The 1,153,433-nt window shown below is 45.2% G+C and overlaps 3 protein-coding genes across 9 annotated transcripts in view; all 3 read left to right on the top strand.

The window, feature by feature from the left end:
* The window catches only part of LOC309562146 (E1A-binding protein p400-like), a 305,609-nt gene extending 158,294 nt beyond the window's left edge, over positions 1–147,315 (top strand). Inside the window, exons 27-52 of the mRNA XM_082266271.1 lie at positions 10,451–10,620; positions 11,069–11,265; positions 27,151–27,262; positions 30,538–30,681; positions 31,517–31,678; positions 31,784–31,867; positions 43,359–43,487; positions 44,019–44,063; positions 44,163–44,316; positions 46,154–46,395; positions 62,317–62,490; positions 64,378–64,425; positions 68,360–68,487; positions 88,101–88,157; positions 88,248–88,326; positions 88,429–88,644; positions 103,234–103,279; positions 110,665–110,783; positions 112,467–112,647; positions 112,741–112,898; positions 117,681–117,875; positions 121,240–121,402; positions 136,684–136,808; positions 137,204–137,368; positions 141,865–141,942; positions 145,900–147,315. Coding sequence (XP_082122397.1) covers positions 10,451–10,620; positions 11,069–11,265; positions 27,151–27,262; positions 30,538–30,681; positions 31,517–31,678; positions 31,784–31,867; positions 43,359–43,487; positions 44,019–44,063; positions 44,163–44,316; positions 46,154–46,395; positions 62,317–62,490; positions 64,378–64,425; positions 68,360–68,487; positions 88,101–88,157; positions 88,248–88,326; positions 88,429–88,644; positions 103,234–103,279; positions 110,665–110,783; positions 112,467–112,647; positions 112,741–112,898; positions 117,681–117,875; positions 121,240–121,402; positions 136,684–136,808; positions 137,204–137,368; positions 141,865–141,942; positions 145,900–146,172 — 3,644 coding nt within the window. The 3' untranslated portion in view covers positions 146,173–147,315. The remainder of the gene's footprint in view (positions 1–10,450; positions 10,621–11,068; positions 11,266–27,150; positions 27,263–30,537; positions 30,682–31,516; positions 31,679–31,783; positions 31,868–43,358; positions 43,488–44,018; positions 44,064–44,162; positions 44,317–46,153; positions 46,396–62,316; positions 62,491–64,377; positions 64,426–68,359; positions 68,488–88,100; positions 88,158–88,247; positions 88,327–88,428; positions 88,645–103,233; positions 103,280–110,664; positions 110,784–112,466; positions 112,648–112,740; positions 112,899–117,680; positions 117,876–121,239; positions 121,403–136,683; positions 136,809–137,203; positions 137,369–141,864; positions 141,943–145,899) is intronic.
* Positions 147,316–223,841: 76,526 nt separating this feature from the next.
* LOC309562087 (E1A-binding protein p400-like) lies at positions 223,842–735,985 on the top strand. Of its 7 annotated transcripts, none has more exons than XM_082266206.1 (54): positions 223,842–223,990; positions 250,393–251,756; positions 254,229–254,339; positions 316,852–316,939; positions 323,492–323,599; positions 323,769–324,160; positions 335,977–336,261; positions 353,182–353,367; positions 353,467–353,607; positions 353,764–353,842; positions 374,389–374,444; positions 375,158–375,212; positions 382,662–382,751; positions 394,762–394,872; positions 396,752–396,963; positions 400,795–400,972; positions 438,951–439,087; positions 456,593–456,762; positions 458,878–459,052; positions 471,658–471,794; positions 496,526–496,712; positions 497,006–497,172; positions 516,489–516,649; positions 528,311–528,475; positions 528,613–528,780; positions 547,733–547,824; positions 550,626–550,906; positions 552,517–552,716; positions 559,079–559,248; positions 560,578–560,774; positions 560,864–560,975; positions 582,190–582,333; positions 582,421–582,567; positions 607,540–607,623; positions 607,788–607,919; positions 608,189–608,233; positions 608,341–608,494; positions 612,611–612,852; positions 614,127–614,300; positions 622,199–622,246; positions 650,273–650,409; positions 665,580–665,636; positions 674,136–674,214; positions 674,659–674,871; positions 683,438–683,483; positions 685,593–685,702; positions 686,038–686,236; positions 686,352–686,506; positions 687,895–688,146; positions 692,623–692,788; positions 706,384–706,514; positions 720,911–721,105; positions 734,599–734,676; positions 734,931–735,985. In XM_082266206.1, the coding sequence occupies exons 2-54, from the start codon at positions 250,428–250,430 to the stop codon at positions 735,204–735,206; spliced, it is 9,204 nt and encodes a 3,067-aa protein (XP_082122332.1). In that variant the 5' UTR covers positions 223,842–223,990; positions 250,393–250,427; the 3' UTR covers positions 735,207–735,985. The 7 variants fall into 7 exon arrangements, with proteins under 7 accessions (XP_082122332.1, XP_082122334.1, XP_082122333.1 ...); XM_082266208.1 differs by having other exon boundaries at positions 720,911–721,099; XM_082266207.1 differs by having other exon boundaries at positions 720,914–721,105.
* A 93,598-nt stretch (positions 735,986–829,583) lies between these two features.
* On the top strand, positions 829,584–892,985 carry NOC4L (nucleolar complex associated 4 homolog). Its single transcript, XM_082257686.1, has 15 exons — positions 829,584–829,750; positions 838,508–838,628; positions 839,987–840,093; positions 841,048–841,155; positions 855,233–855,382; positions 865,385–865,484; positions 866,685–866,719; positions 866,824–866,874; positions 867,710–867,821; positions 867,914–867,974; positions 868,149–868,259; positions 868,339–868,499; positions 879,386–879,468; positions 886,111–886,224; positions 892,828–892,985. The coding sequence occupies exons 1-15, from the start codon at positions 829,604–829,606 to the stop codon at positions 892,939–892,941; spliced, it is 1,575 nt and encodes a 524-aa protein (XP_082113812.1). The 5' UTR covers positions 829,584–829,603; the 3' UTR covers positions 892,942–892,985.
* The last annotated feature ends 260,448 nt before the right edge of the window (positions 892,986–1,153,433 follow it).

The raw sequence follows: 1,153,433 nt of genomic DNA on the forward strand, positions 1-1,153,433 counted from the left end.
CGTCAGTGAAATCCTAAAAGCAGTACACAAATGCACAGCATCAGTCGATGATAATCTTAAAGAGCACTTAGGGGGTTTGAAAGAGGAGGTGTCACTGCTAAGGCAAGACCCGCAAAAGATTAGGGAGTGCACCACAGCCACTAAAAGTCGCATTAGCGACTTTGAAGATCAACTCCCTCCTGTTGTCAGGGACACTAAACTTGCACTACAACAAGCAGCTGCTTCTCATAATAAGACAAACCTTGACGACCGGCTGAGACGCGCAAAGTTGGAATGCCAGAGAAAACCGAGGGTAGGGATCCCACGCAGTTTGTGGAGCGCTGGTTACGGGACACTTTCGGGCAGGAAGCTTTCGCCCCACTATTTGCTGTGGAAAGGGCCCACCGTACACCTCTCCGCCCGTTGCCACAGGGTTCCCCACCAAGACCCATATTAGCACGCCTCCTTAATTACAAGGATAGAGAAATTATCCTGCAACTAGCCAGGGAGAAGGCTGATATCCAATACAATGAGGTATCATTATACCCAGACTTCTCAGCCCAAGTTTAACGCAAACAATCCAAGTTCTATGATGTCAAGGCAAGGCTACACCGATTACACCTACCCTATGCTATGCTGTACCCGGCCATACTCAGTCACCGCAGATGGACAATCTCACTTTTTTGAATTGGCAAGTGAGGCGACCTCATGGTTAGACCGTAATGAGCATAGCTTACACCGCCGACAAGGAGGCGGTGAAGAGGACTGATGTTTGAGAAAACTTAAGAGTTCATGCTACACCACCTATGGATTTAGGCCTTCTCTCTCAAATTCTTATACCAAGTAGGCTGGGGAGCCATTACTTATAGTGCAGAATAGCGAGAGGCTTACAGTGACAAACTTTCCTTTTTTTCAATACCCAAATTGGACGCTCCTATCACTTTGGCGGAGCTTCGGAGGGCGGCCGGTACTTTTCCTACCTGTAAAAATCCTGGTAACGATGGCATCCCGATGGAGGTCTGTCAGATACGGGGAGACAATATCACCACACCCGTTAAAAGTATTTAATGCTTCGCTGAAGGAGGGCCAACTACTGGCAACCATGAACCGAGCTATGGTGGTTCTTCTTTTGAAACCAGACAAAGATCCCCTGGACTCGGGGTCTTATAGACCAATTTCCTTGCTCCAGAGCGACATAAAAATATTACCGAAAGTTGGCTCCTAGATTGAATGAGGTGGTATCGTCGGTAGTACATGAGAATCAAGCAGGATTTATACCCTGAAAGTCAACAGCAGTTAACCTGCGAAGACTTTTTATTAATATTCAGACCCCAACAAATAACACTGGTAATAGAGCCCTACTGTCCCTAGATGCACACAAAGCATTTGCCAGTGTAGAATGGGATTATCTCTGGCTGGTACGGGTTAAATTTGGGTTTGGAACATAGTTCATATCCTGGGTTAGACGTCTATATAGTGGACCATCTGCATCCTTAAAGCGGAGTTCCGGCCACAAAATCGACATAATCGATTTTGTGGCCATCGGCTTGCTTTTCTTCACCTGAAAAGGAAATGGATAGTTAGGATTTTTTTTTTTTTTACTTAGCTTGTTATTGTAGAAAGAAATACTCACCTTTCTTCCACTTCCTCCCTCGGCGGCCGCAGCCCGCGCTGTCACTTCAGGTTTGCAATGATTCCTGGGAGCTGAACGTCATCGCTCCCAGAAATCAATGCACTGGCCCCGCTCTTCACTTCCGGTGCGACGCCACATTCCCTGCCAAACGACTTCTGGGCACCACACCGGTGCAGGCGCATTCTGGGGGAAGAAGACACGGAAGAGGGCGCAGAAGAGGATCGCGCTGGCTTCAACTGCCCACAACAGAGATGGGAAATTTTAACAGTGAGTATTTTTTCTTGCAGGTAAGTGCCAACCAGGGACAGATCAGAGGCTAGCCATTGTGGAATGTACTAGCCCTGACTGTCCCGGGGGTATGTTCATTGAAATTTTTTTTTTTTGTGACCGGAACTTTAAGAATTCTGGATAGGATTTCCTCTGCGCACGGGAACTAGGCAGGGCTACCCCCTGTCCCCATTACTATTCGCCCTCGCCGTCGAGCCACTAGCTTTCCTCCATAAGAGCTAAACCCCTAGTGGCGGGGGTTCCGATATGGGGAAATCCAGGAAAAAATTATGCTATATGTCGATGACCTGTTGCTGCTACTGGAAGACACTAATTTATCTCTGCAGACTGTTATGAGCCTTATTCTTGATTTTGGCCAATATTCTGGTCTGAATATCAATTGGACCAAATCGGCGTTGCTCCTTCTGGATGGAGACCCTACTGAAATAGTAGCCCCCACATGTCCCATTCCTATTACGGACAAATCCAAGTACCTGGGGATATATACGTGACATCCTTCCCCTTAGACTATGGCGCATTAAACATTACTCCGCTTTTACATAAATTTCTTGATAAAATTTACATTTGGAATAAATTGCCACTGTCAGTCGCAGGTAGGGCGAATCTTATCAAGATGATACTAATGCTCCAGCTTCTCTATCCCTTGCATAATTCCCCGACTGTTATATCCTTTAAAACATTCAGAATAGTAAACTCTATATTTAGAACCTGTTTTTTTTTTTTTAATCAGATCATTTCTATTGAGAAAAAGTTTTACAGAACAAACAAAACAAGCTTACACCGAGCTACAGTGCGTACCCGTACAGAAAGTATAAGTAACTAAGCAACAGCAGGATGCATACAATCATACAGCAGTGCAGTAAAATGTGGCAATGTGGATGGTTGCAAAACAATAAAAAAGACCCCAATAAGGGTACACTTAGTGTCTGTGTGTCCCGAACACGAGGGGACCTCCAATATAGCACCCAAGTAGCGGTATAAAAGAAAAGCAGGAAGAGAGAGAAAACAGCACAGACAGCCCAATGGTGAAGCGCCCACTCATCACATCCCCCGAGAACAGAGATCTAGCAGGAGACCGTCAGTGCGACCTCCCTCCAGAGCATACTATATAAAGCATGTTCCAATTTGTAGACGAATACCGTAAAACTAGGACGTGTTCACTCCCCCCATTATCCTATTTGTCACCAACTGAATAGGAGCCAGGCCTGGAAAATCTAGCCACGGCCCCCAAATAAGTTCAAATTTCAAGGTGCTTCCTCTGTGCTTATAGGCAAGATCCTCCCTAACCAAAAGCGATTTAACCTCTTCTGTCCATTCAGCATGGGTAGGGGCGTTTGGGGATATCCATTTCCTCGCTATCAGCTTCCTAGCAAGGAATAGGGTCCGAAGGACTGCAATGTGCACCTCAGGGGCATATAGTTCCTCATCCAACCAGCCCAAAACACAAAGTTTGGGGTCCAGAGGAAGAGCCAACTGCCATATAGAATTCACGGACTGCAACACCGCAGCCCAGTAGCGGTGTAACTTTGGACATTTCCAAAGCATATGCAGGAGAGTGCCGGTATGTATCTTGCACCGAGGGCAGAGCGGGGTGTCCCTCCTCCGCCATCTGTGCAGTCGTTGAGGAGTCCTGTATGTGCGGTGTATGATAAATAACTGAGTAAGTTTTAGAGAGGAGGACAACGAAACTTTAAGTACATTTGTCCAGGATACCCATCCATTCCTCCGAGGAAATAGGCCCCAAATCTGTGGCCCAATCCTCCTGACATTTTAAGGACATAGACTTCGATACTTGATCCATAAATGAGACATACATGGAGGAAATTTGACCCCGTTTAACCGTCAAATTCAACAAATTGATCAAAATTACCGGGTTGCAGAAACGCCAGTCGGCGCCCTTGGCCTGCGAGGCAAGGGAATGGCGAAGTTGCAAATATTGAAAAAATAGGGAGTTAGGTATACCAAATTCTGTGCGCAACGCCTGGAAATCCTTAAGGGCGCCCCCCCCCATACAGTTGTGCGATAAACCTAAGTCCGAACTGATCCCAGTTCAAGGAATCCTTAAGTTTATCTAGTTCCTGGTAATTAGCGTTAGGAGTGATGCGAGAGAATCTAGTATACCCTTCGTATCCAAAATGTTGCTTGGCCCTGCGCCAAATCTTATCCAACAATAGGAGAGTGGGAAATCTGGGAGATGTCACCCAGCATCCCAGCCTCCAGCGACTCGACCAAAGAGTCAGTTGCCAAATGCGTCTCCAGGACTCGCCTGATCGGATCACCAACATCTTCCCGCAGCCAACTCGTGAGATGTTGCAGTTGGGCAGCCAGATAATAATAAAGGGGGTTTGGGGACCGCCAATCCTCCACCGTCTTTAGCCTCTTGAAGTGTCTCCAGGCGAATCCTAGGAGACTGCTTCTTCCAAATAAGCGCACAGTAAACCTTGTTAAACTTTTTAAAGACGTGGATCGGAATCCATAGGGGCACATTGTGCAAAACATAAAGTAACTGTGGGTTCCAGATCATTTTGAGCAAATTACATCGGCCCACTACCGACAGAGGCAATTTGACCCAACTGGCCAGCTGTGCTTTAAACTTATGGAGCAGGGGGAGAACATTAAGTTTAACATAGCGATGTATATCAGAATGAACCCTGATTCCCAGATACTTAAACTCCTCCACCACCATCACCTGAGACGCCAAGGGGGGGCAGAGCCTCCCGCAGGGGGTCCAAAGGCAGCAGGACCGACTTGTCCCAGTTGATCTGGAAGCCGGAAAAGGAACCAAATCTGCGAATCAGGGCCATGAGTTCAACCAGTGAGCCTGAAGTGTCACCCAAGAAGAGCAGGGCATCATCCGCATAAAGCGCAATTTTTTCCTCCACCTTCCCCCTCCTGAACCCGTGAATCGCAGGATGAGCTCTTATAGCCTCCGTGAGGGGCTCCACAGCAAGGGCAAACAGCAGGGGTAACAATGGGCACCCCTGCTGTGTGCCCCTATGCAAAGTAAAAGATTGGGAGAGCGTATTATTAAACCGGAGACTCGCAGTGGGCGGCGTGTACAGTAACTGTATCCACTTAATGAAGGCTGACCCAAACCCCAGACGTTCCAACACCACCCACAGATAACTCCACTCTACGCTATCGAAGGCCTTGGCGGCGTCAAGCGATAAGATCGCCTATGACCACAGTTATCTGGTGGGAGTTGCATGTTCAAAAAAAGCCTACGGATATTAGTGGCCGTAGATCGTCCTGGTATGAACCCGGACTGATCCCCGTGCACTAGTGTAGCAATGACTTTAGACATGCGCATGGCCAGTACTTTAGCAAGGAGTTTTAGATCTGTCGCTAAGAGGGAGATGGGCCGATATGATTCAGGGTGGGTTGGTTCCTTTCCGGGCTTCAGGAGAACCACCACCACTGCCTCATACATGGATGGGGGAAGCACCCCCGAGTCATATGACGCCAGGATGGTGCGGTGTAGTTCCGGCAGGAGCACCCCGCCAAAAGCCTTATATAGTTCTATAGGGATCCCATCCGTACCTGGGGCTTTAGAATTGGGAAACGTCGCTAGGGCCTCTTGGAGTTCCTCCAATTTAATGGGGGAGTCCAAGTAGGTCCGATCCCCGACGGATAGTTGTGGCAACTGCAATGCCTGCAGAAAGTCCCGTAGATCTCCTGGATCATAGGACACCTTAGAGGAATACAGGTCTTGAAAAAACATGCGGAACCCCTGCAAAATGGCCGGAGAGTCAGCCTATGCACAATCGGGAGAGGTTTCTGCGCCCTAGAAATAACAGCAAGCATGCGACCAGTTTTCTCCCCTTCCTCAAAATAAGCCTGGGAGGTGAAGATACGCTTATGTTCCGCCTGTTTCTGTTGTACAGAACGGTAAAAACGCTGCACCTCAAGCCAGCTGTTCTGGTTATCCGAGGTAGGCGACAGCAGGTATGCGCGCTCAGCCCGTAGCACAGCGTCACTGGCATCCTGAGCCCAGCGTCTACTCTTGGATTTAATGGTAGCAATCTCTTTAATACAAAGACCTCGTAGAAATGCTTTCATGGCGTCCCACACCATTCCTGGAGCTGCAGAGTGTCTGTTATCGGTAAAATAATCAGCAAGGTGTTTAATGAATTTAGCATGGTCTGGGAATAACTGGATCCAAAAGGGGTTTAACTTCCAATGCCCGGATAATCTAGAACCAGGAAGCCGAAGGTCCACCCGCACAGGCGAATGGTCCGACAACCCCCTAGCCAGATACGTGACCTCGGGTGCAAATGAAAAAAGGTCAGAGCCCAGGGCCAAATCAATGCGTTATAGTGAGTAGTGAGTAAGGGAGTGGCAAGAAAACCTAGCCTCAAGCGGGTGTTTACATCTCCAGAGGTTTACAAGGCCCAGCTCCCCCACGAAGGTAGCGAATGGAGTGGGCGTTCTAGGTCCCCCAGGGTTATGCTTTTTAAGAATAGGGAGGAATCCAGTACATTATTAAAGTCCCCCAGGGCCAGGACTGGGACCTGGGGGTGCATACTCAGAAAGCGGGACAGACACTCTAGCACCTTGAAAGTGAACGGCGGGGGTACATAAACATTGACCAATATACATTCAAAAACATCCCATTTCCCCAGTAAAAAAATAAACCGGCCCTGGGAATCAAACAGGGTATCCATCTGCTCAAATCTAGCATGTGCAGATACCAGGATAGAAACTCCCCGTGAGTACTGAGAGTGAAAGGAATGAAACTGGGTAGGGTACTTTCGTGACCGATGGTTCTTAATAGTGTCCACAGTCAAATGCGTTTCCTGCAGACAAACAAAAGTGGGGTTCTGGTGTGAGAGAAAGGTCAATACCGCTGTGCGTTTGCGAGGGTCACTTAGGCCACGTACATTCCAGGAGAGTAGCGTTCCATCATGGTTAGCCATTAGGGACAATCAGAAGCATCGAGGGCCTGCTTAGAGCACAAAGAGCCCACAGGGCCAGTAGCCATTGAAAAACTTGGTAAGCACATCCGAAAGGGTGGCGGTATGGAGGGGGGGGGGGCATACACCTGTAGTCCGGGAGGTACAAGAGAACAGTTCACCTTGGGCAAATGAAAAAGATATAAAACAAACAAGAAACAAAAAAAAGTTGCGCGGGACGGCAGGACATCGTGGATGCAGCCATCCTGTCCCCGCAGGGAGGTGGTAACAAACCCTCGATGGGCTGGGGGGTAAGGGAAGAGGGCCCGAACTCAAACAAATACTAGAGCCATGTAGAACTTAAAACTGGGCTCCAGAAGGCAATGTGGAACTGTAAGCAGTACTTAATCCGAATAGGGAAAGACATCCAAGCTCCTGTGAAGGGGTATAGCAAACCCACACGTAGTGTAAAGCGAAACCAGGATACGGAGGTCATCACTCCGCAGCAGCTCTCATTTGTCGCTCTTGGCGATCCAGCCAGTTGGCCGCCATATTGGGGTTGTCAAAGAAGTGCACGGTGCCATTAGCCACAACTCGTAATTTGGCCGGGTACATCATGGAATACACCAGGGGAATAGCACGTAGATGTTTTTTGACATGCCTGAATCTAGCCCGTTGCCGTTGTAAAGCAGGGGAGAAATCAGGGTAAATAGAGACCCTAGCTCCCTGAATCTCCATCCTGGGTTGTTGTCTGGCCAGTCTCAATATGGTGTCCCTGTCCTTATAGTGCAACAACTTCAGCAGGAAAGGACGATCTGGACCCCCAGGTGGCGGGGCCCGGAACGGTACTCTGTGCGCCCTCTCCACATAGAAGAAGGGAGAAAGATTGTCCTTGCCAAATGTGTCTAGCAGCCATTGCTCAATAAAATCCACCGAGGCTTTCCCCTCCGCTTTTTCTGGTATGCCTACCAACCTCAAATTACTGCGGCGTAGGCGATTCTCCATATCCTCGAGCCCATTCATGGCCACGGATACCCCCGCCGTATTCATCCGGACATCCTGGGCAAGAGGGCCAAGGTCATCTTCCACAGCACTAACTCTACCCTCTAGTTCGGTAGCCCGCTCTCTGATTTTCTGCATATCCTGCCGGATGTGCAGCAGACCTTCCTTCATGCTTTTGACTTCTGCTGACAGGACCGTTATAGATGCACCATAGTTGTGTACCGCGGCTAAGACATCATGAAGGGTAGGTTCCGAGGCGTCCCCAGTGTCCATGGCATCCAGCCCTCCCCCATGCTCCGGAGCGGTACTCACTGCGGTCCCCGGCGGTGATGCGGCCTTGTGCGCCTGAGATGGAGAAGGAGCCTGTTCGGAGGGTGAGTATCTGGCCTGGGGGCTCCGAGCGGCGGCTGAGGTAGTGGCAGACGCAGGATCATGAGCAAATTGCCCCAGTTTGGAGAGCGCCGTGGGCTGCTTGTCCTTTCCCGTCCTCTGTGGTAGCAGAGCGCCGCCATTTTGGGCCTGTTTGGCTGAGTGTGCCCCGTCCTTCTTCTTAGTCATAGTGACTGGGGTTGTCCGGAGTCCTGGAACCGACACCGGAAGAAGGCAGACCCTGGAGCGAAGTAAGCGGGCAATTTCTGAAGGAATGCTGGGTTTCAAATCAGGATAATAGCCGTCAGGATAGCGGAGCCGATGCGAGACACGTCTGCCTACATGAACGGTTCATCCACGCCCCCCTTAGAACCTTGTTATGGGGGAAATGTACACCAAGAATTAAACTGGAACAACTTTGCAGTGGCGAAACAAGCTATAGATCCTATGACACACATTATACACCCTCTATGACACACATTATACTTGCCTATATCAAGAGAGACTCTATCTCTGAAGGCCTTGAAGCCCTTATTCTAGGCAAACCAAACATAATCCTGCAGACATACAGCCTCATTAAAAAAATATGGAATAAGGCCAAATACTTACAGCATGCTACCGGGCATACGAAGTACAGCCCGATCTGGAACAATAACCATTATCCAGAGATAGTGAAATTGGTGCATGGCATTCGATGGAAGAGGTATGGGATAGTGTGGATGTCCCAGATCTTTAGAGATGTGGTCCTGATACCTTTTGCATCCCTGCAAGCTGAGTACTCGCTACCCGATAATATGCAGTTTTACTACTTGCAATTAAAACATGCAGTCAGGGCGCAGGGGGAAAAGCAGGAATGGCAGCTGTCTCCTATTCCTATATTTCATCATATACAACAGACAGACAGCTCTAAAGGTTTTATATCTCAATGTTACAATATGTTAATATCGGAATTTCATAAAGGCCACCCTAGTAAAGCGACTTCAGGGTGGGAGAATGATTTGGGGCCAATATCAACTGAGCAATGGGAAGAAGCATATCAGGCGGTGGGTACTTGCTCTTTAAATGCAGCACAGAAGTTGTCACAGCTGTATATTATTTTACATGCTCACTATACTCCCCTGAAGCTGAGCAAGATGGGATATGGTATGCATTTACACTGTCCTAGGTGCAAAAGAGACCATGGGGACTTGATCCATCTGCTATGGAGATGTCCCAAATTTCACCTGTACTAGAGCCAAATCATAAATACACTAAACATGGCATTTAAAGTAAAAATCCCAATAGACCCTAAATGCTGTCTATTGAACATCCTAGAAGGTGTTATAGAGGAGGAGCACCCCAGGACAGCTATGGGAAGGGCCCTTTTCCATGCCCAGAGATTAATTCTAGTAATGTGGAAATCCGCTGATCCCCCCCCCCCCCCCCCCCACACACATAAATCATGGGTGTCAGCCAAGGAAAATGCACTACTTTTAGAACGTCATATCTACACAAGACGTGGCACAAGTCAGGGTAAATTTGAAAAGCTCTGGGGCCTATGGTTAGATACCCCTGGACTTAGTCTACGGGAACTGGTACATCAGATAGTTGGTATGCCTGAATAAACCATAGAAAATGAAAATGTCTTTAACAGTTGCATAACAATAGCAACATTTCTTGAGGATTATTGGTTGGGTTGAACTACAATTGTATAACTTCTGATATATATGTAATGGTTTGACCATATATAGATACCAATATTTGTATGACTTCTATGCCCACAAATGCAACCCAAAAAAAAAAAAAGGGGGAGGATTGCTAATTTACTGTGACTGTATTATATTGTATTGTCACTTTAAGGGTTTTAAACCATAAAACATTTTCTTGATTTAAAAAAAAAAAATAAACCTTGTGTCACAGAATCCTCCATCACTCCCCTTATACTTTGCTGATCTTGATCCAGTGCTGTGAATGAGAGCGTTGTTTCTCTCTGCTCTCTCCCTCCTCACAGGGCAGATCAATGGCAGGAGGGGCCATTGACTCCTGATGTAAAATTCTGTGATGCGGGAGGCAGGGTCGAGACGCACTGTCTGTGTCAATAGATGCAGACAGCATGGCTCGGGAGTGAGCTTGCACGAGTGCCCCATTAAAAGCAACTTTCTTTGGGGGCACTCGCCAAAGAGGAGGAGCCAGGAGCGCTGGTAGGGGACCTCAGAGGGGGATTGAGGTTACTCTGTGCAAAACCATTACCTTTTTTTTTTTTTTAAATGAAAGCTTAACAATTACCCGTGTTTTTATACATCCACAGGAAAGCTGGAGGCTTTATCCATCCTCCTCCAGAGGCTGAGGTCTGAGGGTCGGCGTGTACTGATTTTCTCCCAGATGGTACTTATGCTGGACATATTGGAGATATTTCTGGACTACCATTCATTCACCTTTTTGAGGATTGATGAAAATGCCAACTTCAATCAGTGCCAGGTGTGACCAAGATGCTGCAGTGATTGCTACTTCTTTATTCTTGTTTTACACATATTTATCAGTTTATCAGAAATATTTTTGACCAGTTTTGTTATTCCTCATCCTTACTCCAGGGTTATTGTTTATACATTCTCTGGCATTACTTGAGGATAAAGTAAATGTTCTCTTGCTACCTCTGGAATTCCTTTTCCAAAGGACTGGCAAAGTTGAGCATACATATATTTACAGTTATGTGCTATGTTCCTATTCAATATAGTCCTAATTATCATCTATAACACCTGCCTAAAACAAGGCATAGATTCATTCTCCAGATGTCATTTTCCAGTACTGCTTTGATTCTTTTGTAGAACAGCATAGCCAGTTCATATTTCAGGTTTTGAAAAGTGAGACGCTATATACTATATATATGTTTTTGTTAACTAATTTTGTTTAAAAAAACATTTCTTAGGATCTCATGAAAAGTTTCAACAGAGACCCACGCGTTTTCAGTATGGTGCTTTCTACTCACATCCGTTCTTTAGGAGTCCATCATGTAGAAGCAGACACTGTGATATTCTATGACACTGATTTAAACCCTGTTATGGATGGAAAGACGCAGTCATGGTGCGATCTTATTGGAAGAGCAAAAGACATTCATGTATACAGGTACTGAATGACTTTGGTGTTTTTTTTTTTTTTTTTTTTATTGTGCTCCACATTGATGGGTTGATTTACTAAAACCTTAGAGTGCTGCAAAATCTGGTGCAGCTGTGCATGGTAGCCAATCCACTTCTTACCTCATCTTTTTTTAATTAAGCTTTAACAAAAAAAAAAAAAAAACTGGAAGTGGTTTGGTTTCTATGCGGAGCTGCACCAGATCTTGCACTCTCCAAATCTACCACAATGCCTCGACTGCCCGGTATTACTGGTGCCACATCCAGGGACAAAGCGAGAAGAGCAAAACTATGTAAGGCATTTTTGATTGGCACCAATGATATACCCATAAAATACAAAAAAGTTTATTATATGATAGGTTAAAAACCAGTTTGTGGATAAAAATTCATTCAAATAATAGATACATATTCTGTAAGGAAAGCAAGAACAGATCTCCATCCATCATGAAAGCATTGAGACACAAGAGGGTCCCCTACGTATTTCAACTTGCTAAGTCTTCTTCAGGGGGTTCTTTAGAACAATGCAATGGATAGATTCTGTAAAGTGAATAACTAGCAACAAGTAAAATCGAAAAAATGCAAGAAGTGTATAAATATACAACATATTATCTATACAGATATAACTCACAATGTATCCGTTGGAAATCAAATGTATGCAGACACCACCGGAACATTTCCAGATGGCTTTACAGCCAGCAGTTCAAGGGACAATGGTTTAGTGTCATAAAAAAATTAGTAAATATGGAGCACCACATACAGAAAAGGAGGAACATATTGATTCTCAAAGTATATCAATTTATTATAGGGTCTGTGTAGCAGGCAAAAAACGATCACCCCCACCACACAGATATAAACATGTAAAAGTGTTAATGAGTAACCATCGTCTGGATAAAGCCAGAATAAACTTTCTATAAACCAATAAATAGACTACATGTGTCCAGACAAGCAGGGTATTACATTGTATACATCCTTGCTGGAGAAAAGTTGTAAAGGAAAAGGCAGTAGGGGAAGCCAGAATAGGTGTGGCAAATTTATCTATAAAGAAATCCCTAAATAGGGAGGCAAGCATTATTATTATTGTTATTATTATTAATAATAATAATGGCCTACTGTGGCATATGGGGCCACTGTATTTTCCAAATAAGGAAACAAAAACACAGGCAAGAGGGGGAAAAAAAAAAACTCTACTAAAAACCTGTTCTTTGTACGTGAAGAAAGGTATGATTTTATAAAGATAGGCAGCCCTGTACATCCAAATACTGAAGGGAAATCTATTGCCTAGGTTGGAAAAAACACATAGTAGCATAAGCATCCTGATATAAGTATAGCAAGGGAAAACAGAAATAGCTTACCCCATTACAAAACTACAAACAAAAATGCTGAACATCCTGAACACACTGAAAGGTCCCAGGGTGCTCTTGGGAAGTCTGCAGCCCACACTTATAAAGCATTGCAAAAAGGGGTGGGGTTTAAAATGTGCCAGGGGCAGTCCCGTGCCGTAATCTGTCCCTTTAGGCTAATTAATATGGCCAAACAAAGAAATTTGTGGTGGAGAGGGGGAGGGCTCAAGCCATGCCAGACAGATCCTAATTGGTAAATTAACAGAAGCTCAATATTGATAGGCCATTAGAGAATTTAGGCACATACTTCGAAAAGCCCGCTGTGAGCCACGTGTGGGGTGCTTGGAAGCCGCCATAGTGTCCCCCACCTCATGCCAAAAGGGTGACGTTACTTCTGGTGCACGCATCCGGGGAATGCAATGGTGCCAGCACTCATGTGCGGCTCGAAACACGTGGAGGTGCGCGGTCATGAGCTGCGCGACCTCCAGTTCCCGTGGTCAGAACTGGGAGGGCAGAGTCTCCATCCAGACACGGAGCAGACCAATAGGGATGGAAAATGTTTAACTCTACTCATAGCAGTCTCAGCCACTGCTGTCAGACACACAAGTACAAAATACTCAGCATCTAATCCACATGTGAAACCGACAATGCACTCAGTACAAAGGGGACCCACCCACAAAAGTTGCACATATATATGCTAAAACGAAATAAAATATATATCAACTTACAAGAAATATCCAAAACGATCGAAAGTGTAGTAGTAAACAGTCTTGCAATGCTAGCTTAAAACTAACAAAAACAAATGATCCAAAGCAGTGCAGAACAATTTTTTTCCCCTTTCGTTCATTGACGGACACAGCTCCCGATATTCATAACCATTGGGTTATACTGCCCCCTACAGGAGTAGGACACCAGGCAGAAAACTATTCTGGCTACACCAATGGGCAGTCCCAGGGGGTATACTCCCTCTCTGCTATAGCCACTCAGTTTTTTTTTCTGCCTTGTCAGGCATAAGGACCTAGTTCCTTGCTGGGATCTTTGGTCCTGTCAAAACATTTTTAGATAGAAATTTTTTTTCTCCTGGATTTTTCCCTGTGAGATCTACAATCAACTGCCGGACTGAGCAATGGGCTGGGTAATCTAGATCAAGTGGTCCCCCCAGTCTGGCCAGCGAGCGCTCGCAGACCTTAGCTCCGAGCTAGGTCGGCCGTGACATAGCCCCACTGAATCGGGGCTGGCCTGCGAGCTAAACACCTCGCAAGGTCACATACGACCGGGAATTGGCCTGAGTCACAGCGTTGCTCCTGGCCTACAGCTGCCCCCCCCCCCATTTTGATGAAGAGAAGTTCTTGACCAGACGATCAATTGTGCGGAACGGGGTTGTACCTGGTGTGGGCTCCTGCCAGGACCCCCCTGTCCTGCCTGGATTTGTCCTTGAGGCCTGGGGTCCCTGAAAGCCTTGTGGTGCCGCCATTTTGTTGTAGCCTGTGTGTTTCCATACACGGTGGCCATGTTTGTGTAGTCCGGCGGCCATTTTGTTGTGGTCTGCCATTGGAAATAGCGGCGGCCATGACAGTGAAGCCCTGTGGGTGGCAAATTCAGCGGCGGGAGCCCTGTGGCCTGCAATTTCGGCGGTGGTAGCCCCTCCTCATCCCCTGGTGCTGACTCCTGGATCATTTTACTTGCTTATCGCTGCACGTGTTGTGCAGATTCTCCTGGTGGCTGTGGGTGGTGAGTCTGGTGGGGTCCTCTCCCTCTCTAGTGAGGATCGCTTGGTGCTTTGTACCTGGTGACTGGGTGGTGCTGCCAGCACGGTGAGGGTTGTCCCTCAGCATGTTTTGTGGGGTCTCCCTGGTGACTCATGGAGTAGTTCCTCACCTGATCCCCTCTCTTCAGCTGCGGGGCACTCTGGGTCTCAACCATCCATCCATGCACTGACGGCGGTCTTGGAGTCCCTTGTGTTCTGGGTGGAGAAGGCTGCTGGATGAAGGGCTAACAAAAAGCCACCCCCCCCGCCTTCCTCTGCCTCATGTGTCTGATCAGATCCTTAATCTGGTTCGGCCGCCGCGGACGTGGTTCACCTTGCTGGATCTGCAACCACGCGCCTGGAATCCTCTGATAGTGAGGATGGTTCCTCCACGTCTGCGACTGCGCACAAAAAGGCACTGGTGGATGCACTGATTGTATCTGTGCGTGAGACCCTGAAGATGAAGGACACAGCTGAAGCTGCAATGGAGGCGCAGGTGCCCTTTGGCACTCACAAGCCGTCCAGCACGGCAAAGGTGTTTCCTTTCCCTGCCTATTTTGACAAAATTGTCGCTAAAAAGTGGGGATGACCAAATTGTCCCAGTCGGGTTCTTTAGCGCTTTACTAGGCATTACCCCTATGAGGAGTCCCTTCTTTAGAAGTGGACTGTGCCACCAGTGGTGGACCCTCCGGTTTCCATATTAAACAAGGCAACCATGATTCCGGTTGAAGTGTCCCCAGCCTGTAAGGCCAGGGTTGAAGAGTCCCCGGCCATGATTCCGACTGACCGGAAGGCGGAGGCTGTGGCCCGCACTATTTACACTCTGGCTGGTTCGGCAATAAGGCTGGTATTAACCATTGCCCTACTGCTGCAAACTCTGACCGAGTGGGCTAAGCTCTCTCACTGTGACCTGGACTGGGAACAGCTTCCCCCTGCTTTTGCCGAGCTGCGGACCAGCTGGTCCAGGGGCTGCAGTTTATCTGTGATGCCTCTTTGGATGCGTCTCTGCTGATGGCGAGTTTTTTGTTTCAGACTTCAAAAAAGGCCTTGACTGATCTTCCTTTTCAAGGAGAGGAGCATTATCAGTTTGTGGCGTTACCCTTTGGTCTCCCATCTGCTCCTCGGGTCTTCACAAAAGTGTTAGCCCTGGTGTTAGCTTTGCTACTCCAACAGGGGATCGCGGTACTGGGCTACTTGGACGATTTCTCCCTGTGCTCTGGTGGAGAACCTGGAGATCACAATATGAACTTTGGGAGTTCAGCTGGATTCAGAATTTTCAGAAGTCTTCTCCGGTTCTGTCCACAAAGCTGGACTGTCTTGGCCTGACTCTGGACCTGGCCCTAGCCAGAGTGCTCCTTCCTTTGGACAAACTCCAGAAATTGCAGGCTGCAATTTTCCTCCTGCTGTCCAACAAATGGTCATCCCTCTGGACTTGCACGTGGGTGCTGGGCCTGATGGTGTCTACCTTCGAAGGGGTTCTGTTTGCACAGTTCCATACGAGGTCCCTGCAAAGGGAAATTCTGACCAAATAGGACAAGACTCCGCAGTCTCTGGATAATCAGACCTGGCTGAGTCGGGGCACTAAGGAGTCCCTGATATGGTGGCTTTGTTCTCCGGCCCTTCAGATGGGAAATTCCTTCCTCCCCTTGTATTGAACAGTGGTCACCACGGATGCCAGCCTGTCCGGCTGGGGAGGCGTCCTCAGCAAGCATTCAGCTCAGGGGATCTAGACGCTGGAATAGTCCAGACTCCCGATCAATGTCTTGAAACTCCGAGCGATCAGACTGTGTCTGGATCATTGGACAGATAGTTTTCAGGGTTGTCTAGTGCGCATTCAATCTGGCAATGCCATGGCCAAGGCTTATGTCAATCACCAAGGGGGCACAAGAAGTGTCCGGCTCTAGAGGTAGCTGGCATTCTCAGGTGGGCACAACGGTTCGTTCCAGCCCGCTATGCATTATACATTTCCGGGGTGGAAAATTGGCAGGCGGATTACCTTAGTTGGCAGGCATTGAACCATGGGGAGTGGTCTCTTCATCCGAAGATGTTTAATGAGCTGTGTCTCCGCTGGGGCACCCCCAAGGTGGATCTGTTGGTGTTTTGGCTCAACAGAAAGGTGCAGAGGTTTGTGGCTCGGTCAAAGAATCCTCTCATGGATTCCACAGAAGCGCTGGTTGCCCGTGAGTTCAGTATCATCTCATTTACGCCTTCCCTCCTCTCAAGTTTCTGCTAAGATTTCTACGCAGGATTGAGGCAGAAGGGATTCCGGTCATCTCAGTGGCTCTGGACTGGCCTCGCCGGGCTTGTTACGCCAATCTGGTGCAGCTGGTCACCGACATTCCTTAGCAGCTTCTTCTCATGGAGGATCTGCTATCCCAAGGACCGATCTTCCATCCTGGTTTACAGTCCCTGCCTTTGATGGCTTGGCTGTTGAACGCCAGGTGCTGAAGGAATAGGGGTTTATCTGAGTCAGTGATTCATACACTGTTGAAAGTTAGGAAATCTAGCTCTAGGAAGATCTACCATCATACATGGAAAATGTACATTGCGTGGTGTGTCTCTTGGGGTTCTTCCTTGCTCCTTCTCGGTGGCTCGGATCTTGACCTTCCTTCAACGAGGGGTTGAACAGAAATTGGCCTTGAGTACCATCAAGGGTCAGGTGTTGGCTTTGGCGGTCTTCTTCCAACTACCTTTGGTCACACACTCCCTGGTGCGTACCATTTTTTTCACAGTTTCCAACATTTGGTTCCTTCAGTGTGGGCTCCGTTGCCGCCTTGGGATATTAATTTGGTGCTTCCAGCTCTACAGAAGCCTCCCTTTGAAAATATTCGGGAGATTCTCCTGTTTACGCTGTCCCAGAAGGTGGCCTTTTTGGTGCCTATCACGTCTCCGCACAGGGTGACGGAACTGGCGGCGTTATCCTGACGTTCACTATTATCTGGTGATTCGCAAGGATAAAGTGGTGCTTCGCTCCTGTCCGTCATTCCTTCCTAAGGTGAAATCCGACTTTCATTTGAATGAAGACATTGTGTTGCCTTCCCTGTGTCCCAGGCCTAAACATCCAATGGAAATTTGCATGCCTTGGATGTGGTCCAGGGAATTGGGGTGTACCTGGCAGCTACAGAGTCTTTCAGGAAGTCGGACTCTGTGCTCATGGATGGAACTCAAGGGTTGTCTGCTTCCTCTGCGACCTTTTCCAGAGGGATCAGACAGACGGTGGTTCAGGCCTATTCCATCACGTTTCAGGTTCCTACTTTCCCTATGAAGGCACACTCTACTAGGGCGCTTAGTGCCTTGCCGTCATTTGGCTTCAGTAACGCAGATTTGCAAGGCGGCCACCTGGTCGTCTGTGCACACTTTTACAAAGTTTTATAAAGTGGATGTTGGCATCTTTGGATGCTTCTTTTGGCCACAAGGTTTTGCAGGCTTCTGTTTAGGTGGACCTGATCCTCTTTGAGGGGGTGTTTTTTCTTTTTTTGTTTTTACAGATTTTTTTATTAAGGTTATAAGAAAAAGGAAAATCATATGTGCACTTGAGGCTGAAAGAATATAGGTACGAAAAAGACTATTCATTCATAGTCTATCACCTTGAGGTTAAAGCGGAGTTCCGGGCACAAAAAATATTTTTTTTTTTTTGTGCCCCTCCGCTAGGTATGCCTCACCTGAAAAGGAATTGGATAGTTATTTTTTTTTTTTTTTGTTTACTCACCTTTTTATTGAAGATCGTAAATACTCACCTATGACAGCTTCCTCCTCCAGCGCCGAGGCTCACCCCGTCACTTCCTGCCTCGCGATGATTCCTGGGAGCTAAACGTCATAGCTCCCAGGAATCAATGCGCCGCACCGGCCCCGCTCGTCATTTCCGGGCGACGCCGCATTCCCCTGCTAAACAGCTTCTGGGCATGCCCAGAAGCTGTTTAGGAATGCGGCGCCGCATCGGAAGTGACGAGAGGGGCCGGTGCAGTGCATTCTGGGACACAAAGACGCGGAAGAAGACAGAGAAGAGGACCGCGCCGGCTTCAGCTGCCCACAACCGAGATGGAAACGCTGTGGAAGAAAATTTCTAAGTAAGTATTTCTTCTTACAGGTAAGTGCGAACCGGGACAGATCAGAGGCTAGCCATTGTGGAATGTGCTAGCCCTGACTGTCCCGGGGGTATGTTCAGAAAAAAATCATTTCTGTGCCCGGAACTCCGCTTTAACAAAGTACAAAAGCCTCATATAGTACAGTAACAAAAGAAATACAAGCGTAAAATAATAATAGAATAACATCTATAGATCAACTGAGCAAACTAGCAAAAAGTACGTAAAGAAATTCTCGAATAACACACATATATATAGGTGTGGTGTTTTTTTCAGGTTTGCTCCAGTTGTTTGGTTGAGCTCCTGTTGCCTGGTTGGCTAATGTTTAGCCTTGGGTATTTTTTGGGACATCCCAATGGTTATGAATATCAGGAACTGTGTCCGTCAATGAACAAAAGAGAATATGGGGTTTTTGACTAACCATAAAATCCATTTCTCTGATGTTCATTGACAGGCACAGCACCCACACTTCTGTGGAGTTATAATTCTCTTGACACTGCTTGTAACAAAAATGAGTGGATATAGCAGAGAGAGGAAGTTTACCCCCTGGGACTGCCCATGGGTGTAGCCAGAATTCTTTTCTGCCTAGTGTCCTACTCCTGTAGGGGGCAGTATAACGCAATGTTTATGAATAACATTTTTCTGATGTTTATGAATATCAGAAAAATAGATTTTACGGTAAGTCAAAAATCCCATTTTTTTTTTTTAAATGCAACACTGGTTTACATTTGGAAAATACAGAATACCTTTCTTTTACAGAGGAGTCTGACTAAACCACCACCTCTTTGGGCATGTTACTCTCAACCTGAATACGGATAGCAGTGGAATTCCCTCCATGACGTTCGTTAAAATGCTAAGCAATATTAGCCAAAATATTTTTTTTCAGTATCTTACAAATGGTCATAGCGGCGATTCCACAGCCTTCTTGGGGTCCTGCCTACATTATTGCACAGAGCTAAAACTACAAGTGATGACAAAAATAACAAATTTTGTTTTGCAGTTTAACCAAAAGCATGAGCATTTAAGTTTCTCCCACTGTTCAGTACACTGAAGTCGCATTAGGCGTTCTGTAACAAATATGAATGGCAGTGTTTTTTTTTTTTTCTTTATTTTTAAATAACATCTCTAAATATCTTTTTGATCCGGCGCTTCTGTTCGATCACGTGATTATTTTTTCTTTCCCTCCTGACTACAGGAGGGAGTCTGGGAGGGCCTGATAGTTCTCAGTGACGTATGATATGTACATCAGCAGAGGATGCCTTTAACTCTGGCCCTGTGTCTAGCCAGTGCTGATTGTCTCTGTGCTTGTTACATGTAAAAAAAATAAAAAAATGTACAACACTAACTATTATTTCTGTGTAATTAAATGTTGTGGGCAGAGTTCCACGTGATTGATAAGTAGTTTCACTTTCTTCATATCTGTCAATCAAGGCAATCGAGCCATATGACTTAACCACTTAAGCCCCAGCCCTATTTCGGACACTTTTTGTTTACAAGTTAAAACCAGTATTTTTTCCTAGAAAACTACTTAGAACCCCCAAACATTATATATATTTTTTTAGCAAAGACTCTGGAGAATAAAATGTCGGTCATTGCAATATTTTTTGTCACACGCTATTTGCGCAGCGGTCTTTAAAACGCCATTTTTTTGGAAACATTTTGAAAAATCACATTTCACTGCATTTAAAAAATACTAAGCAGTAAAGTTAGCCCATTTTTTTTGTCTATTGTGAAAGATGATGTCACGCCGAGTAAATAAATACCCAACATGTTACGGTTTATAATTGCACCCCCCCCCCCCCCCCCCCGTGGGATGGCGACAAACTATGGTCAATAGAGATCTCAATAGGCGACGCTTTAAATTTATTTAACGGTTACCAGTTTAGAGTTAGTTGTAGCTCTTTTTTTTTTATTATTATTGCACACGCTCTGGCGATCTCGGCGATACCTCACATGTGTGGTTTGAACAGCGATTTCATTCGCGGCTCGACTTCCGTATACATTTTTTTTGTGCGCGAGCTAACGGTGACGGGGGCAGCTAAAATTTTTATTTTTTTTTCCTATTTATTTTATTTATTTTTTTAACTTTATTACAGGTCTTTAAAAAAAAAAAAATAAATCTGATCACTTTTATTGCTGTCACAAGCAATGTAAACATCCCTTGTGACAGCAATATGTAGTGACAGGTACACTTTATGGAGGGATCGAGGGTCTAAAAGACCCTAGACCCCTCCACTACACTTCCATGAATGCAAAATGCCGAAAACGGCGTTTTTGCATACAGCCGTTTTTTAAATTTGCCGCTTTTTGCAGCACAGTAACCCAGAAGTGAAGTCATGGACGCCGCCTCCGTGTTACGTCATCTGAGACCCGATCAAAGCCGTTTCCGGCATTGATGGGACTCCATCCAGCTGGCGAACGTGCCGGCTGGGTGCTCCCGGTGGGACGGGAGCCCCGAGCAATGTCACGGAAGGCGGCGGGAGGGGGGGCGTCCCCTCCCGCTCACCCGGGTAACGATCGAGCGGCTCCCGAGCCGCATCAGTCGTTACGGACGGAAAGCCGACCGTTGGCTGTAAACCACGGTACCGGGATGACGGACCACTCTGTCATGGATTCACAGCCGTGATTGCCATGGTCAATTTACTGGCAGAATCAACCTGGTATTATACTACCTTGAATGGAGTGTATAATATTGCAATATCACAATGCAATATTTCTTGCTTTAAAGAGACAGTAACAATTTTTTATTTAAGGTTTAGAAATACTTTAATGGACTGAACGGTGTCACCCACAGCAATATGTGGGCAACAGATTACAAAACACTAGGAAATTTAACAAATTAAATTTAAAGTATAACTAAAGGCAAAACTTTTCTTTTAGTGTTGGATAGAGTGCAGAGGCATTTTAATGCTTGTCAGTTTTTTTTTTTTTACTGTCAGTGCCCCTAATTAGGAGATTCACTCTCCATTTGTCCTGTTTACCATTATCCTTAAACGAAATCCAAATTTTGGGTTGTCCCCGGGAAAGTAATAGAGAAATCTTCCAATGGAAACACTGGTTTTGGTAACCTGTGCGTCCCCAAGGAATTCCCTTAATTTGCAGGGATTTCCTCTCACTTCCTGTTTGGGTATGGGACAGAAAGTAAAGAAAAGTCTCCACAATGGGACACAGATGGGGAAAAAAAAAATCTGACGGGTTATAACCCTCCCTTAAATGAAAAAAAAAAAAAAGTTTTGCCGATAGATCAACTTTAAGGGCATATCAATTAGTGTGTGTATATTTATATGTGTGGGATATAGATATATGTAGCAGGTTTTCCAGGCCTGTGGCCTAATGTGGGTCTGTCATTGGTACCAGTTACCCCTCCAGCCCTTGTGAGCTGCAGCCCTGGGTGTGAGCACTGAGACATTGACAACTCCAGCATCTTTGTTTTGTGGTTTTATTGTTTTTAAGGGGATGGGAGAAAGGAATGAGTGGGATACTCCTTTAGGCTCAACTAGATACAATTGTGGGACTTTTCTAGCAAAAATGCCTATTAGTGCTGTCTTGACACCAGCCGACGCTAGCCAACGCTCCTGACGCTTCAACACTGGTTAATTACTGAAACTGTGCTGGATCCTCGACTTTAGTCCAGAAGATCCTATACTGTAGATCTGCTTGACTTGTAACACTACAATAGCTCTGAGTCACTGAATGGCTCCCTCTAGCACTGCACTGGCAGAGAAACTCCTTGTAAGTTCCTGTACCGCTGCAACTCTCAACTGACACACTCTACACTGTGCACGATCACTTCAGGGCCCAAACCACAGGTGCCCCCTTTTCACTTTAAGCTCTTCAGGGTACACTCACTATGTACCCCCTCTGTCACTTCAGGGTCCTCAACCTAGGTACCCCCTTTCACTACTAGCTGGCACTGAATCCCTGAACCTCTTCTTCCGGAGTGGTCCCCTCTAACTTCAGAAGATAAAAAAGGTGCATGAATTAAAGAGTCCCCATAGGATGTAGACCAAATGGGGCCTTTTATCCACAGAGGGGTGTCTGTGCCCAGTCTGCCTGGACTTTTAAGCCCACATTCTACTATTGAGGCTTAGCCACATTTGCTCTTCTCCTGTTAGATGACCGTGGGTGGCATCTACACCGCATGTGCCCATTCCCTCCTCATACCGGTCCCCCCCCTCCCCCAACGCACCCAAGGGACTATCAAAGTTTAAAACTGCTTTCTTTGAAGATAACCCCCTGAGAGTTCTATGCCTTCAAATCTGGTCCTCAGACCCGCAGGGAACCATTCATCTCCATTATTAGCTCTGCCATCAGTCATTGAATTCAGCAATACACAGTCCCAAACATCCCATCTCTCCTTCAATTTCAATACAGCCTTCATGAGGATGAAAATAAGGATTTATTTTTTGTCAATTTCTTTTTCAAATTGGTTATTTTTGAGGAGATATTTGGTGTGCCTTTCCACTTTAATGAGGACTTATTGTTTTCAATAATGATTTTTGATATTGGTGCTCTGTTTTGCTACTTTTTTAGTACACCTCAGGTGTTTTTGGACATCTTTTCAGATATTGGCATGTCTGCATATGCCTAGTGTCTAGATAGTAGTGATTCACAGTCTAATTTTTGAACAATTCACTAGACATTATGCTACCTTTGTTCATGGGTTTGGGTAGGGTAGGGTAAGAGAGAGAGAGAGAGAGAGATATATGTGTGTGTAAAATGAGTATTAAACACATTTTTGAACACCATTTTTCTAGATATATTTCTAAAGGTGCTATTGACCTGACATTTTCACCGCATGTCGGTAACAACCCAGGCAATCCATACATACAAGGAAACCAAAACAAATAAGTTCAGAAACTTGGTTATGTGTTATAAAATGGAATGACACAGAGAAAAAAAAAATTGATCACGCTAGCTGAAATGTTTTTAATACATCGTACAAGCTCCTTTGTTGGTAATGACTGCTTCAAGACGCCTCTTGTATGGAGAAACTAGTCGCATGCATTGCTCAGGTGTGGGTTTGGCCCATTCTTCCACACAAACAGTCTTCAAATCTTGAAGGTTCGGTGGGCCTCTTCTATAAACTGATCGTTAGTTCTTTCCATAGATTTTCTGTTAGATTCAAGTCAGGTGATTGGCTGGGCCATTCTAGCAGCTTTATTTTCTTTCTTTGAAACCATTGAGAGTTTCCTTATCATCCTGGTAGATGGCAGTAGATTTTTATCAAGAATGTCTTTGTACATTTTTCCATTCGTCCTTCCTTCAATGACATGAAGTTTTCCAGTACTGTATGCTCAAAAACAGCCCACACCATGATATTCCCACCACCAAACTTCACTGTTGGTATGGTGTTTTTGGGGTGATGTGCAATGCCATTTGACCTCCAAACATGGTGTGTATTATGGGATCCAAAGAGTTAAATTTTGGTCTCATTTGACCAAACTATATTCCCCCAGTATTTCACATGCTTGTCTAAATTTTGAGCAGCAAACTTTTAAATGATCTTCAACATGCTTTTTTATTCTGCAGTGAAGTCTTGCATGGTGAGTGTGCAAATAGGCAATGGCAAATTAATTCATTACTTATTGTTTTATTTGAAACAATTGTACCTGCCAATTTCAGGTTTTTCTGAAGCTCTCTACAAGTGGTTCTTGGACAATTATTCCGATAATTCTTTTCACTCCTCTGACAGAAAACTTGAGGAGCACCTGGTCATGGGCAGTTTATGGTGAAATTATGTTCTTTCCACTTCTGGATTATGGCCCCAACAGTACTCACTGGAAAATTTAGAAGTTTAGAAATCATCCTGTAACCAATGCCATCAGTATCAAAAAGAAAACACACACGATTTTGATAGATCCATCCATTAAAAGGAATCAATACATAATAATAATAAAAATTACAGGTACTGATTCCTTTTAATTAATTAAATCGTATGTTTTTTTTGTTTAAGACATAGTGGTGCCGCATTTTTTTCTCTTGGACTGGATGTTTAAACACTTGAGTACTAGCGCTGTCTGAGCACACAAGTCTCTATCTCATCTTGTTTATTATTAAGGGCTATTTTGTTTGCTTTTACCCATCATAAGATTTTTCCTGTGTGACACCTTGGTAATGAGAGACCTTTTTATAGACCATTAGTTGAGACTGAACCAGCCGATATTAATTTGCACTGAAAAGGGGCAGGATTGTTTTCGAATTACTGATAGATTTCAGCTGGTGTCTTGGCTTTCCATTACTTTTTTGCACCTCCCTTTCTTCATGTGTTAAATACTTTTTCCTGGTGTCATTTCATTTTATTATGCATAACTAATTTTCTGAACTTTGTGTTGGTTTCTCTGTATGTATGGATTGCATGGGTTGTTGCAGACATGGTGAAAATTTCAAGCCAATAGTACCTTTAGAAATATATTTTACCTAGAAAAATGGTGACTTGTTCAATACGTCTTTTACTCACTGTATGTACATTATGTTTGTTTGTGTGTGTGTGTGTGTGTGTGTGTATATATATATATATATATAGGGCTGCCGCTAGGGCCCCATACAGCCTACCTGACAGCCCCCCCCCCCCCCCCCACTTCCAGCGAAAATGTCAAAATGATGTTCTCACCCCCCCCCATCTCTCTTCCTAGCACAAATCCCCCCAATCACCCCTCCCAGCACAACCCCCCAAATCCCTCCACAAATTCACAACCCCATCCCCCAGCCCTGCTCCTAGCACAAACTTTCCCCCCAATCCCCCCTTCTGGCTCAAATCCCCTAAACCCTCCTACAAGCACATACCCCCCCCCCCCCCATTCCTCCTTCTACCAAATCCCCATTACACTTTCTAGCAAAAAGAGCTGCCAATCCCTCAACCATCCCAGGCATAAATTATTTTCCCATTATTATTTCTGTAAGCCCCCCAAACCGACGGGAAGAAACCACTAGTAAGCCAGGAGGGGGTGCACTGTGTTGTGCTTTCCCCTCCTGTCTGAACAACACACAGCATAAGAGACAGGATCGCTCTTACATTGCATCGGACTGTACACTCACACACAGTTTGATTATCGCCCCCTACCCACATTTCCTGCAATCAGGAGATGAGCAGCCCGTGGAGGAGGTAGGGGGTGGTAATCAAACACAGCGCACACAGCGATCGGCATGCCTGCTGTCTCACCTCTCCACGACTCCACCTCTTCTCCAGACTGCCGTCCCCATGTCCCAGCTCTGAGTGTGGGCGGGGACAAACAGCTGAAAGCCGGCGAGAGGAAGAGAAACCGGCTTTCAGCCGGTGGAGGAAGAGGCAGACAGTGCATCGCTCTGTCATTGGTCCCTCTCCCCACCAATCCTCCTGCTGCCCGGGCCCCCCTATGTGCCTGGGCCCCATACAGGAGTACTGGCTGTACCCCCCTGATGGCGGCCCTGTATATATATAATAGGCGAGATGGATACAGATAGATCTGTACTTATTTTATTTAGGTCCTCACCACTTCCTGTAAAACAGTTGAGATTTTTTTTCTCTTTAGTGCCCTAGCAGAGCTGGACTGATTGGCTCCCATTTTGCCCTACTGTCTTTCCTATGTGAACCTGAACCAGTATATTCAATATATTTTTGAAGCACAACACATGATTTTGGTAGTGTTTTATCACTTTAAGTTCGTATTAGGTCAACATGTTTCATTTAGCAGATATGACTCTTGATTTAAAAGTACAACGCTAGGCACAGGCACACTGGGTACTGCCTATGCATACAACTCTGCCTTTTATTAAAATAAGCTGTGTTTATGAATTAAAAAGTAACTTTGATGCAGGTAATGCTGTTTGCAGGATTGCTACCCTTTCTTAAAAATGTATTTTTCTATGCCAGATAATATAGCTTGTGCAATACGTACAGCCTGCTGCAGCTTTCATGCAGGGAAAGAATAGTATAGTTTATCTGTCCCCCTCTCCCTTGCCCATTCTCCTTGCCCATTCACAGAAAGTCTTGCATTTTGTGAATTGCTTGCAGGATGCAAGGTTTTATGTGAAAGGACAAGGGAAAATAAATGTAAAAGTAAACTCGTTGTGTGGAGGGAACCACTGTAACCAAACATAAAAAATGTAAATGTTTTATTGGTATGCAGTTTCCATTATGCTTACTAGGCTAGGTTTAAATCTACAGAAATTGTTTACAATCCATTTCATTCTTATGGATCCCATTCACATCCATGCAGTTTCCTGCAATGCATTTAATAGAAAAGCTCAGGGGCTTTTTTTTTTTTTTTTTTTTGTTTTTGTGTTTTTTTTTTTGTTGTGTTTTTTTTTTTTTTTTTGTTTGTTTTTTTTTTTAAACCAGGCACAGTGTGTTTTTTGACTCCATACACTTTAATAGAATTGCATAAAAATACGTTGTATGCAATTTCGATGCGTTTTCCAGCATGTCAAAAGACATCTCTTCGTAACAACATCAACACTTCTAAGAAATGCAAAACACATCCAAAATGTGAATGAAAAAAATGTCAAATGTGGCAGAAAAACACATAAACTGCACATGCATAGCTGTGAACCTAGCTCTAAAGAAATCTCTTCAACAGGTGTTTTCCCCTGTTTTTTTTTTTTTTTGTAAGGTTAATCTCTTTTGTACATGCAAAGAAAAGAATTTCTTTCCTAATTTTGTCTAACTGCCTTCTGTATGAGAAATACAAGCAAATTAAACCTATATCCTTATTAATCTACATGTGTAGGCTTGTGAGTTCCAATTCGATAGAAGAGAAGCTGTTGAGGAATGGCACAAAGGATCTTATTCGAGAAGTGGCAGCTCAGGGCAGCGATTATTCTCTGGCATTCCTAACTCAAGTAAGTTGATTCAGCTTAACATATGTTATGTTAAATCTGAACTCCAGACAAAAACGATAAATACACAAATAAAATTCACACAGGGAAGCGGTTTTACCAAAGGAGTTTTATTTCTGTGCATGCTATCCTAAGATTTGCACAGCTCTGCAACTTAGCACAGCCTTATCTGGCAACCAGGAGACCTGATCTTGCTCTGCTGCAGTTGGAGTTCCAGGATAAGCAAATATTGTGTAAATACAAAAGACCATGCATACTATTGCATGAATCTTGGTATGCTTTGTGTATTTATTCTCAATCTGGGTGGTAATCCAGTGTGAAACTTTACCTCTGTGCAGAAGTTTTCCATAAGAAAGACCAGTCACTACTGCTCTTTCCTTGTGACTGGTCTGGTCTCCGCCCCCTCCTGTATGTTTTCTGCATGCAGCCTTTAGTAGGTGTGGTCTGCTGGGTCCTCTGCACAGGCTTTGTACAGCACAGTAATAATGTCACTGCTACTTCTGCAAGGTAATACTGTGTTGGTAAAGGCACTTGATGCACCCAAAGTTGATTTCTATCCTTTGTGGTTAAGGAATATATTTACATTAAAGTTTTGCGCCCAGAGTTCAGCTTCAACAATTATGAAGTCCTCAATCTCCTGCTCTGTACAGGGCTCTGGTTGGGGAGAGCGGGCTGTGCAGGGGACACAGAATTTCTTTTCTGGTGCTCATTGGGAAGGATCCGATGATAAGCAGCTTATCAGCTGCTTGTGTAGCAATTGCATACTCAGGACAGTCAGCAGTACACTTCTGATAAAAATTCATAGGTGCTCAGGCGACTGTGAACTTATAGCAGGATGGAAAATGCAGTCAGCGTAAGGCATTCTGACCTGGTCAGCTTGAATCGGTTCTGTTTGGCCATATGCCTTATATCAGTGGCAGCGAAAGGGTGAAAATGAACCTGCCACCTGCACAATCGTATCCAATTGTGAGCATTTAAGCCATATTGTAATAATAGATTTAAATGAAAAAAAAAAATGCACACCTAGGTACGTATATATGTAAGTGCTGATGGTGCAAAATGTAAGAGTTTTATCTCTGTGTACCCCATGAGAGGATTAATTCTAGGGCCATCTAAATTGATGAGCTTGAGAGGTTTTTAACCACTTCTGGGCCGGAAGGATTTTCCCCCTTAACGACCAGGCCATTTTTTGCGATACGGCACTGCGTAACTTTAACTGACAAATGCGCGGGCGTGCAACATTGTACCGAAATAAAATTGATGTCCTTTTTTTCCCCCCACAAGTAGAGTTTTCTTTTGGTGGCATTTGAACACCTCTGCGATTTTTTTTATTTTTTGCACTATAAACAAAAAAAGAGCGAAAAATTCTGAAAAAAATATATGGGCAGGCGCCTCCTCTAGCGGTCCAGCGAAGACAGAGCCAACCTGCCGCAAAAAAAACTACAGTGGCTGGTCGGCAAGCGGTTAAAGCATCACATATAGAAAACTTTGATTATTTTATTGTTTTGCAAAAGATTTTGAGGCCTGACACATTTCAAATCTAGTCTCATCTTTACATTTTAGAAAAACTGGAGATTATGTTGTATTTGTGTGCAGTTAATTAAATTCACGGAGCCTCTGATTTCAGGTTATTTAATGTTTTAGGGGGGTTGTACTCTAGGTGGTGTTCAGGCCAAAAATGTGCAAAACAGTGGAGAAAAAAAGAATTGTTCCAGCAGCGAAGTGTTAAAGGGTAACCACTTTCATGGGGAAAAAAATTTGCAAATAAAGGAAAGGTGTTATCTGGATCTCCCATCAGAGTGGTAGCCTCCATCCCAAATTTCGTATAAACAGGAAATGCATTTGCCCGGGGGACTTTAAATGAGGCTACACACTCAAAAATAACATGGTGCAGTGTTATACCAATAGTTCAAATGTTTTATTAAACAACCATATGGATAATAATCACATTCAGTAAAACCATGTTGGTCTGATCAGTAGTAAAATACATGTACAATGTAAAATAACCTAAATCTAGGTACATGGACACACACTTCGTCACCAGCAGTCCTGCTCTCCCTGTGACCCCTGTGCCCACCTGAGCCCCCCCCACGGCTCCCGGGTCAGACCTTCCAGCAGACCACCGTTTCCAGTACTTCCATGTTAAGACTGATCTAGTAAGTAGAAGCCTTCATGTTTGGTCTGTCCTTTATTTGACACACCATATGTGCAGACACATATCATTTACAATACTATTTTACCTTATAGATTTATGATGTACACCTACTCCTGAGGAAGCGAATTATATTTTGCGAAATGCGCAGAGTTTAAAGGGTGCTATATTTTATCATCTCTTTTGTACATGCTTGTATGTGCTCAGAATGTATGTTGATGCTGTTACTTGTATACCCTATTTTATATTGTACACATTGTACATGTATTTTACTACTGATCAGTCCAACATGGTTTTACTGAATGGTGGGATTATTATCCATATGGTTGTTTAATAAAACATTTGAACTATTGGTAAAACACTGCACCATGTTATTTTTGATTGTGTAGCCTCATTTAAAATCCCCCGGGCAAATGCATTTCCTGTTTATTTGCAAATAAAGAAAAAACAACATAGCGTATACAATTGCAACACAAATCATATTGTAACTGAATGTCATTAAAAATTACCTTTCCTTTTCAATCTGCAGCCGCTGTAATTTTCTGAAAATGCAATGTAATATGTACACAGAATGTATACTGACCACACCCCAGAAACAGTATTTCCTGTTTGTGTGATTGGCTCACCAATTTTCCCCAGAAATGTGCACTAAGATAAAAGTCAGACTTCTGACATCCCCTGCAAAAAAATGTCATTTTTTGGTGAGATACTCCCTATAGGAACACCTCTAAAGGAATGCAGGCCCAGCAGCTTTCCTCATTAGAATCCTGCAGCTGCCACAGCTGATAATTGTGAAATCACTCCCATTTGACCCACTCAGCACACAGGCACAGAGAAACAAACAATGATTTCTTCAGAATAACAAAAGGTAGGAATCTGCAACAAAGTTTGTTAAAATTCTGTAATGTACAGAGATCACTCAGAGGGGAATGTTTTTTTCTTAACAAAAGTGGAGTTACGCTTTAAATGAATACAGAGCTGTGTTTGTGTCTTCTTTTTTTTTTTTTTTTCTTATATCTGCCTGGCGACCAGCTTTAAATTTGTTAATTTATAATATTCCAAAACAAGCAGTTCACTTTCTTACAATCTATTTATATGACTCTCCCCCTCTGTTCTTCTCTCTTAGCAAACTATCCAGGAACTTTTTGAAGTGTGTTCTCCACTGGATGATTCTGGGTTCAGGGTGAGAGCTGAAGAGTTTGTTCTGCTCTCTCAGGAACCATCCCCTTCTGACATCATCACAGCCAAAGTTGCAAAACCGTTTGTAGAGGTATGATTACTAGGAACTAGGCTGAAATCAGAAACATTTATGAGTGTTATTTTTTTTTCCTTTTTAGCTTTTACCAGTTTGATGATGCTGGTTACTACATCTGTAAATCTCTCATTTTTTATAATTTGTAATTTATTAAAATGTCTTAAATACAGTGTCCATTTTAAAGTGACTGTCACTAATATCAAACGGTGAATAAATATTTGGTCTTCCTGCAAAGAAGAACAAAAAATCCTTGCCTCTTCCACTGCCTGTGCTGCAAACACTTCTGTAAAATTCTGAAGTAGCTACCTGAAGACAAAAAATTACGCTTTTTATATCTCCAGGTCCCTTGCTAGGCTCATTGGCTACTTCTGACAACTCCTACAATCACTACTTTGTTCATTAGTGATGTAGCAGTCACAGGAGGACCAGGAGATTGGCATTCCTGAAAGTGTCAGTTTCGGAGGAGACTACAAATTTCTTTTCACTAAGTAGTGTTTGCAGTGGGAGAATTAAAGCGGAACTACACTGCATTTGAGCACAACAAACCTAAAATGCTATTTAATTTATTTTTTATATTCAGAGCAAACTCATCCATCCATCTGTGTCTCAATGCTTTATTTTGCAGAGAAATCATTTTGAAAAACACCCCCTAGCATTTCTGGCTTTGGCCATCTTGACTAAGGGAAGATGATTCATGTAACATTTACTAGTGCCATAAGAATTGTCATTGGCTTGGTATTTTTTTGGTTTCTTGAGTTTACTATTTAAGGTTTCATCATATTTCCCTTATCTTAAAGTAACACTAAAATTGTTTACTATCCATTTAAATCCTCCTAATACTGTCTTACAGGCGTTAGGCAAAATTGAATTTGGGCAAGAGCAGTACATCACTGAATATGCTGAACATGATGAACCAAAGCCTGGTGCTGGAGTTTTCCCTTCTAGGGACTCGGAGCTTATGGAGACAGAAGAACCTTCCCAAATACAGGAATTGTCTGACCTTATGCAGCAAGTAAGATGCTGTGTGTTCTGTGGCCAATATAGCTATTCTATTACATGTTCTGGTTTTTACTTTTTTGTCCTATTTACTTTCCTTTTCTTTGTAATTTATTTCTAGTTAACACCAATAGAGAAATATGCTCTACAATATTTGGAACTGTTTCACATCCGTGGCAGCAGTGACCACCCAGGATACATTGAGGTATTCTTTCTTATTTAAATTTGAACTGGGCATTTAAGATCATTACAATTGCATATAGTAATGTAATCTAGTAGAAGGTATGATGCTTTAAAAGTAGTAACAACTTGATCTCAACAACAAGATCAATCAGGATTTTACTCAGATGTTAAAAAAAAAAAAGTATTTCTCTTTTGTTCATTGACAGACACAGCTTCAGAGCTTCTTGACCATTTGGGCTATGCTGCCCCCTACAGGAGTAAGACACTAGGCAGGAAAAAACCTTACTACGCCTATGGGGCAGTCCCTGGGGGTATACTCCCACTTCCTGCTATAGGCACTCAGTTTTTTTCTGCCTAGTCAGGCGTAAGGACCGAGTTCCTTGCTGGAATCTCTGGTCCTAGCATTTTTTCCTTTTTAAACATATTTTGTTCCCCTTTTTTGTTTTCTGTTCCTGCGAGAACTACAATCAACTGCTGAACTGGGCGATGCACTGGATATTCTAGATCCTTACGGTTTGCCCTCCACGCTAGGTCAGCCACGACACAGCCCCACTGGATGGGGGCTGGCCGGCGAGTTAAACGTCTTGCGAGGAGGACCTGGTTACGGCTCGAGTTGCAGTGTACCTCTGGCCCGCAGCACCCTCAGTCCAAGATGGTGCAGTGGTCTGCCTGGAGTGGTGTCCACCCAGCTTCCATGGTGTGATAAGTTGTGTCCCCCTTTCACTGATAGCCTGGGGGCGTGGGCCCCTCCCTGAGATTATTGGGCCCCCCCCCCCCCGAGTTCCCCTCCTTTCCGCAGAGTGCCCCCCTCTTTTTTTTTTTTTTTTTTTTTTTTTGGAGTCCTGCTGTGGACCACCCCCCATTTGTTCACACCTAGCTACCCCCCCAGGGGTGTCCATACAGTCCTGGCTGTTTTGGGGTAAAACGGCTCTCCCTCTTCTGCTATAGCAGCAACTTGGTGGGCTGGGACCTGTGGTGTCACTTGTGCAGCAGTGGGGATTTTTTTCCTATCTGCTAAGGTAGTCCCTGGGTTACCCATGGAGCCCCTGGGGCATGTTTCACCACCTGACCCTCTCTCAGAGGCTGCGGGGCCCTCCGGGGCTAAGTCCGCTTTGTCTGCTATGACAGCGGTCCTGGAGTCAATAGTGTCCAAGGTGGATATTCGCCTGCATCCCTTGTCTCCTCAGATTCTGAGGTTGATTTGGCCACCACCGTTGCGAGTCTCCTTACTGGGTCTGCGTCCACACACCCTGAGTGCTCTGATAGTAAGGATGATTCCTCTTCCACTACAGCCGCGCACGAAAAAGTGCTAGTGGATGCACTGATTGTAGCAGTGTGGGAAAGTTTAACACTGGAGGACGCTGCTGCTTCAGCGTTAGAGGGGCTGGTACGTTTTGATACCCGCAAATACTCTACGACGACAAGGGTGTTTCGTTTTCCTGTCTATTTTGACAAAATTGGTCAGTGGTGTTCAACTAAATGCAATGTCTGGGTGCCAAAGCTTTTCGTTAGAAGGGTACCCTTTTGAAGAGTCCCTGTTAAAGCGGACAGTCCCACCTATGTGTTGCCTTCCTTGTGTCCTAAGCCTAAACACCCTAAAGAGGTTACCTTACATTCCCTGGATGTGATTTGGGCAGTCAGGGTGTATCTGGCGGTGACGGAGTTGTTTAGGAAATCTAACTCCCTATTTGTCCTTATGGATGGACCTTGTAAAGGGCTGGCTGCATCTGCTGCGTCCATTTCCATATAGATCAGGCAGATGGTTGTAAGGGCCTATTTTATTAAGGCTTGGGGATCCTCATTTCCCTGTTAATGCGTATTCTACAAGGGCACTTAGTCCCTCTTGGGCCTTTCGTCATCAGGCGTCCTTAGTGCAGGTCTGCAAGGCGGCCACCTTGGTCGTCTGTGCACATTTTTACAAAATTTTATAAAGTGGATGTATTGGCATCTGTGGATGCTGCATTTGGCCACAAGGTTTTGCATGCTGCTGTTTGAGGACTAGTCCTCTTTGAGCATGTCATTTTCAGGTGAGCTCCAGTTGTTCTTGGTTGAGCTCTTGTTACCTGGTTTTCTAGGTTTAGCCGTTTGGGGAGTTTTTTCTGCTGTGTCTTTCCCACCCCTTATGGTTGACACTGCTTTGGGACGTCCCAATGGTCGAGAAGATCTTGAGCTGTGTCTGTCAATGAATGGAAGAGAAAATTAGATTTTTGTCTTACTGTAAAATCCTTTTCTCTGATGTTCATTGAAGGACACAGTACCCACTCCTCTATTGAGTTGGGTTATATATTCTTCTGACACTGCTTGCAACAGTTTTGTTGGGTTATATATATATGTTGGGTTATATATTCTTCTGACACTGCTTGCAACAAAACTGAGTGGCCTATAGCAGGAAGTGGGAGTATACACCCAGGGACTGCCCCATAGGCGTGGTAAAGTTTTCTTCCTACCTAGTGTCCTACCCCTGAGGGGGCAGCATAGCCCAATGGTCTAGAAGATCTAGAGCTGTGTCAGTCAATGAACATCAGAAAAAAGGATTTTACGGTAAGACAAAAATCAGATTTTTAAAGTGGTTGTAAATAAACCCTGAGGTTTTTTTTTTTTTTTTTTTTAGTGCAGGCAGCTAGTGCAGTGTTTCTGAACATTTTTTCACTCAAGCCACCCTTTAAAATTCTGCACAATCTTGAGGCACAAACCAGTAAACCGTGTATGCAGAGTTTTGAAAAACTACTTGGGCACTACAATCGGTATACGAGAGGTTACATATAAACACTTAGGTAGAAGGATCATGATTAAATTGATTTTGCCTGCCACAGATAAAGGGAGCTTGGTCCAAATAGTAACTTTATTTTTGATCATTAGGAGTAGAGGATCTAGATTAAGGCTTAGAGCTGTCGCAGTTGATAATGTAATGTTTATCCCAAGGTATTAAAAGGAGGACACAATTTTAGGGGACTGACTGGTTCCTCCCCAGCAAAGGCCTCAGGGTGTAAGGGCATCAAGGCTGACTTCTGCCAATTAATTTCCTATCACCCATGGAAATGCCCTTGATGAGGGTAGACTATCGAAATCTTAGTGCCAATGTTTCAATAGGTTCTGCGAATAACAAAGGGGACATGGGGACACCATTGACAGGTACCTTTATGTAATGAAATAGGCGTGGATAATAGACTATTTACCAATAATTGGGATACAGGATAGAAACCCATTGTTGGAATTTCTCCCCGAATCCGAAGGACCGCAGTGCTGCCTGCAGAAAGGCCACTCTATTGAATCAAATGCTTTGGCCATATCTAACGACGTCAGCACACTAGTTTCAGGTAAATATTCTCTTAGCTATACAATAAGCTGCGTCCTTATAATATTAATAGACGTGGACTTTCCAGGCATAAAGTCGGTTTGATCTGGCTTTATAATGCGAAGTATTACAGGGTTGAGGCAGTTTGCCAATATTTCAGCAAGATTTTTTATTTATTTTTTAACTTTTTATTGAAGAAGTATTCATGGTTACAGCAAACATGACACTAAGACCCCGTTCAGACAGGGGCGACACGACTTGATAGGGCGACCTGTGAAGTCACGGTGCACAGCGTGCACCACGACCTCGGCGCGACTTACACGGACTTCATATCATGAAGTCAATGCAAGTCGCCTCCAGGTCGCCCCAAAGTAGTACAGGACCCTTTTTCTAAGTCGGAGCGACTTGTGTCGCTCCTGTTAGAACGGGTCCTGTGCTAATCAATGGCGAGCGACCCATCGCTTTTATGTCAGTGTCAAATATATAGCATTCACATTTTCACAGTATTAATGTACATACAAGTTATTAGATGGAACCAGCATCCTGAGGTCCGCAAAGTATTATAGCCACTAGACTCAATGTTGAATAGGGAGCAAATTGACTAGCAAGAATTTTATAGTCTATATTGAGCAAGGAAATGGGATGGTAAGAGACACAATCCGTAGGGTCCTTCTCGGGTTTCGGCATCAATATCACTGTGGCTGAATACATAGACGGCGACAGTCTACCCTCCTGAAATGCCTTGGAAAAGATTTGTGTTCGAATAGGTGCTATAATGTCCAGGTATCTGCAGTAAACCTCCAGGGTAAGGCCAGCCGATCCGGATGCTTTCCCAGCTGTCAAGGAGTCCACAACTTCTCTCACATCATCCTCTGTTATGTCTGCATCCAATACTGATACCTGTTCTCGTGTTAATGTAGGAAATTGTAAATCTCCCAAGTACTCTGCGATATCTTGACTAGTATTTGTCTGAGTAGTATTGTACATGTCTGTATAAAAACTAATGGAAGCACATAAGTATATCCCCAGCCTCACATGACTCAGTCCCATCAGCCTGTACAATTTTAGTTACCACAGAACTGAACATCTGTTGTCTAAGTTGTCAATTTTTTGTCACATTTTGTTGGAAAATTAGGAATTGGAAATTTTTTTTTTTTTTTTTTACATGTTTACTGTTACCAGAGTAGTATAGCCTCACCATATGACTGCTGTGGCAATGATCAGGGACACTGACTGGTGACATCATGTTTAAAAAAAAAAAAAAAAATTCTGATCACCTCTCCGGAGGTTATTAGGATTTTTGTTTTCCACCATGATTGCTTATAACGGTGATGATCTGATTACTGTTTTAAGCAACAATTTTTAAGAATGACCTCTATTCATGTGCCAATGTGTACTATTGTGATAGCTGTGATTGGCCACAGCTGTCACATGGTACAGGTCTTTTTTTTATTGGCTCCTGTACCATGTGATCACATGGTACCAGAGCTGGCCCGGACACAGCGCGGGACACTGCACAGGCATGCCTGTGCTAATTGGAAGTCAAAGGCTTGATGTTACCCAGCCCATTGCCCGGATTATAAAGGTTCATGGTCAGATTAAGGAGCGAGCCCAAGCGCTAACCAGTCAACCATTACAGATATTTGGACCTAAAGGTTGTTTATACATCCATCAAAGGGAACTGGCTGCTACTACTCCAAATGACAGCTCAATATCTGTTCTTGGGTCAGAAGATGCCACTACATGTCACATTATAGTGCTCAGGCACACAGCTGGTCACATTCCCTATGTTCTCAGCTGCATAACAGCTGGGGGAAGAGCAGCAACAGTACACTGAGCTTACCCAGTTAAAGGCTCTGCAGGGAGGGTGTGTCAGGACAAGTCTGATCATTGGATCAGAGCAGGCCAAGTTCCCAGCACAGCTATCTTCCATATCTTTATATGTGTGGACTGCATTGTCCACGTACGAGTAACGTAGGAGCAGGATATTCTGGATAAGAAGCCGAGGAGAGGTCTGATCCACCCATTTAAAGGGATCACAGGCGTTGGGGGTCCTTTGTGACCTGCCATAATCTGGTAAGAGGCAACGTGTGGCACACACCAGCACCTGGAGCACTATAGATCTAAGCAATCAAGTTTACACAAGCACTCCTTTGTTGCATGAATTGCTCAGGATTACCAAATATATTAGAGACACTTTAATCACATTTTTTAGAGCACTGTAAATCTAATGTTGATATAATTTAAAGGTATATTTCTCTATCGCTCATTGACAGACGTAGTCCTCGGTGATACAGCACCTTCGGGTTATGTTGCCTCCACAGGAGCAGGACTAGACAGGAAATTAAAATGCTCTGGCCACACCCTAGGGGCAGTCCCAGAGGGTATATCCTCTCTCTCTCTCTGCCTCAGCAAATCAGTTATTTTCTGTCTAGTTAGGAGTAAGGACCTAGATACCTTGCTGGGATCTTCGGTCCTGGCAAGATTTTTTTCTTAAAAGATTTTTTAGACAGCTTTTTTTTTCTCCAGTGTTCCTGTGAGATCTTCAAGCAAGAAAGCTGAACTGGGCGACGGGCTGGATGTTGAGATCCGGTGGTCACCCCAGTTCAGCCTATGAGCGCGTGCAGGCCATAGCTCCGCGCTGGGTCGGCCGCGACAAAGTCCCATTAAGGGACTGACCCTGCGAGTTAAACGTCTCGCTGAAACGCCAAAGACCATGAGTCACGGCGTCCATATCGGTCGACAGCCCTCCCGCCCCGGTGGAGAGGGGTACTGTCAGGAGTTGGTGCCCGCCTGGTTCCGGTATGGTGAGTAGTATGTTCCCTTTTTTCCCCTGACGGGTCTTGTGGTGAACGCGGGCCCCTCTCTGTATGGTAAGATAGAGTCCCCCTCTATCCTATAACATGACACAGATCCCCCTACTTTGAGTGTGATTTTATGTGCAAAGAGCCAGGAGGCTTGGTTTGGGAGCTAACAATCTAATTGTATACATGTTTAAAAGATTGTAATCAGTGGCATTCTGGGAATCTTACGGTGATAAGAATAAGGTACCTACCAGTCAGAAGCCACGGACATGTAGACTGCCTTCCTAAATCAGATCTCCAGCTATAAGCAGGCCTTCCGAACTGCCATGCGGTCCGCCAGGGCCGGTACCGCCAACCACGCCAAATCCCCATGCAGAGAGAGTGTTGTGTGCCCTGCAGCACACCGCTATTCAGTACAGGCCGCCGACATTTTTTTTTTTTTTGCTGGATTGCACGAGCCGCCATTTTGGCGTAGCCTCGTGTCTCCAGCATGGGGGCGGCCATGTTTGAGGTGATCCAAACACCTCGTGGAGCTAGGGGAGGCGCCGGAAGGCGTGCAGAGGGGCGGAGCCGCCTCCTTTCTTCCTGGGCAGCCAGCCAAAAGACTTCCTGTTTGTCAAGACAGCGCTGTAACCTGTTGCAGTTTAACTCTGAGCATCAAGTGGTGAGCCTGGGGGTCTATCTCTCTCTCTCTCGATCGATAGGGATCCCTAGCAGGTAACACTAAGGGGCTTTTGTGGCGCTGGGGGTCTGAAAAAAAAAAAAAAAAAAGTTTTTTATTTTTGAATTATATTATCCAGGAAGTGACTGGAATTATCATGGACCCTGCCACACATATTCCCCCACCTGTTTCCCTCGAGGGGGCCATGGGACCCGCCGGTGCACAGAGTGTAGAGGCATTTACAGCAATTTTGGAGTCTATGGTGGCTCGGGTGGAGGCGGCCTGTCAGGGACGGGGGTCAAGGAAGCGACCCCCGCCTACCCCTATACTATCTGACACCTCTGACTCAGATTCAGAGATGGTCCCTGCAGTTGCAGGTCCCTCTGCAAGGGCTGTTACCTCAGGTAAAGCTCCCTCAGACAGTGAGGAGGACGTTTCTTCTCCCGCTATAATTCAGGAAGAAGCATTGGTGGACGCACTAGTTGTGGCAGTGCAGGAAACCTTAAAACTTGAGGTTTTACCGGCAGAGGCAACTGAAACAGAGATTCCTTTTGGTACTAACAAGCCCATCAAAACGGTGAAGGTTTTTCCTGTACCCAAGTGTTTTGGTAATAAGATTAAAGGAGAATGGGAGCATTCTAAACGTACCTTTACTATTTCCAAGCGTATTGCTAGACGCTATCCGTTTGAGGAATCCATCATTAAGAAATGGACGGTACCACCAGTGGTGGATCCACCTATTTCCAGGCTGAATAAAGCCACGGTTATCCCAGTGGAGGACACTTCGTCCTTTAAGGATCCGGTGGATCGAAAGATGGAAGCAGAGTCCCGCACCATCTTCTCTCTGATAGGGTCAGCATTTAGACCAGTAATTGTTATTGGTCTAGTTTCCCAGACACTTACGGAATGGGCGAGAATGGTACGCCAAGACCTTAGGGGAAAAGATATTCCCCAGGAGACATCTGATTTGATGGAACAGATTATACAAGTGCTACAGTTTATCTGTGACGCAGCCTTGGACACTACTCCCCTATTAGGGCATGCATCTATGTCAGCGGTTATCCTCAGACGTGTGCTGTGGTTAAAATGCTGGTCAGCTGACCTAGGTTCCAAAAAGACCTTGACAAATCTCCCTTTTCAGGGGAATCGTCTATTTGGGGCCACCCTAGATGAAATCATTAAGGATGCCACTGGGGGCAAGAGCACTTTTTTGCCACAGGCTGCTAAAGCTAAGGGACCTCGCAACAAGCGAGGACCTTTCTTTACCGCCCATAAAGGGCGCCCGGCTGGAACAAGCGGGAAAGGCAAGACTCCTCCAGGAGGGTTCAAGAAGGGCTGGTCGGACAAACAGAGGACCAACTCAGCCAAACCCGAAGCAAAGGAGTACACAGCCTGAAGGTGCGCCCCCACCCGGTTTCAGGGTGGGGGGACGTTTTCACCGGTATTCAGGACATTAGATCGAGCATCAACTACTACTACCGGTGCGATTCTTCCCTTCCAACATTTAAGTACTACAGGAAGCGGTAGTTACCGTTCCCTGAATAGATCTTTTCCTTTACCTTTTCCTAAGATTAGTCCCAATGCCTCACAGGAATCGGATCTGGTTGACCAGACAGGCCAAGAAGCCTCTAGTCGGGTGACTTCGGTCCCTGAGGTTCAACCAGAAAAGATCACCCTTCCTGATAACAATCAGGTATCTGATAAATGTGTGGGAACAGAAAACGACCAGACTTTCTCGGATGGTCGGGACCAGATACCTCTAGGGACGCCTGGTTCAGATCCAATCAGCGCCAGTGGTCCTAGAAATTCTAGGCTGGCCTCGTCAAGCCGGCCTGGCCGACTTGGACATGCTAATCGCAGACGTTCCGTGGGAACTTCGTCTCAGGGAGTGTCTGTGGTCTCAAGGACCAATTTACCATCGTGCTTTACAGTCGCTGGTTTTAATGGCCTGGCCATTGAGACCCAAGTACTGAAGGACAGAGGTTTGTCTGCTTCAGTCATTCCTACCCTTATTAAAGCAAGGAAAGCGACTTCCAGCAAGGTCTATTATCACACATGGAAGACTTATATTGCGTGGTGCGAATCTTTAGGATTTCCTCCACGTACCTATTCGGTGACTCGAATATTGGCTTTTTTGCAACAAGGGGTTGAGCAGAAGCTAGCCTTGAGCACCATCAAGGGTCAAGTTTTAGCATTAGCAATCTTCTTTCAGAAACCTTTAGCTACCAAGTCCTTGGTGCGTAATTTCATCCAGGGGGTGCGGCACCTGGCTCCACCAGTCCGCGCGCCCTTACCGCCCTGGGATCTTAATTTAGTTTTGTCGGTTCTACAGAAACCTCCCTTTGAAAACATCAGGGAGATTCCCTTGCTTACTTTATCCCAGAAGGTGGCCTTCTTGGTGGCTATCACTTCTGCTCGCAGGGTGTCAGAACTGGCTGCATTATCATGCCAGTCCCCATACCTAGTGATTCATAGGGATAAGGTAGTACTTCATCCTAAGCCATCCTTTCTTCCTAAGGTGGTTTCAGATTTTCATCTGAATGAAGATATTGTACTACCTTCCTTGTGTCCTCAGCCCAAGCATCATCGGGAACATGCGTTGCATTCCTTAGATGTGGTTCGGGCAATCAGGGTATACCTGAAAGCTACGGAATCATTCCGTAAGACGGATTCACTTTTTGTGATCACGGATGGCCCCAGAAAGGGTTTGCCTGCATCTGCCGCGACCATTGCCAAATGGATTAGACAGACGGTGGTACAGGCTTATTCTATTAAGGGTCAGAGTCCTCCGTTTCCTGTTAGGGCGCACTCCACTCGAGCGCTCAGTACTTCCTGGGCCTTTCGCCATCAGGCGTCAGTGGTCCAGGTATGTAAGGCGGCCACCTGGTCGTCGGTACATACCTTTACAAAATTCTATAAAATTGATGTGACGGCATCGGCGGATGCTTCATTTGGCCGCAAGGTTTTGCAGGCCGCAATTTGAGGAGACCGGTGGTCTACCTCGAGGGTTTTTTTCTGTTTGAAAAAAAAAAAAAATTTTCTTTTTTGTTGAGTCTCATCATTAAGGATGAGCATTGTAAACTTCTAGTTGGCACCGGTTGGGCCTTCTAGATTGGGATTTGATTTTCATTTTCCCACCCCTCATTTGTGATACTGCTCTGGGACGTCCCGAAGGTGCTGTATCACCGAGGACTACGTCTGTCAATGAGCGATAGAGAAAAATGGATTTTTGTAAAATCTTACCGTAAAATCCTTTTCTCTTAGCTCATTGACAGACGTAGTCCCCGCCCCTCTGTTTTTGAGTTGGGTTGGGTTAAAATCTCTAAAGACTGCTTTTTGACATAACTGATTTGCTGAGGCAGAGAGAGAGAGGATATACCCTCTGGGACTGCCCCTAGGGTGTGGCCAGAGCATTTTAATTTCCTGTCTAGTCCTGCTCCTGTGGAGGCAACATAACCCGAAGGTGCTGTATCACCGAGGACTACGTCTGTCAATGAGCTAAGAGAAAAGGATTTTACGGTAAGATTTTACAAAAATCCATTTATATATTACTTGTGATTTAATTTATTTGTGGATGCACTATGAAGCACTTTTCCTGATTTGCAGTAATCTTTGCACAAGTAAAGGTTAGCACTTGCACCTTAATTTACTAAGTTGATGCACTAGTAAGCACTTTGATTTGCAATCATTTTTTTTTTTTCTTGCACCAAGTACAATACAGCACGTGCACTTTTACTATAATATTGATTATATAATTTTATTGGATTTTTATGAAAATAATTTAGTATTTGTATTTAGCACTATAAAAGATTACCAGCGCCTTTTTACCAATTATATACACCTATTTTTTGTTTTAAAACAATTAAAAGGGCAGCAGGTTTTAACATCTTTTTTAAAGGGCTAGGCGCCTTCGCAAAACTTTTATTAAGAGTTTACATAACGCTTAGATACACATATCCAGTATTCAAGTGATACTAAAAGCATATCTTTAAAAAAACAAAATTAAACGTTATACTTATTTGCTCTGTGCAGTGGTTTTGCACAGAGCAGCCCCGCTCTTTCCCTTCTCGCCATTCTGTCTCCACAGACCGCCATTCTGTCTCCACGGGGAGAGATTATGGGTGCCCGGCGGCACTCGCAGCCGCCAGACCCGTGGATCAGCTTTCCCTGCAGTGAATGGACGTGCGCGCTCCCACTCACGGTCCCGTCAAGCATCGTACAGTTACGTACGTTGTTTCGTGGGACAGACCTGGCCTGACACAGTATATGTACTGCTGGCGGTCGGCAAATGGTTAAAGGCAGACCATTTTTACTATATAAAAACAGGCGAAAGGTGTCTTCCTAAAATTTGGAGAAACAAATATAAGGCAGTATAAATAGGCAACAACAGTAGTGTTTATGGTTGGTCAATAAGTTTCACAGATTTGTCTACTTTCGTCAGGAACTTAAGCACCTTAGATATACACGTGATCAAAGGAGGTATATTACTTCTGGCGGCATAAATAAAGTCCCTTACTTTTGGCGATTTATTTTTTGGAAGACTCATACCTACTTTGTTTATGTCACTCCCTTTCTGGTGAAGGCTGTTTCTCTCCTATCAGGCCACCAGAAGTTATACATGCAAACAGGAGTGTTTTCACTCCCTGGCATGTCCTCTAATGCAGTCCTGCCAGGATTGCCACTGTTGCACTTTGATGGCAAAAAAAGGGTGTTCAGAAAGCCAACGTGGCAATTGACGTGTTTTCTTTTCTAGGCACAGCTAAATGCAGCTAGGAAAGAGTGGGATTCGCAGCATTTGAAGGAATTAAAGGAAAGAATGGAATGGGAGGAGGAAGAACATGAATTGCTGCTGACATACACAAGGGAAGATGCTTATAATATGGTAAAATCTAAAGCAAAATTTGTATAGAAGTGAAAAATTGAGTACAGTGCCACAGATATTTTAAAGATGAAATGTTATACATTTTAGTTTGGAACATGGCATCTGCTGAAAACATATTGCACTCTGTTATGGTAATGTCTAAAGCAAAATTTTTTAAATTTTTAAATTCTAATTTTGCACTTGGCATCTGCTAGGAATATATCACACTTGCAAACTGTGGCATTTAATGTAAATTTTTAAAACCTATCATACTTGTTTTCATGCAAGCCACACAGCTTTCACCCAAGAGTCCCACATTTTTCTATCTGGATTCAATTGGGAAAATGTGATTCATGGGTGAAAGCTTTTTGAATTTTGTGTGAAAACCTTTTTGAATAGACCATTCTCTACATTACAGTAAAAAAGAAGTACTTGTATTTGATAGTTATGAGCAATAGTAGATGCAAGTATTGGTAATTTTCAGGAATGCAATGTAGCATATACCCTTTATACAGCCATATCTGATCCTTTTTTTTTTTTTTTTTTGCCTAGGATTTTATTTATGATGACCAAGAAGGACGAACAGAAATAATGCCAGTGAGTTATGTCACATTATTTGTTTGACTATTTATTCCCTAATGTTTGGTCAGATTTGAGTGCACTGGCAGCCTCATTGGTATTTACTAATTTTCATAGATATGGACACCACCAACTCCTCCTCAAGATGAAAATGACATTTATATAGATTCTGTGATGTGTTTGATGTATGACACCAACCCCATACCAGAATTGAAACTTCCCCCTGTCTATGTGAGAAAGGAACGCAAGAGGCACAAAACTGATCCATCAGGTAAGTTCTAGTGGCTGCATGTGTAGTCTTTATATTGCATAGAACAGGTTTAGTATTTCAACAAATGCATCGTAATACTGTATATTGAAGTTTTTAGTGTCAAGTTTTATATATACAGTGGGTACGGAAAGTATTCAGACCCCCTTAAATTTTCACTCTTTGTTATATTGCAGCCATTTTCTAAAATCATTTAAGTTCATTCTTCTTCCTCATGAATGTACACATAGCACCCCATACTGACAGAAAAACACAGAATTGTTGACATTGTTGCAGATTTATTAAAAAAGAAAAACTGAAATATCACATGGTCCTAAGTATTCAGACCCTTTGCTGTGACACTCATATATTTAACTCAGGTGCTTTCCATTTCTTCTGATCATCCTTGAGATGGTTCTACACCTTCATTTCTACACCTTCGAGTCCAGCTGTGTTTGATTATACTGATTGGACTTAATTAGGAAAGCCACACACCTGTCTATATAAGACCTTCCAGATCACAATGCATGTCAGAGCAAATGAGAATCATGAGGTCAAAGGAACTGCCTGAAGAGCTCAGAGACAGAATTGTGGCAAGGCACAGATCTGGCCAAGGTTACAAAAAGATTTCTGCTGCACTTAAGGTTCCTAAGAGCACAGTGGCCTCCATAATCCTCAAATGGAAGACGTTTGGGACGACCAGAACCCTTCCTAGAGCTGGCCGTCCGGCCAAACTGAGCTATCGGGGGAGAAGAGCCTTGGTGAGAGAGGTAAAGAAGAACCCAAAGATCACTGTGGCTGAGCTCCAGAGATGCAGTCAGGAGATGGGAGTGGCCCCGACGGAAGCCTCTCCTCAGTGTAAGACACATGAAAGCCCGCATGGTGTTTGCTAAAAAACATCTGAAGGACTCCAAGATGGTGAGAAATAAGATTCTCTGGTCTGATGAGACCAAAATATAACTTTTTGGCCTTAATTCTAAGCGGTATGTGTGGAGAAAACCAGGCACTGCTCATCACCTGTCCAATACAGTCCCAACAGTGAAGCATGGTGGTGGCAGCATCATGCTGTGGGGGTGTTTTTCAGCTGCAGGGACAGGACGACTGGTTGCAATCGAGGGAAAGATGAATGCGGCCAAGTACAGGGATATCCTGGACAAAAACCTTCTCCAGAGTGCTCTGGACCTCAGAGTTTACCTTCCAACAAGACAATGACCCTAAGCACACAGCTAAAATAACGAAGGAGTGGCTTCACAACAACTCCGTGACTGTTCTTGAATGGCCCAGCCAGAGCCCTGACTTAAACCCAATTGAGCATCTCTGGAGAGACCTAAAAATGGCTGTCCACCAACGTTTACCATCCAACCTGACAGAACTGGAGAGGATCTGCAAGGAGGAATGGCAGAGGATCCCCAAATCCAGGTGTGAAAGACTTGTTGCATCTTTCCCAAAAAGACTCCTGGCTGTATTAGATCAAAAGGGGGCTTCTACTAAATACTGAGCAAAGGGTCTGAATACTTAGGACCATGGGATATTTCGGTTTTTCTTTTTTAATAAATCTGCAACAATGTCACCAATTCTGTGTTTTTCTGTCAGTATGGGGTGCTATGTGTACATTTATGAGGAAGAAGAATGAACTTAAATGATTTTAGCAAATGGCTGCAATATAACAAAGAGTGAAAAATTTAAGGGGGTCTGAATACTTTCCGTACCCACTGTATATCTATATCTATATATCTATATATATATATATATATATATATATATATATATATATATATATATATATATATATATATATATATATATATATATATATATATATATATATATATATATATATTTTTTTTTTGTTTTGTTACAGCAGCTGGCAGAAAGAAGAAGATGAGACATGGAGAAGCTGTGGTGCCTCCTCGCTCCCTCTTTGACAGAGCTGCGCCAAATCCACTTAAGATACGCAAAGAAGGAAAGGAGCAAAAGAAGAACATTCTGCTGAAACAGCAGACCCAATTTGCAAAACCTTTGCCAACTCTCATAAAACCAATTATGGAGACGGGACCAGACAATCCTGAGTGGTTGATTAGTGAGGACTGGGCACTGCTGCAGGTAAGGTGGCTTTACTTTACGCAGCAGTATCTCTTGGATGAATAGCACTTTGGCAGCATTTCATAACTTTGATTGTTGATCATATCCGTATATTTTAAAAGAAAAATAGCTAACGTATTTTTTATTCAGCCTTTAAGTCACTACTGACCATGTATATTTTGAAATGCAATCCCATTATTCTTTGTAGATTATTAGGCTTTTTTACAAACAGTATTTTGTTCTTGAGCTTTATGCAAATTAAATCAGGCCTGAATAACTCATCCCAAAATCTAGCTTGGGGGGGGGGGGGGTTTGAGTTCCATGTAGCTCTGATTCTCTACACCCATATTGGTTTTCTACCCCATCAGGGGGCCCTTCCTCTGGTTTATTTAAAAAATGTAGAAATCATAGGCTGCTGTCAGCTCACAACACCAGCTTTCTGCATCCCTTCTGTTTCAAACTGCATAGATCTTACATAGAAACATTCCCCCCTTCCTTTCTCAAGTGATAGGAACCCATTGAGAATCCGTTGGAAAAGGGAGAAGACTTAGTGGGGTCTCAGGAAGTTGAGGAAAGTGAATAATCTGAAGAGTCTATTCCCGAGAAGTAGGTTTTCCAGCCGAGGTGGTTCAGACCAATATAAAGAAATAATTTGAGCTTATATGGAATGTTCCCTTAAATATGCACTGTTACTGTACTGACACTGGCAGGGAAGAGGTTAACACCAGGGGGCGATCAAAGGGTTAAATGTGTCCCTAGGGGTGCTTTCTAACTGTGGGGGGATGGGCTTGCTGCGTCAACACAGAGACCTGTGTTCCTAAATAGGAGGAACACATGATCCCTGTGTTCATAACTGACAGAAGAGCAGTCTGCCCTATTTACAATGGCAGACCGCCATTCTGTATCCACGGGGAGCGATCGCGGGTACCTAGCGGCAATCGCAGCCACCAGACCCGCTGATTGGCTTCCCCTCTTGCCAATGTGCTCGCGTGCACCCCCACTAGCGGTCCCGCGAAGGGTCATACAAGTACGTTGCTTCGCGGGACAGAGCCGGACAGAGTTAGTGCAATAAAGGCTTATCTGAAGTCGACAGCTGTGATTCAACCATTTGACTTGTTATCTGTTCTTCCTGAAGAACCACAAAAAAGGTCAAGCAGCTTACAAATCTATCATTTCTAAATGGATCGGTCAGCTCATTTCTCAGGCTTTTGACCTTAAAGGAAAGGATCCACCATTTTATATAACTGCTCATTCTACCAGGGGTGTTGACACTTCCAGGGCTATTCAGCATCAACTTCTGTATAATAAAATACCGGCGGCGTTCTACGAACGTGATAAATTATACATTGCTCTTGTGACAAAAAACAATGTACATATAAATCCGTGAAAATATACGTAATCTTCTCCAATATATAAGTGAAAAAGGCCAAATTATATCATTCCCATCCATCTATCGTCTGGCCATCTTGCTATGCACCTCCACAATACGTACAAATTTCTGATGAAGTCCCACCCGGTGATACAACGTGTCAGTTGTTTTGGCCCTACCCACACTTCTACGCAAGGTAAGAGAAGTCCAGCTGGAGGAATGCTAAACACAGAAACAGGGCAGTATTCTTATATGCCAGTGTTGAAAGTTTACATTTGTGAGTAGTATTTTATTTAAAGGAATAACGCTTTTATACTGATTGGTACCACTTAGATCTGGTCTTCTTTATCTTCCACTGTTATATGAGAAAATAAGGTGTCTGTTGTACTGATTGTGGAGGAGCAATGGACGGGAGCTTTGCAAACAAGCAGGGTAAGGGATTCTTCTGGTTTGAGGGTATTTAACCTCTTTCTGTGTATGAGATATCATCTTCTGTTGAGCAGTTCTGCACGTATTGTGTCGGTGCATTACAAGATAACTGGATGGGAATTATATAATTTCTACTTTTTTTTTAACTTCTTCACGTGCGTAGATTTTGTATAATATTTTCACAGGTTTACATGTATATTGATTTTTTGATACAGAAGCAGAGTATAATTTTTCACGTTATTAGTAGCTCTGCACAGTATTTTATTATGTCTTTGATTTTAAATGTGAGTTACACACACATTTGTGACAGCAGCTTAGTTTAATTTTTTGGTAAGACTGATTGCTTATATACACATTTTGTTTTTATTTATCAAACTTCTGTAGCTCAAGTTTGTAAGGCTGCTACCCGGTCGTCTTTTTATACTTTTGATACCTTTTACCAGGTAGATGTTTGGGCCCTTGTGGATGCCATCTTTTGGAGGTGGGGCCTGCAGGCACCATTGTAAGGTTTTAACCTGTATGTGTTAAGGTTTTTGGGGCCGGCTCTCTTGTTGGTGTGTTGTCCACCTCTCATATTCAATGCTGTGGAACATCCCTATCTTAAAGGATGTGAAGATGCCCTTTGATCTGTGATTTACAATGCAGAAAATTGGAATATCTTAAAGCTGAACTCCAGAATTAATTTAACTTTAAATAGTTTGTTTAGACCAAACTAGTCTGGTCAGCATTTGGCTCTCTGGAAAAAGGGCATTCGTGAACATCCAAGATGCCTATCTGCATGTTCCCAGTTACCCACATCATCAGCGTTTTCTGCACTGCGCAGAGGCAGACCATCACTTTGGTTTGGCGCACTGCCCTTTGGCATATCCTCTGCTCCCAGAGTGTTCACAAAGGTTTTAGTACCTCTGCTTGCCTTCTCAAAACTCCCTCCAAGTCACAGGCTATCTAGATGACCTTCCTCTGAAGGACTCCTCTCCCTTCCAGCTATCAGAAAATGGCAACAGGGCAATTCAGATGTTCCAGGCCTTTGGTTAGTGATATAACGCTCAGGGATGCTGGCACCATACAGTATAAGTCACACACCTCTTTATGGAATGGCACAAGGTATTCAGTTTCTACATATCTTTTATCCAGCCTTCCCTTCACCTAGAATACTTGAATCTGGTCCTAGACACATCCCAAGGAAAAAGTATTTCACCCAGAAATAGAGTTCTTTCTTTAAACGCACATACAGGAGAACTGAGATCTAAGAGACATCTCTATCTGGAAAAAGCAGGCTCCTTTTCCCTAATTACCCATGCTCCTGTCCAGCCAAGCAATTCCCTATCCTGATAGATCACAACCCCAGCCCTAACGGTGAGGAATATCGTTGAAAAGTTATCACAAGATATGCAAGTATCTCAGGCTGGGGAGGAGTGCTCCCATCCCTGACAATCCAAGTAACCTGGTCACTGGAGGAAACCAAGCTGTGTTTGCTTTGTTTCCCACCCCTCGGTTGGACTGCTTTTGGACATTCTGAATGTTAAGGACTTCCAGTGTCCCTCAATGTATGAGAATTAAAGTAGAAATATAATAGAATTTAAAAGTGAATGTCTATTGAGAGACACAGATCTCTCCTGTGTGTGTAGACATTTTCTCGGTATTACTTTTCTACAAAAGTAAGCCATGATGGTGGAAAGGAGGGGTTAAAGTGATACGGTTTTTTTTTTTTTGTTTTTTTTTCTTTTCAATAAATTACCAAACATGTTATACTTGCCTCCTCTGTCAGTGGTTTTACACAGGGCAGCCCAGATTCTCCTCTTCTCAGGTCCCTAGCTGGAGCTCCTGGCCCCTCCCTCCTGTTGAGTGCCCCCACAGCAAGCAGCTACGTCTATCAATTCAGACATGGATCTGCTGTTCGGCCCCACCCTCTCTCACTCCTGATTGGCTAACTGAGTTTGACAGCAGAGGGAGTCAATGGCGCTGCTTCTGTGTCTCAGCCAATCAGGAGAGAGTCCTGGATGGCTGAGGCACTCATGGACATCCTTGGATAGAGAAGGGGACTCGGGTAAGTATTAGGGGGGCTACTGCACACAAAATGCTTTTGATCTTAAAGTGTTTGTTAACCCACTATACTATGATCATGCCATCTCCTCTGTTATATAATGTTATGTGTCCCTGTGTCTGCTGTATAAAAAAAATGCGGATTATTCCTTATATCAGAGCGTCTCCTGGCGCCCATGTGATGACTCTCTCTTCTGGCCAGCTGACAGCTATAGCAGGCGGGGTACTCCTGCTAGGAGTAGAGAGAGCCGAGGAGGCACGTGAGCACCGAGAGACGGTCTGAGATCTGGTATAATCAGCATTTTTTTCACCATCGTTCATTGACGGACGCAGTTCTCTCTGATTCATATCAGTACGGTAATTCTGCCCCCTACAGGAGTAGGACACTAGGCTGAAAAAAGTTCTGGCTGCGCCTATGGGCAGTCCCGGAGGGTACACCCTCTCTCTTCCTGCATAGGATGTCAGTTTTTTTCTGCCTAGTAAGGAGTTGGGACCTAGTTCCTTGCTGGGATCTTTGGTCCTGGCATATAAAGTATTTTTTTAGGTCGCTTTTTTTTAGCTAGCCTTTTTTTCTCCGGAACATTTTTTCCTGTGAGATCTTCAAACAATTATGCCGGGCTGGGCGACAGACTGGACCCCCATATCCAGTGGTCAGCCCAGTCTGGCCATCGAGCGCATGCAGACCTTAGCTCTGTCCTGGGTCGGCCGCGACATAGTCCCACTGGACGGGGACTGGCCCAGCGAGTTAAACGTCTCGCCAGGACGCACATGACAGGGTCAAGGCTTATGTCGCTGCATTCCTATTTGGCCAACAGCCCCCCTACTCCAGTGGCGTGGGGTCCTGTCAAGAGATGGCGCCCGCCTGTGTTCCCAATATGGTGAGTAAATGTCCCCACCCTTCCCTGGCGGATTTTGGGGTGCACGTGGGCCCTCTCCCTGGGACGGTCGGACCCTCACACTCCTGGGTCTCCCTCTGTCCTGTTGTGACCCCCCCCCCCTCCTCTCCCCCCCCCCCCCTACCCCTTTCCACGTGGGAGACTGTTGGGCCTACCTGAGCCTGGGGCCTAGTGTGCAGGCCGCATGGGGGGCCGGGGGAGTGCGCCGTCCACGGCGCTCAATGATCGTGCGGGGGGCCTTGGTGGGGTTTTTTCTGAAGTGGATGGGCATTTGGGGGGTCCCCCTGTGGGTCTCAATTCCCGCACGCCATTTTGTTGTAGCCTCTGTCTGCTTCTATGGGGGCAGCCATCTTGGTACAACCGTTTTTGGATGTTTTGCTGTAGATTTTTTGCTGTGAAGGACAGTGAGTCTTGAGGGTGGTCTCTCCCTCTCTGTGGGGGTACCTTAGCATGGGCCTGACCTCCGGGGGGTGCTGTAGCACTGTGGGGCCATTTAAAAAAAAGTCATTTTTTTTCATTTTTTTTTTTTGAAAGGTTAAGTATGGACCCTGCAGGCCATTTTTTCCCACCTGAACCCCTCACGGAGGTCGCAGGGCCTTCCGGATCTCCACTGTCCTTCAATGCCTTTTCGGCAGTTCGGGACGCATTTGGGCCCGGGGGGTGGTGGTAGGTGCGCTAAAACTTTTCTCCACCTACCCCTGCCTCATCTGATGTCTCGGAGTCTGAGTCTGGCTCAGCGGCTGCAGACGTGGCCCTGATTTGGGCCTCCCTGCCGGGTCTGTTACCTCGCGCCCAGTTTCCTCGGATGATGAGGATGACATTTCCACCTCCCCTGCTTCGACAGGCGCTGGTGGTTGCACTGGCTGTTTTCGGTGCGTGGCACCTTGCAATTTAGGGGGCGTAGCGGCGGCATAGAATGCATTAAAATAAAACCTTTTGACTTTTCTACCCCTTTAACCTCAGCTGGCCTACAGCTTTTGTTTGGCATTGTCCAATCTTACTGTAGAAGGCAATGACCAGAAGGTTAAAGACTTTGTGTCCCTTAATAGGCTCCAAGAAAAAGATTCTCTCTTTTTTCGTCAACGGACACAGAGCTCCATAAATCTTAACTATTGGGTTATATTGCCTCCTCCAGGAGTAGGACTAGGCAGAACAAAAAAAAACCTGCCTATGCTCATGGGCCATCCTCAGCTGGTATATAACCTCCCTCTTTGCTCTAGGTAATCAGTTTTAATCTGTCTAGTCAGGATTAAGGACCTAGGCTCCCGGCTTGGATCTCTGATCCTAGCAATTTTCTCCTTCCTTACATCTTTTTTGTTTTTTCTCTCAGGAGGTCTACAATCAATTGCCGGGCTGAGCAACGGGCTGAATAATCTAGATCCAGTGGTCCCCCCCAGCCCAGCCAGCGAGCGTGTGCAGACTGCAGCTACGTGCTAGATCTGTGTTTCTCAACTCCAGTCCTCAGGGCACACTAACAGGCCAGGTTTGCAAGAAAACTGAAATACATCACAGGTGATATAATTTGCTGCTCAGTGATTGCAGTATTCTAGTCTGCATCTCCCCAAGGTAATATTTAAAATCTGGCCTGTTAGTGTGCCCTGAGGACCGGAGTTGAGAAACACTGTGCTAGATCACCGCAAAATAGCCTCACGGACAGAAGGTGGCCCGCGAGTAAAAGGTCTCGCAGGGTCGCATACGACCAGGCTTAAGTCTGAGTCGCAGCAGTCCCTTGGCCGACAGCTCCCCTACTTTGGTGGCGAGGAGTTCTGTCTGGAGCGTTACCGGCACCATGGAAGGATAAGTACCAGTCCCCCCTCTCCCCTTTTGGTGGTTTTCTTTAGGGGTGGACACGGGTAACCTCAAGGGACGGTCGGACCTCTTCCCATCCTTACATCCCTCACTGAGCTGGGCTTCCCCCACTCCCATCCTGTCTGGACCTAGGAGTCTGGTGGGGGTTCCAGGGCAGAGAATGCAGCAGAGACCCCTGAGGTCTCCCCCGCTGTCCCCACTCTGTAAGGGTCCTGGGATAGTGTGTGTCCCGCCCTGGTGGTTTGGAGGGGTCTCAGTGTAGGGGACCCCTAGGTGCATGCCCTGCTGTTTGTAGTGTGGGTATAGTACAGGGGGGTCCCGGTGCAGTGTGCACTGCAGAGTCTCCCCTAAACGTGTGTTCTACCTTCGGGGGGGGGTCCGGGTGCAGCATTGCAGAGGGTGAAGGAAAGATCCTGGCAGCGTGCTTCAGTATTTGTAGTTGATGGTGGCCATTTTCCCTTAGTCTAGCTGGTCTCCGGTTGGCATCCATGTTTGTGTAGTCAGATGTCACAGGGGGCCGTTTTCCCTTCGTCTGAGAGATGCTGGAGACAACTGAAGCCTTGTGGGGATGCTGAAGCTCTTCCTCTTCCTCCTTAGTTTCCTCTTCCTGTGCCCGGGACATATGAACCGGGATAGCGCCCATGATGATGCTTGGTTCCAATTCTCGGTGCTCCTCCGGGCGGTATGGTGAGTCTTTGGGGGTCCCTGTTATCTCTCTCTCCCTGCTGATAGGTACCCTGAGCCTTGAGGGGATCCTTTTAGTGATGCCAAAAGATTGTTTTTGTACTGCAAGGTCTTCCTTTCCTTTATAGAGCCTCAGGGTCACATCTCCCCCACTGACACCCTCATGGAGGTGGCAGGTCCCTCTGAACTCCAGCTTCCCTTGGTTGCACTGACGGCGGTCCTGCAGTTCTTAGTGTCCCGGGTAGAAGTGGCGTGTGGGCAAATTCCCAGGAAGAAGCGTCCCCTGCCTTCCCCTGTTTAGTCTGTCTCATCTGATTCTGGGCAGGATGCCGCCCTGTACACAGCCCGTCCAGGAGGACTTAATATCACACCCCCTGATTCATCCGATGGTGAGGATGATTCCTCCATGGTCGCAGCAGCGAAAAAAAAGCCACTAGCTGCTAGTTCAGTGGTTCTCAACTTCGGTTCTTTAGGACCCACTAACAGACCAGGTTTGCAAGATAACTAAATTACATCACAGGTGATCTCTTTTGCTGCTCAGTGATTGCAGTATTCTAATCTGCATCTCCCCAAGGTAATACTTAAAATCTGGCCTGTTAGTGGGTCCAGAGGACCGGAGTTGAGAACCAGATGCACTTATTACTGCAGTGCGTAAGACTTTATAGATGGAGGATGCAGTTGATGTAGCCACGAACATGGCTGTGTCGTTTGGTAAGCATAAGTCGCATCATACTCCAAAGGTGTTTTCCTTATGTGCCTTATTTTGACAGGTTTTCCTGTAAGGGATGGGAACAACCAAAATTACCCTTTGTGGTCCCTAAACATTTTGCTGTACATTACCCTTTTGAGGAGTCACTCTTAAAAAAGTGGAGTAGTCCACCAGTAGTGGACCCTCTTGTTTCCAGGTTGAGTAAAGCAACCATGATCCTTGTAGAGGAATCCACGTCCTTTAAGGACCCGGCTGACAAGAAATCGGAGGCTGTGGCACGCAGCATGTTTACTATGGCTGGTTAGCCATTGCGGCCAGTCTTTGCCTTGCCCTGGTGTCTCAGACCCTAACTGAATGGGCCAAGCTTTTGCACCAAGGCCTGGGGGGGGGGGGGGGGGGGTGAGCAGGTCCCCGCAGCTTATGTTGATTTAGTGGACCAGTTGGTCCATGTAATGCAGTTTTTGTGATGCAGCTTTGGATACAGCTCCTATGCTGTCCAAACTTGGTTTCAGCTGTAATGATTAGGCGCATGCTGTGGCTTAAGAATTGGTCCGCAGACCAAGCCTGTAAGAAAGCTCTCATTGATCTGCCCTTTCAAACCTCAGGGAAAAAAAAAAAAAATTAAAACCTGAAAGATAAAGGCATAATGAGCTAGTTCACATCGCATACTAGCTCATTCTGAACAAAGCCCCTGCAGTGTCGCCACTGGTAACACGCCGTCATGTTCAGCCGTCATCTTGGTTTGCAGAAGCTGCGTTGACATCATTCCCGCTTCACGGCATAGGGCTCTGAAGGAACATCATTTGCAGCCGTTCCTTCAGAGTGCATGCGCCGATGACGTCATCTGCTGCATGCAATGTATATATCTCTTAAACAGTGCAAGTTTAGGAGATATTTACAGTACCTATAGGTAAGCCTTATCATAGGCTTACCTATAGTTACAAACACTACTTGGGGGTTTACAGCCACTTTAAGGGGATCATGGGAGGGAAGAGTACATTCCTGCCACAGTCAAGGGAAGGGAAGGAGCCTTGCCGCAGACGGGGGCCCTCCTTCTCTGCCCATAGAAAATTATTTTCTCTATCGCTCATTGACAGACGTAGTCCTCGGTGATTCAACACCCTCGGGTTATGCTGCCCTCTACAGGAGTAGGACTAGACAGGAAAGAAAACGTTCTGGCCACACCCTAGGGGCAGTCCCAGAGGGTATATCCTCTCACTTCCTGCTCTAGCAAATCAGTTTTTTTATGTCTAGTTAGGAGTAAGGACCTAGATACCTTGCTGGGATCTTCGGTCCTGGCAGGATTTTTTTCTTAGAAAAGATTTTTTAGACAGCTTTTTTTCTCCAGTGTTCCTGTGAGATCTTCAAGCAAGAAAGCTGAACTGGGCGACGGGCTGGATGTTGAGATCCAGTGGGTCACCCCAGTTCAGCCTACGAGCGCGTGCAGGCCATAGCTCCGCGCTGGGTCGGCCGCGACATAGTCCCACTGGACGGGGACTGACCCTGCGAGTTAAACGTCTCGCTGAAACACCAAAGACCATGAGTCACGGCGTCCGTATTGGTCGACAGCCCTCCTACCTCGGTGGAGAGGGGTACTGTCAGGAGTTGGCGCCCGCCTGGTTCCGGTATGGTGAGTAGTATGTTCTCCCTTTCCCCCTGACGGGTCTTGTGGTGAACGCGGGCCCCTCTCTGTAATGGTAAGGATGGGTTCCCCTCTATCCTATAACATGTCACAGATCCCCCTAATTGAGTGTGATTTTTGTGTACAAGAAGCCAGGAGGCTTGGTTTGGGAGCTGACAATCTAATTGTAAAAATGTGAAAATGATTGTAGTCAGTGGCAGTACTGGAACTTTACTGTGATAGTATAAGGTATCCTACCTGTCAGAAGCCACAGGGCGATGTCTATACATGTATACTGCATTCCAGATCATTCCTCCAGCTAAGCAGATGCCTCCCGACGGCCACGGACCGCATACGGCCCGCCAGGGTCCGGTACCGCCGATCATGCTGACCACCATGAGGGTGAAGGGTTGTGAGGCCGAGATCCTTCTGCAGACATGCCGCTATTCTGTGCAGGCCGCCGCCATTGTCTGGTAGATCGCACGAGGCCGCCATTTTGGTGTAGCCTCGTGTCTCCAGCATGGGGGCGGCCATGTTTGAGGTGACTCAAACACCTCATGGAGCCAGGGGGAGGCGCCGGCAGGCGTGTTAAGGGGCGGAGCCGCCTCCTTTACCCAGGAAATAGGGCCAAAGACTTCCTGTCTGTAACAAGACAAGCACTGACCAAGCTGATGAAAACTTCTGTGCATCAGGGATGAGCCTTGGGGTCTCTCTCGCTCTCTCTCTCTCGGGTCCAAAAGGGCAGGTAACACTGAGGGGCGCTGTTGCGACTGGGGGACACAAAATAAAACAAAGAAAAAAAAACGTTTTTTATTTTGTCATTTTTTGTCGCTGGCAAGTGTCTTGTATAATCATTGACCCTGCCGCATAGGTATCCCCACCTGATCCCCTCAAGGTGGCCGCAGGACCCTCCAGTACCCCACTTGTTTTTAATGCATTATCGGCAGTTTTGGAGTCTTTGGTATCCCGGGTGGAGGTGGCCTGTCAGGGACGGGGGTCAAGAAGCGACCCCCGCCTACCCCTATTGTTTATCAGATACTTCAGGGGCTGTTGTCTCAGGTAATATCTCCTCAGCAGTGAGGAGCACGTTTCTGCCTCCGCCATAGCACAAGAGTGGTGGATGCACTAGTTGTGTCCGTCCGGGAAACCTTTAGTCTTGAGGTTACACCGGCAGAGGTGGCTGAGACTGAGATTCCTTTTTGGTACTTGTTAGCCTACCAAAAGGGCGAAGGATTTTGCTTTACCCAAATGGGGTCGTTTTGAAACGAACCCCTGTTATTTCCAAACGCATGGCTAGGTGCTATCCGTTTGAGGAATTCCTCTTTATAGGATAGACGGTACCACCTGCTGTCTTGCCACAGACTGTTAGGATAAAAGGACCTCGTAACAACGAGGACCTTCCTTTTCTGCTCATAAAGAGTTGTTCGTTCCGCGAGGGCGGGCGATAAGGCGAAACCCTCCAAAGCCCCTTTAGAGGGGTTTCAAAGGGCGCTGGTCGGCTAAACAAAAAGTCTGGCTCAGCCAAGCCTGAAGATACAGCCTGATGCGCCCCTACCCATCTCTGGGGTGGGGGGGATGTCTTCACCGGTTTCTGGAGGACACAGGATCGAGTTTCGATTCTTCCCTTCTAACATTGAACGGTTTCAGGGGTTCTATTCAAACCTATTCACAATGCCCAGGAAAGAGGGCAAGGTGCGTCCAAATCTGGATTTGGTAAGAAATAGAGTCCATCCATACAGTGGTGGCCTCCCTGCATCAGGGGGATTTCCTGGCGTCCATAGACATTTAGGAGGCCTATCTTTATATCCCCATCATCGCAGGACATCAGCGTTTTTTCGCTTTCCCAAAGATCATCCCTGGTTCCCACCAGGAGACTGAACTATCTGGGCCTAAGGTTGGATACATCCTGGGCAAGAGAGTTTCTCCTTGCGGAGAAACTCCAGAAGGTTCAGTCAACGATTCGGATGTTGCTGTCCGTCAATTGGCTGGGACTGATGGTGGCCTTCTTAGAGGCAGTACCGTATACCCAGTCTCATACCCGAATTCTCCTGAAGGAGATTCTTTTTTAATGGAATCAGAATTCCGATTCCCTGGACAATCGGATCCGGTTGAGCGAGCGGACCAGGAAGTCTCCGATGCTCAACCAGGGGAAGTCATTTCTTCCGATAGTATCCAGATTACCAATAAGGGTATCGGAACTGAGAGCGATCAGATTTTGTCTGATTTACTGGATCGAGCAGCTCTAGAGCAGCCCGATTCGGATCCAATCGCATATGGCCTCTTCATCCAGAGGTGTTTCACTAGCTGTCCCTTCATTGGGACATCCCGAATGTGGATCTGTTGGCACCTTGGCTTAACAGGAAGTTGCGGAGGTTTGTAGCTCGTGCCGCGATCCTCTAGCGGACGCAGCAGAAATGCTGATCGCCCCGTGGGGGCAGTATCGGCTACGGCATGCCTTCCATCCTCTCAAGTTGCTGCGGGAACTTCTTCGCAGGATAGAGGTGGAGGGAATTCCAGTTATTCTGGAAATTCCGGACTGACCTCGTCGAGCCTGGTACGCCGACTTGGTGAGGCTAGTCGCGGACGCTCCTTGGAGACTTCCTCTCAGGGAGGATTTGCGGTCTCAGGGACCGATCTTCCATCTTGCTTTACAGTCGCTGGCTTAATGGCCTGGCCATTGAGACCCAGGTACTGAAGGACAAGGGAGTGTCAGCTTCAGTTATTCCTACCTCCAGTTAAAGCAAGGAAAGCGACTTCCAGCACATGGAAGTCTTATATTGCATGGTGTGAATCTATTGGATTTCCCCCACATACCTATTCGGTGACCCGAATTTTGGTCTGTCTGCAACAAGGGGTTGAGCAGAAACTATCCTTGAGCACGATCAAGGGTCAGGTTTTCTGCGTTAGCAATCTTCTTTCAAGAAACCTTTGGCTAATCATTCCTTGGTGCGGAATTTCATCCAGGGGGTGCGACATCTGGCTCCGCCAGTGCGCGCACCCTTACCGCCTGGGATCTTAATTTAGTGTGGTCGGTTCTTCAGAAACTTCTCTTTGAAGATATTAGGGAGATTCCCTTGCTTACATTATCCCAGAAGGTGGCCTTCTTGGTGGCCATTACCTCTGCACGCAGGGTGTCAGAACTGGCCGCATTATCTTGTCGTTCCCCATATCTGGTGGTTCATAGGGATAAGGTGGTTCTTCTTCCGAATCCATCCTTCCTTCCTAAAGTGGTTTTCAGAGTTTTTCATCTGAATAAAAGTATTGAGTTACCTTCCCGTGTCCTAAGACTAGCCATCCTTGGGAGTTTGCATTACACTCCTTGGATGGGGTTCAGAAGGATACACTTGACTACTACGAACTTGTTTTCGTAAGACGGACTCACTTTTTGTGATCACGGATAGCCCTTAAAGGGGGTTGCCTGTGTCTGCCGCGACCATATCTACAGCGATCAGTCAGACGGTGGTACAGGCTTATTCTATTAAGGGTCGGAATCCTCCGTTCCCTGTTAGGGCGCACTTCACTCGAGCGCTCAGTACTTCCTGGGCCTATCGCCATCAGGCGTCAGTGGTCCAGGTATGTAAGGCGGCCACCTGGTCGTCGGTACATACCTTTACAAAATTTTATAAGATTGATGTGATGGCATCGGCGGATGCCTCATTTGGCCGCAAGGTTTTGCAGGCCGCAATTTGAGGAGACCGGTGGTCTACCTCGGGGGGTTTTTTTCTGTTGAAAAATTTCTGTTGAGTCTCATCATTGAGGATGAGCATTGTAAACTTCTAGTTGGCACCGGTTGGGCCTTCTAGATTGGATTTGATTTCCATTTTCCCACCCTTCATTTGTGGTACTGCTTTGGGACGTCCCGAGGGTGTTGAATCACCGAGGACTACGTCTGTCAATGAGCGATAGAGAAAAATGGATTTTTGTAAAATCTTACCGTAAAATCCTTTTCTCTTAGCTCATTGACAGACGTAGTACCCGCCCCTCTGTTTTTGAGTTGGGTTGGGTTAAATTCTCTAAACACTGCTTTGTGACATAACTGATTTGCTAGAGCAGGAAGTGAGAGGATATACCCTCTGGGACTGCCCCTAGGGTGTGGCCAGAACGTTTTCTTTCCTGTCTAGTCCTAATCCTGTAGAGGGCAGCATAACCCGAGGGTGTTGAATCACCGAGGACTACGTCTGTCAATGAGCTAAGAGAAAAGGATTTTACGGTAAGATTTTACAAAAATCCATTTTTGCGCTTCTGGGACAGAGAGTAAGGGAAATAGATCTTTTAAATTTTCCCCGGGCGGTTCCAAGCAACCTTGGTCTGGTAAGCCTAGAGCTAGCTTTCCCAGACCAGAAGACTAGACTCCTTCAGCATGAAGGTCTGCCCTCACCAATTATTGGCCCCGTGGACTTCTTTGGTGAGCGTCAAGGAGATCCGCATATTTTTTTGTTAGGGGTATCCAGAAAGGGGTACAAAGCTTGTCCTTTTTTAGGTCCTGAGTCTTTGTGTGGATTTAATTCCGGCAAAAGTTCAGGTGATGTCTGCACTACCTATGGCCCCCCTATCCCTGTCCAGGGAATTGATTTACCTAGGTCTGATTCTATTTCTGACCAGGGTGGTCCTTCCTCTGCACAAACTTCAGGGACCACAGGCCGTGATTCACTGGCTGCTGTCACACAGTTCTCTCTCTTATTTTGCATACAAGTTCTGAGTCTGGTGGTATGCACCTTCAAGACAGTTCTGTTTGCACATGCAGCTTCTTTAGCAGGTTCGGCTGCACAGGAGGATACCGAAGTTCTTGACCAGGCCACGGAAAGCCCAGTATTATCCTCGGCTAAGGCTTTTTCTGCAGTTCCTGCAAGGAATCAAGAGCGAGGATCTTCCAATCATCCTGGTGGCTGTAAACATCGCTTGGGAGCTTCCTCTCGGAGAAGACCAATTGTCCCAAGGGCTGATCTACCATTCTGTTTTACAGTCGCTGGTTTTAATGGCTTAGCTATTGAAAGCCAGGTACTGAGGGATTGAGGTTTGTTTGGATCAGTGATTCTTACTATGGTGAAGTCAATGAAGTAGTCTTCCAGCAAGATACAGTGCATTGCGAAAGTATTCGGCCCCCTTGAATTTTGCGACCTTTTGCCACATTTCAGGCTTCAAACATAAAGATATAAAACTGTAAATTTTTTGTGAAGAATTAACAACAAGTGGGACACAGTCATGAAGTGGAACGAAATTTATTGGATATTTCAAACTTTTTTAACAAATAAAAAACTGAAAAATTGGGCGTGCAAAATTATTCAGCCCCTTTACTTTCAGTGCAGCAAACTTTCTCCAGAAGTTCAGTGAGGATCTCTGAATGAAAGCCAATGTTGACCTAAATGACTAATGATGATAAATAGAATCCACCTGTGTGTAATCAAGTCTCCGTATAAATGCACCTGCACCGTGATAGTCTCAGAGGTCCGTTTAAAGCGCAGAGAGCATCACGAAGAAAAAGGAACACACCAGGCAGGTCCGAGATACTGTTGTGGAGAAGTTTAAAGCCGGATTTGGATACAAAAAGATTTCCCAAGCTTTAAACATCCCAAGGAGCACTGTGCAAGCGATAATATTGAAATGGGAGTATCAGACCACTGCAAATCTATGAAGACCTGGCCGTCCCTCTAAACTTTCAGCTCATACAGGGAGAAGATTGATCAGAGATGCAGCCAAGAGGCCCATGATCACTCTGGATGTTCTGATACTTTTAATACTGATTGCTACCAAACTGATTACCTAGAGCAGAGAGGGGGGTGTTATATACCAGCTGAGGACAGCCCATGGGCATAGCCAGGTGATTTTTGTTCTGTCTAGTCCTACTCCTGGAGGAGGCAATATAACCCACTAGTTATGGTTTATGGAGCGCTGTCCGTCGAACTCAGAGAAATGGATTTTATGGTAAGTACAAAAATCCCATTTTTACAGTGAGTGCTAAAATCATTACACACATATACAGTTTCCTGGAACCCCCTCCCATAGCCTTATGTACAATTACATTAACACCTCCCAAAGCCTGCTTCATATCACTGTAAGATTGAGAACTTGTTATATGAGAGCACACCTCAATCTTTCCAGTAATGTTCCTCCAATCACTGAGGCAGTTCCTGAGTATCCTAACAAAATATCAAAATACTTCCTTTCTGAAAGTAGTTGTTTTAATCCCCCCCCCCCCCCCCCTGCATAGATGACAGTGCTGTGGCTTAGTTATTGGCTGCTCAGGCTGTGTTGTGCAAACCTTGTGAGTTGGGGGAGGTGGGCATTGGAGAAATGTTTGGTTTATTGTTTGGTACTTGTTTTTGCTTTAAGGAAGCTGTTGATCGTTTACATTCTGTAAACTTTGCCATGTACAATTTTTCAGGCGGTGAAGCAGCTGTTGGAGCTTCCTCTTAACCTCTCTGTTGTGTCCCCTGCTCATACACCAAATTGGGATCTGGTAAGCGATGTTGTGAATTCCTGCAGTCGCATCTACCGTTCATCCAAGCAGTGCCGCACTCGCTATGAAAATGTTGTCATTCCAAGGGAGGAAGGAAAAGTAAGTTCTTTATATAGTACACCGCAGTCTTGTCATTACTTTTACATAATGGTAATTCCTAATAGATAGTGGTTGTATTTTTTTTACCCTAATTGTTACTTAAACATTGCAATTTAGATTATTTTGTACCTACTTATTTGTCCCTTTTTTTCTACATGTTTAAACATTTGTCATATTTTTATGATGGGTTTATATATAGCTGTCTGATCTCTCACCTAAGTATTGACCTAAAATAGCATTTTGTAGCATGATCACACCCTGTTTAATGAACTGTCTGGATTAGCTATAGTATGCATAGTTGTATGGTTCTGTCCCAGCCCAGCCACAGTCAAATAATTGATTTTGATGATTCTTTGTTCTCAACATTGTTAATTATATCAAAAAATCATTGTCGGTATTGGTTAGATTGTGATTTGCAGTCTACAGGTAAAATAATAGTGTTAAGTACAGCAGTTGGTGTGTATATATAGGCAATGGAGTTTGAAGCTTTGTTTAAAGCTTGTAGTATTTTTGTAACATGGATAAATGTGAATCATCTTAAGGCAGCAAATTCTAAGAGAAAATGGATGTATTATATTATTTTGCCCCAAAAATGTGGTATAAATGGCTCCAACCAAATATAACGTGTAGCACTACTCCATTGGAAGCTGCTGATTACGGGTTACCATTAGCAACAACATGACAGTTTGACATTTTTCCAAGTGTTCTAGTTCAGTAAGGAAACAGACCAGTAGCTTTGGTTTTTGTGTTTTTATATGGAACTTGGATAGGAGAAGGGAATGAGTGGGATACTCGAACTTTATACAACTATGCACAATTGGCTGGGACGAATTGAAAATGCTGAGTAACGCTAGTCACAGCCTGGCTGCTGCTTCACTTTGCCCTTAGCCGTGAAGTATAAGCGAATGAGCTTTCTGAGGTAATCTGTACTGTACTGCTGAACAACTTCAGGGCCCTTCCTGGCACCCCCCTTTGTTCCTATTCTTCAGGGTCAACTACACGGCACCCCCTTTACTGATAAACTTCCTGTGTGAGCTAGCTCCTTGATCCCCTGACTTCTCTGGAGTGGTCCCCTCCCTTGGGCAGACCCTTAGGCAAAATTCCTGGTACTCACGATACTGTTTTTCCCAAAAGTCTCTGCCAGCAGCTCCACTTGTCAGCGCTGTGTCCTCTGCAGCTCAGGTCCACACACCTGGTTCACTAGGCCGACCGCCTGAACCACCTTCCTCACACCTACAGGAGGAGAGACAGCCGTCCACCTCCTCCTGGGACTTTGCTCCTGCCTCATGCGCTCCCCGCTTTTATCACCAATCCCATGATGCACCTCTCCAGGTGCCAACCCACTGGGACAGTTACAAAAGCTTTTGTATCATTGGTCATGTTTCCTCCACTGTCCAACAGGCCTCCCTATTGGACACAGTGGGGACACTCCCTCAGACCAGATGAATACACACTGAGCACAGAGAGCAGGCCTAACTAAAGATCAGGCTCCCCTGATAAGCAGCAGGAGCATTAGATGCCTTTACCTAGCACCTATCTAGGAGGGTGCTACACATGTATGGAGGACTTAGGGGGAATTCGAAATCTGACAGAATCCTCATTGGGGCTGTTTTTTTTGTTCTCGGTTTCACAAGGAGGCAGTACATTGCTTAAACTTCATTGAGTTCTAGCGGTTGATGGTTCAGGCCCTGAGTGAACTGTATTCTGAATGAATTTCTAATCCCCATCTGAAAGTTTTAAACAGGTAGTTGCTTGGACGCAGTTTTTTATTTTTCTCCCTTGCTGCCATTTATAAATAATCATCACATGCCATCCCAGCTTTCCTAAAGCATTAGTCATGGCATGACTAATTAAACTTTACTCTCAATTGTTTTTTTTGTATTTCAGTTGCTATTTGATGCAAGCCCAAAGAAGAAGTCAGAAAATGTGTTTAAGGTATGCAGATTTTATTAACTCCAAATGAATCACAACATTCACCCTTTGACTATTTTAGGTTAGACAAAAGTTCTGATGGGTGAAATTAAGTTGAAAAATGCTTGGAGTCTTTTTATCATAAAGTGGAATTTCTCCCCAGGTGCTGGTCTTCAGGCATCTCGATTGGCCAGTTCCGGATGAGGTGTGTCAGTCATCTCGGCACACTGATCGTGCTGGCAATGTAAGCTGAGCTGCAGCATAGTTTACATGTCACAGATAATTGCAAGCAGGCTGGTGGGTGTATTTTATTTCAGCAGAAACATTGGATATCTCTACTATGGTAATAGCCTGCGCCTGCTTGCAGTCTGTTGTAAAATGCTTTCCGTTCCACTTTAATTGTACAGGACACACGACTTGCATTTATAGACTATGGGTTAAATGCAGTCTACCCCCAGCTTGATCGCATATCGCAGTGCGATCTTTACAGTTCGCACAGGATTGGATCGCACAAGTGTGAACCACTGTGCGATCTGATCCTGATGCGGCTGAAAAAAAGGGTCTTTTGTGCGGGTGCAGTGCGAATTTAGCCATACAAAGTGTATGGCTGAATTCGCACTGCACAGCCCATTGCATGTAATGAAGGAGCAGTGCGCTCCGATATTACATGCGATCGCCGCAGCCGCAAGAGTGTGAACCGGCACTCAGTGAACTCAGGGAAAGCACACAGCTAAAATAACGAAGGAGTGGCTTCACAACAACTCCGTGACTGTTCTTGAATGGCCCAGCCAGAGCCCTGACTTAAACCCAATTGAGCATCTCTGGAGAGACCTAAAAATGGCTGTCCACCAACGTTTACCATTCAACCTGACAGAACTGGAGAGGATCTGCAAGGAGGAATGGCAGAGGATCCCCAAATCCAGGTGTGAAAGACTTGTTGCATCTTTCCCAAAAAGACTCCTGGCTGTATTAGATCAAAAGGGGGCTTCTACTAAATACTGAGCAAAGGGTCTGAATACTTAGGACCATGTGATATTTCAGTTTTTCTTTTTTAATAAATCTGCAACAATGTCAACAATTCTGTGTTTTTCTGTCAGTATGGGGTGCTATGTGTACATTCATGAGGAAGAAGAATGAACCTAAATGATTTTAGCAAATGGCTGCAATATAACAAAGAGTGAAAAATTTAAGGGGGTCTGAATACTTTCCGTACCCACTGTATATCACCAGGTCAACTAAAGTCAGTGATATCATCTTCCCCAAACACAAAAAAAAAATAGACCTAAGGGAATCACCTGATTAAAAGTGTTAACATTACACCTACCATTATCAATAGGGTCATTACAATAGAAGTCTATCTTGTACCATTTCCTCAGGTGCTACGTTAGGTGCATCTAACTAGGCTTCCCACATTTTTTTCAAAATTTTGTTGGCAACCCCATATTTCTAAGAGAAGTAAAGTATTAACCACCTTGCTACATGATTAAGCCGTAGAAGAGGGTGACAACCACCTCATGGCTATTAATCTTCTGGCTATAAAAAATGTACTTATGGACACAGTCAGCAGGGTGTTCTCCCTGAAAGCTCCAGCCAGCCCAAAAACACAAGTGAGCAAAGTTAAAGAGATTGGAGAATCAAACACCAGACCGACTAGGTCCACTCTATCACACCAGTACTGAACTAGCTTAGGACAGCACCAAAATATCTGCAGTAGGTCCCCCTCATCTCTGGAAAGTCTCTGCAACCATATTTTTACAGCCACTGAGGCGTCTGGTATGCCCTATGTAGGAAATAGAGTTGTGATAGTTTTTAGATAAAGAGACAGTAGGAATTATTTCTATAATACAGTCCCATCGTTCTGTGGAGATCGCCCCCACATTTTATTGCCATTTGGCTTTACAAGCGAGGTTTAGTTGGGGGTCAGAATAATCATAGAAGACATTTCCCTCATTTAAATGTTGCTTTAGTTACTATGTTGAGGACAAGTGGTTGAAAGAATAAAAGTTGGAATTGCTTCTGCTGCAGGGCGCAATTGAAGGTACTAATAAAAGCAACTCTTGGGGTTCCCATATTCCTCTTGCAATTGTTGGAATGATTTCAACATGTTTTGGTATACACCTGATGTATATGCATAACACCCCTGGATTTCTGTTGGTTCGATATTTACAATTTTGCTTTTTCAGATAAAGTATTAATATCCCACAGAGGAGTATAATTTGAATAACCTTCATATTGTAGAATAGATTTGACAGAGCTCTAAATTCATTGCAACACTGTTGAAGTAATCGGACTCTAGCAGAGATAATTTAGGTATAGGGCCGAAAATTGAGTGTGGGAAGAGAGGTAATAAAGTCGCTAATTGGAAAATGCTAAACCTTTCTCACCAAGAGGCCTTTGGAGTATTTCCATCATACTCTAGCAGTACTCTGCTTCCTTACCAGCTAATGAAACAGGTTGCCCACGATGTAGAACCAGTGCTTTGGTATCCATATTGGTGTATTTTGCAATGGGTAGAGTATCTAGGCTAGTCAAATCATTTTATTTAGGTTGACTTGACCCACCACAGATATTGGGAAATGGCACCAGGTTTTGCATTTAAAACGTAGCTTGCCTGACATTGGTACTAAGTTTAGTGTGGGATAATGGCACACGGACCGAAATATTAACGGCCAGCTATCAGGACTATTTTCAGTGATACAGAAGTGGCTGGTAGTTTAGAGGCACTAAAGTCGATTTATCCCAGTTTTTCTTGAGGCCTGAAAAGGAGCTGAAGTTTCCAATTAACACTATTAGATTGGAGAGCGAAGTGGAGGTATCGCTAAGAAACAATATAGTGTCATCCGTGTAAAAGGCAATCTTCTCTGTAGGGTCATGACGGAATCCAACATTCTGTGGACAAAAAAAGATGGGTGAGAGAGAGCACCCCTTCCTGGTGCCCCTAGAGGTACATAGAAAGGAAGAAGCTTGCCCAGTAATCCTTACTTGTGCGGATGGTTTATAATAAAGGGGTTGCAACCAAGCTGTAAATTTTAGGCCCAATACCAAAGTAACATAGCACTGCCTATAGGAAAGGCCACTCAACACTATCAAAGGCCTTTGCCGCATCTTGGGACAATGTAGCTCTTTTGGGAACATCCTCCAATGGGTGTTGGGTGTTAAGAAAGAATATGATGATCTCCCTCCTTCATCCTCTAAAAATTGATCAAGGTCAGAGTCAGATTCTATGCAGCCTAATTGGGGCTATAGTAAACCTTGAAACGTGGTGGAAGTTATATCTGGATTACTCTATCCTTAGATAAGATTAGCAAAGATGTGCTTTCAGATTCTGCCCTCTAAGTCAGCCCTGTGATTTCCAACAGCAAGAAAGTCTGAATAGTTTTTGGAGACAAGCTTAGGCCCCTTTTCACACAGGTGCCCCCGCTTAACTGAATCTGTTTGCTCAGCAAGGTATTACTCTGCTGCTCCCCTCTGGTCACTGTGCTGCTCCCCTCTATTGGGAAATCGCATGTAAACGCATCGCCTGTCCGTTTCCATCCGATACAACCCGCCAGATGGATGGAAAATAGGACCACCATCCATCTGTTTTGAGCGGACAGGATCGGATGGTGGTGGGTGTCAGCGGACATGGGTCCGCTGACATCCACCACACCATAGAGGACAGTACAGTGTCCGATCAGGTGTGCCTGAAAAACTGACAGGTGGACCTGATCAGACAGCCAGTGTAAAAGATCTGTTCTAGCTGTCAAAGCACTAGTTTCAGCCGTAGTTGGGCTAAAGTTACAGAAAAATGCTTGAAATCTTTAACTACACAGTAAAAAAATAAACTGCGGTAGCATCCTGCTGCTAATGAATACAAATTATTGCAAATGCTTGCAACAGTATTGCTTCTTTTGTCTCTTCTCTACTTTATTGCATTGATGACAGCCTGAACTGTTTTGTTTTAATTTCCTTTCTGGAGAATAAACCCCTAAGGACAAGCCAAATCTATGCACAAGACGAGGGACAATCACACTTGCAATTGTATACCACTCGCTTCGATCTGATGAAAATGACAGCTGGAAAGAGAAGTCCACCTATCAAACCTCTGTAAGTGAGACAGTGCCTTGAAATTTGCATAAGTTGATTTAATTATGGCTATAATACAAATAATTTATATAAATAGCATTATGAACTATATGTTTGTTACTAAGCTAGTTTATCAAGTTTTTCATTTTATTTTGTATCTTTTTTCTGTTAATTCAGATTCACCATTATGGTTTTTTACACAGAGTTGTACAGTATTTAACACTTTTCTAGCAAGAATTTAATCCCTTCATGCCATCCTAACACAAACATGTTGCTCCAATGGACGGTGCTTTTTTTCATAGGGCCGCATATTTGTGTATCTCCCTTTGTGCTGGGAGCACGCTCATTGCTCTCATTGCGCAGAGACTGGGTTTTAGCATAGCAGAGAACCCCCGGGCCCCTCACTAACGATTAGGACCCGGAACTCCTGATTCAGGGGTCATCTGATCACTGTGAAGCCTGCTCCTGTGTTTTTTCTCTGTGAATGGAGGGCGATGCATTGTTCGTTCTCTTCCCCTCTCCCCCCCCCCCCCCCTTGTAGAGTAAAAAAAAAAAGTACCTGGATCAAGGGTTTGATCTAGGTCAGTGCAAGAAATAGTGTTTGGGTCAAAGGTCAGGGTCAGTATTTTATTTTTTTGCACAGGATTTAACACTTTTTGGCCAGTTTTCCTTTGTTGATTAAAAAAAAAAAAAATTCAGGAGATATCCATTACCATTGAACAACAAATGAAAGCCAAATTTGCCCTTAAAAAAAAAAAAAACACGGTAATATCCACCTGGATAGACAAAGTAGTTGTGATGATATGTACAGTTTTAATAACACATGTCAAAGTTGCAAAATTGTGCTTAGGAATTAAGATTTGTTTTACCCTTAGGCATGAAGGGGGTTAAAGACCAAACATTTATTATTTTTTATTTTTTGCTGAACTTCAAATCTTGGTTTTTCTTTAATTCATTGAGGGATACAGCTCCTGATCATCCTAACCATTGGATTATACTGCCCCTACAGGAGTAGGACACTAGGCAGAAAAAAAGTCTGGCTACACCTATGGGCAGTCCCAGGGGGTATACTCCCTCTCTCTGCTATAGGTACTGTGCCCGAGTAAGGACCTAGTTCCTTGCTGGGATCAAGGATTCTGGCATTTTTTCTTTTTGGATAGATTTTTTTCTCCTGTTTTTATTCCTGCGAGAGCTACAATCAACTGCCAGACTGGGCGACGGGCTAGAAAAACTAGATCCAGTGGTCACCCGAGTCTGGCCAGGGAGCATGTGCAAACCCCAGCTCTGAGCTAGGTTGGCTGCAACATAGCCCCCCCCCGGATGGGGGCTGGCCTGCGAGTTAGTGCCTCGCGAGGTCGCATACCACAGGGTCTCAGCCCGAGTCGCAGCGTTCCTCCTAGCCGACAGCCCCCCATTTAGATGACCACCGGCTGTTTGGGGGGGGGGGGCTGTACCTGGTAGGGGTTCCTGGCATGGCCCCCCCCCCCCCCATCCTTCCTTGGCCTGTCCTTGACACCTAGGGATCCCACGCAGGGCCGCCATGTTCTTGCAGCCTGTGTGCTCGATGGCGACCATTTTTGTGTAGTGTAGCAGCCATTTTGCGGTGGTTTGCCATTGAAAATAGTGGTGGCCATGACAGTGGAGCCCTCTGAGTGGCGATTTCGGCAGTGGGAGCCCCTCCTCATCCCCTGGTGCTGACTCCTGGATCGTTTTGTTTCCTGATCGCCACTTGTGCAGTGCAGATTCTCCTGGTGGCTGCAGTGCCTGGTTTTTGCGGGGAGATGAGTCTGGTGGGGTCCTCTCCCTCTCTGCTGATGATTGATTGGTGCTCTGTGACTGGCAATCTTGTGTTGCTGCCAGAGCCAGGGAGTTGTCCCTTCGGAGTTTTTTTCACTTTTTTGTGGGGTTCTCCTTTTGACATCTCCCCACCTGATTCCTTCTCTGGGGCTGGGGGGCATTCCGGGTCCCATCAATCCATCGATGCACTGACAGTGGTCCTGGAGTCCCTTGTGTCCTGGGTGGAGGTGGCTTTTGGGCAAAGGACTGGCATAAAGTACCAGACTTCTAAAAAGGTCTAACTGATCTTGCCTTTCAAGGAGATCGCCTATTTCCTGCTACACTGAATGACATTATTAAAGGTCTCACAGGGGGGGAAGAGTACCTTTTCTGGCTACTAAGGGCAAGGACCCTCATTGTAGATGTGGGCTCTCCTTCTCGGCTCTTAAGATGTTTTTTCGTCCCTCGGGGTTGACTGACAAGGGATTAAAGCCCTTCGGGGCCGCCTTTGGAGGATCCAAGTGAACTTGGTCTGGCAAGTCAAGAGCGTGCTTTTTTAGACCCGAGGGCAAGGTCCCTTCAGCAGCAAGGTGCGCCCTCACCCATATCTTGGGTGGGGGGATGTCTTCACTGGTTTCTGAACCCATGGAATTCCCTAGTACAAGACAAGTAGATCCACAAGGTCATATGGGCCAAGGTCAAGATCATAAGCTGTGTCCAACAGTGAATGAAAGGGAAAAGGTGATTTCTCTATCGTCCATTGACAGACGCAGCCTCATCTTCATGAGCTCTGTGGGTTATACTGCCACCTGCTGGAGCAGTCTAGGCACTTCGTTAGTACAAGGTTTTAGCATGTACACACCCACGGGGCTGTCCCTCCAGACATAACCCTCACAGACACAGCCCAGCACATCAGTTTGTTTCTGCCTAGAGAAGGAGTAGGATCTAGGTTTCCTGCTGGGACTCCGGTCTCAGTTTATTTATTCTTTTCAGAATATTTTTTTTTATTTCTCTTTACTCACTTGCTAGCTAGTGTTCAGGGAAGAATTTTCCTGGTGATCTACAAGCAACGATGCCGGCTGGGGCTTCGCACTGGATAATCTAGATCCTTATGGTCCCCCCAGCCTGGCCTACGAGCGTGAGCAGGTTCTAGTCCTGATCTAGGCCTAGCCATGACAGTGCCTCTTTTCCAGAGGGGAACGAGCCTGCGAGCGAAAGCCTCGCTGGGACGCGACGACCTGGAAAGCCCTGAGTCGCAGCGTACCCCTCGACTAGCAGCACCCCCACTTTGGGTGGGAGGCAGTCTGCCCGGAGAAGAGCCCACCTGGTCCATGGTATGGTGAGTAAATGTGACCCCCTTTGCCCCTGCTGGCCTTGGGGGGATGTGGGCCCCCTCCTGGGGATAATGGGATTTGTGCCTCCCAAAAGATCACCCTGGCCTGCCTGGTGCCCGGTCTATTTGTCCTATCCTCCCCCCCCCCCCTTCCTTGTCCCTGTGGTGGCTGTGTGTCTGGAGCCCCTGGTGTCCTGGGGGGGGGGGGTTACATGGTACCTTGGGCTTGCTGGTTCCTGTTGTGGTTCCTGAGGCTGCCATGTGTTGGTCCATGGCCGCAGGGCTCGCAGTGGGTGCCGCCATCTTAAGTGTGGGCAGTGTGATTTTTTTTCCCCATAGACTTGTATGGGGCAGCCATTTTCCCAAGCTTCCTATTGATCTGTATGGGCAACCATTTTTGTGTAGCTCTTGTGCTATGCTGAGCATTGTGACCTTTCCTCAGGCGACATCACTTCCTGTGCATTTTGTTTCCTGCTGCTGGCCGAGGTCACTTCCTGTCTTTCTCTCCATGCTGCTGGAACGATCAGAACGATGGTTTGTCTGAGGTGGTACAGTACTTGGGGTCCCTGCGGATGTATCCTTGCACATTCTACTGTCAGTTTAGTTTATGAGATTCCCTGCAGACCGCTGTGTTCGCCACGATCGGCGCTCCGAAAGCGACAGTACTCCTGTTTTTGCAGATTGCAATATGGAGTCCCAAACTGTGATATCACCCTCAGACCCACTCTGTGCGACTCCCGGACAGTCTGGATCGCAGTCGCTGGCCGTGTTTTCAGGAATGCCTGGTGACTAAAGTTGATTTAGTCATGAAAAAGGTTGATAGCCGAAAACAGCCGCTGTCTTCTCCATCTGTGGAGGTGTCATCTAAATCAGAGGCTGAAGTGTTTGCCCCGGACACTCCCCTACCTGAGGGGTCGCTGTCCTCAGTCAGATGGTGAAGAGGACCTGTCCTCTTCAGCTGCAGCGCAGGAATGCACTTTAGTGGAAGCCCTGATTATTTCAGTACGGGACACTTTAAAAATTGGCTGATGGACTGAGTTTATGTTTTGTCTTTTCTTGTTTTGAAACCATAAACAGAAATTTATAAAAAAAAAAAAAAATTGGCTGATGAGCCCACGCTGGCAGGGACGCGGTAGGCTTTTGGCTCCCAGAAGTTTTAGAAAGCTAGCAATGTTTTCCCTTATCCCGACACTTTTCACGATATTGTGAATGACCAATGGCGGCTCGTTAAGCACATGTTAGTTGTGCCAAAAAGCTGGTATCCTTTTGCTGAAAAGGTCTCCAACCGTTGAACAGTGCCACCTAAAGTGGCATCATTGAATCGGGGGGTTTTCTGACTTCCATCGATGTCAAAGATGCGTATCTCCACGTCCCCATTTTTGAGGGACACCGGCGATTCCTCCGCTTTGCGGTGGCAGAGGAGCACTTTCAATTTGTGGCGTTACCCTTTGGTCTTGCCTCGGCTCCCAGAATATTTACCAAGGTCCTGGCCCCAGTGCTGGCCTTGTTACGTCAGCTAGGTATCTCAATTGTGGGATATCTGGACGATCTTCTGTTGCAAGCAGTCTCCCACTCGGATCTGCTGGGCAATGTTTCTATCAGACCCTTCAGAAATTCAGGTAGACAATTTCAAAAAATCTGCTTTGACGCCTTCAGTACGTGTCACTTATCTGGGGCTGACTCTCGACTCTACTTTGGTGAGGGTCTTTCTCCCCCTGGACAGAAGCTGCAAAAAGCAGTCAGGTTGCTGATGGAGACCGATCAGTCCATGGGGGCCGTGGATCTGATGGTTTCAATCTTCGAAGCAGTCCCGTTTGCTCAGTCTCACTCGAGATTTTTGCAAATGGAGATTCTGGTGAAATGGAACAGAGATTGCACCAGAAGATTAGCTTGAGCCATCTTACAAGGGCGGCTCTTTCTTGGTAGCTCCAGTCTCCTGTCCTGTGCCAGGGCAAGTCCTTCCTGCCGGTGTTTTGGACGGTGGTCACCACGGACGCCAGCCTGTCAGGCTGGGGTGGAGTGCTGGGGAAGCTCTGTGCCCAGGGGATTTGGGCATCAGAGGAGTCTTCCTTGCCAATCAATATTCTGGAGCTGAGAGCGATCAAGCTCTGCCTGCTTCATTAAATAAGTCGGCTATGCGGCTCTCCGGTTCGGATTCAGTCGGACAATGCCACGGCCGTGGCTTACATCAATCATCAAGGGGGCACCAAGAGTGCTCTGGTGGCCAAGATTCTGATTTGGGCAGAAGGCAATGTTCAGGCTCTTTCCGCAGTCCACATTCTGGGTGTGGAGAATTGTCAGGTGGTTTACCTGAGTAGTCAGGTGTTAGATCAAGGGGAATGGTCCCTTTATCCGGAGGCGTTTCATCTCCTGTGTGTCCGGGGGGGGGGGGGGAACCCCTGGGGGGGGAACCCCCGGACGTGGATCCGTTTGTGTCCTGCCTCAACAGAAAAGTTCAGCGGTTTGTGGCCAGGTCTCGGGATCCTCTGGCTGATGCCACAGTCGCTTTGGTAGCTCATTGGAGCCAGTATCGGCTGATTTATGCCTTTCCTTCGCTCGTACTCCTGCTGCGATTTTTTCACCGGGTAGCGATTGACGAAATTCTGGTTGTTCTGGTTGCACCAGACTGCCCTCGGCGGTCTTTGTACGCAGAGCTGGTAAAAATGGTCGTGGATCTCCATGGCGTCTTCCTCTGTGGGAAGATCTACTTTCTCAAGGACCGATCTTCTATCCGATCTTCCATCGCTGGCTTTAACGGCTTGGCTGTTGAAAACAAGGTGTTAAAGGATAGAGGTCTCCCTGACTCTGTGATTCCGACTCTTTTGAAGGACAGGAAGTCGAGTTCTGGGAAGATCCATCATCGTACGTAGAAATTGTACATTTCATTGTGTGAATCGCTGCAACTGCACACTCGCTTGTTTTCTGTAGCTAGAGTTTTGGCCTTTTTACAAAAAGGGATTGAGCAACGCTTGGTGTTGGGTACTATCAAGGGCAAGGTGTCGGCCTTGGCTATTTACTTCCTACTAATAGCTTGAATTGCACTTTTATCCAGGTTGTGCGTCATCTGGCTCCTCCGAGGAGAACCCAGTTGCTGCCGTGGGATCTCAGATGGTTTTATCTGTTCTTCAAAAGCCCCCCTTTGAGAATATTTGGGAGATTTCTCTGCTTTCCTTGTCACAGAAGGTTGTTTTCCTAGTGGCTATCGCTTCTGCTCGCAGAGTTTGAGTTGGTGGCGCTATCCTGTCGTTAGCCTTATTTGGTGGTCCACAGGGATAAAGTGGTCCTTCGGCCAAAACTGTCTTTTCTCCCTAAGGTGGTGTCGGATTTCCATCCTTATGAAGACATCGTATTGCCTTCCTGATATCCTAAGCCTCAACATCCCAAGGAGATTGCCTTGCACTCTCTGGATGCGGTTTGGGCGCTAAGGGTTTATCAGACGGTTACTGAGTCCTTTCGAAACTCTAACTCTCTTTGTCCTTAGTGATGGTCCTCACAAAGGTTTGGCTGCGTCCGCTGCGACCATTTCGACATGGATCAGGCAGACGGTTGTTGAGGCTTATTCACTCATAGGGCAGGTTCCTCCTTTCCCTGTGAAGGCTCATTCTACTAGAGCGCTGAATGCTTCGCCATCAGGCCTCGCTTGTACAAGTTTGTAAGGCAGCAACTTGGTCATCTGTGCACACCTTTACCAAATTTTACTAGGTGGATTTGTTGGCTTCTTTGGATGTCTTTTGGCCGCAAGGTTTTGCAGGCTGCTGTTTCATAAGATGTTTCTTTCTTATTCTCATAGGGGTCTTTTAGCTGGGTGAGCTCATGTTGTTTTGGTTGAGCTTCCTGTTGCCCAGTTTGCTAGGTTAAGCCTTTGGAGTTTGTTACTTTCTGGTTGTGTTTTCCCATCCCTCATGCCTATACTGCTTTGGGACGTCCCAAACAGTTCGTGAAGCTGAGGCTACGTCTGTCAATGGACAATAGAGAAAATAAGATTTTTGTAAGATCTTACCGTAAAACCTTTTTCTCTGATGTCCATTGACAGACGCAGCACCCGCCCCTAAACTGATGTGCTGGGCTGTGTCTGTGAGTGTTATGTTTGGAGGGACAGCCCCGTGGGCGTGTATATGCTAAAACTTTTTACTAACGTACTGCCTAGACTACTCCTGCAGGTGACAGCATAACCTACACAGCTCATGAAGATGAGGCTTCGTCTGTCAATGTACATCAGAGAAAATTTTTTTTACGGTAAGATCTTACAAAAATCTTTTCTCTAGCGCTCATCGACAGACGTAGTCCTCGGTGATACACCACCTTCGGGTTATGTTACCTCCGCAGGAGCAGGACTAGACAGGAAATTAAAAAGCTCTGGCCACACCCTAGGGGCAGTCCCAGAGGGTATATCCTCTCTCTCTCTGCCTCAGCAAATCAGTTATTTTCTGTCTAGTTAGGAGTAAGGACCTAGACACCTTGCTGGGATCTTAGGTCCTGGCAAGAATTTTTTCTTAAAGGATTTTTTTAGACAGCTTTTTCTCCAGTGTTCCTGTGAGATCTTCAAGCAAGAAAGCTGAACTGGGCGACGGGCTGGATGTTGAGATCCGGTGGTCACCCCAGTTCAGCCTACGAGCGCGTGCAGGCCATAGCTCCGCGCTGGGTCGGCCGCGACAAAGTCCCATTAAAAGGACTGAACCCGCGAGTTAAACGTCTCGCTGAAACGCCAAAGACCATGAGTCACGGCGTTCGTATCGGTCGACAGCCCTCCCGCCCCGGTGGAGAGGGGTACTGTCAGGAGTTGGTGCCCGCCTGGTTCCGGTATGGTGAGTAGTATGTTCCCCCTTTCCCCCTGACGGGTTTTGTGGTGAACGCGGGCCCCTCTCTGTATGGTAAGAAAGAGTCCTTTCTATCCTATAACATGTCACAGATCCTCCTACTTTGAGTGTGATTTTTTGTGTACAAAAAGCCAGGAGGCTTGGTTTGGGAGCTAACAATCTATTGTATACATGTTTAAAAGATGTAATCTGTGGCATTCTGGGAATCTTATGGGTTAAGTATAAGTTACCTACCAGTCAAAAGCCACGGACATGTAGACTGCCTTCCAAATCAGATCTCCAGCTATTAGCAGGGCCATGCGGTCCGCCAGGGCCGATACCGCCAACCACGCCATATCCCCAGGCAGAGACAGTGTTGTGTGCCCTGCAGCACACCGCCATTCAGCAGGCCGCCGCCATTTTTTCTTGCAGGATCGCACGAGCCGCCATTTTGGCGTAGCCTCGTGTCTCCAGCATGGGGGCGGCCATGTTTGAGGTGATCCTACACCTCGTGGAGCTTGGGGGAGGCGCCGGAAGGCGTGCAGAGGGGCGGAGCCGCCTCCTTTCTTCCTGGGCAGCCAGCCAAAAGACTTCCTGTTTGTCAAGACAGCGCTGTAAGCTGTTGCAGTTTAACTCTGAGCATCAAGTGGTGAGCCTGGGGGTCTATCTCTCTCTCTCTCTCGATCGATAGCTAGCAGGTAACACTAAGGGGCTTTTTTGTGGCGCTGGGGGTCAAAAAAAAAAAAAAAAAAGTTTTTTTCTTTACTTTTGAATTATATTATCCAGGAAGTAACTGGAGTTATCATGGACCCTGCCACACATATTCCCCCACCTGTTTCCCTCGAGGGGGCCTCGGGACCCGCCGGTGCACAGAGTATAGAGTCATTTACAGCAATTTTGGAGTCTATGGTGGCTCGGGTGGAGGCGGCCTGTCAGGGACGGGGGTCAAGGAAGCGACCCCCGCCTACCCCTATACTATCTGACACCTCTGACTCAGATTCAGAGATGGTTACGGCAGTTGCAGGTTCCTCTGCAAGGGTTGCTATCCCAGGTAAAGCCCCCTCAGAAAGTGAGGAGGACGCTTCTTCTCTTGCTATTATTCAGAAAGAAGCATTGGTGGACGCACTAGTTGTGGCAGTGCAAGAAACCTTAAAACTTGAGGCTTTACCGGCAGAGGCAACTGAAACAGAGATGCCTTTTGGTACTAATAAGCCCATCAAGACGGCGAAGGCTTTTCCTGTACCTAAATGTTTTGGTAATCAGATTAAAGGAGAATGGGAGCATTCTAAGCGTACCTTTACTATTTCCAAGCGTATTGCTAGACGCTATCCGTTTGAGGAATCCATCATTAAGAAATGGACGGTACCACCAATCGTGGATCCGCCTATTTCCAGGCTGAATAAAGCCACGGTTATTCCAGTGGAGGACACTTCGTCCTTTAAGGATCCGGTGGATCGAAAGATAGAAGCAGAGTCCCGCACTATCTTTTCTCTGATAGGGTCAGCATTTAGACCAGTAATCGTTATTGGTCTAGTTTCCCAGACACTTACGGAATGGGCGAAAATGGTACGCCAAGATCTTAGGGGAAAAGATATTCCCCAGGAGACATCTGATTTGATGGAACAGATCATACAAGGGCTACGGTTTATCTGTGACGCAGCCTTGGACACTACTCCCCTATTAGGGCATGCATCTAAGTTAGCAGTGATCCTCAGACGTGTGCTGTGGTTAAAATGCTGGTCAGCTGACCTAGGTTCCAAAAAGACCTTGACCAATCTCCCCTTTCAGGGGAATCGTCTATTTGGAGCCAACCTAGATGAAATCATTAAGGATGCCACTGGGGGCAAGAGCACTTTTTTGCCACAGGCTGCAAAAGCTAAGGGACCTCGCAACAAGCGAGGACCTTTCTTTACCGCCCATAAAGGGCGCCCGGCTGGTACTAGCGGGAAAGGCAAGACTCCTCCAGGAGGGTTCAAGAAGGGGACCAACCCAGCCAAACCCGAAGCAAAGGAGTACACAGCCTGAAGGTGCGCCCCCACCCGGTTTCAGGGTGGGGGGACGTTTTCACCGGTATTCAGGACATTAGATCGAGCATCAACCACTACTACCGGTGCGATTCTTCCCTTCCAACATTTTAGTACCACAGGAAGCGGTAGTTACCGTTCCCTGAAAAGATCTTTTCCTTTACCTTTTCCTAAGATTAGTCCCGATACCTCACAGGAATCGGATCTGGTTGACCAGATAGGCCAAGTAGCCTCTAGTCGGGTGACTTCGGTCCCTGAGGTTCCACCAGAAAAGATCACCTTTCCTGATAACTATCAGGTATCTGTTAAATGTGTGGGAACAGAAAACGACCAGACTTTCTCGGATGGTCGGGGCCAGATAGCTCTAGGGACGCCTGGTTCAGATCCAATCAGCGCCAGTGGTCCTAGAAATTCTAGGCTGGCCTCCTCAAGCCGGCCTGGCCGACTTGGACATGTTAGTCGCAGACGTTCCGTGGGAACTTTGTCTCAGGGAGTGTCTGTGGTCTCAAGGACCAATTTACCTTCGTGCTTTACAGTCGCTGGTTTTAATGGCCTGGCCATTGAGACCCAAGTACTGAAGGACAGAGGTTTGTCTACTTCAGTCATTCCTACCCTTATTAAAGCAAGGAAAGCGACTTCCAGCAAAGTCTATTATCACACATGGAAGACTTATATTGCGTGGTGCGAATCTTTAGGATTTCCTCCACGTACCTATTCGGTGACTCGAATATTGGCCTTTTTGCAACAAGGGGTTGAGCAGAAGCTAGCCTTGAGCACCATCAAGGGTCAAGTTTCAGCATTAGCAATCTTCTTTCAGAAGCCTTTAGCTACCAAATCCTTGGTGCGGAATTTCATCCAGGGAGTGCGGCACCTGGCTCCTCCAGTCCGCGCGCCCTTACCGCCCTGGGATCTTAATTTGGTTTTGTCGGTTCTACAGAAACCTCCCTTTGAAAACATCAGGGAGATTCCCTTGCTTACTCTATCCCAGAAGGTGGCCTTCTTGGTGGCTATTACTTCTGCTCGCAGGGTGTCAGAACTGGCTGCATTATCATGCCAGTCACCATACCTAGTGATTCATAGGGATAAGGTAGTACTTCATCCTAAGCCATCTTTTCTTCCCAAGGTGGTTTCAGATTTTCATCTGAATGAACAGATTGTACTACCTTCCTTGTGTCCTCAGCCCAAGCATCATCGGGAACATGCGTTGCATTCCTTAGATGTGGTTCGGGCAATCAGGGTATACCTGAAATCTACGGAATCATTCCGTAAGACGGATTCACTTTTTGTGATCACGGATGGCCCCAGAAAGGGTTTGCCTGCATCTGCCGCGACCATTGCCAAATGGATTAGACAAACGGTGGTACAGGCTTATTCTATTAAGGGTCAGAGTCCTCCGTTCCCTGTTAGGGCGCACTCCACTCGAGCGCTCAGTACTTCCTGGGCCTTTCGCCATCAGGCGTCAGTGGTCCAGGTATGTAAGGCGGCCACCTGGTCGTCGGTACATACCTTTACAAAATTCTATAAAATTGATGTGACGGCATCGGCGGATGCCTCATTTGGCCGCAAGGTTTTGCAGGCCGCAATTTGAGGAGACCGGTGGTCTACCTCGAGGGTTTTTTTCTGTTTGAAAAAAAAAAAAAAAAATTGTTTTCTCTTTTTTTGGTTGAGTCTCATCATTAAGGATGAGCATTGTAAACTTCTAGTTGGCACCGGTTGGGCCTTCTAGATTGGGATTTGATTTCCATTTTCCCACCCCTCAGTTGTGATACTGCTCTGGGACATCCCGAAGGTGGTGTATCACCGAGGACTACGTCTGTCGATGAGCGCTAGAGAAAAATGGATTTTTGTAAAATCTTACCGTAAAATCCTTTTCTCTTAGCTCATCGACAGACGTAGTCCCCGCCCCTCTGTTTTGGAGTTGGGTTGGGTTAAATTCTCTAAGCACTGCTTTTTCACATAACTGATTTGCTGAGGCAGAGAGAGAGAGGATATACCCTCTGGGACTGCCCCTAGGGTGTGGCCAGAGCTTTTTAATTTCCTGTCTAGTCCTGCTCCTGCGGAGGTAACATAACCCGAAGGTGGTGTATCACCGAGGACTACGTCTGTCGATGAGCTAAGAGAAAAGGATTTTACGGTAAGATTTTACAAAAATCCATTTATTTCTCTTACGTCCTCTGACAGTCGCCGCCCATTCACACAGTCTTCACTTATGGGGTATTGACTTCATCTCCACAGGAGTTTCTAGGCATAAGACTTGTAAAAGAACAATAAATCTACATAGTCACACCCATGGGGGCTATCCTTCTAGTCCAATACCCCCCTGCAATAGCCATCCCAATTCAGTTTGTCTTCTGCCTAGCTTCAGGGTCGGATAGGCTTCCCTGTGCTGAGGCTACAGTCTCAGCCTTTTCTTCTTTTTCTTTTATGATTTTTTTTCAAAAGCTGTCATTTATTCTTTACATTGCTAGCTGTTTGTTTTATCAGCACTAGTTAGTGGATCTTTGGATGAAGACGTCGTCTGCAGAGCCGGGAATCGGACTGACCGTCCTGGTTCTCCAGGACAGAAGGTCAGATGGAATCCCTGCCCGCCATCGAGCGTTTCGCAGGCTATGTGTTCACCCTGGCCTCACAAACGACCCATCCCTGTCCATCAGGGATGCAGCCAGGTGAGGTGGCTACCTCACTGGACACAGCATAGGTTCGTCCGTGCACTACTAGCGTCCTGCGTTTTTGGCTGGCGGCACTCCCCTGCCATCTGAGGGTGGGCGGTTTCCCGCTTTATATGAGGCACCCCACGCCATCGGGTACAGGTAAGTACATTCTGTGTGGGGCCTCTGTCTGGGGTCGGCAGTCCATGTGTGTCTGTGGTGTCCCCTGTGTCTGTGCGTTTTGGGCTCCCTGGTCCCGGTCCCTGCGGGGGTTTTTATTCTCTCACAGCAGCGCTGTGTAGGGTTTTGGGGGTCCCTCTCCTAAGGTCACTTTAGGGTGCTTGGGGATGCAGACACGTGTGGCGACCGTTGCAGGGTTAAAAACCACCGGTCCGCCATTTTAAGTGTGGGCAGCATGTCTGGCTTCACTGTGGGCGCTCATACAGCATGCTATGTAGTGTATTTTTGCGCCTTGCGGCGCCATCTTGTGTGTGGCAAACGATCGTTTTGAGCACGTCGGTGGCCATCTTGCCGAAGCCTCCCATTAGTTTCCATAGGCATCCATTTTCATTTGGCCTGCAGCCTAGTTCAGCCTCCAGCGGGGACATCACTTCCTCCTTTCTCTCAGGAGCGACCGAAGGAGCTGGTAACACCTTGTGGGGTTCTGTCCTCCTGTTCTTTTTCCTGTCCTGCCTTGTGCAATCTTCCTGGTCAGTTTTGTCCCTGCGGGGGGTTCTGTGTGTCAGTCTTATAGCGGTGTGCTGGGGGGTCCGCAGCGCACTTAAAGGGCCAGTTTAGGGGAAAAAAAAAAAAAAAAAAAAAACCTTTTATTTTCTGTTATGGAATCCCAGGACAGCAAATTCCCGCCAGCTTTGGTGGGGGATTCAGGGTCCTCTGAATCCCCCGCCGTCTTTAATTTGGCTGCTGTTGTGGCAACTTGGTGTCAAAAATGGATGTGCTGATGTCTGAACGTGCTGCTAGGAAAAGGCCTAGGATTTCCTTTTCTTCTGATTCTGAATGTGACATGGTTGCTGTAGGTAGCGTGGCCCTTTCGGGGTCTCGCTCTTCTCAGGACCCGCAAGAGTCTATGGGGGAGGCGGAGGTCGCAGGGGTGGATGACTCCTCTCCCCCCCCCCCCCCCCGGGTCGCCCGAGGAACGCGCAGCTATGGATGAGTTGATCCTAGCAGTGAAGGAATCACTACATTTGGAGGATGAGCCCACCCCTCCGGGCGTTGTGTCCTCTTTTGGTACACACAGGACCCGCAAGACGGGGCAGGTTTTCCCTTGCCCCGCAGAGTTTCACCATAAGGTGAATGAGCTATGGCGTAATTTAAATCACACCTTCGTGGTGCCAAAGAAGTTTCAACTTCTCTACCCTTTTGCGGCTACTACGGCTGCACGCTGGTGTTTGCCTCCTCAAGTGGATCACACGGTGGCCAGGTTGAACAAAGCTGCCCTGCTACCCACTGAGGACTCCCCGGTGTTTAGGGATCCTACTGATAGGAGACTGGAGTCTCTTGCCCGTCATTCCTACATGGTGGCGGGTTCCATGCTCAAGCCTATTTTTGCCTCTGTGATGGTGGCTCAGGCTTTGCCGGATTGGACCAAGGTGCTCAAGCGCACCCTCGTGGCCGACTCTGCCCCTCCTACTACAATGGATATGATATGGTGGAACAGATTCATCGTGGGGTCATGTATTTGTGCGATGCGGCTCTGAATGAGGCCCCCTTGGCGATACGCCTGTCCAGTGTCGCTGTGGTTAACCGTCGCTTAATCTGGTTAATATGCTGGTCGGCTGACCAAAAATCCAGGAAGACGGTGGCTGACATCCCCTATGCGGGGTCTCGCCTTTTTGGGGAATCCTTGGACGAATTGGTTAAACGAGTCACGGGGGGTAAGAGCACTCTGCTGCCCCAGAATCCTAAGGGCAAGTTTTTCCACGGTAAGCGGGGCCCATCTTTTAAAACTACTCAAGGGTCCTTTCGTGCCTTCAAGGCGCAGAACAAGGGCAAACCCTTCAAGGGCCAAGGTGGCCAGAAAAAGCCCTGGTTTGGCAAACAAAAATCCGGCCAGGCCGGTGCGGCGGCTCAGTCCGCCTCTGCTTGATGGGGCGCCCTCACCCGTTACAGGGGTGGGGGGACGTTTGCGCGGTTTCCTCCAACCTTGGCTGCTCCGAATCACGGACAGGTTGGGTTCAGGAAATCATTCGGTCAGGGTACAAGATCGAATTTCTTTTACAGCCGGCGAACAGATTCTTTCCCTCAAATCTTCATTTGACCCCTGGGCGGTTGCAGGACCTACATCAGGCGGTGCAGGATCTTCTCGCTCAGGGAGTGATTGCCTCATCGGGACAGGTTTCGGGGGTTTCTATTCAAATCTGTTCACTGTGCCCAGAAAGTAGGGCAAAGTGCGTCCGATTCTGGACTTAAAAGCGCTGAACCGCTTCGTGCGCGTTCGAAAGTTTCGCATGGAATCATTCCGCTCAGTGTTGGCCTCCCTGAATCCGGGAGAGTTCCTGGCCTCCATAGACCTGAAGGATGCATATCTGCACATCCCCATTTTCGAGGGTCATCAGAGGTACCTTTCGATTCGCTATCGCGGAGGCTCATTACCAGTTTGTGGCGTTACCTTTCGGTCTCGCTTCGGCTCCAAGGGTCTTTACCAAAGTGTTGGCGCCTGTTCTGGGCCTGTTGCAGGCACAGGGCATTGCGGTCTTGGATATCTGGATGATCTCCTGTTAAGATCGAGTGCCAGTCAGAGCCTGCTGCGCAATCTGTCCACTACGGTCCAGACGCTTCAGGAGTTCGGTTGGACGATCAACATTCAGAAGTCGAACTTGTCGCCTTCGGCTCGTCTCCAGTATCTGGGAATGGTTCTGGACTCTGCTCAAGCAAAGGTGTTCTTGCCAGAGGACAAGCTCCGGACCCTACAGAACGAGGTCAGGTCCCTCAGGGACAACGAATCCTCATCACTCCGGACCTGTATGCGGTCCCTGGGTTTGATGGCGTCGGCCTTCGAGGCGATACCATTTGCACAGTTTCACACGCGGGCTCTCCAAGCGGAGATCCTCGCCAGGTGGGACAGACTACCTCAGTCCTTGAGAAAAAAATTGAACAAAAGTTCAGAGGGTGGGACTTTAAATGAGGCTCCGCCCAATGGGGCTAGATGCCTCCATCCCTATTCATGAGAATATGAGGGGAATATGGTAATGAAAAAATGATAGAAACGAGTACGTCAGGCAGTGGGCTTGTACAAGGATAATAAAATAGAGACATAATATGACAGTAACTATTATACATTAGTAAAATGTAGCCCATTGCCTAAAGGGGGTAATAAACGGGGGGAACAGTAAAAAAGGGGGAACATGGGACTTTAAATGAAGTGTGTGAACAAGCGGTTGGTAATGAAAAAAGTAGAATCACTGGTAGAGAAAAAAAAACACAGGTTTAATGATGCATGTAAACTTGTATAACATTGCATTGATTGCATAGTACATACATATAATGCTCAAAACCATAATACAGTACAGGGCATGATAATGAAGACACATAATAAGATAGTAAAAAATGTACCTAAAATCAAAAGTAACTCTATGTAAGCAGTTGTAAAGTCCATATAAATCCTATAGTAGATGCATAAATAATATGCTCAACGCGTTTCGTGGGCAACTCCAATTTATCAAGAGCAAGTGCATCATGGGTATATAAAATGGTAGGTCAGTACAAGATATAAAAACATCCTGGGGCAGAGGTCCAGGAGGCAGAAACATCCCCGCCGGGAGCTGAGGGAGCCCCCCCAGCATCCAACATAGGGCACATCAAGTGGACATTCCAGAGAGGAGAAAAGTATAGCCAAGATGGTAAATGGGGGGCGATATAAAGTAGCCATCACCAGAGATATCTGTGTGAGTGAATAAAAAATGTACATGAATATTCAATAATAATGGCATAAAAATAGATTGTCTAAGAAGAAATAAAAAGTGATGAACGGTCAAGGGTTTAAGAAAATATGTACCGACAAAGTGATGGTAGTGAATGATGTCAAGGAAGTAGGTGGTAAAAAGAAAACATACCAGGGAATAAGAAAAGTCTAAGGTGAACAGGGGAGCCAGCAAATAAGGCTACCGAAAAAGTGCCACAAGCCACAAACTAAAAGGTGGAGGTGAGATAAGAAGGAATGGTGAAGGAAAGAAGCATGTCAACATATGTACCCGAGTTGGTCATGGTGAAACTCCCTTGGACCTGAGGGTGTCTCTGAGTCACCAGACCAGAATGGATCTATTGTGGTGGCTTCAGTCGCCGGCGGTGTTGGACGGAAAATCCTTTCGGCCAATTCTGTGGACGGTGATCACCACGAATGCCAGCCTGTCGGGCTGGGGTGGCGTTCTGGGCAACCTGTCTGCCCAGGGCACTTGGTTGGTGGAGGAATCCTCCCTTCCGATAAACATTTTGGAATTGAGAGCGATCAGGCTGTGCCTGCTCCATTGGTCGGATCGTCTTCAGGGCCGTCCTGTACGGGTGCAGACGGACAATGCCACTGCGGTGGCTTACATCAACCACCAAGGGGGGCACCAGGAGTGCCCGGGCGGCCCAGGAAGTGACCGGTATTCCTTCTTGGGCCGAGACTCATGTCCCGGCGATATCGGCAGTTCACATTCCGGGTGTGGAGAATTGGCAGGCCGACTATCTGAGCCGCCAGACCCTGGATCAGGGGGAATGGTCCCTGCACCCAGAGGGGTTTCAGATGCTGTGTGCGAAGTGGGGATCCCCTGATGTGGATCTGTTCGCGTCTCGGCTAAACCACAAGGTGCGCTGGTGATGCCTTGGCGTCAGTATCGACTGATCTATGCCTTTCCTCCGATTCAGTTGTTGTCCAGGTTCCTTCGCAGGTTGGCCTCGGAACAAACACTGGTGATTATGGTGGTGCCGGACTGGCCTCGCCGGTCCTGGTACGTTACGTGGACATCGTTCACCTGGCCGTAGAGCCTCCGCGGCGGCTGCCAATGCGAGGAGATCTGCTGTTCCAGGGACCGATCTTCCATCCTGCTTTACAGTCGCTGGCTTTAACGGCCTGGCTGTTGAAAGCCAGGTCCTGAGAGACAGGGGTCTCTCCTCAGAGGTCGTTCCTACTTTGATCAAGGCTAGAAAAGCCTCTTCTGGTAAGATTTATTACCGTACATGGAAAGCTTATTTTGCCTGGTGTCAGTCCAGGGGTTTCTCTGCTTGTTCCTACTCTGTGTCGAGGGTGTTGGCTTTCCTCCAGACTGGTGTGGACCAGCGCCTTGCGTTGGCCACGATTAAAGGCCAGGTATCTGCCCTGGCTGTTCTTTTCCAGCGCCCTGTGGCGTCTCACTCCTTAATTCGCACCTTTATCCAAGGTGTGCGTCACTTGGCCCCTCCTAGAAGGGAGCCCTTACCTCCATGGGACTTGAACTTGGTTCTGTCCATGTTGCAGCGTTCCCCGTTTGAAAACATCAGGGACATCTCGTTGCCTATGCTATCTAAAAAGGTGGCTTTCTTGGTAGCGATCACATCTGCTGGCAGAGTGTCGGAGTTGGCGGCGTTGTCTTGCCTCTCCCCTTACCTGGTGGTTCATAAGGATAAGGTGGTCTTGCGACCTAATCCGTCCTTTTTGCCAAAGGTGGTTTCGGACTTCCACCTGAATGAGGACATTTTGCCTTCGCTTTGTGCAAATCCTAAGCATCCAAAAGAGGTTGCCTTACATTCCTTGTCTGTTGTCTGGGCGATCAGGGTTTACCTGTCGTCGACTGAATCCTTTCGAAAATCGGATTCTCTATTTGTCCTTCCTGAGGGACCTCGGAAGGGTATGGCTGCGTCTGCAGCAACCATTGCCAAATGGATCAGACAGACCATTGTACAGGCTTATTCGTTGCGGGAACGGGTTCCTCCCTTCCCTGTCAAGGCGCACTCTACCAGGTCGGTGAGTGCGTCCTGGGCCTATCGGCATCAGGCTTTGGTGGCCCAGGTGTGCAAGGCTGCGACTTGGTTGCACACTTTCTCAAAGTTCTCCAAAATTGATGTTCTGGCATCAGCTGATGCATCCTTTGGCCGCAAAGTTCTCTGTGCGGCAGTTCCATAGGGAACCCTGGGTTTGTACGGGTCCCTAGCTGTTGGGGGTGTTTTTCCCCTTGGTTGTTTTCCTGGGTTGTTGCTCATGTTGAGCCCTTTTTTGTTACCCAGAAGCTTACCTTCTTGTACATGTGAAGTTCCTTTCTCTGCTGTGGGTACTGCGTTGCTTTTCTGGCGGTTGCATTGTCCACCCCTCATGTCTACACTGCTTTGGGACATCCCCATAAGTGAAGACTGTGTGAATGGGCGGCGACTGTCGGAGGACGTAAGAGAAAACTGAATCTTTGTAAAAATCTTACCGTAAAATTCCTTTCTCTGAGCCCTTCGACAGTCGCCGCCCCCGCCCCTCTTTTTTGGGGTCTTTTTTATATACTTTCACTGCTTGCGACCAAACTGAATTGGGATGGCTATTGCAGGGGGGTATTGGACTAGAAGGACAGCCCCCATGGGTGTGACTATGTAGATTTATTGTTCTTTTACAAGTCTTATGCCTAGAAACTCCTGTGGAGATGAAGTCAATACCCCATAAGTGAAGACTGTGTGAATGGGCGGCGACTGTCGGAGGACTCAGAGAAAGGAATTTTCCGGTAAGATTTTACAAAAATTCAGTTTTTTTTGACTTGCCATAAAATCTATTTCTCTGATGTTCATTGATGGACACAGCAACCACCCCTCTTTGGAGTTGTAGTAGTTCTGACACTGCTTGTAACAAAACTGAATGCCTATAGCAGAGAGAGAGAGAGTATACCCCCTGGGACTGCCCATAGGCGTAGCCAGACTTTTTTTCTGCCTAGTGTCCTACTCCTGTAGGGGGCAGTATAACCCAATGGTTAAGACAATCAGGAGCTGTGTCCATCAATGAACATCAGAGAAATGGATTTTATGGTAAGTCAAAAATCCCATTGTTTCGTTGTCTTTAAATTGAATATGTTATTTATCCCTTACATTTATGTATTGTACATTTCAGACTTGGCATGAATCCATTCCAGAAAAATCCCAAGCATGCATCGGTGCTTGCAGAGAGGTAACATTTGAAAATTACCCTTTGAGCATTAGAAGACATACCAGATAAACTTAATCTTTTATTTATTTTTTTTTTATATTTTTTTTCTAGTGGTATTAACTATGACAAACCATTACCACCAATTCAAGTGGCCTCATTGCGTGCAGACCGTATAGCCAAAGAAAAGAAGGTGGGTTATCTCCGCTCTGTATTCTTGTATTCATTAATGGGGATGTGCACGTCTTCACATCTTATACATTTAACTGAAAAACGTTCTTATGCTATTTCCAAGGCTTTGGAACAGGTTCGAGCACAGCAGCAATCTGGACCATTGCCACAGCAGCCACAACAAAATGGACAACAACCAACTCAACCAACAGCTGTGCAGACAGCACAGGCTCAGACACCCACTCCTGCAGTTACTCAGGCACAAGTTGTCGTTCAACAGCAACCTGCAGCCAAGAATCCTAATACTGGCACAACACCCATAACTACTCCAGCACTCATTGTAAGTCTGTTTTATTTTCTGAAAATTCACTTTCAATATTCATATGGTAGATCAGGCATTAATAAATGGCAGACAGCGGTCTGGACTGCACCAGTGTCTCATCTGGACCTGCGGTCACACCATTTAGGAGTTGCTTCTATTCTCAGCCTCCATTGCTGTTGTTATCACAGCAGACCAGAGAGCGGCAAGCCAATCTTTATTTTACAGCCTTTGGTGTCATGCACACTGGTGGTTTACCCAGCTCCTCTGAACACCTTTTCTCCTGGCAGGAGAGACGCAGCTTAAAAACACACCCTAAAGCCATGTTTTGTAAATGCATTTGATGAGCATCAAGCCTTTGGACGTTAATTAATTCCATTGGTCAGACTAATACTTTATTCTGGCCATTGAAATAAACGCTAAATGCACCTAGTGTGTAGGCATGTTGAGCGTTTTTTTCTGCTGTTGCAGCTTTCCTGAGCTTGCAATTGATGGGGGATTTTTTTAGCCTCTAAACGTTCCCCTTCTAATACTGCTGTAAACGCCTATGTGTGCATGGCAACATGGAGGGACATTTAGAGGTAAAAAAAAAGTCAAATGCCCTTAAAAGCGGCGATGTTTAGGGCCAGTATGCACGAAACCTTAAAGTACTTTAACGTAGAATACAAACAGTGCAACATGCCTCTTTTCTTACCATTGTAGACATTTTATTGTGTACACATAATTTTAATAAAATGTTTAACCACTTGCTGACCAGCCGCCGTGTATTTACTGCGGCAAAGTGGCGCTATTGCTTGAAATTACATACCTGTATGTTGTTTTTCGTTCCAATAGTCATTTGATGGCGCCATCGCACCGTGATTGGCTAGCGGGGATGTCAATCAACTGGTCCGGTGGACCTAGTGTCCACCGGCTTCCCGGGAACATCCCTGGAAGAGGCAGAATGGTGATCTACCTATGTAAACTAAGCAGATCGCTGTTTTGCAAGGGGACAAGATTGTGATCTTGTGTTCCTGTTAAGCAGGATCCAGGATCTCTTTCTTCCCCCATACATTGTAACCCCCCCCCCCCCCCCACAGTTAGTAAGCAATCCCTAGGGCACACTTAACTCTTTGATCACCTTTGATGTTAACCCCTTTCCTGCCAGTGTCATTAGTGCAGTGACGGTGCATTTTTTTATTTAGCAATGATCACTGTAATAATGTCACTGGTCTCCAAAAAGTGTCAGATGTCCGATTTGTCCACTGCAATGTCGCAGTCCTGCTAAAAAACGATTGTTGCCTTTTCTAGTAAAATAAATAAATAAAAAATTCCATAAAAATATAGTTTGTAGACGCTATAACTTTTGTGCAAAACCATCAATATACACTCATTTGGATTTTTATACCAAAAATATGTAGTAGAATACATATTGGCCTAAACTGAAATGAAAAAATTTCATTTTGCTTTCGTTCATTGACTTACACTGCTATGGGTCCTGACCGTATAGCAGCGATTATGGCCTCTATCTTAAGTGTGGGCATCAGCTCTCTGTGTGTAAGGTACAGCAGACATTTTCCCTGAGCTTCCTATGCTTTTGTATTGGCACCATTTTGTTGTAGCCTGCAGCAACACAGGCAGTTCGGCCTCTTGTGTTTTCAGGTCATTTCCTGTGAGACGTTTCATCTGCTGAATCTCCATGCTGCAGAGCTGCTGAATACACTGTGAGGTGGTACAGTATAGAGGTCTTTTTGGGGCTTCCTCAGGCACACTCTGCTACCTGCTGCTATTTAAGGGTGACTCCGATTACATCGCAATATAGCGGTGCGGATCGCGATTTAAAGGGGCCGCACACCTTATTTTGTGCAAATTGCAAAATGGAGTCCCAAGCAGTAAATTCTCCGCCATACCCCCTCAGTGCGACTGCTGGTGCATCCGGATCGCAGTGTCTCATGTCTCTTTCTGCAGCATTGGAAAATCTGGCATCAAAGGTGGATTTTGTAATGAAACCTGTCACTAGCCAAAAACAGCCACTGCCTTCTCTGTCCTCTGATTCAGAGCCTGATATGGTCACCACGGGCAAACCCCTCCTCGAGGGATCCCTGTCCTTGCAGTCAGATGGTGAGGAGGATATGGCCATCTTTTGATCAACTACCCAGTGAAGGAGGCCAAGATCCGGCCACTGAGTAAGAGCGAGGGGGAGCCCAAGGAGACTCACACCACGCAATACATGACTTTCTCATATGATGAAAAATATCATCCTAGACGACTCTTCCCATGCTTTACGCAGGGTGGGTAACACTGAAGCAGACAATCCTCTTTCCTTCAACACCTGGCTTCCAACAGCCAAACTGGCAAAGCCAGGGACCGTAAAGTCGGATGGGAGATTGGCCCTGGAAACAATAACTCTTCCCTGAGAGGAATTCTCCATGGCGCGTCCACTGCTAGCCTGGCCAGGTCAGCGTACCAAGCTCGGCGAGGCCAGTCCGGAGCTACGAGAAAGACCAGAATCCCTTCCTCCTTGATCCTGCAAAGAATTCTTGGCAGCAACTTGAGAGGAGGAAAGGCAGACTGCAGCCAATACAGACCTTGGCCCATCCGTGAGCACCCTCACACGACCATGCCGGCATCAGCCGTGCACAGGTGACCATGCTAAACTCCTCAGTATCGTTCAAGTTGAACTTAGCGAATGTCCTTGCCCAAGACAGAACCCATGGTGCCACCATCACACCCGCCAGAGGTCCCTGGAGTGGGCCACAAACCTCAGCACTATCTTGTAGATGCAACGCCAACAGGTCCACATCTGGAGTGCCCCCAATGAAGGCACAACTGCTGAAACACCTCCAGATGAAGGGACAATGCCCCTGCATCCAAGGTCTGCCAACTGAGGCAATCCGCCTGCCGAAGTTTCCACACCTGGCAAGGGAACAGTGGAAAGAGCTGAAACAAGGCGCTCATCCCATTCAAACGGCACTTCCAAGGCCGCAAGAACACCCTTTGTACCCCCTTGGTGAATGACAGAAACCACAGTCGTGGCGTAGTCGATCGAACACGCACCGGACAGCTGCTGTGGCCCGATCTAGTGAACTAGACAAGCCGGTTTGCTCTCATCCCCAGGACATTGATAGGTAACCTGGATCCTCCAGGGACTCCCAAAGCAGAGAACCTGCCTAGGACTCCTCCCCACCCGGACAGCCTTGCATCCGTGTGACAAAAGGTCCAGCTTGGTAAACCACAGTCTGAACTGCCCCCCCAGAGTGCTGCAAGCGATCTGGGGTGGGGACAGCCGTACAATGGAAGACAACTTACGGTAAAAAAAAAAATGTATCGAAACCCAATCTTGCAACTGGACTGCATGACCTCCTGAACCCAGCTGCCTGGGATCCGGGCCAGCAGTAGGACCGAGATGCGGCAAGGACGACCCCCCCCATCCCATAGACGGATAAGGATGCACCTTCAGGCCGAGTAGGCCTTGTCCACAGGCCTGGAAAAAAAACGATCTCTTCGCCAGACCAGGGTCGCATGGTGACTGTCCCGAGGGACGAAAAAACTGTTGTGAGCCGAAAGGGAGGGCCCCCGTCTGCGACGAAGGCTCTTACCCTTGTTAGCCTGTGGAAGAAAGCACTCTTCCCCCGTGAGACCCTTGTATAATGTCATCCAGGGCAGCGCCAAACAGGCAATCCCCCTGAAAGGGGAGATCTGTTGAGGCCTTCGCAGAAGTGTGTTCTGCAGACCAACACTTCAGCCAAGCATACGCCGCATAACCACCGGCGAAACCGACAGCTGACCCAAGAAAAAGGAGCCAAGTCCAGCGCGGCATCACAAACAAATTGCAGCCCTTGCGCCAGCTGGTCCAACAGCTCCCCCAGGGCAGGAGGGACTTGCCCTTCACCAGGTCACGGCGCTGGAACTCCGCCCATCAGGCAGAGTCAGCGTAGCAAGGGCAATCATGAACACTGTTCCCTGTGCAGACCCCGCCAGGGAGTACAGAACGCGAGCCACAGCCCGCGCCGTCCTATCCCCCAAGTCCTTAAAGGATGGGGATTCCTCCACTGGAGCAACGGTAGTCCTATTCAGCCTAGAGACCGCAAGTCCACCATAGGCGGAGTAGTCCACAGTACCAGAGACTCCACAAAAAAGGGTAACGTCTAGTAGCCGCTTAGACACCCCAGGGGAACGTCTCAGACGGTCCTATCCTACATGAGCCTGCTGGCAAAGTAAGCTGCTCCGGATGGCATGTGAATGCCAAAAGCTACCTGCACCCCAGGTGCAGCCGTCGCTGCGTCATCCAAATTGCAGGGTGTCACGCACCGAAAAAAACAGTGCATCCACCAACGCCTGAATTATGCACGGCAGGGGAGGCGAAATGTCGTCCTCATCATCCGAGGAGACAGGACGCGAGGTACCAGACCCGGTAGGGAGGCCCACGTCTGCGGCGGCTGATTCAGAATCTGAGATGAGGCAGGGGTAGTTGGAGAAACGGTTCAGCGCACCCCCCCCCCCCCCACCTCCACCCGCATCAATAGACAGTGGAGATTCGGAAGGCCCTGCAGCCTCCGTGAGAGTGTGAGATGGGGATACATGACCTGCAGGGTCCATACAGAACCCGCCAGCAAAATTTGCAAAAAAATGGCAATTACTTTTTTTTTTTTTTTTTTTTTGTGTAGCGATAAAGCCCCACCCCCAAAGAGAAAGAGAGACTACCCTCAGTAACTTACTGTCCCCAGATAGCAATCGGATTAGAAGGGCCCCAGCAGTGGCTCAGAGAAAAGAGTAAGCCAGGAAGCAGCTCGGGATGAAGGGAGGGGCTCCTCCACAAAAGGCACTCCTTCTGGCCTTTAGAGCAAAAAATCCACCGCAAAATGGCCGAAAACTACCCTACTTCTATGAATCAGAGAGAACTGCGTCCGTCAATGGACTTAAGAGAAAAGAGTTTTACCGTAAGTCAAAAATCCATTTTTTTGACTTACCTTAAAATACATTTCTCTGATGTTCATTGACAGCCACCCACCACTCTGTGGAGTTGGCTTTCTTCTGACACTGCTTGTAACAAAACTGAATGCCTATAGCGGAGAGTGGGAGTATACCCCCTGGGACTGCCCCATAGGCGTAGTCAAGCTTTTTCCTGCCTTGTGTCCTACTCCTGTAGGGGGCAGTATAACCCAATGGTCGAGAAGATAAGGAGCTGTGTCCGTTAATGAACATCAGAGAAATAGATTTTAAAGTCAAAATCCCATTTTTTGACTTGCCTACAAAATCTCTTTCGTGGAGTACATCACAGGACACAGGCTCTTCTCATTTGGTCTCGCTTCAATGTTGCTTGCTGACAAAACTTGAGGCAATTTGGAATGGGGAAGCGGGGTTATGCTGGGTGGTGTCAAGCTTTGCTATTTGCCTGTGTTCAGTTAACTGAAGGTGGAGCATACCCAATAATTTACATAGTTACATAATAAGTGAGGTTGAATAAAGACAATAGTCCATCCAGTTCAACCTGTGTAGGTGTGTGTGGCCGTAATCATCTCACATACCCCTGAATGTTCTGATCCTTGAGACACATCGCTCCAAAAAATCCTAACAACTGGGTTATATTGTCTCCTCCAGGAGTAGGACTAGGTAGAACAAAAAACATCTGGCTACGCCCATGGGCCCTCCTCAGTTTGGTATATAACCCCCCTCTCTGCTCTAGGTAATCAGTTTTAATCTGTCTAGTCAGTTGTAAGGACCTAGGATCCCGGCTGGGAACTCTTGTTCTAGTATTTTTTTCTCCTTCCTTACATCTTCTATTTGGGGTGGACGTGGGTAACCTCCAGCGACGGTCAGACCTGTCTACTTGTTCCCTCCTCCCATTCTTAAATCCCTCAGTGAGCTGGGCTTACCCCACTCCCTTTTCCCCCCTGTCTGGACCTGGAGTCTGGTGGGGGGTACCAGGGCAGAGATTGCAGCAGAGACTCCTGGGGTCTCCTCCGCTATCTCCACTCTGTAAGGGTCCTGGGATAGTGTGTGTCCTGCCCTGGTAGTCTGGAGGGGTCCCAGTGTAGGAAACCCCTAGGTGCATGCCCTACTGTTTGCAGTGTGGGTATAGTGCAGGGGGTCCCAGTGCAGAGAACGGTGCAGAGTGCGCAGCAGAGTCTCCCCTAATGTGTGTCCTACCTTCGGGGGAGGGGTTCCCCCTGCAGAGGGTGCAGCATTGCAGAAGTTTTGTATGTTTGTAGTTGATGGTGGCCATTTTCCCTTAGTCTGGCTAGTCTCCGTTTGGCGGCCATGTTTGTGTAGCCCGATGTCACAGGGGCCATTTTCCCTTGGTCCGGGAGACGCTGGAGACGACCGAAGCCTCATGGGGATGTCGAAACTCCTCCTCAGTTTCCTCTTCCTGTGCCTGGGACATATGAACAGGGATGGTGTCCAAGATGATGCTGGGTTTGAAATGTCGGCGCTCCGCAGGTGAGTCATTGGGGGTCCCCTGTTAACTCTCTCTCTGTTGATGGGTACCCTAAGCCTTGAGGGGATCCTTCAGTGGTGCAAAAAGATAGTTTCTCTTACGTCCTCCGACAGTCGCCGCCCCTCATATAGTCTTCACCAATGGGTATTGACTTCCGCTCCGCAGGAGTAGCTAGGCATAAGACCTGTTAGAAACAAAAGCTTTTAGCATAGACACACCCATGGGGGTGTCCCACTGGTCAATACCCCCCCCCCCCCTCCCCTGCAGTAAGCCATCCCAACTCAGTTTGTCTCTGCCTAGTGTTAGGAGTAGATAGACTTCCTTGTGCTGGGGCTACAGTCTCAGCCTTCTAATATTTTCCTATGATTTTTATTTGCAAGAATGTCAGTTTTTTCTTTGCTTTATTAGCTGTTTATTTTGTCAGCTTTAGTTTTTAGTCGGATCTTCGGATGAAGATGGATTTTGCGGAGCTGGGAATCGGACTGTCCGCCCTGGCTCTCCAGGGCAGAGGGTCAGAGGGATCCCCAGCCCGCCATCGAGCGTTCGGCTATGGTTCGCCCTGGCGCTATGAACGACCCATCCCTGTTCGCAGCAGGGATGCAGCCTGTGAGGTGGCTACCTCACTGAACGCTTATGCGGTTTAGTGCTGCAGTGTCCTGCGTTTTGGCTGACGGCATTCCCTGTCATCTGAGGACAGAGGCTTTCTGTGAATTGAGGCACCCCACACCATCCGGTACAGGTAAGTACTTGTGTGGGGCCTCTGTCTGGGGTGGCAGTCATGTGTTGCTGTGTGTCCCCTCATGTCTGTGCGTTTGTGGGGCTCCCTGATGCGATCCCTGCGGGGGGTCTTTTTTATTGCACTGCTGGCGCTGTGTGGTTTTGGGGGCCCCTCTCCTGTGTCACTTTCAGTGTTTGGGAGATGCAGACTGTGTGTGAGGCGGCCGCTGCGGCTAAAAACCGCACGGTCCGCCATTTTGGATGTGGGCAGCATATCTGGCTTCACTATGGGCTTTGCTAACAGCTTGCTGTGTGGTGTTTTGGCGCCATCTTGTGTGTGGCAGAACGATCGTTCCAAGCACATGTCGGCGGCCATCTTGCCGAAGCCTCCCATTACTTTCTATGGGCAGCCATTTTCCCTTAGCCTTGCAGCATATAGTTCAGCCTCTGGTGACCTCCCTTCCTTTTCCTCTCGAGCAGCGATCGGTGTGGTAACACTCTGTGGGGCTCTGCAGACTGTCTCTTCCATATCTCTCTGTTTTATCCTTCCTTGCTCAGTTTTGTCCCTTTTGGGGGTCTGTGTACACAGTGTATTTAGCGGTGGGCTGCGCAATCCGCAGCGCTTTTAAAGGGCCAGTATTTTTTGTCATTGTTTTTTGCAATGGAATCTCAGGACAGCAAATTCCCCCCAGCCTTGGTGGGGGACCCCAGTTCTGATGAACCCCCCGTTATACCTAATTTGGCCGCTGTGGTGGCGACTTTAGTGTAAAAAATGGAGGTGTTGATGGCTGATCGAGCTGCTAGGAAAAGACCTAGATTATCTTTCTCCTCTGATTCAGATGGTAATGTGGCTGCTGTGGCTGGCGTGCCCTTTTCAGGGTCTCGCTTGTCCCTGGACCCACTGGGGTCTGAGGGGGAGGCGGAGGTGGAGGGGGTTGATGATTCTCCCCCGGGGTCGCCTGAAGAACGCGCAGCTATGGATGCGTTGATTTCTTCTGTAAAAGAAACACTACATTTGGAGGATGAGCCCACTCCTCCGGGCATTGTGTCCTCCTTTAGTACACATAGGACCCGCAAGTTGGTGCAGGTTTTTCCCTGCCCCACGGAGTTTTCACACTGTGAATGAACAATGGTGCAGTTTAAAACGCCCTTTCACGGTGCCTAATCGGTTTAAACTGCTTTACCCCTTTGCGCCTTCTACGGATTTGCGCTGGTGTGTGGCTCCCCAGGTGGATCACATGGTGGCCGTGTTAAACAAGGCTACTCTGGTTCCCACTGAGGATACCCCGGTGTTCCGGGATCCTACGGACAGGAGGTTGAAGTCTCTTCCCGCCATGCCTACATGGTGGCGGGTTCCATGCTCAAACCTATTTTCGCTTCTGTCATGGTGACTCAGGCGGTGGCAGATTGGACTAAGGTGCTTAGACGCATTCTTGCGTCTGATTCTGCCCCCCCTGGTACGCTGGCAATGGTGGACCAAATTCATCAAGGGGTCATGTATTTGTGCGATGAGGCCCCTTTGGCTGCACGCCTGTCTAGTGTCGCGGTGCTTAACCGTCGACTGATCTGGCTGAAGAGCTGGTCGGCTGACCAGACGTCACGGAAAACGGTGGCTGATTTTCCCTATGCAGGGTCTCGCCTTTTTGGCGAGGCTTTGGATACCTTGGTGAAAGGAGTCACTGGGGGCTAAAGCACTCTGCTGCCCCAGAATCCAAAGAACAAGCCTTTTCGCGGCAAGCAGGGTCCCGCCTTTAGACCCAATTAGGGGTCCTTTCGTGCCTTTAAGCCACAAAACAAGGGCAAACCTTTCAAGGGCCAAGGTGGCCAGAAAAAGCCCTGGGCGGGCAAGCAAAAGTCTGGCCATGCCGGTGCGGCTGCTCAATCCGCAATCCGCCCTCACCCATTTCCTCCAACCTTGGCTGCTTCGAATTCCGGACATGTGGGTTCAGGAAATCATTAGATCAGGATACAAGATCAAATTCCTTTCACGACCGGCGGACAGATGCTTTCCCTCAAATCTTCATTTGACCCCAGAGCGCCTACAGGACCTGCATCAAGCGGTGTAGGACTTCCTTGCCCAGGGGGTGATTGTCCCGGTGCCTCATCAGGACAGGTTTTGGGGGTTTTATTCAAATCTGTTTACTGTGCCCAGAAAGGAGGGCAAGGTGCGTCCTATCCTGGACCTGAAAGCTCTGAACCGCTTCGTGCGCGTTCGAAAGTTCCGTATGGAATCCCTCCGCTCGGTGGTGGCCTCCCTGAGTCCAGGGGAACTCCTGGCCTCTATAGACCTGAAGGATGCGTACTTGCACATCCCCATTTTCGAGGGTCATCAAAGGTACCTCCTTGTTTTCTTATGTGCCTTATTTTCACAGGTTTTTCTGTAATGCATGGGAACAACCAAAATTACCCTTTGTGATTCCCAAATGTTTTGCTATACGTTACCCTTTTGAGGAGTCACTTTTAAAAAAAGTGGACTAATTCACCAGTGGTGGACCCTCCTTTTTTCAGGTTGAGTAAAGCACACCATGATCCCAGTAGAGGAATCCCCGTCCTTTAAGGACCCAGCTGACAGGAAAGTGGAGGCTGTGGCATGCAGCATGTTTATGCCCCGTACACACGTGCAGATTATCTGAAGACTTTTGTCTGCAGACTTACCAAAACCATATAATATGAGGTCAAACCTAAACACTTTCAATTTGTATGCAATCCGGCAGGCCCTTGCACTACATAGAAAAGGTAAATCTGAAGACAAAAGTCTTCAGATAATCTGCACGTGTGTACGGGGCATTACTATGGCTGGTTGGGCATTGCGGTCAGTCTTTGCCTTAGTCCTGGTGTCTAAGACCCTAACTGAGTGGGCCAAGCTTTTGCACCAGGGCCTGGGGAGTGAGCAAGTCCCTGCTGCTTATGTTGATTTAGTGGACCAATTGGTCCATGGGCTGCAGTTTTTGTGATGCAGCTTTGGATACAGCTTCTGTGCTGTCCAAACTTTCTGTTTCAGCAGTGGTGATTAGGCGTGTGCTGTGGCTTAAGAATTGGTCCACAGACCAAGCCTCTCATTGATCTGCCCTTTCAAGACGATCGCCTGTTTGGGGCTACCCTGTATGACATAATTTAGGGTATCATGAGGGGGAAAGAGTTCCTCCCTGCCACAGTCAAGGAAAGGGAAGGAGCCTTGTCACAGACAGGGGCCCTCATTCTCAGCCCATAGAAAATTATTTTAGTGCTTCTGGGACAGAGAATAAAGGGAAATAGATCTTTTAAATCTTCCCCAAGAGGTTCCAGCAGACAAGACCCCTTCAGCATTGAAGTCTGCCCTCAGCCGTTCTTGGGGTGGGGGGGACATCTTTGCTGGTTTCCAACCTCGTGGATTTCTTTTGGGAGTGTCAAGGAGATCTACAAAATGTTTCTTTTGGGGGTACCCAGAAAGGGGGGCAAAGTTTGTTCTTTTCATGTTTTTTTAGGTCCTGAGTCTCCTTGTGCAGATTTAATTCCTGCAAAGTTGATGTCCAAACTACCTAAAGTCCCCCCTATCCCTGTCCAGAGAATTGATTTACCTTGGTCTGATTTTAATTCTTACCAGGGTGGTTCTTCCTCTGTACAAATTTTAGGAACCACAGGCCGTGATTCACTGTCTGCTGTCACACAGACAGTTCACTCTCCTCATTTGCACACAGGTTCTGAGTCTGGTGGTATCCACCTTCAAGACAGTTCTGTTTGCACAGATCTACATGCAGCTCCTTTAGCTGGTTCGGCTCCACAGGAGGATACCGGAGTTCATGACGCAGTCACGGGGTCCTCTGACAGATGCTGCAGGCGTCCACGATGAGGCCATTATCATCCTCGGCTCAGGCTTCTTCCGCAGTTCCTGTGAGAAATAAAGAGCGAGGATCTTCCAATAATCCTGGTGGCTGTAAATGTCCCTTGAGGGCTTCCTCTCAGAGAAGACCAGTTGTCCCAAGGGCTAATCGCTGGTTTTAATGGCTTAGCTATTGAAAGCCAGGTACTGAGGGATAGAGGTTTGTCTGGATCAGTGATTCCCACTATGGTAAACTCGTTGAAGTCGTCTTCCAGCAAGATATACCATCATACGTGGAAAGCGTACATTTCATGCTCGATCCTTTTCTGTGGCTCAGATCTTAACCTTTCTTCAACGCTGCGTTGATCAGAAGTTGACCTTGAGTACCATCAAGGGACAGGTGTCTGCCTTGGCGGTCTTCTTTCAGCAAACCCCTTAGCAATGCACTCTTTAGTTTGTACCTTTATTTAGGGGGCTGGACATGTAGTTCCTCCTGTACAGTCCCTTTTGCCGCCATTGGGATTTAAATTTAGTGTTTTCGGTTCTCCAGAAACCTCCATTTGAGAATATTCGGGAGATTCCCTAGTCTACGTTATCCTAGAAGGTGATATTCTTGGTGGTACTACCTCGGGCCACAGGGTATCGGAATTGGCTGCATTATCCCTTAGCAGTCCCTATTTGGTGGTCCATAGGGATTGAGTGGTTCTTCATTCCAGTCCATCATTCCTGCCCAAAGTTGTTTCAGATTTCCATTTGAATGAGGACATTGTGTTGCCTTCCTTGTGTCCAAAGCAGGCTCATCCCAAGGAATTTCTTTGCATACCTTGGATGTGGTTTATGCGATTCGGGTATATCTGGCAGCTACTGAGTCCTTTTGGAGGTCAGACTCGCTTTTTTTGGTTATGGACAGACTAAGAAAATTGCTGGCCGCTTCTTTGGCTACCATCTCCAGATGAATCAGGCAGACGGTGACTCAGGCCTGTTCCATTAAAGGTCAGGTTCCACCTTTCCCTGTCACAGCGCATTCTACTCGGGCACTGAGACCTTCTTGGGCCTTCCGTCATCAAGCATCAATATCGCAAGTTTGCCACTTGGTCGTCCGTGCATACCTTCACAAAATTCTATAAGGTAGATACTTTGGTATCTGCAAATGCTTCTTATGGCCGCAAAGTTTTGCAGGCTATTCCCTCTTGAGGGGTGTTTTTCTTTAACCACTTAAGCCCCGGAGGGTTTGGCTGCTAAACGATCAGAGGGTATTTTGCGATTCGGCACTGCGTGACTTTAACGGACAATTGCGTGGTCGTGCGACGCTGTACCTAAACGAATTTGGCATCCTTTTTTTCCCACAAACAGAGCTTTCTTTTGGCGGTATTTGATCACCTGTGCGATTTTTTGATCACGCGCTATAAACAAAAAAAGAGCGTAAATTTTGCAAAAGTAGCAATATTTTTCCCTTTTTTTTATATGAAATTCCCCCCAAAAAAAAATGTAAAAATCAAAATTTTTAAGATTTTTTTTTGCGGTACTGCGACATTGCGGCGGACAGATCGGACCCTTGACTGACATTTTTGACACTTTTGGGGTTACCAGTGACATTTCTACAGTAATCAGTGCTATATATATGCACTGTTACTGTAAAAATACACTGGTAGTGAAGGGGTTAACTTTATTTGAGAGGGAGGGGCTGTGTGTGTCCCTAGGGGCGTGATTCTAACTGTGATTGGCTGTGGCTTCAACTGTATGCAGAGTGATCAATGGATCTACATAGTAGATCCATGTGATCATCTCTCATACAGAGAGGAGAATGACAGGCAGCTTGTTTACACAAGCTGCCTGACTTTCTCCCTCTCCCCCGCCGATCGCAGAGTGGCCGGCGGCGATCGGGTCCGCCGGTCACACGCGCGGGGGGGGTCCGTGACCACGCGGGAGCGGGAGCGTGCCTCCGGCGGCGCGCGCTCGCTCCCTAAACCCTCACAGGCGATCGACGTAGACCTACGTCACTTTGCCTGTGAGGGGCTGACCGCCGTCGTAGATAGTCGTGCGGCGGTCGGCAAGTGGTTAAACTTGGGGCTCCTGTGTCCTGGATAAGGGCGCTTATGTATAGCCTTGGGTTATTTTCCCCACCCCTCATTTTCCTTTCGGCGCTGCTTTTGGACGTCCCAGTAGTTATGCTTTATGGAGCGCTGTGTCCGTCGATGTATGAAAGAGAAAATGGAATTTTTGTACTTACTGTAAAATCTATTTCTCTAAATTCATAGATGGACACAGCACCCATCCCCTTTAAGGAATTTTGATACTTCTAATACTGCTTGCTACTGAATTAAAATCCAAAAAGATCCTGCGCTAAAAATAAATTAATAGTGAACATGTAAATTGAAAATGGTGAAAGCGGCTGAAAACATTTGATCAATAATAAATCAAACAATATAAGGCAAAAAATAGTGCAGCGCTATCAAATATGGTGCAACCCATACAAATGTGAAAAAAATGAAAGTACAGTATTAAATGAATAACACTACATAATTTGGGTGAACAAAAAAGTCCATTAAGTGGTGAATGTGAATCCAAAACAAAAAGTCCCAGAAAGGTGATGTCAGAGCGGAAGGCTTGAATCCCAAGGTAAAAGGAAAGAATACACCCGTGATATATATATATATATATATATATATATATATATATATATATATATATATATATATATATATATATATATATATATATATATATCAAAGTGGCAGCTTACCAGAAGCTGAGGCCTCCAACCTAATGGAACGGCCACACACACTTAGATATAAATCCAAGTGGATCGCATCCTTGATGGACCAGGAAAACCAAGTATATTCCACTATACAGTATGAGATATAGAACTCCAGACGTAGTATCATAAATGTGTAAGGGAAAATAAGTAGCACATAGCGTAATTCCGTTTTAAATACAAAAATTTATTAAAATTGCACTTACAATAGGTTGACTTGCATGTAGGCACATCAGAGACAAAGACAAAACCGCGGCGACCCGCGTGTGTGGAAGAGCCGGCTGAATTAATTACCTAGAGCAGAGTTATTTACCAAGCTGAGGGTGGCTCATGGGCATAGCCAGGTGTTTTTTTGTTCTGCCAAGTCCTTCTCCGGGAGGAGGCAATATAACCCAGTAGTTATGATGCGCTTTGTCCGTCAAAGAACCCAGAGAAAGGGGTTTTACGTTAAGTACAAAATTCCTATTTTCTCAAATGAAAAATAACTTCTACTGTTGGAAATTCTGTACTGGGGAGCAGGCCATTTACTTTAAATTATTACCCTTTCTTTTAACTGAGTTTTATTTTACTGCAACTGCATAATATTACAGCTGTGTACAATAAAATTTCTTATTCAGATTTCTGTTATTTTGCATTATTACAAAGGCTTCAACTGTGTGTATGCTGGTGTGGAGGTGAAGATACTCTTGTGATATTTCTTTCCAATAATTGGAAGAAGTTTAGACAAGATAATAAAGTACAAACCTGTACAGTTAAATGTAAAGCAATGATTTCATATCACATAGAAACAAAACCAACTCATCCTAGTCCTACAACATCTAAGCAATATTAAAGTGGTAGTCTTCCTCTTGTGATATTTCTATGCTATGAATTATGGCATTATATATTGCACTGGTGTAACTGTAATGCTTCATGTTGTAGACTGGCACCATCAAGGCTGCAGTACCAGGAACAACCATAACCACAGGTAAGTGTAGTATTTGCTTGGTGTGTGAAAGCCAGAATAATGTCCCATCTGTATTGTTTTGGTGTATATTTTCATTTTTTGAATGTAGAGAGAGTACGCTGACATAGCTGTGATTTATGTGTTTATCAAAGAAGTGTTCCTCAAATATACGTTAGCTTCACAGCAGACCATTCTAATTAGACTAATCAAAAGCAGGTTTTGACAATGAACCCAAAGAAATACCAATTTTCTTACACATGAATAAATAGTTTCAAACAACTGAGAACTCCCCAAGAACATGCAGGTAGATATTTAGATTGCATGCCTCTGGGATCACAGACTGACCCCCCCCCCCCCCCCGGCTCCCTCCCCCCGCCCCCCCCCCTTTTTTTTTTTCTTTTTTCTTTTTTTTAGTTTATTCATGTCACTTGGGACACTATTATATATACCTATACCTATAGGTGAATGGACACTGGCAACCAATTAAGACAGTAAGTCCCCCTCTATATATCCCCTCCCATACAGGAAGTACCTCAGTTTTTTCACCAGTGGTGGTGGTCACGGTTGGAAAAGCTCTCCATGTTTATTTTTTGTTTTTTTTTCAAAGAAGAAGAAAGAAGATTATGCTACAAACCCCGATCAAGATCTCTGATCTAAGGGGATTAGCAATAAAATCCATCTGAGAAATAAAATCCATCTGAGAGTAGAAGACTAAAAGGATGGTACCTGAGCCTCAGTAAAGGAGAAAACGAGATTTTGCCTGTATTAAATATATTGATCCTGTGGGCTACTATCTATGAAATTAAGTGAATTTAAGCTGCTAGCATTGTTCACAATCCCACTCATGTGCTAACTAAATCAATACACAATAAATGCTGCGCTATGTGAATGCTAAATGACTATACAATCAGAATAGAACAATATCAAAATAATATTAAAAAGTGCATATATATAGTGAAATATTGTCCAACATAAATGTGCAATCACCATATAACAGTGAAAGAGTCCATGCAAATGATTGCTTGCAATGAAAATATAAAAAATATAAATAAAAAAAAACAAAAAACCAATAGTGTAGCACCTCGATGTGCCCCAACCCCCCCCCCCCCCCCAGAATATTCTCACCTGGGGTAATGTGATCACCGCGATAAAGCATGATCCAAACCAGCTTTGTAGCCCACTGGTGGCTGTATCCAACTTCTCCAACCTCCTTCTAGGCTTCTCTCATTACGGATTGTAGTATCCCAATATATTGATTGAAAGAAAAGCCAATAGTATATCCTTTTTAAAATTGCATTTATTAAAAAAATCACTTTCAAATTGGGCAATTAAAATTCCCCCTGAGGAGGACACATGACCCTGTGTCAATACGCTTAGGGGAGGGGCCAGGATGGTGACGACACCTAGGAACCAAGCTGGAGGCTAGGTCTGTTTGTGAGGCTGCTGTTTACACTGGATTGTCCCAAAAACAATGTAAAACCAACTGAATGCTCGTGTTGGTTTGGTGTGCTGCAAGCACCTGTAAAGAGTGAGTACCCCTTGATTTTTTTTTTTTTTTATAAATGCAATTTTAAAAAGGGTTTAATAATTATTGGCTTTTCTTATCTTTCAATCAATATAATTGGGGTACTACAATCCGTAATGAGAGGAGCCTAGCAGGAGGTTGGAGAAGTTGGATTTAGCCACCAGTGGGCTAAAAAGCTGGTTTGGATCACGCTTAACCACTTCCCGCCCGCCCTATTGGGAATTGACGACGGGGAGGTGGTTGTACTATCCTGACACGCCGTCATATGATGGCAGCAGGATAATGCGCTCTGCGCGCCCCCTGGGGGCACGCAGAGCTGCGATCGGTGCTGCGGTGTGTCACTCTGACACACCGCATCTCCGATCTCGGTAAAGACCCTACTGAAGTAGGCTCTTTACCATGTGACCAGCTGTGTCCAATCACAGCTGGTCACATAGTAAATAGGAAGTGCCGTTGATTGGCTTTCCTCAGTAGAGGAGAGCTGATCTGCGGCTCTCCTGACGGGGGGGGTCTGCACTGGTAATCAGAGCACTGACTACCAGTGCAGACCCTTGGGGGGGGGGGGGGTGCCACTAGAGGCACCAGGGATGCCCACCATGGCCACCAGGGATGGCAATCAGGGCTCGCCAGTGCCCTCCCCATCAGTGCTGCCCGCCAGTGTCCTCCCCATCAATGCTGCCCACCCGTGCCCATCAGTGCCCACCAGTGCCGCCTATCAGTGCCCACCAATGCTGCATATCAGTGCTACCTATCAGTGCCGCATATTAGTGCCACCCCATCAGTTCCACCCCATCAGTGCCTCCTCATCAGTGCCTGTTAGTGCGGCCTCATCAGTGCAGGAAAAAACGTATCTATGTATCTATTTACAAATTTTTATGACCTAAATAAAAACCTTTTTTTTTTTTTTTTTTTTTCAAACTTTTCAGTCTTTTTTTTGTTTAGCAAAAAAGAAAAAACCTTGTGGTGATCAAATACCACCAAAAGAAAGATCCATTTGTGGGGAAAAAATGACATAAATTTGGTTTAGGTACAGTGCTGCATGACTGCGCAATTGTCATTAAAAATGCAACAGCGCTAAAAGCTATAAATTGGCCTGGGGGGGAAAAGTGCCCGGTATTGAAGTGGTTAATCGCAGTGATCACATTACCCCAGGTAAGAATATTCCTGGGGGGGAGCACATCGAGGTGGCACACTATATTGTTTTTTTGCACCGAGAAGGAATTGCACGGCGGATCAAGCACTGTGTGTTTTTCTTGATTTTTTTTTTTCTTTATATTTTCAATGCAAGCAATCATTTGCAGGGACTTTTTCATTGTTATATGGTGATTGCACATTTATTTTGGACAATATTTCACTATATGTTGGACAATTTTTGCCTGTAAGCTGAAAGGGGCACTGTGGTGCCATCCTTAGGAAGAGAATATCCTAGTCATGCTTCCTCTGTTTACCTCCCCTGAAGGGCCAGAGGCCACTAGCCAATCTGAGACATTACGGTTGTTAGGTAGGTAGCCACATCCAGTGCTTCTGTCTCAGCCTACGTCACTAAGGACGACTTGGTATCATCACTAAGGACGATTTGGTATCCGTGTTAGCCGGCCTTGAGGGTAAAATTTCTGGCATGATTGCGGGATCGCAAGGAGGGAGGAAAAAAAAATTGAACAATATAATAGCGCACACATACACAGAAAAATTTGGTTTTCAAATCTTGCAAGGCTATTTAAAAACACCTGCTCTTATAAAGTAAATATGGGGATTTGGTCACACCATATGGCCATACTGTGCTTAAGCCCACCACTACGTCAAAGTACCCCATTTTCAGTTGGTCCTACACTATTCATAGAAAAGATAATCCCACTTCTCAAAACCATAGGGCATACTCACTCCTCTGCTAAAACTGCAATGAAGGGACACCTCCTGTAACTACTCACAGGTGGACAATGCTAATAAGGTCTTGGTGTGGGAGAGTGGTGTGCTCCCCATAAGTCTGGTCAGGACTATACATGAAACAAAAAAGATATTGGGGGGCTCACCCTAAACGCACAATTCTCATGTTGGTGCTGCTAAAAGACCAATATACAAATTGAACAATGTAATAGAAAGGAGGGAGAAAACATGGTAGATCTACCTCACCTAAGCCCCTCCCTGTTTTAGTTCAGGATTGGGCAGAGGATGTGGAAGAAGTAGCTGTAAATGACCCAATAGGAGGTCAAGCTGAGGTTTCCACTTCTGGGGAGTCAGGATCTGAGGAGTCATTCTCGGCCTCTCATCCCAGAGATTGTTTATTCAGTCTCTCAATTAAATGGTATGGTGTGGATTTAAATTACCTCCCTTAGAGATGTCTGAAGTCTTTTTCCTCTTTAGGCTCCTTGCGCCCTCCTCTAAGGCCTCAGGCTTTTCCCTTACATCTGCTCTTAGAGCAGATAGTTTGTTGATTGGGATCATCCTGATGGGATTTTTTTTTCTTCCAAAAGGTTTTCTATGTTGTATCCTATGGAGGAAAAGTTCACAAGAAAATGGAGTATACCTACTGTGAATGCTGCCATTTCTTCTGTTAACAAAAGCTTAACTTGTCCTGTGGATAATACCCAGGTTTTTAAGGATCCATCTGATAAGAATTTGGAATCTTTACTAAAAGCTTACTTTGCTATTTTGGGATCTGCAATACAACCGGCAGTTGCATCTATAGGAGTTTGTCAGTCTTTAAAAGACCATATTAAACGAGTTTCCAGGACGGTTCCTTCTCAAGGAGAGTGTGGGGAAGATTTGGCAGATCTACCTCCAACTCTGTTTTGCAGTAGATGCTCTTAAAGACTCCATTCGGCAAATATCACGGTGTGCTCTTTTGGCAGTACATATGCGCAGAATCCTGTGGCTAAAAAGCTGGTCTGCGGAATTACCGTGTAAAAAAATTGCTGTCTGGCTTTCCCTTTCATGGGGAGAGCCTATTTGGTGAAGATCTGGATTAATATATCCAAAAGAATTTGGGGGGAAGAGTGCGTTGCTACCAGTTAAAAGGAATAGAAAGCATCTTTCTTTTAAGGTTTCCAGCACTCAGACTCCCAGTACTTCTAATCCCAGGCAGTTTTGATGGCCCCAGCCGTCTGGATCTAGAACCAAGCCTTCAGTTTAAGGGCAGAAGAAACCTTGCGCCCAAAGACCTACCAAGTCTAGCTCTAAATCTACCTTGTGAAGGGGCGCCCCCACACAGTTGGTTGGGGGAAAGGCTACTATGGTTCTTGGAGGTCTGGGTGGAAATAATTCAGGACAACTGGGTTATTTCCACTATCTTGCAAGGGTACAAACTAGAATTTTGGGTGTATCCTCATCCTCGGTTTGTAAAGTCAAACATGCCTACAGATCCTCTAAAGCGAAGATCTCTACTCTTTGAGATCATTTAAGGTCTCAAAGAGTATACAATGGAAAACAGAGGGTGCCAGGTCAATAAAAGAAGTTTTAAAAGCACATTTATTAATCGCACACTTACATGGCAATAGGCACAAGTTGATGTGGTAACAAGCGGGTCATCCTCATAGATAAGGTGTCCAGATGATGGTGTGGGCTGGAGGGTGACACAAAGGCCGTGAGTGTCGGCGCAGTCACTGCTGTGTGCAAGGAACCAATTGCAACAGCAGGGAGATGTAGTAGGCGTATGTATGTAGCAGGGAGATGTATGGCTCTGTCTGGCTGCTGCCCTGCCTCACACAGAAGCATCGACAGCTAGATGCTGGTTACCGGAAGTGGCGTCACCCCCCAACGCCAGATACCAGCGAGGGACAAAAAGCAGCAGTATTGGAGAGGGTGGGCTGCCAAGTGTCTACTTTGCAGTCTTTTTTCAGAGACCTTTGGTTTCCCATTAACTGGTGCATATATGCCTTCAGGGGGGTCGTCTTTTTACTCCGCCTAGAAGGTTTCCTCTGCCACCATGGGATTTTAACCTGGTTCTGTTGGTTCTTCAAAAACCTCTTTGAAAACGTACGGGAGATCCCTATCCTTACGGTGTGACATGAGGTGGTTTTTTGGTGGCTATCACCTCTGCTCACAGGGGGTCGGAGTTGGCGGCTTTGTCTGTCGTTCTCCCTATCTGGTGGTTCACTGGGATAAGGTGGTTCTGCCTTGTTCCTCCTAAAGGTTGTCTATGATTTCCATTTAAATGAGGGTATTGTTCTGCCATCCTTGTGTCCCAGGCCGGCTCATTCCAGGGTATTTGCCTTGTATACTCTGGATGTTGTTCGAGCTATTTGGGTCTGTTTGGTAGCCAATGAGTTCCTTCGGAGGTCAGACTTGTTCCATTTCCAGATGAATCAGACTGACTCTGACCCGTGCTTCTTCACCTACGGGTCGGGTTCCTCTACCATGTGACGGCACTTTCTACTAGGGCACTTAGTGCTTCTTGGGCCTTCTGTGATCAGGCGACAGTGGTGCAGGTGTGTATGGCAGCCACTTGGTCGTCAGTGCATGCTTTTTCAAAGTTTTACATAGTGGATGTTTTGACATCTGCGGTTGCCTCCTTTGGCCGCAAACGTTTTGCAGGCTGTGATTTAAAGGGTCGGTTTTTTATCCCTCTTGAGGGTATATCTCAGGTTGGGCTCCTGTTCTAGTTGAGCTACTATTACCTGGATTGGCTTGTGTTTAGCTTTGGGTTATGCCCACCCCCCATGTTTGGCCCTGCATTGGGACGTCCCTATGGTGAAAAATATGGAGCTGTGTCTGTCAATAAATGAAAGAGAAAATAGGATTTTTGTACTCACTGTAAAATCCTTTTCTCTGAGTTCATTGACAGACACAGCACCCACCCCTCTAAGGAGTTTTTGCTTCTGTTACTGCTTGTTACAAAACCTGAGTATCTCTAGCTGAGAGGGGGATTATGCTAGCTGAGGACAGGGCATAGCCAAGCTTTTGTGTAGTCTGCCTAGTCCTACTCCTGTAGAGAGAGCAGCATAACCCTATGGTGAAGAATATGGAGCTGTGTCTGTCAATTAACTCAGAGAAAAGGATTTTACGGTAAGTACAAAAATCCTGTTTTTCACGTTAAGATATCCATGGTCACAATGTAAAAAATCATATATTCATTTCCACACTAGAATGCAATGAGGTAATGCTGTCTGGCTTTCTGCACCACATTCCATTCGCACGCCCTTGTGATCTGCTGTGGGGGTCAGTGCCAAGGTTACACCCCAAATGCAGGTTGCAAACGAATTGCGTTTCCCCCACCGGATTGCGTGATACAAAGGTACTATACGATGCGGTTGCTGTTAGTTCCAAAAAGTAGTGCATGTACTACTTTTGGTGCAGTGCGATTTCAGCCCATTCAAAATGAATAGGGCTAAAATCGCAATGCACAGAACTGCATGTGAATCACACAGGAGCCACACAGCACCTTCCCCGCAGGTAAAAAAGATGTCCTAGTAGTAGTATCGCTCCCTTAAATACAGTCCTCACTCAATCCAGCTCGGTGCTTGTTTGTAGCAGCTTTCTCCCCGGGGTCTAAGGCAGTGGGAGTCATTGGCGCCTGCAGCTGCTAATAAAATCCTTTAAGGAAGGGGAAGGGGCCAAGCTGCGCTGTGTGTTTATAGATACGCACAGCCTGGCTCTGTATCGAGCCAGCCGGTGCTCCACCATAAGAAGCAGCTTCCTATTGGGGCATAGCAAAAAGAGGAGCCTATATGTGCATGCCATTGCATCTGTTGAAATGTTTATTTGTTTGAATATGACCTAGTCACTCTTAGTAGAACCATTGAGACTCATTGTTTCACTATTGCACCAAAAGTATAATTCACACTGAATGTGTAGGTTGTCCTAATATGCTCTAGTAGATGTTGCTCTTGTGATTGTCTGAATTGACATTTAAATATTGTCAACACTTTTCTCTTCCCTAATCTAGGAACAGTCACTGCAAATGTTCTTGTAAACACAGTGTCTGGAGTGACAAGTGTTCCCTCTGCAACCTTCCAACCTATCAACAAGCGACTGGTGTCTCCTGTAGTAACTGGTGCGGTTTCAGTAAGTGGTCTTTGATAACTTGTGATATGTCTACAAAGTTACAATATCATAGTGCAGTAATTTATAGCCGGTGGTGAGGAATCATCTTTTTTAATATCTCACAATACTAAACAGCATTTGTTTTTGTTTTTTTTCTGTGGGTTAATTATGGTACACACTAGCAGTTTTTTTTTTTTCTTTTTTTCCATTCAACCCAGCGGGCTGAACCAAAAAAAATGGAAGGCTCAGGCAGAGCCACTGTACTAACTATCTGATATTAGTACAGCGATCTCCCTGCTGAGCTATTTTATTCTGACAGGGGGACTGCCCCCTGCCAGAACTAACTTCTTTTGAACTGGCCGATACCGCCCACTATTCGGCCTGTGTGTACGGGACTTTAGACCATGGGTGCTCAACCTGTGGCCCTCCAGCTGTTGCGAAACTACAAGTCCCATAAGGCATTGCAAGCCACTGTCAATTACAAGCTTGGCTCCCAAAGGCAGAGGCATGATGGGACTTGTAGTTCCACAACAGCTGGAGAGCCACAGATTGAGCACCCATGCTTTAGACCAGTGTTTCTCAACTCCGGTCCTCAGGGCACACTAACAGGCCAGGTTTGCAAGAAAACTGAAATGCATCACAGGTGATATCATTTGCTGCTCAGTGATTGCAGTATTCTAGTCTGTATCTTCCCAAGGTAATACCTAAAATCTGGCCTGTTAGTGTGCCCTGAGGACCGGAGTTGTCTGATTTTACCAGATTATGTTGTTATGTTCATGCTTTATTGCCTTGTGGGTATAGGGCTGTGTCTATGGAGGTTTTCGATTTATTTGTTCTATGTAAACCTTAGTTTTTTTTCCTAGTGCCCCAAGGTGATGGACCACTTTTCCCTTACAAAGAAATAGCTATTAGCCTAAATGGTAACTCCGCTTTTGTGGGAAAAAATATTACAAAAAACAAAAAAAAAAATAACATATACAATTCCAACACAAGCCATATTGTAATATAACGTTATTAAAAATGACCTTTCCTTTTCAATCTGCCTCACTGTAATTTTCTGTAAAATAAAATGCAGTATGGCAACCTGGATGCAGTCTGTACACACATATGTGTAAAGAACCCCCCGAAATGTACATTCCTGCTTGTGTGATTGATTCACTGATTTTCCCAGAAGTCTGCACTTAGATACAAATCAGATTTTGTGAATCCTTGCATAATATTCCATTTGTGGCGAGATGCTCCCAAAAGGAGTCAGATCTTGCCACTTTCCTTATTAGAGGCCTGCAAGTTCAGCAGCTGATCAATATTAAAACGGGCCTTTACCCCAAAATGAAACCGAAAAAAAAGAACCTATTTTGAAAGGTATTAGCTGGAGCTCGGCTTTAATTTGCTGGCAAAGTCCATCCAAGGCTGCACTCACACTCGGGGCAGTGTAACTGGACCATGCCGAAGTTTAATTGTTCCCTCACCACTCCCCCACTGGTCTGCACTCACACTGGACCAATGCAAAATAGCCTTACCTGGAATTCTTTAAATCATCATTTACAGCTGGACATGATGGACATCATTGTTCATTATCTGTGAGTTTAGTTATATGTTGTATATTTTACTTATCCTTTAACTTTTGTATAAAACTTTTGTAGGACCAGGTCCTTTTAAACACTTAAACAATTTGTTACCGTATAAATTATTTTTTGTTATCAGTCTGCTGGAGCAAGTCAGTTAGTTCAACAGAGGACAGCAACAACACCCGCAGGACCCACAGAGATGGTGACCATAGCAACCAGTCCAGGAGTTAGAGCTGTGACTGCAGGGACTGTGGTATCTACCAACCTTACACCTGTTCAAACTCAGGCAAGAGCCATTGTGACCCAAGTAACAACAGGTAGCATACTGAATGCTTTTTTTTATATCAGTTTACGATTGCTGTTTACCTTCTTTTTCTTTTAACTCTTAACTCTTTTGTCATATTTTCCAGCCACCTCTGCCACTGGCGTTCAAATAGCTGGAAAAGCCATAACCCAAGCTCAGTTTCAGCTGCTTCGGCAACAGGCTACTGCCCAGGTGCAAGTACCTCAAATACAGGCCCAAGCACAATCACCAGGGCAAATAAAGGCCGTTGCTAAGATATCCTCGGTAAGTTAAAACATGCTGGAAGAATATTCAAATAGGAATAGGAAAAAAAAGTTACAAAAAGGCTTATGTATCGAAGTGTGCTTGAAAGAAATATCTTGTTTTTTTTTTTTTTTTTTTTAATATACGCCAGAAATCCTTTGCAGTTAGCCTTTCACTTACAGGCGCATCTCATAAAATTAGAATATCATCAAAAAGTTAATTTACTTCAATAATTCAATTTAAAAGTGAAACTCCTATATTTTGTATGATATATTTCATGCGTTTCTTTCTTTTAATTTTGATTAATATAGTTTACAGCTAGTTAAAACCCAAAATTCAGAATCTCAGAAAACTAGAATATTACATAAGGATTTTTAATACAGAAATGTTGGCTTACTGACAATACCCCCACAGATTCTCCTTGGGGTTTTCTGGCCAATTAAGCACAGTGATACCATTCTTAATAAACCAGGTATTGGTACTTTTGGCAGTGTGGGAAGGTGCTAAGTTCTGCTGGAAAACGAAATCCGAAACTCCATAAAGCTAGTCAGTAGAGGGAAGCATGAAGTGCTCTAGAATTTCCTATAAGAGGGCTGTGCTGACTTTGGACTTTATAAAAAACAGCGGACCAACACCAGCAGATGACATGGCTCCCTAAATCATCACGGACTGTGGAAAATTTTGCATTTAATTTGTAAATCAAGGTCCCAGAGTTTGGAGGAAGAGTGGAGAGGCACAGAATCCAAGTTGCAAGAGGTCCAGTGTAAAGTTTCCACACTCCAGTGAAAATGTATATAAAATGATATAACCCATTGTGTATGAATATGTTTCCCGTGTCCTGTACTTTACTCCAAGTTAAGGAATACAGGTAAGGCAGGCCATACATTATTCATTTTTTTTTTTCATTCAACCAGCGGGTTGAACAAAAAAAAAGATGAGCTGATTAAGTGCTGGGAATCTATCCAGCTGAGCCTTTGTGTTCTGACAAGGAGCATCTGCCATCAGAATACAGTGATCAGTGTTGCTGGCTTCAGCCAGCGGCACTGATCGATGGGGAAAAACCCTACAGGCTGGTTGTACATCAATAGACCGACTTGTTTACAACCAGACTGTTCATATGTGGAATTAAATTTGGCTGGTCCCTGCTGACCCGGGCCAAATTTAGATCCATGCATGGCCATCTTTAGTCAAAATTTGCCTTTTTTGCTTTATCCATAGTTTATATTATCAATGTGCCACATTGCGGATTTTTTTCCATTGCCTCTCCTCCGTCACATCTAAGGAAAGGGATGTAATTATTCTCTTACAGAAGTTCTCTGTAGGAAAGAATTTCTTTCTATGCCAACAATTAGGCATGTAATTGGGTGGTTATATCCTTACCCTAATCCCTCCATTTTGCCAGACGATTGTTACTTGTTTTAATAGTAACATGAACCTATCAATCAAATAAGACAAAAAAATAAAAAAAGCAGCAGATTCAATGGACCACTTGGTCTTTTTCTGATGTCACTTTTGTATGCTGCTATAGAAAACGCAGCACAAACAAACATTTTATTAGCACAATACCTAGCTAGTCTGAAAAAAAAAAAACAATACAAAACAAAATGGTACTGTCTCACAATTTGCATTAAAACAAAGGATTTGTTGCACACATTTGCAAATATCTATAAAAGGGCTGCGCCAGAAATACTTAATCAATATATAAACAGGTGATATTGATGGTGTAATAAATATCAAAAGAGTCTAGAATAAAGTCCATAAGTGTCCAAATAAAGGTGAAAAGAAGAAACTTCCAACAAGGTAGTGAAAAAACCAAGGTGGTAAGAAAATCATAAAAATTTCTTCACAAAAACCGCTGTGCATATATCCCACCACCGGCTAGATTGGTCTCTCACCTCAGCCACAGACCCATAAAGGGTCAGAGATTGCATATATCAGCTGTAGCAGCCTGGGGATTATCCTCTCCTAGCTCTCTCGGACAGCCCAACATAGATCACTCCAATCAAACTCAGAAATCGGTGTATATATAAAACAAAGGGGACATATATAGTGCTCTCCGTCTGAATACCAATGTCTTTATTAGATATAGTAAAAGGTACTCGCATTTAGCGGCACTCAGCGGTGCACACAATGCAGACAGATACACATGCAGCTGGGACAAAGGGAAAGTACAACGTCAGGTACGCAGGCTCCGCCCCCTATACGCGTTACTTCAGAGCTTACCAATAGCCTTCGATTTCTTCAGTAGGGCCTAAGTCGAAGGCTATTGGTTAGCTCTGACGTAACGCGTATAGGGGGAGGAGCCTGCGTACCTGACGTTGTACTTTCCCTTTGTCCCAGCTTCATGTGTATCTGTCTGCATTGCGTGCACCGCTGAGTGCCGCTAAATGTGAATACCTTTTACTATATCTAATAAAGACATTGGTATTCAGACGGACAGCACTATATATGTCTCCTTTGTTTTATATATACACCGATTTCTGAGTTTGATTGGAGTTCATCCATCCCCACCTGAATGATCTATGTTGGGCTGTCCGAGAGAGCTAGGAGAGGATAATCCCCAGGCTGCTACAGCTGATATATGCGATCTCTGACCCTTTATGGGTCTGTGGCTGAGGTGAGAGACCAATCTAGCCGGTGGTGGGATATATGCACAGCAGTGTTTGTGAAGAAATTTTTATGATTTTCTTACCACCTTGGTTTTTTCACTACCTTGTTGGAAGTTTCTTCTTTTCACCTTTATTTGGACACTTATGGACTTTACTCTAGACTCTTTTTGATATTTATTACACCATCAATATCACCTGTTTATATATTGATTAAGTATTTCTGGCGCAGCACTTTTATAGGTATTTGCATATTATTTGTGAGGTGTTACACAATTTGTGTTTGCAGCCGGATTATTGCGCTGATATTTGTATACTTATTTGCACCAGTATTAATTTGCTGTTTCAATTGTTTATACCATTTTTGTTTTTTTCACTAGTTGGTTGCGCGTAGATAATTTGATTATTACATTTGCAAATATATGTGGAAGCTGCACTACAGGCGGTCCCCGGGTTACAAACAAGATAGGGTCTGTAGGTTTGTTCTTTTTTTTTTTTTGTAGGTTTGTTCTTAAGTCGAATTTGTAAGTCGGAACAGGTACATTTTTTAAGTGTAGCTCGAGCAAAAATAATTTACGTTTTTTGGATAGCATAGACAAGAGTTAACACCCCTGTACCATTTTATCTGCTGTCTATACCCCTGTTCAGAAGATGTCACCTCACTTCCTGTCCCTATGACAACTGGATTTGTGAACATTTTGGGTTGTTGTGGAAACAAGGATTGTTGATAAAGCTTCAGTGGAGACACCTTTCCCATGAGAACTCTTACAGGAGTGAATTTCCCTTCCTATGGGTAGACTTCCTCTCACTTCCTGTTGTCTCCCTCTGTTTGTAAGTAGGAGTCGTTTGTAAGTCGGATGTTTGTAACCCGGGGACCGCCTGTATTTCAATGCCCCTCTGTAAAGTGTGGTTTTAATTCCTACATTTGAGAGTCTTCATATTGGAACATATATAGCAATGGATAGTAAGTGCAGATTTGCCTGGAAGCAGCCCTTTACTCCTTTATTATGGAAAATGCTCAGTGAGAGGAGCCATGGTGTTTTTTGCATTGGTGAACTCTTACCTCTTAAGGCCCGTACACACGTACCGATCGTCGGCATACAAACGTCGGTGGACGAAGGATCTGCCGATTGTACGCGTGTTAGTATGGTGCCTCCGACAGATGTCTGCGCACAATCCGCGGACAAAAGTCTTTCGTGCAAACATGAAAATATTTGTATGCCGACACCAGAACGGACGATTGTTCGCCTGTCAGTACACAATTCGGCCGACAGACCGCAGATTTGTAAGACTGGGCATGCTCAGAAAATAGAAAACACAGGGAAAGTTAACCATTACATGACATCACTTCTGCAGTCGGCGGACAAAATTCTTGTGCTGTCCTTGTGCTGTCTTTGCACTTTTCAGCAGACACCGACATCCCGGGGAGAAAAGAGGAACATTTGTAAGCCGACCATCGGTACGTGTGTACGGGGCTTTACGCACATGTTGAAGCAAAGTGATGTTCTTAGAGGATGCTGTGGAAGTGCTTTGACCACTGCGCTGTTTGTCCAACAAAAATTAAACCAAGAGGTTGTGAAGAATCCAGATCCTGCTGTGATGCGTGAACAGTAACTGGAAAACCCATTAAGAAAGGCACATAGTTTTGCATGCGAGTACTTTTTTCATTTGCAGTTTCAGAGTATTTGCACTATAGCCTAACTTGAGATACAAAAACATACATTTAAATATATTCCAGACAAAACACAGCAGGTATAAATTTGCTTGAGGGACCAAATGTACTTAAGAACTCACATATTTAAAAAATGCCAGTGGCATTGTTACTGTGCTAATCATAGCCTGTGCAGATAGCAGAATTGTGGATGAAAACCTGCAGCTGCACCCACTACAGGCTGCCTGCAGAAAACTACAAAGACTGGGGAAGTGGGGGTGGGGCGCCATAATTACAGCAACAGTCACCCTGCACAAGGAAAGAGAGCAGCAGTGACTGTTTGATTAAAGGAAGCTCTAACACAGAAGAAATGTTTCACACTGCATTACTACCCAGGTCTAGCATGAATGCACAAAAGACACCAAAGTATGCCTTGTGCATGTAAACAGTGTTTGCTTCGCCTGGAATTCAGTTAAAAGCTATTCCGCTTTAAATGTTTGTAGCAAAATATGATTACATTGTTGCTATTCTATTTTCCTTTGACAGGAACAGTTAATGAAGTTGCAGAAGCAGAAGCTGCAGCTTTCTCAGCAAGTGGCACAGACAGGAACGCTGGCAGGTACCGCTACACAAGTGCAAGTTCAGCCGCAGCAACCACAGCAGCTGGCAACTGTAACTGCTTCTCGAGGAGGCGCTATGCTTACTGGAGCCACAGTGGCAAATCTACAAGTGACTCGTCTGGTGAGAGTTAAACTGGAAAGGCAAATCTTTAGAGCCGGTTCACACTGCCGCGACCATAAGTCGCCCCACGTCTGAGCGACTTTTTACCGCGATTTTACTGCGACTTTGCCGCGACTTGTGGCTTATATGACAGATGACTTTGTGTTTGGCCGATCAGAATATGATGTGTTGTGACCTAATTCCCCTTTTTTGTTTTTTTTTTTACTCATTTTCTCATTGCCCACCAGTGCCACGTATCAGTGTCCACCAGTGCCACTGCCCACCAGTGCCACGTATCAGTGTCCACCAGTGCCACTGCCCACCAGTGCCACGTATGTGTCCACCAGTGCCACTGCCCACCAGTGCCACGAATCAGTGTCCACCAGTGCCACATATCAGTGCCACGAATCAGTGTCCACCAGTGCCACGTATCAGTGCCCACCAGTGCCACGCATCAGTGCCACAAATCAGTGTCCACCAGTGCCACGTATCATTGCCACGAATCAGTGTCCACCAGTGCCACATATCAGTATCACGTATCAGTGCCACGAATCAGTGTCCACCAGTGCCACGTATCAGTGCCACCAATCAGTGTCCACCAGTGCCACGTATCAGTGTCCACCAGTGCCACGTATCAGTGTCCACCAGTGCCACGTATCAGTGCCACGAATCAGTGTCCACCAGTGCCACATATCAGTGCCACGTATCAGTGTCCACCAGTGCCACGTATCAGTGTCCACCAGTGCCACGTATCAGTGCCACGAATCAGTGTCCACCAGTGCCACGTATCAGTGTCCACCAGTGCCACGTATCAGTGCCACATATCAGTGCCACAAATCAGTGCCACGTATCAGTGCCACGAATCAGTGTCCACCAGTGCCACGTATCAGTGCCACGAATCAGTGTCCACCAGTGCCACGTATCAGTGCCACGAATCAGTGTCCACCAGTGCCACGTATCAGTGCCACTAATCAGTGTCCACCAGTGCCACGTATCAGTGCCACTAATCAGTGTCCACCAGTGCCACGTATCAGTGTCCATCAGTGCCACGTATCAGTGTCCACCAGTGCCACATATCAATGCCACGAACTAGTGTCCACCAGTGCCACGAATCGGTGTCCACCAGTGTCACGTATCAGTGCCACGAATCAATGTCCACCAGTGCCACGTATCAGTGCCACAAATCAGTGTCCACCAGTGCCACGAATCAGTGTCCACCAGTGCCACGTATCAGTGCCACGAATTAGTGTCCACCAGTGCCACTTATCTGTGTCCACCAGTGCCACTCACACAGACCAAGCAGAGATAATGGAATATATATACCATTACAAATATATATATATATATATATACCAAATAGGCATGGCTGCAATGTGGGGAATGCCTGGCTAATCTTTCTTCTTCCTGGAAAGTCTGATAACAAGTCGCTTCAATTAAGATAAGGAGGCGTCTCCCATTGAAGTATATGGGACAAGTCGGATCACAGGTCGCCTAAAAGTAGTACATACAGGACCCTTTTCTGAAGTCGGAGCGACTTCAGTAGTGCCAATTAAGACGGCACTGATTGATTAACAAAATAAAGTTGGGGGGAGTACCGCGCTTTAAAAGTGCTTAAATAACATAGAAAAAAATATATAAATATGTGAAAAAGTGCCAAAGTGCTTCTTAAATAATATTAAAATTAATGTGTCTTAATGTATACAATAAATACAATCCAATGCAAATCATACAATAAATATAATAGGTGATGAAATATTCACTAAACAAAAATAGATCTTGTTGAAACCAACTATATCAATCCATTATACAGTGAAAAATTTATATAAAATTAAAATCGGTGACTTATTTAAATATAACAAGTGCTCTAAATAGGTGATATCCAATAAAGTGCTGAAGTGTCCTTTTAAAATTATTTTTATAAATATATAGTGTGATGAACACAATCTTCTTAATCCAATTTTGACATGCAGGTGCTTCGTGCGGTGCCCACTAGGTGTCCTAAGCGCTCACCTCACTGCTCCTTTAAAAGAGCCTTAGGTTGTGTGCCCCAGTATGCTGTTCCTTCCTCCTTATTGGCATATATGTACCATTATGAATCCTTGGTTATATCTCCCTTGTAAATGCAGCTATCTTCCAGGGGATATATGCGGTTCTTTGTATCTCCAAAAAAATCAAATTGGGCCCAACATAGTGAAGTACGTCCCATAAATTTTATTAAGAAAAGTAAGAGTAACACTCACATTGTTTTGCGTCTTGTTTCTAGCATAACATACGATCCTTTGCCGATACGTCACTTCCGGTTTAGCTATCCTACGCGTTACGCTGCGTCATCACGCAGCTTCTTCCAGGGATCCCTGGAAGAAGCTGCGTGATGACGCAGCGTAACGCGTAGGATAGCTAAACCGGAAGTGACGTATCGGCAAAGGATCGTATGTTATGCTAGAAACAAGACGCAAAACAATGTGAGTGTTACTCTTACTTTTCTTAATAAAATTTATGGGACGTACTTCACTATGTTGGGCCCAATTTGATTTTTTTGGAGATACAAAGAACCGCATATATCCCCTGGAAGATAGCTGCATTTACAAGGGAGATATAACCAAGGATTCATAATGGTACATATATGCCAATAAGGAGGAAGGAACAGCATACTGGGGCACACAACCTAAGGCTCTTTTAAAGGAGCAGTGAGGTGAGCGCTTAGGACACCTAGTGGGCACCGCACGAAGCACCTGCATGTCAAAATTGGATTAAGAAGATTGTGTTCATCACACTATATATTTATAAAAATAATTTTAAAAGGACACTTCAGCACTTTATTGGATATCACCTATTTAGAGCACTTGTTATATTTAAATAAGTCACCGATTTTAATTTTATATAAATTTTTCACTGTATAATGGATTGATATAGTTGGTTTCAACAAGATCTATTTTTGTTTAGTGAATATTTCATCACCTATTATATTTATTGTATGATTTGCATTGGATTGTATTTATTGTATACATTAAGACACATTAATTTTAATATTATTTAAGAAGCACTTTGGCACTTTTTCACATATTTACATATTTATATATTTTTTTCTATGTTATTTAAGCACTTTTAAAGCGCGGTACTCCCCCCAACTTTATTTATCTGTATTGTGTAGGTTACCAATTTTAGTACCTGCAGCATTAAAGGTGCCTATTTTGTAGACAATAATTAGAGAGACAGCGCGAGAATTTCACCAACCCTCTATACTGATTGATTAACATTGCTTTTGTTATGTCAAGCGACCTGGGGCAACACAAGTTGCCTCACAAGTCGCGCTAGTGCGAATGGGCTCTAACGTGATACTGTTTGTTTGAGATGAATGCATTTTAACAATTGTCTTTCTATCTAGTTGCAGGCTCAGGGGCCAATCCAAGCTCAACCGGGGCAGACAGCCCAAGTTGCTCTGGCAAAACCACCGGTGGTATCAGCTGTTGTTTCTGGAGGCGTCACCACCCTTCCAGTTACCATGGCAGGAATCAGTGTTTCTATCAACCAGCCCCAGAAAGCTGCAGGTAGAATACTTTAACATTTGTGGAATTTGATAACATTTTATATTATATTCTGGTAATTTTTCTGAATATTTTGTAAAAGTAGTATTAAACCTTTAGCTATTTTTTTTTTATTTAACACATCAAACCCAATAAAATAAACATTCCCCAGTAATCGGTTTAGAATTCCCACACCAACACTTCACAGCTTTATGCTGCTGTTCCTGCTACCTTAATCCTGCTTCCCTGAGCTTGTGAACTTCTCAGGAAAGAGTTAACAGTTGACAATGCAGTCTGTAGTTAGTCCATTAGCTTGAAGAAGGGAAAAGGAAGGAGGAGCAGAGGAGTGTCTTGCCATCCTAGGCCACGGGGCTGTGTGTTTCAATTGAGTGTAGGGAGACCTAGCTGTAGTCCCTGTACTTAAGGGTGGTGCCTTGGGACACTGCAAGAGAATTGAACCATTCTGAAACCAGAAATCCAGACAGCTGTCATGGCACCAGCTTTAACCGGTACAAGAAGCAGCATATTCGGTAAATGCAGAAAGGAAAAAGAACAGTGCCATCTAAGTGCAGCAATAGTGATACATTTTATTCCAAGGAAAAATAAAATTCACAAGATAACAATAATTTTGATTGCCTTACGAAGGAGCACGCATGCTCCAAACATGCACACCGCTCACTCCTCCCTTAAAACCTGATGTGATATCGGTGGCCCTGTCGGAGTGTACCAGAGTCCCAGGAAGCGTTGGGAGCCACCAGCGCAGCTAGAACCAGTGGCAACCTCATCCTTCACCCACAACCCATCCTCCCTTGGAGTGAATGAACCCTGTAATACCACTACATGCGCTGACCACTTTGTTATCTTGTGAGTTGTATTATTTATCCTTGGAATAAAATGCATCACTTTTGCTGCACTTAGATGTCGCTGTTCAAACATGTTATATTTACCTCCGCAGTGGTTTTGCACAGACCAGCTTGGATCCTCCTCTTCTAAGGTTCCTCTTTGCTGCTCCTCGCCCCTCCTTGCTGTCGAGTGCCCTCACAGCAAGCAACTTGCTATGGGGGCACCCGAGCCAAGCTGCAGCTCCCCGTGTCCATTTAGACATGGAGCTGCGGTTCAGCCCCGCCCCCTCTTTCTCCTAAATGGCTAACTGACTTTGACAGCCGCGGCAGCCAATGACACTACGGCTGTATCTTAGCCAATCAGGAGGGAGAATCCCGGAGGGCTGAGAGACTAATGGACATCGCTGGATAGAGAATGGGATCTAAAAGGTACGTTTTGGGGGCTGCTACACACAGAAGGCTTTTTTTTCATAAAGAGGAAGTAAATCCGTTTTTTTTTTTTCTTCCCTGCAAAGTAAATGCATAATGTGCTAGTAAGCATTGCATACTAGCACATTAAGTGACAACTGCAAACAAAGCCTGCGTTGTCCCCAATGGTGGCCACATCCATCTTCTCCTGTCTTGCTTCTGGGTCTGTGGACTCCGGTTGTATTACTGGCGTGCGCGGGAGCCGCCGGTCACGGCACAGGGCTCTGAAGAAATGGCACGGGCAGCCGTTTCTTCAGAGAACAGTGCAAGTTTAGGAGATATTTACAGTACCTATAGGTAAGCCTTATTTAAGGCTTACCTAGAGGTAAAAGTTATGAAGGTGGGTTTACAACCACTTTAATGCATAGAATATATTTAGATAAAAATAAAAAACTCCAGAGTTTACAACTACTTTAATATCGCTTTATGTGTATACAAAAACATTATATTAATTGTACAGTTCACAGTAACTGATGCTACCCTCAGGTGACTGGACACTGGCAAAAGCTTTGCGAAGACCCCCCCAGTGTATTTATATAACCATAGTTTTTTGCTGGTGTCCTTAGGTAATGGGCCACTTCCCATGTTGGGGAAGATTTTCTTCTATATTTTAGCAGATTTTTCGACTGATTTATATCTTGGTCTGACTGCTTTTTGGCTTATGGCTTGCTAGCAGTTTCTGGATCGCATACCCTCAGAGTATACCTTGGGAACCATATACAAAAGCTGCAGCAGCAAGGTCAGCCTGTAATGTTTCCTTTAGGTGCTGGATTCATGTTAGGTGCTCATCCTAACATTTTGTGCAAGGATGCTATACAGGGCCCTGGTCCATATCTCGAACATCCAGACCCTGAAGAACGGGACCATCGATATGAACAAGGTGTGAGTTATACTTTCTATCTATTCAGACATCAATGTAGTCCTTGCATTGCTGAAAAAATCATCGCACTCGGTGGTGCTGTTTTTAAACCAATATTTATATCCTGAACATTAAAATCCTATGGTGTTTTGGATACAAGAATCCTGAGCCTATTTTTTTTCAACCATTCCCCAAATGCTAATGCTAACATGTCTCCCTTTAGGTTGACTGCATTCTTCTTGGGCTCCTTCTCAGAGATTTTATCTGTGTTACCTGGGTCTAATCCTGACATTCACATTCTCCCTTCTTTACAACATTTGTGTCTATATCTGGTCCCAGGTTTAAGAGATAGTGGTAGCGGGGTGCTGGATACAGATTTTCACAGGTCATAAAAATGCAGGCCAAGTCATCATTTGAGCCCAATTCGCATGTATTTGGCAGCTCACCATAAAAAAGGTGAGTTCTCAACCGGAGTTGAAAAATGCAAGTGCAGTCACTCAAAGGGTGCGCCAAATGAAAAACCCATAGGAGTCCAGAGTCTTTATTGTTCAACTGGTTACAACAAGAAGGGCAAAAGACAGCCGCATTTCAGGGCCAAACAATCCCCCACTCTTTGCAACTTCTGCTGTGAGCACCAGCACTGACTGTTGACTGCTTAAGAGTACTTTTCAGTCCATTTAACATTCTGCCATTTCACCCAGCCCTCATAAAGGGGATTTTGTGGCCCCGTAAAGCACACTGCCTGTCTTTTTCCCTGCTTGGTGTACCTAGGTGAACAATAAATACTTTGGACTCTTAAGGATTTTTCACTTGGTGCTCTTTGACCTATTAAGCTTAGTCCCAGGTTCTGGGACTGACTCTCTTTCGCACCCCTTGGTTGACCCTCCATGAGAACTTATCCCAAGTTCTTCTTGTCGACTCTTTCAAGGTAGACCGTGCCCTGTTTTCTCCATTTAGGGTCAGTAGGCGTCTTCTCATTACATATGCCCCTCATTCCTAGGGGTATGTTGATCACTACCTCCATACTCTGCAACTGTGTGCAGTAGTTCTCACCTAATGTGACGATATGAACCCTTATCCCCTCATCCTGCAACTCATTCTGTTTGGCAAATGGATTTGCCAAGCACCTAGTGTTTTCCCTTGGCAGCCATACTTCTTGGCTTCCATATTTTCTTCTTGGGAGCCCCATTTTTTTCTTCTCCTGCATGGGGACAAAGTGTCCTGGAAAGCAACCCTTCTTGCTTTCTTGGTCCTTCTTGCGTCTTCCTACTGCCCTTTGTGGGAATTTCATTCTCCCTCCACGTCACGCATTTTTCCATTAATTTTTTAGTTGGGGGCTAGGATTGTCCTCTATGGCTACCTGCCACACCTGACCCCACTTCTGTTTTCTCCTAGGGGTGGTCCCTCTGTGGAATTCCTCTTTTTCCCCCAGCTGGGTGGGTATTTTGCCTTTTTCTAGGGGTTTAGTTAATTTAACGGAAAATTGCGTGGTCGTGCGAGACTCTACAGCAATAAAATTGATGTCCTTTTTTTTCCACAAATAGAGCTTTCTTTTGGTGGTATTTGATCACCTCTGCGATTTTTATTTTTTGCGCTTTAAAGAAAAGAGCGACAATTCTGAAAAAAAATATATATATTTTTCACATTCTGCTGTTTAAAATTCCACAAAAAAATATTTAATCAAAAGTTGTCATCCTTTTTAGACCAATTTTTATTCTGCTACATATTTTTGGTAAAAAAATAATCGCAATAAGCATATTTTGATTGATTTGCGCAAAAGTTATCACATCTACAAACTAGGGGAAAGACTTGTTATTTTTATGGTGGCGATCTGTGAGACGTTTTACAGGGGTTGCCCCTACAAAATTTAATAAAATATTGGACAGATGGCTCAGGGAGCCCTCTGCGTGGTCTTAATATGTAATGATTTAGCTGGGGCCTCCCTGGTTGTTTTTTTTCTTTTTTTTTCTTTTTTTTTACTACCTTTTTGCTCGCTCCCATGAGGCCCGCCCCTGACTGCATGTGCCCACCTCCCCTCATCTGTTCCCCCCTTTTGCAAGTAATTCTTCCGTGCTGCCCTTATCTCCTCTCTGCATATGTATACCTGTTTGCATTCCCATTGAGTGTACCTTTGCTGTATGTTGCAATCTTTTATTTTTATTCTTCAATAGTTATTTTTTTGCTATTAAAAAAAAACTTCTATCATTTTTTTTTTCATTGAGGTATTTACTTTAACTTCCTGCCCTGGAAACACAAAAGATTAAGATAATCGGAATATTGACGTACATGTAAATTCCTTATCTTGGGAGTACAATGCAGGCCACGGGTTCCTCTCCTCTTTTCTCTGTGATCTTACTGGTTCCTAACAAACTGAGGCCTCACTGGGCTATATGGATACACTGGGAAAATTAGCAAAAATCCTTCTATAGTGAGGGAAATTCCCCACTTGCAGTCATGGGAGCAAGTGTCCCCTTTGGAAGATTTACCCGTTTGGTGCCAGCAGTAATATTTTTGATTTTCTGTCCCTTTTCTGTGCCCGGCAGTGCGCACAGGGCTCACTAGAGGATGTCGGGCCCTCAGGCCACCCTCATGAAGTCTGTTTCTGATTGTTTGGTCAAAGACATTCACTCCAGAGGCCTGCTGGAAGTCATTTTGTAGGGCTCTGGCAGTGCTCATCCGGTTCCTCTTTTCACAAAGGAGCAGATACCAGTCCTGCTGATGGGTTAAGGACCTTCTACGGCCCTGTCCAGCTGTCCTATAACAACTGCCTGACTCCTGGAAACTCCTCAATACTCTTGAGACTGTGCTGGGAGACGCAGCAATGGCACATATTGATGTGCCACCCTGGAGGAGTTGGACTGCCTGTGAAACCTCTATAGGCTCCAGGTATCGCCTCATGCTACCAATATTGACACTGACCCTAGCCAAATGCAAAACTAGTGAAAAACAGTCAGAAAAAGATGAGTAGGGAAAAAACTGTCAGTGGCTTACACCTTTAAAACCATTCCTGTTTTGGAGGCTGTCTCATTGTTGCCCATTTACTGCACCTGTTATTAATTTTATTAACACCAAAGCAGCTGAAACTGATTAACAACCCCCTCTGCTACTTAACTGACCTGATCAATATCCCAGTTTTATTGACTTGATGCTCTACTCTGATTAAAAACTTATTTTTTTAATCTATGTATATTATAAAAGCTCAATGGAATTTTGTATAGTAATACATTTTGCAACATTCAGAGTGAAAAAAATGTGTATGAAATCTGGCACACCTTAAAGACTAAATGTGCTTTAAGTACTTCTCTATATTCTCTGTGTTCCGGTGCGTTTAAGTGAATGGGGTGCAAAATCACACCGCACGGTAATGTGTGAACTGGCCCTAAAACATGGTTAAAAAATTTTTGCTGGAGCTTGACACAGGGCATTCCGGTCTGAATGCAGATTGTTTGCATAACGCTAACATTAAAAAAACATGATATACTCGAAACCATGTGGGTCTGCCTTCCAACCAGAGGGGAATCTTTCCTTAGAATTAGTGTAGTATACAGACCCCCAAGACAGACTGAAGATTATGATAACTTGACAAGATAACTCAAATGGCAATTATGGGAGAGGTTTTGATTATGGGGTAAATTCAACATGCTTGACATTCATTTTCAAACTGCCATTACAAGCAGGAGCAGGGATGTAATGGAAGCACTGAATGGGGTTTCTCTGTAACCATTAGTAAAATGCCCAACTCAAGATGACCATATTCTAGATCTAGTACTGACAAATGACGATCGACTGTCTGATGTTGAGACGGGAGAGAATTTGGGTTCTAGTGATCACCAATGTCTTTGCTTTGATATTAAAGCAATAACTGAAAAATCTTATACAAAAACAAAAGTTTCTCTTTCGTTCATTGACGGGCACAGCTCCTGATCTTGTTAACCATTGGGTTATACTGCCCCCTACAGGAGTAGGACACTAGGCAGAAAAAAAGTCTGGCTGCGACTATCTATCGGCTGTCCCAGTGGGTATACTCCATCTCTCTGCTATAGGTACTATAGCATATAGGTTTTTTTCTGCCTAGTCAGGAGCATTATCCTCAATAATAGGCTTTATTAGTACAACATGTAAAATGGCTACTCACAAACAAAGGTAGAAAATAGTCATATCAAGCTCAATCCCTCCAATGTTAGGAATAGTCCATGCATTAGTCCATAATCCTGTTAAGATGACGGCTGACGTGTTTCGAGGCTCAGCCTCTTCCTCAAAGCCACTGTGTTATGACCTACTCGTAAGTATTCAATAATTCGAACCTCCTCCCTCAGGTCTTAGGAGCCCCTCCCTCTAGGGGTGTGGCAGTGATGCTATATCCCTCTCTCTTGCAGCACTGCCAATTAACCCCCAACAGGGCTGGTTAATGGAACCCATGTAATGAATGTACCACATTTTCATCATCAAAACAAGTTAAAACAGTTATACATACAATTAAATAGAATTAATCCACAAAGTGCAGCTACTGTAGTTAGCATCCATAATAACATAATACGCATAATCACTTATGAGGATAGAACTGGTATTAGATATGATCTATAAAAGCGTTTAAAAGACTTACATTAATAATGGGGGACCATGTGTACTAATGGTCCCCCATTATTAGTGTAAATCTTTTAAACGCTTTTATAGATCATATATAATACCAGTTCTATCCTTATAAGTGATTATGCATATTATGTTATTATGGATGCTAACTACAGTAGCTGCACTTTGTGGATTAATTCTATTTGATTGTATGTATAACTGTTTTAACTTGTTTTGATGATGAAATTGTGGTACATTCATTACATGGGTTCTATTAACCGGCCCTGTTGGGGGTTAATTGGCAGTGCTGCAAGAGAGAGGGATATAGCATCACTGCCACACCCCTAGAGGGAGGGGCTCCTAAGACCTAAAGGGGGGAGGTTCGAGTTATTGAATGCTATTTAAACTTATGAGTAGGTCATGACACAGTGGCTCTGAGGAAGAGGCTGAGCCTCGAAACACGTCAGCCGTCATCTTAACAGGATTATGGACTAATGCATGGACTATTCCTAACATTGGAGGGATTGAGCTTGATATGACTATTTTCTACCTTTGTTTGTGAGTAGCCATTTTACATGTTGTACTAATAAAGCCTATTATTGAGGATAATGCGCTAGGTCGGTGCGCCCTTTTTTGTTTCTTTTTACCTGTAGTACTGTTGGGCTACCCCAGTCCTTTTTGGGCAGCAAGACTCTGGCCATCCGAGACGCCATATGTGAGTCCCGTGGGAAGTGTGGTCGGGGAGCTTGGATTCTAAGCGCAGGAGAGAGGTGGTATCACCATATTGTTTTGGACCTGTTCAGGATCGCCTGTGGGGTGTCGTGCGGGCCGGGGAGGGGGGGGGTGCCCTCCCAGCACCCGAACATGTGGTTTTCAGGGGGGAGTTGTCCTGGTGGGCTCTCCTGCCAGGGCCCTCTTTTACTGTTACAATGTCCTTGGTGTCCCCTGTGGGTCCCGAGCGCTGCATGGATCCGCCATTTTGTCGTGGATGGGATGGCTGGCTGTATATACGGCCTCTTCCACTACCGCCATACATGAAGATTGTATTAGTGCGGGAAACTTTAAAAATAGAGAATGCAGCTGCGTCAGAGGCGCCGGTCACCTTCGGTACCTGAAAATCCTCAAAAGCGGCAAAGGTTTTTCCTTTTCCTGCCTATTTTGACAAATTTGTCGCGAATCAGTGGGGTTGCACTAAACGCAATGTGGTGGTTCCTAAGCATTTCGCTAGAAGGTACCCCTTTGAAGAGTCCCTGTTAAAAAAGTGGACGATCCACCTGTGGTGAATTCTCAGGTTTCCAGGCTGAACAAATCCACTCTAATTCTGGTGGAGGAGTCTCGGGCTTTTAAGGACCCTTTTGATAGGAAAGCGGAGACCTTGGTCAGGCACATGTTTACTATGGCTGGTTCGGTCTTTAGGCCGGTGTTCACCATTGCCTTGGTGTCCCAGACCTTGACGGAGTGGGCTAGGCTTTTGAACCAGGATCTGGAGGGGGAACAGCTTCCCCCTGCCTTTGCGGAGCTGGCGGACCAGTTGGTCCAGGGTTTACAGTTTATCTGTGATGCCTCTCTGGATGCGGCTCCTTTAGTTTCTAGGCTGTTCATGACAGCAGTGGTCTTTCGGCGCATGATATGGCTGAAATGCTGGTCTGCGAACCAAGCTTCTAAGAAGGCCTTATCAGATCTCCCCTTTGTGGGTGATCGCCTGTTTGGGTCTTTCCTGGATGAAATCATTAAGGGAGTCACAGGAGGGAAGAGTACTCTCCTCCCGCAGGCTTCCAGTGGCAAGGAGTCTCATTGCAGTCGTGGTCCTTTTTTTCTTGCCTCATAAACGGCTTTTTCATCCCTCAGGGTCTCAATACAAAGGATCCAAATCCGTTAGGACCGTCTCCAGAGGTGCCAAAAGGCCCTGGCCTGGTAGGCAGAGAGCAGGTCCTTCCAGACCTGCAGACAAGCCCTCTTCTGCCTGAAGGGTGGTGCCCTCACCTGCATATGGGGTGGGGGAACGTCTTTGTTTTTTTCTGGACCCTTGGACCTCTCTGATTCAGGACAGGTCGGTTCACGAATTGATTCGGTCCGGCTACAAGATCAAATTTTGGTCTTATCCTCCAGAGAGGTTTTTTCCTTCCAACCTGCATTTGTCCCCAGACCGCCCGTGTGGTCCCTTCGGGGCAGTACAAGGGGTGATTGTACCGTTTCCAAACTCGGAACGTTTTCGGGGTTTTTATTCAAACCTGTTTACAGTTCCCAGGAAGTAAGGCAAAGTTCGTCTAATCCTTGACCTCAAAGCCCTGAACCGCTTTGTGTGGGTACAGAAGTTCCGAATGCAGTCCATTCGTATGGTAGTGGTATCTCTTCATCAAGAGGATCTTTTGGCCTTTATCGATATCAAGGACGCTTGCCTCCTTATCCTAATATATGTCGGGCATCAGCGCTTCCTCCGCTTTTCCATGGGCGAGGGGCTCTATCAATTTGTGGCGTTACCCTTTAGTCTCGCCTCAGCTCCTCCAGTATTTACAAAAGAGTTGGCTCTGGTGTTAGCATTGTTACCTCCGCCGGGGATTGCTGTACTGTGGTACGTGGACGATCATCTTCTGCAAGCAGAGTCTCCGACTGCTCTAAAGGAAAACCTGGACATCACTGTGTGGACTGTGCAGGAGTTTTGTTGGACATTAAATTTCCAGAAGTCTGTTCTGATTCCATCCACAAAGTTGGACTATCTACGTCTGACGTCTTGGCCTCAGCCAGGGTGTTTTTTCCGCTGGACAAGCTCCAGAAGCTGCAGGATGCCATTCGACTTCTGTTGTTCAGCAGACTATCGTCTCTCAGGATTTGCATGCGGGTGCTGGGCCTGATGGTGTCTACCTTCCAATTGCACAGTTCCACACAAGACCTCTACAGAGAGAGATTCTTGCCAAGTGGGACAAGAATCCACACTCTCTAGACAATCTGATTCTTCTGAGCTGGGGTACAAGGGGGGGTCCTTAACCTGGTGGCTTCATTCTCCGGCTCTTCGACAGGGAAAATTCTTCCTTCCCCTGTACTGGACGGTGGTCACCACGGATACCAGCCTGTCCGGGTGGAGAGGTGTCTTGGGCACAAAATATGCTCAGGGGGTTTGGACTCTGGGGGAGTCCAGACTTCAAATTAATGTCCTGGAACTTCGGGCGATGGAAAATTGACAGGCGGATTACCTCAGTCGACAGGCTTTGGACCAGGGAGAATGGTCACTTCATCTGGAGGTGTTTCATCTGCTGTGTCTCCGGGAAACTCCCAGAGTGGACCTTTTGGCCTCTCGCCGCTACAGGATGGTGCAGAGTTTCGTAGCAAGGTCTCGGGATCCTCTAGCAGGCGCTACAGACGCACTGGTGGCTCCCTGGGATATATGCCTTTCCTCCTCTGAAATTTCTGCCGAGGCTTCTGCGAAGGATCAAGGCAGAAGGAATTCCGGTCATCCTGGTGGCCCCAGACTGGCCTTGCCGGTCTTGGTATGCAAGTCTAATTCAGCTGGTTGCCGATGTCCCTTGGCAACTACCTCTCAGAAAAGACCTATTGGCCCAAGGGCCGATCTTTCATCCTGCTTTACAGTCGCTGGCTTTAACTGCTTGGCTGTTGAAAGCCAGGTGCTGAAGGATAGGGGGCTGTCTGACTCTGTGATTCCCACGCTGTCCTCCATCAGACGACAGTGGTGCAGGTTTGTAAGGCGGCCACCTGGTCATCTGCGCACACTTTTACAAAAATGTATAAATAGATGTGCTGGCATCTGTGGATGCTGTTTTTGGTCGCAAAGTTTTGCAGGCCGCTGTTTGAGAGGACTAGTCCTCTTTGAGGGTGTAGTTTTTATCAGGTGAGCTCCAGTGGTTCCTGTTTGAGCTCCATGTTACCTGGTTGGCTAGGTTTAGCCTTTTTGGGAATTGTTTCTGCTGTGTTTTTTTCCCACCCCTAATGTTTTACACTGCTTTGGGACGCCCCAATGGTCAGGAAGACTCTGGAGCTGTGTCGAACAAAAGAGAAAAATGGATTTTTGTCTTACCGTAACACGGTAACGGTTGACGGACACAGCACCCACCCCTCTATTGAGTTGGGTTATTTTTCTCCTGACACTGCTTGCGACTGAACTGAATGCCTATAGCGGAAATTGGGAGTATACCCCCTTGGACTGCCCCATAGGTGTGGTAAAGCTTTTTCCTGCCTAGTGTCCTACTCCTGTAGGGGGCAGCATAACCCAATGGTCTAGAAGATTCTGGAGGTGTCTCTGTCAATGAACATCAGAGAAAAGGATTTTACGGTAAGACAAAAATCCAGTTTTTCTCTGGGGTTCATTGACGGACAACAGCAACCACTCCTCTGTGGAGTTGTAATTCTTCTGACACTGCTTGTAACAAAACTCCTCCAGTGCAGTCCCCGTTGCCGCCTTGGGACCTCAATTTGGTGCTTTCGGTCCTACAGAAGCCTTCGGAAGATTCCCTTGCTTATGCTGTCTCAGAAGGTGGCTTTTTTGGTGGCTATCACCTCTGTGCGCAGGATGTCGGAATTGGTGGCGTTATCCTGTCCACCTTACTTATTGATTCACAGAGATAAGGTGGTTCTTCGCCCCTATCCGTCGTTCCTCCCAAAGGTTGTCTCTGATTTTCATTTGAATGAAGACATTGTGTTGCCTTTCCCTGTGTCTCAGGCCGAAACATCTGAAGGAAATTGCCTTACGTGCCTTTGATGGGGTCCGGGCAATTAGGGTATACCTGGCAGCTACGAAGTCTTTTAGGAAGTCAAACTTAATATTTATGCTCACGGATGGGCCTCGGAAAGGGTTGTCTGCTTCCTCTGCGACCATTTCCGTTTGGATCAGACAGACGGTGATTCAAGCCTATTCCATCAAGGGTCAGGTTCCTCCTTTCCCTGTCAAGGTGCACTCTACTCGGCACTCAGTGCCTCCTGGGCCTTCCGTCATCGGGCATCAGTGACACAGTTTTGCAAGGCAGCCACCTGGTCGTCGGTGCACACTTTCACAAGTTTCTATAAAGTGGACTTGTTGGCTTCTGCAGATGCTTCTATTGGCCACAAGGTTTGCAGGCTGCGGTTTAGAGGACTTGATCCTCTTTGAGGGTGTATTGTTTTTTTCAGGTGGGCTCCAGTTTTGGTTGAGCTCCTGTTGCCTGGTTGGCTACTGTTTAGCCTGGGGATTTTTTTTTTTTGCTGTTCCCATCCCTCATGTTTAAAACTGCTTTGGGACATCCCAATGGTTTTGAAGATCAGGAGCTGTGTCCGTCAATGAACGAAAGAGAAATGAGATTTTTGTAAAATCCATTTCTCTGACATTAATTGACTGACACAGCACCCACCCTTCTGTGGAGTTGTAATTCTTCTGAAACAGAGTACCTATAGCAGAGAGAGGTAGTATACCCCCTGGGACTGCCCATAGGCATAGCCAGACTTTTTTTCTGCCTAGTGTCCTACTCCTGTAGGGGACAGTATAACCCAATGATTAGGAAGATTAGGAGCTATGTCCTTCAATGAACCTCAGAGAAATTGTTTTTACGGTAAGTCAAAAATCCCATTTTTAGATTTCAAAAGGACATATTTTGCTGAAATGGGGAAATTTCTGAAAAATTAGTTGAAAGGGTGGGGTAAATTGACAGGAGTAAGTAATCAGTGGGCACTATTAATATCTACCATCCTGGAGTCAACTAGATTATATGTCACGCAAGTTAGTAAAAATAAACTGAAGAAAAAAAACAATATGATTCACTAAAGAGTTAAGTAGGATAGTAAAGGGACAAAAATAGCATATAGAAGATTCAAGGAATCAGGAGTTTTAGCTGACCGAGAACAGTAGAAAAATATATTATCAGAGCTTGTAAAATATGTGTATCTAAACTGCGCAAACTGTTAGGTAAAATATTGATAAGCTGCTGACACCACAACCGACGTGTTGTATAAGTTAAAAGAGAAACAGTGCAGCGCTAAACTTGACACAACAAAAATGCCACAATCATAAATTAAGGGATATAATGCAAACACAATTGTATCAATAGAAAGAAAAACTTGAGTCCAGTGAATAACTCATTAGTGCATATAAAACAAAGTCCCAGGTGTAAATGAAACATCCATAGACATCATGAGGTGATAGTGACTTCAGAAGATCCCCACACCAACAGAAAATGAATGCGCTCACCAGAACGTATGAACCCAAGTTACAGTATAGTAAATGGGTCATACAAGCTGAATGACATAAATGTCCCCCAACGTGACTGGATCACCGGATGAACCAAGGCAGGAATCCACAAAGTTCTCCAATGATGTTGCCAGGAAATCCTGTTCACAGATGAATATAGAGGGATAAACCAAACAACACGGACATAGTGTAAAACTGTTATGGACAATTTATTAAGAATACAGGAGTACACTTACAAACTTCCCCAGGAATAAAGCAGTCAATGTACAGGATGGCCCTTGTGACGTACTGACGCATTTCGTTATTACTAACATATTCATAGGAGGTTGCCCTACTGAGTTATTCACTGGACTCACGTTCTTCTTTCTATATTGTTTGTGCTGCCAAGGACAGAAAGAGGATATTGCAAAATCTATTAAGAAAGGAAATCAAAATTTTTTTAGGTACATAATTGATAAAAGGAAAAAATAAAATAGATCACTAAAATGAAAACTGAGCTCAACACTTATGTTGAGGGAGACCTGGATGTAGCAAACCATTTAAACATTTACTTCTGTTCAGTCTTCGCAAAAATAAATTGCACTAACAATAACAACATTGGTTCTAGTAATTTCGGTTCATTTTTAAGATTTCTGGAGACAGAGGTTGCAGAGGAACTGGCTCGGTTAAAGCCTAATAAAGCAATGGGCCCTAATGGTATTCATCCCAGTGTTCTAAGAGAACTTAAAAGAGATTGATTAAAAATATATGTTAATGGTCCAACAACTATATCCCTAACAGGAGACGTTCCCCATGACTGGTGGACAGCTAATATTGAACCTATTATCAAGAAGGCCAGCAAGGTGGAAGCTGGCAATTACAGGCCAGTGAGTTTACCATCAGTTGCAGTTAAGTTAATGGAATCACTCCTAAAAAAAAAAGAATCATTAATCACTTAAAAATACACAACTTGCTGGATCCAAAGCAGCATGGCTTTACTGAGGGCAGATCATGTCAGACTAACCTGATTTAATTTTTGGAGTATATACCAATGTTTTGGACCAGGGTGGTGCTGTGGACATAGCATATCTTGAATTTAGCAAGTCATTTTATACAGTTTCACATAATAATCTAGTACAAAAGTTGTACGAACTAGGACTTAACCCTTGGGTGGTTCAGTGGATATGCAGTTGGCTAACAGATATCAGAGTGTGGTTGTAAGTGGGGTTCACTCAGAACAGAGACCAGTCACTAGTGGTGTACCACAAGGCTCTTTACTGGGTCCTGTTCTATTTAATCTATATGTAGGTAATATAACTAAAGCCCTGTTGGGCAAGGTATGTATTTTTGCTGATGATACAAAGGTGTGTGATAGGGTTCATATCCCTTGAGGGGTCTGTAACATATTTGGCATTGCTGGAAGATTGGTCAAAACAGGGGAGACTGCAGTTGAAGAAGAAAAAGATTTAGGGGTACTTATTTCAGATGATTGTAAAATGAGCTAACAGCGTGACGAGGCAGTGGGAAAAGCAAATAGAATTGTAGGATGCATCACAGGAGGGATCACCAGCAGTAGGAAGGAGGTCCTGATTCCCTATATATATCTTTAGTGAGCCCTCATTTAGAATACTGTGTCCAGTTCTGGAGACCTCATTTACAGAAAGATATTGATAAGATAGAATGAGTCCAGAGACGGGTAACAGAAATGGTGAAAGGTTTGGGGGGGGGGGGGGTTGGGGAGTAGGAGAGGTACTTCAAGAACTTAATATGAACAGTCTGGAGGAAAGGGGAGACATGATTGAAACCTTTAAATACATTAAGGGGGTGAATAAGGTACAGAAGGGCAGTTTTTTCAATATGAAACCAAAATCAAGAACACGAGGACCTGACCCCAAACTAACTGGAGGAAAGGTCAAAACGAATCTTAGAAAAGTATTTTACAGAGAGGGTAGTTGATACTTAGAATAAACTACCAGCAGAGGTAGTGAGACAGTCAACAATAAATGGCTTTAAACATGCTTGGGACAAACCTAGATCAATAGTCAGACAATACATTTAATTTTTTAAAATGGGTATGCTCGATGGATTGCTCTCTTTTTCTGCCATCACTTTTCTATGTTTCTATATTTCGGCAGTAGCTGTTCCTACCTATCTCGAGAGGGAGTTAAATAGAAAAAAGCTCATTTTTCCTCCCACAGAAAATGTGATCTTTTGTCTACCCTTCTCTACTGCTGCAGGATAAACAAGTGATGTACCCTCTCCCTCTTGCTAAAAAGTAAATGGTAGTAAGTCTACTCATAGTTCTGATTTTCAAAATATAGTAAATTAACAAACACCTTGCAGGGACTGCTTGGAATTTCATCCTACCACTGTGTCTTTAAACATTTTTGTAGTAAAGCAAATATTTCTGCATGTTTAGGTGGGCAAACTGTTATGGCTCAGCCTTTGCATATGCAGCCCTTGTTGAAGCTGAAGCAACACCATACTGCCCAGCAGCCACAGCAAAAAGCTCTCCAGACTCAGGCTTCCATAGGGCAACAGAAGGTAAGTGGCTTTACTGTTAACTGTGTCTCTTTACCCAAGAGTCTAATGCATCTTCCCTAAAACCGATGGAGTTTAACTGCTCAGGTTTGCTGCCGTATCTGTGTGTGTGTGGCATATCAGTGTTTGTAACATGTAACATTTTATTTTAGCATTGTATTTATGCTGCTAACTTATACTTCATAGACTGCTAAACATTTTTTTTTTTTTTTTTAACATGGATACAAAAAACATTTGTTTTATGTTGTATATTAAATTGTTCCTTTTTATAGACTTCCCAAAAAATAACAAGTGGGATTTTAAGTTTATTATTGCTTTACAGTTTGTGTTTTTAAGTGGTTAATTGGTGATACGTTTATCTCTTCCTATCTGCTTTCCCCTGGGCTTTTAATGCTCAGCCTTACCTCTCCCTCCAGATAACCACACCTCAAGTTTCCACTGCGTCCCAGCATCAAAAAGTCACCTATACCAATCAACAAGCCATTAAAACTCAGTTCCTAACAACCTCCTTAACTCAGGCACAGAAGGCACCTGGAACCCAGCAGGTTCAAGCTCAGATACAGGTATGTTCTAGCGACCAGTAGCAACAATCTGATAATTCTGATGCTGCTGTAAAAACATTTAGTTAACTATGTATCAAATATCCAAAAACGGGGAATAATCCGCGCAATCCACAAAACAAAAAATCTTAAATAGTGATATTCTGATGGCTGCTTACATTCAGTGTTTTCACTACACCCAAATAATATCAAATAAAAAAAAAAATGCAGCGCCAATCAATCAATGATTATAAATAACATAAATAAATAGATGGTGAATAAATAAAGTGCATAAAGTGAAATAGTGCTCCAATAAAGTCCAATCAATTATCAAATAGTCTATATTAAATGACCAAAAATAAATGAATAAAGAAGTCTTCAGTGCTGAATAAATATAAAGTGCTGATGCTCACTCCACACTGTCACTGCACAACATGGGACATACTTGATTAAGGGTAAGTTAGCTCACAAAAGCTATAGAGAGTGTTTGTGTTTTTTTTTTTTTTTCTAAATTTCAGCTTTAAATTTTGGAGTTTTCATAAAAGAGCAAGTAAAATGTAATCCATAATTTGTATAGCCCAACTCCAGGCAAAAAAACGTTTCCTTGTAGTTGGACTGTGCCTGCACTGCAAGGGTTAAGTTCTCATTTTTTCCAAGGGAGGGGAGAAAGCCTTTTACTCGCCTCATCCTCCGCTCCACCAGGAAATTGTGCCCCCGCATGATCCACTGATGGACTGTTGCTGGCATCCTCACGTCCAGAGCAGGTTTGTGGCGGTCTGTGCTCTGAGCTTGATGACATCAGGAACAGTCCACCACTCAAGACTGCTAGAGCGTGTGGTGCAGGAACTGCAGGGACCAGTCTTGTACTTGTGCAGGGAGGATCACAGCATCTGGTAAGTATATGTACCTTCATCTCTTCCCTAGGCAAAAATGAGCAATGTACCCTTGCAGTGCGGGCACAGTGCAACTGCAAGGTAAAACATTTTCTGCTTGGTGTTCAGCTTTAAATATAAATATAGTTATGCTATGAGAACTTGTAACAAACATAAAGTAAATGTTCCAATTTGGCTGCAATATTGGAAATACGCTTTAAGGTTGCTCCCGGTTAATATTTCACTGCTGTGGTTGCCCTGCAACCCCATCTACCCTAGTGCAGATTTTCCGCTTCCCATCCTGTCACTCTAAGCAACCAGTGAATTTCCTTCCAGCTTTCTCTATGGCCACTATGTATTATTTAGTGGGTGCTGTACTGGCTGGAGCCCTGTTGCAAGCCTCCTTATTGCCTTTGGTATTGTAGTGAAATCTAGGCAATGGTGGATTTTATTTGGCCCCTAACCTTTAGATTGTTTTGTTGGGCCTTCACGTCTATCCCTGATGAATATTATTATACAGGATTTATAAAATGGCAACAGTTTGCTCAATGCTTTGCAACATGAGGGCAGACAGTACAGTTACAATATAATTCAATAAATTCAATACAGGAGGAATGAGAGGGCTCTGCTTGTTATAGCTTACAATCTAAAAAGGAGGGTCAAGTGAAACAAAATTTAATTAAGGATGATCTGAGGGAGAAAATAAAAGTACAGTTGATAGGTGGAGGCTTGGGTAGAGAAGAGAATAATTTAATTTGGTTGGTATTTTGAGACCAGGTTAGTGATGAAACTGGTGGCCGAGTCGTGGATGGCTTTGTAAGTTGTATTTTTTATTTATTTTTTTGTAGGTAGCTGTGTAACCCAACACTCTCTAAGCGCCGGTTCACACTACCGCGACGCTACTTCCCGGGGCGACCTCCGAGATCGCGGTGCGAGCAGCGCGCCGCGACCTCGGAGCGGCTGCCACAGACTTCATAACATTGAAGTCTATGGCGGTCGCCTCCTGGTCGCCCCAAAGAAGCTCCAGACCCTTTTTCTAGGTCGGAGCGACTTGTGTCGCTCCTATTAGAACGGGTCCGCAGCTTCCCTATGGGAGGCGACGTGAGGCGACCAGGTCGCCTCACAGGTCGCCCAGGTCGCCCTAGTGTGAACCGAGGCTTAGAATTGCTCTTAGAGTATGTAAAGTAAAGAATTACTAATCCCTCACTGGACTCCAAGAAAACTGTGTTACAGTGAATACAAACATTCTATTTTTATTATGATAAAAACATATGCTTGGAATTAAGTAAAGTTGAAATGTCCCTGATCTTCTGGAACATAACACCCTAAATATGCTAAAAGATTGTTAAATTGAAGCTGTGAAAACAAAATTTATTTTATATTTCCATCAAAGTGTTACTAAACCTGGACCCTGCATTCATTATATCTGGTCTCCCACAGTACACAGAGCATGGAAATGCAATTATTTTAGTAAATATAAACTAATCTTGTGACTTGTATCAGTGAGTGCTGATAGATTGTTGGAGGAGTTTTCATTTCTCCAACGATTGTCCTATCAGGCTTTTCAAGACCCTTGATTATATGTCTGAACATGTCTGGACTGTGCTGATTGAGCCTGTGCTGATCGCATGTACCCTCCCAAGAAAAAAAAAGAAAACTCTAGCAATACACACCAAACTGAGCAGCCTGACTCTATGGACTCTGTAAATATTAGGTTATTTTTTGTGGTCTGTGGGAGGAGGAGATGATCAGAGAAGACAGGATGAAACAGCCTTTTTACACAATGCAGAGGATTAACCCCTCAGGATCCACACTAAGTGGTATAACAAGCATGCTTTACTGCATATACAGACTGATTTTACGGTTATGGGTTTAGTAACAATTACCTGGGGTGGCATCTTTATTGGTAACATAGTGTTCCAAATTTCAATATGCCCCCGTCCACAGAGCACCTTACTCATTACCACACATTTGTAGGGAAGAGTCCCTTGTCCTCTCAACATTGGAATAAGCTGCTTTCTCAGTGAAGGTGTTTGGAAGCTGGCAGTGGGTTATAGGGGGGATGAGGATGACAGGGGTAGTGTAATTGGAAGTTATCAGTGGGTTGCCAGGTGTGATGAGGATGACGGGGTGGGGTGATGGGGTGGTAGTAAGGTTGCAGTGGGTGCCAGGTGTGATGAGGATATGAATGACGGGGATGGGGTGTTAGCAAGGTTGCACTGGGGTGCCAGGTGTAATGATGACGGAGGTGGGGTGTTAGCAAAGTATCAGTGGATTGCTAGGTGTGAAAAGGATATGGAGGATGGGATGGGGTGTTAGCAGGGTTGTAGTGAGGTGCCAGGTGTGATGAGGATGATGGGGTGGGATGTTAGCAAGGTTTCAGTGGGGTGCCAGGTGTGATGAGGATGACGGGGTGGGGTGTTAGCAAGGTATCAGTGGGTTGCTAGGTGTGATGAGGTTGATGGGGGATGTAGTGTTAGTAAGATATCAGTGGGGTGCCAGGTATGATGAAGATGAGGATGGCAGGGGGTGGGGTGTTGGCAATGTATCAGTGGGGTGCCAGGTGTGATGAGGATGGCAGGGGGTGGGGTGCTAGCAAGCTATCAGTGGGTTGCCTGGTGTGATGAGGATAACAGGGGGGGGGTGCTAGCAAGGTATCAGTGGGTTGCCAGGTGTGATGAGAATGGCAGGGGGTGGGGTGCTAGCAAGGTATCATTGGGGTGTCAGGTGTGATGAGGATGAGGATGGCAGGGGGTGGGGGTGCTAGCAAGGTATCAGTGTGTTGCCAGGTGTGATGAAGATGAGGATGACAGGTGGTGGGGTGTTAGTTGCCAGGTGGGATGAGGATGACAGGGGAGAGAGAGAGAAAAAAGGGGAAGGCACAGAAAGAGAGAGAAGGATCACAAATATAAAAAAAAGAAAACCTAACACATTTTTTGCACTATCTGTATTATTTATGAATTTAGAAATTGGGAAATTAATGTATTTTTAAAAGTTTAGAAATATCTATGACCTCAATAACCATGTCTGCAGGCTGTAACTGATGCTGTTGAGAAATCAAAAAAGAACACTGCAAAAAAGTAGAGTGTTGGTTTTTCCTTTATGGAATCACTCCTCTTAACATCCACTGTAGCCTTTGTCCTCATGCTCTAATGGGAGATGCAGCATCCATCAATCAAGATGTGACATCCCACCCACTGTGTCCTTTTTTAGTTACTGTGCATGGAGGAGGAGGGAGGGACTGGGCTGTCGTTTAGGATCTGTATGTACGCCCAAATGTGTGATGTTAATACCATGTGACCTGAATAGCTCAGCTAAAACCAGAAAATGTCCTCTCCAGCAATAGAGACCAAACTGAGCATGTGCAGCTGGACTTGTCCAGAGTGACCGTGCAGGAGGGGGAGGACCTGTGCATACAGGATCACAAGCCTTTTTTTACACATTGCAGTGGATTAATCACTTAAGTTACACAGTGAGTATAACCAGCATGCTGTTCTGCAAATACAGATGGATTTTACTGCTGTGGGTTTAGTAACACTTTAAACTAGTTTGTTTAATATGTCTGTGAGAACAATGCAAACCTGATGTTTGTCTTTCTGTGAGAAGGTTTATTTTTTGATTGTTGATTTCTTTATCTTTCTTCTAAAGGTTGCCAAACTCCCTCAGGTGGTTCAGCAACAAGCTGCAATTGCTACCCTTCAGCAGGTGGTGACAGCCTCTCAGCAGGTGATAAAATTATCTCCCTTTTTTTGCTTTTTGTAACATTACAATCTGGAATTCTAATACGTTTACTTAGGATGATTACCATTTTATTTACACAGTATACTTGGCACTCAGCTAGTTTAGGACACAAGGTATGCTGCCAATGCCCACAAAAACTTTCCTTCAAAGTAAACTAGGCATCTGCAGTACATGCAGCTCTTCTGCCCTGCTGCCGCATCCCCACTCCCACTTACCAGCAGTTCCCAGCTCTTAAAATTAAGACAGGAATTGCTACATACTTGCTGTGTATTCTAGCAGCCGCTGCTGTAAAAAAAAAAGGTTGCTGACTCTGTTTATTGACACCAATTAGACTCGAAATAGAGAGATACAAAAATAACGTTACTTTGTATTTACTTTGTTTCATTTATCTGCAAATCAAAGCTTCAATTTGCAGATGCAGTTAAAGGGTTGGTTCACCTTTAAAAAACGTATTTTAAGGTGGTCCATAACTTTACAAAGCACTGTGCAGTAAAAATAAAAATCATTTCACTCATCCGCAGTAATACCGTAATTGCTGTCTTTCAGAAATTCAAGCCATGCTGACATTCCCAGCTTCTATCCCACTTTAATTTTGGGACAGAGAGCTTACTTGTAAGTCCTGATGTGGGCATTCCAACCAAACATTACACCTGTTCTCTTCCTCTTCCTAGGCCACACTCTGCAGTTTCATCCCACCCCCCTGTACACCAGCACGAGTGTGGAGCCTGCACCACTGACGTCTTTAACCATTGAAGTCACCAGTCCCCTTGAGTTACATGGCCAGGGATCTTTGGCCATGTGTGTCATTTGGGCAGGTAACTTCAATGGTTGTTTCCTTTACCAACCATTTAAATCACTGGTGTCCCAGTGATGTCATTAAGCATATATTGTTATGTCCATATATGATCAGTGATGTTACCAGAAGATGCCCACCCCCTTGTTGGCTGTCTCCTGCCGGACTTTCCATTCGGTGGGCGACAAGAGAAGGAACTGGGTGTATCTCAGCAGCGGAATTTTTTCTTTTGACAGGCCATCGAGCCTTATGATTGACATGGATCTGCCTTGTTGGGTAACTCGTATGACAAAAGGGTTTCTAATAAGGGACATTTTTGGGGATTTATTTTTTTTGTATTAAAGGACTTGTCAGACTTTTGGTTGTCTTTATTTCTAGGGTTACTACTTTTTTTTTTTTTTTTTTCTTTGAATGAGTAGGGAGTGGTGGAACCTGGGTGTCCCCTTGTTCAAGAGGGCTTCCAGTTTCCGAAGTGAGAGACTGGAAGAGGTCTAGATTCCGAAAAGGTGCTGGGGGCATGTCGCCTGGTATAGTTCTGGAGAGCTGGGGGTGGGGCGCACATTCGGATAAGTGATCTGAATACTGCTGCCAAAAAGTTTCAACTCTTAATTTATACATCATTTGTTAATTAGCGACTGGCTAGACAATGGAATGTAAAAATGTGTTTTCTCTTACGTCCTCCGACAGTCCTTTATACACCAACAATCAACTTTCTTTGCACCCCAAATGCAGAACCACAGACAAATTTTTCCATGTGAAAAGAAAAAAATGAAAGACAAACACAGCAAAACATGCAGTAAAAAACATGCAAACCGCAACACTCCAAAATGTCCCATAAGCTACTTTGCCATTTGTTTGGCAGCCCATTGAAATCAGTTGCTACCCTAAGAGTATCGCAAGAAAAACTAGCCAAAATTTGTGTGCTCCCACTACGCTAGGTGTGACTGGGGCCTGAATGTGAAATTGGTCACACAAAAACGGCTCCATTCACATCTGCATGTTTTCAAACACATAGCAAACCGCACAGAAAACTCACATCGCACTTGTGTTGCCAGTACATGTTAATGGCACCTCAAACGTGTAGCAGGCATGTGCGTGCTGTGCAACAAACACACTGAAAGCACACCAAAAATGGCGTGGTAAAAGAATTTGCCACACATCACAGAAAAAAAAAACAAGTTCTGCAGTTTCTTTGGGGTGTTTGTCGTGCTTAGGGCAGCCCATTGCGTGACGAGTGGAAACTCTTCAAAAAGCCACAAAAAAGCCAAAAACAAACCGTGTGTTTCCATCCACTCCCTCCTATGTACTTGTATAAAGATGGCCATACACTATGCAATCTGATTGTACATTCTGCTTTAGATTTACAAAAAAAATCTATAGAATAGGGGGACCCATCTATATTATCTATTCAGTTTATTAAAATCAGACAAGCCCCTGCGCTACATAGCTGATGGTAGATCTAAAGGGGACTGTACAATCCGATTGTAATGAGTAAAAGTAGGTGGAAATAGAACAAGAGGTGGTATAGTAAAGAGGGAGGTGTGGTCCAGAGTGGTAATATACGCCTACTCTGTAATGCACTGAAGCCTACTACACACTGCTAGTTTTTTTTGCTTTCAACCCAGCTGGCTAAAGGGGGGAAAAAAAAAGACAGCTTAGGTCAGAGCCGCTGTACTTACTTTCTGATGCTAGTACAGCGATCTCCCTTGCTGTTCTATTGTATCCTGACAGGGGGACGCCCAGCCAGAACACTCCACCACTCTGCCATTGGCTGAGAGCGCTGATCGGGAGCTGGTTGGCAGATCTTTTTCAGTCATGCCTCTTTGACAGAAGCTGGCCAAGCAGCCGACTTGTGTCAAACCGCCTGCAGTACACACAGCCTGAATGCCTCACATTTTTTAAATTTCACAGTGAGAGGTGAAAATTCAAAGCTTCTGTGGATGAGGTAAGTGAAAGATAAGCACTTTGGAATGGCTTGGGCAGAAAGAAATGGGAAAAGGCTTCTATTTATTGTGAAAAGTGAAATTGTGCCTAAAAAGGTGAACTAAGCCTTTAAAGGTAAAAAAAAAGCAGGGACTTTAAGCATCTGGGTTGGGCTCCTTGAGAAGTCAATGATGTACTACAAAGGGTGAATCACTAAAACCTTTGAGTGTTAAGACAGTCTTGACTTAGATGATTTGATTTTGAGATGTCAGCTGGACAGAGCCAGAGGGGTGAACTGTGGGGAATCTCCCTCCTCAGGTGTGCTTTTCCTGAAAAACTTTTTTTTGAATACAGAGAGCACTATGTATTTCCTTTTCTTTTTCTGAGTTGTATTACTGGGTGTTTCCTTGTGCTGGCCACTTTGAGCTTTTTAATCCTCCAATAGAGATGTTTAAAGGGACCCTGCCCTTTTTACCTTTTAAAACTTTAATAACACTCTGCGTCCAGGATCACGTGCGTGTGATCACTGCATGAGCAGTTATATGCAAGTGGATGCGATTAGCTGTGAGAGTCGGCAGTTTCCCCATTGTTTTAACTGGGCCTGCCTCTCACTGTTAATCACAGGAATCACGCTGGGGTTCTTGCAGGTACATTCGCAAGTGTGAATGCACCCTTAAAAACTGCCAAAAGATATTTCACTAATCTGCTTAATGTTGGTGTGTGTCTATTGCAGGGATATGCAAACTGTGGCCACACTCTGATAGCCAAAAGCATGACACCCGGAGGCAGATTCATGATGAGATTTGTAATTTTGCAACAGCTGGAGGGCCACAGTTTGCATATCCCTGATCTATTGGATGTATTACCCCTGACCAATGTACTATTACACAGCCATCACGTTTGTCCCAGTATAGATTACCACTGATATCCTTTAGAAAAAAAATTCCTCTGCCAAAATTACTTAGTAAGTCAATGATCTGAAACAAACATGCACTAGTTAGAAATCTGTATTCCGATTGCTTACTTGTACTGAGTCTGTCACTTAAAAAGTATTGAAGCCATTGGATGGGCATGACAGCTGGGTAGGAAGCCTTTTTATTTAGACAGGTTAGCTTCAATATTTCTCTAAATGCTAGTTTCTGTCTTGCTTATTTACCAAAATAGTGTATTTGTCTTATAATGTGTTCTTTAAGGGATCTCACATTGGTAATGTTTTTAACCCACAGGTTCAGCCACAGACTGTGACATTGACCCAAGCCACAGCTGCAGGCCCACAGCAGGTACAGGTCATACCAGCAGGCACAGCTGCAGCCCACGTGGTGCAACAGAAGCTTTTACAGCAGCAAGTAATGGCTGCTACTGCTTCACAACAGCTCCAGGCTCCTGTAAATCCAACTACAGCACCTATATCCAGCACAGCAGATGCCCAGAGTCAGCAGGCAAAGCTGCAAGTACGAACCCAGACAGTCAGGATTAAAGCTCCCACAAAACCCAGTTGAGGTGCATATAGGATAGAAGACGTCTTATGCACAATGCCTTGTTATAGATTGATCCTGGACATTTTACAAATGATGCATTGGACTGCTTAGAAGATCAATCCTATGATTTTAAAAACTGTTAATTTTTTCAAAAGAATCATGCTTTTTTCCAGAAGACAAAATTGATTTACTTTGCTCAAGACCCGGAATTCCAGGAGTTCAAGTTATCATGTATTGGAGTACCAGAAATGAGCCTAAGCCTGCCAGAATCTTGCTGAGCGTCACCATGAAACAGTTCACTTTTGGTCCAAATACTGTCTGTTAATGTGTATAAATATTCAGTTATGTGCAGGAGTAGTGGACACTGGTGGCAGAACTTTAATGGCATAACTATTTACTGTATGGACTAATTAGATCTCTATTCACAATAGCACAAATCAATGTAATTACCAGGCTTACATTTACCTTGATTGTACATCTATTGGAAAGGAACAGTGTGTGTGCATGATAAATACATGTTCATATAATCACACAATGGGTGAATAACCCTATCTACTGATGACCAACCGCAATGGGGAAAAAAAGCCATAACTGGAATAACAGGTTTCACATGTGTTGCCTTTGTGGGTGCAGTTAAAAAAAAAAAATCCCTTAATGTCACCCACAGCCTCTTGATTTCATAGAGGACTCGCTGAATCAGGTTAAAAAAATTAGAGCATTTGGGCATCTTAACTATTTTTATATGAACATGAATTATTCTACAGTGGTACATTTTTTTATATACCTAAAATCCTTTAGGATCCTTCAGATAATAAGCCTTTTACTGCTGGAATAGGAAACAACTCATTGCTTAAAACATTGGATAGATTACAGCATTGTTTCTTTATTTTTATTAACTCTAATACATTATCAGTTTACAGTTACACAAATGGTAATATTTTAAAATGTAATTTATATCATGTTCTAATACATGTAGCATTCGATGGCTGTGTATATTTTTTTGTACAGAATAAGTTCAGTTATAGCAAAAGAAGGGTAATGTTGAGCAGGTGAACTACTTATCCTGTCATCATTCAGAGGACCTCTGTGATGATATGAGCTGTTGTTCATTTGATCTTAAACAGTAGATTGGTTTAAATGTACACACACCTCTCTCTCCTTTTTTTTTTTTTTTTTATATAATCATGAGAACTTTAGCAATGAGTGGTGTCCAGTGTTATCGGCAGTAATAATTGCAGGTGCCCCGCTGCAAACGAGGGCTTGCTTCTTGCACAGTAACTTCTTTTCGAAGTAACTATCAGGTATAATACAGGACTTAATGAAAAGGGTCCAAGGTTTTCTGTCACTTTTCTTGCACCCTTCCAAAGAACCAAGATGCAAATCTTAAATGTGAACAATAGTGTATGAGATTGTATAACTTTCATTCTCCCATTTTTTTTTCTTTTATTTTCCAAGAAAGTTTTGTAAAGAAATGTACTGTGTGTGTGTGTGAATTATTTTGAGTAAGGACGAAATCGAGTCACTTGTTCAATCTATAACCTTCAGGTTATTGTGGAGTTCTCCTTGCTATTCTTAGCTTGATGCTGCATTTTATGGTACGAAATCGGTTTTAATCAGAGTTTTATCTTTATAGTTTTCAAAAGAAAGACAAAACAGGTTACTTTTGCATCAAGTCTGCCAGTTTTCTCTTGTGGAGAATAAATGTGGAGCCATTGACCTGCACAACATGGTTTTAATGCTTTTACGCAAATCTGTAAATCAAAGAGAAGCTCCATACTGAATGTAGTAAAGCTTGGCATTTACATATTTATTCAAATTTCTGGTCTACTAAAAGGCCTATCCCTCGTTATTTAATCCTGACCCTCATAACTTTCAACAAAAAGAAATAAGGTACCACAATCCAGATTGAACTGCCATATTGAACACTTATCAGTGAATAAATGGAATTTCAGCAGTACCAAAGATCAATATCACAAACGTTTATATAGAAAACAAAGCTTTGTGTGTGTTTGGGGGTTTTTTTGTGTTTAAGTTTAGGATTTTTTTTTTTTTATGGGGCACAGATTCTTTTACAAAACTTAGCTGTTAAGTGTATCCTCTGTACTGTTGACTGCACTGTGCGGTAGAAAACTGCCCTTTAGTGAAGTTGTGTCCTCTTTAGAGCTGAAGTTTCAATGCTGCATAGGTTATGACCTTAGGTTTGACATTGAAGAAGTCCTGACAGCCGCCCACCACTTTTCTCTATTGTTCATTGACAGACGCAGTCTCTGTTCTTAATAACAATAGGGTTATACTGCCCCCTACAGGAGTAGGGCACTAGGAAGAAAAAAAGTTCTGGCTATGTCTATGGGCAGTCCTAGATGGTATAATCCCCCTCTCTACTATAGGATGTCAGTTTTAATCTGCATAGTCAGGAGTAAGGACCTAGTTCCTTGCTGGGATCTGTGGTCCTGGCAAAAAGTTTTTTTCTAGTTAGTTTTTTTTCTCCAGATTTTTTTCCTGTGAGATCTACAAGCAACTAAGCCAGATCTGGGCGACAGGCTGGATATATAGATCCAGTGGTCACCCTAGCCGACCCCAGCTCCTCACTTGGTCGGCCGCGACAGTCCCACCCAACAGGGACTGGCCCTGCGAGTTGTCTCGCCAGGTCACACACGATCGGATCTAGGCCCGTGTTGCAGCGTTCCTATTGGCCGACAGCCCCCCCACCCACTTCGGTGGAGAGGGGTTCTGTCAGGAGATGGCACCCGCCTGTTCCAGGAATGGTGAGTAATTGTTCCCCCCCTCTCCCCCTGGCGAGTTTTGGGTTGGACGCGGGCCCCTTCCTAGGACGGTCGAACCCCCGGGATTCCCCTCTGTCCCTGCACGCAGCCCCCCCCCCCCTTACCTGTCCTCCTGCTCCCCTCACCTACTGGGGATATAGGACGCTTGCAGCTAACACTGGGGGCTGGGACCAGGTGCCATGCCAATGATGGGGGTGGGGGGGTGCACCGCCGGTGACCGGGTCGATCGATCGTGCAAGGGGGACTAACCTGTCACTACCAGGGCCCCCCATCCTGTGGATCCCTAAAAGCTCCGCAGGCCGCATTTTCTTGTAGCCCATGTGCTGCATAGGATCGGCAGCCATGTTTCTGTAGCCCGGCGGCCATTTTGCGGTGGATCCCCATTGGAAATCAATGGCGGCCATGTTTTTGGAGTTCGTAGAGGCGTTTTTTTTAGCGGTGGAGCCCCTTCCTATTCCCTAGTGCTGACACACTTTTTTTCTAATGATCAAGATCGCTGCAGACACGTGCTGTACAGACATCCTGGGCCTTCCTGGTGCATCTTTGGTGCGGGTGGTGAGTCTCTCTCTGCTGAGGGTCTTCAGTGCTTTGTGCCTGACCTCTTGATGGGGCGCTTTAGCACGGTGGGACGTTCCTAACAAAAAAAGTTTTTTTTTTTTTTTCAAACTCTTTTCTGCGGTTCCCCTGGTGCGACATGGACCCTGTGGAACAAGTGTCCCCACCTGACCCCCTCTCCGGATCCCAGCCATCCATAGATGCACTGTCGGCGGTCCTGGAATCTTTTGTGTCCCGGGTGGAGGCGGCCTTTAAGGGGCGAAGTACCAAAAAACGCCCCCCATCTACCCCTGCCTCAACTGATGGGTCAGATTCTGAATCTGATTCAGCCACCGCAGACGTGGGTGTCTAAGCGGATTGCTAGATGCTACCCCTTTGAGTCGTCCCTTATAAAGAAGTGGACTTTGCCACCTACGGTGGACCCTCAGGTCTCCAGACTGAATAAAGCTACCATGATTCCAGTGTAGGATTCCCCATCCTTTAAGGATCCGGCGGATAGAAATGCGGAGTCTGCGGCCCGCAATATGTACCCCCTGGCGGGGTCTGCACTCAGACCGGTGTTTACTATTGCCCTTATGTCACAAACCTTGACTGAATGGGCTAAGTTACTATGCCGTGACCTGGAGGGGGAACATCTCCCCCTGCCTTTGCGGAGCTGGTGGACCAGTTGATTCAGGGGCTGCAATTTCTTTGCGATGCCTCGCTGGATGTGGCTCCACTATTGGGGCGACTGTCAGTGTCGGCAGTGGTCGTTCGGCGTATACTTTGGCTAAAATGCTGGTCTGCGGATCAGACCTCCAAGAAGGCCTTGTCTGATCTACTTTTTCAAGGTGATTGCCTGTTTGGGGCTACCCTTGATGACATTATCAAAGGTCTTACAGGGGGTAAGAATACCTCTCTCCCACAGGCTAACAAGGGTAAAGACCCTTGTCGACTTTCAGCACAAAAAAAGTTTTTTCGTCCCTCAGGGTCAATTGATAAGGGATTAAAGGCCTTCAAGGCCCCCTAGGATGGCTCCAAGCGTCCCTGGTCTGGCAAACAGAAATCGTTTTCTCCAGACCTGCGGATAAGACCCCTTCGGCCTAAAGGTGCGCCCTCACCTGTATCTGGGGTGGGGGGGACATCTTTGCCGATTCCCGGACCTGTGGATATCCCGGATACAAGACAAGTAGTACACTAGGTCATTTGGTCGGGTTACAAGATCGAGTTTCAATCCGTCCCTCCGGTAAGGTTCTTCCCTTCCAATGTGCGACTGTTCCCAGATCGCTTACAGGCTCTCTTTGGGGTGGAGCAGGACCTGTTACAACAAGGAGTAATAGTTCCGGTTCTGAATTCGGAACGTTTTCAAGGCTTTTATTTAAACCTGTTTATGGTCCCCAAGAAAGAAGGCAAGGTGCATCCAATTCTGAACCAAAAAGCACTGCATTGCTAAGTGCGTGTTCAAAAATTCAAGCTAGAATCCATTCGCACAGTGGTGGCTTCCCTACATCAGGGGGATTTCCTGGCCTCCATAGACATCAAAGATGCATACCTTCCCATTGCAATATGTGCAGGACATCAACAGTTTTGTTTTTTTCCGTGGGAAAGGATCGCTATCAGTTTGTGGTGTTACCCTTTTGGTCTCGCCTCTGCTCCTCAGGTCTTCACAAAGGTCATTGCTCTGGTCCTGGCATTGTTACGCCAGCGGGGGATATAGGTCCTGGGTTACCTGGACGATCTGCTTCTCCGTGCAGAGTCTCCCACGACACTAGTGAAAAACTTGGAGATCACCATGAGAACTCTGAAAGGAGTTCAGGTGGATTCTGAACCTTCAGAAGTCGTCCCTGGTCCCTTCCATGAGACTAGATTATCTGGGCCTGACTTTGGACTCGTCCTAAGCCAGGGTGTTTCTTCCTCCGGACAAACACAAAAAAACTCCAGACTGCGATTCAGCTATTGCTGTCCAGCAAATGGTCATCCCTTCGGACTTGTATGAGCGTTCTGGGACTGATGGTGTCGTCCTTCGAGGCGGTCTCTTTGCTCAGTTCCACACGAGAATCCTCCAGAAGGAAATCCTTCTCAAATGGATCAAAGATCCATATTCCCTGGACAACCTGAGCCAGGTGCCCAGGGGGTCCCTGATATGGTGGCTTCGGTTCCCAGCGCTCAGACAAGGAAAATCCTTCCTCCCCTTTATTGGACAGTTGTCACCACGGATGCCGTGTTCTTGGCAAGCTCTCTGCTCAAGGAGTCTGGTCCCTGGAAGAATCCAGATTACCGATCAATGTTCTGGAGCTCAGAGCGACCAGGCTTTGCCTAATCCACTGGACAAAGTACCTTCAGGGCTGTCCAGTGTGCATTCAATCAGACAATGCCATGGCTTATATCAATCACCAAGGGGGCACCAGAAGTGTCCTTGCTGCCTTGGAGGTGGCAGGCATCCTTAGATGGGCGGAACGCTTTGTTTTCCGGCTCTCTCCGCTGTTCACATTCCAGGAGTGGAAAATTGGCAGGCGGATTACCTTAGTCGACAGACTTTGGATCAAGGGGAATGGTCTCTCCATCCGGAGGTGTTACAGCAGTTGTGCCTTCGTTGGGACACTCCAGAAGTAGATCTGTTGGAGTCTTGGATCAACAGGAAAGTGCATAGGTTTGTGGCCCGCTCTCGGGACCCTCTGACAGACGCCACAGAATTGCTGGTTGCTCCGTGGGGTCAGTATGAGCTCATGTATGCCTTTCCCCCTCTCAAGTTGCTGACAGAACTTCTTCGCAGGATCAAGGCGGAAGGGATTCCCGTCATCCTTTTGGCTCCAGACTGGACTCGTCGAGCTTGGTACGCCGACCTGGTCAGGCTAGTCGCAGATGTTCCTTGGAGACTTCCTCTCAGGAAGGATCTACTGTCTCAAGGGCCAATCTTCCATCCTGCTTTACAGTCGCTGACTTTGACGGCTTGGCTGTTGAAAGCCAGGTGCTGAAGGACGGGATTGTCTGCTTCAGTGATCCCCACTGCTTAAATCAAGAAAAGCGACTTCTAGAAAGATCGATCATCGTAAGTGGAAGTCTTATATTGCGTGGTGTGAGTCTCCTGGGGTTCCCTCTTGCTCTTACTCGATGGCTCAGATCTTGGCCTTCCTTCAGCAAGGAGCTGATCAAAAATTGGCCTTGGGTACTATCAATGGTCAGGTTTCGGCCTTGGCAATTTTCTTCCCAAGGCCGTTGGCCACCCATTCCCTGGTACGTAACTTCATCCAGGGGGTGCGACCGCTGTTGCCACCTTGGGACCTTAATTTGGTGCTGTCGGTTCTCCAGAAACTTCCTTTTGAAAATTTTTGGGAGTTTCCCTGCTTACCTTATCCCAGAAGGTGGCCTTTTTGGTGGCTATTACTTCTGCACGCAGGGCGTCCAAACTGGCGGCGTTGTCCTGTCGTTCTCCCTATCTGGTGGTTCACAGGGAAAAAGTGGTGCTTCATTCGGATCCGTCCTTCCTTACGAAGGTGGTTTCCAGTTTCCACTTAAAGAGGATATTGTGCTAGCTTCCTTGTGTCCTAAACCTAAACATCCTAAGGAATTTGCACTGCATACTTTTGGGATGTGGTTTGGGCAATTGGGTTTACTTGGCGACTACTGAGTCTTTTCGAAAGTCCGATTCGCTCTTTGTACTCACGAATGGACCAAAGAAATGGCTGCCTGTGTCTGCTGCGCTTATTTCCAGATGGATTAGACAGACAGTTGTGCAGGCTTTTTCAATGAAGGGTCAGGTTCCACCTTTTTCCTGTTAGAGCACGTTTTACTCAGGCGCTTAGTGCTTCCTGGGCCTTTCGCCATCTGGCATCTGTGGTTCAGGTTTGCAAGACGGCTACCTGGTCGTCTGTTCATACCTTCACAAAGTTTTACAAAGTGGATGTGCTGGCATTTGCAGATGCCTCCTTTGGCCGCAACGTTTTGCAGGCTGCTGTGTTTTTAGTCTCCATGGAGGGTGTTTAATATTTTTTTTCAGGTGGGTCTCATATTGTTCTAATGAGTCCTATGTTGCCTGGTTGGCTATGGTTCAGCCTTGGGGAATTATGGTCTGCTGTTTCCACCCCTAATTTTTATGGCACTGCTTGGGGACGTCCCTACTGTTATGAAGAACAGAGACTGTGTGCGTCAATGAACGATAGAGAAAATTGAATTTTTGTCTTACCGTAAAATCCTTTTCTCTGAAGTTCTGACAGGGGCAGTACCCGCCCTTCTACAAACCCGATTCCAAAAAGTTGAGACACTGTACAAATTGTAAATAAAAACAGAATGCAATGATGTGGAAGTTTCAAATTTCAATATTTTATTCAGAATACGACATAGATGATATATCAAATGTTTAAACTGAGAAAATGTATCATTTTAAAGAAAAAATAAGTTGATTTTAAATTTCATGGCATCAACACATCTCAAAAAAGTTGGGACAAGGCCATGTTTACCACTATATTAAAAAAGAATAGCGCGCAAATGCAAAAGAAATTACTACCAAATCTGAAGAGAGTCCATAAATAAAAATGGGGGTTTGGTCCCACCATATGGCCATATCGTGCTCAAGCCCACTACTGCGTCAAAGTACCCCATTATCAGTGGGTCCTACACTATCCATGAAAAAGAGATGAATCCAGCCTTTCTAACCCTTGGAGATAACACTCCTTGCTTGGGAAGATGTGCAAATGCACTACAGGGGACTCCTCCTATATCCACTTGATGGTGGACACTGATTGAGTACAGGTGTGTGTGGGGGGTGGGTAGGGCTGCTCAACCTCGATAGTCTGGTCAGACCGAATACATAATAAACAGGCATCTCTTTTTCATGGATAGTGTAGGACCCACTGATAATGGGGTACTTTGACGCAGTAGTGGGCTTGAGCATGATATGGCCATATGGTGGGACCAAACCCCCATTTTTATTTATGGACTCTCTTCAGATTTGGTAGTAATTTCTTTTGCATTTGCGCGCTATTCTTTTTTAATATACATGTCTTTTGGTTCATAGCTGCAGCAGCTTTGGAAATACATGGGTATGCTCCCCCAAATTTTTTGCCTGTTTATTATGTATTCGGTCTGACCAGACTATCGAGGTTGAGCAGCCCTCCCCACCCCCCACACACACCTGTACTCAATCAGTGTCCACCATCAAGTGGATATAGGAGGAGTCCCCTGTAGTGCATTTGCACATCTCTCCCAGCAAGGAGTATTGTCTCCAAGGGTTAGAAGGGCTGGATTCATCTCTTTTTCATGGATAGTGTAGGACCCACTGATAATGGGGTACTTTGACGCAGTAGTGGGCTTGAGCATGATATGGCCATATGGTGGGACCAAACCCCCATTTTTATTTATGGACTCTCTTCAGATTTGGTAGTAATTTCTTTTGCATTTGCGCGCTATTCTTTTTTAATATACATGTTTACCACTGTGTGGCATCCCCTCTTCCTTTTATAATAGTGTGCAAACATCTGGGGACTGAGGAGACAAGTTGCTCAAGTTTAGGAATAGGAATGTTGTCCCATTCTTGTCTAATACAGGCTTCTAGTTGCTCAACTGTCTTAGGTCTTCTTTGTCGCATCTTCCTCTTTATGATGCGCCTAATGTTTTCTATGGGTGAAAGATCTGGACTGCAGGCTGGCCATTTATGTACCCGGATCCTTCTTCTACGCTGCCATGATGTTGTAATTGATGCAGTATGTGGCCTGGCATTGTCATGTTGGAAAATGCAAGGTCTTCCCTGAAAGAGACGACGTCTGGATGGGAGCATGTGGTGTTCTAGAACTTGGATATACCTTTCAGCATTGATGGTGCCTTTCCAGATGTGTAAGCTGCCCATGCCACAGGCACTCATGCAACCCCATACCATCAGAGACTCAGGCTTCATAACTGAGCGCTAATAACAACATGGGTTGTCCTTGTCCTCTTTAGTCCGGATGACATGGCGTCCCAGTTTTCCACAAAGAACTTCAAATTTTGATTCGTCTGACCACAGAACAGTTTTCCACTTTGCCACATTCCATTTTAAATGAGCCTTGGCCCAGAGAAAACGCCTGCGCTTCTGGATCATGTTTAGATATGGCTTCTTTTTTGGCCTATCGAGTTTTAGACGGCAACGGGGAATGGCACGGTGGATTGTGTTCACCGACCATGTTTTCTGGAAGTATTCCTGAGCCCATGTTGTGATTTCCATTACAGTAGCATTTCTGTATGTGATGCAGTGCCGTCTAAGGGCCCAAAGATCACGGACATCCAGTATGGTTTTCCTGCCTTGACCCTTACGCACAGAGATTGTTCCAGATTCTCTGAATCTTTGGATGATATTATGTACTGTAGATGATGATAACTCCAAACTCTTTCATATTTTTCTCTGAGAAACTCCTTTCTGATATTGCTCCACTATTTTTCACCGCAGCATTGGGGGAATAGGTGATCCTCTGCCCATCTTGACTTCTGAGAGACACTGCCACTCTGAGAGGCTCTTTTCATACCCAATCATGTTGCCAATTGACCTACTAAGTTGCAAATTGGTCCTCCAGCTGTTCCTTTTATGTACATTTAACTTTTCTGACCTTATTGCTACCTGTCCCAACTTTTTTGGAATGTGTAGCTCTCATGAAATCCAAAATTAGCCAATATTTGGCATGACATTTCAAAATGTCTCACTTTCAACATTTGATATGTTATCTATATTATATTGTGAATAAAATATAAGATTATGAGATTTGTAAATTAGTCCATTCCTTCTTTTACTCACAATTTGTACAGTGTCCCAACTTTTTTGGATTTGGGTTTGTATTTTGAGATGGGTTGGTATTGTTTTCTCTGACACTGCTTTGTTACAAAACTGACATCCTATAGCAGAGAGGGTGAGTATACCTCCTGGGACTGCCCATAGGTGTAGCCAGAACTTTTTTTTCTGCCTAGTGTCCTACTCCTGTAGGGGGCAGTATAACCTTTCTGTTATGAAGAAAAGAGACTGCATCCGTCAATGAACAAAAAAATGTTTCTACTCTCCTGCATTCACAAGACTTTTTGCATTGTTTTGAGGGGATGTAACATGTTCTGTGAGTAGGGGTTGGGGGTCACTGTCCTTCATCTGTCTCTGCCCTATTAAAATAATATATTACACTCTGTGAAAATCATGCAAGGAGTGCTATGAATGGAGGAGAGCACAGAAAGAGGCAGATGCCAGTTTTTACATGAATGTTAATGTTAGACCTGAGGCACTTAACTCATGTAGCACTAGAAACTCAGCACTGTAATGATAGCCCAACTTCAATGAAGAGAGGACTCCCGAGTAGTCAGCAGGATGTGAGAGAGAGCTCATTACTAGTTAGTAAGTTATGTTACTGAAACTGTACACAAAACATGTATTTGTTTTGTGTACAGTTTCAAGCAAGTTATAAGAACTTCTAAAGCGCAGGCAGAAGAAAAACTAGCTCAGTCTATGAAAAAGGGGGATAAGACATTCTTCAGATATATAAATGAAAAAAGGAAATTAAAACAAGGAATAACTAAATTAAAAACAAAGGACGGAAGGTATGTAGAAGAGAATAAAGGGCTAGCCGACTGCTTTAATGAATACTTCTGTTCAGTTTTTACAGAAGAAAAAGAAGGAGAAGGACCTCCACTTGAAAGGATGACTAATGAATCGTTTGATGCATGTGTCTTTACAGAGGAAGACGTTCTAAGATTGCTGTCTAAAGTGAAGACAAATAAGTCACAGGGTCCTGATGAGATACACCCAAAATTATTAAAAGAGCTTAGTGGTGAGCTGGCAAAACCATTAACAGATTTATTTAACCAATCATTAGCAACAGGAGTTGTCCCGGAAGATTGGAAATTGGCAAATGTCGTGCCCATTCACAAGAAAGGTAGTAGGGAGGAATCGAGCAACTATAGACCAGTGAGTCTGACATCAATAGTAGGCAAATTAATGGAAACCCTATTAAAGGATAGGATTGTGGAACATCTTAAATCCCATGGATTGCAAGATGAAAAACAACATGGGTTTACTTCAGGGAGATCATGTCAAACAAATCTTATAGACTTTTTTGACTGGGTGACTAAAATAATAGACGGTGGAGGTGCAGTAGACATTGCATATCTAGATTTTAGTAAGTCTTTTGACACTGTCCCACATAGAAGACTTATCAATAAACTGCAGTCATTGAGCATGGACTCCCATATTGTTGAGTGGATTAGGCAGTGGCTGAGTGACAGACAACAGAGGGTTGTAGTCAATGGAGAACATTCAGAACAAGGTCATGTTACCAGTGGGGTACCTCAGGGATCTGTACTGGGACCAATTTTGTTTAATATCTTCATAAGTGATATTGCAAAAGGCCTCGATGGTAAGGTTTGTCTTTTTGCTGATGACACAAAGATATGTAACAGGGTTGATGTTCCTGGAGGGAAACGCCAAATGGAAAAGGATTTAGGAAAACTAGAAGAATGGTCAGAACTCTGGCAACTGAAATTTAATGTGGATAAGTGCAAGATAATGCACCTGGGACGTAAAAACCCAAGGGCAGAATATAGAATATTTGACACAGTCCTGACCTCAGTATCTGAGGAAAGGGATTTAGAAGTAATTATTTCAGAAGACTTAAAGGTGGGAAGACAATGTAATAGAGCAGCACGAAATGCCAGCAGAATGCTTGGATGTATAGGGAGAGGTATAAGCAGTAGAAAGAGAGAAGTGCTTATGCCGCTGTACAGAACACTGGTGAGACCTCACTTGGAGTATTGTGCGCAGTACTGGAGGCCATATCTCCAGAAGGATATAGATACTCTAGAGAGAGTTCAGAGAAGAGCTACTAAACTAGTACATGGATTGCAGGAAAAAACTTACCAGGAAAGGTTAAAGGACCTTAACATGTATAGCTTGGAAGAAAGAAGAGACAGAGGGGATATGATAGAAACTTTTAAATACATAAAAGGAATCAACTCGGTAAAGGAGGAGAGCATATTTAAAAGAAGAAAAACTACCACAAGAGGACACAGTTTTAAATTAGAGGGGCAAAGGTTTAAAAGTAATATGAGGAAGTATTACTTTACTGAGAGAGTAGTGGATGCATGGAATAACCTTCCTGCAGAAGTGGTAGCTGCAAATACAGTGAAGGAGTTTAAGCATGCATGGGATAGGCATAAGGCTATCCTTCATATAAGATAGGGCCAGGGACTATTCATAGGATTCAGATATATTGGGCAGACTAGATGGGCCAAATGGTTCTTATCTGCCGACACATTCTATGTTTCTATAATTGATGCAGTACAGGTCATAGGGCTTGTATTTATAGAACATGGCTTATATCTAGACTACCTTCAGGTGACTGGCCACTGGCCAAAAAGAACTTGCTATGTTGTCCCTAATGTATGCTCATATAACCATACACATTCCATTAGACTTCCGTTTTTTTGCTAGTGTCCTTTTAGGTGATAAACCTGTTCTCATACAGTGAGTTGTTTTTTTCTTGTTCAACCACTTGCCGACTGCCCTGTAGCACATTTATTGCTACAGGGCGGCCACTGTGCACAAAATCATATATACAGTATCTCACAAAAGTGAGTACACCCCTCACATTTTTGTAAATATTTTATTATATCTTTTCTTTTGACAAAACCGAAGAAATGACACTTTGCTACAATGTAAAATAGTGAGTGTACAGCTTCTGTATCAGTGTAAATTTGCTGTCCCCTCAAAATAACTCAACACACAGCCATTAATGTCTAAACCTCTGGCAACAAAACTGAGTACACCCCCCAAGTGACAATGTCCAAATTGGACCCAATAAGCCATTTTCCCTCAACGGTGTCATGTGACTTGGTAGTGTTACAAGGTCTCAGGTGTGAATGGGGAGCAGGTGTGTTAAATTTGGTGTTATCGCTCTCACTCTCTCATACTGGTCACTGAAAGTTCAACATGGCAAATAACACTGAGGTTCTGAAAACAAGAATTGTTGCTCTACGTAAAGATGGCTTAAGCTATAGGAAGATTGCCAAGACCCTGAAACTGAGCTGCAGCACGGTTGCCAAGTGGTTTAACAGGACAGGTTCCACTCAGAACAGGCCTTGCCATGGGCAACCAAAGAAGTTGAGTGCACATGCTCGGCATCCTATCCAGAGGTTGTTTTTGGGAAATAGACATATGAGTGCTGCCAGCATTGTTGAAGGGGTGGGGGGGTCAGCCTGTCAGTGCTCAGGCCATAGGCTGCACACTGCATCAAATTGGTCTGCATGGCTGTTGTCCCAGAAGGAAGCCTCTTCTAAAGATGATGCACAAGAAAGCCCACAGACAGTTTGCTGTACACAAGCAGACTAAGGACATGAATTACTGGAACCATGTCCTGTGGTCTGATGAGACCAAGATAAACGTATTTGGTTCAGATGGTGTCAAGCGTGTGAGGCAGCAACCAGGTGAGGAGTATAAAGACAAGTGTGTCCTGCCTACAGTCAAGCATGGTGGTGGAAGTGTCACGGTCTGGGGCTGCATGAGTGCTGCTGGCACTGGAGAGCTACAGTTTTAGGGAACCGTGAATGCCAACATGTACTGTGCCATACTGAAGCATAGCATGATCCCCTCCCTTCAGAGACTGGGTGGCAGGGCAGTATTCCAACATAACGTCCCCAAACACACCTCGAAGACGACCACTGCCTTGCTAAAGAAGCTGAGAGTAAAGCTGATGAACTGGTCAAGCATGTCTCCAGGCCTAAACCCTATTTAGCATCTGTGGGGCATCCTCAAAGGAGAAAGTGAAGGAGCGCAAGGTCTCTAAAATCCACCAGCTCTGTGATCTCGTCATAGTAGAGTGGAAGAGGACTCCAGTGGCAACCTGTGAAGCACTGGTGAACTCCATGCCCAAAAGGCTTAAGGCAGTGCTGGAAAATATTGGTGGCCACACAAAATGTTGAAACTTTGGGCCCAATTTTGACATTTTCACTTAGGGGTGTACTCACTTTTCTTGTCAGCAGTTTAGACGTTAATAGATGTGTGTTGAGTTATTTTGGTGGGGGGGGGGGGGCAGCAAATTTACACGGTTATTCAAGCTGTACACTCCCTAGTTTACATTGTGGCAAAGTGTCATTTCTTCAGTGTTGTCACATAAGATATAATAAAATATGTACAAAAAATGTGAGGGCTTGTACTCACTTTTGTGAGATACTGTGTGTGTGTGTGATCCTACACTTCCGGGTAGGGGGCACAAATGTGCGCCACCGGCAGCTAGCTCCCACTGTGATTACACACAGCAGGAGCCGATCAACAGGTACCGCAGACTCGATGTCCATCGGCACCTGCCAATCATCAGCCATAGAGACAAAATGACCGATGTAAACAAGACAGATTGCCGTTCTGACAAGAGAGAAGGCTTGGATCATGTGTCTCTGCAAAGCTTGGACTAGGATCTACAATACCTTGCAAAAGTATTCACCCCCTTGACATGTTTTGTGTTTTGTTGCCTTACAACCTGGAATTAACATGAATTGTTTAAGGATTTACATAATTTAATTTACAGAACCTGCCCACAACTTTGAGGATGCTTTTTTTTTTTTTAATTATAAAGCAAACAACAAATAGGACAAAATAACAGAAAAAGTCAATGTGCATAACCATTCACCCCCTAAAGTCAATACTTTGTAGAGCCACCTTTTGCGGCAATCGCAGCTCCCAGTCACTTTGGATTAGTCTCTAAGCTTGCCACATCTTACCACTGGGATTTTTTCCCATTCCTCCCAGCAAAACTGCTCCAGCTCCTTCAAGTTGGATGGTTTGCATTTATGAACAGCAATCTTTAAAGTGGTAGTATACCGATTTTTGTGACTTTTACCTACAGGTAAGCCTATAATAAGGGTTACCTGTAGGTACAATTAATATCTCCTAAACCTGCACGGTTTAGGAGATATTTGCACTGAATGCTGACGCTAGCGGCGCATGCGCTCTGAAGGTTCGGCGGACCTTCAGAGTTCCTTTCTGGGAAGTTGCAGGAAAGTTAAAACCCCGCACGCATGCGCAGGGTGACGTCATCGCGGCTCCGGACACTCACAGCGCCGGAGCCGCCGAACCCGGAAGAGATGCCGAGGGATCATGTCCACTCCCACAGCGGTGTCCGGGGGTCCATGTCGGGGCTTCATTTTAAGGTAAGCATTTCATAATGAGCTAGTATGCTAGGGTTTTTTTTTTTTTTTTAAGAATATACTACCGCTTTAAGTCTGACCACAGATTTTCTATTGGATTGAGGTCTGGGCTACGACTAAGCCATTCCAACACATTTTCATGTTTCCCCTTAAACCACTCAAGTGTTGCTTTAGCAGTGTGTTTGGGGTCATTGTCCTGCTGGAAGGTGAACCTCCGTCCTAGCCTCAAATCACGCACAGAGTGGTACAGATTTTGCTCAAGAATATCCCTGTATTTAGCACCATCCATCTTTCCCTCAACTCTGACCAGTTTCCCAGTCCCGGCTGCTGAAAAACATTCCCACAGCATGATGCTGCCACCACCATGTTTCACTGTGGGGATGGTGTTCTTTGGGTGATGTGATGTGTTGGGTTTGCGCCAGACATAGCGTTTTCTTTGAAGGCCGAAAAGTTAAATTTTATGCCCCATACACACGTGCAGATTATCTGCAGACTTTTGTCTGCAGACTTACCAAAACCATATAATATGAGGTCAAATCTAAACACTTTCAATTTGTATGCAATCCGGCAGGCCCTTGCACTACATAGAAAAGGTAAGTCTGCAGATAATCTGCACGTGTGTATGGGGCATAAGTCTCATCAGACCAGAGCACCTTCCTCCATACATTTTGGGAGTCTCCCACATGCCTTTTCGCAAACTCAAAACGTGCCATTTTCTTTTTTGCTGAAAGTAATGGCTTTCTTCAGACCATTCTGCCATAAAGCCCAACTCTATGGAGCGTATGGCTTATTGTCGTCCTATGTACAGATACTCCAGTCTCTGTTGTGGAACTCTGCAGCTCCTCCAGGGTTACCTTAGGTCTTTGTGCTGCCTCTCTGATTAATGCCCTCCTTCCCCGGCCCGTGAGTTTTGGTGGGCGGCCGTCTCTTGGCAGGTTTGCTGTATGGGCTGACGATTCATTTGTCGACTAATCTATCGATTATTTTTACGATTAGTCGTCTAATCTAACGATTATTTTTATTTTATTTTTTTTTCTTAATTGAGTGTTTTTTTGATTAGCTAATTAATCCTGTAATTAATACAGACCCCTCAGTAAGCCCCCCTCCCAGTACAGACCCCTCAGTAAGTCCCTTCCCAGTACAGACCCCTCAGTAAGCCCCCCCTCCCAGTACAGACCCCTCAGTAAGCCCCCCCTCCCAGTACAGACCCCTCAGTAAGCCCCCCTCCCAGTACAGACCCCTCAGTAAGCCCCCCTCCCAGTACAGACCCCTCAGTAAGTCCCTTCCCAGTACAGACCCCTCAGTAAGTCCCTTCCCAGTACAGACCCCTCAGTAAGCCCCCCCTCCCAGTACGGACCCCTCAGTAAGCCCCCCCTCCCAGTACAGACCCCTCAGTAAGCCCCCCCTCCCAGTACAGACCCCTCAGTAAGCCCCCCCTCCCAGTACAGACCCCTCAGTAAGCCCCCCCTCCCAGTACAGACCCCTCAGTAAGTCCCTTCCCAGTACAGACCCCTTAATAAGCCCCCCCTCCCAGTAAAGACCCCTAAGTAACCCCCCCCCCCTCCCAGTACAGACCCCTCAGTAAGCCCTTAAATGGAACCTGCTGGCTAACCAAGGCTGTCTGTAATAGAACAAATTACTGGATCTTCCTGACCCAGATTTTTACTGCACAGGGTTGCTGTAGATGAAGTGGAGAGGCACTGTTGAGCACCTCAAATGTCTTTAACACAGGGATGCTGTAGTTATGACAGTTCATACTGAAGACATTTTTAGGTTTTGTGGCAATCTTTCTGCATTTTGTAAAAATATGGCTAAGCTTTAATTATGTCACAATTTATGACAATGTTTTATTTCAGTAAGTAAAAAAAAAAAAAAAAGGGCATAAGGGCATTTTACTAACTTTTGCACCAGCAGAGCATTGCACCACATCACTGCCTCAGTGTGCAGAGCGTCGCTCGCCTCTGGGATGTCATGCCGCTCGCCTCTGGGATGTCATGCCGCTCGCCTCCGGGATGTCATGCCGCTCGCCTCCGGGATGTCATGCCGCTCGCCTACTGGATGTCATGCCGCTCACAGCGGCTGGAGCACAGCGGGGGCGGGGCAGTGCAGCAGCCCCAATCAATGCAGCGGCCGGCCGGCAATGCGAGCAGGGGGCGTGTGACGTGACGCGTCAACGCCTTTTACGCTCACGTCGACGTATTTTTGTAGTCGACGAGTCGTGACAGCCCTAGTTTGCTATTGTGCCATGTTCTTTCCATTTGGTTAAGATAGATTTGATGGTGCTCCTGAGGATCATCAAAGATTTGGATATTTTTTTTTATAACCTAACCCTGACTTGTACTTCTCAACAACATTGTCCCTTACTTGTTTGGAGAGTTTCTTGTTCTTCATGGCAGTGTTTGGTTAGTGGTGCCTCTTGCTTAGGAGTTTCAGCCTCTGGGGCCTTTCAAAAAAAGGTGTATATATGTAATGACAGATCATGTGACACTTAGATTGCACACAGGTGGACATCATTTCACTAATTATGTGACTTCTGAAGGTAATTGGTTGCACCAGAGCTTTTTATGTGGTGGGCTTCATAGCAAAGGAGGTGAAAACATATGCACATGCCAATTTTCTGTTTTCTATTTCTAAAAAATAGTTTTCTCTGTCGCTCATTGACAGACGTAGTCTTCTTGATTCACAAGAACTGGGTTATGTTGTCTCCGCAGGAGCAGGACTAGGCAGAAAGAAAAAACGTTCTGGCTCCACCTTAGGGGCAGTCCCTGAGGGTATATCCTCCCTCTCTCTGCTACAAGGCATCAGTTTTTTTCTGTCTAGTCAGGAGTAAGGACCTAAGTTCCTTGCTGGGATCTTTTTGGTCCTGGCAAGATTTTTTCTTTAGAAAAAATATTTTTTAGGTAGTTTTCTCCAGTGTTTTTTTCCTGTGAGATCTTCAAGCAAAAACGCCGGACTGGGCGACACTAGTGGTCACCCCAGCCGGCCTACGAGCGCGCGCAGACCATTGCATTGCGCTTGGTCGGCCGCGACACACTCAAGTAAGTATGCGGGGCCGGGCGACGGGCTGGATGTTGAGATCCAGTGGTCACCCCGGTTTCTGCCTATGAGCGCGTGCAGACCAGAGCTCCGCGCTGGGTCGGCCGCGACGGAGTCCCATTGGAGGGACTGACCTTGCGAGTTAAAAGTCTCGCTTGGACGCCAGGAACCAGTGAGTCGAGGCGTCCGGAGTAGTCCACAACCCCCCACCCCGGTGGAGAGGGTATTGTGAAGAGAGGGAGCCTGTCGGTTCGGTATGGTGAGTAAACGTTCCCTTTTTTTTTTCCTCGTTATGAGGCAGTATGAATTATGGGCCCCTCCATACATGGTCAGTATATATCTGACACTAAAAAGTCCCCCTTGTAAATACAGTATGTGTTTGGTGGGAAGTGGACTTGGTTTGAGAGCTAACACTCTACCCAGCAGACTGTAGTATTACAGCAGACATAGGAGGTATAATCCTACCTTAATTGTAGTGTACCTCCTGCAGATCGATAAACCGCCACTTAGCAGAGATGCAGGTGGATGTGCTGGGAAAAACGATTTTGGCGGTCCGCCGCCATTTTGCCGTAGACCAGGTGCATGTATGTCCTCAGGTCACGCCGGCCGCCATGTTTTTGGAGTCTATTGTCTCCTGTATGGGGGCGGCCATGTTTGATGAGCCCAGCTACCTCGTGGAGAGCTGGGAACGCCAGAAGGCGTACACAGGGGGCGGAGCCACGTCCTTCTACCCGGGAAAACGAACACAGCTCTTTCCAGTCTGTAAAAGACAGATGCTGGCTGCAGTTGGTTGGAAACTTCTCTGCATCGGGTGGTGAGCCTTGGGGGTCCCTCTCTCTCTCTCTGTGGGGATCGAGAAGCAGGTACTCTGAGGGGCGCTATTGCGCTAGGGGGAGACACATAAAAAAAAAAAAAAGTTTTTTGTTTTTTCTGGCAGAGGTGTCCTGAATTAACATGGACCCTGCCACTCATGTATCTCCACCGGATCCCCTCGAGGTGTCTGCAGGATCCTCCAGCACCCCACTGACGGTTGAATCATTGTCAGCTATTATGGAAACTTTTGTGTCCCGGGTGGAAGTGGCTTGTCAGGGACAGGGCGCAAGAAAGCGACCCCCGCCTAACCCCTTATTATCTGAAACTTCAGATTCAGAATCTCAGCCTATTTCTGCAGTTGCAGGTACTTCATCTGGGATTGGTGTCTCGGGTACTGTCTCTTCAGACAGTGAGGAGGATGTTTCGGCATCAGCCATAGCCCGAGAGGAAGCGTTGGTAAACGCACTCATTGTATCTGTTCAAGAAACCTTAAGATTACAGGGTATTCCGTCGGAAATAGCTGAAACTGAAATCCCTTTTGGGACTAAAAAACGCATCAAAGTGGCGAAGGTTTTTCCATTGCCCAAATGTTTTGGCAATCCAATCAAAGAAGAATGGAGTCTGCCAAAACGCACCTCTGCTATTTCTAAACGCATTAACAGGCGTTATCCGTTTGAGGAAACCCTCATTAAGAAATGGACAGAACCACCTGTGGTGGATTCACCAATTGCTAGATTGAATAAAGCCACGGTTATTCCTTTAGAAGACGCTCCGTCTTTTAAAGATCCAGTGGATCGCAAGATAGAAGCTATGTCTCGCACCATGTTTTCCTTGATTGGATCAGCTTTCAGACCAATAATTGCTATTGGTCTGGTTTCGCAGACTGTAACTGAATGGACCAAGTGGTTACGCCGGGACTTAGAAGAGGTCCCTCAGGCGGTATCAGATTTGTTGGAACAAATGATACAGGGGTTACAGTTTGTGTGTGATGCGGCGTTAGACGCCACTCCATTATTGGCACGAGCATCAGTTTCAGCAGTGGTTCTCAGGCGTACACTGTGGCTAAAAGGTTGGTTAGCCGACCAAGGTTCCAAAAAAGCATTAGCTAATATCCCCTTTTTAGGAGAGCGTCTATTTGGAGCCAACTTAGATGAGATCATTAAGGATCTCACGGGTGGAAAGAGCACCTTTTTACCGCAAAATGTTAAGGGTAAAGGAACTCGTCAAAGACGAGGGCCTTCTTTCTCTGCTCACAAAAAGTTTTTTCAACCTGGGGGTGAAAAAATTAAGTCCTCCAAAGCTCCTTCAGGAGGCTTCAGGGGACGTTGGTCGGGCAAGCAAAAGCCCGCCCCCTCCAGACCTGAAGATAAATCGTCCAAAGCCTGAAGGTGCGCCCCCACCCATAATTGGGGTGGGGGGACATCTTCGCCGGTTCCCGGATCCATGGCTTTCCAGAATCCCGGACAAGTGGGTTTGCGAAGTCATAAGGTCAGGGTACAAGATCGAGTTTCGATCTCTCCCACCGGCGCGATTCTTCCCTTCCAATATCCGACTATCCCCGGATGGTTTAGAAGATCTGCGGAGAGCAGTCACGGATTTACTACAACAAGGAGTGGTAGTCCACGTTCCTTGGACAGAACGTTTTCAAGGGTTTTATTCAAACCTATTTACAATACCCAGGAAAGAGGGCAAAGTGCGTCCAATTCTGGACTTAAGGGCACTCATTTCCTTTCTCAACATAAGGAAATTCAAGATGGAATCCATTCGCACAGTAGCAGCCTTCCTGCATCCAGGGGATGTCCTAGCGTCCATAGACATCAAGGACGCCTATCTTCACATTCCCATTTTCGCAGGACATCAGCGGTTTCTACGCTTTTCCGTAGAAGAGAACCACTATCAGTTTGTGGCGTTACCTTTCGGTCTCGCCACGGCTCCTCGGGTCTTCAATGTTGGCACTACTGCGCCAAAGAGGCATATCGATTCTAGGTTACCTGGACGATCTCCTGCTTCATGCAGAGTCTCCTCAGACCCTGCTACAAAACATAGAAATTACTATAATTTCTTTACAGGAATTCGGGTGGCTGGTGAACCAGCAAAAGTCATTTCTGGTTCCCACCCAGAGGCTCGAATATCTGGGTCTAATTCTAGACACAGTCAGGTCAAGAGTTTTCCTTCCGGTAGGGAAACTCCGGAAGATTCAATCAGCAGTCCAGTTGTTACTATCCAACAGCTGGTCTTCTCTTCGAACTTGCATGAGGGTTCTGGGATTGATGGTGGCTTCCTTCGAAGCAGTCCCATTTGCCCAGTCCCATACCCGAATTCTTCAGCAAGAGATTCTTCTCAGATGGAATCGGAATCCGGAATCCCTGGACAATCGGATCCGATTGAGCAAACAGACCAGAGAGTCTCTGGTCTGGTGGCTTCGGTCTCCGATGCTCAGCCAGGGAAAGTCATTTCTGCCAATATATTGGACGATAGTGACCACGGATGCCAGTCTATCCGGATGGGGAGGAATTCTCGGTCAGTTATCTGTCCAGGGACTTTGGTCCCTGGAAGAATCCAGGTTGCCGATAAATGTATTGGAACTGAGAGCGATCAAACTTTGTCTGATTCACTGGACCGAGCAGCTCCAGGGCAGCCCGGTTCGGATCCAGTCGGACAACGCCACGGCCGTGGCTTATGTCAATCACCAGGGGGGCACCAAGAGTGTCCGAGCGGCCAAAGAAGTGGCTTGCATTCTTCGCTGGGCGGAACGATTTGTTCCAGCTATCTCTGCGGTGTTCATTCCGGGGGTGGAGAATTGGCAGGCAGATTATCTCAGCCGTCAGACTCTGGATCAAGGGGAATGGTCCCTCCATCCAGAAGTTTTCCACCAGTTGTGCCTACGGTGGGGCACCCCGGATGTGGATCTGTTGGCATCACGATTCAACAGGAAAGTACAGAGATTCGTGGCTCGCTCCCGCGATCCTCTAGCAGAGACCGCAGACGCACTGATCGCCCCGTGGGGGCAATACCAGCTAATGTATGCCTTCCCTCCTCTCGGGTTACTGCCAAGACTTCTTCGCAGGATAGAGGAGGAAGGAATTCCAGTAATCCTGGTAGCTCCGGACTGGCCTCGCCGAGCTTGGTACGCCGACGTGGTCAGACTGGTGGCGGATGTCCCGTGGAGACTTCCTCTCAGGGAGGACCTACTGTCTCAGGGACCGATCTTCCATCCTGCTTTACGATCGCTGGCTTTAACGGCCTGGCTATTGAGACCCAGGTGCTGAAGGACAAGGGATTGTCAGCTTCAGTTATTCCTACTCTAGTTAAAGCAAGGAAAGCGACTTCCAGAAAGATTTATCATCGCACATGGAAGTCCTACATTGCATGGTGTGAACCTCTGGGGTTCCGTCCACGGTCTTATTCGGTTAGCCGAATATTAGCTTTTCTGCAACAAGGGGTTGAGCAGAAACTGGCCTTGAGTACTATCAAGGGTCAGGTCTCAGCATTAGCTATCTTCTTTCAGAAGCCTTTGGCTACTCATTCCTTGGTGCGGAATTTCATCCAGGGGGTGCGACATCTGGCTCTGCCAGTGCGCGCGCCGTTACCACCCTGGGATCTTAATTTAGTATTGTCGGTTCTTCAGAAACCTCCCTTTGAAGATATTAGGGAGATTCCTCTACCTACGTTGTCCCAGAAGGTGGCCTTCTTGGTGGCTATCACTTCTGCACGCAGGGTGTCAGAACTGGCCGCTTTATCTTGTCGTTCCCCATATCTGGTGGTTCATAGAGATAAGGTGGTTCTTCGTCCGAATCCATCCTTCCTACCAAAAGTGGTTTCAGAATTTCATCTGAATGAAGAAATTGTATTACCTTCCCTGTGTCCTAAGCCCAGTCATCCTTGGGAGTTTGCTTTACACTCCTTGGATGTGGTCCGGGCGATCAGGGTATACTTGAAAACGACAGACTCGTTTCGCAAGACGGATTTACTTTTTGTGATCCCGGATGGACCCAAAAAGGGGTTGCCTGCATCTGCCGTGACCATTTCCAAATGGATCAGACAGACGGTGGTACAGGCTTATTCTATTAAGGGTCGGGAGCCCCCGTTCCCTGTTAAGGCGCACTCCACTCGGGCACTTAGTGCGTCATGGGCCTTTCGCCATCAGGCGTCAGTGGTCCAGGTGTGCAAGTCGGCTACCTGGTCGTCGGTGCATACCTTTACAAAACATTATAAAGTTGATGTAATGGCATTGTCTGATGCCTCGTTTGGCCGCAAGGTTTTGCAGGCCGCCATTTGAGGAGACCAGTGGTCTGCCTCGAGGGTTTTTTTCCGTTGGAAATTTTCATTTGAGTCTCATTCTTTGTTTATAATGAGCCTTTAAAACTTCTAGTTTGGCACCGGTTGGGCCTTCTAGATTGGATTTTGATTTCGGTCAATCCCACCCCTTATTTGTGGCACTGCTTCTGGATGTCCCAGTTCTTGTGAATCAAGAAGACTACGTCTGTCAATGAGCGACAGAGAAAATCGGATTTTTGTAAGATCTTACCGTAAAATCCTTTTCTCTTAGCTCATTGACAGACGTAGTACCCGCCCCTCTATCATTGAGTTGGGTTGGGTTAAATTCTCTGTTGCTGCTTTGTGACAGAACTGATGCCTTGTAGCAGAGAGAGGGAGGATATACCCTCAGGGACTGCCCCTAAGGTGGAGCCAGAACGTTTTTTCTTTCTGCCTAGTCCTGCTCCTGCGGAGACAACATAACCCAGTTCTTGTGAATCAAGAAGACTACGTCTGTCAATGAGCTAAGAGAAAAGGATTTTACGGTAAGATCTTACAAAAATCCGATTTTATGTATACATTTTTCTCATTTCACTTCATGAACTTAGACTATTGTGTTCTGATTCATCACATAAAATTCAGATTAACAAAACATTGAACGGATGTAATGTAATAAAATAGGGGAAGACATACAGTGTCTTGCAAAAGTATTCGCCCCCTTGACTTTTTACCTAATAAAAACACCTCCCACAGTTTAGAAAAACACTGTTCAGGCACACAGTTAACCCTTTCTTCGCCTCTGGTGTTAACCCCTTCCCAGCCAGTGTCAATAGTACAGCAGCAGTGCATATTTTTAGCACTGATCACTGTATTAATGTCACTGGTTCCCAATAATTTTCAGTTTCCTAATGACCGCGTAATATTGCAGCCCCTGATCTCTCCCTTTACTAGTAAAAAAAATAAAAATATCCCATAGTTTGTAGACACTATAACTTGCACAAACAAATCAATTTGGATTTCTCTTTCGTTCATTGATGGACACAGCTCCTGATCTTGACCATTGGGTTATACTGCCCCCTACAGGAGTAGGACACGAGGCAGAAAAATAACTTGACTATGCCTATGGGCAGTCCCAGGAGGTATACTCCCCTCCCCCTTTCTGCTATTGTTTTTTTTTTCTGCCTAGTCAGGAGTAAGGGCCTAGTTCCTTGCTGGGATCTCTGGGCCTGGCAATGTTTTTTCTTTTAGTTAGATTTTTTTTCTCCTTTTTTTTTTTTCCTGTGAGATCTACAATCAACTGACAGGCTGGATAATATAGATTCAGTGGTCATCTTATTCTGGCCAGTGAGCGTGCTCAGACCTCAGCTCCACGCTAGGTCGGCAGCGACGTAGCCCCACCGGACGGGGCCTGGCCTGCCAGTTAAAGGTCTTGCGAAAGCCACCCCCACCTGGGACACAAAGGACTCCAGGACCGCTGTCAGTGCATCAATGGATGGAAGTCTACTAGAAAGATCTACCATCGTACGTGGAAAGTGTACATTTTGTGGTGTTAGTCGCTTGGTGTTCACCCTCGCTCTTTTTTGGTAGCTCGGGTCTTGACCTTCCTTCAATGGGGGTTGAGCAGAAATTGGCCTTGAGTACCACTACGGGCCAGGTGTTGGCCTTGGCAGTCTTCTTTCAACGGCCCTTGGCCATGCACTCCCTGGTGCGTACTTTTATTCAGGGGGATCGACATTTGACCACCAGTGCGGTCTCCATAATCCCATGGAATTTTAACATGGTGCTTTCAGCCTCCCTTTGAGAACATTCAGGAGAATCCCCTGCTTATGCTGTCTCAGAAGGTGGCCGTTTTGGTGGCTTGCACCTCTGCGCGTAGGGTGTCAGAATTGGCGGCGTTGTCTTGTCATTCCCCTTATTTGGTGATCCACGAGGATAAGGTGGTTCTTCGCCCCTGTCCATTGTTCCTTCCAAAAGTTTTTTGATTGCCATCTGAATGAGGACATTGTGTTGCCTTCCCTGGATGTGGTTTGCGCTATTCGGGTGTACCTGGCAGCTACAAAGTATTTTAGGAAGTCAGACTCCATACAGTTGTGTTCAAAATTATTCAACCCCCACTGAAATTGATTGTTTTGGCCAGTTTGACATTGATTTGGATCATCCAGTCATCCTGCTTACAATTAAATCAAAGAGGCACGTGTAGGTCAGACAAATATAACATAACATTTATAATGAAATAACCACAAATGTCTTTTCTGTGCTCACATCATTATCAGTTTTATTCAACCCCCAAGTGACATTCAATCTTAGTACTTAGTAGAACATCCTTTTACAGTTATAACAGCTTTTAAACGTGAAGCATAGCTTGACACAAGTGTCTTGCAGTGATCTAGGGGTATCTTCGCCCATTCGTCATGGGCAAAAGCCTCCAGTTCAGTCACATTCTTAGGCTTGTGCACTGCAACTGCTTTCTTTAAGTCCCACCAGAGGTTCTCAATCGGATTTAAGTCTGGTGACTGTGATGGCCACTCCAAAATGTTCCAGCCTTTAATCTGCAACCATGCTCTAGTGGACTTGGAGGTATGCTTGGGATCATTGTCCAGTTGAAAGGTCCAACGTCTCCCAAGCCTCAGGTTTGTGACGGACTGCATCACATTGTCATCCAATATCTCCTGGTACCTTGCACACGCTGAAGCTTCCCTGTACCTGCAGAAGCAAAACAGCCCCAAAGCATGATTGACCCCCCGCCATGCTTCACAGTAGGCAAGGTGTTCTTTTCTTCATAGGCCTTGTTCTTCCTCCTCCAAACATAGCGTTGATCCATGGGCCCAAACAGTTCTAATTTTGTTTCATCAGTCCACAGAACACTATCCCAAAACTTCTGTGGTTTGTCCACATGACTTTTGGCATACTGCAGTCGACTCTTCTTATGCTTTGGAGACAGCAAGGGGGTGCGCCTGGGAGTTCTGGCATGGAGGCCTTCATTACGCAGTGTGCGCCGTATTGTCTGAGCAGAAACTTCAGTACCCACATCTGACAAATCTTTTCTCAGTTCCTCAGCAGTCACACGGGGACTTTTCTCCACTCTACGCTTCAGGTAGCGCACAGCAGTCGAAGTCACGAAAGTTTCAACAGTGCCCTTTGCCTTGAATTTGCGAATGATGCTTCCTATGGTGTCTCTTGGTATGTTTAACATCTTTGCAATCTTCTTATAGCCATTGCCCTTCCTGGGAAAAGTAATCACCTCTTCTTTTGTCTTCCTTGACCATTCTCTTGACTTCACCATGTTTGTAACCACACCAGTAAATGTCTAGAAGGAGCTGAGTATCACAGTCATTTTAAAGCTACCTAATTGGTGCTTATTAGGCTTTATTGCTGCTCCCTGACATCCACAGGTGTTTTCAATACCTGATTGAAAACACTTCAATGAACCTCTGTTCTTCAGAGTGGTAGTCTTTAAGGGGTTGAATAATTGTGTCAATGAAGAATTCACAAAAGAAGCATTTACTACTGTATTACAAAACCAATTGATGTCATTTTAGTTGCATATGGTTCTTTAAGAAGTCCTTGTAGGATTTCATTCTGAATACAATTACAAATGTACACTAAACTCCCTAAAACCCTTTACAGCATTGGGGGTTGAATAATTTTGAACACAACTGTATTTATGCTTACGGATTGGCATCGAAAATGACTATCCTCATTATCTGTGATCATTTATAGATGGCTCAGACAGACGGCGACTCAGGCTTATTCAATAAAGGGTCAGGTTCCCCCTTTCCCTGCGAAGGCGCACTCTACGCGGGCGCTAAGCGCTCCTTGGACCTTCCGTCATCAGGCGTCAGTAACGCAGGTGTGCTGCAAGGTGGCTACTTGATCATCACTGCTCACTTTCACAAAATTTTATAAAGTGGATGTCTTGGCATCTACGGATGCCTCTTTTGGCCACAAGGTTTTGCAGGCTGCTGTTTAGAGGGCTTGTTCCCTCTTTGGGGGGGGGGGGTAATGTTTTTCACATGGGCTCCGGTTGTTATGGTTGAGCTACTGTTACAGCTGGCTACGGTTTAGCCTTGGGAATTTTTTCTTGCTGTTCCCACCCCTTAAGTTTGATACTGTTTTGGGACATCCCAATGGTCAAGAAGATCAGCAGCTGGGATTTCTCTTTCGTTCTTTCTTTTGTTCTTTCACCTACACCGCTCGTGATATTCTTAACCATTGGGTTATACTGCCCCCTACAGGAGTATGACGCTAGGCACAAAAAAACATGGGCATTCCCAGGGGGTATACTATAGGCACTCAGTTTTTTTCTGCTTAGTCAGGAGTAAGGACCTAGTCCCTGCTAGGATCTTTGGTCCTAGCAATTTATTTATTTATTTTTTAAATAGAAAATTTTTCTCCTGGATTTTTCCTGTGAGATCTACAATCCAACTGCTGGACTGGGCGAAGGGCTGGATAATCTAGATCGAGATCCAGTGGTCACCCCAGTCTGGCCAGCGAGCACGTGCAGACCTCAGCTCCGCACTAGGTTGGTCGCGACATAGCCCCAGTAGAAGTGGCCTGGCCTGCGAGCTAAGCGTCTCGTGAGGTCGTATAGCAATGGGTCGCAGCGTTCCCCCTGGCCGACAGCCCCCCCCATTTCGATGGAGAGGTGTTCTGTCTGGAGCGGTGCCCACCTGGTTCCTGGTATGGTGAGTAGCTGTCCCCACTCTCCCCCTGGAGGGTTTTGGGGTGGACGTGGGCCCCTCCTTGCTGTCAGGCACCCTCCCCTTCCAGTGTCCCTCATCCCACCCCCCTTCCACATATGCTGGGGCTGTTTGGGTGGTCTGGTCTACCTTTTGGGTTGGGGGCATTGCGCTAGTTGGCGATGGGGGCCCAAGGGGGTGCGCGACTGGGCGATCAACTGTGCGGGAGGTGGGTGTACCTGGTGGGGGCTCCTACCAGGGCCCCCGTCCTGCCTGTATCTGTCCTTTAGGCCTGGGTCCCGGAAGCCTGGTGGTGCTGCGCAGCTGCCATTTTGTTGTAGCCTATGCATTCTATACACGGCGGCCATGTTTGTGTAGTCCGGTGGCCATTTTGCTGTGGTTAGCTATTGAAAATAGCAGAGGCCATGACAGTGGAGCCCTGTGGGCGACGATTTCGGTGGTTGGAGCCCCTCCTCATTCCCTGGTGCTGACTCCTTGACACTTCACTTCCTGATCACCGCAAATGTAGTGCAGATTTTTTTGGTGGTTGAAGGTGCCCGTTTCTGCTGGGTGGTAAGTCTGGTGGGGTCCTCTCCCTCTCTGCTGTGAATCGCTTGGTGCTTGTGCCTGGCGTCTGGGTGGTGCTTCCAGCACGGTGGGGTTGTGCCTTTGCAGTGTTTTTACACTTTTTTTGGGGTCCCCCTGGTGACTCATGGAGTCTTTGGAGCACATCGCCCCACCTGATCCCCTCTCTGAGGTGATGGGGCCTTTTGGGTCCCAACCATCCATCAATGCACTGACGGCGGTCCTGGAGTCCTTTGTGTCCTGGGTGAGGGTGGCTTTTGGGCAACAGGCTGGCGAAAAGCGCGCCCCCCCCCCCCGCCTTCCCCTGCCTCATCAGATCCTGAATCTAATCCGGCCGCCGCAGACGTAGGTCACCCTGCTGAGTCTGCAACCTCACCCCCGAAATCCTCTGATAGTGAGGATGATTCCTCCACGTATGCAACCACGCCCGAAAAGGCACTGGTGGACACACTGATTGTATCTGTGTGTGAGACCCTGAAGATGGAGGACGCAGCTGCAACAAAGGCGCAGGGTCCCTTTGGCACTCACAAGTCATCCAGAGCGGCAAAGGTGTTTCCTTTCCCTGCCTATTTGGACAGAATTGTCACTAAAGTGTGGGGACAATCAAAGCGTCCCCGTGCGGTCCCTAAGCGCTTTACTAGGCATTACCTCTATGAGGACTCCCTTCTTAAGAAGTGGACTGTTCTACCGATGGTGAACCCTCCGGTTTCCAGATTAACCACTTGCCGACCGCCGCACGACTATTTACTGCGGCGGTCAGCCCCGTGCAGGCAAAGTGACGTAGGACTATGTCGCTGCTTCCCGCCGGTCTGGTGCGCGCTCCGATTTAACCCCCTGATCCCCCCTTATCATCCCTACACCCCCTTTCACAACACACGCTGTATACAGTATATAGCATTTTCTATATACCCGTATAAGTGTGACCAGGTTTAGCGTTTGCGGTCGTTCCTTTTATCCTTAGGATACCTGCAACCCCCTCCCAATAAAGATTTAACCCCCTGATCCCCCCTTGATCACATTCAGTTAACCCCTTCCCCGCTGTCACATTGCACACTAATACACACGTAATATAGTTTTACTGTATTTTGTATTAGTGTGATTGTGACTTGAGTTTGCGCTAGCGAGTTAGTTTCTATCCCAAAGGAGATTTAGGGTCCCCGCCACCCCCCCAATAAAGATTTAACCCCCTGATCCCCCCTGATCACCCCCAGTTAACCCCTTCATTGCCCTGTCACAGTGTCACTTTTATAGTGTACAGTTTTTTTTCTGATCACTATTATTAGTGACACAGGTGACATTAGCTAGTGTTAGTGTCAGTCTAAAATAGCGCAGATCCCCGGCGCATAGTTAGAAATAACCCCTTGATTACCGCACACATACACACACACGCACATACACTTCCATTACTAGTATAGTGTTTGAACAGATCAATATCTGATCAGAACTATACTAGCGTCCCCATAGTTTAGGGTTACCAAAACGCGGTGTTTGCACGATCAACACTGATTCCTGCCAGCACCTGCGTTTAACCCCTCCGCCCAGCCCACTCCACTCCACTCAGGCAAGTGTAGTAATCAATAGATTACTGTCACTTACAACAAAACCCAAAACTGCTGTGTTAGCAGAGTCAGGCCTGATCCTTGCTAGCATTAGCGGTTTTTGTTTTGGTAGTGCTTGAAATAGTCCTTGACAACCAGGTGCTTTTATTACCTGTGAGTCACACTACTGTACCGGTAAATTTAGTTACCAAACTGTCCAAACGTTGGTACAGTAGTGCAGAGGCTTATAGTATACTTATAGTATACTGACCATGTCAGATGAGAGCGATGGGGAAGCCTTACTGGCAGAATCAGGGTCAGTATACGAACCTGATGACAGCAGCGGCTCCCTGACAGATAGCTCCGATGACGGATGGGTCCCTGTTAGACCCAGGTGTACCCGACCCCATTCTGGAGTTGTTGAGATGCAGGAATCGCAGGGTGCTCGTATGGAGCAGAGTGTCGGTACTATGGCCGCTCATCCTTCTGGTGGCCTGGAACACCCTGGACCTAGTACAACCAGCACTGCAGTAACACTTGGTGACGTGGCGAGTCCCATAAGTGCAGTTGAAGCTGGTGCGGTGGCTAGCACGAGTAGTGGCCCGCAGCCACCGCGTATTTGAAGACAGGCCCGCAGAGCCTGATGTGCTGGCATATCCCAATTGGCAACCCACTGATTCTACAGCGCCAGTACTTCCCCCATTCACTGCCCAACCTGGAATCCACATGGAGACAGCTGGTTTTACGCCCCTGAACTTTTTTGAGCTGTTCTTCACGGAAGATCTTTTCAGATCTATTGTGGATCAATCAAATTTATGTGCACAACAATTTATCGCCGCCAACCCAAATTCGCCCCTTGCCAGACCATTCGGCTGGAAACCTATAACGGTTTCCGATTTTAAAATCTTTCTGGGCCTTTCCCTCAACATGGGCATAACCAAACAGAGTGAATTGCGGCTATATTGGTCCACTAGCCCACTTCACCATATGCGCATGTACTCTGCCACCATGTCCAGGGCGAGATACGAGCAAATTCTGCGATTTTTGCATTTCAGCGACAATGAAATCTGTAGTCCTCGGGGAGACCCTGCATATGTTTGGCTCCACAAAATTCGGCCCCTCATAGACCACTTCAATCAGCGGTTTGCAGCCTTGTTTACCCCCAAACAAGTTGTCTGCGTTGACGAGTCCCTGATTAAGTTTACTGGCCGCCTTGCTATGAAACAGTACCTACCCAGCAAGCGTGCCAAGTACGGGGTCAAGCTGCACAAGCTCCGTGACAGGGCCACAGGCTATACAGTTAGTTTCCGGGTCTATGAGGGAAAAGCCCCCCAAATGCCCAGACTTCATAGGGAGCAGCGGCAAGATAGTTTGGGACTTGGTGTCACCCTTATCCGGAAAGGGGTACCATTTGTACGTGGACAACTTCTACATAAGCGTGCCACTATTTAGTCATCTTTCTGAATTACAAATTGGCGCATGTGGCACCGTGCGACCTAATCGCCGGGGCTTCCCCCAACTGCTTGTAAATTCCCGTCTTAGTCGGGGGGAGAGAGCCTGCTTGAAAACGGACAAATTGCTTGCAGTGAAGTGGAGGGATACACGGGATGTTTATGTTCTGTCCTCCCTTCACGCAGACACGACGATCCAAATTCCTATGGCAACTGGCGTTATGGAGAAACCCCTCTGTGTCCACAAATATAACCTTAATATGGGAGGGGTGGACCTTAACGACCAGCTTATGGCGCCGTATTTAGTTGCCCATAAATCCAGACGCTGGTACAAAAAAACGTCTGTTTATTTATTCCATTTGGCTATGCTGAACGCCTTTGTCCTATACAGGGCGTCAGGACGAACTGGATCCTTCCGAGAATTCCAGGAAATCCACAAGATCATAGTGTTCCCCATCCCTTTATTGTGAAAATTTCCCCTGGCCCGCCCGCCCGAGTCAGTGTATGGGGGGGGGGGGGGGGGTTGGTGTAGTTGTCAGTGAAGGTGTCAGTGTAGGGGGGGGGTCAGTGTAGGGGAGGTCGGTGAAAGTGTCAGGTAGGTCAGTGTAGAATTCAGGAATGTCAGTGTAGGGTTTTTTTGGTGGGGTCAGTGTAGTGATCAGGTCAGTTAGTGCAGGAATAAGGTAGGTCTGTGTAGGTGTCAGTATAGTAATCAGGTAGGTCAGTGTAGGAATAAGGTAGGTCTCTGTAGTGGTCAGCTAGGTCAGTGTAGGTGTCTGTGTAATGATATTGTAGGTTTGTGTTTGGGGGCGCAAATTACTTACCTTGCCCCGGGAGCTGACAACCTACGCTACGTCACTGCTCCCGCGTACCCCTACCCAAAGACACCCCCAAAGAAGATGTCGTGTCTGTAGCAGGCGTGAATTTTAGGCGTGACACCCGCTATTATTGTCCCAGATGTCCTGACCAACCTGGTCTCTGCATCGGGGAATGTTTCGAGCGCTACCATACACTAGTGGAGTTTTAGTGTAGGGTACAGCACGACACAGTGTAGGGCACACAAACACAGGGTCTCGAAAGATGTTGGATGGCTATCGACATTTTGAGAGACCCAAGCTGGAAAATCGCAGTTCACAAAAAAAAAGTGTCAGTCATTTATGTTCTTCTACTCTTCCTACTGTACTTTTACTGTACTTTGTTTGTTTTTCATTCTTTTGTTAACCTGTTTCTCTTGCAGGTACTCGTCGGCTGCCACATTGATTTTATATATTCTGACACAAACAGTGTTTGCGAACAGCATATATGGATACCTTTGCTGGCAGCAGCTGTGGTCATAGGCTGATTTCAGCACTGCAGTTAAAATACCTTTTAGGTATACGTGGAATATTGTCATGTATACCCACCATTAAATTCAGTGGGTGGCTGTTTGGGCGGTTAATGGTGTGTGATACTACACAATATTCCTGTGCTGATTTCTGTTAGGTTCTCTTTTTTTGCCGTTGAGCCCACAGGCTGCATGAAAAAAAAAAAATACACTATATGCCAAACAAGGACCAGCAATGTACTGGTACGTTGCTGGACTTTGAGTGGTTATACCAGGATGATGTGTTAAAGAAATTATGAATGTTTCATAATTAATATATGTTTTATAATAATTTATGCTTATAAGATACAGTATATATGCATACATATACATAAATAGTTTTCCTAGAACTGCATTTCTCTTACATCCTCTGACAGTCGCCGCCCACTCATACAGCCTTCACCAATGGGGTATTGACCTCTTATCCATAGGAGCAAGTTAGGCATAAGACTTGTTAAAAACAAAGTAATTTACATAGACACACCTATGGGGGCTGTCCCACTGGTCCAATACCCCCCTGCTATCAGCCATCCCAACTCAGTTTGTCTTCTGCCTAGTTAGGAGTGAGATAGGCTCTCCCTGTGCTGGGGCTACAGTCTCAGCCTTTCTTCTGTTTTTATGATTTTATTTCTGAAAAATTAGTTTTTTCTTTGCATTACTAGCTGTTTATTATATCAGTGTTTAGTTAGTCACTTCTTCAAGATGATGACAGCGGAGCTGGGAGTCGCACTGGTCGTCCTGGTGTTCCAGGACAGTGGGCCTTATGGAATCCCAGCCCACCATCGAGTGTTTAGCAGGCTATGTGTTCGCCCTGGTTTCGCAAACGACCCATCCCTGTCCTCAGGGATGCAGCCTGCGAGGTGGCTACCTCGCCTGGACGCCTCATCCACGGTTCTCCGTGCACTGCTAGCGTCCTGCGTTTTTGGCTGACGGCACCCCCGCCACCTGAGGGTGGGAGGTTTCCCGTCGATGACATCGGTACGGTAAGTACACTCTGTGTGGGGCCTCTGTCTGGGGCTGGCAGTCCTGTGTGTCTATGTTATCCCCTCATGTCTGTGCGTTTTAGGGGCTCCCTGATTCCGGTCCCTGCGGGGGGCTCTCTCACAGCGAGTACGCTATGTGGGTTTGTGGGGGTCCCTCTCCTATGTCACTTTATGGTGCTTTGGAGGTGCAGACACGTGCGGCGACCGCCGCGGGGTTAAAAACCGCCGGTCCGCCATAGGTGTGGGCAGCATGCTGGCTTCACTGTGAGCGCTTATACAGCAGTGTATGTAGTGTATTTTGGCGCCTTGCGGAGCCATCTTGTGTGTGGCAATGTGTTTTTTTCTTAGCACATGTCGGCGGCCATTTTCCCGAAGCCTCCCATTACTTTCTATGGGCAACCATTTTTCCTTGGTCTAAAATCCTAGTTCAGCCCATTGCGGTGACATCACTTCCTCTTTCTGCACAGAGGAGATCGGCAGGCGTGTAGGTAACACTTGTGGGGTCTGTCTTGCTGTCTTTTTTGTGGGAATACCTCTGGCTGTCAGCTTATTCCTGCTTGGGGGTCGTTTTGCATAGTACCTCATAGCGGAGTTCTGCGGAGGATCGCGGTGCGCTTAAAGGGCCAGTACCTTAAAAAAAAAAAAAAGTTTTTTATTATGGAGTCCCAGGATAGCAAATTTCCCCCAGCCTTGGTGGATGGTTCAGGGTCCTCTGAATCCTCTGCTCTGACTACTCTGTCTGCTGCACTTGCGAATTTGACGTCAAAAGTGGATTTTCTGATGTCCGCACAGGGTACTAGAAAAAGGCCTAGGCTCTCCTTTTCTTCTGATTCTGAGTCTGACATGGTTGCCGTAGGTAGCGTGCCCCTTGAAGGGTCTCGCTCTTCCCAGTCTAAAGGGGAGGCGGAGGTTGTGGGGGTGCATGATTCCCCCCTGGGACACCCGAAGACCGTGCAGCTATGGATGCGCTGATCCTTTCCATTAAGGAAACACTACATTTAGAGGATGAGCCCAATCCTCCGGGGATAGTGTCCTCTTTTGGTACACACAGATCCCGTAAGGCGGCGCAGGTTTTTCCTTGCCCCGCTGAGTTTCACGCAACTGTGAATGAACAATGGCGTAACTTAAAGTGCACTTTTGTGGTGCCCAAAACGTTTCAACTGCTTTACCCCTTTGCGTCTCCTACGGATTCGCTCTGGTGTGTGGCTCCTACTGTGGATCACACTTTGGCCAGGTTGAACAAGGCCACTCTGGTACCCACCGAGGATTCTCTGGTGTTTAGGGATCCTACGGATAGGAGGCTGGAATCTCTTGCCCGCCATGCTTACATGGTGGCAGGTTCCATGCTGAAACCTATTTTCGCCTCTGTCATGGTGGCTCAAGCGGTGGCGGATTGGACCAAGGTGCTCAGACGCACCCTCGTGGCTGATTCTGCTCCCCTTACTACGCTGGAGATGGTGGACCAGATTTATCAAGGGGTCATGTACTTGTGCGATGCGGCCTTGAATGAGGCCCCGTTAGCTGCGCACCTATCCAGTGTCGCAGTGCTTAACCATCGCCTGATTTGGCTGAAAAGTTGGTCGGCTGACCAGACTTCCAGGAAAACGGTGTCCTCGCCTTTTTGGAGAATCCCTGGATGAGTTGGTTAAGGGTGTCACTGGCAGCAAAAGCACTTTGTTGCCCCAGAATCCTAGGGGTAAGTCCTTCCGCGGTAAGCGGGGCCCCTCCTTTAAACAAAACCAGGGGCCCTTTCGTGCCTTCAAGGGCCAGGGTGGCCAGAGAAAGCCCTGGGCGGGAAAAACCAGAAGCCGCCCAGGCTGGTGCGGCGGCCCAGTCCGCCACTGCCTGAAGGGGCGCCCTCACCCGTTTCAGGGGTGGGGGGACGTCTGCATGGTTTCCTTCGACCTTAGCTGCTCTGGATTCCAGACAGGTGTGTTCAGGAAATCATTCGATCAGGTTACAAGATCGAATTCCTTTCGCGACCGGCGGACAGATTTTCTCCCTCAAATCTTCATTTGACCCCCAGATCGGTTGCAAGATCTTCATCGGGTGGTGCAGGATCTGCTCGCCCAGGGGGTGATCGTTCCGGTGCCACATCGGGACAGATTTCGGGGGTTTTACTCAAATCTGTTCACTGTGGCCAGAAAGGAGGGCAAGGTGCGTCCGATTCTGGACTTGAAAGCTCTGAACCGCTTCGTGCACGTTCAAAAGTTCCGCATGGAATCGCTCCGTCGGTGGTGGCCTCTTTGAGTCCGGGAGATTTCCTAGCCTCCATCGACCTAAAGGATGCGTATTTATACATCCCTATATTCGAAGGTCATCAGAGGTATCTCCGATTTGCTATCGCGGAGGAACCCTATCAGTTCGTGGTGTTACCTTTCGGTCTTGCTTCGGCTCCAAGGGTCTTTACCAAAGTGCTGGCTCCTGTTCTGGGCCTGTTGAGGGCACAGGGCATTGCAGTCTTGGGATATCTGGATGATCTCCTGTTAAGATCGAGTGCCAGTCAGAGCCTGCTGTGCGATCTGTCCACTGTTCAGACGCTCCAGGAGTTCGGATGGACCATCAACGTTCAAAAGTCGACTTTGTCTCCTTCGGTTCGTCTCCCATATTTGTAAATGCTCCTGGACTCCGCCCAAGCAAAGGTGTTTCTGCTGGAGGACAAGCTCCGGAACCTGCAGGACAAGGTCAGGTCCCTCAGGGACAACGAGTCCTCGTGGCTCAGGACCTGTATGCGGTCCCTGGGATTGATGGTGTCTGCCTTCGAGGCAATACTGTTTGCTCAGTTTCACACGCGGTCTCTCCAAGCGGAGATACTGGCCAGATGGGACAGGCATCCTCAGTCCTTGGACCTGAGGGTGCCTCCGAGTTGCCAAACCAGAATGGATCTTCTGTGGCGGCTCCAGTCTCCGGCCGTGGCGGAAGGAAAATCCTTCCGGCCGTTGTTGTGGACAGTGATTACCACGGATGCCAGCCTGTCGGGCTGGGGTGGCGTCCTGGGCAACCTGTCTGCCCAGGGCACTTGGTCGGTGGAGGAGTCCTCTCTTCCGATCAACATCTTGGAATTGAGAGCGATCAGGCTGTGCCTGCTCCGTTGGTCAGATCGTCTTCAGGGCCGCCCTGTACGGGTGCAGATGGACAATGCCACTGCGGTGGCTTACATCAACCTCCAAGGGGGCACCAGGAGTGCCCGGGCGGCCCAGGAAGTGACCAGCATTCTGTCTTGGGCCGAGACTCACGTCCCGGCGATCTCGGCAGTTCACATTTCGGGTGTGGAGAATTGGCAGGCCCATTATCTGAGCCGCCAGACCCTGGACCAGGGGGAATGGTCCCTGCACCCGGAGGTTTTTCAAATGCTGTGTGTGAAATGGGGATCCCCGGACGTGGATCTGTTCGCGTCCCGGTTGAACAACAAGGTGGGAAGGTTCGTGGCAAGAACGCGCGATCCTCTGGCAGACGTCTCGGATGCCCTGGTGGTGCCTTGGCACCGATATCATCTGATGTATGCCTTTCCTCCGATTCAGTTGTTGTCCAGGTTCCTCTGCAGCTTGGTCTCGGAACCTACGTTGGTGACTCTGGTGGCACCGAACTGGCCACGCTGGTCTTGGTACGCGGACATCATTCAACTAGCCGTCGAGCCTCCGTGTCGGCTCCCATTAAGAGACGATCTCCTGTCTCAGGGACTGATCTTCCATCCTGCTTTACAGTCGCTGGCTTTAACGGCGTGGCTGTTGAAAGCCAGGTCCTGAGAGACAGGGGTCTCTCCTCAGAGGTCATTCCTACCTTGCTCAAGGCACGGAAGGCCTCGTCTGGTAAGATTTATTACCGTACCTGGAAGGCTTATTTTGCCTGGTGTGAAGCCAGGGGCTTCCCTCCTCGTTCCTATTCAGTGGCGAGGGTGTTGGCCTTCCTACAATCTGGTGTGGACCAGCGCCTTGCGTTAACCATGATTAAGGGCCAGTTGTTGGCACTGGCTGTTCTTTTTCAGCGTCCCTTGGCGTCTGACTCTTTGATTCGCACCTTTGTTCAAGGTGTGCGTCATTTGGCCCCTCCTCAGAGGGCGCCTCTACCTCCATGGGACTTGAACTTGGTTCTGTCCGTTCTACAATCTTCTCCTTTTGAAAACATCAGGGAAATTTCTTTGCCTCTGCTGTCTAAGAAGGTTACCTTTCTAGTGGCGATCACTTCTGCCCGCAGAGTGTCGGAGTTGGCGGCTTTGTCCTGCCGCTCCCCTTACCTGGTGGTTCATAAGGATAAGGTGGTCTTGTGACCCAACCAATCTTTCCTTCCAAAGGTGGTTTCTGACTTTCACCTTAATGAGGACATTGTTTTGCCTTCGCTCTGTGCGAATCCCAAACATCCAGGGGAGTTCGCCTTGCATTCCTTGGATGTTGTCAGGGCGATCAGGGTTTACCTGTCATCCACTGAATCCTTTCGGAAGTCAGATTCTCTTTTTGTCCTTCCTGAGGAACCTCGGAAGGGTATGGCTGCGTCTGCGGTGACCATTTCAGGGTGGATCGGACAGACGATTGTGCAGGCCTATTCGATTGGGGAACGGGTTCCGCCATTCCCTGTCAGGGCGCACTCTGCCAGAGCGGTGGGTGCGTCCTGGGCCTTCCGGCATCGGGCTTCTGTGGCCCGGGTGTGCAGGGCTGCGGCTTGGTCGTCTGTGCACACCTTTTCAAAGTTCTATAAACTTGATGTTCTGGCATCAGCAGATGCCTCTTTTGGCCGCAAAGTGTGCGGCAGTACCTTAAGGGGACCCTGGTTTTGCAGGGTCCTGGCTGTTGGGGTTGTTTTTTCCCCTTGCTTATTGCTTTCCTGGGTTGTTGCTCCAGTTGAGCTTTTATGTTTCCGGAGGATACCTTTCTGTTCACGTAAGGTTCCTTTCTCTGATGTGGGTGCTGCGTTGCCTTTTCTGACGGTTGCGTTTTTCTCACCCCTCATGTCTGCACTGCTTTGGGACATCCCATTGGTGAAGACTGTATGAGTGGGCGGCGACTTACCGTAAAATTCCTTTCTCTGAGTCCTCTGACAGTTGCCGCCCCCGCCCCTGTATTGGGGTTCTTTGGACTTTAACTGCTTGCTACCAAACTGATTTGGGATGGCTGATAGCAGGGGGGTATTGGACCAGTGGGAAAGCCCCCATAGGTGTCTCTATGTAAATTGCTTTGTTTCTAACAAGTCTTATGCCTAGCTTGCTCCTATGGATAAGAGGTCAATACCCCATTGGTGAAGACTGTATGAGTGGGCGGTGACTGTCAGAGGACTCAGAGAAAGGAATTTTACGGTAAGATTTTACAAAAATTCAGTTTTTTCCAGTATATCCTGCTAATAGTTTAAACAATGGCTACTATACTACATATCCTGCCCATATGTTTTTTGCAAGACCTCATATGAATTTTCACATTAACAAAGGCTTACTATACTGCATGATGTCCATATATCCTGTCCAGATTTTTGTAGACGAGGAAATGGATACAATAGATTCTTGTTTAACCCCCCTCAGGATATAATAAAGGCTGTACTTAGGCCATCAATCATTGTCCAAAGGAAGGGGGGTTTCTATCATACACAGGATGTTCAGAATGTATATAAAGGTAGGAGACATGTATGCAAACCAGACGGGTCCTTGTAGCTAATAGTGCTATGCCGGTGTAGCCTGTCTCCTCGTATACGAGTAATAAATGCATCTTTCCCTGTATCAGCTTGTGGTCTACAGGTGATTTCCCTTCAATCCTGTGAAGGACCAGAACTACTAGTGACCGATACTGTACTGGGGAATTTCCGATTCAGGCGGAATTCCTATCTTAAAGTCCTCTGTCTGAATTGACGTTACCAGAGGCCGGTTATCTGGCTGTTCCATAGTAACAGTTGACGGGTTTCCTACGAATCAGTAAGAAAGAGACCCAATCTGGTTCAAGGTAAGAACATTTTATTTATATATGCATATATCGATAACAATAAGAATATTAGTGGTGTAAGGTTTATTTGTTTGTCTATGTATCAGAGTGTGTTTTTGTCAGTCTTATTTTGTTTCTGTGTCAGGTTGATGCACGGATATAAGTCTACAATATGCGTCGGGGTACAGATAAAGGAAATTTGCAGGACCCTTGAGTCCAAGCAGCCTTGTGAATCTGTAAAGAAATCCCGTGCAGACAACATAAATATCCGTGAGATCAATAACTGCATATCGGTCTGTCTTATGTGTCTCTGTCTTAGCTTGATACAGAGATATGGTCTCTAAAAGGTGCCAGGCAACAGACAGAGGAAATTTGCGGGACCCTTTGAGTCCAATGCAGCCTTGTAACTCTGTAAAAAGTCCTGTGCAGACAACATAAATATCTCTGAATCAAATATAAAAACTGCATGACTGTGTATAGATGTCTAGAATACCAATATTTTTTAGCAGAACACAGAACTCTTATGGAGTCTGTGTCTGACTGCGAGATAACAAAAATATTGTGTATAAATATAGGGCTGACCATACATGATACAATTTTCTTGCAATTTTCTGTCCAGTTTTCTTGAAATTTACCTTCAACTATGTAGTACAAGGGCCTGCCTAACTGTATACAAGTGAAAGTGTTGTTTGGCTTTGACCTCATATTGTGTGGTTTGTTGTGAATCTAACAGAAAATTGGACAACAAAGGTTGAACATGTATGGCCAGCCTAAGAATGTCAATACTTTTTAGTAGAACACAGAACTAGGAGGGTTGAAGAAGTGTAGTAAACCGCTCAGAGAGTCTGTGTATGTCTGTGTGCTAACAAAAGTATTGTGCATAAGTGTCTGTGTGAGAAGACCTAAACTAACTCCGTGCGCACGCCAAAAAAGCCAAAGTTGTGTGAGAATGGGCCAGAGATGTGTGAAACAAGAAGAAATAAGTAAGAATATATGTTATTTGAATTTAGACAGAATAGATTTATCATGGTGTCTGCGTCTTTAAGTGTTAATTTTCTGAATTAAAAAAAAAAGAAAGAAAAGGTGTCCGCTGGTGCTATGAGAATCTCTCTCTGGTATGATTAAATGTAGATCTGTGAAATAATAAATTAGCACTCCCATGGGTTTTCAGGGAATCCAGACTGGGACATAAAGTATTTAAGGGCGGGATAACTAAATTGGTTGCAGTATACTCCTCTCTCCCACTAAAAGAAAAGGGATGATTTAAGACTTATGCCCCGTACACACGTGCAGATTATCTGAAGACTTTTGTCTTCAGATTTACCTTTTCTATGTAGTGCAAGGGCCTGCCGGATTGCATACAAATTGAAAGTGTTTAGGTTTGCAGACAAAAATCTTCAGATAATCTGCACGTGTGTACGGGGCATAAATCCTACTGTGTCTTTGTTCACACGTAGAACAACAACTCCCAGATAGCCAGAATGGTGGGGGAAGGGGAACAGAGAGTAAGAGGAGAAGAAATTTTAAGGGAAGATAAGGCTGTAACAAGCACTTCATTGCCTGATTCCACAGTACATCAGAGCAGAAAGTAAGATCAGTGATGCATTTTCCATATATTATAATGGGAAATTGTGTAGTAATTAAGCCCATAGATACACCTCAACTAAATGATATAATAATTGACAGAATTATAAGATCTGGCTTAGACTCAGAGTTAACTGGACAAAGGTGCCCATGACTGGACACCAGCTTGCAACTATTGGTATCTGGATGGTAGAAGTTTCAGAGCAATGAGACTTGGTTGGATATCAAAAACGATGAGCTGACCGCTCAGATTATAAAACTGCAGTAACGTAAGATATGTGTGTATGTCCAAATTGCTCCAAGCTAGCTAATGTTGAGAACATGGTACTTGTATGAAGAAGATGTGTCTGAAAAACTTCTTGTGGAGGACCCACAAACAAAAAGAAAAACAGAGTGTAAAATTGTGATATCTGAAAAGTGTCCGATTAACCTGTTGGGCAGGGATTTGCTGCATGCACTAGACATTTCAGTTATACCAGCAGAGGGGGGGTTTCAGAGCCCACCGAGCCTGTGGAACATACAGTCAGGTCCATAAATATTAGGACATTGACACAATTCTAATCTTTTTGGCTCTATACACCACCAAAATGGATTTGAAATGAAACAAATAAGATTTGCTTTAACTGCAGACTTTCAGCTTTAATTTGAGGGTATTTACATCCAAATCAGGTCAAAGGTGTAGGAATTACAACAGTTTGTATATGTGCCTCCCACTTTTTACGGACCAAAAGTAATGGGACAATTGGCTGTTTAGCTGTTCAATGTCCAGGTGTGTGTTATTCTCTCATTATCCCATTTACAAGGAGCAGATAAAAGATTCAGAGTTAATTTCAAGTGTGCTATTTGCATTTGGAATCTGTTGCTGTCAACTCTCAATATGAGATCCAAAGAGCTGTCACTATCAGTGAAGCAAGCTATCATTAGGCTGAAAAAACAAAACAAACCCATCAGAGAGGTAGCAAAAACATTAGGTGTGGCCAAATCAACTTTGGAACATCCTTAAAAAGAAAGAATGCACCAGTGAGCTCAGCAACACCAAAAGACCCGGAAGACTACGGAAAACAACTGTGGTGGATGACTGAAGAATTATTTTCCTGGTGAAGAAAACACCTTCACAACAGTTGGCCAGATCAAGAACACTCTCCAGGAGGTAGGTGTATATGTGTCAAAGTCAACAATCAAGAGAAGACTTAACCAGAGTGAATACAGAGGGTTCACCACAAGATGTAAACCATTGGTGAGCCTCAAAAACAGGAAGGCCAGATTAGAGTTTGCCAAACAACATCTAAAAAAGCCTTCACAGTTCTGGAACAACATCCTATGGACAGATGAGACCAAGATCAACTTGTACCAGAGTGATGGGAAGAGAAGAGTATAGAGAAGGAAAGGAACTGCTCATGATCCGAAGCATACCACCTTATCAGTGAAGCATGGTGGTGGTAATGTCATGGCGTGGCCATGTATGGATGCCAATGGAACTGGTTCTCTTGTCTTTATTGATGATGTGACTGCTGACAAAAGCAGCAGGATGAATTCTGAAGTGTTTCGGGCAATATTATCTGCTCATATTAAGCCGAATGCTTCAGAACTCATTGGACGGCGCTTCACAGTGCAGATGGACAATGACCCGAAGCATACTGCAAAAGCAACCAAAGAGTTTTTTAAGGGAAAGAAGTGGAATGTTATGCAATGGCCAAGTCAATGACTTGACCTGAATCCAATTGAGCATGCATTTCACTTGCTGAAGACAAAACTGAAGGGAAAATGCCCCAAGAACAAGCAGGAACTAAAGACAGTTGCAGTAGAAGCCTGGCAGAGCATCACCAGGGATGAAACCCAGTGTCTGGTGATGTCTATGCATTCCAGACTTCAGGCTGTAATTGTCTGTAAATGATTTGCAACCAAGTATTAAAAAGTGAAAGTTTGATTTATGATTGTTAATCTGTCCCATTACTTTTGGTCCCTTAAAAAGTGGGAGGCACTTATACAAACTGTTGTAATTCCTACACCGTTCACCTGATTTGGATGTAAATACCCTCAAATTAAAGCTGAAAGTCTGCAGTTAAAGCACATCATGTTTGTTTTATTTTAAATCCATTGTGGTGGTGTATAGAGCCAAAAAGATTATAATTGTGTCGATGTCCCAATATTTATGGACCTGACTGTATGTGATGAAGGCTGACAGTGAACCTTATTACTGGTACAGCTTGGACTTAAGTTCCACAGGTCCAGGAAGCATGCAGCAGCAACCCCTTCTCAAAATAGCAGAAGAAAAGGTTAAAGAGAAAAGCTATGAGGTTCAACATAATTTACACTTCACTATGTATTTTAAACATTCCATAAGAACTGATGTTGATTGTGAAAGAAAATTGGGTAAATTTTCAGGGGTCAGAATTACGTTGAAAACTTTATTCTGGGATCAGGAGGGAAACAGCGTGGCCATCTGTCTCCTTCCTGATGAGATATTCAAGTTACATAGGGGAAGAACTGTACCCCATATATCAATTACTTGGAATGTCTCTATGAGTTAGGGGAACTTTTGACTGACTGGGTACATATGACACCTGAGCAACAGAAAATAAAGGGAATCCAGTCTTTCAACCTTAATTGGGTCACACAATGTACTCCAGGAGTGCACCTTTCAGGAGGGTACTCAAAACGGTAAGTGAAGTACAAATCACCCCTAAAAAGTACTATGTGACCCTATTAAAAACAATACCCCTTAAGAAAAGATGTTTAATGCATGTTGTGTTGTCTGTGTAAAATTACAATGGTACATAAATAAAGAACGAAAGGTAGGGCTGAAGTATGGCTGATTTGAAACATGAGTTCTGCTACTCATCCTGTATGAGAAAGTAGATGAGAAAAGCCTGCTTGTATCTGCAGATTCCTCCCCCCCCCCCCCTTCCTCTCATGTTTGTGTGTTTTGGATGTGCGGAGAGATGTGACAAGGATAGGTTTCCAGCTTCCCCCTTTTTACCCCCCCCCCCCCCTCCTTCATGAACACATCCTGTGTGAGATACGGGACTGTGTGTGAAATGTAAAATAGTGTGAAAAACTTTGTAAGGTAAAGGAAATGTTTAATGATTTTGCAGAAATAAAAAAATCCTACTTGAAATGGTTAGTTTTTGCCATGTGACTGTAGGATTAATTAGAAACAAAGAAAATAGCTGAATAGCTGATTGTGTTTGATATCCTTTAAATTCCTAAATGGTAGACATGATTATTATACTTATTTAAATGTTTAGTTCTCCATTCCAGCCTACTGGGCATGGAAGGAGAGAAGGCTCCACCCACTGATAAAAACCTGGCTGTATCCTTTTTGTACCAGCTAGTTGAACAAGGTAGCTGACCAGACAACTTCTCTATAAAGAGTAACAGTATAAGATACGACAACAAGAGATGATCACAGGAAATGTCTGTTTTGTGTTGTTCTTAATAGTGGTTATATTGAAGTATGATACGTTAAAATGTAATATTAATGATTGTTTTATTCGTTTTTGATAATACAGAAAGAACCAGATATGTTCCTAGAAGTATTCCAAGATCTGTATAATTGGGTTTGATTAAGAAGTTGTGATCGTTACTCAATATGAATGGTGATGTATAATCTTTGTGTATAAAGTGCATAGGTCCTGGAGTTTTCTAATTATGAAAAAGTTTTTCTTATAAAACAATAGTTTTATTTCACCCTCTTGTTCTGAGGGTTTCATATGCCATTTCAGTAATATTACTCCAGGATAAAATTTTTATCTACCCTCAGCAAGATATCTGTCATGTATGACCACTCTCTTAGGGCAACCTCACATCGCTATTGAAAGATGTACTGCCCTGAACGCTTTCACACTTATGCCTACACCCATTGAAGGGGATCCACATGACCGAAATTAAATTGATGAAAGAATATTTTTTATAAAAGACCTCACGGATGGGTTATTTAAAATGTTGTTATTATTTGTTTTGTTGATGGGTTGTGTAAAGAAAAATGATGCAGGTAAAAATCAAACAGGGTATGCTGTTGTAATACATGACCAACAAGCAGAGATCATAGCTCTAACAAGGGCATGCAACTTGGGTAAAGGGAAAAAGGTGACTATGTACACAGACAGCCAATATGCTTTTTCCACTATTTGTGCTTTCAACATATGTATGTATTTATGTATATATATATATATATATATATATATATATATATATATATATATATATATATATATATATATATATATATATATATATGTATGCTTTTCCACCATACATGTGTTTGCACAACAATGGAAGAATAGAGATATGGTCACATAAATAGGTAAATCCATTTTACACAGAGATCTTATTCTAGCCCTGTCAGACCATGTACAAAAGCCAGTCCAAGTAGCGATATGCATGTGCACAGCACATAAGAAAGGTACAGACCTATTTACATTAGGAAATGCACTAGCGGACAGAGCAGCAAAAGAGGTAACAGAAGGCAAACAAAAATAAATTTTCTACCTTGTGAAATCAACAGAAATACAGAAAGTAATAGATGAAATATGGTTGATTTGACATGCAAAAAGTAGCGCCTGAGAATGGAAAAACAAAAATGGTTATCAAAAGGAGCGACACAGGCAAAAGGTATCTACACAAGTACTGAAGGCAAACCTATCTTGCCTTCCTCCTTGTTTAGATATGCAGCTTTATTGAGCCATGGGCAAAGCCATGTCTCAAAAGGGGGGATGGTACAGATGGATAACAAAGTGTTCACAACGTATGGTTTCACTAATTACTCAAAAGATTTTTGTTTGACATGTTCAACCTGCAATAGGTATCATGTGCAGGGGGCACTTAAACCTCTACGAGGTTGGTTCCCTAAGCCTCCTTACCCCTTTCACACGATATGTATGGAGACCCTGATGGGCAGTTGGTGGCCAGGATAATCATAAAGGAAATAGTTCCCAGCTTTTGGGATCCCTTCCATGATTTATAGTAATAATGGTTCTCATTTTGTGAATCAGACAATACAGCAGATCGGCAAATGGTACAGTCTTGACTTAAAAAAACGTGTCTATCACCCACAGTCTGCAGGTACCGTGGAGAGACATAATGGTATTTTAAAAGGGTAAATTGAGAAAATTAATGAAAGAGACTAAAAGAAAAAACTGGATACAGTGTCTGCCAATGGCTTTGCTAAGCATGAGAGTAACTCCCACAGCAATGGAGTTGACACCTTATGAGATATTGTATGGGAGACCGCACTATATCCCACAACTTAGGCCATTTGTTAGAGAAGATGAGGAATCGGATAGTGGTCTAGCAAACTACATGGGAAGACTGTTAACATCTAAGGAAGTGTTGTCTCCTAACTCTCTTACAGGTTAAGAAACTCCGGCAGAGCAGGGTGCCCTTGTTCAACCAGGGGATTGGGTGTGGATCAAAATAATCAACAGAAAACAGTGGTCAGATCCAAGGTGGGAAGGGCCTTATCAGGTACTATTGTCTACACCCACAGCTGTAAAAATAGCAGAAAGAGTACCTTGGATACATCTATCACATTGCAAGAAAGCAAAGTATCTAGGGCCAGAAGAGGGAGCGCCCACAGAGCCTTGATTGTAAGTCCGGCTACAAAGGGGGGTGACTCCAATAGGGACCAATCGTCTCAAACCCGGTGAAGAAAATGGAACAAGATAGGCTCATAGGGCTGATAAAACAGCTTAGTGAAAGACAGCTATTAGAACCTGGGTATGTTACTGAGACATTGACAGGTAGGATCTTATTAGGGGAATGGTAGTCGGAGGGATTATAGCACTGATATTGATACTCTTGGACATCAACTCTCCTCAGTTGCTCAACAGGGTAAAGTCAGGAATGACAAAAAGAGAGATAAGAAGAGGGGACAAAGATGGAGTATATACTATGACGGTCAATGAGGGGGTTACCACAATGATGCAATTTGATATGTGTAGCATTAATTACTGCCCCAGTAATTGGAATTGAAGGTATAATAGTAAAAAATATGAGAGATATCTGTGCGTAGACCCCACCTGTTCATCCTGGAGTAATGTATGGTGGACAACAGATAAGTTAGGATATTACAACAGAGGTGCTGTAGTCTCTGAGAGTAAAAAGGATTTGGTATCCAGACTGTCAATAAGTCAATTTACTTACGCGGGCTATGACTATATCCTTTTGACTATAACCTTAAAAAATCCTAAAAGCACTGACTCTGGAGATTATGGTTTAGGAATAGCTGTCCCATGGAACTACGGATCAGACCTTTTGATGAGAATAAGAATCCAAGTCACACCTAATACTCCTCCAACACCACTCCCAGTAAACCCCGACTTAAATCTTCCTGATACTAAATCTGAATACCTATTTAAAACCTACAAAGAACAATTAAGTATTGAAACAGGATATGGAGATAAGAATGAATGGATAGAATGGGTTAGATGGACTACTAAAAGTAGGGGAGCTACCCTTGTCTTACTGCCCCCAGAACGTACTTATCACAAGTTCACCTTACCAACAGACATAGTTTGAAGATCAGGAGAAGCAATTAGCTGATGTATGGTGGTTATGCGGGAATATGAAGCTTAGGCCTAAACTCCCTCCCAGGTGGAAAGGGAGCTGTGCTTTAACACACTTGCTTCTTCCCTTTTATATGATACCTGTAGGTGATGAAGTAAAAATACCTCGGTTGGCGAAGCACCACTTTAGCATGAAAAGAGAAACACCCCGAGGATTGTTTGACATTCGAGTCTATGTTGATTCCATCGGAGTGCCACGAGGAGTCCCTGATGAGTTCAAAGCACAGAACCAAGTATTAGCCGGACTCACCTCCATCTTCCTATGGGTACAGCCCAACAAGAATGTTGATTGGATAAATTACATCTACTATAACCAGCAAAGGTTTGTGAACTATACCCGAGACGCTCTTAAAGGACTAGCCAGCCAACTGGATGCAACTTCGTTGGTAGCCTGGCAGAATCGTATTGCTCTCGATATGCTGTTGGCGGAAAAAGGAGGTGTGTGTAAGATGTTTGGAACTTTTTGTTGCACCTTCATTCCTAACAATACAGCTCCTGATGGTAGCATAATAAAGGCTCTGCAAGGATTGCTGATGCTATCTGAGGAACTAACAGAGAATTCTGGAGTGGAAAACCCCTTAACTGAACTCTTTGAGACTTGGTTCAGCAGGTGGGGTGAACTGGTAAATAAAATACGTTGATTTCAATAATAATGGCTGCCACAGTGCTAACTGTGTGTGGTTGCTGTTGCATTCCCTGTGTTCGAGGACTCCTCCAACGTTCCATTGACACCTCTTTGACAAAGACTATGTACTTTCAAGGGGACTCAAACAAACTTTACTCTGGATTTAGTACAGAATCAGATGACGGCGAATTCAAGGACTCTGCCCCTCACTCTCACGTATGAACTATATGATGAATCTTGGCTAAATCTGGAAGCCAGGATGCTGATGAGCTGGTCATAAATTAGTATAAACAGGGGGAGAATGTTAAAAAAATTATGAATTTTTCATAATTAATATATGTTTTATAATAATTTATGCTTATAAGATATATATGCATGCATATACAGTGGGTACGGAAAGTATTCAGACCCCCTTAAATTTTTCACTCTTTGTTATATTGCAGCCATTTGCTAAAATCATTTAAGTTCATTCTTCTTCCTCATGAATGTACACATAGCACCCCATACTGACAGAAAAACACAGAATTTGCTTCCTATCAGCATCCACGTTCTGTAACTAGCCTACACAGGAATTGGGAGGGGACTCCTGCTGCCATGGAGTCCATCAGGAAAGGAAAATTACGGTAAGTATTTGATATCAATTTTCCATTTTCCTGACAGACTCCATGGCAGCATCCGTTCGGGGAAAAAACTCGCTATACACTCCCAGGTGGGAAGATGCGAACAAAGAAATTTTTAATTGGCACCGTCAACTGACAGGACTTGAACGCCAAAATTAACAGAGGATAATGCGGCAGGTTCAACACAATAATGGGAAAGAAAGGTGTTGATAGATGACCAAGAGGCTGCCCGGCAGATCACATCAGGAGCGACGTGTTTAGAGACTGCCCAAGACGTAGCAATGCTTCTGGTAGAATGAGCCGTAACCGCCTCCGGAGGAGCCAAGCCCTTTGCTCTATACGCCCATTAGATAGCCTGGACAATCCACGCAGCCACTGCTCTAGAAGAGGCACGCATTCCTCTTTTTTTTCCATGAAGAAGGACAAAAAGAAAATCCGACTGGCGGAAGGAGGATGTAGACTCCAAATATTGATTCAAAGTGTTGCCCACGTCTAGTGGATGAACTGGAGATCCCTCATTGGTTCTGAAGGTGGGAAGAACTATCTCAGAATTTTCATGGAAGACAGAGGTCACCTTAGGGTTTGACCCTAGCATCTATATTAGGACCACTCTGTCCTGGAAGAAGGTCAGAAGAGGCTCTTTGCAACCAAGATTGTGAACTTCAGATACTCTCTTAGCGGAAGTAATAGCTACCAAAAATACTGTCTTCAGCGTAAGCTCCTTGATTGACATGGAAGCAACCTCCACCGAAGAAAAGAAGTCCAAGACTAATGGGAGATCCCACTTTCGGAATCTCGGTTTTCTCTGAGGCCTGAGCCTGACTGCGCCCTTGAAAAACTGTTGGACCAGTTCAGTTGATGTCTTGCCCACGAAATTCCGGTGAAGGCTGAGATGGCAGAGACTTGCACCCGGAGAGAACTGATCGACAGGGAGAGATCCAGACCAGACTGCAAGAAACTCAGGACTTGCTGGATAGTAGGTGTGTCTACTGGACCAGACCTCTGGACTTGATGACTCATGAACCTAGCCCAGATCCTCTCAAAGACTCTGTTGGTGCTACCTCTTCTTGAACTCATGAGAGTAGGAATCACCTCTTCTGGGCATCCGAGAGCCTGCAGACGTGCCGGACAAGGATGCATAGTAGGACCCTGTGACAGAAGGTCCGGTCTGGGAGGTAGAGGGATTGCATCCCTGAAGCTGAGAAGAGACAGCAGGGGAAACCAGGTCCTGTTGGGCCAGAAGGGAATTATCGCTATGACTTCTACCTCCTCCACCTTCAGTCTCCGAAGGAATTGGAGAATTATTGGCACTGGTGGAAAAGCATATGCAGTTTGGAAATTCCATCTGTCCGTGAGGGCATCCACTCCGAAGGCTTGAGGATCCCTGAACCTTGCGTAGTATTTCCGAAGCTTCTTGTTGCGTGGACTCGCAAAAAGATCCACTTCTGGAGATATTCCCAGAGACAGAACCCAATCAAACACTTCCTGATGGAGAGACCACTTGTTGTTGTCGAGTTGGTATCTGGACAGGAAATCTGCTTCCACATTCAACATTCCTGAAACAAAGACTGCCGAAAGATTGGACAGTTGTTGCTGGGCCCACGACATGATCGGTTCCGTTTCCTGGAGAAGAGACATGCTGCGAGTTCCTCCCTGCCTCTTGACGTATGCCACTGCTGTGGTGTTGTCCATCCTGAGTAACACTGAAGCTCCCTGAGTCAGATGGGGGAAAGCCTGAAGGGCTTTGAGGGCAGCTCGCAGTTCTAGAATGTTGGACACCACTCCGTGAGCGGGGAAGTTCCACCTGCCTTGTGCTACTTCTGAAAGACAGTGGACTCCCCAACCGGTACTGCTGGCATCGGAGGTTATCGTGATCCAGGTGATTGGGGCAATCGAGTGGCAATTGGTGAGATTTACACGGCGTAACCACCAAGGAAGGCACCCCTTCATGAATGGGGTCAGGTGAATAACCTGTGACATGTTCTCTGACGTCCATTGCTGGAGAAAACCCCTCTGGAAGGGTCTCAGTTTCCACAGAGCCCACTTCACCATGGGCGATGTAGCCACAAGAGTCCCCACTACCTTCAGACACTGGCGAGCAGTGAGACGGGAGGCAGCCAGAGCGAGAGCCACCATGCCTTGAACCACTGGAATTTTTTCTTCGGGCAAAGAGATGGTGCATTTTACCGTGTTGAATAATGCCCCTAGGAACACTAGTGACTGCGTTGGAACCAGTTGGCTCTTCTCGAGGTTCAGGATCCACCCGAACTCTTGGAGAGTAGAGATCACCTGCTCCAGATGTAAAAGTAGCTGAGATCTGTCCTGGGACAGAAGAAGGAGGTCGTCCAGATAATGGTGCAACCTGATACCTCTGGTCCTGATGAGAGCTACAACCGCCAATAAGGTCTTGGAAAACGTGCGAGGCGATGTTATAAGCCCGAAGGGGAGACATGTAAACTGCATGTGAGCATGACCGATTGCGAATTGGAGAAACCGATGATATTCTCTTGCCACAGGCACATGAAAATACGCATCTTTCAGGTCTATCGATGCTAGCCAGTCTCCTGGAAGAACCGAATGCTGGATTGTGACCAGGGACTCCATCTTGAATCTTTCTCGACGGATAGATCTGTTGAGGTACGTGAGGTCTATCACAGGCCACCAAGTGCCGTTCTCCTTCTGAACAAGGAAGAGGGGTGAATAGACTCCCCGACCTCTTTCCGCTTCGGGAACTGGAACAACAGCTCGCTGAGCCAATAAGGTGTCTAGATAGCAAAGAAGAACCTTCTTTTTCTCTGATGAAGGAGGAAGAGATGTGGCGATGAACCTGGGTTTGGGAACGCTGTTGAACACCCAAGAGTGCCCTTGGGACACTATATATTTAGAACCCAGGGATCCTGGATTGAGGCCACCCAGACATCCCGAAATTGGAGCAACCTGGCTCCTACCGGGGAAGCCTGGACGGGCCCAACCTCAAAAAGATTTGGTGGCCTCCCAGTCACCAGATGAAGTGCCTTTTGGACCTTTCTGGAAGGAAGATTGCGTTGACTTCCAACCTCTCCCGTAGGACTTGCCTGGTCTGTAGCTGCGTGCTTCCCTTGAACGATTAATATTCTGTCTCCTTGGGAAGGAGCACTTCTGAGCGCCTGGGCGTTTGTCCTGAGGAAGGAATCCAGACTTTACGCCCGTGGCCCGAGTTATGGCCGCATCCAACTTGTTCCCGAAGAGGGAAGAGCCCTCAAAGGGAATCCGGCACCACGCCTGTTTAGAAGCGGCATCAGCCACCCACGGACGAAGCCAAAGGGCACGCTTAGCCGTGACTGAAGACAGCATAACTCGGGCCAAAAGGCGAATGGTGTCTATAGATGCCTCCCCCAAGAAGCCCGCTGCCATCTTTAGCTCCTGAATCAGGGAGCTCTGAAGAACTTCTTCCGAAACTCCTTTAAGAGTATCATCCAGGGCGTTGATCCAAACTTCCATGGCTTTTGAAACTGTAGCCAAGGCCAAAGCTGGCTTGCAGGCCATGCCGGCTGAAAGGTATGCTCGCTTAAGGTCAGCATCAATCCTCCTATCCAGAGGATCCTTAAACGACATTGTATCCTCCATCGGAAGAGTGACGTGCTTCACAAGACGCATCACAGCCTCATCCACACTAGGGGGAGACTCTAGATGCTTCACCTCATCCTGTTTAAACGGATACAGCTTCACCATTTTCGTGGTTATGGAATTTTTCCTCTCCACTTTGCTCCACTCTTCGGAGATTATGTCTCCCAGCTCCCCTAGGAAGGGAAAATTCAAGCGTTCCTTACATAACTGCTTGAAAAAAAATTTCTGTTTCGGAGAGGAGACAGCAGGATCTTCCCAATCAAGGGCTTCTCTCACTGCTTTAACTAAAGGGGAGACGAGGTAAATCCTGTACCGGAGTCATCTGAATCAGATTCCGACTCTGACGGAAGGATAGAAGGATGGCTGGGCTGGGAAGACTCAAAAGGATCTTGAACCAGAAGATCTCTTTCAGGAGAGCGCGATGGCCCTGCAGAAGTACTTGGTCTGTGTAGATCCGCAAGGGAGTCTTTATGGATTCTACGCACAACCTCCTCAATATGCTGGTCCGACTTTTCCCGTTCACCCGTAGCTTGGGCATAGCAGGGCTTGCACAGAGAGGAGCCATCCGATACTAGGGTACCGCACCCCCAGCACTTCTTCCCGTGCGGACGCTCCGGGTGGCCCTGATGCTCGGCAGACGAAGACTGGCCATCCCGTCCCCTACTATGGGGGGAGCTGCGTATGGACCTAGATGTGGAATGACACCCCAAAATACATTCCACATATACACATGGCATGTGTGAGCAATATATCATTTAGTGACAACTTTGTGTTAAAAAAAAAAAAATGAAATTTTCCCGAAACTTGTGGCAAAATATAAAATATTCCATAGACTCACCATGCCTCTCAGCAAATATCTTGGGGTGTCTACTTTCCAAAATGGGGTTATTTGGGGTGGTTTGTGCTATCTTGAAATTTCAGGGCCTCCTAAACATAGGTAGTAAGAAAATGCAATGAAAAATGTACGCCTTTTGAAATTCTGATGGTGGGGATTGGTTTTCGGGCTCCCGTACACAGCTAGGCTCCCAAAAAGTCTCACATATGTGGTATCCCTGTACTCAGGAGAAGGAGCAGAATATATTTTGGGGTGTAATTACACATATACCCATGGCATGTGTGAGCAATATATAATTTCAATAAATGATCGTTTTGGCATACTACACCATGAGACCCTGTCTATGATTGCCCCCCCCCCCAATTGGTGTGAGGAACATCTCGTGTGGGTCAACTATTCCGGTGACATACCATATACTGCCTACTGTGTGTGAACATCCCTATTTGATGTGAGAGGAAAGAGGCGCCTCAGTCAGTGGATCCATCCATCCATCCCAGCAAGAGAAGCTGCCATCATTTCGGAGTGATTTATATCACAAACACGCTCTTTTGAGTAAGCATGGAGGTGAGCGGCCATTGCACATATTGGTTTGTTTAGCTCACTTAAGTGACACGTCATTTCTTCAGGCAACACGTTTTATTAGCCACAGAAGTCACTTGATATTATTTTTTTTTTTTTTAAAAAGACACAGATATAAGCAGCAGATTGCATCTTACCTTACGCAACGGACCAGAGACTGGGGGAGGGTACTAACTTACGCCGACCTTCCCACCAGCTCTGGCACTGCAGAAAGTTTGCGCGGGTGACGCATGCGCGGGTGACATCACGCGTCTTTTCCGCGCATGCGCAATGAATCTAACCCCCCAGCGGCTACCGCGCATGCGCAGAAGCACGGCGCAACCCGGAAGTAGCATCCGCGATCGGTAACCGGACCAGAGAGCACAAATACAAAAGGTACCGTAAAAAGAACCCATAGCAGCTATAAATACCATATAACCGGGGCAATCCAAGCAAAGCATGACATGGCCGCAACAATAAAGAAAATAAAACATAAACAAGCAAGTAGAGTAAAAAAGGGATCCCATGACAGGGCTTACCACCCTGCCTGGAGCAGGGACGGGTCCAGAGACGCATCACCAGCCATATCTTCGGGCAATGATGGGCCACCCGCAGCAGCTGGGCTCTCTCGGCCGGACCACCAAGCTCCTGCAAGGGGTCTCTTCTATTGCCCCCTCCATACCCTGCTAAGAGCCAGGGCATAGCGGAGGCTCCGTGACCCAGTCCTGCTTCCAACATATAGGACCGAAATTGTAGGAACATACACCGAATGAATGAGGAGGACAAAAAAGGAACGTAGATGCTGATAGTAAGGCAAAGATTTATGGGAGTGGGGTCCTATGAAGTAGGATAGGAGGCGGGGCCTACCCGAACGTATGCTGCCATGGAGTCTGTCAGGAAAGGCTTGGTTTTCAAGTGGTTAGAAGAGTGGGTGATATGTGGCTAAGATTGAGCATAAAATTCCGGGACAGTTCAAACACCCCCCAAATGACCCCTTTTTGAAAAGTAGACACCCAAAGCTATTTGCTGAGAGGCATATTGAGTCCATGGAGTATTTTATATTTTGCCCTAAGTTTCGGGAAGATGTTTTTTTTTTTACAGAAAGTCGTCACTAAATGATATATTGCTCACGCATGCAATGGGTATATGTGAAATGACACCCCAAAATACATTCTGTTGCTTCTCCTGAGTACAGGATACCACACGTGTGAGACTTTTTGGGAGCCTAGCTGTGTACGGGACCCCGAAAACCAATCCCCATCTTCAAGTTTTCTAATGGCGTAAATTGCTTATTTTACCTCTGCACTACCTGTCACAGTTTCAGAGGCCCTGAAATTTCAAGATAGCACAAAACCCTCCCAAATGACCCCATTTTGCAAAGTAGACACTCTAAACTATTTGCTGAGAGGCATGGTGAGTCTATGGAATATTTTATATTTTGCCACAAGTTTCGGGAAAATTATTATTTCTTTTTTTTTTTGTTGTTTTTTTACACAAAGTTGTCACTAAATGATATATTGCTCACACATGCCATTGGTATATGTGAAATGGCACCCCAAAATACATTCTGCTGCTTCTCCTGAGTACAGGGATACCACATGTGTGAGACTTTCTGGGAGCCTAGCTGTGTACGGAACGCCGAAAACCAATCCCCATCTTCAGGTTTTCTAATGGCGTAAATTGCTTATTTTACCTCTGCATTACCTGTCACAGTTTCAGAGGCCCTGAAATTTCAAGATAGCACAACCCCCCCCTCCCCCCAAATTAACCCATTTTGCAAAGTAGACACTCCAAGCTATTAGCTGAGAGGCATGATGAGTCCATGGAATAGTTTATATTTTGCCACAAGTTTCGGGAAAATTATTTTTTTTTTTGTTTTTTTACACAAAGTTGTCAGTAAATGATATATTGCTCACACATGCCATGCGTATATGTGAAATGACACCCCAAAATACATTCTGCTGCTTCTCCTGAGTACAGGAATACCCCATGTGTGAGACTTTTTGGCAGTCTAGCCGCGTACAGGACCCGGAAAACCAATCCGCACCTTCTGGCTTTCTAAGGGCGTAAATTGTTGATCTCACTCCTTACTACCTATCACACTTTTGAAGGCCATGAAATGCCAAGATGGCACAACCCCCCCCCCCCCCAAATGACCCCATTTTGCAAAGTAGACACTCCAATCTATTTGCTGAGAGGCATGGTGAGTATTTTTCAGCTCTCATTTTTTTTTGGAAAATGAAGAAAAAACAGGAAAATGCATTTTTTCCCCTCTTTTTGTGACAAAAAGTGAGATCTGCAAAACACTCAAGATGCCTCTCTGCAAATAGCTTAGGGTGTCTACTTTCTGAAAAGGGGTCATTTGGGGGGGGGGTTTGTGCTGTCTTGGCTTTTTATGGCCTCTGAAACTGTGATAGGTAGTCAGGAGTGAAATCAACAATTTACGCCCTTGGAAAGCCTGAAAGTGGGGATTGGTTTTCGGGGTCCTGTACTCGGCTAGACTGCAAAAAAGTCTCACACATGGGGTATCCCTGTACTCAGGAGAAGCAGCAGAATGTATTTTGGGGTGTCATTTCACATATACCCATGGCATGTGTGAGCAATATATCATTTAGTGACAACTATATGTAAAAAAAAAATATATATATATATACAGTATATATATATATATTTCCCAGAACTTGTGGCAAAATATAAAATATTCCATAGACTATCCATGCCTCTCAGCAAATAGCTTCTTGGGGTGTCTAATTTCCAAAATGGGGTAATTTGGGGGGGTTTTGTGCTATCTTGGAATTTTAGGGCCTCCAAAACTGTGACAGGTAGTGCAGAGGTGAAATGCACAATTTACGCCATTAGAAAACCTGAGAGTGTTGATTGGTTTTCGCGGTCCTGTACACAGCTAGGCTCCCAAAAAGTCTTACACATGCGGTATCCCTGTACTCAGGGGAAGCAGTAGAATGTATTTTGGGGTGTCATTCCACATATACACATGGCATGTGTGAGCAATATATCATTTAGTGACAACTTTGTGTTAAAAAAAAAAAAATGAAATTTTCCCGAAACTTGTGGCAAAATATAAAATATTCCATAGACTCACCATGCCTCTCAGCAAATAGCTTGGGGTGTCTACTTTCCAAAATGGGGTTATTTGGGGTGGTTTGTGCTATCTTGAAATTTCAGGGCCTCCTAAACATAGGTAGTAAGAAAATGCAATGAAAAATGTACGCCCTTTGAAATTCTGATGGTGGGGATTGGTTTTCGGGCTCCCGTACACAGCTAGGCTCCCAAAAAGTCTCACATATGTGGTATCCCTGTACTCAGGAGAAGGAGCAGAATATATTTTGGGGTGTAATTACACATATACCCATGGCATGTGTGAGCAATATATAATTTCAATAAATGATCGTTTTGGCATACTACACCATGAGACCCTGTCTATGATTGCCCCCCCCCCAATTGGTGTGAGGAACATCTCGTGTGGGTCAACTATTCCGGTGACATACCATATACTGCCTACTGTGTGTGAACATCCCTATTTGATGTGAGAGGAAAGAGGCGCCTCAGTCAGTGGATCCATCCATCCATCCCAGCAAGAGAAGCTGCCATCATTTCGGAGTGATTTATATCACAAACACGCTCTTTTGAGTATGCATGGAGGTGAGCGGCCATTGCACATATTGGTTTGTTTAGCTCACTTAAGTGACACGTCATTTCTTCAGGCAACACGTTTTATTAGCCACAGAAGTCACTTGATATTATTTTGAATTTTGTGAATTCCCATCACAAGTCACTATCCGCTGGAATCATCACCCTTCACATTGCTCACTAAATGAACTTTATTTTTGGACTCTAGTTTTGTAGATTTGTTTCACTGCATTATTCATTTGTTTGTGTATCTTTTTGATTGATTTTATGTCAGCAGTTTTGCTGATTCCACTATATTATTTCTTCACTTGCACTTTTTGCACTTAGCCACTTTTGGTTTTTTTATGTGCATGTTTACCGAGTCATCTTCTATTGATGTTATTCACCTTTATATTTCACCAGTGATAACATTTTCTGATTTTTATTCATTTTTATATATGTGTATTTATCCATCTGTACCTTCAACCAACATTGCATTACCTCTTTTCCACATCACTATATGGTGAGGACACCAACCATTGGCTCATTCCTCATTTATATGAGATTGAATATCTTTTTATTTACTCACTCTTACATGTCTATTATCCACCTGTACCCTGAACTAGCGCAGATTTTGTTCTTTCGTACAGTTTATCTGTGATGCCTCTTTGGATGCGGCTCCCCTAGTGGCTCAGCTCTCTGTTTTGGCAGTGGTCCTTTGGCGTGTCTTTTGGCTCAAGTGCTGGTCTGCGGACCAGATTTCTAAAAAGGCCTTGACTGATCTTCCTTTTCAAGGAGATGGCCTCTTTGGAGCTACCCTTGATGACATCATTAAAGGTCTCACTGGGGGGAAGAGTATTTTTCTTCCGCAGGCTACTAAGGGCAAGGAACCTCGTCATAGACATGGGCCTTCCTTCTCAGGTCATATGTTTTTTTGTCCCTCAGGGTTGACTGACAAGGGCTCAAAGCCTTTCAGGGTCTCCTCGGAGGATCCAAACGAGCCTGGTCTAGCAAGCCAAGAGCCCTGGTGCAAGACAAGTGGGTCAACAAAGTCATTTGGTCCGGCTACAAGATTGAGTTTCCCTCTTGTCCCTGTCCACGGACCGCTTGCAGGGCCTGTTTTGGGCAGTACAAGACCTGTTACTTCAAGGGGTGATTGTCCCGGTTCCTACTCCAGAACATTTTTAGGGGTTTTACTCGAACCTGTTCACAGTTCCCAGGAAGGAAGGCAAAGTGCGTCCAATCCTGGACCTTGTTTTGGATTGGGACCAAAACAGTCCGAGATTACAGTGCCTTGCGAAAGTATTCGGCCCCCTTGAACTTTGCGACCTTTTGCCACATTTCAGGCTTCAAACATAAAGATATAAAACTGTAATTTTTTGTGAAGAATCAACAACAAGTGGGACACAATCATGAAGTGGAACGAAATTTATTGGATATTTCAAACTTTTTTAGCAAATAAAAAACTGAAAAATTGGGTGTGCAAAATTATTCAGCCCCCTTAAGTTAATACTTTGTAGCGCCACCTTTTGCTGGGATTACAGCTGTAATTCGCTTGGTGTATGTCTCTATCAGTTTTGCACATCGAGAGACTGAAATTTTGCCCATTCCTCCTTGCAAAACAGCTCGAGCTCAGTGAGGTTGGATGTAGAGCGTTTGTGAACAGCAGTTTTCAGTTCTTTCCACAGATTCTCGATTAGATTCAGGTCTGGACTTTGACTTGGCCATTCTAACACCTGGATATGTTTATTTGTGAACCATTCCATTGTAGATTTTGCTTTATGTTTTGGATCATTGTCTTGTTGGAAGACAAATCTCCGTCCCAGTCTCAGGTCTTTTGCAGACTCCATCAGGTTTTCTTCCAGAATGGTCCTGTATTTTGCTCCATCCATCTTCCCATCAATTTTAACCATCTTCCCTGTCCCTGCTGAAGAAAAGAAGGCCCAAACCATGATGCTGCCACCACCATGTTTCAGAGTGGGGATAGTGTGTTCAGGGTGATGAGCTGTGTTGCTTTTACGCCAAACATAACATTTTGCATTGTTGCCAAAAAGTTCGATTTTGATTTCATCTGACCAGAGCACCTTCTTCCACATGTTTGGTGTGTCTCCCAGGTGGCTTGTGGCAAACTTTAAACAACACTTTTTATGGATATCTTTAAGAAATGGCTTTCTTCTTGCCACTCTTCCATAAAGGCCAGATTTGTGCAGTATACGACTGATTGTTGTCCTATGGACAGAGTCTCCTTCCTCAGCTGTAGATCTCTGCAGTTCATCCAGAGTGATCATCATGGGCCTCTTGGCTGCATCTCTGATCAGTCTTCTCCTTGTATGAGCTGAAAGTTTCGAGGGACGGCCAGGTCTTCGTAGATTTGCAGTGATCTGATACTCCTTCCATTTCAATATTATCGCTTGCACGGTGCTTCTTGGGATGTTTAAAACTTGGGAAATCTTTTTGTATCCAAATCCGGCTTTAAACTTCTCCACAACAGTATCTCAGACCTGCCTGGTGTGTTCCTTGTTCTTGTTAATGCTCTCTGCGCTTTAGACGGACCTCTGAGACTATCACAGTGCAGGTACATTTATACGGAGACTTGATTACACACAGGTGGATTCTATTTATCATCATTAGTCATTTAGGTCAACATTGGATCATTCAGAGATCCTCACTGAACTTCTGGAGAGAGTTTGCTGCACTGAAAGTAAAGGGGCTGAATAATTTTGCACGCCCAATTTTTCAGTTTTTTATTTGTTAACAAAGTTTGAAATATCCAATAAATGTCGTTCCACTTCTTGATTGTGTCCCACTTGTTGTTGATTCTTCACAAAAAATTACAGTTTTATATCTTTATGTTTGAAGCCTGAAATGTGGCAAAAGGTTGCAAAGTTCAAGGGGGCTGAATACTTTCGCAAGGCACTGTATATATGCCCTTGGCCTAATATCAGAATAGTGTGTGCACACAAGAATCATACACTGACACACTTGTCAGAATAGTTTGTTCTGTCTTTATTTGTTCCTCTTTTAAGCTTTATAAAGCATCAAGAAATTCATTCCAGGAAATAGTCATATATAATACGTATAAGGTGATGATTGGAGTACCTATGTGTCTATGGTTTTCTTCCAGGACATGACGAGGTCTTATTTTGGGTGTAGTCTCTCTGTCTGGGGCGCCATCTTGGATTCCATGAAGGGAGGGTGATCTAGCAGCAATTTTGAGTAAGGTAGTATAGTAAATCAGAGCAGTAACATATATATATATATATATATAAGGCATGCAGCATAAGGTGAAATAGGCATTTCACTATAACCATTATTAACCATTGATTACATCCATTACAACCTCAAGGTGCTAAACTTTGTGCAGGTGCAGAAGTTCAGAATGGAGTCTATTCGAACGGTGGTGGCATCCCTGTGTCAGGGGGATTTCCTCACCTCTATCAACATCAAAGATGCCTACCTTCCCATTCCAATATGTGCCAGTCACCAGCAATTTCTCCACTTTGCTGTGGGAGAGAAGCATTATCAGTTTGTGACGTTACCCTTTGGTCTCGCCTCTGTTCCTCGGGTCTTCACAAAAGTATTAGCCCGGGTGCTAGCCTTGTTACACTGACGGGGGATTGTGGTGCTGGGCTGCTTGGACGATCTCTTTCCGCGAGCGGAGTCTCATGCTCTGGTGGAATACCTGGAGATCACAATGCGAACTTAGTGGGAGTTCAGCTGGAATCTAAATTTCAAAAGTCTGCTCTGGTTCCGTCCACAAAGCTGGACTATCTGAGCCTAACTCTGGACTCGGCCTTAGCAAGAGTGCTCCTTCCTCTGGACAAATTCCAGAAATTGCAGGCTGCAATTCGTCTCCTGCTGTCCAGCAGATGGTCATCCCTCTGGACTTGCTTGCGGGTGCTGGGCCTGATGGTGTCTACCTTTTGAGGTGGTTCCATTTGAACAGTTCCATACGATGTCCTTGCAAAGGGAGATTCTGACCAAATGGGACAAGACTCCGCAGTCTCTTGACCATCAGATCCGGCTGAGTCCATGATATGGTGGCTTCATTCTCTGGCACTTCAGCTGGGCAAATCCTTCCTCCCCTTGTTTTGGACAAAGGTCCCCACGGATGCCAGCCTGTCTGGCTGGGACTACTGACCAATGTCTTGGAACTCCGAGCGATCAGACTGTGTGTGGACCATTGGATTGATCGTCTTCAGGGTTGTCCAGTGCAAATTAATTTGGACAATGCCACGGCTGTGGCTTTTATCAGTCACCAAGGGGGCACAAGAAGTGTCCTGGCAGCTCTGGAGGTAGCTGGCATTCTAAGGTGGGCAGAACGGTTCGTTAAAGCCCTCTCCGCCATACACATTCCCGGGGTGGATAAATTGGCAAGCGGATTACCTCAGTTGGCAGGCATTGGACCAAGAGGAGTGGTCCCTTCATCCTGAGGTGTTTCATCAATTATGTCTCCGTTGGGGCACCTACCGAGGTGGATCTGTTGGCGTCTCGGCTCAACAGAAGGTGTAGAGGTTTGTGGTTCAGTCAAGGGATCCTCTGGCAGATGCCCACAGACAAGCTGGTTGCTTCTCTCAAGCTTCTGCCAAGACTTCTCCGCAGGATCGAGGTAGAAGGGATGCCGGTCATCTTAGTGGCTCCAGACTGGCCTCTCTGGGCTTGGTACGCCGATCTGGTGCGGCTGGTCGCCGATGTTCCTTGGAAGCTTCCTCTTGGAGGATCTGCTGTCCCAAGGACCGATCTTCCATCCTGCTTTACAGTCGCTAGCTTTGACAGATTGGCTGTGAACACCAGGTGCTGGAGGATAGGGGGTTTATCTGAGTCGATGATTCCTACCCTGTTGAAAGCTAGGAAATCTACATCTAGGAAGATCTACCATTGTACGTGGAAGACGTACTGTAAGATTCTGGTACCTTTGGTACCCTTATTTACCATTTTCCTTTCAAAACATTGCGTCCCACCTTTCTAGTTAGGTGGAACGCATACACCTTTAAGACGGATGACGTCATCGCTGAGCGCCGATGAGTGGCTATTTCAATCGCCAGCGTTCTCTCTCACGTTGTTCGTTCAATGTGTGTCTACATGCTCACAAGCCTTGTCTTGCTGTCGGAACCTCCAGCTATTTGCCTTTACCTGGAACAGACCGGAACCTCGCAACTGATCCCGTATCTCGCTACCGGATCACTCCCTCACTACTGGACCCCTCTACTTACTAAACCTTACTAGTGATAAGTACCCCACAGGGGAATCCTCCATAACTAACTTACACTATCATCTTCTGCACATTAAGGACTGTTACTATCTATGCATACTAATTCTACCATCTGCACTGTTACATAGATTGCTAGCAATTGAGTCTACTACCATCTATCCTTGCACTGGGTTAGTCTATCCTGTCTATGTCATCTGCTGTCCTTACCACCTGTTACCATACATGATTACTAACCTATCTGCATTCTACCTATTACCATCTACTACTCTCCTGAACATTACTATCAAGTGCTTACCATTACTGTCACTGCTCACACCTGTCCCATCAGCACATCACTTCCATACTATCATATACATCCTATCACTCCAGGAACATCTTATTGAGTGTGTGTATATCTGTATGCTGAAGCAGACAGGCCCACAGTGATGAGTCTGGAGAGTTGGATCTGGTATTCCAACACATCTCTACATGACTACTGAGTGGAGATTCTGCAGCTGCAAATCCAGCTTACAATAAAAACGCAAGTGACACAATTAACACAACAAGTAAATGCATTAATACTTGCTCTTACTGAAGTAAAAGAAGACAATCAGACTCTGAGACAGCAGGTAACCCGTCTTTCCCAGCTTACTGCTGCTCAGCCCCCTGAACCCAAAATAAACCCTCCTCTAGTATTTACAGGTGATCGGAAAAAATTTTGTGAATTCAAAAACGCATGTCAGTTGCTTTTTTTGCTAAAACCTCATACTTACCCTACTGATCAAATTAAAGTCTGTACCGTCATTTCATACTTAACGGGTAATCCATGGGCCTGGGCAGACTCTCTCTTTGAGAAAAATGATCAGCTTCTCAACTCCTATCCTTTATTCCTAGCGGAACTCGCTAGTTTATATGATGACCCCAATAGGCAGAGTACTGCTGATATCCAATTGAGGGCTTTAAAACAAGGAAGGAGACCTGTAGAAGACTTTGTAGCAGAGTTCAAAAGATGGACCCTTGATTCAGGGTGGAATGATACATCTCTGCGAACTCAGTTCAGACTCGGGTTGTCAGAAGCCGTTAAAGACGAGCTCGCCCGAGCTGATTTACCTGGCACTTTGGATGCCTTAATACAACTCAGTATCAACATTGACAGGCGACTGCGAGAAAGAAGGGCTGAGAAAATGGGAATGCCATTGTCTAGTCCTTCTCGGATTTCGGCCGTTGACCCTACTCCTATGGAGGTAGGAACCATACGCCCACCTTTATCAACTACTGAACGAGCCAGGAGAAGATCCAGTAATCTCTGCATGTACTGCGCATCCCCGGATCATTCGATAAGCGTCTGTCCCCTTGTCCGCAAAAAAGAGGGTGAGTGTTCACGTCTTGCTAGGGGGATTAACGACTTCCTTTTCTAAACCTTATCTCTTTGTTCATTTAACATTACAGTGGGACCAGACTAGGATTACTACCAAGGCTATGATCGACACAGGATCTTGTGGGAACTATATCGATACACATTTTGTTACTTTAAATAAAATACCTATTATTTCAAAACCTAAACCTGTTTCTGTTAGTTTCATTAACGGTATCCCGCTATCTTCTGGTCCAATCACCAATCAGACACAAGCACTCCTTGTCACTGCTAACAAGTCTCATATGGAGACCACCTCCTTTGATATACTATCTTCACCCCATTTTCCCATTATTTTGGGACTCCCCTGGTTACACACACATCAACCAATCATAGATTGGAAAAGACGGACTTTAACTTTCCCTTCTCACTATTGTGAGATTACGTGTAACCTCCCATCTTATGGAAAGATCCTGTCTGTGGTGTCAGATGAGATTGCACCACTATTCTATCAGGATCTGTCCGAAGTATTCCTTGAGAAAAATGCTCAAGTGTTGCCTCCCCATAGGGATTATGATTGCACTATCGATCTACTCCCTAACAGCAAATTGCCTTTCGGTCATGTTTATCCTCTTTCACAGGATGAACTCTCTCATCTCAAGGAATACTTGGATGAGAATTTGACAAAAGGGTTCATCAGACCCTCTACTTCTTCCACAGCTGCAGGACTTTTCTTTGTCCGCAATAAGGATTTAAGTCTTAGGCCTATTATCGATTATAGGCAATTAAATACCATTACAATAAAGGATCCCTATCCTTTACCGCTCATCCCTGAACTCATTGAACAAGTGCGTGGGGCTACTTACTTCTCTAAATTGGACCTAAAAGGGGCATACAACCTAATCCGAATCCGTGACGGAGATGAGTGGAAAACAGCATTCAGAACCAGATACGGATTATTCGAATATCTTGTGATGCCATTCGGGTTGTGTAATGCTCCCGCAGCTTTTCAAAGGTTCATAAACGACATCTTTAGAGACTTACTTGATGTCTGTGTTGTGGTATATCTGGACGATATACTTATCTATTCTCGATCTCTGTCTGAACATATAAAACATGTAAGACTTGTGTTATCCAGATTACTCGCACATAATCTATACGTGAAATTAAAAAAATGCCTATTCCTTAAGGAAGAAATATTATTCTTAGGATACATCATATCCAAAACCGGAATCAAGATGGATATGAGCAAGATATCCTGTATTCTGGATTGGCCTATACCAACAACTCGTAAGGCATTACAGCGATTCCTTGGATTTTCAAACTTCTATAGGAAGTTCATCAAGAACTTCTCTGCTATTGTGAGACCTCTCACACAACTTACAAGTATAAAGAAACCATTCAAATGGTCAGAAGAAGCAAATGGAGCTTTCCGCTTGTTAAAATCAAGCTTTACTTCTGCTCCCATACTACGCCATCCAGACCCATCCCTCCAATATATTCTGGAGGTAGATGCGTCAAATATGGCAGTAGGAGCAGTTCTCTCCCAACGACCAACAAATACTTCACCACTCCACCCAGTTGCTTTCTTCTCAAAATCACTAAGCAGCCCAGAGGTGAATTACCCAGTGGGTGAAAAGGAGTTGCTTGCCATAAAACTGGCACTGGAGAATTGGCGACATCTACTTGAAGGTACCCAATTACCAATACTCATATATACAGATCATAACAACCTTCAATACCTCCAGACTAACAAAACTCTTTCCCACCGGCAGGTACGATGGTCATTATTCTTCCTAAGATTTAACTTCCTAGTGACCTACACGCCAGCAGACAAAAATAAAAAAGCGCATGCGCTATCACGATTAACCAAAGATAACTGCGCCAAAATCCCTTCTATTCCTATAATACCCTATGAACGTATTGTTGGTGTTGTTCGTTCCCTGAAGGAAGAGATTTTGCACAGTATAAGATTGGATTCACCTCCACCACAACTAAGTACTGATGCAGAAGGCTTCCTCTATTACCACGACAAACTCTACATACCCCCTACTATGCGCACCAAGATCTTGGAATTATCACATGATGTGCCCATGGCAGGACATATGGGTATGACGAAAACCCTTAATTTGCTTACCAGGCAGTTTTGGTGGCCTGATATGAAGACGTCTGTACAAAAATTTCTTTCTTCGTGTGACATCTGTGCAAGGTCCAAAATTGACACTACAAAACCATCTGGTCTACTCTGCAGTCTACCAATACCCCAGGTCCCATGGGAAGTTGTGTCCTTAGACTTTATAGTAGAACTACCACCTTCCAAAGGATTTAATACCATTCTAGTGTCAGTGGACCATCTGACAAAGATGGCACATTTCATTGCTATTCGCAGACTACCTTCATCTAAACAAACAGCGGAACTACTAATGAAACATGTGTTCAAGTTACATGGAATTCCAAAGACTCTTTTATCCGACCGTGGTTCACAGTTCATCTCCAAATTTTGGCAAACTCTATGTCAAATACTACGGATTGAGCGAAAGCTCACTTCTCCCTACCACCCTCAGACCAACGGACAGACTGAAAGAGTCAACCAGTGTATAGAACAATATCTGCGTTGCTACACATCATACCTACAGGATGATTGGGTGGACCTCCTACCTCTGGCGGAATTTGCTTATGCGGGCTCTGTTGTCACCTTGGGATTTCAATTTGATGCTTTCGTTTCTCCAGAAGCCTCCTTTTGAGAACATTCAGGAAATTCCCTTGCCTACGCTGTCCCAGAAGGTGGCCTTTTTGGTGGCTAGCACCTCTGCGCGCAGGGTGCCGGAACTAGCGGTGTTATCCTGATAACTTTAGCTGGTGATTCACAGGGATAAGGTGGTTCTTTGCCCTTGTCCGTCGTTCCTCCCAAAGGTTGTCTCTGATTTTAATTTGAATGAAGGCATTGTGTTGCCTTCTTTGTGTCCCAGGCCTAAATATCCGAAGGAAATTGTCTTGCATACCTTGGATGTGGTCCGTGCAATTAGGGTGTACCTGGCAGCTACAGAGTCTTTCAAGAAGTCAGACTCGCTATTTGTGCTCACGGATGGACCTTGTAAAGGGTTGTCCGCTTCCTCTGTGACCATTTCTAGATGGATCAGACAGATGGTGATTCAGGCCTATTCTATCAGGGGTCAGGTTCCTCCTTTCCTTGTCAAGGCGCACTCTACTAGGGCACTTAGTGCCACCTGGCCTTTCTGTCATCAGGCGTCAGTAATGCAGGTTTGCAAGGCAGCCACCTGGTCGTCAGTGCACATTTTCACAAAGTTCAGTAAGGTGGATGTGTTGACATCTGCGGATGCTTCTTTTGGCTGCAAGGTTTTGCAGGCTGCTGTTTAAGAGGACCTGATTTTCTTTGAGGGTGTATTGTTTTTTTCAGGTGGGCTCCAGTTGGTTTGGATGAGCTCCTGTTTACCTGGTTGGCTATAGTTTAGCCTTGGGAATTTATTTTTCCCTGTTCCCACCCCTCATGTTTTACACTGCTTTGGGACGTCCCAATGGTTAAGAATATCAGGAGCTGTGTCAGTCAATGAACGAAAGAGAAAATGGGATTTTTGACTTACTGTAAAATCCATTTCTCTGATGTTCATTGATAGGCACAGCACCCACCCTCTGTTGAGTTGTAATTCTCCTGATACTGTTTGTAACTAAACTGAGTGCCTATAGCAGAGAGAGGGAGTATACCAACTGGGACTGCCCATGAGCGTAGCCAGGCTTTTTTTCTGCCTAGTGTCCTATCTTGACCTAGTGTCCTATTTTGATAGTGTCCTGTAGGGGGCAGTAAAACCCAATGTTTAAGAATATCAGGAGCTGTTCTCGTCAATAAACATCAGAGAAATTAATTCTACTGTAAGTCAAAAATCAGCGCTCTATAAATCAGAACTAGTGGGCTATATTGCCTCCTCCAGGAATAGGACTAAGCAGAACAAAAAACACCTGGCTACGCCCATGGGCTGTCCTCAGCTGGTTTATAACCCCCCTCTCTTCTCCAGGTAATCAGTTTTAATTTGTCTAGTCAGGAGTAAGGACCTAGGCTGCCGGCTGGGATCTCTGGTCCTAGCAATTTTCTCCTTCCTTACATTTGTTTTTTCTCTTGGTAGATCTACAATTAACTGCCGGGCTGGATAATCTAGATCCAGTAGTTCCGCCCCAGCCCAGCTAGTGAGAGCATCAAGACTGCAGCTATGCACTAGGTTGGCCACGACATAGCTTTACGGTCAGAGGCTGTCCCCAAGTTAAACGTGTCACAGGGTCGCATATGACCAGGCTTGGGTCTGAGTCGCAGTGGTCCCTTGGCCGACAGCTGCCCTATTTCAGTGGCGAGGAATTCTGTCTGGAGCGTTACCCTGCACCATGTAGGTGATTTTCTTTGGGGTGGACGCGGGAAATCTCCAGGGACCACAGGTTGCTTGCCTGCAGGTTCCTTCCTCCCATTCCTAATTCCGTCACTGAGCTGGGCTTCCCCCACTTCCATTCATCCCTGTCTGGAACTAGAGTCTGGTGGGGGTCCCGCGGCAGAGAATGCAGCAGAGACCCCTGGGATCTCCCCGCTATCCCCACTCTGTAAGGGTCCTGGAATAGTGTGTGTCCTGCCCTGGTAGTCTGGAGGGGCCCCAGTGTAGGAGACCCCTAGGTGCATGCCCTGCTGTTTGCAGTGTGGGTATAGTGCAGGGGGGTCCCAGTGCAGAGACTGGTGCAGAGAGCACAGCAGAGTCTCCCCTTAACATGTGTCCTAGCTTCAGGGGGGGTCCCCTTGCAGAAGGTGCAGGAAAGATCCTGGCAACATGGTTCAGTTTTTGTAGCTGATTGTGGCTATTTTCCCTTGGTTTGGCTGGTCTCCAGTTTGCGGCCATGTTTGTGTAACCAGATGATGTCACGGGGGCCATTTTCCCTTAGTATGGGAGATGCTGAAGTTCCTCCTCCTCCTCTTCTTCCTTAGTTTCCTCTTCCTGTGCCCAGAACATATGAACAGGGATAGCATCCATGATGATGGTGGGTTAGAATTCTCGGTCTTCTAGAGTCTTTGGGGGCCCCTGTTATCTCTCTTTCTCTCTGCTGATAGGTACCCTGAACCTTGAGGGGATCCTTTTAGTGGTCCTAAAGGATTATTTTTGTCCTGTAAGGTCTTCCTTTCCTTATGAAGCCTCAGGGTCACATCTCCCCCACCAACTTCCTCATGGAGGTGGCAGGTCCCTCGGAACCCCAGCTTCCCATGGTTGCACTGATGGCAAGCCTGCAGTCCTTAGTGTCCCGGGTGGAAGTGGCATGTGGGCAAAGGCCCAGGAGAAAGCGTCCCCCGCCTTCCCCTGATCAGTCTGTCTCATCTGCTTCTGAGTCAGATGCCGCCATTGACGTGGCCTGTCCAGGGGGACTTAATATCACACCCCCTGATCTATCTGATAGGATGAATCTCAATGGTTGCAGGAGCGAATGAAAATCCGCTGGTAGAGGCACTTATTACTGCATTGCGTGAGACTTTAAAGATGGAGGATGCGGCTGATGTTGCCACGGACGTGGCTGTGTCATTTGGTACTCATAAGTCGCATGGTACTCCAAAGTTATATTCTTATGTGCCTTATTTTGACAGGTTTTCCTGTAAGGTATGGGAACAACTAAAATTACCCTTTGTGGTCCCCAAAAGTTTTGCTGTACAATACCCTTTTGAGGAGTCACTTTTAAAAAAGTAGACTAGTCCACCAGTAGTGGACCCTCCTGTTTCCAGGTTGAATAAAGCAACCATGATCCCAGTAGAGGATTCTCCGTCCTTTAAGGACCTGGCTGACAAGAAAGCGGAGGCTGTGGCACGCAGCATGTTTTCTATGGCTGGTTGGGCATTGTAGCCAGTCTTTGCCTCAGCCCTGGTGTCTCAGACCCTAACTGAATGGGCCAACCTTTTGTGCCAGGGCCTGGAGGATGAGCAGGTCCCCGCCGCTTATGTTGATTTGGCGGACCAATTGGTCCATGGGCTGCAGTTTATTTGTGATGCAGCTTTGGATACAGCTCCTGTGCGGTCCAAACTTTGTTTCAGCTGTGGTGTTTAGGCTTGTGCTGTGGCTTAAGAATAGGTCTGCAGACCAAGCCTCTAAGAAAGCTCTCATTGATCTGCCCTTTCTATGTCTCCTGTTTGGGGCTACCCTGGATGACATCTCTAAGGGTATCGGGGGGGGGGGGGAGGAGTACCTTTCTGCCACATTCAAGGAAAGGGAAGGAGCCTCGCCGCAGATGAGGGCACTCTTTCTCCATCCATAGAAAATGTTTTTGTTTCTGGGATGGAGAATAAGGGAAATAGATATTTTTGATCTTCCCCGAAAAGTTCCAAGCAACCTTGGTCGAGTAAGCCTAAAGCTAGCTTCCCCTGACCAGCAGACAAGACTCCTTCAGCATGAAGAACAAAAGGTGGATCTGGACAGCCGAACTCCAATGCAAATGTTTATTGAAAAGAGGATAAAAATAAAATACCACAGCATACAGAGGTACGGATCAAAGACAAGCTGACAGGTTTCACATTACTAACAGTGCTTAATCATAGGTATAGGAGCATGAAGGTCTGCACTCACCCATTATTGGGGTGGGGGGGAACATCTTAACTGGTTTCCGGCCCCGTGGATGACTTTGGTGAGCATCAAGGAGATCCTCGAAATGTTTCTTATGGGGGTACCCAGAAAGAGGGACAAAGCTTGTCCTCTACAGGTTTTTTAGATCCTAATTCTCCTTGTGCGGATTTAATTCCTGCAAAGGTTCAGGTGATGTCTGAACTACCTAAGGTCCCCCCTAGCCCTGTCCATGGAATTTATTTATTTAGGTGTGATTGTATTTCTGACCAGATTGGTCCTTCCTCTGCACAAACTTCAGGGACCACAAGCCGTGATTCACCAGCTGCTGTTACACAGATAGTTCTCTCTCCCATTTTGCATTTAGGTTCTGAGTCTGGTGGTATCCACCTTCAAGACAGTTCTGTTTGCACAGTCTTACATGCTACTCTTTTAGCAGGTCTGGCCCCACAGGAGCTTCGGATCCAGAAGTTTGTGACAGTCACGGGGTCCTCTAACAGACACTGCAGGTGTCTAAGGGCCACAGTAAGGCCAGTATCATCCTCGGCTCAGGCTTTTTCCTCAGTTCCTGCGAGGAATCAAGAGCAAAGATCTTGCAATAATCCCAGTGGCTGTAAACGTCCCTTGGGGGTATCCTCTCAGAGCGGACCAGTTGTCCCAAGGGCTGAGCTGCCATCCTGCTTTAGTCGCTGGTTTTAATGGCTTAGCTATTGAAAGCCAGGTACTGAGGGATAGAGGTCTGTCTGGATCAGTGATCCTTACTATAGTGAAGTCGTCTTCCAGCAAGATATACAATCGTACGTGGAACGCATACAGTTCTTGGTGGGAGTCGATTGGCACTCATCTTCGATCCTTTTCTGTGGCTCGGATCTTAACCTTTCTTCAACGGTGCGTTGATGAGAAGTTGGTGTTGAGTACCATCATGGGCCACGTGTCTGCCTTGGCAATCTTCTTTCAGCGACTCCTAGCCACGCACTCTTTAGTTCGCACCTTCATTCAGGGGGTTCGACATGTGGCTCCACCTGTACAGTCTCTTCTGCCGCCAGATAGGGGTTCCTGTGTCCTGGTTAAGGCTCCTGTGTCCTGGTAAGGGCTCTTATGTTTAGCCTTGGGTTATTTTCCCCACCCCTCATTTTCCTTTTGGCATTGCTTTTGGACGTCCCACTAGTTATGATTTTTGGAGCGATGTGTCCGTCGATGAATGAAAGAGAAAATGGGATTTTTCTACTTACCGTAAAATACATTTCTCGGAGTTCATCGAAAGACACAACACCCATACCTCTATGGAGTTCTGATACTTCTAATACTGCTTGCTACTAAACTGATTACCTAGAGCAGAGAGGGGGGGTTATAAACCAGCTGAGGACAGCCCATGGGCGTAGCCAGGTGTTCCTTTTGGTCTGCCTAGTCCTACTCCTGGAGGAGGCAATATATCCCACTAGTTATGATTTATGGAGCGCTGTGTCCGTCGTCAAACTCAGAGAAATGTTTTTTTTTTCCGGTAAGTAAAAGAATCCCATTTTTATGACTTATCATAAGATCCATTTCTCTGATGTTCGTTGACAGACACAGCTCCCACCCCTCTATGGAGTTGTATTACTTCTGACACTGCTTGTAACAAAACTGATCACCTATAGCAGAGAGGGGGGAGTATACCTCCTGGGACCGCCCATAGGCATAGTTAAGTTATTTTTCTGCTCAGTGTACTACTCTTGTAGTGGGCAGTATAACCCAATGGTCAAGAAGATCAGGGGCTGTGTCAGTCAATAAACATCAGAAAAATGGATTTTACGGTAAGTCAAAAATCCTATTTCTCATTCGTTCATTGGCAGACACAGCTCCATATCTTCTTTGACCCTTCGAGTAATGGTCCTCTTCCTAGGAGTCGGATACTAGGCAGAAAAAGGGTTAACAAAAGTTAACAAAGCTTACCTATGCCTATGGGGCAGTCCCAGGAGGTATACTCCCACTTCCTGCTCTAGGATCTCCATTTTTTCTGCCCAGTCAGGAGTAAGGACCTAGCTCCTTGCTGGGATCTCTGGTCCTGGCATTTTTTTCCCTTTAAACTGAATTTTTTTCTTTTATTATTTTCTGTTCCTGTGAGAACTACAATCAATTTGGTTCCTGTGAGAACTACAATCAACTGCCCGACTGGGCGACGGGCCAAAAATTTAGTCTGCGGCCTACTCGCTGCTGTCTGGGTGCTCTGGGTGCCTGACCAGGCTGTTTGATCTGCTGATATGGAGGACGGTGCTGCCAACGGATGCGCGCCTCTGGCGGCCGGGTCACGCCTAAAGTTGGTTCCGCAGCTTTGCGGCCTCCTCTCCACTGACGGAGCTGGCTGTCCAGGTGACTGAACAAGATGTCCAAGCTCCTAACCGAGCTGCCGATCAAGCTAACAGAGCTGCCGGTGGACTCACGCGGCCGGATCGGGCCCCAAATTTAGGCTGCAGCTTTGTGACCTACTCACGACTGGCTGTCTGAGCTGCTGGCCAGGCTGTCCGAGCTGCTGGCCAGGCTGTCCGGCTGCTTACTGGGTTGATGGAGAAGCGAACAGGTGTCTGCCTTCCCCCCCTGTGGCTCAGGTCTCCAGGCTGAATAATTCTGCCCTGTTTGCGGTGGAGGAATCTCTGGTTTTTAAAAGATCCTTTTGACGGGAGAGCAGAGACCTTGGTCCGTCATATGTTTTCTTTGGCCAGTTTGGTCCTTAGGCCGGTGTTCACCATAGCATGGTGTCCCTGACTTTCCCGAGTGGACAAAGCTTCTGCACCAGGATCTGGAGGGGGAACTGATTCCTTCTGCTTTTGCAGAGCTGGCAGACTAGTTGATCCAGGAGTTGCAGTTAGTCTGTAATGCCTCTCTGGATGCGGCTCCCTTAGTCTCTGGGCTGTCCGTGACAGCAATGATCCTTTGACGCATGATATGACTAAAATGCTGGTCTGCAGGCCAGACTTTCCAGATGGCCTTATGTGATCTTCCCTTTGTGGGGAATCGTCTGTTTCCTGGAAAGACCTCCTTCGGAGGTTCCATGAGGACCTGGTCTGGTATGCCGAGAGCAGGTCCTTCCAGACCTGCAGACAAACACCCCTTCTGCCTGAAGGGGTGCTCTCACCTGTATCTGGGGTTGGGGAGGATGTCTTAGTTTCTTTTCAGGCCCCTGGATCTCCCTGATTCAAGTCAAGTGGGTCCACGAGCGAGATCAAGTTTTCGGTCTTCTCCTCCAGAGGTTCTTTCCTTCCAACCTGTCTTTATCCCCAGACCACTTGCGTGGTCTCTTTGGGGCGGTGCAAGACTTGCTTGTACAAGGGGTGATTGTTTCGGTCTCAAATCTTGAAACGTTTATTTCTTATTTGCAGGCCCCAGGAAGGAAAGCAAAGTTGGTCCAATCTTGTTTCGAAGATTCGAGTCCATTCGTACGGTAGTGGCATCCCTACATCTTCTGACCTCTATCGATAGTAAGGACGCTTACCTTCATATTCTAATATATGTCGGTCATCTGCGCTTCCTCCGCTTGCTGTGGGCAAGGAGCATTATCAAGAGGTCTCACCTCAACCCCTCTGGTTTTTGTAAGTGTTTGCCACGGTGTTGGCAATGTTGTTCCAGCGGGTAATTGCGATACTGCAGTACCTGGATGATCTTGTTCTGCGAGCAAAGTCTCCAACTGCTCTGAAGGACAACCTGGAGATTACTGTGGGGACTCTGCAGAAGTTTGGTTGGAAATTAAATTTCCAGGTATTGGCTTTAGTTCAATCCACCTAGTTGGCCTATCTGGGTCTGTTCATGCCTTAGCCAGAGTGTTCCTCCCATGGGACGAGTGCCAAAAATCTGTCCACACGAGACCACTGCAAAGAGAAATTCTTCCCATGTGAAGCAAAAATCTACTGTCTCTATACAATCTGATCCTGTTGAGACGAGGTACGAGAGGGTCCCTGATTTGGTGGCTTCCCTCTCCGGCGCTTCTACAGGGTAAATCTTTGTCCCCCCTGTACTGGACGGATGCCAGCCTATCCGAGTCTGGTGGTGTTTTTCTGGCACAGAATGTGCTCAGGGCTCTGGACTCAAGAATCCAGACTACCTATCGATATACTGGACATTTCCTCCAGGGGTGTTTCATCAGTTGTATCTCCGGTGGTGAAACTCCTGAGGTGGTCCTGTTGGCCTCTCGTCTCAAAAGGAAGGTGCTTGGGTTTGTGGCATGGTCTCGGGATCCTCTGGCCGACGCCACAGACGCAATGGTGGCTCCTTTGGGTCCAGTATCGTCTGATATACATCTTTCCTCTTCTAGAACTTCTGCCAAGACTCCTGCGTAGGCTCGAGGCAGAAGGGATTACGGCCATCCTAATGGCTGCAGACTGGCCTCGCCGGTCTTGGTACCCAGATCTGATACGGTTGGTCGCCGATACTCCTTGGAGACTTCCTCTTAGAGGAGATCTGTTGGCTCAAGGGCCAATCTTCAATCTTGCTCTACAGTCGCTGGCTTTAACCGCTTGGCTGTTGGAAGCCAGGTACTGAAGGCTAGGGGGTTGTATGAATCAGTGATTTGCACGCTGCTGTAATCTAGTTAATCTACTTCTAGATAGATTACCATCACGTTTGAAGAGCGTACTTTGCACATGTGAATCTTTTGGAGTTCACCCCTGCTTCTTTTTGGTGACTCAAGAGTTTGGCTTTCCTCCTACAAGGTGGGGAGCAGTGTCTGGCCTCAGGTACCACCGAGGGCCTATTTCCCAATACTCGCTGCACACTCCAAGCATTCCCCATACTCCCCCCTATACTTGCATCACTTGCAGTGTGTCAGAGGGGGGAGCAGTGTTTTTGGGGGGGGGGGGGGCAATGTCAGAGAGGGGGAGCAATGTGTCAGAGAGGGGGGGTGACCAGTGCCCCCATTAATGCAGAGTGACCAGTGCCCCCATTAATGCAGAGTGACCAGTGCCCCCATTAATGCAGAGTGACCAGTGCCCCCATCCAATGCAGAGTGACCAGTGCCCCCATTAATGCAGAGTGATCAGTGTGCCCCCATTAATTAATGCAGAGTGATCAGTATGCCCCCATTAATGCAGAGTGACCAGTGTGCATGCCCCCATTAATGCAGAGTGACCAGTGTGCGTGCCCCCATTAATGCAGAGTGACCAGTGTGTGTGTGCCCCCATTAATGCAGAGTGATCCGTGTGCCCACCATTAATGCAGAGTGATCAGTGTGCCCTCATTAATGCAGAGTGATCAGTGTGCCCCCATTAATGCAGATTGACCAGTGCGGATTAGAGCGCCGCATGATTACAAAAAGCCAATTTCTTCTGCTTACCCGGTGAGGAGGCGGTCATATGAAGTCCCGCCTCCTGGACCGGCTCCTATGATAGACGTCACCAGTGTTCTGTCTATCATAGTTAGGAGGCGGGACTTCGTATGACAGTCTCCCCATCGGGTAAGCAGAAAAACTTGGCTTTTTGTAATCATGCGGCGCTCTAATCCCTATCTCCCCCCCTTCCCCTCCAGAGGCAGCCCAAGCAGGAAGTATACTGTATGGCGCCCCCCTGCTCCAGTTCACAGTGCACCCGCCAGCATCGGCCCTGCAAACCAGGGACGTCCCAGGCTATTAGGGAAACCAGCGGCAGTGGCTGCGCCCCCTAAGCGCAGGGCGCCTTAGGCGGCTGCCTAGTTCGCCTAGTGGGAGCGCCGGCCCTGCACATCTGGGTGCCCATAGTAAAGATCCCGGCGCCACCGAGGGAGGACAGAGGATGAAGACAGCTGGGGTGAGCTCACCACTGGATCATAGGACAGGTGAGTAGCTGTTTTTTTAAAAGTCAGCAGCTACACTTTTTTTTTTGATAGGTGCCTGCCCTGGAGCTCCTCTTCAATGTAATTGTCAATAAAAGCCTTTGACACTTATGAAATGCTTGAAATGATACCTCAGTATACTATAGTAACATCTGACAAAAAGATCTAAAAAAACCTACACTCGTGCGAGGTTTCACGGCTTCTGACGAAAATGACCTGCTGACCTACTTGAGGTCTCATTGCTTTAACTAAATGTAATCCTTTGTATTTGATGTATTTCTCATTTCTACACTTGGTTAATTTGTAAATTTTCTTCAACCATTTCGTGGAGGTGCCTACAATTTGCATACTGATTGTTATGCTTTTTGTTGAAATTCCAAAAAACCTGAATAAAATTTATTGGGGAAATAAAAAAAGTTCTAAAAACACAGAAGCAGCAGATTTTGTGAAAATTAATATTTGTGTCATTCTCAAAACTTCTGGCCACAACTATAGCCAGTAAACCTCAGCTTCAAATGCTCAATAAGAAACCCCTAGTAGGGCTGCCACATATTGCTACTTAGCAGACTCCAAATCCCAGCTCTGATAAATGTTATGATTCTATGACGTCAGAGGTGTTTTTGTTATTTTGTTCCCCCTCCCACATCCATGTGTAGATGTCAACCGCTGTCATCCCCCTCCTCCCGTCCTGAAGGCTCGGTCCATCTCAGCTGATGCCTTTGTCTAGGAGACTGGCTGTGCGCATGCGTAGCGGCAGCGGGTCATCTGTCCTGCGCAGGCTTCCGTACAGCGCTCTGTTGTCAGTGGAGAGCGGCGCCCGGTGCGGGTATCGATGGGGGAGACAGGTGAGTGTACACAGCGGGGTCCCAGGGGGGGAGGGTTATTCGGAACGTATCAGCGGAAGACGTTTTTCCGGATTTGGCTGCTGTCCCTGGTGCTGGGGCCTGTCACTGAAGAGAAGCCTGCCTCCCTCAGTGAGCTCGGGGCCTACACCGCCCCCTCCCGGCTCGGCTCTCCTGTGCTGTCATCTCCGCAGCTCTCTCCTGTCACTTCTCCTCAGCATCCTTTGCTGCCTGGAGCGGACCGTTATGTGCTATTGCTTACAGCTGGGCTCCCTGTAATGGGCGGTGATATAGATAATGGTACAGTCAGCCCCATCACTTTCTATGTGTGTGCTGTGCCCCCAGTATATCCTCCTCTTCTCTCTCCTGTCAGGTGCTTCCCTATACTAGGACCACTATGGTAAAATGAAACATTTTTTTAGTAGCATTCATATTTAACTCTTTTGCTGGCATTTCGTTTTTTTTTTTTTTTTGCATACGTTTGAACAATTATTTTTAGGCCTCGATTAATTAACCGCTTCCATACCGATTCTGGCATTCCCTCTCCAAAATGTAAAAACCATTTTTTTTTTTTTTGCTAAAAAATTATTCAGAACCCCTAAACATTATAAAAAATGTGTGTGTGTGTGTATATATATATATATGTGTGTGTGTATATATATATATATATGTGTGTATATATATATATATATATATATATATATATATATATATATATATATGTATGTGTGTGTGTGTATATGTATATATATATATATATATATATTTTTTTTTTTGCAGAGACTAGGGAATAAAATGGCGGTCATTGCAATTTTCTATGTCTCATGGTTTTTGTGCAGCAACCTTTAAACGCATTTTTTCTGGGAAGAAAAATATTTTCATGAATTAAAAAAACAAAACAGTGAGTCCCCGTTCACACTAAGGCGACCTGTGAGGCGACCTGGTCGCCTCACAGGTCGCCGTAGGTCGCCTTCCATAGGGAAGCTGTGGACCCGTTCTAATAGGAGCGACACAAGTCGCTCCGACTTAGAAAAAGGGTCCGGAGCTTCTTTGGGGCGACCCGGAGCGACCGTCATAGACTTCAATGTTATGAAGTCCGTGCCGGCCGCTCCGAGGTCGCGGCGCGCTGCTCGCACCGCGACCTCGGAGGTCGCCCCCCCCCAAGTCGGATCGCCCCTGTGTGAACGGGGCCTGAAGTTAGTCCAATTTTTTTTGTATAATGTTTTGAAAGATGATGTAACGCCTAGTAAATAGACTATCGTCACGCTTTGAAATTGCACACACTCGTGGATTGGCTCTAAACTTTGGTCCATAGGCTACACTTTACATTTTTTTACAGGTTACCATTTTAGAGTTAGAGGAGGGCTTGCACTAGAATTATTGCTCTGGCTCTAACGTTTGGGGCGATACCTCACATGTGTGGTTTGAACATTGTTTACATATGTGGACGCAGACACGAGGGGATGGGGGTGCTTGAATTTTTTTATTTTATTTTCATTTTTCTATTTTTACACTTTCTCTTTATTTTTTGATCACTTTTAGCGCCCATTCAGACTGGCGCGACACGACTTGCTGGGGCGACCTGTGAAGTCTGCACCGTGACCTTGGCGCGACTTGCAGGGACTTCATATAATTGAAGTCAATGCAAGTCGCCTCCAGGTCGCCCCAAAGTAGTACAGGACCCTTTTTCTAATTTGGAGCGACTTGTGTCGCTCCTATTAGAACGGGTCCTGTACTATTCAATGGCGAGTGACCGACCGCGACTTGTCAGGCGACCAAGTCGCCTGACAAGTCGCGCTAGTGTGAATGGACCCTTATTTCTAATACAAGGAAAATAAACATCCCTTGTAATAGGAATAGGGCATGACAGGTCCTCTTTATAGAGAGATGTGGGGTCACCCAGGCATCATTCAGATCTCTCCACTAAAAGCCCAAGACATCCTATGACATTCAGCGGTATGGAAGTGGTTAAAGTGGAACTATACTCTCCTTCAGTCCAGTGGTGGTGGAGCACCCTGCCGGCATCTTTACTGGAAATTGTCAGATGCTGTCATTGGTCAGGCCAAGATGATGTCACTCTTGTGCAGTCCACTCGGCATTGCCGAACTTGTACAGTGAGCTTCGCGTGTGCACCTCAATCTACATGGGCAGACAGACAGTTACACGACTTTAAAGCAGAACTTTACCCATAACAACTTGATAAAAAAATAATATTCTTTAGCAAGGATGATACATTCCACAATAATAATTATGCTACCAACATTAATGTGTGCTGTAAACTGCCTCCAGCATTGCTCCTGTTTTTTCTTGCTGGAGGTTGCCATTTTTCTGTAGCTCAGAGCCCCTGTACAGCAGTAAATCATAAAGCGGAACTAAACCCATTGATTAAGGCTAGATTCACACCTGTGCGGGCCACAGTGTGCGCAGGCATGATAGCCTATTCATTTGAATGGGCTGCCGTGCCCCACGAAATGCAGGAAAGAAGTCTCTGCTCTATTTTTGAAATTGCAGCCCGCATGGCAACCATGGTTCCCAGTGCAAGTGCGATTTCCAGTGCAGGCGGCGATTCATTAGAAGTAATGGCACCTGCCCGCAGGTCCCACATCTCGCTGTGCAGGTTGTTGAAACTGCGGGAGTTTGTGCGGGACCAGCAGCTGCACCACCTGCACAGGTGTGAACCTAGCCTTAAAGCGGAGTTCCAGCCATTTACTCACCTGTCCAACGGTCCAGCGATGCGGCCGCCGGAAGCCTCGATCCTCTCCCTCGGCGCCGGCATCACTGCTGTGGGCACCCGGCTGTTACAGTTTGCGGCTTCACAGCCGGGTACCCACTGCGCATGCGCGAGTCGCGCTGCGCGCCGTGATTGGCCGGCAATCTTCTGGGACCTCTGACGTGTCCCAGAAGATTGCAGGGAGGGAGGGGGAGAGGAGAACTTCCGCTCAGGGCGCCGCGGCGCTCCGAGCGGAAGTGGGAGCGGGTACCTGTCAAAACTAGGTACCCGCTCCCCCCCCCCCCCCAAAAAAAATGACATGCCAAATGTGGCATGTCGGGGGGTCAGGACTCCCTAAAGCGGAAGTTCCACTTTTGGGTGGAACTCTGCTTTAAATCAGAAGTAAACCCATAGATTTAACAGTTATAAAAAACAGTTATATTTTCGGCACGTGCCGGGAATGTAATTGTCACATTGGATGTGCTCTCAGCCAAACTGTCAAACCATCCAATAACTGTCATAACATGACTGATCACATGTGCAGCTTCATGACAGTTGAAGATTAAACAGAGGCCAAGATAGCAGCTTCCTTGGTTGAACATGATAGAAGGGTTTACTTCCACTTTAAAGGGTTTTCAAGAAACAGTTACAATCCTGGAATGTGGGGATTGCTAACCATCACATTTGCTTATGTCCCCAACCAAGCTGTCAAATGTCTGGTGTCATAACTGATCACATGTGCAGCACCATGGCAGTTGCAGATCAAACAGAAGCAGACTCCTTGGCCCGTAAAGGATAGGGGGGTTTAATAAGGCTGTCAGCAGATATCAGTCTCTACAAACTCAGCAGTGCATCAAAGTGCCTAAAATGGAGAGCAACTGAGCATGTGCAGAGCAGGATGAGACAGTGTATTACTGGATTTAAACAGCATAGACACTTCTCTTTATTTATTTCCATAGTTATACCCGCCAATAATAAATAATATATTTATATATAAATTAGGGCTGTCAATCGATTAAAATATTTAATCGCGATTAATCGCATGATTGTCATGAGTTAACTCGCGATTAATCGCACATTTGTATCAGTTCTAAATGTACCTTAAATTAATACTTTTCAAGTTTTGAATATTTTAAATTAAATATATTGGGGTTTAGTAACACCCGTGCAAGATAAGGTTGTTAGTGAATACAATCAGTGCATTAATAGGAAACAAGACAGACATAACATAAAGTGACAGATAACCGGCCGGCATATACTTCAAGTGATATACATATATTAATCACAACATGCTTTAATAGCCGTAAATGTTCTTGAAGGGGCTCCTTTTGGGCAATCGGTCGTCGATTTTAATTGGTGACTGTGTATGGGCAGTTGTTCTTATTGAGTTGCTCCGAGGAAATCGTTTAGGGGTGGTTTTATCTAAGTATTGAAAGCAGGGCTGTAAGAACTACCGCTCAAGATTTCCTTGGTTGGGACAGCAGAATATGGCTGTATTGCCGTTATTATATAAACGTCGGTTCAGTACCGCATATAAGTGGAAACAGTGCTCCGATGGCTAAAAGCCATTTCTTCACCCCTGTGTGGTGAATGCTTTATTATGTACCTTTCTGCCGATCTGTAGGTCAGTGCGTCTGCTTCCGCTGTCCGCTCTCGTGCTGTCATCAGTCTCCGCTCTTCCTCGTGGTTCCTGGCGTCCGATGCTTGCTTGGAGCGATGAGGGGGTGTGCCGCCAGGCTAACTTGCGTAGCTTCGTCTGGACGTCGTAGGCCACGGGTCAAACAGCAAACAGGTGATGCGCGCTGCATTAATCGCGCGTTAAAAAAATTATCGCCATTAAAATGAATCTGAGTTAATGCGTTATTAACGCGCTAATTTTGACAGCACTAATATAAATATATATATCATTTTTAAAAACTGTAATTTTTTGTTTCGGTAAAGTGCAGCTACTGCTAAAATGCTGCAGAACTAATTTCTACAGCTACAGCTAGCGCTACTGCCTTTGTGATTGTAATCAGGGCCGGTGCTTCCACTAGGCAAACTAGGCAGCCACCTAGGGCGCATTGCAACCTAGGGGCGCAGCCATGATTCGGCACTCTCTGTCCATCATGAATGATCCTCGTGAGTTGAGGGGAGGGGGCGGCAGTGGGGGAGGAAGAATGGACAGAGGAAGATGCCAGGTGTCTGGGGCAGTGGCTGAACTACCAGGCCCTGGCTTTCCACCACTGTTGGAGGGGGGGGGGCAAGAGGCAGGAAGGGATCCCACAGGAGTGCTGCCTGCATGATGAGCCTCTTTGGCTGGAGCTGAGTGGTGTAAACCCTGGGCAGGAAGTGACTCTCTGCACTGAGCTGGTGGGCAGCTGTTCATTTCCCTGGGTCGGTATTAAGCAGGGAGCGGAGGAGAGCTGAACCTGACCCCAAGCTTGGCACTGGAGGGCGGCACCTTTACTGGAGCAGAAACGACGAGGCACCGGAATGGTCTGAGGAGGTTGGGGATTAGGGACGTGCGGAGTTCTCTGACTGCTGCTTCTCCCTTCACCAGGAGCCGGTTGGAGCTGTGGTGAGCACTGTGGTCCAGAAGAGGAGCATCGTAGGAGAAGGAATCAGCAGGATCACGGTGAAGGAGGGCAGAGTGCGGGCCACTCTCTTCATACCACCCAGTGAGTGTCCCCAGAACAGGGGATCAGGGTCCCTCGGTGTGACATGGAGGTTCCCTGGTGTGAAAGGGAATCAGGGTCACCAGGTGTGCCATGGGGGATAGGGGTCACCGGGTGTAACAGGGTTTCAGGGTCACCAGGTGTGCCATGAGGAATTGGGGTCCCTGGGTGTGCCATGGGGGATTGAGGTCCCCAGGTGTGACATGGAGGAACATCAGGGTCCCCAGGTGTGACATGGAAAAACATCAGGGTCTCTGGTATGACATGGAGGATCATCGGGGTCCCTTGGTGTGGCATAGAGGGACATTAGGATCCCCAGGTGTGACATGGAGGAATATGGGGGTCACTGGGTATGACAGCATAACATAGAGGAGCCATCAGATCAGGGTCACTGGGTATGACATAGAGGAGTTTTTAACCCCTTCCCTTTTTATTTTATTTTTTTTGGGGGCGGGGGCGCAAGTAGCTGGTCTTGCCTAGGGCGTAAAATAGTCTAGCGCTGGCCCTGATTGTAATTGTATCATTGTGATTGTAAATGATCACCTTGTGAAGCAACCCGTGCAGTTTAAAATAGAAATAAAAAAAGGCAAAACATTTTTGTATAGATATAAAAATACATGATAAATACCTTTTCCCCCCCTTTTTTTTATAAGTGCTCACATACCCTCTGTTCACAGCTGCATAAGAGCTGGGGGAGAAGGAGAAGCAGCAGCACACTGAGCTTCTCAGTAAATGGCTGTGCAGCGGGGGCAGGTCTGATCATTGGAGGAGAGCACACTAAGTTCCCAGCATAGTTAGAGAACTGACCATGGTGTGCTCTCCTGCTTAGTGTGGTCATTTTTTAATAGGAAAGCAGAGGGGCTGACAGGAGCACCAGGGATTTCACACAAAGGAAGCAATACAAAGAATAGGATAATTTATTATACAAGTACATGGTGCAGCAGGCAGATATCTGGAATATGAAGTGTTGGGGTATCAAACGCTTTAAATCGGAGTTTCACCCAAAAGTGGAACTCCTGCTTATCTGATTGCTTCCCCCTCCAGTGCCAAGTTTTGGGGGTAACAAATGCTTTAACCTCTTGTCCTCTGGAAGGTTTTTTTTTTTTAAATCAAGAAAAGCTTTATTGAGAAAAACTCACACCATTACAATCATAAACCTGTTGGAAAACATCAACAGCCTGTAAACATCATGTAACCCACAACATGCCCCACTCCACCCAACAGCAGCAAATATGGTCACAGTGCAAGGCATAGAGAACACAAAATAGTATAAGAAATGGGTGAAACACCCTCAACCCGCCCTCCCAGGCAAAAAGCAAACAAAAATGCAACCCTGAGAACTACATTAGCAAACGATCCAGAATGAGATCATTAGGGGCCATGCCCGGACAGTTCAACCACGCACCTCCGGAAGGTTTTACCCCCTTCATGACCAGTGCATTTTTTGCTGTTCAGCACTGTGCTTCTTTAACTGGCAATTGCTCAGTCATGCAACACTGTACCTAAATTACATTTTTAGAATTTTTTTTACACAAATACAGCTTTCCTTTGGTGGTATTTAACCACTTGCCTACAGTGCACTTTCACACCCTTCCTGCCCAGACTGATTTTCAGCTTTCAGCGCTCTCACACTTTGAATGACAATTATTCAGTCATGCAACACTGTACCCATAAAAAATGTGTGTCCTTTTTTTCACACAAATAGAGCTTTCTTTTGATGGTATTTAATCACTACTGGGTTTTTTATTTTTTGTGCTATAAATAAAAAAAGACTGAAAATATTGTGAAAAAACACATTTTTCTTTGTTTCTGTCATAAAATTTAGAAAATTAGTAATTTTTCTTCACAAATTTTGGCCAAAATTTATACTGCTACTTATCTTTGGTAAAAATAACCCAAATAAGTGTATATTATTTGGTCTTTGTGAAAGTTATAGAGTCCACAAGTTCTGGTGCTAATCATTGAAAATTGATCACACTTAACCACACCTGATGTACTGAAGGCCTATCTCATTTCTTGAGACACTAAAAAGTCAGGAAAGTACAAATACCCCCCAAATTACCCCTTTTTGGAAAGTAGACATTCCAAGGTATTTAATAAGGGGCATGGTGAGTTTTTTGAAGTTGTAATTTTTTCCCACAACTCTTTGCAAAATGAAGATTTTTTTTTTTTTTTACAAATTGACGTATTAACAGGTTATTTCTCTCACACAGCATATGTATACTTGCAACTACACCCCAAAACACATATTACTACTCCTCCTGAGTATGGCGATACCACATGTGTGAGACTTTTTCACAGCCTGGCCACATACAGAGGCCTAACATCCAAGTAGCACCGTCCGGCATTCTAGGAGCACAAATTACACATATAATTTCCTGACAACCTATCGCAATTTTGAAGGCCCTGGAGCACCAAGACAATGGAAACCCCCATAAAATGACCCCATTTTGGAAAGCAAACAGCCCAACGTATAATTTTTCAGGCATAATGAGTCTTTTGAATATGTCATTTTTTTCCACAAGTTTTTGGAAAATGTGGAAAGAAAATGAAAACACATTTTTTTTACACAAAGCTGTCCATTTATGCAATATTTCTAACACATAGCATGTACATAGCAAAAATTGCACCCCAAAATACATTCTGCTATTCCTCCTGAGTATGGCGATACCACATGTGTAACACTTTTTCACAGCCTGGCCACATACAGAGGCCTAACATCCAAGTAGCACTTTTCACAAAGATGTCCATTTATCCACTTTAAGACTGGGCCTATTTTTGACACTTGGTGTTTACAAGCTAAAATCATTTTTTTTGCTAGAAAACTACTTAGAACCCCCAAACATTATATATATATTTTTTTTAGCAGAGACCCTAGAGAATAAAATTGAGATTGTTGCAATATTTTTTATCACACCATATTTGCGCAGCAGTCTTCCAAATGCAATTTTTTTGAAAAAAATTCACTTTTTTGAACTAAAAAATAAGAAAACAGTAAATTTAGCCCAATTTTTTTCCATAATGTGAAAGATAATGTTACGCCGAGTAATTAGATACCCAACATGTCATGCTTCAAAATTGCGCATGCTCACAGAATGGCGCCAAACATTGGTACTTAAAAATCCCCATAGGCAACATTTTAAAAATTTCTGCAGGTTACCAGCTTAGAGTTACAGAGGAGGTCTAGGGCTCAAATTATTGCTCTCGCTCTAACGATCGCGGAGATACCTCACATGTATGGTTTGAACACCGTTTACATATGTGGGCTCGACTTGCGTATGCGTTTGCTTCTGCGCGCGAGCTAACGGGGACAGGGCGCTTTAATTTTTTTTTTTTCCTATTTATTTTATTATTTTTTTATTTTTACACAGTTTAAAAAAAAATGTTTTGATCATTTTTATTCCTATTACAAGGAATGTAAACATCCCTTGTAATAGAAATAGGCAAGACAGGTCCTCTTTATTGTGAGATCGGGGGTCAAAAAGACCTCACACCTCACAGCTACACTAAAAAAGAAAAAAAAAAAATTGTTGAAAAAGGAAAAAAAAAAAAAAAAAGCGGCCCTTTAAACCGGTTGCTAGGCAACGTCTTTTGACGTAGCTCCGGTCCTCCAAGACCATAGAGTCGAGTGAGGGCAAGATGGCATCCTGTCTCTGAGGATCCGGGACCGGATAGTTTTCCCCGCTGCCGGGGGGTCCGGTAAGCTGGGAAAACGTCTGGGACGCGGCAGGAGGGGGGCACCTCTTCCCCTGCACTGTAAGGGTAAATCCGCGGCGAATCCGCCACTGGGACCACCCTTATCTGAAAGCTGTCCGCCCGCCGTTTCAAAAAAATACCAGGGTTATGGCAGCTATCTGCTGCCATAACCCCAGTATTTAGCTTTTAATGGCCGACGCATATAGTCGTTAGGCGGTCGGTAAGGCATGTATATGGCAAACAGGTGACGATGACTGATGGGGTGACAGGTGACGATGACTGATGGGGTGACAGGTGACAATGACTGATGGGGTGACAGGTGACGATGACTGATGGGGTGACAGGTGACAATGACTGATGGGGTGACAGGTGACGATGACTGATTGAGGTGACAGGTGACGATGATTGATGAGGTGACAAGTGACGATGATTGATGGGGTGACAAGTGACGATGATTAATAGGGTGACAGATGACGACTGATGGGGTGACAGGTGACGGTGATTGATGGGGTGACAGGTGACGGGCGATGGTCACTGATGGGTGACAGGTGACGGGCGATGGTGCACGGCGGTACTGATGGCAGTCTCTGGTGACCGGTGAACTTTAGGCTATGTCCACATGTGAGCGTAGCGATCGCGGGCAGAATCACTGCGATTCTGCCCGCGATCCAGAAATCATTGCAAATGGCGGGACGCCTGTGCGTTGCCTGTGATTTGCAATAGCACCCCAAACGCTGTGCGATGTTGCCACGATTTCCACCTGCCGAATCGCGGTAACATCACGCAAACAACGCATGACGCCCCAAAGAAGCTCTTGTACCTTTTTTGGGCGTCATGCGTTGTTTGCGCGATGTTACCGCGATTCTGCAGGTGGAAATCGCGGCATCGCACAGCGTTTGGGGTGCTATTGCAAATCACGGGCAACGCACAGGCGTGATTCTGCCCGCGATCGCTACGCTCACAAGTGAACGTAGCCTTATGGGTGTCAATTTCTGGGCACTGATGAGGTGACTGTTGGGTGACGGGTGACAGGTGCAAATAGGGGGGGGGGGCTAAGGACTGTGTGGGGACATTTATTTTTGTGATTTTACATTTGACAGGTGTACAGAGTAGTAACTCACTATATCTAGCTCTGCTCTCCTCACACTGGAAGCTGTGTGAGGGGAGAAGTGCTAGTAACTGCTTACTGCTCTTTGTTTACAATTACTGCTCTTTGTTACTGCTCTTTGTTTACAATTTGTGATCAGCTGTGAATGGATTCACAGCCGATCACTTAGTAAACAGTCACTGTCAGTGACTGTTTACTAGTGCCGGTGACAGCTGTGTTCCTACGGAACACAGTGCCACCGACATGACCGCGCTGCGCGCTCCCGATCGCGCATGCGCGGTCATCTTCCGGGCTCCGCTATTGTGATCGGCTGTGTCATTGGAACACAGCCGATCACGTGGGAAACAGCCATGCCCATTGCAGGGCGGCGGCGCACACACGATCGCGCGCCTGCCCTGCTTTTCTGGGATCACGTCATATGACGTCTTCCCAGAACAATGGTCGCACCGTCCCGCCGTCAATTGAGAACGAGGGACATGACAGGGAAGTAGTGACCTGCCCGCCACTGCAAAAAGTGGGTGTGGCCAAACATGATAGTGGGAACGGTCTTTAGGGCAGTGGTTAAACAAAACCTGGGCTTTCTTGTACCTATAAAAAATGCTGAGTCTTCCATAATTGCTGTCGTGTTAGTTTTTTAGGCCCTGACTCTTCAAATGTAGCGATTTGGGATCGTGGGCAGAATATTGCTGTGATTCTGCCCGCAATTCCATATCACACTGCAATGCTGACAAAACGCAACACATGCATTTGTGTTCATTCATTTTAAGTGGCTCCAAAACATGGTGTGGTTTTGAATGGCTGTTGTGTGATAAATCACTCAACAATCACAGCAAAAAGGCACCACATTGTGGTGCCGCTAAAAATGAATGGAACACAAACACATGTGCTACGTTTTGCCAGCATTGCAGTGAGATTTTGAATCGGGGCATGGTGGCGGGCAGAATCACGTTGATATTCTGCTCACGTTCCCAAATTGCTACATGTGAACAGTCAGGCCCCTCCGGCTCTGAGACATATAACAAATAGCAGGAAGACTCAAAATCAGTTTACTGCAACAGATCAGGCAGCGATTGTGATTGGTTGCCAGAGGTTACAGCACACATTACGGCTCACTGATTACATGCTAGAGGTTACAGCACATAATTTCTGCTTGCTGATTGGTTGCTAGAGGTTACTGCACATCATTACTGCTCACTGACTGGTTGCTAAAGATGACTGCTTATCATTACAGCTCAATGATTGGCTGCTAGGGATTACAGCAGTGTGACAAAATACCAGCCCCCTTGGGATACAGTTGAAAAACAAATTCTGTTAAGCATGCTGCATAGAGTAGTAGACATGACAAGATTGCGTATAAGAATGGCCTAAGCCCCCCCTTGACATTGGAGCAACTTGTCATGTGATTTGACAGGTCAGACCACATGACAAGTTGCACCCTATTGCCATCAATGGCAATGTGCAAATGCCGCACCGATTTTAAAAAGTAGTTCCTGTACTATTTTTAGCTATTTTGGGTGCAACTTGCATAGATATAAGCCGCACAGATGTCTTCCAAGTCACACCTGAAGTTGCACTGACAGCGTGCGATTTCCGATGAAGAGGCACGTTTCAAAGCCGCAGTCAATGTGAACGGGGTTTCAAAGAGGATGATTAAACAGAACTACCCCTTGACCACCTACCTCTAAATGAACATAGCCGCTGCATCGTTGTTTACAATTTACTGCAACATCAGTGCTTAGCTTCACGGTGCCGAAATCCGACATGGCAAGCTACACAGGTGCTGGCGTCGCCGTTTAACTTGCCCATTGAAGTCACAGTTGCTGTAGCCAAAAGCCAAATGCACAGATAACCCTAGACTCCCGATGGATTGCAGGAGATAACCAGAGACTGCGGATAGACAACAGGAGATAACCAGAGACTGCGGATAGACAACAGGAGATAACCAGAGACTGCGGATGGATTACAGGAGATAATAACCAGGGACTGCGGATGGATTACAGGAGATAACCAGGGACTGCGGATGGATTACAGGAGATAACCAGAGACTGCGGATGGATTACAGGAGATAACCAGGGACTGCGGATGGATTACAGGAGATAACCAGGGACTGCGGATGGATTAAAGGGGAGATAACCAGGGACTGTGGATGGATTAAAGGGGAGATAACCAGGGTCTGCGGATGGATTAAAGGGGAGATAACCAGGGACTGCGGATAGATTAAAGGGGAGATAACCAGGGACTGCGGATAGATTAAAGGGGAGATAACCAGGGTCTGCGGATGAATTAAAGGGGAGATAACCAGGGACTGCGGATGGATTAAAGGGCAGATAACTAGGGACTACGGATGGATTAAAGGGCAGATAATCAGGGACTGCGGATGGATTAAAGGGCAGATAACCAGGGACTGCGGAGGGATTACAGGAGATAACCAGGGACTGCAGATTGGTTACAGGAGATAACCAGAGACTGCGGACGGACTACAGGGGATAACTAGAGACTGCGGACGGACTACAGGGGATAACTAGAGACTGCGGACGGACTACAGGGGATAACTAGAGACTGCGGACGGACTACAGGGGATAACTAGAGACTGCGGACGGACTACAGGGGATAACTAGAGACTGCAGCTGGACTACAGGGGAGAACCAGAGACTGCAACTGGACTACAGGGGAGAACCAGAGACTGCGGATGGAATACAGGGGAAAACCAGAGACTGCGGACGGACTACAGGGGATGATCAAGTAGCCGTTTTTTTAATTCTATCTTTCAGCAATGCACAGCTATACAGGGGGGATGGTAAACACAGGCAGGGAGTGTTTAGCATGACAGTGGATCTACAGGCAGTCTATAGGGGGAGAAAGACCTACCTGGCCAGCTGGGCTCACCTCCTGCTCTTAGAGGTCCGGGGGCGGAGCTCTCAAAGGTCAGGGGCGGGGCTCTCAAAGGTCCAGGGCTCCCAGCTCTTCCACTATTTTTTTCTGCAGAATACAGGCTGCAGGGTCCCAGTGTGAGTGGAGCTCCTGGCCCCGCCCCTCCCTGCTGATAGAGCCTCGCTCAGCCCAAGGTGAGTCTGACAGCCCGAGCCGACGCACCCTGGCGTTCGGGCGGGGTAACAGTAGGCCAGGACCAGGCAGCACACAACAGCATGGGAGAGTCAGTAACGAGTGCTGTGGCGGCACCAGCGGGGCCAGCCTCACTAAAGAGCACTTAACTACTGCAATCTGCACTGACGCTCTGACGTCTGTGCCACCATCATAGGAGTGAGTTCTCAAATGCTGAGCTCAGAGCTACTACATGAGAGGAGAGAAAGCACATGTGAGTGGGTTTTAATCAGAGAAATAGCTCACTCTTGTGATGAGAAGTAACACTGGGCTTCTAGCAACATCCTAGTTTTTCAGTTAGGCTTCAGGAGATACATAGATGGCTTACTCCTAAAGCAAGGGCATTATTCAGCTTTCGTCAAATTATTGCTCTCACTTCTGCGTGCGCAGTGATAAGTAATGTGTAGTGTAATCAACATTTTTTTACATGAACACTAGGGATCGACCGATTATCGGCAAAGCCGATATATTGGGGGGCCGATATGCACTTTTCCCGATATATCGGAATCGCCCCCTGAGGTTACCGATATTGCTGATATTTCGGGAAAGTGCTTGTACCGGAGTAATGCCTGCAGCTAGAGGCATCACCCTAGTAAAGGCGTCCATTGCCGACGGTAGGCTTTCTTGTAATGACATTCGATGCGGCTGAGAAGCCACTCGTCTGTCATTACAAGGAGCGAGAAGGGACGTCCGCCCCTCCCGCCGCCTTCCGCAGGAGACCCGGGCAACCAGCCTGCACGGCCGCCGAAGAGAAGACACGATCAAAGCCGCATTCGGCTCTGATCGGGTCTCCATGTAAAACCCGAAAGTGATGTCATGGCATCACTTCTGGGTACTCGGCGCCAAATTCAAACAAATTACAGCATTCAAAACAGCCAGACTTGGAGTTTTGAATGCTTTTAAGTGCAAAGGAGGGGGTCTTGGGGTATTTTAGACCCCCAGATCCCTCCACTAGAGTACCTGTAAAAAAAAAAAAAATAATAATAATTTTTTAATGTACGAAAATATCAGCCAATATCGGCTGATACCGATATGCGATGACCAAAATATTAGATCAGTTTCGGCAATAAAAAAACGATATCAGTCGATCACTAATGGACACCCCCAACATATATTATGTGTTTTGTTTAAATGTATATGGGGCTCATAATTTTTCTGGCGGTTTTAAGTGCTTGGTCTTTTAGACCCCTGATGTCTTGCCAGGCTTCTACTGAAGCTAATGGAGCACAGATCAAACTCCAATACCTTCTTCTCTGGGGAAAATTATGGCTTACCTCAAAGTGATGTAATACACAATGCTTCCAGGTTCTTACTTGGTAGGTTTTAGGGTGCTAGGAAACCAGACCATACGGGAATGCAGGTAAAATAAAGCAGTTTATTGAAGCAAACAACAATAAACGCACAGCAAGTGTGAGGAAGCGAGATCAGGAACAATTCGGGGTCAAGTCCAGAAGTGGGTAGTCATCAAAGCCAGGGTCGAGTTCAGAAGCAGGTAGTCTAACGATGGGGGCTCGTCTGATGATGCGGGGTCGAGAGCTAGGAGAGTCGTCAGCCAAGCCAAAAGACTGCCATCAGACATGCATCTTGGAGCACAAACGCAAGGGCAAGGACTGCAGCTCATCAGGTGATAGATATAGTCAGGTGTGCATAGAGCTGCTTAATTGAATGTTAAAAAATCGCAATCTCGATTCACCCCCCCCCCCCCTCACGATCTTAAAGCTGCAAGTCCTCCATTCTTACAGAGCCGTTCTGCTCACTCGCATCTGTCAAAAAAAAAAAGAGCCTCCGGCAAATGTTTATTAACATTGTTAAGGCTGCTAGATAACTATAAACACAATGCTTTACAATGTATCATTTCCTTATTTTAGCTCATAGGGATGAACTTCAGTCTGAGGCCAGTTTAACCTCTTACAGCGGTGGTATCCCTGTACAGAAAAAAAAGCCCCTGGATGACAATGGCATAATGTGCTAGTATGCATCGCATACTAGCACATTACGAAATACTTACCTTAGAACGAAAACCCCGTCACGGTCGCCCGGACACCGCTACGGGAGCTGTCATGTTCCCTTGGCGCCTCTTCCGGGTTTCGGCGGCTCCGGCGCTGTGAGTGGCCGGAACCGCGATTTCACTTCCCGCACATGCGCGCGGAAGTTCGCTTGCCGGCAAGGAGCTCTGAAGGTCCACCAGACCTTCAGAGCGAATGCTCCTCTGGTGTCAGCGGCTGCGTGCATGGTGAATATCTCCTAAACCGTGCAGGTTTAGGAGATATTAATTTTACCTACAGGTAAGCCTTATTATAGGCTTACCTGTAGGTAAAAGTTAAAAAGCGGAGTATACTACCGCTTTAAGGACTAAGCATTTTTCTGACACTTGTTGCTTACAAATTAAAATCAGTATTTTTGCTAGAAAATTTGAAAAGTTTGGAACCCCCAAACATTATATATATATATATATATATATATATATATATATATATATATATATAATTTTTTTAGCAGAGACCCTAGAGAATTAAATGGCAATCATTGAAATCTTTCATGTCCCACTGTATTTGCACAAAAGTCTTTCAAATACATTTTTTTTGGGGGAAAAAATACACTTTAATGAATAAAAAAAAAAAAAAAAACGAACCAATAGAGTTAGCCCAATACTTTGTATAATGTGAAAGACGATTTTACGCCGAGAATTGGGATCTTTATTATTTATTCTAAAAAATTGTTTTTATCCAGAATTGTGCAGCTCTAGGTGTGCAGCATTATTGCTGTGCGACACCCAGGCAGCAGGCAGGTGATGATGCAGTCAGTTAAGAGGCAGCAGTCTGCACATGTCCAAGATGGCTGCCAACAAGAGGGCAAGGTAAGACCTTGACAGTAGGGGATATCAGCAAATGGACTTTCACTGCCCCCCCCCCCCCACCTTCTACGTGGTGACATCCACCATGCCAGTCCTAAGTCCGCAGGTGGAACAGCAGAGCCTGTGTGATGTGGCAGGGGGCCTGTGTGGGGAAGGTGAATGTACCAAGCATGCATGGAAGCAATTGGGTAGCTAGCTTCTCTGACTCATACAAATGCTACAGCAGATGGGAGTGTGTATAATATTCCCTGCTGCCGCCGAGCTATGCTATACGTCAGTGGCAGCGAAAGCAAAGGTCCTCAGCTGCTTGACCGGTCTGTGTGACAGGTGCAGCTGCTGGGCAGGGAGCTCAGTGCTATTGAGGCACTCAACCCCAGTGCTGACTTCCATACAACAAAGAGTTTAGAACACCTGTTGGGTTTTTATTGCTGTCTGTATCCCTGTTAGTGGGACTCTCCTTCTCTAAATGTCTTGTCCTAAAAGTAAATTCCAAATTTTGGGTTGTCACCATAATAGGAATACAAAGAAAATCTTCCAAAGGGTTCTGATGACTTTGCTGACAAACAGTGAATCCCTCACTTCCTGTTTGGCTATGGGACAGGAAGTGAAGAAAAATTTCTCCAATCGGACATATGGCAAAGAAAAAAAAAATACCTGATAGAGGTTATATCCCTCCATTACTCCAAAATAAAAAGTTTTGTCTTTAGTTCTACGTTATGCTGGGTTCACACTATTGCAAATAGGATGCGGGGTTCAACACATCCAATTCGCATGTCAGGAGATTGTGACCGGCTCTCTATGGAGCCGGTGCGAATTGCACAGGAGTACTGTGTGTCTTCTGGACCATTGCAGGTCTGAATTCAGCCAAAAATGCAGACTGAAATTGGACCTGAAATCGTTTAACAGGGAGGCACCGGACCCCTGCTGTGAGCAGCTCCGTACGGCAGTGTGGACCCAGCCCTAATGTACATAGATCCATAACAAACACTTGATATGGAAGGTGAATCAGCGCTAATAATAAAAAACAGCAGCTAGCAAAGAAAGTGTAAAATATACATACACAAGAATATGAACAAAAAGAATATTGCAGCGCTGAAAATAAATAAACAGATGAAAAAAATGTTCTCAAATGAATGGTATAGAGATAATATGACATTTCTCGTGACAAAAGTTAATATAAGTGATGTAACAATATTCAGTGGGTGTGATCCAGTGAACCCGTAGAATCAAACGATGAAAAGGAAAAAGATAATCTCCAACATCAAAAACGAATGAAGCGGATGTGTTTCATAGATATGTTTTATTCTGCATTGTAAAAAATGATTTGCTTTTGTTTTAGATAGATTAGGGAAGAGTTAAAACCCCATCAGTTATATTGTTGCTGCCTGTGTCCCATTGGGGAGCTTTTCCTTCACTTCATTTCCCCTACATCCACCAAGGAGTGAGAGGAAATCTTTTCAAAGTGACTGAAAATCCCCCTTTCAACTGTTGCCACTGCAACAAGTATTCCCATTGAAAGATTTCCATCTATTACTGGTAGGATGTTGTCGATACTGCGTATTTGCATGTGTACATGTGCAAATGCTCGATACCGTAACCTTTGCAGTGCGATTTGAGCCCATACAAAATAAATGGGCTCAAATCGCACTGCAAAGAATCACATGCGATTTGAACAGCAAGAACAATTATGCCTGATGTGCCCTGACTTTCCACATCCATAGCAGACCTGTTAAAAAACTCATAGTTTGCCACAGAGTTAGAACGAGAGGGTTCAGGTGTTATGACAGGCTGTTGAAAGATAGAGACAGTGTGAGGTGGGAGGGTGTTAACGGTATCAAGGTCTGTACTGTGAGCTCAAGTGCAGAGACAGTAGAGTCAATAACAAGCTGTGAATCAGGAGAGACAGTGACAGATTCAGTGTCAGCGGATCTAGCTCGTCTAAGTAAAGTTAACCCAGAAAGAGCTTCCTCCACTTCTCTCACCGGATCGCTGGACTCGCCTATCTCTTCAGGCCAAGTGTATATAATGCAGTTCTTCCAGACAGAAACCACCCTATGTGTGCCTTGCTGATTGACCAGAATAGATTTCTGAAGCCACAATTGCGCTATGCCTAGCATCTTTGTTGTCTGGAGCCTAGTCCTAAATTCAATAATGAACTCCTCCACTCTCCAGACATCAAAGGTACCTTCCAAAGGAATGCACAAAGTGGTTGCCTTGGTTGTGCCACTTCTCATGGCCCGAGCCCCAAACGCAGACTTCATGTATCACAAAAGTTGTTTGGCCTCCTGGGGGGTCTATGTTTCCCCCCATTGCATGGACGGTTTAGGAGCAACACTGCCAGGTGCCTGCTTTGACAGTGTCGGCTTGCTTCCCGGACTCCAATTATTTTATATGGCCCTCCGCTGGTCAGCTAGAAAACCTAAACCCGGTGGCTTCATACGGCTATACAGCTCAGCAACACCCACTCGCTCCCCAAGTCCGATTATTTTACACGCTCAAATGTGGGGTGGATTTCAGTAACTACTCCTCACACGTTGAAGGCTGAAACAAGCGTGTCGCTTTCACCCGTTTCACGTAGACGGCTCAAAGTACACACGTTCATTTCGACCTAACCCGTGCAGCCAAATACCCCCAAAAGCACAATGAAAGTCCTCCCTATACAAACCTTAGCTTCAGTTTATTCCTTGATGTTGCATCAAAAAAATTTATTTGAGCTGCCGGTTACATAGTTACATAGTAGTTGAGGTTTAATAAAGACAATATTCCATCCAGTTCAACCTGTGTAGGTGTGTGTGGACGTATATTTTTAATATTTTTTTTTAATAATAATTAAAAAAAAAAGAGAAATAATTTTTTTTTTTAAATAATTTAAAAAAATAAATTAATAATAATTAATAATAATAACCACACTCCCTGTCCACTTACCTTTTAAGCAAAGGTAAGTGGACAGGGAGATGAAGCTTGCAAAAACTTCCCTCTCATCTCCTCTTGGGGAAGGAGATGGACAGGCATTGAGGACAGGCAGGGGAAACAGCCATTAGTTACTGCTAGTCAAACTCCCGGCCACCACAAGAGGGCGCCAGTTCCCCGTTCTGTCACTGAAGAAGGCCGAAAAGCCACGGCCTCAATTTTCGGACGGCGCGGTAGTCCGTGCACTCGGTGAGTGGATGGGGGGGCGCAAAAGGGACAGGATACCTCTTGCAGTGCACCTCAGGCGCCAGGTCGCTAATTCTAGTCGCCAATGCGACCTGGTGCCCGGGGTTTGTCGAGCCCTGGTGTAGACAATAGCTATCCTCACGGAATACTGATTTTCAGCTGCGCAACACAATCTGCCACTTAAAATAGAAACTCAGTACAAAACCAGGATGTATATGCTCAACTCAAACTTCAGCGTCTGAAACAACCACCAGTTTCACTAAAAAACGAGTTGCTGCCAAAAACCAATTCCAGCACATATACAAACCGATTGTTATACTAAAACGTGGAATCCGCCGCCAAAACTAACACCGACTGATAATCTATTGCTATCATATTGAACTAAACTGATATTACAACAGAAATGCTAAAAGGAAAAGTTAACACATATATCACAACCCCATATTAGCTTGTATTAACTGGGAACCTTGACTGATATACAGGTTTCTTCCCCAATTAATAGACCTATCCCCAGCCACAAATATTAAGACAAAATATCCCATCGTTTATACAAAAGAGCGAAAGTTAAATTAAAAGGTCTTTTGCTAAGCTGTGTTTCTAACTTCCACAGCAGACAAAGAAAGTAAGCAACAAATGTTCAAAAACTGAAATTGTCTTACCATACATTCTTGGCTCGCCATTACTGTTGTGGAAATTAATGGAGTTTGGAGCATAGAAATTCGCTCAGTGCGCTGAAAACGTTGCTGCGCTGAAAAGCGCACGTATGGATATTAATACAGTACGTGCCAAGCGCCATTAATCCCTTGTACTGAAAAGTACAATGTACAGCTCTTTTGTATAAAGTTATCCAAGCGCTCAAGAAAGAATAGAAACAGGCGCACGCTGTGTCAAATCAATGCCAACTGAAGATTCTCTGCCTTTAGAGCAGAGCCCTGGTTTATTTATAGTCAGTGAACAAAAGGGTGTTACAGGGCAGGTGGCATCAACACAACCAATCACAAACATGTATACTTTCAAAAGTATAATAGGAAAGGGGAGTGTATGTTTTTGGAGAAACATGGCCGTGTGCACGAGATACCAACTGCCAAGTGAAAGTGAAACAAAGCAACATGGCTGCCATATGGATTCTCATGGACTCGGCAACACGCTAATTCACAAGCATGCACTGTCATCATAATCTGTTAGAGTGAATCCTATATAATATAGTTCATAAAAAACATATTTGATAGTGATCATGCTACTGTTCCAGTGAATGAGACTTTACTATATTTGCAAAAGACTATAGCAGCAGCATTTCAATCACATGGATCAAATATAACAGAAAGTTGCCAGCCATTAATCCTGGTAAAAGGGCAGATATTATTAAAACTATACGAATTCCACATCGCAACCATATCGCCGTCAGTGATTACCGGGGCCCCGGCTGGCTGATATACATTTGTGAAGTGGAGTTCGCCTTGCACTGCCACAGATCCGGACCGGCATCGGAGATAGGGATGATCAAGTAGCGTGCAGTCTCCATTTAATGGAAGGTTTCCACAATTACAGCTCTGTAAATCTGTGCAGCCCTTGTAGTGTGGCAGCGGTCGGCGTGCATTCCAAATAATAGGCGGAAGTGACTTCGCTGCCTCTCAGTGTTTCCGGGTATAATCTGGACCACAATGCATTTTGCTGATGACTTCCTGATGACGCTTCACAGCGAAATGCATTGTTGTCTAGATCATACCCGGAAACACTGAGAGACAGCGACGTCACATCCGCCTATCATTTGGAATTTGGAACGCACGCCGACCGCTGCCACGCTAGTATTTATTCCTGTGGCAATATCCATTCCCACTGAGATTATTAGCCAGAGGAGATTTGATGTGGAGGAGATTGGTGGAGGATTGATCCATCCTAATTGAATATGGATCAAAAGGCTTTGTAGGTCTGTGTGACCTGATACTATCTGGTAAGCTGGATTGATTACCACTATATCACAAGAGCACACGAGGGGGAGCACCTGAATTGAAGATTTATATATATATTTTTTGTGCTATATTACTGCACAGACTGCAGTCATCATTTGCACAATTTATTGTTATATATTGCCCATTGTTTATTTTATTGCACGGACTATAGTCACCTTTGCATAATTACTGCCATATATTGCCTATTTTTATTTGTGCTGATTATAGCCAATAATTACATAATTGTTATATATTGGCCATTCTTGAGTCATTTACAGTATGTGACAATTACAGTCACCAATTGCACAATTTCTGTTACATATTGTTCATTTATTATCAGCACTTATCTAATTTCTCACAATGATTGGGCCACTCTAAATATGTTATATACATCAATTTTGAGCACACTTTAGATGTAAATTTATCAAATTTATTTGGCACATATCCACACTTTAGGATTTTAGTTTTGCATATATTAGCCTACACCAGTATTACATATAGAGTGTGTGCACATCCAGACATATCCTAGAATTTATAGCTACATACTTACCACGGCACGGGACTCTGAAGGAACTGCACCAGCGGCCGTTCCTTCAGAGCGCATGCGCCAGTGACGTCACTGGCTGCATGTAAGGTAAATATCTCCTAAACGGTACATGTTTAGGAGATATTTACAGTACCTATAGGAAAGCCTTATCATAGGCTTACCTATAGGTACAACTTGCAGAGGAGGGTTTACTTCCTCTTTAAGAACTGGTGCCCAAAACTGAACTTTCATTCCAGATGAGGTCTTACTAATGATTTGCACAGGGGCAAAGTGATGTCTCTCTCTCTGGAGTCCATGTCTCTGTTAATACAAGAAAGGACTTTGCTTGCTTTTGAAACTGCAGCTTGGCATTGCATGTCATTATTAAGCTTAGGATCTACCAGAACACCCAAATCCTTCTCCGCTATGGATTCCCCCAGTTCTACCCCCCCCCCTAGTATGTATGATTCATGCATTATCTTAGCCCCCAAGTGCATAACTTTACATTTATCAATATTAAACCTAATTTGCCACATAGTTGACCAATGAAACAGTGCATTGAGGCCAGCTTGTAAGTTAGAGACATCCTGTAAGGAAGTTATTCCACTACAAAGCTTGGTGTCATCTGCAAAGACTGAAATGGTACTTTTAATCCCAGACCCTATATCATTTATAAAAAATGTTAAAAACTAAGGGTCCCAACACTGAACCTTAGGGTATACCAATGATAACCTTAGACCATTCAGAGTAAGAATCATTAACCACTACTCTCTGAATTATATCTTTTAGTCAATTTTCTATCCATTTACAAACTGATCTTTCCAAGCCTGTAGACTTTGCCTTACACATTAGCCATGTGTGGGGAACTGTGTCAAACGCTTTTGCAAAATCCAAGTATACTACATCCATAGCCACCACTCTGTCCAAGGTTTTACTTACCTCCTCATGAAAAGAAATCAGGTTTGTTTGACAACTTCTGTCTTTCATGAATCCATGCTGTCTGTTGCTTAAAATATTTTTTTCCAGCAAGAACTCATCTATGTGGTCTTTTATTAAACTCACCAGTATCTTCCAGACTATAGAAGTTAAACCAACAGGTCTATAGTTACTTGGCAAAGACTTTGATCCCTTTTTAAATATAGGCACAACATTGGCCCTACGCCAATCCAGTGGTACTATTCCAGTTCTTAACAAGTCCCTAAAATTTAGAAACAAAGGCTTTGAAAAACAGCGCTCAATTCTTTTAGGATGCATGGGTGGATGCCATCTGGTCCAGGGGCTTTATCCACCCTTATTCTGTCTAAATATTTCTGGACCATATTACTTTTGAGCCATTGCGGATCATTTGGGGCTGTGTCAATACCGTCCTCATTATGGTCATGCGCTCCATGCTCCTTTGTATACTCAGAGCTGAAGAAATGTATTAATACATTTGCTTTCTCTTGCCTTCTCTTTGTCCCCAGTCACCCACTCCTGATTATTTTGTAAAGGGCCTACATGCTCAGACCTAACCTTTTTACTAATAATATATTTGAAGAATTTTTGGGGGTTTGTCCTACTCTCTTTTGCAATCTGTTGTCCTCATTAATACTGGGATGTCTGTAACAAACTCCAATGATAATCTTTGTATAACGCACACCCATGTACATTTCCACCCATACTGCTTCAGACTCATCACACACTCTGTCAACTAGGTCCTCTTTCACACTCACTTTGAGATCACTTCTCACATAGAGACAGACACCACCACCCCTCCGTTTTACCCTATCTTTCAAAATAAGAGCATAGCCAGGAATGTTAATAGCACAGTCATGTGAAGAATGAAGCCAAGATTCAGCAATACCAATTAATTCATAGTTCTCCTCATGCACCAGAGCTTCAAACTCACCTATCTTGCTTGGCAGACTTCTGGCATTGGTGAACAAACACTTTAATTCATTGTCACATTTTGCACACTTATTTTGCAGATTTTTTATTTTGGTACAAATAGTACCATTTCCAATGGTTGTTTGTAACATGGGAACCTTCTTATCCTCTGCCAAACCCCCCCCCCCATCTTTCCCAATTCCACCCACCAATCGGTGTTGACCCCTGTCTGACCTTGCTGCCCCATGATAATCTAATTCACCCTCCCCCCTAGTTTAAAAATGTGTTATTATATAAACCAATATAACCAAACGTGGACTCACTTTGGATGATAACAATGAAGCACTCGTTGTCTTCTCAATTTTGGTATAAAGGGTGATTGATATTAACCGGATTATTCCTGTATTGGAAAAATCCACTATACAATGGTTTCCTTAAAGGTATAAAAGATTAGAAAATAAACATGACTCCCCAAAATATAAGTAATGGAATATTAAGTCCTCATGAGCCTAGTATATAAACTGATCTTCCTGTTCAGGAGCAGCAGCTCCTTCAAGTGCTGATCCAGCCTGTGAGAATAGCCCTTCCAGCAGGGAGACAGTGAAGATGTCAACTCGGACCATCTCCATATATATATATGGGGAGAAAATAGCCCCCGCGCCGTGCCCCCACGTCCGCCGTGCTGTGTCTATCGGTGCCAGGGATGTCTCCGAGCATGCATGGCATAACTGGAGGCCGTGAATGTCTTGAAATGGCGGGGCGGAAAGCCACCCCTGTCGTCACCTCCGGTAGGATCAGCTGATCCCAGAAGTTGTGTGTGCATTATTGCGCATACATCCCACCAGCCTAATCACAAGCAGGGGGCCCAGGGGTGCAATATCATCCCCTCCCCACCAAGAACCACACTCCACCCCCCCCCCCCCGTATGTGCACAAGGACATACACCAATCCATTCAGCCCTAAAATGACACCACCTAACAAAAAAGAAAGGGAAAGAAGGAAAAGCTTATGAAAAAAAAATATATATATATATATGAATGTATGAAAATATGAAATTTCATTTGTTTTTTGTTTTGTAATCAAGTTTGGTTGCATGGACTTGCCTAAATTATTTATACATATATTGTTTATGGTCATTTGCATATGCACACATTTGTATTTGAGCTAGCGCCTCAACATACACAGTGGATATAAAAAGTCGACACACCCCTGTTAAAATGTCAGGTTTCTGTGATATAGAAAAAAAAAAATGAGACCAGGGTACCTCATTTCAGAACTTTTGACACCTTTTAATGTGACCTATAAACTGTACAACTCTGTTGAATAACAAACTGAAATCTTTTAGGTGGAGGGAAGTAAAAATAAAAAAATAAAATAATATGGTTGCATAAGTGTAAAATCTTCTAATCCACGTCTTCCTTTCACCACATGTGCATTAGTGATGCATGCTCTTTTCAATTTACAGTACTCCACTTAAATGATGTGTTCCAGCACCTTATGTAAGGGGAGGCCACTCACCAGATAGCTTTGGGTCACCAGGACCCTCACTGCTTAAATGGTTAATCCTAAGTTTGGTTTATGCTTGGCGTCCACTTTCCTTTCCTCTTATGTCCAATGCCATCAGCAGGGAAATCCCAGAATGAGAGAAAAATAATGCAATAATCGTGCAATACCTTTAATAAAGAACATGTGGCAGTACACTCATATCACTCATGCACATGTGGTGAAAGTAAGAGGTGGATTGGAAGATTTTGCCTTGTATAAATATTCACTACTTTTATATGGTTTCATTTGTTTTTCATTTTGTAATCCAGATTGGTTGCACGGACTTGCTCAAAAAATGTATACACATATTGTTTATGGTCATTTGCATACTCACAAATTTTGTATTTGAGCTAGTGCCTCAACACATATCCAATAATAAAATAAAAAAATCTAATTTCTTCAAATTTAGGCCAAAATGTATTCTGCTACATGTCTTTGGTAAATAAGTGTATATTGATTGGTTTGTGTAAAAGTTACAGCGTCTACAAACGATGGTGTATATATTGTATACACCATTTCCAGCAGTTTCATTACTTTCTTCATCACTGGCCTGGACAAATATGCAAATAGAAAGTTCTGACTTCAAAAAAAAGTGACCAGTATGACAGAGTGAAAGCAAAAACACCAAATTTTAATACACCTGCTCCCCATTCACGCCTGGGACCTTGTAACACTAACAAGCCACATGACACCGGTGAGGGAAAATGGCTAATTCGGCCCAAATTGGACATGTTCACCTACGGGTAGACATTAATGGCTGTGTTTTGAGTTGTTTTGAGGGGACAGCAAATTTACACTGTTTTCCAAGCTGTACACTCACTACTTTAAATTGTAGCAGTGTAATTTCTTCAGTGTTGTTACATAAAAAGATATAATAAAATATTTACAAAAATGTGAGGGTGGACTCACTTTTGTGAGATACTGTATATGCACATCAGGTATTCACACAATTCATTGTCATGCTTTTTCAGAGCAGTAAATCAGATGTCTCCCCCAGAGCTAGCATTTTTAAAAACAAATCTGTAGTGGTAGCTTACATATTTCCACCTGACATATTCCCTAAAGTGAAATATATAGAATAAAACACTACATATGGTTTTGCACAATTCTTTCAAGCATACATAATTTTAACATTTAACATTTTCTTCCCATGACAGATTTTATCCATAGACAAAAAAGGGATATACAATGTGACTGCTATGTTTTAAGATCTTTTTATTTTTTTTATTTAAACAGGTTTATTCCATTTAAAGTAAAAGCAAAGGACAACAATGCATCATGGGAATGGTCCCTCAAACACTCCACGCCAGCTTCAAAGGTCCAGATCATTCACTGGCAATGAGGGAGAGGAAACCTCAATGCAAACAAATTTGCCACAGTCTCCTGCACCTGCTTCATCATTTGCACCAGCGGTCAGTTCACCTGGACCCCAATCGCCCAGTTACCAGATACAACAACTCATAATGAGCCGTAATCCAGTTGCTGGTCAGAATGTGAATATTACACTTCAAAATGTAGGACCAGTGGTTGCAGGAAATCAACAGATCACACTGACCCCACTGCCTATCCCTAATCCGGCCTCTCCTGGATTCCAGTTCAGTTCCACGACAAGGAGGTTTGAACATGGATCTCCTTCCTATATTCAGGTCACTTCTCCAATGTCTCAGCAAGTCCAAACACAAAGCCCCACACAGCCCAGTGCTGTGCCAATCCAAGCATTACAAGGCGTTAGAGCTGCTACAGCTGGAGCTAGCTTGGGAATGTGTAGCCAGAGTCCAACACGTGGTTTTGTGGATGCCAGTGTCCTGGTGAGACAGATAAGCTTAAGTCCTTCAAATGGTGGACATTTTGTCTTTCAAGAGGGATCTGGACTTGCACAAATTGCACAGGGAGCAGCAGCACAGGTACAGCTTCCATCTGGGGCTGCACAAGCCACAATAAGAGAGCGCAGGCTTTCACAGCCTCATTCTCAGACCGGAGGCACTATTCATCACCTTGGACCCCAAAGTCCTGTGGCAAGTGGGGCAAACCTGCAGACATTAACCACCCCAAGCCACATAACAACCACCAACCTCCCCCCACAAATCAGCAGTATTATACAAGGTCAGCTCATTCAGCAACAACAAGTTCTTCATGGGCAGCAGTTGGGCAGGACCATCAGCTTTGATAGGACTTCAGGGGGAATGATAGCTGGAGTTGCTGCAGCTTCATCTTTTGGTATAACATCACCTCCAACCCCGACAAGTCCATCACGAGTCACGGGGTCCCAGGCACTTTCTAGTCTTTCTTTAACCCCAACAGTAAGTACGGTCAAGAAGCAAAGTAAGAAGCTTGAGGAAATACCTCCTGCAACTGCTGAAGATGCACAGATGAGAAAGCAGTGCTTAGAGCATCACAATAAGTATATGAAAAACCTGAAGGAAAATTTCAAGGATTACCTAATTGAGCTGTTCTTCCTGCAACATTTTCAAGGAAACATGATGGATTTCTTGGCATTTAAAAAGAAACCTTCATTGGGTCTTCAGGGTTACCTCAGGCAAAATGATTTGGATCTAGAAGAGGAAGAAGAAGAGGAGCAGTCTGAGGTTATAAATGATGAGGTAAGGTTGGTTCTTCCATTTGTTAAAGCATTGCTTATTAAATTCCCATCTAATGTAATGTCTTCTGTCATGAAGTATGCCTTGTACCTCATCTCCACTACAATTTTATAGAAGTAAAGGGTACAGATGATTTTAGATCATTTTAGATTGACAGATTGCATACTCATATGAAGCTGTGTAATAATAAACTTTGTAAATGGCAAGCGTTATCTATACTGTTCCTTGCTTTGCATGCTATCCACTGTATCTATTGGAAACTGTTTTTAATTTTAGAGCTCAGATCTATCTATAGTAGTCCTCAATTTAGCATAAATAACAGGTAATAAACCTTTTCAGTCGAACACAATGACCATGTTAACAGAATGTACAGATTAGGTTGTGAATACTACTTGGTTAAAAGTTTGTATAAGAAAAAATTCTTATAAGAAAAAATTGTATAAGCAGCGATATGTGGTATGCCCCTGACAAATGTTTGATGGCAATGGCGTGGTTACTTCCTGCCAAGACATACATGTAGGACAGAAAGCTTCACATTGCACATAAAAATATATTTCCAGTATAGCCAATTATCTAAACAGCCTATTTGACACTATTCAGACACTACCCATAAGAAGCACAACTTACAATTTTTGATGTTTTACAGTTTATCGATGTACTGTGTAAATATATTAAAGTCATTGGATCAGCATGATCACCAGGAATTTAGCATTTTTAGGAAATGCCGCCTATTTTTATTTTTTTTGGTCATGGGGCTTCCCTGTTCTGCATTGAGTATAGTTTTTCAAAATGGCTGCCGTTAAAAAACAGTATAGATACATAGAGTGTAAACTCTGATTTGTAAGGCTTTTAGTTAATAACCTACAATGAGCAGTGATGTATGGTAACCAGTACTAACCAAACATATTTCTGAAATCAGAACAATAAAAGCTGAGACTTGGTTGCTAAGGGTTACTCCACTTTTTGATTGTATGTTCAGTATATTGGAATTTATGTACTATTTGCATAGAGTAAAGAAGGATTAGAACACAAGTCATTTTTTTATTACTGCCTGTGTCATAAGTGGCAAGCTTTTACTTCACTTCCTGGGTGGTCTTCTGAAAGGGAAGTGAATAAAAGTTCTCTTGTGGCAATACAGATGGCAATACCGCAGCATATTTTGTAAAGCGGGTAATGGTAAGAACCTCTGTCAGGGTATTGCTGTCTGTGTTCCATTTGGTTAGATATTCCCACACATCAGTTCTGCTGATCATCCAGGAAGTGAGAGGATTCTCCCCACAAGGTCATAGACAGAAATAAAAAATTGACAAAGGGGGACATTTACTAAAACTGGAGCACACAGAATCTGGTGCAGCTGTGGATCGGCTTCTAGGTTTTATTGTCAAAGCTTAATTGAACAAGCTGACATTAGAAGCTGATTGGTTACAATGCACAGCTTCACCAGATTCTGTGTGCTCCAGTTTTAGAAAATCTCCCCTAAGGATTCTATCCTTTTGTTACTCTACCCAGGATGAAAATATACAATTTTTGTCAGATTTACTTTAGGGACATTTCCTCTACTTGAGAAAATCCTTATTTGTATAAGAGTTTGGATAAATAGTATGTTCTCTTGCATATGTTTTTATTATTAATTGTTTTTATTGAATGTCATGGTTTAGAGCAAGCAGTTCATCTTCTCAGTTTTAAGAGTTGAAGTTAAATGGAGTTGCTGTCACCTATCTATTAACAAGAATGGATTTATCTTCAGGATACCCTCATTCCTATCCACTTAAACAGTGTTACTTCCCTGTCACATACTCGTGCTGTGGGCACCCAAACATTTTTTGCTGACAATTCATACAAGAATAAAAGTACCGTAATACTTATAAGAACTAGTGGTTCTATTTATGTATATATCCCCTAATGCTTACCTATAGCTTAGTGTAGTGCAGTCACAGTCTAAACAAAAGAATCAACCTATATATTTCTGCTTTATTTCTTTGTTGTCTTCCTTTTGTTCTTTCTTTTTTTTTTGTTTACCCACTTCTTGCTATTGCAGTGCTTCTCAACCATCCCCAGAAGTCCTCCCTTTCTCCAAGGGGTTGTGTAACCAACTATATGCTCCAGCTTCCATTGCTTCCTTCGTGTTTGGGCTCTCTTCAGTGACACCTGTCTGTCATGCCACTTTGCCTTCTTTTAGAGGTGGAGCAATGACTAACCAGCGACTCTTGATTCCAGCTTTAATGGGAACAGATAACCTGGTATCAATTATTGCTCTGTGTACAACTTAAGGCAAACCACCTTGGTATCAATTTACCGTATTACAATGCTTCCCGACCTTCAAAAATTAATTCAGTCTTAAAAACGAAAATTTACTTTGCACATTGCAACAAAATGCAATATTGTATGCTTACATATCTGAATCCATATAAATATGGGTGAAAAAAAATTCCAAACACAAATGATTTTCCCTGTTCTTGACATATTTCCTCTCAGGTAAAGATTGTGACAGGAAAAGATGGGCAGACTGGTACTCCTGTTGCTATAGCAACCCAGCTTCCTCCTAATGTTTCTGCTGCTTTTTCATCACAGCAGCAGCCATTTCAGGTACCTTTTTGATGGTTCTACAGTGTGGCCTCATCTCAGATTTACTTTTTTTTCCCATCCATTCCAATTTTATTTTTCTAAACAGATTTTTTTTTATCTGTATTTTCATATTTTAAAGGCCATCCTAATCTCATAAAACTCCTTCACCCCGAGAGAATCATCAGTTTTGGAGTTTAGCCTCTGACCAGCAAAGTGGGGCTACGGTGTGCAGATACTTAGCAGATCTGTTTTGAAAGGGTTGATGATCTGCTAAGAGTTGAAAACCTGTCTCTCATTGCTGCTACCAAACTCAGGGGTGAAAGGGACCAAGTACAAATCTTCAGATCATTCAAGTGCATGAGCCACATTTTTTGTGATTTCACACGTAAAAAGCTTGTGTGATTCTTGCATATGTTTTTTTTAAGTTTTAATTATCCATTTTTATTGTGAAATATCCTTTTTATTTTTACCCATTGCTAAAAAATTATGGAGATTTCAGAGGATAATAATTTGGTTCTTAGATGTGCTTCTATTCCATCTTCAGAAAGTAACATTATTATCTATTGCCTACATAATAAAGACTACCTTTGATGATTGGTTAAATATAAGGATACAGCCTAATTATTCAACAGGAAAGAGTGATGTTGTTGGGAAAGCATTTGGTATAGTAGGTCCATGTCAGATTAGGAGCATTTGCAAATGAATTGGTGGAAAAGAAAATTGCTTCAAACTATGTATGTTGTTGTCCTCATCTTATCTCCGTATTGTGGGGACATTTCTAATTCAATATATTTGAGGCTGTAGGTCTTCACTGTGGTTGAAATGTTTTTGGAAAAGAATAGGACACAGGCTAGAATAATATAATGCAGTATTAAAGTACATTTGTTGTGAAAGAAATATGGAGTTGCCATTCCTAACTACCTTTTAAAAATACTACTTTCTTGGCTATTGCACTATGTTATTGACCAGGAAATCAGAGTTTTCTTTCTTTTGCAATAGTTTTTATTGAAATTTCAAAAGGAGTAAAAGTTTCCATTGCTCATAAACATAGGAAAAACAAAAAGAGATATACCAGTATGTTATAAAGATACATTGAAGTTCAAGAAGTTTCAGAGGTGATACCCATAAATGTATTTCGATGAGTACTTTTTGTGCGTAACTTGGCTCTATAAACTATCACTGGATAATCAACATGAAGAGATGAAGAAAAAAAAAGTATGCCTTTGCCCATTTTCCCTGTCACTCTTTTAAATGCAGTATGAAGAGAGAGAGGGAAACTGGGATACCCTAACCATTAAATCATCTTCTTAATCGCTATGGGTTAAGCACAGATTGGAGGTGAGATGGCGTAGCAGGAAACAACACAACAATCGGGATTCTGCCACATCCCCTCCCATACTTCGCTTATGGTTTAATGTCTCCTAATGTACAGCTTACTGGCTGTTCTAAAGAAACCCACACAAAAGGAGAAGAAGTCTCTGTGGGACACACAAAAAATGGGGGGGGGGGGGAAGAGTCCGAATAAGGAGTGGGAAGGGAGAGTAAAGTGAAAGAAGAAGTGCACCCTATCTAATCAGTACACAACTGATTAATAGTTCTTAATATGGCATTCAACAACTAAACTATCCAGGGCCTTCACACTTTGTCGAAATAGGCCTGTTTGTCAAGTAATACCGACGAAAGGCGTTCGCTGAACATGATCCAAGATAATTTATTTTTCATGACGAGTTTACTTTAATGCACAGTAGCACATGCTTTAAAATAAATGATTTATACACAATAAGATTTTGGAGGAAAGGAACAACAAAGTTGAGTACTGACTTTTGATATATTTTTTTTTTATTTTTCACCATCATTTAGTTTTTTAGGACAAGTTTTTAAGAGTCAAACCCTCCTTTCACCTTGAGCTGTCCCCTGCAGTACTACTTCATCTCAGGATCCACCAGTCTTCCAGGTTAAATGATGGCCAGCGTCATTCAACCTGCTTCAAGTGAGTCCAGGCTATCATGAACCTGCCGCCGGAGGTGAGTATTTGCGCTGGCCTGGGTTCACTGGAGCATACTGAAGAGAGTGGAACCAGGTGACATCTCTGCAAGATGCCCCCACCACTAGATGAAGATCAGGAGCAAGAATATGTTGTACAATCAGACCAAAGACTCATTGACAAAGATATGTATATAATTAATAAAAAAAATAAAGGGGGTACTCCCAGGGGAGGGGCTGGAAATGGGGAGGGGGGGGGGTCATTGGTTACATTTCTGCTTTATTAATTCTTTATTTATTGTAAGCAACAGGGATCATCCAATATCAGTGACATGGTGATGGTATAACAAGCAATGAAAAAGACAAATTCGAACAGTATTCATTCTCATAGTACATACCTTCAGGAAAACCATTGTCTCTATGACCACGTCCCTTTATCTACTATATTCAAATGCCCCCTTTTCTGCCCCGAAATTATATTTTGCTATTTTTATAGAAGAAAAGCAAATAGGGCAAGCACATGTCATGGGCAGAGGTTAGTGACAGAAACTTAATGTTAAGTGGTTAACAATGTCAGTTTTACTACAATGTTAGTTTGTGTTCAATCAGCTTGAGTTTTTACAGGATACCTAAAATCTACCCAAAAGTTTGTTGAAAACCTGCTCCGCAATGTCTGATTCTCTACATTTCTGCTTTAGGCAGGCCAATGGACTTGCACCTAGAAAGTGGAAGAATAAAGCCATATTTTGCAGTATTACTTAGCATTAGGCAGGTCTGCATTTTTAAGTAGTCAATCTGGCCTTACATAGGTATACATTTGCAAATTGCATGTAGAAATATATTTAATGCAAACATTAAAACACATTGATAATATTATTTTACATGCAGACTACATTTACAGGTTGATCTTAAAAAAAAAATAAAAATAAAAAAAGTTATAGGTTCCCCTTATAGGTGCCCATAGACCTGTGAGGCAGCATTTGTTTTTGAAGGCTGATCTCAAACATGTTCGCTTGGCTTGGTTGAGCATGCATGTTTGAGTTACTGTAGGAAGCCATTTAGGAGATTGGCTGAACACCACCTGCATCAGACTGCACACAGAACATCTGAAGTTTACTCATCTACTACTTATAGAGTTCACTGACTGAAGCAGTCCTTTGGTATGACTTACCAAGTCTCTGTTTCGCTCAGTTCAGTGAGAAGCATCTTGGCACAACGTTTTCCTTTGTGAAGTGCTCTTGCTCTGCTTAGAAGAACAGCCAAGCACTTGCACTCCTTCTAGCTAAGAGTGAGGCTGATGGAGGTGCAATTCAGGTTGCCTTTTGAATGATCATTTACCCAGAGGGAACCCAGGCAGACACCTTCAGGTACTAGATGTTTATTTTCTAGTTATCATAAAAAGTTTTCAAACATGTCTAGTCATTCTTTCCTTCTAAAAGTGATTTAGCCATTGGGTATTTGCTGCTTCCACAAATGTAAGAATGTTGTCTAATCTGGCTGAACATGGCTGAATTGGGTGATGATCATCTTGTGTCTGTGAAGAAATAATGCTGTAAAGCTTTGCAGGCCATCTGTTCCTCTCCACTATAAACATCTGGAGAGTATTCATTAGAAATAGGAGTGGTTAACACTTTCCCACCTGGCCTATAGCAGAATGACTGCTGGGCAGTGGCATTCCCATCCTGAAGGGATGTCATATGATGTCCTTCAGAATGCGCTGCTCATGTGCACCCCCAGAGGATGCAGTGCAGTAATCGGTGGTGTGCCATGTTCCTCAGACACAGCACATCACCAATCACGGTAAAGAGCCTATGACATAGACTCTTTACTATGTAATAAGCTGTGTCCAATCACAGCTGATCACAGTGCAAATAGGGAATGCCGGTTACCGGCATTCCTCTCCTCACACTGACAGCGTGTATTAAGTGGAGAGCCGATAAGCGGTGTTCCCCAGTGGGGACATCTGCACTGATAATCAGTGCCCAGATAATTAGTGCAGCCCCATCAGTGCTGCCTGTCAGTGTCAATTAGTGTTGCCTGTCAGTGCCCATCAGTGCCGCCTATCAGTGCTGCACATTATTGCCCATCAGTGAAGGAGAAAATTACTTATTTACAAAAAATTTTAACAGAAATTTCGTTTTTTCAAAATTCTGTCTTTTTTTGTGTGTTTAGCTAAAAGAAACAAAAAAAAAAAATAACCCAGTGATGATTTAAATACCACCAAAGGAAAGCTCTGTCTCAAAAAAATGATAAAAATGTAGTTTGGGTACAGTGTTCAAGGACCACAAAATTGTCATTCAAAGTGCCACAGCACTGAAAGCTGAAAAAGGGGGGGGGGGAAGTACTCGGTATTGAAGTGGTTAAAGTATAACTAAAGGCAAAACTTTTTCTTTCGTTTTAGATAGAGTGGAGAGGGATTAGAATCCCTGTCAGTTTTTATTGCTGTCTGTGCCCCTGTTAGAGAGATTCACCATATCTACTTGTATTGTTTACCAATGCCATTGAAAGTAAAACAAAATTCCAAATTTTGGATTGTCCCCAGAAAAATAATAGAGGGGAAATCTTCCATGGGGACACTAGTTCTGGTGACTTGGGAGCCCCAAGAGATTCCCTTAATTTGCATGGAATTCCTCTCACTTCCTGTTTGGCTATGGGGCAGGAAATGAAGTGAAAATCTGCAATGGGACACAGATGGCGAAAACAAATCTGACAGGGGTTACTTATAACCCTCCCTTGCTCTATCCAAAATGAAAATAAAAGTTTTGTCTATAGTTCTACTTTTAGGCTAACATGCTGAGCTCACAGGTGGGAAGGATATGTTGCTTGTAAGGATATGCATATTTTAAGGAATATACATTCAGGAAAATAATTTGTGTGTTCGGAGTAGAACTATGATAAAAAATATATTAGAAATCCTATACAAAAATTACCATAGTATAATGGGCAGATTTTGGTATGTTTTTATTTAATCGTCCTGAGTTTTTACATGATATTTTAATTAATCAAACTAAAACTATCTTGGGCCCAGGTACGCTAGCTTCTGATATCTCAGGGGTATTTCATTTGGGAGGTATACTGCTATAGTTCTTGTTCTGTTCCTGCTCAACTAGGAGTTACTTTTGTGTCCCCCCACTCATCAATGAGTGTTCTTAAATTCTGTTGAACTCCATGAAATCAATAAAAAAAGCCAACCCTGAGAACTCAAGCACAGAAATTTCCACTGTGAATGCCCTGATATATAAGCAGCTTTTAGATGGTTAACGATTAGCAACTGAGAGAAGGTGAAGTATGCGTTTTGGGTGGACTCGGGTCTCAGGTCTGTAGCGTAGTCCAGAGAAGAAACTCTTCATAAGACTGAATATATGGAGATTGCGGCGCACATGTTCAAGCCTGATGGACAAGATATTGATAGGCTGCTCTACAACACCAAGAAGGCCTTACAGCAGAGATCTTGCAGAATTGTGGATAGGTGAGTATAGGACTAACAAGGGGTGATAGGGGCAGGAGGAGTATTACATAAGAAGTGTAACTGAATTGAAAGTACAGTTACATTTTATTTACACCCTGTCACAGATCCCTTAACTACAGGAGCACATATGAAACGTCACCCAATGTTTGTGAAGCTTCATTCATGTTAAGCTCGACTCTCTTGTTATTGGAGTGTTTTTGCCTGTGCAAACAGCTGCGCAGCCACTTCACAAGTCATGGAAAGGGTTATGCACTTTAATTCCGCTCTACAGGTTCTAGGATCAACATTTGAAGAATAGCATTTTAATTGCAGATTACGTTACTGTGGATTGTGTAAATGTATCATAACTGGTGTGTGGCCCTGCATGACCGTATTGTGCATATTGGATTCACAACAATAAAGCCTCCTTAAAAATCCTACATATGCCAGGTATCTGATGTGCCTAAAGTGTATTGTGATCCTTCTATTGTCTGTGAAAGTGCATGTGCACTGGTTCCTTAGAAGCACCTATAGAAATTAAATTGAAATATGACTTTTACTAGCATCAGTCAATTCAAAATCGCCATTTCCAATATCAGTAGCTGCCAACAACTTTTAGTCATCTGCTTTTAAAAACATTTTCTCTGGGATTTCGCTGGTTAGCGGGTGTAAGTGGACCTTATAATTGTTCTGCCCGCCCTTCCCAAACATAGGTATCAATGGTTTTTACCCTACTACATTAGGTGATGCTGCACACAAGTGTCACAAACGTGTGTTTAGACATTGTGCTGTAGCATTTTGTTCTGAACTGGTTCATGCTAAAGTTGGTTATCTCAAGAGGAGGTCCATCCACTTCAGCTGGGTAGGGTGTCCGTTGTTTTTAATGCAATTTTCGTTACAGGATTCTGGTTATTGTGTGAGAAATGGGAGTTCTTTAATGTATGGTGGCTGTGTTGACTGAAGTCTAGTTGCAGTGTTCCTACACTGCTGATGATAAAGTGCCTCTAAGTGCAAAAAAAGTTCATATACTGTATACACACACACACACACATATGTCAATATATACATGCAAATTTATGATATCTAGATGAGGTGCCAACTAATAGTGCAAACTGATTTATATCCAAATAATAAGTGCAAAACCTATTTAAAAAAAGTTCATTCGAAATGTCAAATGACATGAGGAGATCATTAGCCAAGTGTGTATGGAAAGAGGAACACAATTGTTCATTGCACAATTTCCAACATTATAGGTACTTTATTAAAAACAATATACTCACTGGAATGAAAAAAGTTCAGGCATTCAATATACAACCATTCTGCGCCCTAGCGGATGTGCTGACGTTACTGCTATGTCCTCCAACTGATGTACGTTTTTGTCTGAAATAGGGATGCACCGAATATTCGGCGGCCGAACATTATTCGGCCGAAAATAGAGAAAATAGCACTTTCGGCGTTCGGCCGAATAAGTCAAAAGGCCGAATAATTTTGAGCCGAACAATGTCAGCTTCCGCCCTGACCGCTCACCTTCCTCATTGCGGCTCGCGGCTCCCTTCTCACACGCCGCCGGTGTCCTGTCCGGCCGCGAGTAGGGGGTGTGACGTCACGCGCGCGTCCCGCCCCCTGCTCCTGACTGCGGCTCCTTCACACTAGGTCCACGCCCCGCCCCCCTGTTCGCGGCTTTTGGCTCTGGCTGCAGTTCAGCTATGTGATGTGGAGCTGAGCACATTTGGGGGAGAATACGGTAGCTGGCAGCTGCACAAGCATTAGTGTGCAGACTGCCATATGTTGTTGCCACTTGCCATGCTCATTACATTAGAGTGCCCTATAAAGTGCCCCTTAAAAAAAAAAAAAGAAAAAAAATGTGCCCAACAGAGTGCTCCCTTGACATAAAATGTGGCCATCAGCGTGCCCCTTATTTTATGCTAAGGGACATGCTGATGAGCATATTTTATGTTAAGGGGCACTCTGATGAGCATATTTTATGTTAAGGGGCACTCTGATGGGCATATTTTATTTTAAGGGGCACGCTAATGGGCATATTTTATGTTAAGAGCAACGCTGATTTAAATGTTTTGTTTTGCCCATCAGAGTGCCCCCTAACATAAAATGTGCCCATCAGCGTGCCCCCTAACATAAAATGTGCCCATCAGCGTGCCCCCTAAAAATTGGCAAAATAAATGGAAAAAATGCGAAACACCGCGTTTGGTATTCGGCCTTCGGCCAAGCATTTCATTATTATTCGGCTTCGGCCAAGAAATTCATTTCGGTGCATCCCTAGTCTCAAAAGACGTAGTCACTGGGGCAAATATGCACAATGAGAGATTGTGTTCCTCTTTCCATACACGCAGGGCTGTATTTTGGCCTAGGCCAACAAGGCCCAGGCCTAGGGTGGCACTTTGCAGGGGGCAGCAAAAAAGATGCCCCCCTCCACCTGAGACTCTATTGGCCACTGGTTGCTAGAGCTGCCTCTTACCCCCCCTCTCTCTCTCACCCCTCCTCTCTCTCGCTCTTATCCCCCCTCTCTCTCACCCCTCCTCGCTCTCTCACCCCTCTGTCTCTCACCCCTCCTCTCCCTCTCTCACCCCCTCTCTCTCTCTCACCCCTCCTCTCTCTCACCCCCTCTCTCTCTCTCTCTCACCCCTCCTCTGTCTCTCACACTATCATCCCCCATCTTGCTCTCTCTCTCATCCCCCCTCTCACTCTCTCTCTCTCTCATCCCCCCTCTTGCTCTCTCTCTCTTCCCCCCCTCACCCTCCCCCTCTCTCTCTCTCCCTCACCCACCCCCCCTCTCGTGAGATCTCAGGGGTTCATTCTAGGACTTGTAGTCCTTCAATTTTGGAGGGAGCCACATCCGTTAAGAAAGGAGTGGGGCAAATTTACAAAGGAGGGGGAGGGGGGTGCCCAATTTTAGTCTTGCCTAGGGCAGCACAAAAACAAAATACACCACTGCATATAAATGAGCTCTTGGAGCATTATTTGGAATGCACGTGTGCAGCACCTTTTGTTGTTATTGGCACTGGAATTGGGGCTGTGTTTATTTCTGCTATCAATGATCTCCTCATGCCACATCTGTGAATTTGACATTTTGCATGAAGTTTTTTGAAATATGTTTTGCACTAAATATTTGGCACTTCATTTGGATATAATCAGTTTGCACAATTAATTGGCACCTCGTCTGGATATTATACTTTTTTTGCACTTAGAAGCACTTTATTATATTATCAGCGTGGGAACACTGCAGCGTTTTTTTGAATATTTTTTGTAGCACCAATCCAAAGCAACACTATTTCTGGATGTATATGTTTTAGTATTGGGATGTGCAATACAGTGAGTGCAGCTGTTATTTAATTTACTTATTAGGGAAACACACTTTGCGCGGAATGTTTTCTTTTTGTAAAAATCTATCCTAGTCAATGGACTTTCTTCCTCCCAAGAAGGCTTGGGCAGGGGATGTGTGTTCCCATAGACATATGAACTTTTTGAACTGACTGAGGGATTTCTGATGTCTGTAGACACCTTAAGACTGCTATGGGGAAGGAGGTGAAGCAGAGTTGAGACTTCAGGTACAGAAATCTTGCCCCAAGAATCACCAAGACACAGTTTGACCTGGTAGACCATTCAATGCAACATCATCTACTCAAAACTGAAATGTTGAATTTTATTTTACCTTTATTTATAGTTTATCATGAAATATGTGTTTTGTTGTGCATCATTGCTCATGGAAAAGCCTATTTGCTAACATGCTTTAATTCAGAGCAGATTTCATTGGCTAATGTTATGCTTTGGCTTTGTCACATCATCTGTCTTTGTTGGCTTTTTCCCTTGAACTACCTAGCAATACTGTCTCTCTTCTTTCCCCAGCTTCTCTATCTTCTAACTTTTAGACCCTTTTATGTACTGAATTTATCAAGCCTGTTTTAGCTTTATTCAGTATTTTATTTGCAGTAATGCACATAGGGTTAAATACCTAAAAAATACTGATTTACTTAAAAAATCTAGCACAAACAAACCATATAAAAACAAATCTACAGTCCTCTTGTAATATTGCCTGAAGTGATCAAAGACAAAACATGGGACCATTTAGAGCTTGCATCTCTTCAATAGAGATAAAATAAAAATAAGTCAACCAATCCCTTATGCCACTGATGCAAATCATAAATGCCAAAAAATTGACAAGCTACAGTGCTTACATTTCTTCTCACACTAAAATATGATTATGGGATAAAAAAAAAACTGTGAGGAAAATAAATGGAAGCTCCATTCCAAAATTATTTTGTGGTTGTAGGAAGAGTGCAGTTCCTATCAGCTACTGACTTATATGTATTGAATACTCCAACAGTAAAATCTTTCTGCCATAGTTCAAAGCTTTGCTTCTGCCCACCTAGGAATTTGTGAGTTCCCACCCACCTTAGAATATGTATGTTCGTTTTTAGTTTTGGATTGAATAAGGAAGGGTTCAGATCCCTTTCAGGTTTATTTTTTACTGGCTGTGTACCATTTGGAACATTTCTCTTCATTTCCTATCCCAGAGTTTTACCTGTATTATGAAATGCAACAGATAGAGCAGGAACAATTGGGGTCCTTAGAAATATAAAAAAATTGAAAGGTAATTTAACTCTCTACCAAAATGTCAGGCTGGTATAGTCACTTTAAAGCAACCCTGTCCATCTGTAAGAAAACCCTAAATGTCAACACCGTACAACAAAAGAGGTAACATAATTTACCTCTCCATTGACTCGTGTCTCTTACCTTCCCTTGATTCTGGCTCTTTAATCACCCAGACTCCATGACCCCACATTACCGCAATCCTCTATGGTGATGTAGGGGTCAAAGGACAGAACTACAAGTAACACTGAATGCTGAAAATTCTGATGGAGGCTACAGCACAGGAACACCTGGAAGGTAGGAGACACAGTCCATTAGTGTGCTAGGTATACTACATATTCATATGCAGGGAGCTGTGTTATAGGATTTTGTTACAGACTGACAAGGTTGTTTTAGACCCGGTTCACGCTACTCCGACTTGGGACGCGACTTGTGCGACCTCAAGCAGCCCCAAGTGGCTTGTCATTACAAGTTCAATGTAAATGAATGAGAGCCGTTTTAATATGCACTACTGAAGTCGCTCCAACTTCAGAAAAGGTTCCTGTACTACTTCAAGGCGACCTCTATCCGACTTGTACACTCTAAGTTGGATCCTTATCTATTTTCGAGCGACTGTGATCAGACTTTCCATGAAGAAGAAAATGATTACCCAGGCATTCCCCACAGACAAAGTCGCCTATCATTTAAGTCTCTTTCAGAGTCTCTTCAAAAGTCTCTTAAAAGTCACGCTAAAGTCGCGCTAAAAAGTCGCTCCTTCATGGGACGACTTTCTGGTCACGGTAGTGTGAACCGGCTCTTAAAGTGACCCAGTGCTTTGCTGCTGCAGGGTAACTAAACCGTTTCATTTAACTTCTGCCATGCCCAAGTGCATATACTCCTTTTCCTTCACTCAACTGACTTTCTATTTGGCCTTTGTGCGTAAGTAGAGGAATTAGTGTGTATTACTGGCATCCCACTTTACAATCTGATTGTAAATCTCTAATCCGTCCACTTTAGATTTGCCAAAACAATGTAATAGTAATTCTGACAGTTTGCATCCATTCTAGTTTTGGTAAATCTAAAGACAATGGTACAATCAGATTGCAAGGAGTATAGCCAGCTTAAAGCTGAACTCCAGAAATTCAACCACTTTTATGTGTGCTGGACCCGCATTTACTGTGAAAAAGAAAAATAACTGCGCTAAAGGTGAAAAAGAATATAAGTAAAGCAGCAACTTCAAGTGTGACCACACCCTTAAATCAATATGTAAACAATAAGTCGCGCTAAGTGATCTAGAACAAATAAATGTCCCAAATTGTGAACGTCAAATAAATTGAAGAAGTGATGATAAGTCTTGATCTGCACACAAGCACTCCAGAATCTCTTAGGTAATTAGGTGCTTACCAGACAAGCAATTTAAAATTGCCGGATTCCTATGCCAAGATGACTTGATTGTGTGAGGATTCCGTGTTGAACACTCAATTGAAGATGTCCTAAATCATACAAAATAAAGAAGGAAAAAACTCCATAGCGTGATACCGGTAAAGGTAAATTCTAAATAATATCGTGAACAATCCCACCACATGAAGGTGTGTATCCGTCACCAGTTGTGAAACTGCTTACCAGACAAAAGTATACCACAGACATAAAAAGCGATCCCAGTGATTTACTGCTTGGGCTCTGAAGGTCCGGCACTGAAAGCCAGACCTTCAGAGCGCATGCACCGCTGATGTCATTAGCTGCATGCACTCTGAAAATCTCCTAAACTGTGAAAGTTTAGGAGATATCCACATTACCTACAGGTAAGCCTTACCTGTAGGTACAAGTGGTGTAACAATTTATCACCACTTTAAAATCATTGTAAGCCAGTTCATTTGACAAAATATCTGAATTCCTAGAATTCCTAGAAGAAGCTCCAAGTCAAGACAAGGAGTGACTACAAGGCTGAGAATTTACCCATCTCATTGTGACAACACAGGGCGCCTGGGCAAACAGTCACCAGGCACCAGCACTGTCATGTTGGAGCAACGGGAGTGAGCCACATGGGTCTCCTACCTAGATGTTCTCTTTGCTTCAGGTGGCTGGATAAAGTGAAGGATGGAGCAGCTAGGGATAGCCGCAGTTAAGTGAACCTGTTACTTTGTCTTGCATATAGAGATAGCTCAGAGTCACAATAGATGCTGTAGACCACAGGGAACAACTTAAAATTGTTCCTATTAAAACATTTTAAAATTAAGAAAATTTAAGGTAATGGTGAAAATGTGTTTGTCTCTTGATAATACTGTAGTTTTCTAATCACATTAAACATAAAAATGTGTCAGTAAAAAATGATTGTTAATTTAATACATTTATTGATATATTTGTTGGTATTGAGTTTAACATTTATTGAGTATAAACTTTGTGGTATCTCTGTGCAAAAAAAAAAGAAGACATGCCCAGTAAATCTCTACAATGCATACACATTTACCCTTGTTTTACATCTTAATAAAATATTGCAAGTACAGAAGAATACCTGTTGATCTTGCCAGAAAACCAATGAGTTCCCTTTATTGCCTGTAGTAAATTGACAACACAGTGAAATACCAAGCAGTGTTGTCAGCTCTGCTTGCATTCTCTCTTTGATTGAGACAGAGGTGTTCTGTAGTTTAGTAATAAGGAACTGGGCAAAGCTGACAATCAAGCAAAGGCTGCACTGTCTGCCTAAACAGGATGGTAGGAGTTCACTGGATTTCTGGCAAATAAACAAGTATTTTTACTTACAAGTAGAGTAAACAAATGAGGGGGGGGGGGGTGCCTGTAAAGCAGAAATGTACTATGTAAAAAAATCTTTTTTTTTTTGTTCTGCACAGACATTTTTTCTACTTACTCCCAGTCCATTGTATTGTTTTCCTCTTGATTAAGTGTTAAAAATTGCCATTAAGCAGGGGGGTGTGGCCTGGACGGTAATGGCGTAGGACGCATGTGAGCTCCGCTCCGCTGTCACTGTCTCCTTCTACTAACATCCTGGGTGTTCCGCCACTCTCCTACTGCCCTGCACTCACCGCATCTGTGCCGTGGATCCCCCGCAACATGTCGCCACCGCTCACAAAGTCCTCCGCTGTCCCTGCCCTGGACAAATTCCGGCGGCTGGAGAAAGAATCTCCTGGGCAAGATGGCACCGCCGCCTCCCGAGGCCCCAATGGCTGTGGACACTGCTAGAGTCCTGGAAGCGATCGCCACCTGTCACACCACGCTGACCAGCAAAATTGATGAGGTAAAGATAGATATCTCCCTCATTAGACAGGACATGGCCAAGCTTAAAGACCGGGTGACAGAGGCAGAGACTAGGCTGGGCCGTGCTGAGGATACACCCACTGCAGCACACTTCTGAAGCATTACAGAGGCAGCTGCAGTAGCTCTCCCAGAAGCAAGATGACATGGAGAACAGGGCCAGGCGCTGCAATGTTCGCTTTATTGGGCTACTTGAGGGTGGAAAGGGCCCAGACCCGGCCACCTTCCTTGAAACCCTGTTGATCTCTGCATATGGGAGGGAGGCCTTCTCTAACACCTTAACAGTGGAAAGAGCCCACCGCATGCCAGCCCGCCGCTCCCCTGAGGGGGCTGCCCCTAGAACTTTTACTGCCAAGTTCCTCAGTTATCGGGACCGGGACAAAATCCTGCGCCTCACCAGGGAGCGGGGTAATATTCCCTTTCATAACATTCACATTATGACCTTCCCGGATTTTTTGGCGGAGGTTAAAAAACAGAGATCCCACTTCACTTCACTAATGTTAAGCCCTGCCTACGTCTCTACCACTTGAAATACGCCATGCTCTTCCCTGCACGCCTCGGGGTAGTTTGTGCTGACCGGGCGCATTTCTTTGAAGATGCTGACCAAGCATCCACCTGGCTGGATCAACAGGCTGCGGGCGGGAATCACCCTGTCTAACACATATACTGTATATATGTGCCCTCATGCCTAACTTTTCTCCTCCTAGTACTATCCCCCCCTGGGGGCTGATGCCGAGCCGAACACGGACTTACAGTGGATATCTAGGAGCCAGCTTGTACATTTCCCCTCTATGCCTTGACTAGTGCACCCCTTCATGTCTCCTGGAACCCCCTCATCCGACCCCCATCTTTACTCCTAAGGATACTGTGTCTGGCCTCTGGCCCCCCGGGGGAGCTTGTGCCCATTTTTTCTCCACTTGTGTTTTTTACAGGAGAACACCCAATTTTCTCCTCACCACACTGAGAGCGGATCATGGTCGCAGACTGACGTCGGTCACTGTGCCCCCACTGCTCATACACTGCAACGAGTTCTACTACTGTTGAACCCACCAGATGGTTTGCCCCAGTTCAGGTTTTCCTGTGCTGATGTGTCTGGTACTTTTTTATTTTCTGTGCCCATGTTGTTTTTCATGTGCCCCTCATTCCTCCCATTTTTTGTGTTTGTCATGGCACGTTTGCACAGAGTTTGGGATTTATGCTCCCGCCGAGTTTCAGCGGCAGAGAGCCGGGTGGGGGGGGGGGTTGTTTTGATGGGCTTATTGTTTTTTTTCCTTTTACTACATATGTGCTCTTATTATGTTCTTTGTTTTGGTGCATTCTATTTCATCGTTTTGTTTACCACTTGTCCAATGTTTCTTTGCAGTACTGCTTTGCCTATGAACCTGCCTTGGGGTCACCTGCTGCACTGCCTCTCCTTCATTATACCACCTCTCCCCTATGGCCTCCGTGAAATTTGTCATATGGAACGTCCACGGACTGGGATATAAGCTGAAGCGTTCGGCTGTCTTTACCTGCCTCAAGTCCTATAGGGCAGATGTGGTGGTGCTAATTAAGACCACTGACTCCCTCCGACGGGCCCTGAGGAGACTGTGGATCAGATGGGCTTTTCACGCTATCCACACCTCTCACTCACGTGGCGTTTTGGTCCTCATTGCTAAATCTGCCCAGGTTTCCATTATTGATGTGTGCACGGACCCCCAGGGCAGGTTTGTTTTCCTCCATTTGCTCATATTTACCAAACCTTACTTGATCCTTGCCTGCTATGTGCCCCCGCCCTATAATGTAACCATTGTCTCTGAAGGTCTTTCATTTATGGCCCAGCACCCCACTGTCCCGGCTATATGGCTTGGGGACTTCAATATGGTCCTCAACCCTTCCCTGGACCGTATGCATGCACCCACCTCTCTCTCTCTGCCTGATGCTACCAGACTTGGCCGCCTGTTCGCAGAATTTGCATGTGAATGCATGGCGATATCAACATCCCCACACTAGGGCCTACTCCTGTTTCTCTGCCACGCACTCGACCATGTTGCGCATAGACTTATTATTACTCTCTGCCTCCCTCCTGCCCAAGTTAGTGGGTTCAGGCTTTGAGCCCAGATCCCTCTCAGATCATGCCCCATGCTGGGTGACACTGTCCCTTTCCCCCCCCCAGGTGGCGCCCCGCCCATGGCGACTCCATCCATTTTGGTTGAAAGCTCTGGTGGAGCAGGGGGACCTCCCACGCGAGTGGGGGTTCTTCTTCCCCACTAACCGGGGCTCCGCAAGTGCGGCCTCTGCTTGGGAGATGTTTAAGCTACATGTCCGCTCTGTCCTCTCCCACCGAATCAATTGTATAAAATCATCCTCTAAGGCTATCCTCCAACAGTCGGTCTCCCAACTGGCGTCGGCTACTGACTCATACGTTCGGGATCACTCTCACTCGAACCTTTCGACGCTTAAATCCCTCGCTCGTGCGGTTGATCAACTTCTTTATGAAAAGGCTAGACAGAAACTTTTCTTCTATAACCAACGTGTGTTTGAACAGGGCGAACGATCTGGCAAGCTCCTACCGTATATGGCCCACCAGGACTCTAGACCCCGGTTGTAGTGACCCTGACTGATTCTACGGGCGCCGATGTTTCAGACCCCTCAATGGTGGCTGCGCAATTCCGATCTTTCTACGCCACGCTATACGCCTCCCAGAAAACTACCTCTACCTCTGAGACCCAGACTTTCCTACAACCCATCTTGTTCCCACAGTTGTCGGATTCCCAGCGAGTCGCTCTTGACGCTCCCCTGTCTGAGGACGAGATAGCTTCCGCGATGGTCTCCCTCGCCCCTGCCAAGGCAACCGGGTCTGACGGGTTACCGCTAGACTTTTATGCCGTTTACACGGAGGAACTGACACCTGAACTACTCACAGTATACAAACATGCTTATGACACCAACACCCTCCCTGACTCTATGCGTGAGGCCACGATCATTGTCATCCTCAAGCCAGACAAGGACCCCCCACTCCCCGAATCGTATCGCCCCATATCGCTCCTGCAGGCTGATATCAAAATTTTGGCCAAAGTCCTTGATATGCGCCTTAATGAGGTCATTCTGTCTCTCATTCATGCGGATCAGACTGGCTTCATGCCGGGCAAGAATACGGCCATGAACATCCGTAAACTGTACATGAACATCCAAGCCTGTCATGAGCGAGTGGGTACTAGAGCGGTTGTTTCCCTGGACGGCGCCAAGGCTTTTGACTCGGTGGAGTGGGAATATCTTTGGGAGTGTATGGTGGGTTTTGGCTTAGGCCCTCTTTCCTAACCTGGGTTAGACTACTATATTTCCATCCAGTGGCCAGGGTCGCGGTGAATGGGTGGGTGTCTGATCCCTTCCCCCTGGGATGCAGCACTCGGCAGGGGTGCCCCCTCTCCCCCCCTGCTCTATGCCCTTGCTGTTGAACCCCTGGCCATCCTCCTTAGGACGCACCCTGGTGTCCAGGGATTGAGCTTGGGGACTGTCAATGACACTGTCAGTTTGTATGCGGACGATAGGGCTGCACAATATTGGGGAAAAAAGTACATTGCAATATTTTTAACGATATATATCGTGATATTTCTCCCGGACAGTCTCCGGAGGAGGGATCAGTGAGCAGAGCTCAGCTCTCCGCCAGGGGATCCGCCAAACTTGTAGAACTTCTCCCGCCTGGACAGCCCGAGCCTTGTGTCGGAGCCGGAGTGTAAAGGAAGCGGGCTGAGTGAAGTGTCCCAGCAGTAGTACGGTAGCAGCCTTTGTCCCTCGGTGCTCCTCCGCCATGCTCCGGACGTCTCTCCCCCCTCTCCTGCTGCTTTGTACTGTAGCGCTCTGCAGCCTCTCTGCCGCCATGCAGTCCGCCATGCAATCCAGCCCTCCCAGCTCTGCCTCTTAGTCTCCAGCCGACCATTACTCCGCCCATTGTCTCTTGATTGAATCTTTTTACAAAACATTACAGCCTGATCCCACCCCTGATGCAGCCAGGAGAGACAATGGGCGGAGAAGGGCGGAGTAATGGTCGGCTGGATACTAGAGGCAGAGCTGGGAGGGCTGGATTGCATCGGGCTGGAGAGGCGGAGTTCCAATCACAACCAAAAGCAAAACGGATGTGTCGGCTGCCAGCACTGTGAGTCCTCCTCCTCCCCCCGAGCCCCGACTTCTCCCTGCCTATGCTAAATATCGCATCTTCGGCGATATGAATATCGCCCATGCCCGCAGAACGATAGTCGATATCACATCAACTATCATTCATCCCTAGCGGACGATATGCTGCTATACCTTGTGGACACGGGCCCTTCCCTGCACAATGCTCTCCACACCATTGACAGCTTTGGCAGACACTCTGGGTTGCGGATCAATTGGTCTAAGCCGCAAATTCTCCCCCTTGATTCCTTCCCTCCCACAGCTGACTCGGCCTCCCTGCCCCTGACTAGAGTGTCCAAGATTAAGTACCTGGGTGTGCTTGTTACTAATACACCTAAAGATTACATATCTGACAATGTTGAATCCCTCATCCCCCTAGTGAAACAGCGCGTGCAGGCGTGGGCCCGGTTACCCCTTGGTGTCATGGGTAGGGTTAATCTAGTGAAAATTGTATTGCTTCCTAAACTCCTGTATGTGCTATGGCACACTCCTACGCTGGTACCCCTTAAATTCTTCAAAGTCCTCGATACCATCCTTAATACGTTTGTCTGGGGCTCAAGTCGACATAAGCTGTCGTGGGCGATCCTTAAAAACCCTACCACACAGGGCGGAGTGGCTCTGCCTGATGTCCACTCCTATTACCTGGCCGCCCAGCTCTCGCACTTCTACTACCTGTGTGCTTCAGAGGCCACCGATATCAGTCCCTGGTCTGCCGTGTGGCGGACATTCCCACTCATGGTCCGCCACAGGTGCTCTTTCGGGTGCGGGATCCCATGGCCCCCTCTCCCCGTCGCGACTCTATGCTTTTCCACCACCGCCGCGTCTGGGCATTGGCCCTTCGCAAGCTAGCACTCTAACCTACTCACACCCATACCCCCCTTTGGCGCAACTCACACCTCGGCGAATTATCCACCCTGTCAGGCTCTGGGCGAGCCACGGCGTTCTGTACCTGTCTCAGGTTCTGTGTTCCGCCGGGATTCGCTCGTTTCAAGCATTAAAGACTGACTTTGACCTTCCACACCTCCCTGTTCTTTAGATATATTCAATTACGACATGCACTACAGGCCCAGTTCCCTGCTGGTATCCCGACCTTGACTAAACCCCCAATCCTCTGCATCATACTCGGGGATAACCCAACTAAGCTGATCTCTGCACTTTACTTGGAGCTCCGCTGTAAAGCTACTGATGCTGTGTCTGTCAGGGCCAAAGATCGCGGGGTGGAGGACCTGGGCCCCCTAGATGAAATGGACTGGGACTCTATCCTTGAATGCCCATGCCTCTCCTTCCCTAGGCCCTAGTGACCCAACTCTATATACTCCACAAAGCATATTTAACACCGGCACGCATCGCACGCTATCTCTCTGACTTTAGACCGCATTGCCCTAGATGCCATGCACACACAGGCGCCTTCTACCACCTTATCTGGTCCTGCCCACTGATTCAACCCTTCTGGCTCCAGATTATCAAAATCCTACATGATCACATGGGCTCCCCACTACAGCTGGACCCAAGAGTATGTCTCTTTGGTTTGTTCCCTGATTCTGACATAGATAAATTCCTCTCTACCTTCCTACACGAAACATTGTTCTGTGCCCGCAAGTTGATCGCCCGGACATGGATGAGGCCTCAACCTCCCTCTTTTCAGGCATGGAGAGCAGATGTGAATTCTACCCTACTGTATAAAAAACTGATTTATTGCCACAGGGGCTGCCCTGCTAAGTACGAGAAAGTGTGGGGTAGATGGCTGGAAACAGCATCTACGTGTTCTGATTAGACCTCCCTCCTACTTGCATCATTATGAGTGTTTCTTTAGGTGCTGACTCTTAACTCCTATTTCTGTTGTCTCCCCTGCGGCGGACTCGCCATAATGCATAATGCTTTTTTCCCCTGCTATGTTACCTGTTAAACCTCCTCATTTACCCAGTGGTTTGTAATCATCCCCCTTTGGAACGTGGACACCTTTAATTCTGTTTTGTACCATGGCCTTTTGGCATTCTCCTTCTTTGTGATTTGTAATGCACTGTTGCAAGTTTCAATAAAGTTTGTTTTAAAAGGAAAAAAATAAATTGCCATTAAGCAGTTTGCGTTCCAGTAAACCTGTAAAAATAGCAATATAGGTACTTTTGGCTTTGTGTTAGTCCTGTGTCAATGGACCTTTATTCACTCCTAGCAGGTTTTACATATCTATATAAATCTATGAGAATGCAAAACACTCTTGAAGTAGGTCAAATCACTAACCTTTTTGGGAAAGAATGCTCTCTTGCAGTGATGCTGCCTTTGCACTGCAACGGTTACAAGAAGTGCAGGTTTTAAAAAGAAACAAACATTTATACTCCAAAACAGAAAAATATATGTACTGGCTAAGATATCACCCAGTAGTGAGAGGTGAATGTACTTGCTGACTCACCAAGTGGGTGTGGTACTAGCCTAAAATACACTGAAAAAAAAAAGAGATATTCAGCTGCGTAGTACAGTCTGTATAAAGTAGGCTTCAAGAGAACCAAGCAGCTTAAAGTACAAAAATCAGTTTAATAGTGTACAGAATATACAGAAATATATATCTCATACCTTCCAGAAACATATGACAATACACATAACATAATATATAATTAAAAACAATCTCGGATGAGTGAACGATTGGGGAGCTTGCAAACAAAACACATTCAGCAGTGGTATTGGTTTAGCCAGTAATAAAGTGGCAATCAAGTCGCTTGATGACCTATAGATAGGAGGATGATATCCCAATTAGATTGACAATATACTCACCTGTTTAGATGCAGCATCAATTCGATACACCGAGAACTGAGCGATCAAAGATCGCTGATCACTTAATTCTCAGGTCTACTCTGAGCAGAGCGTGGTGACTGTTAGTAACCGTTCTGTGTACTGCCCCTCCAGCGCTTACTGGAGTACTGGGCTGTGGAGGAGCAGGAGCGGCTGACTCAGGATGTCAGTGGCAGGCTGAACCAGCTGCCGGTCAGGAATCTGTGTGGATCCTGACATTATCCCTGCAAAGTCTGGACCAGCTCTGTGACGTCAGCTGACCTTGGGCTTTAGCCCACTGTTGGGTGAATATGGGTCACTGGATTGCAGAACTAAGTGCACTCCTGTGATCTACCGCAGAAGTATGGCCAAAAGAGCTTTGGCCATACCTCTCCTTTTAAATGTTTGTTGACTGAGCCTGGAAAATGGTTGAGAAACACTGCTGTGGAGCAAAGTCCTTCAAGTTGGGCTTGGCACTCTATTCTCTCCACTTTTCCTGTATATATGCTCTGTGTTTTACATATAAGGTAGCCAAGTCGCTGCTAGGGGAAGGGGGCAAAACATGACGACAACAAGAAGTGCCCCCACACTGCAAGGGTTGAACACTCATTTAAGTCTAGGGGGAGTAAAATGCAGTTTTACTTATTAGATCCTCAGTGCCGGCAGGCTCAATGCAGGCTGCGAGACCAATGCCTGCAGCCTCCTGTCTTCTACATATGCCCTGGCAGTCACAGATCTTCTGACATCATCATGGCATCAGAGGATAGCCTTGCATTGGAGGTGAGGATGCCAATGGACCTTAGAGTAAAGCACTGGCTGCCAGGGAAGCAGAGGGTCAGATAAGATAAACTGTTTTTCCATTTAAAAACAATTTTTTTCAGTCAAGGCACCCTTTACAATTCTGCAATTTTAAGGTACTCCATTATAAAATCTAAAAACGAAACAAATAGTTTTACAGCAACATCCACATACGCAGGATACCCACTGTTGGAAGTGATTTATTCTTTCAAAGCAAATATACCTTTGCACACTGGTACTGTCTAGTATTCTTATGTTTCTCTTCTCCCTCAGTTTCTCTCCCTCACTCAGCTAATGTGCCCCCAGTGCTGACAGAGAGGGGCAGGGGAGGGGCAAACAAAGATGTTGTGCTAGGGCCCGACATCCTCACTAACCGAAGACATTATTGGTTGTTAAGATGCAGGTGGCTAAAGGGTTGTAATGGTGCACAATGAAAACTTGTGGCTTTGTGTAACTAAAAGGCAGGCTTGATCCACCCGCTGGCTTGTATACTATTTTTGTGCAAATTCTAGGCATTTTTTCCAAGGCAACCTGGTTGAAAAAGGCTTGAAAGATAGTCAGGAGGTAGGCTGGAAGGTGGAAAAAAAAAGGAAAAGGTAAGATTTGTTTGACTTAAATTTACAAATTTTCTTCTTTTTTTTTCTCCCCTCTTTAAAATGGCAGACTTGGTTCAGTGCAGGAATTGTTTTGCATTTATTTCATGTTCCACTCTTTGGAGATTCGGATGCTGTCAGATCTGTAGACAATTCTCCTTACTGCAGCAGGAAATTGCATTTTTGAAATCAGAGATATTTAAATTATCTGTTAAACAAACTCCAGCTGGGACTGCTGCAATGCCACTGCCACAGAGGACCCCCAGAAATGGCAGATGGGTTACTGTAGGTTCAGGAAGACTTAAAATGGTGGATAGAAGACATGTCCCACAGTCGGTGGTTCTCCATAATTCATTTGCAGCACTCTCAGAATGTAAGGACAACATGGATATGGACTCAAGCACAGAGGGTGAGAAACCATCGACTCCTATGTCTAATGTATGCAAGACTGCAGCCAAGGACAAAAAAGATAAAGTGAAGTCTCAAAGGAAGCAGCTGTTGCTGGGTGATTCAATCATAAGAAGTGTGGAGCTTAAAGAAAATGGTTTTGTGAGATGTCTCCCTGGTGCTACTGCTAGACGAGATAGGAGACGTATTATTAATATCGTTAAGCAAGCAAAGCAGGAAGGGGACGTGGATGTTCTTGTCCATCTAGGGACAAATGACCTGGCTTGCAATGAAGTGTCAGAGGTGAAAAAATCTTTTATCACACTTGGAAATGACGTACAGGATTTTGCATCCACCATTTCATTTTCTGAAGTTCTGCCTGTGCATAATGTTCAGAATGATAGGCAGAGGCGCATAAAGGAGTTCAACATATGGCTTAGTAAATGGTGTCAAGAGCAAGGATTTGGCTTTGTTTCTCATGATAGCTTTACTTGGAATAGAAAGGAACTGTACAAAAAAGATGGTTTGCATCTTTCTCTCAAAGGAACAAATGTACTTAGTGAACAACTCCAAGAATTTGCTAAAGAGTATTTAAACTAGGAAGCGGGGGCAAAAGAGTGGAATTACAAGAGTCCAATTGCCCCCCGAAACAATGCCGGAACAGGTCAGAAGCACAGAGGTTAAGAAATGATAAGCCCAGAGTCCTGTCTACAAATGCTCGCAGTTTAGGTAAAAAAATCAATGAACTTGGGTCAATTATGGCATCTGAGAATGTAGATTTAGTGGCTGTTACGGAGACATGGTTTAATGAAAGAAATGACTGGGACATAACCATACCAGGGTACTCTTTATACAGAAGAGACAGAGAAGGCAAGAAAGGAGGAGGAGTGGCCCTGTATGTGAAAGATAGCATTAAATCTAACCTAATACAAGTTGGTGAGGCCAACAGTTGGTGAGTCAGTTTGGGTTACGTTGCAGTTTGCTAATCATGCAGTAACTCGTGTAGGTGTGATATATAGACCACCTGGTCAAGTCAAAGAACTAGATGATCTACTAGTTGAAGAAATAGCTAAAATGACAATGAAAGGAGAAGCTATCATTATGGGAGATTTCAATCTTCCAGATATAAACTGGAAAACCAAAATAGCAAGTTCTACCAGGAGTACAGATATTCTAAATTCCCTACTGGGGTTGTCTCTGCAACAAGTGGTTGAGGAGCCAACCCGGAGGGAGGCCATTTTGGATCTGGTATTCACAAATGGGGATTCGGTATATGTCATTGTAGGCGAAACCTTGGGATCCAGTGATCACCAGTCAGTGTGGTTTAATATAAGAACTGTGAAAGAGTCACACCACACAAAAACAAAAGTTTTAGATTTTAGAAAAACAGACTTTTCAAAAATGAAATTAGTCATAAATGAGTCCTTATCAGACTGGAACGGATTACATGGAGTCCAGGAGAAATGGGACTACTTAAAAGGTGCATTATTGAAGGCAACAGAAAATTGCATTAGACTTGTCAGTAAAAGCAAAAAAAGGAAGAGACCACTATGGTACTCAGCAGAAGTGGCCCAAATCATTAAAAATAAAAAGCTAGCATTTTGTAATTATAAAAAAACCCAGAGCAATGAAGATAAGGAAATCTACAAGATTAGGCAGAAAGAGGCCAAGCAAGTTATAAGAACTTCTAAAGCGCAGGCAGAAGAAAAACTAGCTCAGTCTATGAAAAAGGGGGATAAGACATTCTTCAGATATATAAATGAAAAAAGGAAATTAAAACAAGGAATAACTAAATTAAAAACAAAGGACGGAAGGTATGTAGAAGAGAATAAAGGGCTAGCCGACTGCCTTAATGAATACTTCTGTTCAGTTTTTACAGAAGAAAAAGAAGGAGAAGGACCTCCACTTGAAAGGATGACTAATGAATCGTTTGATGCATGTGTCTTTACAGAGGAAGACGTTCTAAGATTGCTGTCTAAAGTGAAGACAAATAAGTCACAGGGTCCTGATGAGATACACCCAAAATTATTAAAAGAGCTTAGTGGTGAGCTGGCAAAACCATTAACAGATTTATTTAACCAATCATTAGCAACAGGAGTTGTCCCGGAAGATTGGAAATTGGCAAATGTCGTGCCCATTCACAAGAAAGGTAGTAGGGAGGAATCGAGCAACTATAGACCAGTGAGTCTGACATCAATAGTAGGCAAATTAATGGAAACCCTATTAAAGGATAGGATTGTGGAACATCTTAAATCCCATGGATTGCAAGATGAAAAACAACATGGGTTTACTTCAGGGAGATCATGTCAAACAAATCTTATAGACTTTTTTATAGACTCAAATCTTATAGACTCCCATATTGTTGAGTGGATTAGGCAGTGGCTGAGTGACAGACAACAGAGGGTTGTAGTCAATGGAGAACATTCAGAACAAGGTCATGTTACCAGTGGGGTACCTCAGGGATCTGTACTGGGACCAATTTTGTTTAATATCTTCATAAGTGATATTGCAAAAGGCCTCGATGGTAAGGTTTGTCTTTTTGCTGATGACACAAAGATATGTAACCGGGTTGATGTTCCTGGAGGGAAACGCCAAATGGAAAAGGATTTAGGAAAACTAGAAGAATGGTCAGAACTCTGGCAACTGAAATTTAATGTGGATAAGTGCAAGATAATGCACCTGGGACGTAAAAACCCAAGGGCAGAATATAGAATTTCTCTTACGTCCTCCGACAGTCGCCGCCCACTTCATATTCATCACCAATGGGGTTATGTCCTTTATTCCGTAGGAGTAGCTAGGCAATAGAATATGTTAGTACAAAGACTTTTAACATATCCCACCCCCAGGGGGTGGTCCCCTCAGTACATAACCCTCCACTTCCTGTATCCAACTCAGTTTCATTTGTCTAGCTGTCAGGAGTAGCTGGAAGTTTCTGTGCTGGGGCACCTTGTCTCAGCTCTCTTTCCTTTCTTTGGATTTTATTTCAGTTTTTTCTCTCTTTCTTGTTAGCTGTTATTTTACCAGCGTTAGTTAGTTCTTCGGAAGAAGAGGATCATGCGGGCTGCGTCTCGGGCTGACCCCCCTGGTAGCAGGCTGTGGGTCAGTGGCTTCTCAGCCCGCCATCAGGCGTTCAGTCAGGTACCGCTCCTGAGTTTTCTGAACGACCCATCCCTGTTCCGTGCAGGGATGCTAGGGTGAGGTGGCTACCTCACTGGACGCTGTGCGGTTTCTCAACCCACCTTCTGCTGCGTCCTGGATGCGACTCTCCCTGTCTCATGTACAGCGGCTTGTTCGCCTGTGCGGGTCCCCCACGCCATGTAAGAGGTAAGTGTATCTATGTGGGGACCTGTCTGTCTGGGGGGTGTCAGTCTGGGACTGTGTTACCTTGCCCTGTGTTCACACTATTGATGTTTCCCTGTCTCTCACACTGCATGCTGTGGGCTGCATGGAGGGGGGGCTGTGCTGCACTCTGTGTCAGTCTGACTGTGTGAACGGCTGTGTGCTGTGGGGCTTGCTGCTATCATGCTTGGGGCACATTACAGCGCCGCTGCGGCGGTCCACCATGTTATTCATGACTTATGGTGTATTTTCATTTCACCTTCATGAGGTGAGGGAGCGGCGGTTTCGGCGCCAAACGGCGCCATTTTGGCTGTGCTCGCTCCGGCCGCATGGTACACATGCATGGCGGCCATTTTCTTGTAGCCTCCATAGGCTTTCATAGAGCGCCCTGCATATCAGCTTTTCCTTTCCTTCAGGAGCACCGCAGGCAGCAGCAGCAGCACCGATCTCTCCAGGTTCATTTCTTTTTATTCCCTGTATCCTGCCTTGGTATACTTGTCCCTGTGGGGGTCCCTTGTGTGGGATGCCTAGTGTGAGTGGGCTACGATCGCAGCGCTCTCTTAAAGGGGCGGTCACCCTTTTATTTTTGCTGCTACAAGGGCATGGATTCTCAGGAATACTAGTTTCCTGCCAATTTAGTGGGAAGCCAGGGGACTGCGGTTTCCCCCCCCCCGGGGGGGGATTTGGCTGCGATTGTGGCTAGCCTTGCGACTCAGGTGCAAATGCTGGTGGTTGCTCAATCCTCTAAAAGGCCCAGAGTTTTCAATTTCCTCTGTTTCAGAGGGTGATGGTACTGGGGCTGCTGTGGCAGAGATCTCCTTATCGGGGTCTCGTTCCTCCCTGGACCTTATAGGGTCAGAAATGGAGGCTGAGGTAGAGGGGGTTGATAATTCTCCCCCTGGCTCGTCTGCAGAGCTTGCACTCATGGATGAATTTGTTGCTTCTATCAAGCAAACTCTGCGTTTGGAGGAGGACACATGTCCTCCAGCTGCCTTGGCGGCTTATGGGACGCAGAAAAGGCGCAAATCATCGCAGATGTTTCCATGCACTGATGATTTTCAGCGCGCTGTGAAAGAACGATGGCGTAATATACGCATACCTTTTGCTGTACCAAGTAGGTTTAAGCTGCGCTATCCTTTTACGCCCGCTACTGATGGGCGTTGGTGTGTCCCACCTCCGGTGGACCATGCGTTAGCAGTTTTGAACATGTCCACTGCGATTCCTGCTGAAGACACCCCGGTGTTCCGGGATGCCGCGGACAAGAGGATGGAGTCCCTTGCCCGTCGTACCTATTCTATTATGGGTTCTATGTTAAAAGCTTTAATTGCTTCACTTATGGCGGCCCAGGCGGTCGCGAGCTGGACGCAGGTGCTTAGGCGTGTCCTGGTGGCTGATTCTGCCCCCCAGGCGACTTTGGATATGGTGGATCAAATCCACCAGGGTGTCATGTATTTGTGTGATGCGGACCTGGATATGGTTCCGTTGGCTGCACGTGTACACAGTGTGGCGGTGTTATCTCGCCGCCTGGTTTGGTTGAAGTGTTGGTCTGTGGATCAATCTTCACGTAAGACCTTGGCCAATCTGCCTTTTGATGGATCTCGCCTTTTTGGCGAATCCCTGGATGCCCTAATTAAAGGGGTCACGGGGGGTAAGAGCACGCTCTTACCTCAATCCCACAAGACTGAGACGGCTCCTGGAAAAAAGAATGCTTTCTTTCGGCCCCCTCAGGGGTCCTTTCGTGCCTTTTCGGTCACACTTTGGGGCAAGCCGTCCAAGGGTCAAGGCTCCCGCAAGAAGCCGTGGGCAGGTAAGCAGAAGTCCGGCCAATCCGGTTCTGCGGCCCACAACAGTGCGGCCTGAAGGGGCGCCCTCACCCAATTCACAGGAAATCGTTCGATCTGGCTGCTAGATCGAGTTTCTCTCTCGGCCGGAGAGCAGATTTTTTCCCTCAAGTCTTCTCTTATCCCCGGAGCGTTTGCGGGACCTGCATCTAGCGGTGCAGGACCTGAGGGCTCAGGGAGTGGTGGTCCCGGTGCCTCATCGGGACAGATTTCGAGGGTTCTATTCCAATCTGCTCACCGTGCCCAGGAAGGAGGGCTAGGTGCGTCCGATTCTGGACTTGAAGGCGATGAACCGCTTTGTGCGGGTGCGCAAGTTCTGCATGGCATCCCTGCGGTCGGTGGTGGCTGCCCTGGTTCCGGGGGAGTTCATGGCTTCCATCGACTTGAAGGATGCGTATCTTCACATCCCGATTTTCGAGGGTCACCAGAGGTACCTTCGATTCGCCATAGCGGAAGATCATTACCAATTTGTGGCGTTGCCTTTTGGTCTCGCCTCGGCTCCGAGGGTGTTCACCAAAGTGCTGGCACCGGTTCTGGCTTTGTTGAGGGCCCAGGGCATTTCGGTTCTGGGGTATCTGGACGATATTCTGGTTCGGTCTGCGACCAGCCAGAGTCTGGAGAAGGATCTGTCCGTCACGTTGCAGACTCTGCAGGAGTTTGGTTGGACGATCAATTTTCCAAAGTCGACATTGTGCCCATCGGTTCGGTTTTCTTACCTGGGTATGATTCTGGACTCTGTCCAGGCGAAGGTCTTCCTGCCGGAAGAAAAACTCGCAGCTCTTCAGGAGGCAGTCAGGTCCCTCAGGGACGTTCCATCTTCGTCCATTAGGACGTGCATGCGGTGTCTGGGATTGATGGTCTCGGCTTTCGAGGCGATTCCCTTCGCCCAGTTTCACACACGGGATCTCCAAGCGGAGATATTGTCCAAGTGGGATGGGCGTCCGCAGTCTCTGGATCTCCAGATGTCATTGAGTTCTCGGACCAGAAGGGCTCTTCTGTGGTGGCTTCAATCCCCCTCTGTATCGGGGGGCGAGTCTTTTCGTCCCCTTTCGTGGACGGTGATCACCACGGACGCCAGCCTGTCGGGCTGGGGTGGTGTTCTGGGCGTTCTGTCCGCCCAGGGTGTTTGGTCGACGGAGGAATCCTCCCTTCCGATCAACGTTCTGGAACTGCGAGCGATACTCCTCTGTCTTCGTCGTTGGACGGACAATCTTCACGGCTACCCGGTTCGGGTGCAGACGGACAATGCCACGGCGGTGGCTTACATCATTCACCAAGGGGGCACCAGGAGTGCCCGGGCGGCGCGAGACGTGGCCGCGATTCTGTCTTGGGCCGAGACGCATGTCCCGGCAATATCGGCAGTTCACATTCCGGGGGAGGGAGTTTGGCAGGCGGATTATCTGAGCCGCCAGACCCTGGACCAGGGGGAATGGTCCCTTCACCCGGCTGTCTTCCAGATGTTGTGCGCGAGGTGGGGTCTTCCGGAGGTAGACCTGTTCGCGTCTCGTCTGAACGACAAAGTACCACGGTTCATGGCAAGGACGCGCGATCCTCGGGCAGACGCGTCGGACGCGTTGGTTGCCCCGTGGCATCAGCACCAACTGATGTATGCGTTCCCACCGATTCAATTGCTGTCCAGGTTCCTTCGCGGAACCGACCACGGTGATTCTTGTGGCACCGGACTGGCCTCGCCGGTCCTGGTACGCAGACCTCGTATATCTGGCAATCGACGCCCCGTGGCGTCTGCCTCTTCGAGAAGATCTTCTGTCGCAAGGACCGATCTTCCATCCTGCTTTACAGTCGCTGGTCTTGACGGCCTGGCTGTTAAATCCGAGGTCCTGCAGAACAGGGGTCTTTCCCCTGAGTTCATTCACACCTTAATAAATGCGAGGAAGTCTTCCTCGGGGAAGGTTTATTACCGTACTTGGAAGGCGTATTTTGCCTGGTGCGAATCCAGGGGTTTCTCTCCTGACACTTATTCGGTGTCTAGGGTGTTGCCCTTCCTTCAGACGGGTGTTGACCAGCGTCTGGCGCTGGCCACGATCAAGGGTCAGGTGTCTGCTTTGGCCGTTCTTTTTCAACGGCCTGTGGTATCTGATTCTTTGGTTGGCACTTTTGTGCGGGGGGTACGTCATCTGATCCCTCCTAGGAGGGACCCTCTTCCCCCTTGGGACTTGAATCTAGTTCTATCAGTATTGCAGCGTGCTCCTTTTGAAAGGTTCAGGGAGATCTCGCTGTCTTTGTTATCCAAGAAGGTCGCCTTTTTGGTGGCTATCACCTCGACTCGTCGAGTGTCGGGGCTGGCAGCCTTGTCCTGCAAGTCTCCGTGTCTGGTTGTGCATTTGGACAAGGTGGTCTTGCGACCTAACCCTTCCTTTCTTCCAAAAAGGGTTTCGGACTTTCATCTCAATGTGGACATTGTCAAACCTTCGCTTTGCGCGAAGCCAAAGCTTCCGACGGAGGTGTTGCTTCACTCCTTGGATGTTGTCCGGGCGATTAGAGTCTATCTCAAATCGACTGAGTCTTCTCGCAAGTCGGATGCCTTGTTTGTCCTTCCGGGAGGTCCTCGGAAGGGCATGGCGGCGTCGGCTTCTACAATCGCCATATGGATCTGACGGACCATTGATCAGGCCTATGCTTTGAGGGGGAAAGTTCCCCCTGTACCTGTGAAGGCGCACTCTACCAGATCTCTGAGTACGTCTTGGGCCTGTCGTCATGGGGCCTCTGTGGCCCAGGTGTGTGAGGCGGCGACTTGTCGCCTGTACACACTTTCACGATATTCTACAGAGTAGATGTTCAGGCATCGGCTGATGCTTCCTTTGGCCGCAAGGTTCTTAGTGCGGCAGTTTCCTAGAGCCCTTGTTACGGGTTCTTTGGCTTTTTGGGATTTTTGTTTTTTCCCTGGGTTTTCTTGCTCCTGTTGAGCGAGTGTTTTGTTCTTATGCCCAACTGGTTTCCTTCCTTTGGTAAGGTTCCTTTCTCTGATGGGGAGACGGCGTTGCCTTGGGCGCGGCTGAGTTCTTCCCACCCCTCATATTTACACTGCTTTGGGACATCCCCATTGGTGATGAATATGAAGTGGGCGGCGACTGTCGGAGGACGTAAGAGAAAACGGAATTTTTGTAAAATCTTACCTGTAAAATTCCTTTCTCTGAGTCCTCCGACAGTCGCCGCCCCCGCCCCTCTTTTGGGGTTTTGATGTACTCTCTACTGCTATTCCACTGAAACTGAGTTGGATACAGGAAGTGGAGGGTTATGTACTGAGGGGACCACCCCCTGGGGGTGGGATATGTTAAAAGTCTTTGTACTAACATATTCTATTGCCTAGCTACTCCTACGGAATAAAGGACATAACCCCATTGGTGATGAATATGAAGTGGGCGGCGACTGTCGGAGGACTCAGAGAAAGGAATTTTACAGGTAAGATTTTACAAAAATTCCGTTATTTGACACAGTCCTGACCTCAGTATCTGAGGAAAGGGATTTAGGAGTAATTATTTCAGAAGCCTTAAAGGTGGGAAGACAATGTAATAGAGCAGCACGAAATGCCAGCAGAATGCTTGGATGTATAGGGAGAGGTATAAGCAGTAGAAAGAGAGAAGTGCTTATGCCGCTGTACAGAACACTGGTGAGACCTCACTTGGAGTATTGTGCGCATTACTGGAGGCCATATCTCCAGAAGGATATAGATACTCTAGAGAGAGTTCAGAGAAGAGCTACTAAACTAGTACATGGATTGCAGGAAAAAACTTACCAGGAAAGGTTAAAGGACCTTAACATGTATAGCTTGGAAGAAAGAAGAGACAGAGGGGATATGATAGAAACTTTTAAATACATAAAGGGAATCAACTCGGTAAAGGAGGAGAGCATATTTAAAAGAAGAAAAACTACCACAAGAGGACACAGTTTTAAATTAGAGGGGCAAAGGTTTAAAAGTAATATGAGGAAGTATTACTTTACTGAGAGAGTAGTGGATGCATGGAATAACCTTCCTGCAGAAGTGGTAGCTGCAAATACAGTGAAGGAGTTTAAGCATGCATGGGATAGGCATAAGGCTATCCTTCATATAAGATAGGGCCAGGGACTATTCATAGGATTCAGATATATTGGGCAGACTAGATGGGCCAAATGGTTCTTATCTGCCGAAACATTCTATGTTTCTATGCTCCATAGTGTTTGCGGATAGAGAGGTCTGTGAATTTGTAAAGCTCATTAATAATTTAAAATATATTGTATATTTGAATGCCTAGGACCTGGTTTACAGTTCTTATATAAGCCTTACTACTTTATTGAGTCACTAACCGTTATACAGTTTTTGAAATTGCAACTTTAAAATTGCGTACTTACCACAATTGGTATTCGGGGCATGTCAGTGTTGTCATGTGAGCGCTGTGGCGGCAGTCTCCCTCCCTCCTCATCCAGCCAGTCCCGGAATGTATGCTTTGACCAGGAAGCTCCCGTGGCTTAGGTCCTAGACACCCCAAAGCCCTGCAAGCAGCCTCACGCTCAGCCCTGCAAGTAGCCTTACGCTCAACCCAGAAGATCGACGAGCCTCTGGAACGAGCCCCGGTGATTTACACATCCTCCAGCGGAGACATATTGCGAGCAGTGCGGAGGTCGGAGAGGTGTTACTGGCGATACCTACTTGTGGAAACCGGGGCTCCTTCATCTCCGGACATCACCCGAGCTTAACGACAGTCCGGGCAGGATCAAGAAAACACGTGACATAAACAGCTGTCAAGAAAACCCCCAGGAAGCTGAGGTATGATGTATGTTGTACAATTCAGTACAACTCAGTGAGGTGAGCAAATATTCGCAGGGAGCCACATTAATCATACATTTGAGTTAATATCAGAGTGTGAGCCTGGAGCTGCTGCAATTTATGCATAAGTAAGCAGATGAAGAAAGGGTGAATTTGAGACACATATAAGCCTACTGGCCTATTTAAGCAGGAGACATAAAAATCCAAACAGAAGCTTTAAATGGTTTAATAGATCCTACTTTTGAACTGGGATTTAAGCTGAGTCATGTGGCCGGGATGCAAAGTATAAATAAAAAACATAAGACTCGCTCAACTGTACAGGGGCTTGTAGACGTCAAGCAAGCGGGAGATATACAATCATACTTTTCCCCTACGCAATTGACCGTATCTGAGAAAAATATAGAAAGTCCAATTGACAGAAGCAAGGAGGGTAATCAACCGGTTCCCACAATGGCATCTTCATCCAAAGCTACAATACCTATTCATCCAGATGAGGAGGTGGGTCTGCGGAGTAATGTGGTCGAGTCTAATCCAACCACAATCTCCAATATGGATATTAGAGACCTAATACAGGTCCTCCCAACTAAAACGGAAATAGAGTCTTTGATTTTAAGACTGGAAGAGAAATACCAGAAAGATATACAAGAGGTGAGAGGGGAGTTAAAGGAAGCCTCCAGTAGAATACAAAGTGGGGAAAAAGCTATATCAGATGTAACAGTGAGGGTGTTGAAATTGGAAGAATCTAAAGAAATAAGTATGGAGAGGATTATCCTATTACAGTTACAAATGGTAGAGATGGAAGATAGGAGCCGCAGCAATAATATAAGGTTAAGAGGGCTACCGGAATACAAAGAAGAAGGGGAAAATTTAAGAGAAAAAGTAAAGAACATAATAATAAAGGTTCTGGCGGATGAGACCATTGTAAACGTAGAGATAGACCGAATACATAGTCAATGGCCCTAGACAACTAGATGGGAGTAGATCCAGGGATGTTTTATGCCGCTTGTTAAGATATCAGCAAAAAGAGGAGATCTTACGGAGAGCATGGGACCTGGGTACAATTGACTATGAAACAACAAACATTAAGATTTTACCAGACGTTTCAAGACCTACACTACAACGCAGAGCCCTACTGCGCCCATTATTGTACAAAGTAAAAATAAAAGGCTATACGTATAGATGGGGGTATCCACTCTCAGTGATTATACGGAAAGGGTCCAGGCCATTTATACTGAGGTCCCCAAATGATTTGGAAGATCTCTTTACATTTTTGGAGATGGATCCTATACAAGTGCCAAACTGGCTTATGGATATACCCCATGGATCCTATACCTCAAAGACTGGCAGCTATAGAGAGGGGGAAAGGACAGTCATGGGTCAGTAGGGACATGGTAGTAAACCCCAAGATAAACAGCCCTAACGTACCTAAAATCCTTAGAAGATGAGATGGCAATGAAGATAAGGATGAAGATGACTAGGAAAGGAAAGCCTTGCCACTGATGGACTTCTGTTTTTTTTTTTTTTTTTCCTCCCCTCCCTACCCCCCTTTCTTTTTTTTTTTTTTTTGGAAGGGAGATTTATAGGTCCCATTTCAGAGTTATCGAGAAAGATAAGATAAGTGAAGTCCTATATATTACAGAAAGAAAGTTATATTATATTATAGAGATAAGAGCAAGGATATGAGGAAAGAGCGTTGGAATTTTTCTTTTTTTTTTTTTCTTATGTCCCTCTTATTGGGATAGATATATGCTCTTACCCTAATTCGATACCTAATTAACTTAGTGATCTTTTACTTCTACTTTTTTTCCTCTTTTTTTGGGGGGTTTTTTGCTCTCTTCCCTCGTGTGATATATTTATTTATTTATTTTTTATTGGTTCTATTTCTAAAAACACAATATATTCAATCACAAATCAGGCACGCTTAGGAAGCACACGGAGTGGAGGGTGCATATTAAATCCCCATCCAGGGGACTGGTTGGGGTTCTTTTTTTTTTTTTTCTCAATGTTTTTTTTTTTTTTGAATACACGGTTGTTATTATGTTTTTTTTTGTTTTGAGGTGTTGATACACTAATAATAGGCACAGAAAGCACACAGAAAGTCTGCACAATAACAGGGTTAACAATAATAATATATGAGCACTTTAGTATTTTACTTTGTATTTCATTTTTCATTTCATAAACCTAATTTGAATTTAGTCTATCCCCCATGGGGGTCTGAAATATTACTAATTCTTTTTTTTCCTTCTTCTTTTTCTCACTCTCCCTTTGGGGGAAGGGAATAGATGATGATGTAGAGATGTGCAGTGCACTATATGGGTCCTTAATTCCCCTTTTTATTCTTCCCCTTTTTTTGTTTTTTCCCCCTGAGGAGGATCTCAATAACGATAAATGGTGGAATGCCTTAAAGAGACAAATTATGATATTTTTTGTTCCACTTCCCTTTTTTAAAAGGGAATTGTGGGGACAGTTCCCCCCCCTTTTTTTGGGGGGGGGGGGCAGGGGGGTGAGTTATGTTCTATACAAAGGGATGATGATAGATGGTCATGAGGTTGAAATGGGGAGAAGTAAAGAAACAATTTGGAATTACATATGGAAAATGGGTGTGGGCGGATGGGGAGGGGGCGAGATATGGGCAGGGTGCCCTGATCATAGCTGGTGTCACGTACCTGATCCGAAGCCGAAGTGTGTAGAGAGGGCTCCCCTTGCGGCTAGGTGCAGAACACCCCTGGAGGTGAGACAGGGAGTGCTGTGCCCGAAGTAGCACGGGTTGCCGGCTGGGATGGCCAGATGGTGGCTGAGGCCAATGGATGGAATGTCCAGGGTGGATCTGGAAGACTTGATAAGCCAGGCAGATGTGCTGCAGGAACACGGGAAGCGGAGTCAAATAGCCAAGCCGGGTCAGACACTGGAGAAAACTGGGAAAGTCCAGGGACAAGCCAAAGGGTCAAAAAGCCAGAGGTATCAAGAAGAGACGATGGTCAAGCAATCCGAGTCGGCAACAGGAAATCCAAGGTAAAGGCAAACAAGGCTCAAGGGACACAGGGAGCTGAAGATCATCCAGCAACTAGTACCTGTCACTGCTGGGTTTAAATAGGCCGCTTGGCGCCGAGCGCCGTCACGTCCTGCGTGTGCGTGTGCGAATTGGCGCATGCACGATTTCGCTGATTAGCCAAACTGTTTACCTGACAGTGCCCCCCCCTGAGGGGCAGCCTCCGGATGCCCAAGAGGGCTTGTTTTCCAGGAAATTTTTTAAAAAAGTCCCGTAACAGCCTGGGAGCATGTATGCTTTGGGCAGGTTCCCAAGAACTTTCCTCCGGAGGGTAGCCTTTCCATTTTACCAGATATTGGGTATGTCTCCCCCTTCTACGGCAATCCAGAATGGATTCAACCTCATACTCCGTTTCGCCATGAACTAGAACTGGAGGTGGAGGCAAATCGTCTCTATTTGGAAAGGGACCAGATTTAGCTGGTTTGAGCAGGGATACATGGAACACTGGATGGATTTTGTACGTATTAGGGAGGCACAGTTCAAAGGCCACAGGGTTAATTATCTTCTTGATAGGGAAGGGACCAATGAACCTTGGCCCCGACTTCTTAGAAGGGCAGGGCAACTTGAGGTTAAGGGTGGACAGCCACACCTTATCTCCTACCTTCAAAGCAGGACTGTCCTTCCTTTTATCATAAAACTGTTTGTAGTCTTCTTGTGCCTTTTGCATAGTCCTTTGTAGGAGCAGGAAATTTTCTTGGAGGAATGTTATCCTATCTTGCACAGCAGGTACCGAAGATTCAGGCATCGGACTGGACAGAAAAGATGGATGAAACCCATAGTTCGCAAAAAACGGAGACTGATGTGTAGAAGCGTGAATGGAGTTATTGTATGCGAACTCGGCACACGGGAGCAAAGCTACCCAATTGTCCTGTGAGAAGTTAGAGAAACAGCGGAGGTATTGTTCAAGGGTTTGATTTGTCCTCTCTGTCTGGCCGTTACTTTGAGGATGATACGCTGATGATAGACAGACCTCGATATTGAAGATCTTGCAAAGAGCCCTCCAGAATCTGGAGGTAAATTGTACTCCTCGGTCGGACACGATGCTGCTGGGCAAACCATGTAACCTCACAATCTCCTTGATAAAGGTATGCGCCGTGTCTACGGCCGAAGGAGTGCCAACCATGGGCACAAAGTGAGCCATTTTAGATAGGCGATCTACTACCACCATAATTGTAGAAAATCCCTCTGGAGAAGGTAGATCCACTATAAAGTCCATGGAATGCATTTCCCAAGGTTGCTTAGGAACAGGAAGTGGTCTCAATAGACCCCAGGCTTGGACATGGCTGCTCTTACTCCGAAGGCAGGTTGTGCAGGAACTCACATACTCCTTACAGTCTTGTCTGACATTCGGCCACCAATAGGACCGTTGGATGAGATCCAGGGTCTTACGGACCCCAAAGTGACCGGCTAATAGATGGTCATGGCATGCTTTAAGAACCGTGAGTCTGGCTTCCTGGGGAACAAAAATTTTATTTTTATGTAAAAAAAAATGACCATGTTTCTGGAGTGAAGAAGTCTCAGAGGCAGTGCATTGGGCAGAGGCCCGTTCAAGGGTAGTCCTGAGATCCGGCTGGATTAACAAAAAATTTTGGGCAGACAAGATTGTGCTAGGGGTGACATCAATAGGAGTTTCCGGGAACATCCGTGAGAGAGCGTCTGCTTTCCCGTTCTTGGATCCTGGCCGGTACGTAAGATGAAAATTGAATCTAGAAAAGAACAGGGCCCATCTGGCTTGTCGTGGTCTCAAGCGTCTGGCAGATCTGAGATACTCGAGATTTTTATGATCGGTAAAGATCATAATTGGATGGGCTGCGCCTTCCAACAAGTACCGCCACTCCTCAAGTGCTGCTTTGATGGCCAGCAGTTCTCGGTCCCCTACATCATAATTTCTTTCAGGCTGAGTGAGTTTTCGGGAGAAAAAAGCTACTGGGTGGAGCAGAGCTTTAGGTCCCTGGCGTTGCGAGAGAATTGCTCCCGTGGCTACTTCTGAGGCATTAACTTCAAGGACATAAGGCAAGGCCGGGTCCGGATGTTGTAGCACGGGGGCACTGGTGAATACAGCCTTAAGTCTGTCAAACGCTTCTTGAGCCTCTGAGGACCAGAGGAAGCGAGTGTGTTGCCGGGTCATTTGAGTAATGGGGGCAATGATGCGGGAAAAGTCTTTAATAAATCTGCGATAAAAATTTGCAAAACCCACAAACCTCTGGATACCCTTCTTGTCCGTGGGAGCAGGCCACTCCAGGATGGCAGACACTTTTTGAGGGTCCATAGCTATTCCATTTGTGGAAATGATCAGACCCAGAAACTGTATTGATGACTTCTCAAATTCACACTTCTCCGCCTTTGCATAAAGCCCGTGTTTTCTGAGAGTGGCCAATACTTTTTGCACATGTATTCTGTGGGACTCCAAGTTGGCAGAAAAAAATCAAAATATCATCTAAGTAAACAATAAGGAAATTGTCCAGGAATTCTCTGAAAATGTCGTTTACTAGATGTTGGAAGGTGGCAGGGGCATTGCAGAGCCCGAAGGGCATAACCAGATATTCGAAGTGCCCGAAACGGGTTCGAAAAGCAGTCTTCCATTCGTCGCCTTCACGGATCCGTACCAAGTTATAAGCACCTCGTAGGTCTAATTTGGTGAAGACTTGAGCGGAGCGGAACCTCTGGAAAAGCTCAGGCACAAGAGGGAGTGGGTACCGGTTCTTTATAGTGATTTTATTTAAGTCTCTGTAATCCACACAAGGCCTTAGGGTATGGTCCTTCTTCTCTACAAAAAAGATGCCGGCTCCAGCCGGAGAGGAAGAGGGACGAATGAACCCTTTCTTGAGGTTCTCGTCAATGTATTGCCGTAGGGCTTCAAGCTCAGTCTCTGAGAGCGGGAAGATACGGCCGAAAGGAATTTCGGCCCCAGGTAGCAGCTCTATCGGGCAATCGTAGGGACGATGAGGTGGTAATGAGTCCGCTTTCTTTTTATCAAAGACATCAAGGAAGTGGTGGTATACAGAAGGAACATCTTGGCTGGTATTGGAAACCGGCTGAATAGAGAAACAACCAGCAGGAGACGGGGTCTCAGGAGCCACACAATGTTGTAGGCAGTATGCGGACTTAAAGGATACTTCCCCTGTTGACCAGTCTATCAATGGGTTGTGTGCCCGGAGCCAGGGGATACCCAAAATAACAGGGAACATGGGTGAAGGAAGAACGTCAAAGTGAAGAAGTTCGTGATGGCCAGGGCCGGTGGTGGCAAGAATAGGTAAGGTCTCCTGGATGATGGGCCCGGATCTGGGAGTTGTGCCATCTGCAAGGTGGATTTCAAGCTTACGGTTCTTGGTCTGGAGAGGTAAGTGATGTTCTCTTGCCAGTGAGATATCCAGGAAACAACTGCAGGCTCCAGAGTCAATAATGGCTGGCAGCCTGATCTCCCCTCCTGCCACCTGCAACGAAACAAGGAGGACCAGGTGAGTGGGGGAAGACCCAGGGGTTTGAAGATGCATATGATGGGAAATGAACGACTTACTTGGTCTGACTGGGCAGTCACGAAGGAAATGTCCATTGTCCCCACAGTACAGACATAAGTTCTGTTGCCTGCGACGAAGTCTTTCTGCAGGGGTTAAGGCTGAACGAACCACCCCGATCTGCATAGGCTCCTCGGGTGGCATTGGGCTGGCAGCAGTCGGTAAAGGTGTAGGAGGTGGTGGCACCCTGGGTAGCATCCAAGCAGGCCGAAAAGACTGAGCACGTTCAGATCGGCGTTCCCGAAAACGTCTGTCTAACTGGATGGCCAGTTGAATGAGCTCCTCCAAAGTAGTGGGGGTCTCAACCCGTGCTAACTCATCCTTGAGAGTTTCCGACAGGCCTAGCCGATATTGATGTTTGAGGGCGGCCTCGTTCCAGCCTGTGTCTGCGGACCACCTACGGAAGTCTACGGTGTAATCTTCCACGGGGCGTCGGCCTTGCTGTAACTTATGAAGTGTTGCCTCGGCAGTGGCTGTGCGTTGTGGGTCATCGTATAGCTGGGCCATTGCTTTAAAGAAGACCTCAAAAGATTCCAGAGCAGGGTCCTTCTGTTCCAGCAAATGGTGGGCCCAGGACTGGGGTTCATCAGACAGCAGGGAGATGATAAACCCTACTTTGACTGCTTCCAAGGAAAAAGTTCTGGGTTGCAGAGCCAGATATAATGAGCAGGCGTTTTTAAAGGATTTAAACTTCCTGCGATCACCAGAAAAACGTTCAGGCAGAGGTACTCTGGGTTCAGGAGAAAGAGCCATCATGGTGGGGATAGCAGCTGGTGGTCCCGAAGCTGAAGGAGCAGGGTTAGAGGCTGCAGTAGATGGATCCGCAGGGCCCGCCGGAGGCGGTGTAGACAGATACTGCAGGCGACCTTCCAGTTGGAAGTAACCCTCCTGAAGATTCTTCACAGCCTGGGTTAAAGCTGCAACTTGCTGGCATAAGGCTTCCAGTGGGGAGGCACCTCTCTCGGCTTCTGACATGGCTGGATGATACTGTCACGTACCTGATCCGAAGCCGAAGTGTGTAGAGAGGGCTCCCCTTGCGGCTAGGTGCAGAACACCCCTGGAGGTGAGACAGGGAGTGCTGTGCCCGAAGTAGCACGGGTTGCCGGCTGGGATGGCCAGATGGTGGCTGAGGCCAATGGATGGAATGTCCAGGGTGGATCTGGAAGACTTGATAAGCCAGGCAGATGTGCTGCAGGAACACGGGAAGCGGAGTCAAATAGCCAAGCCGGGTCAGACACTGGAGAAAACTGGGAAAGTCCAGGGACAAGCCAAAGGGTCAAAAAGCCAGAGGTATCAAGAAGAGACGATGGTCAAGCAATCCGGGTCGGCAACAGGAAATCCAAGGTAAAGGCAAACAAGGCTCAAGGGACACAGGGAGCTGAAGATCATCCAGCAACTAGTACCTGTCACTGCTGGGTTTAAATAGGCCGCTTGGCGCCGAGCGCCGTCACGTCCTGCGTGTGCGAATTGGCGCATGCACGTTCTTAGCTGAACTTACCCGGAGTTGGCCGCGCATGCGTATTCGCGCCAATGCGCGATTTCGCTGATTAGCCAAACTGTTTACCTGACAGCTGGTTTCAACCCCAATTAGGAAAACGCTCTAGGATTAAAGTAGATAGTAGAGAAAGAGAGCAACATAACGAAGGTTAAACAAAGAGGATTTACCCCTCTTTCTAGAAGGGATTAGTTGGGTCAGTTCCCCGGGTTTTTTTTTTTTTTTCTCTTTTTCTCTTCCCTCCTACCTTTCTTCCCCTTCCCCACCTCTTCCCTGTTAGACTCCTTGGGTTTAGGGGAGGAAAATGGAAACATTATGCATACTAGTGATAAATGCGAAAGGACTTAATATACCGGAAAAAAGAAGAGTCCTGCTAAATGACTTAAAAAGTTCAAAGGTAGATATAGCCTTTATACAGGAGACACATTTTCGAGAAGACAAATTACCAATTTTAAAAAATAGATTCTTTCCAATATTATATCATGCTACAAATATACAGACTAAATCCAAGGGTGTATTATTAATATTATTATTATTATTTCAGGTACTTATATAGCGCTGTCAATTTACGCAGCGCTTTACATATACATTACACATTCACATCAGTCCCTGCCCTCAAGGAGCGTACAATCTAAGGTCCCTAACTCACATACTGTACATACATAGTAGGGCCAATTTTTTATACAGGATCCAATTAACCTACCAGCATGTCTTTGGAGTGTGAGAGGAAACCGGAGTACCCGGAGGAAACCCACGCAGGCACAGGGAGAACATGCAAACTCCAGGCAGGTAGTGTTGTGGCTGGGATTCGAACCAGTGACCCTCTTGCTGCGAGGTGAAAGTGCTAACCACTACACCACTGTGCCAGCCACACTCTATTATTATAGCCAAAAATGTGCCATGGAAATATGAACAGATGTCCAGAGACCCTAACGGGCTTTCGTTATTTATTAAGGGATCTATAGGAAATGTCAAGGTCACACTAGCTACCCTATATGCACCTAACAGCCAGCAAGACGAATTTATAGGGAATAAGATTAGGGTACTATCAGAATACAAAGAAGGTCACCTAATAGCTGGAGGCGACTTTAATATCCCTTAATACCCTCAGAAGACACATCACAAGGGTACTCTACAATACCAGTAAGGATAAGAAAACATATTTCAAATGCCTTGAATGGTGCCCAGCTGATAGATTCATGGCGCTTAATGCACCCGGGTGAACGTGACTACACGTTTTTCTCCTCTAACACCAACAGTATTCGAGGATAGACCATTTTTTTATCCCGCATAACCAATTACATGCAATTAAGAAGATACGGATAGGCCCGATAACTTGGTCAGACTATGCCCCAATCACGATGGAGTATGGATTATGTAATGAACAAGGGGGTGGATATCGAACATGGAGGCTTAATGAAAGCCTACTGCAAGACCATATAGCCACGATGGACATTAAGAAAGAATTAGAAGAATTCTTTCAAAATAATAAGACAATAGATACAGACCCGAGTATCATCTAAGAGGCCTTATTACAAAAATTGCAAAAACTAGAAGCGATCCATAAACACAATAATTCCCCAACCACGAAAGATAATTTGATGGGGGTTAGGAGGGAAATCAATGATCTACTCTTTTATAAAGCAAGATCAGCGCTACAGATTAGCCGTAAAAACGCATATGAGATTGGAGATAAGTGTGGCAAAACACTGGCAAGGGCCTTACGAGAACAGACGTTAAATACATATGTCCCATAAATAATAACGAAAAATGGCCAGAAGGTAGTATTTCCAAGACAAATAGCCCAGGAGTTTAAAACATATTATTCATCACTATATAATCTGAGGCCTCAGAGCCTGAAGCCATCCCAAAAAGAAGAATACCTAGAAACATCACAGATGCCACGACTGTCAGAAAGTGAGAGAGAGGATTTGGGCTCTGAGATTTCAGAAGACGAAAGCACCAGGCCCAGATGGATATACTATTCAATACTACAAAATGTTAGCACCACAGCTAAAGAAATTTATGGTTGAAATGTTTAATGCATGGGGCAAAGGTAAGAAAATATTAAGAGAATCATTACAAGCCCACATAACAGTAACTTAAGGAAGATAAAGATCCAGCATCCTGCTCAAGCTACAGACCAATTTCCTTATTAAACACAGACTTGAAATTATTTACAAAAATTATAGCTACCAGAATTCAAAAATATCTAGTAAATTTGGTTAATTTAGACCAAGTAGGATTCATACCGACGAGGGAAGCTCGTGATAATACGATAAAAGTATTAAATCTGTTGTATGTAGCCCAGCAAAAACAGATAAAAAGTATATTTATAAGTATAGATGCTGAAAAAGCTTTCAACAGAGTAAGGTGGGAGTTTATGATGGCCATATTAAGATATGTGGGCATGGATGAAACTGTATTGAATTGGATTTTACAGATCTATTCCAGCCCCTCTGCGAAAGTGAGAGTGAACAGCAAATTGTCGGAAGACTTTTTGATTCAAAACGGTACAAGACAAGGATGTCCTCTCTCGCCTCTATTGTTCGTTTTGACTCTGGAACCCTTTCTATGTAAAATACGATTAAATCCAGATTTTACAGGAATTAAGATCGGCCAAACCGAACATAAGATATCAGCCTTCGCGGACGATATGCTGTTCACTCTCACAAATCCGATTATCTCACTCCCGAATCTCCTACGGGAGTTTGGAGAGTATGGAGAATTGTCTAACCTTAAAATAAATGTAAACAAATCGGAGGCAATGGGGGTGGGGCTAGAACAAAAATGACTACAACAATTAAAGTTGAACTTCGGCTTGAACTGGACAAGGAGGGCACTGAAATACTTGGGATTACATATACCACCAGACTTCTCCCAGCTGTATGGCGAAAATTTCCCCGTACTGTTGAAATCTATACGTACCCTACTGCAAAAATGGGGTAAGGGACTGTTTTCATGGCTGGCCAGATGTAATATCGTAAAAATGTCTATTTTACCAAAATTTTTGTATCTCTTTCAAACTCTACCTATATTTATACCTCAAAAATATTTCAAACAAATAGACAGAATATTGAAGGAATTTATATGGGCAGCCAAACACCCCAGATTAAGCAAGAGGGTCATGACATTACGAAAAGAGGAAGGAGGACTATCGGTCCCAGATATGGGGAGGTATTTTTAGACCATACAGCTGGGTAGATTTGTGGACTGGTGCCGCCATAGGGAAATAAAACTATGGCCAAACATTGAACAGGCTCAATCTGAAATACCTTTGAGAAGAGCCCTGTTCTGTAGTCAACTCTTGCCAACTCCCATGAGATCGCACCCGCTTATAGGTCACACAATCAGAGTTTGTGCAAAAATATTTCAACAATATAAATTGACAGGAAGAAAGTCGGCTCTATTTCCGGTGCTGGGTAATCCCAAATTTACCCCTGGTTACCAAGATAAAAAATTTATAGATTTGATGGAAAAGGGTATTTTTCAGGTGGACCATTTCTTAACACCGGAGGGATGGACAACAGAGAAGGAGTTGGAGGACCCTCTAGGAGATTTTCAATTAGACTACTGGAGAGCTGATCACTTTAACATTTCCTGAGGACTCTACCAAAACCTAATCAAGAAGAACTTGTACATACAAAATTTGAGACAATATGCTCACAAAAAGGGACGCTATCACATACCATATCTAAATTGCACACAATGTTGATTAGTCACTGAGATAATTGCCAACTGACATATATGAACGAATGGGAGAAAGAATTGAATAGCTCTTTTACAGAAGATGAGAGAAGCCGAATATTTCAGTCGGTCTTTTCAACATCTATTTGTACAAAAATACAAGAGGTGAACTATAAAATATTGTCGAGATGGTACCAAACCCCGGTAAAAATGAATAAAATATCACAAACAAATACAGATAGATGTTGGAGCTGTGGAGAGGGAAGGGGGACTTTACTACACATCTTTTGGTCTTGTCCTAAAATGGAAAAATTCTGGAAACAGATTTATGAAATAATACAGACCTTTTATCAATATAAAAATTCGATAAAAATATTTATTAAATGCTGCGAAAATGTGCATCCCCCTAAAGTGGAAAAATTAAGTTCCACCAGATATTAATATAGTTACATAGTTGCATAGTAGGTGAGGTTGAATAAAGACAATAGTCCATCCAGTTCAACCTGTGTAGGTGTGTGTGGCTGTAATCATCTCACATAGCCTTAATGTCCTGATCCTTGAGATGTAAGTCTAAGAGTCTTTTGAAAGCCACCATACTTCCCGCAGAAACCACCTCTTGTGGTAGAGAATTCCTTAATCTTGTAGCCCTAACAGTAAAGAACCCCCCACGTTGCCTGACGTTAAAACACTTCTCCTCTAATCGCATTGTATGCCCTCTTGTCCTCATGCAATCCCTTCGAATGAACAGCTTTTTTTCTAAGCTGAGATCCCCATTGAGATATTTATAAATTGCTATCATGTCCCCCCGCAGGCGTCTCTTCTCCAGGGAGAATAAATCGAGCGAGGTGGAAGAAATTAGAAAATCTAATTAGAAAATTAGAAAATCTTGTTTTAAATGCTAACCATAAAATAGAAAAATATAAATTGATATGGAATAGATGGAACAAATTTGTCATCTCGAGGAGACAGTCTAGTATGATGGCCTAGGAGATAGAGAAAACCCTAAACACGAGGAGAACTCCCTTTCCCCCTCCATTTTCCCCTCTCCCTTCTTTTCCTTTTTCTTACCCCTTTCCCCCTTTTTTTTTTTTTTGGTTGGGTTTTAGGAGAATTAAATTAGAGATTAGAATACAGAAGGTATATAAATAGATTAGTTTTTTGGGGAATAACTTAAGCAATGATTATTTATTTGCTGTGGTAATTGTTTTCCATCGTGGACGATATACTGAAGTTATAGCTCTTCCCTCTACTGCAATGTAAATAATGTACGATACAAGGAGTGTATATAATTGTAATGAAAAATGATAAATAAATAAAAAATTTTGAAATAAAATTGCGTACTTACAGTTCAGTGAAGCTGTAGGGACAGGATGAGAGCTCAGAAGTTAGACCACCTAAATAAGAACCAAACTGGCTGAACCAATATAATCTAGGTGATGGTTGATCAGTTATACTAATGGTTTGGGCAGTATCTGCATAGCATATGTGATATCAAAGACTGTAAAATATTGGTTTACCTGCTCCGGAAATTTAGGACAATTTCCCTTTACAGGAGATAAAGCCTAAAGTGACATGACCATTGCACTGTGTCTTTTTACTGTTTTTCTTATACAGGATTTATATAGCACCATAACGTTGTGCAGTACTTTACAGATTGAAAGGATACAAGGGGATTAGGAGGGCCCTGCTCATGAGGACCTACAATCAAGAGTGAGGGTAATAACTGTAGTGTATGACCTGATGGAGAAAGTAAACTTTCAGTTTTTAAGTGGAGATGGGATAGGTTTCCTTAGAGAAGAGTTTTCAAGGATCACCTTGACACCAGACAGATTCGATAGGGTGATCCAGAGGATGGAAGAGGCTATGGAAAGTTCTGGAGAGTCATGGCGATGAGCATAAGAGGAGGTGACAAATGGGCTGGAGAACAGGAACAGTGAAGAGGATGGTTTGGATGATATTTTAAGACAAGGCTTTGGGGCGGTTTCTTATTTAATTAATGAGCTACTTATCTGAATCGAACAATTTACTAAGGCCCCTTTCACACAAGCGGACCGTTCAGATCCGCCTGTTAGTTTTTTTGGTGGATCTGAATGGTCCCCCCCATGCATCCCTATGGGGCATCGGATGTCAGCGGAGACATGTCCACTGACATCCGATCCGATCCGTCAAATCTGGACAGATGGAAACCCTATTTTCCATCTGTCCAGCATAGAGATGTAATGGGCTGTGACAGCTGTGTCTCCGCACACAGTGCGGAGAACAGCTGTCATTCTCCTGCTCAGCGCGGGATCAGCGGATTGATCCCCCGCTGAGAAAAGCAGAGTCCGTTTGACGGACTATATGTGTGAAAGAGCCCTAAATGTTATCCTTATGTAATGTTGAATAATTTGGTGCAACAGGGGTTATCCTGGAAGAATTTAGATGCGGTCTTCTGAGGCTTATTGTGTATAGAATGTAAATGTGCTTTTCCAATACAACAGTGCTAAAAAATCATTAATGGCATCAATTATTAATAGGTTGTTTTTCACAAACAAAGTGAAATAATGAAACCAGAAGTGAGTTCATGGTAAAATAGATACAGTGGATATAAAAAGTCTGCACACCCCTGTTAAAATGTGAGATTTCTGTGATGTAAAAAAATGAGACAAAGATAAATTATTTCAGAACTTTTCCCACCTTTTAATGTGACATCCACAAGCATCCAAGCCCAGCTACATTTTCCAAAAACACATCAAAAGTCTCCCAATAGCATGTGGGAAAATGTGTTATGGTCTGATAAAACCAAGATTGAACTTTTTGGCCATAATTCCAAAAGAATGTTTGGCGCAAAAACAACACTGCCCATCGCCAAAAGAACACCAAACCCACAGTGAAGTATGGTGGTGGCAGCATCATACTTTGGGGCTGTTTTTCTTCAGCTGGAACAGGAGCTCAAAGTAGAGGGAATTATGAACAGATTCCAAATACCAGTCAATATTGGCAAAAAACATTCAGGCTTCTGCTAGAAAGTTGAACCTCTTTCAGCATGACAGTGACCCAAAGCATACATCTAAATCAACAAAAGAATTGTTTTACCAGAAGAAGATTAAAGGTTTGGAATGGCCCATCCAGAGCCCAGATCTGAACCTGATTGAAAATCTTTGGGGTGGGGGGTTGGCCGGATGTTGACCTTGCACTACCCAGAAAGTTCAAATGTTCTACCAGTAGTTCATAATTAGTTAAAAACACAAGGCCCACGGGCCGAATCCTTCCCGCTGGAACTTGTCTTGTGGCCCGCAGTGGCCACTGGATGCCACCACCGGCTCTCATACGCTTTTCCTGCCGTCACTTGTAAACACAGGAACTTTTGTGTTTACAGTGACAGCTATAGTCACTGCGAGTCCCAGTGGCAGTAAGATCAGTATACCCGTGAAAGACACTATCCCCTCTTGTTACTGCGCATGCGCAGGCTCCAGGCTATGCAAGCTGAGCTCGGAGATGCTGCAGCCGAACAGTCAGCTTAGTAAAATTTACTCTACATGCCGAGTGGTCAGCTGGGCACACAGGGACAGGCTAGAACGGAAGACACACAGGCTGGATGAACCACTTGAATGCCGAAAGTTGAGTGCTTATCCCCAGGGATTTCACAGGGGGTGGTGGTCTGGTAGTGGAGGGGCAGTAGCTGGGTAGGTGGTGGTTTTGTAGTGGGGGATGGTCTGGTAGGGGGGCAGTAGTTGGGTGGGTGGTGGTTTTGTAGTGGGGGGTAGTCTGCTAGGGCGGGCAGTAGGGTGGGTGGTGGTCTTGTAGTGGGGGGGCGCATTAGTTGTGGGGAGGTGATCTGGTAGTGGGGGGGGACAGATCTGTGCAGCGGTGGAGGGGTGGGGGAAAGTGGCAGGTGTAGAGGTAAGAGCCCAGGAGGAGCGGTGGAAATGAGATGTTGCACACTATGCATAGTGCATCCCTGCACTTTGCACGTAGCACACCCCTGAACCCTGCACTCTACATAGTACACCCCTGAACTCTGTGCATAGCACACCCCTGAACCCTGCATTCTGTGCATAGCGCACCCCTGAACCCTGCACTGTGTGTAGCTTACGCCTAAACCCTGCACTCTCCGTGTAGCGCACCCCTGAACACTGCACTCTGCATAACGCACCCCTGAATCCTGCATGTAGCTCATCCATGAATTTTACACTCTGTACACAGGGCACTCTTGAATCCTGCACTCTGTAGCGCACCCCTGAGCCCTGCACTCTGTAGCGCACCCCTGAACACTGCACTCTGCATAACGCAGCCCTGAATCCTGCATGTAGCTCACCCATGAATCTTGCACTCTGTACACAGGGCACTCTTGAATCCTGCAATCTGTATGTAGCGCAACCCTGAACCCTGTTTTCTGTACACAGCACAACCCGGAACCCTGCACTCTGCACACAGCGCAACCCTAAACGCTGCACTCTGCACACAGCGCAACCCTGCACTCTGCGCACAGCGCAACCCTTAACCCTGCACTCTGTACACAGCACAACCCTGAACTCTGCACACAGCGCAACCCTGAACCCTGCATTCTGCACTCTGCACACAGCGCACCCCTGAACCCTGCACTCTCTACATAGCGCACTCTTGAACTCTGCTTTCTGTATGTGGTGCAACTCCCGAACCCTGCCCTTTAAACGCAGCACACCCCTGAACACTGAGCTAATTATTCCTTAAATTAAAAACCAGAAATATTTAAATGCAGAGGCAATTATTTATTATACACCTCTAAATGAGGTGTATCTCCTCCACACCGTACCCCCCATAGAACTACATCTCCCACACGGCTTCGGGGCCAGGGGGTGATGTTTTTGGGGTGAGCGTGGACAAGACAAAGCGCTAGTGCCGGGTTGGATAAAGTCACACAGACAATGCACGCGGAAGTCAGGTGAGATTCTAATGTGCAGGTGTCACCTGCAGTCTGCTGCTGTCTGTTTATGGTCTCAGCAGCCGCCCTCCACACTTATCAGATACTCTGCTCAGGGCCACAGTCCGGGGGGTACACAGGGGAAAGGATGTGGTGGGACTGGAGGAAAATTACACGACACTGCACTGTGTCTCTCCTTCCAGCAGCTGAAGTCTGGCTTCTTCCCCTCTCTCTCAGTATACAGCTGCTGGAAGGAAAGACAGTGCAGCGTCCTGTAATTTTCATTCTGTCCCTTAGCCCATCACTCTTTCTGCCCAGTGCTGCTACAGTGTGATTCATAAAAAATTGCAAAACATCATGTGTAAACAGCGTGACATTCCCATATAAACAGCACTGTTTATATATAATTAGCGCGGCATTCATATGTAAATTACTCGACCGGCCATATGCAAATCCTTCCCCTCCCCAAGTTTCTACTCACCATCATCTCCTGAATGGTGCCTGAGAAGTGAATGCAAACAAATGGAAGCAGGCTTGGAAGTCCTGCTTTCCACTGCCATGCTGGATTTTTCATCAGGTATAGCATTCAGGTTTCTGTAATACTAGGGCCCGGCCAGTGCACAAATTTTATATAGTTTTACTGTAATCCTGAACTTATCCTTCTAATTACCTACCTAATTGGCCTATATTGATAGATAATATATTTCAGGTATTTATCTAGTATAAAAGATGTGTAATGGGGTACAGTGATACACATTAAAGCAGTATTAAACCCAAAAGCAAACATTATATTGCAGTTTACCAATTCATCATGTTCATCGTGAAAGCAAAACATCTAGTACTGCGGGCTGATTTGCTCAACTAGTTTCAGGCTTGGCTGTCTGCCCTTATCTCTGACCAGTGTAAGTAGTATGTAGGGCAGAGAGCAGAGGTCAGTAGTGTGTAGGGCAGTGTACAGAGGTTAGTAGTATTTAGGGAAGTGTGCAGAGGTCAGTAGTATGTAGGGCAGCGTACAGAGGTCAGCAGTTATGAAGGGTAGTCTACAGAGGTCAGTAGTATAGGGCAGTGTCCAGAGGTCAGTAGTAGGTATTGCAGTGTACAGAGGTCAGTAGTATGTAGGGAAGTGTAGAGCGGTCAGTAGTAGGTAGGGAAGTGTACAGAGGTCAGTAGTATGTTGGGCAGCATACAGAGGTCAGTAGTATGTAGGGAAGTGTACAGAGTAGGGCTGGGCGATATGGCTGAAAACTGTATCACGATATCAGTGTTTCATATCGGTCGATATCGATAATTATTGATATTTTTTATTACCCATTTAAAATAAGGACCAGGAGAAAAATGTTACATTTAAACATTTTTATTTTAAACTTAACCTTCCTCTGATCATAATCCCCTCAGTTCTTAAGACGGAGGACTGAGGAGGAGAAGCGCTGTATATGTGTGTCTGACTCTGACGGACCACCGCCGCGCCTGGATGTGACGTCAGCTGCGGGCTGTACAGGGGCTGCGCTGTGATAGATACAGAGAACAAAACTCCCCAGTAACCGGCCACCTTTTTTAGTTTAAATTGAAAGTACTATTTTTTTTTTTTTCAAACTCGTTTTTTGTACAATTGTTTTTTTCGCCTTTTTCCGCTTGTGCAGACAGCCCTATCATATCACAGCCCCTGGCCTGTACAGACGCACCCCCGCTTCCTCTCCCGGCAGCTGACTGACGTCACATCCAGGCCGGGGAGTTCTCTGTACCTATCACAGCGCGCCGCAGCCCCTGTACAGATTTCAGGCGCGGCGGTGGTCCGTTACTGGGGAGTTTGGTTCCTGTGCGGCGGACTACGAGCTGGCTGGAGCCCCAGGGTGTGTGTAGTTACGCGGGGGCTGGCTGCACAAGCGGAAAAAGGCGAAAAAAACATAGTACTTTCAAGTTCTAATATCGAAGTTTTATCGTTCAATTTTTTTATTGCTATCGATCACGTGACTATCGCAATACATATCGGTATCGTTTTATCGCCCAGCCCTAGTACAGAGGTCAACAGTAGGTAGGGCAGCATACAGAGGACAGTAGTATGTAGGGAAGAGTACAAAGGTCAGTAGTAAGTAGGACAGAGTACAGAGGTCACTAGGATGTAGGGCAGTGTACAGAGGTCAGTAGTATGTAGGGCAGCATACAGAGGTCAGTAGTATGTAGGAAAGTGCAGAGAGGTCAGTAGTACTGTATTGTATGTAGGGCAGTGTAGAGATGTCAGTAGTATGTAGGGAAGTGCAGAGAGGTCAGTAGTACTGTATGTAGGGCAGTGTACAGAGGTCAGTAGTATGTAGGGAAGTGTACAGAGGTCAGTAGTATGTAGGGAAGCGTAGAGAGAACAGTAGTATTTGAGGCAGTGTACAGAGGTCAGTAGTATGAAGGGCAGCGTACAGAGGTCAGTAGAGTAGGTAGTAGGAATAGATCGATATGTTTTTTTCAGGGCTGATACCGATACCAATATTTTGGTCACTAAGTATCAGTATTGGCCGATATTTTGTACATTTTAAAGTTTTGAAAAATAAAGACAATTTTTTTTACACAAATCTGGTACTGAACATGTTAATGTTTGTTTTTTTAAATTTTTAACATTAAAGGCTCGTTCTTCACACCTTACCTGCATGAAAACTGATATGAAAACCGCACAGCTTTCACTTGCAGGTACATCATCAGTTTCACATCATGTGATTGTGATGAATGATGCATAAACTGCTTCAGTAGTACACTCACTGGAATGATTTTAAATCACTACTGCAGTCAGTGCAAAATTGATAGAACAAAAGCTAGACAGTGGATTGGAGTGGACACTAGTACTACTACACTTTTCAATACTCCCAGTTAAGTAAAACAATATTATAGTGCAGAAAGCATAACATTTCAGCACGTTCACCAGTTAAATGGTTTCTGTTTTTTTTTTCATATATTGCTGCCACTTCATTAACACGCTCACTTGGTAAAGGAGAGAAAAGAGGAGCAGAGAGGTATCTTCTAGCATGAGAGGCAAGTCTTTTGTAGCGTGCCTCATTTTCTTTCCACCACTGAAGAGGATCACCACTTCTGTCAATTACTGGTTCCTTCAAATAGAGATGAAGTTCATCATCCAGGCTCATTATTGCAGATTCAAAAGAATCCTCCGCATGAGGCCCTAATAAAACACTGAGCATGCCATTAATTCGACCACGATGAAGAAGATTCTCTTCTGTTCGCGTCAACTTTTTGGACATTTTTCTGTTTTTGCAGCATCCTGCTGCTCTTTCAGATTATAAAAATGCTGTTCTGGACTTGACTTTTCGGCAGGAACCTTCTCCACCTCCTGTTGAATATCTTCTGTCAGCCATTGTTTTGCCTTAGCCAATACATCATCAGAAGATAAAGCATGGTTCTTGTATCGAGGATCCAAAAGCCTTGCCAGCACAACATTTTTAATTTCTTCATGCTTCTCAAAACATATATCAATCAAAGTTATTTGGCTTGACAGACCATCATTTAGAAGTTGGAGGATGTTGTGTGCCATGCAACTGAGACACATCAGCAAGCCTCATTCCTTTCTGCATATTTGCTCCGCTGTATCAAAGGAGCACAAGCATCACTCTGTCTTTGTTGATTCCAAAGTCTTCAAGCATGCCTAGAAACATTTCTCTACTGTATTAAATGTGGGATCCTTGCATCACTTTTGTATTCAACACCAATTGCATTTTTGTCCATCCGCTGTCAATGAAGTGGCATGTAAGACTCATTAGTGACTCTGTTTGTCCTGACCAGCAGTCAGTCGTGAATGAGAGTGAATTGCTAGCATTCTCTGGTTGCAACATAGTCTTTACTTTCTCAACGACCTTTTGGTGAATCTTTCCCAGCATTTCGGTTCGATAATACTTCTCACTCTTCACTGTGCACCTTGGCTCAACTATGGACATAAACCGCTTAAATCCAGAGTCAGACACCATTGTAAATAGCTGGTTATCAGTGACCATCATCTCTGTGATTACTCTGCCCAGCAGTTGGGATCTTCCATTTGAATTTATCCACCTGTTTTTTTTCCTTAAATATATCTCTTATTGTTAGCTTGGATAGTGGAGGAGGTATTTCACATTGTGATTGTGATTTATTTTGTTTCTGTGCTGCATGATATAATTCAACATGATGAACTCTTAGATGGGCCCAAAGATCTGACGTATTTTTGTTTTTTGCAGTTAATGATCCTATGCTTACATTGTTTGTGCATGTGTTGCACAATGCTGATTTTCCTGGAGATCGTTGAGACGAGAAATAGTCTCAGATTATACTTTTACTTCTTCTGTCTGCATCCATCTCCATTGCAATTTGAAAGACAATATAAGGTTAAAAAATCTTCTGGCTGGCTGGCTGATAGCACCCTGCTGTGGGTGGCTGGCTTGCTGGCTGGCTGTCACCCTGTTGTGGGTGGCTGGCTGCTGGCACCCTGTTGTGGGGTGGGTGGCTTGGTGTCACCCTGTTGTGGGTGGCTGGCTTGCTGGAACCCTGTTGTGGGGTGGGTGGGTGACTGGCTGGCTGCTGGCACCCTGTTGTGGGGTGGGTGGGTGGCTGGTTGGCACCCTGCTGTGGCTGCTGGCTGGCACCCTGTTGTGGGTGGCTGGCTTGGTGTCACCCTGTTGTGGATGGCTGGTTTGCTGGCACCCTGTTGTGGGTGGCTGGCTTGGTGTCACCCTGTTGTGGGTGGCTGGCTTGCTGGAACCCTGTTGTGGGGTGGGTGGCTATCTGGAACCCTGTTGTGGGGTGGGTGGGTGACTGGCTGGCTGCTGGCACCCTGTTGTGGGGTGGGTGGCTGGTTGGCACCCTGCTGTGGCTGCTGGCTGGCACCCTGTTGTGGGTGGCTGGCTTTCTGGCACCCTGTTGTGGGTGACTGGCTTGCTGGCACCCTGTTGTGAGGTGGGTGTCTGGCTGGCACCCTGCTGTGGCTGCTGGCTGGCTGGCAACCAGTTGTGGGTGGCTAGCTTGGTGTCACCCTGTTTTGGGTGGCTGGCTTGCTGGCACCCTGTTGTGGGTAGCTGGCTTGGTGTCACCCTGTTGTGGATGGCTGGCTTGCTGGAACCCTTTTGTGGGTGGCTGGCTTACCGGCACCCTGTTGTGGGTGGTTGGCTGGCTGGCTGGAACCCTTTTGTGGGTGGCTGCCTTGCTGGAACCCTGTTGTGGGGTGGGTGTCTGGCTTTCTGGCACCCTGTTGTGGGTGGGTGGCTGGCTTGGTGTCACCCTGTTGTGGGTGTCTGGCTTGGTGTCACCCTGTTTTGGGTGGCTGGTTTGCTGGAATCCTGTTGTGGGTGGCTGGCTTGCTGGAACCCTGTTGTGGGGTGGGTGGGTGTCTGGCACCCTTTGGGGGTTGTTGGCTTGCTGGCACCCTGTTGTGGGTGGCTGGCTTGCTGGCACCCTGTTGTGGGTGGCTGCTGGTTTGCTGGAACCCTGTTGTGGGATGGGTGGGTGTCTGGCTTGCTGGCACCCTGTTGTGCGTGGCTGGCTGGCTGGCACCTTGTTGTGGGTGGCTGGCTTGGTGTCACCCGGTTGTGGGTGGTTGGCTTGCTGGCACCCTGTTGTGGGGTGGGTGGCTTGCTGGCACCCTGTTGTGGGGTGGGTGGCTATCTGGCACCCTGCTGTGGCTGCTGGCTGGCTGGCACCCTGTTGTGGGTAGCTGGTTTGCTGGCACCCTGTTGTGGGTGGCTGGCTTGCTGGAACCCTGTTGTGGGGTGGGTGGCTGGCTGGCTGCTGACACCCTGTTGTGGGGTGGGTGGCTGGCGGGCACCCTGCTGTGGCTCCTGGCTGGCGGGCACCCTGCTGTGGCTGCTGCCTGGCGGGCACCCTGTTGTGGGTGGCTGGCTTGCTGGCACCCTGTTGTGGGGTGGGTGGCTTGCTGGCACCCTGTTGTGGGGTGGGTGGCTATCTGGCACCCTGCTGTGGCTGCTGGCTGGCATCCTGTTGTGGGTAGCTGGTTTGCTGGCACCCTGCTGTGGGTGGCTGGCTTGCTGGAACCCTGTTGTGGGGTGGGTGGCTGGTTGGATGCTGACACCCTGTTGTGGGTTGGGTGGCTGGCGGGAACCCTGTTGTGGCTGCTGGCTGGCGGGCACCCTGCTGTGGCTGCTGCCTGGCGGGCACCCTGTTGTGGGTGGCTGGCTTGCTGGCACCCTGTTGTGGGTGACTGGCTTGCTGGCACCCTGTTGTGGGGTGGGTGGCTGTCTGGCACCCTGCTGTGGCTGCTGGCTGGCTGGCACCCTGCTGTGACTGCTGGCTGGCTGGCACCCTGTTGTGAGTGGCTGGCTTGGTGTCACCCTGTTGTGGGTGGCTGGCTTGCTTGCACCCGGTTGTGGGATGGGTGGCTTGCTGGCATCCTGTTGTGTGGTGGGTAGCTGGCTGGCACCCTGCTGTGGCTGCTGGCTGGCTGGCACCCTGCTGTGGCTGCTGGCTGGCACCCTGTTGTGGGTTGGGTGGCTGGCTGGCACCCTGTTGTGGGTGGCTGGCTTGCTGGCACCCTGTTGTGGGGTGGGTGGCTGGCTGGCTGCTGGCACCCTGTTGTGGGTCGGTGGCTGGCGTCTGGCACCGGGTCTGTGGATGGCTGAGGCCAGGGTCTGTGGGTGACTGGCTGGCGGCTGCTGTGGGTGCCTGGGTGGGTGGCTGGATGGCTGAGGTCAGGGTCTGTGGGTGACTGGCTGGTGGCTGCTGTGGGTGCCTGGGTGGGTGGCTGGATGGCTGCTTGGCTTGCTGCCAGTCCGTGGACGTTGTCCGAGGTGAGGGAGGCGGCCTAAAAAGGCAGAACGTGTGTAATAGGCCCAGCTGCGTACAATATCGGTAATATCGGCTATACCGATATGTTGGGGAAAAAAGCATATCGGCCCTCCGATTATGGGCTTTGGTAGGGAAGTGTACAGATGTCAGTAGTAGGTAGGGCAGCGTACAGAGGTCAGCAGTAGGTAGGGCAGCGTACAGAGGTCAGCAATAGGTAGGACAGCGTACAGAGGTCAGTAGTATGTAGGGTAGCGTACAGAGGTTAGTAGTATGTAGGGTAGCGTACAGAGGTCAGTTGTATGTAGGGTAGCGTACAGAGGTCAGTTGTATGTAGGGTAGCGTACAGAGGTCAGTAGTATGTAGGGAAGTGTACAGAGGTCAGTAGTAGGTAGGGCAGCATACAGAGGTCAGTAGTATGTAGGGAAGTGTATAGAGGTCAGTATGTAGGGAAGAGTACAGAGGTTAGTAGTAAGTAGCACAGCGTAAAGAGTTCAGTAGGATGTAGGGCAGTGTAAAGAGGTCAGTAGGATGTAGGGCAGTATATAGAGGTCAGTATGATATAGGGCAGAGTACAGAGGTCAGTAAGGATGTAGGTAAGTTTACAGACTCAGAGGTCCATAATATGTAGGGCAGTGTACAGAGGTCAGTAGGATATAGGGCAGAGTACAAAGGTCAGTAAGATGTACGGCGGTGTACAGAGGTCAGTGGTATTTAGGGAAGTGTACAGAGGTCAGTAGTATGTAGGGAAGTGCACAGAGGTCAATAGGATGAAAAGAAGTGTACAGAGGTCATCAGTATAAAAAGCAGTGTATATGGATCAGTAAAGCAGAGAATGGGTAAGCAAGTGAGGGGTTAGCAAGGCAGAGGACAGGGGGATCAGGAGGGTACAGTGCAGGGGGGAGGTCAGGAGGGCCTGGTGTAGGAAGGGTCAGAAAGATATGGTTCAGGTCGCTCCTTTGCATACGTTCGGCTGCAGTGTGGGGGCTGCCTCTGCAGCCTAGGATTGGCTTACCGCATGCCTGCCTTGTTCGGCACCTCTAGGGGAAATCACTTGCTTGGCAAGGCAGGGATCTATTCGCAATCTACTGGCCACTTTGCCAGGTCGCCGACCCCAGTTTTAGGCAGATTGGTCCCATAGACTTCAAATGGGAATGTTTGAAATACGCACACAATAACCATGTGTGTGGCAGATTTTCCAAAGTATCAAAACAACAAAGGAGAGGGCACACAGACCTAGTGCATTACTATAACTCAGTTTTATTAGAGAAATAAATAATAAGTGATGTCATGCACAGGCATATCTAGACAAACTGATGAGACCGCCTCCAAATCTACCATACTGTGCTAATGGCATGGGAAGACCTCATAGGGTCCGGGAATGGCTGGCGCTCTTCTTTAGAGCCCTCAGGCTCTGTCATTGTTCTTTATTTCTCTAATAAAATTGAGTTATGGTAATGCCCTCTTGTGTTGTTTTGTAGTTTGCCTAAGGATATCCACAGTCCTTAGAGGGCAGCAAGATAGCTTTGCGCTATATCTACAGAAATAGCTATGAGGAGAGTTCTTTCCATTTTTAAGCACCACACCTGAGCGCAAAAGGTTACATGTTAGATTTTCCCCAGTGCCTTGTTAAGAGACCTATACTTTTTTGTATTATGTTGTACATTCCATAGTCTAAAAAAAATATCTGTTATTTCAGCTATTCTCATTTGCCTTTTTATACTCGGGCTTTACTTTACATTGATGATATTATTTTGGCATTTGATCATATAATTAAGGGTAATAGTTGTATATTATTATTTATGTGGTTCTTTGAGTGATCTAATGAATTTCTTGAATGGAATGTACACATGGGCTTTCTTAACTGGTCTGCCATTCAGTTTTTTTAGGCGGATCTGATCAGAAGCTCTGTGCAGGTCCATAAATACCAGAAAGGACTTATGCATTTTTCCAGACCTAAACTTGATGTATCAGGGGTAGCTTGATGTAAATAAGCACACATATGTTTACATCCAGTAGCCATAGAATCAACAGGGGTCTGCCATTGTTTTGCATCAAAATGCGACTAAACTGAATGGCACAGATGTCACAAAACTGAAATCCATCCTTTTCAACTCTGAACCAGCAGAAGATCTGCTTACAAATCCCCTGCTGAACATAGCCGAGTGGTGTGCAATCGTATACCTAGATAACTAGGAAGTTATTGAATGGGCGGGGGTCTGCATTTGGAGTAATTTTATTTGTTTACCAGACATGGAGACTTTTTATTCCTTTTAACTTTTTGCAAAAATGAAAATTCACGTACAACCCCAATTCCAAAAAAGTTGGGACATTGTGTAAAATCTCAACAAGAAACAGAATGCAATGATTTGCAAATCTCATAAACCCATATTGTATTCAAAATAGAAAATAGAAAACATATAATGTTCAAACTGAGAAAATGGACCAATTTAAGAAAAAAAAAAAAGGTAATTTGAAAGTGTTGGCACCAACACGTTTCAAAAAGTTGGGACATGGCCATGTTTACCACAGAGTAGTATTCCCTCTTGTTTTAAAAACACTCTTTAACCAATTCTGGACTGGAAGGATTTACCCCCTTAATGACCAGACCATTTTTTGCGATACGGCATTGCGTTACTTTAACTGAAAATTGCACGGTCGTGCAACACTGTACCTAAATAAAGTTGATATCCTTTTCCCCCACAAATAGAGATTTATTTTGGTGGTATTTGATCACCTGTACGATTTTTATTTTTTTGCGTTATAATCAAAAAAGTGTGATAATTCTAAAAAAAAAAAAAAATACAATATTTTTGACTTTCTGTTTTCTAACATTCCCAATAAAAAAATTTTTGAAATCAAAACATTTTCATCATTTTAGCCCAATTTGTATTCTGCTACATATTTCTGGTAAACAAATATCCCAATCAGTGTATATTGATTGGTTTGCACAAAAGTTATCGCATCTACAAACTACGGGAAAGATTTATGTCATTTTTATTTAATTTTTATTATTTTTTTTACAAGTAATGGCGGCGATCAGTGATTTTTAGCGGGACTTCGAAATTGCGTCGGACAAATCGGAACCCTTAACTGACATTTTTGACACTTTTGGGGGGATCAGTGACATTACTACAATAATCAGTGCCAAATATATGCACTGTTACTTTACTAATGACACTGGCAGGGAAGGGGTTAACACCAGGGGCGATCAAAGGGTTAAATGTGTCCCTAGGAGGTGGTTTCTAACTGTTGGGGGATTGGCTTGCATGAACACAGAGACCTGTGTTCCTAAATAAGAGGAACACAGGATCCCTGTGTTCATAACTAGCAGAACAGCTTTCTGCCGTGTTTATAACGGCAGACCGTCGTTCTGTCTCCAAGGGGAGTGATCGTGGGTGCCCAGCAGCAATAGCGGCTGCTGGACCCGCTGATTGGCTCCCCCTGTGGCCAATGGGTGCACGCCCCTGAGTTCCGCAAAGCGACGTACAAGTACGTTGTTTCGCGGGACAGAGCCGTCCTGCCGCTGTAAAACTACGGCATGGGAACTGAGGAGACAGGTTGCTGGAATTTTGGGACAGGAATGTTGTCCAATTCTTGCCTGATATGATTCTAACTGCTTAACAATCCTGGGTCCTCTTTGTCATATTTTTTATTTCAAGATGTGCCGAATATTTCTAATTGGTGAAAGGTCTGGACTGCAGGCAGATCATTTAAGCATCCAGACTCTTCTACTACGAAGCCATGCTGTTCTCATAGATGCAGTGTGCAGTTTAACATTGTCTTGCTGAGATATGCAAGGCCTTCCCTAAAAAGACGTCATCTAGATGGGAGCATATGCTACTCTGAAACCTAGATATATCTTTCAACATTGATGGTGCCTTACAGATGTGCAAGCTTCCCATTCTACGTGCTCCAATGCACCCCCATACCCTCAGAGATGCAGGTTTTTTAAACTGAGGTCAAAATACATACAGAAAGGGCTTTGGCAATAAATATACACTTAGTCAATCCATAAACATGTGAAAAAAAACATAACAAATGGAAATAATACATTCAATATGCAAAAAAAGCACAATGTTCCAAAACTTAAAAACATATATAAAAAAAGGCCTATGCAAATAAATCCATTATGTGCAAAGTCCATGACATAAATCTATAAAGTGTTCCATGCAAAAATTGTGCATTACATCCAGTGTCCAATATACATTAAGACCCCGTTCACACTGGGGCAACGATACTTGCCGGGGCGACCTGCGCACCGCGACCTCGGAGCGGCCGGCACAGACTTCATATCATTGAAGTCAATGCAGGTCGCTCCAGGTTGCCCCAAAGAAGCTCCGGACCCTTTTTCTGAGTCGGAGCGACTTGTGTCGCTCCTATTAGAACGGGTCCACAGCTACTCTATGGCAGGCGACCTACGGCGACCTGTCAGGCAACCAGGTCGCCTGACAGGTCGCCCCAGTGTGAACGGAGTCTAAATGTGCAATAGTGCATCTAAGAAATATTGTTTTCATAACTCCTCCTCCGCACCCAGTGTCCTTCACCTCTCACCCTTCCTACTCACCAGATTTACAATCAACAAGGCTTTATTCTCATTAAAAACAACCCAAATCCTCTCCAGTCAATACAGAGTTAACCATACACAATCTTTCTTGCCAATTTGGGGTATATCTTCTATAGTCTCTCCTTGCCCAAGACCATAAACAAAAACAGAAGGCGCCATATAGTGTAAAATCCTCCTTATTAATAAAATACAAGAATGTAGTATTCTTACAGCAAAATGTGTCTGTCCCATATGTAGCTCTAAAACCTGGATAAATATTTTAGCATTGATGGTGCTTTTCCAGGTGTGCAATCTGCCTATTTCATACACACTAATACACTCCTATACCATCAGAGATGCAGAGTTTTGAACTGAGCACTGATGATAAGCCAGAACCTCACTCTCCCCTTTAGTTTGGAGGATACGGTGCCCCTGGTTGCTAAAAATAATGTCATATTCGGGTTCAGGTGACTACAGAACGGCTTTCCACTTTTCAATGGACCATTTTACATCAGCTTGGCCCAGGGAGGACAGTGGCATTTCTGGATCATGTTCAGACATGACTTTGAATGATAGAGATATAACTTGTGTTTTTGGAAAGCACAGTGAACTGTGTTCACAGACAGTGATTTTTGAAAGTACCGTATTCCTGAGCCCATGCAGTGATGTCCATCACAGAACCCTGGCAATGTCAGGGATTTCTTTAGATTCTTGGAATCTTTTGATGATATATGTACTATAAATGATAATATATTTAAAGTCTTTGCTTTTTAATGTTGATTTTTGAAATTGTTTGAAAGTTTTTAGACACAGCCTTTCACATATTGGTGAACTTCTGCCCATCTTTACTTCAGGGACACTCGGATTCTCTAAGATTCCTTTTTATACCCAGTCATGTTACTGACCTAAAAAAAGTAGATATACTCCAAATTGGTATGTATATCCCTCGCGCCTATGGATGTTCTAATATGAGGATATTAAAGTGTGAAAAAAAATATAAAATAAAATAAATGGACGTGGGGGAGGATATCTATTATTTTTCTTTCCTGGATTCACCCCAGCAAGCGCTATAGTAAACCTCAAATCACTTTTGGGGTTCTACCTTATATTGTTCCTGACCTGTTGCCAGTTAACTTAATTAGTTGCAAAATGGTCTTCCTTGTTAGTACCACTTACCCTGCCAGCTTTTTGTTGCCCTGCCCCAATGTTTTTGTGTTGTGTTGATGCCATTAATTTCTTGTTCAATACATTTTATTATAGGTATATCAAATATATACAGTAATACAAACGCACCTAGTCTGCCTGCACAGGGGCTACAACTGGCGACATAGAGAACATAAGTGTACCTACACAGCATAGGGGAAGGAGGGAGGGTCTCCTTCTCAAACCGGCATATCTAACTTAAACAAAACATATGTATTTCAGGGAGAACCCCATAATTGCCAAGGTGGTAGGGACCTTAATGTCAACAACTGCTTAGTGGATAGTCCTGGACACCAATAGGCATCTAAAGAGAGCTGAAAAACCCCAAAAGGGAAAAGTGAAGAGGACAGAAGAGGGTTAGGAACACTGGGTTGTCCGAGACAGCAGTTAGTCGACCCACGCTCGTCAGGGGAAGATCAGGGAAGGCATACTTCAATGCCATCAATTTCAAAATGACCTTATTTTTTCCTAAAATTGGTACATTTTCTCAGTATAAATGTTTCATGTTTTCTGTTGTAAATAAAATATGGGTTTATGAGATTTGCAGATTATTGTATCCATGTAGATTCTACACAGCGCCCTAACTTTTCTGGAATTGTGGTTTTATTATTATTTTTTTTTTAATAGGAAACAAAGGTTTATTGTAAGATTCATAAATAATGGAACTGTTAATATACATTTGGTTAACCGTAAGCCTACTTACCTTATTAAGTCTTTGTTTAATTGATTAGTAGATGGTTGGCATGGATTTGTAATTTTATTATGTTTATGATTTTTTTAAATGGTAGAATTGGCTATATTCCATAATTTATTTTGTACTGGTCAGGCAGTTCTCTTGTAATGTGGTCAGTATCAGCACTCAAGAATTCTCTGCTTTATTCAAATGATTTTTACTACTGGGTTTAGTATTTTAAGTTTCAATGGTAAGTAGAAAGTCTCAATGGGATATTGAAGTAGAGTCAATTTGAAGCCTGGAAATACCAGTTCTTCTTTATGCCGAAAGGCGGTAAACATATTCCCTTAGGTTTTTAATGTCGTAATATCACAGCGTTGTACTGGGAGGTAGAGCTTCTTATGGGGACTGCCCAAAATTATGATTGGCTGAGTTTTTTTTTTCTTCTTTGTGTACACAAGTCTATGACTCCCTTTAACTGGCTTTTTTGATGAATACAAAATTAGTTAGGTTTGTTCTTTTAAATGGAATTTTCCAATTCAGGTCAGTACTGTGGCAACCTTCTAAGCACATCTAAAATGCATCTAAATACGCATCTGAAATGCAGATGCATTATCGTGTGTTGAAAAAAGTCTGGCGTGACGTGTGTACATGCACAGGCCTGTATTGTTCACGCAGTGATGAATGTCTCACATAGAGCACGTTAACAGACTTTGGACATTTTTTATTTTGAATTATGTATTTCTAAAGCTAGTATGATATTTTAATTTATTTTCTGTTTTTTTGTTTTATTGCAAATAGCAAACTCTAACAGGGAGTGGAGCTGTAGGAGCAGCAAATGCAATCGATATTGAAGCTTTTAAAAGACAACAAGCCCTCACACAAGCAGGTATGTCTAATGCAATCTGCAGAGAGTTTACATGACAATAACTCTATTTAAACAACTGAAAAACTTTTGATAATTCAAATTATCATAACTAGTTGACCCAGCGTATAAACCATCAAAAACTGGTAGTGATGTAGGATCTTTTCAGTGTTTTTTATGCACTGATGTATCCTGTCCGCAAAACTCTTGTAGATCACCTTTACCAAAGTCACTCTCATATTATAAAATAATCTTTGATGTATTGTAATTGGATTAGTGCCATATCATACCTCATAAGAACCGGACTGGGCTATCTTGTAAGTAATCAGAGTGACTGGCTGCATTTGTAGAGTTCACTTGTATCTCCTGGTAAATCCTGGTAAATCTGCCATAGCCTAAAATATATGCTATGTGGGCATTGTTATATTTCAGTGGACAGGCTTCAGTCTGCCCAGAAATGGACACAATGGCAGAAGAGGATCTATTATTTCTTGTAAGGGGGGTTTTTAGAGGTAGAAATCATCCTTTTAATATATGTAGATGTATAAACCCGCCGGCAATTTTTTTTTAAATTCTTTAAGGTATGCAGTAGAACATGACAGTATGACAAGACATGCCATAATCAGTGGAATCCATCAATAGACATCAATACAACTATATCTGAGAATCAATGGATATCAACTAAATAACAATCAGGCTTCCAGTACAGCAATAAAAAGTGTCCATAAACTGTGGGCAGTAACCTCGACAACAAGTAAATCCTGTGGCATAACCTGTAGTGTGGTGGAAGACCAATATAGAAATTTAGTTGTCATAAACATACCGGGAAAAAAAAAAAAGGAAAAACACTAACTAGCAGTTACTAAATCACTAAAAAGAGGGGAGCAAGAAGTGGGTATTACATGATATATGGCTCTTAGCCCCATGCTCATAGTAACATCACCTAATGATCAACGCATACCAATAAACTTTTTCTGTGTAATAAAGAAAAAAGGATGACACCCTAGGTGTCTAGGAAGTAAGTAGGAAGAAGGGGTAAAGGTGGAAAGGAGTAAAGGAGGAGGGTGGAAGGAGAGCCTAGGCGGAGTCGAGGGCGCAAGGTGTCAAGATCCCAGGAAGAGCTCTTATTAAGCATATGTCAAATATTCTTCCGAGAATCAGAACATGTCCCAGTATAGCCAGTGTGTTATGTTCCTCTGTCCTGTCTCTAATGGCAGCTGTCAGCTATTCTATCTGTTGAATATCATTCATACTGACAAACCACTGAGATACCATAGGTGGAGATTGCTGTTTCCTCATGCTGGGAATGAATACCCTCCTCGCATTCAAAAGATGTTTCAGCAGGGATTAATGATATCTCTTACTGGACCCCAATGGTCAAATTTAGAAGCACTGCCACCAAATTATCAGAAAGGGAAATGTCTGTAAGATTGTAGACGATCTGCAGGACTTCTTGCCAGAATGAGGCCAGTTTCGCACAATTCCAGAATCGGTGAAGAAGTGTGCCACTCTGGGTACCACATCTCCAGCATATTGGGCTATGCCCTGGGAATATTGACGCTAGTACCGATGGTGTCTTGTACCATCGGGTCAAGATTTTTCAATGTGATCTGATATTTGCTGCACAGGGGAAGACTTGTGAGCAAAAAAAAGTATGCAATTCTTTTGATCCTCCGAAAACGTAATGTTAGATCTCTTTTCCATTTATTCAAATATGGGGGGTCGTGTTGAGATGCAACTGCAAGTAGAATACTGTAAGAACAGGATAGAGTTTTCCGTAAAGTCTCATCACCCAGGCAGAGGTCTTCAAACAAAGTAGGTTGTTTTTAGAAACAAACATGGTCTGGGAGTTACTGGATAAAGTGAGAACATTGAAAAATCTTCCATTTGCCTAAAGCACAGGAATTGAGGGTGGTATATAAGACAGATGACATGATCTACTCAGAGGGACCAAGAAAGGTAGAAGCTCTAATCAGACTCAAAAAAGCTTCACCAGAGAAACCTGGCACAAAGTCCAGGTTGCTGATAATAGGCATAATAGGAAGCTGGACATTTCAGCTATTCTGTAGTACCTGCGAAGTTCCAGCAATGTAGGTTTAACCAAAAGGTGTGGAGATAAAAATCAGGAGTAAGAAACCCCAGTCCATGGAAGGCCGGCTAAAGAGACCGACACAGATTCTTGTTCCAGGGATACCCATAATTTATGGGTGGAATGTCTACACCAGTCGACAACCCTGTTCATATGGACTGCCATGCAATATAGAGCCGAGTCGGGGAGGCCATCCCCTCCTCTAAAATTTTTTGTCAAACTGAAAATCCTCTTTGAAGTGGACAGGGAAGAATGGACACTACCACACATGTTCATACATTTTGTTATTGTTTGAGTGCAACCTTCCTTATAGGTGTTAATAGTCTAAAAGATTAGATGGAGGGGTAGTTGGATGCTTTTCAGTGCACTTTTGTCCAGACTATGGGCATTAAACATGACCCTGCTTCTATACTAAACATTCACAGTCAAGACATACACTACCGTTCAAAAGTTTGGGGTCACTTAGAAATGTCCTTATTTTTTAAAGAACTGTATTTTCAATTAAGATAACATTAAATGAATCAGAAATACAGTCTAGACATTGTAAATGTGGTAAATGACTATTCTATCTGTAAACGGCTGATTTCTATTGGCATATCTACATAGGTGAACTGAGGCCCATTTCCAGCAACCATCACCCCTGTGTTCTAATGGTACATTGTGTTAGCTAATCATGTTAAAAGGCTAATTGATGATTACAAAACCCTTCTGCAATTATGTTAGCATACCTGAAAACTATTGTGCTGATTAGAGAAGCTATAAAACTGGCCTTCTTTTGAGCTAGTTGAGTATGTGGAGCATCAGCATTTGTGGGTTCGATTATACTCTCAAAATAGCCAGAAAAAGAGAACTTTCTTCTGAAACTTGACAGTCTATTTTTGTTCTGAGAAATTATAGCTATTCCATGCGAGAAATTGCCAAGACACTGAAGATTTCCTACAACGGCGTGTACTACTCTGTTCAGAGAACAGCGCGGCTCTAACCAGCATAGAAAGAGAAGTGGGAGGCCCCAGTGCACAACTAAGCAAGAGGACAAGTACATTAGAGTCTCTAGTTTGAGAAATATACGCCTCACTGGTCCTCATCTGGCAGCTTCATTAAATGGTACCCACAAAACGCCAGTCTCAACATCCACAGTGAAGAGGCGACTCAGGGATGCTGGCCTTCTGGGCAGAATGGCAAAGAAAAAGCCATATCTGAGATTGACCAATAAAGGGAAAAGCTTAAGATGGGCAAAAGAACATAGACATTGGACAGAGGAAAATTAGAAAAAAGTGTTATGGATGGACAAATCTAAGTTTGAGGTATTTGGATCACACAGAAGAACATTTGTGAGATGCAGAACAAGTGAACAGATTCTGGAGGAATGCCTGACATCATCTGTCAAGCATGGTGGAGGTAATGTGATGGTCTGGGGCTGCTTTGGTGCTGGTAAGGTGGGAGATTTGTACAAGGTAAAAGGGATTTTGAATAAGGAAGGCTATCATTCCTATTTGCAACGCCATGTCATACCCTGTGGACTGTGCTTGATTGGAGCCAATTTCCTCCTACAACAGAACAATGACCCAAAGCACACCTCCAAACTATGCAAGAACTATTTTGGGAAGGATCAGTCAGCTGGTATTCTGTCTGTAATGGAGTGGCCAGTGCAGTCACCAAATCTCAACCCTATTGAACCCTATTCAGCTTGACCGTATGGTACGAAAGAAATGCCCATCAAGCCAAACAAACTTGTGGGAGGTGCTTCAGGAAGCATGGGGTGAAATTTCTTCAGATTACCTTAACAAATTGACAGGTAGAATGCCAAAGATCTGCAATGCTGTAATTGCTGCAAATGGAGAATTATTTGATGAAAGCAAAGTTTGAAGGACAAAACTATTATTTGAAATAAAAATCATTTTTTCTAACCTCATCAATGTCTTGACTATATTTTCTATTCATTTTGAAAATCATTTGATGAATGAAAGTGTGAGTATTCATGGAAAACATGAAATTGTCTGGGTGACCCCAAACTTTTAAACGGTAGTGTACCTGTAAAGACTGACTTCTCCTATTGCCTATGCCATCCGATGTCCATGGGGAAACTAACACTGTTGGGATTGTTGATTTCCTAGATTTCCTACAGCCACCAGTAAGAGCAAGGGGAATCAAGAAGATCCACAGTCCTGAGTGTTGAAATGTCAGTTTCTCAGCAGACTTTGGGAGGGATGAGTTCTAAAATAAATGTATGATATAATATATATATATATATATATATATATATATATATATATATATATATATATATATATATATATATATATATATTATATATACGCACACATATATATATATATAAATACACTAAATTACCAAAAATATTGGAACGCCTGCATTTACACACACATGAACTTTAATGGCATCCCAGTCTTAGTTCGTAGGGTTTAATATTGAGTTGGCCCACCCTTTGCACTTTTAACACCTTCAACTCTTCTGGGAAGGCTGCCCACAAGGTTTAGGAGTGTGTCTATGTGAATGTTTGACCATTCTTCCAGAAGCGCATTTGTGAGGTCAGGCTCTGACGTGAACGATAAGGTCTGTCTCCGCTCTAATTCATCCCAAAGGTGTTTTATCGGGTTGAGGTCAGGACTCTGTGCAGGCCAGTCAAGTTTCTCCACCCAAACCAACGCATTCATGTCTTTATGGACCTTGTTCATACACTGGTACGCAGTCATATTGGAACAGCAAGGGGTCATCCCCAAACTGTTCCCACAAAGTTGGGATCATGAAACTGTCCAAAATGTCTTTGTATGCTGATGCCTTAAGATTTCCCTTCAGTGGAACTAAGGAGCTAAGAAGCCAAGCCCAACCCCTGAAAAACAGCCCCACACCTTAATCCCCCCTCCACCAAATAATTTGGACCAGTGCACAAAGCAAGGTCCATAAAGGTATGGATGAGCGAGTTTTGGGGGGAGGAACTTGACTGTCCTGCACAGAGCCCTGACTTTAACCCGATAGAACACCTTTGGGATGAATTAGAGTGGACACTGAGAGCCAGGCCCTCTCTTTTAACATAAGTGCCTGATCTAACAAATGCGCTTCTGGAAGAATGGTGAAACATTCCCATAGACACACTCCTAAACCTCTTGGACAGCCTTCCCAGAAGATTTAAAGCTGTTATAGGGTGGGCCAACTCAACAATATCGAACCTTACAGACTAACGCTGGGATGTCATTAAAGTTCATGTGTGTGCAAATGCAGGGATCCCAATAGTTTTGGTAATATAGTGTGTATATGTATATGTGTGTACGTATGTATGTATGTATGTATGTGTGTATATATATATATATATATATATATATATATATATATATATATATATATATATATATATATATATGTGTGTGTCCTACTTGAGTTCAGACCTGTTTTTTTTCCTCCACAGCAGCAGTGCCCAGCAATCCAGACTATTAATTTCCAGTAGTAAAGCCCAGTGCACCCCTGTATCCTTCAGTGCCTATGGTGACTGGTCTTGTAAGGAAGGGCAACCCTGGTGTAATTACATGAGTAATTCCTGGAGTGGGTGGACATAGTCTATACACACCCAGTCTTTGCCACCTAGACACACTATTAGTTTGCTGGGTGTGCTTTTACTAATAAGCTGTGCTGCACTGCTCCTCACAGACAGTGGTGGACAATCTGAGATGTGAAGGGACAGACACTTTGTATTGCACAGTAAAGTAGGAAGAAGATGGAATGTTTGCAAGCATGAAATGGGAAAAGGAAGGCTGTATTTGTCACTGCTCGAAAACATGAAGCGGGAAAGGAGAAGTGGTGGTAATGCAATTAGCCGGGGAAGAAACACACCCCTTCGTTAATACTTTTCCTGAGAGCATTAACAGTTAATAGTATGCCTGTGAGGTAGTTTAACTTGGCTTCCACACAAAAATGCCCATGAACTTTGCATGTTTAATGCATACAAAGTTCTTTTTTTTAAACACCCAGCGAAAGTAAGCTGCAGTTTTTGTGCCTCTGCTTTGCACTTTGAAGATTCATTTCTCCACAGTGCATGTAGCTACAGAGGTCAGAGATGGATTGTTTTAATGGTTCCTCTACTGCTTTTTATCTAAGTAATTTAATATCTGTAGTCTAAACACAGGTGCACTTAAGAGAGGGAGTCCTATGGAGAAAACTAGGGATAGAAAATGTAAGGACAAAATAACATACTCTTATTGCATATTAACTACAAAGAGACATTTCTAATGTCACTCTCTGTTTTCTGCAGTTCTCACTCCTCTCATCATCCTCCCAGGAGAATGCAAGCACTTTTTACATCAGTCAGACAATTCTAACCTCTAGGGAGCTCATATTCATATAAATATAGTGGTGAAGCTAAAAAAAGAAAAGGCATCCTTAAAACTCATAGACAAAGCTCTGGCATCCCATGTAAACTGACAATATAAAACAATTTCTGCTTATTTTAAGAGAAGTCTTTTTAATCTCAACAGACCCAAGCAAGAGACCACGCCTTGATGTGCCACGACATGGCATGGTTTTCCAGCATCCAGGGGTGGCATCTGGGGTACCTCTACAACAACTTATGCCCACTGCACAAGGTATTGTCTCTAGCTTTTGAATAAGTATACAGGTAAAGAGCATTATATATTTGAATTAGGTTTGCATTGAGCCATTTGTGACTGGGTGGAATGTTGGGGTACACATGCATTAGTGGGAACTCATACTGATGAAATAAATATGTTGTTGCGATACCTGTTTGTTTTCCAGGAGGAATGCCTCCTACTCCTCAGACTGTACAACTGACAGGACAGAAACAAAGCCAACAGCAATATGATCCCTCCAAGGGACCCCCAGTGCAAAATGCTGCCAGCCTTCATACTCCTCCTCCCCAGTTGCCTGGCAGAGTGCAGGCCTCCAATATTCCCATTTCTTCTCTACCCACTGCCCTGCATTTGGCACAGCAACAGCAGCAACTCACAGAAGGTCAAATTCAGCCACAGATCCAGGTGCAGGTCAAAGCCCAAGCAGCAGGTGTTCCTATTCAGTCTTCGCCACAGAATCAGCTGCCAGCCCAGATCTCACAGACTCTCCAGACAGCATTTCATGCACAGATACCCACTATGGCTACAACTCAACCACAAGGCACAGCTCAACAACAGGTACAGAAAAATCTGTTGTGGCTTTAATAAATGTTTAATTGAAACACATTTTCCATCCTCTGAAAGTAACCCCAACCAAAACTGTTTTGACTAGTTTTGAAAAGAGTGGGGAAGGGTTAGAATCTCTGTCAGACTTTTGTTGCTGTTGTTGTTTATGTCCCTTTGAGGGAGATTCTCATCAGATTGTATGTGTCCACCATAACAGTGAGGAACAGTGAGCAGAGTCTTTCTAAAACTGATGGTAATTAAACCACTTCTTGTAAATAATTTTGGAAAAGGCTAGAACGTCTTACAGGATTGTATTGCTCAAATGTAAAAAAAAAAAAAGGGCGCTAGGTATCAATTATCCTCCAGTGCCAAAAAATTAAATCAACACAACCTTAAAATTGTTACATATAATAATGCACCAAACTGTAAATATTAAATGTCCATGTGACAGTCCAGATGCCAATATCCACCAAGGTAAATCGTGATGAGTCTAAGAACTCCAAATCGTACTCTAATCATGCAATAAACTGTGCTGCAAAACATGTTGTCTTGTGATTCCATGCCACCCCCTTAGCACACTGACACTCACAGATACTTTGACCTAAATACTATGTGGGTCTGCCTGCACTTTAGTATAACAATTCCAAGCTCTGTGTCTCCACTTTCCTCCTTGTGGTCTAAGCTCCAATCAATCACTCAGGGACAAAAGATCAGAGATACTCTCATAGCACAACCAATGTTTAATATTAAAATATATGGTGTGCAAGGTCATAAAGGGTTGGTTTGCTGCTTGTGTTCATGTTATTTAGTATATTACAGAAATCAATAGAGAAAACAAACTCGTCTTAAACAACTGTTGTAACGTACTTGCAGCCAGAACATCCAGATGGCTGGAAAGGACCACAGTCCAGTCCCAGTTACATGTTTTATAATCAGGAGGGTGTAAAACATATGTTTACCCACATTAGGAGTAAGAAACAAGGAGGAATTTGGGAAGAGATGGGGAGAGTGGAAAAAGGTTAGAGGGTCCAAAAAAATTCTAGCAATTATCCCCTAAATACTTAAAAAGGTAACTTAACATATCAGATGTATAGGGGAAGAGGGTTGGAATTGGGGAGGCAGAGCATGACCGAGAGATAGAGAAGGGAAAGTAGGGAAAGGTTAGGTGGGGTGGAAGAAAGGAAAAAAGGGAAAGGTTTTATGCAAGAAGATGGTAAGAGGAGGAGGATAAGCTGAGTGTGTAGTCTGCATTCCAAAGAGGCTGTGAGGCTCTCCAAATCTTTGATATTATTATTTTTTTTTTTTTTAAGAATCACAATGGAACAGTTGGGGGAAGTTCCTGCTTCCATTGTGCCGTGGCGCAGGGTCAGGCTGTGTTTAGGAGATGGATCACTAGCGATTTTATTTATTTTTTATAGCTATCTCTAGGGAGAGAAGAATGGTGAAGTAGGTAAGCTGTCGAATTGTCCCCTAGGTTAGTCCAGTCAATTGTGTAAAAATTGCTCTCGCCTTTGTCCAGAAGCATCTGATTTTGCTTCATGACCAGAAGATATGGAAGAGTGTACCTTGTTCACATCTGCATTGCCAACACATACAAGATGTCTGAGGAAATATTTTCTGCAAGGCACTTTGTACTGCCTGGTCAAAATCTTACAGCTAGATTCTTGATCCTGACTAGTTGTAGAAAAACAATGAGAAAAAAAGAATATGTCAACTCTCTGTGTCAGGGAGAAAGAGGCTGCCAGATCTTTTTCCCATTTAGGCAAAAAGATTTCAGGAGTCAGATGGTTATATAAGAAGTTAATGAGCCTCTGAAACATTATGGGCTCAACTTCAAAAAGAGGCATTTGAATGGCGTCTGTCACTGATGTGATATACCTCACCTAAGAGTAGTAGAGAGAGTGGATAATCTGCTGGGGTCTGCAAGTATGGATTCAACAGGAACTGGATTTCTGGCACACTTTTAAGACATGTGTCATATAAGAAATCTTTGATGCCTCGTACACACGATCAAATAATCGGACAATTTAACGTTCGCATTTTGTTGTATGATACTAGTAATGAATTCAGCAATGCCTACTAAAACCTATGATTTTTTTTTTGTACGATTCTGGAAAAGCTTCCTGGTTGCACAGCTACTTATCAAATAGTGCAAAACAAAAGCAATGGCAGCCAGGCTTTTTCCTGGTTATTTTCATGTTTCTGATCATGCGTCATCTTTGTCTATCGATTTTTAGCGAACGCATACTGTACTGATTAAACGATTGTTGTTCACTGGGCTATCGTACGACAAAAGTTTTCGTGTTTGTCCCTTCGGATTTTGTTGGACGAAATGTCGTGATCGGCTGTCGAAAGCTGTGTACCAACGATCAGATTATTGTGCGATCAATTACAAAGCGATTTTTATCGTACGATTATCTGATTGTGTGTACGAGGCATAAGTCTGAAGGTATTATTATTAGAAATTGTAGAAATTGTCTGTAAAGGCCAGGGTTAAAATCTGGGTTGCATACAACAGGGGTCATTAAGGTGGCGGTTTGATCAGGTTTTGAAACCTGTGTCCCTGATGTGAAGACATTAAAGTAATACTAAGGCTACATTCACACCTGAGCGTAGCGTTTTTTTTACCGCGATTTACCGCGATTTTTTAACCGCGATTTACAGGCGTTTTTACAGGCGTTTTTTTGTGCAGGCGTTTTTAGATTGAATAGAAACCAATGGAAAACGCCTGTAAAAGAAGCTCATGTACTTTTTTGAGCGTTGGGTGTTTTGCTTACAGCGTCAAAACGCTCAGATGTGAGCAGGGGCCATTGAAATGAATAGGATTTGTCTTGTTGGGCGTTTTGAGAGCTGATCCTAGAGCAGAAAAACTCCCCAAAAACGCCTAGATGTGAACGGAGCCTAAAGTTTCAGCTTTAAGAAAAACAAAAAACAAACTGGCTGTGAGTAAATGGCTCCCGCTGCTGTGTCTTAGCTATTGAGGAGGGACAGACCAGGGGGAGCCTCTGCTCTCGTGCACATCACTGGAACGAGATTGGGCTCATGGAAAGTATTGGGTGGGGGGGATGGGGGGGGGGGGGTGCACACTGAAGGTTTTTTTACCTTCTTGCATAGAATGCTTGAAGGGAAAAATCCTTCAGTCTTTAGAACCACTTTAAGGGTTGGGCCTATTTTTGGATGGTTCCTAAGGTTTTAGTGTCTATCATCTTCACCCAAGGGAGATAACAAATAATGGAGATGGTAGAACTGAGTTGTTCCAAAGTAATCCATTTATGATCAAAATCTCCACACCAAGCCATCTCTCTGGCCCCTTGTGTAGCCTGATAGTATCTCAGAGAATCTGGAAAAGCCATTCTTCCTTATAGTTTAGGAGTTGTAGGATAAAATTCCAAATGTATTGCTTTCAGGTAGGGTGTTGATATAAGGATTGGAAGAGTTTGTGAAAGATATAGCATCTGGGGCATGATTTGCATTTTTCCCTAGTCAAGTAAACATATTTTTATGCCACTGCTTGAGTTTCTCTTTGATGGTCCGCAATAGTGTAAGGAAGTTAGCCTCAAAAATGTTGTCAATGGTGGGGTTGATTTTAGTCCCTAATAAAGGGTAAGGAGAAATTAGGAAGAAGCTAGGCCAGTCAAGTAGGAGACAGGGTTATGTTAAGGACTTCTGATGTCCCTTCACTTATCTATGGTCTGTGGTACAGGAAAAGAGTGTAAATTTCCTCAACACTGGCATCAGTAGAAACTTGACCTGTGGTTGTAAACCTACCCTAATCTATACAAAGCTTGTAGCTCAATTTACATCTTTGCAGGTACGACAGTGCACATGTGTTTTTGCGTATTTTTGCGCATCTCTTTTAGGGTAGCCCCATTTATTTTACTTTCAATAGGTTTTGTTTAAAGATTTTCCATCGAGAGCCCAGGAATGCTGGCAGGAGGGGGAGCCGAAGCCCCACAGTGCTGTAAAAGCTATTAAAGCTGCCTGTATCACTTTTTACATGAAAGCCTATCGCCGGCTGTAAAAAAAAAAAATTATACCAGGATCATGGCTGCAGTATATTGGGGTGCACATTTTTGCATGCATTCCCACAATGCACAAATGTGAATCTTGCCTATAGGTGGTTTGGCTTGCTTAGATGTGGTTTGCTTAGTTTGTTGTTTTATCTTCCAATCATTATGGCATATATTTGTTTATGTATGATACATATTTGTCCAGTTCTTTCAAATATTGCAGTATCTCCGAAAATAGATCAAAATGCTAATTACCGTATATACTCGAGTATAAGCAGACGTTATTAGCGTCGAGTATTAGCACGTTTTTTTTATGCTTAAAAAGTCCCCCTCGGCTTATACTCGAATCGGTCCCCACTTACCTTTCTCTGGTGCAGTGCGCATGTGTCGCCGCCGCTCAGGAAAGCCCATACATGTTCGGCTATTCCCAGGCAGACAGTGCATTCACAATGACGTGGTTTTAAATGTAAGGGGCCTCACCGAAAGGTAAGCGAGACTCCTCCGCAGCCCCTGCATCTCCTCAGGAGATGCAGTGCTGCGGGCATGGTACAGGAGATTCTCCTGTACTGTGCCTACAACACTGCATCTCCTGTACTATGCCACAGCCCTGCATCGCCTGTAACATCTCCTGTACCATGCCTGTACCATCTCCTGTACCATGCCTGTACCATCTCCTGTACCATCTCCTGTACCATGCCCACAGCCCTGCATCTCCTGTACCATCTCCTGTACCATGCCTGTACCATCTCCTGTACCATGCCCACAGCCCTGCATCTCCTGTACCATCTCCTGTACCATGCCTGTACCATCTCCTTTATCATGCCCACAGCCTTGCATCTCCTGTACCATGTCCGCAACCCCTTCACCATGCCCGCAGCCCCTGTTTTGGGTCTCGTGGTGGTCCAGTAGTCAATACGTTTTCCCAGTTTTTTTGTGGTAAAATTAGGTGCCTTCGCTTATATTCGGGTTGGCTTATACTCTAGTATATATGGTACTCTATCGTTCATTGACAGACGCAGCTCCATATTCTTCTTAACCACTGGGTTATGCTGCCCCCTACAGGAGTAGGACACTAGGCAGAAAAAAACGATTCCACGCCTGTGGGGCAGTACCTGATGGCATAAAACCACTCACTCCGCTATAGGATTCAGTTTGTTTCTGCCTAGTTTAGGAGTAGGACCTAGTTCCCGGCTGGGACTTCGGTCTTAGCTTGTTTTTTTATTTTAAAGGGAACCTTTGTTCAAATTTTAATTAAATTTTTTAGCTAGTTATGTTCCTTATGGCGCTTTTCCACTGCATGGAACCGTACCCTTTCGGCATGCTTTTGTGCTTTTCCACTGCTGGTACCGCATGGTATAGGGTCGGAACGGTTCGGTACGGTACGGTATAGGTTTGCTTTTCCACTGCATGGAACCGAACGGTACGGTACGGCTCTGAAAAAACAGTACCTACTCGATTGTGGTTCCAACAGGTACCAAACTGGTGCCATATCCCACAATCCTTTGCATGCAGTCACTACTAGCCACTGATTGGTCAGAGAATCCCACCCACCCCGTTGTTATCCCACTCACTTAACTTAGTAGTACTTTAGTGGAAAAGCAAACCTTTACCGTACCGAACCGTTCTGACACTATACCATGCGGTACCAGCAGTGGAAAAGCAAACCGGGCCAAGCAGGGCTGAGTAGAGCCGAGCCGGTACGAGCCGGTACTTGCAGTGGAAAAGTGCCATTAGAGAACTGCAATCAACAGCCGGACTTGGTTTCGGACTGGATATCCTAGATTCTTAAGGTCTCCCAGTCCGGCCAGCGAGTGTGTGCAGGTTATAGCCCCGCACTAGGCCTCGCCACGACAGAGCCCCAATGGTCGGGGGCTGGTCAGCGAGTGAAACACCTCACCGGGACGCACACGACCTGGTTCGGCCTAAGTCGCAGAGTGCCCCTTGGTGGTCAGCACCCCCACCACGAGAGGAGAGGTAGTCTGTGCGGAGTGGCGCCCACCCGATTGTCGTTGGTATGGTGAGTAGTGTTCCCCCATAGCTCTTGCGGTCTCAGGGTGGACGTGGGCCCCTCCTTGGTATGGTCAGACCCCCAGGTTCCCTTCCATTTACCCCAGCCTCTCTAACAGTCACGGTGGTCTTTTGGCCCCAACCTATCCCCACGCCCCCCCCCCTCCCGGGGTTAGGTAGGAGCTGGCCTTGCCACCTGCTCCAGTAAGGGGAGGGGGTGGATGCGGTTGTTGCTGACCGGCTGTCCGGATCGCACACGGGGGTCTTTGAGCAAGTTCCCAGCCCCCTGGGAGTTAGTGACTGGGGCAGGGATTTCCTTTGGGTTTCCCTGCGGTGGTTATAGGCTTGGGGGGAGTAGATGTTTCTTCATCCACGGGTCTACGCCTCACCTGGCTAGATCGGGCTGAAAATTGAGGCCGCGGCTTCGCAGCCTACTCGCAGCTGTCCGGGTACCTGTCCAAGCTGTCCGAGGAGCTGACTAATTTGTCCGAGTGCCTGACCAAGCTGACCGGCAGATGCCGTCGGATCGCCTCACGCAGCCGGATCAGGCCAAAAATTGAGGCCATGGCTTGCGGCTTACTTGCGGCTGATGGAGCTAGCTGTCTGAGTGACTGACCAAGCTATTCGGGCGACTGACCAGGCTGTCCGAGCTGCTGATCAAGCTGACAGAGCTGAAGGCAAACTCGCGACCGGATCGGGCCTCAAATTTAGGCCGCTGCTTTGTGGCCTACTCGCGGCTGGCTGTCCAAGCTGCTGACCGAGCTGTTGACCAGGCTGTTTGAGCTGCTGCTTAGGGTGATAGAGCAGCAGATGGGCTTCTGCTCCCCCCCCCTCCCGGGGGGGTTGGACATATGGACTGCCTGGCGCCCCCTTGGATCGGGGCGGGGTGTGTGGGGGCATTGTTGTGTGGGGGTACTCTGCCTGCGCATCTCCGTCACAGCAGCCCCCCTCTTCCCCTTTATAGGGGGCTATGTCCTTTATGTTGGGCAACCCTTAGGTCTAATGGGGGTCCTTTTGTGGAACTTTAGCCGACTCCTTACAGGACTGTGGTCGGCGACCTCCCCTGGTTGTTATGCTCTCAGGGTGAGCTTAGCATATAGCGACTCTACTGGGTCTGTGTCCATCCTCTTCGGTGAGGATGATTCCTTTTTTTTACTGCACATGCGCATGCAAGGGCGCTGGTGGATGCACTGATTGTATCGGTGCAAAAAATTTTAACATGGGGGCGCCGGTCCCCTCGGGGCCCGCAGATCCCTTTAAAAGCGGCAAAGGTATTCCTTTTTCCCGCATACTGTGACAAAATTGTTGCGAGTCAGTGCAGTTGTTCTAAACGCAATAATGGTAACCACGCATTGTGTGGCTAAAAAGCTGGTCTGCGGACCAGGCTTCTAAAGAGGCTCTATCAGATCTCCCCTTTATGGGCGACTGCCTATTCTGGTCTTTTTTCTCAAAGAACTCACAGGTGGGAAGAGTACTCTTCTTCCTGTATCCACTAAGGGCAAGTCACCGCGTAATAGACAGGGCCCTTATTTTTCAGACCCAGTAGAGCCGCTATATACTAAGCTCACCCTGAGAACATAACAACCAGGGGAGGTCGCCGACCACAGTCGGCCCCTTCCTGCCTTAGGCACGCAGGAGAAAGGACCTAAGCCATTTAGGTCATCTTGGGGTTCCAAGAAGACGTGGTCGAGTAAGCCGAGAACAGCCTCTCCAGATCTGCGGACAAATCTCAGTCTGCATGAAGGGACTCCCTCACCCGTATCTTGGGTGAGGGGACATCTTTGTTTTCTGTCTGGAACCAGGGACCTCCTTGATTCAGGAAAAATGGGCCCACGAGCTGCTCCGATCGGGTTACAACGTGTAATTTAGGTCCCGACCATTGAACAGATTCTTCCCGTCCAATCTACCCCTTTTTTCAGATCGGTTAAGGGATCTACAAGAGGCGGTACAAGATCTGCTGTTGCAAAGGGCGATTGTGCTGGTTCCCTCTCGGGAACTCTTTAAGGGCTTTATTCAAACCTGTTTACTGTTCCCAGGAAAGAAGGGTAGTGCGTCCACTTCTTGACCTCAAAGCTCTGATTTGCTTTGTGTGAGTACAGAGGTTTAGAATGGAGACCATTCACACGGTAGTGGCGTTCCTATACCAGGGGGACTTTTTGGCCTCTATCAATATCGAGGATGCATATCTGCACATCCCTATTTACGCTGGACACCAGCATTTTATTTGCTTCGCTGTAAGAGAGGAACATTATCAATTTGTGGCGTTACCCTTTGGTCTCGCCTCTGCCCCCAGGGTATTCACCAGCGTGTTGGCTCCAGTATTGGCATTACTGTGACAGAGAAGGAATGCAGTACTAGGGTACCTGGACGATCTCCTCTTAAGAGCAGACTCCCACTCACTTCTGGTGGGCGATCTGTCAATCACTGTACGGACGCTGCAAGACTTCGGTTGGACCATCAATTTCAGAAAATCTGCTCTGGTCCCAGCCTCAAAAATTGGTTTATCTGGGACTGACTCTGCCTCAGCAAGAGTGTTTCTTCCCCAGGAAAAGCTGCAAAAGTTGGAGAGGGCGATTCGGTTGCTGTTATCCAGCAATCTGTCCTCATTGCGGACTTGCATGAAAGTTCTAGGCCTGATGGTGTCTACCTACGGGGCGGTTCCATTTGCTCAGTTCCACACGAGACCTCTGCAAAGGGGTAGTCTTGTCAAGTGGAACAGGAATCCAAAATCTTTGGACAATCTAAATTCGGTTGAGTCAAAACGCAAGAAGTACTCTTCTGTGGTAGCTCTGTTCCTGGGCCCTGCATCAAGGCAAGGCCTTCTTCCATTGTATTGGACTGTGGTAACCATGGATGCCAGCTGTGTGTCCATGAGACCTGGACTCTGAAAGAGTCCAGACTTCTGATCAATTTTCTGGAACTCAGAGCGATAAAGCTTTGCTTGAGTCACTGGACAAATCGTCTGCAGGGTTGTCCAGTTGTCATGTCAATCATCAAGGGGGCACCAAGAGTGTCCTGGCAGCCCGGGGGTTGGCCGAGATCTTAATATGGACAGAAAATTTTGTTCCAGCCCTCTCTGCCATGCATATACCTGGAATAGGGAACTGGCAGGCGGATTATTTGAGTTGTTAGGTGTTGGATCAGGGGGAATGGCCCCTGCACCCAGAGGTGTTTAACCTGTTGTGTGTCCGGTGGGGGACACCCGATGTAGACCTGTTAGTTTCTGGGCTCAACGAGAAGGTACAGAGGTTTGTATCCAGGTCTCGGGATCCTCTGGCCGACGCCACAGACGCATTGGTGGCTCCTTGGGGTCAGTGGCGGCGGATCTATGCATTCCGGTCATTCTGGTGGCCCCAGACTGGCCTCGCTGGTCTAGGTACCTAGATCTGGTAAGGTTGGTCGCCGATGCTCCTTGGAGACTTCCTCTCAGGGAAGATTAGTTGTCTCAAGGGCTGATCTTCCATCCTGCTTTACAGTCGCTGGCTTTAATGGCGTGGCTGTTGAAAGCCAGGTATTAAAGGATAGAGTCTTTCTGACTCAGTGATTCCTACACTGTTGAAGGCTAGAAAATCTATCTCCAGGAAGATTTATCATTGTACATGGAAATCGTACATCTCATTGTGTGAATCGATTAAGGTGCATCCACTCTCCTTTTTAGTAGCTAGGATATTGGCTTTCCTCCAAAGAGGGGTTCAGCAGCGGTTGGCCTTGGGTACTATTAAATGCCAGGTGTCGGCTTTCGCAGTGTTTTTTCAACACCCTTTAGCTACGCAGTCTATGATTCGCACTTTTATCCAGGGAGTTCGTCATGTGGCTCCTCCGATACGGTCCCCGTTACCTCCGTGGGATCTTAACTTAGTACTGTCTGTTCTTCAAAAACCTCCTTTTTGAAGAACGTAGGGAGCCTCTGCTTACACTGTCACAGAAGGTAGCCTTTTTGGTGGCTATTACCTCTGCCTGCAGATTTTTTGAATTTGAGACGCTGTCCTGTCGTTCTCCTTCTCTGGTGGACCACAGAGATTAAGTGGTACTTCAACCTAATCAGTCGTTCTTCCTAAGGTGGTTTCTGATTTCCATTGAATGAAGACATTGTGCTGCCTTCACTCTGTCCTAAGCCCAAGCATCCCAAGAAAAAAGCCTTGCTTTCTTTGGCTGTGGTTTTGGGCAGTTAGGGTTTGCCTGACGTTTACTGAGTCTTTCAGGAAAACAGACTCTTTTTGTCCTCACAGAAGGACCTTGGAAGGGATTGGCTGCATCTGCTGCGACCATATCCAGATGGATCAGGCATATTCACTTAAGGGTCAGGTTCCTCCTTTCCCTGTAAGGGCGCATTCTGCTAGGGCGCTGAGTGCCTCTTAGGCCTTTCGCCATCAGGCGTCAGTAATATAAGTTTGCAAGGTGGCAGCTTGGTTGTCTGTGCACATGTTCACTAAATTCTACAAAGTAGAAGTGTTGGCGTCCTCGAATGCTTCTTTTAGCTGCAAGGTTTTGCAGGCTGCTGTTTAAAAGAGCATTTTTTCTCTTTGAGGGTGTATGTTGTTTCTAGGTGAGTTCCTGGTTGAGCTCCATGTTACCTGGTTGGCTAAGTTTAGCCTTTGTGGAATTACGTTCTTCCTCTGCGTTGTTTTCATACCCCTCATGCAAATACTGTGCTTTGGGACTTCCCAATGGTTAAGAAGAATATGGAGCTGCGTCTGTCAATGAAAGATAGAGAAAACTGGATTTTTGACTTACCGTAAAATCCTTTTCTCTGAAGTTAATTGAAAGACGCAGCACCCGCCCCTCTATTTCTGAGTGGGTTGGGGTTTTTACTTCTTACACTGCTTGCAACAAAACTGAATCCTATAGCAGAGTGATTTGTTGTATGCCTTCAGGGACTGCCCCATCGGCGTGGTAACATTTTTTCCTGCCTAGTATCTTACTCCTGTAGGGGCAGCATAACCCAATGGTTAAGAAGAATATGGAGCTGCGTCTGTCAATGAACTTCAGAGAAAAGGATTTTACGGTAAGTCACAAAACATTTTTTTTCACCCTATGCTCTGATAATTCAGTTTCGAAAATAGCGTTATAAGTACTACCTTGATATTACATGTAAACAGCAGCTGGAAAACTGGCTCACGTGCAGCAGCTGTTAGATGCTGAAAAAGAAAGTAGATGGGTTGCAAAAGGACTTGCACATAATTTTGCTAGAAGAGTCAAGCCCATGTTGGAATTGTTACCCATGAGCAGTGGACTGGACTAAACATTTCCAGGTACTGAATGACAAGCCTGAGGCTGGTCAGTCAGCAGTGACAGCATGCTTAGCCAACCCATCTGTTGTCATCATGTCTTACTGTAGTTCTAGCTGACACAATAGTGTAAGGGTGACAACGCTGCAGTGCTTGGCATAACACAGGGAAAGTGTTTTCATCCTTTTAAAGGAAATGCATCAGGAACAGATCTGCTGACAGGATCACCAGGTATCTTTTTTAGTTTCAGAAGGACTAATAGACTGGGTAATGTTATTTTTATTGGAGCCCTTATAACATATTAAGTTTTGTACATTGCCAATAGTTCTATTTCAGTTAACTGCGTTTGTTATCAGATGTGTGGGGGTGCCATTAAGAATTAATGGCATCGCCAAGCCTGTGCAACATGTTTCTGTGCATATCAGGAAAGCACATGATTTTGCGCTGGTTCCTGACAAGGCAGAGTGTGAAAGTAGGCTTCGAGACCATGTAAATCCGCCTACAGACACTTCCAATCTTATTTATTGACATTGTTTGTGAAGTTATTTATAATTCATTGGTGAACCTTTTCATTCTTTACTAGACTGTCACCCTGATGAGGCCAACCACAGAATCTCCACAGCAAAAACTTACCAGCAGCTCTCAGCCCTCATCTTTTGTAGCCCCAGCCGCCATCTCTACTAGTAGTCCTGTTGCATCTTTCTCTCTGCCAACAAACAGAACCAATCAAACTGCAAACAAAGCTGTATCCTCCACATCTCCCAAAGCCTCAGGATCTGCGTTAGCAGCAACTGTCAAAGTGCAAACCTCATTGCAGAGCATTACTGGAGTATCTCCAGAAAACACTCAAGACAAGTCAGTAGAACAGGTAAAATTGGTATATCTGGACTTTAAAATATTGTCCCTGAAGCCTGGAGTGAAAGTTGCACTATTTTTGAAACTACAGTATCTCACAAAAGTGAGTACACCTCTCACATTTTTGTAAATATTTTTTTATATCTTTTCATATGACAACACTGAAGAGATGACCCTTTGTTACAATGTAAAGTAGTGAGTGTACAGCTTGTATAAATTTACTGTCCCTTCAAATTAACTCAACACACAACCATTATTGGCTAAACCGCTGGCAACAAAAATGAGTATCAATATTTTGTGTGGCTACCTTTATTTTCCAGCACTGCCTTAACCCTCTTGCGCATAGAGTTTACCAGAGCTTCACAGGTTGCCACTGGAGCCCTCTTCCACTCCTGCGTGATGACATCACGGAGCTGGTGGATGTTAGAGACCTTGCGCTCCTCCACCTTCCATTTGAGGATGCCCCACAGATGCTCAATAGGGTTTAGGTCTGGAGACATGCTTGGCCAGTCCATCACCTTTACCGTCAGCTTCTTTAGCTAGGCAGTGGTCGTCTTGGAGGTGTATTTGGGGTCATTATCATGTTGGAATACTTCCCTGCTTGCTATGTGTAACATCTTAACAAGCTCAAACCTATTCTCTCCTCCTTACACTGTTGTTTGATTGGTTGATGTGTAAGAGTTAATTGGGACCTCTGGTGGTTTGGGCTACTGCCCACCCCTTGATGAACTAGAAATATAATATGTTTTTCTGCAACCCTGATTGATGGTTTTCTGGGTACAAACCTCTATACTCGAGCTACATATACTAACCTATATTCAATGTTTGCTTGTTAACCACTTGCGGCCCGCCCTCCGTCAAATGACGGCGGAGCGACGCTGCTGTAGTTCTGGGACGACGTCATATGACGTGTGAAATAATATTTGTGTGAAAAAAATGATAAAAATTTAATTTGGGTACAGCATTGCATGACTGTGCAATTGTCATTCAAAGTGTGACAGCGCTGAAAGCTGAAAATTGGCCTGGGCAGGATGGGGGTGAAAGTGCCCTGTATTGAAGTTGTTAAGCCCTTCAGGTGTCTGATTGCCTCCAAGCTAAGATTGTCTACCTCTTCCTGAGGCTGGCTTAATTGATCTCCAGGTCTATGCTTGTTAAGACCTTAGATAATGGGAGACCTGGACTCACTCCCAACTGTGTGTGGGCTAACTACGCCTACTCATACTTATGCAATGGTAGGGAAACAGATACTACTACTGTGGTGTATGCACCGCGACTTTTTGTTGGTCTTATGACTGTACCCTATTGCTAACCAGATATGCGCAACATTGACGTTAGCAGTGCCTCTGCGTTATATGACTATACCTTGTTGCTAATTACAAACGCACAACATTGATGTTGTTAGTGTCTTTCTGTTTTGACTGTACCTTGTTGACAATCAGAAATGCACAACATGGACGTTTTGGTGTCTTTCTGATATATAACTATACCTTGTGGCTTATCAGAAATGCACAAATTTGAAGTTTGTATCTTTTCTGTGTAATTTTGGTTATATGACTGTACCTTGTCAGGGATCAACAATACACAGCATAAGTTTGTGTCCCTTCTGTCTTTATATTGGTTATATTGCTGATCTTGCTACACTTCAAAAATACACAACATGGATGTTTTTGTGTTTTTTCTGTTTTTACATTTGGCTGCGCATCTGAATACTCAACAGTGAAGACGGTTTGTGTCTTCCTATTTATATTTATTATATAGCCCTAGCTTATTGCAGTTTTAAAATACACAACATTGAAGTTTATGTTGTGTCTTTTCTGGGTTGGTCTATCTAGCTGAATCTCAGAAATACACAACATTGTTGTCTATGCTTAAGTCTTTTGTCTACATCTATTTTCGGGTGCTGTGCGTCAGTATTGCACAATGCATGATCTTCTATGTTTGTGATATTAGTTATACATGTATCACTTTTATTTCAGACCTTATTTTCCCAGGGACATTGATGGGCCAGGAGTTCTGGCTGCAGAAACCTCAGATGTCAGAAAATTCAATCCCTTACATTTGGGCATACCAGAGGCATTCCCTCTGCTTGAAACCTGGTAAGGTTGTAGGACACTAGAAGAAGGTTAAAAAAACCTCCTCCTCTTTCCTTTAAGAACTTTGTTCATAGAAGTATTATGGCCTAAGGATGCAGTATCAGAACTTATTTGACCTGTATACCCAACTTAAAACGTTAAAGTTCTATATGTATCCTTCAGATCACTCTCTTGGTGTAACTGGTTGTAGTAAGCCAATGTGAGTGTTCTGCTGCTGTCATGGACTTACTATGAAGTAGGGATCTGCTTAATGTATCCCTTGTCAGTACCAAAGGGAACCCAATGGTGTTGAAGTAGATTATGGTTTCAGACATCAGGTTGGACACCTGATCTCTACGGCATGATTAAAAACATTCTTTTACCAAGCTCCTTTCCTCCTAATTTATTGCATTTGCATGCAGGTCTATATGGAGGGGATTATGGTTCCAGGCATCAGGTGGGACACCCGATCTCTACGGTATGGTTAAAAAATTATTTTACTAAGCGCCTTCCTGCTTAATTTTATTGCATTTGTGGGCAAGTGTATAGGGAGTTTTCTGGTATATAGAGCATTTTCACAGCTGACATGCCAACATTCAGATGTGAGGGAAGTCATCGGTTGGTGTACTTTGGGTACATACCTGTCCAGCTTTCTGAGCCTTCCCTTGATCTATTTCCCTTAAGTGGGCTTCCCTTTACACATAACTATGGGAAAGAAATAAGTAATAATTTAAAGGGGGCCTGCAAGGGTTGTCTGTCAGGGAGCCTCTTTTTTAATCATTCTCCTGAACAGAGTAGTGTTTAAGCCAGATCTGCTTTTTTGATCAAAGTAGTGTCTTTGTTTCACAGAACAAGTCTTGCATTAGTCTTTTTAGTGGTCCTAAGAAGTGGTACAGACAGGATAGACCACGATTGCTAGATGATTTAGACAGTCAGTCTTGCTAAGCTACTGATTTCACAGGTTTTCTGATTCCATCTTTAAGTTACCACTCCACATAGGTCATGCATCCGAAGCAGAGAAGGCAGAGACTTCAGAGGGGCAAACATGCTGATTAGGCTCTTGATCCAAGATATCTTCATCACTCATAATGGAGTGGAGGTAAAACGCGATGCAAGCCTGGCATTTGGCCGGAAGATCTTGCAGGCAGTGGTTCCACCCTAGGGTAGGCCTGTGGTTACTTTATTATCCTCTCATGTGTTGCCGTCCTGGAAGGGGAAGGGGGAAAACCAACTGTTAGACTTACTGGCAACGGTGTTTCTATGAACCTTCCAGGACAGCAGGCCTACTTCCCGCCCAGTTAAAAAGGTGAGGAAAGAATGTAAACAATAGGTGGTGAGTACCTAAGAGAATGTATACCCCTTGTGAATCGGTTGGGAGAACTACTTTTTTAAAACTGAGGGCCAAGGGGAAGGGTGGGGCCTTTAAACAGCTATGACCTGATTGTGTTTCCTGTGGGATGGACCCTTTCATCTCTCATGTATTGCCGTCCTGGAAGGTTTGTAGAAACACAGTTACCGGTAATTCTAACGGTCGTTTTTTTCAGATCCTCAGAGAGTTCTTTGCCAGGAGGTGCCATATTGAACTTCCAGTGAACAGTATGAGAGAGTGAGAGCGATGACACCAAATTTAACATACCTGCTCCCCATTCATGCCTAAGACTTTGTAACACTAACGAGCCACATGACATCGGGGAGGGAAAATGAGTAGTTTGGCCCAAGGTCTCTAACATCTGCCAGCTCTGTGATGTCGTCATGCAGGAGTGGAAGAGGTCTCCAGTGGCAACCTGTGAAGCTCTGGCTTCACAGGTGCCCAAGAGGGTTAAGGCAGTGCAGGAAAAAAAAAGGTGGCCACACAAAATATTGATACTTTGGGCCCAATTTGGACATTTTAACTTAGGGGTGTATTCACTTTTGTTGCCAGCGGTTTAGCCAATAATGCCTGTGTGTTGAGTTATTTTAAGGGGACAGCAAATTTACACTGTTATACAAGCTGTACACACACTACTTTACATTGTAGCAAAGTGTAATTTCTTCAGTGTTGTCACATAAAAAGATAAAATAAAATAATTACAAAAATGTGAGGGATGTACTCACTTTTGTTAGATACTGTATGTAAATGATTTGTGCCTTTAAATTGATTTAATAAAAGGTTAAAGCGGAGTTCCGGGCAGAAAATTTTTGTTACCTAAAAATACCCCTGGGACAGTCAGGGCTAGTGCATCTAAGCAACTATAGCCTCTTAACTGTCCCCAGTTTCACTTACCTGTAAGAATAAATATTTACCTTGAAAATGTCTTGTCAAGCGCTGCCATCTCAGGTGTGGTCAGCTGAAGCCGGAGCGTCCCTCTTCGTGTCCTCTTCGGTGACATTGAAGTCCCAGAATTCCCTGCTCGTCACTTCTGGTGCAGGTGCATGCCCAAAAGCTGTTCAGCAGGGAATGACACGCCTGCATCGGAAGTGACAAGTGACTCTGGTGCAGGCGCATTGACTCCTGGAATCAATGACGCTCATCTCCCAAGAGTCAATGCAAGGAGGAAGTGACATTGTGGGCCGTGTCCCCAGAGGGAAGAAGAGGAAGGAAGGTAAGTATATTTTCATTAAAAACAAGGTAAGTGAAACAAAAAGAAAATGTAATTATCTAATTCTTTTTTAGGTTTTTTAAAGCAAGCGGATGGTGCAAAGAAAATTTTTAGGGTGGAACTCCGCTTTAAGAAAAATACACTAATTTGAAAAGTCATAGCTTTGGAATATCACTTGATAAAGCATTTTCTTCTAGGATTCATGCAGAGTGCAGAAATATGTGTCAGTCTGTCAGAATTATTAGTTACTTGATATTACTTAACCACTTAAGGCCTGGAAGGCTTTACCCCCTTAAAGGACATGTAAACTCAGTACAAGCACAGTTCATTTAAAATGACATGTGAAAACCATAATCAAATGGAGCTGTGTGAAGTGTGAAAGATAAACATTTTATACCTTTTTATGAGGTTTTATCCTGTGATCACGTGACTGCATCGTCCTCCTTCAGTTCTCTCTCCCTCTAAAGGGGTCGTGTCGCAATAGTAAGTGGGCAGGCAGGCAACATCTGATGTCACACACAGCAGGGACGTGCATTCTCTGTGTCTGCATAGCAGTCTCCTATCTGTATTACACATAGCCTGCAGCTCTCCTCCCTCTCTGTAATCACTTGCTGGCCAGCTCCTATCCCCCGTCCTGCTGCCATTTTCCACCATCACACAGTGCCCCAACATATACTGGATTCCTGATAATAATCTGCAGTCCTCTCCCATCTTCAGTCACCCGTAATCCAGCTCTTTCTTCAACTCCTGCAGATGATCTCCACCTCACACTGTGCCCTTAATACACTGACTCTAGCTGAGAGTCTGATCAGTCTGCAGTCCTCTGTTACAAAGGCTTCAATCTTTTCCTGCAGCTGTTCTCACACACAGTATAAACACAGTTTCTACACTTTAAAACTGCTTCTTTACTGATCCTTATCCATCTGGGGTGATGTGTGATTAGGGGCTGACAGATCAGACACAGAGGGGAAGAAAATTCCTGCATTTGCACTGTAGTGTAGGCAGTGAGTCTCTGCTGTCTATGTGAGCAGAGCAAACCCGGGAGGGGGCATGACACTACACAGACTACAGCAAATAGAGGATGCCTAGCGTAGGTTCGGCCCCGCTATATCTCCTAGCAGGCACGCAAGGGATGCAAACTAACCACGCTATAAGGGATCTGCCATCATGGCTAACGTGGTCAGTTTGAAACAGGAACTCAGGGAACTGTCAGAATGAGCAGATATTTTTCAGCATCCTGCTAAATAAAAAAAAAGTTACAGACAACACTTGCTAATCAGTAGGCATAATAGAAAGCATATACATGTATAGGTTTCTCTTTCGTTCATTGACGGACACAGCTCCTGATTCTTCTTAACCATTGGGTTTCAGGAGTAGGACACTAGGCAGGAAAAAGCTTGACTACGCCTATGGGCAGTCCTAGGGTGTATACACCCACAATCAGCTATAGGCATTCAGTTTTTTCTGCCTAGTCAGGGGTAAGCACCTACAGTATCTCACGAAAGTGAGTACACCCCTCAAAGTTTTGTAAATATTTAATTATATCTTTTCATGTAACAACACTGAAGAAAGGACACTTTGCTACAATGTAAAGTAGTAAGTGTACAGCTTGTATAACAGTGTAAATTTGCTGTCCCCTCAAAATAACTCGACACACAGCCATTATTGGCTAAACTGCTGGCAACAAAAATTAGTACACCCCTAAGTTAAAATGTCCAAATTGGGCCCAAAGTATCAATATTTTGTGTGGCCACATTTATTTTCCAGCACTGCCTTAACCCTCTTGGGCATGGAGTTCACCAGAGCTTCACAGGTTGCCACTGGAGTGCTCTTCCACTCCTCCATGACGACATCACGTAGCTGGTGGATGTTAGAGACCTTACGCTCCTCTACCTTCCATTTGAGGATGCCCCACAGATGCTCAATAGGGTTTAGGTCTGAAGACATGCTTGGCCAGTCCATCACCTTTACCCTCAGCTTCTTTAGCAAGGCAGTGGTTGTCTTGGAGGTTAGTTTGGGGTCGTTGTTGTGTTGGAATACTGCCCTGCAGCCCAGTCCCTGAAGAAAGGGGATCATGCTCTACTTCAGTACGTATGTCACATTACATGTTGGCATTCTTGGTTCCCTCAATGAACTGTAGCTCCCCAGTGCCGGCAGCACTCATGCAGCCCCAGACCATGACACTCCCACCACCATGCTGACTGTAGGCAAGACACCAGTGTTAATTTCATCGACTAAAACCGACTAAAACGTTTTCGTCGACTAACACAATTCAGATGACTAAAATACGACTAAGACTAAAATGGCATTTTAGTCTTAAGACTAAAATACGACTAAAACTAAAATGGCATTTTAGTCAAAAGACTATAACTAAAACTAAATCGAAATTTGCTGCCAAAAATTAACACTGGTGCATGCTCAAAGCATAAATAATAACATATTCGATTTTTCACTCCAGGACCAGCAGAAATTGTAGAGAAATGCTTAAATAATGCATTACAAATTACAATTGAACTACACCCATTTGATTATAGATGACTAAAATGAGTTTTAGTCGACTAAAATGTAGGGCGTTTTAGTCGACTAAAATATACTGTAGTTTTAGTCGACTAAATACGACTAAAACTAAAACACTTGCAGAAGACTAAAATAGGACTAAAACTAAAATGCCATTTTAGTCCTAAGACTAAGACTAAAACTAAATTGAAATTTGCTGCCAAAATTAACACTGCAAGACACACTTATCTTAGTACTCCTCACCTGGTTGCCGCCACACACGCTTTACACCATCTGAACCAAACAAGTTTATCTTAGTCTCATCAGACCACAGGACATGGTTCCAGTAATCCATGTCCTTAGTCTGCTTGTCTTCAGCAAACTGTTTGCGGGCTTTCTTGTGCATCATCTTTAGAAGAGGCTTCCTTCTGGGATGAAAGCCATGCATACCAATTTGATGCAGTGTGTGGCATATGGCCTGAGCACTGACAGGCTGACCCCACCCATTTAACCTCTGCAGCAATGCTGGCAGCACTCATACATCTATTTCCCAAGGAGAACCTCTGGATATGACGTTGAGCATGTGCACTCAACTTCTTTGGTCGACCATGGCGAGGCCTGTTCTGAATGGAACCTTTCCTGTTAAACCGCTGTATGGTCTTGGCCACCATGTTGCAGCTCAGTTTCAGGGTCTTGCCAATCTTCTTATAGCCTAGGCCATCTTTATGTAGAGCAACAATTCTTTTTTTCAGATCCTCAGAAAGTTCTTTGCCATGAGGTGCCATGTTGAACTTCCAGTGACCAGTATGAGAGAGTGAGAGCAATAACACCAAATCTAACAGACCTGCTCCCCATTCACACCTGAGACCTTGGTCAATTTTATGGTCTGATCCCAGACTGGGTCCCCATCTCCCCATGGCCCCCCAGGTTGTCTACAGGAGGGCGCGCACCCTCAAGAACAACATTGCCCCTAGCAAAGTAAATAGACCCACAGACGAGAGAACTATGGACATCAGGTCTTAATGACAGAGTAGGCACCTTTCAATGCAAGAAAAGGAGCTGCCTCACTTGCCAGTTTATAACCCATGGGCGCAACTCTTTTTGTGATACACTTGGCAATAGTTTTTCCATCTGTCAGTTCATCACATGTTCCATACAGTTTGTGGTATATGTGTTGCACTGCCCTTGCAACCTACTTTATGTGGGCCGCACTATCCGCCATCTACGTACGCGGATAGGCGAACACCGTAGGGCCATTATCCAAGGTTTGACCACTAAAAATGGAAAAGTTCCTCACAGTGCCCCCCGCCATTTTGCCACTTATCATAATGGGAATGTGCAAGACCTGAAAGTTTGGGCCATCGAATCTGTCCCTAAGGGCACCCTGACCAGCAATGAACGTTTCTCCTTGCTTTGCAAGAGAGAGACATTCTGGATTTACAAACTTAACACGCTCTCCCCTCATGGGTTGAATGAGGAATTGGACATATATTCCGTGATATAAAGGCCATTTGCCCTCTTCTCATATTTATCCTCTCCCCCCCCCCCCCCTTTTTTTTTTTTTTTTTTTTACATACCCCATATGTTCTTAACAATGCTTATTCCCTTTTTCCTCTCTATACATTGCATTCGTTCATTATTTTCCATTCCCCCAGTTTAATCTCTGATTTTTATATTTTTTTAAGTTTTTTTAATTTTTTAATTTTATTTTTTGGTTGTTTTATTATGCATTATATTCACTGTTAACATGTATTGATGTATTATTTTGTGTATTTGACTTTGTTTATATTAGCAACAGCTGTTTGAAGGGGGAGGCAGGGGGTGGGTGGCAACGTCTCTCCATTCTCCTCCCTTCCCCTTTATTTAAATCACTTTCACAATGCCACTGGAGATCTGACGAAGGGCCCAGCCCGAAACATGTTATCTCCAATCCTGTGGCTTTTTTCTTCCCCCATCGCTAGGTAGTGATCGCTGCTGTGGGATGTGCCATGTCCTGCACGATGAGGCTGCCGCTACCATTGGAATTTGTGCCCTGAACGGACTTCTGGGAGCCGATCGTCATCCGCCGATGACGTCATCCATCAGCGCCGCTCAGGAAATCTGAAGCAAGGAGACGCCGGTGTGCTGTGGGCTTGCTTGCGGCCTGGTTTGTTCGGTTCACGGGGGGTTGTGCTTCTCTCCCCCCCCCTCTTCCTCACCCTCAGGCTCCGTCATCCCTCTGGTGTAGTTGCTCCTGAGGCTTCTTTACTAACAGAGAAACTGGAGAGTCGTTTCCACCTATTCCCTTGGTTCCCACAACAGGTATTGCCTCATTGCTTGGATGCACCCTGCTCAACAGTGTTTTTACCAATTTTAATAAATGTGACATTCATCCACTGTGATCATCAATTTTTTATCTGTGACCTCAGTGTCATTACTTTGGGGAGCGCTAACAAACCCATCTATTTGTTGTGTCGTACTTTTCTCAGCTGGATCTGAGTATGGGACAGCTGCACCCCTGATACTGACTTATTGGCACTCTTTCTAAGGCCGTCCATCCCATATAGCTTGACACCACAGGTTTTGGGATCTCTGACTATCCGGTTTCCAGCGCCAGGAATTGTTTGTATATGTTGGCCACCATGTTGCAGCTCAGTTTCAGGGTCTTGGCAATCTTCTTATAGCCTAGGCCATCTTTATGTAGAGCAACAATTCTTTTTTTCAGATCCTCAGAAAGTTCTTTGCCATGAGGTGCCATGTTGAACTTCCAGTGACCAGTATGAGAGAGTGAGAGCAATAACACCAAATCTAACAGACCTGCTCCCCATTCACACCTGAGACCTTGTAACACTAACGAGTCACATGACACCGGGGAGGGAAAATGGCTAATTGGGCCCAATTTGGACATTGTCACTTGGGGGTGTACTCACTTTTGTTGCCAGCAATTTAGACATTAATGGCTGTGTGTTGAGTTATTTTGAGGGGATAGCACATTTACACTGTTATACAAGCTGTACGCTCACTACTTTACATTGTAGCAAAGTGTCATTTCTTCAGTGTTGTCACATGAAAAGATATAATAAATAATAAAAGAATTTACAAAAATGTGATGGGTGTACTCACTTTTGTGAGATACTGTAGTTCTTCGCTCGGATCTCTGGTCCTGGCAATTTTTTTTACTTTTAAATGGATTTTTTCCTATCTTTGTTATTTTGTTTCTGTGAGAATCTACTATCAGACTGGGTGACGGACTGGGTAATCTAGATCCAGATGGTCCCCCCAGTCAGGCCAGCAGGCGCACGCAGGCCTCAGCTCCACGCTAGGTTGGCCGCGACGTAGCCCCACTGGACGGGGGCTGGCCTGCGAGTTAAACATCTTGCGAGGGCGCATACGACCTGGCCTCGGCCTGAGTCGCAGCATTGCTCCTTGCCGACAGCCACCCACATCCCGATGGAGCGGTGGTCTGTCAGGAGCGGTGCCCACCCTGTACCTGGTATGATAAGTAGCCAAGCCCAGAGGACATCCCTGCTGCAGTTGTTGGGCTGGGGAAGCAGATGGTTTGGCATCCGCGGGTCTGCGCCTTACCCAGCCGAATCCGGTCCAAAATTTAGGCCATGGCTTTGCGGCCTACTGGTCGTAAGCTACGTGGGGCAGCCCCAGTGGGGGTGGCTGATGTCACTAACCTCCGTTTGTGCATCCTAGCCGTGCATGAAAAGGTGCTGGTGGATGCACTGATTTTGTCAGAACGTGAAATTTTAAACATGGCGGAGATGGTGCATCGGAGGCACTTGTCCCTTTTGGCACCACAGGTCCTCCACTGTGGCGGGGATGTTCCCCTTTCCCGTTTACTTTGACAACATTGCCACATAACAGTGGGGTTGTCCAAAACGCACTCATTTTGTCCCTTATAAGGATTCCCTGCTTAAAAAGTGGATAGTCCCACCTGTAGTGGACTCACTGGTTTTGAGGTTAAATAAAGATACCTTAATTCCGGTTGAGGAGTTCTTGGCCTTTAAAGATCCGGTGATAGGAGAGCGGAGGCTCTGGCCCGCCATATGTTTCACTATGGCTTGTTCAGCTTAGGCCGGTATTTACTGTTGCCTTGGTGTCGCAAACTCTGACGAGTGGGCTAATCTTTTACCCTGGGGCCTGGAGGAGAAAAAGGCTTCCCCCGGCCTTTGCGGAGCTGGCGGATCAGTTGATCCAGGGGCTACAGTTTATCTGTGATGCCTCTTTGGGTGCGACTCCTTTGATTTAGGCTGTCTGTTTTAGCAGTGGTCCTTCGGCGTCTTATCTGGCTGATAATGCTGGCCTGCAGACCAGACTTTTAAAAAATGCCTTATCTGATCTTCCCTTTATGGGAGATCGCCTGTTTGGAGCTTCCTTGGATGACATCATCAAGGGTCTCTCAGGGGGGGAAGAGTACTCTTCCTCCGCAGGATCCTGAGGGCAAGGAGCCCTGTCGTAGATGTAGGTCATTCTTCTCAGCTCATAAGAGGCCTTTTTCGTCCCTCAACAGGTAAAAGTCCTTCAGGGCCTCCCTCCGGAGGTTCCAAGAGGAGGGGCTCTTCCAGACCTGCGGACAAGGCTTTCTCCGCATGAAGGGGCGCCCTCACCCGTATCTGGGGTGGGGGGACGTATTCGCTGATTTTCAGGATCTGTAGACCTCTCTGGTACAGGTCAAGTGGGTCCACAAAGTCATTCGATCCGGCTACAAGATCGAATTTTGGTCTTTTCCTCTGGAAAGGTTCTTCCCTTCCAACCTGCACTTGTCCCCAGATCGCTTACGGGGTCAATTTGGGCCAGTGCAAGACTTGTTACTTCATGGGGTGATTGTCCCAGGTCCAGCTTCAGAATGTTGTCAGGGGTTTTACTCATACCTGTTTACAGTTCCCTGGAAGGAAGGCAAGGTACGTTCAATTCTGTACCTCAAGGCGCTAAACTGCTTTGTGCAGCTACAAAAGTTCTAAATAGTGTTCATTCGCACGGTAGTGGCGTTTCGTACATCTGGGGTATTTTCTCGCTTCTATCAACATCAAGGACGCTTTCCTTCACATTCCAATATGTGCCGGTTACCAGCGCTTGCTCCGCTTTGACGTGGGCGAGGAGCATTATCAGTTGGTGGTGTTTACCTTTGGTCTCGCCTCCGCTCCTCAGGTCTTCACAAAGTGTAAGCCCTGGTTCTAGCATTGTTGCGTCAGCGGGGGATTGCGGTACTGCGGTACCTGGATGATCTTCTTCTGCGTGCAGAGTCTCCGACTGCTCTGATGGACACCTTGTAGATTACTCTGCTATCTCTGAGGGAGTTTGGTTGGATTATGAACCTTCAGAAGTCTGCTCTGGTTCCGTCCACAAAACTGGACTATCTGGGTGGATCTGTTGCTCCGGTGTTCCGCTGGTCCCGCAGACAAGTCCATTTGTTGACACTGCCTGACGGGGGGGCTCTCACCCGTATCTGGGGGGGGGGGGACGTCTTCACTTCTTTCCATACCCGTGGACCTCCTAGATAAGTGGGTCCACGAGTTGATTCGGTCAGGTTACAAGATCAAGTTTCGGTCCTGGCCTCCAGCAAGGTTCTTTCCTTCCAACTTGTGTCTGTCCCCGGATCGTCTGCGAGGCCTTCTTGGGGCGGTACAGTATCTGCTCGCACAAGGAGTCATTGAACCATTTCCAGAGTTAGAACCTTTTCTTTTTTTCTTTTTTTAAACTTTGTTTATATTATAGTTTTTTTCAGTTATTTACAGTACAGTATACAGGAGTCATTGTGTATGTGTGTATATATATATATATATATATATATATATATATATATATATATATATATGTTATACAGTGTAATGAGAATAAAGAAGGTCCTGCGAGAATCAAGTCTTGAACAAACAACTATCAAAGAACATGTGCTGACATATATTTGAGAAAGGGTATATTAACCGATTATACATAATGCAATAAAAATAATGGTTAATTAAACTTTATAACACTCAAAGTAGTAGAGTAGTGGTCTAGACGGTAAAGCGCTCCCAGTCGCGGTATGCAAGTCCAGTTACAGGTCACGAATACTCACACATTCCCTCACATTCCTCCACACATGAAAAAATTATTTTTCTTGATATTTTATTTACTCCATACCTGCCATGTTACTCATTCATTTTAGAGCAGGAAGGTGGTCAGTTTCCCACTACCTCACAGGTTCCAACCGTATCTGTTCACCTTTCCTACACCTTATCAAATTTTCCTTGGCATCCTCTTGCTTCATAAGTTAGTTTGTAAAGTGGTAGTGCCTGATTAATCAAATTCTAGTCAGACTGTTTTCAGGGGTTTTATTCAAACCTACTTACTGTTCTCAGGAAGGAAGGCAAGGTCCGTCCAATCCTGGATCTCAAGACCTTGAACTGCTTTGTGGCGTATTCAGAAATTTCGGATGCAGTCCATTCGAACGGTAGTGGCATCCCTTCATGAAGGGGATTTTCTGGCTTCTATCGATATCAAGGACGCTTACCTTCATATCCCAATATATGGCGGGCATCAGTGTTTTCTTTGCTTTGCCATGGGCAAGGAGCACTATCAATTAATGGCGTTACCCTTTGGTCTCGTCTCATCTCCTCGGGTGTTCACATAAGTGTTGGCCCTGGTGTTAGCTTTGCTAAGGCAGCGGGGGATTGCGGTACTGAGGTACCTTGATGACCTTCTCCTGCAAGCAGAATCTCCAGCTGCCTTAAAAGACAATCTGGATATCACTGTGTGAGCTTTGCAAGAGTTCGGCTAGAAGCTGAATTTTCAAAAATCAGCTCTGATTCCATCTAACAACCTGGACTACCTGTGTCTGACTTTGGATTCAGCCTCGGCTCGGGTGTTTCTCTCTGAGAAAAAACTCCAGAAGTTGCAGGATGCGATTCGGCTCCTGTTATCCAATTGCCGGTCATCTCTCAAGACTTGCATGCAAGTATTGGGCTTGATGGTCTCCACCTTAGAGGCGGTTCCATTAGCTCCGTTTCATACCAGACCCCTGCAAAAGGAGATTCTTGCCAAATGGAACAAGATTCCACCATTTCTAGACAATCTGATCCTGTTGAGCCAGGGTACGAGGGGGTCCTTTATATGGTGGCTCAGCTGCCCGGTGCTTCGACAGGGAAAATCCTTTCTCCCCCTGTACTAGACGGTGGTCACCGCGGATGCCAGCCTGTCCGGGTGGGGAGGTGTCTTGGGCACGGTTCCAGCTCAGGGGGTTTGGACTCTGAAGGAGTTTAGTCTGCCAATCAATATCCTGGAGATTCGGGCAGTCAGGTAAGGATTCAATCGTACAACGCCACAGCTGTGGTGTATGTCAATCATCAAGGGGGCACCAAAAGTGTCCTAGCGGCCAGAGAAGTGGCCAGCATTCTAAGGTGGGCAGAATGTTTTGTTCCAGCCCTCTCTGCTGTGCATATTCCAGAGGTGGAAAATTGGCAGGTAGACTACTTCAGTTGGCAGGCCCCTCATCAAGAAGAATGGTCTCTTCACCCGGAGGTGTTTCAACAACTGTGTCTCCGGTGGGGGACTCCCGATGTGGACCTGTTGGCCTCTCGTCTCAACCGTAAGGTTCAGAGGTTTGTGGCAAGGTCTCGGGATTCTCTGGCTGATGCCACAGATGTTCTGGTGGCCCCTTGGGGCCAGTATTGTCTAATGTATGCCTTTCCTCCACTAACACTTATGCCGAGGCTTCTGCGCAGAATCGAGGCAGAAGGGATTCCAGTCATTCTGGTGGCTCCAGACTGGCCTCGGCGGTCTTGGTATGCAGATCTAGGAGGACTGGTCGCCGATGTCCCTTGGAGACTCCCTCTCAGAGGAGATCTTTTGGCTCAAGGACCGATCTTCGATCCTGCTTTACAGTCTCTGCCTTCACGGCTTGGCTATTAAAAGTCAAGTGCTGAGGGACAAAGGATTGTCGGAATCGGTACTTCCTACGCTGTTGAAAGATAGAAAATCTATTTCTAGGAAGACTTATCATCAAGTCTGGAGGGCGTACATTACTTGGTGTGAGTCTCAAGTGGTTTCCCCCTGTTCCTTTTCAGTGTCTTGTCATTTGGAATTTTTGGAGTAGATTAGCGTTTTGCCCTGGGCACCATGAGGTGCCAGATTTCCACCTTGGCTATATTCTTCCAATGCCCGTTGGCTATAAATTCTTTGGTTCACACTTACGTTCAGGGGGTACGCACCTTGGCTCTGTTTCCTCCGTGGGACCTTAATCTGGTACAGTCAGTTCTTCAAAAACCGCCTTTTGAAAATATTCGTGAACACCCTCTGCTTACTTTTACACAGAAGGTGGCCTTCTTGATGGCTATTACTTTTGCAGGCAGGGTGTCAGAGTTGGCTGTATTGTCCTGTCGGTCACCTTACCTGGTGGTTGATAGGGACAAAATGGTGCTACGTCCCTGCCAGTCGTTCCTTCCTAAGGTCGTTTCTGGTTTCCACTTGAATGAAGACATTGTGTTGCCTTCCTTGTGTCCTAAGCATCCTAAAGAGATTGCCTTACATTCCTTGGATGTGGTTCGGGCAATCAGGGTGTACCTGGTGGCGACTGAGTCGTTTCGGAAATCGGATTCCCTATTTGTCCTTACAGATGGTTCTCGTAAGGGGCAGACCACATCTGCTTCGACCATTTCCAGGTGGATCAGGCAGACTGTTGTGCAGGATTATTTCATTAAGAGTCAGGTTCCTCCTTTCCCGGTTAAGGCGCATTCTACGAGGGCGCTTAGTGACTCCTGGGCCTTCCGTCATCAGGCGTCAGTGGTCCTGGTTGGCAAGGCGGCCACTTGGTTGTCTGTGCACACTTTCACTAAATTTTGCAGATTTGCGGATGCTGCTTTTGGCTTTTTGCGGGCCGCTGTTGGAGAGGCTTAAGCCTCTTGAGGGTGTAATTTTTTTGTCAGGTGAGCTCCAGTTGTTCCTGGTTGAACGTGTGTATTACCTGGTTGGCTACGATTAACCTTTTTGGGAAGTATGTTTATTGCTGTGTTTTTTTTCCACCCCTCATGTTGACACTGCTTTTGGATGTCTCAATGGTCAAAGATGATATGGAGCTGTGTCCGTCAATGAACGAAAGAGAAAACTGGATTTTTGTCTTACCGTAAAATCCTTTTCTCTGATGTTCATTGATGGACACAGCACCCACTCCTCTGTTGAGTTATGTTATGTATTCTTCTGACACTGCTTGTTACAAAAATGGAGTCCTATAGCAGGAAGTGGAAGTAAACCCCCTAGGACTGCCCTAGTCAATTATTTTCAGCCTATTGTCCTACTTTTGTAGGGGGCAGCATAACCCAGTTGTCAAAGAAGATATGGAGTTGTGTCCGTCAATGAACATCAGAGAAACTGATTTTACAGTAAGACAAAAATCCAGTTTTTTCTCTCTAGGGTGAAGATCTTCTTTAAGAATACAGAAAGCTTCTGAGAGTTAGGGAGTTTGGGCTTCCAGAGGATTCAAAATTCTAACTTGGAAAAGCTTCAGCTCTTACTGAAGTTTGCCACTCCCCCTCACTCTTGTCACATTTTTATTTTGGCTAGTGAGGCAGCCCATTATAGTGACAGGCCAATAGGAATGTATAGGGGTGGAACTTTACAGCAAGCTTCAATATTTCACGGTGTCAGAGCTTTTCCCGATTAACATGCATTTGGCCGAAGCACCTTTGTGGGCCTGCGCTTTCATACCTGTCAGCAGTTTTCAGTAATTTTAATGTGGTTCCTAATATTTTCATCAGTGCATTGTAGAACTTTGCAAAAAAAAAGTTTATTCCTTTTTTTTCATAGTATGTAATCTAAAATTTATAGGAAATCCTTGTTCATCAGCGCATTGCAGAACTTCGCAAAGAAGGTTTATGGTCATTACGGAGGTTACCTAAGCTGCAGGAGCCATCAAGGCCAAAGTCTCATTGGGATTACCTACTAGAAGAGATGCAATGGATGGCTGCTGACTTTGCTCAAGAGAGAAGGTGGAAAATGGCTTGTGCAAAAAAGGTAAAAGCAAATGCCACAATCTTTTATCTGGCAGTCTATATTTTGTACTGCAGATGTTACTTTTCGGGGTATTTAGATTTATACTTTGCTCATCTGTAGCTGGTCAGAACTGCTGCTCGTTATCATGAAGAAAAAAGGATGAATATTGAGAGAGCCAAAAAAGAAGAAGAAAACAAGCTGAAACAAATTGCTGCCTCAATTGCCAGGGAAATTGAGTATTTCTGGTCTAATATTGAACAAGTAAGCAGTTAACCATTATATATATTTACCTGAATGATAGCTTACAGTAAAGTTTTCATACATTGCAGAAGTAAAACATCTTGTAACATAATACAACTGAATAGAAACAACAGTTACAGCTCACAGTGGAAATGACTGTCACATTGTTTTCTACAGGTTGTAGAAATTAAATTGCAAATGGAGTTTCGGGAAAAAAGAAGGAAAGCACTTAACCTAAATGTGGACTCATTGAAAGGTGAGCTTGATGTTTACACTGGATTTTAACAATTGTCAGCTAATGTTGGTGCAAACAAAACTCTAAAGAAAAATGTCTTTTAACACCCGGTCCTTGGAATGCATGCAGATAACAAATTTGAGGTTTCTGATTTCTGGTTTGCTAGCTGGTATACCATTGTCTGCCTTGTTATCACAGTAGAAATGTACAGATAGTTGTTATTGCCTGTGATTGGAATTGATTGACCAAGATGCATTTTTTCTAATGATAGTTGAGTGGGGACTGGAAACAGTGGTGTCTCTTCATTGCATTAGGATGCACTCTCAGACAATACCAACATGCATATTTATGCACTAATTATAAAACAATCTTTCTCTAGCGCTCATTGACAGACGTAGTCCTCGGTGATACAGCACCTTCGGGTTATGTTGCCTCCACAGGAGCAGGACTAGACAGGAAATTAAAAAGCTCTGGCCACACCCTAGGGGCAGTCCCAGAGGGTATATCCTCTCTCTCTCTGCCTCAGCAAATCAGTTATTTTCTGTCTAGTTAGGAGTAAGGACCTAGATACCTTGCTGGGATCTTAGGTCCTAGCAAGATTTTTTTTCTTAAAAGATTTTTTAGACAGCTTTTTTTCTCCAGTGTTCCTGTGAGATCTTCAAGCAAGAAAGCTGAACTGGGCGACGGGCTGGATGTTGAGATCCGGTGGTCACCCCAGTTCAGCCTACGAGCGCGTGCAGGCCATAGCTCCGCGCTGGGTCGGCCGCGACAAAGTCCCATTAAAGGACTGACCCCGCAAGTTAAACGTCTCGCTGAAACGCCAAAGACCATGAGTCACGGCGTCCATATCGGTCGACAGCCCTCCCGCCCCGGTGGAGAGGGGTACTGTCAGGAGTTGGTGCCCGCCTGGTTCCGGTATGGTGAGTAGTATGTTCCCCCTTTTCCCCTGACGGGTCTTGTGGTGAACGCGGGCCCCTCTCTGTATGGTAAGATAGAGTCCCTCTCTATCCTATAAATGACACAGATCCTCCTACTTTGAGTGTGATTTTATGTGCAAAAAGCCAGGAGGCTTGGTTTGGGAGCTAACAATCTAATTGTATACATGTTAAAAAGATTGTAATCAGTGGCATTCTGGGAATCTTACGGTGATAAGAATAAGCTACCTACCAGTCAGAAGCCACGGACATGTAGACTGCCTTCCTAATCAGATCTCCAGCTATTAGCAGGCCTCCCGAATGGCCATGCGGTCCGCCAGGGCCGGTACCGCCAACCACGCCAAATCCCCATGCAGAGAGAGTGTTGTGTGCCCTGCAGCACACCGCTATTCAGTACAGGCCGCCGCAATTTTTTTTGCTGGATCGCACGAGCCGCCATTTTGGCGTAGCCTCGTGTCTCCAGCATGGGGGCGGCCATGTTTGAGGTGATCCAAACACCTCGTGGAGCTAGGGGAGGCGCCGGAAGGCGTGCAGAGGGGCGGAGCCGCCTCCTTTCTTCCTGGGCAGCCAGCCAAAAGACTTCCTGTTTGTCAAGACAGCGCTGTAACCTGTTGCAGTTAGACTCTGAGCATCAAGTGGTGAGCCTGGGGGTCTATCTCTCTCTCTCTCGATCGATAGGGATCCCTAGCAGGTAACACTAAGGGGCTTTTTGTGGCGCTGGGGGTCTGGGAAAAAAAAAAAAAGTTTTTTATTTTTGAATTATATTATCCAGGAAGTGACTGGAATTATCATGGACCCTGCCACACATATTCCCCCACCTGTTTCCCTCGAGGGGGCCACGGGACCCGCCGGTGCACAGAGTGTAGAGTCATTTACAGCAATCTTGGAGTCTATGGTGGCTCGGGTGGAGGCGGCCTGTCAGGGACGGGGGTCAAGGAAGCGACCCCCGCCTACCCCTATACTATCTGACACCTCTGACTCAGATTCAGAGATGGTCACTGCAGTTGCAGGTTCCTCTGCAAGGGCTGTTGTCTCAGGTAAAGCCCCCTCAGACAGTGAGGAGGACGTTTCTTCTCCCGCTATAATTCAGGAAGAAGCATTGGTGGACGCACTAGTTGTGGCAGTGCAGGAAACCTTAAAACTTGAGGCTTTACCGGCAGAGGCAACTGAAACAGAGATTCCTTTTGGTACTAATAAGCCCATCAAAACGGTGAAGGTTTTTCCTGTACCCAAGTGTTTCGGTAATCAGATTAAAGGAGAATGGGAGCATTCTAAACGTACCTTTACTATTTCCAAGCGTATTGCTAGACGCTATCCGTTTGAGGAATCCATCATTAAGAAATGGACGGTACCACCAGTGGTGGATCCACCTATTTCCAGGCTGAATAAGGCCACGGTTATCCCAGTAGAGGACACTTCGTCCTTTAAGGATCCGGTGGATCGAAAGATGGAAGCAGAGTCCCGCACCATCTTCTCTCTGATAGGGTCAGCATTTAGACCAGTAATTGTTATTGGTCTAGTTTCCCAGACACTTACGGAATGGGCGAGAATGGTACGCCAAGACCTTAGGGGAAAAGATATTCCCCAGGAGACATCTGATTTGATGGAACAGATTATACAAGGGCTACAGTTTATCTGTGACGCAGCCTTGGACACTACTCCCTTATTAGGGCATGCATCTATGTCATCGGTCATCCTCAGACGTGTGCTGTGGTTAAAATGCTGGTCAGCTGACCTAGGTTCCAAAAAGACCTTGACAAATCTCCCTTTTCAGGGGAATCGTCTATTTGGGGCCAACCTAGATGAAATCATTAAGGATGCCACTGGGGGCAAGAGCACTTTTTTGCCACAGGCTGCTAAAGCTAAGGGACCTCGCAACAAGCGAGGACCTTTCTTTACCGCCCATAAAGGGCACCCGGCTGGTACAAGCGGGAAAGGCAAGACTCCTCCAGGAGGGTTCAAGAAGGGCTGGTCGGACAAGCAGAGGACCAACCCAGCCAAACCCGAAGCAAAGGAGTACACAGCCTGAAGGTGCGCCCCCACCCGGTTTCAGGGTGGGGGGACGTTTTCACCGGTATTCAGGACATTAGATCGAGCATCAACCACTACTACCGGTGCGATTCTTCCCTTCCAACATTTAAGTACTACAGGAAACGGTAGTTACCGTTCCCTGAATAGATCTTTTCCTTTACCTTTTCCTAAGATTAGTCCCTATACCTCACAGGAATCGGATCTGGTTGACCAGATAGGCCAAGTAGCCTCTAGTCGGGTGACTTCGGTCCCTGAGGTTCAACCAGAAAAGATCACCCTTCCTGATAACAATCAGGTATCTGATAAATGTGTGGGAACAGAAAACGACCAGACTTTCTCGGATGGTCGGGGCCAGATACCTCTAGGGACGCCTGGTTCAGATTCTATCAGCGCCAGTGGTCCTAGAAATTCTAGGCTGGCCTCCTCAAGCCGGCCTGGCCGACTTGGACATGCTAGTCGCAGACGTTCCGTGGGAACTTCGTCTCAGGGAGTGTCTGTGGTCTCAAGGACCAATTTACCATCATGCTTTACAGTTGCTGGTTTTAATGGCCTGGCCATTGAGACCCAAGTACTGAAGGACAGAGGTTTGTCAGCTTCAGTCATTCCTACCCTTATTAAAGCAAGGAAAGTGACTTCCAGCAAGGTCTATTATCACACATGGAAGACTTATATTGCGTGGTGCGAATCTTTAGGATTTCCTCCACGTACCTATTCAGTGACTCGAATATTGGCCTTTTTGCAACAAGGGGTTGAGCAGAAGCTAGCCTTGAGCACCATCAAGGGTCAAGTTTCAGCATTAGCAATCTTCTTTCAGAAGCCTTTAGCTACCAAGTCCTTGGTGCGGAATTTCATCCAGGGGGTGCGGCACCTGGCTCCACCAGTCCGCGCGCCCTTACCGCCCTGGGATCTTAATTTGGTTTTGTCGGTTCTACAGAAACCTCCCTTTGAAAACATCAGGGAGATTCCCTTGCTTACTTTATCCCAGAAGGTGGCCTTCTTGGTGGCTATTACTTCTGCTCGCAGGGTGTCAGAACTGGCTGCATTATCATGCCAGTCCCCATACCTAGTGATTCATAGGGATAAGGTAGTACTTCATCCTAAGCCATCTTTTCTTCCTAAGGTGGTTTCAGATTTTCATCTGAATGAAGATATTGTACTACCTTCCTTGTGTCCTCAGCCCAAGCATCATCGGGAACATGCGTTGCATTCCTTAGATGTGGTTCGGGCAATCAGGGTATACCTGAAAGCTACGGAATCATTCCGTAAGACGGATTCATTTTTTGTGATCACGGATGGCCCCAGAAAGGGTTTGCCTGCATCTGCCGCGACCATTGCCAAATGGATTAGACAGACGGTGGCACAGGCTTATTCTATTAAGGGTCAGAGTCCTCCGTTCCCTGTTAGGGCGCACTCCACTCGAGCGCTCAGTACTTCCTGGGCCTTTCGCCATCAGGCGTCAGTGGTCCAGGTATGTAAGGTGGCCACTTGGTCGTCGGTACATACCTTTACAAAGTTCTATAAAATTGATGTGACGGCATCGGCGGATGCCTCATTTGGCCGCAAGGTTTTGCAGGCCGCAATTTGAGGAGAGCGGTGGTCTACCTCGAGGGTTTTTTCTGTTTGAAAAAAAAAAATGTTTTCTCTTTTTTGTTGAGTCTCATCATTAAGGATGAGCATTGTAAACTTCTAGTTGGCACCGGTTGGGCCTTCTAGATTGGGATTTGATTTTCATTTTCCCACCCCTCATTTGTGATACTGCTCTGGGACGTCCCGAAGGTGCTGTATCACCGAGGACTACGTCTGTCAATGAGCGCTAGAGAAAAATGGATTTTTGTAAAATCTTACCGTAAAATCCTTTTCTCTTAGCTCATTGACAGACGTAGTCCCCGCCCCTCTGTTTTTTGAGTTGGGTTGGGTTAAAATCTCTAAAGACTGCTTTTTCACATAACTGATTTGCTGAGGCAGAGAGAGAGAGGATATACCCTCTGGGACTGCCCCTAGGGTGTGGCCAGAGCTTTTTAATTTCCTGTCTAGTCCTGCTCCTGTGGAGGCAACATAACCCGAAGGTGCTGTATCACCGAGGACTACGTCTGTCAATGAGCTAAGAGAAAAGGATTTTACGGTAAGATTTTACAAAATCCATTTTTCTCTTTCTTTCATTGATGGACAGCTCCTGATCTTCTTAACCATCGGGTTATACTGCCCCCTACAGGAGTAGGACACTAGGCAGAGAAAAAGTCTGGCTATGTCTATGGGCAGTCCCAGGGGGTATACTCCCTCTCTCTGCTATAGGTACTCAGTTTTTATCAGCCTAGTAAGGAGTAAGGACCTAGTTCCTTGCTGGGATCTCTGGTCCTGGCAATTTTTTCTTCTTAGATAGATTTTCTTCTCCTGTTTTTTTTCCTGTAAGATCTACAATCAACTGCCAGACTGGATGATGGGCTGGATAATCTATATCCAGTGATCACTCCTGTCTGGCCAACGTGTGCGCGCAGACCCAAGCTCCGCGCTAGGTCGGTCGTGACATAGCCCCACTGGACAGGGGCTGGCCTGCAAGTTAAACGCCTCGTAAGGTTGCATACGACCGGGTCGCGGCCTTAGTCTCAGCGATCCTCCTGGCCAACAGCTCCCCTATTTCGAGGGAGAGGAGGTTCTGTCTGGAGTCTTTTTAAATCTTTTTTCTCTTACGTCCTCCGACAGTCGCCGCCCCTTCATAATCTTCACCAATGGGTAATTGACCTTTGCTCCGCAGGAGTAGCTAGGCAACAAGATTTGTTAATATCAAAGCTTTTAGCATATCACACCCTCAGTCAATACCTCCCTGCTTCCAGCATTCTCAACTCAGTTTTCAATTGCCTAGCTTAGGAGTAGCTGGCTGTTCCTTTCCTGTTCCTTCCTGTTTCAGTCTCAGCCTTCTATCCTCTTTTTGATTTTATTTCAAGTATTTTTCTTTTTCTTTTACTTGGCTGTTTTTTCTCAGCATTAGTTTAGTTTTCTTCGGATGAAGATGATCATGCGGTGCTGGGTCTCGGACTGGCCACCCTGGATCCCAGGGCTGAGAGCCAGGGGTTTCCCCAGCCTGCCATCGAGCGTTCAGCTCAGGTTTCCCTGGCATATTGAACGACCCATCCCTGTTTGCTGCAGGGATGCTGCCTGTGAGGTGGCTACCTCACCGGACGCCATTTGCGGTTTCGCACCGCAGTCCACTGCGTCCTGGCTGCGACACTCCCTTTCCTCAGTACAGCGGTTTGGTTGCTAGAGAAGGCTCCCCACGCCATCCGGAATGGTAAGTAAATTTCTATGTGGGGACCTGTCTGTTTGGGTGTCAGTCTGTGACTGTGTGACCCGCATGTCTGTGTAAGTGCTGAGCTCCCTGTCAGATTCCTGTGCTAGTATGCCTTTCTGTGGGCTGCAGGGGGGGGGGGCTCTCCCGCTCTGCTGTGTGAGATGTATGGGGCAGACTGGGCTCAGACATGCTGTACGGCGACCGCTGATGCGGCCCGCCATTTTTTTCGGCAAACTGTGGTGACCGGCCCTGTGTGGTGCAGCGCGGTGTTTTGGCGCCAAACGCCGCCATTTTGGCGGCGATCGCTCCTGCAAGCACATGTCGGCGCCATTTTCTTATTGCCTAGATTCCCTCAGCCGAGTGGCCATGTTTGTGAAGCCTTCATAGGCTATATAGGGCGGTCAGTCATTGCATCACTTCCTTTTTCACTGGAACAGCGATCGGTGGCAGCAGCTGTGTGCTCTCTCCAGGTTTTTACCTTCCTTATCCTGTATTTCCTTGCTCAGTGCTCCTTATCCCTGCGGGGGTCGGTACATACAGTAGTGTGCGGTGGGCTGCGCTCGCCGCGGTCTTAAAGGGGCAGTCCTTTATTTCAGTTGATACTGGGGCATGGATTCTCAGGATTGCAAGTTTCCTCCCACCCTGGTGGGGGGCCAAGGGGCTGCTGCGTCCCCCGAGGGGGCTGATCTGGCTGCTGTTGTAGCGAACTTGGCTTCTCAGGTGCAGATGCTAATGGCTGATCGATCCGCAAAACGGCCCAGGTTATCTATTTCCTCTGATTCAGAGGGCGATAGGGCTACTATGGCTGGAGTGCCCTTCTCAGGGTCTCGTTCATCTCTGGACCTTGTGGGGTCTGAGGGGGAGGCTGAGGTAGAAGGAGTTGATACTTCTCCCCCTGGCTCGCCTGAAGAGCTTGCACTCATGGATGAGTTGATTACTTCTATCAAGGAAACACTGCATCTGCAGGATGAACCGTGTCCTCCTGCTTTGATGTCCTCTTATGGAACGAAAAGGAAACGCAAATCAGCACAGGTTTTTCCCTGCCCTGCGGAATTTCAGCGCGCTGTTGATGAGCAATGGCGCAATTTGAAGAAGCCCTTTACTGTGCCAAGTAAGTTCAAGCTGCGTTATCCATTTACACCCGCCACTGATGAGCGTTGGTGTGTGCCGCCTCAGGTGGATCACGCGGTGGCAGTTTTGAATAAATCTACTGCGATTCCTGCTGAGGATTCCCCCGGTGTTCCCAGGACCCTACGGACAGGAGATTGGAGTCTCTGGCCCATCATGCTTATACGGTTGCTGGTTCTATGCTGAAGCCTATTTTTGCTTCCATTATGGCAGCCCAAGCTATTGCGGATTGGACGCAGGTGCTCAGGCGCACCCTGGTGGCTGACTCTGCTCCGCCGACAACATTGGCTATGGTGGATCAAATTCATCAGGGTGTCATGTATTTGTGCGATGCGGACTTGGATATAGTCCATTTGGCTGCACGCCTCTCCAGTGTAGCGGTGTTGAACCGTCGCCTGATATGGCTGAAATGTTGGTCGGTTGACCAATCCTCTCGCAAGACTCTAGCTAATCTTCCCTACGCGGGATCTCGCCTTTTTGGCGAGTCTTTGGATACTCTGATAAAGGGAATTTCCGGGGGTAAGAGCACTCTCTTACCCCACACTCACAAGAATAAGTTTGTTCACGGTAAGGCGTTTAGGCCCTCTCGGGGGTCCTTTCGTGCCTTTCGGTCGCAATACAAGGGCAAGCCCTTCAAGGGCCAAGGCTCCCAGAAGAAGCCGTGGGCAGGTAAGCAGAAGTCCGGCCAGTCCGGGTCCGCTGCCCATGCCAATTCGGCCTGAAGGGGCGCCCTCACCCGGTTCTGGGGTGGGGGGACGTTTGCTCGGTTTTCTTCAACCCTGGCTGGCCCGCATTCGGGACAGGTGGGTTCAGGAAATCGTTCGATCTGGATACAAGATCGAGTTTCTCTCTTGGCCGGCGAGCAGATTTTTTCCCTCAAATCTTCAGCTGTCTCCGGAGCGTTTGCAGGATCTGCACCTGGCGGTGCGGGACCTGCGGGCCCAGGGAGTGGTGGTTCCGGTGCCTCATTTGGACAAATTTCGGGGGTTCTACTCCAATCTGTTCACTGTGCCCAGAAAGGAGGGCAAGGTACGTCCGATTCTGGACTTGAAAGCTGTGAACCGATTTGTGCGGGTTCGCAAGTTCCGCATGGAATCCCTGCGCTCAGTGGTGGCTGCCCTGAGTCAGGGGGAATTCATGGCCTCCATCGATCTGAAGGATGCGTACCTTCACATCCCCATTTTCGAGGGTCACCAGAGGTACCTTCGATTTGCCATTGCGGAGGATCATTACCAATTCGTGGCGTTACCCTTTGGTCTCGCTTCGGCTCCGCGGGTTTTCACCAAGGTGCTTGCGCCGGTCCTGGCTTTATTGAGAGCCCAGGGCGTCTCTGTCTTGGGATATGTGGACGATATCTTGCTTCGGTCTGCGACCAGTCAGGGCCTGGTGAACGACCTGTCCACCACGATGCAGACTCTGCAGGAGTTTGGTTGGACGATAAATTTTCCAAAATCAACGTTGTGTCCGTCGGTTCGTCTTCCCTACCTGGGGATGATCCTGGACTCTGCTCAAGCGAAGGTCTTCCTGCCGGAAGACAAGCTCCGGACACTTCAGGACGAGGTCAGGTCCCTCAGGGACACTCAGTGCTCGTCCCTCCGGACATGTATGAGATGTCTAGGTCTAATGGTCTCGGCTTTCGAGGCGATTCCCTTCGCCCAGTTTCACACGCGGGGTCTTCAGGTGGAGATCCTGGCCAAGTGGGACGGGCGTCCGCAATCTCTGGATCGGCAGCTTTCGTTGAGCTGCCACACCCGAAGGGGTCTTTTGTGGTGGCTCCAGTCCCCGGCGGTGTCGGGGGGCAAGTCCTTTCGTCCTTTGTCGTGGACGGTGATCACCACGGATGCCAGCCTGTCGGGCTGGGGTGGTGTTCTGGGCGTTCTGTCCGCCCAGGGAACTTGGTCGGAGGAGGAATCCTCCTTTCCGATCAACATTCTGGAATTGAGGGCGGTAAAACTTTGCCTTCTGCATTGGTCGAAACGGCTTCAGGGCCGTCCGGTTCGGGTTCAGACGGACAATGCCACAGCGGTGGCCTACATCAACCATCAATTGGGCACCAGGAGTGGAAGTAAACGGCATTCTGTCGTGGGCCGAGACGCACGTCCCAGCGATAACGGCTGTGCACATTCCGGGGGTGGAGAACTGGCAGGCGGACTATCTGAGTCGCCAGACCCTGGACTAGGGGGAGTGGTCCCTTCACCCGGATGTCTTCCAGAAGTTGTGCGCGAAGTGGCGTTTTCCGGATGTGGACCTGTTCGCGTCTCGTCTGAACAACAAGGTGGAGAGGTTCGTGGCAAGGACGCGCGATCCTCAGGCAGACGCCTCGGACGCGTTAGTGGCGCCCTGGCATCAGTAACGTCTGATGTATGCCTTTCCACCGATTCAGCTGCTGTCCAGGCTGCTTCGCAGATTGGCCTCGGAACCGCACGCGGTGATTCTGGTGGCACCGGACTGGCCTCGCCGGTCTTGGTACGCAGACCTCGTAAATCTGGCAGTCGACGCTCCGTGGCGCCTGCCGCTTCGGGAAGACCTTCTGTCTCAAGGGCTGATATTCCATCCTGCTTTACAGTTGCTGGCTTTAACGGCCTGGCTGTTGAAAGCCAGGTCCTGAAGGATAGGGGTCTCTCCCCTGAGGTCATTCCCACTTTGATCAAGGCTAGAAAAGCCTCTTCGGGAAACATTTACTACCGTACTTGGAAAGCGTACTTTGCCTGGTGTTAGTCCAGGGGGTATTCCCCTCGCTCATACTCGGTGTCGAGAGTGTTGGCTTTCCTCCAAACTGGAGTGGACCAGCGTTTGGCGCTGGCCACAATTAAGGGTCAGATTTCTGCGCTGGCCGTTCTTTTTCAACGCCCTGTGGCGTCTATTTCATTGGTTAGCACCTTTGTTCAGGGGGTGTGACATTTGGCCCCTCCTAGGAGGGAACCTTTGCCTCCATGGGACTTGAACTTGGTTCTGTCCGTGTTACAACAGGCTCCCTTTGAAAAGATCAGGGAGATCTCGTTGTCTCTGTTGTCCAAAAAGGTTGCCTTTTTGGTGGCGATCACTGCGGCTCGCAGGGTATCGGAGCTGGCGGCTTTGTCCTGCAGCTCTCCCTACCTGGTGATTCACAAGGATAAGGTGGTCTTGCGACCTAACCCATCTTTTCTTCCGAAAAGGATCTCGGAGTTTCACCTGAATGAGGACATTGTCTTGCCTTCGCTTTGCGCGAAGCCTAAGCATCCGAAGGAGGTGGCTTTGCATGCCTTGGATGTTGTTCGGGCGATCAGGGTTTACCTGTCATCGACTAAGTCCTTTCGCAAGTCTGATTCCCTATTCATTCTTCCAGAGGGACCTCGGAAGGGCATGGCGGCGTCGGCTGCTACCGTCGCCAAATGGATCAGACAGACGATTGTGCAAGCCTATGCTTTGAGGGGGAAGATTCCTCCTTTCCCTGTGAAGGCGCACTCTACCAGATCTCTGAGTACGTCTTGGGCCTTTCGTCATCAGGCTTCGGTGGCCCAGGTGTGTAAGGCGGCGACTTGGTCGTCCGTTCACACCTTCTCCAAATTTTACAAAGTGGATGTTCAGGCATCAGCAGATGCTTCCTTTGGCCGTAAAGTTCTTAGTGCGGCAGTGCCTTAGGGTCCCTTGTTTGGGCCCTTGGCTGTTGAGGTGTTTTTACCCCTGGGTTACTTGTTCTTCCTGGGTTGTTGCTCCTGTTGAGCATGTTGCCAGGTTGGTTCTCTTTCCCTTTCTCTGCTGTGGGTACTGCGTTGCTTTATGCGCGGCTGCGTTTTTTTTCCCACCCCTCATGTCTACACTGCTCTGGGACGTCCCATTGGTGAAGATTATGAAGGGGCGGCGACTGTCGGAGGACGTAAGAGAAAACAGAATTTTTGTAAAATCTTACCGTAAAATTCCTTTCTCTGAGTCCTCCGACAGTCGCCGCCCCCGCCCCTCTTTTGGGGTTAGTTTATGTACTCTACTGCTATGCTACCAAAACTGAGTTGAGAATGCTGGAAGCAGGGAGGTATTGACTGAGGGGACCGCCCCCTAGGGGTGTGATATGCTAAAAGCTTTGATATTTACAAATCTTGTTGCCTAGCTACTCCTGCGGAGCAAAGGTCAATTACCCATTTGTGACGATTATGAAGGGGCGGCGACTGTCGGAGGACTCAGAGAAAGGAATTTTACGGTAAGATTTTACAAAAATTCATTTTTTTTTGCTTTCTCCCTTTTTCTTCTACCCACTCTCTCCGCTAAAACACCGCCCTTCTCTCTTTTCCTTTTTATGTCCTCGAGCAAGAGTAGTACCTCTCTTTGGTCTTGAGGAAGACTACACTGCTCTCTGTAGCTTAAGGGCCCCTAGTTGAAAGTCTTTTTCACAAAACAAAGCGCATCGCCTCTCCAGACAAGGTTCTGTTAACCAGTTCTAGACCGGAAAGATTTACCCTCTTAATAACCAGGCCATTTTTTTGCAAATCGGCACTGCGTTACTTTAACGGAAAAGTGTGTCACTGTACCAAAATAAAATTGATGTCTTTTTTTTCCCCACAAATAGAGCTTTCTTTTGGTGGTATTTGATCACCTGTGCGATTTTTATTTTTTGCGCTATAAACAAAAAAAGAGCGAAAATTCTGAAAAAAATAAAAAATAAAATTTTTCACATTTTGCTATATAACATACCCTCCCCCAAAAAAATTTAAAAATCACAATTTTTCTTCCTTCTAGGCCAATTTGTATTCTACTGCATATTTTTGGTATCTAGGGGAAAGATTTATGTCCTTTTTATTTATTAATTAATTTATTTTATTTATTTATTTTTTTTTATTATTAATGGCGGCGAGCTGCGATTTTTAGTGGGACTGCGACATTGCGGCAGACAGATCGGACCCCTTACTGACATTTTTGACACTTTTGGGGGGACCAGTGACATTACTACAGTAAGCAGTGCAAAAAATATGCACTGTTACTGTAATAATGATAATGGCAGGGAAGGGGTTGACACAGTGGTGATCAAAGGGTTAAGTGTGAGCCTAGGGGAGTGTTTTCTAACTGTATGGGGGAGGGACTTGTGAAATGACCACAGAGACCTGTGATCCTATATAGAAGGACCACAGGCGCTCTGTGATCATTTCAGAGAAAAGAAGGTCAGCTGTGTTTACAATTGTTGACTGTCCTCTCTCAGTGGGGAGCGATCGCGGGTGCCTGCCGACCCCGTGCATTGGCATCTCCGCTGCCTAGTGGGGGTGCGAGTGCGCCGGCACGCGCGTGATCTACGTAGAGCTACGCCGCTTCGCGCAGGAGAGCCAGTCTGCCACAGTAAAACTGCGACGGGCGGTCGGGAAACGGTTAATTAATTATATACTGATAAGACAATGCTTAGGACCAATGTTACTGTTGAATGTTACAAATTTATAGAGAGAAACTCCTTCTGTTCACTTTTGGATATGAAACAGTCTATATTTTACTTGTTATTTCTATATAATAGGATTCAAGTGAAAGAAAATAGCAGTGGCCATGATAGTGGAGCCCTCTGGGCAGCGATTTTGGCGGTGGGAGCCGCTCCCCATCCCCTGGTACTGACTCCTGGAACTTTTTATTTCCTGATCGCGCATGTGGGGTGCAGATTATCCTGGTGGCTGCAGGTGCCTGTTTTCTGCCGGGTGGTGAGTCTGGTGGAGTCCTCTCCCTCTCTGCTGAAGATAGATTGGTGCTCTGTTACTGGCGCCCGGTTGGTGGTGCCGGAACAGTGGGGGTGTCCCATAGCAGTGTTTTTACACCTTTTTTTTGGGTGGTCCCCTATTGACTCATGGAGTCTTTGGAGCAAATGTCCCCACCTGTTCTCCTCTAAGAGGCTTCAGGGCCCTCCGGGTCCCAACCATCTATTGATGCACTGATGTCGGTCCTGGAGTCCTTTGTGTCCCGAGTGGAGGTGGCTTTTGGCCCCTGCCTCATCTGTCTCATCAGATCCTGAATCTGATTCGGCCGCCGTGGATGTGGGTCACTTTGCTCTTTTATGCTGTGACCTGGAGGGGGAGCAGCCTTCCCCCCCCCCTGCCTTTGCTTAGCTGGCAGACCAGTTGGTCCAGGGGCTGCAGTTTATCTGGGATGGCTCTTTGGATGCGTCTCCCCTAGTTGCTAGGCTCTCTGTTTCGGCAGTGGTCCTTCTGCGTATTTTTTGGCTCAAATGCTGGTCTGCAGACCAGACTTCTAAAAAGGCCTTCACTGATCTTCCTTTTTAAAGTGATCGCCTGTTTGGAGCTACACTGGATGACATCATTAAGGGTCTCACAGGGGGGAAGAGTACCTTTCTTCCACAGGCTAGTAAGGGCAAGGACCCTCGTCGTAAACGTGGGCCAACTTTCTTCGCTCATAAGAAGTTTTTTTGTCCCTCAGGTGCGACTGACAATGTATCAAAGGCTTTCAGGGCCAAAGTCATACGATCCAGCTACAAGATCGAGTTTCGTTCTTACCCTCCGGAAAGGTTCTTTCCTTCCAATTTTCTCCTGTCCCCAGACCGCTTACAGGGTCTTTTAGGGACGGTGCCGGACCTGTTACTTCAAGGGGTGACTTTCCTGGTTCCGACATCAGAACGTTTTAAGGGGTTTTACTCAAACCTGTTTACAGTTCCCAGGAAGGAAGGCAAGGTGCATCCACTTCTGGATCTCAAGGCGCTGAACTGCTTTCTTCGGGTGCAGAAATTCAGGATAGAGTCTATTCGCACGGTGGCGGCATCCCTGCTTCAGGGGGATTTTCTTGCCTCTGTCGACATCAAGAACGCTTACCTTCACATTGCAATATGTGCCGGTCACCAGCACTTCCTCCGCTTTACCCTGGGAGAGGAGCATTATCATTTTATGGTGTTACCCTTTGGTCTCGCCTCCGCTCCTTGGGTCTTCACAAAAGTGTTGGCCCCGGGGCTAGCATTGTTACGTCAGCTGGGGATTACGTTACTGGGCTAATTGGATGACCTTCTGCGAGCGGAATCTCCTACTGCTCTGATGGAAAACCTTTAGATCACCATACGAACTCTGAGGGAGTTTGGCTGGATTCTGAATTTTCAGAAGTCTGCTCTGGTTCTGTGCAGAAAGATGTACTATCTGGTTCTGACTCTGGACTCGGCCTTAGCTTCCTCTGGACAAACTCCAAAACTGCAGGCTGCAATTCATCTCCTGCTGTCCAGCAGATGGTCATCCCTCCGGACATGCATGCGGGTGCTGGGCCTGATGGTGTCTACCTTCGAGGCGGTTCCGTTTGCACAGTTCCATACGAGGTACCTGCAAAGGGAGATTCTTGGCAAATGGGACAAGAATCCGCAGTCTCTGGACAATCAGATCCAGCTGAGCCGGGGAACGAAAGGGTAACCAATGTGGTGGCTTCATTCTACGGCGTGTCGGCTGAGCAAATCCTTCCTCCCCTTGTATTGGACAGTCGTCACCACAGATGCCAGCCTGTGCGGCTGGGGAGGCCTCCTTGGCAAAAATTCTGCTCAGAGGGCCTGGACACTGGAAGAGTCCAGACTACCGATTAATGTCCTGGAACTCTGAGCGATTAGACTGTGCCTGGAACATAGGATGGATCATCTTCAGGGATCTCCAGTGCACATTTAATCAGACAACGCCACACCGTGGCTTGTGTCAATCACACGAAGGTGGGCACAAGAAGTGTTCTGGAGGCTCTGGAGGTAGCCGGCATTCTAAGGTGGGCAGGACAGTATGTTCCATCCCTCTCTGGCATGCACATTCCGGGGGTGGAAAACTGGCAAGCGGATTACCTCAGTCGGCAGGCATTGGACCAAGGGGAGTGGTCCCTTCATCCGGAGGTGTTTCATCAGTTGTGTCTCCGATTGGGAATCCCCAAGGTGGGTCTGTTAGTGTCTTGGCTCAGAAAGGTGCAGAGGTTTCTGGCTTGATTACTGGATCCTCTGGCGGACGGCACAGACATGTTGGTGGCCCCATTGGGTCTGTATCCTCTGATTTACGCTTTCCCTCTTCTGAAGCTTCTGCCAAGACTTCTTGGCAGGATCAAGGCAGAAGAGATTCCGGTCATCTTGGTGGCCCCGGACTGGCCTGGCCGGGCTTGCTATGCCAATCTGGTGCGTCTGGTCGCCGACGTGCCTTGGAAGCTTCATCTCAGGAAGGATCTGCTGTTCCAAGGGCCAATCTTTCATCCTGCTTTACAATCATTGGCTTTGATGGCTTGGCTGTTGAATACCAGGTGCTGAGTCGGTGATTCCAACGCTGTTAAAAGCTAGGAAATCTACTTCTAGGAAGATCTACCATCGTACGTGGAAGACTTACATCGTGTGGTGTGGATCTCTTGGAGTTCATCCTTGCTCCTTTTCGGTGGCTCAGATCTTGACCTTCCTTCAACCAAGGGATGAGCAGAAACTGGCCTTGAGTACTATCAAGGGCCAAGTGTCAGCCTTGGTGGTCTTCTTTTAACGGCCCTTGGCCACACCCACCTGGTGCATACTTTTCTTCAGGGAGTTCAGCACTTAGCTCTTCATTGCGGTCTCCGTTGCCACCCTGGGACCTCAATTTGGTGCTCTCAATGCTCCAGAAGCCTCCTTTTGAGAATCTTGATGGTGGCCTTTTTGGGTCTGCGCGCAGGGTGTTGGAAATGGCAGCGTTATCCTGTTGTTCACCTTACTTGGTGGTTTACAGAGATAAGGTGGTTCTTCGCCCCTGTCTGTCGTTCCTTTCAAAGGTTGTCTCTGATTTTCATTTGAATGAAGACATTGTGTTGCCTTCCCTGGCCAAAGGCCAAAACATCTGAAGGAAATTGCTTTGCATGCCTTGGATGTGGTCCAGGCAATTAGGATGTACCTGGCAGGTACGGAGTCTTTTTGGAAGTCAGACTCGCTATTTGTGCTCGCGGATGGGCCTCGGAAAGGTGTGTCACAAAGTTCTATAAAGTGGATGTGTTGGCACCTGCGGATGCTTCTTTTGGCCGCAAGGTTTTGCAGGCTGTTGTTTAGTGGACGTGGTCCTCTTTGAGGGCGTACTGTTTTTTTTCAGGTCGGCTCCAGTTGTTTTGGTTGAGCTCCTGTTTAGCTGGTTGGCTATAGTTTAGCCATGGGAATTTACTTGAGCTGCTCCCACCCCTCATGTTTAACACTGCTTTGGGACGTCAGTCAATGAACGAAAGAGAAAATTGGATTTTTGACTCACCCTAAAATCCATTTCTCTGATTTTCATTGACAGACACAGCACCCACCCCTCTGTGGAGTTGTAATTCTGACACTGCTTGTAACAAAACTGAGTACCTATAGCAGAGAGAGGTAGTATACCCCCCCCCCCCCCCGGGACTGCCCATAAGCGTAGTCAAACTTTTTTTCTGCCTAGTGTCTTACTACTGTAGGGGCAGTATAACCCAATGGTTAAGAAAATCAGGAGTTGTGTCTGTCAATGAACATCAGAGAAATGGATTTTTACGGTAAGTCAAAAATCCAATTTTATTCAGATTAATCATAAACACAAATCTGGCTGTTGGAAGTACTTTACTGAGAGAAATAAACTTCGCTTTGGGTAGTTGAACAATTTCCAAAAGTGCTCCAAATGTTTTCTGCAGAAAGGCAGTCTGAAGAGTAATGAACTGTCTCATATTGCTCCAGATTCATTTTGAGTTGTAAGAGCCTACCCTCTATCTAGTAAAATGTTTGTTGCCTTTCTATCCTGGCTTTTGTACTTTCTAAGTTACTGCCCCGAAACAAGCATGCAACAAGTGAAATCAAAATGTATAATATGCAAGCTTGTTCTGGATTCTGATGCAGAAAGCATTGATGCCATGTGATCTAACTTACAGCAAGGTAGCTAGCATTTATTGAAGGAAATCAGAAATTGCAGTCTCCATACATATGCCTTGCATGACAGAGTTTCTTTAAATTAAAATGTTTGCCATTTTTGGGACACTTTCTTTAGCGTAGGACAAAAAGGATAATTTGATTTGTTTTCTTAACTGAAATTAGCACCATTAAAAGGTTTTCCCAAAACTGTGGTGAAACTGTACACCAGCTAGACCTATAAGTCTGCAGGTTTATTTATACAGCATACTTGAGCCATCTCTGCTTTAATAAGAAGAGGCGAACTGTCATAATGGTATGTAGTTTTGTCTTAGCCTACTTCATATGGCCCACAAGCTTCAATTTGCAGCCACCGTAGAAATTGCATTTTCCCGCATGGCTCATTGCCTGCCTGCCCTCTTGTGTCTGTCCCTGTTTAATTATAGACACCCCTTTAGCAATATATCCAGACATACGTAAAGTTACCCTTAACGAATTGATAAAATGTCTTTTCCAAATCATTCTTCAGAACCATAACTAGAGAGATGGCTGCACCCCCTTCAGGAAACACAAGATCAGAGAGCTTGAAAGGCTCTTATTTTATTTTTTTTCCTCTCAGTCGATAATCTGGGGTCAGAGGCCCCCCTATTGACATCAAGATTCCCGGTCACTGGGATCTAGCAAGCCCTAGGCAGAGAGGCACAAGAAAGGGTATTTGGCAAGGGTCTTCTCCCATACCCTTCTTTTCGTATAACCCTTTTTTCAGGCTCAGATGCCTACCCTACAAGTGCTCCTACCTTTACTGTGTGTGAGCATGTTGGGCCTTCTGGGCCACTGTCCAGTGTCTCCCTGGTTCCTATATTGTACAGGCTAGGCTTTGGTGTAAGGTCCATATGGTGAGGATAGTACTACTATTTGACAGGTACTGTCTGGTTAAAGGGTACTTGAGGTATGGGATAGGTAGCATGTTTGCATCAGTGGCTTTTCTCCTTAGCTGAAAGATTCTCTTCTCCCCCCAATCCTGTTTTTTCTTTGCTCTCTGGGGTGGGGTATAGAGAGCTATTGGCTGTGTCCCCTTACTGTCTGGTAGGCCAGATCTCAGGGTAGAGATGCCAGGGGAGACCAAAAAAAGATCTGTGTCAACCATGTCTGAACAAAATTGTGGTGGCAGATACTTCCTCATTGTTTAAAGATTGGATGGGCACCTTAATTCATGAAATCTGTACATCCAAGATCTTCTACTCAGTTTTAGATTACTCTAAACAACCTCTTCAGGTTCCACGGTTGATCACATTGGTACAAGCATCAACCAAGTCTCCACTCCAAAAACCTCCAAGCAAAGCAAAGATTGAGATGGTCTCAGACAATCTGTCAGAACTGGAGGAAGGGGAAGGACTTTCACCTGAATTGTCAGTATCAGATGACAGGAAAAACTTAAGCAAAAGATAAATAGCTGTACTTATGTTGTTTGGGGATGTTTCCGATTACTATTTCTGATTCACAGGGTTCCTCACATGGCTAATAGCCGGGACTCAGGGTACCCTTCATTCCCCTAGGATTGCTACTTGCACTGGTTGGACTTCTTCATATTTAAACATTTTTTTGCTGGCCTTATGGAAATGTTGCTTATTTTGCACTTTTGCATAATTTATTACTTGTACACGTCCTTTATGTCCTCTTCTTGTACGATTTTCACCTTTTGTGAGATGTTACTGCTGTTCTATCCTGAAGTGCTTTGTTGAATACTTTATATAAATAAAGAATTTGCAAAAAAAAAGGAAAAGAGAAAAGCTGTACTTGCAAATATGTGTTTCCAGTTGAGAAAGCTGAAGAATTACTTAAAGTGATTCATTCCACAGAACAAATCCAAGAACAGTCTATGACAAGTTGTGGAAGATTATCCATACAGGGATTTATAGGAAACCAAATATTGCTCTTTACCGGTGCACTAGTTGGTGAAGAACATTATCCAAAGAGAATAAAAAGACCTGAAGAATAGATTCGTTTTTCTGGAACTCTCAGGAGGAGGATTCCAGGTCAAGTTCCCTAAACTTGAAATCTCTGTTGCTAAGGTGTCTAAAAAAATAAATGTGACCTCTCTCTTTAGGGTTAACTGAAAAATCTATTGGACAGGAAGTTGGCTTCAATTGAAAAAAAGCATGGGAGAGTCCTCATCAGCACTCAAGTCATTTGTGGCTAATGCCTGCTTAGCTAGGTACCTGGATTTTTGGATTGAACAGTTACAAACTCACCTTTCTTTAAACTTAGCAGGAGAAGATGTGATTTAGTCTGTCCAGCTAATCTCCAAAGCAGTAGCAATTATAGTAAATGCCTGTCACAACACCATCTCCTGCACACACATCCGCAGGAGTTGCAACTAGCAGCGTGAATTGGGGATTAATAAAACTAAAGTTCTGTCTGACAAAATCACTATTACTTTGTTCCAAAGCAGTTACTAGGGCCACATACTACAAGATGTGGAAGAAATAAGGGTCCAGGGCCAACAGTTACACCTCGAACCACAGAGAAGTTGGCACAGTACTTTATTTCCTGCAAGGAAGGGTGGACAAGGGTCTAACCTCCAGTATTCTTGAGGTACACATAGCGGTACTCTCAGTATCCCTGGACAGGAACCTTACCAATAAACTTCTAATAAGCCAATTCTTTTCTCAGACTTGGACCTCCTAAAGGGCTTATGTTAGCTCATTGGGACCTTCAGACACTACTGGATGAGAAGACCAGATTTCCCCTCACATTCATTTCCGATGCACATATCAACATTCCTGGTCACTAATACTTCAACCCACAGAGTTGGAAACATCCAAGCCATTTCAGTATAGGAGCCCTTCTTGAATTTACTTCAGCATCGGACAGATCGAGCCTTTCTGCCCAAAGTGGTAACAAGCTTCCTTAAAACATGCTCTGTGTTTTAGAGAATCTAATGCTTTCTTTATTCTCTTTCATGGACCTAAGAAAGTAAGAATAGCAGCCAAAGAATCAATCAGGAGGAAGGTTTTTCAAGCTGTGGTCCCACCCTAAGCAGCATCTTGCTAGTCTCTAGTGAACCATCCTGAGGATGATTTGGGAAAATCTGAGTTATTGCTTAATAACTGCTTTTCCATGAATCCCCCCAGGAAGATGAGTTCCCTCCCTATCTTTTTCCTGCTTATGTTATTTAGGATTGTCAGTCATCTTGCCACTTGCTAAAGATAATGACCGCTGGGAGCCTTTTAAACTGTCTAATATTGTGTTTCCTATAGGAGCAGATCTATTTCTAATGAACCATCCTGGAGGAGGGAATAGCTAAAGTTCTGTGAATGCAATACAAACTTTCTTTGGTTTGATCTAAATCTCTAAAAAGTTTATGCAACCATTGCATATTTAGTATATGTATAATATGTTCATAAATGTCAATTTGCAGGACCACTTAAGGCAATTGAGGAGGCATGTGTGAAACATAAGCATGGAGATATTAAAGTAAGTATGTAAAACATGCAGTCTTTATCCTTAGTTATGTACTTATGTGTGCTATGTCCCTTAGAAACAACCTGTAGTAGCAGTTGAAAGCTGAAATTTACATGGATACTGTGAATAACTTGGAACACTGTTAGCAACCATGTTAATTTCTTAAAAGGCAAAAAAAAAAAACATAACTGTATAGTATGGTATATTTTCAGTGAATGCAAATTTGTGGATTTATTATTGCACTTTCTAATTTAAACTAAATTTTTGTATGGTACTTCCACGTTTTCACAGGCTTTTTCTTTTTTGGACTTGTTATTGCTTTAAATATAGAAATCTGAAGAGTAGCCAAAATAGCTCCAATATATGTATAACATCTGTTATACATAACATTGTATATTGAGCTGTTTTGTGGGAATTTGACTTTAAGGGATTTTTCATAGACTCACAGAAATGATTGTGTCTCTCCTAACATCTCTTAAAATATAATATATCAGCCATAGAAGGAGTACATTGTTTTCGAAGGCTGGTAATGTACAACCACTGTGTACTAATGCAAAGCAGGAAGCAGGCGTTGGTTTATGTAATGAGAAAAACCACACATTACATTTAATATTCATCATACTAATAAGCAGGTGTATATATTGCAAGAATAAAGAATTGTTTTAGGTGTAAAAAAACAGGTTTTTCATGAACTCAAATAACTAAGTGTTTCTGTCTCCTGTCAGGCATCACCAAGTTGGAGAAAGAGAAAAGCAAGTTCCTCTTGGAGTGATGGTGAAGGTTTGCTAGTTTTAATAATGTTCTTCCCCAAAACAATGTTCTGGCATAATATCTAAAGTACAAAATTGATTCTAATGTAAAAAGTATAAGCATAATTTAAAATTATAATGCAAGCAATGCAGTAAAAGTAGCACTTTTTTTCTGTGTTAAACTGCGATTTTGCTAGCTTGCTTTTATATCTGTATCCTGTTTCTTAGAGTCAGCATCTGAAATTTTTTGTGTCCTATTGCATTCTAGACTGGCCATACAGTAGTTGTTGATATGTCAGTCAATGAGTGAAGATGAGAATTCTGTTTGTCAAGTTGTGGCTTGTAATAAACAGAGCTGCAACATACCTACATAAACATGTACTTCCCGTTCCCCAATTGTAAAAAGAAGAATGTGAGCCTATTGAAGAGGCAGCAAGTTGACTAATCTGTTTGAAATAATAAGCATTTCTCTTTTGTTCATTGACGGACACAGCTCCTGATCTTCATAACCATTGGATTATACTGCACCCTTCCGGAGTAGGACACTAGGCAGAAAAAGAAAATGGCTATGCCTATGGGCAGTCCCAGGGAGTATACTCCCTCTCTCTGCTATAGGTACTTCGTTCAGTTGCAAGCAGTGTCAGAAGAATTACAAATCCACAGAGGGGTGGGTGCTGTGTCCATCAATGAACATCAGAAAAATTTAAGATGATTTAAGTCAAAAATACCATTTCTCTTTCGTTCATCGACAGACACAGCGCTCCATAAATCATAACTAGTGCGTTATATTGCCTCCTCCAGGAGTAGGACTAGGCAGAACAAAAAACACTTGGCTACGCCCATAGCCGTCCTCAGCTGGTAAATAACCCCCCTCTCTGCTCTAGGTAATCAGTTTTAATCTGTCTATTCAGGAGTTTTCTTCTTCCTTACATTTTTTTTGTTTTCTCTTGGGAAATATACAATCAACTGCCGGGCTGGGCAACAGGCTGGATAATCTAGATCCAGTGGTCCCCCCAGCCAGCGAGCACGTGCAGACCGCAGCTACGCGCTATGTCAGCCGCGACATAGCCTCACGGACAGAGTTAAACGTCTCGAAGGGTTGCATAGGACTAGGCTTGGGTCTGAGCCGCAGCGGTCCCTTGGCCGACAGCTCCCCTACTTCGGTGGTGAGGAGTTCTGTCTGGAGCGTTACCCGCACTATGGAAGGGTAAGTACAGTCGTCCCCCCTCTCCCCTTTTAATGGTTTTCTTTGGGGTGGACGCGGGTAACCTCCAGGGACAGTCGGACCTACCTACAGGTTCCCTCCTCCCATCCTTAAATCCCTCACTGAGCTGGGCTTCCCCCACTCCCATTCCCACCTGTCTTGACCTAGAATCTGGTGGATGTCCCAGGGCAGAGAATGCAGCAGAGACCCCAGGGGTCCCCCCCCGCTATCCCCACTCTGTAAGGGTCCTGGGATAGTGTGTGTCCCGCCCTGATAGTCTGGAGGGGTCCCAGTGTAGGAGACCCCTAGGTGCATGCCCTGCTGTTTGCAGTGTGGGTATAGTGCAGGGGGTCCCAGTGCAGAGACCGGTGCAGAGTGCACAGCAGAGTCTCCCATAAACGTGTGTCCTACCTTCAGGGAAAGTCCCCTTGCAGAAGGTGCAGCATTGCAGAGGGTACAGGAAAGATCCTTGCAGCATGCTTCGGTTTTTGTAGCTGATGGCCATGTTTGTCTAGTCGAATAATTTGACAGGGGCCATTTTCCCTTAGTCTGGCTGGTCTCCGGTTGGCAGCCATGTTTGTGTAGCCAGATAATGTCATGGGGGCCATTTTGCCTTCATCTGGGAGATGCTGGAGGCAACTGAAGCCTCGTGGGAATGCCAAAGCCCCTCCCCTTTCTCCTTAGTTTCCTCTTCCTGTGCCCGGGACATATGAACAGGGATAGTGTCCATGATGATGCTGGGTTAGAATTCTCGGCACTCCTCCGGTCGGTAGGGTGAGTCTTTGGGGGTCCCTTATCTCGCTCTCTGCTGATAGGTACCCTGGTACTTGAGGGGATCATTTTTTTACTGCAAGGTGTTCCTTTCCTTTATAGATCCTCAGGGTCACATCTCCCCCACTGACCCCCTCATGGAGGTGGCAGGTCCCTCGGAACCCCAGCTTCCCATGGTTGCACTGACGGCGGTCTTGCAGTCCTTAGTGTCCCGAGTGAAAGTGGCATGTGGGCAAAGGCCCGGGAGAAAGCGTCCCCCGCCTTCCCCTGCTCTGGCTGTCTCTTCTGACCGATAGTGAGGATGATTCCTCCATGTTGGCAGCAGAGAATGAAAAAGCACTAGTAGACGCACTTATCACTGCAGTGCAAGAGACTTTAAAAATAGAAGATGTAGCCACGGACGTTGCTGTGTTTTTTGGTACGCTACGCACAAGTCGCATCGTACTCCAATGGTGTTTCCTTATGTGCCTTATTTTGACAGGTTTTCCTGTAAGGAATGAGAAGAACCAAAATGACCATTTGTGGTCCCCAAACGTTTTGCTGTATGTTACCCTTTTGAGGAGTCACTTTTAAAAAAGTGGGCTAGTCCACCAGTAGTTGACCCTTCTGTTTCCAGGTTGAATAAATCAACCATGATCCCAGTAGAGGAATCCCTGTTTTTTAAGTACTCGGCTGACAGGAAAGCGAAAGCTGTGGCAAGCAGCATGTTTACTTTGGCTAGTTCGACATTGCGGCCAGTCTTTGCCTCAGCCCTGGTGTCTCAGACCCTAACTGAATGGGACAAGCTTTTGCACCAGGGCCTGGGGGGTGAGCAGGTTTCCGCTGCTTATGTTGATTTAACGGAGTTGGTCCATGGGCTACAGTTTATTTGTGATGCAGCTTTGGATACACAGTATTTCACATAAGTGATTACACCCATCACATTTATGTAAATATTTTATTATATCTTTTCATGTGACAACATTGAAGAAATGACACTTTGCTACAATGTAAAGTTGTGCGTGTACAGCTTGTATAACAGTGTAAATTTGTTGTCCCCTCAGCAAATTTACATGGTTATACAAGCTGTACACTCACTATTTTACTTTGTAGCAAAGTGTAATTTCTTCAGTGTTGTCACATTAAAAGATATATGAAAATATTTACAAACTTTTGTGAGATACTGTAGCTACGGTGCTTTCCAAACTTTTTGTTTCAGCTGTAGTTTTTAAGCGTGTGGTGTGGCTTAAGAATTGGTCCGCAGACCAAGCCTCTAAGAAAGCTCTCATTGATCTGCCTTTTCAAGGCGATCGCCTGTTTGGGGCCGCCCTGGATGACACTATTAAGGGTATCACGGGGGGGGGGGGGGGGGGCGGGGGAAAGAGTACCTTCCTGCCATAGTCTAGTGAAGGAAAGGAGCCTCGTCGTAGATGGGGGCCCTCCTTCTCAGCACATAGAAAATTATTTTGTGCTTCTGGGACAGAGAATAAGGGAAATAGATCTTTCAAATCTTCCCTGGGAGGTTCAAAGCATCCTTGGCTTGGTAAGCCTAGAGCTATTTCCTCTGGACTCACAGACAAGACCCCTTCAGCATGAAGATCTACACTCACCCATTATTGGGGTGGGGGGACATCCTCCCTGGTTTCCAGCCCCCTGGACTTCTTTGGTAAACGTCAAGGGGATCTGCGAAATGTTTCTTTTGGGGGTACCCAGAAAGGGGGACAAATCTTGTCCTCTTCAGGTTTTTTTAGGTCTCAAATCTCCTTGTGCGGATTTAATTCCTGCAAAGGTTCAGGTGATGTCTGAACTAGCTAAGGTCCCCCCTATCCCTGTCCAGAGAATTAATTTACTTAGGTCTGATTCTATTTCTGACCAGGGTGTTCCTTCCTCTGCACAAACTTTAGGGACCACAGGCCATGATTCACGGGCTGCTGTCACACAGATAGTTCTCTCTAATATTTTGCATACAGGTCCTGAGTCTGGTGGTATCCAACTTCAAGACAGTTCTGGTTGCACAGTCTTACATGCAGCTCCTTAAGCAGGTTCAGCTCCACAGAAGGATACCGAAGTTCGTGACGCGGTCATGGGGTCCTTTGATAGATGCAGCAGACGTCCAAGGCCTGGAGTTACCCTGGATGACATCATTAAAGGTCTCACAGGGGGAAGAGTACTTTTCTTCCGCAGGCTTTCAAGAGCAAGGAACCTCGGCTCATAAGAAGTTTTTTCGACTGACAAGGGCTTGAAGCCTTTTAGGGCCTCCTCTGGTGGTTCCAAAAGAACCTAGTCTGGCAAGCTGAGAGCAGGCTTCTCCAGATTGGGGGGAACGTCTTTGCTGGTTTCTTTACCTGTAGGCTTCCCTGGTACAAGATAAGTGGGTCCACAAAGTCATTTGGTCCGGCTGCAAAATCGAGTTTCGCTCCTGTCCCCTGGCAAGGTTCTTTCCTTCCAACGCGCCTGTCCCCGGACTGCTTACAGGGTCTGTTTGTACAAGACCTGTTGCTTCAGGGGGTGATTGTTCTGGTTCCAACTTAGGAACGTTTTAAGGGTTTTTACTCAAGCCTGTTTACAGTTCCCAGGAAGGAAGGCAGGGTGCTTCCAATCCTGGATCTTAAGGTGCTTAACTGCTTTGTGCGGGTGCAGAAGTTCAGGATGTAGTCCATTTGCACGGTGATGGCATCCCTGCATCAGGGGGATTCTCTTGCCTCTATCGACATCAAGGATGTGTGCCAGTCACCAGCACTTCTTCTGCTTTGCCATAGGAGAGGAGCATCATCAGTTTCTTGCATTACCTTTTGGTCTAGCCTCTGATCCTCAGGTCACAAAAGTGCTAGCCCCGGTGCTTGCATTGTTACATCAATGGGGGATCATGGTACTGGGCTACTTGGAAGACCTCCTACTGCGAGCGGATTCTCCTACTGCTCTGGTGGAAAACCTGGAAATCACCATACAAACTCTGTGGGAGTTCAGCTGGATTCAAAATTTTCTGAAGTCTGCTCTGGTTCCATCCACAAAACCAAACTATTTGGGTCTGACTCTGGACTCGGCCTTAGCCAAAGTGCTTCTTCCTCTGGACAAACTCCAGAAATTGCATGCTGCAATTTGTATTCTGCTGTCCAGCAGATGGCCATCGCTCCGGACTTGCATGCGGGTGATGGGCCTGATGGTGTTTACCTTCGAGGCGGTTCTGTTTACACAGTTCCATAGGTCTCTGCGAAGGGAGATTCTGACCAAATGGGACAAAATTGCGCAATCTCTAGACAATCAGATTCAGCTGAGCCAGGGAACTAAGGGAGTCCCTTATATGGTGGCTTTGTTCTCGATAATCCTTCCTCCCCTTGTATTGGACAGTGATCACCACAGATGCCAGCCTGTGCAGCTGGGAGGTGTCCTCTGCAAATATTCTGCTCTGGGGATCTGGACACTGGAAGAGTCCAGGCTACCGATCAATGTCTTGGAACTCCGAGCGATCAGACTGTGTGTAGGCCATTGGACGGATTGTCTTCAGGGATGCCACAGACACGCTGGTGGCCCCCATGGGGTCAGTATCATCAAGCTTCTGCCAAGACTTCTATGCAGGATCAAGGCAGAAGGGATTCTGGTCAGGTGGCCTCGCTGGGCTTGGTACGCTGATCTGGTGTGGCTGGTCGCTGACGTTCTTTGGAAGCTTCCTCTCAAAGAGGACTTGCTGTCCCAAGGACCCTCCATCCTGCTTTACAGTCGCTGGCTTTGAGGGCTTGGCTGTTGAACACCAGGTGCAGAAGAATAGAGGTTTATCGAAGTCAGTGATTCCAACGCTGTTAAAACTAGGAAATCTAGTTCTAGGAAGATCTACCATCGTACATGGAAGACATACATTGCGTGGTGTATGTCTCTTGGGGTTCATCCTCGTTCCTTCTCAGTGGCTCAGGACTTGACCTTCCTTCGACAGGGGGTTGAACAGAAACTGGCCCTGAGTATCATCAAGGGCCAGGTGTCGGTTTTGGCGGTCTTCTTTCAACAACCCTTGGCCACACACTACCTGGTGCGTACCTTTCTTCAGGGTGTCCAACCTTTGATTCCTCCAGTGCGGTGTCCGTTGCCGCCTTGAGGCCTCAATTTGGTGCTTTCGGTCCTCCAGAAGCCTCCCTTTGAGAACCTTCATGAGATTCCCTTGCTTACGCTGTCTCAGAAGGTGACTTTTTTGGTGGCTATCACCTCTGCGTGCAGGGTGTCGGAAATGGTGGCGTTATCCTGTTGTTCACCTTACCTGGTGATTCACAGAGATAAGGTGGTTCTTCGCCCCTGTCCGTCGTTATTCCCCAAGGCTGTCTCTGATTTTCATTTGAATAAAGGCATTGTGTTGCCTTCCCTGTGTACCAGGCCTAAACATCCGAAGGAAATTGCCTTGCATACCTTGGATGTGGTCCAGGCAATTAGGGTGTACCTGGCAGCTACGGAGTCTTTCAGGAAGTCGGGCTCTTTATTTGTGCTCATGGATGGACTTCGGAAAGGGTTGTCCGCTTCCTCTTTTCCAGATGTATCAGACAGACAGTTATTCAGGCCTATTCCATCAAGGGTCAGGTTCCTCCTTTCCCTGTTAAGGCCCACTCTGCTTGGGCGCTTAGTGCCTCCTGGGCCTTCCGTCATCAGGTGTCAGTGACGCAGGTTTGCAAGGTGGCCACCTGGTTGTTGGTGCAAGCTTTCACAAAGTTTTATAAAGTGTATGTGTTGGCATCTGCGGATGCTTCTTTGGCAGGCTGCTCTTTAGAGGACCTGATCCTCTTTGAGGGTGTATTGTTTTTTTCAGATGGACTCCAGTTATTTTGGTTGAGCTCCTATTGCCTGGTTGGCTACTGTTTAGCCTTGGGAATTTGTTTTTGCTGTTCCCATCCCTCATGTTTAACATTGCTTTGGGATATCCCAATGGTTATGAAGAACAGGAGGTGTGTCCGTCAATGAACGAAAGAGAAAATGGGATTTTTGACTTACTGTAAAATCCATTTCTCTGATATTCTTTGACGGACACCGCATCCACCCCTCTACGAAGTTGTAATGCTTCTGACAGTGCTTGTAACTAAACTGAGTACCTATAGCAGAGAGAGGGAGTATACCCCCCGGGATTTCCCATAGGCGTAGCCAGATTCTTTTTCTGCCCAGTGTCCTACTCCCATTTTTCTATAATCAGGAGTGCTTTTTCTTCTCCGAATAAATCTTACATGGCCCTTTATCCCCTATCTGTCACATAAAGCCGTCAAATGATTATGGTATTTGGTATGTCTGTAGGTAACCCTAGGGCCTGTGTGCATTTTCTCTTGTTTGCATCAGAGCTGCTTTTCTTCCCATCCAAGGCAATAGGAGTGCAAAAGCAGCTTAATGAAGCTAGGACGACAGAATCACGCGTGATGGAGACTGATCCAAAAAGCATATAAAGTTTACAAATGCAACCTGCAAGCACCAGAAAACTGTTAATCTGTAGCTTTGTTCCTTTTATTGTCACTATTTATTCACCAAAGTGTATTCTCGGATTACTGAATAATCCCCTTTTAGGTGATGATGAAGAGGAAACCATTGCAGAACAGGAGACCAAAGAAAGCAGTGTAGACCACCAGGCCGAACTGACTGAGTTAATTAGAGAAGGTATTACAATTTAATTATGAAAGCTAGGCTTTCCTGTTCTACAACATCTCTCATACAAATGTCTGATTTACTGAGCCTTTCTGACTTGAAGTTCAGAACATTGAGTAATTAATAAGCATGCTATCTGTACTGTTTACATTCACAGTCACTGTTGCTCTGTTTTTCATTCATGGGAGTGATGGGGACAGGGGGGTATTTAGCTGCAGGACTGTATAGGGAGGGGAGGGTCCAGATGTAGAATTAGCCAGCGGGGAGCAATGTTCAGCGGGCATTATTGGGGGCATTAGCGGTAGGGTGACAAGAAACCCAAAACCCAAGGTAGGTAGGCTGAAAATAAATGAAAGTGCAGCCTCATAACATCTAACGAGGATACAGTATGCAATCGGATAAAATTACGAGGTTTGTATACCAATGCTAGAAGTCTGGCTAACAAGATGGGAGAACTGAAGCGGGGTATGCCTATATATCAAGAACAATCTGCAAGTAAATATGAGGGACGATATAACTAATGGGGCTAGGGAGGAGGTTGAATCCCTATGGGTAGAGCTTCAAAGGGAAGGTACTGTGGGGTTAGTAATGTTGGGTGTATGCTTTAGGCTCCCCAATTTAGAGAGAGGAGGGGGAGGCGGACCTCCTATCACAGCTTGGAATGGCAGCAAGGATAGAAGATGTCATTATAATGGGGGACTTCAAATATTCGGATATAGAATGGACAGAAGGAACCACGCATTCATCTAAGGCTCGCCATTTCCTAAATGTTTTGCAGGACAATTTCATGGGTCAGATGGTGAACGCACCAATGAGAAACAATGCGTTACTAGACCTACTGATTACTAACAATACAGACCTGATTGAGGATGTAGAAATACGGGGAAACTTAGGAAACAGTGACCATAGGTCAATAAGTTTCAGTATCAATCAGAGAAATAAGAAACACCAGGATGATATAAGGACACTGAATTTCAAAGGAGCCAACTTCACTAAACTGCGCTCTTTGCTAGACAATGTAAAATGGCATAGAATCATAGGAACAAAGAACACAGAGGAAAAATGGGAGTGCTTCAAGAACATACTAAACAAATGGATTGGCCAGTGCATTCCAAAGGGTAAATAGTTTAAAAGAGCTTACATAAACCCTGAGTGGCTAAACTCCAACATAAAAAGGCATATTAAAACTAAAGAAAAGGCCTTCAGAAAATACAAGGCTGAGGGGTCTTTGGCTGCATTCCAACATTTGAAAGAGTGCAATAGAGAAGGTAAAAAAGGGGGAGGGGTATGTCTGTATATTAAGAACCGTGTACAGCTAAATATGAGGGATGATATTAATAATGGAGCTATCGACGAGGCAGAATCCCTATGGGTAGAACTTCAAAGGGAAGGCACTGTGTGGAAGGTAATATTGGGCGTATGCTATAGGCCTCCCAACCTGAGGGAGGAGGGGGAGGCGGACCTCCTTTTACAGACAGGATTGGCAGCAAGGAGGGGAAATGTCATTATAATGGGGGACTTTAATTATCCAGATATAGACTGGGCAGAAGGAACCGCGCATTCAGCCAAGGCTCGGCAGTTCCTAAATGTTTTGCTGGACAATTTCATGGGTCAGATGGTGAACGCACCAATGGGAAACAATGCGTTACTAGACCTACTGATTACTAACAATACAGACCTGATTGAGGATGTAGAAATACGGGGAAACTTAGGAAACAGTGACCATAGGTCAATAAGTTTCAGTATCAATCAGAGAAATAAGAAACACCAGGATGATATAAGGACACTGAATTTCAAAGGAGCCAACTTCACTAAACTGCGCTCTTTGCTAGACAATGTAAAATGGCATAGAATCATAGGAACAAAGAACACAGAGGAAAAATGGGAGTGCTTCAAGAACATACTAAACAAATGGATTAGCCAGTGCATTCCAAAGGGTAAATAGTTTAAAAGAGCTTACATAAACCCTGAGTGGCTAAACTCCAACATAAAAAGGCATATTAAAACTAAAGAAAAGGCCTTCAGAAAATACAAGGCTGAGGGGTCATTGGCTGCATTCCAACATTAGAAAGAGTGCAATAGAGAAGGTAAAAAAGGGGGAGGGGTATGTCTGTAAATTAAGAACCGTGTACAGCTAAATATGAGGGATGATATTAATAATGGAGCTATCGACGAGGCAGAATCCCTATGGGTAGAACTTCAAAGGGAAGGCACTGTGTGGAAGGTAATATTGGGCGTATGCTATAGGCCCCCCAGCCTGAGGGAGGAGGGGGAGGCGGACCTCCTTTTACAGACAGGATTGGCAGCAAGGAGGGGAAATGTCATTATAATGGGGGACTTTAATTATCCAGATATAGACTGGGCAGAAGGAACCGCGCATTCAGCCAAGGCTCGGCAGTTCCTAAATGTTTTGCTGGACAATGTCATGGGTCACATGGTGAATGCACCGACAAGAAACAATGCGGTACTTAACCTACTGATTACCAAATACAGACCTGCTCACGTCAATTAGGTCAATTAGTTTCATTATTAATCATAGTAATTGGAAACACAAGGGTAATATAAGGACACTGAATTTCAAAAGAGCCAATTTCCCAAAACTGCGCTCTCTGCTAGAAAATATCAGATGGGATAGAACCCTGGGAACAAAGAACACGGAGGAAAAATGGGAGTGCTTCAAGAGCATACTAAACAAAGGGATTGGCCTGTGCATTCCAAAGGGAAATAAATTTAAAAGAACAAAACTAAACCCTGGGTGGCTAAACTCCAACTTAAAAATGCATATTAATGCTAAATAAAAGGCCTTAAAAAAATACAAGACTGAGGGGTCATTGGCAGCATTCAAGCATTACAAAGAGTGTAATTAGAAATGTAAAGACGACATCAGGGCGGCTAAAATAGAACACGAGAGACATATAGCGGAAGAGATTAAAAAGAACCCCAAGAAATTCTTTAAGTATATAAACAGTAAGAAAGCGAGGCCAGAACACATTGGCCCCATAAAAGACGACAAGGGAGATTTGGCCACAGAGGACAGGGAAAAGGCGGTAGTGTTAAATAATTTCTTCTCTTCAGTCTTCACAAAAGAATTGGGGGGCTACACTAACCCAGCTTGTAAGGCTGAACTAAACAACACACCTCAGGAAGTACCGCCTTGGCTAACAGAAGATAGACTTAGAACTAAACTAGAGAAACTTAACATAAATAAATCACCGGGACCAGATGGCTTGCACCCGAGGGTTCTTAAAGAGCTCAGCCAGGTGATTGCCAGACCATTATTCATGATCTTTAAGGATAGTTTACAGACGGGTATGGTGCCAGCTGATTGGAAAAAAGCCAACGTGGTACCAATATTTAAAAAAGGGCAGAGATATATCCCGGGTAACTATAGGCCGGTCAGCCTAACATCAGTAGTCTGCAAGATTTTGGAGGGGATGTTAAGGGACCACATACAAGACTTTAGTAATGAAAATGGTATTATTAGTAGTAATCAGCATGGATTCATGAAAAATCGTTCTTGCCAAACCAATCTATTACCTTCTATGATGAAGTGAGCTGCCACCTAGATAAAGGTAAGCCTGTGGATGTGGTGTATCTGGACTTTGCAAAGGCCTTTGACACCGTTTCCCACAAACGCTTACTGTTCAAACTAAGGAAGGTAGGTATGGACCATAAGGTGAGTACCTGGATAGAGAACTGGCTCCAGGGGAGAGTGCAAAGGGTGTTGATTAATGGGGAGTACTCGGATTGGGCGGGTGTGAAAAGTGGGGTCCCCCAGGGTTCTGTCCTGGGGCCAATCCTGTTTAATTTATTCATAAATGATCTAGAGGAGGGGATATCTAGTACAATCTCAGTATTTGCGGATGATGCTAAACTAAGCATGCCAATATCTTCTATGCAGGATGTGGAAACCTTACAAGCGGACCTGAACAAAATAATGGGGTGGGCAACTACATGGCAGATGAGATTTAATGTTGAAAAATGTAAAGTAATGCACTTGGGTGCCAGAAACCAGAAAGCAAGCTACTCACTAGGGGGGGAACCTCTGGGTGAATCTAAGATGGAAAAGGACCTGGGGGTACTGGTAGACAACAGGCTTGGCAGTGGCATGCAATGCCAAGCCGCTGCAAGCAAAGCCAACAGAATGCTGGGATGTATAAAAAAGGGGATTCACTCCAGAAATAAAGAGATTATTCTCCCACTCTACAAGACTCTGGTCCGGCCACATCTGGAGTATGCTGTCCAGTTCTGGGCACCGATCCTCAGGAAGGTTGTGTTGGAACTGGAGAGAGTCCAGAGAAGGGCGAAAAAAATAATTGGGGGAATGGAGGACATCTGCTATGAGGAAAGTCTACAAGCACTGAACTTATTCTCTCTGGAGAAGAGAAGATTAAGGGGGGATATGATATCAATGTACAAATACTGTACTGGCGACCCTAGCATAAGGAACAAACTATTCAGAGAAAGGGAATACAATAAGACACGTGGCCACTCACTAAAACTAGAGGAAAGGTGGTTTAACCTTAACCACTTGCCGACTGCCTAACGCCGATCTACGTCGGCAGTCAGCCCCTCACAGGCAAAGTGACGTAGGGCTACGTCACTAGCTTGTGAGGGTCTAGGGAGCGAGCACGCGCCCCCGGAGGCGCGCTCCCGCGTGGTCACGGACCCCCCCGCGCGTGTGACCAGCGGACCCGATGTCCGCCGGTCACTCGGCGATCGGCGGGGGAGAGGGAGAATGTCAGGCAGCTTGTGTAAACAAGCCACCTGTCATTCTCCTCGCTGTAAAGACACTGATCAAACGGATCTAGTATGTAGATCCGTTGATCAGTGTCCTTACAGCTCAAGCCACAGCCAATCACAGTAGAAAGCACGCCCCTAGGGATACACACAGCCCCTCCCTCCCAAATAAAGTTAACCCCTTCACAACCAGTGTATTTTTACAGTAACAGTGCATATGTATAGCACTGATTACTGTAGAAATGTCACTGGTAACCCCAAAAGTGTCACAAATGTCAGTCAAGGGTCCGATCTGTCCGCCCAAATGTCGCAGTACCGCAAAAAAAATCGCAGATCGCCGCCATTACGCGTTAAAAAAAAAACAACAAAAATCTTTCCCTTTGTTAGTAAACGCGATAACTTTTGCGCAAACCAATCAAAATACGCTTTTTGCGATTTTTTTTACCAAACATATGTAGCATAAAACAAATTGGCCGAAAATTTTAAAAAATTTTGATTTTTACTTTTTTTTTGGGGGGAATTTCATATAAAAAAATGTGAAAAATATTGTTATTTTTGCAAAATTGACGCTCTTTTTTTGTTTATAGCGCGTGATCAAAAAATCGCACAGGTGATCAAATACCACCAAAAGAAAGCTCTGTTTGTGGGAAAAAAAGGACGTCAAATTCGTTTAGGTACAGCTTCGCACGACCGCGCAATTGTCCGTTAAAGTCACGCAGTGCCGAATTGCAAAATACCCCCTGGTCAGGAAGGGGGTAAAATCTTCCGGGGCTTAAGTGGTTAAAGTACGTAGGGGGTTCTTCACTGTCAGAGGAGTAAGGATGTGGAATTCTCTTTCGCAAACAGTTGTAGCAGGGAGCATCGATAGTTTCAAAAAAATATTAGATAGGCACCTTAAAGACCACAACATACAGGGGTATGCAATGTACGGTTAACAGCAAATACACACACACATCATAGGTTGAACTGGATGGACTGATATCTTTTTTCAACCTCACTAACTATGTAACTATGTAAATAAGAAATATAAAGGCAAAATCAAGGCGGCTAAAATAGAACACGAAAGGCACACAGTGGAAGAGAGTAAAAAAAAAACCCAAGAAATTCTTTAGGTATATAAATAGTAAAAAAGCGAGACCAGAACATTGGCCTCAAAAAAGACGACGAAGGGAATCTGACCAAAGAGGACAGAGAGATGGCGAAAGTGCTAAATAAATTGTACAAAAAAGGGCTAAGAAAAAAGTTGGGGCTTTGTATGGGCAAATGGAGAGAGGATGATCAAAATTATCACACTATTATATTAAAATTACTCTTTATTGTACAAAACATGTATAAAATATACTATGAATACATAACAACAATAGATAAAAGGAAATTGCATGTGTAGAAATATATTCCCATAGGGAATGCTGATATAGTGTATCTCAATAGATGTTACGGTCTCTAGGTAGCACGGTCTAGGGTCCCCTGCCAAGCCGACGCCATTCGCAACAGGTCTTCCTCAGGGCCAGAGAGACTAAGGCAGACCGATATTTCCAACTGCGATAGAGACATGAGCTGACACATGCGTTGGGGAGTAAATCAGTGCGGGTGGGTGTATAGGGGGGGGGGGGGTGTGCATTAAAGCAACTGCAACCATGCAGATTCAGAAGGAAATTCCCATTCAGTATCCTCTCAAAGTTATCATAGGACCCCAAACTACAGGTAACGGACACGTTCCTTGTATCAAACTACATCAACATAATGGGGTCTCTATTAAGACAAACGATCTGCCTACAGGCAGATCGTTGCTACAAGGGTGGACGGAAGGAGCCCCGTATTCTGATGGCAAGATCCATGATGCGGCCAGTATATGTGGATATATAGACTATACTCTATGAAGCATCTGCCTCATGTACACAGTGGTCTTAATAGAGACCCCATTATGTTGATGTAGTATGATACGAGGAACGTGTCCGTTACCTGTAGTTTGGGGTCCTATGATAACTTTGAGAGGATACTGAATGGGAATTTCCTTCTGAATCGGCATGGTTGCAGTTGCTTTAATGCACATCCCCTATACACCCAACCGCACTGATTTGCTCCTCAACGCATGTGTCCGCTCAGGTCTCTATCGCAGTCTCTCTGTCGCTTGCCCTGGCCCTGGTCTCTCTGGCCCTGAGGAAGCCCTGTTGCTTGGGGACCCTAGATTGTGCTACCTAGAGACCGTAACATCTATTGAGATACACTGTATCAGCAATCCCTATGGGAATATATTCCTACACATGCGATTTTCCTTTTATCTATTGTTGTTATGTATTCATAGTATATTTTATGCATGTTTTGTACAATAAAGAGAGTAATTTTAATATAATAGTGTGATAATTGTGATCATCCTCTCTCTCCATTTGCCCATACAAAGCCCCATCTTTTTTCTTAGCCCTTTTTTGTACACTAATCTTCTAGGGGTTTGGGCATAAAATCACAGCAATTTATATGTGCTAAATAAATTCTTCTCTTCAGTCTTTACAAAAGAATTGGGGGGACTACGCTACCCCAGCTTGTTAAAATAAATAATACACCTCAGGAAATACACTCATGGTTAACAGAAGAACTAAACTTGAAAAACTTAACATAAATAAATCACCGGGACCGGATGGCTTGCACCCAGGAATATAAGGACACTGACTTTCAAAAGAGCCAATTTCCCTTAACTGCGCTCTATTCTAGACGCTATTAAAGGGGATAAATCCTAGGAACAAAGAACACGGAGGAAAAATGGGAGTGCTTTAAGAACATACTAAATAAGGTATTGGCCAGTACATTCCAATGGGAAATACGTTTAAAAGAGCTAAAATAAACCCTGGTTCGCTAAACTCCAATGTAAAAATGCATATAAAAACTAAAGAAAATAGCTTCAAAAAGTACAAGACTGAGGGGTGATTGGCAGCATTCCAAAATTACAAAGAATGCAATAAGAAATGTAAGAGTGAAATTATGGTGACTAAAATAGAACACGAAAGGCACATAGCGGAAGAGAGTAAAGAAAAAACCCAAGAAATTCTTTAAATATATAAATAGTAAGAAAGTGAGGCCCCACAATGGCCTCATAAAGGACAACGCAGCAAATCTGGCTACAAAGGACAGAGAGAAGGCGAAGGCGCTAAATAAATTCTTCTCCTCAGTCTTCACAAAGGAATTTATTTATTTATTTATTATTTATTTCAGGTACTTATATAGCGCTGTCAATTTACGCAGCGCTTTACATATATATTACATATTCACATCAGTCCCTGCCCTCAAGGAGCGTACAATCTAAGGTCCCTAACTCACATTCATACATACATAGTAGGGCCAATTTTTTTTTTATACAGGATCCAATTAACCTACTAGCATGTCTTTGGAGTGTGGGAGGAAACCGGAGTACCCGGAGGAAACCCACGCAGGCACAGGGAGAACATGCAAACTCCAGGCAGGTAGTGTCGTGGTTGGAATTCGAACCAGCGACCCTCTTGCTGCTAGGTGAAAGTGCTAACCTCTACACCACTTGTGCCGCCTGGCTACAATAACCCAGTTTGTGAAGTTAAAGTTAATAACATGTCACAGGAAGCACCCTCATGGTTAACAGAAGACAGACTCAGAACTAGACTTGAAAAACTTAACATAAATATGTCACCGGAACCAGATGGCTTATACCCGAGGGTCCTTAAGGAACTCAGCCAGGTGTTAGCCAGACCATTGTTCCTAATTTTTATGGATAGTCTACTGACAGGAATGGTACCAGCTGACTGGAATAAAGCAAATGTGGTACCAATATTTAAAAAAGGGCAGAGATATATCCCTGGGAACTACAGGCCAGTTAGCCTAGCATCAATAGTCTGTAAGAAATTGGAGGAAATGATAAGGGACTATATACAAGACTTTAGTAATGAAAATGGTATTATTAGTAGTAATCAGCATGGATTCATGAAAAATCGCTCTTGCCAGACCAATCTATTAACCTTCTATGATGAAGTGAGCTGCCACCTAGATAAAGGTAAGCCTGTGGATGTGGTGTATCTGGATTTTGCAAAGGCATTTTATACAGTTTCCCACAAATGTTTACTGTACAAACTAAGCTATGTAGGTATGGACCATAGGGTGAGTACCTGGATTAAAAACTGGCTGCAGAGGCGAGTCCAAAGGGTGGTGATAAATTAGGAATACTCATAATGGTCTGGTGTGGAAAGTGGGGTCCCCCAAGGATCGGTCATGGGACCAATCCTATTTAACTTATTCATAAACAACCTAGAGGATGGGATAAACAGCTCAATCTCCGTATTTTCAGACAATACTAAATTAAGAAGGGCAATAACTTCTACGCAGGATGTGGTGATCTTACAGGATGACCTGAACAAAGTAATGGGATGGGCATCTACATGGCAAATGAGGTTTAATGTTGAAAAATGTAAGGTAATGCATTTGGATGCCAGAAATACGAATGCAAGTTACTCACTAGGGTGAGAGCCTTTGGGGAAATCAAAGATGGAAAAGGATCTGGGGGTCCTAGTAGAAGACAAGCTTAGCAATGGCATGCAATGCCAAGCTGCTGCAAGCAAAGCCAACAGAATATTGGCATGTATTAAAAAGGGGATTCACTCCAGAGATAAAACAATAATTTTCCCACTCTACAAGACTCTGGTTCAGCCACATCTGGAGTATGCCACCCAGTTCTGGGCACTGGTCCTCAGAAAAGATGTGCTGGAACTGGAGAGAGTCCAGAGAAGGGTAACAAAGCTAATAAAGAGACTGGAGGATCTCAGCTATGAAGAAAGACTACAAGCATTGAACTTATTCTCTCTGGAGAAGAGACACTTGAGAGGGGATATGGTATCAATGTACAAATACCGTACTGGTGACCCTAGCATAGGGAACAAACTATTCAGTTAAAGAGAATACAAAAGGACTTGTGGCCATTCGCTAAAATTAGAAGAGAAGTGGTTTAATCTTAAACTGCATAAAGAATTCTATACTATCAGAGCGGTAAGGATGTGGAACTCTCTTCCACAAGCAGTGGTATCAGCGAGGAGCATGAATAGTTTCCAAAAAACGATTAGATGGGCACCTTAATGACCACAACATAAAGGGGTATTCAAGGTACTATTGACATAAACACCTATACACACACACACTCATCATAGGTTAAACTGGATGAACTGGTTTCTTTTTTCAGCCTCACTAACTATGTAACTATGTATATATTGGCTACAAGAATATTGGAATATATTACCTACAAGAATATTGGCACTGAGAAGATTGACACTATTTCTCTGGGCTTGCAACAAGGCTTCAGTACGGTACATTTTTTATTGTACCTTCATGTTTGGTAGTATTGAAAGCTATTTTTGATGGAGTCTAAAGAGTGCTCCCTTTATTTGCTGGATTACCAGAGAAGCCTCTGTTCTTTTAAGCCTGTAAAACCTTCTTCCTACAAACACCAAACCAAAACTGGGTAGTGAGTACATGCTAGAAAAAAAAAGTCACAGCCCAGAAAGGAGGAAACAGGTTTTCTTTATTTTCGTCTGAGAGACAAAGTGTGTATTATTTATAAATGGTAAGTTATACTACTGCGTACTCGAGGATTGGAAACTATGCCAAAATACTGAAGACCAGTCCCTTTGGGCCTTATCCCCGCATGCTATGTCTTTTCTGCAGTAATACACACTTACTTGCCTGCTTGCAGTTTTCTATTGAAGATACACTGACCTGGGCATGAGCAGCTCAGCATGCATTCCCGCCACACTGCAGCTATGCTGGAATGACACATGCACAGGATGACCTACAAAACCTTGTATCCGTGGAGAAAATGACAACGGCCCACGAGTAATTGTACCTGCCGCATCACTGAAAGGTCAAACGCCTCTAAGTGCAGTACGTTTATTGAAATGAAGGTACACAAGATATAACAACTCACATGATAGTAAGTCAAATTAGGCTCAACCTGGAATCAATCGGTGAACGTTAAGTCCAAATCCTGAGTCCGGGAGAAGAGGTGACCTATACCGGTAGGTGGAAGTGGAGGACAGGACAAGCCGGCTGCTGTCTTCCGGGACCGGCTGATCCTTGCGTATCAGGCTGGAACGCAGCGTTGGCCGCGTGACGTCACCAAGGTCAGAGGGGTACACGACGCGTTTCAGAGCATGCGCCAAGCTCGTGGGGAGTATGCGCGCTCTTTTTTCAAGTGTTAATGCAGAGACTACTCGGAGCCAAGGATTTATATTAGCGTGATTTATAGGTGGGAGTGTACGGGAGTGTACGGGAGAACAAATCACCAATGGGAATGAATGGCGGCCATGCTAAAAAAGGGGAAACTTATATAAACTGCAATACTATCTGTGCTATAATAAAACAAACATATGAATGAACTAAGACTGCTTTTTTAGCATGGCCGCCATTCATTCCCATTGGTGGTTTGTTCTCCCGTACACTCCCACCTATGGATCACGCTCATATAAATCCTTGGCTCCGAGTAGTCTCTGCATTAACACTTAAAAAAAGAGCGCGCATGCTCCCCACGAGCTTGGCGCATGCTCTGAAACGCGTCATGTACCCCTCTGACCTTGGTGACGCCACGCGGCCGACGCTGCATTCCAGCCTGATACGCTGAGATCAGCGGTCCCGGAAGACAGCAGCCGGCTTGTCCTGTCCTCCACTTCCACCTACCGGCATAGGTCACCTCTTCTCCCGGACTCAGGATTTGGACTTAACATTCACCGATTGATTCCATATTGAGCCTACTTTGACTTACTATCATGTGAGTTGTTCTATCTTGTGTACCTTCATTTCAATAAACGTACTGCACTTAGAGGCTCTTTGCCTGTTTGTTCTTTGCATTGTTCACAGAATTGTTCTTCCTGTGCGGTGGAGCTGGCCCTTTGTTTGCAGACCGAGGCACATCCTTTAGCCTTATTCATCTTCAGTGTTCCCTCACCTGACGGACTTTTATATGCCCACTTGTCATGTATCTTAGGTAATTCGCTTTAACCTTGCTTGTTCTAGTTTTTTATTTCTGTTATACCCTCACACCGACTCCACCACATCAGACCAGAGCGCTAGCTTATTACTTATTTTTCGCATCACTGAAAGGTGGAGGCGACTATATTGTGGAGTTTAGTTCTGCTTTAGGAAGCTCAAAAAGACAGGGTTTTGTTCTGCTTCCAAAATCCTCATTTTCTTTGTCTTTTATTACTGTTTGTGTTCATTTGGTGTTCTTGCCATTCTAGGTTGATATTACTAATCGATGCTCATTTTTATATACTTACAGCTGATCTGCCACTAGATGATTTAGTAAAGGAATATGAAGGTGCTTATGATGAGAATTTTCACTGGCCCCATGTTTTCAACCAAAATGAAGAAGGGAGGAAGTCTAGTCAAGGTATGTATATAAATGTCTTTAATCACGCATCTTTTATTAACCACTTCAGCTCCGGAAGGTTTTACCCCGCTAATGACCAGGCCATTTTTTGTGATTCTGCACTGCGTTGCTTTAACTTACAATTGCACAGTTGTGCGACGCCGTACCCAAATACAATTGATGTCCTTTTTTCCCCCACAAATAGAGCTTTCTTTTGATGGTATTTTTAGATTTTGCGCTATAATCAAAAGAAGAGCGACAATTTTGAAAAAAAAACCACAATATTTTGGACAGAGGCAGATAGAGATTGGTGATTCAGCTTAGCTGAATCACATGATCTTTCCCTGCCTCTCTGACAGAAAAGCCACCTGCTTTATTTACATAGGCGGGTCATTCTAGGCGAAGATTGCGGGAAGCCGGCGGCGATCGAGCCGCTCCTCCCACGGTCTGACTCCCGCTGTGTCCAATCTTTGGGGACCAGTTACCTTAATACAGTAATCAGTGCTAAATAATATGCACTGTTACTGTATAAATGACACTGGCAGGAAAGGGGTTAACACTGGGGGTGATCAAGGGGTTAAATGTGTTCCCTTTTGTGCTTACTAACTGTGTGGGGGGATTGGTTGGACAGAGGCAGAGAGAGATCGGTGATTCAGCTTAGCTGAATCACACGATCTTTCCCTGCCTCTCTGACACAAAAGCCGCCTGTTTTGATTACATAGGCAGGCAGCTCTTCTGTCATTCTTGCCGAAGATTGTGGGAGGCCGGCGGTGATCAAGCCCGCTCCTCCCGCACACAGAGGGGTCTGACTTCCTTCAATCACAGCGGGAGCGCGGCTCCGCGCCGCAGAGACCGCGTGCACAAACTCACGTATATGTACGTGATTATGCGTAGCCGAGCCACCCTGTCACAGTATATCTGCATGGGGACAGTCAGCAAGTGGTTAAAGGATTTTTCTAGCTTTGATTAGAAAGTATGAATATTCTTGGTATAGTTATAGTGTTTGGTGTATGAGGGGAGATTCCTAGAACACTTAGTGCTGTTTGACCTTGTTTGGCAGTTCCAACTTGCAAATCCACTGATTGTACATAAGGAAAGGCATTGTGGCCATGGTTACATGTTTCTAGTATATATAAGCATTTTTGTAGCTGTAAATCTTTTTAAACAGGCAGGTTTTTTTATTCAAATATTTTTTTATTGATGAGCTGTAAACTTTTACAAAACATGTATAAAAAGAATACACAAGTCAGAGAGGGCATCCGCCAGCTGTATGTCATGTGAACACTGCGCAAATATGCATTACAGAACAGTCATAACAAATATAAAAAAAGAAAAATGACTGCTTCAAAATAATAGGGGAATGAATGTGGAAGACATCCCAAGTTTGGCAATAGAAAAAAATAAAAAATAAATAAAGAGCAAGAAGAAGAAAAAAAAAGAGAAAATGCCCAAACAAAGTGGCAGAAAAAAACGAAACAATAACCCATCAGCGTCAACATGTGATTAGTAAAACTATTATACCAGGCAATTATCACATAACATTATCTTCACTCTGTGCCAGACATATGATAACTGTGAGAAAGTAAATGATCCCTGGGTATAATGTATTTAGCTCAGTCTGGGCTAAGACTGCAGTAACCTTATTGATCCAAGGGATAAGGGGGCTAGACCCGGCAGTGCTAGCCATGAATCCCAGAATCTAAATGGGTGACCCCTACACGTTGGTAAATTTGTATGTTATTTCAATAGGGTAATATTTATTTGTTGTCTCCAATCATCAAATGTCTGGCTAGAAGACAGCCATTTCATGGCTATGGTTTTGCAAACATGGCAGGCTTTAGTGAAATTATTTTAGACCACATTTGTCTGTAAAATAATGTGTTCCTGTTTATTTTTGTAGATATCAAAGAACGCCTAGGGGAAGCGGACATGCCCCAGAAACATTGTACAACTGTTCTCATTGACTCCCTGCTGGGTACTGACCAATATAGATCAGTTGACAGGTCCAATCCGGCTCTTCTAAGTTCTAGAAAACACACCAGAGAGATTGAAGATGTGGCCAGAGCAGCAGAGTTGCTTCTTCCCACTGGAAGTTCTCGTGTTACATGTGCAGTAAGAACTATGTTTATCCTTCGCTTTTATGAATTATCTTACAGTGGAACTTTAGTCAGAAAAGTAGGTCCTGCTAGATCACTTCATGCTGGGTCCTTCTGTAGGTATCACTCCAATTTATAGTGTAGCGTAATTTTAATTATATTGGTTAATAAATTAACAATATAGTGCCACCCAACCAAGTCATAAATATGTGCACAAAACCATAAAAATCAACACAATAATAAACGATTAGTAAAGTATAGAAGCGTCAATATGTGATCAGCCTTCTTGACGATTAATACCATAAAAATATCCAGGAAATAGTACGTATTCCACCACCATGTGAAAGTTCCAACAAGTAATAGTGCTGCCCAACACCAGTGCAGTCTAGCCGCTCACCTTGATGTTATGACCCCTGCATTACTAGTAAGGTCAAAACTTAATGTCTTGACCTTTAAGGGATGAGGGTATATCCAACTTCGGTATATCCTATAGCGCACTATTAGCCTCCGACCTCACAGTCTTGTGTATAGAATGGGAACAGAACACACCACATCTAGTGCTCTCCGTTTCAAACATTTAATGTGTTGACTAAAGGTAATGCATTTACATTAAAAAGCACTTAAGTAGCTAGCTGGGAATGCATGCATCGGCTCCCAAACAGTATTAGATATGATTTTGAACAGAGCAGCCCGGATCCTCCTCTTCTCTGGTCCCTCTTTTCTGCTCCTTGCCCCTCCCTCCTATCGAGTGCCCCCGCAGCAAGCAGCTTACTACGGGGGCACCTGAGCCTAGCTGCAGCTCAGTGTGTCCATTCAGACATGTAGGTGCCATTCGGGTCCGCCCCTCTCTCTCCTGATTGGCTAACTGGCTTTTATTGACAGCCGTGGAAGCCAATGGCGCCGCGGCTGTGTCCCAGTCAATCAGGAGGGAGAGTCCCGGACGGAGGGACTTGTGGACATCGCTGGAGAGAGATGGGCTCAGGTAAGTATTAGGGGGTGCTGGGGAGGCTTCTACACCCAGAAGGCTTTTTATCTTAATGCAAAGAGTGCATTAAGATAAACAACCTTCTGACTTTACAACTCCTTTAAGTGTGGTGAAATCACTTCCTTGGTGGGAGCAGCAATTTGTTTTATTAATAGATTGTTAGTTTGGCTGTGCTGATTAAATTTTCTGACTTGGGTTTATCCCTTTTGCAGGTATAACGATGTAAAAAAAATAAGTGCCTATACTGTTTAAAATCCAGTAATAAACGGTCTCACCCTTCTATGAACCTGCACAGTTGCTCTTTTTTTTTTTCGGGACTGTTCTGAAAATGTAGAGGCTGATCTGCTGACAGCCTAAAAATTGAGGATGGGTTCACACTATCTGTGGCACGGTTCGCAGCAGGGGGACCAGTGCGTTCCCGTTCACCGTTTCAGGTCCGAATTGGGTACAAATTTTTGCCTATATTCTGACCTGAAACTGAGTCAACGACGCACAGGACCCTTCTGCTGTGCGCTCCATGGTCCTCCATACACTCTCCTGTCATGCAAATGAGATAGGTGGAAATTCGCATAAGTGTGAACCCAGCCTTACTGCTGCTCAGGGGCTCTAGGCTTCAGCAAAATGGCAGCCTCCAGCCAGAAGAAACTGACATTGCTGGCAATAGGCAATTTACAGCACACACTAATTTTGGTAGCATAATTAATAGTGTGGATTGTATGTTCCTTGCTAAAGAACATTATCTTTATTAGGTTGTTAAGTGTAAAATTACACTTTAATATTTTTCTGTAAATGCATCTCTATCTCAATGGGTCATAACAAAGTACATTTTTTTTGTTGATAAACTTATGGGAAATCCAGCACAGTTAAGTTTTCTTAGATATTCTATTACTCTATGAATATGTTATTTTTATGCCCTGAAATAAAACGTATTTGACTAACCAACAACCGTAATACCAGTAAAGTTACCTGTAGACTTATACTGACTGTATACGTTTATTACGCAATACTCAGGTTTTGGAACGCTTACAATATATTATTACTAATAGAAAAAAGGATGCTTTGGAGGCACGCGTAACTAAATGTGCTAAGTGCAAATATATGTGATGAATAAATAAATAAATAAGCAATAGTGAATAATTAAGTGCTGAAATGCATAGTATATAAATACAATATTAAAAAAAGTTCATTAATTTATCCAATGCAAAAATTCCACCACAATTGTGACACAGTGCTCAAACAGGTCCTCTTGTTTATAAGGTGCTAGTGCTTGTGTTATCCTTCACCTGTTGGTATGAGGGTAACTCACCAGTTGACAAAGGGCCTCCAGGACCCAGCTTGCTCTATTACTGATTAGATAACCTCCTTGGAGATAGGATTTTTGGTAATGGATCATGGATGGCCCTCTGGGCTCACAATAGATAATGACAAGCTTGTTTACCGTTCATATGGTTAGGCCGTTTTCCAAAAAAAATATAAAAACAAATAATTGCACAATATCGTTTGGTGTTTATTAGTTAAAACAAACAGAGGTAAAGAACTCACATTTGAAAGTGCCCAACCCGGCACACATAATCAGCGGTGGAGAGGGTATCTAAACGCCGCTCTATTTAGGTGTGCGTTCCAACAAAGAGCGAATGTGACAAACCCGAAAGTAGTAGCCGCTAGATCAACCTAGAATTTTTGCATTGGATGAATTAATGGACTTTTCTTAATATTGTATTTATATACTATGCATTTCAGTACTTAAGAGTCAGTTCACACTAGCGCGACTTGTCAGGCGACTTGTCAGCCTGACAAGTCTCGCTCCCTCGCGGTCCATTGACCGCTACAGGACCCGTTCTAATAGGAGCGACACAATTCACTCCGACTTAGAAAAAGGGTCCTGTACTACTTTGGGGCGACCTCGGAGCGACTTGCATAGACTTCCATTATGTGAAGTCCCTGCAAGTCGCTCCGAAGTCGTGGTGCATGGTAATGCACAAGTCGCCCCCGAAGTAGTAAGGAGTCGTGTCACCTCAGTGTGAACCAGCTCTAAATTATTCACTATTGCTTTATTTATTTATTCATCACATATATTTGCACTTAGCACTTTTAGTTTCGGCACTTTAAATTATCCTTTTTTCTATTACGTTTTTTGGGCACGCCAAAAAATTGATGGCAGCCGTATTTATTTAATTTAATTCATTTTATTTATTTAACTTATTTAATTTTTGTATATCAAACATTTTTAGAATTATCCCACTAGGAGGCGCCATTTTTAAATTTTTATGAATATTAATACTAATTATGATTGTAAAATGATTGTAACCTAAGTAGATCACAACAGATCACCAGCTGATAAAGGAAATGTTAAGCCTGTTTACCAAAATTGTCTTTAGTGTGTTCAGGGGACAACTGCATTCACAGCTTCTGTCTTATTTATGTTTTAGGCACATATATGATGATTTCAAGGTTAGATTATTTCCCGACAACAACATTTTGTGTACTATTTTTATTTTTATTTTTGCATTTAATGTTTTAAATACATGTATACTCTGTCCAACAAACAGCAGTGTAGGAATTGATGATGATTGCTGATTTTAGTGAAAATGGTGAAATGTGAAGTCATTTGAAAAATACATTTATGTATGGTTTGACTTATACAAGTTGCACCAACCTGAAGCAAGCCACCTAACTCACGCTAAGCTGTATTTGTGCTAGTACTTTTATTAAAGTAAGTATAGTACTATATCAGTCAAAACGATTTTTTAATATTTGAAGACCATTTAGAAAGCTCAATCCTGATGTATTTCAGTTAGCAATCCAAACTCTAAAATGTAAGTTGTAAAATGTTAATGAGAATGTTGCTTGTTTGCTTCTCAGGTGAAGCCAAGGCCCTCTCCTCTTCTACATGGCAGTCTTCGGGAATACCAGCTGGTGGGGCTAGACTGGCTGGAGAAACAGTACAAGAAGAATCTTAATGGAATTTTGGCTGATGAGTCTGGGCTCGGCAAGAATATCCAGGTTATTGCTCTTATGGCGCACCTAGCTAGCAGCGAAGGTGAGGAAACTTTATTACTAGCAAAAGTATGCCTACTCCAGAATGGACTAACTTTGGGGTGAAAACAATAATGACGTGCAGAGAGGGATGCAGGGGGTATGACAGCATAGTCAGTATGTGCAGGAATGAAGAGCAAAGTAGGGGTCAACCGATTATTAGGGCCGATATTCACAATTTTTCAAATAATTTGTATCGGTCAGAAACTTACCGATATTACCGACATTGGTCAGACCTCCCCCTGTCTGTGCGGCGCTCGCTGCAGTCTCTGCCAATCTGCTTCGGCTCTGCAGCTGGGCCGCGAAGGCTGCTCTGTCAGTGGTGCAACGGGAAGCAGAGAGATGACACCATCTCTCACTGCCTGCTGCGAATCACCGCTGTTCCGCCCCTACAGCAGGGCCGTAAAGGCTGCTCTTGACAGAGTTGCAGCCGCGGGCATGCAGAGAGAAAGTTAAGTCATCTCTCACCGCTTGCCCACACGTGGAAGTTTACCTGCTTAGACACCGCTGAGGCTGAGAGGCTGCCAGAAGTACTGTAAGTAGTGACAAGCTGCATGTAGGTGGCAGGTGACAGTGGCTAGTGACATACTGCATATGGGTGGCAGATGACAGTGGCAAGTAGACATATGCCGGTTTTCGGTAATTCGATATATCGCGGTATTGCATAGCCACGGTATTGTTATTGTGGCATTTTTAAAATACCGAGTTTCTCTGCTCCTGGGTCTGACTTGTGAATTGATACATTTCAGTGAGCTGGATGACTCATTCACTCACACAGCTAACGCCTTTCAGCATTAAGTCTCCCAGTAACTATAAACAAATATGATTACATTGTATCTTTTCCTTCCCTCTGCCAGGGAGAAAGGAAGTTTAACCTCTTAAAGACTAGAACTTTTTCTGACACTTGTTGCTTGCAAGTTAAAATCAGTTTTTTTTTTTTTGCTAGAAAAGTACTTAGAACCCCCAAACATTTTATATATTTTTTTAGCAGAGACCCTACAGAAAAAAATGGCGATTGTTGTAATATTTTATGTCACACTGTATTTGCGCAGCAGTCTTTCAAACGCAATTAATAGACTTTAATGAATAAAAAAAAAAAAAAACGTAACAGTAAAGTTATCCCAATTTTTTTTTTAGATAAAAAAAAAAATAGATAAAAACACCGGTCCTCCTGCAGGTTTAACCAATTAATGACTTTACTATTGCTTTAGGCCTGGTTCACATGTATGCGGGTTGGGGGCCCACATTTGCACAGGCATAGCAGCCCATTGATGTGAATGAGCTGCTATGCCTGCGTTTTCAGCTGAAAAAAGGTGCATGCAGAATTTAAAAAAATGCAGTGGTCATGAAATCCATCCTTCTTTTGCACCATGCGACTTACCTGCCGTTGCTGCACACGCAAACGTTTTTTAAATGCCGTGCCCACGTATACAAAAAAATGCAGAAAGCTTGCCAGAGCAGGAACTGCAGGTTAGTCGCATGGTGCAAAAGCAGGATGGATTTCAAGGCCACTGAATTTAAAAAAAATGCTGCATGCACCTTTTTTCTGCGGAAAATGAGGGCATAGCAGCCCGTTCAAATCAATGGGCTGCTATGCCTGTGCAAATGTGGGCCGCCAACCCGCATACATGTGAACCACCAACCCGCATACATGTGAACCAGGCCTAAAGCAATAGTAAAGTAATTTATAAATAACACCTCCTTCAGGTTTAACCACTTCTTGACCACAAGGATTTGCCCTCTTAATGACCAGGCCATCGGATCGGAGCCGAGCGCCAGGACCAGTTATCACCAGTTAGGCCAGACACTGCTTGATGACCTATTTTAGGCCTGGTTCACAGAGTCTGTACTGACTGACTATATAATAATGTGCATAAGTGAACCAAAGCCCCTAAATTCAGCAATGAAATTTAAGTGAGGTGGAAATTTAATAATTTAAATGTAATAATAGAATACCGTGATAATACCGTATACCGTGGCAAAACCTTAATCAATTAATCGCAGCATGAAAATCTGATACCGTCACAAGCCTAGTGGCAAGTGACATGTTGCATATGAGTGGCAGGTAACGGTGAAAACTGCGTATGGGTGACAGATGACAGTGGCAAGCAACCTGCTGCATCTGGGTGGCAGGTGACGGCAAGTGACACGCTGCATCTGGTGACAAGTGACATACTGCATCTGGGTGGCAGGTGACATTGGCAAGTGACACACTGCATCTGGTGGTTGGTGGCTTTTTGCAAAATAATGTTGTTTTACTTAACTGGGACTATTTAAGAGATTGTAAAGTGTTTAGCTTTGTAGTCCTGACTTGAATAAATGTATTTATTGTACATCATGGGACACAGAGCCATATTCATTACCGTATGGGTTATATGTCACCTAAAGGGGGAATGGACACTAGCAACCAATCAGACAAGAAATCCCCCTATATAACCCCTCCCACACAGGATGTACATCAGTTTTTTGCCAGTGTCTTAAAGGTGATTGTCACGGTGGAGATGCTCTCCACATTTTTTTTTTCTCTCCAAGAAGAAGAGAGAAGTTTATGCTACAAACCCCGATCAAAGCTCTCTGAATCGAAGGGGATTAGCAATCAGGTCCATCCAAAAAAGTCTAAGACTAAAAGGATGGTACCTGAGCCTCGGGAAAGGAGATATAAGGTTTTGCCTGTATTTTGTCCTTTTTAGGCACTGGACCCTGGGATCCGGACCCTTGGTAAAACCAAACCCTAAAGGCGCTCCGGCAGGGTGCTCTACAGATCCAAGGGAGCTTCCCCTCAAAAACAAGGGAACCCAGACCTTGAAAGTCGACAAGTTACAGAAACTCACCGTGATGGGTGAGGATTGGATTCTTGTTACAAGACAGAATCCTGCGGTGGGACTGGTTAGTGCACTTTAAAAATATTTGTAAAAATATTTTTCTGCACTGTTCCCTTTAAATATAACAGATACCGAGTGCGATGTTGGTCTCTACAGCAAACCTTATTTGTTTAAACATATTGCTTTCACCCTGTGTTGATCACCTAGAAAGGTGTATCAGCTGTGACAAAGCTCCCTTTGTTTGCTTAAACTGCTCTCACCCCATATTGTTTAGCGCGCAGATTTTCGCCTTGGCGCGTAAGCGCCCGTGCATTCGTCTCCTCGGAAATCTCCAGATCAGGCAGCGCCTTCAGTGTCGTGTCTGTGGTGAAGGATCGTCCACACGCGCGCAAATATTTGCCATTTAAGCACAAGTGTGCACATGGAGCCAGGAGGGGCGTGTCATGACGTGATTAACGTGCACGTGGACGCAGTCGTGCACGTAGCACACTGCGCATTCGCAGTACAAGCGCAAATGGCGCAATGTCCTAAGGAAGGATTTCCAACGTGCAAGCCTCTGTCAGAGGCTGGAGAAGACACAGCAGCTGGGTTTAGTGAGTCACAGTGAGTGCATGTTTACAAACACTGTCAGGTTCTGTTACTTTGGCATAATCAGTGCTGTGTTTGATAAGTTGTATAGCTTGGCACAAGCCTTGAGCTCACTAAAATTAGTACCTCAAGTTTGTCTTGCTAAAGAGCAATGTCATCCCGAAAAAGGAGTGGGGGGGGGGGGGGAAACAGCTGGAAGGGGCACAATGGTGCCGCCATCAGGTCTTGAAGATCCTAGCCATGCTTCCTCTGTGTTTACCTGCCCTGAAAGACAAGAGGCGACTAGCCAATCTGAGCCATTACGGTTGTCAGGCATAGTAGCATCCAGTTCTTCTGTCTCAGCCTACGTCACCAAGTACGATTTAGCATCGGCGTTGGCCGGCCTTGAGGGTAAGATTGCTGGCATGATTGCAGCCTCGCAAAGAGGAAAGAAACATTATAGATCCCCCATCACCTGAGCCACCCCCTGATCTAGTTCAGGATTGGGCAGAGGATGTGGAAGAAGTAGCTGTATATGACCCTATAGAACAGGGATCAACAAACTACGGCCCTCCAGCTGTTGCGATATTACATATCCCATGAGGCATTGTAAAACTCTGACATTCACAGACATGACTAGGCATGATGTGAATTGTAGTTCCTGAACAGCAGGGGTCTTCTATGGCAGTTTGAAGACCCCTGCCATAGAAGGTCAAGCTGAGGTTTCAACTTCTGGGGAGCCAGGACCTGAGGAGTCATACTCGGCCTCTCAATCCCAGAAATTGTTAGTTCAATCTCTCACTGAAATGGTCCGGTCTGAATACAAAATACAAAATACCTCCCTTAGAGATGAAGTCTCCTTTTCCTCTAGGCTAATTGCGGCCTCCTCATAGTCCTCAGGTTTTTTCCCTTACATCCGCTCTTGGACCAGGTAATGTATGCTGATTGGCATCATCCTGATAGGAGTTTTGTTCCTCCCAAAAGGTTTTCTCTGTTGTATTCTATGGAGGAAAAGTTCACAAGAAAATGGAGTATGCCTACTGTGAATGCTGCAATTTCTTCTGCTAACAAAAGTTTAACCTGTCCTGTGGATAATGCCCAGGTTTTTAAAGATCCAGCTGATAAAAAGTTGAAATCTTTGCTACAAGCCTCCTTTGCTGTTGCAGAGTCTGTGATAAGACCAGCTGTGGCAGCTATAGGAGTTTGTCTTTAAAAGACCGTATTAAATGAGTTTCCCGGATAGCTCTTTCTCAAGGAGAGTCTGTGGAAGATTTGACAGATCTATCTCGCACTTTATATTTAGCAGTAGATGCGCTTAAAGACTCCATACAGCAAATGTCACAGTTTTCTCTTATGACGGTGCATATGCGCAGAATCCTATGGCTAAAAAGCTGGTCTGCGAAATTACCATGTAAAAAGTTGCCGGTTGGCTTTTCCTTTCAAAGAGAATGCCTACTTCAGGGTTCGTACGGTTATGAAAATCCTGGAAAAGTCATGGGATTTTGACATGACACTTTCCAGGCCTGGAAAAGTCCTGGAAAATGGGCAAACTTACTAAGTTTTGGAAAAGTCATGAAGAAGTGTTGTGCAACTATTTATTTTTGTCTCTGGGCCCCCTGTATTCTGTGGGAGCGGGGGACAGTAAGTGGACTATTTCCTGTGTTTCGGGTTTAGGCGGATTAATCAGCCGCAGCGCACAGCACAGCTGAAGCCTGATCACTGGTCTCTTCAATATGAATAGACCGTGACAGGCTGGGAACTCTGCGGCGGATTGATCCGCTGAAACTGAAACAGAGAAATCGTGCATTTACTGTCCCGCTCTCAGGGACGTACCAGCGGGGTGGGAGGGGGGGGGCGCGTGCACTGGGGGGTGTCAGGCCGGTGTCCGCCGGGCCGCCCGCATCTCTGCACTATGGGGGGGGGGGAGGGGGTGTCAGGCCGGTGTCCGTCGGGCCGCCCGCATCTCTGCACTATGGGGGGGGGAGGGGGTGTCAGGCCGGTGTCCGTCGGGCCGCCCGCATCTCTGCACTATGGGGGGGGGGGGGAGGGGGTGTCAGGCCGGTGTCCGTCGGGCCGCCCGCATCTCTGCACTATGGGGGGGGGAGGGGGTGTCAGGCCGGTGTCCGTCGGGCCGCCTGCATCTCTGCACTATGGGGGGGGGGGAGGGGGTGTCAGGCCGGTGTCCGTCGGGCCGCCCGCATCTCCGTGTGAAGAAGGCAGCAGCAGGAAGAAGGTCAGTGAGAGTGCCTCAGGAGTCTCGTGTGCTGGATAGGAGGGGGATGGGATGGGACAGCTGCATAGAGAGGAATTGAACTTTCATATTCCTCATGTCACTGAATGTTGTTACTCCTCCTCTCAGAAGCTGCACTAGGAATATGGAAAGTTCAGTTCATCTATATGCAGCTGCCCCATCCCCCTCCTATACAACTTCCTTTGCTGGCCCCCCTCAGTGCTCTTTTAGCCCCCCCAGTGCTCTTTTAGCCCCCCCCCCAGTGCTCTTTTAGCCCCCCCAGTGCTCTTTTAGCCCCCCCAGTGCTCTTTTAGCCCCCCCAGTGCTCTTTTAGCCCCCCCCAGTGCTCTTTACCTCTCCCCATGCTCTTAGCCCCCTCCGTGCTCTTAGTCTGGCTCCCCCTCAGTGATTTCCTGTCCCCCCCAGACAGTGCTCTCCAGTTCCCCCCTCCCCCTGTGCTCTCAATCATCCCCGTTTTCCCTGCCTGCCCCCCCCCCAGTGCTCTCCACTACCCTGCGCCTTCCAACCCCCCTGCAATGCTTTCCAAACCCCCCTTAATTCTGTCTATCCCCCCCCCCCCCATGCCCTTCAGCTCCTCCAGTGCTCTCTGCTTCCCCTGTGCTCTCTGGCCCCCCCCTAGTGCTCTTCTATCTTCTATCATGTCCGCAGTCTCTGACTATCCCCTGTACCATGTCCGCAGTCTCTGACCATCCCCTGTACCATGTCCGCTGTCTCTGACCATCCCCTCTACCATGTCCGCAGTCTCTGACCATCTCTTCTACCATGTCTGCAGTCTCTGACCATCTCTTCTACCATGTCTGCAGTCTCTGACCATCTCTTCTACCATGTCCGCAGTCTCTGACCATCTCTTCTACCATGTCCGCAGTCTCTGACCATCTCTTCTACCATGTCCGCAGTCTCTGACCATCTCTTCTACCATGTCCGCAGTCTCTGACCATCTCTTCTACCATGTCCGCAGCCTTTGACCATCTCTTCTACCATGTCCGCAGCCTTTGACCATCTCCTGTACCATGTCCACAGGCTTTGAAAATCTCCGGTACCATGTCCACAGCCTTTGAAAATCTCCGGTACCATGTCCACAGCCTCTAACCACCTCCTGTACCATGTCCACAGCCTCTGACCATCTCCTGTACCATGTCCACAGCCTCTGACCATCTTCTGTACCATGTCCACAGCCTCTGACCATCTCCTGTACCATGTCCACAGCCTCTGACCATCTCCTGTACCATGTCCACAGCCTCTAACCATCTCTTCTATCATGTCCGTAATCTCTGACCATCTCTTGTCTTTTATCATGTCTGCAGTCTCTGAGGGGGTCTGGAGAGGAGTCAAAAGTGGGAGTGCTGTCGGGATGGGGATCACAGGAGAAGTCAGACATGTGTGGACTGGGGAGAGGAGACTACAGGATAAAACCAGAGCATGGTGCACCTAAGAGGAGGTCAGTGACAGTGCTGCCCGGCCAGTCTGAGGGGGGGGTCACTGATGTAATGGGGCACTGTTATAAAGGTTCCTCCTTATATCAGGACACCCCCCCCTCCCTTCCTTAGTGCATTCACCCTGTGGAAAGTGGTCTCCAGAGTCCCACCTACATCAGAGTTCTCAGCTTTTTCACCCGTGCGCCTGAAGTGACACCCGCTCCGAGCTGCGGCAGTGGTGCTTCCATCTCATCCACTGTAAAACTAGGGACCATTTTGAGTCGTGCTGTATCCAGAAACGAAACCCTAACTGCAGAGGTACTGTACACTACAAAGATTGTCATTTATTTTAGTAAAAATATGCTGGGTGTGACATAGATTTTCTTCTTATTTAACATGTATACATAGACATTTCATGAAACTTTAGGTCATGAATATTTACGTGAAGTCATGGAAAAGTCATGGAATTTTATTGGTAAAAATGTGTATGAACCCTGCTATTTGGTGATGGTCTGGATAAATATATCCAAAATATTTCAGGGGGGGGGGGGTGTGTGTTTCTTCCAGTTGAGAGGTGAAGCAAACACACTTCTTTTAGGATTCCCAGCACTCCCAGTGCTTCTAATCCCAGGCAGTTGCGACGTCCCCAGCCATCTGGATCTAGAACCAAGCCTTCAGGGCAAGAGAAGAAGAAACCCTGGGCCCAGAGACCTACCAAGTCTAGCTCTAAGCCTACCTTGTGAAGGAGCACCCCCCACTCATTCAGGTGGGGGGAAGGCTGCTACGGTTCTCGGAGGTATGGGTAGATATAACTCAAGACAACTGGGTTTTCTCTATTGTTCATTGACAGACGCAGCTCAATATTCTATTGTCCATTGGGTTTTATGCTGCCCCCTACAGGAGTAGGACACTAGGCAGGAAAAACTTTACCACACCTATGGGGCAGTCCATGCAGGCATACACCCACACACTCTGCTGTAGCCCTCAGTTTGTTTCTGCCTAGTTTAGGAGTAGGACAGTCTTAGCTGTTTGTTTTTGGGAACCTTTTTTTGTAAGACTTTATTTTTTTAGTTAGTGTTCCCGAGAGAACTACAATCAACGGTTGGTTGGGTTTCAAACTGGATATCCTAGATCCTTAAGGTCTCCCAGCCTGGCCAACGAGCGTGTGCAGGTTATAGTCCAGTACTAGGCCTCACCACGACAGAGCCCCGATGGATGGGGGTTGGCCCCGAGAGTGAAACACCTCGCCGGGACGCACACGACCTGGGATGCCATGAGTCGCAGCGTACCCCATGGCCGTCAGCACCCCCACCCCGGGTGGAGAGGTAGCCTGTTTGGAGCCTCTGTTTGGAGACCACCTGATTCCGTGGTATGGTGAGTAAGTGTCCCCCCAATTCTCTGGAGGTCTCCGGGAAGACGTGGGCCCCCTCTCTGGGAAAGTCGTACCCTCGGGTATCCCTCAGTTCCCCTGGCCTCTCTGTGATACCAGGCCCTCCTCGGCTGTTCCCTCCCCCCACAAGCAGGTTCCTACCTCTGGGGGGCGGATGTATTGCGGCCGCGGTGGCAGTTCCGCGGGGGGAGTTTGTCATAGTGGTATGTGTCCTCCTGGGGACCCCCCGATGCCTTCTGTCAGTTGACCCCCCTGGGGGTCTTGGAGACCTCATGGCACGCCGTGGGGGGCTGCCATTTTGCTGTAGGCTTTCTGCTCTGCATCAATATAAAACATTTTATCATTGACATGCATGGGCGGCCAAATTTTGGTAGTTCCTCATAGGAATGCATGGGACGGCCATTTTCTTGAAGTCCTCGATCGCTGGGAAGCTAGGGGCTCTAGGCATGACCCAGGTGCTTTTCTGTTTCCTGTGTCAGATAGTTTCTATTCTCTGCACAGAACGTTCCTGAAGCCTCCAGACCGTTTTGGTGGTATGTTCCTGGGGTCCCTGCTGCAGGCTGTGTTAGGGCTGGGACTTGTGGTACCGCTGGTGCAGCAGTGCAGATCGCGTTTTTTGCTACTTTTCTTAAAGTGACAGTGCTTTTTTTTATACTCAATGCTAATGGAGTCCCCGGCCCAAATCTCGCCTACAGGCCCCCTCAGTGCGGTTGCTACACCCTCCGGGTCGCAGTTCCTGTCTGCTTTTACAGCAGTTTTCGAAAGCCTAGTGTCAAAAGTGGATTTAGTTTTAAAAAATGCCACTAGCCAAAAGCGCACTTTGCCTTCACCTCCCTCTGTAGTATCCTCAGATTCTGAGGTAGATGTGGCCGCCGCGGATGCATACCATCTTGGTGGATCTGTGTCTTCACATTCTGACAGCGAGGAGGACATTTCCTTGTCAGCTGCCCCGCGGGAAATCGCGCTGGTGGAAGCACTTATAGTGTCGGTGCAAGAAACCCTAAAAATGGCGGATGAGTCTACAGTGTCAGGGACGCAGGTGTCTTGTGGCACCCGCAAATCCAAGTTGGGCAAGGTGTTTCCCTGTCCGGAACTTTTTGACAACTTTGTTAATGGACAGTGGGGACGCATCAAACAAATGTTAGTGGTACCTTAGTGCTTTCCCCCTTTGAGGATCTGGTTTTCACTAAGTGGACCGTGCCACCTAAGGTGGATTATCCGGTTTCCAGACTAAACAAGTCTACTGTGGTCCCGGGGGAGGGGGTCCCCGGTATTTACAGACCCAGTGGATAGACGGATTGAGTCTCTGTCCCGCCATTTGCATGTGTTAGCGGGCTCAATACTAAAACCGGTCTTTGTGATCACTCTGGTATCACAGACCATCACAGAATGGGCGAAGTTGCTAAAAGGTGACTTGGAAATGGAGCAGCTCTCACCAGGCCTGATAGAGCTAACGGAACAAATGGTTCAACCCCTTCTGTATATATGTGATGCATCTCTGGATGCGGCTCATGGTTTGGCTGAAAAGCTGGTCTGCAGACCAGGCTTCCAAAAAGGCTCTTTCTGACCTTCCCTTTACAGGGGACAGGTTGTTTGGATATGGGTGGGAAGAGTATACTTCTACCCCAATCCCCCTGGGCAAGGCACCGCGTAATAGACGGGGGGCCTTCATTTACTGCTCATAGGCGGCCCTTTCGTGCCTCGGGGTCGCAGGAGAAAGGAGCTAAGCCATTCAAGTCTTCTGGGGGTTCTAAGAAGATATGGTTGGGTAAGTTGAGAACAGGCCAATCTGGATCTGCGAACAAATCCTCGTCTGTGTGAAGGGAAGCCTTCACCTGTTTCTGGGGTGGGGGGGACGTCTTTGCTTCTTTCGGGAATCATGGACTTCCTTGATACAAGATAAATGGATCCACTAACTGATCCGATCGGGTTACAAGATCGAATTCTGGTCTCCACTGTCAGACAGGTTCTTCCCGTCCAATCTACGCCTATCTCCAGACTGGTTAAGAGATCTAAGAGTTCTGCTGACACAATGGGTGATTGGGTGGGTTCCTTCTCGGGAACGCTTTCAGTGGTTCTATTCAAACCTGTTTACTATGCCCAGGAAAGAAAGAAAAGTACGTCCTATCTTGCACCACAAGGCTCTGAACCGCTTTGTGCGGGTACAGGAGTTTCAAATTGAGTTCATTTGCACTGTAGTGGCGTCTCTACATCAAGGAGACTTTTTGGCCTCCATAAATATCAAGGACGCACATCTACACATTCCTATTTAGGCTGGACACCAGCGTTTTTCTTCGCTTCACTGTAGGAGAAGAGCATAATCTATTTGTGGCATTACCCTTTGGTCTCGCTTCCGCCCCCCAGGGTCTTCACCAAAGTGTTGGCTCTGGTGTTGGCATTACTGCAACAATGGGGGGTTACGATACTGGGGTACCTGGACGATCTCCTATTAAGAGCAGACTCACATTCAGCCCTGTTGGGCGACTTGACAATTACTTTACAGACTCTGCAAGACGATTCGTTTGCTTGTTTGCAAAAGTTTGTTCCAGCCCTTTCTACAGTGCACATACCAGGTGTGGAAAACTGGCAGGCGGATTTCCTGAGTCGTCAGGTGTTGGATCAGGGGGAGTGGTCCCTGCACCCGGAGGTGGTTCACCTCCTGTGTGTTAGATGGGGGACACCCGATGTCAAGCTGTTTGCTTCTCGAGTCAACAAGAAGGTTCAGAGGTTTGTAGCCAGGTCGAGGGATCCTCTGGCCGACGCCACAGATGTACTGGTGGCTCCTTGGGGTCAGTATCGGCTGATCTATGAGTTCCCTCCGCTAAAACTCCTGCCGAGGCTTCTGCACAGAATAGAGGTGGAAGGTATTCCGATCATTCTGGTGGCCCCAGACTGGCTTCGCTGGTCTTGGTATGCAGACCTGGTATGGTCCTTGGAGACTTCCTCTCAGGGAAGATCTGCTTTCTCAAGGGCCGATCTTCCATCCTGCTTTACAGTCACTGGCTTTAATGGCGTGGCTGTTGAAAGCCAGGTATTAAAGGATAGAGGTCTTTCTGATTCTGTGATTCACTGTTGAAGGTCAGGAAGTCTACTTCCAGGAAGATCTATCATCGTACGTGGAAATCGTACATTTCATGGTGTGAAACTCTAAAGGTACATCCTCGCCTGTTTTTGGTGGCTAGGATTTTGACCTTTCTTCAAAAAGGGGTTGAACAGCGGTTGGCTTCAGGTACAAGTAGTGGTTCTCTCAGTTCCTGCAGAGTAAAGATTCAAAGGGTTTTAATTTAACCCAATCACAGCTTGAATGGAGGCATTTGCCCCACTTTGGACCTAAGGTCTCTAAACAAACATCTGCGTGTCCCCATATTCTGCATGCAATCCATGAGATCTGTCATTGCTTTCCTCAGATAGGGGACATTTCTATCATCAGTGGATATCCACATGTTCATCTTTCCCACACACCACTTTCTATGCTTTGCTGTGGGAGACCAACACTTTCAATTCGTTGCACTGCCATTTGGGCTCACCTCTGCAACAGTGTCTTCAAAAAAGTATTGGCTCTTCAAATATTTCAGTGTCCCTGGGTACCTGGATGACCTTCTGCTAAAAGATTCTTCAACTATGCTCTTGATTTCCAACACTCAAAGGACAATCCAGTTCTTTCAGAGTTTTGGATGGGTAATCAACTTCAAGAAGTCTGCTCTCCAGCCTTATCATGACCTAGAGAAGTAGCCTCCAAACTGCGGCCCATGGCCAGGATTCGGTCATTTGCATGCCTTTATCCGACCCTTGGGTCACTGTTTCTCTCACAAATAGCAGGCACTATTCCTCCTACTGACACCAAGAGTGGGGCATAATTCCTCCCATTAACACCAACCATAGGGCATAATTACTCCCACTGACACCCACAATGGGGCACTATTCCTCCCAGTAATACCAGTGATGGGGCACAATTCCACCTCCAACTGACCGTGGGTACTATTAATTTTATTTTTCTTCCCACCACCACCAAGCCTGAAGCATTATTTACTCTCATTGACGCTTGAATTTTTTTGAATTTTTAACTCCTACTGGCAAACAATCCAGCTCCCTTACAGTCTGAAGGACATTAAAATGGCCCTTTGTTTAAAAGGTTTAGAAAGTTTGAAGACTTCTACACTAGAGTATTTGGGACTAATCTTGGACACGGTTTCGGCAAATATTTTACTTCTCCAGGAAAAGCTGGATGTCCCTCAACTCACATCAGTATTGAGGGTTCTGGTTCTCATGATAACTTCCTTCCAGGAGAACCCCACAGATTTCACTGGAGACCTGTGCAGAATAGCATTCTTATTATGTAGGACAAGCAGATACTTTCTCTGGTTTGCCCACTACTGTTCTCCAGCCAGCCAAAAATCTCCATGGCAGAATGGATTTCCAGCTAAGCCCAATAATGCAGAAAATCATTCCTTCCACCTACTTGGAAGGTGATAATGATGGATGCAAGCCTAATAGACTGGGAGCAGGGTCTTCAATTATCTGACTGTCCATGGAACGTTGCTGCCACAGGAGTTGAATCTCCCCATTATGTCACATTAGACTGACTCTCCTACACTGTTCCCCTTTCCTAAACAGTCACCCAGTCAGGGTGTAGTCAGACAATGCCATGACTGTGGCCTACATAAATCCATAAGATTGTACCAGAAGTTGGGCTACCCTAAAGGAAGCAAGCCTAATGCTCTCTGGGGTGGAGAACACATTCCAAATCTCTCCTATTTACATATGGGGAACAAAAAACTGGCAAGCGGACTTCCTAAGTCACCAATGCCTGGACTCAAAGGAATGGTCCCTCCACTATGAGATCTTCCCGATACTCTGACAAAAATGAGAAAGTTGTGGATATTGTGGCTCATAGATTTAACAAGAAACTGGACAGGCTTGCATGGTGGATGTCTTGGTGATTCCTTGGTCCTCGTTCAGATTGATATATACTGTACAATCCCTTTAGTGAGAATTCTTCCTCGACCACTCTGCAGGGTAGAGGAAGACCGGGTTCTGGTGATTTCTCTTTGGACCTGGCCCAGGACAACTTGGCACACAGCCATGTACAGACTTTTGGCAGATGAACCTTGGCCTCTTCCAAACAGGCCAGACCTAAGGCATGTCATAGGCCCTTCTGTTCGACCATGCTTCTCTGTCACTGGCTTTAATGACATGGCTGTGGAAACCCAGGTCCTAAAGGATAGGGGCATTACTAATGCTGTCATTCCCACCTTGCTCAATGTGAGAAAATCTGCCACTCTGGCTTAACTATTCTATTCCAGAAACCTTTGGATTTAGTCTCTTGTTAGAACCTTTGTACAATCTTCCGTGTCTCCCTGGGATCTGAATCTGGTACTTTCTGTTCTTCAATGACCTGCCTTCGAAACTATTTAAGATATTTCTTTGGGGGATCTTGTCAGTAAGGAAGCCATTACCTCTGATAAGTGTGTCTTTGGATAAGTAGCACTTTTCTCTATCGTTCATCGACAGATGCAGCTCCATCTAGGCAGAGACTATAGGGTTATGCTCCTCCTATCAGGAATAGGCACTAGGCAGGAAAAAAGCTTAATCACACCTATGCGGGCTGTCCCTGCAGGCATAAACCCACACACTCTGCTATCATCAAACAGTTTGTTTCTGCCTAGTTTAAGGAATAGGACCTAGCTTCCTGCTGGTACTTCGGTCTTAGCTATTATAGGAAAGTTTGTTAGTTTGTGATTTTTTATTTTCACTAGTTAGTTCCTGAGGACCAAGATCCAGAGGAACTACAAGCAACAGCCAGCTGAGGTTTCGCACTGGATAATCTAGATCCTTAAGGTCTCCCAGCCTGGCCAGCGAGTGTGAGCAGGTTATAGTCCAGAACTAGCCCTCGCCACGACAGTGCCCCAACGGATGGGGACAAGCCTGCGAGTGGACCGTTTCACTGGGATGCACATGACCTGGAATGCCCTGAGTCGCAGCTTCCCCTTGGCTGACAGCACCCCCGTCCCGGGTGGGGGGTGATCTGTTTCGGAATGGCGCCCATCTGGTAAAGTAGTATGGTGAGTGTGAAGGGAGTCACTTTGATTGGGGGGCCTGTGGAACCCAGTTTACCTTAGAAAAGTTGAGAAATCCCTGTCTCAGCCCCCTAGGCCCCTCTTATGTGTAAGTCACCCTCTGTATATTAGTTACACGGTGGCCAAGAAAATTATGGACTTAATGGACACAGAATTTGGTTTGGATTACTCAAATGGGACAGCAATATTTGTCAACAATATATCTCAAAGAATATATGAAGACTCTGGGACTCTAGGCCTAGCTGCCTATTGCCAATAAGGCTTCACGCAGTCAGACTCCTAGCAGATGCTAATATCAGTTCAACCACCTGTCTTCCACACATCGTAATTATGCTGATTGACTCTGTGTTTACACTTATAATAATGTGGATTGTACTTTGTTTTAGCCTTGTTGACGGTAGTCTGGTCTTCCAGTCTGGTTTAAGTGCGCTGAGTTTATTAGCATGTTAATGATAACCTTGTCTAGATGGAATTAGTCATGAGTCAGCTGTACCTCGTTCTCTAACCACTGTGTGATGTTTTGGGTAAATATTCGGGTCATTGTTCATGTAGTGACTGACATACTTCTTAAGTGTATAAAAATTCTGTTTTTTGTTCAATAAAGAGTTAGTTGTTTTCAGATACATACAAGCTAAGTTGTCGGCTAGTTTTGTATGTGGGGCGGCTGGAATATCTATCTATGTTCAAGACTAGGAAGCTGTACACTGACGGAAGCCCACAAACACAGTGTGGGTCGCGGTTCTGTTACATTGGTTGGCAGCAGCGGGATGCTTCCTGCAGTCTGGAACATCCAAACATCCACTAGGATGCAAGGTCCAGATAACAGGAGAGGAGAGGTACAGATATCAGCCGCCATGGAATAGGAATTCGGAAGGAGGTTGCGAGAGATGCGGATACAGAACAGGGGACCAGTGTCAGAGCAGGTCCTGCTAGGATGGCATGATTTAATCCGCTTGGAAATCTGGAAGGAAGCGCTAGCCCGTGAGCAGCAACACCAGGGAAAAATCCTCCCCTCCCTCCAGGAAAGGTACTGGTCGCAGTATGGATTGTGGGTGCTAGTTCCGCACAATGAATGGAAAGCTGAATTAGGCAGGCTTGTCCAGGAGGAGATGCGATTGGACGAGAGCTGCACAGCTCTCCGCTGGTATGTAACCCAAGTGCGCTCATAGACAGCAAACGACTGTTTCCAACGGAAGGCTTTTGCTACGGCGGCCTGGGACTGTCATTAGAGAAGTGGTCAGAGGACCTTATCTTTGGGAGCGATTTGGAGTGGAGGTTAGAGGAAATAAGGGAATCCAGAGAAGAGATCCTGAACAACTCGGAGGTGCTCTGGGCACTGAAAGATATGGAGTTTCTGGCCTTTCAGGAATGGGAGCTGGAGATCGCCTACAGACGGCTGCTAGACTTTGCTCAGCACCAGGCAGTGTTACCTGAAGAATAGATTGTAGGTCCCTCATCCCAGCAGCAGCCAGCAGCAGCTTCAGCATCCCTGAGAGAAGAGGCAGCCAGCCATTCTGCAACACCACTGACCGGGACATGGGATTTCCTGCCAGCAGCATCTGTGGAGTTACAAGACACTTCTACAGCAGAAGCGATTACAACTGGATAGAAGATCCAAGACCTCTGCCCCACACCTGCGGTAGTTCCGAAAGGCCCAGGGCGAGATGGTGGCGGTCACTCCCCAGCAGCAGACGGTGCCCCAGAATGATGACACCAACCCAGCAGAAGAGCTGGCTACAGGGCAAAGTGCTGCTGGCCTCTGCCCTCAACTAACAAAGGATGGGTTTCCTGAAAAAGTGGATGGGACTTCATTCTTTATTTGTATACCCCAGGGATGTTGGGCAGTCGGCCCAGATCCCCAACAGCCTGACAAAGTGAGCCCCGTCACCCTGTCTGCTCTTCAGCAGCTGAAAGGACTTCAGGGTAAATGGCCAGTCCACACTTCTCCCCAGCGGCGGTCGTGTTCTACGAGAGAGGCAGAGGTTGACTGGGTGAGTAACGATGTGTTCCGGACAATTTTGTTTGGGGTACTGTGTGGTTACAGACATTGGGGGACGTGAACTATAGACTAACTTCAAAGTCAACCCGTTTAGGGCCTCCTCCTGCGGTTGTCTTCTTCAGAAAGGGGAGAGATGTGAGTCACTTTGGTTGGGGGGCCTGTGGAACCCAGTTTACCTTTTACTAGTTAAGGCGACGATCTGCGATTTTTAGTGGGATTTCGGTGGACAGATTGAACCCCTAACTGGCATTTTTGACACATTTGGGGGGAACAGTGACATTACTACAGTAATCAGTGCTAAAAATATGCACTATTACTGTAATAATGACATTGGCAGGGAAGGGGTTAACCTAGGGGTGATCATAGAAACATAGAAACATAGAATGTGTCGGCAGTTAAGAACCATTTGGCCCATCTAGTCTGCCCAATATATCTGAATCCTATGAATAGTCCCTGGCCCTATCTTATATGAAGGATAGCCTTATGCCTATCCCATGCATGCTTAAACTCCTTCACTGTATTTGCAGCTACCCCTTCTGCAGGAAGATTATTCCATGCATCCACTACTCTCTCAGTAAAGTAATACTTCCTCATATTACTTTTAAACCTTTGCCCCTCTAATTTAAAACTGTGTCCTCTTGTGGTAGTTTTTCTTCTTTTAACCACTTGCCGACTGCGCACAGTATATTTACTGCGGCAGTCGGCCCCGGCCAGGCAGAGTGACGTAGGTCTACGTCGCTACTTCCTGCCGGTCCTGTGCGCGCTCCCGCGCGTGCCCGCCGACACCGATGGCTCGATTGGGTTCAGAACCGATCAGTCATCAGGTCCAGGCCAATGATTTTTGGCCTGGACCTGTTGATCGGTCCTGCCCAATCAGATCATCCTCTAAGCCTGTGAAATGTAAACACAGGCTTAGAGGAGATGTGCCCTCCCCCCACAACGGTCTTTTTGGATCCAGCGTGAGAGGAGAGCACATCTTACTGTGAGTACTGCACCAAGCACACCCACACACAGTTAGATAGGCACATTTCACCCCCGATCGCCCCCCCGATTAACCCCTACAGCACCTGACACAACACACACTATATACAGCATATAGCATATACCTATATACCTGTATAAGTGTGATTTGTGAACAGGTGTAGCACTTGCGACCCCCCCTTTTCCACTTGAATTACCCCCCACCCCCCCTAATAAAGATTTGAGCCCCTGATCTCCCCTGACCCCCCCCTGATCACCGCTAGTTAACCCCTACACCCTCTGTCACATCAGCACTAATACAAACGCAATATACGGTGTTATTGTATATTTGTATTAGTGTCATTGTGATCAGAATTAGCGCAGGCGACTAAGTTTCTGTCCCAAGAAGGTTTAGGGTCCCCGCCACCCGCCCAATAAAGATTTAAGCCCCTGACCCCCCCCTGATCACCCCTACACCCCCTGCCATAACACACACCGTATACAGTATATAGCATTTTGCTATATACCCGTATAAGTGTGATTTGTGGTCAGGTCTAGCGCTTGCGACCCCCCTTTTTCCACTTGAATTACCCGCCACCCCCCCCTAATAAAGATTTAAGCCCCTGATCCCCCCTGATCCCCTCCTGATCACCGCTAGTTAACCCCTACACCCTCTGTCACATCAGCACTAATACAAACGTAATATACAGTGTTTTTGTATTTTTGTATTAGTGTCATTGTGATCAGAATTAGCGCAGGCGACTAAGTTTCTGTCCCAAGGAGGTTTAGGGTCCCCGCCACCCGCCCAATAAAGATTTAATCCCCTGATCCCCTCCTGATCACCCCTACACCCCCTGCCATAACGCACACTGTATACAGTATATAGCATTTTCTATATACCCGTATAAGTGTGACTTGTGACCAGGTTTAGCGCTTGCCACCGTTCCTTTTATCCTTAGGATACCCGCCAGCCCCTTCCAATAAAGATTTAAACCCCTGATCCCCCCCTGATCACATCCCGTTAACCCCTACACCCTCTGTCACATTAGCACTAATACACACATAATATACTGTTTTTACTGTATTTTGTATTAGTGTCATTGTGACTTGAGGTTGCGCTAGCTAGCTAGTTTCTTTCCCAAAGGAGGTTTAGGGTCCCCGCCACCCCCCCCCCAGATCCCCAGCGCATAGTTTAGAAGTAACCCCTTGATTACCACACACGCACGCACGCACGCACGCACGCACCTACACTTCCATTTCTAGTATAGTGTTTGAACAGATCAATATCTGATCTGATCAGAACTATACTAGCGCCCCCATAGTTTAGGGTTCCCAAAACGCGGTGTTTGCACGATCAGCACTGATTCCGGCCAGCACCTGCGTTTAACCCTTTCACCCAGGCAAGTGTAGTAATCAATAGATTACTGTCACTTGCAAAAAAACACAAGACACAAAACCGCTGTGTTAGCAGAGTCAGGCCTGATCCCTGCTAGCATTAGCAGTTTTTTTGGTAGCGCTTGAAATAATCTTCGACAACCAGGTGCTTTTATTACCTGTGAGTCGCATCACTGTACGAGTAAATTTAGTTACCAAAATGACCAAACGTTCGTACAGAGATGAAGAGCTTATCAGTTATATGCTGACCGAGTCATCTGATAGCGAAGGGGAAGCTACAATGACCGAATTAGTGTCAGTATATGAACCTGATGATGGCAGCGGCTCCCTGACAGATAGCTCCGACGACAGATGGGTCCCTGTTAGACCCAGGCGTACCCGACCCCATTCTGAAGTTGTTGAGATGCAGGAATCGCAGGGTGCTCGTATGGAGCAGAGTGTGGGTACTAGTGCCGCTCATTTTTCTGGCGACCTGGCAAGCGCCAGCGGCCTAGTACAACCTGGACCTAGTACAACCAGCACTGCAGTAAGACCTGGTGACGTGGCGAGTCCCCTAAGTGCAGTTGAAGCTGGTGCGGTGGCTAGCACAAGTAGTGGCCCGCAGCCACCGCGTATTCGTAGACAGGCCCGTAGAGCCCATAGTGCCCTCCCTGATGCGCTGGCATATCCTAATTGGCAACCCACCGATACTACAGCGCCAGTACTTCCCCCATTCACCGCCCAACCTGGAATCCACGTGGAGACAGCTGGTTTTACGCCCCTGAACTTTTATGAGCTGTTCTTCACGGAAGATCTTTACAGATCGATTGTGGATCAATCAAATTTATATGCACAACAGTTCATCGCCGCCAACCCAAATTCACACCTTGCCAGACAATTCGGCTGGAAACCTATAACGGTTTCCGAATTTAAGATCTTTCTGGGCCTTTCCCTCCACATGGGCATAACTAAACAGAGTGAATTGCGGCTATATTGGTCCACTAGCCCACTTCACCATATGCGCATGTACTCTGCCTCCATGTCCAGGGGGAGATACGAGCAAATTCTGCGATTCATGCATTTCAGCGACAATGAAATCTGTCGTCCTCGGGGAGACCCTGAATACGATCGGCTCCACAAAATTCGGCCCCTCATAGACCACTTCAATCAGCGGTTTGCAGCCTTGTTTACCCCCGAACAAGTTGTCTGCGTTGACGAGTCCCTGATTAAATTTACTGGCCGCCTTGCTATGAAACAGTACCTCCCCAGCAAGCGTGCCAAGTACGGGGTCAAACTGTATAAATTGTGTGACAGGGCCACAGGCTATACAGTTAGTTTCCGGGTCTATGAGGGAAAAGATAGCTGTGTGGAGCCCCCCAACTGCCCAGACTACATAGGGAGCAGCGGTAAGATCGTTTGGGACTTGGTGTCACCCTTATCCGGAAAGGGGTACCATTTGTACGTGGACAACTTTTATACAAGCGTGCCACTATTTAGTCACCTTCTCGATTTACAAATTGGCGCATGTGGCACCGTGCGACCTAATCGCCGGGGCTTCCCCCAACGGCTTGTAAATTCTCGTCTTAGTCGGGGGGCGAGAGCCTGCTTGAAAACGGACAAATTGCTTGCGGTGAAGTGGAAGGATACACGGGATGTTTATGTTCTGTCCTCCCTTCACGCAGACACGACGATCCAAATCACTACGGCAACTGGCGTTGTGGAGAAACCCCTCTGTGTCCACGAATATAACCTTAACATGGGAGGGGTGGACCTTAACGACCAGCTTTTGGCGCCGTATTTAGTTGCCCGTAAAGCCAGACGCTGGTACAAAAAAGTGTCTGTTTACCTTTACCAATTGGCTATGCTGAACGCCTTTGTCCTATACAGGGCGTCAGGACGAACTGGATCTTTCCGGGAATTCCAGGAAGAGATCATCCTTGCCTACCTGTACCCAGGAGGCATGCCTGCCCAACTTCCCCTTCCAGATGCAGTGAGCTGGCTGCATGAGAGGCATTTTCCTTATGTCCTCCCGAGTACCCCTACCCAAAGATACCCCCAAAAAAGATGTCGTGTCTGTAGCAGGCGCGGATTTAGGCGTGACACCCGTTATTATTGTCCCAAATGTCCTGACCAACCTGGTCTCTGCATCGGGGAATGTTTCGAGCGCTACCATACACTAGTGGAGTATTAGCGTAGGGTACAGCACGACACAGTGTAGGGCACACAAACACAGGGTCTCGAAAGATGTTGGATGTCCATCGACATTTTGAGAGACCCAAGCTGGAAGAGAAGATCGCAGAAGATCGCAGTCCCAAATCAAGAAACAGTTAGAAAAATAAAAGGATCCAAAAACTGTTGTTGTGTCAGTAATTTTATATGTCCTTCTCCTTCCTACTGTACTTTTTTCAATGTCCTTAGTTTGTTTTTTCATTCTTTTGTGACCTGTTTCTCTTGCAGGTATTCGTCCGCTACCACGCATTGATTTTATATATTCTGACACAAACAGTGTTTGCGCTCAGCATATATGGATACCTTTGCTGATAGCAGCTGTGGTGATTTTCTGATTTCAGCACTGCAGTTAAAATCCTATTTTGGTATACGTGGATAGCGCCGTGTATACCCATCATTAAATTTAGTGGGTGGTTGTTTGGGCGGTTAATGATGAGAATCCAAAAACTTTTGTTGTGTCAGTCATTTTATATGTCCTACTCTTCCTACTGTACTTTTTTTTAATGTCCTTTGTTTTTTCATTCTTTTGTGACCTGTTTCTCTAGCAGGTACTCGTCGGCTACCACGCATTGATTTTATATATTCTGACACAAACAGTGTTTGCGCTCAGCATATATGGATACCTTTGCTGATAGCAGCTGTGGTGATTTTCTGATTTCAGCACTGCAGTTAAAATCCTATTTTGGTATACGTGGATAGCGCCGTGTATACCCATCATTAAATTCAGTGGGTGGTTGTTTGGGCGGTTAATGATGAGAATCCAAAAACTTTTGTTGTGTCAGTCATTTTATATGTCCTACTCTTCCTACTGTACTTTTTTTTAATGTCCTTTGTTTTTTCATTCTTTTGTGACCTGTTTCTCTAGCAGGTACTCGTCGGCTACCACGCATTGATTTTATATATTCTGACACAAACAGTGTTTGCGCTCAGCATATATGGATACCTTTGCTGATAGCAGCTGTGGTGATTTTCTGATTTCAGCACTGCAGTTAAAATCCTATTTTGGTATACGTGGATAGTGTCGTGTATACCCATCATTAAATTCAGTGGGTGGTTGTTTGGGCGGTTAATGATGAGTAATACTACGCATTATTCCTGTGCTGATTTCTGATAGGTTCTCTTTTTTTCCGTTCAGCCCACAGGCTGCATGAAAAAAAAAAAAACCTATATGCCAAACAAAGACCAGCAATGTACTGGTACGTTGCTGGACTTTGAGTGGTTATACCAGGATGATGCCTGCAGATTTAGGCATCATCTTGGTATCGTTTTTTACAGCCAGCGGTCGGCTTACATGTAAAAGCAATCCTAGCAGGTAATTGGCCGCTAGACTGCTTTTACATGCAGTGGGAGGGGCCTCCCCCCCCCCACCGCCGCCTTCCGCAGCCTTCCGTGGTTTTTCTCGGGCTCTCCTGTCCCACCGGTTAACCCGAGAGTGCAGCCGGTGGTTCAATTGTCTAACCATAGAGCTAATTGGAGATGAGAATGGCTCCAATCATCTCTATGGCCTAAGATGCCGGAGGCTACGAGCATTTCATGACTTCTGTTTCGCCAGAAATAAGCAGGGCCATTGGGAAATTGGGAAAGTATTTTATCACACCAATTTTGGTGTGGTCAGATGCGTTAAGGTCAGAGGAGAGATCTAGAGTCTAAAAGACCCCAATTTTTTAAAAAAAGAGTACCTGTCACCACAGATTGCTATCATGGGGGATATTTAAATTCACTGTGATAACAATAAAAATGATTTAAAAAAAAAAAAAATGAAAGGAAAGGTGTCAAAATAACATAAAAAAGCAAAAGAAAAAAGAAAAAAAAAAAAAAAATTGAGCCCCCCCCCTTTCCCCCGGTGCTTGCGCGCAATGGCGCACGCAAGCGGTGGTCTAGTGTCATATGTAAACCGCAATTGCAGCATGCATGTGAGGTATCGCCGCGATCGCCAGATCGAGTGCAGTAATTCTTGCAGTAGACCTCCTCTGTAAGTCTAACGTGGTAACCTGTAGAGACTTTTAAAGGTTTTTAAAAATGTACGTATGTTTTTGCCGCTGCGCAGGCATGCGCAATTTTTAAAGCATGTCATGTTAGGTGTCTATGAACTCGGCATAAGATCATCTTTTAAATTTTACCAAAAAAATTGGAATTATATAGTGTATTTGTGCAATAAATTAAAAAAAAATGTATTTTTTTCGCAAAAATTGCGTTTGGAAAATCTGTGCGCAAATACCGTGTGACAAAAAAATTTGCAACATCCACCATTTTATTCTATAGGGCCTCTGCTTTAAAAAAATATATAATGTTTGGGGGTTCAAAGTAATTTTCTAGTAAAAAAAAAATATTTTTTCATGTAAACAAAAAGGCACAGAAAAGGCTTGATTTTCAAGTGGTTAGAAGAGTGGGTGATGTGTGGCTAAGATTGAGCATAAAATGCCGGGACAGTTCAAACACCCCCCAAATGACCCCTTTTTGAAAAGTAGACACCCAAAGCTTTTTTCTGAGAGGCATGGTGAGTCCATGGAGTATTTTATATTTTGCCACAAGTTTCGGGAAAATTATTATTATTTTTTTTGTTGTTGTTTTTTTACAGAAAGTTGTCACTAAATGATATATTGCTCATGCATGCCATGGGAATATGTGAAATGACACCCCAAAATACATTCTTTTGCTTCTCCTGAGTACAGGGATACCCCATGTGTGAGACTTTTTGGGAGCCTAGCTGTGTACGCGACCCCGACAACCAGTCCACATCTTCAGGTTTTCTAATGGCGTAAATTGCTGATTTTACCCCTGACTACCTGTCAGAGTTTCAGAGGCCCTGAAATTTCAAGATAGCACAAAACCCCCCCAAATGACCCCATTTTGCAAAGTAGACACTCCAAGCTACTGGCTGAGAAGCATGGTGAGTCCATGGAATAGTTTATATTTTGCCACAAGTTTCGGGAAAAAAATTTTTTTTTATTTTTTTATTTTTTTTTACACAAAGTTGTCAGTAAATGATATATTGCTCACACATGCCATGGGTTTATGTGAAATGACACCCCAAAATACATTCTGCTGCTTCTCCTGAGTACAATGATACCCCATGTGTGAGACTTTTTGCCAGTCTAGCCGCGTACAGGACCCGGAAAACCAATGCGCACCTTTTGGCTTTCCAAGGGCGTAAATTGTTGATCTCACTCCTTACTACCTATCACACTTTTGAAGTCCATAAAAAGCCAAGATGGCACAAAACCCCCCCAAATTACCCCATTTGCAAAGTAGACACTCCAATCTATTTGCTGAGAGGCATGGTGAGTATTTTGCAGCTCTAATTTTTTTTGGAAAATGAAGAAAAAACAGGAAAATGCATTTTCTTTCCTCTTTTTTCAATTTCCAAAGCTTTGTGACAAAAAGTGAGATCTGCAAAATACTCAACATGCCTCTCTGCAAATAGCTCAGGTTGTCTACTTTCCGAAAAGGGGTCATTTGGGGGGGGGGGTTGTGCTGTCTTGGCATTTCATGGCCTCCAAAACTGTGATAGGTAGTCAGGAGTGAAATCAACAATTTACGCCCTTGGAAAGCCTGAAAGTGGAGGTTGGTTTTCGGGGTCCTGTACTCGGCTAGACGGCAAAAAAGTCTCACACATGGGGTATCCCTGTACTCAGGAGAAGCAGCAGAATGTATTTTGGGGTGTCATTTCACATATACCCATGGCATGTGTGAGCAATATATCATTTACTGACAACTTTGTGTAAAAAAAACAAAAAAAAAATAATAATAATATATTTCCCGGAACTTGTGGCAAAATATAAAATATTCCATGGACTCACCATGCCTCTCAGCAAATAGCTTGGGGTGTCTACTTTCCAAAATGGGGTCATTTGGGGGGGTTTTGTGCTATCTTGGAATTTTAGGGCCTCCGAAACTGTGATAGGTAGTCAGGAGTGAAATCAACAATTTACGCCCTTGGAAAGCCTGAAAGTGGAGGTTGGTTTTCGGGGTCCTGTACTCGGCTAGACTGCAAAAAAGTCTCACACATGGGGTATCCCTGTACTCAGGAGAAGCAGCAGAATGTATTTTGGGGTGTCAGTTCACATATACCCATGGCATGTGTGAGCAATATATCATTTACTGACAACTTTGTGTAAAAAAAAAAAAAATATATATATATATATATATATTTCCCGGAACTTGTGGCAAAATATAAAATATTCCATGGACTCACCATGCCTCTCAGCAAATAGCTTGGGGTGTCTACTTTCCAAAATGGGGTCATTTGGGGGGGTTTTGTGCTATCTTGGAATTTTAGGGCCTCCGAAACTGTGATAGGTAGTCAGGAGTGAAATCAACAATTTACGCCCTTGGAAAGCCTGAAAGTGGAGGTTGGTTTTCGGGGTCCTGTACTCGGCTAGACTGCAAAAAAGTCTCACACATGGGGTATCCCTGTACTCAGGAGAAGCAGCAGAATGTATTTTGGGGTGTCAGTTCACATATACCCATGGCATGTGTGAGCAATATATCATTTACTGACAACTTTGTGTAAAAAAAAAAAAAATATATATATATATATATATTTCCCGGAACTTGTGGCAAAATATAAAATATTCCATGGACTCACCATGCCTCTCAGCAAATAGCTTGGGGTGTCTACTTTCCAAAATGGGGTCATTTGGGGGGGTTTTGTGCTATCTTGGAATTTTAGGGCCTGCGAAACTGTGACAGGTAGTGCAGAGATGACATGAACAATTTACGCCATTAGAAAACCTGAGAGTGTTGATTGGCTTTTGCGGTCCTGTACACAGCTAGGCTCCCAAAAAGTCTCACACATGGGGTATCCCCATACTCAGGAGAAGCAGCAGAATGTATTTTGGGGTGTCATTCCACATATACCCATGTCATGTGTGAGAAATTTATCTTTTAGTGACAACGTTGTGTAAAAAAAAAAATTAAAAAAAAAAAATTGTAATTTTCACAAAACTTGTGGCAAAATATAAAATATTCCATGGACTCACCATGCCTCTCAGCAAACAGCTTGGGGTGTCTACTTTCCAAAATGGGGTCATTTGGGGGGGTTTTGTGGTATCTTGACATTTCAGGGCCTCCTAAACCGTTAGAGGTAGTGAGAAAATGCAATGAAAAATGTACGCCCTTTGAAATTCTGATGGTGGTGATTTGTTTTTGGGGACCCCTACACAGCTAGGCTCCCAAAAAGTCCCACATATGTGGTATCCCTGTACTCAGGAGAAGCAGCAGAATATATTTTGGGGTGTAATTACACATATACCCATGGCATGTGTGAGCAATATATCATTTCAATGACAACTTTGTGTAAAAAAAAAAAAAAAAAAATTTTTTTTAGTCATTTTTCAAACACCTGTGACAAAAAAATGAAATATTCAATGAGCTCAACATGCCTGTCAGGACATTCCTTAGGATGTCTACTTTCCAAAAAGTGGTAGTTTGGGGGGGTTTTGTACTGCCCCGCCATTTTAGCACTTCATGAAATGAGATTGGCAGTCAGAAATTAAAGCTGCGTAAATTTCACTATTTACACCATAGTTTGTAGACGCTATAACTTTTGCGCAAACCAATAAAAATACGCTCATTGATTTTTTTTTTGTCAAAGACATGTAGCTAAATATATTTTGGCAAAAAAAAATGACATAAATTGAGTATATTGGATATTTTTTAAAAGACAAAGTTGAAAATGTCATTTTTTTGCAAAATTTTCGCTCTTTTTTTATTAATATCGCAAAAAATAAAAAGCGCAGAGGCGATCAAATACCACCAAAAGAAAGCTCTGTTTGTGAGAAAAAAAGGACGTAAATTTCGTTTAGGTACAGCATTGCATGACCGAGCAATTATCAGTTAAAGTCACGAAGTGCCAAGTTGAAAAAAGGGGTCTGGTCTTTAAGCTGCAAAATCCTCCAGTGGGAAAGTGGTTAAATATGCTCCCCTCCTTTACCGAGTTGATTCCCTTTATGTATTTAAAAGTTTCTATCATATCCCCTCTGTCTCTTCTTTCTTCCAAGCTATACATGTTAAGGTCCTTTAACCTTTCCTGGTAAGTTTTTTCCTGCAATCCATGTACTAGTTTAGTAGCTCTTCTCTGAACTCTCTCTAAAGTATCTATATCCTTCTGGAGATATGGCCTCCAGTACTGCGCACAATACTCCAAGTGAGGTCTCACCAGTGTTCTGTACAGCGGCATAAGCACTTCTCTCTTTCTACTGCTTATACCTCTCCCTATACATCCAAGCATTCTGCTGGCATTTCGTGCTGCTCTATTACATTGTCTTCCCACCTTTAAGTCTTCTGAAATAATTACTCCTAAATCCCTTTCCTCAGATACTGAGGTCAGGACTGTGTCAAATATTCTATATTCTGCCCTTGGTTTTTTTTTACGCCCCAGGTGCATTATCTTGCACTTATCCACATTAAATTTCAGTTGCCAGAGTTCTGACCATTCTTCTAGTTTTCCTAAATCCTTTTCCATTTGGCGTTTCCCTCCAGGAACATCAACCCTTTTACATATCTTTGTGTCATCAGCAAAAAGACAAACCTTACCATCGAGGCCTTTTGCAATATCACTTATGAAGATATTAAACAAAATTGGTCCCAGTACAGATCCCTGAGGTACCCCACTGGTAACATGACCTTGTTCTGAATGTTCTCCATTGACTACAACCCTCTGTTGTCTGTCACTCAGCCACTGCCTAATCCACTCAACAATATGGGAGTCCATGCTCAATGACTGCAGTTTATTGATAAGTCTTCTATGTGGGACAGTGTCAAAAGCCTTACTAAAATCTAGATATGCAATGTCTACTGCACCTCCACCGTCTATTATTTTAGTCACCCAGTCAAAAAAATCTATAAGATTTGTTTGACATGATCTCCCTGAAGTAAACCCATGTTGTTTTTCATCTTGCAATCCATGGGATTTAAGATGTTCCACAATCCTATCCTTTAATAGGGTTTCCATTAATTTGCCTACTATTGATGTCAGACTCACTGGTCTATAGTTGCTCGATTCCTCCCTACTACTTTTCTTGTGAATGGGCACGACATTTGCCAATTTCCAATCTTCCGGGACGACTTGTGTTACTAATGATTGGTTAAATAAATCTGTTAACCGGTTGCCGACCGCCGCACGACTATATACTGCGGCGGTCAGCCCCGGCCAGGCAGAGTGACGTATCGGTACGTCACTCGCCTGTCACTGACTTGCGAGCCTATCGCGGGCGGGCGCGCGCCCGCCGAGGCGCACGCCCGCCGCGGCTCGTTCACAGGCAAGTCAGTGCGTGTGACCGGCGGACTCGATGTCCGCCAGTCACACTGCGATCGCTCCTGTGAAGGGAGAAAGACAGAGCAGCTTGTGTAAACAAGCTGCCTGTCAGTTCTCCCTGTGTAAAAGTGAAGATCTGACCGTTCTACTATGTAGAACGGTTGATCTTTGCTTTTACACCAATAGGAATGTCCCTGCACAGTAGAAAGCACGCCCCTAGGACACACTTAACCCCTCCCTGTCCAATAAAGTTAACCCCTTCCCTGCCAGTGTCATTTTTGCAGTAACAGTGCATATGTATAGCACTGATTACTGCAGTAATGTCACTGGTACCCCCAAAAGTGTCAAAAATGTCAGTCAAGGGTCCGATCTGTCCGCCGCAATGTCGCAGTACCGAAAAAAAAAATCGCAGATCGCCGCCATTACGCGTTAAAAAAAAAAACACCAAAAATGACAAAAATCTTTCCCTTTGTTAGTAAACGCGATAACTTTTGCGCAAACCAATCAAAATACGCTTTTTGCGATTTTTTTTACCAAACATAGGTAGCATAAAACAAATTGGCCGAAAAATGTTAAAAAATTTTGATTTTTACTTTTTTTTGGGGGGAATTTCATATAAAAAAATGTGAAAAATATTGTTATTTTTGCAAAATTTACACTCTTTTTTTGTTTATAGCGCGTGATCAAAAAATCGCACAGGTGATCAAATACCACCAAAAGAAAGCTCTGTTTGTGGGAAAAAAAGGACGTCAAATTCGTTTAGGTACAGCGTCGCACGACCGCGCAATTGTCCGTTAAAGTCGCGCAGTAAAAAATCGCAAAAAAACCCCTGGTCCTTTAGCAGCCAAATCCTCCGGGGCTTAAGTGGTTAATGGTTTTGCCAGCTCACCACTAAGCTCTTTTAATAATTTTGGGTGTATCTCATCAGGACCCTGTGACTTATTTGTCTTCACTTTAGACAGCAATCTTAGAATGTCTTCCTCTGTAAAGACACATGCATCAAACGATTCATTAGTCATCCTTTCAAGTGGAGGTCCTTCTCCTTCTTTTTCTTCTGTAAAAACTGAACAGAAGTATTCATTAAGGCAGTCGGCTAGCCCTTTATTCGTTTCTACATACCTTCCGTCCTTTGTTTTTAATTTAGTTATTCCTTGTTTTAATTTCCTTTTTTCATTTATATATCTGAAGAATGTCTTATCCCCCTTTTTCATAGACTGAGCTAGTTTTTCTTCTGCCTGCACTTTAGAAGTTCTTATAACTTGCTTGGCCTCTTTCTGCCTAATTTTGTAGATTTCCTTATCTTCATTGCTCTGGGTTTTTTTATAATTACAAAATGCTAGCTTTTTATTTTTAATGATTTGGGCCACTTCTGCTGAGTACCACAGTGGTCTCTTCCTTTTTTTGCTTTTACTGACAAGTCTAATGCAATTTTCTGTTGCCTTCAATAATGCACCTTTTAAGTAGTCCCATTTCTCCTGGACTCCATGTAATCTGTTCCAGTCTGATAAGGACTCATTTATGACTAATTTCATTTTTGAAAAGTCTGTTTTTCTAAAATCTAAAACTTTTGTTTTTGTGTGGTGTGACTCTTTCACAGTTCTTATATTAAACCACACTGACTGGTGATAACTAGATCCCAAGTTTCGCCTACAATGACATCATATACCGAATCCCCATTTGGGAATACCAAATCCAAAATGGCCTGCCTCCGGGTTGGCTCCTCAACCACTTGTTGCAGAGACAACCCAGTAGGGAATTTAGAATATCTGTACTCCTGGTAGAACTTGCTATTTTGGTTTTCCAGTTTATATCTGGAAGATTGAAATCTCCCATAATGATAACTTCTCCTTTCATTGTCATTTTAGCTATTTCTTCAACTAGTAGATCATCTAGTTCTTTAACCTGACCAGGTGGTCTATATATCACACCTACACGAGTTACTGCATGATTAGCAAACTGCAACGTAACCCAAACTGACTCTATGTTGGCCTCACCAACTTGTATTAGGTTAGATTTAACCACTTTACCGCTGAGTACTTGAATAGTACTGCGGCAAAGTGGCTCGTTCCCGTCTGACGACGTAGACCTACGTCGCCGGACTCCTCCCCTGTAGGCGGCGCTCGCGCGCCGCCGGAGGCGCGCTCCCGCTGTTTTCATTCACAGCGGGAGTCGGGCCAGGGGAGGAGCAGCGGCGATCGCCGCTGCTCTGCCCCGATCGTCGGGGATCTAGTGTGGAGATCCGCCCGCCTGTGTAAACACAAGCGGGCGGATCTCCTCAGTGACAGGGAGTGACAGATCGGACTGTTCAGCATAGCTGGACATCCGATCTGTCCTTGTCTCACACAGTCACCCCCCCCCCCCCCACACGTCAGTAAGCACCAGGCATACATTAACCCCTCCCTCTCCAATAAAATTAACCCCTTCCCTGCCAGTGTCATTTTTACAGTAACAGTGCATATATATAGCACTGATTACTGCAGTAATGTCACTGGTACCCCCAAAAGTGTCAAAAATGTCAGTCAAGGGTCCGATCTGTCCGCCGCAATGTCGCAGTCCCGCAAAAAAAATCGCAGATAGCCGCCATTACTCGTTAAAAAAAAAAAAACACCAAAAATGACATAAATCTTTCCCTTTGTTAGTAAACGCAATAACTTTTGCGCAAACCAATCAAAATACGCTTATTGCGATTTTTTTTACCAAACATGGGTAGCAGAAAACAAATTGGCCAAAAATTTAAAAAAAAATTGGTTTTTACATCTTTTTTTGGGGGGAATTTCATATAAAAAAATGTTAAAAATATTGTTATTTTTTCAAAATAAACGCTCTTTTTTTGTTTATAGCGCAAAAAGTAAAAATCGCACAGGTGATCAAATACCACCAAAAGAAAGCTCTGTTTGTGGGAAAAAAGGACGTTAATTTCGTTTGGGTACGGCGTTGCATGACCGCGCAATTGTCAGTTAAAGTCGCACAGCGCCGAATCGCAAAAAGTGGCCCAGACGTAAGACAGCAAAATGCTCTAGTGGTAAAGTGGTTAATGCTATCTTTCACATACAGGGCCACTCCTCCTCCTTTCTTGCTTTCTCTGTCTCTTCTGTATAAAGAGTACCCTGGTATGGTTATGTCCCAGTCATTTCTTTCATTAAACCATGTCTCCGTAACAGCCACTAAATCTACATTCTCAGATGCCATTATTGACCCAAGTTCATTGATTTTTTTACCTAAACTGCGAGCATTTGTAGACAGGACTCTGAGCTTATCATTTCTTAACCTCTGTGGGTTAAAGGGTTAAGTGTGAGCCTAGGGGAGTGCTTACTAACTGTATGAGGGATGGGCCCTTGAAATAATCATAGAGACCTGTGATCCTATATAGAAGGATCACAGGCGCTCTGGGATCATTTCAGAGAGAAGAGCGGCCAGTGGGGAGCGATCGCGGGTGCCCGGCAGCAATCGCGGCCGCCGGCCCCTTGGATTGGCACCTGTGCTCGCTCTCCAGCACCACGCGCGCGATCCGACGTAGAGCTACGTCGGTTCTCGCAGGAGAGCCAGCCTGCCACAGTAAAACTGTGGAGGGCGGTCGGGTACGGGTTAAGATATGTACATTTCCAGCGTTGATTGTATGTCCTGGCTTAGCTAAAGAGGAATGCTGACAGAAGCTTTAGGGCTTCTGTATGGACAGGTATGGAGAGGTTGGGAAATCCCTGTCTCAGGTCCCTAGGCCCCTCTTATGTGTAAGTCACCCTGTGTCTATTATGGATGGACTTAATGGAAACTATTATGATGGACTTAATGGACACAGACAGTAATATTTGTCAACAATATATCTCCAAGAATATATGAAGACTCTGGGCCTAGCTGCCTATTGCCAATAAGGCTTCACACTCCTAGCACTTGCTAATAGCATCAGCTCAACCACCTGTCTTCCACGCATTGTAAATTATGCTGATTTGCTCATCTATAGTTTACGGTGGGTTCTCTGTGTTTACATTTATGATAATGTGTATTGTATTTCAGGAGCTTGAGGACTGAAAGTCTTCTAGTTAATTGGCTCAGGTTGATTGAATCACTGTTATCTATTAGTCCTGAGTGGAAATAGTATATTGTTTGTGTTGGTTCAAGACTGGAGGAAGCCATATACTGACGGAAGCCCACAAATACAGTGTTGGTCGCGGTTCCATTACAGTGAGTAAATTGTCCCCCAAAAACCCCTGGCATTCTCGGGGCAGACGTGGGACCTTCCCTGAAATAATCAGACCTTAGGGGCTCCCTCGGTGCCCCTGGCACCTCGGAGGACTAGTCCTGTGTTGGCGGTGTATTGGTGTTCGGTAGGGGGAATCCCAAGGTAGATCTGTTTGCTTCTCGCCTCAACAAGAAGATTCAGAGATTCATAGCTAGGTCTCGAGATCCTCTGGCCGAGGCCACAGACGCTCTGGCGACTCCTTGGGGTTAGTATCGACTAATTTATGCCTTTCCTCCCTTGAAACTCCTGCTGAGACTTCTGCGCAGGATAGAGGTGGAAGGGATTCTGGCCATTTTGGTGGCTCCGGACTGGCCTTGTCGGTCTTGGTACGCAGAGCTAGTAAGGTTGGTCGCCGATGCTCCTTGGAGACTTCCTCTCAGGGAAGATCTGTTCTCTTAAGGTCCAATCTTCCATCCTGCTTTACAGTCGCTGGCTTTAACAGCATGGCTGTTGAAAGCCAGGTTTTGAGAGATAGAGGTCTTTCTGACTTTGTGATCCCTATGCTGTTGAAGGCTAGGTAGTCGACTTTTAGGAAGATATATCATCGTACGTGGAAATCATATATTTCATGGTGTGAATCACTGAAGGTGCGCCCTCGCTTGTTTTCGATAGCTAGGGCCCTGGCCTTTCTGCAGAAAGGAGTTGAACAGCGGTTGGCTTTGGGCACTATCAAAGGCCAAGTGTTGGCTTTGGCTATATATTTCCAACGCCCGTTAGCTACGCATGCTTTGCTTCGTACCTTTATACAGGGAGTGCGCCATATGGCTCCTCTGAGAAGGTCCCCGCTACCTCCGTGTGATCTCAATCTGGTATTATCTGTTCTTCAAAAGCCTCCTTTTGAGAACATTTGGGAGATTTCTCTGCTTTCGTTGTCCCAGAAGGTTGCCTTCTTGGTGGCTATCACTTCAGGGAGCTGCAGCTCGGCTTTGGTGCCCCTATAGCAAGCTGCTTGCTGTGGGGGCACTAAGCAGTAGGGAGGGGCCAGGGGGAGCAGGGAAAAGGGACCAGAGAATAGGAGGATTTGGGCCTCTCTTTGAAAAATCAACTGCACAGGGGAGGTAAGTATAACATGTTTATTATGTTTTTTTTTTTTTTTTTTTTTTTTTTTAAATCAAGACTTTACAATCACTTTAAGCATTTCAGCATCAAGCAGTTGTTTCACAGGTCTGTAAGGCTGCCACCAGTTCTTCTGTTCATACCTTTCCAAAGTTTTACCAGGTTGATCTCCATGCCCCTGCTGTTGCAAGCTTCAGCTGCAAGGTGCTTTAAGTCAATACTGTGAGCGTTACGGATCCGTAAACCTTTATTTTCTGTAGGCTTGTTTCCTGCTATTTACTATGTTGTTGCTCGCCCCTCAGTTTTTTGCCTGGGAATGTCTCATGGTCTGTGACTACACATCTTGTGTATACTATACAATTGAAATAAGGGAAATTTTGACTTACCTGTGAATTCTATATCTTGGGGAAACGCTTCAGGATGCAGATACACCCCCCCCCCCCCCCCGTTTTTAGTCTCTCATTTTTTGCTTGGATTAAAACTGGTGGAGTGCCACAGTGGGACTGAGGTTATGTGGGTGCACTGGGGGCATTCCCAGCAAAGCTTTTGCCAGTGTCCAATCACCTAAAGATTGCAGCATATAACCGATGTTCTATGACTACAAGTCATGTGTTCTGTACTGCACTCCAAGATTTTGAATTTACAGGTAAGTCAAAATTCCCATTTTAATTTTTTATTTTTATCTCAAAAAGTGAGTACACCCTCACATTTTTGTAAATATATAATTATATCTTTTCATGTGACAACACTAAAGAGATGACACTTTGCTACAATATAAAGTAGTGAGTGTACAGCTTGTATGACAGTGTAAATTTGCTGTCCCCTCAAAATAACTCAACACATAGCCATTAATGTCTACACCACTGGCAACAAAAGTGAGTACACCCCTAAGTGAAAATGTCCAAATTGTGCCCAAAGTGTCAATATTTTGTGCGACCACCATTATTTTCCAGCACTTCCTTAATCTTCTTGGGCATGGAGTTCACCAGAGCTTCACAGGTTGCCACTGGAGTCCACGTTCCGTTTAAGGATGCCCCACAGATGCTCAATAGTGTTTAGGTTTGGAGACATGCTTGGACAGTCCATCACCTTTACCCTCAGCTTTACCCCAGGGTCGTCCTGGAGGTGTGTTTGGGATCGTTATCATGTTGGAATACTGCCATGCGGCCCAATCTCGAAAGGGAGGGTAGCATGCTCTGCTTCAGTATGTCACAGTACATGTTGGAATTCATGGTTCCCTCAATGAACTGTAGCTCCCCAGTGCCAGCAGCACTCATGCAGCCCCAGACCATGACACTCCCACCACCATGCTTGACTTTAGGCAAGACACACTTGTCTTTGTACTCCCCACCTGGTTGCCACCACAAACGTTTGAATTCATCTTAACCAAGTAAGTTTGTCTTGGTCTCATCAGACCACAGGACATGGTTCCAGTAATCCATTTCCTTAGTCTGATTGTCTTCAGCAAACTTTTTGCAAGCTTTCTTGTGCATCATCTTTAGAAGAGGCTTCCTTCTGGGATGACAGCCATGCAGACCAATTTGATGCAGTGTGCGCGTATGGACTGAGCACTGACAGGCTGATCCCCCCACCACTTCAACCTCTGCAGCAATGCTGGCAGCACTCATACGTCTATTTCCCAAAGAGCTCTGGATATGACATGTGCACTCAACTTCTTTGGTTGACCTTGGCAAGGCCTGTTCTGAGTGGCACCTGTCCTGTTAAACCACTGTATGGTCTTGGCCACCAAGCTGCTGCTCAGTTTGAGGGTCTTGGCAATCTTCTTATAGCCTATGCAAACTTTATGTAGAGCAACAATTTTTTTTTTCAGATCCTCAGGGAGTTCTTTGCCATGAGGTGCCATGTTGTATTTCCAGTGACCAGTATGAGAGAGTGGGAGCGATAGCACCAAATTTAACACACCTGCTCCCCATTCACACCTGAGACCTTGCAACACTAATGAGTCACATGACATCGGCGAGGGAAAATGGCTAGTTGGGCCCAATTTGGACATTTTCACTTAATGGTGTACTTACTTTTGTTGCCAACAGTTTAGACATTAATGGCTGTGTGTTGAGTTATTTTGAGAGGACAGCAAATTTACACTGTTATAGAAGCTGTACACTCACTACTTTACATTTACATTGTAGCAAAGTGTCATTTCTTCAGTGTTGTCACATGAAAAGATAAAATAAAATATTTCCAAAAATGCGAGGGATGTACTGACTTGTGTGAGATACTGTGTGCATGTGCGTGTGTGTATGTATATATATATATATATATATATATATATACTGCATACCAGGGCTCGACAAACCCGGGCGCCAGGTCGCATTTGCAACTAGAATTAGCGACCTGGTGCCTGGGGTGCCCTGCAGGAGGTGTCCTGTCCCTTTTGCGCCCCCCCACCTTCTCCTCGAGTGCACGGACTTCCGCGCCGTCCAAAAATTGAGGCCCCGGCTTTTCGGCCTTCTTCTGTGAGATGAGAAAGGCTAGGGGAACTGGCGCCCTCTTGTGGTGGCCGGGAGTAATGCACGCTCTCAATGCCTTCCCATCTCCTTCCAAAGAGGAAATGAGAGGGAAGTTTTTTAAGGCTTCATCTCTCTGTCCAGTTACCTTTGCTTAAAGGTAACTGGACAGAGAGTGTGGTTATTATTATTAATTTATTTTTTAAATGTAAAAAAATAAATAATAATTTTTTCTTTTTTTTTTTAATTAAAAAAAAAAATAAAAAATGTTTTCTTTTTTTTTTTTCCAATTCTTATTATTAAAAAAAAAAATGATATAAATGATATATATATATATATATATATATAATCTTTTTTTTTTTCCTCATCACCGTGCCACAGCCGAAGGCCCCTTTCACACGGGCTGTCTGATCAGGTCCGCCTGTCAGTTTTTCAGGTAGACCTGATCGGACCCTTCATTCTCCTCTATGGAGCAGTAATCTGCCGCCATCTGATCCTGTCCGCCAAAAACAGACGGATGGTGGTTCTATTTTCTATCCATCCCGTGGATCGGATCAGATGGCATCGGATGGAAAGAGACAGACAGTCTGTTTCCATCCAATTGCGCTATAGAAGAGAGTGGAGTTCTAGTCGTACCTATTTGTAAATTTAGTATCCGTTTTATTAAATAAAGCTTGGTTGTAAGCCCCGGTTCACACTTATGCGATGCGGGAAGGCTGTGAATTCGCAGCGTGTTCCCGCATCGCAAACGCACCCCTGGCAGTTCACACTGCCATATGCGATACGCTGGGGGTGTCAATGTAATCTTAACGACACCCCCAGTTTGATCGCATTGCGATCTTGCAGTTCGCACAGGATCGGATCGCACAAGTGTGAACCGCTGTGCGATCCGATCCTGATGCGGCTGCAAAAAAGGGTCCTGTGCGTCTTTGCTGCGGGTGCGGTGCGAATTTAGCCATACAAAGTGTATGGCTAAACTCGCACCGCACAGCCGATCGCATGTAATGAAGGAGCAGTGCGCTCCGATATTACATGCGATCGCCGCAGCCGCATGAGTGTGAACCGGTGTAACGTTAGAAAACCATACCCCGTGGAGAAACCATACCCTCGTCAGTTCCTGTGAGAAACAGCTGAGCAGCGAAGGAGTGCGCATGCTCAGAGAGCCGGAAACATCGTGGAAGGGAAGAGAAGATGGCAAGTGCGCATGCTCAGAAGGTATGAAATAATTACGGTAGTGAAAGTAATGTTAAACTTGCGTCGGTTACATAAAACAGCGCGGCTGCACTATGAGACATGTCCGCTCCTATCCTTGTAACTTTCCTGATGTGGGCTAATAAATATGAAAGCGGCGGCGGGTGTATGAGATGTAAATGTCGGCTCCGTGATCCGCTTTTATATTTATTACCCCAGATCAGGGAAGTGACAGGGAGAGGAGCGGAGATCAATCATAGTGCAGAGGAGCTGTTTTAATGTAACGGCGGCAAGTATAACGTTAAACACACTGCCGTGAGAAATCCATACCCTCCGGAAGTGACGAGGGTATGGTTTTCTCACGGGTATGGTTTTTTCAAGGAACACCGGCACTAAAAAAAAACTGGCTCCTAACTTTTTTAGCTGGCTCCTAGATTTCAGGCAAATTTGTCAAGCCCTGCTGTATACATATATATATAATCATTGATTATATGTTTGTGCAGAATTGTAGCTTCCCAGTTCAAGATTCATTCATGCAAAACAGTTCCTGTTAAACACTGTGTATCCTTATATTTGGTTTCATGTGATCAAAAAATGAAAGTAGAACACAGTCTTCAATGGTGGTGAAAAAAGAGGGTACTGTGATAATGTTGAGCTTGTGTTTATCATCTTTCTAATCTTTTTTCAGGTAATTGGGGTCCTCATCTGATTGTGGTGAGAAGCTGCAAACTTCTTAAATGGGAGCTGGAATTTAAAAGATGGTGCCCTGGCTTAAAACTGCTTTTGTTTTTTGGAAAGCAAAGGGACCTAAGGAAAAAGAGACAGGTAATGCAGTATCCATATTAATTAAAATGTTTTTTGTGTGGCAATGTGTGCCTTGTTACACTTATAGCTAATCATCCATGTATAATTACATTTTATTTATTTTAAAACTTAAGAGCGTTCATTGAAAAATTGAAGGTTTAGGAATTAATCATTTTGGGAACTATTCCACACAACGTTATATTTGTTTTCGTAGATTGTTTTTTTTTTTATATTCTACAATGCTCACTTTACACACTAGATGTCAGTGCTGTACAGCTTCTTTTCACAGTTTACATTCCTTGACGGAGTCTGCATTGCCTCATTTTAATAAAAACCATGTTTAGAGCAATATGGACATTCCCTTTTTCTGATCTCCTCTTGAAATAGTTGCTTGATGGTCTCTGATAGAATTACTGACAAGAAACAAGTAAAAAACAAAGAAAATGAAATTTACATACTTATTGTTATGTAAGTGACTCAAAAAAGCATTAAAGACTATGGATCACCAAGACAGCTAGTCAACGAGCATTTTCAAAACAGGAAAGCAATACCAGTCTGCATATTTTCTTAAATTAGATTTCCATTATGCACTAGATGTCTAGGTTTTACAGATCTTTGTTTATTTTGTTATTTCTAATTACCGTACACAATTTATATGTGATTTGTAGTATTTCTTAAGCTTATCTGTCAATTTATATAAAAAAGAGAGAGGTTGGGACTTTAAATGAGAGACATGAGTCCATTTATCTGGCGGTCTCGGGGTGGACGTGGGCCCCCTCCTTGGAATAGTCCGACCCTAGGGTATCCCTCGGTTCCCCTGGCCTCTCGGACATACCAAGCCCCCTCCTTCAGCTGCCCCCCCCCCTTCCACCACAGGTTCCTACCTTTGGGGGGCAGTTATATTGCGGCCGCTGCATTAGTTCTGTGGGGGGGGGGGGAGATTTTCTGGTGGGGTTCCCTCCTGGGGACCATCCGAGGCTTTTGTCAGTGACCCCCCCTTGGGGGTCCTGGACCACATGGCGCCGTGGGGACTGCCATTTTGCTGTAGACTTGCCCTACAATAATGTCAGAATTCCTCATTGTAATGGGTGGGCAGCCATTTTCTAAATCTTGCCCATAGGAATGCATGGGGCAGCCATTTTCTTGTGGTCCATGGTGCTGGACAGGATAGGCAAGGCTTCAGACACACTAGGCATGACCCAGGTGCTTTCACTTCCTGTGTCGCATCGTTTCTCTCTGCTGTACAGATCGTTCTGGCAAGCCTTCTGATCGGTTTGGTAACGTTTTTTGGGGTCTCCTGTGGGTTTCCTCACACACACTGCTAACAGACTGTGTTAGGCTGGGACTTGCAGTACCGCTGTAGCAGCAGTGCGATTGCGTTTTTGTGATTTGACATTACATCCTTTTAAATTTAGTGCACATGGAGACCCAGGACAAAATTTCACCTACAAACCCACTCATTGCAACCCGAACCTTCTGGGTCGCAGCCCCCGTCAGCTCTTACAGCAGTTTTGGAAAGCCTAGTGTCAAAAGTGGATTTAGTGTTAAAAAGAAACACGAGCCGTAAGCGCCCTTTGCCTTCGCCTCCCTCTGTTGTATCTTCAGATTCAGAGGCTGATGTGGCCGCCGCAGACGTATCCTACCCTGGTGGCTCTGTGTCATCGCATTCTGATGGCGAAGAGGACCTGTCTTCGTCAGCCGCTGTGCTGGAAAGCACTTTGGTGGAAGCACTTATAGTTTCAGTGCAAGAAACTTTAAAAATGGCGGATGACTCTACAGTGTCTGAACCGCAGATGTCTTTTTGCACCTGCAAATCCCAGAAGTTGGGCAAAGTGTTCCCGTCTGGATCTTTTTGACAATATTGTCATTGAACAATGGGGGGCATTTAGCACATGTTAGTGGTGCTCAAGCATTTTAAACACTGTTATCCCTTCGCGGATAAGGTTTCCACGTGGTGGACCGTGCCACCAAAGGTGGAACATCTAGTTTCCAGACTGAATAAGTCTACTGTGGTCCTGGAGGAAGAATGCCCGGCCTTTACGGAACCCGTTGATAGACGGATTGAGTCTCTGTCCCACCATTTACATGTGATAGGTGGGCTCCATATTGAAACCAATTTTTGTGACCACTCTGGTGTCGCAGACTGTCACTGAATGGGTGAAGTTGCTAAAAGAGGTCTTGAAAACGGATCAGCTTTCCTCTGGGCCAATCGAGGAATTTGATCGAGGCCAATCGACAGGCCAATCCGGATTTACAGACAAATCTTTGTCTGCATGAAGGGGTGCCCTCATCCGATTCTGGGGTGGGGGGATGTCTTCGCTTCTTTCTGGACCATGGACTTTCTTGTTTCTGGACAAATGGGTTCACAAATTAATCCGATCAGGGTACAAGATCGAATTCCGGTCTCAACCGCTGGACAGGTTCTTCCCGTCCAATCTGCGCCTTTTTCCATACTGTTTAGGGATCTCCCAGCGGCGGTACAAGATCTGCGGTCGCAAAGGGTGATTATGCAGGTTCCCTCTCAGGAAAGTTTTCAAGGGTTTTATTCAAACCTGTCTACTGTGCCCAGGAAGGAAGGCAAAGTGTGTCCGATCCTGGACCTCAAGGCTTTGAACCGCTTTGTGCGGGTACAGAAGTTTCGAATGGAGTCCATTCGCACGGTAGTGGTGTCCCTACACCAGGGAGACTTTTTAGCCTCCATAGATATCAAGGATGCATATCTACACATCCCTATCTACGCTGGACACCAGCGTTTTCTCCACTTCGCTATAGGAGAGGAGCATTATCAATTTGCAGCATTACCCTTTGGTCTCGCCTCTACCAAGGTTTTTACCAAGCTACTGGCTCTGGTGTTGGCATTACTGCGCCAGCAGGGGATTTTGGTACTGGGCTAGCTGGACAATCTCCTATTGAGGGCGGACTCTCACTCAGCCCTGTTGGATGACTTGACTGTCACTGTCCAAACTCTGCAAGAGTTCGGTTGAAACATCAATTTAAAAAAATCTGCTCTGATACCTTCGATTAGACTGGACTTTCTGGGCCTGACTCTGGACTCCGCTTTGGCGAGGGCCTTTTCTGCGCATAGGGATTCTGGACAGAGTCCAAGCTGTCGATAAATGTCTTGGAGCTCAGAGCGATAAAGCTTTGCCTGAGTTATTGGATGGCTCACCTGCAAGGTTGCCCAGTCCGGGATTCAATCGGACAATGCCATGGTCGTGGCATACATCAATCATCAAGGGGGCACCAAGAGTGTCTTAGCAGCCCAGGAGGTGGCAGAGATCATGGTGTGGGCACCATGGGGTCAGCATCTATGCGTTCTCTCTGCTGAAATTCCTACTGAAGCTGCAGTGCAGAATAGAGGTGGAAGGGATTCCGGTCATTCTAGTGGCCCCAGACTGTCCTCGCTGGTCTTGGTACGCAGACCTCGCAAGGTTAGTGACCGATGCTCCATGGAGGTTTCCTCCCAGGGAAAATCTGCTGTCTCAAGGGCTGATCTTCCATCCTGCTTTACAGTTGCTGGCTTTAACAGCGTGGCTGTTGAAAGCCAGGTATTGAAGGATAGAGATCTTTCTGACTCTGTGATTCCTACACTCTTGAAGGCCAGGAAGTCTACTTCCAGGAAGATTTATCATCGTACATTGAAATTGTACATTTCATGGTGTGAATCCTCGTTTTCGGTAGCTTAGGGTTTTGACTTTTCTTCAAAAAGGGATTGAACAGCTTTTGGCTTTGGGCACTATCAAAGGCTAAGTGTCGCTTTGGCTGTGTTTTTCCAACGTCCTTTAGCTACGCATGCCCTGATTCACACTTTTATTCAGGGGGTGCGTCATATGGCGCCCCCGAGACAATCCCCGTTACCTCAGTGGAATCTGAATTTGATGATATGGGTTCTTCAACAACCTCCATTTGAGAACACTAGGGAGATTCTGTCACAAGGCTTACCTTTGTTGGAGTCTGTAACGCAGAGATGTACGCTCACCCTTGCAGATATCCACAGTCCAAGGTGACCAGGTAAGAAAGCCACCTGGGCTGTGAATTTGTGCACGGGGGCTTGGCAGGGAAGGTGCTCCAATAAGCAGGACCGGCAGGAATACAATGGGAAGGGAAGTCCAGGAATAACAGGAGTCACTGGATGACACAAGTCCGGATAAGGTCGCAGGAACAACAGGGAGCGAAGGTAAGGATGGAAGCCGGGGACGGTCTGGAACACACGCTTGGAAACAGGAACAAAGTCTGTCAAACAGGAACAAGAATCAGCAACACAGGAACAAGGAAGGATCAGCAATGAACTGACAATGCTCTCAGTGAGAGACAGTGTTTTATAGCTTGCTTAATTGAGCAATTAGCTTCAGGTGGACAATGATAGGCAAGAGCACACTCAGGTGAAGTCCAGCCCCCTAGTGCTGCAGGCAATACCAGATTAACAAGACTGGATACATATGAGCTGAACTGTGGCTCAGAGGCAGGTTAACAGGACAGAATGTCAAAGTACACAGGTTCAAATCCCATGTCAGGTACTTAACGGTGACCACGCCTGGCTGTCTGTAAACCATGGCGAGAACCGTGACAGATTCCCCTGCTTACATTATCTCAGAAGGTTACATTTTTGGTGGCTATCACTTCTGCCCGCAGGTTGTCTGAACTGGGGGCGTTGTCTTGCAGTTCACCTTATCTGGTGGTCCACAGAGATAAAGTGGTACTTCCACCTAATCAGTCATTTCTTCCTAAGGTGGTTTCTGATTTCCATTTGAATGAAGACATTGTGCTGCCTTCACTCTGTCCTCAGCCCAAACATCCTGTCACAATATTTATACTGCTCTAAATATAACAGTGTCTCTTTATGTAAATAAGCAAAGATCTGTGAGGTAGGAGAATCTCCACTTATTTCCACAAATAAATATGTAGCGAATTCTTTTTATCGATTCATTTCTTTTTAAAAGCATATACCAATCTTAGTGAAAACAGTCTACAGTATGGAATATATAAGAATATTTATTCACAAGACATGTATTCACAATAAATGATCAAACTGGAAATGACACAAAAAGATAACTGTACATAAAATACTAACTTAAACGATAAATGCAATGTGATTTGTAGCTCAATAATGAAAGTAAAAATAAAGCAAGATTATGTTTTCTCCAGGTATAGTATAAACCAGGGTTTCTCAACTCCAGTCCTCAGGGCACACCAACAGGCCAGATTTTAAGTATTACCTTGGGGAGATGCAGACTAGAATACTGCAATCACTGAGCAGCAAATTTAATCACCTGTGATGTATTTCAGTTTTCTTGCAAACCTGGCCTGTTAGTGTGCCCTGAGGACCGGAGTTGAGAAACCCTGGTATAAACCATAAATTAATGTTCTATATAATCAGAGCACAATTGTCTGCGCAATGCGCAGCCGATAGTCACTCCACTGCAGATGAAGCAAGAATAGGCTATGCAAAACGTGAGACTAATACGCCAATATGCGCTAAATCTGATATTAATAAAAATGTATAAAAAGCAAAAATCAGCTCTTATTGAAAAATCTACATATGGTTAATACGGCTGGGACTGTAATCTCGTTACCCTTTAGCATGAAATGTAACACATGTAAGGAAGGTAATAAACGTTTGTAAACAATATCAAATAACACAGCAAGCTATATTTACCATATTTAAAATGGCTGCTAGCTTAGAATGGTCGTTACCAGAGTCCTTAAAATGGCTGCCTTCCCAAAATGGTGGCCAGTTAGGGAGGAGTTTCGTTTGGCGTCCTTCCAAGTTTCAGACACATGATGGAGCAAGATGGAGTCTGTATAGATGAGTCTATGCATGGCTGTAGTAGCGTGTGTGTTGTATGTGTAATGTATGTTGTGTAACGTTATGTGTTACATCTGGGTTCCCCTTTTTTATATGGTATTGAACAAAGGACTATTAAAATTACCATAAGTTAAACCCAGAGGGAGTAACTTCATCCCCATTGGTTGGGACATCTTATTCATTAACTGGTGATGTCATTGGTCAACACCTCTAACCAGTATATTAAAATTAAATGATGATTTCTTTATATTTAAGAGTAATCATCATATAAACTTGTCCATACTCTCATAATACACATATCCATCTTATAATATCCATCATGTATCTAATAAAGGATTAAATCTGGTAACACCATAATATATTATTAATATATATTTCTCTGTCGCTCATTGACAGACGCAGTCCTCTTTGATTAATATCAAATTGGGTTATACTGCCCTCTACAGGAGTAGGACACTAGGCAGAGGAAAACGTTCTTGGCCACACCTTAGGGGCAGTCCCAGAGGGTATATCCTCTCTCTCTCTGCTACAGGATGTCAGTTTTTTTCTGTCTAGTCAGGAGTAAGGACCTAAGTTCCTTGCTGGGATCTTCGGCCCTGGCAAGATTTTTTTTAGATAAATACTTTTTAGTTAGCTTTTTTCTCCAGTTGTTCCTGTGAGATCTTCAAGCAATTATGCCGGATCTGGGCGACGGGCTGGATGTTGAGGTCCAGTGGTCACCCCAGCCGGCCTACTAGCGCGTGCAGATTCCAGCTCCGCGCTGGGTCGGCCGCGATACATTCAAGCAATTATGCCGGATCTGGGCGACGGGCTGGATGTTGAGGTCCAGTGGTCACCCCAGCCGGCCTACTAGCGTGTGCAGATTCCAGCTCCGCGCTGGGTCGGCCACGACACATGCAAGCAATTATGCTGGAGCTGGGAGACGGGCTGGATATTGAAATCCAGTGGTCACCCCAGCCGGCTTGCGAACGCGTGCAGGCCCTAGCTTCGCGCTGGGTCGGCCCGCGACATAGTCCCACTGGTCGGGGACTGGCCCTGCGAGTTAAACATCTCGCCAGGACGCCTACAACCAATCTGTATTGGAGTCGCGGCGTCTGTGTTGGCCAACAGCCCCCCAGCTACAGTGAAGAGGGGTTCTGTCAGGAGTTTGTGCCCGCCGGTTTCGGTATGGTAAGTAGAATGTTCCTCCTCTTCCTCTGTCTGGTGGACGCGGGCCCCTCCGTGGGATAATCGGACCCTCATAATCCCGGGTTCCCCTTTATCCGGTAAACATACTCCTCCTATCTTCCCCACCGATATAAGGTTGGTAAGTAAGACCTGTCCTGTAAAGATTCCAGGAGGCTTGGTTCAAGAGCTTACTATCCTGTAAGTCAAGTCAAAGGTGTAAAGGTGGAGTATGGGGCCGCATTACTAGTAACTCGGTCACACAGTTTGTCAAGACACTTACCGTTCAATCGCTAAAGGTTGTCAGGGGCACGGAACAACATCCCTTCGAGGTTGTCAGGGATGGGAATGGCACCGCAGTCATTCTCACTGTCAGATACCTACCGGTGGTTCGATCGGTTGCAGCATGGAACACTGGCTTTTGGAGCGATCGGTCGGCTGCAGCATGGACCCAGGACGCCATCAGGCGTCAGTCTAAAGGGGTCAGGTATGAGGCCGTGGGAGTTACCGATGTAACTCGGCCGGCTGCAGAGCGGTCACGGCGCGCGGAGCGCCATGCTATCGTGGGCCACGCGGGGCCGCCATTTTGGCGTAGCCCAGATGTCCCCCGCTATGGCGGTGGCCATTTTGGATCCACCCAGACTCGTGGAGCAGCGGTGGAAGTGTCGGAAGGGGCGGGGCCGCTTCCTTTACCCGGGTAAATTAATCCACAAGACTTCCTGTCCTGTAAAGACAGCGCTGAGAGCAGTTCGATAGGAACTTTTGTGCATCAGGTGGTAAGCCTTGAGGGTATCTCTTCTCTCGCTGAGGAGGCTCCAAGGCAAGTGGTCACTGAGCGGCGCTATTGCGCTGAGGGATTACCTTAAAGAGAAAAAGTTTTTTCTTTAATTGCAAATTTTGTCATTTGTTTGCTGACAGGTGCCTGGCTTTGCCATGGACCCTGCGACACATGTATCCCCACCTGATCCCCTCGAGGTGGCCACGGGACCCTCCAACTCTCCACTCACTATAGATGCATTATCAGCGGTCCTGGAGTCTTTTGTATCCCGGGTGGAGGTGGCCTGTCAGGGACGGGGGGCGAAGAAACGACCCCCGCCTACCCCTATTTCATCTGATATATCAGATACAGATTCTGAGCCTGTCGCTGCGGCTGCAGGTCCCTTTTCGGGGGCTTGTGTCTCGTGTACCGTCTCCTCAGATAGTGAGGAGGACGTTTCTGCTTCCGCCATAGCACAAGAAGAAGCGTTGGTGGATGCACTAATTGTGTCTGTCCGGGAAACCTTAAGACTTGAGGTTACACCGGCAGAGGTAGCTGATATTGAAACTCCCATTGGTACTCTCAAACCTACCAAGATGGCGAAGGTGTTTCCCTTGCCCAAATGTTTTGGTAACATAATTAAAGAGGAATGGGGTCGTCCAAAGCGGACCCCTGGTATTTCCAAACGGATTGCTAGGCGCTATCCGTTTGAGGAATCTCTACTTAAGAAATGGACGGTACCACCATTGGTGGATTCACCGATTTCCAGACTAAATAAAGCTACTGTTATCCCATTGGAGGACGCTCCGTCCTTTAGGGATCCGGTGGAGCGTAAGGTGGAAGCGCTATCCCGCTCCATTTTTTTCCCTGATAGGGTCAGCCTTTAGGCCAGTGATTGCCATTGGTCTGGTTTCACAAACATTGACAGAATGGACCAAGTTGTTACGCCGTGACCTAGAGGGGAGAAGTATCCCCCCGGCAGTATCGGACTTGCTGGAGCAGATGATACAAGGGCTACAGTTTGTCTGTGACGCCGCTCTGGACGCCACTCCATTGTTGGGGCGTGTATCGATTTCAGCAGTGGTCCTCAGGCGTGTGTTGTGGTTAAAGTGCTGGTCGGCGGATCAAGGTTTCCAAGAAAGCTTTGGCTAATCTCCCCTTTCAAGGGAATCGCCTGTTTGGGGCCACCTTGGATGAGATTATTAAGGATCTCACTGGGGGCAAAAGCACTTTTTTGCCACAGAATACTAAGGGTAAAGGACCTCGTCCTAGACGGGGTCCTTCCTTTTCCGCTCATAAAAAGTTTTTTCGCCCCGCGGGGGCGGGCGATAAGACAAAGTCCTCCAAAGCCCCTCCAGGGGGTTTCAAGGGGCGCTGGTCGGGTAAACAAAAGTCCGGTTCTTCCAGAGCTGAAGATAAGACCACTAAAGCCTGAAGGTGCGCCCCCACCCATATCTGGGGGGGGGGGACGTCTTCACCGGTTTCCGGATCCATGGCTTTCCAGAATCCCGGACAAATGGGTTCGCGAAGTCATACGGTCGGGATACAAGATCGAGTTTCGATCACTTCCACCAGTGCGATTCTTCCCTTCCAATATTCGACTATCCCCGGATCGCTTAAAAGCTTTGCGGAGGGCAGTAACGGATTTGATGCAACAAGGAGTGGTGGTCCACGTTCCTAGGACAGAGCGTTTTCAGGGGTTCTATTCGAACCTATTCATAATACCCAGAAAAGAGGGCAAGGTGCGTCCAATTCTGGACTTAAGAGCACTCAATCTTTTTGTCAGGGTACAAAAATTCAAGATGGAGTCCATTCGCACAGTAGCGGCCTCCCTGCATCAGGGGGATTTTCTGGCGTCCATAGACATCGAGGATGCCTATCTTCACATTCCCATTTATGCAGGACATCAGCGTTTCCTGCGTTTTTCCGTAGGAGAGAACCATTATCAGTTTGCGGCGTTACCCTTTGGTCTCGCCTCGGCTCCCCGGGTCTTCACAAAGGTGTTGGCCCCAGTTTTGGCGCTGTTGCGACAGCGAGGCATATCGATTCTAGGTTACCTAGACGATCTTTTGCTTCGTGCGGAGTCTCCGCAGACTCTGTTGCTAAACTTGGAGATCACCATGATCTCTTTGCAAGAGTTCGGGTGGCTGGTGAACCTGCAGAAGTCATCTCTGGTTCCCACCAGGAGGCTGGAATATCTGGGTCTAATTTTAGACACATCCCTGGCAAAAGTGTTTCTCCCTGCGGAGAAACTCCAGAAGATTCAATCAACGATTCAGTTGTTACTGTCCGTCAACTGGCCTTCCCTTCGGACTTGCATGAGGGTCCTGTGTCTGATGGTGGCTTCCTTCGAGGTAGTACCATTTGCCCAGTCCCATACCCGAATCCTTCAAAAGGAGATTCTTCTCAAATGGAACCGGAATCCCGATTCCCTGGACAATCGGATCCAACTGAGCGAGCGGACCAGGGAGTCTCTGGTCTGGTGGCTTCGGTCTCCGATGCTCAGCCAGGGGAAGTCATTTCTTCCAATATACTGGACGATTGTCACCACGGATGCCAGTCTATCCGGGTGGGGAGGAATTTTCTGCAAATTATCTGCTCAGGGGCTCTGGTCCCTGGAAGAGTCCAGGTTACCGATAAATGTATTGGAACTGAGAGCGATCAGACTTTGTCTGATTCATTGGACCGAGCAGCTCCGGGGCAGCCCGGTGCGGATCCAGTGGGACAATGCCACAGCAGTGGCTTACGTCAATCACCAGGGGGGCACCAAGAGTGTCCTGGCGGCCATAGAAGTGGCCAGCATTCTTCGATTTGTTCCAGCTCTCTCCGCAGTATTCATTCCGGGGGTGGAGAATTGGCAGGCAGATTATCTCAGCCGTCAGATTCTGGATCAAGGGGAATGGTCTCTGCATCCAGAGGTATTCCACCAACTGTGCCTTCATTGGGGCACCCCGAATGTAGATCTCTTGGCATCTCGGCTCAACAGGAAGGTGCGGAGGTTTGTAGCTCGCTCCCGCGATCCTCTAGCAGACGCCGCAGACGCGCTGGTCGCCCCGTGGGGGCAGTATCAGCTACTGTATGCCTTCCCTTCTCTCAAGTTGCTGCCGAAACTTCTTCGCAGGATAGAGGTGGAGGGAATTCCAGTTATCCTGGTAGCTCTGGACTGGCCTCGTCGGGCCTGGTACGCCGACCTGATCAGGCTGGTCGCAGACGTTCCTTGGCGACTTCCTCTCAGGGAGGATCTGCTGTCTCAGGGACCGATCTTCCATCCTGCTTTACGATCACTGGCTTTAACGGCCTGGCTATTGAGACCCAGGTGCTGAAGGACAAAGGGTTGTCAGCTTCAGTTATTCCTACTCTAATTAAAGCAAGGAAAGCGACTTCCACAAAGATCTATCATCGCACATGGAAGTCTTATATCGCGTGGTGTGAATCCCTTGGGTTCCCTCCACGTTCTTACTCGGTGGCCCGAATATTGGCCTTTCTGCAAAAGGGGTTGAGCAGAAACTGTCCTTGAGCACCATCAAGGGTCAGGTTTCAGCGTTAGCAATCTTCTTTCAGAAGCCTCTGGCTACTCCTTCCTTGATGCGGAATTTCATCCAGGGGGTGCGACACCTGGCTCCGCCGGTGCGTGCACCCTTACCGCCCTGGGATCTTAATTTGGTGTTGTCGGTTCTTCAGAAACCTCCCTTTGAAAATATCAGGGAGTTTCCCTTGCTTACTTTATCCCAGAAGGTGGCCTTTTTGGTGGCTATCACTTCTGCACGCAGGGTGTCAGAACTGGCGGCATTGTCCTGTCGTTCCCCATATCTGGTGGTTCATAGGGATAAGGTGGTTCTTCGTCCGAATCCATCCTTCCTTCCTAAGGTGGTTTCAGATTTTCATCTAAATGAAGATATTGTACTACCTTCCCTGTGTCCTAAGCCCAGTCATCCTCGGGAGTTTGCGTTACACTCCTTGGATGTGGTTCGGTCGATCAGGGTATACTTGGCTACTACGGACTTGTTTCGTAAGACGGATTCACTTTTTGTGATCACGGATGGCCCTAGAAAGGGGTTGCCTGCATCTGCTGCGACCATCTCTAGATGGATCAGACAGACGGTGGTACAGGCTTATTCTATTAAGGGTCGGGAGCCTCCGTTCCCTGTTAAGGCGCACTCCACTCGGGCGCTTAGTGCTTCCTGGGCCTTTCGCCATCAGGCGTCAGTGCTTCAGGTTTGCAAGGCGGCTACATGGTCGTCGGTGCATACCTTTGCAAAATTTTATAAAGTTGATGTGATGGCATCGGCGGATGCCTCTTTTGGCCGCAAGGTTCTGCAGGCCGCTATTTGAGGAGACCGGTGGTCTACCTCAAGGGTTTTTTTCTGTTGGGTTTTCAGTTGAGTCTCATCTTTTTGTCTGATGAGCCTTTAAGACTTCTAGTCGGCACCGGTTGGGCCTTCTGGATTGGATTTTGATTTCCGTTATCCCACCCCTCATTTGTGGCACTGCTTTGGGACGTCCCAATTTGATATTAATCAAAGAGGACTGCGTCTGTCAATGAGCAACAGAGAAAATTGGATTTTTGTAAGAACTTACCGTAAAATCCTTTTCTCTTAAGCTCATTGACAGACGCAGTACCCGCCCCTCTATTTTTGAGTTGGGTTGGGTTAAATTCTCTGACACTGCTTTGTGACATAACTGACACATCCTGTAGCAGAGAGAGAGAGGATATACCCTCTGGGACTGCCCCTAAGGTGTGGCCAGAACGTTTTCTTCTGCCTAGTGTCCTACTCCTGTAGAGGGCAGTATAACCCAATTTGATATTAATCAAAGAGGACTGCGTCTGTCAATGAGCTTAAGAGAAAAGGATTTTACGGTAAGTTCTTACAAAAATCCAATTATCTATATATATTGGAAATGACTGTCTAACCTAAGACTTCAATTAGTTGCAGTCAGTCACCAGAGATGGCAGTATTGTATTGCTCTTTAGATTCAGTATAACAGCATTATTTATCTACAAATAAACTTTGCACCTTATATTGACAAAGAGCTTACAATCTCAGACCTTCTAGACTCTTTGGCAAGGACAGAAAAGTTTTTTGATACTTTACCAATTACGAAAGTTTACTGAAATCTTTCTTAACATGCAGTGATGAGTCAACAAAATCAGTTAAAGCTAGAATTTAGCAAGAATGAAACAAAATATCATATATAACGTTTTCCTACATATCTATGTATGTTATTCATATATATATATTTCATTGTTAATATTCTTTTATATAGAATTATAATGTATCTGTAAATCTTATTTCTAAATGAGTTTAAACACAGAATACTTGACCAGTGTTTTATGGTCCCACACACAGATAAGATTACCTTGGTATAGCGTCAGCTAGACTTTATCTAAAGAAAGTTAAACAGACTATTTATTTATTAGCTTTGGTCAACACAGCATGTTTGGGTAAACCTTTTAAACATCTCCTGAATAGACACTTTTTGTTAAAGGAGATTTAACCTTTCAGTAACCTTAACCAAAATGAATGTCACTGCTTAATATTTCTATATAGAACAAAATATGACATTTCCATTTTCTTTTATGTAATCTCCCCCAATAATTCTGAAAATCCCAAGGAAATTGCTTTGCATTCTTTGGACGTGGTTCAGGCGATTAGAGTCTACCTGACGGCTACTGAATCTTTCCGGAAATCAGACTCTCTTTTTGTCCTTACCGAAGGACCTCGCAAAGGGTTGGCTGCGTCTGCTGCAACCATATCCAGATGGATCAGGCAGATGGTGGTTCAGACATATTCACTGAACGGTCAGGTTCCTCCTTTGCCGGTGAAGGCACATTCTACTAGAGCGCTGAGTGCCTCTTGGGCTTTTCGCCATTAGGCGTCAGTGATGCAAGTTTGCAAGGCAGCAACTTTGTCGTCAGTGCACACGTTTAAAAAATTCTACAAGGTAGATGTGTTTAGAAGAGATCTTTTTTCTCTTTGATGGTGTATGTTTTTTCTTTCTAGGTGAGCTCCAGTTGTTCCTGGTTGAGCTCCCTGTTACCTCGTTGGCTACGTTTAGCCTTTGGGCTAAATACTGCTTTGGGACGTCCCAATGGCTAAGAAGATCGGAAGCTGCGTCTGTCAATGGACGATAGAGAAAACTGGATTTTTGACTTACCGTAAAATCCTTTTCTCTGAATTTAATTGACAGACGCAGCCCCTCTAATTATGAGTGGAATTGGGTTGTTGTCTTCTAAAAACTGCTTGCAACAAAACTAAGGGCTGTTGCAGAGTGTGTGTGGTTATGCCTGCAGGGACAGCCCCATAGGCATGGTAAAAGCTTTTTCTTGCCTAGTGTCCTATTCCTGATGGGAGCAGCTTAACCCAATGGCTAAGAAGATAGGAAGCTGCGTCTGTCAATGAACTTCAGAGAAACGGATTTTACAGTAAGTCAAAAATCCAGTTTTTTCTTAAGGAAGCAGTGGCTGCCAGAAAAACTCTTAAAGTCTGAACTACATCCAGGTAATTGAGGTAGTTCTCATTCTGATGTCCTGGTTGAGGTGTCATGTGGAAATTATCTTGGATAGGAAGGAAGTTGTGGGCCTCGACTGTACCTTGAAAGATCAGAACGATGTCTTTACAGGATACGGCTGCCAGCTCTTATAGGTAACAGTGGGAAGGGGAATATCCCTTATAGGTTAAAAGGGTGTTTTTTTAAAGCACTGGGAGATTCAAACTTAGGTCCCACGAAGTCACAAGGGAGCGAACAGGGGTAGCCATATGGGAGATACTCTGCACATAGGTTTTGACCAAAGATTCGGAGGTCAGTGGTCTCGGAAACAAGAACGCAAGAGCGGAGACCTGACCCTTAATAATGCTGAGGGCCAAATGCTGGTTCAGAATCATCTGTAAAAAAGCAAGGATTCATCTCACAGGGAATTTCCTGAAGTGAAAGCCTGCACCTTGAGCAACGAATGCCTTTCACATACTGTGATAGAGCTTGTAAGAAGACTACTTCCTAGCTTTTAGCTTCGTAAAAATAAAAGAATTAGAGTTGCCTCTGTGCCTCAGAACCCGGGCTTCAACAGCTATGCCCTTAAAGCCAGCAATTTGTGAAGCTAGATGGTAAATCAGTCAATAAAACAAAACATACAGACAATTAGACAGCATCCACCAGAAGTCTTTATCAGGCAGGAGTGCCACATTCGCCTGGGCCAATCCAGATCTATAAGAATCACCAAAACGCCCTCTCTCTTGATCCTATGAAGCAGATGAGTAAGGAGTTTCAGGGGGGGAAAGACATAGATTAGGGTGTACTGATCCCACAAAGCCTCCAGAGCATCCTCCGATTCCACTGTAGGATCCCTGTTCTCGGAGACTAATCTGTCCTGTTGTTGAACCTGGGGGCCAGGCAGCCCATATCAGGTGTCCCCACCTGCGAGACAGGTCCTAGAACATCTCTGTGGATAGTGACCACTCCTCCAGGTCCAGGCACTGACAGTTGAGGAAGTCTGCCTGCCAGTTGTCCATGCCTGGTTCGTAAATGGCAGACAAGGCAGGTATGTGTGAATTTCTGCCCAGGGCAAAATTCCCTTTACCTCTCTTGTTCTGGCAAGATGTATGGTTCCTTCATGGTGATTATACCAAAAATGGTGCAGTTCTACTTTCATTTACTTATAAATTCCATTTGTGTAGTGACTCATTTGTAATGTACAGAAAACATCTCAATCAAATATATTTTGTGAACAATGCATTAATAAAGCCACCCCATATTCCTTTTCGTAAGATTATGTATTCATAATCATATATAGTGTTCAATCCACTCATCCTGTACCTTCTGTACACCACTAACACCAGTTGTGTTCTCGCCTTATGTTTATGATCCACAAACAATGTAAGGTCATAAATCGCATGTGTCCCCTTTAATTTGGATCCTCTGTCATCCAGCGAGTTCCACCTATTATCCTCCAATCCTCTGGGCACAGCACCAAAAACAAAACAAGCACAAAAAGAAACTTATTTTAACTTTAGGAAGGAATTCCCCTGAAAAAGTCACATGTCCAAGTGACGAAACACATTGGGAGAAGCTTTGGAAGACATCATAATGCACAACATCAACCAGGATGTACTGTGTATATATAACTGTCTGGAGTTGTGAATTGCACTTCTACATGTGGGTGCATTAAAGTGCACTATAGAATGTGGGTATTCGAGATGTAGACTGTCCGTCCACTCCTGTAGGGGCTGAAGAAGACTTGTCTGAGGTTTTGAGAGTCTTGGAATTTTATGGTTTGCATGAGGACTGGCAGCTAGACTTGGGTTGGACTTGGAGTTTGAGGCCACAGAGTTGTGAAAAAGAGTTTAGTTGGCCTCCCGTGAGGGGTGAGCCTTCCCAGACAGAACCTTAGTCAACTCGGGAAGATGAATACTTTTGACACCTCTGGCATCCACGGCAGCCTTTTCCCTCAAAGGCTATGCAAGTGAAACTCTTTTTACGTGCAGGCTCCTCAGTCCAACACTTTACCAAAAGTGACCCCCTCATGTTTACAGAAAGATGACTTGTACAAGACGTGCAAGAGAGAACAGGGCTCTAGAGAGGACCTTTGGCCCATGTTTGGCTGCTTTAAAGACATGTGCATGCTCTTCAGGATTTTAGATGCTTTGTTAAGATGGGATACTACCAGATCTACAGGGGTGGCAGACCACTATTTAACAAAGTCCTTTTCAATTTGGTGTAAGACTGATAGGCACTTAAGATTTACAAATATCTTGTCAGGAAGTTTCAAGTTTCCATAAATGAAGACTAAGTGGGTACACTGAGAAATACTTGGTGGTCCTATGAGCTATAAAGGAGATGGAAATCTAAAATCATTTTGGAATGATAGCAGAAGACTGAGACTCCTCAGAAGCAGAGTGATCCATCAATGACTGGAGAGTCTTCATCATTTGATGGTGCAGAGACCAGTAAATTTGTGGGGGAATGAACGGCAGCGTGCTTGGGATCTTTGTGGTCCACAAACATCTGTGCTATTTGGCCAAAAAAATCCTGCAGGACTGCAGTGAAATCCTTGGGTAGAGCAGAGGAGATGCCCACGCAGTGAGCTGCATTGGAGCTGGAGGCACGCATTACAGTGTGTCTGACACTCTCTGGAAAGACAACAAAGATCAAGGTACGAGGCAAAGCCCCAAGTACTCATGAACCAAAGCGTCGAAAGTGGGTGTAGGGTCAGACTGCCAAGGTGACCAAATCAGGAACAGCCGGAGAATCTTGTAAGCAGGAGCAGTAGCAAGAAGGTTGCTAGCAGAGCTTCTAAAACACTAGCAAAAAAAAAAAAACAGTGCAGGTTGGGAGTAGAAGGAGTTATCCTAGGCTGGCCTGCAATTTTTCTTGTCTGCCAGTGTCCAGTCTTCCTGACGACGGCAGTATAAGGCAACAGTATATGACTTTTTGTGTCCCTCAATAGACAAGAGAGAAGATAATATAATTTCAGGAGCTAGTTAGCAAGGATTATCATACATAAGAGATGAACACGAGAATGGAAAGCTACAAATATGTTCATAAGAAGAAATGCATAGCTTGGAACAGCACAGAAAGGACAAAGTCCAATTAGAAGTTCTTTCAAGTAAAATTTTCAATGATAACTTATAATGGATACTGACTGAAAATACACATTTGTTTCCATTGAAAATGATCCCTTTGGCCCAGGACAGGTTGTTTCTTTTATAAATAAATGAACACTTATAATTTATTTTCTGTGCATAGCATGCAGTTATAATTTGAATTATATTTTCATCCTAATTTCATTTTTGTTTTGGTTCAGAGGTGGGAGGAGCCAAACAACTTTCACGTCTGCATCACCTCTTACAAGCAGCTGTTTAAAGGGATCCAGGCTTTCATGAAGATAAGATGGAGATACCTGGTGCTAGATGAGGTCCATCAGATCCGGAATATGAATGAGAAGCACTGGGAAGCCATCTTCAGTCTGCCTAGGTGATGTGAAGAAAAGGATTTATTGCTCATTATGTTTTAATTATCGGTACATTGGTAAAGATGTGTGTGCTTTCTCTGCAATAGGAATGAATGCCCTCTGAAAAGGGAACAACTATCTCCGGCAGTCTGCACTGCCTGTAGAAATTTAGTTTAAGCCAAAGAAATACAGAAAAAGGTCACCAGACCAAAATCAAATCTAGGAATCCAAGATAATTTTAACTGTTGATAAAAAAAAGTTATTTAAAAACAGCCATTGTGTTTCAGGGGCAAAACCACTTCCCTACATCAGAGCTCAACACAGAATAAAACATATAAATGTTTAATACAGAGTGCTTCCATGACCTTTAGTTAGCAGAGTATGCTGAACAATTTTTTTTAATAAGAAAGCTCGGCATTGCCTCAGTAGCCTCTGTCTAATTTATATCTATATGCAGTTGTATGGGAATAGCAAGATGAGAGAGAGTATGTCCTTTGATTGCTTCAGCTGTGTGTTGTAAAAAAACATGCATAGCAGGAAATCCTGAAGTTGTGCCTCTAGGAGACACAGCAGAGGAACATACCTTCTAGGCAGAGGCAACCTTTTTTGTGAACCTTCACCTTGTAAAAAAACAACCCATTTAGTTTAAAATAAAAACGAAAGGAAAAATATTTGTGTATATATTAAAAAAAAGTTATAAATAGATATAAAAAAGTGAATACATAATCTCTGTTCTCAGCTGCATAAGAGGCTTAGAGGGGTGGAGAAAGAGCAGTACACTGATCTTCCCAGTGAATGGTTTTTCAGGGGTGTGTGTCAGCAGAAGTCTTATTATTGGAGGACTGGCAGGCTGTGCTCCCACAACAGCCAGAAAACTGATTACGCCGGGATGGATGTGCTATCTGCCTAGTGTGATACGTTTGAAATAGGAAATCAGGGGGCCTGGCAGAATCATTTCACACAAAGGAAGCAAAAGAAAGAAATCAGGATACTTTTTAACACAAGCACACGGTACAACAGACACATATCAGGAATATGAAACATTGGGGTAGCATATACTTTAATGGGGTGTCGACCTGCCTTACTTTTATAATAAAGTCAGCCCCCAGGTTAAAGCGTTTGTCACCCCAACAATTCATATTCATAATATGTGCCTGCTGTACTATGTGCTTGTATGAGAAAGAATCCTGTTCTCCTTGTATTGCTTCCTTTATGTGAAATCCCTGGCGTTCATGCCAGTCCCTCTGCCTTCCTATTAGAGCTGCATGATTCTAGATAAAAATGAGAACCACAATTTTTGCTTCGAATAAAGATCATGATTCTTTCACCATTCTGGGCACAAGTGTTTATAATTGAATGCTGGATATTATTCGCTCTCTGGTGAGTGTTTTGACACATTGCACTGTCATAGTGGCCTTTTGAATCAAGAAAGGATTGTCAGTTCACGGACATAGGACTTTGTTTATTCATCTAACACATGGACTTTTTTTCATTTATGTAAAGCGCTGCACCAAATTTGTTTACCAAATGCGTCTCTCCTGTCCTTGAAAATATAATTGGCTGAATCGTAGAAATGCTGGATTAGGATCATGTGGGGGGTTGAATCGAGCTTGTGATCTCTTAACGATTAATCATGCAGCTGTTTCCTAATAAAAACTGACCACACTAAGCAGGAAAGCACACCGTGGTCAGTTCGCTAGCTATGCTGGGACTTGTGTTGTGTTGACAGACTTGTGTTGACATGCCCCAGCTGCATAGCCATTCACTGGGAAGCTCAGCGTTCTACTGCTTCTACTCCTCCAGCTCTTCTGCAGCTGAGACCAGAGGGAATGGGATCACTTTTAAACAAGGAAAAAAAGGTGTTTACAAAATTTTTTTTATATTGATACGAAAATGTTTGCCTTTTTTTTTCTATTTTAAACTGAATAGTTTGTTTTAGAAGGTGATCGTTTACAATCACTTTACGGTGTCTAAAAACTTTTTTTTTTAGGATTGAGTAGTATACTGTGACATGTTTAGTTCCCTCATGTTTTTACTGTCTAATGCAGTTTTGCTGCTGACAGTTCATGTGTAGTGAATACACACAAGCACATAAGATTTGACTTTACTGGATGTTAACTGTTGCATCTTTTTTACAGCCAGAACCGGCTGCTTCTCAGAGACACTCCACTCCAAAACACATGGAAAGATCATTGGACCATGATGCATTTTTTAATCCCTGGGATTTCCAAACCATACCTGGACTTTCCTCTGAAAACCAATGGAGAAGAAAACCAAGAAAACTGCCATAAACTTTTCATAATGTTACACAGGGTTGGTAGTGTCCACTGTCATTGCTGCTAGTTATGTAGTCATTTAGAACAATATGGTTTCCATATTAATTGCAGCATGTGATCTATATCAGTTTAGTCATCTAACAATACTGTTGTGTATGGAGTATTCATAATTAGTTGGGATGCTATTGTTTCATGCTAGATATATTGGTGTTGCATTTTCACTGCTAGTGGATGTCCATAGTGGGGAACACCCAAGGCTTTGATTGTATAGAATGCTTAGGCTGGCCATACACTATACAATTTTCTTGTTCAACTTTCCTTTAGATTTACCAAAACCATGTAATATAGGGTCAAACCTAAACACTTTCAATTTGTATGCAATCAGGCAGGCCCTTGCACTACATAGTTAAAGGTAAATCTAAAGGAAATTGAATAAGAAAATTGTATAGTGTATGGCCAGCCTTAGGCTCTTCTATTTGAAAGATGTAAGAGACACTTAAAGACCACAACATACAGGGGTATACAATGTACGGTTAACAGCAAACACACACACACACACATCATAGGTTGAACTGGATGGACTGATGTCTTTTTTCAACCTCACAAACTATGTATGTAACACTGCAGATAGGAGAGTAGTAATGTCATGGCTTTTACAGGCAATATACCATTTAGGCATATGTCAGACCAAACAGAAACACACATATAAATAGAAAAATGTAACGCCCAAATACATGAGTACAAAGTGCAATCATATCAATGAAATATCATTTGACTGTAGATAGTAGTCCGTAATAAAACAGGATAGTCCAGTAGGTGAGAAAAGCAGTCTATGAATGAGGCCCCATTTCCAGTGAGAGAGATGTATAGCAATCGTGTCCAACCAAATGAACCGCCACCATCAGATAAAATGCAAACTCACTGGACAAAATGGCTGCTGTTACAGCAGCATGGAAGCCTTGTGTACATAAGAAAATCCCTCTGAGGACAACACAGTAGATCATTTCCATAGGCAGTGCTAGCCAGAATCCAACTGGAAATCAATAAGTTCACCCAGAGCACAGAAGGAGTCTCATAGTGTAGTAAACTAATTCCAAAGATAAAAGCCACGTAACAAAGTAAATAAAAGTCTAAAAACTCACATAGGCAGCTGCTGGGAACCCAGAATCACTCAGCACCAAGACGTCAGTACCAAGTATTCCGCCCCGACGCGTTCATTCAGTTGGACACGATTGCTTTACATCTCTCTCACTGGAAAAGGGGCCTCATCCATAGATTTCTTCTCTTATCTATTGGACTATCTTGTTTTATTATGGACTACTATCTACAGTCAAATGATATTTTTGCACTTTGTATCATGTTTTTGGCCACTATGCTTTTCTATTTATGTTGTAAGTTGGATATACTACTTATGTGTTAGCTGCCTTGGTTTTAAATAATCCACATAGCGCAGAAATTTTGACATTTTTATTACATTTTAAAGAAACACACATATGCAACACATACACATTTTTTCATATTTTATATATGCTGCTAGTACAGAAATAAAATGTTAATGTGATAGTAATATAGTCTTTTGAGCCCTGAAATACTCAGCCCTGCCTACTCCATTTGTAATGGATTACAAAGGACAAAGTCTCTCCTTATTCCCCTGCCCATCTTATCTCCATAACTCCTCCTTGTGCACAGAAAGTTATCAGGCTACTAGATTTTTGCAAAATCATTAGGTATTTTTTGCTATTGTCAACAGGCAACAAAATGCTTTCAGTGATATAGCTTTCAGATAAACAGTGGCAAACCAATGAGGAAATAAGGGAAGTTCTTTGACAGTATTCAAATACACTTTAAGCATAAGACCTTTATATTAAGACATTGATGTACAGTACTGTTTTTCTTATCTCACTGGCTGCATACTAGTATTGGGGACAGTTTTGAAGCTTAGTGGCAGATTTGTTTTGAGATAAGTAAAAGTGATTGTAAAGTCTTTTTTTTTTTTTAATAACAAACATGTTATACTTACCTCCTCTGTGCTGTTTGTTTTGCACAGAGTGGTCTGGATCCTCCTCTTCTCGGGTCCCTCTTTGCTGCTCCTGGCCCCTCCCTCCTGTCGAGTGCCCCCACAGTGGGCAGCTTGCTATGGGGGCACCTAAACCAAGCTGCACCTTCCCTGTGTCCATTCAGACACAGAGCTGCCGTTCAGCCCTGCCCCCTCTCTCCTGATTGGCTAACTGACTTTGATTGACATTTGTGGGAGCCAATGGCATCTTGGCTGTGTCTCAGCCAGTCAGCAGGGAGAGTGCTGGACAGTTGAGGGACTCGTGGACATCACTGGAGAGAGATGGGTTTAGGTAAGTATTAGGGGGTGCTGGGGAGGCTGCTACACACAGAAGGTTTTTTTATCTCAATGCATTGAATGCATTGAGATAAAAAAAAAAACCTTCTGACGTTACAACTGTGCATTTTAGAATTCTGGGCAAGCAACTCATTTTATATGTACATTTGTTAAATAGGGATTTGATTTACTTTTCTAAGAGTAACAGTACAGTATTTAGTCAGGGATTAGGTTTCATTAGGTGGCTGACTGCACTGAATACCCAAGATGAGGTGGGGTTGAGGTGCTGAATATGGATCCTCTACCAAAAGAAATGATGTCCTTAGTGGAAACAAATAGCTTGGGTTCAGTGACTCACAACAAAGTGGGGCCCCTTACAAACAAAAGACACCCACATTGAATAGTCTATATACAGTTGCACCAGAAAGAGCATCAAATAAATGATCAATGGGTCCAACAATTATTTATAGGTTTCAGTGATTGCTCAAAGAAAGAACAACAAACGGCCAATGTGTTTTGAGGGCCCACAGTGCTTCCCCCTTCCTCAGGATTTAAAGTGGATCTTCACTGCATCTGAGCACCACAAACCAAAAACACTATTTAATTCATTTTTAGTATTCCAAACAAATACCCCCATCCATCCATGTCTCTATGTTTTAATTTGTTGAGAAATCACTTTGAAAAACAACCCCTCCTAGCATTTCTGGCCGTGTCAAAATGGCAAATGATTCGTGTAACATTTACTTCCGGGAATCCATCTGCCCTTAAGCTTAAGCATGCATGCAGGCGAGTGAGCTTAGCTGAGAAAACCCCTCCCCTCCTGAAGACTCCTGGGATGTATGACATGATGAGGGCAAGATGGCCCCCCACTCGACTCTATGGCCTTGAAGGACCAGAGCGAAATCAGACGTCGCTTCCGTCCAACGGCCTTAAAGGGCCTATTTTTTTTTATTTAAAAAAATTACATTTTTTTTTTTATTTTTTTAATAGCTTTTAAGTGTAGATGTGAGGTCTTTGTTACCCTAAATCTTACATTAAAGAGGACCTGTCCTGCTTATTTCTATTACAAGTTTACACTCCTTGTAATAGGAATAAAAGTGATCAAAAATATTTTTTTAAAGGGACAGTTTAAAAACAAAAAGTAAAATAAATAAGAAAAAAAATGTAAATCGTCCCGTCCCTCTGAGCTTGCATGCAGAAGCGAACCTGAAGTAATTTTTAAAAATGTTGCCTATGGAGATTTTGAAGTACCAATGTTTGCAAGCATGTGCAATTTTAACTTCAACTTTAACTTTTAACTTCAAACACTTTTTTATTGAACTGTTCACATAATACATTCACAGTGTGATGCATAGATATAAGACTTCGCAATAGATAGACATAGTATGCTTCATAGGCTGACGTCTTAGGAAGACAAAAATGAGAAAAATGAAAAATAACAAAAACAACAGAAAAAAAAGAACATAAACCAGTAAATCCTGCAAAGGAAACACATTATAATCCATTCTTGGAAGTGACTAGAACAGCCCACAAGGCACCTGGATCATCATATACAAGTCCATAGTCCCCCTGCCCTTGTCAGACAGCTGTAAGTACAGGTAGATTACCATGCCTATCGCCAATACACTAACCACAAGTCTCCACCTCATTGAGCCACCTGTCCCAGATCTTGTTAAACTTAAGTGGGCAACCTCTGTGAATGTACATAAATCTCTTATACGGTAAAGTGTAATTTATCTCAGCTATCCATTCCTCGAATCTGGGTGGTTGGGTACCCATCCACCATCTGGCAATAAGCTTTCTAGCTGTGAAAAGGACTTCATGCAGGAAGGTTCGAGTGGATTTGTCCAAGTCCGAGTGGGGGAAAAATGCCCAACAGGCACGACTTGGGGTGTAGAGTCAAGGGGGATCCCATAGTGTCATGTAGGAATTAAACCACTGGTTCCCAAAAACCCTGAATGTGAGGGCATTGCCAAAGTAGATGATAAAAGGTTGCGGAACCAACCCCGCACATAGGACACAGGCCAGTCTGTTGTGGTCTATACCTGGCCTGGTGAATCAGTGTTATATAGGAGCGATGCAGGATTTACAGCTGGGTGAGACGATCTGAGAGTCTGGAGATACTATTTTGCATGCATCTAGCGCCTCCCCTCATTCCTCATCCTTCACATTCCCAACATCTCTCTACCAACAAGGTTTAAGCGCGTATGCACTTGTAGTTGAGGGGGATACATGTAATGCGGCGTAGAACATGGATATCAATCCTCTAGGTTCGGTTCCTTTGACCACTTCTAGTACAGACACAGCCTCCAGCTGGGGAGAAGTCCCAACAAACTGAGCCCTGAAGGCATGCATCACCTGGAGATATCATATCACATATGGTCTGGCAGGTTAAACTCCTCTCTTAGCGAGTCAAATAATCTAAGGGTACGGATCGACAGGATGTGTGAAAGATAGTAGATGCCTCTGACGCTCCATGCATGGGAGTCCGGTATGGAACCAAATTTCGCAAGGGAGGCATTATGCCACAACGGGGTCATCTGATGAACACAGGGCACGTCTAATTTATCTGACACCACATCCCATACTCTTCTATAGTGGTACAATAGGGAATCACAATTTCCCACAGACTAAGCTCTGCGTAGTCCCCCAAGAATAGCATATAGGGAGTCGTTTGTACCATGGGACCAGGAGGGGCATACAAGTGCGAGAAACCTGTTGCAATCCCCCTTGTCTATGTGAAATAGTTGGGACAGCTGAGCAGCCAAATAATACAAACTAAAGTCTGGAAGTCCAGGCTATGTGAGAAGAGAGTGTGGATCTGACATACAGTTTAAATGTGTTCCAGACAGCCGGGGCTGAGGCCGAATGCTCATTATCAGTAAAAAAAACGGCCCCACTCTGTAGTGAGCTCATCCCCCTCAGGCAGGATTGTGAGCCAAAAAGGGTTAAGACGCCAGTTACCCACCGGTTTCCCCCGATCGCAAGGTCAGTGTCGCCCAGTAAGGGCTGTGGTCAGAAAGTGCCCTGGCCTCAAATCCTGCTGCAGTCAGCCTAGGACCTAAGGTATCCGAGATCAATATGAGATCAATGCGGGACAGAGAGTGTTGTGAGGAGGAAAAGCAGGAGTGGGCCTGGGTATTTAAGCTCTCCAAGTGTCCACTAAGCCAAATTCCGTCACTACTCTAGCAAAGCGGGAGGTAGCACTAGCCGGTGGATGCAATACATCCCTGTGAAACCTGTCAAGTAGCGGGTTCATGGTGGTATTAAATTCCCCCATCCAGACGAGCGTGTGCAATTTTGAAGCCTTGCATGTTAAGTATCAATTTACTCGGTGTAACATTATGTTTCACATTATAGAAAAAAATTGGGCTAGGTTTACTGTTTTCTTATTTTTCAATTGAAAAAAGTGTATTTATCGTTCATTGACAGACGCAGCTCCATCTACTCCAGACTATATGGTTATGCTCCTTCTATGCTCCTTCTATCAGGAATAGGCACTAGGCAGGAAAAAAGCTTAACCACCCCACACACCCTGCTATCATCAAGCAGTTTGTTTCTGTCTAGTTTAAGGAATAGGACCTAGCTTCCTGCTGGGACTTCGGTCTTAGCTATTATGGGAAAGTTAGTTTGTGATTTTTTTTTTTATTTTCACTAGAAGTCGCAGCTTACCCTTGGCTGACAGCACCCCCATCCCGGGTGGGAGGTGATCTGTTTCAGAATGGTGCCCACCTGGTGCAGTGGTAGGGTGAGTAAATTGTCCCCCCAAAAAACCCCTGGCGGGTTTGGATGTGGGTCCTTTCCTGGAATAGTCGGACCTTAGGGGCTCTCTCGGTTCCCCTCACGGACGTGGGCCCTTTCCTGGAATAGTGGGACCTTAGGGGCTCTCTCGGTTTCCCTGGCACCTCGGAGGGCTAGTCCTGTGTACCCCTCGGCATTCCTCTACCCCTGGCAGGTTTTTACCTGGGGGAGTAATAATGCGGCCTTATTTGAGGGGGGTGACTTGTCCTGTGTGGGTCCCTGGTCAGGCACCTTCCAATGCCTATTGTTCTGGGCCCCCTTTTGGGGGTCCTGGAGACCGCTTTGGCGTGCCGTGGGGACTGCCATTTTGCTGTGGATCATGATTTTTATATTCCCATTAGATTATATGGGCAGCCATTTTCTATGATTCCCCATTGAGAATGCATGAGCGGCCATTTTCCTGAGGCCTATAGGCTGGACAGGCATGCAGCATGGCTTTTTGAATATAGAGGCTGAGTTTTCTCTTCTTCTTCCTGTACAGTCAGTGTCAGTTTCGTTTTTGCACAGATCGTGCTAGAAGTCTCCTCTGTGGTCTGGTAAAGTTTTCCTGGGGTTCCCTGTGAGTTTTTCTTCATTCACTCTGCTATTATGTTATAATAACCAGGGATTGTGAGCCCGCACTTATAGCGGTGGGACCACATTTTTGGCGGTCTTAAAGAGACACTGCCCAAATATTTGAAGAAGTGTAACATGGATTCCCAGGATAATATTTAACCTGCAGACCTTCTGGGAGTGATTGCGGGTCCTTCTGGTTCACAGTCTAAACCAGAGATTGCAGCTTTTTTGCAAAATCTGATGTCTAAGGTAGATTTTGTCATTGCTAGTGCTGCCAGCTGCAAACGCCCTCAGCCCTTACCTGTATCAGCAGGGTCTTCGGACTCTGAGATAGACATGGCCGCCACAGATGCAGACCACCCTGAGGGGTCGTGTCGTTGCATTCTGACGGTGAAGAGGACCTGTCCTCATCAGCCGCCGTGCGGGAACGCGCTTTGGTGGAAGCTCTAATAGTTCAGTGCGGGAAACTTTAAAATTGGCTGATGAACCCACAGCGCCGGGTACGCAGGTGTCTTTTGGCTCCTGCAAATCCCGTAAATCGGGCAAGGTGTTCCCTTGTCCACTATTGTTTCATACTATTGTGGATGAACAATGGCGGCGCATTAAGCACATGTTAGTGCACGCCGTTACCCCTTTGCGGAGGCAGTGTCCACTAGGTGGACTGTACCACCAAAAGTGGATCCCGCGGTGTCCAGGTTGAATAAAGCGAGGCTGGTACCGGTGGAAGAGTCTCCAAATTTTGCGGATCCCGTGGATAGATGGGTGGAATCCTTGTCCCGCCATTTACACGTGGTAGCAGGTCACATATTAAAGACTACATTTGTGAATGTTTTGGTAGCACAGACTGCTACGGAGTGGGTGACGGTACTTAAAAGTAACTGAACAGCTCCCTTCTACGGTGTTGGAACTACTGGATCAGTTGGGTCAAGCCCTGGTGTTCATGTGTGATACGTCCCTGGATTCAACCCTGTTGGTGGCCAGGGCGTCCGCAGTGGGGATTGCTATTAGTTGCATGGTGTAGCTAAAAAGCTGGTCGGCGGACCAGGTTTCTAAAATGGCCTTGACTGATCTTCCCTTCTCAGGGGAGAGGCTGTTTGGATCCTTTCTGGATGAGTTGATCAAAGGTATCACGGGTGTAAGAGCACTCATCCACCCCAACCCTCTAAGGGCAATGCTCATAAACGTCTTTTTCGTGCCTCTGGGTCGCAAGAAAAAGGTAAATCATTAAGGTTTTCTGAGGGTTCCAAGAAGCCGTGTTCAAGGAAAGCAAAGACCGGCCAGTCTGGACCTGCAGACAAGTCTTCATCTACATGAAGGGGCGCCCTCACCTGATTCTGGGGTGGGGGGACATCTTTGTTTCCTGCTGGAACCCTGGACCTCCTTGATTCAGGACAAATGGGTTCACAAACTGATCCAATCTGGGTACAGGATTGAATTCCGGTCTCGCCCTTCGGACAGGTTCTTCCCGTCCTATCCCAGTCCGGTTAAGGGACTTGCAAGGGTCAGTACACGATTTGCTGTCTCAAGGAGTGATTGTACTGGTTCCTTTTCAGGAAAGTTTTCAAGGGTTTTATTCAAACCTCTTCACCGTGCCCAGGAAGGAATGCAAGGTGCGTCCCATCCTGGATGTTAAGGCCCTGAACCGCTTTGTGCGGGTACAGAAGTTTCAGATGGAATCCGTCCACACGGTAGTGGCGTTCCTACACCAGGGAGATTTCTTAGCCTCCATAGATATCAAGGACGCATATCTACACATCCCTATTTACGCTGGACACCACCTGTTTCTTCGCTTTGCGGTCGCAGAGGAACATTATCAATTTGTGGCGTGTGTGTTTACCAAAGTCTTAGCACCGGTATTGGCATTGCTGCGCTAGTGGGGGATTTCAGTACTGGGGTACCTAGGCGATCTCCTGTTGAGAGTTGACGATCACTGTCAGAACTCTGCAGGATTTCGGTTGGAACATCAATTTCAAGAAATCCGCGCTGACACCTGTCTTGAGGCTGGATAATCTGGGCTTGACTCCGAATTCAGCCTTGGCCAAGGTGTTTCTTCCCCCGGACAAGCTGCAGAAGTTGCAGGCGATTCAGTTGTTGTTGGTGAACAATCTGTCCTCTCTTCGAGTTTGTGTCTGATGGTATCAACCTTCAAGGCGGTTCCGTTTGCTCAGTTCCATACCAAACCTTTGCAAAGGGAGATTCTTGTCCAATGAAACAAGGATCCAAAGTCCTTTGACTCTTTGATTCAGTTAAGCCACAACACAAAGTCTGCTCTGTTGTGGTGGATTCAGTTTCCAGCACTATGCCAGGGCAAGTTCTTCCTCCCATTGTTATGGACGGTGGTGACCGCTGGGGCGGGGTGCTGGGAAGCTCTGTGCCCAGGGTACCTGGACAATGGAAGAGTCCAAACTACAGATAAATGTTTTGGAGCTCAGAGCAATAAAGCTTTGTCTGAGACATTGGACGACTCGCCTGCAAGATTGTCCGGTTCGGATTTAATCAGACAACGCCACGGCTGTGGCTTATATCAATCACCAGGGGGGCACCAAGAGTGTCTTGGCAGCCAAGGAGGTGGCCGAGATTCTTGACTGGGCAGAAAAACTTATTCCAGCCCTCTCTGCTGTACACATACCTGAGTCGTCAGGTGTTGGATCAAGGCGAGTGGTCCCCGCACCCGGAGGTGTTTCATCTCCTGTGTGTTCGGTGGGGGACTCCCGAGGTTGATCTGTTTGCTTCTCACCTCCACAAGTAGATTCAGAGATTCGTAGCCAGGTCTTGAGATCGTCTGGCCGAGGCCACAGACGCTCTGGTGGCTCCTTGGGGTCAGTATCGGCTAATATATGCCTTTCCGCCCTTGAAACTCCTGCCGAGGCTTCTGCACAGGATAGAGGTGGAAGGGATTCAGGTCATTCTGGTTTTTCCGGACTGGCCTCACCGGTCTTGGTACGCAGACCTAGTAAGGTTGGTCGCCGATGCTCCTTGGAGACTTCCTCTCAGGGAAGATCTGCTGTCTCATGGTCTGATCTTCCATCCTGCTTTACAGTCACTGGCTTTAATGGCATGGCTGTTGAAAGCCAGGTGTTGAGAGATAGAGGTCTTTCAGACTCTGTGATTTCCACGCTATTGAAGGCTAGGAAGTCGACTTCTAGAAAGATATATCATCGTACGTGGAAATCATATATTTCATGGCGTGAATCACTGAAGGTGCACCCTCGCTTGTTTTGGATAGCTAGGGTCTTGGCCTTTCTGCAGAAAGAAGTTGGAACAGCGGTTGGCTTTCGGCACTTTCAAGGGCCAAGTGTCGGTTTTGGCTATATATTTCCAACGCCTGTTAGCTACGCATGCTTTGATTCGTACCTTTTATACAGGGAGTGTGCCATATGGCTTCTCCGAGAAGGTCCCCGCTACCGCCGTGGGATCTCAATTTGGTATTATCTGTTCTTCAAAGCCTCCTTTTGAGAACATTCAGGAGATTTCTCTGCTTTCTTTGTCCTAGAACATGGGTGTCCAACCTTTTGGCTTCTCTGGGCCACATTGAGTGTAGAGAAATTTTCTCGGGCCGCATATAAAATATATACTATTAGTTAAGGTATATAAGTAATAAAACTCCACACGCCTCCTTCCCATGCTGCCGCCCCCCCCCAGCACTAATTTAATACAACTAGTGGATGATCCCCTCCGAGGCTGCCTCTGTGGCCGTGCCCTTGACTCGACTTCCTTCCTCCCCAGCAAAAAAAAAAAAAAAGTTGTCAGGGGGCAGTGGGCCGCACTGCCCGCGGTTCTGGGCCGCATGCGGCCCCCGGGCCGCAGGTTGGACATGCCTGTCCTAGAAGGTTACCTTCTTGGTGGCTATCACTTCCGCTCGCAGAGTATCTGAACTGGCGGTGTTGTCCTGCAGCTCACCTTATCTATTGATACACAGAGATAAAGTGGTACTTCAACCTAATTAGTCATTTCTTCCTAAGGTTGTTTCTGATTTTCATCTGAATGAAGATATTGTGTTGCCTTCACTCTTCCATATGCCCAAACATTCTAAGGAATTTGTATTGCAATCTTTGGATGTGGTTTGGGCAATCAGGGTCTATCTGGAGGCAACTAAGCCTTTTAGAAAATCAGATGCTCTTTCTATCCTTGCCGAAGGATCTCATAAGGGATTGGCTGCGTCTACGGCGACCATAGCCAGATGAGTCAGGCAGACTGTAGTTCAGGCTTATTCACTGAAGGGTCAGGTTCCTCCTTTCCCGGTGAAGACACATTCTAGGAGAGCACTGAGTGCCTCTTAGGCTTTTCGCTGTCAGGCGTTGGTGCTGCAAGTTTGCAAGGCGGCAAATTGGTCATCTGTGCATACGTTTACAAAATTCTACAAAGTAGATCTATTGGCATCTTCAGATGCTTCTTTTGGCCACAAGGTTTTGCAGGCTGCTGTTTAAAGAGAAATGTTTTTTTTTGTTTCTCTTTGAGGTTGTATTGTGTTTTCAGTGTGAGCTCCAGTTGTTCCTGGTTGAGCTCCATGTTACCCGATTGCCTAAGTTTAGCTTTTGGGGAGTTACATTTCCGTTTGTGTTGTCTTCCCACCCCTCATGAATATACTGCTTTGGGACATACCTATAGTCTCTGACTAGATGGAGCTGCGTCTGTTGATGAACGATAGAGAAAACTGGATTTTTGTAAGAACTTACAGGTTACCCTAAAATCTTTTTCTCTGAAGTTCGACAGACGCATCACCTGCCTCTCTACTTCTGAGTGAATGGGTTTTTTTCTATTCTAAACATGCCTGCAGGGACAGCCCCCATACAGTAGATGTGGTTAAGCTTTTTTCCTGCCTAGTGCCTATTCCTGATAGGAGGAGCATAACCCTATAGTCTCTGACTAGATGGAGCTGCGTCTGTCGAGGAACTTCAGAGAAAAGTTTTTTACGGTAAGTTTTTACACAAATCCATTTTTTTCCCAAAAAAAAAATTTTGTTTGTAAGACCACTGCAGAAATATGGTATGACAAAGTATTGCTACGATCTCCATTTTCTCTGGGGTCTCTGCTAAAAATATATATATGTATTGTTTGGGGGTTCCAAGTAATATTCTAGCAAAAAATACTGATATTAACTTGTAAACAAAAAGTGTCAGAAATAGGCTTTGTCCAGAAGTGGTAAAAGTGGATGTAAACCCTCACATATACACAGTGAAGCGAATAGCCTCAGATTATACACAGAGATTAAATAAATCTCCCTACATAAGTTTTATTTGTATACCTGCGGTCTTCAGCTTTCAACACTGTTTAGAAAGTGAACATCGCATTCAAATTTTTTTCTTCCTGTTCTAGCAGTGGGTGTGGAGTGTTGACATACATTGTGTGACAGCTGATTGAAGGAAAGGTACAGACCCCCCCCCCCCCCCCCTCCACATAGGCAGAAGAAGGAAGAAACATGCAGAGCTGTGCTGTGAATAGACCAGCTCTCTGCTAATCTATGAACCCACCCGGACACAAATTTTCAGCTGCTTTTTATCTCCTATGTCTGAGAACTTGTGAGAAATTTTCATGCTGATAACAGAGGAATGGAGCAGCAGGAAGACACTGGACTTAGGGCTTCGGAGACCTAAGTAAACACTACAAATATATGTGCAAAAATTTCATGAATGGGGTTTACATCCACTTTAGGTGCAATGAGATGACGGAGTCGCTAGTTTTTGATTGCTCACTGTGAGACAGGTCATATATGGCCAGGATCAGTGAATCCATGAATCAGAAAACCATGGTTATCAATTGAACCAGTACATTATTCCTGAATCATTTGTTTAGCTCTTTTTCTGGTGCAACTGCATTGGATACCCAGTCAGTTTATGGTTGCCCACTAAAAAATTTGCATAGCCACTATGACTTAGGAAAGATTTCAAGTTATTCATATTTGTCATACTATTTTGTGATTCAAGGTGGTTCCTTGATTGTTTTTTCTTTTTTAGACTGTTCGACCTTTTGTTCTAAGAAGGTCAAAGAAAGACGTTGAAAAGCAGCTTCCAAAAAAATATGATCATGTCCTAAAGTGCCGACTCTCCAACCGCCAGAGAGCCTTATATGAGGATGTTATTCTTCAGCCAGGGTATGCTTGTTACGTATGCCACACTGGGGGCATATTTATGTAAATTTTGTGTTCACAAATCTAAGTTTAACTACGTTTCACAGCCAGCTGCTTATATATGTCACAGCTTTTTGTTAGGATTAATGCTGAAATCCTCATTTGCAGTATGTCAAAAGAGCAAGAAAATGTGTATGTGGACAAGAGATTAGTGTATATATATATATATATATATATATATATATATATATTATTGTTGGACTCAATGGTGAATTATTGATTAAACCAATGATTTACCATTTTGAAAATGTAAATGTTTACAGATAATGTTCCGTCTAACTGAAGAATTGGAAATCTAGGTGTTGGGTGAAGAATGACCAATGTGTCTAGATAATGCTAACTGCTATAATGTTTTAGAAATGTTATAAAATCTCCACATGAGCTATAGTTGGTAAATTATTAGTGAATTAATAGTTTACTGCTTTCAAATGTACTCCTTACTGTGTGTCATAATGCTAGTGTTGATATCATGGGATGATATCAGTTAGGTTGATTTTAAAACTGCTTTACAGAGAACCAGTCAAGATTTTGGCATTTGCAAGACTATAAATGTTTCAGGTTTTTATAACCATGCAACCTTACTTCCCAGGGAAGGGCTCTATTATTCACTTGTATTCTCTCAATGTTGGAGCAGAAATATCAGCTTAATTTTAGACTGTGGCCACTCAAAGTAACTGAACATTGTTCTGCCTTGGCTCAGGACTAATAGTTGACGCACTATCCAGACTTCTAGAGGACAGTACAATAGTGGGTTAAGGTCCATCTAAAGCCTCTATGTTTTTCCTGTTAGTGCATTTAATGCAAGTTGGCATGTTAAATGTATTTAAAGTATTGTAATATATCTTTTTCTAATAGTAAATGCTGTTTAGGCAGGTTTTTCCTGCATCTGGCTAGGCAATGCTGGAAAAGGTGGGAAGGAATGAGCAGGGCTTTTACATTATTTCATTAAGCTTCGGCAGAGGGGACAATGTTCTGTCAATCTAAAGAGAGGTGTGTGGAGCTAAGCATGGCTATCCACATGGCTAACCTCTAAGCAGCTACAGCAACGGCAAGGAAGCCAATGCTTCTGTGATTTCTACTAGGAGGATCAAAAGGTATTTATAGAACTCAAATCTAAAGGAAAGAAATGGCGCTATACACATCGAACAAAGAGCAGTAACTCAATAGTGAGATAGACACAAATTGGTATAATACATCAAAGTGAAGTTGCGCTATGCAAAAACATGAAATTTACACAAATATATATGTGTTGTGCAATTTTCTTGCAAAAACCAAAACTGAAATAATGCGTAAATGAAGAAACCGCATATATTTATTCACCCTGATATTAAACACCAGTGCTTAAAAAACTAATTTAAAGTGTAATTTAAAAATAAATGGGTGAACCAAATGTCCAACACACTACTCAAATTGGATCCTCCCCGTGATGGTAAAAAAGGTTCCACCACCAAGTGTTAGGAGAATACCTGTAATGCGTGAAGACCAATGGCCGACAATGTCAGGCAAGCTCAGTTCTGAGGTCTGCGAGAGAAGGGAAAGTCTGAATCACTAGACCAATAATCCGTGTTGGGGTCACAAGCCAAGTTAGGTGCAGGAGAGAGTTTCGCAGTTGGGGTCACAAGCCAAGCTCGATGCCGGAGGAGAGTTTCATAGTCGGGGTCACAAGCCAAGGTCGATTTCCAAACAGCAATAGTAGTTGCTCAAGTAGTAAGCAGGATCAGACCACAATAATCTGGCAACAGGAAGTGCAGAGGCAAGACTTAGATAGGAAGTTCATGGGAGGAGCTATCAAGACTCAAGGCAGGATTGTCCAATAGATCAGGCAGGGAACTGTCCATTCTCCCAGACAGCTCAGCGAGAAGAATCAATGCTAGACACCGTAGAGGTCCCAGGTTCAAGCCCAGATCCTGACACCAATTGTTATATCCTCCACCGAGTCAAGGTTGTCTCCTTACCAAAATGATAGACCTCAACAAGCCCGTTATTACTGAAGGGGTTAACAAACTGATTGGATATCCTCAGCATTTCTCAGGCCAGTGGTTCCACTTCAAAGCCTTTTTAAAGGTAACACTCCCCATAAAAGTAATAGAGATTTGCCATAGTGTAAAACTTATTAGGTTTTAATGGTATATAAAATGAATGCACTTACACTGTCACAAATGAACTTGCATAAATAAAAATGCCGACTGGCAATATCTTGTCCGTACTTCTAGGATCATAGTAGCGCGTTTGATGTCAGCACGTCGCTAACTCCGTCTTATTGATATGGGCAGCTTACATAACATATTGTGTGTGATTTTGTAGTTTGACTGTAGTTATTCTTTAACCATTTGAGCCCCAGGTACAGTTTTAGGCCTCATGCACATGGACAGTTTCATCATCTGATGTAATTTGCAGGCATATTTCCGCACCTGGAAATCTTAAGAGCTTTATCCAGGGATATATGCTGGACTGGTTCCATGCTGAAACCTACTCAGACGCACCCTCGTGGCTGATTCTGCCCCCCCTACTAGCTTGGAGACGGTGGACCAGATTTATCAAGGGGTCATGTATTTGTGCGATGCGGCCTTGAATGAGGCCCCATTAGCTGCGCGCTTATCTAATGTTGCAGTACTTAATCGCCGCTTGATTTGGTTGAAAAGCTGGTCGGCTGACCAGACTTCCAGGAAGACGGTGTCTGACATCCCTTATGCTGGGTCTCGTCTTTTTGGAGAATCCCTGGATGAATTGGTTAAAGGTGTCACTGGGGGCAAGAGCACTCTATTGCCCCAGAATCCTAGGAGTACGTTTTTCCGCGGTAAGCTCGTGCCTTCAAGGCGCAGGACAAGGGAAAACCTTTCAATGGCCAGGGTGGCCAGAGAAAGCCCTGGGCGGGCAAGCCAAAAGCCACCCAGGCTGGTACGGCGGCACAGTCCGCCACTGCCTGAAGGGGCGCCCTCACCCGTTTCAGGGGTGGGGGGACGTCCGCGCGGTTTCCTCCAACCTTGGCTGCTCCGGATTCCGGACAGGTGGGTTCAGGAAATCATTCGATCAGGTTACAAGATCGAATTCCTTTCGCGACCAGGGGACAGATTCTTTCCCTCAAATCTTCATTTGACCCCAGATCGGTTGCAAGATCTTCATCTAGCGGTGCAGGATCTACTCACCCAGGGGGTAATCGACCCGGTGCCGGATCAGGACAGATTTCGGGGGTTTTACTCGAATCTGTTCACTGTGCCCAGAAAGGAGGGCAAGGTGCATCCGATTCTGGACATAAAAGCTCTCAACCGCTTCGTGCGCGTTCAAAAGTTCCGCATGGAATCGCTCCGCTTGGTGGTGGCCTCCCTGAGTCCAGGAGACTTCCTGGCTTCTATCGACCTGAAGGATGCGTATTTACACATCCCCATTTTTGAGGGTCATCAGAGGTACCTCAGATTCGCTATCGCGGAGTAACACAATCAGTTTGTGGCGTTGCCTTTTCGGTCTCGCTTCGGCTCCAAGGGTGTTTACCAAAGTGCTGGCTCCTGTTCTGGGCCTGTTACGGGCACAGGGCATTGCGGTCTTCGGTTATATGGACGATCTCCTGTTAAGATCGAGTGCCAGTCAGAGCCTGCTGCGTGATCTGTCCACTATGGTTCAGACGCTCCAGGAGTTCGGATGGACCATCAACGTTCAGAAGTCGACTTTGTCTCCTTCGGTTCGGCTCCCATATTTGGGAATGGTCTTGGACTCCGCCCAAGCGAAGGTGTTTCTGCCGGAGGACAAGCTCCGGACCCTGCAGAACGAAGTCAGGTCCCTCAGGGACAACGAATCCTCGTCACTCAGGACCTGTATGCGGTCCCTGGTATTGATGGTGTCAGCCTTCGAGGCGATACTGTTTGCACAGTTTCACACGCGGTCTCTCCAGGCGGAGATACTGGCCAGATGGGACAGGCTTCCTCAGTCCTTGGACCTGAGGGTGTCTCTGAGTCGCCAAACCAGAGTGGATCTTCTGTGGTGGCTCCAGTCCCCGGCTGTAGCGGAGGGAAAATCCTTCCGGCCGCTGCTGTGGACGGTAATTACCGTGGATGCCAGCCTGTCGGGCTGGGGTGGCGTCCTGGGCAACCTGTCTGCCCAGGGCACTTGGTCAGTGGAGGAATCTTCTCTACCGATCAACATCTTGGAATTGAGAGCGATCAGGCTGTGCCTGCTCCATTGGTCAGAGCGTCTTCAGGGCCGCCCTGTACGGGTGCAGACGGACAATGCCACTGCGGTGGCTTACATCAATCACCAAGGGGGCACCAGGAGTGCCCGGGCAGCCCAGGAAGTGACCAGTATTCTGTCTTGAGCTGAGACTCACGTCCCGGCGATTTTGGCAGTTCACATTCCGGGTGTGGAGAATTGTCAGGCCGATTATCTGAGCCGCCAGACCCTGGACCAGAGGGAATGGTCCTTGCACCCGGAGATGTTTCAAATGCTGTGTGCGAGATGGGGATCCCCGGATGTGGATCTGTTCGCATCCCGGTTAAACAACAAGGTGGGAAGGTTCGTGGCAAGAACGCGCGATCCTCTGGCAGACGCCTCGGATGCGCTGGTGGTGCCTTGGCACCGATATCGTCTGATATATGCCTTTCCCCCGATTCAGTTGTTCTCCAGGTTCCTCCGCAGGTTGGTCTCGGAACCGAAGTTGGTGATTCTGGTGGCACCGGACTGGCCACGCCGGTCTTGGTACGCGGACATCATTCAACTGGCCGTCGAGCCTCCATGGCGGCTGCCGTTACGAGAAGATCTACTGTCTCAGGGGCCGATCTTCCATCCTGCTTAACAGTCGCTGGCTTTAACGGCGTGGCTGTTGAAAGCCAGGTCCTGAGAGACAGGGGTCTCTCATCTGAGGTCATTCCTACTTTGCTCAAGGCTAGGGAAGCCTCGTCCGGTAAGATCTATTACCGTACCTGGAAGGCTTATTTTGCCTGGTGTGAATCCAGAGGTTTCCCTCCTCGTTCCTACTCGGTGGCGAGAGTGTTAGCCTTCCTACAAACTGGTGTGGACCAGCGCCTGGCGTTGACCATGATTAGGGCCAGTTGTCTGTACTGGCCGTCCTTTTCCAGCGCCCATTGGCGTCTAACTTGTTGATTCGCACCTTTATTCAAGGTGTGCGTCATTTGGCCCCTCCTCGGAGGGTGCCTCTACCTCCTTGGGACTTGAACTTAGTTCTGTCCGTTTTGCAACGTCCTCCCTTTGAAAACATCAGGGCAATTTCTCTGCCTCTGCTGTTGAAAAAGGTTACTTTTCTGGTGACGATCACTTCTTCACACAGAGTGTCGGAGTTGGCGGCCTTGTCCTGCCGCTCCCCTTACCTGGTGGTTCATAGGGATAAGGTGGTCTTGCTTTGTGCGAATCCTAAACATCCTAAGGAGTTTGCTTTACATTCCTTGGATGTTGTCAGGGCGATCAGGGTTTACCTGTCGTCCACTGAATCCTTTCGGAAGTCGGATTCTTTCTTTGTCCTTCCTGAGGGACCTCGGAAGGGTATGGCTCCATTTCAAAATGGATCAGACAGACGATTGTACAGGCTTATTTGATTAAAGAATGGGTACCGCCCTTCCCTGTCAAGGCGCACTCTACCAGAGCGGTGAGTGCGTCCTTGGCCTTCCGGCATCAGGCTTCGGTGGCCCAGGTGTGCAAGGCTGTGACTTGGTCGTCAGTGCACACCTTTTCAAAGTTCTACAAACTTGATGTTCTGGCATCGGCATATGCCTCCTTTGGCCACAAAGTTCTGTGTGCGGTAGTGCCTTAAGGGGGACCCTAGTTTTGCGGGTCCCTGGCTGTTGGGGTTGTTTCCCCCTTGTTATTTGCTTTCCTGGGTTGTTGCTCCAGTTGAGCTTTTTCTGTTGTCCAGAGAAGTCGTCCTCAACTCTGAGGGCCCTCCTATCTCGGTGGAAGTCTCGTAAGAGGAAACGCGTCAGAGAGGAGGCGTGCCGCGCCGTCACTCGCGTCATCCCGGTTGTCTGTTACTGCAGTCAGACACGGGAGCGTTCCTGTATCCATTCAACGCATATGCCTGTGATTTCAAAGAGACATGTAAGTGCAATTGCTTTTATTCTTCAATAAATCGGGGGTAATGCACTATTGGTCCTCTTGCATTCTTTACATATCCGTTGCGGAGCCATAAGGAGACACTATACTCTGTATTGGGATCGTCATACCAACAGACAGCCTATTCTGAGGAGAGGAGATTATATTCCAATGTTCAAACCTTATTGATATCTGGTAAGCGGCTTATACACACACTTCGGGTGAAGCTGCATGGGGAGTGAGTGGTCGTTTAATATGTTCAACTCACATATAAACCTGTCTTTCTGGTAAGAAGAATAGCCTGTTGGTGGTGGGGATCGTCTCACGTGGTGGTCACATATATCCAATCAAAGTTACAGGATTCACAATTTGTTTCAAGTCACTTCAAAGTTTATTCATTTTGCACGTTGTCACAAGAGAATGGACTTTTTCTTTTGAATTTTGCACAATTAATTTATGTTTGTATATATTGTTTTTGTGGAATTGTAAGTTTAGCGCACCAATCCTTTTTTACATATTAATACTTACACATCTTGGTAGCAGCTTTACGCACGTTTATCAGCGCACCTTCATTTTTTCATTAAACCTCATTTGCCAAATAGTTTCCCAATAAAACAGTGCATTGAGGCCAGCTTGTAAGTTGGAGACATCCTGTAAAGAAGTTATTCCACTGCAAAGCTTGATGTCATCTGCAAAGACTGAAATGGTACTTTTAATCCCAGACCCTATATCATTTCTAAAGATATCAAAAAGTAAGGAGCCCAACACTGAACCTTGGGGTACCCCACTGATAACCTTAGACCATTCAGAGTAAGAATCATTAACCACTACTCTCTGAATTCTATCTTTTAGCCAATTTTCTATCCATTTACGAACTGATCTTTCCAAGCCTGTAGACTTTACCTTACACATTAGCCGTGTCTGGGGAACTGTGTCAAACGCTTTTACAAAATCCAAGTATACTATGTCCACAGCCACCCCTCTGTCCAAGGTTTTACTTACCTCCTCATAAAAAGAAATCAGGTTTGTTTGACAACTTCTGTCTTTCATGAATCCATGCTGTTTGTTGCTTAAAATATTTTTTTCCAGCAAGAACTCATCTATGTGGTCTTTTAATAAACTCTCCAGTATCTTCCCAACTGTATAAGTTAAACTAACAGGTCTATAATTACTTGGCAAAGACCTTTTTAAATATAGGCACCACATTGGCCCTACGTCAATCCATTGGTACCATTCCAGTCCTTAACGAGTCCCTAAAAATTAGAAACAAAGGCTTTGAAATTACAGCGCTCAATTCTCTTAGCCCCCATTCACACTGGGGCGACGCTACTTCGCACCGCGACCTCCGAGGTCGCGGTGCGAGCAGCGCGCCGCGACCTCAGAGCGGCCGCCACGGACTTCGTAACATTGAAGTCTATGGCGGTCGCCTCCTGGTCGCCCCAAAGAAGCTCCGGACCCTTTTTCTGAGTCGGAGCGACTTGTGTCGCTCCTATCAGAACGGGTCCGCAGCTTCCCTATGGGAGGCGACCTGCGGCGACCTGTGAGGCGACCAGGTCGCCTCACAGGTCGCCCCAGTGTGAACGGGGGCTTAGGATACGTGGGTGGATGCCATCTGGTCCAGGCTCTTTATCCACCCTTATTCTGTCTAAATATTTCTAGACCATATCGCTTTTGAAACATTGTGAATCATTTGGGGCTGTGTCAATACCATCCTCATTATGGTCATGAGCTCCCCCATGCTCCTTTGTATAAACAGAGCTGAAGAAAGTTGACTTTAGTAATGAAAACGGTATTATAAGTATTAATCAGCACGGATTCATGAAAAATCGTTCGTGCCAAACCAATCTATTAACCTTCTATGATGAAGTGAGCTGCCACCTAGATAAAGGTAAGCCTGTGGATGTGGTGTATCTGGACTTTGCAAAGGCCTTCGACACCGTTCCCCACAAACGCTTACTGTACAAACTAAGGAAGATAGGTATGGACCATAAGGTGAGTACCTGGATAGAGAACTGGCTCCAGGGGAGAGTACAGAGGGTGGTGATTAATGGGGAGTACTCGGATTGGGCGGGTGTGGAAAGTGGGGTCCCCCAGGGTTCTGTCCTGGGACCAATCCTGTTTAATTTATTCATAAATGATCTAGAGGAGGGGATATCTAGTACAATCTCAGTATTTGCGGATGATACTAAATTAGGCATGCCAATATCTTCTATGCAGGATGTGGAAACCTTGCAAGCGGACCTGAACAAAATAACGGAGTGGGCAACTACATGGCAGATGAGATTTAATGTTGAAAAATGTAAAGTAATGCACTTGGGGGCCAGAAACCAGAAAGCAAGCTACTCGCTAGGGGGGGAACCTCTGGGTGAGTCTAGGATGGAAAAGGACTTAGGGGTACTGGTAGACAACAGGCTTGGCAGTGGCATGCAATGCCAGGCCGCAGCAAGCAAAGCCAACAGAATACTGGGATGTATAAAAAAGGGGATTCACTCCAGAAATAAAGAGATTATTCTCCCGCTCTACAAGACTCTGGTCCGGCCACATCTGGAGTATGCTGTCCAGTTCTGGGCACCGGTCCTCAGGAAGGATGTGCTGGAACTGGAGAAAGTCCAGAGAAGGGCAACAAAAATAATTAGGGGGATGGAGGACATCAGCTATGAAGAAAGACTACAAGCCCTGAACTTATTCTCTCTGGAGAAGAGACGATTGAGGGGGGATATGATATCAATGTACAAATACTGTACTGGCGACCCGAGCATAAGAAACAAACTATTCAGAGAAAGGAGATACAATAAGACTCGTGGCCACTCACTAAAACTAGAGGAAAGGCGGTTTAACCTTAAAGTGCGTAAGGGGTTCTTCACTGTAAGAGCGGTAAGGATGTGGAATTCTCTTCCACAAGCAGTCGTATCAGCAGGGAGCATTGATAGTTTCAAAAAACTGTTAGATGGACACCTTAAAGACCACAACATACAGGGGTATACAATGTACGGCTAAAAGCAAACACACACACACATCATAGGTTGAACTGGATGGACTGATGTCTTTTTTCAACCTCACTAACTATGTAACTATGTAACTAAAAAAGTATTTAATAAATGTGCCTTCTCTTTGTCCCCAGTCACCCACTCCTGATTATTTTGTAAAGGGCCTACATGCTCAGACCTAAACTTTTTTTACTATTAATATATTTGAAGAATTTTTGGGGGGTTTGTCCTACTATCTTTTGCAATCTGCCGTCCATTTTGAATTTCCTTTTTACATATTCTGTTATATTCTTTGTAACAATTAAACAATGATAGTGTTCCTTCATATTTATATTTTTTAAAAGCTCTTTTCTTTTTATTCATAGCTTTTTTAACTTTGGCCGTGAGCCACATAGGTTTTATTTTTAGCCTTTTAAAATTATTGCCCATGGGAATATACTTTGCAGTGAGTTTGCATAAAATCCTTTTGAAAATTTCCCATTTATGTTCTGTGCTCATCTATGTAATTATTCCCTCCCAGTCTAAATCCTGGATAGCAGCCCTCATCCTTGGAAAGTGTGCTCACTTAAAGTTAAGTTAAGTTAGGCTCACTTTTAACCTATAATTGGGAGTTAAAGATAATGGTAAATTGACAAGTGGACATTATATAGAAGAACAGGGGACTGAATAGTAAAAAGTAAGGGCAAGGAGCCCCGTCTTAGACTTGGTCCATCCCTCTCGGCTCATAAGAAGTTTTTTCGTCCCTCGAGGTCTCAAGACAAGGGATTAGAACCCTTCAGGGCCTCCTCCGGAGGATCCAAACGATCCTTGTCTAGCAAGCAGAGAGCAGGCTTCTCCAGACCTTGCGGACAAGTCTCCCTCAGCATGAAGGGGCACCATCACCCGTATATGGGTTGGGTGGGCGTCTTTGCTGGTTTCTGGGCCCCTGGACCTCTCTGGTACAGGACAAGTGGGTCCACAAAGTCATATGGTCCAGCTTCAAGATCGAATTTCTTCTTACCCTTTAGAAAGGTTTTTTACCCTCCAATTTGCGCCTGTCCCCAGACTGCTTACGGGGTCTCTTTGGGGTAGTGCAAGACTTGCTGAGCCAATTGGTGATTGTCCCCATTCCGACTTCTGAACTTTTATAGGGAATCTATTCAAACCTGTTTACAGTCCCCAGGAAGGAGGTCAAGGTGCGTCTAATTCTGGACCTCAAGGTGCTAAACTGCTTTCTGCGGATGCAGGAGTTCCGAGTAGAGTCTATTCGCACAGTAGTGGCATCCCTGCATCATAGGGATCTTCTCGCTTCGATCGACATCAAGGATGCTTACCTTCACATTCCAATATGTGTTGGTAACCAGTGATTCCTCCCCTTTGCCGAGGGAGAGGAGCATTATCAGTTTGTGGCGTTACCCTTTGGTCTCACATACACTCATCGGGTCTTCACAAAAGTGTTGGCTCCGGTGCTGGTATTGTTACGTCAGAGGGGGATCGCAGGACTGGGGTACCTGGATGATCTTCTGATGTGAGCGGAGTCTCCAACTGCTCTGGTGGACAACTTGCAGATTACTCTGTGAATTCTGAGGGAGTTAGGTTAGATTCTGAACTTTCAGAAGCCTGCTCTGGTTCCGCCCACAAATCTGGACTATCTGGGAGTTACTCTGGCCTTAGCCAGAGTGTTCTTTCCTCTGGAAAAACTCCAGAAACTGCCGGAAGCAATTCAATGTCTGTTGTCCAGCTGACGGTCTTCCCTTCGGACTTGCATGCGGGTGCTGGGCCTGATGGAGTCTGCCTTTGAGGTGGTTCCGTTTGCACAGTTCCACACAAGATCTCTGCAAAGAGAGATCCTGGTCAAATGGGAAAAGAATCCACAGTCTATAGATCCAGCTGAGCCAGGATACAAGAGGATCCCTGATCTGGTGGCTTCGTTCTCCGGCACTTTGCCAGGGCAAATCCTTTTCTCTCCCTGTACTGAAATGTGGTCACCACAGATGGCAGCCTGTCTGGTTAGGGAGGCGTCCTCGGAAAAGATTCTGCTCAGGGGGTCTGGACCCTGGAAGAGTCCAGACTGCCAATCAGTGTACTGGAGCTCAGAGCGATCAGACTTTGGATCATTGGCCAGATAGTCATGAGGGGTGTCCAGTGTGAATTCAATCAAACAATGCCATGGCCTATGTCAATCACCATGGGGGCACAAGAAGTGTCCTGGCGGCTCGGGAAGTAGCCAGCATTGTAGGTTGGGCAGAACCTTTTTATTCCAGCCATCTCTGCTGGACACACTCTGGGGTGGAAAATTGGCAGGCAGATTACCTCAGTCGACAGGCGTTGGACCAGGGGGAATGGTCACTTCATCCAGAGGTGTTTCATCAGCTGTGCCTTTAGGTGGGGTATTCCCGTGGTGGACCTGTTGGCCTCTTGCCTCAACAGGAAGGTGCAGAGGCTTGAGGCACAGTCTCAGGGGCCTCTACAGTGATTCCTACACTGTAGCTAGAAAATCTACGTCTAGTAAGATCTACCATCGTACATGGAAGTCGTACATTGCGTGGTGTGAGTCTTTTGGGGTTAATCCTTTTTGGTGCCTCGGATCTTGACCTTCCTCTAATGGGGGGTTGAGCAGCGCCTGGCCTTGAGTACTATCAAGGGCCAGGTCTCGGCCTTTGGCCGTCTTCTTTCAGCGATCATTGGCCACACTTTCCTTGGTACCTACTTTTATCCAGGGAGTTTGACACTTGGCTCCTCCAGTGCGGTTTCCATTGCTGCCTTGGGACCTCAATTTGGTGCCTTCAGTCCTCCAGAAACCTCCTTTTGAAAATCTTAGGGAGGTTCCACTGCTTACGTTTATCCCAGAAGGTGGCCTTTTTTATGGCAATCACTTCTGCATGCAGGGTGTCGGAGCTGGCAACGTTGTCTTGTCGTTCACCTTACTTGGTGGTTAACAGAGATAAGGTGGTTTTTCGCCCCTGTCCGCTGTTCCTTCCAAAGGTTGTCTCTGATTTTCATTTGAATGAAGACATGGGGTTGCCTTCCCTGTGTCCCAGGTCTAATCATCCTAAGGAAATTGCCTTGCATACCTTGGATGTGGTTTGGGCCATTAGGGTGTACCTGGCACCTACGGAGTCTTTTAGGAAGTTCGACTCACTATTTGTGCTCACGGACGGACCTCGGAAGGGGTTGTCCACTTCTGCTGCAACCATTTCCAGATGGATCAGATAGACAGCGTTTCAAGACATTTCAATTAATGGTCAGGTTCCTCCTTTTCCTGTTACGGCGCTTAGTTCCTACTGGGCCTTCAGTCATCAGGCTTCAGTGATGCAGGTTTGCAAGGCGGCTACCTGGTCGTCTGTGCACACCTTTACAAAAGTTTAAAAAGTGGATGTGTTGGTATCTGTTGATGCTTCCTTTGGCTGCAAGGTTTTGCAGGCTGCTGTTAACAGGACATGGTCCTCTTTGAGGGTGTATTGTTTTTTTTTTCGGGTGAGCTCCAGTTGTTACAAACAAAATGGCGCCTGCCCCCACCTATAACTGGCCTTCATAGCAAAGAGCACACGGAAGGGCAACGCATGTGAGACAAAATCAGGAAAAATTCCCAGCTCAGTTCACCAACCATGTTGCTTACCAACTGAATTTACCTGTCTAACAGTATGCGTTAAAAACAGGGGTTTAGTTAGCACACATTTGCAAACGCATGTGTAAGCTGCAGGGCCACTTCACGACACCCTGTATTACCTACAGTCCTAGGTCCTGTACATTTTTGAGAGTCTCCACAGTGGAAGCACATGCACTCTAATGGATAGATAGGGGGGCAGGTGAGCCTGGAGGTAGCCCAACCCTCCCTAAAGGCACGGGGGGCACAATGGACGCCCAGCTCATAGCACAATAGCAGCAAAGGCACCCAGTGTGTCCATTCACCAGTATACATCAACAACAAACAAAATGGCCCTTGCCCCCACCTACAACTGGCCTTCATAGCAAAAATCACATGGAAGGGCAACCCATGTGAGACCAAATTAGAAAAAATTCCCAGCTCAATTCACCAACCAGTTTGCTTACCAACCGAAGCTCCAGTTGTTCTTGGTTGAGCTCTATGTTACCTGCTTGGCTATGGTTTAGTCTTGGGGAATTTTTTTCTGCTGTTCCCACCCCTCATGTTTAACACTGCTTTGGGACATCCCAATGGTTAAGAAGATCAGGAGCAGTGTCCATCATTGAATGATAGAGAAAATGGGATTTTTGACGGACACAGCACCCACCCCTCTGTGGAGTTGGATTTCTTCTGATACTGCTTGTAACAAAACAAGAGCCTATAGCTGAGAGTGGGAGAACACCCCCTGGGACTGCCCATAGGCATAGTCAAACTTTTTTTCTGCCTATTGTCCTACTCCTGTAGGGGCAGTATAACCCAAAGGTTAGGAATATCAGGAGCTGTGTCCGTCAGTGAACATCAGAGAAATGGAATTTACGGTAAGACAAAAATATAATTTTTTCAAGGATATCATACAGTGCTCTTTAGGAGAAATTGTAGCAAATCAATGTAAACACAATGCTTCTGCATAGTGATGTTGTGGTCTTTCTTCTTATTACAGAGTCTAGGAAAAAGCTGTTGCAGCAATAGATAACTGCTTTAGTTACAGTGTATCCTTCACTTTTTCCACATTTTGTTATGTTACAGCATTATTCCAAAATAGATTAAATTCATTATTTTCCTCAAAATTCTACAAACATTAACCCATAATGACAATGTGAAAGAAGTTTGTTTGAAATCTTTTCAAATTTATTAAAAATAAAAAATATAAGTATTCACAGCCTTTGCTCAGTACTTTGTTGAAGCACCTTTGGCACCAATTACAGCCTTAAGTCTTTTTGAGTTTGATGCTACAAGCTTGCCACACCTATTTTCAGGCAGTTTCTTCTATTCATCTTTGCAGGACCTTTTAAGCTCCATCAGGTTGGATGGGGAGCATGAGTGCACAGCCATTTTCAGATCTCTCCAAAGATGTTCAATCGGGTTCAAGTCTGGGCTCTGGCTGGGTCACTCAAGGACATTCACAGAGTTGTCGCATAGACACTCCTTTGTTATCTTGGGTGTGTTTAGGGTCGTAGTCCTGTTTAAAGATGAGCATTAGCCCCAATCTGAGGTCCAGAGCGCTCTGGAGCAGGTTTTCATCAAGGATGTCTCTGTACATTGCTGCATTCATCTTTCCCCGTGATCCTGACTAGTCTCCCAGTTCCTGCCGCTGAAAAACATCCCTACAGCATGATGCTGCAACCACCATGCTTTACTGTAGGAATGGTATTGGCCAGGTGATGAGCGGTGCCTGGTTTCCTCCAGACATGATGCTTACCATTCAGGCCAAAGAGTTCAATCTTTGTTTCATCAGACCAGAGAACTTTGTTTCTCATGGTCTGAGAGTCCACCTCCCCGTCTAAGGCCCTTCTCCCCCGGTCGCTCAGTTTGACTAGGCTGCCCGCTATAGGAAGTGTCATGGTGGTTCCAAACCTTTTCCATTTACGGATGATGAAGGCCACTGTGCTCATTGGGACCTTCAATGCTGCAGACATTTTTCTGTGCCTTTACACAGATCTGTGCCTCGATACAATCCTGTCTTGGAGGTCTGACATGCACTGTTAACTGTGGGATCCTATATAGACAGGTATTTGCCTTTCAGTCCTCCAGAAACCTCCTTTTCAAAATCTTAGGGAGGTTCCACTGCTTACGTTTATCCCAGAAGGTGCCTTGTGTTATGATCAGCTCTGCAATTTTTATTTTTTGCGCTATAAACAAAAAAAGAAAAATATTTTTTACTTTCTGCTATATAACATTCCCCAAAAAAATTTAAAAATCAAAATTTTTTAACATTAGAGGCCAATTTGTTTTCTCTACATATTTTTGGTAAAAAAAAAATTGCAGTAAGCGTATTTTGATTGGTTTGCGCAAAAATTATTGCGTCTACAAACTAGGGGAAAGATTCATGTAATTTTTATTGTTTTTTTTTTTTTTTTTTTTACTAGTAATGGCGGTGAGCTACGAATTTTTTTCCCTTGTATTGGACAGTGGTCACCGCAGATGCCAGCCTGTCCGGCTTGGGAGGTGTTCTCGGCAAGTTTTCTGCTCAGGGGATCTGGACACCTGAGTCCAGACTACCGATCATTGTCCTGGAACTCCGGGCGATCAGACTGTGTCTGGATCATTGGAGGGATCATCTTCATGGATGCCCAGTTTGCATGCATTCGGACGATGCCACGGCCGTGGCTTATGTCAATCACCAGGGGGGTACAAGAAGTGCCTTGGCGGCTCTGGAGGTAGCTGGCATTCTAAGGTGGGCAGAATGGTTCATTCCAGCCCTCTCCGCCATACACTTCCTGGGGTGGAGAATTGGTAGGTGGATTACCTCAGTCGGCAAGCGTTGGACCAAGGGGAGTGGTCCCTTCATCCAGAGGTGTTTCATCAGCTGTGTCTCAGGAGGGGCACCCCTGAGGTGGATCTGTTGGCGTCTCAGCTCAACAGTAAGGTGCAGAGGTTTGTGGCTCTGTTAAGGGATCCTCTGGCAGATGCCACAGACGCGCTGGTGGCCCTGTGGGGTTATTATCGTCTGATCTACGCCTTCCCTCCTCTCAAGGTTCTGCCCAGACTTCTCTCAGGATCGGGGCAGAAGGGATTCCGTTCATCCTAGTGGCACCTGACTGGCCTCGCTGGGCCTGGTATGCTGATGTAGTGCAGCTGGTCGCCAACGTTCCTTGGAAGCTTCCTCTCAGGGAGGATCTGCTGTCCCAACCGAAATTCTATCCTACTTTACAGTCGCTGGCTTTGATGGCTTGACTGTTGAACACCAGGTGCTAAAGGATAGAGGTTTGTCTGAGTCGATAATTCATACCTTGCTAAAAGCTGTGAAATCTACCTTTAGGAAGATCTACCATCGTACGTGGAAGACTTACATTGCGTGGTGTGAGTCTCTTGGGGGTTCATCCTCGCTCCTTCTCGGTGGCTCGTATCTTAACCTTCCTTCAACAAGGATTGAACAGAATTTGGCCTTGAGCATCATCAAGGGCCAGGTCTCGGCCTTGGCGGTCTTATTGTAATGACCGTTGGTCATACACTCCCTGGTGCATACCTTTCTTCAGGGTGTCCGACATTTTGTTCCTCCAGTGCGGGCTCTGTTGCCGCCTTGGGATCTTTTTTTTTCTTTTTTAAAGGTGATGTACATTCGCCTTGGGATCTTAATTTGGTGCATTCAGCTCTAGAGAAGTCTCTCTTTGAAAATATTTGGGAGATTCCCCTGCTTACGCTGTCCGAGAAGGTGGCCTTTTTGGTGGCTATCACTTCTGCACACTGTAACAGGAAGTCAGGTAAATCTGTGAGTGTTGTCACAGATCAGAGATACAATTCACCAATTACTATAGGGTGTCGGCTGCAGAAGCCAGAAGAAATGTCTAAAGACGCTGAACAGACTTCAGCTGTTCAGAATGAGGGAGTTAAGGCTTCTATAATTGTCCAAAGGAAGTCTGAGGATTGCTGCCTCCGGAAGCTGTCTCCTGAAGCCATGTGGGCTGGGAGAAGGAGGACAGTCAGACGTGTGCCTCCCGACAGGATGTGTGGGCCTGGGAGAGGTCCCCCCCAGTATCGCTGCTGCCAGTCGCAGGTTGAGTTACAGGAGCAGTATCTGCAAGCTACTCAGCATTGTAAGGTTCCTAATGATCGCCCTGGCTTACGCCATTCCTCTGGGGTTTTATGGTGGAGGTATGCAGTGGGCAGAAGCAGAGATTCCTGCAACGAAGTGCAAATGTTTGATGAACTTTGTCTGGTGCATGAGATTGCACAATCTATGTGTGCAGGAGAGAAGATCCTGAAAGAGAAAAAAAAAAAAATCATGCAAGAGAGAGAAAAACTACTAAGTTTTAAAGAGACAGTGGTCTTAAAAGTTTTGCTGGACTTTGAAATAATTTTTTGTGGAGTGACTAAATATGGGGCGATCAAAACGCCTGAAAGATGCATAGGTCGCTGAAATGAGAGACCGGTTTCTATGGATGGAGGGGATGCTACCGTCTGAACCAGCCCCATCCATGCCTGAACGGAATCGGCTAAAGAGAAAGGTTGTTGTCCCTAGGAACACTGGGACAAATGCAGATTTTCAGCGGAGCTTTGCAGCTCAACAACAGGCTCACCCAGAGAGCATGGCAGGCTGGAAACAGAGATGCCAGCAGCAAATGGAGGAAACCGAGCATGTGTGCAGGGCTGAGCTGGATGTCATGCAACGGAAAATGGAAGAAAAGGAACAACCCCTGGGGGTACAGTTACAGTGGGAAGAAACCACTGCTCTTCCTTTTTCCGAGTTGAAAAACCATAGAAACGCTATAATGGAGAAAGATACCATCCTCATGGAAAAGGAAATTGAAATTCAGACTTTGCAGAAGCAAAGTATGTGTGAAGTGTTGGAGTTGCGTAATCAGCTGGAATAAAGTCTTCAGTGTTTGGAAGCTACAAAAATAGACCTGCAGGGGGCGCAGGAACAGAATGTTGCTCTGAAAACGACATTGTCTCTCAGCGACAAAGAGAAAAGTGAAAGAGAGGCTAAATTACTGAGTACGGGGTATGAGCTCACTACTTTGAGCAATGTGGTAGATGAATTGCGTGCGGACTGTGAAAGTTGGAAAGGGGAAGCCCAACGTGTCCAGCAGCAGTTAAAGGAGAAAGAAGCCTATGTGGCAGAATTACATTCTTATTCCCAGATGCTAGCCAGTGAGGTGAAAGCTCTTATGCAGGGAAAAGGAGATTCGGAACACAAGAGGAAAAAAGTAGAGGCACAGCTGCAAGAATCGCAAGTCAAGGTGTCAGAAGGTGACCGAGTGTGTGCTAAGCTGTCAGAGAAGGCAAACCGACTGCAGGTTGAGCTGGACAATGTTACAAATCAGCTTTCTCAAGCAGACAGCAAATCTAGAAAAATTGCCAAGGATTTCTCTATCTTGGAATCTTAGCTGCAAGACACGCAGGAACTCTTACAGGAAGAGAGGTGTCAACGGTTGAGTTTTAGCACAAAGCTCAAACAAATGGAAGATGAGAAAAATGGCTTCCTGGAACAATTTAAAGAGGAGGAGGAAGCAAAGAAAAACCTATCGGAGCAAGTCGCAACATTGCAAGCTCAGATAGCGGAAATGAAAAAATGCATGGAAGAAAGCGTTTGTTCATTAGAGAGTGTTGAAGTTGTGCAAAAGAAACTGCAGAAAGACCTTGAAGTTGCTAATCAACGCTATGAGAAAAAAACAGCTGCTTATGACAAGCTTGAGAAGACCAAGACAAGACTTCAGCAGGAATTGGATGAACTGAGTGTGAATCTGGATCACCAGAATCAGATTGTGTCCAACCTGGAGAAGAAGCAAAAGAAGTTTGATCAGATGCTTGGTGAGGAGAAGACTGTGTCTGCAAAATATGCAGAAGAACGTGACTGTGCAAAAGCAGAGGCTCGGGAAAAAGAGAGCAAAGCCCTGTTCTTGGCTCGCTCCTTGCAGGAGGCTCTAGAGTCTAAGGCTGAACTAGAAAGAGTTAACAAACAGCTGTGTACAGAGATGGAAGATTTGGTCAGCTCCAAGGATGATGTTGAGAAAAACGTTCAGGAGCTAGAAAAGTCTAAGCGAGCCTTAGAACAGCAAGAAGAAGAGATGAAGACTCAGTTGGAAGAACTTGAAGAGGAATTACAGGTGACAAAGGATCTTTCCCAAAGACGGGATAGTGTGCCTGATGCAAGTTTTAAAAGGATCAGTGTTTTGGGGTCTGTCCTGAGTGAGCATCAGAAATGTGATGACATGTTGTTTGAATCACCCCTCTGGAATAAACAGTTCCTTCAAAAACTTCAAGCATTGGAAAATGTATCATTAGAACTTCAGCAAACAAAGGAGCTGGGTAAGAAATGTGATGATTTCTCAGTTCAAGCTGAAAACCTAGTGGAGAAAACTAAAGCGGAGAAAACTAAAGCAAGTGATATAAAGCTGGGAGAAAAAAGCAAACACCACCTAGTGGAGAAAACTAAGGCTATTGGTGAAAACGTGAAGCAAATGAATAAGTGCCTTTCAGGGAATATTTCCAAAATGGAACTGGTGAAAGATAAGTGGCAGAAGTTTGATCGTGATCTTGAGATACATTCCATGTGGAGTTCAGATAAAGAAAAGGAACCAGGTGACCTTGAGTGGTCAAATAGTTCAGCAGAAAGTGCATTGAAGAAACCTGTAATAGACTGTGTTGTTGCCTTTGACCCCTATGTTGGTGGAAGGAAAGTTGATGATGTTCTGGTTGGCTACTTCTGTGAAGAGTTTGGCAAGAAATATAAACTGGATATCAAATCAAATAGTAGGCCTTTATTGCGACTCGCTCAGGAGGGCGAAAAGTTTAAGAAGTGGATGAGTGCAAATGCTTCAGATCTGCCTCTGAATATGAATTGTTTGGTGAATGATATTGATGTCTCTGGAAAAAGGAACAGGGGTCACTTTGAAGAAATGTGTGACAGCCTGTTGTCGCAAATGGAAAATCCTCTGCACAGCATCTTAGAGCAAGCTAAGCTCAAGACACAAAGAGTCAATGATTGGGTACAGCTGTATGGAGAGGCAACTCCAGTCACAGAGAGACGTCAAGAGTCCCTACTTGGAACAAAGCTTAGTGAAGCAGAGGTTCTCAAAGTTTTGTGGAAAACCTTTATGGATTGCAGAGAGAGGCGGCTCAAGAATGTTGAAGACATTAAGACTAGCACAATTGAGTTGCCTATGGATCACGGTCCCCCATGGCGGATAGGACAAACTTGTATGCAGGACAAACTTGTGAAGGCGCTAAATGATGCCAAAAATGCAGTTGAGGAATATGTATATGAGAAATCTGTCAATGAAGATGACAGAAACAGTTTCATCCTGAAGCTTGAAAATACAGAGAATTGGCTATATGAAGATGGAGAGGATAAGCCAAAACAAGTGTATGTGGACAAGCTGACGGACTTGGAGAGAGAGCCACCCCTGCAGGCCTTTCAACAGAGGTTGGCAGTTGTAAATTCATGTCGGCATGGAGGACAATGGCTGATGGAGAGAGCCGAGCGGATTGCTCAGAAGGATGTATCTCTGGCAGCTGAAGCAGACAAATAATTGAATGGACTGAACATTACTTGGGAAGATACTGAGAGGCTTATCAGTGAGAGTCAAGAGCAATGCCAGACACATGCGTGTCTGGAAAACTGTGTCCCAACCCCAGGCTTGAGACAAGGGGGGGGGGGGGGATATGTAACAGGAAGTCAGGTAAATCTGTGAGTGTTGTCACAGATCGGAGATACAATTCACCAATTACTATAGGGTGTCGGCTGCAGAAGCCAGAAGAAATGTCTAAAGACGCTGAACAGACTTCAGCTGTTCAGAATGAGGGAGTTAAGGCTTCTATAATTGTCCAAAGGAAGTCTGAGGATTGCTGCCTCCGGAAGCTGTCTCCTGAAGCCATGTGGGCTGGGAGAAGGAGGACAGTGAGACGTGTACCTCCCGACAGGATGTGTGGGCCTGGCAGAAGACCCCCCGGAGTAATGTGTGCCAGGGAGGGTAACCAAGTGTGAAGACGTCTCAAAGGTGAGAAGACGAACAGTTTCTGTGTGAAAGAAATAAAGGACTGTTTTGCCCTGTGAAGATAAATGGACTATTGAGTGTCCGCTGTAGGACAAGAAAGCCCGCCTAACAGTAGGTTGGAGACAGACTCTTAGGCAGGTTCCAGAGTTAGAAGGTAGCCGCCCACAGAGGCAAGGATTTATTTTCTGTTTTATTTTATTTTGAATGTTTTTTTGCTGCATGCAGTCTGGTGAAGAAAACACCATTAATAAACCAAACTGTTGTTTGCAAGCACTTTTGGGCTATCTCTCTGGGAAAACGCACCCCCCAAGAGGTCATCTACGCCTACCACCGAGCTAATCCCTCACAACACATAGTGTTGGAACTGGCGGCGTTATCCTTTTGCTCACCTTATTTGGTGATTCACAAGGATAATTTGGTGCTTCGCCCCTGTCCGTCATTCCTTCCTAAGGTGGTCTCTGACTTTCATTTGAATGAAGACATTGTGTTGCCTTTTCTGTGTCCCAGGCATAAACATCTGAAGGAAAATGCCATGCAGGCCTTGGATGTGGTCCGGGCAATTAGGGTGTACCTGGCAGCTACAGAATCTTTCAGGAAGTCAGACTCTCTATTTGTGCTCACGGATGGACCTCGTAAAGGGTTGTCCGCTTCCTCTGCGACCATTTTGAAATGGATCAGACAGACGGTTTTTCAGGCCTACTCCATCAGGGGTCAGGTTCCTTCTTTCCCTGTAAAGGCGCACTCTACCAGGGTGCTTAGTGCCTTTTGAGCCTTCTGTCATCATCAGTGACACAGGTTTGCAAGGCGGCCACCTGGTCATCGGTGCCCACTTTTACAAAGTTTTATACAGTGGATGTGTTGGCATCTGCGGATGCTTCTATGGCTGCAAGGTTTTGCAGGCTGCTTTTAAGAGGACTTGATCCTCTTTGTGGATGTATTGTTTTTTTCAGGTTGGCTCCAGTTGTTTTGTTTGAACCCTTGTCGCCTAGTTGGCTACTGTTTAGGCTTGGGAATTTTTTTGCTTTTTCCCACCCCTCATGTTTGACACTGCTTTGGGATGTCCCAATGGTCAAGAATGACAGGAGCTGTGTCCGTCAATAAATGAAAGAGAAAATGGGATTTTTGACTTTTTCTCTGATGTTTATTGACGGACACAGCACCCACCTCTCTGTGGAGTTATAATTTTCCTGACACTGCTTATAACAAAACTGAGTGACTATAGCAGGAAGAGAGTATAGCCCCTGGGACTGCCCATGGGTGTAGATAGAAGTTTTTTCTGCCTAGTGTCCTACACCCGGTCAAGAATGACAGGATCTGTGTCCGTCAATGAACATCAGAGAAATGGATTTTACACTAGGTCAAAAATTCATTTTTTTTCTTAATTTGCCATTTTATTTTCTCCACGAAAGTAGAGTTACCTTTACCCTAAAGTATGTTTAGCCACGTTTGGGTGCATCAAGTGTTTTTCTGCCAAAACTCTGCTGCTGCTGGGTGCGCTGGCTGTGGGTTGTTTCATCTCTAAATGCCTCTCTAAACGCCCCTGCCTCTAAACTCCTCTAAATACCTACAGTATCTCACAAAAGTGAGTACATCCCTCCCATTTTTGTAAATATTTTATTCTATCTATTCATGTGACAACACTGAAGAAATGACACTTTGCTACAATGTAAAGTAGTGAGTGTACAGATTGTATAACAGTGTAAATTTGCTGTCCCCTCAAAATAACCTAACACACAGCCATTAATGTCTCAACCACTGGCAATAAAAGTGAGTACATCCCTAAGTGAAAACATCCAAATCGGGCCCAAAGTGTCTGTTTTTTGTGGCCACCATTTTTTTCCAGCATTGCCTTAACCCTCTTGGGCATGGAGTTCACCAGAGCTTCACATGTTGCCACTGGAGTCCTCTTCCACTCCTCCATGATATCACGGAACTGGTGGATGTTAGAGATCTTGGGCTCCTCCACCCCCTATTTGAGGATGCCCCACAGATGCTCAATAGGGTTTAGGTCATGCTTGGCCAGTCCATCACCTTTGCCCTCAGCTTCTTTAGCAAGGCAAACGTTGTCTTGGAGGTGTGTTTAGGGTAAGAACCATGTTGAAATACTGCCCTGCAACCCAGTCTCTGAATGGAGGGGATCATGCTCTGCTTCAGTATGTCACAGTACATGTTGGCATTCATTATTCCCTCAATGAACTGCAGCTGCCCAGTTTGGGCACCACTCATACAGCCCCAGACCATGACACTCCCACCACCATGCTTGACTGTAGGCAAGACACACTTGTCTTTGTACTCCTCACCTGGTTGCAGCCACACACGCTTGACACCATCTGAACCTAATAAGTTTATCTTGGTCTCATCAGACCACAGGACATGGTTCCAGTAATCTATGTCCTTAGTCTGCTTGTCTTCAGTAAACTGTTTGTGGGTTTTCTTGTGCATCATCTTTAGAAGAGGATTCCTACCACCGCCATCCAGACCAATTTGATGCAGTGTGCGATGTATGGTCTGAGCACTGACATGCTGACCCCCCACTCCTTCAACCTCTGCAGCAATGCTGGCAGCACTCATACGTCTATTTCCCAAAGACATTCTCTGGATATGGCGCTGAGCACGTGCACTAAACTTCTTTGGTCTACCATGGCGAGGCCTGTTCTGAGTGGAACCTGTTCTGTTAAACCGCTGTATGGTTTTGGCCACCGTGCTGCAGCTCAGTTTTTTAGGATCTTGGCAATCTTCTTTCAGCCTAGGCCATCTTTATGTAGAGCAACAATTCTTTTTTTAAGATCCCCAGAGAGTTCTTTGTCATGAGGTGCCATGTTGAACTTCCAGTGACTAGTATGAGAGAGTGAGAGCGATAACACTAAATTTAACGCACCTGCTCCCCATTCACACCTCAGACCTTGTAACACTAATGAGTCACATGACATTGGGGAGGGAAAATGGCTAACTGGGCCCAATTTGGACATTTTCACTTAACGGTGTAGTCACTTTTGTTGCCAGCGGTTTGGACATTAATGGCTGTGTGTTGAGTTATTTTGAGGGGACAGCCAATTTACACTGTTATACAAGCTGTGCACTCACTAATTTTCATTGTAGCAAAGTGTCATTTCTTCAGTGTTGTCACATGAAAAGATAAAACTAGATATTTACAAAAATGTGAGGGGTGTACTCACTTTTACGGTGAAATACCATATATATGAATGGACACATAGGGGGAGAGTTACTAAAACTGGAGCACTCAGAATCTAGTGCACCTGTGCAAGGTGCTCAATGAACGTCTAAATTCAGCTTGTTCAATTAAGCTATGACAGTAAAACCTGGAAGCTGATTGGTTTGTATGCAGAGTTGCACCAGATTTTGCACGCTTCAGTTTTAGTAAATCTCCTCCATGGGCTAACATGCAGGGGTGTTTAGAGTCAGGAAAGAAAAACACCAAATGTCCCTAGGAGCAGCATAAAAAACATCCTGTGTACATGAGGCTTAATATGTTAGGGTATACTACAAATACTTTAATGTGTGGAACCAAGACATTGCCAGAACGAAGAAAAAACACCCTGGCACTCAAAGAGATTTAGGGGAGGAAAAGGCTCGGGACTCATGTGGTTAAGAAATCCTTTTGCTTTATATGTACTATGACAGTTTTAAAGTGTCTATTACCAGCATTGAGAGTTGGGTTGGGTTCATATATGTGCAGCCGCAGGTTCTTGCCTGGGGTCCAGTGTGTGTCTGTTCACCGCTTCAGGTTAGATTCAGGTCCAAATTTTTTCATTTTCATGGAGTGCCGGTCACACTCGCCTGTCATGCGAATTGGGGGCTGGGAAACCCGCCTCCAATTCGCATATATGTGAACCCAGCCTAAGCGAAAGTTTGGACAGCCACTATGGGGGCCCTACATGTCAGTGTAGAGATTTTGAATATTTACAAATTCTGATTTGTGACTGGTTCTTTTTAATATTGCTATCATAGCAATCTTTCTGCAGTATGTACTGTCCTTTTATATATTGTTGTATTTATCTGTATTACAAATATATGTAGATGTATATTTCACTATATTTATGTTTTTGTTAGGGTATTTTTTTAAATTGAAATAATATTTTTTCCTCTGAACAGAACCCAGGATTCCTTAAAGGGTGGCCATTTTGTCAGTGTTCTCCATGTTTTAATGCAGCTGCAGAGGATTTGTAACCATCCAGATCTGGTGGATCTACGTCCTGGACATTCCTCTTATGCATGTGAAGCTCTGCAGTACAAAACTGCATCTTTAGTATTGCAGGCATTAGATTATGACCCATGGAAGGTAAGCAACACCCGCTCCTTATGTAAGCTGTATCTCTTCACTAAGTAATCTGAAGAAATAATATATTAAAGATCACTGGCAATCATGAGGGCAAATGTACAATAGCACCACTTTTAGGAGATTTGATGTTTACTCTAACTCTTTGGGCTTCACCTCCTGAAAATAAAATCATTTTTTATTTATCATCATTTTTAGCTTTTTTGTCTTGACACAGCACACTCATGGATTTTTTTTACTTACTTGATTGAACTTTAAAAACAAAAGAGTGATGATCCTTCTTTTTCATTAAGCAGGGCCCTGATCTGTCTCTGTTTAATCTGATTGGACTGGAGAATAAAATGACACGGTATGAAGCCCAGGTACTGCCAGTTCAGAAGGTGTCTCAGAGGCTAATGGAAGAGATTTACAGTAACCCAGACACTACTGCTAGACCCACTCCAGTGAAAATGAAACCAAACAGGTTGGTACTTTTTAACACTAAAATTTTGTCTGTGAAGGTTGTCATTTTTCCAGGTCATTCTATTGGTTATCCAAGCCACATGTTCAGTTCTAAAGAGTGTCAAGAAGATACCCCAAGATTTACGTATATATGAATACATTTCTATAACTCACTGGAAATTAAGAAGTGGTTTGGATAAACAGTTAAACATCTTCAGAATTATGGAACAAGTCCACCTGAATGTCACTAACTACTACTAGCTACCTAAGATTTTGCTCCCACAAAATGTTTTGAAACATTTTGAACTTAACTACTTCTGGACCGGAAGATTTTCCCCCTTAATGACCGGCCATATTTTGCAATTCGGCAATGCGTTACTTTAACGGACAATTGCGCGGTCGTGCAAAACTGTACCTAAATAAAATTGATGTCCTGTTTTTCCCACAAATAGAGCTTTCTTTTGGTGGTATTTTATCACCTGTGCGATTTTTATTTTTTACGCTATAAACAAAAAAAGCGACAATTCTGAAAAAAAACAAAAACAAAAAAAAAAAAACAATATTTTCTCTTACGTCCTCCGACAGTCGCCGCCTCTTCATATTCGTCACAATGGGGTTATTGACCTTTGCTCCGTAGGAGTAGCTAGGCAACAGAATATGTTAATATCAAAGCTTTTAGCATACCCCACCCCTAGGGGGTGGTCCCCTCAGTCAATACCCTCCTGCTTCCTGCATTCCTACCTCAGTTTCATTTGTCTAGCTCAGGAGTTAGCAGGCTTCCCTGTGCTGGGATTTCAGTCTCAGCCTCTATTCTCTTTTTTGATTTTATTTCAAGTATTTTCTCTTCTTTACTTAGCTGTTATTTTTCAGCATTAGTTTAGTTCTTCGGATGAAGATGATCATGCGGAGCTGGGTCTCGGGCTGGCCTCCCTGGGTACCCGGGGTTCAGGGCCAGTGGCTTCCCAACCTGCCATCGAGCGTTCAGCTCAGGTTTCCCTGGCATTTGTGAACGACCCATCCCTGTTCGCTGCAGGGATGCTGCGGTGAGGTGGCTACCTCACCGGACGCCATTTGCGGTTTCGCACCGCAGTTCCACTGCGTCCTGGCTGCGAGTCTCCCTGTCCCTAGTACAGCGGTTTGATCGCTTGTGCGGGTTCCCCACGCCATCCGGATGGTAAGTGTATTCTGTGTGGGGACCTGTCTGTTTTGGGTGTCAGTCTGGGACTGTGGGACCCTGCATGTCTGTGAAAAATCTTTGAGCTCCCTGTCAGTACTAGCTGCCTTTCTGTGGGCTGAAGAGGGGGGGGCTCTCCTGCTCTGCTCTGTGTAACAGGCTGAGAGTTCTGTGAGACATGCTGTATGCTATGTGTGACATGCTTGTGCAGTGTTTTTGGAGCATACTGTGCGGCGACCGCTGCTGTGGTCCACCATTTCTTTACAGCTAGCTATGGTGGCCGGTCCTGTGTGGACAGAGCAGCGTTTTTGGCGCCAAGCGCCGCCATTTTGGCGGCGATCGATCCGGCCTCATGTCAGCACTGTTTTCTGTATATGCCTATGGAGCCTCAGCCAGCGGCCATGTTTGTGTAGCCTTTACATAGGCTTCATAAGGGCGGTCAGTCTTGCATCACTTCCTTTTCCTCTGGGACAGCGATCGGTGCAGCAGCCTGTGTGATCCCTCCAGGTTTTACCTTCCCATATTCCTGTATTCCTTGCCTTGTATTCCTATCCCTGTGGGGGTCAGTGTATTTTGTGAGTGCGGTGGGCTACGATCGCCGCGACCTTAAAGGGGCAGTACTCCTTTTTTTCCTAAGTTACTGGGGCATGGATTCTCAGGAAAGCAAGTTTCCTCCCTCCTTGGTAGGGGGCCAAGGGGCTGCTGCTTCCCCCGAGGGGGCTGATCTGGCTACTATTGTGGCTAACCTTGCTGCTCAGGTGCAGATGCTGGTGGCTGATCGATCCACAAAAAGGCCCAGAGTGTCCATTTCCTCTGATTCAGAGGGCGATGGGGATGCTATGGCTGGAGTGCCCTTCTCAGGGTCCCGTTCATCTCTAGACCTTGCGGGGTCTGAAGGGGAGGCTGAGGTGGAAGGGGTTGATAATTCTCCCCCTGGCTCGTCTGAAGAGCTTGCACTCATGGATGAGTTGGTTGCTTCTATCAAGAAAACGCTGCATTTGGAGGATGAACCATGTCCTCCTGCTTTGATGTCCTCTTATGGGACGCAGAGAAAGCGCAAAACGTTGCAGGTTTTTCCTTGCTCTACGAAATTTCAGCGCGCTGTTGAGGAGCAATGGCGCAAAATAAAGAAGCCTTTTGCTGTGCCAAGTAGGTTCAAGCTGCGTTATCCTTTAACACCAGCTACTGATGGGCGTTGGTGTGTGCCGCCTCAGGTGGATCACGCGGTGGCGATTTTGAATAAATCAACTGCGATCCCTGCTGAGGATACCCCGGTTTTCCGGGACCCGACGGACAGGAGGTTGGAATCTCTGGCCCGTCATGCTTATACGGTTGCTGGCTCTATGCTGAAGCCTATTTTTGCTTCCATTATGGCAGCCCAGGCTATTGCGGATTGGACGCAGGTGCTCAGGCGCACCCTGGTGACTGACTCTGCTTCGCCGTCAACATTGGCTATGGTGGATCAGATTCATCAGGGTGTCATTTACTTGTGTGATGCGGACTTAGATATGGTCCCTTTGGCTGCGCGCCTGCAGAGTGTGGCGGTGTTGAACCGTCGCCTGATCTGGCTGAAATGTTGGTCTGTTGACCAATCTTCTCGCAAGACTTTGGCTAATTTGCCTTACGCGGGGTCTCGCCTTTTTGGCGAATCTTTGGATACTCTGATTAAGGGTGTTTCTGGGGGTAAGAGTACTCTTTTGCCCCTGACTCACAAGTCTAAGTTTGTTCGCGGTAAGAAGAATACTTCGTTTAGACCCTCTCAGGGGTCCTTTCGTGCCTTTCGGTCGCACTATAAGGGTAAGCCCTTCAAGGGACAAGGCTCCCAGAAAAAGCCGTGGGCAGGTAAGCAGAAGTCCGGCCAGTCCGGGTCCGCTGCCCATAACAATACGGCCTGAAGGGGCGCCCTCACCCAGTTCTGGGGTGGGGGGACGTTTGCTCGGTTTTCTTCAACCCTGGCTGGCCCGCGTTCGGGACAGGTGGTTTCAGGAAATCGTTCGATCTGGATACAAGATCGAGTTTCTCTCTCGGCCGGCGGGCAGATTTTTTCCCTCAAATCTTCAGCTGTCTCCGGAGCGCTTGCGGGATCTGCACCTGGCGGTGCGGGACCTGCGGGCTCAGGGAGTGGTGATTCCGGTGCCTCATCGGGACAGATTTCGGGGGTTCTATTCAAATCTGTTCACTGTGCCCAGAAAGGAGGGCAAGGTACGTCCGGTTCTGGACTTGAAAGCTCTGAACCGCTTTGTGTGGGTTCGCAAGTTCCGCATGGAATCCCTGCGCTCGGTGGTGGCTGCCCTGGTTACGGGGGAATTCATGGCCTCCATCGACTTGAAGGATGCGTACCTTCACATTCCCATTTTCGAGGGTCACCAGCAGTACCTTCGATTCGCCATTGCGGAGGATCACTACCAATTCGTGGCGTTACCCTTTGGTCTCTCTTCGGCTCCGCGGGTTTTCACCAAGGTGCTTGCGCCGGTTCTGGCTTTGTTGAGAGCCCAGGGCATTTCGGTCCTAGGGTATCTGGACGACATTCTGGTTCGGTCTGCGACCAGTCAGGGCCTGGTGAACGACCTGTCCATCACGATGCAGACTCTGCAGGAGTTCGGTTGGACGATAAATTTTCCAAAGTAGACGGTTCGTCTTCCCTACCTGGGAATGATCCTGGACTCTGTTCAGGCGAAGGTCTTCCTGCCGGAAGACAAGCTCCGGAAGCTTCAGGACGAAGTCGGGTCCCTCAGGGATGTTCAGTACTCGTCCCTCCGGACGTGCATGAGGTGTCTGGGGCTGATGGTCTCGGCTTTCGAGGCGATACCCTTTGCCCAATTTCACATGCGGGGTCTCCAAAGGCAGATTCTGACCAGGTGGGATGGATCTCCAGATTTCATTGAGTCATCGCGCCAGAAGGGACCTTCTGTGGTGGCTCCAGTCCCCGGCGGTGTCGGGGGGCAAGTCCTTTCGCCCTTGCTCGTGGACAGTGATCACCACGGATGCCAGCTTGTCGGGCTGCGGTGGTGTTCTGGGCGTTTTTTCTGCCCAGAAAACTTGGTCGGAGGAGGAGTCCTCCCTTCCGATCAACATTCTGGAATTGCGAGCAATAAATCTCTGCCTTCGGCGTTGGTCGGACAGGCTGCAGGGCCGTCCGGTTCGGGTGCAGACGGACAATGCCACAGGGGTGGCCTACATCAACCACCAGGAGTGCCCGAGCGGCTCGGGAAGTAGCCGACATTCTATCTTGGGCCGAGACGCACGTCCCGGCGATATCTGCTGTTCACATTCCGGGGGTGGAGAACTGGCAGGCGGATTATCTGAGCCACCAGACCCTGGACCAGGGAGAATGGTCCCTTTACCCGGATGTCTTTCTGATGTTGTGCGGGAAGTGGGGGTCCCCAGATGTGGACCTGTTCGCATCTCGTCTGAACAACAAGGTGGGAAGGTTCGTGGCAAGGACGTGCGATCCTCGGGCAGACGCCTCAGACGCGTTAGTGGCACCCTGGCATCAGTATCCTCTGATGTATGCCTTTCCACCGATTCAGCTACTGTCCAGGTTCCTTCGCAGGTTGGCCTCGGAACCGAAGACGGTGATTCTGGTGGCACCAGACTGGCCTCGCCGGTCTTGGTACGCAGACCTCGTGAATCTGGCGGTCGGCGCTCCGTGGCATCTGCCTCTTCGAGAAGATCTCCTGTCTCAAGGGCCGATATTCCATCCTGCTTTACAGTCGCTGGCTTTAACGGCCTGGCTGTTGAAACCCAGATCCTGAAGGATAGGGGTCTCTCCCCTGAGGTCATTCACACTTTGATCAAGGCTAGAAAGTCCTCTTCAGGGAAGGTTTACTACCGTACTTGGAAGGCCTATTTTGCTTGGTGTGAGTCCAGGGGGTATTCCCCTCGCTCATACTCGGTATCAAGGGTGTTGGCTTTTCTTCAAACGGGCGTGGACCAGCGTTTGGCGTTGGCCACGATTAAGGGTCAGATTTCTGCTCTGGCCGTGCTTTTTCAATGCCCTGTGGCGTCTAATTCTTTGGTTGGCACTTTTGTTCAAGGGGTGCGGCATCTGGTCCCTCCTAGGAGGGAGCCTTTGCCTCCATGGGACTTGAATCTTGTTCTGTCCGTGTTGCAACATGCTCCCTTTGAAAAAATCAGGGAGATCTCATTGTCTATGTTGTCCAAGAAGGTCGCCTTTTTGGTGGCAATCACCTCGGCTCGTAGAGTGTCGGAGCTGGCTGCTTTGTCCTGCAGATCTCCGTATTTGGTGGTTCACTTGGATAAGGTGGTCTTGCGACCTAACCCGTCTTTCCTTCCAAAAAGGATTTCGGAGTTTCACCTCAATGAGGACATTGTCTTGCCTTCGCTTTGCGCAAAGCCTAAACATCTGAAGGAAGTGGCTTTGCATTCCTTGGATGTTGTTCGGGCGATCAGGGTTTACCTGTCTTCGACTGAATCCTTTCGCAAGACGGATTCTCTATTTGTTCTTCCCGAGGGGCCTCGGAAGGGCATGGCGGCGTCGGCTTCTACCATCGCCAAATGGATCAGGCAGGTCATTGAACAGGCCTATGCTTTGAAGGGGAAAGTTCCCCCCATGCCTGTGAAGGCGCACTCTACAAGATCTCGGAGTACGTCTTGGGCCTGTCATCATCGGGCTTCTGTGGCTCAGGTGTGTAAGGCGGCGACTTGGTCGTCCGTTCACACCTTCTCCAAGTTCTACAAAGTGGATGTTCAGGCATCGGCAGATGCTTCCTTTGGCCACAAGGTTCTTTGTGCGGCTGTGCCTTAGGGTTCCTTGTTTTTTTCTTGGACCCTTGGCTGTTGGGATGTTTTTATCCCTAGGTTATTTGTTTTCCTGGGTTGTTGCTCCTGTTGAGCAAGTTTTTTTCATGTTGCCCAGTTGGTTTCCTTCCTTTGGTAAGGTTCCTTTCTCTGATGTGGTTGTTACGTTGCTTTAGGCGCGGCTGCTGTTTTCCCACCCCTCATGTCTACACTGCTTTGGGACGTCCCCATTGTGACGAATATGAAGAGGCGGCGACTGTCGGAGGACGTAAGAGAAAACGGAATTTTTGTAAAATCTTACCTGTAAAATTCCTTTCTCTGAGTCCTCCGACAGTCGCTGCCCCCGCCCCTCTTTTGGGGTTTGTTTATGTACTCTACTGCTATACTACTGAAACTGAGGTAGGAATGCAGGAAGCAGGAGGGTATTGACTGAGGGGACCACCCCCTAGGGGTGGGGTATGCTAAAAGCTTTGATATTAACATATTCTGTTGCCTAGCTACTCCTACGGAGCAAAGGTCAATAACCCCATTGTGACGAATATGAAGAGGCGGCGACTGTCGGAGGACTCAGAGAAAGGAATTTTACAGGTAAGATTTTACAAAAATTCAGTTTTTCACATTCTGCTACACAACATTCCAACAAAAAAAAAATAAAAAATTAAAAAATCAAAATTTTTAAACATTTTAGGCCAAGTTGTTTTCTGCTATGTATTTTTGGTAAAAAAAAAACCCCAATAAGCGTATTTTAATTGGTTTGCGCAAAAGTTATTGCGTCTACTAACTACGGGAAATATTTATGTCATTTTTATTGCTTTTTTTATTTTTTACTAGTAATGGCGGCGATCTGCGATTTTTTGCGGGACTGCGACATTGCGGCGGACAGATCGGACCCCTGACTGACATTTTTGACACTTTTGGGGGGACCAGTGACATTACTACAGCAATCAGTGCTTAAAAATATGCGCTGTTACTGTAATAATGACACTGGCAGGGAAGGGGTTAACAGTGTGGGTGATCAAGGGGTTAAATGTGTACCTAGGGGCGTTTTTCGAACTGTGGGGGGAGGCGTGGCTTATGGAATGACCATAGAGACCTGTGATCCTATATAGAAGGATCACAGGGGCTCTGTGATCATTCCAGGGAGAAGAACGGTCAGCTGTGTTTACAACAGCTGACCGTTCTCTCTCAACGATCGCGGGTGTCAGGCAGCAATCGGAGCCGCCTGCCCAGTGCATCAGCTTCCCTGCTGATGAGCAGGGGCGGGAGCGTGGCTCCCGCTGCGCGCACTCGCCCTCTAGCTGCAGGCGCACGACCGACGTACCCCTACATCGGTTTGCCTGGGAGAGCCACACTGCCGCTGTATAAAGGCGGTGTGTGGTCGGCAACCGGTTAAAGTGGTTCTAAACATTTTTTACCTTAATGCATTCCTGCAGAAATGTTGTTTAGGCTTCAGCATCCTCCCTCACCCCCTCCTCTTTTTCCTACCTGAGCCCACATTCAATCCAGCGCTTTGCACATGTTCAGCTCTTCTCTTCCCTCATTGGCTCCCAGTGCTGTCAGTCAAAGCTAATGACGAGGAATCGGAGGCTGAGTCATAGTGTCTTTGTCCATGGATGCAGCAGCAGGTGCTTGGGAGCAAGCATGCACGAGTGCCCCCATGGGAAGGGGCTTCTGGGGTCACTGGAGAGAGAGAGAGAGGAGGGGCCAGGAGCAGCGACTGGGGAACCGAGAAGAGGAAGTTTGCAGCCGCTCTGTGCATTTCCCTTGCACAGAGCAGGCAAGTATAGAGATGTTTGTTATTTAAAAAAAAATACCTTTTACAATCGCTTTAAAGCAGTATTAAACCCAAAACCAACAGTGTAATATATCCCAGCTTACCAATCATTAGATTTGCTGGTTTAATTAGTTTTCTTTTTTTTTAGGCTTTTTCCTCCTATTTTCACCTTTTTGTTTTTTTTTTTTGATCTGAAACAAATGTTTTTTGAGTAATGTGCATTAAAAGAAACACTGATAATACAAAGAAATACTGTAAGCTTGAGAATGAAATTCTGAGTACTTATAAGAAATTGGAATATAAGTAAGCATCATCATCCTGTGCAATTGTGAGATGAGTGAGATAATCCGTAAGGTCAACGACAAGCAAGCCCAGCAGCCATACATTATATCTAAGATGTGCATGTCGCCGAAGGCCTGAAGCCATCTGTCCCAAAACTTTGTTATACCTTTGCAGACAGCCTCTGTTGAAATATATTACCTTTTTGTAAGGTAGAGTGTCGTTAATGTCTGCGATCCAAGTTGCAAGGGTGGGAGGGGATGACTTAATCCATGTACGAGCTATAATTTTCCTAGCACTGAACAGAGATTCATGTAAAAAACTGACTGTGTATTTGTCTATGTCTTCATTGGGAATATCCCTAAGAGGCATATCTTGGGATCCATCGACACCAGAGAACCCATCTGGTCATGAAGAAACTGAACCACTTGAGCCCAGAAACCGCGGATGCGGGGGCAATGCCAGATAAGGTGTCCAAAAGTGCCAATGGATAGCAGACATCTGGGGCAGGTAGGATCACGGGAGGGGTCAAACCTGGCCATTCTATCAGGGGTAAGATATGCTCTATGAGTAATATACACTTGCGTAAGTCTATCTGAAAGTTTCAGTGATACCAATTTACAGATCTCCAGGGCATCACTCCACTTTGTATTGTCCAGCTCTCCAGTTTCCCCCATCCAGAAGGCCTCGACACTGTATGCCAGTTGGGACATTGCTGTATTATTTAACGTGTCATATATTATGGGGATACGTTTATGTGGGTCTTGCCTCCTAACCACCTCCAGAACATCAATGGAAGACAGTGTGGGGTAGTGATTGGCAAATTGTGAACGAAGTACATGCCTAACCTGAAGGTAACAGAAAAACATGTGGTTCGGGAGATTAAATTCCTTTTTAAGTTGATCAAACGTTTTGATAGTACCGTTTAACAATACGTGGGACAGCAGATATATTCTATTAGCTATCCATATCCCCGGGTCAGGGATCTGGAGAAGTTCCAGTAGGTGTCTATTATACCAAAGGGAAGTTATGGAATGCATCCCAGGACTGTCTGTTTTAGAGACTGCAAGGTCCCAAATCCTCCTATGGTGGGCTATAAGACTATTGCGATGTGAAGTTGCTGGGGAACCACCCACTCTACGCAATATGTCACAAAACGGGTGTGGGATCGATGCTTCTGTCAAGTGGCATACCAGCGACAAATATATAATTCAATTGTGTTTGTCAATGTGGTAAAAATGTGACAATTGGGCCGCAATGTAATAAGCCCCCAAATCTGGTACGGCCAGGCCGCCTAAGTTTGTAGGCTTCTGTGTGTGCCTCCAGGCTAGCTTATGCCTGCTCGCACCCCACATGAAGGTCTTTAGCAATCTATCTAAGATCATAAAATACCTGTAATGGATATAAGTGGGGGAGTGCCACAGCGTGTAGAGGATCTTGGGTAAAAGAATCATTTTAATTAGCCCCACTCTACCCATAACCCATAGGGGTAATTTCACCCAAGTTTGCGTTTTAGTTTTAATTAATTCTTATAATGGTTCAGTGTTAAGGGAGATATAGTCAGCTAGGTATCGCGATGCACCCCAAGATGCTTAAAGGTAGCAACTCTAGTCAATGATCGTGCAGCCTGTTCTGCCGAGGGGGGGGGGGGGACACGTCCAGAGGGAGAATCTGAGATTTGTCCAAATTTATTTTGAGACCTGAGAATTTACCAAAAATTTTTATAGTCTGTAGAGCTGTCAGCAGGGAAGGGCCAGAGTCTGCTAAATACAGAATCATGTCATTAGCATAAAGTCCTATTTTTTCCTTGAGACTTCCAGATCTCAGTCCGTGTATGCCAGGGTGACGACTTAAAGCTATCGCCAAGGGTTGTACAGCTATGAGAAGTCAAACCATCGGCTACCACCCTAGCCTGGTCGCCGGTAATATAGGATCGTTAGCCACGTAATAAAATTGGGTCCAAAGCCAAACCTCCAGAGGCACTGCCAAAGATATCGCCACTCTACCGAGTCAAATGCCATGGCAGCGTCTAGAGTCACAATTACCCTAGAACCTACCTGGTCATGAGAGGCCTGAATATTCATAAACAGTCATAAACTGTCGTCTCGTGTTAAAGGCCACGTTTTTGGTTGGCATAAAGCCTGTTTGGTCTAAATGTATGATTGACAAAACTATTTTATTGAGTCTTAAAGCTAGAATTTTGGCTAATATTGTAATGTCAGTTTGGAGCAATGATATGGGTCTGTAGGATTCAGCATAGTGAGGATCTTTCCCCAGTTTGGGTATTAACACTATCAGTGCTTCGCTCATGGCAGGACAGCCGCCTCAAACATAATGTTTCTACACCACCAACAGTATGGGCGCCAGAATACCGGAGAACTGAGCAAAGAATTCCATTGGCAACCCGTCGGAGCCCGGGGCCTTGGCCTTTGAACAATGTCGTCAACGGAGATAGGAGTTTCCAACATAGCTATCTGCTCAGGTGTCAATGTGGGAAAGTTGACAGAGTCCAATAATTGTGACAGTTCTTGAGGGGCAAAGTTCACTTTAGAGGTATATACTTCTCTATAAAAGGAAGCAAATTCGCTGGCAATAGCCGCTGGATCTGTGGGGTCTCCCGATAAGACCTGATAGAGTGTGATGACCACTGGGGGTCTGGTGCCTATTTTCACCTTTTAATCTGGCTAGTAACACACCTCCTTTATTAGGGTGCCCCCAGTCTGGAGGAAGCAGAGGGGCACAGCAGACAGTAGCATTGTCAGTCTGGGGGTAAAGGAGTGTTAGATGTACTAGTAGATTGAGCTATATTAACAAATTGAAGCTAGACTCCAACTGATACTGCAGTTACACAAGTAGTTCCAGCTGTTTTTTTCTTTTCTTTTGAGATAAAGGTTTTACATAAATTAAAGCTGATCATTGTCAGTCCCCCTGTCAATGGTAAATAGTTTGTCTCAACACTCTAAACTGCTACATTTGTAGGAAAGCATGTTCTGTTGAAAAAAAACAGTCTTAGCGCCGGTTCACACTACCGCGACGCTACTTCCCGGGGGGACCTCTGAGATCGCGGTGCGAGCAGCGCGCCGCGACCTCGGAGCGGCCGCCACGGACTTCATAACATTGAAGTCTATGGCGGTCGCCTCCTGGTCGCCCCAAAGAAGCTCCGGACCCTTTTTCTAAGTCGGAGCGACTTGTGTCGCTCCTATTAGAACGGGTCCGCAGCTTCCCTATTGGAGGTGACCTGCGGCGACCTGTGAGGCGACCAGGTCGCCTCACAGGTCGCCTTAGTGTGAACGGGGGCTTACTGGCAGGATTACAAAAGGAAGCCTAAAAAAGAAAACAAATGCAGCCATCATGTCTAAGAATCGGTAAGCTGCAATATAATAAATGTTTGCTTTTGGGTTTAATAACGCTTTAAAATGAAGTGTTCCTAAAAACTATCTAACAAGACTAAATTATGTGTATGCTTTTTGACCTGTTCGTAACTTTTTCAAAATACATTATTTAGTGGAGATGATGAAGTTTATATATGTCAGATGAAAGACAAATAGTTTGAGACAAAATAGGGTTTAAAAAATGAATGTGGACATTTTTGATAACACTGATTGTGCTAGAAGGATAAGAATAAAGCTTTCTTTAAAAGAAATCTGTTGCCATTGCATAATGCAGTAATTGCATTATATCATCAATAACAGCTGTAAAATAAACCAAACTTGTTTGCTTGCTTCTCTTATGATGTTTTTGTGCTATCTCCATGCACAGTGATGAGCTTATGAATAATCATTAGCTTTTTGTCTTCTGTAAGATGCAATCTCTCCTTTCCCTGTGGTGGCCCAAGGCTTGTTTTTCAGACAGAGCTTTAAGTGTTTCTTATAATCTTACTACTTTGTCCTCTTTGATTGAAGGTTGACAAATGATCTACAATAACTCTTGAGCAGCTTTTAAAACTCTTGCAGCAGTTTGATAGATGATAAAAGAGCTCCTGATAACAGCTGTCAGTTAAAAACAACATATCCTTCTTTTCCCCTTCAGACAGCATAAAAAAAAGCACTCTTTAAAGAACAACTATCACAAAAACGATCAAAGTTTGTTTTTTATGCTGTATTCATGGTCTGAATTAAATATATATAGCCTAAACGGTTTCCTTCTTTGAATAGTGATGATTACATTAACAGACTGGGGTTTCTTAATCTTTCTTTTTAATTTGAAATGGTACATTGTTTTTAAAAACAACAGTGAACTTTTAAATTAAAAGTGTTGCCTAAGAGTAGAGATGCTTACTGCTACTTTTATTACTACTAAAAGCCTCTCCTTTGCCTTTTTTGGTTTAGGTTTCCTTTCTTACTGGGGTATGGCTCCATGGCTAAGCCCTACCAAATCCCTCCTAATCAGTCCCGTGAGATTTCCTAAATTGCCCTGAGGTATTCCTAAACAGTTTGCTCACCTTTTACCAAAAAACTGCCTATGTAAGTAAGGGGCACTTGTAAATAAAAATAAACTGTGCTGCCTTGCTGCAGTTGTATAATGCCCTTGCTCTAGGTGTAGGTCATCTGTGTACCTCATGAAGCCATCACCATCACAGGCAGGGCCGCTGATAGAAATCGTGGGGGCCCATACAACCTCCTTGACGGGGCCCCCTTTAGCCCCATCCCTGCCCCCTCCCCAGACCCTGCCTTGAAACAAAGTGCAGGTTTTGTCGTCAAGTGATAATTTATCAAGCCACGCCATGCCATCCGTAGTAAATATGTGCAGAGCTTAGTACAATCACCACACCTTGCCATATTGCCATCCAAAGTAATTATGTTCAGTCAGTGTGCAGTGCAGTATAAAAACCGACAGTCAGCTGCCTCTGCTTGCTGCCGCCGCCTGCCTCACAGCCACTTGCTCTCTGTCTCGGGCCTAACTCAGTTCTGGCCTGCCTGCTTAATCACGATGTCGGAATTGGATTCAAATTCTTTCAAAGCAACCAACTCAGACGATGACAAATTAGGCCTCTGGGTGCAAGGACTATCACACATGGCAATGAGTTCTTTAAAGACAACCTGATAGTAGGCTTCAAGGAAGGGACCTCTGGATTGAGAGGGATAGAATGTAGAGAGTGGAAGGAAGGAGGTATGCATGACAGGTGGATCAAACCAAGCCTCAAGGGGTTGGCTGTCGATGTGGCCTTTCTCACAAAGATCCTGTAAGCATGCAGGATCTAGGGTATCATCAGGAGGATTCGCATCCGAAAGGGAGGTATTGTCTGGAAGCCCCATGGGCTGGGTGGCGATGTTGGTGGGCTGAATGTAATGCCGCTGTACAGTAAGATTCCGAATTAACCTATTAAGATCTTTGAAAATGTGGAACTTATTGGCCTTGAATGCTCAGCCTCGCTCCGAACGTGGGAGGACAAATTGTAGATTTTAATCCTACTATTATTCAAACAGCCACTTCCTTTGAGTCTATTCTCTCTTTCTTGTTCCTGCTCCCTTCGTTGGCGACCCCCACGTCTACCTCTTGTAGTTTTCTTTTTCCTTCGGATGGATAGGTGGGGGGGAAGTCCTAAAAAGGAACACTAGAATCAGGACCACTAGGGATGGAAAACAACTAGCCAGAGGTGGAGTGGAGGCCTGTAATGCCATAAAGACATCAACTGGCGCTAAAGGCAAATCACTTTGGAGCAGACCAAAGCGATTGGATGTGGAAAGGTGACACTCGGATTGGGTGGCTGTTATGGCTGCTATCCGGAGGGACCTTGTTCCTATGACTGTTTTTTACGTATTTTTACGTTATCAGCATTAACAGAGGAATTGTTTGGAACACAACTATTTTACTTTTCTAGATAAATTCTATCTGCAAATTAAGGGCACAGCTATGGGAGCTATAGAAAAAGAAATTAACTACCCAACAGGTGCCATCATCCAAATAATAACATTGAGGAAAAAATGAAAAATATATGATTGGAAAAACCAAACCAATATTTTTTTATCAATTGTGAGTCGCTTTGGTTCATTCTACCATGTGCCCCCGAAAGTCCATATTTTTTGTGAGGCTATGGGAGCTAGTTTTGCACCCTGTTACTCTAACCTCACCGTGGGTATTTGGGAGGAATTTAATATTTGGCAAAACAATCCCTTCTTACAACACATCATTTACTATGGGAGGTACATTGATGACGTGCTTGTCATCTGGGACAGTGACATAGACACCTTTCAGGCATTCGTCTCCCACTGTAATGCCAATGACCTGGGCTTGACTTTCACACATGTCATTGACCCGGTCTGCTTGGTGTTTTTGGATTTGGAGCTTACACATGCCGATGGCTCCAAAGTTTCTCTTAACCATTCCAAGCCGATGGCTGGCAACTCCTACTTACACTTTGGGAGTTTCCACCACCCCTCTTGGAAGAAAAACATCCCCAAGGGGTAGTTCCTGAGACTCTACAGGAACTGCACCCACAAGGAAGACTATGTTGCCCAGGCACAATTCATGCTGGCCAAGTTTCGTGAGAATGGTTATCCAGAGGATCTTTTATTATCAGCATACAATTCCTGTATGGATATGGACATGTCTCCAACTCACGATACTGAGAACAGCTCCCCCCAACGTCCTGTTGTCCCCAAGTCCAGGTTTGTTACTAGTTTCAATAATAACTTTAATAAGATCGCCCGCATTATTAAGAACCACTGGCCCATCCTTGTTCTGATCCTAGATTGGGGCCCCATCTACCTGCAGTCCCCCAGGTAGTCTATAGAAGGGCACGCACCCTTAAGAATTGCATTGCCCTAAGCAAACTCACCAAGCCCACACGTGAGAGGGTTATGGACATCAGGTCATATTTTGACAATAGGGTAGGTGCCTTTCAATGTAAAAAGAGGAATTGCCTGACCTGTCGTGTTCAATTCCCCATGGTCAAAGTTCCTTCTGTGACTCCTCTGGTAACTGCTTTTCTATTAAACAGTTTATCACATGTTCCACACAATTTGTCATATACGTCCTGCGTTGTCCGTGCAACCTATTGTACGTGGGCCTTACCATTCGCCATCTTCGTACACGGATTGGCGAACATCGCAGGGAGATTGCACAAGGGGTCTCCACCACTGATGGAAAGGTTCCCCATAGTTTCCCCCGCCACTTCTCCACCCACCACAATGGGAACCTACAGGACATGACAGTTTTTGCCACTGAATCCATACCCAAGGGTACTCTGACAGACAATGAGCGGTTTTCCCTGTTATGCAAGAGGGAAACCTTTTGGATATACAAACTCCATACGCTCTCTCCCTATGGGTTGAATGAAGATTTAGAAATACACTCTGTGATGTAGAGGCTAACCCTTTAGTCATCATTTTTTTGTTTTTTTTTATTTTTTGATACATGTACACTTTCATACACATTTCCCCGCACAATTCACACTCTAGTAGTGTGTTGTGTTCCTTCCTTTTTCTTTTTCTTGTCTTTCCATTTACATTTTCTACTAAGTTTTTAATGCGTTGTGTTCATTGTCAGAGACTGCAGGCATCATACAGGAGACAGTCAGAGACTGCAGGCATCATACAGCAGACAGTCAGAGACCTCACGCATCATACAGGAGACAGTCAGAGACTGCAGGCATCATACAGCAGACAGTCAGAGACTGCAGACATCATACAGGAGACAGAGACCTCAGTCATCATACAGGAGACAGTCAGAGACTGCAGGCATCATACAGGAGACAGTCAGAGACTGCAGGCATTTACAGGAGACAGCCAGAGTCTGCAGGCAAGTACTGTGGATGGTGTTGTTGCAGTCAGTGTAAATAGCTCTGGGGAAGTCTGTCCTCCCTATATCATGAATAGATATGTGTGACCTCTCCTCTGTGTGCAGCTATGGCAGGAACTCTGCTCACTTAGTGTCCCGGTCCAGATGGCAGGTCTCCTCAGACTCCCAGCCCTTCCGTTGTCAGTGGGAAGTACAGCACTAAAGGTGGAGGTGGAGCAGCTCAGGAGGAGAAAGTTACATCTTCCTCATGCCGGGGCCTCCATGCACCTGATTGGTTGCTGGGCTGCTAGATGGGCCCAGCAACCAATCTTTTTGACTGGCGGGACTTGGACATGCTGGGAGCTCTGCCACTGGTGCAAGCTTTTACCCGAAGACTACCAGACCGATTGTCACTGTGGCTGCCCGGGCCCCCTGCTGAGCTAAGGGCAGAGCCCGGTACAACAGGGCCAGTTGTACTGGCTTATCAGCGGCCCTGATCACTGGAGTGAGCTCTCAAACTGCCATGCATGCACCATCTGCTCTGTTGCAACATCGCTAAGCTCAGAGCTACTGCATCGAGGGAGAGAGAGCTCATGTGAGGGGTTTTGAATCAGAGAAAGAGCATGATTCTATGATGGTGGTGGTGAGCAGTAATGCTTGGGAGTGCTAGCAACATTCTAGCATAAAGGCAGTGGGGGTTCAATCTCTGTGAGTTTTTTAGCTAGGCTTTGGGAGGTACATAAATTTAAAGGAGAAGTACAGCCAACCAATCAGCTTCCAGGTTTTTTTGTCAAAGCTTAAAGGAGAAGTACAGCCAAAGATTGTTTGGCTGTACTTCTCCTGTGGATTACAGGAGTGCAGTTCATTCTGCGCTCCTGTGACCCATTTTCATCAGACAGCAGGCTGAAGCTGTCGGCTGACGTCACAGAGCCGGTCCAGGCTTGGGCAATATTGCAACAATGGAGTCGAGATCCACCCACATGCCTGGACTGGCACCCAGCTCAGCCTCTCAGAAAGCAGGGGGTTAGAACAGAGAGCATCTGACTTACAGCCAGGTGTTCGATCGCTCAGTTCACAGTGTTTGAGGTGCCGAAGTAAAGATGCAGCATCGGACTGTTAGCTGCATCCACTTAAATCAGTATAATTCTAAAAAGAAGAAAACAATGCATTTCTTTTAACTAAACCTATAGCAAGGGCATGATTGTTCAAATCTTCAGAGTTTGTTTTTTATCTACAGGAGCCCTTTACCTGCACAGCTGTTTTTTGGCAAAGGGGAACTAACCCTTTAAAAGTGATATGCCAGTTAAAATAGCAATTCACATTGATTCCTTTTCCCAGAAGAAAGAGAACTTTTAAGCTAAACAGTTGGGAGTATTTAGGCCATTGTTTCTTAACTCTGGTCCTCAGGGCACGCTAACAGGCCAGATTTTAAGTATTGCCTTAGGGAGATGCAGACTAGAATACTGCAATCACTGAGCAGCAAATAATATCACCTGTGATGTATTTCAGTTTTCTTGTAAACCTGGCCTGTTAGTGTGCTCTGAGGACCGGAGTTGAGAAACACTGATTTAGACCATTTAAACTAAGAATACAGATGTAATTGCATTTGCTATAATTGCCCATTAAGGACCTTCACAAATGGGCATCATATTGTGAAACTCGGTATGTGTTTGTAATACCCAGTGATACATGAAGAATGTCTTAATGCATATGAGCAATCAGCGAATGTCTAGATTCTGTGCATGTTGTCCCATGCTGAAATTTAGCTAACAGCATTTATTGATATTGATTCTGCAGTTCTCCTTCTACTTGGTGCCTTTTCTAAATGGTCCGATTTGCTTACGGCAGCTAGACAGAGATAGGTGAATTAATAAAAAGTGTCAGTTTTTCTTTCAACTGGTGCCCATTGCCCATAACAACCAGTCAGCTTCTGGTTTTCATTTTTCCCACACAGTTTAGAAAATAAAAATGTATATGCTGAATTAGCTGCACTGCTTTTGATACAAAATTTGGCTCAGACTCTTTTTATTCTCCTGAATGAGTCTAAAATGGTGGCTCTCAACTCCTGTCCTCGGGACCCACTAACAGACCATATTTTAAGTATTACCTTGGGAATATGCAGACTAGAATACTGCAATCACTGAGCAGCAAAATATATCACCTGTGATGTATTTCAGTTATCTTGCAAACCTTGCCTGTTAGTGGGTCCTGAAGACAGGAGTTGAGAACCACTGGTCTAAAACATACTATATATGAGCCAGTTATGTAGGTTCCCAACGTTGATTTCACCTTCTGCAAATGTTTGTTCCCCGTTTGTCATTCTGAGAATTTTCTTCAATGCTTTCTTAGTCACTGACTTGAAACAAGCCTAGAGCGCAAGATTCCAACACTTTTATGGCACCCATTTACAGCATTCTTGTTCGAAGTCTGTGCGAACGTATTATTATACAGGATTTATATAGCACCAATAGTTTGCACAGCGCTTTACAATATAACGAGGGACAGTACAATTACAACACAGTTCAATACAGAAGGAATAGTAGGGCCCTACTCGTGAAGTTTACAATCTAAAGAGAGTGGGAGGTGGTACAAATGTTAATAGCTGCAGGGGGTAATCTGATGAAGTTGACTCAAGTGATCCGTTTTTAAGGATCACCTAAAAGCAGACAGGGTAGGAGCTGACCGGACATACTGGGGTAGAGAATTCCAGAGGGAAAGAGAGGTTCTGGAAAAGTCCTGGAGGCAAGCATGGTAGGAGAGAGCAAGATTTCTTGGGAGGACCGGAGAGGAGAATTTGGGCGATATCTGCAGATGAGATTGGTGATGTAGCAGGGGGCAGTGTTGTAGATGACTTTGTATGTTGTGATTGATATTTAAAATTTTATATGTTGGACTAGTGGAAGCCAGTGGAGAGATTGGCAGAGAGGGGCAGCAGTCACAGATCAGTTAGTAAGGTGTATAAGTCTAGCAGCAGCATTCATAATAGACTGAAGGAGGGATAGTCTGTGTAATGGTAGACCAGTGAGGAGGGAATTGCAGTACCCAAGGTGGGATAAAACCAAGGAGTGAATTAATTGTTTTGTGTCATTAGGAAGGGGCGAATTCTGGAAATGTTGTGGAGGTTAAGGAGGCAAGATTTAGCCAGTGGTTGTATGTGGGGCCCGAAGGAGAGGTCAGAGTCGAGTCTAGGATTACACCTAGCTTTCCGGCATGAGCGGAGAGACCAATGGTTGTGCTGTTGATCTCAATGGTAAAGCCATACAGAGGGATCGGGAAGGATGAAATATCACTTGTTCGAAGTCTGTGCGAAAGTATTTAAGCAATACACATCCCACATCCAGGCAATTAACATCTTCAGAATGAGGACAGCAATGAAAGCCCATTCATTTACTTAGGACGCATGTACTTTACCAGGTTCAGTCTACCAACACTAAAAACAGTGTATCATAGAAATGAGCACCAGAGTATACAAAATCCTGTGACATCACCTGACTTCCATAGAATGAGAAAATATACCTTATTTTTGTAAATAGTTAATATGTGTCGGTATTAGTTAGAGTTGTAATAGAGATTAGAGTGATAAGAATTGTATACAATTACTGTATAAAAATGTTTTTGATCAATACTATAGGTTGTTTCAGCCAGTCCCTTATGGTCAGAAGCCAGAGGGGAGAACTGTTACTTTCTCCAATACTCCAGCATCTCGCTTGGTAACTGCAACTACAACCACAGTGACCCAGCAAGGCCAGGCTCGAGGACGTTCTCCAGTCACCACAACATCTGCAAATCAGGGTAAGCAGTTGCTCAAGCTTTTAGTTTCCATGGAAGATTCCAATCATGGTCCTGGGGTCCTTAAGCTGGCCATACATTGATCAAACTTCAGCCGGTTCAGCAGGACCAGCTGAATTTAATCCATGTAAGGCCCTTGTGGTTGAACAGAAGTCAATCGACTTCTGTTCAACTGCCCTGTCGGATTTTCCCCACTCAAGCAGTGTGGCAGGCTATAGGCTGCAATGCTGATCAGTGTATTGTGATGACGGGGAAGTCTTGCTGTCAGAATACAATGATCCCGCGGGGAGGATTTACCCATCCACATCGAATGGGTGGATGGAGGAATGGGGTCAGTTTTTTTTTTTTGTTCAAACTGCTGGTTAACCAAAAAAACTGACTCATCTATGGGCAGCTTTAGTTTGGTTTCCATCTTCTCTTTAAAGTGATATTAAACCAAAAAGCAAAAATTCAATATATTGCATCTTTCCAAGTATTAGATGTGGTGGCTGCATTTGTTTTCTTTTTTAGGCTTTCTTTGTTTTATTTTCACCTGATGATCTAACCAGTAAGTCTGTTTTTCAACAGAACAAGCTGTCCTGCAGATGTAGTGGTTAGAAGGCTGAGGCAAGCCATTTACTACTGACAAAAGTGCTTCCTGTGATCATCCTTTGTTTATTTATGCAAAACCTTTATCCCAAAAGGAACAAAACTCTTTTCTATAACTACTTAAAAAGTGTAATCTGGAGTTTGACTTTGTTAGTGTATCTAAATCTGCTAGTGCATGTAACACTGCCCTCCCCCCAGACTGACAGTGTTGCTATCCAAAGGTATGCTCCTTCATCCAGAATTTAGGCACTCTAATACAGGAAGTGTCTTCCTCGCCAGATCACCAGGTGAAAACAAAGGGAAAAACTCCATAAAAAAATAAAGCTAATGAGGCCACCACATCTAAGGATTGGCAAGCTGCAATGCTTTTTTGGGTTTAATGCTGCTTTAAAATCTCTTTCTCTCATGTTCTCATAATGCACCTAGGTAGTACACATTACACAAGCAAGGCCACATGTCATATCATTTAGAACAGTGTTACAGGGCTGTTCCTATACCTGCAGATTATTTTAACTGCCTAGTATCATTTAATAGGTAAAAATGTTTTATGTATAAATCACATTTTCTCTGTCGCTCATTGACAGACGTAGTCCTCGTTGATTAATAACAACTCGGGTTATACTGCCCTCTACAGGAGTAGGACTAGACAGGAAAGAAAACGTTCTGGCCACACCCTAGGGTCAGTCCCAGAGGGTATATCCTCTCACTTCCTGCTACAGCAAATCAGTTTTTTCTGTCTAGTTAGGAGTAAGGACCTAGATGCCTTGCTAGGATCTTCGGTCCTGGCAGGATTTTTTTCTTAGAAAGATTTTTTAGACAGCTTTTTTCTCCAGTGTTCCTGTGAGATCTTCAAGCAAGAAAGCTGGAACTGGGCGACGGGCTGGATGTTGAGATCCAGTGGTCACCCCAGTTCAGCCTACGAGCGCGTGCAGGCCATAGCTCCGCGCTGGGTCGGCCGCGACATAGTCCAACTGGACGGGGACTGTCCCTGCGAGTTAAACGTCTCGCTTAAACGCCAATGACCATGAGTCACGGCGTCCGTATTGGTCGACAGCCCTCCCACCCCGGTGGAGAGGGGTTCTGTCAGGAGTTGGCGCCCGCCTGGTTCCGGTATAGAAACCAGGAGGCTTGGTTTGGGAGCTGACAATCTAATGTCATTTCAAAACTGTAAAGATGACTGAAGTCAGTGGCAGTACTAGAATATTACTGTGGTAGCATAAAGTATCCTACCTGTCAGAGGTGTTCACAGGGCGATGTCTATGCATGTATAACTGCAGTCCAGATCGCATTCCTCCAGCAAGGGTAGGCTGCCTTCTGACGGCCCACGGACCGCATGTGGCCCGCCAGGGTCCGGTACCGCCAGCCAGGCTGATCACCATCCAGGGTGAAGTTTGGGGGGCCGATGCACTCCCGCAGGCCGCTAGGCCGAATACAGCATCCTGCAGGCCGCTGCTAAGCCGCCGCTATCCTAATAGGCCGCCGCCATTGTCTTGCAGAGCACACGAGGCCGCCATATTGGCGTAGCCTCGTGTCTCCAGCATGGGGGCGGCCATGTTTGAGGTGACCAAACACCTCGTGGAGCCAGGGGGAGGCGCTGGAAGGCGTGTTAAGGGGCGGAGCCGCCTCCTTTACCCAGGAAAAAGGGCCAAAGACTTCCTGTCTGTAACAGGACAGCACTGAGCAAGCTGATGAAAACTTCTGTGCATCAGGGATGAGCCTTGGGGTCTCTCTCTCTCTCTGTGGGGTCCAAAAAGGCAGGTAACACTGAGGGGCGCTGTTGCGACTGGGGGATACAAAAAAAGGAAAAAAAAAAAAAAAAAGTTTTTTACTTTGTCATTTTTTGTCGCTGGCAAATGTCTTGTATAATCATTGACCCTGCCGCATAGGTATCCCCACCTGATCCCCTCAAGGTGGCCACAGGACCCTCCAGTACCCCACTTGTTTTTAATGCATTATCGGCAGTTTTGGAGTCTTTGGTATCCCGGGTGGAGGTGGCCTGTCAGGGACGGGGGTCAAGAACCGACCCCCGCCTACCCCTATTTTTTATCTGATACTTCAGATACGGATTCGGAGCTGGTATATGCAGCTGCAGGTCCCTCTTATGGGGCTGTTGTCTCAGGTAATGTCTCCTCAGCAGTGAGGAGAACGTTTCTGCCTCCGCCATAGCACAAGAGTGGTGGATGCACTAGTTGTGTCCGTCCGGGAAACCTTTAGTCTTGAGGTTACACCGGCAGAGGTAGCTGAGACTGAAATTCTTTTTTGGTACTTGTTAGCCTACCAAAAGGGCGAAGGATTTTCCTTTACCCAAATGGGGTCGTTTTGAAACGAACCCCTGTTATTTCCTAACGCATGGCTAGGCGCTATCCGTTTGAGGAATCCCTCTTTAAAGGATAGACGGTACCACCTGCTGTCTTGCCACAGACTGTTAGGATAAAGAGGATCTCGTAAACAACGAGGACCTTTCCTTTCTGTTCATAAAGAGTTTGTTCGTTCCGCGAGGGCGGGCGATAAGGCGAAACCCTCCAAAGCCCCTTCAGAGGGTTTTTCAAAGGGCGCTGGTCGGCTAAACAAAAAGTCCGGCTCAGCCAAGCCTGAAGAATACAGCCTGATGCGCCCCTACCCATCTCTGGGGTGGGGGGATGTCTTCACCGGTTTCCGGATCCATGGCTAGCCAGAACCCCGGACTAAAGGGTTCGCGAGGTCATACGGTCAGGATACAGGATCGAGTTTCGATCACTTCCACCGGTACGATTCTTCCCTTCTAACATTGAACGGTTTCAGGGGTTCTATTCGAACCTGTTCACAATGCCCAGGAAAGAGGGCAAGGTGCGTCCAATTCTGGACTTGGGGAAAGATGGAGTCCATCCGAACAGTGGTGGCCTCCCTGCATCAGGGGGAGTTCCTGGCGTCCATAGACATTTAGGATGCCTATCCTTATATCCCCATCATCGCAGGACATCAGCGTTTTCTTTGCTTTCCCAAAGATCATCCCTGGTTCCCACCAGGAGACTGAACTATCTGGGCCTAATGTTGGATACATCCTGGGCAAGAAAGTTTCTCCTTGCGGAGAAACTCCAGAAGGTTCAGTCAACGATTCGGATGTTGCTGTCCGTCAATTGGCTGGGACTGATGGTGGCCTTCTTAGAGGCAGTACCGTATACCCAGTCTCATACCCGAATTCTCCTGAAGGAGATTTTTTTCTAATGGAATCAGAATTCCGATTTCCTGGACAATCGGATCCGGTTGAGCGAGCGGACCAGGAAGTCTCCGATGCTCAACCAGGGGAAATCATTCCTTCCGATAGCATCCAGGTTACCAATAGGGTATCGGAACTGAGAGCGATCAGATTTTGTCTGATTTACTGGACCGAGCAGCTCTAGAGCAGCCCGATTCGGATCCAATCGCACTATGCCACGGTCGTGACTTATGTCAGGAAAGGGGCACTTAGAGTGTCCTGGTGGCCATCGAAACGACTAGCATCTTTCATTGGACGGAACGGTTTGTTCCGGATCTCCCCGCAGTGTTCACTCCGGGGGTGGGAAATCGGCAGGCAGATTATTTCAGCCATCAGATTCTGGATCAAGGGGTATGACCTCTTCATCCAGAGGTTTTTTACTAGCTGTCCCTTCATTGGGGCACCCCGGATGTGGATCTGTTGGCACCTTGGCTCAAGAGGAAGGTGCGGAGGTTTGTAGCTCGCATCCGCGATCCTCTAGCGGACGCAGCAGAAACGCTGATCGCCCCGTGAGAGCAGGATCAGCTACGGCATGCCTTCCATCCTCTCAAGTTACTGCGGGAACTTCTTCGCAGGATAGAGGTGGAGGGAATTCCAGTTATTCTGGAAATTCCGGACTGACCTCGTCGAGCCTGGTACGCCGACTTGGTGAGGCTAGTCGCGGACGCTTCTTGGAGACTTCCTCTCAGGGAGGATTTGCGGTCTCAGGGACCGATCTTCCATCTTGCTTTACAATCGCTGGCTTAATGGCCTGGCCATTGAGACCCAGGTACTGAAGGACAAGGGAGTGTCAGCTTCAGTTATTCCTACCTCTAGTTAAAGCAAGGAAAGCGACTTCCAGCACATGGAAGTCTTATATGGCGTGGTGTGAATCTTTTGGATTTCCCCCACATACCTATTCGGTGACCCGAATCTTGGTCTGTCTGCAACAAGGGGTTGAGCAGAAACTGTCCTTGAGCACTATCAAGGGTCAGGTTTCAGCGTTAGCAATCTTCTTTCAGAAACCTTTGGCTAATCATTCCTTGGTGCGGAATTTCATCCAGGGGGTGCGACATCTGGCTCCGCCAGTGCGCGCACCCTTACCGCCTGGGATCTTAATTTAGTGTGGTCGGTTCTTCAGAAACTTCTCTTTGGAGATATTAGAGAGATTCCCTTGCTTACATTATCCCAGAAGGTGGCCTTCTTGGTGGCCATTACTTCTGCACGCAGGGTGTCAGAACTGGCCGCATTATCTTGACGTTCCCCATATCTGGTGGTTCATAGGGATAAGGTGGTTCTTCTTCCAAATCCATCCTTCCTTCCTAAGTGGTTTTCAGAGTTTTCATCTGAATAAAAGTATTGTGTTACCTTCCCCGTGTCCGAAGACTAGCCATACTTGGGAGTTTGCATTACACTCCTTGGATGGGGTTCAGAAGGATACACTTGACTACTACGAACTTGTTTTCGTAAGACGGACTCACTTTTTGTGATCACGGATAGCCCTAGAAGGGGGTTGCCTGTGTCTGCCGCGACTATATCTAGATGGACCAGTCAAACGGTGGTACAGGCTTATTCTATTAAGGGTCGGAATCCTCCGTTCCCTGTTAAGGCGCACTCTACTCGGGCGCCTAGTGTCTTCTGGGTCTTCCGCCATCAGGCGTCAGCGATCCAGGTTTTCAAGGCGATGACTTGATCGTCGGTTCATACCTTTACAACATTTTATAAAGTTGATGTGATGGCATCGTCAGATGCCTCTTTTGGCCACAAGGTTCTGCAGGCCGCAATCTGAGGAGACTGTTGGTCTACCTCAAGGGTTTGTTGGGTGTTTCACTTAGTTCTCATCTTTTTGCTCGATGAGTCCTTGATGCTTCTGGTTGGCTCCGGTTGGGCCTTCTGGATTTTGATTTCTGTTATCCCACCCCTCATTTGTGGTACTGCTTTGGGACGTCCTGAGTTGTTATTAATCAACGAGGACTACGTCTGTCAATGAGCGACAGAGAAAAATGGATTTTTGTAAAATCTTACCGTAAAATCCTTTTCTCTTAAGCTCATTGACAGACGTAGTACCTGCCCCTCTGTTTTTGAGTTGGGTTGGGTTAAATTCTCTAAACACTGCTTTGTGACATAACTGATTTGCTGTAGCAGGAAGTGAGAGGATATACCCTCTGGGACTGCCCCTAGGGTGTGGCCAGAACGTTTTCTTTCCTGTCTAGTTCTACTCCTGTAGAGGGCAGTATAACCCGAGTTGTTATTAATCAACGAGGACTACGTCTGTCAATGAGCTTAAGAGAAAAGGATTTTACGGTAAGATTTTACAAAAATCCATTTTTTTTTAAAAATTATTTCTAGGAACTTAAATTTTATAAAGCAGTACATATATTAATAGGATAAACTAAGCGGTAGCTTGCAACTTTTTGTCCCTTGAACCTTATAATATGCATTTTTTACAGTCTTGGCTTTACAAAAAATGGGTAATGTGCACCCGTGAAAAAGGACTTTTAGATCACCCTGGCTTTTCTCTAGGGAGAGGGTGGACACACTGTTACTGGTCCAAAGCTGAGAAATAATTCTATGGATGTAGGTGGTGTGAGGGGAAGAGTTACTGCTCTAACTAACTTCTTGTAGGTATACATTTTAGCTTTAGCTACTGAGTTGAAAATTAGATTAACGCTTCCGTTTCTTGGTAAAGCTTGAAATACAAAATACTAATATGCAATGTTACTTATTTACTTTATAGTAAATGTAATGGTTTCTGTTTCAAGCTCTTGGTTCAGTATATTTCTGCATATTTAAGACAAACCAAATAAATTATGATTTTAGTCATCCTTATTTTATATTATTAGAGTGATTTATATATGTATTTTTCAATTTATTGTGAATATTTTTACTACCTTTTTATCTCTTTGCCAATAATTTTTGTTTCTTGAAAAAATAATCTGTATGTAGTTGAAATAGATAGCAGTATTTTAGCCATGTTAACCAATGATCTCTCATGTATATTGCTTATATACAGCACATTATATGCCATTTGGCATTTTCTTTGTTCCATGCTGTATGATAATAAGTATAGTAATATTTTCCCCATATTACATTTTAGCCAATAACAATTATTTTCTCTGTGATTATCAATATCCCTCTTCATACGATTATGTATAGAAGCTTACTTAAAGCTGAAGTTTAACTATAAAACATTTTTTTCTATACAGCTTTAGTAACATTACTTACCTGTAATAAATTGTGTCCCACAATGTGCAGATTGCTGGATTCAGTAGAAATCTTCACTGCAAAGCTGCCCTGTCCTCTTCCTGCTGCTAAACCTCAGTGGGGGTTAACAGCTTCAGGGCTCCGGGGTCAATTGCACTAAGGATGATCTGATGGAGACATGCCCCCTCCATGCCCCAGTCTGATCAGTCACAGGATTCTCTCCCCCATTCACAGATTCTGTATCAGGCAGTGTAATCAATGGAAGAACTTTTCTGCAGTAAAGATTTCTGCAGGATCCAGCAGCCTGCACATTGTAGGATATACTTTATTCCAGGTAAGCAGTGTAACTAGAGCTGTAGAAAAAAAAATGTTTATTTAAACTTCAGATTTAATGTTGAAAACCAGTCAAAAAATAAAAATAAAAATAAAAAAGGGGAGGGGGGTCTGTCTCTGAAACACCTTGCCTTTGTAAGTGCAAGAAAAAGCACACAGGCAGGTACTAGAGGGCTGCATTGGGTTTGGGCTCCCACGGGACCCAACGCAAATCTCGCGGGAGAGGACGGTTTTACCTTTGCTGTGGGCGGTCACAACATTTTGCGGGAGACCCACGGGGAACGGTGCAATTTGGTGTACTGTATTTTCCGGCATATAAGATGACTTTTTATAATAAAAAGATAACCTTTTTTATTATAAAAAAGATACCCTTGGCGTCTTACGCCAGGTACTGTAGCTTCAGCTAGTTACAGAACATCCTTATTAAATATTTTAGCCCACTGGATGTGTATACAGTACCTTTGACAACTTACAGAACATCCCTGTGCTGTAATACTCTATGTACCGTGCTGAGCCAATCAGGGCAAGCAGTGTATTCTATTAATGCATACAAAGCCTGCTCGGATTGGCTGAGGCGGGCTTATACAACCTTTGCCAATCCGAGCAGGCTTTGTATGCATTAATAGAATACACCACTTGCCATGATTGGCTCAGCGTGGTACATAGAGTATTACTGCATAGGGACATTCTGTAAGTTGCTAAAGCTTACTGTATACACATCCAGCGGGCTAAAATATTAATAATACAGGTGTTCTGTATGTAGCAGAAGCTACAGTACATATTAGGGCACATCCAGCGGGCTAAAATATTTAATAGGGACGTGATGGAGTTGCGATAAATGTACAAAAGTATACAAACATTGCGGGTGCGGGCGGGAGTGGACACAAACATCGCGGGTGTGGGCAGGAGTGAAACACAAACATTGCGGGTGTGGGCGGTCCTGGTCATACATTTAGCTGGTGTGGGTTTAATAAAAAAGTCCCACGCAGAGCTCTAGCGCGTACTTGAGGTCTGACCACTGATAAAGCAGATATCTGGCGTATACCATACAGAGTGATACAGACGTGTCACATTTTTCCTCAGTCTGTTAGCTACCAAACAAAGAGCTGGGGGGCACACCCTGAACAGCTATGAACCAAGCAACATGCATATTTAAAGAGAATAGCGCACACATGCAAAAGAAATGACTATCAAATATAAAGGCAATCAATAAATAAAAATGGGGATTTGGTCCCACCATATGGCCATATCGTGCTCAAGCCTACCCCTACGTCAAAGTACCCCATTGTCAGTGGGTCCTACACTATCCATAAAAAGAAGGATGAATCCAGCCTCTCTAAACCAGCTACCACAGTGTGAAGGATTCTAGTGCCAGCTGCAGAACAACTGGCCCCTCTTACCACTTTGCTCAGTGATGGAGGCTATGACAAAGTGATTTAGGTTTATCAATTATGAGTGAAATATTTAATTTTTGTAGACAAATAAAGATTGTGATTTATTCCTCCATGTCAGTGAACTCTTTTTAGATTATTCGTGTTTCACTTAGAAGCTCTCCTTGTACTATTGATGGAGAGCTTCAATACTTATTGTTCATGAAGAACTTTATTAACTGAAATATACTCTCTGGAAATAATTAATGAGTAACTTAATTTGATGTGTTGCATGTAAAAAAATGCAAGTTCAAATGGAAGGTTTTTTTCAGTGTCTATCAAAGGGAGACATAGTGAGCTCTTGTTTCGAACAGCATGCAGAAAGTGTTGATTCACACATTTGCACAAATCCCACTTGTTGCGGGTGAATAGGGTAAGAAATATGGGACTGAATTCTATTGGTACTAACTTTGGTGTATATTTTGAGATCTATTTTGATGAGCAAAATGGGATAAAACATGAGCTGGTTCTTTACTTTCATTGGCTGTAATGGTAATGAGCCTTTTTAGAGAACAAATGTGTATGTTTCCAAGGATAAAAATCGTATTTTCTCTATCGTTCATCGACAGGCGCATCTCTATCTTCTTTAGACCATTGGGTTATGCTCTTCTATCAGGAATAGGCACTAGGCAGAAAAAAAAACTCTACCACGCTTATGGGGCTGTCCCTGCAGGCATAACCCCACACACTCTGCTTCAGCCTGCAGTTTTGTTTCTGCCTAGTTTAGGAATAGTACCTAGCTCCCTGCTGGGACTTCGGTCTTAGCTGTTAATAGGGACATTTTGTTATTTTATGATTTTTGTTTTCACAAAATTCTACAAAGTAGATGTGTTTGCATCCTCGGATGCTTCCTTTGGCCGCAAGGTTTTGCAGGTTGCTGTTAAAAGAGAATCTTTTTTGTTTCTCCCTTTCGAGGGTGTATGTTTTTTCAAGGTGAGCTCCAGTTGTTCCTGGTTAAGCTCCATGTTACCTGGTTGGCTAGGTTTAGCCTTTGGGGAGTTACATTCTTCTTTGCATTGTCTTCCCAAAGCTCATGATTATACTGCTTTGGGACATCCCAATGGTCCAAAGAAGATGGAGCTACATCTGTCGATGAACGATAGAGAAAACTGGATTTTTGTAAGAACTTACCATAAAATCCTTTTCTCTGAAGTTCATCGACAGACGCAGCACTCGCCCTTCTACTTCGGAGTGTATAAGGGTTTTTTGTCTTCTAAACACTGCCTGCAATGAAACTGCAGGCTGAAGCAGTGTGTGGGGGTTTGCCTGCAGAGACAGCCCCATAGGCGTGGTAAAATTTTTTTTCCTGTCTAGTGCCTATTCCTGATAGGAGGAGCATAACCCAATGGTCTAAAGAAGATGGAGCTGCGTCTTTCAATGAACTTCAGAGAATAGGATTTTACACTTAGTTCTTACAAAAATCCAGTTTTTAATCCTTCACTGTCAATTCATTGTGGGGTGTGAATTAAAGAGATGTGTGTACACCAATTGCAACCACCTTAGATTTATGATAAGGGTTGTTACTGGTTAATCATGAGAGTTTAAAATGAGTCGCCTACAAGAACAAAACTTTTGTTTATGCATATAACACTGCATCTGTGACCATTTTGCTGGGACATTAAAGCATATATGTGATCAGAATGTAAAATCCTATATTAATTTCTACATTTTATTTCAATTATTTTCAAGTTATTTCTGTTAATCTGAGTGATCTTGAATTTTGTAAACTTACTTTGTGAAGATCCCTACACTCTTACTTCCTTTAACTTTTGTGGCACATATTCATTATGCCCTGTAAGCAGACACTGCTATGTCACAGAATTCACAGAGCCTGCCTTCTGATTTACAGAGGTGCTGAGAGGAGTTTCAGGAGGCACAGTCAGTGCAGGAATCACTGCTTGTAGGCAGCAAGGTACCATGGGATATGTAGTCCTGAAAAATTGAAAGTAAACAGCAGAGGAGAAGTTGCAAAGCATGTAGGGAATCCAGGAATTTGTTGGAACAGATAGTCAGCAGACAGGCAGCATTCACAAAATAATAGGATATTTTTCAAGTAAGCTCATACTGTATTGTAAGGCTAGTTTCACACTGCTGTACTGTGTTTTGGCAGCAGTGCAGGTGTATCCGCAGTTTTCATGTGTTTTAATCACGATTTTAGCCACGGTCCCATAGAGTTTCTATTAGGTCCTCCATTTTTGGAGTGTTTTCTGAAAGTGCACCAAAGATGCAACATGCAGGACTTTTTGAGTGCTTTCAGAAAATGTGGCAGCCTAATAGAAAGTCTACGGGACTGCAGCTAAAACTATGGGTAAAACGCATGAAAACTGTGGATAAGAAACCTAAGAAATACCTATTCTTTGTATAGCTATTACAACGTGGATGTTATACAATTAAAGTGTATGCTGTGACCATATAACTCCTTTAAGGCCCTATGCATTACCAGATAAACTTGATTTGCACCATTCCGGTGATGTGGGTACCTATCATGCAGGTTTAAGGCCGGTAGGCCTCTAGGCAGTTCCCTGAGGGGAATTAGGCAAACAGAATACAGAGAATGAAAGAAAGGAAAAAGAAGAAAAAAAAAAACAGTGATGTAGTTGAGTAACAGTGGATTTTAGTTATTTGCTAGGTCTAAGTGGATGTACAAGGCAGGTGGGTATATACTGAATATCTAAGTACATAACTCTGAGCACTAGTTACAGCAGACAGGTCATTGTTCTATCAAGGTAAGAAGTCTGCTTGTAATCGAGGGTCCCTCGGAGGCCCAGGCATAGTTAAAGATTAGATTATATAATGGGTACAGAATAAAATAACCAGGATACACAGGAGTCAAGAGGAATGTGAGCCAACCACCAAAGTTCAAGGTTTTATGAAATTTGTTTTGACTTGTTGCAGGTGGGGATGTGGTAAAAATTGCTCAGCTAGCTGCATCTGGTGCAGCACAGGGGAAAATTGCACAGCCAAAGACCCCAGTGACTCTGCAGTTCCAAGGAAACACATTCACTCTATCCCAGAGCCAGCTGCGCCAGCTCACAGCCGGGCAGCCTCTCCAACTACAAGGTAATAGTACAGCAGAGAATAGAAGGTGCAAAAATGGGCAGCGATATGTTGTGCATGACATCATAATAGCCAGTGTCAGCTTATGGTTTTGCTATTATGATTGCTAAAACTTTTAAACACTGGTGTTTAACTGACAGGGAGTGTTCTTCAGATTGTTTCTGCCCCTGGACAGCAGTACATCCGGCCTCCCGGGCCTGTGGTGATGCAGACAGTCGCACAGGGGAACTCCATTCAAAATGCAATGAATGCTTTGGGAAATCAACATCCTTCCAACATACCCAATCCTGCAGTAAATCCTCAGTCAGGTGGGAATCTTTTTTTTTTTTTTGTTATGAGAGACTAAGAATTAACAAACCAACTTAAAGGAAAACTCCAGTTAGAGATATTTCCTTGTGTTGACAGTGGTTTCACCAATTGCATGTCTATTTATCTTATATCTATCTATCTGTCTGTCTGTCTGTCTGTCTTTGGAACTGCACTTTGCTATTCTGTTGCCATTGAAAATTTTCGGAAGATTTTCACATTCTTTTTCCTAACAGAGTTGAATTCTTAACATTTGTACATAGTTAATGACCTCTTTCACTGAAAACTTAGTCTGTTATAAACTGATTGAGCACGGCATTTGGCATTTTATGGTACATGTAAGAACATTTATTCTCTCTCTTACATTCGCAGTAACTTACCTATATTTATATAAATTTATATTAATAGTTTCTTTATGAGAGCAGGTTTCATACTTAAAAGCAAACCTAAATTAATTTGGGCCCGTTCACACATGCGGTAATATCCTTTATTTAAGAAGCATTTAGGCAATGTTTTTAAAGCCTTCGCCCAGAAAATTGTAATTACAAATGTTTAGTCATGCTCATGTTTATTTCTTTTATTTGTATTGGTATGACACAAAAAAATGGAGAAACAAAAAGCCAAATCTGACACATTCCACGCAAAACTCCAAAAATGGACTGGACAAAATGATTGCCACCTTCTCAAAATTGTAAGAAATAATTGCATTCCAAGTTTGGCTATTTTCACACTGATCCGACACAGAAGTCGCATGCTTTCTGATCCGACTTTGCCTTGCAACTTCAGGTCCGATTTCCATGTGACTTCAGTGAACGGGATCCAATTTTGATCTGACTTTGAGATGATTACGACTTGCCCTTTGACCAATCAAAACAATTCCTTTGGTTCTAGAATAGATAAAACCTCACGCCAAATCCGTACCAGGTACTTTAGGTCTGGTTTGAATTTTGAGTGGAAACCTCACGTCAAAATGTAAAAAAAAAAAAAACGTGTTACGGACCCCCTCCATGACCATACTTGACCCTTTGGTCTGGTATTGATTCTGAGGGGAAACCCCACACCAAAAAAAACATGGTATGGGGTTTTCCGGCAAAATAAATACCAGACCCTTATCTGAGCATATAGCCTGGCAGGTCAGGAAAGGGGGGGGGAGAGCCCCCCCTCCTGAACCATTACAGGCAACATGCCCTCAACATGGGGGCTGGGTGCTTTGAGGCAGGGGGGGCCCTGTCCCCTCCCACCCTAAAGCACCTTGTTCCCATGTTAATGGGGACAAGGGCCTCTTCCCCACAACCCTGGCTGATGGTTGTGGAGGTCTGCGGGCAGCGGACTTTTTGCAATCTGGAAGCCCTCTGCTTTCTCCACCGATGTCTTCTTTCTCCGCTTCCTCCACTGATGTCTTCTTTCTCAGCTTTCTCCACCAATGTCTTCTTCCTCCGCCTCCATGCTGATAATAAAAAAACTCTCCTCCTCCAAAGCTGGCTCCCACCGTTCTGTCAGCTCCGGTACCTGACAGGTCTTATATAGCTATGGGGCGTGTCCATCAGGTGACGTCACCCTGAGACCCAGCCCCCTTGTAACGTCACAGACCAGGTCCGTGATGTCACAAGGAGGCTGGGTCTCAGGTTGACGGTACCTGATGGCCACGCCCCATAACTATAAAAGAACTGTCAGGGACCTGAGCTGACAGAAAGGCAGGAGCCAGTGTCAGAGGAGAAGCATTTTTTTAAATTTTTTTTAGCAGGTCGGCGGCGGAGGAAGTGCAGAAAGAAGACATCGTGCTTGACGTTGGAGCTTTCTTGACCTGCCAGGCTGCATGCTCAGATAAGGGTCTGGTATGGATTTTGGGGAGGACCCCACACCGTTTTTTTTTCTCTTTCGTTTACTGATGGACACAGCTCCATGTCTTCTAGACCATTGGGCTTATGCTGCTCTCTCTTCAGGAGTAGGACTAGGCGGAAACAATTTTGGCTACGCCCCTGAGGCAGTCCCAGGGGGTATACCATCACTTCCTGCTATAGTTTTTTGTGCCTAGTCAGGAGTAAGGACCTTGCTCTCTGCTGGGATCTGCGGTCCTGGCATTTTTTCCTTTTTAAATGTAATTTGTTTCCTTTTTTCTTTATTATTTTTGTTCCTGTGTAAACTACAATCAACCTGTTTCTGTGTGAACAACAATCAACAGCTGGACTGGGCGACGCACTGGATATACTATATCCTTACGGTCCTCCCAGTCTGACCTGCGAGCGTTATCCAACTATTAGCTCCGCGCTAGGTTGGCCGCGACAAAGCCCTACTGGATGGAGGCTGGCCAGCGAGCGAAACACCTCGCGAGGTCGCATAGCCCTGGTCATGACGGCATTCTCGATCAGAGTTGCAGCGTACCTTGGGCCGCAGCACCCCCATTCCAAGATAGTGCGGTGGACTGCTGGGAGTAGTGCCCACCTAATGCCATGGTGTGGTGAGTCGTATCTCCCCTCTTTTCTTTGGGAATTGCTGGAGTGGTCACGGACCCTCCCTGGGGATGGTAGGCCCCATTCTGTGTCCTCCCTTTCTTCACCTTTTTCCCCCTCTCCCCTTGGAATTCGCCTGCGTCAATTGCTCTCATCTGCCCATCCCCCCCCTTAGTTCCCTTTTGGGGGGCATGGGTGTGTTTTCAGGCAGGAGGGCTTCACTGGTTTCGGGTCAGAGAGCTGTGGATGTGTGACGCTGTCGGCCCCCTTTTGGCAGTGCCTGTACCTTTGGTGCTGCAGAGGGGGTCCCTGGGGTGTTTCCTCCTGGTAGATGTTTATTTCCCTAGAGTCCAGTGGGGACCCGGGTCCCGTGCAGCAGCGCAATTTTGCCGTGTATGCTTTTTCATGGCTTCCGCGGCCATGTTTTTGGTTTTCCATTGAAAATAGCGGCGGCCATTTTTTTGTAGTCCGAGTGCGGTGATGTGCTGCGGGGGCCTCTAGTGTCAGTGTCAGGGCTTCCTTTTGATTGCAGTGTGGCAGGCTGTTTGGCACTCCCCAGCTCTGGGGGGGTGAGTTCTAGTGGGTATATTATCCTTCCTCTGCTATACAGTGCCCCGGGTGCGCTGATTCTTGTGGTGCTCCAGCGGTGTGCGGGGTTCTTCTTAAAAACGTTTTTCTTTTTGTGCACGGCGCGGCTCCAATTAACCATGGAGCCTCTAGAGCGTGTATCACTCCTTGAAGCTGCGGGACCCTCTGGGTCTCAGTCTGCCCTGGCAGCCATGACAGCGGCCCTGCAGTTACTTGTATCTAAGGTAGATATGGCCCTGCAAAGGTGGCCTAGCAAGAAGCGCCCTCCGCCACCTGTATCCTCTGCCTCCTCAGAGTCTGAGGTGGATTTGGCCACCACGGATGAGAGTCAGCCCACTGGGTCTGCGTCCATGCATGCTGAGTGCTGTAACAGTGAGGACGAATCCTCCTCCTCCGCAGCTTTGCATGAAAAGACGCTGGTGGAGGCCTTAATTGTGTCAGTGCGGGAAACCTTAAAGTTGGAGGACTCAGCTAAGTCAGCTGAGTCGGCGACGCCGGTGCAGTTTGGCACCCGCAAATCTTCCAAGGTGACAAAGGTGTTCCCCTTTCCTGCCTATTTTGACAAGATTGTCACTAGTCAGTGGGGTTCCCGAAATGCATGGTTGGAATACCTAAGCGTTTTGCTAGAAGATATCCCTTTGAGGAGTCTCTCCTGAAGAAGTCTGTTGGTGGACTCTCAGGTTTCCAGGCTAAATACGGCCACACTTTTGCCAGTGGAAGATTCTCCATCCTTTAAGGATCCTGTGGACAAGAGAGCTGAGGCTCTGGTCTGTTACCTTTTCACCGTGGCAGGTTCAATGTTGAGGCTGGTATTTAATATCACCTTGGTATTCCAGTCGCAAAGGGCTTGCATGCAAGTGCTGGGTCTGATGCTTTCCACCTTTAAGTCGGTTCCGTTCGCTCAGTTCCATACCAGACCTCTGCAAAAGGAGATTCTGGCCAAATGGAGCAAGGATCCGCTGTCATTGGATGATCTGATCCTGTTAAGTTGGGGTACGAGGGGGTCTCTTATATGGTGGCTCTGCTCCCCGCCCCTTTGCATGGGGAAATCCTTTCTTCCCCTGTATTGGACTGTGATAACCACGGATGCCAGTCTGTCCAGATGGGGAGGTGTCTTGGGAGTGCATTCGTCCCAAGGTGTTTGGACTCGAGGAGTCCAGTCTGCCGATCAACATCTTGGAGATTCCGGCGATCAGGCTTTGTCTGTCTCAATGGACAGATTGTCTGCAGGGACGCCCTGTAAAGATACAATCGAACAATGCTACTGCTGTGGCATATGTCAATCATCAAGGGGGCACAAGGAGTGCCCTGGCGGCTCCGGAAGTAGCCAGTATCTTGAGGTGCGCAGAACTATATGTTCCGGTCCTCTCTGCTGTGCACATTCCTGGGGTAGAGAATTGGCAATCGGACTATCTCAGTCGGCAGACGTTGGATCCAGGAGAATGATCTCTTCACCTGGAGGTATTTTATCAGCTGTGCCATTGTTTGGGAACCCCCCATGTGGACCCGTTGGCCTCCCGTCTCAACAGGAAGGTGCAGATTTGTTTCAAGGTCTCGGGATCCTCTGGCCGACACCACAGATGCCCTAGGGGCCCCTTGGGGTCAGTATCCTCTGATTTAAGCTTTTCCTCCAATACAACTTCTATTGAGACTCCTACGCAGAATCGAGGTAGAAGGGATTCCAGTCATTCTGGTGGCACCAGACTGGCCTCGCTGATCTTGGTACGCAAGCCTGGTAAGGCTGGTAGCAGACATCCCTTGGAAACTTCCTCTCAGGAAAGATCTTCTTTCTCAGGGTCCAACAGTCGCTGGCTTTAACTGCTTGGCTATTGAAAGCCAGGTGTTGAAGGACAGAGGGCTATCGGAGTTGGTGATTCCTACTTTGTTAAAAGCTATGAAATCTACTTAGGTACTTACTTAGGTGTAGACCAACTTTTGGCTCTGGGCACCATCAAGGGCCAGATCTCTGCCTTGGCCATATTTTTTCAAAGGCCGTAGGCTGAAAAGTCGTTGGTTCACACTTTTGTGCAGGGAGTTCGCCAACTGGCTCCTCCTGTGCGATCCTTGGTACCTCTGTGGGATATCAATTTGGCACCGTCGGTGCTTCAAAAGCCTCCTTTTGAAAAGATTTGTAAACTCCCTCTGTTCACACTGTCGCAGAAGGTGGCCTTTTTAGTCGCTATTACTTCCGCACGTAGGGTGTCGGAGTTGGCTGCGTTGTCTTGTCGGTCATCTTGGTGATTCACAAAAAAGTGGTGTGGCGACCCTGTCAGGCATTCCATCCTAAGGTTGTCTCGTGGTTTCATTTGAATGGAGATATTGTATTACCATCCTTGTGTCCTAAGCCGAAACATCCTAAAGAAATTGCCTTACATTCCTTGGATGTAGTCAGGGCGATTCGGGTGTACCTGGCGGTGACTGAGTCGCTTCTGAAATCTGATTCTTTGTTTGTTCTTACGGAATGGACATCGTAAGGGGCAGGCTACATCTGCTGCGACCATTTCAAGATGGATCAGACAGACGGTGGTGCAGGCCTATTCCATTAAGGGTCAGGTTCCTTTTTTCCCTGTCAAGGCGCGTTATAGGAGAGCGCTTAGTGCCTCCTGGGCCTACTGTCATCAGGCGTCAGTGGTTTTGGTGTGCAAGGTGGCTACGTGGTCGTCTGTACACACATTCACAAAGTTTTATAAGGTGGATGAACTTGCATCTTTGGATGCGACGTTCGGCCGCAAAGATTTGCAGGCTGCGGTTGCAGAGGCTCCCGCCTCTTGAGGGTGTAATTTTTCCCTGGTGGTGAGCTCCAGTTGCTCCTATTTTTACCTGGTTGGCTATGTTTAGCCTTTTTGGGAATTATACGTATTGCTGTGTTTTTCCCACCCCTCATGTTGATACTGCTTTGGGACATCCCAATTGTCTAGAAGACATGGAGCTGTGTCCGTCAGTGAACGAAAGAGAAAACTGGATTTTTGTCTAACCGTAAAATCCTTTTCTCTGAGGTTCACTGACGGACACAGCACTCGACTCTCTGTTGGGGTTGAGCTATTTGTTCTTCTGACACTGCTTGTTACAAACTGGAGTCCTACAGCAGGAAGTAATGGTATACCACCTTGGACTGCCTCAGGGGCGTAGCCAAAATATTTTTTGCCTAGTCCTACTCCTGAAGAGAGAGCAGCATAAGCCCAGTGGTCTAGAAGACATGAAGCTGTGTCCGTCAGTGAACCGCAGAGAAAAGGATTTTACGGTAAGACAAAAATCCAGCTTTTTTTGGCATGGGGTTTTCCCCCAAGATCTATACCAGAGCCAAAGGGCTAGGTATGGATTTGGGGAGGCACGCCTCTTTTTTTATGGGATTTTACGTTGGTAACATTGCATACACTTGATCTTGAGCACAAGTTGCATGCCACAAGTCGAATTAGTTAATTAGGATCAGTCATCATATTGGGGGACTTCAATTATCCCGACATTGACTGGGGAGAGAGGACTACACACTCACATAAGGCCCGTCTATTCACAGAAACCTTACAGGATAATTACATGTCACAGCTGGTGGATTCTTCTACTAGAGAAAACGCAATCCTGGATCTATTGATCACTAATGACCCAGACCTAATTTCGGAGGTAGGAGTCCAGGACAACCTGGGCTCTAGCGATCACTGGATGATCATGTTTAGCGTAAATAACAATATAGCAAGGCAAGTGGGGAACATAAGAACCCTTAACTTCAGAAGGGCAGACTTTCCAAAATTTTACTCATTGATGGAAAGGGTAAACTGGGACCAGACCCTGGGATCCCTGACCACAGAGGAAAAATGGGAATGCTTTAGGAACATATTAAGCAAAGGCATCTTGCAGTGCATTCCTATGGGAAATAAATTTAGAAGAGACAAAGCCAAACCTGGCTGGCTAAACCATAGCGTTAAAAAAGTTATTAGGGGAAAAAAATTGGCCTTCAGGAAATATAAATCAGAAGGCACAGTATTGGCTTTCGACCAATACAAGGAGGCAAATAAGAAGTGTAAACACGAAATCAAGATAGCTAAAATAGACTTTGAGAGACAAATAGCGGAGGATAGTAAAAAAAACCCAAAGAAATTCTTTAAGTATATCAACAGCAAAAAAACTAGGGCAGAGCATATTGCACACATTAACGATGATGGGAGGATGGTTACAGAGGACACTGAAAAAGCAACCGTGCTGAATGCTTTTTTCTCGTCAGTATTTACACAGGAAAAGGAGGGGTACACTGACCATGACTGTATGGTAAGTAGTAATACACAGGACTTGCCAATATGGCTAACAGAGGGTGAAATCAGGGAAAGGCTGGGCAAACTTAACACAAACAAATCACCAGGCCCGGATGGCGTACATCCGAGAGTACTCAAGGAACTCAGTAAGGTTATATCCAGACCACTGTTCCTGATCTTTGCGGACAGTATTAGATCAGGAGATGTACCAGGGGAGTGGAGGAAAGCAAACGTGATTCTAATATTCAAAAAGGGTCAGAGGCATATACCGGGAAATTATAGGCCGGTCAGTCTGACATCAGTAGTATGTAAACTTCTGGAGGGGATGATAAGGGACTATATCATAGAGTTTGCTAAGGACAACAGCATCATCAGTAGTAACCAGCACGGGTTTACAAATGGGCGTTCTTGTCAAACCAATCTCTTAACATTCTACGAGGAGGTGAGCTGTGAGCTAGATAGGGGCAAACCAGTGGATGTGGTGTACCTAGATTTCGCTAAGGCGTTTGATACAGTTCCCCACAAGCGCTTAATTTATAAAATAAGGTCTGCAGGTATCGACAGCAGGGTTTGCTCTTGGATACGGAACTGGCTAAAAGGGCGTGTGCAAAGGGTGGTAATAAACAGCGCATACTCAGACTGGTCTGAGGTAGTAAGCGGGGTCCCCCAAGGCTCAGTCCTAGGACCAACCTTGTTCAATTTATTCATAAACAGCATTGAGGATGGGATCAGTAGTTCAATATCAGTTTTTGCTGAAGACACAAAATTAGGCAGGGCAATAACTGCACAGCAAGAAGCAGATATCCTACAGAATGACCTGGACAAAATAACGGAGTGGGCAACGACTTGGCAAATGAGGTTTAACGTGGAGAAGTGTAAGGTTTTGCACTTGGGGACTAGAAACATAAAAGCACAATACACATTAGGAGGGGAACCCTTGTGGGGAATCAAAAATGGAGAAGGATCTGGGAGTCTTGGTTGATGATAGACTAGGCAACAGCATGCAATGTCAAGCGGAGGCTACCAAGGCTAGCAGAATATTAGCATGCATAAAGAAAGGGATGTTTTCCAGAGATAAGACTATAATCCTTCCACTTTATAAAACTCTGGTCCGACCTCATCTGGAATATTCTGTCCAGTTCTGGTCGCCAGTCCTCAGAAGAGATGTGTTGGAGCTGGAGAGAGTACAGAGAAGGGCAACTAAACTAATTAGGGGATTGGAGGACCTTGATTATGAAGAGCGTCTCCAATCGCTTGATTTATTCTCTCTGGAGAAGAGACGCCTGAGGGGGGACATGATAGCAATTTTTAAATATCTCAATGGGGATCTCAGCTTAGAAAAAAAGCTGTTCAGTTGAAGGGATTGCATGAGGACTCGGGGGCACACAATGCGATTAGAGGAGAAGCGTTTTAACCTCAGGCAACGTGGGGGGTTCTTTACTGTTAGGGCTACAAGACTGTGGAATTCTCTACCACAAGAAGTGGTTTCTGCGGGTAGTATGGTGGCTTTCATAAAATATGTAAGTTAACATGATGATCCGACTTGGATGCAAATTCCATTTAGTAGTGTAGGAACCTTTTTCAGAGTCGGACCGGCTAAGACGGCTCTCATAGGGAACCATTAGGGATACCAATTAAACTCACCTGTATTAATTAACAGGTGCTGGCAATAATGGAAATCACACCTACATCCAGTTGAAAAATTGACTTGGAGAATGGAGAAGAGAACAAACAGACAAAACAAAATTACAGCTTTTCGGTAATGCCCATCATTCTACTGTTTTCAGAAAAAAACAAGACCTTTAAAGAAAATAATACAGTTCCTACAATCAAACATGGTGGAGGTTAACTGATGTTTTGGGGTTACTTTGCTGCTTCAGGCACTGGATGTCTTGACCGTGTGCATGGCATTATGAAATCTGAAGACTACCAAAGAATTTTTGGGTGCAATGTAGGGCCCAGTGTCAGAAAGTTGGTCTCTGTCAGAGGTCATGGGTCTTTCAGCAAGACAATAACTCAAAGCACACATCAAAAACCACCCTGAAATGGTTTAAGACAAAGCGCTGGAGAGTACTGAGCTGGCCAGCAATGAGTTCAGATCTAAATCCCATAGAGCACCTGTGGAAAACCTCAAACCAGCGGTTGGGAAAAGAAACCCTTCCAATCTGACCAATTAAGACCTGGAGCAATTGGCAAAAGAAAAGGTGAAAGAAACGTATTGACGGTTACAGGAAGCAATTGATTTTAGTTCTTTTTTTCCAAAGGGTGTGCTATCAAATATTACATTGAGGATGCCAATAATTTTGTCCAGTCCATTTTTGGAGTTTTGTATGGAATGTGTCAGATTTGGCTTTTTGTTTCTACACTTTCTTGTGTCATACCCATACAAACAAAGGAAATAAACATGAGAATGCCTAAACATAACAACTTGCAACCATTTTCTGGGTGAAGTGGTGCATTTTCTGACGGAAATGCAGGGGTAATAAAACAGGTGTGTATTATCCCATGCTCCCTAACCTAATCTGTCCCTCACTTCCAACTTGTATCTGATGGCTGCAACCAAATTATTGTGTTCCCACAACTGCAAACAAAATAAATGTTTTTAAACCAAAACTTTACTTTCAAACCACAAAACTGCTTTCATTATTCAGTGAAAACTTTCTCGTGTATAATACCATAAAATAAAACAAATGTGACAGATGACTATAAGTCAATTAGTAGTGCTTTTCTTCTTTCAAATATTTTTACCTTTAAATGTGCTTCTCATATCCCACAGTTTTCTCTTTCATTCATTGAAGGATACAGCTCCTGATCTTCTTGACCATTGGGTTTTACTGCCCCCTACAGGAGTAGGACAATAGGCAGAAAAAGAACTTGCACTACGCTTATGGGCAGTCCCAGGCAGTATACTCCCCCTCTCTGCTATAGGTACTCTGGTCCTGGCAATATTTTCTTTTTAGATAGATTTTTTTTTTTTCTCCTGAGTTTTTTCCTGTGAGAAAACTGCCAGACTGGGCGACGGCTGGATAATCTAGATCCAGTGGTCACCCCAGTCTTGCCAGCGAGCGCACGCAGACCTCAGCTCCACACTAGTTCGGCCACAAAATAGTCCCACCGGACAGGGGCTGGCCTGCGAGGTGAACGCCTTGCGGGTCGCATACGACCGGGCCTCGGCCTGTGTCACAGCGTTCCTCCTGGCCGACAGCCCCCCATTTTGATGTCAAGTAGGTTCTATCTGGAGCCGTGCCCATCTGGTTCTTGGTATGGTGAGTAGCTGTCCCCTCTAGAGGTTTTGGGGTGGACGCGGGCCCCTCCCTGGGACGGTCGGACCTCCTTCCCCTTAGGCTCCCCTCCTTGAGTCTGCTGGTCCTGTGGGTCATCCACCCCCCCTCTCTACCCCCCATCTCACCTCCACCTATACTCGGGTTGTATGGTGGTCTGGCTACCTCCTGGGGCTTGGGCAGGGTGCTGTACTGGCGATGGGGGGGGTATACCGCCTGTGACCAGGTGATCGGCTGTAGGGGGTGCTGTACCTGGTAGAGGGGCTCCTGCCATGGCCCCCCCTTCTTGATCTGTGCCTTGCCTGGGCCCAGGGATCCCTCCTGGGTCCCTTGAAGCATTGTGGAGCCTCAAAGGGCCGGGCCGCCATTTTGTTGTAGCCTATTTCCTGTATAGGCTGGCGGCCATGTTTGTGTAGCCGCGGTGGCCATTTTGCGTTAGTCCGGCATTGAATTGATTGGCAGCCATTACTGTGGAGCCTTCTGGGTGTCCATTTTAGCTCTGGGCCCCCCTCCTTATCCCCTGGTGCTGACTCCTGGGCCTCTTTCCTTCCTGGACGCCACACGTAGAGTGCTTTGATCCTGGCACTGGGTGGGGTGGTGAGTCTGGTGGGGTCCTCTTCCTCTCTCTGTTGCAGGATCATGGGGTGCTGTGTGGCTGGCGACCGAGTGATGTTACCAGTACGGTGGGGGTGTCACTCGGCAATGTTTTTTTTTGCACTTTTGTGGGATACTCTTAAAGCTCATGGAGTCCTTGGAGCACATTACCCCACCTGACCCCCTCTCAGAGCCTGCGGGCCCTCTGGGTCTAATCCATTTATTGATGCACTGACGGTGGTCCTGGAATCATTTGTGTCACGGGTGGATGTGGCTTTTGCGCGGCCGGGTAGTAAAATGGGCCCCTTCGCCTTCCCCTGCTTCATTTGTCTCCTCAGATTTTGAATCCCAGCGGACGGGGCCTGCCCTGAGGGGTCTTCGTCTTGCCCCCTGAGTTTTCAGATAGTGACGATGATTCCTCCACTCCTGTAGCCGTGCACGAAAAGGTGCTGGTGGACGCACTGATTGTGAGACTTTAAAAATGGAGGACACAGCTGAAGCTGTAGTGGAGGCACCTGTTCTCTTTGGCACTCACAAGCTGTCTAGAGCGGCAAAGGTGTTTCTGTTTCCTTCCTATTTTGACAGATTTGTCGCAAAGGAATGGGAATATCCAAAATGTCCCTTTGTGGTCCCTAAGCAATTTGAAATGAGGTACCCATTTGAAGAGTCCCTCCTTAAGAAGTGGACTGTTCCACCGGTGGTAGATCCTCCGGTTTCCATGTTGAGTAAGGCAACTATGATTACGGTAGAAGAATCGCCGGCTTTTAACAATCCGGCTGACAGGGAGGCGGAGGCTGTGGCCCGCAGTATGTTCACTGTGGCCAGCTCGGCACTCAGACAGGTCTTCACCATTGCCCTGGTGCACAAACTCTGACCGAGTGGGCTAAGCTTTTACGCCGTGACTTGGAGGGTGAGCAGCTCCCCCCTGCCTTTGTGGCGCTGGTAGACCAGTTGGTCCAGGGGCTGCAGTTTATCTGTAATGCCTCTTTGGATGCAGCTTCTCTGATTTCTAGACTGTCTGTTTCGGCAGTGGTCCTTAGGCATGTTTTGTGGCTCAAATGTTGGTCTGTGGACCAGACCTCTAAAAAAAGCCTTAACTGATCTTCCTTTTCAAGGGGATCGCCTGTTTGGAGCTGCCCTGGATGACATCATTAAGAGTCTCACAGGGGGGAAGAGCACCTTTCTTCCTCAGGCTAGGAAGGGTAAGGAACCTCGTCGCAGACATGGCCCGGTCTTCTCGGCTCACAGGAATTTTTTCCGTTCCTCAGGGTCGGTTGACAAGGGTTCAAAGCCTTTCAAGACCTCTTAGGGGTGATCCAAGCGAACTTGGTCTGGCAAGTCCAAAGCGGGGTTCTCCAGACCCACAGACAAGGCTCCTTCTGCATGAAGATGTGCCGTCACCCGTGCCTGGGGTGGGGGGATGTCTTCGCTCGCTTTCAGACCCATGGACCTCCTTGGTGCAAGACAAGTGAGTCCAAGAAGTGATACGGTCCGGCTACAAGGTTGAGTTTTGTTCTTACCCTCCAGAGAGGTTCTTTCCTTCCAATGTGTGTCTGTCCCTGGGCCAAGGGGCAAGCCCTCTTCGGGGCTGTGCAAGAACTGTTACTTCAAGGGGTAATTCTTCCGGTTCCAACTCCGGAACGTTTTCAGGGGTTTTATTCAAACCTGTTCACGGTCCCGAAGAAAGAAGGCATGGTGCGTCCAATTCTGGATCTCAAAGCCCTGAATGGCTTTGTGCGGGTACAGAAGTTCAGAATGGAGTCTGTTCCGCTGGTTGCATCCTTGCATCAGGAGGATTTCCTTGCCTCTATCTAAATCAAGGACACTTACTTACACATTCCAATATGTGTCTGTCACCAACGCTTCCTTCGCTTTGCTGTGGGAGAGGAGCATTATCAGTTTGTGGGGTTACCCTTTGGTCTCGCCTCTGCTCCTTGGGTCTTCACAAAGGTGTTAGCTCCGGTGCTGGTGTTACGTCAGCGATGAATCGCAGTGCTGGCCTACCTGGACGACCTTCTCTTGCAAGCATAGTCTCCTACTGCCCTGATGGACAATGTGGGCATCACTATGCGGATTCTGAGGGAGTTTGGGTTGCTTCTGACTTTTCACGTCAGAAAGGTCAGTGACTAAGGTGTGCAAGGTGGCTACTTGGTCGACGGTGCACACTTTCACAGGTTTTATAAAGTGGATGAATTGGCATCTGCGGATGTCTCTTTTGGCCGCAAGGTTTTGCAGGCTGCCGTTTAGGGTGCTTGTTCTCTCTTTGGGGGTGTTGTGTTTTTCAGGTGGGTTCCAGTTGTTTTGGTTGAGCTCCTGTTACCTAAACCTCCAGTTTAGATCTGTTTACAGGTCCAAGATTGCTATTTCCAGGCTCCTCAGCTGTTCAATCTTCTTCCACTTTCCTTTCTCCTCACTGAGCTGCCTTTGCCTGGACTTCCTTTCCTCCACTTCCCCTCAGTATAAAAGATACAGTCCCATTGTGTAGTATATAAAGATTTCACATTTATTGCATAATATCCACTTACATTCATACTTGAGACAGTGCACTTTAAAATATCACCCCTGAGGAAGTCACGTGATTGTGACGATATGCGTAGGAGGAGTCGTGTGACAGAGGACTGTGTGTGCGGAACATACGGAAGCTGCTGCCCCGTCTTATGATCTTTTAAAGCGCACTGTCTCCAGGTGATGGGAGTCACTGTGCAATTGTATTAACTGAAATCCACAAGGGTGAAGGTCGTAAAACTGCGGGATATGAGAAGCACATTTAAAGGGAAAAATATTTGAAAGAAAAAAAGCACTACTATTTGAACTATAGTCATCTTGGACTGTCACATTTGTTTTATTTTATTATACACAAGAAAGTTTGTCACTGAATAATAAAAGCAGGTTTGTGGTTGAAAAGTAAGGTTTTGGTTTAAACATTAAGCGGATTGCACATGGATAGGTGCAGCCAACATTTTTGATGTTATAGAAATGCAGGGGTGGGAATATTTTTTTTGCCATGACTGTATAAAGAATTAGCTGGGTGCTGGAGGAGAGACAGTGGAGGTTCCTGTGTCACAAAATGCACTGGGAAATAAAAGAGAACTAGGGCAACGCAGCTCCAGCCACTTCCTGCTTGTACAGAGCAGCCATATGGTAACACCATTTACTTCTGTATGCAGGCAAAATCATCAAGCCAGCTAACAATACTGACAGTGCCAAGCAGGATCAGAGGCATTGAGCATTATTGCCAGTAGCAAAGCTTTTTGTGTCTGTAAGTTTTGGTGCCAGCAAGTGACAGTACTAGAAAACTTGGGTGCCAGCAAGTGACCATGCCAGCAAGTTTCAGTGCCAACAAGTGACCATGAGGATCTTTTCATGATCATCATGAGTCAGACGGAACCAAGTGTCAAAGAGGTCAAAATATATCAATACATCTTACAGAGAATGCACAAAAATAGCTGGTAGCACACCACAACCTAAACATACCTCAAAGCAGATCATTCCTGCTATATCACGTCCCCATCAAGCACTTAATCCTAGAAAAACATTTTCCTGGGTGTTTGACAAGCTTTCTTGATGCTTTTCAATGCTTAAAAAAAGCGTCAAAGGGGGGCATGACCAGATGTGAGCTGCAGCGGATGTTTCTGATAGGAGCTCCGGCTATCCTGCCTAAATCCTGCACCATCCCTGTGTTTTTTTAGCCCGGAGAGCACACTCCCTTATGCAGCCATTCATACACCGCTCCCTGATCCTGCTCAGCATGCGATTTATGAGCTGCATCCACATTGTCCAGTGCCATCTCGGCTACATTCCAAGCCACATCCAGCCCGGTGAACACATGTTCTTGGACAACCCTAAACCCTCCCTTGTTGCTATTATTTTTTGCCCGATCTTGCAGTGCCCTCTCTCATGGTCTCTTTATGACCCTGTTTGAACTTAATACATCTCTCTTCTCCTAAATTTGCTGGAGCTACCTTGTTTTTTAATTTAGGGATACTCAACACCCCCCTCCGCTTTGACCTTCTTACAAAAGCAATGGAAGATCTGTAACTATCAGAACTACCTTGAGTGACTTCAGAAAATGACATTTACTTTGTTATGGGTATTAAACTGACTAGTATAGTTGCTGGGGTCGCTAGTCAGTAGGGAGTTTATTATGCTTTTTCTTCTTGTCTTGTATATTACTTACTATTAACTGCTGGAAGTACGTGTCTATTGTTCTCTGCCACAGCACTATTATTTACTGGAGGTATGGCAATTCCCCTTGCTGGTATGGTATTGGTGTCAGTGCAGGCGGTATCCTGCTTGTCTGCAGGCATCTCAGACCGTTCCTCGCTAGAAACTCTTGTTGTGGGGGCAGGAAAAACCTGGGATGTTGGCGCCTCAACTCTTAAGTGGCTTCACAATGAGAAGGTGCAAGAGCTGCTGTTGGATTCAGTTACTCAATACTGGGAAGTGAATTACAGCTTGGTGTGGGGTGCATTTATAGCATATACACAAGCTAAATATATTTCTGCCATTAAATCGGCAAGAGTTGAACATAATGCACAACTGATTGTGTTGGAGCAAGCTGAGTCCCGGGCAGCATCTGAGTTTACATCCTCCCCCACTGGGGAAAACTATTCCCGACTGCCACAGGCTCACAGGGAGTTGGAACTTCCTCTTTTCTGCCTTACACACACTGATGATGCTATTCAGGCGTGAAAGTCAGGTGATAAAAACGACAGGTTATTGGTGAATCTAGTTGCTGACTCCAAACAGCTAACAGTTGTCTCTGAGCTGATTTCAGATGTTGGAGAGATTATTTCTGATCCCTCCAAGAGTTTCCCCGATTCACACCAATGCTTCTATTACCTGATTTCCTCTCCGAATGTCTCGTCCTTGCTGAATACTCTGCGGGATCTCTCTCTGCTATCCTTATTGGAAGAAGTAGCTGCTTTCCTTGACAGGGAGATTTCTATCTCTGAAATAGAGGCTGCCATTAACTAATTTACCCCTAACAAAACCCCCAGGCCTGATGGGTTACCAGGGGATTGGTACAAATTACATGTGAAAGACCTTGCTCAAAGACTCTGCAGAGTTTTTAACAAGAGTTATGAGACCCAAGCCCTCCCCTCTTCATGTATCAAGCACACATTATACTCCTGGCCAAGCAACAATAGGATCCTAAGCAATGTGCCTCCTATAGATTTTTCTCCCTCTTGAAATATAATGTAAAGGTGTTGACAAAAGTATTGGCTATGAAATTAATGAAGTTTCTCCCCTCCCCCACTCAGTATTGATCAATCCACTTTTATACCGGGGAAATCAACGAACATTATTTACGTAACCTTTTGACGCATACTGTATTCCGCTTCCTCCAAATGAGTCAGCTTCACGGGTCTTTGCTTTGCTAGATGTAGCAAAAGCTTTTGACTCTGTCAATTGGGTCTATATGTCTGTTGTATTAGATTTTCGTAACTGGATTAAAATACTGTATAAGGCCCCCTCAGCTCAGATCAAATTGGGGGGAGCACTATCGGAGCCATTTCTCATTGATAGGGGAATGAGGCAAGGGTTCCCGCTGTCCCCAGCATTATTTGCTCTAATGATGGAACCCATTGTTCAGGCCATATGTAGGACACCCCTTCTAAAAGTTATACAGGTAGGCCCTATGACTGAAAAAGTTGTGTTGTGTGCCAATGACCTAATTCTCTTTCTTAACGACCCAGGTTCCCCTCTAAAGGAAGCCCTAGCCCTGATTTCATCTTTTACCCCCATAACTGGTTTAAACGTTATTTGGGATGAGTTTCAAATTTTGCCCATCAACACGGCTGTGTATAGCCTGGCTGATCCAGTTTTACCTTTGAAGTGGACATCTACTGCCAAACATTTGAGGTGGGGTTGATCTCCTCTATGGCATCAGAGTATTGTTTGTTGAATCTCCTACTACTACTACAACCAGCGAAGTAACCCATGGCAACATGGGCACACATCCCTCATAGGGTAGGTTAACCCCATAGAAACAAAGCTACTTCCCTCTATATTATTCATTCTTTGTCATGCTCCAGTGTGGATAACAAAGAAATATTAGAGTCTGCAATGGTCTCTTTCCTGTGGGGTTCACGACAGCCCAGGTTCAGATTGTTGGTACTACAGAGACCCTGGATGCAAGGGGACTTGCATGTCCAGATCTACATGTTTACTACACTGCTGCGTTGCTTTCTCATGTGCATAATTGGTTGGTGATGGAAGAAACAAATGCAGCAGTTTTAGGGTTGCCACCTCATCCCTTTAAAACTGAACTCATATTGATCGCACAGGTTCTAAAGCTAATTTAATACAGATAAGGCACTAAGTGAATTTAATTACCACCTTAATCAGCAACATGAACCTGTGTAATCAGTATGTGTTTGGTTTTAAAGGGATGAGATGGCAACCCTAAGCAGTGGTATTGGAGGCAGCTCATCTTGGTTCGTATGAAGTCTTGCATAATTTACAGTATAGAGGTGCTTCAGCCCCTTTTCCCACAACGCAATCCATGAAAATCCTCATTAAGGCTTGGCAGTCACAACATCCTGTGTCCTCTCACCTGTGGTCACCCCACACACTTTTATGGTTAAATCCCTTTCCAGATCCCAATATATGGGCTTTTAAGGGGATTAATTATCTTATTCAAATTTGTCTAGATGGTGCCCTTCAATCCTTTGAGTCTTTAAAAGTGAAATACTCGCTCCCTAACTTGTACTTTTTCCTGTACCTCCAACTACGTCATGCGTTCCACTTGCAATTACTCAATCAACCAGTTTCCTTTGCAGTTTCAGGGATTGAACCTCTACTGCAGAAGGAATCCGGTGAAACCTCTCTCCACCATTTACAAAGCCCTTCAACCTACTATACATGAAGGTCTTAAAAAGCTTTTGTCTTGCTGGCATAGGGGGGTGCCTGAGCTGGATTCTGAGGACTGGGAGAACATCTGGGACTACTCCATGCAACAATTGGTCTCTACCAGGGATAGATTATTCTATTTAAAATTCTTCACAGACTACTCCCCAAAAGCTGCACAGGATCTTTCCCAGCCACTTTACTACATGTGTTTTGGGATTGTCTAGTCATTAGGCCCTTTCAGGCAGATATCTCTAAGTGTGTCCATTCAGTAACGACTATTTATGTACCTCTATCTATTGATGTCTGTATGCTGGGTCTGGTCCATTTCCTGGCTCATTCCAGAGCCATGAGAACCCTGATAGGTCTGTTTTTTTTTTTTTAAGCTTGTAAGACTATACTCCTTGAAAGGAAATCCCCTTAGGCCCCTACCTCTGATTTCTGGCACTATATAAATCCACCTATGAATCTAGAGGATGCCCTAATAAATTCTCCAAGGTTTTGAACGGAAATCCAAAGATACTGCAATATCCCACTAGACAACATCAAGGTTTCTCCTTCTCTGACAAAGGTTATCCTACTGCGCTGTGGGAATGTGTTCTCTTGTTAATCTACTCACTGGCTGTCAGCAATGTTGAGTACGGTATGCCTTTTGACATTGGTTGCCAGAACAATAGTGCTATGTGTTAAATTGTGTTTTCTTTTTTTTTTGTTTCTCTGAGCCTGGGTATGCACAGTAGGCTTTGTTTTGTATTACTTTATTTTATTTTAATTCAATAAAAAGAATAATTAAAAAAAAATGAAAAACGCTATAAGCTCATAATGAGCATTGTTTCATTCTCTTAATCAACACACATATGAGCGAGCCCTAGAGATTTTTTGCTTGTGCTAATAAAGATAACATACTACAGCAATAATGTAAGCATTTATTTGTAAATGTTGCAGGAATTCAAGGAAGAACCATATTGCCTTACCCTACTAGTGGTGACATGTCATCTTCTCTGAAGGCTCCACAGATTTCAGTGACCTCAGCACAGGTATTTCTTGTATAGTGTCTTAAAAAAACAAAACAGAATGGATGTTGTACAAAAATCAACATAGGTGGATATTTGCTTCTTTAGGTGCAAATGTTATAATTTTGGGGGGATCTTGTGTGAATTAGCATGGCCATATTTGGTCCAAATGTTTTACAATCCAAGCAATTCCAGAATGTTTTTTCCAGAATTCTTAAAAGTGAGAATTTTCTCTCTGTTGTAATCCCTGCATTTTTTCACATCTATTTATCGACCATGACAGGGGGTACCATGGTTGATTGGTTGTTACAGAGATCACAACCATGGTTGGTTGTGTCTGAAATCTGTCCAGCTATGGCTAACCTGAAGCAACCACAATTAATGTGGAGATTTTAAGCTGGATATCTGGTGTCACACTGACCTTAATGCTTCTGAAACTTTAGTTCTCTATAAAAGGTATGCAGATAAGATCCTCCAACATTCCTTATTTTAAAACTAATTTGGGTCCGGGTCAGTGATTTTGAAAACAATAAAGCTATAGGGTTAGCTTAAGAGCTAGCCAGATTGCATTTGCAGTAGTAGATGAGGAATAGCAAGCCCCGGTATAGTTCTGTTGACATACTGTCACAACCCTCCTGGGGTCTTCCAGCAGTGACGGAATCCAATTGCAGTGGAACAGCACTCCCTTACAATCACGACCCTCAGGGGCACCTGGAAGTGGGGACAGGGTCCCGAAGGTTCTGTGGTGGCTCGGAGGTCTTTAATAGGAAGAAGCAGAAAGTGAGGTCAGTCAATCCGAAGTCAGGGGAGGCGGCTAGCAAGAGAAGTTGATCAATCCGGAGTCAGGTCAGGTGGCAGGCAGGGAGAGTCAAACAGAAGATCAAGGGTCAGGAGCCAGGAACAGATCAAGGGTCAGGAGCCAGGAACACGAGCTGAGAAACAGGACAAAAAGCAGGTATACGAGAGCAAGGAAAATAACCAAGCACTAACTGGAAGGCGTGCTTGGTTTAAATAGAGAGCCAGGATCACATGACCGACCACCTCCCACCAGTAGGTGGGGCACACAGGAGCTATAAAGGGAAATCAGGGACCTGGCGCCATCTTGATTTGCACAATAGTCCCTGACCTTCCTTCCCCTACCAAATCGGCAGTCCTCCACCTCCTCCCTGTGCAGAACACCGGGTCCGCATGGCAGCTGCCATCTTCCTACGATGGCGTGCTTGGCGCGGACCTCGGCGGTGAGAGGGAACCGCCTCAGAGGTCTCTGAGAGTGACGAGTGCCGCGACTTCACCGCGAGGACGCCACAGGCGCCCTTGGGCGGGTGAGTATACGGCAGTGCCGTGACACATATCTCTATACAGCTCCTTCCTTCTATTATTTATTAAAGAAGGCCTACTCTATACTGTGAAAGCTGAGTCGGAAGTCTAGCAGCAACCTAGGACTAGTCACCAAAGTTGCCACTAGCCTCCCTGCAACAAGTCAGAATGGACTTGTCATGCTTTTTACCTCAATGTTTCTCTGTGTGCAGCAACTATCGTGCTATAGGAGCAAAGCCTTGCCTACTTACAGTCAGGTCCATAAATATTGGGACATTGACACAATTCTAATAGTTTTGGCTCTATACACCACCACAATGGATTTGAAATAAAAAAAAAAAAAAACAAGATGTGCTTTAACTGCAGACTTTCAGCTTTAATTTGAGGGTGTTTACATCCAAATCAGGTAAAAGGTGTAGGAATTACAACAGTTTGTATATGTGCCTCACACTTTTTAAGGGATCAAAAGTAATGGGACAATTGGCTGCTCAGCTGTTCCATGGCCAGGTGTGTGTTATTCCCTCATTATCCCATTTACAAGGAGCAGATAAAAGGTCCAGAGTTATATCAAGTGTGCTATTTGAAATTAGCATGACCGCGTGTGGTTCCGCCCACACTCCTGCATCATTTATTCACCGTTTCCTGTGAATGAATTCCTACAAGTACTGTCGGCCATTATAGCTGATGTCTTGTAGTTCTGAATGAGCTGGGATGGCGCTGGTGAGTGTTCTCGTAGCCCATTGGTATTTGTGCTCTCAGGTAACTGCCTGCCCATATGAGGCACAAGCAGACAGATTTGCAGGAGGGTGAGATTGCACCCGCTATCTGCTGATCCCAGGTGCAATGCTCTGCAAAAAAAAATGTGCATTTATTTATTTATTTTAATGGTGAATTTATCCTTTGACTTTTTTAAAGTGGTTCTTGAGGCTGAAGGTTTTTTATTTTCATGCATTCTATGCATGAAGGTAACAAACCTTCAATGTTCAGCTGCCCTCCCCAATCCTTAACCGAGCTCCAGCGATGTTCACGATAGCCTTGGCTGTCCCGGCAGTCCCCCTTCTCATTGGCTTAGAGAGTGAGCTAATGAGGAGAGGGCGCGGCCGAGCCATAGCTCTATGTGTCTTATGGACACATAAAGCAGCGGTTCAAGACCGAGCAGGTAGTGGTGCCCCCAGGGCAAACGGTTTTCTCTTGGGGCACTACTCAATGGGGAGGAGTCAGGACTGCTGACGGGGGACCCCAAAAGAAGAGGTTTAGAGCTGCTCTGTGAAAAACCACTGCACAGAGCAGGTGAGTATAACATGTTTGTTAAAAAAAATAAATAAAAAGCTTTAATACCACTAAGTACTTTAGCCATTTACTGAGGTTTTTCTATCACTGATACTTAATTAGTTTTGGAACCACAATAACTGTCGCAAATGTTTTCCTGTTAAAAGTAGCTTAGTTGTAAGTGTACTTTATGCAGTCTTTACTATACATTGAAAATACATATTATGTCTTTATTACAGGATATGGTGGAAGAAAAGCAGAGAATAAGAGAGCGCCTGGAGCGTCTCTTCTCCTGTAATGAACGTCGATGTGGGCGGGCACCAATATATGGCGCTGATCTGTTACGGCTCTGCTCTGTGCGGTCTTCTGATGTTCAGACTCCCACGGATAAGAAAAAGTGGGGATGGGTGGGATCTGTGAACTGCCTGAACTCCTCTTGCAGAGATTTTAGTGATCCATTGAGACACCTTATTTTATCCCCTAAGCAGCAGAAAGAGATGCTGGAACCCACAGCCAGGAGGTAAATATTATGGCTTTCCAGAGGCACAGATATTGTTGTATCACTGTTCTGAATATTGTCATTGCAACCAAAGTTGAATATACAGTACTTTGCAAAAGTGAGTACACCCCTCCCATTTTTTGTAAATATTTTATTATACCTTTTCATGTGACAACACTGAAAAACTGGCACTTTGCTACAATGTAAAGTAGTGAGTGTACAGCTTGTATAACAGTGTCAATTTGCTGTCCCCTAAAAATAACTCAATACACAGCCATTAATGTGTAAACCGCTGGCAACAAAAGTGAGTACACCCCTAAGTTAAAATGTCCAAGTTGGGCCCAATTAGCCATTTTCCCTCCCCGGTGTCATGTGACTCATTAATGCAAGGTCGCAGGTATGTTAAATTTGGTGTTATCGCTCTCACTCTCTCATACTGGTCATTGGGAGTTCAACATGGCTCCTCATGGAAAAGAACTCTGAGGATCTGAGAAAAAAAATTGTTGCTCTACATAAAGGTGGCCTAGGCTATAAGAAGATTGCCAAGACCCTATAACAAGAAGTTGAGTGCACAGGCTCAGCATCATATCCAGAGGTTGTCTTTGGGAAATAGACGTATGAGTGCTACCAGCATTGCTGCAGAGGTTGAAGGGGTGGGGGGGTCAGCCTTTCAGTGCTCAGACCATACGCCTCACACTGCATCAATTTGGTCTGCATGGCTGTCGTCCCAGAAGGAAGGAAGATGATGCACAAGAAAGCCTGCAAACAGTTTGTTGAAGACAAGCAGACTAAGGACATGGATTACTAGACCCATGTCCTGTGGTCTGATGAGACCAAGATAAACATATTTGGTTCAGATGGTGTAAAGCGTGTGTGGCGGCAACCAGGTGAGGAGTACAGCCAGGTATGGTGGTGAGAGTGTCATGGTCTGGGGCTGCCGGCACTGGGGAGCTACAGTTCATTGAGGGAACCATGAATGCCAACATGTATTGTGACATACTGAAGCAGAGCATGATCCCCTCCCTTCAGAGACTGGACCGCAGGGCATTATTCCAACATAACGACTCCAAACACACCTCCAAGACAACCACTGCCTTGCTAAAGAAGCTGAGGGTAAAGGTGATGGACTGGTCAAGCATGTCTCCAGACCTAAAGCCTATTGAGCATCTGTGGGGCATCCTCAAATGAAAGATAGAGCACAATGTCTCTAACATCCACCAGCTCTGTGATGTCGTCATGGAGGAGTGGAAGACAGTGGCAACCTGTGAAGCTCTGGTGAACTCCATGCCCAGGAGGGTTAAGGCAGTGCTGGAAAATAATGGTGGCCATGCAAAATATTGACATTTTGGGCCCAATTTGTTCATTTTCATTTAGGGGTGTACTCACTTTTTGCCAGCAGTTTAGACATTAATGGCTGTGTGTTGAGTTATTTTGAGGGGACAGCAAATGTACACTGTTATACAAGTTGTGCACTCACTACTTTACATTGTAGCAAAGTGTGATTTCTACAGTGTTGTCACATGAAAAGATATAATAAAAATATTTACAAAAATGTGAGGGGTATACTCACTTTTGTAAGATACTGTATGTAGGTAATGTTAATATCTTTCTTTTTATTCAATTTTTTTTAGCACATTATGTGTGGTCCCTGCTGCTGTTGCGCCACCTCCAGAGTTGGTGGCATATCTTCCTCCTCTATACAGTCACAGCATGAACATCCTAAGACACTGTCTGAGGAAACAGACAGCACCATATATTCAAGATTTGTGGGAGAGAACCTCTCCACATTGTGTGCAATCTCCAGACCTGCGACTTATTCAGTGTGATTCGGGTAGGAGTTTAAAGTTTCCTAAAATACTCAGATGAGATATTATCTTGTACTTTTCATAATGTTATCACAAAATAATGTTTCTCTATCGCTCATTGACAGACGTAGTCTTCTTGATTCTCAAGAGCTGGGTTATGTTGTCTCCGCAGGAGTAGGACTAGGCAGAATGACAAAACGTTCTGGCTCCACCTTAGGGGCAGTCCCTGAGGGTATATCCTCCCTCTCTCTGCTACAGGGAATCAGTTTTTTTCTGTCTAGTCAGGAGTAAGGACCTAAGTTCCTTGCTGGGATCTTTTGGTCCTGGCAAGACTTTTTTTCTTTAAGAAAAAGACATTTTTTAGGTAGTTTTCTCCAGTGTTTTTTTCCTGTGAGATCTTCAAGCAAAAATGCCGGACTGGGCGACACTTGTGGTCACCCCAGCCGGCCTACGAGCGCGCGCAGACCATGGCATTGCGCTTGGTCGGCCGCGACATATTCAAGTAAGTATGCGGGGCCGGGCGACGGGCTGGATGTTGAGATCCAGTGGTCACCCCGGTTTCTGCCTACAAGCGCGTGCAGACCAGTGCGCTGGGTCGGCCGCGACGGAGTCCCAGTAAAGGGACTGACTTTGCGAGTTAAAAGTCTCGCTTGGACGCCAGGTACCAGAGAGTCGAGGCGTCCACAAACCCCCACCCCGGTGGAGAGGGTATTGTGAAGAGAGGGTGCCTGTCGGTTCGGTATGGTGAGTAAACGTTCCCTTTTTTCCTCATTATGAGGCAGTATATATTATGGGCCCCTCCATATATGGTCAGTATATATCTGATACTTACAAGTCCCCCTTGTAATACAGCATGTGTTTGTGGGAAGTGGACTTGGTTCAAGAGCTAACACTCTACCCAGCAGACTGTAACATTACAGCAGACATAGGAGGTATAATCCTACCTTATGTGCAGTGTATCTCTGTAGATCCATATGTCACCTCTTAGCAGAGTGCAGGTGGATGTGCTGGGAAGACGATATCGGCGGTCCGCCGCCATTTTGCCGTAGACCGAATGCATATATGTCCTCAGGTCACGCCGGCCGCCATGTTTTTGGAGTCTTATGTCTCTTCTATGGGGGCGGCCATGTTTTGTGAGCCCAGCTACCTCGTGGAGGGCTGGGAACGCCGGAAGGCGTACACAGGGGGCGGAGCCACGCCTTCTGCCCGGGAAAAAGCAAACAGCTCCTTCCAGTCTGTGTAAGACAGACGCTGACTGCAGTTTGTTGGAAACTGCACTGCATCGGTTGGTGAGCCTTGGGGGTCCCTCTCTCTCTCTCTCTGGGATCGAGAAGCAGGTACTCTGAGGGGCGCTATTGCGCTGGGGGAGACACAAAAAAAAAAAAAAAAAGAAAAAGTTTTTTTGTTTGCTGGCAAAGGTGTCCTGTATTAACATGGACCCTGCCACTCATGTATCTCCTCCGGATCCCCTCGAGGGGTCTGCGGGATCCTCCAGCACCCCATTGACAATTGAATCTTTGTCAGCTATTATGGAAACTTTTGTGTCCCGGGTGGAAGTGGCTTGTCAGGGACAGGGGGCAAGAAAGCGACCCCCGCCTAACCCCTTATTATCTGAAACCTCGGATTCAGACTCTGAGCCTATTTCTGCAGTTGCAGGTACTTCATCTGGTATTGGTGTCTCGGGTCCTGTCTCTTCAGACAGTGAGGAGGATGTTTCGGCATCCGCCATAGCCCGAGAGGAAGCGTTGGTAAACGCACTCATTGTATCTGTTCAAGAGACTTTAAGGTTACAGGGTATTCCATCAGAAATAGCTGAAACTGAGATCCCTTTTGGGACTAAAAAGCGCATCAAAGTGGCGAAGGTTTTTCCATTGCCCAAATGTTTTGGCAATCCAATCGAAGAAGAATGGCGTCTGCCAAAACGCACTTTTAATATTTCTAAACGCATTGACAGGCGTTATCCGTTTGAGGAAACCCTTATTAAGAAATGGACAGAACCACCTGTGGTGGATTCACCTATTGCTAGATTGAATAAAGCCACGGTTATTCCTTTAGAAGACGCTCCGTCTTTTAAAGATCCAGTGGATCGCAAGATAGAAGCTATGTCTCGCACCATGTTTTCCTTGACTGGATCAGCTTTCAGACCAATAATTGCTATTGGTCTGGTTTCGCAGGCTGTAACTGAATGGACCAAGTGGTTACGCCGGGACTTAGAAGAAGTCCCTCAGGCGGTATCAGATTTGTTGGAACAAATGATACAGGGGTTACAGTTTGTATGTGATGCGGCGTTAGACGCCACTCCATTAATGGCGCGAGCATCAGTCTCAGCAGTGGTTCTCAGGCGTACACTGTGGCTAAAAGGTTGGTTAGCCGACCAAGGTTCCAAAAAAGCATTGGCTAATATCCCCTTTTCAGGAGAGCGTCTATTTGGAGCCAACTTAGATGAGATCATTAAGGATCTCACCGGTGGAAAAAGCACCTTTTTACTGCAAAATTTTAAAGGTAGAGGAACTCGTCAAAGACGAGGGCCTTCTTTTTCTGCTCACAAGAGGTTTTTTCGTCCAGCGGGTGAAAAAACTAAGTCCTCCAAAGCTCCTGCAGGAGGCGTCAGGGGTCGTTGGTCGGGCAAGCAAAAGCCCACCCCCTCCAGACCTGAAGATAAACCATCCAAAGCCTGAAGGTGCGCCCCCACCCATAACTGGGGTGGGGGGACGTCTTCGCCGGTTCCCGGATCCATGGCTTTCCAGAATCCCGGACAAATGGGTTTGCGAAGTCATAAGGTCAGGGTACAAGATCGAGTTTCGATCTCTCCCACCGGCGCGATTCTTCCCTTCCAATATCCGACTATCCGCAGATCGTTTAGAAGATCTGCGGAGAGCAGTCACAGATTTACTACAACAAGGAGTGGTAGTCCACGTTCCTTGGACAGAACGGTTTCAAGGGTTTTATTCAAACCGGTTTACAATACCCAGGAAAGAGGGCAAAGTGCGTCCAATTCTGGACTTAAGAGCACTCAATTCTTTCGTCAACATAAGAAGATTCAGAATGGAGTCCATTCGCACGGTAGCAGCCTTCCTGCATCCAGGGGATGTCCTAGCGTCCATAGACATCAAGGACGCCTATCTTCACATTCCCATTTTCGCAGGACATCAGCGTTTTCTACGCTTTTCCGTAGAGGAGAACCACTATCAGTTTGTGGCGTTACCTTTCGGTCTCGCCACGGCTCCGCGGGTCTTCACAAAGGTGTTGGCCCCAATGTTGGCACTTCTGCGCCAAAGAGGTATATCGATTCTAGGTTACCTAGACGATCTTCTGCTTCATGCAGAGTCTCCTCAGACCTTGCTACAAAACATAGAAATTACTATGATTTCTTTACAGGAATTCGGGTGGCTGGTGAACCAGCAAAAGTCATTTCTGGTTCCCACCCAGAGGCTCGAATATCTGGGTCTAATTCTAGACACAGTCAGGACAAGAGTTTTTCTTCCGGTAGGGAAACTCCGAAAGATTCAAACAGCAGTCCAGTTGTTACTGTCCAACAGCTGGTCTTCCCTTCGGACTTGCATGAGGGTTCTGGGGTTGATGGTGGCTTCATTCGAAGCAGTCCCATTTGCCCAGTCCCATACCCGAATTCTTCAGCAAGAGATTCTTCTCAGATGGAATCGGAATCCGGAATCCCTGGACAATCAGATACGATTGAGCAAACAGACCAGAGAGTCTCTGGTTTGGTGGCTTCGGTCTCCAATGCTCAGCCAGGGAAAGTCATTTCTGCCAATATATTGGACGATAGTGACCACGGATGCCAGTCTATCCGGATGGGGAGGAATTCTTGGTCAGTTATCTGCCCAGGGACTTTGGTCCCCGGAAGAATCCAGGTTACCGATAAATGTATTGGAACTTAGAGCGATCAGACTTTGTCTGATTCACTGGACCGAGCAGCTCCAGGGCAGCCCGGTTCGGATCCAGTCGGACAATGCCACGGCCGTGGCTTATGTCAATCACCAGGGGGGCACCAAGAGTGTCCGAGCGGCCAAAGAAGTGGCTTGCATTCTTCGCTGGGCGGAACGATTTGTTCCAGCAATCTCTGCGGTGTTCATTCCGGGGGTGGAGAATTGGCAGGCAGATTATCTCAGCCGTCAGACCCTGGATCAGGGGGAATGGTCCCTCCATCCAGACGTTTTCCACCAGTTGTGCCTACGGTGGGGCACCCCGGATGTGGATCTGTTGGCATCACGATTCAACAGGAAAGTTCAGAGATTCGTGGCTCGCTCCCGCGATCCTCTAGCAGAAACCGCAGACGCACTCATCGCCCCGTGGGGGCAATACCAGCTAATATATGCCTTCCCTCCTCTCGCGTTACTGCCAAGACTTATTCGCAGAATAGAGGAGGAAGGAATCCCAGTAATCCTGGTAGCTCCGGACTGGCCTCATCGAGCTTGGTACGCCGACATGGTCAGACTGGTGGCGGACGTCCCGTGGAGACTTCCTCTCAGGGAGGACCTACTGTCTCAGGGACCGATCTTCCATCCTGCTTTACGATCGCTGGCTTTAACGGCCTGGCTATTGAGACCCAGGTGCTGAAGGACAAAGGTTTGTCAGCTTCAGTTATTCCTACTCTAGTTGAAGCAAGGAAAGCGACTTCCAGAAAGATTTATCATCGCACATGGAAGTCCTACATTGCATGGTGTGAACCTTTGGGGTTCCGTCCTTGGTCTTATTCGATTAGTCGAATATTGGCTTTTCTGCAACAAGGGGTTGAGCAGAAACTGGCCTTGAGTACTATCAAGGGTCAGGTCTCAGCATTAGCCATCTTCTTTCAGAAGCCTTTGGCTACTCATTCCTTGGTGCGGAATTTCATCCAGGGGGTGCGACATCTGGCTCCGCCAGTGCACGCGCCGTTACCCCCCCTTACCCCGACTTAATTTAGTGTTGTCGGTTCTTCAGAAACCTCCCTTTGAAGATATTAGGGAGATTCCTCTACCCACGTTGTCCCAGAAGGTGGCCTTCTTGGTGGCTATTACTTCTGCACGCAGGGTGTCAGAACTGGCCGCATTATCTTGTCGTTCACCATATCTGGTGGTTCATAGAGATAAGGTGGTTCTTCGTCCGAATCCATCCTTCCTACCAAAAGTGGTTTCAGAATTTCATCTGAATGAAGAAATTGTATTACCTTCCCTGTGTCCTAAGCCCAGTCATCCTCGGGAGTTTGCGTTACACTCCTTGGATGTGGTCCGGGCGATCAGGGTATACTTGAAAACGACAGACTCGTTTCGCAAGACGGATTCACTTTTTGTGATCCCAGATGGACCCAAAAAGGGGTTGCCTGCATCTGCCGCGACCATTTCCAGATGGATCAGACAGACGGTAGTACAGGCTTATTCTATTAAGGGTCGGGAGCCCCCGTTCCCTGTTAAGGCGCACTCCACTCGGGCACTTAGTGCGTCATGGGCCTTTCGCCATCAGGCGTCAGTGGTCCAGGTGTGCAAGGCGGCTACCTGGTCGTCGGTGCATACCTTTACTAAACATTATAAAGTTGATGTAATGGCATCATCTGATGCCTCGTTTGGCCGCAAGGTTTTGCAGGCCGCAATTTGAGGAGACCAGTGGTTTACCTCAAGGGTTTTTTCCGTTGGAAAATTTTTCTTTAGTCTCATTCTTTGTTTATAATGAGCCTTTAAAACTTCTAGTTTGGCACCGGTTGGGCCTTCTAGATTGGATTTGATTTTGTCAATCCCACCCCTCATTTGTGGCACTGCTTCTGGATGTCCCAGCTCTTGAGAATCAAGAAGACTACGTCTGTCAATGAGCGATAGAGAAAAATGGATTTTTGTAAGAACTTACCGTAAAATCCTTTTCTCTTAAGCTCATTGACAGACGTAGTACCCGCCCCTCTATCATTGAGTTGGGTTGGGTTAAATTCTCTGTACTGCTTTAAACAGAACTGATTCCCTGTAGCAGAGAGAGGGAGGATATACCCTCAGGGACTGCCCCTAAGGTGGAGCCAGAACGTTTTGTCATTCTGCCTAGTCCTACTCCTGCGGAGACAACATAACCCAGCTCTTGAGAATCAAGAAGACTACGTCTGTCAATGAGCTTAAGAGAAAAGGATTTTACGGTAAGTTCTTACAAAAATCCATTTTTTTTTTAATGAATAGAAACCCAGCTGTATGGTAGTCTTTATAAAGTCAGAAATGCAGTAATTGTCTTATCAGTTTGATTTGACAGGTGTTGCCATCCATTCACTTAGCAACTTCAGTTCATGCTTCCTATTTCTAGCAATTCCAGTACAGTATATTAGTAGAGACTATAGAAGAATCTAACAAAGGTATGCAAAGACATATGTTCTTACTGCACAATAACATTACATAAATGTAATTTTTTATTCCTTTAGGGAAGCTGGAAGCCCTCTCTATACTTTTGCGGAAACTGAGGTTTGAAGGTCATCGTGTTATGATTTTCTCTCAAATGTTGCTCATGCTGGACATACTGGAGATCTTCCTGGACTTCCACTATTTCACCTTCATCAGGATCGATGAATGTGCATCCTATGAACAGTGCCATGTATGTAGTCAAACCTAATACAGTACTTTTTCTGTGTTTTGCTTGTTCTTAAAATAGGTTTTCTATGTTTTATAGGTTTAATTTGGAATATGGTTAAATCCCATCTCCATGCAAAAAAAAATAATTTTCCCATGCAGTGGGGTCGTGCCTGCACTGCACAGGTCAGCTACTCGTTTTTGTCTAGAGGAGAGGAGAAAGGAGAGTTACTTACCTAGTCCTCCAATCCTCCCAGGACAAGACCAGTCCGGCACCCCCGAGATCCAACGGTCTTGAGTTATGGACTGTTCCTTACGTCATATTGTATAATCAAGGGAAAATAATGCTGTGCATCATCTCTTACCAGGGAGTGGTCAGCACTTCTTTGCCCTGTTTCCTTCATAATGCATTGGATGGAGCATATTGTAAACATAATTCTGTTATACTGATTGTATGTTTATTCTATTATTTTTCAAAACTGATTGACGTATACTCTCAGATGTACAGCAGGAAATAAAAAGGTCAAATGTTGCCTCACATTACATTAGCTGATACTTTAACTTTGGGTGGGTGATGGTAGATTTAATTACCTGCCAATTTCTTAAATTTATTATATTTCTCAGACCCCCAGTTGCAGTAGGGGATAATTCATTGGAAAAGTGGTGTTGTCATTTGGCTTTACAGTATTCATGACATTAGGTTGGAATTAGGAATCATGGCGGGGACATTTCACAATTGGCTTTCTGAGTAAATAAGAAGCCACCGTTTGATTTTGCTTGCCAGTATCCAAACACAATTGAAATATCAGTTGGAGGTAGATTTGGCATTTAAAGTTAAAATATTTCATAACAGTACAGAACTGTTTTCTAGTAATATTTACCAAAAAAAAAAGAAGAATGACTCTTACTATCTGTAGTGGCATTGTTGCATTGGGATATGGCACAAGTGGGAGCCCTATTCAAAACAACATGTGCAAACCAGGAGACCTCAGTTTGCCAATGGCATTTAGAAAGCATTTACAGAATGCCTAGCAAACAAGTCTTTTTTAAGAAAGGTAAACTTGCTTAGTACTACCTGATTGCTGGTCAGTAGATGGTAACCTGATACAATGGTTAGTAACTCTCACTATTACATAATGAGACACGCTAGCCTAAGTAGCATCCACAGTGGGTGAACCTACTGCGTGTCTGCGATGCCGTCAGTGCACTTTGGAAATCTTTACAGACTGCTTTACCACTTCAATTTTTTTCAGAATATGCCTGAAAGTCTGTGCATAAAATTATGTTTTACCCTCCAGCTTTTCTTTAAAGTTTATCTCCTACAAAAAAAATTACTATCACTCTCTGCTTTTAGGATTTGATGAGAAGCTTTAACCAGGACTCTCGAATTTTTTGCATCCTAATGTCCACCCAAAGCCGGACACTGGGCGCTCCCTATGTGGAAGCTGACATTGCAATCTTTTATGACAGTGATTTAAACCCAGTGATGGATTCTAGAGCTCAAGCCTGGTGTGATCGCATCAGCAGAGATAGAGACATTCATATTTATAGGTAGGAACATAGTATTTCATGATTGTTAAAACTGTGTGCAAAAGTCAAATCAGGTCAAGTATCTTCAGTATAAATATGTTTCTCCATAGACTTGTAAGTGGGAACTCAGTTGAAGAGAAGCTGCTTAAAAATGGTACCAAGGATCTCATTAGAGAAGTTGCTGCTCAGGGGAATGACTTTTCAATGGCTTTTCTTACACAGGTAAGTTTTAGGTAAGCTAACTATGAAAATTTAAACTAAATATAAACGTGGTAGAGTAAAAAGAATAAATTAATAAAGTAAGTGAAGGTAAATATCTTCACCTGCTTTAAAGTAATTATTTATTTTTCAATGTTTACAGAAAAAAAAACAGGCCTGTTCCTTTAGACCAGGGATATGCAAACTGTGGCCCTCCAGATGTTGCTAAACTAGAAGTCCCTTGAGGCAGAGCAAGACTCTGACAGCCGCAAAGCATGATGGGACTTGTAGTTTTGCAACAGCTGGAGGGCCACAGTTTACATATCCCTGCTTTAGACCCATTATTTTCAAGTTAGGCATTACCATTTTGCCTTTTGCATAGCGTAGGACAGTTGTAGCCATTTCAGCAACATTCACAGATTTCTGTAGTTCAGTAGAAATAGATAGTCAGGGGTGTTGAGGTTTAGCTCTTAATTTGACAAATAGCCAAAATATTATTATCCATGAAGGTGCTATTTAGTCTGCTTGTTTTGAGGAGAGAAGTAGTACACTTGAAGCAGCTGATTCTGTGGTACCACTGTCCACAAAAACCTTTTCAAAATTAGCAGATTAATTGCCATAAGGATTTAAACCCCATTCACTACATACATTTCAGACTATTAGATTATGTTCTATTTAATGGGAAAGATTATTGGTCTTCAAGTTCAGTTCTTTAGTTTTATTTATTATAAACTCCTCATGTTTTTTCGAAGATTTGCAAACAATCTAAAGCTTGCCATACACTTATGATTTTTTTTTTAAATCAGCCTATGGGCTGATTGAAAAAACATCAAACCGATTTTTCTATCAATGCCAAACAGGGCGGGTGCACAAAATCTCCCACTGTGGCTATTATTCTCTGACAGCCAATGATGCCAAACAGTGTAGTGGAACTTCCTGAAATTCAATCAGTGTATGGCCAGCTTAAAGTTTGATCAATGTTTTTAGGCACAGATGCCTGCCTACATTGTTTTATTGTATTTGCTGGGTGTAAACCTAAGCTAGGGTTCCCCCATATTTTGAAAATGGGACTTTTAAGGTCAAAGACTAAGCATCTGATTATATTTAAAAATTTTAATTTTTATTAATAGAAAAAGTAATTGTAGTACAATACACAAAATTACATTATTGATTAATACATATAAAAGTAGGGTACAAAAATACTCATAATATGGTAGCACAATGTTGCTGTAACAGTCAGCATGTAGAGGTTTGCATAAGCAGATCAAACGCGTTTCAGAGTTCTAGGACTCCTTCATCAAGGACGTCTCTGCAGTATGCTGCTGATATGGTCTATGGATAGAAAAATTGTGTCATATTAAACTTACCACATACATACTTAAGAACACATTATATGACAGTACAAATAGCAAAAAAGTGAGTTCGAAATGTGCTACTCACAAGATGTCCCTATGGTAGGGAGCGATCAGTCATAGAATAAAAAAAAAAAAAAAAAAAACACAGAGTCACTAATAGACGGAAATATGGTGAAAACCCTTGGGCTGGGCAGGGATCGCTTGGCGAGCACTGAGACCACCGGGCACCAAACATGAAGGGGAAAATATATGTAGGTTTGTCAGACAGAAGGAGTATGGATACAAGCTACAGGAGGATATCTATAAAGTATCTTGCAGGTATATTTATGGATCTTTAATTGGTCATAAGTACACAGGCAGAAACCTCTGCCATATAAAGCTTATATAGGTACATGTATAGTGAAGAGGCTTACCTTTAGCCACATGTGTCTCGCCACACGGCCAGCATGCATCATGTGGGGGGGGGGCTATTATTTGTACTGCCCTATAATGTGTTCATATATATGTATGTGGTTAGTTTAATATGACACAATTTTTCTATCCATAGACCATATCAACGACATATTGCAGAGAATTCTCTGATGAAGGAGTCTTAGAACTCTGAAACACGTTGGGTCTGCTTATGCAAACCTCTGCATGCTGACTGTGAAACCATCATTGTGCTACCCTAGTATGAGTATTTTTGCAAAAAAAGCAACAATTGATTCTCTCCAATTAGTGCTTGGAATCAGGCTATATAGATGATTATGGACAAAAATCCATCTGATCTCTTTAACGTGATCTTAATAAAATGTTTATTTTGCCTATGAACACATAGGAAGGTATAAAAAAACATTACCTCAGTTTTACGCTGCCTAGCTCAGGAGCTGGTTAGGTCTTTTCTGCTGGGGCTCTGTGTCTCAGCTTTCTTTATATTTTTTTTCTGAAATCACGTGCTTTTCTTTGCATTTCTGGTGGCCATCACGTCGGTTCACAGAGTGTCTGAATTGGCGGCCTTGTCCTGCCGTTCTCCTTATTGCTTCAAGGAGATAAGGTGGTTCTGCGACCAAATCAGTAGTTTCTTCCCAAGGTGGTTTCTTCATTACACCTCAATGAGGATATACTGTTGCCTTCTTTGTGTGCACGACCCAATCATCCTAAGGAGTTTGCCTTGCATGGATGTGGTCCGGGCGGTCAAGGTCTATCTGTCCGCCACGGAGGCGATTCGACAGTCTGATTCTCTATTTGTTCTTCCTGAGGTACCTCGGAAGGGATCGGCCACCTCTGCGGCAACCATTTCTAAGTGGATCAGACGATTGTTCAGGCCTATTCCATTGAGGGTCGGATTCCTCCTTTTCCGGTAACGGCCCATTCTACTCGAGCCGTTAGTGCCTCTTTGGCTTTTTGCCATCAGGCTTCTGTGGCTCAGGTGTGCAAGGCAGCAACTTGGTCGTCCATGCACACTTTCATAAAGTTTTACAAACTTGATGTTTTGGCATCTTCGGATGCTTCCTTTGGCCGCAAAGTTTTGAGAGCGGCAGTTGTTTAAGGGGACATTGTCTTAACTGTCCCTCCTTCTTGGGGTGTTTTTTTTGTTGTTTCTGTGTTTGTTCCAGTTTTTTCTTGTGGGTTCAGGTTGTTACTGGCCCGGCTGTTTACGTTACCTTCTAATTTGGTTGCGTTGCTTTCCACCCCTCATACCTGCACTGCTTCGGGACGTCCTATTATTGAAGGCTAATACCATCGGGCGGCGACTGTCAGAGGACGTAAGAGACAATAGAATTTTTGTAAGAACTTACCGTAAAATTATTTTCTCTGTAGTCCTGTGACAGTTGCCCCCCCACCCCTCTGGTTTTGTTTGATCTGGGGGTTGTTGCCTTCCGATACTGCTTGCTATAAACTGAGGTAATGTCAGATGGATGGCCCCCTAGTGGCGTGCCGAGGTATAAAAGTTTTTTTTATATTAACCTGATAATCAATTATCTGCCTAGCCTTGCTTCTGCAGAGGGCGCCATTACCCATTAGTGATAGCTAATACCATCAGGCGGCGACTGTCAGAGGACTACAGAGAAAATAATTTTACGGTAAGTTCTTACAAAAATTCTATTTTTGCCTATGAACACATAGGGATGTATAAAAAAAAACAGTATATAGTGGTAAAAACAAGCTTGACAGAAACCAATATCGGTCAATCCGATTGAAGGCAAACCGTGACTAAGACAACCTACTTGCCCCAAAGATCAAAAATCAAGGATGGGTCCTCGCCTGTGGCCGAAGGAGCTGCAAGGATGGCAATGCGCTGAGCTCTCAAAGGCTGCCAGAGGGGAGGGACGTGGGCTGTTATAAAGGCTGCCGCTCACGTTGCTCTGACGAGAAGGAACCTGCAGAAATTGCTCTGTGGAGACACCACCGTCGGAGCAGTGCGGCCGGTGATGATGTCGGTCGTCACGCCGGAAGATGACAAGCTGGAAGGGAGGAGGTTCTGGAAGGCAAGCCTGCGTACGTGGTCACGTCACTATGACAACGCGTTTCAAGCACATGCGCCTTATAAAGTCATGTGACTGGATGGACCAATGGGAACCATTTAAGGGGAACAGCCATAAGTGGGGAGGCTGTGGGGCTGGATTAATATAAATTTTCTTCAGACCCATCCCTAACGTCTTCATCTGGAAGATTAACCCTTTCGGCTCAAGATACAATTATATGTTTGTATAAATACCCTGGATAATGCAATATAACAAGTGTATAATCATATGTAAATTGGAATAAAACATAACATATAAAATGCCAATAGTAACATTTGAAGGAAATACAAAAACAAAGGAACATAAAAAATAATAAAAATTAAAAATAAAGGTAACTTCGATTAAAAATTACCAATAAAGATAATGATAATTAGACATAAAATAACTCATTGTTTATATGTATGTATAACACACTTTAAATATACACATATATACAGTATGTGTTAAAACACAACTGTAGAAAGGAGACAAACAGCGCACATCCGACCTCGCGTAATAACGTTTATTAAAGCACATGAAACATAACAATAAAGTTCCACTCACATGTCCAATAGAACTGACAGGCACTTCAGCAAGGGCTATCTCCCCCTCTCCCTTTCAGATGGCCTCCGATTTGCCCTGTACTGTATAATCCACCAAGGGTGCCGCCGTCACCTCTCTGTCTGTAATAGAGCTTCATTCCAGGTACTTGCAGGCAGGTCCACAGTGTGCATCACAAGCAACAAACCACACTGCAACAAACTGGGGACTGTCTAGTGGATCAGCGCAAGATCTGGTGATATACTTTAGTGTATATGTATGTTTGACATATATATGTGTGTATGTATGAATTTGTTGTATTGTCAAAACACTGTGAGACAATTGTAAGCAAAGAAAAAATAAATAAAAAAAATAATATAATAATAAAAATAAAGATAAACAACAAAAGTATATAATGATTTTCATATCAAGCTATGTGTATCCAACTCTTCATTCAGTCCATTGGGGGACAAAGTATTTAATTTGAAAATCCAAAAGACCTCTCTCTCACAAAGGAGGCCAAATTTTTCATTGGCTGTTAATGTTTTATCAGATATGTATTCTATCGGCATGACTTCTAGGCATTTTATTTCACTGTTGTGATGTAACAGAAAATGTCGAGGCACACTGTGTTTGTCACAACCACCTTTTAATTAACCTCCTGTGTTCACCCACACGCTTACGTAATATACACATGGTGCGACCTACGTACAGTAGTTTGCAGGGACATCGAAGTACGTATATTATGTATTTCGACGAGCGGATAATAAAATGTTTTATGGTAAACAACTGACCATCATTACCCATAAAGTTGGATTTACCATGGGAAATGAGCTGGCAGGTTAGACAACGCATTTTGCAACACTGAAATATACCTGTCCTGTTATTAAAAAAAGGAAAAAAATATACATAGTGTGAGCTTTAGTATGTGTTTTTAGTTTACTCAGAGTGAGGGTTTTTTTAAAGGTTTTGCCCATCTAAAGGTGACTTGAGGGGCCGATGGTAGTATATCTGCTAGTTTTGGGTCCAGCTGTAGAATTCTCAAATGTTTACGAATTATTTGTGTAATCTTTTTATATTTATCGTTGTACCCTGTAACAAACCTAACTGCATTGTTGTTATCATGTTTCTGCATTTTGTTTAGTGTGGGGGACAAAGGAGATGCGTGTTTCTCAAATGTTGCAGATCCTCATAAACTAGTATTTTTGGACCTGGAACTATAACACGAACATAGCAATATCATTTCCCAAAACCATTGCAAGCCAACCAGTGACAATTCCTACTTACATTATTCTAGCTGTCACCGTCCCTCCTGGCATAAAAATATTCCAGGAGGTCAATTTCACAGGCTACGCCGCAATTGTACAAAGACAGAAGACTATGATAATTACGGTCAGACTCTGGAGAACAAATTCTTGGACAAAGGCTTCCCCGAAACACTACTAAAGGAAGCCTTTGAGAAACACGCATCTCCTTTGTCCCCCACTCTGAACAAAATGCAGAAACATGATAACAACAATGTAGTTTGGTTTGTTATAGGATACAATGATAAATATAAAAGGATTATGCAAATAATTCATAAACATTTGAGTATTCCACAGCTGGACCCAAAACTAGCAGATATACTGCCATCGGCCCCTCAAGTCACCTTTAGATGGGCCAAAACCCTTAAAAATACCCTCGCTCCGAGTAAGCTAAAAACACGTAATAAAGCTCACACTATGCATATTTGTTCGTTTTTTAATAGCAGGATGGGTATATTTCAGTGTGGCAAAAAAAGATGTCAGACCGGCAAGTTAATTTCCCATGGTAAATCCAACTTTATGGGGAATATTGGTCAGTTGTTTACCATAAAACAATTTATGCTCGTCCGAATACATAATATACGTACTTCGATGTCCCTGCAACTTACTGTACACAGGTCGCACCATGCGTACACTACGTAAGCGTGTAGGTGAACATAGGAGGTTCATTAAAGGGGGTTGTGACAAACACAGCGTGCCTTAACATTTTCTGTTACATCACAACAGTGACATAAAATGCCTAGAAGTTATGGCGATAGAATACATATCTGATATAACGTTAACAGCCAATGAAAAATTTGCCCTACTTTGTAAGAGTGAGGCCTTTTGGGTTTTCAAAATAAATACTTTGTCCCGCAACGGATTGAATGAAGAGCTATAGACAGTTTGATATGAAAATCATTATATACGTTTGTTGTTTATCTTTATTTCTAATTTTATTATATTATTTTCTTGATTTATTTTACCTTTGTTTACAGTATTGTCTCACAGTGTTGTGACAATACAACAACCAATCGATACATACACACATATATATATATATATATATGTATATTTAAAGTGTGTTGTTATACATACATATAAACAATACGTTCTTTTATCTCTGATTATCATTATCTTTATTGGTTATTATTACTCCTATTTAACTTTATTTTTTTTTCAATTTGTATGTTCTTTTGTATTTGTATTTCCTTCAAATGTTACTTCTAGCATTTTATATGTTATGCTTTATTCCAATTTACATGCGATTATACACTTTTTATATTGCATTATCAAGGGTATTCATACAAACACATAATTTTATCTTGAGCCGTAAGGGTTAATCTTTGAAATGGAGAAAGCCGTAAGGGTTAATCTTTGAGATGGAGACATTAGGAATGGGTCTGAAACAAATTTAAATAAATCCAGCCCGACAGCCTCTCCACTTCTGCCTTTTTCCTTAAAATAGTTCCCATTGGTCTGTCCTGTCACATGACTTAGTAAAGCGAATGCGCATGAAAAGTGTTGTCATAGTGATAGGACCATGTACACAGGCTTGCCTTCCGTGACCTCCTCTCTCCCAGTGACTTTCAGCTAGTCATCTTCCGGCCCGACGAGTGACGTCATCACCATCTACTTTGCTCTGACAGAGGTGTCTCCACGGAGCAATTTCTGCAGGTTCCTCCTGGTGTCTTCTCGTCAGAGCGACGTGAGTGGCAGCCTTTACAGCAGCCCACGTTCCTCCCTACTGGCAGCCTTTGAGAGCTCAGCGTATTGCCATCCTTGCAGCTCCTTCTGCCACAGCTGAGGACCCATCCCTGACTTTTGATCTTTGGGATCAACTAGGTTGTCTTAGTCACTGTTTACCTTCCATCTGGTTGGTGTATATTGGTTCCTGTCAAGCCTGTTTTTACCACTATATACTTTTTTTTATGCATTCCTACAGGTGAAGGAGTCACTAGCAACAAATCAGAAAGGATGTCCCCCTATATAACCCCTCCCACACAGGAAGTACCTCTGTTTTTTTACCAGTGTCTAAAGGTGATGTCACGGTGGAGAGTCTCTCCACATTTTTCTTCAAAGAAGAAAGAAGATATGCTATATACCCCAGTCAAAGATCACTTAATCTAAGGGGTTAGCTATCAGATCCATCTTAAACAATCAATGGACTAAAAAGATGGTACCTGAGCCTCGGGAAGCAGATACGAGATTTTGCCTGTAATGCTGTTCTTTTTAGGCGCTGGACCCTAGGATCCGGACCCTTGGAATACCAAACCCCAAAGGAGCTCCGTGCAGGGTGTTCTAACGGGTCCAAGGCTGTGGCCCCTCTAAAACAAAGGGACCCAGTCCTTGATGGTCACCAAGGCAAAGCTTGCCGTGATAGGTGAAGATTGGATTCCTGTTTCAAACAGAATCCTACGGTAGGATTGGTAAGTCCAATTTAAAATATTTACTCATACAGCAAGCCTTGAGGGTAAAATTGCTGGCATGATTGCAGATTGTAAATATTTTATGCATTACATAGTTACATACATAGTTACATAGTTGGTGAGGTTGAATAAAGACAAAAGTCCATCCAGTTCAACCTGTGTAGATGTGTGTGGCTGTAATCATCTTGCATACCCCTGAATGTTCTGATCCTTGAGATGTACGTCTAAGAGTCTTTTGAAAGCCACCATACTACCCGCAGAAACCACCTCATGTGGTAGAGAATTCCACAATCTTGTAGCCCTAACAGTAAAGAACCCCCCACGTTGCCTGAGGTTAAAACGCTTCTCCTCTAATCGCATTGTATGCCCCCGAGTTCTCATGCAATCCCTTCGACTGAACAGCTTTTTTTCTAAGCCTAGATCCCCATTTAGATATTTAAAAATTGCTATCATGTCCCCCCTCAGGCGTCTCTTCTCCAGGGAGAATAAATCAAGCGATTGCAGATGCTCCTCATAATCAAGGTCCTCCAATCCCCTAATTAGTTTAGTTGCCCTTCTCTGGACTCTCTCCAGCTCCAACACATCCCTTCTGAGGACTGGTGACCAGAACTGGACCGAATACTCCAGATGAGGTCGGACCAGAGTTTTATAAAGTGGAAGGATTATAGTCTTATCTCTGGAATACATCCCTTTCTTTATGCATGCTAATATTCTGCTAGCCTTGGCAGCTGCCGCTTGACATTGCATGCTGTTGCCTAGTCTATCATCAACCAAGACTCCCAGATCCTTCTCCATTTTTGATTCTCCCAAGGGTTCCCCTCCTAACGTGTATTGTGCTTTTATGTTTCTAGTCCCCAAGTGTAAAACCTTACATTTCTCCACGTTAAACCTCATTTGCCATGTCTTTGCCCACTCCGTTATTTTGTCCAGGTCATTCTGTAGGATATCTGCTTCATGCTGTGCTGTTATTGTCCTGCCTAATTTTGTGTCATCTGCAAAAACTGATATTGAACTACTGATCCCGTCCTCAATGCTGTTTATGAATAAATTGAACAAGGTTGGTCCTAGGACTGAGCCTTTGGGGGACCCCGCTTACTACCTCAGACCAGTCTGAGTACGCGCTGTTTATTACCACCCTTTGGACACGCCCTTTTAGCCAGTTCCGTATCCAAGAGCAAACCCTGCTGTCGATACCTGCAGACCTTATTTTATAAATTAAGCGCTTATGGGGAACTGTATCAAATGCCTTAGCAAAATCTAGGTACACCACATCCACTGGTCTGCCCCTATCTAGCTCACAGCTCACCTCCTCGTAGAATGTTAAGAGATTGGTTTGACAAGAACGCCTATTTGTAAACCCGTGCTGGTTACTACTGATGATGCTGTTGTCCTTAGCAAACTCTACGATATAGTCCCTTATCATCCCCTCCAGAAGTTTACATACTACTGATGTCAGACTGACAGGCCTATAATTTCCCGGTATATGCCTCTGACCCTTTTTGAATATCGGAATCACGTTAGCTTTCCTCCACTCCCCTGGTACATCTCCTGTCCTAATACTGTCCGCAAAGATCAGGAACAGTGGTCTGGATATAACCTTACTGAGTTCCTTGAGTACTCTCGGATGTACGCCATCCGGGCCTGGTGATTTGTTTGTGTTGAGTTTATCCAGCCTTTCCCTGATTTCCCCCTCTGTTAGCCATAGTGGCAAGTCCTGTGTATTACTACTGACTATACAGTCATGGTCAGTGTACCCCTCCGATTCCTGTGTAAAGACTGATGAGAAAAAAGCATTCAGTACGGTTGCTTTTTCAGTGTCCTCTGTAACCATCCTCCCATCATTGTTAATTATGTGTGCAATATGCTCTGCCCTAGTTTTTTTGCTGTTGATATACTTAAAGAATTTCTTTGGGTTTTTTTTTTGCTATCCTCCGCTATTTGTCTCTCAAAGTCTATTTTAGCCATCTTGATTTTGTGTTTACACTTCCTATTTGCCTCCTTGTATTGGTCGAAAGCCAATACTGTGCCCTCTGATTTATATTTCCTGAAGGCCAATTTTTTTCCCCTAATAAGTTTTTTAACGCTCCGGTTTAGCCAGCCAGGTTTGGCTTTGTCTCTTCTAAATTTATTTCCCATAGGAATGCACTGCAAGATGCCTTTGCTTAATATGTTCCTAAAGCATTCCCATTTTTCCTCTGTGGTCAGGGATCCCAGGGTTCGGTCCCAGTTTACCCTTTCCATCAACAAGTACAATTTTGGAAAGTTTGCCCTTCTGAAGTTAAGGGTTCTTATGTTCCCCACTTGCCTTGCTATATTGTTATTTACGCTAAATGTGATCATCCTGTGATCGCTAGAGCCCAGGTTGTCCTGGACTCCTACCTCCGAGATTAGGTCTGGGTCATTAGTGATCAATAGATCCAGGATTGTGTTTTCTCTGGTAGGGGAATCCACCAACTGTGACATGTAATTATCCTGTAAGGTTTCCGTGAATTGACGGCCCTTATGTGAGTGTGTAGTCCCCTCTCCCCAGTCAATGTCGGGATAATTGAAGTCCCCCAATATGATGACTGATCCTAGCTTTGCCACTTTACCCAAAAGTGCTAAAAATTCCAGCTCTACCTCCTCCCCTTGTTTAGGTGGCCTATAGCAAACCCCCACAATTACTTTTCCCTTTTCTCCTTCCCTATGGAGTTCTACCCACACGGATTCTAACTCCATACTCATCCCTTCCGTAATGTCACTCCTCTCTATCACCCTTACATTATTCTTGACGTAGAGACATACCCCTCCCCCTCTTTTTCCTACCCTGTCCTTCCGGTACACTGAATACCCTTGGATATTTGCCAGCCAGTCATGTGAGGGGTCGAACCAAGTCTCCGTTATTCCCACTAGGTCTATGTCCTCCTCATGTACTAACATTTCCAACTCATCCATTTTATTAGCTAGGCTCCTGGCATTAGCATATACCCCTCTTAGTTTTACAGAAGTTAAACGTGATTGGTTATGTTTATTCCTGTTTGGTCTCCCGCACAGACCTACCAATAGACGTTGTGGACCTACTGTCGCTGCTGACCCTACAACTGCCTTCAGTCCTTTGCTCCCTCCTAACTGACTCTACTTCTGAGCCCTCCCCCCCCGTCTCCTAGTTTAAAAGCTCCTCCAACTTGGTGGCCATCTTTCTCCCCAAAAGAGCTGTACCGCCCCCATTAAGGTGCAGCCCATCCTTACTAAAGAGCCGGTAGCCGACTGAGAAGTCAGCCCAGTTCTCCAGGAACCCAAACCCCTCCTTCCTACACCAGTTCCTCAGCCACTTGTTAAGTTCCCTAATCTCCTTCTGCCTCTCCTGTGTGGCTCGAGGTACAGGCAGTATTTCAGAGAAAACCACCTTGGAGGTCCTTTTCCTCAATCTATTACCTAAGTCCCTGAAATCGTTCTTAAGGATCCTCCACCTACCTTTAACTTTGTCATTAGTGCCCACATGCACCATGACCGCTGGGTCATCCCCAGCCCCGCACAACAATCTGTCTGCCAGATCTGCGATATGCCGAACGCGGGCGCCCGGTAAACAACATACTGTTCGGTTCACGAGATCTTTTTTACAGATTGCCCTCTCTGTCCTCTTGATAATTGAGTCCCCCACTACCACAACCTTTCTAACCTTTCCTGAGTTACGGCCCCCCTTCTTCCTGGAGCCGACCCCCCCCTGGCAGCTGGGGGAGGGCGCATGCTCCAGCACTGCCACCCCTGAGTTGATATCCCCCTCAACCTGCAACTCGGCAAACATGTTGGGGTCTATCAACTCAGGACTGGCCTCCCTGACACTCCTCCCCCTAACATTCCTAACAGTCACCCAGCTGCGTACCTCTGCTGCTTGCGTCTCCTCCATTCCTCCCTCCTCTATGCTGACCCCTGCCAGCGCCTGATGGGTAAAGTCCAAGCTCCTTTCCAGGTTGTAGATGCCACGCAGTCTTGTCACTGTGTTCTTTAGATCCACGATGTGGGCTTCCAGAGCAACCAGTTGCTCACATCTCGCACAGCAGTATTCGTCCTCGATTGGATCATCAAGGAACGCATACATGCCGCAAGAAGTGCACTGAGTGGCACCCCCAATCCTGTCGGACATTATTACCCACTACTCTATGGGGATAATGTTAACGACCTGCTCTTCCTTACCTACCCTACCTCTAACTTCCCTGGTACTAAACCTGGGGTACTCACCAGTCTCTAATAAACTAACCAGTCGCTAAGATACTTACCAGTCGCAAAGATAGCACAGACTCAAAGATACTCACCAGTCGCAAAGATAGCACAGACGCAAAGATACTCACCAGTCGCAAAGATAGCACAGACGCAAAGATACTCACCAGTCGCAAAGATAGCACAGACGCAAGGATACTCACCAGTCGCAAAGATACTCACCAGTCGCAAAGATACTCACCAGTCGCAAAGAATCTCTCCCGCAAGATACTCACCAGTCGCAAGATACTCACCAGTCGCAAGATACTCACCAGTCGCAAAGATACTCACCAGTCGCAAAGATACTCACCAGTCGCAGATACTCACCAGTCGCAGATACTCACCAGTTGCAAATATACTCACCAGTCGCAAATATACTCACCAGTCGCAAGATACTCACCAGTCGGTCAGTCGCAGAGCACCGTCGGTCAGTCGCAGAGCAGTCTGTCAGTCGCAGAGCAGTTTGTCAGTCGCAGAGCAGTTTGTCAGTCGCAGAGCAGTCTGTCAGTCGCAGAGCAGTCTGTCAGTCGCTGAAGGTCGCAAGCAAGGTCAGTCAGTCACAGATCCCTAAGTGGTCAGTCAGTCACAGATCCCTATGGTCAGTCAGTCACAGGTCTGTTAGTCAGTCACAGATCCCTAAGTGGTCAGTCAGTCACAGATCCCTATGGTCAGTCAGTCACAGGTCTGTTAGTCAGTCACAGATCCCTATGGTCAGTCAGTCACAGGTCTGTTAGTCAGTCACAATCCCAAGCACTGTCACAAGGAATAATGACCCAGCTGCAGAGATACTCACCAGTCGCCGCTGCTCCTCCTCCCCTGCTTCCGGGAACACTTGCCTCCTCAATACTGTGCGGTGTCCGTCCTCCACCGCCGTCCACTGCCGCAGCTTTCAAGTCCCGGTCCCGCCGCTCTTTGTCCCGGTCCCGCAGCCGCCGCTTACCGTCCCGGTCCCGCAGCCGCCGCTCTCTGTCCTGGTCCCCTGCACCCGCGCCGGCTTCTAGTGACCTAGTGCGGCTCCCCCGCACGTGTCACCCGGCTCTCCTCCACGCTCTCCTCCACACAGCTCTCCTCGCAGCTGCTGCTGCTTGCTCCTCCCACACTGCTTCCGTGCACTTCCTGTTTCCACCTCAGCGTTGTTCCCGCATTGTTCCAGCATTGTTCCCTTTAAAAGATAACAGAGACCGAGTGCCATGTTAGTCTCTGCATGAGACTATGGATGTTAGGCCTAGGCAAAATACATCTTGTTAAGCGTTATTTCTTTGCTTGTTTTTCTGACACACTGTTTTCACCCTGTGCTGATCACCTGAAAGGTATCAGCTGTGACAAACCAATGTGTGCATGAGACTATGGATTTTAAGCTATGCAAAATACATCTTGTTGAAAGCTCTGGCCTTTCCTCAGGGAGGAAATCTCACTGTCACACTGTTTTTTTGCCCTGAGCTGATCACCTGAAAGGTATCAGCTGTGACAAACAAAATTCAGCCTAAGTTGCTTTCATCCCATGTTGCTGTTTTTATCTTGGCGCAAAAGTTCTTGTTCGTCTCCTACCTTGATAGCATGTCTGTGGGGAAGGCCCATTCGCACATGCGCAAGAATCTTCACCTTTTTCAAACAGGTATACGCCGCATGGAGGGAGTGTTTGAATGCGATTGGCGTGCATGTGGACACCACCTAGCACCCCACACATGCGCAACTTTGCATAAATGAGCGTGATTTAGAAGGAACTGTTTACAATGCGCTAGCTCTGTCAGAGGCTGAAGGAGACTCAGAGCAGCAGCTGGGTTGCGTAAGTCAATGTGGGTGTATGTACAAAAGAGGTCCTATATCTTGGGATAATGAGTGCTGTGTGCGATAAGCTGTATAAGTTTGACACAAGCCTTGAGTACACTATAGTTAGTACCTCAAGTTTGTCTTGCTATAAAACTTGCTATAAATCTGCCCAAAAAAAAGGGCTGGGGGGGGGGCACAGTTGGACGAGGCACTGTGATGCCACCATCAGGCCCTGTCTATTCCCCCTGAAGAGCTGCGGCTAGCCACTTTGAGCCATTACAGTTGTCAGGCATAGTAGCTACTCCAGGTGCTTCTGCGCAACCTACGTCACTAAGGACGATTTGGCATCGGCATTAGCTAGCCTTAAGGGTAGGATTGCTGGCATGATTGTGGCATCACAAGGAGGGAGGAAACGTGATAGATCCCCCTCACCTGAGCCACCCCTTGAATCAGTTCAGGATTGGGCAGAGGATGTGGAAGAATTAGCTGATGATGATCCTATGGAAGGTCAAGCTGAGGTTTCCACTTCTGGGGAGTCAGGGTCAGAGGAATCTCTTTCAGCCTCTCAAACCCAGAGATTTTTAGTTCAGTCTCTTACTGAAATGGTCCTGTCTGGATACAAATTTCCTCCCTTAGAGACAGCTGAAGTCTCTTTTTCCTCTCTAGGCTCATTGCGCCCTCCTCATAGTCCTTGGACGTTTCTTATACATTTGCTCTCGGAGCAAAAAATGTATAATGATTGGAACCATCCTGATAGGATTTTTGTTCCTCCTAAAAGGTTTTCACTATTGTATCCTATGGAGGAAAAGTTTACTACGAAATGGAATATACCCTCTGTGGATGCTGCCATTTTTTCGGTTAACAAGAATTTAACCTGCCCTGTGGATAATGCCCAGGTTTTTAAAGATCCAGCAGATAAGAAGTTGGAATCTTTATTGAAAGCCTCCTTTGCGGTTCCAGGATCTGCGATACAACCAGCAGTAGCGGCCATAGGAGTTTGTCAGTCTTTAAAAGACCATATGAAGCAAGTGTCCAAGACAGTTCCTTCTCAAGGCGAGTCTGTGGAAGATCTGTCAAATCTACCTCGCACTTTGTTTCGCAGTGGATGCTCTTACGGACTCCATATGGCAAATGTCACAGGTTGCTCTGATGACAGTGCATATGTGCAGAAACCTTTGGTTAAAGAGCTGGTCTGCGAAATTACCATGTAAAAGGTTACTGGCTGGCTTCCCTTTTCAGAGAGAACGCCTTTTTGGTGGCGATCTGGATTAGTATATCCAAAAGATCTCAGGGGGTAAGAGTATGTTGCTACTTGTAAAAAGGAAGAGCAAGCATCCCACTTTTAAGATCCCCAGCACTCATACTACCAGTGCTTCTAATTCCAGGTGGTGGCGACGGCCTCAGCCATCTGGGTCTGGAACCATGCCTTCAGGGCAGGGTCAGAAAAAGCCCTGGGCCCAGAGATCATCCAAGTCTTACTCTAAGCCTACTCTGTGAAGGGGCGCCTTGGGTGGGGTAAGGCTGCTTCGGTTCTCGAAGGTTTGGGTGGAAACGATCCAAGACAACTGGGTTATCTCCACTATCTCACAGGGGTACAAACTGGAATTTTGGGTGTTCCCGCATCCTTGGTTTGTAAAGTCAAGTATACCGACAGATCCTCTAAAAAGAAGGGCTCTCTTTCTGGCGTTGGACCAACTGAGGGCACAAAGAGTGATAACGGAGGTTCTGGAGAACGAAAGGTTCAGGGGCTTTTACTCAAACCTGTTCATAATCCCCAAACCAAGCGGGGATGTGAGACCTATTCTAGATCTCAAAGCTCTAAACCAGTTTCTGAACGTTCATACTTTCCGTATGGAGTCAGTTCATTCAGTCATAGCCTCCCTGCAGGGAGAGGAATTTCTAGCATCCATAGACATCAAGGATGCATATCTTCACATGCCTATATTCCAGGCTCATCAAGGGTTTCTAAGCTTTGCAATAGAAAACTGTAATTTTCAATTTGTGGCCCTGCCCTTCAGGTTAGCCACCGCTCCAAGAGTGTTCACAAAGATCCTGCCTCCAGTATTGTCTGTTCTAAGGTCCCGAGGGATATCTGTGATAGGATATCTGGACGATCTATTACTTATAGATTGATCAGCTTCGGCTCTAAGCCAAAATGTCCTCCAGACAATACAGTTCCTAGAAAATCTGGGTTCGATACTGAACTTGGCAAAGTCAGCATTACAGCCAGTCCAGCGTCTGGAATATCTGGGTCTTTTTGTGGACACAGTACAGGCAAAGATATTCTTGCCAACAAGAAAGGTCACAGACCTGGAGGATCTGGTTCGGGTCCATAGTAAGGCTGAGATATCCTTCTATACGTCTTTGCATGAAGTTATTGGGGAAGATGGTGTCCACAGGCAATTCCTTATGCTCAACTCCATGCCAGACCCTTACAGAATAACATTCTGTCTACATGGACCAGAAGGGTTCAATCTCTGGACTGGTCCATGTCTCTGGTACCAAGAGTACGTCAGAGTCTGAATTGGTGGTTGATGACCAGAAATCTGGAGAAGGGGAAAACCTTTCTTCCAGTAACCTGGAAGGTGGTGACTACAGATGCCAATCTCTCTGGCTGAGGAGCGGTTCTGGAGGAAGCCACTGTCCAGGGGAAATGGTCTTGGGTGGAAAGAGGTCTCCCCATCAACATTCTGGAAATCCGAGCAGTCATTCGGGCATTAAAATGCTGGACGCCCAGACTTTGGGGTCACCCTGTCAGGGTGCTATCTGACATTGCCACAGCCGTGGCTTATATCAACCATCAAGGAGGCACAGTCAGTCAGCCCAGAAAGAGATGGATATCATCCTATCTTGGGCAGAGAAGTTTGTGCCATGCCTGACAGCAGTTTTCATTCCAGGAATAGAGAACTGGCATGCAGATTTTCTGAGCCATCAACAGATGTTTCCAGGGGAATGGTCCTTACATCCCGAGATTTTTAAATCAATCTGCCTACGCTGGGGGGTCCCAGACGTAGATCTGTTGGCATCCAGGTTCAACAACCAGTTGAAGAGATTTGTGTCCAGGACCAGGGATCCACTCGCAGTCGGAGTGGATGCTTTAGTGAGTCCTTGGGAGGAGTATTCCCTGATTTATGCTATGCTCCGGTGCTGCTGATACCGCGTCTGTTGCGCAGGATCCAGCTAGAGGGGAAACCAGTAATCCTGGTAGCTCCGGCATGGCCAAGGATGGTTTGGTATACACAAATCCAAAGGTTGGCAGTGACAAGGCCTTGGGCCCTTCTACTCCTTGTCCCGCAGACGCTTCCGGATGTCAGTAAAAAGCCGTCGTCTACGTTGCACTTCAGGAGAGTAGTCCGGGAACAACAGGATCTTCGCATTCTCGAAATGTAGGTCTTGTTTGGCACGAGCCGCGGCCAGCAAGCGATCCCGGTCTCTGTAGTTCAACAGGCGGAGTAGGAAGGACCGGGGCGGTGCGCCAGGGATCAGAGGGACCGGGGGCATCCTGTGCGCCCTCTCCACGATGAAGGTAGGCGGCAGGTCAGTCAATCCCAGCAGGGAGGAGAGGAAGGATTCTGCAAACTCCACGGGCTTAGTCCCTTCCGCCCGCTCCGGCAGACCCAGGATCCGAATGTTATTGCGCCGGAGCCTATTCTCCATGTCAATGGCCCGGTCTTGCAGCGCCCTGACTTGGAGCTGAAGGGCATGAAGATCCCGCGAATCAGCGCGGGCTGAGTCCTCCAAGTGAGTAATGCGGTCCTCCGCCTCCGACATCCGGCCCCGGAATTTGTCAAGGTCATGGCGGATAAAGCTGACGTCCGTGGCCAAGTAGTCGATTTTGGCGGTCAGGGTATCCCTGCAGGCCGTGATAGCCTCGAGGATATCGAAAGGAGATGGGCTGGTAGACGCTCCCGGATCCCTCTCCGCCTGGGTGCCCGCCGACATGGTGGAAGAAGGAGGCCTCGTGTCTAAGATGGCCGCCGCGGGACCCGTAGGCCGCTTGGTGCTTCCTGGAGGATTTGGCGGATCGGAGCTTTCCCGGGGGAAGCGGAGGAGCCCGCGAGGCGCCCCCTGTCTTGGACCTCAGGGTGAGGAGTAGGGTGAAGCAACTCAGTCAGATGGATGCCGATGGTAGTAGAAGGATAAGGTAAGGAGCGTAGTTCAAACCCAGTGCGTCTTCTCAGCTTCACATCCCGGCCACGCCCCCTTGAGTTGTCTTTTAGTTTTACATAGTTACATAGTAGTTGAGGTTGAATAAAGACTATAGTCCATCCAATTCAACCTGTGTAGGTGTGTGTGGACGCAATCATCTCACATACCCCTGAATGTTATGATCCTTGAGATGTATGTCCAAGAGTCTTTTAAAAATAGCCATACTCCCTGCAGTTACTACCACTTGTGGTAGAGCATTCCACAATCTTGTAGCCTTTACTGTAAAAAAAACCCCTGCGCAGCCTAAGGTTAAATCTCTTCTCCTCTAATCGCATTGTATGGCCACGTGTCCTTATGCATTCGTTGCGACTGAACAGTTTTTTTTCTATGCTGAGATCACCATTGAGGTACTTTTTCCCAATATAAATTTTATTGCAAGGACAAATGATTTTGTAAATTAGCCTTGAGGTAGAGCAGTTGGTGAACTCCTGAATAGTGAATTCCTTGGAGCCATCCGTATTAGTGAAGGTCTTAGACTTAAGGACATGTTTACACAATGAGCAGTGCCCACACAGAAACATGCTCTTTAGGGAAAAGGTCTGTCAACCAATTAGATTGGCGAAAATTTCTTACATATTCTGAATGAACTAAAGAGTCCTTTAGGTTCCTAGCCCGTCTGGCTGTAAGAAGAGGACGAGGTCCCACTATTTTACCAATCAGCGGAGACACAGTCAGCAGATTCCAATGACGCTCCAAAACATTTTTCACCTGCCTCCACTGCGCCCCGTATTTAGTGATAATACGGGGAGAGGGGGAGAGGGAGGAGGAAGATGAAGTTTTCGCTGAGGTGTCACCGCTGTTCTGGTTATTTTTAGTGAGGAGGGATTGTCTATCTCATTTATTAGCATTTCTTTGGGCCCTCTTAATAATTCTATGGGAGTACCACCTTTCCCAAAACCTTTGGTACATCTCAAAAGCTTCTTTTTCATAGTCTGAACTTCTTGAACTGTTCCTCTCCATCTCCCTTCAACAATGTGGTTATGATCTGGTGAAACCCCCCCCCCCCCCCCCGTTTCTTACTTAAGTTTGCTTCCAGCTGCAAAGTCACTATTATGTCCTTGGGACTTAAATTTGGTGCTGGCAGTTTTACAAAGACAGCTTTTTGAACCTCTGGGGCAGGCTCCCCTGGTTCTTCTGACCAGTAAACTGGTCTTTTTGATTGCGATAACTTTGACTAGAAGGGTATTGGAATTAGCAGCTCTTTCTTGTAAAAAGCCATTCTTGATTTTTCATCAAAATAGGGTAATTCTACCTCCACACCCAGGTTTTTTGCCCAAGGTGGTGTCCGTCATTCATTTAAAGCAGGACATTATACGTTCCTTTTTTCCAGATCCTCACTTAGAGGAGGAAAAGTTATTGCATTTTCTTGATGTAATGCCTGCACTTAAGTTTGACTTGGAAAGATCAGCTCAGATTCGTAGGGCCGAGAGCTTGTTTGTGCTGCCAGAAAGGAAGGAAGGGGTTGGCAGTATCTAAGTATACAATTTCTTATTGGATTCGCCAGGTTATTACCCAGGCCTATAATTTAGAATGGAAGGTTCCACCTTTTCCTGTAAAGGCACATTTTACCAGAGGAGTAGGTGCCTCTTGGGCACTTTGCAATGGCTTAGATTTTCAAGGCTGCAACCTGGTCCTCGGTGCATACGTTCACCCCCATCTACCAAGTGAATGTTGGGACCCAGGAAGAATCTGCATTTGGCCGCAGTGTTCTGCAGGCAGCGGTGTAATCCTTTTTGTGGTCAGATGGCAGTATTTTTTGGTGTCCCCCTCCCTTTGGATGCATTGCTTTGGGACATCCCATATGTTATGATTCATGGCTCCGTGTCCCGTGATGTACGAAAAGAAAAATACATTTTTAATACAGACTTACCTGTAAAATCCATTCCATGAAGTACATCATGGGACACAAAGGTCCCTCCCCTCTTCTATGGGACCTTCACAATTGCTTGCTAGAAAACCAAGGTACTTCCTGTGTGGGAGGGGTTATATAGGGGGACATCCTTTCTGATTGGTTGCCAGTGTCCTTCACCTGTAGGTGGCTATAAAACCCATATGTTATTATTTATGGCTCTGTGTCCCGTGATGTATTTCAAGAAATATATTTTACAGGTAAGTTTGTATTAAAAAAATCCATTTATTATGATCTCTTTGAAGACTGTTGCTCAAATTAAATTTTGTCCATAATTATCTGTATAGCCTGATTCAAAGAGCTATTTGGAGAGAATCAATTGTTGCTTTTTTGTATTACCTCTTCCAAGGGTATTTTTTCTCCAGCAGCTATGAATCATAAAGATGCGGTCTGACTTTCTTCTCTTAAAGTGTTCTTCCCTCAAGCGGCGCCTGATCATCTTTTGGTCAATGAGTATTTTTGTTCCCTACTTTTATATGTATTAATCGATAACACAATTTTGTGTATTGTACTACAATTACTTTTGCTATTATAAAAATCTAAATTTTTAACTATAATCAGATTTTTACTCTTTGAGCCTTTAAAGTCCTATTTCCAAAATACGGGGAACCCTTTTTGCATTTCACTATTAAGGGATGTGACCATAGAATTGATCTCCCAATTTTTTTGATACCTCCTAAGCTAGTCTTATTATAGGGGAGAAATGGGCTATAAACTGTCCCATCTGCCTTTACTACTCCTTAAAAAAATACTGTAGATAAGGGGAGTCTGGAAAGCTTTTGATCTTGCATTTTGATATTATAGCTGTCGCTGAATCTAAATTGACAGTTCCAGGTAATGGTCAGCTAAAGCCTATGGTTGTATGTAGAATAAGGAGATAAAAGATGGGGGGTGGAATTATGTTATGTATCCTGAAAGAACATTTGTATTCCATCCACAAGGAGTTTTTCTCTGTAAGCATTTTACATTCAGCTATTTACTGAAACATGGGCCAGTGATTGCAACACACATTTTCTTTCCTTAGCAAACAATTCATGAACTCTTTGAGCTTTACTCTCCACTTGAAGACTCAGGATTTGGAGTAAAAGCAGAAGAATTTGTAATGCTTTCTCAAGACCCACCTCCAGCAGAAACAATAGCTACAAAATTTGCCAAGCCATTCATTGAGGTACAGTTTAACAGTTAAGTAGTTTTAGCCCTTTGTAGTGATTCTTGCCAGCCTCATAAAAAATATATTTTATTTTCAATTATAAAGGCTTTGAAAAGCATCGAACTTGGAGGTGAACTGGACATGGAAATATCAGAATTAGAAACAAAGGGAGATAATGTGGTCAAAGCATCAGATAGCTGTCACAAAGAGGAGACCTCAAAACTGACTGAGCTGGCTGCAGTGGTAGAACAGGTAAATGTTTCCACGTATAAAGTATTAAATCAATGTCTGATTTACAGCCATATTTAAAGTTTCCTTTATAAAGATGTAAAAGAGTAAAAAATAAAAAGTAAGGTATGTCATAAACATTATGCACACATATAGAATGTGTGTAATGAAAAATGCTGTAGCTTACATCGTGTATAGCTTATTTGTTCAACAATATTAAAGGGGTATACATAGCAATGTTATATTATTAATGTAGTGCATCAGTTGATAGAAATGGCAAAAATAGAAATAGATGGAACCTACATGAAAGTAGATACCGTATAAACCCTTAACTGAATTAGTTTCTAAAGAAATATGTATTCTAAACCAGCCCTCAAATTTTCCACTCGCATTTTGCGAGTGGAAAATAATGTAGGGCGAGCTTCGGGAGCGAGAGGAGAGGAAAGCCGGCCAGCTGACGGACTGGATAATGTCAGAGCGCGGATCATCCCACTGTAACAGCTTTAATTGTAATTGCCGGGCACTGGCCGACACACACAGCCCGGCAATTACAGCCTGGCTTCTTTGATAGACAGAACACCTGGCCAACCAGGATGTGTGACGTCTATCAAAGAAGCCAGGCTAGGAGGCAGGACTGTGTGTGTCAGTGAGCGCCCGGCAATTACAATTAAAGCTGTTACAGTTGGATGATCCAGGCTCTGTCATTATCCGGCCAGCAGTGGCATACCAATGGGGGGTGCCAAGCCGGTACTCGCACCGATCATCTCCTCATGTTAAGGCAGCTGCTCCCTCGGTCTGTGCTGCGCTGCTCGCGGGGGCTGGAAGAAGGTGAGTGCCCAAGGATTGAGCCGCCTCCCTGTGTGACTGGATAGGATGAGCGGTGGGGCGGCTGCATATAGAGGAATTGATCTTTCCATATTCCTCCTGCAGTCGCTGGATGTCTGATTCTCCTCCCTGCAGGCACTCAGCGGTTGCAGGAGGAATATGGAAAGATCAATTTCTCTATATGCAGCCGCCCCACCGCTCCTCCTATCCAGCTTCTTATTTTCTTTTGCTGCCCCCCCAGTGCTGTACAGCCCCCCCCTCTCCAGCCCCTTAGTGCTCTTCAGCCCCCCCAATGTTCTTCAGCCTTCCCAGTGCTCTTCAGCCCCCCCACTGCTCTTCAGCCCCCCCCCCTCCAGCCCCCCAATGCTCTTCAGCCCCCCCCCCTCCAGCCCCCCAGTGCTCTTCAGCCCCCCTCCAGCCCCTTAGTGCTCTTCAGCCCCCCCCTCCAGCCCCTTATTGCTCTTCAGCCCCCCGTGCTCTTCAGCCCCCCGCCCTCCAGACCCTTGATGGGCACTGATGAGGCTGCACTGATGGGCACTGAAAACGTTGTTATTATTTATTTTTGTAACTTCTGCATTAATGCAAAAACATTTAACAGTGTAATTTTATGAGATAATTTATGAGGGCGTGTTTAGGGGCGGAAATAGGGGTGGGGCAGGGTAGGAGTTGGGTGGGGCAACTGGTGGCGAGTAACCCTTAAGGCCTGTCTAGTAGCTCAGGACTTTAAATTTTGAGGCCTGTTCTAAACCATTGCCATTTTAATAGGGTACATTTTCAAATTTTCATCCTCTATTGCATTATATTGCAGCTGATCTTCATCCAGTGAGCTTGTAATCATTTTCCTGCCCACATGCATGCAGTTTAGCATTTCAGAGATCGTTGCATTAAGTTTCCCTGGTCAGGCTTCCTGAAGGTGTCAACAACAGCTCATGGTTGCGTAATGTATGTTAAAATTACCACTTTTATGCACGGGAGTGTCTAGCTGCTGTGCATCCCTTCATGTGCCCAGAAGGAACAGGTAAAGCATCCAGCCCCACTACCTGCAGCCTGCCAAAGTTTATGGCAGGCCACTGCTAGATTGGTCTGAGAACTGTACCGAGTGATGCTTGCATTTAAGGCCCTATGGGTGTACTGCCACCTACAAGAGGAAAGGAAACTTTCAAACAAATTGTAGACCAACCCACGATAACGGTACATACTACAAGCACAAGCATACCTCAGTTTTTTTCATAGTATCTTAGGAGGATGAACGTCTTTTCTTCAGCTGTGCTAGGAAATGTGTAACACATTTTTTGCTAGCATTTTTCTTCATTTTTTTTCTCCTTGATCAAGTCTTTTGTACAGTGTTGCTGTGGTCTATTATTGCAGCTCTCCAGCATGGCCCACCCCCAGCTTGGCTTTTGGAGTGCTGGGAATGGACACTGCTGGACTGAACATTGTGGCACAAGCCTGTAAGTGACCTTTGGGCTTTAGGTTCCACATAAAGCTCTTTCTAGACTCTCTTCTGGTAACAAGTTAGTCATAGATCGCTTTTCATGGGCCTCAGCGCTTGCCCTGTTTTTGATGACTCACTCTGTTAGTTAGCACCTTTAAATTTCCTGCTTTCTGTAGGTTCCTACTACTGAAGGTGTTACATTTGCTGGCACTCAATGCTCTCTTTCCTGCCTCTCCACATTGAGGAAGCATCTCCCTGCTACTGCTCCTGCATTGCAAAATACCACATGGACCTCCAATCTCAGGTTGTTCCTACTGCTTTCCAACGGTGACTTTGTTCACTTCCAGCCATCCTACCTATTACCAGCTACTAGCTGTCTGGTTTTCATGAGTACCTGAGGGCTTGTGTTGTACCCTGAGCTTAAGATGCTTTATTGCTACACCGTTGTAACATGTCTGTTTCTAGAAACAGGGGACAGTGCCACTGCAACAGACCCAAGCTCACACTCACCTAAGGATTCTAGGTACATATGTTCCGTGCCTTCTTAAGCTACTTGTGTCTGCAATCTAGACTTCGATTACAGTACCTTGGGATTATATTGTTATATATATATTATATTTCATTGGAGTCTTTCTGTAGGGGACCATGTCCCCTTCCTTCTCGGCTGGTGTCTCTTCTATGGCCACGCAAGATTCTATTGCTCAATTTACCCAGTTTCTGGCTAATTCTAACTGCAAAGGCTCTATGCGCACTCCTGCACCTTGATTAGGAATTAATGTTATTATTTCAGGATTGAAAGAGATCATTTTGGCTCTTATTGATGCAGTACATACTACTCTGAATCTGGTGAATCAGCTTGCTGTCTCCAGTCTTGAGTCATAGCTCCTTCAGCTAAAAATACCTTTCCATTGCACATGCTGTTTTGGGGTATTTCTGTGTGGTAATTGGAAATAGCCAGTTGTGCCCTTGGCACCCCCTCAAACTTTAACTGGACTTGATCCTGTTTGAAATTGATTTAGCTAAACAGTGGTCCATGCTCAGTGTGGAATCGCCAGAGGGTAACTCTAAAAGGTAAACCAGTAGGGAAAGGAGGAAGAAGTCTCTACATTTAGGAACCGTGCTGAACAGCAGTTGAGATCCCTCTTTGAAGGGTCTCCCAGAGGACGACAGAAGGAAAGGCCCAGAAAGATTTTAAAATCGGGAACCGTTATAGGTTTCCAGCCGAATGGTCTGGCAAGGGGCGAATTTGGGTTGACGGCGAGGAATTGTTGTGCATATAAATTTGATTGATCCACAATAGATCCGAAAAGATCTTCCGTGAAGAACAGCTCGAAAAAATTCAGGGGCGTAAAACCAGCTGTCTTCACGTTGATTCCAGGTTGGGCAATGAATCAGTGGGTTGACAATTGGGATATGCCAGCGCATCGGGGAGGACACTATGGGCTCTACGGGCCTGTTTTCGAATACGCGGTGGCTGCGGGCCACTACTTGTGCAAGCCACTGCACCAGCTTCAACTGCAATTATGGGACTCGCCACGTCACCAAATGTTACTGCAGTGCTGGTTGTACTAGGTTCAGGGTGTACTAGGCCGCTGGCGCTTGCCAGGCCACCAGAAGGATGAGCGGCACTAGTACCAACACTCTGCTCCATACGAGCACCCTGCGATTCCTGCATATCAGCAACTCCAGAATGGGGTCGGGTACGCCTGGGTCTAGCAGGGACCCATTCGTCGTCGGAGCTATCTGTCAGGGAGCCACTGCTGTCATCAGGTCCTTATACTGACCCTGATTCTGTCAGTGAGGCTTCCCCATCGCTCTCATCTGACATGGTCAGTATACTGTAAGCCTCTGCACAACTGTACCAACGTTTGGACATTTTAGTAACTAAATTTACTGGTACAGTAGTGTGAGGTAAAAAAAGAAAAAAAGCACCTGGTTGTCAAGGACTATTTCATCCGCTACCAAAAAAAAACTGCTAATGCTAGCAGGGATAAGGCCTTACTCTGCTAACACAGTGGTTTTGTGTGTTGTGTTTTTTTGTAAGTGACAGTAATCTATTGATTACTACACTTGCCTGGGTGGAGTGGGGTGGGCTGGGTGGAGGGGTTAAACGCAGGTGCTGGCAGGAATCAGTGCTGATCGTGCAAACACCGCGTTTTGGGAACCCTAAACTATGGGGACCGTAGTATAGTTCTGATCAGATCAGATATTGATCTGTTCAAAAACTATACTAGTAATGGAAGTGTGTGTGTGTGTGGTAATCAAGGGGTTATTTCTAACTATGCGCCGGGGATCTGCGCTATCTTAGACTGATGCCAACACTAGCTTATGTCACCTGTGTCACTAATAATAGTGATCAGAAAAAACACTGTACACTATAAAAATGACACTTTGACAGGGCAATGAAGGGGTTAACTGGGGTTGATCGGGGGGGGGGAATCAGGGGGTTAAATCTTTATTGGGGGGTGGCGGGAACCCTAAACCTACTTGGGACAGAAAATAATTCGCTAAATTTAAATATTCTATGGGGGGGTGGCGGGTATCCTAAGTATAAAAGGAAGGGCCGCAAGCGCTAAACCTGGTCACAAGTCACACTTATACGGATATATAGAAAATGCTATATACTGTATACAGTGTGTGTTGTGAAAGGGGGTGTAGGGGGATCAGGGGGTTAAATCTTTATGGGGGGGTGGCGGGGATCCTAAACCTCGTTGGGACAGAAACTAACTCGCTAGTGCTAACTCAAGTCACAATCACACTAATACAAAATACAGTAAAACACTATATTACCTCTTTATTAGTGTGCAATGTGACAGGGGGAAGGGGTTAACTGGGGGGGGGATCTGGGGGTTAAATCTTTATGGGGGGGTGGCAGGTATCCTAAGTATAAAAGGAAGGGCCGCAACGCTTAACCTGGTCACAAGTCACACTTATACAGGTATATAGAAAATGCTATATACCTTATACAAATTGTGTTGTGACAGGGGGTGTAGGGGGGATCAGGGGGTTAAATCTCTATTGGGGGGGTGGCGGGGACCCTAAACCTCCTTGGGACAGAAACGAACTCGCTAGCGCTAACTCAAGTCACAATCACACTAATACAAAATACAGTAAAACCTGTTTACTAGTGTGCAGTGTGACAGGGGGGAAGGGGTTAACTGGGGGTGATCAAGGGGGGAATCGGGGGGCAAATCTTTATTGGGGGGGTTGGCGGGTATCCTAAGTATAAAAGGAAGGGGCGCAAGCGCTAAACCTGGTCACAAGTCTTACTTATACGGGTATATAAGAAAATGCTGTATACAGTGTGTGTTGTGACAGGGGGTGTAGGGGTGATCAGGGGATTAAATCTTTATGGGGGGGTGGCGGGACCCTAAACCTCCTTGGGACAGAAACTAACTTGCTAGCGCTAACTCAAGTCACAATCACACTAATACAAAATACAGTAAAACACTATATTACCTGTTTATTACTGTGCAATGTGACAGGGGGGAAGGGGTTAACTGGGGGTGATCAGGGGGGGATCAGGGGGTTAAATCTTTATTGGGGGTTTGGCGGGTATCCTAAGTGTAAAAGGAAGGGCCGCAAGCGCTAAACCTGGTCACAAGTCACACTTATACGGGTATATAGGAAAATGCTATATACAGTATACAGTGTGTGTTGTGACAGGATGTAGGGGTTAACTGGGGGGGCAATCGGGGGTTAAGTGTGCCTATCTAAGTGGGTGTGCTGGTGCAGCACTCACAGTTTAGATGTGCTCTCTCCTCTCAATTAATTCAAAAAGGATCATGAGTGGGGAGAGCAGGTCTTTTCTGTGCCTCTGTTTACATTACACAGGCACAGATCAGTATCTGATCGGGCAGGACCGATCAACAGGTCCAGACCAAAAATCATTGGCCTGGACCTGATGACTGATCGGTTCTGAACCCAATCAAGCGGCGGCGGGGGCGCGCTGGAGCACACTCCAGAGCGGCGGGAATGAGCGATGTAGCCCTACGTCGTTTTGCCTGTAGGGGGCTGACTCCCGCAGTAAATAGTCGTGCGGCGGACGGCAAGTGGTTAATGACCAGGCCATTTTTTGTGATTCGGCACTGTGTTATTGTAACGGAAAATTACGCGGTCGTGCCATGCTGTAACCAAATAAAATTGATGTCCTTTTTTTCCCACAAATGCAACTTTCTTTTGGTGGTATTTGATCACCTCTGCGGTTTTTAGATTGTTGCGCTATACACAAATAAAGATCGTACATTTTGAAAAAAATGCCATATTTTTTTTTCTTTCTGCTATAAAACATTCCCAATAAAACTTTTTTAAAAATTAAATTTCTCTTACGTCCTCCGACAGTCGCCGCCTCCTCTAAGTCATCACTGTTGGGTATTGACTTCCGCTCCGCAGGAGTAGCTAGGCATATAGACTTAGTCAAAAAACAAAAGTCATTAGCATATACACACCCATGGGGGCTGTCCCATCTGGTCAATACCCCCCTGCAGTGACCACTCCCAACTCAGTTTTAATCTGCCTAGCGTCAGGAGTAGTTAGGCTTCCCTGTGCTGGGGCTACAGTCTCAGTTTATCTATATCTTTTATTTGATTTTCTTTAAAAATGTCAGTTTTTTCTTGCTTTACTAGCTGTTAATTTTGTCAGCTTTAGTTTTAGTCGGCTCTTGGGAAGAAGATGGATTCATGCGGTGCTGGGATTCGGACTGACCGCCCTGGGTCTCCAGGGCAGAGGGTCAGATGGACCCCCAGCCCGCCATCGAGCGCTCAGCTATGGTTCGCCCTGGCATTATGAACGACCCATCCCTGTTCGCAGCAGGGATGCAGCCCTGAGGTGGCTACCTCACTGGACGCATCTGCGATTCTGCAGTGCAATGTCCCTGGCTAATGGCATTCCCTGTCAGATGAGGACAGCGGCTTTCCGTTCTGAGAGACTCCCCACGCCATCTGGTACAGGTAAGTACTTCTGTGTGGGGCCTCTGTCTGGGGTGGCAGTCCTGTGTTGCTGTGTGTTTCCCATGTCTGTGCCTGTGTGACTCCCTGATGCGGTCCCCACGGAGATCGCTTGTACATGCGCTGCGGTGCTGTGTGTTGTTTGGGGGTCCCCTTCCCTGTATCACTTTGGTGTTTGTGGGGGTGCAAACTGAGTGTGTGGCGACCGCAGCGGGCGAATCCGCGCGGTCCGCCATTTTAAGTATAGGCAGGCATGTTTAGCTTCTTTATGGGCAAACTACATGCTGGTTTTGGCGCCATCCGCCTCCATTTTGCGGTCGCAGAGCGATCGTTCCGGCCGCATGTTCGGCGGCCATTTTTGCGGAGCCTTCCATGCAATTCCTATGGGGCAGCCATTTTCCCTGGGGCACGCAGCCTCTATGTTCAGCCTACTTTAGCAGCACTTCTTTTTCCTCTGATGCAGGACAGCGGTGGCAACACTCTGCGGAGCTCTGCAGGTTATCGCTCTCAATATCTTTCTGTATTGTCATTTCTGGCTCAGTTTTTTCTTCTCCTGTTTGGGGGTCTTTGTCACTGTAGCTGTAGCGGTGGGCTGCGCACTCCACAGCGCTCTTAAAGGGACAGTACAAACTTCTTGCACTGTTGTTTTTTGTCACATTGGGCAATGGATTCTCAGGACAGCAAATTCCCCCCAGCTCTTGTGGGGGTCCCCAGTTCTCCTGTGGGCCCTCTGAGACCTGATTTGGCCGCTGTAGTGGCGACCTTGGTGTCAAACATGGAAATGCTGATAGCTGAATGTGCTGCAAAAAAGAGGCCCAGATTGTCTCTGTCCTGATTCGGATGGTGATATGGCTGCTGCTGCTGCGAGCGCGCCCTTTTCAGGGTCCCGCTCATCCTTAGACCCGCTGGGGTCTGAGGGGGAGGCAGAGGTGGAGGGGGTTGATACCTCCTCCCCGGGGTCGCCTGAAGAGCGGGCGACCATGGATGAATTAATTGTTTCTGTTAAGGAAACACTGCATTTGGAGGATGAGCCCAGTCCTCCGGGCGTTGTGTCCCCATTTGGGACGCACAGGACCCGCAAGTCGGCGCAGGTGTTTCCCTGCCCGGCTGAGTTTCATTACACTGTTAATGAGATGTGGCGCACTTTAAAACGTCCATTCCTGGTGCCTAGTCGGTTCAAATTGCTTTATCCCTTTGCACCGGCTACGGAATCACGGTGGTGTGTGCCCCCGCAAGTGGATCACACTGTGGTTGTGTTAAACAAGGCTACCTTGATTCCTACGGAGGATTCCCCGGTTTTCCGGGATCCCACGGACTGGCGGTTGGAGTCTCTGGCCCGCCATTCCTAGATGGTGGCGGGCTCGTTGCTCAAACCTGTTTTCGCATCCGTTTTGGTGGCGCAGACGGTGGCTGATTGGACCAAGGTGCTTAGGAGCAACCTCGTGTCTGATGATGTTCCGCCTGCCCGACTGGAAATGGTGGATCAAATCCACCAGGGAATCATGTATTTGTGTGATGCGGCCTTAAATGAGGCCCCCTTAGTAGCACGCCTGTCTAGCGTCTCGGTACTTAACCGGCGACTGATATGGCTGAAGAGCTGGTCGGCGGACCAGTCCTCACGGAAAACAGTTGCTGATTGTCCCTATGCTGGCTCTCGCCTTTTTGGCGAGGCGTTGGATACCCTGGTAAAGGGCGTCACGGGGGGTAAGAGCACCATGCTGCCCCAGAAGCCAAAGAACAAGTCCTTTCGAGGCAAGCGGGGTTCTGTGCCTAGATCCTATCAGGTGTCCTTTCGTGCCTTTCGGAACCAATCCAAGGGCAAGCCCTTCAAGGCCCAGGGCGGCCAGAAGAAGCCCTGGGCGGGTAAGCAGAAGTCGGGCAATGCTGGCTCGGCGGGTCAGTCCGCCTCTGCCTGAAGGGGCGCCTTCACCCATTTCAGGGGAGGGGGGACGTTTGCGCGGTTTCCTCCAGCCTTGGCTGCTCCGGATATCGGACAGGTGGGTTCAGGAAATCATTCGATCAGGGTACAAGATCGAATTCCTTTCCCGGCCGGCGGACAGATTCTTTCCCTCAAATCTTCATTTGCCTCCGGGGCGTCTGCAGGACCTGCACCGAGCGGTTCGGGACCTTCTTGCTCAGGGGGTGATTGTCCCGGTGCCTCATCGGGACAGGTTTCAGGGGTTTTATTCCAATCTGTTCACTGTCCCAAAAAGGAGGGCAAAGTGCGTCCTATTGTGGACCTAAAAGCGCTGAACCGCTTTGTGCGCTTTCGGTGGTGGCCTCCCTGGGCCCAGGGGAATTCCTGGCCTCGATAGATCTCAAGGATGTGTACCTGCACATCCCCATTTTCGAGGGTCATCAGCGGTACCTTCGGTTTGCCATCGCAGAGGACCACTACCAGTTTGTGGCGTTACCTTTCGGTCTCGCTTCGGCTCCAGGGGTTTTTACCAAAGTGCTGGCGCCGGTTCTGGGCCTGCTGAGGGCTCAGGGCATTGCGGTCTTGGGTTACCTGGACGATCTACTTCTGAGATCACGTGCCAGCCAGGACCTAGTGCGCGATCTGTCCACTACAGTACAGACGCTCCAGGAGTTCGGATGGACCATCAACGTTCAGAAATCGACGTTGTCTCCATCGCTTCGTCTTCCCTATTTCGGAATGATTCTGGACTCTGCTCAGGCAAAGGTGTTCTTGCCGGAGGACAAGCTCCGGACCTTGCAGGACGAGATCAGGTCCCTCAGGGACAACCCGTCCTCGTCACTCAGGACCTGTATGCGGGGCCTTTGGTTGATGGTTATCGGCCTTCGAGGTGATACCCTTTGCTCAGTTTCACACGCTGGCTCTCCAGACGGAGATCCTGGCCAGGTGGGACAGACTGCCTCAGTCCCTGGATCTGAGTGTCTCATTGAATCGTCAGACCAGATTGGCTCTTCTGTGGTGGCTCCAGTCCCCGTCGGTGGTGGAAGGCAAGTCCTTCCGTCTGTTTGTGTGGACGGTGATTACCACGGATGCCAGCCTGTCGGGCTGGGGTGGAGTCCTGGGCAACCTGTCTGCCCAGGGCACTTGGTCGGAGGAGGAGTCCTCCCTCCCGATAAATGTGCTGGAATTGCGAGCGATAAAACTCTGTCTCTTCCGGTGGTCGGACCGTCTTCGGGGCTGTCCTGTCCGGGTACAGACGGACAATGCTACTGCGGTGGCTTACATCAACCACCAAGGGGGCACCAGGAGTGCTCGGGCGGCCCAGGAGGTGGCCGACATTCTGTCTTGGGCCGAGACTCATGTCCCGGTGATCTCAGCAGTTCACATTCCGGGTGTGGAAAATTGGCAGGCCGACTATCTGAGCCGCCAGACCCTGGACCAGGGGGAATGGTCCCTGCACCCGGAGGTCTTCCAAATGCTGTGTGCGAGGTGGGGATCCCCGGACGTGGATCTGTTCGCATCTCGGTTAAACCGAAAGGTGGAAAGGTTCGTGGCAAGAACGCGCGATCCGCTGGCGGACGCCTCGGATGCGTTAGTGGCCCCTTGGCATCAGTATCTGCTGATGTATGCCTTTCCTCCGATCCAGTTGCTATCCAGGTTCCTCTGCAGGTTAGCCTCGGAACCGCACCTGGTGATTCTGGTGGTTCCGGACTGGCCACGCCGGTCCTGGTACGCGGACATTGTTCACCTGGCAGTGGCGCCTCCGTGGCGGCTGCCCATGCGGGAAGATCTCCTGTCTCAGGGTCCGATCTTCCATCCTGCTTTACAGTCGCTGGCTTTAACGGCCTGGCTGTTGAGATCCAGGTCCTGAGGGACAGGGGTCTCTCCTCTGAGGTCATCCCTACCCTTGTCAAGGCTAGGAAAACCTCCTCTAGTAAAATCTACTACCGTACCTGGAAGGCTTATTTCACCTGGTGTGAGTCCAGGGGGTTCTCCCCTCGCTCGTACTCGGTGTCGAGAGTGTTGGCCTTCCTCCAGTCTGGTGTGGACCAGCGCCTGGCGCTGGCCACGATCAAGGGCCAGGTGTCTGCACTGGCTATTCTTTTCCAGCGCCCTGTGGCGTCTCATTCTCTGGTTCGCACCTTCATTCAAGGTGTGGCTCCTCCCAGGAAGGAGCCCTTACCTCCGTGGGACTTGAACTTGGTTCTGTCCGTGTTACAACGTGCTCCCTTTGAAAACATCCGGGAGATATCGTTGCCTCTGCTGTCTAAGAAGGTTGCCTTTTTGGTGGCGATCACTTCGGCTCGCAGGGTGTCGGAACTGGCAGCATTATCTTGCCGTTCTCCGTACTTGGTGATTCACCGGGATAAGGTGGTCTTGCGTCCGCATCCCTCCTTTCTTCCTAAGGTGGTCTCTGAGTTCCACATTAATGAGGACATTGTCCTGCCCTCGCTTTGTACGAAGCCTAAGCATCCTAAGGAGGTTGCTCTGCATTCCTTGGATGTTGTCAGGGCGATCAGGGTTTACCTGTCGTCTATGGAATCCTTTCGGAAGACGGATTCACTCTTTGTCCTTCCTGAGGGACCTCGGAAGGGCATGGCTGCATCCGCAGCGACTATTGCCAAATGGATCAGACAGACCATTGAACAGGCTTACGCCTTGAAGGAACGGGTTCCACCCTTCCCTGTTAAGGCGCACTCTACTAGATCTGTGAGTGCGTCTTTGGCCTATTGGCATCGGGCCTCGGTGGCCCAGGTGTGCAAGGCTGCGACTTGGTTGTCGGTGCACACTTTTTCCAAATTCTACAAAGTAGATGTTCTGGCATCAGCTAATGCCTCTTTGGCCGCAAGGTTCTCAGTGCGGCAGTGCCATAAAGGACCCTTGATTTTTATCTGGGTCCCTGGCTGTTAGTATTTGCTTTCCTGGGCTGTTGCTCCTGTTGAGCATTGTTTTTTCTGTTGCCCAGTGGGTTCTCTTACGGTGCATGTAAGATTCCTTTCTCTGATGTGGGTACTGCGTTGCCTTTTCTACGGTTGCGTCTCCCACCCCTCATGTCTATACTGCTTTGGGACATCCCAACAGTGATGACTTAGAGGAGGCGGCGACTGTCGGAGGACGTAAGAGAAAACTGAATTTTTGTAAAATCTTACCTGTAAAATTCCTTTCTCTGAGTCCTCCGACAGTCGCCGCCCCCATCCCCCTCTTTTGGGGTTCTTATTACCTACTGCTATGCTACCAAACTGAGTTGGGAGTGGTCACTGCAGGGGGGTATTGACCAGATGGAACAGCCCCCATGGGTGTGTATATGCTAATGACTTTTGTTTTTTGACTAAGTCTATATGCCTAGCTACTCCTGCGGAGCGGAAGTCAATACCCAACAGTGATGACTTAGAGGAGGCGGCGACTGTCGGAGGACTCAGAGAAAGGAATTTTACAGGTAAGATTTTAAAAAAATTCCGTTTTTTTTTATCAGTTTAGGCCAATTCGTATTCTGCTACATATTTTTGGTAAAAAAAATCCCAAAAGCGTATTTTAATTGGTTTGCGCAAAAGTTATAGTGTTTACAAACTACAGGATAGATGTTTGGACTTTTTATTATTTTTTTTTTTTATTAGTAATGGCGGCCATCTGTGATTTTTAGCGGGACTGCGACATTGCGGCGGGCAGATCGGACCCCTAACTGACATTTTTGACACTTTTTGTGGACCAGTGACACTAATATAGTAACCAGTGCTAAATAATATGCACTGTTACTGTATAAATGACACTGGCAGGGAAGGGGTTAATACTGGGGGTGATCAAAAGGGTTAAATGTATGCCTTTGTGCTTACTGACTGTGTGTGGGGCGGTGATCACCGCCTCTCCTCTCGTGGCCCGCCTCCCGCTGTGTTTAAACATGGCGCGCCGCCGAAACCACATGCACTCCAGTCACGTTGTTAGGGTGCTGGTGGTAACCTGACGACAGAGATAGGCCCCGATGTCCGCTAGAGGGCGGAGCTTGGACGGAACCCCCAAGGTAAGTGACACAGGCTAGCCTGAGGTGCGGAGTCTAAGTATCCACCGGTTTTCGCCAGAGCCTCTGGTGGTGAGGATGGACTTCGCTGCGTGTGGATACCAGGTCTCGGTCCTCAGGGTCGCCCCACCAAGGGAGAACCGATCAAGGTCCGAAGGCAGGTAAACAGAGAAGGGAGATCCGAGAGAATGGTCAAACAAGCCGAGGTCAGGACGGGCAGCAGACAAGCGGAGTCAGGAACAAGCCAAAAGGTCAACAGGAAATCAGCAGTAAACAGGTCACAGGTTCAGGAACAACGGCAGGAGCTGAAGACGAGACAGCACTGAACCTGTGTGCTGATCCAGCTTAAATAGTGCTCTTTCTTGATGAGAAGGTTGGAGCTGGAATAGCCTGTGAGTTTTAACTCATCCTCTGCCAGAGCCTTCCTGACAGGTTCCTAACATTGCCCCCCCCCCTTAAGGGCAACCTCCGGGTGCCCAACAAGCTCTTTTTTTGTGGATGAGCACGAAAAAATGCTTGGATTAGGTCCGCAGCATGGACGTTCCGTTCAGGCTCCCAGGAGTTCTCTTCCGGACCATAACCCTTCCATTTGATGAGAAATTTTAGCTGGCTGCCTCTCTTTCGACAGTCCACCACAGCCTAAACCTCATACTCCACATCTCCATCCATGATCACAGGTTCTGGGGTACCGGAACTTCTACCGGGGAAATTATCGGGGATCACGGGCTTCAGTAAGGAAACATGAAATATGGGATGGATAAGAAGGGTATCGGGTAGGGATAGTTCATAGGACACATCATTGAGTTTCCTTTTAACTGGAAATGGACCAATAAATCTGGGAGCCAGTTTCTTGGACGGGCAGGCCAGGGGGAGATTAGCCGTGGAAAGCCAGACCCGATCGCCAGGTTGAAGAATCAACTCTCCCTTCTTTCTCTTGTCGAAGATCCTTTTGGACGCAGTTAGGGCCTTGGCTAAGGTCTCCCGCAGAAGGTTATTATTCTGGGAAAATAAGTTGACGGTGTCTTGGACTGCAGGAACTCCGGATTCAAATAGAAGGAGGGATGAAATCCGTAATTAGCGAAGAAGGGAGATTGGCTAGTAACAGAGTGCTTGGAATTGTTGTAGGAGAATTCTGCAAATGGTAACAGGGCTACCCAGTCGTCCTGGAAAAGGGTGGTAAAACGCCGCAGGTATTGCTCCAGGGTTTGGTTTGTCCTCTCAGTTTGTCCGTGGGTCTGTGGGTGGTAGGCTGAGGACATAGGCAACTCGATCTTCAACAGTTTACATAAAGCCTTCCAGAAGCAGGACGCAAATTGTACCCCTCTGTCAGAGATAATGTTCCTGGGAATCCCATGGAGTCTTATGATCTCCCTAATGAAGATCTCTGCGGTTTCCCTTGCAGAGGGAGTACCCTTGAGGGGCAAAAAATGGGCCATTTTAGAGAGTCGATCTACCACCACAAAAATGGCAGAGCACCCCGCAGAAGGTGGAAGTTCCACGATGAAATCCATGGCCTTACTTCTGGCGGTTTTACATCGGGAACAGATGGTACAGGAGAGTACATAACTCCTGCAGCTCTCTTCCATGTCAGGCCACCAAAAAGATCGCTGCAGGAGGTCAAGGGTTCTATGGACGCCAAAATGACCGGCCAGAGGGTGATCATGGCAGGCAGCCAGAATTGCTGTTCTGACCTCTTCCGGGACGAAGATCTTGTCTTTTTTTTTTTTTTTGTTCAAATCGTTTATTGAAAAAACAGAAGTAAATACAACGCAACATGTACAATCAGAGCAGGAGAGGTTACATTTGCACAACAGGTCACAACAGTAAACCGGAGATAGTAACAAAGCAAACCAGGTTAACAGACATGTTCAGGAGCCAAGTGGGCGACGACCCCAGAAGGGAGATCCGTCCAGCACAGCCAACACCCGGGCGCCCCTAAAAGGGAACTTGCTGTGCCCGTGCGCGACTGCGCCTTCAGTGGGTCATATAGCATGCATGGGGGTCGCAATACATGGCTCAGAGGGAGAAAGGAAGCCTGCTTAGGTCAGGAGTCCTTGGCATTAGGTCAAACAAGATGTAGACTGTAGTAGAATGGTGAAATTATTTGTGTAGGGAATGTGGAGAGAAGTAACCACAGTGGGAAAGAGTATGAGACAGAGTATTGTACATATGGCGGGATATGGTCATAAGAGGGGTAAGAATAGGGGGGAAGGGGGGAGACGGGGGACAAAACAGGGGGGGGGGAGAAGAAAGGAATGGGGGGAAAGGAGGAGGGTGGAAGGGGAGAAAGTGGGGGGGGAGGGGGGTCGCCGGGGGGGAGCAGGGTAGCTACTGGTGGATACAAGCATCGCGAAGATGCCGTTTAGGGCAATAAGAGAGCGCTATCAAAGTTCGGAGGGAGAAAGTGGTCTACCCATGGTTGCCATAGTTTGTCAAACTTTTCGACCCTGTCCAGCAGGACCGCTTCAATTTTCGCATGAATCATGGCATTAGTGATTCTGTGTTTCACTTCGGGAATAGGTAGATGGGGGGTTTTCCAAGCCTTAGCTATTGTCTGTTTAGCCGCTGTCGTGATTTGTAGGAACAATTTGTGCTGCCGTGTGGAAATGTCAGCTGATTTCATGTTCAAGAGGGCGAGACAGGGGTCAGGGTCGATGTGTGTATCCATGAGAGTGGAGAGAATGCGAAAGATAGCCTTCCAACGAAGATCTTGTCTTTAACCCATAACAAGCCATTCTTGTGCACCAGGGGTATTCCGGGTGGACCAGGAATGTGGGCAGAGGCTTGCTCAAGACGGGCTTTCAGATTTGTGAATAAAAGTAGGAAGTTCTTTTCGGATAGGATGGTGTCAGGTACCGAAGTTTCCTTAGGGCTATCAAACATCCGGTTCAGGGCATCCAGTTTAACATTTTTAGACCCAGACCGATAGGTGATATGAAATGAAAACCTTGAAAAAAAAAAGTGCCCACCGTGCCTAACGGGGTCTCAAACGTTTTGCAGATCTCAGATACTCAAGGTTTTTGTGATCCGTAAAAATAAGAATAGGGTGTACAGCCCCCTCAAGCAAATACCGCCACTCTTCAAGTGCGGCTTTGATTGCCAGAAGTTCCCGGTCCCCAACATCATAATTCCTCTCTGCAGAGGAGAGTTTCCGGGAAAAAGAGGCTATCGGGTGTATCAAGTCCTTGGTTCCCTGTCTTTGGGAGATGACTGCCCCGACAGCAACTTCAGAAGCGTCAACCTCGACGAGGTAGGGTAAGGTGGGATCCGGGTGACTCAACACAGGGGCTGACGTGAAGAGCTTCTTAAGGACCAAGAAGGCGGACTGGGCTTCGGGGGTCCATTGAAAGCGAACACTCTTCTTGGTGAGCTGAGTAATGGGAGTGATGATATGAGAGAAACCCTTAATGAACTTTCTATAGAAGTTGGCAAAGCCAACAAATCGCTGCACTCCCTTTTTGTCAGATGGAGGTGACCAATCCAGGATGGCAGAGACCTTCAGGGGATCCATCTCTATACCCTCTGTAGAAATTATTAACCCCAGAAACGGGATGCTGCTTTGCTCGAATTCACACTTCTCGGCCTTAACATAGAGACCATGCTGACGAAGGCGGCCGAGGACATTTCGAACATGCTCGCGATGTTGCTCCAGGGATTTAGAGAAGATTAGGATGTCATCTAGGTAAACGATGACAAAGATATCCAACCAATCCCGGAAAATATTGTTCACAAAGTGTTGGAACGTAGCTGGGGCGTTGCAGAGGCCAAAAGGCATCACAAGATATTCGAAATGCCCGAACCTGGTACGAAAAGCTGTCTTCCACTCATCGCCTTCTCGAATATGGACTAAGTTGTAGGCCCCACAGAGATCCAACTTAGTGAACAGGACCGCAGATCTGAGCCGCTGAAAGAGCTCGGGAACCAGAGGGAGAGGGTAGCAGTTCTTAATGGTAACTTTATTCAAGTCTCTGTAATCGATACAGGGTCGAAGGAAGTGATCCTTCTTTTCTACAAAAAAGATACCTGCCCCTGCCGGAGAGGTGGAAGGACGGATAAACCCCTTCTTCAGACTTTCGTCCACATAGTCCTTTAAAACGTCCAGCTCACGTTCAGATAGTGGGTAAATTCGGCCAAATGGGATCTCGGCTCCCGGGAGCAAGTCGATGGGGCAATCATATGAACGGTGAGGAGGTAAGGTCTCAGCTCCCCGCTTACTGAAAACATCCAGGAAGTCATGATAGGCCTTGTGTACAACAGAACGTAAATTCGAGACAGAACAGAGTTTGGGGGGACTTGGATGGAGCGGGTATACAGGAGTTCCTGCAGTAAGGAGACGGGAACTGGACGGCTCCTGTGATCCAGTTGATTTGCGGGTTGTGTGCCTGCAACTATGGCAATCCCAGGATAATGGGAAATAAGGGAGAGGCGATAACATCCAAACTTATCAATTCCTTATGGCCAGATGGAGAGACCATTGGAAGAGGAAGGGTTTCTTGGGTCATGGGTCCAGACTTGATGTGGGAGCCATCGGCCAGGAAGATAGTGAGGTCCTGGGTCTTGGTCTGGAGAGGTATGCCTTACTGCCCCGCAAAGGAACGGTTAATGAAACATCTGCAGGCTCCCGAGTCAATGATTGCTGTAACCTGGACGGGTCCTTCTGGGAGCTGCAAAGACAAAGGAAAGGCTAAGTGGGAGGTAGAGGTAACTGATGCCACACAACTGGAGGGTGAGACTGGCAAAGACTTATGGTGTTTCGCTGGGCAGGAGCGCACATAATGGCCAGCTTCTCCGCAATACAGGCAAAGATTACCCAGCTGGCGGCGACGTCTCTCCTCCGGAGAAAAGACAGGCCGCATGACCCCAAGTTGCGTGGGTTCAGGAGCATCAGGTATGGCTCCGGCTGGAGCAGGGCTGGGAGAGACTGCCTCAGCGGAAGGGAAGTGTACAGGAGGTGCTACTCGTGGCAACATCCAGGCTGGCCGAAACTGCTGCGTTGATCGTTCCGCCCGGCGTTCTCGGAGCCGACGGTCAATTTGAATGGCCTGGGAGATCAAATCCTCTAATGCGTCGGGGATGCCCACCCGGGCCAATTCGTCCTTCAGTGCTTCGGACAAGCCAAGACGGAACTGGTACCGGAGTGCAGCCTCGTTCCAGGAAGTGTCCTCACGGCTTGAGACAGGGCTGCTAGGTGTTGGCAGATCTCCTCTAACGGTGAAGCCTCTCTTGCAGGTTCCGACATGGCTGTCTCATTCTGTTAGGGTGCTGGTGGTAACCTGATGACAGAGATAGGCCCCGATGTCCGCTAGAGGGCGGAGCTTGGACGGAACCCCCAAGGTAAGTGACACAGGCTAGCCTGAGGTGCGGAGTCTAAGTATCCACTGGTTTTCGCCAGAGCCTCTGGTGGTGAGGATGGACTTCGCTGCGTGTGGATACCAGGTCGCGGTCCTCAGGGTCGCCCCACCAAGGGAGAACCGATCAAGGTCCGAAGGCAGGTAAACAGACAAGGGAGATCAGGAACAATGGTAGGAGCTGAAGACGAGACAGCACTGAACCTGTGTGTTGATCCAGCTTAAATAGTGCTCTTTCTTAAAGAGAAGGGTGGAGCCGGAACAGCCTGTGAGTTTTAACTCATCCTCTGCCAGAGCCTTCCTGACAGGTTCTTAACACACGTAGTACTACGTGACTGGACGCAACCAAGCCGCCCTGCCGCAGTAAAAAGCGGGCGGGCGGCAAGTGGTTAAGGATGATGTCCTGTTACCTTTTGCCTCCCTGCAGGCCACATATTCATTACCTGCCCATTTGCACTTTTATTATATGCAATTATGGCATGCGGTTCGGGCACAGAGGGACGTACAGGAATGGCATTATCTCCCACCCTTATTTTTTATTTAATTCAAAGGGCTGAAAGCTCTAAGGGTTTTATTTTACAACGCTACAGCATGCTGCTGTCCCAATTCCATAAAGTATATCCTAGAAAGGCGACCCACGTCGGGGGAACAATGGGAGGAGGCGTATTAGGCTGTAGTAACCTGCTTCCTAAATGTGGCTCAAAAACTATCTCAACTTTTTATTCTCCTACGTTCTCATTTTACTCTCCTAAGACTCTATAAGATGGGGTACAGCACAGAGTCTCATTGCAATAGTTGCAAAAGGGATCACGGGGACTTAATCCATTTACTATGGCGTTGCCCTAAACTACAGCATTACTGGAGGCGGATTGTAGACACATTGAACATGGTATTTGGGGCACAAGTCCCATTGGACCCTAAACAATGCCTCCTGAATGTTTTAGAGGATGTCATTGAGGACGAGCATCCTAGGATAACAGTGATAAGGACCCTTTTCCTCGCCCGTAGGTTACTTTTAGTAATGTGGAAGTCTCCAGATCCCCCTATGCATAAGTCCTGGGTGGCGTCTGTGGGCAAGGCTTTGCTCCTAGAAAACGACATTTATGCATGACGAGGTTGTCCTGGCAAGTTTGAAAAGCTATGGGGACTGTGGCTGGATACCCTGGGCTTAGCCCAAGGGAGCTGGTATTTCCAGAGAGTGTTTGTGTGTCCGAACAGACCATGAAAGATTATTTTTGATTTAGATGATTATATGAGATTACGTTACAATATGGGGTGATGGAGTTATATCTACACTGTGCTAGTATAGCTTTTGATTTGCATTGCACAAAAATTTGATATTGCCTATGTAAGTATTGTTGTTGGGTGCGTACGTGGTTACAAAAGAGTATTGCACTTTTTTTTATTTTGGACTGTAATGTTATTTGTTTACTACTATAAACATTTTCCTGATTAGAAAAGCCCTTATTATTATTACATATGCTTTTCTGGGGTCATGAACATAAATTATTCAATTAACTTAATCTTACTTTCTGCTGTCAAATTTGAAATAGAAATATGTATTTGCTTTGTTTAATCCCAGATGGAATTTTGTTGGAAACAGCTGTGAGATGTGGGATTCATGCTGTAAAAATAAACAACTGAAAATAAATAAAAATTATTTAGAAAGTTTCTCTATCAGTAAAGAACTCCGACAGACGCCAGTACTGTTTAAAAATGCATCTACATCCTTGCTTGGGCTGAAAGTGGCTCTGCCACCACCCCATAATAGCCCCCATAATAGTACTCTTTCCTTGCTCCCTTCTGTTCTGTGCTATATATCGATCAGGGGCATTGTGTACATCTCCTTTGTCAATTATCATTGTTCATCTATGATCCCATTAGCATACTTCTCTCTTAAAAATAACAGTGTTTCATTTCACTTCTTGATGCCCTTCCCTGTACACTGAAGTTGTTTTTTTTTTTTTTTTTTTTTCTTTTGATGTGTCATTTTTGGTGCCTCTCGCCTGCATTGCTACCCCTTATCCCTTGGTTGCTTTACAACCACCAGTACTACTTTGATTGTTGAATATATGACCTTCAATATACATACTGTATATTAGTCTAATCTTTCCACCTACATTTTCACTGGACTTTTGCATCTATTTTATATGTGTTGTTCACCTTTCTTTGTATTTCTTTCAATAAAATCAGATTGAACTTAAAAATCTATCTACATGTAAACCACATCAAACAGCCAGTAGTTGGCTTTTATCAGCAGGAAAAACTTGTTTTCTTTCGCCTCCATTGAGGCACATAGGAAATCCTAAACCTTTGGGTTTCATTGCTGTCTATAGGAGGACACTAACAAACAAAAAACTGTAGGCCAGCCCAGGATAATTCCTCCTACTGCCAGCATTCACCTGTTTGTTGCTAGTGTCCTAGTGGGATGGATGTCTTCTACAGCTCTGATGTGCTACAGACTAACTTGATTTTTGCTGACATGTTTTTTCTTTTTCAATATTTTTCTTTTATTGAGATTCTTCTCTATATTGCTGTAGGCGCATTGTTTCTTCTATTGCACCTCTCTGGCACAGTCATCCTCAGTTTGGTTTTTGAGTACTGCTTCTGGACCCTGCTAGACTGGATGTGCAGGGAAAGCATGCAAGTGACCTTTTTTGACACTAGGTTTCGCGTTGGGCACTTTTCAGACTCCATTCTGGCCAAAGTTGACTGCGGAGTGCTTTCTAGGTCCAGAGCTGCTTACATTGTCACAGTTCTTGCCCTGTCTCTGCAGACTTACTTTGTGAGTAAGCCGGATGGACTAAACTATGAGAGCTACCTCATTTACTTAGGTTGCTGGGAGTCATTATTCCCCATCTCTTGGCGGTTTTGCCATGTAAGGGGTTAACACCGTGAGATTGAGGGCTGACATCATCTGCTAGGTGGAGTGTTTAATGTGCATTCTCCATACTCTTTCTCGCCATACAGTGTCCCTGTTTCTGCTCTTGCTTGCAAAGAGCTATGTGGAACTTCAATCTTCGATCCCTTCGTACTGCCTGCCTAGAGTAAAACTCGTCATCTCCAGTCACCTAATACCAGCTCTCTCTCATGAGTACCTGAGGCCTTGCCCCTTACCCTAAACCCACATGTTGTCTTACCACTACTTCATCACAACATGTCTTTTCTAGACACTAGGGAATAGTTCAGCTGCACTGGGTGCCCCCAGCTCATACTCTACTACACAGCTCCGGGGCTGCTTGCAATATGCCTAATGACAGTGCTGTTGTCTGCAGCCTGGAATCATGTGATCTTGTCTGCTTTTAGCCCCTGTTACAACAATTTGACATACAATTTGACAGGTTAAATTGCATGTTAAATGGCAGCCTATTGCCCGCAATCAGAGCGTCCCTTTGTGGTGCCGCACCGATTTCCAAAAGTAGTTCCTGCACTACTTTTGGCAACTTCAGGGGTGATTTCAATAGACATCTGTGCATGAACCCACACAGTTGTCTTTGAAGTCTCCCCCTGAAGTCAGAATGAAATCAGGCTTTGAATTGCACAATTTCAAAGCCGTGTTCAGTGTAAACGAAGGCTAAGTATCTATCCTGTTCTTTTTGGCTCTGTCAGGTGTCTTTTGGCTCTGTCTCTTTTTTTTTGCTAAATGTTTTATTACCATGGTAATGCAAGACTTTATGACCCAGTTCACCCTGATATTTCCTGACTTGGATTTAAGGGCCCAAATGTGCAAACCAAGAAAACTAGGTTTTTAAAGGAGATTGAAAACAAAAAATCTCATAAATTCTTAAAGTCATTTTCAATATTTTTCAAGTCTGCAGCTTTTATTTTAATACCTGGTAATCCTGCCAGTAAGGGTTTTGTTCAGGCTTTTCCTGTTATAGGGTGACTATGCTCTATCCCTTGTTCCCAATTCCTTTTCTGCATCATCACCCTTATAAATGCACCCCCATGTGCAGACTACAAGTGGCCTTGCTGCCACACATTGCACTGTCGTGTTCCTCATTTGTCACCATCAAAAGGTGGTCCAGAGAAATGATGTGCAGCTGCGGTTGGGGTGTGTACATGTCGGCAGGAAGTGGCTGCAAGAGGCTGGAGGAGGTTAGCAGAACTAATGCAAAAAAGGATGAATGTGGGAAAGCTATATTTTTAAGGGAAAAGAAACATGACCGTTTTTTATTATACACAGTGCACAGAACAAACTGGTTAGAGCTCATTTGCACCACAGTGCATGCCTTGGTATGCAATTTAAATTGCGCTATATTATTACTATGCACTGTGGGATTTTTTGCCTTTTTGCAGCGCATCGAAACGTGCTATGCTGCACAAATCTACATCTACTTTAAATAAAACATATATCTATTTAACAATTATAAACAGCCAAAGCACCAAGAAACTCTCCCTTTGAATGGTACAGTATCTCACAAAAGTGAGTACACCCCTCACATTTTTGTAAATATTTTATTATATCTTTTCATGTGACAACACTGAAGAAATTACACTTTGCTACAATGTAAAGTAGTGAGTGTATAGCTTGTATAACAGTGTACATTTGCTGTTCCCTCAAAATAACTCACAACACACAGCCATTAATGTCTAAATAGCTGGCAACAAAAGTGAGCACACCCCTAAGTAAAAAAAGTACAAAAATATTTTGTGTGGCCACCATTATTTTCCATCACTGCTTTAACCCTCTTGGGCATGGAGTTCACCAGAGCTTCACAGGTTGCCACTGGAGTCCTCTTCCACTCCTCCATGGTGACATCACAGGTCTGGTGGATGTTAGAGACCTTGCGCTTCTCCACCTACAATGTAAAGTAGTGAGTGTACAGCTTGTATAACAGTATAAATTTGCTGTTCCCTCAAAATTTCTCAACACACAGCCATTAATGTCTAAACCGCTGGCAACAAAGTGAGTACACCCCTAAATCAAAATGCCCAAACTGGGTCCAAAGTGTCAATAATTTGTGTGGCCACCATTATTTTCCAGCACTGCCTTAACCCTCTTGGGCATGGAGTTCACCAGAGCTTCACAGGTTGCCACTGGAGTCCTCTTCTACTCCTCCATGACGAGCTGGTAGATATTAGAGACCTTGCACTCCTCCTTCCATTTTTAGGATGTCCCACAGATGCTCAATAGGGTTAAGGTCTGGAGACATGCTTGGGCAGTCCATCACCTTTACCCCCAGCTTCTTTAGCAAGGCAGTGGTCGTCTTGGAGGTGCGTTTGGGGTCGTTATTATGTTGGAATACTGCCCTGCAGCACAGTCTCCAAAGGTCCAGGGGATCATGCTCTGCTTCAGTATGTCACAGTACATGTTGGCATTTATGGTTCCCTCAATGAACTGCAGCTCCCTAGTGCCTGCAGCACTCATGCAGCCCCAGAGCATGACACTCCCACCATCATGCTTGACTGTAGGCAAGACACACTTGTCTTTGTACTCCTCACTTGGTTTCCACCACACACGCTTGACACATCTGAACCAAATACGTTTATCTTGGTCTCATCAGACCACAGGACATGGTTCTAGTAATCCATATCCTTAGTCTGCTTGTCTTCAACAAACTGTTTGCGGGCTTTCTTGTGCATCATCTTTAGAAGAGGCTTTCTTATGGGATGACAGCCATGCAGACCAATTTGATGCAGTATACAGCGTATGGTCTGAGCACTGACAGGCTGACCCCCCACCCCTTCAACCTCTGCAGCAATGCTAGCAGCACTCATATGTCTATTTCCCAAAGACAACCTCTAGATATGATGCTGAGCATGTTCACTCAACTTCTTTGGTGGACCATGGCGAGGCCTATTTTAAGTGGAACCTGTCCTGTTAAACCGCTGTATGGTCTTAGCCACCGTGCTGCAGCTCAGTTTCAGGGCCTTGGTAATCTTGTTATAACCTAGGCCATCTGTATGTAGAGCAACAATTCTTTTTTTTCCAGATCCTCAGAGTTCTTTGCCTTAAGGAACCATGTTGAACTTCCAATGACCAGTATGAGAGAGTGAGAGCGATAACACCCCCCCTCCCCATTCATGCCTGAGACCTTGCAACACTATCGAATCACATGACACCGGGGAGGGAAAATGGCTAATTGGGCCCAATTTGGACATTTTCAATTAGGGGTGTACTCGCTTTTGTTGTCAGCGGTTTAGACATTAATGGCTGTGTGTTGAGTTATTTTGAGGGGACAGCAAATTTACACTGTTATACAAGCTGTACACTCACTACTTTACATTGTAGCAAAGTGTCATTTCTTCAGTGTTGTCACATGAAAAGATATAATAAAATATTTACAAAAATGTGAGGGGTGTACTCACTTTTGTGAGATACTATATGTGTACTTATGTGTATGAATAAATCACTCCGTTCAAAGATGTCAACAAACACAGGATCATTTTAAAGATGTTTAGTGTTTCATTGCCCATCTACATTTCAGTTACACATATGTAACTGTTATCAGCTTTTTTATTATATTTGTTGATACCAGTGACTACCAATGTGTCCCCTTAACTTGTAGCTTACCCCCATTGAGAAGTATGCTTTGAACTACCTGGAGGAATTCTATACATCAGGAGCTGCAGAGAACCCAGAGAGCACAGAGGTTAGACTTTTGTCTTCAATGAAGACTACATTATAAAAAGAATATTCACTATTTTTATTACTTTCATTGGTGGATGAAACTTACATATTAACTATAAATGATTTAAAAAAAGAAACCAATATTCCTTTGTCTTTCATGTGACATGTTAAGCTTGTGATCTTCAGGAACAGAAAATGACAAAAAAGAAGTGGGAGGCTCTGCACCTGAAGGAGAACAAGGAGTGGGAAGAGAGAATGGTTTGGGAAGAAGCAGAGGAAGAACTTCTTACCTACACAAGAGAGGATGCGTATAATAAGGTATCAGAACCTGTATCCACTATCCAGGCTTTGGCTTTCATATGCATATATTATGTAACTTTCAGTACCGTTGGGGTTTTGTATAGTCCTGCCTAATAGACAGAAACTATATTAATCATGAGTCAAACAATCTTTTTGGTGGCCTGTTTAAGCATATTAATATACATACAATTTTATTTATTAGTAATTTTTATATATGATTCTTGATCAAGTTACCCACAAATAGCAATGTATAATTCATTTTTGTGCTTTTTTTTTTTTTTAATAAGGAATTTATCTATGATGGTCCAGATGGGCAGACAGAAGTAATGCCGGTAAGTGCCAATGTTTGTCTCATACCATCATTCATTTAGGCAAAAACTAGCAATACATGCATTGCAGGGGTTAAGTTATCTGTTATGAAATTTTATTTTTTATCTAGATCTGGACACCACCAACACCTCCACAGGATGAGAATGACATTTACATAGACTCAGTTATGTGTCTGATGTATGATACCAACCCCATCCCAGAATCTAAACTGCCCCCTGTTTATGTGAGGAAGGAGCACAAGAGGCACAAGGCAGATCCTGCAGGTGAGTAGTGTGAAAGCTGTTTAGAAAATAAATGAACCTTGTATTGACTTTACTCTCTCTCTCCTTTCTTTCCCTGTAGTTTTTACATTAATTCTTTGTTGGTCTTATTCACTAGGGCAGTACATATAACTGGTTGATTCGTTTTCCATCTGGGGAACTCATCTTATGTGTTCTGTGTTCTGAAAATCAAAATCAAATCACTTTCAAACTGTCCTTGACCGCTAACCAGTCCCTAAATGTTAAGCTGACCCTAAAATGTAACCCTTAATCTACCTGTAAGCTGAACAATTAACGCTTAAAGCCCAACTCCATGTGTTTAAACCCTCCCCTTGCAATAATTTAAATCCTGTAGTTTTCTGGCCATTTCATTCATGTCACAGGTCCTTCCTCTTTTCTCTTCTGGCTGTGGGAAAAGAGGTGGGATTGGATCAGTTATGGGTAGTCTGCGAGGGACAGTGGAGGAGGTAAGTTACCCAGCCAGAGCTGCTTTTTTTTAGTTTTAGACCTGCTGGGCCAGTCATTTTTTTTTTTTTTTTTTTTTTAGCTAAAGGTGAAGTTGGTCTTTTAGTTTAAAGGTTACCACAGTTTGGTTTATGCAAGAATGTGAATAATCAGTCTATATTTATTATAACTGCTTTGGCTAACTTATGAAGTATTTATACTTTTCCCTTATTTAGCTTTACTTACTTTGTCCCAGACACTTTAGCTGGATTGTTTGTCTTTGAACCACCCTACTTCAAGCAATGCACACTTTGAAAATGGGAGAATGTGTGTGAAGTCAGAAAGTTGAAAACAAACTGTCAGACACCAGGTCACCTCAGACCATCTTATTTCAACAGCAGTTCCCGTATATCAATTACAACAGCAGTTCCTGTATTTCGTACCGCTAATACAGGAATACAGCTTGTGTTTGCCTAATCTTGCAGTGAGATAGGCACACACCTCTGGTAAGTGCGTTTTCCTGTATTAGCGGTGGTGGTCACCTTGGATCAAAGATTTTTCTGCACTTGGAAGAATAATACTGGTGATGGGATTCTTTTAGTCATTAAACTGTTGGATTGTTTCATTTGAACATATTTCATTTGAAATTAATTTTGGTCAAATATATTTTCATATATTGCTTGGAGGACTTTATTTGGCCACGATTTTTATTAAATGTTTTATTGTGCATGAATTTTTACACTGATAAATTAATATTCTTGAACTAGCGCTGTAATTATTATTTCGTTATATTGTTTCAAGTTGTGTACGCATGGATCGAAAATCAGCTGGTTCAGCAAGGCAGCAAGGCCTGGCTTATTTTTGATCTGTGTGTGGCCCTCCCTTTCCTGACTTCTGTCGAACTGGACTGCTAAAAAACTTTCATTCGATCAGCCGCTTCAGCACTGATCAGTATATTCTGACAACAGAGGAGTTCCACAATCAAAATACAACACCACGGGGAGGATTCCTTCATCCAGCTTGTTTGTGTGGATCATGGAATCCGTTTTTTTTTTCTCATTCAGCCGCTGTTTACACACTGATTTTATCCCTAACAGACCATTTTACATATATTGTTCTTTCCATTGCCCTCCTAAATAGGCTCAAATTGTAAAAACCAGAAGTGTCAAATTAACATAGAGACCATAAATAACTGTATATTGTCACTAAAGGCTATCTGTAGAGGGAAAAGAAGAACTGTTGGATATGTCCAAATAAGCAGAAGGTAGAGAAGAGGTTTTCACACAATTTATTGATACTGTAGCAGTAAAAGAGTTCAATGAAGTCTAAAAATCACACGTCTGCTAATTATGACTTTTGGCGCATATATATATATATATATATATATATATATATATATATATATATATATATATATATATATATATATATATATATACTTACTGTATATATATATATATAGTTTGATTTTACAAATTTTAGCATTTCTGAAGATGTTTAATTGCCCTTAATCTATGGGCAAAATGCCACCACTTTTTTTTTTTATACACTGCTCACAAAAATTAAGGAACACTTTTTAATCAGAGTATAGCATCAAGTCAATTAGTTAATCAGTTAAGTAGCAGGTGGCCCTGTTATTCAGTTTCAGCTGCTTTGGTGTTAATGAAATTAACAACAGGTGCACTAGATGGACAACAATGAGACAACTTTCAAAACAGAAATGGTTTTACAAGGGAAGGCCACTGCCATTTTCTTCCTCATATTTTATGACCGTTTTTCACTAGTTTTGGATTTGGCTAGGTTTACTGTCACTACTGGTAGCATGAGGCGATACCTGGACCCTATAGAGGTTGCACAGGCAGTTCAACTCCTCCAGGATAGCACATCTATAGGTGCCATTTCCAGAAGGTTTGCTGTGTCTCCAAGCACAGTCTCATGAGCATGGAGGAGATTCCAGGAGACAGGCAATTACTGTAGGAGAATTGGACAGGGCCGGTGTTCCGTGAGAATTACCTACCCATGAGAAAAACCTACCCCTCGTCACTTCCGGTACTCGGCACTGTATGTAATGCAGCGGGTACATTAAAACAGCTGGGCTGCAATACGAATCATCTCCGCTCCTGTCCCGGTCACTTCCCTGATCTCGGATAGTAAATATAAAAGCGGCAGCGGCTGTATGAAAAGATAAATCACGGAGCCGAAAGCCGCTTTTATATTTACTTGCCGAGAGCAGGGAAGTGACCGGGACAGGAGCGGAGATGATTCGTATTGCCGCACAGCTGTTTTATGTAAGCGCCGCGTCGGTAGGTTTTTCTCACGGTACACCGAGATCGTTTCATACTAGTGCGCATGCGCACTAGTAAGCTCCTCTGTTCTTCCATTACGTAGCCGGGGCTCTGAGCATGCGCACTGCTGCGCTGCTCAGCTCTTTCTGGCCGGAAGTGACGAGGGGTAGGTAATTCTCACGGGGTAGGTAATTCTCACGTTACACCGTAAAAGGTCCTTAACCCATCAACAGATCTGGTATCTGCTCCTTTGTGCACAGAGGAACAGGAGGAGCACTGCCAAAGCCCTACAAAATGACCTCCAGTAGGCCACTGGTGTGAATGTCTCTGACCAAACAATCAGAAACAGACTTCATGAGGGTGGCCTGAGGGCCTGACGTCCCCCAGTGGGTCCTGTGCTCACTGCCCGGCACAGTGGAGCTCGATAGGCATTTTCCATTGAACACCAGAATTGGCAGGTCCGCCACTGTCGCCCTGTGCTTTTCAAAGATGAGAACAGGTTCACACTGAGCACATGTGAAAGGGTCTGGAGAAGCCGTGGAGAACATTATGCTGCTTGTTACATCGTTCAGCCTGACCAGCTTGATGGTGGCAGTGATGGTCTGGGAGCCATATCCATGAAGGGATGCACAGACCTCTACAGGCTAGACAGTGGCACCTTGACTGCCATTAGATATCAGGATGAAATTCTTGGACCCATTGTCAGACCCTACGCTGGTGCAGTGGGTCCTGGGCTCCACCTGGTGCACAACAATGCCCAGCCTCATGTGGCAAGAGTGTGCAGCCAGTTCCTGAAGGATGAAGGAATTGATACCATTAAATGGCCCCCACGCTCGCCTGACCTGAATCCAATTGAACACCTCTGGGACATTATGTTTCGGTCCATCCTACACTGCCAGGTTGCATCTCAGGGTGAACAGGTCCAGAACTGGGAGAAAATACCCCAGGACACCATCTGTCATCTCATTAGGAGCATGCCCTGACTTTGTCAGGCACGCATACAAGCACATGGGGGCCATACAAACTACTTTGTACCATTTTGAGTTGCTGCAATGAACTTTCAGCAAAATGGACTAGCCTGCTGCATCATTTTTCACTTTGAATTTCAGGGTGTCTTTGAATTAAGCCCTCTGTAGGTTGATCATTTTCATTTCCATCAAACAATGTGGCATCCTTTCATTCCTAACACATTACTCAGTCCATATTAATATAGATATCCAGCAAATATTTTTTCCCCATTGAGATCTGATGTGTTTTCAAAGTGTTCCTTTATTTTTTTGAGTAGTGTACATAATGTATATATATTTTTAAATCTTGCTTTTACTTTCAATCGCATTTGCCTTGTAGTTTGTTAAAGGAACATATATTTTGTATAAATATCATTATTTAGCTGTAGGCCGTAAGAAGAAACAGAGACATGGAGAATCTGTGGTGCCTCCCCGCTCACTGTTTGATAGAGCTACACCAGGTATGCTGAAAGTGAAGAGGGAAGGCAAGGAGCAAAAGAAGAATATCCTTCTCAAACAGCAAGCCCAGTTCGCCAAGCCTCTGCCAACCTTGGTGAAACCAGCGAATGAATCTGGCCCTGATAATCCTGAGTGGCTCATCAGTGAAGACTGGGCTTTGCTGCAGGTGGGACTTTTCAGGTTGTTTTCTAATTTGTTCAGTAAATCCTGACATATCTACAATGCAGTCAATAACTTTTTGGCTTTGCTTGTGAGATTAAAATTTTTTTAAATGTTCGGCAGTTTTTTTAAAAAGAATAAAAATTTTTAGACATACATGCTGTGTGCAATTGTTTTTGCACAGAGCAGCCCTAACCCTTTTCTTCTTAGGGCCCCCCCGTCAGGGACCTCCCCCTTGACCAGTGCCCCCAATAGCAAGCCACTTACTATCAAGGCACTGGTGTGTGCTCGCTCCCAAGCTCTGCTCTATGCGTCCATAAGACACAGCGCCGTGGCTCATCACCGCCCCCCGCTCTCTCCTCTTTGGCTGTGATTGACAGCAGTGGGAGCCAATTACTCCTGCTGCTGTCTCAGCCAGTGAGAGGAGGGAGTTCTGGGACAGCCGAGGCTCTTGAGCACATCGCAGGAATAATAGGGAGCTCAGGTGAGTATTAGGGGGGCTATGGTGGGAGCAGCGTACAGAAGATTTTTTTTATCATTCTATGCATGAAGGTAAACCTTCAGCCTCCACAACCACTTTAATAACCTTGTGGCTACATGGACACTAGTTTACCCTGACTGCTGCCGCGGGAAACCGCAAAACACTGCAAAACCACAAACTGTAATTTTGACGAAATTTTACAGCATTTTGCATTTTTTGGTGGCCCACGGTGCAAACGTTCCTATCCTGAATGCGATTCTGCCACCTAAACTCTGTTAAAATCCTATGTGTACATTGACACATAGGCTTTTATGGAGTTGAGGTTAGGAGCTTTGGCAAAAAAAAAACGCCAAAAGCTTCTAAACTCAAGTTTAGTAGCTGTCAGTGTACATGAAGCCTAATACACTTTGAGAGGAGAGTGCTCATCTTGTTACAAAAAGAAAAAAATAAATAAATCTCCAGTGTAGCCCTAGCCTTGTATAGCATCGTAAGGTAGTCAACAAAAACTTCTTAGATGTTACCCACATTTTTATAAGAGAATAGAGCCCTTTCAACAAGTAACGCCTCATGGACAATGCAATGATTTATTATATGTGATAAGGCGTGTGTTACCACACCACATGATATATTAATAAATACAGAACTGGATTCATTTGTGTCTTTTATATTTGTTTGAGTTTAGCTTCAAGTGTTATCAAACTGAAATCAGAGTAACCTAGCTAGCTTTTTTAAAAATACATTAGAAAATATAGAGCATTATGGAAATTGTTATGCTTTTTCTGCTCCTCTTGTTTATTCAGGCGGTTAAACATCTCTTGGAGTTGCCCCTAAACCTTACTGTGGTGTCACCAGCTCACACTCCCAACTGGGATTTGGTCAGCGATGTGGTAAACTCGTGCAGTCGAATCTATCGCTCCTCCAAGCAGTGTCGAAGCCGATACGAAAATGTAATAATCCCCAGAGAAGAAGGGAAGGTGAGAAACTCTTGCTTGATCATGCTTTCTGTGTGATAGGCCACTATGACTTATAAAAAAGCTAAATTTGACTATAAATCTAAAGGAAAAGAAAAGATTTTAAATTATTTCACTGTCAAGTCTAGAGGCCCATTGTCATGGACGTTTTGGTGACCAGAATCGCAGAAAATTATTTTTTCTCTCTTCATCTTTTATGATTAAAAATTTAGAATTCCAGGCTTTCAATGCTTTTTGATCCCAGATTTGTTAATGTTAATTATCATAATGTCCCCTTTCACAATTGCATCCTAGTTTACCAGCTTTCTAGAGAAAATATCTCTTTTGAATATATTTAGTATTTGACTTCAGTAATTCCAACAGATTGTATTGGAACATTACGGACACTGTTGAGGAAACAATCCCTGGAATTCATCAAATCTGCCGTAGATATTAGAAGTAGATGAAGATGTTAGAAATCTGTCTCCTGTCCATGCTACAAATGGCAAAGTTGGGGATGGATTCATGTAAATGTTGGTGAGGTGTTTATGAATCTGTTGCAGAATTGCCTCAGACAGAATTTTTTCTAGGACACCATACTTCTATGCCTGGCACAGTTTACTCCAACATGGAAGAGATCACTATTCTGATCTCTGATATATCAGTATTTCATAAATAAATTTGATGCAGCTATGGAACCCAAATGTAAAGATTGTGCATATAAGGACTAATTAACCACTTTACCACTGGAGCATTTTGCTGTCTTACGTCTGGGCCACTTTTTGCGATTCGGCGCTGTGCAACTTTAACTGACAATTGCGCGGTCGTGCAACGCCGTACCCAAACGAAATTTGCGTCCTTTTTTCCCCACAAACAGAGCTTTCTTTTGGTGGTATTTGATCAACTGTGCAATTTTTACTTTTTGCGCTATAAACAAAAAAAGAGCGTTTATTTTGAAAAAATAACAATATTTTTAACATTTTTTTTATATGAAATTCCCCCCAAAAAAGATGTAAAATACATTTTTTTTTTTTTAAATTTATGTCCAATTTGTTTTCTGCTACCTATGTTTGGTAAAAAAAAATCACAATAAGCGTATTTTGATTGGTTTGTGCAAAAGTTATTGCGTTTACTAACTAATGGAAAGATTTCTGTCATTTTTGGTGTTTTTTTTTTTAACGCGTAATGGCGGCGATCTGCGATTTTTTTTTTTGCGGGACTGCGACATTGCGGCGGACAGATCGAACCCTTGACTGACATTTTTGACACTTTTGGGGGTACCAGCGACATTACTGCAGTAATCAGTGCTATATATATGCATTGTTACTGTAAAAATGACACTGGAAGAGAAGGGGTTAATTTTATTGGAGAGGGAAGGGTTAATGTATGCCTGGTGCTTACTGACGTGTGTGGGGGGAGGTGACTGAGTGACACAAGGATAGATCCAGGGTTCAGCTATGCTGAACCCTGCAATCTGACCCTGCCTGTCACTTAGGAGATCCGCCCGCTTGTGTTTACACAAGCAGGTGGATCTCCACACTAGATCCCCGACGATCGGGGAAGAGCGGCGGCGATCGCCGCTGCTCCTCCCCTGGCCCGACTCCCGCTGTGACTCCCGCCGAGAAGGGGGTGTGTCTGACGACGTAGTACTACGTCGTCAGACGATAACGAGCCACTCTGCCGCAGTAATATTACTGCAGGCAGACGTAAAGTGGTTAAATTTGTGGCACTTATTGGGAATCGCCAGAAAACTGTCATACAGCTTTCAAGAGACTCTTGGACATACATCTCAAGGATCAGAACATTAAGGGGTATGAGAGATGATTAGGGTCACACACACCTACACAGGTTGAACTGGGTGAACTATTGTCTTTATTCAACCTCAACTACTATGTAATTTGGCGCAGGACTTCCTAATATGGCCAAATGCCGTAAAAAAGTGCAAATTCATTCATTGAATCGCTTCTGTGTATGTGTTTGGGAGTTGCGGTGCAACACTTCAGAAGGTGTCAAATTTCAGAGTTTGGGTATTCCCTTTCCTGCTATGTTTAGTTCTGATGCCAGAATCCTTCTTCAGTAGTAGAAGTGGGAATATAAAGTCGTTTTATTATAGCACTTAGACTGGAGGATTAAAATTCACATGTACTGTGAGCAGCAGGGTCGCTGATAGAAATCATGGGACCACGTACAGCCTACCTGACGGGGCCCCCTTCAGCCCCACCCTCAGCCAAACGCCTGGCCCTGCCCCAGACCCAGCCTTAAAACAAAGTGCAGGTTTGTTTTCAAGTAATATTTATCTTTCTCCTGCCTGTTATAAATTTAATTATTCAAAATTAATATTGTTTTTAGAGGAGAACAGACCTCTTTAATACAGCTGCAAGAAAAAGTATGTGAACCCTTTGGAATGATATGGATTTCTGCACAAATTGGTCATAAAATGTGATCTCATCATCATCTAAGTCACAGCAATAGACAATCACAGTCTGCTTAAACTAATAACACAGAAAGAATGAAATGTTGCCATGTTTTTATTGAACACACCATGTAAACAATCACAGTGCAGGTGGAAAAAGTATGTGAACCCTTGGATTTAATAACTGGTTGAACCTCCTTTGGCAGCAATAACTTCAACCAAACGTTTCCTGTAGTTGCAGATCAGACATGCACAACGGTCAGGAGTAATTCTTGACCATTCCTCTTTACAGAACTGTTTCAGTTCAGCAATATTCTTGGGATGTCTGGTGTGAATTGCTTTCTTGAGGTCATGCCACAGCATCTGAATCGGGTATAGGTCAGGACTCTGACTGGGCCACTTCAGAAGGTGTATTTTCTTCTGTTTAAGCAATTCTGTTGATTTACTTCTATGCTTTGGGTCATTGTCCTCTTGCAACACCCATCTTCTGTTGAGCTTCAGCTGGTAGAAAGATGGCCTTAAATTCTCCTGCAAAATGTCTTGATAAACTTTGGAATTCATTTTTACTTCGATGATAGCAATCCGTCCAGGCCCTGACGCAGCAAAGCAGCCCCAAACCATGATGCCCCCACCACCATACTTCACAGTTGGAATGAGGTTTTGATGTTGGTGTGCTGTGTCTCTTTTTCACCACACATAGTGTTGTGTGTTTCTTCCAAAAAACTCAACTTTGGTTTCATCTGTCCACAGAATATTTTGCCAGTACTGCTGTGAAACATCCAGGTGCTCTTGTGCAAATGTTTTGCAGCATTGCAGCAACGTGCAGCAATGTTTTGTTTGGACAGCAGTGGCTTCCTCTGTGGTATCCTCCCATGAAATCCATTCTTGCTTAGTGTTTTACGTATTGTAGATTCGCTAACAGGGATGTTAGCATTTGCCAGTGACTTTTGTAAGTCTTTAGCTGACACTCTAGGATTCTTCTTCACCTCATTGAGCAGTCTGCGCTGTGCTCTTGCAGTCATCTTTACCGGACGGCCACTCCTAGGGAGAGTAGCAGCAGTGCTGAACTTTCTCCATTTATAGACAATTTGTCTTACCGTGGACTGATGAACAGCAAGGCTTTTGGTGATACTTTTATAACCCTTTCCAGCTTTATGCAAGTCAACAATTCTTAATCGTAGGTCTTCTGAGAGCTCTTTTGTGCGAGGCATCATTCACATCAGGCAATGCTTCTTGTGAAAAGCAAACCCAGAACTGGTGTGTGTTTTTTATAGGGCAGGGCAGCTGTAACCAACATCTCCAATCGCATCTCACTGATTGGACTCGAGTTGGCTGACATCTCACTCCAATTAGCTCTTGGAGATGTCATTAGTCTAGGGGTTCACATACTTATCCCACCTGCACTGTGAATGTTTACATGTGTGTTCAATAAAAACATGGCAACATTTCATTCTTCGTGTGTTATTAGTTTAGGCAGACTGTGATTGACTATTGTTGTGACTTAGATGATGATCAGATCACATTTTATGACCAATTTGTGCAGAAATCCATATCATTCCAACGGGTTCACATACTTTTTCTTGCAGCTGTATAGGCAGACCTGATCTTACCCTCTATTCACTTCTATAGAGTGATGGATGTAAACAGACCTGTCCATTTACATCTGCCTACCTCCAATCCATTCCTCTAAACAAAACTGAAAAGGATCCGTTCCCCTCCATCTAGCGTATCGTATTGGAGGGCAGTTGTGTGTTAATGGACAGCTGGTTTATTTACATCAGCCACTCTTAGAGCAGAGTGGGCTGTTTCCATGTCCACTCTGCATAAGCTAAGTGGACACGGACCTTTCATCTGCCCAAGCTGCTCAGCGGGGCATCAGCATACAGATCCCCCGCTGAACAAGCGGATTCCGCCCCCACGTGAAAGAAGCATTATGTTAACACACAGTGCAGGCTAAGATCATCAGCATTATGGTAACACACAGGCAGGTGATCTATCATGGCTGGCTCTGTCACAGTGTGTCACATGACATGGCTGTTGGGTGCTGACCTTGTTAGCTTATGACCAATAAGGTTACAAAATCAGCACCCGACAGCAATGTCATGTGACACACTGTGACAGAGCCAGCCATGATAGAGCACCTGCCTGTGTGTTATATCACCATGGTAATGTGCAGTTCATATTCAAATTTACCCAGGCACCCCTGCTGCCCAACAGCCTCACATAAGCCCCTTACTCTCGGATACTGAGTGTGGAGCAGAGTGAAGGAAGATAACTCCACCAGGGAAGGCTATGGGCAGCCGCAGCGGAAAGCAGCTGGGACTTGATCAGAGCAGCCAGCAATATGCAGAATGCACATCCCCCACACCCCTCCCCTCTCTCCGGTAAGCTAGTAAGAGTGGCTGAGTGGGGGAGAAATTTAAAAAAGCCCCCTTTTTTTCCACACTGAACTGTCTATGATGCTGCCCAGGCTCCCCCTGATGAGCTGCTGACACTGGGCAACAGGGCCAGTTGTACTGGCTTATCAGTGGTCCTGTCCTGCCCCCTGCCTTAAGATCCAGTGAAAGTGCTGAGATGGGTGGGAAGGGGTTAATGATGTCAAGAGGTGTCCAAGTCCTGCTTTGTAAACTTACAGTAAAATCTGTTTAATGTATTTATGTGCATTATAATAAAGCATGCTCACACAAGTGTTTTGCTTCATGACAGGGTCTCTTAAAGAATTAATTATTTATTAAATGATGCAGTACATTTAAAAAAAAACACCAAAAATCTGTGGACAAAAAAAAGTAAATTTATTTGCTTAAAAATAACTTACCGTATTTTCCAGCATATAAGACGACTGGGCGTATAAGATGACCCCCCCTAATTTTTAAGTTAAAACATAGGTTTTGGGCTATACTCGCCATATAAGGCTACCCCCCTTTCAAAGCAAGGCAACACCATTGAAAAACATCAGATTTCTCATATCTCTCATACATCTCCAAGGTACTGTAAGAAAGTATTAGATGTACTCTCTCAAAGCGCTGGCTGTCTGTGCCCTATTAATCTCCAAGGTACCATAAGTGCTGTAAATGTAATCTTTCATATATCTCCAAGGTACTGTAAGTATTACCATTAGATGTATCCTTTCAAGGCGCTGGCTGTGCGGGAAACCTGTCCTGGTGTAGTGTATGTACCGTAGCTTCGGCTACATACAGTATCTAGTGCTGAGCCAATCACGGTGAGCGATGTATTCCATTATTGAATGCAAAGCCTGCTCAGATTGGCGGAGTCAGAGAGGCACCAATCCAAGCAGGCCTTGCATTCAATAATAGAATACATCGCTCACCGTGATTGGCTCAGCGCGATATACTGTATGTAGCTGAAGCTACGGTACATACGGTATACTGGTACAGGATTCCCGCACTGCCAGTGCCTTGAGAGATTACATCTACCGGTAATACTTACGGCACCTTGGAGATATATGAGATTACATTTACGGTACCTTGGAGATTAATAGGGCACAGACAGCTAGCACTTTGAGAGATTACGCTTACTTACTTACCTTGGAGATTTTTATACTCGGCGTATAAGACAGCCCCCCCATTTTTGGGGGATTTTTTTGAGGTTAAAAAGTCGTCTTATACGCCGCAAAATACGGTACTGAACCCGCAACCTATATAGCACCCTCCTCCCACGATAAAGTCTGGCTCCTTCTGCTCCCTGTCAGCTCCCTCTTCCTGCCGCCGCGCTGCTGCCCGCCTCTCTCGCTCTCGGCTGTTGAGCGTGGAGCTGAGTGGAGGAAGATCTCTCCGCCGGGGAAGGCAACCGGGACTTTAGCTGTCAACCGAGTACCCAGCAACATGCAGAGCAGGCATGGAGCACAGAATACTCATGTGCCGAAAATTTAAAAAGTACATTGACTGCTCCTCCTCCACCATCAGAGAGGGGCCCTGGAAACAGTATTAATTCAACACCCCCTGTCTGTGAAGCTGCCTGGGCCCCCCTGCTGCCTGGGCCCAGTACAACAGCGCTGGGTGTACTGGCTTATCAGATGACTTTGATGTGGCTTCTGTCAAAGCAGTATTGTCTACATTGCAAACTAGGCAGAAGTCTGCAGCATAGTAGATGGACAGGGGCAGCTACCACTTTCAGTCTCTTGCTGAAAACCAGTAAAATTGTGTAGTTGTTCAAAGCTATGCACTTGACTTTCACTTAAAGTGACACTAAACTCACTTTTTTATAAAATGAAAAAATTTCAATGTGTCTAAATATAAGTAGACTGCACCTTCTACCTTTGTTTAATTTCTTAAATGCAAGCTGTTTTCTGCTGTTCTTGGACTTCCTGTTCTAGGATGGATACATTTGTTCTCTATGCCCTCCTAGTGTATGAGAACGTAGCCACCCATTTCTGCCCACCCCTCAGATGTACTACACAGACTCACATTGAGCTCTATTGGTACTGTAGTACTCATAGAGTAGAGCATGTGACCAGAAATAATAGCACTGCTCACTGTACACTGGTAGTGGTGGAGTGCATCGATAGAGGATAGGGAGCATCACCCAGGACCAAAAAAGAGGCTAGAAAACAACGCTAAGAGACTTAAATTACTATTGATAAAATACGGTACTATTGATGTAAAAAAAATTAGTTTAGTGTCACTTTAACCAGGGAGAATGCACTTGTCTGTAGTCAGAATCCTCCAATAAGGACAGGATATTTTAAATGTTTTAGGTAGAATTGTATATCCTATATTAATACAATAATCTGCAAGAATGTTGGTTTCCCCCCATTATACTCACTACCTACCCAACCGCCCATACCCCCCCCCCCCCCTGACTTGCACTATCACAGCTAGCACTACCACATTTACCATGACCCCAATTCCCCCTTTCCTTCTATAACTGCAATGCCTCACCTCTTCTAAACCACCTTCTATACCAGATATATGCAAACTGTGGCCGTCCCGATGTTGCAGAACTACAAGTCCCAGGAGGCATAGCAAGGCTCTGACAGCCACAAGCATGACACCCAAAGGCAGAGGCATGATGAGACTTGTGGTTTTGCAACAGCTGGAGGGCCACAGTTTGCATATCCCTGTTCTATACCTTACCCCTACTTTCCTGTTTTCAGCACCATCCTAAACACCCCCATTCATACTTTTACGAATGCTCCTTTGTGAGAAAATTCAAAGGAGCAGGATGGAAACATTTTTTCAAACGCAAAAACTTCTAATTGGTTTTCATTTGGGAAAAATCATACGCATTTGTAATGAAAACTGTTAAATATGCCTGGGATTCCACTTCATACTGCAGATGGGGGCAAAATTTTACAGACTTGAGAACAAAATTAGTTGGCTCAATAATGGCAAGGAAGAATGTCCTGACAAACAAATTTTGTACAAATGTTTGCACAAACATTTGTGTATGGCCCACTTTAGTTGGCTTTTAGATTGTTATATAACTAACCTAATACATTTTTGGCACAATTTCGCTAGTAATATTATTGATTGTCTTTTACTTTATATAGATCATGTTTGAAGCTAACCCTAAGAAGAAAACAAAGAGTATATACAAGGTTTGTTCTTTACACTTTTTGTATCGAGAACATTTTTTCTGTTATTTTTATAAACAACTGTTCTAAAAACTGCAAAAGAAAGTTTATTACATTTATTTCTTACAATACTGCAAGAAGTTGCATCAAAACAGAAGATTTTAACTTGATTAGGTTTACCTATAAAAAAAAAAACCTACATTATTGAGCAGTAATAGAATTGCAATCATCTTCCAATTTCTGATTTCCTTGCAGTTGTCAAGAATTAAATTAAAAACGTGACTAGATGCTAAATATATTAAATTTGTAGAAAAAATAATATCTTCCGGTATTTTGAGGAAAATAAATTATGTTCTAATATATCTGTATTAAAAATATTTAATTCATGAAAAATCTGTTGGGGCTTTTGTAAAGTTTTTGCAGCTGCCTATAAACTCTTCTCAAAAGGCTTTTCTTTATGGCAGACTAGGCTTAGTCTTAAGGCCCGTACACACGTACCGATCGTCGGCATACAAACGTCGGCGGACGAAAGATCTGCCGATTGTACGCTTGTTAGTATGGTGCCTCCGACAGCTGTCTGCGCACATTCTGCAGGCAAGAGTCTTTCTTGCAAACATTAAAATTTTTGTATGCCGACACCAGAACGGACGATTGTTCGCCAGTCAGTACAGAATTCTGCCGACAGACCGCAGATTTGCAAGACTGGGCATGCTCAGAAAAGAAAAAACACAGGGAAAGTTAACCATTACATGACATCACTTCTGCAGTCGGCTGTAGTCGGCGGACAAAATTCTTGGGCAGTCTTTGCACTTTTCAACAGACACCGACATCCCGGGGAGAAAAGACGAACGTTTGTATGCCGACGATTGGTACGTGTGTACGGGGCTTTAGCTTCTTTTTTTTTTGGTGTATGTATTTATTGACCAGTTTATATGTGTACATTGCAAGTAATCTTTTTTTCTTAAACATTCATTAACCACTTCAGCCCCGGAAGATTTTACCCCCTTCCTGACCAGGCCCTATTTTGCGATTCGGCACTGTGTTACTTTAACGGACAATTTTTCCCACAAATAGAGCTTTTTTTGGTGGTGCGATTATGATTTTTTGCGCTATAAACAAAAAAGAGCGCCGATTTTAAAAAAATATATATATTTAACATTCTGCTATATGACATTCCCAAAAAAAAAAAAAATCAAAATTTTTTAACATTTTAGACCAATTTGTTTTCTTCTACATATTTTTGGTAAAACAAATCGCAATAAGCGTATTTTGATTGGTTTGCGCAAAAGTCTTTGCGTCTACTAACTACGGGAAAGATTTATGTAATTTTTATGGGTTTTTTTTTTTTTACTAGTAATGTCGTCGATCTGCGTTTTTTTGCGGGACTGCGACATTGCAGCAGACAAATCGGATCCCTAACTGACACTTTTGACACTTTTGGGGGTACCAGTGACATTACTACAGTAATCAGTGCTAAAAATATTCACTGTTACTGTAATAATGCCATTGGCAGGGAAGGGGTTAACCCTGTGAGTGATCAAGGGGTTAAATGTGAGCCTAGGGGAGTGATTCTAACTGTGGGGGTGTGGCTTCTGAGATGATCATAGAGACATGTGATCCTATATAGCAAGATCACATGAGCTCTGTGATCATCCCAGGGAGAAGGACGGTCGGCTGTGTTTACAGCAGCTGACCGTCCTTCTCTCTCAGCGTGGAATGATCGCGGGTGTCAGGCAGCAATCGGAGCCACCTGACACAAGCATCGGCTTCCATTAGACTCCCGAGAGCCCCGTACATGTAGGGTGATTTGCTTGGTAGCGGCTACCTGCCGCAAACAGGTTAAAGGACATGAGAACTTAGACAAGTAGGTTATGTTGCTACCTTTAGATGATTGGACACTGGCAAACAAAGTTGTAAAGACAGCCCTAGCATAATCCGACTTGAAGCAGGTCCCAGTTTATAGTAGGTAGCCTTTCCTTCTTTTTCAATGACCCATAATTTTTCATGCATAAGTTTTGCATGCAAAGGAATCAATTGAGAACTTTTTGATCCAGCATGGGGTGAATGTAGCGCAATGGACAGTGAATAGGTTTAAATAGAAACCCTGAAAACTTCCCTCCTCTGGAATAGTAACTAGGCCCTCTTGAGGGAGGAGCTGCTGGAGAGCTTAGTCATTTTTCAGTCATTAGCGTCTCGTCCCAGAGGTTTGGGCTCTTTACCTGGAGATGTTTAAACATCTCTGTTGCAGGAAGGGGATACCAGATGTGGATCTTTTGGCATCCAGGTTCAACAGCAAGTTTTGTCGCCAGCACTAGGGACCCTTGGGCCTTTGCAGTGGGTACCCTGGAGACTCAATGGGATTAGTTCAGTTCAGTCAGTGCCCTTCTCTTGTTCAAGTTTCTTCCTCGCCTACTTTTCAGGATGAAGAGTCAGGGCATTCTAATAATCCCCATTGCATTAACTGGTTGTGGTACTCCTGGCAGGTTCTCTGTAGGGTTTTCCAGACTGGCCAGATCTTCTATCCCAGGGGCTGCTTCATCATCTTTCTTCATGGTCAAGGATGGCAAGGATATTAAAGCCCTAGTCCTCAAGGACTTCATAGAAACCTCATCCTCATTTATCGGTTCAGAAACCTCTCTTCGATCCTATCAGGGATATTCCCCTGTCTTCCCTCTCTCATTAGGTGATCCTTCCCATGGCTGTCACCTCTGCAAGACATGTCTCAGAGTTAGCGGCTCTATCCTGGGAGGAACTCTTCCTGGTTGCACAAAGGTAAAAGGTTTTCTTTTGTCTTGCGGCCTAAGCCCTCTTTTCTTTCCAAGGTGGTCCCCTCCTTCCACCTTAACCAGGACAATGTGCTTTCTTCTTTATGCCCTGCTCTGTAGCATTTCAGGGAGATATCTATTTGCTGTCTAGATATAGCAAGAACTGTACCTAAGCGCTGCTCTGCGTCCCAGGTACAGCTTCCTTTAGTCCACCGATTTTGTTTGTCCTTCTGAGAGTTCCCATGGGGACATCCTGCCCCCCATTTCGCCATTGCAAGGTTAATTAAACAAGTCAGTTCTCAAATCTACAGTATGATGTATAAAATTCCTCCCTTTACTACTTCCTTTAAGGCACTCTTTGTCAAATCTGTCAGTGCTTCATTGTTTTTTCAACATTGGGCATCTGTCTCCCAGATTGGATGGAACATCTTTGGATGCCTTCACGCAGAAAGTGACAGTAGATAAAATCATGCTTTGAACCCTAACAAAAAAGGTGAAGGTGACTGATCAGAAACTAGTGTAGCCTTCAGAATCCAGGAAGAGTTGGATTTTGGGCTCTAAGCAGAAGCCCACACCCCAGCTCCATAAGAAGAACTGGACTCTCAAGTCCACTTGTTCTTAAGGCAAATCCTCCTTAAAGTGAAGGGGTGCCCCCACAAGTGCAGTTGGGGGGACACCTATGGACCTTTGTGGCTGCCTGGACTTCGGAAGTCTGCAGTGATGTCTGAAGTTAGCAAGCTAGAGTTACCCTTCATTCTCACCTGCAGGCTTTATGCACTCATCGTCTTTGAATCCACAAAAAAGACAGATTTTCTTTCTGGTCCTGGGGAAGCTGTTGTCCCAGGGGGTCATCATACTGGTGCCAGCAGAGGAGAGGTCTCAGGGCTTCTATTATTCCTACTTGGGTTCAGCAGCCTATAGTACCTGGCCCAAAAGTGTTCAACCTTCCGTCTCTACATCTGTGGAGCTCACCTTGCTACCTTTATTGCTGCTCGTTTAACAACTTGAGTCTGCTCACCCCAAGGTCTCCAGCATGGGGCCCCTAAAATTGCCCAAAACCACTAAGACCTTCCTGTTCTCTCTTAGAGCCTATCCTTTATGGTGCCTAGGCTTTAACCTGTAATGCTATTTAGTACTCCGTTTACAGTAGATGATAATCCCGTGTTCAAGGACCCAAGTAGACGAAAGGCTAATGGCCTTTTTTAAGATTTTTTTCCTTGATGGGCCCCTCCATGCAACCTGCAGTTGCTTCCATGGCAGTCTTCCAGACCTTTGCTCTTTGGCGTAAGTGCAAGACTGAGATCCTAGTGGTCTTACACTAGGATGAACAGCATGCTACACTGCATGAACAGGTTAGCTTGCCAGATTTCCAGGATTAGCCTCTGCTTCGCCCATATGCAGAGGATTCTTTGTCTCAAATGCTATTCCATTTCTTGGAGTACAGTACAGGACATGGGTCCCCTCTGTTCTTTATGATCTTCCTATTGCTTGCTATGAAAATGAGGCTAGCTGGGAGTAGGAGGGGTTATATATTCGGTGTTTTTTCACCTGAAGGCAGCTGCATATACAGTAACCATAGTTAATGTAGAACTATGGGCAAAACTTTCTTCATTTCATTTTAGATAGAGCAAGAGAGGGTTATAACCCGTCAGATTTTTTTTTTTCACCATCTGTGTCCCATTGTGGAGATTTTCCTTCACTTCCTGCCCTATAGCCAAACAGGAAGTGAGAGGATATTCCTGCAAAATAAGGGAATTCCATGGGGACCCCCCCGGTGACCAGAACTAGTGTCCCCATTGGATAACTTCCTCTCTATTACTTCTCTGGGGACAACCCAAAATGTGAGATTTTATTGTACTTTCACTTTCAATGTTAATGGTGGGGACAACCCAAAATGTGAGATTTTATTGTACTTTCAATGTTAAAGCGGTTGTAAACCCTATGAAAAAAAAAATAAAAAAAACCCTGCAAGACAAAGGCATAATGAGCTAGTATGCATCGCATACTAGCCCATTATGTTTAACTTACCTTAAAACGAAGCCCCGACACGGACCCCCGGACATCGATGCGGGCGCTGCCATGATCCCTCGTCGTCTCTTCCGGGTTCGGCGGGTTCGGCGGCTCCGGCGCGCTGATTGGCCGGAAGAGACGGCTCCAGCGCGCTGATTGGCCGGAGCCGCGATGACGTCACTCCCGCGCATGCGCGCGGGAGTGATTTTTCCGGCAAGCTCCCGGCAAGTTAATTGAAGGTCCCCCTGGACCTTCAGAGCGCATGCGCCGCTCGCGCGAGCGGCTGCATGCACTGTAAATATCTCCTAAACCGTGCCGGTTTAGGAGATATTATTTGTACCTACAGGTAAGCCTTATTATAGGCTTACCTGTAGGTAAAAGTGTCAAAAAGCGGGATACAACCGCTTTAATGGCGAACAAGACAAATAGAGAGAGTGAATCTCCTCAATGGGGGCACAGACAACAGTATAAAACTGACAGGTGTTTTATTCCATTCCCACTCTATCCAAAACAAAAATAACGTTTTGCCTTTAGATATAGTTTAAATTGATACTAAACACACACTGTTAAATTTTCATGATTCCTTCTCTTTCTGTATGTGGATGATAGAACTGTATTTTAACCACTTCTAGACCGGAAGATTTACCCCCTTAATGACCAGGCCATTTTATAAGATTCGGCACTGCAATACTTTTTTTTTTAATCAAGAAAAATATTTTTATTGAGTGTAACAATAAATTGTACAATTTACAACAGGCACGTCAACTTTTAAGCAAGGGTCAAAAATACAACTTCTGGTATAATAATGAACTGTAGACAGTCAAACAGCAGGGTCATACACCCTGTATATACAGTACTGTATTCCCTGAGTAGTTTACTATACCAATATCTGTCAGCTGTGCAAACCAGTGAAGTGCAATATAAATAGTTACCTATTATAGGTTACATAGCATTAGAAACAGAGAAGAAGAAAGGGGGGAGAGGGGAAGGAGGGAAAGGAAAAATAACCCAGCGAGAATTTCCTTCAAACATATCCCAATACCACAGTGTTATTTCTCTCAACTCTCTAAAAGCCTGTTTAGTATCAACTGATGTGGTGCCAGGCCTGGAACATTTAGTCATGGTTGCCACAAGGAACATAATTTTTTAGGTACATTGCGGTGTTAGTATGTTACATTCTCACGTATACAGTATCTCACAAAAGTGAGTACACCCCTCAAATGTTTATAAATATTTTATTATATGTTTTCATGTGAAAACACTGAAGAAATTACACTTTGCTACAATGTAAAGTAGTGAGTGTATAGCTTGTATAACAGTGTACATTTGCTGTTCCCTCAAAATAACTCAACACACAGCCATTAATGTCTAAATAGCTGGCAACAAAAGTGAGCACACCCCTAAGTAAAGTACAAAAATATTTTGTGTGGCCTCCATTATTTTCCATCACTGCTTTAACCCTCTTGGGCATGGAGTTCACCAGAGCTTCACAGGTTGCCACTGGAATCCTCTTCCACTCCTCCATGGGGACATCCCAGGGCTGGTGGATGTTAGAGACCTTGCGCTCCTCCACCTTCCATTTGAGAATGCCCCATAGATGCTCAATAGGTTTTAGGTCTGGAGACATGCTTGGCCAGTCCATCACTTTTACCCTCAGCTTCTTTACACAAGACAGTTGTCATCCTGGAGGTGAGTTTGGGGACGTTATCATGTTGGAATACTGCCCTGCGGCCCAGTCTCCAAAGGGAGGAGATCATGCTCTGCTTCAGTATGTCACAGTACATGTTGGCATTCATGGTTCCCTCAATGAACTGTAGCTCCCCAGTGCTGGCAGCACTCATGCAACCCCAGACTACGACACTCCCGCCACCATGCTTGACTGTAGGCAAGACACACTTGTCTTTGTACTCCTCACCTGGTTGCCTTCTGGAATGACACCCATGCAGACTAATTTGATGCAGTGTGCGGCGTAATGTCTGAGCACTGACAGGCTGACCCCCCACCCCTTCAACCTCTGCAGCAATGCTGGCAGCACTCATACGTTTATTTTCCAAAGACAACCTCTGGATATGACGCTGAGCACATGCACTCAACTTCTTTGGTGGACCATGGCGAGGCCTGTTCTGAGTGGAACCTGTCCTGGCAAATCACTGTATGGTCTTAGCCACTGTGCTGCAGCTCAGTTTCACGGACATTAATGGCTGTGTGTTGAGTTATTTTGAGGGGACAGCAAATTTACACTGTTATACAAGTTGTACACTCACTACTTTATATTGTAGCAAAGTGTAATTTCTTCAGTGTTGTCACATGAAAAGATATAATATATTTACAAAAATGTGAGGGGTGTACTTACTTTTGTGAGAGATACTGTAGGTGTGGCATTCACCCGTTCCACCCATTGTTTCCTGGTAGGAACAGGCAAAGACATCCAGTAACGGGCAATTAATTTACGGGCAATAAATAGGAAAGGCATCCCCGCAACATTTGCTTTTGGACCTAAAGACTACTCCCAGTATACAGATCACAGGTTCTCTAGGAAGCTGAAAATGATATACTTGTGAAATAGTACTTATGATCTCTGACCAGTATCTGAATAATTTGGGACATCTCCATATCATATGTAGCATGTCTCTGTGCTCTTGTTCAAATTTTGGGCAAAGAGGAGTGTCTCTACTCACCTACCTCTGCAGCTGAGTTGGTGTTCTGTAAGCTCTATGCAGCAAAAAAAAAAAGATGAGAGAGCCTCTGCGAGGCTGATACTGAAACCAGAGTCATGGACAACAGACATAGTTCCCTGTGTCACTGTCAATACTGCCCATATCTCTTGTCAGAATATTTATACTGCTCTGATATAACAGTGTCTATTTATGTAAATAAGCAAAGATCTGTAAATTCGGAGAATCTCAACTTATTTCCACAAATCAGTATGTAACGAGTTCTTTTTAATCGATTAATTTCTTTTTAACAGCATATACAATACCAATCTTAGTGAATACAGTCTACAGTAGGGAATAAATAAGTATATTTATTCACAAGACATGTATTTACAATAAATGGTTAGACTTGAGGTGACACAAAGAGATAACTTTTACATAAAATACAAACTTAAAATGATAAATGCAATGTGATATGTAGCTCTTTGATGAAATTAAAAAGAAAGCAAGATTACGTTTTCCCCAGGTATAGTAGAAACCATAGATAAGTGTTCTATATAATCAGACAATTGTCTGCGAATCGTGCAGCCAACAGTCACTCCGCTGCAGTTAGAGTGAGAATAGGCTATGCAAAACGGGAGACTAAATCGCTAATATTGCGTTAAACTTGATATTTATAAAAACGTATAAAAACAAAAATCGTTTTTTAGAGAAAAATCTAATATGCTTCATACGGCTGAGACTGTAATCTTGTTACCCTTAAATATGACATTTAAAACATATAAGGAAGGAAATAAACGATAGTAAATAATAATCAGATAAATAGCAAGGTATATTTACCACATTTAAAATGGCTGCTAGCTTAAAATGGTCGTTACCATAGTCCTTAAGATGGCTGCCTTCCCAAAATGGTGGCTGGTTAGGGAGGAGTTTCGTTTGGCGTCCTTCAAAGTTTCAGATAAAGGATGGAGCAAGATGGAGTATGTATAGATGAGTATATGTATGGATGTAAGTGTAGTGTGTGTGTTGGAAGTGTAATGAATGTTGTCGTAATGTGTGTGTGTCCTATTACATCTGGGTTTCCCTTTTTATATTGTGTTGAACAAAAGGACAGTAAAATTACCATAAGCTAAACCCAGAAGGAGGAACTTTATCCCCATTGGTTGGGATCACTTATCCATTAACTGGTGAGGTCATTGGGCTACACCTCTACTAGTCATCCAGTATATTGGATATTAAAATTATATGATAAGTTCTTCAATTAAGAATAATCATAACAACAATATAAGAATCTATCTATATTCTCATGGTATATACATGTCCATCTAATATCTCCATCATGTATCTAGGTAAGGATTGAACCTGGTAACGGCATTTAATAAGGATATATTATTAATACAATATATATATATATAGATTGGAAATTACTGATTTACCCAGAGACTACATTTAGTAGCAGTCACCAAAGGGGGCAGTATTGTATTACTCTTAGATTCAGTATATAGCATATAATAGCATTATTATTACACTGATAACCTTTTTGACCTCTGGCTAGTGAAAAGCCTTAAATTATCAAAATCCTGTCAAACACTTCAGACTTTGTGTCTAGGATGGAGGATCTATAGCGGTCATAAAACTTAAGGAACCTTAAAATGTTTCTAAAAAGAAGTAATTAGCTTCAAGACACATAAGTCCTTACACATAATAGAAAAGTATTCTATATATATATATATATTTACCCAACATTATATATTCCACTATATCAATAACAGAACAATACATTGTTGTTAATATACATCTTACAGATGAGGATGCTTTCTAAAACGTATTTTTAAATGAACCTTTAAAAAGAAATATACTGAACTTATTGTTCATTGTTATACACAGATAAGATTATAAACTGGACTAGCCACCAGTGTCTGGTATAGTGTCTGGCTAATTGACTCTTATCTGATGAGATGTAACAAGGGCCTCATTATTTACAACCAAAGAAAGACAGAAATATCTGTTGAAAATATAAGACCTTTTTGTAAAGGCATCTTGCTCAAAAGAACATAAACTTTTAATGACCTCATGCAAGATGGATGCTGTATTGTTCAGAATCTCTATATAGGACTGAATATACATGGCCTTTATAATTCCATTTTTCTTTTATTTAATCTCCCCAATAATCCTGACACTCTCTCCCAGCCTCTTTTACATTTTAGTGTAAATGTTTTCTGTAGGGCATTAAATATACTGGAGTATGACCTAGTTATCATGCCCTTTTTGTCTTTTGCCATTAATGTATCAGTAAGGGCCGTGTGCGTTGATGCGGCCATCCTGGGTTCTCTCCAGGAGCTGGCTAATTTGGTATACAGGGGTCCTCGGTCGTGCCCCGCCCTTCCACTTCCCACTAGGACCACGCTTCAGGTATGGGATAGGGCCGGGCGAAGGCTCCGGGAGCCCTCTCTTCGATCCCCCTACTGCCCGCTGTGGGGCAATCCCTGCCAGGGTCACCTGCAAACAGTACCAGACCCCCAGGTCTGGGCCCGATACGGTGTGAAGATATTGAAAGATATTTTCTCTCCTGCTAGGTTGATGCCCTTCCAAGAGTTTAGGAATAAGCATAGATTACCGGGCAGGATGTATTTTCGTTATGTGCAGTTGCGGCACGCCGCACGCGCTCAGTTCCCGACTCCGCTGACCCTGCACATGGACCCTATCGAAGAGCTGTTGGCCCAGGAGACACTCCCTAAGCCTTTGTCCGCACTTTACTTGGATCTGCTGTGGATAGAATCTCTGAAGCTGGACAGGCTGTGGGACTTGTGGATGGCAGACCTTCCTGACCTGGACAGGGAAGACTGGGTGGACTGCCTTGATGGGAGTGTCCTGAATTAGTTTGTTTCTAAAGGAAATCAACCACCGGTCAAGTTCCTACATAGGGTATACTACACCCCCAGGGGCTGTGCAGAATATACCCCCAGAGGTCTCAGAGTTGTCCCCGGTGTGGAATGGGTGTGGGCACGTATTTACATATGTTCTGGAGCTGCCCCAGGGTCCCTTGGTACTGGGCGGAGGTGGCTGAAATTATTCAACCTCCAGTTACTCATCTTCTCTTGCACCTTTTTTTGTCTCAGATTTACAATTCCTGGGGCATGGTTCTGACAAAGTTGTTATTCCTCCTATTGTCGATTTCTCTATAGTTTCTAAAATTCTATGATCCACCAACGCATAATCTAATCTGGAGTACGTCCCATGCACAGAGGCGTAATAGGTATAATCCCTTTCTCCGGGGTGTTGTATCCTCCAGGCATCCACCAGCTGCACCTAATGTAACTTTTTTTTCACTTGGCTCAATTTCTTACCTCCTCTCCCCGATGCTTGCGACATTGTGTCCATCTCCGGATCAAGGCAAAAATGTAAATCCCCAGCTATTATTGTTATATCTTTCTTAAAATCTTCTAGCTTACTAATTACCATTTTCAGATATTGTATTGTTTTTTATTTGGGCAATATATGTTGACGAGGGTATATTCTCTCCCCTGTATCTTACCCCTCAGGAACATATATCTCCCTTCTAGATCCATCATCCTCTCTTCTATCTTTAAATCCAATCCTTTATCAAAACCAATGGCAACACCCTTTGCGCGTTTAGTTGCTGAGTCTACATAGAACCAGGTCGGGTATTCTTTTGAGTACAATATGATGTTAACATCATGTGTGATGTGTGTTTCCTGAAGGAATACTACAATTGATGCATATTGTTTAATTTCCTTGAGTATTTTTGATCTCTTCGTTGGGGTGTTTAGTCCTCTGACATTATATGATAAGAAGTTAAGTGTCATTTATTTTGTCTTTCTCCCTCTCCTCCTCCCTCTCTTGTCCTCTCTTTCAAATTTATACCTTTCCTTACCCGAACTTCAGCTTGCTTAATTAATGTTCACAGAGGGATATTGGTGAGGTGAGGGAGAGAAAATTGACTCTCACTAGGGCAAAAATTACTTAAGCAACATATACTTACCCCCCCCCCCCTCCTTTCCCTCCCCTACCCCTAGGTCTGCAAATATCTGTAGCTTCGCTCCCTTAAAGTCAATCTCTGATGTTCCTCTCAATTTCTCCTGAATCATAGCTTTATATTTATAGCCCTCAAATTTCATTATCACATCCCTTGGTTTCTCAACGGCTATATGCGGGGGATTTCCTAATTCTATGTGCCCTCTTTATCTTAATCCAATTCTCCTCCCGTTTTCGTAGGATGGGATTGAAGACCTCACTTATCCCTTTCTAAGTCTTCCTTTTCTTCCTCTGGTAGGCCTCTTATTTTCAGGTTCTTCCTTCTACCCCTACTCTCCTGATCTAATATTTAATATTCCATTATCCTTTTGATCCTTTTGTAATTTTCCAATCTGCTCTTTTAAATTTCTGATAACTTCTCCTTAGGATTCCATTTTTTCTTCCACCTCTTCAACTCTGGCTACCATGTGTCCTAGTTCTCCTCATAATGTGGATAATTCCCCTTTGATAATGTTTTGCAATTTTTGGAACATATCCATCATTTCGTATTTAGTTGGAAATTGTGGGCTTAAGTTTATACACTCTGTCCCTTCTTTCCTTTCTAATAGACTTTCGTTTATATATCCCTCCATTTTTTTTTTTTATTTGAGACAAACCAACGAATACCTTTTCTCGGCTTCCATTTGCAGTCCTGTGGGTATTAGGGATGTTTTGAAGTGGAGAGTAGACAAAAAATTGTGGCTTCCTTAGAGATCAACATCACTAGGTGTCCAGAAAACAAAGAATCTGGTAGGTATTTGAACAAAAGAGGAAAATAAAGAGAGTCCAACAAAAATGGGACCAACGTGATTCATGCAACAATAAACCTTGCAATGAACTGTCCATTAAGGACTTCATTGGGGGTATTAAGAAAGTTCAAAAGGGAAACTGTGAACATTACAGCTACTCTAACTTTACCAGGTTGGTAGTTACTCATCCAATTCAGCACTTGTGTTCTGCCTGTGCTTAAACAATCATGTGGAGCGGCCATCATAGTTTGTATTCCAAGAGGGACCCTTCCAATTAATGGATACTGCAGGCCTGGAGGGTATGCTAGAACACAGCGATCTCTCCTCTCTGTCAAGCCAATGGGTTGCAGCGGTAGGTTTTAAGAAGAAATGAACTTCCCCCCTTGGCTACCACTCAAATTTTAGAAGAATGTAGCATAACATACTGAATATTGAGCACTCAGGGGCGTCGTTTGACATCAGTAAACTTAGCTCTTTGTTTCTGTACTTCAGCCGAGTAATCTGGTAATAGGTAAACTTTTTGGTTATCTATGGTAAGTGCATCCCTCCATACTTCTGGCTTTTGCAAGGATTATGTCTCTATCTTTGTAGTTCAAGAGTTTAAACAAGAACGTGCAAGAAGGGTTACCTAAAAGCAGGGGGGGCATGGGTACTTTGTGTGCTTGCTTCACAGAAAACATGGGAGTAAAGGACTCCTTTCCAAAGATTGTCAGTAGCCAACTTCCAATAAATGCCACCGGATTTTTCCCCTCAGCTCTTTCTGGTATGCCTATGGCACATATGTTATTTCGCCTCATTATGTTCTCTAAATCAACCAAGCGTGTGGCTTACTGAGCTGCAAGGAGCACGTTTGGTTTAACATCTCTCATGAGAGGTGCCATGTCATTTTCAACTGTACTATTGCATCCCTCCAGAGCTGATGTTCTCTCCTGTAACTTTTGCATGTCATGTCTAATAAAATAGACCTCGGCCTTCACCCTCTTTATCTCATTAGTGAGGGCTGCTATGGATAAATTACATGCGATCACTGCCATCATATTGTACCGGAGTGTAGGCTATGGGTCATCTCCACCAATGGATGTTGGTACAGTGCATGGGTCAGTGGCTGTACTCACCACGTCCCATGTTGTAAATAAAGCAGAGATATCTTCTAACGGTGCCGTGTCGTCGTCATCCCCATTAGCACCTGGAAGATCTTCTGGTATGGTGGAAAGGGTGGAGGACTCCTTCAGCAAGGAGCGTGAGAAAAGCTTCTGTGCGGCCTCCTTGTAGCTCTCGTTCACGAGGAGACGAGACGTGGAGCCATCTTGCCCAGACAGGTCCGGAGCTGACTGTGTTGTTTCCAGCCTTTTGGACATGCTACGATGCGGGCAATGCAGTCGTATCGGTACAGCTTCCTCTTACCGGTCTGCCGCTGTAAATTGAGGGAATTTTCCTGGAGGACTACAAGCGACAGCAGAGCTGGGCCTCGCACAGGATAATATAGATCCTTTTGGATTCCCAGCCTGCCACCGTGCGTCGCAGGTCACTGGTGCGCCCTGGCCTCGCAACGACAGTGCCACTCGGGATGGGAATGAGCCTGCGGAGGTCCATCTTCGCCGGGGGTGTCTCAACTCTGGAATGACCGTGTGTTGCTAGCATCCCTCCTTGGCTGACGGCACCCCCACTCAGGGTGGGAGGTCTCCGTATCAGAGCTGTGCCTGCATTCTCTGGACTGGTGAGTACTACTACCCCCTTGTCCCTGGGACTAGGACCTGTGGGGGGGCTCTTAGGGGATGGCAGTGCTGGTGGTCTCTGTGATATCCCTCTTCTGGCCAGCGTGGTAAGTTTCCTTCCCTCCCTCCCTGGTCCTGTTTAGGGTGCTGTGCGGTGCACTGGCAGTACCTGGGGGGGCATGGGGGGCTTTGTAGCATCCAGGGGTTCTCTCTGGGGTTCCCTGTGGTGGCTAGATAGTGCTTGTGGACTTTATTTGGCGCCGTTTAGCGCGGCCACCATCTTGGGTGAGGGCAGGCTGGCTGGGCTCATTTTAAAGGCAGCAACCATTTTAGCTCCCTGTTCTTGTGCCAATTGGGGGCCATCTTGATTGTGGGCAAACGCCTAGTAAGGGCGGCAGCCATTTTGCCTGGGATTCCTCCCATTGACTTTCATTAGGCACCATTTTTTTGTGGCTCAGGGTGGGCATAGGCCATAGGGGGTGCCGTCAGCCAAGGAGGGATGCTAGCAACACACGGTCATTCCAGAGTTGAGACACCCCCGGCGAAGATGGACCTCCGCAGGCTCATTCCCATCCCGAGTGGCACTGTCGTTGCGAGGCCAGGGCGCACCAGTGACCTGCGACGCATGGTGGCAGGCTGGGAATCCAAAAGGATCTATATTATCCTGTGCGAGGCCCAGCTCTCCTTTTCACTGAGCAGCGTGTGGAAAACACTGACACTGTGGGGGATTTTTACTGTTTTCTCGGGCATTATCATGTTGAGACGTTTTTCTCTGGTGGCTATCACCTTCTCTGAAGGGGCTCCACAGGTAGTGCAAGTTGCAGTGGGGGCCGCGGCACCGCCGTTTTAAAGGGCCAACGTCCCATTAATTTTAAATTACAATAATGGACTCCCAGGGTAACTTTTTCCCCACAGACCTGGTTGTGGCTTCAGGTACTCCTGAATCCTCTTCTATGGCTTCATTATATGCTGCTCTTGCGACTTTGGCGTCCAAGGTGGATCTGCTGCTGTCTGAACGCGCTTATCACAAACGGCCTATGCACTCGCAGTCTTCTGACTCAGAGCCTTATTTGGTTGCCTCAGACAACGTCCCCCTTGAGGGGTCCCAGTCTTCCTATTTGGATGGTGAGGGGGAGGAGCCTTCCTCCATGATGGCACGAGAATGTGCCGCGGTTGAAGTGCTCATTACCCCCGTTATGGAGACTTTACATCTTGATGATGGGCCCTCCCTGTCGGGTAAGCGTGTTTCCTTCAGGTCCCGCACAGCCCAGCAGTCGGGTCAGGTTTTTCCCCCTGTCCCGAGGAGTTTCACAAAATTGTGAACGACCAGTTGCGTCACATTACGCATATGCTGACGGTACCTAAGCGGTTTTATACCGTTATCTTTTTGCAGGTCCTGTTGATAACCATTGGACGGTGTCACCTACGGTGGAACACACTGTTTCTGGACTATATAAATTCACTTTAATGCCATGGAGGACTCCCCGGTGTTTCAGGATCCGGCAGATAGGCGGGGGGGTGCCTTCCCTCCATATCTACGTGGTGGCGGGCTCCCTGCTCACACTTGTGTTCGCTTCGGGGATGGTTTCCCAAGCTGTCGCGGATGGACCAGGGCACTATGGCGTTAGTGGCAGAGTCGGTATCTCTGGCTGCCCTGCATATGGTGGCTCAAGTGACCCAGGCTGTGGTGTCCCGGTGTGCCGCAGCCCTGAATGAGGCCCCTTTGGTCACACGGCTGTCTGTGGTCGGGTTGTGATCTGCCGCCTTGTATGGCTAAGAAGCTGGTCGGTTGACCACTCACCCACAAAAACTGTGTCTGATATCCCTTATGTGGGTAATTGCCTTTTTTGGGGACAATCTAGATGAGTTGATCAAAGGGCTTACGGGGGGGCAAGGGTACTCCTTTGCCCCAGACCTCTATGGGGAAATCCCCCCGCTCTAGGCGGGGCCCTTCCCTTACGGCTCATCGTGGGTCTTTTCGTGCCTTCGGGGCACAGGATAAAGGGAAGTCCTTCATGTCCTCAGGTGGTAACGAGAAGTCATGGTCAGGTAAGACCAAGGGCAGTCAGGCCGGTTTGGCGGCCCAGTCCACCTCTGCCTGGGGGGGGCGCCCTCACACGTTTTCAGGGGTGGGGGACATCTGCGTTGTTTTCAGGAACCTTGGTTGTCCGGAATTCAGGACAGGTAGGTTCACAAACTGATTCATTCAGGGTACAAGATCGAGTTTCAATCTCGCCCCGCAGACAGGTTTTTTCCATCAAATCTCCATCTGACTCCCGCTCGTTTCAGAGTTCTCATGGGGGCGGTACAAAATTTGCTCGCCCAAGGAGTCATTGTGCCACTGCCTTCATGGGACAGGTTTCGCGGTTTTTATTCCAACCTGTTCACGGTGCCCAGAAGAGAGGGCAAGGTGCGTCCGATTCTGGACCTGAAGTCTCTGAACCGCGCGGGTACAGGGGTTCCAGATGGAATCCATCAGGTAGGTGGGGGCGTCGTTGAGTCCAGGGGACTTCCTGGCCTCCATCGACTTGGCGGATGCGTATGTTCCCATCAGACCTGTCTCCACTTTGCGTTGGCAGAGGAGCATTACCAGTTTGTGGCATTGCCCTTCGGTCTCGCTTCGGCTCCCAGGGTATTCACAGAGGTTTTGGCTCCGGTGCTGGTTTTACTGCCTTTCAAGGGGTTTGAGGTTCTCGGTTATCTTGACGTCCTCCTATTATGGTTAAGCTTGTGTGCGACTTTGTCGAGTGATCTGTCGGTCACGGTTCCGACACTCCTGGAGTTCGTGTGGACCGTCGCCTTTCAGAAGTCGGCTCTGACCCCGTCAGTTCGTCTCCAGTACCTGGGGATGGTCCTGAACTCAGCACGGGCACAAGTTTTTTCTCCCGGAGGACAAAGCTCCAGTCCCTGCAGGAAGAGATCGGGTCCCTTAGGGACAATGATTTGTCCTCTCTGCGGGCCTGTATGCGGTCCCTGGGTCTGATGGTTTCGGCTTTCGAAGCCGTCCCGTTTGCTCAATTTCACACGAGAACTCTGCAAGCGGAGATCCTTACCAGGTGGGACAGAATGCCTCAGTCGTTGGACAGGTGGTTTTCTCTGAGCCACCTAGCAAGATTGGATCTTTTGTGGTGGCTCCTGTCACCATTTCTGACACAAGGCAAGTCCTTCCGGCCTCTGCTGTGGACGGAGCTCATCACGGATGCAGCCTATCGGGCTGGGGTAGAGTTCTGGGCATGCTTTGTCCCCAGGGGACGTGGTCGGTGAAGGAGGCCTTCTTATCGATAGACGTCTTGCAGCTCTGAGCTGTCAAGCTATGCTTGTAACGTTGGTCACCTTGGCTTCAGGGTTGCCCGGTTCGGGTTCGGTTGGACAACGCTACGGCGGTGGCTTGATTCAATCGCCACGGTTCCTCTCTTGGGCTGAGACGCATGTTCCGGCTTTTTTGGCCGTGCTCATTCCGGGTGTGGAGACCTGGCAGGTGGACTATCTGAGTCGCCAAACCCTGGACCAGGGAGAATGGTCCCTGCATTTGGTGATGTGTACCTCCTGTGTGCCCGGTAGGGGACTCCGGACGTGGATCTGTCCACGTCCCGTCTCAACTATAGGGTGGGAAGGTTCGTGGCCAGAACCCGTGATCCTCTGGCGGATGCCACGGACGCGTTGGTGGTGCCCTGGCACCGGTGTCGGCTGATTTATGTCTTCCCTCCGATTCAAATGTTATCAAGGTTCCTCCGCAGGTTGGCGTCGGAACGGATGCGGGTCATTCTGGTGGCCCCAGACTGGCCGTGTCGGTCTTGGTACGCTGACTTCGTTCAGATGGTCGTCGAGCCTCCCTGGCGGCTTCCGCTATGAGACGATTTACTGTCTCGAGGGCCGATCTTCCATCCTGCTTTGCAGTCTCTGGCTTTGACGGCGTGGCTGTTGCCAGCCAAGTCTTGAGAGACAGGGGTCTCTCGAGTGCTGTCGTTTCTACCTTATTGAAGGCTCGGTAAGCTACCTCTGGTATTATTTACTATCGCACCTGGAGGGCGTATATTGTGTGTCGCAGGGGTTTCATCCCCGCTTCTCTTTGGTGGCGAGGGTTTTGGCCTTCCTACAGGAAGGTGTGGATCAGCGGTTGGCGCTGGCCAGGTTTGAAGGTCAGTTGTTGGCCTTGGCCTTTTTTTCCAGCGTCCCTTGGCAATTAATTCCTTGATTCAGGGGCTGCTACATCTGGCTCCTCCAAGGGAAGCTCCATTGCCGCCATGGGACCTGAACTTTTGCAACGGCCCCCCTTTGAAAACATCAGAGACATATCTCTGCCTGTGTTGTCCCAGAAAGTTGCTTTTCTGGTAGCTGTGACCTCTGCTCACAGAGTGGCTGAGTTGGCGGCTCTGTCTTGCCGCTCGCCTTCTCGGGTTGTTCATAGGGACAAAGTGGTCTTGCGACCCAATCCCTCTTTTCTTCCCAAGGTGGTTTCTGCTTTCCACCTCTACGAAGATGTTGTCTTGTCTTCGCTTTAGGCGAAAACCCGAGCATCCCAAGGATATTGCCTTACTTTCCTTGGGGGTGGTTCGGGTGGTCGGGGGGTATTTCCCTGTCCAAAACTGAGTCTTTTCGGAAGTCTGACTCTCTGTTTGTTCTTCCTGAGGGTCCTCAGAAGGGTGTGGCAGCGTCCGCGGCAAACATGTCTATCTGGATCAGGCGGGCGATTGTTTGGGCCTGTTCAATCCAGGGTTAGGTTCCTCTTTTCCCTGTTCGGGCTCATTCTGATTGAGCTGCCCGTGCCTATTGGGCGTTTCGCCATCAGGTTTCTGTGGCTCAGGTGTGCACAATGGCGGCTGGTCGTCTGTGCACCTTTTCACTGCATTTTTACACACTTGCTGTGATGGCATCCTCGGATGCTTCCTTTGGCCGTGCAGTTTTGTGCGCGGCGGTTGTTTTGCGTGGACGGGTTTTCTGTCTCTTCTTGGGGTGTCTTTGTCCAGGGTTGGCTCTTGTTGAGCTTTTGTTGCCCTGTTGGCTCAGTTTGTTTAGACTGGCCTGGTTGCACGTTGCCTTTTCTTTGGTTGCATCTTCCCACCCCTTACACCTACACTGCTTTGGGACATCCCACTAGTGAAGGCTAACTAAACGGGCGGCTACTGTCAAAGGACATAAGAGAAAATAGCATTTTTGTAAGAACTTACTGTAAAATTCTTTTCTCTGAGTCCTCTGACAGTCGCCGCCCCCGCCCCTCTTCTTTTTGGGGTTGATAGTCTTCATATGCTGCTTGCTACACAACTGGAGAGCAGCTCCTAGTGGTTGATGGGTTATAGCTGAGGAACAGCCCCCTAGAGGTGTGTTATGTGTGAAGGCTTTTGTTTGTTAACCTTTTACTGCCTAGCCTGCTCTTGCAGAGGAGGCCATTACCCACTAGCGAAGGCTAACTGAAAGGGCGGTGACTGTCAGAGGACTCAGAGAAAATAATTTTACTGTAAGTTCTTACAAAAATTCATCATTTTAGGCCAATTTGTATTCTGCTACAAATTTGATTTAAAAATCCTGATAAGTGTATTTTGATTGGTTTGCGCAAAAGTTATTGCGTCTACAAACTAGGTGAAAGATTTATGTAATTTCTATTTATTTTTTTCTAGTAAGTAATGGCGGCGATCAGTGATTTTGAGTGGGACTGCGACATTGCGGCTGACAGATTGGACCCCTAACTGACATGTTTTAACACTTTTGTGGGAACCAGTGATATTACTACAGTGCTAAAAATATGCACTGTTACTGTAATAATGACACTGGCAGGGAAGGCATTAACCCAGGGGCGATCAAAGGGTTTAAGTGTGCGCCTAGGGGGTGTTTTCTAACTGGGGGGGTGGGCTTGTGAGAGAACAACGGTCTGCTGTGTTTACAACACATGGGTAGCGATCGTGGGTGCCCGGCGGCAATCGCGGCCACCGGCACCCGTGGATCAGCTTCTCCGCGCGCACACCCCCAGGATCGCTCCCGTGAACCACCATACATACGGCAGCTGGTTGGCAAGTGGTTAATAAAATCTAAGTACCTTTTTTCCTAATCGATATACAGCTGTCACGTGGCTCTTTCCTTGTCTGTAGGGGAAAAAAAAAATCAGCCTTTGGAATACAGAGTAAAAATAAATCAATAATGTCAAACTGTTTTAAATTGTCATACAAATATATATTTGAAAAAAAATATTTTATTTCTCTTTCGTTCATTGACGGACACAGCTCCAGAATCTTCTTAACCATTGGCTATGCTGCCCCCTACAGGAGAAGGACACTAGGCAGGAAAAAGCTTTACCACGCCTATGGGGCAGTCCCAGGGGATATACTCCCAAACTCTGCTATAGGCATTCCGTTTTTTTCTGCCTAGTCAGGAGTAAGGACCTAGTTCCTTGCTAGGGATCTCTGGTCCAAGCATTTTTTCCTTTTTAAATGGAATTTTTCCTCTTTCCTCCTGGAGGTTGTGAGCTGGCTTTTGCAATGTGCTCTGAAGGGGGGCTTCCTTTGGGGTTGCTGTTGACCTGTTCTCTCCAGGCGCAAACCGGGGGGTTACAACAGGGTCCTTCGCCACCCTGGGGGTTAGCTACCTGGGCAGGGGGGTCCTACGGGCTCCTGGCAGTTGTGTTTGGTTGGGGGAGCGGATGGGTTCACATCCGCGAGTCCGTGCGGCCGGGCTTGGCCCAAAGTTTAGGCCGCGGCTTTGCGGCCTAACGGCCGGACGCTGTGTGGGAGGCCCGGTGAGGGGGGCTGAAGCCACCACCCTCCATTTGGGCATCCACCCTCTCCCCCATTGTGCCTGGGCGGTCGGCTTCGGTGGGCTTCGCGCCCAGGCGGCAGGGCGCCCACAGAAATGTAGGCCGTGTCTCACGGCCGAGTGGGCTCCTCCTGTGAGTGTCCTGTAGACACCTGCCTTCCCTTGGATATGACCTGTGCAGTTAGGCCTCTACCAACATTCAGGCCTACTAGGCCATGCGGTCAGCCTGGCGCCTTCCTTGCAGGGGGGGGCGCTGTGGGGGTGGTCACCTTTTTGATGACCGCATGCTGCCATTATTGTGTAGGGCACTTCCCCTTTTTAGCTCTGCAGACCATCTGGGTACATTGCCTACGCGTCATGGCGGACGCCCCCCTTTAAGGGCGCCATTTATTTTCATGCAGGCCACTATGGAGGGGTTTAAAGGGCAGCCCCCTTTTTGTTTTTTTTTGTGGGGTCCAGTAGGTGCTCGCCGTCCCCTTGCGGGATCACAGTCAGCGACCCTCACCTGCCTGTTTTGTGTCTATGTATACAAAAAGAAAAATCTTGCGATTAGAGTTGCAGCTGCTGCTGCATCGGAGGTGTCGGTCCTCTTTAGTACCACAGGCCTTCCAAGGTGGCAAGGGTGTTCCCCTTCTTCCGCTACTTGACAAGAATGTCGCAAAACAGTGGGATTGTCCAAAACGCACTTGTCTTGGTTCTGCAGTGTCCTTCAGAGGATTCATTGCTTTCAAGTGGGCGGTCCCATCAATAATAGATTTGCTGGTTTCCAGGTTGCCTGAATCTACCTTACGCCAGATTGTTGAGCCCTCACCTTTTACAGCTCCGGCTGATAGGAGGGTGAAGGCTCCGGCCCACCATATGTTCATTGTGGCTGCTTCGGCGCCTAGGCCGGTATTTACCATTGCCCTATTTCTGCAAATTCTAATGAGTGGGCTAAACTTTTACGCCTGGACTTGGAGGGGGAGTAATTTTCCCTGCCTTTGCGGAACTGGTGGACTGGTTGGTCCAGTGGCTACAGTTGTTTTTTTTGCTGTGATCCCCTTTTGCTGTGGCTCCCTTGGTCTTAGGCTGTATGTATCAGCAGCGGTCTTTGGGCGTGTTGTTTGGGCTGAAATGCTGGTCTGCTGATAAGAAGGCCTTATCTGATATCACTTTGTGAGGAATCACCTGTTTGGAGCGGCCCTGAATGACATCATTAAGGATTTCTCAGGGGGGTAGAGTTCTTTCCTTCCACAGGCAACAAAGACGAGGAGTAGTGATCGACCGATATCGGTTTTTCGTTGCCGATACCGACATTTTGGCGATCGCATATAGGTATTGGCCGATATTCTTTTACATTTAACATTTTGCAAAATAAACACACATTTCGACACAAATCTGTTACTAAAAATGTTAATGATTATTTATTCACATTTTTAACATTAAGGGCTCGTTCTTCACACCTTAACTGCATGAAAACTGATAGGAAAACTGCATTTGCAGGGACATCAGAAATTGACATCATCTGATTGTGAATGATGCATAAACTGCTGCAGTAGTGCGCTCACTCACTGCAATAATTTTAAATCACTACTGCAGTGCCCTCAGTGCAAAACTGCTAGAAAAAAAGCTAGACAGTGGATTGGAATCAGTGGACTACCGCTGCAGTAGTGACTGGACTACAGCTGGCTGTCCGAGGCGTGGGAGGCGGTCTTAGAAGGCAGAACGTGTGCAGCGTGCGGAGAATGACGTGACGTGTGCGACGCGTGCGAGGTGGTCTTAGAAGGCAGAACGTGTGCAGCCCAACATACGCAATGACGTCACGACAATATCGGTAACTTCCGGGGCCGATTCCGATATATCGGAGAAAGTGCATATTGGTGTTGCCGATAATCGGTCGATCCCTAACAGGGAGCCCCTTCATAGACGTGGCCCATTCTTCTTGGCTCATAAGACGTCTGTTTGTCATCTCTTAAGATCTCAAGACAAATGGCCCTTCTGGGCCTCTACCGGAGGTTCCAAGAGGACCTTGTCTGGCTAGCCATGAGCGGGCTCTCCAGACCTGTGGATGGGCTCCCTCAGCATGAAGGGGTGCCCTCACCCATATCTAGGGTGGGGGAGGTAGAGGAGGATGTCGACCACTGCCCCCCGGATCTGTGGACCTCCCTAGTATAGGACAAGGGGTCCACAAAGTATTTTATTCAGGCTACAAGATCGAGTTTCAGTCTTATCTTCCGGAAAGGTTCTTCCCCCCCCAACCTGCATTGTCCCCAGACCACTTACGGGGTCTCTTGGGGCAGTGCAAGACTTGTTACTGCAAGTGTTGATTATCCTGGTTCCGACTTTGAAACAATTTCAGGTTTTTTTCTAACCTGTTTACAGCCCCCAGGGAGGTAGGCAAGGTACCTTGAGGCTTTAAACGCTTTGTGTGGGTACAGAAGTTCTTAATGGAATCCATTCATACGGTAATGGCTTCCCTATAGCGGGGATCTTCTTGCTTCTATCGATATTAAGGATGCTTACCTTCATTTTCCGTTATACGCCGGTCATAATCGTTTCCTCTGTTTTGCCATTGGCAAGGAGCATTATCAGTTTGTGGCGTTAGCCCTTGGTCTTACTTCTGCTTTTCGGGCCTTTACGAGAGTGTTGGCCTAGGTGCTGGCCTTGTTGCTTCAGCAGGGGATTGCGGTACTGGGGTACCTGGATGATCTTCTTCTGCGAACAGTGTCCCCGACAGTTCCGATGGACTTCTGGTTCCGTCCACCAAATTGGATTGTTTGGGTCAGAGTGTCTTGCCTCTGGACAAACTTCAAAAATTGCAGGATGCAATTCTGTTGCTGTTGTTCAGCAGATGGTCGTCTTTCTGGAACTACATGCGTGGGCCTGACGATTTCTACCTTTGAGGCGGTTCTGTTGCACAGTTCCATTAGAGATCTCTGCATCCCGTTGAGCTAGGGTACAAGAGGATCCCTGCATTGGTGGCTTTGTTCTCTGGCACATCGACAGAGCTGTTCTTTCCTTCCTTTATACTTGATGATAGTCATCCCGAATGCCAGCCTGTCCGGGTGGGGAGGTGTTCTCGGCACAGATTGTGCTCAGAGGGGTCTGTATTCTGGAGGAGTCCAGACTGCCAATCAATGTACTGGAACTTCAAATGTTCAGACCTTGTCTGGGTCTTTGGACAATCGCCTTAGGCTAATCCAATCTGCCAATGCCTCGGCTGTGGCCTATGTCAATCATCAAAGAGGCACAATAAATGTCCTGGTGGTTCGGGAAGTAGCCGGCATTCTAAGGTGGGCAGAACATTCATTCCAGCCCTCTCTGCTGTACACTCTCCAGGAGGGGAAAATTGGCAGATTACCTCAGTCGACAGGCATTGGACCAGGGGGAATGTTCACTTCATGCGAAGGTGTTCTTCAGTTGTGTCTCTGGTGGAGTATTCCCGAGGTGGGCCTGTTGGGCTCTCGTCTTAACAGTAAGGTACAGAGGTACAGCCTAGGGATCCTCTAGCCAATGCCACAGACGCATTAGTGGCTCCCTTAGGTCAGTATTTTCTGGTTACGCCTTCTCCCCTCAAGCTGCTGCCAAGCATCCTGCACAGGATCCAGGCAGAAAGAATCCCAGTCATTCTAGTGGTTCCAGACTGGCCTTGTTTGTCTTGGTACTCTGATCTGGTATGGCTGGTCGCCGCTGCTTCTTGGAGACTTCCTCTCAGAGAAGATCTATTGGCCCAAGGGCCAATCTTCCATCCTGCTTTACAGTCGATGGCTTTAATGGCTTGGCTGTTGAAAGCCAGGTGCGGAAGGATAGGGGGTTGTCTAAATCACTGATTCCCACGCTGTTAAAGGCTAAAAAATCTACATCTAGGAAGATTTACCATTGTGCCTGAAAGACGTGTATTGCGTGTTGTGAGTCTCTTGGGAGGTCATCCTTGTTCCCTTTCGGTGCCTCGGATTTTGGCATTCTTCCAATGAGGTGTTGAGCAGCGCCTGGCCTTGGGTACCATCAAGGGCCAGGTTTTTCGGCCTTGGTGGTCTTCTTTTACCGTCCTTTGGCCACGCATTCTCTGGTTCGCACCTTTATTCAGGGGGTTTGCCACTTGGCTCCCCCAGTACGGTCTCCGTTACCTTGGTGGGATCTCAATTTGATGCTGTCGGTTCTCCAACACCCACCTTTCAAAGATATTGTGAGCTTCCTCTGCTTACATTGCCCCAGAAGATAGCCTTCTTGATAGCTATTACTTCTGCACGCAGGGTGTCTGAGCTGTCTTGTCGTTCGCCTTACCTGTGGCTAACAGAGATAAAGTGGTGCTTCGCCCTTGTCAGTCTTTCCTTCCTAAGGTTGTTTCTGGTTTCCATCTGAATGAAGACATTGTTTTGCCTTCCCTGTGTCCTAAGCCTAAACATCCCAGGGAGATTGCCTTGCACTCTCTGCATGTGGGTCGGGCGCTCAGGGTGTACCTTGCGGCAACTGAGTCATTTTGGAAATCAGCCTTATTGTCTGTCCTCACAGATTGACCTCGCAAAAGGTTGGTCGCGTCTGCCGCGACCATTTTCAGATGGACAAGAAAGACGGTGGTGCAGACCTATTCACATCAAGGGTCAGGTTCCTCCGTTCCCTGTTAAGGCACTTTCTAGGCGGGCGCTTAGTGCCTTTTAGGCTTTACGCCATCAGGCGTCAGTGATATAGGTTTGCAAGGCGGCCACCTGGTCGCCTGTGCACACTTTCAAAAAATTTTATAAAGTGGATGTACTGGCATCTGCAGATGCTGCTTTTGGCCGCAAGCTTTTGCAGGCCGCTGTTTGAGAGGACCTGGTCCTCTTTGAGGGTGTATTGTTTTCAGGTGAGCTCCAGATGTTCCTGGTTGAGCTCCATGTTACCTGGTTGGCTAGGTTTAGCCTTTTGGGAATATTTTCTGCTGTGTTTTTTCTACCCCTCATGTTTAACACTGCTCCGGGACGTCCCAATGGTTAAGAAGATTCTGGAGCTGTGTCCATCAATGAACGAAAGAGAAAATTATATTTATAATTATAATTATAAAAATATATTATATATATTCGAAAGAGAAATATATATATTTTCTCTTTATTTTTTGCACAAGTTGACGGACCAAGATCCAGAAGAACTACAAGCAACAGCCGGCTGTGGTTTCGCACTGTATAATCTAGATCCTTAAGGTTTCCTAGCCTGACCAGCGAGCGTGCGCAGGTTATAGTCCAGAACTAGGCCTCGCCACGACAGTGCCCTGACAGATGGGGATGAGCCTGAGAGTGGCTTTTCTCGCTGGGATGCGATGACCTGGAATGCCCTGAGTCACAGCTTCCCCCTGGCTGACATCACCCCCGTCCCGGGTGGGAGGTGACCTGTTTCGTTGTGGCACCCACCTGGTATCTTGGTATGGTGAGTAGATTGTCCCCCCAAAACCTCTGGCGGTCTCGGGGTGGACGTGGACCCCCTCCCTGGAATAGTCAGACCCAAGGGACTCCCTCCTTCCCCTGGCTCTCTGAGGACGGGGCCTGTAGACTCCTCAGCACCCCCTTACCTCTAGCAGGTTTTTTACCTTGGGGGGTGGTAATATAGCGGCCGTTGTGGTGCTGCATTGGTGGGGGTGGCTAGTCCTTGATCCTTTCCAATGGCTACTGTTACTGGAGACCGCATGGCGCACCATGGGGGCCGCCATTTTGCTGTGGATCATGTATATTTCTGTTCCCATTGTATTGCATGGGCAGCCATTTTCTATAGTTCCCCATTATGAATGCATTGAGCGGCCATTTTCCTGAGGTCCACAAGCTGGACAGGCATGAGGCATGGCTTTTTTAATTATAGAGGCAGAGTTTCCTTTTCCTCTTCCTGTGCAGTCAGTGTCACTTTCGTTTTGCATAGCAGATACTGGCAGTCTCCTGAACGGTCTGGTAAAGTTTTTCTGGGGTTCCCTGTAGTTTTTTCCTCATCCACTCTGCTATTAGTTCTATTAGTCAGGGGTTGAGGGTCCGCATTTGAGTGTTTTTTAAAGGGACAATGCTCTAATTTTAAGTCAGTGTAACATGTAGTCCCAGAATAAATCTTCACCTGCAGACCCCCTGGGAGCAAGTGTGGAACCTTCTGGGTCACAGTCCCAGCCTGAAATCGCAGCTTATTTGCAAAATCTGATGTCTAAGGTGGATTTTGTCATTTCAAGTATTGCCAGACGGAAATTCCCTCTGCCCTTGCCTCCATCGGCAGCGGGATCCTTAAACTCTGAGACAGATATGGCTGTCGCAGACATAGCCCACCCTGAGGGGTCAGTGTCTTCACATTCTGACAGTGAAGAGGACCTGTCCTCCTTAGCCACTGCGCAGGAACGCACACTGGTGGAAGCTCTTATAGTTTCAGTGCGGGAAACTTTAAAATTGGCTGATGACTCCACAGTGCCGGCTACGCAGGTGTCTTTTGGCTCCAGCAAATCCCATAAATCGGGCAAGGTGTTCCCTTGTCCAGAATTGTTTCACAATATTGTGGATGAACAATGGCGGCGCATTAAGCATATGCTGGTGGGCCTAAGCGGTTTGCACACCGTTACCCCTTTGCGGAGGCAGCGTCCACTAGGTTGACTGTACCATCAAAGGTTGATTATCCGGTTTCCAGGTTAAATAAAGCGACTCTGGTACCGGTGGAAAAGTCACTGACTTTTGCCATACCAGTGGATATAGGGACACCCGAGGTCGATCTGTTTGCTTCTCGTCTCAACAAGAAGGTTCAGAGGTTTGGAGCCAGGTCTCGGGATCCTCTGGCCGACACCACAGACACTCTGGTGGCTCCTTGGGGTCAGTACCGACTGATTTATGCCTTCCCTCCCTCTGAAACTTCTGCAGAGGCTTCTCCGCAGGATACAGGTGGAAGGCATTCCGGTCATTCTGGTGGCTCCAGACTGGCCTGGGGGGTCTTGGTACACGGACCTGGTAAGGTTGGTCGCTGATGCTCCTTGGAGACCTTGGCTGCGTTGTCCTGTCCTTATCGTAAAATCCTTTTCTCTGATGTTTATTGATGGACACAGCACCCACCTCTCTGTGGAGTTGGGTTCTGACACTTCTTGTCACAAAACTGAGATCCTAGAGCAGGAAGTGGGAGTATACCACCTGGGACTGCGCTATAGGCCTAGTTAAGCTTTGTTAACCCTTTTCCGCCTAGTGTCCTACTCCTAGGAAGAGCAGTATAACCCATCTGTCAAATGAAGATATGAAGCTGTGTCCGTCAATGAACATCAGAGAAAAGGATTTTACGGTAAGACAAAAATCCAGTTTTTTCATTTTTTGATTGCATTATCCCTTTATGGTAATACAATATAGCTACTGTATAAATTGGTTATGGTAATTACTTACAGGTTTTTTAGTGTTTTATTAGTATGTTTTATCAACCTTAGACAAAGAACAGTCGACCTCTTCGGACCAGCCAGATCTATGCTCAGGATGAAGGTGTGACACATACTCAGCTGTACACTAATCGCTTTGAATTGATGAAAATGACTGCAGGAAAGAGGAGTCCACCAATTAAACCACTGTAAGTATTTCTTATATAGAGTTGTACAGGTATTAGGCAAAAAAGCACAGGGAACATGTATCAGCTTTTACTAACAGAACCATTTTTGCTTGTATGATTTGATGTTTTTTCCGCTCTTTCACCAAAAGACAAACATTTATGGGCAAGCATGAACAACGTATTGGCACGTCATCCTCTTTCCTCTTCCAATACAGACAGTTGCAGGGAGTGTACACTGCACTGTTCACATGCAACAGGCAGTGGTGCCAGAAATAGAAAAACACCAGCAGAAAGAAAAAATATATATTTTCTCTTACGTCCTCCGACAGTCGCCGCCACTTCATAATCTTCACTAATGGGGTAATTGACATTTGCTCCGCAGGAGTAGCTAGGCAACAAGATTTGTTAATATCAAAGCTTTTAGCATATCACACCCCTAGGGGGTGGTCCCCTCAGTCAATACCTCCCTGCTTCCTGCATTCTCAACTCAGTTTCTAATGCCTAGCTTAGGAGTAGCTGGCTGATCCTGTGCTGGGGCTTTCAGTCTCAGCCTTCTATCCTCTTTTTGATTTTATTTTGAGTATTTTTCTCTTTCTTATACTTAGCTGTTCTTTTTCTCAGCATTAGTTTAGTTTCTTCGGATGAAGATGATCATGCGGAGCTGGGTCTCGGACTGGCCACCCTGGATCCCAGGGTTCAGGGCCAGGGGCTTCCCAGCCTGCCATCGAGCGTTCAGCTCAGGTTTCCCTGGCATATTGAACGACCCATCCCTGTTCGCTGCATGGATGCTGCCTGTGAGGTGGCAACCTCACCGGACGACATTTGAGGTTTTGCACCGCAGTTCCACTGCGTCCTGGCTGCGACACTCCCTGTCCTCAGTGCAGCGGTTTGGTCGCTGGAGAAGGCTCCCCACGCCATCCGGACTGGTAAGTGCAATTTTATGTGGGGACCTGTCTGTTTTGGGTGTCAGTCTGTGACTGTGGGACCCTGCATGTCTGTGTATGTGCTGAGCTCCCTGTCAGATTCCTGTGTGGAATAGCTGCCTCTCTGTGGGCTGCGGGGGGGGGCTCTCCCGCTCTGCTATGTGAGAGTATGGGGCAGACTGGGCTTGGACATGCTGTGCGGCGGCCGCTACTGCGGCCCGCCATTTTTTGCGGCAAATTATGGTGACCGGCCCTGTGTGGTACAGCGCGGTGTTTTGTCGCCAAACGCCGCCATTTTGGCGGCGATCGATCATACAGCCACATGTCGGCGCCATTTTCTCATTGCCTGAAATGCCTCGGCCGAGCGGCCATGTTTGTGTAGCCTGCATAGGCTTTATAGGGCGGTCAGTCATTGCATCACTTCCTTTGGCTCTGGAACATCGATCGGTGGCAGCAGCCTGTGTGGTCTCTCCAGGTTTTTACCTTTCCCTTTCCTGTATTTCCTTGCTCAGTGTCCTTATCCCTGTGGGGGTCGGTACATACAGTAGTGTGCGGTGGGCTACGCTCGCCGCGGTCTTAAAGGGGCAGTCCTCCTTTTCTCAATTATTGCTGGGGCATGGATTCTCAGGATTGCAAGTTTCCTCCCACCTTGGTGGGGGGCCAAGGGGCTGCTGCATCACCCGAGGGGGCTGATCTGGCTGCTATTGTGGCGAACTTGGCTTCTCAGGTGCAGATGCTAATGGCTGATCGATCCGCAAAACGGCCCAGATTGTCTATTTCCTCTGATTCAGAGGGCGATGGGGCTGCTATGGCTGGAGTGCCCTTCTCAGGGTCTCGCTCATCTCTGGACCTTGGGGGGTCTGAGGGGGAGGCTGAGGTAGAAGGGGTTGATAATTCTCTCCCTCATGTATTTGTGTGATGCGGACTTGGATTTAGTCCCTTTGGCTGCACGCCTCTCAAGTGTGGCGGTATTGAACCGTCGCCTGATATGGCTGAAATGTTGGTCGGTTGACCAATCATCTCGCAAGACTTTAGCTAATTTGCCCTACGCGGGATCTCTCCTTTTTGGCGAGTCTTTGGATACTCTGATAAAGGGAATTTCCGGGAGTAAGAGCACTCTCTTACCCCAAACTCACAAGAATAAGTTTGTTCGCGGTAAGAAGAATACCTCGTTTAGGCCCTCTCAGGGGTCCTTTCGTGCCTTTCGGTCGCAATATAAGGGCAAGCCCTTCAAGGGCCAAGGCTCCCAGAAGAAGCCGTGGGCAGGTAAGCAGAAGTCCGGCCAGTCCGGGTCCGCTGCCCATACCAATTCGGCCTGAAGGGGCGCCCTCACCCGGTTCTGGGGTGGGGGGACGTTTGCTCAGTTTTCTTCAACCCTGGCTGGCCCGCATTCGGGACAGGTGGGTTCAGGAAATTGTTCGACCTGTCCATCATGATGCAGACTCTGCAGGAGTTCGGTTGGACGATAAATTTTCCAAAGTCAACGCTGTGTCCGTCGGTTCGTCTTCCCTACCTGGGGATGATCCTGGACTCTGTTCAAGCGAAGGTCTTCCCGCCGGAAGACAAGCACCGGACACTTCAGGACGAAGTCAGGTCCCTCAGGGACAATCAGTGCTCGTCCCTCCGGACGTGTATGAGGTGTCTGGGATTGATGGTCTCGGCTTTCGAGGCGATTCCCCTTCGCCCAGTTTCGCACGCGGGATCTTCAGGCGGAGATCCTGGCCAAGTGGGACGGGCGTCCGCAATCTCTGGATCTGCGGATTTCGTTGAGCCGCCTCACCCAAAGGGGTCTTTTGTGGTGGCTCCAGTCCCCGGCAGTGTCGGGGGGCAAGTCCTTTCGTCCTTTGTCGTGGACGGTGATCACCACGGATGCCAGCCTGTCGGGCTGGGGTGGTGTTCTGGGCGTTCTGTCCGCCCAGGGAACTTGGTCGGAGGAGGAATCCTCCCTTCCGATCAACATTCTGGAATTGCGAGCGATAAATCTCTGCCTTCTGCGTTGGACGGACAGGCTTCAGGGCCGTCCGGTTCGGGTGCAGACGGACAATGCCACAGCGGTGGCCTACATCAACCACCAAGGGGGCACCAGGAGTGCCCGAGCGGCTCGGGAAGTAGCCGACATTTTTTCTTGGGCCGAGACGCACGTCCCGGCGATCTCTGCAGTTCACATTCCGGGGGTGGAGAACTGGCAGGCGGATTATCTGAGTCGCCAGACCCTGGACCAGGGGCAATGGTCCCTTCACCCGGATGTCTTTCAGTTGTTGTGCGCGAAGTGGGGTTCCCCAGATGTGGACCTGTTCGCGTCTCGTCTAAACAACAAGGTGGAAAGGTTCGAGGCAAGGACGCGCAATCCTCGGGCAGACGCCTCAGACGCGTTAGTGGCGCCCTGGCATCAGTATCGTCTGATGTATGCCTTTCCACCGATTCAGCTGCTGTCCAGGCTCCTTCGCAGGTTGGCCTCGGAACCGCACACGGTGATTCTGGTGGCGCCAGACTGGCCTCGCCGGTCTTGGTACGCAGACCTCGTGAATCTGGCGGTCGACGCTCCGTGGCGTCTGCCTCTTCGAGAAGATCTCCTGTCTCAAGGACCGATATTCCATCCTGCTTTACAGTTGCTGGCTTTAACGGCCTGGCTGTTGAAAGCCAGGTCCTGAAGGATAGGGGTCTCTCCCCTGAGGTCATTCCCACTTTGATCAAGGCTAGAAAAGCCTCTTCGGGGAAGATTTACTACCGTACTTGGAAGGCGTATTTTGCCTGGTGTGAGTCCAGGGGGTATTCCCCTCGCTCGTACTCGGTATCGAGGGTGTTGGCTTTCCTTCAAACGGGCGTGGACCAGCGTTTGGCGTTGGCCACGATTAAGGGTCAGATTTCTGCGCTGGCCGTTCTCTTTCAACGCCCTGTGGCGTCTAATTCTTTGATTAGCACCTTTGTTCAAGGGGTGCGACACTTGGCCCCTCCTCGGAGGGACCCTTTACCTCCATGGGACTTGAACCTTGTTCTGTCCGTGTTGCAGCATGCTCCCTTTGAGAAGATCATTGAGATCTCGTTGTCTCTGTTGTCAAAGAAGGTTGCCTTTTTGGTGGCGATCACTTCGGCTCGCAGGGTATCGGAGCTGGCGGCCTTGTCCTGCAGCTCTCCCTACTTGGTGATTCACTTGGATAAGGTGGTCTTACGACCTAACCCTTCTTTCTCTATCGCTCATTGACAGACGTAGTCCTCGGTGATACAGAACCTTCGGGTTATGTTGCCTCCACAGGAGCAGGACTAGACAGGAAATAAAAATGCTCTGGCCACACCCCAGGGGCAGTCCCTGAGGGTATATCCTCTCTCTCTCCGCCACAGCAAATCAGTTTTTTTCTGTCTAGTCAGGAGTAAGGACCTAGATACCTTGCTGGGATCTTCGGTCCTGGCAAGATTTTTTTCTTAAAAAGATTTTTTAGACAGCTTTTTTCTCCAGTGTTCCTGTGAGATCTTCAAGCAAGAAAGCTGAACTGGGCGACGGGCTGGATGTTGAGATCCGGTGGTCACCCCAGTTCAGCCTACGAGCGCGTGCAGGTAGCTCCGCGCTGGGTCGGCCGCGACATAGTCCCACTGGGGGACTGACCCGCGAGTTAAACGTCTCGCTGAAACGCCAAGGACCATGAGTCACGGCGTCCGTATTGGTCGACAGCCCTCCCGCCCCGGTGGAGAGGGGTACTGTCAGGAGTTGGTGCCCGCCTGGTTCCGGTATGGTGAGTAGTATGTTCCCCCTTTTCCCCTGACGGGTCTTGTGGTGAACGCGGGCCCCTCTCTGTATGGTAAGGTAGAGTCCCCCTCTATCCTATAACATGGCACAGATCCCCCTACTTTGAGTGTGATTTTATGTGCAAAAAGCCAGGAGGCTTGGTTTGGGAGCTAACAATCTAATTGTATACATGTTAAAAAGATTGTAATCAGTGGCAGTATGGGAATCTTACTGTGATAATAAGTACCTACCAGTCAGAAGCCACGGACATGTAGACTGCCTTCCTAGTCAAATCTCCAGCAATAGCAGGCCTTCCGAACGGCCATGCGGTCCGCCAGGGCCGGTACCGCCAACCACGCCAAATCCCCATGCAGAGAAGTTGTTGTGTGCTCTGCAGCACGCCGCTATTCGGTACAGGCCGCCGCCATTTTTTTTGCTGGATCGCACGAGCCGCCATTTTGGCGTAGCCTCGTGTCTCCAGCATGGGGGCGGCCATGTTTGAGGTGATCCAAACACCTCGTGGAGCTAGGGGAGGCGCCGGAAGGCGTGCAGAGGGGCGGAGCCGCCTCCTTTCTTCCTGGGCAGCCAGCCAAAAGACTTCCTGTTTGTGAACACAGCGCTGTAACCTGTTGCAGTTAACTCTGAGCATTAAGTGGTGAGCCTGGGGGTCTATCTCTCTCTCTCTCGATCGATAGGGATCCCTAGCAGGTAACACTAAGGGGCTTTTGTGGCGCTGGGGGTCTGAAAAAAAAAAAAAAAGTTTTTTTTTTATTTATTTAAAATTGAATTGTATTATCCGGGAAGTTACTGGAATAATCATGGACCCTGCCACACAAATACCCCCACCTGTTTCCCTCGAGGGGGCCACGGGACCCGCCGGTGCACAGAGTATGGATGCATTTACAGCAGTTTTGGAGTCTTTGGTGGCTCGGGTGGAGGCAGCCTGTCAGGGACGGGGGTCAAGGAAGCGACCCCCGCCTACCCCTATATTATCTGACACCTCTGACTCAGATTCAGAGATGGTCACTGCAGCTGCAGGTCCCTCTGCAAGGGCTGTTACCTCAGGTAAAGCTCCCTCAAACAGTGAGGAGGACGTTCCTTCTCCCGCTATAATTCAGGAAGAAGCATTGGTGGACGCACTAGTTGTGGCAGTGCGGGAAAACCTTAAGAATTGAGGTTTTACCGGCAGAGGCAACTGAAACAGAGATTCCCTTTGGTACTAACAAACCCATTAAAACGATGAAGGTTTTTCCTGTACCCAAGTGTTTTGGTAATAAAATTAAAGGAGAATGGGAGCATTCTAAGCGTACCTTTACGATTTCCAAGCGTATTGCTAGACGCTATCCATTTGAGGAATCCTTCATTAAGAAATGGACGGTACCACCAGTGGTGGATCCACCTATTTCCAGGCTGAATAAAGCCACGGTTATCCCAGTGGAGGACACTTCGTCCTTTAAGGATCCGGTGGATCGAAAGATGGAAGCGGAGTCCCGCACTATCTTCTCCCTGATAGGGTCAGCATTTAGACCAGTAATTGTTATTGGTCTAGTTTCCCAGACACTAACGGAATGGGCGAGATTGGTACGCCAAGACCTAAGGGGAAAAGATATCCCCCAGGGAACATCTGATTTGATGGAACAGATTATACAAGGGCTACAGTTTGTCTGTGACGCAGCCTTGGATGCTACCCCCCTATTAGGGCATGCATCTATGTCAGCGGTAATCCTCAGACGTGTGCTGTGGTTAAAATGCTGGTCAGCTGACCTAGGTTCCAAAAAGACCTTGACGAATCTCCCCTTTCAGGGGAATCGCCTATTTGGGGCCACCCTAGATGAAATTATTAAGGACGCCACTGGGGGCAAGAGCACTTTCTTGCCACAGGCTGCTAAAGCTAAGGGACCTCGCAACAAGCGAGGACCTTTCTTTACCGCCCATAAAGGGTTCGTACGCCCGGCTGGAACAAGCGGGAAAGGCAAGACTCCTCCAGGAGGGTTCAAGAAAGGCTGGTCGGACAAACAGAGGACCGACTCAGCCAAACCCGAAGCAAAGGATTATACAGCCTGAAGGTGCGCCCCCACCCGGGTTGAGGGTGGGGGGACGTTTTCACCGGTATTCAGGACATTAGATCGAGCATCGACTACTACTACCGGTGCGATTCTTCCCTTCCAACATTTAAGTACTACAGGGAGCGGTAGTCACCGTTCCCTGAATAGATCTTTTCCTTTACCTTTTCCTAAGATTAGTCTCTATTCCCCACAGGAATCGGATCTGGTTGACCAGACAGACCAAGAAGCCTCTAGCCGGGTGACTTCGGTCTCTGAGGTTCAACCAGAAAAGATCACCCTTCCTGATAAGAATCAGGTATCTGATAAATGTGTGGGAACAGAAAACGACCAGACTTTCTCGGATGGTCGGGGCCAGATAGCTCTAGGGACGCCTGGTTCAGATCCAGTCAGCGCCAGTGGTCCTAGAAATTCTAGGCTGGCCTCGTCAAGCCGGCCTGGCCGACTTGGACATGCTAGTCGCAGACGTTCCGTGGGAACTTCGTCTCAGGGAGTGTCTGTGGTCTCAAGGACCAATTTACCATCGTGCTTTACAGTCGCTGGTTTTAATGGCCTGGCCATTGAGACCCAAGTACTGAAGGACAGAGGGTTGTCAGCTTCAGTCATTCCTACCCTTATTAAAGCAAGGAAAGCGACTTCCAGCAAGGTCTATTATCACACATGGAAGACTTATATTGATTGCGTGGTGCGAATCTTTAGGATTTCCTCCACGTACCTATTCGGTGACTCGAATATTGGCTTTTTTGCAAAAAGGGGTTGAGCAGAAACTAGCCTTGAGCACCATCAAGGGTCAAGTTTCAGCATTAGCAATCTTCTTTCAGAAACCTTTAGCTACCAAGTCCTTGGTGCGGAATTTCATCCAGGGGGTGCGGCACCTGGCTCCACCAGTCCGCGCGCCCTTACCGCCCTGGGATCTTAATTTAGTTTTGTCGGTTCTACAGAAACCTCCCTTTGAAAACATCAGGGAGATTCCCTTGCTTACTTTATCCCAGAAGGTGGCCTTCTTGGTGGCTATCACTTCTGCTCGCAGGGTGTCAGAACTGGCTGCATTATCATGCCAGTCCCCATACCTAGTGATTCATAGGGATAAGGTAGTACTTCATCCTAAGCCATCCTTTCTTCCTAAGGTGGTTTCAGATTTTCATCTGAATGAAGATATTGTACTACCTTCCTTGTGTCCTCAGCCCAATCATCATCGGGAACATGCGTTGCATTCCTTGGATGTGGTTCGGGCAATCAGGGTATACCTGAAAGCTACGAAATCATTCCGTAAGACGGATTTACTTTTTGTGATCACGGATGGCCCCAGAAATGGGTTGCCTGCATCTGCCGCGACTATTGCCAAATGGATTAGACAGACGGTGGTACAGGCTTATTCTATTAAGGGTCAGAGTCCTCCGTTCCCTGTTAGGGCGCACTCCACTCGAGCGCTCAGTACTTCCTGGGCCTTTCGCCATCAGGCGTCAGTGGTCCAGGTATGTAAGGTGGCCACCTGGTCGTCGGTACATACCTTTACAAAATTTTATAAAATTGATGTGATGGCATCGGCGGATGCCTCATTTGGCCGCAAGGTTTTGCAGGCCGCAATTTGAGGAGACCGGTGGTCTACCTCGAGGGTTTTTTTCTGTTTGAAAAATTTCTTTTTGTTGAGTCTCATCATTAAGGATGAGCATTGTAAACTTCTAGTTGGCACCGGTTGGGCCTTCTAGATTGGGATTTGATTTCCATTTTCCCACCCCTCATTTGTGATACTGCTCTGGGACTTCCCGAAGGTGCTGTATCACCGAGGACTACGTCTGTCAATGAGCGATAGAGAAAAATGGATTTTTGTAAAATCTTACCGTAAAATCCTTTTCTCTTAGCTCATTGACAGACGTAGTCCCCGCCCCTCTGTTTTTGAGTTGGGTTGGGTTAAATTCTCTAAGCACTGCTTTTGTGACATAACTGATTTGCTGTGGCGGAGAGAGAGAGGATATACCCTCGGGGACTGCCCCTGGGGTGTGGCCAGAGCATTTTTATTTCCTGTCTAGTCCTGCTCCTGTGGAGGCAACATAACCCGAAGGTGCTGTATCACCGAGGACTACGTCTGTCAATGAGCTAAGAGAAAAGGATTTTACGGTAAGATTTTACAAAAATCCATTTTTTCTTCCGAAGAGGATCTCGGAATTTCACCTCAATGAGGACATTGTCTTACCTTCACTTTGCGCGAAGCCTAAGCATCCAAAGGAGGTGGCTTTGCATGCCTTGGATGTTGTCCGGGCGATCAGAGTTTACCTGTCATCGACGAAATCCTTTCACAAGTCGGATTCTCTATTTGTCCTTCCAGAGGGACCTCGGAAGGGCATGGCGGCGTCGGCTGCAACCATCGCCAAATGGATCAGACAGACCATTGTGCAAGCCTATGCTTTGAAGGGGAAGGTTCCTCCTTTCCCTGTGAAGGCGCACTCTACCAGGTCTCTGAGTACGTCTTGGGCCTATCGTCATCAGGCTTCTGTGGCCCAGGTGTGTAAGGCGGCGACTTGGTCGTCCGTTCACACCTTCTCAAAATTTTACAAGGTGGATGTTCAGGCATCGGCAGATGCTTCCTTTGGCCGTAAAGTTCTTAGTGCGGCAGTGCTTTAGGGTCCCTTGTTTGGGTCCTTGACTGTTGGGGTGTTTTTACCCCTAGGTTACTTGTTCTTCCTGGGTTGTTGCTCCTGTTGAGCACGTTTTTCCTGTTGCCCAGTTGGTTCTCTTACTTTGGTAAGGTTCTTTTTTCTGATGTGGGTACTGCGTTGCTTTAGGCGCGGCTGCGTTTTTCCCACCCCTCATGTCTACACTGCTCTGGGACGTCCCCATTAGTGAAGATTATGAAGTGGCGTCAACTGTCGGAGAAAGTAAGAGAAAACTGAATTTTTGTAAAATCTTACCGTAAAATTCCTTTCTCTGAGTTTACGGTAAGATTTTACAAAAATTCTGTTTTTTTTGTGGTAAAAGAGATATACAAAGTATCTTCCTCTAAAATAAACTGTGAATAAACTAAAAAAGAAGTGTCTGCTTTAAAGTGTAACTAACCCCAAAACAAACATATATATCAGCTTACCATTCCTTATTTGTAGTGGCTTCATTAGTTTTCTTTATTCAAGCTAAGTACATTTCAAGCAAGTTTGTAAAATACCTAAAAATGTAAACAATTCCTGTGCTGAATGTCAAAAAAGTGCATATAGCTGAGGCAGCTCACATATAACCAGTATAGCCAACTTATGGTAAGAAAAAAGTGCAGCGCCTAAAATATGAATGATAAATAGGGAACAATTGAGAATCTATGTTTGTAAAGATGACAACAAAAAGCTCTCTTGACTGTAGGAAGTCCAAAATTAATGACAAAAAGGAAAATGTAATAAATTTACTCAAGATGAATAAAAAAGGTAGTTTATGATAATGGCCACCATTCCAGTGAGAGAATACAGCAGTTTTTAAACAGGCTCTATTGGTCCCTCATGTTTTAGATGCTGCACTTTTTTATTACCACATAAAATACCTGTTATCTTACCAGAAATGCAGTAATCTTGGTACTTCCTGTGAGCTGAAAAGACCGCAAAAATAATATTTTCTTTTGTAAACTACATAAACCCATCAATTACCATGCAATGGAGATGAACAAAGGCAGACATGTTTGAAGTCTAGCCTGGGTAACAACCCTTCATACATACATTGGAGAAGTGAGTATAGAACTGAAGGGATGGGAAGTGTATTGTTTACATGGTTACCAGGGGAAAATAAAGGGCAGAAAGCCAGAACAGATAAAAACTTATGTGGACACATAATCTGTGATTGATAAGCTGGAATATATCAAATAATTTGGGGGTTAGGAATGCACTTTTAAACCTTTTTGCTGAAACTGTCACATGCTATATGTCAACAGTAGTAGGGGGGTTTTACACACCCTTCCAGCTACTAGAGCTTCTAGGAATACATGCAAACACCCAAGCCAAAGAAGAGAAAATTATAGCGCCAAAGTATTGGTAAATCACCAGGAAATATTGTAATAAAATTAACAATCTAATGAAATTCCATGACAGATACTCTATAAAAGTGAAAATACTGAAAAAGTGCAAAAAACATGCTATAGATAGAAAAAGTGCATAGTGCAGAATTAATAAATACTAATAGGTTCCAGAAATAAAGTTCATATGTGATCCAAAAAAATTTTGTGTAAAGTTCATATATGATCCCAAAAGGAAAATTCCCAGGAAGGCATTGAAACAATCTTCTTAAATATTTTTCTGATCACTGTTGAAGACACCCAGTGCAATCCTACACCATTCACCCCAAACTAACTCACCAGAAAAAATGTCTGGTCCTGTTATAAACCAGCAGATGCGCTCCACATCAAGCTCAAAGGAATAACTCTCCACGCTGCTGCTCCTGATGTAACCCTGTTAAATAATCACCCTCTCAGGCAAAATACGGCCATACATTAAGTTAGGAAAAGAAGGAAAGTCTTCATAACGTAAAACCATTTAAAATTTCCACAATTTATTAAAAGTATTATGAAAACTCACATTTCATAAGTGTCACCCCGACACTAGGGTAACAACAAGGGTAATTATGTGCCTATCGCCTCCTGCTGTAATCCCAAAGCAGGTGTGCGCGGTGACATCAGCGTCCTAGTCCCGCCCTACTAGTTTCATCATTTGACATCCTCCTGCTTTGTGAGGAAATCAAATGACGAAAATAGTAGGGCATATTGCAACCAAGACGCACAATTTTATGTGTCAAACAAAAGATTCTGTCGAGATCCTTATTCAAGAATTGTATATTCAGATCTTTCTCCTATGCTGAAAAATAATAGGGGCTCCCTCCTCCCTGCATAGGAGTGGTTCATTAAAGGAGTTGTAAAGTCAGAAGGTTTTTTATCTTAATGCATATGCATTAAGATAAAAAGCCTTCTGTGTACAGTAGTCCCTCTCAAACCCCTAATACTTACCTGAGGTCCCTCTCTGTCCAGCGATGTCCACGGGTGTTTCAGCCATCCGAGATTCCCCTTCCTGAATGGCTGAGACATTGTTTCTCAACTCCGGTCCTCAGGGCACACTAACAGGCCAGGTTTGCAAGAAAACTGAAGTACATCACAGGTGATATAATTTGCTGCTCAGTGATTGCAGTATTCTAGTCTGCATCTCCCCAAGGTAATACTTAAAATCTGGTCTGTTAGTGTGCCCTGAGGACCGGAGTTGAGAAACATTGGGCTGAGACACAGCAGCGGGGCCATTGGCTGCCACTGCTGTCAATTAAAGTCGGCTAGCCAATCAGGGGAGAGAGGGGACAGGGCCGGTATGCTACCGAAAACTCCAACCTGCCGAAATCTCCAACCACTTTATTTTCGGTGAGTGTACACTGGGAATAATTGGAGATTTCGAGCACTTGGTGTTTTCACACAACACCGGCAGCCTATACACCTGAGTACATGGTATAATTAGTGCAGATTCTTACACCGCCCGCTAGTAACCAAAAACATGGCCGCCTCCAAGGCGGCGACAACTACCGGGCGGAGTAAGAATCTGCACGAATTATACCATGTACTCGGGTGTATAGGCTGCCGGTGTTATGTGAAAACACCAAGTGCTCGAAATCTCCAATTATTCCCAGTTTACACTCACCTGAAATAGCGTGGCTGGAGATTTCGGCAGGTTGGAGTTTTCGGCAGTACACCGGGTCAGCGCTCTGTATCTGAACGGACACAGGGAGCTGTGACTCGGCTCTGGTACCCCCATAGCAAACTGCTTGCTAAGGGGGCACTGAACAGGAGGGGGGAGGGGCCAGGTTCACAGAAGAGGGACCCTAGAAGAGGAGGACCGGGGCTGCCTTGTGCAAATCCACTGCAACAGAGCAGGTAAGTATATCATGTTTATTATTTTTATACGAAAAAAACAAGACGATCACTTTAATATATGTTGTACCATAGATCTTTGCTATGATATGGTTGGTGTATTTTTTTTTACTGAAAATGTGCGCTTGATAAACCATGGCGGTTATAATATGTGTTCTAATAAATTTGAACTGCCACCCTTTTTTCTTCTTCTCCAGGGACTCTACTGTTAGGAAATATATACTGTTTGGAAATATATACTGTTTGGGGGGGTTTATCTAAAGTAAAGAAAAATGCGGCGCCAAAGGGATAAGAAAATATATAACACTCTAAAGTGCAAAAAAATACCACTATATATTTAACACTCTAAAGTGCAAAAATGTCATATTTCAATAATTAATATAGCAAAGTGTTATAAAATTAAAAAATATATTTGTGCCAGTAGGTGGAGTGTCACAAAGGACAAAAGTGCATGTGCTACAACACTGGTGACAAGAGTAATATTGAATGTCCAAGTGGTGAATGATTAAGTAAATTAATAAATTGCAAACTCCATATAACATAATCTGTGCAAAGTGACAGTGGGCAAAGTGCACGTGCTAAAATGATCGTAACAATCAAAATAATCTATAACCTAGTGATAATGTAAAGAAGTACAATAAACTCCAAAAGTGAATCATATGAAAAGTCCATATGCCATCTTCTGTGCAAATCAAGCAAACAAAAGTGCTGGTGCTCCAATCCCCATCCAGGTGACTCAAGGTGCTGGTTAAATAAATACTAGCTGCTCACCTCAAAGTCAGTCTCACAAATTATAATGAGCCAGACTCACTTTGTGCACTCTCAGGTGCTAATAGGGCATGGGCTGAACACCTCTCTTATTCCATTCACAGAGTAGGGGATCTGCTGGGTAACACAGGATATGGCCAGATCCACTGTGTTCACTCACACAGCAATCAGATAAGTTGGGGCATCAACTCCTCTTATGGCACTTTTCCACTGCAAGTACCGGCTCGGCTCTACTCGGCCCGGTTTGCTTTTCCACTTCTGGTACCGCATGGTACGGTGTTGGAACGGTTCGGTACGGTTTGGTATGGTTTGCTTTTCCACTAAAGTAGTACTAAAGTTAAGTGGGTGGGATAACAACGATTCTCTGACCAATCAGTGGCTAGTAGTGACTGCATGCAAAGGATTGTGGGATATGGTACCGGTATGGTACCTCTTGGAACCACAATCAAGGTGGTACTGTTTTATGGCGCTTTTCCACTGCATGGAACCGAACGGTTCGGCTCGCTTTTGTGCTTTTCCACTGCTGGTACTGCATGAACGGTTCGGTACGGTACGGCGGCGCTTTTCCACTGCATGGAACCGAACGGTATGGCTCTCTAAAACAGTACCACCTCGATTGTAGTTCCAAGAGGTACCATACCGGTACCATATCCCACAATCCTTTGCATGCTGTCACTACTAGCCACTGATTGGTCAGAGAATCGTTGTTATCCCACCCACTTAACTTTAGTACTACTTTAGTGGAAAAGCAAACCATACCAAACCGTACTGAACCATTCCAACACCGTACCATGCGGTACCAGCAGTGGAAAAGCAAACAGGGCCAAGCAGGGCCGAGTAGAGCCGAGCCGGTACCAGCAGTGGAAAAGTGCCATTAGAGAGCCGTACCGTTCGGTTCCATGCAGTGGAAAAGCGCTGCCGTACCGTACCGAACCATTCCTACACCGTTCCATGCGGTACCAGCAGTGGAAAAGCACAAAAGCGAGCCGAACCGTTCGGTTCCATGCAGTGGAAAAGCACCAATACTCCTCTCTCCCAAGACAGGATGACACCATAGGGGGGTTTATCTAGTCCTCAGTTCTAAAATAAATATTTTAACATGCAAAAAATGCCTCTGGCTGCAAAAGGGTGAGGGCTGTGTGCTTACAGGGACTAGTTGCGGTTTGGAGTTGTGGAGTAGAGTGTATATGTTTCTTTATTTTGGATGCTCCTGAAATTCTTTTCTGCTCTAGTGCTTATACAATTTTCTTGTCTGCAGGCATTTTTCACATATACTATACCGTTTTAAACTAGAGGGGCAAAGGTTTAAAAGTAATATGAGGAAGTATTACTTTACTGAGAGAGTAGTGGATGCATGGAATAACCTTCCTGCAGAAGTGGTAGCTGCAAATACAGTGAAGGAGTTTAAGCATGCATGGGATAGGCATAAGGCTATCCTTCATATAAGATAGGGCCAGGGACTATTCATAGGATTCAGATATATTGGGCAGACTAGATGGGCCAAATGGTTCTTATCTGCCGACACATTCTATGTTTCTATGTTACTAAATTATGTAAGGCATAACTTGCTAGTAGAAGCTAGGCACAGTCAGCTGGACATGTGGTTTAATGTTAAAGACGATTTAGCCTTAGCATTACAGGATCATTTCAGCTCAATGTAGCTAACTAATACTAGCTGTACTGTAATATATATAAAAAGCTTCACAGACAAAACATATCATTCTCCTTTAAAATGGCTATAGAATAACTTGTGACACTTGTATTCTGCACAGGATGAAAATGATGCAAAGTATATACGTTTATTTTAACATGCTCCCTTTTTGTTTAAATTTAAACCTGTTCAGATTAGGAATGAATCCATTTCAGAAGAACCCAAAACATGCTTCCGTTCTAGCAGAAAGGTAATTTGAACATTAAAGCTCAAAATTGACAATTGTTAGAAGTCTTTCTTTTTTATTTTTAAGCATTCTTTTTCTGTAGAATTTTTTTAAGTACAGTGTGTAATTTAAACGCTATGTAAAGAAAAACACAAAAAAAGTGTAATATAGTGATAATACATACAAATATTTAAAAAAAAATCATAACCAAATATGAAGATTTAACACTGTATGTAGAAAAGGCTTGCTTTTTCAGAAGCATGCAGATATTTACACTTTGATAATTATGTTAAAGAAAATTTGAACAAAAAATGTAAAATAAATAAGATGGTCCAGGCCTTGTCACTGTTTTTTTTCTTGGGTGTTTGAGAGTTTCTCTGCAGGCCCGTAAGAAGTACCTGTGTGGCCATATGGCTTATTATATCTAATGTAATATACATTATCTCACAAAAGTGAGTACACCCCTCACATTTTTGTAAATATTATATTATATCTTTTCATCTGACAACAATGAAGAAATTACACTTTGCTACAATGTAAAGTAGTGAGTGTACAGTTTGTATAACAGTGTAAATTTGCTGTCCCCTCAAAATAACTCAACACACAGTCATTAATGTCTAAACCGCTGGCAATAAAAGTGAGTACACCCCTAAATGAAAATGTCCAAATTGGGCCCAATTAGCCATTTTCCCTCTCTGGTGTCATGTGACTCATTAGTGTTACAAGGTCTCAGGTGTGAATGGGGAGCAGATGTGTTAAAATTTGTGTCATCGCTCTCACTCTCTCATACTGGTCACTGGAAGTTTTACATGGCACCTCATGGAAAAGAACTCTCTGAGGATCTGAAAAAAAAGAATTGTTGCTCTACATAAAGATGGCCTAGGCTATAAGAAGATTTCCAAGACCCTGAAACTGAGCTGCAGCACAGTGGCCAAGACCAGCGGTCCTCAACCCTGGCCTACAGGGCCCACTAACAGGCCAGGTTTGCAAGATAACTGAAATACATCCCAGGTGATATAATTTGCTGCTCAGTGATTGCAGTACTCTAGTCTGCATCTCCCCAAGGTAATACTTAAAATCTGGCCTGTTAGTGGGCCCTGAGGACCGGAGTTGAGGACCACTGGCCAAGACCATACAGCAGTTTAACAGGACAGGCTCCACTCAGAACAGGCCTCGCCATGGTCAACCAAAGAAGTTAAGTGCAAGTGCTCAGCTTCATATTCAGAGGTTGTCTTTGGGGAATAGACATATGAGTGCTGCCAGCATTGCTGCAGAGGTTGAAAGGGTAGAGGGTCAGCCTGTCAGTGCTCAGACCATATGCCGCACACTGCATCAAATTGGTCTGCATGGCTGTCATCCCAGAAGGAAGCCTCTTCTAAAGATGATGCACAAGAAAGCCCGCAAACAGTTTGCTGAAGGCAAGCAGACTAAGGACATGGATTACTGGAACCATGTCCTGTGGTCTTATGAGACCAAGACAAACTTATTTGGTTCAGATGGTGTCAAGCGTGTGTGGCGGCAACCTGGTGAGGAGTATAAAGACAAGTGTGTCTTGCCTACAGTCAAGCATGGTGGTGGGAGTGTCATGGTCTGGGGCTGCGTGAGTGCTGTCCACACTGGGGAGCTACAGTTCATTGAGGGAACAATGAATGCCAACATGTACTGTGACATACAGAAGCAGAGCATGATCCCCCCCTTCATAGACTGGGCCGCAGGTCAGAATTCCAACATGATAGCGACCCCAAACACGACTCCAAGATGACCACTGCCTTGCTAAAGAAGCGGAGGGTAAAGGGGAAGGACTGGCCAAGCATGTCTCCAGACCTAAACCCTATGGAGCATCTGTGGGACATCCTCAAACGTAAGGTGGTGGAGCACAAGGTCTCTAACATCCACCAGCTCAGTGATGTTGTCATAGAGGAGTGGAAGAGAACTCCAGTGGCAACCTGTGAAGCTCTGGTGAACTCCATGCCCGAAAGGCAGTGCTGGAAAATAATAGTGGCCACAAAAAATATTGACACTTTGAGCCCTATTTGGACTTTTTTACTTAGGGGTGTACTAACTTTTGTTGCCAGCGGTTTATACATTAATGGCTGTGTATTGAGTTATTTTGTGGGGACAGCAAATTTACACTGTTATACAAGCTGTACACTCACTACTTTACATTGTAGCAAAGTGTAATTTCTCATTGACAGACGCAGTCCTCTTTGATTAATATCAGTAGGGTTATACTGCCCCCTACAGGAGTAGGACACTAGGCAGGAAAAAACGTTCTGGCCACACCTTAGGGGCAGTCCCAGAGGGTATATCCTCTCTCTCCCTGCTACAGGATGTCAGTTTTTTTCTGCCTAGTCAGGAGTAAGGACCTAAGTTCCTTGCTGGGATCTCTGGTCCTGGCAAGCTTTTTTAGATAAATCTTTTTTAGTTAGCCTTTTTCTCTCCAGTTTTTGTTCCTGTGAGATCTTCAAGCAATTATGCTGGAGCTGGGCGTCGGGCTGGATGTTGAGATCCAGTGGTCACCCCAGCCGGCCTATGAGCGCGTGCAGGCCCTAGCTCCGCGCTGGGTCAGCCGCGACATAGTCCCGCTGGACGGGGACTGGCCCTGCGAGTTAAACGTCTCGCCAGGATGCCTACGACCAGTCGGAGACTGAGTTGCGGTGTCCGTATTGGTCGACAGCCCCCCCCACCTCGGTGGAGAGAGGTTCTGTTAGGAGTGGGTGCCCGCCTGTTCCGGTATGGTGATTAGAATGTTCCCCCTCCCCCCTGTCGGGTTTTGGGAATGGATGCGGGCCCCTCTGTGGATGGTCGGACCCTCAGATCCTGGGTTCCCCTCTATCCTGTGACACACTACACATATCTCACTACGTGCAGGTATACCACTCCAGGAGGCTTGGTTTGGGAGCTGACTATCTACATGAGTCACTGCAAGGAGCCTGCATTGTAAAAGGAAGGAAGCCATGACTGAGCTCAGTCAGGGATGGGGACAGGGCGCCGCTGGCGTTACTTTTTGAAACAGGCATGCAGAGGGGTGATACGATCAAGCACCTACCTATCAAGCACCTACCTATCGCATAAGCGATGCATCTGCACGAACCGCCATCCTTCTACAGGCCGCACGGACCGCCATCCTTCTGCAGTCCGCGCGGGGCCGCCATTTTGGCGTAGCCTAATGTCTCCTGCATGGGGGCGGCCATCTTGGATACACCCAGCTACCTCGTGGAGTAGCGGTGGGAGTGTCGGAAGGCGTGTAAAGGGGCGGAGCCGCCTCCTTTACCCGGGTAAATCGATCCACAAGACTTCCTGTTCTGTAAGGACAGCGCTGAGAGCAGTTCGGTAGAAGCTTCTGTGCATCAGATGGTGAGCCCTTGGGGTCTCTCTCTCTCTCTCTCTCTCTCTGTGGGGGTCCGAAGTAGGTGGCACTGAGGGGCGCTGTTGCGCTGGGGGATTACATATAAAAAAAAAAAAATTTTTTTCTTTTTGCAATCCTTGTTTGCTGGCAAGTGTTCCTGGATTTATCATGGACCCTGCCACACATGTATCCCCACCTGATCCCCTCGAGGTGGCCGCAGGACCCTCCAGTTCTCCACCTACTATTGATGCATTGTCAGCGGTTTTGGAGTCTTTTGTATCCCGGGTGGAGGTGGCCTGTCAGTGACGGGGGGCTAAAAAGCGACCCCCGCCTACCCCTATGTCGTTTGACACATCAGATACAGATTCTGAGCCTGTCGCTGCTGCTGCAGCTTTCTCCTCTGGGGCTGTTGTGTCGGGTCCCGTCTCCTCGGAGAAAGAGGACGACGTTTCTGTCTCCGCCATAACGCAAAAGGAAGCGCCGGTGGATGCACTGATTGTGTCTGTCCGGCTGAGGTTACACCGGCGGAGGCAGTTGATACTGAAATTGCTTTTGGTACCCGCAAGCCTTCCAAAATGGCAAAAGGTGTTTCCTTGCCCAAATGTTTTGATGTTATAATTAAGGAGGAGTGGGTCAGTTTAAAACAAACCCCTGGTATGTCCAAACGGATTGCTAGGCGCTATCCGTTTGAAGAATTCCTCCTTAACAAATGGACGGTACCACCGTCGTGGATTTACCGATTTCCAGACTAAATAAAGCTACTGTTATCCGGTTGGAGATCGCTCCATAATTTTCCGGGTAGGGTCGGCCTTTAGGCCAGTGTTTACCATTGTTCTGGTTTCACAAACATTGACTATGGTACAAGGGCTACAGCTTGTCTGTGACGCCGCCCTGGACACCGCTCCATTGTTGGGGCGTGTATCGATCTTGGCGGTGTCCCTCTGGCACATGTTATGGTAAAGTTACGGTAAAGTGCTGGTCGGCGGATTAAGCTTCCAAAAGAGCTTTGGCTGATCTCCCCTTTTCTAAGGGATCGCCTGTTTGGTGCTACCTTGGATGAGATTATCGAGGGTCTCATTGGAGGCAAGAGCACCTTTCTACCACAGGCTACGAAAGGTAAGGGACCTCGTCGCAGACGGGGACCTTCTTTTCCTGTTCATAAAAAGTTTTGTCGTTCCTCTAAGGCGAGTGATAAGGCGAAGTCCTCCAAAAACCCCCCAGGGGGTTTCAAAGGGGCCTACGGCAGCATCACTTTGAATGCGCCCGATCTCGTCTGATCTCAGAAGCTAAACAAGGTTGGGCCTGTTTAGTACCTGTATGAAAAACCGCCTGGGAATACCAGGTGCTGTAGGCTTAACGCTGGTCGGGTAAACAAAGATCCGGTCCTTCCAGACCTGAAAATAGACCACACAGCCTGAAGGTGCGCCCCCACCCATATCTGGGGTGGGGGGCCGTCTTCACCGGTTTCCGGACCCGTGGCTTTCCAGAAATCCAGACAAATGGGTTCGCGAGGTCATACGGGCGGGATACAAGATCGAGTTTTCGATCACTTCCACCGGTGCGGTTCTTCCCTTCCTACATACGACTATCCCCGGATCGCTTAAAGGCTCTGCTGGGGTGACGGACTTGATACAACAAGGAGTGGTCCGGTTCCTTGGGGAAAACGTTTTCAGAGGTTCTGCTCGAACCTGTTCACAGTACCCAGGAGAGAGGGCAACCTGTGTCCAGTTCTGGACTTGAGGGCGCTCAATTGTTTTGTCCGGGTGCAAAAATTCAAAAAGGAGTCCATTCGCAGTGTTTGCTTCCCTGCATCAAATGGATTTTTTGGCATCCATAGACATCAAGGATGCCTATCTTCACATTCCCATTCGCGCAGGACATCAGCGTTCCTTTGCTTTGCTGTGGGAGTGAACCATTATCAGTTTGTGGCATTACCCTTTGGTCTTGCCTCTGCTCCCCGGGTCTTCACAAGAGTGTCTTGACCCGAATTTTGGCGCTGTTGAGACAGCGGGGCATATCGGTTCTAGGCTACCTAGACGACCTTCTACTCCATGCGGAGTCTTCACATGTTCTGTTTCTAAACTTGGAGATCACTAAGATCTCTTTGGAAGAGTTCGGATGGTTGGTGAACCTGCAGAAGTCATCCCTGGTCCCCACCAGGAGACTGGACTATCTAGGCCTAACTTTAGACACATCCTTGGTAAAAGTGTTTCTCCCTGCGGAGAAACTCCAGAAGATTCAGTCGACGACTCAGTTGTGATTGTCTGTCAACTGGCCTTCCCTTCAGACTTGCATGAGGGTTCTGGGACTGATGGGGGCTTCTTTCGAGGCAGTACCGTTTGCCCAGTTTCATACCCGAATTCTCCAAAAGGAGATTCTTCTCAAATAGAACCGGAATCCCGATTCCCGGGACAATTGGATCCGGCTGAGCGAGCGGACCAGTAAGTCTCTGGTTTGGTGACTTCGGTCTCCGATGCTCAGTCAGGGGAAGTCATTTCTCCCGATCTATTGGACGATTGTCACCACGGATACCAGTCTATCCGGGTGGGGTGGGGTTCTCGGCAGACTATCTGCTCAAAGGCTCCGGTCCCTGGAAGAATCCAGGTTACCGATAAATGTATTGGAACTGAGAGCGATCAGACTTTGTCTGGTTCACAGGACCGAGCAGCACCGGGGCAGCCCGGTTCGGATCCAGTCGGACAGTGCCCCGGTCGTGGCTTACGTCAATCACTAGGGGGGCACCAAGAGTGCTCTGGTGGCCGTAAAGTGGCCGGCATCCTTCGTTGGGCGGAACAATTGTTCCAGCTCTCTCCGCGGTTTTCATTCCGGGGGTGGAAAATTGGCAGGCAGTTTGTCTCAGCCGTCAGATTCTGGATCAAGGGGAAGGATCCCTTCATCCAGAGGTATTTCACCAATTGTGCCTTCATTGGGGCACCCTGGATGTGGATCTGTTGGCATCTCGGCTCAACAGGAAGGTGCAGAGGTTTGTAGCCCGCTCCCGCAATACTCAGGCGGCAGACGCGCTGGTCGCTCCGTGGGGGCAGTACCAGCTACTGTATACCTTCCCTCCTCTCAAGTTGCTGCCAAAACTTCTACGCAGAATAGAGGTGGAGGGAATTCCAGTCATCCTTGTGGCTCCGGACTGGCCTCATCGGGCCTGGTACGCCAACTTGGTCAGGCTGGTCGCGGACGTTCCTTGGCGACTTCCTCTCAGGGAGGATCTGCTGACTCAGGGACCGATCTTCCATGCTGCTTTACGATCGCTGGTTTTAACGGCCTGGCTGTTGAGACCCAGGTGCTGAAGGACAAGGGTTTGTCAGCTTCAGTTATTCCTACTCTAATTAAAGTGAGGAAAGCGATTTTCAGAAAGATCTATCATCGCACATGGAAGTCTTATATCGCGTGGTGTGAATCCCTTGGGTTTCCTCCACGTTCTTACTCGGTGACCCGAATATTGGCTTTTCTGCAAAAGGGGGTTGAGCAGAAACTGGCCTTGAGCACTATCAAGGGTCAGGTTTCAGCGTTCGCAATCTTCTTTCAGAAGCCTCGGGCTACTCATTCCTTGGTGCGGAATTTCATCCAGGGGGTGCGGCACCTGACTCCGCCGGTGCGCGCGCCCTTGCCGCCCTGGGATCTTAATTGGGTGTTGTCGGTTCTTCAGAAACCTCCCTTTCAAAATATTAGGGAGATTCCCTTGCTTACTTTATCCCAGAAGGTGGCCTTTCTGGTGGCTATCACTTCTGCACGCAGGGTGTCAGAACTGGCCGCATTGTCCTGTCGTTCCCCATATCTGGTGGTTCATAGGGATTAGGTGGTTCTTTGTCCGAATCCATCCTTCCTTCCTAAGGTGGTTTCAGATTTCCATCTAAATGAAGTTATTGTGTTACCTTCCCTGTGTCCTAAGCCCAGTCATCCTCGGGAGTTTGCGTTACACTCCTTGGATGTAGTTCGGGCGATCAGGGTGTACTTAACTACACGGAATCTTTCCGTAAGACGGATTCACTGTTTGTGATCATGGATGGCCCTAGAAAGGGGCTGCCTGCGTCTGCCGTGACTATCTCTAGATAGATCAGACAGACGGTGGTACAGGCTTATTCTATTAAGGGTCGGGTTCCTCCGTTCCCTGTTAAGGCGCACTCCACTGGAGCGCTTAGTGCTTCCTGGGCCTTCCGCCATCAGGCGTCAGTGGTTCAGGTTTGCAAGGCGACTACCTGGTCGTCGTTTCATACCTTTACAAAATTGTATAAGGTTGATGTGCTGGCATCAGCGGATGCTTCTTTTGGCCGCAAGGTTCCTGCAGGCCGCTGTTTGAGGAGACCGTTGGTCTACCTCGAGGGTTTGTTGGGTTCTTCACTTGGGTCTCATCTTTTTGATCGATGAGTCCTTGATGCTTCTGGTTGGCTCCGGTTGGGCCTTCTGGATTGGATTTTGATTTTGTTATCCCACCCCTCATTTGTGGCACTGCTTTGGGACGTCCCTACTGATATTAATCAAAGAGGACTGCGTCTGTCAATGAGCGACAGAGAAAATTGGATTTTTGTAAGAACTTACTGTAAAATCCTTTTCTCTTAAGCTCATTGACAGACGCAGTACCCGCCCCTCTATTTTGAGTTGGGTTGGGTTAAATTCTCTGACACTGCTTTGTGACATAACTGACATCCTGTAGCAGGGAGAGAGAGGATATACCCTCTGGTACTGCCCCTAAGGTGTGGCCAGAACGTTTTTTCCTGCCTAGTGTCCTACTCCTGTAGGGGGCAGTATAACCCTACTGATATTAATCAAAGAGGACTGCGTCTGTCAATGAGCTTAAGAGAAAAGGATTTTACGGTAAGTTCTTACAAAAATCCAATTTTCTTCATTGTTGTCACATGAAAAGATATAATAAAATATTTACAAAAATTTGAGGGGTGTACTCACTTTTGTGAGATACTGTATATAAAATATTTTCTGACAATTTATAGAAGTTTTTGTCAAAAGTTTTTCATTTTGTACATAGTTACATAGTTGAAAGGTTGAATACAACACCAGACCATCCACTTCAACCTGCGTGTGTGTTTGTGTATGTCACTACCATTTTTGATATCTCTTTGTTATATTTGCTAAGAAACACATTTAAAAGTTTTTTTTTTTTAATTTATCTACACATTGTGTACATAAATTGTTTCTGTTTTCAGTGGAATAAATTATGATAAACCTCTGCCACCAATCCAAGTGGCTTCTCTCCGAGCTGAGCGGATTGCCAAAGAAAAGAAGGTATACTACATGATAAAACCTCTTTACATACACTATTGCTGAGCGGGGGTAATTTTGTTTATGTATTGTCAATGTATTTGAGTGTCTTCTTGTTGCTGTATATGTTTTTGATATGTTATAACATTACTTTGAAGAAAGTTATCTCTACTTACTTTGTATGCTTTCTTGTTATGGACACATCAAAAGTTCATTCCTTAAAAAAATAATATTTAAGTTAGGATTGTACATTGATTCAGTCACCCATTGGCTTCTAAAAATTATTGGTAACACCAAAGTCCAAATCTCTATAATGATGTTACCGGAAATGAGAAAGCCAGCAGATTGAGTTCAACCCCACTGATGTCTGCCAAAAAGTGACATACCAAATTTGGGTGGACTGCCCCTCTAAATATTGGATTGAATCATAATGCATACTGAAGCACAATGGTAGCATTTCTATTTTAGGCATTAGTTGAGCAACACCATAGGGCACAGCAGCAGGCTGGTCCACAGGCTCCACAACAGCCACTCCAGAATGGTCAACAACCATCAGCTCCAGCTGTTCAGTCTGCCCAAGCACAGCCTCAGCAACAAATGGTTCAAACACAAGTTGTCCAGCAGCCACAGGCGGTAGTTGCCAGTCCAGTTGGCACCAGTGTACCAACAACTGCAGTTCTGGTAAGTTCCACCTCACTGTTTTTTTTCACATTGCATTACTGCCATCCATCACGAGTATCAGATCATAATAGAGATGGAGTGGTGTGAATAAATAGTGGCCAAGAGGGATGTGGCATTTGTATTTAGAGTGTACTATTTCTCTTAAGTTCATCGATAGACACAGCGCTCCATTAAGCCTGACCAGGGTTATATCGCCTTCTGCAGGAGTAGGCAGAAAAAACTTGGCTACGCCAATGGGTCATCCTCAGCTGGTATATAGCCCCCTCTCTGCTATAGGTATTCAGTTTGTTTCTGTCTAGTCAGGAGTAAAGACCTAGGCTCCCTGCTGGGATCTTTTGGTCCTAACAAATTTAGCTTTTTTCTCATTCCATGCACTCAGGGTCACGTTTCCCCCACTGACTCCCTCATGGAGGCGCCAGGTCCCTCAGAACCCCAGATCCCTATTGATGCGCTGACGGCGGTCCTACAGTTGTTGGTATCCCGGGTGGAAGTGGCGTGTGGGTAATGGCCTAGCAGGAAGCGTCCTCCTCCTTCTCCTGCTCAGTCTGTCTCATCTGATTCTGAGACTGGTGCCGCTGTGGACTTGGCCCGTCCAATGGGACTTGATATCACACTCCCTGATCCGTTCAATAGTGAGGATGACTCCTCCACAGTCGCAGCAGCAAATGAGCAAACGCTGGTGGACGCACTTGTTACAGCAGTGCATGAAACTTTAAAAATAAAGGATGTGGCCACAGATGTGGCCGTTCCTTTTGGTACACACAAAATGCCTCATACAGCTAAGGTTTCTTTATATTCCCTATTTTGACAGATTTGTCTATAAGGAGTGGGGGCAACCAAAGCAACCCTTTGTGGTCCCCAAATGTTATGAAGCTTTGGATGCGGCTCCTGTGCTGTCCAAGCTCTCCGTTTCAGCGGTAGTAATTAGGCATGTGCTGTGGCTTAGGTATTGGTCTGCAGGCCAAGCCTCCAAGAAAGCTCTCATTGATCTGCCTTTTCAATGCGATCGCCTGTTTTGGGCTTCTCTGGATGACCTCATTAAGGGTCTCAGTGGGGGAAAAGTACCTTCCTGCAACAGTCTAGGAAAGGGAAGGTGGGCCCTCCTTCTCAGCCCATAAAGAAGTTATTTTGTGCTCCCGGGACTGCAGGCAAAGGGAAAACAGATCTTTCAAGTTTTCCCCAGGAGGTTCCAAGCAACCTTGGTCTGGTAATTTGGCTTCTCCGGACACGCAGACAAGACCCCTTCAGGTCTGAACTCACCCATAACTAGGGTTAGGGGACATCTTTGCTGCTTTGCTGCTTTCCAGCCTCGTGGCCCTCTTTTGTGAGCATCAAGGAGATCCACAAAATGACCCGTTTGAGGGTACCAAAGAAGGGGGTCAGAGTTCGTCCGTTTCAGGATTTTTAGACCTTGAGTCTCCTTGTGCAAAATATTATTCCTGCAAAGGTTCCAGTGACGTCCAAACTATCCAAGGTCCCCCCCTATCCCCGTCCAGGAAATTAAATCACCCGGGTCTGACTCTGGCTTTATTGTTGACCAGGATGGTCCTGCTTCTGGTCGGACTTCGGGAACCACAGGCCACAGTGACGAATCCCCACTCCCACTACCTGAAGACGCCAAGTTCGGTGAAACCTACCTCGGAGCAGGGATTCGTCACTTCCGAATTCCCATGTGACTTTTTACCAAGGCCCCGTATTAAAAACGAGGCGTGGAGCTGGTGCTAAACTGACAGGCCACATCAGCACACGCTGTAGATGACCAGTGCCATGTTCAGGCCCTGTTACATGTGAGTGCAATATATCTTTATGCCTTTTTATAACATCAATAAACATACTAAACTATAAAGTCCTTCTTTGTGTCCCTGGTGGAGTAAATCCTTACCTTTTAGCCACAATCCAAGGGATCATTGGAGTCGAATGGTGTGAGCTTAGAAACCAATCTGGTTCTCTAAAAAGCGCATTTTGACCTTCTGTAAAAAGGGGTCAAACACCTCTGGTGAGTTACCATCTACCTTTAGAGCACCCGTGGTGAAGCTATTAGAAGACATATTCATCCAGAAGCACTCTATTATTGGTGTTGGGCACAGTCACATTGGTTTTTTTATTTTTTTTCTATTTTGTGTAACCGTTATCTTTGCAGTTATTTATTTAAATTATATTCTTTTCCACTTTTACGATGCAGTCTCAGATGGCCCTCTAGAGAAATGTATATACATTTATGAGTATACATGGCGAAGCGCCAACACCTTTCATTTATTTTTTTTCTAGCAAGATATACTATCGTACGTGAAAAGCGTACATTTCTTGATGTGAGTCAATTGGCGCTCATCCTTGCTCTTATTCTGTAGCTCAGATCTTGGCCTTACTTCAATAGGGCGTTGAGCAGAAGTTGGCCAGGTATCTGCCTTAGCAATCATCTTTTAGAGACCCCTAGCCATGCACTCTTTAGTGCGTACCTTCATTCAGGGAATTCGAGAGAGAAAGAGACCGTGCCTGTACGGTCTCTTTTGCCACTGAGGGATTGAAACTTAGTGCTCTTGGTTCTCCAGAAACCTCCATTTAATAATATCCTGGAGATTCCCTTGCCTACATTGTCCCAGAAGGTGGCATTCTTGGTGGCTAATACTACGAGCCAGGGTGTTGGAGTTGGCTGCATTATCCTGTCATAGTGCCTATTTGGAGGTTCTTCATCCCTGTCCATCGTTCCTACTTAAGGTTGTCTCCGACTTCCATTTGAATGAAGACGTTGTGTTGCCTTCCTTGTTTCCCAAGCTGGCTCATCCCAGGGAATTTGCTCTGCATACCTTGGATGTGGTTTGAGCGATTCGGGTGTGTCTGGAAGCCACAGAGTTCTTTCAGGGGTCAGACTCGTTTTTTGTGGTTACAGAAAGACCAAGGAAAGGGCTGGCCGCTTCCCGGCTACTATCTCTAGATGGATCAGACAGATGGTGACTCAGGCATATTCTATTAAAGGTTGGGTTCCTCCTTTTCCTGTCATGGCGTGTTCTACTCTCGCGCTTAGTATTTCCTGGGCCTTCCTTCATCACGCGTCAGTATCTCAAGATTGTAAGGCAGCCACTTTGTTGTCAGTGCATACTTTTACCAAATTCTACAAAGTACTGTAGATACTTTGGCATCTGTGGATGCTTCTTTTGGCTGCAAGGTTTTGCAGGCTGCTGTTTAGGAGGGGCTGTTCCCACTTGAAGGGTGTTTTTCTTTAAAAAATGTTTTCAGATGGGGCTCCTGTGTCCTGGTTGAGCTCCTGTGACCCAGGTAGGGCTCTTGTTTTTAGCCTTGGGTTATTTTTCCCCACTCCTCATTTTCCTTTTGAAACTGCTTTTGGACATCCCTAGAGTCAGGATTAATGGAGCTCTGTTTCCGTTGATGAACTAAAGAGAAAATAGGATTTCTCTGTCACTCAATGACAGACGCAGACTTCTTGATTGATATCAGTAGGATTATACTGCCCCCTACAGGAGTAGGGCACTAGGCAGAAAAAAAGTTCTGGCTATGCCTATGGGCAGTCCCAGGGGATATATCCTTTCACTTCCTGCTACAGGATGACAGTTTTTTTTTCTGCCTAGTCAGGAGAAGGGACCTAAGTTCCTTGCTGGGATCTCTGGCCATTTTCTTGTAGCCTACATGTGCTCTGCATGGCGGCGGCCATTTTGGTACAACCGGCTCGTATTTCAGTGCATGATTTCACTGTATGGGAGTTCCTGGAGGCGTGCATGGGGGTGGAGCCCCTCCCAGACCCTGGCGCAATACTCTGCAGAAGGATTGCTGCTGACACGTGCTGCTGCGACACTCTGGGCCTTCTGGGGCATCTGGCTGTGGGTTGGTGAGCCTTGGGGGTCTCTCTCTCTCTCTCTGCTGGGGGGTCTCTAGTGCGCGCTGCCTGGCCACTTGGGGGACGCTATAGCGTGGTGGGACGATTTAAAAAAAATTGCTAACGGGTTCCCCTGGTGTAACATGGATCCCGCTGAACATGTGTGCCCACCTGATCCCCTCGAGGTGGCTGCAGGGCCCCCGGGCTCCTAGCTGGCTATAGATGCACTTTTGGTGGTCCTGGAATCGTTCGTGTCCCGGCTGGAGGTGGCCTTTAAAGGGCTAGGTGCTAATAAACGCCCTCCGCCTATCCCTGCCTCATCTGATGCCTCAGACTCTGGGTCTGCATCAGTCACTGCTGACGCGGGTCTCACTGTCGGGTCTTCTGCCTCGCGCCCTGTCTCCTCTGATAGTGAGGATGTCCTTTCTGCCTTCGCTGCCTCGCAAGACTAGATGCTGGTGGACACATTGTTAGTGTCTGTGCATGATACTGTTAAATTGGAGGACACAGCTGCGACTGAAGTGCAGGCTACATTGTCGCTCACGAGCCTTCCGGAGCAGCAAAGGTTTTTCCTTTTCCTGCGTACTTGGCCAATATGCTCAAAAAGATTGGGACCATCCAAAATGTTCCTCTGGGATTTGGACACTGCTCCCAGCCTGAGCGGATGCTAGGCACTATCATTTTGCAGGGTCCCTCATTAACAAGTGGACTGTGCCACCTACGGTGTATCCGCCGGTCTGCAGACTGTATGGAGCTACTGTGATCCTGGTGGAGGTTCCCCCAGCCCTGTGAGGATCCGGTGGATCGGAGGGCGGCATCTGCGTCCCCCCACTATGTTCTCCCTGGCGGGCTCTGCTTTAAAACTGGTGTTTCTGGGTGCCCTGGTGTCCCATACATTGACTGAATGGGCTACGCTACTACGCCGTGACCTGGAGGGGAGACTACTCCCCTTTGTTGTTTCGGAGCTGCTGGACCAACTGGTGCAAGGGCTGCAGATGTTTGTGCTCCTGCACTGGACACTGCTCCCATGCTGGGCTGTTTGTCCTTTTCTGCAGTGGTCCTCTGGCGCATGTTTTGGCTGAAGTGTTGCTCTGCGGATCAGCATTGGATGATCGCTTAAATGATCTTCCCCTCCGGGGTTCGCCTGTTTTGGCTACCTCGGCTGACTTTTTCAAAGTCTTACTGGGGGTTAAAGTACCTTTCTCTCGTAGGCTACCAAGGGTAATGACCCCCGTCGCTGACGAACACCCTCCTTTTCAGCACACAGGGAGTTCTCTCGTCCCTCAGGGTCAGTCGATGGGGCAAAGTCCTTCAATGCTCCCTTGGGGGGTTCCAGGCTACCCTGGTCTGGAAAACAAGAATCAAATCTTTCCAGACCTGCGGACAAGGCCACTTCGGCCTGAAGGTGCACCCCCACCCATATCTGGGGTGGGGAGACGTCTTTGACGGTTCCCGGACCCATGGCTCTCCTTGATTCAAGACAGCGTCCAATCCTGGACTTAAGGAGATGAATTGTTTTGTGCTGGTTCAAAATTTCAAGATGGAATCCATCGCACGGTGGTGGCCTCCCTGCATTGGACTTTCTGGCCTGCATGGCTATCAATGATGCCTGCCTTCACATCCCCTATGCGTGGGACACCAACGTTTTCTGCGCTTTGCAGTGGGAGTGGCCCATTATTTATTTGTAGCGTTACCCTTTGCTGTCGCTTCTGCTCCTCGGGTCTTCACTTAGGTGTTTGGCTCTAGTTCTGGCGCTGTTGTGACAGCGGGGACTGTCGGTCTGGGAGACTGGACTTTCTGGCCCTTACTTGGCCTCGCCCTTAGCCAGGGTGTCTCTTCCTTCAGACACACTCCACGAGTTCTGGACTGCGATCAGCTGTTGCTGTTCAGCAAATAGTCGTCCCTTCGGGCCTGTATGTGAGTTCTGGAACTGATGGTGTCGTCCTTCGAGGTGGTCCCTTTCGCTCATTCCACATGAGAATCCTCCAGAAGGACACCCTTCTCAAATGGAACAATAATCACATTTCCCTGGACAATCCGATCCAGCTGAGCCTGGTGCCCAGGGAGTCACTGATATGGTGGCTTCAGTCCCTGATGCTAACTCCAGGGAAGTCCCTCCTTTTCTATTTATTGGTCTATTGTTACCATGGATGTCAGTCTATCCGGGTGAGGAGGGGTTCTTGGGGGATTTTCTGTTCAGGGAGTCTGGTCCCTGGAAGTATCCATGTTGGCATCTTACTGTGCTGGAACTGAGAGCCATCAGGCTTGCCCGTTTCGCTGGACCAAACGTCTTTGGGATTGTCCAGTGCGCTTTCAATCTGACAATTCCACGGCCGTGGCTTATGTCAATTGCTGAGGGCTTACCATAAGTGCCCCTGCGGCCTTGGAAGTGGCCGGCATCCTCCGATGGGGGGGAACGCTTGTTCCAGCTTTCTCCGCTGTTCCCTTTTCAGGAGTGGGAAATGGGCTGGCGGATTTCCTCAGTCGACGGACCTTGGAAGTCAGATTCCCTTTTTGTGCTCACGGATGGCCCTAGGAAAGGGTTGCCTGCGTCTGCTGCTACTGTTTCCAGATGGGTCAGGCAGACGGCGGTACAGGATTATTCAATAAGGGTTCCTCCTTTCCCTGTGAAGGCGCATTCTGCTCGGGCGCTTAGTGCTTTCTGGGTTTTTTCGCCTTCCGGCTTCTGTACTTCAGGTTGGCGAGGCGGCTACCTGGTCGTCTGTTCCCACCTTTACAAAGTTTTATAAAGTTGATGTGCTGGCATCTGCGGATGCCTCTTTTTGCCACAAAGTTTTGCGGGCTGCTGTTTAAGGGGGCCCTTAGTCTCCCTTGAGGGTTTCTGTTTCCCTGGTGGGTCTTATCTTATTGTTTCGATGAGTCCTGTGTTACCTGGTGGGCTATGTTTAGCCTTGTGGATTTGTTTCTGCTGTCCCACCCCTCATTTATGGCACTGCTTTGGGACGTCCCTACTTATATCATTTAAGAAGTCTGTGTCTGTCAATGAGCGACAGAGAAAACTGGATTTTTGACTTACCGTAAAATCCTTTTCTCTTAAGCTCCTTGACAGACGCAGTACCCGCCCCTCTGTTTTTGAGTTGGGTTGGTATGATTTCTCTGACACTGCTTGGTTACAGAACTGGCATCCTATAGCAGGAAGTGAAAGGGTATACTCCCTGGGACTGCCCATAGGTGTAGCCAGAACTTTTTTTCTGCCTAGTGTCCTACTCCTGTAGGGGGCAGTATAACCCTACTGATATCAGTCAAGAAGTCTGCGTTTGTCAATGAGCTTAAGAGAAAAGGATTTTACGGTAAGTCAAAAATCCAGTTTTTTGTACTCCCAATAAAATCCATTTCTCTGAGTTCATCAACGGATACAGCAGCCACCCCTCTATGGAGTTTTGATACGTCTAACACTGCTTGCTATTAAACTGAAAACTGATAGCAGAGAGGGGGTTATATACCAGCTGAGGACGGCCCATGGGCGTGGTCAAGTTTTTTGTTCTGCCTAGTCCTACTCCTGCAGAAGGCAATATAAACTTATAGTCAGTATTAATGGAGCACTGTGTCCGTCGATAAACTCGATAGAAATAGATTTTACGGTGAATACAAAAATCCTATTATTACCAAAAGTATTGGGGTGCCTGCCTTTACACACACATTAACTTTAATGGCATCCCAGTCTTAGTCCGAAAGGTTCAATATTCAGTTGGTCAACCCTTTGCAGCTAAAACAGCTTCATCTCTTCTGGGAAGGCTGTTCACAAGGTTTAGGTGTTTGTCTATGGGAATATTTAACCATTCTTCCAGAAGCGCATTTGTGAGGTCAGGCACTGGTGTGGACAAGAAGGCTTCATTCGCAGTCTCCGCTCCAAATTATCCCAAAGGTGTTCTGTCAGGTTGAGGTCACAACTCTGCGCAGGCCAGTCAAGCTCCTCCAGCCCAAACTCGCTCATCCATGTCTTTATGGACCTTGCTTTGTGCACTGGTGCGCAGTTATATTGGAACAGGAAGGAGCCACCCCCAAACTGTTCCCACAAAGTTGGGAGCATGAAGTTGTCCAAAATGTCTTGGTAAGACAATTTCCTTGCTTTGTGCACTCATCTAAATCATTTGGTGGAGGGGCACCTTAGTTCCAGTGAACGAAGAGGCCAGGCCCAACCCCTGACAAACAACCCCACACCATAATCCCCCCTCCATCAAATGATTTGGATGAGTGCACAAAGCAAGGTCAATAAAGACATGGATGAGAGAGTCTGGGGTAGAGGAACTTTACTGGCCTGCACAGAGTCCTGACTTCAACCCAATACAACACCTTTGGGATGAATTAGAGCGGACACTGAAAACCAGGCCTTCTCGTCCACATCAGTGCCTGGCCTCACAAATGCGTTCTGGAAGAATGGTCAAAATTTCCCATAGACACACTTCTAAACCTTGTGGACAACCTTCCCAGAAGAGTTGAAACTGTTATAGCTGCAAAGGGTGGGCCAACTCAATATAGAACCCTAGGGGCTAACACTAGGATGTCATTAAAGTTCATGTGTGTATAAAGGCAGGCGTCCCAATACTTCTGGTAATATTGTGTAACTTGTCACTTCACTTTTTAGTGAAAGGTTTGGTGGTATAAGGTTGTCCCCTTAAACTTTTGTAAATGTTTAAAATATACAATATATTAGAGTTCGTAAATATGCTTCAACACTCAAAAGCTTATTCAATAATTATTGTTTGTGGATTTTAGGCTGGAACCATCAAGACCGCAGTAACTGGAGCAAGCATACAAGCTGGTAAGGAGAGTGGTTCAGTATAATGGTTATTGTGCTAAAAGCACTTAGAAAGGGGGTACAGAATAGACAAATGTTTGTTCAGGCAAAATAAGCTCAGCACGCTGGAAAAATCAGCATATTCTGTGTAGGTATCTTCTAAAGTATATTGCATTCCTTGCATTAGGGTAAAAAATGTTTAGGTGTCCCCCCCCCCCCCCCCCCCGGCTTTGCTGGGGCACCGGGAGGCATTGGCTCCCTGCGCTGTCAATCAAAGCCATTGAAGAGGGAGCATGTGGCGGGGCCGAAAAGTGGAGGTTTGCAGCTGGAGCTGCACAGAGCTGGTAAGTATAGATATGTTTGTTATTTTTCATTTTTATTTACCTTTACAATCACTTTAACATGCTAAACAAAACAGTCAGTAGCATGATAATGACACTTCTATCGAATGTTCCTTCCTTATGGTTTAACAATGCAGATAAAGAATGTTAAATGCAGCATTTTAGAAAAAAAGGTGCTAAATAAATATCTAAGCTTTTTAACTATTTCCATCAAGAAATTGTATGCAAGTTATTTCACAGGTGCACTTCCAGAAGCAGGGAAGTGACCATACACATTTTTAATCTCACAGTGGAGGTATTTTTTTCCATTATTCTTTGAAAAAAGATGAATTCACAAAAACTGAAACAAAGCTTATATGTTTCCATGACAACCAGATTGTGTGTTTCTTTTGAAGTTTACATTGTTCTCCCTGTCAATGCAGCAAAAACTCAAAGTTGCCTATGAAATTTATCACTAACAACCACTTTCAGAAATATTTGGAATGCTTTCTTTTTATAGTATGAGCATAAGTCTTGTTCTTAAACGCTCTTAATTGAGTCCACAGTCTGGATTTGTTTAAATGCAAACGTGTAATTGACACAACATAAACAGTCAGATTTTTTTTTCAGACTTTTTCAGTTTACTTAGTGGTTGTAAACCCCTTCATATAGGAAAGATGCACCCCCCTTCACACAGCACACAGGGACAGAGCTGAGGCTGTCAATCAGCTGAAGCTCCCTCCCATGTCACCATTTTTTTTATGCTGTTAGGAAAACCTGTCAAAATCAAGCAGCAGACAGAAATGACACCTATTGCTTTAAATTGACAGTACAAACTAATTGATAGTACAAACTATAGAAGGATATGCTTTGTTTATATTTTATGTCTGAACTATGTCTGAGGCAACATACTATCTTATCAGTCACATTTTCAGCAGACAATTAAAGGAGATCCAAACTCACTATAGAGGTTAACTTTCCCAGGTACCCATGCTGCTGCCTAACCAAAAGTGCCACTGAGACACCTGCAATATTGCGGTCCCTCCAGTATGAGTCAACTCAAGCTTGCCCGAAAATCTGGGTCTGAGCCAGAGCTAGAGGCTGAGGCACTGGTAGACTGGCCCTGCCTTAGCTCAAACATCTTAGCTCTCTGTTGAGAAAACTAGAGTGACATGGAATTCAAATAAAATATCTAGGTTGATAACATTTTTAGGGTGTTTTTTTTTTATATTAGCAAAGCCTTTTCTTTTTCCCTGGGAAATTAAAAATTATGTAGTTATCACAGTCTGCTGATATAATTATTCTTTACTCAAAAGACCTCTGCCTGCCCTGTTTCAGGTACACATTTACTGAGGATTTGCTGAAGAAGACTTCAGAACAGAATACCAGTTTTTGAAAATGTCTGTTGATTTTGGCATAATGTGATGTAATTATACAAGTTCTTATTTTCTATACATTACATTTTGTAAGTAATGAAAATAACACTAGTTTGCCTATGATTTTATTTTATGGAAAAAAATTAGGGTCCAAGAATACATTTATTTTGTTATATAAGCTCTTTGGGTACTAATTTTTTGAAGATTGGAGCAAAGTGAAACTGTTATTCACAGCAGCCAGTAAGGTTTCATCTTTCACATCAAAGCAGAATATGATTGGTTGCTTTGGACAAGAGCTTCATGTTTCTTTGCTCCCATTTTCAGTAGAAAATTATAGAGTTGTGATTGTTTACCAAAATATACAGGTATTTGGAATGCTTTATTATCTGCGGTATCATTACAAATATCTTATTCAAACACTAAATTCTTATTTACAGCTGCAGTCAGTGGAAACGTTATTGTAAACACAGTTGCGAGTGTACCTTCCGCCACTTTCCAGCCCATCAATAAGAGGTTGGCATCCCCGGTTATACCTGGAACACTTGCTGTAAGTAAACCCAAAAATGTACTGATACAGACAGGAATATATACATGGCCTTCATTCTGGGGGTTAATTGAAATAAAGTTCCAGCTGACATTGTCACTGCATTTAAATATTGCCAGGATATTTGTTTTGTTTGGGTAATGATTGGAAGTCCTTATGCAGGTTATTTTCCTTCTAATTCTGCTAAGATTGCTGTTTTGGAAAAAGCAAATTGTACATGCTCCCTGCCAACTGATTTTCACATTCTGTACTTAGAAATGAATGCCTTTTTGGCAAACATACAGTTTTCTAAAGTTCAGGATTGATTCTGAGCTAATTGCTATCCATTTCCTCATTAGGCTTCTGGAGGATCTCCGCAGGTTGTTCATACACAGCAGAGAGCTGTAGCCACTTCTGCCACAGCTGCTGAGATGGTCACTATAGCAACAAATCAGGGAGTGCGAGCAGTGACGCCAGTGACTGGTGGAACTGTGGTGTGCAGCAGTATTACACCTGTGCAGACGCAGACTCGGTCAGTTGTTACACAGGTGACCACAGGTATGGAGCTACTTTCTGACCCTTCCATTTATCTCAGATAATGATGGGAATTACTCTCCAGTCCCTTGAATGTTTTTCTGTCTCCTTTGCAATCTTACTTTTATATGTCTTTCAGCTACAACTGCTGGAGTTCAGCTGGCCAGTAAAGCCATTGCCTCAGCCCAGTTCCAGCTTCTTCGGCAGCAGCAGGCGGCCCAGGTTCAGGTTCCTCAGATTCAGGCTCAGGCTCAGTCCCCTGGGCAGATCAAAGCTGTTGGCAAACTCTCCCAGGTACTTTAGTCAGTATATAGTTATTTTTTTTTAACCACTTCCTGTACGTCCTTGGGTTTCAGTGGTTATACCGGGATGATGTCTGCACCTACAGACATCATCCCGGTACCATTGTTTGCAGCCAGCATTTCTGTAGAAGGCAGAAGTGATCTGCGTGTGGCAGAAAGGGGTCCTACCCCCTCCTGCCACCGCCGCATCTCCTGGGCTCTCTGGTCCCATCGTGGAGGCCAGGAGCGATGCGGCCAGCGGTGATGGCTGCCTGGTCCAGAGAGAGAGGAACTGATGTCCTTCCCCTCTCTCTGTAACCCTGGAAATTGGGAGCGACTAGTATTCGTAACTTCCGGTTCCACCCCTTTGTTTACCTGGTCACCATCTCGGTCTGATCGGCTGCATGGGGGGGCCAGAGGAGGGATTTGGGTCTAATAGACCCGAAATCTCGCCATAAGGTGGACCTGTCATGGCCCATGCTGTCACAAGGGATGTTGTTCTTCCCTTGTGATAGCAATAAAGTTTGTACAAAACTAAAAAAGTGAAAAAAAAACAAATAAATAATAAAAAAAAAAATGTAAAGCGCCCCTGTCCGACTGTGCTTACGTGCAAATGCGAAGGCATACGTTACTCCCGCATGCATATGTAAACGGTGATCGCACCACACATGAGGTAGGGATGGGCCGATACCGAAATATTGGTCATAATATATCAGTATCGGCCGATATGGGCCGATATTTTGTACATCCTATGTCAGGGTCCAAGACTAGTCTTCTCCTCCAACCATTAGGTGGTGATGCTCATGTAAGGGTAAAATGATGTCACATAGCATAATTCCGTTTAGAAATGTTATTGAATATGCCACTCACATAATGTACAAAAGATATAAGCAATTCCACATTAGCAGATCTGCATCTCTCACCCACTTGCCGTAAGTGATACCCGGGTGATACCGCTCCATTTGTCATCCACTCAATACCGCTCCGTCCCTCACCTGCTCCATGTTTCACCCACCCAATACCGCTCCATCTCTCACCCACTTGCCGTAAGTGACACCCGGGTCATACCACTTTGTCCGGCATACGATTTTGGAGGTTGCGTGGTCATGCTGTGCAGATCTGGTCAGAGATGCAGATCTGCTAATGTGGAATTGCTTATATCTTTTGTACATATGTGAGTGGCATATTCAATAATATTTCTAAATGGAATTATGCTATGTGACATAATTTTACCCTTACATGAGCAATAATTTGAATATCGGTAATATCGGCCATTCCGGGTCCGATACCGATATATCGGCAAAAGTGAATATCGTGAGTAAAGTGTCAAAATAGGCTTGGAAATGGGGTGGTTAAACCATTAGTCTCTTATTTACTAATTTTCTCCTGATTAAAATTTAGGAGCAGCTACTGAAGTTACAGAAACAAAAGATGCAGATTCCACAACAGACATCCCAAACAGCATCTCAACAGCAGCAGCAGCCACAGCAGCCTCAGCAGGGAGGACCACAGGCAGCGCCAGTACAGAGCCAGCAGCAACCACAGCAAACACAGCCACAGCAACAGGCTCAGCAGCTTACTGCAGTCACTGCACCAAGAGGTGGCGCTGTGCTCACAGGGGCCACTGTTGCTAATCTACAGGTAGCTCGGCTGGTAAGTTTTAGTGCTTTAATTGTATTCTAGAGGAAGACATTTTTCTCTTAATATAATAATATTTTATTGTTAACAAATTCCAGATATTTCCCTCCTTACTGCAGCTGCATCGAAGGGGTTAATACTGTACCCAATTTAACTTTCTCTATCGTCTATCGACAGACGCAGCCTCCTCTCCATGAGCTCAGTGGGTTTATGGTCCTCCCATTAGGAGTAGTCTAGGCAGGAAAATGTGAATACACACGCCCAGAGGGCTGTCCCACTAGGCATAAACCCCCACTGCACATCCCAGCACATCAGTTTGTTTTCTGTCTAGAAAAGGAGTAGACCTAGGTTTCCTGCTGGGACTCCGGTCTCAGTTTTTTTTTTCTTTTCAGAATTTTTTTTTTTGCTTTACTCACTTGTTAGCTAGTGTTCAGGGAAGACTTTCCTGGTGATATACAAGCAATGATGCTGGCTGGGGCTTCGTACTGGATAATCTAGATCTTTATGGTCCCCTCAGTCTGGCCTACGAGCGTGAGTAGGTTATAGTTCCGACCTAGGCCTAGCCACGACGGTGCCCCCTTGTCCGGAGGGGGACGAGCCTGCGAGCGGATGCCTTCTTGCTGGGACCCAACGACCTGGAACGCCCTCAGTCGCAGTGTACCCCTTGGCTGGCAGCACCCCCACTTAGGGTGGGAGGCAGTCTGCCCGGAGCGGAGCCCATCCAGCCCATGGTATGGCGAGTAACTGTGCCCCCCTTGCCCCTGATGGCCTTGGGGGATGTGGGCCCTTCCCTGGGGATAATGGGATTGTGCTTCCCAAGAGATCCCCCTGGTTTGCCCGGTGCCCGGTCTGTGTGTCCTTCCCTCTCCCTGTGGGTACTGTGTGTCTGGAGTGCTCTGGCGCTCGGGGGGGGGGGGGTGTGGCATAGTACCCTGGGCTTTCTGGTCCCTTTTGTGGTTCCTGAGGCCCTCATGTGTGGGTCCCTAGCCACATGGTGCGCCATGGGCGCAGCCATCTTAGGTGTTGGCAATGGAATTTTTCCCCATAGACTTGTCCCTGAGCTTCCTATTGTTTTGTATGGGCATCCATCTTTGTGTAGTCCATCTTTATATAGCCCTGGTGCTATACTCGGCAGTGTTTCGTTATCAGGCGACATCACTTCCTATTTGATCATTTCCTGCTGCTGTGCAGAGGTCACTTCCTGCTTTTCTCTATGCTGTGGTAGATTCAGGAGGAAGTGTGTCTGAGGTGGTAATGTATTGGGGGTCTCTGCAGGCATATCCTTACACTTTCTGCTATCATTTTGGTTTAAAGGGGTTCCCTGCAGACTGCTGCGATCGGTAGTAGATATCCCAAACTGGAAAATCACCCTCAGACCCACTCTGTGCGACTCCCGGACAGCCTGGATCGCAGTCGCTGGCCTCAGTTTTAGCTGTCCTGGAAAGCCTGAGGACAAAAGTTGATTTAGTCATGAAAAAGGTCGATAGCCGAAAACGACTGCTGCCTTTTCCTTCTAGGGAGGCTGATGGGGTCGCCCCAGATGCTCCCCTACCTGGGGGGGTCACTGTCCTTGCAGTCAGATGGCGAAGAGGACCTGTCTTCTTCATCTGCAGCGTGGGAACGCACCTTAATGGAAGCCCTGATTATTTCAGTGCGGGATACTTTAAAATTGGCTGATGAGCCCACGCCGGCAGGGATGCGGTTGGCTTTTGGCTCTCAAAAGTCTCAGAAATCTGACAAGGTTTTCCCTTGTCCCGACACCTTTGATGATATTTTGAATGACCAATGGCGGCGCGTTAAGCACGTGTTAGTGGTGCCTAAACGCTTTACACGCCGGTATCCTTTTGCTGAAAAGATCTCACCTAAAGTGGACCATTCTGTTTACCGATTGAGCAAATCTACCCTTGTGCCTGTGAAGGATTCCCCAGTTTTTACAGATCCAGTGGGCAAGCGAGTTGAATCCCTTTCCTGCCATCTTCATGTGCTAAAGGGTTAAATTTTGAAGCCAGTTTTTGTGTCTGTGTTGGTTTCACAGACAGTGACGGAATAGATTGGGGGGTTGCCGGAGTCTTTGGAACCAGAGACTGTTCCTCCGGAACAGCTGAAACTGTTGGACCAGGTGATCCAGACTCCGGTGTTCCTGTGTGATGTGTCTATGGATGTAGCTCCCCTGCTAGCTATGGTCTCTGCTGTGGGCATTGTTTTAAGACGCATGGTTTGGTTGAAGAACTGGTTGGTTGACCAAGCTTTTAAAAAGGCCTTAGCTCATCTCCCCTTTCTGGGAGACAGGTTATTTATGGACTCATTGGATGAGTTGATCAAGGGACTGACTGGTAGGAAGAGTGCTCTTCTTCCTCAATCTTCCAAGGGTAAGACACCCCGTCCCAAGCAGGTTCCTTCCTTTTCTGCTCACAAGAGGTTTTTTCGTGCCTGCGGGGCACAAGAAAAAGGTAAGCCAATCAGAACTTCTGGAGGTGCTAAGCCTAAACATCCCAAAGAAGTTGCCTTGCACTATCTGGATGTGGTTCGGGCGATAAGGGTTTATCTGACGGTCACTGGGTCCTTCGGGAAGTCGGACTCTTTGTCTTTCCGGATGGTCTTTGCAAAGGTTTGGCTGTGTCCGCTGTGACCATTTCGAGATGGATCAAGCAGACGGTTGTTCAGGCTTATTCAATCAAGGGTCAGGTTCCTCCTTTCCCTGTGAAGGCGCATTCTACTAGAGCGCTGTGTGCCTCTTGGGCTTTTCGCCATCAGGTCTCTGTTTTACAAGTTTGTTAGGCAGCGACTTGGTCATCTGTGCAATCCTTTACCAAATATTACATGGTGGATTTGTTGGCATCTTCGGATGCCTCTGTTGGCTGCAAGGTTTTGCAGGCTGCTGTTTCATAAGAGAATGTTTGTTTGTACTTCTCTTCGGGGTCTTTTTTCTGAGTGAGCTCCTGTTGTTTGGTTGAGCTCCATGTTGCCTGGTTGGCTGTTTTTAGCCTTTTGGAGTTGTCATTACTATCTGGTTGCATTTTTCCCACCCCTCATACCTTCACTGATTTGAGACATCCCACTAAGCTCATGGAGATGAGGCTGTGGCTGTCAACGGACGATAGAGAAAATATGATTTTTGTAAGATCAGAGAAAAAGATTTTACGGTAAGATGTCCGTCGACAGACACAGCACCCACCCCTCTGTTTTGGAGTTGGTTCTTTTGTCTTCACTGCTTTTAAACTAAACTGATGTGCTGGATTGTGCAGTGGGGGTTTATGCCCTGAGGGACAGCCCCCTGGGCATGTGTATTCAAATTTTACTGCCTAGACTACTCCTGATGGGCGGAGCATAAACCCACTCAGCTCATGGAGATGAGGCTTCATCTGTCGATGGACATCAGAGAAAAAGATTTTATGGTAAGATCTTACAAAAAACGTATTTTCCTCCCAAAAGGGATAAGGATTCATTATGAACTATCTGCTGGTGGGAAAGCAGTATGAGGCAAATATCTTAATTAATTTTAAACACACCGGTGAGTAAACAATCTGTCAAATGCCAGAAGTATAGTGAGTGGTAAAGGCTATGGCATTTGACAATCAACTGATAAGGATGGGGCTTAGATTCGGAGGGGGTGGTGCCTAATCCTGACTTGTGCAGAATCTGAGGCTCCATGTACAGCCTGACCCTAGGATCCATGGGGTTCCAAAGGGACACAGGTATCAAGTTGAAAATTAACACGTTTGTTGCTGGCACCACATGGTTTCTGAACTTCAGCACTGTTGATAGTTTAGAAATCTTTTTCTCCAGGGAAAAAGCATTATTACTGGATAGCTTGCAGACAGTTGAGCATTGCTTGAACCCAGATACCAGGAGAAAAAAATCCCCTAGTGACAAATTAAAATTAAATGAGAGAGTAAGAACAAAGTTTATTTGCTAATAAAGTCACCAGCAGACACTTGTACTTGCCGTTAGTCTCTAAACTTTTACCTTTAAAATTTTAAAATGACTGAAAGGCTTACTTTAAAAGAAAAGTATTGGGTTTACAAAAAAAATCAATTCATTGCTGCATCTGTCCCACCCTGCCGCCTCTGCACTGAGAACTGAGCACTAATCACACTCCGTTCTCCCCTCCACTCTGAGCAGCGAGCAGTGACTGTCAGTCACCGTCTCTCTGCTCTGCTCATGAGCGCTGGACTAGGGAGGGGAGGAAGTGGCTGGCTTAGTCTTCCAGTGCTGCAGCTGAAAGGCTGGGTGACGTCAGTCATCAAAGAGGTGCAGAACGAACTGCATTCCTGTGATCTAGAGGAGAAGTAGAGCCAAAAAAAGCTTTGGCCATACTTCTCCTTTAAGTAACATGGTAAACACATTGGCTGTCAACATAGGATCCAGCTAATCAGTGGCAGCAGCCATGTCTTAAGTGTAACAAAGAAAAAAAAAAACAGCCAGAGTCTTTGGATGTTTATTGTAATCCTTGCAGTATACCTTGTGTTTTATCTGGTTTTCTTTTCACAGCTTCAGGCTCAGGGGCCAATCCAGGCTCAACCAGGACAAACAGCACAAGTGGCCCTAGCTAAGCCTCCAGTGGTGTCTGCAGTTGTGTCATCTACGGGAGTAACCACCCTTCCAGTCACTGTAGCAGGAATTAGCGTTGCTATTGGCCAGCCCCAAAAAGCTGCAGGTAATGCCTCTGTAATTCTGCATTTACTAGCTAACTAGCTTGGATATGCTATAGGTAAAAGTGTAAGATCGGCCATACGCTTTTTGAATCTTGGCCGGTTTAGCAAAACCCAGCTGAGATTCGAACTGTTAATGGGTAGGCTGAATGTACTAAGTTTATCGATCGATCAGCATGATCTCTTGCGATAACCACTAGCGAAAATCACATCTTCCCCTACCCTCCCCTCCGGGAGCAGATAATTGCTCTGCAGGAGGGATTCCACTGTCAGCACTGTCTGTGTTGATGTTGGAACCGTGCACATTTCTTTCCTGTAACCAAGAAATTCGTACTGTGTATGGCCTGCCTAACTTTCTTTATAATATATTAGACTAAAGCTGAATTCTCTGCATCCATGTCACATTTCATCAGACAGATTATGGTATTAATCCGAGACACCATGTCTCTTCTCCTACTCATGTTTCTAAACTGGAGTCAGATCCTGAAATGCCAGTCCTAGAGCAATATTGAGGCAGCATTGGAGGAAGCTGTGGAATATTTTTCCCCCTCAATATTGTCACTATATTGAAGAGGGAGCTTCATGCAACATGCTTGTAAAGCTTGGGAGGCTAATTGCTTCTGTCAGCAAAAACCCTCTTCCATCCACCATGCCTCTTTGGGTTCAGAGAGACATACAAAATCTTGCAGAACATTGCCTGTTTATGAATAGATAGAATGTGCAGTCTGCAAAGACTGGGTCACTCCTGAAAGTGTTTTCACTACCCCCAAAATCATTACTGAATTATTTTCAGTGGAAAATGGGGTTTACAAAAAAGTGGGCTGTTTGTCAACGCCTGATGTCATCACGAGACCTCTGCGGTATCTGGCTGTGGCTCGTCTCACTGTGCCACCTGAAATGCTGGACAGCTTCCTGTAAAGAGTGTGGACATTCCTACTTTAAAACTTAACTCTATGGAACCTTGAACTCCTCGCTCTTCCCATGACCTTTTTTTTTAAGCCATGTCCCTGCACTTCCTGTTTGTCAGATGATTGTGCTCTCTCCATCCAATATGTTTTTCCTTGCATTCCTGCTGCAGCCCTTATCTTCACTACCACTGATTACTGACCCTTGGTTTGTTCATCGACTACTCCTTCATCTGATCCCAGCTAGCTACTACTCCTTACCAACCTTTTGGTTTGTTTATCAACTACACTTCCGCCTGATCGCAGCCAGCTACTACTCGTTACTGATCTTTTGGCTTGTTCATTGACTATGCTTCTGCCTTATTCCTATCTGCTTCTTCTGCTACTTAACCCTTACTTGCTGTTGTCCTGGTGGGGCTATCAAAAGGGCCACAACCCGGCATTAGCACATAGCACTACAATGCGCCTTGGGTGAGCCTGCGTCATCACTAGGGGGATCTGTTTGTGTATTCATCCAGCTGATTACTGCCTGAACCCCTATACTGCTACAGCCACTGGCCTCCAAGCCTGATCCCAAACAGTGACACTATTCATATAATTGATCCTGCTGTCTCTGTCCTAAACAAACATCTCACTGCTCCAATTGAAGATGCTCCTCCTTTCAAATATTCTACAGATAGAAAGTTTGAGACGTGTCAGGGCTTACCTTGGTTGGAGTCTGTAGCACAGAGATGTACGCTCAGCCTTGCAGATATCCACAGTCCAAGGTGACCAGGTAAGGAAGCCACCTGGGCTGTGAATCTGTGCACGGGGGCTTGGCAGGAAAAGTGCTCCAATTAGCAGTACCGGCAGGAATACAAACGGAAGGATAGTCCAGGAATAACCGTAGTCAATGGATGACATGAGTTAGTATAAACACGAAGCAGAGGTAAGGTCTGACCTGAAGCCAGGGTGAGTCTGGAAAACAAGCTCAGGAGACAAGAACACAGGAACAAAATCTGTCAACCAGGAACAATGAACTGACACTTCTCTCAGGGAGAGGCAGTGTTTTATACCTTGCTTAAACGAGCAATTAGCTTCAGGTGGACAATGAGAGACAGGAGCAAACTCAAGTAAAGTCCAGCCCCCTAGTGCTGCAGGCAATGAAAGATAAACAAGACTAGATCCATATGAGCTGAAGTGTGGCCCAGAGGCAGGATAACAGGACAGAACATCAAGTACCCAGGTTCAAATCCCCTGTTAGGTACTTAGCGGTGGCCATGCTTGGCCGTCTGTATGGCACGGCGAGAACCGTGACAGTACCCCCCCTTTAAAGACATCCTCTGGGCGAGAACAGGTTCTTTGTAGAGATCTTTTTCAGGAGAGGCATTCGCAGCTTTAAATACTTCCTCGAACAACTTCAGATCCTGCTTACGTATCACTGTGCCATTAGAAGCAAATGTGCAGTCAGGTGAAAGAACTTTGTTGCCAAGGCAGGAATTAATGAAGGTGCTTGCTAGAACAGGAGTTTCTTTGGGAAGAGGTGCCTGGAGCTGGAGGAGGGACTTCAACAGGGGTACTGCTTTCAACGATTGCCATAGTCTGGATGCCCTTTTCAGTCACAGAACGGGGTCAGGGCTGGCAGCAACCTTGGCAATTTCCAGGCTGTGTTTCTGGGAAGACAGGACGGATCGGCCTGGTATCCACTGGGAGAGCCTTAGGCCTGGACGGACGAGTTGGGCAAAAAGGGAACAAAATGTCCCCTCTTTCCACAATAGAAACAAAGGCCACTGTTTCTCCTACAGTCTTTTTCTTTGAAAGACAGCCTGGTGCGCACGGCCCCGATCTCCATGGACTTCTCTTTAACCTCTGGAGGATCAAGGCATATTGGGGTAGTGTCTGGGTGACAAGGCCAGCTGTTGAAGGTGGGCTTGTACTGTAACCAGGCAGAGTCATGGTATTTGTATGAGTTTCCTTTTTCTCTAGGTACCCAGGGTCTGTGGGAACCTGGAGCAGGCTTGGAAGTAGCTTTCTGGGAGGTAGGACATTGCAAGTCCATGGCAGTTAGAAATGACTCCCAATTGTCCAAGATAGCACTTTTCTCCTGCAGCTTCTGGTATGCACATGTCTTCATCCTTCCGGAAAGCAGATTAACAGTGGAATGATCCTTGATGAAGTCACTGTAATAGGTCCTGGGCTTAAGGACAAACAGGAGCTCACAATCCATCTGGAAGGTTGTAAATGAGGAACGGGAACCGTGGAATCTGTCAGGTAACAGGACATAGGGTTCTGGATGCGCAGGTTCCAGGGCTGAGCGTACTGTGCCTTTAAGTATCAGCACTTCTTGCTACAACTCAGACACAGTCTGGGCCAGGCTGGATACCTGCTGGGTAAGCTGCTTGCACATCTCTGTGGACTCCATATGGTCAGTTCATTATGTCAGGGCTTACCTTGGTTGGAGTCTGTAGCACAGAGATGTACACTCACCCTTGCAGATATCCACAGTCCAAGGTGACCAAGTAAAGAAGCCACCTGGGCTGTGAATCTGTGCACTGGGGCTTGGCAGGAAAAGTGCTCCAATTAGCAGTATCGGCAGGAATACAAACGGAAGGATAGTCCAGGAATAACCATAGTCAATGGATGATACAAGTCAGGATAAACACGAAGCGGAGGTAAGGTCTGAAGCCGGAGTCAGTCTGGAAACAAGCTCAGGAGACAAGAACACAGGAACAAAATCTGTCAACTGGAAACAATGAACTGACACTGCTCTCAGGGAGAGGCAGTGTTTTATACCTTGCTTAAACAAACAATTAGCTTCAGGTGGCCAATGAGACAGGAGCATACTCAGGTAAAGTCCAGCCCTTTAGTGCTGCAGGCAATGCCAGATAAACAAGACTGGATCCATATGAGCTGCAGTGTGTCCCAGAGGCAGGATAACAGGACAGAACATCAAAGTACCCAGGTTCAAATCCCCTGTTGGGTATTTAGCGGCGGCCACGCCTGGCCGTCTGTATGGCACGGCAAGAACCTTGACAAGACGTCCTTAACCACTTGCTACCCGCCCACCATCAATTGACGGCGGAGCAGTGCATCTATTGTTCTGGGGCGCCATCATATGATGGCGCCCCAGAACTGGCCCTCTTGCAGGGGCGCGCAGAGCGGCGATCGTGGCCGCGCCGTGTTACTAGGACACGGCTCGACCCCCGATCTCGGTAAAGAGTCAATGACATGACTCTTTACCCAAGTGATCGGCTGTGTCCAATCACAGCCAGTCACATGTAAATGAGGAAGTGCCGTTATTCGGCTCTCCTGGCCTCACACTGTGTTGAGTTATTTTGAGGGGACAGCAAATGTACACTGTTATACAAGCTGTACGCTCACTACTTTACATTGTAGCAAAGTGTAATTTCTTCAGTGTTGTCACATTAAAAGATATAATAAAATATTTACAAAAATGCAAGGGGTGTACTCACTTTTGTGAGATACTGTACATATTGTATTTGTTGGGGCACATAAGTGATTTGTATTAGTTTTGCAAATATTGAGAGCAGTGCGGCACTCACTTTATGATTTATAGAGCTGACAGGTGCTCTGTATTTTGAAAAGCTAGGGGCTCTTGAAGAAGGTGGTTGTGGAACCTTTCTCTGTGAAAGTAAAAGCTTCTCATCAGTTACCTCTCTGATAAAATGGTCAAATGCCTTACTGAACAGACATCTTCCTTGGAAAAACATACATGTGAGGCATCTTTTGCAGGTAGCTGTACACTCACTACTTTACATTGTATCAAAGTGTAATTTCTTCATTGTTGTCACATGAAAAGATATAACATTTTTACAAAAATGCGAGGGGTGTACTCACTTTTGTGAGATACTGTATATAAATAAATTCAAACCACTTGCCCCTACATATATTATTATATGTACCAAATTTTCCTTTTATATATTTATACAGAATAAATCCAAATGTGCAAATATATGTTATAAATGAGTCTCTAGTAAAAAAATTATCCAGTGTTCCACCACAATCACACATGTTCCACCATCCACAGTCTCTCCTTTAGTGAGATAGTGATCTCTGGTGAAAATACCAAAAATGTCTCCAAGTTTATGGGGTTAGATGTTTGGACGGCATGGCTGTTGAAACCAATGTGTTAAAGGATAGAGGGGTTTCTGAGTCTGTGATTCTTACCTTGCTAAAAGCAAGAAAAACCTATTCTAGGAAGATATATTATCATACGTGAAAATACTATTTTGCCTGGTGGGAACACAGGCATTCCTAACATAGAGATTGCTCTGTACCTCACATTCTGGTCTTCCTTGAATCAGGCCTTGACCAGAAGTCAGTCTTCAAGTTGTTGTAAACCTCAGACATGACATATGAACAAAGCATATGCCTCTATAGTGTGTACACTGCTATCAGAATGATTGACTTCAGACATGTTTTCCTGACACTAAGAAAAAAGTATTGACAGGGGACAGACCTCCAGCTGATTGCCTCAGCTCTGTTCCTGTGAGCTGTGTGGAGTGGGCGTGTCTCTGCCCTCCAATCAACTCTCAGAGCTCTCCTCGCTGAGCTCTTTAGAGTGTAACTTCAGCTCTCCGCCCCCTTTTTTTTAAATGCTTAGACAAGCTTTAAAATTCCGCACTTTGAATGGATGTAGAGAAGAGAGGGCTGTAGACAAACCGGTACAACGTAAGTAGGAGGATTTGTTTCATCTCTGTGTATCACCTGAGGTCACTCACTTCACAGGGTTTACAACTTTTTTCAAGAGGCTGTAAACTCTGCAAAAAAAAAAAAAAAAAAAGAACAAAAAACCTTGTAAGACAAAGGCATAATGAGCTAGTATGCATCACATACTAGCTCGTTATATAATACTTACCTTAGAACCAAGCTGTTCCAGCGGCGCCTACACACCACTGACGCGGCTGACATTTTCTACAGAGACCTTTTCACTACCTAAAGGTAAGTCTCATTTTAGGCTTACCTATAGGTAAATGTCTGCAGAGGAAGTTTACTTCCGCTTTAAGTGCTCTTAAAGGTCAGGTCTCAGTTTTATTGATTCTTTTTCAAAGGCCTCTGGCTTTGCTCTCCCTTGTAAAAACCCTTCTTCAAGGTGTATCTCATATTAAGCCCCTCTTATAGCACCCTGTGCTTCCTTAGAATCTCAACTTGGTTCTCATTGCCCTGCAGAAACCACTCTTTGAACTTGGTTGCTATCATGTCTGCCAGACATGTTTCTAAACTGACAGTTGTTTCCTGTAAAAGACCTGTGCTCAGTTCACAATGACAAGGTTGTCTTATGGCCAAAGCCATTCTTTCTTCCAAAAGTGGTCCCAGCATTCCACCTCAGTAAGAATGTTGTCCTCCCATCCTTATGCCCTGCTCCTAAGCATCCAAAATAAATTCATCTACGATGCCTCCACAATGTCAGAGCCATTAGAGTATACATAAAGGCCACTGCTATAATCAGACATATGCATTTACTCTTTGTTCCGTTTTCTGTACCTGGACTCTGTAGTCTAGTTTTGTAAGGCAGCCACCTGGTCTTCTGTTCATACATTTTCAAAATTTTACCTGGTGGACGTCTAATCTTCTGCTGATGTAGCTTTTGGCCACAAGCTGCTCAAAGCGGTTCTCTGAGGTTGGGTTTTCTGACTCTTGTTGTTGGCTCAGTTCTGTTTGCCTCATTGTATCACACCCTTCCTAGTCATTGCTTAGATATGTCCCATGGTGTATTAATAATGTGCCTGTGCCCTGTACTGTATGATTAGCATAAGAGGAATTTTGATCTACCGGTAAATTCCATATCTTGGAGTACAGTATGTGGCGTAGACCACCCTGCCTTCCAATCCTTGGTTTACTCTCAGTTGCTTTCTACATAATTGAGGACTCGTGGAGTAGCGTTCTAGAGGAGGCTCCCAGGGGGCATTTCCTCTAAATTGTTATCAGTGTTCAGTCACCTAAAGGTACACGCCTATAACCCATGGTGTATGATTATTCTGCCTGTGTCCTGTACTGTACTCAAAATATGAAATTTACAAGCAAGTCAAAATTCCTCTTTTTCTAGTACAGTGGGGAAAGCTTAGTACCACTGTAAGTCTTTATTTGCTGTCTGTACCTTCCTGACCCGGTGACCCCTGGTCCCTTTTTTCTTGTTCTGGTGTCACAGAAGTGTCACTGAGACACAGTGAGGGGTATTCTCCCCAGTGGAGTAACTGGCAACAATAAAAAGGCAGTAGTTCTACTCTTCCCCCATTCTATCTAAAACTAAAAATGTAAAGTTTGGGCTTAAGTGGGTTTTAAAATAAGGTCTGGCCATTACAGAAATCTTGATACCAGTTTGTAATGTTATATGAAAATAAGGCAGCCATTTCTCTATCGTTTATCGACAGACGTAGCTCTTCCTATTCATAGACTCATGGGGTTATGCTCCTCCTTCTAGGGATAGACACTAGGTGGAAAAAAACTTGTCCACGCCTATGGGGGCTATCCCAGCAGGCATAACCCCCCCCCAGGCTCTGCTATTCTCAAACCGCCTGGGACTTTGGTCTTAGCTGTAACAGGGAAATTTTGTGATTTTTTTTTATTTTAACTGGTTAGTTCCTGAGTACCAAGATCCAGAGGAACTACAAGCAACAGCCGGCTGGTATTCGCACTGGACAATCTAGATCCTTAAGATCTCCCAGCCTGGCCATCGAGCATGAGCAGGTTATAGTCCAGAACTAGGCCTCGCCACGTCAGTGCCCCAATGGATGGGCATGAGCCTGCGAGTGGATCGTCTCGTTGGAATGCAAACGACCTGGAACTCCCTGAGTCGCAGCTTCCCCGGGTGGGAGGTGATCTGTTTTGGAGTGGCGCCCACCTTATCCCGTGGTATGGTGAGTAATATGTCCCCCCCCCCAAAACCCCTGGAGGTCGCGGGGCAGGCGTGGGGCCCTCCCTGGAATGGTCAGACCTTAGGGGCTCCCTCGGTTCCATGGCACCCTTCAGGATATACCCCTTGGCATTTTCCCTCCCATACCAGGTTTTTACCTTGGGGGGGGGGGTAATAATGCCACCACTTCGGCGCTTATTTGAGGGGAGTGGATTTTTCTGAGTGGATCCCTGATTAGGGACCCTTTTGATGCCTTCCATTTTAGGACACTCCCTGGGGGTCCCAGGGGCTGCATGGCGCGCCGTGTGGGCTGCCATTTTGCTGTGGTTCATGATCTCTGTGTTCCCATTAGTTTGTATGGGCAGCCATTTTATGTATTTCCCCATTGAGAATGTATTGCGCCCATTTTCTTGAGGTCCGTGGGCTGGATAGACATGCAGCAGACTTTTCTCATGATAGAGGCAGAGCTTCTTTCTCTTCCTGTGCAGCTCAGTGTTACTTTAGTTTTCTACACTGATCAGACTGCACGTTTTTCTCTGGGCTCTGGTAAAGTTTTCTGGGGGCTCCCTGGAAGTTTTTTTTTCCCTTCTGCTCTGCTATTTTACTATATATAATATACTATCTAGGGTTGGGGGTCCACAGTATTAGCAGTGGGACTGCATTTTTTGCATTCTTAAAGGGACATACACAAAAAATGATTTACTTGCAAATGGAGTCCCAGGATAAAATTTCACCTGCAGACCTGCAGCCAGAAATAGCAGGTTTTTTGCAAAGCCTGATGTCAAAAGTGGAATTTGTTTGTTCAGGTGTTGCCAGCCGTAAACGTCCTCCGCCCTTACCTCCATCAGCAGGGTCCTCGGACTCTGAGATAGATATGGTCGCCGCAGACGCAGACCGCCTTGAGGGGTCAGTGTCTTTGCATACTGATGGTGAAGAGGACCTGTCCTCATCAGCTGCCACGCGGGAACGCACATTGGTGGAAGCTCTGATAGTTTTCATGTGGGAAAACTTTAGAAAATGGTTGATGAACCCACAGCGCCGGGTACACAGGTGTCTTTTGGCTCCTGCAAATCCCATAAGTCGGCAAATCCCCGCCATTTACACGTGGTAGCAGGTCGCATGGTAAAGTCTACTTTTGTGCACGTTCTGGTAGCGCAGACTGCTACTGAATGGGTTAAGTTACTTAAAAGTAATTTGGAAGCTGAACGACTCCCCCCTGTGGTGCTGGAACTGATGGACCTGTTGGGTCAAGCCCTGGTGTTCATGTGTGATGGCTCAAGCCCTGGTGTTCATGTGTGATACATCCCTGGATGTAGCCCAGTTAGTGGCCAGGACGTTGACAGTGGGGATTGCTATTAGGCGCATGGTGTGGCTAAAGAGCTGGTCTGCTGACCAGGCTTCCAAAAAGGCCTTGACTGATCTTCCTTTCACAGGGGAGAGGCTGTTTGGATCCTCTCTGGATGAGCTGATCAAAGGCCTCTTCTTCCTCAATCCTCTAAGGGCAAGGCACCACGTGTTAGACGGGGGTGTTCTTTTGCTGCTCATAGTCGGCCAGTTCATACCTCCGGGTCGCAAGCGAAGGTGCTGCATTTCAGGTCTTCTGGGGGTTCCGCGAAGACCTGCTTAGGTTAATCGGAGACGGACCAGGCCGGATCTGCAGATGAATCTTCATCTGCGTGATGGGGCGCCCTCACACGCTTCTGGGGTTGGGGGAACGTCTTTGATACTTTCCGGAGCCGGGTTCCTCTCAAGTATGCTTTGTAGGGGATTCCGCTTTGGTGAGGGTCTTCCCTCCCTCGGACAAGCTGCAAAAGTTACAGGGCACTATCCGATTGCTGTTTGCAGTCAGTCTGTCCTTTCTGCAAAATTGGGCAAAAGCTCAGGGCAATACACTTTTGCATGAGCCGCTGGGTGACTCTTCTGCAAGATTGTCCTCTCCAGGTTCAATCCACCTATGCCACGGCTCTGGCTTATTGTGATCACCAAGGGGGGCACCAAGTGTGTCTTGGCGGCCTGGGAGTGGTTCCCTCACCCGGAGGTTTTTTCATCTCCTGTGTGTCCGGTGGAGGACACCCAAGGTCAGTTTGTTTGCTTCTTGCCTCAAGTAGACAGTTCAGAGGTTCGTAGTAAGGTCTCTGGATCCTCTGGCCGACGCCACAGATGTACTGGTGACACCTTGGGGTCAGTACCGACTGATTTATGCCTTCCATACTTTGAATCTCCTGCCGAGACTTTTACGCAGGATAGGGGGGAAGGAATTCTGGTCATTCTGGTGGCCCCAGACTGGCCTCGCCGGTCTTGGTACGCAGATCTGGGAAGGTTGGTTGCCAATGCTCCTAGGAGACTTCCTCTTAGGGGAAGATCTGCTGTCTCTATGTCCAGTCTTTCATCCTGCTTTACAGTCGCTGGCTTTAAGGGCATCGCTGTTGAAAGCCAGGTGTTGAGAGATAGAGGTCTTTCTGCCTCTGTGATTCCTACACTATTGAAAGCCAGGAATTCATCCTCCAGAAAGATCTATCATCATACGTGAAAATCATACATTTCACATAGAGATAAGGTGGTACTTTGACCTAATCAGTCTTTCCTTCCTGAGGTGGTTTCTAATTTTCATCTGAATGAAGACATTGTATTGCCTTCACTTTGTCCTAAACCTCAGCATCCGAAGGAGCATGCTTCGCATTCTTTGGCTGTGGTTCGGGTGATCAGAGTCCTTTCAAAAATCGGACGCTCTTTTTGTCCTTTCTGATGGACCTCGTCAGGGTATGGCTGCGTCTACTGCGACCATTTCCAGATGAATCCGGCAGACGGTGGTACAAGCCTATTCACTGAAGGGTCAGGTTCTTCCTTTCTTAGTCAAGGCTCACTCTACGAGAGCGCTAAGTGCCTCTTGGGCTTTTCGCCATCAGGCATTGGTGTTACAAGTTTGCAAGGTGGCAACTTGGTCATCTGTGCATACGTTCACTAAATTCTACAAGGTAGTTGTGTTGGCATCTGCGGATGCTTCTTTTGGCTGCAAAGTTTTGCAGGCTGCAGTTTAAAAGAGAATTCCTTTTGTTTCTCTTTGAGGGTTCCATTGTTTCCGGGTGAACTCCAGTTGTTCCTGGTTGAGCTCTATTTTACCTGGTTGGCTACTTTGGCCCTTGGGGAATTCAGTTTTTTGTTTCTGTTTTATTCCCACCCCTCATGATATACTGCTTTGGGACATCCCTATGAGTCTATCAATAGGAAGAGCTGCATCTGTCGATGAACGATAGAGAAAACTGGATTTTTGTAACAACTTACCATAAAATCCTTTTCTCTGAAGTTCATTGACAGACAGACGCAGCACCCGTCCCTCTATTTCTGAGTTATGGAGTTTTTTCTAACACTGCTTGCAACCAAACTGTTTGAGAATAGCCGAGCCTGAGGGGTTATGCCTGCTGGGACAGCCCCATAGGCATGGACAAGTTTTTTTCCACCTAGTGTCTACTCCTAGAAAGAGGAGCATAACCCTATAGGTTTATGATTAGGAAGAGCTGCATCTGTCGATGAACTTCAGAGAAAAGGATTTTATGGTAAGTTCTTACAAAAATCCAGTTTTTTGCTTCTTGCCTATGTAGGCCATTTTTTTCTGTTTACTAACACAGCAGTTGTCTTATGCTGCTCCCCTGATCTCAGGTCAAGTACATGGATGGAATTTAATTTAAGTTGCTTTTGTTCTATTATTTTTTTTTTAATTCAATGTTTATTGAGAAAGGAAAAAGGGCATACAACATAATACAGCACAACAGAGCATATTGGTAAATGTCCAATAACTATAGATGTAAATGTAGCGGGTCAGGGAACAAGCAAAAAACACACGTGAAACATCATGCTTCCGAACCGCTATAATAACATACGGGAGATCAAAAAGAAAAGTGGGCTACGGTGCGTAAGTCTTCTAGACAGGGCCTCTCCTCTACTGGCATCTCTCAAATGGCCGGTCTGTTAAGGAAAGGAGGAACCAAGCTGACATCCCGGTCACCCCGCAGCCATCACCGCATAGGAAGAGTATAAATGCCCAGGGGAGGGGGGGGTAGTTTTCTAGAAGGGGGAAGAGCAGATAGAGGAGAGAGGAGAGGGGAGGAGAAGGCAGTAGGGGGGAGGGGTAAAGAGTGGTGCAAAAGGGGAGGGTAAGGAAGGAAAAATAGGAGAGGGGGGAGATGACCAACCCCAACGCCGAAGACCAGTTAAGCGATCAAATCTTTGTATTCAGCGGAGAAGCTAAACTCATGCCAGTAGTACCATCGCTTAAGGAACTTTTCCCGCAAACCCCGTTCAGTCGCCACCAGGTCTTCCATTTCATTAATATTTGCTACTTTTCCCAACCACATAGCCACTGTGGGGGGCTGTGACTGTTTCCAGAGAAGAGGAATGCAACTCTTGGCGGCCGTGAGTAGGAGCCGCAGGATCGACTTCCTGTAAGACAAGCGCGGAATGCTATTGTGGTGGAGGAGGAAGAGTGCGGGATACAGAGTGAGGGGATGGTCCGTGAACTTCTGCGAGATGCGCAGTACCTCCGCCCAGAAGAGGCGTAGGCGGCTGCAGGACCAGAAGATGTGAAGAAGGGATCCCGCCTCTTCCCCACAATGCCAGCAAAGGTCTGAGCACGAGGGGAACATCTTGTGTAGCCTGGTCGGGGTGAGATACCACCGGGTCAGGAGTTTGTACCCGGATTCCTGATATTTGGAGCACGTAGAGGTCTTGTAGGTAAAGAAGAAAATACGCTCCACCTGATGGTTGGACAGAGAGAGCCCTAAGTCTTTTTCCCAACGGGTTAAGAATAGGGGTCTGAAGGCGGGCTCCGGGCCCGTCAGGAGCTTATACAGCGAAGAGATCGTGTGGCGCAATGGAGAGTCCGACGAACAGAGTTCCTCGAAGGGAGTGAGATGACGCATGAAGGAGGCTGCCGGTGGCAGGGAGCACAGGAAATGAGCTAGCTGTATCTTGTGCCAGAAGGATAAGGCTGAAAAGGTGCTGTCTGAGAAGAGAACCTGCCTAGGGACCCACTGTCAGCGGCGAATGAAATGTCTGGCCTGATAAAGGCCCTTGGTCCTCAGATTGCGGAACCCCGGGTCCGTCAGGCCCGGGGTGAAATCCCGATTGTCGAGCACCGGAAACAGAGGGGAGGGCAGAGTCGCCACAACGCCATCCCTGATCATCCTACGCCCCAGCCCCAGCGTGGCCCCTATGGTCGGGTGGTCCATAGCCCATCTAGGCAATGCGGATGTGCCCCAGAAAAGAGATTCCGGTGGGGAGTCTCCAATGCTCCGTTCAATGCGCACCCATTGTTTCAGAGAGCCATGCACATGCCAGTCCAAGACCCGGGCAAGATGACAGGATGCGTAATACATCGTTGCGTCTGGAAAGGCCATGCCACCACTCAGCTTGGGCATGCGAAGAACTCGCAACGCCAGACGGGGGGGGGCTCCGGAGCCAAAGAAACTTATGAAAGGCATTGTTAATCCTCCGGAGGAAGGCCTGCGGAATATAAATTGGCAGGGCTTGCAGCACATAAAGCAAACGGGGCATAACGTTCATTTTTATGATGTTACAGCGCCCAAACCAAGAGAACATACCCCTTTGCCAATCCTCCAGGTCTTTTCGGATACGCGCAAGGAGAGGGGGAAAGTTGCATCCGAAGATACGATCAGGGCAGTTAGGCAGAAATACCCCTAGGTACTTGATGTGTTCTATTATTTTTACGGTAAAATAGAGACTATTGTTTTTTAATATACAGTACCTGAGAAAGCAATCCGATTAATGATAGGCCAATTTTTTTTGTGATATATAGTTTATGCAGCATTATGTTTTTTTCCTGCAGGTGGACAGACCGTGGTTGCTCAACCCTTAAATGTACAGCAACTTCTAAAACTAAAGCAGCAACAACAACAGCAGCAAAAAGCTCTACAGTCAGGGGCGGCTCCTGCACAGGCTGCTGTTCAGCAACAGAAGGTATTGCATTTCTACACTCACCAGTCCATTTTGTATGTAGGTCATGCTTGTGTTTATTTAATCAAATGTATTCACTCATTTAACCACTTCAGCTCCGGAAGGTTTTACCCCCTTAATGACTAGGCCATTTTTTTTGCGATTCGGCACTGCATTACTTTAACGAAATATTGCGCGGTCGTGCGATGCTGTACCCAAATACAATTGATGTCCCTTTTTTCCCCACAAATAGAGCTTTCTTTTGGTGGTATTTGATCACCTCTGCAGCTTTTAGATTTTACACTATAAACAAAAAAAGAGCGACAATTTTGAAAAAAACCAATATATATTTCTCTTACGTCCTCCGACAGTCGCCGCCCACTCATACAGTCTTCACCAATGGGGTATTGACTTCCTCTCCTTAGGAGTAGCTAGGCATAAGACTTTGTAAAACAAAAGCATTTACATAGACACACCCATGGGGGCTGTCCCACTGGTCCAATACCCCCCTGCAATAGCCATCCCAACTCAGTTTGTCTTCTGCCTAGTTCAGGAGTAGATAGGCTTCCCTGTGCTGGGGCTACAGTCTCAGCCTTCTTCTTCTATTTTATGATTTTATTTTCTGAAAATGTAATTTTTTCTTTGCATTACTAGCTGTTTATTTTGTCAGCGTTAGTTAGTCGGATCTTCGGATGAAGACGTCGCTTACGGAGCTGGGAATCTGACTGGCCGTCCTGGTTCTCCAGGACAGATAGTCAGATGGAATCCCAGCCCGCCATCGAGCGTTTAGCAGGCTATGTGTTCGCCCTGGCCTCGCAAACGACCCATCCCTGTCCTCAGGGATGCAGCCTGTGAGGTGGCTACCTCACCGGACACATGCACGGTTCGTCCGTGCACTGCTGGTGTCCTGCGTTTTTGGCTGGCGGCACTCCCCTGCCATCTGAGGGCGGGTGATTTTCCGTTTGATATGAGGCACCCCACACCATCGGGTACAGGTAAGTACACTCTGTGTGGGGCCTCTGTCTGGGGTCGGCAGTCCTGTGTGTCTGTGGTGTCCCCTATGTCTGTGCGTTTTGGGCTCCCTGATCCCGGGCCCTGCGGGGGTTTTTTTCTCTCGCAGCCAGCGCTGTGTGGGGTTTTGGGGGATCCCTCTCCTGTGTCACTTTAGGGTTCTTGGAGGTACAGACACGTGCGGCGACCGCTGCGGTGTTAAAAACCGCCGGTCCGCCATTTTAGGTGTGGGCAGCATGTCTGTCTTCACTGTGGGCGCTTATACAGCATTGTATGTGGTGTATTTTGGCGCCTTGCGGCACCATCTTGTGTGTGGCAAACGATCGTTCCAAGCACATGTCGGCGGCCATTTTGCCAAAGCCTCCCATTACTTTACATAGGCATCCATGCTTCCTTAGCCTGCAGCCTCAGTTCAGTCTCTGGCGGTGACATCACTTCCTTCCTTCACTCAGGAGCGACCGACTGCGGTGGTAACACACTTGTGGGGCTCTGTTCTGCTGTCCTTTCTTTCCTCCCTTTTGCAATCTTCCTGGCTTTCAGTTTGTCCCTGCGGGGGGTCTGTGTTCCACAGTCTTTGTAGCGGTGTGCTGCGGGGTCCGCGGCGCGCTTAAAGGGCCAGTACCTTAAAAAAAAAAAAAACTTTTTTGCAATGGAATCCCAGGGCAGCAAATTCCCTCCAGCTGTAACGCTCCTGCGTTTCATGTATGGTGTGGATTTTCAGCTGCAGAAATATTCCACTTCAGTAGTCATGTAAGAGAGATGCTGAGATACCATTCCCAACCTCAATGACTCATCATGTGTGGAAGGTCTTAATTCAGCTAGTAAATACACACACTCAACAAGCTGGTTCCTAGAGTGACTTTATGTATGTAGTAACACAGTGATGAAGATTTAAGAGACAGGTTAAGTGGAGGTGGTAGGTGACAGACACTTGAAGGTAAGACAGTAGCAGATGGATGCAGGTAGGTTTAGCAATCATGTATGGTAGCAGATGACAGAGTAGCAGGTGGACATACAAGAGAGATCAACCCAGTGCAGGAATAGGTAGCAGTAGTCTTAAGAGCTAGCAATCTAGATATGCAGATGTGATAAATAGTCTTTACTATGCAGAGCTAGATAGTGTAAGCTTAGTATAAGTTTATAGAGGGTTCCCCTGCGGGGTACTTAGCACTAATAGCAATACAGCCGAAGGTTGGTTCAGGAGGAGCGGATGATCCGGAAGCGGGATGCAGGGATCAGCGCAGCGAGGTTCCGTCAGCGAGGTATGCTTGCAAGCACGAAAGCTTCAAGCCAAGTTAGCATCCAGGTAAGGGTGTTTGAACGAACACATGTGAGTGAGAGCCGGTGATCTAAATAGCCATCCAGTCTGGCGCTGAGTGATGACAGTATCAGTCTTAAAGGGAAACACACCTATATGTGTTTCTTCTATCTAGGTAGATGGAAATCACCCGGAAATAATGTGATAGGAGTCACTGAGAGTGCCAGAACCTTACACCAGCCTTGGTGGGGGATTCAAGTTCCTCTGAATCCTCTACCCTGACTAATTTGGCTGCTGTAGTGGCGACTTTGGTGTCCAAAATGGATGTGCTGATGACTGTACGTGCTGCTAGAAAAGGCCTAGGATTTCTTTTTCTTCTGATTCTGAATGTGACATGGTTGCTGTAGGTAGCGTACCCCTTTCAGGGTCTCGCTCTTCTCAGGGGGAGGCGGAGGTTACAGGGGTGGATGAATCTCCCCCTGGGACGCCTGAGGAATGCGCAGTTATGGATGCGCTGATTTCTGCCATTAAAGAAACACTACATTTAGAGGATGAGCCCAATCCTCCGGGCATTGTGTCCTCTTTTGGCAAACACAGGACCCGCAAGACGGCGCAGGTTTTTCCTTGCCCCGCTGAGTTTCATCACACTGTGAATGAGCAATGACGCAATTTGAAAACACACCTTCACGGTGCCTAAAAGGTTTCAACTTCTCTACCCTTTTGCGTCTACTACGGTTGCACGCTGGTGTGTTGCTCCTCAAGTGGATCACACTGTAGCCAGACTGAACAAGGCTACTCTGGTTCCCACCGAAGATTCTCCGGTATTTAGGGATCCTACGGATAGGAGGCTGGAATTTCTTGCCCGCCTCACCTACGTGGTGGTGGGTTCCATGCTAAAGCCTATTTTCGCCTCTGTCATGGCGGCTCAGGCTGTGGCGGATTGGACCAAGGTGCTCAGACGCACTCTTGTGGCTGATTCTGCCCCCCCCCCACTACCGTGGAGATGGTGGACCAGATTTATCAAGGGGTCATGTATTTGTGCGATGCGGCCTTAAATGAGGCCCCATTGGCTGCGCGCCTGTCCAGTGTCGCGGTGCTTAACCGTCGACTGATATGGTTGAAGAGCTGGACGGTTGACCAGAAATCCAGAAAGACGGTGGCTGATATTCCCTATGCGGGGTCTCGCCTTTTTGGTGAATCCCTGGATGAATTGGTTAAGGGAGTCACTGGGGGCAAGAGCACTCAGCTGCCCCAGAATCCTAAGGGCAAGTTTTTCCGCGGCAAGCGGGGTCCCGCCTTTAAACCTAATCAGGGGTCCTTTTGTGCCTTCAAGGCACAGTACAAGGGGAAACCCTTCAAGGGCCAGGGTGGCCAGAGAAAGCCCTGGGCCGGCAAACAAAAATCCGGCCAAGCTGGTGCGGCGGCTCAGTCCGCCTCTGCCTGAAGGAGCGCCCTCATTTCAGGGGTGGGGGGACGTTTGCGCGGTTTCCTCCAACCTTGGCTGCTCCGAGTTCCGGACAGGTGGGTTCAGGAAATCATTCGATCAGGGTACAAGATCGAATTTCTTTCACGGCCGGCAGACAGATTCTTTTCCTCAAATCTTCATTTGACCCCAGGGCGATTACAGGACCTGCATCAAGCGGTGCAGGATCTCCTCGCTCAGGGGGTAATCGTCCCGGTGCCTCATCAGGATAGGTTTCGGGGGTTTTACTCAAATCTGTTCACTGTGCCCAGAAAGGAGGGCAAAGTGCGTCCGATTCTGGACTTGAAAGCTCTGAACCGCTTTGTGCGCGTTTGGAAGTTCCGCATGGAATCGCTCCGCTCGGTGGTGGCCTCCCTGAGTCCGGGAGAATTCCTGGCCTCTATCGACTTGAAGGATGCGTATCTACACATCCCCATTTTCGAGGGTCATCAGAGGTACCTCCGGTTTGCTATCGCGGAGGATCATTATCAGTTTGTGGCGTTACCTTTTGGTCTCGCTTGGGCACCAAGGGTCTTTACCAAAGTGATGGCGCCTGTTCTGGGACTGTTGTGGGCACAGGGCATTGCGGTCTTGGAATATCTGGACGATCTACTGTTAAGATCGAGTGCCAGTCAGAGCCTGCTGCGCGATCTGTCCACTACGGTCCAGACGCTCCAGGAGTTCGGTTGGACCATCAACGTTCAGAAGTCGACCTTGTCTCCTTCGGTTCGTCTCCCGTATTTGGAGCGGAGCGGAAATCCTGGCCAGGTGGGACAGACTACCTCAGTCCTTGGACCTGAGAGTGTCTCTGAGTTGCCAAACCAGAATGGATCTCTTGTGGTGGCTTCAGTCCCCGGCTGTTTCGGAAGGAAAATCCTTCCGGCCGTTACCATGAACGGTGATTACCACGGATGCCAGCCTGTCGGGCTGGGGTGGCGTCCTGGGCAATCTATCTGCCTAGGGCACTTGGTCGGAGGAGGAATCCTCCCTTCCGATAAACATATTGGAATTGAGAGCAATCAGGCTGTGCCTGCTCCACTGCTCGGATTGTTGTCCTGTACGGGTGCAGACGGACAATGCCATTGCGGTGGCGTACATCAACCACCAAGGGGGCACCAGGAGTGCCCGGGCGGCCCAGGAAGTGACCAGTATTCTGTCTTGGGCCGAGACTCATGTCCCGGTGATTTCCGCAGTTCACATTCCGGGTGTGGAGAATTGGCAGGCTGATTATCTGAGCCGCCAGACTCTGGACCAGGGGGAATGGTCCCTGCCCCCGGAGGTATTTCAAATGCTGTGTGCGCAGTGGGGATCCCCGGATGTGGATCTGTTCGAGTCTCGGCTAAACCACAAGGTGGAAAGGTTCGTGGCAAGAACGCGCGATCCTCTGGCAGACGCCTCGGATGCGCTGGTGGTGCCTTGGCATCAATATTGTCTGATCTATGCCTTTCCTCCGATTCAGTTGTTGTTCAGGTTCCTTCGCAGATTGACCTTGGAACAAACACTGGTGATTATGGTGGCGCCGGACTGGCCACGCCGGTCCTGGTACGCGGACATCGTTCACCTGGCCGTCGAGCCTCAATGGCGGCTGCCGATGCGAGAAGATCTGCTGTCTCAGGGACCGATCTTCCATCCTGCTTTACAGTCGCTGGCTTTAACGGCATGGCTGTTGAAAGCCAGGTCCTGAGAGACAGGGGTCTCTCCTCAGAGGTCATTCCTACCTTACTCAAGGCTAGAAAAGCCTCGTCTGGTAAGATTTATTACCGTACATGGAAAGCTTATTTTGCCTGGTGTGAGTCCAGGGGTTTCTCTCCTTGTTCATACTCGGTGGCGAGAGTGTTGGCTTTCCTCCAGTCTGGTGTGGACCAGCGCCTTGCGTTGGCAATAATTAAGGGCCAGGTATCTGCACTGGCTGTTCTTTTTCAGCGCCCCGTGGCATCTAATTCTTTGATTCGCACCTTTATTCAAGGTTTGCGTCACTTGGCCCCTCCTAGAAGGGAGCCTCTGCCTCCGTGGGACTTGAACTTGGTTCTGTCCGTGTTACAACGTTCCCCGTTTGAAAACATCAGGGAAATTTTGTTACCCCTGCTGTCTAAAAAGGTTGCCTTTCTGGTAGCGATCACTTCTGCTCGCAGAGTGTCGGAGTTGGCGGCGTTGTCTTGCTGCTCCCCTTACCTGGTGGTTCATAGGGATAAGGTGGTCTTGCGACTTAACCTGTCCTTTCTTCCAAAGGTGGTTTCGGATTTTCACCTCAATGAGGACATTGTTTTACCTTCGCTCTGTGCGAATCGTAAGGAGATTGCCTTGCATTCTTTGGATGTTGTCCGGGCGATCAGGGTTTACCTGTCGTCGACTGAATCCTTTCGAAAATCGGATTCTCTTTTTGTCCTTCCTGAGGGACCTCGGAAGGGTATGGCTGCGTCTGCAGCGACCATTGCAAAATGGACCAGACAGACAATTGTTCAGGCCTATTCGTTGAAGGAACGGGTACCACCCTTCCCTGTCAAGGCGCACTCTACCAGGTCGGTGAGTGTGTCCTGGGCTTTCCGGCATCAGGCCTCGGTGGCCCAGGTGTGCAAGGCTGCGACTTGGTTGTCAGTGCACACCTTTTCCAAATTCTACAAAATTGATGTTCTGGCATCAGCTGATGTCTCATTTGGCCGCAAAGTTCTCTGTGTGGCAGTGCCATAGGGGACCCAGGTTTTGTGTGGGTCCCTGGCTGTTGGGGTTGTTTACCCCCTTGGTTATTTGCTTTCCTGGGTTGTTGCTCCTGTTGAGCTTTTTTGTTGCCCAGAAGGTTCCCTTGCTGTGATGTGGGTACTGCGTTTCCTTTTCTGACAGTTGCGTTTCCCACCTCTCATGTCTACACTGCTTTGGGACATCCCCATTGGTCATGACTGTATGAGTGGGCGGTGACTGTCGGAGGACGTAAGAGAAAACTGAATTTTTGTAAAATCTTACCGTAAAATTTCTTTCTCTGAGTCCTCAGTCGCCGCCCCCGCCCCTCTTTTGGGGTTCTTATACACTTAACTGCTTGCTACCAAACTGAGTTGGGATGGCTATCTCAGGGGGGTATTGGACCAGTGGGACAGCCCCCATGGGTGTGTCTATGTAAATGCTTTTGTTTTAACAAGTCTTATGCCTAGCTACTCCTAAGGAGAGGAAGTCAATACCCCATTAGTGAAGACTGTATGAGTGGGCGGCGACTGTCGGAGGACTCAGAGAAAGGAATTTTACGGTAAGATTTTACAAATATTCAGTTTTATATACTTTCTGCTCTAAAACATTCGCAATAAAAAAAATAAAAAAATCAAATTTTTTTATCAGCTTAGGCCAATTTATATTCTGCTACATATTTTTTGAAAGAAAAATCCAAAAAAGTGTATTTTAATTGGTTTGCTCAAAATTTATAGCATTTACAAACTACGGGATAGATTTTTGGAATTTTTATTTATTTTTTTGTTTTTATTAGTAATGGTGGGGATCAGCAATTTTTAGCGGGACTGCGACATTGCGGCGGACAGATCGGGCCCCTAAATGAAATTTTTGACACTTTTTGGGGACCAGTGACATTAATACAGTAATCAGTGCTAAATATTATGCACTGTTCTGTATAAATGACACTGGCAGGAAAGGGGTTAACACTGGGGGTGCTCAAAGGGGTTAATGTGTACCTAAATGTGATTACTAACTGTGTATGGGAAGGGTTCTGTGACAGGCACAGAGAGATCGAAGTTTCAGCTTAGCTGAAACTCCTGATCTCTCCCTGCCTAACTGACAGAAGACTCGCCTGATTTGTTCAGTTTATCTGACGATCGCGGGAGGAAGGCGGCGATCGCTGCCGCTCCTCCCGCAGCCCGCCTCCCGCTATGTCTAAACATTCCTACGTGATTTTGCGCAGCCGAGCCGCCCTGCCGCAGTAATACTATAGTTAGCGTTCGGCAAGAGGGTAAATAACAGACTTACTGGCTGTATAGACAGTTTACTCAACCTTGCCTTGTAAAGGAATTACTTCTTTTTTCAATGTAAAATGTAGATTTTTTTTTTTTTTTTTTTATTGACAAAGTGTGGCCGTACATTTTTTTCAGTGAAGCAGGAATTAATGAACTTGGCTTACCAATGTCTGTTATACTTTATGAAAACTATTTCCAACCAAAGTTGAACGCTGTACCAACTTTTTCATGTATCCTACGTACATTAACTCTCTACGTGTAATCAGTCTCAGTATTTTGAGAGATAATTGTATGCCGGGCAGTGAATGTAAATGGTATATTTTCCAACATCCTAAAATATGCTGAAATATGTGTCATTGTAGAATGACATTACAGTATATTTAAAGTGAATGTAAACCCTCCCAATATATTCAGTGAAGTGAACAGCCTCAGATGATACACAGAGATAAAACAAATCTCCCTACATAAGTTTTATTTGTATATCTGCTGTCCTCCGCTTTCTACAACTGTTTAGAAAATGAACATCAAGTTAGCATTTTTTCTTCCTGTTCCAGCACTTGGTGTGGAGTCTTGGCATACACTGTGCGACAGCTGATTGTACGAAAGGCACACACCCCATCTCCACATAGGCAGAGGAAAGAAGAAATATGTAGAACTCTCCTGTGAATAGACAAGCTCCATGCTAATCTATCTCACTCAAAACAAATTTCCAGCTGCTTTTATCTCCTGTTTTGGAGAACGTTTCAGAAGTTTTTATGCTGATAACAGAGGAGTGGAGGAGCAGAAAGACAGGGACTTGGGTCTTTGGAGAGAGATAAGAAAACACTACAGATATATGTGCCCAGGTCACATTTCATGAATTGGGTTTACATTCACTTTAAAGCATTTGTTTATTCCTGATTTTTTTTACCAGCTCTTGAAAATATTGTGACTGCTTAGTGACATATTTATACTGTAATTCTAATCCCAGTAAAAAAAAGCTATGGAGTCCTAGATAAATCATTATTTGACTACATCGACCCCTTGTGCTGCTGAAGCAGTTGCATGGGCTGTTGTAGCTGTAGGTAAACCTTGTAGCACAGTTGCAATAACATGTCCTTAACTCAATTAGCTTTTTGCAATAATATTTCTAAAGGTGTGCAGTTGTGTATGGAGGAGGTGAGTCTGGTTTAATAGAGGCTCATTTGACTGGGTAGCTTTGTTGAATCTGTTAAAGATTAAAGTGATTCTAAAGGCTGAAGGTTTTTTTACCTTCATACATTCTATGTATGAAGGTAAAAAGCCTTTAGTACACAGCCCCCTCGCCACCCAATGCTTTCTTGAGCCCGATCTCGATCCAGCAATGTGCATAAGAGCAGCTGCTCTCCTGTCTCTCTGCTCCCTCGTTGGCTCAGTGGAGAGGGAGTGAGGAGGCGAGATCAATACTCGCTCTGTGTGTCTTATGGACACACAAAGTGGGGCTTGGGAACGAGCATGCACGACTGCCCCCATAGCATTAAGAGGGGGGAGGAGCCAGGGCGCTGGCATGGAACCCAAGAATAGGAGAATCTGGGCTGCTCTGTGCAAAACCATTGCACAGAGCAGGTAAATATGACTTGTTTGTTATTTTAATTTTCTCTTTTGTTCACTAACAGACACAGCTCCATGTCTTCTAGACCCTGGGCCTTGGCTTTATGCTGCTCTCTCTTCTGCCTAGTCAGCAGTAAGGACCTATCTCTCTACTGGGATCTGCGGTCCTGGCATTTTTTCCTTTTTAAAATTGAATTTTTTTCCTTTTTCTTTATTGTTTTTGTTGCTGTGTGAACTACAATCATCCTGTTCCTGTGTGAACTACAATCAACAGCTGGACTGGACGACGCACTGGATATCCTAGATCCTTAGGCTCTTCCCAGTCTGGCCTGCAAGCACGACCCAACTATTAGCTCCGCTCTAGGTTGGCAGTGACATTTTCCCCCCTCTCCCTTGTGGGGGTTCCCCTGCATCAGTCGCCCTCACCTTCCCACTGCCCCCCCTTAGTCCCCCTTTGGGGGGCACGGGTGTGTTTTCCGGTAGGGGGGCTTCACTAGTGCTGGGCCAGAGAGCGGTGGGTGTGTGTCGCTGACAGCCCCCCTTTGGGGGTGCCTGTACTTTGGGTGCTGCAGGGGGGTTTCCTTCTGGTGGATTATTTTTTCCCTGGGGTCCAGGGGGTGCCGCCATTTTGCTGTGGATGATCTTCACTGGCTTCGGTGGCCATGTTTGTGTAGTCCAGCGGACATGTTTTGCTTTTCCCATTGTAAATAGCGGCGGCCATTTCCTTGTAGTCTGAGTGTGGTGATGTGCTGCAGGGGGGCCTCTAGTGTCAGTGTCGGCTCTTCCTCTTCCATCGCAGTGTGACAGGCTGTTTGGCACTCTCCAGCTCTGGGGTGGTGAGTTCTATTAGGTATACGATCCTTCCTCTGCGCTTCGGGTGCACCGATTCTTGTGGTGCTCCAGCGGTGTGCAGGGGGGTTATTTTTTTTAAAAAAAAAATAAATAACTTTTTCTTTTTGTGCACGGCGCGGCATTGATTAGAGATGGTGCCTCTGGAGCGTGTATCACCATCTGACCCAGTCCTTGAAGCTGCGGGACCCGCTGGGTCTCAGTCTGCCCTGGCAACCATGATGGCGGCCCTGCAGTCACTTGTATCTAAGGTTGATATGGCCCTGCAAAGGCGGCTTAGCAAGAAGTGCCCCCCGCCTTCACCTGTATCCTCTGCCTCTTCAGAGTCTGAGGTGGATTTGGCCACCGCGGACGAGAGTCAGCCCACTGGGTCTGCGTCCATGCACCCTGAGTGCTCTAACACGGAGGACGAATCCTCCTCCTCCGCAGCCGCGCTTGAAAAGGCACTGGTGAAGGCCTTGATTGTGTCAGTGCGGAAAACCTTAAAGTTGGAGGACTCGGCAGATACGGAGTCGACGCCGGTGCAGTTTGGCACCCGCAAATGTTCCAAGGAGACAAAGGTCCCCTTTCCTGCCTATTTTGACGAGATGGTCACTAGTCAGTGGGGTTCCCCGAAACGCATGGTTGGAATACCTAAGCATTTCACTAGAAGATATCCGTTTGAGGAGTCTCTCCTGAAGAAACTAACGGTTCCACCATCAGTGGACTCTAAGGTTTCCAGGCCAAATAAGGCCACAATTTTGCCAGTGGAGGATTCTCCATCCTTTAAGGATTCTGTGGACAAGGCCAGTGTTTGCTATCACCTTGGTATGCCAGACCTTAATGGAATGGGCTAAAATTTTATACCACGATCTGGAAGGGGTCAACACCCTCCTGAGCTGGAGGAGCTGGCGGATCAGTTGATCCAGGGGTTACAGTACATTTGTGATGCATCTTTGGATAAGGCCCCCTTGGCAAGGAGGGTATCTGTGACGGCGGTGATTCTTCACCTCTTGATTTGCTTGAAGCACTGGTCGGCCGACCAGACTTCTAAAAAGGTGCTGACTGATCTACCTTTTTTTAGGTGATCTTTTGTTCTGTACCTCTATGGAAGAGATCATTAAGGGCCTTACGGGAGGTAAGAGTACATTACTTCCGCAGGTTGCTAGGGGTAAGGATCCTCATCATAAACGTGGTCCTTTTTTCTCGGCACACAGACAGCCCTTTTGTCCGTCTGGATCGCAGAAAAAAGGTTTGGGATCCACCTGTAACTTTGTGGGAGGCTCCAAGACACCCTTTAGTAAGTCAAAAGCGGGCACTACCTGTTCTGCAGACAAGCCTTCCCCAGCCTGAAGGGGCGCCCTCACCACCGTCTGGGGTGGTGGGACGCATTTGCTTTTTTCCAGAACCGTGAACCTTGTTCATTCAGGACAAATGGGTCAACAAGTTGATTCGGTTCGGTTACAAGATCGAATTTCGGTCCTTGCCACCGGCAAGGATCTCTCCTTCCAACTTCCACCTGTCTCACGATTCACTACAGGGCCTCTATGGGGCAGTGCAGAACCTGTTAGCACAAGGAGTCATTGTGCAGGTTCCATAGTCAGAACGATTTCAAGGTTTTTATTCAAATCTGTTTACAGTTCCCAGAAAGGAAGGCAAGGTTCGTGCGATCTTGGACCTCAAGACTCTGAACCGTTTTGTGCGGGTTCATAAATTTCGGATGGAGTTTATCCGCACAGTAGTAGCTTTCCTTCATCAAGGGCATTTTCTGGCTTCTATCGATCTCATGGACGCTTATTTTCATATTCCAATATATGTCCGGCATCAGCATTTTCTTTGTTTTGCCGTGGGCGAGGAACACTTTCAATTTGTGGCGTTACCCTTTGGTCTTGCCTCAGCTCTTTGGGTGTTCACAAAGATTTTGGCCCCAGTGCTGGCCTTGCTAAGGCAGAAGGGGATCGCGGTACTTGGTTACCTGGACGATCTGCTTCTGCGTGCAGTCTTCTTCGGCTATAGAAGCTGACTTGGACATTATTGTGCAAACTCTTCAGGAGTTTGGATCAGGCTTTGTCTGTCTCAGTGGACAGATCGTCTGCAGGGACGCTCTGTGGGGGTACAATCAGACAATGCTATGGCAGTGGCATATGTCAATCATCAAGGGGGCACAAAGAGTGCCCTGGCGGCCCGGGAAGATATCTTGAGGTGGGCAGAACTATATGTTCTGGCCCTCTTTGCTGTGCACATTCTGGGGGGTAGAGAATTGGCAAGCGGACTATCTCAATCGGCGGACACTGCATCTGGGAGAATGGTCTCTTCACCTGGAGGTGTTACATCAGCTGTGCCTTCGGTGGCGGGACCTACAATGTGGACCTGTTGACCTTCCGTCTCAACAGGAAGGTGCAGAGGTCCATGTCAAGGTCTCGGGATCCTCTGGCTGATGCCGCAGACGCCCTGGTGGCCCCTTGGGGTCAGTATCGCCTGGTTTACGCTTTTCCTCCAATTCAACTTCTGTCAAGACTGCTACGCAGAATCGAGGTAGAAGGTATTCCAGTCATTCTGGTGGCACCAGACTGGCCTCGCTGGTATTTGTATGCACGCCTGGTAAGGCTGATAGCAGATGTCCCTTGGAAAATTCTTCTCTGGGAAGATCTTCTGTCTCAGGGACCAATCTTCCATCCTGCTTTACAGTCGCTGTCTTTAATGGCTTGGCTTTTGAAAGCCAGGTGCTGAAGGACAGAGGGCTGTCAGAGTCGGGGATTCCTACTTTGTTGAAAGCTAGGAAATCTACTTTCAGAAAAGTTTATCATAGAGTTTGGAAGGCGTACATTACTTGGTGTGAGTCCCGGGGGTTTTCTCCCTGTTCCTTTTCTGTGTCTCGCCTGTTGGAGTTTATACACCATCAAGGGCCAGATTTCCGCCTTGGCCATATTTTTTCAAAGCCCATTGCCTGCGAAGTCCTTGGTTAACACTTTTGTGCAGGGAGTTTGCCATCTGGCTCCTCCGGTGCGATCCCTGGTACCTCCGTGGGATCTCAATTTGGCACTGTCGGTGCTTCAAAACCCTCCTTTTGAAAACATTTGTGAACTCCCTCTGCTCGCTCTGTTTCAGAAGGTGGCCTTTTTAGTCGCTATTACTTCTGCACGTAGGGTGTCTGAGTTGGCTGCGTTGTACTGTTGGTTTACTTACCTGGTGGTTCATAGGGACAAAGTGGTGTTGTGACCCTGTCAGGCGTTCTATCCTAAGGTGGCCTCTGAGTTTCGTTTGAATGTAGATATTGTGTTACTGTCCTTATGTCCTAAGCTGAAACATCCACATCAAGAAATTGCTTTACATTACTTGGATGTGGTCAGGGAGATTCAAGTGTACCTTGCGGTGACTGAGTCGTTTCTGAAATCCGATTCTTTGTTTGTTCTTATGGATGGACCTTGTAAGGGGCAGGACGCATCTGCTGCAAACATTTCCAAATAGATCAGGCAGGCAGTGGTGCAGGTCTATTCTATTAAGGGTCAGGTTCCTCCTTTCCCTGTCAAGGCGCATTCTCCGAGGACGCTCGGTGCCTCCTGGGCCTTTTTTCATCAGGCGTCAGTGGTTCAGGTGTGCAAGGCGGCTACGTGGTCATCTGCACTCACATTCACTAAGTTTTATAAGGTGGATGTACTTGCATCTGCAGGAGCTGCTTTTGGCCGCAAAGTTTTGTAGGCTGCGGCTGCAGAGACTCCCGCCTCTTGAGGGTGTATTTTTTTCCTGGTGGTGAGCTCCAGTTGTTCCTGGTTGAGCTCCTGTTTTACCTGGTTGGCTATGTTTAGCCTTGTTGGGAATTTATATGTACAGTATTGCTGTGTTTTTCCCCACCCTAATGTTGACACTGCTTTGGGACATCCCAAGGGTCTGTGTTTTGGTCACATGCTTCAGATGGCCAATCACAGCTACTAATACATGGAGCTGTGTCCGTCAGTGAATGAAAGAGAAAACTGGATTTTTGTCTTACCATAAAATCCTTTTCTCTGAGGTTCACTGATGGACACATCACCCACCCCTCTGTTGGGATGAGTTAGGTATTCTTCTGACACTGCTTGTTACAAACTGAAGACCTATAGCAGGTGATGGTATATCCCCTGGGACTACCTCAGGGACGTAGCCAAAAATCCTACTTCTGAAGAGAGAGCAACATAAGTCCCGTGGTCTAGAAGACATGTGAGTGAACCTCAGAGAAAATTATTTTATGGAAAGACAAAAATCTATTTTTTTACCTTTATTAACACTTCAATAAAATTCATTTAAATCCAGTAGCAAAACAGAAAGGTTTATGCAATTGTATCAATTATTGCTTTGTTCTTTATAGCAGATAACAGCCCAGCAAGTTACCGTCCAGGCTCAGCAACAACAGCAGCAGCAGCAGCAACAACAAGCAACTCAACAGCAGAAGTTGACTTATACCACTCAGTCAGCCATTAAAACCCAGTTCCTGACCACCCCAATTACTCAGTCTCAGAAGTCACCTGGAGCACAGCAGGTGCAGGCGCAGATTCAGGTACAGGTAACTGCTGTCTTTCATTTCACTATAGATAGCAACTGATCTGGGATGGTCAGTTGCCGTGCTGCCTACCATTTTCTCTCTGTGTGATATTAGGTACACAAATACTCACACGTGCTGTCCCACATGCTGCCCACATTTACCTTCCTTTTGTTGCCCTACCTCTCTGTTCACCACCAAGTGTGAAGTAAGAACCCCTGTGTAAATGTCAGGTTATGAAGCTGTACTTACACAGGGTCATAGACTCTCTTCATGCCCTTTTGTGACAATGCTGGGTGCCTGGAATGCCAATCACCAAGCACTAGCCTTGTCACATGGGAGGAAGTCAAAGGCTTTCCATACAATGCAGGAGAGCAGCAGTGGACAGAACACAGATGCCTTTACAAACAAACAGCTTCACTTTACCCACTTCTGGACTGGAAGGTTTTACCCCCTTAATGACCAGGCCATTTTTTGCCATACGGCACTGCGTTTTTTTAACTGGCAACATGCGGCAATGTACCCAAATAAAATTGATGTAATTTTTCCCACAAATAGAGCTTTCTTTTATTGGTTTTTCATCACCTCTATATACTATAAACCCCTTTATAAGCTCTAAACAAAAAAAGTGACAATTTTGAAATAAAAACAATATTTCTCTTTCATTCATTGATGGACACAGTGCTCCATAAATCATAACTAGTGGGTGATATTGCCTCCTCCAGGAGTAAGATTAGGCAGAATAAAAAACACCTGGCTACGCCCATGGGCCGTCCTCAGCTGGTATATAACCCACCCTCTCTGCTCTAGGTAATCAGTTTTAATCTGTCTAGTCAGGAGTAAGAACCTAGGCTCCCGGCTGGGATCTTTGGTCCTAGCAATTTTCTCCTTTCTTACATCTTTTTTGTTTTCTCTCGGGAGACTTACAATCAACTGCCGATCTAGGCAACGAGCTGGATAATCTAGATCCAGTGGTCCCCCCAGCCCAGCCAGCGGGCGCGTGCAGACCGCAGCTACGCGCTGGGTCGGCCGCGACATAGCCTCACGGACAGAGGCTGGCCCGCGAGTTAAACATCTTGCAGGGTTGTAAACGGCCGAGCTTGGGTGTGAGTCGCAGCGGTCCCTTGGCCGACAGCTCCCCTACTTCGGTGGAGAGGAGTTCTTTCTAGAACTTTACCCGCACCATGGAAGGGTAAGTACAGTCCCCTCTCTCCTTTTTGGTGGTTTTCTTTGGGGTGGACACGGGTAACCTCCAGGGACGGTTGGACCTGCCTGCAGGTTCCCTCCACCTATCCTTAAATCCCTCATTGAGCTGGGCTTTCCCCACTCCCATTCCCCCCTGTCTGAACCTAGAGTCTGGTGGGGGTCCCAGGGCAGAGAATGCAGCAGAGACCCCTGGGATCACCCCCGCTATTCCCACTCTGTAATGGTCATGGGATTGTGTGTCCTGCCCTGATAGTCTGGAGGGGTCCCAGTGTAGGAGACCCCTAGGTGCATGCCCTGCTGTTTGCAGTGTGGGTATATCACAGCGTGGACCCAGTTCAGAGACCAGTGCAGAGTGCATGTGTCCTACCTTCAGTGGGGGGTTTCCCTTGCAGAGGGTGCACCATTGCAGAGGGTGCAGGAGAGATGCTGGCAGCATGCTTCAGTGTTTGTAGCTGATGGTGGCCATTTCCCCTTAGTCTGGCTGGTCTCTCGTTGGCGGCCATGTTTGTGAAGCCAGATAATGTAACTGGGGCCATTTTCCCTTAGTCTGGGAGATGCTAGAGACAACTGAAGACCCATGGGGATGCAGAAGTCCTTCTCTTCCTCCTTAGTTTCCTCTTCCTGTGCCCGTGACATATGAACAGGGATAGCGTCCAGGATGATGCTGGGTTCGAATTCTCTGCGCTTCTCGGTAGGGTGAGTCTTTGGGGGTCCCTATTATCTCTCTCTCTGCTGTTAGGTACCCTGAGCCTTGAGGGGATCCTTTAGTGGTGCCAAAAGATCGTTTTTGTACTGCAAGGTCTTCCTTTCCTTATGGAGCCTCAGGGCCACATCTCCCCCACTGACCCCCTCATGGAGGTGGCAGGTCCCTCGGAACCCCAGCTTCCCATGGTTGCAATGACGGCGGTCCTGCAGTCCTCAGTGTCCCAGGTGGAAGTGGCGTGTGGGCAAAGGCCCAGGAGGAAGCGTCCCCCGCCTTACCCTGCTCAGGCTCTCTCATCTGATTCTGAGCCTGATGCCACCATGGATGAAGCCTGTCCAGGGGGATTTAATATCACACCCCCTGATCCATCCGATAGTGAGGATGATTCCACCATGGTCGCAGCAGCTAATGAAAAAGCACTAGTAGATGCACTTATCACTGCAGTGCATGAGCTTTTAAAAATGGAGGGAGGATGCGGCTGATGTAGCCAAGGATGTGGCTGTGTCGTTTGGTACGCACAAGTTGCATCGTACTCCAAAAGTTTTTCCTTATGTGCCTTATTTTGACAGGTTTTCCTGTAAGGAATGGGAACAACCAAATTTACCCTTTGTGGTCCCCAAACATTTTGCTGTACGTTACCCTTTTGAGCAGTCAAAAAGTGGGCTAGTCCACCAGTGGACCCTCCTGTTTCCAGGTTGATTAAAGCAACCATGATCCCAGTAGAGGAATTCCCGTCTTGTAGCCACATAACGACCAACCACCGCAGTTTTACTGCGGCAGGCAGCCGCTCCTGGGCAAAGCGACATTATACTGCGTCTTTCGCTCAAGAGACTCTAGGGGGCGAGTGCACGCCGCCGGCTGAGTGCTGCCGCCCCCACTCGTTAGCTGCGGAGCCAGTGCGTGTGACCGGCGACTCCAATGGCCACTCGCGATCTCCCGCAGCTGAGAGAGAAGGACAGATGGCTGATGTAAACACAGCTGTCTGTCATTCCCCCTGAAGTGATCACAGAGGCTATGTGATCCTGCTATATAGGATCACATGTTTTTTTGTTTATAGCGCAAAAAATAAAAATCGCACAGGTGATCAAATACCACCAAAAGAAAGCTCTATTTGCGGGAAAAAAGGACGTCAATTTTGTTTGGGTACAGTGCCGCACGACCGTGCAATTGTCCCTTAAAGTAACGCAGTGCCGAATCGCAAAAAATAGGGTCTGGTCATTGAGCAGCCAAATCCTCCGGGGCTAAAGTGGTTAAGGACCCAGCTGACAAGAAAGCGGAGCCTGTGACATGCAACATGTTTACTATGGCTGGTTCAGCATTATGGCCAGTCTTTGCCTCAGCCCTGGTGTCTCAGACCCTAACTGAGTGGCCCAAGCTTTTGCGCCATGGCTTGGGGGGTGAGCAGGTCCCCGCTGCTTATGTTGATTTAGTGGACCAGTTGGTCCTTGGACTGCAGTTTATTTGTGATGCAGCTTTGGATACAGCTCCTGTGCTGTCCAAACTTTCTGTTTCAGTGGTGGTAATTAGCCATGTGCTGTGGCTTAAGAATAGGTCTGCAGACCAAGCCCCCAAGAAAGCTCTCATTGATCAAGGCAATCGCTTGTTTGGGGCTACCCTGGATGACATCAATAAGGATATCACGGGGGGGGGGAAGAGTACCTTCCTGCCACAGTCAAGGAAACAGTAGGAGCCTCGCTGCAGACAGAGGCCCTCCTCAGCCCATAGAAAATTCTTTTGTGCTTCTGGGACAGAGAATAAGGGAAATAGATCTTTTAAATCTTCCCCGGGAGGTTCCAAGCAACCTTGGTCGGGCAAACCTAGAGCTAGCTTCCCCTGACCAGCAGACAAGACTCCTTCAGCATGAAGGTCTGCCCTCACCCATTATTGGAATGGGGGGGGGACATCTTTGCTGGTTTCTGGCGGGGGGGGGGACTTCTTTGGTGAGCGTCAAGGAGATCCGCAAAACGTTTCTTTTGGGGGTACCCAGAAAGGGGGACAAAGCTCTTTTTTAGGTCCTGACTCTCTTTGTGCACATTTAATTCCTGCAAAGGTTCAGGTGATGTCTGAACTTTGAACAACCTAAGGTCCCCCCTATCCCTGTCCAGGGAATTGATTTACTTAGGTCTGAGTCTATTTCTGACCACGGTGGTCCTTCCTCTGCACAAACTTCAGGGACCATAGGCCGTGATTCACCGGCTGCTGTCACACAGATAGTTCTCTCTCCCATTTTGCATACAGGTTCTGAGTCTGGTGGTATACACCTTCAAGACAGTTCTGTTTGCACAGTCTTACATGTAGCTCCTTTAGTAGGTTCGGCTCCACAGAAGGATACCAAAGTTTGAGACAAGGTCACGGGGTCCTTTGATAGATGCCGTAGGCATCCAAGGGCCATGGTAATGCCAGGATCTTCCTCGGCTAAGGCTTCTTCAGCAGTTTCTGCTAGGAATCAAGAGCAAGGATCTTCCAATTATCCTGGTGGCTGTAAACGTCCTTTGGGGGCTTCCTCTCAGAGAAGACTAGTTGTCCCAAGGGCTGATCTGCCATCCTGCTTTACAGTCGCTGGTTTTAATGGCTTAGCTATTGAAAGCCAGGTACTGAGGGATAGAGGTTTGTCTGGATCAGTGATCCCTACTATGGTGAAGGCGAGGAAGTCTTCTTCCAGCAAGATATAACATTGTACATAGAAAGTGTACATTTCTTGGTTGTGGGTCGATTGGTGCTCATCCTCGATCCTTTTCTGTGGCTGGGATCTTAAACCTTCTTCAACAGGGCTTTGATCAGAAGTTGGCCTTGAGTACCATCAAGGGCCAGGTGTCTGCTTTGGCAATCTTATTTCAGCAACCCCTAGCCATGTACTCTACGGTCTCTTTGCTGCCATTGCATTTAAATTCAGTACTTTTGGTTCTCCAGAAACCTCCATTTGATAATATTCGGGAGATTCCTTTGCCTACGTTATCCCAGAAGGTGACATTCTTGGTGGCCATTACCTCAGCCCGCAGGGTATCGGAATTGGTGGCATTATCCTGTCGCAGTCCCTATTTAGTGGTCCATAGGGATAAAGTGGTTCTTCGTTCCTGTCCATTATTCCTGCCCAAAGTTGTCTCTGACTACCATTTGAATGAGGAGACTGTGTTGCCTTCCTTGTGTCCCAAGACGGCTCATCCCAAGGAATTTGCCTTGCATACCTTGGATGTGGTTAGTGTGATTCGGGTGTATCTGGCAGTCCTTTTGGAGGTCAGACTCGCTTTTTGTGGTTACGAACAGACCAAGAAAAGGGCTGGCCGCTTCTTTAGCTACCATCTCCAGAAGTATCAGACAGACAGTGACTCAGGCCTATTCCATTAAAGGTCAGGTTCCACCTTTCCCTGTCATGGCGCATTTTACTCGGGTGCTGAGTTCTTCTTGGGCCTTCCGTCATCAGGCTTCAATATTGCAAGTTTGCAAGGCGTCAATTGGTCGTCTGTGCATACCTTTACAAAATTCTATAAGGTAAATACTTTAGCATCGGTGGATGCTTCTTTTGGCCGCATAGTTTTGCAGGCTGCTGTTTAAGAGGGGCTGTTCCCTCTTGAGGGGTTGATTTTTCTTTAAACCTTTATTTCTCTAGCGCTCATTGATGGATGCAGTCTATGTTCTTCATAGCAATAGGGTTATATTGCCCCCTACAGGAGTAGGACACTAGGCAGAAAAAAAGTTCCAAGTTAGTTTTTTCTCCGGATTTTTTTCCTGTGAGATCTACAAGCAACTAAGCCGGATCTGGGCGACGGGCTTGATATATAGATCCAGTGGTCACCCCAGCCGGCAGAACCCAGCTCCCTGCTAGGTGCCGTGACATAGTCCCACCGGACGGGGACTGGCCCTGCGAGTTAAACGTCTCGCCAGGTCAAACACGACCGGGTCTAGGCTCGAGTCGCAGCGTTCCTATTGGCCGACAGCCCCCCACTTTGGTTGAGAGGGGTTCTGTCAGGAGATGGTGCCCACCTGTTCCAGGTATGGTGAGTAATTGTTCCCCCCTCTCCCCTGTCAGGTTTTGGGGTGGACGCGGGTCCTTCCTTAGGACGGTCGGACCCCCCCGGGTTTCACCTCTGTCCGATCACGCACCCCCCCCCTTTCCTTCCTGTCCCCTCCCTCCTCCCCTCACTTAGTGGGGTTATTTATTGGGTGCCTGAACCTACCCCACGGGGGTCGGGCGTTAGGCCGACGGTGTGGCTGGGGCTGCGCCGCCGGCGACTGAACAATCGATCGTGCTGGGGGGGGGGACTTACCTGTCACTACCAGGGCCCCCATCCTGTCGATCCCATCCAGGAGGCTGGGGGGTTCCCTTGAGGGTCCCCAGAAGCTCCGCAGGCCACAAGGGGCCGCCATTGTCTTGTAGCCCATGTACCCATGTGCTGAGAAAGATCAGTGGCCATGTTGGTACACCCGGCGGCCATTTTTGCGGTGCATTCCCATTGAAAATCACTGGCGGCCATGTTTTTGGAGTCTCATCCTTTTAGCTAGTGCTGATCTCAGATCGCTACAGACAACCTGGGCCTTCCTGGTGCATCTCTGGTGCCGTTGGTGAGTCTGGGGGTCTCTCTCTCTCTCTCTGCTGGGGGTCTTCAGTGCTTGTGCCTGACCTTTTGGGGGCGCTAAAGCGCGGTGGAAAGTTTTTTAAAAAAAAAGTGTTTGTTTTTTTTCCAAGTTCTTCTGCGGATGCTGCGACATGGACTCTGTAGAACACGTTTCCCCACCTGACCCTCAGTCGGAGGCCGCAGGGCCCTCCGGATCCAGGCCATCCATAGATGCACTGTCAGCGATCTTGGAAACCTTTGTGTCCCAGGTAGAGGTGAACTTTAAAGGGCAAAGTGCTAAAAAACGCCCCCCGCCTACCCCTGCCTCTTCTGATGTGTCAGATTCAGCCGCCGCAGATGTGGGTCTCCCTGCTGGGTCTACTACCTCACGCCCTGTCTCCTCTGATAGTGAGGATGACACTTCTCCCTCTGCCACCACACAAGAAAAGGCGTTGGTCTGTGCTAAGAATGGTGTTTTCTATTGCCCTTGTGTCACAAACTTTGACTGAATGGGCTAAGTTAGTAAGCCGTGATCTGGAGGGCTACCCCCTGCCTTTGCGGAGCTGACAGACCAAATGATTAAGGGGTTGCAATTTCTTTGCGATGCCTCGCTGGATTCGGCTCCACTATTGGCCCGACTGACGGTTTCTGCGGTGTATACTTTGGTTAAAATGCTGGTCTTCGGATCAGACCTCAAAGAAGGTCTTGTCTGATCTACCTTTTCAAGGTGATCGCCTGTTTGGGTCTACCCTTGATGACATTACAGGGGGAAAGAGTACCTTTCTCCCACAGGCTAACAAAGGTAAGGAAGGGAAAGGAAGAGTCCCTTCTTTTCAGCACATAAAACGTTTTTTCGTCCCTCAGGGTTAATTGATAAGGGATCTAAGTCTTTCAAGGCCCCCTCGGGTGGCTCCAAGCGACCCTGGTCTGGAAAACAGAAGTCCGGTTTCTCCAGACCTGCGGATAAGACCCCTTCGGCCTGAAGGTGCGCCCTCACCCGTATCTGGGGTGGGGGGGACGTCTTTGCCGGTTTCCAGACCTGTGGCTATCCCGGATACAAGACAAGTGGGTACACTAGGTCATTCAGTCGGGTTACAAGATCAAGTTTCGATCCGTCCCTCCGGTCAGGTTCTTCCCCTCCAATATGCGGCTGTCCCCAGATTGCTTACGGGATCTCTTTGGGGCAGTACTGGACCATTTACAACAAGGAGTAATAGTTCCGGTTCCGTCTTTGGAACGTTTTCAGGGCTTTTACTCAAACTTGCTTACATTCCCCAGGAAGGAAGGCAAGGTACGTCCAATCCTGGACCTAAATGCACTGAACTGCTTTGTGCAAGTTCAGAAATTCAAGATGGAATCCATTCGCACAGTGGTGGCTTCCCTACATCAGGGAGATTTCCTGGCCTTCATAAACATCAAAGATGCCAACCTAACATCCCAATATGTCCAAGACATCAACGGTTTCTGCGTTTTGCCATGGGAGAGAATTACTATCAGTTTGTGGTGTTACCCTTTGGTCTCGCCTTGGCTCCTCTGGTCTTCACAAAGGTTTTGGCTCCGGTCCTGGTGTTGTTACGCCAGAGGGGGGTATCGGTCCTGGGTTACCTGGACAATCTGCTTCTCCGTGCAGTCTCCCACGAAGCTGGTGACAAACTTAGAGGTCACCACGAGAGTGCTTGAAGAGTTCGGGTGGTTTCTGAACCTTCAGAAGTCGTCCGTGGTTTCTTCCATGAGACTGGATTATCTGGGTCTGACTTTGGACTCGTCCTCAGCCAGGGTGTTTCTTCATCCAGACAAACTCCAAAAACTCCCTTTGGACTATGAGAGTTCTGGCACTGATGGTGTCGTCCTTCGAGGTGGTACCTTTCGCTCAATTTCACACGAGAATCCTCCAAAAGGAAGTCCTTCTTAAATGGAACAAAGATCCAAGTTCCCTGAACAACCAGATCCAGCTGAGCCAGGTGACCAGGGGGTCCCTGTTATGGTGGCTTCGGTCCCCGACGCTCAAACAAGGAAAATCCTTTCTTCCCCATATTTTGGACAATGATCACCACGGATGCCAGTCTGTCTGGGTGGGGAGGTGTTCTTGGCAAGATTTCTGCTCAAGGAGTTTGGTCCCTGGAAGAATTCAGGTTACCGATCAATGTTCTGGAGTTGAGAGAGATCAGGCTTTGCCTAGTCCACTGGACGGAGTACCTTTGGGGCTGTCCAGTGCGCATACAATCGGACAATGCCACGGCTGTGGCTTATATCAATCTCCAAGGGGACACCAGAAGTGTCCTTGCGGCCTCGGAGGTGGCAGGCATCCTTCGGTGGGCGAAACGTTTTGTTCCGGCTCTCTCCGCGGTTCACATTCCAGGAGTGAAAAATTGGCAGGCGGATTACCTCAGTCAGCAGACCTTGGTTCCAGGGGAATGGTCTCTCCATCCGGAGGTGTTCCAGCAGCTGTGCCTTCGTTGAGGCACTCCAGATGTTGATCTATTGGCATCTCGGATCAACAGTAAAGTGCAGAGGTTTGTGGCCCGCTCTCGGGACCCTCTGGCAGATGCACTGGTGGCTCTGTGGGGTCAGTATCAGCTGATGTATGCCTTTCCTCCACTCAAGTTGCTGCCAAAACTTCTTTGCAGGATCGAGGCGGAAGGGATTCCGGTCATCCTTGTGGCTCCGGAATGGCCTCGCCGAGCTTGGTATGCCAACTTGGTCAGGCTAGTCGCAGACGTTCCTTGGAGACCTCCTCTCAGGGAGGATCTGCCGTCTCAATGACCAATCTTCCATTCTTCTTTACAGTTGCTGGCTTTGCCGGCTTGGCTGTTGAAAGCCAGGTGCAGGGGATTGTCTGCTGCAGTGATTCCCACTCTGCTTAAAGCGAGAAAAGCGACTTTTAGAAAGATCTATCATCGTACGGGGAAGTCGTATATAGCGTGGTGGGAGTCTCTTTGGGTTCCCCCTCGCTCTTACTCTGTGGCTCGGATCTTTCCTTCAATGGGGAGTTGATCAAAAATTGGCCTTGAGTACTATCAAGGGTTACGTTTTGGCCTTGGCAATTTTCTTCCAAAGGCAATTAGCCTCCCATTCCCTGGTGCGTAGCTTTATCCAAGGGGTGCAACACTTAGCTCCTCCGGTGCGACCTCCGTTGCCAGCTTGGGACCTTAATTTAGTGCTATCGGTTCTCCAGAAATATTCAGGAGATTCCCCTGCTTACCTTATCTCAAAAGGTGGCCTTCTTGGTGGCTATTACTTATGTGCACAGGGTGTCAGAACTGGCGGCGTTGTCCTGTCGTTCTCCCTATCTGGTGGTTCACAGGGATAAAGTGGTGCTTCGTCCGGATCCGTCCTTCCTTCCGAAGGTGGTTTCCAGTTTCCATTTAAATGAGGACATTGTGTTACCCTCCTTGTGTCCTAAGCCTAAACATCCTAAGGAATTTGCACTGCATACTTTGGATGTGGTTCAGGCAATCAGGGTGGCGACTACTGAGTCTTTTCGAAAGTCAGATTCGCTGTTTGTTCTCACGAATGGACCAAAGAAAGGGCTGCCTGCGTCTGCTGCAATTATTTCCAGATGGATCAGACAAACGGTTGTGCAGGCTTATTCAATTAAAGGTCAGGTTCCTCCTTTCCCTGTTAAGGCGCATTCTACTCGGACTCTTAGTGCTTCCTGGGCCTTTCGCCATCAGGCATCTGTGGCTCAGGTTTGCAAGGCGGCTACCTGGTCGTCTGTTCATACCTTCACAAAGTTTTATAAGGTGGATGGGTTATGACATCTGCAGATGCCTCCTTTGGCCTCAAAGTTTTGCAGACGGCCATTTGAGGGTGTTTTAGTCTCCCTTGAGGGTGTTTAAAGTTGTTTTCAGGTGGGTCTCATCTTGTTGTTCTGATGAGTCCTATGTTGCCTGGTTGACTGTGGTTCAGCCTTGGGGAATTTTTTTCTGCTGTTCCTACCCATCATGGTTTATGGTACTGCTTTGGGACTGTTACTGTTATGAAGAACAGAGACTGCGTCCGTCAATGAACGATAGAGAAAATTGGATTTTTGTCTTACCGTAAAATCCTTTTCTCTGAAGTTCATTGACGGACGCAGTACCCGCCCCTCTATTATTAAGTTGGGTTGGTATTGTTTTCTCTGACACTGCTTTGTTACAAAACTGACATCCTATAGCAGAGAGAAGGGATATACCCCCTGGGACTTCCCATAGGTGTAGCCAGAACATTTTTTTCTGCCTAGTGTCCTACTCCTGTAGGGGGCAGTATAACCCTACTGTTATGAAGAACAGAGACTGCGTCCGTCAATTAACTTCAGAGAAAAGGATTTTACGTTAAGACAAAAATCCAATTTTTTCAGGCAGGGCTCCTGTGACCCAGTTTAGGCTCCTTTGTCCTGGTTAAGGGCTCCTACGTTTAGCCTTGGTTATTTTTCCAACCCCTCATTTTCCTTACTTTCCTTTCACTAGTTATGATTTATGGAGCGCTGTGTCCGTCGATAAATGAAAGAGAAAGTGGGATTTTTGTACTTACCGTAAAATCCATTTCTCTGAGTACATCAACAGACACAGCACCCACCCCTCTATGGAGTTCTAATACTGCTTGCTACTAAACTGATTACCTAGAGCAGAGAGGGCGTTTATATACCAGCTGTGGACGGTCCATGGGTGTAGCCAGGTGTTTTTTGTTCTGCCTAGTCCTACTCCTGGAGGAGGCAAAATAACCCACTAGTTATGATTGAAGGGATGTGTCCATCAATGAACTCAGAGTAATGGATTTTACGGTAAGTACAAAAATCCAATTTTTTTACTTTCTACTATAAAACACAGCCAATTAAAACATTTTAAAATCTAATTTTTTTCATCGATTTTGGCCAATATGTATTCTGCTACATATTTTTGGTTAAAAAAAAAATCCCAATAAGTGTATATTGATTAGTTTGCACAAAAGTTATAGCGTCTACAAACAATACAATATTTTTATGGAATTTTTATTTTATTTTTTTTTTTTTAGTAGTAATGGCAGCGATCAGCAATTTTTAGCGGGACTGTGATATTGCGGCGGACAAATCCGACATCTAAACTTTTGATACTTTTGAGGTCCAGTGACACTCATGCAGTGATCAGTGCTAAAAAAAAAAGCACTGTGATCAAGGGGGAATCAAAGGGTTAAGTGTGTCCCTAGAGGATTCTTACTAACTGTGGGGGGGGGGGGGTTACATTGATTGGGGGAAGACAGAGATCTGGATTACTGCTTATCAGGAACATGAGATCTCCATCTTGTCCCCTTGTAGAATGGCATTCTGCCTTGTTTACATAGGCAGATCGCCGTTCTGCCTCTCCCGGGGATACCGCCGGTCCGCCGGACCTGCGGATTTACATCCCTGCTAGCCAATCCAGTCGTGACCACGCCACCTAGTGGCTATTGAACGAAATACTGTACAGGTGCGTCGTTTTGCGCAATAGCGTCACTTTGCCGCAGTAAATAGACAGTGCCTGGTCGGCAAGTGGGCAGTTATAGATAACAGGGAACCCTACTTGTTAGGGCCTTTTCACACCAGAATGCATTGTGCCAAAAATGCTTTCTTGTGCTGAGACACATTGTAATACGCAGCCTATTAAAAATGGAAAAAATAGGTCCTGATGCAACTCACATCCTGTATTGTGGTTCTCTCAATCATATATGTGTTATAGGGGTGCATTGGAGTGCCATTTAAAATGAATAGCACTGCAACATTAACTAGTGTATGCTGTTGTACCTCACATTGTGGTGATGTGGATTCAACTTAACATTTCCCCTAGTACTTTTCAATGTCATAAAAGTTGAGTATGTGCATCAGGTGGTGCTGTCATTAAAGTGATGCTGCCCACAAAATATTAGCCTTAAAGTGGAATTGAAGTCTTTTAAATAAAAAATGCTGACAGGCAGGGTTTATATAACAGAAGAGACCCTAGTGTAGTGTTTCTCAACTCCGATCCTCGGGGCACACTAACAGGCCAAGTTTGCAAGAAAACTGAAAAACATCACAGGTGATATCATTTGCTGCTCAGTGATTGCAGTATTCTAGTCTGCATCTCCCCAAGGTGATACTTAAAATCTGGCCTGTTAGTGTGCCCTGAGGACCGGAGTTGAGAAACACTGCCCTAGTGATCTCTTCTCTCATAAATGCCTCTCCCAGCCTGTCAGCGGTAATGTGATCTGAGCCGCACATGCTCAGATGGAACCCAGAAAGAAGACCAGATGAAAATAGATCACTGAGAGCAGCCGGAGCAGTGACACCACAGCACTGGAGGGCTCTTTTTAACAGGTAGGTCTGTTATAATGTATTAGTAGGCAGTGCTTACTAAGATAATATGACATAACATTTCAAGGTGCACCGTTTTTAAAATCTGTTGGCAGACTTTAACACCGCTTTAAAATGTGTTTTCTCAACACCTGCCTTTGTGGATGAGTGGATAAATGAACTGAACAAACGTATTGCCTTTGAGAGGCACACTTATGTACCCAATGCAATGTGCAAATCCAACAATATATGGTCTTGCTGGTCTTTTGGTGTGATAATTTGTCCTGTATAAAATGCTGTTTTGATCTTTTAAGTCTGTAATACCTGTGAGAAATTCCTATCATATATTTTGTCAAACATGGAGCTTCATATATTTTCTTGTTATTACCACAATGCTAACTATATTTCTATCTGGTCTTGCTCTGGAGGATGGTTTTAATATTTTGATTGTGTGAAAAAATGTTTGAAAAACAAAATAAAAAATATCTGATTAAAAAAAAAAAATTGGTTCTGCTGCTTTGTCTTGCTTGGACATAGCACAGATTTACCTTTGAACCTTCAGTTGACAGTTTGGTCCTGCAGCTCTTGGTAACAAAACTGTAGGACATACAGTATGTTATACAGTATTCCTGCTGGATGATATTACCATAGTACAAATATTGTAACTTGTTTGCCTTGTGGTATTGTGGTTTGAGCAGAGTTATCTCTGGAGAAGCATGATCCAAGCAATGTTTGTGTCTAAGTGTTATTAGTGTTGATGATTCCATTTTTTGCTCCTATTATTTTTTCCAAGGTTGCAAAGCTTCCTCAGGTGGTCCAACAACAGGCAGCAGTGGCAAATATCCCGCATATGGTTCCAGCCTCTCAGCAGGTCAGTGGGTACATGAGATGCCGCTGTGATTGGGGTGCTTTCCCACTCACATTCAGGAAGCATATAAACAATTAGAGTTTACTGTGAGGATATAGCAAACAGAATTCTGCCAAACATAGGATCTTTATCTTCTAATTATTAAAATAGGAATGGAAAAACCACAGATGTCCACTTTTTTGTTTCTTATGCACACAATCTCTGTAAATATATATAACCAATTAGAAGTCTAAAATTAATCACGTTATCTACTACAGGTCCAGCCTCAAACTGTGACACTGACTCAAGCGACAGCAGCAGGCCAGCAGCAGGTTCAAGTATTGCCTGCTGGGTCAGCTGCAGCCCAGGTGGTTCAGCAGAAACTCCTCCAACAGCAGCAGGCTGTGACGGCAACAGCGGCTTCACCACAGCTCCAAGCCCCATCCAATCAGAGCCCAGCATCCACAGGGACAGCAGATGGGCAAAACCAGCAAGCAAAGCTTCAAGTCAGAGCTTCTACTGTCCGGATCAAGGCTCCTACAAAGCCCAGCTAAGAAACCATGTGGGAAGTGGAGAAATTTAGGAAGCATCTCCAAAATGTGTTGCACCCTCTAAATTAGCACCTCTAAGAACTTCTATAAATGTTGTCTGCCATGTCTGACAAAGTGTTTCATTTATCTAAAGAAAAAAAATAGTGACTTTTTTGTAAATGTGAAGAAAAGGGATATGAAGAAAGGGATATGAAGGTCCCACAGACGTTGTCATGGACTGTTTTATTTCAAAGAGACGTTACTGATATGGGAAGAAAAATACTGTGCCATTGTGGATCTCCTCTTTGTGGATTTCTGTTTCACTTATACATTTTGCACCAAGGCATTTGTGAAGGATTTAAGCTTAGATTTTTACTTTTCATACTGTCATTTGTCAGAGTGTTTTATCTTGTTTTTAGCTTAGTGTTGGGGTATATTGCTATAGAATTTAAAAAGGGAAGGTACACAAAGTGGAACATTGTAATAACACGGAAGATTCATCTCCCACTTCTTTCATCTGAGTGCGTGTTTACATTGTATCATAAAGCATTGTCTGTGCAGTGTGGTAAATTTAAGTTGTTCCTCAACTCCAGATTTCATTGCTGCTACTGATACATCTGTGTAGTAACCAGTGGGGTCACCTGTTCCAGTGACAACTGAGAAAATTGGGATTGTATCACTTCCTATTCTGTCTCAAAGGCATAGCTCTACCAAGAATACAAAGTTTATGTCAGCAGATAGGGGGGAGAGTGTTGCCAGCACTGGCTTAAACCAGCCATGGATGATGCAATTTACTTTCCTGCAACCGCGGGTTGCAAGAAACAAAATTGCTTGATTTCCCCATCAACACAATGTAGAAGTAGTAAGAGATAACACAGCTCCCACATACCTCACCTGGCCCGAGTGGTAATCAGATAAAAGCAGCCTTAGCTCGATGAATCGTGCTGAGGCTGCTTTTACCTGCTAACCACTCGGGCCAGGAAATGGCTGGGCTATCTCTTCCTACTTCTGCAGTGTGCTTTTGATCTGGAGAACCTTTCCCTAGCCTGCATCCTCATTAGTCAGCAGCATCTAATTCATCGGACCTTGTTAAGCTGAGCGGGGCCCACTAAGCATTTATCATGGGTCCCCCATCAAAACAGTCATTGTTGGTGGCGTAATCCCTCCCGTGGAGCTATTGTGTTCTCCCAGCGGAGGGGGGGGGGGGGGAGAAGAGCTGTCCCTGTCGGGAGAACACAGTTACTATAGCTAGTGGATATAATCACTGGCAATAATGACATGTAAAAATCCACATTGCTGATAATAACCTAGAGGATCAATGGATCGACTTGGGTACAATCGCCTTCCCATAGATGGTTTGCATCATGGCCGGTCACTGCTGAATCGGCAGCATTTTGAACTATGGCCAGATTTTTGAGGACTGAACTGTCATTAGATTAGAAAACCTGTCCCTACTATTATAATGGCCTTTCCTTGACAGTAGAGGAGAAGGGGGACATACTCCTGCTGTGATTCAGGTCTGCATTATAACATAAATTCTCCTGTCGCAATGGCATCTTGCTTTAATTTTTTCTCTGAATTATCCTTATTTTAACTAAAGGCAAGCTGAAAAAAAAAAAATGTCATCTTATAATTTAGGATGTTTTTCTGATTGGTGGAATTGTGCTGTGAGGCAAGAAATCATTGTCATTTCAGATATCCTGCCGGTGAAATGCAGTGCTGTGGTACAACATTTCAAGTTTACTTACGGAGTATGTGGAACTCTGATATCTGCATAATCAGTCTTCTGTTTTCCATGCATTTAGTTAATACTGAGATTCTTTGTGCTAGGAGATCAGAAGCAACAAATGAATTTATATTTAGCCTGAGGCATTGTTGGTAGACCTATACTGAAATCATAAAATAACACTATGTTAAAGCAGAACTCCAGGCAGAGCTTTTTATTCTATATTTGGGTAGAACAGGGAAGGTGTATAACCTCTCAAAGATTTGGGGAGATTTCCCCTTTACTCTTTGTCCTGAAGACAGAACAGGAAGTGGGAAGACATTTTCTCTTCCTCCTCCCAAAGTGTCCCCAGTTGTTCCTGAAACATCCAGTATGTCCCCATTGGGAGATTTCCCATTCGCTTCTTTCCTGGTGACAACTGGAAAATTTTAGCGGTTTACTTTTGATTACATTAGTCACCTGATTTAGAATCAATTTCCCAAACAGGGAACCAGATAGGAATAAAAACCTGACAGAGGTTCTAACCCTTGCACTCACTAATACTATACAAATGTTCCGACTAAGGTTCACTTTAATGGTCTTGTGAAAATGGGGAAATAAAAGTAAAAGTAAAATAAAAATAAAAGTAAATTGAAGTTCTTTTCCTGGAGGAAATGCTGCTTCTGGTTCCTCTCACTGCTGTACGTAAAGGCCTAGATATGTAGTCATGTGAATACTGCCAAAAACAGATCCATCCAGCAGAGATAATATCAGCACATTGATAGGTTTTCACACATGTGCCCAGCACTGAACGGAGCATGAGCCAGCATTTTCCCCAGAACAGGCTTCCCATTGTATCACTTCTATTACTCTATTTTTTTAGCCATTTTATTTTTAGGTCCGACATTAACTTGTCTTGTTATTTTGAAATATACTGACAGCTAGAATCATGCTGCAAGTGGGTTAATTGTTTGTTCTGAGGACTGGTCTTTTGTTCTCTTAATGGAAGTGCTTTCCAGTTTTTTCTGCTGGTATAGGACAGCATGATAATATACTGTCATTTACACAAAATATACAGAATTAGCTGCTCTATGAATCCCAATCAATTGAAGTAAATGTACAGCTGATGTTACATTTTTCTTTTTTATATTTTGCACTTTTTTTTAATCCCTCATACCCTAGTTTGTTTTAAAGATTTGCTCGCACAGTTTTTATTTGTTTGTGTACATATATATGTATTGTTTTATAAGTTGTGCACTTTTGGGAATTTCTCATCCTACTATATGTTCTCATGGTAGTAAGAAGCTGCTTTCCTCGCACTGTTAAGAATTGAGCAAGATGGTACACAGCTAATAGTTTTAAAATAGATTCTCTTTATATCTCTGTTGTCATAACCAAAATTAAACCCGTGTACTAGGGGATTACATACCCCACGTCTTCCTGAAGTTCAACAACATCCATAAGGCCTTAAGCACTGTGTGTTTTTCTGTACGAAAGGCAGCTTCGAGCTTTTTTTTCTGAATGTAAAACATTAAAGAAAAAACATTTTTTCTGTGCAATTTGCTAGCCTGCAGAAATTCCCTGTCCATGGTTTACAAAGTAAGCGGTATACTAGAGTCTTATGTTTGCACATATTTAATGTTTAGAAAGTAGCTGTCTGTGTTTGTTAGGTTAGTTTAACTAAATATAGTGCTTTTTTGTTGTGTGTTACATGACCATTTTGTTGCTTTAGCTCATTTAAATCATTGCATTCGCTATTGCCGCGGTTGCTAATGAATGAGTTTATATTTTCTTTTACAATATGCTAAGCACCTAGGCATTTCCCGAGTTTACTGTGCCACTTTATACTCTAAACAGGTAAGTTTTCTTACATGAAAGAGATTAGTATGAATGCAGTTATATCTCCAGGACTGATATGTTTAATGACACTTAGGAGTTGATTTACTAAAACTGGAAGGTGAAAAATCTGGTGCAGCTCTGTATAGAAACCATTTAGGTTCCAGGTTTTTGTCAAAGCTTAATTGAACAAGCTGGAGTTGGAAGCTGTATGGCATCATATCTGCACCAGATTTTGCACTCTGCAGGTTTAATAAACCAACCCCTTGCTGTCTATCTTAGAAGAAGATCCCTCCTACGTTCCTGTTTTCCACATTTTATTTGTATGTGCATGAATGTGTTATATGTTGACAAATTTTTTTGTTGCTGCAATTCGTTGATTTTTTTCGGTATTGTTTTTATATATCTATATATATATGTATAATTTAAAATACAATGACCACCCTTTCACTGCTGGGTCCATCTACATTATCTTCTAGGTCTTCTGACAGTGAAAAGGTAAAGTTTTGGTTTTCTTGAACCATACTGTGTTCAAAATGTACATAGATTACAAAAACACATTTGTACGTGCTGTAGAACCATAGTGAGTGATGCATAGCACATTGCTGGTGTAATAAAATGTACATTTTTCATAAGTATTTTTCTGGTGTCGCAATGCTTTATTTCCAGATATGTCCAGTTGTCTTATTTGTGAGGTAGGGAACTGCAAAGATGTAATGAGAACGTGCAGTGATTTTCTGCATCCTGAAAATGGAGAATATAGTTTTCTCTTTCGTTCATTGATGGACACAGCTTCTGATCTTCTTGACCATTGGGTTATACTGCCCCCTACAGGAGTAGGACACTAGGCAGAAAAAGAACTTGACTACACCTATGGGCAGTCCCCGGAGATATACTCCCCCTCTCTGCTACAGGTAATCAGTTTTTTTTCTGCCTAGTCAGGAATAAGGACATAGTTCCTTGCTGGGATCTCTGGTCCTGGCAATTTTTCTCTTTATTTAGATTTTTTTCTCCTGGTTCTTTTCCTATGAGATCTACAATCAACTGCTGGACTGGGGAATGGGCTGGATAATCTAGATCCAGTCGTCACTCCAGTATGGCCAGTGAGCACGCACAGACCACATCTCTGCGCTAGGTCAGCCACGACCTAGCCCCACCAAACAGGGGCTGGCCTGCGTCCCTGGGATGGTCAGACCCCCTGGGTTCCCCTTCTTTCCATTAGGCACCCCCTTCCTTGTGTCTGGTGGTCCTGTGGGTCATCTAACCCCCCCATCCACCTCACTTCACCTATACTTGGGGTTGTATGGTGGTTTGGCCTACCTCTTGGGGCTAGGACAGGGTGCTGTACTGGCAATGAGGGTAGAGGGGGGGTGCGCCGCTGGCAAACGGGCGATCGGCTTTCGGGGGGGGCTGTACCTAATGGGGGCTCCTGCCATGGCCCCTCTTCCTGATCGGTGCCTTGCCTGGGCCCCAGGGACCAGGTAGTATTACCAGCGCGGTGGAGGTGTCCCTTAGCAGTGTTTTTTTGCACTTTTGTGGGCTACCCTTCCTTTTTCCTTATGGAGTCTTTGGAGCACATTTCTCCACCTGACCCCCTCTCAGAGCCTGCGGGGCCCTCCGGGTCCCAACCATCCATTGATGCACTGACGGCCGTCCTGGAGTCCTTTGTGTTCTGGGTGGAGGTGGCTTTTGGGCGGCGGGGTAGTAAAAAGCACCCCCTGCCTTCCCCTGCTTCATCTGTCTGCTCAGATTCTGAATCTGATTTGGAGATTGGGCCCGCCCTGAGGCGTCTGCGGCCAGTTCTCAGATAGTGAGTAGTGAATAGTGAGGATAATTCCTCCACTCCTGTAACTGCGCATGAAAAGGCGCTGGTGGACGCACTGATTGTGTCTGTGTGTGAGATTTTAAAAAGGGAGGTCGCAGCTGAATCTGCAGGGGGGAATCGTTTTCCTTTGGCACTCACAAGCCGTCTAGAGCGGGGAAGGTGTTTTAGTTTCCTTCCTATTTTGACAGATTTGGCTCAAAAGAGTGGGAATGTCCAAAACGTCCCTTTGTGGTCCCTAAGTGATTCGCAATGAGGTACCCCTTTGAAGAGTCCCTCCTTAAGAAGTGGACTGTTCCCCCGCTAGTGGATCCTCCGGTTTTCAGGTTGAATAAGGCAACCGAGATTCCGGTAGATGAATCCCCGGCTTTTACAGATCCGGCTGCCCAAAAGACAGAGGCTGTGACCCGCAGTTGGTTCACTGTGGCTGGCTCGGCACTCAGGTTGGTCTTCACCATTGCCCTGGTGTCACAAACTCTGACTGAGTGGGCTAAGCTTTTATGCCGTGACCTGGAGGGTGAGCTGCTCCCCCTGCCTTTGTTAAGCTGGTGGACCAGATAACCCAGGTGCTGCAGTTTATCTTTGATGCCTCTTTGGATGCAGGTCCCCTTATTTCTAGACGTCGGTTTCGGCAGTGGTCCTTAGGCGTGTTTTGTGGCTCAAATGTTGGTTTCCTGTTTGGAGCTAACCTGGATGACATCATTAAGAGTCTCACAGGGGGGAAGATATACAACATTCATCTGAAGCACACAGAAACACAGTAGATGATCCAAGGAGGATGCAGATGCAGTAGTCAGTAAATGGAAGCTTGGTTTATGGATTAAATTCAGGAACATATGAGCACATATCACACCGGGTCCCAATAGAGGCAGGGGCACTGTCCGAGATGGATAAGCCAGATGGAGGATGTCAAATGTTCGAATACCTCGGTGTGTTGGGGATGGTGGCTGTGGAGAAGGAACATAGATCCTCCCATGTAGGAATCAGTCTGGAAAGGACACGGTGAAACAAGCAGCTTTTTATTTAGAACAGAAAAAAGTCCTCATTCAGACCATTAGGCGACAAAGAGCCAAAATTGCCACAGCCGCAGTGATGGCTGAATTTCACACCGACGAGGCTTCCCCACAGCCACCATCCCCAGCACACCGAGGTATTCGGAACATTTGACAACCTCGATCCTGCTTAACCATCACGGACAGTGCCCCTGCCTCTATCGGTACCAGGTGTGGTATGTGCTCATATGTTCCTGGTGTATCTATGGTGTTTTCCCATGCTTTTTGGCTGGCAGCAAGCAAACACTCATTGCAGCTTATTGGAGAGCTATTGCGTTTACCCTGCCATACTAGAGGTACCCAGGAAGCGCCTGGAAACTTCTTGCCTCACAGGGGGCAAGAACACCTTTCTTCCACAGGCTAGTAAGGGAAAGGAACCTCGTCAAAGATGTGGCCTGTCCTTCTCAGCTCACAGGAAATTTCTTCATTCCTCAGGGTCGGCTGACAAGGGTTCAAAGCCTTTCAAGGCCTCTTTGGGAGGATCCAAGTGACCTTGGTCGGGCAAGTCCAAAGCGGGTTTTTCCAGACCCGCAGACAAGGCTACTTCTGCATGAAGGTGCGCCCTCACCTGTACCTCAGGTGGGGGGACATCTTCGCTGGTTTCTGGACCCATGGAAATCTAGTTTCATTCTTACCCTCTGGAAAGGTTCTTTCCTGTCAATGTGTGTTTGTCCCTGGACCAATTGCAAACCCTCTTTGGGGTGGTGCAAGACCTGTTGCTTCAAGGGGTGATTGTTCCGGTTCCAACTTGGGAACATTTTCAGGGGTTTTATTCAAAGCTGTTCATAGTCCCGAAGAAAGAAGGCAAGGTATTTCCAGTTCTGGATCTCAAGGCCCTGAACTGCTTTGTGCGTGTCCAGAAGCTCAGAATAGAGTCTATTCGCACGATGGTGGCATCCCTGCATCAGGGGGATTTCCTTGCCTCTATCGACATCAAGGACGCTTACTTACACATTCCAATATGTGTCTGTCACCAACGCTTCCTCAGCTTTGCCGTGGGAGAGGAGCATTATCCGTTTGGGGCATTACCCTTTGGTCTTGCCTCTGCTCCTCAGGTCTTCACAAAGGTGTTGGCCCGGTGCTGGCATTGTTACATCAGTGAGGGATCGCAGTGCTGGGCTACCTGGACAACCTTCTCTTGCGAGCAGAGTCTCCTACTGCTCTAATGTACAACGTGGACATCACTATACAGACTCTGAGGGAGTTCGGCTGGCTTCTGAGTTATCAGAAGTCTGCTCTGATTCCTTCCATGAAACTGGACTATCCGAGTCTGACTCTGGACTCGGCTCTAGCAAGAGTGTTCCTTTCTCTAGACAAACTCCAGAAATTGCATGCTGCGATTCATCTCTTGCTGTCCAGCAGGTGGTCATCCCTCCAGACTTGCATAAGGGTGCTGGGCCTAGTGGTTTCTACCTTCGAGGCAGTCCTGTTTGCATAGTTCCATTCAAGGACCCTGCAAAATTGAGATCTTGGCCAAATAGGAGAAGTGTCCAAAGTTTCTGGATAATCAAATCCGGCTGAGCCGAAAAAGCGAAAGGGTCTCTGATCTGGTGGCTTCACTCTCCAGCTCTTCGCCAGGGCAAATCGTTTCATCCCCTGTATTGGACTGTGGTTACCACGGATGCCAGTCTGTCTGGGTGGGGAGGTGTCCTGGGTTGGAACTCCAATCAGGGAGTTTGGACACTGAAGGAGTCCAGACTCCCGATCAATGTCCTGGAACTCTGAGTGATCAAGTTGTGCCTGAATCACTGGATGGATCACCTTCAGGAGTGTCCAGGACAAATCCAATCAGACATTGCCAAGGCCGTGTCTTATGTCAATCACCAGGGTGGAACAAGAAGTGTATTGGCAGCTCTGGAGGTAGCGGACATTCTTCGGTGGGCAGAACGTTTCGTTCCGCCCACATTCCAGGGGTGGAAAATTGGCAGGCGGATTATCTCTGTTGGCAAGCGTTGGACCAAGGGCAGTGGTCCCTTTTAGGTATTTTATCAGCTGTGTCTCTGGCGGGGCACCCCCGAGATGGATCTGTTGGGATCCACTAGCAGATGCCCCAGATGCACTGGTGGCACCCTGGGGCCAGTATCGTCTGATTTACGCCTTCCCTCCTCTCAAGCTTCTGCGGAGACTCTTGCGCAGGATCAAGGCAAAAGGAATTCTGGTCATTCTAGTGGCTCCGTATTGGCCTCACCAGTCTTGATACGCCGACCTGCTACGGCTGATCGCCGACGTCCCTTGGAGATTTCCTCTCACGGAGGATCTGCTGTCCCAAGGGACAGTCTTCCATCCTGTTTTACAGTCGCTGTCTTTGATGGCTTAAAGAAAAAACAAGCAGAGCGCCTCTAAGTGCAATACGTTTAATGAAGAGATACACATACAGTGTGAAATGACTCACTAGATACAAGGAAGTGAAGGCTAAGATGCAACGTCCTGGGTCGAGCTGTCCAATAGCTGATGCCGAGAGTGAAGACGTCAAGATGGTGCTATCCGGTGGATGGGATGGCGGGAAGATGCCGGCTCTTGCTTCCCCGGGACCGGACTCTCAAGGCGGGCTGTGACTCGGCGTCGACCATGTGACGAAGGCAGGGTCAAGGTGCACACGACGCGTTTCTGAGCGTGCGCCAAGCTCGTGAAGAGAATGCGCGCTCTTTCCTCAGGTGTAGATGCCGAGACCACTGTAAGCCAGGGAATTTATACACACGCAATGTGTGAATGGGAGTATAGGAAGGTGAGCGACCAATGGGGTAATGTGGCGGCCATGTTGAAAGGCACAAACCATGCAAAAATACAGAGTAATAGATCAAACATGTACTATTGGTGAAAATAGGAAATGTAAGGGAAATATGTACATATATAAGCAAAAAAATACAATGTATGTGTCTACAATGTATATATCAACCCTAAGCTTAACTCTCAATAAATTTAGAAAGAAAAATGAATTAATAAGAATAAAGATAAAAATAAATATAAAAATAAAAAAATAAAAATAAAAAATAAAAATATAATTTTTTTTATTTTTATTTTATTTTTATTTTTTATTTTCATTTTTTTATTATTTTTATTTTATTTTTATTTTTTTATTTTTATATTTATTTTTATTTTTATTTTTATCTTTATTCTTATTAATTCATTTTTCTTTCTAAATTTATTGAGAGTTAAGCTTAGGGTTGATATATACATTGTAGACACATACATTGTATTTTTTTGTATTTTTTTGCTTATATATGTACATATTTCCCTTACATTTCCTATTTTCACCAATAGTACATGTTTGATCTATTACTCTGTATTTTTGCATGGTTTGTGCCTTTCAACATGGCCGCCACATTACCCCATTGGTCGCTCACCTTCCTATACTCCCATTCACACATTGCGTGTGTATAAATTCCCTGGCTTACAGTGGTCTCGGCATCTACACCTGAGGAAAGAGCGCGCATTCTCTTCACGAGCTTGGCGCACGCTCAGAAACGCGTCGTGTGCACCTTGACCCTGCCTTCGTCACATGGTCGACGCCGAGTCACAGCCCGCCTTGAGAGTCCGGTCCCGGGGAAGCAAGAGCCGGCATCTCCCCGCCATCCCATCCACCGGATAGCACCATCTTGACGTCTTCACTCGTCTTCACTATTGGACAGCTCGACCCAGGACGTTGCATCTTAGCCTTCACTTCCTTGTATCTAGTGAGTCATTTCACACTGTATGTGTATCTCTTCATTAAACGTATTGCACTTAGAGGCGCTCTGCTTGTTTTTCCTTTATCCTGTCTACAGATTGACTCCTGTGTAGCTGAGCCGGCCCTTCGTGCATACGTTCATCCCATAACCCCTCTCTCTTACCACATGGACTTTGCCCCACATCTAGTTATATAGGTAATGTTCTCATATATCCATTTCCATTTTTTGCTATGTATTTGTCTGATATTTTGCTCCCACATCAGTTGTACCCCAGTGCATCAGAGCGCCAGCCGTCCTTTCCATTTGTCTTTGATGGCTTGGATGTTGATGGTGCTGAAAGATAGAGGTTTGTCTGGGTCTGTGATTCCTACACTACTAAAAGCTAGGAAGTCTACTTCTAGGAGGATCTACATTTTGTGGTGTGATTCGCTTGGTGTTCACCCTTGTTCTTTTTCGGTGGCTCTGGTCTTGACCTTCCTTTTAATGGGGGGTTGAGCAAAAATTGGCCTTCCGTATCATTATAGGCCAGATGTTTGCCTTGGCGGTCTTCTTTCAACCACCCTTGGCCACGCATTCCCCTGGTGCGTTGGTGCGTACTTTTATTCAGGGGGTTCGACATTTGACTCCACCAGTGCGGTCCCCACTACCGCCTTGGGATCTCAACTTGGTGCTTTCAGCTCTTGAGAAGCCTCCCTTTAAAAATATTAGAGAGATTCCCCTGCTTACACTGTCACAAAAGGTGGCCTTTTTGATTGCTATCACTTCTGCACACAGGGTGTCGGAATTGGCGGCATTGTCTTGTTGTTCCCCTTATTTGGTGGTCCACATAGATAAGGTGGTTCTTCGCCCCAGTCTGTCGTTCCTTCCAAAGGTTGGCTTTGATTTCCATCTGAATGAGGACATTGTGTTGTCTTTCCTGTGTCCCAGGCCAACACATCCTAAGGAAATTGCATTGCTGTGGGGTGTTTTGGTGTCTCAAGCCAAAGTGGTGGGACTTTGTGGGCAAGTAATGATATTGATGCAAGTATATAAAAAGAAATATCTGATTTATTCCGTTGTACATAAAGCAAAAAAGGTATATACATACATTCCAATAAAGTGGAGATAAGTGTTTGGGTATAGGCCCAATGTGGTAAAGATTGAGAAAAGAGAAGAGTCAAAGGAATCTGTGACATATGTGATATTTGTGACAAAGTTAAGGATATGATCTCTGTGTTTCCTGTATGGAGAAAAATGTGGTTCACAGAGTCTATCCCTAAATCTGACGCGTTTCGGCTATTTTCTTAGTCTTTTTCAAAGATTCTTTGTCACCCAGCTGAAATATATAATCAATAACACATCCGTTATTGTAGGTATTCATATAATTTTAGTCCTAGTATATTAGTATAAAGTATTGGGTACATACACTATTCAAACTTTGTTTCTGCAGAACCTTCTCTGTATCCTCAGAACCTGCAACAAGGAGTCGTGGGGTACCTTTGTCTGGAAGGATATGCAAGTGTAAATAATATGTAGGTGTTTGTATCCTATAGTTACTCAATATTTCCATTTACTCACGGGTTGAATGTAGATACTCATATATGAATGAATAGGTAGCATTCCAGCATTGTCCTGAGCGATCCTTTCTATAATAATATGTATATATATATAATATTTTTAGGGGCTTCAGCAACGATCTATGATTTTTTTAGAACGGCATATTGGAGCAGGGCTGCAATCTATCTGCGGCATTGGAAGACTCAGCTTCCACCCTTCAATTCCCCATCTACAAAATCTGCCAAATGTAAGTTTGTTTAAATGGACATAAAACTCCGTATGAATAATTACTAATATTGCTGAAGCCCCTAAAAATATTATATATATATACATATTATTATAGAAAGGATCGCTCGGGACAATGCTGGAATGCTACCTATCCATTCATATATGAGTATCTACATTCAACCCGTGAGTAAATGGAAATATTGAGTAACTATAGGATACAAACACCTACATATTATTTACACTTGCATATCCTTCCAGACAAAGGTACCCCACGACTCCTTGTTGCAGGTTCTGAGGATACAGAGAAGGTTCTGCAGAAACAAAGTTTGAATAGTGTATGTACCCAATACTTTATACTAATATACTAGGACTAAAATTATATGAATACCTACAATAACGGATGTGTTATTGATTATATATTTCAGCTGGGTGACAAAGAATCTTTGAAAAAGGCTAAGAAAATAGCCGAAACGCGTCAGATTTAGGGATAGACTCTGTGAACCACATTTTCCTCCATACAGGAAACACAGAGATCATATCCTTAACTTTGTCACAAATATCACATATGTCACAGATTCCTTTGAATCTTCTCTTTTCTCAATCTTTACCACATTGGGCCTATACCCAAACACTTATCTCCACTTTATTGGAATGTATGTATATACCTTTTTTGCTTTATGTACAACGGAATAAATCCGATATTTCTTTTTATATACTTGCATCAATATCATTACTTGCCCACAAAGTCCCACCACTTTGGCTTGAGACACCAAAACACCCCACATTTTTGTTCAAAATATAGGGACGGAGGCAAAAACCTACTCATAATATCTAGAAGACAAAACCCACACCCCCTCGTTAGGAAATTGCATTGCATTCCCTGGATGTGGTTCGGGCTTTTCGGGTGTACCTGGCAGCTATGGAGTCTTTTAGGAAGTCAGACTCACTATTTATGCTTACAGTTAGGCCTCGAGAAGGACTATCCGCTTCATCTGTTACCATTTCTAGATGGATCAGACAGACGGGGACTCAGGCCTATACAATTAAGGGTCAGATTCCTCCTTTCCCTTTCCCATCTGCGGATGCTTCTTTTGCCCGCAAAGGTTTTGCAGGCTGCTGTTTAGGGGGTTTGTTCCCTCTTTGGGCATGTAATGTTTTTCAGGTGGGCTCCAATTGTTTTGGTTGAGCTCCTGTGACCTGGTTGGCTATGGTTTAGCCTTGGGAATTTTTTCTTGCTGTTCCTACCCCTCATGTTTGACACTGCTTTGGGATGTCCCAATGGTCAAGAAGATGAGGAGCTGTGTCTGTCAATGAGCAAAAGAGAAAATGGGATTTTTGACTTACCGTAAAGTCCATTTCTGTGAAGTTCATTGACGGACACAGCACCCACCCCTCTTTGGAGTTGTAATATTTCTGACACTGCTTGTAACAAAACTGAGTACCTATAGCAGAGAGGGGGGAGTATACTTCCTAGGACTGCCCATAGGAGTAGTCTAATTATTTTTCTGCCTAGTGTCTTACTCCTGTAGGGGGCAGTATAACCCAATGGTCAAGAAGATCAGAAGCTATGTCGATCAATGAACATTAGAGAAATAGATTTCATTAATCAAAAATCCCATTATTGCATAAAGCTTTCATAAAGCAGCACTAAAAAAGTCTTGCAAAAGTCAGAGACTTTCATCATGATGCAGAGCAAGGATATGTTTAGGGAAAGCTGCCTTTTGGTGAATTTAATTGTTTTTTTCTAGGACTTCACATTCATGGAAACTAATGTCATATTTTTTTTTTGTTGTTAATTTTATGTACATCACAAATCATATGTATACTTACCCCAGGTCCAAACATAGGCTGGGAGTCTGCCAGTGCCCAGACAAATAAACGCAACAAAACAATACACCTGAATTACATTCTCTACAAGGCTTATTCCTTGTAAACTTATACAGATCAAATACCCGAAGGCTGTCTCTCATGTTACACTCTGTATCTTATTGTACATTATACAGAGCGGGAATCTGTATTATTATATAAATCACAGTTGTAATGTTTGGTTGGATTGTGGCTCCACAGGACCAAGTACAAAACCGTTAAAGTTTAAACAAAAAGGCTTTTATTCAGCAGGTAACACAAAATAAGGCTTCCAGCAGCACACAAGCACAAATATACAAAATAAAGTCCACTTATCTTCAGCACAAAGTAAAAGCAAAAACACATACAGTTTGTAGTTTGGTCTTTGCCCCCAAGGTTTAACAGTCCTTGTTATGTCCTGTTTCTTGCAGCCTCCAGCCAAATTCACAGCTCCCCACTCCTATTACTACTTCTTGTCTTTTAAGAGCTGCTTCCTGGAGGTTCTTAACCCTGTGTGTGCTGGACTGCTTGTAGTCAGAGGTGGAGACCCCTTCCCACCCGAATATCACTTCATGGTCTCTGAAATCCCGGGTCCAAAATATCTCTCTATTAAACACAGAGTGAGCTGCAAGTCAGTCCTCTCCTGGTTCTGGCTTTTCCCGGGAATTCCTCATCCGTCCTGGGTGAACCCCTGAGTACTGCCACACTTCCCTTAAAGGGACCATAACCCAAATATTGGTGGTATATAGCACCCGTCTAGGACCCAATCTTGGCGTCCTGTACACTGTACACAATAAAAAAAACCCAAATGTATATTCACTCCCTCATTAGGTCAATTTCTGGCTTAATATACAAAATAATATAACATTAGGACAATATGTATCTTATATGCAATGGTATCCCCCCACTGTCAATGCAATAGCTGTCCAACAGTGTTTCTCATAATAACTATAGATCACAATGAATGATTTTAAATTACATGTTGGACCATGGGGACATTTATCCCCATGGTCCAAATGTGGATATGGAGTATAGAGCATATTGGCGCTATCCAGTGAAAACTCAGATGACGTGCACCTTAAAAAAATAACATTAGAAACATCTGCAAAAAATTATATAAAGATGAATGGTTGGATATCAATCAAGGAGCCTACAGTAGTCATGTATACCCAGTATCTGCCAAGTAGTGTTGTTCCTAAATACCAGAAATGGCATCATATTATTTTGGATATGGCAGACATACCAAGAATTTGCCTAATAAATGCCCCTTATGGAGACCCTGATAGTACCTGTTCTTTAGTCTGCCTCAATAGGCCCATTAATATGTAATATGGGAGACAGTGAATGCATATACAGTCGGCTAAAAATATTGGCACCCCTGCATTTCTGTCATATAATGCACCACTTTGTCCAGAAAATTGCTGCAATTACAAATTTTTATTTCCTTTGTTTGTATTGGTATGGCCCAAAAAAGTCGAGATACAAAAAGCCGAATTTGACATATTCCATGCAAAACTCCAAAAAGGAACTGGACAAAATTATTGGCACTTTCTCAAAATTGTAAGAAATAATTGCATTCCAAGTTTATGATACTCCTGTAATTTGTAATTAAACTCACCTGTATCAATTAACAAGTGCTGAAAAAATAGAAATCACACTGGCAACTAGTTAACCACTTGCCGACCATCGCAAGTACATATACTGCGGCAGTCAGCCCCGGGCAGGCAAAGTGACGTACCGGTACGTCACTAGCCTGTGAGCCAATAGGGGGCGAGTGCGCGCCGCCGGAGGTGCGCCCCCGCTCGTTCACAGTCACCTCCGCGCGATTTACCGGCGGACCCGATGTCAGCCTGTCACTCGCGATTGTCAGTTACAGAGGGAGAAAGGCAGGCGGCTAATGTAAACACAGCCGCCTGTCATTCTCCCTTGTGTAACAGCAGAGATCAAACGGTCTTGCTATGTAGGACCGTTGTTCTCTGCTGTTACACACACAGCCACATCCCTGCACAGTTAGAAACATGCCCCTAGGGACACACTTAACCCCTCCCTCTCCAATAAAATTAACTCCTTCCCTGCCAGTGTCATTTTTACAGTAACAGTGCATATGTATAGCACTGATTACTGTAGTAATATCACTGGTACCCCCAAAAGTGTCAAAAATGTCAGTCAAGGGTCCGATCTGTCCGCCGCAATGTCGCAGTCCCGCAAAAAAAATTGCAGATCGCCGCCATAAAAAAAACAACAAAAATGACAAAAATCTTTCCCGTAGTTAGTAAACGCAATAACTTTTGCGCAAACCAATCAAAATACGCTTATTGCGATTTTTTTTTACCAAACATATGTAGCAGAAAACAAATTGGGCAAAAATGTTAAAAAATTTAGATTTTTACATTTTTTTGGGGGGGAATTTCATATAAAGAATGTGAAAAATATTATTTTTTCAAAATTTACTCTATTTTTGTTTATAGCGCATGATCAAAAAATTGCACAGGTGATCAAATACCACCAAAAGAAAGCTCTGTTTGTGGGAAAAAAAAGGACGTCAAATTCATTTAGGTACAGCGTCGTACGACCGCGCAATTGTCCGTTAAAATCACGCAGTGCCAAATCGCAAAATAGGCCCTGGTCAGGAAGGGGGTAAAATCTTCCGGGGGTTAAGTGGTTAAAATGGTGAAAAATTGACTAAATCTTTCTGTTGTGTGTGTCTGTGTGCCATACAGATCATGGAGAAGAGAAAGAGCAGAAAAGAATGACTGAAACATAGAAACATAGAAACATAGAATGTGTCGGCAGATAAGAACCATTTGGCCCATCTAGTCTGCCCAATATATCTGAATCCTATGAATAGTCCTTGGCCCTATCTTATATGAAGGATAGCCTTATGCCTATCCCATGCATGCTTAAACTCCTTCACTGTATTTGCAGCTACCACTTCTGCAGGAAGGTTATTCCATGCATCCACTACTCTCTCAGTAAAGTAATACTTCCTCATATTACTTTTAAACCTTTGCCCCTCTAGTTTAAAACGGTGTCCTCTTGTGGTAGTATTTCTTCTTTTAAATATGCTCTCCTCCTTTACCGAGTTGATTCCCTTTATGTATTTAAAGGTTTCTATCATATCCCCTCTGTCTCTTCTTTCTTCCAAGCTATACATGTTAAGGTCCTTTAACCTTTCCTGGTAAGTTTTTTCCTGTAATCCATGTACTAGTTTAGTAGCTCTTCTCTGAACTCTCTCTAGAGTATCTATATCCTTCTGGAGATATGGCCTCCAGTACTGCGCACAATACTCCAAGTGAGGTCTCACCAGTGTTCTGTACAGCGGCATAAGCACTTCCCTCTTTCTACTGCTTATACCTCTCCCTATACATCCAAGCATTCTGCTGGCATTTCGTGCTGCTCTATTACATTGTCCTCCCACCTTTAAGTCTTCTGAAATAATTACTCCTAAATCCCTTTCCTCAGATACTGAGGTCAGGACTGTGTCAAATATTCTATATTCTGCCCTTGGGTTTTTACGCCCCAGGTGCATTATCTTGCACTTATCCACATTAAATTTCAGTTGCCAGAGTTCTGACCATTCTTCTAGTTTTCCTAAATCCTTTTCCATTTGGCATTTCCCTCCAGGAACATCAACCCTGTTACATATCTTTGTGTCATCAGCAAAAAGACAAACCTTACCATCGAGGCCTTTTGCAATATCACTTATGAAGATATTAAACAAAATTGGTCCCAGTACAGATCCCTGAGGTACCCCACTGGTAACATGACCTTGTTCTGAATGTTCTCCATTGACTACAACCCTCTGTTATCTGTCACTCAGCCACTGCCTAATCCACTCAACAATATGGGAGTCCATGTTCAATGACTGTAGTTTATTGATAAGTCTTCTATGTGGGACAGTGTCAAAAGCCTTACTAAAATCTAGATATGCAATGTCTACTGCACCTCCACCGTCTATTATTTTAGTCACCCAGTCAAAAAAATCTATAAGATTTGTTTGACATGATCTCCCTGAAGTAAACCCATGTTGTTTTTCATCTTGCAATCCATGGGATTTAAGATGTTCCACAATTCTATCCTTTAATAGGGTTTCCATTAATTTGCCTACTATTGATGTCAGACTCACTGGTCTATAGTTGCTCAATTCCTCCCTACTACCTTTTTTGTGAATGGGCACGACATTTGCCAATTTCCAATCTTCCGGGACGACTCCTGTTACTAATGTTTGGTTAAATAAATCTGTTAATGGTTTTGCCAGCTCACCACTAAGCTCTTTTAATAATTTTGGGTGTATCTCATCAGGACCCTGTGACTTATTTGTCTTCACTTTAGACCGCAATCTTAGAACGTCTTCCTCTGTAAAGACACATGCATCAAACGATTCATTAGTCATCCTTTCAAGTGGAGGTCCTTCTTCTTTTTCTTCTGTAAAAACTGAACAGAAGTATTCATTAAGGCAGTCGGCTAGCCCTTTATTCTCTTCTACATACCTTCCGTCCTTTGTTTTTAATTTAGTTATTCCTTCTTTTAATTTCCTTTTTTCATTTATATATCTGAAGAATGTCTTATCCCCCTTTTTCATAGACTGAGCTAGTTTTTCTTCTGCCTGCGCTTTAGAAGTTCTTATAACTTGCTTGGCCTTTTTCTGCCTAATCTTGTAGATTTCCTTATCTTCATTGCTCTGGGTTTTTTTATAATTACAAAATGCTAGCTTTTTATTTTTAATGATTTGGGTCACTTCTGCTGAGTACCACAGTGGTCTCTTCCTTTTTTTGCTTTTACTGACAAGTCTAATGCAATTTTCTGTTGCCTTCAATAGTGCACCTTTTAAGTAGTCCCATTTCTCCTGGACTGAAGATTTGGGAACAAAAATTGTGGAAAAGCATGGGCAATCTCAAAGTTACAAATCCATCTCCAGAGATCTTAATGTCGCTGTGTCCTCTCTGCGCAACATTATTAAGAATTTTACAGCCCATGTCACTGTAGCTAATCTCCTTGCATGTGGACGAAAGAGGAAAATTTACCGAAGATTGCAACGAAGGATTGGATAAAGAACCTCGATCAACTTCCAGATAAATTCAAGCTGACCTTCAGGCACAGGGTACAACTGTACCAGCTTGCACTATACATTTCCATCTGAATGAAAAGGGTCGCTATGGTAGGAGACCCAGAAGGACCCCGCTGCTGACACAGAAACTTAAAAAAGCCAGATTGTAGGTTGCCAAAACTTACCTGAGGAAGCCAAAATCCTTTTGGCAGAATGTTCGGTGGACAGACGAAACAAAATTACAGCTCTTTGGTAAAGCCCATCATTCTACTGCTTTGAGAAAAAGAAATGAAGCCTTTAAAGGAAAGAATACAGTCCCTACAGTCAAACATGGTGGAGGTTCACTGATGTTTTGGGGTTGCTTTGCTGATTCAGGCACTGGATGTTTTGACTGTGCACATGGCATTATGAAATCTGAAGACTACCAAAGAATTCTGAGGTGCAAAGTAGGGCGCATTGTCAGAATGTTGGGTCTCCGTCAGAGGTCATGGGTCTTAAAGCAGGACAATGACCCAAAGCACATGTCAAAAAGCACCCAGAAATGGTTTAAGACAAAGCGCTGGAGGGTACTGAATTGGTCAGCAATGAGTGCAGATCTAAATCCCAAAGAGCACTTGTGGGGAGATCTCAAAATAGCAGTTGGGAAAAGGAACTTGTCCAATCTGAGAGACCTGCAGCAGTTGGCAAAAGAAGAGTGGGTCCACAATTTCAGTAGAGAAGTGTAAGAAACTCATTGATAGTTACAGGAAGCATTTGATTTCAGTTAATAATTCCAAGAGGTGTGTTACCAAATATCAATTTGAGGGTGCCAATAATTTTGTCTAGTCCATATTTGGAGTTTTGCGTGGAATGTGTCAGATTAGGCTTTTTGTTTCTCCACTTTTTTGTGTCATACAAATTCAAACAAAAAAAAAATAAACAAGAAGGCCTAAGCATTTTTTTAATTTCAACAATTTTCTGGGCGAAGTGGTGCATTATCTGACAGAAATGCAGGGGTGCCAATATTTTTGCCCATGACTGTTGTAAGGGGTTAGCTCGGTAGCGGGTGTGGGTGACCCCTTGGGTGGGTTCGTTACACAGAGAGACAGCCGAGGAGTGGTTGAAAACAATGGTCTTTGGTTTATTCTTCCAATTTGCTGGAAACCAGTGCAAGCATCCAAACAGCATAAATCAAACAAACATAAAATAAACCCTGGCCACTTGGGGCGTCTACCTTCACAACACAGGAACCTACCTATGGTGTCTGTCCCAACCTACTGCTGGGCAGACACTGCTGGTCATACAGCAGAAAACCAATAGTCTATTTGTTTTCTTTTCACACAGAAAAAGTCAACACCACCTCACCTTCAGAAGTCTTGCTCAGCTCACTGCTCTCCTTAACGCACAAAGCCTCAGGATGCAGCAATCAGTAGTCATCCTCTGGATAACTTATAGAGGCCTTAATTGCCTCATTCTGAATAGCTGAAGCTTTCCAACGTCCTTAAACCTTTCTGGCTACCTCCGCAGCCGACACCTAAAAGTAATTGGTGAATTGTCTAAACGGCAGAAATGTATCTCCCATATGTGACAACACCCACAGATTTACCTGACTTCCTGCCACACTGTATACCATATATCAACATGTAGTCTTATACAGGAAACTAGACATGGCAGTCAAACCTGCTGTAAAAGCCTGTCCATTGTAGAACTGCCTGAAAGCATGCAAATATGTTCCAGTGGGTTAATATCTGCACAAGTAAATGTCTGCAAGCTATAAGCAATGTCTGCATGCTACAAGTGGGCTAAAGGGGGGCATAGAAGCAAATGTGGGGTCTAAAAGGTCTATACCTTACTGGTTTTGTCAGCCCTTGGTAGCTACATCAGATGTAGTGCATTCATTTCCATGCCCCCTTTCCACTTAAAAATGTGAACAATATTCAACCCGGTTGGCACTTTGGCCAGACACCATTCGCCTGGACATGATGAGTATTATGCTTTTAGCCCTTATGCATTTTACAAGTAGCCACAGCTGGGTGTTCTCTGACTATCTGTACTCAGGAGATAGCTCTTTTCTGCTCACTTACAGCTGGTGGCCTATGGTTATCATTTTGGATCCTAGCTATATATCTAAACTCTATAGTTCTTAAAGCAAAACTAAACCCTTTTATCCTTTTCATGTACTATAGAAACTTTATTGAAACAGTATGTCACATACAGAAATCAGTTCTAGTGTAGATCAAATGAAGAGCTAATTGGAGTTAGGATAGAACATACCCACACAGGGGTTATATGGGTCATATAGGTACACAGACAAACACGTAACATGAAAATGTGCACAATGAAGACTTGTCCAGATTAACATGGAGATTGAGGTGATTATGGAATGCAAGGGATCATGCAACAGTGTCCCATAGTTTACAGCCATAGACCGTGTGCATTGATTAAAAATCAACAAGATAATCTGCTTTTACAGACGGCCATCGTGTTTCAAAAAAGAGGGTTGCATGACCATGGGTTTTAGTAAAAAAAAAAAAAATGGCCTATGAGTGAGAAGAAAAAATGTTAGGAAGAGACCCCAGAAACAGGCAGAGAAAATCCTTAAATCTTTTCAGCCAAGGAAGCTTCCCTTTTAGGCCTGGTACACACGGTATTTTTTCTCTGTCGTTCATTGACGGACGCAGTCGTCTTGTTCTCAATAGCAGTAGGGTAATGCTGCCCCCTACAGGAGTAGGACACTAGGCAGAAAATAGTTCTGGCTATGCCTATGAGCAGTCCTAGGGGGTATACCCTCTCTCCATAGGATGTCAGTTTTAATCTGCCTAGTCAGGAGTAAGGACCTAGTTCCTTGCTGGGATCTCTGGTCCTGGCAAAAGTTTATTTCTAGCTAGTTTTTTTCTAGTTAAGTTTTTTCACTGGATTTTTTTCCTGTGAGATCTACAAGCAACTATGCTGGATCTGGGCGACGTGCGGGATATATAGATCCAGTGATCACCCCAGCCGGCCAGCGAGCACGCAGACCCCAGCTCCGCACTAGGTCGGCCGTGACTTAGTCCCACAGAACAGGGTCTGGCCCTGCGAGTCGAACTTCTCGCCAGGTCGCATACGACCGGGTCTAGGCCCGAGTCGCAGCATTCCTAATGGCTGACAGCCTCCCCACTACTGTTCCTGGTAGTAAACTGTCCCCCCCCTCTCCCCCTGGCGGGTTTTGGGGTGGATGCGGGCCCCTTCTTGGGACGGTCGGACCCTCACATTCCTGGGTTCCCCTCTGTCCTGTCACTCACCCCCCCGACCTGTCCCCCCCACTCACTACTGGAGCTATGGATAGATTGGAGCTACTCCAGGGGGCTGGAACTGGGCGATGGTGGCTGGGGGGTGTGCCCCTGGCGACCGGATGATCGATCGTGCGCAGAGGATTTACTTGTTTCTCCCTGAATGGCTTCATGCGAGTTCAAAAATTCAAGATGGAATCCATTCGCACGTTGGTGGCCTCCCTACACCAGGGGGGATTTCCTGGCCTCCATAGACATCAAAGATGCCTACCTTCAAATGGTTTCTCCATCTGGATGTGTTCCAGCAGCTATGCTAACGTTGGGGCACTCCAGATGTAGATCTGTTGGCGTCTCGGAGCAACAGGAAAGTGCAGAGGTTTGTGGCTTGCTCTCAGGACCCTCTGGCAGACGCCACAGGCGCGCTGGTGGCTCCGTGGGGTCAGTATCGGCTGATGTATGCTTTTCTTCCGCTCAAGTTGCTGCCGAAACTTCTTTGCAGGATTGAGGGCGGAAGGGATTCCGATCATCCTTGTGGCTCCGGAATGGCCTTACCGGGCTTGGTATGCGGACTTGTTCAGGCTAGTCGCAGACGTTCCTTGGAGACTTCCTCTCACAGTTTGTGGTGTTACCCTTTGGTCTCGCCTCTGCTCCTTGGGTCTTCACAAAGGTGTTGGCTCCGGTCCAGGCTTTATTACGCCAGATATGGGATATGGGTCCTGGATTACCTGGCTGATCTGCTTCTCCGTGCCGAATCTCCCACGGCACTGGCGACAAACTTAGAGATCACCACGAGAACTCTGGATTGTGAATCTCCAAAAGTCGTCCCTGGTTCCTTCCATGAGGCTGGACTATCTGGACCTGACTTTGGATTCGTCCTCAGCCAGGGTGTTTCTTCCTCTGGACAAACTTCAAAAAATCCAGTCTGCGAAACAGCTATTGCTGTCCAGCAAATGGTCATCCCTTCGGACTTGTATGAGAGTACTGGGACTGATGGTGTCAACCTTCGAGGTGGTACCTTAAGCTCAATTTCACATGAGAATACTCCAGAAGGAAATTCTTCAAATGGAACCAAGATCTCTGGGCAATCAGATCCAAGTGACCAGGGGGTCCCTGTTGTGGTGGCTTCGGTCCCCGATGCTCAAACAAGGAAAATCCTTCCTCCCCATATATTGGACAGTGATCACCACAGATGCCAGTCTGTCTGGGTGGGGAGGTGTTCTCAGGAAGTTTTCTGCTCAAGGGATCTGGTCTCTGGAGGAATCCAGGTTACCGATCAATGTTCTGGAGCTGAGAGCAATCAGGCTTTGCCTAATCCACTGGACAGAGCACCTTCGAGGCTGTCCAGTGCGCATTCAATCGGACAATGCCACAGCTGTGGCTTATATCAGTCACCAAGGGGGCACCAGAAGTGTCCTTGCAGCCTTGTATGTGGCAGGCATCCTTCGGTGGGCAGAACACTTTGTTTCGGCTCTCTCTGCCATTCACATTCTGGGAGTGGAAAATTGGCAGGCGCATTACCTCAGTCGACAGACCTTGGGTTAAGGGGATATATTGCGTGGTGTGAGTCTCTTGGGGTTCCCCCTCGCTCTTACTCGGTGGCTCGGATCTTGGCTTTCCTTCAACAGGGGGTTGATCAAAATTTGGCATTGAGTACTATCAAGGGTCAGGTTTCAGCCTTGGAAATTTTTTTCCAAAGGCCATTAGCCACCCATTCCCTGGTGCATAAATATATCCAGGGGGTGCGAAACTTGGCACCGCCGGTGCGACCTCCGTTGCCACCTTGGGACCTTAATTTGGTGCTGTTGATTCTCCAGAAGCTTCCCTTTGAATATATTCGGGAGATTCCCCTGCTTACCTTATCCCGGAAGGTGGCCTTCTTGGTGGCTATTACTTCTGCGAGCAGGGTGTCGGAACTGGCGGCGTTGTCCTGTCGTTTTCCCTATATGGTGGTTCACAGGGATAAAGTGGTACTTCGTCCGGATCTGTCCTTCCTTCCGAAGGTGGTTTCCAGTTTCCATTTAAATGAGGACATTGTGTTACCCTCCTTATGTCCTAAGCCTAAGCATCCTAAGGAATTTGCATTGCATACCTTGGATGTGGTTCGGACAATCAGGGTGTACTTGGCGACTACTGAGTCTTTTCGAAAGTAAGATTCGCTCATTGTTCTCACGGATGGACCAAAGAAAGGGCTGTCTGTGTCTGCTGTGACTATTTCCAGATGGATCAGACAGACGGTTGTGCAGGCTTATTCAATTAAGGGTCAGGTTCTACCTTTCCCTGTTAAGGCGCACTCTACTCGGGCGCTTAGAGCTTCCTGGGCTTTTCGCCATCAGGCATCTGTGGTTCAGGTTTGCAAGGCGGCTACCTGGTCGCCTGTTCATACTTTCACAAAGTTTTATAAGATGGATGTGTTGGCATATGCAGATGCTTCCTTTGGCTGCAAAGTTTTGCAGGCTGCCGTTTAAGGGTGTTTTTAGTCTCCCTTGAGGGTGTTTAATGTTTTTTCAGGTGGGTCTCATCTTGATGTTTCTAGAAGTCCTATGTTGCCTGGTTGGCTGTGGTTCAGCCTTAGGGAATTATTTTCTGCTGTTCCCACCCCTCATGTTTTATGACACTGCTTTGGTATGTCCCTACTGCTATTGAGAAAAAAAAGACTGCGTCTATCAATGAACGATAGAGGAAATTGGATTGTTGTCTTACCGTAAAATCCTTTTCTCTGAAGTTCATTGACGGACGCAGTACCCGCCCCTCTATTATTGAGTTGGGTTGGTATTGTTTTCTCTGACACTGCTTTGATACAAAACTGACATCCTATAGCAGGGAGAGATGGTATACCCCCTGGGACTGCCCATAGGCGTAGCCAGAGAAGTAGTATAGCATTTAAATAAAATTAAACAATTTATTTTCAAAGTTTTACAAAGTAATAGACAGGTTTGTCGTGGATGGGTTGAGGCCCATCGGTGGAAGAGGTGAAGAAGTTTAGAAGGTAAGTGACAAGGTGAAAATTGGTGACTTTATGAGGGGCATTTATCTCTGTTGTTCCATGCGTAAACTTCAAGCTTGGAACTTGATTCAGAGGAAATGTCCAGCAGATTATCCTACGCGTTTCGGCCATATATTAAAGCCTTTTTTAAGGATAAATCACCATATCTACAAATAACAAATAATAATTGAAAGTTGATAAAGGCACATATGCAGAAACTCAATTAGAATTATGCAATGTGCTTTATATTACATACATCTTTCTCTTTTGTCTGTTCTGTGTGTGAATGATATTCCCTCAGGTTTCTAGGTCACATAAGGAACTATTGCTTCTTCTACAATTGTGTGATTGAGATAAATTATTAATTTGAAACTCCAAATGAGAGTAAAAAATAGATTAGGAAAAAATAAATTTGTATATTTACTTGAAGGCTAAATCAAAAAAGATTAGCTGTATTGGTAGGATCCAAATAGGTTCCCTTAGGAACCTTCAAACCTGTGGGGTTTCTATGGGCACTAGTTGCGCCCCATCTTACGCAAATATCTACTTAGGGATGTGGGAGCAAGAATTCCTATCCAAAGAAGAGAACAACAAATTCACAAACAACATCATGATATGGCAAAGGTATATAGATGATATACTGATCATCTGGAATGGCCCAGAAAATATGATCTATGACCTGCTAGAAGAGATGAACCGAAACCAATATAATATGTTTTTTACAATGAACTTTACTAAAAAAACAAGTCTCTTTTCTTGACACCTGGATCTACAAAAATGAAACTGGAAGAATTTCGACTACATTATACAGAAAGAGAAACAGCAGGCAACACAATACTACATGCCTCTAGCTTCCACCCTACACCATTAAAAAAATCCATCCCATACAGTCAGTTTTTAAGACTCAAGAGAAATTGCACGAACCCAAAGGATTTTCAGTCAGAAGCGGATGCCCTGACTGAGCGCCTCTTACAAAGAGGCTATACAAAGACATCTTTGAGGAAAGCCTTTAATAGGGTGAAGAAAAGAGATAGAGAATAACTCCTCTTTAGAGATAACAAAAAAACAGAATGTAAGAAACTCACCACCAGAATAATCTTGAGATTTACGAATGAGCATCGAAAAATCAGAAGCATTCTAAACAAACATTGGCCTATCACATCACATTCAGGAAAGCTGGATCCCTGAAACAAAGCCTGGTTCATAGCGAGCATAAAGAAGGATCTAGAAAATGCTCTGTCATTTGTCAATCCACAACTATTACCCTACCAAATAGAGACATCTTCAAGCCAAGACACTTTTGCAACTGCAAGACAAAAGGGATAGTATATATAATGCTATGTGAAAGCGGATCATTTTACGTCGGTAAAACCCGACATGAATTTGGAAAAAGGGTAAATAAACACCTTCAAACCATGCTTGTCGGTAACTATTATGTCCCTTTGGGGAGACATGTAGCCTACGATCATAATTACAAGATGCCAAAAGTGAAATTCATGGCTTTAGATCGAATCCACATTCCAATGAGAGGAGGGGATTGGAATAAAACCCTATTGCAAATCGAAATGCCGTGGATTAGCCTTCTAAAGCTACACTACCACCAGGCTTAAATGAAGCGGAAAGCTTCCGTCCATTCCTGGAAGGCTTTACCTCTGGAAAAACAGACGAACAACACCTCTTCTCAAAAAATCTGATGGAATCCATTCACCAAAAAACTGTCATCCATTTATCAAAAAGCTTGCACAATCTTTTTCTGACAAATACCTCACTACATGAGGTTACAAGTGGATCTATCCACATTTTTCCTCCCTCCCTACTCCTTCATGCCATCCTTGAGGATAGAAAGAAACAATCAAACCCCCCCCCTTTTCTTTCTTACTTTTATTCTCAAATACAATTATACATATGTCCCCTCCTCGCCTAGGGATCCAAACTCAAACAGACCCCATCCCTGGAGGACATATGGCTTTGCCCAGTTTTTAGATTGTTCTCACCTTCCCCCCTACCAGTAAATATACCCAGGCACTTTATGCGCCACCTCCTATCCCAAAATAATACCTGCTGTTAAAACTATATGGTATAGGTATATATTGTTGTGAATATATTTTGAATATAATTGTATTTCTACCTTGAAATTAATATTCTGATTCTCAGACATATAAATGATGTTATTTTTCTAAAATGTAAAGTCTTTACATGTGATGACGGCCCTCAGCTTTCCTATTAGTCACACCCGGCACGTTAAGCCCCGATTTAAGCTCGGGGCACTTGGAGTTAAAAAGACGGTAATTTCTGCCTCCTAGATTCCCCCTGCCCGGGGTCTCAGAGCTCCACTATACGTGCCGGCGGCCTACGTGGCACGACCACGCGGCATCCGGGATGCGCGGTAGCCTGACTGGCGCCTGCGCAATAGGGAGAAGCCGCGTCATGGCCGAGTCATGCGGTATCGCGCAGCGGTGCGCATGCGCGAACCTATTCATGTTGGCTCCAAATAAATTATATTCACCATGAACCTCACGATTTTTATGTTTGTTTTTTTTCTTTTATTTATGGAATGACTTTTCCAGCTCCTAATTTTTTCCTCTTTGGATTTATTCTTCCAACCCTATATTATTTTTTATTTTTAGTTACCAAGACCAAAAACCCTGAGGGAACCTATTTGGATCCTACCAATACAGCTAATCTTTTTGATTTAGCCTTCAAGTAAATATACAAATTTATTTTTTCCTAATCTATTTTTTACTCTCATTTGGAATTTCAAATAAATAATTTATCTCAATCACACAATTGTAGAAGCAGCAATAGTTCCTGATGCGACCTAGAAACCTGAGGGAATACCATTCACACACGGAACAGACAAAAGAGAAAAATGTATGTAATATAAAGCACATATGCAGAAACTCAATTAGAATTATGCAATGTGCCTTTATCAACTTTCAAGTATTATTTGTTATTTGTAGATATGGTGACTTATCCTTGAAAAAGGCTTTAATATATGGCCGATACGCGTAAGATAATCTGCTGGACAAGTTTACGCATGGAACAACCTGAGATAAATGCCCCTCATAAAGTCACCAATTTTTCACCTTGTCACTTACCTTCTAAACTTCTTCGCCTCAACCCATCCACGACAAACCTGTCTATTACTTTGTAAAACTTTGAAAATACATTGTTTAATTTTATTTAAATGCTATACTACTTCTCTTACTCTTGACCTTAAAGTCCCATTTACTTGGTTTGAGGCACCAAAACCCAAACAAAACAATTTTCATAGGGACGGTGGCAAAACCCATACTACAGGGCTTTCCTGAGATAAAAAAAACCCCCTTTCATAGGCGTAGCCAGAACTTTTTTCTGCCTAGTGTCCTACTCCTGTAGGGGGCAGCATAACCCTACTACTATTGAGAACGTCCGTCAATGAACTTCAGAGAAAAGGATTTTGGGATAAGACAAAAATCCAATTTTTTTTTTAATTCAACCCAGCAGGCTGTACTAAATATGCGATGTTCATACAGCAATCTACCTGCTGAGTGATAGTGTTCTGACATGGAGACTGACCTTCTTTCCGCCAGAACACCTAGGTCAGTGATCGCAGCCATTGGCTGCAAGTGCTGATCAGATGCCGGACGGGTGCTGGTTTTCCAGCATGCTGTTCGACAGAAGCCAGACAGGCTGCTGTACACACTGGCCGAATTTGGGCCGTCTTTTTGTTGAACCGGACGATATTCGACCTGTGTATAGCAGACTTTAGCCTGTGTTTGATATGCAAATGTTATGATACTGCACATGTGATCAGTTATAACCCCAGCCATTTCATGGTTGGTTTGGTTGACAGCACAAGCAAATGTGACAGTTTGCAAGCCTGGCATGCTGGGAATGTCACATTTTTTTTTTAAAACTGTTAAATCATTGGATTTAGTTCCGCTTTAAGCTGATCATCCATTTTATCTATTTATATGGGAGAAGGACACAGTTTGCACACATTTGTTCACATGTAACTTGTCACATGCTTCAGTTTTTGCTGGAATATGTTAAACTCTATCCTATTTAGGACTTTCGATTCACGTGTTTAAATCTTAGCAGCCTAAAATACTCATGTGGACAATATGTCACCCGCGGATCGGGTGAACAGATTATTGGGTGGGGCTGGGGAAGACCCAGCTGTCATGGTACACGTGGGTACCAATGACATAGGCAGAGGAAGACGGAGAGTCCTAAACGATTTCAGGGACTTAGGCGCTAAGTTGAGGACTAGGACCTCCAAGGTAGTATTTTCCGAAATACTACCTGTACCTCGAGCCACACCAGAGAGGCAGCGGGAGATTAGGGAAGTTAACGAGTGGCTGAGGAGCTGGTGTAGTAAGGAGGGTTTCGGGTTCCTGGAGAACTGGGCCGACTTCTCAGTCGGTCACCGGCTCTTTGGTAGGGACGGATTGCACCTAAATGGGGTGGGTGCAGCCGTACTGGGTGCGAGGATGGCCAAAAAGTTAGAGGGGCTTTTAAACTAGGGAATGGGGGGGAGGGTACAGATGTAGAATTAGCCAGTGGAAAGCAAGTTTCAGAGGGCAGAAATGGGGGCATTAGCGGTAGGGTGTTCGGAGCTCCTATACCCAGGGTGGGTACGGGGAAAAATCAAGAGAGCAGCCTAAAAACATCAAAATTACGAGGCTTATATACCAATGCCAGAAGCCTGGCCAACAAGATGGGAGAGCTGGAGCTGCTGATGTTTGAGGAGGACTTAGATTTTGTGGGGATAACTGAGACTTGGTTTGACAGCTCTCATGACTGGATGGCGACCATTCAGGGGTATTCCCTTTATCGCAGAGATAGAGAGGGTAAAAAAGGGGGAGGGGTATGTTTGTATATTAAGAACAGTATACAGGTAAATATGAGGGATGATATTAATAATGGAGCTATGGACGAGGCAGAATCCCTATGGGTAGAGCTTCAAAGGAAAGGCACGGTGGGGAAGGTAATATTGGGCGTATGCTATAGGCCCCCAAACCAGAGGGAGGAGGGTGAGGTGGACCTCATGTTACAGATAGGATTGGCAGCAAGGATGGGAAATGTCATTATAATGGGGGACTTTAATTATCCTGATATAGACTGGGCAGAAGGAACCGCGCATTCAGCCAAGGCTCGGCAGTTCCTAAATGTTTTGCAGGACAATTTCATGGGTCAGATGGTGAATGCACCGACAAGAAACAATGCGGTACTTGACCTACTGATTACCAACAATACAGACCTGCTCACGGATATAGAAATACGGGACAACTTAGGGAACAGTGACCATAGGTCAATTGGTTTCAGTATTAATTACAGTAATAGGAAACACAAGGGTAATATAAGGACACTGAATTTCAAAAGAGCCAATTTCCCTAAACTGCGCTCGCTGCTAGAAAATATCAAATGGGATAGAACCCTGGGAACAAAGAACACGGAGGAAAAATGGGAGTGCTTCAAGAGCATACTTAACAAGGGGGTGGGCCAGTGCATTCCACAGGGAAATAAATTTAAAAGAGCAAAACTAAACCCTGGGTGGCTAAACTCCAACATAAAAATGTATATTAGAGCTAAAGAAAAGGCCTTCAAAAAATACAAGACTGAGGGGTCATTGGCAGCATTTAAGCACTACAAAGAGTGTAATAAGAAATGTAAAGACGAAATCAGGGCGGCTAAAATAGAACACGAGAGACATATAGCGGAGGAGAGTAAAAAGAACCCCAAGAAGTTCTTTAAGTATATAAACAGTAAGAAAGCGAGGCCAGAACACATTGGCCCCATAAAAGATGATAAAGGAAAAATGGCCACTGAGGACAGAGAAAAGGCGGAAGTGTTAAATAATTTCTTTTCTTCAGTCTTCACAAAGGAATCGGGGGGCTACACGAACCCCGCTTGTAAGGCCGACCTAAATAATACACCTCAGGAAGTGCCGCCATGGCTAACAGAGGATAGACTTAGAGCTAAACTAGAGAAACTTAACATAAATAAATCCCCAGGACCGGATGGCTTGCACCCAAGGGTTCTTAATGAGCTCAGCCAGGTGATTGCCAGACCATTATTCTTGATCTTTAAGGATAGTTTACAGACATGTATGGTGCCAGCTGATTGGAAAAAAGCCAACGTGGTACCAATATTTAAAAAGGGGCCGAGATATATGCCGGGTAACTATAGGCCGGTCAGCCTAACATCAGTAGTCTGCAAAATTTTGGAGGGGATGATAAGGGACCACATACAAGACTTTAGTAATGAAAACGGTATTATAAGTAGTAATCAGCATGGATTCATGAAAAATCGTTCATGCCAAACCAATCTATTAACCTTCTACGATGAAGTGAGCTGCCACTTAGATAAAGGTAAGCATGTGGATGTGGTGTATCTGGACTTTGCAAAGGCCTTTGACACCGTTCCCCACAAACGCTTACTGTACAAACTAAGGAAGATAGGTATGGACCATAAGGTGAGTACCTGGATAGAGAACTGGCTCCAGGGGAGAGTCCAGAGGGTGGTGATTAATGGGGAGTACTCTGATTGGGCGGGTGTGGAAAGTGGGGTCCCCCAGGGTTCTGTCCCGGGACCAATCCTGTTTAATTTATTCATAAATGATCTAGAGGAGGGGATATCTAGTACAATCTCAGTATTTGCAGATGATACTAAATTAGGCATGCCAATATCTTCTATGCAGGATGTGGAAATCTTGCAAGCAGACCTGAACAAAATAACGGGGTGGGCAACTACATGGCAGATGAGATTTAATGTAGAAAAATGTAAAGTAATGCACTTGGGGGCCAGAAACCAGAAAGCAAGCTACTCACTAGGGGGGGAACCTCCAGGTGAGTCTAGGATGGAAAGGGACCTGGGGGTACTGGTAGACAACAGGCTTGGAAGTGGCATGCAATGCCAAGCCGCTGCAAGCAAAGCCAACAGAATACTGGGTTGTATAAAAAAGGGGATTCACTCCAGAAATAAAGAGATTATTCTTCCACTCTACAAGACTCTGGTCCGGCCACATCTGGAGTATGCTGTCCAGTTCTGGGCACCGGTCCTCAGGAAGGATGTGCTGGAACTGGAGAAAGTCCAGAGAAGGGCAACAAAAATAATTAGGGGAATGGAGGACATCAGCTATGAGGAAAGACTACAAGCACTGAACCTATTCTCTCTGGAGAAGAGACGATTGAGGGGGGATATGATATCAATGTACAAATACTGTACTGGCGACCCTAGCATAAGGAACAAACTATTCAGAGAAAGGAGATACAATAAGACACGTGGCCACTCACTAAAACTTGAGGAAAGGCGGTTTAACCTTAAAGTGCGTAAGGGGTTCTTCACTGTAAGAGCGGTAAGGATGTGGAATTCTCTTCCGCAAGCAGTCGTATCAGCGGGGAGCATTGATAGTTTCAAAAAACTATTGGATGGACACCTTAAAGACCACAACATACAGGGGTATACAATGTACGGTTAAAAGCAAACACACACACACATCATAGGTTGAACTGGATGGACTTGTGTCTTTTTTCAGCCTCACTAACTATGTAACTATGTAACTATGTTTTACATGTCCTTTATATAGTGGCTATAGAAAAAAATAATGACCCCCAAATCCCTCCCCCCCCCCCCCGGAAATAATCACATTTTGTTGCTTTGCAGCCTGAAATTAAGACAGACAGAGTTTTTGTTTTATCCAGCTGTATTTACTCAATGCAACTTATAACATCCCTGTGTCAGTATTTTGTTGAACAATCTTTTGCTTTAATTACAGTCTTTAGTCTTTTGTAATATGTCTCTACTAACTTTTCACATCTAGACTTTGCAAAATTTGCCTACTTTGCTACACTGCTCACTTTCTGTTCCATGCCACAGAAGTTAGTGATCGACTATCATTTTTTTTACCGCCGATACCGTTTATTTGATCATCTGATATTGGTATCGGCCGGTATTTTTTTTTTTTTTGTTTGTTTAATGTCTACAGGTTCTGTGGTGGAGGGATCTGGGGGTCTAAAAGACCCCAAACCCCTCCTCTGCACTTAAAAGCATTCAAAACGCCAAGTTTGGCTGTTTTGAATGCTGTAAGTTTTTGAATTTGGCGCTGCCAGTACTCGGAAGTGGTCATGTCATGACATCACTTCCGTGTACTCTGCGGCGCCGAATTCAAAGAAATGGAGACCCGGTCAGACGGCGGCGTTAAAGGCAGGATGCCCGGGTCTACTGGTGGGACAGGAGACCCGGGCGAGCTGCGGAAGGTGGCGGGAGGGGGGGGGGGACGTAGTATGTACGTCTGCTGTGTTTCATGTTACTTCCCTTAGTGGGTTTTATTGAGACTATAGAAGGCGTATTATCACATGGGTCTCCCTACTGAACATATATTCGTAAGTCCTAAGCCTACACATCTGCCATATCCAGAATGATATTGCACTATTACTGGTATTTGGAAACAACATAGATTTTTATGCATACAGGGTGTTTTATTAGGTACCATGGTTGTTAATAATACAGATTCCTGTTGTGTATAGCATATAACACTAAAATACTGAGTGTATTGTGAGAGGCAGCTTCTGGGTATTTTTTAAGCTCTGACCACCCATAAGACTTTGTATAGAGTGCAATTTAGGTCTTTGTTGGTTGCGTTGATTTTTGTATATAAAAAAACTTTCTTTTGCAAATACATATGCAAGCACCCTGGGTTTTCGATAAAAAAAAAAAATAAGAAGGCTGAATGTGTATATTGTAGAAAAGCCACCCATACGTTGTCAGATTCATAAAATTACCAAATAACTATTTAAAGCTCTAAATCGCCTACTCAAACTATATCCAGTCAGAAGCTGACATTTATTGGTAGATATTGTGGATCTGATACAAAAATGTTTGTTGCTTGATAGAGGGAAGCTCTAATGCAGTTAATTCCTTTCTTTCTTCTTTGAAGAAGCACCAGCCAGGTCATGCAAAGGTTTTACAACAAGTCTCAACTACATTGAAAACACTTGTTTTTGCCTCACAGCACTACATTTAAATAACCTATTTTTTCACAAGTGTTTTAACCTGGCATTTGGATAGCTTAGGGATCAGGCCATTTAGAGGGTGATTAGATGCCCTGGCATGATTTGACTTGCTTGATGTTAAAACCTAACTCCAGCATCTCCATCACTCTGCACCGACTCCACCATCCCCTTCACTCTGTTCCTCACTCCTCACCAACTCCAGTATCCCCCTCACTCCACACCAACTCCAGCATCACCTTCACTCTGTTCCTCACTTTGCACCAACTCCAGCATCCCCCTAACTCTGTTCCTCACTCCGCACCAACTCCAGCATCCCTCTCACGCTGCACCAACTCCAGCATCCCTTTCACTCTGTTCCTCACTCAGCACCAACTGCAGCATCCCCCTCACCCCGCACCAACTCCAGTATCCCGCTCACTCTGTTCCTCACTTTGCACTAACTCAAGCATCCCCCTCACTCCGCATCAACTCAAGCATCTTCTTCACTCTGTTCCTTACTTTGCACCAAGTGCAGCATCCCCTTCACTCTGTTCTTCACTCCACACCAACTCCAGCACCCCCCTCACCCTGCACCAACTCCAGTATCCCGCTCACTCTGTTCCTGACTTTGCACCAACTCCAGCATCCCCCTCACTCCGCACCAAATCCAGCATCCCCTTTACTCTTTTCCTAACTTTGCACCAACTCCAGCATTCCCCTCACTCTGCACCAACTCCAGCATCCCCTTCACTCTGTTCCTCACTCCGCACCAACTCCAGCATCCCCCTCACTCTGATCCTCAGATTGCACCGACTCCAGCATCCCCCTCACTCCGCACCAACTCAAGCATCTCCTTCACTCTGTTCCTCACTATGCACCAACTCCAGCATCCCCCTCACTCTGTTCCTCACTTTGCACCATCCCCAGCATCCCCCTCACTCCACACCAACTTCAGCATCCCCTTTACAGGCGATCCCCGGGTTACAAACAAGATAGGGTCTGTAGGTTTGTTCTTAAGTTGAATTTGTTTGTAAGTCGGAACAGGTACATTTTTAAGTGTAGCTCCAGCCAAAAAGATTATTTTTAAGTTTTTTTGGATAGCATAGGGAAGGGTTACCACCCCTGTAATGTTTGTTTTGCTGTCTGTGCCCCTGTTCAGAAGATTTCACCTCACTTTCTGTTCCTGTGACAATTGGATTTTGAAAATTTGGGGTTGTCGTGGAAACAAGGATTGGTGATAAAGCTTCAGTAAAGACACCTTTTTCCCATGAGAACTGTTACAGGAGTGAATTTCCCTTCCTATGGGTAGATTTTCATCTCACTTACTGTTGTCTCCCTCTGTAAGTAGGAGTCGTTTGTAAGTCGGATGTCTGTAACCCGGGGATCACTTGTACTCTACTCTAGTTCTCACTTTGCACTAACTCCAGCATTCCCTTTACTCTGTTCCTCACTCCGCACAAACTCCAGAATCCTTCTCACTTTAAACCTCACTTTGTACCAACTCCAGCATCCCCCTCACTCCGCACCAACTCCAGTATTTCCCATCACTCTGTTCCTCACTTTGCACCAAGTCCAGCTTCCCCCTCACTCCGCACCATCTCTAGCATCCCTTTCACTCTTTTCCTCGCTCCGCACCATCTCCAGCATCCCCCTCACTCTGTTCCTCACTTTGCACCAATTCCAGCATCCCCCTCACTCTGTTCTTTACTTTTCACCAACTCAAGCATCCCCCTCACTCCGCACAAACCCCAGCATCCCTTTCACTCTGTTCCAAACTCCACACCAACTCCAGCATCCCCCTCAATCCACACAAACCCCAGCATCTCCTTCACTCTGTTCCTCACTTTGCACCAACTCCAGCATTCCCTCACTCCACACCAATTCCAGCATCCCCCTCAATCTGTTCCTCACTTTGAACCAACTCCAGCATCCCCTTTTCTCTTTTTCTCACTTTCCACCAACTCCAGCATTCCCCTCGCTGCACTTACTCCAGCACCCCCTTCACTCTGTTCCTCACTCCGCACCAACTCCAACATCCCCCTCACTCTGTTCCTTGCTTTGCACCAACTCCAGCATTCCCCTCACTTCTCACCAACTCCAGCATCCCCTTCAATTTGTTTCTCACTTTGCATCAACTCCAGCATCCCCCTCACACCGCACCAATTCCAGCATCCTCTTCACTTTGTTCCTCACTCCGCACGAACTCCAGCATCCCCCTTCATTTTGTTCCTCACTGCACCACCTCCAGCATCCCCCTCACAGCACTCCAACTCCAGCATCCCCTTCACGCTGGTCCTCACTCCGCACCAACTCCAACATCCCCCTTAATCTGTTCCTTACTTTGCACCAACTCCAGCATCCCCCTCACTTCTCACCAACTCCAGCATCCCCTTCACTTTGTTCATCACTTTGCATCAACTCCAGTATCCCCCTCACACCGCACCAATTCCAGCATCCTCTTCACTTTGTTCCTCACTCCGCACCAACTCCAGCATCCCCCTTCACTTTGTTCCTCACTGCACCACCTCCAGCATCCCCCTCACTCTGCACCAACTCCAGCAACCCCCCCTTCTATTGCTCACTTTGCACCATCTCCGGCATCCCCCTCACTCCGCACCAACTCCAGCATCCCCTCTGCTCTGTTCCTCACTCCGCACCACCTCTAGCATCCCCCTCACTCTGATCCTCACTTTGCAGCAACTCCAGCAGTCCCATCACTCTGCAGCAACTCCAGCATCCCCGTTACTCCGCACCAACTCCAGCATCCCCCTCACCCCTAATGATGAGCTGAACATCCCCCTGTTCAGTTCACACCAGAACATCTCGAACAGGGAAATGTTCTAGCGAACATGCAAACTCCATTAAAGTCTATGGGACACGAACATGAAAAATCAAAAGTCCTTTTAATTTTTTTTTTTTTTTAAAACAATAGTTTTTACAGGAGCAGTGATTTTAATAATGCTTACTGTAAAGTGAAAACATAAAAATGAAAAATTCATTTAAATATCGTGCCTGGGGGACCCCCTTAATGTGCCTGTAAAGTGGCGCATTTGTGCGATGTTTGCAGCCCATTGCAGTAATACTGACATTTCTAAAGGAAAAAATGTCATTTAAACTTGCTCACGGATGTAATGTTTTGTCGGCTCCCGGCAATACAGATAAAATATTTTTTTTAAAAACGGCGTGGGGCCCCCCCCCATAATCCATACCAGACCCCTCGGGTCTGGTATGAGTTTTAAGGAGAACCCGCGCCAAAATGTTTTAAAAAAATGGCGTGAGGTTCCCCCTAAAATCCATACCAGACCCTTATCCAAGCACACAGCCTGGCTGGCCAGGATGGGGGTGGGGGCAAGCGAGCACCCCCCCCTCCTGAACCATAGGCCACATGCCCTCAACATGAAGGGGGTGGCTGCCCCCCCCCACCCCAAAGCACCTTGCCCCCATGATGATGGGGACAGGGGTCTTTTCCCGACAACCGTGTGAATGGATATCGGGTACATCGTAACCCTACCCATTCACAAAAAAAAATAAAGACAAAAGTCAGTTTTGGAAAAGTCCTTTATTAAAAATGAAAAAAATTGTGTCCCCCACGATTATCAGTCGCCCGTCCACCCGAAAAATAGAAAAAAAAAAGAAGCTCCTGCTTCTCTGGACTCTTCCCCCGCACTGAGCTAATTTGATTTTGACAGCTCTTATATAGGGACCTGATGTCGCAACCCGCCCCACAATGCACTGCTCAGGTGCAGTGAATAAATTACATGACGTCAGTCACAATTTAAACAGCTCAGAGCGTGGGAAGCATCCGTAGAAGCAGGAGCTTTTTTTTTGTCTGGAAGAGACCCCTGTCCCTATCAACATAGGGGACAAGGTGCTTTGGGGTGGGGGGGCCCCCTCTGCCCCAAAGAACCCACCCCCCCATGTTGAGGGCATGTGGCCTCGTATGGTTCAGGAGGGGGGGGGCATTCCCTCACCCCCACCCCCATCCTGGCCAGCCAGACTGTGTGCTTGGATAAGGGTCTGGTATGGATTTTAGGGGGAACCCCACACCATTTTTTTTTCCTTTTGGCACAGGGTCCCCCTTACAATCCATACCAGACCCAAGGGGCCTGGTATGGACTGGGGGGGGACCCCACATCATTTTTTTGCAGCAATACTGATATAAACTGAAGTTCCTATTTATATATATAATATAAATCTGATCTCAACAAACTGTAAAAAGCAAAAATTTCTCTCCCTGCCAGCAATGTTTTATTATTTATAGAATTCCGCTTATAAATCACCCGCTGGCCAAGGGTTTTGAACCCAAAACCTCCCAATTGCAGGACTGGTATTCTACCAGCTACACCACCGTCAAGTACGCTTAGGTTGAACACACTTTCCCTGCCTAAATAACTAACTAACTTTTCTCTATCGCTCATTGACAGACGTAGTCTTCTTGATTCTCAAGAGCTGGGTTATGTTGTCTCCGCAGGAGTAGGACTAGGCAGAAAGACAAAACGTTCTGGCTCCACCCTAGGGGCAGTCCCTGAGGGTATATCCTCCCTCTCTCTGCTACAGGGAATCAGTTTTTTTCTGTCTAGTCAGGAGTAAGGACCTAAGCTCCTTGCTGGGATCTTTTGGTCCTGGCAAGACTTTTTTTCTTTAAGAAAAAGACATTTTTTAGGTAGTTTTCTCCAGTGTTTTTTTCCTGTGAGATCTTCAAGCAAAAATGCCGGACTGGGCGACACTTGTGGTCACCCCAGCCGGCCTACGAGCGCGCGCAGACCATGGCATTGCGCTTGGCCGGCCGCGACATATTCAAGTAAGTATGCGGGGCCGGGCGACGGGCTGGATGTTGAGATCCAGTGGTCACCCCGGTTTCTGCCTACGAGCGCGTGCAGACCAGAGCTCCGCGCTGGGTCGGCCGCGACGGAGTCCCAGTGAAGGGACTGACTTTGCGAGTTAAAAGTCTCGCTTGGACGCCAGGTACTAGAGAGTCGAGGCGTCCACAAACCCCCACCCCGGTGGAGAGGGTATTGTGAAGAGAGGGTGCCTGTCGGTTCGGTATGGTGAGTAAACGTTCCCTTTTTTTCCCTCGTTATGAGGCAGTATATATTATGGGCCCCTCCATATATGGTCAGTATATATCTGATACTTACAAGTCCCCCTTGTAATACAGCATGTGTTTGTGGGAAGTAGACTTGGTTTAAGAGCTAACACTCTACCCAGCAGACTGTAACATTACAGCAGACATAGGAGGTATAATCCTACCTTATGTGTAGTGTATCTTCTGTAGATCCATATATCGCCTCTTAGCAGAGATGCAGGTGGATGTGCTGGGAAAACGATTTCGGCGGTCCGCCGCCATTTTGCCGTAGACCGAATGCATGTATGTCCTCAGGTCACGCCGGCCGCCATGTTTATGGAGTCTTATGTCTCTTCTATGGGGGCGGCCATGTTTTGTGAGCCCAGCTACCTCGTGGAGGGCTGGGAACGCCGGAAGGCGTACACAGGGGGCGGAGCCACACCTTCTGCCCGGGAAAAAGCAAACAGCTCCTTCCAGTCTGTAAAGACAGACGCTGACTGCAGTTGGTTGGAAACTTCACTGCATCGGTTGGTGAGCCTTGGGGGTCCCTCTCTCTCTCTGTGGGATCGAGAAGCAGGTACTCTGAGGGGCGCTATTGCGCTAGGGGGAGACACATAAAAAAAAAAAAAAAAGAGGTATTTTTTATTTAAAAAAAAAAAAAAAAAAAAAAGTTTTTTTGTGTTTTCTGGCAAAGGTGTCCTGAATTAACATGGACCCTGCCACTCATGTATCTCCTCCGGATCCCCTCGAGGGGTCTGCGGGATCCTCCAGCACCCCACTGACGATTAAATCATTGTCCGCTATTATGGAAGCTTGTGTCCCGGGTGGAAGTGGCTTGTCAGGGACAGGGCGCAAGTAAGCGACCCCCGCCTAACCCCTTATTATCTGAAACCTCGGATTCAGACTCTGAGCCTATTTCTGCAGTTGCAGGTACTTCATCTGGTATTGGTGTCTCGTGTACTGTCTTTTCAGACAGTGAGGAGGATGTTTCGGCATCAGCCATAGCCAGAGAGGAAGCGTTGGTAAACGCACTCATGGTATCTGTTCAAGAGACCTTAAGATTACAGGGCATTCCGTCAGAAATAGCTGAAACTGAGATCCCTTTTGGGTCTAAAAACGCATCTAGTGGCGAAGGTTTTTCCATTGCCCAAATGTTTTGGCAATCCAATCAAAGAAGAATGGAGTCTGCCAAAACGCATTTCTACTATTTCTAAACGCATTAACAGGCGTTATCCGTTTGAGGAAACCCTCATTATGAAATGGACAGAACCACCTGTGGTGGATTCACCAATTGTTAGATTGAATAAAGCCACGGTTATTCCTTTAGTAGACGCTCCGTCTTTTAAAGATCCAGTGGATCGCAAGATAGAAGCTATGTCTCGCACCATGTTTTCCTTGATTGGATCAGCTTTCAGACCTATAATAGCTATTGGTCTGGTTTCGCAGGCTGTAACTGAATGAAGTGGTTACGCCGGGACTTAGAAGAGGTCCCTCAGGCGGTATCAGATTTGTTGGAACAAATGATACAGGGGTTACAGTTTGTGTGTGATGCGGCGTTAGACGCCACTCCATTATTGGCGCGAGCATCAGTCTCAGCAGTGGTTCTCAGGCGTACACTGTGGCTAAAAGGTTGGTTAGCCGACCAAGGTTCCAAAAAAGCATTGGCTAATATCCCCTTTTTAGGAGAGCGTCTATTTGGAGCCAACTTAGATGAGATCATTAAGGATCTCACGGGTGGAAAGAGCACCTTTTTACCGCAAAATTTTAAAGGTAGAGGAACTCGTCAAAGACGAGGGCCTTCTTTTTCTGCTCACAAGAGGTTTTTTCGTCCCGCGGGTGAAAAAACTAAGTCCTCCAAAGCTCCTGCAGGAGGCGTCAGGGGTCGTTGGTCGGGCAAGCAAAAGCCCGCCCCCTCCAGACCTGAAGATTAACCGTCCAAAGCCTGAAGGTGCGCCCCCACCCATAACTGGGGTGGGGGGACGTCTTCGCCGGGTCCCGGATCCATGCCTTTCCAGAATCCCGGACAAATGGGTCTGCGAAGTCATAAGGTCAGGGTACAAGATCGAGTTTCGATCTCTCCCACCTGCGCGATTCTTCCCTTCCAATATCCGACTATCCTCAGATCGTTTAGAAGATCTGCGGAGAGCAGTCACAGATTTACTACAACAAGGAGTGGTAGTCCACGTTCCTTGGACAGAACGGTTTCAAGGGTTTTATTCAAACCTATTTACAATACCCAGGAAAGAGGGCAAAGTGCGTCCAATTCTGGACTTAAGGGCACTCAATTCTTTTGTCTTCATAAGAAGATTCAGAATGGAGTCCATTCGCACAGTAGCAGCCTTTCTGCATCCAGGGGATGTCCTAGCGTCCATAGACATCTAGGACGCATATCTTCACATTCCCATTTTCGCAGGACATCAGCGGTTTCTACGTTTTTCCGTAGAAGAGAACCACTATCAGTTTGTGGCGTTACCTTTCGGTCTCGCCACGGCTCAGCGGGTCTTCACGGAGGTGTTGGCCCCAATGTTGGCACTTCTGCGCCAAAGAGGCATATCGATTCTAGGTTACCTAGACGATCTTCTGCTTCATGCAGAGTCTCCTCAGACCTTGCTACAAGACGTAGAAATTACTATGATTTCTTTACAGGAATTCGGGTGGCTGGTGAACCAGCAAAAGTCATTTCTGGTTCCCACCCAGAGGCTCAAATATCTGGGTCTAATTCTAGACACAGTCAGGACAAGAGTTTTTCTTCCGGTAGGGAAACTCCGAAAGATTCAATCAGCAGTCCACCAACAGCTGGTCTTCCCTTCGGACTTGCATGAGGGGTCTGGGGTTGATGGTGGCTTCCTTCGAAGCAGTCCCATTTGCCCAGTCCCATACCCGAATTCTTCAACAAGAGATTCCTCTCAGATGGAATCGGAATCCGGAATCCCTGGACAATCAGATCCGATTGAGCAAACAGACCAGAGAGTCTCTGGTCTGGTGGCTTCGGTCTCCGATGCTCAGCCAGGGAAAGTCATTTCTGCCAATATATTGGACGACAGTGACCACGGATGCCAGTCTATCCGGATGGGGAGGAATTCTCGGTCAGTTATCTGTCCAGGGACTTTGGTCCCCGGAAGAATCCAGGTTACCGATAAATGTATTGGAACTGAGAGCGATCAGACTTTGTCTGATTCACTGGACCGAGCAGCTCCAGGGCAGCCCGGTTCGGATACAGTTGGACAACGCCACGGCCGTGGCTTATGTCAATCACCAGGGGGGCACCAAGAGTGTCCGAGCGGCCAAAGAAGTGGCTTGCATTCTTCGCTGGGCGGAACGATTTGTTCCAGCAATCTCTGCGGTGTTCATTCCGGGGGTGGAGAATTGGCAGGCAGATTATCTCAGCCGTCAGACCCTGGATCAGGGGGAATGGTCCCTCCATCCAGACGTTTTCCACCAGTTGTGCCTACGATGGGGCACCCCGGATATGGATCTGTTGGCATCTCGATTCAACAGGAAAGTTCAGAGATTCGTGGCTCGCTCCCGCGATCCTCTAGCAGAAACCGCAGACGCACTGATCGCCCCGTGGGGGCAATACCAGCTAATGTATGCCTTCCCTCCTCTTGGGTTACTGCCAAGACTTCTTCGCAGGATAGAGGAGGAAGGAATTCCAGTAATCCTGGCAGCTCCGGATTGGCCTCGTCGTGCTTGTTACGCCGACTTGGTCAGACTGATGGCGGACGTCCCGTGGAGACTTCCTCTCAGGGAGGATCTACTGTCTCAGGGACCGATCTTCCATCCTGCTTTACGATCGCTGGTTTTTTAACGGCCTGGTTATTGAGACCCAGGTGCTGAAGGACAAGGGATTGTCAGCTTCAGTTATTCCTACTCTAGTTAAAACAAGGAAAGCGACTTCCAGAAAGATTATCATCGTACATGGAAGTCTTATATTGTGTGATGTGAATCCCTTGGGTTCCATCTACATCTTTATTCGGTAGTCCGAATATTGGCTTTCTGCAACAGGGAGTTGAGCAGAAGCTGGCCTTGAGTGTTATCAAGGGTCTGGTTTCAGCATTTGCTATCTTCTTTCAGAAGCTTTTGTCTACTCATTCCTTGGTGCGGAATTTCATCCAGGGGGTGCGACACCTGGCTCTGCCAGTGCACGCGCCGTTACCATCCTGGGATCTTAATTTGGTGCTGTCGGTTCTTCAGACACCTCCCTTTGAAAATATCAGGGAGATTCCCTTGCTTACTTTATCCCAGAAGGTGGTCTTCTTGGTGGCTATCACTTCTGCACGCAGGGTGTCAGAACTGGCTGCATTATCCTGTTGTTCCCCAGATCTGGTGGTTCATAGGGATAAGGTTGTTCTTCATCCGAATCCATCCTTCCTTCTAAGGTGGTTTAAAAGTTTCATTGATTAAGGACAGTGTATTGTCCTTCCTATGTCCTTAGCCCAATCATCCTCGAGAATTTGCATGGCATTCCTTGGATGTAGTTCGGGCGATCAGGATATACTTGAATACTACGGATTCAATTTGTAAGACGGATTCACTGTTTGTGATCACGGATGGCCCTAAGAAGGGGTTGCCTGTTCTGCTGCAACCATCTTTAGATGGATCAGACAGACGGTGGTATAGGCTTATTTTATCTAAGGGTCGGGATCCCCCGTTCCCTGTTAAGGCGCATTCTACTCGGGCGCTTAGAGTTTCCTGGACCTTCCGCCATCAGGCGTCAGTGGTTCAGGTTTTCAAGGCGACTGTTTAGTAGTCGGTTCATACCTTTACAATATTGTATAAGGTTTATGTGATGGCATCGTCAGATGCCTCTTCTGGCTGCAAGGTTCCTGCAGGCCACTGTTTGAGGAGACTGTTGGTCTACCTCGAGGATTTGTGGGGTAGGTCTCATCTGTTTACTCGATGAGTCCTTTGATACTTCTGGTTGGCTCCGGTTGGGCCTTCTAGATTGGATTTTGATTCTGTCAATCCCACCCCTCATTTTGTGGCACTGCTTCTGGATGTCCCAGCTCTTGAGAATCAAGAAGACTACGTCTGTCAATGAGCGATAGAGAAAAATGGATTTTTGTAAGATCTTACAGTAAAATCCTTTTCTCTTAAGCTCATTGACAGACGTAGTACCCGCCCCTCTATCATTGAGTTGGGTTGGGTTAAATTCTCTGTACTGCTTTAAAACAGAACTGATTCCCTGTAGCAGAGAGAGGGAGGATATACCCTCAGGGACTGCCCCTAGGGTGGAGCCAGAACGTTTTGTCTTTCTGCCTAGTCCTACTCCTGCGGAGACAACATAACCCAGCTCTTGAGAATCAAGAAGACTACGTCTGTCAATGAGCTTAAGAGAAAAGGATTTTACGGTAAGATCTTACAAAAATCCATTTTTTTCTCACCCTACACACAGTGGATGAGATAAAAGTTAGGGAGAGTGTGTTCAGCTTAAGCAGGCTTAACGGTGGCATAGGTGGTAGAATACCAGGCTTGCAATGAGAGGGCTGTGGGTTTGCAGCAACTGATTCATTTGACTTCAGAGGTCACAGTCTATGATAATGGGGGAACTCGAAGTTTCCGCGAAGAAGCCCATTTGTTCGTCAACAGCCAATGTTCAAGTTCAACAGCCAAACTTGAACTCGAGCTTCGAGTTCTAACTCGAAGCTCATCCCTACCCCTCACTCTGTTCCTCACTTTGCATCATCTCCAGTATCCCCCTCACTCCCCACCAACTCCAGCATTCCCTTCACTCTGTTACTCACTTTCCACCAACTCCAGCACCCTCCTCACTCCGCACCAACTCCAGCATCCCCCTCACTCTCTTCCTCTCTTAGCACCAACTCCAGCATTCCCCTCATTCAGAACCAACTCCAACATCCCCCTCACTCTGCACTAACTACATTATCCCCTTCACTCTGTTCCTCACTCAGCCCCAACTCCAGCATCCCCCTCACTCTGATCCTCATTTTGCACCAACTTTAGCATCTCCCTCACTCCGCACCAACTCCAGCATTGCCCTCACTCTGATCCTCATTTTGCACCAACTTTAGCATCTCCCTCACTCCACACCAACTCCAGCTTTGCTTTTACTCTGTTCCTCTCTCTGCACCAACTCAATAATCCCCATCACTCTGCCCCAACCCCAGCATCCCCTTCCCTCTGTTCCTCACTTTGCACCAACTCTAGAATCTCCCTCATTCTGAACCAACTCTAGCATCCCCTTCACTCTGTTCCTCACTTTGCACCAACTCCAGCATCCCCCTCACTCTGTTCCTCACTCCTTACCAATTCCAGCATTCCCCTTACTCTGTTCCTCACTTTGCACTAGTGATGGGCCGAACACCCCCCCGTTCGGATCGCACCAGAACATCTTGAAAAGTCCTAGCGAACATTCGAACTCTATTAAAGTCCATGGGACAAGAACATGAAAAATCCTCATTGTAAAGGTTTATAAACAAGTTATTCCCATAATAAGTGTATGGGGACCCGGGTACTGCCCTGGGGGACATGCATCAATGCAAAATTTTTTTTTTAAAATGATTGTTTTTACAGGAGCAGTGGTTTTAATGATGTTTAAAGTGAAACAATAAAAATGAAAAACTCCTTTAAATATTGTGCCTGGGGGATCCCCTTAGTCTGCCTGTAAAGTGGCACATTTGTACGAGGTATAGATCTTGCTGCAGCAGTACTAACATTTCTAAAGGAAAACATTTAATTCAAAGTTGCTCACGGCTGTAATGTATTATTGGCTCCCCCCCCCCTAGTCCATACCAGGCCCTTTGCCAAAATTATAGAAAAGAAATGGTATAGGGTCCCCACCAAAATCCATACCAGGCCCTTATCCGAGCACGCAGTCTGGCAGGTCAGGAAACTGGAGGGGACAAGCGAGTAGGTGCTTTTGGGCTTCCCTATAAAAGAACTGTAAAAATGCGAATAGGCAGTCTGCGGTAAGCGTTCACCGAGAATGGAATTTTTTTTCCTTTTTTCAGGGCGGCATGATTGAAGATGGATTTACATCAGGGGACATAATTTTTATTTTTAAATAAAGAATTTGTCAAAAACTGTATTGTGTGTTTATTTTTTTTTTGTACACTTTTTTGCTGAATAGGTAGGGGTACGATGTACGTGATTCCATTCACATAGGGGGGCCCTCTTGGTAAAGGGGGCTTCCAGATTCCGATAGGTCCCCCACTCGCAGACCCCCACAACCACAGCCCAGAGTTGTTGGGGAGAAGCTCTTATCCCCATCAACATGCAGATAAGGTGCTTTGGGGGGCAACCAAAAGCATCCTCCCCAGTTGAGGGCAAGCTGCTTGCTATGGTAAAGGAGGAGGGGGCGCTCGCTCGTCCCCCCCCCCTTCCTGGCCTGCCAAGCTGCATGCTCCGATAGGGTCTGGTATAGATTTTGGGGGGGACCCCCAAACCGTTTTTTTTTTATTTTGGCGTGGAGTTTCCCTTCAAATCTATACCAGACCCGAAGGGCCTGGTATAGATTTTGGGGGGGGGCCCACATTTTTTTTAAATCTGTCATGGGGTTCCCCTTAGGAGCCATTCAAGACCCAAAGGGTCCCCAAAGCTGTTTTTACCCCAATTTTATTTAATTTACATTTTCTTTTTACAATTATTTTTTTGTAAGTATTTTTTTTCTCTGCTCTCAGCAGGGAAGCCTTAACAATCTATTGACTGTTTGCTTGGCGGGCGAACATCCCGCTAAGTGCCGAGAAAGTTCAGGTGTTAGGCGAGTACCTGAATGAGTGATGTTTAGGCCATACATATGCTGGGCCCAAAAAGAATTCACCCATGCCTAGTGGTGCCTGAACACTGTAACCCCTCACAGTTACTCCTGCTTGGGCATAGGAATGGGCCCTGCTGGTAAAAATTAGAAACGGGGGGCATGGCCGGCTACCAATGTGAGAGCAGCGTGGCTCCGGAGCTCTCTCCTGCTTGCCCTGATCCTTACTAGATCCTGGTGGACCCCGGTCCCATACTCACCTCGCAAGGACATATTTGAGCTCCTGATCCCTCGGTGCATCGGCGGACATAGTGAAGATCAGTCATCCCGGTCCAGAGGCGCCTGGATTTCCCCCGCCGGCCTTCCCGCTCGCGCTGTCCCAAGATGGCGCGGGCCCGCCACGGAGCTCGAGCCATCCAGCTGCGGCTGCACGATCCTCACAGACGTCTGCCTCCCTCTCTCAGAGCAGTGCTGCAGGGGATGGTGTCTCTTCTGGATCATCTTCTTCCCAGCTGCAGGAGGCCGTGAGTACCTTTATCCCTCCTCCATTGGGCTCCCCTACTACTTCAGAGCTGGATGTAACTGTGGATAGGCCTGAACCCACCCTTACTGCTATCATGGACGCCATCCATCACTGTCAGTCCTCTCTCACTACACAGATAGAATCTGTGAGGATGGACTTGTCGTTCCTGAAACAGGATGTCCATAATCTCCGTCATAGGGTGGGCAATGCAGAACAACGCATTAGTGACCTGGTGGATGCCCACCGCCCCTTGCAAGCCACTGTGACCGATTTGCAGAGGGGTCAGGCGGCCACGACTGATAAGATCACTGATATGGAGGATCGCCTCCGACGCAATAACCTGCGCTTTCTGGGGTTCCCGGAGGGATCGGAAGGGAAGACCCCTGAATCCTTTATGGAGAAATGGCTTCTTGACACCTTTGGGAAGAAGGTTTTTTTCTCCTTTATTTGCCATTGAAAGGGCTCACAGGGTGCCACTACGCCCCCTACCACCAGGGGCGCCACCTCGTCCTCTTCTCATCAAGCTTTTACATTTTCGTGACAGGGAGGCTGTGCTTCGGGCCTCCAGGGATAAAGGTCGTGTCCTCTATAACAGCGATGTCATCTCCATCTTCCCTGACTTTTCTGCAGCTACTCAGAAGCAGAGGGCCTCCTTTATGGCAGTTAAAAGGCGGCTGCGGGATTTACAGTTGCCATATAGTATGCTTTATCCTGCCCGCCTGCGGATCATTTTTCAAGGCAAGGCTCACTTCTTCCAGGATCCTCGGGAAGCTGCACAGTGGGTGGACTCCTTGGGCCGTGGGTCTCCTTCCCGCCAGGACCGTCGATCTCCTCCTAGATGAATAACTTTTTGCTTGGTGACCATGCTGCTGGACCCTGGGCTTGTCCCAGGGCGTTCTTCTTCGGATCCCCTCTTGCTAATCTTTTTGGACAGCTGAGTATCCAGATGAGTATCCTTTTGTTTGGGGGTCGGGGACCTTTTTTCAGTATTTCTTCCTGATGGATGGGCATTTTTGGGATGGGGGCTCCACCCCTTATCCCCCCCTTTTTTATTGTTCTCTTCTTTTTTCTACTACAGGACGAGAAGATCCACGTTTCCCTGCATCTGACTTTTTTGTTGTTATGGGGTGCAAAGCTCTCAACTGTTGGGGCCTGAGGGCCGGGTGGGCTAGGGTGGGGGGGGGGGTTGTTGCTGCGGGACTCGAGGGGTTTTCTTTTTCTTTTGGTTTTTCTGTTTCTTTTTTGCACTACTATGTCTTCCAGGACTTGCACATTATGCCTTTTTTGATTTTTGATGTCATGTTTCTTTCTCTTGTCATACAGCCCTTGTCATTTATTTTGCTGCTGTGGTTATCATTATGTCTCATGCATATTGCCTCCTCTGGGTTTCTCCTAGATGATTGTTCTGCTTTGGCACTCCGGGGGTTGCCTCTCTTCTGGCTGACCTTTGTGGGGCCAACCTTGATTTCTCTGTCGCTCATTGACAGACGCAGTCTTCTTGATTAATATCAAATAGGGTTATGCTGCCCTCTACAGGAGTAGGACTAGGCAGAAGGAAAACGTTCTGGCCACACCTTAGGGGCAGTCCCAGAGGGTATATCCTCTCTCTCTCTGCTCCAGGAAGTCAGTTTTTTTTCTGTCTAGTTAGGAGTAAGGACCTAAGTTCCTTGCTGGGATCTTTGGTCCTGGCAAGATTTTTTAGAAACTTTTTTAGGCAGCTTTTTTTCTCCAGTTGTTCCTGTGAGATCTTCAAGCAAGTATGCTGAAACTGGGCGACGGGCTGGATGCTGAGATCCAGTAGTCAACCCCAGTCAGCCTGCGAGCGCGTGCAGGCACTAGCTCCGCGCTGGATCGGCCATGACATAGTCCCACTGGACAGGGACTGACCCTGCGAGTTAAACGTCTCGCCTGGACGTCAACGACCAGTTGGTAACTGAGTCACGGCGTCCGTATTGGTCGACAGCCCCCCACTTCGGTGGAGAGGGGTTCTGTCAGGAGTTGGCGCCCGCCTGTTCCGGCAAATTCCCCATTTGAGTGTGATTTTGTGTATAAGAAACCAGGAGGCTTGGTTTGGGAGCTGACTATCTAAGGTCACTGTATGAGGGTGCACTGTTTAAGGACCATGACTGAAGTCAGTGGCTGGCATTACTGTGAATGATGGCCATGTATGGGGGATAGATCCTACCTGATCATAAGGCTGCAATACAGGCCGATGCCTGGGCCTAGATTACCGCCATCCACAGGCCACCATCCGTCTGCAGATCGCCATCCTCCCACACCTCCCGCAGGCCGCACAGGCCGATACCATCCTCCGCAGGCCGCACATTGCATCAGGCCGCCGCCATCTTCCCATAGGTGACAGGCCGCCGCCATCTCCCGCAGGTCACCATTTTGGCATAGCCTCGTGTCTTCTGCATGGGGGCGGCCATTTTGAAAATGCCCAGCTACCTCGAGGAGGAGCAGGGCAGCGCCGAGAGGCGTGTAAAGGGGCGGAGCTGCCTCCTTTACCCGGGAAAAGTGCTAAAAGACTTCCTGTCTGTAACAAGACAGCGCTGAGAGCAGGTGGATAAAACTTCTGTGCATCAGGTGGTGAGCCTTGGGGTCTCTCTCTCTCTCTCTCTGTGGGGTCCGGAACAGGTACACTGAGGGGCGCTGTTGCCCTGGGGGATTACAACGAAAAAAAAAAATAAAAAAGTTTTCTCTTTGCAATTATTTTTTTTTGTTTGCTGGCAAGTGTCTTGTATAATCATGGACCCTGCCACACATGTATCCCCACCTGATCCCCTCGAGGTGGCCGCAGGGCCCTCCAGTACCCCACTTGTAATTGATGCATTATCTACAGTTTTGGAGTCTTTGGTATCCCGGGTGGAGGTGGCCTATCAGGGACGGGGGTCAAGAAAGCGACCCCCGCCTACCCCTATTTAATCTGATACTTCAGATTCAGATTCTGAGCTGGTCACTGCAGCTGCAGGTCCCTCCTCTGGGGCTGTGGTCTCAGGTAATGTCTCCTCAGACAGTGAGGAGGACGTTTCTGCCTCCGCCATAGCGCAAGAAGAAGCGTTGGTGGACGCACTAGTTGTGGCTGTCCGGGAAACCTTAAGATTGGAGGTTACACCGGCAGAGGTAACCGAGACGGAAATTCCCTTTGGTACTAGTAAGCCTACCAAGATGGTGAAGGTTTTTCCCTTACCCAAATGCTTTGGTAATAAGATTAAGGAGGAATGGGATCATCCCAAACGAACTCTTGCTATTTCCAAACGCATTGCTAGGCACTATCCGTTTGAGGAATCCCTCATTAAAAAATGGACGGTACCACCAGTGGTGGACCCACCGATTTCCAGATTAAATAAAGCCACTGTTATCCCGTTGGAGGACGCTCCGTCCTTTAAGGATCCGGTGGATCGGAAGGTGGAAGCCGAATCCCGCTCTGTTTTTTCCCTGATAGGATCAGCCTTTAGGCCAGTGGTGGCCATTGGTTTAGTTTCACAAACATTGACAGAATGGGCCAAGTTGTTACGCCGTGACATAAAGGGGAGAGGTATACCCCCGGCAGCATCCGATTTGATGGAGCAGATCATACAGGGACTACAGTTCATCTGTGACGCCGCTTTGGACGCAACTCCCTTGTTAGGGCATGCGTCGATGTCAGCAGTAGTCCTCAGACGCGTGTTGTGATAAAGTGCTGGTCGGCGGATCAAGGTTCCAAGAAAGCCTTGGCTAATCTCCCTTTTCAGGGGGATCGCCTGTTTGGGGCCACCCTAGATGAGATTATAAAGGATCTCACTGGGGGTAAAAGCGCTTTTTTGCCACAAACTGCTAAGGGTAAAAGACCTCGTAACAGACGAGGACCTTCCTTTTCCGCTCATAAAAGGTTTGTTCGCTCCGCTGGGGCGAGCGAGAAGGGCAAAGCTCCTTCAGGGGGTTTTAAAGGACGCTGGTCGGGGAAACAAAAGTCCGGCTCAGCCAAACCTGAAGATAAAACCAATACAGCCTGAAGGTACGCCCCCACCCATCTCTGGGGTGGGGGGGCGTCTTCACCGGTTTCCAGATCCATGACTTTCCTGAATCCCGGACAAAGGGGTTCAGGAGGTCGTACGGTCGGGATTCAAGATCGAGTTTCGATCCCTTCTACCGGTGCGATTCTTCCCTTCCAACATTCGTATGCTACAGGGAGCGGTAGTTCCCGTTCCTTGAGCAGAACATTTTCTTCACTTTTTTCAAAGATCATTTCCAGTTCCCTCCAGGAGAATTCTTCTAAGGGAGATTCTTTTCTAATGGAATCGGGATCCCGATTCCCTGGACAATCAGATCCGGTTGAGCGAGCTTACCAGGGAGTCTCTGGTCTGGTGGCTTCGGTCTCCAATGCTCACCAAGGGGAAGTCACTCCTTCCGATAGTATCCAGGTTTCCGATAAATGTGTGGGAACTGATAATGATCAGGCTGTGTCTGATTTACTGGACCAAGCAGCTCCAGGGCAGCCCGGTTCAGATCCAGTTGGACAATGCCACGGCTGTGGCTTAGGTCAATCACCTAGAGGATTGGCAGGCAGATTATCTCATCCATCAGACTCTGGATTAAGGGGTAGGGTCCCTTCATCCAGGGGTATTTCACCAGCTGTGCCTTCATTGGGGCACCCTGGATGTGGATCTGTTGGCATCTCGGCTCAACAGGAAGGTGCGGAGGTTTGTAGCACGCGCCCGCGATCCTCTAGTGGACGCAAAAGGCGCGCTGATCGCCCTGTTGGGGCAGTATCAGCTACGGTATGCTTTCAATCCTCTCAAGTTTCTGCGGGAACTTCCTTGCAGAATAGAGGTGGAGGGAATTCCAGTTATCCTGGTAACTCCGGACGGACCTCGTCGAGCCTGGGACGTCGACTTGGTGAGGCTAGTCGCAGACGCTCCTTGGAGACTTCTTCTCAAGGAGGATCTGCTGTCTCACGGACGGATCTTCCATCTTGCGTTACAATAGCTGGCTTCAACGGCCTGGCCATTGAGATTCAGGTACTGAAGGACAAGGGTTTGTCAGCTTCAGTTATTCCTACTCTAATTAAAGCAAGGAAAGCGACTTCCAGCAAAGTCTATTATCGCACATGGAGGTCTTATATTGCGTGGTTTGAATCTCTTGGATTTCCCCCACGTACCTATTCGGTGGCCCGAATCTTCGCCTGTCTGCAACAGGGAGTTGAGCAGAAATTGTCCTTGAGCACTATCAAGGGTCAGGTTTCAGCATTAGCAATCTTCTTTCAGAAACCTTTGGCCACTTATTCCTTGGTGAGGAATTTCATCCAGGGGGTGCGACACCTGGCTCCGCCAGTGCGCGCACCCTTACCACCCTGGGATCTTAATTTAGTGTTGTCGGTTCTTCAGAAACCTCCCTTTGAAGATATTAGGGAGATTCCCTTGCTTACGTTATCCCAGAAGGTGGCCTTCTTGGTGGCTATCACGTCTGCACGCAGGGTGTCAGAACTGGCTGCATTATCTTGTCGTTCCCCATATCTGGTGGTTCATAGGGATAAGGTGGTTCTTCGTCCGAATCCATCCTTTCTTCCTAAGGTGGTTTCAGAGTTCCATCTGAATGAGGACATTGTATTGCCTTCCCTGTGTCCTAAGCCCAGCCATCATCGTGAGTTTTCATTACACTCCTTGGATGTGGTTCGGGCAATCAGGGTATACCTGAAAACTACTGACTCGTTTCGAAAAACGGATTCACTTTTTGTGATCACAGATGTCCCCAAAAAGGGGTTGCCTGCATCTGCCGCGACTATCTCCAGATGGATCAGACAGACGGTGGTACAGGCTTATTCTATTAAGGGTCGGAATCCTCCGTTCCCTGTTAAGGCGCACTCCACTCGGGCGCTTAGTGCTTCCTGGGCCTTCCGCCATCAGGCGTCAGTGGTCCAGGTTTGCAAGGCGGCTACCTGGTCGTCGGTTCATACCTTTACAAAATTTTATAAAGTTGATGTGATGGCATCGGCGGATGCCTCTTTTGGCCGCAAGGTTCTGCAGGCCGCAATTTGAGGAGACCGTTGGTCTACCTCGAGGGTTTTTTTTTTTTTTTTCAGTTGGATTTTCAGTTGAGTCTCATCCTTTGGTTTGATGAGCCTTTAAGACTTCTAGTCGGCACCGGTTGGGCCTTCTGGATTTAAAATTTGATTTCTGTTATCCCACCCCTCATTTGTGGCACTGCTTTGGGACGTCCCTATTTGATATTAATCAAGAAGACTGCGTCTGTCAATGAGCGACAGAGAAAAATGGATTTTTGTAAAATCTTACCGAAAATCCTTTTCTCTTAAGCTCATTGACAGACGCAGTACCCGCCCTCTGTTTTTAAGTTGGGTTGGGTTAAATTCTCTAACACTGCTTTGTGACATAACTGACTTCCTGGAGCAGAGAGAGAGAGGATATACCCTCTGGGACTGCCCCTAAGGTGTGGCCAGAATGTTTTCCTTCTGCCTAGTCCTACTCCTGTAGAGGGCAGCATAACCCTATTTGATATTAATCAAGAAGACTGCGTCTGTCAATGAGCTTAAGAGAAAAGGATTTTACGGTAAGATTTTACAAAAATCCATTTTTTTCCTGAACTTTTATGTCTACTCTTCATATAGTCTCATGGAACGTCAGGGGGCTTAACTCTAAGGTGAAACGCTCTTTGGTGTTTGAATATTTAAAACGACATAGTCCTCACATTGTCTTGTTGCAGGAGACACACCTCCAGGGGTCCAAGGTTATGGCCATGAAACGGGCGCATGTGGCATATGCACTGCACTCTACGCACTCCTCCTATGCTCGTGGCACATCCATTTTGATTGCCAAATCCGCCCCTGTTACTATTAAGCGGGTGCTTTATCATCCTGATTTTTGAATTTCTAGGCAAACCGTATACTTTGGTGAATGTCTATATCCCTCCGCCGTTTACTAAGTCATTATTTGACCGAGTTCTGGGTTTGGTTTTGGAAATGGCTGAGGGACCTCTTATTATGGCGGGTGACTTCAATATGGTCCTCGACAATGCCCTTGACCGGTCTGGAGTTGTCTCTTCCCAACATACCTCCTTGCGCTCTTATTTGGATAAACTGGATCTCTTGGACGCCTGGAGGTGGAAACATGGGGGATTACTGAATACTCTTGTTACTCAAGCTCACACAATACTTTGTCCTGGATTGACCTCTGTTTGCTCTCTCGGGAACTGCTGGGTCTACTTTCGGGGATCAGGTATCTCCCTCGGGCGGTGTCTGACCATTCCCCTCTGTTGGTGGACCTTGCTTTGGGGTCACCTCCTAACTACAAACTCTGGAGGCTGAGCCCCTTGTAGCTGGCGGACCCCGCGTTAACCGATCAGGGACTGACAGAGTTGAATTCCTACTGGTCACTCAATGGACAGGGGGGGTCGAACTTGCTGACTTGGGATGCCTTCAAGGCTACGATGCGGGGCACCTTCTCGTCTGCCATAGGCAATGCTCGGAAGGCCCGGCAGACCAAGTTGGTCGACGCCGAATGGGCATTGCATGCGGCTGAACGGCAATATTCCGACGACCCCACCCCACAAAATCACGCCTCCTGGCGGTCCAGAGCCCGTGATTTAGATCTCATTCTTGTCGAGCGCACTCAAAAAAGCTCTTTTATCAGAATCAAAGAATTTTTGAACTGGGGGATAAAAACAGTCGCCTTTTGGCTTACCTAGCTAGACCAGATTTTCAGCCTTGTGTCATTCCCCGGGTTACCACTCAACCTGGTGTCATTGTGGAACAAACTCCTGATATTCTTCATAGCTTTGTTGCTTTTTACTCCTCTTTATATCAAACCCGAGCTCATTATACTATTGTTGAACTTGATGACTTTTTATATGATATTACTTTGCCCGCATTATCGGTCGATCAATCTCGCTTCTTAGATTCACCCTTGACAACGGATGAGATTGACGCGGCCCTGGCTACGTTCGCTCACAATAAGACGCCTGGCTTGGATGGTTTCCCCATTGAATGGTACCTACATTATAGGGAGTTGTTGGTCCCTCATTTATTGACTGTGTTTACTTGTGCCCTGAAGGAAGGGCGTCTGCCGCCCACCATGACGGAGGCCCTTATTGTGCTCATCCCGAAGCCGCGCAAAGACCCTCTCCTCTGTGAATCGTATTGTCTGATATCGCCTTTTTAATACTGATGTGAAGATTTTGGCCAAGGTCCTTGTGAGGCGTTTGAATACGGTTGTCACGGACTTGGAAGGGGCGGACCAGTCGGGCTTTATTCCTGGCCGTTCCACCTCAATCAACTTGCGTAGACTATTTACTAACCTTCAGATGACTCATGCTTTTATGGGGTCCAGGGTTGTGGTGGTCCTGGACACCCACAAGGCTTTTGACTCTGTGGAATGGCCTTACTTATTGGAGGTATTGGCGAAATTTGGTTTCGGGCCGGGGTTCATTAATTGGGTGAGGCTTCTATACGATCTCCCTTGCGCTCGTATCAGAGTGAATAACTTAGTGTCGGACTCCTTCCCTATCTTCCGGGGTACCAGGCAGGGGTGCCCGCTATCCCCCCTATTGTTCACCCTGGCTATTGAGCCCTTGGCTGCGCAGATCCGCCAGTGTACGGATATTGCGGGCTTTGTGATCAATGGCTTGGAAGAGAAAGTCTCCCTATACGCGGATGATATGTTGATTTATTTAGCGGATCCCTATCAATCCTTCCCCACTCTGTTAACTATTATTGAACGATTTGGTCATTTTTCTGGTTTCCGGGTGAATTGGAGTAAGTCTACTCTGTTTCCCCTGGATCCCCAGGTCATGCCCCCCTCTCTCGTATCTTGTCCTCTGCAGGTGGTGGATAGGTTTTGATACTTGGGGATTGAGATTCAACTCCCCTTGTCTCGTTTCCTTCCAAACAACCTGGATCCCCTGGTCGCTCATCTCAAGTCCTCTCTGCAACTTTGGTCTAAGCTTCCACTTACAGTCTTAGGTAGGATTAATATATTTAAAATTATTTTCCTTCCCCGCTTTTTATATGTGTTGAGTCACTCCCCGATCTATATCACCAAACGCCGCTTCCAGGTCATTGACTCGCTCCTAACCTTTATCTGGGGGGGTCGGATGGCGCGTGTGGCCAGGGACGCCCTGCAGTTGCCAGTAATCGCAGGGGGACTTGCAGTGCCCAACCTGCACCTTTACTTTTTAGCCTCCTAGTTGGCCCATGCACATTGGTGGTTCCCCCCGAGGACAATCATGCTGCTGCGGCCTTAGAAGCGGCCATTCTTACCTCCTTCGAATCTCTACAAAATTTGCTGCACCGTTGATCCACCATGGGCAGACCGAATACTGCTATTATTTCTGTCACTCTGCAAATTTTTGCGGCTACCAACATGGGCGACACTGACCCTCTGGGGCTGTGTTACCCCAATGCCCCCCTTTGGCACAATCCTCGGCTGCGGGAGTTTTTTGGTCGGGACGACGGTCTTTTTTGGGCTCGCCTCGGTGTGAAATCCGTTTCCCATTTGTATATCCGGGGAACCTTTTGGTCCTTTGCGGACATGCAATCTACCTTTAACCTACCCTCTACGGCCCTTTTTCGCTACTTGCATTTGAGACATGCGGCGGCCGCGCAGTTTGGCCTCCGGGATGTCTCGTTGGAACCATCCCCCTTGGAGTATCTCCTTTCTGATTCTTCGCATGAGAAGTTGGTCTCTACATACTACTCCTAGGCTTTTGCATTCTAAATCCAAACGCCTGGCTGTGGTTGAGTCCCAGTGGCGGGATAACGTCCCGGACTTGACAGAGGAGGTGTGGTACAACGTCCTTCCTGAACAAATCCCGGTTGTGATTTCCTCCAGGGATAGAGTTATACAGCTAAAATGCCTTTATAGAGCATACTGCACTCCTCAGTTCCTGCATAAGATAGGTAAATTGTCCTCCCCTCTCTGTTCCAAGTGTAGTGTCGAGGAAGGGTCCTTTTTTTCACATGTTTTGGGATTGTCCCCCTATCCGTGCCTTTTGGTCGGAGGTCATGGCTTTTATAACTACTATTTCTCAGTTGTCTAATGTTTGTAGCCCCCTTCGTTGTCTACTGGGGTATGTGGATGATGAGGATGCCCCTGCCCGCACCAAACTGTTTTTACGCTTGACCTTCTTTTATGCTAGGAAAGCTGTTGCTCTCCGCTGGAAGTCTTCCACACCCCCGGACTTTCCATTTTGGATCTCTATTATTAATCAGGCTCTGCCGTTGTATAAAATTACTTATGAGGCCAGAGGCTGTCCAAAGAAGTTCCGGAAGATCTGGTCTTTTTGGGTAGACTCAGACCTGACTACCTCCTCGATATCTGATCCTACCTAGGTGATGTCCGGTATGCCTTATTTTGTTGTGAATACGGTGATATGCTATCTATGTTGTTGTTCTGTCTCCTCTTATCTTCCCCCTGAGGGGGAATTCTACTATGTTCCTTTTGACAAGAAAATTGTATGATGTGTATACTGCTTCTGTTATGGCTCTGCGGAGAAGCCCCATGTGTTTGTGGGTTTCTTCTCCTTTATACTGTAATCACTCTTTTTGTTTTGTTTGTTCAATAAAAATACCTCTAAAAAAAAAAAATTAGAAACAAAAATTTAAATTACATGTAGCTGTCGTACAGCTGCAGAAGAATTAGGTCTTGGGTGTTGGTGGTGCCTGAACAATGTATCCCCCCACAGTTACCATATTTATCGGAGTATAACATGCACTTTTTTCCCCTGAAAAAATAGTGTAAACAATGGGTGCGTGTTATATGCAGATTTTTTTTTTTAACAATGTGGGGGGGGGGCAGGGATCGGCGGTCCGGAGGAGTGGTGTCAGGCTGGCCGCCCCGCTTCTCCTGGCCCCGGGACAGCCCTGCAAGTGTACTCTGCAGTTAGGAAAAAATCAGCGCCAGCCCCTTCTTTTAAATCATTCCAACATTATATCACTCATGTCAAAACGCTGCCTCTAAATACCTTGCTTGTTTCCTTCTTTCTGGCCGCACTCCTCCTCCCGCTCCTCCTCCTCTGAGTGATCGGTCATTCAAAGTCAGAGGAGAGCTGTCACATGATCGGCCATTTAACATCAGAGGAGAGCGGTTACATAATCGTATTTGAAAGAACGGCGCTAACAAGGTAGAGGCGTCGGTTTACTATTACACTGACAATGTAGGAAGCATCTATGAAAAGGGGCTGGCAGTGATTTTTTCCTTTTACTTTAGAGTATGCTTGCAGAACTGTCCCAGGAGACTGGGGGGTCTCCTGGTAATGCATGGGGGCTGTGCAGTGTAAAGGGGGCTGGAGAAAAAGTTACTGTACAATTCATCTCCAACACACCTCAAATCCCTCCCAAGTCCCACAACTACAATACATGTAGGGGCTCAGCTGGGAAGTACTGGGGTGTAGAGGTACTAGGATGGAGACAGTGGAATGTATGACTATTGACACCACCTCCAGATTCTGTGTCCTACTGTGCATGGGGGAACTGTAATGTAAAGGGGCTGTGTACTATTATTTTTATTTGATTAAAATGTTTCTTTCCTGAAACTTTCTTCTTAAAATTTAAGGTGCGTGTTATACGCCTGTGCGTGTTATACGCCGATAAATACGGTACTTTTGCTGGGTGTAGGAACGGGCCATGCTCTTAAAAATTAGAAACAAAAATTTGACATTACATGCACCTGTGATACAGGTGCAGAAAAATTTGGCCTTGGGTGTTGGTGGTGCCGTAAGCCAAAAACCTTGTTGGAAGCTAGCATACGTCAGCATCAGGGGCTTGATAACTGCTGTTGATCCAGGACTAAATAATTTTGAAAAATGTCAGCTGGTCAACAGAGTCTGTGGACAGACTCACTCTTTCATCTGTCTCTTTCATCTGTCACAAAACCTCCAGCAGCACTGAATGTCCGTTCGGAAAGCACGATGGAAGCAGGACAGGCCAGCAGCTCGATTGCATATTGAGCAAGTTCCCCTCCTCCGCCTCCTCTGTCCCAGAGATAAAAACAGATGCATCATCCGCATAGGCCACACAACCCTCAAAGGAGGCTCACCAGGAATGCCCAAAGGCACCTTGCACGACGGTCTGCTATCTAACCTCTTGATGAAGGGATCCATTGTGAACGTGTATAGCAGAGGACTCAAAGGACACCCCTGATGCACACCCAAGACAACCTTAAAGGGCCGTCCAATCCAACCATTCACAAGCATGAAGCTTTCAGCCCCTCTGTACAAAGTCTTTAGCCAATTGATAAAGCCACCCTCCAGGCCATACTTGCCAAGAAGCAGCCATAGGTACTAATGATTGACCCGATCAAAAGCTTTTGCCTGATCCAATGCCAGCAAGTACTTTCCCCAGCCTGTACCCCTGGTAACACCACTAAAAAAAGTGCTTTAAAACGTGATAAACGACATAAAATGATTTTTGCCAGTATCTTATTATCAACATTGAGAAGGCTAATGGACAACCAGTTCTCGATTCTTGAAGAATCTTTACCCTTTGACAGAAGAATCACCGCAGATTGTCGCATGGAGGGAGAGAGTAAACCCTCTCTCAGACAGCCATTAAAAACCTCCACCAAATACGGGCCAGAGTAACCTTAAAGTGCTTGTAAAACTCGGCTGTCAATCCATCCAGGCGACTTCTTAATGACAAGCTTATCAATAGCCATAACCACCTCCTCTGCAGTGATGTCCTCTGTCAAACTCACCAGAGAACTGCCATTTCCCAGTCCTGGAATAGAATCCAGAAAACCTGACATGCCCGCCCAATCAAGGTCCCCCCCGCCCAGGAGGTCAGCATAATATGACCTGGCGGTTTCCAGGATCCCTGACTTGGACTTGGTCAAGGAACCCGTACTGTCAGCCAGGCCTACAACTGACTTAACTTGTTTTCAATTCTGGTAAGGGTCAGGCAAATGATATTTCCCATAATCCCTTTCCAGAACCAAAGAGGCATGCCTGTCATATTGACACTCCCTGAGCAAGAGTTTAACTTCAGAGATCCTCTCCGGATCTCCATTATTTGAGACAAGCCTATCAAGCTACCTCTGCAAGGGATCAAGCTCCCTCTGCAGGGATCAAGCTCCCTCTGCAAGTATGTCACCTACCCTCTGGTAGGTGACATACTTATCAAGCTGTTTATTTCTTCCTATGGCCTTGAAAAACCCAACGATCCTTTGTTTTGTAAGTTCCCACCGCTCTGACTTACTGCTACAAAAGTCCATGATCGATACCTGTGCCTGAAAAAAAATTCTCCAAGAATTGATTCACCTTCCCATTGTCCAGGAGTGCTGAATTCAGCTTCCAGGTAACCCCCCCGAGGTGGTGTATCGGGACTGTAGCCCTACTCCAGAGGGAGCGGCTGAGTGTGGGTCCCCCTGGGTTACCGCTAGCAACAACAGTACATTCAGACATTTTTTCAAGTGTGAGCACCTGAGACAAAAACTAGTCCAGTTTCTATGGTTTGTAAGGTTTATTTGAGAACTTGGATGTGAGAAGGGAGCAGTGGGATACTCCAACAACTGAACTATGCACAATTGGGCAGGGACACTGAATGATGCTACTTGGCGTTTTGTTAGCGCTCCTCTGATGCTGGTAAACGCTGACTGATGCTGGTTAACGCTGACTGATGCTGGCCTCAGCAAGGCCAGATACTAGAACTTCACCTCTGACTGTATGAAAAGTCCCTTTAAGCTCCCCAAGATACTCCTTCCTGAGATAGCTGACTTTAGAGCAAAACTGTATTGCTGAACACTTCAGGGCCCTTCCTGGCGCCCCTTTTACTCCCCAACTTCAGGGTTTAACAATTTGGCACCCCCTTTACTGTGCACTCCTGGTTAGCTGGCTCCTGGATCCTGCTTGACCTCTCTGGAGTGGTCCCCTCTCCTAGGCTGTCAGAATATTTATACTGCTCTGAATATAACAGTGTCTATTTATGTCAATAAGCAAAGATCTGTGAGGTAGGAGAATCTCCACTTATTTCCACAAATCAATATGTAGCGAATTCTTTTTATCGATTAATTTCTTTTTAAAAGCATATACCAATCTTAGTGAAAACAGTCTACAGTATGGAATATATAAGAATATTTATTCACAAGACATGTATTCACAATAAATGATCAGACTTGAGATGACACAAAAAGATAACTTTACATAAAATGCAAACTTAAAACAATAAATGCAATGTGATGTGTAGCTCAATAATGAAAGTAAAAATAAAACAAGATTACGTTTTTCCCAGATGTAGTATAAACCATAAATTAATGTTCTATATAATCAGACCACAATTGCCTGCGCAATGCGCAGCCGTTAGTCACTCCACTGCAGATGAAGCGAGAATAGGCTATTCAAAACGTGAGACTGATACGCTAATAATGCGCTAAATCTGATATTAATAAAAATGTATAAAATGCAAAAATCAGCTCTTAGAGAAAAATCTACATATGGTTAATACGGCTGGGACTGTAATCTCGTTACCCTTAAATATGAAATGTAAAACATTTAAGGAAGGAAATAAATGACAGTAAATAATATCAAATAAACAGCAAGTATATTTACCATATTTAAAATGGCTGCTAGCTTAGAATGGTCGTTACCAGAGTCCTTAAGATGGCTGCCTTTCCAAGATGGTGGCCAGTTAGGGAGGAGTTTCGTTTGGTGTCCTTCCAAGTTTCAGATACATGATGGAGCAAAATGGAGTATGTATAGATGAGTCTATGCATGTCTGTAGTAGCGTGTGTGTTGTATGTGTAATGTATGTTGTGCAATGTCATGTCTCACATCTGGGTTCTCCTTTTTATATGGTATTGAACAAAGGACTATAAAAATTACCATAAGTCAAACCCAGAAGGAGTAACATTATCCCCATTGGTTGGGACATCTTATTCATTAACTGGTGAGGTCATTGGGTGACACCTCTTGGTTGACCAGTATATTGAATATTAAATGATGATTTCTCCATTTAAGACTATCATAAAACAACATAATAATTTATCCATACTCTCATCTATTACATGTCAATTTAATGTATCCATCATGTATCTAAATAAAGGATTTAATCTGGTAACACCATAATATAATTAATATATCTTATTTAATATATATAGCTATATATATTGGAAATGACTGTCTAAACCTAAGACTTCAATTAATAGTAGTCAGTCACCAGAGATGGCAGTATTGTATTGCTCTTAGCTTCAGTACACAAAATATAGCAGCATTATTTATCTTCAAATAAACTTTGCACCTTATATTGACAAAGAGCTTACAATCTCAGACCTTCTAGAGTCTGGCAAGGTTAGAAAAATTTTATGATTAATTTCTACAACTTACAATTTACAAATGTTTACTGAAGCCTCTCTTGACATACAGAGATGAGTCATCAATATCAGTTAAAACTTTTCTTTAGCAAGAATATGAAACAACTTTAATATAGAAGGTTTACATACATATCTATGTATGCTAGTTATATATATATATTTCATTGTTAATATTATTTTATTGTAAATCTTATTTTTAAATGGGTCTAAACACAGAAAATACTGACTTGTGTTTTATGGTCCCACACACAGATAAGATTATCTTGGTATAGCGTCAGCTAGACTTTATCTAAAGAAAGTTAAACAGACTATTTATTTATTACCTTAGGTCAGTCAACACAGCATGTCTGTTGAAAAATCTCTTGAATAGACACCTTTCCTAAAAGTAGGTTTGAACTTTTAGTGACCTTCTACAACATGGACGCCACTGCTCAAAATTTCTATATATGACATATTTCATTTCTTTTTTTAAATTTAATATCTCCCAATAATTCTGACAAGGCAGACACCTGGACAGTTCTTGAGTACTCACGATACTGTTTTTCCTGAAGATTTCTGCCCAGCAGCTCCACTTGGTCAGCAACTCTGGATCCCTTGCAGCCCAGCTCAACCTCCAGTTCCTAGGCCGACTGCCTGGACCACCTACACACTTTACAGAAGGAGAGACAGCCGTCACCTCCTCCTGGGACTGATGCTCCTGCCAAAAGGTACTCTGTCACATGCTCCCAACAGATTTATTCCCAATCCCAGGGTGCACTGCGACAGACCCCGCCCACTGGGACAGTCAAAAACCCTGGTGTGCTATTGGCTAGGTTTCCTCCACTGCTCAACAAGATCTGTCATTGGATACAGTGGGGAGACTCCCCAGACTCAACAGATAACACCCGGAGGCACGTGACAGATAAGCTAACAGATCAGGCCCTCCTTATAAGCAGACAAGGCCACAACTATACTTTTCCTAGCACCTAACTAGCAGGGTGCTACAGGACTATTCAGAGTCACAGACAGAATACAGTGATCAGAAAACTCCACCGCCTGACACACTGGTGCCAAGAAGGTGGAGTTCCCCTTTTAAAAAAAAAAACTAACTATTCTACTCTGACTAGTACCTCGCTGAAAATCGAATCCCATGTCATCTGGGCAGCAATCAATGTGCACATCAAAAAGCCATCACAGTCCAGCCTTGCTCTGATATCTTTCCTGTCTTTAGTTCTAGTTCCCTGGTGCTGTTCTGAGAGCAAAGAGAAAAGGCTTAGTTTTCATGAAGAGTCATCTCCTGTCACATTTTGTCTGGGACCCATAGATGTTAATCAGGCACAGGTCCTGCCTCCCCCCCCCCCCCCCCCCCGCAATGGAGATGTCTAATAAGACCATGCATCTCACCATTTCTACCTCAATAATCCGCTGAAAGGTTACCATGCCGGTAAAAAGTACCGCAACTCCAGTGTAAGGCACGGCCACAAGAGACCGGAAAGAGGGCCCATGCCTCCATTCCCTCTTCGCCAGATGAATAACAGACTAACTAGACAACCAGGTCTCTTGAAAAAAGAAAATATCAGCAATCAATCCTGCTGAGCAAAAATAAGGCCATTAGTGTTCGCTACTTTTAAAAGAGTGGGAACCACCATCAGGATGATTGAGGTACACATTTCTCAGCCTGCTTACCCCCCTCCCTACTTGGGGACCCTACACGCTTTAATGTTCCCTGTGATTCCTCTTCCATGGAAAACACAGACTCATCACCTGAAGAACCCTCATCCTCCACCTCAGAAAATACTTCAAACTTATTGGACACCTCCACCCTTCCAGGTTCAGGTACAGGCACATCCTTCTTCTTCCTCCTCTTCCCAAATTTCCTTTTTGCCTCCAACCACACCAAATCTTGATTTCACAACTCTGACTGCAAAGCCCCCTTCCATTCCACCATTATCCACAACATCATCCACCCCACTCACTCCACTCACCACAACAGTCTCCCTACCCTTCACCCCAGCACCTCCACCATCATTCACTCCAACCCCTGGCGCTTCGTGCCCTCCAGTCCTTAGACACTGGGGAATGGGGGTCGGTGAAAACTTGCACACCGGTTCAGCTCCCTCCACAGTCCCTACTACCTCTGGGGAAACTGACCCAGGAGGGTCAGACACAACATCCACTGACACTGACTCAGGGGGCACGACACAAGGGAGTGACACAACAATGGATGAACCATCAGACACTGATTGTACTGAGACAATAGAGACAGAGACATTGGGGACCCCTGGCATAGCCCCCCTCTCCTCTGCCTCCACCATGTCCAGGAGAAAAAACTCTTTCACCAAAGAAGACTGATTATGCAAGGCCTCAGGGCACTGGCTGTACACATGCCCAAACTTATCACAAAGATTGCATTTGATCATATTGCAATCCTTAGCCAGATGCCCCAGGCCCTGACAGAGAGAGCACTTCATCTCTGATCACGAGGAGGCGAAATTACCCTGAAAACTGCACTTATTACAGAGCTTGGGCTGCCCAGGGTTAAACACAACAATCCTATCTTTCCCAAGGAAGGCTGAGGAGGACCACATTCCCACACACATGCAACCTCATCTGCACCGACCATCCATCTGTCCATATGCCCCTCTCATCCACAATCTCCTTTAATGGGGTCAAAAGCTCCCCAAATCTTCTCAGACAGACATGTCAGCGGAAGGAATGGATTCATTCCTTACCAGTAGGGTGACATTCTTCACAAGAGATTGACGTGAGACAAGTTTTGGGACAAGCCCCTCCCACTCCGGCACACCCCTATACATACGCTCATACTTCTCCCAAAAAATATAGAGAGACTCAGGGCAAACAAGGGAGAAATCATCATACTCCTAGGAGCCTACCAGACTTATCAGAGCAAAGATGTCATCTGTCTTGAAACCCATCGCCAAAATCTTGTCCACAACCAACCTCCTGATACCTGATGGGGAAGGGGGGCCCACCCTCCCACCTGAGCAGCACTACATTCCTCCACCTAAAAGACAGGGGTGCAGATGTCAGACCTGCAGCAGACCTCCCCCCTAAGCTGCCTGTTGTGACCCCCTTATCCCAGCCAGAGCCCCAGCATAGGTTTTACTTGCAGGATTACACACTCCAGATCTCAGAGCTACACCATTGGTTGCAGGAGCCTCAGAAGCCCCGCTATGCAAATCACCACCAGAGGCAGCAGCAGCTGTCACTCCATCCACCAACACACATACATTCCCCTTTCCAGCATTACAAACAGCTTTATCATTCACAATTATTTTCCAATCCATGGAACTACTGCTCCCAGCAGACCCACTTGCACAAGATGCTGCAGTCTTCACCTCCATCTCCCCCAACATACTCCTCTTAGGTCCACTCCTTGTCACTCTTCCTGGAATTTCAGTAACACCTTTCACTGTGCAGCTGCCATTTCCTTTCCCACCATTATCTGCTATACCTGCAGCAACCAGTGGAGACTGTTCAGCAAAAAGAGCAGATCCCTTTCTCACCCCCCCTCCTTCCCCAGTATAGTTCACATATATAGTTTTCTTACTGTCATTGTCCAGTAATGTAGAATTCATAGCAGCAGAGTTCAAAGTCACAGGCATCTTAGTAGCAGAGTCCAGTCCTGCAGGCACAGCAGCCATTTTCTCTGCAGAGCCTTGAGGAGACACAGGAGGTTTTCCCTCCAAAATGCTACTCTGCATGCTGGAGTCCATACTGTCAGTTTTTAAAAAGCATGGTGTCTCAGTCCCTTTTACCTTTAGAGGTCCAGGTACATAGTCCTCGCCATCGTTCTCATCCACAGAATCCGCTGAAAAGTGAAAGGTTCTTCCACTTAAGGGAGACTCCATTTCCTGAATAAAGATAAGGAGCCCTCCGCCATTTTCCTCCACCTCCTGTGTTGTTCCCCCAGCTTGCTGGGGAGGGAGGGAGGCAGAGGTCGCCATTTCCTCTGGTGAAGCAGATCCTGGGGTGGATGGGATTTCAGGAGCAGCATCCAGGACCCCCTCCTCACTCTACACCCGTACTGCCACCGCCGATGCTTTTCCATGACTGGCGTCATCCCTAATTCTCTGGAACCTTTCCTCGTTCTGGAATTTCTCCTTGAAAGCTCAGCTTTTCTCCTTGAACACATTGACCAGATTCTGCTGGCGCTTTATGATCCATGCTTTATCATGCACAGATTACTTTTTTTCTGTAGTCAGCTTTCAGGCCCATCAACTTTTCCTCCTTTATTCTCTTTAAATGATCAGCAACCCGCTGTCTGAAAGCAGGGATCGATTCACCTTTTCTAGGGTCATAGCCGAGGTCTTCAGGTGAAGATGTGGTTTGGGATTGCAGGTCAGATCCCTCAGGGCGACCATCGCCTGGGTCATCCCCAGAATCTCCCATCCTCACTCCTTGGTGTCTGAAGAGGGAGAGCTAAAGCACACACGACCTTGAGTATATGTAGTACCCTCTAGTGTGCTATTAGTGTGAGAGAAGGCAAAACATAGTTTAGCTCATGGTTAAAGTGGTTCTAAAAGCATTCTATGCATGAAGATAAAAAAAACCTTCTGTGTGCAGCAGCCACCCTAATACTTACCTGAGCCCCATCTCAATCTAGCGATGTTGCAAGAGATTTGGCTGTCCGGGACTCTCCCTCCTGATTGGCTGAGACAATCAAAGTAAGTGAGCCAATGAAAACAGAGAGGAGGTGGGGCCAAGCTGCAGCTCTGTGTCTGAATGGACACACAGAGCAGCGGCTCGGCTTGGGTGCCCCCACAGCAAGGTGCTTGCTGGGAAAGCATTGGCAGGAGGGAGGGGCCAGGAATGTCGGCAAGCGAAGAAGAAGAAGATCTGGGCTACTCTGTGCAAAATAATTACACAGAGCTGGTAAGTATAATATGTTTCTTATTTAAAAACCAAAAAAAAAAACCAAGACTTTAATATCACGTTAAGCATGAGTCTTGGAATCCGGGTCAGGGTTTATTTGTGTTTAGGCTTGATGCAGGCAAGTCTCTGGTGCCTCCCTCTTGGTCTGGAAATTTGGAGAAACTTCTAGAGGTTGGTAGGTGAAGGCCAGGAGGCTCATTCTGCATACTCAAGGGAGTTTGGGCAATCCCCATGCATGTGAGCCTAGCAGGGTGTTTGAGCAAGCCCTTAAGTATGGATAAGTCATACTGGCAGGGGGAGTCAGGTTGAAGATGGAGGTGGAATGCTGGGGAGCCTGTCAGTGGCCTTGAGGTGCCCTCCAGGTCTAGGGGGGCCCTACAGGTGATAGGGCTCAGGAAGGATCCCTTCTGCAGTGTGGTGTGACAGGGACCACCACCTAGGAGCAGTGGGAGCAAGGAAAGGACAGAAAGTACATCATGTGTAGTCAACTTTCTATAGGGACAGCAGTGTGCTTCATCCCTTTAGCCTAACCCTGAGAAATCTCCGGAGCAGCCAGGAGGGCTGGTAGGACCTGCTGAGTAGTGGAGCTGGGACCATTTCTACAGAAAGAAGGGATATAGTCCTGCAAGCAGTTGCCTCAAGTTTGTGCTACTTTTCCAGAAGGGCCCAGGGTCCTTAGTCTGTAATGGACTTTTGCTAAATCTACAAAGGACTGTGAGTTTGCACAGAAGGAAGCAGTTCAGGTTTTTTGTACAGAAAAAGGAAGATTGTCCCCAAGTTTTGCTGTGTTCAACATCTGCTGGGCATCCCATAAATCTCTTCACCCTATCCAAATTGTTACCCCCCCCCCAATAAAAATAACAAAAACAAGCCAAGGGACTGACTTCTTGTGTCTGGCTGCAAGTGGAGACATGCATGTTGCCCAGTTGTGCAGGAAAAGGAGAGTCAGTTATCAGCGGCCCCTGTGGGGGTAGTGCTACATAAAAAAGGTGTTCTAAGCACATTGGCAGTGCCAAGCAAGTGAACCCCTGTAGTGAGAGTGCAGACGAGAAGATGCTCAGCTTAGGAGCCGGAACATTGGGACAATTTCTATAGTTGCACCGACTGCTACAGGGATTGTCAACTTCCCCAGCAGACTGTCAGGCATGAGATGTCCATGCTGGATCAATGTAAGCGTGCCATAAAAAAACATACTTGGAGTCAGGGCTGGCCCAAGACGTTGTGCTGCCTGGTTCCAAGAATAAAATGCTGCCCCCCCCTCCCAACCTCACCCCCCCCAAATAAAAATCACGCCCACCAAAAGGCCTCAACATCTATTATTTTATATAAATATAAAAAATATTAGCAGCCAATCCACATACACATATACATCCCATAATAGGTTGATCTTAAGGCAGACAGAAACAATAGAACAATGGGATACAGGCACTTACCAATAACAAACCCCACCTCACTATCTAGCAAGGGTCTATGAGAGACTCCATCAATATTCAAGCAATCTGAAAAGTCAAATTGTTTATCTTTATATATTTCTTGAGGGATATTGTTGATAAAAATTACTCTCCCATTTGAAGTTATCCAAACCATATTCTCAGTGTCAATGAAGTCCATCATTTCCTTGGTCACCCTGTGTCCCTAATAGACACAGGGTGACTTACACACTTTGTCAGGCTGTTGGGGATCTGGGCCGTCTGCCCAGCATCCCCGGGGTATACAAGTGAAGACTGTAGTCTCATCCACTTTCTCAGGAAACCCATCCTTTGTTAGCTGAGGGCAGAGGCCAGCAGCACTCTGCCCTGTTGCCAGCTCTTCTGCTGGGTTGGTGTTATCATTCTGGGGTGCCGTCTGCTGCTGGGAAGGGGAGTCGGCTGCTCCATCTTCCTTACCATCATCTGGCTGTTGGGACAACCTTTCTCTGGTACCATCTTCCAGGTGTACAGATCCTGGCTGGGGAGAGAAGACAGTTTCCTCCGCTCTTACTGTCTGTTGAGGAGGGGGGACGACAACCTCCTCTCCCTTCTCCCCCTGGATCCTGATCTGCTGCTGGGGAGTGACCGCCTCCGGAACTACCGCAGGTGTGGGGCAGAGGTCTTGGACCCTCTGTCCAGTTGTCAGTGCTTCAGCTGGAGAAGTTTTTTGTAACTCCACAGATGCTGCTGGCAGGAAATCCCATGTTCCTTTCAGTGGTGTAGTAGAAAGGCCGGCTGCCTCTTCTCTCAAGGAGGCTGAAGCTGCTGTTGATGTTGGGCAGAGCTCAGTGATGTTAGGCCCTGATGCCTGCTGTTCCGCAGAGAAGTAAACTGAAAAGTCAATGGCCTTGCGCACATCTTCCTGGGTCACCAATTGTTGCAGGCAGAGGTTAGCAGCGCTATGCCTGTACGCCTGCTCTTCTGCTGTAAGCTCACTGGGACGTTCCTCCTCAGCAGAAAAGTCTATTAAATCCCCAGTCTCTGGAATTGCTGAAAGTTCAGGGCACAGGCTGGTGGCACTCGGGCCCAGTGACAACATTTTGGCAGGTGATTTATCATCCATATCATCCTCCGATGAAAAGTCAATTAAATCAGTATTCCGTGGCAGGGGCTGGGTAGTGGGACCACCCCCAGTGCTGTTGGCTGCTGCTGGGATGAGGGACCTACAATTTCCTCTCCTGGTAACGCTGGCTTGTGCTGGGTAGTGGGCCCGATCATCTCCACCCCCAGTGCTGTTGGCTGCTGCTGGGACGAGGGGCCTCCAATCTCCTCTCCTGTTAATGCTTGCTGGTGCTGGGTAGTGGGCCCGACAATCTCCACCCCCAGTGCTGTTGGCTGCTGCTGGGACGAGGGACCTACATTCTCCTCTCCGGGTAACGCTGGCTGATGCTGGGTAGTGGGACTGACCGTCTCCACTCCCAATGCTGTTGGCTGCTGCTGGGACTAGGGACCTACATACTCCTCTCCCGGTAACACTGGCTGGTGCTGAGCAGAGTCTAGAAGCCGTCTGTAGGCGATCTCCAGCTCCCATTCCTGACCAGCCAGAAACCCCATATCTTTCAGTGCCCAGAGCACTTCCGAGATGTTCAGGATCTCTTCTCTGGAATCCATAATTTCCTCTAACTGCCACTCCAGATCACTCCCAAATTTAGGGTCCTCTGACCACTTCTCTAATGACAGTCCCAGGCCGTTGTAGCCAAAGCCCTCCTTTGGACTGTCGTCCACTGTCCATGGGCACACTTGGGTTACATACCAGCGGAGCACCCTGTAGCTCCCGTCCAACTGCAATCTCCTCCTGGACAAGCCTACTTAACTCAGCTTTCCATTCCTTGTGCGGTTTATCTCCCAAAACCAACACCCACAATCCATATTGTGACCAGTACCTTTCCTGGATAGAAGGGAGGATTTTTCCCTGGTGTCGCTGCTCACGGCTAGCGTTTCCTTCCACAGTTCCAAGCGGATTAAATAATACCATCCTAGCAGGACCTGCTCTGACACTGGTCCCCTGTGCTGTATCCACATCTCTCGCAACCTCCTTCCGAATTCCTCTTCCATGGGGGCTGATATCTGTACCTCTCCTCTTCTGTTGTCCGGACCTTGGATCCCAGTGGATGTTTGGATGTCCCAGGCTGCAGGAAGCATCCCGCCGCTGCCAACCAGTGTAACGGAACCGCGACCCACACTGTGTTTGTGGGCTTCTGTCAGTATGCGGCTTCCTACAGACTTGAACATGGATAGATATTCCAGCTGCCCTACATACAAAACTAGATGACAACTTAGCTTGTATAAGTTTTGGAACCCTCCCGGATAAGAACTGTTTATTCAAACACAGGCACAAAGAGATATACACTGTGGGACAACCCCCCCTCCCCCTTAGCAGCCAATCCACATACATACATATACATCCCATAATAGGTTGATCTTAAGGCAGTCAGAAACAATAGAACAATGGGATACAGGCACTTACCAATAACAACCCCCACCTCACTATCTAGCAAGGGTCCATGAGAGACTCCAACAATATTCAAGCAATCTGAAAAGTCTAATTGTTTATCTTTTTTTATTTTTTTTATTTATAAAGTTTATTGAATACAACCAGGTACAGGTAATACAAAAAACCTTGGTAGGAGTTTGGCATCATCACATACGTAAATCAACCCTGCCCTTAAATACCACAAAAGAGCCCTCTCTGGCGTGCAACTTTTTTTTTTTTATTAAGTAGACAAAAATCTACCATTAAGAACAAATAACGAAAAAAGAAAAAGAAAAGAAAGAAGAAGAAGAAGAGAGAGAGAGAGAAAAAAAAATAATAGAGGGGAGGTTAAGGGGGGAGGGAAATGTATCCCCAAACTATGTTTAACCCTGCCAACAGACCACGTACTACCTTAGACATAACTGTCTATTCATTTGATCACTCTGCCATCAGACGTGCCCCTTCTCCAGAGGTTATAAAAAGATCCCACATATTCCATTTTTCCACATATCCATCTCCTCTATGCTGGGAATACGCGATCAGGTTCTCCATCTTGTTAACCTCCTCAACCCTCTTGAGCCATTGAGCAATCTGCGGAGGGGTCGTCTGTTTCCACAAGGATGGTATACATGCCCGAGCGACATTCAAAAGAGGACAGAGCAGGGATTTCTTAAAGGCCCCGAGTGGAACGTCCACCACTTGAAGCAAAAAAAAGCCGGATCATCTGGGGTCTTCCATTCCGTTAATTTTGCTGATATTCTATGAACCTCCCCCCAGAAAGATAACAGCATCAGGCACGACCAAAAGGTATGTAGCAACATACCCTTCTCACCTCTACATCTCCAACATCGATCTGATGCCTCAGGGAAAAAACGATGAAGACGCTCCGGGGTATAATACCAACGTGTCAGAAGTTTAAAAATCGTCTCCTGTGTCTTCGTACAAATCGAAGAGTTCAGAGCTAGGTGAATCATACTCTGTTTCTGCTGTACATTAAACTGGCGTTCAATGTCTGTCTCCCACTTCTCCACCCAGGGTAGAACAACCTGGTCATTCTGAGGCTGAAGCAAACAGAGTCAAGGGCCTAGAGTAGGCAGCCGGCATCAGGAAAGAGGCAAGAAAATGGTGAACTTTAATGGCAGACCAGAACTGAAGTGCAAAGGGTCCCCTTTCTGACATTAGTTCAGAGACAGTTGGCCAACGGATCTTTATCAGAAAATGGGAGGCCTGATAAATCCCTCTATCCCGCAAAGCCACCAGAGCACTATCCGAGGTTCCCGGAGGGAACAACGGATGACCCAATACCGGCTGGAGGGGGGAGGGCAGGGGGGCCAGGTGGAAGCGTTCACTCAGATGTTCAATCACTGTAAGAGTGGCCCCGATCAGAGGATGTCGACGAACAAGAATATTACGGATGCACCATGGTGCTCCCCGTATTGGAAAGCCACATTGTGCCTGTTCCAACTGGACCCATAGTTCGGAAGTAGCATGTCTACACCAATCCAGGGCTCTGCATAGGTGGGATGCCTGTTGGTATTTATAGATATCTGGGAAGGCTAGACCCCCCATGCATTTCGGCAATGTAAGAAGATTCCTACGTAGCCTAGGTTTTTTACATGCCCACACAAAACGAACAAAAAGAGAATTGGTCTGATGCAAGAACTGCCTGGGAATCCTTACAGGCAGAGCCTGAAACAGATACAGAAATTGATGGAGGATGCACATTTTTAAAAGGTTGCGTCTTCCAAACCAGGAGTGTGTTCCCTTCACCCATTTATCCAGTAGCAGCCGAGTCCGGGTCGCAAGAGGGGGGAAGTTAAGAGAGTATACTTTTGAAGCATCCGGGGGTATCAAAGTACCCAGGTATTTAAGCGCATTATCCGTCCAACGCAATCCTAAGCTAGTCATAGCCATGTTTGTCATAGCCATGGGCAACCGAACCCCCATCGCCTCCGACTTCCCAAAGTTGATTTTTAAATTGGACAATGTACCATACAGATAGAATTCTCTCATCAGATTTGGTAGGGACACCACTGGATTAGAAATCGAGAAAAGCATATCATCGGCATAAGCCGAGACTTTATAATGGCCCAGTCCTACCCGAATCCCTCCTATGTCAGGGTTTTGGTGGACCCTGCTAAGGAAAGGTTCCAAAGTGAGGGCAAACAAAAGAGGTGACAGGGGACACCCTTGCCTTGTGCCATTCCGAATTGCAAAATTATCGGATAATATACCGTTTGCCTTCACTTGCGCACACGAGTCAGTAGATACCGACCTAATACAATTAAACATAGTGTCCCCTAGGCCAATGTGACGAAGTACCAGAAACATAAACCGCCAGTTCACATGGTCGAATGCTTTCTCAGCATCCATACTGAGAAATCTTTATATATTTCTTGAGGGATATTGTTGATAAATATTACTCTCCCGTTTGAAGTTATCCAAATGAGTGTCCATGAAGTCCATAATTTCCTTGGTCACCCTGTGTCCCTAATAGACACAGGGTGACTTACACATAAGAGGAGCCTAGGGGGCTGAGACAGGGATTTCTCAACCTCTCTAAGGTAAGCTGGGCTCCATGGGCCCCCCAACCAAAGTGACTCCCGTCACAATTATATATACTGTTATCTTCTTCCATAACTCACCACTAGGCGGACCGGTCGACTGAACTCTTGCTGTCTGTCCTCAGTCCTCCTGTCACTCCTGTGTTTGCCGCGCTCACCGCCCTAAAAGATCCAGCCTGCCCTGCGTGAGATGAAGTGCTCTGATATCTGACGTCATTGCGCACACCACGATAATGTGAGGGACGTTCCCCAGGGGAGACGCTCTGCCTCCTCATACTCATCAGTTTGCACTACAGACAGCGGTATGAAATGGGGAAATGCCACCCAAAACGTGCATGCAAACTGATGACACACAAAACTGCAGGAAAAAAACAGTTGGGAGTCAATTTGCTGCCACTCTCCAAGTTCTGCCTGGGTCCAAAGGACCCAGCAAGAAGCATGGTAGGGCCGTCTCTGCTTGGAGTTCAGTTTTAACCACCTGCCCATCACTCACAGTAAATATACCGTAAGCAAGCGGCAGGTCCAGGCATAGCCATGTACATGTATTGTATGTGACCAGCCTTCTTCTGGGTTTGGGGCGCAAAGTTTGGCAGCAGATTTCGGCCAGTGATTTTGCTGAAACCTGCTGACCGGCTGTGTCCAATTATACACAGAGTTCTGTGTTTACAAAAACAAAGAACTCTGTGTACATAGGAACAGCGATCTGGCTGTTTCTTCTCCCTGAAAAGCAGGGAGAAAAACGAGCCAGATGTAAAAGTAAAAGCAGCACGCACTATACATTGCTAGTCACACAGTTAACCCCTTCATTGCCCCTAGATATTAACCACTTCCCAACTAATTTCATTAGTACAGTGTCAGTGTACAGTATAATCACTGAATACTGTACAAGTGTCACTAGCAGTGTCAGTTAGTGACCCTCCCAGCCAGTGTCTGTTAGTGCCAGATTGTCCACTACCCTATCATAGTCCCACTTTATGTTGCTGATCACATGCCATTACAGTATAGCGTCTATAGCTGTGTAAATTCCAGTATATATACACCTTAGTTTGTAGATGCTATAACTTTCAGACAACAGAAATAATGTACACTTATTGGGATTGATATTTACCAAAGACTTGCAGAATACATTTTGGCCTAAATTTATGAAGAAATACGATTTTTTTTTTGTTATGTGATATGTTTATATATGTATATATTTTCTTTTTCAACATTTTTGTTGTTTTTTCATTTATATAATTAAAAATGAAATCAAATACCACTAAAAGAAAGCTCTATTTGTGTAAAAAAAAAAAGTATAAATAAATTTAATTTGGGTACAGTGTTGCATGACTGTGCAATGACCAGGTAAAGTAGAACAGTGCTAAATAGCAAAAAATGTACTGGTCATGAAGGGGGTAAAACCTTCCAGAGTTCAAATGGTTAAAGAGGAACTTCACCTTATCATAAAGATTACAACAAAGGCACCTTTAGAAATGTTTAGCAATGTAATCTAAAAACAGATACTTACAGATAATTGCAGGCTTTTTATGCTTTGCATATCGCATTTTTCTTTTCCTACCTCTTCTTCTCATGGTGGCCCCATTCTGCTCCCTTTTATTCCTGCAACTATTGGCGTCAGTGGTGGCTGGTGCTCAAAAATTTTGGGGGGTCGCAAACAGAAAAATTTAATAGGCATTGCTTTGCGGCAAAAAACGCTGTAAAAAATTGCGTGACTTTGAGATCGCAAAAGTGTGAAAGGGGCCTTCAGTAATTAAGGTATAGTGTGCCCCCTTTTAATGCAGAGAGACCAGCGTGTCCCCTTTCAATGCAGAGTGACCAGTGTGCCCCCTTTCAATGCACAGTGACCAGCGTGCCCCCTATTAATGCACAGTGACCAGCGTGCCCCCTTTCAATGCACAGTGACCAGAGTGCCCCCTTTTAATGCAGTGACCAGTGTACATGCCCCCTTCAATGTAGTGACCAGCGTACATGCCCCCTTCAATGCAGTGACCAGCGTACATGCCCCCTTCAATGCAGAGACCAGCATACACGCCCCCTTCAATGCAGAGATCAGCGTACATGCCCCCAATGCAGTGACCAGCGTACATGCCCCCAATGCAGTGAACTGCGTACATGCCCCCAATGCAGTGACCAGCGTGTGTGCCCCCTTCAATGCAGTGACCAGCATACATGCCCCCAATGTAGTGACCAGCATACATGCCCCCAATTCAGTGACCAGCGTGCGTGCCCCCAATGTAGTGACCAGTATACATGCCCCCAATGCAGTGACCAGTATACATGCCCACAATGCAGAGATCAGCGTGCGTGCCTCCAATGCAGTGACCAGTATACATGCCCCCAATGCAGTGACCAGTATACATGCCCCCAATGCAGTGACCAGTATACATGTCCCCAATGCAGAGATCAGCGTGCGTGCCTCCAATGCAGTGACCAGTATACATGTCCCCAATGCATTGGAGGCACGCACGCTGATCTCTGCATTGGGGACATGAATACTGGTCACTGCATTGGAGGCACGCACGCTGATCTCTGCATTGGGGACATGTGGCAGGAACTTACCAGGATGCATCTGGAGGCCAGGGTTACATCACCAGGGCATCATTTAACTAGGAAGATAAAAAACAATAATAAAGGCAATACACGTTTGTATTAACCACTTCTGGGCCGGGCCTTTTTCTGACACTTGTTGTTTACAAGTTAAAATCATTTTTTTTGCTAGAAAATTACTTAGAACCCCCAAACATTATATATTTTTTTTTTTAGCAAAGATCCTAGCGAATAAAATAGAGATAGTTGCAATATTTTTTATCACACCGTATTTTCGCAGCAGTCTTACAAATGCAATTTTTTGGGAAAAAATGCACTTTTTTAATTAAAAAATAAAAAAAACAGTAAAGTTAGCCCTTTTTTTATAATGTAAAAGATAATGTTACGCCGAGTAAATAGATACCCAACATGTCATGCTTCAAAATTGCGCACGCTCGTGGAATGGCGACTAACATTGGTACTTAAAAATCCCCATAGGCCACACTTTAAAAATGTCTACAGGTTACCAGTTTAGAGTTACAGAGGAGGTCTGAGGCTCAAATTATTGTTCCCACTGTAATGGTAATACCTCACATATGTGATTTGAAAACCGTTTACATATGTGGGCGCGACTTGTGTATGCGTTCACTTCTGCGCGCGAGCTAACGGGGACGGGGCATTTTTTTTTCCTATTTATTTTATCTTTTATTTTTACACTGTTTATTTTTTTTTTTTTTAAAACATTTTTTAGCATTTTTATTCCTATTACAAGGAATGTAAACATCCCTTGTAATAAAAATAAGCATGACAGGACCTCTTTAATGTGAGATCTGGGGTCAAAAAGACCTCAGATCTCACATCTACGCTTAAAAAAAAAAAAAAAAAGTCATTTTTTTTCATGATGAAAAAAAAAATGGGCTCTTTAAATGTGTTGCTAGGGAGCAACGTATGATGTCGCTCCGGTCCTCCAAGGCCATAGAGTCGAGTGAGGGGCATCTTGCACTCACTCGACTACCTGCCTGAGAGGAGAGCAGATAGTTTTTCCCGGGTTCGGTAAGCGGGGAAAATGACCGGGAAGCAAAGGGGGGGGGGGGGGTGAACCTCTCTTGCCACCCATAAGAGTGATCCCGCGGCAAATATGCTGCTGGGACTGCCCTTATGTTAAAGCGGACCGCCCACCGTTTAAACAAATACCGAGGTAATGGCAGCTATCTGCTGCCATAACCCTGGTATTGAACGTCAAAGTACAGACGTAAATACACGGCGGGTTGTCCATAAATGGTTAAGTACAATGATTTTGCATCGTGCAAAACTGCATGCTAATGTGATTTTAACCCTATCCCACTGTACATATAAGCCTGGGTGGGACACGCGTCATTCTGGGAGGATGTACCAGTATGTCCTCCCAGGAGCACACCTCATGCTCACCCTCAGGTACATGCAGCAGCACAATCTATGACAGACACAGCGGATCACTGATGGGGGTACCAGGCAACTGTGATTGGCGCTGGTAATGTGTGATTGCTGTGATCACATAAACAGTAGTAAACAAGGGCTGTCATTTATATGCCATTTCTTACTTCTGTGGTGACAGTGATCACATGGTACAGGGCCAACCACACCATAGCTTTGGCTAACCACAGAAATCACAATAATAAACAATGGCATTATGAATGATGCCAAAGACAATTACAGTCTGATCGCTTATACAGTGATCATCACTATATAAGCAAACATAGTTTAAGAATAAAAAAACAAACCCCCCTCCCTGAGCAGTACGGTGTCACTATGGTGACACTGCACTGCTCTGGTGAAAGTATGTAAAAGCAAATTGCAAAATAAAATATAATTTTGTTTCAAACTTTCACCAGAGCAAGTGCAGTGACACTGTGGTGACATTGTACTGCTATGGTGGTGATCATGTACAATGGCTGGCTACTCTGATATCACTGTATGTCATTGCCACCAGTCACTATCTCTGATCATGGCCACAGCAGTACAATGTCACCAGACCAGTGCTGCAGTCAGTATCCCTAATCACTGCTGCACCAGTCAGTGTCCATAATCACCGCCACCATTCACAGTTTCCCTAATTACCACCGCACCAGTCATATTGTCCCTGATCACCGCCACATCAGTCTCAGTGTCCCTGATCATTGCCACACTAGTCATATTATCCTTGATCACTGCCACACCAGTCCCAGTGTCCCTGATCACTGCCACAATAGCCCCAGTGTCCCTGATCACTGCCACACCAGTCATCTTATCCATGATCACTGCCACACCAGTTCCAGTATCCCTGATCACCACCACATCAGTCCCAGTGTCCCTGATCACCTCCACACCAGTCCCAGTGTCTCTGATCACCGCCAAATCAGTCCCAGTGTCCCTGATTACCATCGCTACAGTCATATTGTCCCTGATTACTGCCATACCAGTTACAGTATCCCTGATCACTGTCACACCAGTCCCAGTATCCCTGACCACCGCTACACCAGTTACAGTGTCCCTGACCACGGCCACACTAGTTACAGTGTCCCCAATCAACGTCACACCAGTCACAGTGTCAAGCCAGCAATGGTATTCCTTATCACTGCCACACCATTTGCAGTGTCACTACACCAGTGTAAGCCAGCAGCGGTATCCATGATTGTCACCACACCAGTCCCAATATCACCATATCAGTGTAAGTCAGCAGCAGTGTTCCTGATTACTGTCTCACTAGTCCTCAGTGTCACCAGACCAGTGTAGCCAGCAACAGTGTTCCTGATCACTGATACACCAGTGCAGTGTTGCTTCTGCCTGTAATAACCCTGTCCTGTTTATTGACCAAATTTCTACCTGCTGCCTGGATCGATCCTTTGTTTGCTGATCATGTCTCTGCCGGTGGCCTGAACTGATCCATCTGCATATCTCACTGACTACATTCCTTCGAGACAGGGGCAGATATACAGGGGTCGCAGGAGTCGCCATCGTGACCTGGCTCCATGCTGCCGTGTGGGCCCCCTGTATGCCTAGATAGTAGGATCAGCAAGGGTTGCTGGGACCGAGCTCACCGATCCTCAGCCGAACTGTAAATTGGTACTGCAGAAGCTGGTCTTGCTGCTTAGACCAGGCATGTCCAACCTGTGGCCCGGAACCGCAGGCAATGCGGCCCACTGCCCCCTGACAATTTTTTTTTTTCCTGGGGAGGAAGGAAGTCCAGTCGGGGCCACGACCACAACGGCTTCCAACTAACTGTAGGCAGAGGCTGCCTCGGAGGGGAGGGAAGAGGGGTGAGCTGCGCTGGATTACAAACAGAGCGGGGATCTCCTGCTTACCTGGCGCCGCTACGCTACTTCATACGAAGCCCTGCCTCCTGGACTGGCTTTTGATAGACAGCACATTGGTGATGTCTATCATAGGAACTGGTCCAGGAGGCAGGACTTCATATGACAGCGGTCGCCGGGTAAGCGAGAGATCCCTGCTCTGTGTAATCCAGCGGCTCTCCTCTCTCTTCCTTGCATTGGATGGGCACGCACTGGTGAGGCCGCATTGGACGGGCATGCACTGGTGAGGCTACATTGGATAGGCACACACTGGTGAGGCTGCATTGGATGGACACTGATCAGGCTGCATTGAATGGGCATGCACTGGTGAGGCTGCATTGGATGGGCACTGATCAGGCTGCATTGGATGGGCATGCACTGGTGAGGCTGCATTGGATGGGCACGCACTGGTGAAGCTGCATTGGATAGACATGCACTAGTGCAGGGGTCTTCAAACTAAGGCCCTCCAGTTGTTCAGGAACTACAATTCCCATCATGCCCAGTCATGGCTGTGAATGTCTGAGTTTTACAATGCCTCATGGGATGTGTAGTTCCGCAACAGCTGGAGGGCCGTAGTTTGAGGATCCCTGCACTAGTGAGTCTGCATTGGATAGGCACACACTGGTGAGGCTGCATTGGATGGACACTGATCAGGCTGCATTGGATGGGCATGCACTGGTGAGGCTGCATTGGATGGGCACTTATCAGGCTGCATTGGATGGGCAAGCACTGGTGAGGCTGCATTGGATGGGCACTAATCAGGCTGCATTGGATGAGCATGCACTGGTGAGGCTGCATTGGATGGGCACTGATCAGGCTGCATTGGATGGGTACGCACTGGTGAAGCTGCATTGGATGGGCAATGTTTAGCCTGCATTGGATGGGCACGCACTAGGCTGCAAGTGCCGTGCGATCTCCCTGCTGCCACGGGAGACTTAGGATGTCTGCAGTCAGTGACAGAGCCGCTGCTTCCTGTATAGTGATATGTATATATGAAATGCACTCCACCTGTGACAAGAGCCATACAGGAAGCAGCGGCTCTGCTCTCTTCTGCAGCCGTGGCTTACTCCAGCAGTACCTGACATTATGACCAGCAGTACCTGCACAACCAGCAGTACCCGCACGACCAGCAGTACCCGCCAGCAGTCTGCAAAATAAGTAGAAAAGCTATGTGCATTAGCGTGTGTATATTGTTGCAATATGTTTTTTAATAGCTAGTTGCATTTTGTCATAATATGTCATGTCCTTGTTCACACATGTATGAATAAGGACATGGCATTTTCTGGCTGCCTAAGGCATATGTGCTAGGGATGCAACTAGCCCCAAACACATACCTGTAAATATCCCAGCATGTGCAGCTCTGACTCCTACCACCATGACCACTTCAAATCACTGAAGTGATCATGGTGGTTGGAGTGTTCTTTTAATATCTCAATATCTCTCAGAAGAAATAAACCTCTGTATACTGATTTAATTTGATCATCCTAATGCTGGGGGGGGGGGGGGGGCGGGAAGGGTGTGGCCATGTTTTATTACTTATATACCTTAACTATAGTATAAAGAACAGGAAACAGGAGGGCCCCCCCCGGGTTGGGACTTTATAGGCAACCACACTTCCAATAGTATAAAAATATATGTAGCACTACTCCCTTGGGAGCTGCTGATTACAGGTTCCCCTGGGTTACCATTAGCAACAACATGACAGTTTGACATTTTTCCCAAGTGTTTTAGTTCAGTCAGGAAACAGTCCAGTAGCTTTGGTTTTTGTGTTTTTATTTGGAACTTGGATAGGAGAAGGGAATGAGTGGGATACTCCAACTTTTTACAACTATGCACAATTGGCTGGGACGACTTGAAAATGCTGAGTAATGCTAGTCACGGCTAGGCCACTGCTTCACTTTGCCCTTAGCTGTGAAGTATAAGTGAATGAGCTTTCCGAGGTAATTTGTACTGTATTGCTGAACAACTTCAGGGCCCTTCCTGGTACCCCCTTTGTTCCTATTCTTCAGAGTTAACTACACGGCACCCCTTTACTGATAAACTTCCTGTGTGAGCTAGCTCCTTGATCCCCTGACTTCTCTGGAGTGGTCCCCTCTCTTAGGCAGACCCTTAAGCAGAACTCCTGGTACTCACGATACTGTTTTTCCCAACAGTCTCTGCCAGCAGCTCCACTTGTCAGTGCCCGGGATCCTCTGCAGCTCAGCTCCACACACCTGGTTCACTATGCCGACCGCCTGAACATCCTTCCTTATACCTACAGGAGGAGAGATAGCCGTCCACCTCCTCCTGGGACTTTGTTCCCGCCAAAAGACACCCTGCCTCATGCTCTCCCGTCTTTTGCTTTTATCATCAATCCCATGATGCACCTCTCCAGATGCCAACCCACTGGGACAGTACAAAAGCTTATGTATCATTGGCCAGGTTTACTCCACTGTCCAACAGGCCTCCCCATTGGATACAGTGGGGACACTGTATCAGACCAGATAAATGCACACTGAGCACAGAAAACAGACCTAACTAAAGATCAGGCACCCCTGATAAGCAGCAGGAGCATTAGATGCTTTTACCTAGCACCTGTCTAGGAGGGTGCTACATATAGATTTATTTAATACATTAAAAAAGGATCATTTGATCATAATATACAAATGAATACAAAAAAATATGTAGTAGAAAAAAAATGTAGATAAATATAGGTATAAAACCTAGAATAAATGATAAAACCACAAATTGTAGCGGCTGATATACGGTGTAGATCACAAAAAGTAAATAGGCATGTGGATATCCTCCAAACCGAAGCGTTTCAGGTAGGAATACCTTTCTTCAGGGGTCTGTAGATGGAGTACTATGATTTCCTAGATTGTATTAATAAAAAGTAAATACAGTCACTTTCATTTTTCAAAACATGAAAATATTTTTTTTTCCCTCTAGCGTACTTTCTAATCTCCATAAAGAGGAAAACCTATCAATACAAAAGTGCTGCTAACTCCCATTTATGTATATAAAAATTCACCCTTTATTGAAAAAGGTAAAATCCACAAATGTCACATATAAATGACACGACATATAAAAGTCCTGAATCACCTGCCCCTACTGGCCTGTATTACAGCTATGCATATACATATATAATGTGTCTGAAATTCATGCTATATTCCCATATGTGTGGTATGCCCAAACCACATGTCAAACCCAATAGGTGTTTCAAACATGAAAAGGCAACCACCCATGTAGCGCTTGATAATAATACCATATCCCCAAGGAATGTTATGTAAGGATAATAAGCAATATGAATAAAATGGGAATCAAAAAATGAAATTTTGTGCACTTTCTTTTAGAAGTCCATTCCTAATATATATACATATATATATATACAGTATATATATATTTATATATATATATCCAAATATATACTGTATATATACAGTATATATATATATATATATATATATATATATATATATATATATATCCAAAAGAAGGTTGGAATGGAGTGGGTGGAGTCTATAAGGAGTGGGTTGGGCTTATGAGAATTGGGAGGGGTCAAAAATGAAGGGCGGGGTCTGGCGCCCCACCATCTTAAAACTTCACCAGCCGCCACTGGTTGTAAAAATCATTTGCATATACATAAACAAAAGAGCTAAATGTCTGTGTACCAGATGGTTGTAAGAGGCGGCAAGATGGCCGCATACAGTTAAAAGTCATAGAGAGTGGATATTTCAAAAGTTAGCCTGTAGTTTTGTATGTATACTCTAACTTCTTTGCTGCAGTTCTTCAATCTTGCTTCTTTTCACATGTGGTGTTTGGCTTCTCTGTTCTCCTCCTGCTCCACTGTGGGTTATATCCTTTTCCTGTCTATTACTTCCTGGGTCACCTCCCTGTTTGCTTACCTATATAAACACATGCTCACTGCACTGCTCCTTGCTTGAGCAACTTCACTGTTCTCTGAGCTCCCATCTGTATACCCCTAGGCTATTAGATCTGATTTCCTGTGTACCGACTCAGCTTAGTTTCTCCATCTATGTTCGTTTGCTCCCTGTCCTGACCTCGGCTTGTCTCTTGGATATCCTTAAAGTCTGCTGTTTACTCTGCACACGCCAGTGGTCTCCACATCTTCAGCTGGGTCTACCTGGGGGCCACGACCTGGTTCCTGCCTGCTGCAAGTCCATCCCCACCATCAGGGGTCCTGGTGAAGAAGCAGGCTGGGGGTTAGGCTCTGCACCCTGGGGAATCCTGAGCTGGGGATCTATAATCAATCTCACTACCACAGACCTGCACACAGGATAAGTGTATGCTGTTGGCGACAGTGCCCGCAGGGTAGTGTTGCCTGCAAAGAGGCAGTGGGTGGACAGAGGTTGCTCTCTCCCCCGGAGGAGGTCTAGCAAGGATCCCAAAACAAGGGCCAGAAAGTTGTCCCTCAATCAGTAGGATACAGGTATCTATCAAAAGATAATGTAAGGAATAATATGCTGTGGTGGCTCTGCGGACAAAAAAAATGAATGAAAGTGGACCAGCACATTACATACCTGTGTTTGTGTCTTCGACTTTGACTGAGGTATTATATCAAAAAGGCATAAAAGGGTGGTGTGACAGTGTCAGCACAGAATTCAAGGACACATTGTGTGTGTGGGTTAAAGGCCTTAAAACGTCTATAAAAAATAAAGAGAAGATGGCAGGTCTCTTAGTGTGAGTACTAAAAAACAAAGTAAAAAATACCAGAGTATATAAAGAAGGGATCTAACTATAAAGGTGTATCAAAAAAGGTGATAAGAGCATAAACAGCTCGACCTTAGTGTAACGTTCATGCGTTTTTGTTAATGGATGGATTTTCAGCTGCAGAATTATCACACTCAGTAGCCTTGTAGAGATACTGTTGAATAAACCTATCCAACTCTCAGGACTTCATCACGGTGTACAGCCTGTTATGCAATATACATATACTCAATCAGATGTTTTAGTGGAGGGATAGAACATATGAGAATGTATAGATGAGAGACAGGTTGTATGGTGATTACTAGGAGTAATATTAGGAGAGTTGCAGGTGATGGTAAAGCAGATAGGTTCTGATGTCTAGTATAGTGCAGATGGTAAGAGGACACAGATGGAGTATACTTAGACAGAGTAACCTAGTGCAAGGATAGTTGAAGGTAGTCCCAAGAGCTAACAGTCTATGCAGATGGTATGGAATAGATAGATAGATCGTCCTGGTAATTGCAGTAGATGACAGTAGGAGATTGGTTAGTAAGGAATCCCCTGTGGGGTACTTATCACTTAGATAGGTTAGTAGTAACAATGTCCATAGATAGAGAGGTGATCCCGTAGCGAGATACGGATCAGCGGCGAGGTTCCGGCGTCAGTTCAGCAAAGGAAATGTCAGCAGCTCCGACTTCACAGGAGAAGGTGCGGTGAACATGTGGTTTGAACGAGCGATGAGTGAGAGAAAGCCGGCGATTGAAATAGCCGCTCATAGCGGCGCTCGGCAATGATGTCATCCGGTCTTAAAGGTATATGCGTCTCTTGTTACACAAGATAGGACGCAATTAGCAAATGAGAAATATGGAACAAGGGTACCAGAGGTACCAGAACATTACAGTACCCCCCCCTTAAGGCCGGCTCCGGAAGGCCTCTAGAACTGGTTTTTCTGGATATTTCGAGTGGAAATTGCGAATCAGTCTAGGGGCATGTATATCGGAGGTATCCAGCCAGGTGTCATCTTGGGGCCCATAGTTCTTCCATCGTACAAGATACTGGAGTCTTCTTCTATTGAAACGGGAATCCAAAATTTCTTTTATCTCAAATTCTTCTCCACCTTCCACTTGTACAGGAGGTGGAGGTGAGATAGTAGGCCTTATTCCTTGGTTAGGAACATGGGGCTTCAGTAGAGACACATGGAAGACAGGATGTATCTTGAGGTCTGCTGGTAATGCGAGTTGTACTGCAGCTTTTCCAATAAGCTTCTCTATTGGGAAAGGTCCCAGAAATAGAGGTCCAAGTTTTTTACTAGGGATTTTTAATCTCAGATTTTTTGTAGAAAGCCAAACAAGATCCCCAATTGCATATTGGGGAGAGGGTTTCCTACGGAGGTTGTAGTACCTCTTTTGTTGGCTATGAGCATGTGATATGGTATTGTTGAGTAATCCCAGAGAATCCTTTATCTGGGCAAGATAATCAGATGCCACTGGATTACTTGATGGCAAGATACGTGGTGGAAGGAGTGTGGGATGAAACCCGTAATTTAGGTAAAATGGACTTTGTTTAGTAGTGCTATGAGTTGCGTTGTTATAGGCGAATTCCGCCAGCGGGAGGAGATCTGCCCAATCGTCCTGTAGATACGAAGTATAGCAACGCAGATACTGTTCAATGCACTGGTCAACTCTCTCTGTCTGTCCGTTGGTCTGAGGGTGGTATGGAGAAGTAAGTTTACGCTCTATTCGTAGTATATGACATAGAGCTAGCCAAAACTTTGAGATGAATTGTGAACCATGGTCAGACAGCAATGTTTTTGGAATACCATGTAACTTAAAGACATGTTTCACAAGTAATTCCGCTGTTTGTTTGGACGAAGGTAGTCTTCGGATAGGAGTAAAATGTGCCATCTTGGTCAGATGGTCCACTGATACCAAGATGGTGTTGAATCCTTTGGAAGGTGGTAGTTCCACTATGAAGTCTAAGGATACCACTTCCCACGGAACCTGGGGTATCGGTAAACTACAAAGTAACCCCGATGGTTTCGTGTTGTCGATTTTAGACCTTGCACAGATATCACAAGATGAAACGAACTTTTTTACGGTTGTCTTCATGTCTGGCCACCAAAACTGCCTAGTAAGTAGATTTAAAGTTTTAGTCATACCCATATGTCCTGCCATAGGTACGTCATGCGACAATTCCAAGATTTTGGTTTGCATAGTAGGGGGTATGTATAATTTATCGTTGTAATAGAGGAAGCCTTCTGCGTCAGTAGTTAGTTGTGGTGGAGGTGAGTCCAGTCCTATGCTGTGCAAAATCTCTTCCTTCAGGGAGCGAATGACACCGATAATACGTTCAAGTGGTATTATAGGAACTGAGGGAACCTCGGTAGAATCTTTCTCGGCTAGTCGTGAAAGTGCATCCGCTTTTTTATTTTTGTCTGCGGGCGTATAAGTCACTAAAAAATTAAACCTCAGAAAGAATAACGACCACCGAACCTGTCGGTGGGAAAGAGTTCTATTAGTCTGAAGGTATTGAAGGTTTTTGTGATCAGTATATATCAGGATTGGCAATTGAGTGCCCTCAAGTAGATGTCGCCAATTCTCTAATGCCAGTTTTATGGCTAATAACTCCTTCTCTCCTACTGGGTAGTTCACCTCAGGGCTGCTTAATGACTTTGAGAAGAAAGCAACTGGGTGAAGAGGTGAGGTGTTTGTTGGTCGTTGTGAGAGAATTGCTCCTACTGCCATATTTGACGCATCTACCTCCAAGATGTATTGAAGGGATGGGTCTGGATGGCATAGTATGGGGGCAGTAGTGAAGCTTGATTTCAGCAGACAGAATGCTCCATCTGCTTCTTTTGACAAATTAAATGGTTTCTTCGTGCTTGTGAGTTGTGTGAGAGGTTTCACAATCGCAGAGAAGTTCTTAATGAATTTCCTATAGTAGTTAGAGAATCCTAGGAACCTTTGCAATGCTTTGCGAGTGGTTGGCACAGGCCAATCTAGAATGCAGGATATTTTGCTCATGTCCATCTTGATTCCATTTTTTGATATAATATATCCTAGGAATAGTACTTCTTCTTTATGAAACAAACATTTTTTTGATTTAACATATAAGTTATGTGCAAGTAGTCTTGACAACACAAGTCTCACATGTTTTATGTGCTCAGGTAAGGAATGAGAATAGATGAGTATATCGTCCAAATATACTACAACACAAACGTCAAGCAAGTCTCTGAATATCTCATTTATAAACCGTTGGAAGGCTGCGGGAGCATTACATAGCCAAATGGCATTACAAGGTACTCAAACAGTCCGTATCTGGTTCTGAATGCCGTCTTCCATTCATCCCCTTTACGGATTCGAATTAAATTGTATGCCCCTTTTAGGTCCAATTTTGAAAAGAGAGAAGCTCCACGCACCTGTTCGATAAGTTCAGGAATAAGAGGTAAAGGATAACGATCCTTTATTGTAATGGCATTTAATTGTCTGAAATCAATGATAGGCCTAAGGCTAGAATCCTTATTGCGGACAAAGAAGAGTCCAGCAGCAGTGGAGGAAGTAGAAGGTCGGATGAATCCCTTTGCCAAGTTCTCATCCAGATACTCCTTAAGATGAGAGAGTTCATCCTGTGAGAGAGGATAAACATGTCCGAAGGGCAACTTGCTATTAGGGAGTAGATCGATACAACAATCATAGTCCCTATGAGGAGGTAGCATTTGAGCGTTTTTTTCAAGGAAAACCTCCGATAAGTCCTGATAACACTTGGGTATAATGTCATCCGGCACTACAGACAGGATCCTATCATATGTGGGGAGATTACACGTCGTTTCACAATAGTGAGAAGAGAACGCTAGCGTTCTTGTTTTCCAATCGATGATTGGTTGATGTATGTGTAACCAGGGAAGTCCCAAAATGATTGGGAAATGTGGTGATGTTAACACATCAAAGGTGGTGGTCTCCACATGAGACTCATCAGCAGTTACAAGGAGTGCCTGTGTCTGACTGGTGATAGGACCAGAGGATAGGGGGGTACCGTTATTAAAACTAACGGAGACAGGTTTGGGTTTTGAAACAATAGGTATTTTATTAAGGGAGACAAAACAAATGTCAATGTAGTTTCCACAAGATCCTGTGTCGATCATAGCCTGGGTGGTGATCCTAGTTTGGTCCCACTGCAATGTTAAATGAACAAAAAGATAAGGATTAGAAAAGGAAGTTGTGAGTCCGCCTAGCAAGACATTTGAACACTCACCCTCTTTTCTGCGGACAAGGGGACAGCCGCTTATCAAATGATTCGGGGATGCGCAGTACATGCAGAGATGTTCGGTCTTCCTTCTGGCACGTTCAGAAAGGGTCAGAGGTGGGCGTATCATTCCTACCTCCATGGGAGTAGGGTCAGCAGGCAACATCCGAGAAGGACTGGAAAATGGTGAGCCCATCTTCTCAGCCTTTCTTTCTCGTAGTCGTCTGTCAATATTGATACTGGTCTGTATCAGTCCCTCCAGAGTGCCAGGTAAATCCGCTCGGGCGAGCTCGTCTTTAACGGCCTCAGATAGGCCGAGTCTAAACTGCGTTCTCAAAGATGTGTCGTTCCACCCTGAATCAGGGGACCATCTTTTAAAATTTGCCACGAAATCTTCAACGGGTCTCCTTCCTTGTTTCAAGGCCCGTAACTGGGTATCAGCGGTACTCTGCTTATTGGGGTCTTCATATAAACTAGCGAGTTGTGCTAGGAATAGAGGGTAAGAATTAAGGAGTGGATCATCCTTTTCAAAGAGAGCGTCTACCCAGGCCCGGGGTTCACCCGTTAAATAGGAGATGATGGTACAAACTTTAATTTGGTCAGTGGTGTAGGTTAGAGGTTTTAACAAAAAAAGTAAACGACATGCGTTTTTAAATTCACGAAATTTGCTCCGATCACCAGAAAACACTAGAGGAGGGTTTATCTTAGGCTCACGGGGATGAGTAGCAGAAAGCTGTGTGAGACGGCCAACCTGCTGTCTCAAGGTCTGATTTTCGTTTTGTACCTCTGTAAGCGCAAGGATCAATGCATCTACTTGCTGTTTTAATTGTAGTACATGAGTGGGTAATTCTGCTGAATCCATTTTTTTTTTTTAAAGGCTCGTTCAATCTGTAACGTTAATGCGTTTTTGTTAATGGATGGATTTTCAGCTGCAGAATTATCACACTCAGTAGCCTTGTAGAGATACTGTTGAATAAACCTATCCAACTCTCAGGACTTCATCACGGTGTACAGCCTGTTATGCAATATACATATACTCAATCAGATGTTTTAGTGGAGGGATAGAACATATGAGAATGTATAGATGAGAGACAGGTTGTATGGTGATTACTAGGAGTAATATTAGGAGAGTTGCAGGTGATGGTAAAGCAGATAGGTTCTGATGTCTAGTATAGTGCAGATGGTAAGAGGACACAGATGGAGTATACTTAGACAGAGTAACCTAGTGCAAGGATAGTTGAAGGTAGTCCCAAGAGCTAACAGTCTATGCAGATGGTATGGAATAGATAGATAGATCGTCCTGGTAATTGCAGTAGATGACAGTAGGAGATTGGTTAGTAAGGAATCCCCTGTGGGGTACTTATCACTTAGATAGGTTAGTAGTAACAATGTCCATAGATAGAGAGGTGATCCCGTAGCGAGATACGGATCAGCGGCGAGGTTCCGGCGTCAGTTCAGCAAAGGAAATGTCAGCAGCTCCGACTTCACAGGAGAAGGTGCGGTGAACATGTGGTTTGAACGAGCGATGAGTGAGAGAAAGCCGGCGATTGAAATAGCCGCTCATAGCGGCGCTCGGCAATGATGTCATCCGGTCTTAAAGGTATATGCGTCTCTTGTTACACAAGATAGGACGCAATTAGCAAAGGAGAAATATGGAACAAGGGTACCAGAGGTACCAGAACATTACACTTAGACGGCACACTCCAAAGATGCAGATCATCCATCGTAGTGCATTCAAAACACAGAGAAAAAAGGAGCCTCCACCTCACCGCTGTGCATGCCTTATTGTTATAAACTCACCAAAGGGCAATAAATGTGAGCCAAAAAATGCCGTCACAGACTTGGAGACAGTAGATCGTCAGATCCCCTTTAGACCCTGGATGGAAGATAATCCTCACTGCAAGTGCACCTAATATACTTCCGAAGCCTTGTAACCACTGGATGGGATACTCTCCTCACATTAAGCCAGTCAGCATACCATGGTGCATGAAAAGTAATAAAGTCACATAGCGTGATACTGTATAACTTCAGCTTTATTCACCCAAGCAGACAAACCCCTCAAGTAATGCACTTACATAAATCATATACATGAAAGCGTAGATTAGAAAAGGTAAACCTGTGTCCTGCAGCCGTTCCCCGCTGTTACAGCTCGCCGTTCGGTACCTAGCCGGCCAACTTCCAGGTCTGACGTAGGTAACCTTGGTGACCGCGCCCTGACGTGTTCCGTCAGCAAATGACTTCAACTGAGGGCGTGGACCCACGGTACGGTCACTACTATTTAACTACTGAGGAATGGGCGGTGCTCGTCGTTAGACAGCTGACGTGAATCTGACATTGTCCACGTACTTCCGCCCTTACCTCACCTATCGCCATATTAGTTTTACTTCCGCCCTGACTAGGCATCACCTCCATCTCTTGTCCGGTCTGATTAACCCTTCCCTGTCCAATTCCTCGGACTGCAAAGGTACTCAAACATCAGATCATCAGAGGATCGTACACCAACAGATCCTTATTATCTGCATTCGCTGTACCGGCCCCCGATCTCAGCAGAATCAGTCAGGGACGGGTAAGTAAAGTGCAATCGCATAACATATACTTAAAATGATTAAAAATTACGGCATACATAAAGCAAATATTCATTCGGTATTCAATTTCTTACTAAAAGGTGTTAAAAACCTCAGATAAAAAACTTACACAAATAAATCATTAAAATGACATTATAAATGTTGTAAATACTAAAACTCCCATACACATAGAAATGTATACATGAAATTACAACACCGATCACCAAGAAAACATTAAAACCAAAACATATTTCTCATAAAAAGAATCAATAATTACTAATAAAACAGTTAATATCAAGGTCTATATTTAATAATATGAAAATGTGTCTTGGTTGGTACATTTAGTTTTCTTTATGTTTTTTTTTTTTCTGGAAAAAAAAAAGCAATTTTCTGTTTCTATGCTGATGTAAGCTATTTTTGTTTATATATATTTTATTTATTTTGTATATATGTATATATGTTTTTTATTATGTTTGTAAGATTTTTATAAACAAAAATTTACATACACTTTTTCGATGAATACAAAGCATTATTATTATTATTATACAGGATTTATATAGCGCCAACAGTTGGCGCAGCGCTTTACAATGTGAGGGAAGACAATACAGTAACAATACAATTGAATACAGGAGGAATTAGAGGGCCCTGCTTGTTAGAGCTTACAATCTAGAAGGGAGGGTCAAGTGAAACAAAAGGCAGTATATCAGATTGCACAAGATGGTGAGGAAGGGCAGTGACATCACCATCTCCACACTGTCCAATCATATAACACCTAGTATTTATTGAATAAAATACAATTCTATGAAGGAGCTGGAAAATTGTGGCTACCACTGTAAGAGTCCTGACCACCACAGTGAGTTTTCAGTTTCCACAGATATGACACGTACATAAACTATATTGTCAAAAGTATTGACACCCCTGCCTTCACACACACATGAACTTTGATGGCACCCCAGTCCGTAGGGTTCAAAACTGAGTTGGCCCATTTTTTACAATTATAACAGCTTCAACTCTTCTGGGAAGGCTGTCCACAAGGTTTAGGAGTGTGTCTAAGGGAATGTTAGACCATTCTTCCAGAAGCGCATTTGTGAGGTCAGGCATTGATGTTGATGAGAAGGCCTGGCTCACAGTCTCTGCTCTAATTCATCCCAAAGGTGTTTCTATTGGGTTGAGGTCAGGACTCTATGCAGGCCAGTCGGGTTCCTCCCTAAACTCGCTCATTCATATCTTTATGTACCTTGCTTTGTGCACTGGAACATGCTGGAACAGGAAGGGGCCATCCCCAAACTGTTCTCACAAAGTTGGGAACATGAACCTGTCCATGTATTGGTATGCTGGCTCCTTAAGCGCCGGTTCACATACACGCGACGCTACTTCCCGGGGCGACCTCCGAGATCGCGGTGCGAGCAGCGCGCCGCGACCTCGGAGCGGCCGCCACGGACTTCATAACATTGAAGTCTATGGCGGTCGCCTCCTGGTCACCCCAAAGAACCTCCGGACCCTTTTTCTAAGTCGGAGCGACTTGTGTCCCTTCTATTAGAACAGGTCCGCAGCTTCCCTATGGGAGGCGACCTGCGGCGACCTGTGAGGCGACCAGGTCGCCTCACAGGTCGCCTTAGTGTGAACGGGGGCTTAGAGTTCCCTTCACCCTGTTTGGAGAAATGTTTTGTTTTTCAGGCATACTGGAGTAAAAAACTTGGGGTAGACATCCCCCCAAAAAAGCTGTGAGACTTTAATACGTGGAGGGGGGTCTGTGGTCTTCTCTGTTTTTTGGTTTCTTTTAGTCCTCTGGTTGGGGGGAGATTTGTTGTCGACTGTTCCGGGATACAGTTTGATCCCAGAGGGGGGTGTTCGGGTACAGGAGATGACCCCTCAGCCACAGACATAAGGTGGATTCGACCCCTAACCTTATAAACTATAAAATGTATGCCTGACTTTGTATTTTAGTTACTTATGTTCGATACCCCATTGATGCGATGTATGAAACTTGCATATTCCTTTGTTTATATCTTCCTTTATTTGAAACTCAATAAAATATATTGAAAGAAAAGAGTTCCCTTCACTGGAACTAAGGGGCCAAGCCCAACCCCTGAAAAACAACCCCATAATACCCTCTCCACCAAATGATTTGGACCAGTGCACAAAGCAAGGTTCATAAAGACATTGATGTGGATGAGTGAGTTTGGGGTGGAGGAACTTGACTGGCCTGCACAGAGTTCTGATCTCAACCCGATAGAACACCTTTGAGATGAATAAGGGTGAAGATTGCGAGCCAGGCCTTCTTGTCCACATCAGTGCCGGACCTCACAAATGTGCTTTTGGAAGAATGGTCAAACATTCCCATAGACACACTACTAAACCTTGTGAACAGCTTTCCCAGAGGAGTTGAAGTTGTTATAGCTGCAAAGGGTGAGCCAACTCAATATTGAACCCTACAGACTAATGGTTACCATACACTATACATAAAATCGATCCAAATTCGGTCATTTGGACAGTTTGTTCGTTTGATGGGCAGTTAATGGGTTTGTGATGTTTTTGAGCCAAAAAAACAAAAGACAAGTTTGGAGATTTTCTGCTAAATGAGTGATAAATTGAAAGGTTAATGTGTTTCTCGTCCAAACTGTTTGCACTAGGTATATGTGAAAAAACTGATTCATATATGTCCATTGAACGATCTATCGGTCATTACATGATGGCACGATCGTCTGCTCTCACGGCCGAGTGTTCGTTAATCAAGAATGAGTTTGAATGATTTTTCTTATAGTGTATGGCCAGCATAAGACTGCGATGCAATTAAAGTTTATGTGTGCGCAAAGGAAGGCTTCCACAAGGTTTTAACAATATAGTGTACTTTCATTGTGGTAAGCTGCACCCATGTAAGCATGCAATAAAATTATCTAAAATGCAAAAATTATATCATTACATCTGAAATTCAACTTCAAGAAAAAACATATAAAATGACTTTGAGGTACAGGCTATAGTAAGCCAAAGTGCAAATAACCTGGAGCATGAGGCGAGCACCGCTTCACTTTAGTGCTCTCAGTACGAGTCTAAGCTGGAAAAGAACACTGCAACTTCCTCTTTCACCACGAGATGGGGGTAGGGGATGGCGCGCATGCGCGCTGGAAATCCCTGCTGGCTTCTCTTCCTAACACGTGAGCAGACGGGAAAATGGCAGCGCGCTTAGGGAAGCGTGTAAAAAGGGCTCGGGGAGCGGACGGGGAGTCGGCAAGGAAGGAGCTGGAGTCGAAGCTCGGGTCGGTTCTGGAGAGCCGGGCTAATGCTAATTCTGTGTTCGATATCTTGGAATATTTAGAGGTGAGGGATAATATGACACGTGCTGTGGCTGTCTCTGCATGATGGATACAAGGCCTGGCCGGCAGTGTGTGTTTCCCATGAGCATGCACACTCCGGGATCTGTGGGGTCTATGCTGGTTTATGCAAATGCTGCATTGAATGGCGCCACCGAAGTCTGCTAAAGTGCAGCGCATTTCTCTGTTGGGAAGGTATGCGATATTGCCCATTTTCCCTCTAAGCGATTATCTTACCTGTCCAGGCATCCAGCAGTGTCCTCACCTGAGCCCATTCTTAAATTGACTCTTGCCTGCTGGTACCACCATCTTGGCTAAGGGAAACCAGCAGTGAAGCCTTGCAGCTGCACCGCTGGTTTCCTACTGCGTATGCGCAAATCGCGCTGCGCTCTGAGAATAGCTCCCCCTTAAAAGGTGCCAAACGTGGCAGCGGAGGAGGGGCCGAACTTCTGGCTCACTTCACTGTGGCAAACTCATCCAGAAGTGGGAGCAGGTACTCGCTCCCCCTTAAAAGGTGCCAAACGTGGCAGCGGAGGAGGGGGCTGAACTTTTGACTCACTTCACTGTGGCAAACTCATCCAGAAGTGGGAGCAGGTACTCGCTCCTCCTTGAAAGGTGCCAAACGTGGCAGCGGAGGATGCGGCCAAACTTCTACCTCACTTCACTGTGGCAAACTCATCCAGAAGTGGGAGCAGGTACTCGCTCCTCCTTGAAAGGTGCCAAACGTGGCAGCGGAGGATGCGGCCAAACTTCTACCTCACTTCACTGTGACAAACTCATCCAGAAGTGGGAGCAGGTACTCGCTCCCCCTTAAAAGGTGCCAAACGTGGCAGCGGAGGAGGGGGCTGAACTTTTGACTCACTTCACTGTGGCAAACTCATCCAGAAGTGGGAGCAGGTACTCGCTCCCCCTTAAAAGGTGCCAAACGTGGCAGCGGAGGAGGGGGCTGAACTTTTGACTCACTTCACTGTGGCAAACTCATCCAGAAGTGGGAGCAGGTACTCGCTCCTCCTTGAAAGGTGCCAAACGTGGCAGCGGAGGATGCGGCCAAACTTCTACCTCACTTCACTGTGACAAACTCATCCAGAAGTGGGAGCAGGTACTCGCTCCTCCTTAAAAGGTGCCAAACGTGGCAGCGGAGGAGGGAGGCAGACAAGCAGAGCGTCTCAGTTGCCACACACAAAATGTGCTGCTTTTTTGAAAATGCCCCGTCACTGGTACCAGTGTGTGGAGTGGTGCCCCGTCACTGGCACCAGTGTGTGGAGTGGTGCCCCGTCACTGGCACCAGTGTGTGGAGTGGTGCCCCGTCACTGGCACCAGTGTGTGGAGTGGTGCCCCGTCACTGGCACCAGTGTGTGGAGTAGTGCCCCGTCACTGGCACCAGTGTGTGGAGTAGTGCCCCGTCAGTGGGAGAAAACAGTGTCCGGTCAGAGGGAGGAACTATGCTCCACTGTTAATGATGGGGAGAATAATGCCCCGTCACTGGTACCAGTGTGAGGAGGTGGTGCCCCGTCACTGGTACCAGTGTGAGGAGTGGTGCCCCGTCACTGGTACCAGTGGGAGAAAACGGTGTCCAGTCAGTGGGAGGAACTGTGCTCCACTGTTAATGATGGGGAGAATAATGCCCCAAGGGCAGGATGAAAGCAAGCAAAGAGCTGCAGTTTGGAGACCAATGACCTAGAGGGATTTGGTTCTGTAGTTTCAGAGAAAGCAGAGAACTGTATAAATAACAGCAAAGTAGGTTTTTAGCTCACAATATTTCTGGCAAGAGGTAGGCAATTTGGGAACCTGTCAAGCATATAACAAAAACACTTTTCAATTATATATTTAATGGAGCAAAATAGAGCAAATATTATATTTTTGTTTTTGGGTTTAAAGTGGTTGTAAACATCAATCTTTGACTTGTACCTACAGGTATATATTAAGGCTTACCTATAGGCATTGTAAATATCTCCTAAATGTGCACAGTATAGGAGATATTTACTACAAGGCTCGACAAAGCCTAGGCGCCAGGTTGCCATGTCAACCAGAAATCGAGTCTCAGCGCTCAGTCTCCCATCAGCCCATACACTGCTGCCAGTGGAACCAGACACAAGCAACACCTTGGGCAGTCGTCCACTGAGCTTCTCACCTTCTTTCTTCCTTCCCTCGTGTGTGCGATGATTGAGCAGCCTGTAGACCTCTCCATCAGCCGGTGCTTCCCACCCCACTTTTGGCCCCCCCCCCCACCAATCAGGAGGGAAGCTGGGGACAACAGCTTCTGCGATTGGCTGGCCGAGAAGATGACGAGGGCTTCTGCGATTGGCTGGCCGAGAAGATGACGAGGACGGCGCGAAGAGGCGCTGACAGTGAGCATTGGCTCTACCAAATGGCTGAGAATGACCTGGCGGAGCCCTGCAGGGAGGGCCCAGGAGCTGACAGACTTCTACTCTCCAGGTGAGAGGAGACACCCCAGGGGCCTCACTCACAGTGTAAAAGGAGAGGACACTGTGTAAGAGGAATGTATGGGGGAGGGGGGGGGACACTGTGTGGGAAAAGTGTGTGACTTTTACCAAATTGTCCCAGCAATAGTTTTTCTCTGCCTGATGTGTCCTGACTCCTGCAATTGTAAGACAGGCAGCTTAGAGACCCCTCTGCCCCTCCATTAGATCAGAGTCCCTTCATGCACCCCATTAGAGATCCCCCGCCCCATTGGATCAGAGTCCCTTTATACTAGCACCCCCCTTAGAGACGCCCCCCCCATTAGATTAGTCCCTTGAGATTATTTCCCCCCCGTAGAAACCCCCCCATTATAACCCTTTACAGATCAACGGTTGGCCATCTCTGTTGCCGAAAGAAAAAAAAAAAAAAAAAAAGCCCTGCCATTCAAACCCCCCCCCCCCCCAAAAAAAAAACTGGCTCCTAACTTTTTTAGCTGGCTCCTAGATTCAAAGCAAATTTGTCAAGCCCTGATTTACTGTACATGCTGTCAATGACATCATCGGCGCATGCGCTCTGAAGGAACATCCACCCGGGCTGTTCTTTCAGACTCCTGTCTCGTAAACGGCGGCTCCCCCACGCAAGCACAGGAGGTAAAGTCACTGCGGCTCTGGCCAGTCACACAGCCAGAGTCCACGGACCCAGAATGAAGACGGGTGGAGATAGAAGCGGCCTCCAGTGATGACAGTGCTTCACTGGAGGTCTTCGTTTTCAGGTAAAGTTTTATATAATGTGCTAGTATGCGATGCATACCAGTACATTATGGCTTTACCTTGCAGGTCAGAAAAAAACGGCGCCCTCAACTGAGCCAGTGGTCAGTTCAAACATTCAGTCGTGCAGGAAATGTAAAGTGGCCTTAAAGCGGCGTTCCACTCTAAAATAATTTTTTTTTAACTAAAAATACCCCTAGGACAGTCAGGGCTAGTGCATTTAAGCAACGATAGCCTCGGAACTGTCTCCTGTTTTAGCTTACCTGTAAGAAGAAAAACTTACCTTGAAAATTTCTTGTCCAGCGCTGCCATCTGCGCTGTGGGCAGCTGAAGCCGTAGCGTCCCTCTTCGTGTCCTCTCCCATGATGTCGGAGTCCCAGAATGCCCTACTCGTCACTTCCGATGCAGGCGCGTCATCCCGCAGCTGGTTCTGCGCATGCCCAGAAGTTGTTCTAATTGATTCAGCAGGGAATGGCGCGCCGGAAGTGACGAGTGACACCAGTGCAGGCGCATTGACTCCTGGAATTGATGGCACTCATCTCCCAGGAGTCATTGCAAAGGAGGAAGTGACGTCGGGGGCCGTGGCCGCAGAGGGAGGAAGTGGAAGGAAGGTAAGTTAATTTTCAGAAAAAATAAGGTAAGTGAAACAAAATAAAATTTTTCTGGGTTGTTTTAAGCTAACGGAAGGTGCAAAGTTGTAAAATAGGGTGGAACTCAGCTTTAGTACACTGCTCAAAAAAATTATAGTGTAGCATCAAGTCAGGTAAACTCCTGAGATATTGATATTGTCAATTAAGTAGCACAGGGGGTTGTTATCAGTTTCATCTGCTTTGGTGTTAAGAAAATTAACAGGTACACTTAGATGGGCAACAATGTGGCAACCTCCAAAACAGGAATGGTTTTACAGGTGGAGACCATTGACATTTTTTCCCTACTCAGCTTTTCTAACTGTTTTTCACTAGTTTTGCATTTTGCTAGGGTCAGTGTCATTACTGGTAGCATGAGGCGATACCTGGACCCCATAGAGATTGCACAGGCAGTCCCACTCTTCCAGGATGGCACATGGAATACGTGCCATTGCCAGAAGGTTTGCTGTGTTTCCCAGCACAGTCTCAAGAGCACTGAGGAGATTACAGGAGACAGGCAGTTACCCTAGGAGAGCTGGACAGGGCAGTAGAAGGTCCTTAACCCATCAGCGGTACCGGTATCTGCTCCTTTGTGCAAGGAGGAATAGGATGAGCACTGCCAGAGCCCTACAAAATGACCTCCAGCAGGCCACTGGTGTGAATGTCTCTGACCAAACAATCAGAAACAGACTTCATGAGGGTGGCCTAAGGGCCTGACGTCCTCTAGTGGGCCCTGTGCTCCCTGCCCTGCACTGTGGAGCTTGATTTGTATTTGCCATTGAACACCAGAATTGTCAGGTCTGTCACTGGCACCCTGTGCTTTTCACAGATGAGAGCAGGTTCACCCTGAGCATATGTGATAGGGCCTGGAGAAGCTGCGGAGAACATAATGCTGCCTGTAACATTGTTCAGCATCACCGGTTTGGTGGTGGGTCAGTGATGGTCTGGGGAGGCATATCAATGGAGGGACTCACAGACCTCTACAGGCTAGACAATGGCACCCTGACTGCCTCTAGGTTTCTGGATGAAATCCTTGGACCCATTGTCAAACTCTACGCTGTTGCAGTGGGTCCTGGGTTCCTCCTGGTGCATTACAATGCCTGGTCAGATGTGGCAGGATTATGCAGCCAGTTCCTGGAGGATGAAGGAATTGCTCGCCTGACCTAAATCCAATAGATCATCTCTGGGACATTGTTTGGGGCCATCCGCCGCCGCCAGGTTACACCTCAGCCTGTTGAGGAGCTCACTGATGTCCAGATCTGGGAGGGAATACCCTAGGACCCATCCATCGTCTCATTAGGACCATGCCCTGACATTGTCAGGCATGCATACAAGCACGTTGGGGCCATTCAAACTACCGAGTACCATTTTGAGTTGCTGCAATCACATTTTCAGCAAAATGGACTAGCCTGCTGCATCATTTTTTCCACTTTGATTTTTGGGATGTCTTTGAATTCAGCCCTCTGTAGGTTGATGATTTTCATTTCCATCAAACAATGTGGCATCCTTTCATCCCTAACACATTACCCAATCCATATCAGTATAGATATCCAGCATGATATTTTTCCCCATTGAAATCTGATATGTTTTCAAAGTGTTCCTGTAATTTTTTTGAGCAATGTTAGGTCCAGTACTCCCTCCCCCACCCTTTCTGCTCCCACTAGAGCCCTAAAATACTTGTTTGCTGAAGTGCGGCCAACTATGACTGCTATGGCATTTCTCTGCCATGGGTAGGTTTTGTGTGAGATAGAGGCGCTGATACACTGCTACTGCCTGAGCAACCAGTGTGGTCCTCTGTGGCGCTCGCACAACCCGCTCTCTGTGGAGCAGCAGACATAGTGGGAATCCATTTTGGCATCTGTAAATTGTTAAGGTTTTGTTTAGGTTTCATAAGCGTAGCTAAATGCTAGGACATTGTGTATATTAACTGCACCCTCCAGGGTAGTTATAAATTGATTGTGCAATTAAATGTGGTGCATACACATGTTGGGGCTAAAGCTACCTTGAATGACTGCCTTAATTTCCCCGTGGGTATCCGTATACCAAAACTATGATAGTCTCATGTTTCAGGCATCGGGCCTGGTTAGGAGAGGAGTGCAGGCAGTATAAAATAAGACATCAGGCAGGTATGTAGATTGAGGAAAGCAAATCTGAAAACTCTTAGAGTCCATTCAGACTGCCGCGACTTGTGTGCCCTCAAGTTGCTTGACATAACAAAAGCAATGTTAATCAATGAGTGCCGTCTTAATTGGCACTGCTGAAGTCGCTCTGACTTCAGAAAAGGGTCCTGTACTACTTTGAGGCGACCTGTATCCGACTTGTCCCATAGACTTCAATGGGAGTCGCCTCCTTATCTTATTTGAAGCAACTTGTGATCCGACTTTCCATTAAAATGGTCCTGAACCAGAAAAATATTTTTCTTTAGAATTTTTAGTAGCACAGGGATATGTCTCCGCTCCACCTGGGCGTTTTTGTTGCATGCATTTATCGGGCATTTTTTGAGCGTCTTTGGGCTTGGATTAAGTGTCTGGGGGGGGGTCTAAAAAGTGTACCTGTGAAGTTTCAGCTCTGTAGCATATCCAGAACCAGAAAAAAAGATAATTTTTCTTAGAATTTTTAGTAGCACAGGGATGGGGCTCCGCTCCAGCTGGGCGTTTTTGTTGCAGGCGTTTATCGGGCAGACACTAAATCCAAAAAAAGTCATGCCTGCCTCCAAAGACGTCCAAAAAATGCCCAATAAATGCCTGCAACAAAAACGCCCAGGTGGAGCGGAGCCCCATCCCTGTGCTACTAAAAATTCTAAAGAAAAATTATCTTTTTTTCAGGTTCTGGACATGCTACAGAGCTGAAACTTCACAGGTACACCTTTTTAGACCCCCCAGACACTAAATCCAAAGAAATCTTTTTTTTTTTTTTTTTTTTTTTTTCGATAATATTTTCAATAATTGGCGCTCTATCAAAAACGACAATTTTTAAGAACTTTTTTTGGTGTGATTGAGAATGACCCAGAACCATCATATTCTGATTGGCCAAATACAAAGTCGTACATCATACAAGTAGCGCTTAATTAGCGCAAAGTCGCGCTAACAAGTCGCCCCTTATGAAGCGACTTTCTGGTCGCGGCAGTGTGAATGGGGTCTTACTGTGCATGTAAGAAGAAAATGTTACATGTAGAAGCTATCCATTGGAATAATCAAATAAGCTATAGAAGAAATGCATATGATGCATAGGTCATTGTTCACAAACTGCCTTAGGCTCCTTTCACACGGCCGCTCCGTGTGAAAGGTCCGCTGCGGGACTTTTTTTTTTTTTTTTTCCACGGAGCGGATGACATTTCTGTCATCCGCTCCGTGTGCCCGCATATCATCCCATCCGTTTGCGGATGATATGCGGACATAATGTAAGTATATGGCACTGCGGATGTCAGCGGATGACACCACTGACATCCGATTTTCCTTCCTTTCCGTTTTTTACACGGAAGGAAAAATGGGGTTCTGTTCCATTCGTAAAAACGGAACAGAACTGACAGGAGGAAAATCGGGTGTCAGCGGATGGTATTCCGCTGACACCGGCAGTGCCATTCACTTACATTATGTCCGCAAATCATCCGCAAACGGATTGGATGATTTGCGGACACACGGAGCGGCCGTGTGAAAGGACCCTTAGTGAAATTATATCTGTGTTCCTTGTTGCTATTTGAAGTCTCTCTGTTATTTTTGTGATATATATATATATATATATATATATATATATATATATATATATATATATATATAATGAATTTTTTTTGTATACCAGTTTTATCAACTGCAGTCAATAATAGATTACTGCCTTAAAGAAGAACTGAACTCTGTAAACTTCCTGAAAATGTCAGGGGGCAAAGTACCTAGGGGCCACTCCGATTTCATAGAAAAAAAAAAATCAAATCTACGCAAATCATATTGTAATAATATTATTAAAAATTACCTTTTCCCTTTTCACTATGTTGCGCTGTAAATTTCTGTGAAATGCAATATGCCGACCTGGAGGCGTTCTGTACACAACCCCCCAGAAATGTAATTTCCTGCTTAAGTGATTGGCTTACTGATTTTCTCAGAAGTCTGCACTAAGATGCAAATCAGATTTTTTGGTGAGATGCTCCCAAAGAAAAAAAAAAGCACATCTAAAGGGATGCAGACCCCGCCACTTTCTTCATTTGAACTCTTCAAGTGAAGCAGCTGATTGATAATTATAAAATCACCCCGTTAGATTCACATTGCACATATACACAGACAAATGGCTATTTCTTCAGAATAACAATAGGTAGGAATCTGCAACAAAGCATCCTAAAAGCCTTTTTATTTCAAACAAAAGTGGAGTTACTCTTTAACTCCATTGCTTGTGGTCTCCCCACGATCTTTCCCTATGGCTGATTTATTCTTCTTCTGCACTATGCCTGTATGGAGGCAGTAATCTGGATAGAGGCAGAGTTTTGTGTCCTAATTTCAGAGCCTCCAGGACAGTAGTGGCATCCTCAAATTGAACTCCAAATCACCTAAACTAGCAATCGGGCCACAGTGCCTTAGATCCCATACTGCAAATATAGAGCTATTAAGCAGTAGGTAACAAGAGTGCCTAGGTGCCCTTGCATACCAGAAAGCCCACTTCTGTATTTTTAAATGTTCCCTATAACCGCAAATCTTTTCTTTTTGAGTTTGGTTCCAAATGCTCCAGGAGCAAACCTATATACTATCAGTTGCCCCATTTTCATGGTTTGCACTGCAGACATAAGTCAGGTTCTACAAAATCTGGTTGAGTAGCATATGTGATTTTTCATAGACCGGCACATCTGTCTGGGGACTGTTTTATAAACCACGTTGGGCAATATTACAATATAGGATGTCATTTATATGCAACTCTTTAATTTGCTAATATATATATATATATATGCATTATTTATTCTCTTTTTAGTCAGAAAATGATGGCAATGTTCAAGCAGCAATCCGAACATGTTCTAAACTTTTTGAATCTATGCTGGAGAAAGGAGAGCTTTATATTGGGAACCTTCCCTCTGAAGATGGGAGCCTTCCAGGTAGGGAGATCCTACAAAGTTTGTGTATCCTGCTCTTCTGTGCCACTTTTATCTATACACTATCAATGGACAACAAATGTTTCCAATGTGAGAAATTTGGTGTGGCTGGTTAGCACACCCATATACTGCCAAATTGTTGAAACATGACTATCTAATGACCAGCATTGATTACACACTCGCACACAGTTTTTTGAAGTACCATAAAGCAGGGCTTGACAAACCATAGGCGCTAGGTCGCCATGGCGACCAGAAACTGTGTCCTGGCACCTGGGTTGACACAAGCCCACTCTTTACAACTCCCAATGGCCCGGACATGCGGCTCAGGGGGTGCAGGGCAGCCGGTCCTTCCCACTCCCCCCCAAAAGGCTAGTGTGATGTCCAGCTGTGAGTAACATGGGAGGGGGTCGGTTTCCTCTCGTCAGATGGCTTCTGTCCCACCGGCTCCTAACTTTTTTTTATCTGGCTCCTAGATTCAAAGCAAATTTGTCAAGCCCTGACATAAAGATTACTCTGGTTTGGATTCTGGCTTATATTCTTTAGACTGAAAGTATATTGACATCCCAAATTCAACCAAACGAACTTGATATTATATAGAGCTGTGAAATTCCGCTTTGTTACTTTAGGACACGACTACAGAACGTTTACCCTCTCATATTGGCCAAAACATAGGGGGAAGTGTTCTTTAGTTCAGAGCTGGGAACAGCGATAAGTGGTTAGTTAGCAAAGGGCACAAGAAGTTATCTACTCACAACCTTTCTGTCAGGATCAACAGGTATTTTTTTGCACGTATTAAAAAGTTATTACAAAAGTGTTTGTTTCAATTGTGTATTTAACAGACAGAAAGGGAGAGACTAGAAAGTTTTTTTTTTTTTTTTTTTTTTGGTCTACAAGTACTTTTGTTTCAAGTTGGGCAAAGTGTAGTCTAGGCTGGCAGTCTTAGATTTGCTGTTGAGCCCTCAAAAGGGTGTCAAAATTAAGCACCGTAAACACAGGGCAAATATTGGGCGGCATCAGACAGTTCAATAGAAACCGAACGACATTCGACCTGTGTGTACGGCAGCCGGTGTAACGGAAGTCGACCGAAGGAGCATGACAGAAAAAGGTCTGTTAATCAGCAGAACACAATAGCTCAACTGGGAGATCACTGTACTAACATGGGATAATTAGTACGGCACCTCCCAAGCTCTTCCGTGTGTTTTTTTTTTTTTTTTCAGCTCGTTGGGTTGAACGGAAAAAAAACCTGTGTGTACTAGGCTTTAGGCAGGCAGTCATTGTGTAGATAAACTTATTTTTGAATGATACGCTTGAATGATGTAATCCTAAATAATCAATAAGTGGCTTTGTTTTTGTGTGAACAGATTCCATTGGTGCAGAGGAGAAGTACAAGATATGGATGAGGCATCGCTACAATAGCTGTGTCTCCTGTTTGGTGGACCTGCTTCATCACAATTCTTTCCAAATTCAGGTGAAATTTTTTTTTTTTTTTTACATGTACAATTGGGCAGAAGATATCCTCTTGATAAGACAGGTACAGAAATTTATGACTGCCCTTGAGCAAGCTGTTAGAACACAGAGACCAAAACTATTCTGGCTTGACTTACAAGTGCATATCAGTACAGCATGATAACCCGAGTTGATTTCTGCTTTGTGGGCACTAATGGAATTACTCTGCAGCCATATGTAAAGGTTTTTGCATATATATATATATATATATATATATATATTATACAGAATTTATATAGCTCAGTTTGCGCAAAGCTTTACATGAGGGCAGATGGTACAGTTACAATACAATTCAATACAGGTGGAATCAGAGGGCCCTGCTCATTAGAGCTTACAATCTAAGAGACTGTAATTACACGCAGATAATCTGTAGAATATTGTTTTTTTTTGTTTTGTTTTTTTGTATATCTGACTTCCAGGTAGCTATGTTGAAAGGAACCTTAGAAATTGCCTGTCGTCTTAAATACTTAGGCTGGGTATACACTAGTAGAATTTGACATTTTTTCATTCACTTTTTTCCTAATCATTTGTGGGGTCAAATTGATATGTTTTCGACCGCAATCATGAAAAAGAAAATTTGAACCAATAGTATGGAAAAGTTTTCTTGAATGTATGAATTTCTAACCGTGTAGGTGGTTTTTCGTTTGGTAAAGTCCATTAAATCCAAAATCAAATTTTTCAAAGCAAACAAAATCTTAAACTACTTTTGAACGACATTCATAGCTGAGAATTTTCGTACAAATTTATGTTCAGAATTCTACTAGTATACCCAGCTATAGTTGAGAAATAGTGAACTGTAATCCACCAGTTCAGGCCAATCAGTAACTAACACAGCCTAAGTTCTCCCATAAAAATGTACTCGTATCATTTGTCCAAGGGTTCTGCTGACTTTTTTTTTTTTTTATCTATTCTTCAGGAACTTGCATTGTGTGTTCTTATGAAATTTATTGTGCTAGAAGGAAAATTCCCTTTGGAAGCTTCCAAATGGAAAGATGGTTACCGTTTCTCACGTCCACTGTTAAAAGTAAGCTTACCTTTTAGTTTATGGAACCAACTTATGAAAGGTTATTTCCTTTTTGTTTAGATGTGCAGAAGACCTGGGAATCTGCTGTTTTATGTTGTTGTTTTTATTTGTAAATCAGTAATAAATACTATTTTTATTTATTTTTTTTTACCTTAAATAAGTGTTTACATACATTCTGTTCTCAGCTGCATATGGAGCTCAGAGAGGTGGAGCAGAAAACTGACCACACCGTGCTATCATGCCTTGTATGGTCATTGCAGAGGGACTGGCAGAAAAACTAGGTTTCCCTTTCGTTCATTGATGGACACAGCTCCTGGTATTCATAACCATTGGGTTATACTTCCCTCTACAGGAGTACGACACTAGGCAGAAAAAAAATTCTGGCTACTTCCATGGGCAGTCCAGCGGTCACCCCAGTCTGGCCAGAGAGCGTGCGCAGGTCTAAACTCTGCGGTAGGTCGGCCGCGACATAGCCTCTCTGGATGGGGGCTGGCCTGCGAGTTAAACTCCTCGCGAGGTCGCATACGACCGGGGTCTCGGCCTGAGTCGCAGGGTTCCTCCTGGCCAACAGCCCCCCCATTTCGATGAAGAGAGGTTCCTGGTATGGTAAGTAGCTGTGTCCCCACCCCCTTTCTTCCCCTGGAGGGTTTTGGGGTGGACGTGGGCCCCTCCTTGGGACGATCGGTCCCCCGGGTTTCCCTCCTTCCCGCAGGTACTCCCCACCCCCCTTCCTCTCCACATAAGCTGGGGCTGTTTGGGTGGTCTGGCCACTTTCCTGGGGTGGGAGCAGGGTGCTGACTGGCAACGGGGGAGGAGGATGCGCTGCCGTCGACCGAACAATTGTCTGTGCTGGGGGTGGTACCTGAAGCGGGCTCCTGCCAGGGCCCCCCCGTCCTGCCTTGATCTGTCCTTGAGTCCTGGTCTTCCAATTGTGTGTCCCTGTATGCCTCATGGTGCCACCATTTTGTTGTAGGTTGTGTGGTCTATACACAGAGGCCATGTTTATGTAGTCCAGCAGCCATTTTGCTGATGTTTGCCATTAAAAATAGCGGCAGCCTTGACAGTGGTGTCCTGTGGGCGGCGTTTTCGGCGGTGGGAGCCCCTCCTCATCCCCTGGTGTTGACTCCTGGATTATTTTACTTGCTGATTGCCGCACGTGTAGTACAGATTATCCTGGTGCCTGCAGGTGCTTGTCTCTGCTAGTGGTGAGTCTGGTGGGGTCCTCTCCCCCTCTGCTGAGAATCGCTTGGTGCTTTGTGCCTGGCGACTGGGTGATGCTGCCAGTGCGATGGGGGTTTTCAATTAGCAGCGTTTTTATACTTTTTTTGGGGTCCCCCTGGTGACTCATGCAGTTTTTTTGGTGCACATTTCCCCACCTGATCCCTTCTTTCGAGGCTGCAGGGCCCTCCGGGTCCCAACCATCCATCCATGCACTGATTGCAGTCCTGGAGTCCCTAATCCTGGGTGGTTAGGCGGAGGTGGCTTGCGGGCAACGGGCTAGCAAAAAGTGCCCCCGCCTTTCCCTGCCTTATCTGTCTCATCAGATCCTGAATCTGATTCGGCCGCTGCAGACCTGGGTCACCCTGCTCGGTCTGCAACCACGTGCCTGGAATCCTCTGATAGTAAGAATGATTCCTCCACGTCTGAAACCACATATGAAAAGGCGCTAGTGGATGCACTGATAGTTTGCCACATTTGACTGTGAGCAGATCTGAATGAGGGCACCAGAAGTGAGATGCAAAAGATTTATGCTCGAGCCTGATATCACTATAAGCCTTCATTGGAGCCATCTGAGTCATATCTGCCCGGACTGGGAGGTCACACTGCTCATTTTACATCTGGATTTATGTAATTCCATTTTCTCTTACGTCCTCCGACAGTCGCCGCCACTTCATATTCGTCACTATGGGGTTAATGACCTTTGCTCCGTAGGAGTAGCTAGGCAACAGAATATGTCAATATTAAAGCTTTTAACATATCCCACCCCCAGGGGGTGGTCCCCTCAGTCAATAACCTCCTACTTCCTGTATCCATACCTTAGTTTCAATGTCTAGCTTGTCAGGAGTAGCTGGATGTCTCTATGCTGGGGCATTTTGTCTCAGCCTTTCTCTTCTTTTTTGATTTTATTTGAGTTTTTTTCTCTCTCTTTACTTAGCTGTTACTTTTGTCAGCGTTAGTTAGGTCTTCTGATGAAGAGGTTCGTGCGGGCTGGGTCTCGGGCTGATTCCCCTGCTCGCAGGTTGTGGGTCAGTGGCTTCCCAGCCTGCCATTGAGCGTTCAGTCAGGTACTTTTCCTGGCACTCTGAACGACCCATCCCTGTTCGATGCGGGGATGCTATGGTGAGGTGGCTACCTCACTGGACGCCATGCGGTTTCGCACCGCAATTCTCCTGCGTCCTGACTGCGACTCTCCCTGTCCCATGTACAGTGGCTTGTGCGGGTTCCCCACGCCATTTAGAAGGTAAGTGTATCTGTGTGGGGAACTGTCTGTTTGGGGGGTGTCAGTCTTGGACTGTGAAACCCTGCCTCTGTTCACACTGTTCGGTCTCCCTGTCTACTTAGCTGCATTCTGTGGGCTGCAAGGAGGGGGGCTATGCTGCACTGTTCTGTGTCAGATTATATGCTGTGTTTTACTGTGTGACAGGCTGTGTGCTGCGGGGCATGATTGTATCGTGTTATGCACATTTGCGGCGACCGCTGCGGCGGTCCGCCATTATTTCACTTTACTGCATGTGTTTTTGGCGGTTTCACTGTGTGTGGAGAAGCGGCGTTTTGGCGCCAAACGCCGCCATTTTGCCGGCGCTCGCTCCGGCCGCATGTTAGCACTGCAGGCGGCCATTTTTTTGTAGCCTTCCATAGGCTTTAATAGAGCGCCCTGCGTGACATCACTTCCTCTTCCCTGGGCGCACCGATCGAGGCAGCAGCAGCAGCGGTCTCTCCAGGTTTTTACCTCTCTATCCCTGTATCCTTGCTTCACTTATGGCAGCCCAGGCTGTCGCGAATAGGACGCAGGTGCTTAGACGCGTCCTGGTGGCTGATTCTGCCCCACCGGCGACGTTGGCCATGGTGGATCAAATCCATCAGGGTGTCATGTATTTGTGTGATGCGGACTTGGATATAGTACCGGTGGCTGCACGTGTGCACAGTGTGGCGGTGTTGTCTCGCCGCCTGGTTTGGTTGAAGTGTTCGTCTGTGGACCAATCTTCGCGCAAGACCTTATCCAATCTGCCCTATGATGGATCTCGCCTTTTTGGCGAGTCCTTGGATACACTGATAAAGGGGATCACGGGTGGTAAGAGCACGCTCTTGCCCCAATTCCACAAGGCTAAGGGCGCTCAAGGTAAGAAGCATGCCTCTTTTCGGCCCTCTCAGGGGTCCTTTCATGCCTTTCGGTCGCACTATAAGGGCAAGCCATTCAAAGGTCAAGGCTTCCAAAAGAAGCCGTGGACAGGTAAGCAGAAGTCCGGCCAGTCCGGATCCGCTGCCCATAACAATGCGGCCTGAAGGGGCGCCCTCACCCAGTTCTGGGGTGGGGGGACGCTTGCTCGGTTTTCTTCAACCTTGGCTGGCCCGTGTTCGGGACAGGTGGGTCCAGGAAATCGTTCGGTCTGGCTACAAGATCGAGTTTCTCTCTCGGCCGGAGAGCAGATTTTTTCCCTCAAATCTTCAACTGTCTCCGGAGCGTTTGCGGGATCTGCACCTGGCGGTGCGGGACCTGCGGGCTCAGGGAGTGGTGGTTCCGGTGCCTTATCGGGACAGATTTCGGGGGTTCTATTCCAATCTGTTCACCGTGCCCAGGAAGGAGGGCAAGGTACGTCCAATTCTGGACTTGAAAGCTCTGACTGCTTTGTGCGGGTTCGCAAGTTCCGCATGGAATCCCTGCAGTCGGTGGTGGCTGCCCTGGTTCCGGGGGAGTTCATGGCCTCCATCGATTTGAAGGATGCGTACCATCACATCCCGATTTTCGAGGGTCACCAGAGGTACCTTCGATTCGCCATTGCGGAGGATCACTACCAATTCGTGGCTTTACCTTTTGGTCTCGCGTCGGCTCCACGGGTATTCACCAAGGTGCTTGCACCGGTTCTGGCATTGTTGAGAGCCCAGGGCATCTCTGTCCTGGGGTATCTGGACAACATTCTGGTTCGGTCTGCGACCAGCCAGGGTCTGGTGAAGGACCTGTCCGTCACGACGCAGACTCTTCAGGAGTTTGGTTGGACGATAAATTTTCCAAAATCGACGCTGTGTCCGTCGGTTCGTCTTCCCTACCTGGTAATGATCCTGGACTCGGTCCAGGCGAAGGTCTTCCTACCGGACGACAAACTCAGGACTCTTCAGGAGGAAGTCAGGTCCCTCCGGGACGTTCCGTGCTCATCCCTCCGGACGTGCATGCGGAGCCTGGGATTGATGGTCTCGGCCTTCGAGGCGATTCCCTTCGCCCAGTTTCACACGCGGGGTCTCCAAGCGGAGATCCTGTCCAGGTGGGACGGGCGACCGTAATCTCTGGAACTCCAGATTTCATTGAGTCATCGCACCAGAAGGGATCTTCTGTGGTGGCTCCAGTCCCCGACGGTGTCGGGGGGGGGAAGTCTTTTCGTCCTCTCATGGACGGTGATCACCACGGATGCCAGCCTGTCGGGCTGGGGTGGTGTTCTGGGCGTTCTGTCCGCCCAGGGAACTTGGTCGGAGGAGGAATCCTCCCTCCCGATCAACATTCTGGAATTGCGAGCGATAAATCTCTGCCTTCGACGTTGGACGGACAGGCTGCGGGGCCGTCCGGTTCGGGTGCGGACGGACAATGCCACAGCGGTGGCCTACATCAACCACCAAGGGGGCACCAGGAGTGCCCGAGCGGCTCGGGAGGTGGCCGACCTTCTGTCTTGGGCCGAGACGCACGTCCCGGCAATAACAGCGGTTCACATTCCGGGGGTGGAGAACTGGCAGGCGGATTATCTGAATCGCCAGACCCTGGACCAGGGGGAATGGTCCCTTCACCCGGATGTCTTCCAGATGTTGTGCGCGAAGTGGGGTCTTCCGGAGGTGGACCTGTTCGCGTCTCGTCTGAACAACAAGGTGGGAAGGTTCGTGGCAAGGACGCGCGATCCTCGGGCAGACGCGTCAGACGCGTTGGTAGCTCCGTGGCATCAGTACCGACTGATGTACGCATTTCCACCGATTCAACTGCTGTCCAGGTTCCTTCGCAGGTTAAACTCGGAACCGCACGCGGTGATTCTTGTGGCACCGGACTGGCCTCACCGGTCCTGGTACGTGGACCTCGTAAATCTGACGATCAACGCGCCGTGGCGTCTGCCTCTTCGGGAGGATCTCCTGTCTCAAGGACCGATATTCCATCCTGCTTTACAGTCGCTGGCTTTGACGGCCTGGCTGTTGAAACCAAGGTCCTGAAGGATAGGGGTCTCTCCCCGGAGGTCATTCATACTTTGATCAACGCGAGGAAGTCTTCCTCGGGGAAGGTCTATTACCGTACTTGGAAGGCCTATTTTGCCTGGTGTGAGTCCAGGGGGTATTCACCTCGCACGTACTCGGTATCTAGGGTGTTGTCCTTCCTTCAAACGGGTGTTGACCAGCGTTTGGCGCTGGCTACGATCAAGGGTCAGGTATCTGCATTGGCCGTTCATTCTTTTTCAACGTCCTGTGGCGTCTAACTCCTTGGTTAGCACTTTTGTTCAAGGGGTGCGACATCTGGTCCCTCCTAGGAGGGAACCTCTGCCTTCTTGGGACTTGAATCTTGTTCTGTCCGTGTTACAACATGCTCCTTTTGAACAGATCAGGAGGAACTCGTTGGCTATGTTGTCCAAAAAGGTCGCCTTTTTGGTGGCGATCACTTCGGCTCGCAGGGTGTCGGAGCTGGCAGCTTTGTCCTGCAGGTCTCCGTATCTGGTCGTTCACTTGGATAAGGTGGTCTTGCGACCTAACCCTTCTTTTCTTCTGAAGAGGATTTCGGAATTTCATCTCAATGAGGACATTGTCTTGCCTTCGCTCTGCGCGAAGCCCAAACATCCGAAGGAGGTGGATTTACACTCCCTGGATGTTCGGGCGATCAGGGTTTACCTGAAATCGACTGAATCTTTTCGCAAGTCAGATTCCTTATTTGTTCTTCCAGAGGGTCCTCGGAAGGGCATGGCGGCGTCGGCTTCTACCATCGCCAAATGGATCAGACAGACCATTGAACAGGCATATGCTTTGAAGGGAAAAGTTCCTCCTATGCCTGTGAAGGCGCACTCTACCAGATCTCTGAGTATGTCACCATCGGGCTTCTGTGGCCCAGGTGTGTAGGGCGGCGACTTGGTCGTCCGTTCACACCTTCTCAAAGTTCTACAAGGTGGATGTTCAGGCATCGGCAGATGCTTCCTTTGGCCGCAAGGTTCTTAGTGCGGCAGTTCTTTAGGGTCCCTTGTTTTGGGCCCTTGGCTGTTTGGGATATATTTTTATCCCTAGGTTGTTTGCTTTTTTTCCTGGGTTGTTGCTCCTGTTGAGCAAGTTTTTTTCATGCTACCCAGCTGGTTTCCTTCCTTTGGTAAGGTTCCTTTCTCTGATGTGGAGACGGCGTTGCCTTAGGCGCGGCTGCGTTTCCCACCCCTCATGTTTGCACTGCTTTGGGATGTCCCCATAGTGATGAATATGAAGTGCCGGCGACTGTCGGAGGACGTAAGAGAAAACGGAATTTTTGTAAAATCTTACCTGTAAAATTCCTTTCTCTGAGTCCTCCGACAGTCGCCGCCCCCGCCCCTCTTTTGGGGTTTGGTTGTATACTCTACTGCTATTCCACTGAAACTGAGGTATGGATACAGGAAGTAGGAGGGTATTGACTGAGGGGACCACCCCCTGGGGGTGGGATATGTTAAAAGCTTTAATATTGACATATTCTGTTGCCTAGCTACTCCTACGGAGCAAAGGTCATTAACCCCATAGTGACAAATATGAAGTGGCGGCGACTGTCGGAGGACTCAGAGAAAGGAATTTTACAGGTAAGATTTTACAAAAATTCAGTTTTTTGATCCGGTGAGAGGCTTTTAGATTGGTGGTGGATCTCGCTGGCCCCTGTTTGCTGGCACTACCTTGGCATACCCTGATGTCCTAACTTTATAAGCGGTGTTTATTTAACTTCTGGTAAGAAGTACCTACACATGATTTACACTCATGGTGCTTCCTATGCTACTATTGGTGAAGGTGGTACACTAATTATTGTGAGTGCACCTCTTAATTCACACATCTTTGTTTGTTTGGTTTTACGCTATGGCATTTTTGTTTTATTTCCATGAATTTTAATGCGCCATGGTCCTCTGAGAATCTACATTTCAAGAGGCTTTCATCTCCAATGGGATATCTTGAACTCTATTGGCACCATTCACACATCGTTCTGGTAAGCACATTACCATAGGGATTGCAGTGTGGACATCTTTTATTCAATTTCATTTGAAATTATCACTACATATGGACACTTATATGGACATTTAATTTAGTTCATCTGTCATTTTTTTAGCGCGACTTAATATATTTATTTGATGCACTGATTGTACCTGTTTGTGAGGCCCTGAAGATGGAGGACGCAGCTTAAGCTGCGATGGAGGTGCAGGTACCCTTTTTGGCGCACTCAAGCCATCCAGAGCGGCAAAGGTGTTTCCTTTCCCTGCCTATTTTGACAGAATTGTTGCTAAAGAGTGGGGACGACCAAAGCGTCCCTGTGGGGTTTCTAAGTGCTTTACCAGGTGTAACCCCCCTATGAGGTGTCGTTCCCCCCCCCCCCCCCCCCCCCTTAAGATGTGGACTGTGCCACCGGTGGTGGACCCTCCGGTTTCCAGATTGAACAAGGGAACCATGATTTTGGTTGAAGAGTCCCCCCGACCTTTAAGGATATTTACACTCGGGCTGGTTCGGCATTGAGGCCGGTATTCACCATTGCCCTAGTGTCAAACTCTGACTTATTGAGCTAAACTCCTATGCCGTGACCTGGAGTAGGAAATGCTCCCCCCTGCCTTTACAGAGCTGGCGGACCAGCTGGTCCAGGGGTTGCAGTTTCTTTGCCTCTTTGGATGCGGCTCCCCTGATGGCTCGCCTCTATTTTGACAGTGGTCTTTTTGGGGCTCAAGTGCTGGTCTGCTGATCAAACTTCAAAAAAGGCCTTGACTAAGCTTCCTTTCCAAAGAGATCGCCTGTTTGGAGCTACTCTGAATGACATCGGGGGGGGTGGGGGGGGGGGTACTTTTCTTCTGCAAGCTACTAAGGGCAAGGAACCTCGTTGTAGACGTGGGCCTTCCTTCTCAGCTCATAAGAAGTTTTTTCATCGCTCAGGGTCGACTGACAAGGGCTCGAAGCCTTTTAGGGCCTCAGGAAGATCCAAACGAACCTGGTCTGGCAAGCCAAGATCGGGCTTCTCCAGACCCATGGACAAGGCTCCTTCAGCATGAAGGTGCCCTCTCACCCTCCTTCAAGGGGTGATTGCCCGTTTCCGACTTCTGAACTTTTTCAGGGTTTTTACTTAAACCTGTTCACAGTCCCCAGGAAAGAAGGCAAAGTGCGTCCAATCCTGGACCTCAAGGCGCTAAACTGCTTTGTCTGGGTACAGAAGTTCAGTACGGAGTCTATTTGAACGATGGTGGCATCCCTGCGTCAGGGGGATTTCCTCGCCTCTGGCGATCTTAAGGATGCCTACCTTCACATTCCAATATTTGCCAGTCACCAGCGTTTTCTCTGCTTTGCTGTGGGAGAGGATCATTATCAGTTTGTGGCGTTAACCCCTTGGTCTTGCTTGGTCTGCTCCTTGGGTCCTCACCAAAGTGTTAGCCTTGCTATGCCAACAAATACCTCAACGTTGATCTCAGCATAGAAAAAAAACTATTCAGTCGCAAGGAGTGTAAGATGACACAAGGCCATACAATGCGATTTAGAGGAGAAGCGATTTTAACCTTTAGGCTACGCAAGGGGTTTTTTACAGTAAGGGCAATAAGATTGTGGAACTCTCTTCCACAAATGGTAGTAACTGTGGGAAGTATGGCTACTTTTAAAAGACTCTTGGACATGCATCTCCAGGATCAAAATATTCAGGGGTATGGGAAATTAATATGTCCACACACACCTACACAGGTTGAACTGGAGGGCCTATTGTCTTTTATTCAACCTCAACTACTATGTAATGGGGAATCGTGGTACTGGGATACTTGGATGATGTCCTTCTGTGAGCAGAGTCTCCCTCTGAGCTGGTGGACAACCTGGAGATCACAATCCGGACTCTGCGGGAGTTCGGCTGGATTCTAAACTTTCAGAAGTCTGCTCTGGTTCCTTCCACAAAGCTTGACTCGGCCTTAGCCAGAGTGCTCCTTGCTTTGGACAAACTCCAGAAATTGCAGGCTGCAACACGTCTCCTGCTGTCCAGTAGATGGTCGTCCCTCCGGATTTGCATCTCGGTGCTGGGCCTGATGGCCCATATAAGGGGTCCCTGGAAAGGGAGATTCTGACTAAATGGGACAAGACTCCCCAGTCTCTGGAATATCAGATCCGGCTGAGTTGGGGAACGAGGGAGTCCATGATATGGTGGCTTCATTCTCTGGTGCTTCCGCTGGGAAAATCCTTCCTCCCCTTGTATATAGGACAGTGGTCACCACGGATGCCAGCCTGTCCGGCTGGGGAGGCATCCTCTGCAAGCATTCAGCTCAGGGGATGTGGACGCTGGAAGAGTCCAGGCTACTGATTTTAATGTCTTGGAATTCCAAGCGATCAGACTGCATCTGGACCATTGGCTGGATCGTCTTCAGGGTTGTCCAGTGCGCATTTCATCAGGCAATGCCACAGCCGTGGATTATGTCAATCATCAGGGGGCACAAGAAGTGTCCTGCGGCTCTAGTGGTAGCAGGCATTCTAAGGTCGGCAGAATGGTTTATTCCAGCCCTCTCCACCAGACTCATTCCCTGGGTGGAAAATTGGCAGGCGGATCATCTTAGTCGGCAGGCGTTGGATCACGGGAAGTGGTCCCTTCATCCGGAGATGTTTTATTCGCAGTGTCTCCAGTGGGGCACTCCTGAGGTGGATCTGTTGGCTTTTCGGCTTAACAGTTTCAGAGGTTTGTGGCTCGGTAAAGGGATCCTCTGGCAGACGCCATAGACGCACTGGTGGCCCCGTGGGGTCAGTATCGGCTGATTTTACGCCTTCCCTCTGAAACTTCTGCCCAGACTTCTACGCAGAATCGAGGTAGAAGGGATTCTGGTCATGTTAGTGGCTCCAAACTGGCCTCGACGGGCTTGGTACGCTGATCTGGTGTGGCTGGTCGCCGACTTTCCTTGGAGGCTTCCGCTCAGGGAGGATCTTCCTTTGGGTTTGACAGCTTGGCTGTTGAATCCCAGGTGCTGAAGGATAGGGGTTTAGTTGAGTCAGTGATTCTTACCCTGCTGAAAGCTAGGAAATCTATTTCTAGGAAGATCTACCATCAGGATGGGGGGGGGGTTTAAATAGAAATTGGCCTTGAGTACCATCAAGGGTCAGGTGTCAGCTTTTGGCGGTCTTCCAACGACCTTTGGCCGCACACTCCCTGGTGTGCACCTTTCTTCAGTGTGTCCGACATTTCCTCCCCCCCCCCCCCCCCCCCAGTGCGGGCTCCATTGCCACCTTGGGATCTTTTAATTTGGTGCTTTCAGCTCTGCAGAAGCCTCCTTTTGAAAATATTTGTGGGATTCCTCTGCTTACGTTGTCTCAGAAGGTGGCCTTTTTAGTGGCCATCAGTTCTGTGTGCAGGGTGTCGGAACTGGCTGTGTTCACATTACCTGGTGATTTACGGGGATAAGGTGGTTCTTCAACCTGTCCGTAGTTCCTTCCAAAGGTTGTCTCTGATTTTCTATTTGAATGAAGACATTGTGTTGCCTTCCCTGTGTCTCAGGCATAAACATGGGAAGGAAATTGCCTTGCATGCCTTGGATGTGGTCCGGCAATTACAGCGTACCTGGCAGCTACAGAATCTTTCAGAAAGTCAGACTCTCTCTATTTGTGCTCACGGATGGACCTGAAAAAGGGTTGTCTGCTTCCTCCGGCGACCATTTCTACATGGATCAGACAGACGGTGGTTCAGGCATATTCCATCAGGGGTCAGGTTTCTCCTTCCCCTGTCAAGGCGCACTCTACTAGGGTGCTTAGTGCCTCCTGGGTCTTCTGTCATTAGGCGTCAGTGACGCAGGTTTGCAAGGCGGCCACTTGGTCGCCGGTGCACATTTATACAAAATTTTATAAAGTGGATGTGTTGCCAGCTGCAGATGCTTCATTTTTGACTGTTTTTGCAGGCTGCTGTTTCAGAGGGGTGTGTGTGTGTGTGTGTGTGTGTGTGTGTGTGTGTGTGTGTGTGTGTGTGTGTGTGTGTGTGTGGTTTTTTTTTTTTTCCAGGTTGTTTGAGCCCTTGTTGGCTAATGTTTTAGCCTTGGGAATTTTTCAGTTGTTCCCACCCCTTATGTTTAACAATGGTTTGGGACATCCCAATGGGTATGAATACCAGGAGCTGTGTCCGTCAATGAACATCAGAGAAATGGATTTTACGGTAAGTCAAAACTCCTCCCATTATTACACACAGTGGAAGCAATGCAACGAAAACTGGATATTTTTTCTTAAAAGTACATGGTACAGCAGGCAATAATCAGGAATATGAGATGTTTAAGTTCTCAGATGGAGGTTACTGCTGTGAAAACATAAAGTAAATTACCGTGATAGTGGCCCCTACCCCTAGTATGCAGTAACAAAACAAGGACAGAAAAGATGGGGCTTTCTAGGCCAATTGGGAGGAGGAGGATCATGAAACACACAAGATTATAAAAATTGCATCTTTATTAAATGCATATAAGGACAACGAATCCCATACACATAACAGAAAAAACTAAAAAACACATGTACAGAAATACATTCCCTTGAGGGAATGCCGATACTTAAATCGGATGTTAGGAGGGTCTCTGATGGAACACGGTCTAGGGGTCCCAGCAAGCCAACGCGTTTTGCAATAAGGCTTCCTCAGGGCCAGAGAGACCAGAAAAGACTGGTATTTCTGCAATAGTATATGTACAGCAATAAATTAGTAACTCAAACATGCATAACTATTTGCATAAAAAACAACAACCATAATTTTTGTAAGTAGAGAGGAGAATATAAGAAATACAAAAATACAGATGTGACTAATACTGACCCCACTGTGTATAGGACCAGAATGGGCAGGACGAACCGACGGACCACTGAATAAGGTTGATACGCAGAATATAACTGCAACTGTAGCAGTGATGACAATGGGGTATGTTATCACTCTAATCTAGAGATCCTCAGGTGTGGAACTGCATCTCCATATGCTCATATTTATGTACAAAAGTCCTCCTATTTATACTATCAGGAGTTAAGTAGTCACTATAATTAAATAAATAGTATATGAGTAAATACAGGAGTAACATGTGGAAACAAACGGATGGCTGTATCTATCATGTAGGTGGCAAACGTCACCAATACCCACCTTCATGTGCAGTATGAGCATCATACAGCAACCTTGTATAGACACATTCTATTCAGGTTCTATATATACACCTAGTAGTGACTTGGGCAGAGTCAGGTACTCTCAACTAAAAACAAAAAAATCAAGGATAGTAGATACTTGAAAATGGAGACTGCAAAATCACACCCCCAGACTTGAACAGTCAGAGTGAAAGTCCCCCCAATTAGGAGAAGATATATACTGGTACGTACCCGGGTAAAGTCCAATAAAGGAATGAGGCAGGTAAATTCAGCACAAGAGTCCTCATGGTATAAGTCTAGGCTCATTCTGCCATTTAGTGCAGGAGCTATTGACGCCTAACTTATACCATGAGGACTCTGTACTGAATTTACCTGCATCATTCCTTTATTGGACTTTACCGGGGTACGTACATATATCTTCTCTTAATGGGGGGACTTTCACTCTGACCAAGTCTGGGGGTGTGATTTTGCTGTCTCAATTTTCAAGTATCTACTATCCATTTTTTAGTTGGGAGTACCTGACTCTGCCCAAGTCACTGTTAGGTGTATATATAGAACCTGAATAGAATGTGTCTATACAAGGTTGCTGTATGATGCTCATACTGCAAATGAAGGTGGGTATTGGTGACGTTTGCCACCTACGTGATAGATACAGCCATCTGTTTGTTTCCACATGTTACTCCTGTATTTACTCATATACTATTTATTTAATTATAGTGACTTCTTAACTCCTGATAGTATAAATGGGAGGACTTTTGTACATAAATATGAGCATATGGAGATGCAGTTCCACACCTGAGGATCTCTAAATTAGAGTGATAACATACTCTATTGTCATCACCGCTACAGTTGCAGTTATATTCTGCGTATCAACCTTATTCAGTGGTCCGTCGGTTCATCCTGCCCATTCTGGTCCTATACACAGTGGGGTCAGTATTAGTCACATCTGTATTTTTGTATTTCTTATATTCTCCTCTCTACTTACAAAAATTATGGTTGTTGTTTTTTTATGCAAATAGTTATGTATGTTTGAGTTACTAATTTATTGCTGTACAATACTATTGCAGAAATACCAGTCTTTTCTGGTCTCTCTGGCCCTGAGGAAGCCTTATGCGAAACGTGTTGGCACATGTGTTTTTTAGTTTTTTTTTTTTTTTCTGTTATGTGTATGGGATTCATTGTCCTTTTTTATATGTACATGTTTTTTAATATGTATTTCATAAAGATGCAATTTTTATCTTGTGTGTTTCATGATCCTCCTCCCAATTGGCCTAGAAAGCCCCATCTTTTCTGTCCTTGATTTCTTACTGCTGTGAAAACACTTGCTAGGCTGGAAGTTGAGGCACAATGGGCATGCTAAGGAGTAGCAATCTCTGCAAAAATGCCATGCTAGATCTATTTTTGCCATCAAGCACACAATGTAAATGTGTGATGGTGAATGCTGTTGCACTTTGGTAATGCTGAAATCAGCAAGGTAGTTTTCGTGCATTCTAGGGGATAATTACTCCCAATTAAATATTTTTTTTCCCACAGATTTGCCCACTTGCTAGGACATATTCTTATTTTTTTGTTTTTTACTTTTGTTTTTTTTGAGTTGGTTTTAACTAGCCTACTGTCAGAAGACAAGGAGTATTCCTCTTTAATAACAAGATTTCAAGAGTATCTGGAATATGACGACGTCCGATATTACACCATGTCTTTGATTGATGAAAACATTGCAAGAGTGCATCAGAATACCAAAGAGGTAAGGCTTGATCCTGATTTGGTTTAAAGTGATGCTAAACAGAGAAGTGTTGTCATTCGTTCACATAAATCATATATCCTGTATAGGCCCGTACACACGTAGCGATTGTCGGCTGTAAATATTCGGCCACCGTCCGATCGGCCGATTGTCCGTTTGGTTTTTTAACATTTAAATTTTTATTTTATTGTTACACATATAAACAAAACAAATATTCCAATACAATACATTACTCTGCACAAAGAATAATTTTATCCTTACCTACTAACATACATACAAAAAAAAAAAAAATATTCTTAGGGAGAGGGAGGGAAGGGGAATATCAATAAACCAGTTTAAAAACAGGGAGAGAAGGAAAAAAAAAAAAAAAAAAAGAAAATTCATCATTAATTATAATAATAAGAGCCTACTTATATCATTATGGAACAGGTGACCTTGGCTCACCTACAGCGTCGATCCAGGCTGACCAGACTTTATCAAATTTTTTTGGACAGTTCCTACTACCGTATGTAAAACGGTAGAATGGAAGTGTCTTAGTAACAGCAGCTATCCAGGATAATCGGGTGGGAGGTTCGGGTAACTTCCATCGTAAAAGTATTTCTCTCCTGGCATAAAACAGGGTATATGTAATGCACATTTTAGCATATTTGTCCCCAGCCAGTTCTGTAAGGTTACTCAATAAAGTTACCTTTGGGTCCAAAGGAATCATGATGTCAAAGATTTCGCCAATAGTGTCCGTCACTTCTTTCCAAAAGGTTGCCAGGTCAGGGCATGACCAAACAACATGTAAGAATGTACCTATTTCATGCCCACATCTAATGCACATAGGATCTTTCGTGGGGTATATCCTGGCAAGACGTTGCGGCGTATAATATGCTCTATGTAAGAATTTGAGTTGTATAAATCTGTCCCTAGCCGCTATCATTGAGGGGATATAATTATTAACCGAGTCCTCCCACTCTTCCATGGTCAGATCTGGAATGTCCTCCTTCCATTTATTATAGGTTTTCTCAGGGGACTGACTATGATCTGTTGAGAGTATGGAGTATATTGCAGAGAGAGATTTCCCTATTACCTTAAAAGTTAGCATTTTCTCCAAGGGGTCTGATTCCAGGACAACAGGGCCTTGGAACTGAGCTCGCATAGCATGACTGAGCTGGCGGTAACGAAACCCCATGGTGGGAGGTAATGAATGGGTGGACTGAAGAGCATTAAAGCCTTGAAGTCTTCCATCTTTAATAACATGTTTCATAGTCACAATCCCTCTAGCGGCCCATAACTGTGGGTCAGGGAGATGATATAAATGTTTTAAATTAGGATTACCCCACAACGGAGTGTGGGGAGATATATGCAATGGTGTGTTATATATCACCCGCGCCCGAGTCCATATCCGCAGGACAGTCTTCATCGGACTGGTTATTTGAGGATGTGCCTGTTCCCCCCGAAAAACAAGATTACTAAGGGCCGCATATGAACCCAGTAGTGCTGCTTCTAGTGTAACTGCAGAGTTAGTTTTGGGCTGGGAGAACCACCACCGGACCGTCACCAGGACAGCCGCCCAAAAATACAATTTAAAGTTAGGAAGCGCTAAACCTCCTCTTGCAAGAGGAAGATATAGCGTGCGTCTTGCGACTCGTGGAGTACGCCCGGCCCATACAAAAGTTGTTACAATACTTTCTAATCTCGAAAAAAAGGTTCTAGTCATATCAATGGGAGAGTTACGAAAAAGATACAGAAATTTCGGAAGATAATTCATTTTTATTAAGTTAATTCTGCCAACGGGGGACAAGGGAAGCATGCGCCAAGACGCACACTTTTTATTTAATTGTGAAACTAAAGGGTCAATGTTGTTTTGCTGATATACCTCCAATGTTGGACCCACTTTGATGCCTAAGTACACCATATCCTGTACCCATTTCAACGGTGTGTGAGTATCAATTAAAGATATCGATGGGTGTAATGGAAAGAGGACGGACTTGGACCAATTAATATTTATGCCTGAAAAACGGCCAAAGATGTCAAATAATTGTAGGGCCCTATGTACTGATGTGGAAGCATCCGCCAAATAGATCAAAGTGTCGTCTGCATATAAAGACAACTTCTCTTCAATGACCCCCACCTTAATGCCTCGGACCTGTGGGTCCGCCCGCAACATAATCGCTAGCGGCTCCAAAGCTAAGGCAAACAAGGCTGGGGATAACGGACATCCCTGTCGGGTGCCCCTCAGTAGAGGGAATTTATCCGACAGAGATGTATTAGTACGGACTCTAGCCGTAGGGTTCTCATAGAGAAGCTTAATCCATGAGACGAAATTAGGGCCGAACCCGAAACTAGATAGGATCCTCCAGAGAAATGGCCACTCAACAGAATCGAATGCTTTCTCGGCGTCGAGGGAGGCGACCACACCTGTTCCCCCCCCCCCCCCCGACGCCAAGGCCATATGTGTGAACAATCTCCGGATATTGATATCAGTACCCCGGTCAGGTATGAATCCAGTTTGATCCGGATGGATCAATCCTGTAATGACACTATTAAGTCGATTGGCCAAGACTTTTGAAAGGATCTTCCCATCAACATTTAATAAAGAGATAGGTCTGTATGATGAACATAGTGATGGGTCCTTCCCTGGTTTAGGGATCACAACAATAACCGCTTCGCACATTGTTTTAGGGAGTTTCCCATCCTTTAGAGATCCTAGAAGAGTGGCTAATAAATACGGGCCCAAAAGGTCCATATGGGCCTTATAGAATTCAACAGGAATTCCATCCGGTCCTGGTGTTTTATCGGGTTTTAGGGAGGCCACCACTTTCTGGATCTCCAAAAGAGTAATAGGGGCGTCTAGTTTGGTTGGTTTGTCCGTTTGGTTAGTATGATGCTTCCGACAACCGACTGCGACTTTTCAGCCGAACAGAATCTGGTGTGCAACCTTTAAAATTTTTGTTGGCCAACACCAGAACGGCCGATTGTTCCTCAGTCAGTACATAATTCGGCTGACAAACAGCAGATGAGCAAGACTGGGCATGCTCAGAGAAGAAAAAACACACGGAAAGTTAACCATCACATGACATCACTTCTGCAGTCGGCTGTTGTTGGCCGACAAAATTTGTGTGCAGTCTTTAGCACTTTTCAACCGACAGGACAGCAACGGACAAGACGGCCGATCGTTCGGCCGACAATCAGTGTGTGTGTACGGGGCTTAACTATTTTTTTTTTCCCTTATCCAAAAACCTAATTTCTGCAGTGCTGTTGCACATGATCTTTCCATGTGCTTTGGCATCCGCAGGGAAAGATGTTTGGGATGGGCTTCTATTACTCTAATTTATGCTCTCTCGTGTGAGTCAGTTTCTGGCCAGCCGACTGTTTTTTCTGTATCCGATTCCCGACCATCGCAGTAAAAAAAAAAGAGCATATATGGCGAAGCATTGGGAATAGGGGTGGACACAGGGAGGATCTCCCCTATGCTTTGCCATATATTTTTAACACTTTTCTTAGCAGAGATTTCTTCATCCACGTTGATGGATGCAAATGGAGGAATCTGTTCGGTTCTCTTTTTTCGTTCAGCCCACAGGCTGCATGGAAGAAAAAATAACCCTACAATATATGCCCAACAAGGACCAGCAACGTACTGGTATGTTGCTGGACTTTTGAGTGGTCATACCAGGATGATGCCTGCAGATTTCGGCCTACATGTAAAAGCAATCCTTGCAGGTAATTAGCCGCTAGTTTGCTTTTACAAGCAGTGGGAGGGGTCTCGAATACCCCACTCCCCCTCCACGGTTTTCTGGGGCTCTCCTGTCCCACTGGGTAACCCGAAAGGGCTGAATGATATTCGATGTAACATCGAATATCATGCTGTGGGCGATAGTCACATCGCCGGATCATGCCATATTGGGGACTCAAGTGAAGGTAGAAGAATACAGCCTGACATCCGTCCCACATGTAAGTCCGTCCTGCAGCTCTCCTGACGTGAGCGGTGAGCAGCGGCACATGGAACCAATCACACGTGCCTGCACACCTGATTGGTTCGCTGTGCCGCTACTCACGCCGTGATTGGTTCACTGTGCTGTGGGTCAGAAGTGTTTTGTGGGGACTGGGAGTGTGCTTCCGGTGTGAAGGAGCTGCCTGGTGGAGAGGACTACAACTCCCAGCGTTACCCCCACTTCCCGCGTTTCCGTCTGCCACCAGCCAGAGAGGTTCCCCCTTCCCTCCGGGAGAACTGACTTCACAGCCCGATCATGAGGGACAAACGGAAGAGGCGGTGGGAGCGCACGTGGGCCGAGGCTGCAAAGAAGGTACCAATTATGGAGGGGAGGCGACTGTACCATGTACACCAGGAAGAGGTGGGTATACATATCGCAATATATATCGTTGGGGGGGGGGGGGGGGGGAATATAGCAATGCGATTTTTTTTTTTTTTTAGTAACCCAAGATTTCAGCTGGTGGTTCAATCAGCTGACCATAGAGTTTGTGCATTAAATTTAGATGGTGTTTTTTTTCCGCAAAAATTGCATTTGGAAAATCATTGCGCAAATACCGTGTTACAAAAAAAAAACAATTTGCAACACCCACCATTTTGTTCTGCAGGGTCTCTGCTTTAAAAAATATATATGTTTGGGGGTTCTAAGTAATTTTCTCCCCTCGCCTTCCAGGGCAGCAACACATGAGAGATGAGGCTCCACCCTACAGGAAACACGATCAGTTCACAGCTGTTAAAATGCTCCACCCTTCCCCTTGTCCCTCAGTATTGATTGTGTACTGTTCTCCTACAGCCAAACATTCGTTTTTTTTTTTTTTTTTTTCTCTGACCAGAAGACCTAGAGTAACGCACAATCTGTGATTTTCTAGATTTGTGATATTAGTTATACATGTATCACTTTTATTGCAGACCTTATTTTGCCAGGGACATGGAAGGGCCAGGAGTTCTGGCCGCAGAAACATCAGATGTCAGAATACGCAATCCCTTACATTCGGGCATACCAGAGGCATTCCCTCTGCTTAAAACCTAGTAAGGTTGTAGAACAATAGGAGGTTATAAAATATCCTTTTCTTTCCTTTGAGAACGTTGTTCATAGAGATATTTTGTGGCCTAAAGATGCGGTATCAGAACTTATCTGACCTGTATACCCAACTCAATAGGTTTACAATTCTATATGTATCCCTCATATCACTCTCTTAGCATAACTGGTTGCAGTAAGCCAATGTGAGTGATCTGTTACTGCTATGGACTTACTCTGAAGTAGGGATCTCCTTAATGTATCCCTCATCAGTACCAAAAGGCACCCAACGGTATTGAAGTGGATTATGGTTCCAGACATCAGGTAGGACACCTGATCTCTACGATATGGTTAAAAACATTATTTTACTTAGCGCCTTTACGCTTAATTTTATTATATTTGCGGACAGATCTGTAGGGAGTGGATTATAGCTCCAGGCATCGGGTAGAACACCTGATTGCTACGATATGGTTAAAAGCATTATTTTAACAAACTCCTTTCTGCTTAATTTTATTGCATTTGCGGGCAGGTGTATAGGGAGTTTTCTGGTATATAGAGCGCGTTTTTCACAACTGACATGCCAACATTCAGTTGTGAGGGAAGTCATAGGTTTGGTGTACTTTGGGTACATACCAGTCCAGCTTCTGAGCCCAGGTAATAACCTTACCTTAATCTATTTCCCTAAAGCGGGCTTCCCTTTACCCATCACTATGAAAGATAAATAGTAATTTAAAGGGGTATCTGCAAGGGGTGTCTTGTCAGGGAGCCTTCTGTTAAATCATGCTCCTGAACAGAGTAGTCTTTAAGCCAGATCTGTTTTTGTTTTTATCACAATCATTTTTTTTTTTTTTTTTTTTTAAAGTATACAGAAAGAAAGGAAAAAAAAATTACAATGAAATCGGAGACACATCAGATAATCACCACAGTGATATCAATCAAAATATAATAAAAATAAAACACATCACATGTTGTCCTTACCAAAGATTTAATTTTCCCAAAAGTTTGAAATAAAAAAAAAAAAAGGAAGATACAATTTCCAAACCTTCATAAGTAGATCTATATAATCATAAACACCAATTACATCCATACTGCATTAAGGTGCCATACTCAATCCGCCATTTTGTAGCTTCGCATATGTATTCGAAAGCTTAAGAGACCCAAGGTTCCCATAGCTTTTTAAATCTTTTGATATTCTCAGATACTACCGCAGCCAGCTCTTCCAAATCCTACATCAAATTCACCGCGCACAGCTACTCCATGAGGGTTGGCGTTCTCGTTGATTTCCAGTGCTTAGGAATAATAGATTTAGCAGCATTGAGCAAATGCCTCACTAAAGACTTCTTGTACTTGCTCAATGAACAATTAGATATATTCAGAAGGCAGCATTATTCAGGAGTAAGATCAAGCGTAGTATTCATAATAATACGAATATGAGTGAACACTTTGTTGCACACCGCCACCTTTATATGTAACCTTGTGCCATTATCTTCGCCACACCGCCAACAGGTGTCAGGCTTATCCGGGAACCACGCGTGTAGCTTAGCTTTGCTTATAGTACCAATTTGTCAATATTTTGAATGTTGTCTCCTGAATATTGGAGCTAATAGAACACTGATGAGACAGGATACATGCATTTGACCATTGGGCATCAGTAAATGTTGTTTGTAGAGCTGATTCCCACGCCTTCCTATGTATAGAGTGTAAATCCATACCGTACGTTTGTATCCTATCATACATTCTAGAAGTAGGCTTTTCTATAGGGTTTCACTTAATGCACAAAGTTTCAAAATGTGTCAGCTGCCAGGAAAAATTTGGCAAATTAGTATCGCTGTAAATATAACTATGAAGTTAAAAATATTGCTAGTACGTAAAACGACTGCCAAGTTGCTCAGATTGCAACTGGTTATACGACTTAAGTTTCCCCGCGCTCATACAATGATATACAGTCAGGGGTATTGGGGAATCTTCCTGAATGGAGGAAGACACCTTCCTATTTTGTGCCCAATTCATCATATGCTCTAAAGGAGTCGAGGGGCCTGGGAAGGTTGCTAAATTGACGTGAAATATTGCGAGAGTCGACCCAATAGTTGGATTCAGTTTGACATTGGCTGAATAAAGTTTAAAAGGAATCCAAGGTAAAAATCGAAGTGGTATTGTAGTTTGCAAGTTTTCCATTTTAACCCAATCTTTATATTTAGCATGGCAATTCCAATCGATGATCCTTACTAAGTGTGATGCATAATAGTAATGTAAAAAATTTGGTAGGTTTATACCTCCCGCAGCTTTTGACCTAATAAGGACTTATTCTCAACTTTTTACCTGCTCAAATGAATTTGCCTATGATAGAATTCAAAGATAGGAAAAAATGCTTGGGTATTCTAATGGGTAAGCTATGAAAAAGATACAGCACCCTTGGTAATGCTATCCTCTTTACTGCCGCAGCCCTGCCAAACCATGAAAGGGGCTTCGCATTCCAATTTTTAAGATCCCCTTTTTTTTTTTTTTTTTTTTTTTTACTTTTTGTAGTAAAGGAAGAAAATTTTGAGCATAAATATCCGCCATATTAGAGGGCAAACAATTCCCAGATATTTGAATTGGGATGGAACCCATTTAAACTGAAAATTTATCTGAATCTGTTGTAGGGATGACTTTATTTAATGATATGTTAAGGGCCTCAGACTTGTGAACATTGATTTTAAAGCTAGAGAGATATCCAAATGTGTTGAATCCTTTCATAAGGTTAGGTATCGTAACATAGGGTTGTGTCAAAGCAAAAAGGAGATCATCGGCATATGCTGCCAGCTTGCAGTGTTGATGATTTATAGTAATACCCTTGATAGAGGGATTCTTATTCGTCCTTATGAATGGTTCCAGGGTAAGAATAAATAAAATGGGTGAAAGCGGGCATCCCTGTCTTGTACCATTGTAAATCTTTACCGATTCGGATAGGGTGCCATTCATTTTCAGTCTGGCGGTAGGGGATTGATAAAGCGCCGCCAACCAGGCCATCATATTTGATTGAAATCCTACATATTTGCAAACTGAAAACCTAAAACCCCACGCTATCCTATCAAAGGCGTTATCCGCTTTAGTTGATAGGCCTTCTTCTGACCCCCCCCTTAAGCCTATGAATAAAATTCATTGCCTTTGTGATGTTGTCTCGAGTCTCCCCCACCTGGCATGAACCCTGCTTGTTCTGGACTAATAGGCTTCGGCAGGAATTGCCCTAGTCTCACGGCCATGATTTTTGCTAACAATTTAATATCAAGATTAAGTAATGATATTGGCCTATAGCTTGAACAATCGGCAGGGTACTTGCCAGGTTTATGGAGTACGGTAATATAGGTCATAGATGATTTAGACAGTCAATCTTGCTAACCTACTGATTTCACAGGTTTTTCTGATTTCATCTTGAAGTTCCACTCCAGATAGATCCTGCATCCGAAGCAGAGAAGGCAGAGACTTTGGAGGGACAAATCTGCTGATCAACCTTGATCCAAGATTTCTGCAAGCCTAGCATTTGGCAGGAAGATCTTGCAGGCAGTGGTCCCACCCTAAGGTAGGCCTGTGGTTACTTTATTATCCTCTCATGTGTTGCCGTCCTGGAAGGTGAGAGGAGAAAAATGTCCGTTAGACTTACCGGTAACAGTGTTTCTACGAACCTTCCAGGACGGCAGGCCTAATTCCCACCCTGTTAAATGGGTGAGAAAAGAATGTAAACAATAGGTGGTAAGTACCTATGTGATTATACATCCCTTGTGAATCGGTTGCAGATCTACTTTTTTACAACTGAGGGACAAAGAAAAGGGGTGGGGCCTTTTAACAGCTGTGAACTGATTGTGTTTCCTGTAGGGTGGAGCCTCTTATCTCTCATGTTGCCATCCTGGAAGGTTCGTAGAAACACCGTTACCGGTAATTCTAACAGACGGTTTTCTAAAAAATATATCTATATAGGCAGGGAGAGATCGGTGATTTAGCTTGGCTGAATCACACGATCTTTCTCTGCCTTTGACAGGAGAGCCGTCTTACATTGTTTACATTCCAGACAGCTCTCCTGTCAGTTTTGCCGAAGATCGTGGGAAGCCGGCGGCAAATGAGCCGCGCCTCCCGCTGTGTCAAATCAGCGCTGCCAAAACCGCATGCACATAAATCATGTAGATCTACAGGATTATGCACAGCCGAGCTGCCCAGCCATAGTAAATCTGTGTTGGGCAGTCAGCAAGTGGTTAATATGGTGTGAGCAGAGTCAGGTGATTAACACCAGCATTTGGTTTAGACAACATCTGCATCCAGGGCTGTTTTTTCTTTAACCTTTACATTAGATATGTTTTCATACTGATTTATATTAAAACAAATCATTTTTGTGAGTTTCTTATTGCATATAATCCATCAGCCTACTATATCCTGCCCCCAAAGTGTTGAGCAATATGAGGAAGAGGGTGGGAGGGAGAAAGTGTTAATTACCATTGTGTATACGCCCACATGTGTGTCTCCATAGTCATGTGGGCTGCACAGATAAGAAAAAGGAGGAAATAAAGATCTTGGAAGGAACTTAAATTTGAGCATGTGTCGTAGAGGACATCAGCTGGTCTACACAATCTCATGCTGCATTGGGGACACACAGAATATGGTAGACATCAAAAGGCAGGATCAACCAGGTATATTTCAATTTAATAAAACGAATGCTTTAGTGGCTTTGTGTGTATGAACACTCAGGTTTGACGTATAAGTAGAGTATGTTCTAGTCTGGGTTAATTGACACTTTAATCTCTTTACCTTTCTAAAGTGATTTTATAAGCACTGCTCTCTGAGCTGAAAATATATTTTAGCACTTTACTATGAAATAAGCTTATAAAGGCAAATAACTGTAAGGCCAGAAGCAAAGAAACACATCAAGAAAGCAAAACAAAATTGACAACTATCTTCACTAAAATACTACTTTTTAAATTTTCACAACTGTTATAATTGAGTCTTTTGGCTGATGCTGCATTTCTTGTTTCTCAATCTACAGTCCCTCCCTGCTGCATTCCAGAACAATGTCTTTAACCTTCTCTCATCCATTAATATGCCTGTAGAGAATGAATTGTCACATTTCCTGGTAGCACAGAAAGGTGAGAAATTATTTGTTTTTTTTGCGTGTGACCTCCCATATTGGTTATGTTTAAAAGTATAGTGGACCATGTCAGAATATGTAAATAAAATGGGTTCCCAGAAGGAGTTCAGTTGTTAAAAGCCTAGCCCAATGTAATAATTCAGAGACTAAAAATAAAGAGGGTTTATTTAAAGTAAATCTGTACTTGCATCAGCATGTTGCTACTGGTACCTAGAGACCATCTGTTCATACCCTCTGTTATCTTGTAGAGTAGCCTGGGAACTCAGACACTGGCTTGCTCCTGATAATAAAATTCACACCCCTTTGGGTTTCGCAATTTTTTTTTTTTTTTTTTTTTTTTTTTAGTCCTTCATCCTTTTAGCTACTTATCTATTTCAGTTGTGCTCCAGGGTACACAATTTTTTTTTCTTTGAGTTACTGTAGTGCAGTAAATATTGTCACATTGCTCTTAAGTGGCTTAAAGAAAATGTTTAATTGTATCTCTAGGCAATTTTTTTTGTTTTGGATAGACTGGGGAAGAGTCCGACCCTCAAATGTCATATGGCCACCCGAGTTCCCATTAGGGAGATTTACCCTTCTATTTAGGATTGGTGACCGTTGTCCCTGAAACAAAGTGATGGGAAATCCAAAAATGTTGGCGGCGTCCCCAGAACAAGTGATGAGGACATTTTATTCTAAAAGGGACAACTGTCTGAGAGGGAAATTCCCCTCACATTAAAAGATTACTAATATCCTAATTTGTCTCTGGGACAGGAAGTAAAGTGAAATTTATGCAGATGGTACACAGCAAAAAAAAAAAAAAAAAAATATTCAGGCATGGGTTTTACTTAGGCATTATCAAAAACTTAACGTTTTTTTTTTTTTTGGCTATACATAATAATTAAGGTGTTATTTTTCTGGTAGAGGGTGTCTGTGAAATCTGTTGGGGGATTTTCTTTTTTACTTTTAAATGAGGAAAATGGGATCACCGCAAAGACAGCAAAGTACATACTGCCATTAACAATTATTAGATGTTCTAAGCCTTCTCCAATCTATCTGAACAAAAAAAATAGGGCTTTAAAAGGTGGAATTGATTACCTTTGTATTGTATGATTTACTTCAATCTGGTATTTTTTATGGTTTATGTTGTTGCCACTTATTTTGAGTACTGTTAAGTCTGATTAAAATGACTGCATGTCTTTTTCCCTGTTTCTTAAAGAGAAATGTGATGACTGGAAGCCAGCAAAATTAAAGGCAAGTTGACCAGATTATGCATCTTCTTTAATAATGCATACCATCACTCTTTCTTTTCTTTTATTTTATCTAATGTAATTTTATTTATTTATTTTTTTGCTTAGGAACATAAGAGGATGTTTGAGAAAGTATGGATGAACTTTCTCAGGGAGAAAGTAAGTGTCCAGTACATTTTGAAGTTATGTGCTTTCATATGTTTTGGCAACTAAAGAAACATCAGCAGTAGAAAGTCAGTAAGGCTGAACCAAGTTTTGAAGAAAGATTGTCCTGAAGTGTGTGATTGTTGTTCACAGACCTGTATTCGAGAATAGTGGGATTAAAAGTCAGCAGTGTAGGTTCTTCACGACCTTCTCTTCTCTTTTTTTTTTTTTGGTCATATTCAGTAAGGTGTTTTAAAACCCTGTTGAAAAGCTATTTAATTCCTCCCCATTTTATTTGCTGCCACGCAGTACTAATGGCGTGAACAGTTATACGCGTGGGGTAAAGTATTGATGGGCTTCTGTTTTTCATGATGAAGTCATTTTATACGCTTTCCTCCTACACAGAAGCTATACATGGTTTTACTACTGTAACCATCAAGGTTAAATGACAGAGCCAGTTAACCCGTTTTCTATTGGCCCTGGTTGTCTTGCACACACCCTATTGTACTATCATCACCCTAGGACAGGCTATATATATGAGCGTGTCCTAGGGTGATGATAGTACACTAGGGTTAGTGCAGGATGACCAGGGCCAATAGAAAATTAGTTAAATGACTGTCATTTACCTTGAAGAGTGGCACTGGACCACAAAGAGGTCCAGCAGTGAGGAAGAGGTTGATATAGTAGTAAAATATGTTAATTTTTTTTTTTTTTTTTTTTTTTATTTTTTTAGCAGGGGGATAGGCAAGAAATTCTAATTGAGTTGGGCTGTAAATATTAAAGTATGAAGACAGTATAAAACTCTTGCTAGGACATTGACTTTTTTTTTTTTTTTTTTTTTTATCTCCAGCTTGCTGTAAGTCTGTATAAGAAAGTGCTTTTAATCCTGCATGAGTCTATATTGCCTCACATGAGTAAGCCCACCTTGATGATTGATTTCCTTACAGCTGCCTATGATATAGGTAAGTAGATTTGTATATCTTGTTTTATGTGATTTTATATTTGATGGACCCCTGCCATTGTCACAATTCTATGTATTTTTGCTTTTTATTAGGTGGAGCTATAAGCCTTCTGGCCCTTAATGGACTATTTGTTCTGATTCATCAGCATAACCTGTAAGTAGCCATGCTTGTCTACAATTTAAAGCAATATTGATGTTTGACGTTTTAGGGTGATACAAGCTTACAGCGATGTAATAAGTTTTCCTATTCCAAGACCGAAAACAGTAAATTAAAGTACTGCAGTTCAGAGTTGCAAATTTTCTTAATGGTTTTGATATGTCCTCGTAGGGAGTACCCAGATTTCTACAAAAAGCTTTATTCTCTCTTGGACCCCTCTGTGTTTCACGCGAAATATCGAGCTAGGTTTTTCCATTTGGCCAACTTGTTCCTGTCTTCCACGTAAGTTTGACAACTTGCATATTTGTGCTTCATGTTTGGTACATCCAGTCTGAATTTGACAATTAAATGTATTTTGCAGCCATCTACCTGTGTATCTTGTTGCTGCATTTGCCAAGCGCCTGTCACGACTGTCTCTGACAGCTCCTCCACAAGTGTTGCTGATGATCATTCCGTTCATCTGTAACCTGATCCGAAGGCATCCAGCTTGCAGACCTCTCATCCATCAGCCTACGGCATTAGGTGATGACTCATTTTCCTGCATATTTGTATAGTCATTGCTGTCTTGTTTTTATCACTTTAAAATGTGTCATGAATGAAATCTGGAGGCTGTCACTGCTGAGTTAATAGTTGTTTTGAAGTCTTGCTAACCTGTTTAACTATTTTACTGGGTCAGTAATTCAGAAAGTATTGTTGCTTAGAGGGTCAGCATAAAAGCCCCTAGATACCCTAATGCAGTGGTTCTCAATTCCGGTCCTCGGGACCCACTAACAGGCCAGATTTTAAGTATTACCTTGGGGGATGCAGACTAGAATACTGCAATCACTGAGCAGCAAATTAGATCACCTGTGATGTAATTTAGTTATCTTGCAAACCTGGCCTGTTGGTGGGTCCCGAGGACCGGAGTTGAGAACCACTGCCCTAATGCATGTAGTAGTAATGTGTATAAATGTCGCCCAATACTGCCTGCGTTTAACACATTTTTATGTTCATGCATTAGGCTAACTAAACATCCTTTGGAAATGCACATCTTTTTACAGGTAAAGGGTGTGTTTTCTTTTTCACACTAGGAGCCTGGAAAGCATTGCACCCGTGATCAGCATATCAAGGATGCAATGCAGAACTTCTGCAAACTGTCCGTGTAAGCTCTCTGCTTGTACCTCATACAAGCAGGCAGTTACACAATGATAGGAAGAAACAATGAACTACCTAGAGCACTTAACAGTGCCCTGGTAGTTAATGAGAACCAAAAGCTGACAGCCACAGAGGCTGTTGGTGCTTGTAGCTCTCACATTCATAGACTCTGTGAATGAGTGTCATGGTCAGATGGGCGGAGCCCCGCACGGCCTATTTGAATTGTGATAGCAAGTGCAGGGAGAAGCTCCCCGGGTCACTGTCACTAGAGGCAGAGGGTTTGGGAGAGGCTGCAGTAGTGGGAACATGTTAAATATTCCACCCTAAAACCAGGTGAAACATGTTACATAGTTACATAGTTAGTGAGGTTGAAAAAAGACATCAGTCCATCCAGTTCAACCTATGATGCGTGTGTGTGTGTTTGCTTTTAACCGTACATTGTATACCCCTGTATGTTGTGGTCTTTAAGGTGTCCATCTAATAGTTTTTTTGAAACTATCAATGCTCCCTGCTGATACGACTGCTTGTGGAAGAGAATTCCACATCCTTACCGCTCTTACAGTGAAGAACCCCTTACGCACTTTAAGGTTAAACCGCCTTTCATCTAGTTTTAGTGAGTGGCCACGTGTCTTATTGTATCTCCTTTCTCTGAATAGTTTGTTCCTTATGCTCGGGTCACCAGTACAGTATTTGTACATTGATATCATATCCCCCCCTCAATCGTCTTTTCTCCAGAGAGAAAAGGTTCAGTGCTTGTAGTCTTTCCTCATAGCTGATGTCTCCATTCCCCTAATTATTTTTGTTGTCCTTCTCTGGACTTTCTCCAATTCCAGCACATCCTTCCTGAGGACCGGTGCCCAGAACTGGACAGCATACTCCAGATGTGGCCGGACCAGAGTCTTGTAGAGCGGGAGAATAATCTCTTTATTTCTGGAGTGAATGCCCTTTTTTATACATCCCAGTATTCTGTTGGCTTTGCTTGCGGCGGCTTGGCATTGCATGCCACTGGCAAGCTTGTTGTCTACCAGTACCCCCCAAGTCCTTTTCCATCCTAGACTCACCCAGAGGTTCCCCCCCTAGTGAGTAGCTTGCTTTCTGGTTTCTGGCCCCCAAGTGCATTACTTTACATTTATCAACATTAAACCTCATCTGCCATGTAGTTGCCCACCCCGTTATTTTGTTCAGGTCTGCTTGCAAGGTTTCCACATCCTGCATAGAAGATATTGGCATGCCTAGTTTAGTATCATCTGCAAATACTGAGATTGTACTAGATATCCCCTCCTCTAGATCATTTATGAACAAATTAAACAGGATTGGTCCCAGGACAGAACCCTGGGGGACCCCACTTTCCACACCCACCCAACCCGAGTACTCCCCATTAATCACCACCCTCTGTACTCTCCCCTGGAGCCAGTTCTCTATCCAGGTACTCACCTTCTGATCCATACCTACCTTCCTTAGTTTGTACAGTAATCGTTTGTGGGGAACGGTGTCAAAGGCCTTTGCAAAGTCCAGATACACCACATCCACAGGCTTACCTTTATCTAGGTGGCTGCTCACTTCATCGTAGAAGGTCAATAGATTGGTTTGGCAAGAACGATTTTTCATAAATCCATGCTGATTACTACTTATAATACCGTTTTCATTACTAAAGTCTTGTATGTGGTCCCTTATCATCACCTCCAAAATTTTGCAGACTACTGATGTTAGGCTGACCGGCCTATAGTTACCCGGGATATATCTCGGCCCCTTCTTAAATATTGGTACCACGTTGGCTTTTTTCCAATCAGCTGGCACCATACCCGTCTGTAAACTATCCTTAAAGATCAAGAATAATGGTCTGGCAATCACCTGGCTGAGCTCATTAAGAACCCTCGGGTGCAAGCCATCCGGTCCCGGGGATTTATTTATGTTAAGTTTCTCTAGTTTAGCTTTAAGTCTATCCTCTGTTAGCCATAGCGGCACTTCCTGAGGTGTATTATTTAGTTCGGCCTTACAAGCAAGGTTCGTGTAGCCCCCCGATTCTTTTGTGAAGACTGAAGAGAAGAAATTATTTAACACTTCCGCCTTTTCCCGGTCCTCTGTGGCCATATTTCCTTTATCATCTTTTATGGGGCCAATGTGTTCTGGCCTCGCTTTCTTACTGTTTATATACTTAAAGAACTTCTTGGGGTTCTTTTTACTCTCCTCCGCTATATGTCTCTCGTGTTCTATTTTAGCCGCCCTGATTTCATCTTTACATTTCTTATTACACTCTTTGTAATGCTTAAATGCTGCCAATGACCCCTCAGTCTTGTATTTTTTGAAGGCCTTTTCTTTAGCACTAATATACATTTTTATGTTGGAGTTTAGCCATCCAGGGTTTATTTTTGCTCTTTTAAATTTATATCCCTTTGAAATGCACTGGCCAATTCCCCTGTTTAGTATGCTCTTGAAGCGCTCCCATTTTTCCTCCGTGTTCTTTGTTCCCAGGGTTCTATCCCAATTGATATTTTCTAGCAGCAAGCGCAGTTTAGGGAAATTGGCTCTTTTGAAATTCAGTGTTCTTATATTACCCCTCTGCTTCCTATTACTGTAATTAATACTGAAACTTATTGACCTATGGTCACTGTTTCCTAAGTTGTCCCGTATTTCTATATCCGTGATCAGGTCTGTATCGTTGGTAATCAGTAGGTCAAGTACCGCATTGTTTTCTTGTCGGTGCATTCACCATCTGACCCATAAAATGTAACGTATTCCCAAAGGTGAATGTATCCTTCAATGTATGTGAATGCATAAATTTGCTGAATGCCTTGTTTAAAAACACAAAAAAAAAAAAAACCCTGGGTAGCAGAGCATACTACTACATTTCTACTTGATGTATACACTGATCAGCCATAACTTTATGACCACTGATAGGTTAAAGTGGAATTTCAAGCAACAGCAAGTCCCACTTTTCCCCATCCTCTCCCCCCTCCTCTATTCCTTATGGAGGGTCTTTTTTTCCCCTGGGAGCGTGAGCCTATTTCTGACAGGTACTCAGTCATCAAGACGAGAAAAGTGAAAGTTTAAACCAATCCCCTCCCAACCTCCTGGGACATGTCACAAGTACCAGGAGAGGGAGGTAAAAGTACAAATGCCCAGCGTCTCTTGCTTGTGCACAGTGGGGAGCCCCCTGTGAAGCAACAAAGTCACAGCTTGCTTCCCACAAGCAAGATGGCATCGAGGACCTGAAGACCAGTGATGGTAGTGCTGGACTCTGGCACCTTTGTCTGTTTATTAGAAATTAACCACTACAGTATTTGTCAACAGCAAAAAGGGCCTACAATGGGCATGTGCGCATCAGAACTGGACGACAGAGCAATGAGAAGAGGTAGCCTAGTCGGATGAAATGCATTTTTCTCTTTCGTTCACTGACGCACAGCTTCAAGTCTTTAGACCATTGGGCTTATGCTCTTGCTCTCTAGGAGTAGGACTAGGCGGAAACCTTTTTGGTTACGCCCCAGGGGCAGTCCCAGGGGGTATACCATCACTTCCTGCTGTAGGACTTCCAATTTTTTCTGCCTAGTTCAGGAGTAAGGACCTGGCTCTCTGCTGGGATCTGTGGTCCTGGCATTTTTTCCTATTTGAGTGTAATTTTTGACTTTATTATTTTTGATCTTGTGTGAACTACAATCAACAGCCAGACTGGGCGACACACTGGATATTCTAGATCCTTACGGTCTTCCAGTCTGGCCTGCGAGTGCGACCCAACTACTAGCTCCGTGCTAAGTTGGCCGCGACGTAGTCCCACTGGACAGGGGTTGACCAGCGAGTGAAACACCTCACGAGGTCACATAGCACTGGTCACTTCCCGGTTCAGCACCCATGTTTTTGGTTTCCCCATAGACTTACTTTGGTGGCCATTTTCCTGTAGTCGGAGACAATGCTGAGGCTGTGGGGGGGGCCTCTAGTGTCAGGTCAGCGTTTCCTCTTTCCAGCAGTGTGGCAAATCGTTTTGGCGCTTTCCAGCTCAGGTGGTGAGTTTCTGGGAGTACACTATCCTTCCTTGCTGTATACAGCCCCGCGGGTGCGCTGCTTCTTGTAGCGGTGCAGGAGGGAGGGGGGGCCTCCTTTTTGAAAAAAAAAAAAATTTCTCCTCTCACCTTCCAGGACCGCAGCACATGAGAAATGAGAGGCTCCACCCTACAGGAAACAAAATCAGTTCACAGCTGTTAAAAGGCCCCACCCTTTCCCTTGTTCCTCAATATTGATTGTGTTTCTCCTACACCAAAACATTTTTTTTTTTTCTCTGGCCAGAAAACCTAGAGAGTCGGATGACACCCCTGTGAGGCCGGCTCAGGAACGCTGGTGAGTGCCACATTCTGCCTGCATGCCTTTTAGGCTTCTCACAGGTCGCCTCTTGTGGCACAGACAAGTCGGACCCACTGCTTGTTGCCCCACTCAGCAGCTCGGGTCTCCTTCTGTCCTCCCCTGCAAACAGTACCTTCAGTTGTGAGGGAAGTAATGGGTTTGGTGTACTTTGGGTACATACCAGTCCAGTTTCTGAGCCCAGGTATTTCCCTTAAGCGGACTTCCCTTTTCCCATCACTATGGAAGATGAATAGTAACTTAAAGGGGGCCTGCAAGGTGTCTGTCAGGCAGCCTCCTGTTAAATCATGCCCCTGAACAGAGTAGTCTTTAAGCCAGATGTACTTTGTTAATCAATAGTGTCTTTGCTACACAGAACAAGTCTTGGATTAGTCCTGTCAGTGGCCCTAAGAAGTGCTACAGACATGATAGACCACAATTGGTAGATTTAGACAGTCAATCTTGCTAACCTACTGATTTCACAGGTTTTCTGATTTCATCTTTAAATTCCACTCCAGATAGATCCTGCATCCGAAGCAGTGAAGGCAGAGACTTCGGAGGCACAAACCTGCTGATCAGCCTCTTGATCCAAGATATCTGCATCACTCCTAATGGAGTGGAGCTAAGACGCGCTGCAAGCCTGGCATTTTGCAGGAAGATCTTGCAGACAGTGGTCACACCCTAAGGTAGGCCTGTGGTTACTTTATTATCCTCTCATGTGTTGCCGTCCTGGAAGGCGAGAGCACAAAAATGTCCGTTAGACTTACCGGTAACGGTGTTTCTACGAACCTTCCAGCACGGCAGGCCTACTTCCAGCCCTGTTAAATGGGTGAGGAAAGAACCTAAGTGATTATACATCCCTTATGAATCAGTTGGAGATCTACTTTTTTTACAACTGGAAAGGGTGGGGCCTTTTAACAGCTATGAACTGATTGTGTTTCCTGTAGGGTGGAGCCTCTCATCATACAAACACCATTACCGGTAGGTCTAACGTATGGCTTTTTTTTCGAGCAGCAGTTCCGCTTAACCCTTTGTGGTCAGGGAGCCTGGGAAGCTTTTTTTTCACTACCCGATCCACTCCTGGAAGCTGCAGGACCCTCTGGGTCTATGGCCCTGCAAAGGAGACCTGGCAAGAAGCGTCCCCCACCTTCACCTGTATCTTCTGCTTCCTCAGATTCTGAGGTGGATTTGGCCACCGCCGGCAAGAGTCAGCCCACTGGGTCTGCGTCCACACACCCTGAGTGCTCTAATAGTGAGGATAAGTTGTGCTCTGCAGCCGTGTATGAAAAAGCGCTGGTGAACGCCCTGATTGTATCAGTGCGGGAAACTTTAAAGTCTCTGAAGTAGCTGGATTTTCCCCGTGAAACCGGTCAGGCGTCAGTTTGTATGGTCGGCTCATTATCCACCCCCATTTTTTAGCATTCCAGGAACTTTGGATGTACAGCAAACTCACACTAGATGGACTTTTGAAGCAATGATTGGAATCAGGAAAATCCGCTTCTCTGTGAACAAACGATGAGTATTGATTTTTACAACACTTATTTTCATCACTAAAGATGTGTCTTGTTCAAACTGCTGTGACAAGGGACTGAAACTTCCATGCTTTCTAATGAAATGAACAGCGAAACTGATAGTGCCAGGATCTGGAGGGGGAGTCATCCTTCTGAGCTGGTGGATGTTGATTCAAGGGCTACAGTATATTTGTGATGCATCCATGGATCTGGTTGAAGTATTGGTCAGCTGACCAAGCTTCTAAAAAGGTACTAACTGACCTTCCTTTTGTAGGTGACAGTTTTTTCGGTGCCTCTATGGAAGAGATCATTAGGGGCCTTACGGCAGGCAATAGTACTTTGCTTCCACAGGCTGCTAAGGGCAATGAACCTCGCCATAAGAGGGGTTCCTTCTTTTCGTCTCACAAGCGACCCTTTTGTCCCACAAGTGACCCTTTCGTCCATCTGGATCGCAGAAAAAGGGCTCGAGATCTACCCGTAACTTTGCAGGAGGCTCCAAGAGACCCTTGAATGTTAAGTCCAAAGCGGGCGCGTCTGATTTCCTGCAGACAATCCTTCCCCCAGCCTGAAGGGGCGATCTCACCAGCATCTGGGGTGGGGGGGCGTTTTTGTCTTTTTCTGGATCCGTGGACCTTGCTCATTCAGGACAAATGGGTCCACTAACTAATTGGGTTCAGTTACAAGATTGAGTTTCGGTCCTTGCCTCTGGCAAGGTTCTTTCCTTCTAACTTAAGCCTGTCTCCAGAGCGTCTACAGGGCCTCTACGAAGCAGTGCAGGACCCGATAGCTCAAGGAGTTATTGATCCAGTTTCCAGAGTCGGAACGTTTTCCAAGGTTTTTATTCAAACCTGTTTACAGTTCCCAGAAGGAAGGCAAGGTTTGTCCGATCTTGGATCTTAAGACTCTGATCACTTTTTTGCGGGTTCAGAAATTTTGGATGGAGTCCATCCGCACAGTAGTAGCTTTCCTTCATCAAGGAGATCTGATGTATTCTATCGATCTCAAGGACGATTACCTTTTAATATTCCATATATGTCGGGCATCAGCCTTTTCTTCCTTTTGCCGTGGGCGAGGAGCACTTTCAATTTGTGGCATTACCCTTTGGTCTCGCTTCAGCTCCTCGAGTGTTCACTGTTCACAAAGGTTTTGGCCCCAGTGTTTGCCTTGTTACGGAAGAAGGGGATCGCTCGCGATACTGGGTTACCTGGACGATCTGCTTCTGCGTGCAAAATCTTCTTCGGCCCTAATGGCCGACTTGGAGGTTACGGTTCGAACTCTGCAGAAGTTCGGGTGGACACTGAATTTTCAGAAATCGGCACGGTCTCCGTCCACAAAGCTGGACTACTTGGGTCTGACGCTGGATTCAGCATCAGCCCGGATGTTTCTTCCTCAGACTGCTGAAGCTACAGGAGGCTGTTCGGCTCCTGTTGTCCAGCCATCGATCGTCTCTCAGAACTTGCATGCAAGTACTGGATCTGATGGTTCCCACCTTCAAGGTGGTTCTGTTTGCGCAGTTCCACACCAGACCTTTGCAAAGAGAGATTCTGATCAAATGGAACAAGGATCCACTGTCATTGGACAATCTGATTCTGTTGAGTCGGGGTTCAAGGGAGTCTTTCAGAAGGTGGCTCCGCTCCCTGGCCCTACGTCCTGAGAAAATCTTTTCTTCCCCTGTATTGGACTGTAATCACCACGGATGCCAGTCTATCCAGATGGGGAGGTGTCTTGGGAGTTTGTTCGGCCCAAGGTGTCTGGACTCGGGAGGAGTCCAGGTTGTCGATAAACATCCTGGAAATTCGAGCGATCAGACTGTCTCAGTGGACTGATCTTTTGCAGGGACGCCCTGTGCGGATACAATCCGACAATGATACGACTGTGGCATAGGTCAGTCATCAAGGGGGCGCACAGAGTGCTGCCTGGGAAGTGGCCGGCATCTTGAGGTGGGCAGAACAATATGTTCCGGCCCTCTCTGCTGTGCACTTTCCGGGGGTGGAGAATTGGCAAGCGGCTTATCTCAGTTGGCAGGCATTGGATCCGGGAGAATGGTCTCTTCACCCGGAGGTATTCATCAACTGTGTGTTCGGTGCAGGGCCCCCGATGTGGACCTGATGGCTTCCCGTCTAACAGGAAGGTGCAGAGGTTCGTGTCAAGGTCTCAGGATCCTCTGGCCGATGCCGCAGAAGCTCTGGTGGCCCCTTGGGGTCAGTATCGCCTGATTTACGTCTTTCAATTCAACTTCTGTCGAGACAGAAGGAATTCGTCATTCTAGTGGCACCAGACTAGCCTCGCCGGTCCTGGTATGCAGGCCTGGCAAGGCTGGTAGCAGGCGTCCCTTGGAAACTTCATCTCAGGGACCAATCTTCCATCCTGCTTTGCGGTCGCTGACTTTAACAGCGTGGCTATTGAAAGCCGGGTGCTGAAAGACAGAGGGCTGTCGGAGTTGGGGATTCCTACGCTGTTGAAAGCTAGGAAATCTACTTCTAGGGAGGTTTATCATCGAGTTTGGAAGGCATACATTACTTGGTCTGAGTTGCGGGGAGTTTCTCCCTGCTCCTTTTTCTACAATTGGGTGTAGATTGTTTGGCTCTGGGCATTATCAAGGGCCAGATTTCCGCCTTGGCTATTTTTTCCAAAGGTCGTTGGTGGCGAAGTCCTTGGTTCACACTTTTGTGCAGGGAATTCGCCAACTGGCTCCTCCAGTGCGATCCCTGGTACCTCCGTGGGATCTCAATTTTTGGTTCTGTCGGTGCTTCAACATTTTCGATAAATTCCTCTGCTCACTTTGTCACAGAAGGTGGCTTTCTTAGTAGCTATTACTTCTGCACGTCGTGTTTCGGAGTTAACTGCATTGTCCTGTCGGTCACCTTGGTGATTCATAGGGACAAAGTGGTGTTACGACCCTGTCAGGCGTTCCTTCCTAAGGTTGTCTCTGGGTTTCTTTTGAATGAGGACATTGTGCTACTGTCCTTATGTCCTAAGCCTAAACATCCTAAGGAAATTTCCTTACATTCCTTGGATGTGCTAAGAGCGATTGGGGTATACCTGGCGGTGACTGAAGCGATTTAAGAAATCTGATTCTTTGTTCTTACGGATGGACCTCGTAAGGGGCAGGCCTCATCGGCTGCGACCATTTCCAAGTGGATCAGGCAGATAGTGGTGCAGGCCTACCTCATTAAGGGTCAGGTTCCTCCTCTCCCTGTTGAAGCTCATTCTATGAGGGTGCTTAGTGCCTCATGGGCCTTCTCTCATCAGGCATTAGTGGTTCAAGTGTGCAAGGCGGCTACTTGGCTGTCTGTACACACATTCACAAAATTTTATAAAGTGGATGTACTTGCATCTTCGGATGCGCTGTTTGGCTGCAAAGTTTTTCAGGCTGCGGTTGCTGAGGCTTCCGCTTCTTGAGGGTGAATCCTTTTTCTGGTGGTGAGCTCCAGTTCCTAGTTGAGCTCCTGTTGTTGCCTGGTTGGCTATGTTTAGACTTGTTGGGAATTCTGTGTTTGCTGTGTGTTTTTTCCCCTCACCCCCTTATGTTGCACTGCTTTGGGACATCCCAATGGTCTGAAGACTTGAAGCTGTCTGTCGGTGAACGAATGAGAAAATTGCATTTTTGTCTTACCGTAAAATCCTTTTCTCTGAGGTTCATTGACAGACACAGCACCTGCCCTCTTTTGGGGTTATTTGTTCTGGCACTGCTTGTTACAAACTGGAAGTCCTACAGCAGGAAGTGGTGGTATACCCTCTGGGACTGCCCCAGGGGCGTAACCAAAAAGGTTTCCGCCTACTCCTAGAGAGCAAGAGCATAAGCCCAATGGTCTGAAGACTTGAAGCTGTTTGTCAATGTAAAAAAAAAAAAAACTGGATGATGGCACCGGGATGCCATTTTGGAACAAGGCCTGCAGAACCAGTGTGATACTTTTGGACAATGTTCTGCTGGGAAACGTGTCCTACCTATTTCAAGTGAATATTACTTGACGTGTACCCTCTACCTCAACAGTGTTGCTGACCAAGTACACCCCTTCTGGAAACTGTGTTGCCTGATGCCAGTGGCCTCTTTCAGAAGCATAATGTGCCCTGCCGCACTACAAAAATTTAGGAGTTGATTTGGTCTCTAAATTCTTCAGATCTCAATCCATTTATCTGTTGGATGTGCTTGAAAAACAAGTCCAACCCATGGATGGCACCACCTTGCTACTTACAGGACTTAAGGATCTGCTACTGGTGGCTTGGGGCCAGATACCACAGCATACCTTCAGAGGTTTAGTGCCGTGCATGCTGTGATGGGTCACGGCTGTTTAGGTGGCAAAGAGGGGACCTACTCAATATTAAGTGGTCGTAAAGTTATGGCAGATTTATGTTCCATGTAGTAAATACATACTGCAGGAAATGGGCTAAATGCATTATGCCCATTTGTAATCTTTCTGTTTTGTATTCAAGATTTGACATCCGATCCATACATCATGGAGGAGGAAGATCCAGCAAAGAGTCAAGCTTTAGAGAGCTCTCTGTGGGAACTAGAGGTGAGATGACGATTTTTCTTCATTACCAGTTTTATTGGTTCTGCTACCTTCTGCCAGCCCCCATCTCGCTACAGAACACAGTAGTGACCTAGGGGCCAGCCTATTTAACCAGTGAGGGAGCAGTAATTGAACACTCTTAGAAGTGGGGATTGTGCAGATTCTTCAGCTGGTAGTCTGTTGCCTACAACGAATATAAGTGGCACAGGTAGTGGGGAGAGTATAAAATTACTTCTTTTGTAAGGGAAAACATTGATTTTAGCTAAATGATCACTTTAAGGTCAATCAGTACTGCAAAGTCGTCTGGCTCAGTTGGTATATGTTAACCAGTTCTGGGCTGGAAGGAATTGCCCCTTTAATGGCCAGGCCATTTTTTGCAATTCGGCACTGCGTTACTTTAATTTATTGCGCGGTCATGTGACGCTGTACCAAAATAAAATTGATGTCCTTTTTTTTTTTTTTTTTTCCCCCCCACAAATAGAGATTATTTTTTTTTTGGTATTTGACAGGGTTCGTACGGTCATGAAAATCCTGGAAAAGTCATGGGATTTTGACATGACACTTTCCAGGCCTGGAAAACTCCTGAAAAATTACTAAACTTACTAAGTTTTGGAAAAGTCATGGAAAAGTGTTGTGCAACTATTTAATTTTGTCTCTGGGCCCCCTGTATTCTGTGGGAGCGGGGACAGTAAGTGGACTATTTTCTGTTTCGGGTTTAGGCGGATGAATCAGCCGCAGCGCTGAAGCCTGGTCACTGGTCTCTTCAATATGATTAGACCGTGACAGGCTGGGAACTCTGCGGTGGATTGATCCGCTGAAACTGAGAAATTGTGCATTCACTGTCCCGCTCTCAGGGACGTACCAGCGGGGGGCGTGCACTGGCGGGTGTCAGGCCGACTGCTTCTCTCCTGTACTGTGGTATGTGCTATGGAATAGCTTTTTCACCCGTGCTCCCAGCTGTGGCAGTGGTGCTTCCATCTCATCCACTGTAAAACAAGGGACCATTTTGAGTCGCACTGTATCCAGAAACGAAACCCTAACTGCAGAGGTACTGTACACTACAAAGATTGTCATTTATTTTAGTGAAAATATGCTGGGTGTGACATGGATTTTCTTCTTATTTAACATGTATACATAGACATTTCATGAAACTTAAGGTCATGAATATTTACGTGAAGTCATGGAAAAGTCATGGAATTTTCTTGGTAAAAATGTGTATGAACCCTGTATTTGATCACCTGTGCGATTTTTAGATTTTTTTTTTTTTTGCGCTATAGACAATTCTGAAAAAAATAAAACATTTTTTACATTCTGCTTTATACGATTTCCAAAAAAAAATTTAAAAAATGTAAAAAATTAGCGAGGTGTATCCCGGGGAACTATAGGCTGGTCAGCCTAACATCTGTAGTCTGTAAGATCTTGGAGGGGATGTTAAGGGACCACATACAAGACTCTAGTAATGAAAACTGTATTATTAGTAGTAATCAGCATGGATTCATGAAAAATCGTTCTTGCCAAACCAATCTAGCTGCCACCTAGATAAAGGAAAGCCTGTGGATGTGGTGTATCTGGACTTTGCAAAGGCCTTTGACACCGTTCCCCACAAACGCTTACTGTACAAACTAAGGAAGGTAGGTATGGACCATAAGGTGAGTACCTGGATAGAGAACTGGCTCCAGGGGAGAGTCCAGAGGGTGATGATTAATGGGGAGTACTCGGATTGGGCGGATGTGGAAAGTGGGGTCCCCCAGGGTTCGGTCCTGGGACCAATCCTGTTCATAAATGATCTAGAGGAGGGGATATCTAGTACAATCTCAGTATTTGCAGATGATACTAAACTAGGCATGCCAATATCTTCTATGCAGGATGTGGAAACCTTACAAGCGGACCTCAACAAAATAACGGGGTGGGCAAATACATGGCAGATGAGGTTTAATGTTGAAAAATGTAAAGTAATGCACTTGGAGGCCAAAAACCAGAAAGCAAGCTACTCACTAGGGGGGGAACCTCTGGGTGAGTCTAGGATGGAAAAAGACTTGGGGGTACTGGTAGACAACAGGCTTGGCAGTGGCATGCAATGCCAAGCCGCTGCAAGTAAAGCCAACAGAATACTGGGATGTATAAAAAAGGGGATTCACTCCAGAAATAGATTATTCTTCCACTCTACAAGACTCTGGTCCGGCCACATCTGGAGTATGCTGTCCAGTTCTGGGCACCGGTCCTCAGGAAGGATGTGCTGGAACTGGAAAGAGTCCAGAGAAGGGCAAAAAAAATAATTAGGGGAATGGAGGACATCAGCTAGGAGGAAAGACTACAAGCACTGAACCTATTCTCTCTGGAGAAGAGAAGATTGAGGGGGGATATGATATCAATGTACAAATACTGTACTGGCGACCCTGGCATAAGGAACAAACTATTCAGAGTAAGGGAATACAATAAGACACGTGGCCACTCACTAAAACTAGAGGAAAGGCGTTTTAACCTTTAAAATGCGTAAGGGGTTCTTCACTGTGAGAGCGGTAAGGATGTGGAATTCTCTTCCACAAGCAGTCGTATCAGCAGGGAGCATTGATAGTTTCAAAAAAACTGTTAGATGGACACCTTAGAGACCACAACATACAGGGGTATACAATGTACGGTTAAAAGCAAACACACACACACACACATCATAGGTTGAACTGGATGTACTGTTGTCTTTTTTCAACCTCACTAACTATGAAACTATGTAAAAATCTAATTTTTTCATCCTTTCAGGCCAATTTTTATTCTGCTACATATTTTTGGTAAATATTGGTTTGTGCAAAGGTTATCGCACCTAGAAACTAGGGGAAAGATTTGTAATTTTTTATTTTTATTTATTTTTGCTAGTAATGGCGGCGATCTGTGATTTTTTTTATTTTTTTTTTCTCCCTCCCGGGACTGCGACACTGTGGTGGACAGATCAGACCCCTTACTGACATTTTTGACACTTTTGGGGGGACCAGTGACATTACTACAGTAATCAGTGTTAAAAATATGCACTGTTACTGTAATAATGACATTGACAGAGAATGGGTTAACCTAGTGGTCGATCAAGGCGTTAAATGAAAGCCTAGGGAAGTGATTACTAACTGGGGGGGGTCTGGCTTTTGAAATTACCATAGAGACCTGTGATCCTATATAGAAGGATCACAACAGCTGCCCATTCTTCTCTCTCAACAGGGAGCGATTGCGGGTGGCCGGCAGCAATCGTGGCCGCCGGCCCCGTGCATCGGCATCCCCGCTGCCTAGTGGGTGTGGCGCTCGCCCCCCCCCCCCCCCCCCAGCACTAGGCACGCAACCGACGTACCCCTACAGTAGATCTGCAGCAGGCGGTCCGGAACTGGTTAATAAAAACCTTATAAATTTAGCTCAAAACCCGGAAATATGTAAATCCTTCTTTGCAGTGGGGTTGCACCCACACTGGGAGGGTCAACTGCTTTGTTGATCTAGGGAGGAGTAGAAGGGATTTTACTTTCCTGATCCTCTGCGCCCATGCTCTGGTGGTAGACTACCCTTGGTGTCCTCATGCCCAATACAGAGCTATAAACCCTGCATTGGCCTTGATGTCAGGACCTTAGACTGGTGGAACATGAGGGAGAAGTCACTGCGAGGCCTCGTCTAGCAGCGCGGAGGATTGAAAAAATAGATCCATACATTTTCCATTTCCTTGAGTTGGTCTTTTTTTTTTTTTTTTTTTATTCAAGTATTTTATTTTATTGAATAATGCAAGTGAGTAACAAAGTTTGACATACAGAATAATGCAAGGTAATGTAAACAAAGCTTGGTAACAGAGCATGACCAATAACTGTAACTACAGCAAATTGTGAGGGTTAGTAGACTAGGGGCGGTAAAATGGGCGGTCATGAGAGAGTAGTGATTGGCATCGCCAACCCACCGGCACCCCATATAGGGAGCACACTGTGTCTAGGTGGGGAGGCAAAACCAACCAATTGTTAAACTAAAAGGGAACAGTACCCAAGTCTACCGTATTGTCTGGGAAGAGGCAAGGGGATGAGAGGAACCTCACAGGTATCTACCAAACAGGAAAAACATGGGCTACAGTCAGCCAGAATGAGGGAACAAGTCGAACGGGTTACCTGTAAACTGTAGTTAAAATGACAAGGTAGAACAAACCCAGACGTTGTCGGTGCTACAACATATGTATGCAAAGGAAGGAAGCAGGGCGAAGGGGTAACAAGAGGGGACAAGGATAAAAGGGAAAGTGAGTTGGTCTTTAAACTACGCAGTTTCCTGTGTCATTTGTCTGCAGTTCTGCCATTGACCTAGTAGGTAACCCAGAAAACAGAGCGAAACCAGCACGGAGCAGAATGATCTTCCAGGCTGTGATGTGTAACTGTATTAATTACAGGAGTAGCTAAACTGTTACAAATGATTTGGCAAGTATAACATTAAAAAATATATATGGGTGTATAGTTGGTTATGTCTTCAGTGGCTAGGGGCTACCATGTACCTTACACCACAGGCTCTTATTGTTTTACAATAAACAATACAAAGTAGGATAGGGGTATTAACCGGTTGCCGACCGCCGCACGACTATATATGGCGGCGGTCCGCCCCGGCCAGGCAAAGTGACGTATATATACGTCACTAGCCTGTCACTTGCTTGGGAGCCAATAGCTCCCGTCCCCGCTCGTTCCCCAGCAAGTCCGTGCGTGTGACCGGCAGACCGCCTGTCATTCTCCCCTGTGTAGAAATGGTGATCATACGGTTCTACTATGTAGGACCGTTGATCACTGTTCCTACACCAGTAGCCATGTCCAGTCAGTTAGAAGCACGCCACTAGGGACACACTTAACCCCTCCTTCCCCAATAAAGTTAACCCCTTCCCTGCCAGTGTCATTTTGCAGTAACAGTGCATATGTATAGCACTGATTACTGCAGTAATGTCACTGGTAACCCCAAAAGTGTCAATGTCAGTCAAGGGTCCGATCTGTCCGTCGCAGTACCGCAAAAAAATCGCAGATCGCCGCCATTACACGTTAAAAAAAAAAAACACCAAAAATGACAAAAATCTTTCCCTTAGTTAGTAAACGCAATAACTTTTGAGCAAACCAATCAAAATACATTTTTTTTTTTTTTTTTTTACCAAACATATGTAGCAGAAAACAAATTGGCCAAAAATGTTAAAAAATTTTGATTTTTACATTTTTTTTTTTTGGGGGGGAATTTCATATTAAAGAATGTGAAAAATATTATTGTTTTTGCAAAATTTACGCTTTTTTTTTTTTTTTTTTGTTTATAGCGCATGATCAAAAAATTGCACAGATGATCAAATACCACCAAAAGAAAGCTCTGTTTGTGGGAAAAAAAGACGTCAAATTCGTTTAGGTACAGCGTTGCACAACCGCGCAATTGTCCGTTAAAGTCACGCAGTAAAAAATCGCAAAAAACCCCCTGGTCAGGAAGAGGGTAAAATCTTCCGGGGCTTCTTATTCCCCTGGGATACTAGCACCAGACTTCTTATTTGTACTTAGCGGCTGTTAGTGGACATTGGGACTTTGCAATATATCTGATCTTATCTGTGCAATGTTTATTCACTATTTATTATCTATATCTGGTACGTTAAGGGATATTTATCTGCTCTCCAATCTGACACTTAAGCACTTTATTTATTCACTTCGTTTTACATGCTCAGCATTTCACATGATCTTTTGTTTTTAATATATTTATTTACAGAATTGTAATTCACAAATCTGGTACACTGAGCACTTAGCACTTTAAGCTGAGCTTATATTTTCAATATATCACACAGCATATATTTATAATTGTCACTGAGCAATTTATATTTATATTTCTATTGTATTCCAAGTCGTGTGTGTGTATGTGTGTGTGTATGTATATGTATATGTGTATATATATATATATATATATAATGTATATGTTGTTTTTGGTGATATATTTCTAACACCATTGCAGTGTGTAAAAACAATCACATCAGAAGTATACCCTATTAATACCCATATCCTATATCTTCTCACTCCGGTGCAAAGTATTTTAGGGAGGCTGCAAACTTCAGGTTTGTTTAATATATAAAGTTCTTTTGGGAACTTTTCCATATCTGCGCGGGATTACCATACTAATTTAAACAATACAAAGTGTTTTAGATATCCCTTTATCTGTAATGTTACTTATTTTTGGTAGAGCCGCCCATGTGCAAAGCCTGCTAGGGATGCACTGTGGTAGATTTAAAAAAAGGAAATATGAATTTATTTTACTTTAAATAGGCGGGCTGCTGTTCGGGGGCATCTCCTGCAATTTACCTTTTTTAATGGTTTCAAATCTTGCAAAAAGTGAATTTTGGCAAGGTTGGCTGTTTTCATGTCTGGGGAGTTTAGAAATGTTTTGTGTAATTGGGAGGAAAAGCTGTTTTCTGAATGCTGCTGGGATACTTTTGCAAAGCACAGAACCATTTTCTTGTCAGTACCTGAAAATCCTATTCAACCAAAATATACTTATGTTGCAAGAAATATTTAGGATGGAAATGGTCATTTTGCTCAGTAGATCTTTTTTTGTGTTCAGCATGCTGTGGAACTTGATTGCATAAGTGTAGTTTTTAATGTGCCTCAATCCATTAATGTTTTTCCTGTGTTTTTTTAATTGTAGGCTCTACAGAATCACTATTACCCAGATGTTGTTAGAGCTGCCAATGTCATTAGTCGTTCCTTGTCCACACAAGAAAGTGAAATTTCTGAGCTGCTTGAGTTATCTTCCTATGAGGTGAGGAAGTGACAGGTTGTTTGTCATCTTTATACTTTTTAAATTACACAACTCATATATAATTTTTTTTTTTTAATTTAGCTTGCAAATGCTAGTCTAAAGAGCAGTCTGCAGAGCAAGTATTTACAAAGATTTCATCAACCTTGGTGCAAACAGTTATTTAAGCTGCAGCCAGCACATACCTCTAAATGCTCTTCTTACTCCCAGACTGGATATGGAGGCTACCTTTTAAAGAGGATGTGAACTCTGGAAGTTGTGCCAAATTACCAAGTACTAGTCACTTGTTTTAACTAAAAGCTCTCACTCTGCAACTGATCGCTCTCTTATCGTTCATTGACGGACGCAGTCCTCTGATATCAGTAGGGTAATACCGCCCCCTACAGGAGTAGGACACTAAGCAGAAAGAATTTCTGGCTACGCCTATGGGCAGTTCCTGGAGGTATATCCTCTATTCTGCATAGGATGTCAGTTTTAATCCGCCTAGTCAGGAGTAAGGACCTCGTTTCCTTGCTGGGATCTTTGGTCCTGGCGTGTAAGTAATTTTTTTTATGTAGATTTTCTTTCGCTAGTCTTTCTTTCTCCGGAATATTTTTCCTGTGAAATCTTCAAGCAATTATGCCGGGCTGGGCGACAGACTGGACCCCCTGTATCCAGTGGTCACCCCTGAATCCAGTGGTCACCCCTGTCTGGCCAACGAGCACGTGCAGGCCTTAGCTCCACTCTGGGTCGACCGCAACATAGTCCCACTGGACGGGGACTGGCCCTGCGAGTTAAACGTCTTGCCAGGACGCACACGACAGGGTCTAGGCTTATGTCGCAGCATTTCTATTTGGCCGACAGCCCCCCTATGGTGGAGTGGGGTCCTGTCACAAGATGGCGCCCGCCTGTGTTCCCGGTATGGTGAGTAAACCTCCCCCACCTGGCCCTCTCTGGGATGGCCGGACTCTCACACTCCTGGGTTTCCCTCTGTCCTGTTGTGACCCCCCCCCCCTCCCGCGTGGGGGACTGTTTCAGGCCTACCTGAGGCTGGGGCCAGGTGTGCAGGCCGCATGGGGGGCCGGGGGATGCGCCGTTTGCGGTGCCCGGTCGATAGTGTGGGCCTCGGTCGGGCCCTCCAGGGCTGGATGAGGTAGTAGGGCTGGCCGGGGGGGGGGGGTCCTATTGCCATTAGGGGCCGACATTTTTTTGGAACCTTGTCTGCAGTTATGGCGGCGGCCATCTTTGGGGGGGTGGTTTTTCGGCCATTTTGCGGTGGATTTTTTGCTGGGAAGACCCCTGGGTGTTCCTGGAGGCGTTTTTTTCGGGGGAGGAGCCCCTCTCTTCAGCCCGGGAAGCTTCCTAGGCTCAGATTTCTTTTCATGAGCCACCGCTGACACGTGCAGACCTCCTGAAGGTTGCAGCATTCCAAGGACAGTGAGTCGCTGGGGGCTTATTCTCTCTGCGGGGGTCTGCAGCGCGGGCCTGACCGCCGGGGGGCGCTGTGTGGGGACGTTCCCTTTTCGTACACGCACAATAAAAAAAATTTCTGTCATTTTTCTCAGTTTGCTGGCGAGTCCTATTAGTGCAACATGAACCCCTCAGACCATGTTTCCTCACCTGATCCCCTCACGGAGGCTGCAGGGCCCTCCGGGTCACAACTGTCCACAGATGCGATTTCAGCAGTCCTGGAAGCTTTTGTGTCCCGGGTAGAGGTGGCCTTTAGAGGGCAGGGTGCGCAGAAACGACCCCCTCCTACCCCTGTCTCCTCTGATGTCTCGGACTCTGAGTCTAACCCAGACGCAGGTACCCCGGCCGGGTCTGGTACCCTGCGCCGTGCCTCCTCTGATAGTGAGAATGAGCTGCGAATGGACGCACTTGTTGTTTCAGTGTGTGAAACCATTAAAATTGGAGGATGCGGCTGTCGTCGCCCCTGGGGTGCGGGTTGCCTTCGGCACCTATAAGCCTCAAAGGGTGGAAAAGTCTTTCCCCTTCCCCATTTATTTTGCTGGCCTGCTCGGCAAAGAATGGGAGCGCCGGACACTTTCCCCCGGGGTGTCTAGGCGGTTTAACAGACGCTACCCTTTTGAGGAGTCTCTGGTAAAGTGGTCGGTTCCACCTAAGATGGATCCCTCGGTCTCCAGACTTAACAAGGATACCGTGATTCCGGTAGAACTGTCCTTTAAGGAAAGGCGGAAGGCTGTGGCCCGCAACGTATGCTATGGCGGGGACTGCACTACAGCCTGCCTTTGCTTCAGCCCTTGTCACCCAAACGGTGAGAAGCTGCTACGCCGTGACGTGGAAGGCCAGCCTGTCCCTCCTGAATTTGGGGAACTGTTGGACCAGATGGTGCAGGCGCTGCAGTATGCTTGCGATGCTGCGCTGGACGTTGCTTCCCTTTTGGGTCGCCTGTCGTTTTCAGGGGTGGTCATGAGGCGTATGCTCTGGCTGAAGTGTTCAGGCTTCTAAGAAGGCCTTGACGGAACTCCCCTTTCAGGGGGACCGTCTATTTGGGGCAACCATGGGCGACATTATTAAAGGTGTTACAGGGGGTAAGTAGAGTACCTTTCTTCTGCAGGCTTCCAGGGATAGGGACTCTCGCCGTAGGCGGGTCCGTCCTTTTTGGCTCACAGAAAGCATTCTTGTTGGGGGCAGCCGATTAAAGCTAAGCCCTTCAAGGTTCCCTCGGGTGCTTCCAAGCGTCCCTGGTCTGGGACACAGAAGTGCGGTTCCGCCAGACCTGCGGACAAGGCCCCGTTGGCCTGAAGGTGGGCCCTCACCTGTGACTGGGGTGGGGGGATGCCTTTGCCAGTTCTCGGACTTGTGGCTGGCCCGGATCCCAGACAAATGGGGACGGGAGGTTGTGTGGTCCGGATTCAAGATCCGGTTTTGATCCGTTCCTCCGACCAGGTTTTTTCTCTGCCAGTGTCCGCCTATCCCCGGATCGCTTGCGAGCGCTCTATGGGGCAGTGCAGGATTTGCTACAGCAAGGAGTGAATAGTGTCTGTTCTGCACGCGGAATGCTTTCACGGGTTTTATTCCAACCTGCCCACGGTTCCCAAGAAGGAGGGCAAGGCGCGGCCGATCCTGGACCTAAGGCACTGAATGTGTTCGTGCGTGCTCAAAAGTTCAAGATGGAAAGTATTCACACGGTGGTGGCCTCCCTACGTCAGGGGGACTTCCTGGCCTCAATAGACATCAAGGATGCCTACCTTTACATTCCAATCTGTCCTGCTCACCAACGGTTTCTCCGTTTTTTGCCATGGGAGAGGATCCCTATCAGTTTGTGGCGTTACCCTTTGGTTTCTCCTCCGCTCTTCACGAAGGTGTTGGCCCCGGTCCTGCCGCTGTTGCGACAGCGGGGTATACCGGCTTTGGGTTACCTGGACAATCTGATTCTCCGTGCGGAGTCCCCCGCGTTGCTGACGGGAAACTTGGGGGTCACCATGAGTACTCTGGAGGAGTTCGGCTAGATCGTGAACCTTTAAAAGTCTCTGACCCTTTCCATGAGATTGGTCTATCTTCGCCTGACCTTGGACTCATCCTCTGCCAAGGTGTTTCTTCCTCCGGGAAAAACTCCAGAAGATCCAGTCAGGATGTTCGTTTGTTGATGTCCAATGACCGGCCGTCCCTTCAGACCTGTATGAGAGTACTGGGACTGATGGTGTCCTCCTTGGCGTCCTAATCGCTCAGTTCCACACAAAGGGTTCTCCAAAAGGAAATTCTTCTGAAGTGGAACAAACACCCAAATTCTCTGGATTTTTGGATTCGGTTAAGCCACAGGACCAGAGAGTCCCTGGTCTGGTGGCTTCGGGTGGCTGGCTGGGACCTAGAGGAATCTTGATTGCCAATTGATGTCCTGGAGCTGAGGGCGATCCGGCTTTGCCTGACGCACTGGACTGACCATCTGGAGGGTTGTCCAGTGTGCATTCAATCGGGCAATGCCACGGCCGTGGCTTACGTCAATCACCAAGGGGGCACCAAGAGTGTCCTTACAGCCCTGGAAGTGGCAGACATACTGCGTTGGGTGGAGCGCCATGTTCCAGCTCTCTCCGCGGTCCACATTCCGGGAGTGGAAAATTGGCAGGCGGATTACCTCAGCCACCAAGCCTTGGATGCAGGGGAGTGGTCCATGCATCTGGAGGGGTTTCAGCAGTTGTGCCTTCGCTGCGGCACTCTGGACGTGCATCTGTTGGCCTCTCGAATCAACAGGAAGGTACAGAAGTTTGTGGCCCGCTCCCGGGACCCTCTTGCAGACGCGCTGATGTATGCTTTTCCTCCTCTGAAGTTGCTGCCAAGACTTCTTCGTAGGATAGAGGCGGAAGGGATTCCGGTCATTCTTGTGGCTCCGAACTGGCCTTGTCGCGCTTGGTACACCAACCTGGTCAGGCTTGTCGCAGATGCCCCGTGGAGACTCCCTCTCAGGGAGGATCTGCTGTCTCAGGGGCCAATCTTCCATCCTGCTTTACAGTCGCTGGCTTTGACGGCTTGGCTGTTGAAAGCCAGGTGCTGAAGGACAGAGGCTTATCTGCTTTAGTGATTCCCACTCTGCTAAAAGCGAGGAAGGCGACTTCCAGGAAGATTTATCATCGTACTTGGAAGTCGTACATTGCCTGGTGTGAGTCCCTTGGGAGCCACCCTTGCTCCTATTCAGTGGCTCGAATCTTGGCTTTCCTTCAACGGGGAGTTGACCAAAGTTGGCCTTGAGTACTAACAAGGGTCAGGTCTAGGCCTTGGCTATTTTCTTCCAGAGGCCATTGGCCGCCCATTCCCTGGTGCGTAGTTTCATCCAGGGGGTGCGACACTTGGTACCTCCGTTGCGACCTCCGCTGCCGCCATGGGATCTTAATTTGGTGCTGTTGGTTCTCCAGAGGCCTCCCTTTGAGGATATTCGGGAGGTCCCCCTGCTTACCTTGTCTCAGAAGGTGGCCTTCTTGGGGGCTATCACTTCTGCGCGCAGGGTGTCGGAACTGGCGGCGCTGTCCTGTCGTTCTCCCTATCTGGTGGTTTACAAAGACAAGGTGGTACTTCGGCCAGACCCATCTTTCCTGCCGAATATGGTTTCCAGTTTTCACCTGAATGAGGACATCGGGTTACCTCCTTTTTATGCTCTTAAGCCTAAACATCCTAAGGAATTTTCTCTGCATACCCTGGATGTTAGGGGGATCAGGTTGTATTTGGCGTCTACCGAGTCTTTCCGCAGGTCTGACTCGCTCTTTGTGTTCACGGATGCCCGAAGAAAGGGCTGCCTGCGTCTGCTGCGACTATTTCCAGATGGATCAGACACAGTGGTGCTGGCTTATTCCATTAAGGGTCAGGTTCCACCTTTCCCTGTCAAGGCGCACTCTACTTGGGCGCATAGTGCTTCATGGGCTTTTCCCCATCAGGCGTCTGTGCTTCAGGTGTGCAAGGCGGCGACTGTTCACACCTTTACAAAATTTTATAAGGTGGATGTGATGGTATCTGCGGATGCTACCTTTAGCCGCAAGGTTTTGCAGGCTGCGGTTTAGGGGGCCCCTTGGCCTTCCTTGAGGGTGTTTTTTTTCGATTTGTTTTCAGGTGGACCTCATCTGGTGGTTCTGAGTTGCCTGGTTGGCCTTGTACTGTTTTTTTTTTCTTTGTTCTGCTGTTCCCACCCCTCATTTTGGTACTGCTTTGGGATATCCCTACTGATGTCATCAGAGGACTGAGTCAGTCAATAAACGATGGAGAAAACTGGACTTTTGACTTGCCTTAAAATCATTTTCTCTTAGGTTCATTGACAGATGAAGTGCCTGCCCCTCTAGTTCTTTGAGTGGGTTGGTGTGCTTTTCTCTGACACTGCTTTGATACTAAACTGACATCCTATGCAGGAGAGAGGGTATACCCCCAGGGACTGCCAATAGGCATAGCCAGAAATTCTTTCTGCCCTAGTGTCCTACTCCTGTAGGGGCGGTATTACCCTAGTGATATCATCAGAGAACTGCATCCGTCAATGAACCTAAGAGAGAAGGATTTTACTGTAAGTCAAAAATCCAGTTTTTCCCTTTTTTTTACAGGTTTCACTGTCTGTGTGGAGGTGGCCATCTTTATACAGACGGGGACTTTGTTTCTTTGTCAGATCTGTCCCTTGATGATTGGCAATCTGATAACTAGTAGGGGGGATATTCAAAAATTAACAGGAGAGGTTTACAAAGCACAGCTCTACAGACTAAAGCAAAAGCAGGCAAATTCATACAGTGCAGTTTTTTCTTTCTATGCATTGTGGTAATGACACCATCCTATCGCACTCTAAATCTTGCACAGCTATGAGGCTCAGTGCTTAGGCACACGCACATACTAGAAAGTGCAGGAATTTCAGAAGTTAAGTAGATTTAGAGAACATAGCAGATATTTACTTTGAGTACATATCCACTTTAGGAGCTTCAAGAAAATATGTACATGTAAATAATATATTCTGTTTTGTTCTCCAAACTAGTATTGACCACTAGGCCTGACAGCTCAGATTTTTTGAAGACTCTTAGTACAATGTTTTCTCCATAGGATGTTTTTACAGTTCCTGCAAATATATGGCAAATATTATTTTTGTATTCTTTTGTTGTATTAAAAAAAGAAACTAAATCGGATTCAATTTTTTTTTTTATATAGTTATTTGAAAAGCAGGCGAAGAAGCGCTTTGGGTCTGTGCCACTGGAATTTGAACCTGTTCGAGGACTTTTAGGCAGAAAACAAGATATCACAGCTGAACACTTTTCCATATAGAGTAGAGTTCTGGGCCAAAATAAGTACACAAATCGTATAATGGTTGTATTTGACTATTTTCCTCTATTGAGGCAGTCCTCTCCCAATGTAATCAGAGGTAATTTATTTTTTATTTTTGCACCATATGAGAAATTGGAACCATGTGGTCAAAGTGACAGTTCCCATATGTCTACTTGCTTGTATCCTCTGAAGACTCCCATCTTGTGTCCCATCGCAGCAGGGTCTAGAAATCATGTTACACAGTTGTATTCACGAATTTCTGGGTGGTCGTGTAGTTGCAAGCCTTATGCAAGGATACTCACCCTAACGGACAATACGGAAAGACTTAGGACAGTATTGATTTTATGTGCTTATTTTCAGTTTGTCTATGTATCGTTAAAACACAGTGCCATGTATGCAATAAATTTTTCATTTCTACAAATTGTGTTTTATATTGTAATTTTTATACAAGTATGTAAACCAAAAAAAGGAAATTACTACACAATCCATGCTATGTAAACCTGAAAACGGTCCAAGGCCCAGGATATACCCAATTTCCACTGCTGTTTCTCCAAGTGCTTGGTGCCTGAGCAGTAAGTTGCCACAACTGAGTGATGTCAAATGACTGTGCATTTCAGAGTTTTCTGATGGCTGTTTGAGGTAACAGGGTAGATGAGTACAGGCTGCTTAATAATGCTCTTGTTTGGAAAACTTGTTGCTTGGTTCACTTCTCACTTTCTCTGAAATGTAAGTTTATTGGCTCTTAGGCCTTAAAAAGTAGTTACCAGGTGTTTGGAATTTTATTTATGGTGGGGTATTGGGTTGTGCTTCAGAAATCTTGCTATGTGATGGACTATTCGTTGGCATGTTGCACTGCAGTAGGTTCAAAGCTGATGTTTAGGCATTTTCATTGCATAGTTGCATTGGTCCATATTGTAAGTATGCATAATCTCCCACCTTACTGATGCAAGTATTAGCCCCAAATCACTGTAGTAATTGCCGCCACTACTACATTTACAGCTACTGTAAAAGTAACAGATCATAAATATTAAAGCTTGAGTTTAGGTGTGATTTATATAGCATAATTACATTGGTTCAGCTTGGGCCAATGTAAGTATGCATATCTCGTACCTGACCGATGTCTGTGTAAGCGTCAAATCACTGTAATATTGACCACTTTTTCAGTGATTAGCAGTAAACTTTAGGGTTCAGTGCAAAGCAGCTGCCCATCTGCATAGAAACAGGAAGGTCACTGTGCACTGCCGCCACTGAGAAAGCAGTCACTGCCTCACCTCTCTGCGTCATCCAATCAGCAAAAGCCTTGTGTTCATTAAAATAAAAATTAAAATAAAATGCAAGACTTCCCTTCAGTGCCGATCAGGTGACCACCTATGGTTACTATGCAGAAGACCAGCTTCTGGGCACTGGACTTGAAAGACTGCTGTTAATCACTATAGTAGCTGCAACTACTACAGCTATTTGCAGCTTACACAGACATCAGTCAGATATGAAATAAGCATACTTACATTGGTCCAAGCTGAACCAACTTTGCTATATAAATATCTAAACTTCAGCTTTAATCTTTATGATCTGTTACTTTTACAGTTGTGAATAACATTGCATAGCAGTCTTCTTGATTTCAATATAGAAATGTTTTCTAGCTAAATTAATACACGTGGGATATACTTATAGTGCTCCTAAACACTAAAGGTTAGTTTTCTTTCGTTCACTGACAGACACAGCTCCATGTCTTCTTAGGCCATTGGGCTTACGCTGCTCTCTTCAGGAGTTGAACTGGGTGGAAACCATTTTGGCTACGCCGCTGAGGCAGTCCCAGGGGTATACCATCACTTCCTGCTATAGGACTTTAGTTTCTTCTGCCTGCGATCCTGGCATTCCTCCTTTTTTTTTAACCACTTGCCGACTGCCGCGCGACTATTTACTGCGGCAGTCTGGCTCTCCTGGGCAAACCAACGTAGGGCTACGTCACTCGCCCAGGAGCCTCTAGGGGGCGAGCTCCCGTGCAAATGGCAGCTCCGATGTCTGCCGGTCACTCGCGATCTCCCGCTGGAGAGGGAGAAAGGTAGGCGGCTAATGTAAACAAAGCCGCCTGTCATTCTCCCTGATGTAAGAACAGAGACTACACGATCCTGCTATGTAGGATCGTATGTCTCTGTTGTTACATCACAAGCCACGCCCCTTTACAGTTAGAAGCACGCCCCTAGGGACACACTTAACCCCTTGATCACTAATAGTTAACCCCTTCCCTGCCAGTGTCATTTTTACAGTAACAGTGCATATGTATTTCACTGGTACCCCCAAAAATGTTTTGGGGTCCGATCTGTCGGCCGCAATGTCGCAGTCCCGCAAAAAAAAAAATCACAGATCGCCGCCATTACTAGTTAAAAAAAAAAAAAAAAAAAGACAAATCTTTCCCTTAGTAAACACAATAACTTTTGCGCAAACCAATCAAAATACGCTTATTGCAAATTTTTTTTTTTTTTATTACCAAAAATTTGTAGCAGAAAACAAATTGGCCTAAAATGTTAAATTTTGATTTTTACATTTTTTTTTTTTTTTTTTTTGGGAATTTCATATAAAAAAATTTGAAAAATATTGTTTTTCAAACTTTACGCTCTTTTTTTTTTAATAGCGCAAAAAATGAAAATCGCACAGGTGATCAAATACCACCAAATGTTTGTGGGGAAAAAAAGGACGTCAATTTCATTTGAGTACAGCGTCGCACGACCGCTCAATTGTCCGTTAAAGTCAAGCAGTGCCGAATCGCAAAATAGGCACTGGTCTTTGAGCAGGAAAATCCTCCGGGGCTTAAGTAGTTAAATGGAATTTTTTTTCTTTTCTGTTCCTGTGTGAACTACAGTCAACAGCTGAGGAAATATGGGAGAGGTAAATGGCGCTGCCTGGAGGTGTCAAATGAATGATATTGTGAGCAAAGTAAAATACAAACACATAGAATGCCCAATGGAATGGAGTAAACTCAAAAGGTGTAATCTAATTGGGCATTCTATTTCCAAAATTCCCAATGAGAGTATTGGATAGAATGCACTATGGAGGTGAATAAATAAATATAGATGTTGGGAACTCAATAAATAGATGATAGATTTCAGAATCAATGCTCAATAAAAATATTGGGTAAATTTGAAAGCACAGAATCAATGCTCAATAAAAATATTGGGTAAATTTGAAAGCACAAAGCAAGTGAATGAATACATATGTTGGAAACTCAAATAGTGGTATGGGGGAATTGGATCTGATATCCCTGACAATGATGGGTCACAGTGTAATAATCTACAATAACAAGAATTCTTCAGATCCAAGGTTTCATCACATGGTATATAGAAACATTAAATTAATAACACAGTGGGAAGAGTCGGATCTGGTGATTCACAGTATAATAAACAATAATTTGCACAATTTCTTCAAGTAATAAATATAAAGTGCAAAAAAGTGACATGGTGCAAGGTAATTATAAATATCTGAAGTGGTGATGCCGCATGTAGCAAAAACAACTGAAGTGACCAAAATATAATAGCGTGAATCCCAAAAAGGGGTCAATATAAAAGCTAAAGTGATGAAGTGCTAATAAACCAAGTGGTGGGCTTATTCTTCTACAGAAGATATAAAATAACAAACCTCACACTTCCAAAAAATTGGTGTGAGGTTCTGACACAAGGTAGAAAACAAATAAATGATGTGAATGATGAGTAGAATTATAAAAAGTGACTGGTGCTGAGAAAGTCGCGATTGCAAATTAGAATCGCAAAGAATGAACAGTCCAATTCTCCAGATCGCATAAAAAAGGGATTTCTCTATCGCTCATTGACAGACGTAGTCCTCGGTGATACAGCACCTTCGGGTTATGTTGCCTCCACAGGAGTAGGACTAGACAGGAAATAAAATGCTCTGGCCACACCCTAGGGGCAGTCCCAGAGGGTATATCCTCTCTCTCTCTCTGCCTCAGCAAAACAGTTTTTTTCTGTCTAGTCAGGAGTAAGGACCTAGATACCTTGCTGGGATCTTCGGTCCTGGCAGGATTTTTTTCTTAGAAAAGATTTTTTAGACAGCTTTTTTTCTCCAGTGTTCCTGTGAGATCTTCAAGCAAGAAAGCTGAACTGGGCGACGGGCGGGATGTTGAGATCCAGTGGTCACCCCAGTTCAGCCTACGAGCGCGTGCAGGCCATAGCTCCGCGCTGGGTCGGCCGCGACATAGTCCCACTGGACGGGGACTGACCCTGCGAGTTAAACGTCTCGCTGAAACGCCAAAGACCATGAGTCACGGCGCCCGTATTGGTCGACAGCCCTCCTACCTCGGTGGAGAGGGGTACTGTCAGGAGTTGGCGCCCGCCTGGTTCCGGTATGGTGAGTAGTATGTTCCCCCTTTCCCCCTGACGGGTCTTGTGGTGAACGCGGGCCCCTCTCTGTAATGGTAAGGATGGGTTCCCCTCTATCCTATAACATGTCACAGATCCCCCTAATTGAGTGTGATTTTTGTGTACAAGAAGCCAGGAGGCTTGGTTTGGGAGCTGACCATCTAATTGTAAAGATGTGTAAATGATTGTAGTCAGTGGCAGTACTAGAACTTTACTGTGATAGTATAAGGTATCCTACCTGTCAGTAGCCACAGGGCGATGTCTATACATGTATACTGCATTCCAGATCATTCCTCCAGCTAAGCAGCGGACCGCATACGGCCGCTAGGGTCCGGTACCTCCGACCACGCTGACCACCATGAGGGTGAAGGGTTGTGAGGCCGAGATCCTTCTGCAGACATGCCGCTATTCTGTGCAGGCCGCCGCCATTGTCTGGTAGATCGCACGAGGCCGCCATTTTGGTGTAGCCTCGTGTCTCCAGCATGGGGGCGGCCATGTTTGAGGTGACTCAAACACCTCATGGAGCCAGGGGGAGGAGCCGCCTACCCCTATTGTTTATCAGATACTTCAGATACGGATTCGGAACTGGTCAATGCAGTTGCAGGTCCCTCTTAGGGGGCTGTTGTCTCAGGTAATATCTCCTCAGCAGTGAGGAGCACGTTTCTGCCTCCGCCATAGCACAAGAGTGGTGGATGCACTAATTGTGTCCGTCCGGGAAACCTTTAGTCTTGAGGTTACACCGGCAGAGGTAGCTGAGACTGAGATTCCTTTTTGGTACTTGTTAGCCTACCAAAAGGGCGAAGGATTTTCCTTTACCCAAATGGGGTCGTTTTGAAACGAACCCCTGTTATTTCCAAACGCATGGCTAGGTGCTATCCGTTTGAGGAATTCCTCTTTATAGGATAGACGGTACCACCTGCTGTCTTGCCACAGACTGTTAGGATAAAAAAGACCTCGTAACTAACGAGGACCTTCCTTTTCTGCTCATATAGAGTTGTTTGTTCCGCGAGGGCGGGCGATAAGGCGAAACCCTCCAAAGCCCCTTTAGAGGGGTTTCAAAGGGCGCTGGTCGGGTAAACAAAGAGTCCGGCTCAGCCAAGCCTGAAGAATATAGCCTGATGCGCCCCTACCCATCTCTGGGGTGGGGGGGGATGTCTTCACCGGTTTCTGGAGGACACAGGATCGAGTTTCGATCACTTCCACCGGTGCGATTCTGCCCTTCTAACATTGAACGGTTTCAGGGGTTCTATTCAAACCTATTCACAATGCCCAGGAAAGAGGGCAAGGTGCGTCCAAATCTGGACTTGGGAAGAAATAGAGTCCATCCGTACAGTGGTGGCCTCCCTGCATAAAAGAGGTTTCCTGGCGTCCATAGACATATAGGATGCCTATCTTTATATCCCCATCATCGCAGGACATCAGCGTTTTTTTTCACTTTCCCAAAGATCATCCCTGGTTCCCACCAGGAGACTGAACTATCTGGGCCTAAGGTTGGATACATCCTGGGCAAGAGAGTTTCTCCTTGCTGGGAAACTCCAGAAGGTTCAGTCAACGATTCGGATGTTGCTGTCCGTCAATTGGCTGGGACTGATGGTGGCCTTCTTAGAGGCAGTACCGTATACCCAGTGTCATACCCGAATTCTCCTGAAGGAGATTCTTTTTTAATGGAATCAGAATTCCGATTCCCTGGACAATCGGATCCGGTTGAGCGAGCGGACCAGGAAGTCTCCGATGCTCAACCAGGGGAAGTCATTTCTTCCGATAGTATCCAGATTACCAATAAGGGTATCGGAACTGAGAGCGATCAGATTTTGTCTGATTTACTGGATCGAGCAGCTCTAGAGCAGCCCGATTCGGATCCAATCGCATATGGCCTCTTCATCCAGAGGTTTTTTCCCTAGCTGTCCCTTCATTGGGACATCCCGGATGTGGATCTGTTGGCACCTTGGCCTAACAGGAAGGTGCGAAGGTTTGTAGCTCGCGCCACGATCCTCTAGCGGACGCAGCAGAAACGCTGATCGCCCCGTGGGGGCAGTATCAGCTACGGCATGCCTTCCATCCTCTCAAGTTGCTGCGGGAACTTCTTCGCAGGATAGAGGTGGAGGGAATTCCAGTTATTCTGGAAATTCTGGATGGACCTCGTCAAGCCTGGTACGCCGACTTGGCGAGGCTAGTCGCGGACGCTCCTTGGAGACTTCCTCTCAGGGAGGATTTGAGGTCTCAGGGACCGATCTTCCATCTTGCTTTACAGTCGCTGGCTTAATGGCCTGGCCATTGAGACCCAGGTACTGAAGGACAAGGGAGTGTCAGCTTCAGTTATTCCTACCTCCAGTTAAAGCAAGGAAAGCGACTTCCAGCACATGAAAGTCTTATATTGCATGGTGTGAATCTATTGGATTTCCCCCACAGACCTATTCGGTGACCTGAATTTTGGTCTGTCTGCAACAAGGGGTTGAGCAGAAACTATCCTTGAGCACGATCAAGGGTCAGGTTTTCGGCGTTAGCAATCTTCTTTCAAGAAACCTTTGGCTAATCATTCCTTGGTGCGGAATTTCATGCAGGGGGTGCGACATCTGGCTCCGCCAGTGCGCGCACCCTTACCGCCTGGTATCTTAATTTAGTGTGGTCGGTTCTTCAGAAACTTCTCTTTGAAGATATTAGGGAGATTCCCTTGCTTACATTCCCAGAAGGTGGCCTTCTTGGTGGCCATTACTTCTCTACGCAGGGTGTCAGAACTGGCCGCATTATCCTGTCGTTCCCCAGATCTGGTGGTTCATAGGGATAAGGTGGTTCTTCTTCCGAATCCATCCTTCCTTCCTAAAGTGGTTTTCGTAAGACGGACTCACTTTTTGTGATCACGGATAGCCCTTGAAGGGGGTTGCCTGTGTCTGCCGCGACCATATCTACATGGATCAGTCAGACGGTGGTACAGGCTTATTCTATTAAGGGTCGGAATCCTCCGTTCCCTGTTAGGGCGCACTTCACTCGAGCGCTCAGTACTTCCTGGGCCTTTCGCCATCAGGCGTCAGTGGTCCAGGTATGTAAAGCGGCCACCTGGTCGTCGGTACATACCTTTACAAAATTTTATAAAATTGATGTGATGGCATCGGCGGATGCCTCATTTGGCCGCAAGGTTTTGCAGGCCGCAATTTGAGGAGACCGGTGGTCTACCTAGAGGGTTTTTTTCTGTTTGAAAATTTTTTTGTTGAGTCTCATCATTAAGGATGAGCATTGTAAACTTCTAGTTGGCACCGGTTGGGCCTTCTAGATTTGGATTTGATTTCCATTTTCCCACCCCTCATTTGTGATACTGCTCTGGGACTTCCCGAAGGTGCTGTATCACCGAGGACTACGTCTGTCAATGAGCGATAGAGAAAAATGGATTTTTGTAAAATCTTACCGTAAAATCCTTTTCTATTAGCTCATTGACAGACGTAGTACCCGCCCCTCTGTTTTTTTGAGTTGGGTTGGGTTAAATTCTCTAAAGACTGCTTTTATGACATAACTGTTTTGCTGAGGCAGAGAGAGAGAGGATATACCCTCTGGGACTGCCCCTAGGGTGTGGCCAGAGCATTTTATTTCCTGTCTAGTCCTACTCCTGTGGAGGTAACACAACCCGAAGGTGCTGTATCACCGAGGACTACATCTGTCAATCAGCTAAGAGAAAAGGATTTTACGGTAAGATTTTACAAAAATCCATTTTTCAATGCTGAAAATTGGATCAGTCCCAAAAATGTGTAAATCTGTTGACTACTGTGGACTGCTTCAGGGGACTCGAGGTGTGGTCATTGTGACGAGACAAGGTGCCCCCCTCACTCCCAGGACCGCACTTACCAGAAATTATCACCTCTGCAGGGGTAACAGGCCTGTAATCCTAGCTGGACATGGTGCTCAAGGGTCCTCAGTATCCTGTGCCTAGGTCTCTTTATGTAGCGTGGCCACTCTTAATCCAGGGGTGTCCCTATATATTTTATTTATATATAATACACAGTGCCTTGCGAAAGTATTTGGCCCCTTTGAACTTTGCGACCTTTTGCCACATTTCAGGCTTCAAACCTAAAGATATAAACTGTAATTTTTTATGAAGAATCAACAAGTCAGACAATCATAAAGTGGAACGAAATTTATTTGATTTTTCAAACTTTAACAAATAAAAAAACTGAAAAATTGGGCGTGCAAAATTATTCAGCCCCTTTACGTTCAGTGCAGCAAACTCTCTCCAGAAGTTCAGTGAGGATCTCTGAATGATCCAATGTTGACCTAAATGACTAATGACTAATGATGATGATAAATAGAATCCACCTGTGTGTAATCAAGTCTCTGTATAAATACACCTGCAATGTGATAGTCTCAGAGGTCTGTTTAAAGTGCAGAGAGCATCATGAAGGAACACACCAGGCAGGTCCGAGATACTAGTAGAATACAGAGATGACCAGCGCTATGGAGTAATTCAAATACAATAAAATCTAAAATATGAAAAAACAGGTGTAAGCTGCCACAAACCCAACCCTGAAAACAGGGGTGTAAAATGTGTAACAGGAGAAATCGTTTGTATAGGGCGCTACCTGTTTGAGCAGTTATTTCAAAAGAAAAAAAGGGGGGTGCAAAGCCCCTACACAGGCAAAGTGTTTAACACAAAATTTTAATAACACTGCTGATCACTTGTTTAACACATTATCTATGTTTCACTGGCACTGCCATCAGGCATTAAACTGTTTGACACTTTGTGTGCACTTTTCATTTATGCGTTTATGAGCAGTTATATATATATATATATATATATATATATATATATACACACACATTTATTTGCACTGAGCACTTTATCTTCAAAGGGGTGGTTGCCAGCCCACCCCTTGCACGTGCTTGTTTAGCACTTCACCCATCACTGCACTTTTGTGCACACTTTGCCTGTGTAGGGGCTTTGCACCCCCCTTTTTTTCTTTTGAAATAACTGCTCAAACAGGTAGCGCCCTATACAAACGATTTCTCCTGTTACACAGGTCCGAGATACTGTTGTGGAAAAGTTTAAAGCCGGATTTGGATACAAAAAGATTTCCCAAGCTTTAAACATCCCAAGGAGCACTGTGCAAGCGATAATATTGAAATGGAAGGAGTATCAGACCACTGCAAATCTACGAAGACCTGGCCGTCCCTCTAAACTTTCAGCTCATACAGGTCCCTCTCAAAAAATTAGCATATTGTGATAAAGTTCATTATTTTCTGTAAAGTACTGATAAACATTAGACTTTCATATATTTTAGATTCATTACACACAACTGAAGTAGTGCAAGCCTTTTATTGTTTTAATATTGATGATTTTGGCATATAGCTCATGAAAAACCAAAATTCCTATCTCAAAAAATTAGCATATCATGAAAAGGTTCTCTAAACGAGCTATTAACCTAATCATTTGAATCAACTAATTAACTCTAAACACCTGCAAAACTCCCAGCCTGGTTCATTACTCAAAACCGCAATCATGGGTAAGACTGCCGACCTGACTGCTGTCCAGAAGGCCATCATTGACACCCTCAAGCAAGAGGGTAAGACACAAAGAAATTTCTGAACGAATAGGCTGTTCCCAGAGTGCTGTATCAAGGCACCTCAGTGGGAAGGAAAAAGTGTGGCAGAAAACACTGCACAACGAGAAGAGGTGACCGGACCCTGAGGAAGATTGTGGAGAAGGACTGATTCCAGACCTTGGTGGACCTGCGGAAGCAGTGGACTGAGTCTGGAGTAGAAACATCTAGAGCCACCGTGTACAGGCGTGTGCAGGAAATGGGCTACAGGTGCAGCATTCCCCAGGTCAAGCCACTTTTGAACCAGAAACAGCGGCAGAAGCGCCTGACCTGGGCTACAGAGAAGCAGCACTGGACTGTTGCTCAGTGGTCTAAAGTACTTTTTTAGGATGAAAGCAAATTTTGCATGTCATTCGGAAATCAAGGTGCCACAGTCTGGAGGAAGACTGGGGAGGAGGAAATGCCAAAATGCCTGAAGTCCAGTGTCAAGTACCCACAGTCAGTGATGGTCTGGGGTGCCATGTCAGCTGCTGGTGTTGGTCCACTGTGTTTTATCAAGGGCAGGGTCAATGCAGCTAGCTATCAGGAGATTTTGGAGCACTTCATGCTTCCATCTGCTGAAAAGCTTTATGGAGATGAAGATTTCATTTTTCAGCACGACCTGGCACCCGCTCACAGTGCCAAAACCACTGGTAAATGGTATACTGACCATGGTATTACTGTGCTCAATTGGCCTGCCAACTCTCCTGACCTGAACCCCATAGAGAATCTGTGGGATGTTGTGAAGAGAAAGTTGAGAGACGCAAGACCCAACACTCTGGATGAGCTCAAGGCCGCTATCGAAGCATCCTGGGCCTCCATAACACCTCAGCAGTGCCACAGGCTGATTGCCTCCATGCCACGCCGCATTGAAGCAGTCATTTCTGCAAAAGGATTCCCGACCAAGTATTGAGTGCATAACAACATAATTATTTGAAGGTTGACTTTGTTTGTATTAAAAACACTTTTTTTTTTTTTTTATTGGTCGGATGAAATATGCTAATTTTTTTCTGTGTGCGAGCTAACGGTGATGGGGGCGGCTAAATTTTTTTTTTCCTTTTTTTTTTTTTTAACTTTATTACAGGTTTTTTTTAAAAAAAAAAAATCTGATCACTTTTATTGGTCACAAGCAATGTAAACATCCCTTGTGACAGCAATATGCAGTGACAGGTACTCTTTATGGAGGGATCGAGGGTCTAAAAGACCCTCGACCCCTCCACTACACTTTCATGTATGCAAAACGCCGAAAACTGCATTTTTGCATACAGCCGTTTTTTAAATCTGCCTACCTTTTGCAGCAGAGTAACCCAGAATGACGTCATGGACGTCGCCTCCGGGTTACGTAATCGGAGACCCGATCAAAGCCGTTTCCGGCTTTGATCGAAACTCCATCCAGCCGGCGGACGCGCCGGCTGGGTGCTCAGGTCTCCCGGTGGGACGGGAGGCCCGTTCAAAGTCACGGAAGGCGGCTGTAGGGGGGGGACGTCCCCTCTCGCTCACCCGGGTAACGATCAAGTGGCTCCCGAGCAGCATCGGTCGTTACTGACGGAAAGCCGACCGTCGGCTGTAAACCACGGTACCGGGATGGTGCCTCTAGCTAGAGGCATCATCCCGGTATAACACCGCAAAGTTTGCCGACGTAGCCCTACGTCACTTGGTGATTAAGGGGGCTGAATAATTTTGCATGCCCAATTTTTCAGTTTTTTATTTGTTAAAGTTTGAAATATCCAATAAATTTCGTTCCACTTCATGATTGTGTCCCACTTGTTGATTCTTCACAAAAAATTACAGTTTTATATCTTTGTTTGAAGCCTGAAATGTGGCAAAAGGTCGAAAAGTTTAAGGGGGCCGAATACATTCGCAAGGCACTGTGTGTGTGTGTATGTGTATGTATGTATTTATGTATATGTATATATATATTGTATATAAATGGGGGAAGAAAACTCGTATAGTGTAGTACCGTTTAAAATCAACATTTTATTAGTAGTAGAAAAGTACTCACGAGGCAAAATGAACGAGCAGTGTTATGGGTATCTTTTCCGGGTACGCTTTAGCGATATGGCTCTTCCGGAACGCAGTGCGTTCCAAGGAGATAGGAAGTGATGCTCTACGCGTTTCATCAGAATGACTACTTCCGGGGGAGCTTCACCACGTCAGATCTGCGCGTTAAGTACCAGAAGGTCTCCAAGACCACAGAGGAACCGGCCAATGAAAGATTATAGTCAAGCGGCCAATGGAAAATACCAAGTACCGTATATACTCGAGTATAAGCCGAGTTTTTCAGCATGTTTTTTCATGCTGAAAATGCACCCCTCGGCTTATACTCGAGTCAGTGACTGGAGTGTCTTTTTAAAAATGGCGCCGACGTGTCACTGCGCATGTGCCGCATGCCCGGAAATAGCCGAACGTGTTCGGCTTTTCCCGAGCATCGGTGGCGCATTTGCGGTGACTTATGGCGGCGCCGGGTGGCGCGATTTTTAAATCGAAGACGGCGCCTCACCGACAGGTAAGTGAGATGCCTCCGCAGCCCCTGTATTTCCTCATGCAGTGCTGCGGGCATGGTACAGGACATTCTCCTGTACCATGCCCGCAGCACTGCATCTCCTGTGCCATGCCTGTAATTACTGTGCCATGCCTATACCTACTGTGCCATGCCTGTACATACTGTGCCATACCTGTAATTACTGTGCCATGCCTATACCTACTGTGCCATGCCTATACATACTGTGCCATGCCTGTACATACTGTGCCATGCCTGTACTTACTGTGCCATGCCTATACCATGACCTGTGCTATGCCTATACCATGACCTGTGCCATGCCTGTACCATGACCTGTGCCATGCCTGTACCGTGACCTGTGCCATGCCTGTACCATGACCTGTAACATGCATGTACCATGACCTGTGCCATGCCTATACCTTCACCTGTGCCATGCCTGTACCATCACCTGTGCCCTGACCTGTGCCATGCCCTTACCATGACCTGTGCAATGCCTGTACTATGACCTGCGCCATCTCCTGTACCATGCACGCAGCCCCTGTTTTGTGTCTCGTGGTGGTCCAGTAGCTGCAGCCTTTCCTCACCCTAGGCTTATACTCGAGTCAATAAGTTTTCCTAGTTTTTTGTGGCAAAAGTAGGGGTCTCGGCTTATATTCGGGTCGGCTTATACTCGAGTATATACGGTATGACATACTCAATCACTAGGTAAAGTGAGAGATAGCAATTGGGTGTGTATTAAACACTGTTCTAGATAGAGAATGGACTAAAGCAAAGAAGGCGGCATAAAACATTAATATCCACACTGGGTCACCAAAGACATCCTTTAAAATGAGTATATTAATTTTGGTAAAAAGCGGGTTGATAAAAATATATAATGGGTAATAGAATAAGTACCGGATCAAAATATTAAGTAGTAATGAATATTAAATATTCGTAATACATGACATATTGGCCATCTATTCAAATAGATAAGTAGCAAACATTAAGGCAAATGGAATACCATTTTTTGCCATCTATGAAACAATACCAGATTCTGTGGCAAAGAAAGTGATAACCAACAATAATATAATATATTTGCCATATATAAAAGGTGGGTTCCAAATAAATTGGTGTTAAATCTTTGGTGAAAAGAAATGTATTTTACCAGACAGGGTAAATGGATATTGACATGATCTGTCATCTGTGGTTCAGTGACCAACTGGGAAAGAATGCACTAAATACATTTGAATAATACAATACAGTAATGCATATACATATAGTGTACAAATACAATACCGAGGATAATGATATATTAACCTGCAAACTCCTAATTATCTTTAAACCTTAATAATGATAAATATTGTTGCTGGACATATTATAATCCAAGTTCATAGTGACACCATGGGGGTGAAGCTACTTAAAGAAAATCAGTGTATGAAATATATAATATTGGAAGGGGGGGTTGATAATTACCCAAAATTGGACAGTAAGTTGAGTGATGATGTATTAAATTCAATATAGATAAAATAATTCAGAGGAAAACAAACAGGGTGAAAATAGGACTCCATAGGTGACGTGTGGGGAATGGTGCACAAATTGGGATGTCCATAAATTATATAGAAGGGGTCAGGTGATAGTGGGGTCCTCACATCGAAGGGAAGAGACGATGTATGAGGCAAGTAAGATAAGTAGATGAATCAATATAGAAGAAAATCCGGTTAAAGAAGTGCATAAGAAAAAAGATTTCGAAGTGTTAAGCCCAATATAGCGCGTTATAAGATATTGCTCATGTATAGAAGTAGTCCCAAAAAATATTTTTGGGAACCAGGAGGTATGTATTGCCTGGCCCTTATTGATTTGAAATAATCTGAATATTAAATGTGTAAATAGCCCTAAAAGGTATAGGAACCCCGGGGGGGGGGGGGGTATATTTGGCTGAATACTGGTAATTAAAAATTTGAAATAAAGCAATTTAAATCAATATCACGGTTAAGTCATTTAGGCTGGAGGGAATCAAGTTGGTAAATCCATCTGGTCTCATTTTGTGAGATCTTTTTCTTCTTATTTTCCCCTCTCCAGTGACCTTTTACCTTAACAGAATGGGCAAAAATTTTGATCAACATCCTCCTGAGCTGGCGGAGCAGTTGATCCTTTGTCTGGCAGAGTATCTGTGACTGCGGTGATCCTTCACCACATGATTTGGTTGAAGTACTGGTCGGCCGACCAGGCTTCTAAAATGGTGCTGACTGATCTACCTTTTGTAGGTGACTGTTCTGTGCCTCTATGGAGGAAATAATTAAGGGCCTTACGGGAGGTAAGAGTACCTTCTACATGGTTGCTAGGGACAAGGAACCTCGCCGTAAACGTGGTCCCTTTTTCTCAGCTCACAAGCGGCCCTTTCATCCAACTGGATCGCAGGAAAAGGGTAATTTCGTGGGTTGCTCCAAAAGGCCCTGGAAAATGGTAAGTCAAAAGCGGGAACTATTGGTTCCGTGGACAAGCTGTCCCCAGCCTGAAGGGGCGCCCTCACCCCTAGCTGGGGTGGGGGAACGGCTTCCCTTCCTTTCCGGACCTATGGACCTTGCTCATTCAGGACAAATGGGTCCACGAGTTGATTTGATTTGGCTACAAGATCCAGTATCGGTCCTTGCAAGGGTCTTTCCTTCCAATTTACGCCTGTCTCCTGATCAGCTGCAAGGCCTTTACGGGGCACAAGGAGTAATTGTGCCTATTCCAGAGTCTGAACATTTTCAAGGTTTTTATTCAAATCTGTTTACCGTTCCAAGGAAGGAAGGCAAGCTCTGCCTGATCTTGGACCTCAAGGCTCTGAACCACTTTGTGTGGGTTCATAAATTTCGGATGGAGTTCATTAAGACGATAGTGGCTTTCCTTCATCAAGGGGATCTTTTGGCTTCTATCAATCTCAAGGATGCTTACCTTCATATTCCAATATATATGTCGGGCACCAGCGTTTTCTTTGTTTTGCCGTGGGCGAGGAGCACTATCAATTTGTGGCGTTACCTTTTGATTTTGCTTCAGCTCCTCAGGTGTTCACAAAAGTTTTGGCCCAGTTTTGGCTTTGCTTCGGCAGAAGGGGATCGCGGTGCTAGGTTACCTGGACGATCTGCTTCTGTATGCAGAGTTTTCTTTGGCTCTTGAAGTCGACTTTGACACTACTGTGCGAACTCTACAGGAGTTCGGATGAACACTGAATTTTCAGAAATCAGCTTTGACTCCTTCCACCAAGCTGGACTAGTTGGGTCTTACGCTGGATTCAGCATCAGCCCTGCTGTTTCTTCCACAGGCACAACTACTGAAGTTTCAGGATGCGATTCGGCTCCTGTTGTCCAACCGTCGGCTGTCACTCAGGACTTGCATACAAGTGCTGGGTCTGATGGTCTTCACCTTCGAGGCAGTTCCGTTTGCTCAGTTCCATACCAGACCTCTGCATAGAGAGATTCTTGCAAAATGGGACAATGATCCGCAGTCCCCGGATGATCTGATCCTGTTGAGTAGGGGTATGAGAGGGTCTCTGATATGGTGGCTCCACTTCCCGACACTTTGCCTGGGAAAGTCTTTTCTTACCCTGTATTGGACAGTGATTTCCAAGAATGCCAACCTGTCCGGGTGGGTAGGTGTCTTGTGAGTATACTCGACTCAAGGTGTTCGGACTCGAGAGGAGTCTAGTCTGCCAATCAACATCCTGGAGATTTGGGTGATCAGGCTTTGTCTGTCTCAGTGGACGGATTGTCTGCAGGGATGCCCAGTGAGCATACAATCGGACAATGCTACAGCGGCGGCATATGTCAATCATCAAGAGGGCACAAGGAGTGCCCTGGCGGCCCGGGAAGTAGCCGGCATCCTGAGGTGGGCAAAACTATATGTTCTGGCCTTCTCTTCTGTGCACATTCCAGGGGTAGAGAATTGGCAAGCGGACTATCTCAGTCAGCAGACGTTGGATCAGGGAGAATGGTCTCTTCACCCGAAGGTGCTTCATCAGCTATGTCTCTGGTGGCGGCTCCTGATGTGGACCTTTTGGCCTCCTGTCTCAAGAGGAAGAAGTTTGTGTCAAGGTCTCGGGATCCTCTGGCCAACGCTGCAGACGCCCTGGTGGCCACTTGGGGTCAAGATTGTCTGTCTGATTTACGCTTTTCCTGCAATACAACTTATGTCGAGACTGCTACGCAGAATCGAGGTCTTGGTACGCAGGGCTGGTAGCAGATGTCCCTTGGAAACTTCCTCTCAGGGACCAAACCGCCATCCTGCTTTACAGTCGCTGGCTTTAATGGCTTGGCTATTGAAAGCCAGGTGCTGAAGGACAGAGGGCTGTCGGAGTCAGTGATTCCTATGCTGTTGAAAGCTAGGAAATCTACCTCCAGGAAGGTTTATCATAGAGTTTTGAAGGCAAACCTTACTTGGTGTGAGTCTCGGGGGGGGGGGGGGGATTCTCCCTATTCTTTTTCTGTGTCTCGCCTGTTGAAGTTTCTACAACTAGGTGTAGATCAGCGTTTGGCTCTGGGCACCATTTAAGGGTCAGATTTCTGCTTTGGCTATATTTTTCCAAAGACCATTGGCGGCGAAGTCCTTTGTTCACACCTTTTGTGCAGGGAGTTCGCCATCTGGCTCCGCCGTCGAGATCCCTGGTGCCTCCGTGGGATCCTAATTGGTACTGTCCGTGCTTTAAAAGCTTCCCTTTTGAAAGTATTCAAGAACTTTCTCTGCTCACTCTCGCAGAAGGTGGCTTTCTTAGTTGCCATTACTTTTGGCACATAGGGTGTCGGAGTTGGCTGCGTTGTCCTGTCGTTTGCCTTACCTGGTGATTCATAGGGACGAAGTGGTGTTGCAACCTTGTGAGGCGTTCCTTCCTAAGGTTGTCTCGGGGTTTCATTTGAGTTGAATATCAATGAAGATATTGTGTTGCTGGCCTTATCTCCTAAGCCGTAACATCCTAAGGAAATTGCTTTATTTTCCTTGGATGTGGTCAGGGTATTTCGGGTGTACCTGGCGGTAACTGAACCGGATCGAAAATCTGATTCTTTGTTTGTTCTTACGAATGGACCTCGTAAGGGGCAGGCCACATCTGCTGCAGGCCACATCTGCTGCGACAATTTCCAAGTGGATCAGGCAGACGGTGGTGCAGGCCTATTCCATTAAGGGTCAGGTTCCTCCTTTCCCTGGTAAAGCATGTTCTACGAGGGTGCTTAGTGCCTCCTGGGCCTTCCGTCATCAGACGTCAGTGGTTCAGGGGTGCAAGGCAGCTATGTGGTCATCTGTACACACATTCACAAAGTTTTAAAAGGTGGATGTACTTGCATCTTCGGATGCAGCATTCGGCCGCACAGTTTTACAGGCTGCGTTTGCAGAGGCTCCCGTCTCTTGAGGGTGTTTTTTGTCTTTATTTCCTCCTAGTGGTGAGCTCCAGTTGTTCCTAGTTGAGCTCCTGTTTACCTGGTTGGCTATGTTAGCCTTGTTGGGAATTTATCTATTGCTGTGTCTAGAAGACATGGAGGTGTGTCCTTCAGTAAACGAAAGAGAACTGGATTTTTGTCTTACTGTAAAATCCTTTTCTCTGCGGTTCACTGACGGACACAGCACCCGCCCCTCTGTTGGGTTCTTATGTGTTCTTCTGACACACCTTGTTACAAACTGAAGTCCTATAGCAGGAAGTGATGGTATACCCTTTGGACTGCCTTAGGGGCGTAACCAAAAAGGTTTCCACCTAGACCTACTCCTAGAGAAAGCAGCATAAGCCCAATGGTCTAAGAAGACATGGAGCTAGTGAACCTCAGACAAAAGGACTTTACGGTAAGACAAAATCCAGGTTTTTGTTTTTTTGTTTACCCTAATGCATTTTCTGCAATAGGGCAAAAAACCTTGCACTTATTTCTTTTTTTTATATCCTCAATAACACCTGAGTCCTATATGGATCCAGTACTGTGCCAGGCAGCAGGTCTCCTTTCCCCTCTTTCTGGTCCCACAAGCTTTAAGAGCAGCAGGAGCTGTTGGCCTAGTGGCTGTCAATTAAATTCAGCCTTTAACCACTTGCCGACCGCTCACAGTGATACTACTGCGGCAGGTTTGCTCTGCTAGGTCCAGCGACATAGCCCGATCCTGGTCTGATTCGGTTCAGAACCGATCAGTCACCAGCTGCAGGCCAATGATTTTTAACCCCTTGATCTCCCCCAGTTAAGCCCTTCACTCCCTATCACACTGTGCATGAATATATAGTATATTAGATAACTACTGATTACTGTATTAGTTTCACTTGTGACCCCAGTTTGCACTTGCGCTAGGCCCATATAGGTTTAGGCCTCCCACCATACATCCCCTATAAAGGTTTAACCCCTTGATCTCCCCCAGTTAACCCCTTCACTGCCCTGTTACAGTGTTCACTATATACAGTAATTACCGATCACTGTATTAGTGTCACAGGTGACGCTAGTTAGCGTCAGGGTCCCACCACATTTTTTAAGTTATTTAGCGTCAGAGTCAATTACAGATTGCCAGTAACACTAACAAACACACACACACTGTACACCTCCATTACTAGTATAGTGTTTGAATAGATCAATATCTGATCTGATCAAAACTATACTAGCGTCCCCATAGGTTAGTGTTCCCAAAACGTGGTGTTTGCACGATCAGCACTGATTCCTGCCAGCACCTGCATTTTGCCCCTCCACCCAGCCCTCCCCACCCAGGCAAGTGTAGTAATCAATAGATTACTGTCACTTCCAAAAAACAACACAGAAAACCGCTGCTTTAGCAGAGTCAGGCCTGATTTCTGCTAGCACTAGCAGATTTTTTGTAGTGACCAAATAGTCCTCGACAACCAGGTACTTTTTTACCTGTGAGTCACACAACTTCAATCAGCGATTTGCAGCCTTGTTTATCCCCCAACAAGATGTGTGCGTTGACGAGTCCCTGATTAAGTTTACTGGCTGCCTTGCTATCAAGCAGTATCTCCCCAGCAAGCGTGCCAGATACGGGGTCAGGCTGTATAAGCTCTGTGACAGGGCCACAGGCTATACAGTTAATTTCCGTGTTTACGAGGGAATAGATAGCACTGTGGAGCCCCCCAACTGCTCAGACTACATAGGGAGCAGCGGCAAGATAGTTTGGGACTTGGTGTCACCCTTATTCGGACAGGGGTACCACTTGTACGTGGACAATTTTTATTCAAGCGTGCCACTTTTTAGACACCTCTTTCAATTACAAATTGGCGCGTATGGCACCATGCGATCTAATCGCCAGGACATCTAAATGCCCCACTTAGGGGGGGGGGGGAGAGCCTGCTTGAAGTGCGATGAAATGCTCAGTGATGTGGAGGGACAAATGGAACGTTTTCGTTCTGTCCTCCGTTCACCCAGACACGGCAGTCGAAATTACTACGCCCACTGGTGTTGTTGAGAAGCCTGTGCCCACGACTATAACTGTAAAATGGGAGGGGTAGACTTCAACTATCAGATGATGGGACTGTACTTAATTGCCCGTAAGGCCAGATGCTGGTACAAAAAAGTGTTTGTATACTTATTCCAATTGGCTTTTCACAACCCTTACAGTCAGGTCCATAAATATTGGGACATCGACACAATTCTAATCTTTTTGGCTCTATACACCACCACAATGGATTTCAAATGAAACAAGCAAGATGTGCTTTAACTGCAGACTTTCAGCTTTAATTTGAGGGTATTTACATCCAAATCAGGTGAAAGGTGTAGGAATTACAACAGTTTGTATATATGCCTCCCACTTTTTAAGGGACCAAAAGTAATGGGACAATTGGCTGCTCAGCTGTTCCATGGCCAGGTGTGTGTTATTCCCTCATTATCCCATTTACAAGGAGCAGATAAAAAGGTCCAGAGTTCATTTCAAGTATGCTATTTGCATTTGGAATCTGTTGCTGTCAACTCTCAATATGAGATCCAAAGAGCTGTCACTATCAGAGAAGCAAACAATCATTAGGCTGAAAAAAAACAAAACAAACCCATCAGAGAGATGGCAAAAAAATTAGGTGTGGCCAAATCAACTGTTTGGATAATCGTTAAAAAGAAAGAACACACCGGTGAGCTCAGCAACACCAAAAGACCCGGAAGACCATGGAAAACAACTGTGGTGGATGACTGAAGAATTCTTTCCCTGGTGAAGAAAACACCCTTCGCAACAGTTGGCCAGATCAAGAACACTCTCCAGGAGGTAGGTGTATGTGTGTCAAAGTCAAAAATCAAGAGAAGACTTCACCAGAGTGAATACAGAGGGTTCACCACAAGATGTAAACCATTGGTGAGCCTCAAAAACAGGAAGGCCAGAATAGAGTTTGCCAAACAACATCTAAAAAAGCCTTCACAGTTCTAGAACAACATCCTATGGACAGATGAGACCGAGATCAACTTGTATCAGAGTGATGGAAAGAGAAGAGTATGGAGAACGAAAGGAACTGCTCATTAATCAAAGCATACCACCTCATCAGTGAAGCATGGTGGGTGGTATTTTTATGACGTGGGCATGTATGGCTGCCAATGGAACTGGTTCTCTTGTATTTATTGATGATGTGACTGCTGACAAAAGCAGCAGGATGAATTCTGAATTGTTTCAGGCAACATTATCTGCTCGTTTTCAGCCAAATGATTCAGAACTCATTGGACAGCGCTTCACAGTGCAGATGGACAATGACCCGAAGCATACTGCGAAAGCAACCAAAGAGTTTTTTAAGGGAAAGAAGTGGAATGTTATGCAATGGCCAAGTCAATCACCTGACCTGAATCCGATTGAGCATGCATTTCACTTGCTGAAGACAAAACTGAAGGGAAAATGCCCCAAGAACAAGCAGGAACTGAAGACAGTTGCAGTAGAGGCCTGGCAGAGCATCACCAGAGATGAAACCCAGTGTCTGGGGATGTCTATGCGTTCCAGACTTCAGGCTGTAATTGACTGCAAAGGATTTGCAACCAAATATTAAAAAGTGAAAGTTTGATTTACGATGGTTAATCTGTCCCATTACTTTTGGTCCCTTTAAAAAGTGGGAGGCACATATACAAACTGTTGTAATTCCTAAACCGTTCACCTGATTTGGATGTAAATACCCTCAAATTAAAGCTGACAATCTGCAGTTAAAGCACATCTTGTTTGTTTCATTTGAAATCCATTGTGGTGGTGTATAGAGCCAAAAAGATTAGAATTGTGTCGATGTCCCAATATTTATGGACCTGACTGTATGTGTTATACAAAGCATCTGCTGGAACATTATCGTTCCTAAATTTCCAAGAAGAGATAATCAGAGCCCTTCTGTATCTCCTGCCCAACTTCCCCATCCAGATGCAGTGAGCTGGCTGCATGAGAGGCATTTTCCGGAATTCCTCACGAGTACCCCTACCCAAAGATACCCCCCAAAAAGATGCCGTGTCTGCAGCAAGTGCGGATTTAGGAGTGACACGTAATTATTGTCCCAACTGTCCTGACCGACCTGGTCTTTGCTATGGTGACTGTTTTCGTCGCTATCACACACTAGTGGAATATTAGCGTAGAGTACAGCACAGTTTAGGGCACACTTACACAGGGTCTCGAAAGATGTTAGATGGCTATCGTCATTTTGAGAGACCCTAAGCTGGAACGTTAACATTGAAGAAAAAAAAAATTACAAAAAATAAAACCATAAATAAAAAAGCCAAAAATAGTTGTCGTCTGAGATATTTTTCTATTCTTACTTTGCTCTTCTACTTCTACTCTTCCTACTTTTACTGTTTTTCATTGGTAACCATTTTTTACTTTTCAGGTACCAATGTAATGTTTTGGTTTACTGTTCAATTTGCCTTGCAGGTACACTCATCAACTGCCACACTGATTTATATATATTCTGACACAAACAGCGTTTTCGCTCAGCATATATGGAAATCTCTGATGGCAGCACTGTAGGAGTTGATTTCACCACCACAGTTAAAAAAAAAAACAAAAGTATATATGGCGTTGGTCATGTATACCCATCATTAGAAAGTGGGTTGGATGTTTTTTGCTGCTAATGATGGGTGTACTACACCTTTTCTGGCGGATATTTCTTCAACCACATTGATCGATGTGAATGAAGGAATTTGTTAGGTTCTCTTTTTTTCGTTCAGCCCACGGGCTGCATGATAAAAAAAAAAACCTACAATATATGCCAAACAAGGACCAGCAATGTACTGGTACGTTGCTGGACTTTGATGGTTATACCAGGATGATGCCTGCAGATTTAGGCATCATCTTGGTATAATTTTTTACAGCCAGTCGGCTTACATGTAAAAGCGATCCTAGCGGATAATTAGTCGCTAGACTGCTTTTACAAGTAGTGGGAGGGGACTCCCCCCCCCCCCTTCCGCAGTTTTTCTTGGGCTCTCCTGTCCCACCGTTTAACCTGAGAGTGCAGCCGGTGATTCCATTATCTGACCATAGAGCTGATTGGAGACGAGAAAGGTTTCAATAATCTCTATGGCCAGAAATAAACAGCGCCATTGGGAAAGCATCTTATCACACCAATCTTGGTGTGGTCAGATGCTTTAAGGTCAGAGGAGAGAGAGAGATCTAGAGTCTAAAAGACACCAATTTTTTTTTAAAAAAGAGTACCTGTCACTACAGATTGCTATGATAAGGGATATTTAAATTCACTGTGATAACAATAAAAATTATTTTAAAAAAATGAAAGGAAACGTGTAAAATAACATAAAAAAGCAAAATAAAAAAATAAAAAATTCTAGCCCCCCTGTCCCCCCATGCTTGCGCGCAAAGGCGCATGCAAGCGTTGGTCTAGTGTCATATGCAAACCACAATTGCATCATGCATGTGAGGTATCGCTGAGAACACCAGGTCAAGGGCAATAATTCTTGCAGTAGACCTCCTCTGTAAGTCCAAAGTTGTAACCTGTAAATTTTAAATACTTTTAAAAATGTAGTTAGTTTGTTGCCACTGCACGGGCGTGCGCAATTTTAAAGCATGTCATGTTTGGTATCTATGTACTCGGCATAAGATCATCTTTTAAATTTTACTGAACAATTAGGAATTATATAGTGTATTTGTGCATTAAATTTAAACAAAAGTGTTTTTTTTTCCGCATAAATTGCGTTTGGAAAATCTGTGCGCAAATACCGTGTTGCATCATCCACCATTTTGTTCTGTAGGGCCTATGCTTTTAAAAAATATATAATGTTTGGGGCTTCAAAGTAATTTTTTAGTAAAAAAAAAAAATATATTTTTTCATGTAAACAAAAAGTCACAGAAAAGGCTTGGTCTTCAAGTGGTTAGAAGAGTGGGTGATGTGTGGCTAAGATTGAGCATAAAATGCCAGGACAGTTTAAACACCCCCCAAATGACCCCTTTTTGTAAAGTAGACACCCAAAGCTATTTGCTAAAGGGGCATATTGAGTCCATGGAGTATTTTATGTTTTGCCCTACGTTTCAGGAACATGACAATTTTTTTTTTTTTTTGTTTTTTTTACACAAAGTTGTCACTAAATGATATATTGCTCACGCATGCCATGGGCATATGTGAAATGACACCCCAAAATACATTCTGCTGCTTCTCCCTGAGTACAGGGATACCACATGTGTGAGACTTTTTGGGAGCCTAGCTGTGTACGGGACCCCGAAAACCAATCACCTCCTTCAGGTTTTCTAATGGCATAAATCGCTTATTTTACTTCCTCACTACCTGTCACAGTTTCTTTGGCCCTAAAATTTCAAGATAGAACAAACCCCCCCAAATGACCCAATTTTGCAAAGTAGACACTCCAAGCTATTTGCTGAGAGGCATGGTGAGTCCATGGAATATTTTATATTTTGCCACAAGTTTCGGGAAAATTATTATTTGTTTGTTTTTGTTTTTTCACAGGGGGGGGGGGGGGGGTTGTGCTGTATTGGCATTTCATGGCCTCCGAAACTGTGATAGGTAGTGAGGAGTGAGATCAACAATTTATGCCCTTGGAAAGCCTGAAGGCGGTGATTGGATTTTGGGGTCCTGTACGCGGCTAGACTTCCAAAAAGTCCCACACATGGGGTATGCCCATACTCAGGAGAAGCAGCAGAATATATTTTGGCATGTCATTTCACATATACCCAGGGCATGTGTGAGAAAAATATCATTTAGTGACAACTTTGTGTTAAAAAAAAATAAATGTAATTTTCCCAAAACTTGTGGCAAAATATAAAATATTCCATGGACTCAACATGACTCTCTGCAAATAGCTTGGGGTGTCTACTTTCCAAAATGGGGTCATTTGGGGGGGGGGAGGGTTGTGCTGTATTGGTATTTCATGGCCTCCGAAACTGTGATAGGTAGTGAGGAGTGAAATCAACAATTTATGCCCTTGGAAAGCCTGAAGGCGGTGATTGGATTTCGGGGTCCTGTACGAGGCCAGACTTCCAAAAAGTCTCACACATGGGGTATCCCCATACTCAGGAGAAGCAGCAGAATTTATTTTGGCATGTCATTTCACATATACCCCGGGCATGTGTGAGAAAAATATCATTTAGTGACAACTTTGTGTTAAAAAAAAATAAATGTAATTTTCCCAAAACTTGTGGCAAAATATAAAATATTCCATGGACTCAACATGACTCTCTGCAAATAGCTTGGGGTGTCTACTTTCCAAAATGGGGTCATTTGGGGGGGGGAGGGTTGTGCTGTATTGGTATTTAATGGCCTCCGAAACTGTGATAGGTAGTGAGGAGTGAAATCAACAATTTATGCCCTTGGAAAGCCTGAAGGCGGTGATTGGATTTCGGGGTCCTGTACAAGGCCAGACTTCCAAAAAGTCTCACACATGGGGTATCCCCATACTCAGGAGAAGCAGCAAAATTTATTTTGGCATGTCATTTCACATATACCCAGGGCATGTGTGAGAAAAATATCATTTAGTGACAACTTTGTGTTAAAAAAAAAATAAATGTAATTTTCCCAAAACTTGTGGCAAAATATAAAATATTCCATGGACTCAACATGACTCTCTGCAAATAGCTTGGGGTGTCTACTTTCCAAAATGGGGTCATTTGGGGGGGGGGGGGTTGTGCTGTATTGGCATTTCATGGCCTCCGAAACTGTGATAGGTAGTGAGGAGTGAAATCAACAATTTATGCCCTTGGAAAGCCTGAAGGCGGTGATTGGATTTCGGGGTCCTGTACGAGGCCAGACTTTCAAAAAGTCTCACACATGGGGTATCCCCATACTCAGGAGAAGCAGCAGAATTTATTTTGGCATGTCATTTCACATATACCCAGGGCATGTGTGAGAAAAATATCATTTAGTGACAACTTTGTGTTAAAAAAAAATAAATGTAATTTTCCCAAAACTTGTGGCAAAATATAAAATATTCCATGGACTCAACATGACTCTCTGCAAATAGCTTGGGGTGTCTACTTTCCAAAATGGGGTCATTTGTGGGGGGGGAGTGTTGTGCTGTATTGGCATTTCATGGCCTCCAAAACTGTGATAGGTAGTGAGGAGTGAAATCAACAATTTAGGCCCTTGGAAAGCCTGAAGGCGGTGATTGGATTTCGGGGTCCTTTACGAGGCCAGACTTCCAAAAAGTCTCACACATGGGGTATCCCCATACTCAGGAGAAGCAGCAGAATGTATTTTGGGGTGTCATTTCACTTATACCCAGGGCATGTGTGAGAAAAATATAATTTAGTGACAACTTTGTGTTAAAAAAAAATGTAATTTTTCCCAAAACTTGTGGCAAAATATAAAATATTCTATGGACTCAACATGACTCTCTGCAAATAGCTTGGGGTGTCTAATTTCCAAAATGGGGTCATTTGGGGGGGGGGGGGGTTGTGCTATTTTGAAATTTCAGGGCCTCCGATACTGTGATAGGTAGTAAGGAAGGCATGCGTGAGCAATATATCATTTATTGACAACTTTGTGTAAAAAAAAAAAATTGTAATTTTCCTGAAACTTAGGGCAAAATATAAAATACTCCATGGACTCAATATGCCTCTCAGCAAATAGCTTTGGGTGTCTACTTTCCAAAAAGGGGTCATTTGGGGGGTGTTTGAACTGTCCTGACATTTTATGCTCAATCTTAGCCACACATCACCCACTCTTCTAACCACTTGAAGACCAAGCCTTTTCTGTGACTTTTTTTTTTACATGAAAAAATATTTTTTTTTTTACTAGAAAATTACTTTGAACCCCCAAACATTATATATGTTTTTAAAGCAGAGGCCCTACAGAACCAAATGGTGGATGTTGCAATTTTTTTGTCACACGGTATTTGCGCACAGATTTTCCAAACGCATTTTTTGTGGAAAAAAACACTTTTTTTAATGCACAAATACACTATATAATTCCTAATTGTTCGGTAAAATTTAAAAGATGATCTTATGCCGAGTACATAGATACCAAATATGACATGCTTTAAAATTGTGCACGCCCGTGCAGCGGCAACAAACTATGTACATTTTTAAAAGCCTTTAAAATTCTTTACAGGTTACCACTTACAGAGGAGGTCTACTGCAAGAATTACTGCCCTCGACCTGGCATTCGCGGCGATACTTCACATGCATGCTGCAATTGTGGTTTACATATGACACTAGACCAACGCTTGCGTGCGCCTTTGCGCGCAAGCACGGGGGGACAGGGGGGGCTTGAATTTTTTTTTATTAATTTATTTTGCTTTTTTATGTTATTTTGACACCTTTCCTTTCATTTTTTTTTTTTTTAATCATTTTTATTGGAAAAATGGGTCTGGTGCGCTAAATTAATAAGGTGCCAAATGTCATATGTGATTTAAATCAATCAATACAGTGACAACCATTAAAACAAGGTGTATATTCAAATACACCAACATGAACCATAAATGAATAAACCCCAGAGGGTTTGTGACAAAAAATAATCAAGTCCACAATATGTATCTGTGCTAAAAATAAAATCAAGTCCGTGCGATAATTATCCAGTAGTGACAATCCAAAGATGAAAAAAAACAATATTCAGTGCTCACTGACACACTTGAATCCCACCACTTTTAAAGAAATATTGCTAGAGATGAAGTAGGAAGCACCACATCCCTTTAATTAAAGTAACTACAATGAGGGGGGGCGAAGTGGGACTTTAACGGTGCAAAATGATGGAGAAAAATCTGAATTCTCAAAAATTGTACATTTTATTACACATAGAAGGTGAGGACAAGACAATAAATCAATATAAAATGATAAAATCAAGAAAATGCACTCGAAAATATCAACTCTACATGTTTCGCCATCTTCATAATAGCTTCTTCAGGAGTTTTCATAGACATTTCTCGAGAGTGAACATTTCTATATAACAGAAGGAAAAACATAAAAGACATGGCATGTATATGTACATAGGGCATATCTCAATGGTCCTAAAATTGGATGCCCAAATGATTTACATATTTGAAAAACAATAATACAAGGAAAAAGTACCTTAAAATAACCTGAACCCTTTCTTATGCCGGAGGTGGAGGCAACACAAGTGACGCCACCAAAGCGAGCACAGAGGGGGAGGGGAACCGAGACATCCAACCTCTTAAAGTTGACCCATAGAGAGGGTGACAGCCAAGCTAGGAATAATGGGTAGGAATAGTAAGAGACCAAAGCATGGAAATGCAATTCGACCAAAGATTGCTATATATCCAATTATGTGAGACTAAATATCTGGTTGAAGGATTGCTAATATATTCACCTGTTTATGATGAATGTGCACTTGATTCACTGGGTACCCCAATGTCAAAACAAGGGGCAGGGAGGGAAAATAGTGTTCCCTTAATATCCCCAAATGGGAGGTATCCCTTAACCACTTCCCGCCCGCCCTATTGCAGATTGACGGCGGGAATGTGGTTGTGTTATCCTGACCGGACGTCATATGACGGCGGCAGGATAACACAGCTCTGGGCGCCCCCCGGGGGCGCGCAGAGCGGCGATCGGTGATGCGGGGTGTCAGTCTGACACCCTGCATCTCCGATCTCGGTAAAGAGCCTCTGACGGAGGCTCTTTACCATGTGATCAGCCGTGTCCAATCACGGCTGGTCACATAGTAAATAGGAACAGCCGTTGATCGGCTTTCCTTAGTTCGTGCCTGACAGGCACGAGTAAAGGAGCGCCGATCGGCGGCTCCCCTGACAGGGGGGGGGTCGGCACTGGTAATCACATCATTGATTACCAGTGCAGACCCTTCGGGGGGGGGGGTGCCACTAGATCCACCAGGGATGCCCACTATGACCCCAGGGATGCCCACTATGACCCCAGGGATGCCCACTATGACCCCAGGGATGCCCACTATGGCCACCAGGGATGGCAATCAGGGGTCAGGGAGCCCCCCATTGCCCTCCCCATCAGTGATGCCCACCAGTGTCCTCCCTATCAGTGCTGCCCACAAGTGCCCATCATTGCCATCCTTTAGTGTCGCCCACCAGTGCCCATTATTGCCCACCAGTGCCGCCTATCAGTGCCCATTAGTGCCCATCAGTGCCGCCCATCAGTGCCGCCCATCAGTGCCCACCAGTGCCCATTAGTGCCCGTCAGTGCCACCTATCAGTGCCCGTCAGTGCCACCTATCAGTGTCCATCAATGCCGCCTATCAGTGCCCAGCAGTGCCGCCTATCAGTGCCCACCAATGCTGCATATCTGTGCTACCTATCAGTGCCACATATCAGTGCCTATCAGTGCCGCGTATCAGTGCCACCCCATCAGTGCCACCCCATCAGTGCCTCCTCATCAGTGCCTGTCAGTGCAGTCTCATCAGTGCTCATCAGTGCAGGAAAAAACTTATTTATTTACAAAATTGTATAACATAAACAAAAAAACTTTTTTTTTTTTTCAAACTTTTCGGTCTTTTTTTATTTGTTTAGCAAAAATTAAAAATCGCACAGGTGATCAAATACCACCAAAAGAAAGCTCTATTTGTGGGGGGAAAATGACATAAATTTGGTGTAGGTACAGTGTTGCATGACCGCGCAATTGTCATTCAAAATGCAACAGCGCTAAAAGGGGAAAATTGGCCTGGGCAGGAAGGGAGGGAAGTGCCCTGTATTAAAGTGGTTAAAGAAAAAATGAAGTTTGTTGATTAAATAACGATGACAAATGCAATATAAGTCTGTCAAGTTTAAGGGTATACATACTTACCCTAAGTTAGCAAACTGGGCACATAAATTGTCATGCAGTATTCATAAGTACACCGCCATTGTAATTGAACAGATTTTCCAAAAGTGCGCTCAAATGAAGGAGACTGCACGGGAGGAAAGAGAAAAGAGAGGCATAGAAGGGCATAGTCAGCATCTAATATATCAAAAATATGGAAAGAAGTAAGGTTCGAAAGATTTCATTTACCGCAAGTAGTCTCGAAGTTCATATGTCGTTCCCCGGTGGTCTAGTGTAATACTGACCGTGCTGCGCCGGCATTTATACACCCTCTCCACTCCCTCAGCGTCTGACGTCACCGAGGGAGTGAGAGCGAAGTACGCCCAGTGGTCCAATGGAGACCGAAGAGGAAGTGCGTCATTAAGACGCGACCGCATCACATGGTTCCGCCAGAACCGGAAGGTCAGGGATAACAACATCCGGTCCGGACATAATGTATGGAGAGGAGGTAACGGATCATAGTAGACAATCCGAAATGGATCCTAAATAGAACTAACAGCATTATAGGAAGGCAGGATTTAAACAAATACCCACAATGCCTATATAATGGGGAAAATCTGAGGACACAATAGGTCACAAAGAAAAAGATTAACCCAATTGATGAATAAATCGATGTTGTGATAAAAATGAGAACTAGAGAAAAAGAAGTTTTGAGAGGCTCCATTAAAGAACACCTGGGAGTTTGAAAGCGGTGCTGCTACTAACCAGGCTGGACCAATTTACCTGGAAAATAAATGTAGGGCACCGCGGGTGCCCATATGGGCAACAAGAACAGAGGCTGGAAACTAGGCTCGGATCCAATGTCCCCCAATACGCTCACCTGAGGGTCTGCCACTTCTAGTCACATCCACCTGACGGCAGGGGTCAGGAATAATACCCAATGGACAAACCACAAAATATCTCGTTCTTTAAGGGGTAGATATACTACATCTGAAAAATAAACATATGATTGCTGTGAAGCCATTTTAACAAGGTGTGTACATATGCCAATATATAAAAGGCATCAAAACGAGAAGGACTTTGTAGCAAAGGTTCAAAATCCAAAGTGCTGGCCAGCACCAGAAATACTGTGCTAGACCCGCAATAAATACAATTGACATTGCCTAGCCAAGAAAGGGCTTGAAACTAATGGATTCATTTATGCCAGGATACTGAGTAGCTGATAAATTCACGTTGCAATAAATTTCTATCTACAATTCCACCTCGTTCATTGAGTGGGATGTGTTCCAAAGCAAAGAAGGTCATCATCCTATCGTCGAAGCCATGGTATAAACCCATATGTCGACTAATGGGACTTTCAAACTTTTTGTTCTTGACAAGTTTAACATGGTAACGAATTCGATTGAAAAAGGGCCTTTTTGTTTTGCCTATATAGAAGGCTTTACAACTGCAATACATTATATAGACAATTCCCACTGTTTGACAGTTTGCATAAAAATTCGGTCTATATAATTTTCCATTAGGAAGGATAATTTCACTCAAATTAGGCAGATATCTGCAGAAGTTGCATTTTCTGCAGGAATATGTGCCTGTAGGTGTTTTTTTACATTTGATTGAAGGAGCATAATGACTATGAACCAATTGATCCCTTAATGAGCGAGACCTTTTAAAAGTTATCTGGGGGCGGGCATCAATAAATCTAGATACCTTTTCATCTGCCTCTAAGAGGTACCAAAACTTCTTGAGAATTGACCGTACTTGGTCATGTTGACCAGAGTATCGTGTAATTAAGCGTACCCCATTAGTGTTGGTTTTATTCTTTTTCTTTTTGCCAAAAATCAAATCAGTCCTGTTCCATTTTTTTGCTCTATGATAAGATTTTTTCAAACAAGCCCTACTGTAACCTCTACCTAGAAGTCTCTTCTGTAAATTTTTGGCTTCTCTCTCGAAATCTTCAGATTTCGTGCAATTACGCCGTAATCTTAGGTACTGGCTATATGGTATACTAGATACCAGAGGTTGGGGGTGGGAGCTATCTGCCCTCAGTATAGTATTGCCTGCAGTGGTTTTACGAAAGAGGGTGGAACCCAAAATGCCATCTTCATCTACATAAATGGAAATATCCAAAAAGTCCAAGGACTTTTGGCTATAAGTATAGGTGAATTTGAGATTGAAGTCATTGACTTTCAACACCTCAAAAAATCTCAACAACATGTTTAGAGAGCCTGTCCAAATCATAAAAATGTCATCAATAAATCTTCTCCATAGGAGTATACAAGATAAAAAAGACTCCAGGTCGTCTCTGGAGAAAAGATCACGCTCCCATCCCCCCAGGTGCAGGTTGGCATAGGAGGGGGCACACTTGGTCCCCATAGCCACCCCCTGCACCTGGAGGTAATGGGAACCATTGAACAGAAAGACATTATTGGACAGAATAAATCTAAGGAGTGAGATGACAAAGGCATTATATTCCACTGAAGAACCTCCTCTCTCTGATAGAAAGCCCTCCACAACTCTAACCCCACAATGATGTGGGATGGAGTTGTAGAGGGCCTCCACATCAATACCCACCAGCCATGCCTCCTCAGGGACTTGGATGCCATCAATGGCTTTGATGAGATCACTAGTGTCCCTAATGTAGGAGGGCAAAGCCAGTACATGGGGACGTAAATAATCATCCACTAATTGGCTGGCTCGTTCCGTTAGGCAGCCATTGCCAGAGACTATTGGTCTACCTGGAGGTTTTTTAAGGTTTTTGTGAACCCCACCACCTTCAGGATTAGAAATATTGAATATCCCACCACCTTCAGAAATATGGCCGAAAAACACTTGTTTTTCGGCCATATTTAATTGCCATTTGAAAACTTTGGAATCTTTATAATCTTCCAAATCACAACCGATGTTCGAGTCGAACTTAGTTTCGACTCGAACTCGAAGCTCATCCTTAGTGAGGATCAATAAAATACACCCTCCCCCCACCCCCAGCAGCTAACTAACACCCCCCCTCCCCCAATCTTAGGGAACAACAAGACCCCTCCCACACTTACTTTGCATATCAGCAGCAGCTCTTTGTGTGAAAACAGGTGGCCTGCTCTCAGGACCCTCTGGCAGACGCCGCAGATGCGCTGGTGGCCCCCGTGGGGTCAGTTTTAGCTGATGTATGCTCCTCCTCTCAAGTTGCTGCCAAGACTTCTTTGCAGGATCGAGGCGGAAGGGATTCCGGCCATTCTTGTGGCTCCTGACTGGCCTCGCCGAGCTTGGTACGCCGACCTGGTCAGACTATTTGCAGATGCTCCTTGGAGACTTCCTCTCAGGGAGGATCTACTGTCTCAAGGGCCAATCTTCCATCCTGCTTTATGGTTGCTGGCTTTGAGGGCTTGGCTGTTGAAAGCCAGGTGCTGAAGGACAGGGGTTTGTCTGTCTCAGTGATTCCCACTCTGCTTAACGCGAGAAAAGCGACTTCTAGGAAGATTTCTCATCGTGCGTGAAAGTCGTATATTGCGTGGTGAGTGTCTTGGGGTTTCACCTCGCTCTTACTCGGTGGCTCGGATCTTAGCTTTCCTTCAATGGGGAGTTGATCAAAAGCTAGCCATTAGAACTATCAAGGGTCAGGTTTCGGCCTTGGCAATTTTCCTCCAAAAGGCCATTGGCCACCCATTCCATGGTGCGTAAATTCCTCCAGGGGGTGCAACACTTGGTACCTCCGGTGCGACCTCCGTTGCCTCCTTGGGACCTTAGTTTGGTACTGTCTGTTCTCCAAACACCTCCCTTCGAAAGTATTCGGGAGGTTCCCCTGCTTACCTTATCTCAGAAGCTGGTCTTTTTGGTGGCTATCACTTCTGCGCGCAGGGTGTTGGAACTGGAGGTGTTGTCCTGTCGTTCTCCCTACCTGGTGGTTCACAGGGATAAAGTGGTACTTTGTCCGGATCCATCCTTCCTTTCGAAGGTAGTTTTCACTTAAATGAGGACATCATGTTACCCTCTTTGTGTCCGAAGCCAAACATCCTAAGGAGTTTGCACTGCATACTCTGGATGTGGTTCGGGCAATCAGGGTGTACTTGGCGACTACTGAGTCTTTTCGGAAGTGAGATTTGCTCTTTGTACTCACGGATGGCCCTAAGAAAGAGCTGCCTGCTTCTGCAGCGACTATTTCCAGATGGATCAGACAGATGGTTGTGCAGGTTTATTTGATTAAGGGTCAGGTTCCTTTCCCTGTTCAGGCGCATTCTACTTGGGCGCTTAGTGCTTCCTGGGCTTTTCGCCATCAGGCATCTGTGCTTCAGGTTTCCAAGGCAGCTACCTGGTCGTCTGTTCATACCTTTCCCAAATTTTATAAGGTGGATGTGCTGGCATCTGCAGATGCCTCTTTTGGCCACAACGTTTTGCAGGCTGCTGTTTAAGGGGGTTCTTAGTCTCCCTTGAGGGTGTTTTACTGTTTGTTTCAGATGGACCTCATCTTGTTTTTCTGATGAGTCCTATGTTACCTGGTTGGCTCTGTTTAGCCTTGGGGACTTGTTTTTTTCTGCTGTTCTCACCCCTCATTTTATAGCACTGCTTTGGGACGTCCCTACTGATATGCATCAGGAACTGCGTCCATCAATGAACGATAGAGAAAACTTGATTTTTGACCTACCGTAAAATCCTTTTCTCTTAAGTTCATTGACAGACGCAGTACCCGCCCCTGTATTTTGAGTTGGGTTGGTATTACTTCTCTGACACTGCTTTGATACAAAACTGACATCCTATGCAGGAAGAGAGAGGGTGTACCTTCTGGGACTATCCATAGGTGTAGCCAGAACTTTTTTTCTGTCTAGTGTCCTACTCCTGTAGGGGGCAGTATAACCCTACTGATATGCATCAGAGAGAACTGCGTCCGTCAATGAACTTAAGAGAAAAGGATTTTAGTGTAAGTCAAAAATAAAGTTGAAATTGTGTATATGTATAGTCTTAATTCCAAAAAGTGTGGGCTGCTGTGTAAAATCTACATAAAAACAGAATGTAATGATTATAATTAACTTCCTATTTTATTCACAATAGAAAAAATAAAGCATGTCAATCGATAAGAAAATGTCTGTGGAAGTAATCCTGGGGGCGTGCGCACGTCCACTCGCCAGTGGGGAAGCCGATCCACGGGGCCGGTGGCTGCAATCGCTCACCGTGAAGAGAGAACAGTGGTCTGCTGTTGTACACACAGCAGACCGTTGTTCTCTCTGGAATCAATGCAGGGCTCCTGTGTTCCTCCTAATTAGGAACACAGGTCTCTGTATTGATTTCACAAGCCCACCCCCCCCACAGTTAGAAAACACCCCCTAGTCTCCCACCTAACCCTTTGATTGCCCCTGGGTTAACCCCTTCCCTGCCAGTGTCATTATTACAGTAACAGTGCATATTTTTAACACCGATTACTGTAGTAATGTCACCGGTCCCCCCAAAAGTGTCAAAAATGTCAGGGGTGGGATCTGTCTGCTGCAATGTCGCAGTCCCGCTAAAAATCGCTGATCACTGCCATTACTAGTAAAAAAAAAAAAAAATTACATAAATCTTTCCCCTAGTTTGTAGATGCGATAACTTTTGCGCAAACCTATCAAAATACGCTTATTGGGATTTATTTTTACCAAAAATATGTAGCAATATACAAATTGACCTAAATTGATGAGAAAATTAGGTTTTTACATTTTTTTGGGGAATGTTCTATAGCAGAAAGTGAAAAATATTATTATTATTTTTTTTTCCAGAATTGGTGGTCTTTTTTTTGTTTATAGCGCAAAAACTAAAAATTGCACAGGTGATCAAATACCACCAAAAGAAAGCTCTTCTGGTCCAGAAGTGGTTAAATACAATGATAAAATTCAGTGGCGGAACTACCAGGGTTGCAGCAGTCGCACTTGCGACTGGGCCCTGGTGTTCCACCACTGTAAGGGGGCCCCCGTGACCACAGGAAAGACTTCCTGTCCAGCATCTGCTTTAGCGGCTGCAAGGAGGGTGATCACCAACACCCCTGGTACTCACTTGGCTCCAGTGACTTGCTAGCAGCTTATGTGGGGTGTTTCAGGTCCCACATGCTGCAATTTCTTTGTAGGGCAGCTGCATCTCTCCCTCTCTCCCCCTCCTGCCTTAAGCCTAGTACACACGCAACGATTATCGGCCGACCGATCGTCCGTCTTTTGTCCAGAGTGGTGTTTTGTTGGTTGGAATGTGCCTAGACTGCACACGAATTTTCTCGCCCGACAAAATTCTACTTCAGAAGTGATGTCATGTGTTGATTTGCTTTCTTTGTGTTCTTTCTTCTCTGAGCATGCCCAGTCTTGCTCATTAGATTTTTCCCTGTTGAAATCTGTACTGACTGCATGAAAATCGGCCATGTTTTGACGGCGGACAAAAATTTTATAGCCTGCACCAGATTTTTTTTCAGCCGAAAAGTCGGAGTCAGTTGTCGGAAGCATCATACTAACAAGCCGAAAATCGGCAGACCGATTCGTCGGACGAAAATTCCCTGCCGATTTTCGACGCGTGTGTACGAGGCTTTACACTAACACGCACGGACTGAAGCCCCCTCCCCCTCCTTGGCTCTGATGTCTTCCTATACACAGACAGTAGGGGGAGGAGAATGGACACAGCATCAATGTGACTTGCTGATCCAAGGTTTGTTTTAAATTTGAAATATACAACATGACACTTGCAGGGGAAGGGGGACAAGTTGTCAAAAAAGGATGCTCGCAGTGATTTAGGGGGGACAAAAGGATGCTGTATGTGCTTGAGGGCACTTTGGGAGAGGAGAGGATTTGTGCTAGAAGGGGGGTTAAATATAAAATTCAACCCCCTCAGCACAAGTTCTCTCCCCTCTCAAAGTGCCCCTTAGCAGACGCAGCATCCTTTTATCCCCCCCCAAATCACTGCGAGCATCCTTTTTTGACATCTTGTCCCTCTTCAAAGAGATGCTGGCTGCTATTAAGGAGACAATTGTGGTGTCTGGGATCCCGGGCATCTCGCTAGAGATTCAGGACAATCGCCCCAGGTGCCCACTCTAGTGTCCCCCTGTCAGGCAAGCTAGTAGAGCCTAGTGCTTGAACTGTTTTCGGCATTGGGCTCCAGGACTCAGGGCCGGATCACACCACGAGTCGCAAAGGAACGCTCTGTGTGTTCTTGTGCTATTCATGTGCTTTCCAGGTGCTGTGCAATTTCAGCCCTTTCATTTGAATGGGCTGAAATTGTGCCCATCTTCATCAAGAGCTGTGCGTGCTCTACTTTACAAAATGCAAAGCAACTGGATCGCATGGTACTTCTGATCATACGATCTGGTACAAGCAAACACTGCATTTGTGACCTGAATTTGGAGAGTCATTAAATTGACACATGCGCTGCAGATCACTACAGCAGTGCATTTTGAATACAGTGTGGGAAACACACACAAGATGCGGGTTTCCCTCGGGGCATTCTGGTATGAACAGATAAACAGGATTTTAGTTTGGATACACAGGACTTAATTTGTATCTCAGGAAGGTCCCACCAAACTAGGACAGTTGGGAAGTATGGATTTGTATTTTTGGGGAGGGGGGGTGGAAGTGCCGGTTCACACTAGGGCGTCTTGTGAGGCGACCTGGTCGCCTCACAGGTCGCCGCAGGTCACCTCCCATAGGGAAGCTGCCGACCCGTTCTAATAGGAGCGACACAAGTCGCTCCGACCTAGAAAAAGGGTCCGGAGCTTCTTTGGGGCGACCCTGAGGTGACCGCCATAGACTTCAATGTTATGAAGTCCGTGGCGGCCGCTCCGAGGTAGCGGCGCGCTGCTCGCACCGCGACCTCGGAGGTCGCGGTGCGAAGTAGCGTCACCCCTATGTGAACGGGGGCTTAGGGTTTGTGACAGAATACAAAAGTAAATAATCAGCGCAAGCCCAAAATAAACGAAAAGACAATCTAGTGTACAAGGCTGCAAACAATCAGTGCCAAACACAAAAACACCTGTGAAATCTAAAAAATAATATTATTGCTGCGCCAAGTAAACATCAATCATTAGAGATAAATAAAATGTTTAGTGTTAAAAATAATACCACAATTCAGTCCATATATTTGTGATATCAAGTGATACATAAATTGTGAACAGTGATTATAAATCAATATTAATTGTCCCAAATCACAAATGAAAAATAGTGTCAAAAATCGTGACCAAAATCTTCATCCATAAACGTGATTAAAGGTGCTGCATGCTTCACTCAAAGTGCTCCAAGTGACTGGTAACAGATTAGCAGCTCACCTCAGGGAAAGACTCCTCAGAGTCAATACACACACTGTATACAGCATCGGTGTGGAAATAAAAACAAGATCTAGTGCTCTCTGCTTTGTAGGGCTATTTATTATACATAAACAATGAAATCGCACTTACATTTTAAAGCACTTAAAGTAGTGCGGACTGTCAGAACATCAAACCCTGCCTGTGGTCTCCGGGAATCAGTGTGATGATGTGCAGGCTCCTCCCCCGTTACGCGTTGCGTCATAGACTTCAGCGGGGGTTTGTGACAGAACTGGGGAAAGTACTTATGGGGGAGGGGGTTTTGCTGGAAGGGAGGGGGAGAAGATTTGTGCCAGGATTTTTGCTGAGGTCCCAGCATGACTGTAATCAGTGTGTGTGTGGGGGGGGGGGGGGGGGTGGCGTTGCATTGTGAGAGGAGAGGGGTGGTGGTGGGGGCACCAAAATGGACCTTTACCTCCAGTGGACATAAAACGCACTGACACCTTCGCTGCCATTGTGCTATGTGCTAGGTGTTCAGTGTGACCCTGCGCCTTTAAGGAGGGGTGGGCTCCCTCCAGTCACCTGTCCTCCATCTATCTCATCAGAATGCATGTGCTCCCATTGTGGAGACTCTTTAAAGGTAGAGTTAGGGACTGCAGATATCAGGGTGCCTTGGCGCGGCCTGCAGCTTACGCATGTATTTGCAAATGTGTGCAACTAAACCCCTGTTTTTAACGCATACTGTTAGACAGGTTAATTTGGCTGGTTGCTGGCTGGTTGGTAAGTAGTGACTGGAAATCCCTTCGTTTTTGATAAATCCTGGCACCAGCCCTGCATTGTACTGATAACCACCTTCTGACTTGGTCCCACCGCTACTAGCCCAGTGCTACCTGGTCATCCATCAGTGTCCCCAGCATGAGCACCTTGCTGTCAGAGCTCTCCTCCTGCACCACTGCAGTCATATTCTGGGGTTGGCAATGGATATGCTGGTTCTCCTGTCGTGGGTGATCTGCTCAGGGTCCGCTCACTGAGCCAATCAGTACCAGCCTGTGGAAAAGCCTTTCGGAAGCTAGGAGTGCAGGTCTTATATGTCAGTAAAATCTATAACATTTAAAGCAGTAACTAAATACAGGTGGAACACAGTGGCGGAACTACCCGGGTCACAAAGGTTGCACTTGCGACCGAACCCTGGCATTCCACAAACGTGGGCGGGGGGGGACACAAGATGGCAGGAAGGGGGCTGCTGTAGTACCCTAATAAAGTGCCCCATGATGGGAGTGAAAGGCCCCTGGCCAGTAGGTAGGGGCCCCTGGACCAGAGACGGGGGGGCCCTTCATGGTTTCTTGTACCGGGGCCCTGGATGTTGTAGTTACCCGCCTCTGGTAAAGTTCATATGGCATAATAAGAAATTTAGAATACGACTCTCAGTACTAAGTACAGGGAAGACACAAGGGGGTTTAACTGCACCGGACATTAAAAGGTATTATAATGCTGTGGTATTAACATGAATGGTGGAGTGGACAAAAATAAAAAGTGAAAAAAAAAATGGGTAAAAATAAAAAATACGGTTAAGTAATAATATTTGGGTTCCACAAAAATACAGAATATTAAAAGGAGACACGCATGAATTGACTAAGAATGTGTTTATGGTATTGAATTGAATTTATAAACAAATAAAATGTAAATATAATTCATCTTTAGAGCCGGTTCACACTACTCCGACTTGTCAGGCGACTTGGTCGCCTGACAAGTAGCTCCCAATGCTGTGCAATGGAACCGTTCTAGTGGGAGCGACTCAAGTCGCTCTGACTTAGAAAAAGGTTCCTGCACCTTTTTTGGTGAAGTCGGAGCGACTTGCATTGACTTCTTTTATGAGAAGTCATTTGCAAGCCGCGATGAAGTCGCGCTGCACGGTTGACTTCAAAGTCGCCCGAAGTCGGGGCGACTTTGAGTCGGATTAGTGCGAACCGGCTCTCAATCTCACTCACGGTAACAAATTGTTTTATACCTGGTAATGGAGCACAATTTGGAGAACGGATAATAGATAAAAATGCACAGATTAAAGATGTAACAAAAAATGTAAAAATATGTCCATATCAGGAACTGAAACATAAAATGGAATTGATGATACTAAATAAATGGCAGTGTTCTCAGTTAAGACATTTTCCTGACAGACTCCATGGCAGCATACGTATCGGTTTGGCCCCGCCTCCAAACCTACCCATAGGACCTCACTCCCATAAATCTTTGCTCCTGTTCAGCACACGTGTTCTTTTTTTGTCCTCCAAAGGATTACCTGATATCCTACCTGAAGATGGATTCCGGGTGATGGATGGCTCTACCTGTCGGGTATGGAGCTCTCCAATAAGCCCCAGCTGCTGCGGGGTATGGAGGAGGGGCGAAGATGTAGCAGCCTTGGCCAAAAAGCCCAGCTGCTGCGGGTGGCCGGTACCCTTGAAAGAGATAAGTCCGGTGTGCATCCATCCCTGGTGGTCTGCGGTTCGTGAGTACACTCCATGGCAGCTATGTTATATGCTTATATTTGCCTTTGTTTATATGTTTTTTCTCTTACCTGGTCTTTCCTGCCTTCCCTGGTGGCTAGTGGTCCGGGGCCGGTCAGCGGTTCACTTCCTGACCGGCCGCCGGTGCGGTGCGCTACTGCGCATGTGCGGCGCCTCCAGAACGAGGCTTGGTTCTCGCGCGTGCGCAGTAAGAGCGCGGCGCATGCGCAGTGAGTTGGCGTCGGCGGCGAGCGCTGATGACGTCACCAGGCGCCATATTTAAACCCCAGAACTGTCAGCAGTGTTGTGTTTATACACACTGCTGATACTGGGTGTTCCATACTCCGCATCTGATCGGTTTTTGGACGCCTGCTGTTCGTTGCCGCTCTGCCTGCTAACCTCTGGTTCTTGGTGAGTACTGGCCCCAGTTTGGGAGCCTCCCCCCCCCTCCTCTTTTGCTGGTTTTCTGACATTGCTGTCCGGCTCATTCTTGTAGGTCAGCATCAGAATGGAAGCTACTTTGCCCTCCGGTGGTCAGCCCGCCCCTAACAGGTATTTGGGGCTTCTTAGTGGGGCTGTGGGTTATAGGGGGTGGGGGTAGGAACTCAAGTGTTCCTAGCTTCCTGTCTGTTTTTTTCTGTTTTTTCTCTTGTTCACAGCCCTCCTCGTTCAGAGACTAGGCACTCTTCTCAAAGAAGTGAAAGACGCTCAAGCTCTCGCCACCGGCACTCTACAGGAAAGTCCCGTTCGGGCTCACATCATCAAAAATCATCTACTTCAGCCAGCCACGCACGGAGACCTGACAAAGCAGGTTGCAGAGGCTGTGGCGCTAGTGTCCCGGAGAGGAAGCTTTTCTGTGATAGATGTTTCTCCCAGGCTGCGGGAGAAAGGGATACTTCCGATCAGCGCATTGAGGCTTTGGTCAAGAGAGTGGTTAAGGACTCTTTGGCAGAGTTGGGTGTCAGTCGTTCTCAAGACACTGCAACGGCTTCCCCAAGCCCCTCCCCTGTAGCACTACAGGTACAGGAAGATTTCGAGTCAGCCCACACAAGCCATCAGTCGATGCTCTTGTCAGGTAGCGACTCTGAAGATGAGGATCCCTGCTTGGGTTTTGAATATACCTTGGTGCCTTCCCTGGTTAAAGCGGTCAGAGAGACCTTAAATTGGGAGGAGTCAGCTGTTCCCCCTCCCAAGCAGAAGAAGTACTTTAAACAGCTCAATAAGGAGCGTGTTAATTTTCCCTTCCTGGGAGAGTTGGGTGAAATCATCTTGGAGGAGTGGAAAAAGGTGGAACGTAAGAATTCCTTAGTATCCAAGATGGCTAAACTTTACCCCTTCAAAGAGGATGATGTGAAACATCTTGAGTCCCCTCCCCTAGTTGACGCAGCAGTCATGAGACTGGTCAAGCACGTGACCCTTCCCTTAGAGGATACGGTCTCATTTAAAGACCCGTTGGACCGAAGGATGGACTCTGATTTGAAGAGAATCTACCTTACAGCAGGTATGGCCTGTAAGCCAGTCCTGGCTTTGGCTGCTCTATCCAAGGCCATGGAGTCTTGGGCTGATGTGGTAGACGAATCGGTCAGATCTGTTTCGGAGGAGGTGGCCAGAAGCGCTCCAATCCAGGAGCTTAGGCTGGGCGCGTCGTTCCTTGGGGAGGCTTCCATAGACTTGATCCGTCTATTGGCAAGAGTTATGCTGTCCTCGGTCACAGCTAAGAGAGCTCTTTGGCTCCGCCCTTGGGTGGCGGATCCGGCATCAAAGCAAGTTTGGTGCCGTATTCCCTTTGAGGGGTCCTCCCTTTTCGGGAATAAACTGGACGAGGCCATAACCCGGGCTACAGGCGGTAAGTCTGGGTTTCTTCCCCAGGATCGGCGCCAGTTCAACGTCAAGAAAGGACAGCCTACCAGAAAATTTGTGCCTGACCGGGCCAGGGAAGCTCGTTCTTATAGACCTGGTCGGGAGTTCAACCGGAACTGGAGATCCAGACAGTCTTCCAGGAAGACGACAAAGAATGTCTCCTCTGGGGACCGCGAGCCCACTAAGTCCTTTTGAAGGTGGGCCCGCTCAGACATGTCGGGTGGGTGCACGTCTACGCTCCTTCCGACATGTCTGGGCGGCTTCGATTCAGGACCCCTGGGCCGTCAGGACGGTGTCTTCAGGCCACAAGTGGGTCTTCAAGGAGAGGCCAGGCTCAAGGTTCCTGCCTACTGCCATACCATGTCTAGAAGAAAGGCGTCAGATTTTGTTTTCTTACGTCGAAGCTCTCATTGCTCAAGGGGCTGTCATCTCCGTTCCAGAGTCAGAGCGAGGCCAAGGAATATATTCTCCGCTCTTTCTGGTCCAAAAGAAGAACGGATCATGGAGACCAGTAATAGATTTGACCTTCTTGAACAAATTCATAAAAAAAGAAAGGTTCAAAATGGAGACCCTGTTGTCCATACAGCAGTCAGTCCAGCCGGCAGATTGGATGGTGTCCATCGACTTGAAAGACGCCTACTTTCATGTCCCTGTGGACGAAGATTTTCAAAGGTTTCTCCGGTTCGAAGTGGGAGGATTACATCTTCAGTTTATCTGTCTCCCATTCGGGCTCTCAACATCTCCACGGACCTTTTCAAAAATCTTATTGGCCGTGGTAGCCCTACTGAGATTGAAAGGTATCCGTCTTCACCACTATTTGGACGATCTACTCCTGTTGTCCCAAGACAGAGACCAACTATTAGTTCATCTGGAGCAGGTCGTGTCCACTCTCCAGAAGTTTGGTTGGTTACTCAACAAGGAGAAGAGTCACCTGATTCCAACTCAGTCCCTGATCTACTTGGGCGCTCTGTTCGACACAGAGAAGGCGACTATCTCTCTTCCAGAGGAAAAGATAGGGACTCTCCGAGACAGGATTCGCTTTGCCCTCTCATCCTCTCATCTTCAGGCACGTCAATGTCTGAAGGTGATCGGGACTATGGTCGCAGTAGTCCCCATGGTGAAGTGGGCCCTGTGGAGGATGAGACCCTTTCAGAAGGGATTCCTTCAGCAATGGGATACGTGGCATCTGGATCAACGCATCTTCCTAACCCCTTCAATGAGAGCGAGTCTTCCTTGGTGGCTATGCAGAGACCACCTGCTGAACTGCCACTCTCTGAAACCAGCTCCGTGGGTAGTGGTTACCTCGGACGCCAGCAACATAGGCTGGGGTGCCCACTGTCTGTCGGAGGTGGCACAGGGCAGGTGGGAGTTTTCCACTCGAGGAATAGTATCCAACATACTAGAACTCCGAGCAGCATTCCAAGCTCTTCGAGCATTTGCTCACCTGACAAAAGACCAACCTGTCATGCTGCGCCTGGACAACACCTCAGCAGTGGCATACATCAGGAAACAAGGGGGTACACGCAGCTGGTCCCTATTGAGGGAAGTGGAGCCGATTATGTCCTGGGCACAGAAAAATCTCTCGAATCTTTCAGCGGTTTATGTTCCAGGAGTCCAGAATGTCAAAGCAGACTTCTTGTCCAGAGTGGATCTGGACAACAACGAGTGGTCCCTTCACAAGGAAACGTTCGACTGGATCCTAACATTGGGGTTTTCTCCAGAGGTAGATCTCTTCGCCTCCCCCTGCAATCACAAACTGCCGAAGTACTACTCAAGATTCAGAGATCCACAAGCATCAGGGATAGATGCACTCTCGGATCAGTGGAGATTCCACAGGGCATACGCCTTCCCACCAATTCCGATTGTGTTGCAGTTCCTTCGGAGACTCAGGTCGGAGCCAGTGGAGGTAGTGGCGGTGATTCCCTTCTGGCCGAACAGGCCATGGTTTCCCCTTCTGACGCTACTCAGTGTCCAAGATCCAATCCCGCTACCCTTCAGACCGGACCTGTTGTCCCAGGGGTCTGTACTCCATCCATGCCCAGACCGTTTACATCTCAAGGTCTGGATGTTGAGAGGAGGAGGTTACAGGCTTTAGGCTGTCCAGAAACGGCAATCTCGACACTACTTAGTGCTAGAAGAAGCTCAACGAACAGGGTGTATCAGAGAATCTGGGAAAAATTTTCTGCACAACTGAATACAAGGCCTGATCCTCAATCTTCAATTAAGATCCAGGATGTATTGAGCTTTCTCCAATCAGGACTGGATTTGCCTCTATCAGTGAGTTCGCTCAGAGTCCAGGTCTCGGCTATTTCTGCTTTTACAGGGATCTCCTGGGCCACTCATGCCCTAATTCGTCAGTTCTTCCAAGGGGCAGTGAGAATCAGACCTCAGAGAAAACCCAGGTTTCCCAAGTGGGATCTGCCACTAGTTCTGGATTTCCTGGCGAGTCAAATTCAAGACATGTTTGATTCTTTGACCATAAGAGAGCTTACACTGATAACAGTGTTTCTGGTGGCTATAACCTCAGCAAAAAGAGTGTCGGAAATTGGGTCCTTTGGGACACAAGAGCCTTTCTTAACCTTTTTTCCTGACAGAGTGGTGCTCATCCCCATGCTGGATGCGAGACCAAAAAGGACCTCTGTCTTCCATGAAAACATAGAAACAGTATTACCAACCTTTAGACAGGAAGAGGAAGAATCTTCGGTTCATCCGCTGGATGTTGGAGAGTGTATTAAGAGATATTTAAATGCCACTTCCTCTTTCAGAAAATCAGAACATCTTTTCGTTACCTTTTATGGAAAAAACAAAGGTTCAAGAGCCTCGACGAGATCCATTTCCTCTTGGATCATCCAGACCATCCAGTGGGCTTATAGGGCTAAGGGCTTGACCCCTCCAGCAGTAGTTACAGCTCATTCGACGCGGAGCATCTCTACCTCCTGGGCAGTATCCAGACATGTGGCTCCTGAAGTCATTTGCAGAGCAGCATCGTGGTCCTCTATTAACACTTTCTTATCCCATTACTGTGTTGAGCCAGCGGCTCTTTCTTCTGTGAATTTTGGTTTGCAAGTCCTGTCTGTTTGACAAAATGCATTAAAACTTTTCTGTTCAGCACCTGCCCACCCTGTGTGTACGGCGAGTTATTTCCCGATACGTATGCTGCCATGGAGTCTGTCAGGAAAACGGAAAATTTATATCAAATACTTACCGTAATTTTCCTTTCCTGATGGACTCCATGGCAGCAGGAGTTCCCTCCCGGATTTCTGTGGAGGATAGTTACAGAACACGTGTGCTGAACAGGAGCAAAGATTTATGGGAGTGAGGTCCTATGGGTAGGTTTGGAGGCGGGGCCAAACCGATACGTATGCTGCCATGGAGTCCATCAGGAAAGGAAAATTACGGTAAGTATTTGATATAAATTTTCCGTTTTTGTGACAACTTTACCTCAGCCAATTAGCTCGGAGAAAGATCTCTTTTCAGTTGAACGTCTGTGTAACATGCAGATGACTTCAAAACACTGTATATCACAGATCTATAAAATACTTAGAGAATATAGGGCAGAGAATATCACCATTTATTGTTAAATGGGAAAAAGTGCTGGGATCACGTCCAGAGGGGCAAAAAATAAATAAAGTACTGAGAGCGGTCCACAGTACAGCAGTGGATATAAATACGGTAGACATGAATTATAAATATTTGTCTAGATGGTATATAAAGTCGGTTAAAATACATAAATATCAACCAGAGAAAACCTCAATGTGCTGGAGAGGATTTAACATGGAAGGTACTATGGCACATATATGGTGGGATTGCCCAAAGATATGGGATTATTGGCAGAAAGTGAGACAACATATAGAGGAAATTAGGGGAATAGACACAGCAGATGACCCATGAGTCTGCCTGTTTCATAATACAAAAAATACAATGAAACAATATAAGAACACAGTAGAACCTTACATAATAAATGCAGCAAAGGGGGCAATACCAAAAAAGTGGTTAGACCCTGAAAGCCCTACGATAAGACATTGGTTTAAAAGAATAGAACATTAATATAAAAGGGAATACTTGAGCAGTAGTGGAGAAGACCAAATAGAGAAATTTACCATTACATGGAAAAAATGGGTAGAATTTAAGAGAACAAGGAAAAATGAGATTTGGAATTAACGAGATGGGACGGAGGAGGAAGAAAGATAGAAGAAAGGAAGATGTAAAATGGCAAAATATGGAAAGGGGAGGGAGGAGAGGGAAGGAAAGGATAATAGGGATTTTTGTATATAATTGTTGGAATATGGCTATATGTGTTGTTATCCTTTTTTATTGTAACGGGAAAAAATGAATAAAGGATAAGTAAAAAAAATAAAATAAAATAAACCTACTAAAATGTCCATCACTGTGTACAAAAAAATAAAATAAAAAAGAAAGTCTTTGAAATTTTACATTGATGAACATTCTGAAATTTGACAATTTTAGCCGTGGCTTTTCACAGACAGGTGACCCTCTGCCCTACTTTACTCCTGAGACACTTTGACTCTCTAGGATGCCCTTTTTATACCCACTCGCGTTACTGACCTTTTGCCAATTGACTTAACCACTTTAGCCCCGGAAGGATTTGTCCCCTTTCTGACCAGGCCCTATTTTGCGATTCGGCACTGCATTATTTTAACGGACAATTGCACGGTCGCGCGACGCTGTACCCAAGCTAAATTTACATCCTTTTCCCCCCACAAATAGCGCTTTCTTTTGGTGGTATTTGATCACCTGTGCGATTTTTATTTTTTTGCACTATAAACAAAGAGCCACAATATTTTTCACATTCTGCTATATGAAATTCCAAAAAAAAAAAAACATTTAACCAATTCCCGCCCCGCCCTATAGGCGATTGATGGCAGGAAAGTGGTTGCATTATCCTGACCGGACGTCATATGACGGCGGCAGGATAATGCACTCTGCGCGCCCCCGGGGGTGCGCAGAGTGGCGATCGGTGATGCGGCGTGTCACTCTGACACACCGCATCTCCGATCTCGGTAAAGGTACTGACGTAGGCTCTTTACCATGTGACCAGCTGTGACCAATCACAGCTGGTCACATAGTACACAGGAAGAGCCATTGATCGGCTTTCCTTAGTTCATGCCTGACAGGCACGAGTAGAGGAGAGCCGATCTGTGGCTCTCCTGACAGGGGGGGGGGGGGTCTGCACTGGTAATCAGATCATTGATTACCAGTGCAGACCCTCGGGGGGGGTGGTGCCACTAGAGCCACCAGGGATGCCCACCCATGACCCCAGGGATGCCCACCATGGCCCGCCAGTGCCCTCCCCATCAGTTCTGCCCACCAGTGCCCATCATTTCCATCTATCAGTGCCGCCCACCAGTGCCTATTATTGCCCACCAGTGCTGCCTATCAGTGCTTATCAGTACCCATCAGTGCTGCCCATCAGTGTCGCCTATCAGTGCCCATCAGTGCCGCCTATCAGTGCCCACCAATGCTGCATATCAGTGCTACCTATCAGTGCCTCATATCAGTGCCCATCAGTGCTGTCTATCAGTGCCACATATTAGTGCCACTCCATCAATGCTTCCTCATCAGTGCCTGTCAGTTCAGCCTCATCAGTGCTCATCAGTGCAGGAAAAAACATATCTATTTACAAAATTGTATAACATAAACTAAAAAACTTTTTTTTTTTCAAACTTTTTGGTCTTTTTTTTATTTGTTTAGCAAAAAAGAAAAAACTTGCGGTGATCAAATACCACCAAAAGAAAGCTCTATTTGTGGGGGAAAATGACATAAATTTGGTTTAGGTACAGTGTTGCATGACCGCGCAATTGTCATTCAAAATGCAACAGCGCTAAAAGCTGAAAATTGGCCTGGGCAGGAAGGGGGTGAAAGTACCCTGTATTGAAGTGGTTAAAAATCAAAATTTTTTAACATTTTAGGTCAATTTGTTTTCTGCTACATATTTTTGGTAAAAAAAAAAAATCGCATTAAGCATATTTTGATTGCTTTGCGCAAAAGTTATCACGTTTACTAACTACAGGAAAGATTTATGTCATTTTTATTGTTCTGTTTTTTTTACTAGTAATGGCGGCGATCTGCGATTTTTTTTTTTGCGGGACTGTGACATTGCGGCGGACAGATCGGACTCCTAACTGACATTTTTGACACTTTTGGGGGTACCAGTGACATTACTACAGTAATCAGTGCTAAAAATATGCACTGTTACTGTAATAATGACACTGGCAGGGAAGGGGTTAACACTGTTGGTGATCAAGGGGTTAAATGTATGCCTCATTCTTACAGACGTGTGGGGGGGGGGGGGAGGTTCTGTGACAGAGACAGAGATCGCAGTTTCAGCTATGCTGAATCTGCTGATCCCTTCCTGTCTGTCACTGAGAAGATCCGCCTGCTTTGTTTACATAAGCAGACAGGTCTTCTCACCGTTTCCCCGATGATCGGGAGAGGAAGGCGGCAATCGCCGCCTCTCCTCCCCCGGCCCGACTCCCGCTGTGTCTAAACACTAGGAGTCCAGTGACGCAGGTCTATGTCGATGGACCCAGGGGAGACGACCTGCTGCAGTAATATTACTGTTGGCGGTCGGCAAGCAGTAAATTAGTTGCAAAATGTTCTTCTAGCTTATCTTTGTTAGTATCACTTACTTTACCAGCTTTTTTCTGCCCTGTCCCAACATTTTTGAGACATTGTGATGTGATCAGATTCAAATTTACCTATTTAAGTCTTAAAATGGAACATATTGTCAGTTTAAACATTTTTATGATTTATATTGTAAACAAAACGAGGGTTTGATATTTGCAAATCATTGAATTCTGTTTCTATGTAGATTTTACGCAGCGTCCCAACTTTTTTGGGGTTGTACAAACTTTGTACACATTGATACTCTTCTTTACTTCTAAACTTAAACATTTGATAGCGTCTTTTTAGTTTTAAATACTTGATATTCTTCTTTTAGCTTGTAATCCATCAAACTGCATGAAAGTATTGTACTGTGAATAGGATATGTTCCAGCTTGCTGCATTTTCCATGGTCCACTCTAAAATTACTTCTATTTAGCCCCTTAATTAACCTGTTTTTGTGATCCTTACAGGGACTCTACTTTGTGCAGGATGTTGGTTAGCTGCTTCAGTGGAGGCTTTTAATGAACAAACAGGCTGTCCTCTTATCAAAGCCAGCAGCCTGCTTCTCACACTGTCTGACGCCTCCACAGATAATTGATGCTTTAATAACACTGCATATTAACTAGGAGGTTGTGATGGAAAGGCTGGTGCTAACAGCAGCATAAATCACTCTGTTTTATTTAATTTTATCAGATTTTAACTCTCTGAACACAGGGGAAAGGGAGGTGCCAGTAGTGCTCTGAGAAAATAATTAGATACAAGGACACATTGCTTCTTCACAGTGCAGATGCTTGTTAAGGAAAGCTGTCATTAATTAATCCACTGTTATAATTGTTAACTGTTAAAAAGACAGTTTTTGTAACTTTAATGTCAAATACTTGAAGTTCAAAACTAGTGTGAAAAAAAAAGAATTTATATGTATTAATACAACTGACATTTTGAGTCAGAACCTCACAATTTAAAGTGGCACTAAACCCATTGATTTAACGGTTTCAAAAAAGTTACAGTACATTTAAGGCATTCTGGGATTGCTAACTGTCATACTTACTTGTACTCTCAACCTAACTGTCAAATCATCAAATAGCTGGTGTCATAACTGATCCCATGTGCAGCCACAAGGCAGTGACAGATCCAACAGAGAGACTAAGATGGCAGCTTCCTTGGCTAAAAAGGACAAGGGAGTTTAGTTCAGCTTTAAAGGAAGCTTTTACTAGGAGAAATATAGAGGCTGCTATTGTTGACCTCCTTAAAATGTTTAACCACTTCAATACTGAGCTAAAGCCAAAAGATGGCTACAGTGCGACGCTCTAGTTCTGGGAAGGCGTCCATAGACTTCCTCCCAGACCACGCCTACCGCGTGCCCTGTGGCCGCTGTGTCCTTTGGACACAGCTCATCACATATTGAGGTAAAGGGCAAATCACAGCAGCCTTCTACCATGTGATCAGCTGTGTCCAATCACAGCTGATCACATGTAAACAAACTTGCCGGTTATTAGCATTCTTTTCCCCGCGCACTGTCACTGTATGAGGAAAGGAGAGTCGATAACCTGCAAGGCTGACAGGGTACATTTACACTGATAATGTCGGCTGTAAAAGCTTCCCTTGCCTGATACCAGCACAATCCAAGATCGCGTAAGCCCACCCAGTCACTTGTCAAGACATCAGTGTAGGGTGGTAAGAAGAATAAAGTTGGTTATTCAAACACAGCCACAAAGAGATATACACTCTGGGGCCACCCCCTCCCCTTTAGCAGCTAATCCACATAGTAAAGGATTTTTGGCAAAGTTAGGATTTTTAATGCCGTCATTCTTCCAATCCATGATAGTTGGGTTTTTTGTATATGTTGAAAGTCTTCTTGAAAAAAATAATTCAGTGGTGGATAAATACCACCAAAAGAAAGCTCTCTCTCTCTTTGGGTAAAGACTTGCATGACCATGCCATAGTCATTCAAAGTGCATCAGTTTTGAAAGCTGACAATTTGTCTGGGTAGGAAGGAACGGAAAGTGACCAGTATTAAAGTGATGGAATGTCTGTGGCCTTATTGTGGTGGATTTGTGCTGGGAGGTTGGATCAGTGTATTTTGATACCACCTCCCATTGATCAGTGTATTCTGACAGTGTCTAGTGCGGCTGACAGAAAACAATGTCCTGGCAGGGATACCTCATCTGTAAAGAATAAGTTGCGCTAACAGTGAGATCAAAAATTTACAAAAAGTGAAAAATTAGAATTGATATAGAAAGAGCAAATATAATAATAAAAACCAACACAGTAATGAAAAATCAACACCAGTAAAAGTGAATAAGTAAATGTCCAACCATAAGATATTCAAATTGGGTTGAAATTGTGAAAAAATGAAATTCTAACACCACTCAGATAACCTGCTTACCAGAAAAAAAGGGATTGGAAGTGTCAACAACGCTGAGGATATAATATGATATGCTGTGGTGTCTTTAAGGCACAAACGGACCTCTCCGTGGTGGGCAGCTTGTCAGAGGGTAATGATCCCCAGAAAATATAACAAAAATGTGCCATAGTGCAATAACGTATGGTGATTTATTGAGATAAGAATGGGTTGCACTTATACAATGATAGTAGTCACAGGCATAGAAAACAATGCCGGCTGGCTGTAAACTCAACGCCCGTCCTTCCGGGATCTTCTCACACGCGGTGACATCAGCATGTTGCAGAACTGACGCGTTTCGTCGCAGATGACATTGTCCTGGGGCACGGGTGGCATGCTGACTCAAGCACTGAAGACCCAAGTGCAAAGTATCTTTTTACTTATCACCTAATAGTGCTATTTTATCAATGTATATAAGTCACTTTGCACATTCTTTTAACTATTTGCTAATAAGGAATATCATTTTTTTTTATCTAGAAAAAACAGCCACTACTATAGGATTAGAAGGGAGGGCATCCTTCCCTGATCCAAGATGGCAGGTTGGCAGGTGAAGTCTCTCGGCTCAGACTGAGGCGTGGTTATCACTTAGTTGTTTGTTATATATTGCGGTGAGTCAGCACGCTGCCTGTGCCCCAGAACAACGTCATCTGTGATTAAAAGCGACGGGTCTGCGACATGCTGACATCACCGCGTGTGAGATGATCCCAAAAGGACGGGCGTTAAGTTTACAGCCGGCTTTGTTTTGTATATTTTTGTATCTCACGGTTAGTGCTTTAGATTGTTTTTTTATTTAGTGCGGTTTACTTGTGCGATTATTAGGGATACCTCATCTATCTTATTTGTGTGAATTGAGAAATCCAGTCCGCTCGCTGAATTTTAAAAAAAGACCACAGGGGCGTGGCTTATTGCCAGCTAAAATTGATGGCTCATCCCAGAGCGCTGGAGCACAGCAGGAATTAAGCAGCTACTAGCGGCCTCCCAGGGCACCTCAATTTTACCAAACAGTGCCAATTCACCTCCTGACAGCATTGCCGACATGACCCGCAAGAGGAAAGAGGAACACAAGCCCAGGAAACTGACTATCTGCTTCTGTCCCTCTCATTGGCGACCACAAGATCTCCTCCACAGCATAGCAGACAAGGAGGCAGCAGTCGCCTACCACACTACACTGACTCCCAGCCTGCAAGCCCACTATCAGGAAGCTCAGTGAAAGCAACATTCTGCATGAGTGACCACTCTCCTCAACACTCAGAGGTGAGCCCTAATCACGACTCCCAAGATGACAACAGAGGGTTACCTGACTCCATTACCTCCTTTCCCACCAGCATCCAGATAGTGTTAGACACTACATTAAAGGATATGTTTCTCTCTCTAAGGAGCACACTACGTTCTGACATGCTAGCGTGCATGCAGAAGTTTAACACTGAATTTTCAGCAGTGTAGGCAAAAGTGACACATTTAGAGACTCTGATGGAGGACTATGGGAGAACCCCATCAATGATCTGGTGGATGCACATGACGCCAATAAGAATGACCAACAGTGGTTAAAAGCCAAACTTGCAGTTCTGGAGGACAGATCTAGGTGAAATAATAAGATACAGGGAATACCTGAATCCGTGTAAACAAGAGAGCTGAGGTCATATCAGAATCACCTGAATCACCGTCCTCTTAACTTCCTGCTTCTCCAACTGAAGAATTAATTGCATCGCCTGCCAAAGCCCTCTCACATTCTAGATCAGGTTCCCAGAAATGTGCTCCTTTAGAATGCACTTTTTCCATGTAAAAGAGGAAGTTATGCAAAACTCTCCCTAGATGGAGACTACCTGAACCCTACAATAAGCTACAGCTCTTCACCGATTTATCTTAATACACAATCTCACAACCATTACAAAAGCTCTGAGAAATAATTGTATTTCCTATCAATGGAAATACACCACTAAACTCCTGATTCACAAGCAGGGCACCTCCCACATTGTTACACCCCTAGATAAAGGTCAGGAGGCGTCAAAGCAGGCCCTGAGTGGCGTCAATCAAATCGTAACCAAAGAAACACCTCTTAAATACTCTGCTGCTAATCTTGGTCTTCTTCTGACATGTTTTATGTATGTCCTGCTGTCTCCACTCCATAAAGATACTTCTACTTGGTCTTTAATGCCCCCAACATATAAGCAGTATTGCACTGCACACAGGTCACACAGACCACCTTTTTACTACTCATTTATTTGATTGTTTGTTGTGGTATTTTTCTTTTTTTCAGTGTACCACTGCATCTTCAAACCTATCTGCACATCCAATTCAGTGACCTCTATTAGCTCTAAGCACAGCCTATTTGGGCAATCTCATTTACCCATTACCATCTGCAACAAAATATGAATCATCTTCTTATCCATAAATGCTAGGGGTCTCAATCACCCCGCTAAAAGAGCATCTTTTTGGAAAGAAGCTGTTGTTCATAACTGTGATGTACTCTGTGCAGGTGACTCACTTCCACTTGCACTGTCCCCCCTAGTGCACACACAAGAGTTTCCCTTACATCTACATCAACATACCAGATAAAAAACGTCATGATAGCTGTCAAGGAGATAATAGTGGGTCGTTGCATCATCCTCATATGTAACATAAATTCATCCCTGCTCACTCTGGTAAACACATTCAGTACTCACAAAAGTGAGTACACTCCTCATATTTTTGTAAATATTTTATTATATCTTTTCATGTGACAACACTGAAGAAATGACACTTTGCTACAATGTAAAATAGTGAGTGTATAGCTTTTATTACATTTTAAATTTGCTGTCCCCTCAAAATAATTCAACACAGCCATTCATGTCTAAACCGTTGGCAACAAGAGCAAGTACACCCCTAAGCGAAAATGTCATCATTTGGGCCCACAGTGTCAATATTTTGTGTGGCCACCATTATTTTCTAGCACTGCCTTAACCCTCTTGGGCATGGAGTTCACCAGAGCTTCACAGGTTGCCACTGGAGTTCTCTTCCACTCCTCCATGACGAGATCACAAAGCTGGTGGATGTTGGAGACCTTGCGCTCCTCCACCTTCTGTTTGAGGATGCCCCACAGATGCTCAATAGGGTTTAGGTCTGGAGACATGCTTGGCCAGTCCATCACCTTTACCCTCAGCTTCTTTAGCAAGGCAGTGGTCATCTTGGAGGTGTGTTTGGGGTCGTTATCATGTTGGAATACTGCCCCATGGCTATATAAGAAATGGCAGACAGCTGGAGTCGACACAACAAAGGCAGACAGCGATAGAGGAAGACCGTGTTTGTTTTTTTTAGTGGTGGTGAGCCCACCCCTTTTGATGTCACATGACGTAAGAAATGGCAGACAGCGGGAGTCAACACAACAAAGGCAGACAGCGACTGAGGAAGACCGTGTTTGTTATTTTTAGCAGCGGCAGACAAAGTAGATAACATCACCAGAGTGAAGAGGAAAAAGAAACACCAGAGTGAGAAGAAACCAGCAGAGAGAGAAGAGGGTGAAGAAACACCGGAGGAAGAAGACACCATTTTTCAGAAAGGACTTGTCAAAAATCATCTCTTGTGTTTTGTAACACTACACTTCTTTTTTTTTTTGGGGGGGGAATGGGTAGGGGTACAATGTACCCCATACTCATTTACATAGGGGGGCTGTGATCTGGGGTTTCCCTTGTTAAAGGGGGCTTCCAGATTCCGATAAGCCCCTGCCCGCAGACCCCCACAACCACCGTCCTGGGTTGTTGGGAAGAGGCCCTTGTCCCCATCAATATGGGGACAAGGAGTTTTTGGGTGGGGGGCAGAGCCCCTGGCCCCAAAGCACCCCCCATGTTGAGGGCATGTGGCCTGGTATGGTTGGGGGGAGGGGGCTCGCACGTCCCCTCCCTTTCCTGACCTGCCAGGCTGCATGCTCGTATAAGGGTCCGATATAGATTTTGGGGGGACCCCACACCATTTTTTTAAAAATGTTTGCGTGGGTGTGTCCCCTCTAAATCCACACCTGACCCAAAGCGCCTGGTATGGACCGCACGCAGGTTTTTTTTACGATTTTTTTTTTTGCTGGCAACTTTTTTTTTTCTTACATTTAGCTGTCAGTGGGGAACCCCGCTGACAGCTGATGACTGATCAGTTGTTAAGGATGTGGCGGCCGACTTCCTGACCCACTCCTTAGCAACCAGCTATATACAGTGTGTTTACCGTGTGTTTAAAGAGAAAAAAAAAAACGTAAAAAGCAAAATGCATGAAAACTGCATGCACAAATGCAAAATAAAACAATGGTTTAAAAATGCAAAATGTGCCTGAAAAACGCATCAAACGCAGCAGCATAGATGTGAACCTAGACTCAATGCATGTTTTTGATCCACTCAAGTCTATGGATCCAAAAACATAACATGCTGGCCCCTGGCCCTTTTCATAGAATGCACAGATGTGAACGTGTGGGATATTTGCTGTTATTAATGTTATATTATCATGATCTTGTAATTTAATTTTGTGGTATATTAACATATGACTGTAGTAGTGGCAATATTTTTATTAAATGTCTATTGCACTATTTAGTTTGTTTATAATGTGGGTTTTTTTTCCCCCCTACATAGTATGATCATTGATGGGTTTGTATTGTTTATCCCATGTTCATAGTGGCCATGTATTGTTCCTGTATCATTATTCAGGATATATGGTGGCTGCTATTTATTTAGTTATTCTGGCGTCTTCTGAGGTCCATGGATTCATCAGGGTGGAGTTCTAGGGCCTGTGAGGAGGTATTCCTGATGGAGTGCAAGCTCCAATTGGTCACCATTGAGAGGGGAGCGAGTCCTTCTGAGGCTTCCGGATTGACTAGCGGTGGAACACAGGCTCTCATTCGGGTTAGCCGCGAACCGGAAGTGACGTACCTCCGCCGATGACGACATTTCCGGTCATGACAAACTTCCTGGTACTCCGGACTTCCGGGACCCCGTATGACAAATTCCGGCCATTACAATATAAACAGCGTGCAGGCATATGCGAGCTTTGCCTTTGAGAATGTCCTGAGTGGGACGAAACGTCAGGCACGCCCGTATGCTGACACACTGATCCTGGCTCCCTATTTTCCATGTGTTTTCAATTCAGTGGATTTGTGAGTAGTGATGTCGCGAACCTAAAATTCGCCGTTCGCGAACGGCGAACGCGAACATCGGCAAATGTTCGCGAACCGGGCGAACCGCCTGTAATGTTCCGGTACCTTTGGTACCCTAAATTACACTTTCCACAAGTATATGCGCCCTACCATTTACTTTTGGAAAGGTGCGCATACACCTTTAAGACTGGAGCTGTCATCACTCAGCGCCGGACTAGATGGCTATTTAGGGCGTCGGTTCTCACTCACATGTGTTCGTTCAAACACCCTTATCTGGATGCTAACCTTGCTTGAAGCTTCCATGCTTGCAAGCTTACTTCGCTGACGGAACCTCGCTGCGCTGATCCCTGTATCCCGCTACTGGATCATCCGCCTCTCCTGAACCACCCTTCGGCTGTATCGCTAATAGTGCTAAGTACCCCGCAGGGGAATTCTCTATAAACTTATACTAAGCTTACACTATCTAGCTCTGCATAGTAGAGACTGTTTATCACATCTGCATAAACTAGATTGCTAGCTCTTGAGACTACTGCTACTTTTCTGCACTGGGTTGATCTCTTTTGTATGTCCACCTGCTATTCTATCATCTGCTATCATACAGCATTGCTAAACCTTCCTGCATCCATCTGCTACTGTCTCACCTTCAAGTGTCTATCACCTACCACCTCCACTCAACCTATCCCTCAAGCTTCATCATTGTGTTACCACATGCATAAAGTCACTCTAAGAACCAGCTTGTTAATTGTGTGTATTTACTGGCTGAAATAAGACCTTCCACACATGATGAGTCATTGAGGTTGGGAATGGTATCTCAGCATATCTCTTACATGACTGCTGACGTGGAACTATTTCTGCAGCTGAAAATCCACATCATATAAAAACGCAGGAGCGTTACAGATTGAACGAACCTAAAAATGGATTCAGCAGAAATAGTTCCAGAAATAACCACTCAGGTGACACAATTAAAACAGCAAGTATCTGCGTTAATACACGCACTTGCTGAATTAAAAGAAGACAATCAGGCTCTGTCGCAGCAGGTAATTAGACTGACACAACTTACCTCTGCTCAGTCCCCTGAACCCAAGATAAATCCCCCTTTGGTATTTACAGGCGATCGCAAAAAATTTTGCGAATTTAAAAACGCATGTGAGTTACTTTTTTTGCTAAAACCTCGTACCTAACTTACTGATCACATTAAGGTTTGTACTATTATTTCTTACCTATCAAACGATCCTCGAGCCTGGGCAGATTCTCTTTTTGAGAAAAACGACCAGCTTCTCAACTCCTATGCCTTGTTCCTGGCAGAGCTCACTAGCCTATATGATGACCCCAATAGGCAGAGTACTGCTGATCTTCAGTTAAGATCCTTGAAACAAGGAAGGAGGCCTGTGGAAGACTTTGTCGCAGAGTTCAAGAGATGGACCCTTGATTCAGAATGGAATGATGCATCTCTGAAAACCCAATTTAGGCTTGGCCTATCAGAAGCCGTTAAGGACGAGCTCGCCCGAGCGGATCTGCCAAAAACCCTGGATGCATTAATACAACTCAGTATTACCATAGATAGAAGACTACGAGAAAGAAAGGCTGAAAAGATGGGAATGCCATTATCCGTTTCCTCTCGGAGTCTGGCCGTTCCTATGGAGGTAGGAACCATACGCCCACCGCTATCAACTATGGAAAAAGCCAAAAGACGAAATGAAAATCTCTGCTTGTACTGTGCATCCCCGGATCACAAGATAAATGTCTGTCCCCTAGTCAACAAAAAGAAGGTTGAGTGTTCACATGTCTCTCTAGGAGGATTGACAACTTCATTCACTAACCCCTACATTTCTGTTTTTTTGACATTACAGTGGGACCAGAACAGGATTACTACTAAGGCCATGATTGACACAGGATCTTGTGGAAATTATATGGATATATGTTTTGCTGCTTTAAATAAAATTCCTATTATTTCTAAACTCAAACCTGTCTCAGTAAGTCTTATTACCGGCGTTCCGTTATCCTCTGGTCCGATCACCGATCAGTAGTGTTGAGCGAACACGGACTGTATTATTCGTGTTCGTACCGAATAATTGGATTTTTTGTACCCGAACACGGACACGGACACTTTACTGTATGTTCGGGTAAAAATCCGTGTTCGGTCGTTTTATTTCCGGGTTTTGCATGCTTTGGCGCTCTTTTCATGGCGGGCTTTCAACAGCCAATCAACAATCGTTTAACTGGTGTGCCTTAAGCCATCCCAGCCATGCCTGCAAATGTCTCAGTAGCTGTGATTGGCCGTCTGAAGCATGTGACCAAGTCTTTATAAGTTCGAGGCAGCCGCAGCGGCGTCATTATGCTGCTTAGATTCAGGGACAGAGCACACATCAACGTGCTGGCTGCTGATTAGGGAAAGATAGGCAGGAAAAAACCATTTGTGTCCGGATAGAATTGAGGGACAGGTCGGAGTGTTTAGGCAGGGCGAGTTGTAGGCATTTTAGGGATAGAGTCTGCTGAATTATATAGGGTCAGTGTCTTCTACAAACTACAATCGATATTGCTGTGTGGGGGGTGGGGTGAATCTGCACTCAATCCTGATCTACGATCTCTTCTCAATCCTGTTAGGGACAGAGTCTGCTGAATTTTAGGGAAACTGTGTTCTACAAACTACAATCGATATTGCTGTGTGGGGGGTGGGGTGAATCTGCACTCAATCCTGATCTACGATCTCTTCTCAATCCTGTTAGGGACAGAGTCTGCTGAATTTTAGGGAAACTGTGTTCTACAAACTACAATCGATATTGCTGTGTGGGGGGTGGGGTGAATCTGCACTCAATCCTGATCTACGATCTCTTCTCAATCCTGTTAGGGACAGAGTCTGCTGAATTTTAGGGAAACTGTGTTCTACAAACTACAATCGATATTGCTGTGTGGTGTGGGATTGGAGATAGGCAGGTGTCAGTGATCCACATCCATTTTTCTGTGTGTGAGCTGCAGTGAACACAATCTTTTTGGGCTGCAGTGAACACAATCTTTTTGGGCTGCAGTGAACACAATCTTTTTGGGCTGCAGTGAACACAATCTTTTTGGGCTGCAGTGAACACAATCTTTTTGGGCTGCAGTGAACACAATCTTTTTGGGGTGCAGTGAACAAAATCTTTTTGGGGTGCAGTGAACACAATCCTTTTTGGTGTGCAGTGAACACAATCTTTGTGGGGTGCAGTGAACAAAATCCTTTGTGGGGTGCAGTGAACACAATCTTTTTGGGGTGCAGTGAACAAAATCCTTTTTGGGGTGCAGTGAACAACATCCTTTTTGGGGTGCAGTGAACACAATCTTTTTGGGGTGCAGTGAACAAAATCCTTTGTGGGGTGCAGTGAACACAATCTTTTTGGGGTGCAGTGAACACAATCTTTTTGGGGTGGAGTGAACAACATCCTTTTTGGGGTGCAGTGAACAAAATCCTTTTTGGGGTGCAGTGAACAAAATCATTTTTGGGGTGCAGTGAACACAATCTTTTTGGGGTGCAGTGAACACAATCTTTGTGGGGTGCAGTGAACACAATCTTTTTGGGGTGGAGTGAACAACATCCTTTTTGGGGTGCAGTGAACAAAATCCTTTTTGGGGTGCAGTGAACAACATCCTTTTTGGGGTGCAGTGAACACAATCTTTTTGGGGTGCAGTGAACACAATCTTTGTGGGGTACAGTGAACAGAATCTTTGTGGGGTGCAGTGAACACAATCTTTGGGGGGTACAGTGAACACAATCTTTGTGAGGTGCAGTGAACACAATCTTTGTGGGGTGCAGTGAACACAATCATTGTGGGGTGCAGTGAACTCAATCTTTGTGGGGTACAGTGAACACAATCTCATACTGAAGGTTTGAGGGTGCTGCCTGTTCCATACTCCCCCTACTCCTCATCTAGCCTTTTAGGGGTACAAACAATAGTAATTGGGGCCTAGTGTGGTTGTGTACGTGTGATATACATACACTTTTTTGGGATCATATTTTCTATTCCGCTATTTAATCAAAAACCTTTGGGGATCAGTTAAATTGGGGGATAGTCTGTGTTGGTACGTGTGAGAGAGATCCACCTTTCCAAGTTGTTGGGGTTCATCTCATACTTCTGAAGGTTTGAGGGTGCTGCCTGTTCCATACTCCCCCCTACTCCTAGCCTTTTAGGGGTACAAACAATAGTAATTGGGGCCTAGTGTGGTTGTGTACGTGTGATATACATACACTTTTTTGGGATCATATTTTCTATTCCGCTATTTAATCAAAAACCTCTGGGGATCAGTTAAATTGGGGGATAGTCTGTGTTGGTACGTGTGAGAGAGATCCACCTTTCCAAGTTGTTGGGGTTCATCTCATACTTCTGAAGGTTTGAGGGTGCTGCCTGTTCCATACTCCCCCTACTCCTAGCCTTTTAGGGGTACAAACAATAGTAATTGGGGCCTAGTGTGGTTGTGTACGTGTGATATACATACACTTTTTTGGGATCATATTTTCTATTCCGCTATTTAATCAAAAACCTCTGGGGATCAGTTAAATTGGGGGATAGTCTGTGTTGGTACGTGTGAGAGAGATCCACCTTTCCAAGTTGTTGGGGTTCATCTCATACTTCTGAAGGTTTGAGGGTGCTGCCTGTTCCATACTCCCCCCTACTCCTAGCCTTTTAGGGGTACAAACAATAGTAATTGGGGCCTAGTGTGGTTGTGTACGTGTGATATACATACACTTTTTTGGGATCATATTTTCTATTCCGCTATTTAATCAAAAACCTCTGGGGATCAGTTAAATTGGGGGATAGTCTGTGTTGGTACGTGTGAGAGAGATCCACCTTTCCAAGTTGTTGGGGTTCATCTCATACTTCTGAAGGTTTGAGGGTGCTGCCTGTTCCATACTCCCCCCTACTCCTAGCCTTTTAGGGGTACAAACAATAGTAATTGGGGCCTAGTGTGGTTGTGTACGTGTGATATACATACACTTTTTTGGGATCATATTTTCTATTCCGCTATTTAATCAAAAACCTCTGGGGATCAGTTAAATTGGGGGATAGTCTGTGTTGGTACGTGTGAGAGAGATCCACCTTTCCAAGTTGTTGGGGTTCATCTCATACTTCTGAAGGTTTGAGGGTGCTGCCTGTTCCATACTCCCCCTACTCCTAGCCTTTTAGGGGTACAAACAATAGTAATTGGGGCCTAGTGTGGTTGTGTACGTGTGATATACATACACTTTTTTGGGATCATATTTTCTATTCCGCTATTTAATCAAAAACCTCTGGGGATCAGTTAAATTGGGGGATAGTCTGTGTTGGTACGTGTGAGAGAGATCCACCTTTCCAAGTTGTTGGGGTTCATCTCATACTTCTGAAGGTTTGAGGGTGCTGCCTGTTCCATACTCCCCCCTACTCCTAGCCTTTTAGGGGTACAAACAATAGTAATTGGGGCCTAGTGTGGTTGTGTACGTGTGATATACATACACTTTTTTGGGATCATATTTTCTATTCCGCTATTTAATCAAAAACCTCTGGGGATCAGTTAAATTGGGGGATAGTCTGTGTTGGTACGTGTGAGAGAGATCCACCTTTCCAAGTTGTTGGGGTTCATCTCATACTTCTGAAGGTTTGAGGGTGCTGCCTGTTCCATACTCCCCCCTACTCCTAGCCTTTTAGGGGTACAAACAATAGTAATTGGGGCCTAGTGTGGTTGTGTACGTGTGATATACATACACTTTTTTGGGATCATATTTTCTATTCCGCTATTTAATCAAAAACCTCTGGGGATCAGTTAAATTGGGGGATAGTCTGTGTTGGTACGTGTGAGAGAGATCCACCTTTCCAAGTTGTTGGGGTTCATCTCATACTTCTGAAGGTTTGAGGGTGCTGCCTGTTCCATACTCCCCCTACTCCTAGCCTTTTAGGGGTACAAACAATAGTAATTGGGGCCTAGTGTGGTTGTGTACGTGTGATATACATACACTTTTTTGGGATCATATTTTCTATTCCGCTATTTAATCAAAAACCTCTGGGGATCAGTTAAATTGGGGGATAGTCTGTGTTGGTACGTGTGAGAGAGATCCACCTTTCCAAGTTGTTGGGGTTCATCTCATACTTCTGAAGGTTTGAGGGTGCTGCCTGTTCCATACCCCCCCTACTCCTCATCTAGCCTTTTAGGGGTACAAACAATAGTAATTGGGGCCTAGTGTGGTTGTGTACGTGCGAGATACATACACTTTTTTTGATCATATTTCCTATTCCGCTATTCAATAAAAACCTTTGAGGATCAATTGAATTGCGGGATAGTCTGTGTCGGTACGTGTGAGAGAGATCCACCTTTCCAAGTTGTTGGGGTTCATCTCATACTTCTGAAGGTTTGAGGGTGCTGCCTGTTCCATACCCCCCCTACTCCTCATCTAGCCTTTTAGGGGTACAAACAATAGTAATTGGGGCCTAGTGTGGTTGTGTACGTGCGAGATACATACACTTTTTTTGATCATATTTCCTATTCCGCTATTCAATAAAAACCTTTGGGGATCAATTAAATTGCGGGATAGTCTGTGTCGGTACGTGTGAGATCCACCTTTCCAAGTTTTTGGGGTTCATCTCATACTTCTGAAGCTTTGAGGGTGCTGCCTGTTCCATACTCCTCCTCCTCCTCATCCATCCTTTTAGGTGTACAAACAATAGTAATTGGGGCCTAGTGTGCTTCTGTACGTGTGAGATACATACACATTTTTTGATCATATTTCCTATTCCGCTATTCAATAAAAACCTTTGGGGATCAATTAAATTGCGGAATAGTCTGTGTCGGTACGTGTGAGATCCACCTTTCCAAGTTTTTGGGGTTCATCTCATACTTCTGAAGCTTTGAGGGTGCTGCCTGTTCCATACTCCTCCTCCTCCTCATCCATCCTTTTAGGTGTACAAACAATAGTAATTGGGGCCTAGTGTGTTTCTGTACGTGCGAGATACATACACTTTTTTTGATCATATTTCCTATTCCGCTATTCAATAAAAACCTTTGGGGATCAATTAAATTGCGGGATAGTCTGTGTCGGTACGTGTGAGATCCACCTTTCCAAGTTTTTGGGGTTCATCTCATACTTCTGAAGCTTTGAGGGTGCTGCCTGTTCCATACTCCTCCTCCTCCTCATCCATCCTTTTAGGTGTACAAACAATAGTAATTGGGGCCTAGTGTGCTTCTGTACGTGTGAGATACATACACATTTTTTGATCATATTTCCTATTCCGCTATTCAATAAAAACCTTTGGGGATCAATTAAATTGCGGGATAGTCTGTGTCGGTACGTGTGAGATCCACCTTTCCAAGTTTTTGGGGTTCATCTCATACTTCTGAAGCTTTGAGGGTGCTGCCTGTTCCATACTCCTCCTCCTCCTCATCCATCCTTTTAGGTGTACAAACAATAGTAATTGGGGCCTAGTGTGCTTCTGTACGTGTGAGATACATACACATTTTTTGATCATATTTCCTATTCCGCTATTCAATAAAAACCTTTGGGGATCAATTAAATTGCGGGATAGTCTGTGTCGGTACGTGTGAGATCCACCTTTCCAAGTTTTTGGGGTTCATCTCATACTTCTGAAGCTTTGAGGGTGCTGCCTGTTCCATACTCCTCCTCCTCCTCATCCATCCTTTTAGGTGTACAAACAATAGTAATTGGGGCCTAGTGTGCTTCTGTACGTGTGAGATACATACACATTTTTTGATCATATTTCCTATTCCGCTATTCAATAAAAACCTTTGGGGATCAATTAAATTGCGGAATAGTCTGTGTCGGTACGTGTGAGATCCACCTTTCCAAGTTTTTGGGGTTCATCTCATACTTCTGAAGCTTTGAGGGTGCTGCCTGTTCCATACTCCTCCTCCTCCTCATCCATCCTTTTAGGTGTACAAACAATAGTAATTGGGGCCTAGTGTGTTTCTGTACGTGTGAGATACATACACTTTTTTTGATCATATTTCCTATTCCGCTATTCAATAAAAACCTTTGGGGATCAATTGAATTGCGGGATAGTCTGTGTCGGTACGTGTGAGAGAGATCCACCTTTCCAAGTTGTTGGGGTTCATCTCATACTTCTGAAGGTTTGAGGGTGCTGCCTGTTCCATACCCCCCCTACTCCTCATCTAGCCTTTTAGGGGTACAAACAATAGTAATTGGGGCCTAGTGTGGTTGTGTACGTGCGAGATACATACACTTTTTTTGATCATATTTCCTATTCCGCTATTCAATAAAAACCTTTGAGGATCAATTGAATTGCGGGATAGTCTGTGTCGGTACGTGTGAGAGAGATCCACCTTTCCAAGTTGTTGGGGTTCATCTCATACTTCTGAAGGTTTGAGGGTGCTGCCTGTTCCATACTCCCCCTACTCCTCATCTAGCCTTTTAGGGGTACAAACAATAGTAATTGGGGCCTAGTGTGGTTGTGTACGTGTGATATACATACACTTTTTTTGGATCATATTTTCTATTCCGCTATTCAATAAAAACCTTTCTAGGGCAAGATCTTAAATTACAGAAATATGAGGAGACCGTCAAATAAGGGCCGTGGCCTGGGTCGTGGTGCTGCTGGTAGAGCTCCTGTTGCAAGGAGAGGACATGGTCGATCTGTGCCAGCTACACGCACAAGTGAAACACCTTCCTCAAGTGTGAGTAGGCGACAGAACCTGCATCAGTATTTGGTAGGGCATCAAACGCCCCTAGAAGTGATGAGGCCAGAACAAGTTGAGGCGATAGTAGATTGGTTTGCTGCTGACAGTGCCTCCAGTTCCTTCACATTGTCTCCCACCCAGTCTACTGCAGAAAGGTCAGAGTTGGCACCTGCAGCCAATGTCCAACCGTCTTTCACCTCACCCCCTTGCAAATCAGGCCAGCAGTCTGAGCCCCAAGCCATACAGCAGTCTCTTATTCTTTTTGAGGACTCTGTCAGCAGGGTTTCCCAGGGCCATCCACCTAGCCCTGCCCCAGAAGTGGAAGAGATTGAGTGCAGCGATGCCCAACCACTTATTCCTCAAGATGAGTACATGCAAGGATCATCGCAGCACGTCTCCGATGATGACGAAACGCAGGTGCCAACTGCTGCGGCGTTCAGCATTGTGGAGACCGACAAGGAGGGCAGGGGTGAAGACTGGGTGGAAGATGATGTGGAGGACGATGAGGTCCTCGACCCCACATGGAATGAACGTCATGCAGGTGAACTGAGTAGTTTGGAGGAAGAGGCGGTGGTCGCACAGAGCCACCAGCACAGCAGAAGAGGGAGCAGGGTGCAGAAGCGGAGCGGCCGTGCCCTAGACACTACGCCCGCTACTGCCCAACGCAGCAAGGGAACGAGCGCACCAAAGTCAGCTCAAAGGAGTTCTCTAGCGTGGAAGTTCTTTAGAAAATGTGCTGATGACAGGACACGAGTGGTTTGCACCCTGTGCAATCAGAGCTTGAAGCGAGGCATGAACCTTCTCAACCTGAGCACAACCTGCATGATCAGGCATCTAAGTGCAAAGCACGAGCTGCAGTGGAGTACACACCTTCAAAACCAAGAAACGTCTCTGGCTCATCCTGCTTCCTCTTCTGCTGCAGTCTCGGCCGCTCCAGCCACATCTGTAGTGATACCGGCACCTGCCACCCCGCAAACAGACGATCTGTCAGCAACACCACCACCTGGGTCACCAACAACCATCTCCACAATGTCCCGTGGAAGCGTTCAGCTTTCCATCTCCCAAACACTTGAGAGGAAGAGGAAGTACCCCCCTACCCACCCGCGATCCCTGGCCCTGAATGCCAGCATTTCAAAATTATTGGCCTTTGAAATGCTGTCATTCCGTCTGGTGGAGACGCACAGTTTTAAAAACCTTATGTCGGTGGCTGTCCCACAGTACGTCGTGCCCAGCCGCCACTACTTTTCCAGGCAAGCCATCCCTTCCCTGCACAACCAAGTGGGGGAAAAAATCAGGTGTGCACTGCGCAACGCCATCTGTGCCAAGGTCCACCTAACTACGGATACGTGGACCAGTAAGCACGGTCAGGGGCGTTATATCTCCCTAACGGCACACTGGGTAAATGCAGTGGCGGATGGGCCTGAGGCGGATAGCAATTTGGCGCATGTCCTTCCACCACCGAGGATTGCAGGGCGCTTCAGTTTGCCTCCTGTTCCTAACTCCTCCTACTCCGCTTCCTCATCCTCTACCGCCTCCTCATCCGGACAGCGTAACACCTTCACCACCAACTTCAGCACGGCCAGGGGTAAACGACAGCAGGCAGTTTTACAACTTGCCTGTTTGGGGGACAAACCACACACCGCGCAGGAGTTGTGGAGGAGCATGGAACAGCAGACAAATGAGTGGTTGCTGCCAGCGAGCCTCAAGCCCGGCCTGGTGGTGTGCGATAACGGGCGAAATCTCATAGCAGCTCTGGGCCTAGCCGGTTTGACGCACATCCCTTGCCTGGCGCATGTGCTGAATTTGGTGGTGCAGAGGTTCCTTAAAAACTACCCCGATATGTCAGAGCTGCTGCAGAAAGTGCGGGCCGTTTGTGCGCACTTTCGGCGTTCTCACCCTGCTGCTGCTCGCCTGGCAGCGCTGCAGCGTAACTTCGGCCTTCCCGCTCACCGCCTCATATGTGACGTGCCCACAAGGTGGAACTCCACCTTGCACATGCTGGAAAGACTGTGCGAGCAGCAGCAGGCCATAGTGGAGTTTCAGCTGCAGCACGCACGCGTGAGTCGCTCTGCGGAACAGCACCACTTCACCACCAATAACTGGGCCTCCATGCGAGACCTGTGTGCCTTGTTGCGCTGTTTTGAGTACTCCACCAACATGGCCAGTGGCAATGACGCCGTTCTCAGCTTAACTATCCCACTTCTATGCCTCCTTGAAAAAACAATTCGGGCGATGATGGAAGAGGATGTGGCACAGGATGAGGAGGAGGAGGAGGATGAAGAGGTAACATTTCCAAGGCTTTCAGGGCAGTCATTCGCAAGGGGCTCCGAGGGTGGGTTCCTGCACACGCAAACGCCAGGGACGCAATTGTCCAGCAGGGGCACAGTTCTGGAGGATGAGGAGGATGAGGAGGAGGAGGAGCTGGAGGAGGAGATGGAACCATGTTCACAGCAGGGTGGCACCCAGGCCAGCTCATGGCCATCACTGGTGCGTGGCTGGGGGGATACAGAGGACACGGACCATACACCTCCCACAGAGGACAGCCTTTCGTCGCCTCTGGGCAGCCTGGCACACATGAGCGATTACATGCTGCAGTGTCTCCACAACGACCGCCGAGTTGCCCACATTCTAACTTGTGCTGATTACTGGGTGGCCACGCTGCTGGATCCCCGTTACAAGGACAACGTACCGTCCTTAATTCACTCACTGGAGCGCGATCGCAAGATGCGCGAGTACAAGCGCACGCTGGTAGACGCCATGCTGCTGGCATTCCCATCTGACAGCGGGGCCACAGTGGAAGCACAAGGCAGAGGAGGAGGAGGAGGAGGTCGCCAACGCAACCAGGGCACCGCCAGCACCTCAGAAGGCAGGGTTAGCATGGCCGAAATGTGGAAAAGCTTTGTCAGCACGCCACAACAAACAGCAGCACCAGCAGCTCAGATGGAACGTCTTAGCAGGAGGCAGCATTTTACCAACATGGTGGAGCAGTATGTGTGCACACGCCTACATGTAGTGAATGACGGGTCTGCCCCCTTCAACTTCTGGGTCTCCAAATTGGGCACATGGCCTGAGCTTGCCCTTTACGCCTTGGAGGTGCTGGCGTGCCCTGCAGCCAGTGTATTATCTGAACGGGTATTTAGCACGGCTGGGGGCGTTATAACAGACAAGCGCAGCCGCCTGTCCAGAGACAATGTGGACAAGCTCACGTTCATTAAAATGAACCAGGCATGGATCCCACGGGACTTTTCCGTACCTTATGCAGAATAGCAATGGATACCGACCTTACCCACCCATTGTTCCATTTTTGCTCTTTCTCACTCTTTTGGGGTGTACCCTCATTTAAAATTTGTGAAAAGAAGCAGTGTTGGCTACCTCGTCCTCCTCCTCAGGGCCAGATTAATGTAGGGTCTATTGGAGCTGCAGCTCCAGGCCCCTACCTTTTATATAGGCCCCGGGTTGGCCATATTCACTGTTACCGCTCTTCTGTCACTTGTAAACACAGAAGTCTGGCTTCTATGCTCGCTTCCCCAGGCAGCACCCTCAGAACCTCCCCACACAGCGTGAAGGCCGGACAAGGAGGGACAGTTGGCGATGCATGGATGTGTTTATGGGCTTCAGAGACAGCATCCCATGTTGAATTAGGCATGCATGGCTGCACCCTTCCTCCTCTGGGTGCATGGCAAGGCACGGCCCTAAGGCCCTTCAAAATCCTCAGCACCAAGCCCATGATGCTGTTAATCCGGCCCTGGTCCTCCTCCACCGCCGCTTCCACCTACACCGCCCATAGGTGTGCGCAGCCTATTGCATTAAGGTGTGCACCCCAAAGTTGAAATACACATGCATGTGTTTGCCAGCAGGGAGAGTAATGTATCGGGGCCATGTACCTGTAGGCAAGGAGAAATAGAGCAGAGCAGGTCCCAGGGAGATCTTTCCCATCTCCTCACTGGCAATGCTATGTGCCCTAGGTGATTAGGGTGTGCCCAGGCACACCCAGCACACCCTGTGCGCACGCCTATGTCACCGCCACATCCACCACCACCTCAACCTCCCTCCTACTCCATATGGGCCTCGTCCTTCAGAGATGAAGAAGAACATTGTTTTATTTTTCTGTTTTTTTTTGTTGTTTTAAGTTATTTCCCTATCCACATTTGTTTGCAGAGCACTTGCCATGCTCTTAATTACGTTTTGCTGCCATTTGCAGCACTCTAGCCCTTTCCTTTGGTGTTTTAGAGCCATTTTAGTGCCTTAAAGTTCGGGTCCCCATTGACTTCAATGGGGTTCGGTGTCCGGGAAAAGTTCGGTAAAAGTCCGGGACACGGACCCGGACTTTTTTTTAAAGTTCGGCCGAACCCGTCGAACACGGACATCTAGGTGTCCGCTCAACCCTACCGATCAGACACAAGCACTTCTAGTCACTATTAACGAGTCTCATAGGGAGACTTCTACCTTCGATTTAATACCATCACCCCACTTTCCCATTGTGTTGGGACTTCCCTGGTTCCACACACACCAACCAACCATAGATTGGAAGAAACGGTCCTTGACCTTCCCTTCTTGTTATTGCGAGGAAACGTGTAACCTCCCGTTTTCCGGGAAGATTCTGTCTGTGGTGACAGATGAGATTGCACCACTATGTTATCAGGATCTTTCTGAGGTTTTTCTTGAGAAAAATGCTCAAGCATTACCTCCTCATCGAGACTATGATTGTAGCATTAATCTACTCCCAAATAGCAAATTGCCGTTCGGTCATGTTTATCCTCTTTCACAGGCTGAACTTGCCCATCTCAAAACCTATTTGGATGAGAACTTGGAAAAAGGTTTTATTAGACCTTCCACTTCTTCCACAGCAGCAGGACTCTTTTTTGTTTGCAATAAAGATTCAAGTCTCAGACCTATCATCGACTACAGGAAATTGAATGCTATCACAATAAAAGATCGCTATCCTCTACCGCTTATCCCTGAGCTCATTGAGCAGGTGCGTGGAGCTACCTATTTTTCAAAATTAGACCTGAAAGGAGCATACAATCTCATTTGAATCCGTGATGGACACGAGTGGAAGACTGCGTTCAGAACTAGATACGGATTGTTCGAATATCTTGTGATGCCATTCGGCCTATGCAATGCCCCTGCAGTTTTCCAACGATTTATAAACGATATTTTTAAAGACTTACTAGATGTCTGTGTTGTGGTATATCTGGACGATATACTTATATATTCACGGACCCTGTCTGAACACATAAGACATGTAAGACTTGTATTATCGAGATTGCTTGCACATAATCTTTATGTGAAGCTGAAGAAATGCTTGTTCCATAAAGATGAGGTACTCTTTCTAGGCTACATCATATCCAAAACAGGAATCGAGATGGACATGAGTAAAATATCCTGCATTCAGGATTGGCCTACACCAACTACACGCAAGGCGCTACAGCGATTCCTGGGATTTTCAAATTTCTACAGGAAGTTCATAAAAAACTTTTCTGCTATTGTGAGACCCCTCACACAGCTCACTAGCATAAAAATATCATTTAAATGGTCAGAAGAAGCAAATAAGGCTTTCCACTTGTTAAAGACAAGGTTTACTTCCGCTCCCATATTACGCCATCCAGACCCATCCCTCCAATACATTCTGGAGGTAGATGCGTCAAACCTGGCAGTAGGAGCAATACTCTCCCAACGACCTACCCCCACTTCACCACTTCATCCAGTCGCCTTTTTTTCTAAATCCCTGAGCAGTCCCGAGATAAATTACCCCGTGGGTGAGAAGGAACTGCTTGCTATAAAATTGGCTCTGGAGAATTGGCGACATTTACTCGAAGGCACCCAATTACCAATAATTATATACACGGACCATAAAAACCTCCAATATCTTCAGACTAGCAAAATTCTCTCGCATCGACAGGTACGATGGTCACTATTCTTTCTAAGGTTTAACTTCCTAGTGACCTACACACCTGCAGATAAGAACAAAAAGGCGGATGCACTATCACGACTAACTGAAGAAAACTACTTTGAAATTCCTTCCGTTCCTATAATACCTCACAAACGCATTATTGGAGTTGTCCGTTCCTTGAAGGAAGAGGTTCTGCATGGTATAAGGTTGGATTCACCCCCACCACAACTAACTACCGATGCAGAAGGCTTCCTCTACTACAACGACAAACTTTACATACAACCTACCCTACGCACCAAAATCTTGGAATTATCGCATGATGTGCCTATGGCAGGACATATGGGTATGACAAAGACTTTCAATTTGATTTCTCGGCAATTCTGGTGGCCTGACATGAAAACATCTATACAAAAATTCGTCTCTTCATGCAATGTCTGTGCCAGGTCCAAAATTGACACTACGAGACCATCCGGTCTACTATGCAGTCTACCAATACCCCAAACTCCATGGGAGGTTCTGTCATTGGACTTCATCGTAGAATTGCCTCCTTCCAAAGGATTTAATACCATCTTGGTGTCAGTGGACCATCTGACAAAGATGGCACATTTCATTGCTATTCGCAGACTACCTTCGTCCAAACAAACGGCAGAACTCCTGATGAAACATGTCTTCAGATTACATGGTATCCCAAAAACTCTTCTGTCTGACCGTGGATCCCAATTTATTTCTAAATTCTGGCAAGAACTATGTCACATACTACGGATTGAGCGGAAGCTCACTTCTCCTTACCATCCGCAGACCAACGGACAGACTGAAAGAGTCAACCAATGCATCGAGCAGTATTTACGTTGTTACACTTCTTACCAACAGGATGATTGGTTGGATCTTCTCCCCCTGGCAGAATTTGCCTACAACAACGCAACTCACAGTACAACCAAGCAGAGTCCGTTCTACTTGAACTATGGGTTCCATCCCTCTATTCTCCCTCCACGCATCCTTCCTTCAAATAACCCAGTAGCCTCAGACTATCTTACCCAAATAAAGGATTCTCTGGGTTTACTAAATACTACCATTGCACACGCTCACAGTCAACAAAAGAAGTACTATGATCTTCGTAGAAGACCTTCTCCACAGTATACTATCGGGGACCTCGTTTGGCTCTCAACAAAAAACTTGAGACTGAAGATCCCTAGCATAAAGCTTGGACCTCTGTTCTTGGGACCTTTCCCAATCAAGAAACTTATTGGAAAAGCTGCAGTGCAGCTTACATTGCCAATGGACCTAAAAATCCATCCCATTTTCCATGTGTCGCTACTAAAACCCCATGTTCCGGACCAAGGAATAAGGCCTAATATTCCACCTCCCCCTCCTGTACAAGTTGAAGGTGGAGAAGAATACGAGATAAAAGAGATTCTGGATTCTCGTATCTACAGAAGAAGACTTCAGTACTTGGTTAGATGGAAGAACTATGGGCCCCAAGACGACACCTGGCTAAACACCTCTGACATACATGCCCCTAGATTAATCCGCAATTTTCATGCGAGATACCCAGACAAACCAGCTCCAGAGGCCTTCAGGAGCAGGCCTTAAGGGGGGGGGTATTGTAATGTTCCGGTACCTTTGGTACCCTAAATTACACTTTCCACAAGTATATGCGCCCTACCATTTAGTTTTGGAAAGGTGCGCATACACCTTTAAGACTGGAGCTGTCATCACTCAGCGCCGGACTAGATGGCTATTTAGGGCGTCGGTTCTCACTCACATGTGTTCGTTCAAACACCCTTATCTGGATGCTAACCTTGCTTGAAGCTTCCATGCTTGCAAGCTTACTTCGCTGACGGAACCTCGCTGCGCTGATCCCTGTATCCCGCTACTGGATCATCCGCCTCTCCTGAACCACCCTTCGGCTGTATCGCTAATAGTGCTAAGTACCCCGCAGGGGAATTCTCTATAAACTTATACTAAGCTTACACTATCTAGCTCTGCATAGTAGAGACTGTTTATCACATCTGCATAAACTAGATTGCTAGCTCTTGAGACTACTGCTACTTTTCTGCACTGGGTTGATCTCTTTTGTATGTCCACCTGCTATTCTATCATCTGCTATCATACAACATTGCTAAACCTTCCTGCATCCATCTGCTACTGTCTCACCTTCAAGTGTCTATCACCTACCACCTCCACTCAACCTATCCCTCAAGCTTCATCATTGTGTTACCACATGCATAAAGTCACTCTAAGAACCAGCTTGCTAATTGTGTGTATTTACTGGCTGAAATAAGACCTTCCACACATGATGAGTCATTGAGGTTGGGAATGGTATCTCAGCATATCTCTTACATGACTGCTGACGTGGAACTATTTCTGCAGCTGAAAATCCACACCATATAAAAACGCAGGAGCGTTACACCGCCATAGACTTTAATAGGCAGGCGAATTTTAAAACCCACAGGGACTCTTTCTGGCCACAATAGTAATGGAAAAGTTGTTTCAAGGGGACAAACTACTGGACTGTGGCATGCCGGAGAGGGATCACACAAAAAAAAGTTCTTAAAAATTGTAATTTTTTGATAGAGAGCCAATTATTGGAAAAATTAAAAAAAAAATAAAAATAAAAAATTTCTTTGGATTTAGCATCTGGGGGGTCTAAAATGTGTACCTGTGAAGTTTCAGCTCTGTAGCATGTCCAGAACCAGAAAAAAAAATAGAATTAGGGTTAGGGCTAGGGTTAGGGTTAGGGCTAGGGTTAGGTTTAGGGTTTGGGTTATTTTTATGGCTAGGCTTAGAGGGTTAGGGTTAAGGTTAGAGGGTTAGGGTTATGGTTAGAGGGTTAGGGTTAGGTTTAGTGTTAGGGGCTAGGGTTAGGGTTACGGTGAGATACTTAGGGTTAGAGTTAGTAGCCCTACCCCTCTAACTCTAACCCTAAGCACTAAAAATAACCCTAACCTTAGCCCTGACCCTAACCCTAGCCCTAACCTTAGCCCTGACCCTAACCCTAGCCCTAACCCTAACCCTAGCCCTAGCCCTAGCCCTAACCCTAATTCTATTTTTATTCTGGTTCTGGACATGCTACAGAGCTGAAACTTCACAGGTACACTTTTTAGACCCCCCAGACAATAAATCCAAAGAAATTTTTTTTTTTTTTTTTTTCAATAATTCTATCAAAAATGACAATTTTTAAGAACTTTTTTTGTGTGAAGTTTCAGCTCTGTAGCATGTCCAGAACCAGAAACAAAAGATAATTTTTCAGTAGAGCAGGGACACCTGGACTGTGGCATGCCGGAGGGGGATCCATGGCAAAACGCCCATGGAAAATTACGTAGTTGATGCAGAGTCGGGTTTTGATCCATAAAGGGCATAAATCACCTAACATTCCTAAATTGTTTGGAATAACATGCTTTAAAACATCCAGTGTGTGAATACGATCAGGTATGATGTTTTATCGGTCAAGTAGTGTAAGGGTTACGCCCGCTTCACAGTGACAGACCAAACTCTGACAGACCAAACTCCCCGTTTAACAACAGTCAGTCAGTCAGTCCATTTGCACAACCGCAAACTCCCCATTTGCACAAGGTTGGATACCAAGCTAGCCATGTCCCGTTCCTTGTCCTCACTGACATCATTGAAGGTCTCTTCCTCCACCCAGCCACGTACAACACCAAGGGTCCCCGAAAGGTGACAACAAGCCCCCTAGGACGCCTGCTGTGGCTGGTATTCCACCTCCTCAAAGCCACCTTCCTCCTCTGACTTCTCTTCTTCAGACTCCTCTCTCTGCGTTGCCACAGGTCCAGCAATTGACAACGACAAGGCTGCTTCTGGTGGTGATGGGGACCACAACTCTTCCTCTTCATGCTCATCTACAGCCTGATCCAGTACTCTTCGCAGGGCACGCTCCAGAAAAAACGCATATGGGATGAGGTCGATGATGTTGCCTTGGGTTTGACTGACCAGTGACCACCAGGGTTGTCACCTCCGCAAAAGGACGCATGAGCCTACAGCCATTGTTCATGAGCATTCAGTAACGCGGCCAAAAAATACCCAGCTCCGCAGAAAGAATGAAAGAAAATGAATGTTTTTTCTATGAAAAATTATCCTGCGGATCGCTTTTGGTCTGTACACAATGAAGCAACGACCTTATCATCTGGGGTGTGCCAACACAATCCTAGAGGTGATCGCTTCATTGTGATACGCAAGCCCCTTCACCACGACAAGGTAACGATCACGAAGGGGAATTGACACATGTATGTGCCTTTTTTTTTTTTTTTTGCAGCCACAGTGTAGCACCAGAGGCCAGAAAAATTAGGCATGTACACATGCACGAAAAAGCAGGTATTGTTGCAGCTGCTGCTGTAGCAGCGGCCTAAAAAATTGAGGTTTTAAGGCAGAAAGTGCACTAAAACATTGCGGCTTGAACCGTAGTTGGTGGCGGAGACGTCACGTAAGTCATCCGGCATGCAGAGAATGATTAAAGACAGCAGCGTGTGGACCATTTTTAGGCCAAGGCATCTCAGTCATCACCAGGCCTTTTTTAGTCAAATGCATCCCCCACTGTCAGTCCCTTCGGGATCCATGCCTCATTCATCTTAATAAACGTGAGGTAATCAAGACTTTTTTGACCTAGGCGACTTCTCTTCTCAGTGACAATACCTCCTGCTGCGCTGAAGGTCCTTTCTGACAGCACACTTGAAGCGGGGCAGGCCAGAAGTTCAATGGCAAATTGGGATAGCTCAGGCCACAGGTCAAGCCTACACACCCAGTAGTCAAGGGGTTCATCGCTCCTCAGAGTGTCGATATCTGCAGTTAAGGCAAGGTAGTCTGCTACCTGTCGGTCGAGTCGTTCTCTGAGGGTGGACCCCGAAGGGCTGTGGCGATGCATAGGACTAAAAAAGCTCCGCATGTCCTCCATCAACAAGACGTCTGTAAAGCGTCCTGTCCTTGCCGGCGTGGTTGCGGTGGTAGGAGGAGGATTACTTTCACCTCTTCCCCTGTTGGATTCCCGTTGTGCTGTGACATCACCCTTATATGCTGTGTAAAGCATACTTTTTAACTTATTTTGTAGCTGCTGCATCCTTTGCGACTGCCGGTAATTGGGTAACATATCACAGACTTTCTGCTTATACCGGGGGTCTAGTAGCGTGGCCACCCAGTACAGGTCGTTCTCCTTCAGCCTTTTTATACGAGGGTCCCTCAACAGGCATGACAGCATGAAAGACCCCATTTGCACAAGGTTGGATGCCGAGCTACTCATGTCCAATTCCTCGTCCTCACTGATGTCATTGAAGGTGTGTTCTTCCCCCCAGCCACGTACAACACCACGGGTACCAGATAGGTGACAACGAGCACCCTGGGATGCCTGCTGTGGTTGGTGTTCCTCCTCCTCAAAGCCACATTCCTCCTCTGACTCCTCTTCCTCACACTCCTCTTCCAGTGTTGCCGCAGGTCCAGCAATCGATGGTAAGGCTGTTTCTGGTGGTGGTGATGGTGACCACAACTCTTCCTCTTCACGCTCATCTACGGCCTGATCCAGCACTCTTCGCAGGGCACGCTCCAGGAAAAAAACATATGGGATGATGTCGCTGATGGTGCCTTCGGTGCGACTCACTAGGTTTGTCACCTCCTCAAAAGGACGCATGAGCCTACAGGCATTGCGCATGAGCGTCCAGTAACGTGGCAAAAAAATACCCAGCTCCGCAGAGGCTGTCCTAGCACCCCTGTCATACATATACTCGTTGACCACTTTTTCTTGTTGGAGCAGGCGGTCGAACATTAGCAGTGTTGAATTCCAACGTGTCGGGCTGTCGCAAATCAAGCGCCTCACTGGCATGTTGTTTCGCCGCTGAATATCTGCAAAGTGCGCCATGGCCGTGTAGGAACGTCTGAAATGGCCACACACCTTCCTGGCCTGCTTGAGGACATCCTGTAAGCCTGGGTACTTCTGCACAAAACGTTGCACAATCAGATTCAACACATGTGCCATGCACGGCACATGTGTCAACTTGCCCAAATTCAATGCCGCCAACAAATTGCTGCCGTTGTCACACACCACTTTGCCGATCTCCAGTTGGTGCGGGGTCAGCCACTGATCCACCTGTGCGTTCAGGACGGACAGTAGTGCTGGTCCGGTGTGACTCTCTGCTTTCAGGCAAGTCAACCCCAAGACAGCGTGACACTGTCGTATCCGGCATGTGGAATAGCCCCTGGGGAGCTGGGGGGGTGCAGTTGGTGTGGAGCAAGACGCAACAGCAGAAGAGGACTCAGCCGAGGAGGTTAGCAAAGAGGATGGAGTAGGAGGAGTAGAGGAGGTGGCAGCAGGCCTGCCTGCAAGTCGTGGCGGTGTCACCAACTCCTCTGCAGCAGAGCCACGCATTCCATGCTTGGCAGCCGCCAGCAGGTTTACCCAATGCGCAGTGTAAGTTATATACCTGCCCTGACCGTGCTTTGCAGACCAGTTATCAGTGGTCAGATGGACCCTTGCCCTAACACTGTGTGCCAGACGGGACATGATTTCCTTTTCCACAATAGAGTACAGGTTGGGGATTGCCTTTTGTGAAAAATAATTTCGGCCGGGTACCTTCCACTGCGGTGTCCCAATAGCGACAAATTTTTTGAAGGCCTCAGACTCCACCAGCTTGTATGGTAAAAGCTGGCGGGCTAAGAGTTCCGACAAGCCAGCTGTCAGACGCCGGGCAAGGGGGTGACTCTGTGAGATTGGCTTCTTACGCTCAAACATTTCCTTGACAGACACCTGACTGTGGGCAGGTGAGCAGGAACTGCTGAAGGTGAGAGGCGGAGGGGCGGGTTGTTGATAGGGGGCATGGAGGACAGCAGTGGTTGACGTGGCTGAAGATGCTGGACCAGGAGGAGGATGGTGGCTTTCAGTTTGTGTGCTGCTTTTACTCATGTGTTGATCCCATAGGCGTTTGTGATGTGAGATCATGTGCCTTCGCAAAGCAGTTGTACCTAGGTGGGTGTTGGACTTCCCACGACTCAGTTTCTTTTGGCACAGGTTACAAATGGCATCGCTGATATCAGAGGCAGACACACAAAAAAAATGCCACACTGCTGAGCTTTGCAAGGACGGCATTCTGGTGGTGGCAACAGCTTGCGTTGATTGGCGTGCTGTCTGGCTGACCCCGGGTGCCGAATCTACATGCTGTCTGACTGCGCCACTAGCTCCTTGCGATGACCTCCTCCACCTGCTTCCAACTCATCTCCTCCTCCTCTCTGTCTCCCCATCTGAACTTTCCCCCTCTTCTTCTGCTCTTCGAGCAGGCACCCAGGTGACATCCACAGACACATCGTCACCATCAGCCGCTTCACTTGACAACTCAGCAAAGGCAGCAGCAGCAGGTTGTAACGCTCCTGCGTTTCATGTATGGTGTGGATTTTCAGATGCAGAAATATTCCACTTCAGTAGTCATGTAAGAGAGATGCTGAGATACCATTCCCAACCTCAATGACTCATCATGTGTGGAAGGTCTTAATTCAGCTAGTAAATACACACACTCAACAAGCTGGTTCCTAGAGTGACTTTATGTATGTAGTAACACAGTGATGAAGATTTAAGAGACAGGTTGAGTGGAGGTGGTAGGTGACAGACACTTGAAGGTAAGACAGTAGCAGATGGATGCAGGTAGGTTTAGCAATCATGTATGGTAGCAGATGACAGAGTAGCAGGTGGACATACAAGAGAGATCAACCCAGTGCAGGAATAAGTAGCAGTAGTCTTAAGAGCTAGCAATATAGATATGCAGATGTGATAAATAGTCTTTACTATGCAGAGCTAGATAGTGTAAGCTTAGTATAAGTTTATAGAGGGTTCCCCTGCGGGGTACTTAGCACTAATAGCAATACAGTCGAAGGTTGGTTCAGGAGGAGCGGATGATCCGGAAGCGGGATACAGGGATCAGCGCAGCGAGGTTCCGTCAGCGAGGTATGCTTGCAAGCACGAAAGCTTCAAGCCAAGTTAGCATCCAGGTAAGGGTGTTTGAACGAACACATGTGAGTGAGAACCGGCGATTTAAATAGCCATCTAGTCCGGCGCTGAGTGATGACAGCATCAGTCTTAAAGGGAAACACACCTATATGTGTTTCTTCTATCTAGGTAGATGGAAATCACCTGGAAATAATGTGATAGGAGGCACTGAGAGTGCCAGAACCTTACAGTACCCCCCCCGTAAGGCCGGCTCCAGAAGGCCTCTAAGGCTGGTTGTCGATATAAGAATCGGAAAAGACTGGTTGCCAAAACGAGAATCGGATAATACTGGTTGCCGATGCGAGAATCGGATGAGACTGGTTGCCGATGCGAGAATCGGATAAGACTGGTTGCCGATATGAAAATCGGGAAGAGAAAAAAAAAATGGTTGCCGATACGAGAATCGGATAAGACTGGTTGCCGATACGAGAATCAGATGAGACTGGTTTCCGATATGAAAATCGGAAAAAAAAAAAAAATGGTTGCCGATATGAGAATCGGATAATACTGGTTGCCGATACGAGAATCGGATAAGACTGGTTGCCGATACGAGAATCGGATCAGGTTGGTAACCGATCTGAGAATCGGATCACTTGTTGCCGATATGAAAATCGGATCAGGTTGGTAACCGATCTGAGAATCGGATCACTTGTTGCCGATATGAGAATCGGATCAGGTTGGTAACCGATGTGAGAATCAGATCACTTGTTGCCGATATGAGAATCGGATCAGGTTGGTAACCGATCAGAGAATCGGATCACTTGTTGCCGATATGAAAATCGGATCAGGTTGGTAACCGATCTGAGAATCGGATCACTTGTTGCCGATATGAAAATCGGATCACTTGTTGTTAGGGTGTCTGCTACATGAACCCCTCACTAGAATCGGACGCATAACCATCCGAAGTAATCCTAGTAGTCCTAGCAACCAATGCTTCTTCAAACATCCTCAGATCCTTCCTACATACCACCGTGCCATTAGAAGCGCGTACGCAGTCAGGTGCAAGAATCTCAATATTTTCATTGGAAGCTAAAAATGTGCTTGCAAAAATAGGAGTATCTTCAGGAGGTGGTACAGGAGGTTTTTTAGAACGTGGTATCAAGTTCACTGGAGTTGAAGGAATATCTATTCCAATATTTGTTAATTTCTGGGTGTCCTTCTCTGATATAGAACGGGGACAGGGCTGGCAACAGCCTTGATAATTTCCAGGCTGTTTTTCAGGGAAGACCCTTCGGATTCGCCTGGCCTCCATTGGGAGAGCCTTAGGCCTATGGGGTCTGGTTGGGCAGAATGTAATGAAATGTCCCCCTTCACCACAATAAAAACAAAGGCCACAGATTCTCCTGTGATCTCTTTTTTCTTGTAAGGACAACCCAGTATGTATGGCACCAATCTCCATAGGCTCCTCATCCATCTCTGTAGGATCAGGGTTCAAATGACAAGGCTGACTGTTTAAGGCAGGCTTGGACCATGACCAGGCAGGATCACCATATTTATTAGGTTTCCTTTTTTCCCTAGGTAGCCGGGGTCTGTGGTTACCTGGAGCGGGTTTAGGAGTGGGGTCAATGGCCGAAATCCGAGAAGAACTGGATAATGGCATTCCCATTTTTTCAGACTTTCTTTCTCGTAGTCTTCTATCTATGGTGATACTGAGTTGTATCAATGCATCCAGGGTTTTTGGCAGATCCGCTCGGGCGAGCTCGTCTTTAACGGCTTCTGATAGGCCAAGCCTAAATTGGGTTTTCAGAGATGCATCATTCCATTCTGAATCAAGGGTCCATCTCTTGAATTCTGCGACAAAGTCTTCCACAGGTCTCCCACCTTGGTTCAAGGATCTTAATTGAAAATCGGCAGTACTCTGCCTATTGGGGTCATCATATAGGCTAGTGAGTTCTGCTAGGAACAAGGCATAGGAGCTGAGAAGCTGGTCGTTTTTCTCAAAAAGAGAGTCTGCCCAGGCCCGAGGATCGCCTGTTAGGTAAGAAATAATAGTACAAACCTTAATATGATCAGTAAGGTAGGTACGGGGTCTTAACAAGAAAAGTAACTCACATGCGTTTTTAAATTCGCGAAATTTTTTGCGATCGCCAGTAAATACCAAAGGGGGATTTATCTTGGGTTCAGGGGACTGAGCAGAGGTAAGTTGTGTCAGTCTAATTACCTGCTGCGACAGAGCCTGATTGTCTTCTTTTAATTCAGCAAGTGCGTGTATTAACGCAGTTACTTGCTGTTTTAATTGTGTCTGCTGAATCCATTTGTAGGTTCGTTCAATCTGTAACGCTCCTGCGTTTCATGTATGGTGTGGATTTTCATCTGCAGAAATATTCCACTTCAGTAGTCATGTAAGAGAGATGCTGAGATACCATTCCCAACCTCAATGACTCATCATGTGTGGAAGGTCTTAATTCAGCTAGTAAATACACACACTCAACAAGCTGGTTCCTAGAGTGACTTTATGTATGTAGTAACACAGTGATGAAGATTTAAGAGACAGGTTGAGTGGAGGTGGTAGGTGACAGACACTTGAAGGTAAGACAGTAGCAGATGGATGCAGGTAGGTTTAGCAATCATGTATGGTAGCAGATGACAGAGTAGCAGGTGGACATACAAGAGAGATCAACCCAGAGCAGGAATAAGTAGCAGTAGTCTTAAGAGCTAGCAATCTAGATATGCAGATGTGATAAATAGTCTTTACTATGCAGAGCTAGATAGTGTAAGCTTAGTATAAGTTTATAGAGGGTTCCCCTGCGGGGTACTTAGCACTAATAGCAATACAGCCGAAGGTTGGTTCAGGAGGAGCGGATGATCCGGAAGCGGGATACAGGGATCAGCGCAGCGAGGTTCCGTCAGCGAGGTATGCTTGCAAGCACGAAAGCTTCAAGCCAAGTTAGCATCCAGGTAAGGGTGTTTGAACGAACACATGTGAGTGAGAACCGGCGATTTAAATAGCCATCTAGTCCGGCGCTGAGTGATGACAGCATCAGTCTTAAAGGGAAACACACCTATATGTGTTTCTTCTATCTAGGTAGATGGAAATCACCCGGAAATAATGTCATAGGAGGCACTGAGAGTGCCAGAACCTTACACAGGTACAACATCATCATCATCATCATCACAATGTACGTCCATGTGTATAATGCTGCCTGACTGAGACATATCCCCGTTATCTACATCCTCTGGCACTAATAGTTGCGCATCACTTATTTCTTCCAACTCATGTGAAAATAACTCCTCTGACGGATCAAGTGAAGCGGCTGTGGTGCTAGTGTTGGTGGTGGTGCCGGCGGGCTGGCGAGTGGTAAATTGAGAGGTGCCCGAAGCTGAGCTGGAGGAGGATGGTGCATTAAGGTTCCGAGCGGAAGCTGTAGACGATTGGGTGTCCTGTGTAAGCCAGTCAACTATGGCCTCAGAATTTTTTGAGTTCAGGGTCTGTGGTGGCCTCTGAACACTGGGCATTATTCTAGGGCCTAAGGAAATCACAGCACCACGACCACGACGGCCCTTGCGGGGTGGCCTGCCTCTGCCTGTCATTTTCTTTTTTAATGTGTTGTTACTGTTGTACTATGAGTGCAAGCTGCTGTGCCACCTTATATATCAGTGGTGGGTGGGCAGTGGCACAGTACACTCTCTGTGGACCTGACAGCAGTCACTGGCACCCAGGCAACTGCAATTTAAAAAATATATATATTTTTTTTTACTTTGCAAGCTGCTGTGCCACCTTATATATCAGTGGTGGGTGGGCAGTGGCACAGTACACTCTCTGTGGACCTGACAGCAGTCACTGGCACCCAGGCAACTGCAATTTAAAAAATATATATATATTTTTTTACTTTGCAAGCTGCTGTGCCACCTTATATATCAGTGGTGGGTGGGCAGTGGCACAGTACACTCTCTGTGGACCTGACAGCAGTCACTGGCACCCAGGCAACTGCAATTTAAAAAAATATATATATTTTTTTACTTTGCAAGCTGCTGTGCCACCTTATATATCAGTGGTGGGTGGGCAGTGGCACAGTACACTCTCTGTGGACCTGACAGCAGTCACTGGCACCCAGGCAACTGCAATTTAAAAAAATATATATTTTTTTTTACTTTGCAAGCTGCTGTGCCACCTTATATATCAGTGGTGGGTGGGCACACAGTGGCACTGCAGTGGGCACAGTACACCTGACAGTCACTGGCAGCCCAGGCAACTGCAATAATAAAAAATATATATTTTTTTCAATTTATTGCAACAAGATGCTGTGCCACCGTATATATATTAGTGGTGGGCAGTGCACTGCAGTGGGTACAGTGCACTCTGTGGACCTGACACAGCACTCACTGCAATTATGACAGAGGAAAAAAAAAATATTTTTTAAAATGCCAGGTACTGTGCCTGTGCCACCCGAAATGAGTGTGGTGTGCACACAGTACAGTCTGTGGTTGGTAGGTCTGTGGCCTCTCACACACAGCGGGCAGGCAACTGCAGTCACAGTGTACAATATATATATATATATATATATATATATAAAAAAATCTATTACCTTACCAGCCCTTAAAAGGGCTTTTGGGGACGCTAAATATATGTATATATGTATATATATAAATAAAAAAAAAACCTCAATTACCAGCCCTTAAAAGGGCTTTTGGGGACACTAGATAGATATATATATATATATATATATATATATATATATATATATATATATATCTAAGAAGAAACAACTCAATTACCAGCCCTTAAAAGGGCTTTTGGGGATGCTATATATATATATATATATATATATATATATATATATATATATATATATATATATAAAAAAATTACACAAATACCAGCCCTTAGAAGGGCTTTTTGGGGTGCTGTCCTTACAGCAGTAGTGGACCAAGAACACTGCAAGACCAGGAACACTGACTAACTGTCCCTAGCTTAACAGCAGCAGCAGCAGCAGCAGCTCTCTCCCTACTCTCACTACACACACTGCTTCAGAATGATCTAAGATGGATGATGCCCTTGCTTATTTATAGGAGGTGGGAGGGTGTGGGAGGGAGGTATGCTGATTGGCTGGAAATGTGTCTGCTGACTGTGAGGTTCAGGGTCAAAGTTTGCCTCAATGATGTATTATGGGGGGCGGACCGAACATCGCATATGTTCGCCCGCAGCGGCGAACGCGAACATGCGAAGTTCGCCGGGAACTGTTCTCCGGCGAACAGTTCTATACATCTCTATTTGTGAGTTGCCATTTTTATGTTCTTATGTTTTCCATTAAAAGAAAGTTTACTATGCCATTGGAGTTTTCCTCTTTGTTTTGAGGTATATGGTATATCAAGGTTGTTATCTCTGCACCGCTTACCGTTTGGATATTGGAAGCTTGTTCATCTTAGGGGATTTCCATTGGACCAGATCTACCCATCCCAGGGGGGATTCCATTGGATACCTTTACTACATGCTCCATTTGACCCGCCTTAACTGGGGGTCATAATGTTCCGGTAAGCTGACACCTTTATATCTGGTGCACGTGGTGAATTTTTCTTCTTGCTCCATTGACCGGATCCTCTGGTGTTGGACTGTTTGATCTATTCCTTTGGAGTTTATATACACATTTGTGGGACATTCTATCAAACTGAAACTCTCAACAACTGTGATTTATATGTTGGCGCTGTACTTTACATTTATGCCTTTTTGATTCCTTCGTATGTACTGGCAGCCTTCCGTTATTCAGTTATTCTTTTCCCTTATCCGAGGTGTGACTGAGCGCGGCTGGTTTATTATTATTACAGATGTGAACGTGACCCTTAGGAAACCATGTTAAATGGACTTTAGTGTGTTTCTGCAAAACTGAAAATGCACTTAAAAATGCATAGGCATGAACCACGCCTTAGACAAAGCCCTGGAAAGTACTGAACTGGCCAGCAATGAGTCCAGATCTAAATCTCATAGAGCACCTGTGGAGAGATCTCAAAACAGTAGTTAGAAAAAGGAACCCTTCCAATCTGAGAGACCTGGAGCAGTTGGTGACAGAAGAGTGGTCCAGAGAGGTGTAAGAAACTCATTGATGTTACAGGAAGCGATTGATTTCAGTTATTTTGCATTCAGGGTCTCGATAATTGTGTCCAGTCCATTTTTGGAGTTTTGCGTTGAATTTGTCAGATTTGGCTTTTCATTTCTCCATTTTTTTGGCTATGAATATATCTCTCTCTCTCTCTCTCTCTCTCTCTCTCTATATATATATATATATATATATATATATATACTGTATATACACACTATATTACCAAAAGTATTGGGACACCTGCCTTTACATGCACATGAACTTTATTGGCATCCCAGTCTTAGTCCGTAGGTTCACCCTTTGCAGCTATAACAGCTTCACCCAAGGCTTTCCACAAGGTTTAAAAGTGTGTCTATTGGAAAGTTTGAAAATTCTTCCAAAAGCGCATTCATGAGGTCAGGAACTAATGTGGGTGACAAGGCTTGGCTTGCAGTCATCACTCGATTTCATCCCAAAGGTGTTCTATCGGGTTAAGGTCAGGACTCTGTGCAGGCCAGTCAAGTTCCTTCACCCCAAACTCACTCATTCATGTCTTTATTGACCTTGCTATGTGCACTGGACCAAATCATTTGGTGGAGGGGGGATTATGGTGTGGGGTTGTTTTTCAGGGGTTGGGCTTAACCCCCTAGTTCCAGTGAAGGTACTCTTTAGGCGTCAGAATACCAAGACATCTTGAACAATTTAACTCTCCCAACTTGGTGGAAACAGTTTGGGGATGGCCCCCTCCTGTTCCAACATGACTGCGCACCAATGCACAAAGCAAGGTCTATAAAGACATGGATGAGCGAGTTTGGGGTGGAGGAACTTGAATGGCCTGCACAGAGTCCTGACCTTAACCCGATAGAACACCTTTGGGACGAATTTGAGCTAAGAATGCGAGCCAGGCCTTCTTGTCCAGCATCAGTGCCTGAGCTCACAAATGCCCTTCTCAACTCAATATTGAACTCTAAGGACTAAGTATATGTGCGTGTAAAGGCAGGTGTCCTAATACCTTTGGTAATATAGTGTGTATACACACTGCTCAAAAAAAATTAAAGGAACACACACAAAATGTGTTACTGATCAGCCTACCAGGTGAAAATTAAGGGGAATAAAATCCTTAAAAAAAACTAATGCAGCTGCCTCATTTAGGATTTGGCCAGCTGTTATACATTACATTTTTGGTTTTGAGTTGAATACCATTTTAAGAAACCAGCAATATTTTATTTACTTGCATTCAGTCTGATTTTTAATGTTTAGTGACAAATTACAATTCCGAGAGAGCTTTCTTCCTTTAGCTAAAATGGACACAGCGATATTTTTTTAGGAAATGATACCACAAGCTTTTCTTCCACACACTTCGCTGTTGCGATCATCTGAAAAAACTGCCTACAGCTACAATATAAAGTAAATTTGCCTGCTTGCACTGAGAGTTTTGGTAACACAGTCCCATCTGATACACTGCACAGAAGAGACTTTACTACTTAAACCAATAAAAACGCAGGAGCCCCGCTAGCAGAAAGTCACTTCAGATTCATTATTAAGGCCATTTTCCTCTGAAGTGGAAAATTCTATCGCAAAATCTATTTGTCATTTTAAAACATGGCCTGAATTGTTTCTAAATGATGGTAATTTCACTTCAGGACTGCAGGAAATAATGGCTGCTACAGAAATAACACAAAGAAAGCTAGACAAAAGAACTCAGAATTTCTATTAAATTCACACCTCAAATTTACCTTTTCGTGCGTGTGTGTGTATATATAATATCTTATAGACACATCACAACCTTTACTTAACCACTTTACCACCGGAGGATTTTGCTGTCTTCCGTCCAGGCCGCTTTTTGCGATTCGGCGCTGTGCGACTTTAACTGACAATTGCGCGACGCCGTACCCAAACGAAATTTACATCCTTTTTTTTCCCACAAACAGAGCTTTCTTTTGGTGGTATTTGATCACCTGTTCGATTTTTACTTTTTGCGCTATAAACAAAAAAAGAGCGTTTATTTTGAAAAAATAACAATATTTTTAACATTTTTTTTATATGAAATTCCCCCCAAAAAAAAATGTAAAAACCAATTTTTTTAAAAATTTTTGGCCAATTTGTTTTCTGCTACCTATGTTTGATAAAAAAAATCACAATAAGCGTATTTTGATTGGTTTGCGCAAAAGTTATTGCGTTTACTAACAAAGGGAAAGATTTCTGTCATTTTTGGTGTTTTTTTTTTTAACGCGTAATGGCGGCGATCTGCGATTTTTTTTTTGCGGGACTGCGACATTGCGGCGGACAGATCGGACCCTTGACTGACATTTTTGACACTTTTGGGGGTACCAGTGACATTACTGCAGTAATCAGTGCTATATATATGCACTGTTACTGTAAAAATGACACTGGCAGGGAAGGGGTTAATTTTATTGGAGAGGGAGGGGTTAATGTATGCCTAGTGCTTACTGACGTGTGGGGGGGAGGGGACTGAGTGAGTCATGGACAGATCGGATGTCCAGCTATGCTGAACAGTCCGATCTGTCACTCCCTGTCACTATGGAGATCCGCCCGCTTGTGTTTACACAGGCGGGCGGATCTCCACACTAGATCCCTGACGATCGGGGGAAGAGCGGCGGCGATCGCCGCTGCTCCTCCCCTGGCCCGACTCCCACTGTGACTGAAAACAGTGGGAGCGAGCCTCCGGCGGCGCGCAAGCGCCGCCCAGAAGGGGGAGTGTCTGACGACATAGTACTACGTCGTCAGACGATAACGAGCCACTCTGCCGCAGTAATATTACTGTGGGCGGTGGTAAAGTGGTTAAATAAGAACTCTTTTAAACATTCTTTGCATCTAAATCACTATAACATAAACACACATAAGAAAGGATGGTAGCGAGAGCTTAAGATGATGTTATCTTAAAAAGCTTTATTGAAAGCTGAGCATGGACACAGAAAACACAACAGCCCCACTCATAGACTGCCATGCTTCGAGCCAATTCACCCCTCCTGCGGGCTTGAAATTTGAGAAAGATCTTAGTAGCACTCGGTACCCTCATTTTCCCTACCCCCTACCCCTCCCCCATTTCCCTTCCCCCCTCCCCCTTCTCTCCCCCCTCCTTTTCTCCTAGACCTCCTTCCCTTTCCACTTTTCCTTCTCCCATTCCCCCCCTTTTCCTTACCTCCCCCCTTTCCCTCCTCTTTTTCTCTTCCTTTCCCCCCTCCCCCTCCTTTCTTTTCTACCCGATTTCATTGCTTGGTTTTCCCCTTTTTCCCTCCTCCCCTCCCCCACTTTTGTACTCCTCCCCCTCCTTTCTTTCTTTCTTCTCTTCCCCTCCTCCTCCCCTCTCCCTTTCCCCACCCCTTCTCCTCCAGGTCCTTCTTTTCCCTCTCCCCTCCCTGGTTTTCTTCGCTTATTTTTACCCCTCTCCCAGTCCCCCCCCCTCTCCCTGCCTTTTGGAGGCATGATGGGAACTATCATCCTAACCAGTATCCCCATAGGAAAATACATTTTGCTTTATCATACTCTATATTTACTTTCAGTACATAGCTATGTGTGTCTGCCTGTCGCCCCCCTGTGCCTGCCATGGGGGAGTACCCTCAGGCATCCCTTATGCTTGCTGCTCTTGTTTGCTTGTCTCTCTTGGTAAGCAACCAAAGTTCTCCCCCTCATTTATCATTCTTGCATCATATTGCATTGATTTGATATTCAATTGTATTGTTATAACTGCATTATGTATAATTCCTCCTGAAGGAGCATTTTTTACCACAAAACACGTAGAAGATTCAGCATACTTCCAAAGAGTAACTACGCCTTACCAGCAAACATCAGCTTGGAATACTAATGATGTTTGAAATGTCTCTTTAATTGCTGCATTTTAAATTTGCGGACATATGTCTCTGTTTTTAACTATGGATAAATAAAACTTTATATATTTTTTAAATGTTATTGTAATCCTTGGGTACTGAGATAGTCTATTTATCCCTCCATTGGGGGCACACCAAAAGTTAAGTGTTAGGATGATGGTACCCCCCCCCCCCCCCCAACACACACACACACACACACACACACATTTATTTCTAGAGTTAACCTTTGAGGCCTATACCGTACTTAGTCCACCTGCGGGCTTGGTCACAAGGATAGACATTGTGGGGGGGATACAAGCTTATAAAGACAGAGTAAAGCCCCGTACACACGTACCGATCGTCGGCCGAACGATCGGCCGTCTTTTGTCCAGGGCTGTCGTGTCTGTTGAAAACTGCAAAAGACTGCACATGAATTTTGTCGGCCAACAACAGCTGACTGCAGAAGTGATGTCATGTGATGGTTAACTTTCCTTGTCTTTTTTCTTCTCTGAGCATGCCCAGTCTTGCAAATCTGCTGTCTGTCGGCCGAATTCTGTACTGACTGGCGAACAATCGGCCGTTCTGGTGTCGGCATACAAAAATTTTAATGCTTGCACGACAGATTCTGTTCGGCCGAAAGTGCGCTGTCGGCTGTCGGAAGCATCATACTAACAAGCCGAAAATCGGCCGATCGTTCGGCGGCCGAACAGTTTCGGCCGACAATCAGTACGTGTGTACGGGCCTTTAGACTCACCAGTTTAAAGAGTAGCATAGCCATCTCCCATTTTACTCTTCATACTTGATTGTGGAGCAGTGGCAATCCATTGGTTTGCAAAACATAAATGCAATTTTGGAAACACATAAACCTGAGAAAAACAAAAATATCTTGAGTTACTTCTGTTCGACCACTAATCAGCTTTAGGTTTCCCCTAAAGTTCAGAATTAGCTTGGAGCCTGTGGGAAAATAGGTATATTTCTTACATTGTACATAGGCCCTTGCTATTTTTGGGATCTCCAATCTCTCTTATAGTCATAACAAATGTTCAACAAATTCAACATGGGAACTGTGTGTGGCCCGTATTTTGTGTCAGTATGTCAGCTGTAAACAATGGGGGCACAAAAAGACAAAGCAGCTTCTGCTTGCATCCAATGGTCTAATAGTTATCATATTAACAGAGCCCTGCCAGCTTCAGAAACTACACTTAGACATATAATACTTTTTTTTTACATGAAATTACCAATATTTGCTCTTCTAAATACACTCATTTTGGATTTTGCTTCTGTCTTCGCTCTTATTTCTGGCTTTACTTTGGTACACATGTTTCCATTGACATACCGCTTGTTTTTGTAAGAATAAGTAGTCATCAGAACAAACCTGAATATTGAACACATTTCAACAACCTTGTCTATATAATGTCATCTCTCATTTTGACTAAAGGCTTCCTCCTCCAGGTTGAAGCAAACATATTCTGAAAGAAATATATGTCCTCTTACTGTTGATGTGCTGTGGGAATGTGAATTGTCCCGACAGTCAACCTACACCTGTGACCTCTTCATAAGTTACTGACCTAGAACAAATAAACAGCCAGTCAAGTTCAAACACCTGATCTGATATTTGCTCAAAGACAGTAACTCAGATAATACCAACAGCCAGGGAACTTGTATTTTTAAAGGTCAAGACTGGCAGCATGTAACATTTCCCAGCACAGGTTCTTGCTAAATACCTGTATTGAATGCCTCAGAAACTGTGCAATGCCATATGCATTGTTGGTGCTTCACCAACAATGTAGCAATAAATATGGCATGGTAACCTGGACTTTGTCACTTTTACATTATGCCTGTGGTCTGTTGTAGCCAGGGCTGGGACAAGGTCATTTGGTGCCCAGGGCGAAGATGGCAAACTGCGCCCCCCCCCCCCCCCGTTCCCGTCCCCGTCGTGGGTGTAATATAAGAATCAATGTAGTTTCAAATCAAGAAAATACTTAAAGCGGAGTTCCGGGCACAGAAATCATTTTTTAACAAACATACCCCCGGGACAGTCAGGGCTAGTACATTCCACAATGGCTAGCCTCTGATCTGTCCCGGTTCGCACTTACCTTTTAGAAGAAATACTTACTTATAAAATTTCTTCCACAGCGTTTCCATCTCTCTTGTGGGCAGCTGAAGCCGGCGCGGTCCTCTTCGGCGTCTTCTTCCGCGTCTTCTTCTCCCAGAATGCGCCTGCACCGGCCCCTCTCGTCACTTCCGGTGCGGCGCCGCATTCCTACACAGCTTCTGGGCATGCCCAGAAGCTGTTTAGCAGGGGAATGCGGCGTCGCCCGGAAGTGACGAGCGGGGCCGGTGCCGTCGCATTGATTCCTGGGAGCGATGACGTTCAGCTCCCAGGAATCATCGCGAGACAGGAAGTGACGGCGGAGCCGCGGCGCTGAGGGAGGAAGTACACTGAGGTGAGTATTTACTATCTTCAATTACAAGGTGAGTAAACAAAAAAAAAAACTAACTATCCAATTCCATTTCAGGTGATGTCGAACTAGCGGACAGGCACAAAAAAAAAATATCGATTTTGTGCCCGGAACTCCGCTTTAAAACAATACAAATTAAATACAATTGGTTAACCTCCTCCTCTCAGCTAGACCTCCCCCCAATCTAAATAATAGTTGACCTGCTCTCAGCCCGACAGAGCCCCCCCTTCCCACTCTAATCTAAATAGCTGACCTCATCTAGAATAAAAACCCAAAAAAATCCACGCTTAGGATAAAACTAAGAGACAGACTTGGCTGCAGCCCACTTCAAAAAATACAGCCCTAAAAAAGGATGTATCAGATATATATGTAAAAAAGGGGAAGTGATTGGCGCTGCCAGATATAGAAGGTGGAGCAAATAAATAAGATGAGTTATCTAGTGGTGATGAGTCTCTGTTGTAATATGTAAAATCAACCTATATGGAGCAGGTGGTGGTGGTAAATTTCAAGATAAAGGGATATAAAGATAAAAAGAGTAAATGTAAAATCTTATATGTGGCATATATACTACCAATATAAATGTAATGTACCTATGTACATATGCCGCTGTGAAGCAGATGTGACCTAAGTGCAAAAAGTGCTAAGTGCAGCAGGTGTAATCACCCAAAATAAATCTATAAAGTAAAAAATGTATATATGTGTCCATAGTTGTATATAAATTTAGTGCCAGCCTCAAAAATAGTCTAAAATTATAAAATACATATATTAATGTAATAATTAGTGCCTAGTGCAATGCGTAGTAATAAATGGTTTATAAAGTGTACGGATGCACATATGAGTCCAGAATGTCAGTACCACCTATAGAGTGTCAAATTGTATACGGGGTTATAAAAATATATATGCCCCGCATATAAGTGAGTATAAATAAATATATGCAAATCCAACAATAAATATAAGCAAATCCAGCAATATAAAATAAATATAACTAAATATATGTAGATCCGACCATAAATATATGCCAATCTAACAATTGGTGAAACGTGCAATCATAAATGAGTGCAGAAAGTGTCCAAAAACTCTTAACAAAGTCCATAAGGAAATATTAAGGTGCTCTTTTTTGCAAAAAATATTTTGGGTGACCACACCTGCTGCACTTTTTGCACTTAGGTCACATCTGCTTCACAGCGGCATATGTACATAGGTACATTACATTTATATTGGTAGTATATATGCCACATATAAGATTTTACATTTACTCTTTTTATCCCTTTATCTTGAAATTTACCACCACCACCTGCTCCATATAGGTTGATTTTACATATTACAACAGAGACTCATCACCACTAGTTAACTCATCTCAGACAGACACCACCCTAATCTCAGCCAGAACCCCCCCCCCCCCACTAATCAAAATAGTTGACCTGCTCTCAGCCAGACAGAACCCCCCCACTAATCTAAATTGTTCACCTATTCACCTCCTCCTCTCAGCCAGACAGACCCCCCCCCCCCCAGCCAGAACCCCCCCCCCCCACTAATCTGAAGAGTTTACCTGCTCTGAGCCAGAGAGACACCCCCCCCCCCACTTACTTGCTCTCAGACAGACAGACTCCCCCTCCCTCCATCTGAATAGTTCACTTCTTCACCAGGGCAGGCAGGCAGGCTTCACTCACGCTGCTGCAGACAGGCAGAGACACAGTGCCAGGCTCTGGATGTGCTTTTCTGCTTTCACTTTCTCCTCTCTTCCACGGCTCCTCGAGGTAGTGGCTGAAGCAGGAGGAGAGCGCTCTATGCTCAATGACGTCACGGCCGGGACACACTACAGAGCGCCTGTCAGGGGGGGTGTTTTCTCCGCTCCCCTGACAGAAGAAGAAGTAGAACAGAAGGCTTCAGGCTGTGCTGAGTGCAGGAGGAGCGCACTCGGCACATTGCAGGCAGATAGCGGCTGGCGGCCAGCAATAATTTACACTCACACAGTCAGCAGTGTGTGAAAGAAGTTGTCCAGCAGTGGCGCCCCCCCCTCTCTCCAATAAATGTTAGCGCCCAGGGCACCCGTCCCCTCTGGTTGTAGCTGAGTTATATTTTTAGTAAAGTTGTCCTTTAAGTAACCCCTCACACCTCTTCTGAGTACAGCCTGCCTTGTGAAATACTTACCTTCCTCCCCATTCTAATGATCTACACTATGCCTAGAGCTGCCTGGAGCTGCACAGATTTTGAAAGGATAACATTTTGGTTAGGTTATCTTTCTACTTTAAATGCATGCTGCAACCCATTCATTCCTATAGGAAGGTGTAGTTATGGTGGCCCCTTAGCATCCAGCAGAATACATCTCATCCAAGACCAGGGTCTCTACTATAGTGGTCACACCAGACTTTGTATCCACATTCACCCAATGCCTCACTGATCTGGACCACAGAGAACCGTAAGCGACCTTTCACATGTTCCTACAGCAGGGTCTATTACTAATTCATCTACATCTGGTTCATCAGTTACACTGAAATTTCCTGGTTGAGCACGCAGAGCAGATGTCTGGAGCTTTACGCTTCAGTTGTGAAGGTCTGCCAGAAGCATCTTGGCTTGTCTCCTATATGGGTTTTCTGTACATACAAATGTGCAGAGCACTCTGGTTAAAGTGCTGGAATGCAGACACTATGTCCAAGGAGCGCCTAACCCTCTTAGATTTTGGGGTATGATGTCTCTTCAGACTTACCCTTGACATTTTTATCAAGGATATCACTGAATGTCAGAATGCCCATATGCCTCATGTTAAAGTGGTAGTAAACCCAATCTGTTCAATTTCCAGCATATTAGTCATTGGAAATTAGTGTACTGGGTGCTGTGTGTGGATCGCATCGTACCTTCTTCCTTTCAGTGTAATCCTTAATTTTATGAGAAAAGACGTCACTGGCACATGTGCTCTTAGTACCATTTTTCGGTAAGTTCTTCAGGCCGGTAGTATGGTGTTTACATGCCAGAGCTACGTCATTTCCTTTGCCCTATGTCAGCTCTGTGATCCCGCGATACTAGTTTCCCATTCAGAAGCTGAGCCTTAACCCCATGTGACTCGCTACATGTGATTCACTGAATTTGGTTGTCATGGTAAAACCGCAGTGAAAACGAGGCTTGGCTTGAGAAGTACTGCGCATGTTCACAATTATGGCTAAGGAGAGGGAGTAAGTGCAGATATAAGAAACAATTTGGACGCAAAAGACAGAAATTAATATGGCGGTGGCTGCAAACGAACAGGAGCTTTCCAAAAAAGATTGTATATTCAAGTTGGAAGTGTTTTTGCCTTCCCTATGCGGCACATTGCTTCACACTAACTACATTTAATACCTTATTTGTAATTTGTGGTAGAAGTATCTGAGTTTACTACCTCGTTAAGAAGTCTAGAGAAAGGTTTTGTAAGCCCCCCCCCCCCCGTCCACCGTCCCTACTACTGGAGTAAACACGTCTAGGTCTTCCAAGCCTGGCTCTCTGGCCACCTGCAAGAAATCGGTTAAACCCTCAGGGAAATCTTCATTAGCATAAAGGTGCCTCACTGCTTTTGTAAGTGGGGGTACATTTGTAAATCCCTGGGTTGTATTTGCGTAGTCTGTCTTTCAGGCATTTAGGTGTTTCAGGATTACAAACTGAACCCTCACCAACAGTGTTCTTTTTCACATTCTCACTCTCTACCTTTCTATGCTACCACACACAACACAACAGACATCCTTCAGTCTCCTTGGGGTCTCCCTCCAGAGGAGGTTCTGGCCAGCTCAGTAGATTGCTTTAAAAAAGGCCAGGATTCTTTCCGAGGTGTACATAATATAACTGGGTACTAATAATTATAGGTAAAGTTGATCCAGGGAATATCAGATTGTCTCTTGGGGAATCAGGAAGGAATTTTATCCCCTGCTGTTGCAAATTGGATCATGCTTTGCTGGGGTTTTTCGCCTTCCTCTGGATTAACTGTGGGTATAGGATTGTGTATATGGGATTGTATGGTTGTGTTTTCTTTTTTTTTGTTTTTTATTGGTTGAGCTAGATGGACTTGTGTCTTTTTTTTTACCTGAATAACTATGTAACTATTACTATATGTCTCCTAGGTCTAAAGATCCCTGTCCTAGCTCCAGTACTAGCTTGGTCTTAGGAGCTGTATCCCAATCTTTCCTCTGTTTTCTCTTCCTAACACATTTGTCTCCTGCAGAATATGTAAGTCTAACAGTTCTGCAGGACACCCATCAGATTTACCATGTCCGTCCGTTCCCTTCGCGGTCAGCTAGGATGCATACTGTTTTACCACCGTTCACCAGAGGCTCAAACTCTCCAGTCTCAAACCTGCCCTTTGAGATTTCACCAGGGTGCTGGCCCCAGTGTTTGATTTAGTGCCCTCTGGTGGCACCTACATGGTGAGAAACTTCAACAAACTTCTTTAGAGAAAGCAATTGACATGGGCCCTACTTAACAACAATTGTTTTGATGATCCAATGGACTCCAAAATTCAGATAAATATTGTAAAATCAGAAAGCCTCACTGGAAGCTTTTTAGCAGGCAGCTCTAACCAGAATGGTTCTGCAGTACAGGAATCTACAGCTTCCTTGTTCTCATGTTCCTTTCCTTTTGTCAGTGTGTTATCTGCTTTTCAGTTGTTGTTGGAGAATCAGGTGTTGAGAAATCATCCTTTCCAAGGCAACCCCCTTTCTGTAGTCTCATATCAGGCTACCCTAGACTTTTCCTTTGATGTTGTTGATCAAGTCTCTAAGCAGACTAAACTCTCTACTTCTGAGGAACCAGTATTCCTTGACCTGGGGTATCAGTCTTCTGGGTTGGGCAAAGATTTCTCTTCCTGCATTTCGGAAGGTCCTGTCGTGGGAGAACTTGTCTTTTGTGGTCTACATTCTAGAGTCCCAGAACTGGTGGTTCCACATACATCATGGAATCATTCACGTAATAAGTTTCAGTATATGGACACTGGTAGACTTTAAAACCTGGTATCATAAATGTATAAAATTCTTATGGGTAAAAATGTGTACAAAAAAATATCCATAAAAGAGATACTGTGAATAAAAAATCCATATTAAAGTGCCCACACTGTGCTTTAAACATACTGGAAATAAGAAACATTCCAGTGCTCCAGTGCCAGTGGTGACTATAGAAGTTTCAGGCCACTGAAATGTAAAAGCCACACAAATAAAGTCATTGCTCACCATGTATAATTTATTTAAAAAAAAATGTATCCACTCACATTATACTGTTCCCTGTTTAGGCACTTGGTACAGCGAATGTTTTGGTAAACCCGGGTGCCGCTGTTCTGATATTCAGAACGGTCATGCATGCCACGGGGAGGAATAGACGTCACTAGAATTGTTAAATGTGACGCAATCGTCCATTACTCTGCCTCTACATGTTTTGCCCCACCCAGAGTGTCTTCAGACGGCCACCTCTGCCAATGAGAAGGAACATGAAACTGTAAAGTTGCAAGAAATGGAGTTTGGACCCTGTCATCGACAGTACCGTGTGTTTCAGTGCTGTCTTCTCTGCTATTTTCAGGTGCAGTCTTCAGAAGGCAAGTTTTTTTTATTGTACATCCTAGAACACAGAATATCTTCATCTCCATTATGATAGGGTTATGCTGCCACCTTTAGGTGATTGGACACTGACAAAAAGACAGAAAGCCCCCTCCAAGGCATAACCCCTTCCTGTTGGGCAAGTTTTTCATTTTTTTGCTAGTGTCTAAGGTCGTGTTTGGGCAGTCTCTGCAAAAATTTAGTTAGCTTATCAACAGTTGTGTTTTGGGTTTGGTGCCTCAAACCAAGGTTGTTGGGACTTTAAGGGAAAGAGTAAACAAAGTAAAGTATCATAGAATAAAAATTGAACAGTTTATTTTCAAAAAAGTTTTACAAGGTAATAGACAAGTTTGTCATGGATGGGTTTAAGGTCCATCAGTGAGAGAAGTGAAGAAGTTAGAAAGGTATGTGAAAAGGTGAAAAATTGTGACTTTAGAGAAATATTTTTGTCTCTGTTGTTCCATGCGTGTATTTCAGGCTTGGAACTTTGTTCAGAGGAAAATGTCCAGGAGATTATCCTACGCGTTTCGGCTGTATAGGTATTAGCCTTTTTCAAGGATAAGTCACCATGTCTAGAAACAACAATGAATTGTAAGTTTTTTGCACATATGCAGAATTTAAAGTAGAATTATGCAATGTGCTTTTTGTTACATACATCTTTCTTTTGTCTGGTCCATGTGTGAAAGGTTTTCCCCAGGTTTCTAAGTCGCATCAGGAACTAAGGCTGCTTCTATAAATTATGTGTAATTGAGATAACTTACTTGAAAAATTCAATTTTTTAGGAAAAGGAAATAATTGTAGATAAAAAATGATGTTTACTTACAGGCTAAATCATATAGATTAGCTGTACTGGTAGAATCCAAAAAAGGAGTTCCTTTTAAGATGAGAAAGTTTGTAGCTATAAAATATGTAAGGATTTTAAATATGAATGATTGAAAAAGAAGATGAGATGAACAAAGAAAATAATTAAAAATAAAATAAAGTCGAAATGAAGACCATCATTTCATGGTGGGTATTGCATCTTTGAGCAAGGGTGAAAAGTTTGCTATTTGTGGCAAAAAAGCAAACCTGAGAGCAACCCTCTATGGTTCTATTTGGAATAGTAACACTTACTTTTTGTCAGGTATAGCAGAAAAAAAACAGTTCAAGGTGCAGCATCTCCCGGGGTGTTGTCTCTCCCTCAGCTGGAGAGAAGTGATTCCCTGGGTGTGTTCCCTGGCCTTATAAAGCGGCACTTCCTTGTTGCGCAGGTGTCAAATCAGGCAGCTGTGCATCCAGGATGCCGTGTGGTCGTGATATGTAGGCCGCCGGCACGTGCTATGGAGTTTGGAAACCCCGGTTGGGGGGAAACTGGAGAGGCAAGCATTACCATCCTTTTAAACTCCTAACGCCCTGATCATTGATCGGGGCTTTCCGTGCTGAAGTCAGATCAATAAAAAATAATTCCTTATAGGTTACTGCGCTTTACACATCAGCATGGTCCTTCTCACTGCCTTACTGAATTAGCCTGTATTGAAAAATAGCTGACTACAATTAAAGTGCAGCCGACAAGTAGTATTTAAAGTATTTGTCATCTACCCTTTATTAACAATCTGACATTCACTTACAAATGTCCAGGAGATTATCCTACGCGTTTCGGCTGTATAGGTATTAGCCTTTTTCAAGGATAAGTCACCATGTCTAGAAACAACAATGAATTGTAAGTTTTTTGCACATATGCAGAATTTAAAGTAGAATTATGCAATGTGCTTTATGTTACATACATCTTTCTTTTGTCTGGTCCATGTGTGAAAGGTTTTCCCCAGGTTTCTAAGTCGCATCAGGAACTAAGGCTGCTTCTATAAATTATGTGTAATTGAGATAACTTACTTGAAAAATGCAATTTTTTAGGAAAAGGAAATAATTGTAGATAAAAAATGATGTTTACTTACAGGCTAAATCATATAGATTAGCTGTACTGGTAGAATCCAAAAAAGGAGTTCCTTTTAAGATGAGAAAGTTTGTAGCTATAAAATATGTAAGGATTTTAAATATGAATGATTGAAAAAGAAGATGAGATGAACAAAGAAAATAATTAAAAATAAAATAAAGTCGAAATGAAGACCATCATTTCATGGTGGGTATTGCATCTTTGAGCAAGGGTGAAAAGTTTGCTATTTGTGGCAAAAAAGCAAACCTGAGAGCAACCCTCTATGGTTCTATTTGGAATAGTAACACTTACTTTTTGTCAGGTATAGCAGAAAAAAAACAGTTCAAGGTGCAGCATCTCCCGGGGTGTTGTCTCTCCCTCAGCTGGAGAGAAGTGATTCCCTGGGTGTGTTCCCTGGCCTTATAAAGCGGCACTTCCTTGTTGCGCAGGTGTCAAATCAGGCAGCTGTGCATCCAGGATGCCGTGTGGTCGTGATATGTAGGCCGCCGGCACGTGCTATGGAGTTTGGAAACCCCGGTTGGGGGGAAACTGGAGAGGCAAGCATTACCATCCTTTTAAACTCCTAACGCCCTGATCATTGATCGGGGCTTTCCGTGCTGAAGTCAGATCAATAAAAAATAATTCCTTATAGGTTACTGCGCTTTACACATCAGCGTGGTCCTTCTCACTGCCTTACTGAATTAGCCTGTATTGAAAAATAGCTGACTACAATTAAAGTGCAGCCGACAAGTAGTATTTAAAGTATTTGTCATCTACCCTTTATTAACAATCTGACATTCACTTACTAGCAATTTTACTAAATTTCCACTTTGGGACCTCGTAAACCACACAGTCTTTTTTTTTTTTTTTTATTACATCAGCGATTTGACCTCTCAATAAAAAGTATAATAACATAATTAAGCTGCATATTGAACTGTAACTGTAAATCTGTTTCCTTAAAATAAAACAGCAGATATATAAATGACATAATGGTACTGGTGTCGGTTAACTCAATTAACTGCTCATTCAACCTTGATTTCGCATGATTTCCCCAAACGATAAGCTAGCAACACATTGCTGATCCAGGAAAGAATTAAAAAGGAATCGCAGGCGTAAACCTGTGCTGCTGAATGAATCTCCAGGGCCGCAGGATATACAAGGATAGAGTTTCCACTGTGAAATCTGCATAAATCTAATCTGTACAGATCAGCCGCTTCCTGCAGGTTGGATAGACTCCCTGGAGTGGTATTAATAATTCAAGGAGCAGACTGCTCACCTGAAGGGGAGGCATGGTGTGTGAACTCCTGTTTATGTTATTTCACACTGCGATTAGAGAATAAATAAAATGGTATTTAAAGCCATCCTTCTCCTGCTGTGCCGAATCTGTTACTGTTATCTGGAGACAAATAGGCAGCTTTTATAAGTGAAGTGCAAGGTGATTCGTCACAATCATTTAGGAAGAATGGTGTTTATGTCTTGCTCCTCCTTCTTTTCTGATAATGTGACAGCTGTGCTAAGTGATAACAACTTCTTCCTTAGATGCTGGACAGTAGGTAGTGATCTTGTGGATGAAACATCTTTTTACTTCTAAATGGACAAATCTAGTTCTATGAAATAAACATTTTAAAACAATAAAAATTAAAAATTATTTCTTGTACTCACAAAAGTGCTTGATGTAAGCACATATACCATAAACACATAAGGTTTAAAATCTCATAAACTGATAAGCAGAAACTACCGACTGTCAAACTCACAGCATGATGCACTCACATTAGGCACCTTTGGGAGTACAGGATATATATTTCAATGTATCAAGGGTTTTACACAATGCCGGTGCGCTTTCTTGTTTCATTTGTAGAATGGTTCAAAGATTTCCCTGTCTTGAGGGAGCTGCAAGGCCGCAAATTTGTTTGTGATAAAGGTATCATACATGACAACCAGCATAGATTTATGAAAGATAGCTCTTGACAGACCAACCTGTTATCTTTCTATGAGGAAGTAAGTGAGAAATTGGATGATTACATGAATAGGTCCAGAGAGTAGTGATAAATGTCTCATTCTCTGAATGGTCTAAAATTGTGAGTGACATGCCCCAGGGTTCTGTCTTGTGGCCAATGCTGTTCAATTTCTTTATTAATGATACAGAGTAGAGCTGCAGGATTCTAGATAAAATGGGAATCACAATTTTTATGCCTAGAATAAAGATCACGTTCATCGCAGGATTCTTGGCGTAACATCATCTTTCACATTATACAAAACATTGGGCTAACTTTACTGTTTAGTTTTTTTAAAATTTTATTAAAGTGTATTTTTTTTCCATAAAATTGCATTTGAAAGACTGCTGCGCATATACAGTGTGACATAAAATATTGCAATGACTGCCATTTTATTCTCTAGTCTAGGGTCTCTGCTAATATATATATATATATATATATATATATAATGTTTGGGGGTTCTATGTAATTTTCTACCAAAAAATACAGATTTTAACTTGGAAGGCAGCAAGTGTCAGAAAAAAGGTTAGTCTTTAAGTGGTTAAACTGCCCTCTTTTACAGACGGAAGTTCACAGAGGCTGACTGGCAACTTTTGGCCCAGGGGGAAAGTACAACCCAGAGGCCTATGGTCCAGCAATGCGGCCCCTCTCCCGCTCTCTCTCTCTCCCATGCTGAAGCTATTGTGTTCTGACAGTGGGAGATTTCCCCACCCTTAGAAAATAATGATCACTGCTGGCAGCTATAGTCGACAGTGATTGCATTGAAAAAAAAAACAACAGTCTAGTAGTACTAAAGTCGATCTGTTGATCAACTTCAGTACAACCAATTTCCCCATAGATGGATTGAAATTTTTCCACCTCCTGCTGAACTGGACAAATTTAAATCCCTCTTTGCCTGGCCTTATAAATAAATGAAATGAAAGAGAAAAGGAGGGATGGAGGGAGAGCGAAAGAGAGATAGAGGGAGAGTGAAAGTAAGAGAAAAAGAGGGATGGAGGGAGAGAGAAAGAGAGCAATGGAGAAAGAAAGAAAGAAAGAAAGAGGGACGGAAGGAGAGAGAGGAAGAAAGAAAGAAGCATTTAGTGAGGGGGGGGGGGCGGAGGAAGAATGAGGGATGGATGGAGAGAGAAAGAGCGAGAAAAAGAAAGAAAGATGGATGGAGGAAGAGAGAAAGAAAGAGGGTTTTAGTGAGAGAGGTGGAGGGAGAGAGAAAGAGAGTAATAGAGAAAAGGGATGGAGAAAGAAATAATAAAGGAGGGATGGAGGGAGAGAGAAATAAAGAACGAGGGATGGAGGGAGAGAGAAATAAAGAACGAGGGATGGAGGGAGAGATAAAGAGAGTAATAGAGAAAAGGGATGAAGAAAGAAAAAGAAAGAAAGAGAAAAGAAAGAAGGACAGAAGGAGAGAGAGGAAGAAAGAAAGAAAGAGGCATTTAGTGAGAGGGGTGGAGGGAGAAAGAAAGAGGGATGGATGGAAAGAGAAAGAGAGAGAGAAAAAGAAAAAGAAAGAAAGAGGGATGGAGGGAGAGAGAAAGAAGGAAAGAGGGTTTTAGTGAGAGGGGTTGAGGGAGAGAGAAAGAGAGTAATAGAGAAAAGGGATGGAGAAAGAAATAATAAAGGAGGGATGGAGGGAGAGAGAAAAAAAGAATGAGGGATGGAGGGAGAGATAAAGAGAGTAATAGAGAAAAGGGATGGAGAAAGAAAGAAAGAAAGAAAGCAGAATGGAGGAAGAGAAAAAGAAAAAGGTATGGAGGGAGAGAGAAAGAAAGAGGGATTTAGGGAGTGGGGTGGAGGGAGAGAGAAAGAGGGATGAATATATGGATGAATGGAGAGAGAGAGAGAAAGAGAATGAAAGAGGGACAGAGAGAGAAATAAAGAGGGATGGAGGGCGAGAGAGAGAGAGAGAGAAAGAGGGACGGAGGGTGAGAGAGAGAGAGAAAGAAAGAGAGATGGAGGGAGAGAGAGAGAAAGAAAGAGCATGGAGAGAGAGGGAAATAGAGTAATAGAGAAAGAGGGATGCAGAAAGAAATAATTAAACAACAAACAAAAAGGATGGGAAAGAGAGAAAGAAAGAAAAAAGAAAGAAGGATGGAGGGAGAAAGAAAGAAAAGGCATGGAGAGACCGGGAAAGAAAGAGGGATGGAAGGAGAGTGAGACAAAGAGGGACGGAGGGAGAGAAAAAGAACGAGGGATGGAGGGAGAGAGAAAGAAAGTGGGTTTTAGGCAGAGGGATGGGGGAAGAGGGAAAGAAAGAGGGATGGAGAGAGAGAGAAAGAGTGATGGATGGAGAGAGAGAGAGAGAAAGAAAGGAATGGAGGGAGAGAAAAAGAAAGAGGGATGGCGAGAGAGAGAAAGAAAGAGGGATCGAGGGAGAGGGATGGAGGGAGAAAAAAAAGAGGGATGGAGGAAGGGAGAAAAAAGAGGGATGGAGAGAGAGAGAGAAAGAAAGAGGGATGGAGGGAAAAGGAAATAAAGAGGGATGGAGGGAGAGGGAAAGAGAGTAAGAGAAAGAAAGAATGAAAGAAATAACAAAAGAAATAGGAATGGAGGGAGAGAGAAAGAAAGAATGAGGGATGGAGGGGGAGACAAAAAAGAAAAGAGGGATTGAGGGCAACAGAGAGAAAGAAAGAGGGATGGAGAGAGAGGGAAAGAAAGAAATGAATGGAGAGAGAAAGAGAGTAACAGAGAAAGGGGGATGGAGAAAGAAAGAAAGAAAGAATTCTACAACAAACAAAAGAAAAATGGATGAAGGAAGAGAGAAAGAAAGAATACAAGAAACAATGGTGGAGGGAGAAAGAAAGAAAGAAAGAAAGAAAGAAAGAAAGAAAGAAAGAAAGAAAGAAAGAAAGAAAGAAAGAAAGAAAGAAAGAAAGAAAGAAAGAAAGAAAGAAAGAAAGAAAGAAAGAAAGAAAGAAAGAAAGAAAGAAAAAAAAAGAAAAAGGGATGGAGGGAGAGAGAAAGAAAGAGGGATGGAGGGAGAGAGAGAAAGAGAGAGGGTTTTAGGCAGAGGGATGGGGGGAGAGAGAAAGAAAGAGGGATGGAGGGAGGGCAAGAAAAAGGGACGGAGGAGGCGGGAAAGAAAGAGACATGGGGAGAGAGAGAAAAAGAAAACGGAAAGGAGGAAGAGGGATGGAGGGAGGGAAAAAAAAGAGGGATGGAGGGAGGGAAAAGAAAGGGGGATGGAGAAAGAGAGAAAGAAAGAGGGATGACGAGAGAGGGAGGGAGGGAGGGAGGGAGAGGGAAAGGGGAATGGAGGGAGAGAAAAAAAGAGGGATGGAGGGAGAGAAAAAGAAAGAGGGATGGAAGCAGAGGGAAAGAAAGAGGGATGGAGGGAGAGAGAAAGAGAGGAGGGATGGAGGGAGAGAGAAAGAAAGAAGGAGGGATTGAGAGAGAGAGAAGGAGAGTAATAGAGAAAGAGGGATGAAGAAAGAGAAAGAGGGGGGGAGGGTGATAGAGAAAGAGAACGAGGGACAGAGAGAGAGAGAAAAGAGAGAAAGTAAGAAAGAGGGATGGAGGGAGAGAAAAAGAACGAGGGATGGAGGGAGAGAAAAACAATGAGGGATGGAAGGAAAAAGAAAGAAAGAGGGATGGATTGGGAGGGACAGAGGGAGAGAGAAAGGGGGATGGATGGAGACAGAGAGAGAGAAAGAAAGACAGAGGGATGAAAAGAAGGAAAAGGAAGAGGGGTAGAGGGGGAGGGAGAGAGAAAGAAGGAAGGATGGAGGGAGAGGGAAAGAAAGAGAATACCTGACAAAGAGGGATGGAGAAAGAAAGAATGAACGAAAGAACAAAAGAAATACAGAGTGTAAAAGAAAGAATGAGGGATGGAGAGAGAGTAATAGAGGAAGAGGGATGAAGAGTGAAAAAGGAATGGAGGGAGAGAGAAAGAGGGATGGAAGGAGAGAGAGAGAGAAAGAAAATAGGATAGAAAGAAAGAAAGAGAGAGATGGATAGAGGGACAGAGAAAGAAAAAGGGATGGAGGGAGAGAAAAAGAAAAAGGGATGAAGGGAGAGAGAGAAAAAAAAGAGGGGGTGAGGGGAGAAAGAAAGAAAGAGGGATAGAGGAAGAAAGAAAGAGGGATGGAGGGAGAGAGAAAGAAAGGGATAGAGAGAGAGAGAGAGAGAGAGAGAGAGAGAGAGAGAGAAAAAAGGGTGGAGGGAGTAGAGGGATGGAGGGAGAGAAAAAGAAAAAGAAAGAGGGATGGATAAAGAGGGTTGGAAGGCGAGAGAAAGAAAAAGGGATGTAGGGAGAGAAAAAGAAAGAGGGATGGATGGAATGGGGTTGAGGGAGAGAGAATGAAAGCGGGATGGAGAAAGAGAAAAAGAAAAAGGAAAGGATGGAGAGAGAAAGAAATAAAGAGGGATGGAATGAGAGGGATGGAGGGAGAGAGAAAGAACAAGGGATGGAGAGAGAGAGAAAAGGGGATGGAGGGATAGAGAAAGAAAGGAAGATGGATGGAGGGAAAGAGAAAGAAAGAGGGATGGATGTAAAGGGAGGGAGAAAGAAAGATGGATGGATGGAGAGGGATGGAGGGAGAGAAAAAGAAAGAGGGATGGAAGGAGAGGAATGGAGGGAGAGAGGAAGAAAAAGGGACGGAGGGAGAGAGAAAAAGGGATGGATAGAGAGGGATGGAGGGAGAGAGCAAGAAAGCGGGATGGAGGGGGAGAGAAAGAAAGAAAGAGGGATGGAGGGAGAGAGAAAGAAAGTATTAGAGAAAAAGGGATGGAGAAAGAAAGAATGAAATAAAAGACAAAAGAAAAATGGATGGATGAAGGGAGAGAGAAAGAAAGAGAGACGAGGAAAGAGAAAAAGAAACAAAAAGGGATAGAGGGATGGAAGGAGAGAGAGAGAAAGAAAAAAAGATGGAGGGAGAAAGAAATAAAGAAATACGGATGGAGGAGGAGAAAAAGAAAGAAAGAGCCAGGGAGGAAGGAAGGCCCTTCTAGCAGTTGTTAAACGTGTTGGGGCATAACACACTTTCTCCTTCCTTACCTCAATCAGTTTGCAATTGCAGAGAAGCTCCATGCTACAACATCACAGGAAGCCTGCTGGAAGTAATGGACAATGCACCCATTGGCTGAGAGGCAATGGAAGGTGGTGCAGCCCCCCTCCTGCTACCTCCTCAGCCAATAGGTAGCTGACTCTCAGCCAAGCCACCTTCCTATGTGGGCGGGCTGGGACAAAACATTTGCATGCTCAGAATTTAGTGCCAACCAGGATGCAAAGCCTGCCTGAAGTGCAGACATTTTGATACCCGGCCCGCGCAGGACAGGGAGAGCCGTGGATCTCACCATGCTGGTGCAGAGTGGTGCGGCCTTTTTATAGGAGTAAAAAGAAGAATATAACTGCGCTAACTACTCAGATCCAGCAGCAACTTAAATTGTGACAAACAACAAAAAACGTATATATAGGTAAGTTGCGCAACTTACCTATATATACTTTTTATAGGAGAATCAGACCGGCCCAGGGGAAAATTATGCATGCCCCCTTTCAATGCAGACTGACCACAGCGTGCCCCCCTTTCAATGCAGACTGACCACAGCGTGCCCCCTTTCAATGCATACTGACCACAGCATGCCCCCTTTCAATGCAGACTGACAACAGCGTGCCCCCTTTCAATGCAGACTGACCACAGCGTGCCCCCTTTCAATGCAGACTGACCACAGGATGCCCCCTTTCAATGCAGACTGACAACAGCGTGCCCCCCTTTCAATGCAGACTGACCACAGCGTGCCCCCTTTCAATGCAGACTGACCACAGGATGCCCCCTTTCAATGCAGACTGACAACAGCGTGCCCCCCTTTCAATGCAGACTGACCACAGCGTGCCCCCTTTCAATGCAGACTGACCACAGGATGCCCCCTTTCAATGCAGACTGACCACAGCATGCCCCCTTTCAATGCAGACTGACCACAGCGTGCCCCCTTTCAATGCTGACTGACCACAGCGTGCCCCATTTCAATGCAGACTGACCGCAGCGTGCCCCCTTTCAATGCAGACTTACCACTGCGTGCCCCCTTTCAATGCAGACTGACCACAGCGTGCCCCCTTTCAATGCAGACTGACCACAGCATGCCCCCTTTCAAATCAGACTGACCACAGCGTGCCCCCTTTTAATGCAGACTGACCGCGGCCTGCCCCCTTTTTATGCAGACTGACCATAGCATGCCCCCTTTCAATGCAGACTGACCACAGCATGCCCCCCTTTCAATGCAGACTGACCACAGCGTGCCCCCTTTCAATGCAGACTTACCACTGCGTGCCCCCTTTCAATGCAGACTGACCACAGCGTGCCCCCTTTCAATGCAGACTGACCACAGCATGTCCCCTTTCAAATCAGACTGACCACAGCGTGCCCCCTTTTAATGCAGACTGACCGCGGCCTGCCCCCTTTTAATGCAGACTGACCATAGCATGCCCCCTTTCAATGCAGACTGACCACAGCGTGCCCCCTTTAATGCAGACAGACCACAGCTTTCCCCCTTTCAATGCAGAGAGACCACGGCGTGCCCCCTTTCAATGCAGACTGACCACAGCGTGCCCCCTTTAAATGCAGACTGACCACAGCGTGCCCCCTTTCAATGCAGACTGACCACAGCCTGCCCCCTTTCAATGCAGACTGACCACAGTGTGCCGTGCCCCCTTTCAATGCTGACTGACCACAGTGTGCCCCCTTTCAATGCAGACTGACCACAGCGTGCCCCTTTTCAATGCAGACTTACCACTGCGTGCCCCCTTTCAATGCAGACTGACCACAGCGTGCCCCCTTTCAATGCAGACTGACCACAGAGTGCCCCCTTTCAATGCAGACTGACCACAGCGTGCCCCCTTTTAATGCAGACTGACCACAGCGTGCCCCCTTTCAATGCAGACTGACCACAGCGTGCCCCCTTTCAATGCAGACTGACCACAGCGTGCCCCCTTTCAATGCAGACTGACCACAGCGTGCCCCCTTTCAATGCAGAGAGACCACAGCGTGCCCCCTTTAAATGCAGACTGATCACGGCATGCCCCCTTTCAATGCAGGCTGACCACTGCATGCCCCCTTTCAATGCAGACTGACCACTGCGTGCCCCTTTTCAATGCAGATTGACCACAGCAGGCCCCCTTTCAATGCAGATTGACCACAGCGTGCCCCCTTTCAATGTAGACTGACCACTGCGTGCCCCCTTTTAATGCAGACTGACCACAGCTTGCCCCCTTTTAATGCAGACTGACCACAGCGTGCCCCCATTTAATGCAGACTGACCACAGCGTGCCCCCTTTCAATGCAGACTGACCACAGAGTGCCCCCTTTTAATGCAGATTGACCACAGCGTGCCCCCTTTTAATGCAGACTGACCACAGCGTGCCCCCTTTTATTGCAGACTGACCACAGCGTGCCCCCTTTCAATGCAGACTGACCACAGCGTGCCCCCTTTCAATGCAGACTGACCACAGTGTGCCCCCTTTTAATGCAGACTGACCACAGCGTGCCCCCTTTTAATGCAGACTGACCACAGCGTGCCCCCTTTTAATGCAGAAAGCCAGTGCATTTACCTGCAGCGGCGGCTTCTCCTCGAGTCTTCCCGCCTCCTCCTCGACCAATGGCATGAGTTCGCCTTTCGGCCAATAAGGAAGCGGGAGACCCGCTTCCTGATTGGCCAGGAGGAGGATCCGCGTGACAATAGCGAATTTTTATTCGCTATTGTCACACAAATGGGTGGACCCGGGGCGAACTGCTCTGTGCCCCAGGTCCACCCTTTTTTGAAGCTTTTCTGTGACTCACACTTTCACACTGTCAGGACAGAGACATCGGCTCCTTCTGACAGCTACACAGGCTCAGCGGCACGCGGGCCGCAGGTTCCCCACCCCTGATCTTAAAGAACCAAATTATACAATGTATTTTATCTCGCGGCTGGGCAATGTTGTAATTAAGGTTGCTTTTTTTTTTTTTTTTTTTGACAACTGTCAGCTGTGAGCAGAGAATGGTACTGCACTGAATTGTGGAAATGCCAGATTAAAATCATGAGGGGGGTTGAATCGAGATTGCGATATTTTAACGAATAATCGTGCAGTTCAAATACAGAGGTTAGACACAAGAGTTTGATTTCAGTGTTTGCTGATGATACCAAATTATGCAGGGAAATAACTATTCAGCAGATGAATATTCATACATCCCTCGCCAATCCCTGGGGAGAGGTGCCCAGAAGGTTACTGGGAGTCTTTATAAATACTCTGAGATTGAGAGCAGCCTGGTCTTTTTTCCTGAGGAGGAGATCACATTCTAAGGGGGCTGTTAACCCCCTAGGACATTCTGCCATGTGCCTGAGGTTTGTCAAGGCATCAGCATGGCTAACTGGAGGCCTGCTTTGATCAGAGCCTCTGAAGCTGACATAGGGGCCGTCATCTGAAGTTCTAGTCTGGTAACAAAGGGTGAAAGTGTCTGGAGGGGATTGGAATGAGGCAACCAATTTTTCTAAGAACATTTGTGACTATAGACTGGTAAGAGCGATCCTAGAGACTGTGTGCTGTTGCCATCCCTTTTGTAATAGTAAGCATGTTTAAAGGGGACATTGTGTCCTGAGGAGCTGTCTATTTAATTCCAAATGAAAGGACTTTGCACAGGCTGTCCAGAGAGGAAGATTAAACTTCTCAAGTTGCTACTACAAAGCTCAGTCCATTGTTTACTTGTGCTAGGTTCATAATTCTAGAGAAAGTTCAGGGTCCTCACATAATTACTAAGGGTTACTGTAGTTCCTATTAAGTCATCAAAAAAAGCATACCTTAGACCAGTTAATTAGCCTGAAGAGTGACTGAGACTGTGTGATTGGCAGCGAGGGAACTACTGGGGAAAGGATCTGGGCATATACTTAGCAGCCCCTACCAGGGTAGCGTTACATGCACATGTAAATGACACATTAGGAGAGACTCCTCAGGGAGAATCAGTGATAGAAAAGGATCTGTGGGTGCTTGTAACTAACTTATAGCTTAACATACAATGCCAAGCCACAACTAACAAAGCTACTGTAGTGATTTGCTGCCGTCTTGTGTCTGTATTTGTATCTACTGTATATAGCTTTTGCCTCTTAGTTACCATAAAGTTAGTTGGTTACAGACAGGTACTCCCTGTCATTGCTAGCTGTATGTAACAGGAGGACTGTAATTTTACTATGTATAGAGGGCAGAGACTATTAGACAAGTATTCCTGTGTTTTAATAATTTAAAGTGTTACTAAACCAGGACCCTGCATTCACTATATCTGGTCTCCCACAGTACACAGAACAGGGAAATGCAATTATTTTAGTACATAGAAACTGCTAAATACCTTTTCTCATCAGCAGTATATATCAGTCTTGTGACTTCTATCGGTGGCTGGTTAAAGCTTGTAGGAGGAAGTTCATTCCTGTTTTGGGAAGTTTATTCTACTCTGACTGTCCTTTGAAGCTGCATGACCCCTGAACCTCTGGGTGCTGATTGGCCCTGTGCTGATCACATGCACCCTCCCAAGAAAAAAATAAACTCTCTAGCAATCCACACCAAACTGAGCATGTGCAGAGTGGCTCCAAAGGCGCTGTCTTATCAGGAGATGGATTGGGGGCACTGGAAGAAGGGGAGGATCAGAGAAGACAGGATCAAACAGCCTTTTTACATAATGCGGAGGAATAACCCCTTATGTTCCACAGTGAGTATAACAAGCTTGCTTTACTGCATCTACAGACTGGTTTTTACTATTGTTGGTTTACTAACACTTTAAGTGCAGCTGGCCATAACTTCTTAAGTGTACCTAAATTATTTTAACAGACCTATCTCTGTGCTATTGTTATTGTTTCACATACACAGTGCCAGATAGCTAGGTCTGTGCTACTGTATGTGTGTAGCGGCCTCCTTGCTGCATGTTAGTAGGTATACCTGTCTATTGCAATATAGTTTATATACAGCTCCTGCCATTTTAGTTAACCCTGCCCCTTTTGGTCTGGGAATCTATAGTTAATTTTGGCTTAGGTCTCAAAACCTAGCATAGGCATCTAGACATCCGATGGTGACTTCTGGTAGTTAGAGGTTCGGTTGCATGACAGATTAAAAACTACTGGGGATTATGACGCAGAGTAGATAGGCGACTCTGAGTTTCAGTGCAGAGCTAATGTATATGTGCACAATTCCCCCAGAACTCTTTGCTGATAATACCTGTTTGAACATTGGATGCATGCACTATTATTAGGCTTTTGTTATATAAAGCTTGTATTATTTCAATACTGGTGTGCATATACAGTGGGTACGGAAAGTATTCAGACCCCCTTACATTTTTCACTCTTTGTTATATTGCAGCCATTTGCTAAAATCATTTAAGTTCATTCTTCCTTCTCATGAATGTACACATAGCACCCCATACTGACAGAAAAACACAGAATTGTTGACATTGTTGCAGATTTATTAAAAAAGAAAAACTGAAATATCACATGGTCCTAAGTATTCAGACCCTTTGCTCAGTATTTAGTAGAAGCCCCCTTTTGATCTAATACAGCCAGGAGTCTTTTTGGGAAAGATGCAACAAGTCTTTCACACCTGGATTTGGGGATCCTCTGCCATTCCTCCTTGCAGATCCTCTCCAGTTCTGTCAGGTTGGATGGTAAACGTTGGTGGACAGCCATTTTTAGGTCTCTCCAGAGATGCTCAATTGAGTTTAAGTCAGGGCTCTGGCTGGGCCATTCAAGAACAGTCACGGAGTTGTTGTGAAGCCACTCCTTCGTTATTTTAGCTGTGTGCTTAGGGTCATTGTCTTGTTGGAAGGTAAACCTTCGGCCCAGTCTGAGGTCCAGAGCACTCTGGAGAAGGTTTTTGTCCAGGATATCCCTGTACTTGGCTGCATTCATCTTTCCCTCGATTGCAACCAGTTGTCCTGTCCCTGCAGCTGAAAAACACCCCCACAGCATGATGCTGCCACCACCATGCTTCACTGTTGGGACTGTATTGGACAGGTGATGAGCAGTGCCTGGTTTTCTCCACACATACCGCTTAGAATTAAGGCCAAAAAGTTCTATTTTGGTCTCATCAGACCAGAGAATCTTATTTCTCACCATCTTGGAGTCCTTCAGGTGTTTTTTAGCAAACTCCATGCAGGCTTTCATGTGTCTTACACTGAGGAGAGGCTTTCGTCGGGCCACTCTGCCATAAAGCCCCGACTGGTGGAGGGCTGCAGTGATGGTTGACTTTCTACAACTTTCTCCCATCTCCTGACTGCATCTCTGGAGCTCAGCCACAGTGATCTTTGGGTTCTTCTTTACCTCTCTCACCAAGGCTCTTCTCACCCGATAGCTCAGTTTGGCCGGACGGCCAGCTCTAGGAAGGGTTCTGGTCGTCCCAAACGTCTTCCATTTGAGGATTATGGAGGCCACTGTGCTCTTAGGAACCTTAAGTGCAGCAGAAATCTTTGTAACCTTGGCCAGATCTGTGCCTTGCCACAATTCTGTCTCTGAGCTCTTCAGGCAGTTCCTTTGACCTCATGATTCTCATTTGCTCTGACATGCATTGTGATCTGGAAGGTCTTATATAGACAGGTGTGTGGCTTTCCTAATCAAGTCCAATCAGTATAATCAAACACAGCTAGACTAAAATGAAGGTGTAGAACCATCTCAAGGATGATCAGAAGAAATGGAAAGCACCTGAGTTAAATATATGAGTGTCACAGCAAAGGGTCTGAATACTTAGGACCATGTGATATTTCAGTTTTTCTTTTTTAATAAATCTGCAACAATGTCAACAATTCTGTGTTTTTCTGTCAGTATGGGGTGCTATGTGTACATTCATGAGGAAGAAGAATGAACTTAAATGATTTTAGCAAATGGCTGCAATATAACAAAGAGTGAAAAATTTAAGGGGGTCTGAATACTTTCCGTACCCACTGTATATATATAATATATACTTATGTTTAATGTTACATAGTTAGTCAGGTTGAAAAAAGACACAAGTCCATCTGGCTCAACCCATAAAAAAAAAAAAAAAAAACAGTAAAAAAAAAACCCCCAACCATACAATCCCATATACACAATCCTATAATCCTGTTATATGCTTGTTGCAGTTGTTCTTCTGCTCCCAATTAATCATTTGGATTACTGGTTAATTTCCCAGGAAGGGAATCCCTTCCGCTCACAGAAGCCCTGTCCTGGGTGGAGGCACTGGTACACTTATAATCAAACCTATTTGTCCACTTAGCATAGCCCCCCCCCCTCCCAAAAGAGGGCTACACTAGAAAAATACTGTCATGCATTAAAGACACGCATTCAGTAGATAAATCGATAACTCTACTCTGTTACAAATCAATTGTTTGACCACATCTTGAGAAAGCAGTTTCGTTTTGGTCACCAATTCTTAGAAAAGAGTTCAGCGAAGGGCAACAAAATTAATAAGGTGGATCGAGGACCTCAGCTATGCGATCATCGATTACATAGATTACATTTATTCACTCTGGAGAAGAGGTGCTTAAGAGGGGATATAATTACAATATACAAATATATCAAAGGTTAATCTGGTAACTTCAACATGTATAACAAACTGTTTAATCTAAAAGGACTCATGACCACAATTTGGGGTAGAATAAAGGAGGCTTACTTTGAGATTGTTGAAAGGATTCTTTACTGTTAGAGCAAAAAGTGATACTAGCTGAGTGCTGCCATTTTAGATCATCCTGGACGCCGACTGGGGTCTCAAAGGTGGCACGAATTGGCGGACATTTTGGGGGGATATATTTGGAGGTGGCTCTGGTTAGGGATCATGGCGGCGGGAGGTTTCTCCTAAGAAGAGGCTTTTAAGAAGAGACTAACATCAGGTAACTCATTTAAAACTAAAGATGAGAGAAGGTTTATACATTTTTAGGAATGTTTATGGATTTCTTTCCCCCATACATAAGTAATTCCTTTTGTTATTATAGATATTTTAATCAGTATAAGAGCCAGACATCTTTGCCTGCCTCATTGGAATTTAACCCATTAATGGGATACTTGTGATAGAACCAAACTACCAGCTTAGTTCTGGGGCTTCTTTATGATATAGGTGGGTTTTGCTTACCCCTCTATGTGGATTGGAATTTTGCCTGTTTGTCTTGCCCCACCTACATATTGTACCCCCCCCCCAGGTCTCCCCTTCCCCCAGTTTCTCTCACCCCTCCCGATCATCTCCTCCTCCCCGGGTGATGTCTCTGGTGTCTCTCTAAGCCGATCCTTCATCCTCTAGCTATGGACAAGGGATTTGCACATGTGGGGGGAGGAGAGACATAAGAGGAAGAGAGACAGAATGAGGGGTATAATATCAACAGACCTTCTTATATTGTTTTGAATGATACACTATGTTCTGTGCTAGGAGTTCTTGGCATGACTGTTGTTCATATGTGTATAGTACATGAATAAGATGTTTCTGTCCAGTTGTGTTGAATGGCAGATGTACAAAGAGCAGGCACTGAAGGAAAGGGGTGACAATGCTTCTTGCAGAAATGTACTAGCACAGGAGAGAGACAAAATTGCTGCTAGCTTCATAAGAAGAACCATAAGGCAATCTGTCCAGCTAATAGTGGCCCACTTTTATCGACCAATCCGGTCGATATGTGATAGCTGTTCTGCAAATCAACAACTCCCCTTATACATTTGTTTCTCTGTATATCCCACCTCCTTTTACAGTATCTACCTGGGAGATAATTATGACTCAAGTGATACAAGTAGCTGAAGAAGATCCCTTAGTCCTGATGGGAGATTTTAATATGATTCTCTCTCCTACCCTGAATAGATTTAATGCTGATTCTAGCTATTCCTCTCCACTTGCCAGTTGTGCCCAAAAATATAACTTGATTCACTGCTGGCATTCAAAGTATCCTCAAATCCGAGAAAATACCTGTTACTCCCCACCTATGATTCCCTCTCAGATTAGATATGTTCATGGTGTTCCTTGATCTTCATCCAAAAATGGTAGAGGTACGTTATCTGCCTAGGTCTATATCAGATCAATCCCCATTATTAGTTACCATTAATCTTTTAACTTCTGTGGGCTATACTGTGTGACGTTTAAGCCCTTTGTGGTTAATTGAGGAGTTCTTCTATTTAACAATGGCTAAATAAATCTGTAACTATTGGAATTTCAACTCTGTTGGTACTACAAAGGCTGTGGCGTGGGAAGCCTGTATGGCAATATTGCTGGAGTTATTCGTCACATCAGAGCAGGCAGGGCTTGGAAGGTCTCGATTTATGAACAGGCGGTCTCAAAAGCTGAGTTGGAATATGTTAAGAATACCTCCTCCCCTAATTATCAATTATGGAAAGATGTTATGACATAGCTTAATTTATTGCTCATTGAAAAAACACAAAAGAAGCTGCTGTACCAACAGCAACGGTTGAGTTTGGGGAGACAAATTGTAGAATTTTGGCGTATTTAGCGAGAGTTGAGGCCCTGTCATTATCCATTTCCTGTATATATGATAGTACCCATACACTTCAAACTGCACCAGAAATGATTATGCATAGATTTACTATTTTTGATATCCAATTGTTCCATTCTAGGGTTACGCACTCCTTGCATATTTGGAAACTATCCAGTTACCTGGTCTCTGGAAGGATAATGTCAAGAACCTAAATCTACCTATTACTGTGGAGGAGATTGAAGCTGCTATGGTCTCTTTGGCCTCTAATAAAACTCCAGGGTTACTGTAGATGGGTACCCTATAGAATGGTACAGAAGTTAGGCTAGGTTTCTTACGCCAAAATTATTGTCCATGTATTGCAAAGCATATGAGTCCGGAAGACGCATAAAGATCCCAGGTACTGTAAGTCATACAAACCATTTCACTGATCACTGTAGTTAAAAAAATCCTAGCAAAAGTCCTGCCGGTAGATTTAACTTGATTATCACTACAATTATTGATCCAGATTAAACAGGCTTTATACCAGGCCCCTCTACGGCAATTAATCTCCGCCATTTATTTACTAACCTCCAAGTTTCATCTGTGGACCAGTATACTAGAATTGTGGTCTTACTTGATATGCATTGATTCTATTGAATGGCCTTACTTATTTGCAATCCTTAGGCTACTGGGGTTTGGTAACATGTTTATAGCCTGGGTTAAATTATTGTATACTCGCCCAATTGCTCGCTTAAGGGTTAATAACCATATTACGGAGTCATTTCTTATGCACATGACATGAGGCAGGGGTGTCCGACCCCCCCCCCCCCCCCCCCGCTCTTCGCCATCTCCATTTAGCCTTTATCTGCTCTTCTCCACCAACATCCAGATGTTAGAGGGTGTATGATAATTACCCTAGAGGAAAAAGCCTCCTTATACGCTGATGACATGCTTCTTTATCTAGCAAACTTTGCCAATTCTCTTGTTACTGCGTTACAGGTTATTTCCTGTTTTGGGTGTTTTCTGGCTTCAGGGTTAACTGGAGTGAATCCAGTATCTTACACTTTGACCCAATAAATAAGCCAGTGCTGCCTCCAGGAGTTTCTCTCTAGGTAGTCTCCATACTTCGTTACCTTGAGATCCAGTTGCCCCTAAAGAAATAGCTAGATAATAATGTATTTCCTCTTGTCCAGAGACTAAAAGATTGCTCCCTGCACTCAGCCCAGGGAGCATGGGTAGCTGCCTTAATCCACATACCAATACTGGAAACCATAGCTCTTTTTTCTGGACCCCTAGACACTTTACTCAGAAGACACATTGTGTGACATCACTCTTGCAGGGAATTCTGAGGCTCATATTGCCCCCCCACTATGCATTCCTTACAGCACAAGGTCAAGAAAATGCAATAATCACAGCTAAGAGAATACAGGACCAGCACAGCTGCAGAATGACAAGCAATGGAAGCTAGGCATAATGTCCCTATTCACCTGTCGGCAGCCACCGCTCAGATGCTCTCTTCCTGGTGGCCTGAGCATTGGTGGCTGTCAGGCAAGAGATCTGCTCAGAGCATTCATACAGAAGGCAATGGTTGCAGGGAGGTAGACAATAGCTACATGTCTCATGTTCCCAACAAGCCTCGCTACTGACTACATGCATCCAGCTTACATTTTTAGTGGCATTAAGTCAGTTCCTGACTCCCAGCACAGCAGGTCCTGTGATCTGTCCTTTCCCTCCAGCTCTCAGTTAAAGGCAAACGTCCAAGGAATTGTCTGTAGACCTCCGAGACAGGATTGTATCGAGGCACAGATCTGGGGAAGGGTACAGAAAGATTTATGAACAATTGAAGCACAGTGGCCTCCATCATGCTTAAATGGAAGAAGTTTGGAACCATCAGGACTCCTCCTAGAGTGGGTGCCCAGCCAAACTGAGCATTCAGGGGAAAAGGGCCTTAGGGTGGTGACCAAGAACCCAATGGTCACCCTGAAAGATCTCCAGCGTTTCTCTGTGGAGAGATGAGAACCTTCCAGAAGAACAACCATCTCTGCAGCACTCCAACAATCAGGTCTGTATGGAAGAGTGGCGAGACTGGAGCCATTCCTCTGTAAAAGGCACATGACAGCCCACCTGGAGTTTGCCAAAAGGCACCAGAAGGACTCTCAGACCATGAGAAACAAAATTATCTGATCTGATGAAACAAAGAATGAACTCTCTGGCCTGAATGGCATGTCTGGAGGAAACCAGGTACCGCTCATTACCTGGCCAATATCATCCCTACAGTGAAGCATGGGGGTGGCAGCATCATGCTGTGGAGATGATTTTCGGTGGCAGGAACTGAGAGACTAGTTAGGATCGAGTGAAAGATGAATGCAGCAATGTACAGAGACATCCTTGATGAAAACCTGCTCCAGAGCGCTCTGGACCTCAGACTGGGGCAAAGGTTCATCTTGCAACAGGACAACGACCATAAGCACACAGCCAAGATAACAAAGGAGTAGATACGGGATAGCTCTGTGAATGTCGCTGAGTGGCCCAGCCAGAGTCCAGACTTGAATCCGATTGAACATCTTTGGAGAGACCTGAAAATGGCTGTGCACCAAAGGTTCCCATCCAACATGATGGAGCTTAAGAGGTCCTGCAAAGAAGAATGGGAGAAATTGCCCAAAAATAGATTTTACATTATACTCAAAAAGACTTGAGGCTGTAATTGGTGCCAAAGGTGCTTCAAGAAAGTATTGAGCAAAGGCTGTGAATACTTATGTACACAAATTTTTTTTTTGTTTTTTTTTTTTTTTAATAAATTTGCAAAGACTTCAAACAAACTTCTTTCAAGTTGTCATTATGAGATATTGTTTGTAGAATTTTGAGGAAAATAATGAATTTAATCTATTTTGGAACAAGGCTGTAACATAACAAAATGTGGAAAAAGCAAAGTGCTGTGAATACTTTCCTGGAGCACTGTATATGATAGGGAATAGTTTTAAAGCGGAGTTCCGGCTTCAAAATCTAAAAAAACGATTTTGGGCCATCCGCTTGCTAAGGGGAACCTAAAAAAAAAATGGATACTGGAGATTTTTTCTTTGTTCACTTACCTTATTATAGAAGAAAATATACTCACCTTCCTTCCACTTCCTCCCTCTGCGGCTGCGGCCCACGGCCCGCGCCGTCACCTCTGGTTTGCGATGATTCATGGGAGCTGAACGTCATCACTCCCAGGAATCAATGCGCCTGCACCGGCCCCACTCTTCACTTCCAGTGCAGGCGCGGCATTCACTGCTGTCCAGGGATGCCGCGCCTGCTCTGGAAGTGAGGAGCGGGGCCGGTACAGTGCATTGTGGGACTCCGAAGTCACGAAGAGGACACGAAGAGGGACGCTGCGGCTTCAGCTGCCCACACCTGAGATGCCAGCGCTGGAGAAGAAATTTTCAAGGCAAGTATTTCTTCTTACTGGTAAGTGCAACCCGGGACCGTTCATGGGCTATCCATTATGGAATGTACTAGCCCTGACTGTCCCGGGGGTATTTTTAGCTCAAATTGACCCCCGAGGCCGGCTCTCCACTTTAAGAAAGTATAATTAGGGATGTGGCATGTGCAGGCCAAATTAACTGAGTTTGGCTCCAAGGGTTTGTCTTTTGCAATTTATTATTTGTAGAGCTTGTAATAGAAGAGGGATAAGGGCATTGGATAATTCAAAATAGCTAGAAACATCATTGAGAGGACAGTGTAAAACCTCATATCTTAGCACCATGAGATATATTTCTGAACAGTCTCAAATCTCTTTGGCACCTGGTAAGCCTGCATAATTGTACAGCTGTAGGTGACCAGTGCAACCTCAGGAATACTGCACAGTAAAGGAAAGCACTCTTTACAAAGCTCACAGTCTAGGATACCACTGAGGACAGGAGAATGGTCAGTATATGAGAGCACCATCTGGCACCGTTATCCCAAAAGCACAGAGTCAACGTGACTCAGTACAGGGTCATTACTCACAAGTCCCCAGGACAGCTGCCACCTTCCAGCTTCCTCCGGGCACTTCACAGTGAGTGAGAAAAATGCTTCTCAAGATCAGATTCCTTTTGTGAAGTTCTACAGCCAGTTCTAGGTCCCTTCCAGTTCTCCAGTTTTGAGACCTCAGAGAGCAGCAGCACAATCCAAGAGAGCACCATCTGGCTCCTCCTTAGAGGAGCAACAGCCTCCTCTAAGGCTGCAAACTTCTCCTTGCTGGGGAAGACAATCTATTTAGGGCTTCAGACTGTTTAACAGCTTCCACAGCCACCATCTAGGTGAACCTCCCTAGGGATTGGCTAGGCCCTGAGCAATATTTAGACTGATTATTTGAATTCTCCTTCCCTACGCTCTTGAAACTTCTCCTAGAGGCAGGGGGAAGCAATCAAAATCCCAGCCTGCAAAACCATGAACAGACCAAACAAAACAAATGTAAAGCAACCTCACAAGGAAGGTGCTACATCCGCCCCCTCCAAAAAATCTGGTCCTGTCCCCATGGACCAGGGAACATGACAAGAAATGTCTCTTGAGTCCAAGAGCAGAGTATCCCATAATAAACAAGGGATGGGGAGAGGGGAGAAAAGCAGTGTAACAACAAATATGTGTCATTCCAAATAGTAACATTCTTTGGCTAATGTAAGGGATTAGCTCGGTGGCGGGTGTGGATGACCCCTTGGGGGGTGCGTTTTCCCAGAGAGGTAGCCGACAAGTGCTTGCAAACAAACAGTGTGGTTTATTAAATGGGGTTTTCTTCACCAGGCTGTATGCAGCAAAACATCCAAAATAAAATAAAACAGAAAATAAATCCTTGCCTCTGTGGGCGGCTACCTTCTCACAGCTGGAACCTACCTAAGAAGTCTTCCCAACCTACTGTTGGGCCGACACTGCTGATCCTACAGCAGACACTCAAATGTCCATTTGTTTGCTTTTCACACAGCACAAACATTGTCCATTGAACATGTCCCTTTGTTTTCTTTCACATCAACAACACTTCGTCTTCTCACCTTTGAGACGTATTCACCCTTGGTTACCGTCCCGGGCACACATCACTCCGGGGGGTCTTCTCCCAGGCCCACACATCCTGTCGGGAGGCACACGCTGACTGTCCTCCTGCTCCCAGCCCACATGGCTTCAGGACACAGCTTCTGGAGGCAGCACTCAATAGATTTTCTCTGGACAAATTATAGAGTCCTTGATCTCCTCATTCTGAACAGGTGAAGGCCTTTCAACTTCCTGCTGGCTAGCTCTGTAGCCAACACCCTAAATTAATTAATGGACTTTCTAAATCAGGTAGAAATGTATCTCCTTCCTGTGACTACATTCCCAGATTTAGCTGACTTCCTGTTACATACCCCCCCCTCTTGTTTCAACCCTAGGGTTGGGACACAGATTTCCAGGCACGCATGTGTCAAGCACTGCTGACTCACTGATAAGCCTCCTATTATCCTCAAGCTTCCGGATGAAACTGTTTTGTCATCTTCATTGACGGATTTCTCATAAATGCCACACAGTTTGTCTCTCATCTCATATACACATTCTTCAACTGCATTTTTGGCATCATTTCGCTCCTTCTCGTTTCTGTCATCTTCATTGACAGCTTTCTCATAAATGTCAGACAGCTTGTCCCTCATAACCGTCTGTCCAATCCACCACGGAGGACCGTGATCCATAGGCAACTCAATTGGGCTAGTCTTAATGTCTTCAACATTCTTAAGACGCCTCTCTCTGCAATCCATAAATGTTTTCCACAAAACTTTGAGAACCTTTGCTTCACTAAGCTTTGTTCCAAGTAGGGACTCTTGACATCCCTCTGTGACTTGAGTTGCCTCTCCATACAGCTGTACACAATCATTGACTTTTTGTTGTAAAAGGGAATGATCTTCCTTCTTGAGCTTTGCTTGCTCTAAGATGCTGTGCAGAGGATTTTCCAATTGAGACAACAGGCTGTCACACATTTCTTCAAAGTGACCCCTGTTCCTTTTCCCAGAGATATCAATATCATTCAAACATTTCATATTCATAGGCAGATCTGAAGCATTTGCACTCATCAACTTCTTAAACTTTTCGCCCTCCTGAGCGAGTCGCAGTAAAGGCCTACTACTTGATTTGATATTCAGTTTATATTTCTTGCCAAACTCTTCACAGAAGTAGCCAACCAGAACATCATCAACTTTCCTTCCACCAACATAGGGGTCAAAGGCAACAACACAGTTGAACCCAGCGATCTGGGTGGTATCCATTATAGACCTCCTCTCTGCATCAGTGAAGAAGCATGGAACTGCAACACATTCTTTTACAGGTTTCTTCAATGCACTTTCTGCTGAACTATTTGACCGCTCAAGGTCACCTAGTTCTTTTTCTCTATCTGAATTCCACATGGAATGCATCTCAAGATCACGATCAAACTTCTGCCACCCGTCTTTCACCAGTTCCATTTTGGAAACACTCCCTGAAAGGCACTTATTCATTTGCTTCACGTTTTCACCAACAGCATTAGTTTTCTCCACTAGGTTTTCAGCCTGAACTGAGAAATCACCACATTTCTTACTCAGCTCCTTTGTTTGCTGAAGCTCTAATGATACATTTTCCAATGCTTGAAGTTTTTGAAGGAACGGTTTATTCCAAAGGGGTGATTCAAGCCACATGTCGTCACATTTCTGAGGCTCACTCAGGACAGACCCCAAAACACTGATCCTTTTAAAAACTGCATCAGGCACACTATCCCCTCTTTGGGACAGATCCTCTGTTGCCTGGAATTCCTCTTCCAGTTCCTGCAACGGAATCTTCATCTCTTCTACTTGCTGTTCTAAGGCTCGTTTAGACTTTTCTAGCTCCTGAACGCTTTTCTCAACCTCATCCTTGTAGCTGACCACATGTTCCATCTCTGTACATAGCTGCTTGTTAACTCTTTCTAGTTCAGCCTTGGACTCTAGAGCTTCCTCCAAAGAGCGAGCCAAGAACAGGGCTTTGCTCTCGTTATCACGCGCCTCCGCTTCTGCGCGGTCGCGTTCTTCTGCATATTTTGCAGACACAGTCTTCTCTTCACCAAGCATCTGATCAAACTTCTTTTTCACATCTTCAACACACTGTAATGAAGCAACGCTTTCTTCCATGCGTTTTTTCATATCCGCTATCTGAGCTTGCAATGTTGCGACTTGCTCTGATAGGTTTTTCTTTGCTTCCGCCTCCTCTTTTAATTGTTCCAGGAAGCCATTTTTCTCATCTTCCATTTGTTTGAGCTTTGTGCTAAAACTCAGCCTTTGACACCTCTCTTCCTGTAAGAGTTCCTGCGTGTCTTGCAGCTGCGATTCCAAGATAGAAAAATCTTCCGCAATTTCTCTAGATTTGCTGTCTGCTTGAGAAAGCTGATTTGTAACATTGTCCAACTCAACCTGCAGTCGGTTTGCCTTCTCTGACAGCTTAGCACACAATCGGTCACCTTCTGACACCTTGACTTGCGATTCCAGAAGCTGTGCCTCTACTTTTTCCCTCTTATGTTCACAATCTTCTTTTCCCTGCATAAGAGCCTTCACCTCATTGGCTAGCATCTGGGAATAAGAATGTAATTCTGCCACACAGGCTTCTTTCTCCTTTAACTGCTGCTGGACACGTTGGGCTTCCCCTTTCCAACTTTCACAGTCCGCACGCCATTCATCTACCACATTGCTTAAAGTAGTGAGCTCATACACAGTACTCAGTAATTTAGCCTCTCTTTCACTTTTCTCTTTGTCGCTGAGAGACAATGTCGCTTCCAGAGCAACATTCTGTTCCTGCGACTCCTGCAGGTCTATTTTTGTAGCTCCCAAAGACTGAAGACTTTTTTCCAGCTGATTACGCAACTCCAACATATCAGCCATACTTTGCTTCTGCAAAGTCTGAATTTCAATTTCCTTTTCCATGAGGATGGTATCTTTCTCCTTTATAGTGTCTTGACATTTTTGCAACTCGACCAAAAGAAGAGCAGTGGATTCTTCCCACTGTAACACATGAGACTTGAGTAGTTCATTCATTTCCTGCAAGTTTCTATGCTCCATTTTAAGCAATTCCAAGGCTTGTTCCTTTTCTTCCATTTTCCGTTGCAAGGCATCCAACTCAGCCCTGCACACATACTCGGTTTCCTCCAAACCGATGGCCTCCATTGGCTGCTGGCGTCTCTGTTTCCAGCCTGCCATGCTCTCTTGGTGATCCTTTTGTTGAGCTGCAAAGCTCCGCTGTTTCAGCATCTCCCCCATTTTGAGCTTACTTTTCATCTGAGCACACTGCGTCTCCATAGCAGTTTCATCAGTGTTGCTAGGGACAACAACCTTCCTCTTTAGTAGACTCTCTTTAGGCATGGAGGGGGCTGGTTCAGACGGCAACATCCCCTCCATCCATAGAATCCGGTCTCTCATTTCATCTATCTTTGCATTCTTCAGGCGTTTTGAACGCCCCATCTTCAATAACTCCACAAACAAATTTTTCACAGTCCAGCAAAAAATTTTCAGACCACTGTCTCTTCAACACATGTAGTTTTTCTCTCTCTTGCGGGATCTCTTTTCCTGCGCACACAGTTTGTGCAGTCACTTGCACCAGACACAACAAAGTTCATCAAATAATTTTGAGACCGCTGTCTCTTTAAAACACTTTTTTTTTTTTTTTTTCTGTCAGGATCTTCTCTCCTGCACACATAGATTGTGCAATCTCATGCACCAGATAAAGTTCATCAAACATTTGCACTTCCTTGCAGGGATCTCTGCTTATGCCCACTGCATACCTCCACCATATGTAAGGGATTAGCTCGGTGGCGGGTGTGGATGACCCCTTGGGGGGTGCGTTTTCCCAGAGAGGTAGCCGACAAGTGCTTGCAAACAAACAGTGTGGTTTATTAAATGGGGTTTTCTTCACCAGGCTGTATGCAGCAAAACATCCAAAATAAAATAAAACAGAAAATAAATCCTTGCCTCTGTGGGCGGCTACCTTCTCACAGCTGGAACCTACCTAAGAAGTCTTCCCAACCTACTGTTGGGCCGACACTGCTGATCCTACAGCAGACACTCAAATGTCCATTTGTTTGCTTTTCACACAGCACAAACATTGTCCATTGAACATGTCCCTTTGTTTTCTTTCACATCAACAACACTTCGTCTTCTCACCTTTGAGACGTATTCACCCTTGGTTACCGTCCCGGGCACACATCACTCCGGGGGGTCTTCTCCCAGGCCCACACATCCTGTCGGGAGGCACACGCTGACTGTCCTCCTGCTCCCAGCCCACATGGCTTCAGGACACAGCTTCTGGAGGCAGCACTCAATAGATTTTCTCTGGACAAATTATAGAGTCCTTGATCTCCTCATTCTGAACAGGTGAAGGCCTTTCAACTTCCTGCTGGCTAGCTCTGTAGCCAACACCCTAAATTAATTAATGGACTTTCTAAATCAGGTAGAAATGTATCTCCTTCCTGTGACTACATTCCCAGATTTAGCTGACTTCCTGTTACACTAAGGTATAACAAAGTTTGCACATTACATTCAGGAGATTGACATCAGATCAGGCCAAAACCCTGCTAGGTGACACAACTCCAAAATATGTATATATATATATATATATATATATATATATATATATATATATATATATATATACATATATACACTAGCTAATAATAAAGGGTTAGTATGTCAATGAACAATAAATCTCCACCAAATATCTCAAGAAAAGTGCAAATCTCTTGTCATTGTCTACCTGCAAGAGAACAGAATTGAAAGAGCAGCATAGGTATTACAATCCAGGGCTGGAGCATCATCTCCTCAAAGTTCATCCTTCCACAACGACATATAGCAATTTAAAATACTAAGATACGGTATAATGTTTAGAGTCTATTAGCTTTTTTTTTACTACTGTGTTGCCACTTAGTGGCCAAAATGTACTATAGCACCCCTAATGAGTATAAGTGTAAATCCAAAACCTGATTTGAAATAATCAGAATATGTACAGTAGATGCAGTAATCTTGATATATCATCGCTTCTCGGCCTTTTGGCTAAGATCAAGTGTAGTATCTGTTCTTATCAGTTGGTATGGACCTCAGCTAGTACCAGTATGACCAAAACCCGGAGCGCTCTAAGTATTGAGGTATGGGGAGTAGGTCATCTGGGAAAGCATGTGGGGACCGCCGCCTTCTGATTTGAATGGATTGAACTGTCCTAACCAGTTTGAAGGGAGCAGGAAAGCCGGTCTGATAGGGTGGGCCCGGTGGAACTGCTCCTGGATGTAATGGGCTGAGGAACTGGATGGCGAGGGGAGGGCTTTCTCTCCTGGGTTTTGATCTGGCCGAGCTGACAGGCCTGTCCCCAGTGGTAGGTAAGCTTTAAGCTCTCTCTAAGCTGTCCAGGTTCTGATGTCTGCTGGTGGGGATAGGTGCCTTAATTCTCACTGGTGAGGGGCAGCTCGCCTTGAGTTTTTCGGCACCTTGGTCACTGCACCATGCACACCTTTTTCACACTGCCTCTTGGGACAGGCCTTTTGGCTCGCACCAGAGGAATTATTTATTACGGCCTGAAGGCCTGCCTTGGTTCCTCACATGGCACCATTGCACTTTCCCCACTTCCCCTTCCCCCACTTCTTTGTTTGTTTGCCTCTTTTTCTTTGTAGTTTGTACACTGCACTATCACCTTTTTTTTCTTTATTTGCACGACTTGTAGGGTGTGGGTCCTCGGGCCCAGCCTTGAGTCTTGGTAGGGGGTTGATATGGCCTTTTCGCTTAGTTCGTCCTCTCTCATGGGGTCTCCCTTCGGGGGAGCCCCACTTAGTACTTGGGGTGGGCTGTTTCGGCAGTCCCCCTGGAGAACGGGGTCAGTCTGGTTTCGGCCGACAGACCATGAGTACCTTAAACCCCTGTCAGGAGTCTTGCGCCCCGGGGGATTGAGGTTAGGGTCCTACCTCTTCAGAGGGAAGACCATTTTCGCACACCCTGTGCACTTTTTGTGTTCTCACGTTTGAGTGTGTGCACTTTTTTATGCACCAGGTGGAGTCTTTTGAGTGTGTTTCACACACCACGGGCTTTAAAAATCTTGATATATCATCATCTTACAGAGCCCTAAAATAAAACAGAGACATACGTCCTCAGAATGTATTAGACCCCCCAAAAAAGATGTTTACGTTCTTTGAAAGGAATTTTTTTTTAGATATAAAAGGTGCAAACCGTGGAGGATGACACAGAGATAACAGAAGAGAAGAACTATTTTTTTCTAATTTTGTACAAACAAACAATACAAGATTAAGATTTTGTTCATGTGATATATGTATTTGAATGCCCTTGCAAGCTACAATATGTCGGTAGGACTAAAAAGAAATTAGGGGGAGGATAGGTGAACACTTCAACAATATTACAAATGGTTTTAATAAACAAAGTGTGTTTAGACATTTTAAGGAACAACATAATAAATATCCCAGAGTAGTTTGATTTTTTTTTTAGATAGACTGTGCAGGGAAGGAGATAGTATTAGAGACATTTCTAAAAGAGAGACTACATGGATTTATGAATCATATTTTGAACTAAGTATTATCAGCACTTTATTGTGGATTTTGAGACACTGCTGCAATTAAATGCATTTTTTATGTTTTACCTTTTCTGCACAGGACACTCTATTGAGATTTTTGTTGAATTAGATTTTTTTTTAATTAACTTAATTCATGAATTGACTTATTATTAAAGTTATAAATTGATACATTTTTCATATTTTTTTATATTGATGAGGTGTATTCAATTAAAGGGATAGCACAGTGATAACTTTTTGTTTTAGAGAGATACATCCTATATACTCTAAACCCTAACTATTTATTTATTTCAGGTACGTATATAGCGCCATCAATTTACTTTACATATATATTGTATATTCACATCAGTCCCTACCCTCAAGGAGCTTACAGTCTAAGGTACAATCATTACCTATATGCAAGAGAAGTGAGTAAGCACAGTTAAAGTGTTTATTTTCATATTCAACATTTCATATTGCTGATATGTGGCTGCTGTACCATGTACTTGTATAAAAAAAAATATCCTGTTCTCTTTGTATTGCTTCCTTTGTGTGAAATGCCTGGTGTTTCTGCCTGTCCCTTTGCTTTCCTCTTAAAAACTGACTACACAGGATCAGCTGAAGAGAGCTGAAGAACACACCATGGTCAGTTCTCTAGCTGTACTGGAATCTCAATGTGTTATCCTACAATGATCAGACTTGTCCTGACACACCCACCATACAACTGGGAAGATGTGTACTGTTGCTGCTCCTCCCCAACTTTTATGTGTCTGAGAACAGAGGGAATGTGATCCTTTATAAAAAAGGGGAAAAAAGGTATTCATAATAGTTTTTTTTTAAAATATATATACACAAATGTTTTACCTTCCATTTCAATTTTAAACTAAATAGGTTGTTTTACAAGGTGATCATTTACAATCACTTTAACGTTAACAATGCAAAAAACAAAACAAAAATAGAAGAATATAAGAGAAACCTGTAAGTTGAATACAAGTGAGCATGGGTTGGTGCACAGTACCTGCAACCCTGAAAAGCAGAAAGATGACAACATGTGCACAGTAGGGATGATTGAACGGTTCGGGCCGACCATCGGTTCGGCCCGAACATTGGGTGTTCGAGGTTCGGCCGAATTTAGAACTTTTTGCCCAAAAAGTTCGAAATTCGGCAACCAGAACCGACCAAAATGCAATGCTTCAGGAAATGGGCTTTAAAAGCCCGTGATTGGACCAGAACCATTAGCAAAAGCCAATTGAGGGGGCAGGAGAATGCTAGGAATGTGATTGGAGTGACTAGGGGGGTCCCTAGACCAATCATTAGTGAATACGCCCCCCAGTATATAAGATCGCCCCCGCCATATTCCTAGCATTGTTATACTGGACATGGAAGAGAGTGGAAGCAGTTCTGTTAATTTTACTTTAAAAGTGTCATATAGCTATTTATTAGTGTGAGGAAAGGGATATCTAGTGTAGTTAGAGTGCTCCTTTACACTTAAGTTAGCTTCAAAAATTTAGTTTCTGTAGGGAAAGTGTTAAGTGTAAGGGGACCGTAGTGTAGTGTAGGGTTAACTGGCAGTGACTGCTATGGCAGGGTGACAACCCTGCCATAGCAGGGTGACCGCTATAGAGAAATGATAATTTCTCTGAATTGCTTCGGCACACCCATATGGCTTCTCACCAGCCAAGCATTTTTTATGCTGCAGGGGCTGCCAGTGCTTTTTTTGAGGACATGTTTGATGTCAGACATGACATCTGAACATGTTTATAGGGGGTATATATACACATATATGTCTGTATATATACCCCTAGACATATATAGGTGTGATAGTAGCAGAAATAAATGCTTGCGCTAATGAAATCATTTACAGTAATATATTTCTGCTACTATCACACCTATATATGGCTAGGTGTCTATATACATATAATTATGTGTGTATATATACCACTATACACAAGTTCAGATGTTTTGCCTGCCTCAAAAGAACGCAAAAAAATGCCAAAAAAACGCTAGCGTCAAAAAAAAAAATGCCCAGGTGTGTTTTTGCTGGCATTTTTTGGGGGGTTTTGGAGGCAGGCAAAACATCTGAACTTGTGTATAGTGGTGTATATACACACATCCATATATTTATATACACACCTAGACATATATAGGTGTGATAGTAGCAGAAATATATGCTTGCGCTAATGAAATCATTTACAGTAATATATTTCTGCTACTATCACACCTATATATGGCTAGGTGTCTATATACATATAATTATGTGTGTATATATACCACTATACACAAGTTCAGATGTTTTGCCTGCCTCAAATGAACCCAAAAAAATGCCAAAAAAACGCTAGCGTAAAAAAAAAAAATGCCCAGGTGTGTTTTTGCTGGCATTTTTTGAGGGGTTTTGGAGGCAGGCAAAACATCTGAACTTGTGTATAGTGGTGTATATACACACATCCATATATTTATATACACACCTAGACATATATAGGTGTGATAGTAGCAGAAATATATGCTTGCGCTAATTAAATCATTTACAGTAATATATTTCTGCTACTATCACACCTATATATGGCTAGGTGTCTATATACATATAATTATGTGTGAATATATACCACTATACACAAGTTCAGATGTTTTGCCTGCCTCAAAAAAATGCCAAAAAAACGCTAGCGTCAAAAAAAAAAAATGCCCAGGTGTGTTTTTGCTGACATTTTTTGGGGGGTTTTGGAGGCAGGCAAAACATCTGAACTTGTGCACAGTACCACTATACACAAGTTCAGATGTTTTTCCTGACTGCAAAGAACCCAAAAAAATGCCTGCTTTGAAACCGGCAAGGTGTGAAAACCGAGGAGAGAAGCTAACCCCCTGAGCTGAAAGTTTTCTAATACATACAATCCTTTTTTTTTCTGGTTCTGGACATGCTACAGAGCTGAAACTTCACAGGTACACCCTTTAGACCCCCCAAACACAAAATCACACAAAAAAAGTTCTTAAAAATTGTCATGTTTGATAAAAAAAAGCCAATTATTGAAAAAATTAAAAGAAAAAAAGAGATTTTTTGATTTTTACTTTGGATTTCAGATCTGGGGGGGGGTCTAAAAAGTGTACATGTGAAGTTTCAGCTCTGTAGCATGTCCAGAACCATAAAAAAAAGATCGTTTGTATTAGAAAACTTTCAGCTCAGGGGGTTGGCTTCGCTGCTGTAACACCTTGCCGGTTTAATAGAAGGCATTTTTTTGGGTTCTTTGCAGTCAGGAAAAACATCGGAACTTGTGTATAGTGGTACTGTGCACAAGTTCTGATGTTTTGCCTGCCTCCAAAAACCCCCAAAAAATGCCAGCAAAAACACACCTGGGCATTTTTCTTTGACGCTAGCGTTTTTTTGGCATTTTTTGGGGTTCTTTTGAGGCAGGCAAAACATCTGAACTTGTGTATAGTGGTATATATACACACATAATTATATGTATATAGACACCTAGCCATATATAGGTGTGATAGTAGCAGAAATATGTTACTGTAAATGATTTCATTAGCGCAAGCATATATTTCTGCTACTATCACACCTATATATGTCTAGGTGTGTATATAAATATATGGATGTGTGTATATACACCACTATACACAAGTTCAGATGTTTTGCCTGCCTCCAAAACCCCCCAAAAAATGCCAGCAAAACACACCTGGGCATTTTTTTTTTTTACGCTAGCGTTTTTTTGGCATTTTTTTGCGTTCTTTTGAGGCAGGCAAAACATCTGAACTTGTGTATAGTGGTATATATACACACATAATTATATGTATATAGACACCTAGCCATATATAGGTGTGATAGTAGCAGAAATACATTACTGTAAATGATTTCATTAGCGCAAGCATTTATTTCTGCTACTATCACACATGTCTAGGGGTATATATACAAACATATATGTGTATATATACCCCCTATACACATGTTCAGATGTCATGTCTGACATCAAACATGTCCTCAAAAAAGCACTGGCAGTGGCAGCCCCTGCAGCATAAAAAATGCTTGGCTGGTGAGAAGCCATATGGGTGTGCCGAAGCAATTCAGAGAAATGATCATTTCTCTATAGCGGTCACCCTGCTATGGAAGGGTTTTGTCACCCTGCCATAGCAGTCACTGCCAGTTAACCCTACACTACACTACGGTCCCCTTACACTTAACACTTTCCCTACAGAAACTAAATTTTTGAAGCTAACTTAAGTGTAAAGGAGCACTCTAACTACACTAGATATCCCTTTCCTTACACTAATAAATAAAAATAAAAAAATCTCTCTTTTTTTTTCAATAATTGGCTTTTTTATCAAAAATTACAATTTTTAAGAACTTTTTTTTGTGTGATTAATAGTTAATGGGGCATGACCCAGAACACTAGGCATTTTTTAGGGGCATTTATTGGGTTTTAGGGCTTAAAAATTGTGTTTTTTGATTACCGAAGTTCGGGTCCCATTGATTTCAATAGGGTTCTGAAATCCGAACCGAACTTTTGGGAAATTCGGGTGTTCTGGTCGAACCGAACTTTTCAAAAGTTCGATCATCCCTAGTGCACAGTACAGTGCAAGGAAGAACAGAAGCGAGCCAGCGATAAGAATAATGTTGCAGTATGACTGCAACTCTGAGTTGGCAGTGGTGCGGTATAGACTTAAGTGTGACAGGTAAATGGAAATTCTTTCTGTAATGCTAAAGCTTCTTTCTTAGAAGGTTTAGCATTCCAGAAGGAATTTCCATTAACCAGGGCAAAGTCACAGTTAAAATACTTGGGGATTAACATAACTCCATCATTGAAAAATTTTTATCAGGCAAATTAAATACCCATGCAAAATGAAATAAAAGTAGATATAAAAAAGATATCTAGTCGCCCACTCTCTTGGTTAGGGAGAATAAACACAATTAAGATGATTACACTGCCTAAAATACTATAAAAATTTCAAATGTTACCAATCTCGATTCCATTGACATACTTCAAAATAATAAAATCTATGTTTTTAAAAGATATTTGACAAGAGAAATAACCTAGAATACAGTACACCGTTCTCAGCAGGAGCAAGCCACAGGATGGATTGGCGGATACTATTCAGCAGTCATAATTTCACGTATACTAGAATGGACAAGAATAAACACAGACAAAAGATGGGTCAAGAAGATTGAAAATGCACAGAATAGGGCACAGTTAGGTGGGAATATATGGATACCTCCTAAGTATAGGAAAATACAAGCAGAAACGCATGAATTGACGAGAGTAGTATTTGAAATTTGGGATATGATTCATAAACAGGCTAAATGGGAATATAATTCCCCTTTAATTCCATTAGACGGTACCAAATACTTTGCACAAGGGGGCGACACACAATTCGGAACATGGATAAAAAATACACAATTAAAAGATATAATACAGGATGGGAGAATCAGGTCATACCATGAACTTAGTACTAGAGGAGGAAACCTGAGGTTAAATGAATGGAGGTATCATATATTTTGTTAGATCTCTGCCACAGCCAATTAGATTACTGGGACACCTGAATATAGTGGAGAAACTATGTAATCCATTAACAAAGATAAAGCATGGAATATCTCAGATATATAAGATGATAACAGAATTGCCAGAACTGGGGAGACCTCCATTCATATAGGCTTGGGGAAAAGAGATAGGATCACATTTATATGAACACGAAATGAAAGATGTTCTGAGAGCCGTGTACTGTTACGCGATAGATGTGAATACCATAGAAATGAATTATAAAAGCATATCGAGATAGGTACATAACGCCAGAAAAGACACATAAACAATATTTAGAGAAATCGGATATATGTTGGAGGGGATATAAAATATGAGGCATGATGTACCATATATGGTGGGAATCAGGCCCGGATTGGCCAATCGGGAGCACCGGGAGAATTCCCGGTGGGCTGGATTGGTGGAGGGCCGTTGTCATTTCTTGGTGAAGAGGAAGTCACTTACTGAACTCACTTCCAGGAAATGCTGCGTTCCATGCCTCGGTCCCACTCCAAAAACACGCCCCCGGCCGCTCAGCGCTGCAGATAATTGGCTCACAGAAGAGAAGGCACCCTATCACAGGATGGATCAGAGAGCATCATGGAGCCATCAGCCGTGTGGAGATGATGGCAGGGACAGGAGCTCTGGCCACTCCTCCCTCTGGGGAATTCAGCTGAGGGGCGGGGCTTCACATCACTACCTCGGGCGAGGGAGATGGAGGCTGTAGAGTGCAGAGCTGAACAGTGTCACCTCGGAGCTAAGCAGCCTGACCTGCCTTGTGTGTAGCAGCAGGTCAGTGTGTAATAATGACAGAAGTTTAAGGAGTGTAAGGTATTCTGTGTGTCTAATCACCAGCAGGACTGACTGAGTGTTCCTTCCTTCTTCCCCAGTGACAATCCCCAGTATAGTGAGTGCCACTCAGTGTACAGATATCAGTGTTATCTATAGGGAATAGCACCTAATGAGTTATTCCCTATATATATATCTCTGATATGTGTATACACTTTTCCCTAACACTAACATTTGTACATTTCAGCTGGAAGAATGTCTCTTAGTGCTGGTTCACATATATGTGATGTGGGAACCCTGCGAATTCACTGCGGGTTCCTGAATCGCATTCAAATCGCAGGCAGTTCACACTGCCATATGCGATTCGCTGGGGGTGTCAATACAAAGTTATCGACACCCCCAGATCAGTTCGCATATCGCAGTGCGAACTGTCAGTTCAGACCTGAATCAGATCGCATAGGTGTGAACATCCATGCAATACAATTCTGCTGCGGACCCCAAAAAAGGGTCCTGTGCAAGTTGTGTCCAAATGCGATGCGACTTTAGCCATACAATTGGTATGGCTTAATTCGCATCACACAAACATTGCATGATTTTCAGAGCAGTGCGCTGCGAATCACATGCAATGTCTGTCATCGCACTAATGTGAACCTGAACTAACATTGGTGGTGTTGAAAATAATCGTATAATCGATGCATTGCGATTCAGCCTTAAACGATTCTCCATTAATGCAGGCAACAGCTGAATCACAATTGCATCAATGACATCATTCTGGGGTGCCCCTGTCAGAGTGCTTCCCTCCTTCCTCCTCTCCTTGTGTATGTCACACAGAGCAGCGATCTCCTGCTGTGTCACGGAACCTGGATCTGAATTTTTCTGCAGCGATGTAACAAAGTCTCACCTCCTAGTCCAACTCCTATGATAGATGGCACACTGATCCAAGGCTAGGAAATTGAATCAGTGTGACCTGTATCATAAGAGCCGGTCTAGGAGGTGGAACTATGTTGACAGCAGCCGCCAGGCATTTTAAATTCAAGCTTCGCGACACAGCGAGAGATCGCTGCTCTGTGTGATCCAGGCACTGGTGAGGTTGCATTAGATGGGCACTGATAAGGCTGCAATTGATGGGTAATGATAAGCCGCATTTGATGGGCACTAATAAGGCTGCATTTGTTGGCACTTATGAGGTTGCATTGATGAGCACTAACAGACTGCATTTGATGGGCACTGGTCAGGCTGCATATGATGGGTATTGGTGAGGCTGCATGTAATGGGAACTGATAAGCTGCATTTGATGGGCCACTAATAAGGCTGCATTTGATGGCACTGGTAAGGTTGCATTGATGAGCACTAATAAGCTGCATTTTATGGGCACTGGTGAGGCTGCATTTGATGGGCACTGATAAGCTGCATTTTATGGGCACTGGTGATGCTGCATTTGATGGGCACTGATAAGCTGCATTTGATGCCACTGATAAGCTGCATTTGATGGGCACTAATAAGCTGCTTGAGTGTGGGCTGGGACACATGGACGGGGACACAGGGGTTCACATGATCCCCTATTGCCCGGGGACCCCATGAGTTGTCAGTCCGCCCCTGAGCCAAACTGCATGTTTTAGTGAACATGAAAGGATTAGTTCATCTTTTCCAAAAACTGCCAATACAGATAAAGGGGGGGGGGGGGGTAGTAGATAAAATGAAATTGTAAAGCTCTGACTAAAGATGAATAAAGCCCTTGTTATAGGTAAAGGCCATTTATATATCTCCTCAAACCTGACTAAAAAACTCCCAGTGATGGTATCCCATCCTGCCTTGTTGGTAAGACACCGCCCAGCTGTTACTGTTCACTTCCACCATCACATGAGTGACCTTTTAGCTCACACCTACTGCACTAGGGGAGAAAAAGCGCGGAGACGGAGCTCACCATTATGATGGTGGAGGTGAACAGCTGGGAGTGTTGTAGCAAAGTCTTAGCAACAAGGTAGGATGGGATGATGCCACGTGTGTGAGTTTTTCAGTCAGGTGAACTAAAGTGGGCCAGTCTAAGGCATGAAACTCCAGGGCTGAAAATGAGTCCCACTCCGGCCCTGGTGGGAACGTTCTAAGATACACATTTGTTGGCAGAAAGTACAGTACTATATTAAGGAAATAACAGGAGAAAACATCTTAGACGATCCATGGACGTGTCCGTTTCATAAAACAGATACATCATATAAACAGTATAAAAATACATTAGTACCAAACCTCATAAACTCTGCTAAAGGAGCAATACCAAAGTATAGGCTTGAACTGGAAAGCCCCTCCATAAGAGATTGGTTTAACAGAATTTAATTTATACATAATATGGAGTATTTGGGCAGTAGAGAGGAAGAACAAGTTGAACATTTTAGAAATAAATGGAGGAAATGGGCAGATTTAAAAAAACTAATAAATATCTGGAAGAATGGGTGGAATAAGGGGGCAGAAAGAGTAAATGTATAAGACAAAGAAATATAACACAACAACGGGAATAAGTAGTAGAAAGAAAGGGGAGGAAAGAGGATGGGTTAGGGAGGGGAGAAGGGTAGGTTAAAAACTTTTTTGTATGCTAGAAGGAATTTTGAATATTGTTGACTGTATGTATATTTTTAGATTGAAACTAATAAAATGTATAATATATAAAGACCTAAGTGTGACAGCGTACCAGATAACAAAGAATGATTGCTGGTTAGGTGCTATGATCATCATGCTCTCAGCAGCTTATCTATGGCTAACAATACAAGGTGGGGCCACTGATTTGGTGATGGGCACTTGTGGTGGAAATGGCCCCTTCAGTCTGGTACTAGGATGGCTGTAACTTGACTGATACGAGCAGAAGGTCTGGTGAATGCTCTGGTCTCTTGGTGGCAACCCCGAAAGTTGGACTAAACTGACAGAGTTGCTGATCCTCGGTGGTCTCCTCTCTAGCACAGGCTTTTGGGCTTTTGTGAGTTGCCAGGTCTGGATGCTAGGACACCCTCAGCGCCAAGAAAGTGGGCTTTCCTGGATTATTCAATAAAGGCTCTCTCAGGCTCCTCCTGCTCGCACATAAATGTATTTTATTGGGATTTTATATGATAGACCAACACAAAGTGGCACATAATTGTGAAGTAAAAGGAAAATAATAAATGGTTTTCAAAATGTTTTACAAATATATATCTAAAAAAAGTGTGGCATGCATTTGTATTTAGCCCCCCTGAGTCAATACTTTGTTGAGCCACCTTTCGCTGCAATTACAGCTGAAAGTCTTTTTGGGTATGTCTCTACCAGCTTTGTACATATAGAGAGTGACATTTTTGCCCATTCTTCTTTTCAAAATAGCTGAAGTCTTGCCACAGATTCACAATTGGATTTAGGTCTGGACTTTGGGCCATTCAATTTCTAACACATGAATATGCTTTGATCTAAACCATTCCATTGTAGCTTTGACTGTATGTTTAGGGTCATTGTCCTGCTGGCAGGTGAACCTCCTCCCCAATCCCAAGTCTTTTGCAGACTCTAACAGGTTTTCTTCTATGATTTCCCTGTATTTGGCTCCATCCATCTTCCCATGAATTCTGACCAGCTTCCTTGTTCCTGCTGAAGAAAAGCTGCCACCACCATGTTTCACGGGGATGGTGTGTTCAGGGAGATGCGCAATGTTAGTTTTCCGTCACACATAATGATTTGCTTTAAGGCCAAAAGGTTAAATTTTGGCCTCATCAGACCAGAGCACCTTCTTCCACTTGTTTGCTGTGTCCCCCACAGGTGAAAAAGTTCTGTATGGAATCTACTTGATCAGTCATTACTGCCCTCCACCCAGAAGACTTTCTGTCCTCAATGGACACCAAGGATACCAACTTCAGGTCCCTATCTTTCTGCTACCTGCAGTTTGCTGTGGACATACAATACTACCAGTTAACTGCTTTTCCCTTTGGTTTGTCCACTGCATCTTTTAATTTTTTAGGAAGGTGCAGGCTACTGTACTAGCCTTGCTGCATTAACAGAGCATTCCCATACTGGGATACTTGGAGGAGCTTTTACTGAGAGAACAGTCAGGAAAAACTTTATCAGTCAATATTCATCCAACTATTTTAAACTCCCCAGAGATTCAGTTAGATCCTGAAGCTTCAGAAGTCAGCACTGGAGTATTTATATCTCTTTATAGGTACACAAATTCCACAATTCAGCATTTCAGGAACCATCATACTCTCTGTTTGCCTGAGACTTCTTGATTGGGGCCTATGAGGCAGTCCCCTTCGCCTAAGCCCACTCCAGACCATTGCAACTCAACATTCTGGCTGCATGGAACAATATGGCACCATGTCTTGAAATGACATGCACCTGACACACAAGACTAGGTTATCCTTGGCCTTGTTGCTCACATCTAGCCTCAAGAGTCAGGAAAATCCTTCATCCCACTGTTCTTGGAGATTATCATGACAGATGCCAGTCTGACAGATGAGGGGGGAGTCTAGGGCACCTTTTTAGTGCAAGGAACTAGGTCGCAGGGGGAAGCTTGTCTCCCGATCGACATCCTGGAACTATACAAAGGATTCAGATGTCCCTCCAATGGATTCTCAACTGCATAGTCATCTTCTAGTAGGACAATGCCACTGCAGTGTCCTAAATCAATCATCAGGGAGGAACCTGAAGTCCTGCCGCTCAAAGAGTAGACAAGGAGTCTCTGACTTGGGCAAATCTTTACATTCAAACACTGTCTATCGTGTACATTCCAGAAAGTAAGAATTGGCAGGCTGACTTCCCTTCCTAAGTTGACAGTGTCTGGAATGGAGGAATGGCCCCTTAAAAGAGAGTTGTTTTAGAACCTCTATTGCAGGTGGGGAATCCTGACTGTGGACCTTCTAGCTTCCAGACTCAACAACGAACTTGGCAAGTTTTTCTCCAGGTTCAGGGATCCTTTAGCCATGGCAGTGAATGCTCCAGGCACTCAGTGGGATGAATTTAGCCTGATCTACACATTTACTCCTCTGAAGCTCCTCCCCCTTATCCACAGCATCAAGATGGAGGGTTTTCACGTGACAGAAAACTGGTCCTAGCAAATGTGGTACTCTGGTCTCTCCTGGCAGACTCTTTGTGGGCTCGTCCAGACCATCCCCATCCCTTGTCCCAAGGACAGGTTTACCACCATACTTCATGTTTGCTGGCTTTAATGACATGGCTGTTGATGCCCAGGTCTTAAAGTAGTGATGGTGAACCTTGGCACCTCAGATGTTTTGGAACTATATTTCCCATGACACTCATGCACTCTGCAGTGTAGTTGAGCATCATGGGAAAGGTAGTTCCAAAACATCTGGGGTGCCAGTTTTCACCATCACTGTCCTAAGGGATAGAAGCCCTTCATAATTAGATATTCCTATCCTCCTAAAAGCTAGAAAATCCAACTCTCCCAAGGTCTACCATTGCACTTAGAGAGTTACTTCACATGGTGAAAGGCATGAAAATTCCAATTATCATTATTATTAGTATTTGGATGCCTGCCTTTACACACACATGAACTTTAATTGCATCCCAGTCTTAGTCCGTAGGGTTCAATATTGAGTTGGCCCACTCTTTGCAGCTATAATAACTTTAAATCTTCTGGGAAATCTTCTGACCTCACATATGCGCTTCTGGAAGAATGGTCAAACATTATCATAGACACACTCCTAAACCTTGTGGACAGCCTTCCGAGAAGTGTTAAAGCTAGTATAACTGCAAAGGATGGGTCAACTCAATATTGAACGCTACGGACTGAGACTGGGATGCCATTAACGTTCATGTGCGTTTTAAAGGCAAGCTTCCCAGTATTTTTGACAATATAGTGTATTTCTCCATGTTCTCCTTTAAAATGATGGACTTCTTTGTCATTCTTGAGTGCTGCCACAGAGAGCTCAGCCTGTCTCTCGCGCCACCATTTCTACGTGGTTGATCATTCAAACTTATCAACCTAAGGATAAATGTCCACCTTTTTACTCTCAAGAAAGACACTACTAGATAAGTAAGCACCTCTTGTTTCTCAGATTTGCAAAGTTGCCACCTGATCTTCTGTTCACAGGTTCTAAACGTTTTACCTGGTGGATTTTCAGACCTTCAACTTAAAGGTCCTATTTTCCCAGCTCTTTGAAATGCAGGTAGCTTTAATTTTACCAATGTTTTACCCGGTTGCTTTGGGGCTTGGTAGTGTTTGTTTGCCATATTGCCCACCCTTTAGTTGGATTGCCTTTTGGCAGTAATTATGCCTCTTAAGTAGCCACTGAGGCTCTAAGCATTGCATCATGGAAGGACAGAAGAAGCAAACTAAGCATTACCCTCATTTTAAAAAGAGTAAGGCCTGGGGCAAATTGCAGCAGCTCTAATTTGAAGTTTACAAAGAGGGATTATAACAAAATAATAATGGCAAAAAACATAATACAAATGAAATATATGTATATAAATACAACAAACAAATTCTATAAAAACACTACAAAAGCACAACATAAAGAATAACACTAATAGAAACAAATATGAAAGTTGGCAGTTCTCATTCAACATTTATTGCTAACTGGAACTTTTTATTAATAATATAGCATCTTAGAGCAGGTAGTCATCGGTAGTTTCCACACTAAAAGTGCTTGAAATGTATATGTGGCTAAAACTTTTTTTAGATTTGGATAAAGTAGAAAAGAATTTAAACGTCTGTCAAGTTATGTTTGCTGTTTGTTTTCCTGGTGGGTAGATTTACCTTTTCCATTCGTCCTTGTGGCCATTATCACCTGGACAGCAAATAGTTGGAGATTTTACACTTGTCCACAGTGTTGAAGCAAAAATCTTCCATCTTAAACAGCTGTTTTGGTGACAGGTGTCTAAAAGGGAAAGTTCTCTCACTTTGTACAGCTAGGGCAGGAAATAAAGGGACATTTCTGTAAGGGAACACACAAAGTCACTCCCCAACAAAAAAGCTGACAGCGCTTAACCCTTTCCTATGCTGTACAAATTTAAAGGGTAACTCCACTTATGTGGGGGAAAAAATAGCAAATAAAGAAAATAAAATATAGTCTATACAATTGCGACAAAAGTCATATTGTAATTGAAGGTTATTAAAAATGACCTTTCCTTTTCAATCTGCAGCTCTGTAGTTTATTGAAAATGCAATGCAATATGGCTACCTGGAGTTGTTTTATACACAGAATGTATATTGACCACACCCCAGAAACTTAATTTCCTGCTTGTGTGATTGGCTCACCAAGTTTCCCAGAAGTCAGATTTCTTGCATCCCCTGCAACAAAAATGAAATTTTTGGTGCAATGCTCCAAATAGGAAAACATTAAATGGGATGCAGGCCCAGCAGATTTCCTCATTAGAGCTTTGCAGGTGCACAGCTGATTGATAATTATGAAACCACTCCTATTAGACCCACTCAGCACAGAGACACAGAGGACCCAACAGGGATTTCTTCAGAATAACAAAAGGTAGGAATCTGCAACAATGGCTGTTATAATCCTTGCAATGTACAGAGATCACCCAGTTTTTTTCTCCACAAAAGTGGAGTTACGCTTTAAGCAAAGGTGTTGGCTATATATACTGTACACTTTAATAATTGAGTCTAATAATATGTGACAAGAAAGGTAAAGTTTGTCTCTACATTGTTCAACCCCAGTAAGGTGACCTGAACAGCTTGTCTTGTGTTTGAGTACCCATGAGAACCAATTATAATTCATCTGTTCTGGCTTCAGTACAGTGAATTCTAATTGTTTGTTATGGGTTTTTGCACTTTGTGCTTTTCTTTTGAATGTTTATTGAGTAAGTCCTAAAGTTGCTAGGCTGTCGGAGAGAATCAAGGCTCCAAGCTGACTCAGGGTCACATGAGCCAGTGTCTTTTTGCTATGTTGGCTTCATGTGGTTGAAATGTACCAACTTACTTCCTCTCCAGAGTCAGTGGCTCACTTAATCATTTTCAGTTTTGATTGTGGTAAATATAAGGTACAAAAGCTTAATTCAGTGAGGCAGTTGAATAGTTTATCTGAAAAATATGTTGCGCCTAAGGCGAATCACAGATGAGAGACCTAACTTTTTCCTGCATTATTCATTGTACGTTGTGTTGATCCATTTTCAGAGATTGTTGCTCTTTAACTGGGGCTTTGTGTAGAATGCAAAATTTCAAATACAACTTTCTAACATGAGTTGACAGGTGGAATTAGATTTTTATGGTGCAATGATTTTGTACTCTGTGGTCTCTTAATCAATTAATTTATACAACATTCCAGATATTTAATCTACATATATAATGTTCCAGTCAAATAATATGTAAATGTTACATTTAATTGATATATATAATGTGCTAATTAAATATAGTAGATACAATGGCCAAAATAATTAATTTGTACAGATATTGCTCAAATAATCCTGTTTACAGATTTCACGTCCAATTATATAGAGCAGCGTTCACTTAGAGGCGTCACTGGTTTATGACACTAGTACTGCAAAAGTCATGACAATACTCTGGGTACAAAGAGGGTGGTCGCTCTGTATGCTACTTGATGTTTCTGAAGGGGTAAAGTTATCAGTTGTCTTTAGTAATACCTTGTAAAGTCTAGAGACCTAAAGCATCCACTTTAATTAGTTTGCCTCTAAGAAAGCCCTAATATTTTGTCTAATTAGGTGTCCCAATTACCATTAATATATTACACTGGGATACAACGTTTTGGATATTAATTTTAGGAACACATAAAAAAAAACGAATGTGATGATATTTTGAGCATATGTTTACTTTTCTCATATATCACTGATTTGAGCTAAGCACAATTATCGGAAAAATAACCATACATTTTTTTTTTTAGGGTCCCCTTCATGCATTAAGGCCTATTGAAACTGGGATATTGGACATAACACCTTAATAGGGTCTCATGATGGATTTATGAACTGTAATACAAGCATATATATCTATTTAGTCAACATGTTAATTATCTGCAACAGAAAATTAATTGATATATACATTATCATGTTAACACATGCATTGTCTGTTGGCCATAAATAATTTTGGAGCTTCTTTTGTACGGTTAGTCCCTCCCTCCTTCAATGTATCTTTACTTTCTGATCGGGGCACCTATCTGATGTTCATCTGTGAAAATCTGCACATGTTTTGGATTAAAGCTTTCTACGATCGGCAAGATGTTATTTGGATTAAGTAATTGTCTGCCAATTCTACTAAGACTGTAAGTTACAGCTATCTTGCCACAACTGGACCATTTATAGAGATCACACTTGCAGTGCTTGGATTGGAAAGGCAGAAAATAAATTATGAAAACACTGATAAGTGGGGTGGTATGCTTGTTATATAATCACTTGATCACTCTCAATATTCCAAATGAGAGAAACATTGCATCCCCAAAATCAAAATAGATGCAGTGTAAAGTTATCACCAGACATAAAGGGTTTAATGCAGTAACCCAACCGACAGAGCCAGATATTAATTTACATATAGGTTTGTAAAGCAGTTACATGTGATGTAATTCTTTGGCGAAAATTGTATTTCTTTTTTTGGCCATTAACACTGTTGGCAACACATTACTATTCTTGACTCTTTCTTTTTTAGGCATGAAAGGTCTAGTACTTTCTTCTATCTCCTCTTATCTTTATGTATATATAATCAGTGTCTTTCATCCCCATACATCGTCTCATGTTCTTTATCTTTATACAGCAATTCTCTTTTTTTACCCTTTCTCCTCTTCATCTATATGGTCTTGCCAGTCTTATTAGCTATTTAAATTCCAGAGTCAGTTATATGCAAATGATACTGAAATATATCTCCCATCTTCCTATTTTACTTCTCTACTATCTCACTGACTGTTAACTGCTTTCTTGTCTCATCTTTCATGTCTGCTCACTTTTTAAACTTAATATGGATAAAATAGAGCTTGTCATTTTTCTGTCACCTAAATCTGATTTCCTGCCTGAAAAAACAGTTACTGCCAATAACACCACAATAACTCTGGCTCCCCACGCTCTTTTCTTAAAAGCAATATTTGATTCCACTTTCTCATTTAGAGTTGACATTCACACACCAGCCACCTTCTGTCATCTTTAACTTAGGAACATTTCCTGAATCTGTTTCTTCATCATGCATGACTTAGCTAAATGGCAGTACTTGATCTCATCCTGTGTCAGAGTACTGTAACTCTCTTCTTTGAATCTACCATTGAAGACTGGCACTGCTCCAACCTATGAAATGTGCTACTCTGCTCAACCACTTATTTTCTTCCTTCCTAGATGATGCTTCTCAAGGTCATCACCTCAGTTGGCTGTAAGACACACACTGACAATACAGTTCATACTTCTAAATATCATCTACATAGCCCTCTCCAACTTTGTCCATTTATACATTTACAGCTAATTTTCAGATACTACCAAAAGTGCACTGCTCTGAACATGATATTCCTCATTTCTCTACTTTATTCACTTTTTTTCACATTCTGAAGGATTTCTCATGTTACCTTTTTTTGAAATTACATTTCACATGCCATTGGGCTTCCAACTCTACACATCTTCAAATACACTTTTACAGCTTACCTCTTCAGACATGCATTTCATTTGGTGTAAAGTACTCTCTTACTGATCAAGCATTGCTTTCTCCTCCACTATCTAGCAACCTAATCACCTTGTATACAGCTAACCCTTCACCTTAACTCTCTGCTTCCTCCCTCTGGTTTTGTTATTGTTGTCTGAGTTTTTCTATACAGCTTTATGTACTTTTTTCTATTTGTGTGTATTTGTATATTCTGTATAATCATCCTTGTCTGTACAACTTACTTTGCAATGTGTCACAGGATATTTTTGTGTTACATAAATCATAAGTAAAAATTATACTAACATGCACCAAAATTACAGACTATTCCAATGCACAGTAGATACCAAAATGTTCATTTTGTATTTCCCAAACAACCAAGAGTACTTTTATTTACTTTGATTGTACTAGCAATAGGAATGCTTCACACTGAGATACAAAATAATTATTAAAATAGCCAGTAGAAACAGGTTCTATTCTGACATGTTTTGTGCTAGGCATAATGCTTTCTCATAGATTTGAAAAAGCGCTTTCTCATAGATTTGAAAAAGCCCGAAACATGTCAGTATAGAACCGGTTGCTGCAGGCTATTTTAATAGAAGATGAATATTTTTTTACATTTTGGTGTGCAACATTCTTTGGCATTCATTCATATTCATTCATATTGCTATGGTGGAGTTGAGCTGAACTACATGTGATTATGGAGCATGGAACCTGATGTTGCCTGGAGCATCATGTGAAATATTTTAATTTAAATACTTTTTTCTGTAGATCATATACAGTTGTAGTGATGTGATAATTTCTTTGCCCATCTTTCAAGTGTGTATTCCTGTTATGCAGTGTTTGTTTTGCCCTTTTTTAATATGGCTGCTGTGCTCTCTTTCTCTCTCTGCAAGAAGGATGAGGTCATCAAAAAGAGCAGAGCAAGGATTGCTGGGTAAGACTGGAGAGAGGGGGAGCACATATTGTAGACACAGTGGATTCCTGCTGAGAGAACAGACTGTAAGTGCTGTAACATCCCCTCACTGAGACATACACAGAGACTGCTAATGATTTCATGTTCCTATGAGGAAAATATCTTATGTTGTATGGTTCACTGAATGTTATATCTTCAATACAAGGACATTTAAACATTATGCTGTGTGGATTACTGTCTGTATGGATGATATATTTCTCAATTGGGATTTCACTTGCTAATCACAAGCCCTGGTTGAGTGGAGGCATTTGCGCTTGTTGCAAATCCTGCCCTGATCACACAGATTATATAGACTCTGCTCCAAAATACTACACAGGTGGCGTCATCATACTCCAGGAGTCGCCGAGAGTGAACAAAATAGCGGTACACATTAACTGTTGAGCTGTATATGTACCCCCTTCTGAGTCTCCTCTTGTCTCCACAAACATGCCTCCAAGCACCTTCTCTCGGTTCCACACCAAGTATAGTTTTGTGGTGCTAAATAATATGTATGGAATTTGTTAATGATAACCAGAAATGTAATAAAATTAATCCCGGGAGCCAGAAACAATAGATCCCCTACACAACAACAAACATCCCCAGCAACAATAGATCCCCCTAGCAACAAAAGACCCCACCCCAGCAACAATAGACCCCCACCTAACAATAGACCCCACCCCAGCAACAATAGACCTCCAGCAACAATAGATTCCCCACCAAAAATAGACCCTCCGACAACAACAGATCTCCCAGCAGCCAGCATTAATAGACCCCCCCTCCCAGCGGCCAAAAAAAATAGACCTCTCCCTCAACAGTAGATCCCTCCCAGCAACAATTGACCCCCCAGGAGCATAGGATAGCAGCATACACAACAATAAATTCCCCACCAGCAACAATAAACCTCCCTAGCAACAATAGACCCCTTCCAGCCACAATAGATGCCCCAGCAGCCATATTTATTAGACCCTCCAGCAAGCCTCATCACCCCTTGCCATTACATACATTCAGTGCTGGAGGTACAAGAACTGCATTTACCCACGTTCCCACTGAAAAAAGCCCTGGATCTTGTGTGAGTGACTATAATCCTTTCCACATTCATCCACCAATGGCCTTCTCCTACACAGCAACCATTTTAATAAGATGTTTTTATGCTGCTACATTCATTACGTACAGTTGAAATCCTGACATGAAACGTCTAACAATTGTATGATCTTAGTGATGCTCTGATCTGCCTGTGTTCCCTGAGAGTTGTTAGCTTTGCCATCTGGACCATTTCATGCATTTGAATAAAAATATGTATTAGCTTTAATGATAAACGCCTGTGAACATTTTGTGCTGCTCTTTATCCTGATTCTAATCCTAAAGAACATGCCTTTGTGATACTTCCAAGTTTTCATATCCAGTGTAATACACTATATAGTGTTTTTTATTTGCCTGAGAGTAGGCATTTCAAAGTGTCTTCAGTACTTTTTGTTTTTCAGAGTTTTTCTAATATCAAATTATAAATGATTTGGAATATCATTGGAAGCACAACTTCTGATGAACTCAAAGTCACAAGTGTTACAAGTCAAAACTGTAGAACCCTGAGAGTCTGATTTGCGAGGGAAGTTTGTGTACATCTTATATGTAACCAAGGTCATTCAATCTCAGGACGATGAATAGATGGAATATTTAAACAGCCAACAAAGAGCCTATAACTGGGAATACACAGAGGGGTTGATTTACTAAAGACAAATATCCATATTTGGATATTTAAATATTCCATCGTCCAATCATGTTCAAGAAAAAATGCTGTTTTATTTTCCTTGCATGTAATTGGGTATTCTTTGCAAAGTTAAGCTTCACCTTATTTACTAATCACTGGAGCAACTGCAATTGCAAAGTGAATAGTCTATTTGCCTTCAGTAAATCGACTCCAGAGTCTGTTTCCAGCTGGCAGAAACCACACTTTTTGCAGAGTGTCAGCTACTTGTATTGTCCACGCACTGGGAAATGCTAATAAACTGAGAAGAGTAAACAAGGAATCATTAATGAAGTACAACCTAATGGAATCTTTCTTCAAGTGACTTAAAAATAGAGAGAGGTCAAACGAAAGTGAACTGAATTTTTTTCACTATTTTATAAGGTAAAACAGTTTATACCTTTGGGACACTATTGGAAAATAATAACTATAAAACGTTAAACTACTTTTCAACTTAGGCATATATAAGACATCTTACTATCTAAAGGACTTAATTATGACAGGAAATAGCATATATTAGCAAAATATTGCAAATATTGCATGCCACGCATCACAGGTGATCATCTGGTCGATTAATGGTATTGCATGGAGAGCATTGCTCTGAGCATGGGGCTTATCCACTTGGAGATATGCTGAGAGAAACTGAATCTGTTTAAACTATTAAATTGTATGATTATTAATATTATTTTGTTGATGTTTTATTGAAAATAACAGAACCCTTATCATGCCAATTCGCCCTTGAAGAAGCTTTTTAGAGAAACATGTTGGGCAAGGACATGGGTGGCAGCACAAATGGCCCCACCCAAGTATAAGAGGGTCTATAATATGTCAAATGATTGTCAATTGTCACAAATTATCTAAATATATGTATTCTTTATATTAATTTCTTTGCGTCATATCAAGTGTTTTTAACTTGCAATTTACAATAAAATGTGTATTTTTATATAAATTATGTGTTTGTGTACATCATGAGTATGATACCAAGAAAGTCCCCATACAGCCCACATTCACCAATCCCCAGTAGGGGTTTTTGGTAACATAAATAATGACAGGAAATAGAGTACTTAATAATTCTACATAATACTTAAAACAAGAAATAAGTGACATTGTACATGGCAAAATGCTTCTGCGTTCCCATGAGGCCCTCAAAATCTTCTGAATGTTAACTTTCAGATTCTCTGCATCCCTAACTCAATATGTGTGCATCTCTATAAGTTGAATTCTGGATTCTGGCATTCTGGATTGTGGAATTAACTTAATGTGCAAGTCATGGTTTACTGTTCCAAAATCAGGGCGGACAGAAATCCGTGAGTCGTCCATCTTCCCGGCAAAGGGTTACCAACAGAAGAATCCAATGGCTAGGCTAAACAGGCAGGATCAACAAGGCAAAAATTAGCACCACAGCGCCTCCACTAATTAGGAGGAGAAGCCAGGTCCGAGGGTGTTCGGCTGCAGGCCATTCAATGCAAAGGAGGCTAAGCAGATGGAGCTGATGGAGCTGACCTGCTGTAAAGCAATTGAGACACCTTCAAAGGGCCGCAATGCCAGTTGCCAATGGGAGGGCAATGGCAATGCTCTGGTGACCCAAACATCTGCACCTTCATACCTCAGATCAGCCCCAATTCCTGCACCATCAGAAATACAGGGTTTTACATTAATGCCTGCTGCATCGGATGGTTCCAGTAAGAGGAGGAAGAGGGTAGGTGGGCAGGTTCCTTCACATAACAAAGTCCACAGCCAAAGGTGGGCCTATGTTGATACTTGTAGGAGGGACTGCATCTGAACGTCACTGATGTCAGGCAGGCCTCTCCAAAATTTCATGCGGTTGCATAGGCCAAGTGTGCAGAGGAAAAGGCCAGGTTTTTGTAATTACAGCCTATGGCAGCAGTGCTGTATTTGTAGGGCTCAGGGGCCCACCAGACAGTCCTCTGGTGGGCCAGTCTAAGCTTGCATGCATGATACGTGACGATCTTCTTGGTGCATTCCCACCCTGACATGTGCGCCCTAGGTTGCTTATTCTTGAATTTGTGTATTTCATTCTAGCAGTGATAGTAAAATTCTGGCCTCTAGCAAATCTAAAAAGCTCACTGTATGTTATAGTATAGCAAGTTTATTTTAGAGAATCTCAACTACAGTATATCATAATAATCAGGTTTCAGTGCTCTGTCCTGACCACCCTCATCTTATCATCCTACAGTCCAATGGAGCTGAAAATGTATGTGTATGTTATTAAAAGGACATAGCCCCAATAGCTGGCAGATGGAATTGTCAAGGCGAATAATTTTATTGTTCACTGGCTGGGTGCACAGAGGATGCGGTATCTTAGTGTGCCCACAGGCAGGCTAAGGAAACACTTCTTGCTAACATTTTCCTTGCCAACTGCTATAGTCCTGCTGCTTAGAACTCCCAAGATTGAATGTAGATATTTCCAAAGCTTTTTTGAAAGACCTTGTGGGGAAATATGCTCTATAAAGCATGTTCACTCAGGAATCCTTATACTTAATTCTGCTCACTAATTTATACATGATTTGTAATAAATAAAATATTCTGTCAGTTAAAGACCTCTTTTTAGCCTCTTCACTCAATTAACTGTTTATATAAGAAGCTGCAAATGAAATGCCTTTTTTTTAGAATGCGATTTAAAGTTACTAAATGTACAAAATTAATTCATCAGAATAAGTAAAAAAAAAATAGTTTATTGTTTAAATGTAAGTCCTTTTATAAACACGAGCATGCAGGGCAAGCTTAGTATACTTTGTAATGTTCAACCTCTAATTTTTTTTTTTTTTTTTGAACTGTGTATAAAAAACAGAAAAGATAACTTTTACTAAAGGTATAGTGCAGATATATAGGCAACATGCTCTTTCTTTCCATAACAGTGTGGAGGGAACCATATAGTAACATCAGAGATGTATAGTAACTAAGTATATCTACGGTACTTCACTACTGTACTTAAGTACCGAAAAGCGGTATCTGTACTTTCCTGGAGTAGAATTTCTCCTACTTACACTTTTACTTTACTACATTTTTTCGATGATTTCAATACTTCTACTCCAATATTTTTTTTTTTTTCGTGCTGCATAGTTACTCGTTACAATTATAAAAATTACCACTGCCAGAACAGTAGATGGCAGGTTTCAAGAAGCTCAAAAAAAATGTGTATAATGTCAGGTGTATCAGCGCATACGAAAATAAATGCTACTGTATGTATAAATAAAAGCTGCTATACCAAATCTTTCCACTAAAAAGAAAATATGAAACAAACAAATAAATTGGGGTACAGCGCTTAAAGTGAAAAGTGCATCAAAAAACTACTAACAAAGTGGCTGTGCTAATAAAGTGCCTGCAAGATATATATATATATATATCATCATTGCCCCCAGTGCCCACACTCCACACAGTATCAAAAATAAAGTGACATGTGCTAAAGCCTAAATGCAGTGCAAATTATTCCCACAATGTAACAGTAAATTTATATAAAATATGACAATAAAATCACAATAAAATAAGTTATGAAATAAGTTAGGTCAGGTGCAACAAGTTGAAGTGTGTAAACCTATAACAAAAAGTCCATACATGAATTCCAGTGTGCAAATCTAAAGTGTCACTTCACTTGGCAGATGCTTCCACCTCCTTCAGTGCTCAAGTGACCCACCAACACTGTTATTAATGGTGGATAGCCTCTCACCTTAGCACTGGCAGTGGCACTGCACTGGTTCAAAAAGCCGTATATATTTAATTATTTCAATTCTCATAGGTCCTCTCCTCATAAAAAGATATTATAAGAGATTAGGTGATGAACTTCTTGGTGGGATGGGGACACCCGCCACTTCTGGAGCTGAGCCGCTATGATTCCCCAACATGTGACAGCCAGGAGATCTAGTGGCTAGTGCTCATTAACAATACCGCTCTTTTAGATAATAAAATGAAATAAAATATACTGACTCACAATTTAGTAGTAGTAGGTATCGTAGCAGTAGGCAGCACAATCAATCAATTCAATCAATCCACAGCCTCGCTCTCGCCGCGGCCCGCGGACTGTCATCATGAGTTAACAAGTTAAGACCGCACTTGAGGATTTCCCCCTTACCCAGCGGATGAAGGTAAGTGCAAAATAATATCCAAGTAGACTCTTCCAGTGAAACAAAACTGCAAAACCTGTGCTCTCAACTTCCAGTGAAAAAAGCTAAATCAGCCTCTTAGAAAAAAGGTCTATGTACGCTTGTGACTCTCCTTGGTTGGGAGGTTCTCTTTCCCCTTAACAGCAGATATGTAGACCAGGCTTGGCTTGAGCGGCTCCCACAGATACCAGTAGATAAGACTCACTGATGATTGGCAGCTCTTCCATTCTCTGACTTGCTTGCACTATGTGAAGCGGCGTTTGAGCCCGGCACTCTGCATCTGGAAACTTCTATGAGTCTTGTCTACTGTGGTATGTGTATGGGAGCCGCTCAAGCCTGGTCTACATATCTTCTGTTAAGGGGAAAGAGAACCTCCCAACCAAGGAGAGTCACAAACGTACATATAACTTTTTTCTAAGAGGCTGATCTTGCTTTTTTCACTGGAAGTTGAGAGCACAGGTTTTGCAGTTTTGTTTCACTGGAAGAGTCTACTTGGATATTATTTTGCACTTACCTTCATCCGCTGGGTAAGGGGGAAATCCACAAGGTGGTGGGAGTCTGCACCTATTATTTGGAATAGCACCTGCACCTTTGAAAATATATTCATCTTGTTTTGTATATATATATTTGAAGATTCACAATATTTTGGACTTTTTATTGACTTTGATTTCATACACTCTTCCTTTATTTCATTATTGGAATATATTGTTGTATATTACATTGGTTTATATATGATTTTGCGCACCAATAAGCTGTGGAGAAAAAAAAACATGCAGGGAAGAGAAGGAGGGATGCTTTAAAGGGGAAAGGGAGGGACATACTTTATCGGTTTTTGTTTACAAAAAGATACAGCCAAAGGAATTGTGATTGTCCTTTAGGTTAATCATTTGAAATAATAAAAAAAATATGATGTTCAAACTTTTAACTTCTTTCTTTAATAACTACATAACACAGTACTTGTACTTTTACTTTCAGTACTTGAGTAGCAAAATTTTTAAAAAAACTACTTGCTATACTTAAGTACAAAAAATGTTCAATACTTTAGTACTTCTACTCAAGTCACTTTTTGATAGTGCACTTCCACTTCTACTCAAGTCACTTTTTGGTTGAGCACTTGTACTTTTACTCAAGTATGGGTTTCGAGTACTTTATACAACTCTGAGTAACATAGTAACCATACAGGATTTGTCACAAGTGAAGAGAGAAACAGCAGGTTGACAAATTGCTAATTGTCTGCAAATGCTAGTTGCTTGGCTGCTATGCTTACTCACTGGCTTCACGACTTTAGGTCACTATCCCAGAACAAGTATGCCAATAAGAACTTCTGACTTTACTATGATGTTTGTGATCTGCAAACCTGATCCAGGTTAGAGACTGAGATAATTAGTAGGGCAAGATGATCAGAATAACAGCATACAGCATTTTCAGGAGATTGACAATAGCAGCCTCTGTGTTTCTCTTAGTGGGTTAAATTTAAAGCTACCTGGGCGCCTTTTTTAAAGATATAAAAGAATAGCATTAATATTCATCCAATTGTCCTTTCTTGAGATCTTCACTCTGTCCAAGACCTACGGTCACCAGCAGAATGTTCACATTCGACAGACTTCACAGTGTGTCAGATGACTGACCCCCCCCCCCCGCCAGGTGCTGTGGCTTCATCCTCGGGCCCCTACATCACTACAGGGCACAGTAGTTATGTAGGGGTTGGTGGATAGATTCACTGCACACAATGAGGGGAGTACGCATCTGAAACTCTTGGAAGTGCCAGAAGTGAAGCTTGTGGAGGAGACTGTAACTCTAAAATAGAATGAAGATCCTAGGAATGGCTGGTAGAATAGATGAGTAATAATGCTGCTGTTTTTGAGTTATTCTTAAAAAATACTTTATTTGACAGCATTGTCATTTTAAATTATCAGTGGCTTTCTTATTAAGTAGAATGCAGTGCAGTTGCAAGCCAGATGATAAGATATCATCCTTTTATTATTATTTTTATTATTATTATTTTTTGTATCCCAAGGGGCTTTGGGGCCATTTACATTGCACAAGTTTAGTGCTTGCCATTAGGGGACTGGCTGCAGGGACCCGGAAAAGTCAGCTAGCTAGCCCCTTCATGACATCAGAAAGGAAATAAAGGACAGCACGCAAGCCAGTGTGCAGCAGGGATCGGGAAATCAGAGTAGGACAGTGCTGGATTCGCCGGGCAGTTGGGTATGCTATTTTAGCTCAATACAGCCGACAAGGTAAAAGGGGGTAATATCAAAATAAACCCTGGGGTTGAAATTCCTTTTTAATTGGACTTATACTGTTAAAATCATGCCCTTCCAAACAAAAAACAAACATTTATAAGAAGAATAACCAGCAGCAGGCAAATGATGTGTCTGCTGTATTGCCTGTAGGCTCCCTGCAGGCAATTTGAAATGGAATTAATTCCCATGTGCCTTGATCTTTGCTGTGTCTGTGTAGAGGCTACAGTTTAGGTAGGGGAGCATGGCTTTGCGTCCTGAATTTAGTTCTCTTTTCCTAATGACAAGCAATCTAACAATCGGTGGGGCAATGACTAATGCCCCGTACACACGTTCAGATAATCGGACGACTTATCGTTCGCATTTTGTTGCATGATACTAACATCGAATTCAACAATGCATGCATACCATATGATTTTTGTCGTACGATTCTGGAAAAGCTTCCTGGTTGCTTAGCAACGTATCAGATGGTGCAAAACAAAAACAATGGCAGCCAGGCTTTTTCCGTGCTATTTTAGTGTTTCTGAGCATGCGCGGTCTTTGTCGATCAATTTTTAGTGGACGCATAGTGTACTGATGAAACGATTGTCGTTCGCGAGGCTGTCGTACGACAGAAGTTTTCCTGTTTGTCCCTTCGTATTTTGTTGCATGAATTGTCGTGATCGGCTGTCGAAATCTGTGTACTAACGATCAGATTATCGTGCGATCAGGTCGAAAGCGAGTTTTGTCGTACGATTATCGGATCGTGTGTACGAGGCATGTGAAGCAGCAGGATAGGGAGAAAAAGCCCAGATCCACAGAACAAATTAGGCAGAAGCAGGGAGTTCTTTTCACTGCAGGTATGCAGTTATAGCTACTTCTTCAGCAAGCCCTAAGTAGTAGTGATGATAAGTCAAATGTTCCTGGGTTTAGTTTAAGGGATGTTCAATGCACAGTTAAAAAAAAGTTCAGAACTGTCCCCAAACCCTATTGAAGTCTATAGGGGATGATATCTGCAAAAACAATTTGCTCATTTTTAAGGGGTAATAGGAAAGGGATTGTTAAACAAGGGGCAAGGGGAGCTGGACACTGCCAGTGAAAACATGCAGCTATGAAAAAAAATTATATTTTGAAAATACCGTTCAGCAGGGAGAAACACTTTAAAAGAGGCTTTAAGGGCAGCATTACAAGTGTACAACTCTTTCAGATAACTGGCTTGGGAGATGCTATTAGATTGATGGTAAATTAAAGTTTATGGCCACTTGCTTGTGTTTGTAAACAAGTAGCTGGGGATTTCCTTCAATATATCAGACCCTTATCCAGGACAACATTACCCCACACAGGAAATATAAAAACAGTGTAAATTCCTCACAAAACTCTCAGGATTCCGATGAGCACCTCCCCAGCCACACCAATATACTGGGACAGGGATGTGGAGAAAGTAAATTTCCCACAATGATTATCTCTGAACACCAATCCCCGCGCCATAAATGACAGCAAAGCTTCATTGGTCCCATTCACTGTCTGCTGAATGTAAATAAAAGGGTCAGGAGTGCTGGCTGACATTGTTGACTAAAGAAGGCCATATGACCATATTTGGTCAATGAATGGCATAATTCAGCCCCACTGTTCACATTCACCTGAATGGAGCCGGGATGTGTCAATAATTACTGGGATGCTGTTGGCTGCTGTGGTCAACTCTCCACCTCACCCCCCCCCCCCCCCACACTCAAGCCCATCCCTACTCAAAAGGACAATGAGCAACACAGTACTGACATCACCAAATCTCACTCTAAATCTTGTGAAAATAGCAGACATCAAAGGCAGGAGTGGATGGGATCTCCTTGCGATGAACCTATACTACAGATAGGCAGCTAAGAGGCTACATAAACTGGAATGTCTAGGCACAGCCACATATCTGAAGGTATACTTGTAAAGAGTTTGTGGGGTTAGGGAATACCCAAGACCAACCTCCCAGATGGTCAATGGGGGGGAAAAAAATACAAAAAAAGGGGTTGAAGAAAGGGAAATATGTGTGGGACTTTCAGGGTACCGTATTCAACAATAAACAGCAGTAAAATCTAGAATTTTTATTTCAAAAAACATAATTTAAAATTACATGACAATGGTGTGGACACGATCAGTGTTTACATGTACTCTGAACAATGTTTACAAACACAGTATGAGTTTTGGCAATCCTGTGATGGATTATCAAACTTCAAACTTGACTGAGAGTTCCTGCCTGTAATGGGCTGTTGCTGAACTGGCAAAAGCCTGTCAGTTCTCTCTAGAGTGAACCACCAGAAGCTGTGCAGTGAGGAACAAAGTTTGTGCAGATGGAAGGAAGAAGTGTCCCTGAAGTTTTATTGTTGTCGCACAGGGCATCCCATAACCCCTTACCCTATCCAAGGTACTGTATCATCTCCTAATAAAACTTCAAAAACAAGCCAAAGACTGATATCTGTATCTGGATGAAAGAAGGAAATGCTGTGTGACTGGCTGTGCAGCAGTGGGGAACACTGACTTTAGCAACTCCTACAGGGGTAGTGCTACATATATATAGTGAGGTACTAGCTTAAAATACAACACTCTACACAGTATATATTCTATACTGGGAAAGGTATCCCAAAGAGTGAAACCCACAGCTGGAACCTGAGGTGTACAGGTAGGTGCTGGGGTAAGAAGACATGAGAAAGAAGAAAAGCATAAAGGAGAAAAGGAAGGGGGAAAAAAGAAAGATAGAAAGAAAAGGGAAAAAGGGGGGAGAGGTAGAAAGGAAGGGGGGGAAAAAGGAAAAAGAAAGAGGGAAAGGAAGATAAAGATAAGGGGAGAAAAAAGGGGGGATGGGGGAAGGGAAACAAAAATGGGGGGGGGGGGAGGGAAAAAAGGAAAAGGGTGGGGAACTAGGGAAAAAGGAGAAGGAAAGAGGAAGGGAAAAGCAAATGGAGATGCGAGAAAATGGGAGGGCTGGTGGGACTTTAAAGGTACCAGGTAGTTCAAAATAATAAGTACATAGTTTAAAAACTGGAAATATTTATTGACATAACATCTTTAAAATTCAAGACAAAAAATACAACATAGATACAAATAATTTGACATATACAAAAAGAACAATGTATTGAACATAAGGCAATAATGATAATGAAGATAAATAGGTCCAATGATGAGCATTAAACCAATCCCGACATGTTTCGCGGGCAATGGTGCACCGCTTCTTCAGGGGAATAAGAATGTATCAATGTACAGTGCCTTATTCAGTGTCTGAGATAGACACGTTTGTATAGTCAAAAATGAAAAAGGTTAAGGGCAGGAGGTGTCAAACATGGCGGCCAAGTTGGAGAAATACCCAGCGGGGTAATGATCTGCAAAGATGGAGGATAAGTCCTTCTTGGTAAAGGTAGATAACTAGGGATATGAATAAAGCCCAAGTATGAGCTATTACACTTGTATTACTTAGTCAGAGGGGTGAGGCCAGCCATCACAGACATCCGCGTGGGACCGCCATGTCCGCACACACCAGTTCCTGAGTGACTTTATTCATATCCCTAGTTATCTACCTTTACCAAGAAGGACTTATCCTCCATCTTTGCAGATCATTACCCCGCTGGGTATTTCTCCAACTTGGCCGCCATGTTTGACACCTCCTGCCCTTAACCTTTTTCATTTTTGACTATACAAACGTGTCTATCTCAAACACTGAATAAGGCACTGTACATTGATACATTCTTATTCCCCTGAAGAAGCGGTGCACCATTGCCCGCGAAACATGTCGGGATTGGTTTAATGCTCATCATTGGACCTATTTATCTTCATTATCATTATTGCCTTATGTTCAATACATTGTTCTTTTTGTATATGTCAAATTATTTGTATCTATGTTGTATTTTTTGTCTTGAATTTTAAAGATGTTATGTCAATAAATATTTCCAGTTTTTAAACTATGTACTTATTATTTTGAACTACCTGGTACCTTTAAAGTCCCACCAGCCCTCCCATTTTCTCGCATCTCCATTTGCTTTTCCCTTCCTCTTTCCTTCTCCTTTTTCCCTAGTTCCCCACCCTTTTCCTTTTTTCCCTCCCCCCCCCCCCCCATTTTTGTTTCCCTTCCCCCATCCCCCCTTTTTTCTCCCCTTATCTTTATCTTCCTTTCCCTCTTTCTTTTTCCTTTTTCCCCCCCTTCCTTTCTACCTCTCCCCCCTTTTTCCCTTTTCTTTCTATCTTTCTTTTTTCCCCCTTCCTTTTCTCCTTTATGCTTTTCTTCTTTCTCATGTCTTCTTACCCCAGCACCTACCTGTACACCTCAGGTTCCAGCTGTGGGTTTCACTCTTTGGGATACCTTTCCCAGTATAGAATATATACAGATTAGGGATGTGGTACCTTTTGTTTATAACTTTATAAAACAAACACACTTTTTCAACACTCTACACAGGCACAGCAAACAGCAGTTCTCGATGAAACATCCCTACAATTTATCCACAAAAACTATCTACACTATGTATAGGAGCAAAAACAGAAAAAAAGGAAACAAAAAGATAAAACCTTGCCACTTCCTATCATACAAGGTCCCTGGCTTACAGACCCAGAGCAGCCTAATTTTGCTCAGGTGGCAAGTTCTCTGCAAATAAAGTCCTTGCCACGCAGGCTGTCTCATCAAGCATAAGCTATATTTCACCACACTTTCTCCAGAGCTCCACAGCCTACCATACACAGAAACTGATTCCAGGGTAGAGCAAAATTATTCCTGAGCAGGCTGAAAGTTTATATAGAGCCCAAAACTACCCGCTCTGCTTTATTAGAGCTTGTTGCTAATCTGCCAACCCACATAACCTCAGCTCTCTCACTTATTAATAACACACAAAAAAAATATCCAACAAACTGATGGAATCTGGGACAGACATCCTGGCAGAAACATTTGTTTTATGGAGAAATATTTATTATATGACAAATGATTCCTAGAGCATAGAGTTTTCTAAAGACATAACATAGCAGTAGCTGACTTCTGGGAAGCCGCATTTGTACTGAACTATTGCTGCTATTTACTCCACCATTTCTTTCTTCCCAGTAGTAAATACAAAAGATCCCTTTTGATCCACTTCCTAAACACAGCCAGGACCCGTATCCCTGCCTTCTGGAAGCAGGAACTTCCTCAGAACTCTCGTTTTGTGGTTCTTCAAGATAAATGAAATCAAATACATGGAGGATCTCACAGCGCCCCTTGGAAACTATTATGACAAATTCGGATGCACTTGGCTTGCTGATTAGAGTACACCTATTCCTCAGAGTACAAATCTATTCTTGAGCAGTCAGATTAGTTAACACAATCTTCCTTCCTGGCCCTTACCCTTCCTTTTTGATGGGAGCAGGCATGCAAGGTAATATAGCAAGGATTATCCAAAACAATTCCCTACACAACGGAGATTGTGATACGCTCTCTACTCACTTTACTGCCTTTATGGTGTATGTATTCTGTCTACTATCATAATTTGGACCTGTGCTATCGTGAACATTATATTATTTTTTTTTAACAGCTCATATTGCTCTTTTAGTTAGATATATGGTAGGCTGTTTTATCTTCTGTATCGTACACTATGTCTGTGCATTGTTCTTTTGCATGCTGTGATCACATCTATGTCCTTGGCAAAAACCTTAAAAGAGAAGTATGGATTTCTCACTTATTCCACAATCTTACTTACCTAGATGGATGCAGCATTGGTCCTATGGTGCATCTGTCCCCTGGAGCTTCTAAACTGAAACCCGAGCAATTAAACACCGTTGATCACTCGGTTCTCACAGCTGCATGAGCAGAGAGCTGCTGCCTGTCAGTCAGCAGCTCTCTGCTCTGCCCCCTCCTCGCTCACTGGAGCGCTGGGCCATGGAGGGGTGGAGCGGCAGGCACAGGCTCTCAGCGGGTCGCTGTGAGGCTGAGCCAGGTGTCAGTCCAGGTATCTGGCGGATCCCAACTCCATGGTCGTGATTATGCAGAGTCTTGACCGACTTCTGTGATGTCAGCAGAGAGTGGACTTTAGTCCACTCTCTGCTGAAAACTGGTCACAGGAGTGCAGAACTCCATAGCTTTGGTTGTGCTTCTCCTTTAAGCAAAAAAATTAATAATTAAAAAAGGGAGGTACAATACATGTCAAAAAGAGCCTAAAGCTCTACATGAAGGCTCAAAGGGAAAATATCAAATATGAATGTAGGTGTTAATCTGGCAAGGAACATATATAGAGACACTGTGCTGCTGCTGCTGCTCTGTCTCCACATAGGACCTCTATACTGATCTAACCAGTGCTGTTCCACTTCCATCCACCAGAGGAAGCAAGAAGTATCAGAGGAGACAAGAAGTATCAGAGAGACTTGGCTGCAAGATCGAGATGGATTGTGGGAAACAGAGTTCACGGGATGGATTTGGATGTTGTAGCAGATGGGGAAAGGACTACAGTTCCCAAGAAAGGGAAAAAGCAGATATAGTTTTCCTGATCTGTGAAAGAAAGAGCATAATTTTTCTGTGGGGTTACCAAAGAAGTGCACATCAAAATCTAGCTATGTGCACTGGAGGCAGAGAGAGAAGGAAGTAATTATCTGAAAGCAGAGGGGTGCTATTCCTAATGCCCCATACACACGTGCAGATTATCTGCAGACTTACCAAAACCATATAATATGAGGTCAAACCTAAACACTTTCAATTTGTATGCAATCCGGCAGGCCCTTGCACTACATAGAAAAGGTAAGTCTGCAGACAAAAGTCTGCAGATAATCTGCACGTGTGTACGGGGCATAAGTCTGAGACTGTGACCTAGACTGTTGGGAGCTGGCTGGGCAGAGAAAAGACCTGTAGGAATGACTAATGGGTTTGGCACTGCTAGAGTTAATGGTTTCCTATGTCAATATACTGTTGGTAATATTCCATGTAGGCAGGGAAAGGTGATACCTTCAGGTGTGTGTGGTCTTCAACAGACTATTAGTGAAATATAATATAGCTCATAGCTGAGATATTAAATAAAAATTTTAATTTATTATGTGCTAGATTCCAGTGTTGAATGCATTGCATCTTATTATACCACTATATAAAAATATGTAAACTGTCACAGTGCTAAAAAGGTGCATAAACTACAAATCCATATTGTGTAGCAATCAATATCATAAAAGTGACTGGTGTTAAATTAAAGTGCTAAAAAACTCCAGAAATGTAAACAATATCTATTGCCAAGAAAAATCCTCTACTTGGGTGATTAAACGTGACTAGTGTTGCATTAAAGTGCTGAACAAGACTCCGAAAGTTTGTGTCCAAATATAAACAATATCTATTGCAAAGAGAAATCTTCTACAAGTAAATTGACACGTGCTCTTCAAAGTGCTCCAAAATTATCATTGGCGGTGCTCCACAAGCCATGCCACCCTGTTGGTCCCACACTCACGAGAGCTCAATCCCCTGTCAGGCCTGTCAGAAAGGTAGATCCGACCAGATCAGCCGACTCAGGGTCCACAATCAATTGTCACCTTAAGTCTCCTTCTTAGTGCTTAAAATAAATATACGTATCACATAATATGTGATAAAGGACAAGGCTTTTTACTCTGGTGTGTGGTCCTGGGTGGCCCATGGGGGGAAGGTGAAGCATACTGCCCTCGCAGATGATATATACCCATCCAGTCAGTGATAAAACTGCTTTAACCCTCCTCTTATGTTAGCTTTCTGTTACTATCCATGATGTTAACGGGTTGGTTTTGACCCGTGTCTTAAATCAGCCATAAAATACCCTCTGAACAATTATTTATCATCCAATTTGTTTCTTACCTCTTGGTTACCTTGTTAGGCTTCTTTATCCTTGAAAAGATTGGTTTTAATATTTTTGGTGTGACCCCTTAGACCTTTCTTTTGATAGCATATCTCTCATTTTCAAATTTAAAAAATGGTAAAATAAAGTCAGCAACTCTGAAATGTATTGGTCCTATGTTTCTTCACTTTATTTAGAGAAGCAGACAAGCAGGCAAAGAGATAGGCCCCTCCCTAACTACAGCTCACAGGGTTGAGAGGGGATTGGCTGTCAGTGTTACTAAGCAGAGAGAGTGTTTATGATTTCAGTTTTGGCACTTATCAGTGTCCTAAAATCCTATATTATAACTGGGTCAGAATTGACCCTAACACCATAAACGTCTTAATTTTCACCACAGTATTTTATAATTTAGTGAAAAGGATTCTTTTTCTATTACATTGTTTAAATAGAGGTTCCTGATAAAGTAAAAAAATCTTGATGCAATAAACAACTTATGTGATACTTATAGACATTCAAAACCTGAAAACGGGTCGGTTCTGACCCTAACATAAGAGGAGGGTTAAATGATCTTCCAAAGTTTGTGTTTTTTGTTTTTTTTTTACTTTTTTTGTCTAAGTATAGATTTATGTTTGTCCCAAGCATGTTTGAAGCCATTTACTGTTGACTGTCTTACTACCTCTGCTAGAAGTTTATTCCAAGCATCAACTACCCTTTCAACAAAATAATAATTTCTAAGATTCATTTTAAACTTTCCTCCAGTTAGTTTGAGGTCATGTTCCTGTGTTCTTGATTTTGATTTCATACTGAAAAAACTGCCCTCCTGAACCTTCTTCACCCCCTTGATGTATTTAAGGGTTTCAATCATGTCTCCCCTTTCCCTTCGTTCCTCCAGACTGTACATATTAAGTTCCTGAAGTCACTCTCGATATGTTTTATCCTCCAAACTTTTCACCATTTTTGTTACCTGCGTCTGGACTCGTTCTATTTTATCAATATCTTTCTGTAAGTGAGGTCTCCAGAACCGGACACAATATTCTAAATGAGGTCTCACTAAAGATTTATATAGGGGAATCAGAACCTCCTTCCTCCTGCTGGTGATTCCTCTAGTGATGTATCCTAGAATTATATTTGCTTTTCCCACTGCCTTGTCACACTGTTTGCTCATTTTGCAATCATCTAAAAAAAGTACCCCAAACCTTTTTCCTCTGTAGTGCTGATCAACAATGTATCCTCAATGTTGTACTCTCCCAGGGGATTTTTTTTCCCCCATGTGCATTATTTTACATTTAGAAACATGGAACCTTCAGGGATATCAACCCTGTTACACACCTTTGTATCATCAGCAAAAAGACGCGCCTTGCCCAACAAACCTTTAGTTATATCACTTACATAAAGATTAAATAAAAACAGGACCCAGTACAGAGCCTTGTGATACACCACTAGTGACTGGTCCCTGTTCCAAATGAACCCCATTTATAACCACACTTTGGTATCTATCCTTTAGCCAACTGCATATCCACTGAACCACCAAAGAGGAGAGTGGAGCTCTTATACAGATGTTGTCAACATAGGCGTGCACACAGGGTATGCCAGGTCTGCCTGGGCACACCCTAATAACCCTGTGTGGTGCATATCACCCATGTGTAAACCCCTGATATTTCACCCCTCTAATAGGAATCCTAAAAAAAATTGTAAAAAAATAATTTAAAAAAATTGTTAAAAATTTAAAAAATAAAATAATAAAAATAAAAACTACTGACACCATCCACTGCCCTACTGACACCAATCTCTTTCCTACTGACACCATCAGTATACAAATGTACACACACATATGTGTTTGAGCTTTGAGGTGGATCTTACCTATCTTATAAAGCAAATGGCAAAGTTACATTTTTCATTATTTTCATTATCTCACACCAGTTGCCAGTAATATGATTTTTTTTCAGAGGTTATGGAACTTTGCATTTATTAACTGTCCTCAAGTGTTCCACATATGGCAAACATCAAGAAATATTTTCCAAGCAACAGGAATATACTAAAATGTACGCCATGCTTAAAGGGAACTTACAGTTATAAATATGTAAGCCTTGTTAAATCAAAACCAAAACTAAAAATATAATATGTTCCAGCTTATCAGTCCTTAGATGAGGTGCCTGCACTGGTTTGATTTTTCCAGATTATTTCCACCTCGTGATTCTACTAGTAATACACTTCCTACCTTAGGATGACAAGGCTCACCCATCCAACTATATCAGGGTAAAAGAAACAAGATAGGACTATGGAAACCTGTACTACTCCTATTCTACATAACATAGAGGGCCACGGTTCTGTAGTCCTCAGACATAGCTGATAACAATGAAATTGATACAAAAAGAAATTCTGTATGACTGCACTACTGAAACTACCCTAATTGGAAAACTTCCATAAAATCCAGCAAGGAAAAGGACAAACAACCAACTAACGTAGTTCACTCTTACGAGTGCTTATGCTATGGGTAGGCACTCATAAGCGTAAAATGCTTTAGCTAGTATGTATCCCTCCGCTGCTCATTTGTCCTTTTCCTTGTCTGTTTTTTTGGAAATTTTCTAGTAAAGGTGGCTTCAGTAGTGTGGCTGTCCGGACTTTCTTCATTGATTCTTCCAGTGGCAATGCTTGTATAGCAATGCAGATCCAGGCATACCAACCTGGAGCAATGATCTTTCTACTACAATGAAATTTATAGGAGTTATTGCAGACAAGAAGCAAAGAAATTAATTGAAATTAATTAAGATTTCTGGCAAGATTAACAGGCATTTTTCAAACTTATCAAACAGATATAACAAAATGCTTTCAAGGGTTTATTTAACAGACCAAAAGAGAGAAAATATTTAATTTTTTTGCTTTTTGGTTAAGATACACTTTAATTATACACTGCTCAAAATAATTAAAGGAATACTTATTAATCAGATTATAGCATCAAGTCAATTAAGCTCCTGGGATACCGATCTGGTCAGTTAGGTAGCAGAGGGGTTGTTAATCAATTCCAGCTGCTTTGGTGGTAATGAAATTAACAACAGGTGCACTTGATAGACATAAATGAGAGGACCTCCAAAACAGAAATGGTTTACAGGTAGAGGCCACTGACATTTTTTCCCTACTCATTTTTTCTGACTGTTTTTCACTCGTTTTGCATTTGGCTAGGGTCAGTGTCACTACTGGTAGCATGAGGTGATACCTGGATACCTGGATCCTAGAGGTTGCACAGGCAGTCCAACTCCTCCAGGATGACACATTAATGCTTGTAATTGCCAGAAGGTTTGCTGTGTCTCCCAACACAGTCTCAAGAGCATAGAGGAGATTCCAGGAGACAGGCAGTTACTGTAGAAGAGCTGGACAGGGCCGTACAAGGTCCCGATTCCATCAGCAGGACCGGTATCTTTGTGCAAGGAGAAATAGGATGAGCACTGCTAGAGCCCTACAAAATGACCTCCTGTAGGCCACTGGTGTGAATGTCTCTGACCAAACAATCAGAAATAGACTTCATGAGAGTGGCCTGAGGCCCCTGTGCTTACTGACCAGCACCATGGAGCTCGATTGGCATTTGCCATTGAACATCAGAAATGGCAGGTCCACCACTGGTGCCCTGTGCTTTTTTACAGATGAGAGGAGGTTCACCCTGAGCACATGTGACAGACGTGAAAGGGTCTGGAGAAGCTGTGGAGAATGTTATGCTGCCTGTAACATCGTTCAGCATGACCAGTTTATTGGTGTGTCAGTGATGGTTTGGGGAGGCATATCCATGGAGGGATGCACAGACCTCTACAGGCTAGACAATGGCACCCTGACTGTCATTAGATATCGGGACAAAATCTTTGGACCCATTGTCAGATCCTACACTGGTGCAGTGGGTCCTGGGTTCCTCCTGGTGCACAACAATGCCCGGCTTTATGTGGCCAGAATATGCAGCCTGTTCCTGGAGGGTGAAGGAATAGATACTATTGAATGGCCCCCACGCTAGCCTGACCTAAATTTCAATAGAACACCTCTGAGACATTATGTTTCGGTCCATCCGATGTCGCCAGATTGCACCCCAGTCTGTTCAGGAACTCAGTAATGCCCTGGTCCAGATCTGGGAGGAAATACTCTTGAACACCATCCGTCATCTCATTAGGAGCATGCCCCGATGTTTTCAGGCATGCATACAAACACGTGGGGGGGGGGGGGGGCACACAAACTAGTAAATACCATTTTTAGCTGCTGCAATGAAATTTCAACAAAATGGACTAGCCTGCTGCATCATTTTTTTACTTTAATTTTCGGGGTGTCTTCGAAATTCAGCCCACTGTATGTTGATAATTTTAATTTCCATCAAATGGTGTGACATCCTTTCGTTCCTAACAGTCCATATCAATATAGATATCCAGCATGAATGGTCCCCTTTCAGACAGCTGGAATTAGAATAACAAAGAATAACTTTTTCACATCCACCTATAAATGATGTAATAAATTATAAAAATGTATTCTAGCTCTTTTGCATATTATAACTATCTTCACTACTGAAAAACATTGTAAGCGAGCCCAATAAAAAACAATGGATGAATGACACCATAACAAAGGTATTGAGCGGTTGGGGCAGAAAGCAGTGTTGCAGTTCTGCAGGAAAGCACAGTCATTAAGAAAGCTTTGCCAAAGCTTACAGCATGAAGGAATAAATGGCACCTTTAATGAAATTGCATAATCAACAGAGCATAGAAAAGAAACAAGTTATGTGCAAAAATATTTGTTTGCTGGCATTGCATGGATGCATCTGATAATTGGTCTGCCTTGTTTATGCCTGTACTCATTCTCTTTATAGCGTAACACCTACATATTTAATAAACATCATTTAGCAAAATACAGTTTTACCCACAAAATTATTTTGTAATTATCTGTGTATAATTGAACTTGCTTTATTATGGGGAAAATTCTGTACATTTAATTTTTTTGTTAATTTACATTAACTTAACTTTCTCTTTGTAATGGATATTGAAATGCAACATAGCAAAACACAAACAAAAATGATTACCCATAGTGGCAGTATAGTCAAAACGCTAAAGAAGATCTTGTGACAACTGTTTTATCCAGCAGAGGCCATTAGAGTGATGGGTGAAGCTCCAGAATGAGGGTACCTCCTTAGAGGCATTTTCCTGTACTGTTCTAAGTTACAATGCTTGTGCATTGAATGGGACTATGGGGCTCAAACTGTACATATGATTCTGCTAAACCCTAATGAGCCATGCTTCCCACAATAGTCCTCATGAAACACTAATGCAACACAATAATTAATAATGAGACAGGGAGTAAGTTTAAATTGCTGTTTACTACAGGTACAAAGTCAGAATAGCGCTTTGGGAAGTTCAGGAATAGCAAAAAACCCTAGCATACGTTGCAGAACAATGAAATAATGGCCCAAAACTGAAGGGTCATCCTAATGGAACTAGAGTACAGTGGTAGCAACAAGGGAAGTGCTCCACAGAGTAGCTGGGTCTTCTGGAGAAGCTGCATGCTGTTAGGTTCTTGCCCAGCTTTCCACATGCTGGTTCTTACACTGAAGAAAGCCTCTCAACTGGCTGCAAATTACTTGTCCAGCTACTTCTGTGTTGAAGTGCTGCTGTGTGTGGCCTCGGAGGGGGCCCCAGAGTGGATTGGTCTTCCTTCATGCTGGAGGCTGGAAGAAGGAAGCTGAAGGAGGGATCTCCACTGCCCTGCAGTCCACCGTGGAAGGACAGCCTGATGGCCGGGAAAGAAACTAGCCCAGCAAAACATCTGGAATCAGTTTCACCTACAGGTGCAGGACAAGAACAGAGTGATTACCTCTACACGCCGAAGACCTACAAGAGCTGCTAGGTGCTATACCCAATCAGTTCTCCCTGGGACAGCGTTTCAAGTCTGTTCTGGAATCCCTTGCTCTGGGATACTTTTCAAGGCAGCCAGGTGGGCTGATAGTTTCTAGCAGGGGTATGAAGAGGTTAATGTAAAAGGGACCAAGTGCTGTTACTGATCCATTAAGAGACAGAGGCCACTCTGGAGGGAGTAGAAAGTCCAGGATCCATCTTTGTGTATTTTTGTACAGAAATAGGAAGTTTTGTCCTCCAAGTTTTGTTTCAAGTCAGGTTGGGCATCCTATATACTCCTAGACCCTTTCCAAGTTGTTTACCCCAAATAAAACAACATAAACAAGTCCATTGACTGATTACTGACTTCAGATGCAAGTTGGAAAATGTGTATTGCTTGCCTGTGCAGACTATAGGGGGACCCAAAACTCAGTGGTTCCTAAGGGGTAGATAAATTTGCAAATCTCAAGTTTGATTAGATTAATGGGAGTAGTGTCAGGGGTTTACTGCTGTGTGGAGGCGCACTGGTAACCCTCCTGCTACAAATTGGCATATGCCAATGCGCATGTGTGTACGCAGAGGGGCTCTCACGTAGTGGTCTCACGTTTGCGAATGCGTATGCGCATTCGCGCACAAATTACCATTGGCTCCAATTTGCCTATTTAAATGCAGCAGCAACACTGAGTCTTTGCTTTGTGATCTTCAGCTTTCCTGTCTTCTGTGCCCATACCTGCTGTTTCCTGATCATCTGACCCGGCTTCCCTTTGACCTTGATTGCTTGCTGCCCGCCCTGACCTCCGGCTTGTCTTGACTACGCTTTTGCCTTACACTGATCTGTTTATCTGCTATTGGACTTGGACCTGCTCTTCGCCTGGCTGGGGAAACCTGAGGACCGTGATCTGGTGCTAGCATGCAGCCAAATCCATCCCCACCATCTGGGGCCCTGGTGAATACCGGCTAGCACTTAGACTCCGCACCTCAGGTGAACCTGTGTCTCCACTAAGGTGTCCTGTCGGCATCCCCATCCTGGGATTTCGCGTAGCATTCTGGGCTTTCTATCAGGTGAGAAATCCTTATGCACGTCAGGCTCTGCCATGACGATCCTGACAGTATCACACAGCCATGACTGAGACTGTAAGAGGGACTTCTCCTATGGACGAGATCTGCCAGCATCTTGCGGCCCTCACTCAGACTGTCAAGTCATTGCAAGAGGGCTATACTCAATTGGAAGGTTGTGTGCAGTCCTTAGCTTCCCCCACGGACCCTACATTGGCTTCAGCCTCTTCTGCCACCATGGCGCCAACAGGGACCACCTCCAGGTTCACGGTAGTGATGCTGCCTCCCGAACCAAGTGTCCCTATGCCGGAAAGGTTTTCGGTGGATCGAAGCAAGTTTAGGACCTTCTGTAATGCTTGCAAATTATATCTTTCCTTACAACCCTGGACTTTTTCCTTGGAAGCCACTAAAGTGGGGTTCATCATAGCCCTGCTCCAAGGTGAACCTCAGTCTTGGGCTCACCGACTGCTTAAGGAACGTGATGAACAGTTAAATTCCATGTCATCTTTCTTTAACCCAATGGCTTAGTTATATGACGACCAGCAGCGTACCTCCACATGCAGAGGCCACACTCCGCACGCTAAAACAAGGCCGCAGAGCTGTTGAAGACTATGGTATGGACTTTAGATGTTGGAGCACGGACACTCACTGGAATGATGCAGCCCTGCGACACCAGTTCCGCCTTGGTCTCTCAGGAGGGTCTAAAGGATGAATTGGCCGGGGTTGGAGTACCAGAAACTTTGGAAGCATTAATTACCCTGGCCATCAAGATAGATCGTCGGCTCCGGGAACGCAGAGCAGAGAAATCTACCCAACAGCCCAGTCCAGTCTAGATGATGCCTCGGGTTCCAGACCCTGCTCAACTTTTTCCCTCCAGTCCTATTCCGAGCAGCCCTGCTCCGGTCAACCCAGCACCGGATACTTCAGAACCTATGCCACTTGGGCTTATGCGCCCTTCTTTGACAGCAGAAGAACGTCTACGACGACACAAAACAATTTGTCTGTACTGCAGGGAGGCTGGTCACTATGTACACTCATGCCCAGCGAAGCTGCGTAAGTGTTTTTTTATTTCTCCCTCAAGCTACCCAGCATCTGCTACCAGTACCACTCACCTGGCTTCTACTATTTTGTTCCAGCTTCCGGAAGGTACGGTCCCAGTCACTGCAATAATTGACTCCGAAGCATGCATTTGCTTTATTGACCTGACTTTTGCAGCACAACAGCATATCCCACTTCGGCCCAAGTCACAGGGACTTTCCATATTATTGGCGGACGGGTCTCACATCAAGTCTGGACCGGTAACTCGAGAGGCCCCTCCGCTGCCTGTAGTCCCCCTCGGAAACCACAAGGAGCTGTTGAGTTTGGATGCTATTTCTTCTCCTTTATTCCCAGTTATCTTGGGGTTGCCCTGGCTACAGGCACACAATCTGCAAATAAATTGGGTTTCCGGTGACATAAAATTCCAGTCCCCCTACTGTCAGAATCATTGCCTGCCAGTATCTCCTGGTTCTTCTAGCACCCTGCTGTGTATGGACTCTGATGTTGAAATACATTCTACCGTGCCGGAGCCGTATCACAGGTATCTGGACGTCTTCAGTAAACGGGGGGCTGAAACCATTCCTCCTCAACGATTCCTATGATTGCCCAATCAAACTGCTCCCAAGGGCCGAAATTCCTTTCGGAAAAGTTTTGTGACGAGACCCTTGCTCGCTCTGTCCGCTCTCCCGACACTCCTCTGTTTCTAGTAAGTCAGCTTGCAGATCACAACGTCTGATGGTTCGGTCAACCAAGGATCTGGGATCCGAACTACAGCTATGTGCCGTCCAGAATCCATTAGAACAAACACCAAGCAAGCTGTATGTAAGTTCAACAGGAAGACAATTTATTGGAAGGACACAGCACACTTTTATACAGAATTTGGAACATCCTGCCCCCAACAACCGCTTTCCTATTGGTCAATTGTAAAGTACCTGCAGTTCCCATTCTGGTCCTCTCCAGACATGCAAATGAGGGCTCGAAAATGAGTCAGTAGTGATTGGTCAGATAGCTTGACCAGGAAATGCAAATGAGGACTTGAAAATGAGTCAGTAGTGATTGATCAGATAGCTTTGACCAATGCAAGGAGACAGAAGCCCCAGGGGGCAATCAATGTACACAATAGTCAGACACAGAACAATGGTTCCCTAACGAGCCCTCAATACACATTACTCTGAGTGTCAATACCTCCCTTAGCAGACAACAGGTGCGGTCATTAGCACACCTGACAATAGGTGAATGGGGAGCCACCTTAGACAGTCCGGCTCCTCAGAACTTCCTGGGATGACCATATTAGGAATGCACTTCCTGCTCAGAAACCTCATGGCAAAGGGAACAATTGACCTTGCTGACAAATATGAAGCAATTCAACCTATCACCCATCTGTCCTTAAATTCCAATGATGGTGAACACCATCACAAGTTTCCATTGTCAGAGTATGAATTGGGAACCCTAAAAGAATATGTGGCTGAAAACCTAAAGAGGGGGTTCATCCGACCATGTACTTCCCCGGCAGGAGCGGGAATTTTCTTTGTGGAGTAGAAGGACCATTCTCTCCGGCCCTGTGTGGACTATCGGGAATTAAATAAAATTACAGTTAAGAACCATTATCCCCTTCTGTTAATTCCTGAACTCTTTCAGAGACTAAGAGCTACCTCTGTATTTACCTAGTTAGACCTACAAGGAGCCTACAACCTGGCCCGTATTTGTGAAGGGGATGAATGGAAGATGGCGTTCTGCACCAGGTTTGGCCACAATGAATACTTGGTGATGCCCTTCAGTCTCTGTAATACCCTGGCCACCTTCCTACATCTTGTTAACAACATTTTCAGAGACTACCTGGATATTTTTGTAATCGTGTACTTGGATGATATCCTGGTCTTTTCTTTATCTCTGGACCAGCATCGGGAGCATGTTAAATAAAGTACTCCACCGACTCCGGCAACATTGACTTTACGCCAAACCAGAAAAATGTGAATTTGAACGGCAGAGTATTTGGTTGCTTGGTCTGATAATTTCCTCTGAAGGAATACAGATGGACCCGCAGAAGGTCTCTTCCATTCTGGACTGGCCAGCACTTGTGGATAATAAGGGGGTGCAGTGCTTTGTGGGGTTTGCAAATTTTTACAGGAGATTCATCAGGGGATTCTCTTCCATTATCTCCCCTATTACCCTACTCACTAGACAGAGTACTCGATTTTGCTGGACTCCCGAGTCTCAGGCCGCCTTCCCGACCCTAAAGGGACTGTTCATGACCGCTCCTATTTTGAGTCATCCGGATCCCACCCTGCCTTACTTACTCGAAGTTGATGCTTCAGAAATAGCGGTAGGAACAGTTATTTACCAACGCCAGGGTATCAAGGACCTGGTCCATCCAGTAGCCTTTTTCTCTCGAAGGTAACTTTCTATTATTGCAGGCTGATTTTTTGTCTTTTTTGAGACAGGCTTCGGTAAATGTTTCTTGGCCCCCTGGAATTACGTTGATACCCAGGAATGGGTTACTATGGGCGCAGGCCAAGGGGGGGGGGGGGGCGCAAAAATCATTCTCAGCCTGCGCTCCCAGGCAGCATACGGCTACATTCAGGTCTGAAACATTGAGAGCAGCTGAGTGGGCAGACCAGGAGACTGAGAGTGCCTTTCACAGCATCCCCAGCCCTCCTTCGCTCTTACTCACACTGCTGCAGCCTCAGCATTCCTCCGGCTCTACCGATATTTTTCCCCTCTAATAAATGAGCAGCTCCTGCACATCCATCCTCGCTTCCATCTCTGGTCTCTCACTCCGGGTCAGCAAGGCAGGTGGCTCCCTCATTTCTCTTTCCCTGCACCGGTTCCCCCTCAGTGGCCTACATCAAGCCCTCTGCGAGTTTAGGCCCCTCTCTCTCTGTCACCCCCCCTCTCTGTCACCCCCCTCTCTCTCTGTTACCCTCTCCTCTCTCTGTCACCCCCCTCTTTCTCTGTCGCCCCCTCTCTCTCTCTGTCACCCCCCTCTCTCTGTCACCTCCTCTCACTCTGTTACCCCCCTCCTCTCTCTGTCACCCCCTCTCTCTCTAAACCCCCTCTCTCTGTCACCCCCCTATCTCTCTTACCCCCCTCTCTCTCTGTCACCCCCCTCTCTGTCACCCCCCCTCTCTCTGTCACCCCCTCTCTCTCTGTTACCCCCCTCTCTCTGTCACCCCCCAATTTCTCTGTCACCCCCTCTCTCTCTGTAACCCCCTCTCTGTTACCCCCTCTCTCTCTGTTATCCCCTCTCTCTCTGTCACCCCACTTTCTCTGTCACCCCCCTCTTTCTCTGTCGCCCCCTCTCTCTCTCTCTTTCTCTCTGTCACCCCCCTCTCTGTCACCCCCTCTTTCTCTGTCACCCCCTCTCTCGCTCTGTCACTCCCCTCTTTCTCTGTCACCCCCTTTCTCTGTCACCCCCTCTCTCTGTTACCCCCCTCTCTCTCTGTCACCCCCTCTGTCAATCCCCCCTCTTTCTCTGTCACCCCCTCTTTCTCTCTGTCACCCCCCTCTCTCTCTGTAAACCCCCTCTCTCTCTGTCACCCTCCCTTTCTCTGTCACCCCCTTTCTCTGTCACCCCCCTCTTTCTCTGTCACCCCCTTTTCTCTGTCACCCCCCTCTTTCTCTGTCACCCCCTCTCTCTCTTTTACCCCCCTCTCTCTCTGTCACCCCCCTTTCTCTGTCACCCCCTTTCTCTGTCACCCCCCTCTTTCTCTGTCACCTCCTTTTCTCTGTCACCCCCCTCTTTCTCTGTCACCCCCTCTCTCTCTGTTACCCCCCTCTCTCTCTGTCACCCCCCCTTTCTCTGTCACCCCCCTTTCTCTGTCACCTCCCTCTTTCTCTGTCACCCCCTCTTTCTCTGTCACTCCCCCTCTTTCTCTGTCACCCCCTCTCTCTCTGTCACCCCCTCTTTCTTTGTCACCCCATCTCTCTCTGTCACCCCCTTTCTCTGTCACCCCCTCTTTCTCTGACACCCCCCATCTCTCTCTCTCTCTGCAATCCCCCCTCTCTCTCTGCAACCCCCCATATCTCTCTGTCACCCCCTCCTCTCTCTGTCACCCCCTCTCTCTGAAGCCCCCCATATCTCTCTGTCACCCCCTCTTTCTCTGTCACCCCCTCTCCCTCTGTCAGCCCCTCTTTCTCTGTCACCCTCTCTCTCTCTGTCACCCCCTCTCTCTCTGTTACCCCCCTCTCTCTCTGTCACCCCCTCTGTCAATCCCCCTCTTTCTCTGTCACCCCCTCTTTCTCTCTGTCACCCCCTCTCTCTCTGTCAACTCCCCTCTCTCTCTGTCACCTCCCTTTCTCTGTCACCCCCTTTCTCTGTCACCCCCTTTTCTCTGTCACCCCCTTTCTCTGTCACCCCCCTCTCTCTCTGTTACCCCCCTCTCTCTCTGTCACCCCCCTTTCTCTGTCACCCCCTTCTCTGTCACCTCCCTCTTTCTCTGTCACCCCCTCTTTCTCTGTCACTACCCCTCTTTCTCTGTCACCCCCTCTCTCTCTGTCACCCCCCTCTTTCTCTGTCACCCCCCTCTCTCTCTGTCAACCCCCCCTCTCTCTCTGTCACCCCCTTTCTCTGTCACCCCCCCTTTCTCTGTCACCATCCCCCCTTCTCTGCCACCCCCTCTTTGTCTGCCACCCCCCATCTCTCTCTCTCTGTAACCCCCCTCTCTATTACCCCCTCTCTCTCTGTTACCCCCCTCTCTCTCTGTCACCCCACTTTCTCTGTCACCCCCCTCTTTCTCTGTCGCCCCCTCTCTCTCTCTCTCTCTGTCACCCCCCCCTCTCTGTCAACCCCTCTTTCTCTGTCAACCCCCCTCTCTCTCTGTCACCCCCCTCTTTCTCTGTCACCCCCTCTCTCTGTCACCCCCCTCTCTCTGTTACCCCCCCTCTCTCTCTGTCACCCCCTCTGTCAATCCCCCTCTTTCTCTGTCACCCCCTCTTTCTCTCTGTCACCCACCTCTCTCTCTGTCAACCCCCTCTCTCTCTGTCACCCTCCCTTTCTCTGTCACCCCCTTTCTCTGTCACCCCCTCTTTCTCTGTCACCCCCTTTTCTCTGTCACCCCCCCTCTTTCTCTGTCACCCCCCTCTCTCTCTGTTACCCCCTCTCTCTCTGTCACCCCCCTTTCTCTGTCACCCCCCTTTCTCTGTCACCCCCTCTTTCTCTGTCACTCCCCCTCTTTCTCTGTCACCCCCTCTCTCTCTGTCACACCCCTCTTTCTCTGTCACCCCCACTCTCTCTGTCAACCCCCCCTCTTTCTCTGTCACCCCCTTTCTCTGTCACCCCCCTTTCTCTGTCACCATCCCCCCTTCTCTGCCACCCCTCTTTCTCTGCCACCCCCATCTCTCTCTCTCTCTCTCTGCAACCCCCCATATCTCTCTGTCACCCCCCTCCTCTCTCTGTCACCCCCTCTCTCTTCAGCCCCCCATATCTCTCTGTCACCCCCTCTTTCTCTGTAACCCCCTCTCTCTCTGTCACCCTCTCCCTCTGTCACCCCTCTCTCTGTCACCTCCTCTCTCTCTGTTACCCCCCTCTCTCTCTGTCACCCCCTCTGTCAATCCCCCTCTTTCTCTGTCACCCCCTCTTTCTCTCTGTCACCCCCCTCTCTCTCTGTCAACTCCACTCTCTCTCTGTCACCCCCCCTTTCTCTGTCACCCCCCTTTCTCTGTCACCCCCTTTCTCTGTCACCCCCCTCTCTCTCTGTTACCCCCTCTCTCTCTGTCACCCCCCCTTTCTCTGTCACCCCCTTTCTCTGTCACCTCCCTCTTTCTCTGTCACCCCCTCTTTCTCTGTCACTACCCCTCTTTCTCTGTCACCCCCCTCTTTCTCTGTCACCCCTCTCTCTCTCTGTCAACCCCCCCTCTCTCTCTGTCACCCCCTTTCTCTTTCACCCCCCCTTTCTCTGTCACCATCCCCCCTTCTCTGCCACCCCCTCTTTCTCTGCCACCCCCCATCTCTCTCTCTCTCTGCAACCCCCCCTCTCTCTCTCTGCAACCCCCCGAAATCTCTCTGTAACCCCCCCCCTCCTCTCTCGGTCACCCCCTCTCTCTGCAACCCCCCATATCTCTCTGTCACCCCCTCTTTCTCTGTCACCCCCTCTCTCTCTGTCACCCCCTCTCTCTCTGTCACCCTTTCTCTCTGTCACCCCCTCTCTCTCTGTTACCCCCCTCTCTCTCTGTCACCCCCTCTGTCAATCCCCCTCTTTCTCTGTCACCCTCTCTTTCTCTCTGTCACCCCCTCTCTCTCTGTCAACCCCCCTCTCTCTCTGTCACCCCCCTCTTTCTCTGTCACCCCCCTCTCTCTGTCACCCCTCTCTCTCTCTGTTACCCCCCTCTCTCTCTGTCACCTCCTCTGTCAATCCCTCTCTTTCTCTGTCACCCCCTCTTTCTCTCTGTCACCCCCTCTCTCTCTGTCAACCCCCTCTCTCTCTCTGTCAACCCCTTTTCTCTGTCACCCCCCTCTTTCTCTGTCACCCCCTTTTCTCTGTCACCCCCTCTTTCTCTGTCACCCCTTTCTCTTTCACCCCCTCTCTCTCTGTAACCCCCCTCTCTCTCTGTCACCCCCCCCCTTTCTCTGTCACCCCCCTTTCTCTGTCACCTTCCTCTTTCTCTGTTACCCCCTCTTTCTCTGTCACTCCCCCTCTTTCTCTGTCACCCCCTCTCTCTCTGTCACCCCCCTCTTTCTCTGTCACCCCCTCTCTCTCTCTGTCAACCCCCCCCCTCTCTCTCTGTCACCCCCTTTCTCTGTCACCCCCCTTTCTCTGTCACCATCCCCCCTTCTCTGCCACCCCCTCTTTCTCTGCCACCCCCCATCTCTCTCTCTCTCTCTGCAACCCCCCATATCTCTCTGTCACCCCCCTCCTCTCTCTGTCACCCCCTCTCTCTGCAGCCCCCCATATCTCTCTGTCACCCCCTCTTTCTCTGTCACCCCCTCTCTCTCTGTCACCCCCCTCTTTCTCTGTCACCCTCTCTCTCTGTCACCCCCTCTCTCTGTCACCTCCTCTCTCTCTGTTACCCCCCCTCTCTCTCTGTCACCCCCTCTGTCAATCCCCCTCTTTCTCTGTCACCCCCTCTTTCTCTCTGTCACCCCCTCTCTCTCTGTCAACTCCCCTCTCTCTCTGTCACCCCCACTTTCTCTGTCACCCCCCTTTCTCTGTCACCCCCTTTTCTCTGTCACCCCCTTTCTCTGTCACACCCCTCTCTCTCTGTTACCCCCTCTCTCTCTGTCACCCCCCCTTTCTCTGTCACCCCCTTTCTCTGTCACCTCCCTTTTTCTCTGTCACCCCCTCTCTCTCTGTCACCCCCCTCTTTCTCTGTCACCCTCTCTCTCTGTCACCCCCTCTCTCTGTCACCTCCTCTCTCTCTGTTACCCCCCCTCTCTCTCTCTGTCACCCCCTCTGTCAATCCCCCTCTTTCTCTGTCACCCCCTCTTTCTCCCTGTCACCCCCTCTCTCTCTGTCAACTCCCCTCTCTGTCACCCCCCCTTTCTCTGTCACCCCCCTTTCTCTGTCACCCCCTTTTCTCTGTCACCCCCTTTCTCTGTCACCCCTCTTTCTCTGTCACCATCCCCCCTTCTCTGCCACCCCCTCTTTCTCTGCCACCCCCCATCTCTCTCTCTCTCTCTCTCTCTGCAACCCCCCATATCTCTCTGTCACCCCCTCCTCTCTCTGTCACCCCCTCTCTCTGCAGCCCCCCATATCTCTCTGTCACCCCCTCTTTCTCTGTCACCCCCTCTCTCTCTGTCACCCTCTCTCTCTGTCACCCCCTCTCTCTGTCACCTCCTCTCTCTCTGTTATCCCCCCTCTCTCTCTGTCACCCCCTCTGTCAATCCCCCTCTTTCTCTGTCACCCCCTCTTTCTCTCTGTCACCCCCTCTCTCTCTGTCAACTCCCCTCTCTCTCTGTCACCCCCCCCCTTTCTCTGTCACCCCCCTTTCTCTGTCACCCCCTTTTCTCTGTCACCCCCTTTCTCTGTCACCCCCCTCTCTCTCTGTTACCCCCCTCTCTCTCTGTCACCCCCCTTTCTCTGTCACCCCCTTTCTCTGTCACCTCCCTCTTTCTCTGTCACCCCCTCTTTCTCTGTCACTACCCCTCTTTCTCTGTCACCCCCTCTCTCTCTGTCACCCCCTCTTTCTCTGTCACCCCTCTCTCTCTCGGTCAACCCCCCCTCTCTCTCTGTCACCCCCTTTCTCTTTCACCCCCCCTTTCTCTGTCACCATCCCCCCTTCTCTGCCACCCCCTCTTTCTCTGCCACCCCCCATCTCTGTCTCTCTCTGCAACCCCCCCCTCTCTCTCTCTGCAACCCCCCCATATCTCTCTGTAACCCCCCCCTCCTCTCTCGGTCACCCCCTCTCTCTGCAACCCCCCATATCTCTCTGTCACCCCCTCTTTCTCTGTCACCCCCTCTCTCTCTGTCACCCCCTCTCTCTCTGTCACCCTCTCTCTCTGTCACCCCCTCTCTCTCTGTTACCCCCCTCTCTCTCTGTCACCCCCTCTGTCAATCCCCCTCTTTCTCTGTCACCCCCTCTTTCTCTCTGTCACCCCCTCTCTCTCTGTCACCCCCCTCTTTCTCTGTCACCCCCTCTCTCTGTCACCCCTCTCTCTCTCTGTTACCCCCCCTCTCTCTCTGTCACCCCCTCTGTCAATCCCCCTCTTTCTCTGTCACCCCCTCTTTCTCTCTGTCACCCCCCTCTCTCTCTGTCAACCCCCCTCTCTCTCTGTCACCCCTTTCTCTGCCACCCCCTTTTCTCTATCACCCCCCTCTTTCTCTGTCACCCCCTTTTCTCTGTCACCCCCTCTTTCTCTGTCACCCCTTTCTCTTTCACCCCCCTCTCTCTCTGTAACCCCTCTCTCTCTCTGTCACCCCCCTTTTTCTGTCACCTTCTTCTTTCTCTGTTACCCCCTCTTTCTCTGTCACCCCCCCTCTTTCTCTGTCACCCCCTCTCTCTCTGTCACCCCCCTCTTTCTCTGTCACACCCCTCTCTCTCTGTCAACCCCCCCTCTCTCTCTGTCACCCCCTTTCTCTGTCACCCCCCTTTCTCTGTCACCATCCCCCCTTCTCTGCCACCCCCTCTTTCTCTGCCACCCCCATCTCTCTCTCTCTCTCTGCAACCCCCCCTCTCTCTCTCTGCAACCCCCCCATATCTCTCTGTATCCCCCCCTCTCTCAGTCACCCCCCTCTCTCTGCAACCCCCCATATCTCTCTGTCACCCCCTCTTTCTCTGTCACCCCCTCTCTCTCTGTCACCCCTTCTCTCTCTGTCACCCCCCTCTCTCTGTCACCCCTCTCTCTCTCTGTTACCCCCCTCTCTCTCTGTCACCCCCTCTGTCAATCCCCCTCTTTCTCTGTCACCCCCTCTTTCTCTCTGTCACCCCCCTCTCTCTCTGTCAACCCCCCTCTCTCTCTGTCACCCCCTTTCTCTGTCACCCCCTTTTCTCTGTCACCCCCTCTTTCTCTGTCACCCCCTTTTCTCTGTCACCCCCTCTTTCTCTGTCACCCCTTTCTCTTTCACCCCCTCTCTCTCTGTAACCCCCCTCTCTCTCTGTCACCCCCCTTTCTCTGTCACCCCCGTTTCTCTGTCACCTTCCTCTTTCTCTGTTACCCCCTCTTTCTCTGTCACTCCCCCTCTTTCTCTGTCACCCCCTCTCTCTCTGTCACCCCCTCTTTCTCTGTCACACCCCTCTCTCTCTGTCAACCCCCCCTCTCTCTCTGTCACCCCCTTTCTCTGTCACCATCCCCCCTTCTCTGCCACCCCCCATCTCTCTCTCTCTCTCTCTCTCTCTGCAACCCCCCTCTCTCTCTGCAACCCCCCCATATCTCTCTGTCACCCCCCTCCTCTCTCTGTCACCCCCTCTCTCTGCAACCCCCCCATATCTCTCTGTCACCCCCTCTTTCTCTGTCACCCCCTCTCTCTCTCTGTCACCCCCCTTTTTCTCTGTCACCCTCTCTCCCTGTCACCCCCTCTCTCTGTCACCCCCCTCTCTCTCTCTGTTACCCCCCTCTCTCTCTGTCACCCCCTTTGTCAATCCCCCTCTTTCTCTGTCACCCCCTCTTTCTCTCTGTCACCCCACTCTCTCTCTGTCAACCCCCCTCTCTCTCTGTCACCCCCTCTTTCTCTGTCACCCTCCTCTTTCTCTGTCACCCTCTCTCCCTGTCACCCCCTCTCTCTGTCACCCCCTCTCTCTCTCTGTTACCCCCCCTTTCTCTCTGTCACCCCCTCTGTCAATCCCCCTCTTTCTCTGTCACCCCCTCTTTCTCTCTGTCACCCCACTCTCTCTCTGTCAACCCCGCTCTCTCTCTGTCACCCCCCTTTCTCTGTCACCCCCTCTTTCTCTGTCACCCCCTTTTCTCTGTCACCCCCTCTTTCTCTGTCACCCCCTTTCTCTGTCACCCCCCCTCTCTCTGTCACCCCCTTTCTCTGTCACCCCCTCTCTCTGTCACCTCCCCTTTCTCTGTCACCTCCCTCTTTCTCTGTCACCCCTCTTTCTCTGTCACTCCCCCTCTTTCTCTGTCACCCCCCTCTCTCTCTGTCACCCCCTCTTTCTCTGTCACCCCCCTCTCTCTGTCAACCCCCCTCTCTCTCTGTCACCCCCTTTCTCTGTCACCCCCCCCTTTCTCTGTCACCATCCCCCTTCTCTTCCACCCCCTCTTTCTCTGCCACCCCCATCTCTCTCTCTCTCTCTCTCTCTCTGCAACCCCCCTCTCTCTCTGCAACCCCCCCTCCTCTCTCTGTCACCCCCCTCTTTCTCTTTCACCCCCCTCTTTCTCTGTCACCCCCTCTCTCTGTGTCACCCCCCTCTCTCTGTGTCACCCCCCTCTCTCTCTGTCACCCCCCTCTCTCTGTCACCCCCCTCTCCCTCTCTGTCACCCCCTCTTTCTCTGCCACCCCCCTCTTTCTCTGTCACCCCCCTCTTTCTCTGTCACCCCCCATCTCTATCTGTCACCCCCATTTCTCTCTCTGAAACCCCCCTCCACTCTCTTTCACCTCTCCTCTCTCTGTCACCCCCCCTCCTCTCTCGGTCACCCCCCTCCTCTCTCTGTCACCCCCCCCTCCTCTCTCTGTCACCCCCTCTCTCTCTGTCACCCCCTCTCTCTCTGTCACCCCCTCTCTCTCTGCAACCCCCCCCTCTCTCTCTGTGTCAACCCCCCTCCTCTCTCTGTGTCAACCCCCCTCCTCTCTCTCTCTGTCAACCCCCCCTCTCTCTCTGTCAAACCCCCCCTCTCTCTCTGTCAAACCCCCCCTCTCTCTCTGTCAAACCCCCCCTCTCTCTCTCTGTCAAACCCCCCTCTCTCTCTCTTGCCCCTCTCTTTCTTGTTGTTCACACCTGACAAAATGTTTGCCCACTAGAGAGCTCTACACTGGGCCAACAAGGGACACCTCGTAAACTTTAAATTCCCATTTTTTTAGTTAAATTTTTTACTTTTTCATGGGGGGTGGGGGCGCCGATACAGCTCCTCGCCAAGGGCGCTGGAGACCCTAGGTACGCTTCTGCCCGTGTGACAGTTCTAGGGCTTTGTCGTGACCATCCTTGGGCGGGTCATTTCGGAATCCATCTAACACAGCGTATGTTCTGGTGGCCCGACTTGGAAAAGAATTGCAAGCAATACGTAACCTCATGTGCCATCTGTACCTGAAGCAAGACTGCCAGAAACAAAGCATGGGGCTTGCTCAGACCACTACCGGTCCCTGATAGGCCGTGGAAAAGGATTGCCAAGGACTTTATAGTGGAGCTTCCCCCGTCAGAAGGATGCTCTGCTATCTTTGTAGTAGTGGACCGTTTGTCAAAAAATTTCTTGCCACTGAAGAACACACCTTCCGCTTTAGAGACTGCTCAGGTCTTTATTAAGGAAATAGTAAGGCTTTATTGGGTTCCAATGGACATTGTCTCTGAAAGAGGGGCTTAATTTACCTCCCGTTTCTGGTAACTGGCACACTGGTTCTGGTGCACTGGTAACCCTCCTGCCGCAAATTGGCGAATGACAATGCGCATTCGTGTTCGCAGAGGCGCTCTCACGTAGCGTTCTCACGTTCACGAACGCGTATGCGCATACGCGCACAAATTACCATTGGCGCCAAATTAACTATTTAAATGCAGCAGCAACACTGAGTCTTTGCTGTGTGATCTTCAGATTTCCTGTCTTCTGTGCCCGTACCTGCTGTTTCCTGATCCTCTGTAAAGGTTCCGCCAAATTGTGGAATGGATGTGGACCCATTTTACAGATGTGTGAATGGACCCTATATGTATTTGACATGTATTTACCGGCTGCTGTCAGTTCTGGCTGATTTATGAAAAAAAATAAAACATTTTTTGCTGTAAAAAAATAATAATTTAATTTTAGGGCAACTTTTCCAATTGCAATACTTCTGTTATGACATTGTTCATGTGCTGGGACTATTTGTGCACAGCTAGTATGTCTTTTGTGGCTGCAAATATGACCTAAAGGTTTTTAAAGTTCACCTCCCATTAAAGTCAATGGGGCCCGCCGCGAACTTGCGGTTCGCGTACTTTTGAGAAAGTTCGCGGCTGACGTTCGCGAACCGCCCCGGCTGATGTTCGTCCATCTCTATTGACCATAGCTACGCTTTAATCAGCAGCCTGTCAGCAGTTTAGTAAGTGTGCTCAATCACTCTAACTTATGATTATTCAGAAGTTCTGGAATTGCAGCCAATCAGGAGGTTCTGATACTGTCATGATGACAGTTAGAATGTTGGAGTACCATGCACCCCACGTTTCTGTATACTCTTCATTATCTCGAGTCAAGGGATAGCTTTATTAGAGGATGGTATAACTGACTCTTGAATTATTAGAGTAATAACTTGGCAGGAAATGGAAAAGATTATTCCCCATATTTCTTCCCCTCCCCTCTTTCCTATCCCCCCTGGTGTTTTTTTTGGGGGGGTTTTTTTTTTTTTTGCATATACAGAAATAGGGAAGTTAGGGTGAGAAGAGGCTGTCTGATCGTAGTTATGCTACGAAGGTGTCTGGATCGTCAATTAAATATGTTCTAAGTGCGGATAAAATAAATTTTGCTTGTATTTTTAGATCATATGACAATATTGTTTTTTTTTCTGTACAGTCATACCCTAAACCAGTGATGGCGAACCTTTTCGAGCCAGAGTGCCCAAACTGCAACACAAAACCAGCTTATCAATTTCAAAGTGCCAGTGGGTTAATACCGGGGGGGGGGGGGGGTAGGAAGGTGATATATCACCTCCTAGCCACCTGTCAACTGCCTTCTGACTATTGATCCACCACAGATTGCTTCTCAGAGGGACAGAAAGGGCTGCTGCATATTCAAATGCACCCTAATCCAGCTGCTCACCTCTGCATCCCAAAGCCCCCCTATTTGCTTACTTCTACATGACCTCCTCTGCTCACTATTACAGAGTTGTATAAAGTATTCGAAACCCATACTTGAGTAAAAGTACAGGTGCTCGATCAAAAAGTGACTTGAGTAGAAGTGGAAGTGCTCGATCAAAAAGTGACTTGAGTAGAAGTACTAAAGTATTCAACATTTTTTGTACTTAAGTATTGCAAGTAGTTTTTTAAAAAAATTTGCTACTCAAGTACTGAAAGTAAAAGTACAAGTACTGTGTTATGTGCAAAGATGAAGTGTGACGATTGGTGTTGGCGCTACCTTAGACGTCTACCTTAGACGTCTTAGACGTCCCTCTGACGAAATGCGTAGGGCGGAGTCTTGTACATCAAACGTCACTTCCGGTTGTCGGCCGTGGAACGCGGAAGCATCCCGGGGGGCACTGTTGTTTTCTGATCCTGATCATCTGAACGAGTGAGTCTACTACACCTTTGCTTATTACTGTATGGATTATCTATTCACTATGGGGCCTTCTTCTTTCTATATGAGCATCTAGGGCATCCGCCACTGGCTCATGATTGCTCCCCTGTAATGGAGAAGAACCCCCCTACATACCATCATACAGGTTGTATCATCACAAACGCCACCCAGTGGCCACTCGTGGACTTTACCTATTAGCATTTTTTCACCATTTAATCACAATTTGTGTGGCACATATATCAGGTATTTGAAACCTGTTTACACACTTGTGGTTGTGGGTTAACATTTTCACGGCATCCGTTTATTTATTTTATACATTTGTTTACACATATCACTATATGGTTTATTGATTTGTGTTTGGATATATGTGAATAAACACCTTGTTCTCATATTTTTATTTTAAGACCTTCACTTACACCATTTGGTAACACTTCACAATTTGTGGGTAACTGAACCTTATACCCCCATTCACGCCATTTGGGGCACTATATATGATTTTATTTATTTTCTAAGGTAGCGCCAACACCAATCGTCACACTTCATCTTTGCACTTTTCACCTTTACACTTAAGGTTTGATTGGGGCAGCTTACACCTTTTTTCGTTCTCACCCTCCCACCATATATTATAGTCCGTAGCGCTGGTCACTCTTTCTTTATCATTCACTGTGTTATGTAGTTATTAAAGAAAGAAGTCAAAAGTTTTAGCCCCCATTCACACTACCGCGACGCTACTTCCAGGGGCGACCTCCGAGATCGCGGTGCGAGCAGCGCGCCGCGACCTCGGAGCGGCCGCCACCGACTTCATAACATTGAAGTCTATGGCGGTCGCCTCCTGGTCGCCCCAAAGAAGCTCCGGACCCTTTTTCTTGGTCGGAGCGACTTGTGTCGCTCCTATTAGAATGGGTCCGCAGCTTCCCTATGGGAGGCGACCTGCGGCGACCTGTGAGGCGACCAGGTCGCCTCACAGGTCGTCCTAGTGTGAACCGGGACTGAACATCATATTGTTTTTTATTATTTCAAATGCAGCTTTTATTTATACATACAGTACCATTTATTTTCGTATGCGCTGATAATACACATGTTTTGAGCTTCATGAAACCTGCCATCTACTGTTCTGGCAGTGGTAATTTTTATAATAGTAACGAGTAACTATGCAGCACAAAAAAAAATATCGGAGTAGAAGTATTGAAATCATCGAAAAAATGTAGTGAAGTAAAAGTGGAAGTAGGAGAAAAAAATTCTACTCCAGGAAAGTACAGATACCGCCTTTCGGTACTTAAGTACAGTAGTGAAGTAGTTCTACTTAGTTACTATACATCTCTGGCACCACCACAAAGCTGCTGACCTCTGCACACTGCCTCTTTGCCTACCTTTGCACCCCATCCCACTGCTCACCTTTGCACTCCAAATAGTTAACCCCCCCTCCTGCTGACCTAGTATTACAGAAACCTTAATGCTGTACCTGATGGAACATCCAGCATTGCAGTGGCAAGCAGGACTCTCAAGCCTGCTTCTGTCTGTTTGCATCCACTTCTCTGGCACCATTCAGGAGATAAAGGTGGGTGGGAACTGGTGGAGGGGCGGAATTTGCATATGAATGCCACACTATTTATATATAAATAGTGCTGTATACATGGGAATGTCATGCTATTTACACATGAATACTTTTCTATTTTTTTTTTTATGAATCACACTGTAGCAGCACTGGGCAGAAATAGTGAAGGGCTCAGGGACGGGAGGAAAATTACAGGAGAAGAAGCTGTCCTTCAGCTGCTGGAAGGAGAGACACAGTGCAACGTTCTGTAATTTTCCTTCCATCCTGCTACACCGCTCCCCCTGTGTACCCCCCCTTCGCTGGCCCTGAGCAGAGTATCTAATAAGTGGGGAGGGCAATTGCTGAGACCATAAACAGCAGCAGGCTGCAGGTGAGACCAGCCTATTGGAATCTTACCCGGCTCTGCGTCCATTGTCGATGTGACTTCATCTAACCCGGCAGCACCGCCTTGTCTCGACCACGCCCATCCCAGATACATCATCCCCTGGCCCCAGAGCCATGTGGGAGATTTAGTTCTATGGGAGGGGGAGTGCGGTGTGGAGGAAATATATAATATAGGATGTCCGATCAATGTGCACTCTTCTTCCTCGCGTGCCCACAGAGAGGGCTCTGCACGCCAGCGGTGGCACGCGTGCCATAGGTTCGCCACCACTGCCCTAAACCCTTAATAAAAATTTATAGCTGAAAAAAAGAAAGAATGTTGGAGTACACTTTCTAAACTGCTGACTGACTAATACTTAATTAATTATGGTGCAGACTAAACACACCCTGCAAGCCTGGTCAGAAAGGGGAAATGAGCGAGAAGGAGGCACAGTAAGCAGGGACAGCAAAGAGGAAACAGAGCAATGCTTTACAAGCTTTGCACAGAAAAATTAATATTAAATGTTCCTCAGCCCCTGATTGTATCCGTGGTTTCAAAAATGTGGCAGGACATACGCTGTCTTCTTTCAGGACTAGTTTGCACATACTGCATGGTAAAATGCCTAATTTTATTGTGCAGAAAGCAATGATTCAGGCAGGCATTCTGGCCAGCGGTGCCTTTCCTTTTAACCCTTTTGCTGTCAGGCTCTGCGCTCCACTTTTAAACTCAGGTGGCCAGAACGTTTTTGCAATTTTTCCATTGCTTTTTAACTTTTTTTCCTACAGATTTCAGAGTTTGTTAAAGACCCCCAAACCATACATTTCCTGAAAGCACATGACAAGTAGAATAAAAAAGAAGGTGCTACTGATTTTTAAGGCCCTGCGATATTTGTGCAAATTTTTATCAAACAATATGTTTGCTAAAAAATACACTAAAACCATTATTAGCAGATACAAACACAGCAAATTTTACAAAATTCCTGTTGAATTCCTACTAAATGTAAAAGCTTAAACCTGTATTGAGTTAACAAATAATAAATATTTGTACATTTTAAATTGCGCCTTTTTGAGAAATGGTGAAAATCGAATGTACGCAAAAATGTAAATAACCAAATAACCAAAAACCTGGAAATTTTCACTTTTCACTTACAGCTTTCAAGTTTGTAAAAGTCCCCCCTAAACCATATTTTTTCACATGACCAGCGGAATAAAAAGAAGGTGATACAGATTTTTTTGGACCCCACAAAAGCTGCGCAAATGTTTATTAAATTGCTATTTTCATAAAAAAAAAACACTAAAATCCCTATTTGCAGTCAGTTGGGACACAGCAGCTGCAAAGACTAATCTGACGTCCGTGCAGGTGTAGGTGTATGGGCCCAAATGCAGACAGTGTGGGTTCAGGGACATACACCCACATGGATGTCAAGTTGGGAGCAGTGGCTGTGTCTATGCAGCTGCTGCGTCCCAATTGACATGAATAGGGCTGCCTGCATGGGGATGTACGGAACACCTGTGAATCCCCGCGTAGCTAAACACAGCCTTGCTGTAGTATGCCCCACAAGAATGTTACCTTGTTTACCTTAACTTGCGGTTGGGGTGTGAAAAAAACACTTTAGGAAAATAGCTCTGATTAGTGGCTTATCAGCCAATGATAAGAGCTATCAGTTTGATCAGCAGAGTCTGCTGAACAGTTCTGCTATAAGTTCATGGTCACTGAAGTGACTATGACCTTATAGAAGAAGGAGGAATGTCAAGTCCGTACAGAGTAACATTTCATTTCATTCATTTCTAAGCAACACAGCTGAGCTTCAGAGTGTAGAACACAGGGAGCAGCAAAGCTGGGGGTAAGCTGTAGCGCAGGATGGAAAATGCAGACATGTTGCAGATCCTTGTGCTACATTACAGTTCACCTGAAGTCTGTGTTCAAATGTGAACAGGGCACATAGAAAACTATTTTTCTCTAGATCTGTGTGTACACATGTGACAGGATCATTTTAGTTTTATTTAGGTGAGAATCCCATTCACAGTACAGTAATTATGGAGTATGGTGTGAGTAAATGGTGGCAGACTGTGGACAGTGTATATTGTATGTAGGTTTAGACTCTATTTATCTATGCTACTTTAAGCTACACCCAAAATTAAGTACAGTTTAGCCACACCCATTTTTGAAGCAGTGTGCTTCTTGTGGCCAATATCTTCTCCGTTCCATGGTGTGCCTTATTTAAAGTTGGGAGGTATGTGATCAGCAGCATAATTGTTTTAGGAACCTACAGCTAAATCCTGACTATGTAAGGTAGTTGCAAGCTTCCTATAGTTTATTTGAGTAACTCCAACAAGCTAAGAGCTTTTTAAATTGCCATAATTTTTTTCTGCACAAGGCAATGCATAATGCTATATTTTTGTCATTGTCAATTATACTTACAGCTACAACTGAGAAAATTACAGATGGAATATGATTGGCTGCCATTAGTAACTGTACAATTTTCCTTTGTTCTAGTTCTTGTAGAGTAGGTCCTGTTGCTTTCTTCATGAGTTCTTGTATTTCAGAGGGGAAAAAAATGTAATTAATTTAAGAATGATATATTGAATAGCAGGAAAAACAGCTTATTACTAGTCACCAGATGGAACTGGCTCTCACTGAAAAATGTGAGCACTTCAGTCTTAGAGATCAGAATGCTTTCTTGTTAAAAAGTGAATTAAATTCCAAGAAAAAAAAAACACACACATTCAAAATACTTTAGAAAGTGCATGGCCCAATTTTTAGGCCGATTTGGCCATGTTTGACTTCTGTACAGAAAACTACACAGTTCTGAGGCTGATAGACTTTTGCATTGATGTCAAAAGGCCAGGATGGTAGCATTTAGGATGCTAAATGTTGTGGTATGATCGCCACAAAGACCTATTTACTTAGTTCAAAGTTTTCTGTGGGCAGAAAACAACTTTCAGGTTCTGTATTCTGTACTATGAGTTTTGTACATATTTTTTTAATGAGGTACAAAAGGTGTTGTAGCACCCTCCTAGATAGTAGCTAGGATGCATATAGTTAGATATAGCCTAAAGCTAGATACACACTATGCAATTTTCTTTAGATTTTTTCCTTTAGACTTACCAAAACCATATAATATGAGGTCAAATCTAAACACTTTCAATTTGTATGCAATCAGGCAGGCCCTTGCACTACATAGATGAAGGTAAATCTAAAGGAAATCTACCAACAAAAAGTTGTATAGTGTGTATCCAGCTTATGTGTAGTCTTCTGCTTAACAGGAGACTGTTAGGCAAACTTAATCTCTCTCTGCGTAACTGAGAGCTGAAATGGTTAGCTAGTTTGTTCTGTGTGCTCACAATGCTGTTGTATCTGTGTGAAAGTTTCTCTGTATTTAGGTAGCCAGGTAAGGTTTGGGTGAACAGGAAGAAACTATGCAGATGAGCAGCTTGAGTGTAGATATAGACCTGGCCAATTAGAGGGAGTGGTGCCCCTATCCTTCCAAAGTCTATTCCACTACTTCATACTGGAGCCCTTCCTACTGTCCCTCTGGCCTATGCAGTATATAGGTTTATTTTCTGCACGAAAAACAACCCAGCAGGTTCAGGGTTCAATTTAATTTATCAATTACTGCGGAATGAATAAAATCACTATAAAGAACAGGTACCCTCTCTCTCTCATCAACTAACTCTTCAACCATCTCCAGGAAGGCAAGTTTTTTCAAAGCTCAACATTAGGAGGCTTACAATCTCACCAGAATGTGTGCTGGAGTCAAATAGAAGACTGACCAGAGATGGTCAGGTGGTGATGCCCTTTGGGCTGTGCAACACCCCAGTGGTCTTTCAGCATTTTGCTAACAACATCTTTGGGGATCTACTCTGCAAGTCCATGTTGGTATACCTGGATGATATGTTGGTGCTCACTTTTGATCTCTCGCCCAATCACTGTCACGTTCATTCTGTTCTCCAGGTGGCTTCAACCAACAACATTTATTCAAAGCTAGACAAGTAAATAAATATATAAATTCTCACCATCTGAAAGAAACCATGAGATTAAAGTGGTTGTCCCGTCTGTTAAAAAAAATAAAATAAATGTCAGCAGCTACAAATCTGGCTGCTGCTGACTTTTAATGAATGGGCACTTACCTGTCCAATGATCCAGAGGCATCCTCACCCGGGCTAGTTCTTCCCTAGTGACATAAATTAATAAAAGGCAGTGTAGCGCAACCAAAATCTACTATATACTAGACTCCCGAGGTCGATCTGTTTGCTTCTCGCCTCAAAAAGACGGTTCAGGGATTATAGACAGGTCTCGAAATCCTCTGGCCAATGCCACAGATGCTCTGATGGCTCCTTGGCGTCAGTATCAGCTAATTTATGCCTTTCCTTTCTTGGAACTCCTGTCAAGGCTTCTGCGCAGGATAGAGGTGGAAGGGATTCCGGTCATTCTGGTGGCTCCACACTGGCCTCGCTGGTTTTGGTACACCGACCTAGTAAGGTTGGTTGCGATGTTCCTTGTAGACTTCCTCTCAGGGAAGATCTGCTGTCTCAAGGTCCGATCTTCCATCCTGCTTTAAAGTCGCTGGCTTTAATGGCACGTCTGTTGAAAGCCTGGTGTTGAGAGATAGAGGTCTTTCTGACTCTGTGATTCCGACGCTATTGAAGGCTAGGAAGTCGACTTCTAGGAAGATATATCATCGTACGTGGAAGTTGTATATTTCATGGTGTGAATCACTGAAGGTGCACCCTCGCTTGTTTTCGATAGCTAGGGTCTTGGCCTTTCTGCAAAAAGGAGTTGAACAACCGTTGGCGTTGGGCACTATCAAAGGCCAAGTGTCGGCTTTGGCTATATATTTCCAACAACCGTTAGCTACGCATGCTTTGATTCGTATCTTTATACAGGGAGTGCACCATATGGCTCCTCCGAGAAGGTCCCCGCTATCACCGTGGGATCTCAATTTGGTATTTTCTGTTCTCCAAAGTATCTGAACTGGGGACATTGTCCTGCCGCTCACTTTATCTGGTGATACACAGAGATAAAGTGGTACTTTTTTCATCTTAATAAAGACATTGTGTTGCCTTCACTCTGCCCTAAGCCCAAACATCCTAAGGAATATGTGTTGCACTCTTTGAATGTGGTTCGGGCGATCAGGGTCTATCTGGAGACCACTGAGCCTTTTAGAAAATCAGACGCTTTTTTTATCCTTACCGAAGGATCTCATAAGGGATTGCCTGCGTCTGCAGCAACCATATCCAGATGGATCCGGTAGACGGTAGTTAAGGCTTATTCACTGAAGGGTCAGGTTCCTCCTTTCCAGGTGAAGGCGCATCCTACGAGAGTGCTGAATGCCTCTTGGGCTTTTCGCCATCAGGCGTCTGTGCTGCAAGTTTGCAACGCGGCAACTTGGTCGTCAGTGCATACATTCACAAAATTCTACAAAGTAGATGTGTTGGCATCTTTGGATGCTTCCTTTGGCTGCAAGGTTTTGCAGGCTGCTGTTTAAAGAGATCTGTTTTTTCTTTTGTTTCTCTTTGAGGGTGTATTTGGTTTTCAGGATGAGCTCCAGTTGTTCCTGGTTGAGCTCCATGTTACCTGGTTGGCTATGTTTAGCTTTTGGGGAGTTACGTTTCCGTTTGCGTTGTGTTCCCACCCCTCATTAATATACTGCTTTGGAAATATCCTTATAGTCTCTAACTAGATGGAGCTGCGTCTGTCGATGAATGATAGAGAAAACTGGATTTTTGTAAGAACGTACTGTAAAATAATTTTCTCTGAAGTTCATCGACAGACGCAGCACCCTCCCCTCTATTTCTGAGTGAATTAGTTTTTTTCTATTCTAAATACTGCTTGCAACTAAACTGCTTAATGATAGCAGGGTGTGTGGGGTTATGCCTGCAGGGACAGCCCCCATAGGTGTGGTTAAGCTCTTTTCCTGCCTAGTGCCTATTCCTGATAGGAGGAGCATAACCCTATAGTCTCTGACTACATGGAGCTGCGTCTGTCGATGAACTTCAGAGAAAAGGATTTTACGGTAAGTTCTTACAAAAATCTATTTTTTTCCAGCTGACACCAACAATGGGGCACTATTTTTCCAGCTGACACCAACAATTGGGAACTAGTCGTCCCACCAAAGATAGGGCAACTGGATGCCAGGACATTCTCTACACCCACTGACCCTAGTCCGGCCCTTCTAAAGTCTGAAGGATGCTAAACTGGCCCTTTGTGTAGGAAGTTTGGGGACCCCTGCTTTAGAGTATCCACAACATTGGGGCCAAAGAGTACTGCTGAAAATATGGATATGAGGGTTCAGTATTTTTTTTTTTCTGCTTGCGTTGTTATATAGCTTCAGTGCTGTGTAATCTTCTTTTATAATGATGCTTGAATTTCATTTGCGTGCAATATCTACTGATCTTCATCAAACTGCTTCAATAAACACACCATGGCAATTTTCAAACTCTCAAATGAGTTGACTTTCTTTATTACAAATTGTGCTGCTTTGCAAGTCTCAAGTGTGGTTTGTGGTGCACTGAACAGAGCAATGAAATATGTTGTCATTTATGAATAACGCATAATAGGGATAATACGAAAATGTTATTTTGATTAATTTGGCAGTCAGGAAGCCCTAGACAGTATGCAGTCACAATATTGTGATGAATGAGACCCAAGCTTGTTTATTGCTGTTAACCTATTACCTTAGTTGTGATGTTAGTCCATTGTATTTCTTTTTCTTATTCGACTATGTAGATGGAATTTATGAAGTGTCTGAAAGATAAATTGGCTATTTGGCCTTGCCCTGATAGGAGGCATCTTCAAAATTAAATATAACAAATATGCACAGAAATAGGCCAGAATCAAAATAAATGTAAGCAATGTTTTATTTTAGTTTGTTTTTAACCTCTTGCTTCCTTCAGGTATGTTGAAGACAAAAGAAAATGTAAAATGTCTTGAAAGCCCTCATGTTAGATTTTATAATCTTGTGTTTTAAGCATTCATTTATTTTCCAGATTTGTCCAAGTTGAGCTGTCCAAGGCCCCCTATATATATATATATAACATTTAGCTGGGCAAAAAGCGTGTTTGTACTAAGGTGGCATTTGGTTTACTATTGTTATCCAATGATCCTACAGGTGTGTGCCTCTGTGTAGTTTCTGTTTGCTCAGTTAAAGTGGTTGTAAACCCCTCATCTCTGACTTGTACCTTTAGGTAAGCCTATAATAATGCTTGCCTACAGGTACTGTAAATTACTCCTAAACTTGCACTGTTTATGACATATTTACTGTATATGCAGCCGATGACGTCATCGGCGCATGCGCTCTGAAGGAACAGTCGCCTTTGCCGTTTCTTCAGAGCCCTGTCCCGCGATCGGAAGCTCCCGCGCGCATGCGTGGGAGTGACGTCACGCGGCACTGGCCTGTAGCACAAACATACTAAAACGCACATTTTTTACATGAGAACTTAAAAACCCAAAACTTAATATTTTTTCTGAAAGCGGACACATAGAATAAAAAAATGGTGGGTGATTTTTTATTTTATGTCATATGATTTTAGCAAAACTGTTAATCAAATCTATGTGTTTAGTATATAATATATGCAAAGTAATTTAGTGCACACAGACACAATAAAATCTCCTAAACCTTCCATAATTTATAAAAGATGAGACAGAGTTAGGTAAATAGATATCAAATATGTCAGGGCTTAAAATTGCACGAGGCCACGAACTGGCAAATAACCGGCAATAAACTATGATACCTAACGCTTAGAAAAAACCTCAACAGTTCATCAATTTAGAATTGAAGTGGTTTCTAAAGGCAGGAGTTTTTTTTTACCTTAATGCATTCTCTGCATTAAGGTTAAAAAACCTCTGTGTGGAGCTCCCCCTCCCGAGCTCGATGTCGATCCAGTGCTGTGCACAAGAGGAGCATCACTTCTTTTTCTCATCACTGGCTCAGACACAGCAGCATGAGCCATTGACTCTCACTGCTGTCAATCACAGCTAGTAATGAGGGGGAAGGGTCCAGCCATATATAACAGATGCTGGACCAGCGCTATTAGAGCCCATTCACACTAGCGCGACTTGTGATGCGACTTGTGTGCCCTCAAGTTTCCCCAAGTCGCTTGACATAACAAAAGCAATGTTAATCAATCAGCGCCGTCTTAATTGGCACTACTGAAGTCGCTCCGACTTCAGAAAAGGGTCCTGTACTACTTTGAGGCGACTTGTGATCCGACTTGTCCCATATACTTCAATGGGAGTCGCCTCCTTATTTTAATTGAAGCGACTTGTGATCCGACTTGTGATCCGACTTTCCATAAAAATGGTCCTGAACAAGAAAAAAAGAGCATTTTTCTTATAATTTTTAGTAGCATATGAATACGGCTTCTCTCCACCTGGCCGTTTTTCTTGCAGGCATTTATCGGGCATTTTTGGAGGCAGGCATGACTTTTTTTGGATTTAGTGTCTGGGGGGGTCTAAAAAGGGTACCTGTGAAGTTTCAGCTCTGTAGCATGTCCAGAACCCAAAAAAAAAATATAATGTTTCTTATAATTATTAATACAGCAGTGTGGCGGCTTCTCTACACCTTGCATTTTTTTTGCTGGCATTTATCGGGCATTTTTTTGGCGTCTTTGGAGGCAGGCATGACTCCAAAGACGCCCAAAAATGCCCGATAAATGCCAGCAAAAAAAACAGGAAAGGGAAATTAGGTCACAACACATCATATTCTGATTGGCCAAATACAAAGTCGTCTCGTGTAAAATAATTCACAAGTCGCGCTGAAGTCGTGCTTAGTCACGCCGAAGTCGCGCTTAAAGCGGAGTACCAGCCATTCACTCACCTGTCCAGCGGTCCAGCGATGCGGCCACCCGAAGCCTCGATCCTCTCTCACTGCTGTGGGCACCCGGCTGTGACAGTTTGCGGCTTCACAGCCGGGTACCCACTGCGCATGTGCGAGTCGCGCTGCGCGTCTTGATTGGCCGGCAATCTTCTGGGACCTCTGACGTGTCCCAGAAGATTGCAGGGAGGGAGGGGGAGAGGAGAACTTCCGTTCAGGGCGCCGCGGCGCTCCGAGCGGAAGTTGGAGCGGGTACCTGTCAAAACTAGGTACCCGCTCCCCCCCAAAAAAAATGACATTCCAAATGTGGTATGTCAGGGGGTCAGGACTCGCTAAAGCGGAAGTTCCACTTTTGGGTGGAACTCCGCTTTAAAGTTGCGCTAGAAGTCGCCCCTTATGAGGCGACTTTAGTGGTCGCGGCAGTGTGAACCGGCACTTAAACCCACAGTGTAAGGGGAGAATTATAAAATTAATGTAAACAATAGATAAAAAAACAAATATAGAGAATCAAAAAATAATAAAAAAAACACAATAATGATAAATGTTTCAGGTGTATATAGATACAAGTCCATGGAGTAGAGTCTATGTAGAGATGGATGGCTGGGTGGCCACCGGCACTATCAGAGTTAGGAGGGGACTCTGTGCACGATAGACAAATAAAGAAGAGAGAACAGAGCAGCGCCACCTGAGTATAGTATTAAAACAATCCTTTATTGGCATAAAAGGTAATGAGTGATAGGAAAGCAAGCTTTACAGCAAGTCATCCGATCCGCTGCAGGGGAGGCAGGAGAGGTGTAGACAGCCCTGGGTCCTGGCTGTGTCAGTGGCTTCTGGCACTTCCTGGTGTCCTGTCGGCGTCACAGCTTCTCCCTCATCACATCCGGTGGAAGTGGGGCGGTACTAGCGTTCGGGGCATTTAAGGGTCCAGCCCCCCTTTGTGAGCCAATGGACACACAGAGTGTGGCTTGGGAGGGAGATTTCATGAGTGCCCATATAGCAAGCAGCTATGGTAACACTTAGCAGGGGAGAGGAGTCAGGAGCGCCAGCAGGGGACCGAAGAAGAGGGGGATCGGGGCTGCTCTGTGCAAAACCATTGCACAGAGCAGGAAAGCAATAACATGTTTGTTTTTTTTTTTTCACCAAAGCATAAACGCAGATCAGTCTGATGGGCCAAACTCTGGTGTTCAGGTTCCTTTAAGAATGATGGAATTCCCTCTCCAAGATGACTCCACACAGCTCACACATAGGTACATAGGTCATAGGCAATAAACAGGAAAAACAGCCTCCAATAGTGCAGTACCTGGGTTATTAAGCTCAACACACCGCACAGAACCCTCTTCATAAAATGCACTCACATTTATTAGGTAAAAACAAGCATATGAAAAAATCCAGCTTCTCACATGATCCAGGCTCAACCTCTATGTGTTCGCCACCAACGTACGCTCCGACTTAGAAAAAGGGTCCGGAGCTTCTTTGGGGCGACCCGGAGCGACCTGCATACACTTCAATGTTATGAAGTCCGTGCCGGACGCTCCGAGGTCGCGGGGTGAGCAGCGCGCCGCGACCTGTGAGGTAGCCCGGCGAAGTAGCGTCGCCCCAGTGTGAACGGGGGCTTAAAAGTAACGCAGTGCCAAATTGCAAAAAAAGACCTGGTCATTAAGGGGGCAAATCCTTCCGGTCCAGAAGTGGTTAATTAGACTGTTTTGTTAAGTGCAGCAGATTGTATTCAACAAAGCAGTCAAGAAAAGGTGTGCACTGCAAATACTGCTCATTGAGAGAGGCAGTGATTATTCCTTTTTCTATGATGAGAAATGAGAGTGTATTTCACCATGCATGTGCAACCTATTAACCATCAGCTGTGTTGGAGAGACCATTACAATGGGTTCGGGCATTGCAGCAATTTATATTTTGGGTGGTTGGCTCAAGACAATCTGGTATGCCATGAGCAGTCTAAATTTGGTTTAATGTAGCAAGAGAAATTCATGTTTAGATGCGAAAATATTCTGACAATGAGCAATAAAATTGGTTAAAAACTGCAGCCAATACTCTAAATAGTTTATATGCACATTTGTATCTGTTTCTAGATTGTACCTATACAGTTGTTTGGTGTTTTAGCGGGTTTTTCCAGCAAATCTCTCTAGATGGTTACAGATCTTCAGGAGACTAAATGTTCTATAATCATTAATCATGTCCGAGCATATGGCTAGTAGATACCAGGCTCATGCCTAGTTTCTACTTTTCAGTAATAACCTGTTAATGTACACATTTCAGGGATGACTTCCTTTACGTGGGTCATTTCCTTTGATAGCAGACACTGCCAATCATCACTACAGATGTACCAACAAACCACTAGCACTGCCATAGGCTGTTCCAGCCAGCAACCTTTTGGTTGGTATACTGAAACTATTTGCCTGTGTGGAAGCAGGGAATCTAAGCTGGAACAGATATGACAATTTTATAGAAGGCAAATGACATACAGTATCTCACACAGTACACCCCTCACATTTTTATAAATCTTTTATTATATCCTTTCATGTGACAACACTGAAGAAATGACACTTTGCTACAATATAAAGTAGTGAGTAGGGATCGATCGATTATCGGCAAAGCTGATATATCGAGGGCCGATATGCACTTCCCCCGATATATCGCAATCGGCCCCTGAGGTTACCGATATTGCCGATATTTCGGGAAAGTGCTTGTACCAGAGTGATGCCTGCAGCTAGAGTCATCGCCCCGGTACTGGCGTCCATAGCCAACGGTCGCCTGTCTTGTAATGACAACTGATGTGGCTGAGAAGCCACTCGGCTGTCATTACAAGGAGCGGGAGGGGACATCCCCCCTCCCACCGCCTTCCGAGGCTCGCCCAGGTCTCCCGTCCCACCAGGAGACCCGGGCAACCAGCCTGCACGGGCCGCCGAAGAGATGACCCGATCAAAGCCGCATTCGGCTCTGATCGGGTCCCCATGTAAAAACCCGGAAGTGATGTCATGACATTACTTCCGGGTACTCTGCGCCAAATTAAAAAAAATGACAGCATTCAAAACAGCCAAACTTGCGTTTTGAATGCTTTTAAGTGCAGAGAAGGGGTTTGGGGTCTTTTAGACCCCCAGATCCCTCCACAAGAGTACCTGTCAAAAAAAAAAATGTTTTTTTTAATGTACGAAAGTATCGGCCAATATCGGCCGATACCAATATGCGATGACCAAAATATCGGTATCGGTATTGGCAATAAAAAAACTATATCGGTCGATCACTAGTGGAAATGTCCAAATTGGGCCCAAAGTGTCAATATTTTGTGTGGTCACAATATTTTTCAGCACTGCCTTAACCCTCTTGGGTCTGGAGTTCACCAGAGCTTCACAGGTTGCCACTGGAGTCCTTTTCCACTCCTCCATGATGACATCACAAAGCTAGTGGATGTTCGAGACCTTGCACTCCTCCACCTTTGGTTTGAGGATGTCCCACAGATGCTCAATAGGGTTTAGGTCTGGAGATATTCTTGGCCAGTTCATCACCTTTACCCTCAGCATCTTTAGCAAGGCAGTGGTTATCTTGGAGGTGTGTTTGGGGTTGTTACCATGTTGGAATACTGCCCTGCGGCCCAGTCTCTGAAGGGAGGGGATCGTGCTCTGCTTCAGTATGTCACAGTACATATTGCATTCATGGTTTCCTCAATGAACTGTAGCTCCCCAGTGCCGGCAGCACTCATGCAGCCCCAGATCATGACACTCCCACCACCAAGCTTGACTGTAGGCAAGACACACTTGTTTTTTCACCTGGTTGCCGCCACGCACGCTTGACACCATCTGAACCAAATAAGTTTAGCTTGGTCTCATAAGACCACAGGACATGGTTCCAGTAATACATGTCCTTAGTCTGCTTGTCTTCAGCAAACTGTTTGCGGGATTTCTTGTGCATAATCTTTAGAAGAGGCTTCATTCTGGGACAACAGCAATGCAGATAAATTTGATGCAGTGTGCGGCGTAAGGTCTGAGCACTGACAGGCTGACCCCCCACCCCTTCAACCTCTGCAGCAATGCTGGCAGCACTCGTAAGTCTATTTCCCAAAGACAACCTTTGGATATGATGCTGAGCATGTGCATTCAACTTCTTTGGTCGACCATGGCGAGGCCTGTTCTGAGTGGAACCTGTCCTGTTAAACTGCTGTATGGTCCTGGCCACCATGTTGCAGCTCAGTTTCAGGGTCTTGCCAATCTTCTTATAGCCTAGACCAGTGTTTCTCAACTCCGGTCCTCAGGACACACTAACAGGCCAGATTTTAAGTATTAGCTTGGGGAGATGCAGACTAGAATACTGCAATCACTGAGCAGCAAATGATATCACCTGTGATGTATTTCAGCTTTCTTGCAAACCTGGCCTGTTAGTGTGCCCTGAGGACCAGAGTTGAGAAACACTGGCCTAGGCAATCTTTATGTAGAGCAACAGTTCTTTTTTTCAGATCCTCAGAGAGTTCTTTGCCATGAGGTGCCATGTTGAACTTCCAGTGACCAGTATGAGAGAGTGAGAGCAATAACACCAAATTTAACACACCTGCTCCCCATTCCTTGTAACACTAAGTCACATTACACCAGGGAGGGAAAATGGCTAATTGGGCCCAATTTGGAATTTTTCACTTAGGGGAGTACTCACTTTTGTTGCCAGCGGTTTAGACATTAATGGCTGTGTGTTGAGTTATTTTGAAGGGACAGCAAATTTACACTGTTATACAAGCTGTACACTCACTACTTTACATTGTAGCAAAGTGTCATTTCTTCAGTGTTGTCACATGAAAAGATATAATAAAATATTTAAAAAATGTGAGGGGTGTACTCGCTTTTGTGAGATACTGTAGGTAGCTAGTATGTTCTATCCTTATTCTGGCTCCTTGTCCAAAAATAATATTGCTTGGATTTAACAGAACCTAGCATTTTAAAAATGTAGCTGACTTATGGCTGTCCGTTGGCAATATTTGTGTCCATTTTGTAACTCTTCAAAGATGAGAGATTTACCCTTCTTACAATTTTACAATATGCATTTTTAAAGCCCAGCTCCAAGCACATTTTTTTTAAAGGGTTCTTAATCAGGTTTTTGAATAAAAAAAAAATGGTTTTGGTTAAAATAATCAACTCCTCTCCGTGCAAAATGTCTTGTATTAGATGTCCTCAGTCCAAAAGTGCTGTTGTTGGCAAGGCAAAGAGTTTATGAATGTGAAAGGTGCTGCATTGGGCTGGCTGGAGAGGATCACAGTCTATAAGCGGTGATAGTTTGCACTGCACCAGGCCTTCAGAGATTGTTTTTTGCATTCACTAGATAACCCTGATTGTTTTAAAATACATGTAAGTGTAACCTTTATCTTTAAAATATTGAATGTTTTTTTTGACAGCACTATGGTTTCTGTTTATCTTTTGTGTTCATCATCATACTCTGCATCGAGTAAGCTAAATGTGAATTTAGAGTTAGCTCTGTCCTGGCTTTAAACAGGACATGCTATGCCTGACCTTTTGATACAAATGTCTATCTAAAAAAGGTAAGCGTGTGCCCATTGGGGAAGGTGGTGGTCACAATCGTTTTGACACCAGCTGTGTTGCTGTGGCTTTTTTAGTGATTTTTATAGCACAAATATGAAATAAACTTTTTAAAGCGGAGTTTCAACCTTTTAAAAAAAACAATAAATTAACTAAAGCCCCCCCACACGATTATTGCATCTTATATAATACATTCTGGCATATGTAGTAAATAAACTATTTTTTGTTAGATAGTTCTGAACATTACTCACTATCACCTCTTTAGCAAGCGCGCTCCTATCTTCAGTGTTGGCATATGAAGCCTGTACGTAGCTCCTTCTGGGATATGGTATACCATATAGATATGGCTACCCAGCATGCACATCCCGATCTCGCACATGCGCATTGCATACAAAGCGTGGCACACTTGTATTGGGGAGACTGCCCATTGGCTCCAAGGATTGATGACACTTATATCCCAGGAGCCAATGGGCGGCCAGATATGACGTACCTCACTGCGGCAAGGTACTGCAGAAGTGCACCTGTCCATTGCCCCTAAAAGGTAATAAGCTTTGAAAAAAAAAAAAAAATATTCCAAAAATTAATGGCAATGGGATCTTGCAATGCAGGGGGGGCGAACTTTAAAAATTGGATTGCACTCTGCTTTTTATATTGCTTTTAGAATATGCTAATGAACTTGTTAGACTGTTAATGGGCTCAGGACAGGAAATTATTCCACAGGAAGAAGGGAAAGGGAAAAGAGGTCTTGCACACAGCTATGTGCTGGGGACGCAAAGAAACTGGTGGTTTCTTGCAGGAAGAAACAGTCTGGAGAGAGCCTGAAAAAAGAAAGAAGACTCCATCACCAGGAAGAACCAAGTTAAGTAACTCTTTAGTGTATGCCTATCATATACTTCGTACATACTTATTTTCTAGGAAGGATAGATAGCTTATGCATATTGTCGGCAAATTTTGTAATACTTTGTATGTCTTGTATTATTTCCTAAAATTGTATGTAGTTTGTATGTACAACATTTTGTTTAGTAAAGCACATTAATATACGACAGGGGTGTTATTGCTTCCTTGCTTTTACTGTAAAAGAGCTTAAAAGACGAAGCAAAACACCAATTTATATTTATTGTTTTACGTATTTCACAAGGATATTAGATGTAATTTACAGACACTGTGACTTGCTTGCAATACATTACCTTCCAGTATTTGATTTTCTGTATTCACATTTAGAAATTTGTGATTATGTTTTGATTTTTATATTAATGTGATACACATTTTTTTTTTATGTTGTACATATCTTTATGTGTTATTGCAATTGATGATATATAGTATGATTCAAAGCACTAAATATGATTGATTTATTAATTTGCATTTAACGCAGCATATTTCATAAATACACATTTTGTTGGGTGATTTTGTTTTTCACTTTAAATGCCAGCTGTCTAGAGTTAGGTGGAGGTTGTAGTGTGAGATAGCCTATAAGAAGAATTTAAGATTAGTATTTACTTTAACCTCTTTGCCTTGTAAAAATATCACAGTTATTGGTGGTTAGTGCCACTTAAGCTTCCCCCCCAACTTAAAAAACATCCCCCAATTATTGGTGGTTAGTGGCAGTTTAACCCCACCATTTAAAAAAACAATTTTGCAATAATTGGTGGTCAGTGGCACTTTAAACCATCCCCATATTTAAAAAAATATCCCATTATTATTTATGGTCAGTGGTACCGTAAGACCCCCCCATCGCCACCTTTATCTGCCATACTTCTCCTTTCTGCTTTGTTTACAAGCTTTCAGCTCATTCACAAAAGAGTAAGCTTCCTTTCCTAAGTTGTATTTAAGCTGAATGTTTGGTCACACTGCTAGTGTTTACACTTGTAGTGGCTTTGATTGGTTCAAAGAGGTCACAAATTACAGCTCCACTCTGATAAGTGCTCTACACCCTGACACCCTGACTGCCCAATGATAGCTTTGACCACAGCCATTCAAGAGCGCACAGGCTGCTTGAGTATGTTTTCCAAAATGGCATTATAAATGGCACTATAGAAATATATACCTAGCTCCCTGTTTTTTTTTTTTTTTCACAATACGGCAGTACAGAGGCGGTTAAATCATTCAAAATCCTGCTTTTTTACAAAAAAGGAATTTGAAATGAGGTTATGTGGAAAAAAGACATATATATATATATATATATATGTATATATATATATATATATATATGTATATATATATATATATATATATATATATATATATATATATATATATGTAGCAGGTTTTCCAGGCATTGGGCTTGATGTGGGTCTGCCATTGTTACCGGTTATCTCTCCAGCCCATATGAGCTGCGACCTTGGGTGTGAGAACTGAGACATTGACAACTCCGGCACCTTTGTTTTGTGTTTTATTGTAATTAAGGGGATGGGAGAAGGGAATGAGTGCGATATTCCTTTAGGCTCAACTAAGTACAACTTGGGACTTTCTCAGAAAAATGTCTGTTAACGCTGTCTTGATGCCAGCTGACGCCAGCCGATGCCAGTCAACACTCACTGATGCTCAGAACACACTGTAACTTGAAAGAAGTGCTAGATCCTCGACCTTGAGTCCAGAAGATCCAGGACTGTAGAACAATGAGCTACAAACACTCCTGTACTGCAAAGTCACTAACTTCTTCCTCCAGCCTTGCACTGGCTTGAGGTAGACTGTTGTGAAATCCTGTATAGCTGCACGTCTCAACTAAGACACTGCACACTGTCTCTTCAGGGCCCAAACTGTAGGTGCCCCCTTTAACTCTTCAGGGTCCCCTGACTAGGTACTCCCTCTTTCACTTCAGGGTCCTCAACCTAGGTTCACCCTTTACAGCTAGCTGATATCTGGATCCTAGAACCTTCTCCGGAGTGGTCCTCTCTAACACTTCAGGCAGACCCCCAGGGGCAAACCTCAGTACTCACGACCTGTGTAGGCTTTCCTGGGACTGGACCCCTCTCGCTCTCCACTGGTTCTCGGCACACTGGATCCCCCTCAGCTCAACTCAGCACTCTCTGGATTCTCAGGCAGCACCCGAGACATCCTTTTCCTCAAACAGGAGGAGAGACAGCCGTTCTCTCCCTCCTGGGACTCTGCTCCCGCCAAAGACACCCAGTCACACACTTCCCACAAACTTATACCCTCTCCCAGAATCCCCTGCAGCATAATCTGCCTTCTGGGGTAGTTACAAGCCTGGACGTGTCCCCTGATTGGGTTTCCTCCACCGCCCTATGAGAAGCCTCTCACAGGGACCAGTGGGGAGACTCATATATATATATATATATATATATATATATATATATATGTACTGTGTTTTCCCGAAAATAAGACCGGGTCCTAAATTAATTTTGGCACCAAAAGACACAGTAGGCCTTATTTTCGGGATAGGTCTTAACATTTAATGTGCTGTCTTCTCTCCCCTTGTCAGGAAAGGGCTCACCTGCTGGTGGCACTGTAGCTCCCAGGACCAAAGCCTGCAGTTCCATTGTCCTCCAGCGGCTGTCTCTCAGCAGCCAGAAGCTGACATCTCATGCAATCAGTCATCACCTGATGCTTGTTGCAGGAAGTGTATTTAAACCCTGTGCATGCTCTTCCTCACTGCCTTGGTGTTGTCTCCATGTGCTCCTGATCTGCGTTCCTGTGTCCCTGCATCCTGATCCTGGACTCTGACCCTGACCCTGCAGCCTGATTCCTTCCTTCCTTCCTGCTTACTCCATCTCCTGTTACTCTCTCCCTGTTCTGTCTTGTTCCCAGCTCCCTCTGCTTGATCTCCCATGTATGACCCTGGCTCTGTTACAATTATGATTTGTTTATCCTGTTTTCTGTATATATTTGGTTTGAGCAGTTGTTTGCTGTGTGTGTCACTATTGTTTGGTTATCTGGTTGGATTTACACAGTTGTAGTTTTCTGGAGGTTTGTTTACATTTGTGTTATTAATTATATTCTTTTACACTTTACTTGTGTCTGATATTCTCTGTCACAGTCCACACATTTCTGGTCACGCCTGTTGCTGATACCCCCTCTCCCTCCCTGCCTGTCAGGAATCCCCTGTGTGAACCAAGTAAAAGTGTTTGTAAAATCCTAGAATCCACTCTATTATTAGTATAATATAATGTCCAATGGGTGTGTTCCTGTAATTGTGCCAAATACCTTCGTTACAGCGCCGCTCAGGGCTTCCATGACCCGCTGGAGCTCTCTTCTACGCTCTGAGCACTGCATAGGGGAGGGGCTGAGATCCCCTGCTGACAGCTGGGAGAGGAGAAGGAGAGTAGCCGGAGATCACCTGAGCGCTGAGCGGCGCTGTACCGAAGGTATTTGACACAATTTACAATATAGGAACACACAAATTGCACATTATATAAAACGGTAATAGAGTGGATTCTAGGATTTTACAAACACTTTCAATTAGGGCTTATTTTCGGGATAGGGCTTATATTGCAGCCCTCCCCAAATATCACAGTAGGTCTTTTTTTCAGGGTAGGTCCTATTTTTGGAGAAACACTGCATACAGTATATGTATATATATATATATACAGAATATAATACAGTATTATACAGTATTCAAAGAAAATCTCCAACTTTTATCATTAAAAAGTTGTCCTTGAACCTTAGTCATGTGACCTTGCCTAGGCTGTGAAAATGTCAGCATTCTGCTGCAGACAGTCTCCTTTTCCCCACAGGCACCAGGATTTACATGGCCCTGTCATATCTGAGCAAGCATCTCGGTCCACAAAGAAGATGCTAACCTTTGAATGGTGTCTTAATAAAGATGGAGCTGTTCTTGTGGTTAGAAGCAGTTGGATGCATTGTCAGGGAGAATGCTGTGATCTATGCTAGGTTTTTATTGACATGAAGTTTGTATTCTCCCTCACTTTGAGTATGGTGGGTAAGTGGGGATGAAGTCAAATTCAGACTTGAGCTTGGGTTCACATTTATTCAAATTGGATGCTGGGTTTCCCTGCATCCAATTCGCATGTCAGGAGACTGTGACCAGCTCTCAATGGAGCCCGTTCACACAGCTCCGGGACGGCTGTGGAGTGATTTGCAGAAGGGTCCTGTGCGTCCTCTGGTCCATTTAAGGTCTAAATTCAGCTAAAAATTCTGACCTAATTTGGACTTGAAACGGTGAACAGGGATGCACCGGTACCTCTGCTGCGATCTGCTCTGCACACAGTGTGAACCCAGTCTTAGGTCTGCTTTAAAATCACCCATTTAATGCGTATGTGAGTACTTCTGTGACTAGGACATTGAACTGTATTGATTTTATAAAAATACATTATACAGCATAGTTAGCTCACTACAGTAAAAAAAAAAAAGGCAAGAACTACATTTATTATTATTTAGTTAAAACTTTTCCTATATGGCTGCCAGAAAAAAACACTTCATACATACATGTTCTGATGACTGGAAAAGCCTACCATCTCTACATTAATCATTTTTGTCAGCGTGTGTTTCTAAGATGTGGAAAATTACTATTTCTAATGATGGAAAAAAGAAACAACTTTGTGAGCTGTGCCAGCAAGGGGGGTGGAATAGAAAAATAACCGCATCATGAACTATCCTTTTTCAAACCACCGCAGTCAATTTAGTTTCATCTAAAATTCAATAAGTGGCGGAGGTAACAAATTCTGTGGGACAGAGAAATTACTTTCCACAAAAATTCTGCTGTAAACACAGTCAAATTACAGAAGCATTAATAAGGTGGTTTATGTGATTTGCTTTCACTTATCTCCAAGCATTATTTTTGTGATATTGATTTTTTTTACTTTTAACCTAACTTCTCTGCCAGAATAACAATGACATAGTTCAGAACTACAATATACATTTACTTCGAGGACATACTTTGCTCAGCTAAGAATCTTCTGCAATAAACTAACAGCTAATGTGACTCCATAAAATGTATAGTCAGGTCACTGTGTCCTAAAACAGAGAGATTATGGAGGGGGTTATGTAAGGTTGAAAATTTAGTAGTGATTAGAGAAATACCTCAAGGACAACCCAAAGCAGGTTTTAAAAATAATTATTTACACTGAACCCCAAGAAGAACCATCCTCCAATTGGTCCATTTAAACATTTTAATGGCAATCTAAATGGTGTCTTTTCACCTACAGTATCTCACAAAAGTGAGTACACCCCTCACAATTTTGTAAATATTTTATTATATATTTTCATGTGACAACACTAAAGAAATGACACTTTGCTACATTGTAAAGTAGTGAGTGTAAAGCTTGTATAACATTGTAAATTTGCTGTCCCCTCAAAAAAACTCAACACACAGCTATTAATGTCTAAACCGCTGGCAACAAAAGTGAGTACACTAAGTTAAAATGTCTAAATCGGGCCCAAAGTGTCAATATTTTGTGTGGCCAGCATTATTTTTCAAAACTGCCTTAACCCTCTTGGGCATGGAGTTCACCAGAGCTTCACAGTGTGCCACTGGAGTCCTCTTCCACTCCTCCATGATGATATCACAGAGCTGGTGGATGTTAGACACCTTGCGCTCCTCCACCTTCCCTTTGAGGATGCCCCACAGATTCTCAATAGAGTTTAGCTCTGGAGACATGATTGGCCAGTCCATCACCTTTACCCTCAGCTTCTTTAGAAAGGCAGTGGTCTTCTTGGAGGTGTGTTTGGGGTTGTTATAATGTTGGAATACTGTCCTGTGGCCCAGTCTCTGAAGTATGTCACAGTACATGTTGGCATTCATGGTTCCCTCAATGAACTGTAGCTCCCCAGTGCTGGCAGCACTCATGCAGCCCCAGACCATGACACTCCCACCACCATGCTTGACTGTAGGCAAGACACACTTGTCTTTGTATTCCTCACCTGGTTGCCGCCACACACACTTGACACCATCTGAACCAAAAAAGTTTATCTTCGTCCCATCAGACCACAGGACATGGTTCCAATAATCCATGTCCTTAGTCTGCTTGTCTTTAGCAAACTATTTGCAGACTTTTTTGTGCATTATCTTTAGAAGAGGCTTCCTTCTTGAATGACAGCCATGCAGACCAATTTGATGTAGTGTGTGGCACTGACAGGGTGACCTCCCACCCCTTCAACCTCTGCAGCAATGCTGGCAGCACTCATAAGTCTATTTCCCAAAGACAACCTCTGGTTATGACGCTGAGCACGTGCACTCAACTTCTTTGGTCGACCATGGCGAGGCCTGTTCCGAGTGTAACCTGTCCTGTTAAACTGCTGTATGGTCTTGGCCACCATGCTGCAGCTCAGTTTCAGGGTCTTGGCAATCTTCTTATAGCCTAGGTCATCTTTATGCAGAGCAACAATTCTTTTTTTAGATCCTCAGAGAGTTTTTTTTTTTGCCATGAGGTGCCATGTTGAACTTCCAGTGACCAGTATGAGAGTGAGAGAGTGAGAGCGATAACACCAACTTTAACACACCTACCTATTCACACCTGAGACCTTGTAACACTAACGAGTCACGTGACATCGGGGAGGGAAAATGGCTAATTGGACCCAATTTGGACACTTTCACTTAGGGGTGTTCTCACTTTTGTTGCCAGCGGTTTAGACATTATTGGCTGCGTGTTGAGTTATTTTGAGGGGACAGCAAATTTACACTGTTATACAAGCTGTACACTCATTACAAAGTGTCATCTCTTCAGTGTTGACACATGAAAAGATATAATAAAATATTTACAAATATGTGAGGGATATACTCACTTTTGTGAGATACTGTACATGCAATTTTCTATTGGCATGTATTGGATGAGTACCTATATGCTGCACATTTATACAACAACATGGGGAACCAAAGTATGAAATGAAGAAAATATGCATACCTCCCAACTTTATAAGATTTGAATGAGGGACACCTATTAGCAAAAGTATGCAAGCATAGGACACACCTCCCGTCACACCCCCCTTAAAGAAGAATTATACAAAAAAATGACTGGTTAAACCTACAAGTGTTTTTTTTTTTTGTATTATTACTATTCCTTTATTTTGGCTCTTGGAATTTACAAATGCAGCAATTTAGAAACTGGATGAAAGGTTTAGCATTGTAAAACACTTTTGGATAGATAAATAATGCATTTTATATTCAGACCAAAAATGAGGGACAAATGAGGAGAAAAAAAGGAACAGAGGGACTTTGTTCCAAATCAGGGACAGTCCCTCAAAACCAGAACAGTTGGGAGCTATTAATATGGAGCACTACATAGTGCACTACGATATACAGTTATATAAGACATATGGTTGATTTCTGTGTACATTTCCAATGCATTTCAGGTACTGTTCTTCAGAGCTTAAAAAAGGAACATGCAGTGTAGGACTTTTGATTTGGACAGTCACCACCTGCAATTGTGTATATGCATGATGTGAACATAGCGCACCTTTGGCAGTTTGCAGATCTAGCAGTCTAATCCAGTAGAGATGGTTTCTGTGTTTGAGTCGAACATAGGTTCGACTTGAACATCGCTAAACACACTCGCCCGCCGATGAGCTCCCCATAATGCACTCACTGCGCTCTTGCAGTGCATTGATTGCTGATGATTGGTCAAAAGCATGCACCTGAAAGCATGCAGGTAGTTAGTGGATAGTGTGCTCAGTCAGTTTAGTGCAGTCAGCGCAGTGTACAGGCATACCGACCTTGTGCATTACCACTTAAAAGTTTATTAAAATCAAAGAAGGGTAGTGTACAATATACTCACAAACGTAGCATATGAACAAGCATATAGGAAATGGGCACCGCTCGCTTCCAGGCCACTTCTACTGCTGGATATTTCCCATAGACGCCAATGTTAAAGACGGGGAGCAGTTCCCCCCAAAATCCATCCCAGCACCTTATCCAAGCATGCAGCCTAGCTGGTCAGGAAAGGGGGGGGGATGCCCTCAACATGGAAGGGTGGGTACTCTGTGACAAGGGGGCCCCCCACCCAAAGCACCTTCTCCCCATGTTGATAGGGACAAGGGCATCTTCCTGACAACCCTGGGCTGTGGTTATTGGGGTCTGTGGGTGAGGGGCTTATTGGAATCAGGAAACCCCCTTTAACAAGGGGGCCCCCAGATCCCGCCCCCCCCCCATGTGAATGGGTATCGGGTACATCGTACCCATCACCATTCACCAAAAAAGTGTAAAAAAGCAAAATCCACAGGAAACTGTTTTTGACAAGTCCTTTATTAAAAAGAAAAAACTAGTGTCCCTCGATGTAAATCCATCGTCAATCACAACGCCCGCCGGGCGTTTCTGCTCTTTATTAAAAAGAAAAAAAATTGTGCCCCTTGATGTAAATCCATTGTCAATCCCGTTGCCCGCCGACCCGAAAAATAGAAAAAATGAAAAAAACGCTTGGCCACCTAAGAGGCTGCCTGCCGAATGCCCGATCTTCAGCTTTGCCAGTTCTTTTAAAGGCAAGGGGAGAGGCCACCCGGCTACGTCACTCGGTGGCACAGCCCCTTCTGACGTCACATTATGTTACTTGACGTCAGAAGGGGCGGTGCCACAGGGTGAAGTAGCGGGTGGCCCCACCCCTTGCCTATAAAAGAACTGTCAAAGCTGAAAAGTGGGCATACTGCAGGCAGCCTCTTAGGTGGTGAAGCGTTTTTTCCATTTTTTTTTCGGCGGGCATCGGGATTGACAATGGATTTACATCAAGGGGCACTATTTTTTTTCTTTTTAATAAAGAGCAGAAACTGTTTCCTATGGTTTTTACTTTTTTACACTTTTTTGGTGAATGGGTAGGGGTACGATGTGCCCGATACCCATTCACATAGGGGAGGGGGGGGACTGGGATCTGGGGGCCCCCTTGTTAAAGGGGAATTCCAGATTCCCATAAGCCCCCCACCCGCAGACCCAAGCAACCACAGCCCAGGGTTGTCAGGAAGAGGTCCTATCAACATGGGGACAAGGTGCTTATGGGTGGGGGGCCCACCCCTCCATGTTAAGGGCTTGTGGCCTGGTATGATTCAGGAGGGGGGCAAACGCTCGGCCCCCCATTTCCTGACCTACCAGGCTGCATGCCTGGCTAAGGTGCTGGTATAGATTTTGCAGGGGACTCCATGTCGTTTTTTTTTTTTTTTTTTGGCGTGGGGTTCCCCTTCAAATCCATACCAGACCCAAAGGGTCTGTATTGCCGGGAGCCGATAATACATTACAGCTGCAAGCAAGTTTAAATGACATTTTTTCCTTTAGAAATGTCAGTATTGCTGCAGCAGGCTCCATACATCATACAGATGCACCACTTTACAGGCACATTAAGAGGACCCCCAGGCACGATATTTAAAGAAATGCTTCATTGTTATTGTTTCACTTTAAGCATCATTAAAATCACTGCTCCTTTAAAAACGATTGTTTTAAAAAAAAAAAATGTTTGCATTGACACATGCACATTGACACACTGCATGGCAGTACCCGGGTCCCCATACACTTTTTTATGGCAATAACTTGCATTTAAGCCTTTAAAATTAGGACTTTTTATATGTTCGTGTCCCATAGACTTTAATATAGTTTGCATATTCGCTTGAACTTTTTCCCTGTTTGAGCTGTTCTGGTGAGAACCGAACAGGGGGGTGTTTTGCCCATCCCTTTAATCTAGCATTTGCTAAGTCCAATAAGGAGAATGATGGGTGTTCTTTCATCATGATCCAAAAGTGAACTTTCAGGGAGTGGTCTAGATTGCAACTGAGATGGCCGCATAATGGAAGAGCTTTGTCACACACTGGGGCATTTTTTGCTTTTCTGGTTGACTTGTTACATTCACAAAATGAGGAAAACTCTAGGGACATAGGGCTTTCTACTCCCTAGGGAACTCTCCAACATTTCAAGTGGTAGTTGGACTCCTCTTTACACAACAAGGGGAGTGACCTCTTATCACCTACGTAAACCACTTGCAAAGGATGACAGACCTGAAGACAATTGCATTGGGCCTTAAAAGTACCTTATCAGCCAAAACATTGGATCTCAAAACTCATATTTACATAATTGCCATGAGGCTGGACCAGGTAGAAAAATTTGAAGTAGAAAATATCTCCCCGAAGCAGCCGGGGGGAGAGAAGAGGAGGGAAGCCAGCAGCACGATGGGGCAGGGGGGAGACAACACAGAAAAAGCATTTGCAGTAGGGGAATCACTGTGCACGCCTATGGATAACTGTTAAACACCTTCCGCATGGTATTAGACAGGCCTGTCCTGTCCTTTTTTTTGCTATATCCCTCAGATCTTTTTACAAATCGGCCAAACACCCCCTGGTTTTTTTTGCGCCAGAGCTTTCGAACATTGCAAAGGTTCCGATCCAAACCGCCCATGGGTCTATGTGACCCGAATTTGAAAAATCAAAAGTCCCCATTTTGAAGTCTTATATGCAAGTTATTGGCCAAAAAAGGGTATGGGGACCCAGGTAATGCCCTGAGGTACAATGCAAAAAAAACTTTTAAAAATTATAGTTTTTAAAGGAGCGGTGATTTTAATGATGCTTAAAGCGAAACAATAAAAATGAAAAAATCCTTTAAATATAGTGCTGGGGGGGGGGGGGGGGGTTCCCCTAGTCTGCCTGTAAAGTGGCACATATGTACAGTGTATAGAACCTGCTGCAGCAAAACTGACATTTATTAAGAAATTTAGGATGGGTACATTTCATTTGAGATATCCAGATCCTTTAAAAATTGTTTTGTGAATCTCGCAATACACCTGGTAATTACTGGTAATTCTGATCCATACAATAATGAATTTTTCTTCTGCAAAATGGGAAGCTTGTTTCCCCCAATCCTATATGGGGGTTTGCCAACCAGGCAGAAGCATAAAGGATATACAGTAAAACCTTGGATTGCGAGCACAATTCGTCCTGGAAACATGCTTGTAATCCCAAGCACTCTTATATCAAAGGGAATTTCCCCATAAGAAATAATGGAAACTCTGATGATTCCTTCCACAACCGTAAATCCTTCAGTTTATAGTCCATATAAAAAGATTACAGCAATGTGATTGTGTAACCATAAAATGTCCATCCACAAATGGCAACCTCCATAAGGTGATTAGAAGCGAAATCCAGCAGGTGCTACAGTGTATAAAAGAAAAGAGAGGCGCCTCTAAGTGCCGGTTCACACTTATGCGCTTGCGCTTGCAATGCGAATTTGCAGTGCGAGTTTCCCTTGTGTTTTTCAATAGTACCAGCGCGATTGTAATGAAAATTTTATTGCGTTGATTATGTTAATTAAGCTCAGGAGGGGTGGAGCTGAGGGGAAAATCAAACAAAAAATAAGAATTGGCACATAAGAATTCGCACATATCTGAACTGATAATGCGAGTCCAGACCGATTTACATTGATGTCTATGGAGACTAAATTCGCAACGCAACGCTGTAAACTCGCACAAGACCCTTTTTATCGGGTGCAACATCTGGGGGGGGCGCATCCGCAGTGTCACTCTGTCTGTTTGACTCTGACATACACAGTTCACACACTGTCTGCGGCTGCCTCCATCTTTAGGCTGGGAGATGTCCAGCGCAGCCGCCCTATGGCTGAAAATGGCGGGTCGGGGCGGGGCTGGAGAGTGCCTCATCTGTCCATTGGTGTAGGGTGGGGTGGCGTTGCAAGCCAAGCCCCGCCTATGCTGCCTCTCCTCACTGCTCAGGCAGTTTAGCAGCGAGTGAGTCAGCAGCCTGGCGCTGTTACAGAGTCGGTTTTTTTTTAATCACCTGATTAGAGCCAGAGGCTCTAATAGGCTTAAAAAAAAGGGTGGACCCGGGGCGCAGAGCAGTGCACCCCGAGCCCACCCATTGTGTGACAATAGCGAATGAAAATTTGCTATTGTCACACGGAAAATCCTACTCCTGGCCAATCAGGAAGCGGGTCCGAGACCCGCTTCCTGATTTGCCGAAAGGTGAACTCATGCCATTGGCCGAGGAGGGGGCGGGAGGACTCAGGGAGATGCGGGGAACTGAGGAGAAGCAGCCGCTGCAGGTAAGTCTCTCTGCATTGAAGGGGGCCCGCTGGTCTCTCTGCATTGAAAGGGGGCACGATGATCTCTCTGCATTGAAAGGGGGCACGCTGGTCTCTCTGCATTGAAAGGGGGCACGCTGGTCTCTCTGCATTGAAAGGGGGCACGCTGGTCTCTCTGCATTGAAAGGGGGCACGCTGGTCTCTCTGCATTGAAAGGGGGCACGCTGGTCATTCTGCATTGAAAGGGGGCACGCTGGTCTCTCTGCATTGAAAGGGGGCACGCTGGTCATTCTGCATTGAAAGGGGGCACGCTGGTCTCTCTGCATTGAAAGGGGGCATGCTGGTCTCTCTGCATTGAAAGGGGACACGCTGGTCATTCTGCATTGAAAGGGGGCACGCTGGTCTCTCTGCATTGAAAGGGGGCACGCTGGTCTCTCTGCATTGAAAGGGGACACGCTGGTCTCTCTGCATTGAAAGGGGACACGCTGGTCTCTCTGCATTGAAAGGGGGCACGCTGGTCATTCTGCATTGAAAGGGGGCACGCTGGTCTCTCTGCATTGAAAGGGGGCACGCTGGTCTCTCTGCATTGAAAGGGGGCACGCTGGTCTCTCTGCATTGAAAGGGGACACGCTGGTCTCTCTGCATTGAAAGGGGACACGCTGGTCTCTCTGCATTGAAAGGGGACACGCTGGTCTCTCTGCATTGAAAGGGGGCACGCTGGTCTCTCTGCATTGAAAGGGGGCACGCTGGTCATTCTGCATTGAAAGGGGGCACGCTGGACATTCAAACTTGTATTTAGATGCATTTTACTTTAATTACATCAGTATTTTCATAACAAACAATACATGTGCTTAGGGGTAAGGGTTTCTTTAACTAATCTAGTGGAAAAGACTTGAGTGCTAAAATCCTGCGGGTTAGGGGGCGCAAATTACTTGCCTTGCCCCGGGTGCTGACAACCCACGCTACGCCACTGAGTGGGATACTCCAACTGAATAGAACTATGCACAATAGGCAGGAATGCCTTGAATAAATGCTGGTAAATGCTGGTTAACGCTGAGTAATGCTGAAATTGAGCTAGTCATGGCTAGGTCACTGGTTTCAGTTTGTCACGAGCTGTGGGGCAGAACTGAAGGAGTTCTCTGAGGTAATCTGTACTCTGAAGTAATCTGAACTGTACTGCTGAACAACTTCAGGGCTCTTCCTGGCACCCCCTTTGTCCCTAATCTTCAGGGTTCACTACACGGCACCCCCTTTACTGTAACACTCTGAGTGAGCTGGCTCCTTGATCCCCTGACTTCTCTGGAGTGGTCGCCTCTCTTAGGCAGACCCCTAGGCAAATGCTTTAGTACTCACAATACTGTTTTTCCCAAAGTCCTCTGCCCAACAGCTCCCCTGGTCAGCACACTGGATCCTCTGCAGCCCAGCTCCTCTCCTGGTCCCTAGGCCGACCGCCAGGCAGGACCACCTTCCTCACTCTGCAGGAGGAGGAGACAGCCGTCCACCACCTCCTGGGACTTTGCTTACGCCAAAAGACACCCTGCCTTATGCGCTCCCCGCTTTTATCATCAATCCCATGATGCACCTCTTCAGGTGCCAACCCACTGAGACAGTTACAAAAGCTTGTGCATCATTGGCCAGGTTTCCTCCACTGTCCAACAGGCCTACCTATTGGTTACAGTGGGGACACTCCCTCAGACCAGATGAATACACACTGAGCACAGAGAGCAGGCCTAACTAAAGATCAGGCTCCCCTGATAAGCAGCAGGAGCATTAGATACTTTTACCTAGCACCTGTCTAGGAGAGTGCTACATCAGCAAAGGGCCACATCTGGCCCCAGGGCTGCAGTTTGGAGACCACTGTCCTACAGTAAATCTAGTAAGCTAACTATTACAGACAGAACTGAAAATATGGAGAATATTGACTTATAAAATAAGTACATAAATAAAAATTATATTTCTCTTTCTGTTATTTAACCACTTGACCTCTGGAGGATTTTACCCCCTCCACGATTAGGGCACTTTTTGCTATTCATCACTGTGCAATTTTAATTGGCAATTGCATGGTCATAAAACACTTTACACAAATGAAATTGATATCATTTTTTTACACAAATAGAGCTTTTTTTTCCCGGCAGTATTTAACCACTTCAGTTCCGGAAGGTTTTACCCCCTTAATGACCAGGACATTTTTTCCCACAAACAGAGCTTTCTTTAAGTGGTATTTGATCACCCCTGCGGTTTTTAGATTTTGCGCTATAAACAAAAAAAGAGCGACAATTTTGAAAATAAAAAACACAATATTATTTACTTTCTGCTATAAAACATTCCCAATTAAAAAAATATAAAAAAACTAATTTTTTTTATCAGTTTAGGCCAATTTCTATTCTGCTACATATTTTTGGTTAAAAAAAAATCCCAAAAAGCGTATAATAATTGGTTTGCGCAAAAGTTATAGCGTTTACAAACTACTGGATAGATTTTTGGACTTTTTATTTTTATTTATTTTTTATTATTAGTCGTGGCGATCAGCGGTTTTTAGCGGGACATTGCGGTGGACAAATCTGAAACTAAGTGACACTTTTTGGGGACCAGTGACATTAATACAATAATCAGTGTTAAATAATATGCACTGTTACTGTATAAATGACACTGGCAGGGAAGGGGTTAATACTGGGGGTGATCAAGGGATTAAGCGTGAGCCTAACTGTGCTTACTAACTGTGGGGGGGGCTCTGTGAAAGGCACACATAGATCAGTAATTCAGCTTAGCTGAGACACACAATCTCACTGTGCCTGTCTGACAGAAGAGCCACCTGCTTTGTTTACATAGGCAGGCCACTCTCCTGTCAGTTTCCCCGAAGATCGCGGGAGGCGCTGCCGAGGCCACGTGCACATGATCACAGTCGGCAAGTGGTTAATCACCACTGGTTTTTTTTGCTATATAAATGAAAAAATACCAAAGATTTTTCTTAGTTTCTATTATAAAATTTTGCTAACAAATAATCTTTCTTTATTTTATGAACTTCAATTCAGACAAAATGTGCTACATTTCTTTGGTAAAAATAACTCAGATCAGTGTATGTTTTTTAGTTTATGTGAAAGTTTTATAGGGTCTACAAACTATGGCGGATATTTTTAAAATTGACCAATCCTGATGTACTGATTTCCTTTTTTGGGTCTCTAAAATGCCAAGACAGTACAAATTCCAAAAATGTACCCCTTTCTGGAAAGTAGACAGTCCAAGGTATTTAGTGAGAGAGTGGTGTGGCAAGTTTTTTAAGTTGTCATTTTTTGGAAACTGAAGAAACTAAATAAAATGTTTTTTCTTTCTCATTTTTTTTTTTTTTTTTTACATACTGTTACCAGTTCAATACAGCTTCATCATAAGACTGGTGTCAGGGATACTGACTGGTGACAGTATGGTATAAAAAGTTTTTTAATTACATTTTTTTTACTTTTTTTTTTTTTTACTATTATTGCTTATAACAGTGATGATCACTGTTAAAAAGGAGTAGTTTTAGCTGTCATGAATGGCTTTCATTCATGGCAGCTTGCTTCCTGTTGTGATCTGTGATTGACTAATCACATGGTACAGGGCGCTGTGATTGGCCCAGGTATTGCGTGATAGCTGTGAGCCAATCACAGAATCACAATACTAAGCAGAACAGCCATAAATGTGAGCCAATCCTGACCGTTTTGTTCACTTAATCATGTAACCAATCATAGCGATCACATGATACTCTGACTTTTAATATATCGGCTGAGAATTGATCACCCTGATCATGGGTTCACACCGCAGCTCACTCCAGGGGGTGCGCCAGTGCACATGTGGTCAGTGACTTACCAGAACGTTGTTGAGCCTGTACTTCCTGCCTGCTCACATTATCTTTACTGTGAGCAGTCAGCAGGTGGTTAAAGTGAATGTTGCTATAGACACTGTGCAACAATTCATCATTAACATTCACAGTTAACATATTTAAAGAGCAACTCCACTTTTTCTGAGAAAAAAATAACAATCCCATTTGGGTGATCAATGTACATTGCACGTGCAACACTACACCTGCAAGGGCTGCAGATGTTAACTGGTTATTTCCCAGACAGTGCAGAAGTTACTAGTCACACAAGCAACAGTCCATTCACGCTGAAAAAATATACTAGTATATTTCCACGCGCCACTGGAAAAAGGGTGAATGTGGTATAGTGTGCAATCTATTAATAATGAAATAAATAAATAAATGAATAAATATGTGAGGTAGCATCTGCTGTAGGAAATAATGAGATAGTTTTTAGGCAATTGGTCTAATAGACCAAATACAGCGCTTGCTGTAAACACTAATAATAAATATAAAACATCAATTCTGGTGAATATGGAGTGCAACAGTGTTAGATTAAAATAAATAAATCACACAAAGATATTAATATTACTCAAATATAAATATATAAATAAAACTGGTAAAAAGTAAATTTCCTGTCAATATAAAGTGCATCAGTGTTGAATAAATTTATAATGAATAAAAAATATTTCAGGATAAAACGGTGACTTGGTGATCAAGTGTACTTTAAACAAAAATGTCCTTGGTGAAAGTGATTATCCAAAGTTCATACAAAAGTGTTCGTGCTCAGGCTTAATAGATATAATCTCGGCTGTTTCTTATCCCAAGTGGGTAAGTAGTTGAGTTACCAAATGAAGTGGGTACTGAATGCCATACGGCACCAGAACCAATCGAGCTTTGTAAGCCCCCTGGGCTAGGTGGATCTCCTCGAGTTGTTATCCCATGGGCTGGCAACGGCCCCTCAGGCTCCCGTAGTGTGCGTTCTAATTCAATAAGGGGGAGAAAGAATGCTCCAGATAGTGTAGTATTTAGATTAGGCAGTTTATTTACCCTTTTAAAGGGTTTTCAGCATTAAAATGACTTGCAGACAGTAACATTGGTGGTCAGCGGTGCGGGCTGCACGTCCTCTCGGAACTGGCTTCCGGCTTCCGGCTTGCGCTCCAACCAATGTAACGTACCGACGCTATGCGTTCCAAGCTGACGCGTTTCTACACTTCCGGTGACGTCTTCAGAGCTTAGGCTTTTTATTCATTATAAATTTATTCAACACTGATGCACTTTATATTCACAGGAAATTGACTTTTTACCAGTTTTATTTATATATTTATATTTGAGTAATATTAATATCTTTGTGTGATTTATTTATTTATTTTAATCTAACACTGTTGCACTCCATATTCACCAGAATTGATGTTTTATATTTATTATTAGTGTTTACAGCAAGCTCTGTATTTGGTCTGTTAGACCAGCCTTTCTCAACCAGTGTGCCGTGGCACACTGGTGTGCCGCCAGAGGTCCTGAGGTGTGCCGTGGAATCATGGAAGAGAAGGGCTGTCAGACGAGCTCCCGATCCCCTGCCGAACTGTACATCGGCACTGCGAGGGAGCTCCGTCAGCTTCAAAAGTGAAAGTAAAAGGAGGAGGAGTGTGCTGTGCTCTCTGCTTCCCCCTACAGTGCAGTACCTGGCTGAATGAAAAAAAGGTACTGTGCTAGAATGTTTTAAAAGGGCTTTATATATGTGTGTGTGTTCATATGTGTGTGTGTGTGTTCATGTGTGTGTATGTGTGTGTGTGTGTGTTCGTTCATGTGTGTGTTTGTGTGTGTGTGTGTGTTTGTGTGTGTTCATATGTGTGTGTGTGTGTTCATATGTGTGTTCACATCTGCGTGCTACATGTAGGGCAGCCATTCATTTCAATGGGCTTCCCTACCCGCAGAAATGCAGGGAAAGAAGTCCCTGAACCTTTTTTTTTAAATTACGCCTCACCAAAAGCACCCCATGTTTTCCAATTTGTGGGGTACCATTAAGAATTATTGGCACCCCTAAAGAGCAGAGCATTTGTCTGCGTGTCAGGAACGAGCCCGTTTTTTTGCGTGTTCTGTGACATACAGTAACGTTAACTAAACCTTGGACAGGGGTGCCTCAAGACTGAAAATACTTTTCAAGGGCGCCCCGACTAGAAAAAGGTTGAGAAACACTGTGTTAGACCAATTGCCTAAAAACAGTCCATTCACTCTAGCTCCAATAAACAGTTTAGGGGTTACCTTTTTAGTATGTATTGTTTGTACAACTTGGGATGGGAGAGGGGTAAATGTGGTATGGGATACTCAAGGCACTTTGAATAGTAACAGGAAGACATTCTTGACTAGGCTAAGCTTTTCTGAACAGTTATGACAAGGGTTAAAAGGAAGAGTCAGAATTGGGACACTGTACTGTAGAAGCTGTCTCGGTTGGAGCTACTGTTGGCACTTTTTCTAGAACTATAGGCACATTTTTTTCATTTTGGATAGAGTAGGGGAGGGTTATAACTCCTGCTAGTTTATTTTTTTGTCATCTGTGTAGGGGAGATCCCTCTTCACTTCCTGATCCATAGCCAAAACAGTAAGTGTGACAAAATCCCTGTAAATGAAGGAAATCCCTTGGGGCCCCCGGCTCACCAGAACGAGTATTCCCATTGGAATGTTTTCTCTCTATTACTTTATTGGGGACAACCCAAAATTTGGGATTTTCTTTTACTTTTATCTTCAATGATAATTTTAAACATGACAAATAGAGAGGGTTAGTCTCCCTTACAGGGGGCACAGAAAGCAAAACAAACTGACAAGGGTTCTAATCTCTCTCCACCCTTTAAAAGTAGCGCACTGGATTTTGAGCTTAGGTCTATTCTCCCAATGTCTCTCCAGGACTTCTGAACTTCTCCCAGTTTCCTCCAAACATCTCTATGTCTCAAGCAACTGTGAGTATTAACCCCTCCCTCACTGAACAGTGTCTGGTGGAAGCTAAGAACCAAGCTAGGGAGGAGTTAATGAGGAGGTAATACTCACATTGCCACAGGACAGCTACACACTTTCCAGCTTTCACCAGGCACTCTTGATTGAGTCCTTCAGACCAAATCCTTAGGTGAGACTGCTTGGTTAGTTCCAAAGTTGATTAGGAATAGGCCCCCCAGCTCTGCCACAGCTGGTACCTCGATGAACATCAGCAAACTCCACCAAAACTGAGTCAGAGGGGCAGAGCCCCTGTGGCTGTGGAATTTGACCAGCAGGACAAGAACAGCCCTGTTCTAGACCCTAGACCAGTGATGGCGAACCTTGGCACCCCAGATGTTTTGGAACTAAATTTCCCATGATACTCAACTACACTGCAGAGTGCATGAGCATCATGGGAAATGTAGTTCTTAAACATCTGGAGTGCCAATGTTTGCCATCACTGCCCTAGACTATACCTCCCCAGCCACCTACTGAGATTACCTCCCCAGGGATTGCTTACAGCACCATAAATATACAAGCTGCCTATTTGAATCTCCCAACCCTCTATGTTTTGGAAGCCTGGAAGCCTCCAGAATACAGTGGGAAGCAATCAAACCTGCAGCCTATGAAATCCAGGACAAACCAAACAAATTCATAGCTGCTCCAATGATTACAGAGGAGCCAAAAACTAAATTTACCTATCATCCTAGCAGCCTATTTAGGATGGGGAAATTTTGTTGCAGATTCCTACCTGTTTCTGCTCTGATGAAAAGGCTGTTTGTTTGTCATGTCGATCAGCAAAGTTAATCTGAATAGTAGTGACTTTACCATATTAATCAGCTAATGCACTTGCAGTATTCTAAAGAACGAAGTTGCAGGGCCTGAATCCCTTTGGGGTTATGTTACCAAAAATACAATTTTTGTTGCACATGATGCCTAAAATGTGACTTGTATCTTAGTACAGACTTCTGGGAAAATCAATAAGTAAATCACACAAGCAGGAAATTACATTTCTGGAGGAGATCTGTACACCAATGAAGGCGTTCTGTATACCATCTCTTTCTGCCATGAACGTATGGAATGCAAAATCTTGCAGATCTCAAGAGAAGACAGTCCTGAGCTGTGCTGGAGTGTCTTCCTGTGAGATTTAGAATACTCAGCATGCAGTCCCCAGGATCTCGTCGGAAGAAGCATGATGTCACTCCCTGCTGTGAGAGAACCAGGGGTAAGGAAAGCATACAGTATATACTTTTTTTTTACCAGGTCACTGAGGGCTTGATTGAAAGTTCCTTTACTGCTCTCAGTATATACAGTATTAGTATACTTAAATGCCCATAAGCCTGGTATCTTGTTCACTTTAAAGATAACGAAAATGTAAGAAAATTTATTAACCACTTAAGTTATCAGATCTTCCAATCACTTTTTCATAAATTGTTTAATTCATAAACAAATATATGTAGGCATGGGACTGTTCTTTCACGTGAAATGGGTATTTACTACATAAACAAATATATGTAGGCATGGGACTGTTTTTTCCTGTGAAATGGGTATTCAGCTATTGAATAACAGCTATCTGTTATTTTTATCTCAGAAAACCCAGTTTTTCTATTTCAACACCAGGTGTCACCATGGCTCCTCATCCATATGCAATACAAATATCTCTCATAACATAGATGAATCAACACCTCTTTTCTAAATTTGCCTTAACATATTTATTTTGAAAAATTAAGTTTTCTGCAAGCCCTGCAGAATATTAAGCTAATGCTACATTAGAGAATGAAACAAGCAGTTATCTAGCCATAAACACAAAACCAGTGAAACATGAAACGCTATGTGCATTCAGTTCAAACACTCTTTGATAAGAAGAAAGACATTAGGCCTTTGCTGCTTTCTTAAAAATGCATGCAGCTGAAGAGAAATGAAGCAATCTGTATCTGCAGATGACAACGATGGTGGTTATCTTTATCAGTAGAAAGAATATGTTACAAACACAACAAACTGCCTTTTATTTAATAAGGAAAATAGCAACAAGCAAATTATGATAGCCTATGGTACCTAAACAAGAATCCTGTGTCATTTTGCTATATACTTTTAAAGGATTACATTTGATTGGTTACTGTGGTTTACCACACTTTGAACATTATCCGTCCACTGAACTGATTACTTAATGCATACTTATCTTCACTGGCGTCTCAAGCAGACAGCTTCTGTTCAGTGCTTTCCTAGTCGTCTTCCTTCTTTCAATAGTTGTGAGTGTCATTTTCTAAAAAATAATTTAACCCTTATCATAAAAATGACAACATCTAAAGGCACCTTTAGAAATGTTTAGTATTGGCTTCCTGGAAAACTGACTTTGCCCCCATAGAACATGTGGCAGGAACCTTTTAGGCCCCTTTCACAAGGGCTTTCCAATTCGGTCTGCATGTCATTTTTTCAGGCGGATCTGATCGGATGCTCCATGCACACCTATGGAGTAGCGGATATCAATGGAGACATGTCCGCTGACACCCGCTGCTATCCGATCCAATCCTGTCTGTGAAACTTGGACGAATGGAAACCCTATTTTCCACCCATCGGGAGGATCGGATCTGATGAAAATGGACAGGCGGTCCATTCTCATCAAATCTCCCATAGAGGAGAGCGGGGCTCTGATAGCTCTGTCTTTGCTAAGTAAGTGGAGACGGAGCTGTCATCCGCCTGAGCAAAGTGGAGTCCGTCGGGCGCATTGCCATGTGAAAGGGGCCTAAGGATGCATCTGTGAGGACAGGGTTACATCACCAGTACCACAAGAAACCAGAAAGAGGACAAACAGTAACTGTAAGAGCACTTTCACACTTGAAACTGCCGATAAAACGCATTGTGATTTTGCAGCGCTTTTGTGTTGTTTTTGTGGCTCTTTTCAGGCACTTTTGATGCGCTTCCCATTCATTTCAATGAAGAGGGGTGTTTTTGAGGCACTTTTTTTAATGCTTCAAACATGCTCCAAAGATGCTGCTTACATGATTTTCTTCACTGCTCTGCCAGCGCACCGCCCCAGTGTGAAAGCATTCATTGATTTTTTAATCGTTTTATTGAGCTTAGGAATAGGTTTTCATGAGCTTTTCAGGCGCTTTTATTAGCGCCAAAGCGGTTGCAAAGCACCTCAGTGTGAAAGAGCTCTAAGTAAAGCAAAAAATGTATGTTTAAATTTGGCCATACACTAGTAGACATTCATTTGAAGAATGCATGTTGGATTTTCAATACATTAGCAGGATCAAAATGGTAACTGTGTTGACAAAAAAACCTGCTTTTCTCGAATGAATTAATTTCTAACAGCGAATGTGGGTTTCATTTGGGAAAGTACATTTACTCCAAAACTGATCATTAAAAGCATACATTCTTTGAAGTAATTTTGAATGACATTCATCAAGTCGGATAGATGTACTGATGAGAATTTTCATACAATGTTTTGTGTAATGAATGTTGGATGATTTTTATATCAGCATTCAGAGCTTTATGCTGGTGTTATTTTTTAGTGGAGGAAAAAGTCCTATTTAATGATAGGCAACTGGCGCTACTGCATCAGAAAAATGGGTGCTCAGGAGTTGTAAAGGCAGAAGGTTTTTTATCTTAATGCATTCTATGCAATAAGATAAAAAGCCTTCTGTGTGTAGCAGCTGCCCCAGCACCCCCTAATACTTACCTGAGCCCCCTCTATCCAGCGATGTCCACGAGTCCCTCAGCTGTCTGGGACTCCCCCTACTGATTGGCTGAGACACTTTGGCGCAATTGGCTCCCACTGCTGTCAATCAAATTCAGTTAGGCAAACAGGAGGGAGAGGGGGTGGGGCCGAACAGCAGCTCCATGTCTGAATGGACACGGAGCTGCAGCTTGGCTCAGGTGCCCCCATAGCCAGCGCGCTCGCCCCCTAGCTGCAGGCACGTTTTATCCATTGATGCTGTTATATGATGTCTACTATGTAAGTGCATTACTTTTTAATAAATTTATGTGCCTCAATGTACTTCACGATTGGTTGCCCCTCTGTCTTTTTTCTGAGCCTGCATGTGAAAGACACTTCTGTGGGGTCCTGTGAAGGCATTGTACATCTGTGAATTGTGAAGTTCTCTCTCCCTGCTAAGGAATGTGAGGAATGTGACTAGGAACCATCATTTACGCCGAGCGCTGTTTGCTCTTATGCCTGTTTGACCACTCTGTGACAGGAGGGTCAAAAGTTCCGGTAAGAGGCTACGGGTATCAGCACAGGGTGTAACTCATCTCTTTCATTATTCACTGGTGATTGGCTGATTGGATCGGGTCCTTTCTTTCTACCTGCAGTTCTACTCCATTAGATTGTTCATGGACTGTATTACTGTGATAGATTGTTTAATATATGTCTGGCGCAGCTCCTAATATACATCTACTGCTTTATATGGACTGTGATCTTCCTATTGAGCTAGCAGAGATGTGTACATATATTTTATATTGTCTTAGTATTTTTCTGTCTTAAGCGCAAATATCATTCCCTTTTTTATTTGCGTGACCGACGTATGCCTACGGCGTTTCGCGCATTAGTGGCTGCCTGCCGCAGTATAACTGCGGCGGTTGGTTTTAAGCAGATAGTATGTTTATTTTTTTAAAAAAAGCAAAAACCACAAGACTTTACAATCACTTTAAAAACAAGTTAACTTATACTGACGGGCTTTGACAGAACACTGTACTAGCAGGTTACTACCTATCTTAAGTTGTTGATTGTAACGGTCCAGAGGACCTCTCAGACAATCAGCAATAGACTATTCCAGCCTTGGTGCCTCTAAGATTAGGACTAATAGAACTAGCAACAAATGGAGTAAATTAAAGCATCCTTGAAAACTCACTAGGCGATCCTTGAAAACTTAGTTATTCAAGGAAGCCTACCCCACCTCCACCTAAGAACTGTACTTGAGACCCCTCCATTAGATCATCCCCTGCAGCTAATACCATTGTACCACCTCCCCCTGCCTTTAGATTGAGCAGGGCTCTCCTACTCCTTCTGTATTGAACTATATTGGCAGTGTACTGTCCCCATTTACATTTTAAAGCTTTGCATAAACGGTTGGTGCTGTATAATAATAATAATAATTAAAATAACCATATTGCTTTTATTGCTTTAGTGCTCTTTCACACGGGCGGTCCGATCAGATCCGCCTGTCAGTTTTTTAGGCGGATCTGATCGGATCCTCCATGCAGCTCTATGGGGCAGCGGGTGTCAGCGGAGACACCTCCGCTGACACCCGCTGCCATCCGCATCCGATCCTGTGCTGAAATCTGGATGGATGGAAACCCTATTTTTCCATCCGTTCAGTAATCGGAGCGGAGCGGATCTGATGAGAGCGGACAAGCGGTCCGCTCTCATCCGATCCCCCATAGAGGGCAGCGGGTGCTGAGACACCTCCTTCTCCGCTCTGCAAGCGGAGACGGAGCTGTCATCCGCCTGCTCAGCGGGGATCGCGGATCGATCCCCGCTGAGCAACACGGATCCGCCTACGGAGGCGGACCGTGTGAAAGAGCCCTTAGATGACTGCCTGCATACCGCATACCCTTTCTTAGTAACTAGATTGCCAGTATCCTGAATAATATTCCATCCTTTTCACTTATGACGGTCAAGTTTGTTTGCATGTTTGCAATCTACAAGCCTATTACATTCATCCCTGATTCTAGGAAAACAGAAGTTTCCTAAATGCAGAACTAGATCTTATTCTCTTCAGAACAAATGCATTAAAACATGCTGCATTTTTGAAAGACTGCATTTGAATTCATTAAAATTACAAAATAACATGTTTATGTGTCCAACAAAAAGGAGCAGGCTACCACTGCAACACAACGTATTGGTGAAAAAAATAAATTCAAAACTGAACTTTCTGATGTCCAAGCATTTTGTTAGTGCTGGAAATAAAGTTGAAATGTATGGAAAAAACAGCGCTAAAATACAATAAAATGTTTTCTCAGCTCAGAGCCTATTTAAATGTTTGAGCTTTAAAAAGACCACAGCTACTGTACCTATTTCAACACTTACAATACAAAATTGTCGGCCTAGTACCCAAGAATTCAAACAACTGCTGTTTAAAAATTCATTGTTGTTCCTGTAAATCATTCTGATTATACGTGAGAGGGATCACATTCTAAAAACATTTTTTTTTTAGATGTTGTAGATCCCACTGGGAACAAAAAGGTGCAAAGTACATAACCACTAAACATTCCGAACAGCAAGATTTGGTGCTGCACAAATGCATGACAATTTGGGTCCCCTAAGGTTAGTCCTGCATTTAAATTGTTAGATTGATGCTGTTAAAAAAACCCCTGAAAAACAAGACCTTTTTTACTCCTCTGTCATGCCACTCATTCCTCTGATCTTCTCCCAGTTCAAGAACGTCAGCCTCCGGTAAAGTCTTCATATTCAACACACTTCTAGGTGTACCAGATGATGTTAGCTGGCCGATGAAACTAAAGCAAGCATTGAGGGATGGAGGCATTCAACACTCTTGGAAGTGCTGGATGTGAAGATTCTGCCAGAGGCTATAGCATAGCTCCTGAGCTTAGAGAACATCCAAGGAATGAGCAACAGGCTGCTTCATTTATTTTTAAATATAGGGACGCTTTATAGTTAGGATTTAAGGTTGGATATAAGGGAGGTAGGTGTTTATCTAAACTTTAGGGTACAGCTTAAGTGTTAATTGTTGCTTTTTAGGCTTGTGCTAAGGTTAGAATGAGGTTAGGGGTCAAGTGGTAGGGTTAGGTTACACATTTGGTCGTACCCACATTTTAGGTGTCACCCTGCCCTTATACTTTGTGTCCCAAGGTAAAATTGATCATAGCAACATCTCTGTACACTCAGAACCAAGTGACAATATCATATAACATATGTAAAATAAACGTATGCATTTACGTCTTACAGTGCCACTTGGCATGCTACATAAACCAATATATGTTATTCATTTTGTAACTGCTGCCCTAGGCCTAGTCTTACCTGATCTACCCACAAGACATGGCTTGCAGGCACTCTAGCCCTGATCTTAGTAACTATGGAAACAGAAGTAAAAGGCTAATACTATGGAAAATCAAAGAAAGACCTAAGCTTATTGGTTATCTGTGTTGATGTAATGTAATGTACATGATGTGTAATGTATACAGGCTAGCCCTCAATTATAATTCACTTTGTGTTTGAACTAATATATTACAATATATTCTGTTTAGTGACTTACCACTGTGGGGTTTATTTATTAAGCTAGCGAGTGCAATCAGCTTCCAGGTTTTATTGCCAAAGCTTAATTGAACAAGCTGAAGTTAGAAGCTGATTGGTTTCTATGCAGAAATGTGACTGATTTTGTACTCTCCAGCTACCAAGGTAGTGAACAAGCACGTAGCAGTCGTGTGAAACGCATCTACTGTCCTGCCCTGCTGTACCTTGTACCACTTATGTGAATAAAGGAACTTTTCTTCATTGGATTCCGTGGTGGTGTGCAACCATTTTCTTCTTTTCTGATTTTCAGTCCACTGACTACCCTGTAATATAATCACTGAATCAGGGTATTAGTGTGTCAAACCTTTATTTCACTGTACATGCACAAGCCTGCCTGTAGTCTCTATTTCCTGTGCATTTAATACATAGTCAGTAAATAGTCTTATTGAATAATATGAGAACTGCTTAATAAGGGAAACACTGTCTTGAGAAAATAGAGACTGTCATTGCTGAACATTCCTTCTAAAAACTCTACATGTCTGGCTGACTTGCTAATGCATTGACTTTGCTGCTTTATTCGGCCCCCTTGAACTTTGCGACCTTTTGCCATATTTCAGGCTTCAAACATGAAGATATAAAACTGTAATTTTTTGTGAAGAATCAACAACAAGTGGGACACAATCATGAAGTGGAACGAAATTTATTGGATATTTCAAACTTTGTTAACAAATAAAAAACTGAAAAATTGGGCGTGCAAAATGATTCAGCCCCCTTAAGTTAATACTTTGTAGCGCCACCTTTTGCTGCGATTACAGCTGTAAGTCGCTTGGGGTATGTCTCTATCAGTTTTGCACATCGAGAGACTGAAATGTTTGCCCATTCCTCCTTGTAAAATAGCTCGAGCTCAGTGAGGTTGGATGGAGAGCGTTTGTGAACAGCAGTTTTCAGTTCTTTCCACAGATTCTTGATTGGATTCAGGTCTGGACTTTGATGTGGCCATTCTAACACCTGGATATGATTCTTTGTGAACCATTCCATTGTAGATTTTGCTTTATGTTTTGGATCATTGTCTTGTTGGAGGACAAATCTCTGTCCCAGTCTCAGGTCTTTTGCAGACTCCATCAGGTTTTCTTCCAGAATGGTCCTGTATTTGGCTCCATCCATCTTCCCATCAATTTTAACCATCTTCCCTGTCCCTGCTGAAGAAAAGCAGGCCCAAACCATGATGCTGCCACCACCATGTTTGACAGTGGGGATGGTGTGTTCAGGGTGATGAGCTGTGTTGCTTTTACGCCAAACATAACGTTTTGCATTGTTGCCAAAAAGTTTGATTTTGGTTTCATCTGACCAGAGCATCTTCTTCCACATGTTTGGTGTGTCTCCCAGGTGGCTTGTGGCAAACTTTAAACGACACTTTTTATGGATATCTTTAAGAAATGGCTTTCTTCTTGCCACTCTTCCATAAAGGCCAGATTTGTGCAGTATACGACTGATTGTTGTCCTATGGACAGAGTCTCCAACCTCAGCTGTAGATCTCTGCAGTTCATCCAGAGTGATCATGGGCCTCTTGGCTGCATCTCTGATCAGTCTTCTCCTTGTATGAGCTCAAAGTTTAGAGGGACGGCCAGGTCTTCGTAGATTTGCAGTGGTCTGATACTCCTTCCATTTCAATATTATCGCTTGCACAGTGCTCCTTGGGATGTTTAAAGCTTGGGAAATCTTTTTGTATCCAAATCCGGCTTTAAACTTCTCCACAACAGTATCTCGGACCTGCCTGGTGTGTTCCTTGTTCTTCATGATGCTCTCTGCGCTTTAAACGGACCTCTGAGACTATCACAGTGCAGGTGCATTTATACGGAGACTTGATTACATTCTATTTATCCTCATTAGTCATTTAGGTCAACATTGGATCATTCAGAGATCCTCACTGAACTTCTGGAGAGAGTTTGCTGCACTGAAAGTAAAGGGGCTGAATAATTTTGCACGACCAATTTTTCAGTTTTTTATTTGTTAACAAAGTTTGAAATATCCAATAAATTTCGTTCCACTTCATGATTGTGTCCCACTTGTTGTTGATTGCTCACAAAAAATGACAGTTTTATATCTTTATGTTTGAAGCCTGAAATGTGGCAAAAGGTCGCAAAGTTCAAAGGGGCCGAATACTTTCGCAACGCACTGTATATACACTATTTCTACTTCTCAGTAGCTCAGTATCTACCTCACTACTTCTCGCATGATAGAGTCACTGTAAGCAAACCTGGATTTGGACTGTTCTAAGAAAGGTAACAGGTATGCATGATAGCAGTTTCAAGGAGCATATACACATATTTTCTTCCCTGCATTCCCACACTGCCTCAATCTGCTAAAGGAGTGTGTATTTCTGGCTGTTCCTTTTGCTTCCCAGAGAGCAGAGTTTGGTGCATTTTCAACATCCAAGCATTGTCAGGTGAGGATGAAGATGGGGCTGCAAAGGCCCTGGCGATTTGAGCGAAAGTTTGGACCCCCCCCTTTCCCCCTGCAGCCCTCCTGGGACACATCACAGATCCCAGAAGACTGTGGGATAATTCACAAAGTGCAGTGCAGCTTACGTATGTGCAGTTGGATACTGCCTGTGAAGCTGTAAGGCTTTACTGCTGTTTTCCTTTACTTAAGATGCGGGCACAAGGACCTGAAACAGAATGAAGAATCGGCTAGGGTAAGGACATCACTCGATCCCTGGACAGGTAAGTGTCCTTATATTAAAATCCTTTTGCTTCCCAGAGAGCAGAGTTTGGTGCATTTTCAACATCCAAGCATTGTCAGGTGAGGGTGAAGATGGGGCTGCAAAGGCCCTGGCGATTTGAGCGAAAGTTTGGACCCCCCTCCTTCCCCCCGCAGCCCTCCTGGGACACATCACAGATCCCAGAAGACTGTGGGATAATTCACAAAGCGCAGTGCAGCTTATGTATGTGCAGTTGGATACTGCCTGTGAAGCTGTAAGGCTTCACTGCTGTTTTCCTTTACTTAAGATGCGGGCACAAGGACCTGAAACAGAATGAAGAATCGGCTAGGGTAAGGACATCACTCGATCCCTGGACAGGTAAGTGTCCTTATATTAAAATTCAGCAGCTACAGTATTTGTAGCTGCTTACTTTAAAATTTTTGGGGGGGAGACTGGAGCTCTTCTTTAAGTGGTGCATGAAGGAATAGGAGTAAGTGTATATCACAAATACACAGCATAAGAGGCTTGACTCTTGGCATGCTTTTAAAAAACTCTCTTAGCTTGATATGCAATAAAAGTTGTTTAAAACTTTTTTTTTCCAGTTTATAGTTGTGTGATTTAGCAGGCCTCCCAACTTTTGTACTTGATAAAGAGGGACAAAGCTGTTAAAGTGGTGGAATGTGGTATGCATTGCACGCTGCAGTGAAAGGTGAGTGTGGCCAGAAAAAAGTGGGCATAAAATATGGGTGTAGCTAAAAAACATATACCTGTAGTAGCTTTGATAATAATGCCACCTGGAGCTAGAGGACATATCATAACAATAATAGAAACAAAGCCTCTAGGTATTATTTATTAATAAAATGATTTATGTATTTGTTTATCTACCTACAGATTTTTAGTCTGTACAGTATATTAAAAATGCAGGGGTCCGAAGTTTGTAACACACAGGTAAGTGTACCGAGTACAACCAAAAAGTACCCCCTCCTCCCAGTACAAATTCTTCCTCATACTTCTAAACCTCCACAGTACAGATATTCCTCAACAGCCCCAACTCCCCACTCAGTCCATATTTCCCCTGACAGCCCTGAACCCTCCTCAGCACAGACTCCTTTCCCAGTCCTCTCCCTTAGTACAGACTCCCCTCCCAGACCAACCCTTCAGAACCCCCCCCCCCTACTCAGCCCCCTCCCCTAGAACAGACCACCCCTCAGTACAGAATCCCCCTCCAGCACACATTCCCCTTCTAGTACAGATCCCTTCCATCCCCACCAATAACCCCTTTACACCGAGAGCCCCAGGCCCCGTACCAATGATCGGGATCTGGATCTCTGGGGTCACTTGATCGATGTGGTAGCCTCTGATTTTTACAATTTTGGGCCAGCTATTCTTTGGGTAAAAAATAATTAAAAGCAGGAGATATCTAAAACTATTTACTGCCAAATGAAATCCAATGTGTCCTAAAAAACAAGGTATAATCCATCTGGATGCACCAAGTATTTGTGATGATATATACAGGTTTACTAACACGTCAAAATTGCAAAATTGTGCTTAGGCATTTCGATTTGTTTTACCCTTAGATGTGAAGGGGTTAAAGACCTCTTCTCCCCTTAAACTCACTCATCAGATGAAATGCAAACCTTGCATGGCACGGCAGTGGGAGGTCCTCCCTCCTGCTGTGCTATGTAACAGGAGCTGAGGTGAAGGCTCCCTTGTCCTTGCATATGAATCAGCTGCAGCACAGATTGCAATACACACCTGACAGGTATTGTAATCCCTATACATTCTACCTAAAATTAGAAAAAAAAAAAAAAACAGCTTTTTCCATTTGTTAAACATTAACTTATGTAACAATGCTCATTGTAACTGAAATGTGCAGGCTTACTAATGCATTATCATAGTTAATCTTTATTGCAAGACATTCTTTTTTTCTGCCACAAGATGGAGCTTTATGAACTTGGATTAATCATCAGTTAAGAGGATTGCATTTTGGGAGTTGTGGTTCTAACTAGAAAGAACTCCAATGTTAAACCAACCCAACTGGACTTCAAAGAACAGCCTGCTGTTGTATGGGAGGGGTTATATAAATTAGAAAACCCGGGAAGCCAGAGGGGAGTCTGGGAAAGGAGTCTGGTGTGTGAGAAAGTGCAGGCCCTGTCTGGGAGAGAGACAGGGAGAAAGATCAAGGAGAAGACTGAGCCTTACAGTAGAGACAGTGCCTGTCAGTTCTGGAGAACTGGTAAAGCTGCTGCACTTTGCCAGCACAAAGTCTGCTTCCATCTCACCGTGTGCAGGAGCCAGCGATCATCCTGAGGCCTAGTGCTGGAGACCCAGACCTGATGATTTCTGCTGTGATGCTGCTGAGTCTATCTAAAGGGTGTTACTGTATTGCAGATGTACATCTGGAGTAGTTTAATCTTAAAGGGGACCCCCGCTCATCACCGAAGTAGACCTGCTGCTACAATTACTGAGCTGTTGATGAGGGAAATATTAATCCTTTGTGTCACACTGACTGACTGTAGTGTAATTCATTGTAAGACAAACCTCGCTATTACTCTTAAAGGCACCACCAACTATCCTTTGATGTTCTGCAACAATCCTGCTTTTAGAATTTTAACCCTGAACGTCCGAGATGCATCTCATAATATACTCCTGATAATTAACCCCTTGCTGGACACTTTGCCACTCAGTGCCTTTGGGAACTCAGTGTTCTACAACCATTTCTTTATTACAGAAAACATTTTCTTTATTTCCTAAAGTTCTTCAGGAGCTCCAACGTGGCTGGCCGAAGATTTACTTTGAAGACTGCATTACCTTGTTACCCTGTTTAGTCAAGAGTTTATAGTTATTTTACAGTCATTGCATTGTAGCCTAGGCCCTAACCTCCTCACTATAAGTGACTCTAGGCAACTTAGTCATTGTTCTATTGATACCAAATTCACCATCGCCTTACCTTATTCATTTCCAGTGGGGAAAGCTACAGTTTATTCAGCTTTATCAAAACCTAAGGAGGCACTCTTACTGCATTGATTGATATTTAAACTGTATGTGCTAAAACGTGTACTGCATTGTGATTTCCTGTTATTTTTTGACTACTCATATTCCTAATATAACTTGTTATCATACTCCAAGATCTCGAGTCTCATTTCAGGGTGACCCTGAGGCATTTACCAAACCAATTTGTGTCTGTTGACGAGTATACCCAAGGTGTCAGGGGTACAGAGGTTTTTGTGGAGGTCAAGGTAAGAACAGAGGACCCAATTCAACCAGCGGCTCTTCCGAGGGTAGCGCTACACTTATAACACAAAAACAATGAAGGGTGTATGTTTCTACAGTTTTTCCAATGACAACTGTAAAATTTTGGCTTTCCCAAAATGTTATATTCTAGTGACAGTAGACATCAGAGGGCGATATAAAAGCTGGTAGGGGTTTCAGCACTTCCATACTCTAATACTCTATACTATACTTCCATGCTATCGAAAAATGTTTTTACTTTAGATACACTAATATTATTGCAATGCTTTTAAAATTTGCAGTGATTAGGCTAACCATTTAGTGTTGTTAACCTTTTTGACAGTATGGTGTAATACCAGGAGGGTGATATCAGGAAAGCACACTGTAGACAACATGTAGATAGGAACTGATATTGCTGATATGATCACTTTGAATTCTTTATCCCGATGCTTCCTTGCACCAGTTGGCTTCAGGGTTCTGCTTCCTTCTTCCTTTCTGAGTCTGATTTAGCTCCCTGATTAATATCCGCAGCTGGATACTGCATACCTATTGAAGCATTCACTGCGGCCCATATGCTTATTTCCCCTCCCCCAGTTCTATTACAGATGGGCTGTGGCAAAAGCACCAAGGCATTGTCAAGAAACTGACAGGGGAAAAATAAACCCATGTCATAGCATTTAGAAATTGTATTCTCTAACAACACCTTCTGTTTACTACACATCTGCCACCCTGGTGGCCCTCATTATGGGATGCTGTGATATTATATACTGTAAGTCATAAAAAAAGCTGATTAAACGAATATTTCCTCTTTGCATAGACCTATCAAAACTGCTCTGCATTTGTTAAGCCATGTTTTTTAAAGATTGACAGCCATTTGCATTTCTACCATCATTAAAGCTTCCATTGTCCACCTATGCAAACCAAAGCAATAACATCTACTATTCAATTACTCTGCTACAACATTCATCCTACGAGCTTTCACTATGAAGTGTGACGCTGGGAAATCTTCCACAAAATCCTTTCTGCCTCCTTAAAGGGTACTGGTGAGCATTTCTGCATATCCATTCTTAAATAGACAATACTATACCCATCAAGACCCTGCATTCATTTAACCACTTGCCGACCGCCGCACGACTATCTACGTCGGCGGTCAGCCCCTCACAGGCAAACTAACGTAGGGCTACGTTGCTTGCTTGTGAGGGTCTAGGGAGCGAGCGCGCGCCCCCCGGGGCGCGCTCCCGCTCCCGCGTGGTCACGGACCCCCCCGCGCGTGTGACCAGCGGACCCGATGTCCGCCGGTCACTCGGCGATCGGCGGGGGAGAGGGAGAATGTCAGGCAGCTTGTGTAAACAAACTGCCTGTCATTCTCCTCGCTGCAAAGACACTGATAAAACGGATCTGGTATGTAGATCCGTTGATCAGTGTCCTTACAGCTAGAGCCACAGCCAATCACAGTAGAAACCACGCCCCTAGGGACACACACAGCCCCTCCCTTCCAAATAAAGTTAACCCCTTCACTACCAGTGTATTTTTACAGTAACAGTGCATATGTATAGCACTGATTACTGTAGAAATGTCACTGGTAACCCCAAAAGTGTCAAAAATGTCAGTCAAGGGTCCGATCTGTCCGCCGCAATGTCGCAGTACCGCAAAAAAAATCGCAGATCGCCGCCATTACGCGTTAAAAAAAAAAACAACAAAAATGACAAAAATCTTTCCCTTTGTTAGTAAACGCGATAACTTTTGCGCAAACCAATCAAAATACGCTTTTTGCGATTTTTTTTACCAAACATAGGTAGCATAAAATAAATTGGCCGAAAATTTTTAAAAATTTTGATTTTTACATTTTTTTTTGGGGGAATTTCATATAAAAAAATGTGAAAAATATTGCTATTTTTGCAAAATTGACGCTCTTTTTTTGTTTATAGCGCGTGATCAAAAAATCGCACAGGTGATCAAATACCACCAAAAGAAAGCTCTGTTTGTGGGAAAAAAAGGACGTCAAATTCGTTTAGGTACAGCGTCGCACGACCGCGCAATTGTGCGTTAAATTCACGCAGTGCCGAATCGCAAAATACCCCCTGGTCGGAATGGGGGTAAAATCTTCCGGGGCTTAAGTGGTTAATATATTATCCCCCATAGTGACTGCTGTAGGTACATACACTCACACATACTGCTGATGTTTTAGGCCTCATGCACAATGGACGTTATAAAAACGGCAGTAGCGTTAGCTGCAGAAAGCTGTAGCTGTAGAATGGGCTTTGCAGCGTTTCTTAGCATTTTTTTTTAGCAAAACTATACACCCACAAAATATTGACTAATTAACCTATGTAATTGACCTATGTAGTGCAGCACAACTAAATCAATATGTGACAAAATTCAAAAATCCTCTCTAAATAAATATTTTTGTGAAACTTCAGCCTCTCAAAAATGTTGTTAAACAATCATAAAAGTCCTTTCAAGTCCAAAAAAATTGTATATATGCCCCAGCCACCAATGGTGCTCTTCTATAGGATTTCCTTCATTCAATATTGAGTGCACCACCGACACCAGGTGAAAAACTTGCTCACCTCATACAAGAAACAACAGGCTCATCATCATGACTCCTTCAAATCTCAAATCCCCTAGGGTGGTCGCCTCTCCTTTCTCCTGAAACTTGCCACACTTTCTTATGCTCATAATCCACAAAAGAACCACATGTAACAAAAAGCCAAGTAACCTTGAATTGCGGTCATAATTAGTTCCAGAAATGTGCTTGTAATCCAAAGTACTCATATATCAAAGCAATTTTCCCCATATAATGAAAAGAAATAATGGAAACTCAGATGATTCATTCCACAACCACAAAAAAAAGTGTCAATAGGGAATGCCTAAAGCAGAATCCAGCAAGAGCTTCAGAGAATAAAAGAGAAGAGAGGCACCTCTTAGTGTAGCAATATGGTGACATTTAATGAAGGTACAACATTTAGCAACTCACATGGTTGGTGATTAAAAGAGGCACATGCAAGTATGCAGGCATCCGGGGTAAAGCTGTCCACATAGACCGTCCTCTGTACCGCCACCGACGTCATCCCTTCCACGCTGCGCTCCACGAGCGCTTCAAGCCTCACTTTTAGGATCACTCTACTGCAGGGTAGTCTTCCTGGTTATGATTGCAGACTCACAGCGGTGAGAGCTGGCAGTGCGGAGGACGGCCTATGTGGACAGCTTTACCCCGGATGCTTGCATGCTTAGATGAGCCTGTTTTAATCATCAACCATGTGAGTTGCTAAATGTTGTACCTTCATTAAATGTAACCATATTGCTACACTTAGAGGCACCTCTCTTACTTGAGCTTGAAAGAAATTAAATATTAACCCTTTGCTAGTTAAACTTTTGTTCATAACATCACTGTTCCTCCCTATGACATGGACAGCTGCTCTTACTGAAGTAGCACTAAAGTCATATCAAATTGTTACAAATCTCAACGAAGTAGTGCTGAAGTAGTGCTGAAGCAGTGCTAAAGTAGCGCTGAAGTAATTGTTGAAGTTGGGCTTTAAATTGCACTACTTTAAATCATACCCATTGTGACCACAGGCTCCTAGTTGCTACTCATATTGCAAAATATTGCTTGTTTATCAAGTTAACATTTATAGAAAAAACTTTTTAAAACAAACCAAGTTACTTGCAATCAAAGGTTTTACTGTACATAGTGCTTTCCTGTTTAACACTTTATTTAAAGCCCCCACTAAAATCCACTTACAGAAAAGCAATATAAAAGCACTTGTATAAATCACATCACGACTCCAAACATCGACGGCGTTGGCAGCATGACGTCACGGGCTCGGCTGCTCCCTCCTAGACGCATAGCACCCTTTTATTGGGCTTCCTCAGTAGAGCTACTGGAAGTGGATTTTAGTGGGGGCTTTTAAGAAAGTGTTAAACATGAAAGCACTATGTATTTACCTTTTTTTTATATGTGGTCCGTTTGTGGATTATGAGCATAAGAAAGTGTGGCAAGATCCAGGAGAAAGGAGAGGCTACCAGATGGAGTCATGGTGATGAGCTACAGATGAAGCTGTGTGTCACAGCGAAACGCGTCTAGCGATAGGTAGAGCGAGTACCACGTGATCTTTGGCTGGATCGTATGCTGCGGGAGCAGCACACCGCCGAGCCGTCCTTTTCACTTTTGCATGCTATTTTGTGATGTTTGTGAGTATAAACCCCCGTTGTACACCTAATAAATGTGATGTCCAAACGAACTTCACTATGAATAGCTTTCTTTTCTGAGGACACGGGGGATGTCTTGACCTTCCAGCAACGATCCTTCCTTATCAATTGGAGAAGCTGAGTGTAAATAGAGTGGAAAATACGGTAATTAGAGGGACAGCCCACTATTGTTTGTAAAAAAAGCATGAGGTGTATAAATCTGTGGTTCCCTATGAGAGCTGTCTTAACTGGTCTGACACAAGTCAGTCCGACTTTGAAAAAGGTTCCTGCACTACTTTGGTCTGACTTTGGTCGATTTTCAGCCTACTTAATATCACTGAAGTCTGATCAAAGTCAAATCCTCATCTTAACAGATCCAACTTGTGGCATGCGACTTGTGCTCTGAGGATCTTGAAGGAGAACCCCAAGCAAAAATAAAAAAAAAAATGGCGTGCGGTCCTCTCCAAGACCACATCAGGCTCCTCAAGTCTGGTAAGAATCTTAAAAGGTAACCCCACGGCAAAATAAAAAAAAAAACAACATGGGGTCCCCCCAAAATCCACACCAGACCCTTATCCGAGCATGCAGCCAAGCAGGTCAGGAAAGGGAGGGAGGAATGAGTGAATGCCCTCCTCCTGGACCATACCAGGCCACATGCCACATGGGGGGGTGGGTGCTTTAAGACGACCCCCCCCCTAATTTTCAAGTTAAAACAAAGGTTTTGGGCTATACTCGCCGTATAAGACTACCCCCCTTCTGAAGCAAGGCAACACCATTGAAAAACATCAGATTTCTCATAGATCTCCAAGGTACCCCAAGTACTGTAATACATGTAATCTCTCATAATATCTCCAAGGTACCCTAAGTATTACCAGTAGATGTAATCTCAAGACCTCTGGCTGTGCGGGAATCCTGTATGGGTATACCGTATGTACCGTAGCTTCGGCTACATATAGTATACTGCGCTGAGCCAATCACAGTGAGCGATGTATTCTATTATTGAATGCAAAGCCTGCTCGGATTGGCAGAGTCAGAGAGGTGGGCTGATTTTACTCCGCCAATCTGAGCAGGCTTTGCATTCAATAATAGAATACATCGCTCTCTCTGGTTGGCTCAGAGCAGTACACTGTATGTAGCCGAAACTACGGTACATACAGTATACCGGTACAGGATTCCCACACAGCCAGCATCTTGAGAGATTACATCTACCGGTAATACTTATAATACTTAGGTTACCTTGGAGATATTATACTCGGCGTATAAGACGACCCTCCATTTTTGGGGGATTTTGTTGAGGTTCAAAAGTAGTCTTATACGCCAGAAAATACAGTAGTTAAATAATACCCAAAAACATATATGAACATGTGTAGAAAACAGGTAATCGCATACAACATACATATCACCTGTATAATTCAGAATGTGCAAATATAATGCAAATTACAAAGTGCATAAAAAAAAATTCACAAAACACTATTACATTATCTGCAAATAATAATAATAGTCCATTTGTTGAATATACGGTGACAAAGATGCTTGCTGTGAAATAAATTTCCAAAGTGCAGAGTGCTCAAAGGTTCTCCTTAAAAAATTTGGCCGCTTACCCCACAGAGTTGATTCCGTGCAGTGGGTCCTGATGACGCCAGTTTTTGGGAAACGCATCGGTAGGAGAGAGTGTGTGTGTGTGTGACGTCACCAGACGCTGACAGATCGTGAGACACTGCAGCCATGTCCATAGCGTTTGTTTGAAACTCACTTTTATATATTCTGACGTAAGTGAACATGATCGTTTTTTAATTAAATGTATGTTGTATCACACTATGGGATTCGCCCTGCTTGTTTTGTATGATAACTGCTGATGAGCAACTGAAGGAAGATTGAGAGTAATTTCTTGCCATTTGTATATACGGAGTAAGTAATCTGGGATACCTATTAGCATTGGTGACATGCATTATTAGATGAAATGCAGTCTTATATGGTCCCTGTAATTCAAGATCCACTCTATAGGGTAAGCAGCCAATTTTTGTAGGGAGCACCTTTGAGCACTTTGGAAATTCATTGCACAGCAAGCACCTTTTTCACCGCATATTCAACAAATAGACTATTATTATTATTGCAGTTTTTGGAATAGGACTTTTATTCAGAAGATTATTCTTTATTCTTCTTATTAATTATTCAGATGATATGTATGTTTTCTACACATGTTCATATATTTTTGGGTATTATTTAAATATCTAGCGGGACAGCGCACTATTGTTTGTAAAGTTTGTTATTTGCTCTGTGTCGGCTGTTATAGTTTGCAGCAGTCCCGCTAAGGTGTGTTCAATTAGACGCCACCCAGAGCTTACCCAGCGCAGGACATTTTTCTGTTGTACGACATGTGTTCTCAAAGTCAACGTAACCTATGTTGCACCAGTGTGAACCAGGCCTAAAGACAGACATATTAGACTGGATTGAGAAATAAATTATTATTTGTCTTTGAACAGGTATGACAGGTATGTTTATTATTTTTTTATTAACAATGAGGACTAAAGGCAGGCATGATTGATCACATTGAAATGTATTACTATGCAATGTGGATGTATAGATTTAATATTAATTGACATTATTTCTATGCCATTACTTATAGGTTTTAGGCAAGTTGGCATGTTATAAGGCTCCCTATCCGATTGGCCAATGGGCTTGACATTTACAGTGGTAGTAGACTCCAGTGTAAAAAAAAAAAATGGTCCCCCTGCAAATGAATGCCATATTATGCTAGTAGGCAGTGCATACTAGCACATTACGGCAAACTTACCTTTCAAATAAAGTCCTCCAGTGGCAAACTGTCACTGCTCCTGTTGCTTCCATCTTCACCTGGTTTTCCTTCCGGTTTTGTGCTCTCTAGCACAATGACCGGGCCATGATGACATTACTCCTGCACATGAACACAGGAGTCACAATCATTGTACAGCACTCCCTGCTTATACAGCACACTCAGTGTGCCCTGAATGAAGAGCGCACTGTGCACGCACTGTTGACATCCCTGACTGCTGCCACTGTGAATACCTCCTAAATGACACACGTTTAGTACATATTCACTATATCTATTGGTAAGCCTTATTATAAGCTTATCTGTAGGTACAAGTTTAAAATGAGAGTTAACTACTGCTTTAAAATCAGGAGTAAGTGAGGGTAGAATGCATTTTATTGAATATGCTGAAATGGCATGAGAATGATACGATAGAATGAAAATGCATTCTTAGACTCTGGTTTATAGTACAGCTGATATTGTGTATATTGATGTATTGTAGCGCTATTGGCCAAGACTAGTTGATGTATAGGAATAGTGTACTAGAGGATATATTCCACACAGGTTGATGTTAAACATATATATGTATTGGAACAGCACTAATATTGTACTCACTAGTTTGTTTATATTTGAAACAAAGAATAAACATAAATCTTTTTTTTAATATGTCTATAAGCATAATATGTCATATAAGCTGTATATTTCAGCATTGTACTTTTAAAGTCCCCTACAATTAGTTCCTCCTGTGATGGTGACTTTCCTGTTTGATGTCACTTACTGGCAAGGCCATGTCACTATTTCTTTTTTTGTCCTACAGGTCCTGTCACAGATGCAGCATATACTGTACATTTCCCATAGTGCCTCGTGTGACTGCCAACAGAACCAACTAGTTTCCTGGCTTGTGGCTTACATTTGGCAGGTAATTTTTTTGTGTGCTTGGTAGATATCCCCGACATCTAATGGTTTTTATGCTCACATTCCTCTATCTAGCTTTTTTCATGTCCTATTACTTTTGTAAATAAATGTGACTTTGTTTGTAAAATATATGCTTGGTAAAAGGTAGCTAATGCTAAAAGATAAAAGAAATAATGTAATTTAATGCTGATTCAATGTTTTATCTGAATGCCTTTGAGTTTGAGGAATAAAACATTTTTCTCTGCTATAGCATTGGAACACACTTTATAACTTAATTTCTTTCATCTGATAAAGTTGTGTGTTTAGGGTTCTAAGGATGCAATCCTATAGGGCATAACTTTATTCAACATATATAATTATGTACCTATGTGTGCTATACCTGCTATAGTAAAATTATTGTTGAAGGCTATATGACACCACAATTGTGCATTGTTTTTCTATTGGTAGTTCACATAAAATGTACTCCTTATTATTATACAGGATTTATATAGCACCAACAGTTTGGGCAGCGCTTTACAATATGAGGGAAGACAATACAGTTACAATACAATTTAACACATAAGGAATTAGAGGGCCCTGCTCATTAGCGCTTACAATCTAGAAGGGAGGTACTCCTCATTTGTTTTGAAAATGCTAGGAAACTATTAGTTTTTAGTTACTTTCTGTTTTGTATAAATGTGCTTGTTGGTTAAAGTGTTACTAAACCCACAACAGTAAAATCAGTCTGTATATGCAGTAGAGCATGCTTGTTATACTCAGTGCTAGGACAAGGTCATCTGGTGCCCAGGGCGAAGATGGCAAACTGCGCCCCCCCCGCCCCCCCCGGGTATAAAGAAAAAGTCAATCACAGTGAGCGATGTATTCTATTATTGAATGCAAAGCCTGCTCAGATTGGCAGAGTCAGAGAGGCGGGCTGATTTTACTCCGCCAATCTGAGCAGGCTTTGCATTCAATAATAGAATACATCGCTCTCTCTGGTTGGCTCAGAGCAGTACACTGTATGTAGCCGAAACTACGGTACATACAGTATACCGGTACAGGATTCCCACACAGCCAGCATCTTGAGAGATTACATCTACCGGTAATACTTATAATACTTAGGTTACCTTGGAGATATTATACTCGGCGTATAAGACGACCCTCCATTTTTGGGGGATTTTGTTGAGGTTCAAAAGTAGTCTTATACGCCAGAAAATACAGTAGTTAAATAATACCCAAAAACATATATGAACATGTGTAGAAAACAGGTAATCGCATACAACATACATATCACCTGTATAATTCAGAATGTGCAAATATAATGCAAATTACAAAGTGCATAAAAAAAAATTCACAAAACACTATTACATTATCTGCAAATAATAATAATAGTCCATTTGTTGAATATACGGTGACAAAGATGCTTGCTGTGAAATAAATTTCCAAAGTGCAGAGTGCTCAAAGGTTCTCCTTAAAAAATTTGGCCGCTTACCCCACAGAGTTGATTCCGTGCAGTGGGTCCTGATGACGCCAGTTTTTGGGAAACGCATCGGTAGGAGAGAGTGTGTGTGTGTGTGACGTCACCAGACGCTGACAGATCGTGAGACACTGCAGCCATGTCCATAGCGTTTGTTTGAAACTCACTTTTATATATTCTGACGTAAGTGAACATGATCGTTTTTTAATTAAATGTATGTTGTATCACACTATGGGATTCGCCCTGCTTGTTTTGTATGATAACTGCTGATGAGCAACTGAAGGAAGATTGAGAGTAATTTCTTGCCATTTGTATATACGGAGTAAGTAATCTGGGATACCTATTAGCATTGGTGACATGCATTATTAGATGAAATGCAGTCTTATATGGTCCCTGTAATTCAAGATCCACTCTATAGGGTAAGCAGCCAATTTTTGTAGGGAGCACCTTTGAGCACTTTGGAAATTCATTGCACAGCAAGCACCTTTTTCACCGCATATTCAACAAATAGACTATTATTATTATTGCAGTTTTTGGAATAGGACTTTTATTCAGAAGATTATTCTTTATTCTTCTTATTAATTATTCAGATGATATGTATGTTTTCTACACATGTTCATATATTTTTGGGTATTATTTAAATATCTAGCGGGACAGCGCACTATTGTTTGTAAAGTTTGTTATTTGCTCTGTGTCGGCTGTTATAGTTTGCAGCAGTCCCGCTAAGGTGTGTTCAATTAGACGCCACCCAGAGCTTACCCAGCGCAGGACATTTTTCTGTTGTACGACATGTGTTCTCAAAGTCAACGTAACCTATGTTGCACCAGTGTGAACCAGGCCTAAAGACAGACATATTAGACTGGATTGAGAAATAAATTATTATTTGTCTTTGAACAGGTATGACAGGTATGTTTATTATTTTTTTATTAACAATGAGGACTAAAGGCAGGCATGATTGATCACATTGAAATGTATTACTATGCAATGTGGATGTATAGATTTAATATTAATTGACATTATTTCTATGCCATTACTTATAGGTTTTAGGCAAGTTGGCATGTTATAAGGCTCCCTATCCGATTGGCCAATGGGCTTGACATTTACAGTGGTAGTAGACTCCAGTGTAAAAAAAAAAAATGGTCCCCCTGCAAATGAATGCCATATTATGCTAGTAGGCAGTGCATACTAGCACATTACGGCAAACTTACCTTTCAAATAAAGTCCTCCAGTGGCAAACTGTCACTGCTCCTGTTGCTTCCATCTTCACCTGGTTTTCCTTCCGGTTTTGTGCTCTCTAGCACAATGACCGGGCCATGATGACATTACTCCTGCACATGAACACAGGAGTCACAATCATTGTACAGCACTCCCTGCTTATACAGCACACTCAGTGTGCCCTGAATGAAGAGCGCACTGTGCACGCACTGTTGACATCCCTGACTGCTGCCACTGTGAATACCTCCTAAATGACACACGTTTAGTACATATTCACTATATCTATTGGTAAGCCTTATTATAAGCTTATCTGTAGGTACAAGTTTAAAATGAGAGTTAACTACTGCTTTAAAATCAGGAGTAAGTGAGGGTAGAATGCATTTTATTGAATATGCTGAAATGGCATGAGAATGATACGATAGAATGAAAATGCATTCTTAGACTCTGGTTTATAGTACAGCTGATATTGTGTATATTGATGTATTGTAGCGCTATTGGCCAAGACTAGTTGATGTATAGGAATAGTGTACTAGAGGATATATTCCACACAGGTTGATGTTAAACATATATATGTATTGGAACAGCACTAATATTGTACTCACTAGTTTGTTTATATTTGAAACAAAGAATAAACATAAATCTTTTTTTTAATATGTCTATAAGCATAATATGTCATATAAGCTGTATATTTCAGCATTGTACTTTTAAAGTCCCCTACAATTAGTTCCTCCTGTGATGGTGACTTTCCTGTTTGATGTCACTTACTGGCAAGGCCATGTCACTATTTCTTTTTTTGTCCTACAGGTCCTGTCACAGATGCAGCATATACTGTACATTTCCCATAGTGCCTCGTGTGACTGCCAACAGAACCAACTAGTTTCCTGGCTTGTGGCTTACATTTGGCAGGTAATTTTTTTGTGTGCTTGGTAGATATCCCCGACATCTAATGGTTTTTATGCTCACATTCCTCTATCTAGCTTTTTTCATGTCCTATTACTTTTGTAAATAAATGTGACTTTGTTTGTAAAATATATGCTTGGTAAAAGGTAGCTAATGCTAAAAGATAAAAGAAATAATGTAATTTAATGCTGATTCAATGTTTTATCTGAATGCCTTTGAGTTTGAGGAATAAAACATTTTTCTCTGCTATAGCATTGGAACACACTTTATAACTTAATTTCTTTCATCTGATAAAGTTGTGTGTTTAGGGTTCTAAGGATGCAATCCTATAGGGCATAACTTTATTCAACATATATAATTATGTACCTATGTGTGCTATACCTGCTATAGTAAAATTATTGTTGAAGGCTATATGACACCACAATTGTGCATTGTTTTTCTATTGGTAGTTCACATAAAATGTACTCCTTATTATTATACAGGATTTATATAGCACCAACAGTTTGGGCAGCGCTTTACAATATGAGGGAAGACAATACAGTTACAATACAATTTAACACATAAGGAATTAGAGGGCCCTGCTCATTAGCGCTTACAATCTAGAAGGGAGGTACTCCTCATTTGTTTTGAAAATGCTAGGAAACTATTAGTTTTTAGTTACTTTCTGTTTTGTATAAATGTGCTTGTTGGTTAAAGTGTTACTAAACCCACAACAGTAAAATCAGTCTGTATATGCAGTAGAGCATGCTTGTTATACTCAGTGCTAGGACAAGGTCATCTGGTGCCCAGGGCGAAGATGGCAAACTGCGCCCCCCCCCGCCCCCCCCGGGTATAAAGAAAAAGTCAGTGTCATTTCAAAACCAATATTTCCCATAGATGCCAATGTTAAAAACCGAGAGGAGTGTCATGTCAAACTGACCAAGATTTACTATAGACGCCAATGTTAGACAGGGAGCAGTGCCACGTCAAGCCGACCAAGATTTCCCATAGATGCCAATGTTAGCCAGGGAGCAGTGCCATGTCAAGCTGACTGAGATTTCCCATAGACGCCAATGTTAAAAACCGGGAGTAATGCCATGCCGTGAGTGTATGTAAAACGGGGTATGCCTGTATTTTAAATATCATTGGTAATTATTTAACCTCACCTCTCCTCTACTCTCCCCTCCAACCCCTACCCCTGAGTTAGCTGATTAATCAGTAGATGCCCCTCTACTTAGTTTTGAGATTCGCTGCCTGGTTGGTTGGTTCCTCCTCTTCAGTCACACGTCACTCGCTGCCCGGCTGCTCTCTATGATCCTCTCCCAGCCCACCTCCCGGCCAGCCTCTTGGTGATGTCACGCAGTGCCGGGACTCAGAAGCACCTGTCAGGTGGCGATTACTCTGCGGCTCTGCCTGACAGGGAAGTGGAGGCTGGGTCCTAGGCTTGTGCCAGGTGCAGGAGCGCACCTGGCACATCCTTACAGCCCTGCAGCATTGTAGCGCGGCCGGCGGAAGTCACAAACTTTTGCCCAGAAAACTTTTGGCAGCACACTTCCAGTACTTCACCTGCACCCCCCCCCCTTCCTACAATAAACTGTTCCACCCAGGGCACCCGTCCCTTCCGCCCACCCCTTGCACTGGCCCTGGTTATTCTCACTTTGGAACCTAATGGGGTTAATCCATTGCATTGTGTAAAAAGGCTGTTTGATCCTGTCTTTTCTGATCCTCTCCTTCTTCCACTGTCCCCAATCCATCTCCTGATAGAATGCAGCCTTGGGGGCAAATTGCACATACTTGTTTGGATTGCTAGAGAGTTTTTTTTTTTCTTTGGAAAGTGCATGTATCATCACAGGGCCAATCAGCACTGTCCAGACAGAGAGTCAGGGGTCATGCAGCCTCATTGGACAACCAGGGGAGAATGAAAACTCCTCCTGCAAGCTTTAACCAGTGCTCTGCTGGACACGGATAGACGTCACAAAACTGCTCTAACTACTTATGAGAAAAGGTATTTAGCAGTTTATATTTACTAAAACCATTGCATTTCCATGTTCTGTGTACTGTTCGGGAGACCAGATATAGTGAATGCAGGGTCCTCCTGGGTTTAGTAACACTTTAGGGACTCTATTTACCATGAATGCAAGAGGTAAGATTTTTTTTTAACCCTAAAAGCCCAACTCTAGCTCAAACTTTTTTTGGTTAGGTGCTAAGTAGAGAAGGATTACAATCTAGACTTGAGCTCTATTGGGGGTATTTCTCCTCACTTCCAAGACTGATGACCACGCGGGAAGGGAAAGGAATGTCACCTAGCATTGACATTGAAAATTGATGGACCTCCTAATTAGGGATGATCGAACGGTTCGGGTCGACCATCGGTTCGGCCCGAACATTGGGTGTTCGAGGTTCGGCCGAATTTAGAACTTTTTGCCCAAAAAGTTCGGAATTCGGCAACCAGAACCGACCAAAATGCAATGGTTCAGGAAATGGGCTTTAAAAGCCCGTGATTGGACCAGAACCATTAGCAAAAGCCAATTGAGGGGGCAGGAGAATGCTAGGAATGTCATTGGAGTGACTAGGGGGTCCATATAGTCCAATCATTAGTGAATACGCCCCCCAGTATATAAGATAGCCCCCGCCAAATTCCTAGCATTGTAATACAGGACATGGAAGAGAGTGGAAGCAGTTCTGCTCATTTTACTTTAAAAGTGTCATTTAGCATTTATTAGTGTGAGGAAAGGGATATCTAGTGTAGTTAGAGTGCTCCTTTACACTTTAGTTAGCTTCAAAAATGTAGTTTCTGTAGGGAAAGTGTGAAGTGTCAGGGTGACTGTAATGTAGTGTAGGGTGAACTGACTGCTATGGCAGGGTGACCGAACCCTTCCATATCAGGGTGACCGTAATGTAGTGTAGGGTGAACTGACACTGACTGCTATGGCAGGGTGACCGAACCCTTCCATATCAGGGTGACCGCTATAGAGAAAAGCTAGTTTCTCTTGTGTCACTTTCGCTGCAGGGATATGCCAGCATTTTTGGCTGCAGGCGTTGCTAGTGCTTTTTTGAGCACATGTTTGGAGTCAGACATGACATCTGAACATGTGTATAGGGGGTATATATACACACACATGTCTGTATATATACACCTAGACATATATAGGTGTGAAAGGAGCAGAAAAAACTACTTGCGCTAATGAAATAATTAACACCAATATATTTCTGCTCCTATCACACCTATATATGTCTAGGTGTGTATATACATATAAGTATGTGTGTATATACACCACTATACACAAGTTCAGATGTTTTGCCTGCCTCCAAAGAACCCAAAAAAATGCCCAAAAAAAGGCTAGCGTCAAAAAAAAAACGCCCAGGTGTGTTGTTGCAGGCATTTTTTGGGGTTTTTGGAGGCAGGCAAAACATCTGAACTTGTGTATAGTGTACCTGTGAAGTTTCAGCTCTGTAGCATGTCCAGAACCAGAAAAAAAGATAATTTTTCAGTAGAGCAGGGATGGTGGGACCCTCCTTTTACACTTATATGATCTTTTTTTTATGATTCTGGACATGCTACAGAGCTGAATCTTCACAGGTACACTTTTTAGACCCGCCAGACACAAAATCACACAAAAAAAGTTCTTAAAAATTGTCATTTTTGATAGATTTTTTAATAGAGAGCCAATTATTGAAAAAAAAAAATGTCTTTGGATTTAGTATCTGTGGGGTCTAAAAAGTGTACCTGTGAAGTTTCAGCTCTGTAGCATGTCCAGAACCCCCCAAAAATTAGCATTTTCTTATAATTTTTATTAGAACAGGAATACGGCTTCTCTACGGCGTTTTTTCTTGCATTTATCGGGCATTTTTGGAGGCAGGCATGGCTTTTTTTGGATTAGTGTCTGAGGGAGTCTAAAAAGTGTACCTGTGACGTTTCAGCTCTGTAGCATGTCCAGAACCAGAAAAAAGATACTTTTTCAGTAGAGCAGGGATGGTGGGACCCCCCTTTTACACCTATATGATCTTTTTTTGGGGGTTCTGGACATGCTACAGAGCTGAAACTTCACAGGTACACCTTTTAGACCCCCCCAGACACAAAATCACACAAAAAAAGTTCTTAAAAATTGTCATTTTTTATAGATTTTTGATAGAGAGCCAATTATTGAAAAAAAATAAATAAAAAAAAATGTCTTTGGATTTAGTATCTGTGGGGTCTAAAACGTGTACCTGTGAAGTTTCAGCTCTGTAGCATGTCCAGAACCATAAAAAAAAGATAGTTTGTATTAGAACACTTTCAGCACAGGATGTTGGCTTCTCGCTTTTCACACCTTGCCGGTTTAATAGCAGGCGTTTTTTTGGGCATTTTTTTGGGTTCTTTTGAGGCAGGAAAAACACCTGAACTTGTGTATAGTGGTATATATACCACTATACACAAGTTCAGATGTTTTGCCTGCCTCCAAAGAACCCAAAAAATGCCGAAAAAAACGCTACCGTCAAAGAAAAAAAAAAAAGGCCCAGGTGTGTTGTTGCAGGCATTTTTTGGGGGTTTTTGGAGGCAGGCAAAACATCTGAACTTGTGTACACACACATACTTATATGTATTTTACACTTAGACATATATTGGTGTTATAGGAGTGTAACCATATTAGTGTAAATGATTTCATTAGCGCAAGCATATATTTCTGCTACTATCACACCTATATATGTCTAGATGTGTATATACATATAAGTATGTGTGTATATATACCCGTATACACAAGTTCCGATGTTTTGCCTGCCTCCAAAGAACCCAAAAAAATGCCCAAAAAAACGCTAGAGCCAAAAAAAAAAACGCCCAGGTGTGTTGTTGAAGGCATTTTTTTGGGGGTTTTTGGAGGCAGGCAAAACATCTGAACTTGTGTATAGTACCACTATACACAAGTTCAGATGTTTTTCCTGACTCCAAAGAACCCAAAAAAATGCCCAAGAAAACGCCTGCTATTAAACCGGCAAGGTGTGAAAAGCGAGAAGCCATATTACAGATCTATAATTGCACTAATACAAACAATCTTTTTTTTTCTGGTTCTGGACATGCTACAGAGCTGAAACTTCACAGGTACACTTTTTAGACCCCCCAGACACTAAATCCAAAGATTTTTTTTTTTTTATTTTTTATTTTTTCAATAATTGGATCTCTATCAAAAATCTATCAAAAATGACAATTTTTAAGAACTTTTTTTGTGTGATTTAGTGTCTGGGGGGGGTCTAAAAGGTGTACCTGTGAAGTTTCAGCTCTGTAGCATGTCCAGAACCCCCCCCAAAAAATCATATAGGTGTAAAAGGGGGGTTCCACCATCCCTGCTCTACTGAAAAATTATCTTTTTTTATGGTTCTGGACATGCTACAGAGCTGAAACTTCACAGGTACACTTTTTAGACCCACCAGATACTAAATCCAACGTTTTTTTATTTTTTTTTATTTTTTTAATTTTTCCAATAATTGTCTCTCTATCAAAAATGACAATTTTTAAGAACTTTTTTTTTGTGTGATTAATAGTCCCTGGGGTATGACCCAGAACCCTAGGCACTTTTTAGGGTCATTTATTGGGTTTTAGGGCTTCAAAATGGTGTTTTTTGATTACCGAAGTTCGGGTCCCATTGATTTCAATGGTGTTCTGAAATCTGGGCCGAACTTTCGGGTAGTTCGGATGTTCTGGCCGAACCGAACTTTTGAAAAGTTCGATCATCTCTACTCCTAATCCCTTCCCACTATGCTAAACAAAAGGGCTTATGTTGCTGTATATTCTTCTGTTGGAAAATTTGCTCTCACATCCTGTCCTAATTTCCACACAGGAAGTTATTGAGAAGCTTAAAAAGGTCACAGACAACAGTTTAAACTTGCCAGAGGTTATAACTCTTCCTTTACTAAAGAAAATGTTTTACTGGGATTGGGCTTCAATTATTTTGTATGCTATGTATGCTTTTATAGATGGCAACCAGCCAGGAATGCAGGGAAATCTATTCTTTGATACACCACAGTGTGTGTGTCTATCATTCACTGGTCAAGGGAAAAAACATATCTCATACCACCTCAGGTCTACCTCAGAAACATCACATTTCAGGAAGATTTTTGTAGTTAATTGTGAACTAAAGGTAAAACTTTTTTTTTTATTTTGGATGGAGTGTAGGAGGGTTACAACCCCTGTTAACTTTTTCTCCTTAAGTGGTTGTAAACTCTTACATATATCCCAGTGACTAGTTTCAGAAGACACACAGTGATGAATAGAATCATCCTACATACATTGTACCTGTTTATCTGCAGCCATTTGTCCTACACAGCCTTGTAAAACACAGGGATAAAAAGGAATACAGAAGTACAGAAGTACAAAGTAGGGGGCCGGTGCTGCAGTTAAAAACTGCACAGCTCAGAGAGGAGAGCTCTGAGAGCTGATTGGAGGGAAGGGACACACCTCACTCCCACGCAGCACACAGAAATAATGCAGAGCTGAGGATATCAATCACAGGTTATGTGCTGGAGCTATTCTCTCCATCACCTTCTTTATTTCTTGGATTTGGGATCAGTAATGACTTATGCAGATAGCAGGAGAACCAGACAGCAGAGATAATTTACAATCCGGGCTTTGGATTGAGACAAGTAAGCACTACAAAAGGACATGCTTTGCTCATATTTCATGCCAGAGGTTTACAACCACTTTAAATCTGTGTCCCACTGGGGAGATTTCCCTTAACTTCCTGTTCCATAGGCAAAGTGGGGGAATCCCTGGTTGTTACTGCAAGTAGTGTTCCCATTGGAAGATTTTCCTTCTATTCCCATTCTGATGGCAACCCAAAATTTGGCATTTTCTTTCTCTTTCTCTCTCTCTCTGTAATAATGGTAAACAGGACAAACAGAGTGAATGAAATATTTCTTCAATTCCTTAGTTGAGCTAATCTGTTACAGTTCTAATTAAAATTATAGTGATAATAATAACAAAAAGAATACAAGAAGCAAAAGGTTTTATTTAATTACAAAGAAAGGGAAATCACTAACAAGTCCATAAATACAGTAGATCCAAATGATGTTACAGAGTAATTACAATTAGAAAGCTAGGATGATGCCTTACACAGAAAGTCTATCCCTCTTCTTCTAAAGTTCAATATCCTGGCTGGGCTCAGGGAGAGAGAGAAAACGGGAAGATTGCCCTTTTTATCATACAAAAGCAAATTAAACACACCCACTTTGACACCCCTCGTCAATTTGAAGACTAACACGGGTATTTTGGAGCATCACTATATGCTTGGGATTAGAATACATCTCTCTTCCTCTGATCAACCATTCAGCTATTAAAAAAAAAAACTTTAGAGGCTCTTTTATACTCAAGTCTTTAACCACTTAAGCCCCGGAGGATTTGGCTGCTAAACGACCAGAGGGTATTTTGCGATTCGGCACTGCGTGACTTTAACGGACAATTGCGCGGTCGTGCGACGCTGTACCTAAACGAATTTGGCGTCCTTTTTTTCCCACAAACAGAGCTTTCTTTTGGTGGTATTTGATCACCTGTGCGATTTTTTGATCACGCGCTATAAACAAAAAAAGAGCGCAAATTTTGAAAAAATAGCAATATTTTTCCCTTTTTTTTATATGAAATTCCCCCAAAAAAAAATGTAAAAATCAAAATTTTTTAATATTTTCGGCCAATTTGTTTTATGCTACCTATGTTTGGTAAAAAAAAATCGCAAAAAGCGTATTTTGATTGGTTTGCGCAAAAGTTATTGCGTTTACTAACAAAGGGAAAGATTTTTGTCATTTTTGTTGTTTTTTTTTTTAACGCGTAATGGCGGCGATCTGCGATTTTTTTTGCGGTACTGCAACATTGCGGCGGACAGATCGGACCCTTGACTGACATTTTTGACACTTTTGGGGTTACCAGTGACATTTCTACAGTAATCAGTGCTATATATATGCACTGTTACTGTAAAAATACACTGGTAGTGAAGGGGTTAACTTTATTTGAGAGGGAGGGGCTGTGTGTGTCCCTAGGGGCGTGATTCTAACTGTGATTGGCTGTGGCTTCAACTGTATGCAGAGTGATCAATGGATCTACATAGTAGATCCATGTGATCATCTCTCATACAGAGAGGAGAATGACAGGCAGCTTGTTTACACAAGCTGCCTGACTTTCTCCCTCTCCCCCGCCGATCGCAGAGTGGCCGGCGGCGATCGGGTCCGCCGGTCACACGCGCGGGGGGGTCCGTGACCACGCGGGAGCGGGAGCGCGCCTCCGGCGGCGCGCGCTCGCTCCCTAAACCCTCACAGGCGAGCGACGTAGACCTACGTCACTTTGCCTGTGAGGGGCTGACCGCCGCCGTAGATAGTCGTGCGGCAGTCGGCAAGTGGTTAAAGGACCCTGCTGCTGGAAATCCAAGAGGAAATGTCTCTCATAACTCAAGTAGTGGATACCTGAAGAATGGCCGTCTTCCTTCTCAGTTAAGAAGATAAAAGACTCAGGATGCTACAAGTCATATGACCATGGACTTAAAATGGAACTTTATCCATGATAACTTGATAAAAAATAATGTTCTTTAGCAAGAAGCATACATTACACGTTAACAATTGCTACCAAAATGAGTGTGTGTGCTGTAAATTGTCTCCAGCATTGTTACTGTTTCTTCTTGCTAGAGGATGCAGTTTTGCCCCTGAATAGCAGTAAATCTTTAGGCTGTCAGCAGATCAGCCTCTACAAATATGGCAAAGTGCCACTGATAAAGGGGTGAGACAGTGTTGTACTGGATTTAAAACAATATACAGTATACACTTATTTTTAATGTTTTACATAACTATACCTACAAAAGGGGCCAGCCTCAAGTGATCTAGCAGGACTTAATTTTCTTACTAAAGTTCTACTTTAAAGCGGAGTTCCACTCAAAAGTGGAACTTCCACTTATCTGTCTCCTCCCCACCTCCGGTGCCACATTTGGCACCTTTTAAGGGGGAGCGGGTACCTGTTTTTGACAGGTACCCTGTCCCCACTTCCGTCGGACCTCGCCGTGGTGAGGTTCATCAGAGGTTCGGCCCCCTACTCCTCCCTCTGCTTCCTGGCCAATCACCGAGCGCAGCACGTTTCACGCAGGTGCAGTAGGGACCCGGCCGTAAAGCCGCAAAGCTTCATTGTTGGGTTCCCTTACTGGCAATGGCGGCGGCAGCACCCAACAGCCGATGGAAACATGAGCTGTGGTGCCGACATCGCTGGACTCCAGGACAGGTAAGTGTCCTACTATTAAAAGTCAGCAGCTACAGTATGTGTAGCTGCTGACTTTTAATTTTTGGAGGGGTAGTGCTTTGGGCTCTGATATTTACCTTTTTGTTTTGGAAACTGAACTATTGATTATTTTGGAGGGGGTCGGCAAGGAGTGGGGAGAGATGCCACTTATGCCAAGTTCAGCTTTAAGCAGTTAAGAGATAATTAAGGCATATTTGGGTTTATTTGAATAATCGTAACATATACAAAATACTATGTTGTAAAACTTAAAACTTTGGGACTGTTGTGATTACAGTACGAATGATAACATGAGAACAGGGTATAGGTGTTAAAGTGGATATTTGAATTGCTCCTCTAATCAGGGCTTTGTGTTAGTGTATGTTGCAATTTACATTATGGAAATCAAATGCCAGAAGCAGGTCTCTGTCACATTAAGTAGACGTGATGTGTCAGAGAAAATACATTTCTGACTGCCAATAAGCCAATGTGCCCACGAAACGAGGCCTAAGGATAACACAATCACAATTGATCTTGCTGTAATTCTGACGCAGGAGCTTTTCTGTGAAGCAAATGGAAACAGACAGCTTAAAAAATGAGTGTGGATTTATGCCAGAAATGTCTGGATTTGAAGGCGAGCGAGAAAAGAATGTGGTCCAATGAGCAAGAGATTTAACCTATTCCGTGCAAAAATCCAGCTTCTCGTTTTCAGTAGAAAATAACGCTTTGTTATAATGAAAAAGTACAGTAAGTTTGCATTAAATATGGTTTCAGTTTCAGGTGACTCCACAAATAATGGTCATACTTGGTTGCGAGACTTTTAGAAGGTCCACAATACTTTACTGTAAATGGGGAGTATTCACATCACATATAATACATTGGGTTCTAACTGAACTACACAATGGGGTTGATCTACTAAAGGCAAATAGACTCACCAAGTGCTCACCAAGTGCAGTTGCTCTACAGCTGAGTAATAAAGTAAAGCTTCACTTTGTAAAGGAAATCCAATCACGTGCAAGAAAAATAAAAAAAAACAGCATTTTTGCTTACATATGATTGGATAATGGAAGTCAGCATTTACTAAGCTCTGGAGCAACTGCTTTTGCAGAGTGCAACTGCACTTTGCATGGTGCACAGTATATTTGCCTTTAGTAAATCAACCCCAATACATAAAACTAACTTAGTACTCTTTCACATGGAGCGGACCGTATTTCGATCCGCTCTGGCACTTTTTTTTTTTTTTTTTACGGACACAGATGACACTTATGTCATCCAGTCCATATGTCCGCATATCATCCCATCCGTTTGATGACACCGCTGACATCCGATTTTGCGTCTTTTCCATTTCTTAAACGGAAGAAAAATAGGGTTCTGTTCCATTCCAAAAAACGGAACAGAACTGAAAGGACGCAAATCGGATGTCAGCAGATGGTCATCCGCTGACATCCGCAATCCCATTGACATGCATTATGTCCGTATATCACCCGCAAACGGATGGGGTGATATACGGACATATACGGAATGCCCATGTGAAAGAGGCCTTACATCAAAATTGATTTTAAAATTAATAAACACTTGGTGAGCCACAACTTTGAATTGTTGAGTCAGGGTCAGAACCAACCCTTTCCTGCAGGGAGATGGACTCAGCAAAGGCTGCTACCTCTTGCTGTGTCACTGTGTACATATACATCACATCAATGGCAGCCCATCCATATGGGGTGCAGGGGCGCCCCTACATGCAGGGCATCGGATGCATGGATTTCAATGGGTTTTTTTTTTTGTTTGAAGCTACACTTTAAATAAAGTTATGCCATATAAATTAATGGCATGAACACATACAATGGTGACAATGTACAGCCTTAATCTATAGTAGTTAACGCGTAGTATTTGAAAATATACACTGCTCAAAAAATTAAAGGAACACTTTTTAATCAGAGTATAGCATCAAGTCAATTAAACTCTTGGGATATTGATCTGGTCAGTTAAGTAGCAAAGGGGGTTGTTACAACAGATGCACTGGATGGACAAGAATGAGATGACCTCCAAAACAGTAATGGTTTACAGTGGTGGAGGCCACTGACATTTTTTCCCCTACTCATCTTTTCTGACTGTTTTTCACTAGTTTTTAGGCTAGGATCAATGTCACTACTGGTAGCATGAGGCTGGACCCTATAGAGGTTGCGCAGGCAGTCCAAGTCCTCCAGGATGGCACATCGATATGTGCCACTGCCAGAAGGTTTGTGAAGGTCTGTGTCTCCCAGCACATTCTCAAGAGCATTGAGGAGATTCCAAGAGTCAGGCAGTTACTCTACAAGAGCTGGACAGGGCCATAGAAGGTCCTTAAGCCATCATCAGGACTGTATCTGATCCTTTGTGCGAGGAGGAACAGGATGAGCACTGCCAGAGCCCTACAAAATGACCTCCAGCAGCCCACTGGTGTTAATGTCTCTGACCAAACAATCAGAAACAGACTTTATGAGGGTGGCCGGAGGGCCCGACATTCTTTAGTGGGCCCTGTTATCTCTGCCAGAAACTGTGGAGCTTGATTGGCATTTACCATTGAGCACCAGAATTGGCAGGTTCGCCACTGGTGCCCCGTGCTTTTCACAGATGAGAGAAGGTTCACCCTGAGCACATGTGACAGAGGTGAAAGGGTCTGGAGAAGCAGTGGAGAACGTTATTGTTAGGGACATTCTGGTAATAGGCAAATGCGCATGCGCGTGTGCAGGAATGCATGCGTGCGTACAAAGATTCGCCAAATGCGAACGCCTATGCGCATGCACACGCGTTAGCCGTTTTAGCATTGGCGCCTAAATGGCAACTGAAAGGGCAGCAGCTGCATTTGTGCAGTGCTGTCTGATCTGCAGCTTTACCTGAGTTCTGTTCCTGTGCCTGTATTTGATTCATGTATTGACCTGGCTTGTCTGACTACGTTTGCTATCTCCAGGCCTGACCTCAGCTTGCCTAGACTCTGCTATACCTTCTTTCCTACCTGATATCCTGTTGACCCTGCTTCAGTCTTTTGCCTATCCTGCTCCGTCCACTTCCTAGTGACGCTGTCCTGCATCCGCTGTGCATCTGCACTGCTGTACCTGCTTCTATCTGCTGCTCAGCAACCCAGTCCTGTCCAGTACTCTTCAGCCACTCTTCTCAGCTGCCAATGGAAGACAAGCTCAGGCACTCTTACCCCACAGCGTTCTCGTTACAATTCCAGTGGTGCCTAAGCCAGGGCTTTACAAGAGGTCTCCCTCTGCACATCAGGCTCTGCTACAAAGTACAGGACAGTTATGCTGCCTGTAATATCATTCAGCATGACCGGTTTGGTGGTGAGTCAGTCATGGTCTGGGGAGGCATATCCATGGAGGGATGCACAGACCTCTACAGGCTAGACAATGGCACCCTGACTACCATTAGGTTCCGGAATTAAATACTTGGACCCATTATCCGACCCTACACTGGTACAGTGGGTCCTGAGTTCCTCCTGGTGCATGACAATGCCCGGCCTCATGTGGCGAGAGTATGCGGCCAGTTCCTGCAGGATGAAATAATTGATACCATTTAATGCCCCCCCCCCCCCCCGCTCGCCTGACCTAAATCTAATAGCACAACTCTGGGACATTATGTTTCGGTCCATCCGATGCTACCAGGTTGCACCTCAGTCTGTTCAGGAGCTCAGTGATGCCCTGGTCCAGATCTAGGAGGAAATACCCCAGGACACCATCCATTGTCTCATTGGGAGCATGCCCTGACATTGTCAGGCATGCAATAAAGCACGTGGGGGCCATACAAAATAATATTTTGAGTTGCTGAAATGAAATTTCAGCAAAATAGACTAGCCTGCATTATTTTTTCACTTTAATTTTCAGGGTGCCTTTAAATTCAGCCCTCTGTAGATTGATAATTTTAATTTCCATCAAATGATGTGGCCTCCTTTCATTCCCAACACATTACCCAGTCCATATCAGTATAGATATACAGCATGAGATTTTTCCCCATTGAGATCTCATGTGTTTTCAAAGTGTTTCAAAATTTTTTTGAGCAGTGTATATTTCCACATCCAGCCCAAGTAAACAGCTAAGCAAGGATAAAAAAACGAAGAGCTAAGCATGGAGAATGGGATGTAATAGTCACCAATCAAATAAAGATCATTCACCTTAGTGTTTGTGAGTCACTAAAATACATACAGAGGAGATTGGGTAACTCCATCTTCATGTGCCAATACACCAATGGCTGCGAGTATGTATCTGTAATCTGGTTTGTTGATGCAGTTCTGGCAGTTATATCATTGGAATTATGAACATAATATTCTCCATGTTTTAGATACTGCCTTTCAGGATAGTGTTTACAAACCACCATTTATATGAGGCTGTAACTCCACCCATAGGGTAGTTAAGTATCATTCTTTTCTTTGTTATAAGTACCATACCTGCTATATAATACATATAATATTTGCAAAATGTTATATTTGACTGTTGAAAAGTGTATGATATCTTTGCAGTTAATACATCTGACTGGGTTCCTCTTTATTACCCTATTGTTTTGCACCATGTTTGGCTCACCCTTGTGATGATGTGTCCCTGGATGCTGTATACTGCTCTGCTACTACTAAAGGAGGTTATTTTATACAAAACTATAGGCATATCTTTTAAATTACAGTATATAAATGTAAGCACATATTGTTGTCATTTTATTTTTTTAAAGCTCATTGATTTTTTTTTTAAATGAAATTAATTTCTAGTAATTTAACTGAGCAAAGCACAATGTATGTCTACATAAGCAGCAAGGATGCAGATTGAAGGGAGGGGGGGGGGGGGGGTGTTACAAAAACAGGGCAAAAGAGTTTCTTCTTCCAAATATGGACATTTTAATGAGTCTGGATAGGAACAGGTGGCTCCTTTGTTGCGGGATTCTTAATTTTAGCGTGATGGACTTGGGATGGAGGCCTTCTAGTATGAGATCTCCTCTGTGGCAAATCGAACTTCAAATGAGAGAGGATTTCCAGTAGGTAAATGTATGGTGATCATGTCTTGTTTAACCACTTGCCGACTGCCTAACGCCGATCTACGTCGGCAGTCAGCCCCTCACAGGCAAAGTGACGTAGGGCTTGTGAGGGTCTAGGGAGCGAGCGCGCGCCCCCGGAGGCGCGCTCCCGCGTGGTCACGGACCCCCCCGCGCGTGTGACCAGCGGACCCGATGTCCGCCGGTCACTCGGCGATCGGCGGGGGAGAGGGAGAATGTCAGGCAGCTTGTGTAAACAAGCCACCTGTCATTCTCCTCGCTGTAAAGACACTGATCACACGGATCTAGTATATAGATCCGTTGATCAGTGTCCTTACAGCTCAAGCCACAGCCAATCACAGTAGAAAGCACGCCCCTAGGGATACACACAGCCCCTCCCTCCCAAATAAAGTTAACCCCTTCACTACCAGTGTATTTTTACAGTAACAGTGCATATGTATAGCACTGATTACTGTAGAAATGTCACTGGTAACCCCAAAAGTGTCACAAATGTCAGTCAAGGGTCCGATCTGTCCGCCCCAATGTCGCAGTACCGCAAAAAAAATCGCAGATCGCCGCCATTACGCGTTAAAAAAAAAACAACAAAAATGACAAAAATCTTTCCCTTTGTTAGTAAACGCGATAACTTTTGCGCAAGCCAATCAAAATACGCTTTTTGCGATTTTTTTTACCAAACATAGGTAGCATAAAACAAATTGGCCGAAAATGTTAAAAAATTTTGATTTTTACATTTTTTTGGGGGGGGAATTTCATATAAAAAAATGTGAAAAATATTGCTATTTTTGCAAAATTGACGCTCTTTTTTTGTTTATAGCGCGTGATCAAAAAATCGCACAGGTGATCAAATACCGCCAAAAGAAAGCTCTGTTTGTGGGGAAAAAAGGACGCCAAATTTGTTTAGGTACAGCGTCGCACGACCGCGCAATTGTCCGTTAAAGTCACGCAGTGCCGAATCGCAAAATACCCCCTGGTCGGAATGGGGGTAAAATCTTCCGGGGCTTAAGTGGTTAAACTGGAAGAAAACCATGATGTCTGACCCCTCCTGGAAGGGGAAGAAGCTCTGCTCCCCCGACATTGTCCACCATCGAGTTCAAGACTATCTTCAGCTTCTCTCCATGGATGTCAAATCCAGGGTTAAAGTGTAGCATATAATTCTTGTCATCTGCTCCCGAGTTTATGGAAAACTGTTTACAGCCCTCCAGAATTAAACCCTCCACCTCCAAGGAGTGACCAGGTTTATAGCCCCGTACACACGGTAAGAAATTCGGAAGGGAAATTTCGTCCGACGACCGATCTGCCGATTTTCGGATTGTTAGTATGGTGCTTTCGATAGCCAACTCCGACTTTTCGGCTGACAAAATCCTGATGTGCAGGCATTAAAATTTTTGTCCTCCGTCAGCACACGTCCGATTTTCGTCTCATTAGTACAGATTTCGATGGGGAAAAATCTTATGAGCAAGACTAGGCATGCTCAGAGATGAGAGAACACATAGAAAGCAATCCAACACATGACATCACTTCTGAAGTAGAATTCTGTCATGCGGGAAAATTTGTATGCAGTCTAGAGCACATTCCAACCAACGGACACGCACTCTGGACAAAAGATGGACGACCGGTCGGCGGAAATTCGTTGCGTGTGTACGAGGCTTAAGGCTGAAGTTACTGAAGAAAAAAGTACTTTCTGCCATCCTACTTTCTTATCCAACAAACTTGTAATTTTGTTGTCTTTTTTTGATAATACTGTATATAAACATATATGATGGTACTAATATATTACTATACATTGTAGGTAATATTCTTCCATAGTCTCCCGAGGAAGTGAAATTTCATGAAATTCATAGAAAGAACACAGTCCTGACATATGTTGATTTAAAGTGATTGTAAACCCTTACATACCGAGTGAAGTAATTGGCCTCAGGTGATACACAGAAATGAAACAAATCCTTCTATATATATACTGTAAGTTGTACCTGTTTCTCTGCAGTCATCTCTTCTCTACATCTGTTCAAAGTGCTGAATATTTAAAGCTCGTCTGAGTTCAGAAGAAATGGGGTGTAGAGCTGAAGTCTCATTCTGCAGAGCCCAGTGATGAGCGTTCTGAGAGCTGATTGGAGGGAAGGAACACACCCCCCTTCACATAGCTCACAGGAACAGAGCTGGGGCTGTCAATCAGCTGGAGATCCCTCCCCTGTCACCATTTTTCTCTTGGTGTCAGGAAAACTTGTCAGAAGGGATTCTTGCTGATAGAGGAACAAGACAGCAGAAGTTTTACAACCACTTTAAGCATTTACGGTCAAGTATGCAAATAAAAGGTACTGTGGGTTGAAGCTGTCTTTTCTTTTATATTTACTGTATGTTGCAAAATATGACCTATACAATAGTATCCATCTATGTATATACTATATTGTCAAAAGTATTGGGACGCCCGCCTGTACATGCACATGAAATTTAATGGTATCCATCTCAGTCTTAGTCCGTAGGGGTCAATATTGAGTTGACCCACCCTTTGTAGATTTAACAGCTTCAACTCTTCTGGGAAGGCTGTCCGCAAGGTTTAGATTCCAGAATTTAAATGAACGCACCTTATATATTTTTTGCATGAACTGGACTGTTTATGGATACACTTTATATTTTCTTTGCATGAATTGGACTTTATTTATAGCACTCTATATGTATATCGATCTTGCACTGGACTGATTGATTATATATAATTTTTAAACTATTTATTTGCTTTGTTGCACATATTATTTGTATACGTTTTTGTATATTTGTACAAATAGTTGCAGAGGTTATGTTTTCATAATTAGTGATAGCTGTGGGTTATGCACTAGTCTTAAAATAGTTGAAGATTTTAAATTTATGCACTTTTAAAATAGGTAGCGCTTTACCAGTTTTTGGTTTATAAAGTTTTGTTTGCATCAGTCAATTCTTTTTGGTAGGAGCTGCTATCTGTAGATATTATTTGAGGATTTGGGGCATGTTAGTGAGGTGGATTAGTGCAGGAAGGCACCTATTTGTGCTTTTATAATGGTTATTAAATACAACTGGCACCGTGAAAAAATTAGCACTTGACACTTGCACTTGACATGCGGCACATGAAATGCGTAGGAGAAGGACTGGTTGTTCCTATCTGTTTGCTTTCATTACTTCCTGACCTTGAGAGCTGATGCTGACAGTATAAATGCTTTAAATCTGACAGGTGAACCTTTCCTTCACCTCCCAGTGTGAGCTATAAAACATCTGATGGTCACACAACACATCTGTGTGTGAGCTGAAGGTGATTCATTACATTTTATATTCTATTGGTGGGGACAGCCAGGAACATGCAAGCACACTTCAAACCAAATCATAGTTATAGCAAGGTTCATAGCCCATTATTTTAGGCATTCTCCTTCAGATGACCCCCATGTATGAGTTATGCTGTAGGTTGCTCAGAACCTTCTTCCTAGGTTTACACAGAATTGGCTATATATATATATATATATATATATATATATATATATATATACAGTATCTCACAAAAGTGAGTACACCCCTCACATTTTTTAAAGTATTTTATTACAACTTTTCATGTGACAACACTGAAGAAATGACACTTTGATACAATGTAAAGTAGTGAGTGTACAGCTTGTATAACAGTGTAAATTTGCTGTCCCCTCAAAATAACTCAACACACAACCATTAATGTCTAAACTGCTGGCAAAAAAGTGAGTACACACCTAAGTGAAAATGTCCAAAATTGGGCCCAATTATTCATTTCATGTCATGTGAGAAGTTAGTGTTACAAGGTCTCAGGTGTGAATGGGGAGTATGTGTGTTAAATTTTGTGTTATCGCTCTCACTCTGTCATACTGGTCACTGGAAGTTCAACATGGCACCTCATGGCAAAGAACTCTGTGAGGATCGGAAAAAAAGAATTGTTGCTCTACATACAGATGGCCTAGGCTATATGAAGATTGCCAAGACCCTGAAACTGAGGTGCAGCATGGTGGCCAAGAC

This window comes from Pelophylax lessonae (assembly GCF_965119305.1).
Source record: "Pelophylax lessonae genome assembly, chromosome: 1".
NCBI lineage: Eukaryota > Metazoa > Chordata > Amphibia > Anura > Ranidae > Pelophylax > Pelophylax lessonae.

Coding starts and splice junctions, on each gene's coding strand:
- NOC4L (XM_082257686.1), top strand. CDS start 829,604: ATGGCAGCGCGCTTAGGGAAGCGTGTAAAAAGGGCTCGGGGAGCGGAC. Junction 841,156..855,232: donor TCTCACGTCCACTGTTAAAA/GTAAGCTTACCT, acceptor GTTTTTTTTGAG/TTGGTTTTAACTAGCCTACT. Junction 868,260..868,338: donor AACTTGTTCCTGTCTTCCAC/GTAAGTTTGACA, acceptor TGTATTTTGCAG/CCATCTACCTGTGTATCTTG.
- LOC309562087 (XM_082266206.1), top strand. CDS start 250,428: ATGCATCATGGGAATGGTCCCTCAAACACTCCACGCCAGCTTCAAAGG. Junction 396,964..400,794: donor GTTCTCGTGTTACATGTGCA/GTAAGAACTATG, acceptor TTTGCTTCTCAG/GTGAAGCCAAGGCCCTCTCC. Junction 528,781..547,732: donor TGCAGTAAATCCTCAGTCAG/GTGGGAATCTTT, acceptor TAAATGTTGCAG/GAATTCAAGGAAGAACCATA.